The sequence below is a fragment of the Leptopilina heterotoma genome, unplaced genomic scaffold (assembly GCF_015476425.1).
Source record: "Leptopilina heterotoma isolate Lh14 unplaced genomic scaffold, ASM1547642v1 Lhet_166, whole genome shotgun sequence".
Classification (NCBI taxonomy): domain Eukaryota; kingdom Metazoa; phylum Arthropoda; class Insecta; order Hymenoptera; family Figitidae; genus Leptopilina; species Leptopilina heterotoma.
Window position 1 is genome coordinate 4,980 of NW_025110882.1, and position 1,060,850 is coordinate 1,065,829.

General features: G+C 27.2%; 87 protein-coding genes, 4 long non-coding RNA genes and 5 other non-coding genes across 203 annotated transcripts; 48 read left to right on the forward strand and 48 right to left on the reverse strand.

The window, feature by feature from the left end:
- Positions 1–7,507: 7,507 nt before the first annotated feature.
- Positions 7,508–55,809, forward strand: LOC122499301 (bicaudal D-related protein homolog). The gene is made up of 5 exons (XM_043607581.1): positions 7,508–9,744; positions 47,189–47,521; positions 50,631–50,800; positions 51,498–51,774; positions 54,629–55,809. Exons 1-5 carry the CDS (start codon positions 9,508–9,510, stop codon positions 55,241–55,243), a joined length of 1,632 nt encoding a protein of 543 aa, XP_043463516.1. The 5' UTR covers positions 7,508–9,507; the 3' UTR covers positions 55,244–55,809.
- A 4,089-nt stretch (positions 55,810–59,898) lies between these two features.
- LOC122499302 (MFS-type transporter clz9-like) lies at positions 59,899–62,668 on the reverse strand. 2 transcript variants are annotated; one of them, XM_043607582.1, is made up of 3 exons: positions 62,537–62,577; positions 61,995–62,082; positions 59,899–61,403 (listed from the first exon to the last, which is right to left on the reverse strand). In XM_043607582.1, exons 2-3 carry the CDS (start codon positions 62,000–62,002, stop codon positions 59,945–59,947), a joined length of 1,467 nt encoding a protein of 488 aa, XP_043463517.1. In that variant the 5' UTR covers positions 62,003–62,082; positions 62,537–62,577; the 3' UTR covers positions 59,899–59,944. The 2 variants fall into 2 exon arrangements, with proteins under 2 accessions (XP_043463517.1, XP_043463518.1); XM_043607583.1 differs by lacking the exon at positions 61,995–62,082 and having other exon boundaries at positions 62,537–62,668.
- A 325-nt stretch (positions 62,669–62,993) lies between these two features.
- Positions 62,994–64,774, forward strand: LOC122499303. Its single transcript, XM_043607584.1, has 3 exons — positions 62,994–63,525; positions 63,906–64,209; positions 64,396–64,774. Exons 2-3 carry the CDS (start codon positions 63,980–63,982, stop codon positions 64,655–64,657), a joined length of 492 nt encoding a protein of 163 aa, XP_043463519.1. The 5' UTR covers positions 62,994–63,525; positions 63,906–63,979; the 3' UTR covers positions 64,658–64,774.
- A 227-nt stretch (positions 64,775–65,001) lies between these two features.
- Positions 65,002–67,117, forward strand: LOC122499305 (thioredoxin-related transmembrane protein 2 homolog). The gene is made up of 5 exons (XM_043607586.1): positions 65,002–65,381; positions 65,637–65,817; positions 65,949–66,135; positions 66,217–66,412; positions 66,503–67,117. The coding sequence occupies exons 1-5, from the start codon at positions 65,241–65,243 to the stop codon at positions 66,599–66,601; spliced, it is 804 nt and encodes a 267-aa protein (XP_043463521.1). The 5' UTR covers positions 65,002–65,240; the 3' UTR covers positions 66,602–67,117.
- LOC122499304 (probable ATP-dependent RNA helicase kurz) lies at positions 65,868–73,338 on the reverse strand. Its single transcript, XM_043607585.1, has 15 exons — positions 72,910–73,338; positions 72,666–72,848; positions 72,296–72,568; positions 71,741–72,140; positions 71,424–71,659; positions 70,934–71,285; positions 70,477–70,729; positions 69,910–70,078; positions 69,587–69,819; positions 69,240–69,463; positions 68,698–69,121; positions 68,342–68,482; positions 67,662–68,182; positions 67,416–67,500; positions 65,868–66,128 (listed from the first exon to the last, which is right to left on the reverse strand). The coding sequence occupies exons 1-14, from the start codon at positions 72,982–72,984 to the stop codon at positions 67,424–67,426; spliced, it is 3,561 nt and encodes a 1,186-aa protein (XP_043463520.1). The 5' UTR covers positions 72,985–73,338; the 3' UTR covers positions 65,868–66,128; positions 67,416–67,423.
- Positions 73,339–73,523: 185 nt separating this feature from the next.
- On the forward strand, positions 73,524–76,448 carry LOC122499208 (syntaxin-7-like). 4 transcript variants are annotated; one of them, XM_043607389.1, is made up of 6 exons: positions 73,524–73,649; positions 74,418–74,535; positions 74,612–74,681; positions 74,766–74,940; positions 75,150–75,362; positions 75,432–76,448. In XM_043607389.1, the coding sequence occupies exons 2-6, from the start codon at positions 74,427–74,429 to the stop codon at positions 75,678–75,680; spliced, it is 816 nt and encodes a 271-aa protein (XP_043463324.1). In that variant the 5' UTR covers positions 73,524–73,649; positions 74,418–74,426; the 3' UTR covers positions 75,681–76,448. The 4 variants fall into 4 exon arrangements, with proteins under 4 accessions (XP_043463324.1, XP_043463326.1, XP_043463325.1 ...); XM_043607391.1 differs by having other exon boundaries at positions 73,593–73,729; XM_043607390.1 differs by having other exon boundaries at positions 73,596–73,745.
- A 615-nt stretch (positions 76,449–77,063) lies between these two features.
- On the forward strand, positions 77,064–82,598 carry LOC122499146 (pyruvate dehydrogenase phosphatase regulatory subunit, mitochondrial). Of its 2 annotated transcripts, none has more exons than XM_043607279.1 (14): positions 77,064–77,327; positions 77,444–77,689; positions 77,956–78,332; positions 78,418–78,581; positions 78,678–78,861; positions 78,941–79,146; positions 79,271–79,595; positions 79,671–79,831; positions 80,025–80,173; positions 80,253–80,460; positions 80,585–80,674; positions 81,682–81,861; positions 81,979–82,179; positions 82,275–82,598. In XM_043607279.1, exons 2-14 carry the CDS (start codon positions 77,451–77,453, stop codon positions 82,482–82,484), a joined length of 2,694 nt encoding a protein of 897 aa, XP_043463214.1. In that variant the 5' UTR covers positions 77,064–77,327; positions 77,444–77,450; the 3' UTR covers positions 82,485–82,598. The 2 variants fall into 2 exon arrangements, with proteins under 2 accessions (XP_043463214.1, XP_043463215.1); XM_043607280.1 differs by having other exon boundaries at positions 79,674–79,831.
- On the reverse strand, positions 82,552–96,720 carry LOC122499145 (CCR4-NOT transcription complex subunit 1). Its single transcript, XM_043607278.1, has 16 exons — positions 96,335–96,720; positions 95,339–95,551; positions 94,606–95,031; positions 94,221–94,514; positions 93,088–94,028; positions 92,649–92,802; positions 91,588–92,574; positions 90,224–91,210; positions 89,492–90,151; positions 89,098–89,358; positions 87,643–87,860; positions 87,322–87,528; positions 87,024–87,150; positions 86,463–86,911; positions 85,297–86,376; positions 82,552–83,434 (listed from the first exon to the last, which is right to left on the reverse strand). The coding sequence occupies exons 1-16, from the start codon at positions 96,434–96,436 to the stop codon at positions 83,356–83,358; spliced, it is 7,185 nt and encodes a 2,394-aa protein (XP_043463213.1). The 5' UTR covers positions 96,437–96,720; the 3' UTR covers positions 82,552–83,355.
- Positions 96,721–97,064: 344 nt separating this feature from the next.
- LOC122499259 (LITAF domain-containing protein) lies at positions 97,065–101,569 on the reverse strand. Of its 3 annotated transcripts, none has more exons than XM_043607494.1 (4): positions 101,460–101,569; positions 98,885–99,011; positions 98,514–98,670; positions 97,065–98,348 (listed from the first exon to the last, which is right to left on the reverse strand). In XM_043607494.1, exons 2-4 carry the CDS (start codon positions 98,994–98,996, stop codon positions 98,243–98,245), a joined length of 375 nt encoding a protein of 124 aa, XP_043463429.1. In that variant the 5' UTR covers positions 98,997–99,011; positions 101,460–101,569; the 3' UTR covers positions 97,065–98,242. The 3 variants fall into 3 exon arrangements, with proteins under 3 accessions (XP_043463429.1, XP_043463426.1, XP_043463428.1); XM_043607491.1 differs by lacking the exon at positions 101,460–101,569 and adding an exon at positions 99,843–100,097; XM_043607493.1 differs by lacking the exon at positions 101,460–101,569 and adding an exon at positions 99,508–99,624.
- Positions 100,315–141,694, forward strand: LOC122499257 (protein furry). 6 transcript variants are annotated; one of them, XM_043607483.1, is made up of 44 exons: positions 100,334–100,506; positions 101,160–101,237; positions 101,527–101,598; positions 101,791–101,826; positions 102,106–102,237; positions 102,436–102,620; positions 102,770–102,969; positions 103,670–103,879; positions 104,045–104,252; positions 104,342–104,479; positions 104,668–104,902; positions 104,970–105,373; positions 105,484–106,195; positions 106,413–106,583; positions 106,730–106,919; positions 107,169–107,345; positions 108,702–108,848; positions 109,714–109,884; positions 110,074–110,223; positions 110,583–110,752; positions 111,050–111,321; positions 112,968–113,122; positions 114,374–114,537; positions 119,599–119,784; positions 121,178–121,314; positions 125,977–126,081; positions 126,450–126,584; positions 126,851–127,119; positions 129,135–129,264; positions 129,381–129,571; positions 129,830–130,443; positions 131,413–131,894; positions 132,374–132,650; positions 133,161–133,672; positions 134,670–134,978; positions 135,251–135,419; positions 135,745–135,911; positions 136,025–136,099; positions 136,729–137,040; positions 137,116–137,285; positions 137,367–137,556; positions 137,774–138,031; positions 139,819–140,320; positions 140,587–141,694. In XM_043607483.1, exons 3-44 carry the CDS (start codon positions 101,556–101,558, stop codon positions 140,742–140,744), a joined length of 9,618 nt encoding a protein of 3,205 aa, XP_043463418.1. In that variant the 5' UTR covers positions 100,334–100,506; positions 101,160–101,237; positions 101,527–101,555; the 3' UTR covers positions 140,745–141,694. The 6 variants fall into 6 exon arrangements, with proteins under 6 accessions (XP_043463423.1, XP_043463418.1, XP_043463421.1 ...); XM_043607486.1 differs by having other exon boundaries at positions 137,119–137,285; XM_043607485.1 differs by lacking the exon at positions 100,334–100,506 and adding an exon at positions 100,599–100,748.
- Positions 114,365–116,470, reverse strand: LOC122499258 (thyrotropin-releasing hormone receptor). 2 transcript variants are annotated; one of them, XM_043607490.1, is made up of 4 exons: positions 115,839–116,131; positions 115,536–115,753; positions 114,767–114,977; positions 114,365–114,645 (listed from the first exon to the last, which is right to left on the reverse strand). In XM_043607490.1, the coding sequence occupies exons 1-4, from the start codon at positions 115,996–115,998 to the stop codon at positions 114,557–114,559; spliced, it is 678 nt and encodes a 225-aa protein (XP_043463425.1). In that variant the 5' UTR covers positions 115,999–116,131; the 3' UTR covers positions 114,365–114,556. The 2 variants fall into 2 exon arrangements, with proteins under 2 accessions (XP_043463425.1, XP_043463424.1); XM_043607489.1 differs by having other exon boundaries at positions 115,536–116,470.
- On the reverse strand, positions 121,689–121,761 carry Trnaa-agc. Its single transcript has one exon. It is a non-coding gene; the product is annotated as a tRNA-Ala (tRNA).
- Trnaa-agc lies at positions 124,672–124,744 on the forward strand. Its single transcript has one exon. It is a non-coding gene; the product is annotated as a tRNA-Ala (tRNA).
- Positions 125,006–125,078, forward strand: Trnaa-agc. Its single transcript has one exon. It is a non-coding gene; the product is annotated as a tRNA-Ala (tRNA).
- Trnaa-agc lies at positions 125,432–125,504 on the forward strand. Its single transcript has one exon. It is a non-coding gene; the product is annotated as a tRNA-Ala (tRNA).
- A 10,236-nt stretch (positions 141,695–151,930) lies between the features above and the next one.
- On the forward strand, positions 151,931–163,854 carry LOC122499260 (zinc finger protein 670-like). Of its 2 annotated transcripts, XM_043607496.1 has the most exons (7): positions 151,931–152,092; positions 153,506–153,936; positions 155,636–155,849; positions 157,238–157,910; positions 160,085–160,365; positions 160,502–161,090; positions 161,762–163,854. In XM_043607496.1, exons 4-7 carry the CDS (start codon positions 157,841–157,843, stop codon positions 162,436–162,438), a joined length of 1,617 nt encoding a protein of 538 aa, XP_043463431.1. In that variant the 5' UTR covers positions 151,931–152,092; positions 153,506–153,936; positions 155,636–155,849; positions 157,238–157,840; the 3' UTR covers positions 162,439–163,854. The 2 variants fall into 2 exon arrangements, with proteins under 2 accessions (XP_043463431.1, XP_043463430.1); XM_043607495.1 differs by lacking the exons at positions 151,931–152,092; positions 153,506–153,936 and adding an exon at positions 154,424–154,539.
- A 1,321-nt stretch (positions 163,855–165,175) lies between these two features.
- LOC122499261 (tyrosine-protein phosphatase non-receptor type 1) lies at positions 165,176–174,017 on the reverse strand. Of its 3 annotated transcripts, XM_043607499.1 has the most exons (9): positions 173,519–174,016; positions 172,123–172,284; positions 171,262–171,524; positions 170,678–170,903; positions 170,385–170,537; positions 169,532–169,697; positions 169,193–169,388; positions 168,664–168,774; positions 165,176–165,405 (listed from the first exon to the last, which is right to left on the reverse strand). In XM_043607499.1, exons 1-9 carry the CDS (start codon positions 173,600–173,602, stop codon positions 165,342–165,344), a joined length of 1,425 nt encoding a protein of 474 aa, XP_043463434.1. In that variant the 5' UTR covers positions 173,603–174,016; the 3' UTR covers positions 165,176–165,341. The 3 variants fall into 3 exon arrangements, with proteins under 3 accessions (XP_043463434.1, XP_043463433.1, XP_043463432.1); XM_043607498.1 differs by lacking the exon at positions 165,176–165,405 and having other exon boundaries at positions 166,434–168,774; positions 170,388–170,537; positions 173,519–174,017; XM_043607497.1 differs by lacking the exon at positions 165,176–165,405 and having other exon boundaries at positions 166,434–168,774; positions 173,519–174,017.
- Positions 174,018–174,290: 273 nt separating this feature from the next.
- Positions 174,291–176,773, reverse strand: LOC122499271 (abasic site processing protein HMCES). Its single transcript, XM_043607524.1, has 6 exons — positions 176,510–176,773; positions 175,952–176,183; positions 175,381–175,683; positions 175,017–175,124; positions 174,616–174,779; positions 174,291–174,514 (listed from the first exon to the last, which is right to left on the reverse strand). The coding sequence occupies exons 1-6, from the start codon at positions 176,527–176,529 to the stop codon at positions 174,391–174,393; spliced, it is 951 nt and encodes a 316-aa protein (XP_043463459.1). The 5' UTR covers positions 176,530–176,773; the 3' UTR covers positions 174,291–174,390.
- A 103-nt stretch (positions 176,774–176,876) lies between these two features.
- On the forward strand, positions 176,877–417,738 carry LOC122499272 (aquaporin-like). 6 transcript variants are annotated; one of them, XM_043607525.1, is made up of 7 exons: positions 176,877–177,261; positions 192,631–192,758; positions 220,631–221,243; positions 414,528–414,681; positions 416,074–416,261; positions 416,644–416,787; positions 417,054–417,738. In XM_043607525.1, exons 4-7 carry the CDS (start codon positions 414,579–414,581, stop codon positions 417,489–417,491), a joined length of 873 nt encoding a protein of 290 aa, XP_043463460.1. In that variant the 5' UTR covers positions 176,877–177,261; positions 192,631–192,758; positions 220,631–221,243; positions 414,528–414,578; the 3' UTR covers positions 417,492–417,738. The 6 variants fall into 6 exon arrangements, with proteins under 6 accessions (XP_043463460.1, XP_043463462.1, XP_043463463.1 ...); XM_043607527.1 differs by lacking the exons at positions 176,877–177,261; positions 192,631–192,758; positions 220,631–221,243 and adding an exon at positions 409,718–409,930; XM_043607528.1 differs by lacking the exons at positions 176,877–177,261; positions 192,631–192,758; positions 220,631–221,243 and adding an exon at positions 409,718–409,915.
- Positions 177,665–255,564, reverse strand: LOC122499262 (ankyrin repeat domain-containing protein 50-like). Of its 2 annotated transcripts, none has more exons than XM_043607502.1 (17): positions 255,125–255,564; positions 235,217–235,254; positions 213,927–213,990; positions 185,775–187,242; positions 185,130–185,564; positions 183,941–184,114; positions 183,387–183,557; positions 182,810–183,121; positions 182,038–182,359; positions 181,485–181,731; positions 181,219–181,402; positions 180,871–181,087; positions 180,516–180,707; positions 180,187–180,434; positions 179,523–180,061; positions 178,543–178,720; positions 177,665–178,373 (listed from the first exon to the last, which is right to left on the reverse strand). In XM_043607502.1, exons 4-16 carry the CDS (start codon positions 186,960–186,962, stop codon positions 178,549–178,551), a joined length of 4,401 nt encoding a protein of 1,466 aa, XP_043463437.1. In that variant the 5' UTR covers positions 186,963–187,242; positions 213,927–213,990; positions 235,217–235,254; positions 255,125–255,564; the 3' UTR covers positions 177,665–178,373; positions 178,543–178,548. The 2 variants fall into 2 exon arrangements, with proteins under 2 accessions (XP_043463437.1, XP_043463436.1); XM_043607501.1 differs by having other exon boundaries at positions 177,665–178,376.
- LOC122499263 (S1 RNA-binding domain-containing protein 1) lies at positions 282,503–288,884 on the reverse strand. Of its 3 annotated transcripts, none has more exons than XM_043607504.1 (6): positions 288,467–288,603; positions 287,839–287,969; positions 287,620–287,724; positions 287,098–287,424; positions 285,293–286,876; positions 282,503–283,659 (listed from the first exon to the last, which is right to left on the reverse strand). In XM_043607504.1, exons 2-6 carry the CDS (start codon positions 287,863–287,865, stop codon positions 282,901–282,903), a joined length of 2,802 nt encoding a protein of 933 aa, XP_043463439.1. In that variant the 5' UTR covers positions 287,866–287,969; positions 288,467–288,603; the 3' UTR covers positions 282,503–282,900. The 3 variants fall into 3 exon arrangements, with proteins under 3 accessions (XP_043463439.1, XP_043463438.1, XP_043463440.1); XM_043607503.1 differs by lacking the exon at positions 288,467–288,603 and adding an exon at positions 288,086–288,103; XM_043607505.1 differs by lacking the exons at positions 287,098–287,424; positions 287,620–287,724; positions 287,839–287,969 and having other exon boundaries at positions 288,467–288,884.
- On the reverse strand, positions 308,324–409,544 carry LOC122499270 (protein couch potato). Of its 3 annotated transcripts, XM_043607521.1 has the most exons (11): positions 409,374–409,544; positions 408,690–408,799; positions 407,320–407,423; positions 367,809–367,886; positions 350,224–350,277; positions 347,565–347,627; positions 339,981–340,122; positions 330,812–330,945; positions 327,138–327,346; positions 312,316–312,520; positions 308,324–309,272 (listed from the first exon to the last, which is right to left on the reverse strand). In XM_043607521.1, exons 4-11 carry the CDS (start codon positions 367,854–367,856, stop codon positions 309,240–309,242), a joined length of 888 nt encoding a protein of 295 aa, XP_043463456.1. In that variant the 5' UTR covers positions 367,857–367,886; positions 407,320–407,423; positions 408,690–408,799; positions 409,374–409,544; the 3' UTR covers positions 308,324–309,239. The 3 variants fall into 3 exon arrangements, with proteins under 3 accessions (XP_043463456.1, XP_043463455.1, XP_043463457.1); XM_043607520.1 differs by lacking the exons at positions 407,320–407,423; positions 408,690–408,799; positions 409,374–409,544 and adding an exon at positions 403,675–404,832; XM_043607522.1 differs by lacking the exons at positions 312,316–312,520; positions 407,320–407,423; positions 408,690–408,799; positions 409,374–409,544 and adding an exon at positions 403,675–404,828.
- Positions 417,739–417,862: 124 nt separating the features above from the next.
- LOC122499269 (regucalcin-like) lies at positions 417,863–424,341 on the reverse strand. Of its 3 annotated transcripts, none has more exons than XM_043607519.1 (6): positions 424,323–424,341; positions 419,471–419,628; positions 419,178–419,384; positions 418,779–418,988; positions 418,573–418,685; positions 417,863–418,483 (listed from the first exon to the last, which is right to left on the reverse strand). In XM_043607519.1, exons 2-6 carry the CDS (start codon positions 419,625–419,627, stop codon positions 418,235–418,237), a joined length of 936 nt encoding a protein of 311 aa, XP_043463454.1. In that variant the 5' UTR covers position 419,628; positions 424,323–424,341; the 3' UTR covers positions 417,863–418,234. The 3 variants fall into 3 exon arrangements, with proteins under 3 accessions (XP_043463454.1, XP_043463453.1, XP_043463452.1); XM_043607518.1 differs by lacking the exon at positions 424,323–424,341 and adding an exon at positions 421,439–421,704; XM_043607517.1 differs by lacking the exon at positions 424,323–424,341 and adding an exon at positions 420,751–420,889.
- LOC122499267 (abl interactor 2) lies at positions 421,857–425,439 on the forward strand. 6 transcript variants are annotated; one of them, XM_043607510.1, is made up of 6 exons: positions 421,857–422,003; positions 422,579–423,244; positions 423,398–423,739; positions 424,082–424,135; positions 424,353–424,610; positions 424,747–425,439. In XM_043607510.1, the coding sequence occupies exons 1-6, from the start codon at positions 421,988–421,990 to the stop codon at positions 424,908–424,910; spliced, it is 1,500 nt and encodes a 499-aa protein (XP_043463445.1). In that variant the 5' UTR covers positions 421,857–421,987; the 3' UTR covers positions 424,911–425,439. The 6 variants fall into 6 exon arrangements, with proteins under 6 accessions (XP_043463445.1, XP_043463447.1, XP_043463448.1 ...); XM_043607513.1 differs by having other exon boundaries at positions 421,865–422,003; positions 422,533–423,244; XM_043607515.1 differs by having other exon boundaries at positions 421,877–421,946; positions 422,533–423,244.
- LOC122499275 (ribose-5-phosphate isomerase) lies at positions 425,329–427,040 on the reverse strand. The gene is made up of 7 exons (XM_043607535.1): positions 426,964–427,040; positions 426,805–426,882; positions 426,643–426,703; positions 426,364–426,479; positions 426,140–426,273; positions 425,883–426,024; positions 425,329–425,818 (listed from the first exon to the last, which is right to left on the reverse strand). The coding sequence occupies exons 1-7, from the start codon at positions 426,988–426,990 to the stop codon at positions 425,630–425,632; spliced, it is 747 nt and encodes a 248-aa protein (XP_043463470.1). The 5' UTR covers positions 426,991–427,040; the 3' UTR covers positions 425,329–425,629.
- Positions 427,041–427,174: 134 nt separating this feature from the next.
- On the forward strand, positions 427,175–430,526 carry LOC122499268 (cysteine-rich with EGF-like domain protein 2). Its single transcript, XM_043607516.1, has 4 exons — positions 427,175–427,875; positions 428,138–428,795; positions 429,141–429,236; positions 429,358–430,526. The coding sequence occupies exons 1-4, from the start codon at positions 427,711–427,713 to the stop codon at positions 429,579–429,581; spliced, it is 1,143 nt and encodes a 380-aa protein (XP_043463451.1). The 5' UTR covers positions 427,175–427,710; the 3' UTR covers positions 429,582–430,526.
- A 563-nt stretch (positions 430,527–431,089) lies between these two features.
- Positions 431,090–444,271, forward strand: LOC122499265 (NADP-dependent malic enzyme). 2 transcript variants are annotated; one of them, XM_043607507.1, is made up of 8 exons: positions 431,090–431,290; positions 433,127–433,301; positions 439,855–440,013; positions 441,535–441,897; positions 442,015–442,326; positions 442,469–442,837; positions 443,273–443,567; positions 443,769–444,271. In XM_043607507.1, the coding sequence occupies exons 1-8, from the start codon at positions 431,181–431,183 to the stop codon at positions 443,882–443,884; spliced, it is 1,899 nt and encodes a 632-aa protein (XP_043463442.1). In that variant the 5' UTR covers positions 431,090–431,180; the 3' UTR covers positions 443,885–444,271. The 2 variants fall into 2 exon arrangements, with proteins under 2 accessions (XP_043463442.1, XP_043463443.1); XM_043607508.1 differs by lacking the exon at positions 431,090–431,290 and adding an exon at positions 432,517–432,676.
- LOC122499264 (leucine-zipper-like transcriptional regulator 1) lies at positions 444,248–449,225 on the reverse strand. The gene is made up of 9 exons (XM_043607506.1): positions 448,769–449,225; positions 448,346–448,654; positions 448,144–448,258; positions 447,652–448,020; positions 447,183–447,533; positions 446,474–447,079; positions 446,113–446,397; positions 445,805–445,989; positions 444,248–445,319 (listed from the first exon to the last, which is right to left on the reverse strand). The coding sequence occupies exons 1-8, from the start codon at positions 448,873–448,875 to the stop codon at positions 445,870–445,872; spliced, it is 2,262 nt and encodes a 753-aa protein (XP_043463441.1). The 5' UTR covers positions 448,876–449,225; the 3' UTR covers positions 444,248–445,319; positions 445,805–445,869.
- Positions 449,226–449,669: 444 nt separating this feature from the next.
- On the forward strand, positions 449,670–469,515 carry LOC122499211. The gene is made up of 9 exons (XM_043607396.1): positions 449,670–449,693; positions 450,121–450,722; positions 450,807–450,919; positions 456,001–457,645; positions 457,732–457,862; positions 460,500–461,152; positions 466,116–466,841; positions 466,948–467,064; positions 469,153–469,515. The coding sequence occupies exons 1-9, from the start codon at positions 449,670–449,672 to the stop codon at positions 469,363–469,365; spliced, it is 4,224 nt and encodes a 1,407-aa protein (XP_043463331.1). The 3' UTR covers positions 469,366–469,515.
- On the forward strand, positions 468,022–474,549 carry LOC122499273 (protein lifeguard 4-like). Of its 4 annotated transcripts, none has more exons than XM_043607532.1 (6): positions 468,022–468,385; positions 473,092–473,246; positions 473,378–473,489; positions 473,556–473,661; positions 473,784–473,935; positions 474,011–474,549. In XM_043607532.1, exons 2-6 carry the CDS (start codon positions 473,111–473,113, stop codon positions 474,258–474,260), a joined length of 756 nt encoding a protein of 251 aa, XP_043463467.1. In that variant the 5' UTR covers positions 468,022–468,385; positions 473,092–473,110; the 3' UTR covers positions 474,261–474,549. The 4 variants fall into 4 exon arrangements, with proteins under 4 accessions (XP_043463467.1, XP_043463468.1, XP_043463466.1 ...); XM_043607533.1 differs by lacking the exon at positions 468,022–468,385 and adding an exon at positions 471,822–471,946; XM_043607531.1 differs by lacking the exon at positions 468,022–468,385 and adding an exon at positions 472,795–472,955.
- Positions 474,550–474,997: 448 nt separating this feature from the next.
- Positions 474,998–476,374, reverse strand: LOC122499277 (60S ribosomal protein L26-like). Its single transcript, XM_043607539.1, has 4 exons — positions 476,230–476,374; positions 475,728–475,906; positions 475,485–475,625; positions 474,998–475,185 (listed from the first exon to the last, which is right to left on the reverse strand). The coding sequence occupies exons 2-4, from the start codon at positions 475,893–475,895 to the stop codon at positions 475,048–475,050; spliced, it is 447 nt and encodes a 148-aa protein (XP_043463474.1). The 5' UTR covers positions 475,896–475,906; positions 476,230–476,374; the 3' UTR covers positions 474,998–475,047.
- Positions 476,375–476,508: 134 nt separating this feature from the next.
- Positions 476,509–491,931, forward strand: LOC122499276 (eukaryotic translation initiation factor 4E type 3-A-like). Of its 2 annotated transcripts, XM_043607536.1 has the most exons (8): positions 476,538–476,676; positions 480,910–481,115; positions 482,085–482,312; positions 483,872–484,087; positions 485,488–485,988; positions 487,969–488,140; positions 488,238–488,312; positions 491,274–491,931. In XM_043607536.1, exons 5-8 carry the CDS (start codon positions 485,884–485,886, stop codon positions 491,657–491,659), a joined length of 738 nt encoding a protein of 245 aa, XP_043463471.1. In that variant the 5' UTR covers positions 476,538–476,676; positions 480,910–481,115; positions 482,085–482,312; positions 483,872–484,087; positions 485,488–485,883; the 3' UTR covers positions 491,660–491,931. The 2 variants fall into 2 exon arrangements, with proteins under 2 accessions (XP_043463473.1, XP_043463471.1); XM_043607538.1 differs by lacking the exons at positions 480,910–481,115; positions 482,085–482,312; positions 483,872–484,087; ... (2 more) ...; positions 488,238–488,312; positions 491,274–491,931 and adding exons at positions 477,669–477,789; positions 477,968–478,075; positions 478,146–478,268; positions 478,532–478,631; positions 478,703–478,814 and having other exon boundaries at positions 476,509–476,676.
- Positions 491,932–492,743: 812 nt separating this feature from the next.
- Positions 492,744–494,407, reverse strand: LOC122499281 (transmembrane emp24 domain-containing protein eca). Its single transcript, XM_043607546.1, has 4 exons — positions 494,136–494,407; positions 493,519–493,739; positions 493,269–493,415; positions 492,744–493,060 (listed from the first exon to the last, which is right to left on the reverse strand). The coding sequence occupies exons 1-4, from the start codon at positions 494,266–494,268 to the stop codon at positions 492,911–492,913; spliced, it is 651 nt and encodes a 216-aa protein (XP_043463481.1). The 5' UTR covers positions 494,269–494,407; the 3' UTR covers positions 492,744–492,910.
- A 71-nt stretch (positions 494,408–494,478) lies between these two features.
- LOC122499279 (DDRGK domain-containing protein 1) lies at positions 494,479–495,942 on the forward strand. Its single transcript, XM_043607545.1, has 2 exons — positions 494,479–494,638; positions 495,139–495,942. The coding sequence occupies exons 1-2, from the start codon at positions 494,554–494,556 to the stop codon at positions 495,918–495,920; spliced, it is 867 nt and encodes a 288-aa protein (XP_043463480.1). The 5' UTR covers positions 494,479–494,553; the 3' UTR covers positions 495,921–495,942.
- Positions 495,943–496,202: 260 nt separating this feature from the next.
- LOC122499282 lies at positions 496,203–497,837 on the forward strand. The gene is made up of 3 exons (XR_006301313.1): positions 496,203–496,280; positions 496,362–496,780; positions 497,413–497,837. It is a non-coding gene; the product is annotated as an uncharacterized LOC122499282 (long non-coding RNA).
- Positions 497,838–501,889: 4,052 nt separating this feature from the next.
- On the forward strand, positions 501,890–558,728 carry LOC122499278 (protein TANC2). 5 transcript variants are annotated; one of them, XM_043607542.1, is made up of 17 exons: positions 501,890–502,086; positions 509,113–509,252; positions 546,454–546,818; positions 549,717–549,825; positions 550,111–550,254; positions 550,931–551,071; positions 551,660–552,292; positions 552,490–552,806; positions 553,262–553,540; positions 553,813–554,256; positions 554,800–555,006; positions 555,381–555,647; positions 555,803–556,098; positions 556,184–556,632; positions 556,830–557,131; positions 557,329–557,754; positions 557,926–558,728. In XM_043607542.1, exons 2-17 carry the CDS (start codon positions 509,159–509,161, stop codon positions 558,217–558,219), a joined length of 4,767 nt encoding a protein of 1,588 aa, XP_043463477.1. In that variant the 5' UTR covers positions 501,890–502,086; positions 509,113–509,158; the 3' UTR covers positions 558,220–558,728. The 5 variants fall into 5 exon arrangements, with proteins under 5 accessions (XP_043463477.1, XP_043463475.1, XP_043463479.1 ...); XM_043607540.1 differs by lacking the exon at positions 501,890–502,086 and adding an exon at positions 502,461–502,754; XM_043607541.1 differs by lacking the exon at positions 501,890–502,086 and adding an exon at positions 508,232–508,377.
- A 302-nt stretch (positions 558,729–559,030) lies between these two features.
- On the reverse strand, positions 559,031–563,738 carry LOC122499285 (tubulin polymerization-promoting protein homolog). 11 transcript variants are annotated; one of them, XM_043607551.1, is made up of 4 exons: positions 563,604–563,738; positions 560,444–560,738; positions 560,043–560,175; positions 559,031–559,871 (listed from the first exon to the last, which is right to left on the reverse strand). In XM_043607551.1, exons 2-4 carry the CDS (start codon positions 560,728–560,730, stop codon positions 559,692–559,694), a joined length of 600 nt encoding a protein of 199 aa, XP_043463486.1. In that variant the 5' UTR covers positions 560,731–560,738; positions 563,604–563,738; the 3' UTR covers positions 559,031–559,691. The 11 variants fall into 11 exon arrangements, with proteins under 11 accessions (XP_043463486.1, XP_043463494.1, XP_043463489.1 ...); XM_043607559.1 differs by having other exon boundaries at positions 560,444–560,755; positions 563,604–563,734; XM_043607554.1 differs by lacking the exon at positions 563,604–563,738 and adding an exon at positions 562,321–563,463.
- Positions 563,604–568,953, reverse strand: LOC122499283 (probable medium-chain specific acyl-CoA dehydrogenase, mitochondrial). The gene is made up of 10 exons (XM_043607547.1): positions 568,787–568,953; positions 568,467–568,539; positions 567,652–567,819; positions 567,465–567,565; positions 567,271–567,351; positions 566,943–567,073; positions 566,639–566,747; positions 566,353–566,493; positions 565,062–565,337; positions 563,604–564,834 (listed from the first exon to the last, which is right to left on the reverse strand). Exons 1-10 carry the CDS (start codon positions 568,799–568,801, stop codon positions 564,682–564,684), a joined length of 1,248 nt encoding a protein of 415 aa, XP_043463482.1. The 5' UTR covers positions 568,802–568,953; the 3' UTR covers positions 563,604–564,681.
- A 138-nt stretch (positions 568,954–569,091) lies between these two features.
- On the forward strand, positions 569,092–572,742 carry LOC122499284 (metallophosphoesterase MPPED2). Of its 2 annotated transcripts, none has more exons than XM_043607549.1 (6): positions 569,092–569,524; positions 569,746–570,116; positions 570,242–570,386; positions 570,503–570,779; positions 570,895–571,121; positions 571,704–572,742. In XM_043607549.1, the coding sequence occupies exons 2-6, from the start codon at positions 569,994–569,996 to the stop codon at positions 571,829–571,831; spliced, it is 900 nt and encodes a 299-aa protein (XP_043463484.1). In that variant the 5' UTR covers positions 569,092–569,524; positions 569,746–569,993; the 3' UTR covers positions 571,832–572,742. The 2 variants fall into 2 exon arrangements, with proteins under 2 accessions (XP_043463484.1, XP_043463485.1); XM_043607550.1 differs by having other exon boundaries at positions 569,092–569,486.
- A 1,060-nt stretch (positions 572,743–573,802) lies between these two features.
- Positions 573,803–585,593, reverse strand: LOC122499287 (ribose-phosphate pyrophosphokinase 1). Of its 2 annotated transcripts, XM_043607562.1 has the most exons (7): positions 585,419–585,593; positions 582,795–583,002; positions 580,734–580,917; positions 579,135–579,209; positions 576,195–576,418; positions 575,724–576,057; positions 573,803–574,945 (listed from the first exon to the last, which is right to left on the reverse strand). In XM_043607562.1, exons 1-7 carry the CDS (start codon positions 585,480–585,482, stop codon positions 574,853–574,855), a joined length of 1,182 nt encoding a protein of 393 aa, XP_043463497.1. In that variant the 5' UTR covers positions 585,483–585,593; the 3' UTR covers positions 573,803–574,852. The 2 variants fall into 2 exon arrangements, with proteins under 2 accessions (XP_043463497.1, XP_043463498.1); XM_043607563.1 differs by lacking the exon at positions 579,135–579,209 and having other exon boundaries at positions 585,419–585,588.
- On the forward strand, positions 583,795–588,832 carry LOC122499290 (ubiquitin-conjugating enzyme E2-22 kDa). Its single transcript, XM_043607566.1, has 5 exons — positions 583,795–584,546; positions 586,106–586,258; positions 586,486–586,568; positions 587,077–587,240; positions 587,362–588,832. Exons 1-5 carry the CDS (start codon positions 584,484–584,486, stop codon positions 587,496–587,498), a joined length of 600 nt encoding a protein of 199 aa, XP_043463501.1. The 5' UTR covers positions 583,795–584,483; the 3' UTR covers positions 587,499–588,832.
- A 403-nt stretch (positions 588,833–589,235) lies between these two features.
- LOC122499289 (replication factor C subunit 5) lies at positions 589,236–591,394 on the forward strand. Its single transcript, XM_043607565.1, has 8 exons — positions 589,236–589,389; positions 589,468–589,532; positions 589,602–589,729; positions 589,959–590,121; positions 590,212–590,371; positions 590,528–590,739; positions 590,906–590,983; positions 591,089–591,394. The coding sequence occupies exons 1-8, from the start codon at positions 589,352–589,354 to the stop codon at positions 591,232–591,234; spliced, it is 990 nt and encodes a 329-aa protein (XP_043463500.1). The 5' UTR covers positions 589,236–589,351; the 3' UTR covers positions 591,235–591,394.
- Positions 591,379–593,495, reverse strand: LOC122499288 (methylosome protein 50-like). The gene is made up of 5 exons (XM_043607564.1): positions 593,294–593,495; positions 592,617–592,968; positions 592,317–592,492; positions 591,960–592,146; positions 591,379–591,776 (listed from the first exon to the last, which is right to left on the reverse strand). Exons 1-5 carry the CDS (start codon positions 593,412–593,414, stop codon positions 591,587–591,589), a joined length of 1,026 nt encoding a protein of 341 aa, XP_043463499.1. The 5' UTR covers positions 593,415–593,495; the 3' UTR covers positions 591,379–591,586.
- A 1,317-nt stretch (positions 593,496–594,812) lies between these two features.
- Positions 594,813–596,480, forward strand: LOC122499291. Its single transcript, XM_043607567.1, has 4 exons — positions 594,813–595,057; positions 595,130–595,295; positions 595,637–596,006; positions 596,218–596,480. Exons 1-4 carry the CDS (start codon positions 594,934–594,936, stop codon positions 596,374–596,376), a joined length of 819 nt encoding a protein of 272 aa, XP_043463502.1. The 5' UTR covers positions 594,813–594,933; the 3' UTR covers positions 596,377–596,480.
- A 3,388-nt stretch (positions 596,481–599,868) lies between these two features.
- On the reverse strand, positions 599,869–606,129 carry LOC122499292. Of its 2 annotated transcripts, none has more exons than XM_043607569.1 (7): positions 605,877–606,129; positions 603,817–604,124; positions 602,592–602,867; positions 602,281–602,513; positions 601,855–602,115; positions 600,772–601,027; positions 599,869–600,617 (listed from the first exon to the last, which is right to left on the reverse strand). In XM_043607569.1, the coding sequence occupies exons 2-7, from the start codon at positions 604,067–604,069 to the stop codon at positions 600,445–600,447; spliced, it is 1,452 nt and encodes a 483-aa protein (XP_043463504.1). In that variant the 5' UTR covers positions 604,070–604,124; positions 605,877–606,129; the 3' UTR covers positions 599,869–600,444. The 2 variants fall into 2 exon arrangements, with proteins under 2 accessions (XP_043463504.1, XP_043463503.1); XM_043607568.1 differs by having other exon boundaries at positions 605,724–606,129.
- A 2,831-nt stretch (positions 606,130–608,960) lies between these two features.
- LOC122499207 lies at positions 608,961–616,442 on the forward strand. Of its 2 annotated transcripts, XM_043607386.1 has the most exons (6): positions 608,961–609,306; positions 611,952–611,984; positions 613,363–613,428; positions 613,504–613,666; positions 615,398–615,749; positions 616,047–616,442. In XM_043607386.1, exons 1-6 carry the CDS (start codon positions 609,165–609,167, stop codon positions 616,221–616,223), a joined length of 933 nt encoding a protein of 310 aa, XP_043463321.1. In that variant the 5' UTR covers positions 608,961–609,164; the 3' UTR covers positions 616,224–616,442. The 2 variants fall into 2 exon arrangements, with proteins under 2 accessions (XP_043463321.1, XP_043463322.1); XM_043607387.1 differs by lacking the exon at positions 611,952–611,984 and having other exon boundaries at positions 608,964–609,306.
- Positions 616,443–617,719: 1,277 nt separating this feature from the next.
- On the reverse strand, positions 617,720–737,097 carry LOC122499218. Of its 10 annotated transcripts, none has more exons than XM_043607412.1 (23): positions 736,781–737,096; positions 727,982–732,945; positions 707,977–708,024; positions 695,135–695,418; positions 694,287–694,313; positions 693,551–693,722; positions 689,397–689,595; positions 688,650–688,833; positions 645,017–645,170; positions 641,729–641,851; positions 640,804–640,969; positions 640,252–640,395; positions 637,261–637,406; positions 634,259–634,306; positions 632,188–632,277; positions 631,522–631,584; positions 630,856–631,087; positions 630,395–630,514; positions 630,143–630,250; positions 629,573–629,755; positions 629,216–629,312; positions 626,636–626,688; positions 620,600–620,861 (listed from the first exon to the last, which is right to left on the reverse strand). In XM_043607412.1, exons 2-23 carry the CDS (start codon positions 732,912–732,914, stop codon positions 620,732–620,734), a joined length of 7,704 nt encoding a protein of 2,567 aa, XP_043463347.1. In that variant the 5' UTR covers positions 732,915–732,945; positions 736,781–737,096; the 3' UTR covers positions 620,600–620,731. The 10 variants fall into 10 exon arrangements, with proteins under 10 accessions (XP_043463338.1, XP_043463341.1, XP_043463339.1 ...); XM_043607413.1 differs by lacking the exon at positions 626,636–626,688 and adding an exon at positions 622,297–622,398 and having other exon boundaries at positions 620,730–620,861; XM_043607403.1 differs by lacking the exon at positions 626,636–626,688 and having other exon boundaries at positions 617,720–620,861; positions 736,781–737,097.
- LOC122499220 lies at positions 646,239–649,678 on the forward strand. The gene is made up of 4 exons (XM_043607415.1): positions 646,239–646,653; positions 647,935–648,040; positions 648,119–648,327; positions 648,618–649,678. The coding sequence occupies exons 1-4, from the start codon at positions 646,468–646,470 to the stop codon at positions 649,428–649,430; spliced, it is 1,314 nt and encodes a 437-aa protein (XP_043463350.1). The 5' UTR covers positions 646,239–646,467; the 3' UTR covers positions 649,431–649,678.
- On the forward strand, positions 657,083–687,381 carry LOC122499219. The gene is made up of 8 exons (XM_043607414.1): positions 657,083–657,172; positions 666,086–666,345; positions 672,243–672,348; positions 672,642–672,856; positions 680,551–680,650; positions 683,054–683,268; positions 683,957–684,346; positions 685,753–687,381. Exons 2-8 carry the CDS (start codon positions 666,097–666,099, stop codon positions 686,125–686,127), a joined length of 1,650 nt encoding a protein of 549 aa, XP_043463349.1. The 5' UTR covers positions 657,083–657,172; positions 666,086–666,096; the 3' UTR covers positions 686,128–687,381.
- Positions 737,098–739,873: 2,776 nt separating the features above from the next.
- On the forward strand, positions 739,874–746,271 carry LOC122499161. 2 transcript variants are annotated; one of them, XM_043607310.1, is made up of 5 exons: positions 739,874–740,061; positions 744,131–744,302; positions 744,477–744,628; positions 744,817–744,942; positions 745,399–746,271. In XM_043607310.1, exons 1-5 carry the CDS (start codon positions 740,042–740,044, stop codon positions 745,568–745,570), a joined length of 642 nt encoding a protein of 213 aa, XP_043463245.1. In that variant the 5' UTR covers positions 739,874–740,041; the 3' UTR covers positions 745,571–746,271. The 2 variants fall into 2 exon arrangements, with proteins under 2 accessions (XP_043463245.1, XP_043463246.1); XM_043607311.1 differs by having other exon boundaries at positions 739,877–740,061; positions 744,820–744,942.
- Positions 746,272–757,612: 11,341 nt separating this feature from the next.
- On the forward strand, positions 757,613–769,467 carry LOC122499189 (proteoglycan 4-like). Its single transcript, XM_043607368.1, has 8 exons — positions 757,613–758,081; positions 764,520–764,653; positions 764,974–765,283; positions 765,705–766,199; positions 766,434–766,743; positions 766,877–767,367; positions 767,544–768,147; positions 768,330–769,467. Exons 1-8 carry the CDS (start codon positions 758,059–758,061, stop codon positions 768,693–768,695), a joined length of 2,733 nt encoding a protein of 910 aa, XP_043463303.1. The 5' UTR covers positions 757,613–758,058; the 3' UTR covers positions 768,696–769,467.
- A 3,529-nt stretch (positions 769,468–772,996) lies between these two features.
- On the reverse strand, positions 772,997–788,215 carry LOC122499098 (rab11 family-interacting protein 4A). Of its 4 annotated transcripts, none has more exons than XM_043607179.1 (9): positions 787,894–788,215; positions 783,662–784,146; positions 780,918–780,986; positions 780,768–780,806; positions 780,571–780,688; positions 775,474–775,638; positions 774,704–775,073; positions 774,337–774,530; positions 772,997–774,173 (listed from the first exon to the last, which is right to left on the reverse strand). In XM_043607179.1, exons 2-9 carry the CDS (start codon positions 784,081–784,083, stop codon positions 774,051–774,053), a joined length of 1,500 nt encoding a protein of 499 aa, XP_043463114.1. In that variant the 5' UTR covers positions 784,084–784,146; positions 787,894–788,215; the 3' UTR covers positions 772,997–774,050. The 4 variants fall into 4 exon arrangements, with proteins under 4 accessions (XP_043463114.1, XP_043463112.1, XP_043463113.1 ...); XM_043607177.1 differs by having other exon boundaries at positions 787,878–788,215; XM_043607178.1 differs by lacking the exon at positions 787,894–788,215 and adding an exon at positions 787,158–787,490.
- Positions 788,216–788,467: 252 nt separating this feature from the next.
- On the forward strand, positions 788,468–792,683 carry LOC122499100 (EKC/KEOPS complex subunit TP53RK). 3 transcript variants are annotated; one of them, XM_043607184.1, is made up of 4 exons: positions 788,468–788,537; positions 791,379–791,589; positions 791,661–791,927; positions 792,048–792,683. In XM_043607184.1, the coding sequence occupies exons 2-4, from the start codon at positions 791,391–791,393 to the stop codon at positions 792,296–792,298; spliced, it is 717 nt and encodes a 238-aa protein (XP_043463119.1). In that variant the 5' UTR covers positions 788,468–788,537; positions 791,379–791,390; the 3' UTR covers positions 792,299–792,683. The 3 variants fall into 3 exon arrangements, with proteins under 3 accessions (XP_043463119.1, XP_043463117.1, XP_043463118.1); XM_043607182.1 differs by having other exon boundaries at positions 788,487–788,755; XM_043607183.1 differs by lacking the exon at positions 788,468–788,537 and adding an exon at positions 789,108–789,234.
- Positions 789,113–791,053, reverse strand: LOC122499099. The gene is made up of 2 exons (XM_043607181.1): positions 790,578–791,053; positions 789,113–789,774 (listed from the first exon to the last, which is right to left on the reverse strand). The coding sequence occupies exons 1-2, from the start codon at positions 790,726–790,728 to the stop codon at positions 789,113–789,115; spliced, it is 813 nt and encodes a 270-aa protein (XP_043463116.1). The 5' UTR covers positions 790,729–791,053.
- On the reverse strand, positions 792,365–793,598 carry LOC122499101 (respirasome Complex Assembly Factor 1). Its single transcript, XM_043607185.1, has 4 exons — positions 793,393–793,598; positions 793,178–793,281; positions 792,786–792,915; positions 792,365–792,682 (listed from the first exon to the last, which is right to left on the reverse strand). The coding sequence occupies exons 1-4, from the start codon at positions 793,480–793,482 to the stop codon at positions 792,641–792,643; spliced, it is 366 nt and encodes a 121-aa protein (XP_043463120.1). The 5' UTR covers positions 793,483–793,598; the 3' UTR covers positions 792,365–792,640.
- Positions 793,599–794,597: 999 nt separating this feature from the next.
- On the reverse strand, positions 794,598–805,003 carry LOC122499103 (F-actin-uncapping protein LRRC16A). Of its 4 annotated transcripts, XM_043607186.1 has the most exons (24): positions 804,800–805,003; positions 804,417–804,514; positions 803,781–803,831; positions 803,504–803,697; positions 803,098–803,275; positions 802,603–802,841; positions 802,278–802,372; positions 802,064–802,105; positions 801,355–801,542; positions 801,164–801,241; positions 800,645–800,978; positions 800,106–800,502; positions 799,608–799,926; positions 799,391–799,504; positions 799,063–799,268; positions 798,904–798,991; positions 798,487–798,702; positions 798,379–798,399; positions 797,939–798,080; positions 797,524–797,773; positions 796,773–797,347; positions 796,454–796,693; positions 796,222–796,286; positions 794,598–795,786 (listed from the first exon to the last, which is right to left on the reverse strand). In XM_043607186.1, the coding sequence occupies exons 1-24, from the start codon at positions 804,834–804,836 to the stop codon at positions 795,673–795,675; spliced, it is 4,281 nt and encodes a 1,426-aa protein (XP_043463121.1). In that variant the 5' UTR covers positions 804,837–805,003; the 3' UTR covers positions 794,598–795,672. The 4 variants fall into 4 exon arrangements, with proteins under 4 accessions (XP_043463121.1, XP_043463123.1, XP_043463122.1 ...); XM_043607188.1 differs by lacking the exon at positions 802,064–802,105; XM_043607187.1 differs by lacking the exon at positions 798,379–798,399.
- Positions 805,004–805,450: 447 nt separating this feature from the next.
- LOC122499175 (centrosomal protein of 97 kDa) lies at positions 805,451–811,536 on the forward strand. Of its 2 annotated transcripts, XM_043607335.1 has the most exons (12): positions 805,451–805,543; positions 805,801–805,940; positions 806,439–806,597; positions 806,791–806,892; positions 806,988–807,184; positions 807,461–807,544; positions 807,620–807,912; positions 808,635–808,829; positions 808,949–809,578; positions 809,789–809,924; positions 810,009–810,231; positions 810,455–811,536. In XM_043607335.1, exons 1-12 carry the CDS (start codon positions 805,531–805,533, stop codon positions 811,082–811,084), a joined length of 2,802 nt encoding a protein of 933 aa, XP_043463270.1. In that variant the 5' UTR covers positions 805,451–805,530; the 3' UTR covers positions 811,085–811,536. The 2 variants fall into 2 exon arrangements, with proteins under 2 accessions (XP_043463270.1, XP_043463269.1); XM_043607334.1 differs by lacking the exon at positions 805,451–805,543 and having other exon boundaries at positions 805,550–805,940.
- A 443-nt stretch (positions 811,537–811,979) lies between these two features.
- LOC122499176 (peptidyl-prolyl cis-trans isomerase D) lies at positions 811,980–815,349 on the reverse strand. Its single transcript, XM_043607336.1, has 6 exons — positions 814,989–815,349; positions 814,482–814,619; positions 814,008–814,306; positions 813,792–813,920; positions 813,388–813,642; positions 811,980–813,277 (listed from the first exon to the last, which is right to left on the reverse strand). Exons 1-6 carry the CDS (start codon positions 815,077–815,079, stop codon positions 813,059–813,061), a joined length of 1,131 nt encoding a protein of 376 aa, XP_043463271.1. The 5' UTR covers positions 815,080–815,349; the 3' UTR covers positions 811,980–813,058.
- Positions 815,333–815,404, reverse strand: Trnaq-cug. Its single transcript has one exon. It is a non-coding gene; the product is annotated as a tRNA-Gln (tRNA).
- Positions 815,405–816,009: 605 nt separating this feature from the next.
- On the reverse strand, positions 816,010–820,078 carry LOC122499164 (protein brambleberry-like). The gene is made up of 9 exons (XM_043607315.1): positions 819,918–820,078; positions 819,167–819,564; positions 818,362–818,547; positions 818,009–818,198; positions 817,575–817,847; positions 817,161–817,373; positions 816,806–817,066; positions 816,491–816,704; positions 816,010–816,353 (listed from the first exon to the last, which is right to left on the reverse strand). The coding sequence occupies exons 2-9, from the start codon at positions 819,548–819,550 to the stop codon at positions 816,212–816,214; spliced, it is 1,863 nt and encodes a 620-aa protein (XP_043463250.1). The 5' UTR covers positions 819,551–819,564; positions 819,918–820,078; the 3' UTR covers positions 816,010–816,211.
- A 512-nt stretch (positions 820,079–820,590) lies between these two features.
- LOC122499163 (protein SMG8) lies at positions 820,591–825,356 on the reverse strand. Its single transcript, XM_043607314.1, has 15 exons — positions 825,027–825,356; positions 824,740–824,884; positions 824,366–824,640; positions 824,034–824,264; positions 823,747–823,940; positions 823,557–823,660; positions 823,209–823,402; positions 822,891–823,127; positions 822,589–822,792; positions 822,228–822,340; positions 821,973–822,128; positions 821,626–821,836; positions 821,233–821,544; positions 820,977–821,156; positions 820,591–820,803 (listed from the first exon to the last, which is right to left on the reverse strand). Exons 1-15 carry the CDS (start codon positions 825,065–825,067, stop codon positions 820,683–820,685), a joined length of 2,718 nt encoding a protein of 905 aa, XP_043463249.1. The 5' UTR covers positions 825,068–825,356; the 3' UTR covers positions 820,591–820,682.
- A 109-nt stretch (positions 825,357–825,465) lies between these two features.
- Positions 825,466–827,862, forward strand: LOC122499166 (DNA-binding protein Ets97D-like). Of its 2 annotated transcripts, none has more exons than XM_043607316.1 (6): positions 825,466–825,644; positions 825,979–826,276; positions 826,496–826,646; positions 826,736–826,812; positions 826,897–827,131; positions 827,236–827,862. In XM_043607316.1, the coding sequence occupies exons 1-6, from the start codon at positions 825,607–825,609 to the stop codon at positions 827,769–827,771; spliced, it is 1,335 nt and encodes a 444-aa protein (XP_043463251.1). In that variant the 5' UTR covers positions 825,466–825,606; the 3' UTR covers positions 827,772–827,862. The 2 variants fall into 2 exon arrangements, with proteins under 2 accessions (XP_043463251.1, XP_043463252.1); XM_043607317.1 differs by having other exon boundaries at positions 825,490–825,644; positions 825,966–826,276.
- Positions 827,863–863,752: 35,890 nt separating this feature from the next.
- Positions 863,753–880,948, reverse strand: LOC122499159 (ubiquitin carboxyl-terminal hydrolase Usp2-like). Of its 5 annotated transcripts, none has more exons than XM_043607306.1 (7): positions 880,669–880,798; positions 876,410–876,819; positions 871,677–872,874; positions 868,012–868,107; positions 865,672–866,021; positions 865,179–865,504; positions 863,753–864,931 (listed from the first exon to the last, which is right to left on the reverse strand). In XM_043607306.1, the coding sequence occupies exons 2-7, from the start codon at positions 876,688–876,690 to the stop codon at positions 864,615–864,617; spliced, it is 2,568 nt and encodes an 855-aa protein (XP_043463241.1). In that variant the 5' UTR covers positions 876,691–876,819; positions 880,669–880,798; the 3' UTR covers positions 863,753–864,614. The 5 variants fall into 5 exon arrangements, with proteins under 5 accessions (XP_043463241.1, XP_043463240.1, XP_043463242.1 ...); XM_043607305.1 differs by lacking the exon at positions 880,669–880,798 and adding an exon at positions 880,197–880,524; XM_043607307.1 differs by lacking the exon at positions 876,410–876,819 and having other exon boundaries at positions 880,669–880,948.
- A 2,653-nt stretch (positions 880,949–883,601) lies between these two features.
- LOC122499091 (endoplasmic reticulum mannosyl-oligosaccharide 1,2-alpha-mannosidase) lies at positions 883,602–887,381 on the forward strand. The gene is made up of 11 exons (XM_043607169.1): positions 883,602–883,936; positions 884,173–884,343; positions 884,428–884,587; positions 884,809–884,994; positions 885,112–885,260; positions 885,456–885,644; positions 885,727–885,914; positions 886,078–886,204; positions 886,317–886,481; positions 886,574–886,717; positions 886,808–887,381. Exons 1-11 carry the CDS (start codon positions 883,838–883,840, stop codon positions 887,024–887,026), a joined length of 1,797 nt encoding a protein of 598 aa, XP_043463104.1. The 5' UTR covers positions 883,602–883,837; the 3' UTR covers positions 887,027–887,381.
- A 1,242-nt stretch (positions 887,382–888,623) lies between these two features.
- On the reverse strand, positions 888,624–907,361 carry LOC122499094. Of its 4 annotated transcripts, XM_043607173.1 has the most exons (3): positions 895,302–895,652; positions 891,089–891,300; positions 888,624–889,697 (listed from the first exon to the last, which is right to left on the reverse strand). In XM_043607173.1, exons 2-3 carry the CDS (start codon positions 891,178–891,180, stop codon positions 889,352–889,354), a joined length of 438 nt encoding a protein of 145 aa, XP_043463108.1. In that variant the 5' UTR covers positions 891,181–891,300; positions 895,302–895,652; the 3' UTR covers positions 888,624–889,351. The 4 variants fall into 4 exon arrangements, with proteins under 4 accessions (XP_043463108.1, XP_043463109.1, XP_043463107.1 ...); XM_043607174.1 differs by lacking the exons at positions 891,089–891,300; positions 895,302–895,652 and adding an exon at positions 906,933–907,361; XM_043607172.1 differs by lacking the exons at positions 891,089–891,300; positions 895,302–895,652 and adding an exon at positions 898,921–899,240.
- LOC122499097 lies at positions 899,442–906,976 on the forward strand. 2 transcript variants are annotated; one of them, XR_006301303.1, is made up of 3 exons: positions 899,442–900,745; positions 903,012–903,181; positions 906,838–906,976. It is a non-coding gene; the product is annotated as an uncharacterized LOC122499097 (long non-coding RNA). The 2 variants fall into 2 exon arrangements; XR_006301304.1 differs by having other exon boundaries at positions 899,712–900,760.
- Positions 907,362–908,658: 1,297 nt separating the features above from the next.
- On the reverse strand, positions 908,659–914,348 carry LOC122499092 (juvenile hormone epoxide hydrolase 1-like). Its single transcript, XM_043607170.1, has 9 exons — positions 914,331–914,348; positions 913,645–913,799; positions 912,989–913,106; positions 911,968–912,178; positions 911,358–911,596; positions 910,989–911,104; positions 909,802–910,001; positions 909,250–909,484; positions 908,659–909,126 (listed from the first exon to the last, which is right to left on the reverse strand). The coding sequence occupies exons 1-9, from the start codon at positions 914,331–914,333 to the stop codon at positions 908,862–908,864; spliced, it is 1,542 nt and encodes a 513-aa protein (XP_043463105.1). The 5' UTR covers positions 914,334–914,348; the 3' UTR covers positions 908,659–908,861.
- Positions 913,717–919,142, forward strand: LOC122499096. Its single transcript, XR_006301302.1, has 4 exons — positions 913,717–913,855; positions 916,158–916,356; positions 916,574–916,754; positions 919,013–919,142. It is a non-coding gene; the product is annotated as an uncharacterized LOC122499096 (long non-coding RNA).
- On the reverse strand, positions 916,092–919,124 carry LOC122499093 (juvenile hormone epoxide hydrolase 1-like). The gene is made up of 6 exons (XM_043607171.1): positions 918,951–919,124; positions 917,957–918,149; positions 917,222–917,570; positions 916,848–917,047; positions 916,531–916,765; positions 916,092–916,354 (listed from the first exon to the last, which is right to left on the reverse strand). Exons 1-6 carry the CDS (start codon positions 919,122–919,124, stop codon positions 916,135–916,137), a joined length of 1,371 nt encoding a protein of 456 aa, XP_043463106.1. The 3' UTR covers positions 916,092–916,134.
- Positions 919,143–920,058: 916 nt separating the features above from the next.
- On the forward strand, positions 920,059–922,889 carry LOC122499294 (periodic tryptophan protein 1 homolog). Its single transcript, XM_043607572.1, has 11 exons — positions 920,059–920,291; positions 920,372–920,430; positions 920,595–920,785; positions 920,875–921,048; positions 921,204–921,311; positions 921,386–921,560; positions 921,656–921,814; positions 921,884–921,998; positions 922,142–922,232; positions 922,319–922,555; positions 922,637–922,889. The coding sequence occupies exons 1-11, from the start codon at positions 920,211–920,213 to the stop codon at positions 922,810–922,812; spliced, it is 1,566 nt and encodes a 521-aa protein (XP_043463507.1). The 5' UTR covers positions 920,059–920,210; the 3' UTR covers positions 922,813–922,889.
- A 154-nt stretch (positions 922,890–923,043) lies between these two features.
- On the reverse strand, positions 923,044–925,325 carry LOC122499295 (YY1-associated factor 2). The gene is made up of 4 exons (XM_043607573.1): positions 924,999–925,325; positions 924,825–924,900; positions 924,276–924,754; positions 923,044–924,202 (listed from the first exon to the last, which is right to left on the reverse strand). Exons 3-4 carry the CDS (start codon positions 924,450–924,452, stop codon positions 923,864–923,866), a joined length of 516 nt encoding a protein of 171 aa, XP_043463508.1. The 5' UTR covers positions 924,453–924,754; positions 924,825–924,900; positions 924,999–925,325; the 3' UTR covers positions 923,044–923,863.
- A 527-nt stretch (positions 925,326–925,852) lies between these two features.
- On the forward strand, positions 925,853–937,134 carry LOC122499293 (WASH complex subunit 2). Of its 2 annotated transcripts, none has more exons than XM_043607570.1 (12): positions 925,853–926,037; positions 926,266–926,406; positions 926,527–926,715; positions 926,836–926,987; positions 927,092–927,458; positions 927,729–927,858; positions 927,987–928,196; positions 928,318–928,625; positions 928,959–929,215; positions 932,491–933,785; positions 934,678–934,793; positions 935,201–937,134. In XM_043607570.1, exons 1-12 carry the CDS (start codon positions 926,023–926,025, stop codon positions 936,488–936,490), a joined length of 4,470 nt encoding a protein of 1,489 aa, XP_043463505.1. In that variant the 5' UTR covers positions 925,853–926,022; the 3' UTR covers positions 936,491–937,134. The 2 variants fall into 2 exon arrangements, with proteins under 2 accessions (XP_043463505.1, XP_043463506.1); XM_043607571.1 differs by lacking the exon at positions 925,853–926,037 and adding an exon at positions 926,051–926,182.
- On the reverse strand, positions 930,476–932,369 carry LOC122499296. Of its 2 annotated transcripts, none has more exons than XM_043607574.1 (3): positions 931,965–932,369; positions 931,032–931,146; positions 930,476–930,817 (listed from the first exon to the last, which is right to left on the reverse strand). In XM_043607574.1, the coding sequence occupies exons 1-3, from the start codon at positions 932,026–932,028 to the stop codon at positions 930,691–930,693; spliced, it is 306 nt and encodes a 101-aa protein (XP_043463509.1). In that variant the 5' UTR covers positions 932,029–932,369; the 3' UTR covers positions 930,476–930,690. The 2 variants fall into 2 exon arrangements, with proteins under 2 accessions (XP_043463509.1, XP_043463510.1); XM_043607575.1 differs by lacking the exon at positions 931,965–932,369 and adding an exon at positions 931,344–931,562.
- A 1,878-nt stretch (positions 937,135–939,012) lies between the features above and the next one.
- LOC122499300 (acyl-coenzyme A thioesterase 13-like) lies at positions 939,013–945,381 on the reverse strand. Its single transcript, XM_043607580.1, has 4 exons — positions 945,138–945,381; positions 944,723–944,907; positions 944,454–944,602; positions 939,013–939,244 (listed from the first exon to the last, which is right to left on the reverse strand). The coding sequence occupies exons 1-4, from the start codon at positions 945,225–945,227 to the stop codon at positions 939,237–939,239; spliced, it is 432 nt and encodes a 143-aa protein (XP_043463515.1). The 5' UTR covers positions 945,228–945,381; the 3' UTR covers positions 939,013–939,236.
- Positions 939,053–944,317, forward strand: LOC122499297 (peroxidasin). The gene is made up of 5 exons (XM_043607576.1): positions 939,053–939,246; positions 940,089–940,609; positions 940,763–941,549; positions 941,688–942,042; positions 942,125–944,317. The coding sequence occupies exons 1-5, from the start codon at positions 939,053–939,055 to the stop codon at positions 944,171–944,173; spliced, it is 3,906 nt and encodes a 1,301-aa protein (XP_043463511.1). The 3' UTR covers positions 944,174–944,317.
- LOC122499299 lies at positions 945,221–946,706 on the reverse strand. Its single transcript, XM_043607579.1, has 4 exons — positions 946,572–946,706; positions 946,264–946,445; positions 945,634–946,143; positions 945,221–945,343 (listed from the first exon to the last, which is right to left on the reverse strand). The coding sequence occupies exons 1-3, from the start codon at positions 946,644–946,646 to the stop codon at positions 945,945–945,947; spliced, it is 456 nt and encodes a 151-aa protein (XP_043463514.1). The 5' UTR covers positions 946,647–946,706; the 3' UTR covers positions 945,221–945,343; positions 945,634–945,944.
- A 303-nt stretch (positions 946,707–947,009) lies between these two features.
- Positions 947,010–949,879, reverse strand: LOC122499298. Of its 2 annotated transcripts, XM_043607577.1 has the most exons (6): positions 949,567–949,879; positions 949,268–949,452; positions 948,648–949,154; positions 948,360–948,550; positions 947,226–947,407; positions 947,010–947,157 (listed from the first exon to the last, which is right to left on the reverse strand). In XM_043607577.1, exons 1-3 carry the CDS (start codon positions 949,657–949,659, stop codon positions 948,941–948,943), a joined length of 492 nt encoding a protein of 163 aa, XP_043463512.1. In that variant the 5' UTR covers positions 949,660–949,879; the 3' UTR covers positions 947,010–947,157; positions 947,226–947,407; positions 948,360–948,550; positions 948,648–948,940. The 2 variants fall into 2 exon arrangements, with proteins under 2 accessions (XP_043463512.1, XP_043463513.1); XM_043607578.1 differs by lacking the exons at positions 947,010–947,157; positions 947,226–947,407 and adding an exon at positions 948,066–948,176.
- Positions 948,026–948,734, reverse strand: LOC122499213 (acyl-coenzyme A thioesterase 13-like). The gene is made up of 3 exons (XM_043607397.1): positions 948,648–948,734; positions 948,360–948,550; positions 948,026–948,176 (listed from the first exon to the last, which is right to left on the reverse strand). The coding sequence occupies exons 1-3, from the start codon at positions 948,732–948,734 to the stop codon at positions 948,026–948,028; spliced, it is 429 nt and encodes a 142-aa protein (XP_043463332.1).
- A 625-nt stretch (positions 949,880–950,504) lies between the features above and the next one.
- Positions 950,505–953,742, reverse strand: LOC122499152 (diphosphomevalonate decarboxylase). Its single transcript, XM_043607295.1, has 9 exons — positions 953,347–953,742; positions 952,655–952,725; positions 952,483–952,550; positions 952,239–952,282; positions 951,988–952,139; positions 951,596–951,763; positions 951,115–951,408; positions 950,871–951,032; positions 950,505–950,805 (listed from the first exon to the last, which is right to left on the reverse strand). Exons 1-9 carry the CDS (start codon positions 953,396–953,398, stop codon positions 950,647–950,649), a joined length of 1,170 nt encoding a protein of 389 aa, XP_043463230.1. The 5' UTR covers positions 953,399–953,742; the 3' UTR covers positions 950,505–950,646.
- Positions 952,059–970,747, forward strand: LOC122499149 (carboxyl-terminal PDZ ligand of neuronal nitric oxide synthase protein-like). Of its 10 annotated transcripts, none has more exons than XM_043607291.1 (14): positions 952,059–952,195; positions 954,405–954,558; positions 955,934–956,541; positions 959,947–960,103; positions 963,355–963,426; positions 963,559–963,648; positions 963,751–963,809; positions 963,913–964,021; positions 967,761–967,971; positions 968,079–968,203; positions 968,472–968,669; positions 968,787–968,963; positions 969,479–969,739; positions 969,973–970,747. In XM_043607291.1, the coding sequence occupies exons 4-14, from the start codon at positions 959,996–959,998 to the stop codon at positions 970,444–970,446; spliced, it is 1,884 nt and encodes a 627-aa protein (XP_043463226.1). In that variant the 5' UTR covers positions 952,059–952,195; positions 954,405–954,558; positions 955,934–956,541; positions 959,947–959,995; the 3' UTR covers positions 970,447–970,747. The 10 variants fall into 10 exon arrangements, with proteins under 10 accessions (XP_043463226.1, XP_043463227.1, XP_043463221.1 ...); XM_043607292.1 differs by having other exon boundaries at positions 968,484–968,669; XM_043607286.1 differs by having other exon boundaries at positions 955,934–956,172; positions 956,265–956,541; positions 963,559–963,809.
- On the forward strand, positions 970,336–978,864 carry LOC122499148 (transmembrane channel-like protein 3). Of its 3 annotated transcripts, none has more exons than XM_043607282.1 (19): positions 970,336–970,464; positions 971,468–971,741; positions 973,617–973,758; positions 973,845–974,031; positions 974,124–974,358; positions 974,478–974,666; positions 974,757–974,992; positions 975,090–975,281; positions 975,344–975,592; positions 975,697–975,766; positions 975,988–976,552; positions 976,683–976,832; positions 976,917–977,023; positions 977,161–977,456; positions 977,556–977,735; positions 977,824–977,944; positions 978,013–978,169; positions 978,329–978,515; positions 978,595–978,864. In XM_043607282.1, the coding sequence occupies exons 2-19, from the start codon at positions 971,544–971,546 to the stop codon at positions 978,713–978,715; spliced, it is 3,582 nt and encodes a 1,193-aa protein (XP_043463217.1). In that variant the 5' UTR covers positions 970,336–970,464; positions 971,468–971,543; the 3' UTR covers positions 978,716–978,864. The 3 variants fall into 3 exon arrangements, with proteins under 3 accessions (XP_043463217.1, XP_043463216.1, XP_043463218.1); XM_043607281.1 differs by lacking the exon at positions 970,336–970,464 and adding an exon at positions 970,907–971,269 and having other exon boundaries at positions 971,448–971,741; XM_043607283.1 differs by lacking the exon at positions 970,336–970,464 and adding an exon at positions 970,907–971,269.
- A 209-nt stretch (positions 978,865–979,073) lies between these two features.
- Positions 979,074–981,171, forward strand: LOC122499158 (pyrimidodiazepine synthase-like). The gene is made up of 6 exons (XM_043607304.1): positions 979,074–979,475; positions 979,745–979,902; positions 980,034–980,198; positions 980,343–980,475; positions 980,579–980,697; positions 980,779–981,171. The coding sequence occupies exons 1-6, from the start codon at positions 979,451–979,453 to the stop codon at positions 980,899–980,901; spliced, it is 723 nt and encodes a 240-aa protein (XP_043463239.1). The 5' UTR covers positions 979,074–979,450; the 3' UTR covers positions 980,902–981,171.
- LOC122499155 (mediator of RNA polymerase II transcription subunit 23) lies at positions 981,031–988,316 on the reverse strand. The gene is made up of 21 exons (XM_043607301.1): positions 988,097–988,316; positions 987,390–987,634; positions 987,183–987,315; positions 986,920–987,102; positions 986,552–986,839; positions 986,243–986,458; positions 986,052–986,138; positions 985,716–985,918; positions 985,443–985,593; positions 985,098–985,356; positions 984,841–985,015; positions 984,590–984,753; positions 984,316–984,485; positions 983,949–984,103; positions 983,677–983,860; positions 983,122–983,506; positions 982,766–983,005; positions 982,486–982,645; positions 982,072–982,359; positions 981,611–981,817; positions 981,031–981,436 (listed from the first exon to the last, which is right to left on the reverse strand). Exons 1-21 carry the CDS (start codon positions 988,148–988,150, stop codon positions 981,268–981,270), a joined length of 4,116 nt encoding a protein of 1,371 aa, XP_043463236.1. The 5' UTR covers positions 988,151–988,316; the 3' UTR covers positions 981,031–981,267.
- Positions 988,317–988,585: 269 nt separating this feature from the next.
- On the forward strand, positions 988,586–990,180 carry LOC122499156 (beta-1,3-galactosyltransferase 6). The gene is made up of 2 exons (XM_043607302.1): positions 988,586–989,495; positions 989,570–990,180. The coding sequence occupies exons 1-2, from the start codon at positions 988,783–988,785 to the stop codon at positions 989,853–989,855; spliced, it is 999 nt and encodes a 332-aa protein (XP_043463237.1). The 5' UTR covers positions 988,586–988,782; the 3' UTR covers positions 989,856–990,180.
- Positions 990,181–990,428: 248 nt separating this feature from the next.
- Positions 990,429–992,109, reverse strand: LOC122499157 (inhibitor of growth protein 5). The gene is made up of 4 exons (XM_043607303.1): positions 991,814–992,109; positions 990,962–991,414; positions 990,732–990,889; positions 990,429–990,607 (listed from the first exon to the last, which is right to left on the reverse strand). The coding sequence occupies exons 1-4, from the start codon at positions 991,848–991,850 to the stop codon at positions 990,506–990,508; spliced, it is 750 nt and encodes a 249-aa protein (XP_043463238.1). The 5' UTR covers positions 991,851–992,109; the 3' UTR covers positions 990,429–990,505.
- Positions 992,110–993,171: 1,062 nt separating this feature from the next.
- LOC122499234 (protein strawberry notch) lies at positions 993,172–1,001,850 on the forward strand. 2 transcript variants are annotated; one of them, XM_043607435.1, is made up of 14 exons: positions 993,172–993,562; positions 994,425–994,515; positions 994,607–994,717; positions 994,864–995,094; positions 995,172–995,297; positions 995,368–995,508; positions 995,608–996,228; positions 996,317–996,642; positions 997,079–997,359; positions 997,484–997,863; positions 997,947–998,784; positions 998,880–999,446; positions 999,537–999,850; positions 999,924–1,001,850. In XM_043607435.1, the coding sequence occupies exons 1-14, from the start codon at positions 993,560–993,562 to the stop codon at positions 1,000,028–1,000,030; spliced, it is 4,137 nt and encodes a 1,378-aa protein (XP_043463370.1). In that variant the 5' UTR covers positions 993,172–993,559; the 3' UTR covers positions 1,000,031–1,001,850. The 2 variants fall into 2 exon arrangements, with proteins under 2 accessions (XP_043463370.1, XP_043463371.1); XM_043607436.1 differs by having other exon boundaries at positions 994,607–994,705.
- An 88-nt stretch (positions 1,001,851–1,001,938) lies between these two features.
- On the reverse strand, positions 1,001,939–1,003,899 carry LOC122499239 (Golgi SNAP receptor complex member 1). The gene is made up of 5 exons (XM_043607447.1): positions 1,003,742–1,003,899; positions 1,003,019–1,003,194; positions 1,002,735–1,002,916; positions 1,002,575–1,002,640; positions 1,001,939–1,002,482 (listed from the first exon to the last, which is right to left on the reverse strand). Exons 1-5 carry the CDS (start codon positions 1,003,773–1,003,775, stop codon positions 1,002,245–1,002,247), a joined length of 696 nt encoding a protein of 231 aa, XP_043463382.1. The 5' UTR covers positions 1,003,776–1,003,899; the 3' UTR covers positions 1,001,939–1,002,244.
- Positions 1,003,900–1,004,089: 190 nt separating this feature from the next.
- Positions 1,004,090–1,004,916, forward strand: LOC122499240 (28S ribosomal protein S36, mitochondrial). The gene is made up of 4 exons (XM_043607448.1): positions 1,004,090–1,004,245; positions 1,004,334–1,004,388; positions 1,004,482–1,004,657; positions 1,004,794–1,004,916. The coding sequence occupies exons 1-4, from the start codon at positions 1,004,222–1,004,224 to the stop codon at positions 1,004,809–1,004,811; spliced, it is 273 nt and encodes a 90-aa protein (XP_043463383.1). The 5' UTR covers positions 1,004,090–1,004,221; the 3' UTR covers positions 1,004,812–1,004,916.
- A 206-nt stretch (positions 1,004,917–1,005,122) lies between these two features.
- Positions 1,005,123–1,012,864, forward strand: LOC122499235 (ABC transporter F family member 4-like). Of its 5 annotated transcripts, none has more exons than XM_043607438.1 (9): positions 1,005,123–1,005,305; positions 1,005,425–1,005,813; positions 1,006,114–1,006,467; positions 1,006,996–1,007,264; positions 1,007,346–1,007,544; positions 1,007,793–1,007,932; positions 1,009,056–1,009,189; positions 1,009,333–1,009,519; positions 1,010,312–1,012,864. In XM_043607438.1, the coding sequence occupies exons 2-9, from the start codon at positions 1,005,663–1,005,665 to the stop codon at positions 1,011,092–1,011,094; spliced, it is 2,217 nt and encodes a 738-aa protein (XP_043463373.1). In that variant the 5' UTR covers positions 1,005,123–1,005,305; positions 1,005,425–1,005,662; the 3' UTR covers positions 1,011,095–1,012,864. The 5 variants fall into 5 exon arrangements, with proteins under 5 accessions (XP_043463373.1, XP_043463374.1, XP_043463375.1 ...); XM_043607439.1 differs by lacking the exon at positions 1,007,793–1,007,932 and adding an exon at positions 1,008,308–1,008,363; XM_043607440.1 differs by lacking the exon at positions 1,007,793–1,007,932 and adding an exon at positions 1,008,314–1,008,363.
- Positions 1,009,381–1,017,760, reverse strand: LOC122499237 (glycogen [starch] synthase). Of its 3 annotated transcripts, none has more exons than XM_043607445.1 (12): positions 1,017,473–1,017,760; positions 1,016,880–1,017,033; positions 1,016,588–1,016,772; positions 1,016,003–1,016,199; positions 1,015,547–1,015,739; positions 1,015,215–1,015,477; positions 1,014,909–1,015,119; positions 1,014,553–1,014,689; positions 1,014,339–1,014,471; positions 1,013,817–1,014,203; positions 1,013,402–1,013,605; positions 1,009,381–1,009,517 (listed from the first exon to the last, which is right to left on the reverse strand). In XM_043607445.1, the coding sequence occupies exons 2-12, from the start codon at positions 1,017,019–1,017,021 to the stop codon at positions 1,009,497–1,009,499; spliced, it is 2,073 nt and encodes a 690-aa protein (XP_043463380.1). In that variant the 5' UTR covers positions 1,017,022–1,017,033; positions 1,017,473–1,017,760; the 3' UTR covers positions 1,009,381–1,009,496. The 3 variants fall into 3 exon arrangements, with proteins under 3 accessions (XP_043463380.1, XP_043463378.1, XP_043463379.1); XM_043607443.1 differs by lacking the exon at positions 1,009,381–1,009,517 and adding an exon at positions 1,012,460–1,013,032 and having other exon boundaries at positions 1,017,473–1,017,758; XM_043607444.1 differs by lacking the exon at positions 1,009,381–1,009,517 and adding an exon at positions 1,012,460–1,013,032 and having other exon boundaries at positions 1,016,880–1,017,046; positions 1,017,473–1,017,758.
- A 75-nt stretch (positions 1,017,761–1,017,835) lies between these two features.
- On the forward strand, positions 1,017,836–1,020,654 carry LOC122499238 (ruvB-like 2). Its single transcript, XM_043607446.1, has 7 exons — positions 1,017,836–1,017,980; positions 1,018,674–1,018,787; positions 1,018,861–1,019,295; positions 1,019,368–1,019,800; positions 1,019,886–1,020,154; positions 1,020,322–1,020,427; positions 1,020,518–1,020,654. Exons 1-7 carry the CDS (start codon positions 1,017,975–1,017,977, stop codon positions 1,020,541–1,020,543), a joined length of 1,389 nt encoding a protein of 462 aa, XP_043463381.1. The 5' UTR covers positions 1,017,836–1,017,974; the 3' UTR covers positions 1,020,544–1,020,654.
- A 285-nt stretch (positions 1,020,655–1,020,939) lies between these two features.
- On the reverse strand, positions 1,020,940–1,029,541 carry LOC122499244. Its single transcript, XM_043607455.1, has 3 exons — positions 1,029,197–1,029,541; positions 1,022,079–1,022,195; positions 1,020,940–1,021,397 (listed from the first exon to the last, which is right to left on the reverse strand). Exons 1-3 carry the CDS (start codon positions 1,029,300–1,029,302, stop codon positions 1,021,357–1,021,359), a joined length of 264 nt encoding a protein of 87 aa, XP_043463390.1. The 5' UTR covers positions 1,029,303–1,029,541; the 3' UTR covers positions 1,020,940–1,021,356.
- LOC122499243 lies at positions 1,023,173–1,025,065 on the forward strand. Its single transcript, XM_043607454.1, has 3 exons — positions 1,023,173–1,023,380; positions 1,023,727–1,023,923; positions 1,024,061–1,025,065. Exons 1-3 carry the CDS (start codon positions 1,023,256–1,023,258, stop codon positions 1,025,041–1,025,043), a joined length of 1,305 nt encoding a protein of 434 aa, XP_043463389.1. The 5' UTR covers positions 1,023,173–1,023,255; the 3' UTR covers positions 1,025,044–1,025,065.
- LOC122499242 lies at positions 1,025,351–1,027,514 on the reverse strand. Its single transcript, XM_043607453.1, has 2 exons — positions 1,027,131–1,027,514; positions 1,025,351–1,026,876 (listed from the first exon to the last, which is right to left on the reverse strand). The coding sequence occupies exons 1-2, from the start codon at positions 1,027,419–1,027,421 to the stop codon at positions 1,025,356–1,025,358; spliced, it is 1,812 nt and encodes a 603-aa protein (XP_043463388.1). The 5' UTR covers positions 1,027,422–1,027,514; the 3' UTR covers positions 1,025,351–1,025,355.
- A 9,255-nt stretch (positions 1,029,542–1,038,796) lies between the features above and the next one.
- On the forward strand, positions 1,038,797–1,059,809 carry LOC122499241 (serine/threonine-protein kinase BRSK2). 3 transcript variants are annotated; one of them, XM_043607449.1, is made up of 13 exons: positions 1,038,797–1,039,880; positions 1,047,761–1,047,941; positions 1,048,160–1,048,300; positions 1,049,264–1,049,414; positions 1,050,206–1,050,421; positions 1,051,206–1,051,405; positions 1,052,363–1,052,593; positions 1,053,159–1,053,457; positions 1,054,180–1,054,322; positions 1,054,573–1,054,725; positions 1,054,892–1,055,066; positions 1,056,134–1,056,366; positions 1,056,611–1,059,809. In XM_043607449.1, the coding sequence occupies exons 1-13, from the start codon at positions 1,039,778–1,039,780 to the stop codon at positions 1,056,836–1,056,838; spliced, it is 2,454 nt and encodes an 817-aa protein (XP_043463384.1). In that variant the 5' UTR covers positions 1,038,797–1,039,777; the 3' UTR covers positions 1,056,839–1,059,809. The 3 variants fall into 3 exon arrangements, with proteins under 3 accessions (XP_043463384.1, XP_043463387.1, XP_043463385.1); XM_043607452.1 differs by having other exon boundaries at positions 1,056,134–1,056,348; XM_043607450.1 differs by having other exon boundaries at positions 1,053,174–1,053,457.
- On the reverse strand, positions 1,045,136–1,051,294 carry LOC122499245. The gene is made up of 4 exons (XR_006301312.1): positions 1,051,168–1,051,294; positions 1,049,769–1,050,073; positions 1,046,852–1,047,051; positions 1,045,136–1,045,260 (listed from the first exon to the last, which is right to left on the reverse strand). It is a non-coding gene; the product is annotated as an uncharacterized LOC122499245 (long non-coding RNA).
- Positions 1,059,810–1,060,850: the final 1,041 nt, after the last annotated feature.

Consider the following 1,060,850-nt stretch of genomic DNA (forward strand, 5'->3'; position numbering starts at 1 on the left):
GAGTTCTAGTAGGGACTGAGCCCTACCCAATCTTGAAGATTAGAGAATTTTATTTCAATTTTTAAGTAGTAGCCAGTCCACCCGTACGCCATCAGACAATCAAATTTGGTAAAAACGACAATAAAAATTTATTTCTACCAAATTTAATAATTATAATCATCTGAAAGTTACCAGAGTTCTAGTAGGGACTGAGCCCTACCCAATCTTGAAGATTAGAGAATTTTATTTCAATTTTTAAGTAGTAGCACCATCACCCGTACGCCATCAGACAATCAAAATTTGGTAAAAACGACAATAAAAATTTATTTCTACCAAATTTAATAATTATAATCATCTGAAAGTTACCAGAGTTCTAGTAGGGACTGAGCCCTACCCAATCTTGAAGATTAGAGAATTTTATTTCAATTTTTAAGTAGTAGCACCATCACCCGTACGCCATCAGACAATCAAAATTTGGTAAAAACGACAATAAAAATTTATTTCTACCAAATTTAATAATTATAATCATCTGAAAGTTACCAGAGTTCTAGTAGGGACTGAGCCCTACCCAATCTTGAAGATTAGAGAATTTATTTCAATTTTTAAGTAGTAGCACCATCACCCGTACGCCATCAGACAATCAAAATTTGGTAAAACGAAAATAAAAATTTATTTCTTCCAAATTTAATAATTATAATCATCTGAAAAGTTACCAGAGTTCTAGTAGGGACTGAGCCCTACCCAATCTTGAAGATTAGAGAATTTTATTTCAATTTTTAAGTAGTAGCAGGTCCACCCGTACGCCATCAGACAATCAAAATTTGGTAAAAACGACAATAAAAATTTATTTCTACCAAATTTAATAATTATAATCATCTGAAAGTTACCAGAGTTCTAGTAGGGACTGAGCCCTACCCAATCTTGAAGATTAGAGAATTTTATTTCAATTTTTAAGTAGTAGCACCATCACCCGTACGCCATCAGACAATCAAAATTTGGTAAAAACGACAATAAAAATTTATTTCTCCAAATTTAATAATTATAATCATCTGAAAGTTACCAGAGTTCTAGTAGGGACTGAGCCCTACCCAATCTTGAAGATTAGAGAATTTTATTTCAATTTTTAAGTAGTAGCACCATCACCCGTACGCCATCAGACAATCAAAATTTGGTAAAAACGACAATAAAAATTTATTTCTCCAAATTTAATAATTATAATCATCTGAAAGTTACCAGAGTTCTAGTAGGGACTGAGCCCTACCCAATCTTGAAGATTAGAGAATTTTATTTCAATTTTTAAGTAGTAGCACCATCACCCGTACGCCATCAGACAATCAAAATTTGGTAAAAACGAAAATAAAAATTTATTTCTCCAAATTTAATAATTATAATCATCTGAAAGTTACCAGAGTTCTAGTAGGGACTGAGCCCTACCCAATCTTGAAGATTAGAGAATTTTATTTCAATTTTTAAGTAGTAGCACCGTCACCCGTACGCCATCAGACAATCAAAATTTGGTAAAAACGACAATAAAAATTTATTTCTACCAAATTTAATAATTATAATCATCTGAAAGTTACCAGAGTTCTAGTAGGGACTGAGCCCTACCCAATCTTGAAGATTAGAGAATTTTATTTCAATTTTTAAGTAGTAGCCAGGTCCACCCGTACGCCATCAGACAATCAAAATTTGGTAAAAACGACAATAAAAATTTATTTCTCCAAATTTAATAATTATAATCATCTGAAAGTTACCAGAGTTCTAGTAGGGACTGAGCCCTACCCAATCTTGAAGATTAGAGAATTTTATTTCAATTTTTAAGTAGTAGCAGCCTCACCCGTACGCCATCAGACAATCAAAATTTGGTAAAAACGACAATAAAAATTTATTTCTACCAAATTTAATAATTATAATCATCTGAAAGTTACCAGAGTTCTAGTAGGGACTGAGCCCTACCCAATCTTGAAGATTAGAGAATTTTATTTCAATTTTTAAGTAGTAGCAGCCTCACCCGTACGCCATCAGACAATCAAAATTTGGTAAAAACGACAATAAAAATTTATTTCTACCAAATTTAATAATTATAATCATCTGAAAGTTACCAGAGTTCTAGTAGGGACTGAGCCCTACCCAATCTTGAAGATTAGAGAATTTTATTTCAATTTTTAAGTAGTAGCACCATCACCCGTACGCCATCAGACAATCAAAATTTGGTAAAAACGACAATAAAAATTTATTTCTACCAAATTTAATAATTATAATCATCTGAAAGTTACCAGAGTTCTAGTAGGGACTGAGCCCTACCCAATCTTGAAGATTAGAGAATTTTATTTCAATTTTTAAGTAGTAGCACAGTCACCCGTACGCCATCAGACAATCAAAATTTGGTAAAAACGACAATAAAAATTTATTTCTACCAAATTTAATAATTATAATCATCTGAAAGTTACCAGAGTTCTAGTAGGGACTGAGCCCTACCCAATCTTGAAGATTAGAGAATTTTATTTCAATTTTTAAGTAGTAGCACCATCACCCGTACGCCATCAGACAATCAAAATTTGGTAAAAACGACAATAAAAATTTATTTCTACCAAATTTAATAATTATAATCATCTGAAAGTTACCAGAGTTCTAGTAGGGACTGAGCCCTACCCAATCTTGAAGATTAGAGAATTTTATTTCAATTTTTAAGTAGTAGCACCATCACCCGTACGCCATCAGACAATCAAAATTTGGTAAAAACGACAATAAAAATTTATTTCTACCAAATTTAATAATTATAATCATCTGAAAGTTACCAGAGTTCTAGTAGGGACTGAGCCCTACCCAATCTTGAAGATAGAGAATTTTATTTCAATTTTTAAGTAGTAGCAGGTCCACCCGTACGCCATCAGACAATCAAAATTTGGTAAAAACGACAATAAAAATTTATTTCTACCAAATTTAATAATTATAATCATCTGAAAGTTACCAGAGTTCTAGTAGGGACTGAGCCCTACCCAATCTTGAAGATTAGAGAATTTTATTTCAATTTTTAAGTAGTAGCACCATCACCCGTAACGCCATCAGACAATCAAAATTTGGTAAAAACGAAAATAAAAATTTATTTCTCCAAATTTAATAATTATAATCATCTGAAAAGTTACCAGAGTTCTAGTAGGGACTGAGCCCTACCCAATCTTGAAGATTAGAGAATTTTATTTCAATTTTTAAGTAGTAGCACCATCACCCGTACGCCATCAGACAATCAAAATTTGGTAAAAACGAAAATAAAAATTTATTTCTACCAAATTTAATAATTATAATCATCTGAAAATTACCAGAGTTCTAGTAGGGACTGAGCCCTACCCAATCTTGAAGATTAGAGAATTTTATTTCAATTTTTAAGTAGTAGCACCATCACCCGTACGCCATCAGACAATCAAAATTTGGTAAAAACGACAATAAAAATTTATTTCTTCCAAATTTAATAATTATAATCATCTGAAAAGTTACCAGAGTTCTAGTAGGGACTGAGCCCTACCCAATCTTGAAGATTAGAGAATTTTATTTCAATTTTTAAGTAGTAGCACCATCACCCGTACGCCATCAGACAATCAAAATTTGGTAAAAACGACAATAAAAATTTATTTCTACCAAATTTAATAATTATAATCATCTGAAAGTTACCAGAGTTCTAGTAGGGACTGAGCCCTACCCAATCTTGAAGATTAGAGAATTTTATTTCAATTTTTAAGTAGTAGCACCATCACCCGTACGCCATCAGACAATCAAAATTTGGTAAAAACGACAATAAAAATTTATTTCTACCAAATTTAATAATTATAATCATCTGAAAGTTACCAGAGTTCTAGTAGGGACTGAGCCCTACCCAATCTTGAAGATTAGAGAATTTTATTTCAATTTTTAAGTAGTAGCACCATCACCCGTACGCCATCAGACAATCAAAATTTGGTAAAAACGACAATAAAAATTTATTTCTACCAAATTTAATAATTATAATCATCTGAAAGTTACCAGAGTTCTAGTAGGGACTGAGCCCTACCCAATCTTGAAGATTAGAGAATTTTATTTCAATTTTTAAGTAGTAGCACGTCCACCCGTACGCCATCAGACAATCAAAATTTGGTAAAAACGACAATAAAAATTTATTTCTACCAAATTTAATAATTATAATCATCTGAAAGTTACCAGAGTTCTAGTAGGGACTGAGCCCTACCCAATCTTGAAGATTAGAGAATTTTATTTCAATTTTTAAGTAGTAGCACCATCACCCGTACGCCATCAGACAATCAAAATTTGGTAAAAAACGAAAATAAAAATTTATTTCTACCAAATTTAATAATTATAATCATCTGAAAAGTTACCAGAGTTCTAGTAGGGACTGAGCCCTACCCAATCTTGAAGATTAGAGAATTTTATTTCAATTTTTAAGTAGTAGCACCATCACCCGTACGCCATCAGACAATCAAAATTTGGTAAAAACGAAAATAAAAATTTATTTCTTCCAAATTTAATAATTATAATCATCTGAAAGTTACCAGAGTTCTAGTAGGGACTGAGCCCTACCCAATCTTGAAGATTAGAGAATTTTATTTCAATTTTTAAGTAGTAGCACCATCACCCGTAACACCATCAGACAATCAAAATTTGGTAAAAACGACAATAAAAATTTATTTCTACCAAATTTAATAATTATAATCATCCTGAAAAGTTACCAGAGTTCTAGTAGGGACTGAGCCCTACCCAATCTTGAAGATTAGAGAATTTTATTTTCAATTTTTAAGTAGTAGCACCATCACCCGTACGCCATCAGACAATCAAAATTTGGTAAAAACGACAATAAAAATTTATTTCTACCAAATTTAATAATTATAATCATCTGAAAGTTACCAGAGTTCTAGTAGGGACTGAGCCCTACCCAATCTTGAAGATTAGAGAATTTTATTTCAATTTTTAAGTAGTAGCACCATCACCCGTACAGCCATCAGACAATCAAAATTTGGTAAAAACGACAATAAAAATTTATTTCTACCAAATTTAATAATTATAATCATCTGAAAGTTACCAGAGTTCTAGTAGGGACTGAGCCCTACCCAATCTTGAAGATTAGAGAATTTTATTTCAATTTTTAAGTAGTAGCACCGGTCCACCCGTACGCCATCAGACAATCAAAATTTGGTAAAAACGACAATAAAAATTTATTTCTACCAAATTTAATAATTATAATCATCTGAAAGTTACCAGAGTTCTAGTAGGGACTGAGCCCTACCCAATCTTGAAGATTAGAGAATTTTATTTCAATTTTTAAGTAGTAGCACCATCACCCGTACGCCATCAGACAATCAAAATTTGGTAAAAACGACAATAAAAATTTATTTCTTCCAAATTTAATAATTATAATCATCTGAAAGTTACCAGAGTTCTAGTAGGGACTGAGCCCTACCCAATCTTGAAGATTAGAGAATTTTATTTCAATTTTTAAGTAGTAGCACCATCACCCGTACGCCATCAGACAATCAAAATTTGGTAAAAATGAAAATAAAAATTTATTTCTTCCAAATTTAATAATTATAATCATCTGAAAGCTACCAGAGTTCTAGTAGGGACTGAGCCCTACCCAATCTTGAAGATTAGAGAATTTTATTTCAATTTTTAAGTAGTAGCAGGTCCACCCGTACGCCATCAGACAATCAAAATTTGGTAAAAACGACAATAAAAATTTATTTCTACCAAATTTAATAATTATAATCATCTGAAAGTTACCAGAGTTCTAGTAGGGACTGAGCCCTACCCAATCTTGAAGATTAGAGAATTTTATTTCAATTTTTAAGTAGTAGCACCATCACCCGTACGCCATCAGACAATCAAAATTTGGTAAAAACGACAATAAAAATTTATTTCTACCAAATTTAATAATTATAATCATCTGAAAAGTTACCAGAGTTCTAGTAGGGACTGAGCCCTACCCAATCTTGAAGATTAGAGAATTTTATTTCAATTTTTAAGTAGTAGCACCATCACCCGAACACCATCAGACAATCAAAATTTAGTAAAAACGACAATAAAAATTTATTTCTTCCAAATTTAAAAATTATAATCATCTGAAAGTTACCAGAGTTCTAGTAGGGACTGAGCCCTACCCAATCTTGAAGATTAGAGAATTTTATTTCAATTTTTAAGTAGTAGCACCATCACCCGTACGCCATCAGACAATCAAAATTTGGTAAAAACGACAATAAAAATTTATTTCTACCAAATTTAATAATTATAATCATCTGAAAGTTACCAGAGTTCTAGTAGGGACTGAGCCCTACCCAATCTTGAAGATTAGAGAATTTTATTTCAATTTTTAAGTAGTAGCAGGTCCACCCGTACGCCATCAGACAATCAAAATTTGGTAAAAACGACAATAAAAATTTATTTCTTCCAAATTTAATAATTATAATCATCTGAAAGTTACCAGAGTTCTAGTAGGGACTGAGCCCTACCCAATCTTGAAGATTAGAGAATTTTATTTCAATTTTTAAGTAGTAGCACCATCACCCGTACGCCATCAGACAATCAAAATTTGGTAAAACGACAATAAAAATTTATTTCTACCAAATTTAATAATTATAATCATCTGAAAGTTACCAGAGTTCTAGTAGGGACTGAGCCCTACCCAATCTTGAAGATTAGAGAATTTTATTTCAATTTTTTAAGATAGTAGCAGGTCCACCCGTACGCCATCAGCCAATCAACACTTTGGTTTTACAAAAACGACAATAACAATTATTCTACCCAAATTTAAGTAATTATAATCACCTAAAAGTTACCAGAGTTTCTAGTAGGACTGAGCCCTACCCAATCTTGAAGATTAGAGAATTTTATTTCAGTTTTTAAGTGGTAGCACCATCACCCGAACGCCATCAGACAATCAAAATTTGGTAAAAACGACATTAAAGATTTTGAAGACAGCCTTTGTTTAATTTCAATTTATTTTTTGCTCAATGTAAAGAGCATAGCATGCTTATTTTCAACAAAGAATTTGCTGAATTTAGGAAATCATGTTAAAAATCAGCAGTTGTATACTTAATTTAAAAGTTAGAACTGAAGGTTCAGATTGACTATTCTTATTTTTACGCAAGCCGGGTTTATATTAAGATTGGCATTACTTTCAAGGCTTGTTTAATTTTAAATAGTCCTTAAAATAATATTTACTTGTTACTATGTAGCTTTATTAATTTTGTACTATATTTCTACCATTTTATACTTGTATCAATATCCAATAGTACAATAGTTTTGTAAATTTTATTCTTACATTGTCGTTTTCTATATATAATCTGAACTTTTTGTTCCTTCTTTATATTCAGAGACTTTTTACCATTATATTTCCAGACCATCTGCTTCTTCTAATCCTAAAACACATTTTCCTTTTTTCCTTCTAAAAACTTGGACCAAAACCGTCACTTGAGGATTACTATATCCTTGAGAGGGGCGGGATATGTTCTTGGCACGCGTTCAAGGAAAACAAAAAACAAAGGAGGGGATGATTTGTAGTTCCAGATCGTCGACGGGGTAGTTGCTGCGTCTAGCCAAAGTCTGCAAAGCAAGACTTTAGTCTTCAGTCTGGCATAGGGGAGTGTTAAAGAATGTACACATAGAATTCTATAGTTCGTTGGACCTGCGGTCTGTGTATGTCTTTTTAGTAGTCTTTTCAACTGTTGGAGTGTTGGTTGCGAGATCACCAAGCGCGGTGGGGAATATTCAACTCTATAGGAGAAGGGTATCGAGAAAGAGAGACATAGAGAGAGAGAGGGAACACATTGTGGGTTCGTTCCGGGAGCAGGGCACGATTCCGTAATATTTATTTTCCACTCTACGGCCGTTACTCATTACCTGGCCGACTGCGGCGCCGTGTGCACCTATGTGCTTATATTTTCTTTGTGTCCTCGTGATTTGAAATCGCGCGTGCTGAAAGTGGATTATGACAAAAAAAAATATCTCGCGTGTCAGTGAAAGAAATCAATCGACTTGTTTTAGTGGTAAAAATTTGTTGTTGCCTTCTTTTCATTCATTACTTTCTAGACGTTGGATTGTCACAGGAAGTGGATTCAAAAAATAATAACAACTAGAAACGGATATGCGCCAGTGTTTACCAAGCATTAAGGATTCATAACCTTCGCAGGTGCGGCACGATCGATGTACAACCAGGCAGCCAACCGACTTGCCATTTCATTTCCAAAAAGACTCATTCCCAGTGGATGGACTGTCCCTTTTTTGAAGTATAACAGAAAAAAATTGTTTCTCTAAACTAGTGGTAGAAGAGGAACCACTTGCATTTTTTATTTAGACTCTTTTCACTGCTGTAGGAACTATTTGGATCAATCAGAAACTATAGGATCCATAGGAACCATTTGGAACAATCATGAAATATATCCATTAAGAACCGTTTGGATAAATCAGGAAACATTAGAAATTCGGAACTATTAGGAGTTCGTTCAAAATTTAGTTTTCGGATTCTCTTAGAAATGTTCGTACTGGGTTCGATCGAAGTATTCCAAGTGCTATGATCAAGAGTAACAACTAGATTCCTAGTTGTTACTTCTTAAACGGAAACAGGTCCTGCTTTGTTTCCAGAATACGAAACCAGTTTTGGTTCTTTGCAGATGGAACAAATGAAACAAGAATTAATTAATTATTAATGAAATTTTAAAGAATGTTGATCGGGGACCTACTTCAAAGTTTATATTATTAGTACCGAAAAAGGATAAAGAAAAGTTCTCACTAGATCAGAGATTTTATCATTCAAGTTATCCATCAAGAGATGAACCAAGTTTTTGTTATTTGACATTAAAGATTAAAAGATAAAAGAATTGAAGACTAATGATTTGGTATCAGTTGGATAAAAACAGACGCTATCTGCGTCGATGAGCAGGAGGCAGGTGTCTGTTTGTGTTTCGGAGCGGAATAAAAATTTTGGGTCGCCAAGTATAATTTATATTTATATACTTTATGCCCCTTTTGCTCGTAGATGAAGTCACGGTCGGTGCGAAATCTAGAACAACGAGATTAAAATGGGTTCGCTGATGAACGTCTCGCACTGTTGCATCACAGATTCAATGTCAACGTGCATGGAGTGAAAAGTTTTTACCTTCCGGCGACTTTACTAATTAAATGACGGAAGAAAACCAGTTTGGCATCAATTCCCCGTAAAGATTTACAACAAATGTTGTAAACATTCTTCTTCCTTAAGAATGATTTTTAACTAGAAAACTCGGAGCCTTTTTTTACATTCATACTCTTGTTTTTGTTTCTCGTGATTTTCGGATTATCTCCTGAATTTTGATTCTGAATCTTTTGTAATTTTTTCTACCCATACTATGTTGTGTTGTGTGTCTATGGAAAATGTGATGTGGGTGAAGTGCACTATTGTTCAACGTGAAATAAAGACGCCTACAGTTTGCTGTTGCACAAAATAGATTTAAAAAAACAATTAGCAGTTATTTATGGTTTTTGGAAGAATTAAGAAACGAAAAAAGTAAAATGCTGCCTAGAAAAGAGGGACAACCTGGGCCTTATGCTCTTGAGGATATGATCTCTGATCTTCAGACGAGGAGGAATTCCCTCGATCATGACGAGGGGGATCCTTTGGATTTGCTCAAACAGAGAGAGAGGGACTTGGTTCTTGCTGCGGAATTAGGGAAGGCACTTTTAGAGAGAAATCAGGAATTAACTAAACAAATTGATACACTTGCCGAGGAATATGCATCGAAATTGGAGGTTAGTTGTTTTCTTATTCATATTATGTTTCCTTATGATAATCATGTTGATGAGTCATTCATGTATATAAACTTGTTGCGTTTCGTGTCATTTCGAAAGTCGTGTACTTTTCTATTATCTTTATATTATTTATAATATGAATAACAGAATAATCTAAAACAATAAATGCAAAAGAATATTATTAAAAATAAGTATATAACAAAAAGACCGTATTAGGATAATTATTGCTTCTACCATTATGAATCAATCATTTCTGGAATTTTTTTTTATATTTTGAAATTGTTTGCTTCTTTTGTTACGAATCAGAAACTATTTTTTTATTTATAATTTCTTAATTGTTGGACCTCTAAAAATGAATAAGGTATTTCGTAACGCTTTTGAGGAACTATGTCCGTCCCTGAAAGGGTTTAACAAAACCAGTTTTCATGACATAGCACACTGTGGTTCATATTTCTTAAAAAATTTGCATCGCGTACGTTATTCTTTGTAATTTTTATTATACTGTGATGAATAAATAATGAAGAGGGAATCTTGTGTTTACAGTCGAGGCGAAAGTTAATCGAATTCCATAATTTTTTTTGAATGAAAAAAAGACAGTTTAAACCCTAAGTGTTGTCGTCGTGATACTAATTGAAATTAGTGGAAATTGTTATTAATTTTCCTCGTAAACTTCAGTAGAAAGATTGTAAATTTTCCTTTCATTTTTTGTCACATTTTTTTTTTTAAATAAAAAGAGTAGTTTTAATGGTTTTGTATTATATGTTTGGGCTCAGAATTTTTAAAGAAAAATTTTTCTTTGTTTAAAAAGCATTTGTCATTGTAATAAATGCTAATTTTCTTTCTCATTCAATAAATAATGTGATTTTACGAAATTTTATCAGTTAATGAACTTAAAGCAATTTCGTGTTGTTCTTATCATCTCATATCTGATTCGCAATAGTATTTTCCACAATATTATTTTTTTACCTCTGTTGCGTTTTTAATATTTATATTTATGTGATAAAGTTTAGTTGAAAAAACCAAATATTTATTTAAAAAAATATTGGAGACGATAAAAATATAACGAATTTAAAAATTGAAATCCATTTATATTTATTGTTAAACTCTAGATTCTGTGTTTGATTATAAATATAATTACAGAATTGCTAACGCAATTCTGTAATTATTTATAATCAAACACAGAATCTTATTTTGTTATTAATTTATTATTTATTATTATTTATAATTACTTTATTATTATTTCTTACTATTTATTATTATTTATAATCAGAAATCCAAAATGGAGTCACCGCTAGATGGCAATTGAGTTCTTTCTTGGAATTTCTCTCGCCACCTGGTGGTGACCTTGACGTTCTCAAGTGGAGAAATTAAACCTCCATTTTCTTTCTTAAAAATTTTTTTATAATTAAAAAATTGTTATTGTGAGAATAAAAATTCTGTTTTTAGTGCACATTTATAACGGTTTTTATTGAAACACAAAACGAACTTAAATAAAATTTATTTTTTTCAAGAAAAAATACATTTGATAATAGAAATCGGTTATTTAACCCAAACAAATTTTTTTAGCAAAAAACATTAGTTTCCTCATGAAATATCGTTTTATAACTGAATAGTGCTTTGAAAACAAATTTTCAAAATGTAGTATACTGATTATTAAGTACCGTGGATAATAAATTACAAGTAACTAGAGAATAGTAATTTATAACGCGTTCTAATACTTCAATATTAGAAAACTAGATAATAATGGGAAATGATGAAACATTGATTTTGCAATTTAGAAAGACGTTATAATTTACGTATTATACAAAACATAATAAACTTCTTTGAGTTTATTAAAACTAGTATTGCCGATTATGAATTCGATCATTTTCGTTTGAAACATAATAACTTACAATATTGGTGTGTAAATAAATTTTCCAATTTCTTTAGCTGAAATTATTAAAATTAATCATTTGAACGAATGTTGTAATAATATAAATGTTTTTTTGTCTAAATAACAATGGTTAGGTAATCGATAATGGTAAATGAGAATAATAATCTGTATTGCTGGGAGCTTCGCGTTATAAATCATATTTGAAATAGGAAAATCCTGATGCTTTTAAATATATCCGTTTTATGCGTTTTACATTTAATATTATTTTCTTTTATTAGTTTCACATTCAGTATTTCACTTTCAGATAATAGTTGTAATAACCTTTTTATAGAGGAGCATGTGAATCTGATTTCTTAGCCCCAATTTTTCAAACTACCCTCCCTTATATTGTATCATCGTTCTAAATCTATATTTCACTTTCTTTTATTACTGTACATCTGCTTCTTTCCTTCGATTTTACAAAGTAATGAGATTAAACAATTTTTTTCATTGTGCAGGCAAAACACGCTATTTGTCAATAATGCAGAAAAAAAGGAAACGCAATTAGATTGCTCCGCGATAGTGTCTAAAATTTTGCATTAAAACGTCACTCAACTTTTGCTTTCGATAAAAAAATGGACGATAAAAAAAAATTTATTCCCCTGTTAATAAGAATTATTTTCAAATTTGTAATTTTTTACTATAATTAGAATTCTTTTTTAATTTATTGTTTTTATTTATATTTTATTTTTATAAATAAAATATAAATTAATAAATTGTAAATTAAATATTTTAATATTTAATATTTTAAAATACGATTTAAATAGGATCTAATATTGTAAAATATAATAATTTAAATAAATAAATAATTTTAGTTCGATATTGAATCAGAGATATCACTTTGTATGATCGAAGGGGAAATTGAGGAACTAATTTATTTCTTTGGTTGTAATGTATAAATAGCATCATAATTAATGCAAAAGACAAATCCATAAATTTCTTTCTGATTACATCCATGGAAAATAGTTAAAACAAAAGTCCTTGAGTCTTTATCTTCCGAATCGATAAAAAAATTTATATCTCTCTTTGAAATAATGTTTGCTGTGGTAGATTCTTACAACACCTATACTCAACAATACTTATAATAACATTTTGCTTAATTTCTATTATATAGAAATTCGGGAAATCAGAATTGAATAGATTTTTTATCTCATCGTCTTATAATAATAATAATACATTAATAGTTTACATTTTTAATAATAATAATAATTATAATAATATTTAATAATAATAATTCTATAATAATAATGGTACCAAAAAAAGGTATCTAAGAAACAAACGAATTTTAGGTTATGTTTGTCTTACACTTATCCTAATTAAAAGCTCCTTTTTAATTATGTAAATTTGAAATTAGTTTTCATAGAATATTTTGAATGTTATACATGAATATCAATAATTTGTAATAGTAATTGATTCTCCTTCTGTATTTTTTTTACTCCAAAAATTATAAACATAACCTATAATTTTTTGCTTCTTAGGTACCTTCATTGGGAGAGCATTTCATTTTATTATTAATATTATTATCATAATTATTAATATTAGTAGGTATTATTATTGTAATTTACATAATTAGCCAATAATTTATTTATTTATTCATGGCATAATAATAATATCTTAAAAATTAGCTACTTCTTTTTTGTTTTGTCATTAAAATCTAGAAATAATGAAAATTTTAAGATTATCTTATATTAAAAAATAAGAATCTGTGATTGCTTAATCATTTAGGAAGTTATTGACAAACAATGTAATTATCAAGAAAGCCAATTTCCGGGAGAATTTTTTTTCTCTCTTAATAATAGTCAGAAGGTTGTTTTAAATAATTTTTTCCCCCATTTAAATGCTATTTTCTGCGCATAATTAAAAAAATCCAATTGCTATATTTCATCATGATGTTAGTTGCAGTTTCATTAATTTAATTTATAGCTGAAACAGTATATATAAGAGGTCTTTTAGTAAGCTTCTTTTTCACAAGTGACAATTAGGATACAATCAATTTGAAAACGAGAGGGAAAGTTTCTTTTTTTGAAGAAGATTATGGAGAGAATTGCGCGCAAGCAGCCTTGAGAGTTTATTTGTGAGTTAACGATAAACCTTTTATGGCATCCGATTAGCCTAATTCTTCAGATGGTCCACTGAGCTTTGATCAAGGAAAAACACTTAACGAAAGAGAGAAAAGGGAAGAAGAAAAATTTTACGATTCAATAAAAATTTATTCGAAATTTGAGATTTGATCACTTATTTTTCTATTCAGTTCAGGAGAGAAAATATTGCTCTGGTATTTGCTTTAGTAATTTATACTTGGAGTATTCGGAAAGATACTCGGAAAGATACTCTGAAAGCTTGTATAAGAATTGAGAAATTCTTAATAGTGACACTGATTTTATTATCAGTGTAATATAGCGGGAGGATTACAAATGGTATCAAGTTTCTTGTATTGATCGATGTAATTCTAAGTCCATAAAAGTTCTGATCTGTTAGCATGTTCACTGCGCATTCTAATTCAATTAGGGGGTCTCAGACAGTTAATCATACACATGATGTAAAACAAGTTGTATAAAAAAATGTATTACAGAATATATTCTTTCTTTTGTCTTATGTGTGTCAGGGTCGGGTTGTACTTTTTGTCCGAAAAAAGAGAATTTCGGTCTTTATATCAATTAAACTAAATTTACAGAACATTAATTAGAATTTCTGGATCCGAATTTCTTATCAGTTATAATCAGTTCCTGATAAGTTTTAAAATAAAAATATTTTCATTTTCTATTGTTTTATAGCAGAATTGCAAATAGTAATTTCATCATGAGACGTTTAGCTCTTTTCTATTAAAAATTAACAGATAGAAACAATTTGCGTTAATGACATTATTTCATTATATAAAATGGAACTTGTAACAAACGCCTACAAGCATTTAAGATGCTACAAATGTTTTGTATATTGTCATTCTGTTGAGTGAAGGCTGAGAGAGGAATGTTTATGTGGAAATCATGTACTGCATGTTGATTAGTGCATTCCATTGTGTACATATATTTATATACATACACACAATATGTGTGTGTGTATACACATTATACTCGAAAGTTGCATTTCCAAATTCTTGTTTCTTTTCTCGTTCAAATATAATTTTTGTGACATGTTCAAATCTAATATAATTGTAAATTCTTTATTAGTGAAAAAAAGCTTTTCGAAAATTAGATTATCTTTTAGCATAAACTAAAAATTTTAAGACCGATTTAAAAAAACTTCTTTTCTAATGCAACACTAGATCATCTTGTAGCACACCTAATGGATTTAAAAAAGTTAGGGAAAATAATTTTTTTTTGTCATAGGGGAAATCAGGGAATTTTTGGACACGTGGAAAAAATTTCGCATACGATAATTGACGCGTGGATGAAAAATATAGAAAATTATGTATACAGTCGTGCTTCGTCGAAGCGATAAGGATCCTTTTTGAATTCACTTTTAGAAAAACAATATATATTTATAGCAGAAAGACTCTCTCATTACTGTCAAGTGTAAATACATTTATAAGATAACTGACACTAAGCTCTCTCGAGTTACACTTGGAAAGTGAATCGGAAAAGAATGAAAGTTTCTTCTTATATATATTTAAAAGTCATTATGTTTATATAGAAGTATGTGTTTGTTAGATTTCGCTGCAAAAATCAGGTCGACTGATGTATGTATATAAACTGTGTAATTGACATGGGTGCAAGAAATAATTCACAATTATTACGTAGTACAGAATCCTTTTCTTTATATTATACTCCAAGAGAATTACGTTTACGTTGTTATTATTTTTTAACTTGACACTATTTACTTAGAAATTTTTTTCCATATTATGGAATACATCATTAAAATAATGTACTTAGGTACTTTAGGTTTTTAATACTTTTGAATGTTAAGATCTTTTAAATATTATAGTAATTATCATAAAATTGTGTTATGAAATTATAATATAAAATTGAGCGCTCCAATGCAACAACTCGTTCGACGCTCGAAAAATTTTTCGAGCGTCGAACGAGTTGTTGCATTGGAGCGCTCAATTATAGAAAATATTTAAAAACATGTCTGTATGTTAGAAATTAAAATTTATGATTAAAAATACGTAAATAATAATTTATGGTTATAAATAATAGCATTATGATAAATCTAGTTATGATAAATAAGTATAAAAATATGGTTTAATAATTATGGTAAACAGAAAATAATTTCTATTTATGATAAAAAAAATAATGAATGTTTAATAACATAGATGGGGAAAATAAAATAAATAAACATAAATTTGCAAGAATCACTTCATGATGAATGATTTTTGTGATGAATTCTATATCTAGTTGAAAGTGAATTCGCAAACAGAGAAGAGCTGCATGTGGAATTAATTATAGCGTTTGATTTTTAGAGAGAGCATGGTGATTGTATGTAACTATAAATGTTTTTGTAAGCTCAAATGGGATTCAACTAGTGTTTCGCGCATGTTTCGTATTGAAACCCATGAAAGCGTGGAAATAAGCCACTTGGGCAACATAATCTAAAAGACAATGCCCGGCATCACGCTCTGTGTGTCTGTCTAGTCTAAGGCGGCTATTTTTCTGTTCCTAGTTCAATATTATTGTCACCTCTTTTTTGACCTTATCAAAAAAAAAAAAAAAAAAAAAAAAATTAATCAATTAAAACAAAAAATATGTTACTTTTCACGTTTATGGATTCACTTTCGTACTCTATTGCATAAATTGTATCGTATGGTTAAATACAATCGAGTTGCCTACTTGTAATTGCAAATAAATAAAAGTAGTAATATTTATTTATAAATTACAAAAAAGTATTTAAAAAAATTTTTTTTTTGTAGTATTTTTTTGTTGGAAATTATTAACTACGTTTTGTTTCTCTTTTTGCTCTATGATTTTTTCAGTTTAGATATAGTTAATAGTTATACTTTGTTGAAAATAAAAATGTAGATAATTATTCTTGTAAATTGTATAAATAACTTTATTTGTTTAATGAAAAATAAATTAGCAGCACGTGTAGAATTGAGGAAAAAGGAAAATGTATAACGAACGACAATGTACGACAATGTGAACGTCATTCGTGTCGTCATTGACGTATGGAAAATTCATAGATAAGAATATTGTAGTTTTCACGAGCAAGTTTAAGGTCATTGAAAATTTTTCTTTTTAAACATTCACTTTTCTATTGGTAATAATTGAGAACTAATTTTGTATACTTATTTATAAATTTTACACTTTTTAATTTAGTTCATTTTTTCTTTATTAATTTTAATAATTTTATTAAATTTATTAATTACACACATCATTATTTTTCATTACACTTCCTTATGTACAACAAGCAGTGTATTTATATTTTATTTAATTTTATTATTTGAATTTTTATAGTTTAGAAAAGAATTAAAAAGAATTATAATATTTATGATAATTAAAAACACTAATTACTATTCATTATCTAAAAGTAATTTTTTCTACAACATATTTTTTTGTATTTTTTCCTGTTTTTCTTTGTCAAATTTCTTTTGTTCGATTCTTTTGTTTAATCAATTGTTTATTGACAAAAAAAAATTGTAAATAAAGACGGCAAATTTTTTTATTTTAGATGCAGTAAAATTTTGTTCAATTCGAATGTATTGATTTAAAAAAAATTTTGTAGTACTTTTATTGTAATTTTTTAGTAAAATTATAGTAATTATTAATTGTGAACAAACTAAAACTTGATATCTTGCATACAAGAAAACTTATGGTCATTTGAATTAAAAACTAGTTTAATTTTTAATATTGTTAACCTATTTTTGTTTTCTTCTTTTTCTTTAATTTCGATTTTTAATAAAACGAAAGGAATCGACATTACTATTTTTTGTATAACGTTGAACAGAAAATAAACTACAATAATTAAAATTAAAATCATGTGCGTAAAGTAATTCATTAAAATAATAAGTCGTTAAGCGCACGCAAAAAAGCAGTTACAAAGTTTCGTGTCTTTTGCGCCTACAGTTTTGGAATTTAATTTGTGCGTGCTCTTAAAATAAAATCAAAGGGTGAATTTAACCTATATGTATAATTTTTCCTTGACAATGTCTGCATTCAAATTTTTTCATATTTTATATTTTACATGTGCTTTCAAATTTAGTATCACTGACGGAATATTTTTAAATGCAATTTTAGCCTAGAGGTGAATTATTCTTTTTTTTTGTAAATTTTTCGCAGAAATATTTACAATATAATATTTAAGAGATCATTTGTCGCAATTTTTTTTATTTACAGCAATGCTGTTTAAATATCGCGTGACGAAATTTATGAGTATAGGAAACTTTGTACATCACGCATTATCATTTTGTCTCGTATTAAAATTTCAACATGTAAAATTTTTCTAGAGTATTTTATTATTCGGTTGAATACACAAGAGTTGATTTCTCGACTCTTGGAAAAATTTGTTCTTAAATTATTTTGTTAACTAAAAAAAAAAAATTTTGAGACTAGAACTATCGGTTTATTAATTTTCGATATTTTTTTTAAATAAAAAAATAATTACTACTTTATTATTGTCCATTTTTAATTTTTTTTATTGCACGAAATACATTTCGTTAATAACAATAATTAAACATTAATAGAGTTATTAAATATTAAATTTTTTTTTACTGTAGAAAATTAGTAAAAAATATTTTTTAAAGTCCAAGACATAAATTTTTGCTTCATAATAATGAATTTGTGAAAAAATAATTTCAATTCATCGTTACGTAAACAAATGCATTTCTTTTGAGTTTCACTTTTTTTTAAAGTATAAAATATACATTCGCATTGTTGCATTTAATAAGGGAAAAGTATACCTAATAATAATTAGTTTCGGAGAAAATGAAAAATTATCAAGACGTGAAGATATGTTTTTTTTCTCTAAAATAAAAAAGAGAAAAAAAATTTTTACTCTTTCAATAAAAACTCGATGATTCAGAGTAGGAATTATGTAAAAAAAAATTATATATAGGTTACTGGTACAGTAGGACATATAAAAATGCGTCTTCTCACTTTTGTCTCTTGTCTTTTTTTCTACATTATCATGATACAATAGAAGTCGTGTGATAATAGACAATAGAACTGAGAAAAATTAGTATCCTCTTTCGTGAAATTTTTATCGTTTTATAAAAATTCCTCTTGTTCATTCATTTTTCTTTTTACTATCCGCACATTATTGTAGAGTAATAAAATTTATGCGAAAAATTCGTAAAAATTAAGATTTGTCACTTGCAATTTTCTACGATGCGGTTTTTATGCGAATAGAGATTACATAATGAACATGAATCATAAAATTTTGTTTTGTATTAGGTCATCGGGATTTTTTTCAGGTATTTTCCGGATATCCTTTTTGTAGAAATAAATTCTCTAACAGATTTCGAATGAAATGAAATTCGAATTCGAAATTTGTTGGATAGAGAAAATTTATTGGAATATTGTAGAAATTTTGGAACTCGAGTTTTTTTTTTCCTTTAGTCATTGAAGTTAATTGTACGAAAAGTGGACTACTTTGGGTGATTAATATCACTATTTTCGTACAAAGAATTTTTGTTGTAGGTACATTTTGTTGAATGTAGGTCACTAGAAAGTTATGGGAAATGAAATGATTGTGACATTTTAATGAGATAGGGTAAAGAAATTGGGATGAAATGTCAATTATCATATAGGTCGTACAAGAAAAAAATTTACTTTTACTATTTAATTTAGAAGAAAGCTTTTTGGAATTTCGGTTTATTTTTTACACCAAAGAAACCGTGTATGGGTCCAAGTATATTTTTTTAATTTTTAAACTCTATAGATTCAATTTCTGATATAAATAATAATAGAATTACGAATATTGATGAACATTTTAAAGATTCAAAATGAAGATTTTATCTCCACCTGCGAACGTCAAGGTCACCGCTAGATGGCACTTTAGTTTCTTCTTGGAATTTCTCTAGCCACCTGGTGGTGACCTTGGCGTTCTCAAGTGGAGAAATTAAACCATCATTTTATCCCTTAAAAACTATTATAATTATAAAATTGTTGTGTTATTTTTTAAATAACAAATTTTAAAAATTAACATAAAATGAAATAAATAAAATGGAAAAAGTAGTAAAAATAAATTTAAAACAAGACCTTAATAAATAAATTTTCTTCATTGAAAAATTCCCCCTAAAAAAACAAAACAAAACATATTTTATTGTGTCGATATAATTGCGTCCCTGAAAGGTTGAATAATTTGCCCACTACTGGGTGATGGTAAAAGGCGAGTAAACGTGATTGGAAATATTTATAGGCAAAAAATTAAAGCCACAGTAATACAGTATTGACGTTGATTCGACAGCAAGGTCTATAGAAAGTCAAGATTTCACGACATCCTGAGAGAATTTCGCGCATGTAACTATTTTCAATTATAACAATTGTTGTCTCTTCTCGAAATCAAGTAAAATTTTTTTTCTTCTAAACAATTACGTGTAGCTTCTTTTGAAAAACTTTCGAGCATCTTTCAACGACACTTTGTATGTGATGAGAGAAAAATCTCGGTTATTCGGTCGACATATGTGCGCGATTCACTTTGCCAGTGAAGAATTTACCGTGAACTTTATTTTTATACAATTCACTTTATTCACATAGTTTGTCTATTATAGTCTATTGTCAGATTATTTTCATAAACACGCAATCATGTATATATTATACATGTATACGCATACAACTCATAAAAATGCAAAAATGAAATTTAAAATTCTAATTAATTTTATATTGTGAAGACTATAAATAAATGAATTCACTTGTTGATTTACTATAATATAATATGTAGGCTAGCGGAATTAAGCTCGAAACAGAGTTTTACTGTTGACTTTTTAATGGGGTGAGGAAAGGAGTAATCTCATCTGAGGTACATGAAGTAAACAGAGCGTTGGATGTGTTCCAAATTGAAGGAAAGTATTTTTAATAAATAGCAGATTTTTTCAAAACAATTTTTTTCCGCGTTTTTTTATACTGTTGTCAGTTACAATTTTAGTAACAAATTTCCATTGTTTTCCATTAATTACATATTCATTAATCAAAAACTGAAAGTTATTTTTTATTCAATTTCACTTATTCAAACGGATTACAAAATTTCTTCGTTGGGAGTTGAAAAAGGAGTAAATATTAAGTAGAAATTTTATTTTTTTAAAGATTTTATTTTATAGATACTAATATATTGTTAGTTGACTTTTTCCTTTTTTGAATTTCGCGCCAATAGTTCCTTAAATTACCGCCTAGATGGCATGGAAATTCTCTCACAAGCAAAATGAAGCTGAATTTATTTCGGTTTAGTTCTAAAATAAATAATATTACAAATTATAATGACAAATAAATTGTTAATAATTCTTATCAGTTATCAATGGATAAAATTGGAGAAAAAATTAAAAATAAATTTGTAAATAAGATTGAAAATATAAGAAGCTTTGATGACAGAAAAGAAGATTTTGATCAATATTAAATAATTGCGAGGAATCGAAAGTAAAAATAAATAAAGAGAGCGTGACTTTAGTGCATCAGGAAAAGAAGTCTCGTACTCTCGTCGTCACCAATTTAGAAAAGTGTAAGTAAAATAAGGATAAAATGAAAGAATACTTGTTTTGGGCAGTGAATCGTAAAGTGCTGTAACTATAGTTCTCCTATTACGCCTTTTGTAATTCGATAAGTATATGAGTGAAAGAAGAAAAAAAAAGTTTTAAACGAGAAATCGGTGCCCTTGCAAGATATATGTACATGTATGACTGTAATTTTACACCCGCATTAGACGATGACAGTTTCATGATCGCGTATATGTCGAGGTCGCGGAAGACAAACGGAATCAATGACACTGGTCACTCTCTCTCTACACAAACTTATTGCTGCCTTCACTCACTCTTCATTCACTAAACCAACAATAAACTTGAATTGTGAAAAGAAAACAACTTCAATAGCAATTTCATTTTCAAAATTAACACCTATCATTTAGAAAAAGAATTTTAGAAATATTTGTACCAAGTGTACCTTAGGGAACAGTTGTAAACCAAATATACACCCAACGGCAAATTTTATTTAAACTAAAATATTTATTTAATACATAATTTCTGAAGATGCGGTATTAATCTTCTATAACGGCATTTTAGAAACATTTGCACCACTTTTTTTTGTTCCGCACATTTTCTGAAACTTGGAACAACTTTTTTCATTTTGTAACATCAATTATTTATTATCGATTTCTTTTTTTTTTTTGTTTCTAAATAAGAAATTGCGGTGATTATTGAAAAATGATTTTACACTGTTTCTAGAAAACAGGATACTTGGAGGATTATGATAGAGAAAAAAAAGGAATACCGTTTATTTTGCGATACGATTTCTTATTCTTATATACGTATATTATATCCTATAAAGAAAACAAGCAAATCTGTATAATTCACCACAAAGTGAATCTTCTTTTTAAACTGTATCCTAATATATATGTAATAAACTGAAAACCGGATATTCCCTAACGTTACAACATCTTTTAGCCTTAATAAGATATTCTTTAGCTTTTTTTATGACATTTCAAAGGCAGGAAATGCGTTTGAAAAGATCTTTAAAAATAAGAAATCCTTAACTGCGCGCAAAACTCACGCAAAACCCGTTAAAATCAAGACAAAAGCGCTAAAGAACTATTCAAAAGGTCATTTTCCCTAGAACGGTATATACCTGTTTTTGTAATTAAACATTGTTTTATTGCGTAAGAAAGTTCAGGTAATGTTTGTTTACATTTTTTTTTTATTCTATTTTTAATTTATATAAACAATTATCGTGTACCAAAAATTTATAATTTTATATTTTATTATTATTTTCTACTTACAAGATTACAATGTAACAATGGGAGATAAAGTTCAACTCTTTGACGGACTTTTATAAAAAGTCGCACAGTTTTATAGTTTCAAGAAATTAAAATTAATTCTCAGAAAATTATAATTTTTCGGGGAAAGGGAGTTAAGTTAAAGTAAAAAATTTTTACTCGTTTTTAACTTGTTGAATTTTTTTATAGGCGGGTTAAAAGATTAAAATTCCGCATGGAAATCAGGGAAAAGTCAGGGCAAAACGAAATAAAATTTTTGTGGCAACTCTGTATTTTTATTGTTATTGTTATTAAAATTATAATTGAGAATACTATTCAAAAAAGAAGAATAAAAATTGGAGCGAAAAAATTTGCTATTTATTAAACACACTTTGCTTCAATTTGGAACACTTCCAATTGATCCTAAATCTGACAATCATTATCTCACTAAATTTTTTTGCAATACAAAATTAGTTTTAATTAAAATCTTTAACTAAATTAAAAATTAATTTCGATTAAAATTTTTAATTACATTCAACATTAATCTTATTAAAAAATTTGAAGAGCATATTTTTAATTCATTCGAAGAATTTTTTTATTTATAAAAATAATTAAATCCTTACGAAGAATTTTAATATTTATAAAAATAATTGAATCCTTGCAAAGAATTTTAATATTTATAAAAATAATTAAATTGTTCCGAAGAGCCCAAAAATAAAAAAGCTAAATGCAATAAAAGAAGAGAAAAAAATAATGTTGAATTTTAAGAAATTCGGAATTTTGAATTTTTGATCATTTTCGATAATTTTAGATTTTTTACCAAAAAGTCGAGACTATTAAATAAGTAAAGTATTTTCCAAAAGCACAAAAATCATGAAGCAAAATGTCATAAAAGAGGAGAAAAAATGTTGAATTTTAAGAAATTCGGATTTTTCAATTTTTGATAATTTTCGATAATTTTGGATTTTTTACCAAAAACTCGAGACTATTAAATAAGTAAAGTATTTTCCAAAAGCACAAAAATCATGAAGCAAAATGTCATAAAAGAGGAGAAAAAATGTTGAATTTTAAGAAATTCGGATTTTTCAATTTTTGATAATTTTCGATAATTTTGGATTTTTTACCAAAAACTCGAGACTATTAAATAAGTAAAGTATTTTCCAAAAGCACAAAAATCATGAAGCAAAATGTCATAAAAGAGAAGAAAAAATGTTGAATTTTAAGAAATTCGGATTTTTCAATTTTTGATAATTTTTGATATTTTTTGATTTTTGACCAAAAACTCGAGACTTTTAAATAAGTAAAGTATTTTCCAAAAGCACAAAAATAAAGAAGCAAAATGTCATAAAAGAGGAGAAAAAATGTTGAATTTTAAGAAATTCGGATTTTTCAATTTTTGATAATTTTCGATAATTTTTGATTTTTTAGCAAAAACTCAAGACTATTAAATAAGTAAAGTATTTTCCAAAAGCACAAAAATAAAGAAGCAAAATGTCATAAAAGAGGAGAAAAAATGTTGAATTTTAAGAAATTCGGAATTTTGATAATTTTCGATATTTTTTGATTTTTGACCAAAAACTCGAGACTTTTAAATAAGTAAAGTATTTTCCAAAAGCACAAAAATAATGAAGCAAAATGTCATAAAAGAGGAGAAAAAATGTTGAATTTTATGAAATTCGGATTTTTGAATTTTTGATAATTTTCGATAATTTTGGATTTTTTACCAAAAACTCGAGACTATTAAATAAGTAAAGTATTTTCCAAAAGCACAAAAATAATGAAGCAAAATGTCATAAAAGAGGAGAAAAAATGTTGAATTTTAAGAAATTCGGATTTTTGAATTTTTGATAATTTTCGATAATTTTGGATTTTTTACCAAAGAGTCGAGATTATTAAATAAGTATTGTTGAAATTGAATTTTATGTAAATTTTGGAAAACAATTAAATTCTTTTCGTGTAATTTTATTTAATTTTGATTTAAAATAATTGAATTGTTTCGAAGAATTTATTAGAATTTTAGGAAATAATTCAAAAAATTTGAATTCTTCTGAGGAATTCAACGGAATTCAATTGAAACTGTTTTGAAAATAATTGAATTCCCGCAAAAAATTTACTGTTTATAAAAATAATTGAAATCTTGCGAAGAATTTTACTATTTATAAAAATAATTTAATTGTTTCGAAGGATTTATTATGATTTTATGAAAATAATTGAATTTCTGCAATTATTCGAAAACTTTTTTAAAATTCAATTTTGTTTAGTGTTTTTAACTAAAAGTCTTCTATATAAATCCATTATTTTTAATAATTAACAAGTATAAATAATTAAATATACATTGACAAATTTAACTAATTTTAGAAGAATTTGAATTACTAAAATTTTTCAAAAATCTAGGTTCATTAAAATTTTCTAAATAAATTCATTCAACATTGAAACAGTTTGAAATTTATATTTATGAAAATTGTAAATGCAACTCTTTTAAAATTGAATTAATTTTGAAATATTTCAGTAAAATTATTCATTAAATAATTTATTTATTTTATGATATAGTTGTTCAAGATTTAATTTGTTTAAAAAGAAATTTTTTCAGAAATTGAAAAAAAAGGTTTTGTATTAGAATTTGTGGTAATTTTATAGTTTATAAGTCAAACAAAAAAGATACAAAGATTGAGAATTTTTTTATGAATTCTAAAAATTTAATTTCTTTCAGTATTCTTAATATAAAAATTCCTGACTTTTCCCTGAACTCCCTACGTTAGAATATATGATTATTATAATTATAATAATATTAAAACTATATTATCCAATTTATATTTTATTTTTATAAAGAGAAATTTGAATTAAAAATTTTTACGTTCTATTATTTTTAAAATTGCTAATTTTATTCCAAAAAGAAGTGAGTGAGAAGTCAGCTAGTTAAAAGTTGTTGCTTGTTAAAAATTAATTTTAAAAATTAATTTCAATTAAATTTTTTAATTATATTAAAAATTTGTTGTAAAAAAAATTTTTCCAACGTATTACAATATAACATGACAATAAAACTATTGTGTATTGTATAATTACATTTAATGAATGCGACTGTCGTAATGCACGCATAAAATTCGGACGATAAAAAGAATAATTCTTATCTTTTCATGAGTATACACTTCTTTTTTTTCTGTTATTTTTTTGCCATTAATTGGTCTCTTTTCCACGTTTGTGAAGATCATTAGCCATCTTTTTTCAAGCAACCTCACCTCCTTAAATGTCTCAATTACAGATGGGAACTGTTTCGCAAGTTTTTCCTAACTTTTTAAATACCCCTGCAATAGTTGTTTGATGTGTATCGCAATTTGTACATCTTTCTCTCGTCTGTATGGTATATAATCCCACCTCGCATTTCTCTCAAATATATTTTAAAGTACACGATGACGAGAGGTCCGCGCGCAGGTAGAATCTCCACTTACTAGAACTAATTACCACGCTTGCGTTTATGCCGTTACAATTACAGGAAATGTAATGAGAAGAATCCTTTGTTTTCCTATTGCATCCTGAGGAGGAGGAGGAGGAACTGTTTATTTCGAGTGTTATTGTCATTTTTAGAAAAAAGGAAGTCTTTCTGGTTTTTCTTTTTCTTCTTTTATACTCTCTTTTTGAATAATTTTGCTTTTTTTTTAATTTGTTCTCCGAAAGAAACTTTGTATGGGTTGTAAAACGATGTAAGCGCAGGTGATTGTTTTTTATTTAGAGAATTTAACGCAAGGAGGTTATATAGGTCCCCGAGTTGGCGCAACTAATAAATGCAGAGTTAAATTTAACTGCGGAATGTTACTCCAGATACATTTTATGTTTTTGAATATATTTCCTAGTTTTTTTTTACATTTTCCTTTTATTTTTCACGTCTCATTTGAATTTTTTGTTATTTAACGTGTGGCAACAAATGGAGAGAAGAAAAAAGGTTTTTTTTCATATTCGTGAAGTTTATTGGCAAAATTTTGAACTGAGGGCAAAGTATGTGTATGTCAAACCATAGGAAGAAGAATGACTCTTTTTTACATTTTCTTCTTCCCATACTTTTCCATATACTTTGCCCACAGTTCAAAATTTTGACAAATAGATTTTAAAATTATGAAAAAAATCAATTTTTTTTCCTATGTATTGATTTTTGTCGAACTGTATTAAAAATTTTGCTTTTTAATATTTGCAATTTTAAAACTAATTTATTGAAAATCATTGAATTCTTGGACACGAATAAAAAATTTTCTGTAACAATTAAAAATTTTGTTGGATTAAAAAAGAACTAAAATAAAATAAGATTAAAAAATTATTTAAATGACAAAAAAAAATTAATTTGAAATTATAACAAATAAATAAGTAATTATTGTTGATCCGGTAATTAATATTAGTAATTATTTTTGTTATAATTAAAATAATTGTCTTATGTAATAATAAATTTTTTCGACTATTAATTGCAACTATGATAATAAAAAAAGCGAGGTGTTAATTGTTGTTGTATTTTACTGTGACAAAGTGGCTGAAATAATTATACAACAAAAGATTATGAAAACAGTTACGTTTGTCAACTGTACTAAACTTTTCATATCCGGTCTAAGATTCCTGGCCCGTTACTTCCGGTATAATTCCGTATGTGTAAACTTGTTGGACCTAGATTATAATATAATGTGTGCTGTGTGTTTGTGAATATAGAAATTGTTTCAAGTAAAACCGGAATCTATTCCGCAGTAAATGCTACTGGAAATCATAGTAGTGAGATTTTGCAATAGGTGTCAATTAAGTGATGTAATTGGTGTGATAGTTGATATATTTTTATTTTTTATGCTGTCAGCTCAGTTTTAGTTGGATATACAAAGACGTATACTAGGAATATAGGAGGAAAGGTAAAAAAAAGTGGGAATAGTGGAAAATAAAGTGACGTTTGTGTACCTATGTGGATGATACGTCGAGACTTTTGACTTTTTTTATTTATTTATTTTTTTTTTTTGATACGTCGAGAGTTTTGTGTTAAAAGTGTGACTATAGAGTATTATAGAGAAGTCATGGTTCATTGCCTTATTGCTATCGGATAGATATAATAGAGACTGTACACAGCATTAGAATTCACATCTATACGTTGAGGGGAAAGTGAACCAAAGTAAACCAAAGTGAACCAAAGTATTTATATATTTATATATTGTACTTCTTATAACAAACCAGGTGGTCACCAGGTGTGCAAAATTGTGAAAATTTATTAATTATAATGTTCGTATTATTACTTTCGCCAATTAGGTATAATGTATACACCCACACTTGGGGAACAAAATCGAAAATTCAAAAATTACACCGAATGGTATAAATAATTTACCGCAGCGTAAAAAATATGGCAAATTAAAAAGTGGATTATAAACTGAAATCCATTTATATTAATTGTCAAAATCTTTAAATTTGATTATAAATAATTTCAGAATTAAAAACATCTTGTGATTTAATATGGAGATGATGTTCTCCACCTGCGAACGCCAAGGTCACCGCTAGATGTCAATTCAGTACTTTCTTGGAATTTTCACTGACATCTGGTGGTGACCTTAGCGTTCTCAAGTGGAGAAATTAACCCACCATTTTGTGATTTTATCAAATCTTTTTTCATAATTAAAAAAATGTGAGAATAATATTTGAGTCGAAAATAATTTTTCCCTCGTGAGTGTAACACTTACTGCTTTACCAACACTTATAACTATTTTTGAACAATATTTATTTATTGCAGAAAGCAGTAATAAATATTGTGGTGTTTCATAAATGGACCGTTTATGAATATAAAGTATGTAAAATACGTAAATAAATGGTAGTGAAAATGTTAATAATAACAGTGGGAGATATAATCTATGATCTTGAAAATGAGTTTTCAGTTTTGAAAAGGTTATTATGGGATAAACGATAAAAGAGATAGAATTTTATAAATAGTTATAAATGAAAGTTATTACCTCGATAAGAGTCAAATGTTAAAAATGTTTAAATGAGAGGTAAACGATGAGAGAAAGAGACGCGGCAGATAACTATGAGGTAAAGGCGTAGTATGAGATTTACCATAAAAGCTAATTATTTTCACAGTCAATTTCCGTCTTCCCGCATGAACGATAATGAGGCTACTAAAATTAGGAAGTAACTCATTGACATAATTTTCTTGTAAAAAAAAAGAGTAATGACATTTTGTTGTATAGAAAAAAAACTAGACGTACATTTTGAGAAAAAAATTGATAATCGTATTACGATTATCGATTACTTTCAGAATACGCATCGAATATCATATACTGAATAAATTAAAAAAATTTACCTGTAACAGCTGCAAATTTTACTATATTAGTTAAATTTTTAGTTGTTCCAATTAATTGTTTTGCTATTCTAGAGAAATTTATGGCTGCTTCAGAAGAAGGTTTTTTCTGTACATTTATTCCTAAGTCATTTATTTAATTATTTTATTAATTTATTTTTCTTTTGTTGTTCCATTTATTTACTTATTCTATTTATTTAACTGAAAAAAATAATAGATACCTTGGAATTTTTAAATTTTAAATTACGAAACATAATTGTTAAAATATTTATTTGGAGTATGTTATCAAGCATAATATAACAATTATCAGTATATATTAGCAAAATGGTATAATAATAATTACAATATAATGTCTATTATTCCCTTGTTACTCACTACTTATAATTAACAATATTTAACATTTTAAAAACACTCATACAAAAGTTGATTAATTATAAAGAAGACATTTTTTTATTAATTGGGTTTTTATTTTTCTATTGTAACGTAAATAATGGTTAGATCAGTTAAGTGTGATTCTCTCGTGTTCCACAAAATGTTTCCATATGACTGAACTTCTAGAGCGTTGTCTTAAGATCACTGAATCTCTTTAAAAGCTCAACAAAAATTATCATATACTCGCCATATTAGGTACAAATTCCTGCAATTTTTCCAATATTTCCAAGCACTTTCAAATGTTTAATTTATTATTCTGGAACAATTAATAATAATTTGCTACATATTTATATTTCTCTTAGAATAATTTTTCTTACGATAAATAAATCATGTCTGGAAATCAGGGAAAAATTATTGCAACCCTGTACTAGGTCTGTTATAAATAAAAAATGAGAACAAATTTTAGGTCTTAACTAAAAATTAGTATTTCTATAGATAGAAATTAATATTAGGTGTAATTAATTAAATGTGACAACTAATTTTAGGTTTCATTAATTAAACTAATTTTAGAGGTCCAATTAATAAAATGTGAAATGTGCCAATTATTTTTAAGTCGAACAGAGATTCCAATAATAGTTTTTAGTTCTTTGATAAATAATAAGTGAGAACAAATGCTGGGTCTAACTAATTGTAAATGATGATAATCGCCTTTTATAGATCTTTTTAATATAAAATTAGACGATCAATTTATTCTGCTGTTTTACGAACTGAAATTATCTTTTTTATTATCTGAAGCAAAATCATTATAATAACTTTCAGGAAAAAGTTTGTTTACTTCGATAATCATTATTATAAAACTAATAGGGAAAGTGCGTCTACAATGTAAATTTAATTTTCCATATAAAGATTAATAAATCGTTGCAAATGGCAATTAATAACAAGAAATAGAACTACAATATTTTTTTCTTCTTCTTTTTTCTGAAAGAAACACAAATGTAGGTATACGCTTCGTTTATTGTGTAGTTGAGAATAGACTTCTTTTAATTACTAATGCTAATCATGGATCATGACTGACGATTAGATTCGAGGTAAAATATATATAATAAAATCCAGTGTAGTATATACTTTCACTGTAATGTTTTTGTATTTTTTTTATTCTATATGCGGCGAACATGGTAATGTTGTATGTATGGATTTTTATGCAACGACATTCACTTTATACAATTCTCTCACTAGTGGTAAAAATTTTTATAAATACGAAATAGAGAGACGAGGATATGGAGGAAGTGAAATGAGGAACTTTGCATTGTTTAATTCCGATTGTGTATATTTAATTTTTAATTTCTTTATTACTGATTCGAGTGTTGCGAGTCTTTATTATATTGCATAGTTATGTGTATCTACGATTCGCAAAAATTTTACTGCGCTTAACATTTATGCTTAAATAGAGATGCGTGACTCACATTATGGTGTAGTTCCTTATTGGTCTTTATTCGTGGGAGACAAGCTCGCAGACTTTCTTTTTCTCTTCGTAATGTCAAAAAAAAATTTGTTATCTTTGTGATAATTCTCACCGTTTGGAAGTAGAAAATTTTTTATTTCGAGACAAAATCAGCGAAACATGCAAATAAATTTGTATAAATTAATATAAATAGGTAAATGTCATTAAATGGAAATAAATATAGACAAATAGAAGTAAATAAATGTAATTAATAAAAAATAAAATATACCTAATAAATAATAAATAAAAATAAATAATAAATGTAAATAAATAATAAATGTAAATAATCAGTAAACAAAATGCGTAAAAGAGAAAGAAAATATGAATAAATATTTATTAGTAAATGAAATGCGAGAAAAAGAAACATTTCAGGACAAAAGAAGAACTGGAACAATAAAAAACTCTTGCTGCAATAAAATATTTGAGGATTACAAAAGATAAAAGTCCAAGAGAGAAAAAAATCAAAAGAAAACAAAAGAAATACTCCCATTCTTGAAAATTTGCAGAATGAAATCTGTGATTAATTTAAAAAGATAATATGTTAATTAGCAATTTGCTTAATGTGACTTAGAACGTTTTGAGAGTTGAAAAGGATATAATATTTTATGCATGTCCATGAAAATGAAATGCGTTTGTTACAATGAATTTCGGGGACGGTTAGTCCTTCGATTTACTTTCCATTCTTTGGAATCAACGAGCGTTTCGAGTTTGAGGTTACTCTTTTACAATTGAAAGTTTAAAGATAGAAAAAAAAATCTGGAAGAAAAGATTCTATTGATAGAGTTGAAAATTTCTTTATATTGCAATATAGTACTATAATATTTTCACCATAAGTGAATGGGAGGTAATTTATTGTAATCAAGTATCATATGCTATCATCCTCTATTCGGATAATAGATGCATATTTCTATGAAATTGGTTATTTCGCATTGTTAAATTACTTTCAAATCTTTTACATTATATAAATCAATGAATTATATTTATATATGTTATTTTATATTCTCTGTATGCAGTTTACATTATATTTCCTCATAGAGGAAGTTATTTATTTTGTAATTTTTACAAATATATATTTATATTACAATTTCATTTTATCTTTTATCTTGTATCTTTAATATTCATATATTTATATTTACAATTATTTTAACATTTTTTTAAATATATTTTATTATAAATTGATTCCATATTTTATTTATATCTTTTATCGTATTTCAATTATTGTGTACTATTTATTTTTTACGTTATATTTTAATAATTTTATTATTAATTATTTTTTATACTTTTATTTATATTTTATTTTTAGTTTACTTATTACTTTACTACAACCAATAATTAGTTATTTTCCACTCAATTATTTTTAATTTATCTGAAATGTATGAACAATAAATAAATTGTTTCAATTCATATTTACCACTATTTAAATATTTGCTCGAAATTTACTCAATCGAATTAGTCATAATTGGGTCTTAGGAAATCTAATTGAACTCCAATCGTTATTTCCACACACGAGTAGCTAAAAAAACGATCTAGTTATGTTTCTATTTTTTTCTAAATTTACTTCAAAGTCCCACCTTGCATAATTAACGCACATTTAATAATAAAAAATGAATTTAATTAGAAATTTTAAAGAACTTAGATTTTTGAAAAATTTTAATAATTCAAATTCTTCTGAAATTAGTTAAATTTTTTAATATATTATATATTTAATTAACTATTGAAAATAATGAATTTATAGAAGTATTTTAGTTAAAAACACTTGAAAAAAATTGAATTTTAGAGAAGTTACGAATGGTTGCAGAAATTCAATTATGTTCAAAAATTAAAAAAAAAAAATTGCGTCAAAGTTTTAATTATCTTTATAAATGATAAAATTCTTCTCTGAAATTCAATTCAATCAAATTAATAAAATTCTTAGCAAAATTTCAATTATTTTCAAAAAAAAAATCAATTATTTAAAAAAATATTAAAAATTCCATTATTTTCAGAAAAAAATTCAATTATTTAAAAAAATATTAAGAATTCCATTATTTTCATAAATAATAAAATTCTTCTCTGAAATACAATTATTTTCAAAAATTTTAATAAAATTCTTGTCAAAAATTCAATTATTTCCAAAAAATTCAATTATTTAAAAAAATATAAAAAATTTTATTATTTTCATAAATAATATAATTCTTTGCATGAATTATATTATTTTGAATCGAATTTTAATAAAGCTTCTCAAAAGAATTTTATTATTTCTATTAATAATAAAATTCTTCGACAAAATTCAATTATTTTCATAAATAAAAAAATTCCTCAGAAGAATTCAAATAATTTGAATTTTAATTGAAATAATATATTTCAATTATTTTCATCAATAATAAAATCTATCGCCGGAATTCAATTATTTTTATAAATTATAAAATTCTTCTCAAAAATTCAATTATTTTCATAAATAATAGGTACAATTTTTTGCAGAAATTCAATTATTTTGAATGGAATTTTAATAAAATCTTCCAAAAGAATTCAATTATTTTTATAAATAATAAAAAACATCTCAGAATTTTAATTATTTTTAATACAATTTTTATTGAATTCCTCGATAAATGTAATATTATTCTTAAAAATTTTATTAAAATTCGTCGAAACAATTCAATTATTTATAAACTTGTTAACAAAATTCTTTGTGAAAAATTGACTTTAAAAATTCAATTATTCGGTAAATTATTCATTTTCGTATTTAAATAATTTAGCAATTATGTAGAATTAATTTCTTTGAAAAAAGTTAATTGAATTTTTTTTTTGTAATTATTTAAAGTTTTTATTTTTTATATTTAATTGAAGAATTTGCGAATAATCGATGAAACTTCGTAAGATTGAATTTTAAACAAATGGATAAAATGGACTTGAAAATTCTCAAAGAACTTTTTGAAAAATTATTAAAAATAATTGATTTAAAGCAGAATTTTAGTTAAAAAATCTGGAAAATAATAATTGAATTAAAATGAAGATAATAATTTTTCGAAGAAGTTACAGTAACAATATAATTTTTTTAAATCTTGAAATAATTTTTCTCTTGCGCCTCAGATGAGTCATTTGTAGAAATTATAAAAAAAATATGGAAAAAAAATCGACGAAATTTATTATTGCATAAAGTAAAGATTATGTATTTAGAAAAAAGAAAAATTGTAATACTTTACACCACAATTAAATTATGCAAATAAAAGTAACAATGGTATTTTAAGTTGGCGTTTGACTGCAACGAGTTATGCGGTGTGTTGTGAATCGTTAACTTATTTATACTCTGCTTGTGAATTAAATTCACTATTGTTATGAACAGCATTGTTACATGTCGCAAGTTAAGAAAAAAAAACAACTTTTTTCTTTCAACCACATACTCAGTTATTATCTCTCTCAAAACCATTAACTTTTAATATACGTATGATAAACTCTCAAGGTAGAAATATCGTTAATTTCTGTGTTAATATATGACAAATTGGTTTTTTCTTCTTCTCCAGTTCTCACAGTTAAAATTTAAGACAAGAATATTTTTCTTTTGTCTCAACTTAGTAGTTCAATGACCATTATTGTTTTTTTCATTTTGCTTTTTTTCTATTGTCAATTTGCACTGTTCAGTGGATGATAGGTTCATTGCCCTAGGGTTCAATTCTCTAATTAGTTGTGGTTCATTTAACAGGGTTTTATTTACTTCAATCAGATGGATTTCAGCTGTATTCGAAATAGATTTTAGAAAGAGTTAATAGTTTACTGAAATGTTGAGATAATTTATTTTTCTTTCTGCGAAATTCTTTGTTATAATTTGATTAACTTTGACAATTCGCATAATTTTTTTTATCATTTATTTGTGGAATTTATCAATTTGTCTAATTATTAATTATTATAATTAATATTTATACAGAAGTAAAACTTATTTGATTCAAATAACCGATTATTTGTCTATTATCAAATTAGTATTTACTTGAATCAAATAAATTGTATTCGAATCAATAATTTCAGTAATTCAAAAAAATACCATAAATGACTCAAAAATAAAAATTATTTGATTCCAATCAATTTTTTTATTTGATCAGAGACAATGAATCGGTTATTTGAATCAAATAGATTTTTTTTATTGTTCTATTATTAATTATTTTGTAATTTTATTTATTTTATTATTTTGTAATTTTATTTATTTTTTTTTTTTTTATTTTGTAATTTAAAAAATTACATATTATTAATTATATTGATAGTTACTACTATAAATTATTTCCTAATATTAATTTTTTTAATTGTCTAAACAAACATTTTTTTTTATTTTAATGTTTAGCCTTCTGCTTCTTGATTAACTTTTGTAGTTCTTATAATAATATTTTTTTTTTTTGAGTATTTTAATTCTTTTTTTTTATCTGTTATACATTTATTGCAGTATTTTTTTGTCATTGGAAAATTATCGAGAAAATAATGAAGTTTCTTTGTCACGAAAATATTTGATTAACTTATTATCTTACAAGGCTAAATTCGTTATTAATTTTATCAATTACTCGAAATATTGTTAAACAAACGCGGAAGTAGAAAACACTTTTATTTGATGATAATAATCGAGGTACAAAAAAATTAAATAAAACATTTTGCGTTTCTATATTTTAAAGTATATTTGAACTTTTTTAAAAATTTAATTTTTGTTTTTTTTTGCCACAAATTTAGAAATATTTTTTTTTTACTTTTGTAAATATTTCATACTATCATCTATTAAATACTAAATTTCCCCACATTATTTTCTAATTTTCTCAAAGAAAATTGATTGTAAATTGTTAGCGCAATTAAATTAAAAAAAAAAAAAAAAAAAAAAAAAAAAATTATGACGCTTGTTTGAAAATGAATCGTGCATATAAAAATGATTGTCAAGATAAACCGATTCATCAGAGAGAATCTCAAATGTGTTTCACGAGATGTGAAATGTCACGGTGTTGAAGTAAAATTATACAGATTTCAGTCTCAGTGGTGTTGCATAATAAAATGATCACCTCCTTGGAACATCATTTTCAGAAAAAGGTTAATAGTTCGTATCTAAATTATACGAAAATAAAATAATTAGACTCGCGTGAATCAGTTAAGTGCGGTTTCCTTTCTTGTCTTCGTAGAAAGTAAATTAGTGTCCAAAAGTATATATATTTTTTTCTTTCAATAATTTTTTTATTGGTTATCGTAATATTGATAATTTACGCATTTGGTAATTCTTGATTGTTTAGTAACTTTTTTAGGATATCATTATAGGTTTTTTTTGTATTTTTTAGTATTTAAAATTGAAGATGATGAATCAAGTGACGAAATTTTTTGATGAGCAAAAAATTGAAGAAGTGTTTCATTGATTCGAATTTTTTGCCTCCATTAAATGTTTTATTATTTTATTAATAAAAGTACTAGTTTTTTTATTATAATTACTATTTTTTTAAATTTAATTATTTTTTTTTATTATTTTAGTAATTAAATTTCTATTCTTTTATTGCTTTCTCATAAAGGAAGGATTTTATTTTTATTACCTACTTTAATAATTAAATTTAATTAAATTGAAATTATTTGAATTTAACAGAATTTTACGAAAATGGAATTAATCTCCACCTGCGAACGCCAAGGTCATCGTCAGGTGGCAGTTCAGTTGTCAAAACCAGATTGCCACCTAGTGGCGACCTTGGCGTTCTCAAGTGGAGAAGTTACGCTACTAATAAATAATTCCAAAACGCATTTAGAAAATATCGTTTGAAATATTACAGTTTCTTTAAGAAATACAATATTTAAGCTAGGGTTTCAACAATTTCCTATAGTGCCACTTGTAATTAATATTAATTAAAATTTTCATCCAAGAGATATAACTATAAAATAGTACATTAAAGGAGATTTAAACGATATGAGTTTTAAAAAAAAATTTTTATATAAAGACTTTTGAAATCGAGATTTAAAGCGGGATTAAAAGACTATTCTCAAGGTTCAAGTTTATAATCCGGACCTGTTTTATGCGCATTATATTATACAGTCTCACACTCAGGTGAATGTTCATCTGAAAAATTTTATTATATACTGAATATAGAGAAAGATCCTTTTATGATTATTTAAGTTAAAAAAAAACTTGAAAAATAAAAAACATGAGTTTTTTATTTTTATAGTTTGGAACTAAACTAATTCGCGTTTAAATGTAGTTTTTAATGACTTTGCGAGAGATCAGAATACACATTCATAAAGGAGAGTAAAAGAAACGTGAGTTGGAATAGATATATAGAATTGAAAGTGGAAATGAAAACAGGTCTCTCTCAGTGGTGAGTCATGGGTATCCTTGCCTCCCTCCGTCAAAGTCCAGTATCCCGTGTGCAGTAAATTTTACAATGTGCTTGTGTACATGTATTTCTTATCGTAAAAAACAAAACGTTCAAATTATGAAACCAGCACACGTGCTTTGTAGAAAATTTCTCATTATAATATTATTTATATGTTGTGTAGGATTTTTCGATAGGAAATAGAGTTTCAATAATCCTTTGTTATATTTTTCGTTTGTAACGTTTTGTATTTACTTGAAACAAAGTGATTTTTGTTTTTTTTTGAATCATTTAACTGTATTCGAATAAATAATTGCCCTATTTTTGAGGAAATTAATTATTAAATTAAATTAAATTGGAAACAATAAATTAATCGACTCTAGTCATTAGATTTTGGTAGAAATAAATACAGGAATAAAAATATAGTCGATGGCCGCAGTCGTTAAGGCACGTGAAGTAGTGAGTGAGACTTAGGGTCAGTGGTTCGATCCCCAGCGCCTAGAGATTTATTTATCTGGTGCAAATAAATAGTTATTTAGTACAAATACAGATTTATTTGGCATAAATAAATATTTATTTAATTATTTGTAATAAAATTATATTAATTATTTGTAATAAAATTATATTAATTATATTAAAATTATATTAAAAATTTTATCCCCCAGATGACATAATGAATAAAATTTACATTAAATTACGAAATATTTTCATTGATCTAACAGTTTTTCTCGATTGAGCAATTTTTCTTTTTTGTTTAATATATTTCAATATTGATTCTGATATTTTGATTCAAATTTATTTCATCCTCAATTTTTAATGATTATTTCCAAATGATATTTTTTATCTGAAAATGTTGCAGGTATATTTAAATGTTTATTTTAGTATTTAAAGTCAATCTGAAAATATTTTCTTTTTATCAATAAAATTCTTTTTTTTAATTTCTTTTTTTTTATAATAAAAAAATATTTGGTAATAAATAATAATAAAAGAATACTTAAGCATTGATTTTAATAAATTAAAGTATAAGTTACAATCGGCACTAAAAAATAAATAGGTACAAAATTCATTATGAACTAGAAAAAAGTTTTTTTTAAATGTTGCAACTTGCAACTGAAAATTAGGCTTCTTTCTGTGGAATAAAGTATAACTTTTTATTGTTTTTATTTTATTGAGATTTGTTTTTTTATCGGGGTACAAGAAAATGTTGTTTATCTTCTTGTATTTATACTTGACAGTAAACTTCACTGCTTGCTAACATATAAGATAATGATGTTAATGACAACAAAAAATGTAATTGTTATACAATTATAGATCTAAAGTAATTAGCGTTTACTCAAAAGTAATTATCTACATTTGCGTGAGGAAATTATTTAACAATTTTAGAAAATGTTCAATTATTAGTATGGAGAAAAAAAACGCGATTTATTGTTTATAAAACATAGTTTATATGTTATAAATAAAAAGAAATTTAATTAATTGTTTTTATAAAAAAAAATAATAATTATTATATAAATTTTTTATAAAAGAAAATTAATTTTATAATTTTATTAGAAAACTATTTAAATACAACTGTTTTATGGTATTTAAAAAATCATTTCAGTTTCCTAAAAATAATTAACTTTTTAGAAAAAAGACCCAGATTAAAATTTTTTACAAAATGTTAATTTTTTTTAACGTATTAATTTGATGAAATCATGTGTAGAATTTTTTTCCAAATTCAGTTGTACCTGATACTTAAAATAACTTTTAATATCACAAAGTGTGAGTCACACTTTACGAGCAATTTGCTAATATGTACCTAATTTACGTAGATACATTTTTTTAAGTAACTGTTTTTTTTATTCTGTGATGACGTGAGACAAACGGTTTGACATTTACAAGTTGAATTAATTGGATGGAAATTTTTCAAGAAAATTTCACTTTATTCGAGCTTGTTACAATTTTGTCATGTTCTTTTTTATGTAAATTATTATTTAGAAATTTTTTTTTTTTTTTTTTTTTAATACAATGAAAAAAAAATAAAATTAAAAACAGAAAAAAATAGTTGGTCACTTTTGCAAAAAACATTTATACATATTTATTCAAATTAATTTATTACATTTAATAAAATATATAGAGAAAAAATATAAAAGAAGAAATCTAGAGCAAAAAAATAAGAGAAAAAATATAGAGCTAAAAAATAATGGGTTGAAATAAGAAAATTAAAATAAAATTGTTAAAAAAAAATTTTACACATTTCATTTATTACATTTAATAAAGTAAATTATAAAAAAAATAATTAAGAGAAAAATATTGAGTAAGAAAATAATAAGCGAGAAACTTATACAGAGCGAAAATAATAAAAGAATGAAAATAATACAAAGCAAAAAAAATTATAATCGAAAAAACAATACAGAACAAGAAGAATGTAATCCAAAAAATAATGTGGAGCCAAAAAAAAATACATAGCAAAAAAATATAGACAAAAAAAATAGCTGAGAAATAATACAAAGCAAAAAAATAATCACAAAAATAATATAAACCAAGAAAAAAATAATAACTGAAGAAATAATACAAGAGAAAAAAATAATCGGAAAAATAATAAAGACCGAAAAAAATATTTGAAAAATAATAGAAAAAAAAAGCAAAAATAATATAGACTAAAAAATAATAACTGAAAAATAAAGCAAAACAAAAAAAGTAATCGAAAAAATAATATAGACCAAAAAAAATAGCTGAAGAAATAGGTAATACAAAGGAAAAAAAAATAATCGAAAAATTAATATAGAGCGAAAAAAGAAAGGAAAAAAAAGCAGCACAAGAATAATAGATAAAAATTAGAGAATAAAAGTAAAAGGGTTGGAAATAATTTTTTTAGAAATCGATAGCAACGTTTGTTTTGTCAAAGGGAAGATATCGAACAGTGGAATGTGCCCTAGTATGTAAATCGTGTATGAACTGATCGTTAGAACAATGACTCCGTTATATATTCTGTGCGTCGATTCTGGCACGGCAATTGGTCGATAAGTTACCATTGGATACCAAGGACATGCTTTTATACACGGCTCGATAGTTTCCAATTCACTATTCCTGAAAATATATTCCTGAAAAAATACATATTTTTTTTTTATATTTTCATTTTTATTTATTTATTTTTTTTATTTTTCTACACGTCTATGATATGTCCACTCCCACGCTCTCAAAGGAGTGTCTTTCTTTGTAACAAAAGATGGGACGACGAACTTGTCAGTTTGAAGAAAAATAATCCATCATAACTTTCTCTAGAAAAAATGTCATCATGATATAAAATATACTTTAAAACTTTCGTCATGATTTTAGAATAAAAATAGTAAAAAATAAATTTTTTTTAATAAAAAATCTCAAAAAATTAACTATTTCAAACTTATTTTTTTGAGTTGGACTGTGTAAATTAATTCTGGGACAAAAAGAAACGAAAAAAAATTGGAGACCTTGGGGTCTCCAATTTTTTTTTTCGTTTCTTTTTGTCCCAGAATTAAATGAGGAAAACTAAAGTGAGTTCTAAATTAAAATCGATTTAAATATTAATTGTCGAACTCTTTATATTTAATGAATAATTAAATAATTGTATTTTAATACAATAATTTACTATTTAATAAATAGTTGTAGAATTATGAACAGCTTTTGATTCAAAATGGAGATTTTATCTCCACTTGCGAACGCCAAGATCACCGCTAGATGGCAGTTCAGTTCCTTCTTGGAATTTTTAACTGCCATCTGGTGGTGACCTTGGCGTTCTCAAGTGGAGAAATTAAACCACCATTTTCTCCCTCAAAAATCTTTTTCATAATTAAAAAAAAGTTAAAATAATTCTAATAATTGTAATTTTATCAAAAAGTTGTTATTAGTTTTAAATTATTTTTTACTTTGAAATAAATTTATAGTTTCAAAATTTATTGAAGAAAATAATTTATTTTATAAATGAAGATTTTAGAACAATTTTCATTCGCAAAAGTTATATATATGTATACCGTTTAGTTGGAAGGTTTTGAGGCGTTTTCGTGACTTGAAACCGACAGGATGCGATTTTTTTTTGACCTCTGATCGCAGACTTGAAGTGCGGTTTTTCTGAACTCCATTTTTAGGCACGACTGTGCGATGGTTTTCAAGTGCAGATTCAATGATGGATAAAGAAAGAACTGAGAAGTAGAAACAAAAAGGAGAGAATAATTGATGGGTTCATTTAAAAACTTGTTCTATAATGACAAGTTTTTTATTTTTATTCTGAAATTTTTGTTTTTACAAACTTCCTCAAAAAAAAATTTTAAATTCACTATAATCTTTAAAATTAAATATACTTGAAATTAAAAGACAGAAATTAAAAAATAGAAATTAAAAATAGAAATTAAAAATAGAAATTACAAATATGTTGAATTAAAAAATAAATTTGTCATTCGTTTGACATTTGTTAAAAATAGAAAAAAAATGGAAATTATTATTATCGATGCAGGTTTTAAATTATATAATCAAATGTCGTTTTCGCTTTTTATTTTATTTGTTTATTTATAAGTTGAAAATTATCGTTACGCAGTTTATTGGAAATTATCGATATACACAAATATTTTTGTGTTTGGTAATGAAAAGCGAATGTTTAAAGAAAAAAAGATAAAATGTTTTGCATTGTAAATGTAGTTTTTTAGAAATTGAGAGAAAAATTGTATAAATTTAAAAATTAAAAGCTACCAAGAATTCAAAATTTTTACTTTCTTTGACTTTATCTTTCTCAAACAGTTCGAAATAATTTTTACCTTCGAAAAATTTTATTTATAAAAATGTTTTGTAGTTTAATGATAAAATTATCGCAATGTTATTATATAATATTGCTTTTTTTGTTTATTTCCCGTCTATATTATATAATTAAATAAATATATTTGAAACAATAGTAAATTAAACAAAAATAAAATTAAAGTGCGATAAATAAAATAATTTAAAATAAAATAATTCGTTTTGAATAATAATAAGCATTAGAAAAAATTTATTTGATTCAAATAAACGATTACTTGTCTATTATCAAATAAATATTTATCTGCTTCAAATAATTTTTATTAAAAAAAATGTACAATTAAAAAAAAAAAAAAAAAAAAAAAAAAAAAAATCTTTTTTCTTAAATAATTTTAAGTCAATTAAATGGTATTTATCGCTCATTTGAATCAAATAAATTGTTTTTTCCATCTTTTTTATTATACGCGTTTTGTTCTTGTAGTTTTTACATTTTCTTTTTTCTTTTTAAATGCATTTTTCACTTTTTTTTTATGCTTTATTACTCCGAAGAAGCTTTTTTTATTTCTCTTCACGTGTTAAAAGAAAATACTCCGGAAACTCAGCTACTTTATTGAAATTTATATATATTATTTAAATATTTATAAATTTATTGAAATTGTACGAGGAAATAATTTATCTCTTTTATTTATGGACTCTCTTTCTCGAGAATTTTTTTTCCTCAAACATTTTCCAAAATTAGTGATGTACATATATATAAATCAAGGGTTATTACTTTCCTTGATTGTGAATGATGTTATGATCATGAATTTATTATGATAATATAGAAGAATATGTTATGTTAATGAGTTCCAGATGAGCAATGCCCATGACAAGAATATTCTCTCCCGGGTGGAGATTCAATATTATGTCGCTATTTTAATTGCTTTCATATTGTTTACTTACACTTATTTTAATTTATTTATACTTATTTGTTAATTAATTTTTTTTATTCGGAAAAATAATACTGATGATGATAACAACGAAAATAATAAAAATACAAATTATGTCCGTGGTAATAGTATAATAATTATTATAGTACATTGCACTCTGAAAAATTATTATTATCATCATAATTTTTATTTTTTTTATCTTTTTTTTATTTTTTATTTTTATTTTTATTTATTTATTTACACGGGCCGTGCCCTTTCGCATCGTAATCGAACATTATTATGTCCATTATTTTCGTTATTTTTATAATCATTATTATTATCATCATCATCATCTTATTATAATAATTAGATCTTCTTCTTCTTCTTTTTCAACGATTTGCAAAGAGTAAAATTGCAGTTACTCTGAGTGAAAAAAAATTTGTTATTTCGATCTTGAACAGTCCTTGCTCCATTTTCATATAGAAACATAATTTGCCTATTTAAATGTTTAATGGATCATTGTTGCAATATTGCAATCATCATTGATTTGTTGTCGATTGTTATATGCCTTTTGTGTTTTGTAATAAAATGTTTATAAAAAGGAGAAAATACATTGTTACATAGCTAATTCACGATGAGTAGATGATTATTTGATTATCGTGATTATTTGCAACTTTATATATTATATACAATGTTTGAGAAATCAAGACGAAATTTTCACCATTTTTTTCGAAACTTCTCTTTATATTACGCTACAATTATAACAACTGCCTGTATCAAATTCATTTATTTATTATATACGCTTTCTCTTAATCTGCAAAAACTTTGCAATCGTTTGCAAACTTATCAGATTTTACATGTTCGACTGCTACACGTTAGTTTTGTTTCTTTATTTGTTTCTCAAGAATTATTGTGGTTTTTAATTAATTAATTTTGTATTTATTATTTCTGATTTTTATAGGATGTTTAGTTATTCTTTATTTATTTATTGTTTTGAATTATTATTCAATATACAATATATAATAATTATAAAAATAATTATATAATAATAATAATAATAATAATAATAATAATAATAATAATAATAATAATAATAATAATAATAATAATAATTATAAAAAATTATTATTATTATTATTATTATTATTATTATTATTATTATTATTATTATTATTATTATTATTATATTATCATTAATTATTTTTTATTGGTACTATTTAATTAATATAGAAAACTGCTAATTCAGAGACAAAAATCATCTAAAAAAATAATTTAAAAAAAAATAATTGCTAAATAATTATAAATGAATAAAAATAACAAAAAAAAAATTTCATTTGGTAAGCTCGTTTTTACGGTATATAAATAAATAAAAAAATAAATATGAGAATAGATTAAAACAACTGTAAATGAAATTTTCAGGAAAATTGAATTGATTAGAAATAATCATATATAATAATTAACCAGTTTTGTTACAAATGACGTCATGGCAATTACGTTTTCCTCAAGTGGTATACTTTTACTTGCGAAACATATAGTTTATATTCATTTATCATTCTCAATAATTGCAATTAATCAAGATTTAAATTTTATACACGAGAGAAATTAGAAATTAGAATTTTCGCTTTGTAAATAGTTGACTTATTTTCATCGTCTGCATATATAGTCACTCATCTCCTATACTGACGACTTGGAAATCGAGACGATCGCCTTTTAGAAAAACGGGGCTACACGCAGTTCTATATTATAATTTATGCGAATGATTCAGATGACGATGATGATCATTTTATTATAGAGGACGAGTGTTTATTTTTTATTCAAAAGATTTACTTTAAATTCAAGAATAATTTGCACGCTTCATTGATATATTCTTTTCTTGACCATAATCGTGTGGGTTAGAATTTTGGACATTGGGCACAATCGTTTATTTATTAATTCTATGTTTTCTTTTTAATGAGTCAACTTTATTTTTATCGTTTGTAATAAAAAAAATTTTTTATATTATTTTTTATATTAGGAACAAAGGGACCGTTCAAAAAATACGTAACGCTATTTTTCGGAAATTTGGACCCCCCCTCCCCCCATGTAACGCAATGTTGTATACATTAGCGCCATTTTTTCTGCTGACCGTAACAAATAGCTTGACCCCCCCCCTCCCCCCTAAAGCGTTACGTATTTTTTGAACGGCCCCAAAATTATTTATTTTAATTGAATCCGGGTCTTTAACGTCCGAGTTAATTCAAAGTTTCAAACATTATTTGATACAAATAAATATTTACTTAAATAAAAAAAAATTACCATAAAAATATCGCAAATGAAAGTAAATTAAAATTTTTAATTAGTTTTTATTTATTGACAAAGTCTATATATAGAAATAATTATAGAATTACGAATATTGACGAACAGCTTGAGATTCAATATGGAGATTTTATTCTCCACCTGCGAACGTCAAGGTCACCGATAGATGGCACTTTAGTTCCTTCTTGGAATTTCCCTAGCCACCTGGTGGTGACCTTGGCGTTCTCAAGTGGAGAAATTAAACCACCATTTTATCCTTCCGAAAAAGTTTTATATTTTATAATCAATAAAATAATAATATAATGAAAATATAATAAATAATAATAGAATAATATAATGAAAATATAATAAATAATAATAGACTAATATAATGTAAATATAATGAATAATATAATGAAAATATAATGAATAAAATAATAGAATAATAAAATAAAAATAAAACAAGTAAATACGAATTTTTATTCTCGAAAAAGAAAAGAGTCTTTTAATTTTTTTGTTTAATAATCCAATATTGATCGTTCTATGAATCGTGACTTTTTTTCCATGCATCTTTAATATCATTCTGTTAATTATAATTCTATTTGTAAAAGAGAAAAGAGCTAATATAATTTACGCTTCCTTGTATTTTTCATATACCTAGTATATTATATGTATAAATTAAAACATGAAACAAAAAACAAATACTTTCTATCAAATTAGACGAGAGTTGATAATTGACACTTTTATCCGTTTATATTACACAATAATATCTATTATAATAATTATGCTCTTGGTATATTATTAAACCGAAAGTTAAATAATTAATTGAAAACGAGGTAATATATATAATTATACAAACAATAAAATTAGTTTTAAATATAACATGAGAATATTATTGTACTTTTAATTTTGACTCTCTGTATATTTGAGGTGAAAAACTAAAATATTGTTTATTTCGCAAAAATCACAAAATTGTCAAATAAAATTATTCATTGCAAACTGAAAATTATAGTTTAACAATTTATTACTTTCTCTCAGTTTTTATCGACTCAGTTATTGTCTAAGCATTAAGATAAAACGTTTTGACGAAAATTGCCCGAGAAGAATGTTAAATAGAGCGATTCTAACGTTTTAAAAATAATTGCGCAGGGAAATTATTTTCGTTTTTTTAATTTTTATACTATTCTCCTGGTAGTAATATTTTTTATAATTATTTATATAAATAATTTCGTATAATTATTTATACAAGTAAATTTTTATAATTATTTATGCAAGTAATTTTTTATAATTATTTATACAAGTAATTTTTCATAATTATTTATATAAATAACGTAAAATAAATATTTACTTGTACCAAATATTATCAATAAATTTAATTAATAATAATATAAGTAAAATATAAATAAAACATAAATTAAATATAAATTATAAAAAGTAACAAAACAAAATTCTTTCCAGAAATTTTTTTTTAGTTTTGAAATTTTATTTTCTTTTTCAAAAAGTTGTGTTTGGTAATTATCAAATAATCCTCACATGAATGAATGGATTAGGATCCTTGTATTTAATATTTCTTATGTATCATTTTTTTTTTTTTTTTTTTTTTTTTTTGAGGGATTTTTGAGAAACAGAGGATAAAAACATGACGGGTGGAAAATACACAAAGGAAATTTTAACACTTGAAAGATTCCCAGTAACCGAACCCGCACTCTGTAAATGATAATTTGCTGATCTGTTCCCTGCCTCCATTGTGAGAGAACTAGGGTCTTTAAACTTTTACAATTGTCATTCATTTTCAACCTGTTACCGCGTGTATACACATATATACCTTATTCATTTTTAGAATCTAAAAAACGTTTTTTTTTAAATTTATATGCATTTTTTTTAAAAATGTAAATATTAAAAATCTAAAAAAATTCCTTGATTATTTACAGGATTTGTTATGGAGTATTAAAAAGTGAGATAAGAAATTATCTGGTTTTTGAAAGGAAGCTATAAATGTTGAATATACACGGAAAGAAAACTAAAAAGTACATAAATGTGGGAAAAAAGTAATAAAATTAGAGTAAAAAGAAAAAAACATGAATTTTTTAAAATAAAACCTGTTAAGAAAAATTTAGTCACAGTAAACTTAAGAAGAGAACTGCAGCAATAGGAAAAAAATTTAATTAATCCATTTTTCGATTAATTTTTTCCATGAAAAAAATTTAAATTTAAAATTTACATAAATTACTGGTAAATAAAAGATAGAATGAGAAATAAAATAAAAATCAATAGCAAAGGAAAAGTGTTTATGTGGGATTATTTATTTTGCAGAATCTGGAGCAAGAAAGGCATCTTCTTCGAAGGAGATTGGAGGAGGCTCGTGACGAGAGTGATGCCCGAGCCTTGGAACTTGAGGCTGATGTCGAATCGTTGAGAAGCCAATTGGAGGAACAAAGCGAGCGTGCACGAAGAGCAGAACGGGATCAGGCGACTTTGGTCGCTGAATTAACGGCCCAGAACACGCGACTCGCCGATCAGTTGAGGGAAGCTGCGAAACAAGAGGAGCAACTCATCTTGGAAGTCAAAGTTCTTAGGGAAAAATGCGCCACTAGAAATAATACCCTTCAGGATCACGTCAGCAGTCTCGAGGTCCTTCGAGACGAGGTAAATTATTATCTCTTTAAATTCCACTGTACTCTTCTCTTGAGAAGAGAAAAATTATTATTATCGTTACATTTTTTTATTTTTCTTGTATTTTATTTTTGTTTCGGTTTCGAAGCATGAAAACTTAAAAAAAATTAACCATTTTTTACTATATTTTCTGATAAAATTCATCGAATTGATAATCTACTCCAAAAGTGAGTGAAAAAAAAATCTTTTGTAATTAATTAAATTTTGATTTTATTTTTTTTTCTATAATAAAAAAAATAAAATCAAAATTTAATTAATCACAAAAGATTTATTTTTCACTCTTCGAAAAAAAATACAATAAATATATAAAAAAAATGCGATTAGATAAATGAGAATAGAAAAAAATGACGTAAAACTGATTCTATATAGAAAGTGATTATTTAATCGAAAAAAAAATTCAAAAAATTGATTTCTGATTCAATATGATATTTAAGTGACGTCTTTTTTCATAATTAGAAAAATTCACATGAAAATTGGTAATAAAAAGGAAAAAAAAATTCTGCCTGTGACGTACCTATCGGTCTAGTTTCATAATAGTTTGGCAATTACTTGTTACTTTTTGAAGGTCAAACTCTAAATACCTGACTAATCCTTTTATTGCCCAAATGTTCTGCTTTAAGACGGAAAGTTTTCTAGGGCACAAGGTAATATTACTTTCAGAAACCGAATTCTTTTTTAAAACTACTATCTTTAAAGTTTTGCAAATTGGTTATTAGATTTTGGATTTTTAAAAATAGGATAACTATTTATTTTATTTAACTGAATAAAAATTTTTTAATTTAATTGAAATTCTTCACAGACATTCAATTATTTTCAGGAATTCTAATAAAATTCTTTGCAAAATTCAATTATTTCTATAAATAACAATATTCATCAAAAGAATTCAATTATTTTCAAAAGTATAATAAAATTCTTCGAACAAATTCAATTATTTAACAAAATTTTAACAAATATCTCGTCAAGAATTTAATTATCTTTAAAAAAAAGCAAAATTTTTCGCCAAAAATCCAATTATTTTCAAAAATTTAAATAAAATTCATTGCAAAATTTCAATTATTTTCAAAAGTTTTTCAATAATTTTCAATATTACCTATTTTCGTCAAATTTATCAAAAGATTTAATTATTGAAAAATTTTTTTGATACATTTCTACGAAAATATTCAATTATCTTCATAAATAATAAAATTTCCTTTAGGAATTAAATTATTTTCATTGCGGAATTTCGAATATTTTTAATACAATTAATTTATTTAAATAAATTCCTTGAAAAATGCAATTATTCTTAAAAATAACAATAAATAACAATATTCATCACAAGAATTCAATTATTTTTAAAAGTAATTAATTTTTTCTTGAAAATTCAATTATTTTTAAAAAATCCCCATAAAATCATTAGCAAGAATTCAATTATTTTCATAAATAATAAAATGCTATTTAGGAATTCAATTATTTTCAAAAAAATTTTTGTAAAAATCTTCGTGAGAATTGAATTATTTTCATGAATAATTAAAATTTCTCAGGAATTCAATTATTTAAATTAGAATTTGCATAAAATTAGTAGAAAAAAATCAATTATTTAAAATTTTCAATTATTTTAAGGAATTTTAATAAAATTCTTCTTCAAAATTCAATTATTTTCATAAGTATCAAAATTGATTAGAAGAATTCAATTTTTTCAAAGTAATAAAATACTTTGCAGAAATTAAATTATTTTCAAAATTTTTTAATAATTCTCGTCAGAATTAAATTATTTTTATATAAATAGGTAGCGAAATTCTTCTCAAGAATTTAATTATTGTCAAAAATTTTATTAAAATTCTTGGCAAAATTTCAATTATTTAAAGAAAATTTAATAAAAATTCTTCGCATGAATTCAATTATTTTAATAAATTATATTATTTAAATTCTTCTCAAGAATTTAATTATATTTTTAAAAATTGTAAGAAAATTCTTCAAAAATTTTTCAAAAATTGTTATAAAATTCTTCATTATAATAAATTGCAGTAAAATTTTAATTAAATTCCTCAAAAGAAATAAAAAATATTTTCAAAAGTTAAATTTTTGTGGCAACCCTAATTATATTGAATTTCTATTTTCAAATATACGTTTTTCCTCCTACACGTGAAATATCACAAACGATCGATATTTTTCCATACGATAGAACTTTGCAAAATATTTTTATGCCCTCAAGACTCAAGTACAATGAGTTACACTTTCGAAATGTGAATAATTTAAAATTTAACTCGTATATAATTAATTTCTATTGCATTCTATAATTTATTCTTTATAAACATTTTTCTGTTTCATTGTCATAAATGAAAAATTACTGAAAAAAAATAAAAAACAATCTTTTTTATTAAAAAAAACTATTTTTTTCTTGTAAAAATGAATAGGTATTCAAATGTTAAGATATAAAAAGTTTCAATTTAGATAATAAAATGCCGACAGTTTGACTTGTTTGACACTGCCGTGTTTAGACAAGTGTTTCTTTTGAAGTTTCTTCCTCAAATAAATTAATCACGTGACGAACATATGATTTTTTGTTTAAAAGAAGCGTTTTTTTTGGAAAAAAGAAAAAAAATAAAAGTCTGGAAAAAAACTTTTAGGAGCAACTTCTGGAAATCTTTTTTCCTGATAACTCTTTTTTCTCGAAAAAATAATAAATTTAATTGTCTGTGATTGAATTAATGTAATAAATTAATTAATATCATTTTATTATATATTATATAACATTATTTACAAGCTATAATAATTAATAGAGTAAAGATTCTTTTTTTAATTTTTTTTATTTTAATGTTAAATGAATAATAATAAATTGACATAATAAATTAATTAATTTTCATAGTAAGTTCATAATACATTTTACATTCAAAATAAATAATTAATGTTAAGGAATAATTTTTTTATTGTAACAATGTGATAATAAAAAAAATACATTGAAATTAAAAAAAAAATAAAATAAAACTGTTGCGTAAGTAGAAAATTCAGTCCATTCGAAAGAAATGTAATTTAATATAAAAAATCAGATTTTGGCCTTAGACATTGATGTTTCTTCATTAACAAATTTTTTTTTATTTCATAGGTGCAATTAGTCTCGGCTCAAAGAACAGAATTGGAAAGGAGATCTCTGGAACTGCGGGAGGAAAGGGCTCGAGCCTTGGCAGCCCTCGAGGAAGCCGAAGAGAGGGCCGCGGCCTTGGAGCGATTAGGTAACGAAGCGGAACATCGAGCGAGAGTAGCCGAGCAAGAAAGGTAAAGTCAAACACAAATACACTTACATAATGTATATCATTATCGAGAATCTGTAATAATATTCCGATTCCCTTGTCTCTGTTTTATAACACCTTATTTTATTTTTTAATTCAAATATATAGAGTAACTGCAGATATAAAAGCGATTGATCCGTTCAATTTTATTACGACATTTGAATTATTGCTTTTGCAACGCCCACGCTTCATTTTCTGTGTATAACCGGACACACTGCCTACTTTAATTTTCCACAGTCTAAACACGTAGCTTCTTGATTTTTTTAATAATGAATAAAAAAAAACATTTACCGGATGTTGGGGACCTGCATGAGCGGAGTCGCGACTTTCTTGTTTCAATTATTCGCATTTTTGCCATATTTTTTTATTTACTCAATTTTTCATTTTTGAAATTCCGAATTTTGTAATTAAATTCTTTTGAGGAATTTCTTTGAATTATTATTTTAATTATAATATAAAGTAAATTTTACTGCCTTCTTCTTCTCGGTAATAAAAAATTCGTTCTATTACTTATTCTAAAAAGACTAAATTTCGAATTGAAAATAGAACATGTGTGTGATGAGAATGAAAAAAATATTTGTGTGAGTATGGAGAAATAGAAAAGAAACCATGAAAATTGATCTCCCAGGACATCTGCTTTTTTACCTTTTTTACTGAGTGTTTTCATCTTTTTGTTCTCGCAGGGATGAGCTGTCGGCGGCTTTGGCGACGATCGAGGCTGAGCGAAGAGGAAGATCAGGATCGATTCAGAAGCCACCTCGATCACTGCAGGCGGAAATGGAATGCGAGGAGAGCGGAAGTTCCCTGGGGGAGCACGAAGACCTCAGAGCGGAAGTGACACGATCGTGTAAGCGTTTGAGGGAGTTGTGTTCCCGACTGCGGAGGGGCGAGGACGACTCAGGTCTTCAGAGCGATTGCGATGAGTCGATGCTCGTCATTGCCAATGGTGCCGAAGCCGAGGTGAGGAAAAAAGATCCACCGACGATGATCCGGACATCTCGCATTTCCTTCTATACCAAAACTCTCGTCCTTTTTTTACTGTTTGCCCGGGTGGTCGATGAAATTTAATATCCAGATCTCTTTTGTTTCACTGGCGTCGTCGTTGATGGTCGTCGACGTCGTCGCTTGACACGGGAAACTTTACTCTTGTTGCAAATTTTATTTCCTACTTTTTTAGTTCAATTTTTTTTTTACTTAGTTTTGCACTTTTTTTAAATTATTTCTGTATTTTCTTTATTATTCAGTTTTGTATTATTTTTTATTTCAAAAATAACAAAATTCTTCGTAGAAATTCAATTATGTTCAAAATTTTTTTTAAATTCCAGTAAAGATTTCAATTATGTTCAAAAATTTTTTAAAATTTCAATTATTTTCAAAAATTTTCCTCAATTCAATGTTTTTTTTAATATTTACTATTTTAATAAAATTTTACAAAAAAATCCAATTATTTAAAAAAATTTTTAATAAAATTCTACGCAAACATTTAAATATTTTAAAAAATAAGAAAAATTTCACAGAAATTCAATTATTTACAAATTTTTTATAAATTTCTTCTCAATAATTCTATTATTTTCAAATATAATAAATTTTTTTACATTTTTTTATCAAATTCGTTATGAGAATTGAATTTTAAGAAACATTCAATTATTCGATAAGTTCTTTACTTTTGTATTTAAATAATTAAATTCTCGTAGAATTTTCTAATAAAAATTAATTTAAAAATTGAATTTTAGTTAAAATTTTAGATTCTAATAATTGACAATTAAAAGCATTACAGCATGAATTTTTTGAAATAATTGAATTTTAAGGGCATTTGAACCTTGATGACGTTACAGATTGTGCAAAGCATGTGTGACGTCATCAAGGTTCAAATGCCCTTAAAAAGACTTTGAATTAAAATTTTTGAATGATTGGATTTTTCTTACTTTTAACTAACAATTCTGAAGAATTAATTTTTTTGAAATAAAAGCTTCGAATAATTTAAAGAAAAAAAGTAATTTAACTTTTCAAAAAAAGTTAATTCTACAGAATTATCCGTTAAAAATAAGAAAAATTTAAATACAAAAATAAATATTTTATTGAATAATTGAATGTTTTTTAAAATTAAATTCTCATAAAGAATTTTATCGACAAATTTTTAAATAATTGAATTCTTTGGACAAACTTTAATAAAATTTTTAAGAATAATTATAATTTTCGAGGAATTTGTTTAAAATTGTATTAAAAATAATTGAAATTCTGCGATGAGTTTTATTATTTATAAAAATAATTGAATATATAAACAAATTTTATTATTTATGAAAATAATGGAATTATTGCAAAGAAATGTATAAAAAATTTGAAAATAATTGAATTTCTCTGAAATTTTTATTATTTATGTGAATAATTAAATGTTTGTGTAGAATTTTATTAAAAATTTTTTTAAATAATTGAATTCTTTTGAAAAATTTTATTAAATTATTATAGTAAATATTAAAAATCATTGAATTGAGAAAAATTTTTGAAAGTAATTGAAATTTTGACAAGAATTTTATTAAAATTTTTGAAAATAATTGAATTTTGAAGAATAAATTTATAATTCAATTCTTTTTAAACAATTTAATAAAATTTTTCGCAGTAATTCAATTATTTTCATAAATAATAAAATTCAAGAATCGCTTAAAAAATTTAATTATTCTTAGAAATTTGATTTTAATTCCTAAAAAAAAATATTTAAAAAAATGTTTTATTTAAATTCTTTGGAAAAAATCAATTATTTACAAAAATATTAGAACTTTTCACAAGAATTTAATTATTTTCAAATATTTTAATAAAATTGTTCGAGAGAAATCAATTATTTTAAATGCAATTTTAATTAAATTTTTTTGAAATTATTCAATTATTCTTTTAGATTTTAATAAAATTCTCCCTGAGAATTCAATTATTTACATAAATATTTTTTCGAAAGAATTCAATTATTAAAGATAAATAACAAAATTATTCCCGAAAATTCAATTATTTTGAGGTATTTTAAGAAAATTCTTTGCAAAATTCAATTATTTTTAAAAGTAATAAATTTCTTCTTGAAAATTCAATTATTTAAAAAAATTCTAATAAAATCGTTCGCAGGAATTCAATTATTTTCATAAATAATAAAATGCTTTTTAAGAATTCAATTATTTAAAAAAAAAATTAATAAAATACCACACAGAAATTCAATTATTGTCAAAAATTTTAATAGAATTTTTTGTAAAATTTAGTAATTTTTAAAAACTTTTCGCAATTCAATGATTTTCAATATCTATACTATTTTCATAAAATTTCCAAACAGAATTCAATTATTTGAAAAACTTTTACTTTTTTATGTAAAAAAATCTTCGTAAGAATTTAATTCTTTTTATGAATAATAAAAACTGATAAAAATTTCTCAAGAATTCAATTATTTAAAATTTTAAATTAGAATTTACATTAAATTAGTCGAAAGAAATCAATTATTTAAAAACTTTTATAAAATTTTTCACAAGAATTAAATTATTTTTATAAATATTTAAATTCTTTGATGAATAATAAAATTCGTTGCAGGAATTTAATTTATTAGCAGGATAAGAAAGAAGTAAATATTTTTGATGAAAATTAGGAGAAAGTCAGGAAAATGAAATATAGAATGGACTTTTTGTCAGTTGTGTGAAGTGTCTAAAATTAATTTTTTTGATCTCGTCAAGTTTAATTTTTCGATAGCTACTTTTTTACTGCTTTTTTAGTATAAAAATTATATAATTAAAATTAATTATTTGAATTATTTGAATTGTTCCTAATTTTTTTTTGTCTTTTTCAGGCGAACTGTCCAGGAGCGCTGTCGGAATTAATCGAAGAGCTCTACTGCCTCGCATTGCCAGGAAGTGGCGGACCCGGTGAATTGGGTCTCGCCGTGGAACTCCATCGAGTACGAGAGGAACTCGAGAGCACAAAGGATCAGTTGAAGCAAACTCAGGATGAATTGAAGCGAAGGGGCGAGGCTCTGATTGAGATGACGAGTAAATTGAGTGTTTGTGAAGCGGAACTTCGTGGTGCACGTGAGGAGCGTGATCGTGCAAGGGGTGATATCGAACACTCGGAACTCACCAAGGACGAGGTCCTTGCACAAGCTTATCAGAGTAGAGATCAAGCGGTGGCTAGAAAAAATAGGGTCGAAGTTGAATTGGCGAGGACACGAATCGATGTGCTTCAAGCGAATAGTCAGTTGATGGAGGCGATTCAGCAGAAAATCGAGCTCAGCCAACAGCTCGAGCAGTGGCAGATGGATATGCAGGCCCTACTCGATGAGCACGTACGAAGTAAATTGACACCCGGTGCCTTATCTTCTTCCAATGGTGACGGTTCCGATATTGTCGCGCCGGCCAGGAAAAAACGCAATTCAAGTACCTCGAAAAAGAGATTTGGACTTTTTTGAAATTTACTCTTTTCCTTTTGACCGAATCAAAAATCTGGTTGAAGACTGTGGTTCCAGTGCTCCTGTTTATAAAGTCATTTGATTTCTCATTTTATTTTACGTTTTTTATTTAAAAAATTATTTTTATGAAGCGCATAATTATTTCACAATGTTTATTAGGTTTAATATTTATTGAATTCGGTAGAATTTAATTACCGAGATTTTCCATTGAATTGACTTTTCATTTTTCGAATTTTTAACCGATACGAATTTTTACTTAACGAAATTGTTACTTAGCAAAATTTTTACTTAGCGAAATTTCTACTTAGCAAAATTTCTACTTAGCAAAATTTTTGCTTAACAAAATTTGTACTTAACAGAATAATAAGCTACTAAATTATTTTTCAACATAATTTTTATAATAACCAACTTTAAATTACATTGAATTTTATTTTTAAAATTAAATTAAATGAATTTTAACTGATACGAATTTTTATTTAACAAAATGTTTACTTAACAAAATTTTTACTTAGCGAAATTTGTACTTAGCAAAATTGTTACTTTACGAAATTTTTACTTAACAGAATAATAAGCTACTAAATTATTATTCAAAATAATTTTTGTAATAACCAACTTTAAATTAAATTGAATTTTATTTTTTAAATTAAATTAAATTAACTATCAAACGTTATGCAAATTTCAAATTTCATTATTTTTAAATATAAACTTCAAATTTTGATTTAATTATTTTTATAAATAAGTTTCTTGAGAGGAATTAAATTATTTTGAACACAATATCAATAAAATTTCTTGACGGAAATCAATTATTTTTTAAAAATTTTAATAAAATTCCTTAAAATAATTAAATTATTTTGAAAAAATTATATTTCTTGAAGGAATTTTTAATGATTTTCAAAAATTTTCATAAAATTTCTCGAATGAATATAATTATTTTTAAAAATTTTAATAAAATTGATTTATTAAAATCGAATTATTTTCAATACATTTTTAATTAAATCTCTTGAAAAAAATCCAATTGTTTAAAAAAAATTTTAAAGAAATTCCTTTGAGAATTTCAATTATTTTCGAAAACTTTAATAAAATTCTTGACAAGAATTCAATTATTTTCAAAAGTTATAAAATTATTCTTTGGAGGAATTCAATTATTTTGAAAAACTGTAATCAAATTCCTTAAATGAATTCAATTATTATCAAAAATTTGTTTAATATTTGTAAATTAATTTAAATTTTTGAATTCAAAACAATTTTGTTAAATTAATATTTATTATTTTTTAACCTTCGAAGCATTATATTAGAATTTTATTATTTTTAAAATTCAAATCGGAATATGACAATTATTAATATTATAGATTAATTTGGTAATTAATTAATTAATTACAATTTGTTTTTATTAATTTCTACACGAATTTTTAATTTTCAAGAAAACTAAAATTTTTTACTAAAAACTTGATTTTTAAACTAAATTTTTAAATTTAGAAGAAAAAAATTCTGTTAAAAATCAATTCGGTGACATAATTAAGTAAAAAAAATTAAAAAGATGTTGAGTAAAAATTTTATTCAGTAAAGATTCGAAAAGTTAAAAAAACAGTTAAAAAATTCAGTTATAAATGAACATTCAGTCGAATCGAAATTTAGCCAAATGACAATTGAGTAAAATAATATTAATTAAGAAAGTATAAAATAAAATTCAGTAAAATAATTAATTAATAAAGAATAAAATAAAATTCAGTAAAATAATTAATAAAGAATAAAATAATATTTAGTAAAATAAATTCAGTAAAATGAAAGTTAATTGAATAACAATGTGGTTAATTACTAATTAGCATTACGAAATAATCATGCGCCTTTTTTTTACCCCCTCCCCCCCCCTTAAAACGAAGAGAATATTTTTAAATATTATAAAAAATAGAATTTAAAAATAAAAAAAAAAATTTGCCTCTAATTTCAGAAATCACGACGAATAAAAATAATTTATTCCTTATAGACTTCTTCAGTATTATTAACGACTATTTTAAACAGCAAATATTTTCAGTAATTTTAATACATCCTGTTATTTATTGAACTGAAAATTTCGCAATGACTTCTTCGTGATTTTAAACAAAAATAATTTGACAATATAAAAATTCTCTCTTTGTTTTATGGAATTGGTGAGAAACTCACTGGGGCATGAATGAATTTTTTTGTTTTATTATCAATAATTAATGGGCATATTGTGTCGTTGAATTCACGACAAAACCTACGGAGCAACGGAAATGTTCTTTAGCCAAAATGATCTCTTCATTTTTTTTCTAAATCATATAATCTGAGTTTGTGACTCTCGGATTTGAAGAGCTGAGATTTATTTTCTTTTTTTTATATTAAATAATATTATTTTTATTATCCGTCCAACGGAGAGTGAAGCAACCAAAAATTGCGCGAGTGGAAGAATTTTTGATGAAAAAGTAGGAAATTTTGAAAGAATATTTTTATCCTTTTTTTATACGATATAGTGCAATATTAAAGTTGAATGGACATGTGTACTTAAAATGAAAAAAAAAGTCGTGCGTGCCTTTTTTTTGCAAAAAAAAAAGAAAGTGAGAGAATGAAGAATTATTGTTAATATATACAAATATAATGTAATTTTAAGGAACAACGACTAGATAAATTTGTAAGATATTAGTTAAAAAAAGAGAAAGAGAGAGTGATGAACGCGCATTTGAGTTGATCGATAAAAATCGATTTTATTCAGTGTCGCTTATTTATTTAATAAAAAGAAAACAATACAAATATAAATGATCTTTTGTATTTATTTGCAATTTTTTTCATTTCTCGTTTCACTGAGTTTCTAATGTTGCACTTTTTTCAATAAGTTTTTCTATTCTTCTAATAGTATTTTTTTTATACACTAGACGAAAACTTTTATTACAAAAAAAAATTTACGATTTTTTTTTTTGTTTAATAATTTCTCTATAACTATTTTTAAACTTTTTTGAATTTTTTTAGTTTGTGTATTTATTTTAACAGAAAAAAATTATTTTCTTAGTTTCTGCAGTTGTTTAATAAAAGAATAAATACTTTTTAGTTTCTGGATTTTTTTAATTCAAGAAAAAATTACTTTCTTAGTTTTTGAATTCTTTTCTTAGTTTCTGTATTTTTTTAATAAATGAAAAAATACTTTCATAGTTTTTGTATTTTTTTAATGCAAGAAAAAATTACTTTCTTAGTTTCTTTATTTTTTAAAAAAGAAAATAGAGAAATTAATTAATTTCAATTTTGTAAAAATTTAGGATTCAAAATTTTAACAAAATTCAATTATTAACTAATTTACTAATTAATTATAATTATTTATTGTGTTCAAAAAATTTAATAAAATTCTTCGCAGAAATTCAATTATTTTTAAAAATTTAATAAAATTCCTCGAAAAACTCAATTATTTTCGAAAATTTTATTTAAATTCCTCCAAAAATTCAATTATTGTAAAAAATATGATATTCATAAAATATATTTTTAACTTTAAAATATACATACAAAAAAATTTGGAAAAACATTTTTTGGATAATTTTTAATCTTCATATATAAATTTTCTGATATCTTTAGTTTTTTATTAGTCTTTAATAAAAATAGCTATAAGTAAAATTTAGTATCACAACAATTTTATTGAAAAGATTACATTTATTGGTATTTTATTGAACACATCATAATCACAGTTTTGTGTTAAGCAATAAAAATATTGTACAATGTGAGATTCTTTTTTCAAAACTTTATTATATTAATTCTGTATTTTATATACATTTTACAATAATTGCTTTAAAATTTCACGTTTCTTCCATTGCCAGCAAATATCGTTATGTAACTATTATATAACAATGAGAAATTACCTTTTTATAAATATTTTTTCAACGCATAGAAAAATATTTTTTCGACTTATAAATAATTTTTTAACAAATAATTCTTGTTAAATATTTTTTTTTAACATTATTAATATTTCTTGAATAAGTAAACAAATATTTTCCTCTCTCTCTATTTATTGTTAACAGACAAAAAAAATTTATATTCAATATTTTTGAAACTGTTTAGAAAATAATTTGTTACTATCTTTTTAATGTAGAAAAATTCTGTTAGTCAACAGAAATAAACAATTTGCAATAATTTTTTGCAACAATTCTTTAACAAATAAAATATTTACGTAACTATTTTGTAACAACAGTTACAATAAATTTGTAAATAAATATTTCTAGAAAAAGTAACAGTTACATAACGTTACATATTTCCTGGGTTGTCAGTGCAATATTTACATTTCTGAAACTGAAACTTGCAATATTATCACTAAAATACTTTTCAACTTTTGGAACATCTTTATAAATAATTTCACCAGAAAAAACGAAATTTTTTTCAATATGTTAATTACGAAATAAATTTCTCTTTTTTGCATTTAATTTAATTAATTAATTTAATTGACATTAATATCATTCGTATTCATTGTTTTTTATTTTTCTGGATTTAAAAAATTTTTTAAAATGTTTATCAATTAAATTAAATTAATTAATTAACATTAATTTAATGCGTATCTATTAATTATCTTCTTTCGTAACACATATTAACATTAATTAAAATCGTATTCACTGATTTTTGTTTTTCTGAATTTTTTGCCAATATTCCAGAAAATTTTTCCTTCCTTTTTCTTGAAATTCAAATAGAAAAAAATTGCGATAAAAAATATATTTACTCGTTATCGGCGAGTGTTCGAACATTTAACCAAAAATAGAAAAGATTCGTATCTTTTTCATCGCCAATCCAAAGTGGATTATCTTCATTCTCCTTGAAACTCGTTAATTTATCATCGGGTAAATATTTCTCCAAAAGTTGAAGAAACTTGCCATGTTCAATTTCACAATCACCACCATTATCATCATAATTATCATACATTGATTTTGAGTCAATAAAAATACGATTTTCTTTATAAGAATCAAAATTTTTAATTGTCGAATAATCAATACTTTCAAGTGAAAATGGACACAGTCCACAACTCATGAAACCAGCACGTAAAAAATCATTGTCATAGACAAAATCCATTGTTTGCTTTAGAGCCGATGAAAAATCTTCCTTACGAAATTTTCTACCAAAATTCTCCTCATTCCATTGTTTAACAATATCCTTCCAGGCAAATTTCATTGGTTGAAAAAATCCCACCATCAATGGCTGTATAATGTGCGTTGCATTCGCCTGCAATGGTATCAATTCAATTTTATTTCTCTCGCAAAATTCACACAATGACATTGTCAAATTTGTCGAACTCTTGTCAATGAAGAGAATAATTGGTAGTTCTATTTGATTTTCCAAGAGCCAAGGATAGAATGTATCGGCGATATAATCGTAGAATGTCTCGCCAGTCATCCAGCCATTTGACGAATTTCCATGCACCCAATTATCGGGAAGACTACTTTTAATACTCTGCGGTGTTCTTTGATAGCGAAACATGACCATCGGTGGTGCAATCATTCCATTTGCATTCACAGTGAACATTGTCGTTAAACATTCTCTATCGTTGCTTTTTCCTAAATTACTAATTGCCTTCGAGCCACGTTGTATGAGAATTTTATCAGCCTCAGGATGGAGAAAGAAAGCCGCCTCGTCGCAAGTGAATACTCGAGATGGATCAACGTTCAAGAGTTGTTTTTCCCCGAGAAGTTTATTCGTCTCTTGGAACCAATTTTTCAATTTTTCCTCATTTAATGTTGAGCGTCTTTCGCGTGTATTTTCATCGATTGTTCGCGTTAACTTGGAATGGCGGCGAATAAATTTTTCATACCAATGACGACCTGGTCGACCATCGCTGAATGGCGTTTTTCTCTTTACAATTTTATTCACTAGTATTTGTACACTGTCCAAAATTTGTTGCTTGGTGAGAGTGAATCCTTTTTCGCTAATCATTGTGAACCATGAGACGAGATCACTTTCCTCTTTGTCTGTTAGCACTAGTGCTGGTCCTTTTTTCGCTGATATTGGCGATTTACCAGTGTGTTTGTACAAAAGTGTCGTCCTCGGAATTTGATAAATTTTACTTGCATTCCTTATTGACATGCCGGTTTTTATTGCTTCCAGAGCCTTTCCCACATCTTCCTCGGTATATGTTGGCTCTCTCGTTGACTGTTTTTTTATCTTCGACATTGTGATTTTTTTTCTGAAAAAAATAATTGATTAATTAAATTAATTGCAAAAGAATAAATTTATTATTTATAAAGATAATTGAAATTTTTAGTATCGATTTTTTAAAAAAAATTCTCAAAGAATTTGAATTTAACAAAAATTCTTTGATTCAAGTAAATATCTATTTGACAATGGACAAGTAATCAGCTATTTAAATCAAATACATTTTTTTTCACTAATTAATTACTCATCATTTAACGTATTTTGTATAAATACCTTAAAAGTAAATTATAGTTTCCAATATAATAAAATTGTACGAGTGTTTTTATAGATTTTTCTTTGAAAATGTTAACAAAAAGAATTCACAATTATGACTGAAATGACATTATTGTTATCGTACACGCATTTTTCCGTGTACGTTAATCCGACCACCTTAAAAAGATAAGTTAATGATAAACATATCTTTTAAATGATTTTTTTGTTTCCTTTCATAAAAAAAAATGACATCACGTTATGCAAGAATGTTTAAAAATAAAAGTTAATACTGGTTTTTTTTCGCGAACAAAAGAATTTGTTTTATAAAAATAAATTTTTGAAATACTTTTTCCGTGATTTTGCAACATACCTTGACATTAATCAAAGGAAAACACTGATCACCTTCCGCGCGCAAAGTATACAACTGGTGAAAATCGATTTCTTTTCTTTTTATATACCTACAATTATTATTTTTCTATGACAAATGAGAATATAACGATAATATTCTGCAATTCTTTAAAATTTCTAGTTCTTAATTTTCATGGACAATAATAATAAAAATAAAATTAATAATAGTAATAATAATAGTAAGAATAATAATAATAAAAAAAGAAGAAGTAGAATAATAAGAATAATGTTTTTTTGTAAAATTAAATTGTATGTTTATTTATGAATTAAAACACGTTTACGAGCTGAGTCAATGATTACGTACATAAACATTTATAACGAGTACGGTAATTAGACCATGTTTATTAATTTTCAACAATGACGTATTTAATTGACAAGAGTACTATTTCATTGTATGATGTGATAATATTGTGAATTGATGATAAATTAAATTGCAATGTTTTGAATGTTTCAGTTATTTTTTATAAGAAAATGTTATTTTTTGGGAAAGTTTTTCTAACTTACCTTTCCTTATTAGCGTCACGTTACATTCTATTTAGTGCATTGACTGTCTAGGTCTACTGTCTATCATGAAAGACTCTAAAAAACATTGGTTAGATGGCGCCACGTACTGGAGTGTAGAGAAATCTCTATTATCTACAGGGAGTTAAAAAAAAATTATTTTAATTTAAAAACAATTTTGTTAAAATATTTTTTAAAGATTTTTTTATACTCTTGGTACAATATACTAAAAAAATAAATAAATAAAAAATAATCTCAAGATATATTATATCTTCAGACTATTTTTTATTTATTTAAAAAAAATTTTTTTTTTATTAAAAAAAGAAGTTTCCTACTTTACCTTAAATATTTAGACGGCCCCTACGCGGAGACTTCCACTTTTACGCCTATCCCTTTATATATATCATTCAACCCCTCAATTAATTTAACATTTTTAAATTATAAAAATTAAGTGGATTTTTATTGAAAATGCAAAATTGAAATTTTCTCTATGTTAACAATAATTATTTTTTCAGCATTACCAATTTAACCTTTGAGTAACCTTGAGTACTTCAAGAGGTCTTATCCATAATCTTTATTTATTTTTTAGATTGCAAAACGCAACGTTATATGCTTGGCTTCTTGTAATAATGTTGATAACCTCAGAAGGAGGGGTTTTTCGAACATCTGCTAATAGCTTTTACTTGCGGGGTCTTCAGGATATTCTTATACGCAAACGCAGAAATACTATTTTTGTCCCCTTTTTTTAAGATAAACGCGCTGCTATTTGTAAAAAGATTTTTCCAATTTTTGTGAATCATTCCAGAAACTATTTCAAAAAAACTTTCCAAAATATATTAATTGGAATATTTTTCTATACATTAGTTTTAATGTAAAAATAATTGTCAGCGGAAGCTAACCACACAAAAATAATCAATAATATCAGCTGTTTACTTCCAACGAGGAAATGTTACATTTACAAAAACATGGATTCCAGTAAAAACAACATTTAGGTAAGTTTCTATTATTAACATAATAAAAACATTAATAATAATAATAATAATAATAATAATAATAATAATAATAATAATAATAATAATAATAATAATAATAAAAATAGTATAATAATAAGAATATAAAACAAAAAAAATAAAAATCTCTCTAAATTTGAATCAGTAAAAATGTTTTTATTTTGAATGAGTGACTAAATTTTTGCTATTTTAAATTAGTAGCAGATTTTACTAAAAAAATAGTAAATAAATAATATATAAACAGATATAGCAATAATAATAATAATAGTTAATCTTAATTACTTTAACTTAATTTTTCAGTGCCACAATTATAATTATATTGAGAATTGACATTTACCGTAAAAAATTATTTTCTTTTGCAGAAATATTGAAATGACACAAATTTCAAGGAGTGAAAATCATTCTAAATATAGATTTATTGATTGTACTAACAATTATGTTAAATATGACTACGAAAATGATTGGTTGCATTGGAAAATGTACCTCTGGTTTGTCACTCGAGGAATTGGATCAAATTACAGATAGTATAAATCAAACCTTGCAGCATCCCAAAGGAACAGAAGTCTTTAGAAAATATTTAAATCTATCTCGTCGGAATGATGATTTGGAATGTTTAGAATTGTATGAAACCTGCACGAAAATTGTCGACAAGGAGGAAAAATACGTGTAATTATTAACATTATTATCTAAAAAAAAAAATTTGTTAACTATTATTATTATTATTATATTTATTATTTTTTATTTTGTTTTTTATTTTATTATTTTTTATTTTATTATTAATTTATTTTATATTTTATTATTATCGTTATTATTTTTATAGGAATTTATTAAGTAAAAAATTTACTTTTTCAGGAAAACAACCAAGGAACCAACTCTTGATAATTTAAAGGAAGATGTCAGTACTGCGATGGCAATGGCCGAAGATTTGGACGTCGCGGAAATTGATTTATCAATTATGTTAAGATTTAATGAAGCTGTAAATAGCGAATCGAGGGAAGCAATGTTAAACGTTTTACAAGACACGAAATTACGTTTGTTAGAGCATTTAAGAAATGCTCACAAGGGATTTCGAACGTACGCCTTAAAACCTTGTCCTAATACGAAACAAAAGTAAAAAAAATATGTACTTACCTTAAAGGACTTCAATCTCTTATTATTTATTTAAAAAAACAATTTTTTAGTTTGTATTGTATTTTTATACACAAAAATAAATTTTTTTATAAATAATAAACTAATTTAGTATTTCAACCACAAAATCACATATTTAGTTAATTTAATCGTTAGTAACAAAACATTATGTAAAAAATTATAATTAAATTGTTAATTCAAAATTACCAAATTTCTCCAAATTGACAATTTTTTTATTATAAATAATTTAAATTTAAATTTTTTTTTTGAAAAACAACAATTTTCGCGCGCTGACTACAGCGCCATTAGTTTGGGAAAAAATTTATCGTCTGCTAAGTGCTATTTCAAAATGTCAGAATCAGCTGAAAGGGAAAAGTTGATTAATGTTCATTAAAGACGTGTCCAAATATAATAAGTGTAGTTACTTATCAAATAAAAGGAAGTGTTCCTTTTGTGTGCTAATGGTGTATTAACAAGTGGAATTATTATACGAGTGTTTGTTGCGTGTTTGTGAAGCATTGCTCAAAGTTTTTGTTTATTCCTTGTTTTTTACGAGCAAATTGTACACAATGTCATTTAAAGAGGACTTGACTTTACTCCCAAAACCATACTATCTGATAAATATTCTTCTGAGTTTGTCTTATCTTATTTCAAAACGAATTCCAATAGTTTGTCATATTCTTGGCCAGGAAGAATGCGAACTCGATAGTGTAAGTTTCGACCTTGGTTTTGAATAAAAAATCCAAAATTCAATGGTAAATTTGTAAAAATTTACAATTTACAATTTTACAAATTTTTTATTTTTTATTCGAAATTTATTATTAATTATAAATTCAGTAAATAATAATAAAATTGTTTTTGTTATTATTTAAATTTCGTTAAGTTATATTTAAAAAAAATTGAGTTATTTAAAAATAAGTTTTAAATTTGCAAAATTATTTTGTAACTAACATTTCGTTTTGCAGAGGGAAACAGAAATCTTATTCTTTCTGATGATCGTCATAATGATCAGAACACGAAAAGCAGGAAGTGTTACGATGATAAACTATTTGTCGTCAAGTTTTGTCTATACAAAAATAGCAAATATGATCCTATGGTTCTACGCGGATATCAGAATGGGAATCGTATTCGCAGCAGTTTGCATTTGTACGTATTACACTATTAATTCCTCTTTAATTTAATAAATTAGCTGTTAATAGACTTAAAATCGTTTATTATTACAAAACTTTTATTATTATAAAAGTAATTATTTAAAAGTAATTACTAATTAATTACAGTGTGTGGTTTGTTGTTACCTGAGCCAACGTATCAAGGTCCTGAGAAGGTAATTTACCTCCGTGGAGCCACGAGTTTACAGGAAGAATTGCAGCGTGACACCAGGTGCATGTGGATCGTTGCTTTTTATACTGCCTGGAATCCTGCTTGTGTCACTTTCGCACCAATATTCTCTCAATTATCTGCCGAGTAATATTTATTTTTCTATGATATTTTACTATCTAAATTCTACATTCAAGTTTAATTAATCAATAATCATATTTTTGACAGATTTGCCTTGGACAATTTTAAATTCGGAAAAGTGGATATTGGAAGATATCCAGACGCAGCAACAAAATATCACATCAGTGATTCTAGCACAAGTAAGCAATTGCCAACGTTAATACTTTTCAAGGAAGGAAAAGAAGTCGAAAGAAGACCGTACGCCGACCACAAAGGAAAACTTGTCAAGTTTCTATTCTCTATTGTAAGTCTAACAATTTTCTAGATAAAAGATTTACCTAAACTCTAAAAGTATAAATAGTTTTCTAAAATATTACTTTTTACTTTCTTTCAGGATAATGTTAAGGCAGCATTTGATCTCAACAATCTGTACCAGACATGCAAAAGTAATCTAGCAAAAAGAAAAGGAAAAAAAGAAGTGAAAGCGGAATAAAAATATTTACGAATAGCGCCAAAAAAAAAAATTAGTGACATTAAGTAGTGACATTGTCAAGTAGACAATTTGATAGTGACATCTATCTTCCAATAATTTTAGTATGCGTTACTGTAATATCCAAGAAAAAAAATTATTCTTCGTTTTTTGAACGAAGTTTCAACGTATACTGAAATTGGCATTTCAATACTGCCTAGACACGAAACTGGCAAAGTCACAAATCTAGGTTAAAAAAAACCATTGTGTTCCTAATTTCATTTTTAATAATTTCTAATTTCTAATATTAATTATAGTATTTATTTTAATTGTCCGCGTACGCAAATGCTTTAAGTCTGTATTTAATAGACTTTTATTGAATTGTCTGTATATTTAATAGTTTTTTCTGTAAAGAATTACGAAATAATCAGATACATTTTGAAAGTATTTAAAAGCGTTTCAATGTGCTACGTAAAAAAACAGTTTTGTTAAATTCAATTCTATCGAACAATAAAAATATCAAAAATGGCAATTTTAAAAGCAGGCTTCGCACTCATTTACTAAAACCTACTATTTACTACTTTTTTTACATTACACTACTATTTGGGTACTTGTTTTAGATTTCAGTCAGTAAAAGTTACTATTTGTCAAGTGTCTAAAACGATTTTTTTTTGTCATCAAGTTTAATTTTTCGATAGCTGCTTTTTAACTACTTTTTTAGTTTGAAAGCAACTTTTTTCTGCCTTTTTAAAATTAATTATCGAGTGCGAAGTGTATAAAAGGAAAATGTTTTTTATTTTATATGTAAAATTAGTTAATTACAAATATACATATTTACCTTTGATGTTACAACGGTGGCCAAACTTCCGAAACAAGAGCGGAACCAGATTTAGGCAACCACATTTGATAAGCGCTCAGTAAGACTGAAAGAAAATTAAGATCAAGTAAGAAGATAATTACAAACGCAAAGAAAAGGGAAATTTTTGGTAAAACAACACTTCCATGATGATTAATAGTAGTAGTATTAGTAAATAACAGTAGCAGCAAATAGTAAGCAGTAAATAATAGTTTTATTTAAACTTACATTTTTCGTTCCTCAGCCACTCTTCTTTAAGTTTATCTCTAGACATTATTCCCTTTGAGAGAAGTTGTTTAGTCATCGTTTCTGTTCTAGGCAATAGTTTAGCCCAAGTAGCGTTAATACTACTCGGCGTGGTTAATAGCGATTCGACAAATGGTTTCAATTTTGAAAACACTCGACCTTCCAGAAGAAATCTTGCAAACCATTTAACACCATCGACATTCTTTGGATAAACCATTTTCACTCTTGGTAATTCCCAGCCACCGCGACCAAATGTTCCAGTCATGAAACACATAACTTCTCCCGTCTCTTCGTCATACCAAGGCGATGGATCAACCAAAGGTTCGCTCATATTGCACAAATTTGGTGCATAAATTGGTAACCATTCAGGCTCAATAGCTGTCACTCCTCTCATATAGATTTTATTTGTTTCATAAATTTCCTGATAAACCACCCATTCGGGAGATTCTCTTTTCAGAACAGACGTTGAGTGCATGAAAACTGGGTCTTCCATTTCTATTGTCCTGAAAAATACAAATAAGTTTATATTACAATTAAAATTAGTATTATAAATAAATAAATTTTAGAAAAGTACTAAACTTTAAGGGAATGTGAAAATCGATGCGATTTTTAGTTTCAATAGAATCCACGAAATAAAATTGAAAGTAAGACGATTTAAATACCTATAAGCGTATTTCAATTGTTTTTTATCCTCTCCTTGATTTATTTCTTCGGCTGTTAATTTTCTCGCTACGTGATCTACCATTCCCGAGAGAATTAAATGCCGGAGGAATTTAATTTGTGTTTCGCTGGGTGGCTGCAATCTGTAAATTAAAAATTGTGTTTATGTACAACATAAATAAATAAATAACATGTTTATTTTTATTTTATTTGAAAAATATACGGGTAATGTTAAAAAAAATTCAATAAATATTTTACACACTGATAAAAAAGTGGCACAGTTTTTCATGTGTAAAATTCAACTTTAGAGATTAATGTTACAAAAATTTAGTTTTAAATTACACTATGTACAACTTACTCGGGATCTAAAGTGAGCTCCAAATTTGGTTCATTCAGAAGAATTTCGTTCGTGAGTTGTTGTCTCAATTTTCTAACTTCAATGGCTGCTTTTTCTCGCACGCCAAATTCTTCACAGAATTTTGATAATTTTCCCTTGGAAGCTGCATGCTCGGCACCGCCAACGGATCGTAACAAGACCATTAGATCTCCTAACAGAAGACTATTGCCCGTTCCTGCCCAAAAACGTCGAATTTGTACGAGTTTGCTATTTTTATCGAACGAATCAATTAGCAATTCTTGAACCGAAAGTGCAGCCACTATGCAAATTGTGTAATTGTAAAGATTATTTTCATTTGAAAGAACTAGCATTTTTCCATAGCGTGGTGCAACCGGGAAAGCTGCTATACTCCTTCCAAGAGGGGTAATTTTCGCCGAATACGTTTCTGTATGGAAAAAGAAATAATTTTTACAAAAAATCAAAATATTAATCAAAATAAATCAAATTGAATAAAAATTAAATTAAAATTAAAATTAAGTAAATCAAATTTACCCAAAACTCACCATTTTTCATAAGTGGGCTTGATTGTAAAGCTCCTAGAAAGCAAAGACGTCGTTCAGCGGCTTTTAATTGCTCTAAACCAGGATTCGTTGGAAATGGAAAATTAATCACTTTCTCTATGTGCATGGATTTTAATTGTAAAATTAAATCGTCGGGCGGTTTGCGACAAATTTCCGGTTCACTGAATTCTTCAAAGTCGTTGTTAAACACTGCTGAAGAGTATAATCTAAAATCAAATCAAATATTTAATTTCAATAAAAAATAAAATTTCTTCACGTCGAGAATGAGACAAAATTCGACAACAGATTAAAGGTTAATTAATATTAATTATTATTATTTTGAAACACACCTGTAACAATGTCCGGGACCAACTCTCCCCGCTCTTCCGGCACGTTGATTTGCACCCGCTTTACTCGTGTACGTCACTTTATAAGTACTGACGCCAGTAATTTTATCGTAAAGTCTTGTTTTACATCTACCACTGTCGACGACATATTTTATGTTTGGAATTGTCAACGAAGTCTCGGAGACGTTCGTCGAAACCACACATAAACGACAACCTTCGGGAGGAGGTTCGAAAACCTGTTTGATAAGAAAAAGAATTTCAAAATTACTTTTCAATATTACATTTCAACAATTTTTTATTATTTTGTAACTTTTATATTCAATTACCTTTCCTTGTTTTTGACTAGAGAGCAGTGAATAGAGAGGCAAAACCCAGAGCGGTTGTAAATTCGAAATACCTCTCAAATCAATTCCATCATCATCATCCCCATCATTAATTTCGTCAAAATCTTCGTCCTCGTCTGTATCATTTTCATTCGTTGGGAATGCTAAATATCTAAAAAATAAAAATTTATACAATACTATTGAAATAAATTATATATTTATATTAACTATATATTATTACAGGGTTGCCAAAAAAATTAATTTTGTTTTCCCTGATTTCCAAACAAAATTTTGACTTTTTCCTTGACCCTAAATAATATTAATATTAATTAAAAATTAATTAATTCACTCTAAGAATTATTAGATACTGAAAAAAATTTCTATTACATTTATTTAAGACTTTCTCTAATTGTAAAATTATTCGAAGAAACCAATAGTTTAAAATAAATATTTAATCATTATTATTTTTCCAGTACTTTTAATAAAAATTCCTGACTTTTCCCTGAATTCCCTAATTTCCCTGACTTATAACAAATACAAATAAATAAAATAAATATTGATCATACTTACTCGTTAAGATCAACTCTGGGTAATTCCTTGGCCTTCGATTTTTTCTTTAATCCCTTACGAGATTTCACGGAGAAAAATTCGTCATCCGAGTTTACATCATTTTCACTTTCTTCGATTTCAGTCTTCTTTTCATTAATTTCATTCATTTTATTCTTTTCCTTCTTTTCCTTTCTTTTCTTCTTTTTTCCCTTCTTTTCCTTATACGGAAAAGCTTTACGCAACTTCTGTACGACATGATTTACTTCTCGTTGACCTTAAATCAATTTTAATGTAATTTGCAATTTTTCTGACTTTAGCACTCGGTTATAGTTTTAATTTGATTTCAAAATCAATTTTTGTTGTTTAAATAAATTTTGATTGTTTAAATCAATTTTGCTAATTTAGAAACTTTTATATATTTTAATTGATTTTGAAAATATTAATTTTATAAGCAGTAAGAAAATATTCTTCTACTCACCGGTTAAGAAAATTAAAATTCCTCCAGCTGGTAATTGCGAATGAATTTTGACAGTTTTACGCAAAGCTTCCTTTACATAATCATCGTCTGTTCTCCTATTGAAATGTACAGTGACAGGATATTGTCTCGATTCAACATTAATGACTGGAGGTTTGATTTTAAAAAGTTTTGGATTTTCGACAAAGTCATCGACACGTAAAGTTGCGGACATGATTATCATTTTCAAAGGATCGCCTTTTTTCTCCCGTAATGTGACAATTCGGGTCAGGAAGCCTATCAGTATGTCGGTGTAGACACTTCTTTCGTGAGCTTCGTCCAGTATAATCACTGAATAATTTTTCAGTAGAAAATCCTAAAGTAGTAGTGTAAAATGATTTAAATAAATAGTAAATAAATGAATAAATAAATTAATTAATTAATAGATAATAAATAAATAATAATTTTAGTCAATAACAATTAATTAGTAAATAATAGACTTTTAAATACTCACGGTTTGTATTTCCTTTAATAGAACTCCGTCAGTCATAAATTTTATTTTCGTTTCAGGCGTTGAGTTTCCTTCGAAACGAATGAGATAAGAAACTTCTTTGTCGGAAAGATTCATTTCCTCCGCCACTCGTCTGCTCATGGAAATGGCAGCCACTCTTCTTGGTTCAGTTATGCAAATCATTCGGTCTTTCGCATAACCAGCTTCATAAAGAAATTGTGGTACTTGTGTTGTTTTTCCTTTAAAAAATTCACACAAACGTTAATACCAATAAACTGTCTGATTCGTCCCCGGAAATGATTTATTATTAACATTTTTACCTGATCCAGTTTCTCCAGTAATTATAACAACCGGATTTTCATTGATCGCCTCTACAATTTCTTGCTCTTCGGCTAAAATCGGAAGTTTTAGTCGAGCTTCCTGAATTTCTGGTTTGCGGTCAACAGACACGAAAACTGCCGGTTTCCTCTCCACGTCAATTACTGGAATATTGCTCTTCTTATTCTCCTTTTTCGATTCTTCACTATTTTCTTTTGCAATTACTTTTGTCCCTGTTTTCCTTTCATTTTCAGGTTCTTTGGATACAGAAGAAATCACATTTTGATTCACAGGAATATCTTTTTTTACTTCTTCAGTTTTCGTATCTACTTCTTTAGATTTCGTATCTTCGGCAGAAGATTCGTCACTTTCTTCAGTAGAATCATCACCTTCACTAGATTCCTAAAAAATAATCTTCATTTTATTTATTTATTTATTTATTTATTTAGAAAATATACATTTTAGTTTGTCTTCTTTACAATCACTAGAGAAAATTAGTTCAGTATAAAATCAGTATAGCCAAGACAATCAGAAAATAAAACTAAAAAATTACTTACATCCAAATCGAGAACATTAGGATCAGTTGAACTCTTCTTCTCCTTTGATTCTTGAGCAAGTGCTAAACGTATTCGTTTTGCTCCTTTTAAAGTATTTACCACAACTTTACCATTTTCATCAAACTCCTCAACTGCCTTATTTTCCAACGAGATCTCAGATTCACGTAAATATCTCTTAAGCCCCTTCGTTTGCACTGCAGTAAATGAAACGTATTGTTTTAATTCGTCTTGAGAAACTGAAACTTGTGCTAAATTACTCTCCAAAGTTGCTCTCTGGAAACATTTATTAAATTTAAAATATAACCATAAGTATGAAACTTATTTATTATTTACTTTTTTTCCTTATTTTACCAATGAATCAACTACTTACATTTAGTTTCTTCTTCTTCTTTTCGACAATTTTTTCCAATTGTTTCTTCTGTTTTTTAGAGAGAAGTGGTTCTGCAATTTGTCCCTTCTTTTTAATATTTTTTGTTTTTCTCTTTTTACTAGGCAGAACGAGGGCATTGTTAGCGTCAAATTTATCTTCCTTGTAGTCAAAATCGAGAAGAATCTAAAGAAGAAAAAAAATATTATTTTTTCCATTGTTTGTTTATAAAAATCCAATTGTTTACCTTCTTTGTTGCTGAATTATCAATTTCTACTTGTGCTCCATTTCTCGACTTCCAATTATAACCTTTTTTATTCATTTTGCATTCAAAATTATATTTGAACTTTAATATTCCAGGTAGGGTTTAATTCTTCGTAAATTTGTATTTTTAAATAGAAAAAAACATTTTCTAAATATTTGTACCAAAATGACAATCAAACCACGTGTTGACACTTTAAATTTTGAGGTTAACTCGGTCAGCTGATTATTTCTGCTTCTGCCATTTCTACGATTTCTACTTTATTGACATTATTACGATTTTAGCAACAATTTTTTTGTTAAGAGAACAATAACGCGAATTTAAATAACTGTTAGTTCTTTATTTATTTTCGTATTTTTTTTTAGTTTATGACATTTTTAGACAAATTATTTTACGCAATTTGTGGTAATTTTTTACCATTCCTTATGTCGCGTTCATAGTTTTTACAAAAATGCAGAAACGGCAGAAACTTATGAACACTAAATTTGATTCGTTTTGCCGTTCGAAATTTCACGTATATTGGAAATATTCTGCAGTCTAGCCAATTAAATTTAGTGTCTCGATTCTTGCGATGTTTATTGCGGCTATATGAAAATTTCATTACACCATTACCACTGTGGCCACTGTGTGTGTGTCAGTTGTCATTTTCTTGCAGAAAAAGATTAGTTATTTGTTCAACAATAGGTCAAAAACAAGAAAAACGTCACTATTACGGTGCTATTACGGTTTGTACCCAACCCGAAAGATCTGATTTTATAAAAAAATAAAAAGTTTATTATTGTTTGAAGCCTTATAACTCATAATTGTGAGTCATCTGTCAGGTATTTGACATCTGTCATCAAGTATACATATTTTACTACACTGTCAAATTAGAATAAAGAAAACAATTTCTCATAAAGTAAGAATCGTTAATATAGACCTAAAATAAGAATTAAATAAGAATAATTATTTTATTTAGTTATTTTTCTCTTTGTAGCCTCTTTTTCAGATTTAACTGAATTTTTACTTCCAAAATACGATTTTTATGTATTTTATTTATTTTTTTTTGTTATATGGTGATAGCAGTGATATATGGTAAAAAAACGGAAAATTTTAGTATGGTTTACAGCTTTACAGTTTAGAACAAATTATAAAAATCAAAGTACAATTTGCTTTTTGTTTTGACTTGTCTGTAATTTTGAAATTTTTTTATTTTGCGCAGTTAATAAATAATATTAGTCATTTGATAAGAGATTTATGACAAGGTTAAAAAAGTATTATTGGAATTTCATGTGTGGTATTTGTAAAATTCTGGAATAATTTATTTGTTATTGTTATTATTATTATAACCCTATTGTTTTAAGACAGTTGTTATTTTTATACATAGAATACTGATTAGCACGTTTTTCGTGCTACTCCTTAACTGTATATATGTATATTTATATAACAAGTCAGCATTTTGAATGCGAGTACTAAGTTCAATTATTAAATTAACTTTAATTTTTTGTACAAAGGTTACCGAAATGGACGAAGGATTTTCTTCTTATCACAATGGGGGGCCGACTTCCCTACAAGATTTTGGCAGATTATCTCAAACCATAGGCACTTCGATATTAAAAATATCACAAAATGGTAATAATTATTTAGGAAAATTTTCTTTTTAAAATTCACGAAAGAAATTTTCAACATAAATTTCACTTTTTTCCAGTATCGTCCATGCACAAAATGGTTAACCAACTCGGTGGTTCGACGGATTCTCAGGAACTTAGGAACCAATTGTAAGAATATTAAATTCAAGTTCTTGGAAAATTGAAATTTGTTATTAATTTTGAGTTAAGTAATTAACGAGCATTTTTTTATAGACATCAGATTCAGCATTATACTCAGCAGCTGGTTAAAGACACCAATGTTCATCTCCGAGATTTAGCAACTTTAGCAAGTAATTCCGGATCAAGTAGTCCTGGAGAACAACGACAACGTAAAATGCAGAAGGAACGACTTCAGGATGAATTCACTTCTGCATTGAACAATTTCCAGGTTATTTATATTCTTACTAGCAAATGTTACGCGCGGAACGTGCTATTCAATTTATTATTATCATTATTATGCAAATTACAAAAATTTTTTATTTTCGAATATGAATTTTTGAATAATTTCAATTATTTTTTATAATAGTAAAATAAATTAATGTTAAATTGTTATTTTGTCACAAATTAGTTGTTAAAGCGAGTAATTTTCTTTTCCAGGCGGTACAAAGGAATGCGGCATCTAAAGAAAGGGAATTGGTGAGAAAAGCAAAGGCCAGTGCAGGTCTCGGTCCACCCAGTGAAAGAAAGCAAGAAACTCTCATTGAATTGCAGGACAATCGAACGCAAAAGCAAATTCAACAACAACAAATGCAAGAAGAACACAATTTGCGAATGCTTGAAGATCAGGAGGCGAATATCCGTAAACTGGAAGTAAGAAAATTAAAAACCAAAAACAATAAATAAATATTTGATATTGAATGTAAACAATTTTTTTTTCAGATCGATATCCAGGATGTTAATCAAATTTTCAAAGAGTTGGGAGCTCTCGTACATGCTCAAGGAGAAATTGTCGATTCAATCGAAGCATCAGTTGAACGAACAGAAGTTTTTGTAAACGAGGGAACAGATCAACTTAGGATGGCATCGAATTATCAAACTAAATTGCGTAAAAAGAAATGTTTCCTGTTGATCATTGGTGTTGTTGTCTTGGCCATTCTGATCGGAATAATTGTCTGGCAATCAAATTAATGTCCTCGCAATCTTTATTACCAATTGATTAATCAATCGAATATCGACGCTGCCTCGTGGGCGAAAATTGTTTAATAATCGGATTTCCTCCTTTATGGCTTATGAGGAAACTTTTTTTATCGCAAAAAAGAAAAAGAAGAAGAAGAAGAAGAAAAAGAAGGTTTGCGATGGATCCATGTCAGAGTGTAGAAAGCTTTAAATTGCCTCGCGAAAGTATATATAATTTTCACTTTTTAATATAGTGATATAAGGGTGCAGTTTTTCCATTGAACACAAAAAAAACATCCGAGGAAGAATATTTTAATTTGCCTCAAATTGTACAATAATTTATTCGCCATAAAATGGTTAAATTATTATTATTACTTCTAAATATTTATATTATTTCAATACTATTATAATATAGATATTTTTTTTAATGAAATGGAGAAACTTATTATTTATATTATAATTAATAGTATAAATTAACAAAAGCAAAATGTAGAGAATTAAAAAGCATTCTTAAGAGAGAGGCCGATGAGAATTGAATTGAATATTGTTGTGTGGAACGAAAGGGCACTTTCGAATGATCTGTAAATCATTCCTTAGTTTATAATTTAAGATTCTCACTTTTTAGAAATTTCATCCTTTTGCAATACTTTAGTACAATATTATATATAATTATATTTATATATAGAATGTTAACCCAATAACCTGATGATCGAGCATAATGATGTCGAAAGAAAAATGAATTATTTTAATCAAAATGAAATAAAATCTTTGTTAAAAGAATTATATATATTATGCTTTTAAATTTAAATGCTCGTACATGTATTAAGATTTCTTATTTCTTTAAAGGAATAATACATCTTTTATTGTATTTTATTCATTTTATTCAGTTTATTCATTTCATTAATTTCATTATTTAAACTAAAACATTAAATATCTAAAAACTACAATATAATGCAGAGATTATTATATTAAAAATTTATATTTGACAGTAATCGAATAAAGAAGCAATAAACGTTGAAACGTTTGTCTTTTATTTTTAATTATTAACTAAAACAAATTAAATACAAAGCGATTAACAATAACCTTATTGTTAAATATAAATAATGTATTAAATTTAATATCAATTTTAATATTTTTAATTTCAAGTATTAATTATTAATTTCAGTTATTAATTATTAATTTCAATTATTAATTATTAATTTCAATTACTAATTATTAATTTCAATTACTCATTATTAATTTCTATATTAACTAAATTAATTACTGTTCTCAATTACTAATGATCTAGAAATTTATTGCTTTGAAATATTTATTTAAAATTGATTTCTTTTTCAGGTCTCTGATAAAAAAATGTGTATATATAGCACATACATATAAATATACATCTCGTGCACATAACCTTTAATGTTTAGATTGCTAGTGTATAAAGTGTTATGTTATGTTGTGTTATAATCATTATAATTTTTTGTAGATAATAAGAAAACTTTAAGATGATTTACAAATAAATGTAACAAATTGTTTAGATTTTAATTTTTGTTATATATAATTCAATGACAAAGTTAAACTACGCTTTTTTTTAAGAAATATATAAAAATTGTTATTCAAGATGTTTTAACAAATTTATCTCTCTATTATCTGGAATAATAAGCAAAAATTAATGTAAGTGTTTTAAAATTTTATTCCACGTAAAGAATTTTGTACTTTTATAGTCAATTTTGATATTTAGTCATTTTTATTAAAATATGTTTGCAATAATTAATTTTCTTCCTTTTTAGTATAAATATGTGGCAGAGGACAAAATTTCTGTCTCAATTATTGACAGTGAAAAAATCCAAATCACGCTGGAAAGAAGGAATAAATTTAGCGACAGTTATGGAAAATGACAATAATTTAGAAGGCGAAATTCCTCCAAAGGATTCACAGGTCGTTATTTGTGGAGGTGGTGTAATGGGAGCTGCTGTTGCTTATCATCTGTCTTTAATGGGACTTGGATCTCAAACTGTGATAGTCGAGAGTAGTAGGTCAATATCAAGACAATTTTAAGAATATTAAATATTCTTGTTTATTATTATTCAGATAATTTTCCTCAAGAATTTCAATTTTATCAAAAATAATAATTTTTGAAGGAATTAAATTATTTTCAATACAGATTTAATAATAAAATTTCTCGAAAGAATACAATTATTTTTAAAAATATTAATTAAATTTGATTATTTTCAAGCAAACGATTATTAATATACATAGATTATTTATTATTATGAAAATGACGACATTTTTAATTATACAGACTAGGTGGAGGAACAACTTGGCATGCTTCCGGTTTGGTCGGAGCTTTCAAACCGACCATAGCTCAAGTGAAATTAGCACAAGACAGTATAAATCTTTACAAGGACCTCGAGAAAAAAGGACTTCCAACAGGTTGGAAGCAATGTGGAAGTCTGTCATTAGCTCGCACAAGAGATCGAATGACTGTCTTCAGAAGAATGAAAGCACAATCAGTATCGAGGAGTATAGACTGTCATTTGGTATCTCCGGAGGAAGCAAAAAAATTATGTCCTCTACTTCAAATCGAGGACATTGTTGGTGGTCTGTGGATTCCAGACGATGGTGCTGCGGATCCTTATCAAATTTGTTTGACACTAATTGGAGAAGCCAAAAAGAACGGTACTTTCTTTAAAAATTTATACTTTTCATTTATTTTCTATTCCAAAATCGAAAAAGAAATTCATATTGTATTTTCAATTTTCAGGAGTTAAAGTTTTCGAAAATTGTAAAGTCAACAAGATTTTTAATCAAAATGGAAAAGTCACTGCAGTTGAGACGACACGAGGTAAAATTGAATGTCAGCATTTTATCAATTGCACTGGATTTTGGGCCCGTTCGGTGGGGAAATTGAGTGATCCACAAGTGAAAGTCTGTATTTTCTTGAAATCAACTGTCTGAATAATATTAAATTTATTGAATTTATAAAATTTATTAAATTTACAATATTGGTAACAATTTGTTCAGGTACCTCTGCATCCGGTGGAGCACTATTATCTGCATACGAAACCAATCAATGGTTTAGATCCAATGACACCTGTTGTTCGTGATTTGGATGGATATATTTATTTTCGTGAGAACAAGGGACGTATTTTAGCCGGAGGATTCGAACCTGTCGCTAAGCCAGCTTTTGAAAATGGATTTATTCCCGGTAACGATTTACAAATAACTTTAAATCAACAGTTCACTAGTTCCTTCAGATTCGTTTAATACTAAATTAATGCCTTTAGAGAACGCTGAGGAAAGATATTTACCCGAAGATTGGGATCACTTTCATATTTTGTTGGAGCAAATGCTTCACAGAATTCCGAGTTTGGGCGATGCAGTTTTGGAAAGATTGTGCAATGGGCCCGAGGCATTCTCGCCGGATTGCAAATGGATTGTCGGTGAAGCACCCGAAATACAGAATTATTATATTGCTGCTGGAATGAAAACGGTATTTATTAATTTATTAATTATGAAAGAAGCGAAATTCTATATCGAAAATTCTCTCTAGATTTTAATTCTAGACAGATAATATTTCGAAACAAAGAAATAACAAATTGATTTTCTATTTAAAGGTAGGAATATCGGCAGCAGGAGGAGTTGGAAGAGCCACAGCAGAATTGATAGTAAATAGACAGACTTCTCTAGACATGTACGAATTGGATGTTTCTCGTTTCCTAGGTTTGCATAATAATCGAAAATTCTTACGAGATCGTGTGAAAGAAGTTCCTGGATTGCACTATGGATTGCAGTATCCCCATCAGGAATTCCAGACGGGGAGAAATTTGAGAATGTCTCCTATTTATCCAAAACTACGAGAAGCTGGTGCTGTTTTTGGACAAGTCATGGGCTATGAGAGGCCCACGTGGTTTGAGGAGAACGAGATTGAGACAGACTACGGTATTTGAATTTAATATTAAATATTTAAATTAAATTAATATTAAAAAACGAAAATTAATATTTATTTTCTTGCAGTAGATTTAGATCCAAACGATGGTACACGTCGTTACAAAATTGCATACACCGATACTTTTGGAAAGCCACCTTGGTTCGATGCAGTTTCTCTAGAATATGCAGCTTGTCGAGAAACAATCGGATTAAGTGATTATTCTTCATTCACGAAAATCGACTTATGGGTAATTAGAAAAAAAACGAAAATTAAAAAAATTAGATACTTTTTTTATGATTTATTATTTTTTATTAAAAGAAATTTTTTTAAATTAAAATTATTTTTTTTATGATAGAAACATTACAAATGTAAAAGGTTCCTGAAGTTAATTTTGACGTTAACTTTTTTTCATAAAAATAAAAGTATTTCTTATCTTTCAGTCAAATGGTCTGGAAGTGGTGGACTACTTGCAGTATTTATGTTCCAACAATGTTGATGTTCCTATTGGAAGTATTATTCACACGGGAATGCAGAATCCTTGTGGTGGATATGAAAATGATTGCAGTTTGGCTAGACTCAACCTAAATCAGTAAAAACGTTCTTCTATTTTCTAAAATTCTTATATCGAAAACCAATTTTTCTAATATTTGTCTATTTTTTAATTTTAGTTACATGATGATTGCCCCAACAATTCAGCAAACCAGATGTAAAACTTGGTTGAAACGTCATTTGCCTGCTGATGGTTCTGTGGCATTTTCGGATGTTACTTCAGCGTATACAGCGATTTGCATCATGGGCTCTTACACTAGACAATTATTATCCGAATTGACCGATACGGATCTACATCCAAAGGACTTTCCATTTTTTACCTACAAGGCAAATAATTCTGTTACTCTTTATTTTTCGATACTATTTTTGATTGACACTTTTGATTTGATACTATTTTTAATAGATACTATTTTAGATTAATTAACTTATTTCTTCAAATTCTTTTTACCAGGAACTTGATGTTGGACTAGCAAATGGTATTCGAACGATGAATTTGACACACACAGGGGAACTTGGTTACGTTCTCTATATTCCCAACGAGGTAAATATTTTCTTTTTAAATTTCTTTCTTAAGGGCGCGCGAAACGCGATATTTAATTTATTATTATTATGCAAATTACAACATTTTTTATTTTCAAATATAAATTTTTGAATAATTTCATAATCAAATTTTAAAAAATTCACTTAAAATAATTATATAATTAATTATTATTGTTTATATTTTCAAAAATTTTAATATAATTCTCATAGGTAGAAAGAATTCAATTATTGTTTTAAATAGTACAATCTTTTATACAAATTCAATTATTTTCAAAAAAATTTCACTAAAGAATTCAATTTTTTTTTATTCGATATAAAATGTTTGCAAAAGTTCAATTGTTTTTAACAAAATTTCTCGAAATGAATTCAATTATTTTCAAATTTTTTTATAAATACTTTACAAGAATTCAATGATTTTCAGTAAATCTACAATTTAATTATTTCTGAAAATAAATTGAACTCTTGAATAGAAGTTTATTAAAATTGTCTTTAAAATAATTGAATTCTTGTTAAAAATTTTCTATATTTATTGATATTATTGAATTCTTTCGAAGAATTTTTAATGAATGTTTAAAAATAATTTAATTTTCCCTGGAATTCAATTAAAATTGTATTTAAAGTAATTGAATTCCAGCGAAAATTTCATTATTTATAAAAATAATTGAATTTTTAAATTGAATTTTTTTTAAAGTGTTTTAAATAATTGAACTCCTTGTGAAAAATTCAATTATTTTTTTAAATTGAATTTTCTCGTAGAATTTTTACATGATTTTTAAAAATAATTGAAAATTATTATTTATATAAAAATAATTGAATTTTTTACGAAGATTTTTATTATTTATAAATTGACTAAAGTATTTTTTTTACAATTATTGAAAATAATTGAATTCTTCATAAAATTCAATTATTTTCAAATTGTTTGATAAATTCTTTATAAGAATTCAATGATTTTTAGAACATTAATTTTAAAATTAATATAGAAGCTAATAATTTGAAATTTGTTACCAGTTTGCTCTTCATGTTTATAAAAAATTAATCGACGCTGGAGCAAAGTATGGAATACGACATGCTGGTTATTATGCGACAAGAGCTTTACGAGTCGAAAAGTTCTATGCATTCTGGGGTCAAGATCTCGATACATTTACCACTCCGTTGGAATGCGGAAGATCCTGGAGAGTAAAATTCGATGTCAGTGAATTATTTGTAGTAATTTTGTTTTGAATAATTCGTATCAATTAATTTTTATTAAATGTTTGAAACATTTATTAATGTTTGACCAATTTAAAAAAATATTTAACTTTACAGAAAGATATTGACTTTATTGGACGTGAAGCTCTCTTGAAACAAAGAGAACACGGAGTGAAAAGAAAGTACGTTCAACTTTTATTGAACGACCACGATCCGGAAATCGATCTTTGGTCTTGGGGTGGTGAACCTATTTATAGAAACGGAAAATATTGCGGAATGACTACAACAACTGCTTTTGGATTTACCTTCAAAAAGCAGGTGCGAAATTTCCTCAGAAATCATCTCTTATGATTATTATTTTTATTATTATTATAATTTATGTAATATTTTCTATTTGTCATATTTATCATCAGGTGTGTCTTGGTTTCGTAAAAAATTACGACTCAAACGGAAGGGAACAAGAAGTCACAAACGAATACATTCTCTCCGGAGACTATGAAGTGGACGTGGCCGGAATAAGATTCCAAGCAAAATGCCACCTTCACAGTCCCAATTTACCAACCAAATTTCCTGACAAGGAACGCGATTCTTATCACGCTACACGTGATCATCAAACAATATAATAACACCAACACCAAGAGCAATTTGACAATTAGATTAATAATTATTAAAAAAAAAAATTGTACAAAATTACACAGAAAAATTGTATTATTATTTATTAAACGACATTTACATAATGATTGTTTTGAACTATTCATCCTTTCGAAATGTAAAGTTACAAAAGGTACATGTTCGTACAATGCCACAGAACTATTTTTTATCTACTGTGTTTTTTCAAGTACACATTTCGAGACTTAATTAAGTTTTTGTCTTTTTAATCCTGATGATACTGTGTATTTTTAATTAATCAAGTTCTTACCAAGAATTATTAGTCTGTTTATTTATAGTTCGGATCGTCAAATTTCACCGTCTATTAAATTTATGTTATAAACTTGAAAATCAGTTGATAAACTAAAAAGATCTTTCTATATCATAATCTATTGAACACTGCAGTTCATTCTTTTTTTTTTTCTTAGAATAATCTCCAAAATCGGTTTTCTTTGCAATATTATAGCTAAATGATAATACCTATGGTATATAAAATACAATACTCCGTTATATATTCCTTGGCAAACGTCATTTATAAGACGCGATCTCGGAGATTGAATTCATCTTCATTGCTTTTTATTGACAAAATTGCAATGATATCATTTATTAAAATATTAACACATTCGTATCACGTATTATTTTTAATTTGTTTTCTCTCGAATAATTAATAGTACCTTACTACTACCTACCTATAGAAAAAGAAATATTTCATTCAAAACCTAAAGTATAATACACCTAGTCGTAAATTTAACAACGTTTTTACACGCGATTCTTTCTTATTTTTTTCGTAATATTTTACGAGTTTACTGTACATAAAATTGACAAGAAAAAGGATAAAATGTACTATCACTCTGGAATTTCTGATTCGGTGTTGGACTGCACCTGTTTTTGAACCATACACGAACGGGCCACAGACTCCAACAATCTGAAAAATAACACAATTTTTGAAAATTTAAAAAAATTTTAAAACACATTTCAACTACAGGATGCGGTCACAAGTTTCAATTTATCAATTTCTTTGGCATTTCACTGACAATTTACTGACATTAAAATTATTTTCCCTGACAAAATTCTTTTTACAGGAAAATATGAAAGTTTACGGAAAATGAGTAAAATTTACGAATTTTAATAATTTCTCAAAATTGCAATTATAGCTCTACCTGAATTCAATCATTTTCTACAATTTTTTTTATAATTTTTGATTTTTTAAAACTACATTTATATTTTACAAAATTTTTAATTCAAACCTTTTCGAAATTAAACAACTTATAAAAAATTGTTATAAAACATAAAGAAATCCATCACTCCGAGTCTTCGACTCGGAGCAATCGATATCTTCATGTTTTATATTATATAATAAATAATTAAAAATGACCGACTGATAAAATCATTACTTTATATTATAAGAATATTGTTACTGTAACTTATTCACAATTACTTTCATTATTTTAATTCAATTATTGTTTTCCAGAATTTTTAACTAAAATTCTTCTTTATAAAGTTTAAATTAATTATTATTCATAATTTTTTAAACATTTCTTTGAACATTTTCAAATTCTTTTGTTTACAATTCAATTTTACGAAATTTCATCGATTATTCAGGTATTCGGAAATTTTTCAATCAAATATATTATTAGAAAATAAAAACTTCAAATAACTTAAAAAAAAATTCAATTGAACATTTAAAAAAAAATTAAATCTACAGAATTTTCAGTTAAAAGTATGAAAAATTCAAACATTCAAAGATCAAAATTCAATTATTATCTACAATTTTAACTGAAATTCATATTTGAATCAATTATTATTAGAAAATTCTACGATAATTCAATTATTTAAATGCAAAAAAAAATAATTTATTGAAGAACTGAAAGTTTTTTTAAATTGAACTTTCATTAAAAGAACTTTATCAACAAATTTTTAAATAGGTAGGTAATTAAAATTCTTTTGACGAATTTCAATTAAATTTTTAAGAATAATTTCATTTTTCGAGAAATTAGATTAAAATTGTATTAAAAATAATTCATTGTAAATAAATAAATAAATTGAATCTCTGTAAAAATTTTGATTGAATTGAGAACAGTTTTTGAAAATAATTGAAATTATGTCAAGAATTTTATTTAAATTTTTGAAAATAATTGAAATATTGCCAAGAATGTTATTAAAATTTTTGAAAATAATTGACAAATTTTTTAATATTTCTCTTTAAATGCCTAATTATTTTTAATATAAAAATAAATAATTAATTGAATAATTGAATGTTGCCAAACGCTTTAAAAGAGAACAGAAAATGTTGTATTTTAAGAAATTCGGTTTTTCTAATTTTTGGTATTTTTTTATAATTTTTGATTTTTTACCAAAGGGTGGAGATTATTAAATAAGTAAAGTGTTTTTGAAGAGCACAAAAATAATTAAGCCAAACGCCATAAAAGAGAAGAAAAAATGTTGAATTTGAAGAAATTCGGTTTTTTGAATGTTTTCGAATTTCTTACAATTTTAGATTTTTTACCAAAGAGTGGTAAATATTGAATAAGTAAAGTATTTTTCAAGAGCCCAAAAATAATGAAGCTTAATGCCATAAAAAAGAAGAAAAAATGTTGAATTTTAAGAAATTCGGTTTTTCGAATTTTTGATCATTTTAGATTTTTGAATATTTTTGAAAGAGTGGAGACTATTAAATCGTATTAAAGAATTTGATTATAATTTTTTAATTTCTAGTATTAGCAAATTTAAAGTAGTGAAAATCCTCAAAAAAACAGAAATAGTAACTTTTAGTTTCTGGTAACTCACTTTTCAATTTCTGGTGCACAGTGGACAAATTCGTGCGTCCAAAATTTGTACGTTGGATTCTTGATCAGTTCGATGAAGGTGATGAGTAATCCCCATGGATGAGGTCTGTTGACAATGAGTCTCTCGAGTAACACTCGCGTAATTTGTTCTTGAATAGCTTCGGTATTCGCTTCAGCGAAAAGGTACAAAAGTGTGCAGCTGAAGTAATGAGTATGACTGTTTGGATATCTCAATTGATTGGCAATTGCATTCAAGAACAAATATCTTCCTTCAGTGTCGAGGTCCACTGCCAAATTTTGGAAAATATCCATGTGCGCCGAGTGGGCAATCGTTGACATATTTGGCGTGTGCCCTTTGCCTCGTATGAAAGTTATTGCCGTCGTTCCAACATACAAAACAAGAGCGTTCATCAATTGAATATTATACCTCGATCCCGCCTCTTGGGAAATTTGCAAATTGCTCCTCAATTCAGACAAGAATGTAACTGGCGCGCGAGCTTTCAAGTAGGAATCGAGTTCCTTCTTGAAATTCGGCGGCTGAATCATTGACGCAAAGTTAGTAAGAACTCTTGGTGCGTGCGCAATTTCAGGTAACATATCAACTTTCAAATTTGGAGTGAATGGATCCGGTAAACGCATATTCCTTGGAAATGCACTGAGAATCAAATTTCTCATTTGTATACAATTTGGTGGAATCACATCACAAAATCCGTAGTGATAGTCACACAGAAATTCGGGAAAATCGTGAAGAAGAACCAGAAGAACACGTAATGTTCCCTTATAAAGAGAAGTTACCGGCTTTGCGAGTTCAGCATTTCTCAAATAAGGAGCGAGATATTTGAATAAATCAATCAGTAGTTGAGCGTACATTCCCCAACATTTTTGTTGCGGTGTAATGGCAAGCATTCGTCCAATGAAAACACGATGGGAAACAAGTTCCAGCCAGGCGTAGCAGAAGCCCGAGGCTTTTGCTGGACGAAGAATATGAAGAGTGTGGCAGAAGGCAGTCAGTACTTGGAAATTTATCGCCTCCAGAACTGGTTCCGGCGCGCAAAGTTCCAGGAAGAGCATTATGAATATTCTGCAAGTAAACAAATGAATTAAAATACAAACAGTTTATTAAAAAATTAAACTTAAAAGTAAATTAAGTAAATTAAAATTTCTAACCGATGATATGCCAGTTGTTGAAAATCACATTGACGGATTTCGTGATCCTGAAGTAGGACTCCAGCAACAATTCCAAGTACTTTATTCAGTAGGTTGATTTTCGTGTGAGTATTTGTTGTATCGCCAGAGTGTTTAACGAGAAGAGCGACTAGTCGCACAAAGGCATCCAGAGTATGAAAACATTTGGCACGAATGGCAGATGCACCAGAACTTGGTTCAACGAGTGCTCTATAGCACAAATCTACACACATTTGAGTGCTGATTTTGAAAAATCTCGTAATCAAGTCGTCTGTTTTCAGAATACCGTGTATATTCATATGATGAACAAAGGTGCTGAAGGCTTTTGTTGGATCCCTGGCGTGAGTCGCGCTGTGATGCATTTGCACCCATTCTCTTAACAGAAATTCTGTCTTCTCGAATAAGCCTGGTGGATCGTCATAGTCACGAGCCTGTAAAACAAAACGTTAACATTATTTCCATATTTTATTAATTTTTATTAATATTTTTATTTTACTAATACTTTGCATATTTGTAATAAAAAAAAATATAGAATTCACTTACTTTTGCTTGCATTATTCCAGAGTGAATGTGGGCTGTTGGTCCCGCTGGCATCCTATCGGCAAGTACACCAGGATCGTGATTTGCTCGCAGAGATTCAATCAAGTTCGTCAGCCTGTAGAGCATGATACTGGAAAGAGAATAAAACGTTCTAATAAAGTTAACTAGGAAACTAAACTAAACAACGAATTTTATCTCTTTAAATTTTAATTTCATTTCAATTTGTGTATACTTCAAAAATAACTTTAATTGACTCAATTACAATTTCTTACTCAATAATTAAATTCACATTTTTACTGACCCTTCTGGTGGTGTTCGAAGATGGGCCATTCTGACGAGGATCTCAATAGTGTTGTAGAGATCAGACTCTGTGACGTGAGTAGTTTGTCTTTCTTCAACCAAATAAAGTTGAATCAGTTGCATTGCAAAGGCAGTGGCCATTGCACTTCCATTTTCCATCGCTTGTGCTAGAGCCATATCGTATTGCGACAAAATCAGCAAATGAGATCTAAAACAAAGAAAGTGAGAAAAAGGGTTTTAAAAAACTTCCCAGTCTTGTAAAACGTTTAAACAGTAAAAGAAAAAAAACAAGATTTTTTCTCACAAAACATGTTTAACTAACCTTATTAAACAGTCGATTGCTTCGAAATTGTACCGAAACTCTTCTCTGCATTCTATTAAACAGCGCGTGACATTTTTGTTTGTCCACTGCATGCCATAGGCTCTTTGATCTTGTAAGCACTTCAAAATTCGAACATGCAAATCTCGAAACCGTAAAATAATCTCTGACTCCATAACACCGCTTGTTACAATTGGACAATCCATTAAACCTTCGACAGCCTAGAGGGAGAATACAGTGAATTTTCTATTAGTAATGAAAGTAAATTTTTTTTATCCCTAAATTTTCTAATTTAACCTTTTGTCTAAAATTATAATCTAAAATTATAATTCCAGCGCCAGTCCGAGTCAAATAGAACTTAAAAAAATATAAAAAAATTAAATTAAACTTTATCAAAAAAAATTAATTTCAAAATTCAATTATTATCTAAAATTTGTACTGAAATACATTTTTAAATCAATTTTTATTAGAAATATTCTACTAGAATTTAATTATTACAATACAAAAAGAATTTTATCAATAAAATTTTTAAATAATTGGATTCTTTTGAGGAATTAAATTAAAAATGTTTTTAAAATATTTAAAATTCTCCAATGAGTTTTATTATTTATGAAAATAATTAAATGATTGCGAAGAAATTTATCAAAAATCTGAAAGTAATTGAATTTCTGGGAAATTTTTATTATTATATGAAAATAATTAAAGGTTTGCATAGAATTTTATTAAATTATTTTTAAATAATTGAATTCTTTTTGAAAATTTTATTAAAATAGTAGATTAAAAATCATTGAATTCAAGAAGGTTTTTAAAAATAATTGAATTTCGGAGACGAATTTAATTATTTCTAAAGATAATTGAAATTTTAACGAAAATTTTGAACATAATTGAATTTTTGCGATGAATTTTATTACCTACTTTTGAAAATAATTGAATTCTTGTGATGAATTTTAGTTATTTATGAAAATAATTGAATTTTGCAAAAAATATTATTAAAATTCAACCAAATATTTGAAATTTGCAAAGAATTTTATTAAAATTCCTGAAAATAATTGAATTTTGCGAAGAATTGGATTAAAATTCCTGAAAATAATTGAATTTTACGAAGAATTGTATTAAAATTTTTTGAAAATAATTGAATTTCGAAGGAGAGTTTAATTATTTCTAAAGATAATTGAAATTTTAACGAGAATTTTGAAAAATGTTTGGACGGAATTGCATTTTTGCGATGAATTTTATTACTTTTGAAAATAATTGAATTCTTGTGATAAATTTTGGTTATTTATGAAAATAATTGAATTTCGCAAAAAATTTTATTAAAATTCCTGCAAATAATTGAAATTTGCAAAGAATTTTATTTAAATTCCAGAAAATAATTTAATTTTTGCGAAGAATCGGATTAAAATTTCTAAAAATAATGAAATTAGAATAAAATTATTTTTATTTAAGTAGAAATATTACTTTTTTCAACAAGGCAGACGCGGTGTTTGCATCTCGAGCTCTCCTGGTAGCAATGATGGCTTCAAGAAGTCCGTGAAGAGCAACTTGCTGAGGAGGTGGAGCTGAAGGTCCCATTGCTGCCAATAAATGCTCAACTTCAGACGCCAGTTTTTCAAGCATAGCTCCAATTTCGTCTGTACTAACTGCTGCGGCGGCATAAGCTGCCACTTGCTGTACTGCTGCTGCTGCTACCGCTGGATTAGCAGCAAACTGCATTGGTCCCTGCATAAATAAAGAAGGAAAATTAATTTCTACTTTAATTAGAAATAGAGAAATTAGAGAATTAGTAACAGAGAAACATAAATTAGAGTAGTTTTATTAATTAATAAGTAATTAGAAGTAAATGTCAACTTACACTGATAGGTTTCGGCATGAACAATGCCCTCGAGTCTCGATCTGTCATTGGTTGAAAACCAGGAATATTTCTCGCAAATTCTTCATAAACTGCCATTTGATGTGGCGTCACACCAGTGAGTTTCAATCTAATTTGCTCTGGCATTCGTTCCGATTGATACTTAACCAATGGATCACAATATCTCCTACCCTCTTGTCGGGCGATTTTTCTCAATTCAAATTCATTCATGAGTCTCTTATCCATTTCGGGAACAGCTTTCTCAATTGCAGTTTTTTGCACGAAAGCGCAAGCAAGTTCCATATTTTCGTTAGCAATCACATTAGCTGCTTGATCAACAAGCTCTTTTTGCTGTGGAGTGTGGCCAATCATGGCATTCAGGAAATTTTGTTTTAAATTTGTGCTTATGGATGCTAAAATTTGATCTCGACATGTAATCATTGCCATGCCTGCCGTCAAGTTCCGGACCATGTGACGAGCGGCTTGTCGCATTCTATTCTCATCGGAGTCGAGGGCGAAATCCTTTCTCACTATTTGTTCACTTGTTGTAAGTGCAATCTTAATGGAACGATCTACTACTGGATGAATCCATTCTTGGATTGCTCTTTCTACAGCTGGACGGACGAATTGTTTCAGTTGTGGATGAGCTTGCAAAATTGGCAACTGAAAAGAAAAAATTATTGTAAACGAAAAAGAAATGATAAATAATAATTTAATAAATTGAATAATACGTACTTGATTGTTGATGGTAATATGTGGAGCGATGTTCGTAATTCCAGTGACTGTAATGTCGACATAATTAAACCTCGGTTCAGGTTGACCAGAGGGTAATGAAGGCGTTGTATTAATTGGTGGAGCCGCTTGTGCAATCATTGGAACAGTTGTTGTTGGACCAACCAATTCTTCAATTGGACCCTGCGATTGCTGTTGTTGATTATTGCTACTCTCTATATGCTTCTTGTTCGGATGCGATAATTGATATTCCAAATTGCGTAATCTCTCCGGATCTTTGAGATAAACGGCCGGTTTCAGTTCGGCGACATCGATACTCAAATTTTTACAAAGCACTTCAATTTCAAATTTAAGATTGAGTTTTAAATCTGGTTCTTGATGGAGTTCCGCGAGAACGTTCATTATTGATATTGTCCAGGGATTGGGCGGACGAAAAACGCGACTTTTTGCACAGCTTTCTAGAACCTTGGCAACAAAGGGTACGACATAGAGAAGCTCTTGTTGGCCCTTGTGATAAGCTTCGGCCAAAAGACTTTTTAAATCAATATCAATATGTAAAATTGGTTTATTTCGTCCAAGAGTTAACATTCCTAACCAATGACCAAGATTCTTGAGAAGAGATCTATCCGAAAAGTTAGCGATTCCTTTATCACTGCGGAGTAGAACTTTGATGTTCCTGAAGGTTTCTCTGGTGACCATTTTGTTAATTTCGGGGATTTTCAAACAATCAAGAAAGTTTGAATAAAGAGCGTGAAAGTTTAGTTCAATACTGGCTCGTTTCATTACTAAATATTGTGCCATCCAGGGCCAATATTCTTCGGTGACTATATCCTTAATTTCATCACATTTTTGTTGTAAATTCAGCTGACTTAGATTGTTGAAGATAAAGGCAGTTTTGTCTTGCAAAGCTTCTGGCGGGGAAGTTATCTTCTCCTCTTTATCTGTGGCTACAAGGAGAGTATCGATGTTTGTCGCATTTGCTATGGAAGGCTGAAAAAATTAAAAATTGGTTAAAAAAATGCAAAAATTACATTGACAGGGCTCGAACCAGTGAAAGTATTTAAAAATACGGACTTTACGGACCAAAAATAAAATTTAAAAGAAATTAAAATTTAAAAAAAATTTTGAAAATAATTGAATGTCTGCGAAGAATTTTATTAATTTTGAAAATAATTGAATTTCTGCAATCATTTGTAATTTTTCTCTAAATTTCTCCAAATTATATCGTACAATTTACGAATTTTTCATCTTTTTTCTCAATAAAATTACGAAATTTACGGACCTTTGTTCCAAAAAAACTGACTTTTACGGACCTAGTTCGAGCCCTTTATGGAGTATTAAATAAAAATATTAAAGTAAATAAATACCCTAGTTGAAAGAGATGCGGTCGATGTTGTCGCAGGTTTCGATTGCGTTGTACTTGTCGTAATCGTAGTCGTTGTTATAGTCTTATAAGGAGTAGTAACGGGAGGCAGCATCACATTTTTTGGTACAACTGGACCTTGAGGTCTCGATGGAGGCTCTTGACCCTGAAGTCCATATTCAATATACTCGATTAAATGATTGGGGAATTCACTGAAATGCGGTATCACTCGAACATGCTCACAATACGTCTGATAATCTTTCAATCGACTTTTAAATCGATCCAATGCGGCTATACCGAAATAATACATTTTAGTGCCTTCGGGTTTCCTGAGACCGTCGAGGACAAATCTCAATGCAAGTCCCAGAGTGACATAACTGTTGACCAAGCCACGTTCAATGATTCCACCGAAAAGTTGCGCCGTGATGTGTAATTCTTTATCCGGATAACGGGGAAAGAATTTGTACTCTTCAAAAAGATTGCGAAGCATGCAATTAACAACATCTCGCTCTCGTTTACTTCCCGAATCTTGAAATTTCTTCAACATATCCAAAACTTCATCGATCGAGAGTGTAGGATGTGGCGGATGATTGTAAATTCGTTGAAAATAACTATTCGCCTCGTCTTCGATTTCTTTTGAAAAGTTTTGTGTCATATCGGGGAAAGTATTCGTTGTATCGGTAAGTCTTGATTTCTCTATTCCACCCAATGGTTCAAGACGACCTAAACCACCAATTGCTGTACCACTGGCAATGACTGATGGACCTGGAGTGCCAACTGGTCCTGAATGGATTTGAGATATTATTGGAAATGGACTTGGAGAGGGTCCCATTAATCTAGATGGAGAACCGGGAGCAGAGACTAAGGGTCCTAGTGCTCCGGGCAAATTAAATGCAGAACTACTTGGTGGACCAAGACTGGAGCTAAGTCCCATGGAAGCCAAGCTTGTTCCCAAATTCGCAAGGGGATCCACTTGTTTTGAGGTGAATAACTGCAATTAGTTTTTTCTAATAAGCATCAAAATTTCTATTTTTATTATTAAAAAAGACGAAAATTTCAACTTACTTGGCTGCTCAAGGTTGCTGGATTAAAAGGTTCAAGGCCCCTGTGTCTCAAAACACCCGGTGGAGGTGGTCTACTCATAGTTCCTTTACTAAGCATCAAACTACAATTTTGTACCATTGTCATAATTGCTTCAGCGCAATCTTGGGAAACATTTCTAAAAAAGAAAAATACAAACCAAAATTAATTGTATTTTTCGTCATCGATAAATAATAATAATAACTAATAAATAATAATAATAATAATAATAATAATAATAATTTTAGTAAAACATTGAATTTCCATGAAAAATATTTTAGTGAAAGTAGTGAAATTAATTGAATTATTGTGAAGAATTGTATTCAAATTTTGTTAAATAATTTAATTTTTCGAAAATTTGTTTGAAAATTGAGTCTTTTGAAAGAATTTTATTAAAATTGTTGGCAATAATTTTGTCTCTTACCCAGCGCAAACTTGTAGACAGGCAAGTATCGTCGTGAGTGTTTCCTGTGGAAGTTGACTGGCTTTTGGAACGGATGGATCCTCCTTGATACCAGAGCCCGTGACTTGCGGACATCTTCTCTGCAGAAACTTAACGCAAGCAGTGACAAAGTGTTCTCCGTGCTCTCTAATCTTATCAGTCAACCACTTTTCCAATTTCAAGTACTCTCTTCTCGAAGCTAAACACGCAAGATCGATGACAAAGGGAAATGACTGTGCATTAAGAAGCGCTGATAATGCCTTGAGATCCTGAGCTACATCTAGAATTCGCGACAACCTCGTTTGGTCATGATCACCTCGTAAGTACCATTCAGCTAAAGCTTGCATTATTATAGTCTTTATCATGAGATTATTTACATGCCAGGCATGATGCAATATCACAGCGGAATTGGGATGATTTCCAAAGAAAATCGGCATTAGTGTACTAAGTAGTTCTTGCCTGAGTAACGTAAATGGCGGATTAATTTGGAGTAAGGCTAAAACGAGAACATCAGGACAGTGTTGAATTGGCCACTTAAACACTTCTTGAACAGGGGCGTAGAATCCTCTCTCCGCAATGTACAATAGAAGTTCAATGACATTCAAAGATCTCCAACTTTGAGCTTCTTTACTGTCACCCTCGGGGGCGGCTTTCAATACGTCGACAGTTACCGAGTGATATGGATAGTCAGCAAAACAAAAGATGTCCGGATGTTTTAAAATTTGTTGCACTAGAGAAAACTGACCCTCTACATTCTCCCAATGTCTGTAAAAGAGTTCGACAGGAAATACGTCGGTGGGAAAACCTTGTAATTGAAGGCCTAATTTTAATCCTGTGATTAAAAGTTTTAATCCTTGTCGATCTTTTACGAGAAACTTGGCGTGATCGAGTTGTATGATGACGTCGTTCCATTGCAGCGACGACTGTTGACAAACAAGATAAATCCATTAATACTTTTCGATGTTACATTCTCATCACGTGAGAAGGTATTTTTTAGATGGATTTTCAATTAAAAACTACAATTACAGAGTAAAAATTAAAATTACATACAGGATTACCATAACAATTTAATTTTGTTTTTCCCTGACCAATTCTACTTTCCCTGAAATACATACCATATCTTTTAGGGTTTGTACAAAAACTTCGACATTCCATGTTTTTGCCCCACCATCAGATGATTTGTCCTTATTCGAATCTTGCCCCGAATTCGAATTCGACCAAAACGACTGCAAACCGCCAGTGTCTTCCAGACCCGTACAAGTACGAGCCATGTGAGATAGAACTCGTGCCACACATGATGCGGAAATTTCTCTAGCACCGAGTCCAGTTAAAGCCGCTCTACATTCTTCCACGCTACTAGTAAACCCATAACCTAATTCCATTATGAGTTCAACTAGTGCGTTTCCATCCTGTAAAAAAGAAGCCAAACAATATTATTTTCTAGATAAATTATTTAGAAATCTTCAGAATTAATAGAAATTATTAGAAACAAAAACCCACCATTTGTGTGGACGACATAGTTTGCAGTTGACACTGAGGCGTTTCCTCGTCTCCTGGATACAAATATGGTAACAACACCACTGGCACCCGATCACGAGGAAAGTCCCTTCTCAAGGCTTTGAAAAATTTTTCCTTCGTTTCACTTGTTATTTCAATTTGTTGAGCTTCGTGAAAAATAAAAAACAGAATAAAGTGTAATGTTTCAACTGTGAAACCGTTTAATTCTTCACTCCGATTTTTTCTATCACTATAAACGTAATGTTTCACTAATTCCGGTATTTGCTTCTGAAGATCCTCTAATGCTAGTGACTGGAGTTCAGGGTTCTCCGAATGTTGAAAGGCAATTTCAATCACAACAAGTTGGGCTAACGAGAGACCAAGAACCTTTTGCAGTTGGGAAAATAACTTTGGCGATGGAATTAAAGTCTGCAAATATTTTCAAAAAATTAATATGAAATTTGATTTATTGATTTATTCAGGGCTCGAACCAGTGAAAGTATTTAAAAATACGGACTTAAAAAAATTGAATTACTGTAACAAATTTGATTATTTTATTGAATAATAGAATGTTTCTTAAAATTGAATTCTTTCGTTGAGTTTTAATAAAATTTTTAAGAATAATTCCATTTTTCGAAGAATTTATTAAAAATTGAAATTTACTGACCTAGTTCGAGCCCTGTTTATTAAATTAAATTAAAATTAAAAATAACTTTTTGCAAAAAATAATAATTACCTTTTGTTGAAGTAATGGACGATCAAAAGCGAAACAAATATTCGAAATGAGATATAATTTATCCAATAAGTAAGTAAGTTTCTCCCTAAGGAGCTGAACTTGGTAATAGTCTTTTGCACTAGGTTCTGGTGGTTCTTCCGTTGAAAAGTCAACACTAGAAAGCAAACAGCGCAATAAATGTCTGTCTGCCTCCAAACCCTTCCCCTGTACTAACTGTAAAAAGAAAAAAATTATTTATTAAAATTACTTTTTATAGAAAAATACAAATGGAGGAAAATAATTATTTCACAACTTTGAGAAGGAATTCTTTCACAATACCAGAGATACAGATAATTTAAATTATCATTAACTGTGATAACATTGTAGTAATAGCTAAACAATCTAAAAATTAGAAAATTCAAAAGAAATTAATTTTACATTTACATTTTATTTTGTTATCAAAAAACTTTTCGATCATACAAAAAAAATCCATATATGGAAAATTTTTCAGTAATAATTCTGAATACATAATCAAATGCTCTCATTTATACTTGTCAAAAATGAAAAATTATAAAATTCCCAAAATGTAACTAATTGTTGTGAAAATACTAGTGTCAAATGTTTTCTCAAAGGTCGCCCGTCTATTTTTTGTCTAAACATGACTTTTGTACACTTTCTCATTCAGAATTGTACTCATAACGGAAAAGTATTGAGATAAAGCATTTACAGCCCGATAAACATTCAAAAAAAAAATAGAAGGCATCTGTTGAAATATTTTGGGGTTAAATGGTAAGCATTTTAATCACAGACTTAAAAATTCGGAGAAATTCGACTGAATCAAATTTATCTCAATAGAGGTTAAATATTACAAATTCATCTACAATAATATATTTTTTCGAATAAAATTTTTGGTATCTCTCGAGGCAAAAATACTGGCCCACGCAATATAATAGAAAGGAGAAGGGGGAGAGAAGAGAGAACCAACGCAAAGCAGAACGCAGATACAAGTTTACTTACAGTTGATATTTCCTGGCAGCTTTCTTCAAAATTTCTTTTATTTAACTTCGTAACCAAATAACTGATTTGTGACAAAGTAAAAGACAACGAGTCCAGGTTCATAGTTCCATGAATACGACCTCGAAAGCTTCAAACACGTTTGAAGCTTTCTTCGGTATCCACGATTTGTCTCCCCGGATTTTTTCCTCTTTAAAAGCATGTAAACTACATGCTACGACCAACATCGGGATCAGTATTTTTTTCAACAATTTTAGATTAACGTCATGGCGAGAACAACGGAAAAATCTATTGTAAATTTGTAACTTTTTTTTTTAATAAAAAATATATAGCCAACACAGAACACACTGCACAATTTTCTTTACAATTTACAATAGACCTGCACACTCGACATCACAATAGAAATTCTCATTTCTCTCGCTTGAGGGTGCTGTCGTCGAGTGTTGTCTGATTGGTCAAAATTGCCGGATATCCGGATTTTATTTTCATCATGTCCATTTGATTTGCGAATTATTTAAATTTTCTATTTAACAATTAAAAAAAAATTATGAGATTAAAATTCAATTTTAAAATGTAATTTTAATAAAATGTCAAAATTATGATTAAAATTAAATTTTAAAATTAAATTTTAATAAAATGTCAAAATTATAATTAAAATTAAATTTTAATAAAATGTCACAGAAAAATACTTTTCAGTTTCTGTGGATTATAAATAATACGATCGAATTAAATATTTAAATTGTCAAGAAAAATTTTTTTTATTTAAATATATGATTAGTTTACAATTGTAAATAACGTATTAAAATTCTAATTCACACATTCTAATACATTATATATGCGTTAAAAAATAGTTAAATAATATTAGATCAGATCATTTTTAATTTATTATTTTTCCAGCTGTGAAAAAAGAAACGAATTCAAAAATTGGATTTGTCAAATAATTAGTTGTTTACCATTTTCATTGTACTCTTTGTAATTAACTATTTCATATACTTAAATGTAAAAGGCACATGATTTTAACAGTAATAAAAAATAAAATGTGCAAAGACGCATTAATTTGTGTTCTCTAGTGAATTTGTGTACTTGTATAAATTTTACAATGTAAAAAATAGCAGATAAATACAAGATCTTTTTTTGCCATGTGTCTTAGTTCCTTTTAGTTAAAATAAATCAAAAAATTGATTTATTCAATTCTCAATATTATTTAAAAGTCCGTTAGAATTTTTGTTAAAAAATAATAGCTGCGTTAAAAACAGTCCTTCATCTTTCACAATAGCTGCGAATTCTTAAAATTATAATTGCGTTGATATTAAACGTGTAAAAGGCGCTTTTGTGAATATAAGTATTTTTTTAACAAAAAACACTTTCGTCAACAATTGTAAATTTTTTCTTTCCTACTTAATTTTTTCGTTCATCCTAAAGGTATTTATGTAGACAATTTTTAACAATTTTCTAAACGATTATTTTTCAATAGGCAAGTTTTGATGAGATTGTAAATTAATTCTCAAGAATCTAAATTACCTTCACCTCATCTACACCAAGTTCAAAGTGACACATTTTTAGTTCCCTTTTCCTCGCTAAAAATTCCAGGTACTTTACTATTTATTTAATTTACTTCTACTAAATAATACTTGTAAATAAAATAATAAAAAAAAGAAGCAAGGAATTAAAAATTCATAGTCAATTGACTCGAGAATATTGAGAAATATCTCTTGAGAGAATAAAGAGAAAATTGAAAAATTATGATGATGATATTTGAAAGATTTCATGAATTAAAAAGAAATTTTTAGTTTGTGAATTTGGTCATTTTCGTTTGGAATTGTTATTGAAATAGAATTAAGAATATTTTTCCTAACTTCTCGATGCTTCGCGTTAAAATGCAAAGTTATTGGTGGCCTTTGTTGTTTTAAATTATCTCCGATAGCGTCCAAGGTATGCTTTGCAATTTGGACATGTGTGGTGTACGTCCATGCACTCGTCAATACAACACGGTATCAAGCAGCATCCGAACCAACAACTGAAATTTAATTTGAAATTTAATTCTCCACTCTTGGAAACAATCGAAATTTAGTCTAATTGAAATCGAATTGAAAACTAGTTTAAATTTTTAATTGAAATCGAATTGAAATCATTGAAATAGAATTGAAAATAATGGCAGAAAGAAAGAAAATTCCATAAATACCCAAGTAATGCAATCACAACACTGGAAATATAGGCAATCATTCCTGGTTCCGTTCTCGTTGTGGTGTCGATTTCTGCATGACAATGAGGACAAATTGTGTGCGTTGCTCCAGTGCCTAAAGGAACGATAGTCGTGACTATGGTGGGTCCATTGGCATCTGAAAATTATTTTTAACTCAGTCTTGAGAAATCATTAAATGTAAATATAATTCTTTCCAAAGAGATATTAATTCCATCTCAATTACAGAGGAATAATTATTTTCTCCAAGAATATACTTTCCCTATAATGAAAGAATACTTTTTTCTGAAGCAATTCGAACGTGAAATTAAATAAAATACGCTTGAAGCAATTAATACACTAAAGAAGCTTACAAGCTTCTGCTGGTGTAAATGGACTGGCTGGTGATACGCCCACAGATTGAGCATAACTAGGCGGTGCAGATGGTGGTGGTTCGTAAGGTGGAGGAGGTCCATTTTTATTCATAGTAGTTGCTTCCACCTAAAAAAATTATTCCATTAAAAAGAATTAATTAATTAATTAATTATTTAAATTTAAATAATTAAATTTATCCATAAATAATACAGAAAACAGCATAAAATAAAAAAAAAATTCAAGGTGGTTATTTTTCGCTTATAGTTATTTTTCACACTATAAAAATCGAAATAAGTTGCATTTTAAACTAAAAATGTGGTATGTTGTTGTAACATTAGGAAAAAAGTCGAAAAATTCGCAATTTTTGAAAATAAGTGGAAAAAACTCTTAACTTTCTTAATTTCCCTGAAAAAAATTTTTTCCTGTCATTTCCCTGACTTTACTGACATGTGGCCACCCTGAATTTCAACTAAAATCTGAATTTAGTATAAAAATTCCGAAAAAGAATTATTTAATAACTTTACACGTACAATGTTTATATATAAGCAATATTGACCTTAAACTTCCTTATAAGGAATAATTAATTATCCGAATCTAAAAATACAAAAAAATTGAAAAATACCTTTTTGTCAAAAAAAGAAAGTGTTCAATAATAAAAGAACTTTAAAATAATATTGTCACATCCTCAACAATTGAAAAAAAACAGCTGCACTTTCAACATTGAAATAATGACGTACCAAAGACGTACGTCATTTGTTTTATCAAATCAAATTTCATAATAGTAAATTTACTTTTATAATTATATAGTATTCATTTCCTAAATATAGGTGCATGACCTAATTGTAAAATAATGTGTCATAGATGATACCACCGCCCAAATGTAAATAGATCCATTTTTAATTATAGAAAAAAGAAAAAGTTTTTATTTACAATCGAAAATATAAGCACTTCACTTACCCTTTAAAGAAAAATGACGTCAAAAAAATGTTATATCAGCTGTTTTTTTTAGAGAACAACTTTGCAATTCAAAACAAATTATACGAATTATACTAAAAAGCAAACCAGGACTTTACAAATTAGATAGAGATGTGAAGACAAAAATACACAATCTACACAATTCTATCTGTATTCTGTCTATGGGGTTTTTTCAGTTTTAACAAAACTTTTTAGGTGGCGCTATATTGCGTCAATTGAAAAATTCTCTCCGTTTTTGCGCTTAATGTATGATAAGTATTACTGTATACATTTACATTAATAATTGACGAACTAAATGACAACAGGTTTTAAAATGATTAAAAATAACTACTCTTTTTTTTAATCGATCGTTAATATGCGTGTTAAAAAAGTTCTTTTTTAAATTTACGTTAGTGTCGTTAACTAGTCGTTATTAACGTAAGTTCCGAATGTATACGTTAGAATTGGTAACTGTTGAAGATCGGTCGCTACATGTGGATACAACTTAAACCTCCTTATTGGCGCAATTTGCAGTTGTCAAAGTGTTATTACTCCTCGTAAATTTATTATTACGAAATGTTTAATTAACGTTAAATAATCGTGAATTGTTACTATTTTCGTATTTTTTTAGAAGATCTAACTTAATACTGAATGACAGAACTGAAAGGTGAGTACTTTATTATTGTCAAAGGAAAATTTTGCCGTTAGACGGTTCACTAGGCGCAGCCATGTTTTAAAACTTTTTGACATTCGCCTTTATTATTACGCATTTAGTAATTATATTCATGTTTTTTTTACTATTTTCAAATACTAATTGAGTGAAAAAATTGTAGTTCTTCTTGAAGATTATAATTTTTTTTGCTGTTAATTGTTAGATTTGTTGTCCTGTAATTGTTATTGTCGAAATGTGTACGTTGACGTTGACGTTGTAACATTTTTTTTGTCACAGTAGACTATTGTCATTGCTCGAAAAACTTGTGCACTTAATTTATTTACGTATTTTTTGTTATTTCTGTTTATCTGAACGATAAAGTTATATTGTGACAATGATTAATTTTTAATCCTACTTGACTCAATTTTAGTAATTTAGTTCATTTAGTTCATTAATTGCAAAAAATGGCGGACTTTTATTAAATACTGTAAATAATTTGTTTATTGAGGTCATTGTAGATAATTTTTTTTGCTGTATGATTCACAGAAAGTTCGTTATTAAAATTTTCACAAGTACATACAAATAAATTCTTTATGATTTTTTTGATGTGAATATAAAAATAAAATGGCATGTTTCATTTGACTGAATATTATTTTCTTTTGCTGTAGAAAAATTGATAAATGTCCTGAAAATGCAATCCTGCATGTAAGAACAAGTTTTGAAATTTAAACATGAAAAATGAAGCGGTAAGTTTTCACGTGTTATCTTTTTTTTAAAGAATCATTTTTGTTTTATACACTCACACACATTGCCTGCTCTTTGTTCTCTAAAAATTGTTTTCTGTAATCAATTTCGTCGAATATTTGATTGAACTTACGATTTTTTGAATTTGGAAATGTAAAAGTAATTTTGAAATATTTTATTATATTTTACATTTTTATTATTTGTTGTAAATATGAAATTTGTACCTCAGTAAAATTAACATGATTGCGATGAAAAATTATGAGGAAATAATGTGAAATTTTTTTTTCACAGCAAAACTGGAGTGACGAACAAATTTTAGGATGTTGCCTGAGAGTGAGGCAAACACTGAAGACATGACTGAAGGTATGTAATTCTGGTTGGTAAAACTATATTTAAATCGGCTTAATGTTAATCGAATGAATTCAAAGAGCTTTCCTGGTGAAAAAAGGAACTTGAAAAGTGCACTTCTAGGTCTTAAGACTCAATTCGATTGAATTTTTACTCTCCTATGGAGATTGGAGTAAATCATCTTTAAATTCACTTTATATTTTACAGGAGGAGAAAATCAAGTCAGCAGTGATAGTGGAGCTGGTGAGTTAATTACAGCAACTAATTATTACTGTTATCGTTATCATTATCATTATCATTAACATAATTTTTTCTTTTGCACGTGTACTTGCAAAAGCTAAAGTATTTATAATTAAGTTACGGTACATCACAGGCATCTGTTACGTTACAAAGCAGGGCTTCACACTTTTAGTCTCTTCAGATGTAGTTCAGATGATGATAATAATGAGACTCAGCAGTTTGATTTTAATTGAGTAAATTTTCTTTTCATGCTAAAAAGGGGAAATTTATTTACTTTTCTAGATGCCTCTGAATCGCGATCTGTTCAGGGGGAGGTTTCGAATGAAGGAACGGTGGAAACATCATCTGGCTTATGTCAAGAAGTTACTGCTGTCCAAGGTGTGACTCAAGGCGACAATAACGATGCTGCTAATGGTTAGTAAAATAATAATTTTTTAAATACTTTTCTTTAATACTTTAATATTTTTTTTTCTGAAAAATATGTATATTTAGAAATTTTTCCGGTTTGAAACTTTTTGTTTCAAACAAAAAGAAAATGACAAATTTACAAATTGACTGCTGTTTTTTTTACTATTCTGATCATTATTGTAATTCTGAAATCCTTGAAAATAGAATCAACCTCGAGTCGAGTAAGCTCAGTGACAGTCGTATTACCTTGGGGAGCGCAAAAAGAAACCTGTAAACCACATCAAATAGCAGACATGGATCTGAGACCAGGAGAATTTGTTATGCGAACATTGTTCGCTGATTTCACGACACAAGCCGAAAAGAAGATGGAAGCTGTTATGACTGATCACGTAAATATTACATTTTATTTTGATTAGAAAAAAAGAAATTTATGGTGTAAAATTGGAAATTGAAAATTGAAAATACAGCTAAATTGGAAATTAAAAATTGAAAATACAGTTAAATTGGAAATTAAAAATGGAATTGAATTTTTCACCAGGAAAAACCTCTTTCGAAAGTTTTACAACGCGGCGAAGATCCACAATTCGATCAATTGCTTTCGGCTTTTGGCTCGGTTGCTGAACACTGTCTGCCATCGATTCTCAGGGCTTTGTTCAATTGGTACGAGAGGCAATTAGTCGACCATGGCACTGATCAAAAGAAACAATCGTCTGCGAAGGAGGATCAAAAAGGAAAGAGGTAATTTGTGATTTTATCTCGAATTCTAATTTAAAATTTAAAATTAACAAACGAAAAGTGAAATAATCTTCTTATTAATAATCGCCGTATTCCGGTAATCTGTTCGTACTTTGAAGTTTGTTGCTGTTTGCCTTGACTTTTTTTCCCCCCAATTTTTTAAATAATTTTTCTTCTTAAATGTTTAAAATTTTGAAATCAATGTACTGAAAGTCATTGAATTCAATTATTTTAAAATAATTGAATTCCAGGGAAAATGAAATTATTTATAAATTCTTCGTAAGAATTCAATTATATCAATAGATAGTAAATTTTCCACAAGAATTCAATTATTTTAAATATAATTTTAATAAAATTCTTCTAAAAAATCCACTTATTTTTTAAAATTTTGCAAAAATTCAATTATTTGTAGAAATAATTTTTTTCACTAATTGAATTCTTTCGAGAAATTGTAATTAAAATTATTGTATTGAAAATAATTTAATTCTTGGCAAGATTTTTATTAAAATTCTTTAAAATAATTGAATTGTTTCGAAGAATGTTTTATCAGAATTGTTGAAAATAATCGAATTTAATTAATATTTTTAAAAATAATTGTATTCTTTCGAGAAATTTTATTAAAATTCTATTGAAAATAATTGAATTGCTTTAAAAAAATATTGATTTTTGATAATATTAATGAGTAATTATTTGTTCTTTACAGTATAATGTATACGATAGTTTCCGGCAGTGTGGAGACTGTTGAGCGAAGTGAAGCGGATTTAATGCAGGAACGAAGGGATTTATCAGTGGAATTTATATTTTGTTTAGTGTTAATTGAAGTACTACGTCAATTACCATTCCATCCAGGACATGAGGATCTCGTAACGTACATCGAAAATATAGCTTTTAAACACTTTAAGTACAGAGAAGGGTATGTACTTGTATCTTACTTGAAAATTTTTGATAATCTATTAAATAAGAATTTTAGCATACGAGTAATGATAATAATTATTATCTTTCCTTCTTTTCCTTATTTTTAGGTGTGAGGCAACAAATACTATTAACAATGAAAGTAATCAAATATTTTTTGTTCTAGAATTCAAAATGAACCAAACGCAGCGAATATTCACATTATTGCTGATTTATACGCTGAAGTGATTGGAGTCCTTGCACAATCTCGATTTATGTATGTGCGTAAACGTTTTATGATCGAATTAAAGGAACTAAGAGCAAAGGAACCAGGACCTCACACTACTCAGAGTATTATTTCTTTACTAATGGGAATGAAATTCTTCAGAGTAAAGGTATTTATTGAATTAAATTTTTTATTTATTTTTATATATTTAAAGAAAACTAATATTTGTATTGTTTTATACAATTTTGTTCATTACAGATGGTTCCTATCGAAGAGTTTGAAGCATCATTTCAATTCATGCAAGAGTGCGCTCAATATTTTTTAGAAGTGAAAGACAAAGATGTAAAACACGCTCTTGCTGGACTATTTGTTGAAATTCTTGTACCTGTTGCTGCTGTGAGTATATTTAATTGAAAAAAATATTTTCTTTACTATTATCTTTGTTTATTTGTTAGTTTTTTCATTATCGAGTGAATTCAGTAAAATAACCCGTCTGCTGTCGCTCACTCGCACTAAAAGAGAGACATTATTGCTGACGGGTTAATCATCAATCTTGAAATTGTAATTTTCTTTTTCTATTTCAGGCTGTGAAAAATGAAGTAAATGTTCCTTGTTTAAAAAATTTCGTCGAAATGTTGTATTCGACTACTCTGGATATGTGCACAAAGAACAAACATCGTTTGGCACTTTTTCCATTAGTAACCTGTCTTCTCTGTGTGAGCCAAAAAACATTTTTCCTTCAGAGTTGGCATTACTTTTTAGCAATGTGCCTCTCTCATCTGAAGAATCGAGATCCGAAAATGTGTCGAGTTGCTTTAGGTAAGTTTCTTGTTATTATTAATCCTATTTATAATTTTATTAAATTTTTTAATTTGTAATTTTTCAGAGGCCTTGTACCGCTTACTTTGGGTTTACATGATTCGCATAAAGTGCGAGAGCAATTCAGCAACGCAGAGTCGCTTACAGAGTATTGTCAATTCACTGTTTCCAAAAGGATCAAAAGCTGTTGTTCCCCGTGACACACCGTTGAATATTTTCGTGAAAATCATTCAATTTATTGCCCAAGAAAGACTTGATTTTGCAATGAGGGAAATAGTATTTGATCTTTTATCAGTTGGCCGTCATGTGAAAATTATTTTAACTCCCGAAAGAATGAGTATTGGACTTCGTGCTTTCTTAGTTGTGGCTGACAGTTTACAGCAAAAGGAAGGAGAACCACCGATGCCCCGCACCATGGGAGTTCTTCCCAGTGGAAATACAATGCGTGTCAAGAAAACGTACCTCAACAAGGTAAATAAACAAAAATATTTTAAATATTTGTTAAAATTTTCGCGTCGTTTTCCGCGAATGCGTCAGAAAATTATAAAGAAATGAAATTTTTGAAACAATTTTCCACATAGATGCTGACGGAAGACACGGCAAAAAGTATAGGAATGTCCTCCTATTTTCCCCACGTTCGCCGTGTTTTTGTCGATATTCTACGAGCACTAGACGTTCAGTACGGACGACCTCTAATGATGACAAGTACACAAAACATTAACAAAGAACCCGACGAGATGATGACAGGAGAGCGAAAACCAAGAATCGATCTATTTCGCACGTGTGTCGCGGCCGTTCCTCGTTTAATACCAGACGGAATGACAGGAGCTGAATTAGTTGATTTACTGGCTCGTCTCACTGTTCACATGGACGAGGAATTGCGAGCCCTGGCTTATCAGAGTCTTCAAACGCTTGTTCTTGATTTTCCCGATTGGCGACAGGACGTTGTTTTGGGATTCACGCAATTTTTAGCGCGCGACGTGCAAGATACATTTTCACAATTAGTCGACAATGGTCTGAGAATGTTGCTGCAATTATTGACAAGTTGGAAAAATGCTCTATCAAGTCCAAGCGTTCGTTCTAAGGAGCAGCCAACAGTTGACACGAGTAGAATTCACATTCGAATTGAGAATGTGAAAAAAATTGAAACTGCACAAAAAATTGAACCAGTTTCGAGTGTTTTTCATTTTGTCGAAGGTTTTGCACTTGTTATGCTGTGCAATTGTCGTCTCTATCCACGACGTTTGGCTGTGCATATTTTGAGGGAAATTAAACTCCTGCTGAAAATTTTGGGTAAATGAATAATTTTTAAATTATCAAATCGAAATGCTTTAGAATTTAAATTAATATTAATTGGTAATACTGTACAAAATTTTATTTTTTGTATTTTGTACTTTTTGAGATATGTAATTGGAAAAAGATGTTATCGTTATGTTTTTTTCTGAGATAATTGCAAATAAGCTTGAGTGTAATCGAAAAAGTTTTAAATCGTTTTAATTATTTTTTACAGGAAGTCTGGAAGACGATCAGCCTGTGATTGATGTGATAGACGCGTGTTGTCCGGCGGTTTTAGAAAAATGCTATCATATGTTGCCACCTGCGGAAAAAGTGGCCGCAGCATCAAATTCGAATGTCGATCTCCAGTGGATTGCTGACAGAAGTAGTTGCGTTTGGACCGCTGGTAAAACATTTGAAAATATTCTCTAAAAAACTGAAAATTCTAAGTAAGAAGAAATGAGTCCTAAAAAATGCTAAATTTAATCAATAAAAATTTAAAAAGTATATGATAAATATAAATTATATTATAAAGTTGAAATTTTTTTTTAGGTTTCCACGACGAGAATAGTACGAAAAGTTCGTCATCTCTAAATTTGAATGGCGCGGATCCCTGGAGCAGTTGTTTATTTGCATTTTTAGAAAAGGATCGTGTTCTTACTCTTTGTTCCAATGCTGTGGCTCATTCATGGCCGATTGTGTTTACTCGCATCAATTCTTTGTACACTGTCGTCGATCCAACGTAAGAAAAAAATTCAATAATATCACCAATTAAATTTTTAAACATTTGGTTTAATTTCGAAATTGAATTTTTAATCTAATTTCCAAATATTAAAGGGAATTTAATATTTCTGTAAATTTCTGTAAACAGTTAAAGTTAATTTTCTAATTTTGTTAGACTGTAAATTAAAATTATTGAATTTTAATTTTCTAATTTTATTAGACTATAGTAAAATTATTGACTTTAAATTAATTAATTAATTTGTTTTAGACCTGTGAACGACAATAGAGCATCCCTCCTGAGAAGTTCAACTGCAATTAGAAAACCCGTTAATGAAAGAGATATTTACATGCACGTTTGGAAAAATTACCTGACTTTTGGATATCGAGTTGTGCCTCCAATTCCAAGCCCAGTTGTTCGATGTGCAAGTCCCGATCTCAGTCTAAGGTAAATAGAAAATTTTCTTATTTATTTTCCGAATTTTTTTCCGGTTTATTGTCTAGACAATTTTACTGTCTATAATTTTATACATTAATTTTTATTCATTTCGTTTGCATCAGTATTTTTTTTGTTATTCTTTGTCATGCATTTTGGTCGTATAATTAAAAGATCTTTTAAGAACCGAGTAACGCAAATCTTTCATTGGCATTGCTGAAGTTAATAATCGGAATTTTCAGCTTTTTTTAACAAATTAACAATTTTTAATTATGTTAATAATATTAATATTAAAAATAATAATTAATACTTAATAATAATAATAATACAAATAATAATAGTAATAATAATAAATAATAATAATGGCTGAGTGCGGCTTTAATAATAATTATTATATTAATAACGTTTTTTTTTTAAATTACTAGTATAGAATAAAAAAAGTTAATTTGGTATGGGATTGACTGGACTGCTTGTCTCTTACTTTAAATTTCTGTAGAAACTCTATTTAAAATTTAAATGGTTTTTTTTCGAAATTTAGATTTCTTTTTGAAATTGCTCATTTTGTATTTTTCGAATTAAGGTCATGTTATTTAGACTTAAAGAGCCGTTTTTCCATACAAAAGTATACGAGGCATGTGATCACTGAATAACATGACATTAAGCTATTTTTTTCTTTTTATTTTAAACAGTTTTTCTTTTCTACATACTAACAGATTACAATTTTTCAAATTAATTTTTATTTTTTCCATTTTTGAAAATGTTTTATTCTTTATTTAAAGCACTGGGAAATTTATTTTCTTTCTTATTATTCTTCATTTAGCGTGTAATATTATTTATATTTTTTAACATGTAATACAAAAATTTTAGTATTCTTTTAATTATTTAATACTTAATTATAAAATACCATTGGTTTACATTTAATTAATTAAATTTATTAATTATTGATTATTAAATTAAATATTAAAATATTAAAATATATAAAATTAAATATTAACTGAATATTTAACTATCGATTGTTAATATTTGATCAGTTTGTTTATATTGAATTAATTTAGTTTTAGAAATAACTCTGTAATTTACTAATTATTAGAATATGTATTCATCTTGTATTCAGAAATAAAGATAGGGATTTTTTTTATTACTTTTTAAAATAATATTATCCCAAGCTCAATATTTTCGAAGAGTACAAGTAATTTTTTTTTCTTATAACGATATGTTAACTTCGCATGCCAGTATTTTTGTCGTTATTCGATTAATTTTTTTTTTATATTTTTTTTTCTTGGAGTTAGAATAGTAGTAATTTGCGAGCAGTAAAACAATAAATTGATATTATGGAGCATTGGTGGTACACTGTATTGCATACTCTAGTGGTCAGCAAACGGTGGAGTTTGGTGTGTTGTGCATGAGTAAGGAGTTGAGTCAAAGCCTGGAAAATCTCGGTGGGGCGCAGACCCTACCGGGTCGTTTCTCAGTACCCTCCATTTCCGGAATCTACACCAGACATAAGAGGACAAGGTGAGCTTTTTAAAAAAAAAACCAAAAACAAAAAAAATCGCTAAACGGTTGCTGCCTCTCATTCACCCGGATCGAACGGTCGTTGGTAACTAATTTCTCTTATAATCTCAACGATGTTAGATGTACTTTTCTCTATCTTCTCTATTATTAATCGTTGCTCCATGTACTTTGGCATGATGCTTTTGTTTCTTGCAAAACGATTTCTTGGGAGCCTTACGACCGTTCCTGATCGATCTTCTTTGATGCACAAAACACTTGATTGTATTTTAATTCAACATTTTTTATCCCACAGTCATTCTTAGATTAGTCGCAGATTTCGAATTCATCATTTAAAAAAAAAAAAAAAAAACTGGTTGAGGGCTCATTCTGTTTTTGTTCACGCAATGATGATGAAAAAAGTCGACTCTGGTTAGATAAGCAATAAATTGTTTTTTCCAAACAATTTCCTATGATAAATAAATAAAGTAAATATAAAAAAAAATATTTCACAGGAAGAAATCTTCTCCTTTCTTGTTTAACCAGAGAACACTGAATTTTGTGATTTAATTTTATTCATTGTATTTTTTTTTTTTTTTGGTCAGTAAATAAACAGAATGATCATTTCTAGCTATTTTAAATAATTTATTTATTTAAAATTTATTCCAATAATTTATTTATTTAAAATTTATTTCAAATAATTTATTTATTTAAAATTTATTTCAAATAATTTATTTATTTAAAATTTATTTTAAATAATTGAAATGATTTAAAATAGATGTAAATGGACATTTTTTATTTGCTAACTGCAAATCGAATTGTGGTTCGAGTATTTTCTTTTCTTTCAAATAAAATGTCAGATGTGTAATTTTACTTACAACATTCACAGCTCATCGCCAGATAGTCTGTCCGCTGAACGAGGTGACAATAAATCTCCAGGAACAAATGCCAGTCCTTCAGCTTTGTATAAATTAACAGTGCCTTTACTCAGGTGCGAGGCAGTTGATGTTAGAGATGCTGCCGTTCAAGCAATTGGCAAAGTAAACGCTGATGCACTAAAGTAAGTGAACTTTTTCTTATTTTCCCTTTTTTCTTTATTCTTTAATCGTAAATTAAATCTTCAAAGAGTTCATTTTTGCTTTGAAGTTATAAAAGAATAATTATAAAATATATTTTATAATAAGTATTTTTAATAAAAATTGATCGAAATATTTTAATTGAAATTGAAAAAATTTTTTCTTTACTTTAGAGATTTAATGGAGGAATTGGTGCCCTATATTAAAGAAGCTGTTGATAGAAAACAAGAGAATATGCGAAGACGACGAAGACGTGATGCTCTTCGATTACAACTTGTCCGTGTTTTGGAATTAATCGCCGAATATGGAACATTTGGAATCTGGTTAGTAAATATTTTAATTTGTAGTAAAATTTTTTACTTTGCAGTAAAATTGTAGTAAATATTTTATATTTTTTTCAAAGTTTACAATTTTTTGCAAATCTGATTAATAAGGAAAATAAATTATTTATTTGAAATGATTGAATATTTCAGGGATTTTTTTTCTGTTTTTGTTTGTTTACTTTCTGTGAGTGGAATATTTAAACTTTAGTAAAATATAAATTTTTTAATTAAAGAAAACTTTTTAAATTTAAAAATATTTTATTTAAAAGCAGTTTTCATTGTTAAAAAAGTATCACTTTTTTCACATATTTAGAAGTGATATTAATCCATTTTTACATTTTTGTATTGTTCATTTTTAGCCCAGCGGTGTTAGACCGTGAAACACAATCGCTGCATCCCACTTTTATTGAATATATGGATGGTGCGAGATTATTTTTGGAAAATGAAAATGATAAGGAAGCCCCTGCTGTTCGGGATATAAAGTTGCATTTTTGTAATTTTATTCGAAAAATGATTAAGAGCTTCACATGTAAGTGATTTACTTATTTATTTTATTATTACAAAAATTTATTTTTTTTATTTTTTTACATGAAAATTGTTTTTACTTTCAAAATTGAAAACATTATATCTGTTCATTTCTTTTTTAACTAATCCTCCAAAAGTCTCTTTTATACGCGTGAATAGAAATCAAAAGCTAAAGTATTTAATTCTTTTTTTATTAAAAAAAAGTAATATTGCCAAAGTGGCTTGAACACTTAAAAAATCAATTGAATGTAATTTTGTAAATAGCAAATTAATTTAAAAAACGTTTGATCTATTGTTTCAGTGGAAACGTGTCACACACTTTTAAAAAGGGATTTACGTCGCAATTTATTTACACTTTTTGCCAGTTGGGCAGGACCTTATGGAAGACCTATCACAAGTTCTTCATTATCGTATGAGGATGAGAGGACCAGCTCTGAATTGCAGCTCTTTGCACTTCAAGCCATGAGTGGATTATTGTGCTGCGGACCATGTTTTAATCCTCAATCCCTATCTGAAGAGGGTGCAATTCTATATCAGTGGCTAGATCTTTTATTATCCAGCAGAGATGAAAAGGTATATAATTAAATAATTTAATTTAAATTTCTCTAAATTTGGACATTTTTATTTAAAAAATATTTTTTTATTATAATAATAATATTAAATAAAATGAAATCTTCATAAAGAATGTGAATAAAATTTTGATTCTCAAAAACTTCAATTGTTTTAAATTTAATTAAATTTTATTTGATACAAATTCTAAGCTCTCACGTTTCTAGTGTTTAAAGTTTTAATCAACTACAATTTTTATTAGTCAGAAAATGTTTTATATGTTTGAAACAAAAAATATATTAATAGTTTACAAAAATGGGTCGACTGGAAAAAGCTGTTCATTTTAAAAATATTGGATTACATTTTCAATGTAAATTGATATGAAAAATGTATTTTTACATTTATTTTATTTTCCCTACATTTACTCATATCAAAGAAAGCGAGAGTACATGTGACCTGGACAGTGAAAAGGGACCTTACGTGCGAAAACAAGTTTTCGAGAAAACAGCAGTTAAAGTTTAACTTAGAAAAACCGCTGATTACGAATATGATGTTAAATTGACAATTTGACAGTTGACAGCTGTCAACTTCTCTAAAAAGTGATCGTTTTTTGTAAAAAAGACAGTAATAAGGTTTTTGAGGTCGCTGATTACGAATATGATATCAAATTTGAATTTTAACTGTTGACAGTTGTCAAAGAAACTGCCAACTTTTCTAAATAATAAAAAATTATCGTCTTCGTTATTTTAATTTGTATAATAACGAAAAATCAGTTTTTTCGTATTTTTACTCTTGTTTCTTTTAACTTAAAAAATTTTTTTTTAAAACTTCCAATCAACTTATGATTTTTTGGTTTTCACCATCTTAAAGAGCGTTTCAATCCCTATCCGAATCAACAAAAAAGTAAAAAATGATTTTTTGACACGTAAGGTCCCTTTTCATAGACCAGGTCACATATACTATTTTTGAATAACTTTATATTAATTTTTATTTATTTATTTACTGTAGTGAAGGAAATATACGTCCGCTTCTATTTATTCATTTCACCAACTGCTTTTTAAAAATTTGAAATCTTGTAATGCATTAAAAAATTATATTACACGTAACAAATTATTTGTGATGATTGAAAATGGCAGTAATAATAAAAAAATGTTTAATAAATTGTACATTTTTCGAATATTATTTCTTTCTGAATATAAGAGCTTTTTATTTAAAAATAGAATATTTGTAAAAATTTGAGATATCGTGAAGAATGAAATATTTCGTCGATGTTATTAAATAACATGTTATTTTTATTTTTAATAAAATAAAACTTTGTATTTTTACATTTACTTTATTTTCCCTACATTAACTCGAATAAAGCCAGAGTATATACTATTCTTGTGTAACTTTATATTAATTTTTATTTATTCATTTCACCCACTGCTTTTTAAACATTTTTAATCTTTTAATAGATTAAAAAATTATATTACATATAATAAATGATTTGTGATGATTAAAAATAGCAGTAATAATAAAAAATGTTTAATAAATTGTACATTTTTCGAATATTATTTCTTTCTGAATATAAGAGCTTTTCATTTAAAAATAAAATACATATAGGTATTTATAATAAGTTGAAATATTTCGTCGATGTTATTAAATAACGTGTTATTTTTATTTTTAATTAGATTTATATTCTGGCCCGAGAAACAGTTGTACTACTTTTGGAAGGAAATCCAGATATTGGAGCTCTTCTTGAATGGATTGTCGATCGCTGTTACACTGGAGCTCCTCAAGTTGCTGATGGATGTTTCTTAGCACTGGCAACTATTTTCAGCGCGAGGTAATAATGAATTTCTATTTATAAATTTATAATTTATAAATTATAATTTATGAAGAAGAATTTTATTAAAATTGTATTGAAAATAAATGAATTTTTGCGAAGAATTTTACTATTTATAAAAATAATTGAATTGTTCGTTGTAATTTTATTTAAATTGGATTAAAAATAATTTAATTCTTGCAAAGAATTTTAGTATTTATAAAAATAGTTGAATTTGTTTCGAAGAATTATTATTAAAATTTTAGGAAATAAATGAAATTTATGAAAATATTTTAAAATATTTGAATTCATTCGAGGAATTCAATTAAAATTGTTTTGCAAAATAATTGAATTCCTGCAAAGAATTTTACTATTTATAAAATTAATTGAATTCTTCCGAAGAATTCAATTAAAATTGTATTTGAAAGTAATTGAATTTTTGTTAAGATTTTACTATTTAAAAAAAATAATTGAATTTTTAAAATTTTGATTATGAATTTATTTTAAAAATTTATATTTGCAAATAAAAAATTTTGTAATTTGCATAACCATAATTAATTGAATATCACGTTCCACGCGCTAGAGCGCGTAACATTTGCTAGTTAAATAATAATTACTAAGTCATTGGAAATAATAAATAATTAAAATTGATCATCATTCGGAGATAAATACATTGATTTATTTAAAATTCAATATTATCGACAAATAATAAAACGTAACAAATATACAAGTAAATAAATATATAAATAACTAAATAGTAAAATATTGTATTAATATAAATATTTTATTTATTTTTATTATTTTATTATTATTATTATTATTATTATTATTACTATTGCTATTAGTTTTTATTAGATATTTTATTTCTATTATATAAAAACAATTTTGGTAAGATTGTGGCCTTTGGTCTAGTATTTCATTTTTATTTAGTTATTTATATATACTTATATTTAAAATATGTAGGAGTAACAATTTTTTATAACAGTGCGTGTCCTTGACACTTATTCGCTTAATACTTTATAATCTCTCACTTTGGTTTGATTTAATGTTCAGTCACTTGAAAATAAATATTTAAAGCTGTAAAAACAAACATTAGACACTTGAATAGATATTATCACAATTATTTCTTTAATAAATGTTCAGTTGAGAAAAAAGCTAGTCAATTATATGTTTGCTATTATAAGAACTAGTCAAGTTTAACTAATAATATTATTAATATTTATTTGACTAATAAATATTTAAGTGTTTAAATATTTTCTTTTCTTTTTGTAGAGAATATCCTTGCGATCATTATACGAGTGTGATAAATGTAACACTGATGAATACGGGATGTCCAAGAGCACCTGTTCACGATGCTGCTTTGCAACTTCTACAACTACTTGATCAAAGATTCTTTGGTAATGTGAGTCCTTTGATTGCTACGGAATATGATAATGGTGAGTAAATTTTGCCCTCTTAGAAAGATTGCATTTCATAAGTCTCTTTCCACGGGCCGTTAATTGTAATTGTTCGTTGACGGGAAACTGATCCGCCTGAATCCCCAACTAAAAGAAATATAGCATTTTTTCAAAATTAATAATTTTATTCCTCGATTGTTAGAATTTTTGACGAAAAAAAAATATTCTGGTTTTTTTTCGCTACTATTTGTAATAAGTTAAAAATTACCGTATAAATTTCTTTGACTAGATCGTTGCGTTGACGAGAGTGTTTTGGTATTTTTACGTTGACAACAGTGGCATAATATATGTACGACCATTGATCGGAAATTTTGTCCTGTTGCACAGTATAAAACGAAATTTATTCCATAATTTGTATCGAATAGTATATGACTTAATCGTTGGGCTATAATAATATTCACGTGTGGTTCTTCGTTTCTCTGCAAAAAAAAAAATTAGAAAGAAATCGATAAATTAATATTTTTAAGAAAGGATTCTTTGTGACAAAAATTCAAAGGCAAATTTTGTCACTTCCGATTCAAGAGCACTTTGAAATTGAAGCATCACATTAAGTGAATTAAATTTTCTTTGCGTGTTTGCATTTTTTTTCAGAGCAATTAATTATTCCTGTCATGGAAGGAAAACAGATTTATGTACATATAAATTCTTTTTTTTTTCGCCAAGTATTTTTTTTATTGTCTTAAAATTGAAACTAAATAATGAGAACGAATTTCAATGTCGAAATGCGTGTTAGAAATTTTAAACACTGTCCTTGCTCTTATTCTTTGCCCATCGACACTAACCGTAATATTGTTCACAAACGTAAATCTTCTTGTTTACAATAACAAGGGCTCTCACTTGTGTGTGGAATCGATTCAGTTAATCGTTTTAGCAATATGCGAGCTTTGGAATGTGGGGAAATTTAAACACTAGAAACAAATTTGCAAATAGAAACAAAGGAAGAAATTGAATTTGAAAAAAATTAGTAAATATCATACCTGAATGAGGAAGTAGGAGTAAATTCTTATGACGTAAGCTGGCAAATTGAAACATAGAAAAACACTAGAGACGATTAGCAGCATTTTGGTAACTTTTGTTTGATTAACAATCGACGAACGTGATGATGAATGAGAGGAATTTTGTCTACTCTCACGAGAACATTGTTCAGATTCAATTGTCAATGTTTTTCTCACTCTAACAGTACGCCAAACTGATACTGCAATTAATGTATTTAAGATCACAATTAAAAAAAATGGCACCACAAATGTTAATACAGTGTCAATGACATTATAAATACTCGCCCATTTTTGCCATTCGTCGTCTAATGTGCACATTGTTGAATTTAAAAATGAATTTGTTGCCTCCACTTTTGAGAATAATAGAATAGGACTGCAAATTAATAGACCAATTATTGTTATTGTGAGAATAATTTTTTTCGCCCGTTTCACTGTGCACAGCCATTGTCGTTGTAGTGGATAACGTACGGCGACAAATCTTTCAACGGTGAACGATACGACGAACCAGGCACTCAAAAAACTACAAACTGTCGTTAGATAGGTGAAAAATTGACAGAAACCCTGTCTATCGTATAATTTCACTTCGATCATTCCCAACCATGTGATAAATAATGACAGTAAAAAACCAGTGTCACTAATGGCCAGTGATGCGAGATAAAAATTTGATGATGATCGTCGCATTTTTGAGCAGAAGAATACACACACTGAGAGACAATTACCAAGTGAACCAAGATAAACAAGAAATGGTATATAGTACATTTGAAAAGCGTGCAGTAACATTAGTAACAATTCAACGTCATTACTGTACATAACAGTCTCGATCGTTTTATTATCCATGATTCTTTTTTAATTTTCAAATTTCATTTTTTTTTATTCTTTCACTCCGATTTTTTCCAGTTCTTCTTTTTTCTTTTTGTTATTATTCCTTTCTTCTTTTTATATTAGTTGTACTAATATTATTTTTTCAATTAGCAATTTTCGTTGTTTTAATTTATTAAATAATTATTTATTAATTTATTTAATTATGTCTCTAAATTTTCGTTTACTCTCTTTCGCTTTGGTTTTGTGGTATTTTTTTCGTTTTTCATTTTCATTGACTATTTTTATTGAGTATTTTAATAATTAGTTATAGTTCATCTTAAATTAATAATAGTAATAAACAAACACTGAATTATTTATTTAATGTTTTTATTTATTATTTATTTCTATTTCTTATTTTTATTTCTATTTAGAGTTCAGAGAATTTATATTTTCTATAGTGGTGGAGTATTGTTTTGACACTTGGGAGACATTAATGAAATTTTATTTTGTCTTGGTTTGACGCAACTCTTTGTCCTAATTATTTAAATGGTTTTAATATTTATTTAATTAAATTTATTTTATTTATTTTTAAATAAATTTTCTTAAAATTCTTTTTAGTTATTTAATCACTTGATTGATTTTAATATTGGTTTTCAATTATTTAATTTCTTTTATTATTTTTTAAATAATTTTTTATTAAAGTTTTTTTTACTTATTTATTCGCATAATTGATATTAATAATTGTTTATTTGATTTTATTATTTATTTAATTGGTTTTATTATTTTATTAATATTTCTTATTGTTAAAATTTTTTTTTCAATTATTTAATGCTTTTTATTAGTTTTGCTTCCTCATAGAGGAAGTATTTAATTATGTTTTTATTGTTAAAGATTTTTTTCAATTATTTAATCAAATGATTTTAATATTAGATTTATTGATTTTATTATTTACTTAATTGGTTTTATTATTTTTTTTTGTTTTAATATTTTTTTTCACTGTTTTAGTACTGTTTAATTATTTTAGTGTTTTTTAAATTGTTTTAGTATTTTTTTAAAATTGTTTTAGTATTTTTTTAATTGTTTTATCATTTTTTTTATTTTTTAAATATTTTTCTTATTGTTTTTATGTTTTTTTGTATTATTTTTTTATTTTATTATTTTAATATCTTTCTATTTGGTTTCAATTAATTTTTTTTAATATCTTTTTTTATCTTTTTTTATCTTTTTTTAATAGCATTTGAAGTTTTGAGGACCTTTCTAATTGTGCCTAGTTTAGTTTTCAATAATTGATTCTTGTTTATGTTCATTTTAATTGTTTTTGACGTAGTTTTCAAAATTTCAGTATTTATTTTTAATAATTTAGTAATGAAAAAGGTCTGTTTACATTTATTGAAACACATTCATTTTAATTTTATCTGAAAGTAGCTTTTAATAATTTCTTTTTTTATATTCTGCTTCATTTTTATATTTATTTTTTCTTCATTATTCTTTTGTTCACTTTACATTTGAGTCTTTAGAATTTATTTTTTTTTTTACAAATTTTCTGAAACTCGTGCTTTTCCATTTCTTTATTAATTATTATTATTATTATTATTATTATTATTATTATTTCATTGTTGCCTTTTAATTTATTGTTTATTATAAAAGTCCTTTTATGTTTTCTCAGATTTATTTTCTATTATTTCTTCCTTAATATTCATCTCTTATTAAACCTAATTCTGAATATTGTTTGTTTTGATTTACTTTTTTAAAAAAAAGATTCTTTTATTTACTTTTTACTTAAGAATAATTTTAAATATTAGATTTATTATTTATTTATTATAATAATTTTGTTTATTCTTAAAGATTATTTATTGAAAAATTAAAATTTTAATATATTTTTTTTTATTTTAGAGTACGAGAGGAGGAAAGAAATTATTTTTGAATTTAAAAATGCGAAAGAGTCCTAAGTTTTTGATGAAAAAACTTTAAATGATTTGTATTGATAATTAAATAATTTTGTCAATTAAAAAAGTTATTACATTTGAAATTTAATAGATTTCACTCACTATTAAAAAGAAATTTTCAATTAGCACTAATTTTTCAACAAGGAAACGAATCGGTTTGGCGCCCCAGTTATTTCTGCTTGGCGGTTCGACGATCCTCTCTTGATAAAGCGCCACACGCAACAAACCTGGCTTCTGCGCGTTGTCAAACAAATTGCATCTTTTTCTCATCTATATGTGCGCAAAAGATTTAAAAAAAATGCTATTTATCAAACTTTGTAGATTTATTATAAAAAACAAATACAAAAACAGAATATTAATATTTTAAAGAATCGTGATTTAAATCTATTCGTCATTTTTTTTTATTTATTTATTGCATATGGTATATAGTTTCTGTGCCAAACGATTAGTCATCTATGGATGCTAAATATGTGGTGTTTGTCTAATGTCAATCAATGCAGATAATTAATGTTTTTCATCTATTGTTAGATATTTCATTTGATAAAATTTATTTTTATTTTATTTTTCCCCATATTAAATAGTCGCTCCGATTTAGCTTTTTTTGTATTTACAAACTTTTTTTTGACGGTTCTTTGTTTGAAAAAGGAATGGTTTAATATTATTTAATTCCCTTTCATTCTTTTATTCTGACAAATATACCCTCCAAATAATAAAGTTAGATTTAACAAACAATAAAACAGGCCAACAGTTATCGAATGTGAAAAAGTAGATGAAAAAAAACTTTATTTTCAAAAATAAATATTTACAGTTTTCAATTGACTGATTCCAACAAAGAGGTTTATATTTTTTTTCGCATTGCAGAATAAAAGAGAAAGAAAATTTGAGTAAATAACAAAAATTGTAATAAAGAACACTCTAAAGAGAAAGGCCGCTCCTTTTATTTGATGAAAATTACGTATAATAATGATTACGAGCCAATCAATTGTTAGATGAAAAATCGATATTCTTTGAACGTGTATAAAATATTATATTTGTAAAGAATATTGTAAAACTTTTAATTCATAATTAATAATGAAGACAGGAATCCAATAATTAAATTTTTTCTTTTTTTTTATTATAAGAATTTTTCTTTATTGAAGAAACAGAATTTTATATTTAAAAATTAATGTAGTAAAATTTTTACTACTCTAAGACTATAAATACAAGGTTTTTTTAAAATTAATTTTTAACAGTTTAATAATGTAAATTAATTGATGTAAATTTTGAATCATAATATTAAAATGTAATTATTCTTTTAGGACAAGACGAATTGGCGGTTGGTTCATCAGCTGCTGGGACAGGACAAATTAGTACAATTACTGGTGGAAAATTACGAGGTGGTACACTTGATGCTTTACTATCAACAACTTATTGTCGAAATCAAATGTACCTTTCACGTCAACTTGCTCAACTTCATCCGGAACTGACAATGCCCATGTTTAGTGGTGAGTTTAAATTTGAAAAAGAAAATTTTTTTCTTTCAATTGAACGAAATTTATTTATTTCTTCGTCAAATTGAATTTTTATTTCAATAATTCAATATTTTAATTATTCGATAAAATTATTTTTTGGTAATTTTTATGTGAAGAATTCAATGATTAGAAATCCATGCGTAATTTTGTAAGAAATATATTTTTGTAACTGCAAAAAAATGGTAAATGAAAAATTTCATTTTTATTATTTTTGAAGCATTTTTTTAATTGAAATTTTTTTTTAGACTAAAAGAACAAAAAAATAATATTTTATTCATATTTTTTATTTGACAATTCATTCGTTTATTTTTCTATTTAATTTCAGATAATTGTTTTTGAATATTTTTTATTTTCTACGGATATTTCAAAATTTTTTATTCAAAATCAATTAGAAAAATAAAAAAAAAACACAATTTTTTTCTCAATAGAAATAAAGAATCTGGAATTAAAAATTAAAAATTAAAAAAAAATTTTTTTAACGATATCTCAGCAATTAAAATTATTAAATTGATTGATACGTTATTTGAAAGAGTGAGATTTTAATTGATTTCTTTGATTCGTGCGCTAATTATATACTCTTTTCAGTATTTCTTATTTATTTTTCCTCGTCTCTATTTTAAAATATATAGACTATTTCATCCACTTAATTTTTTTATTATTTTCATTCATTTATTTTATTAATTTCCAATTATAGTTGAAGATATATATATTTTTTTCTTTTCTCTTTTACCTCTTATCTTCCTTAATCTTTTTACTTTCGAGTTTTCATTCTAAAATAGTGTGCACGTTAGCTCGTCTGTTTTTAGAATTTATGCAAACTACAGGCTTTTTCAGGCTTTATTTTCAGACGTGATCTTTTTTCTCTGAGGAAATCCATTGTAATCCTGCGGATTTCGCCCTCAGCCTAGTAAATTTAGTGAAATCAATTTTACTCGATTTCATCAACATTAGAATATATTAGAAAAATATTTGAAAAAATAAAAATAAAAAATTTAATTCTAAATTAATTTAAAAAAGTAATGAAAAATTATTTAGTATTCTTCAATTATTATTGGATGGATGATTCTGTTTATCTCGTTAAATACTAAACTAAACTAAAAGTAGATCTATATTTAATTAATTATTCGAGGAATTTATGGAGAACTGATTTCGAAATATAAATTAAATTCCATGATGCATAACTTATTAAGTATTTTTTAAAATTCTAATTTTAAATTATAATGAACAAATTTTATAAAGTGTAAAAAATCTTTTATTTTTTTATTCAAATATTAATTTCTTCTTTTTTTTTTTTTTGTTGTCATATAATTTGTTTATCTCTCGTTAATTTCTCCTTCTTTGATTAAAATATTTCTTATTGTTTCAGAAATCACACACAGATTTCAAACTGCTCGGAGGGAAGTGCGTCAGTTGCTGCTGCAATATTTACTTCCTTGGCTTCATAATATGGAACTTGTTGATCCAAATGTTCCTCCACCCTCGAATCCTCTTAGTTATTACCAGGTGAGTTATCATTTCATTAGCACTATCAGTAAAGAAATTAATTTTCATTTCAATATTATAATTTCAAATTTCTCCTTAATTATTCATTAATTAATTTTCTTTTAAATATGAATTATTTTTATTGGTAATAGCTTGTTTATCCAGAATAATTGACTTCTTTTATCTATTCAAGTTAGTAGTCCGGCTCAGGAAAAAATTCACAAGAATCTCGTGAAAAATACATGGAAAACAAATGAGAAAGTTGCTTCCTTTCTATAATAGAAAAGGAATTTTACTCAAAAAAGGTCGATTAATATTTAGAAGAAAATTACAAAAATGAAATTTAGAATTAAGGAAGTTTACAAAAAAGTGTATGGATAAAAAAAAAGAACGTTTGGAGGCGCCGGGTATCGATCCCGGTACCTCTCGCATGCTAAGCGAGCGCTCTACCATCTGAGCTACGCCCCCTGATATTATTTACTCGATGATAAATTTGAGAGGACCCAGTGGTCCATCGATGATCTAGTTTTGAATTCGAAAAAATTCGTTTGGATTGTGTAATTTCGAATTAACAACAGATTACACATTAGAGGGACGAAGTCGAAAGTAGGAACAAAAATAGAATTAAAAAAGTAAAATTTAAATTTAAATCGTAATTCGACTCAGTTATAATTTAAATTTTAATTAACTACATTTTTAATTCTGTCATTCTCTTAAACGCTTAAAGGCATTTCAAAAAGTTTTAAAATAATGTTTCTAGACATTTTTAATTAAGTTATATTCTGAGAAATAATTTTAAAATTTATTTTCCGAGCACTTTTTTATTTCAAAAATATAAAAAATGTCTATTAGTTTTTTTTTGAAAATTCTGAAAAATAAGATTTTTGAAATTTTTCAATTTTATTGTTTCAATATAATTGAATTTTTATAAACAAATAATTGAACATTTTTGAAATAATTGAAATTACTTTGCATTCTATTAAAAATAATTGAATTCTTTTAAAGAATTTTATTTAAATTTTTCGAAAATAACCAGGGGATGTTAGTCACTGTAATAATAATTTTATTTTTAAAATATAAAGTTAAAGTTTTAAATCAATTTTTTGCTTCTAAAAATTATATTATTATTCAATAATTATAATTGTTGAATTTGTCTTAAATTTTTATAATTTAAAATTTCTTAATGTTCAAATAAATAAGTATAATTATGAACAGATAAGATTATTCTAAAAAAATGAAAAAATTCTTTGTTTAATTCAATTATTTTCCAAATTTTCAATTAAAATTATTAAAAAAACATTATTTTCAAAAAATTTAAAGAAACTCATCAAAAGAATTTAATTATTCATAAAAAGTCAAATAAAAATTTTTGAAGCCATTTATAGATTTATTTATATTTGAAATCAAATAAATTTAAATTTGATGAGAAAAAAATTTGATAGGAAAAATTAGGACAAAGCTCGGAATTTTGTTGAACGAAAATTATAGTAGACAGCCTGATTTATTTAGAATGGAATAAATTTTTAATAAAATAATCACTACTAAAATATAATGTTTACTCTCTAAATTTGAAATAAGTGAAGAGTCATCCACTAATTTAAATTAGAAAAATTTGCTACTAATTTTTAGTAAAATTTTACTCCGTCATTCTCTCTAAATTTGTATTTGTAAAAATATTTACTAATTTGAATGAATGACTAACTTTTTGCTTTTGAATTAGTAAATTTTACTAATGAATAATAATTTCCACTAATTTATTAGTAAAATTTGCTAATTAGTAAATAATACATATGAATTAGTAAAAATGTTTACTAATTTGAATTAGCAAATTTTACTAGTAAATAGTAATTTCAATCAATTTCCAAATAAATTTTACTAATTCAAAAGCAAAAAGTCAGTTACTAATTGAAATTAGTAAACATTTTTACTAATTTAGTAAAAAATTATACTGAGAATTAGTAGAAACTTTAATTAATTCAAACTAGTGGACTAGTTTTCACTAATTTAAATTTAGAGAGTATGAAAAACTTTTTAATAACTTTGATGTAATTTAATTACGTATTTAATTACTTCATTTTAGCTAACGGAATTGTATAAATAATCATAAAACATTTCAGTTGTTAATTAGTATTTTTGAAAAAATGTAACAATATAAAAATTATAACTCGTAAGTAATAATTTTTGTCTTTGTTACATTTTAATTAAGAGATTTGCGCTCTTCTAAATATACTTTTCGTATTAATATTAATAAAAAGAGGATAAATATGAAATAATTAGAACACATGTATTAAAAAAGGAAGAGAAAAATAATTATTTTTAATTTTGTTAATTTAGAGCAGGTACTTTTTTTACTGTCAAAAATAATTTCGAGTTATTTGTTCATTTTACTTTTATTTTTATGTTATCATTTTCAACTGATATTTTTAATTTCAAATTTATTTTTTTAACACTTTATTCTTAAAATCTAAATTAGGTATCTTTTGGATAATAAACTTGGAATGAATTCTTGAGTGAAATACTTTGTGCCGGCAATTTATCTGTGAGAACAAGTCCATTGAACTCGAATTACTAAATTTATGTGTGATGAGTACATATTATAAATTTTTTTTTCGTCTAATGAGTACAAATTTTTCTTTAATAATTTAAAAAAAAAATTTATTTATACTTTTTTTTTACTAAAAGTTTAATTAGTAATATTTACTAATTAAAAAGCAAAAAGTCATTCACTAATTTAAATCAGTAAATATTTTCACTATAATTCAAATTTAGTTGAAACTTTCAGCAGTTTAGGATAAAAATAAAAAAAGTATGAAATTATAATAATTTTAATGCACTTTCTATTTAAGCAATAAATGAGAACATTAATTTAAAGACTTTAATTTAAAAATGTCGATACCTGAACTAATTTACTTTACTGGTTAATAACGGTTATTTTTGTAATTATTTAAAACAGGGCTTTTATTCATTTAATTTTATTCAATTATTTTTAAAATATTTTTTATAATTACAATATTAAATATTTAAAAATTAGAATTGAATTTGATGGAACGATTTTACAAAGAGAAATAATAACAGTCGATTGAATAATAAACAATTTTTTCTTTTATCTTTTGAGGATTCAAGCCATCGAAGAAAATTAAATAAAGAAATTAGTTTTTTTTCAAGAAAACTTTTGCCTTTAAGGAAAAGTAATTTCAAATAAAATTATTATGGAAAAAGAGAGAGAGAGAGAGAGAGAGAGAGAGAGAGAGAGAGAGGCGAGAGAAAGGCAACACTAGAAAATAACTTAATGTCAAGAAACGGTGTACTTTCGAATTTTAAAATTAGAACACTTCGAGATGCTGTTGAGTATATTATTTGTAAAGTTTAATAATAACAGGGGGCGTAGCTCAGATGGTAGAGCGCTCGCTTAGCATGCGAGAGGTACCGGGATCGATACCCGGCGCCTCCAAAAATTCTTTTTGCAAAAAAAATTTTTTTTTTTAATTTTTTAGAAATTCTAGGGATTTGTTTTTATATATTTAATTAAATGCAGGTTATTGTGTTTTAGTGTCAATTTGAGAGTAGCAAACTTCCAACGTAGAATCAGCTCCTATGAAGGTGAAAGGAACGTGAAAGTAAAATGCCCCTCTCTTGATTTAAAAATTTTTTAAAGCAAAAATTAGGTCAAATTGATAAATACAAAAATTTTCTTTCACAAACTTAAATCACAGGGGGCGTAGCTCAGATGGTAGAGCGCTCGCTTAGCATGCGAGAGGTACCGGGATCGATACCCGGCGCCTCCAAACCTCTTTTTTAATATAAAGTATAAAATTTTTTGGAAAATATTTTTTTTTACAAAGATTTTTAGTGATTTTTTCATCGTTTCCTCTTCCATTTTTTACTTGACATTTATTTCAGTCCAAACTAAAAATTCTCGAAATTTTCCTCTTGTCATCTTGTAAGACTTATTAACAATATGGAAACCGGTATTTTTGGAAACCGGTCGTGAGCCGAATTGAGGGTCCTCTGCATGCAGGTGAAAGGAAAGGAAATGATCTTGATATGTATCGTTGTGGCATTTTCAAAACGTGTTCCTTACACTGAAAGTAGATCAATTTTAAAGAATTAAATATCATTGAGAAAATTGTAAATCACAGGGGGCGTAGCTCAGATGGTAGAGCGCTCGCTTAGCATGCGAGAGGTACCGGGATCGATACCCGGCGCCTCCAAACCTCTTTTTTCTTCCTTTTGCAAATTTATTATTTTTATAAAGAGAATAATATTTTTAGAAAACTATTTTTTGATAACAAACTAACGGAAAAAGGAAATAAAATTTGTGTATCATATTAACAAATTTTGACTATTTTAAACTGTTCTCGTAATTATTTTTCAGTTTTAGTTTTTCTTACCCACTAAGAGAGGAAAACTTTCAAAAAATTTGAAAATTTGAAAATTTAGTGAAAAATTAATTACAGTTGTGGCGTAGCTTAGATGGTATACTCCTCGCTTAGCACGGGAAAGGTGGTACCCGTTTCGATCCCCGGCGCCTTTAAAAAATTGTTTTCTTCTATTTTTCGAAAAATCGTTAAAAGATCTCCCATAAATAGAATAAAATTATTCAAAAATTATTTAAGACCAATGAGTATGAATAAAATGTTATTTTTGAAAAAATAAAAATTTTATTATATTTTTCTGTTTTAGTATTTTACAAGTGACGTTACTCGAGGAGGAGGTCGTAGGGAAGGATGGGGCAGTGCCGAGGCTACTGAGATGGTTCTCAACAATTTATTTTATATAACTGCAAAGGTAACTCTATTTATAAAAAGTAATTAATTTTGCAAAACTTTTATTAATTCGTTATCTAAAGTTGGAAGGTACTTCATATATTTCTATAGTAATTCTACTTTTGAAAAAATAAATTTTACACATATTTTTTAATTCGTTCTAAAGCTACATATTTTTTTTTTGTTCATTTTTTGTTTTTAATTTCTGCTTCTAGATTTATTTATAGTTATATTGATTTTTCATTTGGTAAAAATTATACAGTTAATATTTTTAAAAAATTCTCAATTTGACAAATCTTCTACAATTGTATTTATTTTTTTAGCCTAAAAGAAGATCATATTTTATAATAAAATCCTGTTGATTAAAAATTTTTCAATTGATTTTTTCAGTTTTCTGATGAGCATCCAAAGGAAATAGAAGAATTATGGGCGACACTCTGTGGTTGTTGGCCGAATAATCTCAAAGTTATCATTCGTTATCTCATTATTGTTTCAGGAATGGCACCCCAAGAATTACTGACATACGTGAGTTTACAGTATACTTTATTTTATTATTCTCCTGTGAAAATTTAATGCTAACCCATTTTTTTAAATTCTAGCAAAATTTATATTTTACTTGAGTAAGAAAGAAAAATTCAAGTCTTCAACTAATATAAATGGTTGCTTACTTTTTCTTCATTTTATTTCATATATGTCTCTTGAAATATATATCTTTATTCGTAACATGAAATAAGAAATTGTTCAAACACTTGATAGGAGGGAAAAAGTTCTATATTCAATTTTAATTTCAGGCAAAACGTGTAGTTCTTTATTTGGCAAGAGCTCGACCCGATAGACTCGTCGATGAAATGATGATCGAACTACAAACAGTTGAAACTCTCAACTGTTTAATCGAACGAACTGAAACACCACCGTTTTATCGTTTAACCAGCATGAGAAAAGCTTCATCTCACAGCGATGCTCCTGCGGCTGATCCCGCTAACCCCTCGAGAGATTTAGCTGTTGAGAAAGGCACCATTCATACTAAACGGCACTCTGGAGAGGATCCCATTAAAGCCGGGTAAAGAGACTATTATCGCCGTTAATATTATCCTAATTTTTTTTTCTTTTACAAATTCAATTTTAAATATCGAATATTTTCTTATTTATTTTTTTTTTAATTTCAATTCGTTGAATTTTGCTTTAAATATATTTTCTATTTTTTTACCATGAAAAGTTACTCGCATGGATGCGCGAAATACGAAAACTGACTTTGGTAAAATTCTTCACAAAAATTATTCAATTATTTTGAAACATTAAAAAACGATTTTTCGCCGGAATTAAATTATTTTCATTAATAATTAAATTCTTCGCAGAAATTTTATTGTTTTTCAAAACAATTTTATTAAAATTTCTCAAAAGAATTCAAATATTTTTAATAATTTTAATAAAATTCTTGGAAACGTTTCAATTATTTTCATTAATAATAACATTTTTCGGAGGAATTCAATTATTTTAATATATTCCTCGCAGAAATTATTCAATTATTTTGAAAAATTTTAAAACATATTTTTCACAGGAATTTAATTATTTTCGTAATTAATTAAATTCTTTGCAAAATTTAATTGTTTTCCAATATAATTTTATTAAATTTTCTCGAAAGAATTCAAATATTTTCATAAATAGTAAAATTCTTCGCAAAAATTGCTCAATTATTTTGAAAAATTAAAAAAAGATTTTTTGCCGGAATTCAATTGATTTGATAAATAATTTAATTAAATTTATAATTTAAATTAAATTCTTTCACAAAAATTTAATTGTTTTTCAATACATTTTTATTAAATTTTCTCAAAAGAATTTGATTATTTTCAAAAATATACATAATTTTTTTTTGTAATTATTATAATTGAATTAAAAAGAATCCAATTATTTTTAATTCAGGAGTAGAGATGATTCTATCACTCAGTCGTATTTTAATAAATAGTGAAAATTAACGATCACTCTGAGTCAAGGTAAATAAAAATAAAAGAAATTCAATTCTTTTTACGTTTCGGCAGCACAGCTGTCCTCTTCAGAACGAAAAAAAGAAAATAAGAAAAATTAAAATTATAAATTAAGATGGTACATCTTTGTCGCTACGATTACAATATGACAATATATTTACAATATGACTTTGTAATCGTAGCGACAAAGATGTACCATCTTAATTTATAATTTTAATTTTTCTAATTTTCTTTTTTTCGTTCTGAAGAGGACAGCTGTGCTGCCGAAACGTAAAAAGAATTGAATTTCTTTTATTTTTATTTTCCTTGACTCGGAGTGATCGTTAATTTTCACTATTTATTATTTTTAATTCAGTTTTAATTAAATTCCTGCAGAGAATTTAATTATTTTCAGAAGATAGAAAAATTATAACATTTTTTTAACAAAAATCTGATCTATTAAAATTTTAAAAAATCCTTTTAAGTATTGACCTAAATTTTTAAAAAATAAAATATTTTCTTAATTTTTGTCTCAAAAATTCTCAGAAAAGTTATTCTCTGAATGTGAATTAGTAAATAATCTGAGAATTGTGATTAAACTTTTTTCTAATTGCTCTCTCAATTTATTTTAAATGAAATACTTCTTTTACATAATCTTTTGACGAAGTTAAGCCTTTCTCTAATAATCTTTATTGATTTTTTCAAATTCAAAAGGATGCTTCATTAATAATGTAATATATAATTTTTATAGTACTTAATTGGATTTCTTTTGAAAAAGGAAAAAATAATAATTCCTTGCATTTATGTAAAGGTTACAACGCTATATATGTCAATAATTTTTTTTTCTGTTTTAATGTAAGAATTAAAAGATTTTTTTTTTAGAACTTAATTGAAAACAGCGATGTTATCTTTATGAATTCAGATGAAATATATACTTGTATATATGTTTGGAAATAAATAAACTTATTTCGAATTTAAATTATTCCTTGCATATGAATAAATCAATTAGAGTGTATGAAATATTTTGTTTTTTTTCTCGAATTCAAGAGAAATATTATTTGTACGTAAAATCAATGAAATTGTATTAATAATTTACTTTTATTTTATATTTCAGTGGATCAAAATCAGATTCAGCATTACGAGCACTAGCAACGTTTTCGAATTCCAGAATCGAGAAAACAAGAACTGCAAGCGGACCTGCAATACTGCCGGATGATCTTTCCACTCCGACAACGGAGCCAGAGGTATTTTTGTTTTTTCATTTTTAACATTTTCATACACTATCATTATCACATTTCAAATATGGATTCTTTTTCCAATAACAGAATGTTTTCATTAAACAATTTATAATTTTTTTCAGATGAATACTGATGAAACATGTTATGTCTCTCGCAATGGAGCAACAGGTGTCAGTGGAAAAGTTGTTTGTGTTGGTGAAATATTCGATATTCCCCAACCACATCCATTACCAATGCCTGAGTATGGAGGATACTTTGCACCGCTAACTGAATATTTACCAGATAGTTCACAACCTATCAGTGGATTTCATCGGTAAATATGTATATTGAATTATCAAAGTATTATTTTTCAGATTTTAACCAAATAAATTCATTGATTTTATTCTTTAAATAGATATTTATATAGTGAAACTCACATATATCGGATTTTAAAGAACCGAGGAAAATATCCTATATAAACAGGAATCCGATATATCTAGAAAAAAATTGTGTACACAATATAAACTTACAAAAATTTGTATTTGTTTTAAAATTTAATTAATTGAAAAAACAAATTTCCGCTTATTTTCAGATGCAATATTGCAGTGATGCTTCTGACGGATGTTGTCGTTGATGGAATACAATTAGACTGGGCAATTCACGTACCATTGATGTTGCACATTATTTTCCTTGGTTTGGATCATTCGAGACCATTGGTGAGAGATCATTGTCGATGTTTATTGTTGAATCTCCTGGTTGTATTGGGCGATCATCGTGATCATCTTGGCGTGGCTCGCGTTTTACTTGGAACAAAAACAGAGCAATTGGGACTTGGATTGTCAACACCGCCATTGCCTGTGATTGAGCATAATTTTACGGAAGTCGATCCGGAATTTGATAGTTATCTTTATGGTCCGTCAACTGTTCCTAGACCTTCGAGTCCACCCCAAGTAAATTCACCACCACCGACTTCGCCATCGTCATCTCCACCTTCGCCACCACCACCGCCGCCTCCACCTCTCCCACCGCAATCGCCACCACCTCCTCCACCTCCCCCGCCGCCGCCACCACCACCTCCTCCGCCTTCCTCGTCAAATATCACTCCGAATCATTCTCCTATCAATACGTCTTTAACGACAACATGCTCAATAAACCAAGCAGTTCAATCTCTCGCCGATTCGAAAATTCAGACCATTTACTCGTACGGTGAGTTTTTGAATTTTTCTTTATTTATTTATTTACTATTTCAATAAATATTAATTTTATAGACAACTGAGTGATAAATTCATATATTTATTCAAATATTTAATTATAATTATTAAGAGATACGATTATTTTAAAAAGTTGAAAAAATTCTTTGTTGAATTCAATTATTTTGAAAATTTTCAATTAAAATTATTCAAAAAACTAAATTATTTTTAAAAAACTTAAAAAAATTGTTCAAAATTTTTTGTTTTTGTTTGATATTTTGTTTCCTAATTTTTTTGATAATTTTTCTTTTTAAATAATATTTCAAATTTTTCAATTAATGAATTCAAAATAAATAATTTCTTATTAATAATTTTATCAATATTTGGTAAAATAAATTATTTAATTTTATAACTCGGTAGTTTTAGATAATTTAAAAACATTGTGATAAATGTTTCTTTCTTATAAATGAATTCTTTCGAAACACTTTATTAAAATTTTTAAAAAACATTGAATTTTTTGAGAAATTTGATTAAAATTGTATTTAAAATAATTCAATTTCTATGAAGAAATGTATTCTTAAAAAAAATAATTCAATTATTGTAAAGAATTGTATTCAATTTTTAAATAATAATTGAATTCTTATAAAAAATTTTATCAAAACTTTCGAATTGATAATAGTATTTTATTACAGTTTTTATAAATCAATAATTGAATTCTTTCAAAATTTCGAAAGAAAAATCTTTCGATTTAATTTTTTAAAAATGAAAATAAAAAATTTTACGCCAAATAAAAATAAATAAAAACAAATGAATGAATTATTGAATTATATCTACAAATTTTTATTAAAATTGTGTTAAAAAAATAATTGAATTACTGCGAAGAATTTTACTGTATAATAAGATTTGAAATTCATTTAAAAACAAGAAAGAAACAGAATAAAAGGTGTAAATTGTGTAAATTGAATTTAACATGATTATTTTGCAGAGACAACGTCGGGAAGTGGATGGCCACCATCAGTAAGAACAGTAACAACTATTGGATTACCACCAGTGATTGTGACGCCTGAGGATGGTGTTAATTGGACTGGACCACAATCTGGTTCAATTATGTCCATTCAAGATGTAATTAAATCGTTGATTAATTTTCTCGCCTCAAGGACAAATCAACCTTTATGGAATTACGAAGACATGACTGCAAAAGTTTGGTACGTTCGAAGTGCCGAGCAATTGACAATTTTATTGCGTCACGTATTGAGAGTCTTTAGAGAATCATTACCTCATGCACTTGTCAGTGAACGTTGGGCACAAACTGCCCTTCAATTAGGACTCTCCTGTTCATCGAGGCATTATGCCGGCAGATCGCTTCAAGTGTTTCGAGCTCTTCGCGTTCCCATCACCTCGAGAATGCTCTCTGATATTTTATCGAGACTGGTGGAAACTGTCGCTGAACAGGGCGAAGATATGCAGGTAATCTTTTTCTTTTCAATGTGAAAATATTACAAGTGAAACATTTTTAACTATGACAATTTTTTTTGTCTTTTTTTTGCTTTAAATTTTATTTATCCTGAAAATGATTTTTAAAATTCCGAAAAAGCTTGAAGCTTTTTTTAATTTAAATTAATTTGATTACTTTGTGTTATATTATATTTCGATTTTAATAATTAATAATAATAAATGGATCTAATTTTGATAAAATATGATACAAATTCAATATTTACATTATTAAAATTTACATGTGCCTTGATTGTAATTAAAATTTAATTTTAATTACATGGTGAATACATCGATTAAAATTGTGAGCAGTATCCAAATTAACATTTATTCCAAATATAATCAACATTTTATTTAATTAATTTTTTTTTTTAATTTTATCATCTATCTGTTTTCGGGGGCAAATTATAAAATTATTGTAGAGAAAGAGAATTATAATATTATTATTGTTTCAGGGATACGTGACGGAATTACTCTTAACTCTCGAGGCAGCTGTCGATTCATTGGAATCAGATTTCAGGCCTTTAGATTTTATGAAAGAAATCTTTAAATCCACTCCCAATTTGAATAATAAAGATGCAGCGTCAATTATTAAGAAAACGGGAAATATGTATCCAGCCGGAGCTCATGTTTATTCGCATCTATATCAATCGGGTCACACGCGAAGTACAAGTTATTCGGTCAGTTATTGCATGCGAAAATCAGCTGCAGCAAATACAAGTGACGTGAAAGGTAAATAATTAACATCAAGAGTAAATAAAATATATCAATATTTACATGTTTTCAAATAATAATGAAATGTCATATAATAATGAAAAGTCATAATAATAATTAAACTAGCGCTGATGTAACAACCAGTATTTATTAAAAACATTTAATATTTATTTAATACTCCATGTATACATTTGGATATTTATTTTGGAATGATTTTTAAACTACTTTAATTTAAACATTGCAAACATAAAATTTTCTGTTGATTCTTTATTTTATATCGAAATTAAAATTAAATTCGTAGTGAAGTTAATTTTATTAAAGCTGTTTAACTTAATTAGGAAACTAAGAGGAAATTAAAATCAGTTTATGATAACTTTCTTCTTCAAAAGTCTTCCATTTCGCTCATGGTTTAATTTCCGTCTTCACATTTCCATTTTATGAGAAATTAGAGACATAAATTCGATAGAAATAAACATTTTTCGAAACGGAAATATAGAAAGGAAAATAAAAAATTGTTTTTCTTTTCAGAACTGGATAATCGAGTTGGCAGTAAATATCCAAATTCAAATCTCTCAAGATCAAGATCGGCGCAATCATTGAAATTACTGGGCGATTCGGCAACGCAAGATGATAAAATGACAATTTTGGCTCAACTATTTTGGCTTTCAGTTTCACTGCTTGAATCTGATTATGAGCATGAATTTCTCCTTGCACTGAGACTTTTGGATAGAGTATTGCATAGACTGCCTTTAGATCGTCCAGACGCAAGAGATAAAGTTGAAAAATTACAGCAACAACTCAGATGGAACTCATTTCCCGGAGTGCATGCACTTTTGTTGAAAGGCTGCACCAGTCCTAATACATATGAGCCTGTTGTTACTTTATTATCTCAATTTACGATCTTTTTGGATTTGCCTGTTGTTGATCCAACGCAAAGTCTCGCTTTTCCAATGAATGTCGTTTCATTATTGCCGTATATGCTGCTTAATTACGAAGACGCTAATGAGCTTTGTATACGAAGCGCGGAAAATATTGCTCAGGTATTTCATTGAATATTTAATATTTGACATTAAATTAAACGTGGAAATTCATTTTTTTTAATTAAAGTATGACTTTTAGATCTACAATTTTAATAAAATTTTTCAAATAAATGCAGCTATTTAAAAAATAAAATTCATAAAATACTTCGCAAAAATTTAATTAATTTAATGAATAATAAAATTTTCACAGGAATTCTTCAATTGTATGAAATAATATAATTTCCAAGAGAAATTTTTGAAAGAAAACAATTATTTAAAATATTTACATAAAATACTGTGAAAGAAATTAATTATTTTCTAAAATTTTGATAACATTTGTTTATAAGCATTAAATTATTTTCATAAATAATAAAATTCTTCAAAGAAATTCAATAATTTAAAAAAAATTTAATGAAATTCGTTGCAAGAATTCAATTATTTTCATAAATAATACAATTTTTCACAGAAATTCAATTATTTAAAAAAATTTACTTAAACTCGTTGCAAGAATTCAATTATTTTTATAAATAATAACATTCTTCACACGATTTCAACTATTTTTAATACAATTTTAAATTAATTCCTCAAAAAAAGTAATTATTTACATAATTTTGATATAACATTTTTTATAAATATTCAATTCTAAGAAATAATCATTTATTCTATCAATTATTTATTTTTGTATTTAAATAATTGAATTCTTATAGAACTTTCTAATAAGAATTGATTGAAAAATAAATTTTAGTTAAAATTTTTTATTATAATAATATTAATTTAATATTAATTGCGTTTTAGTACGAATTTTTCTAACTAGATAAATTTAAAAAACCTTTACATTAAAATTATAAAAAAATTGTAATTCCTGTGGAAAAATAAGTAGATAATTATTTATGTATTTATTATTGAACACAAATTATTTAAGTACGAATTATTTAATTATTTTAATTTAATTAAATGTAGAATTATAATTTTATGTAACAATAAGGAATTAATAGTAGGAATTAATTTTTTTTCACAGGTAAGCGCTGAAAAAGGAAAGAAATTAGAAAATTTGGGAACAGTCATGACTTTGTATAGTCGTCGAACATTTAGTAAAGAGAGTTTTCAATGGACAAAATGTGTCGTTAAATATCTTTACGATACATATGCGCATTTGAGTTTCAATATGTTGGCATTTTTGGTTGAAGTTTTGGAAAAGGGTCCAGGAAACGTTTCACTTCCAGTTCTCAGTATTATTCATTGTATGTTGCATTACGTTGATCTCGCTTCACAAGCTGCACAACCAATCACTACTGAATTATTGCGAGTTATTTCCAAATATGTCGAGGTAATTTCAAATTTTATTTTTCTTTATTATTCACCGATGAAATTTTCATTTTTATTTTCTAGAAAACAAATTTACAAAGAAACTTAATGTATAAAATTTTAGTAAATTTCAATTAAAGAATTTTTTGTTGTAAAATTTAAGTAAATTTTAATTAACGAATTTGTTTGTTGTAAAATTTAAGTAAATTTCGATTAACGAATTTTTTTGTTTTATTGTTATTTATTATTATTATTATTTTTTATTGTTAATTTTATTACTCGTTTCTTAATTAGGGACCGCAATGGAAAGAATCGTTAAAAATTCTGAAACTAGTCGTAACACGTTCGTCGACTCTAGTTGCACCGCCGATATCGCTTCATGGACCAAATTGGGATTCATCGTCAGCTTCTCCGCATCCAAGTTTCACGGACACGGAAATATTTACGAAAAAAGAATTACCTGGTACGTAAATATTTTCTTTTTCATACTTATTCAACAAATCTCTTGCATGCATTTTTTTAATTAAAAATTTTTATTTTGTTTCTTATTTGGCCATCTGTTTCTCTCTCACTACTATTGTGGACAAATCAAACTGGTTCAATTTTTACCACGACAAAACAGGTTGCGATAAAAATAATAACGCTAGATATTTGTAACTGAAGCTACAGTATAATCATTATCGTGTCTCAGCTTCTTTTTTTACGGTGGATTTAGAATTTTTATTGCGGGGAAAAAGATTGATTTTTATTTTTGTATATAATTTCATCAATTAACTTTATTCAAATAGGAAGAACAATGGACTTTACTTTTGATCTTTCACAAACGCCGGTGATTGGAAGACGTTGGTTAATTCGTCAACTTGCGGAGGAGAAAAATTCTCCGAGACGATCTTTGTCACTTTCGCCAGCTGATAATAATGCAATTTCCGGTTGGAAGAAACCTTGGATGTCTCAGGTTGGTCTTCTTTTTTACTTAATAAACTTTTGTAATTGCAAATTTAATTTAATTTCTTTCAGATATATGAAAAATAAATTAATTTTTATTAATTAAAATAATTTTTGTTTCAGAGTCGTGTGAGGGAGTGTTTGGTGAATTTATTGACAACTTGCGGACAGAGAGTTGGATTACCAAAGAGTCCATCGGTGAGTGTTGGAAATTTTTTAATAATTATTACTATTCTTATGCGTATCATTAATCATTTCATTTTTTTGTTCTTGCATTTTGACGATCATTTATATTATATTGAATTGTCAAATAATTTTCAAACCTTACTCTCCTTATCTCCTCATTTTTAGGACGAACATATTAGTTCCATGACATTGTACAGTAAGGTAAAGGGATTTCTTAAACTGTGCACACTCGTTGAAATTTGCAAGGAACTTTTGTGCTTTCACTTTTTTCATTTTGAATTAAGCAACGCAGTAAAAACTTCAATAAATACTTTTAATTTTTAACATTTTGGAAAAAAAATATGTAAATGAAAAGGAGTAGAATTTATCGAAGTTATTGCACTAATTGTTGAGTTAATAAAAGAATTTATCAAAATTTGTCACATCATTGCACTTTCTCATATAATCAAAGTAAAAATTCGCATCATTCACAAGTAGGGTCGAATCACCGATTATTAATTCACATACATCAGAAACATTGTGGTGTACCAATTATCCTCTTTTGTTTCTTAAAAATTGTGTATTTGTGTTTAATTTTCTTTAATCTAATTTTTTTAATAATTTTTCTAAAATGGCAATTTTTGTTTAATTATTTGCAACAGGTGATATTCAGTCAGAGTTCCGATTTGATGGAGAGACAGTCATCAATGGCATCGTCGACGGAGGAGGTCTCTGGGGCGAATAACGATTTGAGCGGTGGTTCACGACGTGACGACGAACAATTTGGAGTCTTCAAGGACTTTGATTTCCTTGAATACGAAAGCGAGAGTGTTGAGGGCGAGAGCACTGATAATTTCAATTGGGGTGTTCGAAGACGTCCTCTCAGCGAAGGCGAGGAACGAGAACCCAGTCTTCGACACTTTGAAGAGAGTCTCAGTGAAAAGACTCTGTCCTCCAGTAAACAAACCACGAGAGTAAGAAAATTTCGATAAATTTAAAATTGAGAAAAAAAAATGCTTTTTAATTTAATTAATTAATTTTGCAATTAGAAGGGCGTCGCGGAAGAATCTTCGGACGATGAAGTTGGATCTGAATCACCGTTGGATGAAGTGCCTGGTGGCGCGGGTACGGGACAAGAAGCTAATAGTATTCCTGGAATATTCCCGCCGTCGTCGCTGTCTTTGATTCCAGGTCGTACTCGACACGATTCTTCAACAAGGTTTGAAATTCATTTCTTTTTGCGGAGTATTTTTTAAATAAAAAGAAGAGTGTTAACTTTCTTTTTTTCCTTGGTCTTCAGTGGCTCGAGTGCTGGTGATTTGGGTGACGTTACGCCTTGCAATGCTTCGCCGAATCTTTCCACTTTAATTCCATTCAGACAAGTTCGAGATGACAATGAAGAAGTTTGGAGACAACAAATACAAGCTCTAACGACGCAGGCGTCTTACAATGCTCTAGATTTCTTCCAATTGCTTAGCAGAATTTTAAGAGTGAGTAAATTTTGTTTTTGATTAAAAAAACTTACATTTAATATACAGTAATTTAAATATCCCAAAAAAATATATAGATTTATTTATTATTTATATATTCTCTATTATTTATTTATTTATTTATTTGCTTGTTTATTCTCTATTCTATTTACTTAAAAACTTTATATTCAATTTGATTAAATTTTGCTTGTTTTAAAAAAAGTTTTCTTGTTTATAGGATGTTAGCAGTAAATCAGTGGGTCTCACTCGAGAAGCAAGTGCCTTATTAAATAACGGAGGTACAGCTTCTAATCAACTTGGTACTCATTTGTCTAGTCATGCTGAACTTTTAAGTACAAAGGGAGAGCCTCCACTTGTATGGTTTTCAACGAGCGTCTTCGGAAATCAAAGACTTAACGAGACCTTGCGATTCGGAATGCTTGAGATACAAGATCATCTCGAGACATTTTTGGATCGAAAGGATCACGCCACAGAGGTACGAATTTTAATTTAATTTAATTTTAATTTAATTTTAATTTAATTTTAATTTAATTTTAATTTAATTTTAATTTAATTTTAATTTAATTTTAATTTAATTTTAATTTAATTTTTAATTTTAATTTGAACGTACAAAAATATAGATATCAGTTTAATTCAATAAAATTCAATTTAATAATAAAAATTCAATTCTATTTAATAATAAAAATTCAGTACATAATAATCGTTGTATTCCGGTAATCTATTCGCAGTTTGAAGTTAGTTGTTTTTAATAATTTTTCCTTTCAAATATTTTCAATTTTAAAATTAATGTATTAAAAATTATTGAATTCTAGCAAAGGATTTTATCAAAAAATTTGAGAGTAATTGAATTCCTTTGCTGAATTTTCTTGCAACGAATTCTATCAAAAATTTTTAGAATAATTGAATTCCTTTGCAGAATTTTATTATTTATGAAAATAATCGAATTCTCGCGAAAAAAATTTAAAAAATCCTAATTAAATTCTTTTGAAGAATTTCTTTTAATTTTTTAAAAATGATGGATTTCTTTGTGCTTTTTTTTAAATAATGTATCTATAGTTTTTTGAAAATTTTTGAAAATAATTGAATTAAACAAATAATTTTTTTAATTTTTAAAATAATCGTATTTGTCAATAATTATAATGAAATTTTTGATTTTTGAAGTTTATTAAAATTGTTTTGAAAATAATTGAAATCCTCCGAAGAATTTTATTATTAATAAAAATTATTTAAATATTTCAAAGAATTTTACTTCGAAAGCATTTCTTGGACAAGAATTTGTTTCAAATTTTTTAAAATAATTGAAATTCTCTAAAAAATTCAATTATTTATGAAAAAAATTGAATTCTTGATAAGAATTTGTCTCAAATTTTTGAAAATATTTTAAATCCTCCAAAGAATTTTATTATTAATGAAAATAATTGAAATCTTCCATAAAATTTTATTTTTCATGAAGATTATTAAATTTTTACGAAAAATTTTATGAAAATTTTTGAAAATAATTGAAATTCTCCGAAGAATTTTATTATTTAAGAAAATAATTGAAATCTTCAAAATAATTTTATTTTTTACGAAGATAATTGAATTTTTCGAAAGAATTTTATTAAAGTTTTTGAAAATAATTGAAATTTTCAAAAGAATTTTACTTTTTATAAAAATAATTGATGTTTTTGGAAGAATTTTATTGAAATCTTATGAAAAATTTTATTATTTATGAAAATAATTGAAATCTTGCAAAGATTTTTATTAAAATTTTTTAAAAATAATATAATTGTTTCGATAGAAATTTAAATTCTTTGGAGAAATTTAATAAAGATTGTATTAAAAGTAATTGAATTTTTAGGAAGAATTTGATTAAAATTTAGAAAATAATTGAATTCTTTTGAAATAAATTCTTTGGAATTTATTGATAATAATTGAATTTTTGCAAAGATTTTACTGTTTTAAAAAATAATTGAATTGTTTCGAAGGATTTATTAAAATTTTGTTGAAAATAATTGAATTTTTGCAAAAAATTTTATTATTTTAAAAAATAATTGAATTTTTCTTCTTCTTCGTAAGTAAATTTTTTAAATTTTGGTTATGAAATTATTCAAAAATTTATTTTTAAAAATAAAACATTTTTTAATTTGCATAAGAATAACAAATGGAATCGGACGTTCTGCGCGCTGGCGCGGAACACGTTAGCGCTATTTTTTAAAATAAAAGTTTAATAAATAAAATTCAGTACAATTTAATTTAACAAAATAAAATTCTTTTAAACAGTGTTTGGAGGCAGTAAAAACAACAGCGAAGCTTCACGCATTAGACGAGGCCCATTCGACTGACGCGAGTCTCGAGGAAATGCTCTTGGACTTGGGACGAGCTCTCTATAAACTTCATTTTCAACTTTTGCTGTTAATTGAGGCGTCAAATAAAATGTTGACCGCCTTGTTGGGAGCGGCGAAAAATATTCAAATTCAATTGCAAGATATGTCGTTGGAAATTGCAAATATGAAAGTCGCTTTGAGTAGAGCTCTCGAGGAGAGTACAGAGAGTGAAAGAGGAACTCCAACGCCAACTCCAAGTTCGAGTTCACTCTCGGGAAGTGGAGCTTTCGAGGAATTCGCGAGAGTGGCGGAACTTTTGGGCTCTGAAAGATGGTCCTCTGCTCTTGAGGCTGTGAGACTTCACAGGGCAAAATGGCCCGGTGATCCATTTCATGACGATGACGATGTGACGACTGCTGTAAACATGTATTGCAGACACTTGGGACAAGACAGATCTGGTGAGTTTTTATTTAAAAATTTATTTCTTTTAATTCTTTTTTATTTTTTTTTCTTTCATTTTTGATTTTCTTTTTTAATTACATACTTTGATTTAGTACAAATTTTTATGATTTATGAGGAAAAAACACGTATTTTTTCCTCAAAATTATGAGATTGTAAAAAAAAATAGAAAATTTTTATTTTATTTCTGTTTTGAAACCAATTTATTACAAACAATATAGTTTTCTGTATATTAGAAATTTAATGGAGAAATATTTACTTTTAGAACTTTTTGTGGTAACACGAAGTGACGATGAAATGTCTGATATATTCAGTAAATTGATGGAGAGTCTCTTTAAAGTTTTATCTGCTGTGACTGGCCTGGAAGCTTCTACGAAGGCAGCCAGAGTTCAGAGTGAAACTCCCACAAAAAATGACTGCTAATTTAGTTCTAGTTTTTAGTTAATATAGTCAATCGTATTTAGTAGAGTTTTTAAAAATTCATCTCAGTGTTCATAAAAAGTGCACGAGAACACAACTGAAAATCTAAAGAAGAAAATATCACAATTTTCTAAACTGTGATTAATTCAATAATTACATAGATAATTGTATTTAATTATTTACTCTCTAAATCTGAATTAGTAAAAATTATTTTATTTTAATATTCAATTTGATTCAATATTGAAATATCAAAATCAGTAAAAAATGATTTTTGATTTCGAAAAAAATTTCAATTAGGTAGTAACAGATTTTTAGCGAAAAATTAGATAAATTTCAGTAAATTATTATTATAATAATAATAATTAATATTTTTATTAAATAATATTAATAACTAGTATTATCTATTAATATTACTATTTTTAATATTAATTAATAATTCTAAAAAAATATTTTTTACTTGTTCTTTAAATAGTAAAATTGGACAAATTTACAACAAACTATTGTTGTTAAAATTTTTTACTACAATTCAGATTTAGGCAGTAGATGGAAAATATATCTCTCAATGTTTCTACAAAAAAAAAATGTTTCCCATCGATCAAAATAATTAGACTGACAATTTTAATGTCTATAAAAATATTTAGAATTTTCGACAAAAACTAATGTGATTCTTTTCTTTCGTTATAGATAAGAAAAGAATGAAAATCTGTACATGAGAGAGAGAAAGAGAACGTTTGAAAGAAAATGGAAATCGCACAAAATTCTAAAATCATTTTTATAATAATTTTGAAGTGAAGTGTGACGATTTTTGGTAAAAGAGAAACATTTTCACACTACTTCAAATATCAACAATTCACTGTTTTTTGTAAAAAAAATAGTTTTTATTTTTTACTCAATTGGTAGATATTTATATTATAATGCAATATAATGTGCTGGGAATTTGATGAATGTGATATTTTTATAATAATTTCGACTAATGTCACGAAAGTCAATTATTGATTTGAAAAAATAATTTGGAAATAATTATTCGTTTTTTATTTTTCTTTTTGAAGTTTAGAGATCGTATTATTAATATTATTATTAATATTTAGATAATTAATGATTAATTAATAAAAAATGTACAGTCTGTTACAAAATAAATTCTTAAAAATTCAAAGAAATGGAAATTAGATTTTTAAATTAAAACGTTTTGTATATTTTTACAAATTGCACTTTTTGTTAAATTATGAATTATTTTTTTGTTAACTATTTTTGAATTATTTGATTTATTTGAAAAATTTTAATTATAAACAATTTTTAATAATTCATTGAAAAATTCCGATAATTACTGAAAATACCCATTATTTTCGAAATAGTTTAATAATTATAGAGAGTCAATAATAATTTTTTATACGAAAACGAAACTCATCAATTTTTGTGAAAAAAAATTATTGATGAAACGATAATCAATTCAATTTATTTGGTAAATCTTATGGTTTTTCGTAAATGTTTTTTTAAGTTAACAGCTAAATACAATTTTTTTTTTTATAAAAATAGAAGTCATTAGATTCCGGAAAAGCATTTCCAGCCGGAAAAGAAGAATTTTCGTATGTTAAGTGGCCTACTTGTGGAGAGATTAGTGCAACAAGAGGTTTAAAATTCATCGAAAATTCAGTGAAGCGATGGAACAAATGTCCGGTACTATTTTTATACTATTTTTGAAAATTTTAAATTTATTCTGCTTTATTTATTTAATTTTCTCTAATATCAACTATTTAAAGACGTTTTTCTCAAATTTTAAGGGAAAAGTTTTTTTATTTTATTTTAATTCAAGTATTTTATTTTAAAGTTATTTTACTTTTTAATACATTTTTTTAAAATTTATTTTCTTGGCTAATTTAGTTTATTATTTATTTTTTTAAGGAATGGAACGTGGATTATTTAAGTGAATTGATCAATATCTTATTTTTACAATATTTCGTGGAGTGCTCTAAAAATGAAAATTACGCTACAAAAAAATTTTTCCCAGGTAACGATTTTGAAAAATTCTTTTATTTAAACTACCTATGTATATATTAAATAATTTATTTTGAAAATTCCTTTTCATGACGAATTTTAATTTCTCAGTGAGAAAAAAATATATAAATTCACTTGTGTGATATTCTTCGACGCGAAGGACCTTTTCTTTTATTGAATCTTTCTTTTTATTTTGCAGAGACGTGTCGGATTTCTGTGACGGCGGCGGCACGCGCCTTTAGAAAATAAAACTGAAAAAAAAACAAAGAAAAAACAATCCCAGTTAGCCAAACAATAGGAGCAGGTGATATTCTTATTGTGAAAACGATATAACGTTCAACCAACTTCAAAAATTCATACGACATTTTTTTAAAGAAAGAAAGATCCAAGCCAATAGTTATAAAGAGATGAAAAAAGGCAGTCGAGAATGTAAGTTTGAAAATTTTAATTTTCGTTATTTAAAAATTTATTTGAAATTTATTTTAAAAAATATTTTAATTTTTAAAATAAATAGTTTTTTCTTTATTTTTTAATTTTAATAATTGTACTTTTCTCCTTTCTGGGGAGTTTAAATACTGAGGAACCTTAAAGAATTTTTTATTTAGTTTTCTTTTATTAAAATAATAATTATAACTTTGAATAATTTTTTAAATATTTGATTTTAGAAATTTCTTGTTAAATTTACATAGTGGGGGGCTGTGAAATTTGAAGTCACCTAGCATCTGGTGGTTGTGTGCTGTCACAGCAGGAGTTCTCAATTTTTGACAACCACGTGCTGAGTTCTTCAATTTAACACATTTTCCTAATTGTTATTAAGACAAAATGTTGTGTTAAAATCAATTAATTTATATTTAATTAATCAATTTCATATTTTCTGCTCTTTCAGCAATATTTATTTGTTAATTAATAAATTTCATATTTTCTGCTGTTTCAACAATATTTATTTGTTAATTAATCAATTTTATATTTTCTTCTTCGTCAGTATTTTTTAATTTATCTATTTTATACTTTTTTCCATTTCTATAATATTTATTTTTCAGTTACAATTTTATATTTTTTTCTTTTTCTCAAAATAATGTTTATTTTTAGTCTTAATAATAATTTAAGTTTGAATTTTCTTAAATTTCCTGTTAGTAATTAATTAATTATTAAATATTAAAAAAAACACTTAGAAAATCAGCTTAAGAATTAAAAACAAAATATCACGTGTCACTGACCAAATGTGAAATTTCAAATTTTTAAAAGTCTCCCAGGACATTTAAATATTTCTCACGATCGTTTGGACCTCTTGGGGGTGCGATGAAATTTGACTCGATTTTTTTCGGTTATTTTTCTCACATTTTGAACCAAACAGGTTGGGGTTTAAATCATTCTGTAAAGTCTAAAAATATGGTATTAATCACTTTGATAATTAATCAAGTAATAAAAATTAAGATATAAAATTGTGTTTCAGCTAAAGGAAATATTAATATTTTTAGTGTTACTATTTTGAATATTAATATTGATATTATAAATTAATAATAATATTAATAATAAAAATAATAATAATAAAAATTAATAAATATTAATATTCTTTTAATTATATTGCAGATATTTTAATGGATAAAAATAGATAATTTAAATGTTACAATATTTTTTTTGTTTCAGGAAAATAAAAAGTGAAATGAAACTGAAAGCATTTTATCAACACAAATAAATATGATTGTCAATTGATTTGGAAAAAGGACCACCATGACGGGGATAATTTAAACGTGAAATGTGGATCAAAACAAAAATCATCATCTCGTTGAGAAAAAAAGTCCCCGAGCGCAACCACTGCCTATTTATACTATATGTAAATCTTTAAACATTACATCCGCTTAGAAACACCTCCATAAATATATATAACATGCAACAGGGTGCAACCACGAAGGCCAAAGGGGGCTCAAAGTTCGGTACTCTCAAACATCCGCTGCACTATTCTCTCTTTAAATCCCGTCTTCTTTCTTCTATATTTCCCTTTTTTTTCTTTTTCCAAAGACAAAAAAAAAGAGAAACTTTACTCTCTTTTCTGAATTCTATATAAAATATTATACATTTTTTCTATTCCCTCTAAAAAGAATTTATATTTGCAAAGAATTAAAAAGTCTGAAGTCTTGGAGAAATATAAGATTTTAGATATTTATTATTTGCAAATTTTTGTTCATTCTGTATATTTTTTTTCGAGTGTTTTTAATTTTACTATTTTTTCTTTATTTATTTCAGATGTTTTCAATCTCTCAATTATGGAACGGAAGTTGGAAATTTTTAAGACACACACACAAAAGGGAAATAATAAATGTTTTAAACGTGACTCCCTGCGAAATGTCAAATTGAAAATTTTGCATCACCGAGAAAGTGGCAAGCGTGCAATAAAAAAAAGGGGGCACGCGTTCGAAATTTGCAACTGGCGGGTGACGAAAAAGAAAGAAAAATCAATGGCGTAAGCGTTTGAGAATTATTTCAGTATTTATTATACACTAATTAATTTATTAAATTGAAACTTTTGGCCTAAGTATTTCTACCTTTCGGTCATAAATTTATTAATTAATTTTAAACTTTGGGTTTAAAAAAAAATAAAAAAACTAGTTTTTTGTTTTTAATTCTTTCTCTCTATTCGAAAAAGTGTACCTATTTTAATTCTTCACTGTCATTTTTTTTGTTGAGATCAATTTCTTACTATTTATTGAATTTTTTTTTTCAAGAATAATGATCATTTGAAGACAAATTTTTTTCAAGTACCCTACAAATCATTTGGAAATTGGTACACCGGTTCTTGGGACTCTTGTTTACTTACTTCCTTTTTTTCACTTCCAGATTTTGCTTACGCCAGTGAAATATGAAGGGGGATGTCCGATAGGAATATAAGCAAAGACCACGGAGACACGCGTCGCCACGTGCAAGGCTTGCGCCGTCGTCGTCGCCGGTTCACCAGCTGCCCGATTTGCTTTTGCTAACTCTTGGTTTCTTGCGAGAGTCAAACTAAAATTAGCGACCCCCAGCCTAAGCCTTACATGGACAATCTCACTCTACATTTTTATATTTTTTATTTGCCACGCATATTCACATTTTTTGTTTCAATATTTTTTTTGTCTATTTTATCAGTTTCTTGAATTTTATTTTTTTTATTTTATTATTTTTGTCGATTATATCATTTTCGAGTATTTTATTATTTTTGTCGATTATATCATTTTTGTGTACTATTTTTATCTAGTTTTTTATTTTTCTCTTTATTATTTCTATTGTCTTCAATTACTTTTGCATCTTTTCTGTATTTATTTTTATATATTTTTTTATTTTATTATTTTTCTCTTTATTATCTCTATTATATTCATTTACTTTCGTATTTTTTATATATTTATTTTTATCTATTTTATTATTTTTTCTCTATTCTCTTTATTGTATTCAATTATTTTCACATCCTTTCTATGATTTTTATGAAATTTTTATTACCTACTTTTATTAAATTTTGATTGATTGATTTTTGAGTTTATTTTCTCTATTATTTTACTCTCACTATTTTTTTGATTTTTCTAATCAGTTTTATTTGTTTTAGGAAAAAATGTTCGAAAACTTGTTCGAAATTCGAGAGGAAGAAATAGAAAATCGAAAAATGGAAACAATCAAAAATAAGAATTTATTGATAATCGACAAGTTCAACGGAATTGCAATTTTCACTTCAAGGGGAAAGAGGAGAAGGAAGTAATTTTGATTTTTTTCCAATCCGAATGATCGATTCGAAACGCTTCTCTGGATTATTTGCCAAAAATCGAAATTGCAAGTAATTTTACTTATTATTTTTCTTTAAAGAAAAAGAAGAATTTTTTAAGAGCTTCTTTGGTTTTTTAGCTTATTTTTTAATTTTTCTCTCTTTCTTACTTTTCCTACTCTTTCAATTAATCGAAAAAGTTTTTTAAAAACATTATTACTAAAAAATTTATTTACTTTATTTTTATTTAAAAAATCAACTTATTTTCAATTTAGAAAAAAATAAAATAACGAGCCCACGCAAAAGCAAAGAATAATATTTCCTCGAATCAATTTGAGTTGGTAAAACAGTCTTTAACTTCTGTTTAAGTGGTTTTTTTCCAAAGCTGTATTCATTTTCAATATTTTTACGATTGATTCTCGATAATCGGTTATATCTTTCGCTTAAAAGATTCATATTTCTCGATTATTTTTTCCCATTTAAACGTAAATAAAAAAAAAATTCTTCATTTATAAATATTTGCAAATGAAAAACAAATTTCCATAAATTGTATTGAAAATAATTTAATTCCTTTATAGAATTTTATTATTTATGAAAATATTTTAATTCTTGTGAAGAATTTTCTTATTTATGAAATTAATTAAATTCTTGTCAATAATTTTACAATTCGTAAAAAAAATTGAATTGTTTCGAAGGATTTTATCTGAATTTTTTAAAATAGTTGAATTATTTGAAGGAATTTTACTAAATATTTTAAAAATAATAATTTTTTAAAACAATTGTAATGAAATAATTGAATTGATTTAAAAAATATTATTATTTATGAGAAAAAAAAATAAAAATTGAATATAAATTTTTTAAAATAAAACTTGTGAAAATTTCTTTTTTTTCAGGCTTTTGTCGGCGTTTTATATTGTCTCGCGGGGGGTGAATGTGTGCGAGAATAGTTTTTTCTTCTTCTTCTTCTTCTTCTCTTCAAGTTCATCGTCCCGAGATCTGTCTATCGGATCTTAGGAGAAGAGTGTTGTTAGTCCTCTACTTTTTCGGCTCCTCACAAATCTATAAGGAGAGGCCCTACTATATACTAGGGTCAGCACATCTGCGCCACTGCCGGATGCAGCCTCTGCATTTTATGAGCCGCCCAATGCAACCAAATTCTTATAGAGAAAGAGAGAGAGAGAGAGTATATTCCCTGCACCCGCACTCACCCTCCTGTTAGTTCGCGCGGAACCGCACAACGACTTCTATAATTAGATTTCCTCCTTAGTTTCCTGTCTAAAACACCTTAAAATTTGCAATTCACCGTTCATTCACTTCATTTCACGCAATGTCTTTTTCCCCCGCATCGAAAAGATTTTTAAATTATTTTCCTCGAGGAGGAAGCTTTCAATAAGCTTTCGGCTTTTTTTTTATTTATTTTTGTATTGTTTTCTACATTGTTTGGAATTATATTTTCTTTATTATTTTTCTCTATGGAATTTAATATTTAATTCGTAATATTTAACATCGTATATTTCAATTCATATCCGAAAGAATTCGGAAAGTTCAGAAAAGAACAAAAGTTCCGAAATTTTAAAAGAAAATTTCTTTTTTAGTCCTTATTGTAAAGGAGAAGAATGAGAAAAGTCATCTTGAATGTCCTCATAACAAACAAGTTTAGTGAGCGATTGGTATGCGGCTAACAATTGAGAGCATCTTGATCGATTGATCCGTTAATATCGTTCATGATGTAATTTGTGCAGGTTTCACTTTGTCTTTGGCAGGTTGCTTATTTCAAAAAGGGTGTCCGGATCTATTTCTATCTCAATTGGCAGTCATCGAATTAAATAATTTCAATTTGTCATTTTATTTCATAAACATATATAGAAATATTAAATTAATTATAAATATTCGAAACGTTCTATTCGAAATTCGACATTAAATACCCTTTTTTTTTTTTGAAAGAGAAAAAAAGATTCTACGATTTTGTTTAAAAAAAATTTCTTGTTTATTGAAATATTTTTTTCTGTTACAGAATAATGAGCAAGTTCGAAATTTCCAATCGAAGCTATCGAGCTCTAAATTTAGAATCCATTAGATGTGAATAACAAATCTACAAAAGCATTGAGATGGTCTTATGTTGAACGTGTGGGTGTGGGCAGTCATCGATTGCGTCCCGTGAGGGGAAACAACCTTCTCCCACCATGCGGTCAGGGGCTTAAGTTTGAGTTTCGGAGCGAAGATAGCATCGGGATAGCACAATTATTATTCAAAATAATTTTTTTTGTCAAGAGTTAGTAATTAACAACAATTATTTGTTTAAACAATTGATAAATTATTAAAATCATAAATTATCTTCATTTTGTACTTTAAAGATTTATTAGTTGTAAAGTTAGAAAAAAAACTGCAAGTTTCCAACTGCTCTGTGTTAAGAGTTAATAATTAACAACAATTATTTGTTATTTAATTAATTAATTATTAAAAAAAATTGACCGACTAATTTTTTCTCGTGTTTTATTTTTTAGAAAGTTGAAAAAAATTATTTCTGACATAAATATTTTTTTTTTTTCAAGAAAAAATGTTTCTCACAAGCGGTGAAAAATTCCATCAGTTAGTATATAAGGACGGAGATTCCTACACGGAGAAAAAAAACAAGGCTTTTCCCCATGAAAAAATATGCATTTAACGCGTGAAAATTATCACAGTAAAAATGCAGGACGCCTCACAGGTTTTCCCGGTGAGATTCTTGCAACGAGCTAAGGCCAATAGGGGCTAAGGCATGGCCTTAACCGCTAAACGCAAGAAATTCATCGGGAAATCCGGTGAAACTGCTACCTGAAAAAGGCATGAATTGAAGTCACAGGGAAAAGCCTTGTTTTTTCTCTCCGTGTATAGCTTTTGGAATGGATTGTTGTTTGAGGTACTTAAAAATATAGCTTTCTTCTTTATCCGAATGAAAGTTGTAGGCAGTTTTATGCGACAACTCGATCGCACTGCCAGTCCTGAGTTCGGCTCGGGATACGGGCGTGAATCCTTTCCTAGTGGTGGAGGGGGATTCTGACTTCCCCTCACGGGACGGAATCGATGATCGTCCGGGGGTGTCTCTTCAGAAGTACGTAAGCTCTAAATTTTTATTTCGATAGTTTCAAAGTTTAAAAATTGAATCTGGAAAAAAATACCTTTTTTGTGAAATAAATTAAAGAAATTTTTTATTAAAGAAATTTTTTTTAAGTAGAAATTTGTTTTAAAAAAAACTAGTTTTAAAATTGAAAGGGTAAAAAGTTTGTAAGGAAGTTCGTTCTTGAGAAGGGAGTTAAAAAAAGGTTTATTGCATTCGCGGTTATTTTAGCATTCACGTATTGCGATTTCAAGAAATTGAAGAAAATAAAAAAAAAATAAGAGAGAAAAGGGAATTTTGCGAAAGAATGATTGACGAGAATGTGAGTTGAATTTTTACATTAAAAATGTGGTAACCATAAAAATGTTAATGAAGAATATGCGCGGCCCTGTTTGTTTTCGTTTAAAAGTTAAATTTAGAGCACTGCCCGATTTCCTTTCCGATTGCTTCTCTAGTTACCGCATTTTAAATCCTTTTTCAATTTCAAAATCAACTCTTTAACACCAGAAAAAATTTATCATTCTTCAAATTATTTTTCACTGTATATTTAAATAAACAGATAAATTCAGTTTGCTTAAAAAATTAGCTTCATTTAAAATTCAAAATTTAAACTTCTAAAATTCTTTTTAATTGGAAAATAAAAATACAAAGTATTCAAATAATAATCAAAACGATGAGTATTGTAAAAGAAAAAATAACTTTTGGTGAATTAAGCATTTTTAGAATAACTAATGCAATTTATTTAAAATTTAGAGTTACTGGATTAAAAAAACGAACGAAAAGAATAACTGAATTAAAAGAAGAATAATTGAATAAAAAAAAAGTAACTGAATCAAAAAAAATAATTGAAGTAAAAAAAGAAAAACTGAGTTGAAAACAGAAAAACTGAATTAAAAACAGAAAATTAATTCAAAACAGAAAAATATTTAATAAAAAAGCAGAAATGAATTAAAAATATTAAATAAACTAGTAATGGAAAATTTTTTCAGGTTTTCGTGCTCGAAATTCAAAATAATGTTTCAATAAGTGGACCGATGATGATAAATATGTACAACAACCAGACGAAGGAGGAGTTTTCAAAGAGTGAAGAGATGATAGGAAGGAAGTTTGGTTCGAGGAAAGATATTGAAGGGAAGGAGACAAGCAGACACCAAGTTTGAGAATCGGCACGCGTCCGCCACGCGCCCTTCTTTTATCCTCCCCTTTTTTTCTTTTCCTCTCTTTCTCACATCCTTATGTACATATATTCTCTCAAGTCATGGTTCATCGCCACTTCCCTTCACCCACACATTCTATTTCCACCTTTATCTGCGTGTAATGCCATTCAAATTTTCCCCTTTCAATAATGGAGGAACAAATTTGCCCTTAATACAAATTAATGGCAAATTTTTTTACCATTGTCTCAATTGCAAATTCAAAAAAAAAGGTAAAAATCCACTTTTTCGCCAAAAATAATTTCCAAGCGATAATTTTTCACTCAATTCAATTTTATATTCAATTTTTTTTTTATTTCTTTCTATTCACTTTTTCGCAAAATAATTTCCAAGGAATAATTTTTCACTCAATTCAATTTTATTTATATTTACTTTTTTAATTTCCTTTCAATTCACTTTTTTGCAAAATAATTTCTAAGCGATAATTTTTCACTCAATTCTATTTTATTTATAGGATTTAATTCTTTTTTTTATTTCTTTCTATTCACTTTTTCGCAAAATAATTTCGGAGGAATAATATTTTTCATTCAATTTTCTTTTTCTACTTTTATTTCTTCTTTTTATCAACAAAAAAAATCTTCGGCCGAAGGAATACAGCCAATTAATCAATTAATGAGTTCAAAAAATCTCAGAATTAAAAATTAAAGTTAATTAAAAAAAAATTAGACGAAACGGTTTGAAGTTAATGCAAAAATTAATGAGTGAAAAATCCTTAGAAATTAATTATTAAATTGAAAATACAAAAAAATTGAAAATATACAAAAATAATTGAAATATAGAAAAATTATAACGAAAATTTGAAGTTAATTAAATAAATTAATTACAGTGTAAAACTTTTTTCTGAATTAATACTTTGTAAAAAAAAAAAATTTGCAGATGAAGAAATTTGCTATGGAGAGCTGCTTTTTTTTCGTGAATGGATCCATATTTTTGTGACGATAGATTTTTTGAAATGAATGAATTTCGACCGGTGACTTGCATTATTTTCCTGAATGAAGGCGGACTTTTTTCTTTTTTTCGGAGGGGTTTGAGATGCGGATTGCGGAGTACGCCTACAAGGGGAATCACGTTTTTATCTTTCTCCTCATGTGCGTTTATAAGCAACGAATGCCCAGCCAGCTGATCGTTCTTCTGCTTTTGTAAATTTCATCGCCGTCATTCCACCACCTGCGAATACAAAAATTATTCTGAATCAATCATCCACCACCGCACTCTTCAATCCTTCCATATTCAAAAATGCTCTATTTATTGGGGGAAAAATCCATTTGTATATTCAACGTATACTGTAATCTGAAGGTGAAAAATGGAAGAAAAATTCTTGGTAAGTTTTTTAAATTTTTTCCTTTTTGTATTTTTAATCAATTTTAATTTTATTTCGCAATCTTTATTTTCTTTCATATTTCTTTTTGAAATTTCAGTTTTAATTAACTTTTTTCATTCATATTTTTTCATTTTTCTTTTCACGTTTCTTCTTTCTTTTTTTTTGAATTTTAGTTCATTTTTTTTTAATTCAGAGGGAATTTTGTTTCCAATAATTTGAAAATGAGGAGATTTTCTCTGAAATTGGCAAAAAATGGTTGAAAAATTAAGTTACAAAAAGACGAAGAATTGTATAAAATTCTCTCTATTCATTTTCAGGAAGATGAATGACGGGAGTTGGTGGTTTCTTTGGGCATAAATTTTTTTTTATCTTTTATTAATTCGCCGGTTTTTTTTTTTTTTTTTTTTTTGAAACAGGGTGGGCCGACTTTATTTTTTTGCTCATTGGTAAATGGAACTGTGAGGGCAAGTGGGTGCAAAATAAAAGGGGATTTAAAACGGAAGGAACTGTCGCAGCTTCCTCCTGATCCTAAAACCTTGTTCCTGTACATTGTAAATCATCAGCTAACACACTCTTTGATTTGTGCTTGGAAAAAAAATCTTCAAATCCTCTGTCTCCCTCTTTTTTCTGTTTCTCTCTTTTCACTTCGCATTTTTTGGAGGAACTTGCGTTTCCTCTCAGAATTAATAAAAAATGAAATTTTTTATTAATTCTGAGAGGAAACGCTATTAATTTAAAATTTTGTTTTTTATTAAGTCACTGTTTTTTAATTTTAATTTTTTATTAACTCGACGTTTTTTTTTTTTTGGAAGAGCGACGCATTTATTATAATAAATAATGTTTTTATCTTCTTTCTCGTTCGATTTTTGTATTTTCTGCTTTTTTATATAAATTTTCTTAATTTTCTCTTTTTTACTTGCTTACTTTTCGTTTTCGTTTTTTAAGGTTTCCTCAATTAAAAAACCACTCACGAAAGCGTGTCGCCGAGACTTTAAACAAATACGAAAAAAAAATACTTTGAAGAAATGCTTCCACTTTTTTGTTTGTTTTTTTTTTCTTAAGGAAGTACTTTACTTTCCGTCGATTAGATGGTTGCTGCCAGCGATCAATCATTTACGCACGAGGGAGAATTTCGAATCGTGAATTTCTATATTTTTTGCTTCCTTTTTTCGCATTTTCATTCGAATTTATTGCAATTTCAATAATATTAATTTATTTATTTATTTAATTATTACCATAATTATTTTAAATTATTTTTGTTATTCTTTTTACTTTTAAATTATTTTTTTTATTCTTTTTACTTTTAAATTATTTTAATTTATTCCAAGTTGTTCGTTCCCTTTTTTCTATTTAGAAATTAACATTCTTTTTTATTTTTACTATCAATTAAATGATTTTAATTAATTTTTTCAGATTGGGAAAAAATTCATGAAAAATAAGGAAACAGTGCAGCGAATTCTCTGTATAAAAATTCATAATTGCGCGGAGATCAAAGACAAAGGGAAATAAAGCGACAAAAATCATGAGTTCGTTCTACCGGATGTGAAAAGTTTGAAGTCGATTCAAACGAAGAAACTCAAGAGTCTGAAATTCTCGTTTGGCATTTGGCCAGAAAAAAAAACGAATTTTCTTTTATATACTTGTGGACCACCTACACACGCATTTTTCTGCTCCTGTCATTTCAAAGTAACTCGTCATGCAAATTTTCAATTCTTCATCTCCATAAGAAACACGCACGATATTTTGGAAATATTTCACGGAAATGAATTTTCACTAATGCTGCTTCTTCTATTAATGGATCGCGGATTTTTGAAATGCATTTGATATTCTGTAATTATTATCAGGTATGATTCATTTATTATTATTATTACTATTCTTTATTATTATTATTAATATAATTACGTTTGAATAATTATTTATATTCTTTAATTTAATTTTAGTTTTTTGGTTTCGTTTCATTTATTTTATTTCACATTGCTTTCATTTTCTTTTTGAAATTTTTTTTCTTTTCGCTTTGAAAATATCAGAAAATTTTTTAATTATCATTTGAGTATTAATTAAGAAGCTAAAGGGAAGTTGTGTTTGGATAAATAATTTATCACGATAACTTTTGTTTATTCCTATTTTAGATGTAAATTGAAATTCCTATTTTAGATAAAAATTGAAATTTCTATTTTAGATAAAAATTGAAATTCCTATTTTAGATAAAAATTGAAGACGACGAGTCGTGGAATGAAGAAGGAGAAAAAATAGAAAAAAATATCCGACGACTTTGAAAATAAGAATTTGAAAATAAGAAGAAGACTCATGGAGTGTATATGAAATATTGTACACGAGGTCGTCGTACTCGTGAAACTAGGAATTTTTCTATACCTAGACTCTGTTGACTCTGCCTCTACCTCGGAGATGACCGTGGAAGCTGCGAACCGGGAGGTGGTTTTTCACTGGTAGCGACAGCTGCATTAAAGCACTGACTGAAAATAGCTCAGCAACCCCATGCCGAGGCCAAACACGACTTCCCTCGACCCCTACTAAATTCCCTCCTTCATTTGCGCTTTCAAATTTTAAATAGCGAGCCTGTGCTTTTATCCCTTTTTTTAACAAATAAAAAAAAATGTGTGGGTAGAATTATATACGTTTCTTAGGCACACGCTCCTCCAACCACTTTTCAATGTTTTTCTGACTTCAATATAACATGAAATTGAAAGATTATTTTAGATCGACTCTAGGGCAACGTCCCCTTGATTCTCGTCGTCGAAAAAATGTTTTTTTTTTTTATTTTTCTTCGCACTTGACGAGAGAGATATTTAATACGAGGAGGGTTATAAGGTGAAACCACTTAAAATTTCCCTTTTTCCCCCTTTTTTTTGTTACACATAAGGCGAGATAAAAATTTTTATGGAAATAGTTTTCAATCTGTTGATAAATTATTTGAGGAATCTTTTTTGACGGAAGATGATTTCGAAATTTTTCGAGAGAAAAGTGGGCGTCGTTCGGCGAGTTTGTTATACATATAATATATATTTGCGTCATATACACGACGTTAGTTATTTTATTTTTGGATGCGACGTCGATTCTGCTGTATACGATGCCATGGGACACCTGTTTTCTAGTTTGCTCTCTCTTCAAATTCAATGATTCACTTTTTTCACTTGTCTGCTGCTTTGTTCAATATTCCTTTTTATTATTCAAATATTTAAATATTCGAAAATAATTAGAAGAGTTTAGAGAGGGAATTCACAATTAATATACTGAAAAATTTTCATTTATTCTTTTCATTAAAAAAAAAAAAATTGTCTTATTTCGGAAGTTTTATTTTCGAAATTCGAGTTTCACTTAAGGAAACAAATTTTATTTCACCTTGTGTGTTACAATTTTTTTTTACTTCGAAAAAAGAATTTTTGTTTTGTTAAGGAAAAAAATGTTATCTCGCCTTATGTGTAACAATTTTTTTTTACTCCGAAAAGAGAAAAAGCATTAAGAAAACTTGATTTATTTTTTGTTTATTTATTCATTTTTATTTATTCTATTTTGTTTTCGCAGGAAAAGCGAGGGACGATGGACTTCGACAAAGGAGAAGAAGAAAAAGAAGAAGAAGAAGAAGAAGAAGCCTTTAGGAGAGGTCACGGAATTTTACTGTCTGCAGAAGAGAACATAATCTCTGGAGAAGTCGACAAATGTCGCGAGGATTTAGTGTATGCTTATAGTCTGAAATGAGATTTGTGGAAAAGAAAATACAGAAGGAAAATGAGAAAAGGTATATATATATCATATATGTATAATAGATAATGGCGTCGGTTTTTGTTAGTGAAAAGACGAAGAAGAAGAAGAAGAAGAAGCAGGTTGGTGTGCGGTGGTTCTCTGGCCCAGTGCCAAAGCGTCTGAATTTAGCATCGCGACGGCTGACTAATTCGCGAAGCATTCATTCAATAGCTAAGAAAAATCAACGAGCCTCAAAATTTCTTCTCCTCTCGGATTTTATATAGCTTTCAATTTCGAAATCATTTTTCTCCACTCTACAGGTGTTTGCCATTCAAATTCTCACAAAGTTGCTGTAGAGAAAATTAGCCTATTTCATATTTTCTACAATGAAAAACAATTCAAATATTTAGTAGATTTTTATCCCAACTTTGAAAAATAATTTAAATATTCATTAGATTTTTATCCCGACTTGAAAAATAATTGAAATACTCATCAGATTTTTATCCGAACTTGAAAAATAATCGAGACACTTATTTAATCAAATTTTATTTGTTTTCCATTTTTCTCCCATTTCTCTGGAGGGGAAAAAATCCCATTTTTCTGAGATAAAATTTAAATACTGAAAAGAAATTAAAATTGCTCTACTTTTCGAATTTCTAGTTTGGAGAATGTACTTAAAACAAACACGAATGATGAACTAAAAGAAGCAGAACTTGGAAACTCCCTGTCCTTGTTTCGTTTCCTCTTCTTCTTTATTTATCTCCAATACTGTGTATTTTTTCAGCTACTGCTAAATTCTTATAAATAAGGAATGAATTTTTCAATTTATTCACGCGAGAGGAAATTTTTCTCTTCACTCGTTACATAATCGAAAAGGTTTCAATTTCTAATTATTTTCCATTTGACAAAAAGGAATCATTAAATTTACAGTCTCGATAAAAAGTCTGATTTTTCAGTTATTTTTTGTATATTAACAAATGCGAAAATTGACTATTCGATTTTTTTCGTCAATAAGAATAAAAAAAAGAATTTTTTATTAAAATTATTTTGCTTTTTTTTGCAATAGAAAATAATAAATTTTTCCTTCTATTTAAATGTATAGAAAAACAATGATGAAACTAAAACAGACAAAAGTGGGTTTTTTGGCAAGTTCTTTTCCTGTTGGCGCACGATCACATTTTACAAAGGGAAATAAAAGTACGGTCAAGTCTGTTGATGACAATAAGTCTTGATTCTCGTGACAATATTTATTATATTATTTTCTCAATAAATTTTCATATTTTTCTATTTAATATAATTCAGACCATTGAGACGAAAATTTCCTCTTCTATATTCAGAAAATTTATTTTTGAGATTAAGTTAAAAAATAACAAATAAATACAAGAATAAAATAATAGTTTCTAATCAATAATTCATATTAATAATAATTTTTTTTAATTTCAGGCCACCCCACTGCTCATTCGAATCGTTTCAATCTGTTCTTTGCGGTGGTGTTTTCTACCTCGTGTGGAGGTTCACGCATGCTTATATATACAAATACATATTAAAAAAAAAGAAGAAGAAGAAAAAAAAAAGTACCACATCTCAGCACACTCTGAGCAGCAGCTGAAGAGAGCAAAAAAGGGTGGGAGAGGATGAGGGAGGATTCGCTTCTATATGTAGCACTGAAACTTAGCCAGACCAACTTAATACGTCCCGAAACTTGCAGAAGACGCATGTACCCTCCTTCAAAGAGGGTCTCTCTCTCTCTCTCAATCTCTCACTTCTCTCCTTCGAAACTTCATTTTAAAAAGTCCTTTTAAATTCTTCATCAAACGCACGTGATTTCAAGGCAGAAAAAGAAATTCTACATTTTGTGAATAGTTTTAACGGAAGAAAAAAAATAACATTTTTTTTCACAAGTGGTGATCGCATTGTGAAATTTTTCCGCAGTGGTGACAAGAAAAAAAGTAAACAAAAAAAAAATTCTAATGTGACATACAATTTTTGAACAATTTTTGTTTGAAAAAGAAAATTAAATCGCAGTTTTTTTTGCTGAAAGAGAAAATGCCGAGAGCTTTTCTTATCACTCATCGCCGTTACAATGGCATTGAAGAACTTGAGGAATCACGACAAGGTAATTTTTTTCTTACGGGAAAATTAATTTGATCTGGTGAATTTGCAATTACCCGAAATTTTTTATTTATATTCATTTATTTTTTTGCTATTTTATTGTATGTTATTTGCATTTATTTTATTGTATTTTTTTTTATTCTATTGTATTTTATTTCATTTTATTTTATTAATTAATATTAATTTTTTATTCTATTTATTTTTATTATCTTTTTACATACAAGTGTAAATACACTTCTGTAAATTTTAACTTAAAAATGAGAATTTTAATCTAATTAAATTAATTTAAATAAATTTGAGTTAAATTTAATTCTATTCCTTAATATTATTGAATTATATTATTTTTAATTTTATTTACTTGTATTTTTAATTGTATTATTTAAGAATTGTTTCAATATTAAAATTTTAATTGTTCTTTAATTTTTACTTTAATATTTCTCTTTTGGAAAATTTGAAACAAATCCCAAGGTTTTTTTGAATTCAAGCACTCATAAACAATTTTAATTTGTTCATAAATTATTTAAATAATAAAAATAAGTTTGCTTTCAATTTATTGCAATTACTCTCCTTAGAATCAAATTATAGAAAAAAATATGAATGTTAATTAAAATATTAAATTATTCACTTCTTTTATATTAATTTTAATAATAATTTATTCTATTCTATTATTTATTATTATATTAAAAATAGGTATTAAAGTTTATTAATATTAATAACAATAATGATAATAACAATAGTACAAATAATTATTATAATGTTAATAATAATAATAATAATAATAATAATAATAATAATAATAATAATAATAATAATAATAATAATAATAATAATAATAATAATAATAATAAATGTTTAATTTATATGTGGAAACTTGTTTGCTGTCTGCTTGTGAAAACAAATTCGGCAACAGGTGGTTCTCACATTATCTTCAACTTTGCGCTTCAGATCCCTTGAAATGAGAAAAATTTACTTTCTGTTTCTAAATAGTAAAATTCTATAAATATTTAAACTAAAATAATAGGAAAAAATAAATTTAGAATAATTGGATAAATTATGTCTAATTTAAAAATAAAATAAAAAAAATAAAAATTTAAAAACACGAAAAATATTTAAAAAATTTTATTTTTATTTTTTTCTAGTTTTTTTATTATTTTTTTATTTTTTAACTAAACTATTTTTTTGTAATAAGACAGAAAAACGAACTTTTAATCATTTTTTTGATTTTTTAAAACTATTTCTACAAATAGAAAATAAATTATTCTGTTTGAGATCCCAGTAAATAAAAAATTGAATTTTTTTTAATGTAGAAAAAGAAAAATTAATTTATATTAAAAATTTAATGATTGTAATTTAAAAAAACGAATTTTATACAATATTATTAAAAGAATAGTAAAATAATTATTTATAATAATAGTCAATAATGATTTTTGGGTTTCTTGACCTTTAAAAACAAAAAAAAGGTGGTTGTTGATTGAAAAAAAGAATGTCGAGCCAAGTGCTCATGCTTTTGATTATTATTTTTTTTCTCCTTTGTCGGAAAATGCAAATAGAAAAAAAGGAATAAAAAAAATCTAGCGGACGTGTTATATATAAGAATAGACAGATGCGTCACGAGATGCCGTCGTGATGCCGTCAACCCCTCCCCATGACGAAAATTCAGTAAATCTAACTACCGCTCTATTTCTGTTCTTCCCAAAAACGGAACAGACATCAAATGTCCTTTCCTCTTTTTCACCTTCCATTCCTTATTTTCTTGCAAAAGAACTGAATTTTATTATTCTATGAAAATAATAATATCAGACTAATAAATTATTATTATTATTATTATTATTATTATTTTGATTTAAATATGACAAGAAAAGGAAATAAAAATATTTTATTATTATTTAGTAATATTATTGTATTAATTGTAATTAAAATTTTTTTAATTAAAATTAATTTCTCCTTGTTTAAATTTAAATAATAATAACAATAATTTTTTTTCGACCTGTCAAAGCATTGAGATTTGCGATTTAAACTTGAGACTTGAAGAATAATCTTTTGCTGGATGAACGCCAGAAAACCTTCACTTTCGTATAGTCTCGTGTGTGATAGCTTTTTTTGTGAATGCCATATTCTCTAAATCAGTCACGTAATGCTTTTCCACTTATTTTTTTTTTTGTTTTTAATTATTCGCAGATTATAATTCCGATATTGGAGTAACGAAATACGAGAGAGGTGGTGGTCATCAAACAAATTCGGATGGCGCCAGCGAATGTGGCAGTGAAACATCATCAGAATGTCCTGAGGAGCTTTACAATTTAACGAAATTAGCCGAAGTCAGTTTAGCAGCCGCTGCAGGAACATTAATTCATCCAAATAGAATTCTCTATCAGCCAACTTTGACGTCGCGATGCACTCAAGTCATTGAAAAATGTCATTCACCAAAATTATCAACCGCCACACATATTCAATCGATGGTAATATTTTTTCTCTTCTCTCCATTCTTTCGAATAATGATTCAATAATTTATTTAATAATAATAATAAAATAATATTTATTTAACAAAACATAAATTGTTTTCCAAGGAGAAAAATCTAAATTTTAATTTTCCAGGCGCCACGAAGCAGAGAAGAAGAAGAGGATGAAGAAGAAAAAGAGGCGAATTTGCGCGAGAGAACGAGACTCTTCTTCGAGAGAATTGAAAGCGAACGAGAAATTTTACAAGAGAAAAATTCGTCCAACAATCTTCTTGATGTACGACTTAAGGAGAAGACAACCCATTTTCCAATTTATCGTGAGAATGATAATTTTACGGAAAAATTTCAGGCAACGAATTCCGTTAATTTTGCCGAAACGAATTCATCACGACGTGTAATAACAACAACAACAACCACATCGTCGTCCTCGTCGTCATCATCGTCGTTGTCGGACATTGCAAAATGTGATGAGAATGAAGATCACGAATGCTCTGATTGCGGAAAAAAATATTCGACATCATCAAATCTCGCGAGGCACAGACAAACGCATCGATCATTGGGCGATAAGAAGGCGAGACGATGTCCTCATTGTGATAAAATTTACGTTAGTATTCCTGCTTTCAGTATGCACGTAAGAACTCATAATCAGGGATGCAAGTGTCATTTTTGTGGGAAATGCTTCTCGAGACCGTGGTTATTGCAGGGACACATTCGCACTCACACTGGTAAGAAAAATTTAATATTTTTTAATTTTAATGTGAAAAAATGTCGAATAATTCGAATTCGTTTCAATTGGAATTCTTATTCTTTTGTAAATTAATAATAATAAAACAAATAAATGAATTTTTGCAAAATTTTAAAAAATATGTGAATTTTTGAGAAGTATTTTATTAAAATTGTATTTAAAATAATTGAATTCCTGCTAAAAATTTACTATTTATTTATATTATTGGATTCTTTCGAAGAATGTAAAAAAAAAGTTTTAAAATAATTTAATTTTTCCTGGAATTCAATTAAAATTGTATTTAAAATAATTAAATTCTAGAGAGAAATTCATTATTTTTATAAATAATTGAATTCTTGAATTGGATTTTATTAAAAGTTTTTTAAATAATTGAAGTCCTGTAAAAAATTCAATTATTTTTTAAAATAATTTAATATTTCTCAGAGAATTATTACAAGATTGTTAAAAATAATTGAAATTTTCAAAGAAATCAATTAAAATTGTATAGATTAATATATTTTTGCAGAATTGATTTTTATTAGAATTTTTATACTAGAAATTTAATTTTGAGTTAAATTAATTTTTTGGAATAATTCAACACAATTAATTTTCAAAACTAATTTTAAATTTAAGAGAAAATAGAAATTAACGAAAACCAATTTTCTTTTGCAGGTGAAAAACCATTCAAGTGTACAATTTGCAATAAGGCATTCGCTGATAAATCAAATCTTCGTGCGCACATTCAAACGCACTCGAATACAAAACCGCATGTGTGCTCACGTTGCGGAAAGGCTTTTGCATTAAAATCATATCTCTATAAACACGAGGAATCATCGTGTATGCGCTCACACAATCGTTCATCGTCTGAAAAGCAAAATAATGACGAGTCGCAAATTAATTTGAACCCAACGACAACAACAGCCCTCACGACAATAACAAATTCACCATTGACGAATAATTCAACGACAGTGAATAAAATTCTAACACAAAATTGTGTCGTCACAGCATCGCCGACGAGCGTTATTGTTCCACGTCTTCAAGGATTAATCAGCGAACAAAGAAATCAATCGTCTGCATTCTCAACTATTATTAAAACCCCAAAAGTACAATTTAATTCCGAAACATCGAGATCAATATCGCCAAAGCGTTTCTGTCGGGAGAAAATTTCTAACACTTTGGATAATAATTGTGAAATTGATAAAAGTGAATATTTATCGAGAATGGTTATTCGAACGTCGGTCATATCGCCGAATCCGGAACATTTGAGTAAGAAGAGTGCAAATTTTGATTATTCCGATCGTAATTCCGCATTCTCGAGGCCAATGACTTTGAATCTTGCCATTGCGTGATTTTTTAAATTCTTTTTTTATTTCTACAAAATGCAAATTTATTTCTGTCAAAGATGAAAACAAGAAAAGGAAAAAAAATTGAAGAAAACTTTTCAATAAAAAATATTGAAAAACCTTCAACAATTTTTTTTCTTTTAGATCTATTTTCCGAAATTGCTCTTTTTTTTGCTATCAATTTTTTTTACCAAGCGAACTTTTAATTCTTAAACATAAAACTTGATTGTAAAAACTTATAAACTTAACATAAAACTTATTTTTACATTTAATTAAATTTCGTTAAATCAAATTGAACTAAATTTTGTTCTCAACATCTCGTCAATATTTTATAATTAGATTTGTCTTTCTAGTTATTTTTTCCGACCAGTGAGATTTTAATTTGTGATCATAGAAACAAGATTTTAAAAAAGACGTTTAAATAATCCGAGGATGTTAATTTTCTAATTACTTTCTATTTTCTACAATTACAAGTCCAAAGATTATTATTTGAAATTGTAGAATTCAAATTGTACTTTTTATTTTAATTTCTATTCTCGATAATTTTAATTTACGAAAAAATATTGTTTCAATCACAGACAATATTTATTTTAAGCATATCTTCCTCAATAGGGACCATTTAGCTGATAGTTACGTGAATAATATGTGCCTTCAAGACGTGTCTTTTCTTTAGGAAATATTTTACTTCTAATCCTCATTAAAAAATAAGTTTAAATTGTACGAATTGTTCGAGATTCCAAAGTGTCTAATATTTACAGCTGATGAATGATATTTTTTTTCTCAAACATAGGATTTCATAAAATTAATTAATTAACAGTAATAAATTTATTTATTTATTAATAATATTTATTAATAATAATAAAAAAAATTAATTAATTAATTAATTTCATTAACTTAAAATATTAAATATCCTATTTTTGTTGGAGAAAAAAAATTGAATCTATTTTTGAAAATTTAATATTTGTAAATATTTTTTTTTGTAATGAGACATATGAGAATGTTTCGCCCTCAATTGGCAGCTGTGAGTGTAGTTTTCTTTTTTCAATAACTAGTCCTTTTTAGAATATTAATTAATTAATCAAGGTGTAAAAGTCGCGAATCGCGAATTTATATTAAACGCCCTGATGCGAGGGACATTTGCAATAATTAAGATTATTTCGCGTTCTGTTTATCCACAGTGTCGATAACAGAAAGAGTGTAAACTAGTCGAAATCGTCTTGCAATACTTTTTGCAATTAAAAAAAAAAATATAGACTATATATTGAAATATTGAGAAATTTTTTTTAAATTTCAAGCATTATTATTGTAAGACGAAGAATGTAATATATTTTGTCAAGTAATTTTTAATAACAGCGATCATAATTTTTAAATTGTAAATAGAACTTAGATTTTCTTTTTGTATCTATAAATTTAAAAAATTTTTACTACTTTTTGTTTTTTAAAATACTTTTAAGATTAAAAAATTTTTTAAATTCTTGAAATTCTGAAAAATTTGAAATTTTAAAATTCATAATTTCATTTATTCTGTTAAAAATTCTAGTTATGTTTTATATTATAATTTTCGTAGACTGAATTTTTATTTCTTTTTATTTTTGCTTTTTCTTCTTTCAATTATAGTTATAATGGAGTTTTATAAGATGTGAATGTATTTAGTGTAAATAATTATTATTAATTAATAGCATTCCCATCCGAAGCTAATTCTTAACAAAAAAAAATATTGTATAGGTTGAGATAGACTTTTAGATTGAAAAAAAAATTGTTTATACATCGGAGTGCCTGTAGAAATTTTTTTTTGTTTTTTTTACAAATTATGAATCAATTTTGTTAGTAATGACAATAAATAAAGAAAAAAATGTTCTATTCATAATTATTGTGTTCTAATTACCTTCTTTATTTTAATTACACTATAGTTTAAGATAATTGTCTTTAGTATTAATTTTGAATCAATTAAAATAAAATAAAATAAGAAATTTTTAATTTTAAACAAATTTGAAATTTACAATTTTAAATAAATGAAAAATTTTAATTTTTAAGTACAAATAGAATTTACATTTACTAAAAATTAATACGAAAAGACTAAAAAAAAATTCAGAGGTAATTTTTTTATATTTTTCAAAAACAAAAGTTGAATTGCTGTCTTATTCATTTATTAGAGAGAAAAATGTAGATAATTTTCTAGTTCTTTTTTGTGAATAATAATTTTTTATTATTTTTATAAATTTTTCGTCTACATTTGAAATTAACATAATTTTCTTTCACTACAACAAATTCAATTCTATTTCTAAGTAAAATTTCCTCTAAACATTTTCCATTTGCTTAATTAATTACTTTCATTTTAAATATTATACTTGATATTTTGATTCAGTCTACTTTTTTCCCAATAATTTACCAAAACTTATAAAACAAGAGAATGAAAATTATATTTTTCATTTTTAGTAATAATTAATTTTTTAATGACATATTAATGATTCGACACACCACAAATAAATATTAACAAAATAAATCAATACTTTTTTACTGAATTTATTGAAATAAAAATTTTAATTCAAATTTGCTGCAAAAATTCAAAAAAAAAAAAAAATTAAAAATTTGTTACAATTTTACAAACAGTGGAAAAAAATTCGTTTACTTGAAAATAAATATTTTCAAAATTCAAAAAAAATTTTATACATAAAAAAAGAAAAAAAAAGAAGTACAAATGGATTGATTTTTTTGCAAAGATATAAAAAATTTCCAAATCGTATTAAAATTCATTCTTATTTTCTAAGATTATAAATGAGAAATTTTTTTCTCAATTTTTTCTCCTCCTTTTTCCTATTCAATAAAAAATTTGTCGGCACCCATATTTATTGCGGTGGAAAATGAAGAAAAATCAATGTGGATATGTTGGTATTTAATTTTCATGTGAATTAAGATGAAGATTCTTCTTCTTCGTTCAGCTTCTCGTTTTGTTCGCCGTTATCGTTTTTCGATCTGAAAGAAATCATTTATAGATGAGGTTTTCTCGATTCCCTAAAAGGGAAGATTGATGACTTCTAGTACAAAAAAAATTTGAATTTTTCATTTGTAAAATAAAAGAAAAGAAGAAAAGAGAAAATTACAACAAAAAAAAAATATTTCTTTTCAGAAAGAAAAATTATTTTTACCAATCTTCCCTTTTCTGGTTATTCACTCACAACACACAACAAAATGTTAATATAATTATTTTGTGTTATTATTGCATTTTTAAAGTTATAAAATTGTAATTGTAAAAATTGTAAATTTCGAGTGAGAAAATTTGTTTAAATAATAGAGTTTATAAATATTTTCCTGTAAAAATAGTTTACAATTTTTTTCCTATTTCGAAATTTTTTTGCGACTATTACGAATACTTTTTTTCTTAAATGCAAAACTATTTTCTTTTTCCGATAATGTTGTGATGAGCGAAAAAATCTTATCACTCTTTTTTCGAATTTTTTTTCTTACAGTGAAAATATTTTCCATATATTGCGTATTTTATTTTCTATTTGCAAATTTTTATTGGTACAAAAACAATAGAAATTAATTTTCAAGAACTATTTATGGAGAATTTCGATTTTTTCACTATTTTTATATAATCGTCCTCTAAAATACTTTTTTTTCTTGCCTTTTACACTGTTTCATTCACTAGATTAATTGCTTTTTCCCTATTTATTCTTCACTACCATTTTTGACTGTCAAGCCCAAAAAAAAAATTGCAAAGAAATAAAAATTGTAAAATATTAAAATAAGTAATAAAGAATAATAAAAAATAATTAAAAATAATAAAAAACACTAAAATAAATAATAAAAAAATATTAAAAATGAAGTAAATAGAATGTAGTAGTGAAATAAAATTGATGTCAGTATTTAAAATGAGAATAAAATCTAAAAAGAACTAAAAAGAAAATAGAAAAAAATTAAGAATAAAATTCAACTTAAATTAAACATTGCGAATAATGAACGAAAAATATTAAAGCAAAGAGAAAATATTTCTGATGATGTAAGTCTACATAATTCTTTCCCTCAAAGGAAATTTTATTTAAAAGGTACATTGTCATATTGGCACTTGTAAAAAATCTTACATCATCAATCACAAAAAATTGCGCTTGACAATCAAAAAGAGAAAAAATCTCGAAATCTATCTATAATTATAATTATAAAATATTTACTCGATATTGTCGATTATTATAATAATATAAAAATGTGTTTAGGATCTTGCTCTCATGCCTAAGAAAAAGAGTAGTGGTGGGGTGTTTTGGATTATTTCAAAAAGGTGCACTCGCGATTTAAATATCTCACGATTTGTTTTTTTTACTTTTAGTTCCAATCAATCATATTATTAATTTCATGTAAACACGAGGAGGCACTTGGCTATGTTTCTGTTTTTAATCACTGTAAATTCTCTTTTCCTATTTTGTAACTGACACGACACATGATCTTCCGTTTCGAGATTTTGTCAATTCATTACAAAATTGATTTCTTTTTTTTCAAAAGAAGACTGCAATCGCTCTCTTTCATTCTCTCACACATTTTTTTTTTAAAACTATCACGTGCAAGATTTGTGTGGAACTTTTTTTTTCATTAGCACCGTTTTTTTTTTAATAGAGACTTTTTAATTAAGACTTCCAGCAGTCTTGCTCTCTCTTTTATATCAATACAATTAATGATCAGAGTCAGACAATGAAAAAATAATCTTTTTCCTATCACCACAGACGATAGATAGGAATAAATTGATAATCAAGAATTTTGAAAAGGATTTTTGAAAATTAATTTTTTTCAATGAAGAGAGACAATTTTTGTTAATTAATTTTTTTTATTCATGAAAAATAAATGTTTGTCAACAATTCCAATAAATGACATTTTCACAAAAAGAGAATTATTTTAAATATTGTAACGAAGGAATCATTAGGAATAAAAAATAATTGTCCCCTACGAGAAGACTACTAACTGAGCCTATCTATTATCTGTGGTATAATTTTACTCAAAAATTACGATTATACGTATTTTTTAAAATTGATCATTAATTAATTTTACTTCCTTTCTTCTTTTCTTTTTTTTTTGACTTGAGATATTATTAATCGTACTCAGTCTTTCCGAACGCTCAACTATCCGAGCAGGACATCTCGTAATCGACAATTTTTAATTCCGTCATAATTAATAACAATTCAATCGCGATTTCAAACACGAAAATATTGTTTACGGAATAATTCGTTTACAGAAAAAAATAAACTATCAATAAAATAGCCTTGAAAGAGTGTAGAGAGTGATATTCAATAAAAAAAATTATTTTACCAAAAGAGAAACATCTTCTTTTTAAAAATTATTTTTCTCATTGTTGTATCAAAAAAAAATCTGAAACTCTACATTTCTTCGAGATCAGTATTTAAAAAAAAATGTAATCTAAACTTTCACGTAATTATATTTGTAAGTAAATTTATAAATTAAACTCACTAATTCATACACGAATGAAATTAATGAAATTCTAAATTATTAAAAAAATACTAGGAAATAAAAGAAATTCATCATTCGTGAAAAAATTTTCTAACATTTTTTTTTAGTTTTATCATTATTTGTTTTCAACATAAACGATGTAGAATGTAAGAAAATATATGAAATTCTGTAGAGAAATGATAATCCACAGAAAATCGATAACGCGATTGGGTTTCTTTTTTTTCTTCAAATATATTCAACTATTAAAAAAAACCCCGTGTGATTTGTAAATAAAAAAGAATTATAAGACTCAGATACTTCTTTTGTATCTGATGGATAAATTGGATAAATTTCAAGTTTTGCAATATATATAAAAATACAAATGCATATTTCACTATTCTTAAAATTTCTTCGGATTTCCTTTTTTTCGAGAGAAGTTTTTTCCAAAAAATGGAATTAAAATTCATTTTAAAATATCGAACCAGAATTTCTCGTTGTTATTATTAATAATCAGATTCATATCAATTTTTCCATTGTGGAAAAAATGAAAAAATGTCTCGTGAAAAAAAAATTGAGAATATTTGACGATTGTATGTATATAGTTAAAGACTGTCTCACTAATAAATGTAAGCGTTACTGCCCACGCTGAATTAATTAAAAAAAAATATGTATATATATTTGTATATATATATATTTTTTTTCGAGTTTTAGCCGCGCATGTAAAAATACGCATAAATTGCCAAAACACTCCCACCAACAAACGCGGCTCCTATGCTTAGTGAAAGGGGCGAAAATAATGACCTCTTGAGTTTCTGCCAATCTTCCGTCTCCTTCTGTCGGCGTTTCATCTCTCGTACCTGAGCCGCGAGTCTTTCTTTCTTCTCGAGATGACGTTGACGCAAATTGCTTTTCCTGAAAGACAAAAGATAAAATGAAGACGAAAATGACTTTTTTATGAATTTTCCAAAATTTCATAGATTTTTTCTTTAGATTAAAAAGTTAAAATTTGAATTTTTAATTCTTACGAAAAATTAAAAACAAACGAGTATATAAAATTATGAAAATATGAACAAATCACAGGAAAAAATTCGGAATTTTTTTCTGTTTGTTTAATCATTTTCCAAAATTTTATATATTTATTATGACAGGGTTGCCACAGATTTTTTAATATGTATTTAATTAATTATTAAAAATAATAGATTTATAGAAGAATTTTATGATTATGATGTAGATATTTAAATTCTTTCCATCTCAAATAAAAAAAATAATGTTCCTGTAAATCTATGTATAAGAGGAAAGGAAAATGAAAAAAAAGAATCGAAAAACTCACGAATCTGGACTAGACGGAGGGCTAGCTTGACAGGAATTTTCGCCTCCACTTTCGCCGGATTGAGCAACATCTTCATTATTTTCTTGTACATTGTTAGATAAGTAGTTAGAATTTGTTTGTGGCGAATTGGAAATTAAATCCAAATGTGAAGGCGGTTCACTTGGCAATGGCTTATTTGGAGGACCGTTTATATCTCCTGTTGACAGAAAATAAAAAAAAACCATATTAAACACTTAAATGATAATTTTTCAGTTTTTTGAGAGAAGCATTTTGAAAATAAATATTTTTTCAAACAGCGCATTGAAAAAATTGAAATGCAAACAAAAAGGATGCGCGCACCATTTTCAGTAGTCGATGTAGGCGTCACTTCGGCATTATTACCACGACCTAGTGACTCTCCTCGAGGAGGTGGAAGAGGAGGTGGTTCATCATCCTCCTCTATTGATGAGTTACTAACATTATTTACCACATCATAATGGTTAGTCACTATTTCGTTATCGACATTCTGTAAAAACACAAACACACTTAGAAAAAAATGCAAAAAAAAAAGAAAACACGTTAATAATTTTAAATAGCACAGCAGAACAATGCTATTAGAATTTATGACATGAGAATTTTAATTCACCAGTTACCAATGACAGTAATTAAATAAATTCATTTAGAAAACTTTCATTACAAAAATAAAAGTCGAAATTTAAAAATAAAATTAATTCAAACATTTTAATCAATAAATAAAGAACATTTCATTAAAATAATTAGAAATTGATTCTTTTTTATAGACTAAATTTGTATCATTCTTTACTTTTAATCTTTGCAAAATAATTCAATTTCTCTTTAGATATTCGATTTTCCCTTTTTTGTCTTTTTCATGTTTTATTAAATACTCTTTTTAAAGATTTATCGAAATTGATGAGATTGAAAGATAGTTAATTCATTATTACTTAATTAATAGGTGAGTAATAAATAGCTAATTGGTTAATTAATAAATCTTAATTCGTTAGATTCTTCCAGAAGGAGGTGTGAGTAAAATATGAATTAAGAACGTTATTTTCTTTCGTTTCTCGATAATGTTATTAAGGAATAGTTATTTAGAAAAAAGGGTTTCTTTAAAAATCGTAATTTCCATTTTGTTTTTTGGTAAAGGAGAAATAAAGCTAATAGCAGTGTACTACTGTGAATTGGTATTAGTTACCACATTATTAAGAGGCAATTGTTTCGATCCTTCAATAATGGCTGCGTAGGAAAATCGAAGTTGATCCGGCGTTTGAATTAGGCCCATTCGACTCCTCCTCATTTCCATTAAAATTTCTCGTACATTCACTGAATTTATTCCATTTTCTTCGATCTAGATGAATATTCAAGTTCATTTTTTGCATTATTATTGACAACAGTTTATTATTATAAATCTTTTCATCATTTCAATTCAATTATTATTTTATAGAATTTTTAAAGTTTAGAAAGTTTAGAAATTTTTTTTCTACTCACGAGAACGAGACAACTGTCCACAAGGCAAAATGTTCCCGATCTTCCAATTCCCGCTGAACAGTGAACAATCGGTGGTCCCACATTTTGATCTAAAACTCCATGTTGTCTGACGTCGACTAAAAATCGAAGGAATGCCGTTGGACTCTGTGGAACGCCAAAATCTGGCCACGTTGTGTAATGAAGATGCAGAATTTCTCTGCTTTTACTCGATTCCAAGTCCGTTAATCTGGAGAATATTTCCATAATTAAACAACTTTTTTCCCTTTTTAATTGTAATTCTCTCAAAGAAAAAATTTAGTAAATCCTTATTCCTTAAATTTTTCCCTGCTATTTCTCATTTTTATTTAAAAATAGAAAAAAATTCGCAAATATAAAAAATTAACAATCGTCAATAATAAAAAAAATGGAAAAAATTAACAATCGTCAATAATAAAAAAAAAATGGAAAAAACTTCTAAAAATTCTAAAAAAATAGAAAAGATTCAAAAATATAAAAAACATAACAATCGTTACTTATGGCTTACTATTCGTTTCGTAAAGAAAAGAAAAATGCTAGAAAAGAAGAAAAAAATAGAAAAAACTCACTTTAACTTGGTGGTTGTGTAATTCATTAAATTAGTTTTACTGATGAATTCTACTTTTAAATTAACATCCGCAAATGTCATTTCTTCATCAGAAGTACCGCCCATTGGCCAATATTGATGACACTTGACGTGATTCTTCTCGATGACTTTGTTTAACATTATTATTCCTTTACTCTCTTGTTCCCATATCATCAGCCAAAAATGTCCGGCTGTATTTGGAAGTGGTCCTTGTGTTAGGATGTAAAGCCTGTTGGCTCGTTCGACCTGAAATTATTTCCAAAATTAAAAACACTGTAATTTTCTAATTAATTATCTAAACTTTTATATACAAAATTACTAATTAGCTATTAATCAAAAATCTCTCTAAATTTACAAATTGAAACTTATTTTCGATTCAATGATTTTAAATCAAGTATAAATGATTTTAACTGATTTTAAATTAATTACAAATCTTTTAAAAAATAGTAAATAAATCCTTCGAAACAATTCAATTATTTTTATGAATAATAAAACTCTTTTATTTCAATTTAAAATTTTTTTAAAAATATATTTCTAATAAATTCAATTATTTTCTAAAATCCTAATAAATCCTTCGAAACAATTCAATTATTTTTATAAATAGTAAATTTCTTCGCAAGAATTCAATTATTTTTATAAATAGTAAAATTCTTCTCAGGAATTCAATTATTTTCAAATACAATTTTAATAAAATTCTTCTTCGAATAAAATCCAATTACTTTCAAAATTTTCAATTAAAATTATTAAAGAAAATCCATTATTTAAAAAAATATTCAAAGAAATAGATTACCAAAATAATAAAAAAGGAAAATTGACTATTACGAAAGTATTTTTATTAACTTACTTCGATAAGATTTGCGTTGATATAATCGCATGATCCTCGTTTGAGTTCAATTCTTGTGTGATCATATGGTGCAACATCTCTATATCGATTCAAATTTCTGTTTTGTGGCTTTTTTGATTCATTACAGGTGTATTCAAAATTTGTGCACTCGTTACGCATGTGCTGAAAACCAAAAATTCTTGTTAAATTTATTTATGTAAATTAAAATTAATGTAAAAATTAAAATCTGTGTTAATAACAAAACCTAAATCTATATTTAATAATAAAAACTAAAATCTGTGTTAAAAAACAAAACCTAAATCTATATTTAATATTAAAAACTAAAAACTTTCTTACAAAATAATACAATTAATATTAATAATTATTTAGCTAGTAATATAATAAAAGAAAAAAAATTTAATTAATTCGATAATGAAATGAAATAAATTGTTAATAAAGAAACCAACTTAATTGCTAGCAGATGCGCTAATTAGTAATTATTCTAATTTATCATCAAATAGATAATAGATAGCAATTATTTTTAATAAATTCCAGTAATTGTTACGCAAATGAAGTGGTTAAAATTAGCAATTACCAATTATCAATTAATAGTATTAATTTAATTCAATAACACAATTTCATTAATTAAAAAAAAATTCCAACAGTAAAAAAAAATAACTGTACGTAGAACAATATTTTAAAACCAAGAAAATTGTCCTCAGAAAAATTTCTCTGATTGCAGGTTGTAACAGATCCATATAATTTAAGTGAATTGCAAGAACAACCTTCGAATTATCCTTCTGCTCAAAGAAATTCGACCTTGACAACGAAATATAATACTCCTTTAAAATAACTCGTTGCAAAAAAAAGAAAAAAAACAACAAATTTAAACACAAGCATTTCGTTACAATTTTTTAACATACAGAGTAATTAGTCTGGGAATCCTTTAGACACGAAAAATACAATGCTAATTTTCAACAAAAGGAGGAACGAGATCGTGAGAAAAGAATTTTTCAATAAATTTTTAACTCCAAAATAAAAAAAAATAGGACAAGAATATTTTTTTATATTAGAGAAAAATTACTGAAAGATAATAAAGAATGAACTATGAAACAATAAAGAGAAAAGATTTACGGGAATTAAAAAATATGATAAATATAATAGAAGGAAAATATGGCAAAGAAAATGTAAGAATGAATAATTTGGTTCGAGGACAAAACCTGGGAAATTGGCAATGAAACAAGAAAAAAAAATTGAAAATTATCGACATTGTGAGTATTCTTTTTCTTATATTCTTTTATAGGTTGTGACGCCGGATAACGTCAGGATGACGAATTGCAGTGAATATAATATACGTACAGCAGGGAAAGAAGTGCAAAGGGAGACCGGGGAAAAAAGATTTTTAACTTCAACACACCTGATAGATAATTGCCCAAGCCCCCTTGGAGTTAATCTCCAGGTACTCGGTTTCCAAATTCTCCTGCCTCTCTGTATCCGACATTTTTGTATAATTTTCACGACTCGCTTAATTTTCCAGATGATATGATTTTTTTTTTATTTCAACTTCCTGAATACTGCACTGTATATACTCGGGTGTAAAGACGCGCACGCGGCGATCTTGTTCTCTCTCCCTTCTCCTAGACTCTTCCTTTTTCAATTCTCGCTCTTTTTCCAACACACGAGCAGCAAATTTTTCAATACAAAATCATAATGAGAGTCTTTGACATAAAAAACAAGAGATCCAAGAGATTAATTATTCTCCATTTCGCACTTTTTTGTCGTTGAAATTTGATGTGAATCAACGATAATTTTCTCACTAATGTCCAAATTAAGAGGAATGAATGAGAAAAATGAATAATTTCGACGATTTCATCACAAATCACAACGTCGCCATCACAGAAAACTAACCTATACTTGTAGTCGATTTTACCATTTTTGGAGTAATACTTTTTTTGCCTTTTTTCTTAATGTTTAGTGTTATTATTTATTAGTGTGAAGAAAAATTTCATTCTTTGGAAAAATAACCTTTTTTCCTCTGGTAATATTTTGATATTTTTATGAATAAAAATGAGAAAAAACATTTTTAAAATTCGTCCGCCATAGTGAAAAAAAAGCATGCGCAATAATGAAACCGGGAAAATTCAAAACAGAACTTAATTGTTAATGTAAAAGCAAAATAATTATTATTTTTATTAAAAATTTCGGTGAGAAAAAAAATTACAAAATTAGTATAAAAAATATAGATTTAGAATTATTTTTTTTTTGCTTTTGATTTAAGTCTTGATTTTTTTAGTCTTTCTTGGGTGTTTTTTTACCTTGATTTTCAAAATTATCCGAATCCTCAGTTTTTCTTTTAGTCGATGCACTTTTTAGCCAAGAAGCCATAATACCCGACGGACGTTTCTTCTCCTCTCTATATTTTTAATTAAATTATAAAATCAATAGTTCAATGAACTGCATGATGAGATTTTATTAAAAAAAAATGTATGAAATAAAATTATAGAAAATACTTACTTTTTTTCTAAATTAACTGGCTTTGTGGAATCATTTTCTTGATAGAATACACTGTTGACAGCAGTTGAAACAGGATGCCAATTTATTGTATTTTCATCTAATGATAGTGATCGTAAATTTTTTAATGCCTTCTCTAACGGTGTTTCGCTGTGATCTAACCATGACTTTAAATAAAAAAAAAAATTTTCTTAGTCTTGAAAATTAAATCTACTAATTTCATTATAATTAAGTAAATTAAAGTAAATAAATTTAATTACCACTTTTTGAAATGTTTTTGAAATTGTTTGAATGAAATTGTTTTGCTCTCTTTATTTTTTATGTCAGTTAAATATATTGATGAAAAGATAATGAAAATTTCCTTCCTAACGATTATAATTTTTTTTAGAATATTTTTTGCCTACCTTAACTTCTTCTTCGGTTCTGAGAAAACAGGGAGTTCTGTGATGAAGCCAAGAAAAAATTTTATTCGCTTCCCTGGTTAACATTGAAAAACTGTAGACAATATCGCCCTGGAAAATTTAATTTTCAAAATAATACAAAATTGAATTGGAAAATTTTAATAAACTGAGTTGGAAATTATAAAAAATTGAGTTGGAAATAATAAAAAAATTAATTGGAAATTATATAAAATTTGAAATGGCAAAATTTAATCGACATTCAATTTTTTTGTTTTCAATTTAAAAAGTAAATATACAAAATTATTTTTTGTTGAACAAAATCAATTCGAATTGAATTTTTCGAAAATTAAATTAAAACTTTACTTACTGTTTCAGTTTTGAATGTATTAAAAATTCCTGCCAATTTCAAAACTTGAAAGCCCTGCCAACCAGTTTCCTCGGACCAATCATTAGTCCAAGTTGTTTTATCTTCAAAATTAACACAATCTTGTTGTTTGGAATAAATATAATAGGGCTGCTTCGACATACCATCTCTTTTCCATTCATAAAATCCTTCGACAATTGCAACGCATCTTTTTCCATGACGCAAAGGTGGCATGTACATTTTCGAATTTTCCAAATCCTCCAAACGAGCATTGTGTGTCGAAAGTCTATGTTTTTTATAGTCGCCCTAAAAATAATGAAAACTTAAAATTCGTTTCTTTCTAAATTTTTTAATTATATCCGTTTTTAAATTGTAACTGTTCAAAATTAAAAAAAAAAATTAACAATTAACAATGTTTAAAATAGAAATAAAATAAATTGACAATTAACAACGTTTAAAACAGAAAGAAAAGAAAATAACAATGTTTAAAATAGAAAAAAAGAAATTAACAATGTTTAAAACAAACAAAAAAGAAATTAACAATTATAAAATAGAAACAAAAGAAAAAATTAACCTGAGTCCAGGGAGGTATCATTCCCCACATCATGGGACAAAGAATTCTCTCATTTTCATTATTAATTTGAGAACCTGACATCAAAATCGGTAAAACACTTCGTGGTCCCTTATTACAGGAAGGTTTATATTCAATATCTTCATTTTTTGACGGAATCCACGGTGCCTGTCGATATTTACCAGAAGAATCTTTATACTGACAAGCGCGACTCAAAGTTTCCGGCTCAAATGTACTGAAATCGAAAAAAATAATTATAATTATAGCAAAGAAAAAAATCTTGATTCTTTCTTGTATAAAATTAAACGAACAAAAAAATACACATAAATTAAATAAAAATTAAAATTCGAAACTTGCTAATGTTATACTAACAATATAATACTAATAACAATGCAAAAAATCACATTTCGTTTTAAAGTTGATTGACACAATGTGCCGAATCAAACAAAAAGTGTAAATTTCATTAAAAATTACATATAAATAATAAAATTTTCTCGAAGTAAATTTAGGAATTTATAGGAATAAATAGGAATTAATTACTATTAATTACAATAAACTTACCAAGCACAACGTCCACACATTTTCAATTCAAAAGGCCAAAAAAAAGAATAAAAAATTATAGGTTATGTATTTCTTTCTTTGTTGTACTTTAAATAATCAATAACACTTTTATTCCAGCAAAGATGTTTATATTTGAAATATTTAACACTTTTCTCGTATAATACCACTATTTGAAATAAAAAATACGTAATAATTTATTAACTAATCTACAAAATTAAACATATTTTACTCTTTTGTTTACTAAACAAAGAAAATACTGGCGGCAAAACTAATACTCTGAACATAGCAGCGCTTTCGATATCGATATGTTCGATATTCGATATTGCGATTTTCGAAATCAGTTGAAAGTTAACGGTCGTGCTGTGCACATCTCGTGCACATTTTCTCGTCGAAAAGTTAAGTTTTTTATAAAAAAAAATAATGAATCTAGTGTTAGTTAATGAATTATTACTGCCTCGTATAATAGTGAATGTGAAAAGTGATAAAAGTGGAAAAATTAGTGTTAAAATAAATCATTTTTGTTCGGGCGAAAACTTGTGTTTTTTGTGGTGAATACTGTGCGGATTGCGATATTTATTTGTTTAATTTCTCTTTAAATCTTGTATAACAGCAATTGTTATCAATATTATTATTGTGTTTCGTATTCCATTGAAAAGGAATATGACTATTTGGAAGCATTACTCGATAAAAATGAGTGTTTGCGACTTTTCGTTACCGGACTTTGCGGGCGGGAGTTTAACGAATATTTTGAGGTTAGTTTTTCATTATTCATATTTATCCTTATTTTTCCATCAATAAAATAATGTGTGTCTTATAAAATTGAATTTACTTCAAAAGTTAAGAGACTTTATCGTCGTAAGGGACAAATTGAATTGATATTCAAATAAATCTTCCTTGTTTATTCATTAAAAAAATTTCATGTTTATTCGACTCTGAATATTTTTGTTGTGCCGGTTTTAAAAGATCAGGAACAGTAAAACAAGTTTAATTTTAATTTAATAATTAATTTAATTTTTGTGAGTAAGTGAATAATTGAATAAATTTTGGATTTGACTTCACGGCAACAGATCAAATCGTAAATATCTTCCAACTAGATCGAATAATTTAACTATAAAATAAATTTAATTAATTAAAAACTAAAATAAGGTAAAAAGATTTAGAAAATTTTTACTTGAATTTTTATTTATCATCTCTAATACATTATAATAATAAATATGATCGTGTGCAATACATAAAGTGGTGTATGTACACAGGCATTCTGCAGGCCATAATTTTTACGTATTTTTTTATCGTCTTCGAAATTCTAAAATTCAAACATTTTTCATTTATTTATTTTTTTTTATTAAATTTTTACACTCTATACATTTTTTTGTCGTCTGTTTCTAAAATTTTTCATTTTTTTGTTCGAAATACCATTTCGCGTGCATTCTAAACTTTGCAACCAGTCTTAAAAAGATCTCAATTCTTATCTAGTAGTTTTGTCATTAGAACTCTACCGATTTCTGAGACTTTAATAATATTCATCAAACATAGATGACGTATATTATTAGTGAGATCAGTAAATTAACATTATTATATTTTAGGGTTACTTATCTAAAATTCTACATATACACTTCTATGCGTCATAATATTTGGTATTATTTTGTTATAACATAAATGTTTCATGCTTTTTATCGCAGATTCTTGTTTTCATTTTTTTTTTATTAATCAATTTTGTGGAATATTATTTTCTTCGCTTCTTTATTCCAGTTAATTTGATTTCGCTCAAATAAAAGGAGAAAAACTTATTTATTGACTTTCGCTTCTTATCGAGAAATTCACGCCAACCGCGATGTCGATTTGCAATTCTTCCGCAGTTGACTATCTGCTGAAATTTATTTCATTTTATGATTAATATATACTCTTCCTCTACGAGAAAGGAATTGAGAAAATATATAGGAAATAGGAAAATTTATATTGAAAATATTTTATTCTTGAAATTAAAACGGAAAATAGTGATTATTTGACAGATTTTTTCAATTGTCAATAATTACCTGATCCTATAGAGGAGTTTCTTTTCTTGCCTCAGCCTTCCACTGGAATCCATTGACACGTGTTGTTATCGGTTTGTTTCGATTTGTTGCGTTTTCAATTCCATTTCTGACTCCCGCTACTAATCTCATGGCGGGATTCGAAACTAACCCGTTTCGCTTTGGTTTCGCGTTACTAGCACTAAAATGGATATTATTTTTTAAATTATTTATTATTATTTAAAATCATTAAGAACTAGCAATCCCATAAATAATAATATTATTTAAGGCAATTCAATTATTTCCAATACAATTTTAATAAAATTTCTCTAAAGAATACAATTATTTTTAAAAATATTAATTAAATTCGATTATTTAATTTTCAAGAATTTTAATATAAATTCAATTATTTTCAACAATTTTGATAGAAATTAAAAAAAAATTATTATTTTCAAAATATTCAGTAAAATTCCTTCAAAAAATTCAACTATTTTCAAAAATTCAAATAAAATCCTTCGAAACAATTCAATTATTTTTATGAATTGTAAAATCTTTTGCAAGAATTTAATTATTTTCATAAATAAGAATATTCTTCGTAAGAATTAAAATATTTTCATAAATAATAAAATGTTTTGGAGGAATTCAATTATTGTTCTTAAAAGTTTTTTTATAAAATTCTTTGTAAATTTCTATTATTTTCAAAATTTTAAAGAATTTTAATAAAAATCTTGCCAAAAATTAAATTATTTTGAATACAATAATTTTAAATACATTTTCTCAAAAGAATTCAGTTACTGAAAAAAATGTTGATAATCTTCATTTGTTTTTATTAATTGTTTAGTATATGAAATAGTAACTAAAAATTGTTTCTGACAGTTTTCTTATTGTCAAAAAAATTTCCCAAACATGACCTACAATTTCTTGTCTCGAGTACGATTTTCTCCGATTTTCCCTTTATAACCCAAAAATGTCACATTTGTCAAATAATTTGGCTCCGAGTTTACCTTCCAGTAATGTGTTCCGGAGTGTGTTTGACATTTCGACCAACGCCCGCTCCACTATTTCCTAAAATAATTCTCATATGTGTGTCACGTGTGAAATGAGTGTCCGCTGAATTTCTTTTGTCATCGTGTCCGTTCTTCTTCTCCTTTCCAATTCCAAGACCCAGCATTTCGTTTGTCAGTTCAAACGGTTTCGTCCCATCATTTCGCTCAATGATTTCCGTTTTGATATTTATTGGCTCATAAATCGCCGAAGTGTGATTATAACCTCCGCCTTGTATTTTATATTGAATACTTTGGTTCCCAGTTAAGAGAGAGACTCCCAGTTGACTTTGTATGACACTCGCGGCCGTCTGCGCACTCGGTGGACTTGTATTCGTCGGCGAATACGGAATAAGGCTATCGCTCACTGGCGAATGAGGAGGTGATGCATAGATTGGACTTTGTGGCTCGCTCTTCAAGGGCGAGAGCAATTTACTCAAGGGACGACTTTTTGCTCCTCGGGAACATTGTTGTAATTGTTGCGTGAATGAAAGTGGCGCCTGAAATTAAAATCACAAATAAATTCAAAGTCTCGACTTTCTGAATTTTAGTCTAATTGTTTAAAAAATTGAGACTAAAATTCAGACTTTTAACAATTTTTCTTCGGGTAGAAAAAGAGACGGACCTTTATCACTTGGTTAACCGTGGGATTTGGTCCGAATTTTCCCTGGTCGCTCTTCGTGCTTCCAGTCAAGTTACTGCTGGATTTACTGTTGCTAGAATTATTGCCCAAGGAAACGCAACTTCTTCTTTTTGTCGAATCGGGAGATTCTGCGGGACTGTATTGTGTCGAGAGGGGATTTAAAATGGCTGAAGAGGGTTTTGTCTCGGCTGTTGAATTCGATGTAACAGACGTTGCACTACTACTTCCACCTGGATTAAATAAATGCGATATTGAAATCTCCGACAAGATGATACATTTTTCAAATTTAAAAAGGAAAATATTGTATATACCTCCATTAATACCAGGCCTTAAAATTCGTTGATTCGCCGAATGTTCCTCAAGTAATCTGACAACCGTGTCGTGTCCACTTTTGGCAGCAACTTTTATTGCATTCCTGCCACAGTGATCGGAATGATTTGGATCGGCTCCGTGATTTAATAAAGCTCTCACGCAATGCTCGTGTCCCTCCTGTGCTGCTATTCCTGTTTACAATTTTTTTTATTATATTAATATTTTTGGATTATTATTTCTTAATATGCGACGCTCATAAATAGATAAACTTCAAAAGGACGCTAATATTGCAATATTAATTGTGAATATCACAATACTGTTTGATAATTAAAAAGAAGCTGAGTTGGATAATACCTAAAGCAGTCGCGCCTTGATTGCAAGTATGATCTGGAGTTGCACTACTTTCCAAAAGTAATCTGACGATTGCTGCATGTCCTTGCCAAGCGGCTGAATGAAGAGGTGTCCTATTTTCATTGTCACAAGCGTTAACACCAGCAGAGCCTTCGGTCAATAGAAGAGCCACCATTTCCACGTGGCCTTGCCAAGCGCTCACATGAAGTGGAGTTCTTCCCTGTAATAGTCAATCTCTTTAATAGACCATTCTTTAAACTATAAAGAAATTCTAATTTCCATTAGTTTCTAAAATTTAGTAAATTTCAAATTCTCCATTTTCTCTTGTAAAAAATGTGACGTAAATTCTACCTCTGAATCCCTACTTTCCACATCGGCCCGTGCATGCTCGAGTAAGAACCTAGCCATCGCCAATCTGTTTTCTAACGCGAGAATATATAGCGTACTCCTTCCATCGGCATCTTTAGCATTAATGTCGGCATTATGTGATAGCAGAACCTTGACTGTGTCGTAATGCCCCTCTAAAGCTGCTAGTCTGTTAAGAGAAAAAATTACAGACGTTAAACTTTATAAAGGAAATGTTTTATTTCGATATTTCGAGTTTACTGCGATTTTACCTCAACGCGGTCTTTCCGTCGTGCGCGTGCTGATCGATGGGCGCTCCGTGCTGTTCCAACAGTCTTTCCACTAAAGCCGTGTGTCCTTCTTGCGCAGCAAGCATGAGTGCACCCTTTCCATCGTTGTCCGCTTCATCTACCTTAGCCCCCGCCTCCAGCAGAGCGTCGCAAACGTCTACGTGACCTTCAAATGCAGCGTAATGCAGCGGCGTCCAACCAGAATTATCCCTGTGCTGCTCGTCCAAACCTAAAATTATCAAAACTTAGATAATGACAAATCTACACTACTTTAAATTCTCTCCACTTCTTCAAAGTTCAAAATTCACAAGAAAAAGCCGAAAAATAGAAAAAGAATAGTCAAATTTCTATCTCTTGGCAAAGTTGCAATCTCGGTGAATTTGTTTCGAGTTTTGCGAGAAATTGTGACAATTCTCGTACAATTGTGGTTTTACAAGAGAATCTTGATAAGAGAATGACCTAGTTTCGGGAAAAGTGGCATTTAAGTGTAACGTGGGTACAGTATGGAGATAATAGGGGAGGGAAAATGTAATACCTCTGTCAAGAAGCTGTTTGACGACATCGGTGCCACCTTGCGCGGCCGCCACGCTGAGAACAGTTCTGCCCTCGTTATCTATGCTGTCGACGTAGCAGCCCCAGAACAATAGAAGCGCAACAACGGATCCATGTCCCATACTCGCTGCGGCCCACAATGGAGTTCGTCCTGTAGCGTCGCAATGATCCACATCTGCCTCGTACTCCAACAGCAATTCGCAAACGTCTCTGTGACCCTCGAAAGCTGCCACCAATAACGGAGTCATTCCATCCTTGTCCTGATGGTCGACGGCCGCCCCTCGTTCCAACAGGATCGTAACCACCTAGAATTCAAAAAATAGTTAAAATTCCACTCCACGCTCTTGTGATATCGTTCAGAGAATTTCGGTCTCTAGAATTTTAAGCGAGCACACTCTTCTTAATGATGGCTTTGTATCAGAGCGCGTCCATTTGTCAGTTTTAGAGACACTAAATATTACTCCACTTCCCTAGAGGGTATTCCCTTCTTTCTTTATTTCGCAAAAATACTTCCAATTTATATTCTGATTTACTTAATGCAACTCATCACTTATTGTTAGAAATTAGAAGTTACTCATTTATAGAATTTTAACATTTCACTTTGAATTCTATTCTTTGGTTTGAAAACAGTTTCGAAAAATCCGCGAGAATTGTGAATCCTGAATTTTAAGTAGTGACTCTGAATGACAAATGTATGGGTGTGGGGAATAATAAAGTTTTTGATAAGCGTCTGAATTTGAAGGAAAGCGGCTTACTTTGGCGTATCCATGATTAGAGGGAACGCATAGAGCCGCGACGCTGAGTGCCGTTCTTCCATCGCTGTCGGCGTGATCGATTTTTGCTCCAAAGTCAAGAAGGTGTTCGACGATCTCGCTATGTCCCATATAAGCTGCTGCGATCAAAGCCGTTCTTCCTTCGTCGTCGGTTCTGTTAACGTCAGCTCCATGCTGTAAGAGTGCTTTGACAATATCTTCATGACCTCCCCAAGCTGCTGCTCTTAAAGCCGTACGTTGATCCCAATCTGCACAGTCAACTTTTGCCCCATGCTCCAAAAGCTGCTCAACAACCTAATGTTGAAAATATTTTATTATCTCGTTCTTGCCAAGTAAGCTAATTTATTTATTATTTCAGCAGAATTATAAATCTCTTTTTCTAAATTACTTGAGACAAAAAAAGAATTAAAAGTGTTGCGAGGCAACACTTTTGATTCTTTTATTGTCTTTGTGATTTAGTTTTAGATTCAAGAATGTTCTATTTATACGTTTCTTTCCTTTCTATTTTTCTTCGTCTTGCGAAAAATTTTCTTTCGTAATTCAAGAATAAAAGAAGTACCTGTGTGTGTCCACCCCAGGCGGCAGCCCTCAATGCCGTCCATCCATCACAATCTGCATGATCAGCAGAAGCTCCAGCTGCTAAAAGAACCCTTACAACATCCGAATAACCATGTCTCGCGGCTAGATTTAAAGGTGTTTGTCCATGTCGATCGGTAGCTTCCAACTTGGCCTATTTCAATATCAAATCAATTGCTCCAGTTAAACTTGCACGCAATTTTTCAAATTAATCCTATTCATACACTATTTCACAATCAGTACAAATAATTTTGGGATCTAAACTGAATTTGTGGCTTAAATTAATTTTGCGGTTTACTTTGATAGTATGATTTAAATTCTATGATTTTCATTAGTTTCATGACTTAAATTCCATGATTAGCATTAATTTTGTGACTTAAATTCCTTGATTAACATTAATTTTGTGATTTAAACTGATTTCAATCGTTCTGAAAATTGGTCTTTAATTAACGAATAGGTATTGAGAGAAGAAAATTTCTTCTTTCTTTTTTCGAAGCTTTAATCGAAATTCAGATAGGAAAAAGTATCATTCTTTACCTGAGGACATGCAGCCAGGGCCAATTCCATCAGCGATGCATTTCCATCAGCGGCGAGGGTATGTAAAACAGTTCGTCCACACGAATCTGCTTGATTGATGTCTCCACTTTCTCCGAGTAGTTCCGTCAAGGGTTCGCCAGGAGACTCGTCCATGGGGCTCACATCTTGTGAGACCTTTTTCCGAAACGAGAGAAAAAACGATTCTTATCTTATTTCTACTTCGTATCTCATGAAACGAAATTCTAATTCACACATCTTTCCATAATGGAACGAATACGAATAGTTTCTTGTTTAGAATCTAAATTTAGAAATCTGAATTTGTAAATCTGAATTTAAAAAAGAAATACTAATTTTGAGTTAGGAATATGAATCTAGAATTTAGCGTACGAATTAGTAGGAATAAATTGCAAGTAGAAATGAATAAGAATTAGTAGTATGAATTAGAAATAGGATTGAATTTGAAGTAGGAGTCTGAATTTAGAATTAGAAATTACACGAACTTAAAAATACGAATATCGATTTATTTAGAGAGACGTGGCAGAAATTTTTATAACCATCTCTCAAAAGAGACACTGTGTCTACTGAGCTTTCAGAGGCAATACATTTTCGATTGATTCTTTGTTTCTGCGAATTTGATAGATAGACTTCCACAATTTACAATCAACAGACTGTACATTGTTTGGCTAAACTAACTTTAATACATTATCTTATCATTGTGGGGAAGAATAATGTGTCAGGCAATTCGCGATGATTAATTCAGACCATCACAAGTTTGTAAAGTGAAAGCTTACGCAAATATGGTTAATACTCGGAGAAATAGCTCGAAATCTCAATGATAACTTTATGAATGACTTTGTCTCGAAACAGTACACAAGATTTTTCCCGCAACTCAAAATTAATTCGATTCATCTATTTCTGTTTCTTCTGAAATTTTAATACTTTTATAATTGACGTTTCTTTTGAAATTTGAATTTTCATCTAAAATTTGAATATACTGTTAATGTTTATCTAAATTTGTTTTCTCTTGATTGACGTGCATCTAGAAGTGTCCTAATTGATGTTCGATTAGGAACAATTATAACAGAACACTCACTCTACTCATTTTACCGTTATCGACAAAAATCCTGGTGGGAGGGGGGACAAGTAGGCTGAAGTTTAATAACGAAGTATTAATAATTAATATTAATACCTGACTAGAATCAACGACTTCTTTACTGGCTTCGTCCTCAACAGCTTTCTCGGAGGGTTTCGCTCCTGAATCAATTAAAAGTCTAAGTAGTTTGGTGTCTTGCCGGGGCCAAAGTATACAATCGGAGCTGTCGAGGTAGCATTCTTGAATTGGTGCACCGCTTCCAATCATCCAAAGAACTTGTAGGGTGTGAATATCCAGGGAGCAGTTGGCATTTCCAACTGAGGACATTGCACGTTGAAGATGTTGTCCCAGAACACAAATTTCATCAGCACTTAACTGACGTGCTCGTAAAGTGTAATAAACTGCGAGCATGGCATGACCTTCTGTTGCTGAGCAGAGATACTTTTGCGTGCAATGTTTCACGTCAAGAAGCCACTCGGCGAAACTATGATGGAACAGCATCAGTGCTCCAGCTCTTGAAACTGATATGACCTGAAAGAAGAATGACGTCGAATTATTTATAGTGCCTTCCTCCACTAGGTATATTTTCTTTCTGCAATCTTTTTCTTAAGATGCTTCTTTTATTTCGAATTTTTAAATTAACTTTATGATCTACTTTTTAATAATTCTTTTCTTCGGATATTAATTCTACTTTAAATAGCTGTAACCGTATATTGAATTATATTGAATAATATGACTCACCCTTCTGAGTAGGTGCAACCTTCGATTAAAGTCCTCCTGAGTAATACTGATGTTAGCGGTTTTAACACACTCGAAGAGTGTTTCCTGAGTGATTGGCAACTTGGCGGCCAGTATGACATTAAGCAAAGGTTGCACTTTGGCAAATTGCTTCCTACTAAACAGTCTTTGACATAACCACAAATAGAGTCCGTTTAAGGTACCCGGAATCTCTCTGACTTCCCGCAATACAATGAAATTCTCGGACACGCCGTCAAGGACCTTCTCCAAATATAGAAAACAGCCATTACTCTTAATGTGTAATTGATTCAGCATCTCGGCCGTGTCTCTCGATATATGCTGTCTGAGTGTGTCTTCCTGATCGAGTCTCGCCAGAATGTACTGCTGCACATCACGAACCACCTGGGACTTTCTCAAGTCGTCGAGGGATATCTTTCTAAATCCAGTGAACATTCTCGAAATAGTTTTGCTCTGCCTCCGGGCAGTGCAAACAAGAAGAAGCCACTGTGGAAATAAATGATGGTGATTCGCCAGGAGTTCGGCGATCGTTTTGCTGACGCCATCATTCTCCCTCCTCGAGTCCCGCGTTCCTGACTGGGGTGGACTTAGAACTTGACCTTCGTCTATTGAGTCGACGAGGAGGAAGAGGCAATTTTTCGGTGGTTCGACCTCGAGGAGGGGAAAGAGGAGTGCCTTCTTTAGAGCGTCGTCAGGGTCTCTGTCGACGACATCTGGTTGCAATGCCGCTTGTATTTCGGGATCTGTTCTTAATTTCTCGGCGTACGCCTCAACTACGGACTCTCTCCAGGATAGGGGAGTTGAAGATGTTGTTGTGGTGCTGTGAGTCGGTGAATTGGGTGAGGACAAGTGAATTCCCTCGGTGCTGGCTTGCAGAAGCTGTGCCACCATCGATCTGACGAACTGAGCTGGCGAGAGGGAGACGGCACTTCTCGCTTGACAGAAATGCCTGGCTAGTAGTCTTCTATTCAGGGACCTCTGATGCCGTCCACTTGCTCCTTGAGAGGGCCAAGCTAATTCGGCGCAGAGGGCAGTTTTCCCACTTCCTGGACCACCGACAATCAGGGCTCCACATGTTTTCGAAGCGGGCCTCTGCTCCAAACAGTGCGAGAGTTTCGTGAAGGCCCACTCTCTGCAGAAGAATCGCTTCTTCTCTATCACAGGTGCCGCCATTTTTTCTCCTCTTACTTTGTTTTTAAAGTAAAAATAGTCTTACTTTTTATAAGTAGAATCTTTTTTCTATTCTATTGACAGTTGTCAATCGTTGTGAAGTGTTAGGCGATAACGATAATGCTGTTAAATATTGCTTCTTTTCGAAGCAACGATTTTACGAACCGTTAGCAAAGATATGTCGATCGGAGCCCCGGGGGGCTCTGCAACTTCCTCGGCCTCCATTCAGGCCTTTCATCTCCTTGTTGCGGCCAACCTGTGAGATTCGTTCCCTGGATGCATCCTGGAAAAAGAAAGATGAACGCCGGGTTAGTATGGCCGCATTTCCTTGGGGAGGTAATTGTGTTTGTAGTGCAAAGGGGAAAATGGTACATTTTTCCTAAGCAGTCCACTAGGATAAGAAACTAGCCGTTCAAATTTCCTTTTGAAAATTTTCCAAAGTAGAGAAAAGCAAATTTATGAACAAAAATGTATTTTATATTATTTATTTATATTCCATTAGTTTTCTATTACTAATAATATTTGCACGGATCAGAAAAGTCAGGGTGTAAAAAATTAAAAATATTTGATTTCCGAAAATTCATTTCTAAGATTTGGTACTTTAATATTGTTATCAATTTCGCGTTCTTGACAAAAATTTAAAAATGAAAAAAACATAAAAGAGGAATTTTTTGTGCATATTGCATTCTATTCTTCGTCTGTGCCGTGGACGCGCTTAACGAATCCGTTAAAAACTTGAAACGGAGATTTTTAGAATTCCTTTTATCTCAGAAGCTTTTATAATGAGAGATTTTTAAATATAGAGGGATCATCGTGAAATCTTACGGGACTAAAGGATTACGAGTAGATAATGTCCCAGTGTGTTATCTCCAAAGCATCTCCCTTATTAGTGCAACTGGTTTATCATTATATTCTCGCGTTCGCGTAATGATTCTCGTAATTTCTCCTTCTCCACCTCCATGCAGTCGTAGACAATTATTATTACTTCCATTTGATTCGCACGTGCGAAATACTCTTGAATTATTCCCAGACTGAATAGAAAACTTTCATATTATTCATATTATTCTTGTATAGAAAATTCAATAATTGTATATATGAGTAGATTTCATTCTTTTTTTCAATTAATTAAATTTCTGAAACACTTTTTTTTTCTATGTAAAAAAAAGTAATTTGATACCCCTACAATAATAAATAAAAATACGAAGAATTTATTTTAATGATTTTAAGAAAATTAAGTTACGTCATTCTGTACGATTGAGATGAATCAGATTGGTAGAATAATCACAACCTACATCACTAATTTCACTTGCCTGAAGTCATAAAGTTGGTGATTAATATTCGCGGAAATAATAACACTTTACATGGCAGCACCGTTTGGATTTGTATAAATAGAGATTCTTTTTAAAAAAAAAATGTTTATAACTAGCGTTGATCATGAAAGACAAATTATTGCTACACTTATTTCTATGTTTCTTAATTACTTTGATGTGAAAACGGTTCTTTTGCAATTTGTTCCCGCAAACGATATTTATAAATTAAAACTTAATTCCAGAATTCCTCAAATAGTTTCCATTTTTTTATAACTCTCAGAGAAAAGAAATTTATTTTATTCAAATAGATTTACTTTTCTATTAATAACTTAGCGTTAAAGAAAACTTTTGGGGTTTTAAAAACTTTGAAGTTTTTGCTTCAGCAATTAGTTAACAATAAAAGTAGAAAATAATGAACTATTTTGAACTAATTTCTTTAGTTTTAGATTCACATAAATTGTATGTATGAAAAAAGAATTAGATTTCGATAAGAGAAAATAAGAAAATAGAGACAATAGAAACTACGAATCGTAATTGCAGTTCGATCGATAATAATCATTAATTATATTAGTAATTAGCGTTTAGTTAATATCGAGACAGTTATCAGTTTCAAGCATGATTTACTAGTATAATAATTATCACTCGTGCCTGTGAATTATGTCATAGTATAAAGATAATATTAATTTTATCTTTAATTCTGTTATTCGGTTATTGAACTTATTTATCGGAAAGGAGTAAATTTAGAGAAAAGAGAAACAATAATCAAAATGTCAATTTTTAATTTATAGAAAATTCATAGCAAATCCTAATTGCAAAGCTATAGGGAAATGTGAAAGTGCTATTACACGTATATAGAAAATACACAGACGAATAGTAATTATCGTAAAAACAGGCGCATTTCTACTTGGTTTTTTCCTCTTGCGAATTAAGGTCGTTGTCGCGACCAATTAAAGCAATTTGTTAGTAATTATATGAAATCGCGCAAGTCTTCAACATGCCCTAATAGTTTGTGGAAATAATTTTTTTTCTCCCCCTTGATTTTTATTGTGCTATTTATTTTATTCCTCGGGTTTTAAAGTAATAAACCAATTAAGAGTGACTTAGAGAGTAAGGTTGAAGCGTTAGGTAAGAGATCACAGAGAGGGACTTTCTTCCTAGTCATCGTCAGTCGTTTGGAAGGGAAGATCGGATCGATTGACAGTAGAAGAGAGAGAAAGAGAGAGAGAGACGAATAGATAGACCAAGGAGGTCAAACTGTGAAGTTCGTGACTGTAAAGGAGATTCATCAGAGATCGGTGAGGCAAGCAAGTTTCTTCGCGATATAGTATAGGAAATAACTAGGCGAAATGATAGGAGAATATGAGCCAGTCGTCCTTAAATGAAAGCGGTTTCTCTAACAATAGTATCTCAAATTTCTCGTTTAAATTAGGTCTTATTCGTTTTCATCATCTTCTTCCTCTTTTCTTCCCCTTCCTCCATTTCCCTATTCCACTTGCTGGAAATTCATTTTATCTTTGGAATACTTCGATATTGTCGTAAAATGAAAAATAACTAAGTGCTTTTCCCTATAACAAATTATTAAATAGTAAATTCATTTAACAGTGAAATTAACTTTGTTCTATTAATTTAGAAAATAAATTGAAGAGGGGATTCAAGTTTAATTTTTTAAGTCCGATTTTCCGCAGATTGAATCATTTTTTCAGTTCGTTAGTTTTTCGACGTTCCACTCTCGACGCGATGGCGAGTCGTAAAAGGGTCAGTCTAATTGTGATTCATTTAGTTACTACCACTGATAAATTTTCCAAAAAGTATAAAAGCGATACAAAGGATATAAAAGTATACACAAAGGATTGAATTTTCGTTTTTATAATTTATTTTATATGATATTTAATTTCATTTTGAATATCAATTTCATGTACAGTTCACGTTTTTTTTTAAATTCTCTACGTTCGAAATTTTTTCCCCCCTCAAAAACAAGCACACGCTACAACCACTGGCATTTTTATGTCATAAAAATTGAAACTTTGATTCGGCATTGTAAAATAATTTAAATTGTATAATAATTTAAATAATTTAAATTGAAAATCAAGAAGAGTATTTTCGTTGAGTCGCGTAGAGAAATAAATTCCTGCTTTTTGTCTTTGTTGAAGAAGGGGGTTTTCGGCAAGAAGCAGTAAAGTTTCTTGAGGGGGAGAAACAACGTTCTTGGAAAGTCAGAGATGCTCCTGGCAATAGTTCATTAATCACTGTAATGCAGACGCATTCACTGTTCTTGATGTGCGACAGCTTCAGTTCATGTTAAAATGCAACTGTCAAGACATCAAATTCTATATGGTATGGTTGAACTAAAAAACAGACGTCAAATATTTACATAAACTAGCACAAGAATGCTTTGGCTTTTACACACAACATTTTCGTTCGCGACAATGTCCATAGAATTTCCAAACAGACCGTACTTTACATCCATCAACTGACACTTTGTTTTGGGATCAAAAATTATTTTTGAACTTTATTTTCCATAACTGTCTCTTTGTGTGAATCAGTCAGAATTTTAGACATAATTTTATTTAATTATCTGTTTTCAATCTATTAAAATTTTTATAAATTATTTCGTAGGAAACTACTACTATTCCAGAGGATGTTCACAATCCAAACTTATCATTCGAAAAGAAAAGGAAATTTAAAAGTATCTGGCGCCCAAAATCTAGATTTTTATAAACTATCTCAGATGGTTTATAATTTGAACTCACGTATCATTCGAAAAGAAAAGGAAATTTAAAAGTATCTGGCGCCCAAAATCTAGATTTTTATAAACTATCTCAGATGGTTTATAATCTGAACTCACGTATCATTCGAAAAGAAAAGGAAATTTAAAAGTATCTGGCGCCCAAAATCTAGATTTTTATAAACTATCTCAGATGGTTTATAATCTGAACTCACGTATCATTCAAAAAGAAAAGGAATTTAAAAGTAGGCGCCCATTGTCTAGATTTCTATATAGCATTTCAATAAGAAAACAGAATTTAGAAACATACATTTTTACTTCTTAACGCAAAACTATTCTAGTATTTATATTTAAAGAAATGAATTTCGTTCATTCCAGAGCAAAATTGTGCATTTTTCTAACAGTCGAATAGAAATTTATTTTATTAAAATAAAAATTTTCTTTAAAGCCCCCAAAAAGCTTTGTTAAGAATCTCTTTATTAGAAACTTTAATACAAAAGAAGTAAGAAGTTAAGTTTTTTCAATTAAAAAAATATTAAAGAAACAAAGGAATTGAAATTGAGTGTATCACAATAACTTCCACTTGTAAAATTCTTTGTTTAATTAAATAAGAAATCGTTCGCGTTCACGAGACTAAAATTGATATTGCGCGCGGAGAAAATTATGATGTCTATACACCGATTGAAACAATTAAGAGTTTATAAAAGAACCTCTTTAGCTTGTCCGATGAACAAAGTGTCAAAGGCAGGTATAGGACGGTTGTCGTCATTTTCCAATTACTAACTTCAATTTCTTTGGCCTTTGTCAGTATTGAAGGGCGATTTAAATTTAAATAGCGACAAAAAAGAGAAAGATAGAAAAGCGGGAGAAAAAAGTCACAGAAGTATGTTGTAAAAATTATTAAACTAAATAATAGTAAAAGTAAACAAGAGTAAAGTAAATCGAGTTTCAAATAGCATAAATTATTCAAGATCAAGTATGAGGTTTGTATTTTTAAAATACCTTTCCAGAGTATTTTCTTCTTGAAATTAGTCTACTTTTACAAATTAGATTGAAAGTTGTTTTCAAAAAGAATATTTTTTGTGTAAATTTCATGAACAAGTTTTGTATTTGAGATTGAAGATTATTTTTAGAAGAAAAGTGTATTGGGGGATCATTTTGAAAGTTGATTTGAAGAAATTGTAGTGTATATAAAAATATACATTGAATCCAAGTTAATGTCAGCGTCATAATGTTTTCTCTGGCATGGGTTTTGTTTTGTAGTGTTGCGTCTTAAGTCAGGAGTAAATTGCTCGTATCGCTATTAACCCCTGTATGACCTTCCATAACTCGAGGGTGGCATTCCACATGCCTGTAAATTTTTATTGTTGCCTCTACACTCAGTAATTGTAACATTGTGCTAATAGGTAATAACAACTGATGGAAGAACCTCCCCCCGGTAAAATGAGTTTTCTACTTTTTGAAATTTTAAAAATTGAATTTTGATAACTAACAGTTTTTTAGTGGATCAGCTTGAACGGATTTATTATCAAAAATACAGTATAACAAAGTTTTGACAATATTTATTTGTATAGTTTTTTGAAAATTGTAAAAAACTGTCTTTGTAATTGAAGCTTCATCTATTTTGCTATTCTAGGTCAAACAAGGCGAGACTTTGAGTGTTACGTGAGTGAACCGAATCTGTACTCTGATATTCCTGTGCGAAGTTTGCCTATACAGAGGATGATATACAGGATTTCGATACCATTCATATTGGAAAATTATGTAAGTCTTTTTTTCCATTTAAATTTATCAAACGTATTTTTCCGATTTTGTAGTGTTTATTTTGTCGCCACTTGTATAAAAATTAAAAATTATCTAATTTCTAAAAGTATCTTTCGAGATTTAAAAGTATAAATTTAGACAGGTCCATAAGCATACATAAATTTTTATTACTTGGCTTCATATCTTTATGCCAATAATAATAAAAGTAGGATTGTGCCGAATAGCACTTGCGGTCTTTTATTATCAATAAAACGTCCGGGAAAAAGAGTAAGAAAAAAAAAATCGAAGAAGATAAACTTGATTTGAGTGTTATAACGGAAAATGCCGGGAGTAAATAAAATTATAGATTTTTTTAATGATAGTCGTTGGGTGCTAATATTATAATAATAAGTTAGAAGCTAAGACTCGAAATGTTTTTATTGCAAAAAAAAGAAGAGGAAGGTGGTGCGATCAAGAACCTCATAAGATAAATGCATTAACTTGCAGCCTCACGGTATACTCATTAGTGAAGATCTCTCTATTACTGCAAGTAAATTCAATTACGATATAATTATATTCGTGATTAAATCGACAAAATTTTGTTGATTAAATCACTGATTGACTCTAATTTCCCCTCCCCCAGTGTCGTTAAGGTTAGGACCGCGACACTTCATTCGTTTTATTGATTTTCAAATATAGTGTTTCTCTTCCGTAAAAAGGGAATATTTTATTCTAGCACTTTGTGTTTTATAATATTTCACTCGGAATGGGGAGGTTTTTCACTCGGAATGGAATTTTTAATAGCCACTTTTTATAATTTATTTTATTAAGTACCAATTCAATTTCTTTAAAGTGGAGAGAATACTGTTTGGCATATGCATGTCTTTTTAGTCTCTCGGGCTCTAGCACCGTAACCTATATGGCTCTTTCTGGAGCATCCAACTGCAGTAAAATTTTATATAATCAGAGCAGTGGATTTAAAAAGTATAAAAATTTAATTTTTTCGAAATTAACTAGTTGAGTAAGTTTGGATTTATTTTAATTAATATAACTGTTAGTTAGTAATGAAAACATTCTTTAAATCTTAGTTTGTAAAAATGAGTTGTTTAATTTGATTTTTTTTAAAATCATTAAAATAAAAATATTTTTTCATAGAAATTAAGATTTTCAAAAATTTTAAATTCAATGACATGTAAGATTTATTGTTATAAAACATGAAGATGTCGATTATTCCGAGTCCTCGACTCGGAATGATCGATATCTTTATGTTTTATAATAAATTAAACCTGTTACTATACTGTAACTTCTTCAAAAATTATTTTCATTATTTCGATTATTCATTTCTAGACTTCTCAACTAAAATTCTTCTTTAAGTCAATTTTTTAAAATAATTTTTGAAAAAGTTCTTTGTGAATATTCGAATTCTTCTGTTTACAATTTAATTTTAAGAAATTGATTTAAATTTTTAAAAAAAAATTAATTTTACAGAATTCTTAAATTAAAAGTATGAAAAGTTTAGATTTTCAAAGATTTTAATTTGAAACCTTTTGAAAATTCAATTATTTCTAAAAATCTAAGCTATAATGCTTTCAGTATTCAATTATTATAAATTATTATCTAAAATTTTAATTGAAATTAATTTTTAAATCAATATTTATTAGAAAATTATACGAGAATTCAATTATTTAAAAATTTATTAATAAAGTTCTTTTTGAGAATTCAATTTTGAGAAACATTCAATTACTTAATAAATTATTTATTTTTTGTATTTAAATAATTGAAATTAAAATTTAAAAAAAAATTGATTTGAAAATGAAGTTCAGTTAAAATTTTAGATAATAATTGAATTTTGAAAAATGGTTTCAAATTGAAATCATTGAAAATTTAAATTTTTTATACTTTTAACTGACAATTATGTAGAATTGATTTTTTTAAAAAAGTTTAATTTAATTTTTTTTAAAAATTATTTCAAGTTTTTTTTTCTAAATATGTAATTGAAGAATTTTTCTAATTTCCGAATAATTGAAATTTCGTAAAATTGAATTGTAAACAAATTGATTTGAAAATTCTCAAAGAACTTTTGGAAAAATTATTAAAAATAATTGATAATTGATTTCTTTCAAAAAATTTTAATAAAATTTTTAAAAATAATACCATTTTCGAAAAATTTTACCTAAAATTGTAATAAAAAAAATTGAAATCCTATATGAAAAATTTTATTATTTAGGAAAATAATTGAATTCTTGAAACGGATTTTCATTACATTTCTTTTCAATAATTGAAATTCTGTGAAGAATTTTATTATTTATGAAAATAATTGAATTCTTGCAACGAATTTTTATTACATTTTTTAAAAATAATTGAAATTCTCTGAAGAATTTTATTATTTAGGTAAATAATTGAAATTCTGCCAAGAATTTTATTAAAATTTTGGAAAATAATTAAATTTCTGAGAAAAATTTTATTGTTTATAATGATAATTGAAATTTTGACGAAAATTTTTGTAATTGAAATTCTTCCAAAAATTTTGTTTTATTATTTATAATAATTGAAATTTTGAGGAGAATTTTTGTAAATTTTTCAAAATAATTGAATTTCTGCGAAAAATTATATTACTTTTGAAAATAATTGTATTCTTGAGACGAATTTTATTAAAATTTTATTTATTTTTAAATAATTGAATTATATTGTGAAATTTTTTTGAAATACTGGAAATTGAAAATAATTGAATTTTGACAAAATTTATTAAAATAATTTTGAAAAAAAATTGAATTATTGTTAAAAGGAATTTTATTAAAATTTTTAAAAATAATTTAATTCTTTGAAGAAATTTAATTAAAAATGTATTGAAAATATAGGCAAAAGTTTTTAAAATAATTGAATTTCTTTGATAATTTTTAATAACATTTTTAATAATAATTACATTTTTCGAGGAATTTCGTTATAAAATTGTATTGAAAATAATTGAAAGTCAGCGATGAGTTTCATTATATTTATGAAAATAATTGAATCCCTGTAAAAAATGTTATTATTTATGAAAATAATTTGTAAATAATTGAATTCCTGGTAAATTTTTATTATTTATGAAAATAATTAAATGTTTGAGTAGAATTTTATTAAAATATTTTTTAACTAATTGAATTCTTTTGGTAATTTTTATTAAAGTAGTAGATATTAAAAATCATTAAATTGAGAAAAGTTTTAGAAATAATTAAAATTTTTGAAAATAATTAAAATTTTGCCAATTGTTTTAAAAACCTTGAAAAATCCCGTTTTTTAATCCTAAAAGAATTGGAATAATAGATGATAGTAAAGCTTGCTGCAAGATTACTTGCCATCTGTTTGAAGTTTTAGTAAAAATTAGAATTACTTCAGGGTTAAAATATTTGTCTAAAAATATATTTTATACCAATGTGAATTATTGATTATTGATATTTTTGTTCCCTGCTTTTATTGCTGGTACTTTCGATTAGTGCGGTAATTTCCAGAGTTGATGATGTATAGAATAATTCGAATCAATGGTTTATATAATTTAAATTCATGTCAGTTGCATACAATCATTGGAAATTGCTATTGTTGGTGGTTGAATATTGTTCTTTTTCTAAAAATAAATGTGGTATGGATGAGGAGAATGCATAAATAAAAGTCTTTAAGTGGCTATTTGCCAGAGTTGTTAAAAGTTTAGAGTGTCGCGAATGGCGCGCATTTTGAGTGTGCTGCAATGTCGAGGATTATGGAAAAGTTCATTTGGGTTAGGTTAGTGTTGTTCTCGTTCTTTTTTTTTGACACAACCTTTCAATCTATCGATAGAGGATGAATTTTTCGAATTATATATTATTGCATCAGTGGTGAGCAGGAGAATCAGAGCGTTTCATGGGATTATTATATAGACGGCGATAAAGTCGAAAGGTCGCGCACGTGTCTTCTCGTGAAAGGAGTTGTAATCCACACCGATGTGATGTTTCTAACAACCATAAGTATGATTGCTGTACACCAGGCGTTATAAGGATAAAATAGAGTTACGAAATCGGAAATACAGGAATAGATTTTTTTTTATTTCGCTGTGTATATACTTGGCGACCTTAAAAGCTCCGTCGATCAATTTTAGAGAAAAAAAAATGTATAATTATTGAAAGTGTGGTGGAAAATTGCAAATTGCTGGAAAGCCTTTGATGGAAAGTACTATGAATTTTCATTCATTTTTATTCTGATTCCGTTGAACCTCGACAACGAAATTCAGAGAAATAATTCGGAATTTAAATTATTCGAATTCAATCAAATTTTTTTTATTTATAAGTAGGTCCAAATGTTCCAAATTTACGGTTTTACATATTTTCTGTGAGACTTGCAAATTCATAACGCGGATAAAAATAGTTTTCATTAACATTTGATTTATTCGTTTTCAATTTCATTTCTTCGGAGAAAAACTATTAGAGCTGAAAAGAAACGTAATAATGTGGTTCTTTGAATTTAATTACAAAAATGACGTGCGGACAAGGACTTTCGAAAGGTCAGTTTTACGTTGCTTTGACCCCGAACATTTGTCGGATGGGATATTTTAGGATTTATCAAGGCTTCTATGTAGAAGAGTAGAATAAATTTTTTCTATTCGTAAAAATTTCCTTTTACGCCTTTTTTTCTTTTTTAACTACTTTTTAACTTTTTAAGTTTTTAAATCAAAAATGAATGTGAAAGAATTGGTGCAATTTAATTCCGGACTAATGATAAATTTGTCTCGTGTCAAGATGTTTTAAAACCACTCAAGTTTAAAGATTAGTTTTAGTCCCCAGCGACCGGTTTAACATAACCACGGCTTATGCTTTACACAAATATGTATATATAGGAGAGGTGAACGGGGATTGTACTACTCTTAACAGCGAATGCTGGTAATATTCGAGATAAATGCAAATTTGACAGGATTCGGTGGAGTGAACCCAGTGTACGCATATATTGGTCATTCTGTTCAATTATTCACATTCAGAATCATAGCATTGTTCGATGCACTTTATGTGCTTTGTCCCTGTTATCAGGTCAGGTGTAAGTAACATTCGAACCAATTGACAGTGGCAATCAATAATCTTACGTTTCTATTGGCGAAATCACTCCTCTCATCAAATTACATCATCCTCTATGCTGAAATAGTAAAAATTCAGATGATGATGACTCAAGGATCGAGATTTTTTTTTCTGCTTTTCGTTGAAGGAAAGCCTCGTTACTTTTTGAAGGGAGATTTTTATAACATTTTTTCTCCCTCTGAGAAGAGTGGAGATATAAGAGGGAAGTTTTATATTAAAGCAATAAAGAGTGAAAGCCTCGGGACTTGCCCTATAATATATTTCGCTCCTGTAAGAGACCAAGATAGCCTGCAGGTAACAGGTGTCAAACGAATTCTCTGCTTTCTGTTACATTGCCAGTGAAACTTTTCACCAGCATCTCAAAAATTCTAAGGAAAATTCTCCCTTGTGACGTAAAACATTGGAATATGCGCGATTTTTCTTTATTTCCACTTGTGAAGTTCAGAAGTCATTTCTTTTATTGACTAGCGTATACTAGCGTATACTTTTCCATTGTGTTTTTGATTTTTCCTTCCTTTTTATGACTCTCAGGATACTTTTCCTATATTGAGATCGTATATCTCTTTTTCTTATTCTATTTCCCCTTTTTTACATGACAGTTATGCGTTTCTTTTTTGTATTCCATACATTAGGAAGAAAACTATTTTCGATAATATTTTACTTTTTTTTTCAATGGTAAAAATAATAAATAATACTTGAATGTTTTAATTTTTCTAATTGCACTCGATCCTCACTCCCATTGACAGTAATTAACCAAGTGTTTCATTGACTCAGTCAAGTGAATGACTCATCATCACCAGTCATTAATTATCATTAATTAAAAGTCATATTCCACACAAGTACTTTTTTCGACCCCAAGATTTCTATATTTCTGAATTTCAAAAAAGTGTAAGTTTTAAAACCTTTTAAAAATTCAAAAAAGTGTTTTAAAACCTTTCAAAAATTCAAAAATTCAAAAATTCTTTTAGAATTCTCCTCCTTTTTAAATTCCGAAAAAATAAAATTGCGATGCTACAGTATATGCAATTTAATATATTTGATGATTCGAAATATAGAAGTAATAACAATAGAATAAAATATGAATGGAAACAAAAAAAGTTAAAAGTAGAACAAAGGTTTATCTGAAATTTTATAATATTTTACAAACGAAAGGTATATATATGTTATAAAAGTACAATAGAAAAAGGATGAATAAAGGCGCGCGCCGTGTTTTTTTTACGTTTGAGTGAAAAAATTCTTTATCAGTTTAAAGATTAATGCATTAGAAGAAAAGATCCTTTTACGTGCGCCTTGGAAGAAAAATGTTTTTGTCCTTTATATAGACAAAGAACAAAGTCTTTGATGACCGCAGTGATGTTCTCTTCCCCCAAAGTAATAATGAAAAGCTTCAAAGCCCTTCCTAGAGCTTATTTTTTCAGAAGATTGAGTGACTCGTAAGACGTTGATGCAAAGAAATTAAAATTATTTTTCAAAATAATTCTCGAGCCAGAAGGTTTTCTTCTTTTATCATTTTTAGAAATTTTCAATTCTCATTTATTGAATTTTCATGCAAAAATAAAATTTTGTTCTTTGCATTAAAATTCTATTGTTTGGATCAAAGATTTTGTTTGCATTAAAATTCTATTTTTTGGATGAAAGATTTTTTTTGCATTAAAATTCTATTTTTTGGATGAAAGATTTTGTTTGCATTAAAGTTCTATTATTTGGATCAAAGATTTTGTTTGCATTAAAATTCTATTGTTTGGATCAAAGCTTTTATTTGCATTAAAATTCTTTTTTTTTGCATCAAAATTTTGTTTGCATTTAAATTTTATTTTTATGTTTGCTTGTACATTGAATTAAATATGAATGCTGGATTTTCTCTAAAGCAAATATAATTTAAAAAAAAAAATTTGCAAGTTTAATGCTGATTATTTGAAACAAGGATTTCTCTGGTGGAAAAATAAAAAATCGTTTCACATTATTAAACATTCATCAATCAGTACCGACAAGCTATTTTAGAGTTAACTAAATTTTCTCTTATTAGAAATTCTGTTTTATTCAGAGTTAGCGAATTGGAGCGAATTTATTCTCTAACAAACCATTTTTTTTTCTATGAAATTTACAATTTAAATCTCGCGGCGCGCACACAAAAATACAAGTTTCTCGAGCAGATCTTGATGAGTTTTTACCAGATATAAAAAAAATTTTGCATTTCTTCAGTTTCACTATTCACACCTGCACAACTATATGTATATACATAACGGTAGAATTTATATTGTTTAGGTTCTGTATCTCGAATCAAAAACAATGGGGAGTCATAAATATCTTTTGCAGTAAGAGAACTAATGGGAATAATAGACCTAATGCTTTTAACATGGTACCGCATGTAAAGGTTCGGCTTTAATGATAGTAAAATCAGGATTAGCTGGTATGTCAATGATCCGTGTTCGTTTGTTTACTAATGATCTCTAGAGTAGCACTATGACATTCTATAAGTGGTGTAAATTTATAAAAATGGTTCTGGAATTTTTAGATTAATTTTTTAACTGGTTTAGTGTCCTTTACTGTAAAGGAAAGGACAATTTTTTTTTACTGTAAAAGATGTCTCAATTTCAGATAAAACAAATTGGCGTTTACTTTATTTGAAACGTATTTAAAAGTAATAAATTTCTTTTTCCTAAATTGCTGGGTTCGTAAATAAGATCTTTAATGGAATAGAAGTAATGCAGATTTAGCAGATTTACATTTAACGATATGTCGAAAGCCTTACCACGGCTTCGATAAATCATAACTCGATACTAGATCATAAATTCAAATATAACGATTTTACGCTTGTTTTTACTAAAGTACGATATTAATTAAAGAAATAAAAACATTATAACAATTTCGATTAGATGTTAATCTATTCATTCCGGAAGGTTCAGTTTGTTTGCCTTATTCTCATGACCTAAATCAACTTTGCATAAGTAATTTTACAATTTATGATCCGGGCCACATTGTTTACATCGGGAATAAAATGTAATATTAATACAGTTTTCGTTTACAAACACAAAATGAATTTTAATTATTAAAAAAGAGGTAAAAAGGTAAAAAAAAAGTAATTTTTATATTGAAAAAAAGAGATTACAAAAATAATCAGGCTTGCCACAGGTCAGGGAATTCAGGGAAAAGTCAGGAATTTTTATTAAAAGTACTGGAAAAAATTAAATGTTTAGAATTTATAAGAAAATTCTTTGTGTCTTTTTGTTTGTCTCATAAACTATGAAATTACCACGATTTCTAAAAAAAAACCTTCAATTTTTTATATTTCTGACAATAATTTATTTCAAATAACTTAATTCTATTGAAGAACTGAAATAAAGTTATTACTTATATAAATCATTTAATGAAGTATTTTTTTGAAAAATTTTAATTTCAATTCTATTGAAATTAGTTTCAATTTTAAAAACTTTAACGCAATTCTTTGAAAGAATTCAACTAACTTAATAAATATTAAAATTATTTCCAAAAATTCAATTATTTTTATAAATCACAATATATTCATAATAAGAATTCAATTATTTTTAAAATTAATAAAATTCTTTCCAGAAATTCAATTATTTTCAAAAATTTTCATAAAATTCATCGTAAAATTCAATTACTTTCATAAATAACAATATACATCACAAGAATTCAATTATTTTCAAAAGTAATAAAATTCAATTATTATCACAAATTTTTCTTTATTCAATAATTTTTATATCTATTATTTTAATAAAATTGCATAAAATTTTTAGAAAAAAAAATCAATTGTTTGAAACTTTCTTATAAAATTTTTCGCAATAAATTGAATTATTTTCATAAATAATAAAACTCATTGCAGAATTTAAATTATTTCTAATACAATTTTAATCGAATTCCTCGAAAAATGTAATTATTCTTAAAAATTTTGTTAAAATTTATCAAAGAAATTCAACTATTTGAAAAATCTTTGCCTATTTTTTCAATACATTTTTAATTCAATTTCTTCAAAGAATTAAAGTATTTTAAAAAATTTTAAAGAAATTCAAAACCATCCTTTGAATTATGTTCAAAAATTTACAAAAATTCTTGTCAAAATTTCAATTATCTTTATAAATAATAAAATTTTTCTTCGAAATTCAATTATTTTCAAAAATTTTAATAAAATTCTTGGCAGAATTTCAATTATTTTTAATACAATTTTCATCGAGTTTCTCGAAAAATGGAATTATGATTAAAAATTTTATTAAAACTTGTCAAGAAAATTTTATTATTTCAAATAAAATTTTCATAATATTTATTGTAAACAATAAAATTTTTTTCTAAAATTCAATTATTTTTAAAAATTTTAATAAAATTCTTGGCAGAATTTCAATTATTTTTAGTACAATCTTCATTAAATTTTTTGAAAATTGAAATTATTCTGAAAAATTTAATTAAAATTTGTCAAGAGAATTATTTAAAAATTTGTTGATAAAATTCATTATGAAAATTCAATTTTAAGAAAAATTCAATTATTTAATAAAATATTAATTTTTTTAGTTAAATAATTGAATTCTCTTAGAATTTTCTAATAAATATTTATTTAATAATGAATTTCAAATTAAATTTTTTGAAAATTTGAACTTTTCATACTTTTAATTAAAAATTCTGTAGAATTAATTTTTTTCAAAAAGTTCAATGGATTTTTTTTTATTTATTTGAAGTTTTTAATTTCCAATATATTTAATTGAAGAATGTCGCAGAAAAATCAAAATTTCGTAAAATTAAATTGTGAACAAAAGGTTTTGAAAATTCTCAAAGAACTTTTTCAAAAACTATATGAAAAAAATTGAAGAATTTTAGTTGAAAATTCTAGAAATGAATGATTAAAAATAATGGAAATAATTTATTCAGAAGTTACAGTAACAAAGTAGCAAGTTTTATAATAATATTCTTATAAGTTATTGAATTTCAAAAGGTTTGAATTAAAAATTTTGAAAATCTTAGTTCTTATGAAAAAATATTAATGATTAAATATTTATTTAAAAATAAAGTTATTTGAATTTTTCCTTAATTTTACAATTAAAGATATTCGTATAAATTAGTCTAATAGAACATTTTTTAGTATCTAATTATTTTTAGAGTGAATCACAATATTCTTTAGGGTCAAAGAAAAAGTCAAAATCAGTCAGAAAAAAGTCTGGAATTCAGGGGTTGGGAAAGTCAGAGAAAAAAAAAGTAAATTTTTTCGGCAACTCTGATAATTCTAAACCACAAATTCACAACCACCTTTGATCACTATACATCAAAGGTTTTTGTATATCAAAGAATTCAGAAATAGAAAAGATCAGAATTGAAAAATCAATTTTGAACTGACTACCTTAAATCTTTTAGATTTATAACCAAAACCCTAATTTTCTTATCTTCGTGACGATAATAATCGTATATTTCACTAAAATCGTTATTGGATCGTAATAGAGGTAAAACCCATAACACCCTGTGGTTTAGGGACAAATATATCATTTGAAGCATAAAACAGAAGCGGGAGCAGGTCGTTGCATAAATATAAAACAGGTGCAGCAGCCAGTCAAGTATATTTTACATTATACAAAGCATGTTTCATGCATCTGTAGATATACACTCAAAATATACATATTTTATGCATACACACACACACAAATGTGCGGTCTTATGAGCAATCGATGTCAAGAGGTCCTTTAGTATGATAAAAAATTGCTGTGTAATTTTCATATAAAATTACAAAAAAAAGTATCAACTCATTTTAATAGAATTTAATTGATACTCGGGCTTTAGCATATAGTTATTAACTGGTAAATCATGTTCAGACACCGCAGTAATTGGTACTGCGGGGTTTAACAACTATAATTGCAGGGTAAAGGTATAGTGACGTATCACTTTTTCGTCTACTTTCCTATTACACTGTTTTGGTCTTTTTTTTACCTTTATTTCTTCATAGTAATGAATTTATTTCTTCGTAGTAATGAAGAGCATTTATTTCTTATGAATGATTTCTTCATATTCGAAAAAGGTCTCCTAGAGGTAGTATTTACGATCTTTAGTATTAGTATTACGAAATACGTTGGTGAATCTCTTAATAAACTCTTGTCATGGTAAAGATAATTTTCCAAGCTGACAATTTTCTGGTAGGCTCATCATCGTTTTAACTCTGTAGGTGAAGATATTTTCCGGATTTTCTCAAGGTGCTTGGCAATTAGTCGGTTAGCTGGGCCGACTAATTGATTCTCCAGGCGCTATAATCTTGAGTTTGCTCTTCAGCGGAGCAATGCACAGTCTGACTCTAGTGTCTGGAGTCTAGAGATGAAGGTTTGGTCGAGACTTTAATCATCGTCAGCGTCCTATCTCAGTAGGCACAAGTTACAAGTGCCCGTGGGGCTAAGAATATTAACTTAAACTTCCATCAAGTCCGGTGAATTGCTATACAGCTCTCGTGAATTTTGACAATTAATATTCATGCTACCAGGATATTGTCTCAGGAAACAATACGTACCACAATATATTCCATGTTTTCATAAACAATATCATACTGCTTGTACTGAAAAACTTTTGGTTTTGAGTTCTGACAACAAAGCGTTAGTTTCAGCAACTAAACATTTATTGACACAATCTTAAAGTTTTGTTTTTTTTGGCAAAATTTTTGTTCAATCAAATGTTTTGTGAATTGTTCTTGGAGCAACACTTACGGATTTCTTGAAAGCATCAATTGGTACCAAATTGATACCAAAAAAAATGTAGATCAATTTATGATTTGATCTACATTTTTGGTTTCGGTTGCTCTTTGACACTTTCAAGTTAAAGAAGATTGAAAAAGTTCAAAGTTTGTTGCTTCTTGATGCATTGTTGTAAAGTTAAATTCTTGTTAAATAGTTCTGTTAGGTTCTTCTGTTACCACTAAAAACTTTGATTTAATAAACTAAAGGGGGAATTTTCTGTACAGACGAAGAAGATTTCTTCTTTTGGTAAAATATGAACGACCTTGTTTCAGTATGAAAATTATTCCTTCGATTTGTTCTTCCCTAAACACTGTCTGAATTTCAAGTGAAATCGGGTACTTTAGAAGTTATATGCCTTCCGAAACGGAAGTCCGGAGGAAAGTGGAGAAGTTTTTTGAATTCATACTTTAGAGGAAACTTCTAAATTTACAATTTATTGACTAGTCCGACAGTTTATTCTAATTTCATTTTGATTTATATTTACATTTCTACCATCACTTGCAGCTTGCTGATAATTGAATATCTCTTTCTCAGACTTCGCACTCGATAATTAATTTTTAAAAAAGTAGCAAAAAAGTAGTTTTTAAACTAAAAAAAAAAAATACTAAAAAAAGTAGCTACCAAAAAATTAAACTAGACCAAAAAAACTCGTTTTACACACTTCAAATTCATGAAAGAATTCAAATATTTATGAAAATAATTTAATTCCTGCGAAGAATTTTATAAAAATCTTTAAATAGTTATAATTTCTTTCGACTAATTTTAAGCGAATTCCAATTTAAATAATTGAATTCCGGAGAAATTGTTATTATTCATGAAAAGAATTGAATTCTTACGAAGATTTTTACAAACAATTTTTTAAATAATTGAATTCTGTTTGGAAATTTTATAAAAATAGTAGAAATTGAAAATAATTGATGAGCGAAAAGTTTTTAAAAATAATTAAATTTTACAAAGAATTCTATTAAAATTTTTTATAATAATTGAATGACTGTGTGGTATTTTATTAAATTTTTTTGAAAATAATTGAATTCTTGTGATAAATTTTGTTATTTATGAAGATAATTGAATTTTGCAAAGAATTTTATTAAAATACCACAAAATAATTGAATTTTCGGAAATAATTTTGTTATTAATCTTTAATAATTGAATTCTTTAGAACAATTTTATTTAAATATTTAAAAATACTTGAATTCCTGTGACAAATTTTAATATTTTTGTAAATAATTGAATTCTTCCAAAGACTTTTAAAAAACATTTTTGTAAATAATTGGTTCTTTCGAAGAATTGAAATTAAATTTTCAAGAATAATTACATTTTTTGAGTAATTCCTGTAAAATTGTTTTAAAAATAATTGAAATCCTGCGATAAATTTTATTATTTATGAAAATAATTGAATAGTTGCAAAGAATTACACTAAAATTTTTAAAAATAATTGAATTTCTGATAAGAATTATATTATTCATGACAATAATTCAATTATTGCGAAAAATTTTATTAAAATGTTTAAAAAGAATTGAATTTCAGTGACTAATTTTATTATTTATGAAAATAATTGAATTCTTGCAGTGAATTTTATTGAACTTTTTGAAAATATTAGAATTTTTCTAACAATTTTATAATTTATAAAAATATCTTAAAGAATTTTTCTGAATAATTTTATTATTAAAAAATTAATTGAATTCTTGCAGCGAAGTTTATTAAAATTTTTGAAAATAATTGAATTTTTCTGAAGTTTTTTTATTATATTTATAAAAATAATTGAATTATTGCGAAAAATTTCATTAAAATGTTTAAAAAGAATTGAATTTCAGTGACTAATTTTATTATTTTTGAAAATAATTGAATTGTTGCGAAAAATTTTATAATTTATGAAAATAATTGAATTCTTGTGAAGAATTTTCTTATTTAGAGAAATAATTAAAATCCTGAAAAGAACTTTATTATTTATGTAAATAATTGAATTTTTGCAGCGAATGTTATTATTTATGAAAATTATTGAATTCTTGCAGCGAAGTTTATTAAAATTTTCAAAAATAATTGAATTTTTCTGAAGTTTTTTATTATATTTATGAAAATAATTGAATAGTTGCTAAGAAATTTATTAAAATTTTAAAAAATAATTGAATTTTATTTGTGAAAATAATTGAATTTTTCAATTAATTAAATTAAAATAGTAGGTATAAAAATAATTGGAATTCTTCAATGAGTTTTATTATTTATGAAAATAATTGAATTTTTTCAAACATTTTATTAAATAATTGAATTTCCCTGAAAACTGTTATTATTTGTGAAAGTAATTGAATTATTGTGAAGAATTGTATACAAATTTTGTTAAATAATTGATTTGTTTAAAATTTTTTTTTGAAATGCTATTATGAATTAATTGAATTCCTGTGGAAATTTGATTATTTATTAAAATAATTGAATTTTCTTTGAATTTTATTAATTTTTCTTTTAAATAATTGAATTTCGAATATTTTTTGAAAATAATTGAATCGTTTTAAAGAATTTAATTATAGTTTTTTAGAATATTTTTTTAATTTCTAGTAATAGCGAATTTAAAATAGTGGAAATTGTAAAAAAAATAGAATATGGTCTCAAAAAGTATTTTCTATATTTTGGTGCAAAATAAGAATTTTCTCTACTTTGATGAAAACAGCACTTTTTCTATCTTGGTAAAGAAAATTTATTATAAATTCCATGTAAATCTGGGGTAAATTTTAAAAAACACAAGTTGCATTATATTTAAAACGAAATCAGCGCAAACTTATCTCATGCATAAAGTTCCTTTGAGAATAAACTTCCTAGTTTAAGCATAGAACATTGACATGAAATAAATCGTTTTTCCTTGAGCCAGATAGAGCAATTCGAAATTCGTTTCAGTTTTCCTAGTCGTATTGATTTGCTCTGGCAAGTAACGTTTACATATACATATATTTGTTCGGAAAAATATCTAGAACACAAAAAAGTCTGTTTTTCTATTTATTCGAAATCTTATTTCTCATATAAAGTCGTAATCTTAATTTCAAGATACTTTTGAGAAACGTATACCTTCTGAGAATATGGAGGAGGTGCGCATTGTAATTCTGATTAAAATGCATATTTAGATTTTTAAGAAGATATTATACTTTTGAAAACATTTTATTCTTAGATGGAATAAGATATCATTTTCCATCTTACTGTAAAAGATACCAACTAAGTCACCTATTTTTGTACTGTATGCAGAGAATCTTTGTATCTTCAAATGCAAGCGACCTATTTCCAGGATATACCTGCAGAGAATCTCAGTAAAGATAGTAGTAGTACTTCTTGGTTTTCTCTGTCTTCAATATCAAATCGACACTTCCAAGAACTATTCAGATTCAATCGTCCATTCAACTTTTGAATCTGTGATGCAACTCATGGATGCAATCTCCTTTATATACCATGGAAAATCATTTTCTATTGAACATTTTTTTTTATTAAAATATCAATAACTTGGTCGAAAATATAAAATTCTTCTGACCTCTGTTTATAAATAAGTTGGAAAAACAAAGTCTAGAAGAGCACTTAGGGCTTGTAGATTTTTTATCTTCTGCATATACCCTTGGGTTAGAAGTAAAAACCAATCTTTAGGTTTTGAATTCTTCCGAAGAATATTTATATGGTTATAAATTGTTTTAGCCGAATGGACATAAAACAATATTTCAGAAATGGAAAATTTAATAGATACTAATTAAAGGTATGATTTTTATTGATCTTCAAATTATAATTACTATTCAGCCACAGATCAGGGAAATGAAAATAAAATCTGATTTGACAACTGCAATTTTAATTGCTTTCATGAAAGATCTTTTTTTAGGAAAGTGGATAATTACTCGAAAAGTGATAAACAATTAGAAAAGAGGAATGGGAAGAAGTCACCTTTTTTTATTTCTTATTTCCGTTTGAAAAAGATCTCATTAAACGAAAGAGCTCGAGGTTTCACGCAGTGTGAACTGTTATTAAATGTAAATTTAGGACCAGATGCCTCTGGCGTTGCGGATATAATTTTTAGATAATTTCACAAAGCGAAGATGAGAGCACACTCTGTGCTTTCGCGAGGTGAAAGGTCATTAGTGACCTATTCTGAAACATTGTCGCTAATGTACTTGATACCTAGTGCTAATAGTATACGTCTGATTAGATTAGTCAGGAAACTAGTATAGTGGCTACACTGTCGAGTTAGGTGCCTCTCCATACAATTGAGAGGATATCTCCCAATCAAATTGAGAGCCAATTTACAATTACTAAAAGTATTTGCCAATCCTCGATGATAAATCTTTTATTTGAAAACCACATACATAATAATTGTAGAATTATTATTATTAATAATATTTATTATTATTATTAATGAATTTTAGTCCTAAAATCTGTTATAATATTAATTAGCCGTTGAATAGAAATCGGAAATCAAATAATCATATTTTTTATTGTATTAGTGAACCATTTTTTTCATCTATCATTAATCTTTTCCGCTGAGACTGCAAACTATTGTATTGCATTCTTGCAAATGCGGTTTTATGTGAAAGTCAATGTATTCCTGTTTATGTGGTTCTCACAAAAGAGATTTGATGTCAGAGGACGTGGCTTCCTGTTCTGTTTCAATTGTGTGTATATGTTAGAGTGTTAGCAAGCTAAACACGTGTTCAAGATTCATAGACTGAATCATGCCAGTAGTGTATCTTTAAAAAAGACGGATCCATTTTTCCATATTTGTACTGTGTCTAGAAAATTTTATTATTTCAATTATTAAATTCAATTTTCTATTTTAGTTTTATTTTTTTATTAAAGATTGCATAGAGCTTCAAAATCCTGATAAATAATAGGATTTTTAATTCTTATGCCGGTAATTTATTACTATTTTGAAGCGAATGGCTTATTTGAGATACTGTAAAAATATATTTTTCTTTGTGTGTAAAAATATTAAAAAAAAGTAGATATACAATGTATAACTTTTCGACATCCATAGAATGTTCCCGATTCAAGAACTCTCCTTTATGGGATCATAATTAAGTTTTAATTAATCTTCTCTATTCAAAAGGTTCTGTTTTAATTAAAAAGTTTTCAAAGTATAAACAAGTTCACTGAATTGCTCTCAATGCAACTGCAATTAAAAAGAACTCCTTATCAAAACCGACATTCACGAAACTTTCTACAATCCGGAAGGCAATAAAAATGGATCAATTTTCACTAGCAGGGTACATTGAAACACGTTTTTTTGTTAAGGATCTACATGATTTATTACAAAGTATTGCATATTTCTTTTAGGAAAGTGAGGTATCGAGGAAAAGTTTCGTGATTCTTGGGTGAAAGAGAATAGACAAAAGTGTAGCAGCAGCTATATAGCACCGTCTGATGTGTATTTATGGCCTTTTCGTCTTATGAGATTGGGAGCAACTTGGAAGTTCGATTTTGATGATAAATCAAGTATTATGGTTTCGAAAAATTATTAGCTTATATAATTAATAATTATTCTTCATAATAATAACTAAAAATTAGATTTTTTAAAGTCGATTCATATAGTCTGATTCATGGTCCTTTTTTCTTACTTCTTCTTCAGCTCTAAGAAGTGCTCTAAAACTGGAAGTGTATTATAGTTTGGCGAAAGTTGGAATGAGACGCTTTAACTGTGGGTGTCACTGTGGTTTATTCGTGTGCCAGTTTCATCAGCAGCCATGGAATAGAATTTATAATACAAGGGATGCTATTGTGAATGTAGTGGAGATACTATTCCAAATCCACTAGCCTATTTCCCTTTTCCCTTTGCCTTTGCCCACAACACAGTGGAATCCCTTTACTTTAGTCCATTCGCTCTTCTATGTCCTGAGCCAATGCTCGTTTCCTGTCTCGGATAACGACTCACTACTCGACCACTAATGAAATGCATTGCGGTCAAAATCGAGAAACTTTTCATACACATTGTTATTGCAATATTCATATTCACATTTAACACACACACAATGGTCGTATACGTCATTTCAATTTGAGTTTCTAATGCAAACTGTTATTAGTTTTTGCAAATTAAATTCTGTGTCTATTATTTCGCAGAGGCAATTGTATTTCTGTTGTGTTTAATGTTCTCTGGTAACTCTCTCTCTCTCTCTCTCTCTCTCTCTCTTCGTTAATGATGCAACAAAACATTTTAAGAAAATTCATCTCAGAGATTTTTTAAAATTAATTTCAATTGAGAAAGATGATGAACAACACATCATATAGATTTTGAAGAAAATTCTGTTAGATTCTTGAGGAATCTAACAGAATTTTCTTCAAAATCTATGATGTGCTTTTCAAAATCTATGATGTGGTATTCAAAATTTATAATGTGCTTTTCAAAATCTATGATGTGCTATTCAAAATCGATGATGTGCTTTTCAAAATCTATGATGTGCTTTTCAAAATCTATGATGTGCTTTTCAAAATCTATGATGTGCTTTTCAAAATTTATGATGTGCTATTCAAAATCGATACAAAAGCAGATGTTGCCTCAAACTAAAAGTGTGTGAGAATATAAATAAATTATCGATTCTGAAACGCGGGTAATTTGGGTATCGAACTTTAACGTGTGCTGTACTTGTGTCTTCAAATTTATAAATTCTCTCTCGACTGCTGAGAAGTATTGAACTTGCCGCTACAGTGTGTCGTCTACTTTATGCATCTACTATTAAAAAGCCACTCTCATTGTTGGTAAATGGGTCGAGAACCTCGGCAAGTATTTCTAGTAAACGTGTTTCATTTATACCAAGTCCAATACTCCAAGCAGAGATGAAAATGAATTTGTAAATTTCAATTGTATTATATTTACCATATTGTAAATATAATACAATTGAAATTCACAAATTCCTACTTTTAAGTGGGTTCAAACCATTCCCATAACGATTTTTGGCACAACATAAGACAACTCTGAATTAACATCAAATTCTACTAAAGATAAAATTCCATTAATTTGTTAGATAATAATTTACATGAACGACTTTAGTAAAATATCCCTATTTGATTAATATAATTACAATGTGATTAAAAATCAGAGTAAAATTTACAATTTCACGAAAATAAGGATTTTGTATTAACAAAGAAGTTAATAACAGTAATTTCCAGTATTTCATGTATTTCATGCGAACGAAAATAATATGAGAGATGTTTGCGCAAAAAAAAGAAAGAAAAGCCAAACTCTAAACTCCATAAACGAAAATATATGCAATTTTGAGTATACCCTTGTAGGTGTTATGATGTTGCTTCAATGAGACATGTAAATTTGTGCACCATGGCATCCCACGTGCCCGCAATTCGCCATTTAAACTTGCCAGAGGATCGAAACGACTTTCCTGAGAAAATTGGCGCCTCAGGAACTTTTAAGATTAATGCAACAAGACCCTCTTGTAAATTATCACTAACGTGTATATTTATAGTGCTTCAAATCACTCTTGAAACAACATCAAAATAAAATTATCAAAAACCTCAAAAACTTTTTCATAATTATATCTTTAGTTTTCATAATTATAGTTATTGAAACTTTAGTTTTTATAATTGCAGTTATCAAAACTTTGGTTTTCATAATTTATCAAAACTTTAATGTTTTCATAAACATATTATAACTTGAAATTATTATTATAACATGAAATTACCAAGAATGAATATTTCGCTGAATATTTCTTGATATAACTTGATATTTCTTGATATTTCTCTATTATTGGATAAACTGAAGAATTAAGCCCACACAGCTTAAAGTTCGATATACACACGCCATGGAATCTCCTTCCAATAACTTAGTTAACTACATAAAGCAGCAGTTATGTCTCATGAGATTCGATTTCGCAGCTGCAAACACGTTACTCCATATTAGTAGAGTAAATACGTATGTTGAGATTTATATCTCTGATCAATATTCATTTCGCGATAAGATAACAAAGTGGTTGCAACATTTATTTTAAAACAAAAGATCCTTGTTTAGACTTTGTTGCCTCTAATGAAATTTCGCTGTACTATCTAATAAATTTTTAAAGTCAAAAAGTCATCACTGACAGAGTCATTTTCTTTGTCCACTTTGTCTCTAACAAAATACAAATAGTCTCTAACACAGATTGACAAATAGCACATCATAGGTTTTGAATAGCACATCATCGATTTTAAGTAGCACATCATCGATTTTGAAAAGCACATCACAGACTTTGAATAGCACATCATAGATTTTGAATAGCACATCATATACTTTGAATTTTCAAAATTTATACTTTGATAAAATTCTTTATAAAAATTGTAAAAGGAGAAAAATTTTGATTTCTGATTCTTGAATCGCGAAAAATTCGAATCGGCATACATATATGTCTTTGAGAGAATTGAGTGAAAAGTTGTTTCTCGAGTCTTTTAGACAGTTTTATCATCTGCCAGGCTAAAAAAAGAGTGTTTACTGTTCTTCATCTCATAACATTAATAAACATGAGGATTTTCAATGTTCAACATATTCTGTCTTGGATACACCCTCTGATCTTGGGAATTTCATCTCTAAATTCTGGGAATTCACGCATGAATACGCGGAAAGAATCCAGACGTACAGTTAATATATAGATCGAAAATACGAATATTATTATCTTCCGGTCATTCAGAAATTTTCGATAAAAATCAAATCATGAAAGTAGAAAAAAGTAATGAAAAAAATGTTGATGATAATTTCCTTCAACTATGATGAATGGATAAAAAGATCCTTTTTTTTAAAAGAGTATTTTTTTATCCCTTTTCTTAAAAAAAGACATTACTTTGCACTAAATTGAGTGCAACCTCCATTATTGTGAACATGAATGTCACTTAAAAGAATGAATGGTCACGGCGAGACAAGAAACGGAAAGAGAAATGCTCGCAATTGGTTGAATCAAATGAAGATTGATTTGAATATCCTAATAGTAACCTATTTTATCTTGCTGCTGTAATAAATAGCGATTAACGGAAAGAATTCGTTTTAACTTTGCAATTCAGACCATATTTTATTCTTTATTAAAAATCTTTATTAAAAAGCTTTACTAAAAATCTTTATTAAAATTAAGGATCTTTATTAAAAACTAAAGTAATGATTTTTTTTTTAAAATAAAGTTCGAGTATTTTTTTTAAGAGAGATAAAAAGATTTTGAATTTTTCAAGACAAGGATTTTATTACAGGACTGCTATGGAATTATTTATACAGATAATGATGTTTATGGTGGCTACTTAGAGATCGTTAGGAGGAATACGTTATTTAGGGTTGTTAGAAAATGCATGAAAGAGAAAAGAGAATTGTGTTTACAACTATGAAAACAACAAATAAACTTGTTAACGTAGTGAAAAAACACGTCACAAGAAGAATTTTGATAGAGTTGGTTGTGGACTCATTTCTTCGTTTGACTCACCTTCGAGGAGTAGAAGCGGCTTGTTTTTCCTTTTTTTTGGTACGCGAGTTCTCTTGCTTCGAATCTGAAAACAGAATAAAAAAGACTGTTCATTCCGGTGCACAAAGATTACCGTATAATTGTTGGTTTCCTCAATGCACTTAGTGAGTTGGCTAAAAAAAAATTAATTGTATGCGCAAATTCAGAAAAGTAGTCGGGATATTTTTTTAAATTCTTTCTTTATATCTACATTGCAGTGAAAATTAAATGATGAAAGTAAAAATAAAAATTGTTGTTGATTGAGTAAAATTCTGTTGAAAATGTGACTGACAATAGAAGGTTTAAGAAGTGTTTGAAAATAGTTGTTGTTGTTGTTATTATGAATTAGTAACGAATGAAGTAATTAATTGAGGGTTAGATCATCTGTTAGGTTAGATTAATTAAAGTCTCGGTGTATAAATATAATCAGAGATGTTGTATATATGATGGTCTTTTGGAGTCATTAATTTCTTGCGGGAGAAAATGATGGCTGGTTTATAATTTTTCTATTCTCGTTGAGAGAAAAATTTCCGACGAGTTGTGAAAGTCGATTTGAAAGAAACCCTGGGGAATTACGATAAGCTCAAGCCCCTTGAAAAGACAATTTTTCGCAGATGAAGGAATGTCTGATTTTATCGAGACTTCTCAATGGTTTTTAAATTCCGAAAAAATCTAACGCCTTCATTGACCGACCTGAGATTATTAATGTTCACTTCACTCACGCACAAAGCTCCTGATTTTTTTCCCTATGAAATCTAAAATCTATTTAAATTTCCTACTGTCTTTTTTTTAAAGATTCTTTCAGAAAGGATAAATAAATAAATTAAAAAAAAAACCGCTCCTGGTAAAATTAATATAATGTGTAAATTTTAAAACCACTAGCGTTCTGTTGGGTAAAACTTTTCTTTCTAATTATTTCTTGTGATTTTTCTTCATATATGATAATGACTTTTAATGAAAGACAGACGTGTATGAATAATTGGATAGTTATTTAGTTTGGAGAGAGAGATTCACGCCTGATATGCGTTGATTATCTTATTCGATCCGTGAAGGGATATCACGCTTCTTTAGTTTGAATTTTTTTTCGGATCTCACGAAGCCACATTTCCAAGTCGTACTCGTACAACACACCGCAACCGCAGAAATAACGCGATACTTTGCAAAATCCATTTCTGCTTCCGCAAGCAGGCTGACTCTCGATCAAAAGTGTCAAAATGAAGGCCAAATACAACGCACTTACGTACAGAAGAGTTCTTAATGTCGTGTTTGACATTTAATTTTAAAAGGGTTTCTTGAAAAGGTTTAGCCAACTGATTACAATTTAAATAATACAGCTGCCAAGTACTCTCGTGTTCGAGATATATGGGTTCAATTAATATTATATTATACTATTCTTTTGTAGAATTACTTTAAAACTTTTGGTTCTTTTCAATTAAAGGAGTATTCTTTCAAGTGTTGTTATTATACATACGATAAAAAATTTTATTCATTACAATTCGAAAAGTTCTTTGTAATATGAATTAAAAATGTAAACTTAAGCTAAAAAGTATGTTTACTAAACATACTATTTAGCTTAACACTAAACATTGTTTAGTGTTATCATGATCACAGTATTCTTGAAAGTATCAAATTGATACTAAAGTTGTGTGGCAATAATAATAATAATAATAATAATAATAATAATAATAATAATAATAATAATAATAATAATAATAATAATAATAGTAATAGTAATAATAATGATAATGATAATGATAATGATATTAATAACAGCAACAATAATAATACTATTAATAATAAGTCTAGTGCATTGTTTAAACATGTTGAGTAGCACCTCGTTCATCATAAGATGCAATGATCCATCAAGTTAGTAAAAAAGGTATTGTGACACTTTTATTATCTTGTGCGACACGCAATGTTTCAAGCCCACTGTGCACCGAAGCTTTTTTCGCAGTGTTGTTGTAAATTGTGAGAAACTCATAAGCCCTGTTCTCTTTCAATTTTGTTACTTTTCTTACGACCTTTTTTTATTAACTCATTTATAATGCCTATGTATATGCATTTATGTTTCACGATACGAAATTTAAATCAAAAGAATACATAAAAACAAGTTGATAAATTTCATTTTGTATATGAAAAAACTTTCTCTATACGGTTGTACTTCTTGTTAGTAAATAAAAAACCGTAGTCCTTTACTATGGACGTAAAGATAAAAAAAATAACTTGTTATTTTGTTTCATAAATCATAATATTTGTTATTTGATATTAGAAGAATTTTGCGCTTTTTTGAGCGCAGAAATAACAGTTATAGTTAGTTGAACAAAGTGTAAATATTTTCTTCGTCGAGGTTATAACGGTTGAAGAGAATTTGTTTTGATTTTCATTTCCTTAAATGCAAATTTAAGAAACGGAGTTCTTCTTTTTGTGAAACTGAAAATAATAATTAGACTCGAACTGTTTATTTTATATTTTGCTGAGAAGTTGGAAACCCTTGCTTTTTCGAAATGGCCAGGTATCTATAAAAGTTCATGCATCAGCGATCAAAGCTTCCCGTTTAAGATTTATAAGGTCTCTTGATTCTTTTGCTTCGGCCATGAATAAATTATCAAGTAATGTTACTGATGCTAGGTTAGTGAATCAACACTTCATTATTCAAGTCTCCTATCTTATCCCATCGAGAAAATTAAGTTAGAAGGTTATTACTTCCTAATTCCATTCCCCTTTTAGCAGGAAGCATTTTTGCTGAAAAAAAGTATATAGCTCTTCTTCGGGATTAATATCAGGTCTCGTCGAAAATTACAGCATAACTTTAGTTTAAATTGTTACATGTAATTTATGAAAATTGAAATGCGAAATATTTGACATTTGAAATATTATTTTATAATTTATGATAATTTTCCTTCAACACGAATCGACTGTTGCAAATTAGATTTTACTTTTATAAATATTTTCATTCGACTGCGTGTTTATAATACAATATACACTCAACTAGATTGGAACCGGAAATTGTGTCGGATGCACGTTAATAATGGTGTATCTTTTACTAAACCACTCGTCTGCAATTATATTATACTTTTTCCCACTTAATGAGTCGTTTGTTTAATTGTCTGCAATTTTAATAAACGTGACAACATCAATTATTTTTCCTATGAGTCAGCCTTTACTGAAACGTTTGTTTGCAGACGGAAAAAAGACTACTTTTTTTTTTAGAAAACAAATAATTTTTTCGTAAAACAAATCTAGAAAACATAATTTTTCGTAAAAATGTCAGAAAACAAATGTTTTTCTCGCACATATTCATTTTAATTAAATGAAAAGAACATTAATTTCCAGTGAAGAGGGGAAAGTTTTCAATTTTCCAATTTTCCCCCCAATAAAGTAATGTAATTAAAGGTGAATACGCGTTCTAATGTCGGTATACCTGTGAAATTAGTAGCACTGAATGAGCACATCGAATCGTAATTTTCAAGATAATGGCCTCCTTTTATTCTGGCCGAGGTGATATAAATAAATTTCTGGAAGCTCACACCGAGCTAAGCGAAAACTAAGCGAAACTTTATAGAGTGAGAATGAAAATATTTCCCACTTGATAATAAAATCTGTAATATTTATTGGGTTATTAATTATGGTTTTTTATAAAAACACCTCCTTGTTTTCTTAATTTACAAGCTCTATAAATTATACAATATTTTTATACAATAATTTCTCCTGTTTATATTACATTAACTTAACTTTGCTATTAATTACGGTTTTTTTTATATGATCTTGGAAAAATTTATTTGAAACAGTTAAATTTTTGATGAATTAAATACAAGGGTTAAATAACTTTAGTAAACAACAATTTCCCAGGATTTCGATCGAATTTCCCTGACTTTTCCAGGGTTTTTCAAGGTTTATAAAATTCTATATTAATTGATTAATTATTAAATTAACTCCAAATTCAAGGCAACCTTACAAAGTTACAAAGACTCCCTAAAAGATATACAATAAAATTCGCAAATTCTATTTCAATTCGTAAATAAACTTTTTGGTTGCCATTAAATAATACAAAATACATGACAAAAGGTACAAGCATGCAGATACTTTTCTCTCTCTAGAATCCATCCCGCATATAAAATCTTTTGTTATGATCACAATCAATTCTATCATTTGATGTGATATAGATCAACATAATGCTGAACAATCTAGAAAATTTGATGAATTAGAAAATAAATATTTTCATGACATAAGAAACGAGAAATATTTCGGTGTTGTGCAGAAATTTATGAAAGCACCTTGAGAATAAGCGAGGTCAATTCAAAAAGCTCGTCAATCATAATAAGACTCTCTGAGTACTTCACTATATAGAGGAACTAATGAGAAAACGGCCTTATTATTTCAGACAAAAATGCCAGGCACAGGGATACCAGAAATTCCACAATTGTGCGCGGTTAATTGATATAATACGTGCGAGGTTCAAAGGGAAAGGAAAAATTAAAATTTTTCCTTGACACCTTTTATGTTTTTCTTCGGTAGACCTTGAACTTGTAAAGTCCGGATAATTAAACTCTTTTCTTGCACTCTTATGTATGTATGTTACTATAGTCTATATCTAAAATAAGAACAAAAAAGGGTAGTGCTTCCTTATACAAGAAGCAATTCCTCTTTTCTAGCTTATACATATAAGACTGGAACGAGGGAGATTTCTTTTCCCTCCAGGAATGCCGTCTAGACTCTGTAATATCGAAGTTTTCGGCCTTTGTACTGATATTGCCAAGTCTTCACAAAAATAAAACACTTTTGGGTAGCTTCCTTTTTTTATAAATGATTTACTATTCCAACATTTGAAATTAACAACATGATATATTAGTTTTTCTGCTCTTTTATTTATCATCATAAGGATCAAAGGTGGTATTTTTCAAATAAAAATGTAGATATAAATTTAAAAATAATAAATAATGATAAGTTTCTACCGGTTGTGCCTTTATCGAAATCATTTATGTTCGCTAGTAAAATACATAGCAATAAAAATCAAATTGGATATGAGGTTAAAAATACAATTGAAACCCAATAAAGTGAAATTGCAAAACTACTACATTTCCTTTGGTTCATATATGTTTCTGGGAATAGATTCTACTTTGTCGTAAAGCTGAAACACTTTGTGGTTTGTAAAGGCACTGTTTTTCCTCTCTCATTGAAAATTCCAAGTTAAAGTCGGTTTCCACCACATTTAAACCCCAAACTCTGCAATCTCATTAGGGGCGAAAACTAACCACTCACTGTCAGTTAAGGATAGTGGTAACTTTATCAAGCGCGCTATTGTTAACTTCCTTAGATGTTAAGCAAATCGATCAGGAACGTTCTGATAGAGAATAATTATTTTCTACATGTAGACAAACATCCAGCCTCATGAATATGCAATAACTTTACACCCTTAAGTAGTCTATTTTAAATTAAATTACCAACCACTATTTTGAAGGTTTTATTCGAAATATCTGTTTGTGTATCTTAATAACTTAATAACTTGATAATAACTTCATATTTTTGTAATCCCACCCGGTTTAATTTCTCTAATTTTATTAATTAAATGAAGATTTTAGGGGACCATCTCGAACAGTTGAAAGAAATAAAAAGCTGCATTGAATTCAGAATTTAGCACACTTATGTGGGCAAAGGAAGCAGATACTTGAAAAGGAAACATTTAACAAACTGTTGAGGGAATTTTTTTTTTAAATCTGTGGCAAAGTTCCTTTTTTGTTTTTGCAGATGTGTGATTTTGCTATTTCAAAGTAGAGGATGGCTTTTCAAATATTTACAATCGCGCATTGACGGATTTACACTTGGCGTTTAGGCAGCGCACGTGTGCGAAAAAGGTTACTGCACGGTCCCTAGGATATATTTAGTAAACGTGCGCTTTTACCTATATACCATAAGCACGCTCGAGAATGTGGAATCGAAAGAATTCTGAATACAAGGCGCAGAAAGTGTGTGTGCCTCGACTGTTCATCACAGGGACTTTTCTCTTTTCTTCAGAGAGAAAAATTCGAAATACCAAAGCAATGAACATAATTCCTTTATTCTATATAGAAGTACATTGCTCATTATGTTGCAATCAAGAATTTTTCAAAGTTCTCGAAATATTATCAATTTTACATCTTTGGTATAAGAGTCTTCAGTGTAAGAAACAATGGGGAATTGTAGATAACTGTGGACAGGAGATATTTATACAAGATTCTGGTAGATAAAACATCGATGGACAATAAAAAACATGTATACTCTTCTTGGCGGAAACGCTCCCTATCAAGTGGTTGTTTTTCTAAAGTTCTTCTTCAGAAAAAAGTTTCGCCAATCACGTCACTAAGGAGGCTTATCCTTCTAAAGTATTTACTGATGTTTCGTTCTACTTTATCATTTTTGTATTCCCAAGTATGCAAACTCAATTTGTTTATAGTGGAAAGATTTGTAGTAGTGGCCACTCACTACATTCTGAAATCCTTCCCGACTTCCAAATGTAGGATGTACATGACAATAAGTTCGGTTGTACAAGAATGGTTATCACCTGTATGCAATTTTAAATCCTAATTCTTTTCCAAGTAAAATCCACTATTTAAAATCCTCCACAACATCAAAAATTAAAAATATGTTTGCTTATGGCCTCGTTTGGTCAAGTAGCCAATTCTAGTTTAAAAATTATTTCTTTGTTTCAGAAAGGGACCAAGGAGTCGCCATCCGAATTAATACAGAAATAAACAATGAAACATTACACCACACTTGGACTCTTTATGTTTGTGAACACCCTCGGCATTATTTAATAACCTCGCCTGATAGTGCTTACAACGAGGTTCGAACCCTAAAAGACAACATTTCTCAAGGGACGCACCGTAAAGATAAACATTTCCCTCTAAATGGATGCATCTAATGGGTGACGTAATGTTCCCAAAGCCAAATGACCCTACCAAGGATGAATGCTAATCATCAAAAGGAATTAGGAAATTTCCTAGCTGCGGACCAAAAGTGATGAAAGAATCTAAAAAGTTTAAAACATTCGGACAAAGTGTTTAGTGAATAGTGTTTAGTGTTAAGTGAAAACTAAAATTTGATGCAGGTCAATAAAAGTGTTTAGTGTTAACGTTAGGTAATTGAAGTGACAATCAAGAGTCGAAGTAGAGAAGAACTGAGTATTTTTTTCAAGAGAGTTGTGTGTTAAACAAGAAGATAGTGACAGAAGTTTTCGAAAACAGCAGGATACGATCTGTTCATCAATGGACAGGAAGCAGCCATTGCAGAGTCATCGCTCCGTCAAGGGAATATCAACAATCGGTGAGTGTTTCTTTTTTCATATTCTTACTAATCAACACAAGTAAAGCCTTTGAGGTGGAATCCGAAATTAATATTTCTCATAAGTTTGTTATCGTTTTAAAAAAAAATTATGACTCGAGAACAAGCTGTTTTGAAAAGTAAATAAAACTTTTGTTACTTTCTTCGAGTTTCAACTTCGAGAAAAGAATACAGACTTGCTTTTCATTCTATTGACATTTCTAGACCCTTCCAGACGTTTCGTAACTAATTAATTTTTGTTATATCACATCTTTATACCATATCGATTCAACACTTTTGTATTTTTAGTTTATTTCCATGAAACCACTTGCAAATTATTGTTCCTAGAAAAAAAGTCACCAAAGTTTATTAGACAATAGGTTTAATTTAGCTTTAAAGCTAAACTAAACCTATTGTCTAATAAATGACTTTTTTTTGCAGCTTTCTGAACGAAAAGTTAATTTTTTAAATATGATAAAAATGGTACCTTTCTTTTTTGAAATAATGCGGTAACGGGCAAGAGAAACACTTATTTTGGCCTTTTTCCACAATAAAGTATACACATGCACGCGATACAAGCTGTGACTCATCGTACTAAGTCTATCAGAAACTCGATCTTCGCACTACTCACGTACCTGCTTGTGCGAGTTTACTTTGCCAATAAAACAAATTTTTAACAGCTTATAATCTCTCTTGTTGGTTATGGTTATTTACTATATATAATATCAGAAAAAATTTGATAAGTTGATCATTATAGAGATTAGAATCATCATTTTATTTTCACATATATACTTATAATGTACGTGTATATTAGTAAATTTATTTTCAATTTTCATTTTTCTCTATATGAAGAAAATATATAAAGCGTTGCAAAAATATATCTCGATCAATAATAATACCTATTACTTCGTTGGGAAAGCAGTAAAAAGTATGACATAAAGTATAAAAGTAACAAAATGTAAACTGCCCTAAGAAGGTCGCAAAATGCAGGAATAAAAATGTTATTGGAGCTTTGAGATCTCCTTTAAAAGTTATAAGAGTCTGTCTCTTAAGTCATGTATGTGTATAGTAACTCTGACTTTTGGTGTGTACGCAAGTTTTATGACATTGTTATTTATGATATATTCTCGGATGGAGAAGATCAAGTTTTTCAAAGTGTGGATTGAAAAAAGAATTTTGTATTTTACATTTATAGAAAAAAAATATCCATTTATAGAAAAAAATATACGTTTATAGAAATGAATATTCTGTAGTTTCCTTTCAAAATTTATGAATGAAGGGCAGGGGGGCGTAAAATTAGTGTAGTGAAGAAACAGTTTGATCTAAACATATGTCAACCGAAAAGACATATTTGAATTCAGTGTTCAACATAGGGTTCATCATAAAATTCAACATATTTATAATTGAATCGCGAGGTTTGAAAAGATTTCTCTTTTTATTAAAGCTCTTTTTATAATCACTTCACTGGGGTCAGGCTTATAATAAACGTTGCGTTGGTGTTCTGGTTAAAAGACATGTAACCATAAAGGCATTATATGCAACATTATGTATTATACGGGGCGAACGAGCTAAAGGTTACGGAACGATACACAAAGACTGTGCACATTATGCTACTCATAACACAGATTGTTCAGGACGTTCAAGTGCCCAACGTTTATCTAAAATGAAAAATTTTTCCATAACTCATAAATGTAAAAAATTTTGTTGCTCAATTGCTGTTTGTTCAAAATTTTTAGTTTTAACATTCAGCAGAGTTGTATGAATAGAATTCTTCCGTTGTTTTACTAGGATCAATATATATTTAGAATAGGTTTAATTATTTATGCTATTTGAATACTCTGATACTACTGATTAATTTAAATCGAGAGAGTATTTGTTGATGATGAATTTGAATATGTGAATTTCAATTAAAAAAAAACAGTTGAGCGAGATATGAATGTGCTTGGTTTATCGAAGGGTGTCGGAGATTATTATAACGAAAGAACTTTGCAGCTCCAACTCGGTGTGCATTGTACCTCCCAACGACGCGTAAATTCATTCATTCATTCATTTGCCTGGAAATCACGAAGCCGTCCTGCTTGAATGAAAATGTGATTAAGAGTTTTGCAACGAATTCCACATGAACAGAGGGCGACAAACGCATAGAAAAACATTTCAAAAACATCATTATACAACCCTTTTGGATTCAAGTTTTTTATCAATTAACTCCAAATTGGAAATATAATTCAAAGAAAAAGTATTTAGAATACTCTACAGAAATTGCAAAAAATACTAAAATGTTACTAATATTAGGGTAATATTACTAGTACTTACTTTTTTAATAGGTTTTTAGTTTTTTTAGACCCCAGGGAATTTGAACTAAATGCGCATGTAAAGTGCGTCCTGATGGTAAATAGCATTTTCCGTAAATTCTGACAGATTTGTGCCAACTTGCACAAGTTTCAACCTGCTTTTAGTGTTTTAATTTAATGAAACTGAGTGAACAGCTGTAACTATGCTTAAAATTAATCTTTGCATTACTTAATTTAATGGCTGAGATATTCCTAGATATTCCTACTATATGAAATCAAATAGTTCTTTTTTCCTGCATATAAAGAAGCATTTGTGTATTTTTTAAAATCAGTAATTTTCTTGTTTCGAGGGAAATTTCTTTTATTTTTCCAAACAGTAAGGGATTTTGTGTTGGCATGACTCTTCGTCGTTAAACGTTTTTCGTGCGGTCTACAACGTTGCAAAAGCTTTTTATGTTTCACGCGTTTACTATGAAAGCATAAGGAACGATTTCGCTCAGGGAAAAAAGCTTCTTCTGTTTCTTATAAACGTTCCCAAGTGTTGTTACAAATTACAAATTACAAATTACATATTCAAGGATTTCTGTTGCGAAGTATGTAAGAACAATTTTACTAGTTTCTGTGCTAATATTCCACACCAATTCTAAGTAAAGGGAAAAAAGTGCATTGTGGGGGCAAAAAGAGACATTTTTGTACTTTCTAGAAGATGTTGCAGATTGTAGTATATTGGTACTTGAAGATCCGAACATTCAGGCATAAAATAAAAAATACAAGAAAGCCCCAATAGAAATTTATTAATGACTTGTTTGATGTTTCTATATAACTTCAAAGCCAAAAAAACTTTACACTCTAAAATTTTAAATTCGGTTATTTTTAACTTTAAATATTTTAATTGTCTCTAGATTAATTATTAAAATATTCAATTAATTATTCTCAGATATTTTTAGCTTTGAAAGTTTTAATAATTTTCTATTTTTCTGATTAATTATTATCTTCAGACATTTAAATTTTTAATTATTTTTTTTGTTTAATTATTAAAATTTCTGCTACGCTTCAATGACTTTTCTTTAAATGGTTTTAATATAAAAAGACTTGTATTATAGAAAAAGAGTTCATTATTTTGAATATATAGGGCGAAGAAAATTAAAAGATCATGGAAAAAGGTACAAGAGTTGCTACACAATTATTTTTTACAATATAAAGGAATATAAAATACTTTGTGCTAAATGTTGCCGCCAGGAGAGAATTCTATTGTAGCAGTTTATTGAAATGAGAATTTCTTCTTATTACTTGTTTCCTTGTTGAATAAATACAACAATTCGCATGACACGAGCAATCTCGACTCTTATTATTTCTCTGCGAAAAAAAAATAAAGAAGACGAGTAAATAAAGGCACGCAATTTCATTTTCTTTCGCGAAAATACGTAAAATGGATTCTCATAACGCGTTTGAGATAAAATTCGCGTAGGGAAGAAATGTTCCGATATTGTCTGTTATAAATTAGAATTTTCGATTTTATTTTTTATACTCGTAGTTCGTCTCCACTTTTAGAGAGTGTGTTTTTAAGTCTTTATTTTTGAAGTTATTTATTAAATTACAGAGTGGGAGCACGTTTTAAATGACGCTAAATTCAATAAATGCCAGTCGATCGTAAGCATTCAATATCGTGATTTAATCTTGAGAAAAAATGGAGCTTTAGGATCTTGAGCACCAATTAGCAGAAAAAAGATGTAGGTGAACACAAAACTATATAGTTACATTAAAGGGGAGGAGGGAGACAAGGAATATAATTGAATCGTTCTTCGAAAAGGGGAAGTTATACGTTGACTTTTTTTCGTTATACCATAAACCGAGTTATCCGGCTGTAATCTTGTTATCCTGGATATAGAAAACGCGATGAAGCTTAAGAAACGTCGCGTTTCTTTTTTAAATTACTTTTAAATTAGTGGAGATTAAAGAATGAAAAACTGTCTTCTTAAATCACCTGACACTACACATTATAAGTTAAATTGAAAATTCAATTCCAATTGTCTGGAATAATGCAATTTAATACAATAATAAAATAATAAATTAATAAAATAATAAGTTAATAAAATAATAAAATAATAAAATAATAAGTTAATAGATTAATAAATTAATAAATTAATAAAATAATAAAATAGTAAATTAATAAAAAGAAGCGTAGGGATAAAAATAATGGGTATGGATTTTACATTTGCAAATAAAAACAAAATTTTAATCAGACTAGCTGCATTAATAAGGAAGGAAGACCGAAAAAATAACGCGAAAGATAAAAGTCTAGGAGAGGAAATTTGTTCCTGAAATTTTACAATTCCAGAAGTGTTATAGAAGCAGTACTGTAAAGTACTTGCACAGAGTTCATAGGTACTTGTCTCGTTGTCAAAATGATCTCAGTCATTAGGCGTGAAAGTATTGGAAAAAGTTTTTCCAGTCGTAGTGCACCGTTAAAAATGGAATTCTCAAAGCACATTTGTGACTGTGAGTTCTGAAAGAGAGAGAGAAAAAGAGCGGAAGTGAGAGCAAATGTCCTATCTTCTCAACGTGGTCCGGAAGTATGACCCGTTGGAGGCTGATATTTTTCTTTTTCTTATCGCGATTTCTTCCTGAGCATCAATTATGAGAATGTATATCTGGGTCAACTTTTTTTTCCATTCTAAAAAAATTGTCTCTCTAAAAAAAAACTGTACAGTTTTTTTTTTCTAGAGAGACATTAAATTGTGCGACTTGTGAGAAATTGGGGAGTATTTATCCGAAACTAGTTTTATTTAATAACTTCCACTATCAATTTTGGATAAAACTTTCTCTATCTATATCATACTTGATAATTTTCGTCTCTTCGATTCGAGCTTCGATTCCAAAGGAGAATGGAATTTTTTCTAACCATGTCAAAGTATAAGGTTTTTCGGGAATTTTCCGCTTCGATGTTACGATCCATTTGAATCTTTTGTGTCAAAGAACATTCGAGAATTTAAGAGAAAATAGCATTTCCGCCTGTCAATATAAAGAAATCTGAATTCGTTGAGATATTTCAAGTTGTTGAAAAAGCAAAGATTTTTTTAATATCGTGATATTTGAAAATAATTTTTATCGTAACATTTATTATGATTTTTTGTTAGAGTAAAAATTTAGAGAAGGAAATCATGATTGCCATGAAAATTTAATTTAGATCTCATTCCCTAACAAATAAAATTGACTTAAAGAAGAATTTTAGTTGAAGATTCGAGAAATGAATAATCGAAATAATGAAAATAATTTTTGAAGAAGTTTTATAATGTACACTAGAGTACATTAGAGTACACTAGAGATTTTGTATAGAGAATATTTTGTTTGTCAGAAGACTTTAAGAATGGGTGAAAAAAAATCCTATTATAGACTTGATTGCATTTAATGGGGTCTTTTTCTCTCTAACAAAAAAGTAAATAAATGCTATTGACGGTGATTTTTTTTCCAGTGTGAATGGAGCTTTAGATTGCTCTTATCGACATGTGTCTGCCGACGTCATCGAGTTGCAGGTCGTTTACCACCCTTTGCCTTATCGTTCAGAATGAAACCCTTTTCCTCCGGTTGACAACAACGCTTTATATATACAAAAAAAAAGTATCAAACTTTTTAAAACCAAAGAGAGACTATTGCATGTGCATTTTTCTCTGCAAAACGTTTTTGTAACAGATGTTTCTTTAATCTTTCACAGTTTTTAAACAAAACTGTGTGCAAAGAGCTTAGTGCACATACACAATCATTTGTTTTAGCTTCTACATCTGTTACAAGCATTCTTTTTTGTTTCATCTAAAAATGGGTATATTTTTAAAGTAATCGAATTTATTTAAAATTCCCTAGTCGAATTTATCTAAAATTTCCTAATAGACTTTATTGAAAATTTTAAAGTACATAGTAAAAATTGAAAACTAATAGAACGTTATTTAGGGAAATAATTATCACAAAGGAATTTCTTTATCGAATCAAGTGAATTTTTCTTCTTTCGAACCCCTAAAGAAAATATTTTCAGTCTCCTCGACTTTTAGATGCGAAAGCATCTTAAGATTCCTTGAAGTCTTATTAAGTTTTCCTTAACATAACGAAGGACCTTATTATTACGCGCTGCTCTTACCTGTACTTGACGAATTTATTATAAATCTAACAATGAAGGTGCAAATTTATATCGATAATCTTGATTTTAATACAAAAAATAACACTTGAGACAACTGCATTTTAAAAGGAACATTTGATTCTTTTTTGCTTTGAGCTACAATACAAACTATTCTCTTATGATTAGAAATTCAGTGAAGATGTCCTGACAGTATCGGATAGTAGAAAAACTGGTTTACTCTCATAGTCACTTTTCAGGAAACTTAATTTACGTAGAGAGATAATTCAATCGTTACTCTAGAAGATAAGATTCATAATAAGTGTTAAATGTTTAAATAAAATCTACTCGACTCTATGAAAAGAAAAATTGTTATCTTTATTAGCAATTAAAGAAGTTTTATTTTCGAATGACGTGACAAATAAGTAGATTTTCAGAATGTAGTCGCTTTTTTTAGCTTTTGGTATGAAGCACACGACAGGTCTTGGGTGAAGTGGTCATTTTTAGAAGCTGGAGGGCGAACATGAAAGAGATGTACTTATCATTGCAGACTTGCATGACTCGTAAACATATAAAAAAAAAAATTTTACAAGCTCAGTAACCTTAAAAAATTCACGAGTAACTGCAACAAATTTTTAATGATTTTCTGAAATTACTTTCTCATGGGAAAGTTTTATAATTCTTTATTAAGGAAGTAACCCATTTTTGTTTCAAGAAAAATTTAAGACCCTAAAAGAAATTATTATCATGCTAAAAAATTAACCGAAAGATTATTTCTTTCTACCATGAAAGGTAGTTCGTTTAAGAATATGAGGTTTGTGGTTTCGTTTTCTTTTTATAATAAAAATTCTGGGATAGAAAAAATCCACTGGATTGTATAGAAGATATTCAAGGAGATATACACGTGTGTGTATTTGATTCGGGAATTATGAGCATACGACAGTGCAATCCTTTTCCGAGTCCCTAATCCGCTTAACTTTTCAGCCACAAATGTGAAACTTACAGGATCAACCAGTTGGCTCAAGCACTAATAGCGCCTTCTATACTGCTAAACCTGGCATTCAGAATGGTGCCGATATAATAATTTCCTGTACACTCAGGAATCCGCGTAGGTTGTAGGAAAGCTGTTAAAAAATCAATTGGAATAAATTCGAAATACAAAACTCGTTTACGTGATTTGTCAAAAAGAATTTTTCCCTTTTTTTTCTATAATTAAATGAAATAAGAAACAACTTTACCTTGTTTATACCTACATTAATGGATTTTAAAACAGGTTTCAAAAATAAACAATCTTCTTTAAATTTTACATTATTTTATAAACGTGATTATTTATTTATATTAAAAAGGAAATGAGGTGAGAGATTGTTTCCCAAATTATTAACTTGACTGTACGTTTTCACAATGACAGAATTTATAATAAATGAAACCAAAAGCTATTTTATAATCCGACATATTTGGTGCAAATGCAAATGTAGATTATTTATTCGAACGCTATTACCATTAATATAATTTATAGATGGATTCAAGAGATTATCCTCTCAGTTGCACCATCGCACTAATGCTCTCTATCTTCTTATTATTAGTGAATCGGTCTTCGCGCAGGTGTGCAGAAAGGGGTTCGATATTTATTCGCCAGGAAAAAGAGATATCTTGATTTTAAATATTACTTTTTCATTCGAATAATATTTATTCTATGAAGAATTCTATACAAGAATTTGTATCTGAATGAAATGATGAAAATACAAGGTTGCCACAAAAATTTAATTCTTTTTCCCTGATTTCCAAACTTTTTCTTGACCGATTTGGACTTTTTCTTCAAAACATTGAAATTCAAACTGTTTTAAATTCAATAACTCATAAAAATATTATTGTAAAACATGAAGAAATGGATGAAATATTGTCTCATCTAGGAAATATTCTTGTATTCATTGAAAGATACACACATTTGTTAGCTGCAGTACGCCGTATATCATCAGCATAACGTAGTTACACCGGAAGTGACACTTTACGATAGGATAACCGACAAATCTAACTTGCGATTAAAGCAGAGCTTAGAAACAAGTTTATAGTATAGAGTAGAGAAGGATGATTCAACGTAAAACTTGGTAACAGGTGGAAGCTGGTGCATTAAGGGTTGTACCTATCGCGGTCGAGTTCACAGAGAGCGGAAAATGCAAACTCTAGTATTGTTGTCATCTGGCATTGTTTCCACAGGCGTGCCAACCACCCCCTTTCCTCCCCCTGGAACAAAGCGGTTTTCACAGATCTGCCAACACCGAATGTACAATTATATGCAGAATCTAAACTCTCCTTCTAAGAAGCTTTAATTAACGAAGGAAATGCCACCATTTGCATAATATCAAGCTTACGTTTATAGATGGTGAATAGAAATCTGAAATCTACAAATTAAGATGCCTTGAGCACTTCTAAGGAAATTAAAATTTACATATTTTTTTATAATCTAAGACGAAGTAAAAAGTTGAAAGAAGCACTACAAGCATATAGTTTGATCTTTTTTCTTTTTAGAGATGAGTTGAGTTTAAGAATTTACCCTTGTAAGAAGTTTCATTTCGAAGAAAATTACGCGTTCAGAAAGTTTTAAAGAAGACAGGGCGCGACCGAATACTTTAAGTGAGGGTAAATTCAAGAGGGTTGGAAAATCCTGTAACTTTAAAGGAATGACTTTTATAGTTTCAGGGAAATTTGAGTAGATTGTAGAAAGTTGAGCCTAGAAAAAAAAGATGGGATTCAAGGCATGAACGCCTTTGTTCGTCATTACATGAGAGATAGTACATATAATTAGCATCACGGTTGACGGACATAAAGACAAGGAGCGTTCGTTGAGTTCCGGTGATTGTTCTTCTTGGGCTTTAAAAAGCGAAGACGGTGTCTATTAGCGCTATTTAGGTTCAATGTCAATGTTGGATTATAAGCAATCTTCAAGTACTGTTAAAATTTGTTTATAAGTTTATGAATATGAAGAAAGTTTTTAAATTGGGTTGAGACTTAAATTGAGATGAAGAAAGGAGAAGCAGGAAGTGTACGGAGCTCCCATTTCTGGAAAAACTTTAGGTGCGTTTTGTTTAATCTCCATATTAAGGATTGACCTCTAATTCAGGGTTGTCACACTTTTTCTCTTTTTACTATAAAAAGGAAGGAATTCCGATCCAAATTTCTTGACTTTTCGAGGCTTTTAAAATTCCCTGACATTTCCAGGTTTTCCAGGTTGCGTGGCAACCCTGCTAATGTAGTTGAAGCAAAAAATTTAAAGAAGAAGTAATAAAAGCACACATATCTTTAAAATTGTACAAAGCGAGTATAAAAATAAAGTATAAATAGTAGAGACGAGCATAAATGGCAAAGACACATTACCAAGAATACAAAGACAGTAAAAATAATGAATAAAAATAGCATAAAATATAAAGAAGAATATCTTATCATTCAAGATACAAGTTTCATTATACTTGAGAAAATATCCAAGGATGCTTTTACAATATTTATATTTATAAAGTAATACATACGTTATTTGGTGGTAAATTCGATAAAAAGTAATAGCTTATTGGCGCCTTTATTTTTCCGATATCTGGTTGTGATTGAACGGCAGGTCCATCTCGTGAATTTTGATAACCACACGGCAGAAAACGATTTTGCGTGAAACGTGGACAGAAACACTTGACATTATGGAGATTTCGGAGGAAATCGTCTGTTAAAGCCTTGGGCTTCGAATGGGTCGTTCGAGACAATCTTTTACTCGTGATAGAGGAATTCAAACGCAATATCAGGCTAATTTGCGTAATAAGAAGCAAGATGGAAGCATCTAACCACCCACAATATTGAACGTCAACGAAAATTGGTCTTCGCTCGCTCTCTCTCTCTCTCTCTCTCCTGGTATATATCAATAATTCGATTTACGGTAATATTCCTCCTCCTTCCTATAAGGGGAAAGAGATACGTGGCTATCTCGATTTAATCTAATCTCTTGAAAATTCATCCACAACTCAACCTTCTCTAAAAGCTTGAAAATTTAACCACTCAATTTTAACGCCCGTATACGCATCATGCTGGGGGAGATTCTGTGATTTTACTTATAAAATTAAAGCAACATTCGTTAAAATTTACACTAAATTATTCTACACGGAGAAAAATTTTCAGTTAAAATTACTATTAAAAATAGAAGCTGAAACTATTTCACATAGTATTTTCGTGACACATCGAGTTAATCGTAAAGTGTAATATTTTATTGAGTATTTTGTACTATGGTATCAAAGTATTTGATATTATTAATTATATTAGTTCCAACTATGTAAATATTTTTTGGAACTTGGTTAAATAGTAAAGGTAACTTTTCTGCCTAGAAAATATAACAATTCCAAATACTTGAACCTACTATGAGAGAAAGGCTAGCGCGCTATGCATCATGGTAAACTCCACTATGAGAGAAAGACTAGCGCGCTATGCCTCATGGTAATCTCCACTATTTTAAATGAATGACTGCTCGATGAACCACATGGTAAACTCCACTATTTTAATAGTGCACGACGCTAGTGCTAAATGACTTTGAACATAATGTAAAATTGTCTTCAGACAATTCAGTCGAATTTCACTGAAAATCCGTTAAAAATAACTGAAATTTCAGTCATTTTCTACTGATTCGACAATTAAAAAACTACTGAAAATTTATGTCACACATATTGAAAATTTCAGATATTTTTTAATTGGCCAATCAGTGAAAAATGACTGAAATTTCAATCATTTTTAACTGATCTTCAGTGAAATTTCACTGATTCAAATCGCGAGAATAGAGTCACTGATTCTCAGTCAAATTTCACTAATTCATGGAAATTTTAACTATTTTAAATAAGGATTGTAATTTTGTGGAATAACTGAAATTGCTAGAAACAAAAGTTTTAATAAATTAAAAGTAAAATTTTTAATTTAAATCATCAATAATAATTTTTATTAATCTAAAATAAATATATACACAGCAAAAGTTTAAAATAATGAATACACTTAATTATAATGGTTTCAATTTGTAGTCTTGCGCTTATAATTACACAATTTCAAATTGCTCATTTTTTTACGAAAAAACTGACGTCATCTTAAAAATTAAATTCACTTTTTAGCAATGTATTCAATGTTTTCAAATGACTAACTGTACCATTTATAAACTTTTTCCAAACTAAACTGCTGCACCTTGGTTAGTTTTTCGCTTTTCGTTTGTTGATCCGTACTTCATCTGTATTGGTGTGATCATGGTAGACAAAAGGTGTAAAAGCACTGCATCTTAAGCGTCTGTAAAATTAAATAAAGTCAGCATTTATTAAATAAAATATATATAGAATATTCAAATATCCTGTATACAGACATACTAATAGTTCCAAGTTACATGTTCAGAAAGCAGTGTTAATTTGTGTAACTTTAATTAATTAATTAAATATTAACTAATTTAATAGTAAAATAATTTTTAAATATTTACCTTAAATTCGATAGCGCCTTTAGTATTTCAGGACATTTTTGGCGTCATGACGCCAACATTCAACACTATACTATATATATGTTCATGTATAAATCAAAAAGTACTTAAAATAACGATTTTTTCGCGAAAAGTTTAATCACTCAAACAAACATTTATTTCACTTTTTAATTTTTTATGCATGTTTTATTAAATTTAAATAATAAAAATTTTAATTTAAAATAATTTTACGAATAACGTCTTTAAGTTTAGAGTTTTCAGAGACGACTGAATGTATACAGTACACGTTGGTATACAGAAAGTCTATTTTTAGAACTAAAAACGATGCTGATGGCCATTTCTATTACAAAAAAAATGTACTGTGTTGTGAACACATGTAATTTCACAGTGTAAAATGGTAATGTCCACCATGTAAAAAAAGAATTTCAGTTATTCATTAAATCAGTGCGTTAACTTGGTTTAGTAGGTCTTAGACCCATGCGCTATGAGTGGACCGTACTATTTCACATAGTAAAAGATCTTTTACTATGTGAAATAGTACGGTCCACTCATAGCGCAAGGGTCTTGCAGCTATTATATTCAGACGTTAAGAAGCAATTTTTCTCCTTGATTTCTTTACTATGTGAAATAGTATAAACTCCTACAACAAGTAGAACTTACTGCTATTATAAATACACATTTTTAGTTATTTCTAATGGCATAAAATAATATGCATTAATGTTATAAAACACTTTTTAATGGAGAGTTTTCGTTATGTAAGATACTATTTTGACTGACTAGCATCATAATTGCCGTATTGTAAATAATATTTTCTCCTTTTCTTAAATTGTATTTGATGTATTTAAAATAATATTCCATACTTTGTATACTTTAGTAAAAGATACTTTAAAGCATTAACTGAAATAACTACACACTTTGCAAAACATCTAACGCGTCATAGTTAAAAAAACTATGTAAAATAATTCAAGATACCATTTTTAAAAAATGGTAATTTCTACTATGTACAAATAGCACTATTAATCATGAAATAGTACTTAATATTAGAACTGGTAGTTTTTTTAATTATATCTCATAACGATTCGATATTTTACTATGTGAAATAGCGTTTTTAACTTGGTTTTCAAAAACCATTTCTCTGCGTGTACTTAGTTGAAACTTAGTTCTACTCGGAACTTTAGAAGCAGAAAGTTTTAGGTTATGTTTAATTTTTATACCGAAAATACAAAAAGAGAATCGACTGATTCTCTTTTTCGGTATAAAAATTGAACATAACTATTAATAAACCATTTAAATCTTATCGAAATATCCCAAAACCTGTTTTTGATTTTCCCTGACTCAAAGCAGCTTTTTAATGAAGAAAACATGAACCTAACCTACAACTCGTTTGCTTGTCTCTTTCTTCAGTATGCTGTTGCATTCTGAATTTATAGGATCTTCGATTTTCTATATATATATAAAGAGAGAGAAAAAAATCTTGTTACTTTTTTCGAAAAAAAACTTTCTCTTCATCTTCCTTTTGTTTTAAAAATAAATCAACACTTTTTCTTCAGTGTGTTACTTTATTTAGAAAGCAAACAATGTAAATAAAAAGTTTTTTTTTATTTGATTCGTGTCAAAATGGACGAATTCTTCCAAACAAATTTCTGAAAGGGGAAACTTTTAGTTTAGAGTGAATTTTCTCTCTGTTTTTTTTTTTATTTTTTTTTGGTGAAGAGAAAAAATAAGGTTCATATTGGTTTTTTTCTCAAACACATAGAGTCTGTTCATATGACAGAAGCGCAGTTCCTTGTGTAAAGTGGCGTGAAGGTTAAAGGTTCGTGCCATGAATTTTAGATGTTCATGTTCTTGGACCTCCATCGCCTCTCCTCTCTTTTACTTCCACTCTGGTGAAAAGTAAAGATAAGTCACTAAGTTCAATTTGTTTAATTTGAATAATGTAGTTTTTTCACGTTTTTTCCCTCATAATTTAGAAAAAAAATTTGTGTTAACTTAAAATTAAAAAAATGTATATTAAAAATTATATTAAGAAAAGTATCAAATCTTTCTACATTTATTATTGTCCTCTAAATTTGCCATTAGAAAAAAAAAATAAAACCATAACACTTACCAGTAGATGCTGCGTGGCGATCTAATTCCCATGTGTTTCTGAAAACAAAAAACAAGACAATTTGAATATGACAAAAAACTCGTTTCTCTGCATCAAAAAAGAAGAAAATTACTTGCAGGGAGTTTTTACCCCAAAATCAAGAATAAAGATTACACTTCTTTCGTGATTATATTTATTCAGCTAAATTCTGCTTTAGAACAATTTCCAGGATGCAAAGGAATAACAATCGATCTGTGCATTCGACAATAATTGTTTTCTCGAGTGGATGGGATTGGAATGTCAGAATTTAATTGAAATCTGCTTTCTCTAAGTATTGGTACAAGTGTTATTGTTAAATAAAATATTAATTAGAATTGATTATATTTATAATCTACGTTCATCATACAATATTAACATCTAATTATTTTGGTAAAAGTGCAAAGATTTGAATAATCTCTTTCCATTTTCCGTTAGAATTTAGATGATAGAATCTCGAGCATCCGTCTTCGGGAAATGAATCTCTGATTGTAGATCAAGTGTATTTTAGATTAAAAGTTTGCAAACTCGATGTTTGAGGTTCTAGTTGCATAGCTAAATTCATCTAAACGTGTTTAATCACACGAGTTCAAGTATTCAAATAACCAACATGATCCTAAAGGATTAAAAACATGTAATGTAACTTATTCTATTCAATGTAAATTTATCATGAATTAGATGTGGAGGATTTAACTCGAAACTTTCGTTCGGTATTTAATGCATAATTTCGTACCGAAGAATTATTATTAACAATATTTTTTTACTAATTTGATTTCGACGTTAATGAAATTTAATGAAATAAATCGTAAATATTTTGATAGATCACACATGTGTAAGAGTGATTTATCGTAACATGATACAGTCACAAATCCAAGATGTCAGAAATAAATATCTTTTAGGATCAAAAGGTTTAGCGACGACGTAAATATGGTGTCACTTCGTCATTATTATATTACAATGTGAAGAGTAAATTTCGTGAATCTGCGCGCAGACTTCGGAGGGGGTTTTCGAGAGCATAAATTTACCTTAATTCACGATTTAAACTTTACCCTTATATATAAACGCGAAACCATGCGAGAGAGAAAGAGAGAGATTCGTCAGTGCTTTACGCACCTCAGGCACTTTTCGCATGTTTCCTCGAGCCAAACGACATGCATAAAAGTACCATTACAAATGCTTTCACGTTCTTTTCGAAATATAGAGATCTTTAAAAGCATTCAACGATAAAATTATTTTTATTTTCAAAAAAAAAGTCCCCGCAAGTAAAATGCGTACTTTATTTGCAATAATTTTTCAAATGAAATTCTTTTTAATTTAGCTTCTGTTGTGAAAATTTTTATTAAGAATAATGTCTTTATAAAACATTTGAAAATTAACATTTTCAAATGTTTTATAAAGACATTAATTGTCGATAGTATTGTTGCAACAAAGTGAAATGAATGCTGCATTAATGTCTTTATAAAACATTTTCAAACATTATTATTGGCGATAGTTGGAATAATAGTGTTGTTAGTGGTCTTGTTGAAACAAAGTGAAATGAATGCTGCATCATTTTAGCTAGAGAAAAAAAAATAATGAAAGATGACACTAGACAGTTGTAGATGCGAGTGTAATATAAGAAGTGAGAATCATGCGTCATTCAGCCTAACAAGATGAGTATTATTTCGCAGGCATGAAATAATATCTTGGTGGATCGAGTTGCCGACGACGCTAATTGCATATTGTAAGTGCGTTTATAAAAAAGCAAGCGTAGGGGCCAATTATAACAGTGTTGAATTCTGCCTCTTCCTCTTGTTTCATTCTTTCGCGAGAATCGATAGGTTGGAAATCGATTTTATTCGCAAAATGCAACGGCCGGCGTATACCAGCCTGCTGAAAACAGTCCTGTTCCGATATATGTGCGAAAACTATGGTTGTAATTAGACTGATTTATTATTTTAATTGCCGACCTTAATTATCGCGTTAATTCATCGACACGGTCGCGCCTGTTTCTAATGGCTATTTAGAGTCCTTTTCGAGGATCGTATATTAGGACTGAAATATTCTAATGATTAAGAAGACAATAGAACTCTTCTTTTAAAAGACTTTCCTTTTGCGAAAAAGTTTAAATGATATTAAATGTTTCGCGTACGGTACGTTGGAAATTCGAACAAGCTCGAAAAACACAAGTATTTTCTCCGGCACAAGTGTTATAAATAAAAAGCAGGAACTTCTGTGGGAAAAAAGGAAGAAATAGAAAACGTTTCGGTAACACTATTAATAAAACGTTGGCCATGTTGGCGAATTTGAAAAACACGCAGTTGGTGTAACCTTCGACCATTGTAAAAAGATAAGTACGCCAGCGGACCATTATATGTTTCAAGAGGGTATTGCACCGGATGTCTCGGGCTCTTGAATGTCGCGAATATGTGCGCTGTATATAATGTGCGTGAATTACTTACACACGCACATCCGATCATTAGACTTTGGGGTTGGTGTACGTCACATGTGCGTGCAACATGTTCCCATGATGATGATGATGATGATACCACAATTTCCCTGACAATTCTGGATGAAAGCGATACGAGACGTAGTGCGCTTGTAATGTCAACGCTTCGTCATTGTCGCGAAGCGCACACATACAATTGATTGCGGGCAATTGTGTCCCAAACTTTAAGCAGGTGACAGTGTGAAATTATAACAACAATTCAGAATCATTTTATTTATCAAGAGCGCTGATTGGAAAACTGTCATCGATAATTTGAACATCGATTAATGACTACAAATAGTAAAATAGATCTTAGTCTTCTCAAAATTTGTGAATGGGTTATCTCATCTAAATTAGTTTTCTGGGTTATGAGAATTAGGAGTGCGAAAGTTTGTCACAATATTATTTTTCAACATAATTATGTTAATAGGCTCTTTATGCAGAAATACAATACTTGCACGCGATAATTAACTCTGTGTTGGATATACAACTGTCTACTGTTGCCTTTGTGAATCGCTATTGTTGAACACTAGCAATTAAAAGATGATCTTGCTGCAGTGCGTTATTTGAAAAGCAAAACGATTATGCTATTTTTAATTACAAATACATAATCTATTTTTGGAGCACCGGCTCTGAGGTTAGAGTTCATTTCTATTTTGCATATAAAAGAAGTTTAACAAACAAGGAACTTTTCATAATTATTAAATACACTTGATGAGTATATATGATAATTATTTAATTCAGTTCTATGGAATTTTAGCATCATTCCAGTATAATCCGTTAGGGAAACATTCTTTAGATTTTTCGACTTTGTTTACAATTTTGATACTTGTAATATTGTAAATAATCAGGGAATGGCTTGAAGTGCTCACGAATCGATCCAATGTTCCATTGCAGCGGAACTTTTATTGGGAAAATTATATATCCCGAGATTTAATCGAGTGTTCAAGGTTCGATTGTTTATTAATAAACATATAATGTATGGGAGAAGGCGGGCGCCACATCACATAGACAAGAGTGTTAAGGACAACGACATATCCTTATGACAGTAGTTGAGAATTTCTCAACATTAAACGTATATATAATTGTCTGTAATCGCAGTGGCAGACGGGAAATGAGGAAATCTTATTTAAAATAACGTTTTCAGGATTAACCTTGACGCCTCTCAAATAAAACATACGTCATTATCCACACGCGTAACGGGTACGAGCGTAGGTCTGCGAATTCCAAAAGTGCAATCTTTTATCACTTTTGCTGTGTATTTTATTCCGCCTATTTCACTTGCACCATATTTTATCGCGCCATAAAAAGAACAGAGTGTGAGGAAAATGATTTATATTAGAAGTAGTGCCCTTTGCGATACACTTCATTATATTATAAAATACAGCTTTTATTTTGAAAATTATTACTGTTTAATAATAATAAATAATAATAAAAATCTTTAGTTAATAAACATACCAACGTTTCACTAACATTTCACTGTAAGAGCTGGAGCACTTACAGTGAAATGTTAGTGAAACGTTGGTAAAGAGAATAATTTTTCCATGGCATTATCGATGGCGCGTGTGCGAATAAACATAAAAAATTATAAGTACATATATGGGAGGGGAGAGAATGATATAAATGTAGCTCGTGTAACTGAGGCGCGAATCGAGGAAAAAGATGTTCCAATAATTCACACAAGAGACGTCAAGAAGTTTTTCATTGATCCCCCTGTGGGCTAATAAAACTTGAAGCGAGAGAGCAGAGCCTCAACTGCTGCTAAATATATCAAGAACCCCTTAGAAAAGAACCTTTTAGTCTTCTAAATGAAACCCCATGTTTGTAAAACTCAGTGTAATATTCAACAGAGAGGTCTTTTCAACTTTCGAAATATAAGGCAAACATTTGAATATATACGCGCGCGTGTTGCAAAATAAATTGTATTTTAAGCGGTCGTTTCAGTAAAACACAAACATTATACACTTCATATAAAATATATATATTTCATCGGTGCACACTTAATATATTCACGAATTGTCGAATTTAGATTTTGTTTTTTAAAACTATTTTCCCCCAAAGTGGAAATTTCGTATGCAAAAGAATAACCAAAAAAAGGTATTTACCTTTTTACAAATTCAACCTTTTGAATATATATATATATATATATATATATATATATATATATATATATATATATATATATATTCTTTATAAAATTTGTTTCTTTATAAAAAAAATAGTTTATAATTTAAAATATTTACAGTGCATTCAGTAGAAAAATGCTGCGCGTAAAATTGCACGGTGCATTTATTTTATTTTTTATAATACTGGAATACATTGGAAATAAATCCTTTTATTGGGCCATGTAACGATTGAAGATTAAAATGAGCGTGAAAAGCAACAAATTGACGTAAACAAGACTCGGGATTAAAGTATTTAGGGATTGGTTGTCCCGCATATTGAAATTCTCAATGGCTTACGAGAAATTAAGCCCATATGCAAATCAGGGAGAGATTCCGCTGCGCCATAAATTAGAAATCGGCAATTGTATTCTTTTTTACCTTCTGCGAAGGGGAATTTCAATTTCAATTTTAATTTTAATTTTAATTTTAACTTTAATTTTAATTCTAATTGTGATTTTAATTTTAATTTTGATTTTAGTTTCAATTTTAAATTTAAGTGTGGATTTCAGTTGCACTTGATATAAGGAATATTAGGAATGTTTCTGCGATATTCGTCAAGTGGATCTCCCAGTGTGAGGATTAATTTTGAACCGGACATACCTTGAGACCTTATAAAGTGTTGGTTCAAAGAATGAAGAGTCTAAAATCGCTGTACAGTAACTCCGATGGCGCGCACGCGTCTGCATGTTTAATTCATGGCAGACATTACTCATTCATTCATTCATTCGGTCATGCAGAAGCACTTCCGAGAAGAATGCCGTAACAAGTTTCTGGAACGAGTATTTTGCTCATCCGGGCGCAAGTTCCTAGGCAACCGATTTGGTACTGCACCGAAAGATAAGGGGGTAGAGGATTCAATTTGGAGCAAGATCAAGAAACTCCAGATTAAAAGAATTCCTTCAGACTAATGCACTCTACATACACACCCCATCTACACACAGTATTCCAATATTGCTCGGGTCACAATTAATTCACTCTGTTCTTTTCGCCGGGTTTGACTTTGGTAATTGAATGCCAAATAGTCACCAATTCGAATTTACAGATGCGATATTCTGTAATTGCGGAGACTTGTGATCCTTGTGATCCTTGTGATTAAATATTATCCAAAACAAAAAGTATTCAAATCAGTAATCAAAAAATTAAAATCAAAAAATTAAAATCAAAAGATTAAAATTTTGCCCGCAACTTTGAAAGTATGATGCGGCCAAAGAAGAAACCGTTTTAGAAATGGAAAGTTTTATATACAAACTCCTTGTTGACGATTTTAGTGATATGTTGCCTTTTGTGAAAATGGGTTCGAGAATTTTCACTGGTTTGCAATAATATAATCGCGATAACAACTTGTGACCTTATACTCCTTTGGATTTAAACTGTTCGGCATCCTACGCTTCGGCCTTTATGCGCCTGAATTTGTGTCAACGTTCCTGGCAATTCCATTTAATACCGAATCAAGTTGCACTCTCAACGCGCGACAGACGCGCCTACACAAAATACCAGACCGAAATTTTTTATTACTATTAAAAAACTTTAAGAAATACGTAACTTTTCGCGTCACAGTAGTGACGTAACGAAACTTTCCTGTTTCTTTTCCTAAAGAAATAGTTAAAATTAGAGACAAAAATTTGAGCAGATATTCGTCTTACAATCTCGATATAATCAGAAAACTAGTTTCTTTATTGAATAGAGGATAAATAAAGTTTTTTCCCGAATGAAAATATACAGTCGCATCTCATTGGCTTCCTTTTGAGTCTCGGGAACTCATGGAGGATAAGTGACCATCAATCACTTGTGCAGACGAATTTATAACTAAGAATATAAGTGTACGTGGGTCTTATGACTTTCAACTAGATATAAACACAACAGTTAGTTTCTTTAAGACTTGAGGCTTGAGAGTTTATAGAATAAAAGCTCAACGACACCTCCCACGAGAACTGCACGGCATAGGAGTGTCAAACGTTTATAAATAATCCTAAAGGGGCGGTGTGGATGAGCTTTATTCTTGGCCGTTGACAGTGACTTCGCCACGTCTTTTAAATATCCCTTTTTTTCATGAAGAATATCATTTTGTTTCTCTTATGAGGTTGATGCACTCTTTCCGAATGTACGGGCCTCTATCTTTTCCTTATTGTCAGTCGCAAGTTATTTTCAAACTTAATTCTTATACGGGCTAACGGGTTGGAGATGTTAATTACTTAAGAAGATCAAGGAAATAATAATTAATAAAGTGGAAATACTCTTTTTGAAACCGTTCGGTTTAAAACCGAACAGTTTCAAAAAAAGAATTTCCTACTTTATCAAGAATTCACAAAGTTTAACTTTTGATTTTCTGATAACTGTCACACTCAATTAATCAGACAATAATTAATTACTCGAGTAAATTTGATCGAAACATTTTTTCACTTCTCGAGTGTCTGTTTAAAAGTTAAACATATTAGCATATTTTTATCTATTTGAAAAACACGACAGTTAATTTGAGAATTTTATATATTAATTAGCACACACGTTTAGGTTATTTGCACCTATAATTCAATAATTTACGGATTATAAATTTGCAATTTCTTACAATTACCATAAACCGCTTTCACAAATATATGCTATGTATACTCGACCAAATATTTATTCATTGCATATTAATTCTTATCTCTGATGAGAAAACGCCACATTTATTAATAATAATTCAATTTTAATCCATTTGTCAATTTCACTCAATTTTATAAGTTTTGATAATTTTGCTGAAGCATTCAATCAGCATGGATTGAATAATTATTTTTCAAAAATTGCAAAAACAAAGTAATGGGGAAATGGAAATTAAAATAAAAAATTTTTTATTTATGATTAAATATGAAAGAATTTTGTTTTTTAGAAAAATTGAAAGAATGTTTCCGAGTTAATTATCGAAGTATACTCAATTATACGATAATGGTATTTGTTTATTAAATAAAGGGGAAATATTGCTCTCAATAATTCAATTTATAGGAGATTTTCTCAACATTTCATAATACCACCACGTAAAATCAATATTAATTTAATGTTCTTCAATAATTTTGTCATAGTTTGAAAAGGTCAGACAACATGTTCGGAAAAATAGAATTTTTAACAATTAAACAAAAAATGTCAAATTCTAATAGCGAACTTTGAACTTATTAAAGTACCTAATAAAATTTTAAATGTGACATTTATATTTCTGAAGTAGACTAAATTTTGCACAGGGAAAATAAAATAATTATATGCAGAGTTGCCACTGAAATTAGTTAAATTTTTTAATTAATTATTAAAAATAATGGATTTCTAGAAGAATTTTATTTTGAAAACACTAAAAAAGTTGATTTTTGGAAAAGTAATAATGTTTAAATTTTTTAAAGGGAAATTGAAAACAGTGCTTTTTAGTTTGAAGATAGTGAAGTGCATCGTCTGAGAAGTGTAGTACATTCACAAAGATTTAAAAAATTATAATCAAAGAAAGACCTTTAATGAAACATATTTTTAAAAGAAGATTATTTTCCAAAGATTATAATATTTTATTCGGTAAAATGAAATTGTCGAGTAGAAAAACAATTTGTGAGAAGTTGTGTGGAGCAAATGTATATTTACATACAGTCGAGGCCTATGTACATACTTGTGCTCTTAATGCTCAGTGCATCCGTTCGGCGAAGACTTTCGCGGAAGTGGGACGCGGAAAGCGGAAACGAAGTCAAGCCGCCAGGTCGGCTTCGAGCGATAGAGAAGGTAGTTTAATTAGTTTGTTAGCCTTTTCATTTAACTTAGTTTTTCATCTACCTAAAACCACCGGAAGTCATTCTCCTCTCTCTCTCTCTCTGTACCTCTTCTGAATGGCTAACCATTCTGGGCCCTCTGCCAGAATCTTTAGTCTCATTTAAATGTGTGTAAGACACACCCAGCGGAATGTAAAAAACACAAAATCTTTGCATTAATTCGCACAACCATTTTATCCTTCTTTTTTTCCGCGAATGCTTTTCATTTTTCCACATATAAAGGAAAAAATTATGAATTTTTCATTTTAGTGGAGAAAAGAAAGTGAGTCAAATATCTCTTTTTACCAACAGAGTAATTTTTCCTACCTGGAGTAAAAAGTGTAGAGTAATTCCTTTTTTTATTTTTAATTAAAAAATTCCATTTCCATTGAATTGCATGATAGAAAATGTAAGGTTCTTTTTCGATTTTATTTGCGCCATAACTTTTCGCCGCGGCTGTAAACATGGTTTTTCTGATATGCGGCTGAAAGGCGCCAAACTCTCACATTAAAGGACATCAGTCTCTATATATATGTGGGAGAGTGCACTCACTTTTTTTTTTCTACAACGCACACTCGTTTATTGTGCATCGCTGACACATGCAGCCGCGAATTCAGAATTCTGGCAGAACCGAACTGAATAATAAGCAGTTTGCCCCCCAGCCCCCCGCTCACTACTCCTTCGACGACCCCTATCCATCCAACGATGCGGTGTGAATCGTGTCGATGAAACCATTCTCCCGGGACAGTGGCTTATGGATAAAGAGTTTTCGGGGCAGGGGAATCAGAACTCTGGCGCCCCGAGTAAAAAATCAATATCGTTCTACCCTTCTCAATAGGGACTTTGCTGTCTAATTTCACCAACTGGAAAATCAGTCATTGCTCTTTGTTGAGGCTCCTCTTTAAATTCGTGCTCTAAATTATTCCAAATATATTTCGAACAGTTTTTTCATTATTTTTTCGGGGGGAATTTTTCTTTTATATTTAATTAATATATTTGACGGATTACAACTATTATTGATTCAGTATTTTACATTAGATTATTTTACAATATTAAAAAATATGTGCGATTCTACTGAAAGTGCAGCATTTCATGTATTTTTTCTTTTTGTTTCAGGTGAGTTCAAAAACATGGTTACTTTTGTATTTCGTAAGTAAATACTATGATAAAAAGAATATTATGAATTTTTATGATTCATTCTAAAAATGTTTTATTACGGAAATTCTTCTTTAAATCAATTATTTTGAATCATTTTTGTAAAAGTTGTTTGAGAATTTAAAGAAACTTTTTTATTAAACTGCAAGGAAGAGAAAAGGTTTTTTTTACAATTTCAAGCAACCTAGACTCCTTCATGGGGGTAATTATCATTAGACAGAAGTATTACAATTTAGCTAGAGAATGACAAGAAAACCGCAGAGCTCTCGATATTAACTTGATTCAGAAAGTGCGAGTTGTATTCAACAAGACTGCATTCAAAATGCAAGTTGAGAAATAAATAATAACGACGTGATTCACTCTAAAAGCTTACAGTTTCTCCTTCGATAAAATAAAAGCAAAGACTGAAGCCATCGTAATTGTATATAGAATCAATATCCGTCGATATACTCTGTTCCTTCATGCAAGTTGAATACTGTTTCGACTCAATTGGCATGGGGTCTATTTCATTGTATCTCTTCATGGAGAGTACTGAAAGCCTCTGTGTATTCCTAGAAATGTCCATTTACGAAGAATTACATACAACTCCCATCTCATTTTATATTAATACCATAGAGAGAGAAAAATAGAAGAATAGCAAAATTTAACAATTTTTCAAAACAAGGATTTTCAGCTGATAGATGATTAATTAGGATTACCTTTAATGGACACAAAAGACAATATAATTTGTCGAAATTTGAATACATAACCCATTATTTAGCACTGACAGATATTGGTTTTTGGTGATGTAACGGATAATCAATCAGTTTTTAAAAAGGAAAAACGTAGTCGTAGAATTTTGCATACAGTATACACGTTTGTCGAACTATCAACGCATCGAGATCGATCGTTTTAGACGAATTGTGGAGGTAATACGTGCGATGGTCGATAACCCTCTCTCTCTCTCTCTCTCCACTGGCAGGTCTCTACTTGCATGCCATTTCACGTTGAGAGAACATACGAATGAACTTTTGCTTCGTTTTGCGAATAGAGCGCGATAAAATTAAAGCCAGTGGTGCCGACCATAATTCGATGGCCGGAAGCACGCTACAAGGAAGAAAGGTACGTGCGCCGAGATTTCACACTCTTCCGCAAGAACATTCCCTGAAATAGATACTCCTATGCAGAAAGAGTAGACATAAAATTTACATAAATTTCCTTTTACAAGTTCTACTAAATATTCGCGCATAAGGAATATATAAAAATCCTTTTGATACAGTTAGACGTTGCAAAGACACAATTAGTTTATTTGTTGTACAAGATGTATTTCGGCTTCCGAAACGGATGTACCATCAATAACACTAGTTATCTAAAATGAACTCCCAGAGAGGGAAAGGTACACAATGTTGAATACAACTCGCGATAACCAAATATTTATTTGACTCTCACGGTATTTATTGCACCATGCCATCTCGCTTCGCCGGAAAGATGACACAATAATTTACAAATTCTCCCTCAACCTTGTCTCTCGTTTCAGAACAATGCCAACAAATTGGCAAAGGTTTTTTTTTGAGATTATATTACGTAAAAGTGCAAACAACTCAATTTTGCCAAATAGTGCCGTTTAGACGAGACGGAAAGTAGATTGGCATCCTGTAAATCATAATACTCAATGGATTCGCTTCCAGGAACAATAATTTATAACTACGGGCGGGCAGTGTCTGCGTGTGCTGGAAAAAGGGGAATTTGCGAAATGAGAATTCTAGATAAAAACTTCTGAAAGTGCTCATTCTTCTCTCTAAGTCCATTTGGTTCAGCATGCGGAAACCAGAGGCAAATCTTTTCTGTTCATTCAACTGGAACGATAGTGCTAATTTCAAACTTGAGTTCCATCTTCCGTCTCTTGTCACATTTAAATTATCCTCCGATTTCGCTAAAAGAGAAGAGTTTTGATAAATCAAAACTCTTCTCTTTTAGCGAAATCGGAGGATCCGGAGAATGAGGTTTAGGTGTTCAGCTAAGGAAACATAACCATGCGTCTGAAAAGTGAAATGAGTCAATGGAACAGCTTCTGCGGATGAATTCGCAGACTTCGGGGAAGAATGAATACATCTTGATATGGACTTGTTCTATCCTCGGTTGTCTCTCTCTCTCTGCTCTTTTCCCCGTTCTCATTTTCCATCATACAAAACCGTTCCAGCGTTTGCCCCCAAGGATCTAGAATATGTATCCCCAGCGTGCTCATATTAAATTCGAGCAGTCACTCAGACCCATCCAGTAGTATTCGAGGAGTATACCCATACATGGTAGACATTCGTCAGTGCAACATGGCGATTCTCCCGAGACTTGCTCTTTGAACTCTAGACCGATCTATATCAAGAAGAGAGGTAGAGAGAGAGAGAGAGAACAGAGCTGACGAGACACGCACTTAGTCAACCTTTTCAAGCAATATTCTTAATTACCAGCTTATAGTCTTCCTTAATAAAGACAGCTTCAATATCTTCCTTCGCGCACTTCAACGTCGCCTCGCGAACACATTTTAAGTTTTATTTATTATTTAAGTGCACGAGTCTCTGGGTGCTCGAATAGACTGTCTTAGACTATAGTCTTAGTCGATAAGGGTCATTTCCGTAAGCAGGGGTTTAAAGTGACATTATGTAACACCTGCTGGAAAGGCGTCACTTTTCTTCAACGTAAATACAACGCAAAGACTAAACACATTTCATTGCTTCCCCGCACATTCAAAAACCTTGGATCGACCTTAGGGCGCCAAAAAATCGGTTTTTATTTCGGTCATAAAGATTAATTTCTGTATTCAAATTCAAATACCTATTCAATCTTAAAGCTACATTTAGCTACTATTTTAAAATTAATTATCGAGCACGAAGCCTGAAGATGTTCAGGAACAACCAGTATTTTTTGAAAATATATTCAAAACTGTCCTTCATTTGATCGTTCCGAAGTTTTGGAACTATTGTCTGTGAGAGATTTATTTAAACAGTTTATACTTAATATTCGAAAGAGATAAATAAATTCCATTCCTGGTGAAGTTTAATTTTTAGGAAATCTTTCATTGAAAAAGAAGCATAAATTTACAGAAATCGTGTTTCAAAAATGTAAATAAAAATAATATTCCACTAATCTTTTTTACTTGCCATTTGAAGGCAAGCTCCCACGCTAGTTGCTTATAAATACTGCTTACGTTCGTCTTTTTGTATATCGCACATCATACAAAACGTTTGAGATTCGAAATTACTCATTTAACATGTGTGCGCGCATTACAAGATTCCGCAGATTATTTAAGATCATGAAAAAAATTTGTAGATAATCTGAGACACATCTCTCGAATTTTTTAAGTAATCACTTCCTTTCGAAAATAGTCCAAGTAGTATGCTACTATCAATTTTTGGTAAATCAAAATAAGTTAAAAGAAGTAAAAAAAATGTTTCATAAAAATAAGACATGAAGAGAGAAATTCTCAAGTTTTCAGTAAAATACCAGAGGAAATTTTAAATTTCCGCTCGACGATCAAGTAGATTAAACTGATTTGCCATTGTAATTCGAGAATGAAGGCAAATCGATTGAAAGAATTTGAAAACTCAATTTAGCCAGGTCCCCAATTAGCCTAATTGCAAACAGCAATGGTCCTAGTAGTTGATTTGCAGAGTGCTATGATGGTTCGAAATTCGAGGAGTGGACAATTGAGGAACGGTTGTTGGTTAACCCACTTTTAGGGCTAGTAAATTTTACGAGTTTACGTCCCTTCCGGTGTCCAAAGTGAGAAGTCCTCGCCCTTTTGATTATAGTCCTTCTCGGTCTATTCGATATTATGAAATTGAAACGAAATTTTGAAACGGAAATTTCAATCCGATTAATAATCAAATGTTGAAATTGGAATAAATGCGAAATTCAACAAGTTCACAATTAAATGCATATTGAGTCTTAATGAAACTAACTGCGAAAATCATCATCATAAGTTATTGATGTAGAAAGTTTGTAAAATATCTTTAAATAAAAATTAAGACCTGCAAGAACTCGAACTGTTCATCTGTAGTAAAAATCTATACTTGTTTATTAATTCCCTGGAAAAATATGTATACTTAGAATAAACTCGGAGGAATGTTAAACGATGTCATAATAAGTTTAATGTTGTATTTAATGATGAGTTTAGAAATGTGATAATGCTATAAAGAAGTATCAATTGAAATGCAATCCGCGAGTACAAGATTCATGAATCATGCATATATCTACCTTGGAAGAAAAAGGAAATGTGATTTTGCACTCAGCACTGACAGTTGGAGTTGCATCCCTCGGTAGCACACTTGTCGCGCTGATATTTGCCGATATCGATAGTGTACGTGTTAATATTCATAAGCGTACCGAACTCTGATGAGTCTAAAGTGTCAAGATACGATAATCAGTCGTCAACATGCCTTTCGTGTTAGTCATGGGGAATTCAGCTGACCCGAGACCACACTTGGGTCAACGATACACATTTCAACAAAACTGAAAAAAAAGTATCAAAGAATACTTGAAAAAAGAAAATACAATCCCTCCTTTATGTGAAAGGGAAAAGAAAACAGAATCTCATTTTTTATACGAGAATGTAAAAAAAAAGTAATCATAAAACTGAAATGACATTTACAAATTACGCGATATGCAAAAAAAAACCACTTTTTCATATTCATAAATGAAAAGATTAGTTAACGAGTTGTGGATGTATGCTCGCGTATGTTTAAAAAGGTTGTCATTACGGAAGAGCCAAGTCAAATCCCAGGATGCGAGAGGAACTTGCTTTTTTTTACGTTCATGAAAAATCTGAGAATACCGTGTATGAAGTTGCGGAAACGATGCGATGATGGAAGGGGACATGGAAAAAGCACTGAAAACTTTGGCGACGAAAGCTGTAAACTTTTAGAAGGGAAAATGCAGCTTTTTTTTATTATTCCATAGCATCCATGTGTGGTGCTCTCTCTCACTCTTTCTCTCTCTCTTCGATATATATTATTTTGCGGTGGCAAAAATATATTTCAAATTCTCCAGATAATATACAAGTGTGTCGATAAATAAAATTTCCACTCTCAAGGTTTTTGGCTCAACTGGAAAAATATTGAGAACATTTTTGCGACATTCGCGCTTAAACGATTTCAAAAATAAATAAATTATATCAAGCATTTCTGGTTATTTATTTTGCGCTACTCTCATTTTCATTTCTATTTGCAAACAATGTGTACCTACGCAATTTTTTGCGACATGAAAAAAATTTATCAAAGCTGAATTTAAAACTAATTAGAGTGAATAAATGAAAGGATAATTAGAGGATGCGATAGTAAAAATTAAAATATTCTTCAGAATATCGGGAAAAGTGTCAAATGGGAGAAAGTTTGAGAAATGATGTTAGTTTTCCATCTCTATAATCTTGGGTCACGGCAGTAATGCGGGTCACTGGTATAAATCATAAGGCACCTGTTCATGACGCTTTCGAGTTCGTTTGCTTTTTATCTGTTTACTTTCCTAAGGACACGATTCTATTACATCTTTTTTTGCTCCGAAAATCTAATGAGCAAAAGTGGAGAGCAAAAAAAAAACAATTTTCTAAGGATGTCAAATTGAGACAAAAAACGAATCAAAAGTGTTGCGAAGCAACTTTTTTTGATCCCCAGGAAAATTGTGATGGAGAGTAAAAAACAAAAGGAGAAAATTGAAATTCTAAACAATTTTAGAAAGTACAAATAATCTTCAATATTTGCAGATTCCGTACAGTGATGAGAGAAATATCAATATCATTAATTAAAGAGCGGCTTTTCATTTGATCTTAGCACGGTTTGTTAATTCCTGTTGATCCTCTCTGTATCAACATGACTAATCGATACGATAGTGCATTTAAATTATAGTTCGGGGGTTATCCAATGTCAATGTTGCATTATAGAAAATATTTTCTTAAGCCGAAAAGACTTTCTTAAACCTATTTTACAGCCTGTGGAGTGAAAGAAATTTTTCTTTACAACTGTCGTAATTCTGGCTAATCCTAATTTCTCGGTTTTGTTGCTAACCAATACGGATGTTACTTGAGTCATGCGCACGCCGCACCACCGACAGAACAGAAGGCACAGAAGGCTAACTTTACTTTTATTTTTATTTCACTGACTGTTCAAACAGATTTCTCATAACTGTAAGTTTATGGCTGTTATTTGGAAAGTATTCCTTTCGGCGTGGGTTGGATGTACACATGAATATTAAAGGGAGCTCGAATTTTCAAGTCATCAGTTTAAAATTGCAGCATTTCTGAATTCTTCTGTCACTCTAAAACAGCGGTTTGGTTTAGAAAGAATTATTTTCACCTTCGAGAAATAAAAAATTTGGTTCACAGAATCTAATTCTCATTTCTCTCGTTTGCATGAGTCATACCTACGCAGAGTATTAAAATGAGTTTAAGTTTAAATACACTATATGTACGATTTCAGATGTTGGTGAAAGCTTTAGTGGCGACTGGTTAGCGTCGATCGTAATATTATTTTATTTATGACCGACATGGAAAGCTGTTGCACTCGCATGTAATTTGCATCGATACACGGAGAGGTGTGTGTAATATCGGTAGCTGGACACACAACGATTTTTGCGTGACAACCAACATCTGATCGTTGATTCTAAGCGTGAAGAATTTATTCTTCGCACGTTGAACCCCGCGCGTATATCCGTCTTTTCTAACTGATTTAATCGACCTAAGCACCGTGAAGAAATATGCCTCTTTTTTTTAATAACGAAACATTTCACGCTGATCAAATCCAAATGTTTAATAAATAATTATACAAAAATCTTCTTATATTAACTGTCAAGAGATTAGTTATGTTATTCTCTTTAAGCATCGCGTATACAGTATGTAATTTCATAGTATAATTCTTGTAAAGTAATCTATTTCTTGTATATTTATTTTTTTTGTGATCATAATGAAGCTGAAGTCGTTCGCAGTGCTTAAAAATTCTGCATGTCCTAAATTTTTACTCATCATACAATGTTCACCAGTCATTCTGCGGTGCAGTCGAACAAGCTGCCGCATTCTATTCACTTGATAAACGATGTCGCAATGTCAAAGGGTGAAAAATTGAACTGATAAATTGCTCACACGACAATTTTTATTTAACAACCATCAAAAATTCTATATTATTATCATCGAATTTCGACTCACTGCTTTTTGACAGATTGATAAACTCCAGTTTATCAATCTGTCAAAAAGCAGTGAGTCGAAATTCGACTTTTTGACTTGGAGTTAAATGGTGAGATAAGTACAGCTTGATAGTGGCATTAGTCTTTTTTAGCACCTCTAGAGAAAGAGAGAGAAAAAAAAGTTCTAATCCTTGAAGGACACGTGTACGTCCTCAAAATGGTGTGACAAGAAAGAGAAAAATGAGAATGTAAAAAGCGATGCAGTTTGATGCCCTGAAGTAATCCGACCTCTAGGAGGCACTCACGTCCAAGTGATTTCTGCTCGAGGGGTCCGTCCTCTATCGTGACGACTTTGCCCCACACACCATGAACCATGGGTGCTAGTGTTTGTGCACATTCACATGTGTAGCGAACGGAAAGACGGACAAAAGAGAAGCAGCTGGGGTGATGACGTCACTACCTGTCTTACAGCCCCGGTAACACCCGGGGGTATGGGTCAGGCCATCTCAATACAAAGCGTCGTGTTCCTTCTCCATCCGTAGGTTTTACGAAACACACAAGGTGTATATGCACTTTATGGTCACAAATACACAAAAAAAAACCCATAATCTTTAGGTAGGTATAACGTCTATATGCGCACACTTGTCATTTCACCAGAGTTTCCTTTCGATGGAATTTATTCTCGAATTTATTCTCTTCGCCAGTTCTCCTCCATCTAAAGTGCAATTTCAGCGCGAGAGTGTGACGCACTTCCCTCATCGCGGTGTAAAAAAGTTTCTGCATTCGCAGCAGATGCTCGAAGGGGAAAAATGATCTCAAATGGGATTTTAAAAATGTTGAGAATATCTTATTTGCGTGCACGCGCATAAATGAACGTCGGGGAAATGATAATGTTTCGCAATGTGTCATTAAAGTTTATGTGAAGAGTTGAGAACAGTTCAAAACATTTGAATTTTAAATCGATTCATCAAAATACATTATTTCGATTTCCTCAAAGATAAACAAAAGAACAAAAGTTCAATTCGTCATCATCAAGAGCAAAAACGATGTTAGAAAATTTTCGATTTACACTAATCTGTATTAAACTTCTGAAAGTTACCAAAATTTCGTTTCCTTAATTTAAACTCTAGAGATGGTTTCGTTTCGACTATCTCTGCTTCAGGAAGGAACTTAAGATAGACTCTAAGATAATCTTATACAGATAAAACACTAATGAGTAAATGCATAAATTTTTTTTTGTTCCGATATAAAAGTACCTACATTTTATCTCACATATAAGAGTCCGATGTTATTTAATCAGAGGGAATTGATCGATAAGACAAATAAGCTATAAAAAAACATAACGTTGAAGAGTTCTTGGCAAGCCGAGTGAAGCCGAGAGATAACGAGTTGAAAACATTTTGCCAGCATCTGACGTTCTCAAAGAAAACTACCATCATCCAAATTTTCTTTTTTTCAATAACAGCAAAAATTCTTCAAGCACATCTTCAGCTTTATTAAATTTCCAAAAGTGTATAATCAAACTCCTGTTGGCTCTCTAAACCCTTTGACGCACTTACAATAACATTAAATGTTGACCGACTATACGTCAAAAAAAATGATTTTAAAAATACAAAGTACGTTCACCTATAGTGCCGACTATAAATAAATGTAACCAATATTTATATCGGGAAACGTGTATTATGAAATAAAAATGTGTGAATGTGTCAAAGTGTATGTACGACAAAAGTGTAGGTATGATAAGAGCAGGACTGTTATTTTAAAAAAATCATGATTTTTTCCGGATAAAAATAAAGACATAAAAGTGTATGTGCTATAAGACTAAACTAAACCTAAAATAAGACAACTTGGAGATATGTATATCGATTTTATTTCCGATATGTTAATATTTTTATAATTTAATTTATCACACGTGCAAATGTATACTTACCTGCATTTATATCTAAACCGAAGTGTACTTTAACAATTTCCAAAAAGAGAAATAGTAAAATATAACGTACTTCCATAAAACTGGATTTAACAAAAAATTCTCGTTTTTCAGGGGAATAGTTGAGATTATTCACAAATCAGTCAAGTAGTTAAATCTCTCGCAATCTATTAAATCCAAGGACTTGGAAGTAAATTGTATTTGTATTTTCTCGATTACTTGCAATTCTCCTTAAGAATTATTCTGGATCAGGCATTTTACAGTCGTTGCGGAAAGCGATAAATAGAAATAATACTTTATGGGCAGACCGATTTCGAGTCAATACAGATTGTAAATTGTCAAAGGTATAGGCCAGGTAAAGACATCAATTTGATAGATTGGTATTTTAGTTTCCATTTTCAATGAAACAAATCTAGCCACGGTTCATTGATCTTTAGGGTATGAAATTACTCTTAACAATGTACTCACAAGAAATTTATTTCAAAATAAGTGAATAACTTGAAATGAATAAGTTGACAGGAATGTTAAATAAAAGAATTTCTTTTTTAGAAAGATTGATGGAATTTTTAGCATTTTTCTTCGGAAATTTTAAGCTAGTATCTTAATGTCCCTTTGGGATACTCCGAAAAAGGCAAAAATATACGAATTGATCCGCGTTCTTAAATTGTTTACAGTTGAGTCATAATCTCTTTTGAATAATTGGATTATATAAAATGGAGAAAAAAAGTATAATACATCATCTTTCGTTTTCAAAGAGTTTTAGTATTCGTCCAATTTGTTAAGATTATGTAATTCTATAATTTTATATACAATTTTGAAAGAAAAACATTTTAATTAAAAATTCTGGGTTACACAAGTGAAATTTTTCACCAAAGGAGTTTGACCAAAGGAATCAAAAAAAGGAGTTTAAAAAAGAAAGAATTTAATTTATATGATTAAGAATTTGAGTCAAAAATCAATAAAACTCGGTATAATTTACTCTATAGCAATGTTTTGATTAAACTTTATATTGAGTGATTCTGTTATCGAATGCAGTTTTAAACTTTGGAACCAAAATAAAAGCTCTAACCACTGCGTGCTAGAAAAGCAGGTGATAAATCAGATTCAACGAAAACAGAATAGAAGACAAATATAACCTCAAAATTTACTTGGTTTATTTTGGGTCACGCCGCTTCTTTATCACCCACAGTTCCACACTTGGCTTATCTTTGTAAATCAAAACATTCCCTAAAAATAGTTTCTTATTAAAAAAAGCATTTGTTCAAAAAAAAAACCTCAACTCACTTGTAATCGATCGAAATTCCAATTTTGTCTTGTTTACATCGCGTCCATAATGTGCCAACAATCGATTCTAGACTGTAAAAACACTTTAACACTTGAACTCAAACACAAAACAAAACTGTACATCCTAAAAGGCCACAAAATCAGAAAAAAGAAAACTTCAACACTCCCGTCTCCCTTCCTGGAATCGTCCTCGTCGTTTAGTTGGGGTCTTGAAGATCGCACAGATTCACCATTCGAATCAAGAAATAAAAATACTATTAATATTACACAAAAGAAAAATTAGAATTTCAGTTCTTATGTAGACGACACGAAGGGAAGAGTAAGTTGTTTATTTTTGGAGTTAAAATGCAATTGGAGTATTTTTGTTTTATAATATATGGGTGAAAAAAGAGACGCAACGTATTTCCTCCAAAGGACGCGGTTGTAGACTGACTCTCTGTCGAGTCTCTGGTGGAGAGGCGCCGATGTGTTTACTCCCCCCACCCGCAGATCGCGCTCGTTGCTGGTCTTCCCTTCCCCTAACCCTTCTTTGCCCCATAGTTGCTGCCCGGTCCGCCCCCCGCGCGCCTTCCTGTGCCCGGGGCTCAGCTGTCCAACAGTGGTTCTCATTAGAGATTTCAATTATTTACGAAAAATTATTACAAACACGAGCTTACACAAGGTTTTGTGGTCTTTTTTTTTATTTTTCCGGTACGAGTCGTAAGCAAAACATTTTTTTTTTTTGAATAATCAAGAAGTGCAGTGGTTGACCTACTGGAGGTCCATAACCTACTGTCGCGTTGTCCTCGCCCTCACTCTAGGTCAAATTTTAATTCCTACTGATTACTGATACTGACTACCATTAGTTATCTGTATAGTAAAAATTACTCATTCGGAGTTTAACTCAACACAGAAAAAACGATAAGAGTCATTCCATTATATTTCGACTAAAGTCGTTGCTGACTAATTTTAAAAAATTATAATATTTTGCAGGAATGATGTTAAAGATATTAGGATCACCGAACAAAAAGAATTTTTTAAATATTTTTTATATTTATTGTAAAATAAGCATCTAAAGTATATGAAGTCGTAAAAACTGTCACATTTTCATCTATTAGAAAATATTAAAGAAAACACATAATTTACTATAAAAATGTAAAAAAGTTATAATAATTTATTAAGAATGAATTGTTTTATTATTATAAATTGATAGAAACAATTATTAATAAGAAATATTAAATAAAAAAGGATTTTAAAGTTCACCTGCCAAATAACCTAATTTTGCAAATTTCATTCACTAAATGTGAGAAAGAGAAATCATTAAATTGAATAAAACCTTATGAAATATAAAGAACCTGTGATTAACTTTTAGTTTTTCTTATCACTTTCTTCCTTTTTTCTTCATAAATGTTAAAAAATAAGCAATTAAAACTGGCACTTTGCTTATTTTCACGATTTTAAAATGCAAATAACTTCTGCCCAGAAAAATGAAAAATTACGAAAATTGGACAATAATTATTTGATCACTAAATACACTCACTGGAAAAAGATTTTCTTTGGTCCCGAAGCTATTTTCCAAATTCATTACCTTTAAACTTTTTACTATTTTTATCAGGTTAATACATGTGTTTTTTAAAGGACGAAGTTAGCTCTTCTTGTTTAATCGTTTTGAACCAACTTCAGTTTTAAAAAAATCACATGTATTAACCTGATAGAAATAGTGAAAAGTTTAAAATTAATTATTTCGGAAAATAGCTTCGGGACCAAAGAAAATCTTTTTCCAGTGAGTGTATTTAGTGATCAAATAATTATTGTCCAATTTTCGTAATTTTTCATTTTTCTGGGCAGAAGTTATTTGCATTTTAAAATCGTGAAAATAAGCAAAGTGCCAGTTTTAATTGCTTATTTTTTAACATTTATGAAGAAAAAAGGAAGAAAGTGAAAAGAAAAACTAAAAGTTAATCACAGGTTCTTTATATTTCATAAGGTTTTATTCAATTTAATGATTTCTCTTTCTCACATTTAGTGAATGAAATTTGCAAAATTAGGTTATTTGGCAGGTGAACTTTAAAATCCTTTTTTATTTAATATTTCTTATTAATAATTGTTTCTATCAATTTATAATAATAAAACAATTCATTCTTAATAAATTATTATAACTTTTTTACATTTTTATAGTAAATTATGTGTTTTCTTTAATATTTTCTAATAGATGAAAATGTGACAGTTTTTACGACTTCATATACTTTAGATGCTTATTTTACAATAAATATAAAAAATATTTAAAAAATTCTTTTTGTTCGGTGATCCTAATATCTTTAACATCATTCCTGCAAAATATTATAATTTTTTAAAATTAGTCAGCAACGACTTTAGTCGAAATATAATGGAATGACTCATAAACTAATTTTAAGAAGCGCGTAGTTAAATAAGAGACAAGACTATTTTCTACTTCATTTAAGTGGGACACTTAATTCAAGTAGAGAATATCCTGGGCACCTTTTTAATAGTATATATTCTTAAATTAAGAATATTTTTTTTCAGTGTTAGAAAAGCTGTTTTTTTCAAATCCAAATTATCTATAAAAATAAACCTTCAGGTTCAAATAGTTGAATTTAAGAAAAAAGGCATTTTAGATTTTATAAGATTTTGTTTTTACGGTGTATTCATGAATTTGCTATTTTCGATATTGATTCTGTAATTTGAGAAACTAAAGACACTAATAGTAAAAAGAACTAACTTGTATTTATAATGAAAAATGAAAGAAGCAAATAAGAAGATGTCTCGACATGAAATTGGACATAAATTATAAACCACTGTGCGTCTGTTCTACTCGATTAACCGTATAAATTATATATAAACATATCTTCGTGTCGAGAGGAAGTCTGAAGGAAATGAAGAAAAAATCTAAAATTAAAGGAATTAATAAAACCGCGAGATTGCGTTACCACAATTTTCTTTCAAGTCATATCGTAAAGATCAAGTTTGCAAATTACCTTGAACTAACAATATTTTCGAAATCATTAATTAAACGAATTAATATTTTTTACTTTATCCCGAATTTTAAAAAATTCAGCAGAACATATTGAAACTTCCTGCGATGCTTCTTCTTTAATCCTCTTTGTTGAAAGCAGTTTTGTAGAATTTTTCGATTTTTAATTTTAAATGCAATATTTCCTCTCCTGTTCGCTAGCATAACTTTTTGGATAAAGAAAAACATATTATTTGTTAGAACATAAAATTTAAAATTCTCTTATTATCTGAAACTGATGAAACATACTTATATTCGAGTCTTTTCCTCTTTTATCTCCGTTAGTTAAAATTGAATTATCATTTGTTTTATAGCAATGGACCGGAAGATAGTATTATTTTTTTTTCACTTGTCCGCCGAACCAAAAAATCACTTTAATCTTTATTCTCCGTGTGTATCGGTGCGCGCATTAAATAATCCATATATATTGTTTTTCTCCTATATTTCTAAATGAAAAATTTCCGTAGATATTCGCGCATGGAAACGTGTTTTCATTGATTAATTAGTCAATTATCGTTTAAATGCGCGGAAAAAAAAGAATGTCGTAATTTGAAAATTCAGGATGTGATAAATAAAAATGGCAAAAATGACTCACTACGGTGAGTGAGAGTGTCTTTGTCGACACATCATGCAAGGTCTTTCAAACCAAATATGTGTTAAGGTGCTAAAATTGCAAGAAAAACTTTTCAAACTTGTTTAAAATTCACGTAAATATTTTTACAAAAACTGTCCTCTTTTAAACATGTTTTAGTCAATTGAGCATATCATTTGATTTTAAGTGCAATTTTTCGAAACAAATGTGTGAAAAAAATGTGTGAAAACTTTGGTAGAAATACTCTTTAGTTTCGGCTCAATTTTAACTGAAAGCATTCGTAACTGAATTTTAGCCCTGATATAGTATGGTTTTGAGAGTATGGTAGTATGGATAGTATGGTTTTTTTTATTACTATAAAATAACTGTAATATAAGCATTATGTAAAGAGTCATGTAATCCGAAAATAGCACAAGTAAATATACATTAAAGATTTTTGGAGAAATAAATCTTCATTAATGAATCGATGTTACAATTTCCGGAAAGAGATTGATTGATTAGAGTTAGCAGTTTAATCTTAGTTCCTGTGGGGAGGGGAATCTTGAGAGAGTGTCCCAAAGTTGTGTGTACCTATAGATACAAGTTTCTTTAGACATAAGGGAAACTGATGCGAGAATTCTAGAATCCTCCTTTCAAAGTCTGAATTCTGAATTTATGTGCTCTTCCGAATTACCCTCTCTTTTGCCTGTGCACAAAAACATGTGTAAGTAAATCTTAATATACCAACTTCAAAGTTTAATTTCATCCAATTAGATTAAAAGTCTCGTTGTGCACATCTTCAGTTTCAAATTATATTTTTGTGCTATGTAAAAAAATAGATCTTACTTTGAGCCCGCACTTTTCACTAAAATCTAAACAGACTTCGCGCTCGATAATTAATTTTTAAAAAAGTAAAGATTTTTCTACTACCGAAAACGAGAACAAAAATTCAAAACACTCTTTCTAAAATCTCGGAAACGAATGGCACTATAGCAATTTAACATTATCCTCGCAAAAACGGAAGAAGTCTATAAATACCTTTCTACCTCAAATTATTTGCTATATTTTTTAATGTTACTTTTTACGGGGCAAAAGGAAAAAAACATTTCCAGAAGAGAAAAATCATTGGAAATGATATAAATATAAATGCAGAAAGCGTATATAAAAACTTGACTAATTTAAAGAAACAACAGTTCTTAATTTTATGAACAATTTTGTGCAATTTGCAGGCAGTATATGCACGTGAAGTTCTGTTCGTACATGTATAGAATTGGGAGTTAACTGTCGACAGCAGCGAAACACGATTTGGATTAGTGCCAAGAGTGAGTAAAGTTGTCGAAAAATCGACAAAAATTGCTCCCAGGAAATATTTCGATTTTACCTTTCAATTTCACTGTAGGTTCCAAATAAGAAATAGAATATTTCATTTCACATAAATATGTTTAGGAAATGTGATCCGCATTAGTGAAAGTTGCAATTGCGTGTACTTAAAAGTATAACGTATAACCTAAAAGTAAAATTTAAACAAAAATAAAAAATGCTATACTTTCTTCCAAATATAGAATAAGTTTTACTATTTAAGTTTTACTTCACAGAAAAAATGGTAATTTAATTTTAAGAAGAATATTTTTGGCTTCTATTTAAGTAGGCGCTTCTTAAAATTATAGATTATCGTTTTTTCTGTGCTTTTATAAAGCAATTTAGAAATCGTAATTTCGGCCAAATGCGGGAAAAGTATTTATTTTGAGCAATTTAGAAACTGTCATCGTGAGGGAGGAAAAATGTTTTTATTGGTTAAGGAGGAAAAATAAGGATTTATATTTCAACGAATTGTAATGTTTTTCATTCTGTGGCCTCTGCTTGCTTCAAATATAACCAGGAGTCACAAATTACCTCGGTGTCGTTGGTAATGAGACTCTTTCGATTCTGCTCACTTCCAAGCAACCCTCGACCACTGTGTGCACCTATAGGTACCAGAGTTTGGCGCAATGTTGTCGGTCGAATCCTCTAGCATACAAAAGACTTTGGAAAATTTATCATTCTAAAGAGAAAAAAAGAAAATTCTACAAAAAAAAGATTCATCATACCAGGATCTTTTCTCGATAAATATCTAAACTGTATAATTCTTCTAATATTCCTTGATGAATAATCACATTCTCCGGTATTACATTTTTGCAATTACAGTTTTTGTATAATTAGTTTAAATAATAATTTTGACTTTTTTGTGGTCTTTGGACTTCGGCCTTTGTACCATAGGCGACAAAAAAGTCAAAATTATTATCTATCCAATTATGGTCCTTTAAAATAAATTAAAATTATTTGGAATTACAGTTTTCTTCTCCCCTTGAATAGTTTTCCTTAAATAAATTGAAATTTGATATGCCTTCTTTTTAATCTGACTACACTGACAGTGCACCCTTCTTTGCTATTGTTTCCCTGACGGATTAAAATGTTAGACGGTATATTCACCCTTCAGAATTCTACGACCTTTTCAACCCTTCTCATCTTAGACGCCAATTCAGAATATAATTCTCCTTTGTCTTGTGTCAATAAAACATGTTTTCTGCATGTGTTGAAATAAATTTAAATAATCATTTTCAATATGTGCAGCAATATTAAATTAGAACTAAAAAATTTTTTTAAATTCTCGTCAAAATTTCAATTATTTTTAAAAATATAATAAAATTCTTCTCTGAAATTCAATTATTTTCAACGAGAAATTCAATAAAATTCTTGTCAAAATTTCAATCATTTTCAAAAATTTTCCTCATATTTCAATTATTTTTAATATCTAATACTTATTGCAAAAGAATTCAATTATTTAAACCAAATTTCAATAAAAATTTCACAGGAATTCAATTACTTACCATTTTTTTTTTAAATTTCTTCACACTAATTCAATTATTATTTTAAATTTTTTTATGAAGTTTCTCGAAAAAATTCAAATATATTCAGAAAATTGAAAAAATCGTTCTGAGAAATTTAATTATTTCAAAAAATTTAAATAAAATTCTTTTAAAAATTCTATTATTTAAAAAAATTATTGACAATAATTCTTTAGAAGATTTAGTTAATAAAATTGTAATTTTAATAAAATTTTCCTATACAATTCAATTATTTTCAATACAATTCTTGAGAATTCAATTATTTTCACAAATAATACATTTTTTAATGGGAAATCAATTATTTTCAAAAATTTGAATAAAATTCTTCGCAAGAAATCAATTATTTTCATGAATAATACAATTTTTCTCAAGAATTCAATTATTTAAATAATTTTGTTAAAATGCTTCATAAGTTTGAAAAATTATAATAACATTGATGATAGAATACAATTATTTTCGTAAAATATTACATTCTTCCTAGGAATACAATTATTGTCAAAAAAAGTTTGTAAAAATCTTCGAAACAATTCAATTATTTTCGTAAAATATAAAATTCTTCGAAGCAATTAAATTATTTAGGAAATTTTAATACAATTCTTCCCAAGAATTCCATTCTTTTCAAAAATAAAATTTGCCACAGGAATTCAATTATTAAAAAAAAATTTAATAAAATTCTTCCCAATAATTCAATTATTTTTAATAATAATTCAATTTTAATAAAATTTCTCGAAAGAGTTCAATTATTTTTATAGATAATAAAATTCTTTGCAGGAATTCAATTATTTTCAAAAATTTGAATAAAATTATTCGAAATAATTCAATTATTTTCAAAAGTAATAAAATTTTTTGCAGAAATTCAATTATGCTTAAAAATACCTATACTAAAAAATTCTCGTCAAAATTTCAATTATCTTTAGAAAGAATTGAATTTATTCTTCTCCGAAATTCAATTATTTAAAAAAAATTTGAATAGAATTCTTCACAAGAAATTAATAATTTTCATAAATAATAATATTTTTCTTCGGAATTCAATTATTTTCACAAATAAAATTCTTCTCAGGAATTCAAGTCTGTAAAAAATTTTTTAATAAAATTCGTTGCAAGAATTCAATTATTTTCATGAATAACAAAGCTTGTCGTAGAATTTCAATTATTTTTTATACAATTTTTTAAAAAATGGTAGAAAATTGCATTTATTCTTCAAATTTTTTTTTTAAAATCCGCCGAAAGAATTCAATTATTTTTAAAAATTTTAATAAAATTCTTTATAAAAATTCAATTTTCAGTAATTTTCAATTATTTATTTTTTTATTTAAATAATTGAATTCTCGAAAAATTTTTTAAATAAAAATTATTGATTAAAAAAATAATTTCACTTAAAAATTTTGTCAGGAATTCAGGGAAAAACAAAATTAAATTTTTGTGGCATCTCTGATGATTAATAAAACATTTCAAAACCTTTAGGAAAATTGCAAAATTCTGCAAACTTGCCGCAAGCTTTCTGCGATAACTTTAACCTTAATTGGACAGAAGGCACACAAAAAACTCACTCCAAGTAGAATAAAACAATTTTAGTCAGCCAGTAGTCATTGTCTGTAAAGTATTTTTTACAAAAATCGTATAATTTTCATGAAAAGGAAACGTTCGTTCTTATAACTCAAACTTGAGACAGAATTAAACGCTTTATGACTTTCAATGCCAAAGAAGTAAAACTCAAGTGACGTTTCACGCAAAAATTGAATAGGATGAGACACACACATACAGATAGAGAATAAAACTGAATACATTTTTTATTCGCGTTTAAAAAAAACCTCCTATAAGAATATTTCACTTAATAAATGTTAATGCCAGGAAATATTACAGATTTTATTAATATTTCAAATTTTAATTTTTTTTTCTCAAAAAAACTGGTTTTGCAGCTCAAAATGAGTGTTTTTTCAGTGTACATTTTTAATTTCATAGTTTAATTTGTTATGTTTAGAAAAATTAATATTATTTAATAATACGATGAAAAAAAATTGATTTGATTCAAATAATTGATTAATTGACTTATCAATTTAATATTTACATACTTGAATTAAATAATTTTTATTTTAGTCAATTAAATGGTATTTGAACTAATAATATTCAGTCAAATAATATTTATTGGAGTCAATTAAATGATATTTGCTTCTAATACCATTTAATTGACTTCAATAAATAATATTTGATTCAAATAAATTTTATTTGATTCAATTAAATATTTAATTGACTCCAATAATTCAATTTTTAATTTTTAATTTCAATTTTTTTTAATTGACTCCAATTGATTCAATTAAATATTATTTGATTCAATTAACATTAAAATATTATTTGATTCGATTAATATTCAAATAATATTTAATTGACTCCAATAAATATTATTTGATTCAATTAATATTCAAATAATATTTAATTGAATCAAATAAATATTATTTGATTCAATTAAATATTTAATTGATAATAGTCAATTAATTGATTATTTGAATCAAATAAATTTTTTTTTCAGTCTAATTTTAATTTAACTGACACTAATTTTATTTTTCTAAAGAGTATAATAAAAAATAAAAAACACTTTTATTTTTTAATGAATATAATTTCGAGAGTTGCATTTGCAGCTTTTTTGCCTCTTTGTTAAGAAAAATATAAAGATTTTTTTTTCTGCAGAACCAGGAAGAAGTACATATAACTTTAGTTGAGAGGGTAGAAAATAGTGTAGCATTAAAAAAAATGAAACAAAAAGAGATTAAGGGAAGGAGAGGCGAAACCAAACTCGCAATTGGAAAATTAATGGAAGTCGGTAGTAAATCTGTAAGAGGTAGAGGTTTACTAGTTTGCTAAAGCTTCTGTGTTGCACCAATAAATAACACTATACTTCCTCCTTCGCGGAATTCGTGACTTTTTCAAGAATAGTGGGATACTTAAATCTCACTTGTCTCATGTAATCAAATAGCGAAAAAAATATGTCGACTATTATGGGGAGGAAAAATTCGATAAACTTATTGTAATTTTCTATATGCTATTATTTATTGCTATATTTTTTATATTTTTTCGGTATCCGGACAAGAAGTCCAAAGCAAAAAAAATCCAAAGTAAATGAAATCCAAAAAAAAAAATAGTTTCACTTTGGACTTATTTTTTGAATTTTTTGTCCTGGTCAAAAAGAAATTAAAAATCTAAAGAAAAAAATTGAGGTATAAAAATTTAAATGGTTGCTTTGAATGAAATTTCGGTCTGAATTTTTTGGCCTGCGTAATTAATTTTTCGTTTCTTTAAAAGAGCAGAAAATTTTCGGTTTCTTTGAGAGTAAAACTAATAATAATAATTTTCTGTTATTATTATTATTATTATCGATAGAGAAAATGGAATTTCTCTTATTTTTTGTGGGGAAAGGAAAAACAGACGAGAGGCGCCATTTGATTGGGCGTATCATAATGATAACGGTTACCGTTTATGGCAACGAAGTGTTACTATTGCACCTTCAGGAATTTCCCTTTACTCGCGTTACTTCTCTTCCTCTTCCGTATCGCCTCATTTTTATCATTTCCTTTTAAGGTTACTATTCGAATCTTCAAATCGCATCAATTTATCTCACTAACCTTCCCATGCAATTTTGATTTTGATTCTCTGATTTTAATTTTAAGTGCCACTTAAAAAAAAATGAAGCAGAGCTCAGGAACTATTGTTGGATTCTTGAACGCAGAAAGTAGTAAAAGGAACTACATTTTTCTTACTATTAAAAATTATATTTACACAGAAAAAATAGCCTTTTACAGTGTTTGCATAAAATTAAAAGTATTTTTTTAATTCAAATTAAATTAATTTAAATTAAATTAAATTAAATTAAATTAAATTAAATTAAATTAAATTAAATTAAATTAAATTAAATTAAATTAAATTAAATTAAATTAAATTAATTTAAATTAAATTAAATTAAATTAAATTAATTTAAAATTCAATTATTTTCAAAAGTAATAAAATTCTTTGCATAAATTCAATTATGTTCAAAAATACAAAAAATTCTAGTCAAAATTTCAATTATCTTTAGAAATAATTCAATTTAATTTTTCTTCGAAATTCAATTATTTTTAAAAATTTGAATAAAATTCTTCGAAATAATTCAATAATAATTTTCGAAATTCATAAAATTTTTAGCAAGAATTCAATTATTTTCAATATTATTTCAATTTTAATAAAATTTGTCGAAAGAGTTCATTTATTTTCATAGATAATAAAATTCATCGCAGGAATTCAATTATTTTCGAAAATTTGAATAAAATTATTCAAAATAATTAAATTACTTTTTAAAAGTAATAAAATTCTTTGCAGAAATTCAATTATGTTTAAAAATAATAAAAAAATTTCGTCAAAATTTCAATTATCTTTAGAAATAATTGAATTTATTCTTCTCCGAAATTCAATTACTTATTTTCAAAAATTTTAATAAATATCTTGGCAAAATTTCAATTATTTTCGTAAATAATAAAACTCATCGCAGAATTTCAATTATTTTTAATACAATTTCAATAATATTTTTCACAAAAATGCAATTATTCTTATAAATAATCAAATTCCTCGTGAAATTCAATTATTTTCAAAATTTTATTTAAATTCTTTTCAAGAATTAATTATTATTTTCACTATTTTAAAAAAAAATAATAAAATTTCTCCCAGAAATTCATTCATTTTTATAAATAATAAAATTCTTCCCAGGAATTCAATTATTTTCAATTTAATTTTTATAAAATTAAAAAATCAAATTTCTAATTATAATTAATAACAAACACGATTATTTTAAAAAATTGAAAAAAAATTTCTTGTTTTATTCAATTTTTTTCAAAATTTTCAATTGAAATTATTCGAAAAAATACTTTATTTTCAAAATACTTAAAAAAAATAGTTCAAGAAATTAATATTTATGAAAATTCTAATAAAAGTGTTCAAAAGAACTTAATTTACTATCAATAATTTGAATAAAATTTAATAATAGAATTATTAATTACAAAATTATTTATAAAATCGATTATATGAAAAAAATTAAAGAAATTATTTGACAGAATTCAATTATTTTCATAAATAATATTTTTTAGGAATTCAATTATTTTTATAAATAATACAATTCGTCGCAGAATTTCAATTATTTTTAATACAATTTTAATCGGATTTCTCGAAAAATGTTATTATTCTTAAAAATTTTATTAAAATTCGTTGAAAGAATTCAATTATATTTAAAATTTGTTGATAAAGTTCTTTAATGAGAATTCAATTTTAAGAAACATTCAATTATTCAATAAATTATTTATTTGCATTTTATTTGTATTTAAATTTTAAATAATTGAATTATAGTTGAATTTTCCAATATATAAAAAACTCGATCTTGTTTTATAAAATTTTTCACTTCTTCGGCAAACTTTTAGTGCAGAAAACAATTCTATTATAAATTTAGAGAATTTCTTTTATCTTCAGTAGAGAATTTATTTCTCTTAAAAATTAATTTTCTAATTTAAAATAAAAGCGCAATAAAAGTGTTTGGACTTGAAAACTAAGAATTTGTTCATGGTGAGAGAAAACAAAATTGGCAAATATTTCCATAAAACGCCTTAAATGAGTGCAGAGTTGTTAAAGGGGAATAGGATAGCCAGATAGGACACGTTACCATTTCGTGGTCAACGGATTAACTTTATACACCCTTTACGAAGGAAATAGTATGTTTTATGGTGGCTTAGCAGAAATTGCGTTTCTACGGAGCTTCACTGGGTACATACCACCTCATCAAACTTTGCTTGTAGTTGAAAAAAAAAAAAAAACATTTACCACATCGTGTCGGTGGAAAATTTAGCTAACTGTATATCTCTGATAATGAAATTCAAACCATAAAATAGGTACTTTAAAACTTCTCGAAAAATACTTTAAACATTTTTTTTATTTAATTTCTATAGGATTTAAAAAAGTAAAAAAAAATAAAATTAAATAATAAAATTTAGGAAAAATAGAAATTAAACGGAAAGAAACATTTATAGAAATTAGAAATATAAAAAAATATAAACTTGTAATGATGTAAACATCTGTATAAACAAATTTAGCATGAAAAAAAAATCTTGAAGCATTGCCAAAATAACGAATGTTGCGTACACTTTTGCAACAATAAATATTTTATGTCGATACTATTATCATCTGAAACGTGTTTTTTAATAGTGTAAATTGATTTTTTATTGCGTAAAAGATCCATGAAAACTACCCGTTCAGACACGTAAAGTTGTGCTCGAAGAAAAAGGTTTATTACGCCTCTAGAAGTTTTTTATGTCGCTTAATCTGCGCAACATTCCTCTGGGGATTGTTTTTTCTTCGATGTCTTCTCTTCTCGCGTCCAGCTTTCATAAAAGCTAAGAAAAATTCCTATAATTCTTTTCTCACATCCGGTGAATTATTTAATTTTTCCAAAATTTTATTTTCAAAAACTTTTTCTTCCTTTTTCAAAATTTTTTTTTCCAAAGGATCTAAACATATACAATTGTATGTTCGGATGGAAAGAAATTTTCTTTTCGCGTATTTTTATAATATTAAAAAGAGGGAAACTGACATCTTGAATATCTGGAATTTTTTTTTCGTTGCCAAGAAAACGCATTAAAAAGTGCGTTCAACAAAATTGTCTAGTGTTTCCGTATATAGTATGTAGAAATACATGCCCCAGAGTATTTCACTGAAATTAAAAATCGATCCGTTCCAATCCACAACAAGACAATGAAACAATTTTTTTTGTCTGGGGATTATTTTTTTAAAAATCAAATACCTTTTATATACTTTATATTTATGAATAAATTGAATCCATATAGTGGAATAAAACAAATATAAACTTTTTGCTATTTGGGAAAAAAATATTATACGCACGGTAAAAATTGGTGTATCACTTTATGGATTAAAAGTACAGGATAGCGTATAATAAATTTTTTATAAAGTTAAATATTTACAGACACCACATTGAAAGAAATGTATATAAAGTAACTACTACAGGGTTTGCCACAAAAAATTAATTTTTTTTTAAATATACGTTTTTTAATATTTCTAATTGAATTCATTAAAAATTAAAATTTTTCTAAATTTACCCATAAACCCATCAAGAAAAAATAAAAACAAATTTGTTGATGATGAAAAAAACAACGTCAATATTTCATGCATTAATTCATTCAAAGCAAAGTTTCGTTTTCCAATTAGTTTGAGGAGGAGTTTCTGCCCTCTCGAAATGGTAACGCTATAACGACTTATTGGGGCTATCACAGTACACACATACCCTCCCAAATATTTCAACCCCTTCTCACTCTGTAAAACTGTCCTGCTTTTCAACCACCGGAAATCCTTTCGACCCTCCTACTGGACAGTTACTTTTAATTGCTAATTACCACTTGTTTTTAATCATCTTTTTAAATCATTTCAATATAATGAATACTCCACAGTTGTTCCACTTTCAAAAATGAATAATTGATCGTTTTTCTCATTAGAATTTAATTAATTACATTGACGACAAAATAACCAATTAAAATTCACATGTATTTTTTTTATCTTTTACAACAAATAAAATATAATCTGATTGTTTGTTAAAATCAAAACTTTTCATTTAATTAAGAGATTTTTTTTTCCTCTTGTGACAATTGCAATTTAATTAGTTCGAAAGTTAAATTAATCGCTTCGCTAATTATACAAATGTTATTTGCAATTTTTAACATGATTGATAAATCTTTTGTTTGACAAATTATTTCTATATCGTGGAGAAAAATTTTAAAAACCTTTTTATGCTTTTAATTTCAATAATGTTACATTGATTTTCAATATCCCACACGGAATTCCAAATTGATAATTCAGAATGGGGAATTTTGTCTTTAGTGGCAGGAAATTTTTTCCATTAAAACTTTCTGGTTCGATCCAAACTCCAATAGAGCTGCATTCTATCATATATTCAATTAACATTCTTTCAATGAATTTGCTCTAATTTTGTAGCGCGTGCGTTGTGCACTTATTATAGAACTCATTGAATCAACAAGAATAAATTTTGTACCGAGAGTTGAGTTTTAAGAAAAAAGAAAACAAATAAATAAATGCAATATAGACGTTGGTGAAAAGTTTTCAACGTCTATCAACAAACTGACGGATAAAATATTTTCCACAAAGAAAGCAAACAAATTCTTTCATTTATACAAATTTTTAGAATTCATAAGAAAATTATGATCAATTATTTTCAAAAATTTTACCCAATTCAATGATTCTTAATATTTAGGTAAATAAAATTTTCCAAAATAATTCAATTATTTAAAACAAATTTTAATAAAATTCTACACAAACATTTCATTATTTTCATAAATAATACAATTTTTTGTACTTTTTATTGAAAAATGTCATAACTTTTTTTTTCATTGTTCAACAAAGTTTCTAAAGGAAAAGTTGTTTGTTTTTGCACAAAATTTAAGGAAAAAAGCAGAAAAACAAATTTTGATAAAAATTTAAAAAGATAACAAAGTTTGAAATTTTCAAAGCTAATAAATCACAAATTTTGGTACTTTTTTTTTAAAATGTGATAACTTTTTTTGATTTTGTTCTACAGAAAAGTGTCTAAAGGAAAAATTGTTTAAACCAATTTTGAGGAAAAAAGGAGAAAAACAGATTTTGACAAAAATTTAAATAGTTACCAAAGTTTGAAATTTTTAAAGCTAATAAATCACAAATTTTTGTACTTTTTTTTAAAAAATGTGATAACTTTTTTGAATTTTGTTCTACAGAAAAGTGTCTAAAGGAAAAATTGTTTGCTTTTGAACCAATTTTGAGGAAAAAAGCAGAAAAACAGATTTTGATAAAAATTTAAATAGATACCAAAGTTTAAAATTTTTAAAGGTAATAAATCACAAATTTTTGTACTTTTTTTTAAAAAATGTGATAACTTTTTTGGATTTTCTTCTACAGAAAAGTGTCTAAAGATAAAGTTGTTTATTTTTGAACGAAATTTGAGGAAAAAAGCAGAAAAACAGATTTTGATAAAAATTTAAATAGTTACCAAAGTTTGAAATTTTTAAAGCTAATAAATCACAAATTTTTGTACTTTTTTTTAAAAAATGTGATAACTTTTTTGAATTTTGTTCTACAGAAAAGTGTCTAAAGAAAAAATTGTTTGCTTTTGAACCAATTTTGAGGAAAAAAGCAGAAAAACAGATTTTGATAAAAATTTGAATAGATACCAAAGTTTAAAATTTTTAAAGGTAATAAATCACAAATTTTTGTACTTTTTTTAAAAATGTGATAACTTTTTTGGATTTTCTTCTACAGAAAAGTGTCTAAAGGAAAATTTGTTTGTTTTCTAACCAAATTTGAGAAAAAAAGCAGAAAAACAGATTTTTACAAAAATTTAAAAAGATACCAAAGTTTGAAATTTTTAAAGCTAATAAATCACAAACTTTTGTACTTTTTTTTAAAAAATGTGATAACTTTTTTGAATTTTCTTCTACAGAAAAGTGTCTAAAGATAAAGTTGTTTATTTTTGAACCAAATTTGAGGAAAAAAGCAGAAAAACAGATTTTGATAAAAATTTAAATAGTTACCAAAGTTTGAAATTTTTAAAGCTAATAAATCACAAATTTTTGTACTTTTTTTTAAAAAATGTGATAACTTTTTTGAATTTTGTTCTACAGAAAAGTGTCTAAAGAAAAAATTGTTTGCTTTTGAACCAATTTTGAGGAAAAAAGCAGAAAAACAGATTTTGATAAAAATTTAAATAGATACCAAAGTTTAAAATTTTTAAAGGTAATAAATCACAAATTTTTGTACTTTTTTTTAAAAAATGTGATAACTTTTTTGGATTTTCTTCTACAGAAAAGTGTCTAAAGGAAAATTTGTTTGTTTTTGAACCAAATTTGAGGAAAAAAGTAGAAAAACAGATTTTGATAAAAATTTAAAAAGATACCAAAGTTTGAAATTCTTAAAGCTAATAAATCACAAATTTTTGTACTTTTTTTTAAAAAATGTGATAACTTTTTTGAATTTTGTTCTACAGAAAAGTGTCTAAAGATAAAGTTGTTTATTTTTGAACCAAATTTGAGGAAAAAAGCAGAAAAACAGATTTTGATAAAAATTTAAAAAGATACCAAAGTTTAAAATTTTCAAAGCTAATAAATCACAAATTTTTGAACTTTTTTTTAAAAAATGTGATAACTTTTTTGGACTTTCTTCTACAAAAAAGTGTCTAAAGGAAAAGTTGTTTATTTTTGAACCAAATTTGAGGGAAAAAGCAGAAAAACAGATTTTAATAAAAATTTAAAAAGATACCAAAGTTTGAAATTTTCAAAGCTAATAAATCACAAATTTCTGAACTTTTTTTTAAAAAATGTGATAACTTTTTTGAATTTTCTTCTACAAAAAAGTGTCTAAAGGAAAAGTTGTTTGTTTTTTAACCAAATTTGAGGAAAAAAGCAGAAAAACAGATTTTGATAAAAATTTTAAAAGATACCAAAGTTTGAAATTTTTAAAGCTAATAAATCTCAAATTTTTGCACTTTTTTTTAAAAATGTGATAACTTTTTTGAATTTAGATCTACAGAAAAGTGTCTTAAGGAAAAGTTGTTTGTTTTGCACCAAATTTAAGGAAAGAATTGTTGATTTTTTAACAAGTTTGAGTCAAAGTAAAATTCATTCACTTTAAATAATTCCATTCGGTGGTCTAAGTCTGACTTTTTCATTTTGAACTCGAATGAATTATAGAAAATTGTTTTATTTTCCGGACTAATTAGTACACTCAGTGTTTGAAAAATTGTCGGTTTAAAAAATGAATCGTGTATAATTGGTCCTTGTCATATTTGAGATATGTGTCCTATAGAGAAAGATGGACGTTTTTTCTGTTATTTTTTTGTAAAAATTCTTTGTGTGCAATACCAGCAAACAAAGCTTGTGAGGCATTGTCGTTCTGTTTCAATTGTGACATTCCTTTCAACTGCGGAGTTTAGGATAAATGGTCTTGTTCCACTTGAGCTCCTGGACCACATGTATAGTTCGAAATATTTGGGAAGTATGCCTTTAAATATTCATAGGGGATGCTTTGTATATGAGATTTGCACCCTCATTCCTCCCCCTTTTCGGGTTGTTTTCTGCTGACACTGCAATGTGCTGCAAATTGCGTTTTTACGTCTTTCGAATTTTTACTAAGTTTTATAAATAATTTAATTTAATTTTTTAAATAATTAATTCATTTTTTTTAACGAGATAAAAAATGTTTTTAATTAGCAACTAATATTTTCAAAATGAGTAAATGAAACTCTACAAAAATAGAAGCCAACTAATAGTAAATTTACATTATTGAATATGTAAAATAAAAAATAAAAATCCACTTTTCCAGATATATTTCAAGCACCTCGTTACCATCGAATTAATTATAATTAAAAATAAATTCGCAGCTTTCTGTAGAGTACAGTAATTAATTGATATAAATATTATTTATCAATATTAAGTTATGCTGTTAATTATTGCACGAATTATGTATATACATTTAATGAGATCATTAATAATTTTGAAAATAGAAAAAAACGAAACATGAAAAAGAATGTGGTATTTCATTTTATATTCTACTTTTCTAAAAGAAATAAAAGATGAAATGTCGTCTGCTTTTCAGTATTCTTTTCATTTTTAATTTTGAAAAGTGCCTGCGGACAGTTTCATCCACAGAATTTTACATGGTGTTTTAAGAATCATATGAAAATAAATTTTTTCGCGTGTAAAAGTTTAAAAAGAAAAATACATATATTTGCCTTATAAGAATAGAAAAATATATTAAGAATTTTCAATTTTTGGTTAAAATAAAAAATTAATATAGCACATATTACACTTGGGTATAATAATAGAATAATTGTTTCAAATAATTGTATTTAACATTTTTTTTCAACAATTACATTTATTACTGTAAATTTTTTTCAATTAATCCAAAAATTTCCCACCCTTTTTGGAATTTTGATTTGCACCTATATTCCAATGGTTGGAGTTCGATGAAAGTGATTCACTTTTTGTTGAGCACGTGGTGTAAGCCAGCTGATAAGGAGAATTGAAGTTACGCTACTGGGCTGGCATATTGATCGCGGGGAGTGTAGAGGCCCTTATCTATTGCCAGCCGTAGTTCCTTTGCACTCGCATTATGCTTCAGAAGGCACCCTTGGTGACACCGGGAATGTTAATTTTTCGGAATTTCACGCCGCGTTAGCAACACTGATGAATAACTCGCGATGAAAATCTCTTGCACTGTAATTCCCGATTTCTATCTTACGCGAAAATTCACTCCAACATTTTTTATAGTTATCCCCCCTCAATCCCTCTCCAATTTTCTTCCATGTAAACAACAATTTTTTTTGCTTTGGAGCGTGTCATATTTTTTTATTTCAACTATTAGCGGATTTAAAATTGTGCAAATTCGAAAAAGAAAAAAAAATTTTTGTGTCCTAAAAAAAATTAAAAATCCTAAAAATCCACACTAAAAAAAAATTTATTTGATTCAATTAAATATTTAATTGATAATAGTCAATTAATCGGTTATTTGAATCAAATAAATGTTTTTGTTGCCTATAAAAAAAAAATTGCAAAATTATTTTTTAACAAGAACCAAAATATGAAAATTGATTTTGTTCTTTGGTTCATGTTACACTGGGGCCGAAAGGGACTTTAAAATAATTGAACTTTTTTTGTCGAGAGGGAAAATGCCTGACTTCAAAGCCTCAATATCTCTTTGCTGGAATGTCTCTCTAAACGTCAATTCAGTTTCTTTCAAGATAACAATTCCTCGGTTGCATTAACTTGAATCAATTTTTATATTGTATATAATATAAAGTATTTACTTTGCCAATTTATATTTTCTCAACAATAGAAGAAATTACTTGTTATCTTCTTTATTGGATTTATCTCTTTAATAAATCTCCAACGTCGTCAATTAGTTTCATATGTCCCCTCTTCTGTAAATCATACATTTTTTGATTACATTTTTCGAATAAATCTTCAGTGAAAATATTTTTGTTAATGAATAAATCTTTAATTCGATATTTGTAATAAATATTCGGAAGAATTCAATTATTTTTATAAATTAATAAAACTTTTTGGAAAAATTCTATTATTTAAAAAAAAAATTTAATAACTTAGAATGTAGAAGAAAATTTTAATAAAATTTCACGAAAGAATTTAATTATTTTCTAAAATTTTTATAAATCCTTCAAAATAATTCAATTATTTCTTTAAATAGTAAAATCATTGCAAAGATTCATTATTTTCAATTAAATTTCACGAAAGAATTCAATATTTTCTTCATTTGCTTTAAAAATTTCCCAAAGAATTCAATTTTTTTTGTAAAATTACAATAAATCCTTCGAAACAATTCCATTATTTTTATAACAAGAACAATTTTTTACAAAGATTCAATTATTTTCAAAAATTTTATTCAATTTCTTCTCAATAATTCAATTATTTTCACTGTTTTAAAAAATAATAAAATTTTTCACAGAAATGAAATTAGGTACTTTTAATAAATTTTCAATAATATTCTTCGAAGAAATTCAATATTATTTTCAAAATTTTAATTAAATTCTTCCCAAGAATTCAATTATTTTTACTATTTTAAAAAATAATAAAATTTCTCAAAAGAATTAAATTACTAGAAATTTGAATAATATTCTTAGCAAACATTCAATTATTTATTTATTTTTATAAAATATTACAATTCTTCACTGAAATTTAATTATTCTGATTATTTTCAAATAAATAATAAAATTTCACTCAAAAAATAAATTATTTTTAATACAATCATTTTAATAACATTCTTCACAAAAAATTGAATTATTTTTATAAAAAATTGAATTCCAGCAAGACATTCAACTATTTTTATAATTTTAATTAAATTCTTTCCAAGAATTCAATTATTTTTATTATTGTAATAAATAGTACAATTTTTTGCAGGAATTCAATTATTTTTAATACAATTTTAATAAAATTTCACGAAATAATTCAATTATTTTCTAAAATTTTTATAATTCCTTCAAAATAATTTAATTTTTTATTTAAATAGTGAAATCTTTGCAAAGATTTAATTATTTTTATTTTTTAATAAAATTTCACGAAAGAATGCAATTTTTTCTTAATTCGCTTTAAAAATTTCCAAAAGAATTCCTTTTTTCTTTGAATTTTAGTTTTTCCTTTTCAAAAGTTTGAAACTAAAGTTCTGCTAATGTAATCTGTCAATTTTATGTTGTCGAATCTTCCTATCCCATGAGAATCAAGAACACAAGATTGCTGGCGAGAATTCAGAATGAAAAACAGTAATAACTTGAATCCCAGTAGATATCTTAAGAAATTTCTCCACATCTCCTTCGAACAGAATTCTCAATTTAAAAATCTTTCGACTCTCAAAATGAATTATTCTTTTAATTCAACAATCTATTTCCGAATTTCTTATTATCGTCAGAATACTAAATTTTTTCGCTATCAGACAAAATTATATCTCTTCATTTCAACATTATTATATATTAAAGTCCTTTTTCTCACTCTCTCTTTTTTTTTATTTAAGTCGTAACATATTTTCTAACTTGAGTCTAAAACTTGAGCTTAGCACAAGTTGCATCGCAACTTGTCAAGAAAAGTTTCTCTTTCACCTTCAGAACATCTTTTTTTTTCTCTTTTTTTTTGCAGAAACTTGAAACTATAGCAAAATAGTGTGGATCTTTTTGAAATGAAATATTATTATTTCACTTCCATTTACCTTATGGACATTTTCTCTTATTCAAGTTAATAATTGAAAAGGAAAAAGGTAAAGTATAAAAATGACCTTTTTCTAGAAATTCGAATATATTTTTAAACACATCTCCCTTGTGCTTTCTCTCTCTATCTTTATTTATAAAAGAGAGTAGAAAACTTAAACTGAATTTTCATTTTTAAATTTTAACCGAAGCAATTTTTTCCAAGTTCAAATATAAGTTGAAAATTGTTAATTAATTTTTAATTATTCTCTCTCTCTCTCTACGTTTCTGTTTATACTCAAAAAGTAGAAATTAATTATTTTTCACAGAATGTAAAATATGTTTCAAAAATTCTAAACTAGATTAAAAACACAAAAAATTCCCGACTGCAATAAAAATTAATACCGTAAATTAAACAGTTTGAAACTAAATTATTTTTTAATACACGACTCAATATTACAGATATTAAAAAAAATTTTAATAAGTTATAAACTAAACGACAAAAGGTAATAACAATTTTTGATATTAATTTTTAATAAAGATTTAATTATACGTCTGAATTGATTCAAATATAAAAAATGCTTTAAATATTAAAACTAATTCAATTTCACTGAATTAAAAATTTTTTTTTATTGAGAATTTTTCTCCAATAAAAAATGTATCAATTTTCCCTCTTTGAAGATCAAGTGGTTGATTCAAGTCTGAATAATTTAGGAACGAGAGAGAGAGAGAGAGAGAGAGAGAGTGATATAATATTAATTTAATAGTTGTTAAAATGACAGAATCACATAATATAGAGACAGCAGGCAGGGTGGTTGCCTTTAACTTCAATAACGACGAGCCTCAGGTGAAAAGTTTCTGGGCGTCTAGTCGCGGGACAATGGAGAGAGACTCGTGAAACGGCGGAAAAAGCAAGGATCTGAAAAGCGAACGGAAAATAAAGAGAAGATATGAGAAAGGGTTGGTGCATGCATTGTAACTTCAATGCCAAGGTTCGGACTCTCATCATGAACGAATTTTTTCTTTTTTTTTTTCTCCTCTATACACCGAACACTATATGCGCGCAGACATTGTGCACTATTTTAATTCCAAATTTCAAATTGACGAGAAAAATAAAATAAATAATTAAAAAAAAAAAATAATTGAATTTTATCGAAGAATTTTAGTAAAATTTTTGAAAAACCTAATTCAATTCTTTTGATGAATTCCTTTAAATTTTTTTTAAATATAATGGAGTTTAATGAATAATTGTAATTGAAAATTTTTAAAGTAATTAAATTTTATGAAGAATTTTTGTTAAGCTTTCAAAATAATCGAGTTTCTTAATAATTGAAATTAAACATTTAATTATTGAACTTCATTAAAATTTAAAAAAAAAAAATAATTTAATTCTTCTGAGAATTTTACGAAAATATAGAAAATAATGAAATTTTTTTAAAAAATTTCTTTAATTCAATAAAAACAATAGATTTTGCGAATTAAGAAAAAATTAAATTCTTTCGAGAAATTTTATTGAAAATAATAATTGATTTTTTTGCAAAGGAAGTAATTTAATTGTTTTGAAGGATTTATAAAAACTTTAGAAAATAATTGAATTCTTTCGTGAAATTTTATCAAAATTTTGTTGAAAATAATTAAATTTTTCCGAAAAATTGCACTTACTATTTATAAAAATAATTGAATTGTTTCGAAGAATTTATTATAATTTTAGAGAATAATTTAATTGTTTTGGAAATTTTGAAAGCAAATTAAAAAAAATTTAATTCTCTCGTGGAATTTTATCAAAATTGATTAATTATTGCAAAGATTTTACTATTTACAGCTGAGATATAATTGAATTGTTTTCAAGGCTTAATAAAAATTTTAGAAAATAATTAAATTCCTGCGAGCAATTTTATTATTTATTAAAATAGTGAAAATAATTTATTTCTTGAGATAAATTTAATTAAAATCTTGAATAATTTTGTAATTAATAATTCTATTATTCAATTTTATTGACATTATTGATTGTAAATTAATTTCTTTTCAACAATATTATTAGAATTTTTATAAATATTAATTTTTTTGAACTATTTTTTAAGTTTTTTGAGAATAAAGTATTTTTTTAATAATTTCTATTAACAATTTTTAAAATAATTGAATAAAACAAAAAAAATTTTTTTTAACTTTTTAAAATAATCGTGACTGTTATTAATTATAATTAAAAATTGGATTATTGAATTTGATTAAAATTAAATTGAAAATAATTGAATTCCTGAGAAAAATTTTATTATTTAAAAAAATAATTGAATTTCTAGGAGAAATTTTATTATTTTTTAAAATAGTGAAAATAATTTAATTCTTGAAAAGAATTTAAATAAAATTTTGGAAATAATTGAATTTTTTGCGAAGAATTTTATTAAAATTGTATTAAAAATAATTTATTTTCTGAGAAAATTTTATTATTTTTGATAATAATGAGAGTATAATTGAATTTCAGTGAAGAAATTTAATATTTTATAAAATAATTGAATGTTTGCTAAGAATATTATCAAAATTTCTAGTAACTAAATTCTTTCGAGAAGTTTTATTAAAAATGTGTTTAAAATAATTGAATTCTTGGGAAGAATTCAAATTTAATTTTTAAAATAATTGAATTTCACAATGAATTTTATTATTTATAAAAATAATTGAATTTCACAATGAATATAATTATTTTATAAAAATAATTGAATTTTTCTGAAGAATATTATTAACATTGTATGAAAAATAATTGAATTCTTGCGAAGAATGTAATTAAATTTTTTGAAAATAATTGAAATTGAGCGAAGAATTTTAATATTTTCAAAAACAATTGAATTTTCACGAATAAGATTATTATTAAAAATGTATTAAAAATAATTGAATTTCTGCCGGAAATTTTATTATTTTTGAAAATATTGAGAATAATTGAATTTCAGTGAAGATTTTCAATATTTTATAAAAATATTTGAATGTATGCTAAGAATATTATTAAAATTTCTAGTAATTGAATTCTGTCGAGAAATTTTACTAAAATTTTATTAAAACTAATTGAATTCCTTCGAGTAATTTTATTATTTTTTAAAATATGGAAAATAATTGAAATCTTGCATAGAATTTAATTAAAATCTTTGAAAATAATTGAATTATGTGTGCAATGATTTGTAACTTCTCTAAAATTCAATTTTTTTAGTGTTTTTAGTAAAAATTCTTCTGTAAATCCATTATTTTTAATTTATAATTAAATATATTTTAAAGAATTTTCGAGTTTTTCTTTCTAAAAAAAAGCAGTTGACATAAAAAAGTTTACTATTTTCCGTCAGGTTTTATACCGTGTTTTTACTTCCTCTTACAAGAAACTTGGTGATTCAGATCGTAAAATTTCACCAACAAAACTTTACTTTTCTTTTTAACAACCATCTAAATTTGAATCAGCAACATTTCTAATAATTTACAAAAATTTATGCACTCGGTAAATATTTGAAATTTTTTCTAAAATTAAATTATTCTCCTTTCATATACCAAATATACAAAAACATAAAATATTACTTTATTATTCAGACTAATTTTCTTAAAACTGATATATTAATTCAAGAGACAACAGAAATTAAAATAGTCCAAACGACAAACTTTCGTTTCCACACAAAAGCACTTTGGATAATTAAAAATGATTTACAGCGTCCTATTGTGCTGGCGAGAATAAGGAAAAAAAAATTTGCGAGAAAAAAGTAAATAATTATGTATAAATCATTTTTCTTTTCGATGTTGTTGTCTGCGTGCGAGAATATTAACGTTTCAACGAGTATTTCCTCTCTTAAAGATAATAATTTATTATTTAACAGTTTAATCCATTATTCATGATTTTTGCGCGTTACGCAAATGTAAATACTCTCGAAAATTCTTAACATAATTTATTCATTATCTTATTAAGGAGAATTATTTGAGAATCTTTATAAATATTTGCAGAGAGGAAACTCCAAAGAGATTGTTGATAAAATGTTAATAATTCTATTGGAAACTCTTAGTTTGATGATGAATAATTTGGCAAAATTGTTTACCATAAAGGTTGTGTAAAAATTTATTTCTATGCAAAATTAACATCTCTTTTAGGAATTTTTATTCTGAAATTTAATGGCTGCAAAATTAGCTAATAATTATTTATCATAAACGTTATTTATGAACAAAATTTATAATAAGAGATGGAATATTGTCGACGTATTGGCGTCGCGACGCCGAGTCAACGATGGAATTTCATTATAGTTATCAATTGAATGTTTCTAATTTAATAAAGCCGATGTCGACTATTATCTACTAAAAATTTACTCTCTCGGAACGAAATCTGGTCTAATTTTTGTTCAAATAGATTTTATTTAATTCACAAATAGTTAAAGAAGAAAATCAATGTTTCTACTTTAGAAATTATTTTTATAATTATAACTCAAAGTATTTCGCTTTCTGAAAAATTTTCTTTTTCCAGAAAAAAAAATTGTTTTCTTTTTTTTCCATTTGAAATTGGATAAAATTGAAAAATGAAATTAAAATTTTTAAATTCTCCTAACATTACGAAGAAGTTATCGACAAAGAAATGGAAAATATTTTCGCTTACGAACGAAATGGAGTGCGTGAGGATATATATGAATTATTTCTCGAAGAGAATGAATCATATTGATTTCTATTTTACGAAAGAAAGCTCTTTATAAGTAGATTCATTGAATAATGGAAACATATAATGCATCAGTTTTTCTTTCTTTACGATTCAATTCACTTCTGCGCGAGAATTTTCAAATTTATTTGAAAATTTACCTATTTTTGTAGATGGAAAAAAAATTTTCCATCTACAAGTGATTGTAAAAATAATTTGATAAATCTAAATTTCTTTTTTCGAAAAAAAATCGAATTTTATTCATGAATTTAGTTTGATTTTAATTTATAAAAAATAGTACAAGTAATTTAGTGTTGTAAAAAATAATTATTAATTTTCATTGAAAAAAATGTATTTTATTCAAATAAAAGATTATTTTATTAAATAAATTTTTGTATCAAATAATTTGAATTAAATAATTTTTATATAATTAAAATTTTATTTGAAGTATATTATAGTAATCGGACTAATAAATTCAGCATTTGTAGCAAATACCATTTCATTGACTTAAATAAAAATTATTTCATATACAAATATTTGATACAATTATTTATTTGATAAAATACAAGAATTTATTATACAATTTATTATACAATAAAGATTTCTATATTGAAGTTAAAAACAGGCCTCGGATATTATTACCAAATTTAAATTATTTTAAATGGACTTTATAAAACTTCAATTATTTTTCAAAAGATTTTACCAAATTTCAATTATTTTAACTAGATTTTATTAAACTTCAATTATTTTTTAAAAGATTTTATCAAACTTCAATTATTTTAAATAGATTTTATCAAATTTCAATTATTTTTAAGAAATTTTACTAAATTTGAATTATCTGGAAATTTTTTAATTGCATATAATTGAAAAACTATTATCTTTCAAAAATTACTTTGAAATATTTTTGAAAATTTAATTTTTATAATTTCTTTGTTATAATTTTTAGAAAATATTTTACCTTAATAACTTTTATTAAGGTAAAATGTTCTTTTTATTAGAACAGTTACAATTATTATTATAAAAGATTGAATTTTTGTATTAAAATAATTGAATTCTCGAAGAATTTTCGGAAAATTTCTAAAAATAATTGATTTACAGTTGAAGTTTAGATTGTAGAATTCAAGAAAAAAAAATGGTAGAAAATAATTAAAGTTCGAAGAGTTGTAATTTTTAGAAATTATTAAATCCCAAAAGGTTTTAAATTGAAATTTAAAAAATTCTATTTCCCGTGTAAAAATAAATAAGTGTTTAAATATTTAACAGAATTATTCATGTTTTGAATATTTTAGAAATTAGGGAAATAGAAACTAAAAATTTTGTGATAACACTGAATTTAATAATCGACGTTTTTTGTATTTTTAATCGACTAAAGCGACTTTTTTTGGCCTTAAAGTCGATCCGAGGTTTGTAAAAAGAAAAATCGAATTTCATAGGTGGCAGCATGACCCGAGGTTTGAATTTGTCTTGCTTTCGCGTTTCTGTATTATCTACTGAAGTCAAAGAACTTTAACTCAACTGTTTAATTTTTGTACGATTTTATTTTCGCTCGATACAAAAATATTTGGTACGTTTGTATTTTTTAAAAAGAAAAATATGTGTATCACAATATTCAACAACCATATATTAATTCGGATATTTAGACTATCGCGATGATCGAAATTCAATGAAAAAGTTAAAAAAAGAACTTTTCAGTCTTTATAAAAGGCGTTATTTTTTAAAATAACAATAAAAGAAAATATTCTTTAATATGAACATGTAATGAAACGTAAGGAACAAAAAGAACTTAATTAACTTCGCAAGTTAAGAATTAACTTAACGAAATTTACTCAGAAAAAGTGAGTAAAAAAAATTAACTTAACGAAACTCACAAAAAAGTGAGTAAAAAAATGTCTTTATAAAAAAAATATCAGTCTGCTTTAAAGAACTTTAATCAACTCAATGGCAAATCGGTTCCTCTCCTTTTCGACATTAATAACTTTGACTTCCACCGATTGCCCTAGACCAAGAGTTATTCCCTTCATATACTTGGCAGGAATTAAACCATCTCGACAAACGCCAACGTCCACAAACGCTCCGAAATGCGTGACATTTCGCACCACTCCCTTTAGACTTGTGCCCATTTTGAGACTGTCGATTGTCGTCAAACTGCTTCTGAAGACTTGTTTATTTAATTTCGATCTGATATCATAGCCCTTGGACATCGTCAAGCCCTTGACGATTATTTCAATCGTCTCCTCGTCTGTCGCGAACTTTTTGGCGAGACTCGCGTAACCCAAATTTGTTCTCGATTTCACCTGATTGATGAACTGCTGATCGCCAAAGTCCTTAATGTCGGACTGACAGAATGTGAGAATTTTGTTTGCTGTCTCGTACGATTCGGGATGAATCCAAGTTTGATCTAAATAGTTTATGGGTTTTTTCAATTTAGATTTGGTTCCGGAAATTAAGGCGGTTTCTGGTATAATTCTGATGAAACCGGCGCACTGCTCGTAGGTTTTGTTGCCGATTCCCTTGACGTCGAGGAGTTGGGCTCTATTGGTGAAACTTCCGTTCTTTCGTCGCCAGTCGATTATGTTCGTCGCTTTGGATGAATTGAGACCGGCTATTTTTCTGAGTAGGCAGTGAGATGCTGTGTTTACGTCGACTCCGACGAAACTCACGGCTTCAGTCACAACCTGAAGAAAATCGAAAATAGTAAAGAAAATGATGAACAAAAAAATGCTTTGAACAAAAAAAAATGCCAAAACTAATTCTTAAGTTTTATTTGCTTTCTTTTTTTATTTGCTTTCTTCTTTCCTAACATTTTAAAAAATTATTATTCAATTTAAATGTTTTGAATAATAATTAAAAAAATTAATTAATTAATTAAAATTAATTTTAAAATTAATGTACTTGTACTTAGAATCAACTGAATTCTCAAGAAGAATTTAACAATAAATTTGAAAATAATCAACTTTTTAAAATAATAATCGTGTCTGTTATTAATTATAATAAAAAAAGTTTGTTTATTGAATTTTATTAAAGTTCTCAAAATAATTTATTTCCAGAGAAGAAATTTATTATTTATAAAAATAATTGAATTTTTGCGAATAATTTTTAAAAAATCTTTTTAAATAATTAATTTTATAGGAAAAATTTTAATATTTTTGAAAATAATGAAAACAATTGATTTCAGTTTGAAGAATTTTAATATTTTATAAAATAATTGAATTTTTGCTAAGAATATTAAAATTTCCAGTAATTGAATTTTTTCGAGAAATTTTACAAAAATTGTATTAAAAATAATTAAATTCCTGTGAGAAATTTTATTATTTTTTATAATATGGAAAATAATTGATTTCTTGCAAAGAATTTAATTATAATATTTAAAAAAAAAATTAGAATTTCATGAAGAACTTTTTTTTAGAAAGTAATTGAATTTTACGAAGAATATTATTAAAATTTTATTAATAATAATTTAATTTCTGGGAAAATTTGATATATTTTTGAAAATAATGGGAATAATTGAATTTCAGTGAAGAATTTTAATATTTTATAAAAATAATTGAATGTTTGCTAACAATATTATTAAAATTTCCAGTAATTGAACTCTGTCGAGAAATTTTACTAAAATTGTATTAAAAATAAATTAATTCTCTCGAGAAATTTTATTATTTTCTAAAATATGGAAAATAATTGAAATCTTGCATAGAATTTAATTAAAATCTTTGAAAATAATTGATTTTAATTAAGAATTTTTTTTTATAAAAATAATTGAATTTTTGCGAAGAATTTAATTAAAAGTTGGAAAATAATTGAATTTCACGAAGAATATTATTAAAATTTTATTAATAATAATTGAATTTGTGGGAAAATTTTATTTATTTTTGAAAATAATGACAATAATTGAATTTCAGTGAAGAGTTTTAGTATTTTATAAAAATAATTGAATGCTTGCTAAGAATATTATTAAAATCTCTAGTAATTGAATTCTTTCGAGAAAATTTATTATTTTTGAAGACAATGAAAATAATTGAATTCTTGCAAAAAATCTAATTAAAATTTTTGAAAATAATAAAAATAATTAAAATTCTTACAAAAAATCTAATTGAAATTTTTCAAAGTAATGAATATAATTGAATTCTTGCAAGAAATCTAATTAAAATTTATGGAAATAATTAATTTTAGCGAATAATTGAAATATTTTCAAGAAGAATTGAATTTACGAAGATTACTTTTTTAATTAAAATTTGTATTGAAAATAATTGAATTCCTGAGAAGAATATTATTATTTAAAAGAAGTCAAAAAGAACATGAATTAATGCTCACGGAATTAAGAGTGATATCCAGTTGTTTTTCCGGAACATCATGCTGATACATTCCGACTCCCAAGTGTTTCGGCTCAACCTTGACCAATTCGGCGAGTGGATCCTGCAATCTCCTCGCAATCGAAACTGCCGAAATCAAATTCGGATCCATACCAGAAAATTCCTTTTTCGCCTCCTCGCCACAACTGTAAATACTCGCTCCTGCTTCATTGATAATCGTGAACGAAACTTCGAGGTTTCCAAAGGCCTTCGACTTTATTAAATCAGACAAAAATTTCTCTGTCTCTCGACAAGCAGTCCCATTTCCCAAAGCCACCGACGTGCAACTGAATTTCTGCACCAAATGAATGAGAGTTCTTCCCGCCTCATTCCCTCGACCACTGTGCGGATATATTGTACACGTCTTGAGAACATCCCCATTTTCCGAAACGACAGCAAGTTTGCATCCGTGATAAAATCCTGGATCTACGCCCAGCACCGGTTGTCCCTTAAAAGGGGGAGTGAGAATCAATTGCTTGAGATTTGTCGCGAACACCTCAATTGACGCGAGTTCGGCTTTCTCGTTCATTTCGTTTCTGAATCGTCGCGCTATTGCTGGTTTGATGCTCTTTTTGTAGGAATAATCGTATCCGTCTTGAATCAAAGAGCCGTGTGTTTTCGTACAGTTCACTGCTTTTCGATAGAGAGACAGTACGTGATTCTTCAAATTTCTCTCGAATGAATCGGGAATGATAATTTTTACCGAGAGGAACTTTTCCGACTCTCCTCGATTTATGGCCAGAATTTGATAAGGTTTAATATTTCGTTCGTTCGATTTGAATTCGTAGTAGATTTCGTATTTATTTTCGTCGAAATTTTTCTTTCCGCCCTTCGGTTTCTTCTCTTCCGGAGCTTCTTTGGCATTTTTTGCCGCGTCCTTAGCTGCCTTTCCTTTGGTAACTTCGATTAGAATGAACGTTTCGTTTCGTAGTTCTCGAATTTTTTCGAATAGCGTTTTATCTTTGCTGATTACGTCTGACATTATGTGGATAATTCCTTCTTTAACTTCGTCTATTGATTTTAGTCCCTCTTTGGATGGATTGATTAGAGATTGTAAGTTTGGAAGATGTTCGGCTTGAAGTACGGCAGTTGTTATGGGTTCCAAACCGGCTTCTCGTGCTTTCTCGGCTAGTGAGCGTTTCGAGGGGGTTTTAAACATTGAGGCGATGTGCTCGAGGTCGTTTAGAGATTTTGTCGATTTGATTACTGCATGAATGTCGGGCGTCCATTTGCCCTGTTTGTCGATAGCTTTGATAATTGTCGCAGCTTTTTGTCTGATTGTTTTTGCTCGATCGTAGAGCTCTCTGATTGCTCTAAGTTGTTCGGCCTCCATTCCGCAGGTCATGTTTTTTCGATATCGTGCTATGAACGGAATTGTGTTGTCCTCCTTGAAAAGTTTTACTATATTGTTGGCAATTGGATATCGTATGTTGCCTACTTCGCTTATGTACTCTACATCCGTCCATTCTACACAAGGTAAACCGTGGATATTTAAATTTACGTCAATTTCTTCGATTTCTTGCGAATCGTCTGCGCTGCTATGTGCCTGAAAACATCAATAGTGGATAAAATCAAATTCGAACATTGTGGTTGAAAAATTATTGACAAAAATTAATAATAACAAAAACGAAATTTTATTAATTGAAAAAAATACGTTTTTCAAAAATAGTACGAGAAATTTATTTTATTCAAATTTTCTTAAATTGAAAATTGTGAAAATATTCAATAAACAATTAGCAAAGATAACTTGTGAGATTTCATACTAACGTCATCAATAATCCAAGGTGCTTCTTGTAAAGTACTTTGCTTCAAATTACCTTGACTGTAAGATTTCAATTTTTCAATATCTTTGAATGCATCCTGATTTTTTAAACTTTGATAATATTTGGAAACTTCGCTTGTTTCTCGTGGTGAAATAAATATTTCAATTTGTTGTTGATTTGAAACATTTGGGTAGGAAATTCGAGGTTCATTATAAGAAGGAAATATTACATTATTTGTTTGGGGAAATTGATATGAAATTTGACGAGACTGATTTAGTTCTGAATGACGTAATGCATTCCTTTGTATCTGAGATGTTTTGACAGTTGATTCCTTAAATGGATGCAATTAGATTAATTATAAAAACTAATTTAATAAATGTAATAACAGATTTATGCAATTAATATGTAATTCATTTAATTAATTCAATAATTAATTTAATTTAATTAATATCAATAATATTTATTATTATAAACTTAATGATAAATTCAGTAATAAATTTAATAAATTATAAAAAGGAAATCTTACATTATTTGTTGTTTGGGAAAATAGATTTGAAACTTGTCGAGACTGATTTAATTCTGAATGACGTAATGCATTCCTTTGTATGTGAGATTTTTTGACAGTTGGTTCCTTAAATATATGCAATTAGATTAATTATAAAAATTTATTTAATAACAAATTTAAAATCAAATTTAATAACAAAGTTAATAAAAAAGTAATAATTTTAAATAATAAAATGTTCACCTGCTTACGTGAGAAAATGCAACCCATTGTCTCGGAATATTACTCACAAGTTATCTCAATGTTATTGTCAACTTGTTAATTGTTTATACATTGATTATCACTCGATGATTTAGTAATAATACTCTACAATTCTAGAAAAAAGTAAGAAATATAAAAATGTCTTTAATGAAAGTCTTAATGTGATTCCCTTTCTTTAAGATATGAAAGAGTTATCTTAAAAAGTATAATATTACAGTTAGTTACATACTTAGTTACTTTTGTGTTTTCATTTTGTAACTTCTTTGTTTTTAACTTTTTAAATATCACTAACACTTCTTTTTAATTTTCCCTTAGTTGGAAATATATTATAATTTTCAGAAATCATTTTTATCAGGAAAAATAGTACAATTAATTCAAATATGTTTATAAAAAATCTCCTTTAGCAATATCGTTTTTACAAAATACAAAAATATATTTGTTATTGTCTTATTTATATTGACAATATTAACAATATGATGGAAATAAGTAAGAGAACTGTGCACCTCTGAGATAAATTCTAAAAAATAGATTTGAAAAGTACAAATTAACAACCTGTTGATTTTTAAATCAAAACAAAGGAAAAGTATGAAAATATTATAGGTTAGGTTACCTCTTGTTCTGCACGTTCTGTTTGTTCTGCTTGTTGAACTTCATCTCTCTTTCGCTTTCGATTTTTCACCCTTTCAGCCATTTCTCTCCTTCTGCCACGACCCACTCGATCTACGAAACCGTCAATGTCGTTTAAATTTAATTCTCCAAAACTATAGCGCCATACATCGTCATTATCAAAGACATAACCGCCGGGATAATGATCATCATAATATTCATAATAAGTGTTGTCATCATAATCGTCGTAATCCTCGTAGTATTCGTCATAATAGTAATCATCGTAGTCTCGGTAATAGTAGTAACTCATTTTTGAAAATGACTCTTGAGAAAGAAATTTAACACACAGAAAGTGAACTATTTTCACAAATTAATATTGTATTTTAATTACTTTACTTAAGTGAAAACTGCAAATTCGCAGAAAATTATGATCAGTTGGACTGTAACGACTGTTGTAAACAAAAGAACTGCGAGAAACTCGCGCGAACACGTAAAGTGTGTTTACAAATCGACCAATCAGAATGCTTTCGTAACAGTTGGTAACTCTGGAAAGTGTCGGTAAAACATTCTAATAACTTACCTGCGAGCGCGCCAATTTCAAATCGTAAAAATGAAAATTAAATTAAAAATTAAATGAAATTAAAAATACAAATTAAAAATGAAAAGAAAAATAATTATTTATTTCACAAATTGAACTTAAATTATTAGGTATTAAAATTACTAAAGAAATGAAAACATATAGTTAAAATCAATATTTAGTAAAATATAAATTAAAAATTTTTTTTATCTATAAAGTTTTTATAATATTTCTTTTAATATTAACTTTATTATTATCCAAAATTAAATTTAATTTTTACAAAGAATTTTACTATTTAAAAAAATAATTGAACTGTTTCGAAAGATTTATTAACATTTTAGAAAATAATTGAATTCTTTCATGAAATTTTTTTTAAATTTGATTAAAAATAATGGAATTTTTGCAAAAAATTTTATTATTTTAAAAAATAATTGAATTCTTTCGTGAAATTTATTTTAAGTTTTGTTGAAAATTATTGAATTTTTGCAAATAATTTTATTGTTTTTAAAAATAATTGAATCCTTTCATGAAATTCTTTTTTAATTTTGTTGAAAATAATTCAATTTTTCCAAAAAGTGTTATTTTTAAAAAAAATTGATTTTTTTTCGAAGAATATTATTATTTCTAAAAATAATTGAATTTTTGCCAAAAATTTTTACTATTTACAAAAATAATTGAATCGTTTCGAAGGATTTAATAAAATTTCAAAAAATAATTGAATTCTTTTGAAAAAATTTAATAACAAATTAAAGAAAGAAATAATTTTTTCTAAAATTTTAAAAATATAAATATAAATTGAAGGGTAAAAATACGAGAGACAGTTACATATATTTTTTTTCATTTTTATTATTTCCAAATTTCGCTTAGAACCCGAAAATTCTTTCACAATCTAATAATGATAATAATAATCATAATGTAATAATTGTAATAATAATCATAATAATTCATAGTAATTAAGTTTAACTTTAACGCCTGACAACGACGAAGTTTTTTTTTATATATTATATATTTATATAAGCTAATCCTTCCACGTATGATATGATTTTTTTTTTATTACAATATTTTACTTACGAGCAAAATCTTATTGCTTATTTTTTTTTTTCTTTAAATAGTATAATATATAATTACATATGATGATATGTTTTTTAGTAGTCCCAAAGATTAATATGCACAAGTTTGTGCAATGCCTCGCGTTGTGAGGCGGATTGGACGGATTAAAATGACACGATTAAAACATTCCTTAAATTGAGCAAATTTTTTTTTTTTATAACAAATTTATTTTCCTTTAAAGTTAAAAAAAAATGGTTATTAATTTTTTTCCTGAAAAATTTGTTAGGTCTAAGAATTTGTTTTAAAAATATTGATTTACTATTTAGATATACATTTTTTTTTCCATAATACAAAGTTTTTTTTTGGTTTTTTTTTTAGTTACTTGGATATCAAATTCGGATTGAGAAAATTCTTATTTCGAATTTTAAAGTATTCACAAATGCCCTTTATAATTTTAAAACTTTGTAAAATAGAATTTCTTTTTTTTGTCTATTCTAAATGAAAGTTTTGCTCAGTTTTTAGAATGTTTAAAGTATCCAATAGTAGATTACTCGACGAAGCCTAAGATTGTCTTTACTTCGTTTCTACTAATCGACGGTCCTGTTTTTTTTTATTTTTTTTCGAATATTTTTTTTACCGCCACTAGTGAATTCACTCTCTATTTATGTATACATTTAGTATTAGTGTCCCAAAACAAAAATTCGATTTACGTATTTGCTATAAAGAACGCATTTTTGGACTTATTTGCTTTTCAATAAATATTTCAAAGTAAATATTTTAAAATACTTTCGAATATTTAAAAATACTTTCGAATTTTTAAAAATATTTAAAAATTCTTTCGAATATTGAAAAATATTTTAAAATATTTAAAAATACTTTAGAATTAAAAATATTTAAAATTATTATTTAATAAAAAAAAGTAAACTTAATAAAAGATATTAATGTCTATTGTTGAATTAACGTTTACAGAAAAATTAACTAAAATAACTACTTAGAGAACTAATTAAAACACAGATAATAATTAAAAACTAATATTACTTTGAAAAATCACCTTTTCAATGCCGCTTTTTGTTTTTTTTTGTTTTTGATAATATTATTAAATATAAATTATAATAAATAAATTAAGAAAATATATTAATGCACGAGTATGTGTTCTCTATGTACAAATAATCGTCGTGTAAATAAATTAATACTTAATTATAATTAAGAGAATGTACAGATTGATTTTTGTTTTTCTTTTCTCTTTTGAAATTTCTTTTTTTTTTGTTCGTGAATTTTGTTTCGGGACATTGTGTTTTGTGTGTATATAATATATATAAGATTTTCTTCGACGCTGATCGCTACTTGAAAAGTTATTATTTAAATATCACAATAACCTCACACAAAAAGCTGTAACTAGTTTTACTGGTTCTCTGCTTTTACGGATTATCCGCGATTACATCAAAAATTAGTTCAAGAAATACTAATTACGCGTTTGTAAAAAGTCCCATGAGAAGAAGAAAAAAAAAGAAAATAATTCTGCGATAAATATTTTTCAAAGAAATACTCTATATTAAATATTGTAAATAAAAATAATAATTAACTATTTAAATATATTTCATTAATTATTTCCATTTAATTAATTATTTTTAATTAATTATTTTTATTTAATTTTTTTTATTTAATTAATTATTTCTATTTAATTAATTTGAATATTTGTAAATATTTGCCTTCAATTAATTTAAAGTTTGTAAATATTCGTATCTAATTAATTGTAAAAAATAATTTTTTTTTTCAGAATTATTTTCTTTTTTCTTTTGTCACAGGATGGTGTGTGATAAAGTTTTTTTTGTGTATGTGTGTTTAATGAAACATATATATCGTTGGCCCTCATTTTTCTTTTCATTCAACGCGCGCCCATAGCAAATTTATTCAATCTGAGAAAACCATTAAATCTTGAACCTACAATTGACAATACTTTCATATCTCTTCTACTTTCTTTTGCTACACCATTTTTTTTTCTTTTTGTCTTTTTTTTCTTGTTTTTTTCTTTTTTGTTTGTAAAAATCCACAAACGGATTTAAACATTTAATTAATTATATAATATTCACATATATTCCAATTCTCTACTAATAACGTACAACATTCTTTGTAAATTAAGTTAATTGCTAAACATTAAGCATTCGGTACTTTCATGCAAAGTAGCTGCATTCTTCAAGTATTAATCAAGTATGATTATTAAATAATTATTGGTCGGTAAGGTTTTTTTTTTTATCTATCTTGTAAAAAAGTGGTCGAGCTCTCGACAAATCGATTGATCATTTTGTGAATCATTACTATTCGCGAAAGCGTCATAAAAGATGCGAAGAAAAATATTTGATAAAGGGCCTTTCGATTTTGTAACAGTTTTTGAAATGGTAAACAATTTTTATATATTTTTTTTCTAAATAGCCGCATCGTTTTCATTCTAAAGTCTCTATTTCTCTAACACTTGTTTTTTATAATTAGTTTTCTTTTTTTGTAAATAAATTTTTTCGTGCATGAAAAAATTGTTTCTTTTTTAAATTAAATTATTTTCGTGCATGAAAAAATTGTTTGGGAACAAATTTGTAATATTTTCGATTTCCTAAAGTTTTAAAGTTTCAATGTGAATGAATTTTTTTTAATTTCAAAAATAAATGAAATAAAAAAAAGAAAAAGAAATATTTATTTCCTGAAGTTTTTTTCTTTTCAATTTTCCTTTTCATTCTTTCTCTTCAATTTTTCTTTTCATTTTTTCTCTTAATTTTTCTTTTCATTTAAAAATTACAGTTTTTGTAACGTAATTAATATTTGATAAAATAAATCGTTCATATTTAAACTTCTAAACTTTAGATTTTACTTTCGTTACAATAATTTCGAAGTTTTTCCTCTTTTTTTTTGATAATAGTGCAGTAAAATTATTACAAATATTACAAAGAATAAAAGTGATTCGCATTTTGCAATCAATTTTTTGAGAACTTACGGTCAATATAATCGATCACGCAGACACGTCGATCAAGATTCGCAAAAAACATTTAAAATACAATACCAACATTAGTAGCAAAAAAAAATTTTTTGACGCATGATATATTTTTATTTCTCGGAAAGAGCAGATATTTTTTATGATCCCAAAGTTCTGAGCGTTAAAACGAATTAAATTTTTTAAAAAATTAATTAAAAAGTTTTATTTTTTAATTAATTTTAGATTCAAAATTTTAAAAAATTCAATTTTAATAAAACGTTTCGAAATAAATCAACTGTTTTGAAAAATTTTTATAAAAATTCTTGTCATGCATTCAATTATTTTTATAGATAATAAAATTATTCGTAAGAATTGAATTTTCTTCAATACAATTTTAAGCAAATTTCCCGACGAATTCAATTATTTTTAAAGATAATAAAATTATTCGCAAGAATTCAATTATTTTAAAAAATTTTAATATAATTATTCGAAATAATTCAATTATTTTCGAAATTCATAAAATTTTTAGCAAGAATTCAATTATTTTCAAAAATGATAAAATTTGTTGCAAAAATTTAATTATTTTCAATATTATCCCGAAGAATTCAATTATTTTTACAGATAATAAAATTCTTCCCAGGAATTCAATTTTTTTAAATTTGAATAATATTCTTCGAAATAATTCAATTATTTTTAATATTATTTTTATTTTAATCAAGTTTATCGAAGAATTCAATTATTTTTATAGATATAATAACATTCTTCGCAGGAATTGAATTATTTTCAAAAATTTTGATAAATTTCGTCACAAGAATTCAATTACTTTCATAAATAATAAAGTAATTCGTAGAAATTCAATTATTTTCAGTACAATTTTTATAAAATTTCTCGGAATAATTCAATTATTTTCACAAGTAATAAAAATTATGAAATTTTATAAAAATGTTATGGAAAATAATTAAATTTCACGCGAAGAAAAAATCTTGACATGAATTAAATTATTTTTCGCACTTTCAGAAAATTTCTCGAAAGAAAATTTTGTTTATTTCTTTTTAAAATAAATTTTTATTACCTTATTTGCATTTTCATCAAAAAAATTATTTTTATTTTTAACAATTTTATTAAAATTTTGAATCATTATAAAAAAAAATTAGTCAATTTAATTAATTTAATTGTCCACTTTTTAAAAAAAAAATTAAATTTTAATTTAATTTTTTTTAAATCGATAATAATTAAATGGTAAAATTATATGAATTTTCTAAGATTAAAATCGATAATTGCAATCGATAATAATTTATAAAAATATTTTTTAATGACAAATATTTCTTTCAATCGAACGCTCAAAACTTGTGGAGCATTATTTTTTTTTTTTTAATAAGAATCTTGTAAACTTGAGATAAAATTTTCTTTGAATTATTAACAATATAGACTCTTTCATACGAAGTAAATTACAATTTTTTACTTTTTAGCTTTTTAGAATTCTCGATTGTTTTATTTTTATAATATAAATATTCTGTGTATTATACATTATAATATACAGAATTAGATTTTTCTAAAAAAATACGAATTGAATTTCAATTTTTTTCTATGGTGAATTTTTACGAGAAAAAAGAAAATATTGTCGACGGTAAAATTTAATTTCTTGAATTTCTTGTAAGTTTCATTATCGTTGATCACAAGTGTGGAAGATTCTGAGTAATTCGAAAGCATGTGTATATTAACAGAGTCGTATAGTCAGTCGAGAAATTCCACTTATCTTATTCATATAATTTTTTCAGTTCTCAATAATCTACGGCAATTATAATTTTATAGAAAAAATTGACCTGAATTACGTTTATAATTGAGATTTTTTTTTCTGTATTTCTTATATTTACAATAAATTAACTAAAATTCCTAATTCCAATAATTATATTTCTTTTAATTGAACTTGAGTTCTTAATTCTTTTAATTCCTTTAATTAAAATAATTAAAATTAAAAAAAAGAATTAAGAATTAAAATAATTCTTTTAATTTTTTATTTGCTTTCTTTTTAATTTTTTTCAATATTTCAATTAAAAAAAAAGTTTGAAAAATAAAGCTGATAATTAAGGTCAAATATTGATTTCTTTGAGTCGAGTATAATAAAATAAATCATGCGTCATAATTGAGGCTCTCTCCCACTCAATTTTCGCTTACACAAAAGTCAGTCATTCTCTCATATTTGGTACGCTCTATTTATTAACAGATGAATGCTAAGTACAAAAATCTGCAGAATCGCTGGAAAAATGAAAAGCGTAACCAGAAACAAAGTTTCAAGTGGCAAAAATTAATTATTTAAATTATTTGCAAAAAAAAGTTGATTTTTCTATAAAAACTATTTTAGAAATTATAATAAAGTTACGCTTCGTGATAAATTCAAGCGTGTCTGCGTGGGACGGGTGATGACACTTTCCTCGTTTTTTTTTCTTTTTTTTTCATCCTCTCTAAATACACTTCTCCTTTAAGACTTGAGTTTCACATCAAGTACTATTTTTTTTATTATTTTCTCGTTGACGGTTATAATTTGTACTTAAAATGTTTTTTTTTACAAGCGGCGAGAAGAAGAAATATCCAGAGAGAAAATATGTAACAAGTAACATTACAAGGCGAGACCCTTTTTTTCAATGTGGACTTGAGAATACTTTCGTTAATTAAATCTTATAAACTAATTTTCTATATTCTATAAAACACAGTACAGATATATTATTATATAGTTATAATTCTTTAATCGTTTCTATTTTTAAATATATCAAACAAAAAAATGCGTCAGTCCACATTAAAAAATTTTTAATTTAAAATAAAGATTATTATTTTATTACTCTTTTATTACTTTTTTTTTTATTCTTAATTGTATAGGATATGATGAATTTCTTTCGATATGTCTTTTTTTTGCTTACAGTCAATATTAAAGGCGACGAATTATTTATTTACTTTCAATGTATTTACTCGCAAACTCACTTGGACTTAATACAATCTATTACGATCCGTCAACGAATGTTTTAATTAATTTGTTTTTTTTAAATAACATTTCACAGCTGATTTTTTTGTTTTGTTTTATTAGTAAAATGTTGTGAGGTGCCTTTGTCTTTGGATCAATATTGACAATCTTTGGTGATTCGCTTTAATTTTTTTTTTTTTTGTGATTTCGTTTTTAGTTTCCACCTTCGTTGACCTCGTTTTAAAGAGGAAAATTTTCACACTTTTTTTAAAATAGACTTTTTATTGCACTTCTTTTTTGGATTTAATGTTTAATGAACGATTTTAAGAATTGTTTCACACTCTGAAGAAAGTAATTTTCATTTTGAGGGATTCCTCTGAATTTAATGCAGTTTTTCCTCTTATATATGGAATTAAGAATAAAATTCTTTGTATAAGATACACAATTTTTCTGAGGATATCAAATTGAGACAAATGTTGCTTCGCAACACTTTTGATTATTTTTTTGTCTCAATTTGATATTCGCAGAAAAATTGTAATTAATTAAAAATACATGAACCATAAGATTTGAACGTTCAAATAAGAGAAAAATTTTGCTGATATGAATATTGTCAACAGTTTTGACAAAATTTTTTTATCTTCTACCATCAACTTCTATATTTAACTATTTTTCAGAATCAAAATTTAAAAAAATTCACATATTAACTAATTAATTATTATTATTTTTAGAAACTTTGAATAGAATTGTACAAAATAATTCAATTATTTTCTAAAATTAGAATCAAATTCATCGCAAGAATTCAATTATTTTCAAAAATAATAAAATTATTCGTAAAAATTAAATTACTTTCAGTATTATTTCAATTTTAATAAAATTTCTCAAAAGAATTCAATTATTTTCATAGATAATAAAATTCTTCCGAGAAATTCAATTATTTTTAAAGCTTTGGATACAATTATTCGCAGGAATTCAATTATTTTCAAAAATTTTGATAAAATTCTTCCTGAAAATTCAATTATTTTTCAAAATGGATTAAATTCTCCGCATGAATTCAATTATTTTCAAAAATGATAAAATTCTTCCTAAAAATTCAATTATATTCAATATTATTTCAATTTAAATGAAATTTTAAAAGAGTTCAATTATTTTCTTAGATAATAATAGATAATAATTTGAATAAAATTCTTTGCAACAATTTAATTATTTTTAAAAATGGCAAAATTCTTTGTGAGAATTCAATTATATTAAAAAATTTAAATAAAATTCTTTAAAATAATTCAATTATTTTGAGTAGAATTAAATTATTTTTGCAGATAATAAAATTCTTCGCTAGAATTTAATTATGTTCAATACAATTTTAATTAATTAATTAATTAATTATTATTGTTTTAAAAAAATTGAAATAAATGTATAAAAAATAATAAAGTTATTCGCAAAAATGCAATTATTTTAGGAAAATTTTAATAAAATTCTTGTCAAGAATACAATTATTATTTTTATAGATAATAAAATTTTTAGCAAGAATTAAATTTACTTCAATAAAATTTGAATTAAATTTTTTAAAAGAATATTTTTAAAAAAATAGTTCTATAAATTATTATTTAATATTGATAATAAAATTATTTATTAAAAATTATTATTTGTTTTAATTTTCTTTTTTGATGATAATTCTGATTATATATAAAGTATTTTCTTTTCTTTTTGTTTCAGGTGAGCAAAATAACATTATTTCTGTGGAGTTTAATTCGTAAGTAAATATATATCAAAATATATATAATTAAATATTTTAATTTATTAGTAAAATATAATTGTCAAACAAATAAAATTACTTTCAAAAACTTAAAAAAAAAATTTTAATAAAAAAATAAGTTACTTTTTTGAATTCTAATAAAGTTTTTTAAAAAATTCAATTATTTTTAATTGCATTTAAGGAAATTTCAATTATTTTACAAATTATCAATAAATTGCTTATAAAATTTCAATTATTTTTATAAATTTCCAATAAATTGCTTATAAAATTTCAATTATTTTCAATTCAATTATCAAAAATAGAACTGAAATAATAAATATTTTAAACAAATAGAGTTCTTTATAATATTCAATTATTTTTAATTGCATTTAAGGAAGTTTCAATTATTTTACAAATTTTCAATAAATTGCTTATAAAATTTCAATTATTTTCAATTCAATTTTCAAAAATAGAACAGAAAAAATAAATATTTTAAACAAAATACTTGAAACGAAATTTTTTTAATTTCAAATAGATTTTTTTCGAAATTTCTATTAAAAAAATTTCGGTTCAAGTATTTTAAAAAATAACAAATTTAATGTTGCTTTCTATACTAATGAACAAATTCAATTGTGACACTTTCTAAAATTCAATTATTTATTAATTACTAATTTAAAATTCTCTGAAAAAATCGATTTTTTTTAAATCTCTAATAAAATTTTATGTATTTTGTTTTCCCTGATTTTTCCCTGACTTGTGAAAAAACTTCTTGTAATAAATTTCGAATTCGAAGAAGAAATAAAAAAATTTCCTTCATTTGAACGTTCGGAACTTTGGGAACATAAAAAAAAAATTCTATTCAGAAGTAGAATACTTTTGTTTTTTGAGAGGATAAATTCAGACGATATTAGAAGAGTATTTTTTCTCTTAATATATAAAATTACTTTTTTCTGCGAGTGCACAATTATTTTGAAATTAAATTATTATTTAATTTAATTGTTTTTAAGTTTAATTATTATTTAATTAAATTATTTTCAAATTTAACTATTATTTAATTTAATTATTTTCAAATTTAATTATTTTCAAATTAATTGAAAGAAACAATATGTGAAACAAAAAGTAGTTGAAAGAAAAAGTATTTCAAAGAGAAATTATTTAAAAGAGAAATTATTTAAAAGAGAAATTATTTGAAAGAATAAGTATTTGAAAAAAAGTATTTGAAAAAAAAGTATTTGAAAGAAAAATTATTTGAAGGAAAAATTATTTGAAAAAAAAATTATTTGAAAGAAAAATTATTTAAAAGAATAAGTATTTGAAAAAAAAGTATTTTTAAGTGTACAGTTTTTTTGCAAAAAAGTACAGAAGGTGCGTAAAAATGAATGAGAAAAGTGATATCATTGTTGTGTGTGATAAAATTTTCTCTCTTTTAAACATTTATCCTAGCTTGCTTTCATACGAGTTTTCTTAACAAATAACAACACAGTTCCCTCGAAAAGTTCTCCCTAAGTCTTAAATTAAGCTCGCCTGACGTTCTTAACGCGAAATTATCATAGTCACGTTCTAAGTTTTGTAAGTATAAAGAGTTGTTCTCGCGCGTGTATGGGTGTATGCGTGTATTGCATGATTCAGCGTATTAATATTAATAATATATTATTTTTTTTCATATATATATATATTGTTATATAAAAGAAACAGAGTAGTTAGACCCTATACTCTAGATACGGTACAAAATATCTGATTGACATGAGAAATTTTTATTTATCTTTTTTTAGCTCTCTTCTCTTTTCTTCTGTTATTTTATGTGAATACGCAACATCTTACACACTTTTTTTTCACGAATCGTGATTTTTTTTGTATATATATACATATATATTATATTATCATATATGTATATAACTCTAATACTTTTATGCAAATACCATTCTATGTATATATATAATATATATATGTATATAATAGCGTACTTCTATTGATATGAATTAGTTTCACTTATAAAGCACTTCAAATCAACCTATTGATTCACCATCCAATGAATCTCGTTTCTTTCCTCTTTTTTTTTTATTTTACTGAATATTTTTATTTTTACTGATTTATATTTATATAAATACTCAGAGAATTTTATATAAGCTCTGCTAAAAATTCACGCCAGAACTATTTTTTTTTTATTCCAAACATTTAATAATAATTTAGTATTTAATTCATTTTATTTATTTTATTCATTTTATTCACTTTATTCACTAGATTCGAAATAAGTAGGTAACAAACATTCTAATTTAACAAATTTGCTAGTTGATATGTTTATTTATTTATTTATTTTTTTTTTAGTCAGTTCCACCGAAAATTTTAAGCAGTTCTGAAATTTCGGCTGTACGCAAAGGCGTTACTTTTTTTAAATATAAGGCCGAGATGACTTGGTGATTTATTTTTCCGTAAAAATTCTTTTCTTTTTATTGAATTCATTTTTTTCGATTTTTTTTAGATAAATTTTTTTTTTTTCACCAAATCACGTTACTTTTGCCCTAGATCTTTTCTTTTCTCGACCCGTTTGTAGAAATTTTTGTCTTCTTCTTTTTTTTGTTTGGAGCGGTAAAAAGCACTTTAAACACTGCACCCTGACGCGAGAAATTTTTCTTTTTTTTCATTTCCCCGCTCAGTATCGATTCTTCGACCCAACTACGATAAAATCCCTAGAATGTCGAATCACGCGATATTAAAGCTGCATTGCGGCTTGTGACTCGTTTCGTAATCGTCACGAAGGTGTTTTTTTTTTCGTTCTTCTATTATATTTCTATTTTTTCAAAGTTATACCAAACACGCGATTTTATGTTAATAAAGCGATATTAAACGGATTTATGTTACGATATTAAAAATTTATTACATCGCTGCGTTTTTGAAAATTCAAAGTTGACCTGTTTCTAATTTCCTCATTTGGGTTTCGTATATTTAACTTGAATATTTTAATACACATGCGATTGAAATTTATCCAAGTCGTGTAATGGATTTTTTTTTTTTTTTTTTCTTGGGAAAATGAAGAACAAAAATGGGAATGTTTTTGAAGAATAGTAAACACTAATGTAATTTGGAGCATATCCGCGACTTGGCGACGAATTAACTTGTTTTTTCGCGGTGATTAAGGAGGAAACTACACAATGAATTTAGTTTGAGAAACGAAAAATATTTAGACCGGATAATCCAACATCGCGTGAAATTGAAGCTGCGCGCTTCGTTTCGTTCACACCATATTTTTTCGAGATGGAAAAAATTGTCCTTTAGAGATTGTTGTAACAATAAAAATGTCCTAATAAATCTTCCCACAGGGTTGCCACAGGTCAGGGAAATATCAGGAAAGAATTCAATTATTCTTATAAATAGTAAAATTTTTTGCTAAAATTCAATTATTTTTAACAAAATTTTAATAAAATTTCCCGAAAGAATTCTATTATTTTCCAAAATTTAAATAAATAATTTAAAACAATTCAATTATTTTTTAAACAGTACATTTTTTGCAAAAATTCAATTATTTTCTAAAATTTTCATAAATTCTTCAAAACAATTCAATTATTTCTATAAATAGTAAATTTTTTTTGACAAAATTCAATTATTTTTAACAAAATTTTAATAAAATTTGACGAAAGAATTCAATTATTTTTTGCAATTCTAATTCCTTCGAAACAATTCAATTATTTTTTTGAATAGTAAAATCTTTACCAAAATTCAATTATTTTCAATAAAATTTCACGAAAGAATTCAATTTTTTTTTCTTAATTCAATATAAAATTTTTCAAAACAATTCAATTATTTTCTAAAATTTTATTAAATCCTTGGAAAAAAATTCAATTATTTTTATAAATTGTAAATTTTTTTGTCAAAATTCAATTATTTTCAACAAAATTTTAATAAACTTTCACGAAAGAATTCAATTATTTTCTAAAAGTTTTTTAAATCCTTCGTAATAATTCAATTATTACAAAATACAAAATATTGAATTCAATTATTATTTTTAAATAGTAAAATCTTTGCAAAAGATTTTTTTGACAAAATTCAATTATTTTCTACAAAATTTTAATAAAATTTTATGATAGAATTCTATTATTTTCTGTAATTTAATAAAATTCAATAATTAAAATGTTTAATTTCAATTATTAAGAAACACAACTATTTTGAAAATTTTAAAGAAATTTTTCATAAAATTCAATTACTTTCAATATTTCAAGTTAAAATTATTTTTCTTTATTTAAATAATTGAATTCTCGTAGAATTTTTTAATAAAAAATAATTTAAAAATGAATTTCATTTAAAAATTTAAATAATAATTAAATATTAAGATCATTATACCTTGAATTTTTAGAAATAATTGAATTTTGAAAAAGTTTCAAATTAAAATCTTTGAAAATTATAAATTATAAGTAATAAAAATTTCCCAGGAATTCAATTATTTTGAATTTCTAGTATTTTAATAAAAAATTTTCTAAAAGAATTTAATTAAAAAAAATTTTTAGAAAATTTTTTCCAAATATTGAATTATTTTCATAAATAATAAAATTTTCACAGGAATTCAATTATTTAAAACTCAATTTTCATTAAATTTTTCGCCAAAAATCAATTATTTAAAAATATTATTAACAAATTCTTCGCGAGAATTCAATTATTTTTGAAAATTTTAATAAAATTCGTTTCCAAAATTCAATTATTTTCATAAATAATAAAACTCATGGCAGAATATTTATTATATATTTATTAAAACAATTTTAATTGAATTCCTCAAAAATTGTAATTATTCTCAAAAATTTTATTAAAATTCTTCACAAAATTTCAATTATTTTGGAAATTTTTCCTCAATTAAATGATTTTCAATATCTTTTCTATTTTAATAAAATTTTCCAAAAGAATTCAAATATTTAAAAAAAATGTTCATAAATTCTACACAAAAATTTAATTATTTTCATAATTAATAAAAATTCCACTGGAAATTAGTTATTTATCAATTTGTTTTTTAAATTCGTAGCAATAATTCAATTATTTTTTTAAAATAATACTTTTGCAGGGATTCAATTATTTTCATAAATAATAAAACTCATAGCAGAATTTCAATTATTTTTAATACAATAAAATTGATAAATTTTTTTATGAGAATTAAATTTTAAGAAATATTCAATTATTCATTAAATTATTTATTTTTGTATTTAAATAATTTAATTCTCTTTGAATTTTCTAATAAAAATTGATTTAAAAATTAATTTCAGTTAAAATTTCAGATAATAATTGAATAATAAAAAGCGTTATAACTCGCATTTTTAGAAATAATTGAATTTCAAAATTGTCTCAAATTAAATTTTGAAAACTTGAAAATTTTGAAATTTGGTCTTTGAAAATTTTTTTTTTTTTACTTTTTTTATTTTTTTTAAATTTATTTTAATAATAAAAATTATTATAAAACATGAAGAAATGGAGCACTTCGAGTCGAAGACTCGGAGTGATCCATTTCTTCATGTTATATAATAATTTTTTTCAGTTGTGTTTCAAAAATTTTTTTAGAGTCAGGGGAAAAAATCAAAATCAGAGAAAAATTAGGGAAAACAAAAAAAAAAATTTTGTGGCAACCCTGTCCTGCTTTCACTCTTTTATTCGTTATTTCCATTTTTTCCCCCTTCTTTTATTTGGAAATGCGCTTTCGTTTACTCGTTTTTCACGAAAGGAATGTTGTTGCCTCGCAATTAAAATCGGGTTGAAACTCAGAAATCAAAGAGCGAGTAAAACATCTAAATTTACCGTGTCGGAACAGGAAAACGTCGATGCGTCGACGAAGAGAGGAATCGAAAAGAAAGCAGAACGATGGATCGCGGACTCGTTTACGGCTCTCCGAGGATAATTATATTACTCTGTAACGGTTACAGTCAAGCATTTGTACGTGCCATGCCCTTACTTCCTTTCTTTCTTCTCGATCAACTCCTCGATATCTCGCTTGCTTAGCGTGAGGTAAGTCTAATCAAAAAGTGGATTATTCGTGTCTTGCACAAGAATTCTACAACTAACTAATCAACATTTCCTCGTAAAAATACCTATACATTAGAAATTAACATTCTCATAGACTGATAATAATCGAGAAGATATAATAATAATAATAATCATTTCGAGAAAATGCGATAACAAATCAAAAAAGGCATCTGTGGTTTGTTAATTTGACTACTCTTGATAACGGACAAATTTTGCAATTTTTTATTCTCCTGTCCAATTGAGAAATAATTTTTTTTTTTTTTTCGTTCTGAAAATAGAACTTGTTCGCCTATTGGATTTATCACTCGTCTAAATTGAAAATTGCATGAGATTCGAGAAGACAGAGAAAATTAAGTGGAAAGAATCCCTTAAATCTGGGGGGAAATCTGAGAATCTCACACTTCAGCTCCAGGACGGTATTAAAAGTCGGGAAGTTGAGATTTTCCGGTTTTCTCTTTTGTTACCGGCCCGTGATTACTGCGGCGCGCACTAAAACCAAAGAGATTCTTGCTTCTCGTCATTTTTCAGTTATTTTCCCCTCCCCCCTTATTACTACCTACAATGTCGAGAGATTCTTGTCGGCGGATTACGATTAATTACTCGAAACTACCACGGCATCGTCGTTATTTTTCGTCGCTATCTATAATTGCGGATGCGTGTAATAAATGCCCAGTAATTTATTTCCTCTCCTTTTCTAATCAAGGAAACAAAGCCAAATATAATCAATAGAAATCCACTTTAAATCATGTTAAAAATTTTCGTCAATGATGGTAATTTATTCCCTTTTTTTGTTCGCCTCTTGAAAAATTTTGTTTGAAACTGGTTATTTTTGTTTGAAATTAGTTATCACTTAATTATTAGATTCATTGGCTTTTACTTTTCATTAAAAAATCATTCATTACAAAATATTCGTTTTTGAATTATCTCTTGAGTTGAATTTTTATTTCATTGGATTTTTTTTGAAAAATGGCAAATTTATTAAAACGTAGTGTTCAACTTATTATTTTTATGTAAATTACAAAATTTTTTATTTTTCAAAAATCAACTTCAATTTTTGATTCATTTTAAACTCACAAATTTAAAAATAATTCAACTATATTAACTACATAATCGATTTTTATTTTCTAAAATTTTACTGAAATAATTCGAAATAAAACAAATTTTTTTGAAAAATTTCCTTTCAATTCTTGTCAAGAATTCAATTATTTTCTTAGATAATAAAATTCTTCGCAGGAATTCAATTATTTTCAAAAATTTGAATAAAATTCTTCGAAATAATTCAATTATTTGCAAAATTGATAAAATTTTTCGCAAGAATCCAATTATTTTCAAATTTGATTAAAATTTGATTAAAAATTCAATTATTTTCAATTTTAATTAAATTTTAAGCAAACTTTTCAAAAGAGTTCAATTATTTTCATGGATAATAAAATTCTTCGCTGAAATTCAATTATTTTAAAAAAATTTGAATAAAATTCTTTGAAATTATTCAATTATTTTCAAAAATAACAAAATTTTTTTTAAGAATTGAATTATTTTCCTTACAATTTTAAGACAAATTTTTGAAAGAATTTTTTTTGTTTTTGAAGCTTTTAATAAAATTCTTCACTACAATTCAATTATTTTGAAAGGTATTCAATTTTTGGCAATAATTCAATTATTTTCAATAAAATTTTAATATTAATTAGTTTTAAAAACTTTGAATAGAATTATTAAAAAAAAATTATTTTCATAAATAATACAATTCTTTTTAAAAGTTCAATTATTTTCAAAAATAATAAACTTTTCCGGAAGAATTCAATTATTTTCGAAAATGGTAAAATTTTTCGTAAGAAATCAATTATTCTCAATACTATTTCAATTTTAATCAACTTTCCCGAAAGAGTTCAATTATTTTCTTAGAAAATAAAATTCTTCTTAAGAATTCAATTATTTTTAAAAATGACAAAATTCTTCGAAAAAATTCAATTATTTTCAAAAAATTAAATAAAATTCTTTACAAGAATTCAATTATTTTTAAAAATGACAAAATTCTTCGGAAGAATTCAATCATTTTCAAGAATTTGAATAAAATTCTTCACAGGAATTTTTAATACAATTTTAATAAAATTACCCTAAAGAATTGAATTATTTTCATAAATAATAAAACAAAGAAATTTTATTTAAAATAATTGAATTGATGCGAAGGAAAAAGCTTCGCATATAAATTCAATTATTTTCAAAAAATTGATTAAATTCTTCGAAGGAATTCAATTATTTTCAAAAGTTTTATAAAATTCTTTTTTTTTAAATTAATAAAATTCTTCGAAGGAATTCACTTATTTTTAAAAAATTGATAAAATTCTTCGAAATAATTCAATTATTTTCAAAAAATTGATAAAATTCTTCGAAATAATTCAATTATTTTCAAAAATTTTGATAAAATTTTTCGTAAAAATTAAATGCTTTTCAAGACATTAATTTTAAAATCGAAGACATTTAAAAAAAAAAATTATTTTAAAAAGTTAGAAAACAAAAAGTAAGTAATAACCAATTTCAAACAGCGAACAGATTACCGGAATACAACGATTATTAATATAGATGTTTGGTTTTTTGCTTTCAATTATTTGCATCAGATTTTGCAGATTTTCCTCTTTTTTTTGTTAAAAATTGGATTTTTATTGATTATAATCGGACTTTTTTTTTGTCTATCGGGTAATCGAAAATTTGTTCTCTAGTGATGAAAAATCGGATCGGGTCGGGTTAAAGTCGGATCGACATTGACATTATGAAGTAACTTATGGTACAGACTTGACCAACAGGAAGGCACTTATGCAAATTACATGCCGAGTTGGCTGTCGTTCTAGCACACGGGGCACACCTATAATATAATATATATAATATATATCGTATTATTAGAGACAAATTGTTATACGATATAAGTTGCTATATTTATACTTAAAATTTTCACTAAGAATTCTTATCCTAAGATATGTTTGTATTCTTTCACTATAAGGACTTTTATCCTATGATATGTTTTGCATTCGTTATACAAATTATTACTTAATACTCTTTCTTGCTTACTCTCGTTTTCGCTCTCTCTCTCTCTCTCTCTCTCTCTCTCACTCACCCACGTTCCTCTTTTCCTATTATGACAATTAAATTCTCTCTTTAACAAGATCTCTTTCGCCTTCACGATGCAGATGATAAAACGTAAATACATGTTTTCTTAGTAGGGCACCTTTGGTATTAAGCTTGCTGTTCGTGTTTTTATTTATTTTTTTTTCTTTTTTGTTTTTCTCCACTTCGCACGCGTATCTTCTATAGGCAGATTTTTTATATAGAAAATCATTGCTTTCCTCTCTCGATAATATCACTTCTTCTTTCTATATTTTTTTATATACAGAGAGAAGCGCCTCTCGCCCTTCGAGAAATTAAAATACAATTGCTAATTTCCCTTAATTTCTCTAGTTAATCACAAAATTGGTTCAATTGTCCAAAAGAATTTTTTTCTACAAATTAGAATTAAAATGTAAATCTAACAGTAAAAGATATTGCAGTTGAGAAAATAATCAGGGTTGCCACGCTTTTCCTCATTTCAAAATCCATGACTTTTCCAACTTTTCCAGGTTAAAAAACGAAATTTTTCCAGGTTTATAAAATTACATTTATAGTATACCAAATTTTATTTTTAATTTTAATTTAATTTTAATTTTTAATTCTATTTTTCATTTTACCAAACTCCCTGATTTCCAGACAAAACATTGACTTTTTCCCTGTTTTAATTAAAAATATGTAATTAAATTTCTCCAAAGAATTTTATAAGAGTTTTTGAAAATAATTGAAATATTGCCAAGAATTTTATTAAAATTTTTGAAAATAATTGAATTTTGGAGAAAAATTGATAATGATCATTGAAATTTTGACGAGAATTTTATGTAAATAATTTAGTTTTTTCAATTGTTTTAAAAATATTTGAAAGTCTGCTATGAGTTTTTTTATTTATGAAAATAATTGAATTCCAGTGAAATTTTTATTGTGAAAATAATTGAATTTTTGAAACAAATATTAAAATTTTTAAAAATAATTGAATTGCTGAGAAAAATTTTATTATTTGAAACCTTTTTAAAATTGAGGAAAGTTTTTGAAAATAATTGAAATTTCGCCATGAATTTTTTTAAAATTGTTTGGAAATAATTGAATTTCTAAGAAGAATTTTCCTACTTTTGAAAATAATTGAATTTCTCCAATCATTTGTAATTTCTTCAAAATTTAATTTCTTTTAGTGTTTTTAATTAAAATTCTTCTATAAATCTATTATTTTCAATAGTCACATAAAAATATATATTAAAAAATTTAACTAATTTCAGAAGAATTGGAATAATTAAAATTTTTCAAACATCTACGTTCTCTAAGACAATTTCTAATGAAATTCATTGAAAATTGAAATTTTACAAAATTTCAAATTAAAATTTTTTGAAATTCATCTATACTTATGAAAATTGTAAACGTAATGCTTTTAAAATTGAATTAATTTTGAAATCTTTATGTAAAATTAGATTTCAAGAATAAACTTTAGAAAAAAACAATTTTCCAGGATTTCGATCCAAATTTCCTGATTTTTCCAGATTTTTTCAAGGTTTATAAAATTCCCTGACATTTCCAGGTTTTTAAGTTGCGTGGCAATCCTGAAATATCTTTTACTCGAAAGAAAATTACTTTTGGTATTTTTGGGAAATTAAATTCTTTTTTAAAGAGAAGGAGGAGGCGTGTCTCTAAGAAAAATTCGTAATACGCGTGCTGTTGCGCAATCAGATACTCGATTTACCTACAATTCGATAATAAGAGTGTTATACGACGTGGTGCGGGTGTTGTGAGTTTAACAGTGCCTTTTTACATACAAACGAATTTTTTTTTTTCACCGGCCCTTCTCGAGACCGTTATATTATTATAGGACGACAGTCATAAAAATGAGAATATATAATATGTATAAATATCGTTCGAGAAACAATTATAGTCCTGACGAGAATAATGAGAATCGAATTCGAATAATGTACCTATGCCTATATTATGCGCACTCAAAAGCTGCTGACCATCATAGTTTAAAAAAGAAAAATTCAGGTCGATGTTTCACGAAAAAATTGGGTCGTCGTCCGTCAATTTCCTATTTTAAATCGTCGTCGAAAATATAAATAATCGGCTCGCGTTTTATTTCGCTTTAAAAAATATATAGGTAGATACCTAAATTTATCAGCAATATCCTCTCTCTTTTTCTCTCGAAAGAAGTCACCGAGTTGCGCAAAAAATTTTCCTAGTGACTTCAAAATCGTTTTTTTCTTTTCTTGATTGTTCTTGTCTTTTGTTGCTGCTGATTTCTTTTTCGTTTACGATTTTTTTCTTTGTTGGTTTTTTAGTCGTTGTCGATTTTCAGTTCCTATTTCTTCCGATTTTCTAAAAATCACAAAAAGCAGCAGGCTCACTTTGGAATTTGTTACTTTCAATTTTTTTTTACATCCCGTTGATGTCGATTTTAAGGTTGCCCGTTTTCTTCTCCCTTTGATCCCTGAAAAAAAGATTAACACTCAGTCATAAAATTTGATGAAACTCAATTATTATTATTTTAGCGAATTTTTCAATTTCAATAGGTTTTTAATTTTATTTGATGGAATTGAAACTCAATTTGATGGAAATAAATTATATTTAACGAAATTATTAATTTTTTAAAAGCTCAATATTGACAGGGTTGCTACAAGTCTGAGAAAAGTCAGGGATTTTTATTAAAAGTACTGGAAAAAATTAAATTTTTAGAATTCATAAGAAAATTTTGAATTTTTGAGTCATTTTTCTAAATTATTAATTTATAGAAGAATTTTAGTTAAAAACAAAAAAAAATTTGAATTTTAGAAAAATTACAGAAATGTTTGAAGAAATTCAATTATCTTCATATTTAAAAAAAATTCTCGTCAAAATTTCAATTATCTTTAAGAAAAATAAAATTCTTCTTTAAAATTCAATTATTTTCAAAAACTTTTATAAAATTCTAAGCAAATATGAAATTATTTTCATAAATAATAAAAATTTCGGAAGAATTCAATTATTTACAAATTTTTTCGTAATAATTCAATTCTGTTCAGAAATTAAAAAATTCTTTTTTAGAATTCAATTATTTTCATGAGAAATAAAACTCATTATAGAATTTCAATTATTTTCAATACAATTTTACACCCGAATTTTTTATGAAAATTCAATTTTGAGAGAAACATTCATTTATTTAATAAATTATTTATTTTTGAATTTAAATAATTGAATTTCAGTTGGAATTTTAGATAATAATTGAATATTAAAAGCAATGTAGCATAAATTTTTAGAAATAATTGAATTTTGAAAAACTTTAATTAAATTTTTTTTTGAAATTATTTTCAATATTTCCATATTTTTTTCAATAATTTCAATTGAAATATTTGAAAGAATTTTCAAATAATCAAAATTTCGTAAAATTTATTGAATTATAAACAAATATATTTGTAAATTCTCTAGTAACTTTTGCAAAAAATTATTAAAAATAATTAATAATTGTTATTTAATTTTTTTGGAAGAATTTTAATATAATTTTTGGAATTAATTACAGTTTTCGAAGAATTTACTTAAAATTCTATTAAAAATAATTGAATTCCTGCAAAGAATGTTATTATTAATAACAATAATTGAATTTTTTCAAAGAATTTTATTAAATTTTTTAATTAATTGAATTCTTGAGACAAATATTATTTATAAAAACAATTAAATTTTTATGAAGAATTTTATAAAAATTTTTGAAAATAATTGAATTATTTGGAACAATTTTATTATTATTTATGAAAAAATTGAATTATTATTATTGTGAATAATTTTATTGTCTATGAAAGTAATTGAATTCTTGCGAATAATTTTATTAGAATTTTTCATAATAATTGAATTTCTGAGAAGAATTTTAATATTTTTATAAATAATTCAATTTTTACGAATAATTTTATCATCCATGAAAATAATTGAATTCTTGTGAAGAATTTTACTAAAATTTTTTTAAATAATTGAATTCTTTTGACAAATTTTATTAAAATAGTAGATTTTGAAAATATTTTAATTTCAGCAAAGAATTTCATTATTTGTAAAGTGTAATTGAATCTTAGCAAAAAATTTTTAAAAATAATTACTTTTCTCGAGGAATTAATTAAAAATTGAATAAAAAATAATTTAAATCTTATGAAAAATGTTGTTATTCATGATAATAATTGAATTCTTACAATGAATTTTATTACATTTTTTTAAATAATTGAATTGATGTGAAAAATTTTATTATTTATAAAAATAATTAAATTCTTGCTAATGATTTTATTAAAATTTTTAATATAATTGAATTTTTAAATCAGGGAAAATCAAGATTACATAATTTTTTGTGGCAACCCTAATTGTGGTCGTAGAAATTAAATTCCATCTTCAAATTAAGTTGCATTTCTTAATATTGAAATTGAATAATTTTCTTTCACTTTTAGCTACTTTTTACACACATTTACATTTTCTACCAATTATTTTTTGCAAAATACTTTTTTTTTATTTTATAAATTTGTGAAATATTTACATTTTTTTGAGGAATTGGAAATTGGATTGAATTCAAATTCTCAATAATGGAATGTGGCCAGAACTAAATATAAAAAGCATTTTTTATACAAAAAAAAAAGTGCAATTTTAAAGTAAAGTCGTGATTGAAAATTTTGTCGAGTCACAACAATCAATTTTCATTTATTACTTATTTTTTCAATGTTTTTAAAAATTCAACAAAATTTTCGACCAAGGAAAGCAAAACGAACCGAATTCTGCAACGAAAACCCAAAAAAAGAAAATAAAAATTGCGCCAAAAGCTATGAGAGAAAAGTCTGCTATAAATTAAAGAGTTATCCGTATTAACTATCTCTCGAGTTTTGTAAACTAAACTAAAATTGTAGTTTCCATTTATCAATTTTTTTTTTGGAATGATCTACTTTCGTCTTGGAATCATGGCGTAAAGTATATAAATCTAGAATCATTTATAAAAAAAAATTATATTCACGTCTCCGTTGGTTTATTCAAGCCAAAATTTTCAGACCATGAAAAATGAAATAGGTCGCATTTTTCTCTCAGCAAAGGTAACGCCAAGATATAAAACTCTGGTTCAGTAATTTTTCATCCAGTATATACGAATGTCTTAGGCAAAGAAGCATAAATAAAAAAAAATATCCGTTTTTTATAAAGCGAAAGCTTGGCCATTGTCCCAATCGAAAACACGACACTTGTAAGACGGAAAAAAATTATATTTCAGGCTGGCCGCAAAAAAATTGCCTAATTTTTTCGAAAACTTCGATTTACATCTGATTGAAAATTTTTCGTCTTTCTTTCCCGACATGCGGCCATCCTGATTTCCGGAAAAGAAGCAAAAAATGAATAATTTAGTTAAAAAAAAAATTCCTTGTTCCGATAGTTGAAAAATAGTTTGAAAAATATTTTGAAAAAAGAAACGGAAAAGAATAAAATAAAAAAGTAAAATCGGCCCACGTAGAATGTAAACCTATCATAGAGAGAATGAAACCTACTTCGATCCAGAGATTTGTAAAGCCCACCTCGGCCATTTTTGACTTTGCATATTCGATTCGTATTGCTCCCCGGTCGGAGGAGACCAGAAGGGATCCTTGAAGAGTGGCCATTGCTTGGGCCGCGTAGCGAACATCTTGATATTCGACAAAGGCCACTGGCGAGCCTCCCTTCGTATGCATACGAAGCCGACAGAAACCAGGAAAACTGTGCATAAACAAGAGAAGCGTACAATACGTGCTCTAGTTAGTCTAGTTAGTAAAGTAGTTAAACACCGTTAAAAATTCCACCAGCCCGAGAAAAATTATTCAATTACATACACACAAAATAATAAAATAATAATAGGTACATTAAATCAAAGGCTAAATTAATCAAAGGCCAAAAATCTATAGCAAAAATTAAACACTCCAAGTTTAGAGAAAATTAATTATATCAAAGTTTACATAAAATTTACAAAAGCCAACTTTATATAAAATTAACTAAATCAAAATTTATATAAAATTTACTAAATCAAACTTTATATAAAATTTATTAAAGCCAACTTTATATAAAATTAATTAAATTAAAGTTTATATATACATACAGGCTTCGTACTCGGTAATTAATTTTAAAAAAGTAGCTCATCTAAAAATTAAATTTGACGACTCAATTTTTTTAAAATTTCTAAATTAAATTACATTCAAAAATAGATTAAATTGCTTTCAATAAATATTTAAATATCCATTACTTTCTCCACAGGAATTAAAATATTTAATTTTTAATTTTAATTTTTCATTTTAATCAAATTTTCCGAAAGAGTTGAATTATTTGCTTAGATAATAAAATTCTTCGCAGGAATTCAATTATTTTCAAAAATTTGAATTAAAATCTTCGAAAAAATTCAATAATAATACAAAAATTTGGATAAAATTCTTCCCAAGAATTCAATTCTTTAAAAAAGTGACAAAATTCTTCGTAAAAATTCAATTATTTTCAAAAATTTGAATAAAATTCTTCGTAAGAATTCAATTCTTTAAAAAAGTGACAAATTAAATTATTTTTTTAAATACAATTTTAATAAAATTACTCGAAAGAATTTAATTATTTTAAAAAATGATGGTAAAATTCTTAAATGGAATTTAATTATTTTAAATATTTTAATTAAATTCATTTAATTAATTCAAATATTTTCAAAAGCTGTAAAAATATTATGAAAAGAATTTAATTATTTCCTCAAAATTTCAATGAAATTCAGTAATAAAATGTTTAATTACAATTATATATTAGCAAACATTCCATTAAAATTGAATCGTGAATTTCAAAAAAGGCTCAACTCTAAAAACCATAAGTGTCATCATTTTTACATAACAAATAACAGTAAAAATGACTCTCACGATTTTTAGTAAAAATCATTGAATTGAAGAAATTTTTTTAAAAAAATGAAATTTTGCCATGAATTTTATTAAAATTGTTGAAAATTTTTATTCAGATTTCAATTCAAAAAAACTTTTAAGATTTAATTTAAAAATTTTCACTATCACTTTCCAATTTTTCTTTATTTAATTTTAAACAGGATTATATATAAATATTCAATTATTATCTAGAATTTTAACTGAAATTCAACATTTATTAGAAAATTCTACGAGAATTCAATTATTTAAATACAGAAATAAATAATTTATGGAACAATTAAATATTTCTTAAAATTGAATCTTGCGACAAATTTTAAAAATAATTTTGAAAATAATTGAATTATTTCAAAAAATTCGAATTCGAATTTTATTTAAATCTTTGAAGACAATTACAATAATAATAAAAAATAAAATTTGTAAAAATACAAATTTAATTGTTTCTAAGGAAAATTTAAGTTCGTACAAAATTTTTTTGAAAATAATTGAATTTTTACGACAAATTTGATTAAAATTTTTGAAGACAATTACATTCTTTTAAAAAATTTAATTAAAAATGAATTGAAAAAAATTATTAAATTCTAATAAACAAATTATATCAAATTTTTTGAAAATAATTTAATTCTTTTGAAGAATTTTCATAAAATTTTCATAAAATTCATTTAAAATTGCACAATAAAAATAATTGAAATTCTGCGATGAGTTTTATTAATTATGAAAATAATTGAATTTTTGTAATGAATTTTATTAGAATTTTAAAAAATAATTGAATTCTTGAGACGAATGTTATTATTTATAAAAATAATTGAATTTTTGCAAAGAATTTTATAAAAGCTTTGGAAAATAATTGAATTATTTCCAAAAATTTTATTATTATTTTTGCGGAAAAATTGAATTCTCATTGTAAATAATTTTATTATCTATGAAAATAATTGAATACTTTTGGGAAGTCAATCAATCCGAGACCATATCGAATTAAACACAAATATAAAAGAAAAATGTTAAATGTAACTAAATAGAAAATAAAATTTTCTGCTTTATAATTCAAACTACTTTCTTATTCCCTTTTTAATAAGTCCAAAAAGAATCTCATTCAATACTTCTAAGGAAGCCATTTACTTATTTACTCTTGCCATTACTTCGAAAGCCATTTACTTTGGAAATTCCATCTACAAGTGCACTTCTTTTTTTCTATTCTGATATAATACATTTTTAACGGTGTAATTATAAGAACAATGTCGCACTTGTTTTTTTTTCGTTTTGTTTTTTATTCGTGAATGCGGTATAAAAAATTTAATTTGAATTTATATTTTCAGGGATCACACTGATTTTTTCATGTTAGGTATTTCATATTAGGATTTTAATTTTCAAAAAGGGAATATAGTTTAAAAAAAAGAAATTTAGGAACATTTTTGAAAATAATTGAATTCTTTAGAACAATTTGATTACTTTGGAAAATAATTGAATTCCTTAAAAGAATTTTATTATTTATAAAAATAATTCAATTCTTACGAATAATTTTATTATCCATGAAAATAATTGAATGTTTGCAATGAATTTTATTAAAATTTCTCAAAATAATTGATTTCTTTACTACAATTTTTTTTAAATTTCCGAAAATAATTGAATTTTTGCGATGAATTTTATAAAAACTTTTGAAAATAATTGAATTATTTGGAAGAATTTTATTATTATTTATGAAAAAATTGAATTATTATTGTGAATAATTTTATTCAAAATAATAATTGAATTCTTGTACAGAATTTAATTAAAATTTTTCAAAATATATTTTTTTTAAATTTCCAAAAATAATTGAATTTTTGCGATGAATTTTATAAAAACTTTTGAAAATAATTGAATTATTTGGAACAATTTTATTATTATTTATGAAAAAATTGAATTATTATTGTGAATAATTTTATTGTCCATGAAAATAATTGAATTTTTGCGAAGATTTTTATTGAAATTTTTCAAAATAATTGAATTCTTGAGAAAAATTTTATTATTTATAAAAATAGTTCAATTCTTACGAATAATTTTATTTTCTATGAAAATAATTGAATAATTGTTACCTAAAAATGTATTGTTTCTAAAAATAATGGGAAAAGAGTAGAAAATTTATAATTTTAGGTGTTAATTAATTTTGGGGATAAAAAAGGGGAAAAGGGAAATAAAGTAAAAAAAACAGAGAATTAGGTAAAAAAGGAAGCATCTGCGATCCCTGTTTTTACTTTTATGATAGTAGTAAATAATTTTTCTTCTGTATAAAAGTAACAAAATTTTATACATTAGATAAAATTTGATTCAGTGTTTCTAGAAGTGAAGAAAGCGCAACAATGTTTTCAAGCAAATATGCATAGGTGGTTTAACAAGAAAAGAAAATTAATTAAAAAAACTGTGATGTCTGGGTTCAGGAGAATGAAAAATAATTATATTCACAATTGACTAGTTTTCAGGTAATCAAATTCAATCCCCGAACTAAAATTAACCTGTCAGTCATAAAAATTGAAACCATTCTAGTTGAAAAATCTATCAAAAATAAAAAAAAGTCTCAACTTTTCAGATGAATATATTGTTTTTAAATGCTTCATTTTAAGTCGAATTTCAAAGCTTTGATTGTCTTTCCATTTTTTTTTTATCATGCGGAAATAAATTCTGTTTTTGAATTGATATTTAAATTTGTAAATATTCTTTTCATGCCTTAGGTAAAAGTAGGCATGCCTTAGGTAAAAGTTATTGATTAAATTCATGTTAATGGTAATGAATATTATAGGCTTGGTAGTTGCTATTGATTATGGTAAAATGTCATGGGGTTTAGGAAACAGGGGTATTAAGTATATACACTGGTATGTGCTTAACACAGACAGCTACGCCAATGGCGATGATTAGCGAATATTGGTGAGTACTAAAACCAATGAGTAGACAAAATGATTTATAGGGCAGTCATCGATCACGGTAAACAATCACGAGCACTAACAAATGCACATGTGGAATTTTGTTTGATTAAATCGTTTAACTGGCAGAATTATATTCATCGAGAGAAAAAAATTTATTGTCCCCTCATTATATAGTTAGAAATCAGAAAGTTCTTTTACCAGACTTCGCACTCGATAATTCATTTTCAAAAAGTAGCAAAAAGTAGCTTTTAAACTAAAAAAAAAAAGTGGTAAAAAATAGATATCGAAAAATTAAACATAAGGCCAAAAAAATTAATTAATTAATTAATTAAAAATTAAATTAATTACACTTCACAAAACTGACAAAAATTCTTTTATTTTCCTGACTTTTCCCTAATTTTTATTAAAAATATTTACTTCTTTTTTACCCTGCAAATAAATTGAATTCCTGCAACTAATTTTATTATTCATCAAAGAATTTAAATATTTATACAAAAATAATTGAATTCTTGCGAAGAATTTTTGAAAAATTTTTAAATAATTGATTTCTTTCGCCTAATTTAAGCAGATTATAATTAAAATAATTGAATTATTGAGCAATTTTTATTATTCATGAAAAGAATTGAATTCTTACGAAGATTTTTACAAAATTTTTTTTAAATAATTGAATTCTGTTTAGAAATTTTATGAAAATAGTAGATATTCAAAATCATTGAATTGAATGAATTGAATTCTTTTTTAATTGAATTTTTATTGAATTCCAAAAAGTTTTAAAAAATAATTAAATTTTACAAAGAATTCTATTAGAATTTTTGACAATAATTGAATATCTGTGTGGTATTTTATTAAATTTTTTTTGAAAATAATTGAATTCCTAAAAAGCATTTTATTATTTGTGATAATAATTGAATTCTTGCGAACGCTTTTATTAGAATTTTTTAAAACAATTGAACTTTCGGGAATAATTTTGTTATTTATTTATAATAATTGAATTCTATCGAAGGTGTATTTTATGTAAATAATTTAATTCTTGCGAAGAATTTTATTAAAATCTAAAAGAATAATTGAAATATTTAAAAAAAATTAAATTAAAATTGTATTTAATTCTTTCGAAGAATTTTATTGAAATTTTCCAAAATACTTGGATTTTTTGCACAGAATTTTATTGAAATTTATGAAAATAATTGAATTTTTTGCACAGAATTTTATTGAAATTTAGGAAAATAATTGAATTCTTGAGAAAAAATTTATAAAAACATTTAACAATAATTGAAGTATTAGGAACAATTTTTTGTATTATTTTATTTATAAAAAAAATAAAAATTGTAAATAATTTTGTTGTCTATGAAAATAATTGAATTCTTGCATAGAATTTTATTCAAATTTTCGAAAATAATTGAATTCTTGACAAGAATTTTATTATTTATAAAAATAATTCAATTCTTACGAATAATTTTATTATCCATCTAAGAATAATTGAATTCTTTGAAAGAATTTTAAAAAAAACATTTTTTTAAATAATTGATTTTTATGAGGAATTGAAATTAAAATGTTAAGAAGAATAATTACATTTTTCGAGCAATTCCTGTAAAATTGTATTAAAAATAATTAACATCCTGCGATAAATTTAATTATTTATGAAAATAATTGAATAGTTGCAAACAATTTTGATAACATTTTCAAAAGTAATTGAAAATCTGAGAAGAATTTTATTATAAACAAAAATAATTGAATTATTACGAAAAATTTTATTAAAATGTTTAAAAAGAATTGAATTTCTGTGAAAAATTTTATTTTTTTTTAAATAACTGAATTCTTTATAAGAATTTTATAAACATTGTCTTAAATAAGCAATTTTTTCCAAATTTAATAAATATTATGAATATTTTATTTTAAATAATTGAATTCTTGTGGAAAATTTTATTTGTGAAAATAATTGAATTTTTCGATTAATTAATTTAAAATAATATCAGAAATAATTTAAATTCTTCGATGAGTTTTATTATTTATGAAAATAATTAAATTCTTGCTTAGAATTTTATCAAAATTTTTTTTTTAAAAATTGTATTTCCATGAAAAGTGTTATTATTAGGAAAGTAATTGAATTATTTTGAAGAATTGTATAAAAATGTTGTTAAATAATTGATTTTTTCGACATTTTTTTGAAAATACTATTCTAAATTAATTGAATTCCTGTGGAAATTTTATTATTTATGAAAATAATTGAATTTTAGATGAGTTTTATCAATTTTTTTTTTAAATTGAATTCTTTTGCGAAATTTGATGAAAATACTATAAATATTGAAAATAATTGAATTTCGAATATTTTTTGAAAATAATTGCATTTCAAATACTTTTTGAGAATAATTGAATCGTATTAAAGAATTTGATTACAAGTTTTAAGAAAATTTTTTTTATTTCTAGTATTAGCGAATTTTTAAAGTAGTAGAAATTGTCAAAAGAAAACAGAAATAGTAGCAATTAGTGGCTAAAATCTAAAAAAAAGTACCCAAATAGTAGCATAACGTAAAAAAAGTAGTAAATACCTAGTAGGTTTTAGTAGATGAGTGCGAAGCCTGTTTTACTTTTTTCCGGTTCTATCTAATAGCATACAGAAAAAATACAGACAATTTAAAATTTATCGACAAAAAATTACACAGAGAAAAATTTATGTGTAGTCAATTTAAAATGACTTGAGAGTAAACATAGAGAAAAATTGATCAACCACAATTTTTTACGAATTAAAATTCATTGATAAATTAAAAATTTAGAGTTACACAAAAATAATTTCGAAGCATTGGCAAATGAAATTGAAGATGAGAGAAATGAAAGAAGTGCTTCGTTGACTGATAATTATGGAAATGTTGTAATATAGAGACAAGTTAGAATTAGAGTGAAATGAGAATAGAATGATAATGGGATATGGTGCGAATATTGTGCCATGTGAAATTACTGGGATTTGCCGATAAAATAAAGGCGAAATCGTCTAAAGCAAAGGTGGAAGTTTATCTGGAATCTGAATTCTAAACTCTAAACAGTCCTTTCCCCATAGACTATTACTGACACAAGTACTGACACAAGTACAAGTACAAGTATGGTGTATATGCGTTTTACTTGAAATCAGAGTTTGAGAAATATGTAAGCGAATAACGGTATAACGGTTTTCTGGGTAGAGCAGCTTGCTGATGTAATTTCACTCTAGAAATCCTGCTCCTGTAGACTGTAGAAAAACAAACTCTCCTCAAGTTTCAAAGAGAAACCTATTGATTTTTAAATCCTCTAATTCGCCTCTTTTATTTTTATCATCAACTTTTTTTGTCTATGATCAAAGGCGATATTCAAATTAAATACGAGATGGCTGTGATATTAATTTAATTATGGATATTTTTCTTTTAGATATTGTTCTTTTAGATGTTCTTTTAGTTCTTTTGGATCTACCTTTAAATGTTCTTTTGGATTTTCTTTTACTTCTTTTGGATGTTCTTTTAGTTCTTTTGGATTTTCTTTTAGATATTCTTTTGGATCTTCATTTAAATGTTCTTTTCAATGTTCCTTTAATTGTTTATTTTGATGTTCTTTTAGATGCCAAGCTTCGTACTCAGTTACTTAAATCTACTATTTACTACATTTTATACGATTTGATACTATTTTAATACTTTTTTTTTAGATTTGTGGCACTGAAAACTACATTTTTCTATGTTTGAGAATTTACACTACTTTAAATTCGCTAATAGTTGGAATAAAAAAAATTATTCTCAAAAATTTTAATCAAATTCTTAGAAACAATTTAACAAATTTTCATAAAATTCTTTCAAACGATTTAATAATTTACAAAAAATTTTCTAAATTCAATTATTTTTAATATCTACTATTTTAAGAAACAATTTCCCGAAAAGAATTTATTTATGTACTAAACAAATTTAATACAATTCTTTGCAAACATTCAATTATTTCCTTAAATAATAAAATTTTTCTTTGGAATTCAATTATTTTTGAAAAATCTAATAAAATTCTATGCACAAATTCAATTATTTTGAAAAATTTTCAAAACATTCTTTGCAAAAAATCAATTATTCTCATGGATAATAAAATTATTCGTAAGAATTGAATTATTTTTTTATAAATAATAAAATTCTTCTGAGGAATTCAATTATTTTGAAAGATTTCAATAAAATTCTATGCAAGAATTCAATTATTTTAAAAAATGTCATTAAAATTCTTCGCAAGAATTCAATTATTTTCATGGACAATAAAATTATTCACAATAATAATAATTCAATTTTTTCATAAATAGAATTTCATAAAATAAAATTGTTTCAAATAATTCAATTATTTTTAAATGTTTTTATAATATTCTTCATAAGAATTCAATTATTTTCGAAAATTTTTAATAAAATTCTATGCACAACTTCAATTCTTTTGAAAAATTTCAATAACATTTTTTGCAAAAATTCAATTATTTATATCCTTATTAATAAAATCAGATGTCTGTCTGTACATTGCTTAAAACTTCAAAATGTTAACATGATTAGTTATTATGGACATCAGAGATTCCAAAAATGTTCTTAAAAAATTTAATGTATGTATGTATGTATGTATGTATGTATGTATGTATGTATGTATGTATGTTTGTCTGTCACAAAAACTTTGTACCCCAATCACACAAAAACATGTGAATCGATTTAAGTCCAACTTGGTAGGTTATTAGGTATTGACCCAAGGAAGGTTTATAAATTTACAGATTTAAAAAATATTAATTAGAACGGGAGATATTCAATTTTTTCAAAAAATTCAAAAAATCGAAAATTTCAAAATTTTTTATTTTTCATGGATTGCTTTTGAAGTTTATATACTTGAGTATTATATGTTATTTAGTCACATTATAGCATAACTTTGCAAAAAATAAAGTCCTATAACTAATATGTAAGTATAAAAATGTTTTCAAAAAATCGAAAATTTCAAAATTTTACATTTTTTTATGGATTGCTTTTAAACTTTCTATATTTGAGTATTACATGTTATTTGGTCACATTTTAGCATAATTTTTCAAAAAATACTATTCTACAACTAAGATGTAAATATAAAAATATTTTCAAAAACTTGAAAAATGGAAAATTTCCAAATTTCACAATTTTTAATGGATAGCTTTTAAACTTTCTAAAAATGAATATTATATGTTATTTAGTCAGATTTTATCATAATTTTGCAAAAAATACTATCCTACAAGAAATATAAAAAAATTTTCAATATATCAAAAAATCGATACTAATTACTATATGAAGTATAATTCAGTAGTATTTTTGGAGTCTCTGATTAATATTTTGATGTCAAAATAGTGCAATTCAAAATTATTTATCAAATCAATCTAATATTTTCAAGAAGTTCAGAAATATTGAAAATGGAAATTTTTTATGATTAAAATGATTTCGCAGGATGTCAAGAATTGTAAGTCACCTGTGATACAATACAAGCATATTATGCCACTAGGCAAAAACTTACATGTTAAAACGTTTTTTCATTTTAACTCTAGATTTAACTTTAAGAGATGTTTTGAGCAATGTAAAGACAAAAGTTAACACGGTGTCTATTTTTGTTTAACAAAATTCCCTGCTTTGTCCAAACTTTTCACGGTTTATCTCTTTTTTGTCAAATTTAAATTTACTTGATTTTATCCATAAATAAATCTACAAATGGCTATAAAAATTTACTTATTTTATGAAAATACTGTTTCTTAAGTTCATATAAATATAGATTGTATTACTTGCTGTCGTACAGTTTTCTGTTTATACTAATACATTTAACTGGGTATCTACCAAACGGGAAAAACTGTAAAAAGCTGGGAATATGCCGAACCGGGAATTTTCCTATCAAATTAAGAAAAAGTTTCATTATATTAATTCGCTTTTAAAAAATTGCTTTTTACTTCAATTTTTATTGATGTATAATATTTATGAAAACAGACCCGAGTCAAAATTTAAGCTCTACTTTCAGCCTAAAATTTAGGTCTTATGTTAGGTTTTAGCAGTCGTAACGTAGGGTCTACTTGCGATACAATTTGTTCCAATTAGACTCTACTATAACTCCAAAAACTGTATGGAAAATTTAATTTTTTTAATACATTAATTAAAGTACTACAAATTGATAAATATTGTTCTCTGCATTTGAATTGGTTAAAATAACTAATTTGATAACAAAAAGTCAATCACTGATTCAAATAGTAATATTTTCCTACTAAAATAGCTATAATGGTAACTAATTATTATTTTTTTCCGGTCAAATTAAATTCCCTAGCTATTTCCTGATTTTCCAGATTGGTAGAAACTTAAATGTATTGGTAGAAACTAAAACCCGTCGAAGACGGGTACGACAGCTAGTAGATAATAAAATTAATCGTAAGAATTGAATTATTTTTATAAATATTAAAATTCTTTTTTGGAATTCAATTATTTTAAAACATTTCAATAAACTTCTTCCCAAGAATTCAATTATTTTCAAAAGTTTTTATAAAATTCTTCGCAAAAATTCAATTATTTTTTGAAAAAAATAACATTCGTCTGAATAATTCAATTATTTTAGAAAATTTTAATAAACTTCTTCGAACGAATGAATTCAATTATTTTCATAGACAGTAAAATTATTCACAATAAGAATTCAATTTTTTTTTCATAAATAATAATAAAATTGTTCCAAATAATTCAATTATTTTCAAAAGTTTTTATAAAATTCTTTGTAAGAATTCAATTATTTTTTAAATAATAACTTTCGTCTCAAGAATTCAATTATTTTCAAAAATTTTCATGAAATTCATCGTAAAAATTCAATTATTTTCAAAAAATTTTTATAAAATTCCTTGTACGAACTTAAATTTTCTTCATAGCAATTGGATTTGTATTTTTGCAACCTTATTTTTTACTATATTTTTATCTTTTTTTTCCCTAAATAATAAAATTTTTGCAGGAATCCAATTATTCAATTATAATTTCATTTAATTAATTTCAATTATTTTGAATACAACTTTAAATAAATTCTTCGAAAAATGCAATTATTTTTGAAAATTTTATTAAAATTCCTGAAAAGAATTCAATTATTTTCAAAAAATTTTATAAAGTTCTTTATAAGAATTTAATTTTACAAAATAACAAAATATTCAATTATTCAATGAATTATTTATTTTTGTTTACAAATAATTGAATTCTCATAGAACTTTCTAATAAGAATTGATTTAAAATTGAATTACATCAGTTAAAATTATTCTGTTTTCGAATGTAATTTTCAAATTTAGAAATTATAGAAAAATTGAGTCAAAATTTAATTTTTTAGTAGCAATTTTTTTTCTACTTTTCTTCTACTTTTTTCTACTTTTTTCCTACTTTTTTTAATCTTAAAGATACTTTTTGCTACTGTTTCAAAATTAATTATCGAGTACGAAGCCTGAAATACTTTTTAGATATTCTTTTAGATGTTTTAGATGTTTTTAAATGTTTTTTTTAATGTTCTGTTAGAATTTTCTGTTAGAAATTCAGACATTCCGACAGATTTTAAATGGGTGTGTGAAAAAAGTTTTTTAAAGATGTGAAAAAGATACATTAAAACAGAGAAAAGGTATTATTTTTGGTTCATAAAAAAGGAAATATTCCGTAAAATTGAGACTATATTTATTTTTTGTCTAGAACATATTCGGTTAAATAAAAGAAAAATCCAAATCCTATTAAAAAGCGTTGAAAGGGGTTTTTGTAGAGAATTTGTTGTGAAATTGCTTCCTTCCGAAATTGGGCTTTTTAGATAAATTGCAAGCTTGAAAGACTCGGTATGTTACACACACTGAGGATTAAAAGCCTCGTACAGAAACCGAGGCTCATTGCCATGATTCATAAACGTATATAGTTTGCTCGCACTCATAATCGTGGGAAAGTACACTGCAGGAACACGCAGATATATTTTTTCGCGAAAAGAATCATATGCTTGCTCTTTCTCTCTCTCACTCTGAGATCAACATTTCTCGAACAATTTAGAAAAAAAAATCTAGTTACACACCTTTACGGATTTTTTTCTCCTTTAACTATTTTCTATTCGTATAATGTAATTTCATTACTGATTTTTTTTTTTTTAATATTGTTTAGGAATTTATGAATTATTCTTTTCAATTGAAATTGGAAAATGGGAAAAAATTGTAAAACAGTAAATTGTTGCATTTTTCTAAATAATATTATTACAAAATAAGGATAAGTCTACGTTTGAATCAAATACTTTAAGTTTGTTAAAATTTTGGTTAAGTTTAATTCGAAGAAAAGAATTCGAAGAAAGAATTTAATTATTCAAAGGAAGTTTTTAGTTGAAACAAACAAATTTTTGATAGCAATGCTCATCGAACCAGAATTTTTCTGTCTCAAACAAATTTTCTTCTGAGTCTAAATAGTATATTGATAATTATTTTCTATTTTCAAAAAAACATTTACGTTAAATTATTCGTTATAAAGGAGAATAGTGACTTTAGGAAAAATATTATTCGAATCTTTAATGTTTATTTAAAAGAGATGAAATGTTATTTCATAGTTTTACCGTTAATTTCACATGTGCACTATCATTTACTTCAATATTTCCAACCAGTCAATAAATCAATAAGCACCAGAAATTTCTAGATTAGAAACTTGTAATTGAGTTTTGCTCTCTGGCTTGTTATATTCTTGCAATAAAGGAATTATTATACAAGAGAAATCCGAGGAAATTATTAATGATCATGTTAAATGTGAGAGGTTTCAAATATATTGCATATATCTTTTTTTTTCTTCTTCAAATTCTCTCCTCACTCGGGTAAAACATTTCCTTTTTTTGTTTCTGTTTCCGTTTTTATCAGAGTTGCTTTGTGAACGAGTGAATAAAAAAAATGAATTGCTAACAAATAGAGACAACTCGATTCTAAAAAAGAAAATGTTCGTGGCTTCAATTACACTTGAAAGGTCTTTTAAAACTAGAAGGTTTTCAAATTAGAAAGGTCTTAAATTTGAATATCGTTCGCTCTTGAGGGCTTTTAAATCGAATCCCTTTCAAATTTTAAATTCTTCTCAAGTCCTTTACTCATATATTGGAGATCCTTTAATTCTTTGAAATCAGAAATCTCGGGAAAGTGGAATCTGTTTTGCTAAAATTACTATTTGGAAAATTTACTTGTTTATATATGTTTGAGTAAATAATTTGAGGGGAGTGGTGAAATTTGAAACTATGGAAATTTACGTTGTTAGGGTTGTCAATTTATTTTCTAACGCTACTAATTACGTTCCTAAACTTTTTAAGGTATAAATGAAGATATTTTTTTTTGTTATTTAGTTATTTTATTTTTATTTATTTATTATTTAGTTATTTAATTCAATTTGAATTTTATTGCAGAAAAGTTTGCTGTTCATTGAAAAAATTCTATTTATTAACTTTTCAAATTTTGTTATAGTAGAATCCTAAATTCTTGAAAGCTTCAAAGAACTTCTTTTTACAATTTTTACAATTTTTTATTGACAATATTTATTCTCAGATTTCTTGAAAGTTTTGAATAATAATTCGTATCGATTTTGCAAAATTTAGCTTTTTGCCAAAAATACAATAAAAAAAATTCTAAGAATGTTCTAAAAAAATTTATTTTTAATTTAAATTTTTACTAATTTAGAGAATTTTATTACATTTAGAGAATATTGAATAATTTAGTTCTTGCATAGAATTGTACTGACATTTTTTTTAATTCTTCTAAAGTTTATCAAAATTTTTGTAAATAATGGATTTTTCTGATTAATTTTATTATCCATCAAAATAATTTTACTTTTGCAATGAATTCTATTTAAATTTTTAGAAATAATTGATTCGTTTCCTAAAATTTTATTAAAAAAATTTCAAAAATAATTAAATTCTTAAGCATTTTTTGAAAATTTTAGAAAATAGTTGAATCATTTGGAATTATATTATTATTTCTGAAAAAATATTTTTTACCAAAGGGTGGAGGCTATTAAATAAGTAAAGTATTTTTGAAGAGCCCAAAAATAATTAAGCAAAATGCCATAAAAAAGAAAAAAAAATGTTGAATTTTAAGAAATTCGGTTTTTTGAATTTTTGATAATATTGAATACTTGTTAAGAATTTTGTTATCTTTGAAAATAATTGAATTATATTTGCAACAATTAAACAATTAAAATAAAATATTTCGTAATTTGCATAATAATAATAATTTGCGTGAAAAATATTCATTGAATTAGAAAAGGCTTTAGTAATCATTAAATCATTCTAAAGATTTGTACCTAGATTTTGAAAATAAAAATAAAATTCTCTCTAAAGTGAATTTAGATAAAATATAAATCTTTTCAAGAGAAGAAAAGAAGTGTTTGGTTTCCGAGTTTCGTGAATATATATATACACAAGCTTTTCTTTTGTAGAGATTTCTGATATGTTGGTGGGAAATAAAGTGAGACAGGAGAAAATTGGCCAGAAAATAGAGGATGACTGCTGGATGCGACAACAATCTAAATCTAGTGTCGAGAGAAATGCATCGGTGAATCTTACCTGTTGAAGATCTCCTTGAGCTCGTGCTCGGAGACGAATTGACCTAGGTTCGCCACGAAGAGGGTTGAGCAGGGCGCATTACTGACGGCGATGCTTGGCTGCGACGACGAGGAACCTACCGGTGACGCCAATGCTGGCGATGGTAAAAAGTGCGGTAACGAGGCGTGTATCGACGTCAACGTGGTAGGATGCGGTAGTGACATGGGCGCCTGAAAGAGCAAACACCATTCATAATTAGTTTCAAATTCACAACCAAAAACGCTACACTTTACTTTGCCCAATCAACTATACACACTCTTATCGATAATTATTTCATCAAGACTTGAATCTTCCATTTCAAATTAATTAAAAAGGATTAATTAATCAACTCGTTTCTCAATTTAAACTCAGTAAATAATCTCCCTTTTTCAAATTTTTCCCCATTCAAGAAAAGTCTATTTTCTACAAACTTTTTTTTTACCCAAAGATCCGGAAATTATAGGGCAAGTGTTTGATTATCAGTCCGTATTTCCGTTTCAATGAATTTCAAACAATTTCAAATGAAATGTAATTAATGAACTTTTGCGACTCTAGAGAGGGTTGGAAAAGATTTTTTCTTTAAATGTTGTAACTTTTTTTGTGTTTCGTGTCTTATCGCGCTATCTAAACCCACCCTGATGAATTTAATGAATTTAATGAATTTAATATTTGTGGAAATAAATGTGTTTGTAGTCATGAATATGCACGAGTGTGTGATCTACATTAATGTATTTTAGAAATTAGAAACCAGTATTTTCCGACTAGAATTTCAATATTTGGATATAATACACCATTCGAATATTAACAGTAAAAAATAGCGAAAAGCAAAAATTTATTTTATTCAAAAAGATCAAATTTGTTTCCTGTCAATATATAAAAAATTTTGATTTAATCATACGGTATTCGGTTGTTTATAATTGAAAAAAAATATTGTTTATAAATTTACGTCATCTGGAAATATTTTTCGCCGTAAACTCTTTTTAATTTGAAGCTTCGGTATTTAAATTGTTTATAACTCGAGAGTTTAATTTTTGCCATTTTACATATGAAAAAAAAATAAACACCGGTTTTGAGATTGATTTCAAAATTAAAAGCCAGTGGTGAAAATTGATCACCTTCGCAACTGTGTAAAAAAAGTGAAAAATAATTTCAAACCGTTCAGCGTCTCTACAAAGTTTACAATCAAAATTTTAATACGAGAAAAATATTTCTTCTTTTTAGTGACAGAATATTAGACACGTTTTTTTTTACAATGATTTTTTTCAAACAAAAGATTTGGCTTTTTTTAAATTATGTAAAAATTCACCAGTAAGCGAAAATATGAAAATTTCCGCAGAAAATTGAATAAAAATGGCAAATATTTTAACAGGAAAAAGAAGAAAATATTTTTCAACAATTTTCGAGTTGGAAAAAAGTGCAGTTATGGAATAAATAGTGGTGAATAAATAAAAAGAGTAAATAAATAAAAATTATTATCCGTCAATTGAAATCTGTCCTGAACGATTTTTTAAAAATTCGGAAAGAATCATTTTTCCAATAAAAACAAATTAAAAAATTGACTGCAAAAAAAAATTTAAAAAAAATAGTTTACAAAGTTTCAAAGTGTGTAAACACCTTGAAATTTTTTTTTATTTTTAAAAAAATTAAAAAATTATTGACTGAAGGTGAAAATTAAAAAATAATTTATAAAGTTTCAAAGTAAGCACTTTGTGTAAACACTTTGAAAGTTTATAAATTTTTTTTTAAATACCTGACGCAATATTTTTCCAATAAAATTTGAATTTGGAAAATAAATAAATAAATTTGGTTCATTTGAACATTCGGAACTTTAGGGTCATTCTAAATGCAAATGCACATATCGAGTTCACAAATAAAAATTAAGAATTCATATGAAATAGAAAGATCATGCTAAATAATTTGATCTAATGATCATTAGATAAGATGTAGATATTTTAATCACTTTTTAATTTTACTAATCCAATATCGCGGTGTGAGTTTAATTTTAATTATGCGGAGAAAATGATAATTAGATACTATGAATATTACGTCGAACCGTAAATTGATTATACATATATTCAAAATGATAAGAATTAAATTAAATGGAAATTATGTTATCTGAAATGAGACAGAAGTCCGTATTACTCTGTCATTAAATAAAAAATGAAAAAGAAAATCGAGAAATTACTATAGTAAATTGTTATACATCCAAATATTAATCTGCTCTCTTTTGAATCAGTTAAAAATCATAGTTTTAACAGACAATCAGTGACTGACTTTTTGCTTCTGAACTAAACGAAAAATTAGTTAAACTTGACTAATTGAATCGGTTTAAGAAAAATCTACTGAAACATCAGATATTTTTAACTGACAATCAGTTATTTTTATTTTTTACTAAATGATCAATAGAAATATTACTATTTAAATTACTGTCTGATTTTTTGCTTCTAAATCAGTTACTTTTAACTCACAATCAGTTATCTTTAATACTAAATAATTAATAGAAATATTACTATTTTAATTAGTGTCTAACTTTTAGCTTCTAAATCAGTTATTTTTAATTGATTCAAATTTAGAGTGATAATAAACGAGTAGTCGGTTATTTAAATCAAATTTTTTCACATTTCTTTCGTTTCTCATGCAGAAAAGTGTATTTTTCTGTGTATAGCTATACACTGATAAAATTATATTTATTCATGATCTAGTATGAAAAACTTGCTTTTCGCCACTATTGTTTTACTTAAATCTTTTTTCGATCCGAGTAAATATTTCCTTCACGTATGAAGTTACTTTTCTTATGGTGTAGAAATTATTTTTAGGAATTTTTGCTATCCAAAGTCTCTTCTGCTGTCATGATTTGTTTATAACTTAAGTGTACTTTGACATTTCGGAAAATACGGTTACTAGGTTTTTACTTCGAACAACAGAAGCTAAAATTGACACCCTATTATCAGCACCCATTAAATTTCAAAGTTTAATAAGTTTTTCTTTAAAACCAATATCAAATTTTGAAAAATTAAGTGCTTGCTGATTACTGGGTGCACAGCTTCATAAAAAATATTTAGTGTCAGTTTCATCAACTCCGATTAAAAGTAAATCAATTTAAGTCTGTTTAACCACTCATGATTAGTCGATTAAGGATTTAGGTCCAGTTTCACCAACTCCGATTAAAAGTTAATGATTAAAGTCAGTTCAACCTCCCATGATTGGTCGGCTAAGGATTTAATCATTGATTAACTTTTAATCGGGGCTGGTGAAACTGGCCCTTTAATTTTTAATCGGTGTTGATGAAAGCAGCCCTTAATGTTAAAATTTGATTTCCAAAATTAAGTGGGTGCCAGTTTCAGGTCTGATATGTAATGATGACTTCGATTGTAAATTTTGATTGTAAATTTCGATTGTAGATTTAAGAGTATTTTTCTCTAGGAAATTGTTGTTCGTGTCTAGTGTATCGATTGAATGTAGTTCGTGTTTGCAAGTGTTGTTCGAAATGATTTTTCCCTCAAGCAGTGTACCTACGATACAAAAAGTCAAAGTAAGATTCCGAAGCCTGATTGTAGTATGTACGATTATAACCATCATGTGTCACTAACGTGCATCGGGGCGCTTGTCGGCGGCTCCAGAGCTTTGTCTGCAGATAGTCAAAGATAGGAACGTACGGGGACCTGAGGATGTAATGCGGGATGCACCAGCGTCGCATGTTGCAGGGTCCCAGGTAATTCACCAGCTGCTGAATAAGCTAGAGGATGATGCCACAGTTCTGGACCACTCGGGAAGAATGGGCTTCCTAGGGCTGTAAAACATAATTTATTCATATTACTCCACCATGTTTAGCACTCAATCAATTCATTTTTTATCACTTGTAAAATTTCCAATCGCACTTTCTGCCCAATGCCCATAAAAAATACATTTTCAAATATTTAAAAATTACAGAATTTAACAGAATTTAACTATTCTGTAAAATGCTATTTTTTGCCTCTTCTTTTTCTATTTTATTAAAAAAGGAAATTTTCCCATTTAAAAACAAATCGAATTGTTGGGGGAGATTTGAAAATGAATTTTCTCTCGGTGATTAAATTATGGAGTTTAAATTTAGTTTGAGAACATAGCATCAACTGACGTTTCTGAATTTTGCAAATCAAATATCAGTAGAGGAGTAACTGTCTCGCTTTAATTATGTCGGGGAAAATGATATTCCATTTTTGTCACAATGAAAAAGACTCCAAGGGAAATTAAACGATAAAACATGAGAGAGAGAGAGTGAAAGAGCACTGGGGAGGAAAAAGTGGAAAATGTTGGAAATTTTACAACTCTATAAACTAGACGATTTATATAAAGTTTCGAAACCTATTTCTCCTATTATAGATGTGACAAATTTCAATTGAAATTTACGACAATCTTTATTGACGAGTGGTTTCTAAATTCCGAGAGTTGAAATTTATTCTTTTCCAAACTTTATAAGATCTGTCATTGAAACTAATTTTTTGTCTTTACTAAACAGTTTGTTTTAAATTCTAAATTTTTCAAGTTTAAAATTCTTTTTTTTTATCGCGACTTGAAAATTATTCGGTAAAATCGCAAAACATAAAAATTCAAAAGGTCATTAAATGAAAATGAACCTTTTATTATGCAATTTGTAAAGTAGATTTCCTGGTGATTCGATTCTTATAAATAATAGAGGAGCTGAGAAAAATATTTAAATAACTGACCCAGTTTCAGAGCGATCGTTACTTACAGATATCATTATTCAATGTCTTTATACATTTCAAGTAGTAACAAAAAATAAAAACTTTTTTCAAGTGCAATATTCACAACTTTCACATATATATACATTATTGTAGAAAAATTTTTTTAAAATGTCCTACTTGCTGTAGTACAACTGTGTCATTGAAATGGACATTAATGGGTTTTTTATACTATTTTGCAGATTACATTCTTAGATTAGATGAAGGATTGAGTTGTTTCAAAATTACACTGCAATTAACATAAATATTTTTTTCCATCACGCGTATTCTGGAAAATGGTTTAAGAAAAAATTTTCTCTGTAAAAGAATTATTTTTGGTGATTTTTCGAGTAAAAAGAAAATTTCGACAAAAAATAAAAGACTGTTAGATAATTTTCTTTAGAGTCTAAAAATTTGATTGCGGTAATTAAAAACGAATTTTTCCATATCCCCTAAAGTATGAAAAATGTTAGAGTTTGAAGAATCGATTTTCTTCAAATGTTCGACTGGTTTCTAGGAAAAATTATTCGTTGCGTGACGAAAAAGAAAAACAAACGGAAAAAAAGCCTGCAGTAAATAGCATGTCATCAGACTATCTTTAAGATCACATTAGAGCTTTTGTGTAATATACACATATAAAAAAGAACTAATTCAATCGTCAACACGATAATGAAAATATTTCCCTCCCCTTCGAGTCATATATAACCTTCTTGTTTAATCAATAAAATAATTTATCATTTAAACAATCATTTTGAATCTTTCTAGTCATAAAATTTTAAGTTGGCATTTTTTTACGTATAAGTATTGGACGAAAATGTCCGATGCCTCTGTAAAGTTGATGAAATAAAAAATAAGTTAAAAGATTCCAATTTTCATTTTGACAAGAATTGAAAAGCATCATCATTGTATTTTTTTTTCTTTTTGGTACTATTACTTTTTCCCCAATAAAATCTGATTGTAGGTTCGTGACAATCGAAAAGATTGGTATAAAAATCGAATGATACGTTATACCTCGAGTCAAACAAGATTTCATGCGAATAATTGAGATTGTGTGGCAAACCCATAGCGACGAAGCATTGAGTCTATGTCTATTATTGTATACACCTTTTTTGCCAGTTTAAGCTAGATGTCAATGTACTGGAAAATAATCTTCCAAATCCAATATTTCGAAGCCGATAGTGAAAGAATTGGGTTTCACAAAATCAAGAGAGACAAAGCAATTAGGAGTATCATCTCTGCTTTTGTTATTTCGTCAAATTCGACTTACAATAACTCAGGGTTGTTATGATTTAAATCATGACTTAAATCAGGACTTAAATCAGAATTTAAATCAAAGACATGTTTCCATTTTAATCATAATTAAAATCAAATTTTATAATTAAAAATAGCTTTTTTTAATCAACTTTGCTACTTAATGAAGAATCCAACAAAGAACTTGAAGGAAATGGAACGTACTCGATAATAAATTTTGTAAAAAAGCAAAAAGTAACTTTAAGACTGATAGAAGTACTAAAAAACTTACTATATCGAAAAATTAAACTTCACGATTATTTTTACACAATTTCTAAATTAAATTACATTTAAAAACTGAATAATATGCTTTTTAAATAAATATTTAAATTCCTATTTATTTTTCCACAGAAATTAAAATATTTTAAATGATTTTGACTGAAATTCTATTTTTAAATCAATTCTTATTAGAAAGATCTACGAGCATTCAATTATTTAGATAAGAAGTAAATAACTTGAATTCTTTTTTAAATAATTTTAATAAAATTTTTAAGAATAATTGAATTTTTCGAGGAAATTAATTAAAATTGTATTAAAAAGAATTGAATTCCTGCTAAAATTCAATTATTTTATGAAAATAATTGAATAATTATTTATTTACATTATTTTATAAAAATAATTGAATTCTTTTAACGAATTTTATTATTTATAAAAAGAGTTGAATTCTTGAGAAGAATTTTATTATTTATAAAAATAATTGAATACTTGCGAAAAGAATATTAATAAAATTTTTAAGAATAATTTAATTTTTCGAAAAATATATTTAAAATTGGATTGAAAAAATTCAATTTTTGCAAAAATCCTATAATTTATGAAAATAATTGATTCCCGAGAAGAATTTTCTTATATTTATAAAAAGAATTGAATTCTTGAGAAGAATTCCTGTAAAAATTTTGTTATTTATAAAAATAATTGAATTCTTGAAACAAATTTTATTAAAATTTTTAATAATAATTAAATTTTTCGACGAATTTTATAAAAAAATTTTAAATAATTCATTATTTTTACAAAAATATTTTTGAAAATTGTGTTTTAAATAATTAAATTCTTGTAAAAATTTGATTATTTATGAAAATAATTGAATTCTTGAAACGAATTATATGAAAATCTTTAATAATAATTGGAATATTGTGACGAACTTTATAAAAAACTTTTTAAATAATTAATGTTTTCAAAAAATTTGATGAAAATTGTGTTTTAAATAATTGAATTCTAGTAAAAACTTTATTATTTATAAAAAATAATTGAATTTTTACGAAGAACGAAGATTTTCTGAAAAAAATTTTATAAAAACTTTTAAAAATAATTGAATTATTTGGAACAATTTTATTATTATTTATAAAAAAATTGAATTCTTATTGTAAATTATTTTACAGTTTACGAAAATAATTGAATTTGTTCGGAGAAATTTATCAAAATTTTCAAAAATAATTGAATAATTCAGAGGAATGTTATTATTTACAAAAATAATTGAATTTTTGCGAAGAATTTTATAAAAACTTTTGAAAATAATTGAATTGTTTGGAACAATTTTATTATTATTTATGAAAAATTGAATTCTTATTGTGAATAATTTGATTGTCTATAAAAATAATTAGATTTTAGTAAAGGATTTTATTAAAATCTTTCAAAATAATTGAATTCTTTTATAGAATTTTATTCAAATTTATAAAAATAATTGAATTCTTACGAATAATTGTATTATCTATGAAAATAATTGAATTTTTGCCATCAATTTTATTGGAATTTTTCGAAATAATTGATTTTCTGAAAGGAATTTTTTATTGATGAAAATAATTGATTTCTTACGAATAATTTTATTATCTATGAAAATAATTGAATTCTTGTAATGAATTTAATTAAAATTTTTAATAATATTTGAATTTTGCGAAGAATTTTATAAAAATCTTTTTAAATAATTGATTTTCTTTGGAAAAAATAAATTCTTTGAAAATTGTATTTCGAAGCGCAGAAGTTTCAGCCTTAAAAAATTACAATCAATTGTTCGATCGTGATCCTCAATTGATCATTATTTTCCATTGTCATCGCATCATTAATTTCCACTATAATTCAATTTTCAACAAATATGAATCCAAATCAAATCCTAAATCAATATTCTCATTATTAAAAATTAAAAATAATTTTCGATTTTAAAAATAAATTCTCTCATTTTTTATGAATAATTTGCAGAATTTTCGAAATGAAATCCGAGGTTGACTCTAATGTTTTATTGACAAAAGTATTTGTACTGTGAAGTTTGATGTGTTTGGTGCCTCGTAACAAGTGAACGAAGCGAATTTCTATTCCGAGGTATAGCAACACTGTGCACTTTATTGATTCAGGACTGACCTCTGATTCACACCACACACGTGGAAACTATACAGTAAAACAATACCAAGGAAAATTCTTCTCTTTAGAAATTTACCAATTCACCTATTTTAAAAATTTACCCCACCCGAAACACTGTTATTTTCCCCAACTGTTATTGTTTCACCATGTTATTAACTTCTGGTTTATTTGCGTTTTAATTTGTAACCGGAAACCACGCGAAAGTCATTTTAACACTTTGTGAAAGATAACAAAAAACAAAAAGGAAAATAAAAAATAAAAATGAAAAATGACCATTAAAGGGAAAAATAATGTATCTGTTTTTGAAAAAAATGTCATAATACAATTTTTATGTGAAAAAAGAAAATACATAAAAAAAATGAGATTGAACGATAAATAAACAATGTTTTCTTTCGTCCCAGTTTTTAATGCAATAAAAATCCTTTCTAATGGAATATTTTTCAGTGGAAACGCAATTTGCGACCTGTAATTTACGTAATGATAGATTTTTCCTATTCTCGCAGTGATTTTTCTATATAATTCCTTTCTGGATAATAAAAATTCAAATTCGAATATTACGAAACATGTAGGGAGAAAAAAAATGCTTTCAAGTTTTAAAAAAAAACTTCAACTCTTTGTCTAAATTTTTCTTTTAACCCACTTTTAAAAATAACTCTTTTCCAAGAAAACTTTTTCTGGCAGGTATTACCTAAATATGTTCCGAAAAACTTTTGGACGTTCAATTAAATGCAATTTTTTTCCAATCACTCTTTCAAATTTTCATAATCAAAACCTGTACCTAGTTTTTCATTCATTAAATATTTATAACAGTTTCGAAACTTATGAAAAGCAAAGAACTCAAAAATATCGTTAAATATCCTGTGAACTATTTAAAATTTTTGAAATATTCAGATTATTTATTTATTTCACAATTTGAAATAATCTTTTGCAGTATTTTCGAAAAGTTGATTCTATAAAGTCGAAAATGTTTTCAATTTATAATGTCGTAAATTTTTAAATTCTCTATAAGAGGACTTAAAATGATTTTTAAGTAGCTTGAATTATTTCGAGACTAAAATTTAAATATCGTAGGTACAATTGAAATGTTGTGAATTATATTATAAAATATGCGCGGTATTATGGAAAAGACACTGGAACTTAAACAGTAAAGTTGTCTCTCAATAGCCAAAGTTCCAGGGTATTTTAATTAAATAAATTGCATTTAACTTTCCCGTTTAATTTTTTAGGTACTTTCGGACAAAATTTTATTCCGATTTTTATAGAGTAGGATTCGCAATAAATTCTATAGAATTTTATATGTTTTTAATATTATTTTACATTTTCTGAACCTTAATTAGCAGTTTTCTAGTAATTAAAGAGTTTCATTTATAACGATTGCGGATTTATTTATGAATTAAATAGTTATGTTTCTTTAGTGATTTTTAGTAAAAAAACTAAATAGTAAAATATCTACTAATTCTGACAACGAAATGTTTTATTTTAGCCAAACCTAATTTATTTTAATGTAAAGATTTTTTTTTAATAATTTATTTTATTATAAATTATATTATAAATTATGTAAATTATTATAAATTTTATTTTAAATTATATAAATTATTATAAATTCTATTATTAATAATTTATTTTAGTTAAGTAAACATAGTTTTTCTGCAGATATCAAATTGAAACAAAAAACGAATCAAAACGTTGCATTTGATTCGTTTTTGTCTCAATTTGATATCAGCAGAAAAACTGTGAAAGTATATTAGTCACAGTAAAAGTATGTATTTTACTAAATTATTCATTTCTTTTAAATAAATAATTATTTAGGACAAATAAAATTTATCTGTAACAATTTTTTGTTACTAAAAAATTATTTAGTAAACTCTGAGAGTCAAATATTTTTTTTTTGGGCGTTCAAAAAGTAAAGTTTCACTATTTTAGTTGTCAGGTATTTTCTACTATTAAATTAGTAAAATCATTAACATTTAATTAGTAAACAAGTCCGCAATTTTTCTCTCCAAATCCAAATTAGTCGAAATTAACAAATTGTTAGTAAAATCTTTTCTGAAGGTTTGCATCAGCACTTAGTAAAAATAATTAATTATTAGCAAAATTTAATTCGTTTTTAATTAATTATTTTAGTTCTTTTTTAGTTAATTTAATTACTCTTTAAAATTGAATTAGTAAAAATATTTACTAATTTGAATTAGTGACTAATTTTTTGTTTTTAAATTAGTAAATTTTATCAATGAATTAGTAAAAATTACTGTTTATTAGTAAAATTTACTAGTTAAATTAGTAAATTTTTAATTCATTAGCAAATTTTACTAAGGAATTAGTAGAAATTACTTCTAATTAGTAAAATTGACTAATTTAAATAGTAACTTTTTAAATCATTAGTCAATTTTACTAATCTAATAGTAGAAGTTACTACTTATTAGTAAAATTTACGAATTCAAAAGGAAAAAGTTTTGAATCTATTTTTGAGTTAGCAAATTTTTAATTCATTAGTAAAAATTACTTTTTATTAGTAAAAATTACTATTTATTAGTAGATAATACTAATAAATTAGTGGAAATTACTACTTATTAGTAAAATTTACTAATTAAATTAGCAAATTTTTTATTCATTAGTAGAAATTACTACTTATTAGTAAAATTTGCTAATTAAATTAGCAAATTTTTAATTCATTAGTAGAAATTACTACTTATTAGTAAAATTTACTAATTAAAAATCAAATAGGTATTGAATTTTTTTTAATTAGTAGATATTATTAATAAATTAGTAGAAATGGCTATTTTCTAGTAGAAATTTCTACTTATTAGTAGAATTTAACTAATTAAATTAGTAGATTTTTAATTCATTAGTAGATTTTTTTAATGGATTAGTTGAAATTACTACTTAATAGTAAATGGAACTGTTTACATTAGTAAATTTTTAATTCTTTAGTAGAAATTACTATTTATTAGTAGAAATGACTACTTATTAGTCAAATTTGCTAATTAAAAAGGAAAAATTTTTTAAATCTTTTTGAATTTGTAAATTTTACTAATAAATTTGTAAAAATTACTATTTATTAGTAGAAATTACTACTTTTTAGTAAAGTTAAGGAATTAAATTAGTAAATTTTTAATTAATTAGTAGATAATACTACCTAACAGTAAAATTTGGTCAGTAAATTAGTAAATTTTTAATTTTTTAGTAAGTTTTTCTAATAAATTAGTAGAAATTACTACTTATTAGTAAAATTTACTAATTCAAAAGGAAAAGGTTTTAAATTTTTTTGAATTTGTAGATTTTACTAATGAATTTGTAAAATTACTATTTATTAGTAGAAATTACGATTTATAAGTAGAAATTACTTCTTATTAATAAAATTAAGTAATTAAATTAGTAAATTTGTAATGAATTAGTAGAAATTACTACTTATTAGTAAAATTTACTAATTCAAAAGGAAAAGGTTTTAAATTTTTTTTGAATTTCGAGATTTTACTAGTGAATTTGTAAAAATTATTATTTATTAATAGAAATTACTATTTACAATTAAAAAATACTACTTATTAGTAAAGTTGAGTAATTAAATTAGTAAATTTTTAATTAATTAATAGAAATTACTACTTAATAGTAAAATTTTCTAATTAAATTAGTAAATGTTTCTAATGTATTAGTAGAAATTACTACTTATTAGTAAAATTTACTAATTCAAAATGAAAAGTTTTTAAATCATTTTGAATTTGTAGATTTTACAAATAAATTTGTAGAAATTACTAATTATCAGTAAAATTTACTAACTCATAAGTAAAAATTCAGTCACTAGTTCAAATTAGTAAATATTTTTAACGAATTCAAATTTAGGAGTTAATTAGTAGAAAAATACTAATTCAGATTTATAATACACTGTAAAAAAATTTAAAAAGTAAATGGCATCGGGAGTAAAATTTAAAAAATCTACTCCAAAAGTTAGTCAAACTGGATAAATAGGAGTAAAAAAAAATTTATTATCAATTCCTTTGGGAGTTATTTAGCAATAACTTAAGATTTAAACTTTAAAGGAATTAATCCAGAGGAGTAAATTTTAACTCTAAATTCTCCCTTCGGTTCAACTCCAAAAAACTCCTCTCTTTTTCCACAGTGTAATATTATTAATAATGCATAAACAATATTGGATAATAAATTTACTTTTTCATCCTAAAAAAAGAAAAAAAAACAGGGTAAAATTCTATAGAATAAAAGTAGGGCAACAAAACTGACTCGGTCGTAAAATAAACGAAACGCGAGATTTCCATGTTTGAAAAATATAATGTCCCGCGCGTCGAGAACCGTTCGGCAGAATATATAGAATTTTTGAAATCGGTGCAGTTGGGGGTAAGGGGTGTAAATCGGGTGTAAATCGGGTGTAAGGGGGTAGCTGGGGGGTGAGAAAGAGGTAGTGAGAAAACGTACGTTTATTCAGCAAGTGAATTTTGTGGCGGTGCATACTTACGTCCAGTTAGAGGGTGCATCAGAGCGGGGTGCGAGGTGGCTGCTGCAGCGGCTGGTTGCTTGGGTTTGCTAACCTTTGTGTTACTTTTTGCAAATTCCAAACGTATGGTTTGTGGCATATCAGGATCGAATCTAACCCCCTGCTGCAAATAGATCCCTAAATTAGTAAACGGGGAGCACACGTGGAAATGTGGATAACTAGGTGGCTAAATGGAAAAAAGGAGAACTACCGTGCCCAAGCTCGTTACATTGTATAAAAGAACAAACATTTTTTTTTCGTTTCTTCAATTTTCTATTTTCTATATTTTTTTTATATTCTACAGAGAACAATGTTTTTCTAAACAAAAATTCAAGCAGTACTTCTAATTGGAATCTCTATTCTCTTGCAATGGGATTAGTACAGGATTGCTTGTCCTTGATCCACTTGCTCATACTTTTTTTCTTTTGCATTCTTTTCAAAATTATACCGTGTACTTTAAAAAAATTTTAAATTTATGTTATGTTATGGTTTAAATCAACTTGACTAAAATCATCATTTAGATCAGGATTTAAATCAAATTTTTACTAAAAAATAGCTTTTTTTAATAAAATAAGGCAAATCATTTTTTAATCTGTAATATTTTAAAGAGCTTTTAAAGCTTTTTTAATAAATTTTTCACTCAAGGAAGAATCCAAAAAAGAATCTGAAAGAATTGGATCAAAAGATAAAATTAAAGTTACCAACGTTTAAAAATTAAACAAAAAAAACAAACCTCGATAATAAATTATTAAATAAAATAAATAATAAATAAATAAAATAATAAATAAATAGTAAATAAAATTCTTTAAATTTAGGAAAAAGTAGCTTTAAAGCTAAAAAAAGTAGCTATGGAATAATTAAACTCGACGACTCAATTTTTTTATAATTTCTAAAAACTATAACTATAACTCTTCTAATATTCAATTATTATATAAAATTTTAGCAGAAATTCAATTTTAAATCAATTCTTATCAGAAAGTTCTAGGAGAATTCAATTATTTAGATGCAAAATAAATAATTTATTGAATAATTAAATATTTTTTAAAACTGATTTTTTATAAAGAGCTTTATCATAATTTTTGAAAATAATTGAATTGTAACGAAGAATTCTATTAAAATTTTTAAAAATTTATTGAATTCATTCGAGGAATTATAATAAAATATTAAAGAATTTTTCGAGGAATTCTGTTATAATTGTATTAAAAATAATTGAATTCCAGAAAATAATTTTATTATTCATAAAAAGAATTGAATTCCTCAGAATTCAGAATTTTTTAAAAATCTTTTTAAATAATTGAATTTCTTCGAAGAATTTTATAAATGATTTGTTTTAAATAATAGAATATTCCTGTAAAAACTTTATTATTTACAAAAATAATTGAATTTTTTAAACGAATTTTATTAAGGTATTTGTCGCGCGACTGGTCACTCTCAAAAGTTTGTATCCGTTGACTGTACTTATGAAACGATTATGAATGCGAGTTTCCGAAAAACTTTTGCGGACGTACAGTTTGACACACAGATGTTCTCAATGTATATTCATAACCTCTCGCATGAAAAACGATCGTGGCAACGTCGCAAGTTTGGCGTATGGCCGTCTTTAAAATTTCGCGCCAAAAGTAGCAGACAAGCTGTAGTATTTAACAAGCGCTATTGCCACGTTTACGAATTCACCTGTCATTTACAGTAAATGTTAAAATAATTTTTCAAGTTTGATGTTAAATATCTTTTAAACGAGACGGTGAAAAATTTTCATTTTTTTTATAAAAGTTCATTTTGGTTCTATAAATAAAACTTTAGTTTTTCTAAAAAATCTGTCGATTAGTATAAGTGCAAAAATTAAAAATCTGTGGTTTTCATTTGGTTTTCCTATACCGTACATGTTAAAAATCGAAACTTTGATTTCATTTTTTGAGACTTACAGACGGTCAATTTTATTTTAATAGGCCTTATTTTGTAGATAAATATCCAAAGAATAATTATGTGAAATTTAAAAAAATTCTGTCGAAAACGAATTTACGCGACAAATACCTTAAAGTTTTTAAAAATAATTGAATCTTGGGACAAATTTTATAAAAATCCTTTAAAATAATTCATTTTCTCAAAAAATTTTATAAAAATTGTATTTTAAATAATTGAATTTCTAAGAAGAATTTTATTATTCAAAAAATAATTGAAATCTTAAAAAAAAATTTATTATTTACAAAAAGAATTGAATTCCTGAGAAAAATTTTATTATTAAAAAAATAATTGAAATCTTAAACAAAAATTTATTATTTACTAAAAGAATTGAATTCCTGAGAAAAATTTTATTATTTATAAAAATAATTGAATTCTTGCGAAGAATTTTATAAAAATCATTTTAAATAATTGTATTTTTCGAGGAATTCATTTCAAATTGTATTAAAAATAATAGATTTCCTGTAAAAAATTTTATTATTTATAAAAATAATTGAATTTTTTAACGAATTTTACTAAAGTTTTTAAAAATAATTGAATCTTGGGACAAATTTTATAAAAATCCTTTAAAATAATTTATTTTTTTCAAAAATTTTATGAAAATTTTATTTTAAATAATTGAATTTCCGAGAAGAATTTTATTATTCAAAAAATAATTGAATTCTTGGAACGTATTTTATGAAAATTTTTAAGAACAATTGAAATCTTGAAAGGAATTTTATTATTTATAAAAATAATTGAAATTTTGAAAAGAATTTTATTATTTATAAAAATAATTGAAATTTTGAAAGGAATTTTATTATTTATAAAAATAATTGAAATTTTGAAAAGAATTTTATTATTTATAAAAATAATTGAAATTTTGAAAGGAATTTTATTATTTATAAAAATAATTGAAATTTTGAAAAGAATTTTATTATTTATAAAAATAATTGAAATGTTGAAAAGAATTTTATTATTTATAAAAATAATTGAATTCTTACGAAGAATTTTCAAAAAATCTTTTTAAACAATTGCATTTTTCGAGGAATTTATTTAAAATTGCATTAAAAATAATTGAATCCTAACAAAAAATTTTATTATTTATAGAAAGAATTTAATTCCTGAAAATAATTTTATTATTTATAAAAGTAATTGAATTTTTGCAAAGAATTTTATAAAAATCTTATTAATAATTGATTTTCTTCGAGATTTTATGAAAATTGTGTTAAGTAATTGAATTGCTTGAATTTTATTTAAATTGTTAGGAACTTAATTCTTTATTCTTCTACTAGTATCTACTCTTGTTTAAAGTTTACAATTCAAATAATAAAAAACTTAAAAAAAACCAACATAAATATATAAAAACTGTTAATTTAACAGAAGTTAATTCAATTATTTTTTCAACCGGTTCGATAAAATATTTTTTTTAAGAAAAATAAAAGTAGTTATTCTTTGTTGCCTCTATTATAGAATTAATTTTTTATTATCATTTCTAAAAAAATCAAGCTCCAGAAAAAATTTGATTTAAATAAAAAAAATCCGATTTAAATTAAAAAATCATGATTTTTAAAAGCTTTAATTATAATCAGAGCTTTTTTCTAAGGATATCAAATTGAGACAAAAAAACATCAAAATAGTTGCAAAGTAACATTTTGATACCTTTTTTTCGTCTCAATTTCGACATTCTCAGAAAAACTGTTGATTTTCGATTATCAAGTATAATTATTAATTTAACGTTACGTGCTTAGAGACAATATAAACTCATCTATGCATATCCACGTACAAAAGTTACTCTTTTGAATTTATCGAAAATTCAATTTTATTGTGAATGATACAATTGACGAGTGGGGCACGTGGTCCAATAATTTTTAGCGTGAGCGAGTGTGTCATCCGACAAAAGGATGTTTGTAGAATGCAGGGATACTGTTGCTGTCATTGTTGTTGTCTTTACACTGAAAAAAATCCCGAGTAATTTACCCACTTTTTTACTGTTACTCTAGTTCTGTTAGTTCAACTATTTTTTTCAAAAGTTAATAATTAGTTTGCTTTTTAAAAAAATCAATTGTACTGCTCTATTCAATGTTTGTTGTAGTTTTCAGTTAATAAAAATATTTCATACTTTGCAATCATTTTGCTTTTTGGATAAATAAACTATTTTCGGGTTTTTTTCCGTGACAATAAATTAGAAAAAAAATATTGCGAAATTAAATTAAATGTTATTAATTTTTTCTTCAATGAGTCGATGATAGTTGATTGCAACTGAAAATCAGTTGAGAAACGATTGTAAAATTGACTGGGGATTTTTTTCAGTTTTTCTCTCAGTGTAGTAAAAAGTACTGTTTGAACATAATTTTTCATTTTGTTTTTGTTTTTGTCTCTTCAATAAAAGGATGTACATTTTTGCATTGCGTGAAGTCAGTTGCGTGGTGAGGTAGAAAATAAAAAATTTAACAAGGTGTGATGCGCTCTCAAAGGCACGAAACAACACCATATCGAGAAATGTTACACACGGTGCAACCAGCAAGAACAATCGAAACAAGGGATTTGTCGATTTTCATCAAAATAAAATAACTTGAGCCTAAAATTTAAAAAAAAAAGAAAAAATTATACTGATTGTCAAAGCAAAAATTAAGAGAAACAGTTAAAATTTTTACAAAAGAAAAAGAAATTTTTTTTTTGTTTATTCTTCCACGAGACGTGAGTATTTATTTGTTTTTGAAATCGAAAAAATGTTCTCCTTCGGAATAACACAAAACAATTAACCTTTTCATTTGGAAAAAAAGGCAGCACTTTAGTCCTTGTTTATTTAAATTAAAAAGTTGGTTAACAAATTTTCCTCTGAATAATGAACACTTTTGTAAAATGTTAGTAAGCGAAGATTGCAGAATAGTGAATTTAACTCAACTTCTAGTTAACGTTGCAGCATTAATTAACACAGTCGACATAGAACAACCCGCCGTCCACAGAATTTTCCTCTTCGAGCTATAAACTGTTCAGAATATAATTGGACGGTTGCAGACTTGCATTCTGATACAACACTTTCATTTAGTTAGTAAAAGTTTGTTTTCATAATAAACTATAATGAAAATACAAAAATATATAAACAATACACATCATTCAATTGTAAAAGATTCAGTTTTTCATTTTTTTTATGATTCTGTTGATGATTCCTTCTTGAAAAAAAATAATTTATTGAATAATTGAATGTTTCTTAAAATTCAATTCTCATAAGGAATTTTATCAACAAATTTTTAAATAATTAAATTCTTTGGAAGAATTTAAATAAATTTTGTGGGAATACTTACAATTTCGAGAAATTCGATAAAAATTCTATTAAAAAGTATTACAATTCTACGGCGAGTTTTATTATTTATGAAAATAATTGAATCCCTATCAAAATTTTTGAAAATAATTGAATTCTTTCGGAGAATTATAATAAAAAATTTTAAGAATAATTGCATTTTTCGAGGAATTCATTTGAAATTGTATTAAAAATAATTGAAATCCTGCGATGAGTTTTGTTAGTTATAAAAATAATTGAATTCCTGAGAAGAATTTTATTATTTATAAAAAAAATTGATCGAAAAATATTATGAAAATTGTGTTCCAAATAATATTGAATTCCTCTGAAAAATTTTATTATTTATGACAATAATTGAATTGCTGCAATAATTTCTAACTTCTCCAAAATTAAATTTTAAAAAAAAATATTTTTATAACTAAAAATCTTCTTTAAATCCATTATTTATAATAATATTTGAATAAAATTCTTTGAGAATTTTCAAATTCATTTGTTTATAATTCAATTTTACAAAATTTCAATTATTCGGATATTCTTCAATTAAATATAGGATTAGAAAATAAAAACTTAAAAAAAAATAATTTCGAAAAAAATTCAAATAAACTTTTTCAACAAAATTTATTCTTTTACGGAATTGTTAGTTAAAAGAATTCAATTATTCAAATACAAAAACAAATAATTTATTAAATAATTGAATGTTTCTTAAAATTGAATTCTCATAAAGAATTTTATGAACAAATTTTTAAATAATTCAATTCTTTTGGCAAAATTAAATAAAATTTTTAAGAATATTTACATTTTTCGAGGAATTTGATTAAATTTGTATTAAAAATAATTGAAATTCTGCAATGAGTTTTATTATTTATGAAAATAATTGAATTCCTAAAAAGAATTTTTAAATTTACAAAAATAATTGAATCTCAGTAACAATCTTATTATTTATGAAAATAATTCAATTCCGGTGAAATTTTTATTATTCTTATAACGTATTTTATTAAAATTTTTGTGAAGAATTGAAATTTTAAAAAGAATTTTATTATTTAAAAAATAATTGAATTCTTGCGAATAGTTTTATAAAAATCTTTTTAAATAATTGATTTTCTTCGAAAAATTGTATAAAAATTTTGTTTTGAATAATTGAATTTCTACGAAAATTTTATTATTTTTAAAAATAATTGAATTCTTGCGAATAATTTTATAAAAATCTTTTTAAATAATTGATTTTCTTCGAGAAATTTTATGAAAATTGTGTTTTAAATAATTGAATGCCTGTGAAAATTTAATTATTTATAAAAATAATTGAATTTTTGTGAAGAATTTTAGAAAAATGTTTTTTATTATTATTTTAGAAAATTTTTTTAAAATAATAAATATTGAAAATCATTTAATTGATGAAAATTTTTGAAAATAATTAAAATGTTGTCAAGAATTTAAAAAAATTTTTTGAAAATAATTGAATTTCGGAAAAGAATTTGAATATTTCTAAAGATAATTGAAATTTTGACGAGAATTTTAAAAAAATTTCTGAAAACAATTCAATTTCTGCGAATATTTTTACTTCAAATGGTTAATAATTTGAAAACTAAAAATAACATTCGATAATTTTGGAAAATTATCTAAAAGACCATTTGAAAATGGATAATAATTTGAAAACTAAAAATAAAATTCGATAAATTTTGAAAATGATCTAAAAGTGGTTTGAGAATCTTCTATTGAATCATTTATCGTGGGTGGAAAGTAAATTCTAATTAACTGTAATTAAAGGTAATGGAATTTTTTTTCCTCTGAAAGAATCATCTCACAGTGTATTTCAGTTTCTCTTATCGAATATCCATAGAGGATAAAAATGGATGTATATTAAATGCAAGATTATCGACAAATCCCTTTTCTCGATGTTTCTGTATAGGATTGGTACGTAGAGGTACGGATATTGGCCTATTTATATTATGTATATAGAAAAGGTATTCAAAAAGTGTTGTACGGTTCTCCAAGATTTCAATATAAAAGCTACAGTTTGAGAGAAAAAAAAACTATGAGAAAGAGAAAAAACTATGTAACATTAACCCGTGCCAGCTGGTAGTAAGTCAGAATGGAATATGTTTTGGTTGGATTAAAGAAAAAAACAAAGAGATAGAGAGAAAAACAGATGAAAAAGATAGATTAAAAGAAGAGAGAAATAGAGAGAGAAAGAGAGGTAGAAGAATTCGCGTGTCCTTCTAATTCCGAAGTTCGGCACGACTTTCCGTTCTCGGTTCACTCGTTATTATTATCATTTTTTTTTCATTTTTTTTTTTTTTTGTCTATTTCGCGAAACGGGGTATTACCTGTAAGTCTTGTTTCGCAGCCTCCGCACCTGCCCTCGTGTGAAAAGTCACGAAGCCCACCGGCTGAAATTTTAAAAATTAAATAAATTTTAGATTAATTTTTAGGAACATTATTATTTCTGGAAGCATGACTGTTATGATTTAAATCAGGATTTAAATCAAAGACATGTTTCCATTTTAAATCATGTTAAGTCAAATTTTTACTTAAACACAAGCTTTTTAAGCAGCTTTTGATTCAACTCGACAACAATTTTATTATTTTTTCTAAATTAAAGTAATTTATAGAATATCTATTTTTAAAAAAATATTTAAATACCAATTTATTTTTCTACAGGAATTAAAATATTTTAAATGATTTCAATGTAAATCCTTTTTGAAATTTAACTATTTCAAAAATTACAACAAAATTCAATTATGTCTTAGAATTTTTAGATAAAATTATTAAAAACATTAATTACTTATTATTAAAAATAAAATTTTTTTTAAAAATTTAATTTTTTTTTATTAAATTTACAGTTTTACTAAAAAATAAATTTTCAAAGATTTCAATTGAAAATATTTGTTGAAACTTAATTATTTTTAAAAAAAATTCACAGTATAACGCTTCTAATGTTCAATTCATACATGAAATTTTAATGGAATTTCAATTTTAAATAAATTTTTATTACAAAATTGTACGAGAATTCAATTTTTAAATACGAAACTAAATAATTTATTCAATAATTAAATATTTCCTGAAACTGACTTTTCATAAAAAGCTATTATATCAAAATTTTTGTAAATAATTGAATTATTACGAAAAATATTATTAAAATTTTTTAAAAATAATTGAATTCTTCCGAATAATTTTAAATAAAACTTTTGAGAATAATTGCATTTTTCGAGGAATTTATTTAAAATTGTATTAACAAAAACTGAAATCCTGTAAAAATTTTATTATTTATGAAAATAATTGAATTCCTGAGAAAAATTTTATTATTTATAAAAAGAATTGAATTCCTGAAAAGAATATTATTATTTATAAAAATAATTGATTTTATTCGAAGAATTTTATGAAAGATTTGTTTTGAATAATTTAATTCCTGTGAAAATTTTATTATTTATGAAAATAATTGAATTCTTTCAACGAATTTTATTAAAGAATTTTTAAAAAATTGATTTTAAGAAAGTTTTGTTTTAAATAATTCTATTGCTGTCAATATTTTATTATTTATGTAAATAATTGAATTCTTTCAACGATTTTTATTAAAGTTTGTAAAACTAATTGAATCTTGCGACGAATTTTATAAAAATCTTTTAAAAAAATTGATTTTTCCAAAAATTGTATGAAAATTGTGTTTTAAATAATTGAATTCCAGAGAATTTTATTCAATAAATAATTGGATTCTTGAAAAGAATTTTATTATAATTTTTAAGAAAAATAGAAATTCTGCGATGAGTTTTATTATTTTTGAAAATAATTGAATTCTTGCAACGTATTTTATTAAAATTTTTATGAAGAATTGAAATCTTGAAAAGTTTTTATTATTTTAAAAAATTATTGAATTTTTGTGAAAAATTTTATAAAAATCTTTTTAAATAATTGATTTTCTTCGAAAAATTGTATGAAAATTGTGTTTTGAATAATTGAATTCCTGTAAAAATTTTATTATTTATAAAAATAATTGAATTCTTGCAAGGTATTGTATTAATATTTTTCAAAAGAATTGAATTCCTGAGAAGAATTGTATGATTTATAAAAATAATTGAATTCTTTTTGGAAATTTTTTATTAAAATACTAGATATTGAAAATAATTGAATTTAGAAAAGTATCAAATTTGTTTTGATTTTTTAAAAAAATTATGATTTTTAACAGCTCTGCCTGGAAGATTGTCAGCGATTGAATTGCTTTTCCAAAACTCTCAAAGAAAGGAAAAAATTTAATTTATCCTCTATTAAATTATTATCGTATTTTAATTTATTATTTATCATACGCTTTCAGTCGATAAATTGAAACTTCTTTGTGCTCGGGAAATTAGTTTTGTATAAAGAGTGAATGTATAGTTTTAAATTTCATTTAAGAAGCATTAATTTAGATAAAGGAAAAGAAAAGCCGTATTTCTTATTATTCAGAAAATTCAAATGATACGAGGAAAAGCAAACAGGTCGTGAACTGTTTCGTATTGATTTTTAGACTTGTACCTAACCGTGCCAGAGACCGCGAGGCCACAAATAAAAATCACATTAAAAAACTTGGTCACTGCATAATCTTTTTTCCCGGTACTCAACCCCAAAAAATTCCTTAAACATTTTTTTTAGCCTCTTAAAATCCTGGAAAAGCTTTCAGCAAAACGGCATAATTCTATTTTTTATTTTATTTTTTAAAAACTAGACCAAAATACACGAATTCTTCAGTTTCAATTTTAGTGGAATTTTCATCAAAAAAAAAATATAAAAGGTCATTCATACCGTCAACCAATTTGGAATTTTTAATTCCTTAATTGACAGCAGGGTAATATGAAAACAAGGAATTATTCTTATTCTCTTTTCTCCTGCATTTCCAGGAGGAAATATATAATTACTGCCCATTTAAGAGCTTTCTATTTTCTAAAAGATAAATAAGCTCTTTATGACATTTTAAAATTTACTCCTAATTGCGATGGCAAATGAAGTACTCACCGATGCCGTTTTTCCATTTTTATTTGTGACTTTTAAGAGTGAACCCTCATAACCCTGAAACAAAAATAATAAATTGTGATTAAAAAAAGCGCATATATTTATTTATTCACATATAAATAAACAACTAAAATAAAAAATAAAAAATTACAAGAAATTTCTTTATTTATTTAAAATTTCTTTTAAAATTCATTTGTATATTAATTTGAAATTAGTTTCAACATTTATTTACTTCTATTCATTAAAAATTTCTTTTAAAATTAAAAACTTTTAAATTTAAAATGAATACAAATTTATTTACAACTAGCGACATACAATTTGTACAAAAAGACAGAATGATAATTTAGAGAAGATTCTTGTAATTTTACACATAATATTAAGTTTACTGTTAATGAGCCATATACCAGGATGTAAATTAGTTTATTAAGTTAAAGCACAGAGCTTTCATTCCCGTTAATTAATGTACTTAACATCTATAATAAATACCTCTAAATACCCGATAATTTTCAAAGCACAATGCAAACAGTCAAATATCAAAAATATTTTCCAATCTTTTATGAAAATTTTATTATTTATAAAAATAATTGAATTTCTGTCAAGAATATTATTATTTGTAAAAATAATTGAATTTTTGTGAAGAATATTATAAAAATCTCATTGAATAATTGATTTTCTTTAAAATTTTATGAAAATTGTGTTAAATAATTGAATTTCTGTGGAAATTTTTTTATTTATAAAAATAATTAAATTCTTTCATAACGAATTTTATGAAAGTTTTTATAAATATAATTGAATCGTGTGACGAATTTTATAAAAATCTTTTAGAATAATTTATTTTTTCCAGAAATTTTATGAAAATTGTATTTTAAATAATTGAATTCCTATGAAAATTTTATTTTTTATAAAAATAATTAAATTCTTGCAACGTATTGTATTAAAATTTTTCTAAAGAATTGAATTTGTGAGAGGAATTTTATTATTTATAAAAAGAACTGAATGCTTGAAAAGAATATTATTATTTATAAAAATAATTGAATTTTTGTTAAGAATTTTATAAAAATGTTTTTTAATAATCAATTTTATCAAAGTTTTGTTTTAATTAATTCAATTCCTATCAAGATTTTATTATTTATGGAAATAATTGAATTCTTTCAATGAATTTTATTAAATTTCTTAATAATAATTGAATGTTGCGTCAAATTTTATTAATAATCCTTTAAATTAATTAATTTTTTTCAAAAATTTTATGAAAATTTTGTTTAAAATAATTGAATTTATAAGAATAATTTCATTATTCAAAAAATAAAAGAATTCTTGGAACGAATTTTATTAAAACTTGTAAGAAAAGTAGATATTCTGCAATGAGTTTTATTATTTTTCAAAATAATTGAATTCTTGCAACGTATTTTATTAAAATTTTTAAAAAGAATTGAAATTTTGAAAAGAATTTTATTATTTGTAAAAATAATTGAATTCTTACGAAGAATTTTATAAAAATTTCCGAAGAATTTCTTTAAATTTCGAGAAAATATTGTAGTTTTATTTTAAGAATTTTAATTGAAAATTTTGAAAATAATTGAAATTTAGAAAGAATTTTATCAAACATTTGATAATGATTGAATGTTTTAGAACATTTTAAAACATGGATTTTTTTTTACTTTAGAATGTATAAAAATAATTGAATTCTTAAAAAGAATGTTATTATTTATGAGAATAATTGAATTGTTACGAAGAATTACATTAAAATTTTTGAAAATAATTGAATGTTTTGAAAGGATTTTATTAAAAATTTTACAAACAATTGGATTCAATAGAAAAAAATTATACTAAAACGTTTAAATGTAATGAATTTTTCTTAAGAATTTAAAAAAAATAATTTCTAATGAATTAGATTAATTAAAAATTTAAGTATAACTGATAATTTGTCATTCTATTTAAAAGAAAAGGGGTTCTTGAAAGTTGTATAATATAAAAATAGTAATGTAATATTAATTAAAAAAAAGTATTTATAAAGCGACTACTTCTTGAGTTTACTCTTATTTAGTATTTTCATAAAACTTTTTTTTTCCTTGTACTTATTCATTTTAATATCTAGGCTCACGTTACTTGGGGTTTTGCGACCACACATTACGTATGAAAAATATCTATAACATATTCCGAGAATTTTATGCAGCCTATTCTTTACTTTAATTTTCGACTTTTTATTATTACCTAATTATTTACAACGAGTGGGTTTTTTCTTTTTTTTAAATATACACTAGTTTCACTAAATATATTTTTTAAAAATAAAATATAGGTACTAGTTTTGCTGAATATATTTTTATTTTACTAAATATTTAGTAATTTTTATTTTACTAAATATTTAGTAATTTTTAGTTTACCAAATATTTAGTAATTTTTAGTTTACCAAATATTTAGTAATTTTTAGTTTACCAAATATTTAGTAATTTTTAGTTTACCAAATATTTAGTAATTTTTAGTTTACCAAATATTTAGTAATTTTCAGTTTACCAAATAATTAGTAATTTTTAGTTTACTAAATATATATTAATATTTAGTAACTTCTTTTTAAATGTTTAATATTTAGACTATAAATATTATAAATAATTAAAAATTCATTTGGCTTTTAAAAAAATACCAGTTGCTCGCAGGTACATTTTGTGGATTGTCAGTGAGGTTTTGAAACTATATACATTATAATACTATATATTATAAAGTTTATGCTTTCATAAAATACGAAACGATAAGCAGCTTACGTTCGCATCGTATAAAAGCCAAAGATAAACGCAATGGAGTTACTTCTAAAGGGAAGGAAGTAAGTATTCTATCGATTCGCAAATATCCATAAATTTTAAACTATTCGCAGATTTGCATATTGTTCTTGCCTTTTTTAGATCGATATCAAATCTTCGACCGAAAGGTAATTTACCTGTAGAAAATGTACCTGCAAAATTACACAGATTTTCTTTTTCCATTTATTGCGCTTCGCAATACTTCGCAATATTCAATCTGAAATACATTTACTGATAATAAAAATTCGATGGGGGAAAAAAAGTTCCAATAAAAATTTTTACAAATTCTTCACCACTTTTAAATAAGGTAATAAAAAAAAAATTGAGACAAAAAGGAAAAAATTGTTGCATCGAAACAATTTTTTCTTTTTTGTCTCAATTTGAGAAATATTTGATAAATATTTGATTTGATATTAGATAAAACTGGGGTTTTTTTTAATAATAAATTAATATTTGCAATATTTTTATGTTCACTTGTCGCAAAAGGATTTTTTTTTAATATCTATTTGTAGTTTGAAAAAGAATAAATTCAATTCTTCTTTTATTTCTTGTCCTGTTGACATGAACCTTTTCTCCGTACGCTAAATAAATAATAAGTTAAGCCAAGTAGAAATGAAACAACTGAAAGAATAAAAAGAAAGCTCTGGATTTTATAGTTAAACAGTTGTAAGTATATATAATACTGGATTACATCTATTTGAAAAATGTCCTCCAAGTATTGAGTACCGTCTAGCAGTGTGATTATATGAAGCCTTTCAAAACTTTTGGCATCGAGGAGAAAATAAACTCTACGAATTCACGAAAAAAGTAAAAGAAAAACACATTTAAATTCATTAGCACTCAAAAATATGCTGTGAAAAAAGTTATCAAATTAAAACAATTTATAAAAATAGTGATAATAATCGAAATATTTCTGTCCTCATGAAAAGTTAGTGCTTTTGATTCCAAATTGTTTTCAAATAAATAAATAAATAAATAAAAAACAATCGATAACAATAAATAACAATAAATAACAATAAGTATTCAAACCATATTGTTACTCTAACTTCTTCGAAATTATTTTCATCATTTAAATTCAATTAATATTTTCTAGAATTTTTAACTACAATTCTTCTTTTATTATTAGATAAAAGTGCGAAAAATTTAGATTTCCAAAGATTTGAATTTGAACTCTTTTCAAAATTCAATTAATTCTAAAAATCCATGCTACTATGCTTTTGATATTAAATTATTATCTAAAATTAAAACTCAAATTCATTTTTAAATTAATTTTTATTAAATAATTCTTCGAGAATTCAATTTTTTAAATACAAATAAAATGAAAATAAATAATTTATTCAATAATTGAATGTTTCTTAAAATTGAATTTTCATAAAGAATTTAAATTCTGCAAAGATTTTTATTAAAATTTTTGAAAATGATGGAATTTATAATTTAGTATTTAATAATTGAATGTTTCTTAGAATTGAATTTTCAGAAAGAATTTAATCAACATATTTTTAAATAATTGAATTTTCTTGACAAATTTAAAAAAAAAATTTCAGAATAATTTTCATTTTTCGTGAACTTAATAAAAATTTGTACCAAAAATAATTGAAATTCTGCAAAGATTTTTATTAAAATTTTTTTAAATAATTGAATTTCGAAGAAAATTTTTATTATTTATAAAGATAATTGAAATTTTTATGAGAATTTTCGTAAATTTTGGAACATAATTAAAGAATTTTATAATAATTTTTGAAAATAATTGAAAACTTTTTGAAGAATTTTATTAAAACTTTTAAAAATACTTAAATTCCTGAGAAGAATTGAAATAATAATTTATAAAAATAATTGATTTTTAGAAAAGAAGTTTATTAAAATTTCTTCAAATAATTGATTTTATGGGGAGAATTTTCATGGAAAAATAAAAATGATTAAATATTTATTTAAAAATGAAGTTATTGGTGTTTTTGAATAATTTTATAATTAAGCTCCTCTTAAAACAAAAAAAAATTATTTCTATTATTAATATTAGCAATTATTATTATTAGTTATTATTATATTGAATTGTTTTCTTATTCTATTATACGATATAGACTACTTTCTCAATTACCTGATTAAATTGTTCCATAAAAATGTAATAGGAAAAAAATGTCAAATAAATGCGCAATTGGGGCATGGAAAAATAAATAAAATTACCGTATAAAAAAAAAAAAATAAATAAATAAAGAAATAAAATTACGGTATTAAAAATTGAAGAAAATTACCTTTGTAACTGGCATAGTCTAAATGTAATTGGTTTTACCGAAACCGTCAAAATGCGATAAAAGCCTTGAAGCATGTAACATTCATCAAATAATCACGTGACACAACTGCATAATTCGATTTTAAATTTTCCATTTTCTTTCATTACGCGGATTATTTCTTTATTTCTACATTTTTATATATATACATAAAGCGAGTGTTTCTCAAAAATTAATTAAAAAATTTTCCCATATACTTTTCTGTATATTCCTCGTCTGCGTCACTATTTCCAAACCGGTAATTTTTTTATTCTTTTTCTTTAATAATTATTGAAACGGTTTTTTTTATTGATTTTCGTAAATATAATTAAGTTTTTTTTATATGGAGATAAAATTTAATAATAAATAAAATATAAAATAATAAAATTTATTCATTTGTTAATTTTTATTATATTTTATTATTTTTTATTATTTTTTTATTATTTTTTATTATTTTTTATTATTTTTATTTATTGTTATTATTTATTATTATTATTATTTTTATTATTTATTATGATTTTGCATCAAATAAATTTTTTTTCAGTGTAACGTGATTTGATTTTGATGTTATCCGAGAGGCGAGGCTTTTTTTTATGGGATTGCGATTATTTGAGAGTTGAAATTAGTGTAGATTAGTAGTACACAAGTGGAACTAGTCAGTTTCGGTCAGACGACTTTCAACGTGTTGGCCCGAAAAGAAAATAAATTACTTTATCAGATAATCAATATCGTTTAGAAACAAGCTATAAAATAAATGTTCTTGCCATTATTGCGAAGGTCTAAACCTATTCAAACGATTGTATTAATAATGCGAAACCTTCGCTATCTTTCAATTTCAATTGAAATGCAAAAAAAAAAAAAAAAAAAAATCATTTATAATCAATATCGAGCGGATACCATAATATTACTATATGCGGGAAATTAATAAATCAACGGAAACTGAGAAATACTTTTTTCTAATTTTCTTTCTCAACCACGATTCTCTTTTATGAACTTTAGCCACGGAATATAATTTAATAATAAAATAATATGTTTAATTTATTTAAATTTAAATTTTATTTATTTAAACTTAATTTTAAATTTTATTTATTTATATTTAATTTTAAATTTTATTTATTTAATTTTATTTAATTTAATTAAATTTCTTAATTTATTTGCGATGTGATTTTTTTAAAAATTTTATTTGTTTTTTAATGAATTTTTCCACTTTTAATGAATTGAAAATGAAAATTGAAAATAATTTTATGGATAAATTTTATTCACTTTGGTGCGAATTAGATTCTCAGGCGGAGAACTTTTGGTTTTTGCGGTTAATTGAAAAATATATTTGAGTGTTTGGAAGAAAAAAAATCCATGGGATATAGTAAATCGAGCTGCGGTTCGTAGATAATCTACAACGAATTGCATAATTGCAGAATCTTGCACGAATCACGATCTGTGAGCATGTATATAAACTCGGACAGATTGCGGTGGAACAACGTGCACGCAACGATATAAAATTCAAATGATTCTAGCATCCTGAAAATAAAATAAATTCTATGGCAAAAAAAAACTAATTAATTTATAAATTATAATAAAAGGAAAATTAGCAAAAAACAAAAAAAAAAATTACTCGAAATTATTCCGATGAGACACTTTTGTAAACACTTTTTTTATTTAACGATTTTTAATTTTAAAAGAAACATTTATGATATTAGAAATATTTTGTTTTATAAAAATGATTTTTATACGAATTTAATTAGATTTTATTACTCTCCGCGTGTGGGAAGAGCTGGGGCATATGATAAATATACATATATATATATATACAGTTTAAGCAAAGAGGCACGCGCGGGTAAATGAGAAAATTGAGCACATTAAACATATTATTACAGAGTTCGTAGACTTCGTGTCAGTTTGTAGTGTATCTTCATTCATTTCCACGCAGCAACTTTCTGCTCTTAGACAACCTAGTTTCAAAATAAATGCAACTGTTTTCTCAAAAGCAGGAAACTTTTCCCCTCCAAAAAAAAAAAAAAAAGAAAAAAATAATAATAATTGCAAGATTTATTCTCTCCTGAATAAAAATGAGGGGAGTCAACTTTTTTTACCAAGCTGAATTTATTAAGCAAAGATAAAGTTCAAATAACCAGGGAAAGGTTAACATTTTATTTTAAAACTTACGACAGTATTTTCAAGTATTTCTAAATTTTAGTTACCATTTTTCAATTTTCAAAATTTCTAATTCAAATTTTTTGAAATTCTATAAATATAAATAATTAAAGGTGACCGAGTGATAACATTATTTGATATTATAATATAAGAATATTTTTAGTGTAACTTCTTCAAAAATTATTATAATCCTTTCAAATTCGATTATAATTTTCTACAATTTTGAAAAAAAATTCTTCTTTAAATCAATTATTTTTAATAATTTTTGAAAAAGTTCTTATTTCAGAATTTTTCAATCCATTTGTTTACAATTTAATTTTACGTAAAATTGACATAATTCGGAAATTCTTCAATTAAATATTATACATTAGAAAATAAAAAATTAACAACTTGAAATAATTCTAAAAAATTTCGATTAAGCTTTTTAAAAAAAATTAGTTGCAAAGAATTTTTAATTAAAAATATGAAAAATTCAAATTTTCAAAGATTTTAATTTGAAATCTTTACAAAATTCAATTATTTCTAAAAATTTCAATTATTAGTAAATTCTCAAGAATTCAATTATTATCTAAAACTTTAACTGAAATTAATTTTTAAATCAATTTTTATTGGTAAATTCTATGAGAATTCAATTATTTTAATACAAACATAAATAATTTAATTTTTCTTTATCTTATACATAATTTTAAAACAAATTTTTAATTAATTGAATTAATTCGACGAAATTTAATAACATTTTTAAGAATAATTACATTTTTCGAGGAATTGAATAAAAACTGTATTAAAAATAATTAAAATTCTGCAATGAATTTTATTGTTTATGAAAATAATTAAGAAGAATTTTATAAAAAAAAAAGTTTCAAACAATTGATTTTTTCGAAAAATTTATGCAAATTCTATTTTTAATAACTGAATTCCTGTGAAATTTTCATTATTTCAGAAAATATTTAAATATTCGTCTAGAACTTTGGCAAAATTGTTTTGAAACAATTGAATTCTTTTGGAAAATTTTATTAAAATAATACATATAAAAATTATTGAATTAAGAAAAATTTTTGAAAATAATTGAATTCTTGTGATGAATATTGGTTATTTATGAAAATAATTGACTTCCTGCGAATGATTTTATTGATTTTATTATTTATTTATTATTTATGAAAATAAAATAATTGAATTTTAAAAATAATTGAATTCTTGTAATGAATATTGTTATTCATGAAAATAATTGAATTTCACAATGAATTTTAAGAAAAATTTTTGAAAATAATCAAATTTTATTATCTTTTGAAAATAATTGAATTCTTGTGATGAATATTGTTATTTATAAAAATAATTTACTTCCTATTTAATATTTAATAATTCACTTATAATTGAATTTTTTCGGAGAATTTTGCTATATTCAATTATAAAAATAATTGAAATGTTGACAATTTTTTTTTTTTTACATTTCTTGAAAATAATTTAATTTCTGCGAAAAATTTTATTAATTTGAAAAATAATTGAATTCTTATGATGAATTTTGTTAATTGTGAAAATAATTGAATTTTATAAAAAAAATTTCAAATTAATTAAATTCATGTGATGAATATTGTTATTTATGAAAATAATTGACTTCCTTCGAATGAATTTATTATTTATGAAAATAAAATAATTGAATTTTACAATGAATTTCATGAAATTTTTTGAAAATAATTGATCTTCTGGAAAGAATTTTAATTCGTTCAAAGAATTGCGATAAATTTTTTAAAATTGAAATTAATTTCAATAAAGTTGAAATTAAAATTTTTCAAAAAAATACTTTATTAAATGATTTATAAGTAATAACTTTATGGCAGTTCTTCAATAGAATTAAGTAATTTTAAATAAATTATTGTTAGAAATAGAAAAAATTCAATTTTTTTATGTTGACAGTGAATAATAATCATAATAATTATTATAATCATAATAATAATAATAATAATTATGATAATAATAATATTAATAACAATAAATAATGATAATAATAATAATATGAGTAATTTATTATTATTGCAAATATGGCATAATTAGAATGTAAATACGATATTGGATTAATGACAAGTAGAATTATTAAGACACAACCTTCTGTGCGATTGTTGAAGTCTGAAGCCATAAATGTGCAAAGTATGACATGGTAATACAGTAATATTACGACTACAACTTGTCAATTATGGTGGCACTTAAGATGTCTATTGTTCTGTCAGATAGTGCTCTCTAGTGAACGGCACACATTTAAACTCAATAATGTTCGCATAAGAGTATTCTCTCCGAATTTGTGTTTGTGCTAAATGGAACTTGAACATATTTTAACAATTTACGATTCTAATAAACGAATGATACTCCCTCTCCGATTAATTTACTATTTCAATTCTGAATTCAAATTCACAATTAAATTAAATATTAATTTCAATTGCTATATAAGACAATTCGATATTTAATTTAATTATTCATTTGAAAATCAGATTGGATGCAGTATTTTTTTAGTAGAATTTATTCTTTATTAATTCTTTTTAGTAAAATTTATTCTTTATTAACTCTTTGCCGTACATTAGTTTTCCCCACCTCAGAAACAAGCAGTTTGACAGTTGAATCACGTGGAAAATATCAGAACCGAATGTTAGTTTGATTTTGAGGTTATGTTTACATAGGATATTTATGTTTGATAAAAGTCTTTAACAATCAAATTTACCATTTTTAAATTGTAATAAATTGCAAATATACATTTACACTTTACACAAAAAATCGTATTTTTAGTGATCAATTAGTATAATTAAATATAATTTATTGTAAAATATAAATGGGTTCCAATTTTGAGAAGGTACGATACTGCAAGTTTAGACACTTACATTCTCACACATAACTAACTTATCAACACAAGCATAAACGCCTCTTCTCATTGGCTGTTCCCCCAAAAAGGACTCTAGACGACATTTCGTAACATATGAACGGCAAAGAGTTAATACTTTTGAGTAAAATTTATTCTGCATTAATACTTTTTAGTAAAATTTATTTTTTATTGTAAGTATAAAATTTACTTAAAAAACTTGTAGTAAAATTTACTTTCTGTTATAAAATAGTTTTATTGTAATAAAATAATATTTAGACTGAATAATATTTTTCAGTAATATTTAGAGTCATGTTCTTTAATGACAAAAGAACAAAAAAAGCTGCTAGAAAAGTAGAGTTCGTAAGATTTACAAAGACGCAATACTTTATGTATTTCATTCTTATGAGTCTTGAACTATTTTTGTCCCTAATCGCCAAGATGATTAACATACTCATCTAGCCATGAGATGCACTTCCTGTCGAGGCCTCAATTATTAAGCAACCTCAATTTCGGACCCATTTTTTACACAGGAAATCAGAAAGCTCAATGAAAAGAACGAGTTCTTTAGAGATTAGTATTTATACTCCATTGTTTTCATTATCCTTTGTCTATATTTTTAACGCTCCTAGATAACAATAATTTATCTACGGTGATGAAAAATATTATGCTCAAATTTTATTCTTCCCCAAATGTACTGTAATTAATAAATTTATCATTTTTTGAAAATCATTTTTCGAAAAAATGGTCATTTTCAAAAAGGAGATAAAAAGACTTAAAATAGTTCAAAAGAGTTAAAATTAGACTTCGCACTCAATAATTAATTTTAAAAAAGTAGCTTTCAAACTAAAAAAAAGTAGTAAAAATGTAGCTATGGAAAAATTAAACTTGACACGTGACACCAAAAAATACTCGTTTTAGACACTTCACAAAACTGACAAAAATTCCATTCTTAAAAATTTAATTTTTTAATTTTTATTCAATATTTTAATTTTCTTACTTTTTCTTAATTTTCATCAAAAATATTTACTTCTTTCTTATCCTGATGATAATAAATTAAATTCCTGCAACGTATTTTATTATTCGTGAAAGAATTGAAATATTTAGAAAAATAATTTAATTCTTGCGAAGAATTTTATTAAAATCTAAAAGAATAATTGAATTATTTCAAAAGAATTGAATTAAAATTGTATTTAAAATAATTGATTTCTTTCGATCAATTTTATTAAAATATTTGAAAATAATTGAATTATTGCGAAAAATTTTATTAAAATGTTGAAAAAGAATAATTGAATTTCTGTGAAAAATATTGATATTTTTAAAAGTAATTGAATAGTTGCAAAGAATTTTATAAACATTGTTTTAAATTATTTTATTTGTCGAAATATAATAAATATGAAAATTTTATTTTAAATAATTGAATTCCTGTGGAAATTTTATTATTTATGAAAATAATTGAATTCTTGCCAACGATTTTATTAGAATTTTTTAAAATAATTGAATTTCCAGGAAAAAATTTATTACTTTAAAAAATAATTGAATTCTTGTGATGAATATTGTTATTTATGAAAATAATTTAATTTTGCAAAGAATTTTATTAAAATAACTTTTCGAAGAATTGAAATTAAATTTTTAATATTAATTACATTTTTTGAACAATTCCTGTAAAATTGTATTAAAATAATTGAAATCCTGCGATGAATTATATTATTTATGAAAATAAATTAATTGTTCCAGAGAATATTCTTAAAATTTTCAAAAATAATTAAATTCCTGACAAGAATTTTATTATTTATGAAAATAATTGAATTATTGCGAAAAATTTCAATGAAATGTTTAAAAAGAATTGAATTTTTGTAAAAAATTTTGTTATTTTTGAAAATAAATGAATTCTTCATATGAATTTTATAAACATTGTTTTAAATAATTAATTTTTTCGATATATAATTAATATTTTGCAAACTTTATTTTAAATAATTGAATTTTTGTGAAAAACTTTATTGGTGAAAATAATTGAATTTTTCAATTAATTAATTTAAAATAGTATTATAAAAATAATTGAAATATCTACGATGAATTTTATTATTTATAAAAATAGTTGAACTTTTGCTTAGAATTTTATCAAAAATTTTTTTATAAAATTGAATTTCTATGCCAAATGTGAAAGTAATTGAATTATTTTAAAGAATTGTATAAAAATTTTGTTAAATAATTGATTTTTTCGAAATTTTTTCAAAAATGCTACTCTAAATTAATTGAATTCCTGTGGAAATTTTATTATTTATGAAAATTATTGAATTTCGGATGAATTTTATCAATTTTTTTAAGTAATTGAATTCCTTTGGGAAATTTTGTGAAAAATAATTGAATTTTGAATATTTTTTGAAAATAAATTATTTTTAAAGAATTTGATTACAAGTTTTAAGAAAATTTTTTTGATTTCTAGTATTAGCGAATTTAAAGTAGTGGAAATTCTAAACAAACAGAAATAGTAGCTTTTAGTGGCTGAAATCTAAAAAAAAGTACTGAAATCGTAGCATAACGTAAAAAAGTAGTAAATAGTAGGTTTTAGTAGATGAGTGCGAAAAAATAAATAGGAAAATAGTAAAAAAAAAAAATAAATAGTAAAATAGTAAAAAAAACAATTAAAAAATAGTAAAATAATTAAAACAATTAAAAGAGTTAAAAAAGAGTGGAGAAAAATGTTTTAAAATTCTGAAAAATGACAAAAAAAAATGTTAAATATGATGCAAGTACATTTTTTCTCTAATATATACAATGGATAATACTAATGTGGATATTATAATAAAACAATTTGTTACGTAAGCTTTAATGGCACAAATATGCGTTTATAGAATGAATAATGCAGATATTATTGGTAATCAAAAGGATCAAAAATCTTTGATAGTCTGAAGGTTAGCTGTGCAATGTGATTACCTGTATCATCATTATTATTTTGGTTTCAATTACACTCATTCAGAACGTTGATTACACTGCTGGAAAACGACTGGCTGATCAAAGCCATCCGTTTCACGGATGAACAAGTTCAACAAATCGTTAGCTACATATCCAGTCAGTCTTTCTTTTTAAAATGTTCATTCAACTATTTTTTTTTTTCATTAATATACCATATTAAATTGCACGTTTATTATAGAAGAAAAATTAATTTCCCTTATTAGAAAAATAATTCTACTTTTTTCCATATAATAAAATTATTGTATAATAAAAATACATTGTACGCGAAAAACATACGTTCCATATGTTAAATTTATTATTTATAGTTACAATTTTATTTAATATTTATTTAATATTTATTTAATATTTATTTTTTTTAAATTATTTGCATAAAATATTCAATTTATATATTAATTTCTCGAATAAAACTATGAAAATGAATAATAAATGAATGAAAAATGAATGCAAAACAAATAAAAAATGAAAAGTAAAAAATACAATTGCTTTAATTATATTTGAAAAGTTGCTTTATATTTTTCCATTTATAAGCGAGAATAAAGAACGAAAAAAAAAATGAAAATATAAACAATGAATGAAACATCATAAAATATTAATTTGAAAGTAAACAATATGTTACAAAAGTATAGAGTATGAAAATTCAGAGATTAAACTTGATAAATTTGTGAAATCGCTTTCAGTTTCGAGATTGGCAAAATAAGCGGTTTAATTCATTTACAGAGTAAATTTCAATATATATACATTCTCCGACAATAATTGATTCTGTTTTCACTAAATATTGATAATAAATGCTTTAATTTATCAGAATTCCATCAAACATAATGTAAAAATTATTTGTTAAAGAAGGAAAATTTTTCATGATAATTAAATTTTTATAAACAAATAATTGAAAATTTTTTAAATAATTGAAATTTCTTTACATTCTAAATAAAAATAATTTAATTTTTAATTATTATAAAACATGAAGATATCGATCACTCCGAGTCTTTGACTCGGAGCAATCGATATCTTCGTGTTTTATAACAAATATACTTTTATAAATTGTTTAATTTAAAAAAGATTTGAATTTGAAATTTTTTTTTCCTGTGGAAAATCATGTTTCAAAAATAAGATTAAAAATAGAAATTTTGCAAATATTTTTTTTCTTTTTCTAAAACAAAATAATAATTTTATTAAAAAAATTGTGATTCATGAAGAAAAATAATGGAAAATAAAAAGACAACTTCAGATTATGAGGGACAGAAAAAGTGAATGAATGAAAGAACAATCAAATTATTATAGTTAATTATAGTTAATTCCCAATTAATTCCAGTGAAATAAATTAAAATTGAAAATAAAGGTGCGGAATTACTAGGAATTAAATTACAAATGTTAAGCCATTGATATATACGTTGACACTCGAACCGAAATTGAGACCTTTAATACCAAAGCACAGTCTTCTCTCTAATCTAAAAAGAAAAAAAGAAAAAAAAAGAAAAAAAAAGAGTAGATCCACTTTTGCATACGAGGGGGAAGAGAGAGAGGAGACACGATGCTGTTTCGCATCGAATTTCGTTGATTTTCACACAAAACTATTTTGAGGGTTTTGTTCACTGAGAATTCGACCTCACACAAAATAACACCTACAGCACACAAAATTATTCTCCTACATATAAATGGAGTTAATGTCTCTCATTGTTGCTGCAAAATATATGCACAATAGAATTCCAAACATGGAACCATAATTTTCTATGAGAAGCTAGTAAAACAAAGGAATTTCCTAACCTATGTTTATGACATTTTGAGAGAGAGAGAGAGAGAAAAGGAAAAAGGGTTACAAATTAGAATCGTTTTCGAACCTTCTGATAATTATACAAGACACTGTAAAATTTGTTATCATTCGGCTCACGCGAACAGAACTTTTTTTTTTTTTTTATTTCTTTTCGAAAAAAAACTCTCGCAATTTTCTCTAATGCACTTGCAGGCAAACAATTTTTCTGTAATAGTTCGTTTCCATTCTTGGGAAACGATGAACAAAGCTTGCAATTTTTAGACACGTTTCTTTGTTTAGATTTTCTGAATGTCGATCAATTATTAAACTCTTTTATTATTCAATTATTAAACTGTTTTATTATTATTGTTCTTATTATTATCATTTTAATTATTATCATATTATTAGCATTATCATTATTAATATTATTTTTTTATTATTTTTTTATTATTTTTATTGGCATTATTTAAAAATTATTTCTATTCTTAATAACATTATTAACAATACACTTAAAAAAATTCATTTTTCATTCAAATACCCGATTAATTGACTGTTATCAATTAAATAATAGTCAATTAATCGGTTATTTGAATCAAATAAATTTTTCTCAATGTATTGTTAATAATATTATTAATAGAAATAATTTTTATTTGAATCAAATAATTTCTATATTTGAGTCAATTAAATGGTTCAATTCATATTTGCATCAAATACTGAAATTATTGGCACAACTCAATTTTTCCAAAACTCAATTATTTTTTAGAATTTTTTGTAAAAAAACTATTCAAAACTTTAATAATTTTTAAAGAAAAATAATACATTAATAATAAATATTTTTGTAATAATAACCATAAAAATATAAAAGAATAATTATTAATCAGATATAAATTGCAAAAATACTATCTTGGAAGTTTACCATCAAATTTCTATGACTGTAATTTAATTATGACAACTATGATTGAAATTATCATCGGTAAGTGTAACTGCCACCGATTCAAACTATTATCGCGACTGCAGTCAGGACCGTAGGAGCCTTTTTTCGTGGCGGTGGCAAAATTTTTTTATTTCCATCCTTCGAAAAAATTTTAATACGAAAAAAACTTGAAGAGTAATTTATCAATTTTCTCTAAATTTAAATTAAAATAAGAAAAAATAAAATTACATTCAAAAATAGAATAATTCTTGTTAAATAATAATAATTAAATGCCTAGATATTCTATTTTCTACAGGAATTAAATTTTTTAAAAAATTTAATTGAATTACAAAATTTTTAAAAAAATCTACGAGAATTCAATTACAATTTAAATACAAAAATAAATGATTTATCGAATAATTGAATATTTCTTAAAATTCAATTCTGATAAAGAGCTTTGACAAAATTTTTGAAAATAAGTGAATTGTTACGAAGAAATTCATTAAAATTTTTGAAAATAATTGAATTGTTGCGAACAATTTCATTAAAATTTTTGAAAATAATTGAATTCCTGTAAAAATTTTATCATTCATGAAAATAATTGAATTTTCGTAACAAATTTTATTAGAATTTTTAAGAAGAATTAAAATCCTGCGATGAGTTTTTATTATTTTTGAAAATAATTGAATTCTTGCAACGTATTTTATCGAAATTTTTATGAAGAATTGAAATCTTTAGAAGAATGTTATCATTTATAAAAATAAATGAATTCTTGCAAAAAATTTTATAAAAATCTTTTTAAATAATTGATTATCTTGAAATAAAGTTTATGAAAATTGTGTTTTAATTTTTAATAATTGAATTTCTATGAAAATTGTACTATTTATAAAAAAAAATTGGGTTCTTGGAACGAATTATATTAAAATTTTTAAAAATAATTGAATTCTTGCGAAGAATTCTATTAAATTTTTTTAAAATAATTGAATCTCGCGAAGAATTTTATCAAAATCTTTTTGAATAATTGATTTTTTTCCAAAAATTTTATAAAAAATTGTCTTTTAAATAATTTATTTCCTGTGAAAATTTTAGTATTTATAAAAATAATTGAATTCTTGCAACGAATTTTATAAAAAAATTTTTAAAATAATTGAATCTTGTGAAGAATTTTATAAAAATCTTTTTAAATAATTAATTCTTTTTAAAAAATTTTATGAAAATTGTCTTTTGAATAATTGATTTCCAGTGAAAATTTTATTATTTTGAATTAGTAAATTTTTCTAATAAGTAGTAATTTTCACTAACTTATTAGTAAAATCTACTAATTCAAGAGTAGATTCAAGATTTTTTCCTTTTGAATTAGTAAATTTTACTAACAAGTCGTAATTTCTACTACTTTATTACTAAAATTTACTAATTTTAAAGTAAAAAGTAATGTAAAAAAATGTAAAATTTTAATAATTCGAATTTAGAGAGTGTAACGAAGACCTTAACGTTACTGGTTTATATTAAGACTTGATCTCCTTTGTGTATTTTCTTTTCTAAAATTACAAACATAACCTAAAAATTTTTGTAACTATGCACCTTTCTTCAGAGCGCGTTTTTATTAAATAGCGCGTTAATAATATTAAATTACTAAAAATAATGATAAATTAACTATATAAAAATAATAATTAAAATTACTATTAGTAATTATTAGTCACAGAAGAAAAAAAAACATATTCTTTCATAGAAGTCAAGGGGTTAATTACATATAAAACCCACATGTAGTAGTGATTGAGAAGAACAAAAAAAAAAAAAAAAGAAAAAAAACGGGATATATTTTAACTTTCACCGGGATTTAAAGCAAGCACTAAATGCGTCTTGTAAACAAAAAGGAAAAATAATGAAATAAAATAAAACTAACCTCGTATGCTCTGAAGAGAAGATAGAGCTCCCTTGGCTTGGCGTCCATCGGCAAGCCGCTCACGAACAAGGTGCGCACCTGAAAAGAGAAAGAAGAAGAGAACGATAATTGAGTTAATTAAGGTAATTGCTAGACGGGCCTGACAGAGATAAGGGAATGGACTTCTTGGTTTGACTTGTACTTAAGCCGAATCGATAGTCAATTGCGGAATTAATAAGCAGTCTCTTTTTCTCTCTTTGAAAAACTCATTTCTTAATTTCCTCTCAGACAGTTAGTCTAAGCTTCATCGCACTAAATGTTAAAGCCATTTTCACATGATACGCGCTTTCAAACTTCTTTCAATCCCATCGAAACAAAATTTTATTTATACATGGAAAAAAGTAACTTACAAAAAAATTTCCCTACAACAAAATTTTCCTACAAAAAAGTTTCCCTACAAAAAAAATTAACTTACAAAAAAAATTTCTCTACAAAAAAAATAACTTACAAAAAAATTTCTCTACAAAAAAAATAACTTACAAAAAAATTTACTAACAAAAAAAATATACTTACAAAAAAACACACTTGCAAAAAAAATTACGCAAAAAATTTACGTATAAAATTTACTCTCACAGTAATAAAATTTAATCCCTTCATTACGAACATTAAATTTTTATTCATTTTCCAATTTTTACCATATTTCATAATTAATTTAATAAACTTGAAAACTTAAGTCAACAAAATAATAAAAAAGAGAGTAAATACATTTATAACTGTATATAAAATATAAATCTAGTAAATATAAATAATAAATATTAAATGTTTATAAATATAATACAGGATATAATACATAAAATAAAATTTGCAGCGAATATTTAATACATGAAAAATGAATGTGTCGATGGAGATTTCAATTAATTAAAGTAATATGCGTGGAGAAGGATGAAAATTTTATATATAAACGTGAAAAGTGGTATGAAGTTTATTTTTTTATTGCGATAAAAAAGTTTTGGCTAAAGCAGTTAAAGGCAATTAAATTGTGGTGCATTTCATACTCAACTAAAGTTAAAATGAACGAAAAGCCGTCCAATTTGGAAAATTTAATCACGTGTTTCCGTCGGATATTAATAGAATTCCGATATCCTAGTATTTTTTTTTTAATTTTTATTTTTTATTTTGTATATAATATATACAACGCGAAAGCGTTTGGAAAAGCCCATAGGGACGAAATAAATCTTATCAACATTTTCCCCCTGTATCATAATCGCCCTACCTCTTGAGGCTCATGATCAAATTATTAAACTTCATATTTTAATCCTCTCTCCCATCTCATCTCGCGCCATCTCCTTAATCTTAGTCTTTAAAGGAAAATAAAATCTCAAGTTTATTACATATACACGGTATACAAGTAATTTTATTGACACTTTTTTCAATCAAATTTTTAGAACAAAAAAAAACATAAAATACAAAAAAAACAAAAAAAAATAAGAAACAAAATTAAAGCGAAATAATTTCTTAAAATTACAATCATAACCCTTCCGAAACTAAATTATTTTCTACAATTTTTAACTAAACTTCATTTCCAAATCAATTATTAATTAATTTATTCTTAAAATTACTTAATTTTTCTTCCAATTATTTAAATACAAAAATTCAATTTTTCATAATAGTTGTAACTGCTCATGATTCTTTTTTATAAAAGTTATTATGAATTACTGAAAATATTTAACCACAAATGTTAAAGGAACTAATTTTTAAAAAAATATAAAGAAATTCTTAAAACTAATAGCCTGGAAACATTCTAGATTGTTGCTGGGATGTTGCTGAACAACATCCTGAAAGAAAGAAAATTTTATCGTGACTTTTAAGCACTTTTAAGTAAAAGTAACCACAGCCGCCAACTAGCAGAAGATCAAAATTGCATAAAAAGACGTTTACATTAAATTCTTCCCACGTGAAAAAGTTCCCGGGAATTGGTGCGAGAAATTCCTGGGAGTTACTCTCGAGAAATTTCCCGGACTCGCTCGGGAAATTCTCCGGGAAAGTCCCGAGAAATTCCCGGGAGAGTCCCGGGAATATCTCGGTCCAATTCCCGGGAACTTTTTCACGTGGGTTTATATAAAAAAAAAATTTGGTATTTTGTTGCAAAAATTGGAAGAAAAGTCGAAAAAGTCGCAATTTTTGAAAATAAGTGTAAAAAAAGAGAATTTTTTGAAAATAGTCGAAAAAAGGCGAAAAAAGAAGAATTTTTTGAAAATAGTCGAAAAAAGTCGTTATAAAAAAAGGAAGAATATAAATTGAATGAAATATTTTAATGTTCTTCGATAATTAAATTTCCATCGGCAATTCCAATTCTTCTTCTTCTTTCTTTTGACCTCAATCGAATAACGTTCATTAATATCCAAAGGATCTTAAATAATAATTAACCCTTGAACTGAATTTTATTTAATCTGTTTAGCAAATTATAAGTTCAAACATAATTTTATATTTCGCCTTTTATTACTGAAATTACGTTCCAAAGAAATTGCGGTTTCCATGGTGAATATTTTAAAGTATAATCGATTAATGATATTATTGGTTTTTATGCGCGCCTGTAAATATTTAATGGATTACAAGAAGAGAATCTTCGCCTATATGTGAAAGAGAAAAAAAAATTAAAAAATATTACATTTACTTTCTTGTAATTTATTACATTTATATTGTAGGTACTATTCGGTAAAGCTATAGTTGAATATCTGTCATATATGCATATGTAATTGACCGCAACGATGCGATGACTTTAGCAGTAGTGTTTATAGCTGAAATCGATAAAAATGATGCATGCCTAGAATATATGTGAATTTAGTTAACTCGCATTTCGAATATTGTGTGCTGTATAATTGACATTTGTCCATCCGTTCAACCAATTCTATAATCATTTATCAGAATAATTAATAAGGCCGACATTTAATTCTTTCTATTGTCGAAAATTAATTGTCATATAATATTAATCCAAAATAATTATTATTATTATTTTTGTCGCAATGGTAATAATAATAATTGTCGCACATATTGTAAATGAATTATTAATTTACAATTAAGGTTAAATTTATTGTAATTAAATTTCGTTAATTGTATTCACATTCTATTATGCAGTAAAAATAATATTATTAATAATTAAAATATTAAGAATCACATTTTTTTAAGGAATATCATAGTTAATTCAAACTTAAGAAAATAATATCAATAAATAGCTGAAATATTTAAAAAAAAATATTAACACCGTTGCCACGCTTTTGCTCATTTCAAATTCCCTGACTTTTCCGAAAAAACGGAATTTTTCCAGGTTTTTAAAAATTACATTTGTCAACAAAAATTCAATTTTCTTTTTCCATGACTTTGCCTTGAATTTCAGACAAAATTCTTACTTTTCCTTGAATCTAAACAATATTCTGATTCAGTTTAAAATTTATTGCTCAGAAAAATTTTCAAAATATTCAAATTCAAACTTTTTTGAAATTAAACAATTATTAAAAACATTGTCATTAAACATGAAGACATCGATTAAATTTTAATTATATTAAAAATAATTGAATCTCTGTAAAAAATTTTATTAAATTGAGAAAAGTTTTTGAAAATAATTTCAATTTTGCCAAGAATTTTATAAAAAAATTTTTGAAAATAATTGAATTTCTGTAAAAAATTTCATTTAATTGAGAAAAGTTTTTGAAAATAATTGAAACTTTTCCTAGAATGTTTAAAAACTTTTGACCGCGTAATTAAATTTTTGCGAAGAATTTTATTTCTTTTGAAAATAATTGAATTCTGGAGACGAATTTAAAAATATTTTTTTTAAATAATTGAATTCTTTGGTGAAATTTTATTGAAACAGTAGATATTAAAAAAAAATTGAATTTTGATAAATTATGGAAATGAATTAAATTTCTACGAAGAATTTTATTACAATTATTTTGAAAAAAAAATTGAATTGTAAAAAAGAATTTCATTAAAATTTTTGAAAATAATTTAATTCTTTTAAGAAGTTTAATTTAAAATGTATTGACAATAATACAAATTCGAATAAATAAATTTTAGAAAGGCTTTTTTGAATTTAATTTCTTTCATGAATTTAATGAAATTTTTAAAAATAATTACATTTTTCGAGAAATTTCATTAAAATTATATTAAAAATAATTGAAATTTTGCGATGAGTTTTACTATTTATGAAAATATAATTGAATTTTTGAAACGAATTTTATTTTTAATGAAAGTTTCCAAGAAAAAGTAGAAAAAAATTCTCGTCAAAATTTCAATTATTTTGATAAATAATAAAATTCTTCGTCAAAATTCAATTATTTTCACAAATTTTAATAAAATTCTTTGTCAAAGAATTGATAATTTCAATTATTTTCAAAAACTTTCTCAATTTAATCAAATTTTTTACAGAGATTCAATTATTTTTAATACAATTAAAATTTAATCAAAATTCTGACTTTTCCAGGTTTTTTCAAGGTTTATAAAATTTCCTAACATTTCCAGATTTTTTTAGGTTTTCAGGTTGAGTGGTAAAATTAAATTAATTTATTGAAATGATTTACTAATAATCGACAAATTTGTTTCCAGAAAAATTAAAAAAAAATATTAATTGAATCGTATCGATAGTAAAAAATTTGTTTCCAGAAAAATTAAAAAAAATATTAATTGAATCTTATCGATAGTAAAAAATTTGTTTCCAGAAAAATTAAAAAAAATATGAATTGAATCGTATCGATAGTAAAAAATTTCTAATTACCATTAGCAATTAGGTAATATTGGCTTTTGTTTGGTGTGAGGGGAAATGATGCTTAGGGCGCCGAGTTTGTTTGCGCCGCCCTTGGAATAATTTAATAGTTTCATGCACTGCACACGGAAAGGTGTTTGTTCGAATAAATAAATTATTTAGCCGAGTCGAAAACTGTATAAAGTAATATTCCGAAGGACAGTGCGAATAAATGTTTTAAAAAGATTTCTATTTTCAAGCAAAAAAAAAGTAGCAAAGAAAATAATACTTTTTCTCTTGTGTGACACTCACGACAAAAGAAATAAGAGTTTACTATTATAAATGTGTTAACAGACTTGGAGTCACAGAGTCAAACTCTGAATTTACAGCACGTCAGTAAGAAACAAGAATTGTACATTTATATTTAAGACTCTCGGAGGCAAATTGTTAAACGTAATGCTAAAGCTGCGCGCCTTCTTTTGCATAAAAAATGACTACTTCTCTCTCCCATTTGTTTTCTCACGCAGTAGTTTCCACATTTTACGATTTTTTATTATTTTCACCGCTCTTTTTGTTTTTTTTAATCTATATTTTAAATAAAAATCAGAAAAATACAATTATTTTTAATTAATTAAAAAAGTATCTCTCTCTCTTTTCAATTATTGTAAAATATATTTTCGAAATGAAATTCATCCATCGCATCGTGAAAAAGAAATTGGAGATAATATACGATATATGAGATTCATCAATGTGTCTGAAGCGAAATTTTTCTACTTGACGGCTGACCAATATCATCCTCATCTACTGAAAGTGAAGGAACCAGACACACACACTGATGGTTTATAATCAATACCGAAAATTTTATTCTTCACTGACACAAATGTCAATACGAATTTTTCAAACTTAAATATAATGAGCTGCCATTTAATTATTAATTATTTTTTTTTATTTGAACCAAAAAATACAGCCATATTTTTCAATAAAAACTTGTTATTCTTGATGAGCACATTAAAAACGAGTAAAAATGTGGAATTATAATGAAAAGTATAAAAATGCACCGCGTTGAAAAAAAGTAGCTCGACTCTTCTTTTTTTGAAAAAAAAAGTAAACTAGAATTTAAAAAAATAAAATAAACGGAAAAAGGGTGTTCAGGTTGAGGCATTCTACTAAATAAACATACAATGTGTGTTGTATGGGTATAATAATGAGATCATATGTATAACGCAAAATGTATATGGACACAATATTCGTGTGAAGACTATCTTGTTGAAAACAAGTCTGTGCCCATCGAACCTGAGCTCCGGTATTTTATTTAAGTTTCAAGCGGAACCACGCTTTTCGCTCTCCTCTATTCTTTTGCGACCCACACTACAAAAATTTTAGATTTTCAGTCCCCAGCGGACCAGAAATTAAAACAATTGCATTTCAAAGGGTCGCACATCTTTTGTCTCTTGATAATTAGAAAATTGCTGGATAAACTTTTTCAAAACTCGAAACTCGCTTTTATATATACGCGAAAATAATAGAGAAGCTATTATCGCAAAAAAATTCTTTTGTTTATTTATATCTATCAATTTTTCAAAGTATTCCCTCTGCATTTGAATCAAATTTGATTCAAAAATATAATTTCAAAAACTTTGAAAAAGATTTAGAAAGATTTAAACGATTTCAGGCTTTGTATTCGATAATTAATTTTAAAAAATAAAAAAAATAGTAATTCCTCGAAACATGTAATTCTTCTTAAAAATTTTATTAAAATTCATCAAAAGAATTCAATTATTTCTAGAAACTGGCAAAAAAAATTCTTCTCAAGAATTCAATTATTTCCATAAATAGCAAAATTCTTCAGATTTACTAAATTCTTTTAAATATTATTTTTAACAAATATTCTTCACAAGAATTCAATTATTATTTTCATAAATTTCTAAAAAATTCTAAAAAAAAATCAATTATTTTCAAAAGTAATAAAATTCTTCGCAGAAATTCAATTATGTTTAAAAATTTTTTTTAAATTATCCTCAAAAATTCAATTGTCTTTATAAATATAATTAAACTGTTCTCTACAATTCAATTATTTTCAAAAATTTTATAAAATTCTACGCAAACATTTAATTATTTTTATAAATAATAACATTCTTTGGAAGGATTCAATTACTTTGATAAATAGTAAAATTCTTTGCAGAAATTCAATTAGTATCAATACATTTTAATAAAATTGAATTAATCAAATTTTCAATTATAATTATGAACAAACAAAATTATTATTATTTCACAAATTTTTAATTAAATTTGAACCCTTTTCAAAATTCAATTATTTATAAAAATTCACGCTATAATACTCTTTTAATATTCAATTATAATTTAAAATTTTAAGTGAAATTCATTTTTAACCAATTTTTATTAGAAAATTTAACGAGAATTCAATTATTTAAATACAAAGAGAAATAATTGAATATATTTCTTGAAATTGAATTTTTCCGAAGGATTTTATCAAAAATTTTTTAAAATAATTGAATTCTTTCGGCGAATTAAAAAAAAATTTTTTAAATAAATGCAATTTTGTATCATTTTATTTAAATTTGTATAAAAAATAGTTGAAATTCTGCGATAAGTTTTATTATTTACGAAAATAATTGAATTCTTGCAACAAATTTTATTAACAACATTTTTTAAAGAATTGAATTCCTGCGAAGAATTTTATTTCTGAAAATAATTGAAGAAAAATATTATTTATCAAAAATAATATTAATTCCTTGTGAAGAATTTTATTCAAAATTTTTTTAAATAATTGAATTTCTCATAGAATTTTTGAAAATTTTTTGAAAATAATTACACTCCATCGAGAAATTCCATAAAAAAATTGAAAATAATTGAAATCTGACAAAGAATTTTATTACACTTTTTTTTTAAATAATTGGATTCCTGTGAAAAATTTTATTTTTGAAAAGAATTGAATTCCTGGGGTAGAATTTTATTAAAATTTCTCAAATAATTGAATTGCTTCGAAGAATTTTGTATTTTACGAAATTGTATTCTATGATCAATTTTATAAAAAAAAATTTTAATTTATAAAGCACTTCATCAAAATATTTTTTTAAAATAATTCAATTCTCGAGGAAAATTGTATTATTTATGAAAAAAATTAATTTCTTACGAAGAATTTTATTCAAATTTTTTTAAATAATTAAATTCTCATTAAAAAAAATATATTATTTGTGAAAATAATTGAATTCTTAAAAAGAATTGTATTGAAAATAATTGAATTGTATAGGAAAATTTTTTAAAATTGCAATTTTTTTAACTAAATCTTGTAAAGAATTTTTTCAATATTTTTTTAAATAATAGAATTTTTAAAAGAATTTTATTTAAATTTTTCCAAATAATTGAATTTATCAGAACTATTTTTTTTAATTCTCTAAATGTATTTGAATTCTTTTGAGAAACTTCAGTAGAAAATTAAAAATAATTGAATTGGTTCGAAGAAATTTATAAAAAAAAATTGGTAAGTAATTGAATTCCTGTGAAACTTTAATTAAAATTTTGTTTAAATAATAGAATTCTTTTGGGAAATCCGAGGGAAAATCTTATTAAAATTGTATTAAAAATATTTGAATTCTTATGAAAAATTTGATCCTTTTTAAAAATAATTGAATTCTTGCGAAGAATTTTATTAAATTTTTTTGAAAATAATTGAATTTATATGAATTAGTTTATCACTTTTTAAAATAATTGAATTTCTGTAATCGCAGTTGTTCTTACTCTCTAAATTCAAATTCGTAAAAATTTTTACTAATTTGAATTAGTGACAGACTTTTTGTTTTTCAATTAGTAAGTTTCACTATAATAAATAGCAATTTTTACTAATTTTTTAGTAAAATTTACTAATTCAAAAGCAAAAAGTCAGTCAATAATTCGAAGAAGTAAAAATTTTTACTAATTCAAATTTTGAGAGTAGGTCCAAACCATAGGTCTAGGTCTATATTTTAACCATAGGTCTAAACCATAGGTCTATTTTTTAACCATAGGTCAAAATACAAGTCGTCCATCGAAAAAAATCAAATATTTGATTCAAACCTAAAAAGAATAAAAAGAATAGTTCGTGCATCTCAGTGATAATTTCGAAGCAAAAAGAAATGAACTTGTAAATAATATTAAACCTTTTTATTGGACGGCAATGTCAAAGACCTAAGCTCTACATTTAGCTGACGATGTAACACTGTAGGGGCGAAAAGAAGATCATAAAAGATGCAATCGTGAATAGGCGATAGGTCGAGATGTATGTATGTTTGAGAACATAGCATGGCGCATCAACCAGCGTACATTACAATTGGTTTGACCTCGCATGCTTTCATTATTGATACCTATGCCACAGTAAGCGCTAGTTCCTACACTATACTGTCTCTCTACTTCTACTTACTTTACTATACACGCAATTTCAAGAAAAAAAATTAAAAAAACACAAAAATAATACACGCAATTAACTTATCAATAAACCCATCTTCCAACAGTTTTGCCTCATCATAAAAGGAAAAAATAAAAATTTCCCTCATGCCCACAATGCCCATAAATCCGATATGATGAGAATTTTATGTCGATATAGCTATGTACTTAAATGTAATCAGTCTATTGATTCTATTAATGGTGTATAAAATTTTTTTTATAGAGAAGAAAAAGGAAGATGTTGACTGAAGAAAAATTAATGTAGCCTTTTTAATTTTTTTCCGTTTTATTAAGAGAAAAACAGAGAGAGAGAGAGAGAGAGAGAGAGAGAAAATTTGGTTGGAGGATAGATAGAAATTAGAAATCCAAACTTGCGGGGGTGAAAAAGTTGTTCTACGCCACTGGCAAAATCTATATAGTACAGACATAGCGGCGACGTTGAGTCTGCCTTGCCTTAGAACAGGGGAACCGAGTACAGCACGCCGATCACTTATTCATGTGCCAAGAAATGATTCTGCCCTTCTCTGTTATTACCCGACCAACCCATGTGAAAAACACAGTCGCATATATTGCCCGTGTTACGACGATCCGAATTAAATGCCTAATATTCATGAAAAGAAAAGAACAAATAAAGCCTCTGACCACTTTAAACTTCCTGAAAAATTAAACCAGAAAAGGATTCTCTCATTTATTTAATAGGAAAGTAGCGAAACTCTTAAAACTCACTCTCAACCGACAGAATTAAGAACAGAATAAAAATTGAGACCAAGTGCGGAAGAAAAATCACATTTTCTTTTAAAATCCGAAATAGTATCCATTTGTCCCAATTATTAAAAATCGAAAAAGTAATAAACCTTTCTTAAAAGGCACAACCTTTCCTTTTGTAACATTTTTTTTTTCCTTTTTGTAGCATGTTTTCTTTAAAGGCAAAACCCTTTTTTTAAAGGCAAAACATCCTTTTTTTAAAAAGAAAGAAAAAGAATTTAAAACATGAGAAAAGAGAGCCGAATGGTAGAAATTTTAGTTATTCTCCATTCCTGGAAAATATAGATTTTCGTTATCTTGAAATAGGAAGCATAGATTTACGTTAGGCATGAGCATTGTTACAGATTCAACTCCACGTCTCCATTTTAGTATTCTCGTAAAGTGTAAGAGTCGTAAAAAGGGTAAGTTTAACGCGATAGTGTCAAGCGATTTATTCCGTAATATTGAGGTAATTTTACAAGGTAATTTTCAAGCCGCACACTAAGAGATATATATATATATATGTTTGAAAACACACACCTGCTGAAGCAGCGTGATCGAATTCGACATGCGCACTCACTGTGTGTGTGTTGTCATAGCAATGATGTATAATACCGACCTTTCGTTAAATTACTGTTTCATTGATCGATATGTTGTTTACAAGATTTGTGTTTTAGAACTTGTTTCAGAAGCAAAAAAAAAAAGAATCACATTAAGAGTTATAATAGGAAAAATGATCGCAGAACAAAAATCGAAAATTGATTTTTAGAAAATGTTGAAATAATGAAATTCAATAAAATCAGAATTATGATGGATTTTCACAGCTTTGTAGTATAAATCATGATAGTTAATTATCAGGATGGCCAAAATCTAGTTTTGATTGTTTGTGTCTGTGCGAATTGAATGTATAAACGTTAAATGCATTTGTGTAATATATGCAAATTAGGAAATGTCATCGTTTATCGGTAATTTTACGATGTCGTGAATAGAGGAATGTTAAACAGTCACATTTCAACAATAATCAAGTAAATATATATGAATATATGGTGTAGCATTTATTGCAAGTTAATATTATTGGAGAGATCGAAAATGTTATGCATATACGATTTTAAGTAACTCCCCCAAGAAACGTTATTAATTTTTCATAAAGATTTTACATTAAACTGTACATGAAGATTTACATTAAACTTTAAATGAAGATTTACATTAAACTTTACACGAAGATTTACTCATTAAACTTTACATAAATTTTTGTCAAAGCTGATAGTGATATTTTTATCATCAACAACTCGGACCGCTATATGTTGGAGAGATGCATGAATATTTCCTGCAGATCATTAGTCTAAATTGTCATTTACCAGAATGCTACTTAGCCGTTTTCTCAAATGGCAGAAAATTTACATTTCATCAAATTTTCACTTGCAGAAATTTACATTTGATGGCGAATTCTTATCAAACTTTTGCTCGATCAAATCTGTTGCATATTTGTTTGAACAAATAAAAGTTGTATGTAATTATTTATAATTCCGACGGAATTAAAAATTCTTCTAAACATTCAAAGTCAAACCTTTTTAAAAATAAAGAACTTAGAAGAATATTAAAAATAATTGAATAATTATAATATTAATTCATTATTTTATATTATAAGAACTTTTACTACAATTATAGTAAAAAATTTCTGGTAACTTTTACTATACTTTCAGAATAAATTTTGCTACGTTCGAAGTAAATTTCACTACGTTCAAAAAACATGTTTTTTTAAAAACTAGTAAAATTTACTTCGAAAGTAGTAAAAGTTACCAGAAATGTTTTACTGTAAAAGTAGTAGAAGTTAGTTTATATTTTTCTCCATGTAAAATTTCCAACTGAAATTCTTCATTAAATCAATTATTTTTAATAATTTCTGAAAAAGTACTTTAAGAATTTTCAAATCCACTTGTTACAATTCAATTTTACGTGAAATTTCGTTCATTCAGAAATCCCATAAATATATTAGAAAATAAAAACCTAAAAACAATTTTTTTAAAAAATTCAATTAAACTTTTTCAAAAAAAATTAATTCTACACAATTGGAACTCAAAAGTAGGAAAATTCAAATTTTCATATTATTTTCATATTTGCAAAATTCAATTATTTCTAAAAATTCACTCTATAATCATTTTAATATTCAATTATTATTTTAAATTTCAACTAAAATTCATTTTTAAATCAGTTTTTAATATTTATTAGAAAATTTGATGAGAATTCAATTATTTAAATACAAATAAAATGCAAATAAATAATTTATTGAATAATTATTATTATTATTATTATTAATGTTGAATGTTTATTAAAATTGATTTCTTATTAAGAATTTTATCAACAAATTCTTAAATAATTGAGTTCTTTCGAAGAATTTTAATAAAATTTTTAAAGAATTATTACATTTTACAGAAATTCAATTAGAATTCTATTAAAAATAATTAAAATTTGGCGATATATTTATGAAAATAATTGAATCCTTGTCAAAAATTTATTTTATTTAAAATTTTTTTTTTAAATAATTGAAATCTGATATTTTATTAACATTCTATTGAAAATAATTGAATTCTTGCAATGAATTCAAAATAATTGCAATTCTGACAAAAATTTATGAAAATTTTAAAAAATAATTGAATTTTTGTAATGAATTCAAAATAATTGCAATTTTGACAAAAATTTATGAAAATTTTAAAAAATAATTGAATTCTTGTAATGAATTCAAAATAATTGCAATTCTGACAAAAATTTATGAAAAATTTTAAGAATAATTGAATTATTTCAAGAAATTTTATTAAAAAAATTAACAGAAATTCTGCAAGTAATTTCAAATTTTTTTTAAAAATAATTGAATTCTGATATTTTATTAACATTCTATTGAAAATAATTGAATTTTTGCAATGACTTTAAAAGAATTGAAATTCTGACATGAAATTTATAAACAATTTTAAGAATACATTGAATTCTTTCGAGAAAGTTTATTAAAAAAAAAAAAATTGATATTCTGCCAAAAAATTTACTAACAAATTAAAGAACAATTGCATTCTTTCGAGAAATTTTATATTAAAGCTAATTGAATTTTTACGAAGAATTCAAAATAATTGAAATTCTGCAAGTAAATTTATCGAAGATTTTAAGAATAATAATTGGATTCTTTTGAAAAATAAAAAAAAATAATTGAATTCTTGCAATGAATTAAAAATATAATTGAAATTCTAATAAGAAATTTATGAAAAATTTAAGAATAATTGAATTCTTTCGAGAAATTTTATTTAAAAAATTAATAGAAATTCTGCAAGGAATTTATCAAAATTTTTAAAAATAATTTAATTCTGATATTTTATTAAAATTCTATTAAATATAATTGAATTCTTGCAATAAATTGAAAAGAATTGACAAGAAATTTATAAAAAATTTTAAGAATAATAAATTGAATTCTTTCGAGAAATTTTATTAAAAATAATTAAATTTTTGCCAAGAAATCTGTTATTTATAATAATAATAATTGTTGTTTTAAATCCTCATGATTATTATTACATTCTCATTTTAATAATAGAACGTGAAAAAATGTCTTGTTTTGGAATATTAGCATATAAAGTTTTCCACTCTTTTTTCTCATTTTTTTTTCCTCTCTTTTTGGGTTCTCGACACGTTCGTTAGCGTTATTTTAAAACTAAGAATTAAAAAAAAAAGAATGCATGAAAGTGGAGAGGGAGAGCAATTAAAAAGTGTCTCGTTTGGGGTGTAAAATATTTTCTAAACTTGGAGCATTAGAAAATAAAAAAATTGTCGACATTAGTTGGTGCAGATAGGTTTAATTAACTCCAAATGAGGTGTGTATACTGTAAAATTGTTGGAAAAAAGAATTCAGACATCTCAATTAGGTATAGGTAGACCTGTGACATTTATCCGTCGTGCGTCATTGCATCGAGCAACCCAATTTCAATCCCATTGACATCACTTAAATGTTTGGATTCTATTGATCAGTTTCCACTTGAAATTGAAGTCGATTTCAGTATAAACACTATTGCAATTATTGAATTAAATATTTATTTTCGTTCTAAAATCTGTAATGGAAATCTTCTATTTTAATAAATAAATAATTCGCTCTTTGACTTTAAATAAATATTTAGATTTTCTTTCCTCGATTCTGCTTAATTCGTATGTGGTATTTAGAGGAGAAACGGAATATTGATCACGTCTTGAGTCAATCAATGAATCATGCAATTAGCAGTTCACTTGATGATGTACGTTAGTCAACAAAATTAGCTTTGACTTTTGATGATTGTTTCGAAAATAGTGATTTGGGACAAAGGAATATAATAATTTTGAAAAGAGAGAAAAGACAGGTTGTAAACTGGAACAAGTGCAATTTTCGTGAGCAAAGCAGGTTTCTTGAGGCTGAAAAGAGAGCACTCGATAGGGCACGTCTATCTTAGAGCATTGAGAACGTTCTCTTTGCTACTTGGGGACACAAAGCATTCACCTCTAGAAAAACAAGTCTGGAAAGTGTAGAGCAATACACAACTATACGCTTCGCATTGGTAGCCTCAATTTGAAACGCGCGTTTCTCGTCATTCTACACACACATTTTTCCATCTATTTCAGGTTTCGATAGGTTTCTTGTTAATCCACCTCGTTAAAATTGAATTAAGTCATTGCTAGTCTCGTGTATTTCACATTGACCTGGGTCTTAAATTCAATTTCAAAACCACTTGCCTTTTAATAACCAGCATATCCTTCATTTTTCGAATCCTATCAAATAAATTCAAAAAAACAAAAAGAACGAAAAAAATTGATAAATATCGGAATGCCCCAAAAGTACAGGGCGAAATATTTATAAAACTCATTCATTGAAATATTTTCATATTCGTGTCAGTACTGACAAGAGTTCATTGTTTGCCCCAATTGCATATACCATTGGGACGCTTATTGGTCAATATATTCCAAGCACCAATCCACGAATACAAGACTAATTATAAATCGTCTAATAATACTTTCGGTTTATTGGGAAAATTGTTCTTAATAGAAATATAGAAACATCTTCTTTTGCTGCAACACCTGTTTAGTAATTTTAGTACCTACCAATAATCAGAAATAGTTAAAAAAGTATCGTCAAAATAATTAAAACAATTGAATTTCAGTTTTAGCTGAAAAACAATTACCCTCGTATCACAATTGTTTTACATTGTATCAGTTTTCTAAAAAATATCCAAAATTTTTTTAAATTTTAATTAAAAACAATTTAATTCTGGAAAAGTTAGAAATTATTCCAGAAATTCAATTATTTTCAAAAACTTTCGAAAATATAATGAAATTTCTGCAATAATTTCTTCTCAAAAATTCAATTATTTTCTACCAATTTTTTAAAATACTTGGCGACATTTCAATTCATATTCAAAAAATTTCCTTAATTCAATGATTTTTAATATCTACTATTTTAGTACAATTTTCCAAAAGAATTTATTTTATTAATAAAAATTCACAGGAATTCAATTATTTACCAATTTTCTTTTCTACATTTCTCCGCAATAATTCAATTATTTTCATAAATAATATCATTCTTTTACAAGGATTCAATAATTTACATAAAAAAAAAATTTTCTTCTGGAATTCAATTATTTTCATAAATAATAAAACTCATCGCACAATTTCAATTATTTTTTTTCACAATTCTTAATTATTTTTAATACAATTCTAATCGAATTTCTCGAAATTTATATAAAATTCTTTGCAAATATTCAATTCTTTTCATAAATAGTAAAATTTTCACAGAAATTCAATGATTTTTGAAAATTTTAATAAAATTCTAAGCAAAAATTCAATTATTTTCATAAATATTATAAAACTCATTGCAGAATTTCAATTATTTTAAATAGAATTTTAATTGAATTTTTGAAAAATATAATTATTTTTAAAAATTTCTATCAAAATTCGTCTGAAGAATTCAATTATTTAAATTTTTTTTAAAATTCTCGTAAATTATCTTTATAATTAATAAAATTATTCTTCAAATTATTTCCAAAAACATTAATAAAATTCTTAACAAAATTTCAATTATTTCTATAAAAATAATAAACTTTTTCTCAGTAAATCAATTATTTTTTAAAATTTTAATAAAATTCGTTGCAAAAATTCAATTATTTTCATAAATATTATAAAACTCATTGCAGAATTTCAATTATTTTAAATAGAATTCTGGGAAAATGTAATTAATATTAAAAATTTAATTTCAATTCCTCGAAAAAATCAATTATTAAATTTTTTTTTTTAAATTCTTTGAAAGAATTCAAGTTCTTAATTTTTTTATAAATTTCTTGTCAGAATTTCAATTATATTTTTAATTCATTACAAGAATTCAATTATTTTTTCAATTAAATTTCTCGAAAAAATTCAATTATTTTTTAAAATTTTCATAAATTTTTGTCAGAATTGCAATTATTTTGAATTTATTGCAAAAATTCAATTATTTTCAAATGAAATTTTAATAATATATCAGAATTCAATTATTCTTAAAAGTTTTGATAAATATCTTTGCAGAATTTCCATTCTTTTGAATTTTGAATGAATTTAATTAGAAATTTTAAAGAATTGATTGAATAATTAAATATTTTTTTAAATTGAATTCTCATAAAGAATTTTATCAACAAATTTTTAAATAATTGAATTCTTTTACGAGTTTCCATAAAATTTTTAAGAATAATTAATACATTTTCCGAGAAACTCGATTAAAATTGTATTAAAAATAATTGAATTCATGCGAAAATTTTATTATTTTATGAAAATAATTGAATTCTTGTAGAGAATTTTATTATTTATGAAAATAATTGAATTCCTAAAAAAAATTTTTTTTTATGAAAATAATTGAATCGTTGTAAAAAATGTTATCATTCATGAAAATAATTGAATTGTTAATAAGAAAATAAAAGATTTTGTAAATAATTGAATTTCGAAGAAGAATTTTATTATTTATGAAAATAATTGACATTTAGAAATAATTAAATAATTTTTTTTTAAAATTTTTTGAAAATAATTGAATTTCTGCGAAAAGTATAATAAATTCTAACCGTTAATAATTAGAAATCTAAAAATGTATTACAGCTCTAAGTGAAGAATTATTTTAATTAATTTTCAGTCTGAATTGGCCAAGAAGGAAAATTTTTAAACTTTAATAATTTATCTTTAATTAGATATTTAAATGACACTCATATATGCAAAGTTGAAAGCTTTTAAAAAGGGAATATATTACCTGCTCATATACTTGAAATAATTAATTGGATAAAAATAAACTAAAATTGACATATTTCAAACTTTTCATATTGCCGTAATATTAAAATTATTCCAAAATAAAATCAACAATCAATAATAATGAAATATAAAATAATTAAATATTTATTCAAGAATTTCTTTTTTTGAATTTTTATTTTTTATGCAATCCTACTATATTTGGGAAATGGGGAATAAATTTTTAACTGCTAAACCCTTTTTGCCAACGATTTTATAAACGCGTTTAATCAAACTTCACATCGCGCACACGTACCTATATTAAAAACTCAGAAAGGTTTTTTACATCAATAGAAATCTTTTTAAAATTTATTTAGATTCTGAAAGCTACTTCAAATCTTTTAAAACTTTTAAAGTCTTTTTTTCAAATCCTCGATACCAGAAAACTCTAAAATTAAAAAGTTTCGAGCCACGTATAAAAGTACTTACATTAGTTAAACGAATATATATAACTTCACTCGATATGTAAGTATACATGTTTCACAAACTGAAAGCTCAATTTTTTATTTAAAAACTTATTCTAGGGAATTTCAAATTAAAAAAGATAATCAATATAAAAAGAACAAATAAGCTATAGTGAATAATTTATTTATTAATTAACTGCAAAAAAAAAGGAGTGGAAAAGAAATTTGACTCATTAAAATTGAAAAAGGGGCTGAATCGATGAAAAGGGAAGTTTCTATCGGTTCGAATAATGATGAGTAAGAATGAATTAAAATGAATAAAAATGAATAAAAAAAAAAAAATTAATTAGAAAATGTAATCTCATCAAAATGCATATATTGCGTCAATGACCACTTGAAGAGAAAAATCATCAATATACTCACATAATGAGTTTGTCATCACGTAGTATTTTAAAATTCAAGTCTTTCAATTATGTAATACAATTTTAATTTCACTGCAATGATTTATTTGAAAAACTTATTGAACTACGTTGGAAATAGAAATTCAAAAGTTTCAAAAGTAAAGAAATAAAATATTTTAACCAGTTTAACAATAATAAAAAAAACAAGTTATTAGTTTTGTTTCACGAGAATTATTTGTGCAAGAGCTACAAAACATTTCCGGTAATAATTCAAAAACAGTTTATATACAAAATATTATTAGTTATTATTGTCAACACTTTTTTTTCTCCTCCCCCCCCCCTTCTCTTCTTTTATGGGTTTTGCAAACATTTGAAGAAACTTGCACAACATAATAGTGTTGAAAACAAAAGCGGAGTGGCACTCGCACAAACATAACGTGAATATATTTATATTAAATGTATGTGTACGCAATGCAGGTTGCAGTTTCTGTCATAACCCGATGTAAGAATAAGAAAACTACTCGCGACTCACCAACGGAATACTTATTTTGCGCTGCATCATATTTCATGGAAACAAACTCGCGCGGTGATATAAGTGAAACTATTGTTACAAGAATTGCGCGACTATGTAATTAGAAGGATAAAAAAGCCATTCTCCACGATAATCGTCTTAATTAACGAAACAATCTTTCTTAAAGAATACTCTTTCTTCCTCTCTATGCTTCAATTTTATTGACGGATGATTCTTTTTAAAGAAATATTTTATCATCAGATTTGACACAAATCAGGGAAAAGTTGGAAAAAATCAATTAGAGAATTTTTTCAAAAGTACAAATTGGAAAAATATCAAACTTCTAAAATTACTGGAAACAAATCTGATATTTGACAACGTTTCTGAAAAACTAAAAATCAACACTGAAAAAAAATTATTTGATTCAAATAACCGATTAATTAATTTATTAAATAAAATATTATCAATTAAATATTTACTTGAATCAAATATTATTTATTGGAGTCAATTAAATGGTAATTAAATCAATAATTTCAATATTTGAAGCAAATATGAACTGAACCATTTAATTGACTCGAATAAATATTATTTGATTCAATTCAATATTTAATTGATGATAGTCAACTAATCGGTTATTTGAATCAAATACATTTTTTTTCAGTGCATGAATTCTTGAATTTCTTTCACCTTAAAAACTATTCATAATTACAATGAATTTTAAAACAGAATACCTTAAAATTTCTACTAGAATTCTTTCTTAAATCAATTATTTTTGATAATTTTTAGAAAGTTCTTAGAGATTTTAATTATTTATAAAAAAAATCACTCAAGATTCGTCTAAAATTCAGTTTTCAATTTCAATATTAGAAAAAATCGATTATTTGAAAGTTTCAAAAATTTCACTTTGAAACCTTCTGAAATTTAATTATTTCTAAAAACTGCTGCTGTAACTTCTTTAAAATTTAATTATTTTTGGGGATTTTTAATTAAAAATTTTTTAATTCTTCCTTAAAACAATTATTTTTAATAATTTTCAGAAAGTTCTTCGAGATTTTAATTATTTATTTAAAAAAGTCACTTAACATTTGAAGAAAATTCAATTGCTTATTCAATTCAATATTAGAAAATGTCGATTATGTAAAATTTTAAAAAATTTTAATTTGAAACCTTTTGAAATTTATAATTATTTCTAAAAACTGCTGCTGTAACTTCTCTAAAATTTAATTATTTTTTGGGATTTTTAATTAAAATTCTTCCTTAAATCAATTATTTTTAATCATTTTTAGAAAGTTCTTCGAGATTTTAAGTATTTATTCAAAAAAAAGTCAATTAAAATTTTTCTAAAATTTAATTGTTTTCAATTCATTATTTGAAAGTTTTTATACATTTTAATTTGAAACCTATAGAAATTTAATTATTTCTAAAAATTCCTCCTGTAAGATCTCCAAGATTCAATTACTTTCGTGAATTTTTAAAAATTTATTCCAAACTTTTTCCCTAAATGAATTAACTTTCTTAAATTTATTAATTATAATTAACTTAAAATGAACTTTAATTTAAAACATTTGCTAAATAATTAAATATCAGACGGTTTAAAATTTACACTAAAATTTAAAAAAAAAATGTAAAATGTAAATAAAAAAAATTAATATACTAAGAAATTTTAACTCAATGCTTTAAAGACATTTGAATTTTTTAAAGAAATATATTAAAGAATTGAGAAATTATTATACAATTTAAATTAACCAGTCCAAAAATGCATCTAAATTAATTTAATTTCAAAAGAAGATAAATTAAAAATAATTTTTGTTTAAAAATTGAAATTTCGAAAAATTGTATTTCAAATACTGTAATTTAGTTTCCTAGAATATTTAAATTCTATTTTTTAAAGATAATTGGATTTTTATAAAAATTAAATTAATTATAACAATTAAAAATAATTGAAATTTCCCGAAATTCTATTAAAAGTGTAATTGAATTTTTTAAAAATTTTATTTGAAATTTCTGAAAATTAGGATTTTACAACATTTCAGTTTCATTTTTCAAAGATAATTGAAATTTTTATAAAAAACAATTGAAAATAATTGAAATTGCCTAAAATTCTATAAAAAAAGTAATTGGATTTTTTAAAAATTTTATTTTAATTTTCGAAAAAATTAGTTCTTTATAATATTTCAGTTCCATTTTTCAAAGAAAATTGAATTTTTATAAACAAACAATTAAAAATAATTGAAATTTCATAAAATTCTATTAAAAGTAATTAAATTGTAATTGAATTTGTTTTATTTTATATTTGAATTTTCTGAAAAATTAGTTCTTTATAATATTTTAATTCTATTTTTCAAAGATAATTGAATTTTTATAAACAATTAAAAATAATTGAAATTTCATAAAATTCTATTAAAATTATAATTGATTTAAGAACTTTATTTGAAATCTTCAAATATATTTGAGGGAAGTTCGACACAGTAACTAATTTTATTTTAAAAATCAATAGACACTTTTAAAGTTTAAAATTAAATTTTCACTTCTAAAAATATCTTTTTTATAATTGAAAACCTCTTGAATTTTTTTTATCAGAAAAAAATCAAAATTTAAACTAAAAATCAGAGAAAAACGAAGTAAAAATTGTGTGTCAACCCTAATTGTAAAAAGAGATGTGTTGTAGCTTTTAAATACTTGTCAAAAATTTGTTGAAAAAAGTAATTGGAATGTCGAGTGCAAATTAAGATAAACATTTACGTATCCTAGGTGTAACGTATGTCGTCAGAAATACTTTCATCTTGGATTTCTTGGAGCGTAACGAAACGACTTTCGATACTCAACAATCCATTGGCATTACTATCATTTCTTTGCGAAAAGAATTAAACTTATACAATGCCCATTAAATTCATCTAAAAATGAAAATTGAGAATAAAAATCTAATCAAAATCATCTTATAATAACAGTGACTTCCTACAATAACAAGAGTTCTTTAATAAATCTCCCAAACAATTTAACGATAAAAAAATTGAATATAACAAGAAGAGTAATAAAAACAATAATTTAATAATCTAATAAAAAAAATAAAAACAATAAAAAAAATGATTTTGATATTAACTGAAATGATTGATATTCATTTCCCATTTCCCCAGATAATTATTATCGACAATAACGAAGAAATAGTATCTCACGAATACCGAACGAAGACATAACAAGAGTAAAAATGAAACATAATATTTAAATTTCCTGTTCTGATGTAAGAGAGGAAGAAAAAAAATTGTATTCAAAAATCCGTAATAACTGTGTGTGCGGCAATAAAACAAGAGCAATTTGAAAAAGAAATAATTTGACTTAATTACAAGCACGTGTTGGCAATATATACGAACAGTGAGTGTTGTAAAATTTTCGATGTTCATATAGATAGAGAGATTTTTTTTTAAACTACATTTTTTTTTCTTGCAGGTGGAAAAATAAGCGAGAAATTTTCATGACCTCGACTTATCGCCATTAAAGCCCTGTACTTGTGCATTCTACTTTGAAGGCTAAAACTACATTATGCATTCATGTCACAAAGCTTCTATATCACAAGATCCGACAGTGACAACTGAATTCATTCTTCGATGCGGTGAAACAGTAACACCTAAGCTCATACTTGAAAGACTATGATTAATCGCAATATTTAAAGAGCATAAAGAGATGAAATTATATTTTTATATTTTATGCATTAATCAAATCACTGCCAGCTAATAGCATAGTTATGCACACACGACAGTCAAATAAATCTTGAATATTAACATAAATTTCTTTCATGTTTAGAAATTTTCTTCTAATAAATAATTTTCGCTCTAAATAGGTACATTTTTCTCGAGGTTACTTTTACCATTACTCTTACCATTACTTTTATCATTTCTTTTACAATTACTTTTACAATTACCTTTACAATTATTTTTACAGGAGTTTTAAAATAAAATTAGTTACTGTGTCAAACTTTCCTCGATTATATTTAAAGATTTCAAATAAATCTTCTTAAAAAATTCAATTATTCTTTTAATAGAATTTTAGGAAATTTCAATTATTTTTAATTGTTTATAAAAATTCAATTAACTTTGAAAAATAGAATTAAAATATAATAAAGAAATAATTTTTCAAAAAATTTAAATAAAATTCCTAAAAACTTCAATTACTTTTAATAGAATCTTAGGAAGTTTCAATTATTTTTAATTGTTTGTTTATAAAAATTCAATTATCTTTGAAAAATAGAATTGAAATATTATAAAGAACTAATTTTTCAGAAAATTCAAATAAAATTCCAAAAAAAATTCAATTATTCTTTTAAAAAAATTTTATGAAATTTCAATTATTTTATTAAAAAAATAATTGAATAATTTTTTATAAAAATTCAATTCAACTTTTTGAAAAAAATTAATTCTACAAAATTATTAGTAAGAAATTCGAAAGATTGAAATTTTCAAAGATTTTAAATTGGACCTCTTTTCAAAATTCAATTATTTCTACAAATTTACTCTATAATACTTTTAATATTCAATTATTATCTAAAATTTTAACTAAAATTCATTATTAAATCAATTTTTATTAGAAAATTCAACGAGAATTCAATTATTTATTTATTTTACAATCAATTAAATACAAAAATAAATAATTTATTGAATAATTGAAAATTTCTTAAAACTGAATTCTCATAAAGAATTAAAAAAAAATTTTCGAAATAATTGAATTCTTTTGTCGAATTTTAATAAAAATTTTATAATTGCATCTTTTGTGGAATTCGATTTAAATTGTATTAAAAATAATTGAAATTTTACAATGAGTTTTATTATTTACGAAAATAATTGAATTCCCAAAAAAGAATTTTATTATTTATGAAAATAATTGAATTTCTAAAAAAAAATTTATTATTTATGAAAATAATTGAATTTCTAAAAAAAAATTTCATTATTAATGAAAATAATTAAATTTCTAAAAAAGAATTTTACTATTTATGAAAATAATTGAATTTCTAAAAAAGAATTTTATTATTTATGGAAATAATTAAATTTCTAAAAAAAAATTTTATTATTTATGAAAATAATTGAATTATTGCTCAGAAATTTATAAAAAAAATTGTAAATAATTGAATGCCTATAAAATTTTTAATATTTATAAAAATAATTGAATTTTTTGCCGAGAATTTTATTAAAATTTTTGAAAATAATAGAATTTCGTAGAAGAATTTTATTATTTATAAAGATAATTGAAATTCTAAGCGGATTTTTTTTAATTGCTTTTGAACATAATTGAATATCTGCGAAGAATTTTATTACTTTTGAAAATATTTGAATTTTATTAAAATTTTATTTAAATAATTGAAATTTTGTCAAGAGTTTTATTAAAATTTTCGAATGTAATTGAATTTCGGAGAAGAATTTTATTACTTTTAAAAATAATTAAAATTTTGACGAGAATTTTATTACTTTTGAAAATAATTGAAATTTTGACGAGAATTTTATTACTTTTGAAAATAATTGAAATTTATTAAAATTTTATTTAAATAATTGAAATGTTGCCAAGAGTTTTATTAAAATTTTTAAAAATAATATTGAATTTCTGCGAAGAATTTTATTACTTTTGAAAATAATTGAATTTTATTTAAATAATTGAAATTGTGCCAAGAATTTTATTAAAATTTTCGAAAGTAATTGAATTTCGGAGAAGAATTTCATTACTTTTAAAAATAATTGAATTTTTGACAAGAATTTTTAAAAATTTGAAACATAATTGAATTTCTGCGAAGAATTTTATTACTTTTGAAAATAATTGAATTTCTGCACTTATTTATAATTTCTCCAAAATTCAATTTTTTTAGTTATTTGAAAATAAATTATTGACAGAAATAGAAAAATTAGAAGGTTTTGTATTAGATTTTAAGAAAAAAACACAATATCTCAAATTCTCAAGAAAAAAAGGTGTGCAACCAAAATTTTACGATTCAGATTTAAAGAACAAGATAAATTATTTTTATGAATAAAATTTCAAACTGATTTTTAATTTCATTTTGCATGAATTGAGACTGAAAATAGAGAAGTAAAAGTTTAGACTTCGCAATCATCGCACTAGACGGCTTTGAACTTTGAAAATTCTAAAACAGATGGTCGTGTTCTTTAGGCGACAGGTGCGAATTCCTTCCTGTCTTACCACTTTGAGTAGCGACATATTTCTACAAATCGTTTTTCCTATCCATATGCACTCTGTTTTTTTTCTATTTTTCAAAACTCGTTCTCTTTTGCAGTATACGCTATATTCCTTTGTTAATTACAATGTGAGTTTTTTTTTCTTCCTTTCTTTATTAAAAACAATGGTGAGAAATTTTTTCCTTTTTAAAACTTTAATTATCTGTCATGAATTTTTTATAATCCAAAGAATTAATGAAGTTTAAATTATTTATAATCCAAAGAATTAATGAAGTTTAAATTTTTTATAATAAATTCGCAAGAAAATTGAATTCATAAAGTTTGATGAATATTTTAACAACTCGTGATTATTTAGGAAAAAAAAATTCCGAAATCTTGAATGTAAAATTTATGTTTGCAACTTGTGGATGGAAAGATAAAGTTTTCCTCTCTGGTTTATTTATTATTGAGGCTTCAAAGTGTGTGTGTGTGTGTGTGCCTTATTTTGGAACATTCTCTTAAATGTAAAATAGGGAAATAGTCGATTGCTACAAGCTGCGAGAGAAGTGAATTGTTTATTCGCTTTTGATGCATGTTGTTGCGAGTATTATACCGCATTGCAGCCGACACAGCAAAATTTAAATTGTTTACTCGAATTGTTTTTAAGAACCTTAATTTGTTTAATTGTTTTTCCTCTCTCATTCTTTATGAAATCTTGATTTTCTTTCTTTTAGCATATAAGAAGTTTGATGAAAATTCTTTTGTACTTTTATGTTGCGAATCGTGTCGTTTTTTGATCACCTCAATGTGCACAGGAGCGTTTAGTCGATATTCCAGAATCGATAAATGGTATGATAGTTTATATATACGTGAAATCAAGTTTAGATAGCGGGATCGTGTATAAATAAAATTGCGAACAGGTTTTCCGTATTTACTATTCAGAAAAGGTTTGCACACAAAACGCATCGAATTCACACGACTGATGGAATGATTATATAACGATGAACAATAGAATAAAACTCTAGCGGGAGGCATTATGGCAGAGCGGATGTTGTATAACGGTTAGTCAGCCAAGAGGAACGACGAGAGCAGCAAACCGTAAACGCAAGCGACCGTTCAACCTCCTCTGACCAACCACTCAAAATTAAATCCTCAAAAACTGACCATTTAATCCTTTAATTCACACAATAAGCTCACTTTACTTCATAATCAATGTCGCAATTAAGTTCAACAAATTTTCTCGCCCCGTGTCAAGGGAAAAAAAATTATTTTCCTTTCTAAACAAAAGAAATTTTAACGAAAAAGTAGATTGCCCCTTGAAAAATAAATCTTACTTTTTACACTTTTATCTAAAAAGCATTTAAGGAAGAATTTTACTTAAAAGCCCGCAAAAAAAATTACAGGGTTGCCAAGCTTTTCCTCTTTTCAAATTCCCTGACTTTTTCTGTTAAAAAAAGAAAATTTTTCCACGTTTTTAAAACGAAGATTATTCGAATTTTCCTCTTTTCAAATTCCCTGACATTTTCAGTTAAAAAAAGAAAATTTTTCCTGGTTTTTAAAACGAAAATTATTCGCAAACATCAATAACTTCATTTATAAATAAATATTGAATGATTATATTTTTTACAGAAATTAAGATATTCAAAAATTTGAAATTCAATAACATTATTATAAAACATGAAGATATCGATCACACGCTCGCTTTCTTCATGTTTTATATAATAATTAGAACTTGCTGCTTTGTTATTGTATCTTCTTCAAAAATTATTTTCATCATTACGATTATTCATAATTTTCAACTAAAATTCTTCTTTAAGTCAATTTTTTTAAAAATAATTTTTGAAAAAATTCTTTGAAAAAGTTCTCTGAGAATTTTTAAATCTATTTGCTTACAATTCAATTTTACGAAATTTCATCGACTACTCAAAAATTCTTTAATTGTATATTAGAAATTAAAAAATTCAAGTAATTAAAAAAAATTCCATTAAAACTTTTTGAAAAAAATCAATTCTTAATTAAAAGTATGAAAAGTTCAAATTTTCAAAGGATTTTAATTCTGAAATTCATTTTTAAATCAATATTTACTAGAAAATTCTACGAGAATTAAATTATTTAATTACAAAAATAAATATTTTATTAAACAATTGAATGTTTCTTAAATTTGAATTTTCATAAAGAATTTTATCAACAAATTTTTAAATAATTGAATTTTTTCGACGAATTTTAAAAAAAATTTTCATCAAATTTCAATTTTTCGAGAAATTTGATGAAAATTGTATTAAAAATAATTAAAATTCAATTATTTAAGTAAAAAAATCAAAATTTTATTAAACAATCAAATGTTTCTTAAAATTGAATTTTTATAAAGAATTTTATCAAAAAAAATTTTCAAATAATTGAATTCTCTTGACAAATTTTAATAAAATTTTCATCGAATTTCAATTTTTCGAGAAATTTGATGAAAATTTGTATTAAAAATAATTAAAATTCAATTATTTAACTACAAAAATAAATAATTTATTGAATAATTGAAAATTTCTTAAAATTGAATTCTCATAAAGAATTTTGTCAACAAATTTTTGTAAATAATTGAATTTCGGAGAAGAGTTTTATTATTTATAAAGATAATTGAAATTTTGAAGAGGATTTTTTTTTTTAAATTTTGAACATAATCGAAAATTGTAACTAAAATTAATTTTCAAATCAATTTTTATTAGAAAATTCAGCTAGAATTTAATTATTTGAATACAAAAATGAATAATTGAATTCTTTTGTTGAATTTTAATACAATTTTTAAGAATAATTACATTTTTTGTGGAATTCGATTTAAATTGTATTAAAATTTAAAAATATTTGAAATTTTACAATGAGTTTTATTATTTATAAAAATAATTGAATTCCTAAAAAGAATTTTTTTATTTATGAAAATAATTGAATTCCTAAGAAAGAATTTTATTATTTATGAAAATAATTAAATTTCTAAAAAAGAATTTTATTATTTATGAAAATAATTGAATTATTGCTAAGAAATTTATAAAAAATTTGGAAGTAATTGAAATTTTTGAAAATAATTGATATTTTGCCAAGAATTTTATTAAAATTCTTGAAAATAATTGAATTTCGTTGATGAATTTTATTATTAATAAAGATAATTGAATTTTGCAAAGAATTTTATTGAAATTTTTAAAAATAATTAAATTTCGTTGAAGAATTTTATTATTAATAAAGATAATTGAAATTCAGCCAAGAATTTTATTAAAATTTTTCAAAATAATTGAATTCCTGTGAAATTTTTATTATTTATGAAAAATAATTGTATTATTGCGATGAAATTTATAAAAAATGTTAAAAATAATTTAATTCCTTTGAAATCTTTATTATTTATGAAAATTATTAAATACTTTCGTAGAATTTTATAAAAAATTTTCGTTAAAATATTTGAATTTTTTTGGAAAATTTTCTTAAACTTAAAATAAATAAATAAATAGTAAATATTGAAATATATTGGATTGAGAAAAAAATTGTTGTAAATAATTGAAATTTTGTCACGCATTTTTATTAGAGTTTTTGAAATTTTTTTTATAAAGTTAAACAACATTTTCCCGAATATTTTCTGTTATATTTGTCGAGCTGTGGAATTGTCAGGAAACAACCAGGGATAACTAAGCAATAGACAACTACGCTGCGAAAATTTATTATTCCACTCGCGAGTGCCTCAGGCTGCAGTTCCACGACAGGATAGAAAAACCATGACGTATATGACACACTCGCCAACCTAATACGGAACAAGAATTCATTTCAAAATATATAAATTCTCTTTACTGTTAATTACCAGCACGCCTTTCTCAAACTCTCAATCTAAGAATCATTCTAATCTGTCGAGGCATTCTTCCCCCAGCAGGAACATAATATCAATCATATATACTATTTCCGACTTTTATCAATTGTAATTAATACAATTAATTTTCTAATTGTAATTAATATTTGAGAATTGAAATTAATATTTTAGTTTTAATTGTCATAATTAGTCACAGTTAATTGTGACAATAGGAAGAGAAAAAATGGGAAGTTATACGTGGGTGGTTAAAAAGGGTTTTCGAGAGCTATTAATTTAGAAAATTTACTAATGGCTTATATCACATATGTAATACTGAATCATCCACTTTAGTGTAAAGTACAAGTGTCAATTGTCGAATCAGTTACAATGGAATTGCAAAATGGACGAAGAGAGAAGGTATCTGGATTTAGACATCCTACTCTTGAGGATTGATGACTAAGTTGCCCTTGGAAAAAATCAGAACGACGATTAATTCATTAAATTCAAGGAAACATTTTCTCTTGATAATTCCGAAAAACATTCCTCACGAATACGTCAACGTTCATTCTTCTACGAATAAACTTTAATCTTGCAAATTAAATTTAATAAATTTTCAGTCTTTTTCTCATCCTTTAAACTCTCTTTTCCACTATTTTTTTATTTTTTGGCTCTCATTTTCTAATTTCACCATCATAACAACTTGTATCAAACTGATGATAAATTTGGATCAAACTGTTGCTAAAAATAGGCTTTATTCAAATTTTTGGCATTAATTCGTCTCGTGGCAAATTGGATCAACTTAAGACTAAATTGTATGAAACTGATACCAAAAATTTTGATGTACTTGAATTTTTTGTAACAATTTATTGAAAAATGTATCAAATTGATGCTGCATTAGATTAAACTGCTACTAAATTGGATCAAGCTGCTACAAAAATGAATGAACCTGATGCCAAATTGGATGAAACTGATATGTACCAAATTGTATCAAACTGTTGCCAAATTGCATCAAAACAAAAATTTTGATGTTTTAAAATTTTCAGCATCGATTTGTTGCAAATTGGATGAAACTGATGCTACATTAGAATTAAACTGCTGTACCAAATTGGATCAAACTGCTACAAAATTGAAAGAAACTAAAGCCAAATTGAAACTGATACCAAACGTTATCAAACTGTTGCCAAATTGCATCAAACTGATCCCAAAAATTTGGACCACTTGAAATTTTCAGAGATTGATTCTTTAATCCTAAGATGAAAGAATCTGCAGCTAGGTTATCTGTTAAACTTGTCTGCTTACTTTTCAGACTTTAAAATAACTTTGCAAAGCCTATAACAGTATTAATAAACCATTTACTTCCAGCCTTTTGTGCAGAATAGAAAAAAAATCCCTTTTTGTAAATTATTAATAATTTTATGAATACAGAAAAAAATAAAGTTCGAAACCATCCCCTACACACATATATGTGTGAAGTTATAAAATGCTAGTGAAAATTTGCAATTAAAATAGAGTTCAAATCGCAGGATGAACTAATCAGTCTCTTTTGGAAGCAAAGAATCCTCGACACGAGGGTGTGCTTGTGCTTATTCGTCAAATAGGGTGGTACGCAAACGCATCTGGAGACAAACGAAACGACCTAAGCCAAATTGGCGCATGTGTCTTGTCGAGCGTAATCCATATGACGTGACACGCCGGCGGTGGCTTGGCTCTCTCACTCTCTCTCTCTCTCTCTCTCTCGTGTTTGTGGAAAAATCAATAACAAGCGTGGCCTGCCGGCGCGTTGAGCTGGTTCTTGCTTACTTCTCAGGTGGCAACCTTCCTGTGCCCGCTTTCCTGCAAGCCGTAAATTATAGGGTTCAAGGATTACTTGAGAAGAACATTGAAGAGCAAGAGAGAGAGAGAGAGAGAGTCTTAGAAACCTATAACCGGAGCGAGAAACAGTAAGAGCCAAGGGTGTCTATTAAGAAACTTATTTTCAAATTCCTCGACTTTCCGCAGATTTCTCATTTTCCAGCATTTGTCCATCGGGACAAAAATAATGACAGGATAATCAAGTGTGGCCGAATGGAATTTCTCCTTTGCAGCATGATTGCACTTGATGTGAATTGCTGCGCGCATTGGATGTGTCTAACTGGAGCCAATTGTCCATTGTTTCCAACTGTCTCTGGATTTGTTGATTTGTAACATTAACTACCATTCGTTATCAGCTATTCTAATTTCTACCATGTGCCATCATCAATCCATTTTTACTAATTTTTTTCAAACTGTCATTTCTCTTGTAGCTCTTGTAATTTCTACCATGTGCCATCATAAACCCATTTTTACTAATTTTTTTTTTCAAATTGGGTTGGGACAAGTTAAATTTTAACGATTCGGACTGTAATTACGATTAAGCTGCAGGAACATCAACAGCAGCTTATGCATTAAATGCTGCAGCAACAGCAATAGCAGCTTTTGCAGTAAATGCTGCAGCAATAGCAGCTTATGCAGCAAATGCTGCATAAACTGTTATTGCTATTGCTGCATCATTTACTCCATAAGATCAATTATTCAAAGAAGTTTCTGACAAATAATCAAGAAAACGATTGACAAACCGATAGTAGGATCGTAAAATAATTTTAAAAAATGGAAGCAAGAAGGCAAAAGTATAACCGATGGAGAGTACGGAAACTAAGTTGTTCGTACATCACCTGCACGGTGCGTGTCATGCTTCCACCACAGCACCGTTGTACACACGATCGAATTCCCGCCTTCGCAACCACATGAAATTGTGTTATGTTCGTGTAGACTATAGAATGTAGCAACCAAGCCAAGCGCGTGTGCATCGCCCTTCTAATAAGTACAACTGTGCGCGCGCACTCAACAAATATGCCTCTCATAGTTTTATACCATTGACAATACCCGGAATTCTTCAATTTCTTCCAAGAAAAATAGAAATCCTCTATACACATGCTTCTTCAACACCATTCAGATCTGTATTCAGAAAAAGAGTTCACTCCTTCTACATGATGCAACCTCTTTTGGAAGGTCAAGTTTTCCTCTTCTAAGATCTTCTTCTTCTTCTTTAAAACTTTTCCAAACAAAAAGAAAAACTAGTTTTTCTAAATCAATAGACAGCGTCTATTTCGGAAAATCAATAGTTCTAGAAGCCCAGATGGCGAGTTCAGTATATAAAATAAAGAAGAAATATAATTTTACCTCTCGATGGTTTTTTTTTATTTATTACACGCTACATGAACTCAATTAAAATTCGTCCATAGAAAAGTTTACAATTTACAAGCCATTCGGATCATAGAAATCGAAGAGTGAAATTTAGAGGACTGCAGGAAATTGAGTACTAATTGGTATTTTCTGCTCGATTTGTCGATCAAGGGAGAAATGTTTCGAATGCCGTTTACAGGAAATGTTTGTATTCGATTGCAAAACCTTTTTTTTTTTTGTTAACAGAGAAACTGTAATTGATTCTTTTTTGCACAAATTTAAAGAAATGTTTTTACTTCAGAACTCTGATAAATCTTTCTTAAAATATCCAAAAAAAAGGATTTCGGATTTCGTTTTCGATGATGGAAAAAAGCTATCTTCAGACCTCGACTATCTTGTTATTCGAATTATTATCCGATTATCTGAACTATTATCCGAATTTCTGAACCTTTTCTGCATCTTAAACGCAAACTTTAATTTCTTTACCAGGTGGGAAAATTTCACAAAAATCAAGACGAGAATCTTCTGATTTTTAATCTTTAAAAAAAAGGGAAAAATTTTATAGAAAACTAGAGCGTTTTGTAGCAATTTCGAACAAGTTGCAATAAATTGAAGAAAATGTGAGGAACCTATATAAAGAACCCTAAAGAACTTGGCAATCATACACGACTGTTATTTTCTCCATGAACCGCATCATGTGTTCAAGACAGGTGTTACTCGGCCTTTATGGTGTGTCCTGGGTATTATATTGTATACAGCCTAGAACTTTGAAGTCACTTTCCGTAATAAAGCATAAAAAAAAGTTACCGTTCGAAAATGGCATTGCCATAAAAAAAGGAGGAATAATTTGTCGCCTTTTAAGAGAGACAAGAAGGAAATTAACAGCATATCAGAAATGAGAAGGAAATTGTTTTTATTTTAATTGTTAAATTGATATTTCGAAATATGCCTTTCGCCTTTTTTTATTACCTTCTTTTTTTGGAAACAGAAAAAAAGCAAAAAAGTTTTTATATAAACGAAAGGATAAAGTTTATTTGCTTCGAGTCAATAGCAACTTGAACTAGAATATCTGTTTGGTTTCTGAATATCAAATAATGTCTCGATTGTTTGCTCTTGTAAGACAGCTGAAGATTTCAATTTCCAATTGCTTTCTCGATAACCTTCAGAGGTCTTAAAACAACGAATTCAATCGTTACTTTATCTTCATTTTTTTTCAATCGGATTTCGAGAAAGATGCTCAATAGTTAATAAAATGAGTATACTTGATTTTTTTTCCTTTCCTTGGATTTTTGTGCTTTTTTTGAATTGTGCTTTTCTTAAAGGATAATTGCATGTTATTTGCGCTGTTTAGAAAAGCTTTTTTTCTATTTCAACTGAATTATTATTAACTTTAATCTAATTTTAAGCTTTAAAACAGTAGATTTCAATTATTTTATAGTTTTAAGATGTAAATCGTTTCGGACTTTATTTTTTCTTGAATCAAATAAATTTTTTTTACGTGCAGGGGTTTTTAAATTTTAAACTTTTGAAATTTGTGACTGCAGATTATATCTCTCATAACTCAAAGTTTAATGATGCACTATAAAACCAAAGTCTTAAAGTCCAACTACAGCTAAAACGTATTTTTTTCCTAAATTCAGACTATATTTTTTGTGCTTAAAATTCCAATTTGTCAGAATTAGTTTCAATATTGACTAAAAAATAAAATATAAAAAATAACGAAAATAACGAATTTGACAGCTAGAAAGTCGATCAAAATATAATTTTGATCCAAAAATTTTTATATCAATTCGATTCAACTTGGTATCAGTTTGACATTTTTAAGAAAACTTTGTTCTTAATTTAAAATTAGGTCAATATTTAGACTAATGTAAAATGTTTTAAGCAAAATTGAGCTTGCAATGTCGATTATTTAACAATTTTTAAAAGAATGTTTACACTGCGAAATTTAAATAAAGTTCAATTGAAAAAAATATTTTATATTCCGATAAACAAATAAATATTTTCCCTGACAAAATTCTTTTTTCAGGAAAATTTGAAAGTTAACGGAAAATGAGTAAAATTTATGAAATTTAATAGTTTTTAAAAATTACAATTATAACCCTTCCTAAATTCAATTATTTTCTACAATTTTCAGTTTAACTTCATCTCTAAATCAATTATTCAAAATAATTTTACGAAATTTCTTCGATAATTCAATTATTTGAATACAAAAATCCAATTTTTTATAATAATTATAATTTTTTGTTTTTAATGTTAATTTCTTACAATTGAAAAATTTGCAAACAATTCTTTGGTAAAATCTTTTAAAAATCATTTAATTTTTTAAAAATTTAAATCACATTTTAATAATAACCATGATTTCTCAGAAATTTTAATAAGTCGAAAAAAGTGGGTAAATTTTTATAAATTTTAATGTAATTTTTCGAAAATAATTGAATTTCTTAAAAAAAATTTTATATGCAATTTAAAAAACTAATTAATTTTTTGATGAATTTTATTTAAAAATTTTTGAACATGATTTTTTTTCCAAAATATTAAAAATAATTCTAAAATGTTATTATTTTTTTGTATGTATTTGAATTTTCGGAAATTTGTTATTGAAAATACTGAAAATATTGAATTTTAAATATTAAAAGCTAATTTTCATTAATTTTCAATTTTTAATTTACATTTAAAGATATTTCATTAATATTTTTAATAATTAAATTACTTTCAAAATTTGTAATTAAAATTCTTTAAAAGTTCATTTTCAAAAATTTGTAATAAAATACTTGAAAAAAAAATGTTTTAAATTAAATTAATTAAATTTTACAAAATTTAAATTATTCAAGAAGATTTTTATTGCAGTTATATTTGAACAATTTAATTATCTCGAAAAATTATTCAAAAATAATTTTTGAAAGATTTGTTTATATAGTTATTTTTCGCACTTGAAATTGAATTTATGCTAAAAAAAATATGGTATTTTGTTGCAATATTTGAAAAAAAATCGAGAAAGTTGCAATTTTTTTAAAATTAGTCGAAAAATGTATTAATTTTCTTAATTTCCTTGCCAAAAATTTTTTTTTCTATCATTTCCCTGACTTTGCTGACAGAAATTTTGTTTTAAACTTTACTGACTTGTGGCCACCCTGATTTTTACAATTTGTGACGCACTTCGAAGAAAGTTACCTAAGACGCAAAAAAATTTCAGGTTATGTTCACAATTTTCGGAGTAAAAATACAAAAAAAGAGTCAATTATTAACTGAAAATTATTGACCCTCAGTCTTCATTACACCGAAAATAGTCAATAAAAATAGTTTTCAAATTCACAACATTAAAAAAAAACTCCCAATGAAGGTAAATCTGGTTCAAACATAACCTATAATCCTCTGCTTCTTAGGTTTTCTTCAATGCGCGTTACATATAGTCAAATTTGTATTCAGATAAAATTTTTGTTCCGTTTCCTACTATTTAAATTAAATAATTTTTCTTCAGTGTAAATGAAATAAAATTTGATTTAAATTTCAATTGGTAATTGCAACTAATATTCACATATATTTTTAAAAACGAAAGAATCAGAGAAAGATGAGAAATTATCTTTCCTAGTAACGGCGGAAGACCCTGAAGTTGTAAATCTCGCGGAATTCGGAAGTGAAGAAATAGCGGAGCATTAAATTTGGGAATAATGTGCGGTGAGCTAAAACAATGTTTACGAGACGAAGATTGAAACAGAGCCTGTGCACTTGTTGAATCTTCTATTACTCTAGCATCCCATTAATTAGTAGATGCATCATCCCTTTTAATCATTCGCTCTGTCCGCTCTAAAATTGCAGATGCAGAGATTATAGAGATTAGAGATTATCTATGATTTCGAAGAGATTGACGGGTCAAATAGCGGCTAAGAAGAAGAATAATGAAACGATGAAGAAATGTATGATTGATAAGAATTTGTATGGACGGTAAGAATGTAAGGAAGGAGAGAAAAGAAACAAGAAACAAGGAGACAAGCGATGATCAGGAAGGAAGGAAGAAGGAGGATATAGACAGGAAGTGCGGCGCATGGTCGGTGCATGCAGCCCGCATGCGTGAAAGGGATACACATGAGGGGTTGGTTGGAAACGGAAGCGCAACCGGCTCTGGCGGCGACTGACACGGTACTCATGAAAAAACTATGTACTAAGGAGGATAACGAACCTCGTCTTCGCCGGTGGCCACCGTGTTTACGGAGTCCATGCTCTGCGACAGCGGTGCGTCCATAATCAAGGCGAGTTCGCTGGAGGTTCCGGGGTTTCCGGGGGCGACGTTACGAGCGGGTGGCGGCGATGAGTCCACCGTGTCCCGTCTCGGGCGTTTTAGAGCGGGCGGCGTTATGGTTGTACCGGCGAAGACGACAGGCGCCTCCAGGTCGTGGAACTTTGAGAATGCCTTCCCTTGCGGGAGAAAAAATTCCTTCCTGATTCTTTCCTGCTCCACTTTTTCCTCCCCCGATTCTACTCTCTGAATCCACCTTGTTCCTTCTTTGTAGTACTCGTCTGCTAGTATTTTCCTATTTTTCTTTTCCTTTTTTGCCTTTCCTAAAAATTATTGTTTCCTTCTAGAAGTGGTGGTATAAGCTAATTTGTACAGTAACTGAAGATTGTCCTCGTTCCCTCCTGCGTTCGTCGTCGATCATGCCAACGCACACGTTGTTCCTGGACGAAGCACCTGTCACGCTATGGACGAACGCGGGCGAGAAGGAGAGAAAGGTAACGCTCCCTCGCGTCTATTTTCGAGCAATCGATAGGGAGCCAGGTAGGCGCGATGGAGTTTGGATACTGGTGATGTTCCGGCTGGCCCATGCAGCAGGTGAAAATGGTCTCGAGGAGAATGGATGCGGGACGGGGAAAAGGGAAGTCCTCGACTGATAGACTCAAGCTCTTGAAATTCTGTAGAAACTCTTTTTTTATTCTTTTTATCAGCTGGGACCAGTGGGGTTGAACGGAAAAGGTTTGAGGAACCAGACCGGCTAACTTAAATCGAAATTAACACTGACAAGTAAGAATAATAACTGTTACGTAAACACTGCGACGCGTCTAGTACGCAGGTTGCCGATAGACTGGCTCATGCCTCATGTTGTGGCGACGGGAACCGCGGGGACGAGGGCGGCTGGTGGTGGAAAGAGTGGCGCGAGAGGGAAAGGAAAAAGGGGGCTTTTGCGTGACCCGGGGCAAGGAGGCGCCGGGGTCAGAAACACTACCAAGCTTTTCACAAGGGGAACCCTACGACTCTTTTATTTTAACTCGCGAGAGCCTTCTTCTCCTCAGGCCCTTTAAAAATCAGCGAGAGAGAATGGGAGAGAGAGAGGCGCACGTTCCCCAGGTGAGAACGTGTTAATATGTGTTCCTTCCCGCACTCTGAATGCTTTTGCTTTCGTTTCATTTAAAATGCTATTAAAACCATCGCATTCAGATTCTTTCTTCATGTCTACGAAATGTTTATACATTCTCTCAGCAATCTTTTCAAATTCCGAATAACCATTTTTTTCCTAGGATCTAATCAAACAGGGAAATCATTTTCGAACACAATTCCTGCAGAAACAAAAGACAGGGTTGCCACGCAGTTCAGGGAAAAGTCAGGGAATTTTATTAAAAGTACTGGAAAAAATTTAATTTTTAACGTCCGAGATCTTTTGTAAAATAAATTTTTAGAATTTATGAGAAATTTCTATATTTTTGTTTGCCTCATAAACCACGAATTCTACTCTCTAAATTTGAATTAGTAAAAATTTGTACTAATTTGAATTAGTGACTGACTTTTTGCTTTTGAATTAGTAAAATTTACTAATTAATAGCAGTTTTTACTAATTTGTTAGTAAAATTTACTAATTTAAATTTTAAAAGCAAAAAGTCAGTCACTAATTCAAATTAGTTAACATTTTTACTAATTTGAATTTAGAGATATTTAGAGATATTACCACGAATTCTATAATAAAAAACCTTCAATTTTTTCTATTTCTGACAATAATTTCTTTTTAATTATAACTCAAAACTTAAAGAACTATCATAAAATTAATACTTAAAAATTGTTTAATGAATAATTTTACTTAAATATTTTAAAATTAATTGAATTTTAAGAGAGTTGCTCTTTAATTTTCTAAAATTTCAATTTTTAATGAATTTAATTCGAAATCTTACACGGAGAGAGAATATATATTAAATTTTGTAAAAATATTTTCAAATTGGGGAAAAAGTGCGACAAAGCGAAATTTTGATATCAAAAAATACTAAACTTTAAAAAAACTTATATGAAATTTAGTAAAGTTATATTAGAATTTAATTAATATTCTTGATATTTCATATAATTATACTAAATTTCACATAAGTTTTTTTAAAGTTTAGTATTTTTTGATATCAAAATTTCGCTTTGTCGCACTTTTTCCCCAATTTGAAAATATTTTTACAAAATTTAATATATATTCTCTCTCCGTGTAAAAAACTTAGATTTTTGGAAAATTCTGTTCAAATTCTTTCAAAATTAGTTAAAGTTTGTAATATATATATCTAATTATATTAAAAATAATGTATTTATAGAAGAATTTTAGTTGAAAACACTAAAATTTCAATTATCTTTAGAAATAATAATAATCTTCACCGAAATTCAATTATTTTCAAACATTTTAATAAAATTCATGATAAAATTTCCATTTTTCTCAAATCAATGATTTCCAATAACTACTATTTTAATAAAGTTTTCCAAAATAAATTTAATTATTTAAAAAGGATTTTTAATAAAATTTCTTCGCAAAACTTTAAATATTTTAATAAATAATAAAATTCTTTTTAAGGAATACAATTATTTTCGTAAATAATAAAACTCATTTGCCGAATTTCAATTATTTTCAAAAGTAATAAAATTCTTCTCCGAAGTTCAATTAATTTTAAAAATTTTAATAAAATTATTGGCAAAATTTTAATTATTTTCTAAAATTTTCCTCAATTCAATAATTTTTAATATCTACTATTTATTTATATATTTATCTATTCAATTATTTAAGATATTTATTTATTTACTTTAATTTTCATAAAATTTTACAAGAGAATTCAATTATTTTAAATAAAATTCTCGGCAAAATTTTAATTATTTTTATAAATAGTAAAAATTTCTAAGGAATTCAATTATTTACAAATTTTTTATAAATTTATTCCCAATAATTCAATTATTTTCATAAATAATAAAATTCTTTTTTAGAAATTCAATTATTTTTATTTATTTATTTATTTATTTGAACATAAACGAGTTTCAAATAAATTTTTAATTAAATTCCTCGAAAAATGCAATTATTTTAAAAAATTTTATTAAAATTCGTCAAAAGAATTCAATTATTTAAAAATTTGTTGATAAAATTCTTCATGAGTATTCAATTTGAAGAAACATTCAATTATTCAATAAATTAATTTATTTTTGCATTTAAATAGTTGAATTCTAGTAGAATTTTCGAATAAAAAATTCTAGAAAATAATAAATAAATTGAAATCATGGAAATAATTTTGAAGAAGTTACAGTAATAATATTTTTATAATAAAAAATAATAATTCTGTCATCCTTAATTATTATGAAACGTAAAGAAATCGATCACTCCGAGTCTTCGACTCGGAATGATTGATTTCTTCATGTTTTATAATAAAATATTCTTTAGCTTCAGGAAAAAAAAGAAAATTTTGTCTTGAAATCAGGGAAAAGTCACGAAAAAACAAAATTAAATTTTAGTGGCAACCCAGAAAAAATAATTATTTGAACAATTCGAATTTTTGATAATTATTTAAATCAATAAAATTAAAACAAAAAAACTAATGTACTCACATTTTTCCAGCAAAATTTACATGCGGTTGCTATCCAAGTTCCATGAATTTTAAGACATGCGGGTATCGGAATATAAAGAAATTTGTATCGCACAATAATCCATTCTGTGAAAAAAAATATTTCTATAGTTAAAAATGTCTACAGAGAAAAACGTATATAATGTTTTAAAAATGAAAATAAAAAATATATAGTTCTTAATTTCTGTTCCAGTAGCTGAAATATGTATGAGTAAAATTAATTATAAATTTTTCAGATCTCATTTCTTATGCTTTTCCCAATCGACCCTTTTTTCTTTCATCCTATAGAGAAATAATTAGCTGAATGGGGAATAAGAGACTATTTTTTGAATTGTAAAAGGGGTTTAAGAAGAATAATTACTGTAATTAGGAACTGAGTCTCGCATATAGTTTGCAGACAAAACGAAAAGTGTAATTTTAAGTTTGAACAGTGCTGGATGGAAAAAGATAATTTTTCTCTATCGTTTCCAAATATATATAAAATTTTAGACCCAAAAAAAACACTCAATTGTATTAAAAAAATAGCTGAAGTATACCTAAGTTTACTTAATTTATTATTAACCTGATTTTAATTATTATTTCTGTTATTATTTATTATTTACCTAATTTTAATTATTATTTCTATTATTTATTATTTACCCAACTTTAATTATTATTTATTATTTAACGAATTTTAATTATTATTTACCTATAAATTTAATTGTAAAATTATTAAAAAAAATAATTATGAAACGTATATTAAACAAAGAAAATTAATAACAGAAGGAAAGTATAATTTTGATTTTTTAAGCTAAAATTCCTTTTTTCCCTTTAATTACTTTCCAGACACAAAAGATGTTGGAAATGGGAACTTTTTGTGACTACCTGCCTATAACAGGTGCAGTTGGGATCAACACCTGTTTGGGATGAGCTTACACGCTTCTTGAATGCTTAATACTTTGGCTATTTAAAGAAATAATTGTATAATCTTCGGTACAATGACACTAACTTATGAACACACGTAATTCTGTTCTAAATAAATCAATAATCATCTATATCCAAAGTATAACTTCCCTATTTAGAATTTATTTCTCTACACATTTTCCGATAAGGCAATTCCCAAGCCGAGCCTGTGAAAATTCAACAAATTTCATAATATTAACTATAAATTATTTTGCGAGTAAAATAAAAATAAATTAAATGGAAAAAAAATTAATTGAAAAAAATAAATAGATAAATGGAATTAATATTGTAAATAATAATAAATAAAAAAATAAACAAAAATAATTATTCGAAAGGATTTTTATTCTAATCGTTATCTTCTTTTTTTTATTTTTGTTATTTTAGTTTTGTAACACACTGTTCATTACATACCTTTTTGAACTTTCACCCTTCGAGTATAACTCTTTTTTGAAAAGTAAATTTTTCTATCATCGCCTCAAGTCCCAGGGAGTTTTTCCCTTCATCCTTCCAATAGAAATACACTGTAAAGTTTTATTGAATCATTATTCCAAGAAAAAAGTTGTTCGACTTTATATGTACATGCGATATAAAAAATTTTCATGAATTCGAATTTTTAAAGTAATACATATTTTAGCAAAAATATCAAGTAAAAATTGAAACAATTAAAAATTAAATAATAAAAGTATGAATTTATTCGATTTGCCAGTTTCACATATATGGTAATTATTATTTCACTTTCCGATATCGAACCGACTACCTCTATAGAATATAGAGAACTTTAACATTCAAAAGTGAATATTTTACGACAAAAAAAACATATATCCACTGACTTTAAATATCATAACATTCAAAGTTTATTTTACCCTATATTATATTTTTTTTTGCAGGTTATTTATAATTAGTGCATATCGTGCATATCTTTTATTTCTGATTTCGTTTTTTGTGTTTGTGTTAGAGCGAATTAGATTAAACGAATTGAATAAATAACATGGTTTAGTGTTTAAATAAGTTAGTTTAAATCGAGTAAATACAAAAAGATTCGACAGAATTGTTAAAAGTTTAAAACACCATAACCTTAAAATATTCAATATTTACCATTGTTTACTATCGCACAGCACTTTAAATGTTTCTGCTAATTGTTACTACTTTTACTGTTTCGTCACATGTTCGATTCAATAGAATAAAAATATTCGAAAGGAAATATTCAATTTGAGAAAAGTTGTACTTTTTCGGACATTTCACAGTTTGTCAGATAATTACACTAATAACCACTAATCACCACTAATATAATTAATATTTGGAAAAACGTTACGTTTTTGAATTCAGATTTTAAAATTGAGACACCTAGCGCTAAAATGTGGTACTAAGACAGTTTCCTGTTTTACCTACTGCGAGTTGGAGTTACCGACAAACATTGTCGGTCGATTGCCCTTCAAATATATAAAAGGTGAAATGGTGAAATTTCTCTCCCTTCAGTATTAGTGATTTTAATATAAATACAAAATACGTAAATTGTTAATTGACAATAAATGTAACAAAGTAACTTTCTTCTTCTTTGGAAATTGAAATCTTAAGTCGCCTCATCTTTCATAAAAGATAATAAAGAAACCCCTATGAAGCAGCAAACTGTTTAACTTGTACGTATAGCCGAGGTAACGTTTTTTCAGTATATTTTCAAAGATTTCTGATTTATCATATTGTGCGGGGATACAAACCGAGTTTATTTTTTTTAATTTCCCTCACAAGCAGTGTCTGAACTTGTTAAATACATCGAGTTTAATCTATTTAATAAGGGAATTATTTAAAGCCACAAAAAAGGACCGAAATAAAAGAATATAATGACAAGGGATAAAAAAAGAAAATTTTGAGGTTAGGCTATATTTACTAAAAATGCTAAAAATCTAAATTACTTAATACCCTTAATACTTACTGATCTTTTTCTATTATCTTTTCAGATCTTTTTTTATAATATTTATTTGATTATGATTATATTATCACTAAATCATTTTAGTTTTAGGCAAAATAAGGCGAATTCTTCTATCTATGTTTATTTTTTTTACGTCGTATTTAATAATGTTTCAAACGAATTACTTAGAATTACGAATCTAAAGAATTTTTGCTCTCGTCTAATAAATTTTTGCCTAATAAGAATAGGAAATAAAGCTTTCAATAATCATACAACTTTTTTCCCTTAGTTTGCACAATTCTCAGTTATTCTGGTTTTACAAAAAAGGGATAGACAAGTTTGTCCAAGTTCAACGAACTAACATTTTCACTTATCTTTGTTTCTGTATGATTGAAATATTGCTTCTGTAAATGAAATTTATTCAAATTTGCGATTATTTAAAAATGTTTACGTAACGTTCTCTAAATTTGACTTATTTTTGGAAATTTTAATTATACTTTTTGTTCATTATTTTCATCACGATATTTGAGTAGATAATTTAATTACAAACCTAATTATTTATAATCGATGACGATTTTTAACTATTTAAATAAAATGAGAAATAATTTCTATTAATTTTCAATAAAATTAAAAACAAAAATGAAAAAAAAAGCGAAAAATGATTTCTATTAATTTGCAATTAAATTGAAACGAAAATGAAAAAAGGGAAAAATAATTTTTATTAATTTACAATTAAGCTAAAAATTTTTTTTTTCATTTTCATTGTTTTTTCATAAACAGAAATGGAAATTCCACTTTCTCAACTTTGTGGTTAATCAATTTAATGAGATTTAAAAAGAAAAATTGTTCGCGGTTTATAATATTTTTCCGGGAAATTTATCCGCAATCTCTGCAATTTCTGCACAGTTGCTAAACTAATTTTATGATTTTTTTAAATAATTCCCAAAATCTTTTGTAAATTATATTAATCATGGAAATTGGAATTTTTTTTATGTATTTAACCTTTTTTTTTAATTTTATCTATAACTTTGAGTTCTGATAAGATACAAGACGTATGCGCATCGTTCAAATAACAAAAAAAAATTGTTACAGGTACCTATGGATATTTACAAATTACGTTTCAAAATTTCAAAATTTACAATTCTAGTGAGATAAACACGAGTGTAAATCATGATTTCCATTATCAAACAGCTTCCTCAACTACTAAAAATGAAAGAAAATATTTGCACAACTTTTTTCATTCACCACAATCTCGTTACTATTTTTGGACGCAATTTTGACAAAAAAAAATTTATTTCTCAATTTTCACTGCTAAATTTCCTTTGACGCGAATTGAAGTTTTTGTATTAAATTTCTTTTCGATAATTTTTATTTTCTAAATTTTAAATTTCTATTTTCTAAATTTTAAATTGTAAATTATAAATTGTGAATAGAAAAATTAACAGAAGTGCGCTATTTAATGTATTTAGTGTGCTATACTTTTTTTTTGCGCTCGCAGGGTGAAAACAGTCGCGTTTTAGAAACTGGCAGCAACAGCAGCAGAACATGTTTAGCGTAAACGTAGCTCAACGTAATTTTATAATCGACATGGGAAAATACAATTTCACTTAAAAGGCTTAAAAGTCTCTCTCTCTCTCTCTCTCTCTTGTGGTTTAAATACTTTTTATCGATTTTTAATAATATCTTTCTTCTCATGCGATTATATAGACAAATTTAAAGTGTATGTGTGGATGAAAATAGCAGAAGGAAAATATTTTGTTCCGTGAATTTTACATATTGCAAGAAGTAAACAAATTGTGTAATTACATTGCGGGTATGTCTACTCTGAGAGAAATAATATCCCAGAAGACAATAGAAAGAAATAGCGATTAATTGTGACCAAGTGTTTGTCATATTTTTAAATTGTATCGTTTTTATTTTTATCCCTTGGAAGCTTAATTGTGGCATTCCTTCTTTTTTAACGTTTTTTTTAAATTCAAAATTTTATTGGTAATATTTATTCGTAACTTTTACGTATTTTTAGTTAAATTTATTTATTTTTATTTATTTATTTATTTATTTATTTATTATTTTACCAATTATTCATATTTTTTTACTATTTAACCATTTTTTAATTATCTTTCACCATTTTTCTATTATTTGTTATTTTTTCCATTTTTTTTAGTTTCTTTTTTTTATTTTCTGTTTTTCTATCTTTTTTTATTTACCAACGGACTTTTGTCAACATAAGAATGAGAATAATAATTATAACAAGGGTTTTGACCCTTGTTATAATTATTATTCACATTGTTTATTAATGATAAATTGCTAAACTTTTAGAAATTAATTTTTCCATTATTAGATAATTGCGATAATTAATATATTTTTAATGTCGCGTTAAAGATATCAATTAACCCATATTTTTGTTTACCTCCATCAATTTTATATTTTTTATTGCTGAATTAAGTTGCATACTTGGATATATAAAATGCGAAGAAATTCTTTTTAACATTAATCATTAATAGCACGTGTCTTTAGCAAAAATATCTTTTATAGTGTCAAAGGAATTCATTGACATTCTAAACATTTATAAATGCTCTTTAATTTAATATAATTTTAATAACGTCATTTCAATAAAGTGCAAATCAGTATTTGAATATTATTATTAATATTCATGAAGATATTTCTATTCCTTTTTTTCGAAAAATTAATCAAAAGTAACAAATTATTTAACAGCTGATTAATTATATTCATGTAACATTTATCACTTGGAATCAATTACAAAAATTAAATTATAAATTAATTGAAATAAAAAAGTAAATAGGAACATTTACCTTAATTAATTTTATTATTGAATAATTTAAAAAATAATAGTTAATATTATTAAAAAGAAAAATTTTAAAAAAGAAAAAAAAATTGTTTTTTTAAATTTTAACAGTGAAGAATTTTGATCATAAATTTCTGAAATATTTAAAAAGTGCTTCAAAATGCATATAACGGGAGATTGAAAGAAAAAGTATCCAAACATATTTATATTCCAAGTACATATAAGTATGATGATGAACTGAGAAACGGTTCAGTCTTGTCTAAACTACCACACACGCGACATTAATCCGCATATTGGAGCAATAAAAAAAAATACATTAAATAATGTCTATAGCGAAAATCAGATAAAATAAAAAATAATTGCAGTGATTTTCTTCAATTAATGTGTAATTACTTTATAGAGCAGACAATTGAAATTACGAAATGTTATTAAAATAATATAATTTCTCAAAAATAGTAAATTTTTAATTGTTAATTTTTAAATTGACCAGTGAATTAAAAGGTAATAAAATAATTATTATAGTAATTACTACTTTTATCCGAAAGAAATAAAGAAAATTGAAAGAAGAATAAAAATTATAGGAAATCAAAATTAAAATAAACAGAACAATTGAAGAGTGATAAAAAATAGGCTTTGTATTTTTTTTATTAGTAAACAGAATATTGAACAATAAAAGAATAAGATTTCCTTTTTTATTTGAATGATTAATAGTTTTGAGAATACGTTGTACTTGATTTTTTCGTTTACTTTGTTTCTTTTTTTTGAAAATAAAATTATTTAACGAATTTTATTATTTTTCTGAAAATTCCAACAAAAATTTCTAACAGTGTAGATGCGACAAATTAATAAAAATTATAGAATTATAATTCGAAATTATAGAATGAATTCAAATTTATAAAGTAAAAGTGTTAATTTTTATTATAAAAAATTTTATTTAGACAATTTTATTATTTTAACGCTAATAAAAATATATTTCAATAAATTTAGATTTAACAAAATTTAAGAATGAACGCAAATTTATAAAGTAAAAGTAACTTTTAATTTTCATTTAACAAAAATTTTATTTAAACAATTTTATTACTTTAAAACACAGAAATTTAACAAACGAATTTAATTTAAGAATTTAATTCAAAAAATTTAAATTTTAAATATTTGAATTTAAAATAAAAATTCGAAATTAAAGAATCGAATGCAAATTTTTAAAGTAAAAATATAACTTTTAATTTTCATTTAAATCTGCTGTAAGTTGAGAAGTATCAAGTTTTGTTATTATAATAGTTTATCTAGTTCCGTACTTTTCGTGATTGTTGAAATCCTGTTTTTTCATGTTCTACAAATTTCAGTGTCAAATTATATTCTTTTACGTTCAACTTTTGAAAATGAATAGAAATCTCGTTAAAAAAATAAAAAAATAGAAATAAATAGAAGTTTTAGAAAATGTTTATCCTGCTAAAGAATTAATGAAAATTCTTTTAAAATTTATCATTTTTTTTAACGATTTTTATCCATAAATTGATTCTATTATTTTTATTTTCAGACGGAATTAAATTAAAATTGTCTACACTCGAAGAAAATTGGATTTACCACCATGTCTTATCAAAATCACTCGGAAAATTTGTCTCCAAATTTAAAAAATGGTCTTTCTTCTCCAAATGTAATTCATTGTGAAAACAAAGATTTGAAATTATCATGTGAGTATACAGCTAGTAATTACACATTTCCTAATAAAAGCTTTTGCAAATAATAATTTTTTTGAATTTTTAGTTTAATTTTAATTTTTTTTTTGGTTTTTAGTTTTAATTTTTTTTTTTATTTTAGTTAGCAATTTTTTTTATTTTTTGTAGTTTTTGTTTTGCATTTTAATTATTATTTATTTTTTTGCTTTCTTTAGTATTTATTTGTTTGTTTTCTTGTATTTTTATAATTTTTGTTAATTTTTTTGTAGTTTAGTTTTTCTTTATTTTTTTGCATTTTTTTAGTTTTTATTAATTTGTTTTGTTTTTTTAGTCTTTATTTATTCGTTTTTTTCTTATTTTTCTTTATTTTATTTGTATTTTAGTTTTTATTTACTTTTCTTCTTCTTTCCAACAACAATTTTTGAGTAATTTTAATAAATTTATTTTTAATGTCAATATTACTTTCGCAGAAGAATTTAAATCTAATGCATTGGCTCATGAAGTTTATTCTAGTACAATGTCATCTCTCATCATTTTCTATTATCTGTTACACAATAGCACAATTCCATAATTATCCATTCATTCAGACTATGTGGACCATATACATTTCCTTTTTTTATTCATTTAAAAAACGTCGTCCACTTGAAACAATTTTTTTATCATTTTAAAATTTATGCATTTTTTAATTACATTTTTAAATGTATAACAAAATGTATAATAAAAAAATGTATAAAATGCAATAAAATGGAGGTATTTGTCAAAAAGTTCGCCTCGCAAGTTCGCCAGAGAGAAAGAAAATTACTAATAAAATTAGCGTCAGTTAATTAAATTAAAGTTGTGGACACAACTTGCTAATTAGTATTTTCTTTAATATGTAGTTTAATCACAGAAGCAAAAAATCGATCTGTATTTATTTGAAATAATGTCAATTGTTTGTATTTTAAATAATCCGAATTGAGAAAATCTGAATTGAAAATTTAAGGAATGATGAGATTTTTTTATTCATTGAACATTATGTTATTGTTTTATTTTTTATTTTTATTATTAATTGTTATTAATTAAAAGACATTTTTATTATTTTATTGTTATTATTATTTTTATTATTTTATTATTATTATTATTTTTATTATTTTATTGTTATTATTATTATTAATAATAATTTTTATTAATTATAAGACACATTTTATTTTGTTTAGAAAAAATGTATTTAAACTGACACATTTGTACGTCAGGTTGCAGGCACTAAAAAATTTACGACCGCAACCGGTCATTCGCAAGTGTTTAAATAGAGCATTTGTATGAAAATTTTGCTATAAACAAAAACAGGAATTCAATTAAAAATTAATTATCTCAGTGATAAAAAATTTCTAGTTGTAGTTAATGTACTATAAATTTTGTAAATTACAGGGATCAAGAAGTACTTGAAGGAAGATGTCAGAATATCCGAAATATTCAAAATGTGCCTTGCCGAATTAATTGGAACTGGAATTCTAGTATTTTTGGGATGTATGGGTTGTGTGGGGAGTCTAGGACATCGACCATCGCCGTTGCAAATTTCTTTTACTTTCGGATTGGCTGTCATGGTCATCATACAGGTATAATTAATTATTTGCAATTATTTACCACTCTAATTCAGATTTAGAGAAATTAATCCAGTTTTTGGTTATTTTTCCAATTATTATTATTTAGTTTTTGATTCTATTAAAATTTTTGGAGAATAATTTCTATATTTCAATAATTATTATTAGTGAATTTAAACTAATATAATTTGGAGCAAAAAAAAAAGAAAAGTAGCTTTTAGTGTCAGAAATCTGAAAAAAGTATCAAATTGTAAAAAAAGTAGTAAATAGTAGGTTTTAGTAGATGAATTCGAAGCCTGCAATAACTGTTATTCATAAATAGTAAATAGTAAAATTATTCGATTTCGTTTTTCTTTTTTTCAAGAAATTAAGTTTTATTGTTGACGCAATTTTTCAGAGTATTGGTCACATCAGCGCCGCTCATATAAATCCAGCAATAACACTAGGATCAGTTGTCCTTGGAAAAAAATCTTTGCCAATTGCGATACTTTACATTTTTGCTCAACTCGTTGGTGCTATTATTGGTTTCGGTTTATTAAAGGTACTCTTCCTATTGTTTAGGAATAAAATTCCTGCGAAAAGGAATTTGCTATTAATAAAAAAGGAATTTCTGCTATTAATTTAGTGACGCAGGGGAAAAAAAGCTCGCGCTGGCGCGTAAGCGTCAGCGCGAGCTTTTTTTCCCCTGCGTCACTAAATTTAAATTTCTATTTTCAACCTTTTCACTCAAAAAAAAAAAAATTAATTAAATTAATTAATTTTTAATTAACTTTTAATTTTAAATAATTAAAAAAAAAATATTTTCAGAGTGTAACTCCCGAAATGCTTCTACACAGCGGAAACGAAACGACAAGTTCCGAATTTTGTGTAACTGATTTACACAACAATATTTCAATGTTTCAAGGATTTGTCATTGAAGTGATTGCAACGGGGATTTTGATGTTGATGACGTGCGGAGTTTGGGACGCAAGACAAACGAAATTTGGAGATTCGGTTTCAATAAAATTCGGCCTGGCAGTCGCGGTAATTTGCATGGCAGTTGGTCCCTACACTGGTTGCAGCATGAATCCAGCTAGATCTTTAGCGCCTGCAATTTGGAATAATCATTGGTCGAATCATTGGGTATTTTGGTTTGGTCCCTTCGTTGGATCATTGCTCGCGTCATTATTCTATCGCTTTATTTTTTGGCCACAGGAATTTCAGGAGATGAGGCCAAACGCTGAGGCATATCATGTGTCTTTGTGAATAAAAAAAAGAAAAAAAAAGAAAATCGAAACATTTTTGCCCAAGCTTTATAGAGACTGACTCGTGAAAAAAATACATATCACTCATATAATGTATTTTTGTCTCGGTGAGAATATTTAAATGCCTGTTTAAATATATTTTTGCAAGATATTTAAATTTGTTGTAAGTATAAAATTTATTGTTAACTATATGTTTAAAATTATATTGTTAGAAGTGCTTTTTGTGTAAATAAAAGGATTGTTTTTCACTTTGGGAGTATTATTCGCATTGATTGACTTTTTATCAGTTTAAACTTTTTTAAGTTTGTGAAACTGACCCTTCTCGATATTTTAATAATTGATTCTCAATGTTCTTAATGAATTTCAATTCAATTATTAATTGACTTCATTTATTTATTATTAATAACTCAATTATTTTTAAAAAGCAATAATTGCTTAAAGAAGTAATTTCTTAAATCAACTGTTCATGCAAAAAAGTGATTACGCTCTGAAGAAAGGAATTTTTAGCCGAAATTTTTATGCCTGCAACTTATTGCTTCATGGAAGTATTTCCTTTTTGGACTTTAATTAATTATTTCTTTAATGATTTAATTATTAGTATCAAAAACCTTTAATCATTACGCCAAATACTAATTTCGATTTTTAATCTTTAAAAAGTAACAAAAAGGATAAATTTGTGACAAAAATTCGTTTCAAGATCCTTTTCTTCAGAGCACGTCACAAAAACGAAATTATAGATTTACTTTAATCGTCAGTCATCGTAAAAGTGTTTGGCAAAACACCCCGAACTCCAGTTCCTTTAACTTCGAAAAGCGATCCTCCCTTCTTATCGTCCTCGGGGGTTTTCTCCTCCGGATTAGAAATTCCATAACCTGCAGTGGTGACGTACAGAATATCCAACATTGGTCCACCGAACGCAACACTAGTTACTCTTTTCGCTGGCATTTGAATCGATCTCAATAGTTTTCCCGTTTTTGGATTCACGTGAATTACCTGTAAATAAATTATTTTATTATTTTCTTTTTTTATAATTTTCCTTTTTTCTTTTTAATAATGAGACTTTGTCGTAGAATTCGAATTACTTGCGCGCCGCCAAACAGAGCGATCCAAAGATTGTCATCTAAGTCGATTGTCATTCCGTCCGGAACTCCTGGTAAATTATTCTTCGCCAGATCGAAAACGACTTTCTTATTGGCTGAAAGCAGAGAAAAAAAATTGAGTTGTAAATGGAGAAAAATTAAAAGGAATTAAAAATTAAATTTTATGTATCGCTAAAATATAGAATTACCGATGGATCCTTTTTTGGAATCGAAATCATAGGAGACAATTTGCCTCGTCGGAGAATCGATGTAATAAAATGTGTCGTCGTTTAAATTCCAGGCTAAACCGTTGCTGATGGAAACAGGTGTAATTTGCGTTTTCACTGTCAGATTTTTGTCCATTGAGTAAAATTCTCCTCCATTTGGCGTGAAATCTCCATTATTCTCCGACATTGTGCCTATAATGATAATAACGATAGTAAGTAAAAAACATTTCTTTTATGTAATTAGATTTTGCAATTTTAATTTAATTTTAATTTTTTTTTAATTTTAATTAGATTTTTGCGAAAATACAAATTTAAATATAACTTTTCGCAAGAATTCAATTATTTTCATAAATAACAGAAATTGATTAAAATCGAAATTACCTGCCCAAATTCGTCCTGAAGAATCGGCTTTGCCATCATTAAATCGAGTCCCATTATTAATTTTTTTAACACTTTTTAATGTTCTAATTGGTGGGTTTGTTGTATTTGTTTCTCCATTCCACGTTACTAAAACAAAATCAAGACCCGAACCGGCCAGAAACTGATCTCCATCGTCAACTGGAATCGCCACACCCACTGGTCCATTTGCTGAAATTAATAATTAATATTTTAATTAGACTCTTAATTTTTAAATTATGTTAAATGACTCGAAATTTAGTTGATTTAAAAATTACCTATATACGCAGAAGTCACTTGAGAAGTTTCTGGATCATAACGACAAATTTTGTTATTCCAGATATCGACGAAGAAGAGTTTTTGAGAACGATGATCCCAATGTGGACCTTCACTTAATCCTTTTGCCTCCACAATTCGATTAATAGTAACGTCCATTCTGGAAAATTGAAAATACTATTTAATAAAGGATTTAATTGTTACTTTTAATATTAATTTCAATAATTTTTTTTAATAATTATAATAAATATAGTAATAATAATATAATAAATGTAAATAAATAAATAAATTTGTATTTGCAAATAAATAAATTAAATTAAATGTTTCGCCTAAATACTTGTATTTTATTAGGTATTTTAATTACTGTTCTAGTTTCTAACTTCCTTTCGCGGTATTTCAACGACAATTTTAAGTACCTATAGAAATTATTAATTAAATATTTTATGTTCGCTAATTTTTTAAACTTGAAAATTTTCACTATAATTACAAATGTATTTTTTGCTATAAAAAAATGGCATTCGATTTAAGACCTTTATCGCCAGTTGGGATTGAATAATAATAGTGATTGTACTATTTTATGTCTGGCATTGGCAAATTTTTTTTGTGAGGAAATGGCATACTTTTCGTGAGAAAAAAAAATGGTAATTACAAAACAATGATTATTATAATTATTTAACGAATATTTTCTCCATAATTCAATGTAATTTTTGAAAGAATATTTTACAATGTATGTAATTTTTGAAAGAATATTTTACAATGTATATGTAATTTCTGAAAGAATATTTTACAATGAAAAATAAAAAATTCTCTCTCTGAAAGAATATTTTGCAATGTATATACCATATGTAAATTTTAAAAGAATATTTTACAATGTATAATATTTTTTGTGTATGGTAATTATCAAAAATGAAATTATCAAAAAACGAGTTTAGAGAATATTGCGCGCATGTGGAAAAGATAAATGTCAAATAAAGATAAAAATATAGTAATTACATGCATTATTATACATTTTGTTGCATGTAAGTGACAAACGGTTTTAAACACTATAAAATCATTTCTCAAAATTATATTTTAATATACATAAACTTATCAAATATATTTATTATTATTATTATTATTATATTTAATTGAAATACATTTATTTATTTAAATTTATTTCTGTTTCATTATATTACAAATTCTTGTTTTTTTTAGTTGCATTACTTGTTTATTTATTAATTAATTATTATTAATAGCATTGTCATAAATGCTATTTGAGTAATTTAATTAATTTTCTACTCACTGAGAGGACACAATTAAAGGGAAAAGAAATGCAAAAATGCAAGTGCCACAAATTTTTATCATGTTTTAAACTCTTTACACTCTGGAATGTACTAATCAACTCATGGAACAGGAGACCTAAGCAACCTTTTTATATTCAATTTCAGACATTCGCTTTCATTTAAGTGATGTTTATAGTTTTCAAGGATCTTTTTACTTAAATTATTTGTCAATTAATTTTTACTAAAAAAAAATTCTTTTTACAAAAAACATTAAGTAAAAATTAGTGAATAAATAATTTAATAATAATTTTTTAATAAATTGTATAATCAGGTATAATTGAAATTATTAAAAAATGAAAAGTATATAATTTTTTATTCTCTCATGTTTACTAATGGAAATAATTCTGATTTTTTTAATTGAATATATATAAAGAAAAAATAATTGGTTTTTTAAACTTTCAATTTTCTTTACATTTAATTATTTCTTTTCCTTTAATGAAAGGGAAAATTATGTCAAATTAAAATAATTAAGCTTATTTGTAAATTTAAGAAACTGATTTTTATAAACAAGTAGTTATTTAATTAATAATAATTGTATTTAAATTGTATCAATTGTATTTAAGTATTGAAACAAAAAAATTGAATAATACACGAAATATATAATTTGTATATTATATTAACGAAATATATTTTGATAGATATATTTACCTATATCCGGCAGAAAATGTAGAAAAGAAATGTCAAAAGCAATGTTTAAAGATACAGAAACAACTTGCTTAATTATTATCTTAATCTTTTGCAGTAATTATTCCAGTCCCGAGACAATACGCAGTTCGCGATTAATGTTTCGGTTTCTAGAGAAATAATCTTGAAATTCGAGATAATCTTGTAAAAAAACAAGAAAATATACTTTAAAATCAGAGTTTTTATATTTATTTTTATTTATTTTGATTTATTTTCTCTATTTTCTCCATTTTCTCATAATAAACAATGTAAACAAATGAATAATCATTTAATAGATCTATATTCAATAATGAAAATTCGTTTGGTTTTTTAAATTTAGTTCCTAACATTCGCCGCTACGTGGCGCTCGTGTCGTTTTCAAATTAAACTTGCGCAATGCCCATCAAGTAGGAGGAAACCGGCATATAGTTAATGGTCAATGGATATGGTTGGGTGTGTGACAATTTTCTTTTTTTTGTAAATAGAACATTTGGTAATTATAAACTTATGAAGGCGTTATAACTATCAGTCACAATGATGGCCGAATATCGTTAGTTCATTTTTTATTATTTTCCTTCTTTCTTTTCTCTCCTCTTTTCTGCTTTTCTTTCTTTTTTCACTCTGCACGACATTGATTGGTCACCATATTGTTTTCTGTCATCATAGAACTGTCATTTTCACAGAGATATTATTTTATTAAAACCTTTTTTATAATTCACTCTTTCTACTTATCTCTAATGTTTCCTTATTTTTAATTCATATCTTTAGTTTCCCCAATTTTTCAAAAAAGAAAAGTTAATTTTTTTCTAAGTGTCATATTTTGTATAGACTTGTTCTATTTACAAGAAGATATTTTTAGATAAATTTCCCTCTAACTATTCTGTTCTACTTTTTTATTTTATTTTCTACTTTTATTTATTTATTTAATACATTTATTTTCTACTTTTATTTCTTTTTAATCTTTCACTGAATCGAATTTTGTGTAAAAGTATGAAAAAAAAATGACTGGTTTCACTAGACTGCTCGCTTTTCCTGAAAATAACATTCAAAAAATCCTTTTTACTGACCTTCTTTATTAGAATAACGTCGAAATAACTAACGAGAGAGTATCGTCGAGTGAAATAGGTACCGGATCCTGCGGAGTGTCATCGGGCGTAGGCAGCGACTCGGAAATCATGGCCGAATTGGCAGCACTTTTACGTCAGGAGATTCCCGAGGGTCGTGGGAGTCTCGCGGACAGTCACACGAATTTAGAGCGTGTCGCTGAATATTGCGAGGCAAATTATTTTCAAGCTGAAAACAAGAGAATCGCATTGGAGGAGACAAAAAATTATACAACACAATCACTTGCCAGTGTCGCCTATCAGATAAATACACTCGCCTACAATTTTCTCCAGCTTCTCGACTTGCAGACCTCGCAACTTGACGAGATGGAGAGTCAGATGAATCATATCGCTCAAACAGTAATGATACACAAGGAAAAAGTTGCCAGGAGGGAAATTGGCGTTCTCACTGCCAATAAAATGACCAGTCGTCAGTATAAAATCATCGCTCCGGCTAATCCTGAGAAACCGATTAAGTATGTGAGGAAGAGCATTGATTATACAATTCTCGATGATATTGGTCATGGCGTTCGTGGCGGAGGAACGCCGAGGAGTAAACAAAGGGGAGGAAGTCAGGGAAGTGTGCAAAGTTTGGGAGTTGCTTCTCAAAGTTCCGCCCTGGCGGCGACTATCGTCGGTCCTGCTCCGACTACTAAACCTCCCACACCTCCCCAGAGTGTCCGGACAGGTGATTTTATTACTATTCGATTCAGAATTCTTTCTATTTTAATTTTAGTTTCATTTTATTTATTTTAATTTAAGGTTAATTTTAGTTTTTTATTTTTTCGGATTTGGACTGTAATTTAATTTCGATAATAACATTTCTTTTGTTAAATTCCAGGAACTTTGAGCAAAGGTTCTCGAGAGTACAGAACACCTCCGGCAGTAGCTCCGCCGCAAGTGCCGAGTCATTACGCACCAAATTACCCACTGGGACATCCTAGACGAGAACGTGGTCCCGGATACAGTACTCTGCCTTTGCACGCACACACAACTCAACATCAGAATCTCGGTTCGAATCATAATACGATGATAAATACAGGGAATCAACATACTTCGCCACCACAAGTCGGAACCGTTCATCCCCTACAGAGTCATCCTCAAACTCCTCCACCGGCTCCTCCTAGTGTAACTGGCTCCACAAATTACGTGCAAATTCAGGATCAACACAATGGCATGCCTCGTAAGTTTCTCCAGTATTTTTCACTTCTATTTCTGTCAAGTAATATTTTTTAATTTTCGATTTTATTACCGAAAGTGTTTTTTATCGACAAAATTTAAATTTTTATTCAAATGCAACTTTTAATTGTTTAAACTGTTGAAAATTAAATTTGTTAAAATTCCACTAAATCAAACACAAAAATGTTTAAAATTCAAAAAGATTCTCAATTTTGTAATTTAATTTATTTTTTGTAAATTAATTTTCGTTTTTTTCATAATTGAAAATAATTTTTTTTTCGTTCTGATGAAATTACTAAATGTAAAAAATGAAATCAATGTCTTTGTGTGTTCCTTACTTGCAAAGAAACTGGTTCACGTCCTAATTGGCCTTCAATGGGTACAACAGTAAGGTTTAAAGGTAAAGTTTCCTATCAAATTAACTAAGTGAACTATATGATTGGTTTGTTATTTTAAGTGTTGTGTAAACTTTGTTATTAGAAGAAAATGACAGGAGTACTTGTCATTTTTTACTTGTTGGTTTAATTACTACTTGTTACTCTCTTTCTTTACTTACTTTTACTTAATTAATTTACTTAATTACTTACACTTTTGCTAATTTGTCTTTTTTTGAACAGCTCCTCCTTCGCCGTTAGTGGGAATGAATTCGGATGTTGGGGACTACACCGGACATCACACTCTGCCACACAGATTGTCCCATCAGGTGAGTCGCAGCAGTGGTGCCAACAGTCCGCCCTTACCTCCGCCACCACCTCCAGAAAATGAGGAACACTCTCAATTCGGAAGACCGACACAATCCAGTGGAGCTATCATGCCCATCGTGCCCGACGAGGAGGATTTACCTGGATGGGTGCCAAAGAATTACATAGAAAAAGGTAGAAATATCGATTATAATTTATTTTCTATTTTTTTTTTTTTTTGCTCCACGACAAAAGGAGCGTCACATTTCTTTCCATTTCAAATTTAAAAAAAAAAACAGATTTAAGATTAAAATAAACAAAAATTTTCCAGTTGTGGCAATTTACGACTATTACGCCGACAAAGAGGACGAATTGAGCTTCCAGGAGAGTTCAGTCATTTACGTTTTGAAGAAAAATGACGACGGCTGGTGGGAGGGAGTAATGGACGGAATAACAGGCTTATTTCCTGGAAATTACGTCGAACCATGCGTTTAATTAAAAAAAAAAAAATTGTTTTTATACCCCCTTGACCTATAACAAAGCCAGTTAATTAATTAATTTCAATTCTCCCACTTTATACAACAGACTTTTTATTTATCGAATAAAGGAAGAATTGCCGACTATTTATATTATTTTAGTCGCTAAATCAATTTTAAAAACTTCCCTTTTTCAAGTTAGATTAGAAAAAAAAAAACGTGTACGAAAATGATAATTTTTAAATATCCATGTATCTGATTATACAGTCCATGAATAACTTCCATTTATATATAAAAAAAAATTTCAAGGACTTCTAGACATTTTTTGAAAAGATTTCCATTTGACAGACTGTAGTTAAAGGGTTATTTATATTTATATTTTAGCTGATATTTTTTCACCTTGGAATGGAGGGAAACATTAAAAAAAAGAACTAAAATGTATTTCTAAGCATTTATTTGTCATATATTTAGAAACAACATCGTTGTATTGTTCCAATTATAATCAACTTTTTTAAAGCGATTTCAATAAAAATTGGTTAAAAATATAATTGTTCCCGGTTTTTTCTTTATTTATGTCCCGAAAATAGGGAAATAGTTGTAAAAAAGAATCTATTTTTTCTATAGCTTATAATAAGCTAAAGTAAATATTTTGTAGTTTGTATAAAATAGAATTTGTACTGTTTTAATTGTTCTTGTAGTAACAATGTATTCATTTTCGAACGAATCTGTTTTTTAATATTAAGATCGTTCTTTCACACTTCCGTCTGACATTCCAAAGAAAGCTTTTTTAGCCATTTTTATAAAGAGTCCGGTCTCTACGACTCCTGGCATTGAAATTAATTTTGTATTTACCTCCGGCCAATTTTCGATTTCTTCTGGGAAATTCCAGTCGATTATAAAGTTTCCATTGTCCGTTACCAGCGGTCCCTGAAAAGAAATTTTTTTCAAAGCGGAAAGAATTATTTTGATTTTGACTTTAAAGTTTATGTACCATTTTCGCTACTGCCATTCTTAATACAGTTGAACCGCCAAACGTCTCTTCTATTTTTTGTTGAATTGGCCTGTACGCCATAGGAACGACCTCAATTGGCACTCCTTTTTTGTACTGTTCGCCTAGTTTTTGAGAATTTTTCCTGTCAATTACATAATTGTTTCTTTTATTTTTAAATTCTATAATTACTTTTTAAATTAGTTTCTTAGTTTTAAAATTTGTTTTCTATTTTGTAAATTTTAAAGAAAAATTCTCACGTGTAATCAGCGACTATTATAAGTTGTTCTGAACAAGAGGCGACGACTTTTTCTTGAAGTAAACACCCGCCTCCACCTTTGATAAGATTCATTTCGGAGTCAACTTCGTCCGCTCCATCGATGGTACAGTCTATCTATGGAAAACATTTTTTAAATTACAATAAACAGAAAAAAAGCTTAAAACATAAATATTACAAATAAATTCGTTAAACTTTTTTATTTACTTTCGGATGAATTTCCAGATCTCCTAAAGTAAGTCCATGTTTAACAATAAGTTGCCGAGCTTGAAATGAAGTAGGCACACAAACTACGTTTAATTTTTCATTGTTTACTCTTTCGGCTGAAACAGAAATCAAAATTTAAATTCAATTTTATTTATTTTGAATATTTCAATTTGATTAAAAATAAATATGTAAAATTTGTTTTACATTATAAATAGATTTTTAAAAAAGTAACATCTCCTTTTGTATAAATTATAAATAATAATAATATATTTAACGTACCTAGTCTTTCAACTGCATATACAACAGTTGATCCACTCCCGATTCCAATAACACTATCAGTCTTGAGAAAATAACATATTTTTAAATTAAATAAATATACGATTTATACACGTGCATTAAAATGATTAAAATGATAAAAAATATGAACACATGCTTCCTAACCTTTACGTATTCATCGACAGCTTTAAAAGCTGCTATTTTTTTTGCACTTTGTAGTGGATGCATATTGATCGATGAGGTCTGTATTTAAAAAAAAGGTATGAATAATTTTTTCAAAATTAACTCATCTACTAATTAAAAAAAAAGAAGCGTAAATCTCACTATAAACCGTCTTGCAAAAGTTATCATTTCCTACTAATTGCTATCAGCATCATTTTTGGACTATCATTATTATTATCGTTATGTTGGCCCCCTGAGTCCAATGTACTACATTGGTCAATATTTAATTAACAAAAACACTTCAGACACAAAATTATCAAAGAAATCTTCTACACTGACCGTAATTTACTTTCGAAATAAGTAATTTAACTTTTTTAATGTAAAATGTAATTGCGGAAATTGTAATTTTCAAACGTTTCAAACCGAGCAGAAATCCTAAAAAGAGAGTTGAACTTCGCGCAATTCCGAACGACTTCCGGTTCCTGACTGGTCACGAATCACGATGCGCAGAAAATTCTTTAGGATCATGTATAAACGGTATATAAATATAAACGTCGAAAAAGTGCTCCCGAAAAATGGATTATTATTAAATTATCACAAAAATATAAAATAAAATAAAAGAAGTAATCAAAACAAACTTAAAAGTTACCCGCGATCGCGAAACACTATCAGCATTGCCAATAAAAAATAAAAGTTTCATAAGTTTGCCACACTGGCGTGGTCGGCACCTGTCAAACTTTTGTCGTCTGCTATCAAGAGCAGAAGTGCTTCCGTAATTTGAGTATAATTTAAGTTTGTTTCAAAATTATTATTAAGTTATTTGATTTATCTTCGAAAACTAATAACTCTAACTAACGTCCTCGAGTTTAAATTAATCATTTTTTTATTATTTTCCCCTAAAAAAAAACGATGTTTAAATTTTTCGTCTTCCACCCAGTTTTTGTGTTTCTATTATTAATTATCATTTGTCAAGTGTTTGGCAATAAAAAATCGAAAATAACCGACGAGGAATTATTTGCCACTCAATTACCACCATGTGCTGCTTGCAAGGCACTCATAAAGTCTTTCAATTCCGTAAGTCTTTAGCTATTGCTTTTGAAATTTACTTTTGTTTATGTATCAAAATTACACACGTGTAAACAAATCACGTATCTTCCAATCAAACGCTGCCACGATTGTTATCTATATTCTCAACAATACGAATTTGTTTCTAAAAACAATGTTTTTCAAAACCATACGAATAAAATTAAAGTTATTGTAATTAAACTTATTGTAATTACAATTATTCTTAAATATTAAAATATGTAATAGAAGGTTAAAAAATATTTTCTTTCAGGGAATGACTGCGACGAAACGAGGTAAATACGAAGGAGGCGACAGTGCCTGGGAAGAGGATAAATTAGGCTCCTATTCACGCAGTGAATTGCGTTTCACGGAAATTCAGGAACTATTGTGTAAGGACGTGAAACAGGGTAAAAATCAGTGTCACTTTCTAGCGGACGAGTATGAGAATATTTTACAAGATTGGTGGTTCAAGGAACAGGACAATGAACCAGATATTTACGCTTTTGTTTGTATCAAAAAATTACAACACTGCTGTCCAGAGAAGCATTTTGGCAAAAATTGCGATGCATGTCCTGGATATCCGGACAAAGTTTGTTACAATAATGGCAAATGTAAAGGTTCGGGGACGAGAAAAGGAAATGGCCACTGTGTCTGTGAGAAAGGATACGCAGGCAACGATTGTTCCGAATGTGACACGGGATTTTATCAAACTTACAAGGATGAGACAAAACTTTTATGCACCGCCTGTCATTTGTCATGTGACGGACCTTGCAAGGGTCCTGGACCAAGGAATTGCGATAGTTGCTCAAAAGGATGGCTATATGTGAAGGATAAAGGTTGCTTTGATATTGATGAGTGTATTATGAGCGAAAGACCCTGTGGGTCTAATCAATTCTGTGTTAATGAGGAGGGATATTATAAATGTTTAGGTTTGTTTTTTTATTACCTTTTACTGTTTTTTTTTTCTGAAAAATCGATTTTGGAATTTTTATTTCTTCTCCTAAAAATTAAGTTTGGAATTTCTTTTTCTAAAAATTGAGTTTTGTAATTTCTTTTCCTAAAAATTATGTTTTGTAATTTCTTCTCGTAAAAAATTAAGTTCTCAAATTTTGTTTCATAAAAATTCAATTTCGAATTTAGTTTTGTAAAAATTAACAAATTTTCTAATTTCGTTTCGTAAAGATTAATATATTTTCGAATTTCGTTTCTTAGAAATTTATATTTCCTAATTCCGTTTCGTAGAAATTAACATGTTTTCCAATTATTATTTTCAGAATGCGACAAAGTATGCAATGGATGCATAGGCGATGGACCCGACATGTGCACCAAGTGTGCGATTGGTTATCACAAAAAGGACAATATCTGCATAAGTAAGGCCTCTAATTTTGCTACACAAATTTCAGGAGAGACAAATAGAAACTAAATTATATTATTTCAAAAATCGAAAGTAAAAACTAAATTATAAAATATTAATTAAAATTTCTTTTCCAGATTCAGATACTCTAGGACGAAAGAAAGCAGAAAATGTCACTCGATACGTGACATATTTCGGCCTCGTTGTAGCGACTTCAATTATTTTCAAAAGAAATACATATGCCGCGGGTTTGATTGGAGTACTCGTCGCTGTGTATATTTCAGTCTCGGAGTACATGGTCGCAAATACAAATATTCAGGACTCAATTGCAAATCTAGACATTTTGAGTCCTATCACGTAATAATTAGTTTTCAATTAGGAGTATTTGCGTACTTATAAAATTGTCCTTGAAACAAAAAAAAACTGTTTTGTTTACGGAACATTCTCAGGATCATTGAAAATCATGTATGTAGTTCAATTTATCATTAATTTTAAGAAAAAACTTAGTGCAAATTGTTCATAATTTCTAATTGTTAATTAAGACTACATAACTAAAGTAGATATTAGTTTAAATTCAGAAAAATAAAACTTTTCAATTTCTGATAGAAATTCGATAATTACTGTTTATTGAAATTTTTTACTTTTCTCAATTTGAATGAATTTTATTGATAGTTTTCGTCGTCAAGTTACCGTAATTTTATGTGTGTATATATGTGTATATTTTTTCAATATCTTTATACTTGTCAGTACTGAAGTATTTTCAGTACCCAATTTTTAAGTATTTTAAAGTTTTAATTTTTCAATTCCTGTTGAAATTCAGTGATTTATTTGTGACCTTCCAGGAAGAAAGAGAAATTGGTTCTGTCAAAAACAAAGTCCCTTTCTCCGTGGAATTTTTTTCTTCTGTGTGAATCAATTTTTTGTATAATCAAAATTTAATTTCGATTTTTTATCAAATTTTTCCAATTTTTCTATATTTTATAATTTATACAAACTGAGTGAGTTTTTAGACGATTTTCACGAAAATGTTGCCTGTAAATTATTACAAGAGTTGTGAGAAAAGTTGTGAACATTTGTAAACGAATAAGTGAAATTATCTCGAAATAAGTGAATTTTTTCTATTAGATTCGAGATATATCTATGTTTACAAAATTGTGTCTGCAATATTTACCAAAAAAAAAAAAAATAATTTTTCAAGTCCACGTGTAAGTGTATTACGTAACACGATATTACGGCCGTTACCTGCCAAGATAATTTTTAAATTTCCGAGGTTCCTAATAATAAAAACAAAATTCGGATGAAATTATTTCACTTGTTTGCGTATTTTTTTTCCCCCAATGAAATAAAAATTGATTATAACAGAGAGAAATTATTATAATATTAAATATAGTGAAAATAATTATAGAAGAAAATTTCTGTGACGTATGTTCGGAACCCTTTGATTAGAATCATGATTTAGATATCAATTCTTTTGACCTTATCACTTCTTTGCTTTTATTTCTTTTTTTTATTTTTACCAGAAAAGTTGAATTCAGCAATTTTCAACTATTAGTTATTTTTCTTATCTTCAAGACTATCTGATCAAATACAATATTATTGTAGTTAAAAATGAATTAAAATCGTTACAAATATAAAATCTGAGAGAGATTAATAGTTAGTGTGATAATAATATTATTCTTGAAAAAAAGGAATTTTACACGTGTAAAACACGTGCTGTGCATAATAATCATATCAGAGTCGATTATTATATTTGAAGAATATAATCAATGATCTATTGCAGTTGCTCAAAAAGAAATAACGGAAATTGTATTTGAAATGTCAATTTCCCTTTTCAACGATTTCTCTGCGCTTTATATTTCAGTCTTGCAAAATATGCCGAGTGCATCGCAAACCTTTAGCTGCGTTAATATTATCTCTTTTCTGGTGTGTGTATCTCTCTTTTCATTTGCGGAAATAAACAATGTCATCTTTCATATCGCGACTCACGTCTCGTTTCAGAAAAAATATTCATCAATTCACAACAAAGGATATTGAACCAGTTGCATGCGTTCGAAGTCTAAGTTCCGAGAGGTAAATAAATGCAAATACGACCCAGACTAATAAATGCACTTCATACCTTTTGTAAATTCTAATTAGGGAGATTCGAGTTATTTATCAAAGTTCAATTTTATACATTTCATTTTTTTATATGACTCAAATGACTCAAATTTTCTGAAATTTAAGGTTATATTTTCCGTTTTCATTATCTCTGTGAACGAAAACAATTATAATTGTACAGAATTTTCGAAAAATGTTTTAATTTCTTTAATTGCAATTAATCATTTGATTACATACTTTTTTCCTTGAGCTAATTCTTTTTTGATAGCGTGTTATTATATTAGAAAAATTTCAATGTTAAAATAAACGCTAGCGTAAAATAAATCCTTATTGACAGAGTAGGGACAAAATTATTATGGCTCATTAGGAATAATTACTTCTGCAATTATTCAGGTGTATAGAATTTGAGGATGAACGTTTCTTACAATTTTCTATATAGTCTCGTCAAATATTTTATGACCCGAGATTTATTTTTACATTCTATAGAATTTCCTTCCTTTCTGTTTTATTACACCTATAATCCAGAGGCTAATAGTGGAAAATTTTCTTGGCTTCGACAATTTTTCCGGACACTGTATTTTTAACTTACGTTTTTAATTGTAAAATCAAAATGTAATGTTTTTTTCATACCTTAATAGTCCTCGGAAAGATTTACTCGATATACTGTGAGAAACATTGTTAGCATGATTTTCAATTTTTATCGATTGATAAAATTATTATTTTTTTTTACTTTGTTAAAAGAATTACGAATAATGACAATAATGAGTAATGAGTAATATAAAAATATAATCTATTGCGTCATTCTCTCAGCCTCGCGACCTCGAATCGAGTGACCTTGAATCAAACTTACAAGATCATGGTCCGCATAGAATATTATTCATTGTTAATTTTACTAATTAAATCCATTTAAAAGCAGAAGATTAGATGAAAAGTGACATTTCTATGTCTCTTTTTTTCGGAGATTGGTAACACTGGTTTTTATTGCAAAAACAAAAAATTTGTAGACAACTTCAAATCGTTTTTTTGACGCTATGACGACGGTTAATTTTGACATCGCGTGATGTAATCGACAGCGAAATTTTTCTGTTTCTTGGTATTTTGAAAGTATTTCCTATCCGAGAAGTCTAATTTCAATAAAAGGAGTTATTTACAATGCATTTATAAATAGGAAAATATGATATTTATAGCGAAAATGTCAAAAGGGTAGAAAGTATTACAAATCATTCGGCTAATTCTAACCTGAAATTAATGCACTATTTTGAGGAAAAATATTTACTTTCTTTGATGATGATAAATTATTTGAATAAATAGCATGTAGCAGCAAAAGTAAATAAGCCGAAAATATGTAAAACTAATGAGGTAATAATTTAATTATTTTAATGACAAAGTGAATTTGAAAATATTTTTTTTTATTATTTTCCTCAATTTCCTTAGAATTGAATTTTTATTTCTTTTTAGAATTTGTTTTGTTTATACTAAAATAAAAGACAATTATAATAAATTTTTCTAAATTTTTTATGTTCAGTTTTTTTAACGAAGAAAAGAGAAATTGAGGAAATGTGCGCATTTGTTTTGAAACTGAAACGGTGTGTTTATCTTAATCAATCAAGAAGATCTTGGCTTGCATCGCTCGCATAAATGGATAAAATTGGAATTTTGTCATGAAATTTTTAAAAATGCGCTTGCGCTCAGCTGATTCATTCCCTTCTCTATTTTTCACCCTACCACGAGCAACTCAGCTGGTTTCCTACCCTACCTCTTCAGAGTATATCAGCAATTGTCGACTTACAGTCGCACTTGCGTTTTCAGAGTTCCCGTTCCCGGCATCAGGTTAATTGACAGTGACCGTCAAGAACCGGGATTATCACCTTCAACCATGTCGAGCCTGGAACGAGATCAATTAGGATTACGTGGTCCAGGAGATTCAACAACATCGAGTCTCATCAGGGGAATTGATCACATCAAAAATCCACAACTAAACAAGGTAATATTTTTCTTTCTTTTTTAATTTAATTCTACATTTAACAGGAAAACAATTTTCGTTCTAGTGAATATTTGCATTGATATTTGTACGATTTAACATTTAATTCTCGATCCTATTTTCCATGAACTTTGGAGAAACTTCCTTTGCAGGAATTATTTTTTCCTCAAACTTATTCTTGAAACTAAATTTAAAATTTTCTTTATTTTTTTAAATTAATTTCTGTAAATATTTTACTGTAATATTTATTTTAAAATTCTGTAAATATTTTTTGTGTTTCTTTCTCACAAAAATAGTTTTCGTAAAATTAACAAAAGTGCCGAAGAAATTGAAAAATCGAAGGGAAATGAGGAAAGTAATAAATTCACACATTCAATGCGATTGAAAATTGCACTCAATTCTATTCCAAGTAGTGATTTGTTGAATAAATCATGTTTTTTTTGTATTATAAATTATTCATAATTAGTATTGTTTGAATATGCTAAATTTCAATTTTAAAAGAAGGAAAATTTTTAAGAAAAAGAAACAGTAATTTTGAAAGAGTTTTTCTTTTAAAAAAATTATTTTTCTTTATTTCTTATTTTCTTTTCAAACTCTCGAGATATCTTTGTTTAATTAAAACTTTCCTTCTGTTACCTCGTCTAATATAATTTACTTTAATGTAATATCTGTGTTGAAATTAATTTTGAAACGAGCAGTGTTTGAATTTAATTCTCCCATAGGAAAGTTAAACAATGAAACAAATAGAACTTTATATCTTTGACCTAATTTTCCCACAGAAACTCTCCATAATCATTTCAAAGAATTTTTACAATTTCTATTAATTACTTTTGATTTCGATTTAATTGCAAGTCACGCAGTTTTGTCATTTTAATTAAATTCTATTAGATATTTTAGGAAAAAGAGGGAATAATTTCTTCAAGGTTATCCATTGCTTTCAGACACAAGCGAAATTATAATTTTGATGATAAACTTAAAAGCTCGCTCATAAGTTTTAATTTTCGTTTTAAATTAACAGAATAATGAAAAAAAAATAAAATAAAACATAAATGAAAAATTATTAAATATCTTTAGACAAAATCTTAATTTTTCATTTAAATTTTAAACAAAATAAAACAAAATCAAAAAGATAAATAAATGCAATAAAAAAAATGGTAAATAAAATATTATTAACTATTATTAAAAATATTATAAAATATTATAAAAATATTATTAAAAATTATTAACTATTTTCAGACAAAAATGATAATTTTTTTTTGCTTAGAGTAAAATACTTTCCAGTAAAAAGTAATTTTTGTTTTGAATTATAAACAAAAGGAATTAATAATTAAATATCGAAAAGAATAAATAAAATATCTCAAATACTTTTAGACAAAAATGTTAAAATATTTTTTTTCTTTGCTTAGAGAGGTTTGAGATGAAAAGAAATGCAGGTCCAGATTCTTAAACTCCATTCTATAGAGAGGCATAGGCCAAATTATTATAAGGTTCCTGTAGGGAACACGTGATTTGGGCTCTGTGGAAATTTCCACTGGAAAGGAAGTTGGCGTCTTCAAAATATCGTGTGAATCTCGGCACATTATTTCCTCTTGAATTGAGACCAATGAACTCGAGATTTAATATCTAGCATTAGGTCAGGTGATTTAACCGTTCCCTTAATTTAATTCATGATGCAACTGAACTCTGATTTTGAATTGAGTTCATTGAAACAGAAATAAGGGGAAATTTTCTCTACAGTTCAATTTCAAATTCTCTTTCGAATTTTCTTCTTCGAATTTTCTTGTATTTTTATTATTTCAAACAATTTATCTTTCTTGAAATAATTTCGAATATTGAATATAAGAAGAAAATATAAAAATATTGATAGAAAAATATTGGAATTTACTGAAATTAATTCATTATATTAATCGATTGGTAAATTCCTCTTTTTTTCGACATAATTATATTTTTATTCATGATTTATTTTTGGTATTATTTTCATTTTCAAGATATTAGTATTATTATTATAATCTAGTATTATTATAAAAAATCTGTTGATGAATTCGAAATAATTTTCACTAAAATTTAGTCTAAAAAATATCGGTTGATGAATTTCAAATAATTTTCTCTGCTCTCTATAAATTTGAATTAGTAAAAATGTTTGCTAATTTCAATTAGTGACTGGTTTTTTGCTTTTGATTTGGTAAATTTTACTAATAAATAGTAATTTCTACTATTTTGTTTTCGAATTAGTAAATTTTACGAATAAATAGTAATTTTTACTATTTTGTTTTTTAATTAGTAAATTTTACGAATAAATTTCTACTATTTTGTTTTTAAATTAGCAAATTAAAAATAAAATTTTCTAATTCGAAAGCAAAAATTCAGTCACTAATTCAAATAAAAAAGCAACTAATTCAAATTTACAGAATGGATCAAAAAAATCTGTTGGTGCATTTAAAATAATTTTCACTGCAATTGCAAATATTTAAAATAACAGGAAGTGGCATTTTCTAAACTTGGTGTAATAAAATAAGGATGCGGTAATGCAAGCGTCATATTTGCATTTATTTTATTACGCATCACTCTTTTTTCTAAAAAAAAAAATATCTGATACATTTTCTGTATCGTTTTTAATTTAAACTTTCCATTTTGTTAAAATATTCCGATTTAAATTTTTTAATCATTTCTTTTTAATTCTTTCTCTTTCTTTTAACTAAATAGAAAAATTTAATGTCTTTGAATTTTAATTAAAAAGAAAAATTTAATTTCAATTTTAATAAAAATTTTTTAATTCTTTTCAATATTTAAAATTTTTTAAACTTCTTTTAAATTTTCTGATGTCATTAAATTGCAATTGAGGAAAATAAATTATATCTAAAGTACACGATTGAAAGATTTTGAATCTAAAATGATTAATGTGAGTATAAAGTCTGCTCTACATAGTATATACTCGAGAGTAATTTATTGCATCGCGATCTTATAGTGTTACATAACTAAAGATCCATTCAAGGTCACTGTTTGTTGACAATGATTATAAAACCAGTTATCTTGAGTCATTTACCTCATGCGATAAAATTCGCGCTGACTGAAAATTTGTCACTTTTTCTCTTTCCGTTAATTCGTCAATTTTATTTTCATGAAAAATTTTTTTCTCCTTTCGATTTTTTTTCTTTTTGTTCTCTTCTTTTCTTATTTTACCATTATTAATACAGAATAATAAAAAATGCCATTTCCTGGTTTTTAAATATTTGCAATTGCAGTGAAAATTATTTCAAATGGATAGATTTTTATTATTTTTTTTCTATTTGAACTTTTTTAGTTTAGTTTTTATTCTAGTTTTTATTTTAGTTTGTATTTTTCTATGCCTTTTTTCATACATTTGCCTTTGGACTTTGAAACAATACTATTTCAACTTTAATCAGTTCATTATATTAAAATGCATTCATCATAGTTTCATGATAATAGTTATCAGTCCGTTCAGCTGGAATTAATATTGCTGTAATCAATTTTTATTTCATTATTACAAATCATCAACAGATGTTTTTATGGTATTTCTCTATTTTCCGTGGGGGGCTTTTTTTGTCATGACGTTTGATTTATTTTGTTTATAATTCACTCGACAGTTCCAAAGAATAAGAATTATAATTAGTAACATTTATAGATTGTAAAGGAAATTTATCAGGAAAATTGATTCGGAATTTAGAGTCGCAGGAGAAAATTTATGGAAAATTCTATTTTAATTTGAGAAAAGACTTTGAAAATTCAGATAAATTGGAAGAGGAGAATATAAAAAATTCAGATAAATTGGAAGTAAAGAATAAGAAAATTCAGATTTAAAAGTAGAGAGTAAAGAAGAAAATTGAGAGAAAGAGAATTTTATTTGAACGATGTCTTCTTTAATAAAGTCCCCCCCTGCTCAACTTGTTTGGAAGGATTGAGGTTGATCGTTTGTGAAAAAAATATTTGATTAAGACACCTGCATATCGTGCTAGTTTGAACTGCAACGCCCCAAATAGTGAAGAAAATCGTTGAGTAAGAATATTGATCCTTGGTCTAGGGAAAACCCTCTTAAGAGCCCCACGGCAACGGTTCTAACAACGACCATTCGTTCATTTCTGTTTGATATGGGGTGCAGGTATAAAAGAACAAGAAACTTGGCAATTTCTTGACCATGGAAAAAAATTGGTGGTCCTTGGTGCCAAATGAAGATCGAATTCCTTCTATTCCAGAGGCACTTCTCGCTCTCGATGGACGGGTATTTCACAAACATTTTTCATTCACTCTATACATTCACTTTCAATTTTTATTTCATTCGCAAAATATTCTTACCTTTTTCTTTTATTTTCACTGCTGCAAAAAATTTTCTTTTTTTTTTATCTCTAATCATAAGTCTTGAAAAAGAAAAATTATGCACTTTTTTCCTTACGTGTTTTAAAGTAGAACATTTTTTTTCTTTACATTAAAGTTGAAAAATGAAAACAGTTTCGTCGATTGCGTTTATAGCATAAAAGTCTAGACATTTTTTTTATCGTTTCATCATTTGAATTATTTCGCATTTCATTGGAATTTGGTTTCCGTCTGGTGGAGATAAGGAAAAAATTGCAATTAGTTTCGGCAAAATTTGTCATTTTCCACTTCTTGAAATCTCGAATGTAGATTTTTTCAATTCATTAAATTAATCAGTTTTGATTCATTAATTTCCTTAACTTTAAAATTAAATACCATTTTAAGTGGAATTTATTATTTAATGAATATTTATTATTTATTTCTTTATTTGTTTATTTATTTCTTTATTTGTTTATTTATTCATTTATTATAATGAATAAAAATTATTTTTTTTTAGTTCTGAATATAATTTTTTAACTCTTCTTTTCATTACGGTTCAGCAAAGTTATGGAAACGAATGAATTAACAATGAAAGAATCATAGGTCATGATTCTTTATTTCCATAAGAAATAAAAATAATTGCAATGTGTCGTTCACATTCTTTGAAAAAACAATACTTGAGGAAAAAGTAATTTAAAAATAAAATCGATAGGAGGTATGGAGAGGTCATTTTAATAGCATAATTTATTGATAGTTCAGACTGTTATAAATATTTCGAAAATACCCGTTTCCTAGTTATTAAAAAAAATATTTATTTCCCTCAGCGAATGACTTTTATAATCAATAATTATTATTTTCCTTCATTTTTGCAGTTAATTACTGGTGTAAAAAAATTATTGCAGAATATTTTCAGGTATTTTTTGAAAGTCTGCAAAACTCCCTGCTTATTATACGAATTTCCATCAGATTTCATCAGTCAAATTTTCTCGTTAACTTTCGTTTCATATTACATCATTTTCTCTTCCTTGACCGTTATAATAATTCATGTTATCTGTACTTTTGTAATTTTTATTTTGTAATCTTTTGTAATTTTTTATTTTTTTTTTTTGGAATCTTTGGTTTGTTATATTTTCTTATTAAATTTACAATTTTGTTTCAGATATTATTCACTCTCGACAAATGATCAAATGTAATTTAATTACATGAGAAAATAAAAAATCGTAGCCGTGCCAGTGACACAGTCCCCGAGGCATCAAATAAAGGCCAATTAATCATGAACCTTGAGCGAAATCAAAAAAAGATTCCTTTACTGGACGATGAGAAAAACTTATCTTCTTTATTGAACAATTCTCTTCTCACTATATTGTAATTAGAATAGAATTTTTCATGGAGATTCTTTGAAAAAAAAGTTGAATTATTTCAATTACATTTTAATCGATGAATGTGAATGATTAAAGTTTATCCGATTGAAATTAAATTGCTTCGGGCAAAACTAAGATCCATTAGGTGAAGTTTAATTATTCAGTTTACCAAAGATAGATTATTCAGTTGGCCAGTGATGGAACGATTAAGAATACCTCAATCAAAATTAAAGTAAATAATAATCGGACTAGTAATTACTGGATAATAAATATCAAATTACTTACAAATAATAAATATTTAATTTAACTTGAAGTGGTCGTCAAAAGTCATCAAAAATTATTTAATTTATTATTTAGCTATTATTAGTTTAATTGTAATTTTATTTATTTTCGATTGAGACGTATAATTATTTGAGACCGTTATTTGAATTCAGATTCGTTAGTTGATAAAATAGCGCTTACAAGTAAAAAAAAAAGTGCTTAATAATTAATAATAAAAAAAAATTGCGTGACGATTGTATCCGCGACCTTGAAATTTCATCTAGAGTGCTAATGGTCACGTAGCATTTTTTTTCTCTTTTTCAAGTTTCTGTGAAACCATAAATTTATTCACCTTGTCTCTGCCAGTGTAAATCAGGCCAGGAGCCAGCTGATCACTTTTCCTGTTCGTTCACTTCACCGTGATAATGTTACAATTTTTTAGTCAATCTATCGATCGTCAGGAAACGCACACTCTATAGAATATAATTATACGATTGTCTAGGTCACGGTCTATTTCCTATACACATGTTCGCAGTTTATTTTTGATATTTATCTATATACCATAAGAAATGCAATATATTTTATTTATTTTATTATTTAATAATTTCTCTTCTTTATGCTTTTAGGGAATGGCTTTCTCGATCGAGGAGAGGCAGACCCTTGGAATCCATGGACTTCTTCCAGCAGCCGTTAAAACTCAGGATGAACAATTGAAACTTTGTAAATTGAATCTTGATCGTTATCCAGACGATCTTTCTAAATATATTTATCTTTCAAGTCTAATGGTGAGCATTCGTATATTTAAAATTATTATTATTATTATTATTATTATTATTATTATTATTATTATTATTAAATATTATTATTAAATAACTAATTATTATAATAATTATAATAATTAATTATTATCATTAAATAAATTTACCATTCAGGGTGATCGTTGAACCGTAAAATAAACAGCAAATTTTTTTGGATCAGGAAAAACTAGGAATTCAATATTGACCACAATTTTATAGAATTCTTTTTTTTTTGAGAATTTTCCTCAAAGACCGGAAAATCATGGAAATTTTTTTATTAGGGAAAATGTTTTCAATTTTATAATAAATGCACTGAAAATCATTGAATTTTTGCAAAGATTTTGCAAATTAAAGATTTAAAAATAATTGAATTCCTTCGAAGAATTTTTTAAGTATAAAAATAATGTAATTGTTGCGGAAAATTGTACTATTATTAAAAATAATTGACTTCTTTCGAAGAATTTATTAAAGTTTTAGAAAATAGTTGAATTATTTTGAAAAATTAAAAAAATAATTGAATCCTTACCTGAAATATTGTTAAAATTGTTTTGAAAATAATTGAATTATTGCGAAGAATTTTACTAGTTTTTAAAAAAATAATTCAATTCTTTCAAAGAATTTATTAAAAGTTCATAAAATAATTGAATTCTTTTTGAAAAATTTTATTTTTAAAATAACAATTAAATCCTTTCGTGAAATTTTATTCAAATTGTGTTGAAAATAATTGAAAGAATTTTACTATATTATTTATAAAAAATAATTGAATTCTTGCAAATAATTTTATTAAAATTTATGAAAATAATGAAAAAAAATAATAATTAATGAGTAAATTAAGTATAATAATTAAATTTTTTAAATCAAGTTTCGCGACTTTTGGTAAATTATTAAATTAAAATTTAAGTATTTTACGATTGAAAATTAAAAAAATTTCCTTTACTTTCTTTTACGTTAAATATTCTAAATAGTTAATTTGAATCGAATTTTCTTTACTCACGTATTTTGTAGATTTTTAGTTTATACAACTTTTGTTGGGTGATGGATTGAAAAATTGATGAGCGTTTGTAGGGAAAAAAGTGCTTAATCATTACAGAAAGAGAACGTAAATTTGTTTTCCAATAACTTCAATATTTACGGACTTAATATTTTAATTTCTTTTTTCATTTTTATATTATGAAATATTTGTAATATTTTCTATTTTCGTTTAAAATTTTTTATTTTCTTTTTTAATATTAGAAATTTAATTAATTAAATTAATTATTATCACCATTATTATAATAAAATGTTATAAATGTTAATAATATTGATAATGATAAAGTAATCGATTTTTTAAATATAATTAATAAAAATGTAATTACTTTTTTATAGAATTATTTACTTTTTTAATTTTCTAAATTAATAAATAATAATAAATAAAAAATGTTTAAATTCATTATAATTTGATTTCCAAAAATAATTAATAATAGTAATTAAAAAAGGAATCTATGATACTAATTAGAAAATTTGTTACAGGATCGAAATGAGAAGCTATTTTACCGTTTATTAGGCGAAGATGTGGAGAAAATGATGCCTTTAGTTTACACGCCAACCGTTGGACTTGCTTGTCAAAAATTTGGTTTAATTTATCGTCGACCTAAAGGACTATTTATCAGTATCCACGACAAGGGACACGTGTACGATGTGTTGAAAAATTGGCCAGAACACGACGTCAGGGCGGTTGTTGTTACCGATGGCGAACGAATTCTCGGCCTTGGCGATTTGGGCGCCCATGGAATGGGAATTCCCATTGGGAAATTATCGCTTTACACTGCTTTAGCTGGAATTAAACCTCATCAATGTTTACCTGTCACGTTAGATGTGGGAACAAATACTCAGGTAGAATTAATAAATATTTATTCATAATAATAAATATTAATTCATAATAATAAATATTTATTATTGTCTATTAAATATTATTTTGATGGAAATTAATATTTTGTTTTTTTACTTCAGTCATTACTCGATGATGAACTTTACATCGGTCACAGACACAAGCGTATTACTGGTGAAGAGTATGACGAATTTATTGACGAATTCATGAAAGCAGTTGTGAAGCGTTACGGTCAAAATACATTAATTCAATTCGAAGACTTTGGAAATTCAAATGCCTTTAGATTATTAATCAAATATCGTGATCACTATTGTACTTTTAACGACGATATTCAAGGAACTGCTGCCGTCGCTGTGGCCGGACTTATCGCGTCTCTAAGAATAACCGGGACGAAATTGTCGGAAAATACAATTGTCTTTCAAGGCGCAGGAGAGGTAAAGAATTGTCAAAAAAAAAATAATAATTACAAATGCAAATAAGTCCTCATGATTTCCTGGGACAAAATAAATAAATTCTAATTCTAATTCTAATTCTAATATAATAATAAAGAATAAAGTTGTAATGAAAAAATTTCAGGCCGCCTTGGGAATTGCCAGTCTTTGTGTAATGGCGATGAAGGGCGAAGGAGTGAGCGAAGATGAAGCGAAGAATAAAATCTGGATGGTGGATTCGAAAGGTCTTATTGTAAAAGATCGTCCGAGTGGAGGTCTCACTGTACATAAATTGAAATTTGCCCGTGACAATGAACCAATCTCAACTCTGGCTGAAGTTGTGAATGTTGCAAAGCCAACCGTTTTGATTGGCGCCGCAGCAATTGGCGGTGCATTTACCGAAGAAATTCTAAAAACAATGGGGAACAATAATGATAGACCTGTTATTTTCGCTCTCAGCAATCCCACCAGTAAAGCAGAGTGTACTGCCGAGGATGCCTACAAACACACTCAGGTTTGTTCACAATTTTACAGTATTTTCATAAAATTTCGCAAAAGAATTCAATTTAAAACACAGACGTTCAATTATTGTCAAAAATTTTAATAGAATTCTTTGTAAAATTTAATTATTTTTAAAAACTTTTCGCAATTCAATGATTTTCAATATTTATACTATTTTCATAAAATTCCCAAACAGAATTCAATTATTTAAAAAATTTTTTTGTAAAAATCTTCGTAAGAATTCAATTCTTTTCATGAATAATAAAAATGAATTGAATTTCTCAGGAATTCAATTATTTAAATTAGATTTTGTATAAAATTAGTCGAAAGAAATCAATTATTAAAAATTTTTTATAAAATTCTTTGCTAGAATTAAATTATTTTTATAAATATTTAAATTCTATCGTTAAGTAAAAACTTGATTGTAAATTGAACTATTAAATTTCAGGGAAGATGTATTTTCGCCAGTGGCTCTCCTTTCCCACCAGTAGAATACAATGGCAAAACGTATCACCCCGGACAGGGAAACAACAGTTACATTTTCCCTGGAATAGCTCTTGCTGTAATTTGCGCCGGTATGAAGACAATTCCTGAGGAAACTTTCTTGAATTCTGCATGTAGTCTCGCAGAATTAGTTACAGACAAAGATCTGGAAAGTGGCAATGTCTATCCTCCTCTAGACGATATTAAAAAATGCTCTCTTAGAATTGCGGTTAATTTGATGGAATACGCGTATCGAAAATGTAAGTCACTAAAATTATATTATCTAATATTTAATTCCTTATTAGTATTTATAAATAATTTTTTTTTTATTTACTCTGAACTTGCTTTTTAGTTTCGAGAATTCAAAATCGAAAAAAATGATAATAAATATAAACAAATAAAATAATAATAGTAATTAATAGAGTAGGTAAAGATTTTCTAATAATAATAAATAATTGCAGCTTTAGCATCTGTACATCCTGAACCAAAAGATTACGAAGAATTTATCAAGGCACAATTGTATGACACCAGTTACACATCATCGATACCTGCAATTTATCCTTGGCCGAAATTTTAAACAAAGATATTTATCTCATTTATTATGTTACTTGATGTAACATTTTGTGATTGAAAGCCTGACTATTATGACGACTGAATTTCGATGGTGTTTTTTTGGTATCGTATTTCCTGTTGAGCAGGCAGTTACGAGTCGGTATTTGCGATGAATATTTATTTACAAAGAAAAAAAAGAATTTTTATTGTCAATGTTTCAGATAAAAGAAAGACTCGTTCTTTTAACTAGTTAATTTTTACACACAATTATAAACTTTAAGTCATTTTTTAAAAAAGGTCTGTTTAATACTTCAAAACAACTGTTTAGATTTTACAATATTGTAATGAGAACTTCAATTTTATATAGGTTGCAATAAATAAACAATAATTACTGTTATTATTTAACATTAAATCTCTTTATTTCATTTCTCCTTGTGAACAATTTTCTTTCCATTCCATTCATAAAACGATTTTATATAAATAAAAAAATATATGAATCTTTTAGTTTAAAAGTATTTTGTTTATACAAAATTTTGTTATGCTAAAAGACATTACTTATTGGAACGATTTCTCTAAGCACAGACGGAAAGAAGTATACCTCCTTTCAAAATATCGTTTTCAAAAAAGTCGACGATGAACATACTAACAATTTACATGAATACATTCACTCCAGGATTATTGAGTTTGATTTATTGTTGAATGAAAGTTTCCTTTCAAAAAAATCGATGATGAACATACAGACAATTTACATGAATATATTCACTCCAGGATTATTGAGTTTGATTTATTGTTGAATAAAAGGAGTTTATGATTCATTCTCTTAATTTGAGTGAATTTAGGAATGCATGATTTTATGATATCAAAAAATGAAAATAAACGGATTCGCCTTATACGACGTAACACTCTCAATTCTGAAAGCAATAGAAAATATGTTCAAAATTCCATTGGGATAAGTTCGAAAAAACACACGAAAAACTCTTTAAATAAATGAATTTTTCAATGTGAATTTATGAAATTTTCTGTAAATATTTAAAATAATTACAGAATAAATGAATAGTGAAGGTGCCAGATAATTTGGCATTTGATTCTTGTAAAGAATCAAGATGAAAACAATTAGTTATGAAAGTAAATTAATTAAAGTGAAAATATAATCATGATATAAATTGAAAAAAGATTTCTTATTATTCGGATAACTTCATTTTTTGTCAATAAAAGTTTTGCACTTCAATTTCGACCGAAACTCTCGATTGAAATGACAAATAAAGCAAAAAACGACATCATGTCGTAAATTAGATGTTTGTGTACTTTTCTCGAATTCTGGATGCCAACCAGAAAACATGTAAAGAGTACTATTAACCAACCTCTGAAAGGATTCTCCAGGACTAGTAGAATGACGTAGGAAATACTTCTCGCAGCTTTGGAGGAAGAATATTTCATCGAGTTGTTAGTGATAGAGCCTTCTGCAACAAATTCAGTAATTTTTTTTTTTTACAAAACATTCATAATATATAAAACATATTTCTAAGAATCATATTCTTTTTAAATAATTGAATTCTCGTGAAAAATTTTATTATTTAGAAAAATAATTGAATTTCTGAGAATTTCATTATTTATGAAAATAATTTAATTTTTGCGAAGAATTTTATTTAATTTAGGAAAGTAATTTAAATTCTTGTGAAGAATTTTTATTAAAATTTTTATAATTGAATTCTTGAGAAGGATTTTATTATTTATGTGAAAATAATTCTATTCTTGCCTAAATTTTTTTTTAAATCTTCATAAATAATTGAATTTTCATATGAAAAATATGATTGCTTGTGAAAATAATTGAATTCTTGCGGTAGAATTTTATAAGATTTTAAATTAAATTTTTTCGAAAAATATTATTGAAAATTAAAAAAAATAAATTTCCATAACTTTCATAATAATTATTAAATTTACTTACTTGAAATATTCCCGATCAATTCATACTGGACTTTTTTATCTACCATCAATAATGGTTAGGATTTGTCAGCAATCACTAGTCATATCCTGACAAGTTCGAGCCTCACTTTGTTCGTCAGCAAGTGCTTCTATTATATCCAGCAACAAATCTCTATTTAATTGTTTCAATCTCGGCAGACGTGCAACCTTTTGTAAAAAAATACTTTTATTTAGAAGAAGTTCCGTCTTTCGTAAAATCAATTGCGAATTTTTTTGTATTTAAAAAATGAGAAGAATTTGGTTAATTAAGCATTGGAATTTTGAACGTACCTTGCTGAAATTGTGTACAATGAGATTTAGTGCATACTTCTTCATGTCCACGGCCTGCATTCTGTCAGCTGCTTCTAGAATTTGTATAACATTTTCAAACGTGACGTTCATTTCCAAATTCTGCTTACAAAACGCCTGCAGACGATTATTTGTGAAACCGTAAAAAACCGGAGCCGTGAAGAGATAGAGCGAGTCTTCAGGTGGCATTGCAACGTCCGCGTAGTAAATGTACCTCAGCAGAGAGTCGAAAGATTCAGGCGATGGAATCATTTCTCCAATTTGAATCTAGATAAACAAAATCGTTAGTTTCGAAAAATACATTTCTAGTGAAAAAGAATTCTAGGTTTTATTTTTTACTCACGTTAACTGTGTTATTTTCAGGCATAAATGATCGGAACATGCCTTCGAAGTAGCCGCACCTCGCAGCGAGTACTGCTTTATGAGCTGGAATTGGTACACCGTCCAAGATCAGGGTAATATCACAAAATTCACGTCCCACGGTTTTTAGAAATGCCTCCATGTCTTGCTCTAGTGTTGTGCCTGTTCCCAATTCATAGTTTTTCGTAAAAGTTCTCGCTTGTGGCATTTGTCGACGTCTGATTATCTCAACCATCAGGGGTTTATCCAATGTCTCGAATTCCTGGCTCATTACTATTTGATTGTAATTGCTCTCCTTTACCACGAAACTGAGACAGAATTCTTTAATAAAGTAGAGCTTCAAATGGGCCGCATTGTGTAGTGCTTCCAAAACATTGGCGTAACTTATAGTTGCTTCGAGATAATGGACGCAAAGTTGTTCCAAACGTTTCATATTGAATTGAACAGCGAGCCTGTAGACGTCCATCATGAGCAATACAATTCGATTACTCAATGGATCCTCTATGCGTTTAGTCGGATCGATACGATCCGTGTAGATGTAATTCAATACCATTTCGAAAGCCTCGGGCACTGCGTCCGTTAACTTCACCTAGAAATATAGAAAATTATTTTTAAACATAGAAATAAAATATTTGTCAAATTCAAAAAATCAAAATATTTCTGTCAAATCAAAAATATTTCTGATTAAGTACCTTTAGGAGAGAATCCTTCACGGCTACTTTGGTGTTCTCAATCGTATCCTCTTTTTCCTGACATTCTCGCGCCTGTCTAATTAGATTCCGAAGCGACTGTGATCTCGCCGCTACGATTGCAATATGTGCAGGAATTTTTGTTTCACATTCACCGACATTGAATTCAACATCGCAGAAGAGACGATTGTTCAATAACCTTCCGAAATCGTCATGTAAAGTGCACTTTGGATACGAAGAAAACTGAAATCGATAGGTTTCACCAGATCGAACGTTATTGTCGACTGTACCGCCGAAAATAAACATCGCCTCGCCAATCACAGCCGCTGCGTGAAACAATCGACCCGATGGTATCTGCAAACAAAAATATAATCAGAAAAATAAAAAATATTTTTCGGAAAGAAAAATATTTTTTAGTTTAGATACTTTTCAGTATCTTACTACTTGAAGTAACTTCTTTTCTAAATCTTACCTGACTGTCAGACGACGGTGACACAATACTCCACGTCTGTGTATCGAGATCATAGCAATGCAGATCGTTGGGTAAAGTCGAATCGGCAGTTCCTCCAAATACGTAAAGATGCCGATCAAAAGTTACCATCGTGTGACCGTAGCGACGTGCAGGTGGAGGTGGGGCACCTCTCAGGATATGCTCAGCGGAAATTCGTGTCCATCTTTTCTCTCGGAAATGAAACTGGAACAAACTGTTGGTAATTTTCGCGCCACTTTGACCGCTGAAGACGAACATCGATTCACGAGCAACTGCGACTGGAAAATTGCAACAAGTCGGTGGACAATCTCCCGACTGGACCACTTCCTCCCAAACTTTATGATCTCCGGGCTAAAAACAATTATCAAAATTTGTTTCCTTTCTTTTCGCTTAGGCAAATATTTACATATATTTCTATATATCTAAATATTTATATTATATTTTTAAACATCTATATTATTTTAAAATACTTACCAATAATGAAATTGTCCACATATCATTAAGGCGAGCATTTCCATCATAACCGGCAAATATCCACAACTTATTGTCGTAAACAGCAGCACCGTGAGCAGATCGTGCAACTGGAGTTCTATTTTTCAACAAAATATTAATTAACTTCTTTACAATTTGCAAAGAATTGTAATTACAAATTTATTGTACTTTTAAACAACCTTACTTTCCGATAAACTTCCACTCGGTCCACTGGCAAGTTTGAAATTTATATTCAAACAAATCATTTTTATTCGTGAGATTAGAATTCGAATGAATGTCGCCGGTGTAGCCTCCAAAAACGAACATGGACGAGTCGTGCACCACTGCAGAATGATGGTAACGCGGAGAGATCTCCTGTCCATTTGCGAGAGCTTTGACCCAAGATTTCTCTTTAACGTCAAAACGAAGCAAGTCATTTAGCATTCGTTTACCATCGTCACCGCCAAAAACATAAATCGCATCCTTATAAGCCACAACAGTATGCTTGCTACGCCTGAAAAAGCAATTTCATTTTAACCTCAAAAATACTTCATTTTAAATTATTTTTACCAAGTAGACAGTTTTTTGTTGATAAAAATAGAAGAAGGAAAATAAATAGTAAAATTACCTCGCCCCAACAAATTCGGCGCAATCCGGCATTCGCTCCCATGAATGAACAGTTGCAAATGGACCAAAGTCTAGCGTAAGGCATTCTGCCGTTACAACGTTATCCATACTGAATAAAATGTTCGTATTTTATAAAATTTCCATGATAACTTTATTGTACAATTCGATAAAACCGATTAAACAAAGAAAGCGTTGATTCATGGCGTCGTTTGGTAGGCAGTAGTTCTACACAGCCCCAAGACAGAAAGGAAAAGACGGAAAAGGGAACAGATCGGAAACGAAAACGAGGAACAAAGGTTTTTTTTGCACAGGCGCAATGACAAATGATTTGATTTGTTGAAAAACGGCGGGAAAAGTGTTATAAAATTTAAAAATACGCATTTCGACCAATGACAGGACGCGAAAAACCGGAACCGGATATTACGATATTGTAAAATAATTATTCTCTGTACTGAAATTAGGAAAATTAGTAATTGATTAATAAACAATTTCTTACTTTTAGAAAAGAATAGAAATTTCAATAAAGTTTTACCTTTTTGCTAATAATTTTTCTCGTTTTAATTTGACATTAGTAGTTATGGTAGTTATTTTCTGTCAATATTTCTTTTTTCCATATTGATATAGTTGGTACCATTGACACTGATTGGAATAAAAAGTAAAAAGTACTGTAAAAATTTTATGATTAACATTCTAAAAAGAATAATTATAAATTATAATCGTTTTAGGTTAAAAGTCATTGTCTTTTACAAATACCTACAGTTTTAACAAAGTGAACAAAGTTTAGAGTGAAGTTACTCACAAAGATTTGAAACATATCTGAATTCTGATTGGTTGAATACCAAAACAAAAAAAAATGACAAAAGAGTTTGAATGAATTGAAGGGTAGCACCCCGCCGTCACACATGCATCATGCAGATGCATTGATCGTGTGACTGTACCCTTATATTTTCTCATAGTAACTATGATCCCCCAAAATGATGCTGATTTTTGCCACTATAACTATTGGCGTTGGGTCTCCTTATACTACTTCATGGTTGTTACACAGAAAATGACGCGGTGAAAATATTTATCAATATTAATGGATATCAATGGATCAAACAGATTAAGTTTGTATATTATCCATAGTAGAATATCTGTGAATTCGACATTAAATTATTATTATTAATTCACTATAGTTACAGAGTGAATGCTTTGACAGTTCCTGACAATGTCAGCGTCGCTTTACATTTCTGTTTTTTTTCTTAAATTCATTTATATTTAATGTACTATTCACATTCATTTATGTAGTATTTTATTATTCTTAGCACTTAATTTATTTATTAACAGAAAATTAAAATTATTTTTCTCTCTTAGACTGATTTTAGTGATTTAAAAAAGGAAGAACGCTATCAGAATCTAGCGAAAAGTTTGAAAGTAACTCGTTTAATAACAAATGCAAAATCACAATTAATTCCATGGTCGAGTTGTTCTAGTATAAATGGTGATCCGTCAGATGCGAATTATACATTAGCTTCACAATTCTCAAAGACTGGCAGAGAAATTATCACATCTTCACGAAATTTAAAAAATCTCATTCATAAACGATCGTGTTATTCACCAATGGCAACGTCAAGTGTCAAGAGATTTTGTGTAAATGAAAAAAATTCAAATGATAAAGAAATTATGCCACCTCCAAGTTCTTATGGAATTCGAACACCTCTCAAGAGAACTGCTTCCGCGGATCCTCCACAGGAACGAAGTAAATTCTCCCGTCAATCGACGCATGATAACAATCATTTTTCTGAAGAAAAACAAACAACGCACTTTGATTTAAATTCGAGTGAAGATTTTTCAGAAGATCACGTCGGTGGTCCTTCTGATTCACAAAAGGAGAAAAACAGCGATCGACATTTTTATCGATGGAGAGTTTTTCTCAATGATCGGGGAGAATTATTGATTAAAGGATTACTGAACAAGTGAGTGATTTAAAATTTTTAATTGTGGTCAGTGAATTGCAATGAAAGTAATTTAGATGAAATAATATCATTTATTATTTTCAGTGAAATATGGGCTCGCAGTAAACCAGTTGCAGAAATGCTGTCACCGACAAAATTGAAATCGAAATATCAGCACACGTACTATCTTAATGGGAATATAATCGATGAAAAGAATGGTAATTTTTTGTATTTTCTTTATAGAATTTGAAATTATCGTAATTTTTGAACAAATAACAATTTTCTAATATTTTTTTTATAAATAAAAAGGAGACAAATTTGCTTAATTTTGATCAGTCAAACGAAATTTGAATGACAGAGAGAATTATCAGATTATTTTAGTTAAGGGGACATTCCAGTTCAAAACAGGCAAAAAGAAGGCTTTTTTATTGTATATTATTAAAATAACTATGACATTTATTTAAAAAATTTCTTTTACATGTAATAAATAATTTATTTAAGAATTTGTAAAAAAAAAAATTTTCATTTTTATTTCAAAATGGCGGCGATATACGCCATTTTCGAAAATGCCCATTTTCGGTGGTACGATCGATTCCAAACTTTCTAAAACAGATAAAACCAAACACGAAGTGACATTCTCTTCGTTAGATATTTATTTAGGGGTGGAACCTCAAAAAAGTGGAATTTTCTTCCCCCCCTTTTTTTTATAAGAGAAATTCTGAATAAAAACACTTTTTTTTTTAATATTTTGGGGAAAAAGTACTCTAAAAAAAGGGGGGGAAGAAAATTCCACTTTTTTGAGGTTCCACCCCTAAAGAAATATCTAACGAAGAGAATGTGCGACTTCGTTTTTGGTTTTATCTGTTTTAGAAAGTTTGGAATCGATCGTACCACCGAAAATGGGCATTTTCGAAAATGGCGTATATCGCCGCCATTTTGAAATAAAAATGAAAAATTTTTTTTTTTACAAATTCTTAAATAAATTATTTATTACATGTAAAAGATATTTTTTAAATAAATGTCATAGTTATTTTAATAATATACACTAAAAAAGCCTTCTTTTTGCCTGTTTTGAACTGGAATGTCCCCTTAATGAGAAAATGATACAATTTTAATAAAATTTTTCGAAAGAATACAATTATTTTTAAAAACGTTTTAAGTACATTCAATTATTCTCAAGAATTTTTAAATAAATTCCATTATTTTCAACAATTTTGATGAAATTCTTTTTAAAAAAATCATTATTTTCAAAATTTTTAATAAAATTTCTTTAAAATATCAATTGTTCTCAAAATTTCAGATAAAATTCTTCAAAATAATTCAATTATTTTTATAAAATGTAAAATCTTTGCAAGAATTCAATTATTTTAATTATTAATAAAATGTTTCGGAGGAATTCAATTATTTTCAATACAATTTTAATAAAATTTCAATTATTTTCAACAATTCTGATAAAATTCTTCGTAACAATTCAATTATTTTTATGAATTACAAAATTTTTTGCAAGAATTCAATTATTTTTGTGATTAAATTTGATTATTTTTTAAGAATTTTTAAATAAATTCAAATATTTTCAACAATTTTGATGAAATTATTTTGAAAAAATCATTATTTTTAAAATTTTGAATAAAATTCCTTCAAAAAATTCAATTGTTTTAAAAAATTCAGATAAAATTCTTCGAAATAATTCAATTATTTTAAAAAATATAATTTAAATTCAATTATTTTCAACAATTCTGATAAAATTCTTCGAAACAATTCAATAATTTTTTTGCGAATTGCAAAATTTTTGTCACGAATTCAATTATTTTTGTGATTAATAAAATTCTTCTGAGAAATTCAATTATTTTTAATACAATTTTAATATAAATTCAATTATTTTTAACAATCTTGATGAAATTCTTTTAAACAAATCATTATTTTCAAAATTTTTAATAAAATTCTTTTAAAAAATTAAATTATTTTCAAAAAATTCTTTGAAACAATTCAATTGTTTTTATGAATTGTAAAATCCTCCGCAAGAATTTAATTATTTTCATATATAAGAAAATTCTTTGCAAGAATTAAAATATTTTCATAAATAATAAAATTCTATAAAGGAATTCAATTATTTTTGTAAATAATAAAATTCTTCTGAGAAATTCAATTATTTTCAATACAATTTTAATAAAATTTCTAGGAAAAAATTCAATTGTATTCAAAATCATTTTAATTAACTTTCTCTAACAGGTACAATTATTTTTAAAAAATTGTAATACAATTTTTGTAAGCAATTCAATTGTTCTCAAAAGTTTTTAATACAATTTTTTTGTAAATTTCAATTATTTTCAAAACTTTCAATTAAAATTACTTTAAAAAATTATTACATTCTCATCAAAAATGAGAAAGTCTTGGATTTGTGCGATTTTGAGAAATTTCTAATTTTGATAAATCTTCACGTTTCATGACCCCCTGATTCCAAAAAAATGGTTTTTAGAGAAGTGTCTGTCTGTCGATCTGTCTGTCTGTCTGTCTGTCTGTCTGTCTGTAGAAAATTTTGTCTCGACGATAACTCGAATAAATTTTAACGAATCGACTTGCAAAAAAAAAAAATTTTTCAATTTTTTTCCTTAAAATTTGTACAAAAACAAACAACTTTTCCTTTAGACACTTTTTTGTTCAACAAAAAACAAAAAAGTTATGAATTTTTTTTTTTTTTTTTTTAAGTTCTTGGGCCAGGTATATTTTTTAAGTTTTTGGGCCAGGTTTAGCCAAACGGTTTATCTAGAACTAATAAAATCAAAAAATTTTTTTTTTGACTCTCAACATTATTTAGAAGTATTGCTTTACATATTGCTTAGAAAATTTTTTTTTTAAAGTTATTAAAAATTTAATTTTTTTATATTTCTAAATTAAACAAATTTTTTCTTGAGTTCTAGTTAATCGATATAAAATTTGAAATATGATTTTTTCGTCTTGAATTGCATTATTCGAATATATTTTTTGTTTTTAATAATTTTTACATTCTCATCACATGAGAAGGTATTAGATTTGGTGGAAAATCGACTTTTGCTAATTTTATGAAATCTTTGCCTTTTGATGTGCCCTGATTCCAAAATCATTAGGGTGGCCGCAAGTCAGGGAAAAACTGGAAATCAGGGAAAAGTCAAGGAATTTTGTTAGTCAAGGATAAATCAGGGAAAAATCAGGAAATTTTAAACAAAATTTTAAAAGTCAGAGAATTTTGATCGAAAAAAACCACAAATTAAAAAACTTTGGTACTTAAAATGTCAATTCAGTTTTTAATTTAGACGTTTTTGTAATATAGCTCATTATAATGGTCCCATCACATTTTTTATAAGTTTGAACCTTCTTATGGACATTTCAATGTACAATATTAAATAATTCAAAAATTTGTTAGTCAGGGAAAATCAAAAATTAGTTAGGGAAAAATCAGGGAATTTTGAAAATGAAATTTTGCAGACACCCTGAACATGGTCCGGTGATGTAACATGGTTACGGTGATTGTCTGTCCGTTGACAAAAACTTTGACTATTTTTGTTACCTACGATACCGACGACATTGTAGAAAAAAATGTAAGAGTAATATAGGAAAGTTCGTTTTTTTGAAAGAAAGCTAAGATTCCAGAGTAACTTTTCTAGGAGATAAACACTTAATTAAAACAAAAATGTTTGAGTATATCAACAAAGAGTAAAAAGTTAGCCATTACGCTCCGGTCTACACTACAAAAAAAATTTGATACTAATTCTTTAAAAATATTTTAGCTGCTTCTGCAAATCATGTTTTTACTAAGAGAGTTTGTATAATTAAAAATAACTTCACAATTTTAATCATCAAGACCAAAAATATACATTTAAATTCACTTAATATCGCAATCATCAGCAAACAAAAACATGTGATGAGAATGTAATCCTTAAAGTCGTAGTAACTTTAAGAAAAAAAAAATGTTTTATGAAACATACAATAGGAAAGAAGAAAACAAATAATGTACAACAATGGCAGACCACCGCGAGCGAAGCGCGACGATCAATATTTGCGCGCCCCGAGGCGCGCTGAAACTTGCGAGCGAAGCGAGCCCCCGCGCGAAGCGCGGATGAGAATGTGTCCGCGCTTGCGCGGACAGATTTTTTACGAAATTTAATGAAATTCTTTTTAAAAAAATGTAATTATTCAGAGAAACTCTCATAAAATTATTTAAAAGAATTTAATGTTCTATGAATTTTTGCAAAAGTAAAAAAAAAAAAATAAGTGGCTTTTTGAGAAGAATTTTATTAAAATTGTATTTAAAATAATTGAATTTCTGTGAAAAATTTACTATTTATTGATATTATTGAATTCTTTCGAAAAATTTAAAAAAAAATGTTTAAAAATAATTTATTTATCCCTGGAATTCAATTAAAATTGTATTTAAAATAATTGAATTTCAGCGAAAATTTCATTATTTATGAAAATATTTGAATACTTGAATTGAATTTTCTTAAATTTTTTTTTTTAATAATTGAACTCCTGTAAAAAATTAAATTATATTTTGAAATAATTGAGTTTTCTCGGAGAATTTTTACAAGATTTTGAAAAGTAATTGAAATTTTCGAAGAAATCAATTAAAATTGTATTGAAAATAAGTGAAATCCTTATTTTCAATTTTTATTATTCATATAAAAATAATTTAATTTTTTCACGAAGATTTTTATTATTTATAAATTGACTTTTTGCAAAGAATTTTAATGAAAATTTTGAAAATACTTGAATACTTCATAAAATTCAATTACTTTGAAAATTTTAATTAAAAATTATTTTTAAAAAAATTCACTATTTTCAAAAATACTCATATAAATTTTTAAAAACAATTCAATTATTATAAAGAATTTTAAGAAAAATCTTGCGAAGAATTAAATTATTTTCAATACAATTGTAATTATACATTTTCTCGAAAGAATTTAATTATTGAAAAAAATGTTAATAAAATTCGTCGATGGAATTCTATTATTATTAAATTTTTTGATAAATTTCTTTGCGAGAATTCAATGATTTTCAGTACATTAATTTTAAAATTGAAAACATTTAAGGGCATTTGAACCTTGATGACGTTACAGATTGTGCAAAGCATGTGTGACGTCATCAAGGTTCAAATGCCCTTAAAAAGGAAAATTATTTGAAAAGTTGGGAAACAAAAGAGCAAACAGCAACTAACTTCAAACTGCGAACAGATTGCCGGAATACAGCGATATAGAAAATATAGATTCTTTCAAAACAAAAGATAAAAACGATTTTAAATATCTGATTTTCTTTTCTTTTTCAGAATTACCAAAATATATTTACCAGAAATTCTATAATGGATTTCTCGACGATTGGCGAAATGTTCATGTAATATGGAAAAACTACGTCGCTCAGGGATGCAGTGAAAATTTTCGCTGGCCAATGGACGTCAATTACAGTGATGATGATCTAAACAGTGAAATAACAGATATTACTCATATGCAAAAAACAGCAAAGAAATTCCGATCATTTGGTTACAGTTCTGATTTTCCCCATGAAAGAGAAACAACAAAAACTATCGATAAAGCCCGAAAAAATCAATCAATAGGAAATAATTTTACAGTAATTACCGAAGAATTCAGCGAAAAAGAAAATAGAAGTCTACACGAATCTCGAAATCAGACAAATATGACTATGGATACTTCATGCTCGGGAAAATTATACACAGCACTAAATTACGCTATAAGTTTAAAGGATATTATTTTCGAAAATAAACTCACATTCATAACACAAAATTTACTGCACGAAAAATGTCCCAAGGAATACGTTCAATGTGTGAGTAGAACAATTAGAGATTTGAATAATATTCTTTCCGTTAAAATTGGCGATCAAGATGAAAATACCTTAAAAAAGTTCATGGACAATCTTCACACGAAAGATTCAGAAAATTTTACTCCAGCTTCTTGTTTAGGACAAGATGACGATTATACTTCCCGACTGGATGAATGTGAGGCAAATAGTGAAAAACTCACAAAAAATAGTTCTAACGATATTAATGAGAAATTGATGAGACAAATTACAACCGATAAAATAGTACAAGAAAATGATACTGAAGGTTTGAGCAAAAATAAAAATAAAGAGTATGCATTAAATTCCAATGTCGAGAAGAATTTAAATTTAAATTTTAATGCTAAAACAAAAACCCAAGAAACAGATTCCGAAAGTGAAATATATGCCGGTGTGCCTAAAATATCGGAGAAAATATTACAATCGAAAATCTATCACAAACGACAGAGAAAAATTGACACTAACGGAAAAAGTAGAATACGAAGCACTAATAAAGAATCTAAAAATGATTTACACTACGATTCAAGTGTTAGTATTCTCGAGGATGAATTTCATAAAAATACCACAGATAACGAGAGAATTGTACGAGTAGATTCGAAAAATTCGACCACCGGAAATCATTCAAAAGTCGATGATTTCTTAAAAGAAAGAAGAGCAGATCCACTAAGAGAAAATCACGTTATTGATGATAATAAAAGTTCCAGTAAAATTCCCCTTTTCTTCAAATTGCCAAATACAAATAACGATAATAAAAAATCAATTGTCAATAAGGAAAATATAGACGACGATAATATTTTTCAACGAAGAGATATTAATGACTATCCAGATTCTACGCAACGTAAGGAAATACAAAATCAAAAACCAATAATTACAAATACGGAAAATGTGAATTTTCATAATTTTAAAAAACCTCAAAATCCAACAATTGAACAGAATCCACATGTTTTGAAACAATCTCAAGTTAGACAGAATCAAGAAGAGAAAATTGGGGAAATTGGTAAAAATTCATCTCAAGATACTTTTGGTTCTGTGGAGAATCCGAAAATTTTTACAAATTGGATACCACTCGTTACATTCGTTGGCAATAAGTGTCAACTCGTTTTTGAAGGAACATTGTTGAAGTAAGAATTATTATTATGAAAATAATTCATTTATTAATTAAATTACATTAAAATTACAAAACTTTATAATAAACAAATTCTTTCAGCTCGGTTGGTCAACTGATGAAAAAGAAATTAACTAAAAGTCAAGTTGTAAAACGAATTTCTACTTCCACGGTCGAGACATCAGATCATCAATTTTATAAACTACTTGGGGAGATTAGTGTTAAAAAACATGGTAAGAAAAAGATTTAGAAAATAATTTTTAAAAAGTGATTTTTTTAAACAGTTTTTTAAATTAATCTAATACAGGGTAGCCACAGGTCAGGGAAGTCAGGAAATTTAGGAAAAAGTCAAGGAAATTAGAATTGGTCAGAGAAATCAGGGAAAAGTCAGGGATTTTTATTAAAAGTACTGGGAAAAATTAAATTTTTAGAATTTTTAAGAAAATTCTGAATTTTTGAGTCTTGTTTGTTTGCCATCAACTTTTTCTATTTCTGACAATAATTTCTTTTTAAATAATTTAATTCTTGAACTATAATAAAATTATTACTTAGAAATTATTTAATGAATGATTTTACTTAAAAATTTCAAAATTAATTGGATTTCAAAAGAGTTGCGTTTACATTCTTCATAAATAGATAAACTTGACAGGTTTCAATTTGAAATTTTAGTAAATATCATTTTTTTTAATGAATTTAAATAGAAATTTGAAAAGCAACTAATTTCAAAAATTCAATAATTTTCAAAAGTTATACACTTCTTCGCATAAATTCAATTATGTTCAAAAATTTTTTTAAAAAATTCTAGTCAAAATTTAAATTTAAATTCTAGTCAAAATTTGAATTAATTTATCTTTATAAATAATAAAATTCTTCTCTGAAATTCAGTTATTTTAAAAGAATCTAATAAAATTCTTGTCAAAATTTCAATTGTTTTAAAAAATTTTCCTCATTTCAATTATTTTTAAAAACTACGATTTTAAAAAATTTTCCGAAAGAATTTAATTATTTAAACAAAATTCTAATAAAAAATTCCACATGAATTCAATTACTTACCAATTTTTTTATAACTTTCATCGCACAAATTCAATTATTTTTAATTTTTTAATGAAATTTCTCTAAAGAATTCAACTATATTCAGAATTTTGAAAAACATAGTTCTGAGAAATTCAATTATTTCGAGGAATTTAAATAAAATTCTTTTAAAAATTCTCTTATTTAAAAAAAATGTTGACAAAATTTTTTACAAGATTTAGTTAATAAAATTCTTTTCAAGAAATCAATTAGGGTCAATTGGGGTAAATGTAAACGGAATATCTATGTTTCACCAAAAACATTAGTTTTTTTTTGTTAAAATGTAAAACGGACGGATTTCTTTTGCATGAACTTGTTGCTAGTGTTCCCTAGAAAAATTTTATGAGGTACAAATAAATATTTATGCACCTGAATCGCCTAAAACTGACTGTTTACATTTACCCCGAGATTTTGAAATTTTCCTAAAATTCGGGGTAAATGTAAACACCACTGTAGTTAAGCGAGGTTTAAGAAACAAGTTATTTCAAGTATACTACTGTTTTAAGGGATGGAAAAACTGAAAAAAAATTCTTCGTAGATGTATAGTAAATCAACCAGTTGACTGATAATGTATCATATAAATAAACAATCAACCATTACAAAATTAGTAATGTAAAAACTTGAATAACTTGAACAAATTTTAATAGATTTTCATTCAACTTGGTAAAAAGAAGTTTTTAAGGTTGCTGAATAAGAATCTAAAATCGAATTTTTAAATTTCAAAATGGTGGATCCAATATGGCGGATGAACCTAAAAATAATATTTTTAAAAATTGATCAAATTTGCTTGAATCTGGCTACTAGTGGGTTTTTGAGGTCGCTGAATACGAATTTGAAGTCAAAATTTTAAATTTTCAAAATGGCGGATGAACCTAAAAATATTTTTAAAAATTGATCAAATTTTCAAAAAAAAATTTTTTTTTATCAAATGTTTTTTTCAAAGAGGACCTAATTTCCTTTTCTGTGTAATATTTACATTGCCAAATTGAGGAGCTGGATCGAAGAACCGGCTCTTCGCTCGAACTTACACAGAAGTATTGTCCAACCCTCAGCTATGTTATGAAATTTTAAAACTCAAAAAAAAAATATTTTAAAATTATGACGTTGTAGAGGAGAAAAAAATACATCTTTTTTCTATTTACAATTTTTTTCTAAAATGCAATTTATTAACACTAAAAAATAAAAACTAAAAATTTTTTCTCTTAAAAATTAATTACCTTTTGATAAATATATTGTCATTTCTCAGTCAAATATTAATGAAATGAACCGATTTTTTTAAGGCATGCACAATATATCTTACCGAAGCCTACAAACAAATAAAAAGTCCAAAAAAACAAATTGTTCATTAGTTATTAATTTTGAAAGTTGTTATTTACAATAACAGGAATTTTAATCTTCAAGGAGAAAAAGTATGCGACGAATTTTCGAATTATGAAAACTTCTCGCGAGAAAGTTTTTTCTTTATTAATCAGGAAGTTTTTCCAAAAAAAATGAAACCGATTCGATGAAAAATAAAGATTATAAAAGGAAAAAAGCAAAACAGTATTTTCGTTCGCAGTGAAAATGCGGTTCGGCAGCCATGTTTGTCATATATATAAATATTATATATATATTATATATATATATATATATTATTATTATATTATTATTATTATTATTATATATATTATTATTATTATATATATATATATATATATTATATATTATTATTATTATTATATATATTATATTATATTATATAATATTATTATATATATATATATATATTATTTTTATTATAATTCGTTCATCAACACCAGAAGCAGAAGAGACACCGCAGAGATCGTTGAAAAAAGGAAGACCACCAAAGAGACTGCAGACGAGAACAACGAGAAAAAGGACTAAAATTATCGCCACTACAAAAACATCGCCAAATGTTGTTGAATCAATTACTGAGGACAGTGATGAATCGTTCGCAATTAAGGTTAATAAGACAAAAGCAGGTTTTTCCACTCCAGTGAAAAAATCATTGGAAGGATTGAGAAATTCATCGTTCGCCGTCGATCAACCTGATGAATTATTGGGTAAACAAGTATTTGCCAAATGGTCTGATAATAATTATTACGCTGGACATGTGATGGATACGAATAAGACAAAGTATAAAGTTAATTTTCTCGATGGTAAGAGTAAACAATTAATAGCTGAATTTATTATTCCAATTTCGGAGACATTTGGCAATGGACTCTCTGTTTATACATTGACAAAGGATGGGGATTATGGACCATGCGGAATGATTGTTGATATTGTCGAGACAAATAATAAAGTGTCTTATGTAATTGAGCCAGATGAGGGCAAAAAAATTACTGTTCAAATTAAAGACATTTTCCTCACGCCCGATCAAGCTCAAGTTTTAAAGGAGGAAGTGTGGAGCGAACAAAAGAGTCTTCCATCAACGCCTCACTCGATTACGCAGGTAAATTATTTATTCTTTCAATCTATATTAATAATCGTTTAGTAATTAATTTTTAATTTAAATTAATTTTCATTTAAAAAATTAAAAATCATCAAGGTTAGGCCAAAATATTTTTTAAAATGAAAATTCTTTGATAATAAATTTTTTTCTTATTTTAAACAGTAACAAATCGATTTCTAAGAATTTTAATATTTTTTAAATATGAGTTTATCTCAATTTTTTTGAAAAATGGATTTATCAACTTTAGAGAACTTGCTCCTCAATTTTTCTCTTCAAATATTTTCAATTTTAAAATTAATCTATTAAAAATTATTGAATTCTTGCAAAAAATTTAAGAATAATTGAATTTCTTCGCAGAATTTCATTATTTATGAAAATAATCTATATCACGTGAAAAATTGTATTAAATTTTTTTTAAAGTTTTTAAAATAATCGCATTTCATAAATAATTGAAATTAAATATTTAATTATTAAATTTTATTAAAATTTTTAGAAAATAATTAAACTCTTTTCAGAATTTTGTTATAATTTTCTAAAATAATTTAATTCATTCGTTCAAGGAATTTTATTAAAATATAGAAAATAAATTCTTTCGATTAAAAATGTATTAAAATTATTGTTATAGAAAATTCAACTCTTTTAAACAATTTTATTAGAGTTTTTGTAAATAATTAAATTCTTTTATGAAGAATTTTTTTGTGTGTTTTTCTTTTAAATAATGCAGTTTTTAAAATAATTTTAATTCAAACTTTTGAAAATAATTGAATTAAACAAAGAATTTTTCAACTTTTTTAAAAGAATCATGACTGTTAAAAGTTATAATTAAATATTTGATTTTTTATGTTTATTGAAATTGTATTGAAAATAATTGAATTCCTCAGTAGAATTTTATTATTTATAAAAAGTAATTTAATTTTTGCTATTAATTTTACTTCGAAAGGATTTCTTGACAAGAATATGTTTGAAATTTTTGAAAATAATTGAAATCTTCCAAACAATTTTATTTTTTAGGAAGGATTTTATTAAAATTTTTGAAAATAATTAAAATCTTTTGAGAAATGTTGTTATAAATAAAATTAATTGAAATCATAAAAGAAAAAAATTTTTTACGAAGATAATTGAATTCTTGTGTAGAATTTTATTATTTAAGAAAATAATTGAAATCTTCAAAAGAATTTTTCTATATTTATGAAAATAATTGAAATCTTCGGAATAATTTTATTATTTTAGAAAATAATTGAAATCTTGAAAAGAATTTTTCTTTTTATGAAGATAATTGAATTTTTAGAAAGAATTTTATTAGAATTTTTGAAAATAATTGAAATTCTTTGAGAAATGTTGTTATTTATGAAAATAATTGAAATCTTGCTAAGATTTTTATTAAAATTTTTGAAAATTAATATAATTGTTTCGATGAAAATTTAAATTCATTGGAGGAATTTAACTATTTTCAAAATTCATAAAATTCTTCGCAGAAATTCAATTCTGTTCAAAAATCTATAAAAATTCTCGTAAAAAATTCAATTATTTTCAAAAGTAATAAAATCCTTCTACGAAATTCAATAATTTTTAAAACATTTAATAAAATTCTTAGCGAACTTTCAATTATTTTCAAAAATTTTCCTCAGTTCAATGATTTTGAATATCTAACTATTTTAATAAAATTTTCCAAAAAAATTCTATTATTTAAAAAATTTTTTTAATAAAATTCTACTCAAACAATTATTTTCATAAATAATAAAACTCATCGCAGAATTTCTATTATTTATAATCCAATTTTAATCAAATTCCTTGAAAAATGTAATTTTTCTTGAAAATTTTATTAAAACTCGTGAAAAGAATTCAATTATTTAAAAATTTGTTGATAAAATTCTTTATTAGAATTTAAATTCAATTATTCAATGAATTATTAATTTTTGTATTTAAATAATTTAAGTTTTAAAAAAATTATCCTAAAAATTTCAATAAGCATTATAAATAATGAAATTCTTCTCCAAAATTCAATCATTTAAAAATTTGTTGATAAAATTCTTTAATAGAATTCAATTTCAAGAAAAATTCAATTATTCAATGAATTATTAATTTTTGTATTTAAATAATTTAAATTTAAAAAAAATTATCGTAAAAATTCAAATTATTTTTATAAATAATAAATATCTTCTACAAAATTCAATTATTTTCAAAAATATTGTAATAAAATTCTTGTCAAAATTTCCTCAATAATTTTTAATGTCTACTATTTTAATAAAACCTGTCAAAAGAAATCAATTATTTAAAAAAAAAAATTTTTGATAAAATTGTACGCAAACATTTAATTATTTTGATAAATTATAAAAATTCCAAATGAATTCAATTATTTACATTTTTGTTTTATTAATTTCTCCTCAATAATTCAATTATTTTCATAAATAACAAAATTCTTCACACGATTTTAATTATTTTTAAAGACAATTTTTTATTATGATACAAATAATATTTTACTTTAATTAAATATTGAAAATAATAGAACTACTTTATCAATTTCAATCTTTATAACCAAACTGGTCTAGTTTTATGCGTTAACAATTTTATTAAACAAATGAAATTAGTACCTTTAAATATTTCAAGAAAATAAGAAAATTTTCTCGATTTCAATTCAGTAATAAATTTCTTCCTTTAATACCCATTATTTTAATTAATTATAAAATTCGATTTGACATATGTAAACAATTTACTTGATAAATGACAAGAATTTGTTACTTTATTAACTAAGGCAAAAATTGCCTTTTTTAAAAAGAAACAATTGCTTTTCGTGTATTGCTTTTGTACTTAGGCAAAAATTACCTTAGTAAAAAGTACATTCTGCCTTTAATTTTTTTCAGTGTATTCAAAAATATTGATAAAATTATTTATAAGTATTTAATTTTAAGAAATAATCGATTATTCTATAAATTATTTGTTTTTGCATTTAATTAATTGAATTTTTGAAGAATTTTCCAAATAGGAATTGATTAAAAAATGAATTTCGATTATTTTCAGAAACAATAAAACTTATTGCAGTACAGTGAGTTCTCGCGAGTCGTTCAACTCACGAGTCGTTCAAACTCGCCAGTCGTTCAACAGCTGATCAGTGTCCGATTCACGAGTCGTTCAATTTCTAGCATGCGCGCGCCGGTGCTCAGTGCTGTGTAATTTAAACGGACCAAAGTCATTGAATATTGTGTCTTTCGGGGCGATAAATATGTTTCACACATCCCTGAAATCGCCTTGGAGGCGTGGCTTATGCGTTGAACGACTCGTGAGTTTTATGATCTTGAAAATTTTCGAGAATTGAACGACTCGCGAGAACTCACTGTATTTCAATTATTTTTAATAGGGGAGACTGGGGCGAAAAGTTAAACTGCCAAAACCGTTAAAATTCATTATCTTTCGAACAAAAATAGTTAGAGCATTGCAATTTTAATTATAGAAGGGTGTTATCACCCTAAATAAATGTCCGGAGTTATGTGCAATTCTGTTTATTTTTGTGGTGTCGATATTGAAATTTTTTTTTCAACCTACTTTTGAAAATTTTTTCGAAAAAGAAAATATCAACTTTTAAGTATATTTTTTGCATTTATTCTCACCGCGATTTTTTTACTTCATTATTTGGGTCCCCTGAAGAGATACCAAAAGGAATTTGCTAAATATCTTTAGTCAGATTTTTTATATTTGTTGTTAAAGCCAAAAACGCACCCTGGGGCGAAAAGTTAAATGTATTTTTACATGTTATTAAAAAAATTTTTTTTATTTTTCGTTTTTTTGGGTTTATTTGTTTAAAAATAATTTATTTGACTTTACAACTATTCTAAAGCTTTTGTCAAATAAACAAAGATCTTTTATTTACTAAATTACTTGTTTAAGTATACTTTAACTTATCTACTACTTATCACCTATCAGAAAATAATTTTAGTAGGCTAAAAATAGAATTTAACTTTTCGCCCCAGGGTGGGGCGAAAAGTTAAAAAAAAACAAAATTTTCAAAAAAGGACAAAACATGTATTTTTTGCGAAAATATTAGGAACTTTTTTATTGAAAGTTGTAGGGGACAAGTTGCCCTACAATATTGATATACAAATATTTGCATCTAAGCGGCTTATATTGCAAAAAAAAATCATTTATGCAAAATTTAACTTTTCGCCCCAGTCTCCCCTACAATTTTAATCTAATTCCTCGAAAAATAAAATTATTCTTAACATTTTTATTAAAATTCCTGGAAAAAATTCAATTATTTATAAAATTTTCGATAAAATTCCTTATGAGAATTCAATTTTGAGAAAAATTCAATTATTTAATAAATAATTGAATTCTCGTATAGATTTTTTTAATAAGAATTGATTTAAAAATTAATTTCATTTAAAATTTTAAATAATAATTGAATTTCCAAAGTATTATAGAGTGAATTTTTAGATATTGTAATTGAATTTTGAAAATGAAATTTTTTAAAATCTGAATTTCTCATTCATTTAACTAACAATTTTGTAAAATTAATTTTTTTCAAAAAGTTTAATTGGATGTTTTTTTAATTATTTGAAGTTTTTATTTTCTAATATTTATTTAATTGAAGAATTTCCGAATAATCGATGAAATTTCGTAAAATTGGTAAAATTGAATTGTAAACAAATTAATGTGAAAATTCATTCTCAAAGACCATTTTCAAAAAGTATTTAAAATAATTGATTTGAAGAAGAATTTTATTTAAGAATTGTAGAAAATAATAATTGAATTGGAATGTTGAAAATAATTTTGAAGAAATTACAGTAACGATATTCTTATAATATAAAATAATAATGGATTATTTTTAATTATTATAAAACATGAAAAAATTGATCGATTTCTTCATGTTTTACAATAAGTTGTTTAATTTTAAAATTTTTGAAAAATAATAAATTATATTATATTTTATTTTTTAGAAAATAATTAAAGAATTGCAATGAAATTACAGGTGACATTGGACAATATGGTGGACGGTAAACGGTGTTCACGACGAAATACATCAACAGCACCAACACCGAAATCAAAGAAATCATTGACAAACTTAATTAATAAAACAACTGAAGATGAGCCATTTGTCTCGGGCGTTGCTTCTAAATCGAAAGAGGCGGAAAAAGATAAAGATGTCGATAAAGATGGAAAGACAAGTGACTCGAATTGTTCAATTATCGATGAAAATGGAGTGCATGGAGTTCAAAAGGAAATTCCTGGTACGGCTAATGAACAAATAACAACAAAGGGCCCACAGAGTAGAATAAAGGGAAAGCAACGTAATCGAAAGAAGAGCGACGACCAAGAGACTATTGATCTTCTTGGACCAATTCCCGAGGCGAATTCAAAAATTTTCGATGGAATGTCCTTTGTATTGACTTGCGCTTCCGTGGAGAGTATCGATAGATACAATGTCGACAATGGAACTGATTCAAATTCATCGGAAGTTGGAACTGAAAATGAGGAAGTTTGGAATGGTCGGCCATTTGTTAGGGAGCGTTTGGAGCAACAAATTGTCGCTGGCGGTGGTAAAGTTTACGAAAGTTTTGATCTCATACCAGTTAGTGAATATGAAAGTACTAAACTCATTACAAATTTGCCAAATTTAACTGCAAAGAGTTTGCTCTGCCTTTCCGTTGGCATTTCTGCTTCCAATCACATGTGGGTGATTCGATCGTGTCAAAATGTAAGTTCTTTCCTCAAAATATTACGAAGACTGAAAATAATTAAAAAATAATTTTTAAATTTCAATTTTATTTTCGAAAATTTAAAAATAATTCGAATACTTTCAGAACAAACCTGTGAATCCCTCGGAAGAAAAATTGCCAGCCGGTTGGAGTATAGATAGGAGAAGTTACGTTGAAATGTTCAATCGACGAGATCAAAAACCATTGATGCATACAATTGTAGTGATTCCCAGGAAGGAAGAGTAAGGAGACCGAACTCTGCTTCTACAAATGTCAGAGAAATATGCACGAAAAGTGCCAGGCTCATTGTGTTCTAGGCGACCACCAATTAAGTTGATCATGCACTGTAAAAAAGCCCAATGTAAATTTACAACGTGTAACGTTGGAAACTTTTCGCTTCACGTATGACGTAGTACTATTACAGCCCGAATGTTAACTTACTTACCGTTCGTAACATAACCTCTCTTATGTGATTTCGCATCAAATTGTAAATCGACCACTCGTCGGTAATTTTACATAATAATTTCGCTGCATTTTAAAATTATTCTTTTTTTATATTTATTTTGTATTACATAAAGGTTAAATTATAAAAAGGAAATAAAGGAAAAATGTAAGAAATAAATAAATATATTAAATATTTATAATATACAAATCACATTTGTAGCTTTTTTGTCATTTGTACAAAGTTAACGAATTCCCCAACAGAACAGGAAAAACAAATACTTTTTCCACTTTAATTTTAAAAAAATACGAGCTGCTTAAGCAATAGAGTCCATGAAGATATTCTGAAAAATTTTTTTATGTTTGAAAATTATTTTCATACAGAAAATTCACACAGTTGAATAAAATTTTTTAAGTATAAAAAATCATTAAAAACGTGTCTCTTTTTAGGTTAAAAGACATTACCTTATTAACTTTGATATATATGAAAAATTAAAAAGAAATCTTTCAAATTTAAGAAATGAAAAATGTTAAGAATTTGAACTTACCTTTACAAATTTCCTTTAATCTTTAAATTCTTAAAATTGTCGAAATTTTAATAAATTAAAATTAAAATATTAACGTTTGCCTATGCGCATAGTTTCTTATATGCCACTTCATCGTCACGCAGTGTAGAAAAACATTCGGGCAAAAAATATCATATTCGAATGTATACTTGCAGACAACTACGTAATTCTACATACTGTCGGTAAAACTATCAGCTGTAAGTTACTTAACACACGAAAATATTTTTACGGTTGGGTTGCTAACATACAACGTTATACGTGAAGCGAAAAGTTTCCAATGTATCACGAAATGATTAAACATTCGGGATGTACATTTACTAACGCGTGACACATTTACAACGATAAGCGTAATAATTTTACTTTTTAATTGTGAAAATACTATATGGGTGTTAAATTATTACGTGTACCGTAGTAAAATTACAAACTGGAAAATTTAAAATTAACGACCCGATTGTAATTCAACATTGGTCTTTTTTACAGTGTGCGCATTGAACTAAAGTTCAGTGTTGACAGATGAAAAGTGTGGTTATGTCAAGGTAAATATTACATAGTTTAAACAGTGTTAATTTTAAAAGCAAATTTATTTATTTGCAATTATGATATTATTTAGATTTCCAAAATAATTTAATAATATATTTATGAAAAGGGAAAAATTTTGCGAAGGTTAAGAAGAATTGTGTTTATAACTAGAGCATATTTACATTCCGTAAAAGGATAGAAGAGACTAATATTTTTAGACTCTTTTTCTTTCTTTACATCCTGGCACACAACACGACATTTTTAAAATAAAATAAATAAATAATTATTAAAACGTAATGTATTGTATATATATGTATGTATCTCACTAAGGCCGGCTAAATGTAAACATTAGATCTTACATCTCACTCGCACAATTTTTACGAGAAACAGAGACACACAGCTTATGCGCATGATCAACTTAATTGGTGGTCAACTAGAACGCAGTGAGCCTGGCACTTTTCGTGCATATTTCTCAGACATTTTCAAAGCGCTATCGGCTGTTTACGGCAATTACTCGGAGTTACTCCTAGGAGTGATCAGTGGTGCTCAATATTGTAACTTTATTTACTTAATGTACACTTTATTTGTAAACTTTACAATATTGAGAACAACTGATCACTCCTAGGAGTAACTCCGAGTAATTGCCGTAAACAGCCATCTACACAGAGTTCGGTCTCCTTACTCTTCCTTCCTGGCAGTGAGCCTGGCACTTTTCGTGCATATTTCTCAGACATTTTCAAAGCGCTATCTACACAGAGTTCGGTCTCCTTACTCTTCCTTCCTGGTGATTCCCTATCAGGAGGAGTGCGACAAGGAATTCGTTTCATTTTGGAGTAGAATTTGTGAGAACGCTGGCGGAAATGTGAGAGTTGTCGACAATCTTTTGATTATTTATGTTTATTTTCGTTCGTTCAGAGAAATGTTCATGAAACAGCGTTTGATTTTTCCCGCGAATTTAAAAAAGTTATACTTTTGGGATTATTTATGTTTATTTTAGTTTATTTAGAGAAATGTTCATGAATAAGCGTTTGATTTTTCCCGCGTATTTAAAAAAAGCATACCTTTTTGATTATTTATGTTTATTTTCGTTTGTTTAGAGAAATGTCCATGAAAAAGCGTTTGATTTTTCCCGCGTATTTAAAAAACATACTCTTTTAATTATTTTTGTTTATTTTAGTTTGTTTAGAGAAATGTTCATGAAAAAGCGTTTGATTTTTCCACGTATTTAAAAAAATATACTCTTTTGATTATTTATGTTTGTTTTTTTTAGTTTAAATAATTGTGCATTTTAGAAAATAAACACACTTTGTATTCACTTTCTTTCATGCTCAAAAAAATCTTGTACATTTTTTGCAACATCGGATGAGTCCATGTGAAATGACGTAGAACGTGGCGCCATCTACGAGATTTGTTTTTAATGCAAGTCCTAGTTAATTACTTTTGTTACTCATTTTGAGTTTTTTCTTTCTCTGTTTATTCATAGATTATTATTCGTTTTAAAGATTGTATGAAACACGTTTTTTTACTTACACTGTCAGTCAATATATTTTATATTAATAAATAGCATTTTTTAATATTCTATTTTTATGTAAATATTTTCAAAAACCGATCAATTAGTTCGCATTTGTACTCATGAATTGAAAAAAATAAATCATCACGACTTCTATAAAGAAAACTGAAAATAATTTTCGATTACTTTTACTTTTTCGTTTTTTCGCTGAATGCGAATTTCACATTTTCAATTGTTTATAACAAAAAAACTGTCCATTTTTTTGAATTTTGGTATTAAGATTTTTTGTTCACAATACTATGAACTACAAAACTACAAAGTTTAGACAAAATCCACCGAGAGCAATTTCTAATGTATTTGGTGCGGGGTCCTTTCTAAGTCCAATGCATTTCATTGACAAGTGAGATCGTTAACTTTGTAGAGGTTCATATCTGTCTTGAACGGCTGAGGTGCTTAAGGCGCAGTACTTCAAGCCCAAGGTATCCGAGTTCGATCCCAGCTTCGTAGGGATTTTTTCATTATTTCTCCACATTTTAGAAAAAATAAAATTAAACTTAAAATAAATTTAATACAATATTACTGAATTTCAACTTAGAAAATGTTATAAAAGAAATGTTTATTTAAGATCTGAAGAAATGTAAAAAGGACGTCCAAAAGACGTCTTAAAGACGTCTTTTAGACGTCCCTTTTATGTCTTTTAGACGTCTTTTAGACGTACTTTAGACGTCCTTTTTTATGTCTTTTAGACGTCTTTTGGACGTCTTTTGGACCAGACATAGAACGTCTTTTAGACGTCTTTTAGTTGTCCTTTTGATGACTCAGAGACATTGCCATCATTGTCCCCGAATCGTCCGCGGACAAAAAGGGACGTCTTTAAGACGTCTTTTAGACGTCCCTGTGCCCACTGGCTAATTCTACTTTCATCAACACCGTAATTTTCACAGACTCTTTGAGTGTTCTCAAGGCTCTTATGCCTAAGGTCCCATATAAAATCAAATCCAACTTAATTTTTATCATCAGAAATCGCTTAAATGTCCTTAAGAATTTGGGACGTTCAGTGACATTGGTTTGGATACCAGGGCATTCAGGTATCACAGGCAATGAACAGGCAGACTCAATGGCAAAATTAGCTGCAAATAATGATATCACCTTGGAATTTCAAATTCCTCCATCTGATCTTTATGCAACAGTACGCGAAGACATGGAACGCAGTTTTGAACTATATCTTTTGGAAATAGGAAGATTCAAAGGCAACCTATATACCCAACAATACTACAGACCTAGCCGCAAATCATGGTTTGCTCACCTCGCCGCCCGAAGAGAATGGATTGTTTCCATTTGTCGTATGAGAAGTAACCACTACTCGTCAAATGCCAGCTTAGCAAGGAAAAATTATATTTCTTCTGGTGCGTGTTCCTGCTCACCAGAGATTGAAGAAGACTTGGATCATATTTTATGGGCTTGTCCCAAATATGAACCTTACCGAAAGAACTTAGTGAAAGCACTTTCAAGAGCCTTAAAGTGCCCTCCACCATTTTCAAGTGTTCAGTTCTTAACAAACCCCTCTTTACGGATTATTTCACACATATTCAGATTTCTAAAACAAGCAAAACTTCAAATTTAATTACATCAATTACTGAAACTATATAGTGAACTTCAAAGTTTTTTTTTTTACATTATCTACAAACAGTGTATAATTCATATTTGCGCGCGTTTCTCTACGTTCGAACATATAACTAGTGAACCCACCTTAAAACCTGGTCATGGCCATATGCGCGCAAAGCTGTAAAGGCGCTCGCACAGCTCTACTGCCTGCCTGCCTGCCTGCAGGTCGTCATGGTAACACATAAGAGTAAGAGAGTCAGAAAATTCAAATTAAATGTTTTTTCTCCCTTACTCTCATTGCGCCTGCCTGCGCAGGCAGGCAGGCAGTAGAGGTGAGAGAGTACCTTAATAGCAAGCACAAGCCAATGTTAAAGTGAATTGAATTGAATTGAATCTAGCGAGAACGCAAAAGTGTAGAGAAAGTGCACGAAAAAATGAAAAAAAAATTAACGCTATGTTAATTGTAAGTTAGGTTTTATAAATAAATATATGGGTCATTTTATTTAAAACAAACCACCTTATAAACAATTGCCATTGTGAAGCAAATTTTTAAATAATTATTTCTCTCATTTATTAAAGCCAAAATTTATTTACTATTAGTGATTTTAAGAGAAAAATTTATCAGTTTTATGATGGCAAAATTTTTTTTTTAAATAATAGGATTTATTCCTATTATTCCCTGTAAACTTTATAATGGGCAATTCATGGAAATTTGAGATATTAATTAAATTTTATTTTTTTTTATTTTTTCAAATTTTTACACAGTTTAAACTCTGACATCTTTGTGAAATTTATTTAATTTCTTAATTTCAACCGATTTGCTCATTATAATGTTTACAGAGAATAAAACTATAATTTTTAAGCTTCATTTTCACATAAGTTTCAAGAAAGACGGAAGCGACATGCTTTGAAATATTCTAAAGGTTATCTTTCAAACTTAATTTTTTTCATAAATTCTATTATTTTTAAAAAAATATGTTTACCATCATAAAATTAAGAAATTTTTTTTTAAATTCTATGTAAATAAAGTTTGGTTTTAATAAATGGGAAAATAATTATTTAAAAATTGCTTTCCAATGTTAATTGTTTATAATGTGGTACTTTATATAAATATTAACAAAATAAGAATTGCTTACTAATAATTTTACAAATTAAAAGTCACTAAGAAATATATTATAATTTTATGTTCATAAAATAATTAATGCATTTTAAATAAAATGTCCATTTACCGACATTTTAATCAGAACACTCAATTACACTCGCTCCACTCGCTCGCAATCGGGTGTAGTAAAATAGGGAAAAGTGCACGGGCTTCTAGGGAGTTAGGTGTACACTATTGCGTCACTTCTGGTAACGAGAACGCCGTAGTGTACACTTTTGTACAAAGTGTAGAAAGTGTAGCTAGCGAGAACAAACCTTATGATATATTGAGAAAATAATTTTGTATAGTAGAAACATATTAGTTCTTATCAGTAGGTGAAATATAATATATCTATATCACGTTTCTTGATGTTGTTTCAACATTCTTACAATATGATTTGTAATCAAAAATATTATTCTTTGACACGTTCTACTAAATTTTTGTGTAATTAATATTTTTTTTGCAAGGGTTTCGTGAATTATAAAAATGACGACCCCTTTAGTATTATCTCAAGATGACATCGAAGCGGGGGGAAATAAACACGAATTTTCAAATCATGGAATTGAGGGAGATTTTACGTACAATAATAATGTTCATTCTGCCAACATGAGTATTAGATTAGGTAATTATGTTTATTACATTACAATAAGATTACAAATATTTTAATAATTGACTGCGAAATTATTTATTATTAAAAGGGTTTTTATGAATAAATTTTTTATTTTCTTAATAATAAAATATTTTGTTTTGCAGGTTTTTTAAAGAAAGTCTACGGTCTTCTCTCTATACAGTTGTTAATAACCGTGGGAGTTGGTGCAATTTTCATGTTCTCCGGGGACCCAGTTAAAGAATATGTTTTTGAAAAGTAGGTTATTTTTTGTTTGTTTAAATTATTGTCAAGAAGGAAAATAATTCAAAAAACTTATTTCAGTTCCTGGGTAGTTTTTACGACTTGTATCGTGACGTTTATCATTTTAATCGCACTTCATTTCAAAAGAAGAGAACATCCAACGAATTTGATTCTCCTAACGGCGTTTGTACGTAAATTATTATTTTAGACTTCGCTAATTTTATATTTTGATTAATTAAATAAATTATTTAATAAATAATTATTCAATTATTTAACATAATTGAAAAACTATTTTTTCTTTAATTCTAGACACTCTCGGAGTCGTTACTCATAGGAATTGTCGTATCCTTATTCGATGCCTTGATGGTAATTGAAGCATTTTTCATAACATTCTTTGTTGTATTGAGTCTGACGCTCTACACCTTCCAATCAAAGAAAGATTTCTCTTCCATGGGTGCAGGGTAAGTTTTTTTTTTGTTTTTTTCTCTAAATTACATAATTTCTTTAAAAAACTAAATAAATTTCTTCTCCCACAGATTGTACGCAGGATTATGTGTTCTGATAGTAGGCGGTTTCATTCAAATTTTTGCTCAAAATACAATTTTAGAAATGACAATATGCATCGCTGGAGCAATGATATTCTCCCTGTACATTATCTACGATACGCATATGTTAATGCACAAACACTCCCCAGAGGAATACGTCCTTGTAACCGTTGAACTTTATTTAGATATCATCAATCTATTTTTATATATTCTTCGAATTTTAGCAGCAGCTAAAAAATAAGTTCTTCCTTTTTTGGGAAGAATTTCATTTGCATTGAAATTAAAAGCATTTAAATTAACCACTATAAAAAGACGTCATTAGACATCAGCAATACATTCAAAGAATCTACGTGGCAAAATTACATTAATATTAATAATATGGTAAACTTTATTCAAACATTCGCATGATAAAAATAACAGTCTTTTTTTTTTTTTAAAGAGAGAGAGAAAAGTGGCTATAGATGTCAAATTAAAAAAAATATATATAAATATTGTAATCAAAGATTTCAATTATAAATAATGAAAGTTTATTATAGGTAAGGGTTATTTTATGTTTATAAAACGTTTTTAAAAACAGTCTGACGGAGATTTGCTGTGATTGATTTTATATAACCAGATAAATGATAAAATTCTGGTTAAATTTTTTGACAGTGCTTAAAAACATCAAGTTACATTTTATTTTTTACACAGATTTTTAGCCTTTTTTTTGTTTAAGAATAAATATAATTATTCTGTCCTTAAAGTCATTTCGAGAAAATTAGATATAAGATATTCAAATAAAATATATAAATGTATTACAAATACTTGTCTATTATGTAGATTAAGAAAAAGTTTATACTGAGTGTATGAATTAAAAAAAATATATATAAAACAAGTTTCTTTTCTTTTAGCAATAATGGTAAAATTAATTTTCCTGCTTTAAAATTTGAAAATCTTTTTTGTTAGGTTTGATTTTCTTGAAAGAGTAAACAAAAATAATAAATATTTAAAACACTTTATTTTTGTAGTACAAAATATGGTGCTTTAACCTACGACGTTTCCATAGCAGCAGCGGTTTCTTCAGTGTACTTTCCTTTGTCTTTGCCCAAAGCAGCAAGACGGCCCTTTCCTCTCCTGTCGATAATCTTTTTGCGATCCTTGTCCATTTTTAATTTGACAATAACAGTCTGGAAATAAATATATTTTTTAATTCCAAATAAAACAATTTTTTAATTTTCAAAATGTTGAATGAAATATTAAAAAAAATCAGTGCCATTTTAATTCATTAATGAGACCAAATTTGATAAGTTTATCTTAATCAAGAATACCTTGACAAGACGCTGCAAATCAAATTATCTGTCTCGATTTCTGTGAATGGTTTGGTTCATCATTCAAATTAATTAAAATAGTTTAAACAAAGAAAATTAAAAGAAAGACTAATAAAAAAATAAAAAAGATTAGAAATAAAAATTTTGCAGATGCGAACCTTTGAGGGGTCAATTCCAACATAAGCGGTGGCTCCATTGGTTTTTTCTCTTTGAATCCTCTCAATGTAAATGACAAATTTTTTCCTATAAACTTGGATTACTTTGCCAACTTGCTGACCTTTGTAGTGTCCGCGAACTACCTGCAAAAAAGAAAACAAGCTAATTAAATATCAATAACATCGACAGTATTGAAAAATACGAAAAATAAATGAACGACAATATGGAAAGTGAGGTTATGTTACCTGAACTTCGTCGTCCTTTCGAATGGGCATGGACCGAACATTATATTTCTGTCTAAGTTCTTTAGACAATGGTGCGGACATTAGCCTTCTCCTAATGTGTGAAGGAGCAGTAAAGTGCCTTTTACGATTTTTCCTCCTCGAAGAGGTTACTAACTTGTTGAACTTCATTCTGTTTTCGACTATAAACAAAAATTTCCATTTCAATTCTATTGCATTCACAAGAACTACTTGATTAACATTTACAATCTATTTTTACGCACATTTTGTACAGAAAATTAAACCAAACAGACAAAAACTAGATTTATACTAGCTTTAGAAAAGTAAGAAAAGTATCAACAATCAATCACGTGCCTTACTTTCGATCTAGTGCAAAACGAAACAATTTTCAACATCTAAGTTCCAGAAATCAATCATACAATTTGTTTAAAACAATTAATTGAACTTTTAAACATTAATATACAGGAAACATGGGGAAAATTCAATTTATTTAAACAAAACTTACCGAAAACAGCACTTTTAACACCACTGATAAAACCGGAAGAGATTTAAAAAGACATGACAGTTCTTGCGCAAGCGCAATGTGAAATTCTTCCATTTCCAGTGCGGGAAAAATTTGAAATTGTCTATCCTAGATAAAAATATAAAACAGGAAATTAATAATAGAAAAATGATTATTTGACTTACATTGAACAATATTTATTGAAATTTAGATAACATTTCGATAATAATAAATTTTTTAAATTAAAAAAAACCGTTTCGTGTCTTTTCGCAAATTTTCGTAAAAATTCGTGTCTTCAAAGATGGCTGCAATGCAATGTGAAACAAAAGACGACCCTCCTTCGGAATTATCAAAATCGCCTGTTTTTTCAAATGAAACTGTTAAAAATATCAAAGAACATGAAAATACGGGAATTCCTCTACAGACACCATGGACATTCTGGCTTGATAAGTAAAAAAATTTCTCTTAATTCTTCATTGCCACTTGCTTTTGCGCTCTCTTTTCTTTTTTTCAACTTTTTTAACAAACAATTTGTTTTTTAAATCACTTTTTATTTCCAGAGAAGACTTAATTTACATTTTATGCATTTTATTTATACTAGTTTGACGACATTTCTGATCTTTTTTTACAAAAGCTTCCATTTGTTGTTGTTGACATAAATAGTATACGAACTGACTTGTAAATAATGTACTTGACATTTACAATTATTCGAATTTCTTTATTAAAACTGGTTTTAATTAAAGAAACTAAGGTGATAAATAGAATTAATGCAAGAATACTATAGTATTGATGGGTTGTTTTGATTGGCATAATTTATTATTAAGTTTATTAATGAAATCGATTTTTAGGTTATGTAGTGTAAACAATATATAATTTAAATGCGTAATAAAAATTACAGTTTAGCATACAAGTAAATAGCAGTATAATAGAGTAAATCAAGTAAATTTTAGTTTCAATTTCAATTTTCATTTTCATTAAAAATTGATGAAAATAGATAAAAATTATAAAGAAGTTTTCGAACAAGAAAGAAATCTTTGTTGACATATTGTTATTTTTATCTTATCGATAAAATTAAACAGTGATGAAAATTTTTTATCATCACTAATTATAAACAATGAAACTTTTACTACTCATTATTTACGAGGTTTTTCAATAAACGTACATACATAAATCTAATAATAGTGATATAGTGAGTAAAAATGAGATATAATTCTCTCGTACCTAGTGTGAATGGTTTTTAAAGAGAAAATAATATCAATGGAATTTAATATGATAAGTATGACACATAATTGATTATTATTTTTATTTATTTTATAGAATTTGTTCTATAAATTTTCTATTTCATTTTAATTTTCCAAAGATTCTCTCGCTTTTTTGCAACACACATTTTAATTGTATTTTGTTATTGATAATTTTTTTGTAAGTAATTAAAAAAATTATAGGGCGATTTCCGGAACCACGACCGAGGAGTATAAGGCTAATTTAAAAAAGATTTATACATTTAATACTGTACAGAGCTTTTGGGCTGTTTTTAATAATATTCCAAACCCTTCACAAATACAGGTGAGTAAAACAAAATTACAATTTAAAATTATTGAATGATTTTACATTATTATTATATTACATTATTTGTTACATTATTTATTACGTAAAATGTTAATTAAAATAATTAAATTATAAAATAATTTAAAATGTATTTAAAAAAAATACAATAAATAAATTTGTCTTTTTGTTCTTCTAGATCCGATATAGTTATCATTTGATGAGGGAGGAAAGATATCCATTATGGGAGGAGCCAATTAATCAAAGGGGTGGCACTTGGCGATTAAAGTGCCACAAAAAAGAAACGGTGAGTTTTTGAATTTTTATTTTAATATCGAATTGACTGAAATGATTTTTATTTAAAATTTCAATTTTAGGCTATTGTGTGGAAAGAGGTCGTACTTGCAGCCATTGGAGAACAATTTTCCGAAAATTTAGCAGAGGGAGACGAAGTTTGCGGAGTCACGGTTTCAATTCGCGAAAGGGACGATCTGGTTCAGGTACTTTTTTATTTTTTGTTAATTAAATTCTATTTTTTACCCGAAAATTTATATTTTATTACCAACATAATATATTCCTTTGGATATATTTTTACATTCGTTATTTAAATTTATTTCTAAAAATATTTTTCTCCACGTCAGTAAAATCAAATTTTTAATTTTATTCACTTCAGTTATTTTGTAACTCAAAATGAAATTATTTTTGTAGTTTTTTTTTTCAATTTTCATTTAAATTTTAATTTAAATTTACTTTTTTTTATTAGATTTGGAACGAGAATGCCGCACTAGCAGCAAAAGCCACGATTCTTAACAAAATTCACAAACTTTTACCGGAAATCGAATTCGCTGCCGAATTTTATAAACGTAAGTTTGAAAATTTAATTTATAATTTCAATCATTTTGAAAAATTAATAATTGTATTTTTTTTCTTTCAGCACATCAGTCGCATCACGCGTACGATCGTCATTGATTTCTAAATTTATAATTATTCGTTTTTATAAAATTGATACAATGAAATATATACTATTAAGATTTTTGACACTGGAATTTTCGTCTTGAGTTATCCACCTTTTGACTGTTTTTTCAAAAATTCACGATTATGAAATGTTTTATTTAGAGAAAATAGAAAATTTATTGTAATTTTCAAGAATTTGAAATATATTTTTTTATTTCGTACGATGAAAATTGTGAGTCTTTTTGAAAATTTTTTTTGAAAAAATAATAAAATTTACAGAAAAATTTTTTGAATTTTGAAGAATTATAATTTTTGTTTTTGTAATTATAATTTTTTTTTTCTCGAGAACTTGTAAAATTTGATGTATATGGAATGTAGTCGATTCAATTTTGTCAAATAAGTTTTTCAGATGTCAAGGTTTTTAAATGATAATTTATAATTTATGCTTTTACAAGGGAATGAGATCAATAAGAATTCCAGACAAGGCCACTTGAAAGTGGAAACGACCTTCAAAAATCCGTACAAAGTCCGTACTTAGAATATGAAGTCTGGCGCCAAAGCCTGCTGTGAACGATTGATTGCGGTTTATTAATGAGATTCCGCCTTCCGAATTTTTACAGTAACACACGATTAAATAATTTACATTCCTTCGTTCGACTTTTTTTTTACAAAATATATTTTACTTCTTCAAGATCAAGAAATAACACTTCATGGATCATTCCTTTCTCTCGAGGAAGAGTTACAGTTATCTTCAAAAAATTTCCAACACGAATTCATTCTGTTTTTGCTTTTCAAAAAAAAAAAAAAAAAATTCCGCATCGAAATCATTTCTCAAAAATTTGGAATTGGAAAAAAACCTGAAATTAATCGATTTTTTGTAAATTTTAGAATTTGTTATTCAAATTGTTAAAATTGAAAAAAAAATTCGAAAAATGTAAATTTGAAATCATGATTTTCAAAAAACCGAATTTTTGTTAATTTCTACAATTTCTTTAATTTAATTAACCGGAATGTAATTTGATATTAAATTACTAAAAAAAAGTTGTTTTAAAGATAAATTTCTCAAGATTTATGAGATGTTCCCTATTATTATCAATTTAAAGCTTGACAAAAATAGGCATAAAAATCGTATCGATCTTTCTAAGAATTTAAAATTTGAATACATTTGCGTATTTTATGTAATTCAAATTCATCTCGAAATTTTTTTTTATTAAAAATTCTTCAAATGTAGAAAATAACATCTTTATAGATATTTATTTATTTTTCCTTTTTATTTAAAAATTTAGCTATATACTTAATTTTTAACAATTCTCTAAGTGATATTTTTATTTAAATTCACAAAAAAAATATTTTTTGGGGAAATTTTCCAATTTCACCAGATTTAAAAATATGTTTACTTTTTTCTTATTTAACGAAATAAACAATTAATCTCATATGTCGAGAGAAATACGTAAGGATTGAGGCGAATGTATCGTGTCGACATTTTTACGAGTCTTTTTAATGACGTCAAGGAGCGAAATCACCAAAAATCAAAACAAGAATTTATTCAGGAATCTTGTACTCGTTAAATAGGCTTTAAATTACAATTCGCACGTTGCATGTTCCTTGAGAGATTTATTGTCGATTTGTTTTCATAGGTAAAAATTCGGGCTTAATTTTTTTTAGAGGAATGATGATTAAAAAAAAAGAAAGAAAAAGTAAAAATTGTGTAATTAAAAATATTGATTACAATTTTTTTCTGAAAGTAAACTTGTAATTCTTTTAGGAATAATTTCGTTAATTATTTAACTGGAAAGTATGAATTTTTTTCGAAAAGTATTAGATAAGTGTAAAAGATTATTTTAAAAGCGAGCCATTATACTTGATTTGGATATTAATGAGGTCGTAACCCAGATATAAAATTCTTCTTTCCTGAAATGCGGGAGTAAGTAAGATAACATTTTTCTGGTTTACATTTTTTTATTCCGAATTTGCAAAATATTCTCGATTGAATTTAATTACTTTCCTTCCATTTATCGAATTTCTTTGCAATTCGAATTAAAAACATTTATTTTTCAAAGAAAGGATTTTTCCCCTTTTCTGAATTTAATTTTCAAATCCAATTTTGAATTTTAGTTTCAATCGATTTATTTTTTTAAATAAATAAATTTTCTAATAATTGTTTTTCTGCTTTTACGCTTTTTTCAGAATTATTCCGGACCTTGGAACTTGAGAATATTTTTGAGAAAAACATTACTCGGAGGAAAATTGAATTTATTATTCGTACGAACGAAGATGACATAATATTTCTTTTGGCAATGTCAAAGAATCAAGAATCAATTAAATTTCCAGTCCCAGCCTTATTCAAAAATGAACATGAAATTCTCTGATCCCTAGTGGCGCCAATACCGAAGGTTTGTTGAGTTTCTTGACGTCAGTTTTATTCATTTACATAAATTCCACAAATTCTACAGACTGATTTCCAATATTTCGGTTTGTCTCCATCTTTATTTTTTTCTCCGTGAAAAAAAACAACAAATATAAAAATTGGAGCAATATAAGAATTTTTTTTTGTTATCAAATTTTCAAATTTTTCGTGCTGAAAATTTTCTTTTAATTATTTAATTTCGAAAGAAAGGAGATTAGTCGTTTTTTGTAAATACATTTTTCTTAGAGACACTTTTACATATTTTCGAGTCTAGACCTAATCTGAAATTGAAAACTGAATTGAATTTTAATCTCGAGTTCCAATTTTGGAAATTCATTTGCATTTTGTTTGGTTTAAATAAATTAGACAAGAAAAAATGTAGAGAAAAATTTTTCTTCATTTTTAACAATTATTATTCTTCTCTGTAATATTGAATAAATTATTTGCTTTTTTGAATTTTATTTTAAGATTTAAAGTATATAATTTCTTGGCTTTTCGTCAAGAAAAATTTGTTTATACACTTTTTTTTTTAAAAGTAGTGACTCTTGGGGATTTTTTGACAAAACAACGAATTTTGTACGTCAATGTAAATTTTTTTTCTAATTTTAAATTTTATAAATAATACATTTAAATATTTATTTTTTCAAAAGAAGAACGTTTTTACGAAAGAAAAGCGATTTAAATAAATTGAATATTAGCTACTGAATTGAGATATTAATTAAAAATCAAAAATCAAAATTCTATTTTTAACTCCAACACTTTTTGTAAAAACGAAAAATAATTTTACATTTATAATCAAAATATAAATGTAAAATAATTTTACATTAATAATAAAAATATAAATGTAAATTAATTTTGCATTTATAATGAAAATGTAAAATGTAAAATTATTTTTTGTTTTTACCGAAAGTGTTATAGGTGAATTACCTGAAATTAAAAATTATCTACTTTGCAGATTTATTTTTTGCCGAATGGTTGAAATCGGAGTGCGAGAAGAAGAATTGAACAAAAATTGTCGAACAAAGGAAAAATGCAGATATTTTTCACCCATAGAAAATCGGAAATGGTGCGCACAATGTTGGCATGAATTCTTTGTCACATATCAGTCGTTGCCCTCGGAGTTTCAATTGTTTTCCGGTCGAAGAGATTGCAGTTCCGTTCTGTTGGACAATTTTCTGAATTGGTTAGAAATTTCTTTATGTTTGCTTTTTAATGTTCACTTTTTTTTTTCTTTTTGAAATCGATCAATCGTGTGTTGATGATTTAATTTAAAAAAAATTATCCATCAATAATTTTGTATTGTTTATTTTTATTTTATTATTTTTTTATTCTTATTTGTTTATTTTTATTCAATTTTCTATTAAAATTTTTCTTTTATAGTTTAGTAAATTATTTAATTTAAATAATTATTTTATTTCTATTTTATTTAATTTTTTTATTTTTATTCAGTTTTAAAATATTTTTTTGTAGTTTGAATTATTTAATTGAAATTATTATTTTACTTTTATTCAATTTTCTATTATTGTACATTTTTTGTAATTATTTAATTTAATTATTTTTTGAATTATTTAATTTAAATAATTATTTCATTTCTATTTATTTTCTATAAATACACATTTTTGTAGTTTCGTGAAAAGAATTAATAGATTTGGATAAAAATTGTTTTTTGAGGGCAAAGCAATGAACTACTGAATTTTTCACACCTCAAGCGAAGATCAGGTTTTTGTATATATATATATTTTTTTAGGAGATTCCCAAATGCTTGAGGCTTTGGTTTACCTCGTGACGTAAAATATTAAGGCTTGATGTTGATATATCCGCCTTTATTATTCCACTGACCAAACATGTGAAATTATTGAAAATTCCCATTCGAGATTCAGGAATTTGACATTTACATATGTATATATATATGAAAGCAAAATTGAAAACTACTAAAAATTAACAGTTAATTAATTTTATTATATATCTAAAAAAAATAAGCTAAAAATTTCCATTAGAATATTTTTTGGTAAATTATTATTATAAGAAAAATAATTATTATTGAATAATAATAGTGAATAATAAAAATCATTTTACGTCATATGGTGAGTCGCCTTTACGTCAAATAGGAAACAATTAAAAAAAATTTACGTCAATTTTCTGTATAGGGTATAATTAAAATACTTTTCAGTTAAAAAAGAACGAATAACAAAGAATTAGAATATTTTTCCATAGCCATAAAATGTAAAATTTGCGATTAATCTAACATGTAAGCCACGGTCAAATAAACACTTTTTTTTATTGATGAATACAAATTTTATAGAATAATTTCAAAAAATGAAATTGATTTTTATTTCATCAACAAAATTGAATTACAAATAAAAAATAAATCCAGCGTTCAAATAAAATTGAACAAGAAAAATGAAATTAAGAAAAAATATTTCCGTGAAAGGAGAAAATTTCAGTATAACTATAAATAGAAAAAAATCCGAACGAAAAATTCAAATTAAAAAAAAATATTCTTATTTTAAACATAAGTTTCGCGGTTTTATGTAATTACACTAACATTGCATAATTTTCTCTAGTTCCTATATAGTGACTATTTTATCGTTTCTGAAATACTTGGAAAATGTAATTTGCTTATTTAAATAATTACCATCGGTATATAAGAATTTATCGAATAAAAATAATTTTCCGTAAATATATGTTTGGTTTATTTTCGAAAAAAAATGTAAATAACTTTTTAACATGATTCTGTTTCAGATTGAGAGGAATATTTCCAAATGTTTGCGAATACAATATCAAGAGTGTGTGGAATTTTTAAAATTTTCGACCTCATTTCGATCTTTAGAGTTGGTGCATTTCTTTCAAAAGTCTGACTCAAACTCAGACTCAGACTTTTTTCTGACAGGAAAAAAAAGATATTTTAACGGAATTTAGAGTCATCGAGGAATAACAAAAAAATAATTGTCTCAAATTGTAAGTTGCATTAAATTACTTTTTTTTTTTAAATTAAAAAAAAACCTAAATAGTTAGAACTGAAGAAAAAGAAAGAAAATCTTTTTCTATAATTTGCAAATATATTGTATTTCATTAATTCGGAAAACAAGGTTCAGTAATTACTTTATAATATTTTTTTATACTTCCATGAGAGTTTCTTCTTCTCTATCTTCTCAGCATTGTTTCTAACATTATTCAATGTCTTAATTTCTTATTTATAATCATCTGCACTTTATATATTAGGTAACAACCGGGGTCGTTGATTATTTATGACCTCGTGGTTCATGAAAATTCTCTCAAAAGCTGATTTTTATTTCCAGATTGCCTAAAAGATTTCGATAAATTCATTTAATTCTTTTCTTGTTTTTTCCTTCCAAAAGTTATCAACGTTCTAATGAACAAAATATTTCTTCTAAATATTTTCAACATTTTCAATAATTTAATAAATTGTAAAATAAAAAACTAAATAATTTAGTTAAAAATTAACTATTTTAATCAAAAACTAATTTAATTAAAAAAATTAATAGAAATTCAAATTCAAGCGAATTTGAATAAAAGAATACCCGAATAAAAAAAGGGAATTTATTGAAAAAAATTGTAGTTTATTTGAACGTTCAAAACTTTGGAGACATTTCTTTTTTTAAATTTATTATTTTAAATCTTTTAAATTAAATGCTTTTAATTTAAAAAATCAATTTCGACTGCGAAAAATTCCCCTATTCGTATTGTTGAAAAAATTTCTATTTCGGGATTTTTTAGAAAACTATATGAACTATAAAATTCTGCCTACTCCAATATTGACTCACGCCAAAGTTCCTTGAATCCTTAATAAATGTGTCACCATGTTTATTAGTAATAAAAATTGAAACGATTAACTAGAATGCAAAACTAGTTCGTTCGTGGAAGGATTAAAAAAAATGTTCCTTCTTTTTTGTTCGGTTCAATAAACAAATATTTCTGTTTTTAAAATGTTTTCGATCAAAAAAGTAAAAATTCGTTCGTGGCAGAATTAAAAAAAAAATGTACCTTCTTTTTTGTTCGGTTCAATAAACAAATACTTTTTTTTAAAAAAATGTTTTCGATCAAAAAAGTAAAAGGATTAAAAAAAATCTTTCTTTTCTCTTCGGTTCAAATAAACATAATATTTCTGTTTTTAAAATAATCGATCAAAAACGTAAAAATTTGAAATATCTAATATTTAAAAAAATATTCAAAATAGATAAATTAAAGAAAGATCTAAATTCAGTGAATAATTTTGAAAACAACGTAAATGCGTAGAAAATATAAAGTAAACAACCTTTTTTCAAAGGGAAAAATTGTTATTGCATTTCTCAATTGATTATGCAAAATAAAGAAATTATTCTTCTTTATTTTTCTAGGAGTCGTTAGCCTGTATTAAGGGATCTACTGAGAAATTCTAAAATAGATAAACAGACGTCAGAAGATGCTGCGATTATAAACGAAGACGACTCCTTTGGTTGTGGTTGGGTGCCGCATAAAATGAACCGGCCACCTGGCAGTAAACTCAGTTTCTCGCGAGCTCTCAGCAGTGATTGTCCTGAGATTTAAAAGTCAACTTAAAGAAAAGTGTCATTCAATAATAATTATTACTTTTCTGTGTTTTGATTTTCAAAAATTTTCATTTTGAAAGAAACAATTTATCGGTGGCAAAAAAATCAAGTTCTTTGGAAAAAAAACATTCGTGATCAAGAATCCAGTGGCAAAAAAAAAAATAAAAAAAACAACACATCAAGGAATTCCCATCTTGAGACAAAATGAAGATCTCTTTTATTGTTGCCTCGATTCTGGGACTTTGTCTTATCTCCAAAGCTACCGGATCTGCTATTCCAATTTGGGAAAGTCTCTCCAAGGGTGAAAAAGTAAGCGATTTTTCTCTTTTTTCAGAGCTAATGTGTGTTTGCAAATTCTGTGGCGGAAAAAAGTGCAAATTGTGAAATATAGAAAAATTAACAAGTTTTTTTTTACAAATAGGGACTAGATTTAATTATTTAACTTTTTTTTTATTTTTTCATTCATTAACAAATTTCAAAAATTAATTTGAGGAGAAATTTTGATATTTAATTGTAGTGTGAGACAATCGTTTTGTTTGGTCTTGATAAACATTTTACGAAACAATTAAATGTTTTTGCAAGCAAATTTCAAACACAAGTTAACAATTAAAATTCAGGTTTATTATTCATCGAGCGGATAAGCAAATTAGGGCAAACATTGTTCTTATTTTCATTATAATCACGATTTTTGGAAAAATATCTTGAACAATTGAATCAAAACAATCTGAGTACGTGTGAAACACAAAAGGATTTTGTTAATTTAGACAATAGAGATAATTAGATATAAAATTATAATTGAGTTATACTTAAAATGGAAAATGGAAATTATCGACTTTAAATTAGGAACTTTTTCTATTTATGGATGGAAGTTTATAGATCGTAAAATGTAAACAGCTCGAGCATGAAAACATAATTTTGCTATTGTAACAAGTTTAAGTTCAAGTTTAATCTATCTATTGGCAAAAAGATTTCTAGATTAATTTTCTAATTTAATAATTTAATTTAATAATCTAATTTAATAATTTAAATAATCTAAATTAAAAATTAAATTTTTTTTCTGTTTTATTCAAATGATGTACTTAAATTTTAAAAAATTTTTTGTACTTAATATACTTAATAATATTTATTATTTTCTTCATTGTTTTCAATTATTAAATAAAAAATAAATTTGTAATACTTTAATTCTTTATATTATTTATATTTTTTATTTTTATTCTTTACATTCTTTACACAATATTCTCAATATTAATGATTCAGAAGAAATTGTGTTGATATAGAAAACAAATTCTGCTTTTACTATTTTAAAGATATTTTTTGTCTTCCTTTATTTGAACAGCAATTAACATGTACCTAATACATTAGTGATTTTTCAACATTTTCTGCACGACACTTTCTCTCAATTTCCGGAATAAAAATACATTACACAGTTTTAGTCCTGATTTGCTAACATAAGTAAATTCGGCACGCTTTAAACTTATTTCGTCACATCTCACACTTGAAAGAAAAATTTGTCTTTCTTATTTAAATATATTATTATAAGTATGAAAAAAATAAAATTTAAATACATCATTTAAATGAAAAAAAACTGAGAAAAATTTTCCTTGGTATTTTTTTTTAAATTAAAATATTTTTTAAAAATTTTAATTGAAATGATATATATTTAAATTAAATTGATAAAATTATACACTTGATAAATATACGGATTTAATTTATTCCGCGTGTAAAAGAAGATTTTTTTTGAGATAATAATATATTTTGTAGCGTAACATTTTTATTAAAATTCTCGCTCAGTGGAAAATTGGAAGTTTAATGAGTTAATTTTACTAATTAAGAATACTCATGAGATTGAAGAGAGATGTGTTGCTCAATATTGAAATCATCAACATATTTGAAATTAAAATTTTTCAAGCGTGGGTGAAAGTAATAACGACGTGCCTTGTTATTTAAAAGCTACTTATTGATACACATTTTTGTCAACGTCACGTTTTTTTGAGATTTATTGTGAAAATTTATTGCAAAAAAAAAACTTTTACGTGCTAACCGACACGTAGTTCTATATGACATGAATATTTAACGAAAATTAAAATTCAGTCACATTTCAACAGAGCGGAAATATTTTTGCCAAAAGTTCAAAGTTAACGAAACACTTTTAAATCCACGAAATTTGGTTTTTAATTTGAAAATTTGTTTACTAATTTGCTTATAATTATTAAGTTTATACTAATTAATTTCTATTTTTTACTAATTGTTGCGAATTTGTTACTAATTGTTACGAATTTTTAATTACAGATGAGCAGACTATTCGACAGGTTTAAATTACAAGCGGAAAATTATTGCATCCATTCGACGAGTCCGGACTGTAACAAAAATTTGATGTTAACAGCGTCGCAAAAATTGAACAATCTAAGCAACGATCAAATGGACTTCCTCGACCCCTATCAAAGGAATTCCGAAGAAATGAGTACGTTTATTAATTAAATTTTGAAAAATGTCCAAATTTCCATTTTATTATTCAATTTTATTTCTATTTCTAATTCTACTTTCAATTTTTTTTCTAGTTTGGCAAGCGCTAACAGAAGGAATCAAAGGAAACGTTGATGACGTTGATGAACGTTTCTCCGTTACATCTACAGGTAATTTATTTATTTTGATAAACAAAATTCCTTTCCCGATAACAGTCGATTAACTTGAAATATTTATTGACATTTTTTTTCCAAATCTCATACAAATTACGGAACAATTTTATTATCTAAAACACAAGTTCATGCGGAAAGAAATTTCACAAACTATAATTAAATTTCTCATTCGGATTATAATTTCTATTTGTAAAACGGAAAATAACGTAAATAAAAAAAAGGATACTCGGGAGAAATTTCGTGGCATTCGGAAGTATCAGCAACTTGTGGTTTTACCATAAACATTTCTTTATTAGACGTTTTTTTTCCACCTGCCTATCATTAAATCTATGGAGCGATCTTGAAATCTTGTCTTCGAAGCTTGTTTTTATCTCATTTCAATGGACACGACAAATTAAACTATAAATACAAGAAAACTTGAGGAATTCATCCACAGCTTCTTTTTTTCTTATTTAACACTAAAAATATATTTTTAATATATTTTATCATTTTATATTTCTTTCAATTTGATTTTTTTATTTTCCACTTGCTTGCTATTTAGTCGAAAATAAAAAGAGAATAAATATTGGAGTTAAAAATATCGAGGATAGAAATACAAAGGCGAGAAAAATAAAAAAGATGAAAATAAAAGTATGGAAAATAGAATAAATATAAAAGCATAATAAATAAAGGAAAAGAAGTATAAAAATAAAAAAATATGAAAAAAAAATAGAAAAATAGTCAAAATGTTAAAAATACATAGCGACGAACGGAGAAAAAAAAACAAAATCAAATTAATGATCAAGTGGTTTTTTTTCTCTTTTTTTTTATTGAAGAAAAATTCGCTTATCATCTACAAGATTGAGGAACGTAATAGAAGATTGATTAATGACCGGAGATCTGCGGTTTACTGACAGTTACTGAGAAACAATTGTTCAACGCTCTATTCTGAGAAAATCTATCGATAATAATGATAAATAATTTTATATGGGTATTCCCACGGAAATCCGAAAGCTGGGTGGGTTTGATTGAGGTCAAAACTTTTCTCGACGTGCCTCTTCAACAAGGAGGCCTCATGGCTTTCACATTTTCTCTATGGCCCATTTCCCTTCTGTTAAAACGATACGTGCCAAGTGCAAAACACAAATCATTTCAATTCTCTTCTCTCTTGAAAAAAAAATATTCAAAGAATACAAATATAACAAACAAACAAATAAAAGTTGAAAAAAAAATACTTTCTAAAACGATAATAAATTTCACTTTCACAGTCTGTGGAACTTTTTTTTTGTAATAAAAGTTTTGAAAAAATAATTTAAAAATAATTCTATTTTTTTTTTTTTTTGAAAATTTGAGAATAAAAAAGGAAAAATTTCCTTTCGATAGCAATGGTTAAACGAATATGCAAATTTCCTGCTTTAAGGACTTTAGTTCGCTTCCTGTTTCCGGGAGGTCAATGATTTCACAAGCAAGAATATGTTCATTAAAAATGTCTTGCATTCAAGTCTGATATAGAGATTCATAATAGGTGCAAATTTAAATTAATGATACCATGTTCTGCTCAGATGCTCAATAATATTCTATTCATATCCTCTTTTTTTGTATTTTTTTTCCTGAATAGCTTCTTTGGAATATTTATTTTTAAAAAGACTTTGCTGTATTTGATCTTGATTGGGTATTCGCGAAAGTTCGACATGTAGGCCAAGGTGTCATTTTTTTCTTTTATTTGTTCTCTCTCAACTTTGAAGGAATTCTTCTTCTCAAGGTAGAAACAAGAATTTTCTTTTATTTGACACATTCCCTTTGGAGAACCAAAAGCTAAAAATAGATTCGTAAAAAATTTTCCCCTCAATCCGGAAATGAAATAAATTATCCTTTTTTCAGAATTGAATTCTTTTCCTCTTCTTTTATCAATTTGCAAAAAAATGTTGAATTTTTCCATTCAATTTTTTTTTTGGGAATAATTTTTTATCAAATTAGTTTTTGCGATTAATTTTTCACGAATTGGTTTTTGGGAATAATTTTTACGAATTAATTTGTGGGAAAAATTTTTTACGACCTAGTTTTTGGAAAATAATTTTTCGAAATTAGTTTTTGGAAATTTAATTAATCGGATGTAATTTTATCGAGAATTATTATTAAGGGAGGAAATTTGATTAGAAGGAAAGCATTTCTCGGCGGAGATTTCACGGACGACCGGATATTAAATGCACGAGCGAGTTTCCGATACTTTCGAAAATGAAAAGTCCGATGATATCAAAATGCTAAATTATGGAAAGTCTCGCAAGGAGTTTGCGAAGAACGACAAGATTCGCGACCTTTTCCAATTACAAATGTTAAATACATCACGATTCTCTATCTCTTAATTTCAAATCAATCTCCCAACGAGGAATATAATCATTTAATTGAATCCAAACAAAATTAACTGCCTCTGTGATTTTTATCTGAAATTCTTTTCGAAAATTAAATTCATTCTCTTCGGTAATTGCCCATCAATTTCGGATAATTAAATTCGTCAAATTTTTATCAAATTTTTTTTCTAATTAAAAAAACAAAGAAGAAAAAAAATTGTCGAATAGATACGAATTCGAAATTCATTAAAAAATCTCATATCGGAAAATTTTAACATAAAAAAATTTATTTTTGGTAAAATACAAAAGGCTATAAAAATTCTTTAATGTCTAATGAATTTCAAAATTGCTTATGAAGACGTGAAGGTTGAAAAAGTAATAAAATTTAATGACGTACAAACGCTGTAAAAACTTTATATCCGAATTGTTTTTTTACGAAACGATTAATTGAAATGATTTTCGTTCATTATCATAATTCATTCATCTTACAAAAATTTAAGGTGGTTCACCTCAAGGAAATATTTCCAAACGTTTGGAAAAAAAAATTCAATTTCAATCGAATTTACATTAAATTATTATTTCTAATATTTATTTATTAAAATTAATTTCAAATTTCTTTTTTCTGTTTCAGTTTACACAGAAGGTGAAAATGGCCTCGCCGAGGAATCGTCGCCAATTGCAAATTTCATCCAACCGGCAAATCGTCCGGGACCATTTGTGGTGGGACCAATGGTGTCGAGAGTATTGCCAGACGGTCGTCCGGTTCCTGGTGACGAAAGTTTCCCCAAGGACGACGATCTTGAAGATTTGAGATTTTCCCGTCTCCCATCGATCGAGGAAATTGAAACGAAAACCAACAGTCGCTTCTATCAAAAACCAGAGAGATATTCTCTCAATACTCTGGTCTCGCCCTACCACGATCAACGTCCAAGATATTTCATTCGAAATCGTCGAAATAATTATCCACTACGTGAACCAATTTTCTTCACGTTTCCCTTCGACTTACGTTATTATTAAGTTGATGATCATCAAAAAAAAGAAAAAAAATCCAAGGATTTTAGATATTTCCTGACGAATGATCAGATGAATTGTTTCATTCTCGATCATGAAAACTTAAGACTTTTATTTATTTTATAAGACTCAACTCTATTTATTTGTCTCTTCATTTTATTTCTCATTTCTTTATATCGAATTCATGCGTCAAATTGTTTTTTGAATCATTACAAACTTTCAGTAATTATTTTTTTTTCAATTATATATTCTTTATAATTATTCACTCAATAATTTTTGGAAATTTAATAATTTTTAGAAGTTTAATAATTTTTAGAAATTTAATAATTTCTCAAAACCAATTTAATAATTTCTCCAAATTCATTTAATGGAACTTTGTTATCAATCGTAAATTTATGATAATTTCCGAAGTACAAATTGTAAATTGTATTTTTATCGAGCATTGTAATTAATTTTCTCTAGTGTATATTAGTTGTGGTCTTGTGATAAATGTGTGAATTTTGAAATTCACACAATTCGTATGTCATATTGATAGTAATTTAAAAATATTTAATTTCGTCACACTGGGCGCAATTGAAAAATGTTTAAATTACCACGATTGTAAATAGAAAATTGTAAAATTAGTGCATAATTTTTATAAGTTGAACTAAGTTTAAATTATTTTATAAGAAATAAATCATTTTCAATGAAAATAAAGATTTTACAGCAATTTTTATTTAACAAAGAACCAGTTTTTATTCTTTTTCAAGACTAAATTAATTAAATTTAAACATTAAATTGATTAAATTTAAACATGAAATTAATTAAATTTGAACATGAAATTAATTAAATTGATTAAATTTAAATATTAATTAAATTTAATTTAAGTACTGTATTAATTAAATTTTAACTTCTTAAATAAGTTTCTAATTTAATGACTAATTAATGACTTCTAATTAATTAATGACTCGTATTTAATAATTGTTTCTGAATAATGGATGTGTCAAATAATATCGTTGATTGAAATTTTTTTTATAAATACCATTTTATATTTTAATATAAATTAAATTTATTTTTTAATTAATATCTTGACTGTAAGAAATTTCTAGAATGAAATCGAAATACATTTAATAGAAAAAGAAGACTTTTGTCTTCGATACATAAACTCAAGCTCAAGTAGAATATTATTTTATAAACTGTACAAGAAATTTTTTTTTTTCATAGATTTTAAGCCTTACAAATTTTAAATATGATATTTGTACACTTTGTCAGGTATATCTACACTAATTTTTTAGCCTCAAAGAAGCTCTTCAAATGTTTCATTTGCCACGCACCCATTATTAAAAGAATAGCTGTTTGGATGAGGGACCACCAGAGTACTCGGCGATTAGTGCTTTCTGAAGTTTGACGGAATCTGTCTTCTCGGTACTGAAATTAATGGAAATTTTTTCTTTTTTATTAATTTTAGTACTCAAAATATTATCAAAACAATCAAAAGAAATTTTTAAAAGAAAGGAACGAAATTTTTTATTAACTTCGTTCTTTTCGCAATTTTACATTAATTACTGAAAAATTTCGTTCTTGTCTTTGAAATTTGACCTAATTTCATTTTTATTTACAGAAAAATATTCATTACCCTCTGATAATTTTGCTCCTTTGTAATTGTATCGACTTGATCATAGAGTTGTCGAATTCTAAGCTGAAGTTCTGTCAATTTCTCCTTTTGAGCTACATTTGCATAATCAATAGCATGTTCTCCAACTTGAATATCAAGATGAACTCTCTGAAAAAATTAAACGTATAGAATTATTTTTTTTTCATTAATAGTATTATTATTTGAAAAAAAGTAAATAATTGGATAAAAAAGGTTATTTTTGACTTTTTACCAATTGCGTTCCACTGAACCAGGCGGTGCTATTCGAGTACAAGCAAATGACATGTTCTCCTGGAGTTTGTGAAGTAAAGGAAATTCTTCCCTCGGAACTGTAAACTCTCGAAAGAATTGTTTTATCATCCGGATCTCTAACCTCAACGTGCATTCCAATTCCTGGACTACTTGGCATAAAACCTTGACTACGTGGATCATATAATTCCACTTTATAGTTCACTACAAACAAATATTAAGTGTTATTTTTATCAAAAATAATTACTTTACGAAAATAATCAATAATAATCAAATATAATCAAAACGTCAATATGTTAGGCACAAGCAGCACAAGTCAAAACAAATAGTTCTAAATTTTACGAAAGAACAATTTCCACTTGAATTTTAAGGAATTCTAAAAGATAAATTTACTACATTTGACTATTTAAATGTCAAAAAAGGATAAAGTACATAAAGTAAACAAAAATAAGTTGTTTATAAGGTTTGACAAGAATGACAAGTCAGGAACAATATGTTACGCAATTTACTTTTCTCTATTAAAGAAACTCCCGATCTTGTAAAAAAGTAATCAAAGATTTTATAAATAAGTATTTATCTTGTATTTAAATGATAATTCACCTATAATTGCAGTTTCATCTGGAATTTCTTCTATAAAACATTTTCTTTCGGTCTCACCGATGTGGAAGTAAAGTCCTAAGGAATATTCAAAAACTACACTAAGCACTAGGAAATAACTCAAATATTTCAACATTTTCAATTCTGGAAGGTAAGTTCTCTAATAAACTAATATTTAATATTATTTTAGAAATAATATTGTATGGGAAATTAATTGAAACGATTCACACATGCCAAAAATTCTCCCACGTCAGCTTTTGGAAATTGTGCAAACATAACCTCTTTAATTAAATGGCGGTGCGCCTCTAGTGAGAGAAAATTGTTTATCGACTGTCGATTTTGTTATCAACAATCGGTAAAAGAAAATAAACACGTTCACTTGCTACGCTCTCATTATTGTTATTGTCAAATACAAATTAAAATGGAAATTGTTCTACTTGCAGCACTTGCTGTAATTATTCTAGTTTTAATCGTTGGATTGACTATATTTTCCCGTAAAGGATCTAGTAAGTCTTTTTTGCCAACAATAATAATGTTTTTTATTAAAAACTGATCTATTTTCCCTTCAGTAACTTTTCTAACCTCAAAAATTTTTGACAGCTGTTATTATTACAGATTATTTTGAACCTTTTTTGTATTGTTGTTGATATTTCTAATTATAATTACTATTTTTGTTAATTTATGTGTATTTCTATTTTTGATTATGTTTCTATAAAGTTTTCAATAAATCAGAAAATTAACATGGTAAATGACATCAATGACATCTAAATTTAACTTTATTTAAAAAACGAAGTTTAATAAATAGTTTAATTCATTCAGTTGAATGAATTCTGCTTTAATTATTTATAGATTTTAAAAATAACGGATGTTTACGTCTTTTTGTGAATTAATTCAAAACTTACTTCCAAGAGAGGAATTAATTAACAGACAATTCTATTGACGTATTTTCAAACATGTAACGTAAAATAAAGAATAAATTAAATGAATTTCTCTTTTTCCATTTAAGAAAAATTAAAGACCGAACCACCGGCACAAGCAGCTCAGGGTCAACGAGTTCGTCGAGTCGCAGGCGTCAGGAATGCTCGTCAACGAATCCGAAACGATGCCCAGCCACAAGTCAATCAAGAACAACAAAATAGATCCGACGACGAGGAGAATCAGGAGACCGACGAGAAACCCGATATTCCCGAGGGTAAAATAGGCGCGAAGAAAAAAGCAAAACTCGAGGCGAAAGCGGAGAAGAAAGCCCAGAGGGAAGTTTTAGAACGTGAACGCGATGATCGTAAGAAACGAGAGCAATTATTGCAGGAAGAACGCGATAAGCAAACGGAAAAGGAGCGCGAGGAGGAGAAGAGAAAAGAGGAAGCAGAGAAAAAGGCGAGAGAGGAAAAGGAGAGACAGGAGTACGAGGAATATTTGAAAATGAAAGAGGCTTTTAGCGTTGAGGAGGAAGGATTCGAGGAAAAGGACGACGATGAGGAGAGAAATTTATTACAGGATTTTATTAATTATATAAAGCAAAATAAAGTTGTTATCCTGGAGGATCTCGCTGGTCATTTCTCGCTAAAAACAGCGAGTGCTATTGAAAGGATTCAAAATCTTCAAGCCGATGGCACTTTAACTGGAGTTATTGACGATCGGGGGAAATTCATTTATATTTCGCAGGAAGAACTTGAAGCTGTTGCGAAATTTGTTCGACAACGAGGTAGAGTTAGTATAACCGAATTAGCAGAACATTCTAATAAATTAATTAATTTAAATCCATGCAATACGGTAGAAGCTCAATAAAGAAATTATTTTATAGCGAAAACTTCTGGCTATTGACTTATTTATCTTCATAGTAATTTTTTTTATTGACATTTCATTCCAAAAATTAATTTTACTTTTTAATTCAATTACTATTTTCAATTTATTCCGTATTTCTTTCTTATCCGTATTTTTTCTATTTTCTTTTATTTTTTGTCTTCTATTTTATTTTCCGTTTTCTATTTTATTTTGTTTTCTATTTCATATTCCGTTTTCTATTTTACTTTATTTTCGATTTTACGTTTTATTTTATTTTTTTACATTTTTATTTTATTTCTTCTTTTATTATAGTTTCTTAGCTTTCAGTTATTTCAATTCGCATGGAGAAGAAAATAAATTCACGTAAGTTGTCTGCTTTTCTATTAAAGAAAAATGTACCAAAAGTAATTAAAATTTAATTTTTCCATATTTTCTTGATTTCAGGTGAGATTTTTTAAAACCGGACACGAATTTTTACAACTAAAATATTGCAAACATATGCAAATGTGCGTGATGACACTCTCAACTGGGTTGCATCAGATTCTAGTTTGCCTTAACTGCAACTTATTCCACGATGTATAAATTATCTCTTAATATCGAAAAATATTGTTTGGTTTTCCTTTGTACAAAAACAAAATCCAATTGCAGTGTCAAGGAACATTAATTTTAAGTCTACTGAATTTATTCCAATTAATTAAATTTTGAAATTTTGAATTTCAAAAATTCGAAATTCATAATGAAAATTAATTCACAAGAAGACAATTTTTTATAATACAAAATACGAGAAGAATGGCAAATTTTTGGTTTTCAATCGTGGAGAAAAATGAGAGTAAACAATTTATAGAAAAATGTATAGAATACAGGTAAATGATTTTTCAAAAGAATTTAGATATTTTTGCGAATTTGTTTCTTCTTTGTAAAGTTAAAAGCTACGAAACCGGTTTAGAAAAAATGATTAACATTTTAAAGAAGCTACACAGTTTCTACTTCAACTATGAGTAACTATTTTGCGTTGTTTTAAAACATTTTTTTTTATTTAAAATTATTTTTTGTATAAAAGAGGAATTTAAATACAAAATCGAAACGAGTCAATGGAATATTTTTCGAAATTGGGAAATATCAAATTAGAAATTGTAAATATTGAATACGAATTGAAAAAATACATAAACTTTTCACAAGGGGAAATTTATTATTTAATTTGAAATTATATTCATTTAATAAAAAAATCCTGAAGTAGAAAATTAAGTAAATGAAATAAAGTAAGAAATTATAACCATTTTTAATAATTTCTTATTAATTTTGAAATTACGATCAGAATTTTGCTAAATTAAAAAATTTTGCATATTTATTTTGATGATTTTAAACTTGAATCATTGTTGACAGAAATATTTTTGTATTTTTCCCTCTTTGATTTAATTTTCGTGACTCAAGTCACGTAAGTGCTTTAATTAAATCATTTTTTATTCTCAACTTTCATGATATTTTTTATTTTCAGATTTCCACGTCGAGAAAAGAAGAAATTTTATACAATAGACGTCTTTCTGATTAAAAATATTTTATTCAAGAAAATTTTCAAAGATAATAGAAAATTTGAATTATAAAAAAAAAATAACGTAGAAAGCATAAAATCCCCACTTTTATTCTAATAAATGATGAGAATGGAAGGGATCAGGTGAAGGGGGCTTTGTAAAAACCTCGGAATCACCGGAAGATTCTTAGTCTCTACCCGAGAGGCTGACAGTGTGAATTCATTCAAAATTGCGGAATTGATTTGATGAGAAGTTTTTGCAAAATTAAATTCAATTGGAAATTTATCAGTGACTCTTGACACGGAAAGTGATTAATTAATGCGAATTTAATTTTTTACGTATATTGAGATAATAACTATTCAAAAATTTCGCATTCTTATGTGTCCATGAGGTGCAAGATTTTAGATTGTCAAGGCAACTCAGCGACGTTTTTACCAAGTATCAGGTAAGAATTCCTGGACAATAAAACTGGTTTATTGTCCATTATTACAAATTTTTTTGTAAAAAAACATTTTTTTTTTTTGAAAAATTGTAAATAGCAAATTTTCTCATATTCAAAAATTTGGCAGAATATTTTTCTATTCAATTCTCTAAGAATTAAAATTAGTACTTGACGATTTGTAGAATAGTTATGACTAAAACTTTTGATTGAAATTAAATTTTTAATAATTAAAAATAATTCTAATGAATATTTTTAGTGATAAATAATTTTGTTAATTTAGACTAGCCAAGAATCTTCGGACACGCAAAGGGAGTCGTCGTGGTAATTCTGGAAACCGTTTAGAATTATTGGTTTTAGTTCACTTACATCACGTGCCGTAGGGTAAGTCCCAGTCAATTTTTTATAACTCATTAAATATTTTTTAATTTCAAAATTAAATTAGTTTCAATATTAGATTTTTGTAAAAGAAATAAATTAAATATGTTTCTAAAGTTCCGAACCTTCAAATTAACGAAATTTATTTATTTCTTCTTCAAATTAATTTTTAAACTCTGTGTCACTACCAACAAAAATTAATTATTTTTATCGCTGTCAGTAATTTATAAAAATAATTTAATAAAAAATATTTCGTTCATTCGAACGTTCAGAACTTGTGGATCATAATTAAATGAACTTTCCAGCAAAAGAAAAAGCCTCTGGAAAATTGTGACAGCAGTGATAGCAATATTAAATTAACTGCTTCTGAACCATTGGTGCTGCTCTGAAAATTCCAAATTAATTACAATTTCAATTAATAATTGCAAAGAAATTTAAACAAAATGGTCCATGGAAGATATGCCGATTCCCAAATTAAGGGTCCATTCAAAGAAATCAAGTAAGTTTAATTACTTTCAAATTATTAATTTATTTTCATTTGTATTTTCAATTACAAATTCTCCTAAACTTATTAAATTGCAAAATTTTATCTAAAAATGTACAATTTTATCAAAAATTAAGAAAAAATTAATAAAAACTAAAAAAAAATTTCTTTGCGCCTATGAATTTGTATAAATAAATAGATAAAATAAAGTAATCGAGGAAGAAGGATCGATAAAATTACGTAATGATAACATAAAATGTTTCCCTAGGAAAGAAAAAACTGCAAGTCCTTCTGGCAGTCATCAGCGACCGCAGTCGACACAACAGCAAAATAAGGATAATAAATACGGTGCCTGGGGACCAGTTTATAAAGACAAGCAGAATTTCATAAATATGCACATTTGTTGAATATCTAATTAATTCACTTGAGTCAATAATGGCAGCTTTTCTGAAAAACATCGGGTCTCATAGTCGTTTACAATATCCAACAAATTTCATTTCTCATTTATTTTTCAAAAAGATAATCAAATGAAGTACTTACACAAAAATTGAAAATATTATTTTAAATAGAATTTTTATTCAATTGACTTAACAAAAAAATTAATTATTCAATATTAAGTTTAATTTGAGTGAAAAGTTTAACTTAATTTAATTCTTTAAATTGAATTGAATATTAATAATGAAAGAAAAAATTATTATTCATTAATTTGAGTAGAAAATTCAATTCAATTTAATTCTTTTTTAATTAACAACGATAAAAATTAATAATTTAAAATGAAAAATAATATTTTTAATAGAATTTTATTGAATTGAATATTTAATTAAAGAAAAAATTATTATTCATTAATGTTGTAGTAGAAAATTCAATTCAATTTAATTCTTTTTCAATTGACAACGACAAAAATTAGAAAATTAATAATTTAAAATGAATAATAATATTTTTAAATAGAATTTTCATTGAATTGAATATTTATAGAAAGAAAAAATTATTATTCATTAATTTTTTTAGTAGAAAATTCAATTCAATTTAAATCTTTTTTAAATGCGAAGGATAAAAATTGAAAAATTAATAATTTAAAATGATTTTAACAAGACTTGAAATTTGTTGGTAATTTGTCGACGATTTGTCTAAATCATCAAAATTCTTTCCTTTCTTTTCGAAAATATTTATCGATATCTTTTTTATAATTGAGTATTCCATCATTCTGCCACTGATTAAAAATTGCTTTTCTATTGACTCGATTTTGGCAAAATTCGCAAATTTGCAATAATTTATAGCGTTCGGGTGTATTTTATCGAATGGCTATAAATTCTCGAATATTTTCTTCACCGAAAATAGTACAGACTGATTTTTTTTATAAGAAACTCTCGATTTTCCTCATGATGATTCTTCGGAGTTGGAAATCCACGAGAATCGAGAGTTATGAATGTTTATTGAAAGTGTCAATTTTCTCCAGAGCAGAAAAAATTAGATTTTTATTCCATTTTATTAGAGGCACTTTAAATTCTCCACATTTTTTATTTTCTGAAGAGATAAATAATAAATAAATAACTGAAAGCTGAATCGAAACAAATTTTAAAAGAAAAGGAATTTATCTAACTGTTTAGTTGAAATATTTTTAGTTTTTTCTGTCTGGGGAAAAATTAACGAGAGAGTAACAATGGTTTCGGATTTATTTACAAACTTGTAATACATATTTTGCTTTTTCATATCCTCTCGAGCTTGAAAACTATTTTTATAATCTTTTTTTCATGGCGAGAGTGTTTAATAGCTAAAATTGAATAATTTTATACTCTAAGGGATGAATTTAAAAAATATTACTTTTGGCTTTCTGAAAATAACAGAAAATTTTCGAAATGAATTTGCGAAATGTTTTCTTTAGTTTCTTTAATAGGAAAAAAATTTATTATTGTTCTTGAAAACCAATTATTTTCAACAAATTGTTTTCAACAAATATTTTTAAATACAGATTTTTTTCAAAAAGGATAAATTTTTGAAAACTGAATAACAAAAGTTTCTTGTTATTTTCAAAAAGCCGGAGTTATTGACAATAATAAACATTTTGCAAACTTGAGAAATTTTTTTTAAAAATCAATTATATCTTATTTTCTTGAATTTGATTTCAGGGAGAGTTCAAATTCGGAAATAAAAATAAAAATCACTCTCTCAGATTTCTAGAAATAACATTAAAAAAAAGAGAGAAGAGCAGAGAGCAAAAAAGTGTATCATTTTTCCGGAGATGAATGATGAGTTTTTTTCGAGCACAATATGTTTCCTACCAAAAGGTAGGAGATATCAACTTTTGAAATGTAAAGAAAGTTTAACATTTCTATAAATGCTAGAGATGATGAGATAAAAAAATGACGAGTTCAAGTCGTTAGCAATGCTTTAAATAATTTCTTAAAAAGGAAGCTAGGGGTTCAAAAGGGCCGGTTAAGTAAACTTCGCTCCAATAAAAAAAAGGAACTAAAAGAGCGCGATAAAAAAAAAATTTGGAAAAAATTCAAGAAAAAAAATAGGGGAATGAAGGAGACATTGTGTGACTCGTGCCTCCTCTTGAGTGTCGCCGCACGAGTCTGTGACAAAAAAAAATGAAGATAAAGTTTTGAGGGAGGGTGCAAGGAGAGCTTTCCTCAAAGACTTGCCCAAGAAACGTGGTGCAGTCGTTCCAAGTCCGTCGACGAGTTAACGTCAGACGGTGTTTTTTGGAAAATATTATTCCTTCTCTCGACTTGCCCCATTCCTCGCGTTTCGCGCTCTTATTTATTTATTTATTCAACAATTTTACTATTAATTTTAATATTTATTTCCTCGTCAGTTATTATTTACTATTCCAATTAATATTAATATTTCACATTTTCCATTTTGTAATTACGTCAACTTTACAAAAATTCCAAGTGCGTTGATTTAGTTTTGACACTTTCAATTTGTGCGAATCTATTTTATTTAAATTATAATCCTGTGAATAATATCAAATTATAGTGAATTAAGAAATAGAATATAAACAATTTTTTCGAAAATAAAAAAAATTAGTCAAATTTGAAGAATTTAATTTTAGAAATTAAATTAATAGAATAAATGAATTATAAATTAAATTAATAATAAAATAATAAAATAGTTAAATAATAAAACTTACTGTACGTCGTGAGTCAAGACTGATAATTGACAAGTGAAAAAAAAGTGTTTTGGAACGAGCTTTTTTTGGAAAATTATGTTTTGAGTTCTCATCAAAGAGCGGTTCTTGGTTCTTGGAAAGAAAAAGAAGAAAAAAAACTGCTCGAAATCAGTCGAGAGGAACGCAAAGGAACTTCTTGACACCACGTTGCTATTTCGAGTCCGGTAAACTTTTTTACATTCCTGTTGGTTTTCTTCCGTTCTGTCTCAGAATGCACTAATACTTTTGTTTTTCAACATCCTCTAGACTATTTTTTTTTCCACAGACAAATTACTGTTTCGCTCTTTTTAAACACCGCTAAAATACCTTTTAACCTTTAACTACAATTTTACTATTTTCTTACTCCCATCAAATAAAAATCTTTTGAAAAATCACTTAACAATGATGACACTAACTTTTTTTAGAAGATACTTTGAAATTTTTTCACTTGTTATTTTTACAATTAACAATAACAATAATAATAGTAGTTTTTTATTGATGTTTATTTTCACGACGCATCAGCAAAATCGATTTTTTGCCCTTTAAATTTTTGAATTTAACGGTTAGGTAGTTCCGTTGTTATCCACTAGGGGCGCGACAGTAGTGCAAATATTGCTCCTTGCGAACGCACGTTTGACGCTCGCAGGGTCAGAATGAAAGGGATAAAAAGCATAAAAAACAAGTTCAAAAAGTTAAAAATAATCATTTATGGTGTTTACCTATACTCTATGTACCAGCAAATTGTCACCAATGATCAAATTTGCGAATCTGGTTTGAATAACAAACATCTCATGTCGGCATCGAAGTGAACATAACCTCAAAAATAGCAAAAGGTTCATTAAAGGGATAAAAGGTATAAAATTTACATTTTTTGTCATAATTACACTGTATTACACAATTGTTATTATAATATTTGTATTTTATTGTATAATATTCAATGGATTGGGAAATGAAATGAAATTTTAATGTTTAATGGTAAAATGAGTAATCGAAAAATGTTTGGTTGTTGAGGTTGAGCGGATTTTATTTTGTTTATGGCGGGAACACGGAGTATGAAGCAATAATAATTATACTCCGTATTTACAGCTTTTAACATGCATGAGCATCAAATTTGCAATTAAATTTCGATTCTCGAGGACACGATATATTACAACTATTGCTCAGGGCGTGACTCGAGAGATTGAAGCTTATAAAATCTAGATATTATTCCTGCATGCCGAAGTCAAGGAAAACAGCTTCAACGAAGAATTATTACACTTATCGTAATATCGACACCTACAAAATTTATGTGTACTCACTAATTTTTATCCGAAAATTTTCCAACTTGTCCACTTGTCAAAGCTAATGAAAATATTTCATTTACCCGAGGAGAAAAAAAAACAATTAGGCCTTTTTTTCTATTATTAATTACATTTCACGCATATAATTATTTATAATTTAAATTTTGCCACTGTGCATATGATAATTATACAGAAACCGGATTTATTTTTCACTTGTCACTTTTACTTCTCGTTTGAATTTGCTTTTATTGCTTCTTCATTTTCAGGTGTCAAATTTTTCGTTTTATTTTTTATTTACGATAATAAATTGATAACAATTCTATAATTTGTCTGCGTTATGAATAAGAGAATTGAAATTTGAGAATAATATTAAAACCCCAGCAGAGAGAAAACCGGAAGTTGAGCTTTCGGTGTATTATCCCCTTCATCTGTCTTCGGTATATCACTTTTTTCGGGATTAGAGATGAAAGTGCTCGGAGAAATTAAGCTCAGAACTTTTATTTCTAAGTGTCCAATTTTCATGATATAGTTGTCATCCATCGCAGCTGTTATATATTCTCTTTAGGAAATATTTGGTATTTTTGGAGTTTTCGATTCATTTCAATTTCCATAAAGTTTTTTTCTTAATCCCGAGAGTCTTTTTTTCGAATCTAGGACAATTTTTCTATTTTTAGTTTTCCCCTTTTTTTCATAATTTTTTAATTTTTTGATAACTTTTTTGATAATTATTTTTTTTACACTAACAAATTTATTATTATTTGGTTTTATTTTGGTTCTAAATTAAATTAAATTAAAGACTTTAGACATTTTATAATTAATTCTTTTTGACAGTGATTAATTAAAATCTTATCTTCTAAATTTATGTATTGAATATCATAAAATTTTTGCAAAGAATTTCATCAAAAAAATTTGATAATAATAGAATTCCTTCCAAGAATTTTATTATTCAGAAAAATAATTGAATTTTGTTAAAATTCTTGAATATTCTAATAAATTTTTTTTGAAGAATTTCTTTAAATTTTATTTTTAAATAATGGAGTTTTTTTTTAATAATTTTAATTAAAAATTTTGAAAATAATTGAATTTTATGAATAACTCCTTCCAAGTTTTTAAAATAATCGTGTTCGTTATTAATTGAAGTGAACACTTAATTATTGAATTTTATTAAAATTTTAGAAAATAATTAAATTCTTTTGAAAAATTTTATAACGAATTAAGAAAAAAATTGAATTCTATCGTGAAATTGTTTTGAATATAATGGAATTTTTGCAAAGAATTTTGCTATTTATAAATAAAATTGAATTGTTTCGAAGAATTTATTAAAATTTTGGAAAATAATTGAATTCTTTTGAAATATTTTATAACTATATATTCAAGAAAAAAATTGAATTCTTGTGTGAAATTTTTTTGATAATAATTGAATTTTTGTAAAGATTTTACTATTTAAAAATTAATTGAATTGTTTCGAAAGATGTATTAAAGTTTTAGAAATAGAAATTGTATTCGTTCGTGAAATTTTATTAAAATTTTGTTGAAAATAATTCAATTTTGGCAAAACATTTTACTATTTATAAAAATAATTGAATTGCTTCCAAGGATTTATTAAAATTGTAAAAAATAATTAAATTCTTACAAAGAATTTTATCATTGTTGAAAATAATTGAATTATTTGAAAAATTCTATTCAAATTTTTAAAAATAATTGAATTCCTGCGAAGAATTTTATCACTTTTGAAAATAATTGAATTATTTGGAACAATTTTATTATTATTTATGAAAAAATTGAATTATTATTGTGAATAATTTTGTTTTCCCTGAAAATAATTGAATTTTTGCAAAAAATTTTACCATTTATAAAAATAATTGAATTCTTACGAAGTATGTTATTATTTATGAAAATAATTCAATGCTTGCGAAAAATTTTATTAAAATTTTTGAAATTAATTAGTAAATTAGTTAATAATTGGATTTTTTTAAAGTTTGAATCGGAAATTTTTCAAAAATTCATATGTGAAAATAAAAAATGTTGTAATTTTCATAATAATAAAGCGAATATCACGTTCCACGGATAATATTTGATAGTTATTAATAATTGTGGATTAATTAAAGTATTTAGAATATTTGCTGTTTTTAATTTTGACAATCTGTTTCGCAGTTTTTGAGAAATTTCTCTACTTGAAAGATAATTGAAATATTTAATTTTTGAAAGATAATAATTAAATTTGTTTGTTTTTATCTGAAATATTCCAAAAAAAAATAGAATTAATCGATTATTTCTAACGAAGCTTTGTATATTTTAGGTTTAATCGAAAGGAGAGAGTTAAAATTGATCGATATGGATGAAATTCGAGAGGAGTGTTAAATTAACGCGAAAGTTGGACAATTTTAATTACTCGAAAGGATTTATCGTCGAAGCTCATCGTTTGCGGTCTATTTTTATCAGCGACTTTTGGGGACAACTGCACACCCTTTGCGAACAGTTATCGTTTCCCCTCGGAGATCGTTTTCTCCCCAATGGGAGGAACGTGTCCTTCCTGTTGATGATGTGGCCCGTGTCTTCAACTTGCATCAGCGTGCACGTGCTCTTTCATTTCAAAATTCAGTGCACACACACACACAGCAATCTCTAAACATATTTCTAGAGTTTACTCTCTAAATTACGGAAAAGGAGATTTAGGAAATGTTTCAAGAGGCAATAAGAAAAAAAATGGAAAGGAAAATTAGGGGGGAAGATTTTTGACGATTTAGGACAGATTCTTCTTTTTTTTTCCTCTTCATTAGCTTATTCGAATTGTGGTGAACTTTTCGGTTCGCAGGGTTCGTTCAACTCGTATGCGGGACAAATGTCGTACCGACCCCCCGCGAACATTCGAGGACTTTACACTGGCTGCGTTTTAACTCTCACCGAATTTAGACCAGGGCCAAGGGTTTGCAGATTTACTTTTGCTACTCTTCCATATGGTTATTCTTTCTTCAATATTTCTTCTTTTTTTTATACACTATTTTTTTTATTTTGCTGTTTCTTTTTAATGCGAGAGCAATTTTCTTTCTTTCGCCTTTCGTGGAAGCAGATGTTTCTATTTTTGAGAATTCGTATCAATTTCTTTTTATATTTCATATAATTTCTTTTTATTTTTTTATATAATTTCTTCTTCTTCTGCTGTTTTTTTTTCTTCTGATTATTTTATTACTTTTCTACCGCAGTGGAATTAAGAAATTTCCTTTAAATGAATATATTTCTATATATTCCAATTTTTCTTGTCTAGAAATTTTAAGCTCATTTTTTAAAATAGAAAAGAGTCAAAAAAATGTTTTTGTTTTCATTAACAAATTATTATATTAATAATAAGATTTCATTTTCATAATTCAATGGCATATCAATCAAAAGTCTAGTTATTCAGTTTATAATTTTTTTGTATTTGTTTCCGAACAGAAATAATTTCTTCCATTGGAGAAAATAAAAAAAAATAGCTCAGCATTGCGGAGTGAAATGATCCCTAAGAATAGAATGATTCTGCTTTCCCTCTTTTTCTTTCTTTCGTCGCGTAATTATCTTAAGAGAATAGAGTAAACGACTCGAATTCATTTAGGTCTCAAAAAAAATCTACAAACCCATGGAAATTGTATTTTTAGAGAAATAGAAATGATGCACCGAAATTATTTCTGTAAATATTATATTTTTTCGGTTTCGAAAATTTTTTTTTCAAACTTCATAAACGATCACACAGAATTTTCCATTATTTATTTATTTATTTTATTATTCTAAACTAATTTATTTATTTATATTTACAAACTGTCGATTTAAAATTATTTTAAATATTTTATTACTAATGAAATATTTCAATTCAGTTTAAAAAAAATTCTCGAAAACCTAAAGACCTGAAAATTGTTATGAAATCTGAAAAAGACGCATTTATAATGTTTTTTTATAGTTTAAAGTTTCTCTGCAACTCTTGGAAATGATTTAAATATAAATTCAATTTTTTTTTGACAAAAAGACAACAATTAATTAATTAAAGTATTGAAAATATTTGAATATTTTTCATACTCTGGTGAAGAATAATATAAATAAAATATTTGTTTAACTAAAAATTAATTTTTTTAATTCACAAAATAATTTTTCATTTCATAGAAATAAAACTTTTGAAAGAAATTTCAAAAAGAAATGTTAACTGAAAAAGACAAATTTTAATTACTTTGGGATTTTTTTCATTAAAGGATTGAAAAAAAAATATTTTTTTCTCTTTGATAAATTGCTCTCTTCTCTCTAGAATAAATAAGTAATTTTTGTTTCTTTTTATTTCCAGGATAAATGTGTTATTTCGGCTAGAGTTATTTTTTTCAAACTGTTTACAATAGTAGTGTATCGACGATTTCGGTCACGCTTCCAGGTTCACCACTTCCTTTAGTTCCTGAATCGGAAGAATAACGATGTCTAGCGTCCTGTCGAGACGGCGGCTGTTGTATCGCTGGAAATAGATTTATAAATCGAGAACTCGACCTGTGAATGCACTCATCATGCAAAGTGTGACCTATTAGAAAGTTCATTGTTCCGATCGATTAACAACTTTTCAATCGACTAGAAAATTCGTATTTAAATTCATCTTTATTTAAAATTCAACTGCTTCAATTTCTTTCGAGACAATTTTTCTCGACTATTAAATTATTGTCGTTTCTGTAAAATTCTTGAATGGAAAAAAAATTATTAGAAAAGCATTTCGAAATTTTCGAATATAAATTATCACCGAATTGTTAAAAGAACATATTTTCAAGAAGAAGAAATGTTTAAACGAATTTTATAAAAGAAATTGAGAAAAAAAAATTGTTGGACAAGTGAAGACAGAAAAGTTGTTTTAAAAATTGTTTGCGAACAGAGAGTAAAATTTCTTTTTGAAGAAAAAAGAGAAGTGAGTGAATAAATTAACGCTGTTGGATGCATAAATGAAGATGTTGAGCGCGGAACGTGTAATAAGCAATGAAGGATAATGAAGTGAAAATATTTTTGTTGGAAAACTAAATAAGAAATTTAACCCTTTCATAATTTGAAAGAGAGGAGTTTGCGATGGGAGCGATTATTTAGAAAAAGCTATGAACAAAAAGCGTAGCTTCCCTTCTGTTAGTCTAGATGACAGCTCGATTAAATTCTGACAGATATTCGCAGATCTAAAGAAACGATGAAGGAGACGTTTTATTACGAGTATATATTTTCTACTTTATTTGCAAAGAAAACATTTTTATTAAATTAAATATTATTATCATTACTATTAAAATTATTATTATATTATTAAATATTATGTTATTTTTTATTTAGCTTAGAAATTTATTATTTTATAATTACTTGGATAAATTTGTCTATATAGTATAAAAAAATAAATATTTATTTAAATTAAAGTTATTTTTTTTCTTTTTTTAATACTTTGGAATTCAATATATGATAAAAGTCCGATTATCGGTAGGGAAGAAAATATTTCTAGATGTTTTTATCATCTCTAGATTGCAAAATAGAGTAAAAAATAACTGTTTAAACATTTCGACCATTATATAAATGCTTATCAGTAATTACTTGAATAATTATTCAAGTATAATAATTGTAATAGTAATTATAATAATAATTAAAATAAAAAAATACGACTATAATTCAAAACAAAAGTATAAATGGAAAATATATTTTAGAAAATATTTTAATACTTGAAAAATAGAAATATGATTTATAAGCAATTGCGAAAAATTACTATATGTCTATTTTTATACTTGTGAAAGTTTTCTTGAAAGAAAAATTTACATTTATATATTTGCAAAGTAAAATGATTTTTTCTTTATTTTCGCAATAAAGAAAATGGATTTTTCTTTATTTTCGTAATAGAGAAAATTCACTTTGAATTCTTTTCTTTTTTGTAAATAAATTTAATTGATGTTTGGTCTTGAATTTCAGGCGAGACGTGATGTTTTAAATGCGCTTCTAAATCCAGAGTGTCAAGATGAAATCTAGGGATTCCCTTGTATACACACCGGTGTCTCTCAGTCCGGACACAGACGAGGACACACTAGTTAATGCAGAAATTTACATCAACGGTGAGTGTTTCATTTCAAAAATAAATTCCATATTTCCCTACGTATTTGAAAATTATTTTTTCCCTCGCATCAAAAATCGTCACAAGGGAAAATAATTTTTGAAAATGTAAATTTAACATATTTTTTCTTAAAAAATATTAAATAAAAATTAGTTATTGAATTTAAAGAATAAATTTAATTTAATTAAAATTAATTTCAATTCGATTAATTAGATTTTTTATTAAAAAAATTAAATTAAATTATAATTAATTTAATGTTCTTGCAATTAATTTAATTATAATTAATTTAATTTAAATAAATTCAATTTAATTTCTTTTTTTAAATTAAAATACAAATTGAAAACAATTTAGCGAAAGAAACAATGTAAACGAGAAAAGTTGATAGACGAAGAAGTATTTCTTATTTTAAAAGCAAAAATTTCATTCAAATGAATAATTGATCTCCCTCGTATATGAATTCTTTGAAAATATTTTATAATCATAGTAGTTTGCATGTTTTATCATATTACGAGTGCAATTAAATTAATCTGAATTTCTTGGAAGTACAATTGTCAATCAGAATTTCATAATTGAGCAGTAGCGTTTTATTGGGAGTTTAAAAAAGTTACTAAACCGCCAAATAAGAATTTGGGATAGTACGTATCATGTAATAATTATATTCCATTGATATTATTATACAATTATTTAATTACTATTATTATAAAATAATAATATTTAATTAATTATATTGTTATAGAATAATAATATTTAATTAATTAATATTATTATAGAATAATAGTATTAAAAATAAAATAATCGATAATAATAATTATAATAAATAATTGCATAATGTAATATATTTATTTTATGTGTGACGTGTGTTCGTAAAAAAATTGACTCCTGAAAAGTTGTATACTCAACTTCCGAATTGATTTCGTACAGTAACCATATGTACTTATATGTAGGTTACACGAAGGCGTACAAGTGATAAAGTATTGAAAGTGTAAGATTCCGTTTTTGGCAATGATGACTCGTGCGGGTACTTTATCTAAGCAAAAATTACACAAGTCTCTTAAGTGGGTCAAATATTTTATCATAATCCACGCAAATCGATATGGGAAACTTGATCCGGATATCCGCCTTTTTTTATTTAAATTTTATCGCTTTTCTCCCTACATTGTTTATAATTCGCTAAATTATACACATTTGCACTAAATTTTGTACTTTTTTACTAAATTATTCACTAATTCATTAAATTATATAAAATTAAAATTAAATTTTTTTTTAATTATTTGTTTCAAATAAAAATATTATTCAAAGTAAATGAAACTTTTATTTGAAACAAAAAGAATTTATTTAAACCGAATAAAATTTTATTTAAACCAAATAAAGTTTTTTGAACCGAATAAAATTTTATTTAAACCAAATAAAGTTTATTTGAACCAAAAAAATTCTATTTAAACCAAATAAAGTTTATTTGAACCAAAAAAATTTTATTTAAACCAAATAAAGTTTATTTGAACCAAAAAAATTCTATTTAAACCAAATAAAGTTTATATTTGAAGCAAATAAAAAGTCCAGTTGGCTCTGAATCAAAAATATTTTTTTCCGGGCGTGGTTTAAACGAAAAGCAAATATTTTTTTAATTATTTAAAGACGAACTTGTAAATTACTCGAAAAACGAATTTAAACAAATATTTTTAGTAAAAACGGAATAATTATAGACGAAACATCTTTCGATTATAATATTGATATTGTATTCTTTTCTCACATAACACATTTTCTTATCACGAATTTATCTAGTTCGAGAAACGATATTCTAAATATAAATTATTCTTTTTTTTCGGTAAAAAAAATTGTTTTTACGTATTTCATCTTCATCAGAAAAAATTGACCTCTGTATTATAAACATTTTTTTAGAAAAAAGAACTTTAGAACTTTAGAAAAAATAGTTTCGCTATATTTGAAAGAGAATATTAAATAAATACGCGGAGAAAATATTTTATCAAACTTAATGGAAAATATTATTAACATAATTGTTGATTTTGCTGACCGTGAATTATAGATTATATTTATCCTTATCTCGCAATATGTATAAGACTTCTCAAATGCCAATATTCGCAATTCTTCTTAATTCAGTGACAATATCCGATATAATATTCTCGGCTTATCGACTGTATATACGCATTTCTGATTCATATATGATAATTATTTTTTTCTATTAGTAGCTCTGTAAAAGTACAATACAAGAAAAAAAAATAAGTCGTTTTATCAATTTTATCAAAGCCTAAGTCACAACTCTCAAAATTCCTATTGCATTTTAAGATCGATTCAAAAGGCGTTATGCTATACATAAATTTGAATATTTAATGTAATGTTATTAAATATTCACTGGAGAGAAATGTAATTAAATGAAGAATTTTTTTGAGAGAGAAATTACACTGGAAAAAAAATTTCGTTTAAGTAAACGTTCAGAATTTTTGAAAAAAATGTTGAACGTTGGAACGTTCAACATTTTTTTCAAAAGTTCTGAACGTTTACTTGAACGAAATTTTTTCCATTACTATAAAATCAATATAATTATGTTAATAATATTTTCCATTACTATCAAAAATTACTATTCAAAACTGATTCAAAAAAACTATTCCATTACTATTCAAAAATGATTGATTGCAAAAAGAATTAAAAATTGAAATTTAATATTTTGAAAGAAATTAATTTTAATACTCGACGCAATATTATTTTAACAAGATTTAAATTTGGAGAGGAAATAAATTAATTTCGTTCATTTGAACGTTCAAAATTTTCTGGATGTCAAATTTTGTATAATTTAAAAATAATACATTATTATTAATTTATTATTATTAATTTATTAATATTATTATTATTATTATTATTATTATTATTTTTATTATTATTATTATTAATATTATTAATACATTAATATTATAATTTTTGTCGAAATAATTCGAAACAAAATTTATTGCTTGAGATTTGAAAATAACGTTAGGGGAAAAGCGTAATTTTATTGGCACATTTTTTCGTAGGTGAATATTTACAAATGTGTAAAAATTAGGAAAAAAGTAAATTTTTTTAACTATATAGACACAGTAATTTTCTTCAGACGTATATAAATTGATAAACTCGGGAAACCTCGACATTTTATATCGAGAGGTAGTTGATTAGTTTTATCAGAACTGGCGCCGACTGAACATTTGATTAATTTTCCATATGAGCTTTTCACTTTTTATATTTATTATACGAATCAATAACATCTTCCATTTCGAATTATATATTTTTGTTGCAACTTCATCAGCTTTTGTACATTTTGTTATTTCTCTACTATAATTATTTTTTTATTTACTTTTTTGTTCTTTATTTATTTTTTATTTACTTTTTTGTTCTTTATCTATTTTTTATTTACTTTTTTGTCTTTTATTTACTTTTTTGTTCTTTATTTATTTTTTATTTAATTGTTTGTCTTTTATTTATTTTTTATTTACTTTTTTGTTTTTTATTTATTTTTTATTTACCATTTTGTTCTTTATTTACATATTTATTGTAAATTCAGCCTCTCGGCCAGGAAGTGCATTTGGTTTACACTTAAAAATTCCTATTTCTATTTTTTATTTACTATTTTCTTATTTTCTTCAGTTACTATAATTATAATCGTAGTCCGTTTGCTGTCTTTTCTTTTAATAATCGTATTTTTTTTTCCCTGTTTCAGAATTTTTATTCTCGCAGAGAGCAATATTCATATTTTCTCTAATATTAACAAGTGTGATTTCTAATCCGCATTCGCGACTTCATTTTCGAAATGTAGAAATCGGATTTTATTATTTTCAGCCAATCGGTTGAATAGATAACTAGAAAACCTGGTTTCCGTCTTTTTATGAGATATGCTGTAATTGAGCGGCGAAAGGGGGCATCTCGTTACGCTTTTCTGTATTTTATCATATCTGATATCGCATACTCTCTTTTCTTTTTTCTATTTTTTCTCCAATTATCTAAAATCTCCCCCGAAATTCCAGTCTGGAAATGCCAATTTCTAATTACTTCTGCTCTTCTAATTTCAATATTTGATTTTTGAATTCTTCATTGAAAAAATGTTTTCCTTATTTTTTTCTGCGAAAATAATTAAATTCTGGTATAACTTTCTTAATTATATTAATTATGTACTCAACTTGGAAAAAAATCTATAGATGAAAAACAGTTGTAACTTTCAGAAATAATTTAATTTCTGGTTTTATACAGAATTTTTCGAAAATTTTAGTTAAAGTAAAGAAATACAATCTCTAAACTGAAATTAGAAAAAATATTTATTCGATTTAGTGACTGACGTTTCGCTTTTGAATTAGAAAATTTTACTAAAAAATTAGTAGAAAAACTGTGATTTATTAATAAAATTGACTAAAATTGACTCAAAAGCAAAAAGTCGCAGTTACTAATTCAGTAAAAATTTTTACTACCAAATTAAAATTTAGAGAGTTAATTGAATATATATTTGAAAAATAATTTCAGTTTGAAATTAAGTAACTTTTGCCATTTATCAATTAATAATAAACTAAATGATTTATTAATAATAAATTTAAAGATTTATTAATAATAAAATGAATGATTTAGTATTAATATAGTAAAACGAGTAATTTAATCTGCAAGTGAACCAATTTCCGGTTTGTTATTATTTTCGAGTGTAAAATTAGAAGTTTTAGCAGCATTCGTTTATTGTAAAATCATTGAATTTATCTCTCTCTCTCTCTCTCTCTCTCTAGTTGGGGAAAAAAATATAAATTTGAAAATATAAATTTAATTTTTCACATAATCTTGGACGAAAATCTCTATGCGTCTTGTAAAAGCGGAAACCCTAGTCCGCCCACGTGTCCACGCGAAACATACCCGCGTGATTTCACACGTTGATCCCGTTGATTTTCAAGCAACTATACGTATAAAATTACATGTGAAGGTGTGTATTGCCGCACTGGAAAAAAAACCAAAATTCCTATTTCACACAATATATTTTATTTTCCTAGAGTCATAGATTACTTTGATTAACTATTTATATTCATTAAAATCAACCAAAGATTATATTTTTGACTTTGCCACATAGTGTATATTATCTCTTATTGCAAATCTCACTTTTCCTTTTTATTGTTGTTATTATTATTAGAAATTGATTTCATATTTTATCGTTCGTATGGTAATTAAGAAATGGTCTCATTAATAATTGCAGTGAAAATTTTTTTATTTGATTCAAATAAGCGATTACTATAGGAAATTGTCAAATAAATATTTACTTGAATGAAATATTTTTTGTTTTAATATTTTATTTCAATAGAATTCTTTGCAAATTCCAATTATTTTCATAACTGTAATTAAACTCTCATCGCGAAATTTCAATTATTTTCAGGAATTTTAATTAAATTATTTGCAAAATTTAAATATTTTCGTAAATAATAAAATTCTTTGGAAGTAATTCAATTATTTTCAAAAATAGTAAATTTCTTCGCCGAAATTCAACTATTTCCAAAATTTTTTTATAAAATTCGAGTCCACATTTCAATTATTTTTATAAAGAACAAAATTCTTCTCCGAAATTCAATTATTTTTAAAAATATTTCTAAAATTCTTTGCAAAATTCAATTATTTTCATAAATAACAATATTCATTACAAAAACTCAATTATTTTCAAAAGCAAAAAAAAAAAAAATTCTTTGTAAAAATTCAATTATTTAAAATAATTTTCTAAATTTTTGTCAATATTTCAATTATTTTTATAAAGAACAAAATTGTTTTCCTAAATTAAATTATTTTCAAAAATTTTAATAAAATTCTTGTCAAAATTTCAATTATTTTCAAAAAATTTCCTCAATTCAATGATTTTTAATATTTACTATTGGGATCAAATTTCCTAGAAGAATTCAATTATTTAAAAAACAATTGGCTTATATTTTTTCGAAAAAACCAAATATTTAATTTTTTTTTATAAAATTCTTGCAACAATTCAATTTTTATAAATAATACAATTTTTTTTACAGAATTTTGATTATTTTTAATATCTACAATTTTACATGAATTTCACAAAAAAATTAAATTATTCTTAAAAATTTTATTAAAATTCTTCAAATGAATTCAATTATTTTAAAAAATTTAATATATTCTATTTATTCGAATTGAATGAAATTCTTCGTAACAATTTAATTATTTTCAAAAAATTTTAATAAAATTTATCACAAGAATAAAAATAAAACTCATCGCAGAATTTCAATTACTTTTGATACATAATTTTAATTGAATTCCTCGAAAAATGTCATTATTCTTAAAAAATTATACAAATTCATTAAAAAAAATTAGATTATTTAAAAACTTCTAGACAAATATTTGAATTCGAATTCAGTTTTAAGAAATATTCAATTTTTCAATAAATTATTTATTTTTGTACTTAAATAATTGAATTCTCGTAGAATTTTTCTAATAATAATTGATTTAATATTGAATTTCAGTTAAAAATTTTTTTATAATTCTGAAACAAAATGATTAAAGTTTAAAATAATTTTATTTAAAAATTTCAACAATAAAAAATTATTGAATTTTAAAAGAATTACAGTTGTAACTTTTAGAAATATATATAAAATTTAATTTAGAAATATATTTAAACTTCAAAAATTTAATATTTAAAATTCAAATTTTTAAATTTACATTGAAATCATTTAAAATAAATTTTTAATTTCTGTGGGAAAATAAATAGGTATTTAAATATTTTTATGTAACAAAAATTATTCTATTTTCGAATGTAATTTAATTTATAGAAATTATGAAAAAAAATCATTAAATTTAATTTTTCGATGGCTACTTTTTTACTACTTTTTTTAGTCTTAAAGTAACTTTTTGTTAATTTTTAAAAATTAATTATCGAGTACAAAGCCTGATTTATAATAAATAAATAAATAAAATAAAAATTTACTATAAGTAATAAATAAATATTATTATGAAAGAAGATTTCGACTGAAGATAAATAATTATGAATTTATTGATATTTATTATACTATTATAAGTTCGTTAACTTTATGCGACAACAGAAGTAAAAAAAATTATCTGCGTGTCTCTTCTCGTTTGTCAAAAGAATAATTTATAACACCTTTCCTATAAAATACAGAAGGAGAAAATTAAATTTTCAGGAAAATATTATGTATGTGAACAGTTTCGATAAAAATAAGTGAAAAGAATTAAAAAGAAAAGAGATGAAAAGAATGTCATAAATTTTAATTCTATTGACAGTTGCATGTCCACTGGTTTGAATAAAGCGGAAATTATTACGTTGCACCATCGTCTATATTTGTAAATGAACTAAACAGAAGAGTTTTTTACTTTTTTTTGAATTTATGTATACAATATTCCTTTATACTTTGTAACATGAATGGCTAGTTTTGCGTCGGCGTTGTCGTTGTCGTATAAAAGTCGATTACGCACTGAATGAAGGAGTAAAAACATCCCGAGAGAGAAGTGTCTCCTTGTAAAATATATTGCCACTTTTTACTTTTGCTTATATTATATTCACAAGTCTCTTTTCCTTTCGTAATATTGTCTTTAATTGCCAGGAGGTTTTTTCACTCCTAGTCTCTTTTTGCAGTTAGAAAATTTTTTTTTTCGTTTTAAATGTTAATTTCAAGCTTGAAAATTCTGGCGAAGATTAAAATTCTAGAAAATTTTTTTTCTCCAGAATTTTTATTCAAATTATGGCTTTTTTACTGTATACAATTTTTTTATTTTATACACAATTTCTCTAAAAGGATATCAAAGACAAAAAACGTAAAATTGTTGCAAACAATTTTACGTTTTTTGCCTTTGATATCCTTTTAGAGAAATTGTGTATAAAATTTTATTGAATTAAAATTAAATTTCTGCTTAACAATTTTTTCACGAGTCAGAAGTCCAAATAAATATAATTTTTCATTTGTAATAATAAAATTTAATATAAATTTTTTTTTCTTTTTAAAATTTTGTCGTGGACAAAAATAAATAGAAAGCAAATTATTTCTTACACGCGTTGAAATTTAAATGACACACTCGCCGCGTCTGGTTTCATTCATTTCTTCGAGACCATTCAATAAATCGATACACTTCGATCTCGTAACTACCTACACTTGATTGACCTATTAGGAATTTAAAACTTGAAATCCGAATGCGGACCTTTCAAGTTGAAAGTAATTTTAAAAATTATTAAATTGCCAATTTGTTAAGTTTTATTAAATTTGATTAAATTTAATTAAATTTTATTAAATTTTATTAAATCGAAATTTTAAATTTAAATTTAATTTTAAAAAAGTTAAATTTTAGAATAATTTTATAGATATATAAATTTTCGGAGTACTTACAATTAATTATAGTACCGAATTTTTTTGAGGTAAATTTACAATTCTTTAGCGACTTGATTTTAACTTACCAGGCCTCTGGCTTTAACAAAATTCTCATGTCGTCCCCATTTTTATCTCGAAATTAAAATTAAAGTACCTGGAAATGTATATGGGGATGACATCACGTAAGTGTGAGGAATTCTAAAATTTCTCGCACTCCAAGGACAAAGAGTTACGTGGTTTGAAAATTAATATCAAATTCGCTTTATTGTCAAGGATTTGTTTCCTTTTTTTCCAATTGCATAACAATGTGTTCCAAAAATAAACAATAAAATGGAATTCGATTGTCAATCAAAATTTCCCTATACTAATTCAAATCCAAACATAAATTATTTAACAATTAATTACTAAATAACGAAAAAAAATTTATTTTCACAAAAAGCAAACATAAAAAATAAAATATGTTCTAATTGAAAATAAAGAGAAATTTAAATTTATTTAATTGAAATTTAAAGGAAACAAAAATGAGAAAAGAAGAAATTAATTGAAAATAAAGAGAAAAGTTTAGATTTAAATTTATTTCATTGAAATTAAAAGAAAGAAAAAATTAATTGAAATTTGAAAATAAAGAGAAAAGTTTAAATTTCGATTTCTTTAATTGAAATTAAAAAAAAAAATGAAGAGGAGAAAAAAATAAAAAGAAGAAAAAATAAAGAGGTGAAAAAAAATAAAAAGGAGAAAAAATAAAGAGGTGAAAAAAAGTAAAAAGGAGAAAAAAATAAAGAGGAGAAAAGAAATAAACAAGAGAGAAAGGAATAAAATAAAAATATCAACAAATAATAGAAATATTATTATTAGACAAAAAATGACAATGGAATTCTTTTTATTCATTAAATAGATGATTTCTTTTTCTGAAGAATCCCTTTTTTAATTTCGATTTTCGAGAAATGAGTTTGGAGCATTTTGATTGGTTTAGAAAAAATACTGCGTGCTCTTAGATTCCCGACTGTCTGCCAGAATTAAACTATACCTTTTAAGATTGGATGACGTGGCGGTAAAAAACTATTCCAGCATCCCTACAATTAATCTCAGTCTGAACCAAGAAATTCTCACGGTCGAGACAATTCGTTTTGTAATTTTTCTGCAAAAAAAAAAAAAATAATGATAATCATGCAATTTCAATTTTTGTCAATTATTCCTGTTTCTATTTTCGTCTTTTAAAAGTCTCACCTGTATTTAGACTTTTTTTATTTAATCAACTTTTTGCGACTGTGAAAGAAAACTAAGAAATTTTCATTTTATTATTTTCATTTAAATGTATTATTATTTTATTTAATTTTATTATTACTATTTTTTTTACTTTTATTAAATTTTCTTTATTTCTCTTTTATTATTGTTACTTAATTTTTTTATTTTATTTTATTTTTTTTATTTTTCCGCTTTTTTTTAATGTGGTAAAAGAGAGTGTCAATGGAAAAAAAATGAGTTTGAGTGCAATCTGAAGTTATTCGAATTAAATAGATTCTGTCTGCAGGAAATGCAATCGTGGGCAAAGTATAATCGTCTCCTGAGTTACAATTGGCGAGACGATTTAATGCTTAAAATTGCCCACGCATTCAATTGTCCTTAAAACACTATAGACTTTAAAACTAATGCAAATTATTTCCTACTGTCACATTCTTCGAGAATTAATTTATTTTCCAGTAGCGCCGCACAATTTTGCAACTTCCTTTTTATGATTAATATTCAGTTCTCATTAATAATCATTCAATTTAGTTTAATTTCAGTAAAAATAATTCATTTATTTTATTTATTTATAATTTTTTGTTTCTTAATTATTTTAATAATTTTTCTTTTTAAATATTTTCAAAGAATTTGATCAAAAAATTTGTTAATAATAGAATTCCTTTGAAGAATTTTATTATTTTAGGAAAATAATTGAATTCTCGCTAAGAATTTTATTATATTTATATGAATGAAAATAATTGAATTCTCGTGAAGAATATTGTTAAAATTTTTGAAAATTCTAATAAAATTCTTTTTGAATAATTTATTCTTTGAATTTTTTTTTTTAATAATTGAGTTTCTTTAATAATTTTAATTAAAAATTTTGAAAATAATTGAATTTTATGAACAATTTCTTTCAAGTTTTTAAAATTATTCAAAAATTCATATTTTTGTTAAATAATCTTTAACGTCCGAAATCTTTTAAAAAATACGGCAAATAAAACGAAAACATTCGGACAATGAATAAAAATATTTATTTAAAAAATTACAATTAGTAATTAAATTATTTAAATTTAGTAATTAATTTATTGTTTTTGTTTGCTTTTATTATTATTACTATTTTATTATTATTATTTTTTTTATTATAATTATTTGTTGTTATTATGCATTGTTTATTATAACACCTATTGAATTTCGATTGCACTTGTCCGCCTCAAGTTACACTTGGGGTAATTTTTTTGACTTCTGTTTGAAAATAGGACAAAAGCATCGGTTTACGTAATAGGATACTTTTTTCGAAGATCCTTTTTCTATACACACACATAAGTACTATTATGCTAAGGAAAATAATTTAGATGCTTTTCTAGATGAAGGTCAAATTCTTTTGACAAAAAAAAAAGTGAAGACACAAATTTGAATGACAAACATGCGGGAAATTTTTATCACATGATTTTATTTCTTTTTACATTTAAAATTTTCTCAGAGCGCGATTTTATATGCTATATAGAAGGAAAAAAAAGAATAATAAAGAAATATTAATTCTGTGAATGAAATGTTACAATTTGACAGAAGAGAGTTTTTTCATACTTTTATTTTATTTTATTTTATAAAAGAGAAACCTCTTATTATATGAAATCTTATGCCATAAATATCTTTTGCCATCGGCTTTATGCAGTTTGCAAAAAGAAACCATCTGCTTGTCACAGAAAAAACTTGATCTGTGTTACAAATAATAATATTCAATTTATGAAAACGAATTAGAAAACGAAAAAAAGAAAAAAAAATTTATTTTTTTTATTAAAAATGAAATAATTTTTGTGTTTAATTTAAAATATTAATTCTCGAAAAAGTGCTCTAGTATTGGTAAATTTTGTGAGAAAGAACTGCGTTCTTTTTATATTGAATCGGTTGTCTCGGAGACGCGATCATTCCTTTCATAATACGACAAAAAGTAAAAAATATGTCCGGATTCGTTTAATTGCCGATGTTTGGCGTGGGCAAATGTCTTTGAAACGTGGCCCTGTATAGATTCCCGATCCGCCCACCCGCATATTCGCTGTGACGTTTAAAAATCCACGCATTATGCGTCCTACAATTAAATTTTACTCCCTATTTTATCGTATCACTTTGACTTTACACTGCAGACAAATTAATCCTCATGTACGCTTTCGAACTGGGAATATTTTTTTTTATTCATTATAATTTATAATTCAATCAGGGAAAAGTCAAGGATTTTTATTAAAAGTACTGGAAAGAATTAAATTTTTTAAAACTCGAAAGAAAATTCTTAATTTTTGTGTCTTTTTTGTTTGCTTCATAAATTATAGGAAATTACCACGAATTCTAATACAAAACTTTCAAATTTTTCTCTTTCTGACAATAATTTTAATTTTTAACGAATTTAATAAATTAGAAATTAAAAAGAAATTTAATTAGAAATTTTTAAATTTCAAATTAAAATTTCTAAACTTTAATTAAAGAAATTAAATTTCTTTAAATTTTTTAAAGAATCGTAAAAAGTTAAGATTTTTGAAAAATTTTAATAATTCAAATTCTGAAATTAGTTACATTTTTTTCTATTTAATTTATTATTAAAAATAATTAAATTATAGAAGAATTTTAGTTAAAAAGACTAAAAAAATTGAATTTTGGGATAAGTTATAAATAATTCAATTATTTTTAAAAGTAATAAAAATTCTTCGTAGAAATTCAATTATGTTCAATAATTTCAAAAAATTAGCGTCCAAATTTCAATTATTTTTATAAATAATAAAATTCTTCTTCAAAATTCAATTATTTTCAAAATTTTAATAAACCTATTTAAGCAAATTGAATTTTCAATAATTAATAAAATTCTTCGCACAGAAATTTAATTATTTTAATAAATTTTAATAAAATTTTTGCAAAAAATTTTATTATTATGAAAAATTTCAATAAAATTTTTTATAAGATAAAAATTTAATTAAATAGGTACTAATGAAAAAATTTAATTCTTTTCCTAAATAATAAAATATAATATAATAAAACAATTCTTCAAAATTCAATTATTTTCAAAAATTTTAATAAAATTCTTCGAAATTCAATTATTTTCAAAAATTTTAATGAAATCCTTCAAAATTCAATTATTTTCAAAAATTTTAACAAAATTCTTCAAAATTCAATTATTTTCAAAAATTTTAATAAAATTCTTCGAAATTCAATTATTTTCAAAAGTTTTTATTGAAATTCTTGGCAAAATTTCCAAATTTTTTATAACTTTCTTCACAATAATTCAATTGTTTTCATAAATAATAAAAATTGTAACCGGCATTCAATTATTTTCATAAAAAATGAAATTTTTTACAGGGATTCAATTATTTTCAAAAATTTTTATAAAAATTCTTGGCAAAATTTCCAAATTTTTCATAAATTTCTTCGTAATAATTCAATTATTTTCATAAATAATAAAGATTTTTACCGGGATTCAATTATTTTCAAAAATTTTAATAAAATTCTTCAAAATTCAATTATTTTCAAAAATTTTAATAAAATTCTTCGAAATTCAATTATTTTCAAAAATTTTTATTGAAATTCTTGGCAAAATTTCCAAATTTTTCATAAATTTCTTCGCAATAATTCAATTATTTTCATAAATAATAAAAATTTTTACCGGGATTCAATTATTTTCATAAAAAATGAAATTTTTTAAAGGAATTCAATTATTTAAAAAAAATTTTATTAAAATTCTTGGCAAAATTTCCAAATTTTTCATAAATTTCTTCAATTATTTTCATAAATAATAGAAATTTTTACCGGGATTCAATTATTTTTATAAAAAATGAAATTTTTTACAGGGATTCAATTATTTTCTTAAATAATAATATTTTTTACAGTAATTCAATTATTTTTATCAATAATAAAACTCATCGCAAAGTTTTAATTATTTTTTATAGGTACTATTTTAATCGAATTCTTTGAAAAATGTAATTATTCTTCAAAACTGTATCAAAATTGGTCAAAAGGAATTCAATTCTTCAATAAATTATTAATTTTTATATTTAAATAATTGAATTTTTGTAGAATTTTCTAGTAAAAAATTGATTTAAAAATTAATTTCAGTAAAAATGTTAGATAATAATTGAATATTAAAAGCATTATTGCGTGAATTTTTAGAAATAATTGAATTTTGAAAAAGTTTAATTGGATTTTTGGAAATTATTTGAAGGTCGTATCTTCTAAGATTAAAGAATTTCCGAATAATCGATGAAATTTCGTAAATTTGAATTGTAAACAAATAGATTTGAAAATTTTCAAAGAACTTTTTTAAAAATTATTAAAAATAATTGATTTAGAGAAGAATTTTAGTTGAAATTTCTAGAAAATAATAATTGTATTGAAATGGTGAAAATAATTGTTGAAATCAGGAAAAAGTCAGTTTACTCTTTCTTCGATGAAGAGCTTGAAACTGCTTGAAAAAACGTAATTATAAATAAAAATATAAAATAATTAACAATTTTCTAAAATCGTTTATTCATAGCAAAAAAAATGTTGTTAATTTTTTAATAATATATGATTTGGTCCTGCTTTAAAACGTGTTCGCAAATACGATGAGTATTTTTTATGTATATATATATTCAAGAGCAACATAGCATCTTGCAGCATGTGTAAAATGAATGACTTACATCCTCTCTTGGTGCCCACTTTTTTTCCATCATACACACATTTTAGCCTCTCACTCCGCATTTAGTCGCATGCAGACATTTTTATGTACATTTACATGTGCGTGAGTGAATATGTAACATGTAAAAGTTACTCTTTTGTATTTTGTCTCTCACGTCCGGTGAGAGGATGAGCAGAAGGTACATCACTCCTTCTGATCCCTCATCTGCTTCTTCCTTTGCCCTCTCCCGCAAATAAAGTCGATTTCGTATATCTTCGCAATTTAATAGTGAAAAAAACCCAAATATTTTCAAGCCACAAATAAGAAATATTTCTTCATTTAAATAAGTACCCGGAGAGAGTAAAAGTGGAACAAGTGGTTTTTTTTTTTTTTTTTTTTTTTTTTTTGCTTCATGAAATTTGTAGAAAGCTTAATAAATGCACTAACATTCCATAATCCATCACTAACATTCCAGTTCCATTTGTTTATCGTTTCTCCTTTTATTCGGTATTTACCGAAATTATCCTAAAAACAGTTCCAAGATTACTATTTTTATTGTCTTTATTTCTCAATTCTCTTAAAGTATGGAATTTTGTTTCCTTCATTCCCAAGGAAAATTTATTGCTATGAAATAAAGAAAGTTTCTTTTTTCTTTTAAATTACTCTCGAGTTATCTTTTCGTATGAAAAATAACGAACATTTCGGTGCATTGAAACATGCAGACTTCTCTCTCTCGTGAAGTTCAAATTAATTATGCACTTATTAATTTAATGCTCAATTTTGAATACTGACGATTTTTTAATTGATAATTTCCGTATATATGATAATTAATTTGGAATGTCGTCAAATTTGTAGTTTCAATTTCCAACCAGTTTTATATTATATCTTTTGCCAAGATAATAATTTATTAGAGTGAAGAGATTCTCCACTGATATAATATATAGGAAGACTAATGATTTTATCAAATTTATATATTCATAGAAGATAATTTATTCCCGCGGGAATGTGGGGGAAAAAAATGCTTCATTCAATTACTGCGTGTATGATGAAAATGATGTTTTCTATCATCTTTTCTTTTTCAATTTAATTTTCAATTTATTTTTTATTTTTTTACAAATAGTTTTTTTATAAACAGTAATGCAGAATTTGTAATTATGGGGAAATTGAAAATTAAATTATTACACGAAAGTCATCTTGTTGTCTCGACCCTATGATGTTAGGGTCGAAAACAATCTTTTTCGCGAAACGAAATAATTTGTAAAAAGTGATCTAATCATTATTTTATGAATTAAAAATAAGAAAATTAGTGGTAGTTTAGTCCCTAAAAACCCCGAGGAACAGTATTCGATCGAAATTCAGGGACCTAAAAGTAAAAAAAGGTAAAAAGTGTCGAGAATGTAAATATCGAATTAAGGAAATGAATACTTAGTCTATAATTTTGATTTGAACAAATCTTAATCCCATTATAGCAATTACGGCTAATATTCGAATTTTGAAATCTATCATTATCTGTAAAGAAGGTCATGACGATTATAGTCGCAGAGTGTGTTAATTATAAAATGAAATACCCTTTTTACAAAAGTACTTATTAGTCAATTAATGCACACTTTTCGATACTTATATAATTAATTTTTTTCTTGCAACGAAAATCCCTGATTTAATGTCATTTAGATTCTTCATCTTCTGTATCGAATCATAAAATTTCAAATTGAAAAAAAAAGAATTAAATTATTTCTCCTCCTCGTTTAAATATATTTCGATTTCTCTAATATGTTAATTGGATAATATAGAAAAGAAAAATTAATAACTTTTATTTCAATATTCCCTCTTAATTGGAAAGAGAAAAGTTTAATGATTTTAGAAATTGAGGGAAATTTACATTTCAATGAATTTCATAATTGCGTAAAGTATATAGACAAAAATGAAAAATTTATTATCGTGTTATTTTCACGTAATAAGTATGTATGTGTAGGGCTTTAATTTTACAATTTAGTTTTATATTGAAAAATATGATGATGTTATTATAGATTAGTATACCTTTGGATAATAGGATAATAATGTAAAATAAGAAATAATTTGTTTATGGTAAATATAATGGAGGAAAATATAATGTAATTTAATAAAATCGGTATGTTCCGTTAAACATCGCACAACTCTCATAGGTCGTAAAAGCGGGAATAATAAAAAGCTTTTAGCATTCGCTCGAGTAGTTTTAGTGCCTTAAAAAGTGACGCATATGTATGAGACTTGTGCATTTGGAAACATATTCTCATTGTCAGTTTCCTTTTGAAAAACATGGTATAGTTATGTGGGTACAAGAACAGGTGGAAGAGCTTCGGTTAGTTTCCTGCCTGCCTACCTGTTCGTCTGCCTACAAATTTAATGCCTACGAGAAAAAACTTGATAATCTTCGAGAATATTTGATAATACAATTATTGAGTGCCCATTGCGGCTTTGATGTAGGAAGAATCTGTTGCTTCATCGTAGCTTTTATTCGTGTTAATGAAAAACGGATGTGGTGTTGCGAACATCGATATTATGCTGCACTAAAAACCATCGTTTCTATGCCACTCTAAAAATTTTCTGTTTTAAAAATGCTTCCCTATTCCGTAGTTTGATTACAATTTGGAGCCTAATTTTCTGAAGTAGCGTCTCGATACTGTCAACAAAGTTTCTTTCTGCGAAATTAAAAAGAATCTCTATTTTTTTCGTTTCGCGTAAAGAAACCATCTTGGCGAAGATTCAGTCCAAACACAAAGTTTCAGAGCAGTACAATTAGTGCCATTTTAATCCCATTTTTCACCTGAAGTTGGTACTTCATCAGGGACCTTTTATACCATTCTAAATAACGAGACGCGTTTCGAACAAATTGAGATATTTTCTAAAGATTGAAAGAGGATGCAAATTCGATATTTAGTTGCAGTACAAGTAAACATTAGATTGCAATTTTGCAATTTCACGGCACGTATTTAATTTTTTCTTGTTCGGGAAGGATATTCTCTCTCTACTCTCTCGGAACATATATAAGTGCACAGGCATACGTGTCATATTAAGAAGTCACGTTCCCTCCAGCACCATTTCTTTTTTGGACGTTTGACTTGTCACGACTCGATAAGAGAGAAGTTTGCGCTTATAAGCTTAGTCGCACAGGTATATCATGTCTTATGCGCGCGTTTATGTCGGGAACTTGAGACGCATACAACACAAATGTACAAATCGCGTTTGCAAATGTTATACATTGAAATACACTCTCCTGCTTTAATCAAGGAACAGCGAATTCTTATAAGCGTTAAAGCACTATCAAGCTTGGCATTCAATTGTTTTCGTATCTCAAAAACAGTGATGGATTATTGTACTTAGCACCATTTGGCTAATTAATGATGTGTTGCGTTATCATATTTTTGATAGCAGTTGTGCTATTTAGGTGTGAACCTACATTTTATTCCGGGCCCTGTTGTTTCTGTTCTTTTTAGAGAAAAAGGAATTGTTTCGTTTACTATCGGATTGGTAATATAGAACAAATTCCTGTTCCTGAACTGTTGGTTCGTGTTCGAAATCTATTCGTTTTATACTATTTTTATTACTTTCTAAAACAAAGAAATCTGCATCTGTATATTCATGCTACTAATTTAGAAATTGGGGCAAAAAAAAAAATTTTTCCCCCAAGTTGAAGTGCTAAAACTGAAGCTAATTTGATTTCTTTTAATCAGCGAAGAGAAAATAGGTGTTAAATTTTGCCAGGTGGAAGAGCGTTGAGCTGACAAGCGGAGCAGGTAAAACAGACGTGGTGAAGCTACTTTAACCTGTTGGTTGAGACAAGATCCGGTAACCTGAGGGCCTGGGCTCGAAACAAGAATGGAAAGGGAAAACAGGAAAGGCTCCGCCAAGTGAATCGAGTAATGTCCTCGACTCAGAATACTCCACACTCTCGCAGGCTTCAATAATTATTGAAGCATACACCTGCTTAATTCCACATTTCTCAAGTGTCCATAATATGAATGATTATTTATTTATCGATCAATTTAATTATTGACCTAGAACACTCGTTTATTCATCGAATGATCAAACGATCATTACGATCGTTTACCATCGATCGTTTACCGATCTATATGGACGAACATATATTTATCAATCTATAAGAACTATTTATTTATCGATCTTTGTCGACTAATACACTTGTTTATAATGATCGTGTTGGAGCTTTTTCGCAAGCAATATTGCGCGATTGTGATTCTTATAAAAGAATATCAGAGAAATGATTCTACACATTGAATAAAGTAGATAATTTATTTATGCAATCTTTCGAATGCAACTCTGTAATTCACGTATATGTGTGTATATAGTTAATATTTATACGTAAAGAGATACCCATGAAGTTACTCTGGTAGCACATTTAATACATATTCTACTCACTCTTGCGTGCTCTTGCGTATAAAAAGTAAAATGTGAAAACCTGTATTTGCAATAAGATAGAAAAGAAGTAAATCATCAGATTGTTGACCTTACCGCACCACGTGCGTGGGAGCCTCTTTTATAATTTTAAAGACAGTTCACATCTTTTCCTTTGGAGTTTAATAGACACGAGTTAGTTAGATTTTTGCAGACACCTCTGATTTCACTTATATTCCAATTCATTTCGTTTGCTATTGGATAATCGCTTTCACGCTTTACCAATACCTATAATTGAAAACATCTCCCGCTTTAGAATATAGAATTTCCTACTGATTCGAAATTTTTAGTTTCATGAATTTTTGAAGTAAAGATTTTCTTGAGGATATTAAATTGTGTTTTGAAGGTTGCAGAAAGTTTCCGTGGGGGATCGTAAGATATTTTTCAATTAATGGTTTCGAATTCGGTACGGGGTGAATGTCGAGACAAAGGTGTCTGAATGTAAAATCTAATTCTAAAGCATCGGACAAATTTCACTAATGCTGTGCAGAGATCCCATTCTTAATTTTTTTTAGCCATCGGGTTTCGTCTACTTGGCACACATTGGGTCTGATTCCGCTACGGTATTTCAAGTGAAGACGCCAAAAAAAGAGTTGAACTGAGCTAAAATTATCTTCTTATATAGTAGACTCCTTTCTTTTATTTCATGTCGTGAGAATTTTAATGTTTCCTCTTTTCGTTTTTACGCGCCATCTATTTTTTATTACAATAATTCCATAATTTCAGCAAAATATACTTTCTGTGGAGTCGTTTCCTGTTTGAATCCAAATTGCTCTCCTTATAACATAAGTTTTTTTTTCAAGGAAACAATTCTTCAAATGAAAGAGTATAGTCTTAAAGTCCCTTTTTGACAAATTGTTTTTAGTTTTAGTTTTTGAATTATTGTTAGAAACGAATTATTTTGCTTTGTTATTACAAACTATGGAAGATGTTTGAATCATAGAAGTGCAGTACTTGATCAGATAGTATGGCACAATATTTCATAATTCGAAAATTATTATCAGTATATCAATGGTGATAATGTCGCTTCGATAATATTTGTTCGAATATCTTCTTAAGAGTATACGTACAACCGTTTTTGTTAGCTAAAAATCTTTATGTTGCAGCGAACAGCAATGTATAAGATTTACGATCTTGTATATTGCATTGAAGCAGGTCCTTAAGATGTTTCTCTCCTTTGTAATTTATAAAGTTTATAAAGCTTAAGACCTCTCTTTAAAATCTAATCCTGAAATAAAAAAAAGAGGAGAAAAGACCTTAAATTCCTGGTGAAAACCATCAAGAAGCTGAACCCCCTCGACTTATTTGGAGGGTTTTGAATGTTGAGGATTCTTCTCGACAGTCATGTACTCATTCTTTAGACTCGAAGGAAGAAACCTGCGTGACTACACGACTGAGACTCGACGTTTCAGCACGTCCCATGAGAACTCGAGACGGTCAGTCAGTTGGTCTGCGAACCAATCGGGTAACGTTTGAGAGCCTCCGTCCCAACTCTTCTCCTCGACTCCGATTCTTGGGGCCCTGAATCAGTGCGACTCGTTCACTACCACGATGCACATCGATTTTACGTCGTTCCCTCTCACATTTCTCGGCCTTATTACTTAAAGCACTTCTCCGCTTTCGTTATGTGATCCACTTGTATTATATTTAATTCGAAAATCGGAATCGAATTATCAATTGATTGAAAAGGAAAATTTTATTTTTAGTGAAACTAAAAAATTCAAAATACGGTACAATCATTCTCACCTGTCGTGATGCAAAAGAGGATTCTAATTACTCTTTAAGTGTTGTTCTCCAAAGGTTAAAAAATCAAAAAGATTTCAGTTTTTTGTGAATTGTGATAAAGAATGTTAAATGATATACAAAAGTGATTGAGAGGGATATAATTTTATTTTAAAGTGGATTTTCAAAATTTATAAACGCCATGGCGCCTCCGGATGATCGGTACAGGTCGCCTCGTCCAGGACTCAGCCTCTCGTTTCTCGGTGAGTCTTTTGCGGCCGCAAAAAAATACTTTTCTCACCATATATTCAGTGTAAACCACCATCGCAGAAATTGCCAGACGCGAAAGCCTGGCGTCCAGCGAGACGTAAAATAAAAGCCTTTATTATAATCGTCAGGGTCGGGGGTCCGGATCCCAAGTTACTCTCGCATCCTCACAGGAAGCAAAGGAATGCGAGGTTTTGAGTTTGTAGTCAGTAGTGGCAAATTACATCCATATAAAAGACTAATTTGCCTGGTAGCTATGTAGAGAAGGGATCAGAAAAAATATAAATTATACTTGTTCGACAAATTACGACTGCATCAGATAAGAGCCGATAAGAGATCCAATTACAGACGAAATATAATCCTCCTTTTTAAAAAAAAGAAAATTATTATATCCGACAAAACCACAACATGCATCATAAATTAGTTTTTATTTAAATTTCTAATCGGAGTTTCAACTGACAATTTTTTTTTTAGATTAAAACAATATGGTATAATTGTAATTATATAACAATATTTATAATTATCTCTCTTTCTTTCTTTCATTCTTTCTTTCTTTTTTTCTTTTAGTTAAGTAGCCTTTGGTTCTAGGTATTGTAATTATTTTTCTTTCTCTCGATTAAATAGCCTCTGGTCCTAGGTATTAGAAGTATAAAAATATTTATAATTAGATGTTTAAATTTTAATATGACAATTAATGTGACAAGAAAGATGATTAGAAAAATCCGTTATGCAATAATTCTTGCAATAATAATTGATGCTTGTTACAATCTATTGGAGCTACAAAAGATGGGGAATAAAAATTGATTTATTATTATTGACGGTAGTAAAGATTGTGTGTAGCTTCAATTAATGGTCGTCATTGTTGGTAGCAGCTTTAATAAAGGTTATTGTAGTTTTACATAATGCAGGCTTTTGCCCTCATCTACTATAAAACCTCTACTATTTTTACTACTTTTTTTACGATTTGCTACTATTTTGATTTTTGATTCTTTTTTTTACATTTGTGACACTAAAAACAATTTTTTTTCGAAATTTAAGAATTTGCACTACTTTAAATTCGATATTTGCAATAAAAAAATGATTATCAAAAATAAAATTCGTAAAAGCAATTCATAAAAATTTATTAAAATTCTTTCAAACGATGCAATTATTTTCATAAATGTTTCGAAATTCAATTCTTTAAAAAAATATTTTTATAAAATTCTTTGCAAAAATTCAATTATTTTTATAAATAAGAAAAATTCTTCTCAGGAATTCAGTTATTTTTTAAAATTTTCATAAAATTCGTTGCAAGAATTCAATTACTTTTATAAATAATAACATTTTTATATGAATTCAATTCAAAAAATGTAATTACTTATTTAAAAAAAAAATTTTTTAATTCTTCAAAAGAATTGAATTATTTAAAAATATTTTGATATACTTTATTTATTATAGAATTTAATGAAATTCCTTTGTAAAAATTCAATTATTTTTAAAACATTTTTGTAAAATTCGTCACAAGAATTCAATTATTTTCAAAAATAATAAAATTTTCTAATGAATTCAATTATTTAAAACACAATTTTTATAAAATCTAAAAAAGAATTAATTATTTAAAAAAGTTTTAATAAAATTCGTTACAAAAATTTCAATTACTTTAAAAATGTTTTAATAAAATTCGTTACAAGAATTCAATTACTTTTATAAGTTAAAAATTCTTCGGAAAAATTCAATTATTTTAAATGCAATTTGATAAATATTTCTTGTCGGAATTGAATTATTTTTTTAATTTTCTTCGAAACAATTGAATTTGCATTTAATTTAATTCAATACAAATGTATTTGTTTATTTTTTCACTATTATTATCTATTATTTTCATGAATAATAAAATTTTTACAAGATTTCAATAAATTAATTTAATTTAATTTCAATTATTTTATGTAGATTCTTCGAAAAATACAATTATGTTTGAAAATTTTTTTAATTCTTTTAAAGAATTCAATTATTTTTAAAAAAATGTTGATAAAGTTCGTTATAAGAATTGAATTTTAAGAAATATTCAATTATTCAATAAATTATTTAATTTTGCATTTATAAATAATTGAATTCTTGTAGAACTTTTTAATAAAAATTGATTTAAAATTGAATTTTAGTTCAAATTTTAAATAATTGAATTTTTAAAGCATAGTAGCGTGAATTTTTAGAAATAATTAAATTTCAAAAGATTTTTCGAATTGAAATCTTTGAAAATTTAAATTTTTGTATAATTGTAATAAAATTAAAATTTTTATTTTGAAATAAATTGATTAAAGTTTAATTTTTGTGTGGAAATTATTCGTAAAATAATTGAATTTCAAAAAAAATTTGGAATTGTAATATTTGAAAATTTTAATTTTGTTTATATTGTAATAAAATTAAAATTTTTTATTTTGAAACAAAATGATTAAAGTTTAATTCCTGTGAAAAAATAAATAGGTATTTAAATATTATACAGTTTTTCTAAGGAAATGATTTTAAAGTTTTGAACGTTCAAATAAACGAAATTTATTTATTTCTTCTTCAAATTAAATTTTTAATACAAAATTTTGTGTCACTATTAAACAAATTAATTATAAAGTTTTTAAATGTAAAATTTAAGTTTTTAACATTAATTGTAATCAATAAACTATGAAAATATTTTTAACAAAAAAATATTTCGTTCATTTGAACGTTCAAAACTTTTTGTTCCTCTAAGGAAATCAAATTGAGACAAAAAACGAATAAAAAATGTTGCGAAGTAACGTTTTGATTCGTTTTTTTGTCTCAATTTGATTTCCTTAGAAAAACTATTTATTTAAAAATGAATATTCTGTTTTTAAATGTAATTTAATTTAGAAATTATAAAAAAAAATTGAGTCGACAAATTAAAATTCTATAGAACTTTTCCTTATGATGCAAATAAATAATTTAGTACCAGTTTAGTAGTTTTATATCCAATGGTTTATAGTTTTTTTTCCGTTTCTCCCCTCCTTCGTGGTAAAATTTATAGAAGAATTCAAAGTTTGTGATGAATAAATAATTCAAAATTGAAATGTTTATTCTCATATATCAGAGAAAGTGGCAAATAAATCTAGCATATATAACATAGTATGTATTATTTTGTCTATGGAGAGAAAAACGAGTCACGTTTCGAGAATATTGAATTTTGTAATAAGGTGCTTTTACGCGGAACAATATATATTATGTAGTGTAAATATAATAACAAAAAAATAACAAAAGTATTTTTTTTTTTTTTCAAAAAAACTAGGTAAATTTATGCTAATCTGCCAGAGGTTACAGTTATAACAGTTTTGCAAATGCTACATATTACGGAGATTAAGCAGGTCAGTAATATGCACTCTTTACAGCCGCACAATTGCAATAACCGTAAGAATTTTTCATATATATTATATTTTAAACATACAGTTATATTTCAAACATTCCATTTACATTTTGTGCTATAAAAATCAAATAATCCTAATTTAATGGGAAATCACGCTTTTCTTCAGGAATTTCTATATTTCTATTTAGAGACAATTAAAAAAGAAGTTTTATTGAATCATGCGGCGGAGAATATTTTTCTCATCGTCTTATATTCCGAAACCTTTTTTTTCTTAATTGGAAGAAATTTTTTTTCTTTGGTTTTCCTTTCTGTTTTTATAGTTTTTAAAGTTTTTCTGTTTTTATAGTTTCTCGGTTTTTATATTTTCTTAATTATATAAATTTATGTGTTTATTAATAATTAATCATTCGGAGGAAAAGAAAAATTGTTGAATGAATTCGTAATTAAATTACAATTTAGGTCACCTGTTGAATGGGGGAAGGAATACAAAGCTTAGCTTCCATCCTCTATTATAATTAATATGCGACTTAATGAGTAGCACTTCCTGAATGACAGAATTTTTTTTAATGTTTCACTAAATTAGCCGCATTTACTGTTTGTTGCTTTTTAATATCTAAAATAAGTTGTAACCTTTTTTTTTGAAACCGAGTGTGATTTAATGACAATCATTACAACTACATTAATTGGAAACAACCAATTTTTATTTTTTTATTTATTATTAATATTTTTTTTTATGTTTATCAGTTACTTAAACATTTCGCGTAAATTAATGACAACGATATACCGAAAATCAATTAATTTATACCATTTATAAACTTTAAGTATTCTTAATTTCATTAGAAAGTTGAACTTTATTAGGTTACATGAACACCTGTGTTGTTTATAATTGCCTTTCAATTATCTTTTGGCCTCCTTCATTTAAAATTCTCTCATATTAATTACTGCGCACTGCTAATTTCATCTTTCGTGTATAATTAAAACAATATCTCGCAATTGAAATTCAGATTCCAAGTTCCAATTTTTAAAAAAAGGAAAAGTTAATCTCGTTTTTAATACTGCCGAAAAATATGTTGGTACTCGATATTAATGTACGTTGTACAATTATTTACATGCGTAAATAATGTCGCTATAATGTGTGCGGTTTAAGAAAAAATTATTATTTCGAAATAACAAATATGGTAGAATTATAATTATTATATTTATTATTAAGATATTAGATAATTATTTTTTTCACGTTCGTAGCATATACAAGTTTTCTTTCAGATAACTGCACATTAAAACAGTTATATTTTTAGATAATTGAGCATACAAGTAAACATAAATAACATGTTTATTATTACTGTCATTAATATATCGGATAATTATTCAAAAATATAATTAATCACGTCAGCAGATATTTTTATTTTTTACTGTTTGGGATTAGATGACATATTTTTTCCAATAATGTGTAATTTTACACTGGGTAAATATCTATGGAATTATATTTAATACTCCACTGAATACTATGCTGAATAATATGCAAAAAATTAAAAGTTTATACTGAATGTAGATACAAAGAATTTACATTGAAAATAAGTATAAAGAGCTAATTTGTTTATTATAACTATACACTGTTGTGTATTTTAATTTGTCTCGAGAAAAAGACTCGAAAAATGCAAAATGCAAAATAGATTCTTATGAGAAAAAGGGGAAAAAAAGAACAAAAAGCCTGGGAAATCTTGAGGAATCAAATATGTATAAAACTGCAAGTGTTTATTTAAAAAGGAAGAAAAAAAATTATCTGTCAGTAGCCACCTGTTGTCCAATTAAATGGCGTAATTGTACCTTGCTTTTCGGAGCGTAACGGCAGGCATATCATTATTTTTCTTCAATTTATCTTTTAAGTCATTTACTAATTCCATTATATACGTCTACTTCCCAACAAGTTTCACATATAATTACAACTTGTAAATAGAGGAAAATAAAAATTAAAGGACAATATAAAAATAATATTGTCCTTTCATTTTTATATTTCTCTCAAGGAATTTTGTATTTTCATACAAAATTTAAAAAAAAAAAATGCAAAAAGATACGCGTTATTCGACTAGCTTTTGCTAATGATTTTTACCCATTTAATTGTATTTTACGGCTCTTAACTTTGGTATTTAATTTTTACCTCTATTTGTGGTGTTTGGTTCTGGTCAGTTATGGTCTTTTTTTAATGGGTTTCAGTCTTTTAATGGTGATTGTAAAGATGATGATTTCGAAAAATAATTAAGAGAGGAAAATGGAACAATGATTTTAACGGATGATGATTATTGTTTACAGTTGGTTTTTGTTGCTAAATGCAGTTCACACCCAGAGGAAATGTTTTATTTCGAGCAAGAATCTCTCACAGCCTACTGACCTTTATTTGGTTCCAATAAGAATTTTAGTTGGTACAAATTAATTTTCTTTTTGACGGAAACAATTTTTGGTGATCCTTTAGTTCTAACCGTTCAGATGAACGAATAGCTTGTTTCTTTTGCAACGACAAATTTTCTTTAGGTTGCAGTTCAGATGAACGAACTGCATTTCTGCTGCAACAAATTTTGTTTATCCTTAAGTTCTGTAAGTTCAGATGAACGAAATTTATTTCTTCTGCCACAAATTTTGGTGTTCCTTAAGTTTTAAATGTTCAGATGAACGGAATTTATTTCTTCTACCCCAAATTTTGATGATCCTTAAGTTTAAAATGTTCAGATGAACGAAACTTATTGTCTGCAACAACAGATTTTGTTATGGCTTAAGTTTTAAACATTGAGATGGATAAACTTTATTTCTTCTGCGACAACAAATTTTCTTAAGGTTTAAGTTCTAAACATTGAGATGAACGAACTTTATTTCTGGTGCAACATCAAATTTTGTTGATTCTTAAGTTCTAAATGTTCAGATGAACGAAATTTATTGTCTGCAACAACAAATTTTGTTGATCCTTAAGTTTTAAATGTTCAGGTGAACGGAATTTATTAATTAAAAAAACTTGAGGATTATTTTTTGGGTGGAAGTAAAATGTTTGTTTAGAGCAAATAAAATATATTGCAGAACAACATTGTTGCAAGTAACAATAACCAATTGTTATAGTTTAATTCAGTGAATGTTGCAATGCAAACGGATTACGGACCCCAACTACAAAAATAAAACCCAAATAATAAACAAAAAGAGAAAGGTATTTTTTGCGCTCGAAATATCACGCAAATTATCAATTTTTTAATTTTTATATACAAAGTGAACAAAACACGAAAACGAACAAGATGTGAAAGCTCGTTTTTGTCTTTCGTGAGCTAAGTATAATTTTTATCGATTCCCGAGGTGCTGTTATACGTTCGTGTGAGATTATTTCTTCTGGTTTACATATAACGCATGAATGACCAGACAGATCAGTCTCGAATACTGCGAACCAATTTTGCTTGTATATCATATCTCTGTATATGTATATTTAAAAAAAAATCCGTGCGTTTTTAATCACTACTTTGATTTAATGACGTATGTAGACCATGTCGTTACCTAAATGAATCGCCAGGTGCACATTACACAAGTTCACTCTGTATATATATAAATATAAATACTTGTTGCACCTTTTGAAAGATTCCAACACGCCTCCCGTGTCACCCCTTTTCTTTGTGCATTTAAATTAAATTGCATCTATTTTTATTATCACACTATATCGCGTGTTTTAAAATTTTCAATCAGGTTACAAATTACCAGCTATTTTTCATTTCATTTCATTTCATTCACAATATCTTTTATGCATGCACTTGTAAGCAATCAGTTAATTTATTTTCTCATTGTGCATTTTCTTTATAAATCTTTCTACGAGCAATACTTTTAAGAGTCTGTTATAAATTTCGCGTTTACCTGTATAGCAATCAATTTACGGTGTATATAAATCACAATTTGCGTTAAGGAATCGTGTTTTAGGTTTATAATAATGTCAATTAAATTGTACACTGGATAGATTATAATTGAAAATGTATTAATTGACACTAGGGAATTAATTGTTGTATCAATATTTTATAAACTTGAGGTAAAAGTCAGGGCTTATTAAAAGTACTGAAACAAATTAAATTTTTAGAATTCATAAGAAAATTCTGAATTTTTAGTGTCTTTTTTGTTTGGCACGAAACTACCACGAATTCTAATACAAAACCTTCAAAAAAATTTTCTAATTCTGACCAGAATTGAAACAATCGAAGATTTATAAAAATAGTTGAATTGTTTCAAACAAATGTAAAAGAATATTTTTTCAGTATCTAATAATTTTTAGAGTGAATCAGCATATTCTTTAGTGTCAGGGAAAAAATCAAAATTCTGTCTGGAAATCAGGGTAAAATTAAAATTTTTGTGTCATCCCTGATGAAGTCAATCATCTGTAGGTGGAATGACATCAAGAGGAATAAAATCTGCATTATTTGAGTCTGAAAATTATTGCAATAATTCTACGCTGCATGAGTACAACACTATGATATCTCAATATTGATAAATATTCATACAAGTGCTTTTATTATTAGTCTTTCGAATGAAGAAAACACGCTCTATATAAATATTGTCTATAAGAGATTCAACATTTATTTTTTCCCACACACTTTTGAATAACAGATTTTTTCCCCTTGAATCGCACCAACAATGTACGTTTATTAATTACAAAATCAACAAGTGCGCACGTAATCTTTTCTCTCAATGAATTTTATCTGAATCTTCCTCTTCTATATACTTTCACGCAGTGTCGTATACGCCGATACGCGCCGCATGAATCATTCCTGTACATATCAACTTTTTTCTTATTTTTTTTTTTTTTTTTTTCAAGACTGTGACACTATCGTCGCTTTCTGGCTCTCGATCGAGTGTATATCCTTTCTTTCGTAATGGAATAACCGGCAATAAATAAAGTCATTCTCATTTTGCTTTTTTGAGCTTTTTACAATCTGAAATCCGTTATTTTATATATTATTTAAATAAAACTGTTGGGAAAGTTTTCAAGGGACAGAATATTTATTATCGGCAGTATAATGTTTTAATTCAAGAGATTAATTTTCACTAACTGACTAATTCATTAAATCACTAAATCATTAAAACACTAAAAACGTTTAGTTAAAAATTTTCTAAAGAAACTTTTCTTTTGATACAGTAAAAAGTGTTTGCTTTTCTTTTTTCGAATGAGACAAAAGGAAGAAATGCATACATTAGCTCTTATAGATTGAAATTTACAAATAGAAAATAATAATAATAATTGTCGAGTGAAAGCTGTAAGTCACGACTCGTCAAAATGCTCATAGACACTCTCACGTCACGAAGCAAACTAAACGGTAAATGCATCGGTTATTGGCCAGACTTAGAAACAATGAGAAGTCATCGAAACATTTCAGTCTTCCTAACAATGCGATTTAACCGACGGATTAAATGAAATCGTGATTATCCCGCTATATTCTCGCTCGAGATTCGAGATTTGGTTCGTTTTCCTTTTTTTAAAACCAAATTAAAGAACAGGAGGACGGAGAAAGAGTTAATAAATATTATTATTATTGCTCTAACAACTAGTTGTATTTTTTAACGTTTCATAATTAGTATTATTTTTTTTTGAGTGAAGGTCGTTTATAATAAAGAAAATGTGTGCAATATTAATTGAAGAAGAATAATGAATCAGGTTTGAATTATGAGTTTTTTGTAAATGCGAAATATTTACCGCTTTAATAAAAGAAATTTACGCATTACGTGAATTGATAAAAAAAAAAACGAGTCTTTATAATGCTGGTCGGTAAACAACCATCAAAAAATCGAGGGTTGCATTTCGAAACCTCGTATTTCTTTAACTGACGGTTTATTATACCGAAGATCCTATTGCAGGTGAACTAATGAGATGAGAAGGATAAAAATATAAACGATGAGAACTCATTTTCGGACTATTAAACTAACATAATATAGTGAAAGCGTTAAGTTTTAAATTTTCCTCCCCTTTTTTATTTGATACACTTCTCGATATCGAACAACAGAAAAGTAATAAATGATTCACTTGATTCTGACGGTGTTTTTTAAATTTTCTTTTTGAGCCGAATTTTTTATTTCTTTCAACTGTTTGGATAAATATATTGAACGAACATTACCATTTTTATTAACAAAGAAGAAAAGAACAGTATTTATGGTACGAAAAATAATTTATTAAAAAGACATTTAAATAAATATTTAAAATAGATGGAAAAATGCAAAATAGTTCCGATAAATTATTTTCTTCCGCACAATAATAATTGCCGGCAATAACTAATGAAATGAAAAGAGATAAATTTGCCCTAGAATTTTCCGATTCCCACGATTTGTTATAATAGGTTGAGTGTGAATATCATAAAGGTGTTTGAGAGGGCGCAGCGTGCGAAACTACCTGAGGACTATACTCTTCATTCTTCATCTTTTTAAAGTATTAAAATTTTAAAATAGCCTGAAATAGCCGGCGAAAATGCTGGAACAGGTGGTGGGCAGTGTTATTGGCCAAGTTTTTTTTTTCACAGAACGAGATGTAAGAATTGCTAGAAGGTTAATGTACTATACGCGAGCGTGAGTTAAAGAACGCCCACTTCTCTCTATTCATCGAAAATAAAAAAAATGCTGAAACGCACACTGGAGCAACAACCCTCGAAACCCAAACACCCCTGCGAGGCAACTTTTACATTTACAGTTACAGTCCATTTTCATTTAACATTATGGGAAGCCAGTTTCTCAGGCTTTCAAATGCATCTATTTATTTTTTTTCTTTCTTTCTTCTTTTTTTTACAATCCAACGATCTATTGCTCCGTGAACCATAAACCTTTTATTGTAACTCGCGCTCATGAAAAAAAGAAAAGTTTTATTTATATTTAGAGAAAAATAGCTGCGTTTGCGTTTAATGATAATTTTTTAGGTATTTATTGTTGTACTAGTTTTTGTCTATTGTATTTTTTATTCTCCATCTTAACTCTCTTAAATTTAACTCGTCTTTAAATTTTAAGAGAGTTAAGAGATCTTTAAATTTCGAAACGCTTTAAAATATTTAACTCTCGTCGCCTTTGGATAATTTTTCTTAAATTTATTTACGTTTCTAATTAATACTTTATGATTCTCTGAGAAGAATTTATTACATTCGAGTGTCATATAATTGAAAAATAACTTTCAAATCTATTCGTCCCTGTAATAAATTTTTGTACTATGTACCTCGATTTTTTAGGATCATTCTTGAATCTGAATCTAAAAGGGAGTTCATCAGTTGAATTTGTTAAACAATAAAAATCGTTCTTAGTCCTCTAATCATTGTAAATTTTCAATAAATTTCAAACTGCTAAACGAAATTATTTAATTATAGCAAAATTTTAGCAAAAAATAAAGTTTGAAATCAATTGGATGACAAAGATTTAAATTGAAGAAAAGTGTATGGGGACAAGTGATATTAAGTATTTTATTAAATATTAGATGATGTTTTGTACGCGAGACTATTTAATTCAATACAAAGAAAATGATGAAGATGAAATTAATCTATAGAACGTGAATCATTTTAAATACAAGTCGATTAATAAACATCCGTTAGGTGCATATTTAAGCGTTTCACTGCAACAAAACTTTATCTGTCATTCTTCATTCAGATGAAACCAGCACGAGAAAGATAAGCTTTGAGATGTAGTATTAAAAAAAAAGAAAGGAAAAAAGAAATACTACTATCACTCCTCGACTTTTTCTCCTCCGTAATTTAAAATCTATTATATTCAAATAACAAATTTCTTTGGAACATTTATCCAATCACAATAGAACCCTACAACAATGATTGTTGAAAATTAAATTGTATAATCCGTAATGGATATAGTAACGGAAAAATATTATTTATACAATACTAATAGTACTAATAGTACTAAAAATACAATAATAATTCAATACTGGTACTAAAAAATACTATATATCGTCACAAATATTGTCATTGTTGTCACAGGTTGTCACAGGTCAGGAAAATCAGAAAAAATTTAATTTTTGTGTCAACCCTGATGTAGTTAAAATAAACAAACTTTTTAAAAAATAATCGTTTGAAACAATTTGAAAAGCTAAAATGCAAATATTTCTCAATTATCGAAAGAAGTCAGAAATGAGTAATATTCATTATTAACTTGAAAATTAAGCCTTTTACGTCATTGATTTCTCAAGTTGAATGTTGAACGCACATTATTCCATAAAGGACTTACTTTTAATAATTTTTTAAAAGACCGCAATCGAGATGTCACATGGGCTCAATAATTTTACACTGTTTTTCGGCGTTAATTGTCCAATAACAATTATCCTTAACTCGATGAGCATATTTTTCCCCCCTGTTAAAGTGCAATTATAATTTTTATTTTGCAACTCTCGATTTCCAAACATTAAAAAAAAGAAGTTGAATATTAAATATATTAACATATAGAATAATTACAAGAAGTTTTTAAGACGTGAGAGATGTGTATATATATATATCCAGTTTAAAAAGTCAGACATTTATATACAAGATCTTTATGCTACAGATATACGCGTATAAAAATATATATACATACATCAGGTGTTCAACTTTCGCAACCATGCAATTGGAAACTGCAGGTCATTTTGCAAAAAGATCCAGGAGCATATTCATTACGAAATATACGCAAGAGTTCTCAAGTTTTTCTTTATTCTTTTTCTTTATTTTTATAAGAGTGAAGAAAAGAATGTAATTTTAGATTGAATAATTATCTAGGTATTTTCTCTTTTTTTTTTGGTTCTTTTTTTCATAAGTTCAATTTCAGCTTTCGCTTATCTGTATTTTTTTTTATTTTTATTATTAATTTTCTTATTTTATTTTATTTTTAAAAAAATTAATAAAGTAAAATTGTTACTAACAAATTTTACGTTCGATGTTTTATTTATTAATAATATCAGGACTCGAACTTCAAATTTCAATTATTTTCAAAAATTGCAATTATAACTCATTCAAAATTCAATTTTTTTTTTAAATTCTTCGAGATTTCAATTTATTTAAATACAAAAATTCAATTTTCTTTTAATAGCTGTTACTGTGCATTTTTTTATTTACAAATTTTTTCCGAAATTCAATTATTTTTTAAAAAGTTTTCACAAAATTCTTGACTAAATTTCAATTATTTTCCAAAATTGCAATTATAATTCTTTCAAAATTCAATTTTTTGAAAAATCGTCGAGATTTCAATTTATTTAAATACAAAAATTTATTTTTTTAAAATAATTGTTACTGTGAATTTTTCTTTATTTACAAATTTTCTCCGAAATTCAATTATTTTTCAAAAATTTTAATAAAATTCTTGGCAAAATTTCAATTATTTTCAAAAATATTCCCCAATTTATAAAAAAATAAATATTTTACCAGGAATTCAATTATTTAGAAATGTTTTATAAATTTCTTCGCAATCATTCAATTATTTTCATAAATAATAAAATTTTTATGGGGAATCAAATATTATCGTAAATAATAAAATTCTTTTTAGGAATTCAATTATTTTCAGAAATAATTAAACTCATATCGCAGAATTTCAATTAATTTTTTTTTGAAAAAGTTTAATTGAATTTGTTTTTGAAATTATTTGAAGTTTTTATTTTCTAATATTCAATTGAAGAATTGACGAATAATTGAAATTTTGTAAAATTGAATTGTAAATTTGTAAATAAATAAATTTGAAAGAAGAACTTTTTAAAAATTTATTAATAATAATGCATTTATAGAAGAATTTTAGTTAAAAACGCGAAAAAAAATTTAATTTTGAAAAAGTTACAAAAATTATTGCAGAAATTCTCAAAAACTGTAATTTTTCTTCAAAATTTTATTAAAATTCGTCCAAAGTCTGGAAAATGCAAATTAAAAAATTTCATTTTCAAATATTATTTAATTTTAGAAAACGAATGGAAAAAATTTATTTAAGAGGCCCAAAAATTGGAATAGATTTATAGAATATATTAATTTGGTGAATCATGAGTGCCGATGATGACCAAATACAAGAAAACAATAATGTACAATCTAGAAAGTTGTGGAATTTTTTTTCAATCTATAATCTTGATGATTTTTATTTTTACATTAGTCACTGGAACTAATTTGATGATTCGGACCACTTAGCAATTGTTACAAGGCTCGGCCATTTAAATTCATGCGAAATTGATAGTCAACAGTGAAGGACATTCAATTTGAATATTTCTTTCACTCTCCTATTATTTTAAATCTTTCATGTTTATCTAATTTATCGGTTGATTCGAGCAGAAATTTTTCCCTGTCACATTTTATTTCAGAAAATAAGAGACGTGTTAGAATTCATTATACTGATGATTTTTTTTTCTCTTAGCGCTTTTTTTAGATTCTCGTCACTAATAATTTTAATATTTGGATTTTTGGTTCAGTATTTATATTTTCAGTATAGTTTTAGTATTTTTGGTTAAGTACTAGTATTTTCAGTATAGTTTTAGTATTTTTGGTTCAGTATCAGTATTTTCAGTCTAGTTTTAATCTTTTTGGTTCAGTATCAGTATTTTTGGTACAGTTTTAGTATTTTTAGTATCTGTAGTAAATATACTGTTGCTTAGAGGAAAGATTTTTTTTAATACTCGATTGTTCCAAAAGGTATAAAGGTTAATTACGCGAAAATTTTTGAGAGGAAAAACTTTTTTTTTATGGAATTGGAAATAATTTATTGTTAAGCATAAAACTTGCGGGGTAATATTATTCACATGCACGAAGAAGATATAGTGATTTAAATATACGACAGCTTAAGGCAAAGGTCTCGTGTACTTTCTCTTGCAAAACTGGACCCAAATAATGATTATTACGCGTGACTCGCCAAAATTGAATGTTCATCGATTGACAACCACTTTTGCCAAAGCGAAAAAGAAGAGAAGCTCTTTTTTTCAATTTGCAATATACAACTTTATCATCCACTCAGCATTGCCGATTGTAACTGACATTAATTGAAGATATCTCTGACTGTGAAACTGCGCAATTCAATTCAAAACCCATTGTTACATACTTGACAAAAGCTTTTCCCTATTATGGAATCAATTATAAATTCTACTTTCTGGTATATATTTACAATGAGAGAAAAAAATTCTATCGACCGGGATTCGAACCCAAATAGTGAACATTGAAATCGGTGCCTTAGACCTCACGACCAATTCACTAGTATTTGTAAATTTTAATTATTACAGTATTTTATATTATATACTATACAGTATTTTATGTATACTATACAGTATTTATTTATTATATTCACTATAACAAGAAGTGAAAAAAATGGAAAATATGCAAAAAGAAGAAGAAGAGGAAGAAGAGGAAAAAAGCTGTGCATTTAACGTTTAATGAATGTAATGAAAGATAAATTGTTGGGAGTTAGTTGGAAAGGATTAAATTTCATTAAGTTGATTGAAGTTGTTACATACTTGAATGAAGAAAGAGTAAAGAGTTGAAATGAGGAGTAGAGAAAAGTTATCAAAGGTGGTTGTTGGGTAGACCTGATCTTGTGTGCGCGAGAGAGGTTTAATCGTGTACTTGCACAGTATTTTATCGCTAGCCAGGAGAACTTTAACGAAGCTTTACGACTTGGATCGAAGCGTCTGCGGGAATAGAAGTTCTATCATTTAAAAGATCTCTTTTTTTTTTTTCATTCCACGAAACGAACTCTGCTCCCTTGCCCAACTCTCATTATCCTCCATTCCATTAGGGTGGCCCAACCAAATGATTAGATCAAAACTGCGCCTCCCTATTTGCAATATTTTATGCATTTTACTACCACGTCTCTTTTTTTTATTCTTTACTCTTTAGAGGCAAATTTAAAAATAAATTCAAGAAATCGTAAATTTAAAACTGAATTTAATAAATTTAATAGATTTAAAAATACTTTCTCTATGAGGAAGTAATAGATTTAAAAATGAATTTAAAAATGGATTTAAAAAGAGATTTAAAAATAGATTTAATAAATAAAGGTTTGAGTAAAGATTAAAAAAAGAAAAAGAATTGTGATTGCAAAGAAAAGATTGATTGTGGAAAAAGGGTTAAAATTATGAATTAACAACGAAACTTGTTTGTTTATATACTTATCTGAGATGAGATAAGTCCCTCGGATAAAAGTGAAAAAAAATCCGCAGTCGTATATAAAGAAAAGAAAAAGTTAGCTTCTTCTCACGTTCAGGAAAAAGATAGAAACTAACTAAGGAAGATGAGAACATTGACCCAAGTTACGGTAACATCAAGTACAGCTGCACCTGCTTGATATGGACTTATCCCACTTGATCTTGATAAACGACGAATTATTATTCATTAGGGGGGTCTATTATTCTTTCTTTAAATTAGAATCGAAAAAACTTGTTGCTTCACGCCGTCACTCATTTTAACGCTCCTACCGAAAAAGAAAGTGAAAAAGTCTAAATTTACTGTTGACGTCAAAAAAAACTGTTCTATTTTCCGTTTGTTTTTTCTCACTTTCTTCTAAACGTGAAAAAGGAAAGAGAATCAGAAAAAAGAGTAAAATTAAAAGCTCATCATAAAATTGAAAAAAAAACGAAGAAGCAAAAAAAAAAAATGGAGTCAAAACAAAAAATTAGTCGAGAAATATTTAAAATTAAAGGAAAAGATTATCTGCAAGTGCAGATTAGTGTATTTTTGAACCAAAAACAAAAAAAATTTGAAAAATTGCTCACGAAGAAAAAATGTCTCTAGAGAATATATCTCGGTTGACAAGATTATTTCTCTATGACCATGTAATGAATTATTAATGGGAGAATCTACTAATCTGGATGAACGTTCTGAGGCGAGGAAAGGTCAAACCATTATTGACCTCAACTTTCTAAGATCGGTTTATCTATCGATGCGCGCCACCTTCACCGCTTGTCTTGTCATTATTATTATTACAATCACGTTCCATCTCCAAACTGATTCGTTATCATCAATATAAATTAGAAATTGAATAAATTCAACTTCCATGTGTCTCCACTAATTTTGCCGATATGTTAATTAAATCTTCATTACTGTCCAAATTTAAGTTTATATTCAGTTTTATTATCAAAAGACTTTCTTTATCACTTATTGATGTTAATTTTACAATTAACGAAATTCGTCAATAAACATTTTTTTTGAGTATGTAATAATTTTTAGAGTGAATCATAATTATTATTATTTTTTTTTTTTGAGAGAGAGAGAGGAGAAATAATAATGAGATAATGTGAATTTTTTGCTTGCAGATTTGGCGAAAATTCGAGCACTGGTCGAATCAACGACAGTATTGAGCGGACCAATGTGCCCATCATGTGAAATGCCATTCGACAAAGGTAAAAAAAGACGGCTGATAGATTCTTGCGGTCACGAGAGATGCTATTCCTGTCTATTTCGGAGTGAGGCCTGCCCTCTTTGCTTACGGAGAAATGAGGATCTTTTTAACGAGGAAGACGGCCTCGAGGGCCCTTTTCGCGACGGAAGATTTTGCCCCTCGGGGCCCTTGTCTATGCAGCATCCATCCGAGGACTGGATCGACGACTCTTCTGCCGTGAATTCCTTATGCAGCAGTCCGAGACCACGTACGAGAGGGCCACTCATCCTACCACGTTCTGTAAGCTATATCCTCTTCTTTTTTCTCTCTTTTTTCTTTTTTTCCTCTCATTTTCACCGTTTATTTACTATTATTTTTGTATTATTTCTATTATTCTTGTTATTTTTGTTATTTTTGTATTATTTCTATTATTTTTGTTATTTTTCTTAATTTTGCATTATTTCTATTACAGAGTTGCCACGCAACCTGGAAAACCTGGAAATGTCCGGGAATTTTATAAACCTTGAAAAAAACCTGGAAAAGTCAGGAAATTTTTATCAGAATCCTGGAAAATTATTGGTTTCTAAAGTTATTGTACTTATTCTTGAAATCAAGTTTTTCTTAAATATTTCAAAATTAATTCAATTTTAAAAGAATTGCGTTTAAAATTTTCATAAGTAGATGAACTTTAAAACATTTTGATTAAAAATTTTGTAAAATTTCAATTTTAAATGAATTTAATTATAGAAATATAAAAAAAACTTAGATTTTAAAGAAAATTTTAAAAACTAAAATTTTTCTGAAATTAGTTACATTTTTTAATATATTTTTAACTAGTTTTATTAAAAATAATAGATTTATAGAAGAATTTTTTATTTTGTAAAATTTCAATTTTGAATGAATTAATTAAATAATAAAAATTTTATTATTTACAAATTCTTTATAAATTTATTCGCAATAATTCAATTATTTTCATAAATAATCAATGTTTTTAAAGAGATTCAATTATTTTCATAAATAATTAAAAAAACTTTATAAGTTTTCAATTATTTTCATATATAACAAAATTTTTCACAGAAATTCAATTCTTTTTCAATATTTTAATACAATTTTTGGGAATAATTCAATTATTTCCATAAATAATAAAATTCTTCTCAAGAATTCAATTATTTCGATAAATAATAAAATTCTTCTCAAGAATACAATTATTTTTGAAAATTATAATAAAATGCTAAGTAACTATTCAATTACTTTCATAAATATTAAAATTCATTGCGGGATTTCAATTATTTTTAACACAATTTTAAAAGAATTTCTCGAAAAATGTAATTATTCTTAAAAATTTTATTAAAATTTATCAAAGAAATTCAATTAAAAAAAGCCTTCCTATAATTTATTCATTAGAATTTAATTATTCAATAAATTATTTATTTTTGTATCTATTTAAATAATTGAATTCTCGTTGAATTTAAGAATAAAAATAATTTTTAATTATTTATAAAACATGAAGATATTGATTGCTTCGAGTCGAAGACTCGGAGTGATCGATTTCTCCATGTTTTATAACAATTTTTTTAAAATTGTTTAATTTCAAAAAGGTTTGAATTTGAATCTTTTGAAGAATTTTAATTCTTATGGAAAAATTATAATGACTAATTATTTAATTTTGTGAAATATAAATGTAGTTTTAAAAACCTGGAAAAATTCCGTTTTTTAACCGGGAAAAGTCAGGGAATTTGAAATGAGCAAAAGCGTGGCAACCCTGTTATTATTTTTATTGTTTTTGTATTATTTCTATTATTTTTCTACTATTTCTATTATTTTTCTTATTTTTGTATTATTTGTATTACTTTTCTTAATTTTGTATTATTTCTATTATTTTTCTTCTTTTTTAGATTATTTTTATTATTTTTTCACTTTTTTTTATTCTTTTTTACTTTTTTATTCTTTTTCTTGTTTCTATTCTTTTATTATTTTTATTCTTCTTAAATTCCCATTTTTACTACTATTATTTTTTTTTACATTTTTCGCTAAATTCTTACTTTTTTCTATTTTTAGATTCTCATTCGCAGTGATTAATTTTTTTCCTGAAAAATAATAACGAAATTTTGTATACAGAAACAACGTGGTCATGTTTTCTAATAATGTTATTTGCAAAGCGAATTTACGTTTTATTGGGGAATAAATCAAAGTTGGACTAAAGGAGCTTTCGTCAGTATTTGCATTTGAAGTTAACTCTTAAAAATTCGTATATGAGACTGTTTAAGCCTTTCAACGAGATTGACACTTAAAATTACGTTTTTTTTCCACACCGCCACTATATGACGTGAAAGTATCATTAAAACCACTTTTATGAGGGTTCATGAATAGTTTATAAATTTCGACATTCTCTATGAAGTCAGGTGTCATATTCTACGAACGAATGGCCAATAAAATAATAATCATTCCCCCAGTATAATTAGTCAAAAAAGAAACGAAACGAGAAGGAAAGATATCGAAAGTGAAAATTTAATACTTTTTGAATTTCTTTTTACTTACCTTTTACTTTTAGTTCTATTTTCAAATTAAAATTAAATCAAATTAATAAATTTATTTATGTAACTTTTTTTAATATTCGATTTTTTCTTTTTCTTTGAACAAATTGTTTTTTCTTTTTTTCCATTGGCGCAAAAAACAAATGTAAAGAGGTCCTTTAGTTAGGTAAGTTAAATTTTACATGCCATTGAAAGATGGTGACACATAACACCCACACTTGTAAAATACCACTCCCACGTGTTCTGAATCGTGAAACTTGACGTTTTGCAACCCACTCTTCGATTTTGCTTCCTTTACAAAGGTTAAACCAGATCAGGGATATCAGTTGCCCCATAGAAATTCAATTCTATTTTCTTTTTTTTTCTTTTTTCCGTCTAGACGATTTTAAAATGATTTCAATTCATAAAGCTACACGCGCTCGTCTCAAAAACGTAAATTCGCTTTTTTTTTCCTTTGAAATAAACTCTCCTTCATCTGCAAATTGAAAAATGTTTTTCTTTTTCATTAAAATGTTACTAGAGAAATTTATTTATTGAATTATATTCCAGATAATTTATATTTATATTTTTGATGAATTATTATTTTCCAGTGATAATTCATCAAATTAACGAGATGTTTAATGAGTCGTTTAATTTTTAATTAAAATGCATTTTATGCTTACAGCAACGCGATGGGAACGAAATTAACTCCTCCTCGGCGATGGGAAGGCTCAAACCTCCAGTTTTGCCGGAGTGTTCGTCCTTAAAACACAAAGTCAATCCAATGGCTCAAAGTAAGAACCAAACAACAATTTTTTTTCAAGCATTTTTCAAAATTAATTCTCATTCAATTTTTTATTTAATTTATTCTTAAATTCAAAGAAACGATTATTAACGAATTATTAATTTGAATTCAATTTATTAAATTACTTTTCCTCTTAATTGGAATTCAATTTGAATACGAAAAAAAATAATTTAGTTTGAATACTAAAAAAATTGTTTAATTTAAATACGAGAAATAAATTATTTAATTAAAAATTAACAAGAGTTTGAAATTAATAAGAATTAAATATTTACAGGTTGTCCGACGCCTCCAGCTCAACGGAAACGATTTTTCCTCAATTCCAAGGCGTTAAAAAGTCCCTTCAGTTCACAAAGATCCGGAAAACGAGATCCAGTATCTCCGGAGCAAAGTGCAAACGACAACCCGTCAGCGTTATCAGGTAAAAGAACATTCTGACGATAGGAAATATTATGAAATTCTATATTCGAACTCTCCATGTGGGCATTTTTAAAATCCATTAAAAATCATCTGGTAACACACGCGAGCTAAGTGAAAAGTAAACACAAAAAATATTACTTGATAATGAAGCCAAATTGAAATTCATTCAAACAAAAAAAAGAAGAAAACGAAACGTTAAATAGGAAAAATTTTGAAAATATTTTCTTCTTTTCAAAAAAAAAAATGCGTCTAATTACAAAATTCAACAAAGTTAAAAATTTCCCAAATTCGTTTTGTTAAAATTTACGAACACAAAATCATTTGTTTCGAGTAAATATTTTTAATTGAAAAAATACAATTTGGTCTAAAATTATATTTTTAGTCCTAATTTGGAATTTAATTAAAAACGAAAAGTTTAATTTTGAATTGAAAATGAAAAGTTTAGTTAAATTTAATTAAAAGTATAAAAATTTATATTTTCAATTAAAACTGTTTGATTTTCAAATTAAGGCTAAATTCAAAACTTTTTTGAAAACTTTACAAAATAGAATTTAAAGAATAAAAAGAAAAAGGTTGTAAAATACTGAGAAAATTTGCCAAGAATTATTTGCGAAATGAACGAAATCTGTCTGGAAAGCATTGATGTTTAACGATTGAATAAACAAATTAAAATTTAGCATGGATGACGACTTCCCTGGAGGGAAAGTCAAGATGGACAGGAATTGTTCTTGGAAAGATCAAAAATCTCTGGAGCAGTAGCCAGGGAACTGCCAGTAACGGATTAAATCAACTCGTTGATACGTGCAACAAAATCCAAGGCAGGAAATTAATTTCGAGTCGTGTGCAATTGTAGATTTTTAATTGTTTGTCTGCTTTTGGCAAAAATCAAATCACAAATATTATTAAACCTCACGCCTCTGCATCTGCTTCATTTATACGATTTTATTGTTTTTTTATCACTTTCTGTATTTTTGGTTTTCTCTTTAACAAATTTTTTTTTACAAGATTTAAAAAAAATAATTTTTCAAGATTTTGTTGTTAAATAATAATAATATGTTATTTTGAAACAATTTTTTTTTACTCTATAAATCTGAATCAGTAATTTTATTTTAATTGATTTGAATTAGTGACTCTTTTTGGTTTCAAATCAGTTAAGCAAAAAATTAGCTTTCGTATAAAAATTGATTTATTTATTTATTTATTTATTAATAAAATTGATTTATTTGTCAAAAAACTGAATAATTAGTAAATTGCCAGCGATTAAAAAAAAAGTTAAAAATTTCTGATTCGGATTTAGAGAGTAAAAACTATTTCTAGTTATTACGTTTTAATAAAACAAATTTTTTCTCAAAAATCTCTCGACTATAAACTTATTTTCTAATTTCAAAAAAAATTTCTCGTTCCAGATGACGAGGGCGGTTGCGTGAAGCCAATAGCTTCTTCGAAAACAAAGAAATCGTCGCAATCGGATCTTTATATGCGACTGGGACTTCTTTTGGGCAATGGAAGACACGCGGGAGTCTCGAGCGTGGACGTAACTGATCTTCCGGGTCAAACTCGAGTACCATCGGCAAATCCGAAATTAAAATTGCCCCACCTGAACAATCTGCAGGGTCACGATAGCTCCGCAGCGTCGTTCAGCAGTCTGACGAGTTTTGAGACTCAAACTCATCCCTCGAATAATACGAGTCCAGTGTCAACTCTAACGGGCACTTCGAGCGAGGCAGAAGCAGTGGCGGCTCTTCGCAGTCCCTTGAAACTCAAGGGCAAAGTCAAGGGCAAGAGCAAATCTCGCGACTGCGACAGTGCCGGAAGTTTGGCCTCAATCTCAACGTCGGCCTCTGCTTCCACTTCTATGTCAATGTCCATGTCCGTTTCCGTTTCGGGATTGTCCAATGGAAGTGCCAGTCCACTCACAACTCGAAGACATTCCGTGACGACTTCACAGCCTGGACAAGTGGACGAGCTCGGGCAGACTTTGTTCAAAAATCGAAAAACCTGCGTGAGAAGATCTGCGAGAGCTGGAACTGTATCGAAAAGTAAGCTTTTTCTTCTATTAAGAAAATAACTATAACTATTGAGAAAATATAATCTATAAAATTATGGAAAATAAAAACTATAATCTGTACAATTATAGAAAATAAAATCTACAATCTATAAAATTATAGAAATTATAGAGAATAAAATGAATAAGAATCTAATAACTGAATTTAATTTTTTTTTTTATTATTTCCAGCGAGATTTCTTCACACGGCGGCACAGTTGACGTTGAAACCTCTTTTCTTCGAGGTCCCACTATTGGAGACTGATCCTGTCTTCACCGGACGTCTCTGGTTACTTCAAGAATTTGAGGCTGTAGTCCAGGGATCAAGTTCCGGAATTCTTATTTCTGGATCTCCGGGCACAGGAAAGACTGCCTTGATTCTTCAACTTGTCGAGTACAGTTGCTTCGGTCGTCGGAGGGATCAGAAAGAAAATCAAAAACTCGACGATGAGGATCAGAATGAGATTACCATTGCACCACATCCGATTGTCAAGGCTACAAACGATAGGGTAAGTTTCTTTTTCTCTAAAAAAATTATTTCAAGCAGCAGTAGAATTTTTCTCACGAAATTCATAAATAAAAAATTTAAAGTTGATAATTATAAAAAATAGCAAATGATACAAAATTCTTTAAAAAATAACAATTGATAAGTAAAAATCAGTAAAAATTAATTAAAAAATAAAAAATGTTTGAATTTGAATTAAATTGATTTATATTGAGAAAAGTAAAAAAAATTGAGTCATTCATTTAAATTTATTTATTATCAACGAAAAACGTTTTGTAATAATTTTTCTCGACAAGTTTTTTTTGACGATTATTTCTTTTTTTCTTTTCATTTTGTTGTAATCAGTGTATGACGTAATTTTTGCTGATATCTTTATCGATGTTGCAATAGTTTTTGAAGCACTTTTACTTTTCAAGTTTCGTATTCTCTCATTGCGTGATTAATCGGTTACGTTTGCAGATTCGTGACCTGGCTTCCCACGTCGTGGCTTACCACTTTTGTCAGGCTGATAACAACTGCACCTGTCTTGTACCTGACTTGATCCATTCTTTAGCAGCACAACTCTGTCAAGCTCCACAACTTGCAGCTTACAGAGAATACCTTCTATCAGAGCCACATCTCCAAAGATCCCTTTCACTCAGGGAGTGTACAGTCGATCCAGATCTCGCTTTATCAAGAGGAATTATCGAACCTCTTTTGAGTCTCAGACGAGCTGGGAGGTTGCCGGAAATAAATATGGTCAGTTGCTGCCTCTGCGATCTCTTTTCAATTCTGCTAAATGATTTTCTTCTTTTTGTTTTTAATTCGACTTTAGAGTTTAAAATTAATTTATTGAGATTGCAATTTCTTTCATTCTTTCATTCTCCGAGAATTATTATTTCAATGTTTCAAAATTAAAAGTTGAATTTTGAATTGAATTATTTCGAAACTGAAAATTAAAAATTGAATTATTTCGAAACTAAAAATTAAAAATTGAATTGAAAGATCTAAAATCATACGTGATATTTCAGATGATATTGATCGATGCGGTTTGCGAGGCAGAATACCACAGACCCGATAGAGGGGACACAATTGCCTCGTTTTTGACAAGACATACGCCGAATTTTCCAAGTTGGCTGAAAATTGTGTGCACGGTGCGAACACAATTGCAGGAATGCACGAAACAATTTCCGTACACGAGGATTTGTCTCGATAAAAATGTAAACGACCCCACTGGTATCAGCATCACGAAGGATCTCACCGATTACATCAACTATCGTCTATCTCAAAGTCCGGCTATTCAGACAAATGTTACGGCTTCCGTGAATGGCAAGGCAGAATCCTCCAATAGCGCAACTCAGACTCGCTTTATTTCTCATTTACTGAATCTCGCCAAGGGCTGTTTCTTATTCGTCAAATTGACTTTAGATCTCATCGAGAGCGGACATTTGGTCGCTAAATCTGCTAGTTATAAGGTTCGTATTACTTCCTTATCTGATTCGAGAAAATCACTGGATTTTTTACAATTAAGACTATACAGTGTGTCCGGAAATGAAATTAAGTAAAATTTGACAAATTCTAATAAAAAGACAAAATAAATAAAATTTAATACATTTTTAAAAAGGGAATTATTGTCATAAAATTATTTTAAAGAATTGAAAGAAATTCTTTATAAAATTCAATTTATGAATTAAAATTCAATAATTTTCAATTATCAATCCTAAAAATTATTAAAGAGTCTCCATTATTTCAAAAAAAATTCAAAAGAAATTCTTCAAAAGAATATTTAATTATAGTTAATACAATTTTAATAACATTTTATGAAAGAATTACCTAAATTCTAAATAATAAAATTCTTCGAAGGAATTCTATTATTATCAAATTTTTTGATAAAATACTTTGCAATAATTCGATGAGTTTCAATACATTCATTTTAAAATTGAAAATATTTAAAAAGAAAAATTATGAAAAATAAGATTATTAATATAGAGATTATTAATTTTTTTTGACAATTTCAGGTTTTACCAGTTTCTCTCGCTCAGATTTATCTTCTTCATTTCAATCTGAGATTCCCAACCGCAGCCTCGTTTGACAAAGTTCAGCCGCTTTTGGGAGTTTGCCTAGCTGCTTTGTATCCATTAACTCTTCCGGAAATTTATTACTCAGTGAATGCCCTGAATATGGATTCTTTCGTTTCCTGGGAGGACTTTATGCAGAGATTCAAGGTAAGCTAGAAAAATGATTTCAATTCCACTGTTGAACTTCTAATCCTTCTAATAATCAATTTTTAAAATATTTTTTGCTTCTTTCGTGAAAAGGATGAGTAAGTAAATATAATGAATTAAATGTGAATGTAAATTAAAAATGTAATTAAATTAATGACTGATGTAAAATAATTAGATTTATTCGACTATTGAATAAAATTTAAATAACATTTTTATTGTTTTCACAAATTATTAAAATTGAAAAATAAAAAATTGAATACAAATTTGAGTGGAGAATTATTCTATTGTTACAAATTATTAAAATTGAAAAATAAAAAATGGAATGGCAAATTATTTTATTGGTACAGAATTATTAGAATTCAAAATCTTTGCAGATGCTCTCCGGTTTTCTCGTGAAACGTTTAGACAATACCTACATGTTCTTCCATCCATCGTTCAGGGAGTGGTTAATGAGAAGGGACGAAGGCGAATCGACAAAATTCCTGTGCGATTTACGACTGGGACACACTGCAATTGCTTTTCGATTATCGAGACTCCAAGCTCCACTTGATGGAGAAAAAGCTTTAGAACTCGGTCATCATATTTTGAAAGCTCATGTCTACAGAGGAGTTACACCTTGCTGGCCTTCTAGAGATCTTCAGGTGGGAATCGTTTTCGTTTCTATCACATACCTTTTATTGAAATTACTAATTTTACTATTTTAATTACTATTAAATTACTATTGTCACGTTGTTTTTCTCGTTCGTAACAAACAAAAAATCGGAAAATTTTATCTTAACGTTCTTTATTTTTCCAGGCTTCCTGGTTGGCTTCCTCTTCCGAGTGCGTTTCATCGGCCCTTTGTACTTTGAGAAATATTTACAGTCCAAATGTAAAAGTATCAAGACTGCTTCTGCTGGCAGGAGCTTCACCAAACTTCATTACTGAGTATCTCGGAAATGCGCCGGCTCTCTGCATGTACGCTCACGAAGGTTCTGTGGAAATGGTTTCACTCTTATTGGAATTCGGCGCCGATGTTGAGTTGACCAACAGTCAGGGTTGCACGGCTCTTTCCCTCGCCTCTGCTCGGGGTCACTGTGATGTTGTCAGAAGGTATTTTTCCCATTCTGTCAAGAATAGAAATATTTCGATTGAACGTGATTAATATTTGTAATATTCCTAATTTGTATTTTTTTAGACTTGCCGCCGCGGGAGCTTCTCTTGGCCACGTCGACATGGCGGGCCAGTGTTCCTTGGTTCACGCTGCTAGACATGGACGCCTCTCCGTCGTCGGCTACCTCCTGGCCTGTGATTGGCACATTCCTAAAACGCAGAAGACTGAAACGAGAGTGCAGGAAGTTAGCAGGGAGGAGGCTGCTCAGCAGGCAGTTGTCGCTGCCGCGGCTCAGGGCCACGAGTCAATTGTCGAATATTTACTGGACATGGCGGAAGTGACAGTCGATGAGCCGGACACTCTGGTCGGCGAAACTTCCTTGACAGTGGCGGCTGCAAATGGATCGACGGCGACCGTTTCGGCTCTTCTCGCTCGGGGAGCCAGTCCGAAAGCCACCAATGCCAAAGGACTCAGTCCTCTCATGTTGGCGGCCAAAGAGGGTCACTGGGGAACCGCCGAAAGAATTCTTCAAGGTGAGACTATTTTTTACATTCTCATCACCGAATTGTCGTTTTTTGTCGATAAATTGTTATCGACAAAAAAATTGTCTTTTTCGAAAACGACAATTCGGTGTCTTTGGAGTAGGCAGAGGATTAATTATCTATTATCTAATTAATGTTTGAACTAAATTTGTCTTGTTTTTCTATTAAACTTGAATTTTTTTCAACAGCGACTCTGACGGCGAGCTGTGATCAAGTGGTGGACGAGTGTGTTCCGCTTTTGGCGCAGAAGGACGCTGCGGGTCGGAATTGCTTGATGATAGCTGCCGGCGAAGGTCATACGAATTTGATCGAACTGTTTTTGGACAAAGGATCGGTGATAGAAGCGACAGACAGGGAAGGACTCACGGCTCTCGCCTGGGCTTGTGTTCGAGGAAGATTGGCAGCTGTCCAGCATCTCATTGAACGTGGAGCCGAAGTAAATACGAGCGACAACACCGGAAGAACTCCTTTGGATTTGGCCGCATTTCAGGTAATTTACTTTTTCTTCCTATCGATTTCCATTCTTTTTCTCATCATTTTTGATTTTGTTAGTAATTTTAATTTTTATGAAAATTATAAGTTGTTATAGCTTCGAAGCGTCATCTCGAAGCTAGTTATTATAAGTTAATATAAAATTAAAGATTATAGTAAAATCAGTGAAATAAAAATTATATTTAAAAATTCCAGGGTAATCCAAAGCTGGTGCAGTTTTTGCTCGAGAAGGGCGCGGCGGTTGAGCATGTCGATATTCATGGGATGAGACCGCTTGATAGAGCGATAGGTTGCCGAAACGTGTTAGTGGTCCAGTGCTTCCTGCGAAGAGGGGCGAAATTAGGTCCGGCAACTTGGGCAATGGCTGCTGGGAAACCTGACGTTCTTCTTATTTTATTAAATAAACTTCTTGAAGATGGAAATGTTCTCTACAGAAAGGGAAGACTGAAGGAAGCTTCTCATCGGTACGCCTACGCTCTAAGAAAGTTTCCAGAACCTCCTGAACAGATTCACGATCATAAACTACAGGAGCACAGTCAACTGTTGCTTCATCTTCAAACCTTTGCCCAACTCAGGCTCAATTTTCTCCTCAATCTCAGTCGATGCAAACGTAAAATGAATGTAAGTTCTTCGTCTTCTTTTATTTTTCTCTTGCTCATAGAAATTAAACTTTAAAGGAAATTATCAAATTTAATCTGTGGGTTGTTTAAAAAAAAGTAATAAGTAAATTTATATTTTAAAAAATCTTTCGGTTAATTTTATTTTCTAAGAAAATCGTTTTTGAATTTACAGGAATTTGAAGAAGCTATAGAGTTGGCTGACGAAGCGTTGAAGATCAAACCATCGTCGTACGAAGCCTATTACGCGAGGGCCAAAGCCCGAATCGACGTTGACTTTCTGGACGAAGCTCTCTCCGATGCTCAAGAAGCTTTAAGCATAATTCCTCTACACAATCGAGAGGATAGAAGAGTATTGACGGCAATCAGAGACGATATAATCTCAAGACTCGAGGGATCTGGAATGGGGACCAGTAACGGATCCAGGTGTCGACTTCGTGCTTCCATCGACACTCTAACAGAACTGTAAATTTATTTTCTCTATAGATACCTATTTCGCAATTTATCCCTTAAGATCTAGATTTTAAGAAAATTAAATATCACTCTCGCTGACCAACTCACTGGTTTGAGGAATCAGCTTTTTGAAACGAAACGATTAAATCGCTTCTTCATCGAATATTTGTTCCTCCTCGGCGATTATTGAAAGCTTTTTTTTCCGATTTTAAATCGTTTTACACATTATTATTTATTGTGACTAAATTCGTGTATTATGTAGTAAATTTAGCTCACGCGTGCTTGAAGAAAAATTATTTAATTTTCATTTTCAGTATTTTTCGAAATTTTCGAAACTTTTTTAGAAATCTTATTTATTCTAAATTTAAGCGAAATTTATTTTTAAGACGAGAGAAACTCTTGCCATGATCGAATCGTCACGATTTTATAGATAAAAATATCTTCAATTGAAGACTATTCTTTAATTTGAGATTAAAATTTAATTAAGACGAAAATCATTGCTAATTATTAATTATTCAATTATTGATAATTGTTGTAATTAATTGCATATAATTTTTACATATTATTAATATGTAATTATTGTTAATAATATGTAATTATTGTTAATAAGTTAATAATTATTGAAATTATCAGTGTAAATAATTACTAAAGTAATTACAATAATTATTATAATTATAATTAATAATATTAGTGTTTAAAATGGTGATTATTATAATCACTAAATCGATTATTTTAATCGATTAAAACGATGTTATTTATATATGAAATGTTATTGACCGTTGGGCGTCAAATAAACGAATCATTTTTTATTCTGAAACTGGAATTTCTTTTAGGCTCTAATACACATTTATTTATTTATTTATAACAAATTCTATTTATACAAAGGAAACGTGAAATATTTTTTCTTCCTGTTTTAACGCCAGGAATAACGATGGATAAGTACACTTTATCGCTTTTTGGATTTTCTCACTAAAAATCTAATTAATTTGATTTTAGAAAAAAAATCGAGGTAGAGAAAATCCAGTGCTTGTGAGATTGTAAATTAGCAATCGCGATAATGTGACTGTGAGAAGGAAAATTCATCAAATCACTTTCAGTATTCCTTTTCTTGTTTCTTCTTGCTTCAAAATTTTTTCTTGCCGCTTCGAGATTTGTATAGATATAAAAAAAGGCTTATATAAAAGCTACTAGTTTTTTAAAATGGAATTTTTGAATTTAATTTTTTTTGTCTTTAGAATTATTATAGTAAAATTGGTAACTTGGTTATTGTTAATTACGTAATTATTTATGAATCTGATTGATTGTTAAGTGCAAAAAATGAAGTTTCTCGGGAAGCATTTTTTAAGAGCTCGAAGGTGAAACTTTCGATGGATGGAGGTCTCGTCTCTTCTCGGCCGAAGAAATTCTTTTTTTAAAAGCACTGATGGACAGTGCAACTTTGGTGCCAGCATTTTTTATTTTTTTTTTTTTTCAATGATTTCAAGAGGATTACTGGGCTTTGTGTGTGTCCTTGTTCTGATATCCCTGGACGTATCCAGAATTATCGGGAATATCCTTTCGGCCAGCAATTCCTTTTCCTTTGCCAGTTTCATCGAATCTCTGTTTATGTGATCCTGTATATTTACTTACGTCTGTTAATCTGTCAACTGTTGACGCAGCTTTGCCGGCCTAAAATTTTTATCTTGATTGAAAAAACGATTTTAAAAAATACTAGAAATAATCCAAAAAATAATTAATTAAAAAAATAAATTTTATTTTTGAATAAAATGGAAAATTCAAACACTAATCGCAGTGTAAGTAATTAAAATTAGATTGTAGATTAAAAATCTTGGAACTTACCCCACATACGTTAGATATACCAGGAGGTCCGCAATTTGCCATTTTATTTTTAATTTCAGCTAATTCGATTTTTTTAGCCTTGGCCAATTCGTCCAGGAAGGATTTATATTGTTCAACGTTTAATTTCATCGACCTTTTTTGGAAGGAATTTAAATTTGAAAATTTTGTTAGTATTCAATTGAATTAATTAGATATTAGAAAATAGAAAAAAGTTAACAAATTAATTAGAAATTAAATAAAATAGAATAGAAATTATTTAAAATTATTTATTAAAATACCTATTGAGTTTAAAATTGATTAAAATATTGAGTTTAAAATTGATTAAAATATTGAATTTAAAATTGATTAAAATGTTAAATGTAAAATTGATTGAAATATTGAAAAACTAATGATTTACTAACTTTTGTTTCTTGAAATAAATTCCAGTGTCTGTGGTGGTGATTTTTTTGCCATCGATTACTTTCGCTTGCTTCATCCATTTATCACTTTGACTGAGGGTGATATTTTTGCCATCACTTTTTGTGTCTCCGAATTTCGAAAAGGCCTTAAAACTCGAGAGAAACGTTCCACTTCCCGTGGCTGGACTTCCAGGTGTATTTTCCTCAATTTTCAAATTCGCCACATCATTCGTAACAGTAGTTGTACTATTCTCCTTCACCCCGTTATTATCCACTTTCTCACCTTCCATTTTTTATTCTGCAACAATTTTCTTCCTTCAGTTTGAAAAATAAAATTTGTTTAATTATTTTCTCGTGAGAGACTAACTTCTCTATTAAGTATTGACTTGTTTTACAAAAATTGACCTTTAGCATAAAAATTCGAATAGATAAATTTACACTCGATTTTTCCTTCAATTTTTCTAATATATTTTTTCTCCAATTTTTCCTAATATATTTTTTTTGGTAATTTCTTTTAAAATTTCTAGTTTTAATTTAATTAATTTATTATCTAATATTAATTTATACTTATAAATTATAAAATTTGTTCTAATTTAAAAAAGACAATTCTTGAAATTGGCGTTAATTTTAAATTAAAACATTTTTAATTACTTTTTTCTACTAGTACAAATTTTCTTCTTTTTTTTCTTTCGAACTTTAATGTTTCAAAGTTTTGTTGCTACTGAGGCGAAATATTATCATACAAATTCTGGTAGATAAGAACTTTTCAAGACAAGATAAGATTACAAATGCAACTTAGATTTAGTGTTTTAATTTCTTTTTATGAAAATTTAAATCGTCGCTAACTGATTAGAAGAAAATTGATTAATTAAGGGATAAGAATAGAAAATTCGATAACAAATTCCAAAGGAAAATTATTTTCTATTTTTTTATTTTTACAGAATATTCTGTAAAATTACTATTACCAAATTTTATTGCAATAAAAATACGAGTGGAAAATAACTAAAATAAGCGGTTTTTTTTAGAAAATTGGAATTTTTTTACGGCACAATTTTTGAGGATAGTGTAAAAGCACCTGCACAATTGCTACTAAAACATCGTAGAAAAATATTGCCTGTAGAGGGAAAAAATAAATGAGGTAATGTTATTTCATTTCTATAAATAGAGATCATTGTAAATGCATGTGTTAACAATCATTAACACTTCTCTTCGTGAGCAGAATTCAGAGATGGGTCAAAAGTCACAAATTTTTCAAGAAAAACGGCAAATAGGAAAATTTCCAGAATTTTTTCTTTTTCGATGATAAAATTTCTTTTTTCTCTACAAGACTATATTTTATATGCTTTTTTCGATTTTCTATATTTTTCATTGTTAGTATTTTTTTTCCTCTCTTGGAAACCAGTTTATAAAATATACAAAATTATCAGAAAATTAAGAGTCAATAACAATAGTTAGAGAAAACATTAAAAAGCGATTAAATACAATGCAAATAGAGGAAATAATGAAACGAATTTAATAAATAAAAAATTCTACGAAAGTCTACGAAATTATAAATGATTCATGCTCAATTTGTCTATTTAAAATACATTAACGAAGAAATTGGGTTAGTGTATCAGAAAATATTAGTCACCTGCGAAAATCGATCGCTTTGTTTTCGAGGTGCGGAGAGAAATTAACTTTTTCACTGTAATTAAAATTCCGCTTATAATTAAAATTCAAACGAATTTAATTATCTGACAATTTTCGCGCGGGGACTTGAATGACTTTTTACTTAAATTCAAAATTCACTTCCGTCAAAAATCAACCAAAATAGAATCGCTTATATTGAAACGAGAGGAAAAGCTGTCGAGGGAAATTCTGAATGTAGGACGACAACATACCAGTTGGGGGGTCAGAAACTGTGCGGATGCGTTGATTCAGGATGAATCTCCAAGCCTCAAAGCGCAAGTCTTCTATCGATTTTCACTCCAAAAGTTCACTCCCCATCCAACACCCCTTATTTTTTTTTTTTTTTTTTTGAAAACAGAAACCAGACTCCCTTTTGTGCTCTCGATTTCGAACGATTTTATTTATTCACAAACCCATTTCTCGAGACAAGAGAGAAAAAAAAATCCCCTTCTGACATTCAATGCGGAATTTATAATTAAGGACAAGTGCAGCACAAGGCGGGTATTTAATATGTAGATCAATAATTTCAATGTTTTTAAAGTATTTCTGAACGATTTATGAATTGCAACAGGTTGCGTGCGTGTGACAGAAATTGTCTCACTGTTTGCCTGACACGATGATATAAAAGATTAACAAGACGAGAAAATTACATACTTATTGAAAATACTTTTATTTTTTATGCTTCGACTTTTATTTTATCTCCTGATTTTGTTCTTTTCTTTAAAATCTCTTTTGAAAATTTCTTCTTTAGAATTTTTTTTAGATTTTTCTCATTTTGATTTAGTACTAGAGGGTACGAGAGTGAACAACATTAGACAAAAAAATTAAATTACAAAAGTTATTAATTTTTAAATTCTTTCTTTTGCAGTTAATTAAAATTTAATCGAGTTGACGTTCATAACTCAATTTGTTGTTCGTCAAATATTATACTTTGTCCTTAAGTTTGTACAAAGTCGTGTAAAATTGAAGAATTCTTAATTTTTGGGTCAAAGTCGGTTGGTGTTTAATGTTTGTTATTAAATGAAACCCTGAGTTTATTTTAATATTTTACAGCGATTTAACTAACGAGCAGCTGTAGGGTTTGAACGTTCATGATTGATTCAACTTTTATATACATACGTCAACAGTCTATAACATCGTATTTCTTTTTATATTTTATTTATGATTTAAAATAGTCAATTTCATTCAATATTTTCCCATCGTGTCTCAATCTACGTTTCATTCAATTCTCGATTCAATTTCAAAACAGAAAAAGTGTTTTTTGTATGAAATATTAAATTAAATTAAATATTTAATTGAAATTTTTCCCTCATTTAATTAATTCGTTTTTAAATTCAGAATTGAATTAAATTCACGAATTTATTAAAAATGGAGTGAAATATTTTCAAAAGAGTTTCTAGATTGTGATTTTTTTCTTGAAAGTAAGTCACAATAATTAATTTAATTGCGTGTGTATAAAAAAGTCTTTCGATCAATATAACAGTGTTTTCGCTACCTGTTGGTGTTTGAACTCGAAAGCTCGTCACCCTCTGATGTGCTTTCGGTAAAATATCCTCTCGATGGAAATAATCTTTGAAAATGTTCACTGTGTATAATTCTCTGAATTATTCCACAATAAATTTTGAAAATCGATGAAAAATTCACTTTACAACTGACGACATTTAGTTTTTTTTAATTAATTTTAGTATCCATTTCGGTTGAGTGTGTAATTATTTCTTTTTTTTATTCTGTCCGGCAAAATAACTGTGAACGAGACTGAAAGCTCCGCCTAGTAAAGCAACGATTCCAGCACTGCCACCTATTTTCATGAACGTACCTCTCACCCTCTCATTTCTATAAGCACCACCCACACAAGACGTCTTTAAAATAGATCTATTTAAGATATATACACACATAGCTCATAAAAGTTATCGCAACATTTCAGCTGTTCAAAACGCAAACATTTTATCACGAATAAGATAAGCTTTCTCTTTGAAACTTATTCAATTTTTCATATTTTTTTCCATTTGATCATTTTTGATAAAATTTGATCCCATTTGTTCGTTTTGATAAAATTTCATTATTGATCAATTTGATAGTATTTCATTTCATAATTTTTCTATTTTTCATATTTTTGTAAATTCTAAATCATTTTATATTAGTCTTACTTTCTTTTCTCCCTAAAAATAGAAATCGAAATTTTTCTCACTGTAAAAATATATTTATTTAATAACTCTGATATAAATCGAATTATTTTGTTAATAAAAATATTTATAATATTTATAATAATTATAATATACAGAAATTAATTTTCCTCTTTCCTAATAAAATTTTCGAAGACTTGTATAATTACTCTCGTTTAAATTACAATCACTCCAGATTCGTTCCAGCAATTCACTTTTGTTCACTTTAAAATATTTTCTACTTTTGCAAATTATCGAATTATTAATTCTTAGTTTTTTTGTAAATTTCATAAAAGTCTTTTATAAAAATATTTTTGAAAACCTGTTCAAAAATAGAATTTCAAAGATTTCGATTAGTCTATGAATACGTATGCAAATACGTATAAAAATGTGTTAAAAATACGTTTCTCCTCATCGAGCAGAGTTCTTGGCTTCTTTAAGAAGTTGACGTGAGATAATCAGTCTTTGAATTTGTGCAGTTCCTTCGTAAATTTGATAAATCTTAGCGTCTCGCATTAATTTTTCTACAGGATATTCGCTGTTAAATCCGGCCCCACCAAATATCTACGATTCAAAAGATAAATTACGCTATCAGTTTGGTAAAATTAAATTAAATTCTTACTGTAAAATACGATTCGTACTATAAAATACGACTCGTGCTATAAAATACAATTCGTTCTATAAAATACAATTTTTACTATAAAATACGAATTGACTAATTTTAAACTAATTAATTAGTCTAAAAAAATACAAATTTTCCATTTGATTGGACAGAAATTTATTTCTCTCACCTGTACAGCATCAGTGGCGCACTTGTTCGCAACGTCACCTGCATAACATTTTGCAATGCTGGCAAAAATCGTTGATCTTGGATCTTTATTGTCACTTGCCCAAGCAGACCTGTGCATGGCAAGTCTTGCTGTCTCGACTCCAATTGACATGTCAGCCAACATAAACGCAACGGCTTGGAAATCGAATATCGGTTGACCGAAAGCTTTGCGCTCCATTGCGTATTTTGTCGCCTCGTCGAGAGCTCGCTGAGCTAATCCCACCGCTCCGGCTGCTACCTACAAGTAATCAAATTTCAATCAAATAACATACAATTCAATTGGATAAAATAAAAATCAAATTTCAATAAAATAAAAATTAAATTTCAATATAATTCAATAAAATAAAAATACAATTTACACAAATACAAAAAAATACAAATAAATAAATAAATACAAATAAAAATACAAAAATATAATTTCAATAGAATAAAATTCAATTCAAGAAAATAAAAATCAAACTTTTACCGAAAACCAGAAAGATTAAAATAAAATGAATAAATATTTTTGTCCTACCTGCACGGAAAGTATGTCATTTCGGGCACTTAAGGCGGGCGCAAAGTAACACATTACGCCCGGGAGTGGGAGAAGCGGGCTGAAAAGTATTTTGCGCCCGCTTGTTAATTATTTGATTTTCTTCATTAAAATGCGACATTTTCGACTTTCTTTTTATGTTGACTATAAAACTGCAAACATTTTCAACTTGTTTTATTTTGTCTATAAAAATTTGCAATTTTTTTTTATTTTCTCTAAAAAAAATAATGAGATATTTGGTTTTGTTCCCATTTCGTTTATCAAAATTGTCAATTTTAAAAGTTCCTGTTTCAGTTTTGTTTAATTATTAATTACTACGTTCTAAATAAATACTATGTTTCCAGAATACATTGTTTTTTATTTCTATTTTAAAACTTCTATCATTAGAGACTTCATTCAATATAATGTTTATATAAAGCTTAATTTTTAACTACTATGAGAGTTTAATCGTGCGTGCCCTCAATGCCATACTTTCCATGCAGTTAGGACAAAAAATTATGTTCGCATCATGGGCGCAAAGGTGATTACGACTTTGGCGAAATTTCGGGACCTCGGGGACACTTTCGCTCCCTCGGCTTCGCCTCGGGCGCGAAATTGTGTCCCCTCGGTCCCTTCATTTCGCCATCGTCGCAATCACCTATTTTGCGCCCTTGTTACGAAAATAACTATTTCTAAACATTAAGAAGAAAAAGATTGAAATGGCGAAAAAAAAATAACTTACTGGAGGTCGGGTTAAATCAAAAGTCCCCATAGCGATTTTGAATCCGGCTCCTTCTCCAATAAGAACATTCTCTTCTGGAACGCGGACGTCCTCGAATGTTACCATACGTGTGTCTGAGGCCCTTTGACCCATATTAATTTCCTGCGAAAATTCGAGAAATTCTTTTAGAAAATCAAAAAATTGTGTTGAATTTTGTTTTTTGATCGAATTGACTTGCTTATAATTTTGTAAAATTTTCTAAAATTGTGATAAATATTCTAAATTTTGTAAAGTTTGCTGTAAATACCTTTCGTCCAGGTGTGACACCAGCGAATGCTCGTTCTACAATAAATCCTGTAAATGCTTTGCTAGCTGGCACTTTAGGATCAGGATTCGTTCTCGCCAGGACGAAGTACCTGTACAATAATTTTACATTATCTCCGCAACTGTTTAATATATTTTTTAAAATCTCGACTTTCAATTGATTTAATTATTATAATAAAGAAACCAAAAATTATAAATAGAATAAATAAATAAATACTAAAAAAATAAATAAATAGAATAAATAAAAATATGAGTAAATAAATAACAAAGAAGTGTGAATAAATTACCAGTCTGCTACTCCGCCGTTTGTGATCCACATTTTTGTGCCATTGAGAACCCATTCTTTGCCCTTTTTCTCCGCCTTTGTTTTAACACCTCCAACATCCGAACCCGCTTCAGGTTCCGTGACACAATAAGCCTGGTTTTTGAATTTAAGTATTTAAATTAAACACTTCACATTTTTTCCACGAATTTCCAATTAATATTGAAATATTTCACAAATTTCCAATTAATATTGGAATATTTGTAGAATATTAATTGAAAATTTGTGAAATATTCCAATATTAATTGGAAATTCGTGGAAAAAATAAAATAATTTTCAAAAAATTGACTTACAGCAACGAGAGGTTCTTCAATCAGTCTTCCTAAATATTTTTGTTGTTGCTCCTTGTTACCAAAATGAATTACCGGCGTTTGCTAAAGAAAAAATGAATTTTTGTCAGTTCTCGAAATGAATACTTATTTGAATTCCGAAAAAATAAATACTAAAAAAAGTATTTCTTTAAAGTGTAAATACTTCATCAACTTACACCGAGACCAGAACCTTCTATGGCGGTTTGAATTCCCGCACAGCCGTATGATAATTCTTCAGCTACAATGCAACCATCAAAGACACTGCTTTCCAGACCACCTGACAATTTACAAAAATAAAAGATTAATTTATTTGGAAATTATTTTAGAAAATGTAAGTAATTTTTAAAAATATGTTATTTTTACCGCAATGTTGAGGAATATGTCCATTCATTAATCCTAGTGACCATGCCTTTTTCACCAAGTCCCAAGGATATTCACCAGTTCGATCGTAATGAGAGGCTTTTGGAATTACTTCTTCCTTAACGAATTTCCTCGCCAATTCCTGCATTTCTTGTTGAGTCTCAGTAAATTCTGAAAAACAGAAATTTTACAATTATATTTTTTTATAATTAATACCAATTAATACTAGTTATATTATTAATACTAATTATATTATTAAAAATAATTATATTGTTAAGTCACTTAGATAGTATTCAATGTCCTGAATATTAAATTAAAAACCTTTGTTAAGATATGCATAATATTTAAATTCTATTGTAAATTTAACATATTTTATAAATCAAAAACCGGAAAAAAATAAACTTTTTCAACTTCTTTGTCTCCTATCACTTCATTATCTCTTTATCAATTCTGAATAAATGTACTTTGAGCTTATAATTATTTGTTGTCTCGTTTATTAAAAAATTCTGCAATTTTTTCTAATCATTTTTATAAAACTATTTCTATATCTATTTTACAAATCAAATCTATTTTTTCCGTCTATTGTATCAGAGAAAAGTAATTATCATCGTTGCAGGAATAATTAAGTGAATTAACTATTAAAAATAGAAAAAATGCAAAATATCTGTTTCTAATTTTCGAAAGTATAATATGAAATTAAAAACTTAAATTTAAGATGCTACAAATATAGAAAATTTATAGAAAGTGTTGAATATATTTTGAATTACAAATACAAATACATAGATTAATAAAAAAATAATTAATTTAATTCAACTTACGAAAATTAAATCCATTTGAAGAGGCGTTTGCTGAGAATAATCTAATAGAACGACGAGCGGAAATACTGAATACCTGCAAAAAATATTAAATTGTCAACAAAATAATTAATGAAAATTTTAACAATAAGGAAAAAGACAAAGAGAGCAACTTTAGAGATTTTAGATACTTTAGAGTAAATAAAAAAATTAGTACTCGTTAAACTTGTTTACAAATCCAGTAATCATGACGATGCATTTAATTTTCAATAAATTGATAGATTTTTTAATAAATATTATTTATTTTTAGTCTTTATTTAAAATACGAAAAGTAAATTTCTAACCTTTTGGAGCAACATGTTGAAATTAAGCCAAACTTTAAGGAAAATTAACAAAAGTAGACAAAATAGACGAAGAATAACTTATCCTCACTGCAGAAAAGTAAATGTCAACTAATTCTGACTGAACAAATTATAAAATGGTTTTATAAAACTTGGGGTTAAAGTACAACTCAAGTAAAAGTAGAAAACAATTTCAAGTGGGAGTCTCACACGTACACGTAAACACTAGTCTAACAGTAAATGACAGTAATCGATAAAACAGAATTGTCTACTCGGTCAGTAAAGTAGAATATTAATTGCAACCAATTTAAAATATCCGGTGTTTTTTAATTTTTATTCATATCATACTTTTCAAGTAAGGTGTAAATCATATTTTTGATTCATAAACAAATAAACAATGGACTGTATTCATAAGTGCATTGTTATAAATAAACAAATTCTTCAAAAATGTATTGACAGTTAGAAAATGAGACAATCGAACAGAATTTGTAATGGGTTAGAATGTTAGATGCATCTGTTTTATAATAATAAAAAAAAATATTTGACAGTCGAAAACAATAATAAAACCACAAGTGGGATTATGTGCAAAGTGTCTGTGTATGTGTGACATTTAAATTCGGTTGTTACTGCGATAACGTGTAATAAAAGTCAGAGACTTGTTTGCCCAAAATATTTGCTTGGAGCTTCAAGAGGCTGACAAGAGGTGTTTAAATATCTTACAGTTATTCAATTGTATAAAAAGTAAGCTAATAAATTGTGATAAAAATATTGTGACAGACAAATAACTTTCATACAAGAATCTCAACTTAACTTATCGCTCTACTTTTATAGGTTATACATTCGTCGCTCAATTTTCTATGAATGCATTTTTCTTATCCTATTTTTCACTATTTTCACTGCAAATTTTTTTAATACCTACATATACCTATATTTTATAAAAACTGTTTTTTTTTCATTTACAGGACACAATTCGGAAATTCGGAAAATGCTGAAAATACGAAATTTCACTGAAATCAGCTGTCAAAATGATAGAATGCAAAATTAGCGGTTAGTTATAAATTTACCAGAATAATGGTAAACGATTGTTTAGAGAAGTGATATCCAAGTTCTCAACATGGATATAAATGCAATTAATTCGGAAAAATGGGGATTCTATTAAAATAAATGAAATAAATCAAGTTTTTGCAAAATTGGAAAATTTGAAGTTAAAATGAATCTTGCGGTTCATCCGCTCACGGAAAATCCCACTGCAGCATGGGACGAAATATCTCAGAAGCAAAAAGTTATTAAAATTAATGCAAAAACTCCAAACACAGAGGCGCCGAATGACAAGGTTTTTGTCTTCGAATAATAGAATGTTGCAATTAAAATTCTTCCTAATTGGGAAAATTTTAAATTGAATATTTATGATCAATAAGATTTTCAGATTTTTTTCTAAATAAATAAACTATTTTTCAGCTAAGAGTCGTTTGTATGAGCGATACTCATTCACTGACTCCATTCATAAAATTCGACATTCCTGCGGGTGATATTTTCATTCACGCTGGTGATTTTACAAAATGCGGAAGTCTCGACGAAGTCATTGAATTCAACAAATGGATCGGTGAGAGAAATAATTAAAAAAAAATTATTATTTGGAAAATTAGGAAAAAGTCAGATTAATAATAGTTAAACTATTATAATTAGTTTAACTTTAATCGTCTATTTTTCCATTCGCAGGAAACTTGCCGCACAAGCATAAGCTAGTGATAGCCGGAAATCATGAATTGAGTTTCGACTCCACGTTCACTCATCCCTTTTCCACCCAAACTAGTGGAGATCGTCATAATCACACGGGAACGAGTATTTTAGACAATATACCTACCTTGGGAATGTCGAAAGATGTTTTGGCGGAAGCAATACAAACACGTAATGTTAAAGAACATTTGACAAATTGTACTTACATGGAGGATGAGGAAGTGATAATAGATGGAATTAAAATCTACGGATCTCCTTGGTAACTTTCTTTCGAATCTTCTTATTTGATATTCATTCTCCAAACTTCTGAATTGAGAATTCTTTTTTACTTTTTCTCTTCTCCTCTTTTCAATTTTGCTCAATTGATTCGACAGGCAACCGGAATTTTGCAAATGGGCATTCAATGTTCCTCGTGGTGAGCAGTGTCTTTCAAAATGGGAAATGATTCCATCGGATACGGATATTTTAGTAACTCATACACCGCCCGTTGGTCACGGTGATCTTTGTTGCAGTGGAGTACGAGCCGGATGTGTAGAATTATTGACCACAGTTCAAAATAGGGTGAAACCAAAATATCATGTCTTCGGCCACATTCACGAGGGTATCTGAAAAATTCAAGTTTAACGTTAATTCTTCATTTCAATTTCAATTCATCATTTTAATTTTAATTCATAATTTCAATTTCAATTCATCATTTGAATTTAAATCCATCATTTCGATTTAAATTCAACATTTAAATTTCAATCCATAATTTCGATTTAAATTCAACATTTAAATTTAAATCCATCATTTCGATTTAAATTTAAATTCAACATTTCATTACTTAAATAATAAATAATTTAATTATGCCTCAGCGATAAATACAAAAATTAAATTAATACTAGCACTATAAAGATTTTATTAAATTCCAGAAGAAATAATATTCAACTATTGAAAATTTTTGAATTTCAATATTGTTAAATTATTTAATTTCAATTTTACTATGGAATTAAATTAAACTTATTTTAATTTCATTTTTATTTTATTTTATTCAATATGATTTTATTTTTAGTTTATTTTATTCAATATAATTTTACTTTTAGTTTATTTTATTCAATATAATTTTATTTTTAGTTTATTCTGTTAAATAAAATTTGAAATTTCAATTTTTATTGAAATAATTTTAATTCAATTCATATTTCAGGATATGGAATATCGACGGATGGAAAAATAATATACATCAATGCCTCTACTTGTGATTTAAATTATTTACCCAGTAATCCACCGATTGTTTTCGACATAACATTACCATCAGGAACAAAGAAAACGTGAACACTGTCCTGAAGGTTTATTAGAATTAATTTTTAATCATTTTTTATAATTTTGATAGAATTTGGAAAAATGGCGATTTTTTTACTACTTACTTGATAAATTATCTTCTTAGGAAGTAATAATTAATTTAAAAAAAGAAATCATGACACGATAATAATTGATTGAATAATGTGATATTTTGAAAGCTTTAAATTGCAAATTTGGCTCAAACAGGGATGTCGAAAGGGATCAAATTTGTAAATATTGTATATTTTTATTTATTTATTTATTTACTATATTAGTGTTTAATTGAAATATTAATTTAATATCTAAAATTATTTAATGTGCGATATTATTTAATATGCAATATTTTGTATGCATTTTTTAATATGCAATATTTAGTATGCATTTTTTAATATGCAATATTTAATTGCAATTTTTAATATGCAATATTTAATTGCAATATTATTTAATAAGCAATTTTAAATAATAGTCAATATTAGTCGAATATTTCTAAACTCTGAGTCAATTAATATTATTTTGCTTTAAATAATTGTACTTAAGTGGAATTTAACGACTGATTCTGTAGACAAAGTTTTTAAAATTAATCTTCGAGACGGGTGGTCCATTTTAATTTCTCAAACATTGTTAAACTCCAAACGACCGTCTACCTGGAGAAGATAAGATAATAATAACCTTTTCTTTAAGATAATTATTATCCTTCCGAAGGTGAACGGCAATTATTTCGAGTCGTAAAACTATAATATAATTATAGTTGCACATTTTATTCGTATTGTAACTAATTTTACCCGATTTTACATAGAATGTAAAAAAGTAAATTATTTATCTATTTATTTGTAACGCACATTTATTTAAAAAAAAAATGATCCCAATAATTTAAAAAATCTTTTTTTTGGCAATTTTCAAACAGAACTGCACAAAGAATTTGTTTCTTTTATAGAATTTTACAACCATGGTGCCCATAGCTTTTATAATAAATAAGTAGTTAGGAAGAAAAAATTTTGCATTTTTAAAATATAAATTTAAGATTTTAAAATTTAATAACCAAATTTTTTTCAAACAAAATTTAATGACAGAAATTATGTAATAATACAATAAAGAAAACTGCTTTTTACACTTGAGGAAAAAATACATTATTTAAAAAATAAATTGTAAACAAGCACGAGAAAAAATGATTGCCAAGAATTAAAAAAGTAATAATAGTACGCAACGAATAAAAAAAATGTCAAAAAGATTTAGATAATACCTACAGAAAAAAATTCCTCTTTGACATTTACTATCTTTCTACTTAAATAAAAATAAAAATGTAAACACGAAAAGAAATTATAAAAATGTAACGAAAACTAATAAAATTGGAATTTTTCAATCAATCAAAAAGAATTATTTCTTCTAATTATAATATAGTATTTTATTGAGATTCAAAACTCGTACATACTTTTTTTCGTCACCAAAAAGTAGTGCATAAAATTGAGAATAAAAATTACATTGTATTTTGTCGGTAAAAAAAGCAATGTATAAGAAATTTTGATCGTGGCTTAAAAAGTTAGTATTATAAAGTTTTTCATTGTCTCGGATTAAAAATTATTTACAATTTTGTTATACAATTTTATTTTTTATATAATCAATTATGCATGGTTAAACTATTTTAATGTACAGTTTTTATCAAGTCTTTTTCTTCATGATCAAAGGTAATAATAGGAAAATTAACACTTAATTGTATGAGTATTTTTTTTCATCTACAGAGCAATTAATAAAACTTAATACCCTATTTTGAAATTGTATACTTACCGTCACTTCTCTTTACAAGTGGCCCTTTTTTCAATAACAATCATAACAGTGAATTATAATAATATAGTTGTACTATAATATAATAAAATATTGTAATCATTATAATAAATTTATAAAAATTCCATCAATCAAAGAAAAAAAAATTGTCACCCTCGGTTATTATGCGAAATAATAAAACACTAGTTATTAAAAATGAGTTTCATTGTCTAATTCAAAATCAACAAAGTTAATTTAAAGTCAGCTTTCTATTTTAAATTATATATGATTTAAATTACCAGTTTAATTCTTAAATTAAAATACTAATAACAGTATTTATTTGTACATTCATCCTTCAGATAACGAAAGTGTATATTGATAACAAAGTGTATAGAGATTTAAAATAGAAAATTCCTTCTTTTCTCGAATAATTCTTTCTAAAAACTAAGACAATCTAACGATTGTAAAATCGTGGACGATAAAAAGTGTCTTCTGTATTCAATTTTTAATATCAAATTCATTTTGAAGATAATTACAATAAATTTTTATGACGAGAATTCTTTTTTACTATTCAAACAAACAAAGAAAAAAAGAAACTCGTCCCAGAAGAAAAATATCATCTAAAAAAAACTAATCACTATAGAATAATTTCCCTTTAAAAAAAAATGTATAAAAAATTCATCAATCAGGAGAAAATTAACTTTTCACAAACCAGTGCGAAAAAGTAAATATAAAAATTTTGTACAGATTCAAAAAAGTGGTTTTAAAACCATAAATTTCTTTTTGCAAAATAAGCTTCCGTTATCCGGACGACGAGAGAACTTTAAAAGTTCTCCATTCTATTTCCGGTGATAGAAAAGATGGTGCAATAAAAATCAACTACATTCAAGACGAGTCTACGTGTACAATTCGGAAAGAATAAGAAAATAACTCTTACTGTAATGACACGATGATGACACATGAATTAAACAACTCGTTCGAAGAGAAAGAGATTAGCACAAAAAAAAAGTTTTGCCTTTGGTGATTAGAGAAAACATTTAACAAAATTTGCCAGATTTTTGAGAAACAGAAACTGTAAATTTCATATCGTTTTTTTTCAAACTTACAATTTATCGCTGTTATCTTTTTTTTACAGTTTCTTTATTCTCAAAAAATTTTTCCAGCAAATTGTTTTTGGCAACTAAAAAGGACGCTTATGTTCTTATTTTAATAACAGTTTCATGTCAAATGAAACTTTAAAAAAAAAATAAAAAAAAATTAATATGGTACATTCGAGAACAAATACGACACTGATTCGCCGTTGTGCGTCCTCCTTACTGCTTCAGCAAACATCATCGAGACGTCGATGCACTAGAAAATATTTTCTAAGTTTAATTACCTATTTTTAAATAATAAATAAATAAATTTGATTTGATTTCCTCCAAAATGTTAAAAATGATTCTAAAAAATTTTTATGTTTTGAATGTTTAATTTTTGTTATTAAATTTACACTTGAAGATTTTTCATTAAAATTTTTGATAATTCAATAATTATATCCAAAATTTTCAATTCAATTTCTATAAAAGTTAATTTTCAAAAATTGTAATAAAAATACTTGAAAAAAATGATTTATTTTCAATTAAATTTTACAAAATTTCAATTATTCAGAATCTTTTAATTTTATTTCAAAAATTTAATTAGAAAAATTATTTAAAAATAACTTTTAAAAGATTTGTTTATAGTTATACTTTTCACGCTATAAAAATCGAAATAAGTTGCATTTTAAACTAAAAAAAATGTGGTATTTTGTTGCAAAATTGGGAAGAAAAGTCGAAAAAGTCGCATTTTTTTAAATATAATTCGATAAAAGTCGGATTATTCGAAAATAGTCGTAAAAATCGAAAGTCATAATATCCCAGGTCTGTATAATTTAAAATCGTAACAAAGGGTAAAATTGTAAAAAAATTCTGTTCAAAAACTATCGATTTTTCAATAAAATGGAAAATAATGGTGATCAGTGGTTGTCATTGTCAGTTTATTTAATGTTTGCTAAAAACGATAAACTAGAAACTTTCCTAGCCTTTTTTTTCTAAAAATCAAAATTAATATAAAGTGTAACTAAAATTAATATTAAATGAGAAGTAAATACCTGGATCTTGGGGCAATCTTTCATGTGAGCGTCTTGTGGAATGGTATTGGTTACGACAACAGCTTCAAAACAAGCATTGTTGATTCTCGTAATGGCGGGACCGCTGAATATTCCATGGGTCAAAATGGCATAAACTTTCGTCGCTCCCGCCTCCAATAATTTCTCAGCTGCATGACAAATCGTTCCACAAGTATCGGCCATATCGTCGACGAGAATTGCTATTCTGTCTTTGACGTCTCCAACTAAAACCATACTCGCCACCTCGTTCGCCTTCTTTCTCTCCTTGTGAATCAATGCAAACTCGACATTTAGCCTGTCGGCTATAGACGTCACTCTGTAACGATCAAAGTCAAATTAGTAAAAATAAAATTACTTAATTAAATCAAAGTATTATAAAGTATTTATTTTGTAATTCTAGGGATTATTAAAAATTACTGAATTGATTGAAATTTAGGAATTGTAGTCACGAACCTTTTGGCACCACCAGCGTCCGGAGAAACGATAATGCTATTTCGCCACTCGACAATATTTTCCTTTATCCATTTAAGAACAGCTGGTTCAGCAAAGAGATTGTCCACTGGAATGTCAAAGAAGCCTTGAATTTGGCTCGCGTGTAAGTCCATTGTGATGATATGATCCGCTCCAGCCACCGAGAGCATATTTGCGACAAGTTTCGCCGAAATAGGAGCGCGACTCTGCAAAATAGATTAATTTATCAATATCCCTTGTTACATTCGCTTAAATCCTGAAGTCCATTTGCAACTACGAATTTCCTGCAATTTCAAAAATAATATCCGGTTATTTATTTACTCTCTTCAAAGTGCCTCTTCTTTTTTGTAACAAGGACACACAAAATAAATCAATAAAGGGAAACACATTTTGTTAGTCATTAAAATTTTACCAATACCAAGTTCGCTAAATATTAAAAATATTGCCAAAATTTGCAAGTACTTTTTGGATACATCAATTTTTTGAAATTGAAATCGAAATTAAAAACGAATTCTTCATAGCGAAAAAAGTATTTTTTTTGAGGGGACAAAATATAAATACAATGACTATAGTGTTGAGAGAAAAAAAAAATTTGTGAGCAACGTTCGTAATAAAAATTAGGATAAATCTCGTTGCAAATGCACCCCAGTTAGACTCGATGGAAAACTGCGAGTGAAGCTTATTTCCACTTTTTTCAGAAGAACAAAAAAAGTTGTGCAAAAAAAAAAAAAAACTGAACACAGTGCATTCTGTTTTGTTAATTTTTCGTCAAACTATAATAAAGCTAGAGGATATTATAAATTCAAGCAAAACTTGAAAATTAGAGTTAGTTCTACTTATTGTTAAATTAAAATATGTTAAATCCACTCCGCTAGTCGTATAATGAGTATAAATACAATATTTCAATCAAGTGCCAATGCAAACATTCCATTTAAAAAAATCTTTCACTCAATTCAATTCCAAGCAGGCAATAAATCCCAGATGAGAAATGTAAACGACAAGACGAAATTTTATGAAGACTTGAAAATTCTTATTTTAAGTATATTAATTAAATTAAATACCTTGATAATTAAATTTATACTTAAATAATTAGATTAAATAATTAAATATGTAAATTTTATATTTAAACAAAAATTAAATAGTTGAATATGTAAATTAAATTAAAGACTAATAATTAAATTAAATAGCTTAATAATTAAAATTAATCATAATTAATTAGTTTTAATTAATAATTTACAGTTTTAAGAAGAAACACAAGTTTAATAGGAAGAATTATAATCATTTCTCATTATACGATTCGCTGCTGGGAATTTGTTCAAAAAAAAAAAAATTCAGAAATGCACTGTGTATAACGATTCTAAGGATCCATTTTTGATAAGAGTAGCAGTCTACGACCTAAAAATTATCTGCAATGATATACAAGAAGCTGATTATGTTAAGGCTTTTGTTTGTCAAAAATCGTCAAGAGAAGTGCTATGATGTTTATGAGAAAAATTGTCGAAACGTCTTTTTTTAAAAAGAAATTTAATTTTTTCTTAGAAAAAAATATATTTTTCTTTTTTAATTTAAAAAGCACAACTACCGACGATTAAGTCTACTTGAAGATTAGTGCACTTATACAATAGTCGAACTCACGTCACATTATTAATTAGTACCCAGCGAACAAACGAACATTTAATGTACCCCAGGCTAGAGTAAAATATGTACACATAGTGCTATTATATTAATATTTTGCCCTCTCATACAAATGATATTATGTGCTTGTACAAAAAAAAGAGAGAGACTCCATTCACTCTAATAAAGGGTAAACCAAGTTTTTTTGTGTTTTTTTTTCAAATTTTTGTTCATCTTTTTTCAAAGAGGTTTTCCAAAGATATTTGTTTTTTTTTGTTTGTTAGTCCTACGAAGATAATTGCGGAACGAATAATTAACGAAGAAAAATTAAATAAAATCAAAGATATTATATCTAATGCTCAATTGAAACTGTATCATTGCCAAAACGAGTCACTCGAAAAATTCTTTATACTCTTCATAATATACTCACTGTCGATAGGTCGGTCACAAATTCCTGAAAATACCCATCTATAGTCAGAATTTTTAATCAAATCATGCTTTTTTTTATAATAATCTGACAAAGAAAATAATTTCAAGTTTTTTTTCAAATGTAACAAAATATTCGTCAAAGTTATAAATTCTATAATTACAGTCACCAGAGTTAAAAAAAAGATCCGAATTCTTAATCAAGGGAAGAAAAGAGAAAATTAGAAAAACTGGGAGAAAGTTTAAAATTACATAAATCACCAGAAAAAAAAATCCCTGTATTTCATGCAAGTTTTTTTAAAAATCAATTTCCATTTTTTAATCCATGAAAAACAAAACAAATCTTTCTCAAGATTGTTTTTCAATAAACAAGAATACCCCCCAGGGCTTTTATCATTTGCAATGTGATTTTGCAATAATCGACAGGGTTATCTCATTTGGATAACCCTGTAAACAGTACGATGCCTGGAATTTACATGCAATCCGACAATAATTTCTCTTGCAATAATGTACAACACCTTTTTCTTTTCTTTTTCTCCAAAAAAAAGCGTCAATACAAAATTTATTTCAACCTGAACTTTGACAAAATGCGACAAAAAAACGTGACCCAAAAAATGATTAAAAAATTGTGTTTTCTCCTTTAAACCAATTTTTAAAAACTACACAGTTTTTCTCAACACAATCCTATATGGAAACGACATGTGTGAAAAATGAGATCGAGCATTATGTTTTTTAATGAGTCTGATAAATCGCAAGTGCTATGAAGATTCTATTAAAATTTATCCCATTATTCCGTGGATGCAAAAGCTGCGAGAAAAGATTCTTTTTTTTTTTTTTTTTTTTTTGTTCTTTAAGAGTAGGAAAAAGAGCACCATAAGTTACCCTGAATTTCCACTCGTGTGTTCTCATGACAATACGACTCTTTGATGAATCTGACTTGTCCCCTTCGTCACCTCCCTGTGAAGATATCATACAAATACTTTATTTTTCTGCCTCAATCAGCATCTTCACGAGACTTTTTTTTTTACTTAACTATATCTTCTCTCTCATATCTATAAAACCTCAACATTTATATTATTTCAATAAAACAATTTTGACAAACAAAAGGAAAAATAAAATCCTAGGCCAAAAATAAAAAAGAATTCATCTTGTCCGTCTTTGATTGAAATTATAAATTTGAAACGATCGTCAAAAACTCATTTCTGTTAGAAATCCACTATAATTACAGGAGTAAAAAGAAAAAACTTTTCAGTCCCAAATGTACAGAATTTTTCCCAACAAAAATCGAGTTTTCTGAAAAGTAAAAATTACTAAAATCCTTTCAAGACAATGATTTACGATCCTCCTAGAAAAATAGAAACTTGAAAAAATAATAAAGAAAGTTACTTGATAATGAAAATTACTTGTTAATTTACATCGTATTAAACATTATTAGTCATTTTTCAAAAAATTAGTGAACATCTCCCGATTCCTCGAAACATTCAAATCTCTAATAATTACCAAAAAAACGAATTAGGAAACAAAATAAAGTATTACGTAATTCAACAAAGAACATATATAAATTCAAATATATCATCATTGAGTAATCAATAAATTAAAAATAGAATTTGGACGTTACTTTCGATCTATCCCATTTGTCTGATACTCATTTTATCATCATCCTTTTTAAATCTTAAAAAAAGAAAAAAAATACGAAATAAAAGGAAAAATAACAAAATTTTCAATCATAATAATCAAATTAATAATCCAAAATAATTCATCAAAAAAAACAACAGAAAACAATTAGAGTAATGATCGAAATGTAATCAAATTTTTGTCAATAATCGTCAAGATACAAAAGTGTCATTACATTAAATTAATGAAAATGTATTTATGTGAAATGAAAAAATCAATATGACTGCTATTTACAAAAGCAAACATCGATAAATGTACTTTAAAACTTTGAAAGGAAAAACAAGTTAATAAAATAAATAAAAATAAGTTTATTAAAAAAAATAAATAAATAAATTATTAAACTAGTAAATTAATTTAAATAAAGTGCATAAAAGATATGTCTATATCAATTAAAAGTACATAAAAACTAGCGAAAAATAGTATTATATAAAAAAGGTAAAGCTAGCAGAAAATAGAATGATAAAATAATAAAATATATTTTCAAATAAAAAATATTTTTAAAAATATATCAGACAAAAAAAAATCTATTATATTTGAGAATTTATCAGTCGTACTTTTGTAAAAATTGCACTAAAAATTTCCTATTACTTTGGAAATAAATATTTACTCTCTCGAGAATCAACATTGTTGTGAGCGAATTTGCTTTTAAATGCATTTCAATGCTTTTCAATTGCAAAAGTAGAGATTTATTATTATTGGTGATTTTTTGTTTTGTAATTATTTTTCTTTTTAGATAATTAATTTTCTAGATAATATTCAATATTAATGTGAATATTTTTTTTAAGTAGCGAAAAAAAAATTCTTTACCTTGTCCTTTTTGTCCTGTCTAGCATAAGGAAAACACGGAATGACCGCAGTTACACGAGATGCAGATGCAATTTTACAAGCGTTAATCATTATTAGCAGTTCCATCAGATTGTCATTTACTTCTCCGCTACCGCTCTGCACAATGTAAACATCTTCTCCTCGCACGGATTCTCCGATTTCCACGCTGCAAAACAAATAAATAATTATTTTTCACTCAATCTACAGTAAAAAAAAATCTACTTTAAAAATTAGAACATAAATTATAACTTTTTTATTCTTTAATAATCTTTAATAATTTTTGTTCCTTTTTTCCTATTTTCCCTTTTGGCAATTTTTAAATTTTTAATACTAAAAAACATTTGTGAGAATTAATAACAAAAAAAGACATAAAAATACAAAAAAATAAATAAAACTACTACAGTAGTTTAAATTTGTAGATAAATTAGGAATAAATAATTTTCTCTAGAATTCAGATCCAAATTTCTTACAATGAATAGTATCAATTATCGATAAGATAAACGACAGGATTTCACACAATATTTAATTAAGTATTAAGAGCTAAAACAATAATAAACTATTTTTTATGTTTGGATTTTCGAACCTACATTTTCTTGCTTCTTTTGCAAAAAAATTAATATTAGCTGATGGACGGAATTTATTTTATTTTAACGAAATTGACAATTCTGAACAATTAATAATTTCGAATTGTCAATTTCGTTAAAATAAAACTAATAAAAATCAAAAAAATGCATATTACTTAAAATAAATATAAAATTTACCAAAAAAGCAAAATTTTGCTCATCTGCCTTTAATACCCATAAAACTGACCGTGAAATCAAGTTTTAGACACGCACAAATTATCCTTAATTTTAAAAAGCAGTTCTCCTGTGAGAAAAATCTTGCCCAGTATTATCTTCGACAAGTGACAAGGTCACGAATTTATTAAGCTAACTTTCTATAATTTTATGAGTCATCTTATTTGATCTAAGATCATAAAAATGTTTTTGAATAAACATTTTTCCTTTATGTTAACATTAACAAAATAGAAAACAAAGTGCAGAAAAAGAAAATACTTCTAAAAATTCAGAACTAGAAAAATCAAAATAGAGGTTTATTTTTAAAAATGTGTGAACAGTCAAATTTTTCTAAAATTAAAAATAAAAAAAACTCCACACACATTTGAACGATTTCTATTGTTGTTTCACTTGCTGGGAAATGGAGGTAAAATTTTTCTGGAAAAAGACAGCTATAAAAGATAATTAAGTCTACAGATAAGAATCGTTTACTTATACAAATAAGAATAGAAAAAAATGTAAAGTAAAAATTTTGATTGATTACATATTTTTAGAAAAATAATTTTTTACGTCTTTTTTCAAAAATACGAATTCTTCTAAATTTACTTTTCAAAATTCAATTCAATTTATTAATCCGTAAAATTTTTCAATTACTTAATATATTACAAGTGTTATTTTTAAATCCTTAATTGACACTACTATAGAAAAAAGTCTTCTAATGGCTAATCGCTTTAAATTAAAATTAATGAAAAATAAGTCGATCCAAGAAGTTAAATATTAATACTATTAATATGAAATGTAACGAAAGAAATGATTAATCGTGTTCAAGTAATACTGCCTTGAGACGTAAAATTAAAAATTAAAATCAATATTTTTGGAGCAGAGAAACATCTTGATAACAAAGGCACAATAAGAAAATCAAAGACATGATACGCAATATTTATCAAAAGATTAAAAAAAAATAATTCTAACCATAAAATTCAACATAGATTTTTTTAAATACTTTTAAATAGTTTCCGGCTCTGTTTTATTATTTTTCTAAAAGCAAGACGCTACACGTGATTAAATTCAAGCGTCGGCTATCACACAATTCTTATATTAAAGAAAAATCATTAGGGAAACTTTTAACTATAGAAATTTGCATGCTTCATGAAACCATGTGGAGAATTTGAATTATCGAATTTTCGATCAAACAAAATATTTGTCGCGTTAAAATATGATTTGCGAATATTTACGACGGAAATTGTATTAAAAAAGCGACCATTACCATGTTTCGAGGTTGCTGAATTTCTTCGTGACAACTTTGCCGATGTCAATTCCAAGTCTGTCAACAATTCTTTGCGCCAATTCCGGGTGCGACGATCCGCTGAATACTTTAATATTCGGCATTCTGCTTTGTAATAAGTTTCCACGAGAACTCTCCAAGTTTGCACGTAACAAACTCTTGGCACGCACTGCTTGTGAGACGGGCATCACTGAAAAACGGCAAGCATGATGATGAAAATGCCGCAAGCGCAATTAATCAACCAATCAGAATCTGCAAAATTTGCCGGAAATGACATTTTTCCAAAACTCCGCCTTTTGGCCCATGCGCAGATTCCAATTGCGGGAAGACAATCATTTAACTCTTTTTTGAAACTTGTTTCCAGTAATTTATTATTTTAAACGCAATTTATCTAACTAACAGACACTTATTATCGTTTTCTGAATTATTTCTTCAAATTTTAGGAATATTTCCTCAATTATCATCAGATTTGTAAGTTAAAGTTTAACATTTTTACTGCAGGTTTATGAAACATAACCTATAACATTCTTACGGGCGGGAATTTATGTCAAATATTTCAAATGATTTGTTTACTTTCAATTACGTGAAAGAAACATTGGAGATGCTTTTTACATTTTTGTTTGAGTTGAATAAGCTCTTTAATATCTCTGTATTTAAAACAAAAAGAAATATAAAAGTTTGTTTACAAAATAAGCCGCTGAAAACCGGGAAGTTTTACGTAAAATACGAAAAATTACCAAACTTACGTATCTCTAGTACAATTTGAATTTAAAATTGATAAAAAAGTTATAAATTATTATATTTGTGGAGTAAATACATATCTTTTGTTTCAATTAAGCAGAAACTTATTATTCAGTGTTTTTAAATAATATTTTTAAATAAAAAAAATCATATTTTTCCTTTTAAATAACTAAGATTTTTTAAATTTGGCGCTAAAAAGTCTGAAAGTGTCGCCGCTTATTGAAAACGGGAAATGTTTCCGTTTCGCGAATTGACAGTTTTGGGAAATGTAAAATCTACACAAAAATATTCATTTTTTTAATGATAATTTTTTCCTACGAAAGCCTCTTTGAAAAAAAAATCGCCATTTTGTAAACTGTTGTAAACTTCTAAACACGTCCCTGTGCAATAATTCTCAACTTTTTTTCTATTCAAACATGTTTTTTCGTGCTTTCATAAAATAAATTTGCGTAACTTTTTGCACGACGAGGTTAGAATCGTTAATATTCCGAAGAAAGTGGAGTTAACGTATATCCTTTCTCATCTGAGAGGGTTGTGCGTGTTTTCAACACGCGTGTGACCAAAGACTCAAAAAAAAGTAAAAAAAAGTAAGTAAAAGGTGAAATCAACGGATAAATGTCAGTGAGCGCTTGTGACAGTCGATTTTTTTTTCATCGCTGTGGCGCCGGTCCTGATTGACGTCGAATTAGATGTGCCTGTGTGAGGCTGTATGATTTTTACTTGACAAAAGAGGTTACTACATTCGACAACGATAAAGTAAACGTGCAGTTGTGTAAAACTTGCCGCGAGTTCTAAAAATTGCAATAAAAGTCTCGAAATTCGAGAATAAGAAGATCTTGTGTAAAACAAAGGGCAAACAAATTATGCTTTGCATACTCAAGTCCATGTGAATGATGATGACAGTGTGTTGACCTAACTGATTTTAAAACTATGGCGAACATTGCAGCACAGCGACTCAAACGGGAATTCAAAGAGGTTATAAAGAGTGAAGAGGTAAATTTATTTACTAAATAATAAATAATAATTAGTAATTAATTAATTAGATATTTTTAACCTCAATTTGTGTTTTTGTAATTGTTACGCAATTCTGATAAAGGAAAATTAATTCCCTTATCATTTATACATTAGACTCTCGAATTTTTCAGGTAGCTTGACTTAAATTTACTTTTAATAAACGAAAGAAAATAATTTTATCATATTAATTATATCTTGTATCAACTTTAAATTGTGCAATATCTTATTTCTAGTATTTCATGAGTTTCTAATAATATTCTTACTAAATAATCGAGTTGTTATTTCTTTTCATTTCGATTTGACACTTTGTGATTTTGTCATATATTACTCATATTTTGAAGCTTTTGGAGAGAAAAAACAACTTAATCATTGTATATACATATGTTATTTTTCACTATAACCTAAAAGTCACATGTTTTCAAACAAAGGACTGACATTGTGAAATTAAACTAATATTACAAATTTTTGACTTATTTATTTCGTGGGAATTATAATGCTTATTTTAAGCTGCCAAATTTGTTAAATGACGCATCAATTTTAAAAGTAAAGAATTTACCTTGAACAATGTTTTGATACAATTGCTTTGTGACGTTTGAATGTCGTTGATCTTTTCAATTTTTATTATATACTTAAAAATAGATTCTACGTTAATCGAGAATAACATTTGAAAATTTGATTTTTAATAAGGTAAACTAATTTTAATTCTCAACGAAACATTTTTTAATTCACAGGAGTATAATTATTAAACAGAAAATTTAAAATTCGATTAAAATATCCTTTTACAATTAATATGAAATAATATGAAATATGAAATCTATGAAATTTATGAAATTTAACAATATATCACTCACCAAGAGAGGTATCTTCCTGTGAACTAGAGTCCATTTTACATTTACACTCATCCAGGTCATTCATTTATTGTTTACTTGGGTAAGAAAGCTTTTTCGCATTATCCGCACAAGAATCCAAAATAATCTTTGCAAATATCACACTCGATGGTCTGTTATCTAAAGCTCTAATGTCAAGGGTTAGGTGGGATTTATTTACTCATCAAGGTTTCAGTTCGTTCATTGGTAGGAACCAATGAATCTATTATCTTGAATACATTGTGAAATATTTTGCTTGCTCGTAACAGTTTTATTATCAGTTTGTGAATTACAAAATTTTAGTTATCGCATAGCGACAGTGGAATGGCAAAATATTTGCTAAATTCAAGAAAAATAAAAATAAACTTTGTGAAATTAAAAAAAATGACTATTGCTTTTTTTACTAACTTCAGAGAACTTTGAAATCGAATTTAAAAAGAATTTATTGCCAATTTTTCTAAAATTATCAAATTGAGACAAAAAAACGAATCAAAAATGTTGCTACGCAACACTTTCGATTCGTTTTTTGACTCAATTTGATATTCTTAGAAAAATTGTGTTGAGTAAAATAGAGTAAAATTTTAGTTATATTTCATTAGGAAATAGATGTAGTAATATTTTTTATTTTTTTGCAATTACTTTATTTTATTTAAGTATAATTTTCTTTTTCAGGTAGCAAGATGCGCAATTAAAGTAGAATTGGTTAATGATAGTTTTACCGAATTAAAGGGAGAAATCGCTGGTCCTCCAGATACACCTTACGAGGGAGGAAATTTTGTACTCGAAATTAAAGTACCTGAGACTTATCCATTTAATCCCCCTAAAGTAAATGTTCAAAAGCTATTAATAAATTAATAAATTAACAAATTTATAAATTAACAATTTAACAAATTAATAAATTAACAAATTAATAAATTATCAAATTAATAAATTAATAAATTAACAAATTAATAAATAATAATTAAAAATTGATAATTATCAATATAATATATTAATCATAAAATAATCATTTGTTAATAATAATTTTTTTTAATGGAAAAAAATTCTTGCAGGTACGATTTATAACAAAAATATGGCATCCAAATATTTCTTCTGTTACCGGAGCTATTTGTTTGGATATATTAAAAGACCAATGGTACGTTTATTGATAATTTCTTCAAAAAGATTCAATTTCCGGTTTTTGTATGTAAATTTTTACCGTTAAAATTTGTTACCTAAAGTTTACGTATTCAAGCCTCGGATATTATAACTTTTTCGAATTTTATCGAATTATTTTCAAAAATTGAGACTTTTTCGACTTTTCTATCAAGTTTTGACACAAAAACCACATTTTTTATATAAAATGAATTTTATTTCGATTTTTATAGTGTAAAAAGTATATCTTTAGACAAATCTTTTAAAAATTATTATCGAATGATTTTTCTAATTAAATTTTTGAAATAAATTAAAAAAATTTTGAATAATTGAAATTTTTGTAAAATTTAATTGAAAATAAAACATTTTTTTCAAGTAATTTATTACAATTTTTGAAAAATAAACTTTTCGGGAGTTTTAAATTGCAAATTTTGAAAATAATTGAATTCTCCAAAATTTCAATAAAAAAAAAGATTTTTACTATTAATAGCAAATTTTTTCATTAATAGGGCAGCCGCTATGACCCTGCGAACTGTTCTCTTATCTCTACAAGCATTATTATCGTCAGCAGAACCTGACGATCCTCAGGATGCGGTAGTAGCTAAACAATACAAAGAGCATCCTGAAATGTTTCGACAAACTGCAAAACATTGGACGTCTGTTTACGCAGGAGGTTCGTTTTTTTTAATTTTCAATTTCGAATTCTCAGTTAATTTAATTTTTAAATTTAAATTTGAAAAAAAAATTTGTAAATTATTAATTTGAGAAGAAATTAATTGTATTGTATTTTTCAGGCCCAGCCACAATGCCTGAGTTAGACGACAAAATAAGACGATTAACCGACATGGGCATTGAGGAACACGATGCAAGAGTCGCACTATCGTCATACAATTGGGACTTGGAAAGAGCCACTGAACAACTTTTTAGTTAGTGGCAACTTGGCAGTCTCTCCTGCCATGTCATTCACATCACATTAATTATAAATCGCGTTCAAGTGATTTAAAAAGATCAATTTAGTCGAGAGTCTGTTTTTTTCTACTTCATTTGTATCATAGACATGAGGACATAAGAAACCATCATCGAGAGTTAAATAAGAGCTTCGATTAAATCGTTAAACCGGGCATGAATTATATATCTACGAAAGAGAGCACATTGTTTGCAAACTAAACTCTTTTTTTATTTTCTCGATAAAAGCGAACAACAACAACAAAAAAAACCGATTTCGACAAATTTTTGAAACAGCTTCGATTCCTTTTTTGGCTTTATAAAATTTAACCTATCGTGCATAATTTATCAAATTGATTTGTTTTTTTTAGAATTTTTTGTGTTTCCATCTAGCGATTTATAGAAGTCGCAACAAAATTTGTAGATTAATTTTTGTTTTTTTAAACTAAAGTTGTTATAATTTATTTAAAATTTTGTAATTTTTCTTTTTTCTACTAGTTTTAATGAAATTGTACAAAATAAATTAATGTCTACATAAAATTTTGTTAACATTTATTATCGATTTTTAATTAGAAGAAAAGAAAACCGAATTTGCTTCCTGAAAGGCACGATATAAATACTTTAATGTTATTATGCAATCTCCGGTACTTTTAATGTAAAATTTTTTAGCTGAAAATTGCCTATTTTTCTTAAGCAGAAAGTTAATTGAATCGTTAAAAGAGTCAAAGAGTTTTACATTCCAGACTCAGGAACGAAGTTGCATTTATTACTTTAAAATTATGTAAATGAATATCAGTTTGCGATTTTTTGTTTTAATAGAAAAGAAAGCGATTACGGAAGAAAATTCATGTTTAATCAATATTTTTCATTAAATAATAAATGAAAATTATTGGTGGGAAAAAAAAGTCAGTAAAACTTAATATGAGATTTTTCTTCTGTACTCGCGTAAAGATCTTTTTTTTGTTTTAAATAATTTATAAGGAGGGCTGTGTCACAAAGGTGTGTCTATATAAATAACATGAATTTCCTATAAAAATTCGAAATGGTAATTTAGTGGATAAGCGATTATTGCAAATTTAGGGTTTTTCATAAAAATGCTGTTCAAATGTTAAATGTACATTAATTAAATATTTCCAAAAAAATAATTATTAATAAATCGAATCTCTTTCAGTGTTAACGTTTTCACTTCAGTTTTCCAGAATTATTGCTACGACATTATTGTAAACCGGATTTTTACTACTAACAGGTTAAAAACTTTTTATTGTGTAAATGGTCGCCTATTGGCCAAAGAAATAAAAAAATCTCTTATAATGACGATAATTGATCTTAAGTTTCTGGAAAAGTATTTTTTTTTCTATAATATTATTAATTTACAAAGAGGAAAGAAATGTAAAAAAAGTTAATAATTATAATATAGAAAAATACTTGTTCAGTGCAAACATTTTAATAAAATCGATATTAATAATTAATAAAGAAATTTTAATTTCCTGACTTTTAATTTTAATGAGATCTCATTTTAATATTTTTAATTTTAATTATGAAAGAAGATTTCGACTAAATCAGCAAAAAAGGTTTTAATTTTAAATTTAAAAGCATTTTTAATTTTAAATTTAAAAACATTTTTTAATAAAAATTAAAAACCTAATTAATTAAAATAATCGAATTAAATTAATTAGGTTTTGAATTTTTCGCGCTTAACGTTCTGTGAAGTGGTACGACTGAAAAGGCGGTCTTTTCCTCTCTCGAACTTTTTGAGAAACATAACCTCAAAAAACTTTGTGTAAATAGAATTTTGCTAGCTGAAAATTAGCATTTAGTTTGTAATTATCATTCACAATTATGACAAATAGAACGGAAAAATCGAAAAATTTACCATGGTAAATATAAGTTTAATGCTAAATAATTAAGAATTGGACTTTTCTCAATATTTACGAATTAATCGTATGTTTATGTAGGGTCGAAAAATACCGGCCAGCTCAATTAGACGATCTCATATCACACGAAGAAATTATAAGAACGAGTGAGTAAATTAATATTTAAATTAAATAATTTTCTCTATCTGCAATTCCATAATAAATGCTTTTTTTAGTAAACAAATTCATAGAAGAAAATCAGTTACCTCATCTTTTGTTGTACGGACCGCCAGGTACTGGAAAAACAAGTACAATTTTGGCATGTGCTCGAAAATTGTATACACCTGCTCAGTTCAACTCAATGGTAGAATATTTTGTAAATTTCTCTATCTTTCTCTGTTTATTTAAATTGTCTGTCTATTTCTTTAAATTTCTTTTCTTTCTGTTTATTTAATTTTTCTCTTCTCTCTATTTCTTTAAATTTTTCTTTTTTCTATTTATTTAAATTTCTCATATTTCTAATTATTTAAAAATACTTTTACCTTGAAATTTTTTCAAAATTGATGCTAAGATTTTTGAATTGTTCCCTAAAGGTCCTTGAATTGAATGCTTCCGACGACAGAGGAATCGGAATTGTCAGGGGACAAATTCTAAGCTTCGCCAGTACCGGAACTATTTATCGGTCCGGATATAAACTCATTATTCTAGACGAAGCCGATGCCATGACTAATGATGCTCAAAATGCCCTCAGAAGAAGTTCGTGTCTGAAATAAATAAATAAATTTCCAAAAATGTAATTTACAGTTTAACACAATATTTAAAACATTTTATTCTTTAATTTTTCAGTTATCGAAAAGTATACGGAAAATGTGCGTTTTTGCATTATTTGCAATTATCTCAGTAAAATAATACCTGCTCTTCAATCACGTTGCACGAAATTCAGATTCGGTCCATTGGCACCTGAACAAATCTTACCGAGATTGGAATACGTCATTGAGCAAGAAAAGTAAGAAATAAAAAATCAATTAAAAAATTAATATAGTAATTAATAGTAATAGTTTAATAATAATTAGTAAGTAATAGTTGTAGTTACAAGTAATTTAGTATTTAATTAATTAATTTTCGTTCGAAATATCTAAAGGGAGATTTAATATTGTTGCAGATTAGATGTAACGGAGGATGGAAAAAAAGCATTGATGACTTTGAGTGGCGGTGATATGAGAAAAGTAATTAACGTACTTCAAAGTACATCACTTGCTCTGGGTTGCGTGACAGAGGAAAATGTTTACACTTGCGTTGGTCATCCCCTGCCAGTCGATATAAAAAATATCTTAGCTTGGCTACTGAACGAATCCTATCAACTTGCTTATTGCAGTATCCTTTTTATCAGGCATTTTTTCATTAATTCTTAATTTTTTTTACTTTTCAGAATTTAATTTAAATGCTAAACAAACTAAAAACCATTCGAACACTATTTAATTTACATAGAATTTTTCTGTTTAAAATATTTTTATTTCTTAAAACCTTAACTCTTTCTTAGAGATACAAGACCTCAAGATGAGAAAAGGTTTGGCTCTTCAGGATATTCTTACAGAGCTGCATATTTTTGTCAATAAGAGTACGTATTCCTGATTTTAATTTTAATTAATTTAATTTATTTGTAACTAATTAAAATTTGTCAACTGAAATATTCTTTCGCCTAATAAGAAATATTGACTTTCAGTTGAATTCCCAGAACCAGTATTGATCGATCTCATAATAAAGTTGGCAGAAATTGAAAAAAGACTAGTCCTCGGATCCAGTGAAGCAGTTCAATTGAATGCTCTCGTTTCTGCTTTTCGAGGACCACGTGAAATTGAAGCACCATAATTTATCACACTTGCCTACTAATTTACTCAAAGTATAAATGTCTTCGTCTTAATTTAACACTTAGAAATAAAATTTCTCTATAAGTACTCTATCATGAATTTATATTTTTATACACTTTTTTAAAAGTAAAAACTCGAGAATAAATTAATTTTAAAAAATATATTTTTGTTATTAACAAAAACTTAAACCCACTACATACAATTGGTGAAAAAAAATGAAGAAACCATCTTACAGTTAATTAAGAATTATTTACACGACTTTCTTAAAGTGACAAAAACGCGAATTGAAAGTAGTAACTAGATTTTTTTTTTAAATTCATTTCTTATTTATGAAGAAAAAAAATACCGTATTATTATAATTCCACTAGTGAATGATTGAGAATGTTATTGTCCCAAGAACAAGTGAGAAGTTTGTTCTGATACCAAGCGAGGCCACGAACGAAATCTTGATGTCTGTCGTCTTCATAAATTGTTGCCAGGCTTCGATCAATGTCGAACATTTTCACCATGTTTCCATCGCAGCATCCGGCTAATTGATTCGGACTGTAACGAGAATAAATTCGAAACATTTGTTTAATTACAAAAAAACTAAGTGAAAATTGAACTAATTGAAAAAAAATAAACAAAACAAAAGCAATGAGAAACAAAAGACTAAGTGAAAATTAAATTAATTCAAAATACAAACATTATTGAAGAATGAGAAATGTTAATTAGATGAATATTTACATTTGGGGATTAAATTCAAGTTTATAGACCGCTCTGTCGAAAAGTACATTGGAAGATACTTCGGAATTTGGATTACGAATATCGACAATGGTAATGCTACCGTCTTCAGCGCCAATAGCAGCAATATTTTCATCGTTCGGCTTCCAAGCAATCGCTGTTAAACCACAATTCTTCTTTTTGAAAATTCCTGAAAAAGAAATTTAATTTTAATAACAGTAGTGACTTAATAATTATGAAACGATTATAATTATAGATATTATTTGTAGATGATTAACATCGTTAATTCGTCTCTTCGTTAACATAAATATTATCATTTACAAATGATTAACAATTAAAAATTGATTTTTATTTTTCTACCATGGGCTGGTTTCTCCTTCCTGATATCCCAGATAAGAGCATCAGAATCCATTGAAGTGGACGCAAAAATAGAATCACTCTTCGCTTGTGCACTCACACAGGTGATTGTATCACAATGCGCCGAATTATAAGAGTACATCGATTTAAGATCCTCTGTCACATTCCAAACTTTAATACTGAAAAAGAGAAAGTAATTTTTAATTTTCTCTTTGGTGTTGAAAATAATGATAATAAATAAGTAACGAGAATCATTTCTCTTAAATAATTGTTTTTAGAGAAAAAATCTAAAATGCTGTTTACCAACAATCCATTCCTGCAGAAACGACAGTTACATTATTGTCAAATACTGACAAAGTTATTAAACAATCGTCGTGTTCACAAGAGTAACTTAATGGACTGAATGACTTCAACATCGAGCCACCTTCCACATTTTTCTCGTCAATTAATTTAACGATTTGAATCATTCCACTGTCTTCGCCAATAATGCACTTGTCATGCTGACCAAGAAAAGCAGCGTCCGCAATTCCACTATCAGCTCTTATTGCTCCGTACGCGTTATTTTTATCGAAATTCTCCAATTGATTAAAGTACAAAAAGGTGCCACTCCAAGTTCTATCAGTCATGTTACTCGCGCCAATAATGACGCTTTTGTCTAAAAGAAAAAAATTGTTAGTGAACTTTTAAGAATGTTAGTGGGAAACATTTTTAATAACTAAAACGAAAAATAAATAAACAATATAATAAGTAATAAGTATAAGTTTGATAAGAGTTACAAAAAGTAATGGTCAACATTACACGTGGATTTCATTTTAGGTAAGTTTCCACAAGTTGATTAATATTACAAAAAAGTAAACTTGACACTTTAAAAAAAAAAAAAATCTAATCAAAACGACAAAAGTTTAAATTTTCCAATTGTATTTTAGTTTAATATAGAAAACCGGTAGAAGAGTGACATAACCTAAAAGTACGGTATTCACCTTGAAAAACTTTAATGACTTGTAATTGTTTGTCATGCACCGGTGGTCTATCTGCATCACTCAAATTTCTATATTCTTCTGCATTCATATTAGGAATGACATGATTGTACGTATCGTCCATTGTCCTTTAAATTAAGAGAAACTTTTTGTTTATATAGCAATTCGCGACGTTGAACATAAAAACACAACAAAAGATAACACAAGAACCGGAAGGGAACACGCTCAATTCCGTTTCATAAAAACCGTCATTCATGAAAATTTGAAACGGGAATTTATTCAAAAAATTTTTGATTTTTGCTATTCATATAGGTAATTACAAATTGTAGGGGATAATCAGTTTTCAATTAAGTACTTTTAACAAATGTAAAGAATATGTTTTTAAAGGCTTCGATTTTCTTTTTTTATAATTTATATACAAAAAAAGGACAAAAAGTGTAGAAAGTGGAACCGGAAGTGCATCACTGGCACTGATGGTGAAATAAATTCTAATGAAAAATTCCCTAGATATTTAAAAATTCAAATATTAATAACAAACATTTAATAACTTCAACTTTTGTTACAATTTTATTTTTTTTATTTCTACTTTTTTATTTTTATTATTTATTTTATTTTTATTTCTAAATATTTAAACATTTATTAAAAGTTTACTTCACCATAAAAAGTTAATAATAATCAATAAATATAATAGTTGTTAATAAATTGCAAAAATCACTAAAAAATACTTTTAAAAATTAATTAAAAATATTTTTTTACCAAGAAACTTAATTAAAAATACCAATAAATTATTGACACTGTTTCAAAATATAATAAAGCTCGTTTATCATTTTTTTAAAACTAAATTAAGAAAAAAAATAAATTTCTATAGTGCAATTATTATTTATTCAAATTATCATTAAACAAACAGATGAAAATTAGAATAAATTCAATTACGAGTAAAATATACGTTTCTACACAAAGAGTTAATTGATAAAAAAAATTTTTTTATCTCTATTGATGATATTCAAATTAAATTTAAATTTTTTATTTGAATCTGACAAATGTCTTATATTGACAATTCATCTAAAGTGAAAAACTTGATCGTTACATTATAATGTAATAAAATAAATTGAGGATAAACAGTTTAATGGAACAATTGGAAACCATTGTTTGTATCAAGAAAAGAGTAAATTTTTTTATTGCAGAAGATAATTGAAATTATCAAATTTGATTGTTATTGAAAAGTACACAAAAAAATAATAATGACGTATTTGAATAGAAATCGATATAAAAAAATAATTTTGAAAAATTTGTATAAACAAATGTTCTTGGAACCAATAAATACTCGGTTTGATTTGTTATTTTTCAAATTTTGACGATTTTTTAAAGAATTTTTTTATTCGATTTATAAGGAAAAAGTGTTTAAAATACATTTTTCGAAATTTATAAAAAATTATTTTTACAGAACAGTTATTTTTAGTTTTAGAAAAAGTTATTTTTAGTTATAAAAAAAATTATTTTTAGCTATAAAACAATTATTTTTAGTTACAAAAAAAAATTATTTTTAATTTTATATTTAAAAAATCATTTTTCAAAATAAAATTTAGAAAATAAAATTTTTCCAAATAGTAAATAATAAATTTAAAACTAAATTTATATTAAAAATGTCGGATTTAAGCCAATCAAGACGTATTTTTTTCATCATTTTCTTGTTTGGAATTGGTAAAAGTAATTTTCTCGGTAAAATTCTAAGCATTGGAGGAACAAATGTGGGTGCTGTTGAATATCGTGAGTGTTATTTTTAGTTTAATCGATTTTTTAAACTTTTTAATTGAGAAAAAATTAATTTTTTTTCCTCAGAATGCACAGATGACAGTGATTTTTCATCAAATGCGTTAAAATTAGTTTTAAAGTGGTATCGATCAAACATTATTTCTGAAGGACTGCCGGAATTAAATTTTCCTTCCTTGGAACCTCTCAAAATCAATAAAATCAATTTCGAAACGAAAAATAAACAAATTGGAGAGTAAGTTAAACAAAATTAAATATATTTTAAATTAATAATTATCTTTTTTATTATTTTTAGTATTTTCATTATTGTTTTTACTTTTTTTCTTAATTTCATTATTTTTTTTATTTTCAGTATTTTTATTGTATTTTTTTCTAATTTTATTGTTATTTTTTTGTTTCTCGTATTTTTATTATTATTTTTATAGCTTTTTCTAATTTTATTTATTTATTTTTTGTTTCTAGTATTTTTATTGTTTTTGTTATAATTTTTCCTATTTTTATTTATTTAATATATTATTTTCATTCATTCAAATAATAGTTTAAAAAATTAATTAATATAACAATTTAATTTTACAGTTTAAATTTGGATCTGACAAATCTGACACTGACGAAATTGGCGACGTTTGAAATAAAGAGTGCCTGTATGTTCTTCTTCAGTCGAAGAATAATAGTGAATATCACGGTACCGGTAATTTATGCAAGTGGAAATTATAATTTATCGGGTGTGATGGAGAATCTCTCGCCCGGTAAAAGAATCGATTTGAGTGGATCTGGACAGATTGATTTTTCTCTCAATAATTTAGAAATTTACGCTCATCTCGTCATTGGTTTAGGAGATTCGGCATATTTGAAGCATTTTGATTTTGATTATTCCATAGAAAGAGTGAATTTGAATCTTGAAAATTTAATGGACACAAAGAAGCACGTCAGTCTAATTATGAATCAAGTAAGTTTGATAAATAACAATATAAACAGTAATTCAATATTTTTTAACAATAATTCGTTTTAATTATTTATTTTTATTTTTTATATTTTTTTTGTATTAATTTTTATTAATTTTTTGTATTTTTTTTTATGCATTTTTATTATTTGTATTTTTTTATTAATTTTTATTTTCTTTTTTTTTCACTCGATTAATTTTGTATAATTCTCTACAGGTTGTAAATGAATTATTTCCCGAAGCTCTTAGACAATTGAAACCCGAAATTTTGCCATCATCGCACAATTTTCTCAAAGAGAAAATAAACAATATTGTTAGTTATCTAACATTCCAGAAAATGTTTACATTTATGTTGAAAATTGCCGCAGATTCCTAAATTAACATTTTTTTAGTTTACAACTGTGTATATTGATATATTTTTAATTTATTGTTAGTGTATTTTTATTATTTTATTATTTTATTATAAGCGTCAGTGTTTTCCAGCGATTAATATTAATATTGTTATTACTGTTGGTATTGTAAAATAAATTGTAAATAATTTTTGTAAATTAAAAAAAAAATAAAAATTTTGCTCTATTTTTTAAATTGGACTTTATATATTATTGAATAATTATAATATATAAATTATTAAACGACGAATTTGTGCGTATATATTTTTATTCAAGAATGATTATTTTACAACTACCACAGTCATTACCGTTTTATAAACAGTAACATTTTACATTATTCCTTATAAAAAAGATTCTTTAAGAAAAAAAAAGTAACAAACTGCTGTCTGCATAGCGGAAGCATTTTTTATATTCTCATAAATCGCAGATTCATAATATAATAAATTAAATTTATGAGTATTTATTAATTTGCTCAATAGACTTTTTTTCTAACGATAAAAGTCATTTTTTTTTTTTGAGAATATGTTAAAACTACAAAAAAACAAATTTATAAATACATTTTTATTTATTACACAATTCTCTGGTACTCTTCGACTCCCACTTGAAACGAAATTATAAAATGAATAATTACTATTTTTCGTTTAAATTAATTTTAAAGTCAAATTAATTTAAAATTAAATTATTTTACAATCTTGTTTTATAAATTGTAACTTGAATAAAAAATCTTTTTATTTGAGGAAGATTTGCAAAGTATATTGCAATTTGGATTACAAATTTAAAAAGTACCTAATTATTTTCTTATTTTTATTTTAAAAAAAAGAGAAAAGATGTTTTTTTTATTCTTATGGTCTATTATTAATTTTTTGTTTTATTTTTAATTTTTTTTTAATTTTTTAATTTTAAATTAAGATATTAAGGAAAAAAAATTGCAAAAGTACCAGAAAAATGTTTACATATGGAAAGCAATTAATATTTTTGAAAGCAATAAGAAATATTTTTTAAAATGCAGCAATAATTTTTTTTTATTAGCAGCCACTAAAATATTACTCTAAAGAAATAGTAGGTATTGAAAATATTTTATAATTATTGTAAAATGATGCGCAGATTATTATTGAGCATTTTTCAATATCTATATATATACTAAAATATTTTATTCCCTTTTTGTACTAATAACTGTTTGATTATTACTATAAATATTTGGCAAACATTATGTAGCTATGTCTAGAATATTTTTCTTTTCTTTTTTCTTTTGGCGCATGTAAATACTTTTATGTTTTTTCATTAGGTCCGTATTTTTAAATGAAAATTCATTAAAAAACAACACGAAACTTATTTTTTATGTTTCAAAACTTTCTCTTTCTCCATTTTTAAAAAAAATAAAATCTGTTTTCCTTCTATTTGCTTCTGCTTCTCTGAATTTGCGATTATTATATATAAAATACTATTTTATAAATATAATAATTACGTTAATTAACATTAATTATATTAATTGTATTAATTAATAATAATCAGATTAATTAACACTATATTAATTAATGTTAGTTATATTAATTAATTATGTTAATTAACACTAATTATATATTAATTATCGTTAATCGAATTAATTAACACTAATTACGTTAATTAACAGTAATTATATTAATTACCATTAATTTTTAATTACTATTCACATACACAATTTAATTTATATGCTTTATTCTAATTAATAGTTATTATCAATTATCAATAATTATAACAATTATAACAATTATCAAATAATTGATTAAAATTAATTAATAAGATGATAATTTAGGAAAATATTAATTTCCAAATTCGAGACATTACACAATTCTTATTGATTAATATTAATTAATTATTTATATTTAAGAGTTATTAAATGACTAGTTTATTTAAGAATAACTTAATTAGAAAAATTAATTAGGGAATATATTAAAATTTCGATTGACCTTAGAAAAATGAATTTTTTTTTGTCAGTGTCCTAAATAAAGAAGCACGTGTAGGAATGAATTATGACTGTTACAGAAGCGATTGTATAATATCATAAATTTACATATAATTGTTAGGAATCACTGGAATAATTATAATACAATAGGGACAATATAAGTATTAAATTTGACTAATATATAACACATGTTCTTTAACACTGGTATTTTTACCCTTAACATTACAAATCTTTTTTCTTTATAACAATCAACCTATCATTTTTTTTTCTTTTGTCATTTATATATATATTGATATAATAATATATTCTACATTCATTAGTAAATATGTACGTATACACATTAAAAAATAATGCGATATAACAATTATTATTAAAAATTGTAATATTTTCATTATTAAAATAAAATTTTTTTTCGATATTGCATTAATTTGCAATAACTTGAGAAAACCGGACGTTATCGTTGATACTCTATATTATTTATAATGTGTAGGAAACTTGTGATTATTGTTTTGTTTTATTTCTTTTTTCTTTTTTATATCTGATGATTTTTCTTTTTTCTGCTTTATTTATTATTTTAATTCTTGGTTTTTTATTTAATTAAATGTAGGCAAATGGTTGTGATTTACGAAAACAAAAAATAGTAGGCAATATATTTATAGAAAAATAATATTGTTATTCAGGCCTGTTTGTTAAACAATAATACTGTTCGTCAATAAATAATGTTGTTAATAAATAATATTGTATTTTAATGAAAAATACTGTTGATAAAAAATACTATTAATAAATAATACTATTAATAAATAATACTATTAAAAAAATACTGTTGATAAAAAATATTGTCAATAAATAAGTTTGTTAATAAAAATACTGTTAATAAAAAATAATATTAATAAAAAAATACTGTTGATAAAAAATACTGTCAATAAATAATATTTTGAATAAAAAAATGCTGTTAATAATAAATGCTGTTAATAAAAATACTGATATTAAAAAATAATAGTAATAAAAAATATAAATACTCTTAATAAAAAATACTGTTGATAAAAAATACTGTTGATAAAAAGTACTATGTATTAATAAATAATACTATTCTGTATTAATTATAGTAATTATAGTAATTTCTTTTTTTTCAAAATCGAAATAAAAAATGTCTTTTTTTAAAGAAAAGAAGAATGAATGTATTTTTCTATTCTTTCGGTCGTTTTTAGGAATTTTTGTTTGTTTAATATTTTTACGACTTTTATAACTCAATGAATCATTATTTAAAATTTTCTGTCTTTAATTTTCTCAATTCTAAAATTTCTTCGACTCTTTAAAATTTTTTTAAATTTTTACTGTTGTTTTTTTTAAATCTTTTCTTTTAACAATTTTTTGATTCTTAAAATCTTCTATTTCATGTAAAATTTATTTATTTAAAATAAATTAAAAATTTTTTTTTTAAATGTTTGCGTGATTTTCTTTCAATTTTTCATAAAATATTTCGTTTTTTTAAAGATATTTTTAAATCTTCAATTGTCTCGAGCGTTTTCTTTTTTTAAGAGAAATTTTTCAGCTTTAAAAAAATCTTTTTATGTGTAAAAAATTTTCATTTCTTTCGATATTTCTTAACCTTTAATTGAGAAAACAAGATTTTTGAAGAGTTCAGTATTCTGAATTAGGCTATTTAAAGTTTTTTAACTTGTTAGATTTATAATAAATATTGAAATAAGAGAAGATTTGTTAGAAGAACGATTAAGATGTTCAAATAAATGTCAGAATTAATATTAATAAAATTAATAATTAATTATTATTATTAATTAAATTAATTAATAATTCTGCGACAATTTACAATTTTTAATTGAGAATCACAAAATTATAGCTTCCGTGTTAAAATTTTTGGAAACTTTCCCAACTTTAAAAAGTCAAATTTCGTATAGAGAGAATAAAACAGGAAATTCGAATTTGGTCTTTTTGACGTTTCTTTTTTTTACCTAGGAAGCGCAACTATTTTTTAAACGTTCACTCATATCTTTGGGCGGATTTTGTTTTCGTTAATATATATTTATGCTAAAAACCCTAGCAACAATTTTTTTTATGTTGAAATAAAAGTTTTTTTTCTCTATATTGTGTAAATTTACCTACAAAAGGATTCACTTTGAATGCTTTGTGATTGAAGTATCTGATAGGGGGGCAAAGTGTCTTTGAAATGTGATTTTGTCAATAATCCTAAACCGAGGAGAACGACAGGAAGACCGAGAAGAGCACATATCAATTCTCCCGTGACGCCCGGCGACAAAGTGATCCATCCTGAAAATAAAAAATTAATTAATTCTAAAATCACTTTATGTAAATTTATTTCCCTATTTAATTTATGAAATTGATATTTTTTATTATTTTCATGATTTAATTTGTTTGTTAATTTAAAAATGAATTTAATTAAAAGAAATTGCATAGCGAATACCTCCATTGACGCCAATATCCATTTTATAGATGCTCCACCATATACCTGACAATGGTAACGAGACAGTTGTGGCAGCGACACTAAAAACGGCACTTTCGCACATGGAGAGGAAATTTAAAATTGAAATAACAAACATCACATAGGCGCCTAAAAATGTCCAAGCATGTCCTGATACATTAGTGCAAGAGCTGCTTCCCTTGACGTGACACATTAAACCATATTTGATTGTCCGATATAGATCTGCCGGGAGAAGTCCCTGAAATAATACCAAAAGAAATTAAAAGAAATAAACAATTTCCTTAAAAAAAAACAACTACAAATTTTATCTCTCTGCTTAAAAGTTCTTTTAAGATAATAAGACAAACGAAATAAGATACACTGAAATTTGTAGGTGACTTTTTTGTACTTTTTGAATTTGTATTCTTTTCTTTCGTTTTTTTCTAACTCAAATTTTTTTCTCTTACCTCAAATTTCCTTAAAAAAAAATATCAAGGTTAACAATGGATTATAATTTTATACGCAAGAAGTGAATACATCGAAAAACACTTTTCTCGATGTATCCACTTCTTCGATGATGGTAATAATGAAGATTTTGTGAAATGATACAGTTTCAAATAATGGATTTATGAACCATAGCTTTTTTAATTTAAAAACTTAACGAGTTTCAATAAATGACAGCAAAACTACCAATAATCAAAAGACTAATTTCAACCAATAATAATAAAAATAAATAGAAAAATCTCACTGACTGAAAGCGCTAAATAAGAAAATTGATATCAACTGTCACTGAATGAAACGATAATTGTTGTCATTATTTGAAACCACCATCAATTGACATTGACACTATATGTAAGAAACTACCATTAGTTGTAAATAAACATCGGTTGATGACAATTTGTTAATTTTTCAAAATTAGTAAACTAAAATACTAAATTGTTTCGCGCTCCGAAGAAAGGTATAGTTTTCAGTTACAGAAATTGTAAAAAAAAATCTAAAATTATTTTTTTTGCCTCTATACTTTTCTTCGGAGCGAAAGTCAATGTCAGTTACAACCAGTAGTGGTCCCAAACAATCGTAACTTACTCTTCCAATCCCGGGCAAAGTATCGATCCAGGTGAAGAGCAAAATCACGATAAATGTGACAATGTGTATGTATAAAAGTGTTTCTAAAATCGGTGGTTTTGGAAAGGTTTTTGGTTTTATTGTTGGATCCGGATCAGTGACGTGCAACAATCGACCGCCGTCCTCGACAGTGCTTCTTCGTCTCACGTCACGCGAGGACACCAAACGTGACACCGTGTGCAGGAAATTGCTGTGATTCGTCGGCAGCAGAGGCCCAGTGTTCTGTACGAAAAAAACTTTTGTTACAAACAAAGAAAAAAATAAAAATTGCTATTAAATTACAATTGTACTTGAGACAATTTGCTCCGAAGAAAGGTAACCAAGAAGCAAAAATACTTTTCTTCGGAGCGTGTCACAATGGGAAAAAAAGGAAAAGGAAACTTTTACCCCAGTGGTAAAGAGACGTTCAAGAATCGTGAAAAACATGGTAAAAGCAGCAAGTGCAAGCACATAGACAAACGTCCAAACAGCTCTTATTCCCCAAGATCCTCGCATTTGCATAGTGTGACCGGAAGTTTCCCTTCCTCTGCAACGAAACTCGTCGCAAAGTCCATAATCGACACTTATAAAAAGTCCCACAATTATTGTTGTACTCGAGAATATGCGCTGTAGACTCATCACTGAAAAAGAAAAAAATGAAAAATTAATATTCATTTAGTCCGCATTATGAATAATAGAATTTAATATATTTCACTTACTTTTGCGACAAAAGAAGAAATAATAAATGAGTGAAAAAACAAGGACGATGCCTTTTATCGGATCTTGCAAATGACAAAGGACTCTGTTTTGGTCCAAGGATAGACCGATGAGAATACCTGAAGTCGCATACAGCAAACTGATTTTCAAAATAACATTACGTGGTATTGAAATTCTAGTGCTGCTTGGAATTGGAATTGGCGATGGCGAAATCTTTTCTTTAACGAAATAAACAACGGCCAGAATACAAACGGAACCAAATGCAGTGAATAGTAGTGCTGGAAAAATTAAAATGGTTTTAGTTTATTGACACTGGTTCAGAAGAAAAAGAAAAATGCTACAAAACAGAACAAAAACGATTAACACTGAAAGAATTGTTTAAAAAGTGGTAATTACTGAACTCTTTCACAAATTCTGAGAAAATGGAAAATTAAAACTAAAAGAGAGAACTACAAAAGAAAATTAAAAAAGAAGAAAAAAAAAGAACTGTTATTAATATAAAAATTGTTTTCCAAATATTTTTATTTTCGAATCGATTGTTATTTTCAACAAATAAATATTATAACTTTCGACCTTGAATATTTCGCTCAACAAAATTTACTTTCACTAGTGCCACCCTTTCAAAACTTTCAAGAATGTTAAATGCAACTAAAATAGTGTTTAAATAACAGCATGTAAGTTTTATACTTGCATAAGATTCAGATTAAGATAAAAAACAAAACAAGACGCAAAAAATTCTTTCCTCTACAAAGTATAGATTTTAGCGTCGAAATATCGAAAAATATTTGCATTCGCATTTTAGAATTAATTTCTTCTTCCTCTTTAGATTTTAGAATTAGAATTAGAATTAGAATTAGAATTAGAATTAGAATTAGAATTAATTTAGTCAAAATTCTCAAAATGTTAAGTATTTTTTACTGCAGGTTTTATTTTATTTTCAATAATAAAAGGTAAAAAAAATTATAATTATAAATAATAGTAAATAAAATAATAATAAATAAATTCCCTCATTTTTTCATGGTTTTAATTTATTTTCAATAATAAATAAAATAAAAAATAAAATAATAAATAAATAAATAAAATAAAAATAAAGAACAACTAAAAGAAACATAACTAACAATCCAGATAAATAAATAAAAATTCAGAATTTTTTGAATGCAAAAAAAATAAAATAAATTGAATTTTAAGATTGAGTAAAATTAATTAAAATGTAATTGTCCTGAATACCTGAATATCCATTAGAGACGGCACTGACACTTTCCAGATAAAGTGGAAAACTAATTACGAGAATTGTAACTGAGATAATAACCATACAGAGTGTAAAAATAAAACTGAATTTTTTCCAATTAGGACTGTCGGTGTCAAAGGGTTTCTCCGACGATTGATAACCAACGAATGGTGGTTCTTCAGTGTCTGAATATTCCTCAATTTCAACGTCACTTCCAGTGCAACGTAATTCTTCCTGCTCATCATCCTCCATAATTTTTGTCAATCGAATTCTCACTTTTAAACTTGATTCCTCTCAATTACTGCTCCTGAAATGGAAAATAAAATCAGTAGAGGTAGACGTATAAATAATGGAGAAAAAATAATAATAATAAGTAGAAATAAGTGGCATTTGCAGAAAGTAGTTAAAAAAGAATAAATAAGTAGAGAAAAGTCATAAAAGTAGAAAAATTGTGGAAAAAAGTAGAGAAAAAACAGAAAATAGCAGAAAAGAGTAAAAAATGTGGAGGAAGGTTGAAAACAGTAGAAAAATGTAAAGAAAAAGTAGAAAATGTGGAGAAAGGTAGAAAAAGAGTAGAAAATAGCAAAAAAAAAAGTAGAAAACAGCAGAAAAATTTAAAAAATTTAGAGAAAAGTAGAAAAACAGTGGAAAAAAATAGAAAATATCAGAAAAAATAAAAAATGAGGAGAAAGGTAAAAAAGAGTAGAAAAATGTAAAGAAAAAGTGGAAAATGTGGAGAAAGGTAGAAAAATAGTAGAAAATAGCAAAAAAGTAAAAAAAATGTAGAGAAAAGTATAGTAACAGTGAAAAAAATGAGAGAAAAAGTAGAAAATGTAGAAAAATAGTGGAAAAAAATAGAAAAAAAGTAGAAAATATCAGAAAAAATAAAAAATGTGGAGAAAGGAAAAAAAACATAGAAAAATGAAAGGAAAAGTAGAAAATGTGGAGAAAGATAGAAAAATTTTAAAATACCAAAAAATGTAGAAAAACAGTGCAAAAAAGTAGAGAATATCAGAAAAATAAAAAATGTGGAGAAAGGTAAAAAAACAGTAGAAAAATATAAACAAAAGTTGAAAATTGTTAACTTCTTCAAATTTAAAAGTTGAAAATGTTGAGAAAGGTAGAAAAACAGTAGAAAAAAAGTAGAAAATAGTAAAATAAGCAAAAAAATGTAGAGAAAAGTAGAAGAACAGTGGAAAAAGTAGAGAAAAAGTAGAAAATATCAGAAAAACAAAAAATGTGGAGAAAGGTAAAAAACAGTAGAAAAATGTAAAGAAAAAGTAAAAAATGTTGAGAAAAGTAGAAAAACAGTAGAAAATAGTAGAAAATAGCAAAAAAGTAAAAGAAAAATGTAGAGAAAAGTAGAAAAACAGTGGAAAAAATTAGAGAAAAAATAGAAAATATCAGAGAAAATAAAAAATTATGGATAAAGGTAGAAAAACAGTAGAAAAAAGTAGAAAATAGTAGAAAAAGTAAAAAAAAATATTGAGAAAAGTAGAAAATGTGGAGGAAGGTAGAAATACAGTAAAAAATGGCAGATAATGTAAAAAATATAGAGAAAAGTAAAAAACAAGTAGAAAAATATAGAAAAAAGAATAAACAAAAAAAAAAATAAAAATAAGAACAATAATAATAAAGAATATATAAATAAATAAAGTAGAAAAAAGTATAAATAAGTGCAGATAAAGTGTAAATAAGTGTAGAAATGTACAAAAATACAAGTAAAATAAAAACTCCAAAAGAATAAAATAAAAACAACAAAATATTTACGATTGTAAATAATAAATATCTTTGACCTTATAATACAAAATAAAATTTGCGAAAAATGAAAATATTTCTATTTTTAGACAATATTTACATTACTCGACATAATAACAACAATAATAAAAAAAAATAAAAAACTCACCCTTCGCTCTGGCAAAGGAATAAATCAAAACTTAACCTGCCACCGCCCAAAGAGAAGAAAAATCACAGTTTTTCCTTTCTAATTTGCAAATACAAAAATCCATGTGGATATAATAATTTATTGGCAATTAAACATTCCTTTCGTGAAACTTACTCTATTGAGTAATAATTTTTAGTTATTGGAGGAAAAAAAAATAACACTCGTCTCTGACTCCTGTTAATGTGCGTCGATGCAGAATTTTATGCTCCAAAGTCACGCTTGCGCTTCTCGATTTTTGTTATTATTCAATTCGTATATATTCACTACTGTTACGTCTGCGTTATGCACCACTTTTCCATTAAATATATCGAGAAAAATTAAAATTTCTCTTTTTCTGATTAAAATCGGTGTATATAATATATATATAAATTCCCCTCCCCCTGCTGTTATAGTTATAAATTTTACTCTATATATCGTGTTCGCGATGAAATGTCTGTTAAAAAAAAATTATCTATTAGCAGTTTAATTTATCGCAATAACTAATTTTTATCGCATTTTTTCTTCATTTGTACTTGTAATCAAAAACGATTGTAATTGTTATAATGATTCATTTAAGTAATTGTTGAATAAGGTGGAAAAAAAAGTAATCTTAAATTGTGAGAATTAAACAAAAGTCTTTTGATTGAAATAAAATTACTTTTGGACAATTATCCTTCGGGAGTAAATAATAAATTATTTTTCTATTATATAAAAAATATTTTAATTTTTTTATAGCAGGAAAAAAAATTTTCTTCTTTTTTTTCATTTTCAATTTATTATATAAATAACATTTTTAATTTCAAATAAATTGTAGAAAAAATAATATTGTTATAAAATATAATAACAAAATGTAATAAAATCTTATAATAAAATATAATTGAGTAAATAATAAATATTAAACTGATAATAAAGAAATAATAAAATCATAATTGAAAAAAAAATTCGATTTGAAAAAACGAAAATAATTCGAATAAAAAAACAAAAAAATCCTATAGACTTTTTTTTCAAACAAAAAATTTCCATTATTCGGAATAAAATAATTGTATAATAAATATATGTAATGACAAATTAAATAAATAATTATATTAACAAATATTAAATAAACAATAAATAACAAAAAAAAACAAAAAATAACTGATAATAAGGAAATAATAAAATCACACTTGAAAAAAATATAGATTTGAAAAAGCTAAAATCGAATAAAGAAACCAAAAAATAGATTTTCTTTTTGAAACAAAAAATTTCGATTATTTGTAATGAAATAATATTTATTCTCTAGATAGTATATAGGGAGAAAATTTGCATGATAACACCTCTACGAGTTCAAAAGGTTCTCGCATTTTAGATAAACTTTCTGAAATGAGACTCGCGTTCATATAATATATTAGAATAATTTGATTTGCGTGTTAATTAATATAAATAGTGGAAGGAAGGCTTCTCTTTTTTTTTGTCCATTTAACGTCATATTGACCATGACCAAATGATCATTGTGGACGGTAATGAATTTTTTTTCTCATTAACACTTTATATGACTAAATTTATACACATTATTACAATTATATGCATAAAATAATCGCACCTACGTGATTTAAAACACACGTTTTTTTTAATATGCAAATTCCAATAACATGATGATTTGTTAAAATTTTTTTTTTTCAAAAATAAATATTGTTTTCTTTTTTTTGTTCTTTACACTCAAACATATTTTACTCTTTGTAATTAATTATACGTTTTTTTGTGACTAATTAGATAAAACAGAAGTCGTCCGCGCTCATTAATTATAATTTGATTCAGAATTGTTCGTTTTCTCAAGTGTGCTTCGAAAAGTTGACTTCTAATTAAATATACACACTCGCGGGTATATAATTAAATTTCGGGTTGAAGAAAAAAAAAATTCCGTTCCAAATGTTAGAAAAAAAAATTTTTTAATTCAGCTCTGTCGAAAAATATAAAAAAAGATTCGAAATGGAAATAATTGAACATTTCGTAATTTTTGAACTGAAATGATAAAATAATTGTAAAATAGCAAATAAAAAAAAAAAGAAAAAGAAAAAAAGAAAATGGATAGAAATCTAATAGAAAATAGCAAATAATGAATAGAAAATCAATGAATAAACTATAAGAAAAGTAAAATAGAGAAAAAAATTGATATTCATATTTGAAATGAAGAATTTTAATGTAGACAATAAAAATGCAAACACATTATTAGAGATAAAAATAGAGCAAAAAAAAAAAAAAAATTGATTCTCTTTTCTTTGTAACTGATTGAAGTGTAAATAATGAGTAAAACCGATTTACTACTTAATTGGAGTTAATCGATCGCACGTGTGATTCAATTCGTTTAAAGATAAATCAATCCCAAGATTAACAATTGACACAATTCACGCCTGATTGAATCTGAGTAAATCAATTGGTATCAACTTGGATTTTGTATGTAAAAAAAATTCAGGTAAATTTATTATAATAAAAAAATTATTATCTGATATTAAAAATTATTATTTATTATTAACTATTTACATATCGATATACAATAATTGTTTTTCTAAGCATATCAAATTGAGACAAAAAAATGTACAAAAATGATAGAAAAATAGTTTATGAAAATAAAAAATAAGTAAAAAAAAATAAAAATAAAAAAATAAATAAATAATAATAAATAAATTTTATTACCAATAATTTTGGTACTTTTTTGATCTCAATTTGTCTCAAAATTGTTGCGACGCAACAATGAAATACACAAATAAAAAATAAATAAAAAAATAAATTATAAAAAATACAGTAAAATAATCAAAGAGAAAATAAACTAAAATTAATCGCGAAATTAATTAAAAAAAAATTAAAGTTTAATAAAAATTAAATGTTTCGGCATTTCAATGGAATGTTTAATTCTTCGATATTCCAGCGGAATATTCCTCTATTTCAATAGAATATTTCCAATATATTCCAAAGGTCGGATCTTTTAATTTTCTTATAAAATTTAAATGGAATATTGCAGAAGAATATTCACACTTTTATTCCAAAGATCGAGTATTTTAATATTCCTAATATTTCTATGGAATATTCCAGAAGAAACAATTAAAATATTTCCTCTTTTCAGCAATTTTTTTTTTTTTTTTTTTTTTTTTCATAAAAGTGTCTTTTTTGTATCGGGACAATAGTTATTACCTTTGCATGTCACACCAATGTGCTTCGAAGTTCACAGTGTGTTCGAATGTTCGGCACACTGTGCATTACAATTTCATAATAGCAAAACGAACTAACTCATACATACTCACGTTGCAGCGAGGCACATTGCCGTGTTTTTCAGTCAGTCTGCCTTCCTGATTACTTGAGTGCGGATCTCGGTCGTCTCTCACTCTCTGCGAGTGCGATTTTTGCAGAATATTTTTTTTTTTTTTATTAAATAAAAAACATTAAAATAATATGTTACTCTCAAATATGACACGAAAATTATTGTCAATATTTGTCTTTGGCATTTGTAATATTGTCATTGTGAAATCAGTGAATCCTGCGACAACAATTATTGGTGGAATTACAAATGTTGCCACAAGTGCGACAAATTTCCGTAAGTTTTCAAATATAAATACTTACACGCATGTTCTTGATAGGTATATAGTATATACTTTCTCTCTCGATAGTTTTACAATTACACGGCGAATAATGTGCCGCAAAAGTAAATGTGAAGTTGTATATATAGTGAAAATATTTTAAACCTCTGAAAGGAAAATCAACGTTCACGTGAGTTATTAGAAAAAGAAAAAAGGAAACAATTCGGAACAATAAAAATAGAATTGTTCTTTTTGCCAATTTTTTCTTTTTTTTTTTTTTTTAATTATGCGCGTGAGAAATTCTGCCAAGTTTTTCCTTTTGCTTGTCATTTCAACAATCGCTGCATCTGGATTTTCCCGATTACTTTTTTTTTTGTTTTTGTTTTTACTTTGAAAAACGATAAAGTAGAATTTTTATAAATTTTCTCTTCGTTTTTTGTATTTGAATATATTCAATGATTTTTCAATTTGCAAATTTTCGATAAAAATTGTGTTAATCTTGAAGGAAATTTCCATGAAAATTTAAATATACAATAATTAAAAGTTAAAGAAGCAATGGAAATTTTTTATTTGAATTTATATTTCTTTTTTAAAAAAAAGCTTTAAACAATTTTCAAACAATTGAACTTGAACTTTTAAAAAAACTATTTTAAAGAAAGGAAGCGATAAAATCTGAAATTATTTATTATTTTTTGATAAAAAATAATTAAGCACAAATTTTAACTTATTTTCTGCTTTTTTCTCTAATTTTTGCTTCTTTGAATAAAAATAATTTTACAGAAAATTTTCTTTTATCTAAAAACAAAATAATTTATTTGTTCTCTCTTTCTCTTTAATTAATGCAAAAATTTTCATTGACAATTATTGTTTAAACTCCATTTTATTAAAAAATTGCGCGTTTTTCAATTTTTAATCAAATAAATATTCACCATTTTCTATATTTTCTATCAAAAAAATATTTACAATTTCCCATATTTTTTGTTTTTCAAAACTAAAATGTTTTTTTAACAGAACTTTTAACTTTTAAATTATATTCTTATTGTTAATAAATTTCCAATAATTTTTAATTATTCTTATTGTTAATAAATTTCCAATCATCTTTGTTAGTTAATCCTTTTTATAATAAATTGTGAATTTAAAAAATTGAGGAAAAATAAAAATATTATTCTATAATTTTATCAAAAGTTAAAATAAAATTTAATTAAAAATATTTATTATTTATTAATTAATATAATTTTTTTTATAATAAAAATTAAACATAAATTTCGTCTTATTTTTCTACTTTTCGCCTTTAGAACAAAAATGCTTTTATAAAAGTTTTTTTTTATTTAAAAACAAAATAATTTGTTTTTCTTTCTTTTGAAGAAATTGCAGTAAAGCTTTAACTTGAAGATAATTGTTTAAATTCTTATGTATTAATAAATTTTACGAATTTTCCGATTTTAGAGCAAAAATATTTACAATTTTCTATATTTTTTGTTTTTCAAAATTAAAATGTTTTTCTCTAAATGAAACTGTATATTTTAATTGTTCTTCTTTCAATTTATTGTTAGTAAATTTTTAATTACTTTTAGCTAATTTTTTTATAATAATCGATTTGGCTTAAAAAATGTTAAAAAAGTTTAATTTTTAACAGTAAAATTTGATCTGAAATTAAAATAAAACTTAATTTAAATATTTACGAATTATATTTAATAAAATAATTTATAAATATTCATTAATTTGAACAATTGCAAAAAATGTGATTTTTTTTAGTAAAAATTGAATCGACAGTGAAAATAAAATCAAAATTTTAAAAATATTTCGAAATTTTCTTTTACATTAAATTTAATAAAACTTGAAAATTTACGTACTTGATTTAGAAAGAATGTTGCGTCTGGAGAAGAAAAAATAAAAAAATGTTTTCCTTATGCAACAAGTTGAACAATAAATAAGCTTCAAATCGTCCTTAATTCAAATAATCTGCGTGGATTTCCGCATTCAAACAAGCTTTGTGCGGTTTAGTAAAACCGCCTTTTATGCAATTCATCAAAAATCGTGCATTCTTTGTTTTTACTCTCATTCACTGATTACTCAATTGAGATATTATTTTTTTCCTTTCTCATATTATTCTTTTTTTTATTGTTCTCCATATTCCAATTTTTTCTTCTCTCTACAAACTGCAATAAAATTTAAAATTCTATTTTTCTATTTAAAATTATGGAAATTTTATAGGCGAATTTATTTTATCCAAATTGTGTTGTGCAACCGATTAATTAAAATTAACTTCATTTTAGTTTTCGGTTAAAGGGTATTAATTATTTATATTAATTTTTTTTATTAATTTTTATTAACTTTTTTTTATTCATTTTTCTTAATTTTTTTTTCTAAAGCGAAAAAAAGTGTAAAATGATCGTTTCCTGAATCGTATAATTTTCTAATTTAGAATTCTCACCGGTTGATTGATAAAAAGAGCATGCACAATTTCTTAACAAAAAAGAAGAATTTAAAAACATGGCACGAATCGAGAAATGGAAATAAATTAAGGCTTTATTGAGAAAAAAAAAGATTGTGCGTCTCTTAAAAATTATTCAAATTTCGTAAAAAAAAAAAGATTTGTCTATAATACTGCGAAACTCTTAAATATTCCATCATTGTACAAAAAAGTTTTATATTTTTCCAGTATACAAAGAAGGATCAGATATAATGAGATTCTGTAAGTTCCTACTGTTCATTTTTTCTCTATTATGTATATCAATGTTTATTACAAAATAAATGCGCAACAAAACAGAAAATATTTTTTTTTTCAAAAATCCATTTCCACTGTAATTTTTTTAAACAAAAATTTAAAATTTAATTAATTTAATAATTAATGAAATTAAAATTAACAGATACTCTTTACATTTTAATTAGTAAAAATGTTTATTAATTTAAGTCAATGATGATGATTTTTTGCTTTTGAATTAGTAAATTTTACTAAAAGTACTTAAAAAAATTCGTATTAATACTAAAAAGTATTTAATACTATAAAAATAATTAATTCATTTAGTAATTTTTTACAATTAGTAAATTTTACTAATAAATTAGTAGAAATTACTATTAACAAAATTTACTAATTCGAAAGCAAAAAGTCAGTCACTAATTCAAATTAGTAAATATTTTTACTAATTCAAATTTAGAGAAAAAAATTGTTTTGAAGAAACTAAACTATAATTCAGAATGTACACAGTTTTTTAATCCAAATCATTATTGAGAATAGAAAAAAAATTAAAATGCAATTTTTACAAATTTTAAATAATAAAGTATAAAATTTGCTTTTTTATTTGTTTCTATTCTCGCGTGAGATCACGCGACTTTGTTTTGATTAAATTATTTTGTCTTTGGAAAATAAAATTTATTATCAAAGTTCAAAAACATTGAGATAAGAAAATTTAAATAAATAAAAAACAATCGTTATTACATTGATTATAGGATTTAATATTTATGTAAATTTAGATAAATCATTTAAAAATTGTAACACTAAATCAATTATGACTAATTGATTAATTTGTTTCGATATTAATTAGTTATTTTCTAAACTGCACCTCAAAATTATCGCACATTCTCTCGGAATATTTTCCATACAATTCTAAACAAGAAAGTAAAAAAAAAACAATACTCGTAGTAATATTCCAAAAATATTTTGTAATAGTTTAAATATTAGAACAAAAAATAAACAATAAATTTGTTCCCTTAAAATATCACGGAATTTTCCTTTCACATTCCTGGAATATTAGAATATTAATTAATTAATTAATATCCCTAAAATGTGAATGGAATATTCCGTGCTATTACAGCAGAATTCGAAATAACAGTAAAAAAAAGAAAATTAGTTAATAAACAATTTAATAAAATTAGTAATAAAATTTACTAAAATTAATTAATTAATTAAACGGTGAAAAAAAATATTTTTTATGACAATATTTTCAACCCGAAAATTCTAAATTAGTACACATGTAAAATGTTTTATTTTTGGTAAAAATTTTTGCAAAAACTCTTTTTTTAATTAAAAAATGAAATAAAAACAATTGAAATTGTTTATTTATTTATTTTAGTGGAAAGGGCTGTGGATAAACCGAAGAGTATTATTCTGAATGCAACGAGAGTGACGACAGATTTAAGTAAGTCTCTATAACAAATTTCTTAATGAATTTTAATTTCATAAAAAATGTTAAAACTAATTTTAAAAAGATCAGTCGACAGTGCCGCGTCAAAAGGATTTGAATTTAAACTGAGGAGATTTCTGGAAAAATTTCGCTCGAGAATGCCCTATGGAATACCAGATCTTGGAATTCCCCCTCTGGAACCACTCACGATTGAGGAGGCGGTTTTTGTAACGAGAAATCCGGAAATAGGAAAGTACGTTTCTTTTGTGTTATTTCTTTATTATAGCAATAAAGGAATTTTTAATTATATATCGTCGCATTATTATGCCATTTTCGGAATTTATTGTTCAATTAATATTCCATATTTTAATGGAAGAATATTATTGAAAGAACAAATAGTAATTTATTTAATTAATTAACTTTGATTAATTAATTAATTAAAAATAAATTAATTAAATTTGTTTAATTAATTTATTACTATTAAAAAACATTAATTATTATTTAAATTAATCGAATTGTGAGTGTCTATTCAATTATCATTAAATTGATGCAAAAAATTTGGTTCAATTTTTGATTTGCCACACATTTTTGGTATCAAATTCGTTGCAATTTCTATTTTTAAGATAGTGACAGGAAAAAGCAAAGTTCATTGAATTTTAACGTTCGAGACTTTTAAGTACATATTGTTGGTTATAATAATTATTGAGAAAGTTACTTGAATTATTTGGCTAATCATAACGAGTTTTAACGAGAATCACAAAAATATTATTGACATAACTCAATAATTATGATACCAGTAATCATTTGTCTGCACACTTTTTTATTTATTTTTTTATTTTTTTCATTCTAAATAACGGAAGTCCTGCTTTTATCCCAAATTTATTGTCTAATAATAATTTATAGATTACTTCTATTCAGGAAGAAATTAAAAATTTTTTTCGAATAAAAATCTAATTCCTTATTGGTTTCACTGACAATATTTTATACTTACAAAGTACTCGAAGAAATTAAGTGAAATAATGTTCCGCACTTTCGAGTCAACTTTTAAATTTATTTATTCAATAAAAAATTAATTTCCGTTTTTGAATCTTTTTTTTTTGTCTAATAACTTTTTTATTCTTTGGAATAATAATTTTTTACTTTCGAGTCAATTTTTAAATTTATTTATTCAATGAAAAATTAATTTCTTTTTTAATTCTTTTTACTATTAACTTTGTTATTTCTTCGAATAATAATTTTTTACTTTCGAGTCAATTTTTAAATTTATTTTTTCAACAAAAAATTAATTTTTTAGTTTGCCTTTATTCTTAGTTTGTTTTTCGGTTTTTTTTCGTATTATTTTGATTATTTTTTGTGCCTAAAGTTATTCCTTTGAACTATAACGTTAAGTCCCTTTTTTGTGTGATTACGTCACTTAAAATTCATCAAAAATTATTTTACATTTTTTTTTCTTTTCCTCTTTGCATAGAACGCTTTAATTCATCGTCATAATAAAAAAAAAAAGATGAAAACAAGTATCTAGAGATTAAACACATGAGTGGTCTTTGAGTATGAATAATTCGTAAACATTCTTTTTTATTATTATTATTCATACATTGTTTTTTTTCTGTTGGAATTTATTTTCTCATTTATTATTATTCCAAAAATCAATAAAATATTTTTACAAAAAATATTTCTAAAGAACGATCCGAAAATGAATAAATAAATAAAATTTGTGTAATGTATAAATATTTCTTTAAATTACTTTTTTTGATATTTTAAAATTATTAGTAAACTCAATAGTAAATTTAGTTGTAAACTTAATAGTAAATTTAGTGGTAAATTTAGTAGTAAATTTAATAGTAATATATTAATAGTGAATTTAGTAGTAAAATTCAGTACAGTAAACTTAATAGTAAATTTAGTAGTAAATTGTGTCAGAAAAAAGAGAATGCTCCAATTTTTGTTTATTCGAGATGGAAAGCAACCTTCTAACACTTTTTAGGGTGAAATTAGAATTGAAGGACGTGGAGATCGATCATCTGTCGACGTTCCTCGTCGATCGCGCCAGACTATCGCTGATAGGACCAACAATAGCTGTCAATATAACAGTGCCGACAATTTACACTCACGGCGACTACAATTTATCGGGAATATTGGGGAATATGTTCCCCCTCAAGGGCTCTGGACCATTTCAAGTTGTCATTTACGGATTTAAGGCCTATGTGCACACTGTTCTCGGCTACTCACGAGGAATGTACATGAAGAGCTTCGAACTCGATTTTTCCCTCGAGGCCATTGATCTTGCACTTGAAAATTTAATGGGAGATGAGAAAGTCAGCAAAGTCATGAACGAGGCACGTCAAATTAATTTCTCATTGTTCATAATTAATTAATCAATTTCATAAAAAAAAAATTAATTATTTCACTCTCTTCTCTAATAATCAAAAAAAAATTTTATCTATTTTAATTTTTAGTTTTGACTTTCAAATGTAACGGTGAAAATTCTTAATTCTTTTCAATTTTTTTGAATTCAAAAAAAAAAATTCAATTTTACTTTTTCCAAGAAATTACAATAACAAATGAATAATTAATTCAAAGGAAAATAATAAATATATTATTTAATAATCATTTTTTTCCAATTCTCTTTAAAGGTCATAAGGGAAATTGCACCGGAAGCTGTGGAACTAATAAAACCGGAGATTTTGCCAAAAATTCAAGACTTCATTGCAGCCCAGGCGAACGACACAATTTATCATTTAACAATGCGAGAGATATTAAATGTCCTTCTAGGTGAAACTGAAGTTCGCGATTTTATAGTTCTTCCATAAAAATAATTCTAGTTCCTTTTTTTAAAATATAAAATGCCAAAAAAAATTTGGATATATTTATAATGTAATATTAAAAACTTGACACCCAACTACGATTTAAAGAAAAAAAAAATAGTAATCAATTTTCAGTTGTTAGTGACATGCCAAAGTGATTTTTACGCATAATTTTGTCGAGTATTTGAAGCACATTTAGATATCAAGTGCCATTCCTTTATGTTTAGAAGCAAGATACTGTATTTTACAGTCATTTTTACAAATCTCTATAGTAATTATTACCATACTGTACAGTACAGTATCAATAGTATTTTAATTTAGTGCTACTTGTTTTTTAAAAAAATAAATTCAGAAAATTGTTTTATATTTCTTTTCTTTTTAATCTAAAATTTAGAAAATAATTTTTTTTTCAAAATTAAAAAATTCGGGGAATACTACAAAAATTTCTTTTGGGAAAAATAATTTTAATATTTATTTAAAATATTTACTGGAATATTCCAGTATTTTTATTATTTTTATTTATTGTATTATATATTCCAGATTGTATGGAATATTCCAAAAGAATGTAAGAATGTAAAAAATATTGCGAATATTAAAAAAAACGATATTATTAATAAAACGATAAAAAAAGCGATATAAGTACGTTTTGATAGGAATATTGAGGGAATATTAGTAATATTCCTTAGATTTTAATTAAATATTGTAAAAAAAAATATTTCTGAGAAACGTTTCGATTGTTAGACATTTTTGTAATTAAAGAACGAAAAAAAAAATTATTGCAAAAACTGCTGATACAAATTAATGTCAGAAATGAAAAAACTTTGTAATCAATATTATTTTTTCTATATATCGTTGACTTCTATATAACTGTTCGAGGAAAGTTTATCTTAAATGATGAGAGAAATATATATAAAACCAACAAACATGACTTTTTCTTTTTTATATCAAAAAACAACATTTCTAAATTTCCTTCTAAGTAAAAAATTTTTTTTTCTAAATGAACGCAATTATTTCAAATATTTTGAATAATTATAATTGACCAACAATTGATAATAATAATTATTAGAATTATAATTAAATAATAAATAACAATACTAATACTAATAATAAGAAATAAAAATCGATTCTAATAAAAATGAATGGATCCAAAAAAATGAGATTCTGTATCTTTTTTTTTTGCATTGTATAATTTTTCTATTTGGAGAGCAGTCTTGGAATTTTGTACAAAAAACGTACAATAAGCAATTTTTTTTCCATTGGTATGTTGATTCTTTGTGATGACACTTAGTTAACATTATAACAGTCAAAAACCAAACAATGTTAAATATTTTATTTAATTAAATTCGTTATTCAGAGTTACGGTACAATTTGAGAAACTTCTAAGTCTTTCGCTTTGCTATTACGCACGATTTTTTTTTATTTATTTATTTAATTTTTTTTTTACTAAACTCTATATATAGATATAAATTATTCTTGTCGTGCACATTTATATCAGTTCAATCCGCGTTGTTGCCAATAGCTCGTCGCTCAACTTCGCTCCTCGCTAGACGCATTTTTTTTTCTTGTATTATTATTATTTTTTTTTTGTTTAATCGATATTATAGCAATACTTGATAATTAGCTGAATTTGTAGTTTTCCCGGAAGGTACAAACCACACAAGATTTCCAATAAATTTTATCGCAACTTGCGTCGTGAAACACAATTAATAAATAGATCACTCGTTAATTTTTTTCATTTTTACTAATTTTAATAGATCAGTCGAAAATTCTTTTTTTGACTATTAGTAAATCACTCGTTCGACTGAATTTTTTTGCTTTTCGATAAGTCGATTTCGACAATTTTTTGTTTAAAGAATCAGTCGTGAATTTTGACTATAGATCACTCGAAAAAATGTTTTGACTATTAATACTGTGTGTGTGCTAATAGTCCAATTCGGATGAATGTTCTTTTATCTATAGTTTCTTTTTAAAAATCATTTTTTCCCTAGTAAAAGATCGGTATCTCAATATATATAATATATTTATATTTATATTTATATCTAAATGTAAACATTTGAAAATATGTTTGAAAATTACAATTTGAAAGAAGTCACGATAAAAAAGTTTTTTTACTATTTACTTTGGCCTTGAACGGAACAACCAAGAATGATTGGTTTTATCAAAAAGGATATTCTTATTGTAACGTTGATTCGAATCGCGATTGGTGATGAAATATTGACACACTTCTCGCTGTGGAAATTTTTTGTTTTAATTCTTTGGATTTGGTAATTTTTGTTCGCTGAAAACTGGGCACAAGGTTTTTTTTTCTTCTTTTTTCTTTAACAAATTTTTTTTTCAGTTCGGAATTTATTTTCTTTTGGGTTTTTTTATTCTTCTCTTGGTGTTGGAGATATTTCTTGATTCAAATTTGGTTGGGAAAAATTAATCTTCGGTTCATGAATTTCTCTGCAGTTTCTCATTTCAGTTCAGTTTCTCATTTTTTCTTTCCATTTGGAAATATTTTTCGATTCTTTCAATTTAGTTTGAAAAAAAATATTTTTCGGTTCAAAAATTTCCCTTTGGTTTCTCATTTTAGCTCAGCTTCTTATTTTTCTTTAAATTGGAAATATTTGTCGATTTTTTCAATTTTTTTTGAAAAAAAATATTCTTCGGTTCGAAAATTTCTTATTTCAGTTCAATTTCTCATTTTCCTTCAAATTTGGAAATATTTTTCGATTTTTTCATTTTTGTTTAGAAAAAAATATTCTTCGGTTCAAAAACTTCTCTTCTTCAGTTTGGAAATATTTCTCGATTCATTTAATTTTGTTTGGAAAAAATAATCTTCAGTTCTAAATTCTCTCATTTCAGTTCAGTTTCTCATTTTCCTTCAAATTTGGAAATATTTTTCAATTCTTTCAATTTTGTTTGAAAAAAAATATTCTTCGGTTCAAAACTTTCTCTTTAGTTTCTTATTTCAGTTCAGTTTTTCATTTTCCTTCAAATTTGGAAATATTTTTCGTTTCTTTCAATTTTGTTTGGAAAAAAATATTCTTCAGTTCAAAAATTTCTCTTGTTCTTCTTCAGTTTGGAAATATTTTCTCGTTTCATTCAATTTTCTCTTGCAAAAAATATTCTTCGGTTCAAAAATTTCTCTTCTTTGGTAGCAGTTTTCTAGAAGTTCTTTTTAGTTTTTTGGTTTTCTAGAATTGTTTTTTTGTTGAGAGTTTGAAAATTGTCCCCGGCTTCAAAAATCTCTTTCGACTTGTTCCGAAGAAACTCCCATGGGAAAATAATTAGAAATCCGTTTCAAAATTTGCTGCAAGTGTAAAAATTCTCGAAGACGTATTTCAAAAATTCTTCCAAACTGGTTCCTTGGTTCCAAAAACACTTTTCGAAAAGGGAAAAAATTCCCTTTTCGGTACGAACTGCAAACTGAATCGAAAATTTCTATTTCGGTGCGACCTGCAAACTGAATCAAAAAATAATTATCTGACAATTGAATCGAGAAATGTTTTGAAAAATGATGAATTGAGAAACAATTTGGAAAATTCCCCAGAGTCGAAAACTCAGTCCAGAGTGGAACTTCGTCACCAGAAATTTTTCCGGTCACAGAATATCAGTTTCGTAAATTTTATTCGTGGTGGTTTGATTGCCAGTGTTGTTCTGAATATTATTGGAATTCGGCTCGGAGTTGGCTTTGGTGGCGAGCAGACTGGTGAGCGAGCCAGAGGTGGTGGTGCTCATTCCAAGGCCCATTTTCGCGAGTAAATTGCTCTCGGATCCGGTCTTCTTGAGCAGATCAGAAGGCGCCGGCGGTGCGTTCTGGAATTGCTGCAGCCTCGTGTACTGCTCCTGCAGGACCTTCTGCCGCCGCAAGAGTTCCTGGTGCCGCTGCTCGAGCTGCTCGTGCCTGCCCTTCTTGTTCTGAATGCCCTCCTGGGAGTTGACGCTCTCGCAGGAGCTGGAGTTGCTGGTGGAGACGATGTTGTTGGCCGGCGGCTGCTGCTCGTCGGAGTTGGCGTTGGCGTTGGAGGGCAGGGCCATGGGCGGCTTGCCGTTGTTCCTCGCGCGGCGCAGAGTGCCGCCCGTGGTGGGGTTCCTGGGCGGCAGCTGGGGACTCGTGGGGCTGGCGAGGGGCGACCGGGAGCTGGTCCTCGGGGGCGGCGGCGGCGGCACTCGCCTGGCGGTGGCGATCTGGAGCAACTCGGCGTTCCTCTCGGGCACGGGCGGCTTCTGGGGCGGGGCGCCGCCGTCGGAGACCTGGAGTCGGGCGATCGGCGGCGACGTGTCGGTGTCGGAGCTGGAGGGATAGGAGTGCAGTCGGCGGAGAGTGTTGTTCGATCCGGGCGTGAGGATGGCGAGGTTCGTGGTTGAGTCGATGCTGCCTTTGCGGCCGATGTCGGACATGTTTGGAGCGCGACTCGTTTGGATGATGTGGCTGGCCGACCTTCCTAAGTCGGCCAGGGTCGGCGGGTGACTGCTGTTTGAGGCCTGACTTAGTTGCGAGGCAGGTCGCGAGAAGGTCTGCAGCTCATCTAGCAGAGCGTCGAGTGCGTTCTCCGGACGCTGCTGATTGGGGGCGGATGAGTCGGCAACGTGGGGCCCTCCCCCAAGGACGCTCGCTGACCCCACAAGAGTGCGTTCCGCTGGCACTGGGGCAGTTGTCTGTTCAATACACATACAAGTTATTATTAATATTAAAACTCAATTTCATCGCTGTCTAGGCGCAGCTTTTCTTTAAACAATTCCTTAAAATTACAACATTTCCTTCTTTTCAAGTGGCAAAATATCATTCGAAAAATAAATTATTCTACATCCGGCTTGAGTTTCCAGGTGGCGTGTGGAAAAAATCCTAATAATTTTCAGTCTTCCCACTCGCCACCAAGAGTTTTACCGAATCTAGAAAATCAAAACAAAAATGACTAAAAAAATTAATCTGATTTTTGATAATCTTGTATAATCATGTATTTTATTCAAAAATGACTATATTTTAATTATTCTGTAAAAAAAAATCTTAATATTTTATTTTCGGAAATTGTTCTTTCAAAATAAATTGAAACTAGCAAATGATTGCAAATTGAAATTTTTTATATAAATTTTTGAAAAAAAATGTTGATAAAATTCTTGAAATCATTTCAATTAATTTTGAAACAATTTCCAAAAGAAAAATATTCTTCTCTAGAATTGTTAAAAAAAAATTCTGATTAACCGAACAAAGTCTATCTTTGGTAAACACTTCATGTTTCTCTTAATTTGAATAATTCATCGTAAGATATTAAACAGAGTCACTTTACTCTTTGCGCACAAAGATTAAAAAAAAGTCACTTGCGGATTTATCATTGTTGACTACTTGTAAAAACGCGTAGTGTCAATAATTAATTCCAATAGTTGCACGTCTAGTTGTGAATGAATCAATTGCGTTTATCAAAATGATCTAACATAAACTTTCATGTAAATTAGTACTTTTACATTTATTCTCATTTTTTTCATGTTCTTCAAGTTCTTTTTTTATAATTTATTTTTCATTTTATTTTTTTTCTTTACATTTATTTTCTAAATTTAAAAATATTGACTTTTTCACATTTACAAGATATTTTACCACTGCATACTAAAAGTACGCTACTTTCTATAAAAATTGGCAAAGAGCCATTTCATCAAAATTCACTTTCTTATATTAAAGAAAAATATTATATTATTTACACTCGAAACTGGTAAATCGAAGTTATTGAAAATTTTACATAATTCATTATTTAATCAAAGCAAGAAAATTATTTTTTTTTTTTGCTTTTCTAATTTTTAATTAATTACAAATCACAATTACAAATTTTTTTTAATTTACGTTTTTTTAATTTTCTTAATTTTAATTTTTTTTAATTTTTGTTTTCGACGAATAATTGATTTTTTCTTTTTTCTTCGATGTACCATTGTAATAATTGTTTTGGTTTCTATCTAAAGTTGAACGTCATGCTAAAAAAAAGAAAGGTTGCACAAACATGCTAGTGAAAGGCAATAAATTATTTGAAAAAAGGTGTGATTAATGTTAATAAGTTTAATAAATATTAAGAGTAAAAATAATAAAAATTTTGTGTTAGATAGTTACCTGCAGGAGGGTTATAAAATTTGTGTGGTACGTGTTTTACAAGTCAGTGCTCATTTGAGACTCTTTAACATTGGACACCAATTGCTGTCCGGTATTAGTCAACTTAAAAAAATCAAAAACCAAAAAATTCAAATTAGAAAACATATTGTCGATTAAGGAACGAATCTCCCCGTTAAAAACAAAAAAAAAATGTCAGTCAATCGGGAGTCGTTAATTCAGTCAGTAATTTTGTTTAAATATCTCAAGTGAAAAGCCCCCAATGTCTCAATAAATAAATTCCTTCTAAATTTTTACCCGAATAAAATTTCTTTCAGCAAATAATATTTGTTTCTATATTTTATTCAATTTTATCTATTCAAATTATTTTTTATTCTGATTACTGTTTTATTCCAATTATTAAAAAATCGGTTAATCTTTGAAACAAAAAATTGAGACATGAAAAATTACGAAAAGTAAAAAAAAAAGAAATAATATTTGTCAAATAAAAAAAATCAACTGCTATTCACTTTTGACAGTAAATGATTCGTTTCTTAAAAATAACATGCGAAAAAAAGTGATAAACGTGTGCGTCATGCAATTTCGTGCACGTTTCTATAAACGCATTCACTTTGGAAAAAAAAATTGATAAAATACTCTCGAAAAAGAAAAAAAAAATTAATCAGTTACAAAGAGACAAAAGACAAAACCTTCGGTCCAATCCTTATAGTAAGGCAATAGTGATGAAATTACATGTAAAAAAAATAGGCGTGTCAAATAATGTAAATGCGTAAAACAGGAAACAAAAAATAAAGACGTACGAAATAAATTATAATAGAGAATAATGAAGATGAATAAGAATAATACGAAATTTGATTATTACTAAGAATACGATAAAAAACAAGACAATATGAGAGAAGCTGATGAAAAAAGAAATCATACAAATGGAAATTTAATGTAATTTTACAATAATGATGATTAATGTTATTCCAAACAGATTTACAATATAGCTCTACATTTTTTTTTTTTGTTCTTTTTTTTATTACGATGATATATCACGAACAAAGTTTCTGCGAAAGTGATATTTTTGCTAAAAAGAAGTATTACCGTTTTTTTCTTTTTCTTTTTTTTCATTTTTTCATTTTTTCTTTTTTTCTTCTTTTCATTTTCTTCTTTTCTTTTTTTTCTTTTTGAATTTGAATTTTGTCTTCAACTTTTACGAAACGGTAAAAAATCTTTTTTTTTACATCGAACATTGCCAATTAGAATACGCAGTTTATGTAAATTTTCAGTAAATAAATTTATTAATATATATTATTAATAAAAAAATATTATTTTTGATTTGATAATAATATTTCGACAGAATGGAAATAATACTGAAAATTTAAATAAAAGATCCAATTTGATTGGAAGAATTTTCTTTTCTTTTAGCAGAGATCAACGCACTATTCAAATAATGCATTACAATTGAGCAATAATTATAATTTGTTAATAGTACCAATTGCCATAATGAAACTAGAGCTATTTCTGGAAATCCAATGTAAACCTTGGACAATGGGACACCTTACTATAAGAAATGGATTGGAGCGTATGTCTTATTGTGAAAAATGAGCTTTTTGGATTCGTATCTCTTTCCAATATATATTACATTACAATAAATATTAATTATTTTAATATTTCTATATTTAATTTAATTAATTTCAATTAGCGTTGTAATTAAATATTCTTTACAATATCAACAATTCCAACTTTATGTAAAGCTAACAATTTATTTTCGATGTTTTATTAAAATATAATTAATCAATTAGTAATTTGATTAATTAGTAATTAGTATAATTAGTATTTAGAATAATTAGTAATTAGTGTAATTAGTAATTATTATAAACATTAATTAGTAAAATTAGTAATGAGCATAATTAATTAGTAATTATTAATATTTTTAAATCAAGTAATAACTAATTAGCAGTAACTAATTCTACTTAGTTAAATTAGTAACTAATACTAATAAATATAATATCACTATTTACCACTAATTAATTACTAATTATTAATTTTTGTAATACAATATTTTTATTGTATTTTTTTTGTGACGAAAAAAATTTGCGGTGAAATATTTTTTCAACTGTTGTAATATATATTTACATGAAGAAAATACGAAGCCTTAATTAAAATTATTTATAATAATTCAAGTGGTATAACGATACAGCTAACAAGGATTTGACGAAAGTGATAATTATCGATGTAAACAAAAATGACAAAAAAATAAAAAATTGAAATAATGTGATCCAAGAAACAGCATTTTTAATTAATATATATAAAAGAGAAAAATACCATACAGCGATTTAGAGTCTTAGCAGAAAAAGTGGTTTAGTTAAAATTTCGTTTAAGGTGCAATTTTGTCATGACCTTAATATGCACATTGTAGTAAAAAGAAAAATATATTGAGTCAGTAAAAATGTTGTCTTTTATTTTTCAATTCGATCAAAATTCAATTTTATCCTTCACTGTTGTCAATTTTCAATTTTCAATTTTTTCTTTTTGATTTGTAAAATTTTTCCTAATTTTTCGCTTTTTTTGTCAAATTTATCTTCTTTTTTTTGAAAAATTTGTCCAAATTAATAGCAGGGCCTAATCAGTCACATTTTCTTAATTAACAATTTTTTTTCTTATGAAGAGGTCTTTTTTTTGCTTTGAAAATTCTCGACAACATTTCTTACTGAGATATGCATTTTCAAACTGAAAGACTTTTTTTATTTTGTTGTTGTCAATAATAGCAGTGTGAATGAAGAAGTCGCAAGAAACTGAGAAATAACTTTGAAGATTTCGAACAAATTAAAGAAGTTAAAGACAAGCATGAATTAATATAAATGGAAATATAATATTGAAATTACTATAGCACGTGTGAATATAAAATATTAACTGTTAGCATCTTAGAATATTCTGCCGAACAAAATTTTTATTTACATTATAAATTATATACTATATTCAATCCTGGAATTTATTCGAAAGCCAACCTTTCACTTTATTTAATTTTTTTTTCAACTTTAGAAATATATTCATTAAATTGTTTTATATAATTTTAATCCTTTAAGTATCCAATAATTTATGATTATTACATTTTCCTAAACATCTCAACGTTTTAATAGACGACAATTTTTTACTTCCTTTAATTTGTATTTTTTTCACAAATAAAAAATTGTATATTAAAAAATTAATGTTCAATTAAGTAAAGATTTAATTTTAATTATTTTTTTCTTTTTTTAATAGTACTATTTACAAATATTTAAACGAGAAAAAATTTGCATTCGTCTTCATTCGAAAAAAATCATTTTTCAAAGCTGAGAACTTTAATAAAATATTATTACGAATAAATATTATTATTTATTGTTTTTATTATTAAATTTCTATTATTGAATTATAAACTGTAAATTTGTTTTTAATTTTCTAAAATCGTAAATTTAAAATTTTTTCAGTAATTTGTAAGATTGAATTTCTCCTTTTTCTAAATCCTAATATTTATGCTTTTACATTTTTCATTTATACACGAAAAGTTTTTAATTAATAGAATTTAATTATTCAGATCCTATTAATTAAAATGTACACTTTTTAGAAATTTGATCGTTATTTTTTTTAATTAATTGTAAATTTATAACTTTTATTACTGTCAAAAAAGTTAAAGTTCAGGAACAGGTGAGATTTACTGGGATCGTTGAATATTTAAAGTAGCAAAAGTTTTACTACTATAAAACTATTTTTCTCGGTTTACTATTCTCATGAATATTTTAATTATTCGCGGTGATCTTCTTTTTGAGTAGATTATAAATTATAATCATTGTTTGACATTTAATAACTTGACATATTTTTTAATATTGTTCCCAATTTTCATTATTGAGAAAAAAGTAAAAATTCCACGATTTTTTAAATGAATTTAATTACTGTCTAGGTAATTAACAGAATAATTCAATTCTTGCTACAAAAACTATTTTAATATAAAATTTGGATTTTTTTAGACTAATTTTTTCACTAATTTTTCATTTTTAGGATTGTTACAATTTTTACTTTGTTTTTTACATTATCGACTAAAATCGACGATTTATTGAAAGTGTTAATTGGGTTCTTAATCAGACTTAAATTAAACATGCTTTACAACTATAAAGGCCATACAAATGAATTGATAATATTATATAGTGTTTGATCAATTGACATTCGGCAGAATAGTTTCAGTGCTAGTGTATGGTAAGTAGCTTTTGAAAATGACTTATATGAAAAAGACATATCGAACAATGAGAAGTAATATATATAATATATATAAAATAGTATAGAATAGTAATGAATTAATATATGAATAATATTTAAAAATTACTCGTGACTGGTCTGTATGGCCTCCTTGAAGTTTCTACTCTTCATCCAGTCATACTATAAAAATTAATATTAGGTTCACTAAATGAGGTTGTGCACTGGATTCAGTTGCTTGTTGTTCCGATTTATTCTACTTTCTGTTTCACGGCAGTTTCAAGAGAAGTGAGTAAATATCAAAAATAAAACAATAAACATAGTTTCTGCGATCAACAATCATTTTTTTTCCCTCAAAACATTCATTTTTTTAAATTAAAAAACAAAATTTTTTTTAACGCCAAAAATCATTGTTGCTTCAGAATTTTCATTAAAACTAACACAGTTTTCTCTTTTTTTTTTTAATGATTCACAACTAACATTTAATGACTTGACAAAACATTCAATTATCAATTTCTCACAATGTCTGCTAATTAAATTTAAAATTATAATTTCTAAATTAAATTTTTCAAATATTCTTCGATCAGTAAAATAATTAAATCTGAATATTTTCATTCTTATAATTTTCCAATTTCGATACTTTATTTGTACCATTTTTTAATTTATGTTTAACAATTTCGAAATAATTCCATTTCTGCATTACATTGTCGAATCGATTGAATATTTTGTCACATCATAAAATAAAATGTAAAAGGTCTATGCTATCGGGAAACAGCAAACATTGAAAAATGGTCTTGAGAGGTATTATGGAACAGGGAGTCGTTGATACAAAAAAATTTGCAGAAATAATTTTCACACATATGTATATATAATAATATATAATTCATGGAGTCAAAAGAAGACATTTTCCTTGGCTTTTTCGTTTTTTTTTCTTTTTTTTCTTTTTTTAATTGCAACATTACTCTTCCTAAGCATAAAATACAGTAAAACGTACTTGAGCATTTATAATTTCCAGATAAGATTATATTTCGTAGACTTTAACATAGAAAATAAAAATAAAATTTAAACTCCGTTTTTAAAAGCATCTTTCGTCTTAATTTCGGACAAATAATTAATTTGCAATTAATAGAATTCATACAATTAATACAAACAAATACGTTTACTCTTTTCTCGTGCTTAGTTTTTGTTCCTTTTTTTCTAATTTTTTCAATACAAAAAAAATTTTCCTTGAAAAGAATAGAAACTTGTTTTTTTTTTTCGAAGGGTTTTTCAAGGAAAAAAGAAATCGACGACTATTTGGACTTATTATATATAAGAAGGTTTACATTAGATTTCACATTTATTATAACAATTATAGTGTTAAAAATCAGACAATCAAAACTAAACAAAGGCGAATAGGTATCACATAACATTGACGCGAATATTATCAATAAAACTTAAAAGCAAAAAAATAATCTCAAAAACTAATTTTATTAAAAATTACATAGAAAATAATTCTATAACATTCAAGCACGGATAGATATTTAAAGACAAATTACGCGGGTTTTTGAAGCGTAAAGTGGAAAATAAAATGTAATTAAAAAATTTTGCATATCTTATAAACTAAAAATATATAAAGTATTTTATAAAATTGTAATGTAGAGATCTATTTTTTTCTTACTAGAATAAATTTTAATTATTGTCAAAGCGTTCGATTCGAGATAGATATAAATATTGCGCAAAAAATCCAATCTGACTCAATGTATTTTAATTATTTAATTCCGCTCTTTATTCCCCTACAACAATTGTTAAAAAGACAACAATAAACAATTGTTTAGAAAATTTATAAACCAAAAAAATTACCAGAAAAATTTAGTAATTATCAATTTTTTTCTAAGTATTAAAATTTACTTCAAAAAATTAAAACAAAGTTTCACTAATATTTCAAGAACTTTGATTATCTAATTAAAGAAAAAAGGTACAGGAATATGACCACTAAGGATTAATAATTAAATAATTTAGGATTAATAATACAAAAATTCAAAAGTAAAATACACTGAGTCAGAAATTTTCAAAAGCGAAACTTGAAAAAGTATAATTTCATTTCGCTAGAAAATTTTCATTTCGTCGCGTAATACAAATCTCAATAAATAAGAATACACTTATTAAAATCAGCATGCGCTTAAAATTCTTAATTCAATATAATTGAATATAATTATCTTTTAATATAATTATTAAATTCAATATAATTATTCTTCAATATAATTTTATTCCAATCATGAAAATTTTTTTACAAAAAAAATATTTCGATTAAAGATAAAATTAATTTTACGTCTAGATAAAATTTAATTAATAAAAAATATCCTCACAGTAGTAATTAAACATTTTTGTACTGAAAGTTACCCTGCTTTTATAATATTATACCACAGATTTTGTATTTTTTTTCTACATTTAGGATCATACACACATTATTTTGTCTCTTACTTCCATTCAAGGTACTTTGTATCGCCATAAATAATTATAATAATTGAATAAAATCTGCTGTTTTACATGTCCCTTTACTTTTTTCTTTTTTTTTATAATCCAAGCAGATATTTCTCGTTTAAAAAATAAAAGCAAATTTCATGCATTGGCAGTTTGCGAACAAAGGATTAAAATAAAAACAAAAACAGTTTTTTTTTTGGAGAAAAAACTGAAGGATTACACGATATCAGGCAGTTCGCTTAATTACCTTAGAGTGCTGCGTCGATGTTGGTGTTATTGGTGGCGTCTCCTCTACGTCAACGCTTCCTGCATTTGGTAATCGCTGCTCTTGCACCGATGCTAAGCTGTTGGGTAAAAAAAAATTTCGTTTTAATTAGTCGTCACATTAGGATAGATAGAAGCAAAAAGTTTTTTTTTTCCTAAGCGAGTTTCTACAAAAAAACAGTGAGTAATTAAAATGAAATTTGTAATTTATTCGATTTCTTTTGTATTACTCTATTTCTATTGTATATTTTAATTATTATACATTATTGTATTAATTATTAATTTTTTATTAATTATTCTATTAATTATTAATTTTGTATTAATTTAGTTTCTTTTGTACCGTTTGAGAGTGACGAGAGTACCAGTCAACTTTTTGCAACGTTTTAATACTGATTCTAATCGGTCAGGCTCCTCCTTAAGGAATTTTTCTTCTCGTATTACTTTTTCCATCTCAGAACTCAAAAGACCCTTCATACCTTCCTGGAGACTCGGGAATCGCACCTTGAGATCGGCAACCGTTTTGCTGCGAATAATACAAATAATTATTTTCCGCACTTTACAAATTCTCAATCAATTTTCGACATTCTTTAAACTCTCTCTGAAAAGAGGAAAATAAGTAAAGATTATTCACTTATTCAGATTTAGAAAAAAATAAAATATTCAGTTAGATAGATAAAAAATCAATACTTAAATTTCGAGATGAATTTTAATAAATTGGATAAAAATGGCAAATACGAAAAAATGCGATAAGAAATAGTCGGAGATAAAAAATTGTTTTAATTTAAATTTGAACATTTACCCTTACTTGAAGCATTTAACTAAAAGGTGGTTGAAAATGGTTCAAATGATTAATTGGTTATTAAACTTTCCAGACATTATTAATCGAGAAAAAAGAGTAACAAATTGCTACCTTGCTTTGTTGAGAATCAGAGCCATGTTTTCAACATCCGACATGTTCACTCGAGTTTTTCTATTGATGACGTTGCCTCGAAGTTCTTCCACGGTGCTTTCAAGGCCGCTGTGAAAAATAATTCATTAGTTTTTTTGAAAGAATTTTCATTTGGAGATAAATCTCCGAATTGTATTCAATTCGTAATTTTTTAAAATACTATTTAAAATACTATTTAAAATACACTAAAAATTGAGGTCCAAAAACACTTACGTGAGATCTTTTTCTAACCACAACATTTCCTGTTTGTAGAGATCCTCTTCTCGACTTAGCCTGAGCTTTTCTGTGTCTCCAGCAGCCCATGCACTTTCTCCCAGAGACATTAGCATTGCTCTAAAAAAATTAAGCCAATAAATAAATTTTGTCAATTTCCGAAAATTTTCCAATTGAAGAAGATCAAACTTTTGACTAAAGAAATTTGAGTAAAGAAAATAAATAAAAAAATTGAATGGAAAAAGAAATAAAGAATAAATAAAATTTGAACCAAAGAAAAAAAATAAAGAAATATAAAATAAATTTTAAAAATGAAGTAAGAAATAAATTAAATTAAATACAGTATAATAGAGAAATAAATAATGAAAGGAGTGTAAATATTAAACAGTAAATAAATTTTAGAATTAGATATTAGGTGTGTTATAAAATAAAGTAAGTAACGAAATTAATTGGCAGTATACCTAATCGTAATGTAGGCATCTCGAATACTTTCTCGAACGGTGTGCGATTGAGATTGAGCCATGCGTCGTAAACTTCTTTTTTCTTGGTTGAGATCCTTTGCCTTCTTTTGTAAAACTCTGAGTTGATTGTACATTTCCGGTGCCAGGGTTAAATCTCCATACACATATTGTCCCGTCGTTAGTGCAACTGGTTTCGGTGGTGGTGTCGGTTTGTGCCTCTCTCGTTCCCTCTCTGCAAAAATTATTTAATAACGTTAATTTTTATTTACACATTTTTCGCAAAAAATAATAATACTCTAACAAAAAGCTTTCTAAAATTCTCCACACGAATTTTTTTCTCTTTACTTTACTACATTTTTTTCACAACTTTTTTTACTACTAAAATAAGGCAACACTATTTTTATTTTATTTAAAAATGTAAATAAAAAAATAATGTAGGCATCTTAATAATAAAATTAAATAAAAAATAAAAATTTTATTCTATATTTTTACCATTTCTTTTCTATACCATTTTTTATTCTTACGAGATCTAGTTCTCTACATTTTCTCCAAAATAGCATTTTGATTAGGAAAATAAATAATACACTTAGCGAGTGAATGAGATAATTTACAAAATACAAATGTGTAAAAAATCAAAAGTAGCTACTCGAGAAAAGTACAGTTTACCTTGCGAAGACATTCTCGGTAGTGTTGAGGATTTGATAGCCGGTTTCGTAGGCTTTGTATCCGCTTTGTAGCATTGCACAATTGTTCAATAAGATTTTTAAAGTGTTCATATTTTTCATATTTAGATTATCGGTTATTATAGCAGAGATTGAAGTTGAATTATTTAGGAAAATTTCTCTTTATAGAATTGTTATTCAATACAAATAAAATTTATTCGATCCAAACAAAATTTATTCCAACCAAATAAAATCTATTCGAACCAAATGAAACTCATTTGAACCAAATAAAATTTATTTGAACCAAACAAAATTTATTCGAAGCAAATAAAATTTTATTCGACACAAATAAAAACTCTTAATTAGCTTCGAGTAATTTTTTCCAGATGCAATTAAGACTATAATTACTAAATAATACCCCCAATGTTATATAATTGAATTTATCAATAATATTACCCAGTTATAATTTACAATCCAAGGAAGAACCTCTCCAGTAAATAAAAGTAGATAAGGAAGAGTGTTTATAATCTCCGAGGAAGAATTTTCACAAGCTGCGGTAGCATCTTTATTATTTATGGGCAATTTCACGAAATTTCCATAAATCTTCATAAATAATTATAGCTTCAATCTCTGTATGAACTTTGAGATAGTTGAAACATTTATAATGTACCTGCATGCTGAGGTGAATGCTGCTTTGGAGAATTCATATCTGGTGGCTCGTCGCTGAAGGACACGGACTTCTCGAACGACACCGACTTGTCTGCAAGAAATATTTTTCAAAAATCAAATTTTACGTTGAACATAAATTTTCCGAAGGAAGAATGAAAATTTCGAGGCAGAAAACGTTTAACATGCGTTGAAAATTATTTTAAAGAAAAATATCTCTTTTTAAGTATTACAAATAAAATGTTGAGAAATTACAGTAAAAATTGTTTGTTGAATAGAAAATTGTTAATATAAGTGGATAAGATAAATATAATGTAATAAAATAAATAATGTAATAAAAAACTAATAATACGGGTAATAATTAATAATATATTATGATTATTATTATATAATAAAATATGTAATAAACATGTAATAAATATATAGGTAATAAAATGATTATAAACCAAGGGGACAATAAATGTAATTAGCAATTAATATTTTAATTAATATTGTAATTAATATTAATTACAGTCGAGTTAAACTTTATCGACAGAATTATAAAAAAATAACACTTTTGTGTTTCGAATTAAAATTATAATTATTAAGTTCGACTGTAAAAATCGTAAAAATATTGTCTCAAGAATTTGAAAAAAATTCCAGAAAAAAATATTTACAGTGTTAATAAAATGTTTTAACATTATGTAACAATATATTAATGAACTATAAAATACTTTATTATTCGAATAGGTGTTGGCGATTTCTCACCATTTAAAACGTACAAAGAATTTTCATACTGTGAATACTTCAATACTTCACAAAATGCTTCATAACCCAAATAATATTTTCTACTTGAAACATTTTTAATTGTTTATTTCAATTTTTAATTTTCTATCATATTTTTTTTTCTTTTTTTATCAAGTCCAACATTTTTCACTCGATTTTACACTCGACGAGAAATAAATTGAAGATGTGGCTGAAAAAATGTTGGACTTAATAAAAAAAAAAGAAAAAGAATGTCACCAACGTAAATCACTCAAAAAAAAAATTAAAATTAAAAACGAGATGTCTCTAATGGTAAATAATATTTCAATCTCTACAGAATTTTAAAATATTAATGAAACCAAATTTCAAGTCGTTTTAGTTTCTTAATAAACTTTTAACTTTCAATTTCTTCAAACCACTTGATTCAATTCTTTTCTAAATTAGCACACTTGATATACAGAAACAATTTCAAATATTTACTCTAAAATACATTACTTGAACATCAATCTAAAAGTTAAAAAAATATTTTTAAAAAATGATAATAAAATATTTAAATAAAATATTTATTAAAATATCTTTTAATAAAAGAATATTTAAATAGTAAAAAAAAATATTTTCTCATGGCATGAGATGAAAAACGATATAAATTTAGATAAGTCGTATTTTCTATTTATAAAAAATAATTCAGACAAATGCGCTAATGAAATTGAACATTTAAAGCAAGCAACAATTAATGAACGAAATTTTATAATTTTAAATTCACAAATATAAAATTAATTTCTCAAATAATTACTTTTAATGACTTTTGAAATTTATTTGAAAAATAAATATTTTGCCTCAAACTTGATTAATTGCGGCATTCAATCAACTGAATAAATTGATTTATTAAATCAACTTTTCAGTTCGACTAATTTTAATTAAATTGACTAAGTACACCCAGAGGAAAGTTTTATTTTAACCAAATATAATTTATTTGAGTCAAATAAACGTCTCAGAGCCATTCAAATAATTTTTATTTGTTTGGAATAAAAATTTTATTCGAATCAAATAAAATTCCTATTTGAACAAAATAAAATTTTATTTAAACCAAAAAAATTTATTTGAAACAAATAAATTAGCTTTGAGTCGAAAATATTTTTTTTCAAAGTGTGCAGAGTCGCAAAAACTTCGTTCACCAAAACTAAGACATGCAAAAAAATAATTTTCGCAAAAATTCTAGAGCACTTTTTACAGATAATAATTACTGAACACAAGCGAATTTTTGCATTAGCTTTTTGTGATGCAGAGACGAAAACGTGGTACTTATTTTTTGTTTTAAAAAAAAGTCGCACCTTTCCCTAATTTCGGTGGCTTAGCGTCAGTCCTTAAGTAAGAGTCATCTGTAACGGTAGGTGAGACACTTATTTGCAAGGTGGCGAAATACTGACACTGAGGTAACAACGATAGAGTGACACTGTAATCGGAGGAAAATAGAGATAGAGATTAAAGACACACCTGGCAGTGAGGCAGAGCTGGAACTAGATTGTTTGTCGAACTCGTCCCCTGCGCCTGGTGTGCATTATATTTGGAATTACAAAAGCAGTTTTACAGCAGTTTTTGCAAGGAAATTTTCTCTCTTTTTCTTAAATTTCACTTTTTTCTTTTCTTTTCTTTTTTTGCACCAGTAGCCAGACATAGATAATTTTGAAGAAAAACTTAAAGAATCATATTAATCATCATATACTTAAGAATTAAATTAAAAAATTTTAATTGAAAATTTTTGGTAAAAATTCTTATTTCTATTTATCACTCGTTACAATTTTTTTTTGCTATATGTGGTTTGTTGCTAGCTTGCCATTCAAATACGTGCGTCCGAAAAATGTTAAATTTGAATAAACATTTTTGGAACTAGAAAAAATATTTAATTAAGAAGCTTTTGTACAACTGCCAAGGCTGGGTGCTAAATTCGAACAGTTCAAAAATGACGATCTTCGGACATTTTTCAATTTAATCCAATTTCTTTTTCAAGTTTGGATAATTATATTTAATTTAACTTTAATGTTGTAATTTAATTTTGAAAATTAAATATTCGACAGAATTGTTAATTCCAGGACTTTTATTAAAAGTCCCTGACTTTTTTCTGATTTTTCAAGAACAAATCTAAAAGACAGTTAACAACAAAAATTTGTCCAACTTTGATAAAGTTGGACCAATTTTTGTTCTTAACTGTCCTTTAGATTCTTTCTTAAAATCTACATCCTCTCATTAAACGAATAAATTAATCAAATGAAGAAAATCACTTGAAATTTACATATATTGAAATTGTCATCAAATATTCATTGTTGAATAGTTCATTGTGCAAAATAATAAATTCACTTTCACTATTGCATGCTTTAAAGCGTCGGCGTTTATAAGCGTTTTCTTAAACTTTGTCGTATAAATATTAATACGAGAATTTAGTTTAATTTAAAAAAAAATTCCAAATAAAGTTATTAAGGCCAAAAAAAATTCCAAATAAAGTCATTAAGGCCAAATGTGTATGCGATCTGATTAAGAAAGAGAAAAATTGTATCACTTTTACAAAACCAATAGTTTTATCAAGTAATACATTAAAAATTCCAAACACGATTTTTCCAAATGTACACAAAAATATATAAGGAAGAGTATGAAATATACAGGTTTTTCCTTCTAATTATCCTCGATTTTCACAGTGCAATATTTTCTCAATGAATGGTGCGAATTCATATATATATGCGTATATAAAAAGTGAAAATAAAACTAACGTAATGAATCTCTGATCGAAATTTTAATTGAATTTATGCAATCAAATTTTATAACCACTGTTTTACGATTATTATACGATAAAAAAGGTGAAAATAGAAAAAAATAGTTTTGAACTATGTGTGGCTACTAATTTGCAGAAAAAATTCGTTATTTTCCCCAAATTATGGTATTATGGTAATTATGGTATTTCCGAATCCAGTGACATTTTACATGGGTATATACAACGTGTCATTAGTTCGATTAATTTACATTTGTGGAAATAGTGGATACTTACACTAAACTTATCACTTATAGAAATTACTAATCAAACATTCTAATTTATCCTTGTAGACTAAAAAAATTATTCAATCGAAAGGAATACTTTTTGCATTTATCTATTTCGCAAAAAAGGAAATTTATTATTTTATTTTAGAAATAATTGATAAACGAAACTTTGGTAAACAAAGAAAAAAAATCTTCGAATAATGTCAAAAAGAATTCCTTTTAATAATAAAAATTTTTTTCCTCCGAGTAATTAAGAAATTTCGAATTATTGATTCAGTGAAAATTGAAAAATAATTCGAAATTACTAATTACTTTTTTTTTGAGTAATTCGACGAAAAAAAAATTAGTGACTAAAGAGATAATTAGATAATTCGAATATCAGGAAAATTTAGTGAAATTATATGCTCTAATTACATTGACTTGAATAAACATTTTATTCCGCAAATATCAACGAAAATGGAACAATTTTGAAAATTTGCGAAATTCATTAATTACCATCGAATTTAATTATGCATTTATTTTCGTCATATTCAATTATTTTATATTTTCCAGAGCCACTAACAAGATCAAAGTTAATCATGTGTGCGATGTCGGTTTAATTATCTTCATTCCATCTAATTTGACTTCAATCAACTTTAGCATTAAAGTTCTTGTAACTAGCGAACGTTGATCACTAATAAAACGATTAAAAATTTTAATCTCCGCCATTGATGTGAAAATTCAACGAAAATTATCAATAAACAATGTAACAATACTCTTGTCTTCAGTAACGAAAATTTTCATTTCATTAGAAAACAATATTATAAATTACTGTCTAAATCTGAATATTGGTTAATTTCCACAGGGATTAAAATTCTATTTGAAAAAAAATCAGGTAAAAAAAATCAAATTTTAAGGCAGTAATATTTTACAAACAGTTAATAAAATAACATATTCTTTCGCAAGACAAGAGTATTTTCACAATATCAAGAATAAATCACTCTATCTCAATTTCTCCGTAATATTCATATTCGAAATTGAAAATTAATAAACTCATTGTCAATCAAACATAAAGTTCGACTAGAACTATTGTAATTCGAAAGTCAAAGTTTCACGTTCGATTCGAATTAATACATTTATTTACACTTTAATAATAAATAATCTCTTTGCTCTAAACTCGAATTGAATTTACAAAATGAATTTACAAAAGAAAAAAAAAATTGAAAGAAATAATAAAAGTTGTGATGAAATGAAATTGTCAGTGAACTGCAATATTCTGATTACAGTTGTCATAATTTACGATGGTGTTAAATAAATATTTGTGTACCTTGTGTTCTCGTGTACGGTTCGCGTCCAGCGGGAATTTGCAAATAATCCCTCGGGGAAGGACTGGTATGTTGAGGATGTATTAAAGCCTTTTGCACAATCCCAGTTAAATTAGCAAGCTGTCGTTCCATGTTCTCCACCCTCAATCTATTAAAATAATTTTAATTAAAATCATAAATTTCCAAAGAAAAATCATAAATAATAATAATAAATTTCTATTTCAAGTTTCAACTATGTACTATTTTATCAATTTTGACACTTTTATTTTCTATTTCCTCCACACATTTTCTCTCCTATTTTTATTACTCGAAATCAAATTGAAAATCAAATTGAAATTTATTTAGAATTTAGAATCTATACTAAGAATTATCTGTATTTTTAAAAATAAATTTTATTTACTATATAGATTATTAATTACTTTTTATTTTTCCAATCAAGATCCAGAGTGAATGAAATTGAATTATCTCTATAATTAATTCCAGTTAGATATTGTATTTCTATTATTATTGATTCAAAATGCAAACTAATTCTCCCAATGCAAAAAAAAAGAAATTATTTTTGAATTGTATGCAAATTATTGGACATTTTCAATTCCAAAAAGATTGAAGTATAATGAAACTAAATTAATAATAAAACTATAGCCCACACATTTCTCCACTCATTAAATCAATAAGTGAAAGTATGGTCTTTACTTTTTTCCATGCACGGTTAATAACTCATATTAATTTCAATGCTGTAAATTCTAATTTCACTGAATGAAAAAAATATACTTTTGCACAAATTTTTTTTTCTACGTTTATAAATAAATATACAAAGTTTAGTGCAGTGTACTCTAATATAGTGAATACTTTAATATACTGCACACTGCAATATAAAAAATGGTCAATTAAAACCATCTATTTTTTAAAAACCCTTCTAATGAAAAAAAAATAAATAAAAAAAAATTTATCAAGATTTTCTAATATTTTATCAGGCAGCTAATGAATGAAACTTGACTACTGCAGTAGAATCTATCAGAATGCAACTCGATTTTCAAAAATATTTTTCAATTTAATATTTTTTAACAAAAATTTTTCTATTCACAAAAAAAAAATTTTAATCAGTTTGCATTCTGACAGGTTCTATTGTACTTTACTTTCCACATTCGCAAACAAAAGTTTAATGGATGCAATGTTCTCTCTTTTAAATTAGTAATTTTCTGCTGATTATAAAAGTATTTAAATTTATATTTTATTTGTTTATATTTACTGACATTGTTTTTGGTAAATAGTGTAATAATTAAAAAATTCTCTTTGAAACAATTTACTACTCATTTTGCAAAAAACTATTAATTTAGTACTTAAAATACTATTTAAATATTTATTTTATATTTATTTTACACTGAAAAAAATTTACTTGATTTAAATAATCGATTGACAAATAAATATTTATTTGATAATCCGTTATTGAATTCAAATAATTTTTTTTCACTGCAAATATTGAAATTAAATTCTAAATATTTAAATAATAAGTTTAAATCGTTAAAGAGAGTAATGACTGTTAAATAAATAATGATTATGAATGAAAAACTGTAATTAAACGATCTTATTGTATTAAAAAAAAATAATTAAAAAGAAATATAAGTTTAAAAACTGAAATAGCTTCACTTGTTTTTTTTAATTATATCACTAATGCAAATAATTAATGATGCGTGTAATGAAAATTTCGCATGCTACAGTTTCACATTCTCCTACTATATTATATATTTATTATTTATTAATGAATATATCGCGAACGAGCTGAAACACTGAAAGAAAATGAGTATCAAATTCTATAAAATTACAATCGTAAAATGCTGTATTATAAAATTTGCTAATTATTTTCTCTCACAGTGCAAATAATGGAATGTTTTTTTTAATCCATGCCTACAGTTTTTTTTTATTGATTTTCATCCGGTTTTAATTTTTTATGTTCTATTCTATTCGATTTAATTAATTATTTGAAAAACCAAAGTAAAAACCTCCCTCAAACAATCCGAAAATAAAACAATATTATAATATTTGAAAATTAATTTAGTAATTTAATATAAAATCTAATATCAATTAATTTAATTTAATTTAATTTATTTTTCTATCCTTTTTTATTTATTTTTTTTATTTATTTCTAATTTATTTATTCTTTAATTTTATTTTAACTATCAATGTTGATAATTTATTTTGCGATTTTCAATATTTATTTGTCTTTAATTTTTATTAAAAAGTATTTAATTTAATCACTCGGTTGTTTAATTTTTATTCTTTTAATTGCAAAGAAAAAATACTAAATTCTTGCCAATCGAAATCGTGTGACTAAATTAATAATCACTGCGTTTCTAAAATATCTACAACTTTCTAAAGTTAATCCATTTAATCAATTTCATGCAATTTTTAAAAGTAAAAAAAAAGGTTTTTTGAAACCATTTTTTATCTACACGATACCTTCGTTAAAGCACTAGTCAATTCAATTCATTTAACACTTGAACAAAAGTGCTAAAATTTTTTTTTGTATTACAAAGTTAACAGAAAATAAATAAAATGTGGAGAAGAATGAAATAAATTTTAGTGAATGGAATCGTTAACAAATTGGGAGAACAGGAAAGATTGTAACTAAAATGAAAAAGTAAAAAAATAAAAATAAAAATATAGAAAAGAAAATAAGAAATAAAATAAAAAAAATAAATAAAAAATAGAAAAGAAAATAAGAAAGAAAATAAAAGAATAGAAAAGAAAATAAGAAGATAGAAACTAAAATAAAAAAGAAAATCCAAAAATAGAGAAGAAAATAAAAATGAAATTAAGAAGATAGGAAAGAGAATAAAAAGAAAATAAGAAGATAGAAAAGAAAATAAAAAATTGAAAAATAAAAAATTTCTAGCACTTTTGCCGGAGGACAATTTCGAAAGTTCTCTAAAAGCAAACGTCGATGCAGGCACAGATTGTTCTTATGAATGTAATTTTTATAATGAAAATGATACCGAGTGACATCATCCCGGGGCCCAACAGGGGGTAGAGTGGGCGCTCCTGGAGGAAATGGGGAACGAGCGAGGGGTCCAGATGGTGGACGACCTGACGGTTTCACACCGTAAAGAGAGTATGATTCCTCCAACAGTTCCGTATCACTGCATCATTCACAACAAACACACATACACCCAATCAGAAATTACCTTCTCTAAAAATTGCCAACCATCCCTGAATAGGAACTCAAAATTTTTAGCATTACAATTTTTCGTAAACATTTTTTTTTCGAAAGAAGCAAATCTGCTGCCGCAGCTGCAAATTTCTAATTTGATCTCTTCAATCCAATTGGACCCAAATAATCTAAATTTAAAAAAAAAATCAGATTCTTTTTTGAAATTTAGAATCTGATTTTCTTTTTGAAAAAAATAAGATTCTTTTTTGAAATTTAGAATATTTGACTCCAATTGTAAATTTAGAATATTTGGGGTAAAATTCAACTAGAGAATGAAAATTAATTTTAATTCTTCTTTAATTCGATTTTTAATTTAAAAAAAATTAAAAATCGTTACCTAGCCTCCTCATCAATGACAGGCGTCACCGTTCCAGAATACTGCGAATAATACGGATCTTCATAGCTGCTGGCACCGCTGTACGGTACCGGAGGATATCTTCCTGGTCCAGTTGCACTTCCTCTCTCCGGACTACTCATGTAACCACCTTCGCCATGAATTCGATCTGCGGAATCATTTCAATATTAATATTCAAAAATAAAAATTGTAAATATAAATTCAAAAATAAAAATTCAATAATAAGAATTCAAAAATTAAAATTCAAAAATATTGCACAATAGACGCAATTTTTAAGAAATATTTCTTTATTACAATATAATTCTTGAAAATCAATGAAATTAATGAAATTCGAAGGGAAAGATGTTGATAAGCTCAAAAACATGATTTGACAATAAAAAAATATTCTAAATGGAATATGATTCTCTACCCAATCCAAATCAACAACTACGAAAAAAAAATCAGGTATTTTAATATCGTAATAAGTCAAAAACTAATTCAAAATGACGCATGCATTACTCGTAATTTCATTAACTATTTGATAAATGTGGACAAACAAACGATTTCTCAAGAACGAGTTACTTAAACCATAACAGGGAAGGACAAGAACGGTTAAAAAAATTTCACAGAAATTTCCTCATTACTTAATCCATAATTGTCGAGTCAGTATTGTGCCACCTTAAAATGTTTTTTCACTCTAAATTCTTAGACTCGTTCCTAGCTGGCCTGGTGGCGTGATAAATACAGCTCGGAGCCCCCAGTTCCTTGGTTCCCTTGGTTCTCGCCATTTTTTTTTTTGTTTTTGTTTTTTTAATTGGTAAATTTAATTTAGTATAGATAATAAAAAGGGAAAGAAGAATTAAAAATGAAAAACCTGTTTTTTTTCTCCCTCGGTCTTTGTCTCATCAGTTTTGAACTTTCTACTAACCTGGTATACTATAGAGGGACACCGAGCTGTCTCTCGAGAAACGAGATGAGCCCCCTAGACTGCCAAGGGGACTCTTGCCACCCTGGTAGCTTCGAAGCGGCTTGGCTGGTGCCACCCCACCACCTATCCAATCACCGAAATCAAAATCATTTTTCTTTTCTTTCACTAATTACTATGCCTCATCGATCAGAGCTGCGAAAAATTTCACTCTCTTTCTCTCAAAAACAAATTCAAAATTTGTTTCACTGCTCCAAATAATAATTATTAGGTTAGTAGACATGTGCGTAATTTTTACACTCGAGCATTTCTTGAAAATTGCTGAATAATTCACTTTTTAGTTCAAATCATTTATTTAAATATATCCAATCTCTGATGATTAATTAAGCATCCTAACAAGGAACTATTCCACATGGAAGTTGAAAATATTTTACTCCGTTGATGGAGTGTTCAAATTTTGTTGTAATGTTTGTATTTATTTATATTTTTTTGTATTACACGAAGAAAGAATAAATATTAAATTTTGTAAAAGTATTTTATTTTGGGAATAAAGCAACAAATCGAAATTTTGATATAAAAATTTTCATTATTTTTTTCTACCAGACAGAAATATTTATTCCATAACTGAAAAATTCTTTTTAATAAAATTTCAACACCAGACTAAAAAAATATTTATATAGGTATTACGGTATTTCATAACATAAAACAAATTTTCAATATCGAAAATATTTCCAAAAAAATATTTCTTAACAATATTTTTCAAAAAATTTCTTTGATATTTCATCAGAATATTTAGCAAATTTTCTTTTCGTTAAATATCTTTCTTTAAATTTTTATTTTAATTTGTTTTCTAACATTTATTTTTTAATAAAAAGAAGTATAAAACGAGATCAAATTATTAAGATTCAAAACTTCTTTTTAAATATTTAAAATAGAGTAAGCAAAATTGATAAATATTAGAAATTTTTAATCTTTTTTTTAAATTGTTTCACAGTTTTTTTTTATTAATAACCAAAAGAATAATCGACATTAATAATCGTTGTGCTCCGGTAATTTGTTATTGAAATTTTGGAAAATAATTGAATCGTTTGAAGAATTTATTGGAATTTTAATTGAATTCTAAAAGTAATTGAATTTTAGGAAAACTTACTTTTATCAAAATTCTTTTAAACAAATTTATTAGAATTTTCGTAAATAATTAATTTTTTTTGAAGAATTTCCTTAAATTTCTTAAAAATGTTTTTTCATGTATTTTTAATGAAAAATTTTGAAAATAATTTAAAATTTGCAAAGAATTTTATTTAAAACTTTTGAGAATAATTGAATTTTTGAGAAAAACTACAATTTTTAAAAATAATTGAATTTTTCGGGTAATTTTATTAAAATTGTTTTGAAAATAATTGAATTCCTGCAGAGAATTTTATTATTTATAAAAATAATTGAATTCTTCCAAAAAATGTTTATTATTTATGAGAATAATTGAATTCTCGTGAAAATTTAATTGAACTTTTTGGAAATATTTAACAAGGATAATTAATTATGAAAACTTAATAAGTGAAGTCTTTAAATTTAGAACCGGAAATTATTCAAAAATTGATGTTTATATTTGAAAATTGTAAAATTTTGTAATTTGCAAAATAATAATTAGAAAATTATTATTAATAACTGAAATACTAACCGTAAATTATTGAGTCTTGACTCGAAAACAAAATTCTGTATAAAAATTTATCTTTTTATTTAAATTTAATTTTTTCTTTTTCTTTAATTTTTTTTTTAATTTTTATTTTTATTTGCCTTCATGCAAATTTTTTTTTTTGAAGTATATTTATGTATATTCAAGACTTGTGCGTACAAAAGAAAAGCCAATATATATATAAGTTTAGAAATATTTTCATCATGCTGCAAAAAAAAGTTAGTCCTAAAATATTGCTGCGTGGCTGGCATGATCATTAAAAAGAAGTAAATTAAACTTTACTTTTCTCTCAACTATAATATAATATACATATACGTACTATATACGTACATATTGAAAAGAAGGATTATATTTTTTTCAAAAAACAAAAAACGGAATTTTTTCCAGAACGTCTAAAACTAGTGTTGAACAGATTAGTTTAGAAATTCAATCTCTAAAACTAGATCACGATATATTATCTCGTATAGAGTATTTTAATCGTGGAAAAGGAAAAAAAAACTTGTTGGAAAAATCTCCATCAGAACTAAATAACCCAATTCTATTATACAATCTATTTTTATAACAGATAAAATAATATGTATATAAGTGCATTTCGTCATATTATTGTTTGTATAACAACGAAATTTTTACCTCCATTTACAATAGATCTATAAATATAATTTTTTCACCCTCATTATTAACAACAAACAATCAATTTCTATTCTCTACGCTAATCTATTTGTAATAACATGCAGCAAAAAAAGCCAATCGAGATATAACTATTTTCAAGCATCGCAAATAAGCAATCGGGAAGTCAAACACCCTTTGAATGCAAATGTAAAAAAGAAAAAAAAGAAAAAATAGCAATCGGAAAGTCAAACACCCTTTGAGAAGAAATATAAAAAATAAAAAAAAATAAAAAAACGGAAAAAAGGGAAAAAAGAAAGAAAAGGAAAAAAAGAATGAAAAGGAATAAAAGGCAAAAAGAACGAAAAGAAAAAAAAGGGAAAAAAGAAAGAAAAGAAAAAAAAGGGAAAAAAGAAAGAAAAGGAAAAAAGAACGAAAAGAAATAAAAGGCAAAAAGAACGAAAAGGAAAAAAGGGAAAAAAGAAAGAAAAAGAAAAAAGAACGAAAAGAAAAAAAGAAAAAAGGGAAAAAAATATTTTTAGGTAATGTAAAAATTGTTAGCAAATAAAAAAAGAGTTGAACAAAGGTTTTAATATCCCATGCAAGTAAGTAGATTATGCAGATGAAGATAGTTTTGTTTTACCGAATCTGATTAGGTCAAACATTAACATAAACTTCGGTTAAAATGCTCGAGATGTGATGAGCCTTATAACATTCATAACGATTACGATGAAGCATGATAATTAAAATGAGATTTTAATATACGATTAGCGTCCTTTGTTAAATTTTATCGATTTATTGTCTATACAAATTATTTGCTGAATTCTCAATTTCTTTGCTGACTGATTACAAATTTTCATTAAATAATATCTAATTTTAGAAATTTATTTTTCTTATTTCTTGAAAATTTCTTTTTTGACTTTAGAGGAAAGTTTCTTTACTCTTTTTTTTTAATTAAAATGTGAAATTAGTACAGAAACAGAATTACTTGCCTGGAGTGGTTAAAGTTTTCGCCTGCGTTGGTGTTGAATTTGGTCCAACTACTGATGACGGTGCTGGACTGTATGCTCGAAGAAGGGAACCTCCCCGTGGTAGTGTACTGCTACCTCCAATATAATAATTGCCAGACGACGAATTTTTCACATTCTGAAAGAAAAAAAATGTTTCTCTAATTAGAAAACTTATTCAATTAAAATGGTCAATGATTTTGATTATAATTCGTTAGACTTTTATAGCGTAAATTCTATGAATTTTATTCTGGAAATTAATTATTTAACCAATTTTTGCTATTTTAGTATTCTTTCAAATTTAATTTAATTTTTTGGGGATCACAAGTTTTGAACGTTCAAAGAAACGATTTTTTTTAAAATTCAAAGAATAAAAAATTTTATTAAAAAAATTAATTTCTAAACATTACAACTTTAATTTTTGCAAAATTCAATTATTTTTTTTTGATAAACATAAAAATAATTGAATTTCTTAGAACAGAATTGTATTCTATTAAAACTTTTGAGAATAATTGAATTCTCTTGAAAAATTTTGTTAAAATTTTTAAAAATAGCCGAATTCTTTCGGACAATTGTATATTAAAATTTTATAAAAATATAATTGAATCGCTGCAAAGAATTTTATTATTCATGAAAATTTAATTGAATTCTCGCAACTAATTTTATTAGAATTCTTAAAAAGTAATTGAATTCTTGAGAAGAATTTAATTATTTATAAAAATAATTGAATGTTTGAAAATAAATTTTTTTCAACTTTTGGCGAATTTAAAAAATTGCAAAATTTTATTGTTTTTAATTGTTTGTTTAAATTGTAAAAAAACGTTCAAATTCTCAAATATAGAAAAAAAGAAATTAATAAAATTCGTTCATTTGAATATATTGCCCAAGTGAAATAAAGAAATTCTCCTCGAATCGCCTTATTTTTTTTTATTTGAAATAAGATTTAAAAATAAGAAAAAAAACTGGCGGCAATTTAATTCAGAGTGCCACGATTCTCGACTAAATTTTGCATGTCACAGATGCAAATTGTAAATTGTAAACGTGGAAAAAAGATAAATGTTAACTAACAAAGGTAGATGTACAATCGAGATTATTTCATTAAAAAAAAAAAGAAAATAAAAAAAAAAAACGTTAATGTCAGTCTCTTGTCAACCTTGCGCCATTGTATTCCATTGGAAACACGTGCAATGTTCGGACGAAAATTTAAAAGAGCGGGGTCTACTTGTGATTCTGGTTATTCTGGCACGAGGTCTCCTTTTAAACTCTTTGATTTCTTTGCCTACAGGGAAGGTAGTCTCGAACGATACCGACAGTATTCTTTTGTACACACTTTTAACTTGATGTTTTTCAAACGTGGAATCAAGCGATCAACTCTGCGATCAATTAAACATTTACGATTTTTATAAAAGTTAAGAAGAAGAAGAAGAGGAAAAAAAATGAGAAAGTTACAATTCTCATTAAAATTTTGTCTGATTGCTCTATTCTTGGTTACAAACACAAACATGGAATCGATCCCTACTGAACATCAAGGATTTTTGACAGCAGGACAATTCTTTGAGAACGAAAAGAAATTTCAAACTCCGATGCATAAGGTCCAGATGACGCAACGTGGATACATTCAGGTAGTAATTAAATTTTAATTGTTGGTTTTCATTCCGAAAAATTTACCTTTTATTTTTCATAATTATTTCTTTTCGTCCTTCTCTTTTAGTCACTGAAAAAAATTTATTTGATTCAAATAACTGATTACTTGACTTATCAATTAAATATTTACTTGAATCAAATAATTTTTATTTAAATTAATTAAATGGTCCAAGTCATATTTGTTTCAAATACTGAAATTAATTTCTGAACCAATGTTCAAATACCATTTTGTTTTTAATTTAATTTTTATAGATTCAAATAAAAATTATTCGATTCAAGTAAATATTTAATTGATAGTCAAGTAATCGGTTGTTTAAATCAAAAAAATTTTTGTTTTAGTGTAAAGGAAATATTTTAAAAATTAAATATATTTTTTTACTTCAAACTTCAACTTTTTTATACTATGATTTTTTTCGGAGCATCTAGTTTGTAATTAAAAGAAAAAACTAAAATTATTCAAATTATTCTTTCTATCAATTAATGTTTTCATGGGAATTTATTTAACCTTAAACAATTTTGTTTGCCCTTGATTTTCACACCAACTTTGAAAATTAACATTTTTGATTGCGGAACTTTTAATGAGAACGTAAATACATAGGTGTTAAAAATTTACAAAACATTTTGTCGAGTTCATAAAATTGAAAGTTTAAATTCTTTCATTATTTATATTAAAACCTAATTGTCCCAGTTACCATTCAGATAAAATCCAATTTCGTACCAATTTAATTTTTTCCGATAAAATTTAAATACGAAATTTATTTTCTTGAACTTGTTTTATCAAACAATATTTCTTTAAATATTATTAAATACTAACAAATATTATTAGCGCGCGAAACGTGATATTCAATTTATTATTGATATGCAAATTGAGAAATTTTTTTATTTTCAAATATAAAATTTTAAATAATCTCATAATCAAAATTTAAAAAATTCTCTTATTAAGTACACAATTAATTATTGTTTATATTTATTTAATAAAAAAAAAATTTCATAATATTTTTCGAAAAAACTCTTTAATAGACAACTTTAATAGACTTTAATAATCAAATATTTAATTAAAATTATTAACAGACACGATTGTTTTCAAAAAAGTTGAAAAAATTATTTGTTTCAATTATTTAAAAAAATTTTCATTTAAATAATTCAAAAAACTGGAATATAACGATTATTAATATGAACAAGAATTGTGCCAATAATATTTTAAATAATTTTACTCAATTTTTCAAAAACGAAAAATTTAAAACACTTTTTGTAAACAGTTTCTTAGATGGGGAATTTCAGTTCCGGAAATTCGGGAATTCACCTTTTGTCTCTGGATGCATTCCACAAATATGACCTATGCTCAATCATTTTTTTCCTATTCTAGTAAGTAAATGAATTTTTTGCTTGAATATTTTTTAACAATGGCTAAACAACTGACTCGAATTTTTTTTTTTTTTTTAGGAAATGAAATGGAGAGACAAATACGATCTTGGATCGGTCCCGGTGGACAAAGAATATTCTTGGAAATAAACAACAAGGAAATTTTTTCTTTTCCGATTTCCATGGATGAAAATCACTGGTATCATTTATGTCAAAGTTGGCGAAGTAAAGACGGTCGTTATGGCTTATGGATTGACGGTCGACTCGAAACAGAAGGTTACACAAATGAGGTAAAAAAAAATAGTCAAAAATCCTTCCTTTAAAAAAATTTACTTCTTTACTTCTTTACTTTTTTTTACTTTTTTTACTTTTTTCTACTTTCTTTACTTCTTTACTTTTTGTAATTTCTTTATTTCCTTTACTTTTTTACTTTCATTACTTTTTTCGTTTTACTTTTTTCTTTCGCTTTATCAAAAAGTTACAAAGAAGAATAAAGGAAATTCAATTTTCGATTTTGCAAATTGAAATGAATATATAAAATTTATTTTCTAATACGAATTTTCATTGAATTACTTTCCAGATGATCGGATATGTCATTCCCAGTAAGGGAGATATTGTAGTAGGACAAGAGTTCACCGACTTCGACAAAGGACTCGAGGAAGGAATCGAAGGATCAGTTTTAGGATTCAATTTTCTACTGTCATCAGCTTTTCATTCACAAGAAACGACGACGACGTCGACGCCGTCACTCACAATTCCTCCGTCAGTGAATATTTTTTCCCCCTTTCAAGAACTTATTAATACCCAAGGATTTTTCCGAACCAATGCTCAAGGATTAATCAACATTAATTCCCAGGATTCGAATAATATTAATCGGAGATCGCTGTACTTACAAAATCCATTTGTTTTCTACAGAACCAATCCTCAAGCTGAGCAAGTGCCAGGAATTGTCTACAAAAAAGCGGAGGAAGAAAATAAAAATCCGTTTGTTTTTCAAAAAAGTAGTCTAGTTGAGGAATCACCAGGAATTGTTTACAAAAAAGTGGAGGAAAGAAACAAAAATCCGTTCGTTTTTCAAAAAACAAATCCTCGAGTTGAGGAATTATCGGGAATTGTTTTCGAAAAAGAGGAAGGAAACAAAAATTTTGTTTTTCAAAAAATTAGTCAAGATGAGCAGTTGGCAGGAATTGCTTATGGAAAAGAGGAGAACTTCGAAAATAGTCCATTGGGATTGCAGTTGGTTATAATTTCTCATTCTCATTGTGAAATCGGACGAGGAAGTCCTTTTATTGGTGGGCATTTGATGTTAATTTCCTGGACAAGAACTCCCGTTAGAGTGTTTGGTGGAGCTATAGTGAAACCCGTCAAGAGTGTGTGTGGTTATTTTTCATGAGATTAAAAGCGAAAATCAACCATGAAAATTAAACAAGGTGTGCCAAGTTTCTACGAAAAGAAACTATTCCTAATGGGAAAAAAAAGTTTTTCACTTTTATTTGTAAATATTTTTTACTACGTTAGGAAAAAAAAATTTCTTTTCATCCAGTGCCTTCTACTCTCCTTTCTAACAGTATTTATTAATTTATTTATACTAATTTATTCCACAATTAATACTTTTCTATTTATATTTTTCTATTTTTCTAATTTTCCCTTTTTTATTTTTTTATATTTCTATTTTTATACTTTTCAATTTCTTTTTAATTTAGAATAGAAATTTTCAAAAATATCGTAAAAAATTTTCTTTTTTCTAAATGTTCAGAACTTTTGGAAAATATTAATTAAGTACATAATTAATATTTCCCAAAAGGAAATATTAATTATGTACTTAATTAATATTTCCCAAAAGTTCTGAAAATTCAAAAGAAAAAAAATTTTTTTTACGATATTTCCGAATATTTAAATGAAAATATTTTTTATTTTTGATTCATTAAATAATTAATTATTCCAACTAAATAATATTTTCCAATAAACTAAAATAATAAATATTCCACGTGCGCTCTTTTTATTTATTTATTTTTGTACTTTTCTAAAAATACGAATAAGAAAATTGAGAAAATGAATGAGAGATGAGACTGTAACTCCACGCAGTGAATGTAAAGTAGCCAACATGTAAACCAATATCGAATTATAAAATATGTTTTAAAAAAAAATGAAAAACTGGACTCGCTTCCTTGATTTATAGCACAAATGTGTCAACAAGAATAGTAAAAGTTTTTTTTAGCCAACATTCCGAAGTCTAAATAATGAAATGTGGAAAGTGCATGCATATACATTTCTCATTTCGCTAAGACTGATGACGATGACCGCGATTTCGCCTTGAAAATTGAAATCGAGTGAGATTCTTCTTTTTTTTTACTATTTATTTCACTGTCATAGACGATAAAATACAATTCAAAAATTTTATTTTACCGAGTTTAAATATTTTGCTATAGAAATGGCAAAGAATTTAAATTTCACCTTCATTTCTAACAAAAAACTGATTAATTTCTCCATTTGTGCCAACTTATTCAAAATTGTCACAAAAGGAGAAAAAAGAGAACGAAAACTGCTACTGAAAAAAAATTAAATTAATAACCGACTACTTGTCTATTATCAAATAAATAAAAAAAAAATTTACTTATTTTTTTAATTTTGCAAAAATTCATTTATTTGTAGAAATAATGAATTTTTTCGCATGGATTCAATTATTTAAAAAAGTTTTAATAAAATTCTATTGAAAAATTCAATTATTTTAAGAAATTATTAAATTGTCGATGTACTGAAAATAATTGAATTCTTGAATAGAATTTATAAAAAAATTTGAAAATGATTGAATTCTTGAATAGAATTTTATTAAAACTTTTTTAAATAATTGAATTCTTTTGAGAAAATGTAATTAAAATTATTGTATTGAAAATAATTGAATTGTTCCAAAGAATTTTTTATCAAAATTGTTGAAAATAATTGAAGTTTTATTAAAACTCTTGAAAATAATTGAATTTCTCAGAAGAATTTTATTATTTACAAAAAATATTATTTAAATTCAATTATTTTCAATAATTTGAATAAAAATTCAATTATTTTCAACAATTTTGATAAAAAATTCTTTGGAATAATTCAATTATTTTTATAAATTGTAAAATTCTTGACAAGAATTCAATTACTTTTGTGAATAATAAAATTCTTCTGAGAAATTCAATTATTTTTAATACAATTTTATAAAAGAATATGTAAGAAAAAATTCAATTATATTCAAGATAATTTTAATAAAATTTATGAAAAAAATTGAATTGTTCCGAAGAATTTTTTAACAAAATTGTTGAAAATAATTGAATTTTCATTAAAATTCTTGAAAATAATCGAAAAAATTTTATTATTTATGAAAATAAATAAATTCTTGCGGAGGATTTTACAATTCATAAAAATATTAAAAATAATTAAAATTATTTCGAAGGATTTTATCTGAATTTTCGAAAATAGTTGAATTTTTTGAATGAATTTTACTAAATATTTTGAAAGTAATAATTTTTTAAAAAAATTTCCATCAAAATTGTTGAAAATAATAAAAAATAAGACTAAAGAAACAAAAGATAAACAAAAGAATAAAAAAAGAAAAAGATAATGGCTCAATTGCGTAAATGACTTAACAATTGACGTAACACGAGAGACTGGACGAAACGAGACCTGTCAAAAATTTTTCCAACTCGTGCATCTCGCAAAGGCCTGAGAAATGATTTCTTGTCCGCTATCGTATAATTTGAATCAATGATTCAGGTGAATGATATTTGGCCTCTACGCCTAACCATTATGAGCACTTTCACCTCAATATATAAAATAACTCCAAGATCCGTACCGCATTGTAAAAAGGTGTGCATACGCGTTGTCATGTCAAATGTTGCCCGCCTCAATGGTAATTCTCAAGTTGACAAGTTACCATGAACTTGTCTCTTTTTGTCGGACTTTTTTCCGCCAATGCCGCGGTTTACTTTCACCAAAAAAATAAAATAAAATAAAATAAAACAAAAAAAAAAAAAAGAATACGTGAAAGACCTTATATGCAATAACAGGGGACATTAAATGTGAATACAAAATTAACCATTTAAAAATAACAATTTTCCTTTTACTTCCTTTTCGCTCTTAAACCGAAACACTCCCATTGCAAATAAAGCGACTTTAATTTTGCAGTTTATCAATTTTTTTTATTTCTTAATTTTCGGAAAAAAAAGTTTTAATTTTCGAAAAAAAAAACATTTTTTGCATTTTCTAATTTTCTAGAATAAAAAATAAACATCTTTCGGAATACCAAGAAAAAAATAATACTATTTCGCAAATAAAAAAATTGCCACACGCCAATAAATTGCCATTTGAATGCAATTTAAATTAAGGAATAGTGTCTATTAAGGTTTGATTTGTCTGGTCCACTTATTGAAAGAATTGGAAAAATGTTATTTTTCCTGTTTAGCAATAAGACTGAAATTATGTCTATTTACGGAAACTGGACAGTTATCTCACGATTACAAAAGCTTTTTACACATCGTCATTCCCCCTTAGGACAGTCAAGTGCACTCAGAATTAATTACATCTACTTTCTATAACAGTTCAAGAAAAAAAAAAAAAAACTCGTTGTCGTTGATCTTTACTTTTTTTTCTAGATCAATTAAAAAATATTTGTGTATGTTTAGGACAATATATGCAAATATCAAGCCGAAAATTATTTCATCAAATATTTTTTTCTCAAAATAGAAAGAAATTTTCAATCTCAATTCATATTTACCTAAAAAGAACAAATAAATGTTCCGTTGAGTTATTTGAACAATAAAAATTCTACTTCACACAAAGAATTGTTAATTATCACTAATTAAAACTAATTTTTCATTTTACTTTTTTTTTGTCTTTAATTTGTGTTCCATTTAAATTTTTTTTTTAATTTTTAATTTGTGTTTAATACAAGTCTTTAATTTTTTTGCCTTTTTATTTTATGGTGTTAAAAAGAAAAGCAAGATATTTGACTAATATTCGCTATTCACAATTTGTATTTAAAAATCGAAGAAATTGAATTTTTTTTAGTGTTTTATCAATTTGTATCAGTGACGTAACAATAAATTATTACTAATTATTAATTACTTATTAAAACCAAATTACTGTGTATTAAATAATAAATTACTGTAATTATCGTAGAAGTATTATGTTAATTGCATAGCAATTTCTTTTCCAATTCTTATACAGTAATTAGCATAATATTTTTCGTATAGATAACAATCTTTCGATATAAGTAATAAATGTGAAATAATAACAAACAAAATAAATAAATAAAGAAATAAAAATAAGTTAATAATAAATAAATAAAATAAAAAAAAAAATTAATAAAAATAGAAAAAATGTGATAATAAAAAAAAAGTAAATAATAAATAAAATAGGAAAAAATTCTTACATAGTAATTAACATAAAATATTTTTCGAATACATAACAATATTCAGATAAAAATAGTAAATAATGAAATAATTCACCGATTGCGTAAGTTTCTCAACCCCCATTAATCGTCTAATGAATTTAATAATGAATCTAATGCTCGACATTACTTTATTACTTGGTGTTTTTCTCAATTTTTTCCAACTAAAGGACGTGTAATTCTACAACTGCCGTTTCTGTCGAATCTGGAATTCATGAATTCGTTTTTATAAAAGTAAACGCAGTTTGATCGGAAAATATAACGCAACATATCGAATGCGCAATGATTCTTGTTGAATTGCTTCAGGGGAAAAAATGTCCGGGTTTTTTATGTGACAAATCAAGACGAAGAATCCTTGATTATTATATTTATCACATCGCGGTCACAATAAATAAATTTCCCCTCATACGCCTATATAGATTTCCAACTCATTTTCTAGACAACTTGTTAATAAATTTTTATTTTTAAATAAATTTATTCATTTTTTTTTTATTTATTTTTATTTTTGTAAATTTTTCATTTTTTTTTATTTTAATAAAATTTTTTATTTTCATTTATTTTTATTTTAATAAATTTTTTTATTTTTTATTTATTTTCATTTTAATAAATTTTTTTATTTATTTTTCATTTATTTTTATTTTGAAATTAATTATTTTAAAATAGATTTACTTTTTTTTAAATAAAATTTTTTTTAATCCTTAAATTAATTAATTATTTTACTCGACAATTTAAACAATTTCCATCCAGTTCCAAAACTGTCTAAACTAGTGAATGAAAGTTTTTTGCGAGCACACACATATATATATATATAAAACAGTGTAATGCAATTTCATGAGTCGTTGTTTTCCTTCAATAAATAGACAATAGCATTCTCTTCCTTACTAACATTCCTATGCAAGAAGGTGGATAATAAATTCTTGAAAAACATGTAATACACTTTAATCATTTCAGCATTCCGTCAATTTAAATAATTCTATTATAAACCTTATTAATGCAACCCTTAAGAAAGAAATTGTTGCTTCAATTGCTCCGTAATTATCGACATTAAGTATTATGAAATTTAGAAAAATTAAACGACTTCCAGTTAGGGCAGAAAATAAAATTATGCACATAAATAAGCTAACAAGTAGGGAATAAAAACTAATAAACAAAGAGACTGTGTACATAAAAAACAATAAACAAAAAAAGTAAAAAAAAACTGTTAATAAAAATGGAAACAATTTTGCTAAATGAAAAGCAAATACTGAAAAACAAATAATAATAAATAATTAATGAAAAATATTGGAAAAAAATATAGCATTGTTTTAAATAAACAGAAAACAAAAAATGACAGTTAATGTGGTTAATGAAAAATAATGAAAAACAAATAGTGAAAAATAATTAATAAAAAATAATTAAAAACAAATAATAAAAGATAATGAAAAACAAATAATGAAAAATAAGTAATAGAAATATTTTTCAATTCTTATTTATATGCAATGAGAAATAAATAACGAAAAATAAGCAATAAGAAATAATTAATGAAAACTAATTAACGAAAAATCATTAATGAACTATAATTAATAGAATACAATAAATAAGAAACGAATAAAGTGAATAAATACAAAAAAAAGTGTAAATTAACAATTAACAACAAAAAAGTAAATAAAGAACATTGAAATTGCAACTTTTATCAAACGATCATAAATTTCGTTTCTGTTTTATTACACTCGACACGAAACTCGATCTAAAAGTAATTAGTTTTCGTGTCGAATTTCTCTAGGTCGCAATAATAATAATAATAATAACAATAATATTTTATTTTAAGACGATTGCATTATACAAAATTCTACTTTTCCCATGAGACCAAAAAAAGAAATTTAAAAAATAAACAAAAAATCCATTGTTTCACCTTAATTATTTATATAAGATTTTTCGATATCAAGTTCATATAAACAAACAGTAAAAATCAAATTTTAATGAATGTATTTATTAATCTGAAAAATAAATAATTAAAACGGTTATAAAATAGAACTTTCTCTATCAAATGATTATAGAAAATTATTCCTCTCCTGATAAAAATCTAAATTTATGTTTCAATTTTTCGAAGTTTATTTATATCCGCGATTTTTTCAATCACTTAATCTCGCAAATTAACTATTAATCGTTTAATATTGACAACTGTCACACATAAACTTTTATCGCACTGTTTCTAATCAAGGAGAAAAAATTTATGCAATAAATGTCGGAATTCGATATAAGTGGATATTTAATGTAAAATATATAACTCCTAATTTATTATTTATTTATTATTTCTTATCTATTTATTATTTATTTATTATTTGTTTATTATTTATTTGATATTTTTTGATTATGTATTTATTATTTATTTATTTACTATTTATTTATTATTTATTTACTATTTATTTATTATTTATTTTTTTATTATTTACTTGTTTATTTATTTGTTTATTCAGTTATTGATAAAAGGGACAGTGCCACAATAAATGAAAGTAATCCACAATTTCTCAAAGGGAGAACTATCATATTATTGAGATACGATCATTTATAAGCAAACATTCGGAAATCAATCATTAAGAAACATTAGCTGTAAATTTTTCCGTGAGAAAAATTCTCAATTACACAATTTCAACCTTTTCAGAGCTGATTTGAATGTTTGATTTTTTCTTCTGGAGTAACAATAGATACCAAATGGCTTATGCGATATGACAAGAATCTTTCAGGTAATGGCCCATCAAAAAATGGAAATTGCACTCTGCGAATAGCAATACAAAATTATTTTAGTTCCACAGTTTTTAGTTATTCTTTCATCAACGGAGGAAAATTTTTCACCCAGTACTTCACCGACAACTTAAAAGTATTACTAATGAAAAAAAGTAGAACAAATAATTTGATTCAAAGTTTTGCTTTAATTATTCGGTAGCATGAAAATTATCATCAAAAAAATGGGTCCAATTTGTTCCAAATTAATACCAAAAAGGGTACCAAAAAATCCTTTGATTCCGATGAATCAAAAATCAAAATCTATTCCTGAGTTTTTCTATTCCTAACACTGTTTCCTAATTCTTGTATTATTCTCGCTCTACATTGTTCAGAGTGACAACAAAGAAAAAAACAACAATAGAAACCAATTTTAGAGAAAATTCAGAAACGACGCAACGCGGAAAAATATCAGGAAATATAAAACAGGCAACAATGGAATATTCTAAGTTTGCCAAATAATTTGACGTTTTGATAAATCTAGTTTTCTGGAGAGCGATTTGTTTCCCTAAATTTAATAGTTAAAGAAAAAGAAATACCGAGGGAATAATTTATTAAATAGGAATCATTCTGCAAATACGAAATAACAATAAAATGGAAAATAAATGTGAGAATGAAATCTAAATGATTAAATTGGAAGAAAAACGGTACTTGATACTCTACCAGAGCAAAATTCGTAACAATAAGAAGGTGTGTTGTAACGGATGTCCAAATATTCATATCCGGACGTGAAGGTTTCCCAGTTCCTATCAGACATGTTACACGTTGAGAGAGAGAAAGACTTTTGAGAGAGAAGGAAAAGGAATAGGTAGGAGGTCCCTCTCATGGGTTTGCGAGGTGTATAGAAAACACTAAGATCACTTGAAACAGTCAGTTACCTTTCCGTTTTAATACCGTAAGGATCTACCAGTCACGCGAGCTTTCGGATCTCTCACTTCCACTCTCTTGATGTAAGTCATGAATAATCGAGTCTATGGAAGTCAACTGTATCTACACTTGCTTTTTTTCTCTCTCTTTCTCTCTCTCCTATTTTCCACAATTTTATAGAGCAAAACATACGGGACTGACCCATTTTTTTTACCCCAGTCACTACATTCACGTCTCTAAATCGGTTCATTTTTTTTCGAATCAGTTTTGCAAATTTCGCAAAAAAAGTAATTGAAAATTGTTGTTGTTGTTTTTATCGTTGTGTGCCGTTCCATATCATAGTGCGTGCAAAAAAGAATTGCAGTGCAAATAAATTTCGTACTCATGAAACTTTTAATAAAGGATGGTTTGATCAAATGTTTGCTTACAACGTTTAATAAAGTATGTAGTGAAGACATTTAATACTAATATTTAATACAAATGTTTAGCAAAAACCTTTAGTAGAAATGTTTAGCAAAAACTTTTAGTAGAAATGCTTAACAGAAACATTTAATACAAATGTTTAGCAAAAACTTTTAGTGGAAATGCTTAACAGAAACATTTAATACAAATGGATAGCAAAAACTTTTAGTAGAAATGTTTAGCAAAAACTTTTAGTAAAAATGTTTAACAGAAACATTTAATAAAAATAATAATCACAAGCATTTAATAGAAATGTTTACTAGAAATATTTAACACAAGCATTTAGTAAACGCATTTAATACAAATACTTAATACAAATGTTTAGCAAAAACTTTTAGTAGAAATGTTTAATAGAAGCATTTAATAAAAATATCTAATAGAAACATTTAATAAAGATATTTACAAGAAATATTTAATAGAAACATTTACTAAAGATATTTACTAGAAATATTTAATACAAGCATTTAGTAAAAATATTCAATAGAAATATTTACCAGAAATATTTAATGCAGACATTTAGTAGCAATATTTAGTACAAAGATTTAGTTAAAAGATTTAGTAGAAATATTTAATACAGACATTTAGTAGCATTATTTAGCACAAACATTTAGTACAGAAATATTTAATAAATGTAATACAAACATTAAACAAAAATTTTTAATAAATAGTTCAAGACATATTTCGTAAAAAATACTCCAACAAAGATAAATGAAATTTTTAATAAACTCTCCACTAAAAAAGATATTTTGAGAAATATTTAATATCACGGCTTTTAATAAAAGAACTGTATTAAAAATAAAAGCATATTGTTAATAAAGAAACTTTTATTTCCAAGAATCTGTTTACTGTATGTAAAATGAAAGAGATCTTGATTCGTTTTATCATTTCCCAGACTCATTAAGAAATCGTAATGAGTTATTTCCATAATCGTGCAATTTTTTTCATCAGTGAAAAACTATCATGTCGAAACAAGAAAGTAGAAAAATTCACTTGCGCCTTTAAATGAAAAACACTAAATGATATGGTGTTATTACAAAATTATACCATATTCATTATTTATTTTACCATATTCACTATATTCTACCATATTAGAAATGCCACAATTTTTTTTTGCTTTAAAATCAAGGTTTTAAAATCCAAACTATTAAATTTATTCTCGAATTTATTCTTGAATTTATTAATAGAAGCAAATTGATGAAAAAAAAATGTAACGTGTTTTCAGTTGATATCTAAATGTTAATAGTTAAATAGTTAATAGAAAATGAAATTCTAATGAAATTCTATAAGGAATATAAATTGCAAGAGTAATTGACTTATTACAAAGCAATTATCGCTTTTTTTGGTGGAAAATTGAAAGTTTACGAAGGCAAGTGAACTAATTTCTGTTTCTTTAAGGATATAAATTACTTATTGTTCTTAGATGCAGATGATAATAAATCAGTTAAGTTAAGTACCGGACTTCCGGCAACAAATATTTTGTCGGTGCACATTTTTTCCCCTCTATAGAATTTCGATCGAGTCTATAATCTAATCCCAACAAAACTAGATTAAAAATACTTTATCTTTATCTTCAATCTTTATCTTTAATCTTAATCTTCAATCTTTATCATCAATCTTTATCATCAAATCTTTTTCTTTAAATAAAGATTTTTAAATATTTGATTCCTTGCAAAAATTTAGTTTACCTCAACAAAATTCTTCATGAATATTCAAATTGGTTCATTCTTTGGTTCATTCAATATTTCTGCTTCTCGTTGAAGTAAAAAATATTTTTTACAATTCATAACAAAAAGAATTTAACCCAAAAAAACTTTTCTTGAGCCAAAAAAATCAGAAAAAGGATTTTATCTTACATTGCACAAACTTTGATCAAATCTTTCCATATCAGAACCAAACATAATCGTTAATTTTTTCCAGTGCAATAAAATTAATAAAAAAAAAAATTTAGAGAAAAAACAATAATAACAACAGTGTAATAATACAGATAATTATTGACAATAAATATAACGGAATTGTCCTTATTTTACAAATACAATTTACAAACATTTTACAAGCATTCTACAAGTATTCTACAAGTATTCTACAAGCATTTCAGTAAAAATATTTCAGTACCAATTTTATGAAAAAATTAACAAATTCCACACGAAAAATTTTCTAATTCGTTTCGAAAGGGAAACAGAGAAATGGACTTATTTTAAAGAAATTATCGTTTGTTTGAAAGTCCAATGATCGTTAGCGTTAAAACAGGTGATTTAGTATTTATTGCCGGTGGTTACCATACATCTATACAAAATCTATACTTTCAATAAAAGAAAATGAATATATATATTTTAACTGTCATTAAGAAAAATGGGAAAAACGTATTAAAAAATTCAAGCAAAATAATTGCAGAACTGAACTTGTTGTGGAAGGAAACAATTAATTTTCAAGATACTCTCGATTTTTTTAAATCGAAAAATGGGTAAAAGTGCCCTGATTTTAAGTTATTTATTTATCTATTTCTTTGTTATATTTATTTCTAGCAATTATTTTTTAGTTCATTCAGAATTTGTTTTTTTACGTTTGCAAATTTTTCCAGCAGAATAGCAGGAAGTGGGTTATTTTCCTTTAAATATTTATATACAATTCCAGCGAAAAGTGCTGTACAATCTTCAAATACGATAATTTTAGAAAATCACAGTCATTGATAAATACTATTTACTTTCACTGTTTCTTAGCATAGGGAAATAATAAATTCCACCAGTTTTTTACATTTAAAGATTAATTTGTATTAAAAACGATTTATAAAAAAAAGAGAGGGGGAAATGTGACCTCTTTTTATCCACTTCCAGTGAGAAATTAACATTATAAAGCAATTATTTTATAATAAAATATTATCGATAGAAAAAAATTAGTCCACAGATGAAAGAAACTTACTTTTTATGCTTCATATTTAATTTAATGTACCGTATAGGAAATTATGTAAAAACTTTTTTTTCTTTTCAAGAAACAGTAACATATTGTTCTCAAGTTCCGTCTCTAAGTTTCGGTTTCATTTATTTTTTTTTCGAAAAATTTTCATTTTGAACCTCTCGTGTTACACGTTTTCTCACTATTAGAATAGAATTCTATATATTGTGGTAACATGTAACTCTATATTTTCAATGAAAATATAAATTCATATCTTTAATGTAAAATATAAATTCATATCTTCAAAGTAAATAGAAGAAACATGTTTAGAATATTTTTAGTGTATATAAAATATTATACTCCTTACTTTAGGAAACAAAAGGGTGAAAGTAAAATACTGAAGATAATTAAAAAAAAAATGTTATTTTTGATATAAAATAAAATGTAAAAGATTTTATCAGAGTGAATGTTGTTCCGCGATAAAAAAATACCTGACCGTAAGTTCTTTGATTCAACTTCCGGAAGTTTGCATCATAAGACTGTCGGTTTACCCCATCGATTTATCATTTTGCTGGGAACAAACTGAAACTTGCGGCAATAGTTGCAATAATAATAATCGTCTCTCGGTAAATATTAAATTGCTCCGATCGTACTTTTGTCCAGTAAATATTATGTCAATAAATAAAAATCGATTTAATGTAAAAATGAACATCGAGAGTTATAAAAGTTCTTTTTTTTTTTGTTTTCACTTAAAACTAAAAGTGAGGTGAGAAATTCTCTGCACCTACAACAGTTGGCGTAGCACAACTTAATAACTCATTTGTCTTTAAGAGCCTCTAAAAGTGTGTGCGGAATGAGAAGATTTACATCAATTCCAACATTGAATCAGAACATATGAAAAGCCATAATTCTTTTCAGAGAAAGTCAATTTCTTATACTTTCTTGGTAAATTAATTTCTCAGGAGTCTCTATGTACTATCCAAATACCAAAATCTCAAAAATTCACAATCTAAACTATTACACCAAAGATAATTTGCAATCATTTGACGTGAAAGGTCCCTTGACAAATTATCAAGAAAAAAAAATTATCTCTAGGAGCAAAAAAAGTGACTTGAAATACACATCGAATTGAAAGAAACGGCTCATAAAATTCGAGGACCAATTGTTTGTTTGTCATTGAGAGCGAATTAATTATTTTCCCCGAAATATGTCCCAAGACCCGCGCAGCACAGTTCTTTGCTTTTTTCGAACTAAACACAGAGAAAGTGTAACAAAACTCATACACATTGATTGGTTAATTACAATCACACGGAGTTTACATCCTGCGTGTAACGGCCTACGATATGATGTAAGAAATGCTGTGTAATCGTCTCGTTTCATCTCTTTTCAATGCCTCAAGGAGGTATTGGCCCATTGCGAAATGAAAACCAATCGTTTACCTCAACTCAACCTAATTAAGAATGATTTAATGTTTTTCCTAAAACGGTTGTTCAGTGTTTCAATCAGCAAACCAATGATAAAGAAATGCTCCAAGTTGTGTCTATACTATATGGTACAAAAATAATAATAATGATAATAATCTCGAAGATCCTAAAGTGTGCAAGGAATCTGTTTAATGACTCTCGTTTAATGACCAGATTGCGAAAAAAATACCGCGAGAGGGATTTTTAATTACCTTCCGCGTTCTGTAAATAAAATCAATCTTGCGTTCTCCTTAGGATCTAAAGCGCGAATAAATATTTGAAAAATTTTTTCTTTTTTCCATTCAAACTTTTTCGATTTTTTTTTAAGACTTTTCCCTGATTTAAAGACAAATTTTTGACTTTATCCCTGACAATATTTTTTTTTTCTAAACAATATTCTGATTCACTTTAAAAATTATTAGAGACACAAAATGTTCTATTTTATTCACTTACAAATTTCTTCGAAAGTAAAATTATTCAAGAAACATAAATAAATTATTTTTTGAATAAATATTTAACAATTATTATTACTCCATAGGAATTATTTTTACTTTATTTTTTTTTTTTATTTATTTATAGAAGTTTCTAGAGCTAAAGAGCTCACTAAGAAACAAGTAAATTAAAACACTAATTTTTGTAAATTAAGATTTACAAAAAAATTCAAATTCAAACCTTTTTGCAATTCAACAAATTAGAAGAATATTTATTTTATATTTATTTTTAAAAAAATTAAATTTACAAAAATTATTTACAAAAATTTTAATAAAATCCATCTCAAAAATTCATTATTTTCATAGGATTTCAAATTTCAATTATTTTTAATACAATTTTAAGGAATTCATTTATTCCTCGAAATATGTAAATATTTTCAAAAATTTTTTGCAAGAATTCAATTACATTTCACAAATATAATGAAATTCTTGGCTGAAATTCAAATATTTTCAAAATCTACTATTTTAATCTAATTTTTCAAAAGAATCCAATTATTTAAAAAAAAATGTAATAAAATTCGTTGCAAAAATTCAATTATTTTTATAAAAAATAAAATTCTTCACAGGATTTCAATTATTTAAATGAGAAATGTAATAAATTCGTTGCAAGAATTCAATTATTTTCATAAATAATAATATTTTACACAGGATTTCAATTTAAAAAAAAAAATTTAATAGAAATTGGTTGCAAGAATTAAATTATTTTCCTAAATAATAAAAATATTATGAATTATCAATTATTTTTAATGATTATTTGCAAAAGTTCCTTGACAATTTTTAAATCCATTTCTTTACAATTCAATTTTACGAAATTTCATCGATTATTCCGAAATCAGGGTGTCTACTATTTTCGTTTAACAAAATTCCCGGTTATTTCCCGGTTTTTCCCGGCTATATCCTAATTTTTTCCCGGTTTTTTTTCTTATCAAATTTAAATTTAAATTTGATTTCAAACATAAATAAATCATTAAATTTTTTGAAAATAATGTTTTTTTCAGTAATTTTAATTAAAAACTTGGAAAATACTTGAATTAAACAAAGAATTTTTTCAAGTTTTTAAAAATAATCTTGTCTCTTTATAATTATAATTGAAAATTGGATTTTTCAATTTTATTAAAATTACATTGATAATAATTGAACTTCTGCAAAGAATTTTACTATTTATAAAAATATTTGAATCCTTCCAAAGAATGCTATTATTTATGAAAATAATTTAATTCTTGTGAAGAATTTTATTAAAATTTTTGAAAATAATAAGCAGCAATAATTAATTCTTTACTTAATATGTAATAAACATTTAATTTGCTCAAGAAATAAATAAATATCATTTATTTGAACATTCAGAAATTTGAAATGATAAAAATTTAAGAGAAGTTTAATAATTATAATTATTAAAAATTAATAGAATAGTATAATTTTTAGAAGCAAAAAATTGATTTAAAACTGTAAGAGGGACTTTAAATTTTAAAAATAAAATTATAATTATGGTCACTAACTTCCCTTGATTATTTTCGAAAAATTTAAATAAAATTCTTTAAAAGAATTCAATTATTTTTCAAAAAAAGTAAAAAAATTTCAATGATTTGTTTAGAAAAATTCAATTATCTTGAAACAATAGAATTGAAAAATTACAACAATTTTATTTTTTAGACTTAAAAAAAATTTTGCGAAAGTTTAATTTTATTAAACAATTTTAAGTATGTATATTTTTTTAAAATAACTAATAAAAATTTTAATTATTAATCTTCGGAGTAAGAAACATGAATACATTAGAATTTTACTCTTTATAATATTCAATTATTAATCAATTATTAAATTAAAATACTTTGAAAATTCTATTTGTTAAAAAGTTTCTAATGAATTTCTTTAACAAATTTAATTACATATTTTCAGTCGAATTTCACAATATTTCTATTAACTCCATAATTTTTTTTAAATTTATTTACATAATATATTTGAATTGGTAACTGATTTTTTATCATCAAATTAATTATTTTTAACTAACTTAAATTTAGAGAACAGTATAAATATCTATAAAAATTGAAATAAAAATTGATTTTTTAAAAACAAATTAAAATAATAAAACTTTTTTAATTTTTGTGAAAAAATTCCCGGTTCGGTATAAAATTCCCGGCTAATTCCCGGTTTTTCCCGGTCAAATAAAATTCCCGGTTATTTCCCGGTTTTCCCGGAATTCCCGGTTAGTAGACACCCTGCGAAATTCTTCAATTATTTATTAGAAAATAAAAATTTCAAATAATTTTAAAATAAATTCAATTAAAATTTTTCAAAAAAATCAATTCTATAAAATTGTTAATTAATTTAATAAAAAATTCAGATTACCAAATACTTTAATTTAAAACCTTTTCAAAATTATTTGAATTCAAAATTATTTTTAATTATTTACATAAAAATTCATGCAATAATGCTTTTAATCTTCAATTATAATCTCAAATTTTAATTGAAATTCATTTTTCAATCAATTTTTATTATAAAATTCTACGAGAATTCAATTATTTAAATATGAAAATAAATAATTTACTGAATAATTGAATTTTTCTCAAAATTGAATTCTCATAAAGAACTTTTTAAACAAATTTTTAAATAATTGAACTTTTTCGACGAATTTCAATAAAATGTTTGAATAATAATTACATTTTTCCAGGAATTTGATTAAAATTTAATTAAAATTAATTGAAATTCTGCAACAAGTTTTTTTATTCATGAAAATAATTTAATCTCTTGTAAAAAATTTGATTTATGAAAATAATTGAATTATCGCGAAGAAATTTATAAAAAATTTATGTAAATTTGCGAAATTCATGTGAAATTTTTATTATTTATGAAAATAATTTAATGTTTTCTTAGAATTTTATAAAAAAATTTTTTAAATAATTTAATTCTTTTGAACAATTTTTATTAAAATAGTAGATATTAAAAATCATTGAATTGAGGGAAGTTTTTGAAAATATTTGAACATTTGCCAAGAATGTTATTAAAATTTTTAAAAATAATTAAAGATTTGACAAGAATTTTATTAAAATTTTTGAAAATAATTGAATTTTGGAGAAGAATTTAATTATTCCTAAAAATAATTGAAATCTTGACGAAAATTTAAAAAATTTTTAGAAAATAATTGAATTTATGCGAAGAAATTTATTAAAATTGTTTAAAATAATTGAATTTTGGAGAAGAATTTAATTATTTCTAAAGATAATTGAAGTTTTGACGAGAATTTTTGAAAATTTTAGAAAATAATTGAATTTATGCGAAGAATTTTATTATACTTTTGAAAATAATTGAATTTCTGTAATAATTGATAACTTTTCCAAAATTTAATTTTTTCTAGAACTTTAATAAAAGTCCCTGAATTTTCATGATCAATTTCCCTTAATTTCCTGATCTGTGGCCACCCTGTAAAAATCAATTCTATTAAAAATATTGCGAAATTAAAGTACAGGATAAAATAAGATTTCCCTTTTACAAGTTACCACATGGGGAAATTCACACACGTTGAGAAAAGTCTATAAATAAAAGTAATACAAATATAAAAGTCTATAAATAAAAAGATAATAAGCGGTGATAAATAATCTCCCTAATGATGCAACAATTTCTCCACATAATAAATAACCCGCAACATTTTAGTGGACAGTAAATAATGTCTCTATCTAATTTTTTTTCCCCAACACAGTATCAACGATAATGAAGTGGAACGAAGTGCTAGTTGTTTTATGGATCATCTTTTCACCTTCGATTGCAGTTTCCTCTTCCTGGAGACCAGTTGTGCCATCGTCGCAACTGAGCATTTTTAATCATGATTCTTCGTCACTGTCATCATCATCGTCCTCAATTTACGGAAATTCACCGTTTGAAAGTGAAAATTATTTCGGTCAAGAAAATGATCAGTGCGCCCTTTACAAGGTCTCAATGAATCAGCAATTATATTTCGAGGTAAGAAAAATTTACTAATATCAAATGTGTAATAGAAATGGTATCGAGAATAGTTATAAAATAGAGGAGATTATGTATCAACCTTGATTATCTCAAGGCAAAAATCTTTTCTTTCATAATAACGCGATTGTGTTTCCCATGAAAAATTATTATATTTCAAATTCCCCGACGCAAATTATCTCATAGGCAAACAACTATATATATGTTTCACACACCATGCGAGGTTTGTTCCACTCGCGACCTGTTTATATTTATTGCACCTGCTTTACTTGTTCACTCCAGTTTTCTAAGGCAAACATTCATATCATTTAATTTTTGCTCCGCGGGGCATACACAATTATTATCGAAAGACCATTCAGAGCTGCAACGCATTCACGATGGAATTTCATTATGAAATCAATATTATATTCTTCAAGATTCTATTTTTATTCCTTTTCAATTTGTCCTTTTATATTTCTTTTCTCGCATTTGCACTCATTTTTTCAATTTTTCATTTCTTATCAGTTTTCCTTTTCTTCCACATTAAATTCGATTTGTTCAAGATTCATTCCCCGGGAAAACAATATTTCTTGCAAAATATCTTTGATACCTTTCGATCCTTTTAAAGTCACTTCTACATTTTTCAAGAAGCTTTTCAAAACAGTCTTGTTTCCGAAAATTTTAGATTTTAGTAGTTTTGAAAAAATTAAAAATACAAAAAAAATATAGTTAAACTTTATGATACCTATTTATTTTTCCACAGGAATTGAAATATTTTAAATAATTTGAATAATTTTCAAGAATCTTTATAAAATATTCAAGAATAATTTCATTTTTCGAAGAATTTAAATAAAATTGTATTAAAATAATTAAAAATAATTTAAATTATATTAAATTAAATTAATTAAATAATTCGATTCCTGTGAAAAGAGTTTATCACAATTTTTAAAAATAAGTGATTTCTGGCAACAAATTTTTCTAAACTTTTTAAAAATAATTCAGTTTTATTAAGAAATTTTAATCAAATTGTATTTAAAATTATTTAATTTTTCCGAAGAATTTGTTAAATTAAGAAAATAATGGATTTCTTGCGACGAATTCTACTATAACTTTTTGAAAATAATTGAATTTGTTAGGAAGAATTTCATTAAATTCTAATAAATAAATAATATCAAAATTTTTGTTAATAATTAATTTTTTTCGAAGAATTCTAATAAAATTGTTAAAAATAATAATAATAATAATAATGGAAATCCTGCGATGAGTTTTATAAGTCATGGGAATAATTGAATTTTTGTAACGAATTTTAATTAAATTGTATTTAAAATAATTTAATTTTTCCAAAGAATTTTTTAAACTAAGAAAATAATGGATTTCTTGCGACGAATTCTTCTAAAACTTTTTGAAAATAATTAAATTGTTACTGAGAATTTCATTAAATTAATTTGTTTTGAAGAATTTTAATAAAATTGTTAAAAATAATAATAATAATGGAAATCCTGCGATGAGTTTTATAAGTCATGAAAATAATTGAGTTCCTGAGAAGACAATTATTATTATTATATTATTATTACTGCTTTTATTTTTATTAATAATAATAAACAGTAATATTAAGTATTACTTTTATTCACCATATATTTATTTTTATCTCATTTTAATTTAATCAGATCCATTATAAAAAAAAATCTAGGAAGTATAATAACAATTGGAAATTAATAATAATAGGAAATTAGTAATAGAAAATTAATAATGGTTAATTAACACTTATTTAATCAGTGATTTGCATTAATAATAATAATCGCACTTTCTATTATTGAAGAGTCAGAGTATAATGTAGGAATTATGCAATTACTCTGTACTTTCCAAAAAAATATTGTTTCTCATTCAGGATCCTGGTTTTTTTTTATGACCAAGAATGACGAGTTGAAAAATATTTTCGGAAAGGCCCCGTGAAAGTATATCTCCGTATAGGATCCTGGTGCAATTAAATGTTACTTGATTTCGAGTTTAAAAATTCCAAAGTACTTAAAAGTCACCAGTCCAGCAAATCGTTGCCATACAAGTTTAATTACCCCATAATTAGCACACTCATCATCATCATTTAAATTTTTCCCCTCTTCATTTTATATTTCTCACCTTTTTATCCATTTTTTAAGCGATTAATTCGATTCGTTTTTTAGAGGACGATAAATTTAATTTAGCACCGTTTTTATTTTTACAAAAATTTTTTTTACAAATTTTTTTACTTTAATATCTAGTTTTTATTGATTTCTACTTTATTCGTGAATCTTTTTGTGAATATTTGATAAATTTTTTCTTTCTCGCATAACAGAATAAACTGCGAGGTATTAAAAAGCTGCAGCTTAAATTTACAACGAAAGAAGATTAAACTAATCCATTTTTTTATTTTTTCGCAAACAAAAAGATGGAAAATATTAATCCAAAAAACTTTTTATTCTTTTTTCGAATTTCGAATTTTTAAAAACTTTATAGTTTACTCTGTATATAAAATCACAGTTATCTAAGGATAGAAAAAGAAAAAAAAAAGTAAAAAAAAATGTCTTATTTAAATAATTATTTAACTAGACCAGTATTGCAATCAATTAGCACTATTAGTATTAAATTATTCAAGCATTGGGTACTAAATTTGCATTTACGTCAATTTTAGTCAATTTACGTAAAGTGCAATGAATCATAAAAAAAACAATAGAAAAGTAAATGTCTGCTAATTGAATTAAAGTATATACTTGAAGAAATAACACCTTCAACTTTTTCCTCGAATTTAACGAATTGAATTTCTAATCTCATCCTCAAAAGAATTACATAAAAAAAAGTTAGTTTTAAAATAATGTAATAAATTGCCGACAGCCTTGCTCAACGAATTCCATTATCGAGTAGTCTTACTTGCACACGAACCTGTTGCAATATTTTTCTCACTTATACCCGAGTAGATGTATGTAAAGAATTATATAGCGCAGAGCAGTTTTTCCTATGCAAAAATAATTCCCGCAAAACGTAAATGTAACATAGTAGAGATGCAGTGAATGCGTCCAGAGAATACAGAGAGATTGAGAATATTATGAATAGCCGAGTCATGAAATATTTACCCACGTAACATATAGTTTTGTTTAATTTAACTATATAGCATAACTAGGTGTTGTAATATATATACATATGATATATACAACAAAACTTAAATTATAGGAGAAAAAAATAAATAAATTATTTTAACCTAACTGTGCGAATTTCAAATGTATTTTATCAACTATACAGGCAGTGGAGTATTTATGTTATACGGTTATGTAAAGCACTGTTAAAGTAATTATGACAAAATGTGTGTACTCTAGGAATTTAATTATTTTATCAGTTAAAGTGGATTAATTTCGAGATTTAGTTTTCTAACTTCACAATTTTAAATATTTAAGTTCATTTATTCGTTCAGTTTTTCTAAAACCTCTCCAATTGCTATTATACTTCCTATTTTTTATTTTCTGAATCTGATAAAATTAAGATGAGACAAAAATAAATATATGTCTAATAAGTAATACTAAATATTATACTATTTATTTTTATATTAATACTCATTGCATTCAGGTAATCTGTTCGCAGTATAAAGTTAGTTGCTGTTTGTTTTTTTCTTTACAAACTTTTTAAATAATTTTCCTTTTTAAATGTTTTCAATTCTAAAATTAATATTCTAAAAATCATTGAATTCTAGCAAAGTATTAATCAAAAAATTGGAAAATAATTGAATTCCTTTAAAGAATTTTATTATTTACAAAAATAATTGAATTCTTTTGAGAAAATATAATTAAAATTGTATTGAAAATAATTTAATTCTTGGCAAGATATTTATTAAAATTCTTTAAAATAATTGAATTGTTTTGAAGAATTTATTTCAATTCTCTTGGAAATAAAAAAGGTTTTTTAAAATAATTTTTACTGAAAATTTTGAAAGGAATTGAATTTTATGAAGAATTAAATTATTTCCTGTAATTGTAATAAAATTCTTTAGTCAATTTATAAATAATAAAAATCTTCTTAAAAAATTAAATTATTTTTATATAAATAATAAAATTCTTATGAGGATTTCACTTATTTTCAATACAATTTTAATTAATTTCTTCGAAAATTTCCATTATTTTTTAAAATCTTGTAAAAATTCTCCAAGAAAATTCAATTATTTTTAAAAATTATTGAATTTTTCATAGAAGTTCAATTATTTAAAAAACTTTTAATAAAATCGAATTCAATTATTTTTAAAAATAATGAAATTTTCGCTGGAATTCAATTATTTTAAAAAACTTTAATAAAAATCTTGCTAAGAATTAAATTATTTACTTACAATTAAAATTGTACTGAAAATAATTTAATTCTTAACAAGATTTTTATTAAAATTCTTTAAAATAATTGAATTTGTAGAAAATTAAATTCCTTTAAACAATTCTATTAGAGTTTTTGTAAATAATTACATTTTGTTTGAAGAATTTCATTAAATTTCGTAAAAACAATGTAATTTTTTTAAAGTAATTTTAATTGAAAATTTTGAAAATAATTGAAATTTACATAAAATTTTATTAAAAACTCTTGAGAACAATTGTATTGTTTAGAAAAATTTTATTACAATTTTTAAAAATAATTGAGTCTGTTAGAGAAATTTTATTGAAATTATATTCAAATATAATTGAATTTTTTCCTAGAAATTTTATTAAAATTGTATTGAAAATAATTGAATTTCTCAGAAGAATTTTATTATTTACAAAAATAATTGAATTCTTGGCAAGAATTTTACAAAATTCATAAAAATAATTGAATTGTTCAAAAAAATTTTATCAGAATTATTGAAAATAATTGAATTTAAATAATATTTTTAAAAATAATTGTATTCTTTCGAGAAATTTAATTAAAATTATATTGAAAATAATCAAATTCCTCCGAATTATTTTTTTATTTATGAAAATAATTTAATTATTGCTGAGAATTTTACAATTCATAAAAATAATTAAATTGAAAATAATAATTTTTTTTAAAAAAAATTTTATAAAAAAATTGTCGAAAATAATTGAATTTATATTAAAATTCTTTAAAAAGTAATCGAATTTAATTAATGTTTTTAAAAATAATTGTATTCTTTCGAGAAATTTTATTAAAATTGTTTATGAAAATAATTGAATTTTTCAGAAGAATTTTATTATTCACAAAAATAATTGAATTCTTGCTAAGAATTTTACAATTTATAAAAAGAATTGAATTGTTTTGAAGAATTTTTGATCAAAATCGGAATTTTATTAAATATTTTGAAAAAAATTATTTTTTTTTAAATAGAATCTCATCAATATAATTGAATTTGTATTAAAATTCTTTAAAAAGTAATCGAATTTAATTTTAATTTTATTAAAATTGTAGAGAAAATACATAATTGACTTGCTCTAAAAATTATTATTATTTATGAGAATAATGAAATTCTTGCGACTAGTTTTATTAAAATTGTTGAATAATAATAAACAGGAATATTTAATATTATGTAGTTAATTAGTGAATTCTTTAAATAAATAAAAATAGTTTGTTAAATTTTGAAATAAAATTTCTTTCCATATAGTAAATATATTATTCTAATTATTTTATTATTATCATTAGTATTATTAATACCAGAGCGTAATGAAAATGCAACTGTATCTGAGAATGTTTCTATACTGCGCAAAGTCAAACAATTAATTATTATTAATTGTTAATTAAAATAGCATTCTCTATGAAATAAAGGAAATTTATTTAACATAAAGATTAGTATCCAGTGAAACGCTAACGACCAAAAAGAAGCATAAACGCGGTATTTAAGCCAAAAGGGGAATAAATTTAATTTAATTACGATTAATTAAGTTATATAACGAACGAATGACTAATTGAATTTAATTTTCCAGTACATACAATACAAAATTGATTTTCCATCGATGAAGGAGTTTACCCTGTGCATGTGGACGAAATTCAAGAATCACACAAACGAACATCCACTTTTCTCCTATGCAGGTATTTAATAACTTTATAAAATAGGAAAATAAAATAATCTAAATCACTAATTGCGTTCTTAAGTAACAATTTATTGTTTCAAATGGAAAGTACAACTCGAGTATAATAATTAAATAATTAAAGTCAATAAAGTCAAGGTCCTGTTTTTCAACGAAAAAAAAATCTTATTTCAAATTCTAGAGACTATTCCATTTTTTTTTTATTGCAATTGAACGAGAATAGGCATTAGTAGGAACGTGATTTGGAATTAGCATGGAATTTAAAATTTACATACTTGTTTTTCGCGATTCCAGTGGGTATTCAACCTCGGGGTATATTATCCTGGGTAGCCAACACTGCTAGGAGTTCGTATTACATGCTCAACATAGATGGGCATAACCTTTATAGATTAAATTATCCTTTAAGATTGAATAAATGGTACCACTCCTGTCAGAGTTGGAACGGACATACGGGAGAATGGCAGATCTGGGTCAACGACGAGCGTGTAGGTCGCGGGTTCAATAACAGGGTAAGTTTTTAAAGTCTTCGTTTCAATCTAATAACTCCCGCAATTTTGTAATACAATAACGAGACTAGGCGCACTCTCCTGTGTGTACCCAAGTCATTTATTGTCGGTTTAGTTGTTGTTTTAATCCGACACTTAAATCAGCTTTGCCACATTTTTCTCCCACGAGTTTTATAATATACACTCTTCACGTTCGAACACAAAGTAAAGGGAGAGAAAAAAAATTCTATTTCAAAAAATAATTGTCCTGCACGTTCAACTGAAGGAAATAATAAAATTCTAATCATAGTTTTCTCAAAACTGAATCAAATTGACAACAAAAATTTACATCATTTTGTAATTTTTGGTTTACTTAAAACTCTAATTTACTTACTCTCTAAATTCGAATTAGTAAAAATATTTACTAATTTGAATTAGTGACTGACTTTTTGCTTTTAAAATTTAAATTTAGTAAATTTTACTAATAAATTAGTAAAAACTGCTATTAATTAGTAAAATTTACTAATTCAAAAGCAAAAAGTCTGTTACTAATTCTAATTAGTAAATATTTTTACTAATTCAAATTTAGAGAGTATAAATTAAATTTTTAATTATTATAAAACATGAAGAAATGGATAACTCCGAGTCTTCAACTCGAAGTCATCAATTTCTTCATGTTTTATAATAATTAAAGATGGCCTGGTGATAAAATCATTTATTGAAAATGCATTGAAAATAATTGAATTTGTAGCGAAAAGTTGTAATGAAATTTTTAAAAGTAATTAAATTCACTGCGAAAAATTTTTCAAAAATAATGGAGTTTCTTTAATAATTTTAATTGGAAATTTTCAAACTATGTACTTGAATTTTATGAAGAATTTCTTTCGAGTTTTTAAAATAATCGTATTTTTTAATAATTTAAATTAAACATTTAATTATTGAATTTTATTAAAATTTTTATGAAATAATTAAATTCTTTCAAAGAATAGATACTATTAAAGATTTTTATTAGAGCTTTTATAAATAATGTAGTTTTTGAATAATTTCAATTGAAAATTTTGAAAATAATTGAATTGAACAAAGAATTTTTTCAGCATTTTAAAATAATTTTTGCAATGAATTTACTTTGAAAGGATTTCTTGACAAGAATTTATTTCAAATTTATGAAAAAAAATTGAAATTCTGTGAAGAAATCAATTACTTATGAAAAAAATTGAATTCTTGACAAGAATTTGTTACAAATTTTTGAAAATAATTGAAATTCTCCGAAAGGTTCAATTATTTATGAAAAAATGGAATTCTTGACAAGAATTTGTTTCAAATTTTTAAAAATAATTGAAATTCTCCGAAAAATTCAATTATTCATGAAAAAATGGAATTCTGGGCAAGAATTTGTTTCAAATTTTTAAAAATAATTGAAATCTTCGGAAAAATCCAATCATTTATGAAAAAAATTGAATTTTTAGGAAGAATTTTATTAAAAATTTGAAACATAATTGAATTTTTGCGAAGAATTTTATTACTTTTGAAAATAATTGAATTTCTGCGAAGAATTTGTAACTTCTCCAAAATTCAATTTTTTTTAGTGTTTTTAACTAAAATTCTTATAAATCCATTATTTTTCATAATTTTTGAGAAAGTTCTTTGAGAATTTTCAAAATCATTTATTCAATTTTACAAAATTTCAATTATTCGGAAATTCTTCAATTAAATATATAAATATATAAATATTAAAAATAAAAACTTTAAATAATATAAAAAAGTCCGTAATTAAACTTTCTAAAAAAAAATTTATTCCACAGAATTGTTAGTTGAGAATTTGGAAAATTCAAATTTTCAAAGATTTGAATTTAAAACCTTTTCAAAATTCAATTTATTTCTAAAATTTTTACTGAAATTCATTTTTGAATCAATTTTTATTAGAAAATTATACTGGAATTTAATTATTTGAATACGAAATTAAATAATTGAATGTTTCTCAATTTCCATAAAGAATTTTATCAATAAATTTTTAAATAATTAAATTCTTTCGACGAATTTTAATAAAATTGCATTGAAAATAATTGAACTTCTCCTATAAATTTTATTATATTTCTGAAAATAATTGAATTCCTAAAAAATATCTTATTATTTACGAAAGTAATTGAATCTCTGTAAAATTTTTATTATTTTTGAAAATAATTGAATGATTGCGAAGAAATTTATAAAAAAAACTTATAAATAATTGAATTCCTGTGGAATTTTTATTATTTTATGAAAATAATTAAAGGTTTGCCTATAATTTTATTAAATTCTTTTTGAAATAATTCAATTCTTTTGGAACATTTTATTAAAACATTAGATATTAAAAATAATTGAATTGAGGGTAATTTTTGAAAATAATTGAAATTTTGCCAAGAATTTTTTTGAATTTTTTGAAAATAATTGAATTGAGAAGAAGAATTTAATTATTTCTAAAGATAATTGAAATTTTTACTAGAATTTATTAAAATTTTTGAAAATAATTGAATTTTGGAGAAGAATTGAATTTTTGCAAAGAATTTTATTACTTTTGAAAATAATTGAATTTCTGCAATCATTTGTAATTCCTCTAAAATTCTCCAAATTATATCGTACAATTTACCAACTTTTCGTCATTTCTTAATCAAATTACGTCTTTTACGGACCTTTTTGAAAAATACAGACTTTTACGGACACAAAAAATAACTTTTACTTAACATTTTTAAAACAGTCTCTCTAGTCAATTACAAATCTCTTGTTACGATTGTCAGCCCTTCTAATGTTCTGCTAAAATACACAATTTCAATACAACTTTTGATACACAATAAAGAAAAAGAAAAACTAAAGCAACCGATTAAATTACAGTGAGGAAATTTCTTTCGACCGCACAAATGAGCTAGCAAACTCTGAATAATAAAAGTAATTATGCAGCGCATTACCATTATTACTGCCATGTCTTTAGTACAAAAAAGCATAATTACAATATTTAATATCACAACTATTATTTAGAATAATATAATAATTACAACAATTATTACAATAATATTATAATAATTACAACAATTATTACAAAATATTATAATAATTATAACATTTATTACAAAATATTATACGTAATATTATTTACGATCACGATAGTGACAGTGATTCGAACAACTAACGCTAATTAAAACAGAAATTGTGTATTCCACTGAACTCCTGACACGAAAATCAAGAACCCCAAGCAAAAAAACAAACCGGTCTCAACTAGACGAAGAAATTGATCGACATTAAATTATTCACTTAATTTGCCAAAAACTGAAATACGTTATTTACACAAAATACCCATAGAAGTTAATTAATATTCCGTAACTGGTTCGAGGGTCACCGGAGGTCACGGAATTCTGGAAAGTCCAGGGAGTTTAAAGCAAAAAAAAAAACGGTCAGGGAAAGTTAGGAATTGTCCTGAAAACACACGAAGGAGAGAATCAGTTCGCAGTTTAAAGATCCGCAGAAACAGAAATTATTGTAACAGTATTACGTGTTCAAGTCAGCGTAAAACTTTTCTTTTCATACAATATTTTTTTTTGTCCAAATTATGCTATACACAGATTTTAATCTATTTTTGATGAAATAATTTCTTTTTTTTGTCTCTAAAAATAAAAAAAAAGTCCGTTGACATTTCATATACTTTGAATTATTTAGAGCGTGCTTCAACTAAATTGATGTCAATTAATCTTTTTTTCGAGCATCTAGCGTGTGACCAGACGAGTCGCGGAGTTTTATTCATGAACTTTATGAATTTATGACTTTGAAACAGAAAAAAAGATAAAAAAAAGTCGACCGCATCTGAATTTTTCATCGAACAATTGAAATGAAACTCTAATTATGAAAATAATTAATAGATATCTTGTAGCTCTGATTATATAAACACTCGCGCGGGGAGATTTAAAAATTCATTAATATCCTCTAATTATAGCTGGGAAAATAGACACCTCACAGTCTGTAATTAGTGAGATTAGTTCGGGATAAAACTTTTTCATTAATTTTCACATTTTTCGTTATCAAATCTTGTACGACTAATTTTTTTCTCTCTTTCCTTTTCAATGTTTTTATGGAGAAAAAAAACGAAGACAGATATTTTATTTTTAACCGAGAAAAGAAAATATTTATAAATGTTTATAAAAGGAAAATTAGATTCTGCTCGTGAGAGGTAAGGATAAATGTATCTTTAACAGCTAATAAGACGAAAATAACTTTTTAACGGCTCGCAAGAAGAAAATTATATTTCCTCCAATATTAAAAGTTAAAGTTAACTTTTTTTTTATTTTAAATCGTTAAAAGTATTTTTTTTCTTCTCTTTCTTTAATTTTAACGAGCCAAAAAAGTCGCTTTAGTCGATTAAAAATAGAAAAAAAGTCGAAAAAATGATTTATTTAATTCAGTATTGTCACAAAAAATTTTATCTTCAATTTCCCTGATTCTTCACTGATTCAAATCAAATTAATTCAAATTCAATTATGCAAAACTCGAAAAAATTCTGAGAATTAGTTTTTTCAAAAAATATTTTAATATTATTTTTACAACCTAAAAAAATGTAGTATTTTGTTGCAAAAATGGGAAGAACCCATTTTTTAAAATTAATTCCTTCTTGTATTTATTTTCAAAAAGATTATTATTTTTGCTACCGTTAATTTTTAGTTGAAAATTTATTTTTATTTACTATCAAACACTTATTTACTTGAGACAAATTTGATCTTGTTACAAATACTGGAAAAAAATGTTGCAAATTGTTCTTAAAAAAAATACCCCTTGTTATTATGTCCAAATGGTCCAAATGAATCGTTATTTACATTTTTCTTACACTTTACGAACAATTTTAATGTCTTATAATAAACTTTCTTGTTCGAAAAACATTATAGAAAACTTGTAAATGGGGAAAATATCTTTCTTGTTCCTAAAGGATATTTATTAACATTCTTTCCTTAAATTGTAAAAATTATCAATAAAGAATTTACATTTCCGTCAATAATCATTTTTTTCTCAATTTCTTTTGCAAAACAAATAGTTTTTTAATTAAAATTATTCAAAATTCAATTTTTCTGAAATTTTACTTTAAAACCTTTCGAAATTCAATTATTTATAAAAAAAAAATTGAGAACGCAAATCTTCTAATATTCAATTATTTTTGTAATTTTTAAGAAAAATTATTTAAAGTCCAAATTTTCTAAAATCTTAATTTGAAACTCTTTGCAATTCAATTATTTATAAAAATTGAAAACGTAAATATTTCTAAAATTCAATTATGCTCTAATTTTTAAGAAAAATTATTTAAAATACGAATTTTCTGAAATTTTACTTTAAAACCTTTTTAAATTCAATTATTCATCAAAATTACAAACGGAAATGTTTCTAAAATTCAATTATTTTTGTAATTTTAAAGTAAAATTATATTTGAAATACTTTCCAAAAATTTCAATTTGAATCCTTTTGAAATCAAATTATTTTTGTCGTGATTTAGTTATTTAATTATTTATTTATTTAAAATCCGAATTTTCTAAAATTTCAATTTGAAACCTTTTGAAATTTAATTATTCATCAAAATTATAATAACAAATATTTCTGAAATTCAATTATTTCAGTCATTTTTAGGTAAAATTATATTTGAAATACAAATTTTCAAAAATTTTTATTAGAAACCATTTGAAGTTTAATTATTTTTGAAATTTTTAAGAAAAATTATTTAAAATACGATTTTCCTGAAATTTTACTCTAAAACCTTTTGAGATTCAATTATTTATAAAAATTGCAAACGAAAATATTTCTAAAATTCAATTATTTTTGTCATTTTTAAGAAAAATTAATTAAAATCAGAATTTTCAAAAATTTTAATTTGAAGCCTTTTGAAATTCAATTATTTAAAAATTGCGAACGCAAATATTTCTAAAATTCAATTATTTTTGTAATTTTCAAGTAAAATTATATTTGAAATTCAAATTTTCAAAAATTTCAATTTGAAATCTTTTAAAATTAAATTACTTTGCCATTTTTAAGAAAAATTATTTAAAATCCGAATTTTCTAAAATTTTAATTTGAAACCTTTTAAAATTTAATTATTTATAAAAATTGAAAACGCAAATATTTCTAAAATTTAATTATTTTTGTCATTTTTAAGTAAAATTATTTAAAATTCGAATTTTCTAAAATTTTAATTTGAAGCTTTTAGAAATTCAATTATTTATAAAAATTGAAAAACCAAATAATTCTAAAAGTAAATTATCTTTGTCATTTTTGAGTAAAATTATTTAAAATCCGAATTTTCCAAAATTTTAATTTGAAATCTTTTGAAATTCATTTAATTATTCACAAAAATTGCAAACGAAAATATTTCTAAAATTCAATTATTATTTTTGTAATTTTTAAGTAAAATTTTATTTGAAGTAAAAAATGTCAAAAATTTCAATTTGTAACCTTTTGAAATTTAATTATTTTTGAAATTTGTTAAGACCAAATAGGGATTTTTATCCTCCCACACATAAGAAAGAAAAGGAAAATTATAATAAGGTTAGAACAAGATATTCTTGATTCGTATCACGAGAGCTAAACTTTCCTGTTGGCAAACGTGAAAAATAGACTTTCGTATCATTTGTAATATGAAAAATGGCATTTTTCACTTGTGCTCATACACATTGAATGTCATGAATAAATCTATTTTGATTTCCCCTCGCCCATATAAGAAATTGATCGTTCTGATTTCCGTCTTAGATAAAACTCGACACTTCCAATTTTCTCGGACTCAATCCTGGCTCATGTCCAGACTTACACCATAACAAATAGGCGTTTTACTCGCGTGTGATTACAGGTCGTCAATATATATATATTTCAAGTACACGCGCGCATTATTTTGTATAAACATTTTTTTTTTTTTTTTTTTTTTTTTTTCTTGCACGTTCTCGAAAGTTAGCGCGGCGTAACCGGCGAAAGTATTTGCAACGATGCTAAAGCAGCAGTTATTTCGGTTAGTCACGGTAGTCAAGTGGTCTATGGCATTGTTTACACGTACGACTCATATAAGATCTTTTCATTTCTATTGTCTTAATGTAATCTCTCACTAAACGCGCAAAGAATTATTTCGCTGAGTACGCTTCCGGCACTTTCCGATCACACGTTTTATCCGCACTATTGTATACGCACCGCACCATCAGCATCATCATCAACATCATCATCATTTACATGTATATATACACAGATTTGCCGCGGCCGTCAAACTCAGCGAACCGTAAAAGTGATATGATCACTAACCAGTTAGAAAGTCATTTTTTTCAAATCGCAACTGATGCGGAAACCTTTTATAATATATGTAATTATCAGAAATTATATGGCTAAACGCATCCATTTTTAGTAAACTGTAAACCTTGAAAACTTTTTAAAGTTTCAAATTTATATTTTTAAACTTGACGATAAAAGGAGAATTTTTTCATAATTTAAATTGCGATATTACGTGGACAAATAAGGTTACTGAAAAGTATTATTTTTATCGAGCGTTACGGTAATTAAGTGTTCATTGATCCTCTCAAAGAAAAAAAAACTTCAAAGTTCATTAACTTTTTTCCAATTCCGGTTTCTGCGTTACAATTATAATCAAATATAGTCTCTACTACTCCTTTTCATCAATTTGTAAAATTCCAAAGATTTTAATTCGTATTTGCAATAATCACTCACTGAAATGCATTTTACAGTTGGTTGGACACGTGATAAAAGGAGGGGGAGTCGCGATTTCCGGACAAGAGCAGAGACAACTCGGAGGCGGATTCCTCGAAGGAGAAGGAGCACCTCCTGGTAATTATTCGATTGTTAATTCAAATTTGCCACGCAATGATTGGATTTTACATTTCCCTGACTATTCCTGACTAATTTTTCGCAAATCTTCTGAATATTCAATTATTTTTTTTTAATTTTCAGGAAAAATTATTTAAAATACGAGCATTTTCTCTAAATTATAAACTTTTTTTTTATAAACTTCTTTTTCGTTGAAAAATTCTGGGAAAATTCAAAAATATAAACAAATATTTTATTTCACTCTAAAAATAATTGTGTACAATAAAAAATAACTATTGATGTTTTCGAATCATTTTACAATTAAAGATATTCGAAAATTATTCAAAAACATCAATATTTTTTTTTAATCGAACTTCTCTAAAATTATTTTTAATATTTCAATTCTCCTCTAGAATTTTTAAGTAAAATTCATCAATTATTTTTAATCATTTTTAAAAAAGTTCCTTGTGAATTCAATTATATATTCAATGAAAAAGAAAGTTCGCCTTAATTATTTCTGAAATTCATTTAATTTGCAATTCAATTTCATGAAATTTCAACAAATTGAATTTTTTTTAATTAAATATATAATATTCAAAACTTTAAATAATTTCAAAAAGAACTATTAAATTAAATTTTTTAAAAAATAACTTCTTTAGAATTTTTAATTAAAATTATTAAAAATTAAAATTTACCGAAATTTTAATTTAAAACCTTTTGAGATTCAATTATTTATGAAAATTGTAAACGCAAATCTTTTAAATCAATTATTTTTGTAACTTTTAAGAAAAATTATTTAAAATACGAATTTTCTAAAATTTTAATTTGAAACCTTTTGAAATTCAATTATTTATGAAAATTACAAAAGCAAATATTTCTAAAATTCAATTATTCTTGTAAATTTTAAGAAAAATTGTTTAAAATACGAATTTTCTGAAATTTCACTTTAAAACCTTTTAAAATTCCATTATTTATAAAAATTTCAAACATAAATATTTCTAAAATTCAATTATTCTTGTCAATTTAAAGAAAAATTATTTAAAAAACGAATTTTCTAAAATTTTAATTTGAAACCTATGGAAATTAAATTCTTCATCCAAATTGTAAATGAAAATATTTCTAACATTCAATTATTTTTGTAATTTTTAAGAAAAATTATATTTGAAATATAAATTTTACAAAAATTGCTGAAAATAATTGAAAATTCCTCTGAAAAATTTTATTATTCATGAAAATAATTGAATTCCTGTAAAGAATTTTATTGTTTATAAAAATAATTGAATTTTTGCGAACAATTTACTAAAATTTTTGAAAATAATCGAATTCTTAAAAAAATTGTTAACAATAGTTGAAAATTCCTCTTTAGAATTTTATTATTGAAAATAATTGAATTCCTTTGGAGAATTTTATTGTTTATGAAAATAATTTAATTTTTTCGAACAATTTATTAAAGTTTTTGAAAATAATATTGAATTTTTAGAAAAATTCTTAACAGTAGTTGAAAATTCCTTTTTAGAATTTTATTATTGAAAGTAATTGAATTCCTGTGGAGAATTTTATTGTTTGTGAAAATAATTGAATTTTTGCGAACAATTTATTAAAATTTTTGAGAATAATTGAATTTAAAAAAAAAAAATTGTTAACAATATTTGAAAATTTCTCTGCAGAATTTTATTATTTATGGAAATAATTGAATTTCTGTGAAGAATTTTATTATTTATGAAAATAATTCAAATCCTGTGAAGAATTTTATTATTTATGAAAATAATTGAATTTTTACTAACAATTTATTAAAATTTTTGAAAATAATTGAATTCTTTCGAGAAATTTTATTATATTCGAGTTATAATTGAATTCCTGCAAAAACTTTTATTATTTATGAAATTAATTGATTTGTTACAAACGTTTTTGACAAATTTAATTAAAATTCTAATGAAACTAATTCAATTTTTATGTTGAATTTTATTAAAATTTGCTAAAAATAATTTAGTTGCTCCGTGAAATTGTCAAGAAAGTTGAGAAATTTCTTATGAATTCTAAAAGTTTAATATTTTTCCAGTACTTTTTTTTATAAAATTCCCTGACTTTTCCCTCATTTTCTTGATCAATTTTATTTAATCTAAATTTCCTAACCTGTGGTAACTCTTTGAATTAAAAGTGAAATTAAATTTAGTTAAATTAAAATTAAAAGTTCTAAAAACAGTTAAATAAGAATTAATTTAAGTTCAATTAATTTATTTGAATCAAATAAATTCTTTTTTCAGTATAATTACTTAAATTAAAATGAAAAGTTTTAAAAACAGTTGAGTAAGAATTAATTCCAGTTCAATTAATTAAGTTCAATTAGTCGACGAAATACTCTGAATTTTTCACTTCCAATTGTACATATAATGAATAATTTAAAAGCAACGATGTAAATTGCAGGCTCTGGTGGAATGCTTGGCGAGATAACCATGGTACAATTGTACGGTGTAGCTTTAACGGCAGGGAAAGCTCATCGAGATCATAAGCATCATCATGTTCATCATTATGAACACGATACGAGCAATAACGTCCCTCCTTCAACAACTCAAGCACCTGTAACTGGTCCTCCTTTACCAATGAATCCTTACCTAACCGGAGGACAAATAAATCATCAGGTAAGATCAAAACAAAAAAAAACAAACAAAATCACCTTCTATATCTATAATTACTTTGGAAAGTAGCAATCGAGTAAATACTCAGTCCGACTCTTAAACATCAAGAGATGAAAGATGAGATTTTCGACTAGCAAAGAAAAAAAAGGGCAAATCGTTTTCGATTTACTGTCACTTGCAGCAAAACGATCGAGAGCTGCTGAATAATCATGGAGTTAATTTACATATAACAAGCTTGAAAGGGATCACTTATGAATAAAAAAACGACCTTTGAGTTCCATGATATTAATTGGCTTCGGGAATTGTTGAAAATCATTTCTTTTTTCCTCCTATTACGAAAGTTCAATTCAACTCTTTTAATAGCAGAGCACATTAATTCCAATCAAGAATTGCTCTCACTATTTTTTAATCCATTTTTTGTCATCTTTTTTGCCAAGTTTCTAGAATTCTTGTTTGTCCTTGTTTTTTTTTCTTTCTTCAACAAAGTTTTCTAAACGTAAATATCAAAACGATTTTCATCACTGAAAATCGTTTACATTTTTTTTTGTTTCTTCGTTTAGAAAACTTCGCTGAAGAAAGAAAAAATCGAGATTTGCCAAATGTTAATGAAAAAAGAGAAGAAGAGTAGAAAACAGGAAAAATTTCCAAAAACCAAATTGTCGATGAAAGTTGAATAAATTTTTGTTTGCAGGTGAAAATTAATCCCGGTTCGCACCTTCAAATTGTGAAGAACGGTGTTACTCTACGTCATCCGACAATTCCAGTACCACAGGTGCCAGCTCAACAACCATTCCCTCCATCGAATCCTATTCCAATGCCGACTGTTTCTCCATCGCAGAATTTAATACCCGGATTCCTGCCTGTTCTCAATTCATACAAACCACAGCAACCGCAATTCTTTAGCAATAAAATTCCCCAAATTCCAAGTTTGACATCGTCAATAGCGAATCCCGTTAATGGATTTAATTTCATTGACAGAAGATATCGACACGTTGTCAGGCATCCTAAAAGTCTGTCAAAACGCGACAATCCTGACGAAAGAGCGGAAGGGAAAAATTCATCCACTGAAGATGACGACAAAGTACGTAATCAAATCAATATCAACTTTTTATTTGTCATTCATTTTATTTTATTCAACTTCATCATTTCATTTTATCGAATTTCATCATTTTATTTCTATTCGTTTCATTTTATTTTATCCAAATTTTATTTGTCAGAATTTCCTTCTCATTGATTTCATTGTTTCAAAAATTCGTTCCATTTTCATTTCTGTTTTTCAAAAAAAGTTTTGTCGATTTGAATTTAAATTAACTAGATTTTTTACTAACAGAATTCTTTTGTATTCGAATTTTTAAAGTAGAAAATGTTCCATTAGGAAAATTTCTATTTAATTCACTTTCTTTCAAATAATAACATTTATGTAAATGAATTTTTATTTAAATATAAATATTATTTTTAAAAAATGAATTAAATAGAAATTCTCTTAATTGAAAGTTTTCTACTTTTTATTTTTTTCAAATTACTTTTTTCTTTATTTAATCCATTTTTTTAAAAAATAGGTAATATTTATGTAAATGAATTTTTATTTATAGAAAAACTTAGAATTGAAAAGAATTAAACTTTCTCTGCAAACTTGAATTGATAAAAAAGTTTACTTTTTTGAATTGTAGTGACTGACTTTTTGATTTTTAATTAGTACATTTTATTAATAAATAGACACTTACAATAATTTATTGGGAAAACTTATTACTTCAAAAAGCAAAAATTAGAAAATATTACAAATAAAATAGTCATTTCTATTAATTTATTAGGAAGTTTCACTAATTCAAAGGCAAAAATAGAATTAGTAAATTTTACAAATAAATAGTAATTTTTACTAATTTATTAGGAAAATTAGTAGAAATTTCTATTTATTAGTAAAATAATTATTTCTATTAATTTATTAGAAAATTTTTTAGTAAATTTATTTAATTTAATTTAGTAAAAATTATTATTTTTTAGGAAAATTTACTAATTCAAAAGCAAAAATTATTGAAATAGTAAATTTTACTAATTTATTAAAAAAATTAGTACAAATAACTATTTACTAGTAAACTTTATTAATAAAATAGTTAGTTCTATTAATTTATCAGCAATTTTTTAGAATTTTTCAAGTTAAAAATTTTTTAAAAATATATTTAATTTAATTTAGTAGAAATTATTATTTATTAGGAAAATTTACTATTTTAAAAGCAAAAAGTATTGAATTAGTAAATTTTACTAATTTATTTACAAAAATTACACTAATTGAATTAGTTACCATAAATTTTCTAAATTAAAATTTCGATTGCACAGAAATTCTGTTAAATAATAAATCTGGTTAATTTAAATTCGAAGCAATGAAAATCGATGAAAATAAAATTCTACCAAACGAAAATCTAAACTTTCTAATAAATAAAATTCATTAAAAAAATTCATAAAAATTAAAAATTCAATTTTTTCCCCCAGGTTGCCTTCATGACAGAGAACATTTTCGGAAAGAAGAACGTGACAAAGCGAGAGAGCGAAATAAAGAGGAAACGAGCCCTGGTTCACTTATCGGACGGCTCAATCGTGGACGATGCACTACTACTGCAACAAAATTTGGGCGACGATTATTTTTCGGGTCTCGCCAATTTCGGGGCAGCACTCAAGACTCCCGAATCGAAGGAGGAGGAACGAGAACCAGCCGAGGGCGAAGTCAGACAAGTTATGGATATTTGCGACGGTTGTGCCGGTGAGCCCTTCGAGCGGGCGCTCATTTTCGGCTGGAGAAGTGTTTCCAAAAAATTATACTCAGGTGCTATGCATATTCCAACAGTGCCAGTTTGCAAAAGTTTCTAAACTCAATTCAATTTTAGTTTAAAAAAAACAAATTAAATCAGTATTGATTTTTTCTTAAACATGCAAAAGAAAATCATTATCGCGATTATTTTTTCGTGCTCGAAAACTACCTCTTGAATTAATAACGCGACTTGAAAATCCTCTGATTATAGCGCATAAGAATTTAATTTTTTTTATCAAATTTGAGATTTTATTTTATTTTATTTATTTTTTACGTCCTTTTTATACGAGCCCCATTAAATTATTCTTTATTTTTATATTTTTCCTTACAAAAGATAAATTGCGCGATTTATTGAAATTGTTTGGCGGAATTATTTGTAAAAGGAAAATAAATTGCGTGATTAGATTAGTTGTTTTTTTATGATATGAAAAATGATAATTGAGAGTGTGACAAATTATGTAACGTTTTTTTTTTAGTTTTAAGGCACAAGTTATGTCAAAACTTAGTCTGTTTTCTACGTGCTAGTTGTCTAAGACAAGTTTGCTCACCGATGTGTAAAATTAGTTTTCTCAATAGACAGATAATAGGGACAATATGGCAAAATAATGACATCGATTTTAAGAATTGCCATAAGTATTGTAGTGTAAGCTTTCTTATAGATTTGTATAGAGAAAGTATATATTGTGATGATGAAAAAATGTTTATAATAATATATACAAATCCAGGCATTTTAGTATAATTTCATGAATTTTGTTTGAAAATTAATTTCAATATTTTACGATTATTTTAATTTTCAATTCAATATTGATATTTTAATTTCAATTGAATTCAATTCAATTTCAATATTTTATTTTAATAACACAATTTTTCTAATGATTTCAAATAGAGTAAAAAAATGAATCAAAATGTTGCTTTGCAACACTTTTGATTCGTTTCTTTTACTCAATTTGAAATCCCTAGAAAATACTGTGAATTCGATTATTTTATAGTATGAAATAATGGTAAAATTAAGTGTTAATTTTGTACGAAAATAAATGCAGTCGAATTTGGATAAAATTGTTTTTTCTGGAAAGAAGTTTTTTCAAGCCACAATTTTGTAACCAAAAACATTTTATAAAAAAGTTTTTTAAAGAATAGTCTCTAAAGGTATCCGACTTTGATTGCATTTTTTCCAATTTGAAGACAATTTTCCGGCTTAATTTATTTTTTTCAAAAAAATATCAGATATTTAAATATGTTTAACTCATGTATCATGATCATTAGACTTATGTTATTTATTAAACATTAAAAATATACGATTTTCTCTTTCTTAATTCTCTTTGAATAATTAAAACCATTAAAGAAAATAAACGTTTACGTCGATGAAATTCAGTAAAAAAATTTTAACAGAGTTGCCACAAAAATAACTTCTTCAGAATTTTTAATTAAAATTTATTAAATTTCAAATAATCTAAAACTTTAATATTAAACCTTTTAATTTTGAATTTTTTATAGGTACTAATTTCTGTAATTTTTGTAACTTCTTTATAATCTTAAATTTGAATTAAAATTAAAAAAAATTGAATTATTTGAAGAATTACATGTAAATTTTCATAAATAATTAAATACTTTCAAGGAATTCAATTAAAATAGTATTGACAATAATTTGAATTCTTATAAAATTTTTTTAAAAAGAATTAAAAATTCCTCTGAAAAATTTTATTAATTATAAAAATAATAAAATTCCTACGAAGAATTTAATTAAAATTACATTCAAAATAATTTAATAAAATTCTTTTTATAAATAATAAGTATAAAACTCTTTAGATGAATTTTATTATTAATGAAAATATTTGAATTTTTACGAAGAATTTATTAAAATTAAAAAAATTAAATTCTTTCAAGATATTTTATTAAAATTAAATTTCTATAAAGACTTATTATTTTTAAAAATAATTGACTACTTGTCAATTTTTTTGTCGGATTTAATCAAAATTGTATTGAAAATAATTCAATTCTACTTTAGGATTTTGTAAAAATTTAAAAAAAAAATTTATTATTTATTATTTATTTTTTTTTTATTTATTTTATTTTTTTATTTATTTTTATTTAAAAATTTTATTAAAATTGCATTTATTATCTATTATTGATTTTCTTATGAATTGTAAAAATTTAAATTTGTATTCAATACTTTTGATAAAATTCTCTAACTTTTTCCTGATTTCCCTGACCAATTTTAATTTCCCTGACTTTTTCCTCAATTTCCTAATTTTTTTCATGAATTTCATTAATTGTGGCAACCCTGTTAAATTTTCCAACCCCAGGATTAAAAATTTGTTTCGGGAGCAATTATTAAGTTCCTTTTATCGAAAATGATTTGCTTTAATTAATTAGTTAAAATATCTTTAATTTTTTGCTTCTTGGTGTTAAAAAATCCCTTTTTGCGACGACAAAAATGTCGATGACTTCAGTTTCATTAAAAAGAAATTTAAAAAAAAATAAACGAACCGTATTTTTCCGAATGAGAAATTCTTCGAGTGTCGAGGAGAATTCGGAAATCGCGGTCACTAAGGCGAACGAGTGGAAAATTTGAGGCACTTACCTTTGATTTGTGAATGTGCTGATGTTGAAATTCGCTGTCAAATTCTGGTTCGCTGAAGTAACTTTGATCTTCCCAATGAGGCGGAAGACCAGCACCACCCGCAGGACCAAGAGGGCCTGGCATTCCATCTGAACTTTCAAATAATCGTAGCACACTTCGATCTCTGATGTCTCTCAAGTGAGATCTGGAAATTTATTTAATGTCAGATTATACAGATCTCGCCCAATTAACCAATTAAAAATTAATTAATTTATTCTCAATAATTAATTTTATTACTTGTCATTAATATTAATTTTATTAATTGTTATTAATAATTTTAAAAATATTTTTGTAATTACAGTAGAACCTCGGTTATCCGAGCCTCGATTATCCGAGATTCCGGATTATCCGAGGCACTAAACATGCTCGGATAATGCGGAATAACTCGGATAAAACGGATCGAGCGACTAAATTTGGAAAATAAATTTTACAAAACCACTATTTGTGATCATTGCATTTAAAATTTCGTCCATTTTTGTCATTTAATATTATTCTAACACTTTAAACACATGAAAAATAATTTAAAATTTTGAAATTTTCATTGGTTCCGTGTTATCCGAGTTTTCGATTATCCGAGGTACCTCTTCCCCACATTACCTCGGATAATCGAGGTTCTACTGTATTTTGTATTCTTATTTAATATTTTGCAATTATAAACAAGCGATTCGATTCCAGGAGTCAGTGGCCGAAAGAAAAATTTGTCTTTACCTTAAATCTTCAAGTTCGTAAAACATGTCCTTGCTGCTGTCGTGAATATAAACTTTAACGTGAGGACTATCTAAATATTCCATGGTGAGTTGTTTTGGGAAACTCCTGACAAATAGAGCTTTCACCGTATCTATGCTTGTAATCTCGTTGGGAAGTAAAGCTCGTTTTGTTTCGCTTCTGTATTGTAGGAACACCAGTCCTGAAAATGGAGAATTAATAAAAATTAATTATTTCGTCACTTCTTAGTAATTAATAGTGGAAAAAGGCAGTTGCAGTGAGACAAAACTTTTTAAATTAGAGTGCTCGATGTCAGTAGTAAAGAGTAGATTTAGGCAGACAGAGCAGTACTACGACAGAGTTATTATAAATATTCTGTTATTGCAGTGTCAGTAGTAACAGAAATGTTCACTCAGACAAAACTTGATAACTTCTGGTTCTTTATAAAGAAAAATTTTAAAAAACAAATTTTTAATGCTGATGCAGTTAAAATGTAATAATTCAAGGTACTATGTCTGACTATAAAATACTCTTACTACTGGTACTACGATTATACAAATTTACGACACTTAGTGAGTATTTTTTTTTCTTTAAATTTCATCAGAGTATCTATTTTTAAGAAGAGTGAAGTCAAAAAATTAGGTAAATTGTTTTTAAACAACCCAAAAATATTAAAACTAAATGACATAAAGCAGAAGAGAAAATGTTAAATTTTAGAAAATTCGTTCTTTACAAATTTTGATAATTTTCGATAATTTTTAATTTTTTACCAAAGGGTGGAGACTAATAAATAAGTAAAGTGTTTTTAAAGAGCCCAAAAATAATAAAGCTAAATGCCATAAAAGAGGAGAGAAAATGTTGAATTTTAAGAAATTCGGATTTTTGAGTTTTTGAAAATTTTCGATAATTTTAGATTTTTTACTAAAGAGTCGAGACTATTAAATAAGCAAAGTATTTTCCAAAAGCACAAAAATAATGAAGCAAAATGCCATAAAAAAGATGAAAAAATGTTGAATTTTAAGAAATTCGGATTTTTGAATTTTTGATAAATTTCGATAATTTTTTATTTTTAACCAAAGAGTCCAGCCAGTTAAATAAATAAAGTATTTTCCAAGAGCACAAAAATAATGAAGCTAAATCCTATAAAAGAGAGGAAAAAATGTTGAATTTTAAGAAATTCGGATTTTTGAATTTTGGATTATTTGGGATAATTTTGGATTTTTTACCAAAGAGTAGAGATTATTAAATAAGTAAAGTATTTTCCAAAAGCACAAAAATAATGAAGCAAAATGTCATAAAACAATAGAAAAAATGTTGAATTTTAAGAAGTTCGGATTTTTGAATTTTTGATAAATTTCGATAATTTTTTATTTTTAACCAAAGATTCCAGCCAGTTAAATAAATAAAGTATTTTCCAAGAGCACAAAAATAATAAAGCTAAATCCTATAAAAGAGAGGAACAAATGTTGAATTTTAAGAAATTCGGATTTTTGAATTTTTGAAAATTTTCGATAATTTTAGATTTTTTACCAAAGACTCGAGACTATTAAATAAGTAAAATATTTTCTAAAAGCACAAAAATAATGAAGCAAAATGCCATAAAAAAGAAGAAAAAATGTTGAATTTTAAGAAATTCGGATTTTTGAATTTTTGATTATTTTCGATAATTTTAGATTTTTTACCAAAGATTCGAGACTATTAAATAAGCAAAGTATTTTCCAAAAGCACAAAAATAATGAAGCTTAATCCTATAAAAGAGAGGAAAAAATGTTGAATTTTAAGAAATTCGGATTTTTGAATTTTTGATTATTTTCGATAATTTTAGATTTTTTACCAAAACCTCGAGACTATTAAATAAGTAAAGTGTTTTCCAAGAGCACAAAAATAATGAAGCAAAATGTCATAAAAGAATGGAAAAAATGTTGAATTTTAAGAAATTCGGATTTTTGAATTTTGGATTATTTTCAATAATTTTGGATTTTTTACCAAAGACTCGAGACTATTAAATAAGTAAAGTATTTTCTAAAAGCACAAAAATAATGAAGCAAAATGTCATAAAAGAATGGAAAAAATGTTGAATTTTAAGAAGTTCGGATTTTTGAATTTTTGAAAATTTTAGATTTTTTACTAAAGAGTCGAGACTATTAAATAAGCAAAGTATTTTCCAAAAGCACAAAAATAATGAAGCAAAATGCCATAAAAAAGATGAAAAAATGTTGAATTTTAAGAAATTCGGATTTTTGAATTTTTGATAAATTTCGATAATTTTTTATTTTTAACCAAAGAGTCCAGCCAGTTAAATAAATAAAGTATTTTCCAAGAGCACAAAAATAATGAAGCTAAATCCTATAAAAGAGAGGAAAAAATGTTGAATTTTAAGAAATTCGGATTTTTGAATTTTTGAAAATTTTCGATAATTTTAGATTTTTTACCAAAGAGTCGAGACTATTAAATAAGCAAAGTATTTTCCAAAAGCACAAAAATAATGAAGCAAAATGCCATAAAAAAGATGAAAAAATGTTGAATTTTAAGAAATTCGGATTTTTGAATTTTTGAAAATTTTCAATAATTTTAGATTTTCTACCAAAGAGTCGAGACTTTTAAATAAGCAAAGTATTTTCCAAAACCACAAAAATAATGAAGCAAAAGGCCATAAAAAAGAAGAAAAAATGTTGAATTTTTAGAAATTCGGATTTTTGAATTTCTGATTATTTTCGATAATTTTAGATTTTTTACCAAAGAGTCAAGACTATTAAATAAGCAATGTATTTTCCAAAAGCACAAAAATAATGAAGCAAAATGTCATAAAAGAATGGAAAAAATGTTGAATTTTAAGAAGTTCGGATTTTTGAATTTTTGATAAATTTCGATAATTTTTTATTTTCAACCAAAGAGTCCAGCCAGTTAAATAAATAAAGTATTTTCCAAGAGCACAAAAATAATGAAGCTAAATCCTATAAAAGAGAGGAAAAAATGTTGAATTTTAAGAAATTTGGATTTTTGAATTTTTGATAATTTTCAATAATTTTAGATTTTTTACCAAAGAGTCGAGACTATTAAATAAGCAAAGTATTTTCCAAAAGCGCAAAAATAATGAAGCTAAATCCTATAAAAGAGAGGAAAAAATGTTGAATTTTAAGAAATTCGGATTTTTGAATTTTTGATTATTTTCGATAATTTTAGATTTTTTACCAAAACCTCGAGACTATTAAATAAGTAAAGTGTTTTCCAAGAGCACAAAAATAATGAAGCAAAATGTCATAAAAGAATGGAAAAAATGTTGAATTTTAAGAAATTCGGATTTTTGAATTTTGGATTATTTTCAATAATTTTGGATTTTTTACCAAAGAGTGGAGACTATTAAATAAGTAAAGTATTTTCCAAGAGCACAAAAATAATGAAGCTAAATCCTATAAAAGAGAGGAAAAAATGTTGAATTTTAAGAAATTCGGATTTTTGAATTTTTGATAATTTTCAATAATTTTAGATTTTTTACCAAAGAGTAGAGACTAATAAATAAGTAAAGTTTTTTCCAAAAGCACAAAAATAATGAAGCAAAATGCCATAAAAAAGATGAAAAAATGTTGAATTTTAAGAAATTCGGATTTTTGAATTTTTGGTAATTTTCAATAATTTTAGATTTTTTACCAAAGGGCTGATATAAAAAATTGGGTAAAGTATTTTTGAAGAGCCCAAAAATAATGAAGCTAAATGCCATAAAGAAGAAAAAAAAATGTTGAATTTTAAAAATTTAGAATTTTCGAAAATTTTGTAATTTTTTTTATAGCAAAAGTCTGTTTAAAATTGATTTTTCTACTGATATAAAAATACGAAGGATAAAGTAAAAGTTACTGTGACTGACTTGTAATACTCATAGCAAATTAACAGTCTGACTAAACTATAGTCTTACTACTGCGATGATTAAATTTTAAAGATCTGTCAAAGTCGATATGTGTTTTGCAGCACAGAGCTCAATATATATAATATTAAAATTTGAAAAGTTTTATCTGATAAAAATAGGTTTTTTACTTCTGACATAAATTGTAAACACTTTGACTGACTAAAACTGTCTTAGACTACTGATAAACTTTTATTAAAATCGACTGTCATAGTGAATAGTAGAAAAAGAAATAGAAAAAAACTGCAGTAGTATTTACCTAGTGGTCGTTCCAAAGTTTTACTCGGAGTTCGCACAACCGGCAAGCTGCTTCGTTGTTTTCCACCCCTTCGGAAACCGGTACTGGATGTCTCCACCTCGGACATGATACCTGGATCATCATCAAACAACATCGCCGTCGATGGTGGCGGATAACCTCGCGGCAAGGGTGCCTGCAAATTAAATACTTCGTTATAATCTTTTAAAATACGTACTTTAGTCAAGCCAAAAAAAAAAAAATAATAAAATAATTAATTTTACAAATAAAGCCCAAAATTTAAAAAATTAACTTTTCAATTGAAATTAATAATTTAGTTTATAGTTTGATTAGTTTCAATTTAAATTAGTTTAAACTAAAAATCTAAACTGTACACAATTTATAAATGACGCTTAGTTCGTATTGTAAATATTACTAAGTACATTTTGCTAAATAAATTATACTATTTACAATAAATAAATATAAATCTAATTACTTTTCTCTGTGTGGCTAAATATTTTGCCCCTCACACAGACTGCGGATAATTAAATCCTAGTAGATTTTATTTACAGATTTTACTATACATAATACTATTTTAACGCTACTTATTTGACATTTTAGTCATCAAAAATTACAGTTTACATAAAAATCAAATTCTCGGCAAATATGTAAATGATTACAGTAAGTGAATGATTTGCATGCTATCAACAATTTTTAGTCTTAAAACAGTAAACTAAAAAATACTGAAAGAAAAAATTACCTTTCTCTGTCGAGATTTGGTCCCCATCTGTTAGCGAGTCACACAAAAAAGTACACATAAATAACAAGGTTAAAATTGAAGGTAAAAATAGTAAACATATAGTAAATTATAAATATATCAATTCAAATTCATTCTCAAACTTTGAGAACCAAAAATATGTACATTTTTTACAAAAAAAATGTGCCTGAGAAGCAAAAAATTGTAGGTTATGTTTGTAATCCTATCAATTAAAATACACAAAATGGGATCAACTTTCAATCAATATAAACCACTGTAGAATTGCATCTAAAATAATTAACAAATATTGATTTTTGTTTCAAATTTTAAACATGGGAACTTTTAATTAAGGGAAAAATAACACAAACATAACTATAAAATTATTTGCTTCTTAGGAACGGATGGTAAATTTCTACATATAACCCAACTGGTTAATAAAGTAGCCATTATTGCCCTAGGGTAATAATTAGTAGTTTATTGACCTGTAAGCAGCGGTAAAGTACACTTTATTGCCCTAGGGTAATAATGGCTACTTTACCGACCAGCAGGTGGTCAATAAAGTACACTTTATGGTCCTAGGGCAATAATGGACACATTATTGACCGCTGGGTTATACAGGGGAACTTTATAATAATAAATAATAAATTGACCAAAATTGACACGAATTATAGATACAAAGGGTATAAGTTCATGCGAAATGAAAAAATGTAAACTTTGAATAAATATTAATAGGGCAGTAAATGAAATATAAAATGGGGATATTGATTTTGAGCTTGCACAGTAGTGTTATTTCTGGCTGCAGGATGAAAAGAAATAAAGAAGAAATAAAGAAATGGAATTGAGATATATACCTCAAGATCCATTGTGTGTCGACCAGTTAGCGTTCCGTATTGGTTATGAGCCGTTGGTAGATGGTGCGGATGGAGTGGATGAATTTGTTGAGAAGTGTTGAACTGGTGATGTAAGGATGGTTGATGATCGCCGCTGAGGGTATGCCTTCGAGGCTCGTCCCTCGAACGACCCCCACCGCCACTTCCGGAAATACTGGAGCCCCTGGTCCCACCCCCAAAACCTCCGCCACCTCCACATCTACCGAGGTCGTTCGCACCTTCACCCTCCGTTCTTCCGGTTCCGCCTGAAATCAGTTTTCAACCATTAAAATCAATTACACAAGATTGCACGATTGCTTCTTTTCTTTATTTTCAATCTCTCTTTTTTTTATATTCAATATTTTTTCTAGTTTTTCTCCTGACAAAACTTTCTTTTCTGTCAAAATTTTATTTTCTGTAAAAAAGGTTTATTTTTTTTTGTCATAACGAAACTAAATTCTCGAAAAGTACTTCCAGATGAAGTTTAATTACTCTTTGCAGACAAAAGAATAAAAATATCTACTTTCATTCATTTTTTCGAATTCAAGTTTAATTAAACTTTCAGCATGAAAGAAATTCTTCGGCGAATCAAAATGGAAACAATATTTGAGTATAATCTGCGAACGATTCAAACTTTTCGAGAAAGTCTTTAAGATTCTTTAATTTATTTATTCGGCAGTGAAATCTATTGAGGGTCGATTCTTCTCTTAATTAATTTACGTCGATTATAAATTCATTTCTGTACGAAACAACTTCTTTCTCTCGCAGAACTGAATTTCGCACATTGTCCAACATTACTCATTTTTTCAAGGACTTGAATTTAAATTTACTACACAAATTTTTTTAAAACTTTTTACAGAGTTACTAAATTTTTTACAGAGTGACAATGATTATAATGTGTAAACATTATAATAGTTGTCACTCTGTAAAAAATTTCCAAATTGTTATAAAAAAACAAATAAAAAATAGAAAACAAGTAAAAAATAACTCAAACGACGCCATGACTCGAATGATATTTAAACTGTCATTATAAAACGTGTCTGAGACTCCGTTTTGTAATGCGACTATCAAATCGTCAACAATGATGCCACAATAGAAAGTGGTAAAGAATTCCCCCTTCCTTGAGTTGAACCCTTTCGACCCTGCCGTAATAGTGATCCTTTCTTCAGAGACCATTTACTTCCCCTTGCACTGCCGAGTGCGTATCCAATTAATAATAAGTCTGTCTGATGTTTCAAGCTTCTTTCCAAAGGGGGGATGTACAAATTAATTATGAATTTTTTTTTCAATTGTCAAACCAAGTCTTCTCCGCAAGAGATAAAAGTCGATATTTCAATCCATTTTTTTTACACAACAAAACGCGAGACGAAAAACACAATTTTACATTACGCAAAATTTTCAACTCTCTCAAATATGGAAATAAAATAAAAAAATGGAAAATAAATTCAAGCCTATATCAAAATCTAGCGAAATGGACTTTCATGGTAATTAGCAACTCGACGCGCTCGTTCGCATATAAGAAAAGCATTGCGGTGTACTTTATGGGCTGCATACAATTATGCAAACTCACACAGGTACCTTGTTCAAGTCGATATTTGCTTTTTTTTAAAGGGAGAGAGAAATATACTATCCTTAAAAATTGTATACATAATGAAAGTTGCTTGTGTTGAATTTATAATTTCAAAAAAATCATCTCGATTTGAATTTGCGCGAAAAAGAATTTAATGAATTTCAAACATACAATAACAAATTTGAAAAATTCTTAAGAAAAATAATACTTTTCGATTCAAGGAGAGTTATTCAAAATTTTAATAAAATTCTTCATAACAATTCAATTATTTTTTCAAATAATAACAATTTTTTACAAGAATTCAATTATTTAAAAAGAATTAAATAAAATTCTTCGCAAGAATTCAATTATTTTCATATTAAAAAAATTCTTCTCAGAAATTCAATTATTTTTTTTTTTTTAATTGATAAATTCTTTACAAGAATTAAATTTTGAAAAACATTAAATTATTCAATACATTATTTATTTTTGTATAAAATTAAAAAATATAAGTTTTTTTTTATTAAATTTAGAATTTACTTATTATTTCTTAGGTGAACCACGAGGATTTTTTCCTAATTTACAATTTGCCCCAAAACAAAAGTATAAATTTCAGAAAATTACAAAAACAATTCTTTTCGGAAAGAAAAATACTATTAATTAATTAAGTAAACCGCTGGTGTAAAATTATCTCGTACACATGTAATGAGCTTCCACAATATATCATCAAGGTGAGTTCATTTAAATACAGCTTAATTTGTCTGAATGTAAAATGCAGAAAATAGGATTCATGTGAATTTAAAACGCTAAGTCCTCTCTCATTTTTCTCTCCATATACTACAGAGTACATTTGTGTTTGTGAATTTTGAAAGTATTTAATTTTATGAACAATTTTTTTCAAGTTTTTAAAATAATCGTGTTTCTTAATAACTCAAATTAAACATTCGTTTATTGAATTTTATTAAAATGTTTACGAAATAATTAAATTCTTCTCAGAATTTTATTACAATTTTTTAAAATAATTTAATTGATTTAAGGGATTTTATTAAAATATAGAAAATAATTAAATTCTTTTAAAGAATAAATACTATTAAAAGTTTTTATTAGATTTCTTGTAAATAATTAAATTCTTTTGAAGAATTTCTTTGTTTTTTTTAAATAATGTCGTTTTTTGAATAATTTCAATTGAAAATTTTGAAAATAATTGAATTAAACAAAGAATTTTTTCAACTTTTTAAAATAATTTTCAAAATAATTTTTGCGATGAATTTTACTTAGAAAAGATTTCTTGACAAGAATTTTATTTCAAATTTTTTAAAATAATTGAAATTCTGTAAAGAAATCAATTACTTATGAAAAAAATAAATTATTGACAAGAATTTGTTACAAATTTTTGAAAATAATTGAAATTCTGTAAAGAAATCAATTACTTATGAAAAAAATAAATTCTTGACAAGAATTTGTTACAAATTTTTGAAAATAATTGAAATCCTCCAAAAAGTTCAATTATTTATGAAAAAAATAGAATTCTTGACAACTTGTTTCAAATTTTCAAAAATAATTGAAATCCTCCGAAGAAGGATTTATTTAAGAAAATAATTGAATTTTTCAAAAGAATTTTACTTTTTATGAAGATAATTGAATGTTTAGGAAGAATTTTATCAAAAATTTGAAACATAATTGAAATTCGTTGAAAAAATTGATTATTTCTGAAAATAATTGAATTCATTCTAATTTTTGCCGTTCTAAACAATAATAATGATAAGTGAATTTATTTTTTAAAATTTTGATTACGAAATTATTCAAAAATTTATAATTGAAAATAAAAAACCTTTTTAATGCATAAATCTCGAAAAGACAATTTGTAAAAGTAGATGAATGAGTCTATGAAACTGAAAATGATTCTGCCTACGGATTTAATTCACACATTGAATAAACGTATTCAATAAGTATTCAATATTGCTGTCACATATGGAATATATATGAAACGTATATTGTACAAAGTTTATCGTGTTCGAAATATATATATATGTATTTTCACTAAAAGCTGCTGCACTTGTTTCTATATGAGCGAAGGTATTTTTTTTCTTCTTTTTTATTTGGTTTTTTTTTTTTTTTTTTTTTTGAAAAAATATTGAAGAAGCCGTGCAGAAAAATAAAAGCCGAGAAAACAACGTCTTTACTATTTTATTATACCTTCCCCTCTAAGCTGCACAGTGCATAAAAACTAAATTACTCAACATGTATATATATACATGTACTTCCGAGGGTAATTGAATTTGATTTCAGTCATTTAAATAAAAGCAAAAACATCAAGAGTCGCTTTCTTGAAAGCAAAGAAAAAAAGAAAAATACACTTTACATTAGAAAATAGAATTTTTGCATTCAAAAGTGGCTTTCAAATTCTCTTTTAAAAAATCGTATTTTTCATTCTCAAGTGACGTTTTTATTTGGAAAATAGTATTTTACACCCTAAAAGTACGACATGTTTTATTATACAAAATATTGTTTTTATAGACTGTTTTTCATTCTGAAAATGGCATTTCGTTTCAAAATAATAGTTTTCAGTAAAAGAAAAAAAAGACTACTATAAATAATATTTTCGTCGTATGAAAAACTGGAAAATAGTATTTAGAACTTTTAAATTTGCATCAAAATTACAACTTTGTTTTTCGTATAAAAAATAAATATTTCAAAGTCCAAAATAATGTTTTCTAATCGAAAGTGCTCTTCAATATTTATTCAAGTATGCATTATATTAAAAAGTAGCTTTTTTTTATTAGAAAATAGTGCTTTATGTTCGAAAATATTATTTTATATCCGAAAGTGCCGTTTTATGTTTCAAAGTAACCTTTTACAACCTAAAACACCGTTTTATATTCTAAAATAATAGTTTGCAGTTAAAAATGGTGTTTATAAAAAAAGTTGCACTTCGCCATGGTAATAATTTTTTACGTTTATGAATTAAAGTACCACAGTTTGTATATACTATAAATAAATTGCTATCAAAAATTACCTTTCAATCGCTTTTTTTTTTTAATTTTTCCATCCAATAAAAAATTTATCTATCTAAATTGCAAATCATTAAAAATACACCTACAGAAAAAGATATATATTTTATTCAGCAGCTACTAAATTATTTACTTGTTTAAAATAAATTTTACTTGGTTCAAATAAAATTTACTTGTAAATAAATTTTACTTGTTTGTTTATATAAAAGAATTAAGATTTAAAAAATTTTTTAATTTGAACCTTTTTGAAATTCAACAACTTCTAAGAATATTTATTAAAAAACAATGAAGAAATGGATCACTCCGAGTCTTCGACTCGGAGTAATCAATTTCTTCATGTTTTTTATTATAATTAAAGATGATCGAATCATTATTTTATATTATAACAATATTGTCACTGTAACTTCTTCAAAATTATTTTTATCATTTCAATTCAATTATTATTTCTAGAATTTTTAACTAAAATTTTTCTTTAAGTCAATTATTTTTAATAATTTTTGAAAAAGTTCTGAATTTTCAAATCCATTCGTTTACAATTCAATGTTATTGAAATTTTTGAAAATAATTGAATTCTTGTGAAAATGTTATTATTTATCAAAATAATTGAATAATTCTTTTTTTAATCAATTATTTTTAATAGTTTTTTAAAAACTTCTGTGAAAATTTACAAATCTATTTGTTTACAATTGAATTTTATTGAAATTTTCGAAAATAATTGAATTCCTGAGAAAAATTTTATTATTTATATAAAAATAATTTAATGTTTGCAAAAAAATGTATAAAAGTTTGTTTTAAAGAATTGAATTCTTGTGGGAAATTTTATGAAAATTGTCTTTTAAATAATTAAATTCTTGTGAAAATTTAATTATTTATCAAAAAAATTGAATAATTCTTCCTTAATTCAATTATTTTTAATAATTTTTTAAAAAGTTCTGTATGAATTTACAAATCCATTTAATTACTATTGAATTTTATTGAAATTTTTGAAAATAATTGAATTTTTTTAACAAGAATTTTTTTCAATTTTTGAACATAATTGAATTTCTGCAAAGAATTTTATGAAAATCTTTTTAAATAATTGATTTTTCTTTTAAATTTTATGAAAATTGTCTTTTAAATAATTGAATTCTTGGGAAAATTTTTTTAAATATCAAAATAATTGAATGTTTTCAAAGAAATTTCCAAAAAAAATTTTTCAAATAATTGAATTCTTTTGTGAAATTTTATTAAAATAGTAAACATTAAAAATCACTAATTGAGGAAAATTTTTGAAAATAATTGAATTTCGGACAAGAAATTGTATTATTTATAAAGTTAATTGAAATTTTGACAAGAATTTTTTTTTTAATTTTAGAACATAAATGAATATTTGCAAAAGAATTTTATAAAAATCTTTTTAAATAATTAATTTTTTCAAAAAATTTTATGAAAATTGTCTTTTAAATAATTTAATTCTTGTAAATATTTGATTATTTATCAAAATTATTGAATGTTTGCAAAGAATCTTACAAAATTTTTTCTTAAATAATTGAATTCTTTTAGAAAATTTTGTTAAAATAGTAGACATTGAAAACTATTGAATTTCGGAGAAGAATTGAAAATAATTGAATTTCGTAGAAGAATTTTATTATTTATACAGTGAATTGAAATTTTGACGAGAATTTTTTTTTGAAGTTTTTGATCAGAACTAAATTTCAGAGAAGATTTTTATTATTTTTGAAAATAATTATTGAATTAAAAAAAGGGGGAAAGGTGACAAAATTAAAAAAGGGGACTATGTGATGCCAGAATTGTTGCAAAGAAATTTTACTTGTTTTAAATATTACTTCTTTTATATAAAATTTTTATTTAAATCAAATATATAGTTTAGTAGGCTCTGAGACAAATATATACTTTTACCTCAAATAAGAAATAAATTATATAGTTGTTTTAAATAAAATATTTCACTTTTATTTGACTCAAATAAATTATAGCTGTTTTAAGTAAAACATTTCACTTTCAGTTGACTCAAATAAATTATAGCTGTTCTAAATAAAACATTTCTCTGAGTGCAGTATTCAAAAAAGGAAATATTATTTTAATTAATATTTAATAATCAGAATTAAAATAGAAAAAATGTAAAGTGGTAAAAAAAAATAGAAAACCGGAAATAAAATTGAAAAGTAAGTAAAAAAAGAGGATTTGAATTGTACCTCGAACTAATTGTTATAGACTATAAGTTGTTTAGTGTCGGCATAAGATAGAACCTACTCATCCAAAAATAGTATCGCGTCTTAATAAACTACAACCAGTACACGTAAAGCATATTTTATCACTGTTTGCGTGCGTAAAAAAAAATTCCGCCAAGGAGCGAAATGGAAGGAAGGAAAAAAAGGAAACCTTGAATTAAAGCCGTACATGATTACAGTCTCGTAAATTGACTTACATGTCTGAAGCAGTGAGCGTTTGCCTTTCTATCAAGACGATTCCTATCGAGGCAAAAAAGATGTGTTACATGAGAAACAAAAAAAAAGTCACACTGATAATTTCAATTGAGGAATAAATTCTTCTACGAATATAGCAGATGGTTTCTTTTAATATATGAAATAATTTAAAGGGCCAACTTGTCACAGTTTCCGTCGCGTGCACTGCCGGGAGGCTGAGCGGCGAGAAAAAAATCGTCGACACACGACCACGGTTTTATAATCAATATTAGTTGTCTGACGGACCGCGTCGTGTCGCCGCGTGTCATTGACATAGCCCCTTCTTAGCCTTACTATACCTATATGCAAGTATCGTGTTCAATATATCAAAAACAAATACTCCCACAAACATACAATTCATTGTAATAATTTCGAATATTCGTATTCAGAATTGAATTCTCCAACGTGTGCGATAGAGAGAACATAGAGGAGAGGAGAGACCGGTCCAGCGACAGGGTGTGGCGAATCTATTGAAGGAACTTGAAGCTATTTCACCCGGCATCCGTCAGAGTGCGACTCTAGTTTATTGTGCAAATTCGACGCATGATCACTATGAGCGCTTGGAAATTTCAATTTCCGCAAAAGTAACAGATTATATGGTTCAATGTCCTTTATATATATGCACAACAACCAACTCCATTGCCTTGGATTTATTATTGCAATACACAATTATGTATATACAGGATGCACGAATTTATTTAAACAATTCAACTAATAGAAAACATCAATAAGGAAGTTGCTTTGAGCAGATGTGCAAGTCTAAAGCGTTCGAAGCGTTCGTCTAATTTAAGTTCTCGACTGGGTGGAACCAGGAACTTCCGGTTCCAATTCACGGGGTCTAAAGTCTTCATCTCTATTTTTGCAGCAATTCGCGTAGTTCACCAATCATTTTATTGATGAATGGAGGAGGAGGGCAATTCTGGTCAATTCTGCAATTGCTCCAATTTTAATGTTACGCACTTTTTTATTTTCTTTTTCAAATTTAAATTGTTTCTTCACTTATTTTCAAGAATTGTAACTTTTTTTGAAACACCATAGTACATGCTTTGTTCAATATTTATACTTTTTTTGTAAAAATTTATACTTTTTGCTACTTCTTTAAAATTCAAAAAGTTGCTTTAAGACTGAAGAAAAGTAGCTATAAATATTTAAATATCTATTTATTTTGCTACGGGAATTAAAATATTTTTAAATAATTTCAATGTAAAATCTTTTTGAGAAGCTTTTTCTAAAAATTACAATTGTAGTTCTCACAAAATTCAATCATTTCTTTATGCAACTCTCTAAAACAGAATCAGTAAAATTTGACAGATTTTCAGTGACTCTATTCTCGCGATTACAATCAGTGAAATTGCACTGAAGTTACCAGTTAAAAACTACTGAAATATCCGTCATTTTCCACTGATTGGATAATTAAAAAAATAACTGAATTTTCCAGACAGAAATTCCCAGTAATTTTTAAAATGTCAAATCAGTGAAGAATAACTGAAATTTCAGTCTTTTGACTGATTTTCAGTTAACTTCCACTGATTCAAATCGCGAGAATAGAATCATTGATTCTCAGTCAAATTTCACTGAATTTAGAGAGAATTTTTTAATAAAATTTTTTAAAACTCTAATCAATTTATTTCAAAATAAAAATTTTAATGTTATTACAATTTTACAATTAAAAATTTCAAAGAATTCAATTTAAAATATCTATTGAAATTTAATTATTTCTAAAAATTTACTCTATAAAGCTTCTAATATTCAATTATATCTAAAATTTTAACTAAAAATTCAATTTTAAATCAATTCTTATTTAGAAAATTCTACGAGAATTTGATTATTTATAAATGCAAAAGATATAAATAATTTATTCAATATAATTAAATATTTCCTAAAATTCAATTCTTATAAGGAACTTTATCAAAATTTTCTTAAATAATTGAATTTTTTAGAAGTATTTTAATAACATTTTTTAAAATAATTGCATTTTTAAATTTTTTCGAGGAATTCATTGAAAAATGAATTAAAAATAATTGAAAATAAGTTTTATTTTTTAGGATAATAATTAAATTCTTGCCACGAATTTTATTAAAATTTTTAAAAAGTAATTGAATTTCTGGAGAGAATTCAATTATTTATAATAATAATTGGATTCTTGCAAAGAATTTAAAGAAAAATTTTTTTAATAATTGAATTCCTGAGAAGAATTTAATTATTTATAAAAATAATTGAATTCCTGAAAAGAATTTAATTATTTGTAATAATAATTGGAATTCTTGCAAAGAATTTTAAAAAAAATTTTAATATTTGAATTCCTGAGAAGAATTTAATTATTTATAAAAATAATTGAATTCTTGCAACAAATTTAAAAAAAAAATCTTAGTTTTCGCGAAGAATTTCATAAAAATCTTTTTAAATAATTTATTTTGTTCGAAAAATTTTATGAAAATTGTAGTGTTTTTAATTAAAGAAGTTATCTTTGAATTGAAGAAAAGTTAATTTTCAATCGAAGAAAAAAAAAGAAAAAAAGTTTTGGTGATTTAAAGAAATCATTTACTTTCATGTAATGAAAGCAAATGATTTTTTTAAATCAACAAAAATTTTTTTCTTAGCCTAGAAATATTTTTTTTTTAGAGTATTTCAGAGATTTTAACTGACAAAAATAGTTAATGTCACTGATGGGAAAAATCCCCCCTCAAAAAAATACTAAAAACAGTTTATTCGACGAAAAAGTTTATTTAAATAACAGAAACTGTTTATGCCCTCAAAGAAAAAAGTTCCGTAATGAGAGAAAAGAAATAAGTAAAATAAAAATCGAAATAAAATAATTTAGAAAGCACAGCAACTGTGTACGAATTTTTGAATGAAATTCAAATCTAATCCGAGTTAACAAACAAGTAAACATTTTCAATCTCCTAATTTCGTGAATTTGTGTAAATTGTAAATTCTATATTCGAACATGAGAAGCAGTTATACAGTCAAGACGATAGCATAATATAAATGGTGTAACTCTATTATCAGCAATAGTCAAACATTAAGTGTATAATCACTTCCGGTTCCGAAGTTTCAAAGGTAATTCGACCCTTATAGAATGTATTTTTTAACACGCCCGAATAATATAAACGCTTTTTGAGCGTCGTGTCGGCTTTTAAAGAGCTATTGAATTGAATGGGGGGTCTTTGCAACAATAAAAATTGGCAAAGGGTCATTGGGGGATTTTTTTTCTCCAGTTAACATATCCCCTAAAAAAGGGGACAACTTGTCAACTCGAAAGGAGCCTGAACTAAATGTCGTCCTTTATTCCTTCAGGGCAGGAGTAGGAAACATAAACATTACAGTCAACTAATTTTTAAATTTACTCTTGTTTGGAAATAAACAGAAAAAATAAATTTTATACTAGATGGTAAATTTTTAGCGCGAGAAAAGAATTTTTTTAGAGAGTTGCGAAATGAAACTAAGAAAGGTGCTTGTAAAACTGAAACCGCAGTTTATAGACTTTGAAAACTAACTAGGAATCCAGGCAATTTGGTTGCTTACATACAATTTAACACATGTTTCAGCAAAAGAACAACACGAAAACGTGCGCTTAATGCTAAACGGATCTCAATTTTCTGGTCACGTTTATTTTTGGTCACACTGTATGTATGTATTCATGTCTGTAAAGACGATAATGTCATAGTTGAGCCCATTAAAGTGGTGAGTAACTTATTAAAGAGAGCGGCAAGCCTATAAAAGCCATCATACAGCCATCATACAGCAAGAGTAATCTAATTGTATTTTGGTCAACTTTTCAGTCATGAAGCGAGTTCAAGCAATTCGTTTGAAATACATTTTTTAACTCGGAAAGATTAACTTTTATTATCTTCAACAAATACTCTACTCTCGGGCTTTTAAAAAACTTAAATAAAAGATAAGATTCCTTCTAAAGAATGTACACTTCCTTATACTTTAAACAGCAAAAATTCCCCGCAACTATTCAGAAATTTAAACTTTGGATCAACAAACAAATTATTCAATAACTATACAACATTAAACAATGCAAAGTTCGATAATAATGCGAGAGGAGCCAAAATTATTGACTCTATTCTCAAATGTAATTATTTAAATGTAATCCGAATGAAAATTATTCAGTACTTCGACCAAACACTTTAGCAGGGCAGACAAATCATCTATTAATTATCCAGTTACATCAATTATTACAAACGCTCATCCGCAGAATTTCTATTTATGAAAATAAAACTTCCTTAATATTCCCACGCCTCGGATCGACTCTGAACTTTCATTTCTAAATTCAATTATTAAAAACTTAAATAATTTTGAAAAAATTCTAAGAATTTCTTTTTTCTAAAATATTTTAATATAATTTTCATTAATTTTCATTTTAAAATTTACACTTGAAGATTTTTCATTAAAATTTTTGAGACTTTAATTATTTTAAAAATTTGTAATTAAAATTCTACATTTCTTCAAAGATTGATTTTCAAAGATTATTATAAAATACTTAAAAGAAACTATTTTCAAGTAAATTAATTACAAAATTCCAATTATTCAAAATCTTTTTAATTCATTTCAAAAATTTAATTAGAAAAATTATTCAAAAATAACTTTTCAAAGATTTGTCTATAGTTATACTTTTCACACTATAAAAATAGAAATAAGTTGCATTTTATACTAAAAATGTGGTATTTTGTTGCAACGTTTGGAAAAAAGTCGTATTTTTTGAAAATAGTTGAAGAAAGTCGAAAAAAGTCATAATAATCCAAGGCCTGTATTTCAGAATAACTCTCAACTATTCGAAAAATAAATCCCAAAATATATGCCACGTAATGTACTTATACTTTACATAATATAATTTATTCTCTTTGCGATATTTTCTCGGGGAAATTGTGCAGAACAATTTTAACAAAAGCAGTCCTCGGAGATTTCTTTTTTATACTAAAAAAAAGGAAGGATTATCTCAATCTCATCGGGATTTCAATTTCTTTTGATCCTCTTTTTTCCCCAACGATTTATACAGAGAAACAATGAATAAAAAAGTGTCTTCGATTTCGAAACGCGTTAAAATCGTTAAAATCGTTAAAATCTCGTCTGCGGATAAAAATGAAATGTACACAAACACTGGAATTCAATTCAAGATGACGTATTCCCCTATCAATATATATATATATATATACGATCCGATGTGGCAAGCAATAAATTTTATTTCTTTACTTTTTCACTGACACGCAACGGAAGTTAAAAACTAGTTGATATTGGCATTATTTTCTATCATGTTGCGAAATACAAAGCTATCGGACTTTCCAATATATAAAAAAAAGAGGGATCACTATAGTGATGACGAGAGAGAAAAAGGGGAAACGTGAACTTGGAAACCCATCAAAGTTTCTAACAATTTCAGGGGTCAAGTTAAGCTTACGATACCTTTGAAGGGAGAATAAAAAAAAATTAAGGCTACATTTATCTTTCAATTAAAAATTAGTTTCTTATAAAAATTTATAAGAGAGAAAAATAAAATCCTCTTTCGCTTCTAGGCATAAAAAAAATCATTTTTATCGAAAGGGGTTGTCTCTGTTATTAAAAAAAAATCTTTTACTAGCAACTATAAAACTCATAAATCGGAAAGTCTTTTCAGCATATAACGTAAAATAAAAAAAAATGATCATAAAAGCTGTCACTCCTCCCTCCGATAGAACGTAAAATTATTTTTTTTTTACAAAAATTATTTGTCACGCAATAATGACGCAATAAATAAAATAAATGAAATAAAATAAATCGACATAAATAATAAAAAATTGAAAATATAAAACAACTCACCAATGTCATTTCCTTGGCGTCCTTTACCATCTGGATTCCATTCTTCTTCTAGAACAAGAAAAAATAAACATTTTCATTATAGAAGATATTTTTTTTTTCGATATGATAATTAACAATTATTAATTTGTGAAATTAATTAACAATTATTATTTAACACAGGTGAAATGTTTATTTTTTGTGTTCTAAATGAATATATAAAATCTTTACAAAAGTATTTTATTATTTTTTGAGAATTTGTTTAATTTTGGTCATGATTGTCATGAAAAAAATGATATGATTTGCCTCTACCTGGAGAACTGATCTTTTTATATACATCCACCCTTCACGCAACACGAAACGTGAGGATGAACTCAAGAATGAATTTGTCTTGCAGGAGAAGAGGGTTATAATTTATGCGAGCACATGTGAATTTCTAAAGATGTGCACGGATGCTTTCATGTTTTTACCCCCTTCTCCTGCCCCCTTTCTCTCTCTTCCTCTCTCTCTCTCACATTCAAGGGATACATAGACTTCATAGAATGACACACTTAATAACCTGGATGCTTTGTATGAAACAAATTGTCTAACGTACTAATTACCACGTCGCCAAAGAAACATCTCTAGCGCATTGAAAAAACTTTGCTGATTAGGAAAACTTAACTAGTCAGAAAATGATTAAAAATATATTATAAAAATGAAAACAAAATAAAAAATAAAATGAAAGAATACAAAAAGGAAAAAAATAAATAAACAAAAATATTACATTACAAAATATAAATGTTCCGAGCCTTGAAGAAAGTTACCTAAGAAGCAAAGAATTTTAAGGTTATGTTTGTATTATTTTTCCCTTCATTAAAGTTTTTCTCTTTTTTATTTTAAAATCAAAAGTAATTTTAATTAATTGTTTCAAATGAAATGAAGACTTCCAATAGTTTATATTTATTGAAACTTGATCCCCTTTTGTGTATTTTATTTCGAAACATTTCAAACATAACCTACAATTTTTTGCTTCTTAGGTTTCATTGGAGCGCGTTACAAAATAAATAAAAATACAAATACGTAAAACAAATATAAATAAATAGAAAATAAAAAAGCGTAAAAACTATAAATAATTAAAAAAATACAAATACATAAAAAAATATAAACGAATAAGAAATACAAATACATAAAAAAATATAAATGAACAAAAAATGATAAAAATAAACATAACAAAAAAGAAAAACCTCCAAAAAGCAAAAAATAAAAAACAAACGCAAAAGCGGAACAAAAACTGTGTAGTTTACAAAATAATTCAAACAAAATATTTTCACATTCCTGATTATTAATGTTCAATTCAATCCGTTTCTCTCACTGACTGGACAATTAAAAAAATATTTGACATTTTCAATATACGTGACAGAAACTTTCAGTAATTTAAAAATTTTTTTTAATAATTGGCAAATCAGTGAAAAATAATTTACATTTATCCAATAATTAATTTTTGAATGATTTTCAGTGAAATTCCACTAATTCAAAAATCACAATAATAGAGTCACTGATTTATATTTAAATTTAGAGAGAGTTTTTAAGTTAAATTATTCAAAACTCTAATAATTTTATTTCAAAATAAAAATTTTAATTTTATTTCAGTTTCAAAATTAAGATTTTCAAAGATTTCAATTTAAAAATCTTTGGTTTATAATTCTTATTTCGAAAATTCTACGAGAGTTCGATTATTTAAATACAAAAATAAATAATTTATTGAATAATTGAATGAATTCTTATAAAAAGCTTTATTAAATTTATTTTAAATAATTGAATTTTTACGAAGAATTTTAATAAAATTTTTAATAATAATTGCATTTTTTCGAAGAAATTCATTGAAAAATGTATTAAAAATAATTAAAAATGGATTTCATTATTTAAAAAAATAATTAAATTTCTGCAACGAATTTTATTAAAATTTTTAAAAATAACTAAATTCTTCTCAGAAATTCAATTATTTATGAAAATATTTATTCTTGTGTCGAATTTTTAAAAATAATTGAATTTCTGGGAAAAATTTAACTATTTAGAAAAATAATTTAATTCTTAAAACGAATTTTTAAAAAAATTGAATTCCTGAGAAGAACTTAAGTATTTATAAAAATAATTGAACTCTTGCAACGAATGTTTTAAAAAATTTTTTTTTAAATAATTGAATTCCTGGGAAGAAATAAATTATTTATAAAAATAATTGAATTCTTGTATCGAACTTTTAAAAATAATATTGAATTTCTGAGAATTCAATTATTTATAAAAATAATTGAATTCTCCAATTGAATTTTTAAATAATTGAATTTTTGAGAAGAATTTAATTATTTGTTAAAATAATTGAATTTTTACAACGATTTTTTAAATAAATTTTTTAAATAATTGGATTTTCGCGAAGAATTTTATAAAAATCATTTTTTTAATAATTGATTTTGTTTTCACATCCTTGATTATTAATTGTTCAATTTTAACACTTTTTCCAAGAATATGAAATTGAGACGAAAAACGAATTAAAAGTGTTGCGAAGTAACATTTTTGATTTTTTTTCGTCTCAATTTGATATTAAAAAAACTGACAAAAATATGTTTGAAATTGTTGGTAGAATAAAAATTTCAAAAATTTCAAATTTAAAAATTTGCATTTTTGCAATAATTGCCAAAAAATGTTAAAAGTGTCTATTAAAAGTGCAATCACAATTTTAATGATCGAGTACATAAAATCCTTTCTTTTTGCATGACAAAGAAATAGTTTAATAAAACTTTAAATGAATAAATTCACCTTTTGCTTTTTAAATAAAATGACAAAAAAAAACTCGTTTAATTAAAAATTACCTGACGACTCGGAATTGGTATCGGGCGTGGGACTTGTATCAACACTATGTCGCGCTTGACAACATTCACTGCATTTACTGCACATTTTTAATTTTGACTTTGATTGACTTTTAATTTGTGTATGTCATGTTATTCGTTAACTTCACTGCTTTGACTCTTTTCTAAAAGTACAAAAACTTTTTTTGATAATTACTTTATAGAAGAATAACTCTCTGTCTCTCTCTCTCTTTCTCTCTCTCTCTCCATATTCAAAGCCATAAATCCATTGAGAAAACTTTTTTAGTCTCATTTTTTAAAATTTAATTTTATTATAATTAAAATTTAATTAAAGCGTCTTCAAATTCAATCAAAGTTTCCTAATAATTAAAATTTTATTTTCGATATTTTTATTTATTAAATTAGTAATCGATTAACTATATGTTACACTTTAGAATTTGTGAGTTATATTTGGAGTGTTTGATCAAATTGAAATCTTTCAAAATCTAGTATCAAAACTAAATAAAGAAACGTGATTAATTTCTTCGACAATTAATTTTTTTTTTTTTTAAGTAGTGGGAATTTTTGTATAAATTCAACAGAATTATAATAATACTGCGCGTATAATTAAAAAGCGTTCAGAATAAAAACGTTTTAGAATAAATGTAAAATTTGAATAAAAAATGTCTTTTAATAATTTAAAACGTTTCAACTTTTTTTTTTGCATTTATACGGTCTTATGAAAAGAACTTTAGCGATCTTTTTTTTATCTTTTTTCTATACGTTTACGATCAAACGTCACGTGCTGTGCAATATTCGTAAAACCAAAAGTGGCTTTAAGAAAAATAAACACCATTATAGAGAAGAGGAAAGAAAAAAAAAGTCTCTTTCGAGAGAATCTTTGAGGACGAGCAAAAAAATAAAAAAAAAACTAGCAGATGTATACATATATGAAAATCTCTCATGGGAATAAGACGAGAGTATGTAAATCTTGAAAGATTAATTTTAAACAGAAAATGTGTAAACGGAAAATGCTTGACGTCATAAAATAACAGTCGTTCACTAGTTCAAAGGTACATGACCTAATTGTACCATCCCTGCTTATTTGCGCATGTGCATTAAAGTCGCGGCTGGTTTGCTTTCACGAAAATCAATGAAAATTCAAGATCTCCACAGTTGAAGATTTCCAGTAAAAAGTTTTTAATTTTTCTCAATCTTCTCAATCTTATAATGCAACTGTCAATAAAATTTCTTTCTTTTTGTCTCTAAAAATCTCTTTCTTTCTCTCTCTGTCTTAAAAAGATTTTTAGAGAGGCAAAGAGAGAGACTCAATGAGGGGATGATCCCTGACCAAAAACAACAAGTTTTTAGGTGGATCACTTATCAAAATGAGAACCAATAATATCCCTCCAATAAGAGTCGATAAATTCCTCGAGACTCGTGAAAATTTCATCTCGACAAATAGTTCCCGAAGAGAGAAAACTTTCCGAGATATAGAAAATGATAAGATTTTACTGTCATAAAAGTATTTGCTTAATAGAAAAACTTGAAAGAAATCCCTTCGGGGTAAATTTCAATTTTTGAATTATACAATAGTTGGAGAAAAAACTACGGATTTGTCGAAAGAAAATTCGAGATCAAAATTCTAAGAGAATTCTGGAAAGATTATCTTTTGCCAAAGTTATAGGTACATCACGAAAGGAGAACTCCCAAGTATCCAAACGAGGTGTTTCTCTGGAGATTGACTCTAATTAAGCAAACCAACTGTACACATATAGACCCGCTTCTATACATCCAACTACAAGTGGCATCAATGGGACTATTAAATTTACATTCATGTCGAGCGAACAAAACTTTCCAATATATTCCTCAAAACAAATTTTCCGAATTTCAAATCAAAATTTTTACTTCTCCCAAAGTAAAAAAATAAAATCTCTATTTTTCCCAAAGAAACCAACAACTTGTCATTTTTCGACAAAGAGAACAAAATTCTCAAGAGAAGCAACCTTTCCTTTGAGAACTAATACCTTAAAGAGTAAATATATGAGAAAATCTATATCAAAAGAAATATCGAACATTTTTCAAAAATTACGAGAAAAAAAACCAAATCTCAAGATTAGAAGAAATGTTAAATGCAGTTACCAAACAGAAGTTCTACATATTTCATGAATTATTGTCAAAGCGAGATTTTATGTATACAACAAAGGAATACATTTATAGAAAAAAAAGAATATAAAACACAAGGACCAAAAAGAAACAAAGTATCGGAAAAAGTTCTCGGAATAAATTTCAAGTAATTCATTCCAAAAGAACAATAGTTCAAGTCTCACAGGAAATGAACAAAACAAAGAAACAATTCCTCAAATCATTTCATTCAATTTAATTGTCATATATCTATAAATGTATTATTAAATAATAATCATTACTCCGCCGAGTAATTCGAAATTTATCAATTGGAGCAGACAAATTATGAATGAATGGTACGAAAATCGTGTGGCTCCGCGAGTGTTGTTCACAACGAACAACAATACTTAACGGATTCAAATTGTCACTAAAAATTTGGATCAATTTTTAATTTCTTCCACATTTTTGCTATCAATTCGTGGAATTTTGATAGTAGGTACTTTTTGTTGCAGTTTTTGTGTGGCTCCACGAGTGTTGTTCACAACTAAACGAAAAAATACAATTTTAAACGGATTCAAATTGTCTTCAAAAATTTGGATCAATTTTTAATTTCTTCCACATTTTTGCTATCAATTCGTGGAATTTTGATAGTAGGTACTTTTTGTTGCAGTTTTTGTGTGGCTCCACGAGTGTTGTTCACAACTAAACGAAAAAATACAATTTTAAACGGATTCAAATTGTCTTCAAAAATTTGGATCAATTTTTAATTTCTTACACAATTTTTGGTATCAATTCGTGGAATTTTGATAGTATTCAATTACTTTTTGTTGCATTTTTCGTGTAGCTCCACGAGTGTTGTTCACAACTAAACGAAAAAATACAATTCTAAACGGATTCAAATTGTCTCCAAAAATTTAGATCAATTCGTGGAATCTTGATAGTATTTAGTTACTTTTTTGTTGCATTTTGATAGTATTAAGTTACTTTTTGTCTACTTTTTGTCAAAAGCTGTTGGCAAAAATATTTTGAGAAGATTCCTCGATTATACACTGAAACAAATTCCACCTGGAACAGCCATAAGCAGCTTTTCTAAGGATATCAAATTGAGACAAAAAACCAATCAAAATTATTGCACCGCAACAATTTTTGTCTCAATTTGATATCCTTAGAAAAGCTGCAAGTTTCTCTAGACCATCGAAAGTTGTTTTAATTGAATCAAGCAAAAATTTCGCCACTAAAGTAAATTTACAGCTGTTCGAAGGTACTTTCCAAAAAAGGAAATATTCTCCTAAGGAACATTCTAAGGAACATTCTGAAATATTCTACACTATGTGAAATATTTTTACGTTTTACTCCTTTAAGTTTACACGCATTATTTAGTAAAAAAAAGCAATTTACAAGAGACACTACGACTATTCACTATAATAAATTCTGGAAGAGTTCTTTCGGTCATTGTCAAGAAATGCATCGCATGTCATTAATTTCGATGAATTTTTGATGATATGATACAAAGAGGATGAAAAATTGGCGGACATGTGTGTGAACGCGGGAAAATCGTGTGACGCGAGTTTCAATTAACAAATAGCGCAGCGTCGCGAGCTGCTCTACGCCCGTGTGTACACTGTCGATATCACATTGTCCTTCGTGAGCCGTCACCCCCTTTAAACCACCCCCGCAACACTTTACCGCGCTCCTCCCCACTCCACTCTTCTTTTTCCACCAACCAATGCGCTCACTTCCCTTGCGCTGATCTTTTCATCACCCAGAGAAGAATATCTTATGCATTTGCATTCGCAATTTACATAGTATATCGAGTATTAAACCAACATGATCCATTTCGAGAATTACTGATAATACCTAATTTCTATGAAATCGTTATATATGGTCTACAATATATTTCCATTCAGGAATGGTTAAACATTAGTTCTTGGGAATGTGATCTCCAAAAGCAACCTTAATTCTAGCCAACAGTAAATCTCCAAAGCTCGTCGGAAAATGTATACATATAAATATTCGTAATACCTTCCCTAAAGAATGTTCTCAAAAATTCTCTTTTCCACTTTATTTATTATTTTGGGAATGTTTTTGAAACAATTGAATTCCTTTCCTGTTTGTTACACATTGCTTCCGCGTAATCTACTCATCGTAAATATGCTTTTGAGGAATGTGCCCTCTCCATTCTGTGTGTATTCGATTTTTAATCAAAAAACTTGTCATTTGCAGAATTTGTTGGGCGAACTATTTGTGCATTTTTATAACGCATTCTTGGAATTTTTCAAATTATTCACACTGCAAAAGTCTAGTTAAAATAACAATAATTCTGGTTATTCTAACTCAGAGCTGTTATAAAAAGCATGATTTATTTTAAAAAATCAAAAAATTATTGCTACAAAAATTTAATTTTGTTTTTCCTGATTTCCAGACTTTTTCCTGATTGATTTTGACTCTTTCCCTGACCCTAAAGGATATTGTGATTCACTCTAAAAATTACTAGATATTCAAAAAAATGTTCTATTACATTTATTTAATAATTTCTCTAATTGTAAAATTATTCGAAAACAAAAATAACTTCTTTCTTTCATAAATATTTAATTATTATTTTTCAATAGGAATTACGATTTTCAAAAATTTCAAATTTAAACTTTAAAAAATACAATAACTTTTAAGAATATTGTTATAAAACATGAAGAAATGGATATAACTCAGAGTCTTCGACTCGGAGTGATCGATTTCTTTATATTTTATAATAATTAAATTTGTAACTTTTTCAAAATTATTTTCATCAATTAAATTCAATCCTTAATTTTTAGAATATTTTTAAGTAAAATTTTCCTTTAAATCAATTATTTTTAATAGTTTTTGAAAAAGTTTTCTAATAATTTTCAAATCTATTTGCTTACAATTCAATTTTACACGAAATTTCGTTTATTCGAAAATTCGTCAATTATAATTATACATTAGAAAATAAAAACATGAAATAATTTTTAAAAAAATTCAGTTAAACTTTTTCAAAAAGATTAATTCTCCAGAATTGTTATAGTTAAAAGTACATGATAAATTCAGATTTTCAAAGATTTTGACTTGAAACCTTTTCAAAATTCTATTATTTCTAAAAATTTACGCTCTAATGCTTTTAAATATTCAATTATTACAATCTCAATTTTTAACTAAAATCCATTTTTAAATCAATTTTTATAAGAAACTTCTACTAGAATTCATTTATTTATTTATTTTACAATCAATTAAATATAAAAACAAATAATTTATTGAATAATTCAATATTTCTCAAAATTGAATTCTCATAAAGAATTTTATCAATAAATTTTTAAATCATTAAATTCTTTCGACGAATTTGAATAAATTTTTTAAGAATAATTACATTTTTTCGAGGAATTTGATTAAAATTAAATTAAAAATAATTGAAATTCCGCGATGAATTTTATTATTTACGAAAATAATTGAATGTCTATAAAAAAAAATAATTTTTATGAAAATAATGAAATTATTACGAAGAAATTTATAATAAATTTATAAATAATTGAATTTCTGTGCTATTTTTATTATTTATGGAAATAATGAAATGTTTTCGTAGAATTTTATCAAAATTTGTTTTGAATATTTGAATTCTTTTAGAAAATTTTATCAAAATAGTAGAAATTGAAAATCATTCAATTGAGGAAAATTTTTGAAAATAATTGAAATTTTGACAAGAAATTTATTAAATTTTTTTAAAATAATTAAATTTCAGAGAAGAATTTTATTATTTCTATAAAAATTAGTATAAATTACTATTCATTTAGTAAATTTTACTAATTCGAAAGCAAAAAATCAGTCACTAATATTCAAATTAGTAAACATTTTTACTAATTCAGATTTAGAGAGTAAATTAATTAAAAATTGAAGTTTTATAAAATTTCAAATTAATACCTTTTGAAGTTTATCTATTTATACGAATGAAGTTATTTAATCAGAAATAGAAAAAATTGAAGGTTTCGTGGTAGTTTCATACTTTATGAGGCAAACAAAAAAAAAACCCACAAAAATTCAGAATTTTCTTATGAATTCTAAAAAATTCTATTTTTTACACTGCTTTTAATAAAAATCCCCGACTAAAATCTTTCTAGTTTTCCGAACCTTTTAGAAAAATGTGATCACTTAAAGAAGAAAATACATGAAACTGATAGGAATCAATTTTTTGATTAATCCATTTATATATAATATTTCTTTCGCCACAAGAAACTTGTTGAAATATGTTTGTTATACTTTCCCCGGGTTTGAAGACAGAATGGCAAATAGCTTTCTGACAAGTATTAATCCCCAATATTTGTATGAAGAATGGCAATTGTTGGAGAAGTTTATTCTAAAGGACAAATCATAATTGAATGAAACATAATCAATTCGCTTTACCGTCATCTCTCTCTTTTCATTAGCAGACATAAGCTCATGTATAAATTGGAAAATGTATTTGTTTCAAGAACAACAAGTCGGGTATTTTTAAAATTAAATTTTGATTTCAATATTAAATTTTGATCCAAATATTAAATTTTGATTTAAATTTTTAATTTTAAACAGTCGATTTATTATAATACTAGAAAATAAAAGAGTTTAATTTACAGGATAAAAAAAGAGTTTTCCTCTCATTCAAGTCTAATGGTCAAAGTTTAAAATTTTCATTCGATTCGTTATAATCGATTTCATCATAAAGTGTCCTCGCGGCATAATTGAAAAGAACGAACAGAAAGCATATCCATTAAACATTACTACTATTATTATCCCACTAGATTTCAAAAACGTATATTTTATAATTAAAGATTCTTCCTTCCATTATTCTTACTTGTAAATTAATATATTTTTTCGATTATTGGAAGAAGAAGAATGGAATTTTTTCGAAATTTTCCATTTTTTACAAGCAGAGAAACTGACTTGAAAAAAAACCTGCTGCGAATCTAGATCGTATTCATGAATTGAGAATTCTCAATTTTTTAACAGAGATATTAATATAATTTTCATGTGTCACTTGCAGTAATCCCCCCGGGGTTTTCAAACTCGCAGAAAAAGAGGAGAGAATATAATAAAAAAGTGCCTTAAATAATTGTGAGATTAAATATGAATTAAAATTACTGTGGATATTCATTATACTAAACCGCGCAAGTAAATAAATGAAAAAAGTTCTTTTTTTAATTTCTATTTTTAATGACACTATATCAGCGATAAAACAGGTTGTAAAATAACAGGCATTGATGCAAAGTAGACCGTGATAATCGCTTGATTATATAGTGCACTCCGGTTTACTTCATACTATCTTTAGTCCATAAAAAATCCATGTTTCATACTCGCGACCTTGAAGGTTTTTGTCTTATTCAAAGAAAAATAGTATAGCGTTGGTATTCTTCTTTCAATTCCAAAAACCAAAACAAGATGAAAATTTTAAACTTCAGTTGATATAAAAAATATAGGGGTACGTGTGGAAAAAAAGTGATGGATATGCTTATTGAATTTTAGAAAAATGGATTATTCATCACTGTCTATATGAGATGAAAAAGTGTGTGTGTGGGATGCTGCGATCAGGAAAATCAGACACCTGGTGGCGAGCTCGTCAGCTTTTCGTGATAGCTTCAATTTTTATCTCTAGATGTCGTATAGCTGTATATATGCACACGATGGCAGTATTAGATTTCGATTTCCTATATAGGGGGAAGTGCGCTTTTAAATTGTAAAGGTCCATTCAAATGAAATTTCACATCAACCGCAACAATTAAAGATATAGAAAGAGTTAAATATGTGATGAAGTAAAGGGTGTGAGGCTGGGTCGATAGCCAAAGTGGGTGCGGTTCTAGCCAACGACATGCTTCCTCTTACAATCGGACTCTATTTTTCCCTATTTCCGCTTCTCTAGTCATCTCCCCGATTCCCCAAGTTTATTGACATTCCGCGATGAAAGGGTACTTTTAGTTTTTACAATTAAAAATCTAGATCCACTGACACACTCCGATTTTTCTTCTCTCTGATTTTTCTCATTTCTACATTCTAGGTTTTACTAAACTAAATTTCAGTATTTACCATGCAGGTGTCGCAAAATCTAATGTTTAAATATTTAAATATTAAATTAAAGGTCGTAATTCGAAAATAAAAATGTTAATAATATTAATAAAATTTGTAGCTGCTTCAGGTTAAATTTTGTTTCTTTGAACAATTATTTGTCTATTGTCAAATAAATATTTGTATCAAATAATTTTGTCAATTAAATAGTATTTGCTTCAAATTCTAAAATCATTGGTTTAAATATGTACAATTTATTTTAACTTCAATTTGATTCGAATAAGAATTATTTTGTTCAAGTAAATATTTATTTGATTCAAGAAAATATTTGTTTGATTGAAGTAATAATTAATTTTTTGGTCAATTTTAGTTAAAAATTGTAATGACAAATAGAAATCATCAGAATTTTCTTCACTTCTTTTCATTAAAAGACTAAAATTTTGTTAAATATTATGTTTTGTCAAATTGAAATAACTTTCGTTCTTTACTTCTAAACAAAATTAGAAAATTTTTAGACAACTGTGATTAAGAAATAGAAAATTTATTTATTTTACATTATTTTTCATTATGAATTAAATTTTTTTAACAAAATTATTATATTGTTTTAGAAAAAAAAGAAAAATATTTGCACAATTCATATTTTTAATCTTATTTTTAAAACAGGATTTTCCACAGGAAAAAAATTTCAAATTCAAACCTTTTTTAAATTAAACAATTTATAAAAGTATTGTTACAAAACATGAAGACATCGATTGCTCCGAGTCGAAGACTCGGAGTGATCGATTTCTTCATGTTTTGTAATAATTAAAAATGACCAAGTAATAAAATTATTATTTTATATTATTATAAGAATATTATACTTCTTCAACATTATTTTCATTATTATTTTCTAGAATTTTAAATTATTTTTTATGAAAATAATAATTGAATTCCTTAAAATTGTATTATTTATGAAAATAATTGAATTCCTGTGAAATTTTTATTATTTATGAAAATAATTAAATGTTTGCCATTCACTTAAACCCTTCAGAACATATGAATAAAAAATTTATTTATTTAAATTCTCTTAAAAATTAAAAACATTAAATTTCCGAGAAAAATTTAAATTAAAAAAATATCTTTTCTCGCAAAATACTTAAAAAAAACTTTCAGTTCAATATAAAGATCCGGTATAATACAATGAATTCTAAAGTTTCTGCGTATAACTTATGCGGTTAAAGCTATAAAAAAATACTTTTTTTTACTGCACTGTAAAACTTTCGTATCATCCGCTAAAAAATAAATTTCTTACCATCGAGTGACACGCATTGTCTCCAGGCAAATATACGCATCTTAATGAAACTCAAGCAACACACAGGAAATTCTCTCGCCGTCAACTTCTTTTGACGTTACTTGAAAATTAATCGCCTTTTAATTTTACTTTCATCCATCATGAGCAAAATTTATATACTTTCGGTAAGAACATCTTATCATTGGTCCCGAATTATTCAAGAAATTTTACAATCTCCCTATTGTACTTTTTTTTTGTTTTATTTTATAATTCTATTTATTTTGTTTTAGAATCGAGTAATTTTATTAATTAAATTATTTTATTTAAGTATAAAATCTCTGATTTATAACAAGTTGACAAGCAAGGCTCTATTTTACATTTCAAAAGATAAACACGAAAGCGATTTCGCTACAGACTTTTAATGAATAACTTGATTCATGACATTTGCCGCACTGGGATTCAGTAATAAAATAATCTGATAACAATTAATGAAGCAAACGGAATGCGAACTACGGGAATTCTTTTCGGTAAAAAAGAACATTTTTTAATAAAAGAATTATTTCTCAGCACCAAGTAACTTTCGTACTATTTTTCTTATTATTATAATTTTATTAATTATTAATTATCAATTATTAATTATTAATGATTAATTATTAATTATAAAATTTTGAATTTCGAAAGTAAAGCAATTTTCAGATAACGTGCCAAACGAGAGTAAAATGGAGAGAAGTACATTTTCCCCATAACAACTGTAACAATTTTCTACCCTATCGAGGGTGGAAACCGACCGGAAGTGCAGGGCTAATATGATCTTACGTAGCGAACAGTTGTTTTCATACTGCTCTCGGGAGTTTTGTTGATGTCACACCAGAGGGTGAGGCGTCGACAAAATACGGGTCATGAAATAAATTATGTATCCATTCTTTTCCAATTACGAAAATAGACAAGAACGAAAAAAAGGGGGAAAAATAATCAACAAGAACAATAATATGAGAAACAGGAGGAAAAACAAATTTTCAATTAGTTAAGAAAAGAAAATTGAAAAACTACGCAAGCGCAAAAACAACGTGTTGCATTTTCAGATAATTATAATTTCATCCGTGTTCAAAAGTTGAAAGTTCAATTATTTTTTCTCTAAACTAATTATTAATCCGCTACTGTCTCGGATATGTGGGGCGTCGTGCTACCGAAAATATTGGTCGACAATTTGCTGATGCTTTCAAAATTAATCAACATATTGACATTAATTAATAATGCTGTGACCTGGACTCTTCTAAATTCTCTTTAAATGCAAATTTAAACTCTTCTAAATTCTATTTAAGGTTTAAATGCAAATTCTAAAATTTAAACTCTCTAAATCTGAATTAATAAAATTCTGTTAAATGGTAAAATTTCAGTGATTGCTAATAAAATTAGTATCAAATCATTTAGTGGTTTTTGTCACATCATTAGACTTGATTATAATTTAGAGAGAAAACCTTTCTTCTATTGTAAAAATTTTAGACAATTTCAGATATTTTCTTCTGCAAACTGAAAAAATTAAGTAGACTTCATTACTTTTGATTAACAACTCTAACTTCTTTGCAGAAGACATTAATTTTAATACACGAAACTGCAGCATATTCAAGGAATTATTTAACAATTTTACATCGAGGGGGAAAATTTTTCCTATTCCTATTTTTTAAGATTAACATTTAATGCTTTTCAAAATTAATAAAATTAACACTTAATTTATGAACGTTGGCATTTAATTTATGAGCATTAGCATTTAATCTAAAAAGCCCAGGAAAATTTTTACCTAAGAGAACAAAACGTAAAGAAAGGACAGAAACATTTTTACCTAAATATCAGAACAAAAAGTAAAGAAAGCCCAGAAACATTTTCTAAAAATGAGAGCAACAATGATTTGTATTTATACAAAGTGATTCCAGCATATGATGAAAAATTGTGAGAAGTAGTAACTATAACTAATAACACCCCATTTTACGATCATAATTGTCGTACACAGTAGAATAATAAAAGGAAAAAGATAAATTGGATGCAAAAGAAAGAAAGAAAGAAAGACGGTTTTCATCTCTCACCTTCTCTACCGAATTTTCGCTTCCTCTTGCTGCCACTTCCATCACTCTTGCTAGAGGTCTTATCCTTGCTCTTCCACCGGATTAACATTTTTCGAAATGATTTTAAAGATTCTATCGGAATAACATCACTTTTCTTCCGCGGTTCACTTTGCGAACGAACATACGCAAATTTCCGATATTGGATTATATTTTCGTACGTTCGCGATTCTGTTTCGTCGTAAGAACGTGTCCATTTTTTATCTAGAAACAACTTGAGCTATCAGCGAATATTCCTCTGAAATCTTCAATTCAAGGACGTGGCAGATGCTAAATTTAAAAATATTTATTATTTTTTAAGAGACACAACTTTAAACATCATCCATTTATACAACCTAAGTAAAGTCAACTTTATTGAAAATTTAACTAGACAACAAATTTTCGGGTTAATATGCAAACTTTTGAGAATCGTTGAGAATCGTTGAGAATTTTAAAGCCAAGAGATAAGTTAGGTCTTTGAAGAGAAAATATAGATTAGCATTTATATGTAAACTTGGTAACGTTGGTCTAAGAGAGTATATTCACTAATTTGCGTATAAATTCAGGTTGAATAATTTAGTAAAATATTCTCATTAACCAGGCCAATAAGTTTGCAAAATGTAGAGCTCCATATACATATATAAAATACAGCAGCAAGTAAACAGCTGTGCCTCCAAAAAGTACATTTTCACCACGTCTAAAAGCTTCACCAAAAATTATGACTTCACTATTAATTTGTTAAGAGAAAAATATTCTCGAAAAATTTCGTGGTCTTTCAACTTGAAAAAAATTCTCTTTCATGTGTGTGTGTGCAACTATTCTAAATTTTAAAAGCTTATCTCTTGGCTTCATTCTCATTTGGGCGTTGACCCGAACTCAAGCTCCAACTGTTAAAATGGATTTTTTTTTATTCTCTACTAAAACACTAGTTTTTCTTTCTACTTTTAAAAAAGAATTTTTCTATTCTTCTCTTTCAAATATTTCCGATTTTTTTATTCTTTATATTTTTCAATTTTTATTCTTTGGATGATTATTTCTAAAGTTTCTATTTTACAAATATTTCTAATCACAGTTTTTTACGGATATCAAATTTTTTATTTAAAATTGAGACAAAAAACGTATCAAAATGTTGCTTCGCAACACTTTTGCTACGTTTTTTTGTCTCAATTTCAATATCCTTAGAAAAAATTTATATTTTTATTGAAATTGAGATAAAAAAGGTGTCAAAGACGTTGCTACTATTTTTATACGTTTTCTGTCTCAATTTGATGTAAATGAATTTCTTTTTTCATTTTTCTTTATTAATGAAATTTTCTGTTTCAAAAAAAAATTATTCTAAATAGAACTTTTAATAAAACTTAATTGATATTATCCGTGGAAAAAATATCTCATGTAATAGCGCTTGGAATTTAGACCGCTCGACTTGATGATGTTAAATTAATTAACATGAGAATTAACACCATTTGTAATTCTATTGACAGGTACATCAGAGAGTTTTTAAATAAAAATCGTGTCAGTGAAAATACAAAATAATTCAATTGACGCAAAATTCAATTAATAATTCGGTTATGAGATTGAATTACAAGTTTAACCGAAATCGAACTGTGGAAGAAAACTTTTACATTCGACCAAATTGAACTCTTTCAAATCAAATTTTTATTTTTAATCAAAAAAATAAATTAGTAGCTACTATTTTTAAAAACGAATTTTATCCATAAAATATTTACATAAAAAAGAATTTTAGTACAAATTTTTGTATTTACTTTTTTGAAATGATAAAACAGTATTTGATCATTTTAATTGTAATTTTGTATGAAACTGAAGTCCGCAACGTTTTTAAAAACAAAAAATCAAAAAAGAATTCCTTTAAAGTTAAATTTATCTCTAATTTTTAAGAATTTAATTGTTACTTAACCTTCAGAGGGCCGAGGTATTTTGACGAATCTTTTTATCGAACTGACGTATTATTTACAAATTATTTTAAATAAGAAACTAAAATCTGTCCAAATTTACCGGCCCTCTAAAGGTGAAGAAACAATTATTAAAAAATAACATGATTTAGAATCAAAAAGAAAAAAACCGTTCCACTATTTTTTTTTGTTTTTAAAAACCTTGCGGACTTCAGCATCATAATTTGGTTCTAGATTGTGATTAGAAATTCTGACGGCAAAAGCAGTGTCTCTTAAAAAATTTCAAAAGTACAAAAAGAATATTAATTCATTTAAGAAGGTCTAACCTTTCCTTTTTGTATCTGCTACGACCTTGACTCCCTGCGCCATTCGTCAGGACACTAACTTTCCATAGTGACAACTAATTTGCAACTATATTTATGGAACCTCACAGGGGGATGATGAGAATAATAGAAAATAGAGCAGGAGAATCCAGTGATGAAAAAAAAGTGCCGGAAACGCCCAAAAATATTAGCCTAACATCAAAGTGTAATACAAATCCCAAAGAGGAATATTGTTGACACCAAGATAATTTGCTCGGATGTGTATCAACTCACATCTGATCAGCTGTCACTCAACCCGGTGGTTTAAAGGACTAAAATGAGGAAATGTGAGGTTAAGACTTTACGCTCGTAGGCTGCGCAACCTCAGACTTGAAACTTGATATCACACCAACAGTATGTATATATTCTCATCTCAAAATTCATTCCCTACATGATGAAAACAACACCCGACACACAACAATCACCGCACATTGAATTATCATAAAAACGAAAACTAATGACAAATGAAATTTCCGGTCATCATGGCACCGAGAGTAGTTCCCGATGGAAACAACCACTTTTCAACTTCATCGCGCCGGCTCGAAGTTCACTGACATTTCTCTCTTGGCGCGTTATGATTCGCAGTACAAACTTGTGATTCTCTTTTTATTTCCACCCCCTGTTTCGCGACTTTCTTCGATTTTTCCATCCCTCTTTATTTTTCGCCCAAGAAAATACACACACAAAGTTACAACCCCCGACACAATTAAAGACAAAGTCGACAAACTCAAGATTCTATTTCCTTTTTTATTCTTCCCGACACAATGTCATGAAAGAAAACAAACAGCGGAATATTCAGTTTGACGACACCGCAATCTCGACCGTGTTGCCTGGCCGAGTCCCGGCTTGTGACGTCACGGGAGTGTACAGAGTTGGGAAATCGATCCCGAAACCGTTTCTCTCCTCTTCTCTCTGCACACGTCTACTACTGTTCGGTTCAAAAACGTTCGCCGACCTCCTTGTCCCGGAAATCCCGAAAATCCACGAGTCGCGCAACGTCCGGCTTCGTGTGTTTCCGACTAATCCGGGAAGGAAACTAGGATGCCATGCTGCATTCTCGCGAGAACATCTTTTTCCACCTTTTCCCCTATAGACACATGCATGTGCCAATCAACACTTTTTCCCCTAGGAGAGGATATCATATCAAAGTTCCACATTGACAAACTCTTTGACCTAATTCACGAAAATCAACCTCTACTCGCGTTATATCCATTTTCGGTGTTTCTAATTAAGTAGGGGGTTTACTTCTAATTCTGGAGTTTAATTGAACTGGAATTAACAAAGTTTCATGAATACACATGTATATGATAATTCACCGAAATTTAACCATTTCTGGTGCGTTTGTGTTTATTCTCTATCTTTTGTATTATAATTGAATCATATTTTTTTAATCGCTTCGATAAATTGATTTCTCATTGAGGATGTATTTTAATTATCTTTATGAAGATTTTTGTCTTTTAATTTTCACAAAACTGGTTTTGAACTTGTCAAAAATACCTTTTTCACATTTTTGTGTAGTTTTTTTGAAAAAAGTTGAAAATTATGCGCATTTCCCAAAAATCAAACTATTTTCTTTCTATTCTAACTAAATAAACAATTCATTAATAAATTACTTTTATCACGACTTTTTTATTTTATTTTTTATGCCAACATTTTTGTGCACTGAATGTTCGGTTCTTCAAGTACATGTCAACTGGGACAAATAAATATTCATTTGTATCGAATAATTTTTATTTAAGTCAATTAAATGATATGCAAATATTTAAATTTATTTGATTTTAATGAAAATTATTAGAAATAAATATTTATTTCCGAATAAATATTATAAAATTTATTCCTAATAAATATTATAAAATAATAACAGAAACTTATTTAATGAAATAAAATGTTTTCGGAAGTAAAATATAAAACTTAATTGAATGAACCAAAGCAAATGCATTCATATATAAAAATATAGTTGAACAAATTAAAATTTTTACAGAAAAAAAAAATTTTCGAAATTATTTACTCTATATTTACAAGTATTTTTTTCAATTAAAAAATTTGTTCACCACAAAAAGTAATTTAAAAAAAGTCCCTCCCTTTCATCATCCTGTTGATTTTATTAAATGTATCTCTATAATAGAAATAAATATTTGTAACGAAAATAAATTTACTCCCAGTTCCGAATGTCCAAATAAATGAATTTTTTCATCTGACCTATTTTTAATTTAATTTTCAATTCAAGCGTTATTTATGAAAATATACACATTATTTCGAAACAAAATGTTCGGTTCATATGAGAGTTTTGAAGTTGTTTTGGGACAATAAAAAGCATCGGGGGGGAACAAATAAAAATTTCAATTAAAACAAAATTAAAAATGTGGAAAAAATAAAATGAAAAATAAAACAAAACGAAAAAAATTAAATTAATTGAAGTGAAATTGAATACATTGAAATCATTTTTGAAATAAAGTGGAAAATTAAATAACAAGGTTAATAAATAATAAATATAATAAAAATCACGACGTTGAAAGTACGCAACGTTTATCGAACGATAATTTTTTTAAATAACTGTTATTACACTAAAAAAATTTATTAGTTTTAAATAATTCTTTATTTGTCACGTACTCTTTAAATTTGAATTAGTAAAAATACAAATGTTTACTAATTTGAATTTGACTTTTTGTTTCTGAATTAGTAAATTTTACTAAGAAATTAGTAGAAATTACTATTTATTAATGAAATGTACTGATAAATTAGAAGAAATTACAATTTGACTAATTAGATCTGTCATTTATTATTTTTTGTTGTGATTTTGCATTTTTATTTTAAAAGAAAGTGTGATATAAAATTTGAATAATTTCTTTTCAATAATATGATTATGAAATTAAATTATTTACTTAATTAATCTTATAGGTTATGTTTGCTATCTTTTTAGTTAAAATAAAGGATTTTTTTGTCGATTCTTTAAAGTAAAAAATAATTTTTATTGAGTATTTTAAATGTAATAAAGATTCAAACATAATTAGTATGACTTTAAACTTAATTCACTTTATACATTTTCACTTATAATATAACAAACATAACCTATAAAATTTTGCTTCTTAGGTTCCTTTCTTTTTTGATGCATCACATTTATGTTGCATTTTAATGTATATCAATGTATGTGTCGCATAAAAAGTGTTAAAACAATGTTTTGTCCTTAAAAATATATTTGTAAATTTTTGAGGTTCTCAAAAATATAAATTTTGGGTCCTAATAAATAACCTATTTTGTGGTTAGCAAAGGCAATTATTGTGATATTTGAGAGAAAAAAGGGGGAGGGGGGATTAAAAATGGTTACAACCCAATACTAATAAATATTAGTATATAAATACTTGACTAATATCTATAATTAAATAATAGTTGAATCTTTTTGACTCACCAGGTCGATGAAGTATCCGCTGCACCTCCCCCGCCTCGCTTCCACTTTCGCTCTCGCTCAGCCCACTCCACTTCCTGGTGACATCGTTTTTTAATTGTGCAGATTCGATTTTCGTATTCGGCGAGCGGGAAGTCTCCCTCAAACTCGCGGTGCGTCTCAACGACCACGAAGCGTCTCTCGGTGGCGGCGGCAAGGGCTTATTAGCATCGTATTCACACTCCGCGTTCCTAAAATTACCCACTTTCGGACTCTTTTGATACACTGGAATATTACTCGGATGACCGGCATAAATATCCAAAGAAGGAGGTTGTCCCACATTGCCGTAAATTTTCACCGCATCTTGTTGTAACTGCTGCTGCTGTTGTTGTTGTTGTTGTTGTTGTGGCACTCGTGTTTCATTATCTTTGTTTCTTCTCGTCGGTGGTTCCGGTGCCATTCCATGCTTCGTCGGCCATTTTCCATAATTCCCAATAGTAGGACAATTGGCCTGATTCGAGAAGCTAACACGTTTGGGACCCATTGTTCCATATTCAATTGAACTATTTGAATTGCTGATTAAACTTCCTCTTTTAAAAATAGGCGGCGGTGGTCTTTTGTCAATATCGATTTCCTCCTCGTAGATTGGCGGTGTTTGTGGCTTACGAACGAGAGACGGATTTCCCTTTTCCTTGGCGACTCGAGAAAATCCTTTATCGCTTGTCTCGAGGGTAGATGGACTTTTCGTTAGGGGGACATTTCTAAAGTCCTCGTTGATAAGAAAACGGGGTGATGCACTTTGACATCGATTCACTTGTTGTTCTTGTTCGACTGTTGGGATGGTGACGATTTTTGTGACATTTTTCGGCGAACGCTCCTGTGCGACTGGTTGGGGTCGAACCACTAAAACGGGTTGATTTTGTACCTTTTGACCCATTATTGGTGGCTTTCCAACGACGACATTGTCACTTGCACGCTGACCCTTATTTTCCCAGTAAATACCCTCTTGAACTGGTACCGAACAAGTTTGATGAAACAAGCTGGGTGCTGAGCCGTGAACTTTCCTCGTCGGCGAAGTTTGTAACTTCTTCTTCCAATAAATCGGGTCATTCCTCTCGTCTTTTTGATTTTGCTCGTAGAACCTGCGCTGTTGTTCCTCGTCCAACTTTTTTAATTTTTGCCAATACATGGCGTCGCGTATTTCAGGAGCATCCTGATGAATTTGCGGTTGATGCTTTATTACTGTCGGGGAGGAATTGACATTCTTTCTCTGTGCGTCGAGTGCTTTTTGCTGCCAGAAGTAGGTTTCTAAATTGTGCATCGTTTGCTTCTTTGATGGTGACAATGTTTTTTGTTGCTGAGAATCGTAAATAGGAATTGCTTGATTTTTATTCTCGCCATTAATATCTTCTTTAGTGGATTGCATCTTCGGAGAATTGATATTAATTGGTTGATTGTGAGCAATTCTCGATTCCGAATACAGAGGCTCGGACGTGGCCACTGTATATCTTTCGTTATTTTTAGCACTCGATGACTCAGAGGAATTTAATGTTTGTACATTCCGCTGTATGGGTGATCTCTGATAAATTGAATGTTTCGATGATTCACTGTGAGGGATATTTAGAGAAATATTTTGTATGTCTTGTCTGTTATCGTCGCTTGCTTCTTTATTTTTCTCGGGAGTTTTATGTGTTTCGATAATTGTTTGTTGATCGTTGGGTGATCTGAAGCAGGCTCTCTCGGCAACAATATGTTTTAGTGATTGCGTATTGAGCGCTTGACTCGGGGAATCAACAATTGGAATGGGTGAATCGGGACACACGAGTTCTGATTTTATAATCGAGTGACTTTTCGGAGAGTCATAAATTATGTCACGTTTGGGTGAAGCTATGAGTATTTGATCGCACGGTTGCGCCTTTCGTGGAGTTACTAAATTTTGATTCATAACTTTAATTGGTTCGAGAACTTTCATTTTCACTTGCTCCTGATATGGTAGGGGTGACATTGCTTTCTGTTGGTTCGTCTCTTTGAGAATACCCTGCGAATTACTGGATGGCGAAACATTGTTGAGGGTTAAAATGGGACTGATTGGTGGAATAATCATCAAAGGAGACGTGACTCTTTTAGTTCGTTCCGGAGGTGAAGCTCTATTAGGGGGCAGAACCTCCAAATTTTCCTTCTCCATAGAATAGTCTTCGAAATTCTTCTCCTTCTTCCTGAGTTCCACGAAATAATTCTCATGAACTTCGATATTTTCGTAGTTCTCCTTCGGTCCAAGATCCTCGCTTTTTTCCTTGCCTTTAATATCTTCGAAATTCTCTACCTTTTTGTTTGTTAATTCCCTAACTTCTTTATCGTTGAAACTTTCGTCTTTGGAAATAGTCTCAATATTAGCGTGTGCTTTGATAAAACTACTAAAAACTGGAATATTGGGACTACTTTTTGATGGTGGGGGAATTTCCTGATTGCCCCTGGGCGAAATTGGTTTCGGTTCTCTTCTTGCTTTTCGATTATCATCGTACAGGACTTCTTCGTTATGAGATCTGGAAAAGGATTCGGAATGCGGAGACGTTTGTAGGTCAGGTTCGCCTTTATCGCCTGAACTGTTCGAGGGGGATGTGGGACTACTCGCGTGGGGTGAATTTAGATAATATTCACCGCTTTTTGAACTGGTTGGAGAAAATCCGCTCTTTTGGCTCGAATTCGGAGTGTAGGATGAGTCGGCATAATCGCCGGATTTTTGACTAAAACTCGGGGAATATTTCGGTGCACGAAGACTCAATTTTTCATCGGAATATATTTGTCGGGATTGATGCACCTGAACGGTACTTTGATTTTGATTAATATTCGTATCGATGAATTGATTTCTATGGATTTCCATACGTTTAATACTGTCAGTGTCATAAAATTCAGATCTATTCTCACGATAATTGGCGTCTTGCAGGACGTGCTCTTGATTGACTCGAGGATAATTACGAATTTCTTGTTGGTTCTCATTGACGAATTGTACTCTCTGTGGAATGGCTGGCAGTGGTCGGTCCATTGGGTGAACTATTCTCGATCGAAGGACATACCTTCCGGAGGGTGGTGCTGATATTCGCCCCGATTGTCCGTGATTTCTAATGAAGCAAGACTGAACTGGTTCTTGAAAACTGTGCTTTCTTTCTAAACTACAATGTCGGTCGGACTCAATTTGTCTTGAATTTTTCAATTGCCTCATATCGGGTGAACCACTTATTATGTTTTGCTCAATCCATTCAGTTTCGGGTGAAACAAAGTTATATGAAGTATTATCAGCATCGTAATGTCTTGGAGCGTGTCGTGTTTGAGAGTAATTTGACTCGCTTTGCAGAAAGTGATCCGGTGTGCTTGTAATTATTCCTTGAAGAGGAAATATATTTTGTTTCATATCGTGTATTCTGTCGTCGATCATGTTAGGATCTGACGTCACGTTCCTTCTTATGTCTTCATTCAATTTCATGGAGTCTATTGATTTGGAATAGTTACCATTCTGTTGATATTGAGGCAAATGTTTGTCGTCTCGTCGCTTCCTTTCTCGCACGTCCTTCTTGGGAGTTTTTCGCGATTCCTTTGGGGAAAAAATCCCCGGCAGTAGACGTCGTATCCCTTTCTTTTTCTTCTCATCCTTGGGCGATTTCGAAGAACACGGCTCCATATCGAAGAGTATTAAATTACCGTAATCTTCACCTTTATTCAAATTACTTTTCAAATCCTCTAATTTAATATCTGATGTGGTAAATTCATCTTCTTCTAATTTCGGTAATTCTTTCAGTAACTTTAATGTTAAAATTTCATCTTCTGTATTATTTTTAGTTATATATTCACTGGAGGATATACTGCTCAACTGTTCGACTAAAGAATCGGGCGAATTTAGCTCTAAATTATCTTTCAATAAATCTTTGTGACACTTCTTTTCAAGTTGTCCTACTTGTTCGTCGTATTTTTGCTTTTCAGCAGTATCGAAGACTCTATCCGTTTCTGGTTCTATGGCCTGATCAAGATTAGTTTTCAATAAACTGTTTTCCTCAATTTGAAGTTTTGTAGAAAGTTTTAGTTTATTTAGAAAAGTTTTATCAAATTGTTTTTCAGTTCCTTTTTTCCTGGAATAGTCGTCAATGATGGGTAAAATTTTCACCGACTCGACGTCAAATGTAGGAAGTCGTTCCTTGTAAATCTGAACCGTGTCAACATTGATTTTAGTCCCTAAAACTTTTTGAAGTTGTTCAATTTCGTATTGGCACTTCGCGAGACGATAATAGGCTTCTATATTTTTGTTCTTATCTTCAATATCCTCGGGAGACTTTCTATCTTTATTATGCTTTAAATCGACTTTTCGATCACACTGAACTGATAATACTTTATTCGACGTTGTTTCTTCTTTCAATAAATTTTCTAAATCACATTTATTATTTGATATAAAATTCTCTTTTTCGTTAACGAATTTTAGTGGTAACTTTAGTGGAACTTTATATTTATTACAAGTCAGAGATCGTGGGTTTTCTTTAAATGTTAAATTACTATCATTAATGGAAGTCTTTGTCAATCGAACTGGACGAATTCTTATTTTACTCGTTAACGGAATACTGTTGTTGCGAATCGATAAAATTGGAACTTTCGACGAATTTTTGTATGCCTTGACATTCTTTTCAAAGACTCGCGAATTTGTCTTGGAATTTGCTTTTAATCGAAGAAAATTCTTAGGGTCAGGATTATTGCATTGTGAAAAATTATTATTTTGCTCGGAAACGATACGTGAACTTTCGCTTTTTGTCAGGAGTATTTTGCGACTTTTACAAGTTTCTAATACAATCTTTTCCACTGTGACCCTATCCACCGAGAGAATACGCACCCCTTTTTCACTATTTCTGTCACTGTTGACGTTAGTGAAATTCCGAGACTCTGAAGTTCCAGTGTTAAAGTACTTCGGTATCTCCATCCCAGTAAATAAAGCTGCTTGTTAGGAACTCCTGTAAACAAGTTTAGAAAAACGTTAAATTAAATTAAAACTTCCAGTTACTAATAACTGCTAATTAATAATAATTACTAATAATCAATAAAGAAGTAATACAGTCTGTTACTCTTGATCAACTAAAATTCTAGTCAAATCGATCCGTTTCAAAAATAATTGATAAATAAAGAAAATGGGAAGATTGAAACTAAGAGATTAACATTGTGTCAGAACGTGTACCTGTAATAAAGTCTTTTTACTGACTGAATTGTTTATGCAATGTTTAAAGAGTCAACTAAAAGAAGAAAGGGAGAATCGAAGTAGGGGTTTAGAAAAAAGAAGGGGTTACGTTCATTGACATATATAAATTCTCATGTTTCAACAACAGAGAATTCGTATCAAATATTCTCAGGTATTTGAAGGTAATAAGTAATAACCATATAGATGACGAAACTTGTACAAGTGATACACTGTCTCTGATCAGGAAATGCATTTTTACAGAAATATCAAATAGTTGAAATATTTGATTTAATTATTACTAAGCCACTCGTAATTCATCGTCAGGATCAGATAAGAATACGAACAAAATTACGAACTTTTTTTTAAATGAATAAAATATTAAATTATCTCAACTAAAAATCAAAGAATAGAGTAATAAATATCTGGAAAAGAATAGTAAATACAAGGCAAGCAACGTAAATTACATAAGTAATGTGACAATAATATAATAAAGTTTTAAATTTGTGATTGAAATTCACAATTTTTCAAAAATTAAACAATGTCAAGAAAATTAAATTTTCTAATTTCACTTCTTCCATTTTTTTTCTAACACAATAATTTGAATTAATATCACACACCTGTACTGCTATCGTTTCAAAAATTAACATTCGGAGGATGAGTAATTGAAAAATTGGACATTGATAAGATACACCGACACTCGGTTAAATGGTGAAAGATAACGAGTGACAAAAGACTTTAAAATTAATGGGAATCTGATTTAAAAGCAGGAACACGATAATTTCATTCACATATTCGATACATTTTTAATTTTTCAAACTCTTGTTGGAAAAGAAGCGAAAATCTATAAAGATGATTGAAATGTTTATAAACTAATAACTAATTTAGAAAACACAATTAAACCACAGAGAGAAAAATAGAAAAATTAATACAAAAACAGATTATTTTTTCTCAAAAAAAAGTGTGATAGGTTTGAACAGATTTTAAAAATAGGATTCAAGAACAAAATTTGTGAATGAAACTGAAAATGGTAAATCACTATCTTCACGTGCAGAAGAAGATAAAGACTTGAAAAAAATTCCAGGAAGGAGAATCTGGTGATACAGTAGTAACCTGTTAAAACCTTATGCTATATCTGATAGATGTCTCCGTATGATCTGAACCGAGATTTAGCATCATGAATATAAACACAAATAATCTTGCGGGTGTTTATAAACACAATCGAAACCGACTTTTTAATTTCTACTGTAATTAAATAAATTAGTATTGTCTAAAGTATTACTTAGTATTAACTAAAAATTAGTATTAACTAAAATATTACTCAGAATTAACGGAAAAAACATTAAAAATGAATCCATACAATTATTTTTTACAACGAATTCTTTAACGGCATTTAAAAGAATTTAATAATAAACATTAATACACCGGAAATAGTTTAAAAAGACATGACATTACGACAAATACAAACAACTAAAAGGCAGTTTCCTTTTAATGTTCCAAAGCATAAAATTTAAAGAAATCGTACTTTTCTCGAAGTAGTAATTATGTTCCACAAACACTGCATATTGGCTACATTCAATTTTACAACATCCCATGAAGCAAATGCGGAAAAAAGTTACCTATTAATTACACTTCCAAGAAGAGAAGAAATTCTAAAAATACGCTTCTTTGTGACTTAGAATTCCTTTTTTCTAAGGAATAAATTTCTAATATTTTAATTTTAGATTAGATCAAAAGTAAATCACTGAGAACCTTGACATGAATTTGTTTTTCTCTTTTCAAATCTTAAAAATCAAAAGTCTCAGTGAGTGATGTTTGACGTACACTATCTTTCATTGGTTTCATTAAACTCTCTCTCTATTTTTGGTCCAGACAAGCTTTCAATCTGTTAGGGGAGTGAGAATTATTTCGAGCACCCGCACTTAAATGCACAGGCCCCCAATATATAAGAAGAAACTTTGTACGAGAAATCAGTTGCAAAAATTAAGCAAAGAATCAGCAATGAAAATTTTCCATTTCAATGAATTTTAATGAAAAATTTTCATTGATGATTCTTTGCTTAATTTTTGCAACTGATTTTTCGTACAAATAAAAATATAAAAGGAGATTTTTTCGGTGACAAGTGGAAGTCAAATTTTGTAAAATGTTTTATATAGTGAAACCCGCTGAAGGTTTCGTAGAAGCAGCGTTTTCTTTATAGTTTACACTTTACAGTGTACAATAACCAGGGGGATAACGGAACTGAGGATGAATGCAAAAGAAACATTCCTTTCGCTTACGCCCTGCTGACGTTACCTGTGCAACCGTCTTTGACCTGCAAAATATCTTCGAAAGTAGCACTAATACTAAAATTGCCCGTCCCCCCAACACCTTTCAAAATAACAAATTTCCCAGATCCATTTAACTACCAGAAAAAAATTTTTGATTTACTGCGCTCTCTTCAACGAAACAATTATAATTTAGATACTTGAACCAAATCAAATTATGCTCATTGTTTAAGGGATTTGTGCAGAATCTATTGTACCTTCTTTAAACTTTTTTTTAACTTTTTAAAACTTTTTTAAACTTCTTTAAAAACGAGTTTTTAAAAATGTGAACCTTTTTTTAAAAACGAGTTTTAAAACATGTAAAAGTTTGGAAAAAACGAGTCTCGCCTCGTGCATTGTCATAAGAACAACTCTTTCTGCAAGGAACGAAAAGAGCACGTGCATTTTTCACACAAAGGCAATTAGATGCAGCTCATGCGTGAAACTATATGTTTTATAATGTGCATCATACAACACAACATTAGGTGCTTGACATGCATATTTAATGTTATTCATTCATAATTATATTATTAACCCTTTTTTAAATAATAAACGCCAATTTAATTATTAGCCATTTGTTTCGTTTTTCCACACTTTTTCTCTCCTTGTCTTCGTTTTTCGATAAAATCTACAAAATAAAAATAGTTTCCACGAGAAAAGATTTATAGAAACAGGATAATAAGCATGTATCAGCAAATTTTTGAAATAACACTTGTGCGTTGTTATTTAAGAGTTTTCACTTCCTCTGCAGTTGCATTAAATTTCATATCCCATGCAAAATAATTACCGTTAACCTAAGGCACGTGAAATTTTTATTCACCAAATACAAAAAGACTTTCAAATTAAATTCAGAAAATAATCAAGAATGGTCCATAATTCTGTACTGATGAAAACTAACAGAAATTTTGAATAAATAAACTTTTAATTTCGAATGCTGAAATCAAGTTTGCATGCAAGAAACAAATTCTCAAAAAAACCCACTGCTTTCAGTTTTTAAACAAAGTTTGACAAATATTTGCTATTTCTGCTTTGCTTTAATATTGGTGCTAAATTTCTATCAATAAATTAAGAAGAAAAAAAAACACAAGAACCTTTTTTGCTTCATGTTTATGACTTTTACTTTGCAACGCTCGCAGAATTCAACGCTCCAGACAATGACAAATTCTAGACACATATATACATTTAATATATAAAGTAAATTCCTTGCAATGCACATGTACTCAATTAGAACCGATTAATTGAGGGTCTAAAAAGTCAAATGAGATAATTCCGAGTACATTAGCACTGTTCGTGTGTGCATTTATTCCTTACCATGATTTTCCTTGTCGATAAGGAAAGTAAACAAAACGAAGTATATCCAAATGATCGCAGGATAAGAATATCGGTACACACAAACGTTAATCCATTGAAAGAAACACACAATTCTAAATCACAATATTAACAGCACAAAACACATTTTCTTCGATTAAATAAAAAAAACTTGATAAAAAACACAAAAGTTGCGGTAAAAAAAGAGTAATAACAGAAAAAAAAGTTAAAAATTCGCGTCACCGCGTCTCAATGTGAGACGTGCCGGAAGACGAATTCAAGACGAATCAAGAGAAGTACATTCAACAAGTGATCCTGGGGTGGACGGGATTTCTTAGTTCGTTTCACGTTCAATTGGCGCCACTGGCCGACAAGTGCACGAACTTGGTGTTCATTTTTACCAACAAGTATTGTTTTGTAAACAAATGTTAAATTTTCTTTTATACAGATAGAATTGTTAGAGGAAGAATTAATTTTAAACAAGAAACTAATTGATTATTTCATTAATTTGCTTTTTAAAATAAAATTACCCTTTGAATTGTTCTGCAGTAATGTAGCCGTTTCGACTAGATGTCGGCACATGCTTTAGTTTACCTGTTCTGCAGTAATTGCTTTTACCTGGAAGGAAATGAATCTCTTTGCCAGTTACATTTAGGATCATTAAATTTCATTTATCGTATTAAATTTCAAACGCAATTTGAATTTTTTTTATTAAAATTCTTTAAAAATTCAAATTTTTAATACTATAATTAACTCTAATTAACATCTTTAACTTTTATTATTTTTCAGTTAAGAGTTTTAATTATTTTAGTAAAACTTAATTCTTCATCAATTATTAAATTAAAATTCTTTGAAAATCCAAATTTTTTAAAACTAATTATTTTCAATTCAATTTTGCAAAACATTATTTAATTTCGTAAAATTTTAATGCAATTTAAAAAAAATTAAGTATTTTTAAAAAATTAAATTGAAGCTTCTCAGAAATCTAATTCTTTAAATATAAATAAAATTACTTAAAACTTTAATAATTTTTTAAATGACAATCTGATTATTATTAATTTCTCCACAGCAATTGGAATTTCCGAGAAAAAGTTTATAATCTTTTAAAATTCAATTCAAAAAATCTTTTGTAATTTACTTCTAAACATTCACACTGTAATGCTTCTAAAATTCAATTATTCGCTAAGTTGTTAACTAAAATTCAATTTAAAATCAATTCTTATTAGAAAATTCTACGAAAATTCAATTATTTAAATACAAAAGTAAATAATTTCTTGAATAATTGAATATTTCTCAAAATTTAATTTTTATAAAGAACTTTATCAAAAATTTTTTAAATAATTCAATTGTACCGAAGAATTTTAATTTTAATAAAATTTTGGAAAATAATTCAATTCTTACAAAGAAATTTAATTAAAAACTAAATATTAATTTTTCACAAATAATAACATTTTACTATAAGAATTCATTTAAAATTCAATTATTTTATTGTTAAAATTTTTTAAAAATACTTATTCAAAACTTTAATCAGTGTATTCCAAAATAAAAATTTAAATATTACTACAGTTTTACAAACAATTAAATTTTTCAAAAATTTAAATTCAAAAAATGTTTTGAAATTCAATTATTTCTAAAAATTCAAGCTATGTTAATATTCAATTGTTATCTAAAATTTTAACTGAAATTCATTTCTAAATATTGAATATTTCTTAAAATTGAATTCTTATAAAGAACTAAGCAAAATTTTTTAAATAATTAAATTCTTTCAAAGATTTTTAACAATTTTTTTCAAGAATTTTCAATTTTCAAGAATCCGTGTAAAATTGTATTAAAAATAATTGAAATTGAATAAAATTAAATAATTGAATTCCAGTGAAAATTTTATTGTTTATGAAAATAATTGAATTCTTGCAACGAATTTTATTAAAATTTTCAAAAATAATTGAATTTTTCAGAAGAATTTTTTTACTTATAAAGATGATAATTGAATTCTTGCGAAGAATTTTAAGAAAATGTTTAAAAATAATTGCATTTTTCGAGAAACCTTTTAAAATTGTATTAAAAAGAATTGAAATCCTTTGACGAGTTTTATTATTTATGAAAATAATTGAATTCTTACAACGAATTTTTCAAAAAAATTTTTTAAATAATTAAATTCTTGCGAAGAAGTTTATATTTTTTTAAATAATTTTTTTTTCGAAATATTATAAAAATTGTATTTTAAATTCTTGTACTAATTCTAGAGATTTAATATTTCAGCAAAATTTTGTATAAAATACCCTAATTTGCCGCTGATCTGTAGCAATCCTGTCTTGAATCAAAAGGCGTAAAATTCAGAGAAATAAAATTTAACACTTCGGTCTTAAAATCATCATAAAGCCATAATGGTTTCAGCAGACAATTTTCTATATAACTCACAAGTTGTTAACTTTGTAAAAATATTAAAAGCGATGACATTTAGCACAAAGTAAAGCAGAAAATGAACAAAAAGTTTATTTTAATAATAGTGCAACTTGAAGCAAGACTCACTTCACCCCTTTGAGTATATAAATTTTTCGAAGAACGGAACACATGCGCATCGATTCAGAACCTGCACAGACCTAATTAATTCTCCGATTCCTGAATTAAATAGCGAGCAGGATGGGATTTAAGTATTTAACATAAGTGACATGTAAAACATGAGAACATACAAGTAGTTAAGTACCAACTTAGTAAACTTAGTATGTAATTGGATTAGAGCCTTAACGTAACCCTTGTGAGTAAATCATCAAACTTTAAATCCCGCGCCTAACGACCTTGTATGATATTTAAATCATTCGAGCCTGAATTAATTCTAATGAAGAAACTTTGAAATTTGTAAACGTAAATTTGTAAAAACATATGAAGAGATGGAAGAAGAAGAAGAAGAAGATGGAGAAGAAGAACCTTTCTAAAAAAAACACTTCCAATTGAAGTATATATAATTTTTCCCTATACAAAGTTATTGAGAGAATTCTAAATTTTATATGCATGTGATCACATTGGTTATATTATGTCAATGGTCTATGTTCTTCGTAATCTTATAAGAGTGAGAGTACCAATATAAATGGAGAGAAGGGGAAACTGAGCTCGGCACTCTCAAATACTCTGTCTTAGCGATTGCAGTGGTGTGTGCTTCATTCTTTCTTATTTATTCTCCTCGGCTCCACCTCCATAGCAACAGATTGTTTCATTTGAGATCAAAACGGATTTGGCTGCTGATTTAAATACACAAAGTGAACAACAATGAACTTTAAACTTTTTACGTGAGTAGAATTAGTCATTTGCATTATCAACCATTTCCTTACATATATAATTTATAATATCCTCTATCCACCCCCTTAACGTAACTCTATATTATGCATCGCGCCAAGATATGAAATAAATGCTAAGCGCGGATCAACAGCGGGAATGTTCTTAAATGACGGTATCGATTTCGATTGGTAAAAAGTGAAAGGTGTTAATTAATTGCATGCGTGTGAGAATATAAACCATTTTTTCAATACTAGGCCAAATCTCTGTTTCTAATTCTTCGGGGAAATCTTTTAGTAGAAACAGATTTTGAAAATTTAACCCCAGCATTCAATAATTTTATATGAAAAAGCATCCTTTAAAAATAAGAGATGGATCTTTATTTTGGCCAGAAACTTGATCGGAATGAACGGGTTGAAAGTGAAAACATATGGTGAGGAAGGTAAAATGGAAAGTGGTTTTAGCAGAAAATCAGATGCCGCTCTTGTCATATACATATAGACATAACCGGTAAACGTTTAATGACCGTGAGATCGAAGCTGCATCAAAAAATTGTTGTATATTATCAATTACAAAGATATTATGTAAAAAAAGAACTTTTACGAGACATTATTATAAGTTAATTATACATGCACATTAGTATTAATATATTCAACTTTTCTTCTTCTTCATCTTCATATTCGCTTCTGCCTTTTCCAAATGTAGACCAACATCAGAAAGCAGAAAAATTAAATTATCACATTTCATGCAATGTTACACAAGGAATTTCACACGAAACCAAAAGTTTCGTTTCATTTTCAGAAAAATTACATCAAAACTGTTCGTCAATTCCGATACGTTTCAAAATTACTCAAATGGCGGCTAATCGAAAAATCTACTTCAAATTTCAGTGTTGAAATACTATCTTGTTTTTCAAATTCTAATTTCGAACTCTTTATTCTGACTAATTCTGATTTTGTTCTATTCAAGGGAAAACTTTTTCTTTACTAAGAAAATTTCGTGAAATCAAAAATTTCAAGTCGGTGCAAATGAAACGGATCATGTTTCACTGGGGAACAAATTTTATTACGAATTTTAGAATATGTCCCGACTCCTCGGTTGTAGAATAAAATAAAATGCATTTTTGTGCAACGAATCGAATTTTGCATGGGTTTGAAATTCGATCCTTGCTAATTTTTACGGAGGGCTAAATTTCGGCAAGTTCTCTAACGCATTCCATCCTTAAAGATTGCTTAAAAAAGATTAAAAGAAATTGAAAATAAAATTTAGTTCCCTGAAGAATACTTTTACGCTAAACGTCGATAGTTTATGAAGCTAAAGTCCGCAACGTTTTTAAAAACGATTTTTTTAAAAGTTAAATTCATTTCTAATTTGCATGTTTCCTAATTTTTAAGAAATTAATTGTTACTTAAGTTACAATTATTAAAAAGTAACATGATTTAGAATCAAAAATAAAAAAAATCGACCCATAATTTTTTCGTTTTCGTTTTTAAAAACGTTGCGGACCTCAGCATCAAGTTCTTTTCGCAAAACCGAAACAATCAAAGATCAAACCCTTTTTTTAACTTTAAGTTAAAAAATTACTCTGAAAAATTCTCAATCAGCGAAAAATTCTAACATTAGTGACTTTGTATCTCTAAAAGTCCGGAATGACACTTTTCGTCGCTGAACGTTCGACACTAACTTCAGTGTCCTAATTTTTATTCATCTTTTCCTCATCTTTTATATCCTGTTATAATTTTTAATTTATTTATGCCTTTATAAATGTCTAAATTTCAATAATTGTATAACCGAATCGTATATAATTAATTTCGAAACAAAATTCAATTGAAGAAATTCATTTACGGAACCATTTACTTTTTTTCGAGAATTTGTTTTTTATAAAATAACTTTTGCATGACACTGGAATGCTGCAAGGATCCAAACCGGATTCCCGGTTTCAAATAACTATATTCATTTCACAAAAATAATCTGATTATTTTTTTTTTCATTTTTCCCCGGTCCTCCTCGTATCTCCCAAATCTAATGGAATTCCTTTAACCAGTTATTTAAAAACATCTTTCTGTTATTTTCAAGAAAACGATAATAAATTATCCCCCCAAAAGAGGAGCGAAAAGAGAAAAAACAAAATAATGAATTGATAACGTAAAAGCAATATTTTTTTTGTCGAAATTTCAACTTCGAGGAAAAGTGAATATGTTTGCTTCAACTTATAGTGTGAATTCAACTTTTAATTAATTTTTCCGAATCTATTTTTAATTACCAAAATATTTTGAAAAATATTTCCTCCGCTATTTTACATTTCTTTTGCTTTATTAATTTTCCACTAGTAGAAACTAGTAGAAACTAGTAGAAACTAATGAAAAATTTGAATAAACTTTTATTGAAATAAAAATGGAATGAAAATGAAATTAAAATGAAATTAAAATAAAATTTAAATTTAAATTAAATATAAATATTACATCATTGAAATGGTGGAATTTCATTGAATTGAAAGACACGTAGGACTATCCCATTTCCTTTAATAGATTTGTGTATAGATAAATTTTCGTTTTTCTAAAGAATGAAATTTTCTAGAGAATTTTTTTTTCAAATCACATGTCCCCACGTATTATAATGTCTTGAAATTCGATCTCTGATCAATTTTATTGAGAAACTACGTTGATTATCATTTTTCATAGTCCGTGCACTGTTGCTTGTTACGACTTTAACATGATTGCTAAACAAGTATTACATGAACTTATCCACAGTTCATAACCACTCTCGAATTCTGTGAAACGACTCTTTTACGAACTTTAAATAGTATAGTCATAATACATATAATTACATATGTTAGATATTATAAATATTATTTTACACACACTATTAGTTATGTTTGTCATTAACATATTACAGAAGTTACACGGATTAAACACTATGTACTTAACACTATTTCTTTGTATACAGAAATTTCTATTAAAAATAAGTGATGATGATGATAAATAAGAACCGATTAATCAAATTTTTCTCGATACTAATCTGACTGCAACTTTGCACCTTTCCAACTTTGAATGATTAAATGGATTCTATCTCTAAAAAATGTATATTTTCACTTTATTTAGATTAAAACCTAATCCGATAAACTGCAACTTTCACACTTTGTGCGATTGAAAAACGATTTCAATCCTTTTGGCGTAAAGTTTTTTGTACGATTTTTAACACTGATAGTTGATTTAATATTGATTCGAAAAGATTTAATATTCCATCTAAAATAAAGTGAAATATAGTGAAAACTAAATTTCTAATGTTAAAAATTAAGCAGTGTTTGTGAGTACTGCTATTGGGAATTTGAATTAAGAAAATGCTACATTTGCTACTGATAATGGATGCAGCTAACTTAGAGATTGCAGTCTTTTGTTTCAACCAGCAACATGGTTGGAAATCAGGAAAATTAAAATTTAGAGAGTAATCAGTGCACGTGCGAGAAAAAGAAATAATTTCACAGTTCTGAATCGAAGTTGTTGGCTGGTTTTCTTGACATTTGTAAACTGCCACACGTATGAATCCGCGACGTAACGATATAGCTAATCTCGAGAATAACGTCGTCCAGCCAAGGCAGAGAAAGTAAGTTTCATACCTGAATGTCACAGGTCAAAATCCGCCTGGTCTACCTATCGAATGCATGTTTTACTTTGAGAGACTTTTATACGTGCATTTTCAATCTCATCTTTTGCAACTGATGAATAAAACAATTCTTTTCACATATTCAATCCTATTGTTCGAGCATTTTCCTTTAGAAACCCATATGCTTCTCTCTAGCACTATTGAAAGCAAAAATGCTAAAATGCAAAGAAAAAAGAAAATACGAAAATACTTTTTATTCACTGCAGTCGTGATTGGACTTTGTAAATCCCTAAAAAGAAACTCTTCTCTGTTGTATCCTAAAAATTTAATGGATTGTATCCTTATTTAATGAATTATATTCTAATTTTTTAGTTTTCTTTTAGTTGTCTCAAAATTAAGACTTTTCATTTAATTTTAGTGTTTCGTGAAAATTATACGACTTGATACAATACTGAATGAAGATTATTTTACCTTTTGCAGATTTCTACTATTCTGTTTAATAGCTGTTAGTAAATCAGCCGAGGAGGAATATGATTATGAGGAAGAAGCTGCACACGCTCCAGTAACACCTGCCCCAGCAAAACCTGCGAGTCGATTAGGAGGACTCCTCGCACCCCGAAATAGACCAATTCCTGGAAAAAAAACCACACAAGTAAGTAAATTGACAGAATAGAAAATACAATCCTAAAACAGCAATTATTAATTAAAGCCAAACTGCAACTGTTCTCCATACCATTTCCAATTTTTGACCCTAAAATATATTTCAACTTTAACTCAATCATAAAATAAATTTCGAAAAATATTAAAAAATTTGTTACACTTTCAGTTAGCGTCGACAACTGCCAAAGCGATAGAACATCCAGTCGAAGAGGATGCTGAGGGTGACGAGGGTGCCGAAGAAAAGCAGGAAGAGGAAGTGCCGGTCACCACGACAGAAGCCTCTAAGAAATTAAAGGGTGGAGTTGTCAGACCCTTCAGGTAATTCGAGTCAAAAATTGAAATAATAAAAGCGGCGATCAATAAAAGTGTAGGAAATAAGTATTTCTTAGTACATAGTAGCAAATAGAAGGTTGGCAAACTATTCAAATACTAAAAATACTATTCTAATAATCCTAAAAACTATTTGTACAAATAATTAAGAATAGTAAAATGTTTGTTTCGACCAGCAGATCAAATGAAGATCTCTTAGCAGCTTTGAAGCGAAGAAGAGCGCAAGTCGGTTCGAGCCATTCCAAGGACCACAATTCAACACCTTCCCCAGCGGAAGCTACATCATCAGCATCTAAATTTAAGTAAGTTGCATAATTTTTGCTTCCTTTTGTCCAAACTTTTGGAGTTCTCACCCAAAGCACGAACCAACTGTTCTGACAAACATAGTAAGGTCAATACTAAAGCCAAATATGATGCTAAATACAGTGGAACCTCGAGTATCCAAACCTTTCCTATCCGAACTTGTTCATCATCGATCTTCTGATTTTTAATCTAAATTCTCAAAAACAGACCGAAATCGGTACAAAAATCCCACAAAAATAAAGAAACATCGACTATCTTCTGATTTTTAATCAAAATACCCAAAAACAGACCGAAATCAATACAAAAATCCCACAAAAATAAAGAAACATCGACTATCTTTTAATTTTTAATCTAAACACCTAAAAACAGACCGAAATACCAATTGATAGTGCAAACTACCTTCAAGAGAATTGAACCATAAGGAAACAAATACAGTGAACAATAAACAATTACAGATCCGCATCGAGTGGAAGCAGAAGAACCAGCGGAAATGCAGAAGCGACATCAAAGCCAACGAGTCGTGGAAGGTTCGGATCCTCCCGGGGTTCAAAACCAGTTCAGGAGGATGTTGAGGAAACTCAACACGATGAAGTTCAACTAAAACCGAAATCGTTTCGTAGAGGTTAACGAGTGGGTGAAATAATGTTACACGAACACTTTCGAATCTGTTGTTCCTTTGCGTTTAAAAGAAAGTTGTGATATGTGCGGCATAATGAGAAAACTGCGTTTCAAAATATAGACTGACATCGCCTCTATTATTGCCACATCAACTTTTTTTCTTTTTTTTTTTTTATTAATTTTTAACTCTCCAATGATTCAAATCAAATATTTATTGAAATGGAATTTCTTTTCTTTCAAACGATTTCACGAATAATCAATTTTTATATGAACAAAAACATAGAAAATCAAGTCGAACCTGTCGGAATGCAACTCGAATTTTGAAATTTTTTTGTCCAACAAGAATTATTTTCACTTAGTTCTGGAATATTGTAAAAATGTTACAAAGTTAAATTATAAAAAAAAATTTTCAAGGATGTTTTGAAAATCGAGTTGCATTCCGAGAGGTTCTATTGTAATGTTCACTTTGCTAAGATATCGTCAAATATTGTTTATGATAATTTGACCAAAAAAATATGTGATTTTTCAACGAAACAACAAAAAAGGAAATTTTGTACAAAGCCTATTGTTTTTTTATACAGTAAAGACAAAAAAATAAACAAAGAAACAAAGACAGCTGTTAATTTTTGAGAGCCAACGCCATAATAAGTTTATGTATAATTGAGGAGAATGTGACGGTTGATTAAAAAATATTCGTAAGTCGATAATAATTTGTGCATCTTAATTCCCGATTCTTTTTTCATTTATTCTCTTTAACGATAAAGAATCACGATAAATAATTATAATTATTTATTTAAAAAATAATAATATAAGATAAATAACAATTAATACTATTCTCTAAATTTAAATTAGTAAAAATGTTCACTAATTTGACTTTTTGATAATGAATTAGTATAATTTTACTAATAAATTAGTAGAAATAACTATTTATTAGTAAAACTATTAACTATTTAGTATTTACTAATTCAAAATCAAAAAGTCAGTCACTAATTCTGTAAATATTTTTACTAATTCAAATTTAGAGAGTAATAACAATATTAACAAATATTATTAATAATTAATAATATTAATAATTACATAAAAGTATAAAAAACTAAAAAAATATAAATATAAACAAAAGTATTTATGAAAAAGAAATCAGAAGTCATGGAAAAATTTATAAAAAAGAATGATAATTAATTAATTTCCAATTTTCAATATTGAAAAATCGTTAATTTAATTATAAAACATAATTATCAATTGATTATTGACACATTCACCGTAAATGGTAATTAATTATCGATTGCCTCATAGTGAATAGAAATTAATTATCGATTCTTTTACAATTGACTGCAATTAATTGAATAACTAATTATTGCTTTTATCATTTATTGTAAATAATATAATATTAAAATTACCATTTTTATAAGATTATATTTATTACTTAGGATCGGCCATAAACTACGTAGCGCTTCTACGGAGTGGAGGGGGGAATTAAAAATTTTTTTTGACTACGTAGTTTATGGATTTATTTTATTACTTATATTATTTGACATTTAACATTATTATTTAATCCTTATTTATTACTTTTGTATTATAATCATAAAAGTTAATAATTTTCACAGTTTTTCTAAAAATATCAAATTGAGACAATAAGCGTAAGAAAATTGTACAATTTTGTTAAGTTTTTTGCTTTTGAATTAATAAATTTTACTGAGAAATAGTAATTTCAACTAATTTATTCGTAAAATTTACTAATAAATTAGTACTCTCTAAATTTGAATTAGTGACTGACTTTTTGCTTTTGAATTAGTAAAAATCTTTAGTAATTTGAATTAGTGACTGACTTTCTGCTTTTGAATTAGTAAATTTTACTAATAAATAGTTATGTCTTCGAATTTTGTAGTCAAATTTACTAATTCAAAAGCAAAAAGTCACTCACTATTTGGAATTAGTAAACATTTTTACGAATTCAAATTTGAGAGTAAATCTTGTATTTTGCTCTACACAGTAAAAAGTAAATCTTAATTTAAGAGCTGCCTTAAATTCAACACTGTCTGCTATAATGTTAAAGGATACGAAAAACGTGCGTAAATTCAACATTGACTGTCTTAAAAATGTTGCATCTTAATTTAAGGCAGCTTTCGTGCCTTAAAATAAGATTTTCTTTTTACTGTGTAAATTAGAATTAGTAAAAATGTTTACTAACTTTTTGCTTTTGAATCAGTAAGTTTTACTAATAAATTAGTAGAAATTACTATTTCTGAATAAAATAGTCACCGTTTATTAATAAATAAATAAATAATTCAAATTGGTACAAATTTTTACTAATTTAAATTTAGAGAGTTAGAAAAACTGTGAATTAGTAAAATAAATTTATCAACAAAATAATTTGACTATAATAATTTAATTCTAATAATTCCGAGAGTGAAATAAGGGAGACGTAAGATTTAATTTAGGAAATAGTTTAAAGTGAACGATAAGAGTAAACTCGACAAAGTGTTTATAATTTATGATTAAATTATAATTGTATATGTATGCCGGGGAATGTGGAATTTCGTGCGAAATTTGCATAGAAGATATTTTGCTTTGTCTCGCTATGAACACACACTACTCAGTCGCAGATCACAATCAAACTTTACATCAAGAATAGAAATTCTGATCAGTCTGCGAGATACATTTCAGCGAGGGCGTGTTTTCTGTAGTCACGTTGAGACGCTTATACAAAGTTCAGTTGCAGTTTATGAATATGTAATTAATTTATCAAGCTCTGTTACATTTTTAATCAACTGAAACGAACTTTAACCTTTTTCACATTCTAGGTCAAATTTCAAGAGATAAACCATAACTTTTTTTTATTCTTAACAGATTGCGTGAAATAAAACATAGAAACAAGCACAGGTTATAAATTGATAAATACTTTAAAGGCATAAAGGTACTCGCATTTGGCAAATGATATATCATTTTGAAGAATAGGAGAGTCAAATGCGAAGATACATAGCACCTAGCTTGAAGGCGAGCTTGAAAGTTCAGTGATGCATGCACCAAACTCTTCCTGGGAATATTCACCTTTCTGTAAGGTAGGGAAAAACAATGGATGACCTTAGACGATCCTTTTCATTATACACAATTGCAGTCAAATCAAGTAAAAGGAGATGCATCGTATTCTGGAGTATTTCTTTGGGAAACGACCGCACTTTAACAAGATCAAAAATGGGTCAGGTGAACATAAAGAATCGCTTTGCTGGCTAAGATCGGTTACAAGATTCAGCTTTACAGAAAAGTGTGACTTGCGTTGGAGTGAAAGAGCAAACAATTCAGCTAAAAGCGAATCTCGTGATATCGATTGGAAATGAAAAGGAACATGGGAAAAACGACGAATCATCCGAGCCAAACCAACATTCATGATCTATCTAATCTGATAGATGGCAAATAATAACTCTGGTACGAGAAGACGAAAAGAAATATTTGCTGTAGCACAAATGTCAACTACTCTTGTTGTCAAACCTAAATTTATGAAAATAATTGATATTAAAAAGAATTGAATCGTTTAAAAGAATTTTATTTAATTTTTTTAATTGTATCCAAGAATTTTAGTAACATTTTTGAGAACAATTTTTTTATTTCAACTTTTAGCGAATTTAAAGTGGTGCAAATTTTCGAGAAAAAAACAGATTTGAAAAACGTTTTTAGTGTTTCAGTAGATGAGTACAAAGCTGTATATCATATAGAAACAATAAAATTAAATTAATACAGTAAATCCAAAATAACGTAACGATAGCAAATAATTTCGTAAGTACCACACAAAAGAAACAAGTCGATTCAGAAATCAGAAATAAAAGAAACATAAAATAATAAAACGGAAAATATCCATAAAATATAAATCATCAAACGATGGATGAATATAAAAATTATGGATTCAATATAAAATATACACGGAACGTGAGCTAAAGTAAAAGGACTAAAAAGCCTCAATGGCCTTGAGATCTCCATGTAGAGATCATTAAATAATACAAAAGATCCCAATACAATTCACTATATACTTCAATAGTCCACATATAATAAGAATAAAATTGGAAGTGAAATGAAAACGATTTTATCTGTTTTTTTCGCTATTATTGGAAATAATTCACGAATTATGTATGCACATAATAAAAAAAGTGATTATTTCTCGAAACGAATGAATTGATTTTTCTTCTGTGTAAATAGAAAGTTAATATATTGAATAATCGTCAAGAAAAGTCAGTCACACTTTTAAAAATAAGAAAATTCAATGTCGCTTATTCTACAGGGTGTCTCAAGACAAATTTATTTAATGATACCTTTCTCATTATAAACCAACTAACACAGTTGAAAAGAAAATATTCTATTCTCAATAATTTATAAGCACTTTAATAATTTTCCACTACTTTCTAATTTATTCAATTATTCAATTACAGATAAACAGATATTGAAACATATTTTGGCTTTTGTCAAGAAAAAATAATTGTCCCGTCTGCAATACACTTTATTCGATGTTAAGTAGTCAGTATAGTCAGTTCAAGAATGAAAATGATGAAGAATTCTGGTTTTTGTTACAGGGAAGTAGTCTTCAAGGAGATCAACGCTCCTTCCGCTCTTTTGCAAGATGGTCTAAATGATTGCGAAGTAGAAAAACTCATGTACTCGGGTAAAATCAAATAACACGTTAAAATTGAATGGTAAAATTGATTTTTTCCCTTTTTTACCAAACATCTTTTACTCTCTCAAGGATAGTAGTCGACCTTTTCAAACAACAAAATCTGAAGAGACTTTTGGAATATGTACACGTACGGTGGAAACACATTCATTTTATTTCTTCACGTATTTAATTAATAAGGTCAATCATATCACGAGTGTAATAATTATAAATTTAATACTATGAATCCAATATAAGAAGGAATTCCTAATGAAGGCTATTTGGCATACAGCAGCCATCCTTGATTTAATCAACATTCCGTCAAGAAAAATTTTCCGATTTGTGATGAGCTAACGGCTTGTCTGCCCGAACGCAATCTTGAACTACTCAGGGCTCGAGCCAGAGAAATTATTTAAAAATACGGACTTTACGGACCAAGAATGAAACCACAGCCGATAATCAGCAGAAGATGAAGAATTATTTTTTGACCGAACTTTATCTTCTAAATACAATTTACGAACTTTTCGTCTTTTTCAATTAAATTACGGACTTTACGGACCTTTTTTAAAAAAAAACTGACTCTTACGGTCTTCAAGCCAACTTACGAACACACTTCGAGCCCTGACTACTGAACTAGCGACTAATACAACAGGGTTGCCACAAAAATTTAATTTTCCTTTCCCCTGAAATTTAAGAAATCCGTCCGCAAAATATAATTAGCGAGAGCAAAAAAGAAATTCAATTTTCACTTTTCAGATATGAAGAAAATTAATTTAATTTTTTTTTATCATGTTCACGACATTTATAGGGACTATCCCATTTGATGTCGAGTCAAAGGTGAGAGGATATAAATATAAATAATAAACTGCAACTCTCGTGAGATAATTCATCTCCCTCTTTCTCTCTTGAATTTGTCGGCCTACTTTTCAAAATTCGTTTTCCACAACACACAAATTGACTTCTTAAGGAGGGATCTCCTGGTATGATAAAACTTCAACTATTAAATGTATGCAAATTTTCCCTCGTCTCATTGTAATTAAAATCTTTTCTCTCTCTTGCTCTCCATTTCGACCAAGAGCAACAGACTTTTATGCACCGTTAGTTTCTGTAATACAATGTGAAATAATAACTCACCTAACTGCACCCCTACTGCTTTATGTCACTTCACATTTTCATAATTATTTCCTTGTTTCGCAGCACTGGCTTCTATTTTGCAACACCATCACCTGTCCACTGTTGCCGTACCTCTCTTTACATTCGCGCAAGATTGCTCAAACATCTTTCAAGTCACCCGCACACAGCCTCTGAAAAAAAGTAAAAGTGTCCACATTAGAAAATAATTAAGAGAATTTTGTTAAATTATTAAAATATTCAAAAATTAGCTTCTCGTATATAAAACTACAAAAAAAATCACTGCAGCAAAAATGTTCCGAGACATAACATTTATAACAAATGGGCGTAATAACGTTTAGTCTAAACATAATGTTCAACTTTATTGCTAACCGCAAAAAACGGAAAATTAACCAGAAATAACTTAGGATAATACATTTTTCCAGAATTCGTACCATTTATTCTTGAGGGGAAAAAAATTGTTTTCCTTGTGAAGAATTAATTCTCGAGGAAATTTTTTTTAATTAACTAATTAAGTTGAGCAATTTTTGAGAATCGGGCGAAATTTCTCTTTTCGCCTAGTAACTTTTTTTCCTGAAAGTATCAAATTCATATAGAAATGGATTTGATAGCAAAAATTTAAATCAATTTAAGTAAAATTATTCATTAAATAATTTAAAAGTAATAATTTTAATTTGATAGTGTCAGAAATCTTTCTTCCCATACGCAACAGTTCCGCTGTTTCCTTTTATAACTCAATTAATAATAAACTGATACTTGTCTGAGATTAGAGAAAAAAATTACTATTGAAAGAAACTAATTGTTGTCTCGTTTATAATCGTCGACTAATTGATGATCGCAACTATTGTCTGAGTTAATAAAATTGATTAATAATCAAGCAGCCATCACAACAATTAACTTGTTTAAAGCCGTTCAAAACAAAATTCTAAAAACATGGAAAGCTTTTATAGAAGAATAAATAATGTTTCGACCCTGTATAAAACTATATAAATGATGCTACAATAGGACCTTCTGGCATTACAGAAAGGTCAGTGAAATACAAGTTATTTCTATCTTAAGGAAGGTGTCTTAAAAGTCATCTTCTCCTATCCAGTCAAGAGTTTGTTACGTAATAAAAAACATACGACACAATAAATGTTATTAAAATCTATTCAACAATATATTCTATTCAATGTAATATATTCAATTAATATACGACTCGTACATACTGATAATAATTAATAAAACAATCAGGATTCAAATATCACGAGACATTTAAAAATTGTGCTACAAATGAGACATAATTGTAAATTTTGTGCCAAATTGGGTTTGACTAACCAAATTCTTTTGTCAAAAACAAAACATTTTTCTCTAATTCAGTGTAGTATGCTGAATGAGAAAAATGCGTTTTGAAGATAACGTTCAACCTATAAAGCCGCTGAAGCAATTCTTTATAATAACGGCCTCAGAAATTGTGAGGCGCACTCTTTGAATCTTCGTAACTGTGACAAAGAAATAATTTTTTTCTTTATAAGAGTAATTTATACGAACGCAAATACAAATAAAGTAAAACGTATGGAAAGACAACGAAGAGCGAAAAGAGACTTTCTCCTGGTCAGAAATCTTTATTAGCTTTCCCTGATTTACGCACGTATCCATACACGCGTCGTGATCTTTATAAATCGTGAACTAAAACTGGAATAGCCATTTCAATATTTAACATTTTTATATACAAACATTGGTGCGTTTGTATCTGTATTAAGTATAAATGCCTCATCGTTCTTAAAACATTAACTTTGGGAATGGAAAATTAACTCCGGAAACTCGCAGTGACAACAATTATTCAGTTATGAATATATACAAAAAAGTCGATATTACTCGATTTTTTGATAATTACTGAAAGTATATAGACAAGGCTGAAGAGAAAATATTTTATAATCACGTGAGAGAATACAGTTACACTTGCCAATGAAACATTAATTATTTATAATTAAATTTAATAACAGTTTAATAATTGCAAAACTGTAATTTTTTCACAAAAATAACTTTTTAGATTTTTATATTTTAAAAGCCTTTCTAGGAAGTTTTCTACAAGAAAATTACGGAATTTAATTTTTACAGCAAATCTTATTTTAGGACAGAAAGGAAGTCCCTTAAAATCCTTTTATTGAAGATAAAGCAAAACTTTATGCCAAATATGATTTCAATCTGATGAATTTATAGATTTAACATTGCTGCTGAATTTGTCACTCTTAAAATAAGACCCTCTTTTGTGCTTTTTTTTGCTACTATTAAAAAATTCGATTTTCATTTCTAAGGAGCAGAATTTTATGAATGAATAAATTGTTCATGCGATAAGTGAATTAGGAATAATAAATTTTTAAATACCTATCAATATTTTACAGAATCAATAGTGAAATTAGTGTTTTCCAATTCGATTTTCGATTTCGAATGGTATCTGTGTTTTTTTCTTTAAAAAATAAAAAGAAAAAAAACAGAAAACATGTTCATGGAGCCATTGAAATTCAGTACAAGTCCCCGTACTCCGCGAAAGTGCAACCAAGGTCTTGGTACACCTTTTCACATACATAAATGCGTATAATGCATGTAGGTTCGTGGTTCCACATTAATTTCATTAATGTCGAACAAGAGAAGTAGCAGACGCCCGTTATAAATGTTTAATTGCCCTTTTTTTAATAACAATAATCCAAACTTTTAATTTTTCAGATTGTACACTTGTCAAATTTTTAAAAAAATCCGAACCTAACACAGTAACTATTCTATAAAATAAATAGGCCAACTTAATCACTATTTTCGTTCAACAAAATTCCTGGTTTGTTTTAATTGTAAATTTATTTATTAATTTTAACATTTTCCTAATTTTGATTCGTTTTTCGTCTCAATTTGATATCCTTAGAGAAACTGTGAATTTATTATTAATAAAATATTTAATATTCCATAAGGCAATTATTAAAATAAATAAAAGTTCCCGATTCCAATGGAAATTACAACACACGTTACAACTGACTTTATGATTTCCTTGTTAGTTTAATTGTATAATTACAAACGAAATAAAAAATACATTATTCTTATTAGAAATAACAACTCAACGTAATCTTCATTATTCTTTTATAGAAATGTTAAAAATAAAACATAAATTGTGGAGGCCGGAAGAATATAGGCGATTTTAAATAAAGATAAAGATAAAATTAACGATAAAATAAAAATTTTCTTTTTTATCATCAAATTTAAAATAAAGTTAAATAATAATAGAAAAGAAATAAAAATTTGTTTTAATATTGTTTAAATTTGTTTTTAAATACTTTTATGATTAATGAAGTCTAAAGATTCTGGTTAGAAAGTTGAAAATTGAATTTTATTAATGTGTGCGTTTAAAATTGATTTAATCAATTACGATGATGACCTGCGATTTTTGACCGGTAGTATACATCAAACTTTTACATCCTGATGGATGCTGAACATTCTCAATATCATTCACGATTCAAGTTCCGCATTCATAATAAGGTTTATACACACACGAGAAATTAATATTCCTCACGACGCGTGTCCGTTGCAAACCTTTTTTGTACTCGCATCGAAGGTTACGCTATAAAGTCACAAAGGATAGGCCATTGACTGATCACCAAGTCTCGACGGCAGTCGAACATATTATTATTAAAAAAAACACATCACAATTACAACAAAACTGCTTTAAATCTCTTTTCGATACAATGTAAGAGAATTGGTCGGATGTTCAAATCAACCGGGGAATAAAAGTTTGAACAAGAAAAGGAATCTAAGAAATAAAAATGAAAAAAAGAGAAGAAGAAATGTTTCGAAAAGTCAACTTAGAACTTGAACCCATCATCAGAGTTTGCGGGAAGCAAAAAATTGTTCCTCTCTGAAAAGAGAGAAAGCGTCTGTCTTCTTTGTGATACTAATCTCAAAGCATCACGTTTCCTGGTCGTCATAAGACTGGAATTATAATTACCCAGTCTTCATTTTGATAATTAAGGAAAAACATCCAACTAATGTTGGAGAAAAGAAATTGTTTCATTCTCCCGATAAATAGGTTAATGTAAATTTAATACTCCATTAGCATAATATAAGAACGAAATCAATTTCATTTGCACAATTAAACTATCAACTGGTGGCGAATAAAAATTCCATCAAAATGTTAAATGAACATCTTGACACCATGAACAATTGAACATCTATACCATGTAAGTTTGTGTGTAAAATAAAAGTCTTTTGTTATTTATTCAGTGGGTAGTGAATATACACACATGAACCACTACTATGCATACATAGTATATTTCTTCGTATTTCGACGACTGCAGGATATGCATAATTTAACCACAAATTCTACCATCATGTGTATACAAAGAAAACAAAAGTTTGCTACATAACTTCTCTATTTTTGCAAGTTTCTCTCCCATTATATACACGAAATAAATTTTTTTTTTGTATGATAATTTATCGGGTTTGTCCTGTTGAAACTTTTAAAAATAGTTCCATACTAATCCATACTAAATTTTGTCAATATAGGAGAACGTGATAAATTTTTTAAATTAGCATTTCTGTGTAAAAAAAAACAGATCGAAGCAAAAATCGCAATTTTTTTACAAATCTGTTACTGATGTATGAAGGCGAAAAAATAATTTTCATTACATTTTCATTACATTTTATATTAAGGCAGCATCAGAAAAACAATCGGATCAAGAGTTTATTTTCTATTTTAAATGGGAAACAAATTAAATATTCAAATTGAGACAAAAAACGAATCAAAAGTGTTGCGATGCAACACTTTTGATTCGTTTTTTGTCTCAATTTGAAATCCTTAAAAAACTGCAGTTAAAAATCATAGTTATAGCTGACAATCAGTAACTGATTTTTTACTTCTGAATCAGTTAAAAATTATTCGACTATTATCAACTAAATATTTACTTGAATCAAATAATATTTATTGGTGTCAATTAAATGCTATTTGAATCAATAACTTTAATATTTAAAGAAAATACAATTTAAAGGTGGCATTTAATTAAAAGACAATTTAATTGTAAATAAATATTACTCTAATAAATATTATTTCATTTAATTAAATATTTAATTGATAATAATCAAGTAATTGGTTATTTGCATCAAATAAAACTTTTTTTTCAATGTGTTTAAGTAATTTTTTAATGTACTTTTGAATGTTATTTTTTGCAAAAGAAATCTTGTGTTAAGACAAGCTTGACACTAATTTAGTCTTGAAAACAAGCAGCACTGAAACTTTAATTATCAATTTTTGATTAATTTTACAAAACCAGTTTCAAGAAAAATTATGAATTGCGAAGGACATGACACTCTTCTTAACGTAACTTTTATTATAATTAAAATGACTGAGTGCTGACGAAGCGCAAAGTTGTAATTTTGTCGTAGACAGCAAAATAAAGTAAATCACGAAAGTAACTTTTTCAGAGCAAAACAACATCAACTGCAACATATTTCTTAAATTCGTTTTCTTCAAAAAAATGATTCAACCAGATTTCAATTTTAATTTCCAAAAAGTACAAATTTTTTAAGAGTTAAAAAAAATTCTAAAAAAATTTTACTTTTATTTAAGATCTTAAGAATGGTTGTAACCAAGGTTTTAAATTTAAAACTAGATTAAGTTCATTTTAGGACTTAAAATCATGTTCTAAAGGCATTTTCATTCAAAAATGGTTCTGATGTAAACGGTTTTACTTTTTACAGTAGTGTAAAATAAATGATTTAACCAAAAATAAGATTTTCTTTTTACGATGTACTCAGGGAAAATTTAGATCTAAATTAAATGCCCTATTTTGTTGTATAAACCTAATTTTTAGGATACTTTAAACAAAGTTTGTATAAACCTAAATTTTAGGCTATTTTAGCCAAAGTTTGTTTGACCTAAATAAATATTCATTCCTTTGATTCACCTTAATAAATTTTGCACTCGAAAAAAGAATTTCTTTATCAGAAAAGAGACTTTTAGTTATGAACCAAATTTCCTAGCAACCAATTTTCAACCAATTTGATACAAAATGCATTGCCAATGCCTTTATTTTGGATGATTCAACCAAAATTTGATTGCCCCAAAACAATTTTTTTTCCTACCAAAGACCAGACATCAGAATAACCAAAAAAACACCCAATTTCCAAAAAACTAAAACCGAATTATTACAATAAGTGTTAATTAACAATTCATGGTGTTAAGGTTTTTGATGGTAAGCCTGGTGGGGTGTCCCTTCGTAACCATGGTGGGTGGCGGTATAAGTAGACGGCAGCGTCTACCAACGTTCTCATATACACTCACCACGTCCTTCGACTCTACCTCTACCTTACTTTTACTTTTTACGACTTTCGATCGCGATCGAAACACATCTTCCTTGTGTGTCTGTGACTTTTTTTCATCTCCTCTTTTATTATCAATAAGAAAACAAACTAGAAAAAAAAACGGATAAATCAAAAGTGAAGAAAAGCGCGAGGACAAAATGAAGTCAATTGTGGCCAATAATTAGTGCTTAAAGAAAAGTGAATTAAAAATCGTTTGTGATCGGGGAAAAAAAAATTTGTGAATTTCAAAGTCTCTCCTTTCTCTTTCTTCTTTGCCAGACGTGAACGAGAGAGTGAGAGAGGATAATTCTCCAGGAATATCAGAAAGCGGGATTCATATAGAGATCCGCATCCACCAAAGGATCGCGAGAGCGTAGAAGAGAGAAAGAGGAAAGTGTATAGTGCAGACATGTGGTTGAAGAGCGCGCTTTTGTAAGTTTTTATATTTTTTACAAACTACTTTTAATTAATCACGCCGGAAAGTTAATCTCTTTCTGCATTAACTTCTCTTTTGAGAATATTTTTTTACCTTTTGAACTTCTTTTGACTCTGACCTCTTTTGGCACTAACTTCTTTTTAAAATTCTTTTGACTCTAACTTCTTTTGCCACTAATTTCTTTTTACAATTCTTTTGACACTAATTTCTTTTGACACAACTTCTTTTTAAAATAACTTCTTTTGGTACTAACTTCTCTTCACAGTAACTTCTATTTACATCAACTTTTTTTTTATATTAATTTCTTTTTTCTATACTTTTTCTTCTTTTATTTTCACTTCTTCCTTGTAAAAATACAACTTCTAAATACCACTTTTGCCACATGAATTATTGTCCGCAAAATGCGTCCCTCTATAGTTAACAAAAACATTACTTTAATAATAACTAGTTAATTTTCACGTAATAAGCAAACGTCTAGACTCGCGGCAGAATTTTATTAAACCTTTGGAAGAGTCATAAATTTGTGCGCGAATATATACAATACACGTTACACAAGTCCAAAAATTTTAAGTTAAACAAAAGATAAAATTAAAAGGAAATTTATTATATCCAGTAACACGCAACCGTTTTAGATTTCTCTGTTTAACGATTTTACTGGTTCACATGGAGAAAATCGATTAACGTAAAGATATAACGATAAAAATGTTACACGTACTTTTTGCTCATAAACGAAGTGAATTTTTACTTGTAAAAGTCGAAAGTAATAATAAATATATAGTTCTACTTTGTGAAAAAGTCAAGAAATATATGCGCGCGAGAGATTCGTTAGCCGTATATATCATATTTAAAAACGGATAATCTAATTATTAATTAGTTTTCGAAAAACCATTTATTCTACTCATCAACAATAATTTAATTCCCAGTTTCGAACGTCCAAATGAAGTACATTTTTTAAGTTTCAAATATTTTAAAAAATAATGTAAATTTATTTCTTACTTTTTGTAGTACAAAATTCATTCAATATAAAAAGCAATTTTATTTTTAACGAATATTAATTGACAGAAGTAATAAATTTGAACGTTTGGAACATTATAATTACCAAGTATGGGGAGTATGATAAAGATAACCATAACTAAAAAGAATCAGATTAGATAGATTTTTCTCATTCTACAAGAAACAAAACCAAAAATCGAAAATTGTCGCAAATTTCTCAATATAAACCCGGAAGTGAACTACATTCACATTGATTTGCAATCATATATACTAATTCAAGATTTGAGAGATTAAAATTTAAATACCTGCTGAAACATAAAAGTGAAACTAATAGATTGGAATTTTGAAATGAAGTCTGGAAATAAAATCAAAGTATCCATATAAATATCCAAGAATTGAGACGAATTTTCACAAATTTCGAATTTAGAGAGTGATAAATAAATTTGAAGAGCAAAGTACAATAAAAGTGAAATTTGTTGATTTAAATGTTTCGAGAGATTAAAAAGCGAAATGATTTCAAATCCACGTCCATATAATTGAGACAAAATTAGATTAAAATTTAATGTATTCGTGTTTCGCAATATGAAATAACCAAACTTAAGTCAATACTTTTTAGTTATGTCAAAATTAGAAGAAATTGGATTTCGAAAATTTCAGTTCTGCCTAAAATTGTATATTGTGTTATCATTTCAATAAATCGGTGAAAATACAGGAAAGAGACGAGTGAAAATTTCAAAGTAGAAAACTTGTACGAAAAATTCATCATCTGGTAAAAAATTGAAATTGATTCTTTTATTTCCTAATGAATACGAACTTGATGAAAATTTTCCGATTAAAGAAAAGCGAAGAGAGGATGAAGCAAGGAACCAATGAAAACTTTCCGAATGAGAAATTCACAAGGAACAAATGAAAATTTTCCGATCGAAAAATTAAAACAAGGAACAAATGAGAATTTTCCGATTAATGAAAAGCGAAGAGTGGATAAAAAAAAATAAAGAAATTTTTAAGATGTTTCACATCTTGACAAAGTGAGAGGCATATAATTACTGCTACATCAATCGCCATCAATGAAGTTAGTTCAGTCCAAGGTCGGTAAAATGTCAACATGGTGAAACGATTTCTAAAGCAAAACTGCTCTTACTTCTCGTTTTCAGGGAGGCGCTTCGAATCGAATGTCTGACTTGAAAGTAAATTATACGACCGTCTAGAATGTCAACTTTGAATGTCAACCAAAGTATAACTGCAATAGATATAAATTTTTTCAAAAAGAGGAACAGTGATTTAACCACTATAACTCACTAGGGCCTAAAGTGCTCACATTTTGAATAATCCACTCAGATACTCGATTTCTGTATACAAATTAATGTTCCCAATGTTTCGAACATTCAAAAGAAAGATTATCATTTAACTCCTTCTGTTAATTTATATTTATTTATAAAAAAACAAATTAAAACAAATTGTTATAAACAAATCAGTTTTTAAAGAAACAATTCCTGCTCCCTTAACTCGAAACGATTAGAAACGTATAAAATATCGTTCGTAACGTGGGTGAAGTTCACAACGTTTACGATCAACGATTAAATAAAATTTACATTTCTCATAAGGAAAAATAATAAACTTCTTTGGATAAAAACGCTTCTTTAAGAAACCGTTGACCAACAAAGTTTGTTAAAATTTCTTTTGTAAAGAAATTGTTATAAAATTTCTACAAATTTCTACGAATTTTTACAAATTTTATAACAAATTGCTAGGAAAAATACTTTTTCTTCTGAAATCGTTTATCATAAAAGTTATAAACTTCATCAAAGTCGTTCATCAATAGTTCAACAAGTTCTCGTGCAATATAACAATAGTGACATTTACCTGAAAACTGACCTAAAACTGACAACAAAACAACTATTTTATAGGTGAATTTTGTTTACGAATAACTCCCACAAATTTTTATTATCTATTTTTTCCCACAAATTATTTTTATGAAAAAAGATTGTATGAAAAACTCATTTGCAAAAAATTACAAGTCTAACACTCTGCAGCATCTCTTTTCCACTCTTCAATGATAATTTATTAATTCTGCTTCTCCTTTACATCCAAAATAATTAAACTATTCATAATTTATACCCATAAACAATCTCGATGAATACGAAAATATAATTGAAATTCACATCGAACAATATGATTCATTTTTTCATATGCATAAAACTGGAATTCCCATTTAACTAACCTTATTATCTTTTACAACAACAATTCATCATTCCGTTGCAATTTTACGAGAATGCCGTATGTAGAAAGAGAGGTTGTAAAGGTTACTTGGCCTGTCCGTGGGCAACAATCTTAAATAGTGCCTCATGAGTGCCTCCTTAACAATTTCGAAAAAAATTACAAATTGATCAATAAAATTCATAAAAGTGATGATTTTTCTTTGTACTCCATGCACCACCAGGGGTAATATAAAAAAATTCCCCTTTTTTTCGCCAGAATCCCCAAGGTTTTTGCGGTTACGTTCATATGTACACATGTATATTGCTTGCGTAAGACGGTCGCCTCTCGTACTGTTATAGAGATACTCGCTTATACACACACCTACATATTACTTGCAAGAATATAACTACTCGGATAAATATATGCATACAGAAACCACTTTCTCCATATGGTTTCATGCCGAGAGTATTTCATATCTAACACCCCGATAACGCCCACGGAAAACTTTCCTTCTTAATCATTCTTCGAGAGAAGTTATTATTAACAAATCGGAAGTGATCAACCGGTGCGAGCGCGAGAAAACAAAACGCAAAAGATGAACTTCACCCTGAAATCCTTTTTTTTTGCCTTGACCTACAAGATTCACACGTATGTGATATTAATTCCTGGCACCTTGAATAACGATCATCTTTTTTGCAATCCAACAATTGTTTCCAAATCAACGTTGCTTGAAAATTAAGTACAGCAGTGTCACAGCTAATAAATTATACATTATTAATATTTTTCTCCTAATTATACGTTTGATTCTAAAACGACTAAATTAGCTAAAATGGCGACAAGTATACAAGACAGTTTAATTCCGTTCGATATTTATTCAACTTTCAAAAAGGAAAATTCGATATAAATAAATTTAACTCTGTTCATGGTATGCGGTAGAGTACTAATTTATTAGTTGACTTATTTCGTCTATTGCAATAAGAGACTTATATTTTGTCTATACGCAAGCACAGATTTTTCAAATTTCTCTTAAAACATTTTGCAATTTATCTTCAGTTTCGAAATGATTGATCTTTGATTACAACACAATTGTTTCGTTTCGGTTTCAAAGCGTTGGCGGTTTCTGTGTACAATTTATGCAATGCACACAAAGAGACAGCATTTAATTTTTCCTCAATTTGTTACTTTATTACAAATAAATGTTTCCTAAACATCTCAAAACAACTTTTTTAGTGTTAATATTGTTAATTTCAATTTTAGTTAAAAAAACATATTTTTACAAACCTTTCAAACTATTTTCAGACAAACTATCGACAATTGAAGGAACAATAAATATTTTTTACTAGGAAAACAAAAGTGTTTACAAATTCTTCTTCTTTGAATTATTTATCAAGAAAGTTGTCACAATTTTCAGTTAATCAATTTCCCTGACATTTCCCTGACAATTTACTGATATTAAAATTATTTTTCCTGACGAAAATCTTTTTACAGGAAAATATAAAAGTTTGCGAATAACGAGGAAAATTTTTGAATTTTAGTAATTTCTAAAAATTATAATTATAACGTGAATTCAATTATTTTCTACAATTTTCAACTAAACCTTATTTCTAAATCGTTTCTTTTAAATAATTTATTCAAAGTTCTTCTAGAATTCAATTATTTAAATATAAAAACACAATTTTTTATAATAATTGTAACTATCCGTGTTTTTTCTCAAGTTATTAAGATAAAATATTTTTAAAAAATTATAATAAAGAAATTCTTACAATTAATTTTTTTTAAAAATATTTTTCAATTATTTTCGACATTTGCAATTAAAATTCTTAAAAAGTTGTTTTCCAAAATTCTAACAAAATACTTGGAAAAAATTAATTATTTTCAATTACATTTTAGAAAAATTCAATTAATCAAAAAGATTTTTATTATACAGATATATTTGAAAAATAAAAAAAAATGTGGAAAAAAGTGATTCAAAAATAATTTTTGAAAGATTTGTTTATAGTTATTTTTCGCACTTTAAAAATCGATATAAATTGCATTTTATATTAAAAAATGTAATATTTTGTTGCAATATTTGGAAAAAATTATAACAAATACTGAAAACTGATTGAAATGAAATTTTACTTTAAATTGTAACTTAATTTCTAGATATTTTGATAGATCATAAAGATTTTGAATGAACTTGAAATTAAGACAGTTTTATCCTAAACCATAAAATCCTGCTTCTTATATTTAAGAACACGTTTCTTGAAGTTGAGACACAAGATCTGAATTTAGCATTCATCTTTTCACATTTTTCCCCAAGTTCTGATTTCAATCAACACATAATTCCTACTTTCGAAAACTAATTTAATTTGAAATATAACACGAGATTATGTTTGCAGAAATCTGCTTCTAGAATAAAAGAAAATAAGATGAGAATAAGATAAGATAGAAATAGAAGAAAATAATGAAATAAGATGCTGTTTACGGACACAGTTTTTCTGATGATGCTGAAAAGTCCGCAACGTTTTTAAAAACGAAAAAATAATGGGACGGTATTTTTTATTCTTGATTTAAAAAAAAATTCTATGTGATTTTTCGTTTTTAAAAATGTTACGGAATTAAGCTTCATGTCTCAATTTGATATCCGCATAAAAACTGTGGGAGAAATTAGCTGATATTTTAACAATCAAAGGTCTTAATTGAAAGAAAAAAATATTTAGAGAATAAGAGCAAAAAAGCTAATTTTAGATAATCGTGGCAAATTTTTCAAACGTACATTTCGAGAGCACTTGCAAAAAGGCGGATGGTCCATTACGTCTAAAATGGATAGTCGGTGTCGTTATGGAATGCTGTAAGATGTCACGAGTTGGTGAAACGTATAGCGAGTGGATAATGCATGGATAAATATCAATATGCGAGTGGTGAAAGTTCACGCACAGCCATATACTCGTAAAAGATGTGTACTTATTCGTCGCAAGGATACGCGATTCCAGTCGCACGCAATTCCAGACAAGAATTCATATTATCGACATTAAAAAAATTTCTAAGAAATCCTACTCTTTTCTTTTCTTTTTTTCTTAAACGCGAACAGACTGCAATTATCAATATTAATGTCGTATAAATTTTCAAGACGTGAAGAAGAAATCCTATTATACCTGATTATTTCAATAATTCTTTTTCTTATTTTATTCTCTCCATTTCGAAACATTCGAGTCTAAAAATAGAACAATTTTGCATAAATGTTCTTTTTTCTTTTGCAGAATATGCTGCGCTGTGTCTACACTGGGAGATGAAAGAATCGTTGCAAAGTTAAGGCCGGCACAAACATACTCGAATATTCAATCGGAAAATATTGAAGCCGTCACTTTTCGGGACAGATCGATACCAATCGAAGGTACCAAACAAAATTGAGTATTAAAACTAAGAAAATATTTCTCAAATTCCTACAAACTATTTTTTAATTACCTACTTGAAAATAATTTCAACTTTTTTCCATCAAAATGTATGTAAACAAACTAAACTTTCGTACACTTTCGTACACTTTCATTCTTAGCGAGTGAATGGTAATGAGAACTAGAAGCTTACGTAATCAAAATTCTTTGCAATTTAATTAAACTTCCTCGAAAATTCCTTAAAAACAAATAAATTGCTTGTTTCCTTATTTTTAGGAAAGAAAAAATTTCCATATTTTTTTTTGTGATTTTATAATTACAGAATATGTAACATCGCGAAAAGCTCATATTGCAAAGTACGACGACGATTACTACGGTGGTGGTGAAGATGAAGAAATAAAAGTTGTCAAGACACAAAATAAAAAAGTGCCCGAACGACTTGAGAATTTAGAGAAAAAACAAACATCATTCAAGGAAAATGATCGAGTTATTCCTAAAAAGCAAACGCGTGTCGAGTTGGAAAATTTCAGTGGCACAGGAGTGTTGCATGAAGATGGAATCAAGAAAGTTGACTCACATCGAGCACAAGTCACTCGTCAAAGAGATTCTGTCATTCCTGGCGTTTATGTCAGGTAATACTTTTATTTATTGCTTTTTAATTTCAGTTTATTTCAAATACCTTCAAAATTACGTAAGAAAAGGAAATCGACAACTTTTACATTTCCATCAAAAAAAGAAGGAATCACTTTCACGCAAAAGAGAGAAAAAGACGCGCTTAAAAATCAAATGATGTAAACATTGTATTCTAAAATTGTTAAGATAAGTTAAGTTGTCACTTTGTTTAATGTTATTATTGTCTGTCATTATGTGAAAGCTTATGGATATTATTCCCGCAGTAGGCGAAATGTTGTAGAACCGGTTCTCCTGATAAAATGCTAAATGATTTTTTTCTCCACAAATGAAATATTTCTAGACGTGGCCAAACAAAAGTTCGCGTAAAATTCTTTTTTTAATGGGGCGAAATTCTTTAAAACAATTTTATTTTTATGACAGCAATGAATATCAGACGACAATGTTGCCCACACTGACCACACCACGGGAGGCTCGCTCCTTCGATTTTATTCCTGTGAACATTATTCGAGAGGACAGCAAAGATGCATACACTTCATATGCAGACCGTCAATTCGGCGACTTGAGTGATGTTAGCTTAGTGCCAGCAGGCACGAGTTCACGAATTCAAGTGAAAAAAGGACCGAATGGCAAGGACTATGAATATGAGTACGTCTACTACTATTACGACGAGGATGACGAGGGAAAAGCAAGTTCCGCCACAAATACTCAAGACACTTCCAGCAGGACAACACCCTCGTCGTCCAGACGTGGTGCAACAAATGTCAACAGAAGTAAATACACAAACGTGGAAAGGTCCACTACCGCCGAACCTGTTAGCAACGAAGTTATTCCAAACAGAAATAGAGGCAGACAACTTGCTGAGGCTGATGAAATTTCCGAAGAACGCCTGCCAACTAACACTAGATTCCCACCGAGGTATTTGTCAATCATGTATCCTGTTTCTAGTCAATTACATAACTGATTAATAGCCGATATCAACATTTTACTGTTAATTTAATTGCAATTTAACGTCAATCTCACTAATAGTGTAATTAATTTCATTTTAATTGCTTTACTGTTAGAACTGTTAGAACTGTTAGTTCTATAATTAGTAGTCAGGGTTTTTCGAATACGCTACTGGTGGTGTTAAATTAATAATTTCTTTATCAGATCTCGTTCGAATCACAATACGGGAACTACAGAATCGAGTCGAGTGCGGGGCAATCGACCAAGACCCAGTTTGGAACTAGTGGACTCCAGCAGTTTTCGCACCCATCAAGAGGGACCAGAATTTCCACAGAACTTACCAAAAGGACCGGTTAGATTCATTGGAGTCACTCCTAATGAAGATAACGAAGAGAAACCGTCTAAAAACCGAGCCAGACCTCATCGGGTACAAGAACCTGCTCCGGTCGAAGAATCCAATGATGATGTTCAGCCTATTTTTAGAAGACGACCTGCTTCAAGTGTCGACCACGAGGTACTTTCTTAAACTTAACTTCAATTGCGAATAACTAGATTTTTAACTTTAGATGCGAATAACGTTTGCTAATTTAACGCCTATCAATTCTAAATGACACTTTTAGTCACTAATCGAATTTTTATTTCGTCAGGCCCAAGCGGAACTTAACAGAGGTCAACCATCCAGACAAGCATCAAGTGAAGATGTCGAATCCGAAACCCCGGGAATAGTCTACCACAATTCGGGCGAAAAGAAGACTCACCTGACTGAAAAACAAGATACGGAATCCTCCGATTTGACAACTACGGACATTCCGACTACGGAGTACCCTTCGGCCATGGACAAAGTCGCTTTGGATCTTTACGCCTTCTTTCAGCAAGGTCAAAGCAATCTCGTTGAATCGAGTTCTGAATCCGATTCCACTAATGATAGTACAACCCTATCTGAAGGCGATTTTACGGAACTGATTACAACCACCGAACCTGCGACTCCTGCCGTTACGACAGAATCCACTACTACATCGACTGAACCATCGACAACCACTACCACAACTCCAGAGCCGACAACTTCGGCCACCACCACCACTGGCAGAGGCAAATTCCGTCGACCAGGCGTGCCAGGCGGTCCCATCTCCAGAAACAGGTAAAAACTATGCGACAAGTTAAATTTAACTAATACAAACATCGAAACAAAGCATTCCCATCGCTATTTCAATTTTTGAAACCCAATCAAAATAAGACTTCTTACTAACTAAAAAATAACTTCTTACTAATAAAAAAAATTACATCTTTCTAATCAAATTCTGAACTACTTTACAGATTCAAACTCAATGGCGGTGGATCAACAACAGAATCCAGCAACTCCGCTGCGGAACCAACACAAAAAGTCAGAGGAAGATTTGGCAGCAATGGCAACAGTGGATTCAAAAGACCAAGACCGGGACAAAAGCACCCAGTCGATGAAGAAGTACAGAAGGAAAATGCCGCTCCAACGAACGCAGAGAAACCAAACGGCACTCGCAACAGATTCCGAGGAACTGGCAATCGAAATATTTCCGGTACCACTCCAGGATCTGTCACCCCAGCTTCATCCTCTGGTCCAGTGGCAAATTCTCCCGCACTTCGACCGACATTCAACAAACTAAATATTAATCGCAGACGAGGCAGACCTTCCACAGCCTCCCCATCAGCCAGTGAAGAAACGTCAGAAGGAGCCGAACCCGAAACCCACGAAGCTGTCACTCCAAAGCCAAGTGCTCGACCAAAGCTACCGGGAGTTGCTCCCCGACCTGCTCGACCAGGTGCCAGAGTTAACCTAAGACCCCGACCAGGACAAGCGACAAGCACCACGGCTGCTCCCGAAGCTGCCGAGGCTTCCGTCGACGAGCCCGCTAGCGAGGGTACCGAGGAGGAAACACACGCCGTAAGTTTTAATTTTTTACTCTGATTTTAATCAAAATCCCTGACTTTTCCCGATTTCCTTGACCAATTCTGCTTTCCTGACTTTCTTCCGATTTACCTGACCTGTGACAACCCCGCTTTCAATAAAAGATCAAACAAAAAAAACAATAGAAGAAAATATCTAAACTCTTCTAATTTTTCCAGGCTCCAGCAGAATCGAGTCCACCGAATCGTTTGACGACCGTCAATCCACTAAATAAACTGCGCAACCGTAACCGACTGCAGGTACAACCGAAAACTACGACAAGATCACCAATTTCAACAACGCCTAGAAGATCGCCTCTATTACCTCGTCGAAAAACAACTGAAACTCCAGTCGAAGAGCCCGTACACGAACAGGAGAGCGAAGAAGAATCTTTCGCCGAAACAGAACCAACGGAAGTTTCAATTGCCGAAACAAGTACAGCCGCAAGCACAAAACACGAAGAAGTCAGAGGATTAAGTGGTCTTTTAGCTCCGAGAAGAAGGATAGCACCACGCCGTCCCGGTCAAATAATATCTCGAGAATAGACTTTTTCTTAATAATTCCCTTTTTTTTAATTTTATCAAAAATATCAATTTTCGTTAACTCTTAATCTTTTTTCCCAAGAATAAATGGCCTTCTGGTTTAAAATTAAAAAAAACTCACAAAAAAAAGTCTTCCAAATTACCCAAAAAAATGGATTAATAATTATTAGTGGAAAATGACTAAACGGACTTGTGCACTTTAAGCTAGTCTCTAAACAAGCGCACTTCTTAAAAATGAAAGTGCCATTAAGAAAAAAAAAAATACTCAAATCGACTGACAAAAAAAACTTGGACAGCTTTTATATTCCTACAGTGCACAAAATACCTTAAAATATAAGTCCGAGTTTATGCCCGAAAATGAATGAATTCAGATTTTAAATTGAATTTTTGTGTGATCCTATACAATTGCAGTGATTTAAATTTACAAAGTAATTAACGAACAAAAAAATCGTAATTTACCTGGTAAAAATATTTATACTGCACAACAATAGTGATGGTAATTATTATATTTAATTCGACATGACTTGTGCGTGTACTTCTTATTTAATTATCTTTTTATGTTTTATATTCTGATGTTGTATATGTACGTTTAAAGCATATAATATCGTATCTTTAATATTTGAAGAATAATGTTTTTTTTTCAAGTACGAAAAAGTTGGCAATATTAATGTGCCTTATTACGTTTGCTCCTACTTTTATAGAATAGCTTAAGCTCCAAAAATAATGTAAATATTATTATTATTATTAAATTCATGTCTAAATGACAATAATCGTACCTTCATTCTATTTTATTTGTCCTTTTGCCATCCATGTCTGTCATGTAGTCGAGAAAGTCCATATGGTACTCAAAACATTGAAAATATATTAGAATCATTCTTTCCAGATTTGAAATTTTTTATTTTCGATAAAAAATTTTAAAAACCTTTAGCAAACTGCAGCAATGAATGAAATTTTTATTTAGTGAAAAAAAATTCTAGAAAATAGAGAAAAAAGTAATTTTTCTCCAGACTCTAATAATTGTGTATTACTTATTAATTAGGACTTAATAAATATTAACTTAAAATGTGTACTTATAATCTAAGAAGAAAAATTTCTTTTCGGTCATAAAATAATTTAAAATTGGGGGAGAACCTTAATGTTTCGAGAAACGCCCTAAAAATAATGGTAAATACGAACAAATTTCGAGAAAAATTGGAAATTTGCAAATAATCCTACAAGACGAAATAAAAACGAGCGGACAAAAACCTAATTAAAAAACAATTTTTGTACGAAATTCCAAAACCTTCTTCGTACAATTTAAATAGAAATAAAATCACTATGGACTTTTTAAAATTTATTACAACTTGTCTCCAATTTATTATGGAGGCAAGAGGGACTTATCGATAGATGAATTGAAGAACTGAGGGATTCGTCTTTCTCTGCAACCATCATTCCTGTAATTCATCTTCTTCAGTTGAAAATGCACGCAAGGATTCCTTCCATAAGTTCCAAAAAATTTTCATCCTTCCTGTAATTCCTCTTCTTCAGTTGAAAATGCACGAATGGATTCCTTCCATAAGTTTCAGAAAATTTTCAGAGCACATTTTTTTAAAGTTTTATTTCCGCAACACTAAGAAAATACGAATTAGTTTTTTAAAAAATTTATACCTACTGATTAATTATTTTTTTACTTTAAAGAAAAAAAAATAACTGTGTATTTATTATTAATTCATTAATTGTTAATAAACCCGAAAATTATTTAAACCCGCACTAATTTAAAAATAAAATAAAAATTGACAAGTTCTATTTAAAAAACATTGAGTAGAATTTTTATTTTCGTGAAATTAATTTTAATAAAATTAATTATTTATTTTAAATTTATAAAATTATTGCTTATTTTATAATTAAAAAATTATTTATTTTAATCAAATAATTTATTTAATTAACTTTTATTTAATCTTTAAACGGTTATCAAGTTTTATTTTTATTTATCCAATTATAGCTCTGAAAAAACAGAAGAAAAAGAAAAATTAAATTCATAGGCAAAATAAAAAACTAGAAAAAACAAATGAATAAAATTAAAATAATTATTTACAATTATATTTTATAATATAATAATTATAGTTTATAAAATAATAATTAGAATTTATAAAATAAATTTTCCCTTTGAATAGCAATAATTTCCTAAAGATAAATTAAATTTCTATTCAGAACAGAATGAAAAGAGGGATTATTGGTTTTGTTTCCTTTGTCATCAACCTCAACTTACCCTTGACGCCGAGTCAACAAAGTCAAAGGCACAAATAAATCATTATTCGTCTGTAAACCATTGATTTAATCTTTCTTTGTCAGAAGACAAAACGAGTTATTAGAAGATGATTAACAATTAACTTTACAGGCTTATATTTGTAAACATAACACTAAACGATATTCAACTCGAATTTTCAACAAAACAATAAATTATTTTCCAAATTAGAAAATACCTTTTCGTATAATTTTGTTTATTATTATATTTATTATTTTCGTTTATTGAAACAATAAATGCGTTTGTAAATTGTTGAAGGTCGATAAACATTCAATACAAATTAAAATTTCACCCCTTACATTAGATTACAATTTCGACAAAAAAAATATAATTTCCGAATATTCCAATATATTTAGGATTCAATATTCGAAATAATAAGAAAAATTGACTTTAATTTTCTCGATAATACACATGCTGCATAAAAATATAGGAAAAAATCGCGAAAAAATAATTCGTTAAAAATTGTCGATTCAAGAGTAAATATATAACCTCAAAAATAATTTGCCCTTTTGCAATTCACAAAATGGGATAATCACAAAAAAATAATGTAGGAAATTATTAAAAATTAAACATAAAATGAAAATCAGATAGAAGTTTGGTACAAATAATATTTTTTTGATGTTAACTTACCACTAACAGACAATTTTTTGTCCCGTAGAGTATTTTGTCTATCGCTTTCGAAGAGTCCATGAGTTAATGACCAAACTTGAAGAATTTTGTAATTAATTTTCCAAAGCGGCAGAGAACTAAAACAAAGAAGAAATAAATCATCGCTTTGTTGAACAATGAACACCATTTGCAACGCGTTGCAAACAAAGAAACAAATTTATACTTGTAAAACGCATCGACTCCGCGGGCACTCCGGGCGACATGACGCCATTTTGAAAAAAAAATTTTTCGCACCTAAATTTTGCAACAATATCATAAATTCACATCAACACTACAATATGATAATATGGCTAATATTGTAGCAGGAATGTGAGAATAATGACAATATTGATGTAATATTGGCCATATTGTTGAAATTTTAGGTGCTGAAGTGAAAAAATTTGTCAAAGGACAAAATGTATTATCACACATGGCGTCAAAAATATTCAATGTTTCAAGAAAATTATCATGAAATTAGATGCTACTGTACTTTATAAACGAATTTAATCCAAATTTTGTGTAATAATAAAGTATATTTACCTATTTTTTCGAAGAAAATTGCCGTGAACGAGCGAGAGACGCCGCAGGGAAAACGGTTTAAATGCACTGAACAAGTACACAACATACCCAAGTCTTCTCCGTCTCTGATTGGCGGATGGAAAACAAAATGGCGATGCACCGGAAGTCTCGCGTTAAATTCAAAAATTATCAAATCCTGAATAAACGTGATTGGTCAGTTGTGCAAGACTTTAGGTCTGTGTATCGGGCTTTATACTTATTTAAATTATTCAAATTAATATTTTTTGAAAATAATTGTTAAAAAATAAACAAAATAAATAATAATTGTATTCTGCTAAATAAATTATTTAGAACAATAATTGTAAATTAATATATAATAAATAAAATAAATAATAAAAATAGATAAAAAAAAGTTCCATAAGTAATATTTAAATTAATTATAATTTATTTTTATCATAAATATCTGTAAAATAAATTTTATAAATAAATAAATACTATAAGCAAATATAATTTGTTATAAATTAGAATTCAATTTAGTTAAATTAAATATTATTATTTATAATTATAATAAAAATTCATTCCTTCATAATTAAAAAAATATAAAGAAGAAAAAAATAATAATAAAATTATTGTAACAATTCTATAAATTGTATTTTCTAAATATTATAATATTAAATAAATATGATTTATTATAAATTATAATTAAAAGTTAATTTAATTAAATACTATTGTATATAATTATTATTATAATAATAGTATTAATTCATAATTAAAATAAATTAAAATAAAACAATAATTTAAAAACTTATAATAATAATTATTATTAATAATAAAATGGTGCTTAAGAAAAAGATTCCCTTATATCAAAATATAATCGTTTAATCAACAATAATGTTTCATAATACAAAGACCCAGAATGCTGAAAAATCGCAAGAATAAAAATACTAGTCACTTGTATTTTCTAAGTATCATTCGTCCCATCACAGATTTTGCTCCAGTTGAATAATTTCTTCCTATTTTTTTTTCTTTTTTTTTGCAATATTCTAACTGGTAACATTTTTCCTTCTCTCACCTAATTTAAAATTAGTGCGAGCAAACGATAAAGGAAACAAAAGAACAAAGTCACACATTATTATTATTATTTCGATGCAATTGACAAACTGTAAGAAAATTTATTATTTTTCTCTACTATTAATTATATAAAAGACTTTTTTTAAAATATGCCCAATATTAAAAAAGAATTTGTAAGAAACATTATCACACAAAACTCGTTGGTATTATTTATAATGTTAATATAGAAAATTCATGAAACGCCCACTGCCGTTTTTGATACTAAGTAATGCCCATTAATCGGTGAGTCATTGATACTGGCAGTGATTATACAAAAATTTAATATTGTAGGAGCGTTTATCTTAATAAAAATCTAAGAAGCACTTCTTAGTTTAAAAGGATGGGCAGTCCTTTTTTAATTTTAATCATTTTAATTTAAATTACTCCGAAATCAATTAGAAATTCGCAGAGGCTAAACGATAATAAAGATAATGTTTTTTTGTTTACATTTAAAGAAAACAAAAAATCATTATCAAGTAAAATGTAAAAATTTCTAAAAATAAAAATCAAAGCGAGAACATCTCGCAAATTGGAAAATATACGTTCGAAAATCTACATCAACAATGTTTGAGAATTCTAGAGTAGCAATAAAAATACTTAGATCATCTCAAAGTGAAATTAATTATAACAGAAAATTCGTTGAATCATTTCAATCCGTATATTATTTTGAGAGTCACCCTGTTTATCACTCGAAAGCTATCATTATAAACTACCTATTTGTACAATTAATTCTATTTTACCATTAACGACATAATATATATCCTTTTTATCTATAATTGGAAAAATTGCATTTTTCTTTAATTAAGTTGCTTTACTTCTAAAAGTTGAGGATAATTTTCAACTATATTCAAAAGAATTCCGTCAATGTAGGATCTCAATTGAGAGCTCACTTCCTGCTGTTCCTTTAGGGCCTGCTTCCACTGTGAAAAACAATTTTAATTAGATAAAAAATAGATTTAAAAAATTAGATAATTAATCGTATTAAAAGGGAAAAATTGTTTATAAAATTCTAAGTTCTAGTAAGTTATTAAAAAAAACTGTTGATAAAATGATTTTTATTCTTAAAGAAAGAATTCATCTCACTTCAGCTAGTGTGCGTGGTTCTGGCTCCCTCGGTTTACTGCCGTCAGTCTGATCTTGATTCATTCCTGCTAATAATTCAGCAGCAAGACTAGATCCTTTATCGACATTGTTCGCACAAGGATTCAGCATTAATAATTCCCGGCCCGCCTGTAATGCCGCCGCCGCTTGAAGTTCGTCTCTTGACTCCTCTAAACCTACAAGTCAACAAATTTAATAAATATAAAAAGAAAACTAAAAATTAAATTCTTTACTTTATATACTCCAAATGGATTTTTTTTGTGAATTAATGAATTCCGCTAATTAAAATACCTTCTCGTGTGATGAGAATGTAAAAGATTCTTAAAAATGAATAAAAATAAGGACGTACTTTTATTTCGTGTTCGTAAATGGGAAATTTCCTGCATTAGTGCATCTAATTTTTGTTGCTCGTCAACGTGCGCCGCCAATTCTTCTCTGGCAACTTCAAGCATTTGTTTGGCTTCATTTGAGCGACTCACTGCCTGACGTACAAGTTCCTGTGCAGCTTCAGCGTCTCTCCTTGCATCGTCCAACGAGTTTTCTAGTTGGCCTTTTTCCTGTCGAACTTTTTCCAACTGCTCCCTTAACCGAGAGACTTCATCTCTTAAACTGGCGCTCTCAAGTTCCATCGCTTGCAATTTTATCGAGCAATTCTCCAGTTGCAACTCCTTCTCCCGTTCCAATCGGCAAGCGAAGTCTCGATGCCTCCTCTGCTCGGCCTATTCGAAAAACAGAAAAAATAATATAAAAACTGCAGATTTTGTTATTATTTTAAGAATAATTTTTCAATTTTTGAAATAAAATGTTCTCAAAATTTCACAAATTCGAAACTTATTTTTTTCTTGACAAACTTAAAATATTGGATTCAATAAGTTTTAAAGATATTTTTTTTTAATTTAATGTCCCTAAAAATTTTATTTATTTCTCTAGCAATTTAATTTTTTTCAAAAAATTTTCCGTCGGTAATAGAATTTAAGAATTAGAATGAAGTAGTTAAAAGCAAAAAAAAACGAAGAGAAAAAATAGTTTCTTGTCTTTTTGAAAATTGAAAAATTAAAATAAAGTAATTCAAAAGAGAAAAAAAAAGAGAAGAAAATTCTAGTGCATTGAAATACGGACTTGCAGTCTTTCGTCGGCCCTGCTCTCCGCATCCTTAGCAGCTTCCTCCAACATAAGTACCCTGGCCTGGAGCGTCGCATTTTGCTCCTTCGCCCTGGCGTACCTCTCCTCTCCCACCGAATGTGTGTCCGCTAAAGCGTGCATTTGCTCTTGTATCATTTGTACCTAGAAAAATTAACAAACACAATTAGACGACAAAATTTCACTCTAATTACAAACTAAAAAACAAATATACACAAATTTGAATTTTCCTTGTCGAAAAAGTGAAAAATAGTGAAAATTTTCAGTAGTGAAGACACGAAAGAACGGATTATTGTAAATTACTAGAAGTAGAAAATAATTTAGAATAACGTCTTTTTACCTTCTTTTCTCAAATTAATTTCTGTTCTTTACCATCAAAGAAAGTAAATCTAAAGAGAAAATTTATTTTTTCCCAACAAAAACGATTTTTGTTAAAATAATTGTTGAAAAATTTCGAAATGATCGAAAAGTCGAAACAATATTTCCTGTCATTAAAATTTAATTGTTTTTTTTCTCTCGTAAATATAAATTCCATTGTTCTTTCGCGAATAATTCCGTCTTTATTTTTTCCTCGCTGTGCTGTTTCAAAAACAAAATAATTATTTTTACCTATTCTCTAGTTGAAATCGAAACCAGTGGAACTATTTTTTCTATTTAAAATACAGCTATAAGATTCAGGTTCCTATATACGTGTTTTATAATGCCGGTCAATAACCATAAGCGTCAACGATCGATGATGCCTATATTTTCTTACTTGTTCGTCTGATGCACTGGGACAATTGTGCCGTGAGTTATGATCTTGTAAAGGACAGTGCTCCAAAAATTGAAACTGACCTTCCCACAGATCGTACTCGAGACCGGCACCAGGTTCACAAGTTGTAACGTCACTATTAAAAATAATATCAAAATTTGTCTTGCAATTATTTAAATTATCGAATTTACACGATTTATTATTATCAACGACACCAGTTTCTTCACAGTCCGCTTCCATTCTACTAGCTTGACATTTTACGAGTTACAAAGTTATATTTTATGCATATGCCGCAAGCGCGTGTGTCGTATTTTTTCTTTCCAGCAGAATGACTATTTCGATCGTCACTCTAACTCCATTAGTATAGTAACTTCCACGGATTATATTTACACTGAAATGACCTTATTATTATCTTTGCTAATATTTTTTTTATTACTCTTTCTTTGGAAAAATGGGGAACAATTTCTGTTTAGATAATAGAAAACAACGCGCACTTTCGTCTCGTCTTGGCCGACGCCTTAAATTGCTCGAATATATATTTGTTGGATAGTCTCGATTATGTCGTGGGTTGTTAGTCGTAGTGGGCTATTTATGCACTCCATACTCTGTTTCGCCTAACTCCTTTTAATATCATTTTCTAATTAGAATCATTGTCGGGGAAGATCTGAAAATACATTTAGTTTAGTTGACATTTTTTTTCATTTCGAATTAACTAATTGAAAGCAAAATTTTCTACAAAATTATTTTTAGATAGCTTATTCTATTATTAAAAAATATATTTAAATAAAATAAAAAATATATTAAAATGTAGACAAAATTAAAATAAAAATTATAATGAAAACAAAACTAAAGTGAAACAAAATAAAAATTAAAATAATATGCTAAAATAAATTTACTAAAATAAATATATTCAAAAAAATAAAAATAAAAAATATATAATCGGAAAAAAAGTTTCTTACTCAAAGATTCGTTCCATCGAATTAAAATTAACCATCGAGCCATTTTTTCAACTGCACTATACTCCAATATCCGGTGTCAAATAAAACTAATAGAAAAGTTAGAAAAACCCAGCCTTTCCATTCGAGAAAACTTTTATTATTTACTGAAACATGTTTCGGGCAAGCCATCGCGAGAATAAATTTCAATGAATATTAATTACAAACTATAATTCCAATAATTCTTGTTTCGATAAAATCTCAGTTTTTTTTTTGTTACTTAAATTTTTTCCTACTGTTTCAAATTTAATTTACTCTAAAATATCTAAAATTAAAATTTGCAAAAATTAAATTACTGTAATTTAGAATTTTGACTTTTTGATAACTTAACAAAAAAAAAAAGAAAAGACTGCAGTTAATTAACAAAAAAATATCAACGCGTTTCACTCTGAACTAGGCCGTCAGATAAATATCAATTGTTCCCACTTCTCGCAATCAATATTTTTCCGGAAGCTATATTTATCGCGTTAAAATAAAAAAGCGAGAGAAATTAACATTTCTTATTTTATTTTTCAGAGTTGATTTTTAATTTACAAAAATAATTATTTTTTCCATGGAAAAATTTTTTCATTTCAAACTATTTATTATTAATTTATTGAATTTATTGAATTTTATGAATTTATTTAAAGAAATGAAAATAGTTACAAATTCAAATACTACATTTATTGAATAATTGTTCTTACATTTTTTTTTATATCATTTATAGATTTTCATTTTTTTCTTTTTCGTTCAAAAGACTCAAAACGGAAACTCCTTCATTGCTGTTCAATGTTTTTTGCTCAATTACCGAACTCGGTTTATTCAAGGAAATTTGAGTAACTAAAGAAGAAAAAATATTTTACACAAAATGTCATTTCGAAATAATTAAATATTTGGATAAATAAAAAGTATAAACGTACTTTTATTCGTCACGCGGTTCTTTTTCAATAATTTGCTATACAATGAATCACAGTCGATGGGCTTATGAAACAAAATGCTGCTTGTTGAAAAAAAAAATAAAAAACTGTTATAATCTCCAAATTAGTCATTTTTCTCTAAATTTCATAAATTTCTGAATATTTTAAATATTTTCTAATAAAATATAATAAATAGTAATTGAAAAATAGAAAAATATTTAATAATAATTAAAAAATCGAGAAATAGATTCAATAATAATTCAAAAATAGAAAAAGATTCAATAAGAATTAAAAAATAGAAAAAGATTCAATAATAATTAAAAAATAGAAAAATAATTCAATAATAATTAAAAAATAGAAAAAAAATTCAATAATAATTCAAAAATTGAAAAAGATTCAATAACAATTAAAAACTGGATAATAATTCTTTGGAAAATAAATTTAAACACTTGATTGAAGCGACAAATAAATAAATATTAAAAATAGAAAACAAAAAGAAAAGATGCAGACGGAAAACAAATTTTCCAAGAATTCGAATAATTATTTACACCTTGAAAGAAGTTAATTAACGCAAAACTAAAGCAATGGTAAAACTCACGCAAAAAGTAAAACAGACGCCACTGACAGTAGAATGAGAATTCCGTAAGTGAACGGATTATTAATGAGAAAACTCCCGTAATTAAAAGTTGCTTTTTTAAAATAAAGTTTGCGATGAAAAAGTCCCATCTATATGTTAAGGAACTTTACGTAAAGCTAATTTCTCATCATCCGTCATAAAAGTTCCAGAACTTTTTTGATTTTCCCTCAATAAAGTTTCTTCGGATCTACGTGATTTATTGCTGGCCGTATCAATAGAGATATTTTTACAATTTCTTGATTTTTGAACAGTATTTTTTGAATTGGATGGCGATGAAAATTTTTTTGGAGTTGAAGTGCCAGAAATTTCATCAAATTTTGGCTCAATTATTCCCTTATTATTAGTACAACAAACATTTGACGCCGGGCAATTCTCTGAGACATCTCTTTTTTCTATTTTTCTCAATGGTGCTCCAATTGGAAGCAAATGAGGATTCTGTACATAATTCAACGTTTTAGAAATTTATTTCTTTTAATTTAATGATTTAAAGATTAGAATTTATATTTTTTATTCGATAATATCATTTCCTACGGAAGTATTTTTTGGGAACTTTTTATCTTTAAGACGAAGAGATTTAAAAAAGGAAAAATACCTGATGGGATAAAAAAGAAGGAGTCGACCTTCCGGAATTACTAAAGTAACTTCGGAGAAAATTGTAAGCAATAATTATGGAAATAATTAGAAGTGTAAAAAGAATAATTGGTAGCCAAGAAGTTTCTTTGGTTGAATGTACTTCGTGCGAATTAAAATCAGAAGGACGATCGGATTGACAAGTGCATGGTGCTGCAATTATAATAATATCAATAAATAATTGAATTAGTCATTTCTTGATAGAATCTAAAAATAAAAATTCGAAGTAACCTACTTGAATAATGTTGATAAGGCCTCGGTGGAGGTTGGAAATAATTTTCACATGGAATATAAGAAGGATACGAGTGATAATTTTTACAATTTGTCGTTGAATCCTGATCAGTTGCCGAAAAAGATTTTTCTATCATATGACGAATGGGAATAAACGAGTTTCTCGATGAACTGACTTCATGTAGTTTTAATTTGTTTTTACAAGAGAATTTTCATTTATTTGTTATTGAATATAATAAAAAATAAAAATACTGAAATATATTTCCACTGGTTTTGATTTTGAAAAAGGTTTCTCTGATAATGCCGAAGATTACATTTAATGTCAAGTATTTGCCTACATTTCTAAAGTGTCATTTTTTACAACTCTGAAATTGTCTGCTTTTCACTTTCAGCCATCGATTTTCAGAGCTGTGTGTTTGTTAATAAGTAAACAAATTATGACGATTTATTTTAATTGAATTCTAATTGATCTACATAATTTAACGATTACTATATACCTAAATACATTTTTTTCTCGCGAGTCACGATCGAACCGAAAGTTTTTCGATTACAATCTTTTCTTACAAACGTTTTTAATTTTTATCTACTTGACTTTTATCTATTTAATTTAAATTTTACTTTAATTAAATTTAATTAAACTTAAAATAAATTTAATTAAACCTACATTAAATTTGATCAAACATTAAATTTAATTAAACTTTTATTTCCTCATTTTTACTCGATTTAGAATTTATTTCGACTTAAATTCCATTCCTCGGTTATTTTATTCTTTAATTGCTTTTCTAAATTCTAAAGCTTGTTTGGAATTATTTAAATGCTGCTTACGGTCAAAATATGGTTAAAAATATCTACGATTTTCCAAATTTTTCACTTTTTCGAAAACGGAAAATTCTTCTTGATAAATAAAAAAAAGAATCAATTTTTTTCAACACTCACTCTGTGACTGAGATCCAGGACGTCGTCTTCTAAAGAGACATCGCTGTACATTTCTTCTCCTGTATCACAGATAGATCCTCTTCCTGAACTATTGAAACTACTACTTCGATAAAGTTGACTGAAAAGTAAAATTTTTTTTTATATTATTATTTTATATTATTTTTTTTGCATTAGAAAAAATATAAAATATTTAATACCTTGCTAGTGCATTAGAGCTTAATCTTTTCCTGTTGGTTCTGAAAGAAAAAAGATAAAGAGAATTAAAAACAATGATTAAATTTTCAAAAAACGGGATTTCCGCTTATTATTTTCAAGAACGCTATAAAAAAATTACGTATTTTCCTTACCCAGTTCTTCTCAGCGAAGTTCTAAGCCAGGAATGTCGGCCAATAGTTGAGTTCGGACTTTTCGGATTTCTGAAGCAGATAAAAGTTAAATGAAAGTCAGTAAAAGAATATATTTTTTGTACCGAATGTTAGAAATCGAATCTACAATTTATATTTCTGGCTAATATTTTTATTATCTCAATAGTTTCGAATTTCTAATTTAAATTCGAATAAACTAATTCCATATATTTTTAATTCAATTCCAAATTGAGTAATTAATATTTCATTATTAATTTTTAAAATTAATTAAAATTAGTTATTAAAAAAAATTCTTTTTAGTGTAGACATTTCGACGAAATAAAAAAATGGAAGACAAATACAAAAAAATTACAAAATCATCAAAATTGTTCAATTTTGATGGAAAATTTAACAAAAAAGTATAAATAAAAATTGCAGAATCATCAAAATTATTAAATTTTGATGATTCTGTAATTTTTATTTATACTTTTTTTTTGACATTAATTGAATAATTAGGTAACCTCGACAATCGTGTCATCATTTTATTCCGGCTCAAGAATCTGAACAATGACACGAAAAAAAGAAGCAGTCCATTGTGCTTGCATTAAATTTTTTTTCTTCTTCTCCTTTTTGATAAATACTCCCCGAGTTCTTTTCAAAACAATTCTAATACATAACCAACGCAACGTGTAATTGTAGACTTTGCAAGAAAGCAATGGCAGTCATGAAACTTTGAAATTATAATGAATAAGGTGCTTGAATTTATTCCCTTATACTCGTCTTCCTGTTATGTTTTTCGATTATAACAACCGTGATTCTCACGGGCTTTAAAGGAAGCGAAAAAAGTCCTTGCACGATACACACCAATGAAATTGTGATGCAAGTTATGTGTACAATGTGAGGAATTAATTCCTCTTGTTGCATTACGTCAAATAGTGTCAAAAAATAACTACACTATAGAGAGTGTAATTTATTTAATCACAGTCGTATTTAAATTTAAAAATACTACATTCATATATTGTATATTTTATATTGTATATATGAAAATAAAGTATTTTTAAATTTATTTCATTCGCAGTAAATTAAAACGATCGTCATATAGAATGTTTGATAAAAAATGATACGCCCCTTTTATTATTATCCAACTAATCGAGAGTAATCGCCAGGGAATTAAAATTTAATAAATCGGAAGCATTTTAAAAAGGAAAAAGTGACTTGGAAGCCTCTGCTTTCTCTTCTATATAGTTGTACTCAATTTTCTAACGAGGCTAAATAGATAGTCGAGGAGAAAAAACTAATTGCTGCTGCATTGAACTGATAATCGGAATATCATATTGAATTCAATTTTTTCTTTTGTTTTTTCGCCTACAAAAAATATCCGCTAATCCAGTTTTCCCAAATCATCTGAAGAAGAAAAATTCGAATTAACTTCAAATATTTTTAATTTGTTTATATTTATTATTAAAATTAATTTTCAGCAGATTAAATAAATAAATTAACGCTATATTGAAATTAACTGTCAGCAGATTAAAAAATAAATTCACGCTTTTTTATTGAAATTAATTTTTTACGTCTTTCAAACAAAATAAATAACGAAAATCGAAAATTACAAAAGAAAAAAAATACTTTGTTCGCTAATAAATATTAGCAAGTTATTGTTAAAAATACTGCAATATTACGCAACAATTTTCGTATTCGTTGTAATATTTTCAGTAAATCAACAGTCGACTTAAATAAAAAAAAGAAAAAAATATTGTTGGTAAATATTAAAAAAAAAGAATGTATAAAATGATTAATATTCACAATATATTTGTAAGAAATATAAAATTGTATTTGTAAACAATGATGCTTACGAATTAGCAATTCTTAAATTTGCACAATGCGAAAGGAAATGTGTTTCTTGAAATATGCAAATACAAACGAAAATTGCTTAATGCGTATTCGTTATCAATTGCATTGTATCTTATTCGTTTGCAATTGCACACTATTGTCATCACATTTATCATCCACCGATATTGCTTGTTATCTAAAAATAATTACCACAATATAACACGAAAATAGACTAGAAAAACTGGACTTTCAAAGGAAACGCATCGCTAACAATTTTTTGAAATTGAAAACTCGTTTTTGATAAAATGAATTTTAAATTCATTTTCTTTATGTAAGCATTGTTTTTCTATTAAATTTCCGGTCAATTTAAAACGAAATATTTTGTAAACCATTGTAAATAAAAATTATTCAATCGAAATTATTATCCAAAAAATTATTCAAACAAAATTATTATCCAAAAAATTTTAAAATTGACAATTCTTTAAATTATTTGGAAGTTTAAATATTTTGCTCGATTATAAATATAAAAAAAATAGTTTGAAAATTCAGTTTAATATTGAGTAAAAAAATTTGTATCAAATTGAAATTTGAAAAGCGAATTTGAGTAAAAATTATAAGTTTCCTTTTATTTAAATTCGTCGATTTGATTTAAATTGAACGAATTTAAATAAAAGGAAACTTTTTCCCAGTAACTATTGTCTTCCTCGTCTCGATTGGATTGAAAATTAGTTTAGAATGAAATTGAATTCCTTTAATCGAAAATTATTTGCCTCTTGTTTTTGTCGACGACAAAACAGAATTTTTTTTCTGGTAATAGAAAAAAATTCTCTCATTGCTAACTTAAAAATGACCCTGGTGAACGTTTCCCTGAGTTTGAATTTTCGATTTTCGCTGCTTCTTCGTCGGCAGTGACTCACCTCAAAGAAGCGGGGCCCGTAGGCGACGGTGCTGAGCTGCTACCACCAGGAGATTCCTCCTCGTCGCAATCACCTTCAACAGAGCCAAAGGCCTCGTAACGTTCTTCCTCCTCGTGATTTCTAGTGACCTTGACTTCACACGAAGAAGCATTATTTGGATCAGGACTGGCCGAAAATGATCCCGAATCGTGATGATTCAAATCGATGGACATTGAAAATGAAGGTGGACCACTTTCGCTGTTCCATCGTGTTCGCTCGTTATTCAAAATCCGTTCATTGTCATTCCTCGGATTAAATTCAGATTCCTCTCCAGTGGCGGTGTTATTGGTATTGTTAACTGCCAGGTCGTTCTTATTAGCTACGTCGACTGTCGAGTTGTTATTACAGGTGACACTTACGCCTGGTGAACGGGAGCTCACCATCCTTCTCTTTCCGCCAGCTCAATCAGTCGACTTTGCAGTCTGTCGACAATCGTGAGAGTTGATCTTGAATAGAAAAAAAAGAAAAAGCAATTCAATACATATGAATGTGTACGTAGATTTAAAATGCTTTAATGCACCAGAGACTAGACTAGATGGAGTCGCGAGTGAAACTGAAAAGCTAATGGAGAACGAGAATCAAACTGGCACACGGCAGAGGTAATGCACGAACGCGAACGAACCGACAATGAGTCATACCTGAGAAATGTCAGGAGGCTGACTGTGAGTCTCTCTCTCTCGGAGTGAGACTCCGAGATCTCTCCGAGTAGGTGAGAGAGAACTGCCGTCTCTCTTCTTTATGCAGAGGTGTTGCGTGCCGGGTACAGATTTCAATGCATACTGGGTGTTGCGAAAATATTCTTTGGCGAAAAAAATAATTTTTTTCCTCTACGAAACACCCACTCGAAAATCAAAATCACATCCTTCTTTTTACCGATTTTGTACTCATTTTTTTTACTCGAAAATTATAATCGAAATCGTTGACATTTTCGATTATAATTTACGAGTAAAAAATTACAAGTAAAACAGAATAATGAAAACAGTCAAATTTTCTCCGAAATTTCATGTCTCAAGTAAATAACTTTATGACCCAATGGGTCATAAAGTTATTTACTTGAGACGTGAAATTTCTACTTGAAAATTGATTTTATTATTGAATAATTGCACAAATGCAAAAACAGAACAAATCGAAAATTCTCTCCAGCGATCAAATTTAAAAACTTAAAAATAAATAAGTGAAATTTAGTAATAAAAAAGACATTAATTCCCCAAAATTTTGTACGTTCAATTGAACAATATTTTTTCTGTATAAAGATTTTCAAAAATTAATTTACTGTAATGAAAAATTCAAATTACAAATTTTAATTACCAAAATTAAAATTTTAGTTTCAAAATTATAATTTTAGTTTACTAAATTCTTCCTGAGATTCATATTTGCCTTTTGTAGAAAAATACAAATTTAACGAAAGTATTAAAAATATCGAAGAATTTTATAATTATGAAAAATTAATTTCTTCTACTTTCGGATTAATTTATAAACATTGCTATTTTTCGAATAAAATATTTTAGGAATATTGTCATTTATTTGTAATTAATTTTTTTTCGTAAAAAAATTGTAAAAACAAATAAAAGTTTATTTTCTTGTCACCGAGTAAAAAATATGTCTTGAACGGAACAAATGCCAAGTTCAAAACTTGAGTGCAATATAGAGTTAAGGAAAAGAAGCCATAGCGATCGATGAAGGAAAAAGGGCTAAAAAGAGATTAATATTATTTTTCAAATTGACTATAGAAATGTTGCACAAGGCTTCTCTGATTACAATAAGTCATTAAATCATGTCTCATTTGAATCCTTTGAGCATTATATTTCACTTTCATTCAAAATCAACCTTCTATCAATGGCCTTCATATGATTCTATGTTTAAAAAGTCATAGTACATTCACTTAAATATATAAACAATTGCCAAAGACACTGATTTTTCAATGAAAAAGATATTGACCCATAAAAGATCTTTATACTTAAAATCTTTATTTTAATCTTTATTTTGAAAAATTATTTGAAAAACAATTTCGACACGTAAATTCACAAAAAACAAAGTTATAATAAAATTAATTTTTCCATTTGTAAATTAATGTACTATTTTCAAAATAAATATATTTTCTAATAAAAAATTTACTATTTTCAAAATAAATATATTTTTAAATAAAAAATAAACTATATTTTGTGAACGTAGTAAGTAACTTAGTCTTATGTTCGAATTTTTAAAGAGACCGGAAATTGAAAATTGTGCAGAAATTTTTTTTGTATCGACAAGAAGACCGTGGCTTCTTTTCCAGACGTAAAAAACGAAAGTCGAATGTGTAGTGTATGAAATCCTTTTAAACAGATGAATCTCAGGAAGAATGGAGTGTCTTTTTTCACACCAGATAGACAAAGAATACCTTCACACACACGGCACTTTGATTTCATTGACTAACGGGAAAAATTCTCATCACAAGCGTCACACCTCTGTTGCTTTCGATATATTCTTTAAGAAAATAGGTTGAGGAATTCTTTCAAAAAAAATATTTTACTCCGAATTTTTGGAATTTTGAGTTTTTGACACGATCTTTAATCTGAAAAACAAGATTTTAAAAAGTTAACAGCTGCATACAAAAATTCGTTTATATTTGACAAATATAAGTTCCTACATCGTTTTCTTTTCAATGTTTATCTTTCTTGCCTTTTTCCCCCGAGATTCGAATTTCGAATTCGGTTTATTTTTAATTTTAGAGATGCTCTCAATTTTTTTTACTTTTCAAATCTATCTAAATATATCATCGCTTTTTACATTCTCGGATTATTTTTATAATTCTGATTATATTTGAAGAATTTATTCTATTTTTCCGACTTCATATTTTTTTTGTAAATTTCATCGAATTTTAGTAAATATATTCTTTTTCAAAATTTTTCGGAATAAATTCAGAAAAAGAAATTTCTAAATATGTGGACTTGAAATTTGTTCTTAAAATCGTTTGTCTTTACAGACTGTTTCTAAGTCTTTTCCTCGCGAGGACTAAATACTTATCATAAAGGTTTACAGTCCAAGAAGCGTGTCCATCATGCCATTGTGTTCTAATTTTTTTTATGTAATTACACACCTGACCTACAGGATTTGACAAAACGAGACAAATAATATCTACGCTGACGCACGTATGTCCTCAAAAAGTAATTTTTCCTCTGACCTACAAACGCCGCGGTTTCTTTAAAATAATTGTAAAATAATAGTAAAATAAATAAAATACATAAAGTAAAAAACGTAGATAAATAAAAAAAAGTATAAAAAGTAATGTAAATAAATATAAATAAATAAAAGTACAAAAGGTAAAGTAATATAAATAAATAAAAGGCATACATATAGTAAACAAAAAAGTGAAGTAAAAAAAAGTTACAACTAGCATCAAATATTAAATATCCTTAAACTTTTCGGCTGCATTAACTGACGCACGTGTAAATAAAATTAATCACAATCAACTCACCTATCAACTATAATTATCAATCCAAATACTCTGATAAAATTCCACACTCAAAATACACTAATTTTTATTTAATTTCTAGCGAGAAAAATTCCAGTAAAACACACACTAGTCAAACATTTTAGGATCGTGACTGCATTCGATGCACTATTGGAATGTTTCTAAGACACCTGTTAGGGGGAACGAACAGGTACACGAAAGAGACTAACGGTCAATGGTATTAGAATTTCGAATTAGTTTTATCCATTGCCATAGGGTTTTAGCACGAACACGACACTGAACACTGCATAGCGGAACTAAAGCAAATGTCAAGAATGCCAAGAGTGAGCAGGGTGAGCAGTGAACTGAGGTCTAACCAGCGAAAGCAAATGAAAACGGTACCAGGTACGCATGCTCGTTTAAGGTGAAGGAGGGCTTTTACAGGACTAGGACAATAACAAAAATTTTAATCCCCTCAAGAAAAAAACATCCACATCCCCAAAACAATTCTTTACAATTTCGATGAAATTTCAAACAAAAGCACTTAAAAAAATAAAAAAAAAGCGTATTTACAGGTAAACGTCTGAAATCTAATTTTTCTATATTCATAACGGTGTAAAAATACTTGATCAAAGCATATGTGTTAGTTCTTAGTTTTATAAATGCATAATGTGCAAGGCGATATGCAAGTACGAGAAAGTCAAACTTTAAGTCTATTTTTTTTATTATTTACTATTACGTTACCTGTTTTTAAACGTACATAACTTTTGCTCCCACCTTCGTCCTTAGAAAGTCTTCACTTGAATTGACTTGAATGTTTTGAACGTTTTGAATGCGACAGGTAAATCAAGAACCTAACCTAACAGGGTTCACCTTCTTCCTTATCCGCATTTAACAAGTTTTCTCAAAGTAAGCAAAATTTAACTGCATAATGATTGAATAGACCAATAAATGTACTTGTTTACTTATGAACTTTCTCAACTTTGTGTTATTTTAGCTCTTTATTTTTAATTTCTTTCTTGACACAATTTTCTCGTAAAAATGCATTGAACTGCATTTTAGTTGCCGACGTTCTGAACTTGTCTGCAAATGCAGGTAAGGTTAGGTTAGCTCAAAATCTCATTGGTCGATTCGTACCCGGGTTATTTAATAATATCAACGAAAAGTAAATCTTTATGTTGAAAAAAGCTAAATATGGGCAATAATTTCTTATTTTATTTTTAATTTGTTTATAATTTATTCCGAAAAAATTTTAGGTATATTATTTTTAAATAGAACGTGAAAAGGTGAAAAATAAAAAAATTAGTTGCGCACTTGCGCATGCGTCAAATTAGTGCAAAACTAAGTAACTAACTTCAGTGTGAACTGTGTAAACAAACTATTTCTCATAGAAAAACAGAAAAAGTTAGTAATAATAATAAGTGAAATTAAATTAATATTAATAAATTACGCAGGAAGTAATAATGTTTCATAAATATTATATTTTATTTCTATCAGAACAAACTCGTTTCCCATAACATTGATAGGAATACAAAATTAATATTTTCCCAGTGTGGTTCCACTTTTCATATCTCACAAGTTTCTTAATTTTTAAATTCTGAAATTAAGATTTCGATAATAAGGTAACTGTACTAAAACCAAAAAGTCTCTATTATAATTTAATGTTTAATGTACTTTCAGTGACAACTTTGTTGAATCTTTTGCAATAAGAGCAAAAAACTAAAACCTAACCTCATCACTTATTTAATTTTGCAATCAAATAACTAAGAAAGTAATAAGAAGAAGAAGAACTAATAAGTATTAATTGAGTAAAGTATCTAATCTCAAGTAGACTTAGAATGACTTTATAATTATGGCACGAGAAATAGAAAAATTAATAAATTAAACTTAAATTATTTTGTCTTTCATAATTAGAAAATCACAGTAATTTTTCAGCATAAAAGGATATCTTAGTGAAAATCGTTTAAATTTCAGATTATTCAAGGGGTAGATTCTCTTTCACTGCTACTACTACTCTTTTTGTAAACTTCCTTGTAAACCAGTTCTTGCATTTGCATCCTGAGAAGCATTCTTCGCTCGGCCGGCAAAGTTCTTATGTGAGGTAATAGGCTCATTAAAAAGAAATAATTATCATCGCAACGATTTCCTTCGAGAGGATCGACATTGAGGCCGTTCATTGAATCTGCATCGGCCATAAGAACTTGTTCAGGCGATAGATTTTGTAGCATCATCTCATTATCAGCAAGATTCTCCGAGACATTATGAAATTCAAGACTTTGAAATTGTTCCTCTGGTTCTTGTTTCACTTCAACTTGATGAATGCCATCGAGATTTATTTGTGTGTCACCATTGACAAGATCAAGAGTTGAATTCTCATCAACATTCGACACTTTATTAGTGGAACTTCCATTCTGATCAGTGTCCATTTCATTCGAATGATCATTGTCCGAATTACGAGAGCAATTACGTTCCCAAATTGGTGGTCGGGGTACCATTTGTTCCTTTAGAAACTGAAGGCTCTTGAAATGAATCCAAACGGGACGATTTCGATGATAATTGCTTTTTTGATAGACCAATTCTTTTTTCAATTCGGCTCGAAAAGTGTCTCGAAGACCTTTCCATTTTGCTTTCAAAACTGGTTCTGAAAATAAAGAGTTATGGTGATTTTTTTGTTTGAATTGTTGAAAAATTCAAAATATTTGGGAATAGATGGGAAAGGATTCTCTGTCGGTTGTTGAAAGTACGTTACTCTTTAAAATTTCAATTATCTTTAGAAACAATAAAATTCTTCTCCAAAATTCAATTATTTGCAAAAATTTTAATAAAATTCTTGGCAAAATTTCAATTATTTTCAAAAATTTTCCTCAATTCAATACTTTTTTAATATCTACTATTTTCATAAAATTTTCCAAAAGAATTCAATTATTTAAAATAATTTTTAATAAAATTCTACGCTAACATTTTATTATTTTCATAAAATAATAAAAATTTTACAGGAATTAAATTATTTGCAAATTTTTTATAAACATCTTCGCAATATTCAATTATTTTCATAAATAATCAAATTTTTTACAGAGATTCAATTATTTTCATAAATAATAAAACTCATTTTAATTTAATTTTAGGAAAGGGAAGTCTTCTTAAAGTTTTAAAAAATCGAAATCAAAGTAGAGTTGCAAATACATGTAGAATCACGTGCTCAGTGTTTTATTTCTAACAGAACGTGTCAAACGAATCGATAATATTTATACTTTAGCTGTTAAAAACGTATTATTTCCGACCAGATCTTTTAAAATGACAACTGTTTATAAACACATTATTGATATTGAAATATTTTTTAGTTAAGTATTATAGAAATAAAAAAGTAAAGTCCAGAAAAAAAGAAGTAAAATACAGAAATAAAGTACAGAAAGAAATAGAAATTAAATAAAAATTTAAACGCACTTGGAAGTTTGAAGATCGTTGCAATTTCCAGCCAAACTCTATTGGTCACTTCTCGATTGTGATAAGAGATGTGTCTCTGGTTCCAAAGAGCCGGTCTTTTGTAAACTTCCGCTATTAAGCGATTCGCATCCATTTTCACCTCGTCCTTCATTATTTTCAACTTTTTTTGCCTCTTCTTCTTGTGAAAACGAAAGAAAAAAAAATTTCTTCTAAAACGTGCTTGGAAAAGTCTTCTACGTTGTTGACTATGGTAAACTGAAGGCAAGTAAAATATGGGCGAATACTAGCGTCAGTAGAGCGATTAGCGCGCAGGACGCTTTCGAGTAACGATCGATTCGCTGAGCATTTCGCCCTCGCCTTGCTAGCGCTAGCGACATTTTCGTTCATATGTATACATATATATGTGTACGTCATATACCCCCTATAACAATTGTTCTCGAACCACCACCTGCGACTGTTCTCTCCTTGCCCCCTTCGCGTAAGCCACAATCTCAATTTTCTTGCCAGCTTGCACCTTTACAGTATTTTATCCCCCGATAAAATTTCTTTCTCTCAACCAACTCTCTAGTTTATATTTTAAAAATCTTGCAGCGCAAAAAATAATACAAACTTATTTTATAAATAATTTATTAAAAAAACTATTAAATAATTTTCTTACACACGTCTTCCGAAAATTGAAAAAATAATTTATTAAATAGCGGAAGAATTGAAAAAAATATTTTATTCTTAAATCGATTTTTTTATTCTTTTATTCCTTTTTTGTTTTGTTTTTTGAATTTTGAAACGGTTTTTCTGTTGCAGAAAGAGGAAAAAATGACGGAAGCTTTCGAAAATTACGAATTAATTGCCCAGGGTGCGGAGGCGAGACTTTACAAAGGCACATATTTGAATAGACCGGTCTTAATAAAGCACAGATTTGTCAAGAAATACAGACACGAAATTTTAGATAAAAGTTTAGTAAATCATCAAATTAAAAGCGAGGCTCGAGCATTGTCTCGAGCAACAGCAGCAGGTAAAAAAATAAATAAAGTTATTTACCAAATATCATTTTAATTATTTTAATTAATAAAAATTTGTTTCTAGGAGTGCTAACACCTGCGCTATATCACGTTGATCTACATCGCAGAAATATTTATATGGAATACTTAAATAATACAATGACTGTAAAAAAATTTATAGACGAAAATATTTCGGAAGACGAATCATTTTGGCAAGTTGCAAGGTCGATTGCCAAAGTTTTAGGCAATTTAGTTGGAAAATTGCACAGTGAGAATATTTTTCATGGAGATTTAACGACATCTAATATTTTACTAAGAGACGTTACGAACGAATCAAGAGACGTTAAAAAAGGTATTCTATTCTACTCTTAATTTTGTTAAATTCTCTTAACTGAATTTAATTTCCAATTTCGAATTTCACTTCTACTTACAAAAAGGAAAAATACTTTTACTAAGAATAAATTTCTTTCAGACCAAGTAATTCTAATAGACTTTGGTCTGGCCCACGTAAATTGTTCCGTGGAAGATTCTGCGGTCGATTTATACGTGCTCGAGAGGTCATTAAAAAGTGCACATTCAAAACTGAAGGATTTGATTTTTACTATTCTCGAAGGATATTTGGAAAATTACGTAGAGAAAAAGCAAGAAGAAAGAGGAAAACAAGTACTAAACAAACTAAAAGAAGTGCGATCGCGTGGCAGGAGACGAGTAATGATTGGCTAAGTTTTTATATAAAATGTAATTAAATTATTTTACATAATAAAAATTAAAAATTTCTACAATTATACCTGTTATTTATAAATATATTTATTTTAATTTAATTACATTTTAATGAAAGTTCGAGGTATCCACTCTCAATGAATGTATAAGTAACTTATGATTCAATAAGTCAATTATTAATGAACTAATTAAAATGAAGGACGTTAAGTATGAGTTATCAGTCTGCAGCCTTTATAAAAGGTTTCTATATGACAACATACATACATCCATCACTTTCCTCCTTTCACAACTTGTTTCCTATTTTTTTAGGATTAATTGAATCTCATTTACGTTGATATAATTTCTTTAATCAAAATGTAGGCCCGAATAAAAAATTATCCAAGTTACCTGCGAGCAAAGAATAAACTTTCAATAACTATACTTGAAAAAGAATTAGTTAATTAGTTTTCTATAATTTTCAAATAGGTATTTAAATGATTTAAATACTTACCAAAAAATCTGCAAACGAAGTCATAAATCCTTCTTTCGTCAACTCCCATGCACCACCAAATTCCTCCTCATCAACTTGTTGGTAACAACTAAAGTATAAATATGTTAAACCCGTATTTATCAAAACGAATCTGAAACAAAGAAATTTAAACAATTAACAATAAAATGAATAAAATCAAAATTTTTATTATCTAATAAAACTATTTTTAATTATTTTAATTCATATTTGAATACAAGACACCTGATAGTTATTTCTAAAAGCTAATAAATACAAATAACATTTTTTAAAATAGAGGAAGAAAATACTAATATAATAACAATAAACAATTAAGAATACAATATGGTATAATTGAATAATTTTAAGAAATAATGCAAGATGAATACAAGACTTACAATAAAAGGCCCAAAAATCCTTTAAGAGCTATAAGGCCCCAAGCAATACCAACAATTATTCCAATAACCTGACGAGACCAGTATATAACATCTAGAAATTCTTCCTAAAACGAAAATTGAATTAATAAGTATGATATAATTAATAGAGATAAAATAATAATCAGAAAATAAGAGACGAATGATGTTGTTTTAAATAAAATTAAGGTTATGTTTACTTTATCTGGCCACTCGGCATTGGCAGTAAATGCACGTAGCCAAACACTGCTGCTGTCACTTCCAACTTTGTCTGATTTAGATCGAGACATATTTAACTGTATTTTAATTAATAAAAACTAGTTTTTCTAAATCTAAAAATTGTGAGTCACAATTAATTATTGTGAGCTGTCACTTTGTCACCTGAGTGCCTGAGAAAAAGTAATTTCCAAAAATTGGATTGAGATGGCGCTTTATATTTTAGCGGGAAATTAAATAGAATTCAAAGAGTCGTATTTTATTCACATTGCAAAATAAGAAAAATCTTTTTTCATTTTTAAATTAAATACTATGACAGTAGTTACAATTCACTACTATTATAACAATAGCAAAGAGAAAGTATAGAATAATTTTTCGAATCTCAAAATGAAAGATTATTTTTCTTATTTTGCATTATCTTTTTTCGTTTTGCAAGAGTTGAGAAAGGTGAACCACAATCGACACACCGGATATTTGTCTATACAATTTTAATTTATTCTCTTACAACTATTTTGGTAAACTCATATTAAAAATTTGTTTTCTCTCATACTGGCTTTCCAATGGATAAATCATCAAATAACCGTTTCTTTTTCTTTATAAAATTCAAAAGTCTAATTTTAGAAAAAGTAAAAACATTCGAAAAGATTTTTTGTTTTCTAATTAAAAATTTTTTTTTCTAAAGTGAACAATATGTTTCATTTTTCGCAAAATGAAAAAACTTTTTCCAAGAATATATAAAGATTTTGAAAAGTAATACAAAATTCTAAAAGGGCAGTTTTTTTATCGCATTGATTAAGTTTTCAACTTCTATACGGAAAATTAGGCAGTTGAATATTAAAATTACAATTGTTGTATATATAATATATATCTCGCATTCTGTGCATCATCATCGAAGTAAAATCTCAATATTGACAATTTGTCGTTTGCAAATTTTTAAGGGAAATATATATACTTTTCTTTCCAAGTCAGAAAAAAAATTTAAATTTGACATAAATTTAAAATAAATTCTAATAACCATCAGATTTGATAGAAATTTACATTTTAACAAAAAATTAAAATTAAACAATAAAAAAAAAAACAAATCCCATTAAAAATAAAAAATTTACGACGTAATCTCACGACAATTTTTTTTCGTATGTATTGCACATTTCAATAATTTATATAATGAAAACGGAGATTAAATATTTTGAAATGTGTATATATATATATATAAATTTGATGATTATAATTTATAATCAATCTGACTTTTCAGATTTTTTTTTAGTATTATAATAAACAGTTTCTCAGTTTACATAAAATAAAATATTTACACTCATTCATTCGCTATTAAAAAACCAACAAATCACAATATAATGTACATATCATCCCAGGAATATCCCATAAAATTTACATTAAATTACTAATTAAAATATAAACTATGACTCGGACAACTATAGTTTTGTCTTAATTTTAAATACAATCTGCTATTACAATATTTCTTCAATTCGTTTTAGCAGGCTTAATTTCATCGAAAGAATATAAATATTTTTCTTTCTCTTAAGGGAAATGTAATTCATTATATATTATAATATAGGTACTGGAATATGCAATTTTTATAAGCAGAATTGTCTTAATTTTTGGAAAATTTCTGCTTTTCCTTAAACGTTAGGCTTGGAAGTTCGAAAATAAAGTTTTCGATCAAAAATTTTCCATTTCTAAATTGTAATTATTCAATTTTAAATTGCAAGAATTTTTTTTCATTTTCCGTTAATATTTTCTTAAGATTCATAGAATTTTTTTCCCATCAAATAGCGAAAAAAAGGAAGACTATTCCAATTAAAGGAAAATTAGCTTTAAAAAAATATTACTTCGATTAAAAAAAAACAAAATTGTCTATAAAAAACACGATTTAAAATAAGAAACAGTCTTGTGGCTAAAATTCACATGCATTTTTGTCACTTATATTTTTCCCTCAAAATTCTGTTTCTTTACGCGAAAAAAAAAGATATTTCTTCGTTTCAATTTAAAGAATATTCGAAAACAAGTTCACATTTTCCTCCATTAAGTACGAAAGTTCTCGTCAAAAGGAAAAATTAATATAAATACAGCAGTTTATATGTAAATATAAACTGAGTAGCTAATCTTTTTTTTCTAAGCTGCATCGTTGCAATTAATGGAATGTAGTTTGTTCCTACGGTTCGTAAAGATTTAAAAAAATTAAATTTCCTGACACAATATAATATCGCAGGATTGGCACAATCGTTTCTAAATTGTTTAAACGAAACTCAAACGTCAACAACATCATTATCATAATTGAAGTTCGAATCGCGCAAAAACGAAGTGCGCCGCAATTTAACGGCGATCTGCGGCACTTCAGCCGTTTTCGGAACTTCCGTTGCCTGTAAAAACAAAATAAATTATTTCTCCTCCTATAATATTGCACTGAAAAAAATTCATCGTCATTAAAATACATTTCAATATATTATAAATATTTATAAATTTTTTTTCCTTCGTAACTTTCTTTTTCAGATTTATTAAAAATTGAATTGAAATTAAAACTGAAATATTTGTGCATGGTTATTGAAGCACTGCATTTTTAATTATTGCAAATTTATTACTTCTTTTTGTTAATATTCTTGAAATTTAATAAAGCTTATTAAACTACTAAGGAGGAAAATAAGCAAATAAAAACAATTTTTACAATGCATAAAATTTTATGTTAAAAAAATGAATGCGGGAAAAAATTTATGAAATGCAAAATAATATTAACGATTAAAAATTAAATTATCCTAACACTGAAGCGTAAGTAAATTAAAGAAATTATAATATAATACCTTATTCGATGCTGGTTTGACAGAACGACGAAGCACCGACCTCCATGCTGCGGGTGCGGTAATTTCTAAAATATTTACAGCCAAAATGGTAAAAATAAAGCTAAACATGCGGGAATTAATTGTAAATTTAGCGGTAAACTCAAAAATTATACGCCTATTTTTTAAAAACTAGCCTAATGATTAATCGTGCGAAAAAATTGTAATTGTAGAACTTTTTTTCTTTGTTTCTCACCGTTCTCCTTTTTATCCATCTTTGTTTTGGTCAAACTAGCCGCTAATTCTCTCACAGATCTTTTCTCGACACTCGAGTTTTCTCGAACAGTAATTGTGCTACTTCCCGATAACGTGGGTGGCAAAGACGCTGGACCGCTCACTCCACTGTCCGTTGACTCATCCAATGCGTCTCCTGAATCCGGAGTATTTCCCGCTGAAGTATTCGGACTCGATCCATCGCTGAGTAAATTAAATTCCCCTGCGAAGTGTAAAAAAAAGTTAGAAAATAATCACAAAAAAAAATTCGAAAATTTATTTTTCAATTAGAAAATTCGCACCTGATTTTCGATCGGCCGCCATGCTCCAAGGTCGTGGTTTCGGCGCTGTAATCGGTGGAGTTGTTTTCCCAATTGAACCATTACCTTTGGCTATTGATTTTAAAACTGGCGATTTAGATGTATCGTTGTAATCCTTCGAAGTCGAATCAAAACCAGTCGATCGTAATTTAACGGAAGAGACTTGACCGGTTTTTTCCGAGTCTGCTCGCTTTATAAGCGTCGCACCAAAAGTGGCACTAGTTTCCTCGGTGCTCGTCTCCTTTAAAGCGGGTCGCGATGTTAAACTTGAACCAACAATTGGCAAAGTATTTCTTTGCAATGATTCTGGCATTCCCTCCTCGTGCAATGTTTTCTCGTGCGAACTCTCATTAGTCATTCGTCGTGCCAAAGGCGATGATGTCAATGGCGAATCGCCCTGAGATCTCCTGCCAATTAAGGGCGAGAATTTCTCCAAATTATCACTGGATCTCGAACGTGGTGTTGGCTCAAGAAGAGTCTTCAGCATTGGCGGATTACTCTTCTGGCTGTTGATCGATAAATTCGGACTGCCTTCGATTGGAAAAGTGTGCAGGGAGCTAAAATTAATTATTCAAATTAATTTTACTGGAGTAAGTCCATTTAGATTTAATTGTTATGTTACATGGCATTTTACTTAAAACTATAAATTAAATTTTTCATAACTATAAAACATGAAGTTAAAATTTCACAGTTCTAAAATAATTAATTGTGGAAATTTCTTAAAGAAATTTACCTGTCATCGCTTGTCGGTGATATAAGAGGTGTAGTGGGTGTCGTGGGTCGGAAGAAAACATCGAGACCTTCGCCTAGAGTGAGTCCATTCGGTTGTTGATCAGGTCTCAACATTGGTCTAGAAGGTGCTCTCGTTTTTGCTCTCTTCGGTCTCGATTTCACGAGGTGTTGTAATTGCTGTCCGACAGTATTTGGCAACTCAGAAACTGAATCTAAAGACTCCGTCAAGGAATGTTCGTTTTCCGATATTCCTAATAAAGCAAAGAAATAAAATTATAAAATAAAGTAATTACATTTTTATTTAATAGAGGCAAGAAATTTCACTCCGAAAATTTCGCTTGTAACAAAATTAGAACCGAAATTTTAAACTAAAATAAACAGTTGCCTAATTGCTGGTTAATTTGATTTTCAAATACCTTCAGTTTGACCCTTTGGCAGAGAAGGAAGTAAGTCTGGAATATCATCAGCGGAGAGACCCTCCACAGAATCCACAACTGATTTAGGCCTCAATTTTCTTCCGTGCAGACTTTTGCGTTTATTCGACAAGTGAGGAGTGGCCTAAGGAAAAATTTCATATCAAATCACAGAAACAGAAAAAATATTCAAATTTTGTTCAGATTAAAAAGAATTATTCAATTAATTAAAAAGAACGATCAATTATTAATATCGATAAGAAAATATAAATACGAAATGGAATTAATATAAAGAAGAAAATATAAATAAGAAATGTAATTAATAATAAGAAAATTGAACAGTTGAAAAAACCTCGAGATAGAAAAACATTCGATACACTTAAATGAATGATAAATGATACGCTTAAAGTGAACTTTTAGAATGAGAGGATTTGTTTACTCACAAGATTCAGGTAATCCAATTTCTTTAGAAAGCGTGAAAAGAGAGGAGAGTAATTTCTATTCGAATATGATTAAAATGTGATGTTAATTAATATCCAATTTTATCTTACCATAGGTGAAGGATCGGTCACGCATGGACCTAATGTGCTCGTTAATGAATAATTCTCAGGCGTGCTTTCTTCTTCTGAAACGAGACTTGATCTACCAATACTCAATGACTGAGTTCCGACTGCGACGCCAATTACACTTCCACTGCTCATCGATCCTGCACTTGGTCGCAAAACATCTGGAGTGCTACTTCTTGTTCTACATTCCGAATCTCCAATCTTGACAATGAAAGTTTCAATAATCAATTTCAAAGTTCATTCAAAAACTATTATCAATTTTAAACTGATAAATAATTCAATTGAAAATAAATTCATAACTCACTGTAGGTTTAGAAAATAAATTTTCAACTTATTATAAACTTAAAAAATAAATTCACCAATTTTTTAAATTTAATATAAAATTAGAAAATAAATACTTACCAAATTTTTGTAACTTCTTGAAAGTGATTCGATAACTTCGTCAGTAACTCGATCGGAAACATGGGCAGCTACAGCTAAGTTAAGTTCACTAAAAAGAATTTCGTTAAATCGTAATTATCGAAAAATAAAATAATAAATAAATATATTTTCGATACATACTTTACTTTATTAAGAATATCAGCGCCAGCTTGTTCGGTGATTGTTCTTTGAATAAATTCATGATTGACTTGATTCCTTTCTTTGCACGAAGCGCGAAGATCGCATTCGACAGTGATTGGATCACTTTCTTCGTCTTTTATCACAGTTTGCGAAAGAATAGTCGGACACTGTTCATTAGCACACTTGAGCATTGCATCCAGGGAATCCTATAATATAGAATCAAAATTATTCAAAAATTAAAAATTTAATTTCGAAATGATAATATTAAAAGCAAAATGTTAATATTCAGATAAAATTATGCGAAAATAAATCGACTTGAATTACGAACCTTCAAATAAACGGAAACAACTTTATGAATTTCGTCAGCCATTTGTATGAGTTTTATTTCAATGGGATTATTCTCGTCTTTTCTTTGGAGCATTTCGTGCAATCTTGGTAGAAGCTGTAAAAAAATAAAATCATATGTATGATGTGTATAAGAATAAATAAATAATTCTAAATATGTAAGAAATTACAAATCAGATTAAAATAAAAACAAAAAATACCTGTTTGGAATTATCAGCGTCCTGTATGAGACCAGTCGCGTAATTAATGTCATTATTAGCATCACAGCTTTCTGCCGCTAAAGCCTTGATAGTATCCTGCGTCTGAACGACAAGTCTGTCAACCATTTGTTGAGTAGAACTCAATAAAAATCCCTGTTGCAGTCTAAATGCCTGACCGTGACTGTATTTGCATGGTGTCACATTTCTCTGCAGAAGATCTTGAATTTTTCTCACGAGTTGTTCCGTTTTTTCCGCTGATGCTTTCATACACGGCTGCAGATCGAAAATCGGAAAGGGCATGTGTCTCACGCTATAGTTACTGAAATTATTAAAATTAAATCGTTAATCCTTGAAGAAATTGGAGAACTCAAAATAGAAATTAAAATAAGTAAAAATTAAAATAGAAATTAAAGTAGAAATTAAATTAGGTAGAAATTAAAATAGGTAGATTAATTTAATTATAAAGATGATTAGGAGAAAATTTAAAACAAAATTTACTTTTCTAAAGCATGAACTATGTCTGAATATCCTTGGAGGCCGATATTATTCCTGTCGTAAATGATGACCTTAAGATGATTATTTATTTGCAAAGCCTTGGCCAAAAGTCTAGCACCAGGATCACCAATTTGATTGCCGCTAATGTCAAGAGTATGAAGACACGTATTACTGCCAAGAGCATTAATCAAATTGTACAGATCGCCTTTAAGTCTCGAATCCGGCAAATGTAAAGCTTGCAATACACAATCATCTTCCTGTATCATTTGCACCAAAGCATCCGTAATAATTGCAATATTTTTACTCTTCATTCCAGCAGTATTACGCCCCATATACAAGTGTTTTATGGATTTATTCTTCCCGACCGCCGTTATCACTTGAGCTAAGTCAACATCCATGTCTGAAAAATAGTTCTAAATTAAGGACAATATAAAATAATACAATTTATACAATTTAAATAATACAATCACATCTTATACTAAATGGAATTATAAAATATATTCTTTTTTATTTGTTTTCCTTATTTCTTATTTTGCACTTACTGCTGTCTGAAATATCGAGGGACGATATACAACGAACGCCATGAATGCAAGATTCAAGAACGTGAGCACCCATTGATCCCAAATTATTTCCACTCATGTCCAACTCCAATCCAACGGTACTTTCATTACATGCCAATCCGAGTAAGAGATGTTTCAAAGCTTCCAGTGGCAATTTACAGCAAGAGATGTTTAAGTACTTGAGTGATAAAGTGGCCGTGAAAAACTGTTTAAAGCTAGGAGGAATTTCTTTGGTTTTTTTGCTTGAAAATGAGTTGCGAGCAACATTCAAGTGGACTAGATTAGTTGCGCATCCTCGCAACAGAGCGCCAAACAACTGTAATATATTTTTTAATTTACGACTCAATAAAACTAAAAAATCGAAATAAATCTAAAATAAGTCGAAATAAATCTAAAATTAGTCTAAATAAATCTATAAAAAATCTAAAAGAATGTCCAAATAAATCTAAATAAAATCTAAAATTTTATTTAAAAAAAATGTCTATTAATAAAAATACTCACGCATTCGAGAGTAGTATCGGTACCACTTAGATCTAAGTGAGTTATACTATTAGGCTGCGCCAAAAAGTTACATAAATTCTGCAATAATAAATATTTCCATTAATTATAATAAGTGTGACACAATATAGAATTATTTCTCTAAATAAGAAAATTGAAAATTTTCGTTAATCGTTCGTTAATCAATTACTTACATTAATATCATCCTTTAAAGTATTTCCAGAGAAGTTTAGGTGCTGAAGACTAGTTGGCATGCTCCTATTTAAACTGAGAGCGTGTGCGATTTGACCCACGCCCTTTCCAGTTAATCCACAGTGCGATAAATTTAATTTCTGCAGGCCTTTGGGCAGTTTAGTTATTGGTCCATTTAAGTGTGAAGCTCCTTTAAAATACATAATATTCGTTAGAAAAAATTAAATCCGTATTTATAAGTATCAACCACATGCAGCATGATAACAATGAAAAAGCTTCGTGAGTTGAAAACGATCTTTTCATTTCTTTAAAATACTTTCGAAAATCTTCATTTCAAACTAGTCAAGCAATTTAACAAATCAAATCAAAAAATTAATTAATCTAATTAATGAAATTAAATTTAAAATTAAAAAATTAAATTAAAATTAATCAAAAAGTTGCTCCAATCAGAAAATTAAATTATTTGATTGGATCTATAAATCTATTTTCATAAAATAAATAATTGAATGTGAATTCGTAAATACGAATAAATATCTAAATAGAAAATTTCAAAAGAAATGAATCAATCGATTCGGAATGAGTAAAGAGTGAGAAATTGAACGACAAAATAAAAGAATCAAGTGTTTAAAATATAAAGAAATAGAAGAGTGATAATGAATTGCTGAAAATTGAGTTGATCAATTAGCATTTAAATGTGGTACTTTTGCACACCTTGCATTAACTTGGCTATAATCCCACACAAGCTAGAGGCCCCTACAAAATTAAAAAATTCGTGTACTGTGAGTTCTGTGGATTGTTTGTGTATACACAACAAACTAAACAACAATACGTGACAAATATCACACAACAATATTAACGTGAAAAATATTCAAAAACAAAAAAACAAAGAAAAAAAAGATTTATAATCGAAAATATCAAAACTTACCCTTATCTTCAATCATATTATTAGATACATCTATAGTATGGAGCATTGAGTTAGCATTTGAAATTAAAGCTAATGACAATTTGTGTGCAAAATCCCTGAAACAAATAAATTTATTGTATTAATTAAAAAAAACTTTAAATATTTAAAACAACCGAGTGATAAAATCAAATATTTTTAAAAAATTAAAAATAAACAAATTTGTTTTAAATTTAAAAATTAAACTTCAACTTGCTAACTTCTTGCACCTTTGATATTATTGTATTAATTGTATTAAGTGTATTAATATAATTTTATCAAAATTTCTAAGAGATTTTTCGTTTTTTACCATTTCACTCCCAAATTGTCCAAGTATATTTCCTGAATAGAAAGAGATCGACGCAACACATGTAGCAATCTTTCCAACGGCTCGTGACTTAGTTTTAAATGAGAAACACGTAATTTAGTGAACCATGTGTTATATTCTAATGCCGAGATAATAGGCACTAAATCCTTTTGATCGAGGTGATCGAAATCTCGTAAATTTAATTCCCTGGTATCGTGAGATAAATATATCGTATCTACATCCTAAAAGAAATAATTTCAAAAGTTAATTAAAAATTATAATTAATTAATTAGTTAAATGAGTTAATATTAATTAATTAAATGAATTAATATTAATTAATTAAATGAGTCAATATTAATAAATTAAACGAATTAATATTAATTAATTACTCGAAAATTGAAATAACACTTGCTAGATTTTTTTAAACATTAATTAATATTAGTTAATAATAATTAATAATTAAGAATTAAATTATTTAGGAAAATTAATGAAACCTACCCAAGCTACTTCATCTCTATATGGCACTGCATGTAAATCGCACATGCAAGCATATTGAGTTGAAAATCCCCCACAAGGACCAGTGTGTCTCGTTGCTTCTGTACTTCTAGCCAAATCACTGCCTCTTATGCTCTGCAATCTACTAACTGGTATCACGTCGATTTTCCTTATAACGTAACTGTAATAAAAGAATAAATACAACTTTAGAAATGTAACAAAAAGGTAAATTAATAAATAAAAAGAAAATTAAATTCCTTTTTAAAGTAGAAATTAAAATTTCAACTTTAAAGAATTTTAAATTATTAAAAATTAATAATTTAAAGAATTTTGAATTAAATTAAGAAATTAATTAAAAAACACGAAAAATTACGAATATTTTTACAAATTTAGTAAAAAAATTACTAACTTTAGAGGAACTGTGGGGAAAATGTTTCGGATGGCAGTATGTAGAGCTTCGATCATTGCATCTACTTCGGTAGTATCTGCACCAGCCCCTATTGTTGTGAAATTGTACACCCTTTCTCCCACTGTGAGGCATAATAAATTTGATCTTTTCGATTCTACTGCCGTTATTTCCAAGTAATGAAAATGAAAATCGATCTGTAAAAAAGAAACAGAAATGTTATTTAAAAGAAAAAAAATTGAAAAGTAAGTCATTGAAAAGTAAGCAAAAAATTATTCACCCTCGTTGGCACCTTTGCTGCTAAAAGGAATAAACGACATGGCGAAAATACCTGCAAATAAAAAAATAGTAAACAAACTAAACAAAAAAAGTTCATCGTCTATTGTGACAATTTTCACAAAAATATCACCCACTTTTCGTGTTCAACTTCTGTAACTCTCTTCTTTTAGCAAAAAAAATACTATGACTAATTTTTTGCTACTGTATTTGGAACAACGTTTTTGATCTCATGAACCATATAAATTATAATTGATAATTTACACAGATGGGAGTGGCCTTGAGATAAATTTATTCACTACTCCAAAATACGCCTGATTCATTAACTAAATTAGTTACTTAAAAAAAGTTTGAAAATTAACCAAATACAGCTATAGCAAATATTAGTATAGATAGTATTGAATAAACAGAATAAACAACAATAAAAGTCTCAAAATTTATATTGAACTAAAATTAACAATTTTCTATTTTTACAAATACAATTGTAAATTCATGAAACAAAGTTCTTTCTAAAACTATAATGCGTATTAAAAAAATTGTTGATCATTAAATTAAAGCCAAAATAATAAAGACAAACAAATTTACAAAAGATTATTTTTTTAAACAAACATGTCATTAAAAAACACTAAAAATAACATACCAGCACACGATTCTCGAGTTTATCGGGTTTAGTTTCCAATTTAACGACAGTCTTCAGCAGGATCTTGACATGTTTTCCGAGCAATGATTTCACCGATTCTAAGAAAGTGAGATACTTAATCACAGGGTCAAAGTAGTTTATTAAAATTCATGTGCTTCTTTACTTTTTAATGAAAGAAAAGTGGGGAAAAAAACATTTTTTTTATAATTTACATTTTTTACTAAGAAAAAAAAGTATCTTCGAAATTATTTTCAAAGTACAAAGAGTATTTTTTTTCTCATTTTTTTTTTTTTGGTATTGTTAATTTCTTTGAATGGCTGAACTTTGCCACTGCGAATTTGACAGATCGAACACAGAACATAAACATCCCGGGTAAAACTCACCGTTTAAATCCTTCGTAAGCTGTGATCTAGTAGACATTTTCACTTATTTTTTAATTTCAAATACACTTGGGATTATTCAAGACATTATCCGTGAATTGATACTTGATTATTTGCCGGAATTGTTGACATAAATTCGAAAGAAATGTCAACGGGGCGATGTCAGCACAAGAAAGCCGCCATCTTGCCAAAAATTACAGACAATACTGCCAACTGAAATTTTATTTACTTTTATGGCAACACTGTTTTTTAAAATCAAAAAATTTTAGAATTAAAATTTTTATCAATTTTTATCGAAACTTAATAAAAATGAGAATTTTAGTTTTTGATCCTATTTTATTTGTTTTTTTTCAGATAAATATTAACAATTTAAAGAAAAATAAACATAAAATTCAAAATGGCGGTCAGCAGGTGTCTTAAAAATGCAGCCAATAGAATAATTTAAATGTTAAAAAATATTTGATATTTTCTTCAATTATATTATTATAAATCTTAGTATTAAAAATAGTAAACTTACAAATAGTTTAAATTGTATTATAGAGAATAGATAAAAAGTTTTGTATTATAATTTATAAGGAAACAATAAATGGTTTATACCCTTATACCAATATACCAGGATTTTATTTACCGTAATTTGGTAGCACTGTACAGAAACATTCAGAATCGTTCTCCCCAATAATCATCACATTTTGGCGTCTGCCAGAGAGCATCTGCGATATTTTATTGTGTTCATCATGGCTTCGACTGGTAATTGTTAAAAGTCATTTATTAAAATTTATTTTGTTTTGAAACATAGTGTACATTAATTGTTTAGCTCGCAGAACAAAAGCAATCAACAATTTCGAATAGAGTTATAATATCAACATAGAGAGACGATTAATAACTTTATTGACAGCCTCTTATATTAAAGAGTGTAGTTTTGCAAAAAAAAATACTCCTTACTTTTCATGCTTTTCATGAATCTTGAAATTCATAAAGAAATTTGAAAATGTCTACTTTTTTAGAGGATACCCTAGATTTAAGCGGTCAGGGTCTAAAAAAACTTGCTCGATGCCCATCGGATGCTGATATTCACATTTTAATCGTCGATGACAATGAGCTTCAACGTCTTGATAATCTCGATTCTTATCAAAGAATCACCAAGGTATTATAGATTTTCTATTTTTCTTAATTTTGATAAAAACGATCAAAACTGCTTTAACAGCAATCGTTTCTAGTGGAATGTCAAGTGATTTTTCAAAACGTGGCCACTTGTCAACAAACGTGTCTCATTCATTATTTATATTAGAAAACTATATGAGTATATTTGTATATATTTTGTTATTTGTAATGTTTTTATTTTGTTTAATCGTTTTATTTATTTAAACAACTGTTTTTCTACACTTTTAATGTATTTAGTATTAATATCATTAATGTTAATAATTTATTTTTATAATATTGATTCTACTTATAGGCCATTGATTTTTTTTTGCAAAAGACTTTCTATAATTTAGTAGTTTAGTTTTTGACGTTTTTTACAGTTGAAACTTTCACAGTTGAAAATTCTTCGAATAATAATTCGTTTTTAATAAAATTTTTTTATACGTAAACTAAGAATTATTTTACCATTTTTTTGAATTTTATTATTTATTAAAATTTTTAGCTCTCTATAGTAAGAAATCAATTACTTCGAATGTATGGAGTTTCAAAAGTACACAATTTAGTTACATTAAACCTTGCAAACAATGGAATATTACAAATCGAAGGTATCAAGGACCTGGTGAATTTACAAACTCTCTGCCTCGCTGGTAACAATATTAAGGTGAATTTCAATTTTTATGGTTTTTTAATTTTCCTTTAGTTAATGTTCTTCAATTAAACAATTTTGTTTAAAATTTAAAAGAAAATTAACTAAGTTTTACAATTGAAAACTATTTTCACAATATTTTACAATTTGAAAAACATTTATATTAAAATTTGTCGTGTTTTTTTGTTCAATTAAATTTTGTTTACAGTCCATCGAGCATTTACAAACAAATGTAAAATTGGAGCACTTGGATCTGTCCGAAAACAGCATTAGTCACGTTTCGGATATATCGTTTCTGAAAAGTTTAAAGGTAGGAAAAATTTACATTTCATTTACCTTCTCTCGAGTAGTGAATGTTTTAATACTATTTAATGATCACTAATGTTTTGCTATTTACTATTTTAGGAACTGTTTTTGCACAATAATCGCATAATAACTTTACGCCAATGCGAAAGATATTTGCCGCCTTCTTTAGAAACGCTCACGTTAGCCAATAACAATATAACCGATTTAAATGAAATGTCACATTTAGTGAATCTTACGTACCTCGTCAATTTCTCAATCGCAAACAATCCGTGTGTCAGCATGACAGGTAACGATATGTATCCTTTTTATTCAAACATTTCGACATTTAATCATTTTCTCCGATTATAAACAAATTTACTTCCTTGAGGAAAATTTATAGAATATTTTCATTAATTAATTTTTTATAAATTAAAGAAAAATAGTTATTGATTCTAACGTTTTATTCTCTTTTTTTAACTCTTTTTTTTATTAGTCTTTAGATACATTTCCTCTTTAGTAGGAAATGTAGTTGTAGAATTTAATCCCTCTTTATTCAGGGATATAGATTTTTTTTCTTAACCAGTAGATTATAGTGGATTTGATTATCGCCCTTTCATTATCAACTGGTGTTTGAATTTGAAATCAATCGATGGCTACGCAGTTGATCCAATCGAGAGGTGAGTATCATTTGAGAGTTGTATATTATTTAAATTTTCTTTTTCTCTACTTTAAATTGAAAAAAAATTACGCAGTCTAAAGGCAGAATGGCTCTACTCGCAAGGAAGAGGTCGACAATTTCGAATTGGGGAGCATTCGTTGCTGGTGCAATATCTCGCGTCAGTTTGTCCACTGTCGGGTGAGTCACTCGAAAATGAAACCGACCGAAAGCTTAGGCTTATTTTGTGTAAAGCACAGCATCATCAAATGCAACTGAGTCAGCAGAGCGATTCAGGCAGCGTACATAGTCTTAGCAGCGTTGGAATGAGTCCTTCACCAGCAACTAGGCGTAGACTTAGTAATAATCGAAGCTCTCCCAGACGACCGAGTGAGTCTCCTTTTAAATTAGATGTCATTTCCATTCTCTCATCTTACAAACAATTTACACAATTTTCTCCAATCGGAAATTGCAATTCTCTTTTTGAAAAATATTCTTTGAATAATTTAGAATTAGATTAATAATAAAGTTATAAAAATTAATAAAAAATAGAAAGAAAGAAATAAATAAAAATACGAAGTAAAAAAGAGAATTGTAAATTTCGCTTGGAATTTGAAACGAAATTATCTTGTTACACGACATGTTTCCTGTTATACATTTTGTGTTTCCCAGTCACGCCGACCTTAGAGTTCTATGAAGATAAAAATTATCAAACACGAAAATTTTACAACGCAAGGTTCTTCCCCTCGCCTTGCAAAGGTACAACACGCTATCAAATGTCAAAACCTTTTAATCTATAATTTTCGGCTTCTAGTGCTGTTCAATTTTTATGCTATTCATTAAATTTCTAGAAAAGCGTGCGTGAGCAATTGAAAGAAGGCTGAAAAAAAATTTGTTGCAACATTTAGCCGGAGAACTTGTTTTCTAACGCAAATTCTCTACGTTAATAAAGTAGGAGAAGAAACTGCGATAGAAAAAGAGTTCTCTGAGGGAATTAGTAAACAGTTGCACTAGTATTTCTAATGGCAAATTTTCAATGCACTTTTTTTTAACAAAAAATTCAAGATGTTTGGAAAATGACATTAGTGGTGAAATAGATTTTTTGAAAATAGGCTCATCACGCAGTTCAATGAGGATGCAATCACCGGAGCGAATGGTCAGCAGTTGTCACACCGATGCCATGGTTTCGTCTTGTCACACTCTCTTAAGTCACGATCATCAGTTGATGACGCAAAGTCTGGATCCGAATATGCTGTCCAACACACTCAATAAATCATTGAACAGCGGACCACTACAAGACGTTGAAGGTATTTTCACTCAAAAGAATATATTTTTTACTATTTTATCTATTTTTTACTATTATTTTTGCCTCATATTATTATTTTCTAATGAAAAAGTATTTAAAGACTATTTTGTTCTTCCCCAGAAAAATCGAGTCCCCTGCAAGCAGCGACGAAACTCGTACCAGTACCTGAATCGTTAATGAGTCCAGATTTTCGACCACCGTCGGGACTCTCGCGAATTTTACCGATAAAAACACCGCCTAGTAAATTAAGTTCGCCTGTACAATTTTTATCATCATCAACAACAACAGCAACAACGCAACCGAACAAAATAGTACCTTGTGAAGTAACAGTGAAAACAATGCCAATTTTCACTGCAGAGACACCGAAAACCAATTCAGCAAAATCGAATACTACCGTTAAATGTAATTTAGCATCGAATTGCAGTCCTGGCAAGGCGAACATTGCAAAACCAGTTGTCACGAGCACTAATGGCAAACATCCACAAAGTGTGAAGATAAACAATTACGTGCAAAGTAAAACTTTGCCGATGAAAAAGAACGCGAGAAATTCGCCAAATCTCGGTAGATGTAAAGATCAAAAGTCAAAGATACAAGAAGTGATTAAACCGAGTCCCTTGAAGAAATTCGGCAATGAGGAAGTGAGTAATGTCAGTAATGTGAGTAGCGATGAAGAGAGCGAAGTTTGCCAGGCGAAATTGAACAGCATTCGGCACAGAGCTGTTCAACGGCAACATGAGGATACGAATAAAGGTAAATTTGACACCAATATTTATTCTCTTAATCCAAAATATTTTTTAGTTTTAAAATTAAATTCCTAGTCGATACTATAATTATTATACCATCAACACTAATTATTTTTATACTTTAATTACATTTATTCTTTTAATCCAAAACATTTTTTAGTTTTAAAATGAAATTCCTAGTTAAAAGTGACAATAATAAGTGGAATTTATTTTCAAGTTCAAAACGATCCGACCGAGAAGGCGGCGATTTGCATTCAGAGAATGTGGAGAGGCTACCACACGAGGAGCGCCGACAGGAAGACCTCAGATGTATTGAAAGCAATCGAAATGATGAGAACGAACAAATACATTCAGTGAGTTTAAATATTGTTTTCAAATTATGAAATTTGCTAAATTTAAAAAAAATATGTCTACATAAATTTCTCTTTTTCTAAAAGGAAATTATCATCCGATATGGAAGCGACGCGAAACGTTCTCGAGAACGAGCACAAATTGCAGTTGTTACAAATGCAAGCAATCAATGCCTTATGGAAAAAAGTCGTTGCTCTCCAACCGGCGAATGAACGAGAAAGTGCATCCACTAATGGCGATGGAATTTCAAATCCCAACATGGATGTTGTAAATAACTTGGCACAGACCTGTCACATGTTACATAATCAGGTATTTTCGACAACTTGTATTTTCCTTAAATTTCATCCAACAGATTTGTTCCAAATTCACATTTAACAGGGTTCGAAATCCCGTAAAGGTTCGTAAATTTGCATGAAGTCCGTAAAAGTCAGTTTTTTTGAAAAAAGGTCCGTAATGTCCGTAATTTGATTAAAAAAAGACGAAAAGTTATTAATTACTCAATTACTGAATATAATTTTACTGAATTTCACAGGTGCAACAACTTCAGGACTCAGTGACAGAAATAAAACGTTGTATGTCGACAATTCAAACAAAGCCACAAATGGTTGATAATGGAGTGAGTACACAAACGGAAATATCCGCCGTTCATACTCCAGCTGGTGAGGAAAATGTTTTTCCCTATCATCGACCAAATAGGCCTCAATCATTAGCAATTCATCAAACGATTCAGGAATGCAACGAAAACAAAAGTTTCGCCTCTAATTTAGTTGATAGTGTATTAAAGAAAGTATCACAATCCGCTGACATGACAGACGACGAGGTAAATACAGATATTTTCAATTCAAATGACAATCCCGATGGAATGAATTCATTAGAAAATCCCGACATAAGTTGCGATGAAATAATGGAATCCTTGTCGAAAAATGACGAGGGATTGGGTGAGGAATTTAAGAATATTATTGAAAAAAATACAAAGAGCAGTGGAACTCTCACTGTCGATTTGGCAAATGATTCGAAAGATATTAGCAATCCAAATATTGAAGAAGTCATTTGCAAGGAATTACTTCAAAGTATGATGGAAGTGGATTTAGGCACAAAATTTAATGGCGATTGGAAGAGAGTCGGAAATGTCAGTGATAAAGCGGAGAATTTAGAAAATTAAGTTTAAGAGTAAAAATTATAGCTAATTGCCTTGTTATTGAATATAAGATTAGACACAAGTTTCCTAATTATAAAAACTCGTGTCTAGAGGAATGGTCCAAAAAATTATACTCATTTTTTCGAAACTTGTAATTGTTAACAAACAGAATCACAATTTTATAATTTGAATTCAGTGAATTTGATTTTCGCTTTCATGTCAATTGTAAATTAGTTATAAATTAGTTTTATTACAAATAATTGAAAATCATTTCTATTTTCCATAAGAGATTAGATTTTTTGGACTATTCAATTTAAAAATAAGAAAAAAAGAACCTCGCTGGAGAAAATGACAAAGATCACACCAAATTGATAAATATAAACCAAAAGCGCTCGCTGTAAATATAAAAGAGCCGTGAAAGCTTTCTTGGAGTTATCTTTAAAAGATCCTGTTTTAATTTATAATCATTTTTACAAGAAAAAAAATAAGAAATTCATTAGGGCATTTTATATTTCGTTATTCCTTTTTTTAAAAAAGCACTATCGTTATTTGGCACCCTAAATAGTATTAATAGCTACTTTATTAAAATTAGATTTGCTCTAGTTTTTAAAAAATCACTTCTTTCAATTATTTCTCAAAACTTATCCGTCCTGCTAAATTAATGTTACACACGCATTTTTCTGGACGAATTTTCGAAAGTTTTACTAACTGGACTTTATTCACGCAGAAAATTGATTCTTCAATGATAGATTTAACTTCGCTTCTAGGATTATAAATTCTAGTCAGTATTCGTAATCTTTTTTTTTTAAATTAAAAGAAATGTTAAATCTACACTGTAAAGCTTAGGTGCGTTAAACTCGATGTTGCAGTTAAGTTAAAACTTGAAAAGTTTCGTAATAAGTAATTTAATAATTTGTGATATAATATAAATGATGTTATTTATTTCCAGAAGTACATTCCATGTTGCACAAAAAAAAAGAAACAAATAGTAATTTTTTATCTGCAGAATGTTTTTCCTTTTCTTTTTTGTAAAGCTTCTGCAGAATAATCTAGCTTTGTGCTTCTCGCATTATTATATATAATTAATATTGTCATTCTGTCAGAAAATATTTGTTATACTCATCAAAAATGTAGTTTTATTGTTTTTTTTCAGTACATTGAACTCATTTTCAAAAATTATTTTGTACTTTTTTTTCGATTTACAATATTTATTTTTGTACTCTTTTCATCCAAGATCAAATTTTCGCTTTTGTAGAGTTTTAAATTTAAAATAAAACCATTAGATAAGTTCAAGTTGATTAAAAATATTTGTTTACCATCTAATATAATGTTTATGTAGTAAAAAAAATCTTTTTGTAATTTTAAAAGCGATAAACATATTATATATTTTCAAGAAAAATGTTTTATGTATATTACAATAATTCCACAAATAGTGAAGTAAAATCAAAGTTCGTTTCTTTCCCCTATTAAAATACAATAGGCCCTTGTATTATTTTTCTTCGTTAAGAGGTTGTATCTTCGATGTAAACGTTTTACGAAAAAAAATATAAAAATCTAAATTACTTATAAATATATCTCACAGAAGTGTATTAATTGTCAGTTTAAATTTCTATTTCAAACTGACTATTCGTCTTTCTTTCACATGTATTTAAATATACAAAATTCAATTGTCCCTTTATTAAAAAGGGATAACGACTGAAAAACAAATTTCCCCCTGGAAAATTATTTAAAAAATCGAAAATATTTGTTTTTAAAAATGTAATGTTACATTTTTCCAAAAAAAATAAATAAAAAAAAGCGAAGTATTCTGATTGTAGAATGTAGATTTTGAGACTACATTGTAAATAAATTGATTTCAACTTCAAGAGAATATTTTCTTTCTTTACAAAAATTTTTGTATCTTTGTAAATTTTTCAGTGAGTTAAAAAAATATTTTTTTTTGATTTTAAAAATACCTATTTCGTTTTCGCATTATTATGTACAAATTATTATTTTGTTTCATTTAAACATTCTTTTGAAAGTTTCCTTTTCAACAATTAAGTACGAATTCATTACCTTTTTGACTTTATCGATTTCTTGTAATATATTTTTGTTATTAGGACATTCTTGATTCGCTTGTTTGAGGTCCAAAAGACACATTTGGTATTCATTTAAGCCGAAGTAAGCTTGACTCCTTCTGAATAGTGCTTTTCCGTTTGTTTCATTTATTGCCAAAACCTATTAGCAGAGAAGGGGAATTTTAACACATTTTTAATAAAATTTGTAACGATTTTTTTTCACTAAAAATTAATTTTGTTACAAAGTTAATTAAAAATAATTTGCCTTGCCTTATTGCAGAGAACGAGTGCCTCCTTAAATTTTCGTTGTTTTAATTTGACAGCAGTAAGATTCAAAAGTAGGACGATTTTTTGATTTTCGAACGATTTATCAGGTTTGTCTAGTAAGTCTTTTAAGTTCATCATCCAATCATAGTATCTCAGGGCCTTTTTATATTTTACATTAGCAACCATATATTTTCCATTCGAGAAGTGAAAATTTCCCGAATCTTTAATTTTCGTGATCACTTCCTCAAGATATTTGTACTGAAAAATCCATTTTCAACTTCTGTTCATTAAATTTCACATTTAGATTTCTTTCACATTGTAAATTTATCTTTCTAATTGTTCTTTTTTTCAAATAGGATTTTATTGTCCTATTCAAGTAGGATTTTTCCCATGGGAAAAATACTTACACTAAGTTTTTCGGATTCTTGATTCCAATCCTCTGGCCAAAGTGTATAAACATCGCCGGTCTCGTCATTATCCTCTAATCCCCAACTTTCACCCTTTTTCAATTCTCCACAATTAATTATTGACACGTTCTGAAATAAAAAGGAAAATTAGTATTAATTATCCTGAAGTCTATATTTATTACGAAATTGTTTAAATAAATGAAAAACATTTATTACCTCTTCTGGTTTCTGGCTTATAGTGGGAACGTTATTTATTTCCATAACTGCTCCCATGCCTTTTCGAACTTTACCGAAAACGACATTTGTATCGTCCAAATGTCGACATGACATTGCCGTGATAACAAATTGTGAACTATTAGTGTGAGGTCGACCCTCATTCACCATACTCACCAAACCAGCATCCAAATGAGGAGTTTTTAGGCTTTCGTCCTCGAAATGAGGACCATAAATACTTTCGCCACCGGTGCCATCGAAATTTATAATGTCTCCCCCTTGAATCATGCAGTGAGACACGACTGGAAGAAAATAATTTTATATAAATATTTAAATCTGATATTTTAATAAGATAATGATAAATTTTGTAGTAGAATAAAAAATAATGCATTTTGTAATAGAATAAAAATAATAAATTTTGTAATAGAATAAAAATAATAAATTTGAAAAGAGAATATTTTTGTGAAAAAGTTTTACCTTTATGAAAAATAGATCCTTTATAACAAAGTTTTTTTCCATTGACACCAATTCCTTGTTCTCCGGTGCACAATGATCGGAAGTTTTCTACTGTACGTGGTGCTAAATCTTTGAAGAGTTCAATAATAATACGTCCGACTGAAAAAAAATTCCTTCAATAATTAAATGCGTATAAAGTACGTTTAGATATTGCTGCATTAAATAACTATATTATCGCTTCTCTCACCTACGTTTAATACATACAAACATAAAATATAGTTTAATACAAAAATGTCTAATTGATTTTTGTAATTAAGAACACTTGTTCTGTGTTATAAACAAAAACAATTGCTCCAACAATTTTGGAGCAACAATTTAAGATAAAAGTAAATAATTATCTAAATTACTAATCTTACTGTCAAATTGATGCCAATTATTGTCAATTTAACTCCACTTTATTATTTCCAAGCGTATTTGCATAAATAAAAACAAAAACAATTTTTAAAAAGTAAACATAACCTCACTTACCGTACTCCTCACCGATAGCAATGTCTAAAAATACAATTGGATTCTTCTCCGATTGATAATTATCAAGATCTACCTCGAGTGCACGTTTCATCTTTTATTAGTTCAATAAACTTTTAATAATACTCTCTTAATTTTATCAGAGATATTATAAACGATAATAAACAGCAACAATGCATGGCAGTTGATTAATGCACACTGACAGTCTCTGACACTATGAACCGATTATCAATCAATAATAATAAATAAAATTTTTTAAAAACACAAGCGTATTCAAAATATAAACATAAAACGTAATTTGTTTACAAAAATGATTTTTAAAAAATGCTGAACTTTGCAAAAAACATAGGCTCCACCGAGATTTGAACTCGGATCGCTGGATTCAGAGTCCAGAGTGCTAACCATTACACCATGGGGCCTTGCTGAAATACCTTGAATAAAACAGTGACTTAAACTTTATTTCCGAAAATTAAAAAATTCGTTTATAAAATGTATTCATTTGGATAAAATTAATAAAATTGGGAAAAATTAGCGAAAAACTGGAGCTAAATATTTACTGTATAAAATATTTCTAAAAAGTGCTTTAAAAGAAAGAACCGATTTTGTTACGCCCCTGAAGTCAGAGCCGTAGGAAATCTGGTATTATTAATTTAAATCAAAATAATTCTCTTGTTAAAATCTATTCAAGAGAATTATTAAAAATTATTAATTAATAAAAAAAAAACTTTTTTTAAAGTGAAGATACAAACAAGATCATTATATCAAATATAAATAGTGATTATTTTATTTTCAATTACATAATTATTAATTATTAATTATTAATTACTGATTATGAATTACTAATTATTAATTACTTCAATTATTTTCAATTACTTTTTTTCGTTTTAAAAACTGAAATTATATCTAATCTGCAATTAAAAATTTACAGATACCATATAGTTGGTAAAATTTCTATTTTATGTACAATACAAATTTATAGAGAAATTAGAAATAATGAAATTAATTAAATTAATGAAATTTATAAAATAGATCAAATGTATAAAACGAATAAAATAGATCCTAAAATTAATATTTACAATTTGGCGAAAGCGCAAAAATTGAAATATTGCGCTTGTCGTTAAGATCAAAATAAATATAATTGTACAAAACTCACTTGAACAATAACAAAATGACTATTATTGAAAATTCCACTTTCTGTTCTTGGCGTAAAAAAATCCAAATAAAATTTAAATCTTGACAGCAGGTGAAGCGGCGAGATGAATTCGGCAATAATTAAGATTCTTCATGGCCTTTCCTCGACATGGTTTTCCACTTCGCGTCAATTCACAGCATCTGTTCACGTATCCGCTACTGTCGACAGGAGTTTTACTGTGGAATTTAAATTAAAATTAAAATTTAAATTACGAATTTAATTAAAAAAAGTAAAAAACTAAAAAAGTGAATAAGAGAAGCAAATAAGAAATTAATAAGAGATGTTTGGAAAAATAAGAACTTTAATGATTTACCTTCGGGAAATATTGTGTCGTTGTCTCATAGCCCACAAGTCTTCCCTTATCGAATAATGTTTATGGGATAAATCAGATTCCGAAAGATCATCAGACATGTTTGGAGAATCGAAACTTACGTAATTGTACGGCTTCTTTTGAATGTAAGAGCAAGTGAGTTCTTCTTGTAATATTGATTGATTTCTTTGTACATGGAAGATGTTCACAATTTTTTCTACAGAAAAAAGATTTCAAATTAATTTTAAAATAAGACATACACATAAAAACATAAAAACTTCAGGAACATAAAAGTTACGTAAAAATAATAATTCTTACTTGTAATCACGTCAATAATATAGTGAATTCTATTGAATAATAAATAAAATTTCGAAGAGATTGTATTGTAAATTTCACTGTATAATGGTCCTTTTGTAGTACTATCAACATTTTTCGAACAATCGTGAGAAACGCCATTCTCTTTATTCTGATTTTTCAAGTTTGTAGAATCCTTTTCGCTCTTTTCGTTTTGCTGAAGATTTTTCGATTCTGTCTTTCTTGGACCACAAAGATACTGAATGGTACTCATCACATAGTGCACTAAAAATAGAAAGCATAGAAAGTATCAAATTAAATGTTAATTTTGCAAAAATATCTTTATAAAAAAATTTTCACAAAAATAATAAAAACTTACTTATTGTTATTAGAATAATAAGAGCTGTAATTGAGAAGAAATCTAGAGACGCTTCCATCCCGTGTTTTAAGTACGCTGTCAAATTTAAGGGAATAATTCCCAATATCGTCACTCTCGTTAAAAACGGTGCTTGCAAAAATCCGGCAACAATCATGGCAGTCAATATGTAAATTACATGCAAACATGTGCGGTAAACTTTTTGCATTTGTAAACCTTAAAAGAATATTTTCGCTTTATTTAAAATTAATACTTAAACTATTTGTTAGATAATTATGAAATAAAAATACGAAATTAATAAAAATACGAAAACAATACAAATACGAAAATAATTAAAAAATCGAAAAATGAATAAAAATAGAAAAATGAGTAAGAAAAAAGTAATAAATATGTTAAAATACATATTATGTAAATTACCTGTACTGCTAATATAATCAGTAATCCACCCCAGTTTCTCGTCGACATGCTTGTGCAGATTCCAAACAAAATTAACAGTCTTATTAATCTGCTCGAGTTGTTCCAAAGTCCGTAAATATTGATCGGCAGCATCTTGGTTTTGTTTTAAAATATTATTCGTACTGTTCTCGAGTTTCTCCCAAAGTTCTTGTATCGCCAACAAATCGTTCATCACTTCCTGATGATTTATTTTACGATCAGATTCTTGTCGTACCATTTCGTCATTTGCTTTCACTGAAAAATTAACATTTTTTTCTTATTAAAATAAAAGCTTATTAAAAATACTCTCTTTTCTTATTTTAAAAGATTAAAAATTTTAAACCATACTTTCTTTGCAATTTTTTTCCATTTTTTTCTTTTCTTATTTCTTTTCATATCAATTTTTTAAATCTAACCTAATTTCTCTTTAATATCCTCAGTCATCGTAATGAGTTTCGAATGTCCCAGACGGATTAACGCCTTTTCCATCGTTAATTCCCGAAGATTTGAAGCGACGAGATTGTGTTGCTCGAGCAATTTTTTATTTCCCTTTTCAATCAATGATAATGCGTCAACTGTTTCTTTTTCCAGTTTCTCTTGATTTTCCTAATTCGTAAAGTTTATAATCTTTAATTATTTACAATAACTTAATGTTAAATGTTGCTTAAAATTAAATATATCACTCAAATTAAAGTTTTATTTTCCTTCGAAGAAAATTCTCCTCAAACATAAAATAACAATACAAAACATAAATTAAATTTCAATGTACCTGTAAATTCTCCAGAACCTTGATTTGCGAATGTGTTGTTTGCACTAATTTATTAACAGTTAATTCAGTTAAAGCACGAAATTGTAAATTTCTCGCGGAATAACAAACTGCTCGAGCTCTATTACTCATGAGATGGTAAGCGTTCCACATATCGGCGTCCATCTCCGTTGTGCATTGTTTCAATGACTAAAAAATGAAAATGTTAATAACTTTTTTTGAAAAATATTATCGTTTTCTATAAAATAATATTTTTTAAAAATAATTACTAAATAATAATTATATAGTATTTAATAGCGTTACTTTTGTGTTTGATGGAAGTAAATTAATTCCAATGTCACACAAGACTGAATGTTGTTGTATATTCGAAAAGGGATAAAAAAGGGAATGAAGCTAAAAAGAGGGGGGAAGTAAACAAGTCTAAACCTGCAGCGAAGTTTTTGTAACAGTAGTGGTGTAGTAGTAGAAGTATTAACGTATTTGTGTCATGTTTCTAATATTTTTTTTATCACAAATTTTTATTCTTTCAAATATTTTTACTGACAATAAATCAAATTTTCGGATTTTAATATAATTTATCCTAATTTTCTATTATGTTTGATATTAAAAAGAAAAAAAATAAAATGAATATATATTCAAATATTTCCTTATTTTATAATTTTGCTGAAATTTTATTTTTGGTAATAATTTTATTATTAAATTATTTTTTACTTTCTGAAAATAGATTGTAAATTTTTTACAAGTTTTAATTTAATTAACGAATTAAGAGAATTAAAATTTAAATTAAAAATAATAAATTGCTTCATACCATGTCTTGAGTACAAGGATAAATTTTCCTGCCTTCAACTAAAGACTGACAATTAAGTAAATTAACACTTAATTTCGCCAAATCTTCTTCTGACATTTCATTGCAAGAGGATCTGATTTTCAAAATAACTTTGTGATAGCAAGTTTCGAGCGGTGACGACACTTGCATCTCGGTGAATTTAGCGGCTTCCTGGAGAAATTTTTCATCGTCAGTCATTGATTCATAAGGAATGGAAATTAAAGGAACACCATCTGAAACCAAAAGAGTTGACTCCTTCTGTCCTCTGTCCCACAGCCAACTGAGAATAGCCGATTCCACACGAAACGTCGAAAGTGTCAAAAATATCGTCAAGATTATTGGATAATACATTTTCATAAAATACATTTTCTTCGAAGCATCTGCAAGTTAATTATTTATTATTATTTTATTTATGTATTATTTATATTATTTATTGCAAAATAATTGTTCGCAAGTACACGAAATTAAGAGGTTATAAACAAATACTCGTTTGTCATAAACAAAACAACTGATGACACTTACTGACACTTACTGAGAAAAAAACTAGACGTAGACGAAAATTGAATAACAATGGTAATTAATTTTTTATAAAAGCATCACTGTTACGAGAAAAGACAAGTGCAAAAATTTGTTTACAATCGCAGACTAAATAGATTCGGACAATTCAACACAAGGTCAAGTTTATACAACTATTTACATCGAAATTAATGTCGTATTATAAAAAGAGACTTACCAAAAATTGATATGATGCCAAAAATTCGTTTAAACTTAGAGATAATAAGTGAATTTAATAAATAAATCTGCGAGGATGACAAGTATGTTTATGTTTTGTTCAACGGTCATTCTATTCATGTCATTCATGTGCGCACTAACACCTGCAAAATTTAGACCGACCAATGGGCGACTGCAAATTTAAAATAGCCGTCTCTGATTTGATACTGTTGATCACGTGACCAACATAACCTCAAAATTGTAATCGAATATCTGAAAAATTAAATTTATCAAATTAAAGAATTAAAACAATTAAAATGATTAAAATCTTAAAATAAATCAAATAAATTTAGTTAAAATAACAAAATAAAACATAAATAATAAAATACTACGTTTATGTAAATTTAAAATATATAAAGTCGTATTATATTTCTTTTTTGTAAAATTTACAATTTAAAAAAAATGCTTTTCCAAAAAAATACTTTTTTAGTAAATTTTCCGGATTTACAGTTAAATTTCTATTTATCAAATTAAAAATCGAATTATTAGTTAGTTAGGAAATCAATTTTAAAAATACTAAATTGTTTAAAAAATTAGTTTTGCTATTATTTTATGAAAATAAAAATAGTTCAACATAAATAAAAAATTAACTTAATATAAACTTTTTATGAGGCAAAAGATTTTTTCTCGAAATGTTTGTTTTCTATATTACATAGTTAATTTGTATTTACAAAATTAAATACAGTTCGTGATTGTTTGGTAAGAAGTTTAGAAAAAATTTACTTTTCTATTTTTTTTCTACAACGACTTCACTGATTCCATACATTCCTGCCAGCAATCTTCCGTGACTTATTGGTACAGGTTCCTCTGGTGCTAAATAAGGTCCATTTTCTCCCATGTAAACGTAACTGAATTGAAAGTTAAAGAAAAAATACTCTTTTAATCTGTAACTTAAGCTACACATCTTTAAAACGAATTTATCCTAATTTAGTAATAATTATTCCAATATAAATGTATAAAATAAAAATAATAATATATTAATAATAATTAATACGTGAGTTAAAATATTGCAAAAGGATACGGCAATCTCAAGACCCAGTAAGCACTTTGAGAGAGTTTTATTGGTTCCTCGCATCCGGTGACAAAAATAGGACATGGCGAAGGACCTGGTTGAACTCTTGGATTCAAGGTAACATGCACAGGTGCCTTTGGTGTCACAACGTGAATCCTCATGAGTTGAGCGATCAAAGGTTTCACCATTCTAAAATTTCATGAAATTATTTCTAAACTATTGAGTAAAGAAAAATAATACAAAATAAAGAAAGAGAATTATTTACCTGCAAGGACATGGAAAATAAAGCGGCATGTCCGCAGTGCTCGAGGTAACTTTATTCCCACTGTCCTTGACGATTCCATTTCCAGTGGCTTTTAGAACCTTATCAGGCGCCGAGGCCATGAATCTATGCCCCCTCGGACACTCATATTCAACTCCAACAAAAATTTTCACCACAAATTCCTTTCCCCCCTTCGATTTGCGGCCTCGTATTGTATTCAAATTTTGGAAATTCTTTCCTCGCGGACAGTAGCCGTGCTGTCCGTGATCGTTCACCATTGGCCAGAGTGATCCCTTATCCTTTTGATGCTCTAGCCTTGAAATTGCAAAGTTTTCAGAATTATTAGATGAATTTATTTTATTTATTTATGAAAAAGGAGTAATTTCAATTCCCTACCTGACAGTGACATCCCAGGGCAGGAGAAACGCTGAATTTGACAAAATTCCCGCCTGATGTTGTAATCCCAAATTATGTGAATAAAGACTACTGGGGCCAAGACACACGAGGGACCAACTGGAAAATTGAGGTAAAAGTCCAGCTGGTGATTCGGTGTGTAGCATTCCGGGTAAATACTCCGTTGTCGACGGTTGCCTTACCAGCGATTTTTCTGCAAATTGATAAAATTGATATAATTAATACAATTAATATAACTAATATAATTAATATAATTAACATAATTAATACAATTAAAGTTGTAAAATATAAAGTAAAAGTATTTATAAATTTTCTGTACTTTTTGATACCTTTTGCGTTTTCAGAATCATCTGACACCTCGATAACGACTTTGTGACTCTCGCTTGGAGTTAAACTTGTCTTACTGCTGAGTCTTTGTGCTTCTTCGTTAATAGGATCACTCGTCGGTGGTGATTGGCCTCCACTTCCATATGCGGTGATATTATCTAAATTTCAATAAATTATTCAATAAATTCAATAAATTAAACAGAAAAAAATAGTTCTTTGAACGATAAATTTACTCTTCCTGAATATCTTGACATTACCATTCAGTGTTTCCACTCCAAGACTGCAAACTTGAGTCTGACCCTGAGGAGTGGATAATTCGGCACGAGATATGGAATCTTTTCTGTTTGCTGCTGAAAATAACTGCGCCGCTCTGTTAGAAAAGAAACATCAAATTAATTCCACAATTTATATTTATTTACAACAATTTATTTAAAATATCAAGAACATTATTAATCCTCCAAGTTAAAAAGTGAAAATAAAACACAAAAATATTTATATTTAATACTCTTACGTAAAATTTAAAATTAGAAGAAACTGAAGAATTTAAGAAACTAATTTCAAATTCTTTTTTGGTTAATTATTGAAACTGTTATCTATAATAATTTGATTACTAATTACCTGAAATTATGTGTACTGGGTTGAAAAACAGGAAATTGGATGCTTTCGAGTTGTGAGCATCCACATTGTTTGGTCAACATTTGGAAGAAATCGTAATTGGCTTGTCGCAAATTAAAAGGATCTTCTCTTGAACCTTGACATCGGCCACAATTACAAGCGCAGACGTACCGAACTCCGGTGCAGTGTTTCATTATCGGCAATTCGCTGTTAAGTAATAAAGTTTGTTAAAGAAAAAATAAAAATAAATAAAAATAATCATATATATTTATAAGTTTGATTAAATAGATTTTATATCTATTCACCTATCATCTCGAGATTCGGCCAATTCACCACCACCTGCGCCTTCACTACCCCCTTTGTGAATTGGATTTGTACAAGGATTACCCGTTAGCGATAGAACTTCACACATTTGTCGACCAGCTTTCCAGTATTTCTCGCACTCCTCTTGCAATTGTTCACTAAATTCCTCGAATAAAGGACCTCGGGCGTGCATTTCAAAAACAGCTATCGCGTGTGCCAGTTTCGTTTCGTGATAGGCTCTATAAAAAAATATTATTAAAAAAGAAATTGAAATCATATTAAATATATTTTTAATTTTTGTAACCAATTGAGCTATTTACCTGGTGTAATGTTGGGGAAGATTTTCCTGATATGTTTGCAAAGCTCTCGGTAAGACTTTATTGCACCTGCTTTTGCTGAACTTCACATCGGTATCTAGTAAATTATACAAGAGTGTCAATTCTTTGCTTGTGCCTAGCACGAAGAAATCGTGGACTTTATTCGTTATTTCGAAAAATGTGCGAATAGTCGGAATCTGTAACAGACAAAATAATAATAATAAAAAGAATAAATAGAGATAAAATTTTATAACAGATAAAAGTTTAAAAAAAGAGAAAAACGAATTAATGAAACAATTGTTGTAATTATTCTTGTTGTTGTTATTGTAGCAAAATTGAACAAATATTTACCTCAAAATGAGCGGGAGCCGAGTGTCGTCCAACATTATCGTCGAAACCTTTGGCAAATGCGAGACTAATGTGTTGCTTTAAAAACTGACTAAATGTGTGAGACTCTAGAAAAATGGTTTTTAAAAATTAATTAAAATTACCTTCAATATTTTGTAATTTTATTCATTAAATTATTAAAATAGTAATTTACCAGAATCGGACTCGATGTTGATCAAATTTGAGTCAAGGCTAGCAAGACTCCTAGAGGTGGTGCCTCCTGAACTTACTTTACAACTCTGAATAAGCTTCTTGGCCATGTAACCCAAAATATCGCGAGATTCGGTTGGTCCTGTATGAATAAATACAAATTCCTGATTTGCCGGTATAGCGAACAATGAATTCGAACTGAAAAAATTTCAATTTACATATTAATTTTAGAAATTGGTACATTAATCTATAAAATCTAAAGAGATCTATAAAATAAAAATGATTAATTACCTGTTATTCGTGACAATGCGATTTTTTCTCAAAATTGAATAAATTTGATCCTCCAATGAATGCTCCATTTCTTTGATATTAGCTCCACTGTCCGGATCACGAAAAGCACTTGGACATGTCTCAAAATAAAAAAGAACTCTTGGCGAACAAGGCCTTACGTTCGATATCCATTCTTTCGATAAACCAGGAATGGAATTTAAGACATCTGACAATGGTACTGATGTCTTTTGTCTAGTGTCAAGATTAGGAATATATTTTTGATATTTTCAATATATTAAATAGAATTATTAATAAATTATTAAATTTATTATCAAATTATAAACTTCTCTCACCTGATTATGTCTAGTGCCCTAAATAAATGAATGTAACTAGTGTCGAAAATGGGTGTGGGATGACTTAGAACAAGAACGTGAGATATATGAAACAGCACCAGTAAACCCCTGGCGTATTTATCTCTCATATGTGCCCAAGCACTTAGAAAATCTTTACGTTCCTGTTTCTCTATAAATTTATCATACTCTTGAATTAATGTAGTCGTATCTAAAAATCCTTTGAGATGTAAATAAATAGTTTTTTCTTTCGCGTCGTGATAACCTTCTATTTCACACTGGAAAATAAATTGTTAAAAAAGAAATGTTAAGAAAAGATTCTTCTCAATAACTTTGATTTTTAATAATTTCTTCTATTTTAAATAAGAATATTTTACCAATAAAGATTCATCAACAGTTGGTTCATCCAAAAGGTCCACCTGGAGAACAGAACTCAACATGCCGGTCTTGCATCCTTTTGCACGATACTGAGACTTTCCAAAGACAGAGACTATCATTACCTTTTTGTCCGGATTTGCGAAACTAAAATAAAAATTAGCATTAAAACCTTGTGTTATCAATTTGAAAATTTTAATACAAGAAATTGCTGGAAAATTTAAACTTATAGTTAAATATATTTTCTAAATATTCGTTAATGTTACTCTTAATAAATAATTAAAAGTACCTTTCCACACCACATGGTAATATAAATTTTTGTGGACGCATGATACATAATTTGGTGATTATTTGTTTATATAAAAGAATCTGAAGAATCTTTAAAAGGACATTTTGAGGTTATGTTTGTAAACACAAAATAAACAAACTGCTATAAACTGCCTTTTTAAATTATATACGAAAAAATATTACTTATTTCTAATATGAACAATCAAAATTATTAGTTAAACTGCTTTTAATTAATAAATTTCTAATGGAAAATCTATTTCAAATAAATTTAAAAATGACACTTTTCCTGCTCTGAAAACTGCAAAATTTGCAAATTTGAAGGTTAGGTTAGATTGTCAAATGTCATTTCGCGTAATGGCGTAATTTACGTAAAGCCACGTAACGGTATTTAAAAATTGGACCTACCACCAGATGGCGCAGTGAATTAGATCATGCGCATTAGTCCCTTACTCCAATTTTATTGTGAAAATTCTATTGTCAGTGCTTTATCAAAAATTGTGATATTATCCTTAAATAAAGCAAAATTTGTCATCAATTTATTAACTATACATATGTTATTATCAGTATAAAAGAGAAATTTCATGGATCGCGTGGCGTCACGTAAATTTACAGCGCCGAGGTAAAGAAAATTCCCAACGAGCATGTGTTCTATTTTCAGTTTAACCTCAAATTTTAATTTTGTTAATTAATAATTAATGTTCCTATATTTGTACAAATTTTACTCTGTTCGATTGTTTCATTAATTACAACAAATTTGACTTCTTCATCGAAATCTGTAAACATTATTATTCTTCTTTTATTTATTTTGACGGGATTAAAACTTGTATTTTTTAACGTCGATTGCTTGTTATTTGTTTGTGTTCTTTACACACGAAATTCTTATTTTGAAGAAAAGAATTTTTATAAGGGCTTAGTGATTTCTCTTTTATTTTTGAAAAAGAATGTATTTCCAGTTTCGATATGGACGATGACTCGGATTATGCGATGATTAAACGGATCAAAATGGAACCTGAAGCAATGTTATCACAAGACGATGATATAATGGCACAATTACAGCAAGAAAGTTCGGATTTAGAGGTGGAACCGAGTTTTACTTTAGAGGGAACGACAAATGGCGATGAGGGAACTGATGGTATTTTAATGCAGCATATGGACATAAGGGAACCATTATCGAGGCTAAGGAGTCTCCTGGAGGAGAGACTTGGGGAGGATTTAAATGACTTTTCCTTCTGGTTGCAGGACACTCAAATGGTAATTATTTTTGAATTCGTCACTTTTGTTTCAAATTTTCAACCAATGTTGATGATTCTTTAATTTCTGCACTGAATCATTTTTGTAAAAATAATGTTACATAACTTTTTGTGAATTGTTATTGTAGAATATTTTCTAATTGTAGAAAATAACTGAATTCAAATTTAGATTTAAATTAGATTAATTTCGAGAAAAATTGAAATTAATTTTTTAATCTAGTTGGAGTGTCACAAAAATTTGGTGGATCAGTGCGTCCAAGGAGAGGGTTTGGTGCAAGTAAATGTTCAAATTAGATTTGCACAGAGACGTATTAATATCGTCGATGTTTTGAAACCAGCCGACGATTATGTGGAATTAGTCGATCACAGTCGTACGTATATTTTTTTCGAAAGAAGAAAACTATTTTCTTTTTTTTTAAAAAGTAATTTTCGATATTATGACTTAATTTAAATTTTACAGCTTCCACTACACCAGTATCAGACATGAAGAGTAATGTCATTAAGTGGACCATCGATCATCAGTACAAAAAAGAGCAGGTAAGAAATTACAATTTAATTTTTCGTTTTTTAATATCAATTACATTAATTTCAATTTTTTAAAATTAAAATTTATATTTGCAGGAGAGATTGAAAATTCCCTCGGATCCAAGAGATTGGACACAAACACAAGTGAAACACTGGCTCCAATGGGCAGTGAGACAATTTAATTTACCTTCTTTAAAATTGGCTGATTGGAATATAAGCGGCGCACAACTTTGCAATCTTACTCATGACGAATTCAAAACAAAAGTACCAACCGATCCAGGAGAGGTTTTCTGGACACATTTAGAGTTATTAAGAAAATGCAAATTTGTCGGTAATTATTCATTTTTCGTACTACAATATTTTTTTTCCTATTTAGAAAGGAAGGAAATTTAGATTATTCGAATTTATATTAACAATTTCTCCTTTTTTCTACAGCTGTCGTTCAAAATGATCCACCATCATCGCCCGAAGTGAATTTGGAAGTAATACCAAAAGTAAAAGCGCAAAAACAAGTGAAATCGAGAAATTTCCATAATCAAGTGTCGCGTGTCTATAATATGCCAATAGCAAATAATGCAGAATCGCCAATTACATTGGCAAGTTCGAGTCGAAGTGTTAATAGTGGTCAAATACAATTGTGGCAATTTCTATTGGAATTACTGACTGATCGTGAACATGTTGGTGTGATACATTGGGTTGGAACCGAAGGTGAATTTAAACTTAGTCAACCTGAAATTGTTGCACAACTTTGGGGAAAGAGAAAGAATAAGCCAACAATGAATTACGAAAAATTGAGCAGAGCACTTCGTTATTATTACGATGGCGATATGATTTCAAAGGTACACGGTAAACGATTTGTATATAAATTTGTCTGTGACTTAAAAGACCTACTCGGCTATTCAGCCGAAGATTTAAGTCGTCTCGTCACCGAGGGCGCCGGAAGGTATTATAACGATAATTTTCAATTTTAAAATTGCCTAAAAACAAACATTTTCCATTTGTTTTTTTGTAAATATTTTAATTTTTTCCGTATTAGTTATACTCGTTAATATTAAATATGTTTTATTTCAAAAAACTATGCTTTTAAAAACTACGTATTTTATAGTTGTATAAAAATTGCGAAAAAGTCCTTATATTTTTTTTATACATTAGACTTTAAAAAAATTGCAAGGACTACAAAAAAAGCCTACATTTATAATTAACAAATAGAGATCCCGATAATAAAGGAGATCCGAAACTCATAAAAAAGAATTAAAATGAATTTTTTTTTATGAAAATTATTAAAAAAAAGAAATAAAGATAGAAATGAAAATTTCATTATATGTAAAAATGATACATATATATACATATATATATATACTAAAACTTATATTTCTACGAATTTTTTAAACGGGATAATAAAAAAGTTTACAGTAGTTGTTATTGAAAAAAAATAAATACTATACATCTCTGTATTTTTATAAAAAATAAAATACAATCATTGAAGGGAAAATTTTTTATTAAGCAAATCTGTAAAGGTTACAAAATTTTAATAATGTTACAATGATTTCAATAATAAAATTTAAAAAATAAAAAAATACTCTTTTGCCTTTCAACAATTTTTCTGTTCTTTTTTTCAATGTTTATTAAATATTATTAATTATGTCAAGTATATTTTTAGTCAGAGTGTCTTATATTTTAAGAAGAAATTTACATATAATAATTATCAAAAAAGTCATTATCTGCATTATTTTTTTATTTACATACAATTTACATACAATTTAATAATTTTATAACCGAAGAGGAAAAAATATTGATTCTTTAGGAAGAATAAATATTTACTATTCAATGTAACGAAGGAAAATTAAAAATAACTTTCTTCCGCATAGACAAATTGAAAGTGCGACGAAAAAATCGAATTTCGTTTACAAGCAAAGTCACTATAAATTTGCCAGATAGGAGATAATTTTATACGGAACGTTTAAAACGCAGCAATTCAGATAATTATAGTAACAGTAACGTATGGTACAAACGTGACAGATCGGAGACGAAATTACAGACTTAAAAATTTTATTGTGCCAAATATGCGAAGTATGCACTGAAAAAATTTCTTTTTCTTTAAATAATCGATTATTTATTTATTATCGCAGATAAATATTTGTGTCAAATAATTTTTATTTTAGTTAATTAAATGGCATTTTATTTATATTTTCTTCGAATAATTAAATTATTGTTTCAAATATTTTCAAATTTGATTTAAATAAAAATAGTTCAAATTACAATTTATTCCAAATAAAAATTGTACAAATAACAATTCATTCGAAATAAAAATTGTTCAAATTTCAATTTTTTGAAAATAAAAATTATTCAAATAGAATTTACTCCAAATAAAATTTAATTAAAAAAGAAATTATTTGATTCAAGTAAATATTTATTTGCCAAATAGACAATCGGTTATTTGAATGAAATAAATTTTTCTCTAGTGTAGGAAAAATAAATAAAATTAGTTCGCCTTATAAATTAAAAAAGGGACAATTGAAAATTTCGAAAATTCCAATTTGCCAAGAGATGGAAATTGAAAGTAATATAGTTTAGAGAGGAGCGTAATTAAATTCTTATCTCTAAAGTAATAGGTACACAATAAGTAAGTGGGGGTGTGGAAATAAATCCCTTTCAGGTACATATGGAGGGAAGGGAACTGAGATAACATTTTGTCTAGGGCTCGATAACGTTTTCTTTCTTTTTTCTCTTTTTTTCTCAGTCTGATGTTTAAGGTCTGACTTTTGATTGACAAAAGACAGCTTCTCATCGCCAATACCAGAGAATCTAGCCTGTGAGATATCAGACGCGACGTCACAAGTTAGGGTCTCAGGGAACCGGCGACGCGGCAGGCTTTGTATTTTGCCCGCCTGCCATATTGCCCTTTTCTCTCTGCTCAGCACTTCCGCCACTTTTACTCAATTTCCCTTTTACATTCTCCACACAGCACACCTTTCCGCTCTCTGTGTATCTCTCTCTTTCTCTCTCTCACTCTCTCGTACTTTGCAAATTTATATATATATGTGTGTGTGTTACGCTCTCTCATTTCATTTTCATTTTACCTCACAGTCGAGTAAATTCCCATTCTCTGAATAGATTGAATAGATAAAAAAATATATATTCTATTTCCAAGTTAAATAATAGTAATAAATAACAAAAAATAACGTAAAAGAGAAATTATTTTAGGAAAATATTCCTTGACACTCGTAGACTTTTTTCTTTCACAATAAATTTATGTCGCTGAATTTTTCTAAATTTTTCTTTGTACGACTAACACAATTTTAAATTCTACAATATTTGGAAATTTTAAATTCAATTGAATCGGAATTTTCGAAAAGGAAACGAAGACTCAACTCTAAAAATCGGAAGAGTTATTTTTAGGTAACAAAATTGTTGTCAAAATGTCGCTTTTCAGAGTTGAGCCCTTTTTGAAATTCACAATTCAATTAATTAAAGTTCAATTGCTTTCAATTACGAATATAATAAAAATTTCTTTATTTAGCTAAAAATAAATTTAGAACCAAATAAATTGCTTTACTTGGCTAAAAATAAATTCTGAACCAAATAAATTTCTTTATTTGACTAAAAATAATTTTCGAACCAAGTAATTTTTCTTTATTTGGATAAAAATAAATTTTGAACCAAACAAATTTATTTATTGAGCCAAAAATAAATTTTGAACCAAATAAAATAATTTATTTTGGCTAAAAATAAATTCTGAACCAAATAAATTTCTTTATTTGGCTAAAAATAAATTTTCAACGAAAGAAATTGTTTTATTAGGCTAAAAATGAATTTCGAACCAAATAAAATTTCTTTATTTGGCTAAAAATAAATTCCGAACCAAATAAATTTCTTATTTGTCTAAAAATAAATTTTGATCTAAATTAAAATTCTTTATTTGGCTAAAAATCAATTTAAAACCAAATAAATTGTTTTCTTTGGCTAAAAATAAATTCTGAACCAAATAAATTGTGTTATTTGGCCAAAAATAAGTTTTGAACCAAATAAATTTCTTTACTGGGTCAAAAAGAAATTTTCAACCAAAATTTGGCTAAAAATAAATTTTCAACCAAGTAAATTAATTTTTTTGGCTAAAAATAAATTTTGAACCAAATAGAAAAATTTATTAGGCTAAAAATAAAATCTAAACCAAATAAATTTTCCAATTTGGTTAAAAATAAATTTTCAACGCACAAAGCGAAAGTAACAATACAATTTGAGAGAATCAATAATTACAAAAAGTAAATTAAAAATAAACGCCAGTGAAACAGATACGATTGCGCCGTCTTTTTCTTTTTTTAATAAGTCAAACATTGATTATCAGTTTGATGATAAAGAACTTCTGAGATCGACTATATAGAAAAAAGAAGTTCAGAGTTGATCAATAATATACGAAATGTCTCAATAAATATGACGCTACTTTCTTTCTTTTTTTTCGAGTTCATTTTTTTTTGTCTCCCAAGACAAAACGCTTTTTTTCTTTTACACCTTTTTTTTTGTCAAGTCTCGCAATAGAGATGCATGTTGATCAGAGTTCAATTGTCCAACGCCGAGGCGCCGACGACCGGGAAAGTTAGCAAGTTGTACAGTGGACTTCTTATTTGCGAATTTGCATTCCCTACTATACAACCTACTACCTCACCCAGGCATCGCCGCTAGATTCTTTTAAGCTTCTCTTCAAAACAAATTTTTTTTTCTTTCTTCATTTCCATTCACTTTTTTTCTATTGTATATATTTTAAAATTTTGATAAAAATTAATATTCTTGTCTATCGCATAATTCGTTGCCTTAGGTTCTAAAATACGTTGTTCAAAATATTACAAAAATACAAAATAGAACAAAAGTAGAATAATTTTTCTGCGGATATCAAATTGAGACAAAAAACGAATCGAAAATATTGCTTCGCGACACTTTCAATTCTTTTTTTTTTGTCTTAATTTGATATCCGCAGAAAAATTGTGAGAAAATAGTACAAAAATATAAATTAAAAAAAACGTAGAAAATAGTACAAAAATACAAAATAGAACAAAAGTACAAAATAGTTCGAAAATACAAAATAGTTAAAAAATACGAAATAGAACAAAAGTATACAGAATAATTTACAAAAAGTGTAAATTTCATTTTGAATGATTAAAAAATCCGATAATGGTTTTAAATAAAAAATTCTAATTACTCTTTTTCTAGAGACGAAATTCGTAGATTTTTTTTAATTCGCTGACAATGTTAAATTCACATACCATTAAATTTTGATAAAACCTAAAAGATATATGTATTTGAAACATGCTGAAGGTAATTTAATACACAACAAAAAAGCAGTAGACAACGATTATTAAGACGGAAGTCATAACGACTTTTGCAGCGTCAACAAAGGAAACAAAAAAAAAAAAAAAATACAAACACTCAGAAATTTTATAAAATACTCTAGCAAAAATGATTTAAAATCGCAAATTCAGGTATCAGCGTTGTCGTCATTTATTATACGCACGCAGGCAACGTGGACTTTTGAAAAATATTTTTTTAATCTCAATTTTTCGATTCATTTTCATTTCTCTTAATTTATTACTATTATTATTTATTACTATTTATAGAATATTAATAATACCTATAATAATATATAAAATAATAATAATAAAAGTAATAGCAAAAATTATTATTTTTCTATTTAATTATTATTGTTTATTATTATCGATTATTATTACTTATTGCTATTTTTTCAGTTTTTACCTAGGGACTATTTACTGTTTATAATAATAATTATTATTGTTATTATTATTTATTACTTCTTATTATTTATTTATTTATTTATTTATTTAGAATTGAATAAAATTTGAAAATATAATATAACGTTAAAAAATTATTTAACGTTCACTTAGTTTTTTTTTAAATGAATTAATTAATTCTAAAGAAAAAAAATATAAATTGTAAGTTTAAAAAATATAAATAACAATCTTTTCTTCTTCGTCGTAACAGGAGATTAAAAAAACACTTTTTTTTACCACTCTCTATATATATACAGTAGCGCAGAAAATAACTTCAGTTGATAAATATTTGATGGAGACTTCTCTCTCTGGAATTTAAAGATCAAGTTATTTTGAAGTTTGAGAAAGAATTTATAAAATCGTTATATAAAAACAATTAAAAAAAAATTAATTTTTCTTCTCTTTAAAAAGACAATTATTTCTCAGAACAAATAATAAGAATTATAACAAATATTTGTAACTATTGTGGTAATAACAATAATAATATTAATTATTGACAATAATAACATTAATAATAATTGAAAAATTGATTAAAACTATAAAAAAACAATGGTATGAAATTATAAAAATAATTGATTAATAATTAATTAATTAATTAATTAATAACTAATAATAATAGTAATAAATAATAACAATCCTAATATTAATTAATTGATTAATAATAATAGTAATAAAAAATGTTCAAAAGAAGAAATTATAATAACAGTTGATTAATAATTAATTAATTAATAACTAATAATAATAAATAACAATCTTAATATTAATTAATTAATTAATTAATAAACAATAATAATAGCAATAAAAAAAAGATGTTCAAAAGAATAAGAAGCGACTGACTGAATACAACATTAAATTTGTGTTCTGATTTATTCTTGACGAGTGTGTTTGTGTATTACTGTTGATACCGGAAGGAAGCAGAAAGTTGTCGCGAAACATTTCGATGATTTTGTCGAAAACTTAACGCCGGCCTGACTACATGTACCGGTAGATAGGAGCTTGCGGTATGCATATAAAAAAGCCCACAAGTTCGGATCTACGGGTTAGTGTCATCAAGTAGCTGAACCAAATTTGCATTCGTTAATTGCCGATTTTCCTTCTAGTCCTCGAATATCCTCCTCTCGTTCTTCGCACCGCTTTCTCTCCCTCTCTCTCTCTTTTTTTTCCTCATTTTCCCCTTTTGCCGCATCTAAAAAGAAATTCTTGTTAGAAATTGTCACTAAACATTTATTATCTCAATTATTTTTATTTTTACTCATTCCAATTGTCACTAAACATTTATTATCGCTATTATTTTTATTTTTACTCAATTTAATTGTCACTAAACATTTATTATCGCTATTTACATTTTTACTCATTCTAATTGTCACTAAATATTTACTATCGCTATTATTTATATTTTTGCTTTTTTTATTTTCAGTTTTACTTATTCTAATAATGAAATAATAGTAATATAACATTTGGAGCAAAAGCCACTTGTAGCTGCGTGGTAATTTACGTGCGTTTGTGTCTAAACCGTCCAGGGTTCGATCCCTCTGCGCGAGGAGCAAAAATTTATTTTTCCAAAGTAAAAAAAACCTGTAAGTGAAAAATACTGTTTTGTCTTTGAATAATGAATAAATGGTAAATAAATAATAATAAACGAAAAATAATAATAAATAAATTGTAAAAATAAGAAAAAACAGTAATAAATAAAAAATAAATAAAGAGAAAAGAAATAATAAATAAACAAAAAAATAATAAATAAATGATAAATAAATAGTAAAGAAATAATAGAGAAATATATAAAATAAATAATAAATAAAATACGTAATATATTTATTGTTCCAGTCGAAGAGAAAAGATTAAAAAATTTATAAATTATATCAAAAAAGGGAACTTTGTTTAAATAAATAATAAATAAATTCCAGCATTAAAGCAGAGCTAACAGTAAATCACGACTGAACGGGAAAAAAATTTATTAAAATACTTTCGTTTTATTAATGAAGAAAAAAAAGACCATATGACATTGAGCATATCATCATAAATTATTAATGTCAGGTTTGGAACGTTCGTACTTAACAATCGTGACGATGTAAAGTAAAAGCTCTCTCGAACAATGGTTCATTGTCATAAGAGATTTTCGGTATAAAGTAAATTGATCACAATATGTTATTTATCCCGCAGTGTTTCAGTGTTAATGAACATTGTTTTTTTTTTTTTTTTATTTTCTTCATTAAATCACTAAATCCGGTTGATAATACAAAAAAAGCCACCGATTTGTATAAAGAAATAAAAATAAATAAAACTCTTTTTTTTAGTTATAGAGATTTGTTAGATGGGACATTGGCAGTGAAATATAATAGGGTTTTGGGTTTGGGGTCCCCTTTACTTGACGCCAATGTCGTCGAGCGATCTGAGGAAAGAAAAAAGGAGGATCCTACAAGAAAGAAACAAGAAGAGGAGCAAAAAGAATAAGAGTATAAAAAGGGGGAGTAGGTAGGCCTGGGCGTTGTAAAAATCCCCCCCGGCCTCTTCGTTCGCAGACAGTTTAATGGCCTCTGCAGAGTCTCCCCGTGGCCCAAAGGGATAAGGGCCCCGTTTCCAATTGACCGATTAGACATCAGTTGGATTATGTGCCCAGAGAAAACTAACGTTTATATGTTTTATATATATATACATTTACGACATTTGCGCACACCTCATATAAATCGATGTAATCCCTACTACTCATAAGGGTGAGAGGGGAGGGGGGCAGAAACAAATTTAATACACCAATTAAACAATTATGTCTTTTTATCTTATACCAACCGTTTCCCTTTATGATTCTTCACACGATCTTAATCAACAATTTATCTTAGTTTTGTTTGCGCTTGCTATAAATCTTCGATCTAAGCTCCCTTTTTTTATTTTTATACTATTTCTCCCCATTTCTATACAATATATATACTAATTTTTACCATTTCTATACAATATTTAATGCAAAAATACAAAAATTTCATCAAAGCCGCAGGTTAACTAAATTATTTTTAAATCGTGTACTAGCTGCGTGGATTTGAGGGTTAACTGTCCGCTCCAAACGGCTCGAGTTCGTATCTCCAAAGGTGAGGAAATTTTTAATTCATATTTAATGTGTATTTCGGTGCTTCCTTTCAATTCTGCATTTCAAACCATTGGCCAATTTTTCAGGGTTGCTATTTATAAATAGATAAACTTCAAAAGATTTTAATTTAAAATTTTGTAAAATTTCAATTTTAAATGAATTTAATTAGAAATATAAAAAAAAACTCAGATTTAAAAAAAAATTTTAAAACTAAAATTCTTCTGAAATTAGTTACATCTTTTAATATAATTGATTATTAAAAATAACGGATCTATAGAAGAATTTTAGTTAAAAACACTAAAACAAATTGAATTTTGAAGCAATTCTAAATAATTGCAAGAAATTAAATTCTTCTCAAAAGTAGTAAAATTCATCTTAGAAATTCAATTATTTTTAAAAACATCTCTCAATTCAATGATTTTTTTTTTTAATATCTACAACTTTAATAAAAATTCCTAAAAGAATTCAATTATTAGTTTAAAAAAATTTTTAATAAAATTCTACGTAAACATTTCATTATTTTTATAAATAATAAATATTTCACAGGAATTCAATTATTTACAAAGTATTTTCATATATTATTCAATTATTTTCATAAATAATATTTTTTACAGGGATTCAATTATTTTCATAAATAATAAAACTCAATGCTGAATTTCAATTATTTTTAATACAATTATTTTAATGGAATTCCTGGAAAAAAGTTATTAATTCTTAAAAAATTTATTAAAATTTATCAAAGAAATTTAATTATTTTAATAACGTTTGCTATAATTTATTTATTAAAATTTAAGTATTATTTTTAATACAATTTTAATTAAATTTTTTAAAGAATAAAATTATTTTCAAAAATTTTAATGAAATTCTTATGTTGCGTAATAATATTCAATATTTTTCAAAATAATTTTAATATAATTCTTCGCACAAATTCTATTATGTTTAAAAATTTACAAAAATTCTTGTCAAAATTTTAATTATCTTTAAAAATAATATTTTTCTCCAAAATTAAATTATTTTCAAAAATTTTAATAAAATTCTTGAAAGAATTTCAATTATTTTCAAAAATTTTCATCAAATTTCTCGAAAAATGCAATTATTTTTGAAAATTTTATTAAAATTTGTCAAGAGAATTTAATTATTTAAAAATTTGTTAATAAAATTCTTTATGAAAATTCAATTTTAAGAAAGATTGAATTGTTGAATAAAATATTTATTTAAAAACTAATTTTAGTTAAAATTTTATAAAATAATTTGATTTTGAAGAAGTTTAATAGAATTTTTTTTTGAAATTATTTCAACTTTTTATTTTTTAAATATTTAATTGAATAATTTCTGAATAATCAAAATTTCGTAAAATTGAGTTGTAAACAAATGAATTTGAAAATATTCTAGGAACTTTTTAAAAAATTATTAAAAATAATTGATAATTGTTCATTTATTTTTTTCAAAGAATTTTAATAAAATTATTGTAATTAATTATATTTTTCGAAGAATTTACTTAAAATTGTATTAAAAATAATTTGAAATCCTGTGAAGAATTTTATTATTTACGAAAATAATTGAATTCTTGCAAACGAATTTATTACATTTTCTTAAATAATTTAATTTTTTTGAGAAATTTTATTAAAATAGTAGTTTTTAATAATATTTGAATTACAGCCAAGAATTTTATTATTTATAAAATGTAGGTAATTAAATTCTTACAAAAAATTGTTGAAAATAATTACAATTTTCGAGAAATACATTTAAAATTGTATCAAAAATAATTGAAATTCTATGAAAAATTTTATTATTTATGAAAAATAATTGAATTCTTACAACGGATTTTATTACATTGTTTTAAATAATTGAATTGGTGTGAAAAATTGTATTAAGTTGTAAAAATAATTGAATTCTTGCGAAGGATTTCATTAAAATTTTTGTAAATAATTTAATTTCTTTTTTTAAATTTTTTGAAAATTTAAATTAATTATAAAACATGAAGAAAGCGATCATTCCGAGTCGAAGACTCGGAGTGATCGATATCATCATGTTTTATAATAATATTCTTATATTATTGAATTTCAAATTTTTGAAAATCTTAATTTCTATAAAAATAATAATGATTATTTAATCATTATTGTTTTTATGGAAATGATAAAATGAAGTTATTTATGTTTCCGAATATTATGTGCAGATTTATTTATCAGAAGTAAGACAATTTCCTTCGCAATTATTTATATTCGAATATCACCAAAAGCATAAAAATAAATAATCCAATAATAAAAGAATCTCACAGAATATAATCTTCTGGATTATTTAATTATACTAAGAGCCGAACATTACCCCATTTAATAATTAGCCATATACAGATTTGACCTTTAAAAAAGAAAGAGAAGAAAAAACGAAAATGTATTTCCAATAATAATTAGCATAGAAATGAAAAAGATGGTTATATTTATGAAACGCAGTTAAAAAGTAAAAGAGCGCGAAAGTGAATCGTAAATGTCAGCGAAATATGGGAAAAAAGAAAAGAATGCGTCTAAATTGTTATAGAAAAAAAAGTGTGAGATTTTTTTTTCTAATTTAAAGTGTAAAAGCAGAGGAGGGAAGTTAATTTTTCTAAATATTGCGTTAATAGCTTCCATAAAATTGCGATATACAGTATGACACGGTTCATTGCGCTAAATTTTGACAATCTGTTGCCGGAGAAACGAGAGAATCAGTAAAAAGTATCTCGTGGAACAGGAACCCTTAACCGGTTTCGACTAAAGGGCCGCACGATTCGGTCCAAAAACTGCACGTATTATTTTAACGAAGATAAACGTGAGAGAATAGAAGAGCTTTTGCTTAGAATTATCTGCAGGTTTTTTTTTTTTTTTAGAAAAAAAGAACAAATGAAACTAAAAGTTAAAAGCAATTCAAAGACGAAAAAAATTTACACTTGTACAGTCTTTTCCTTTTTTTATAATTTACCTAAAAAAATTAAATTTTCTTTTAAAAGAAATTGCCAGTTTATAGCCCGTTTAGTCTCTAAATTAATATTTCATATCTTCTTTATCCAAAATAATATTTTATTATTTTTTCTTTATAAAATAATATCTTTTTTTATTAACCATAAAATTGGAATTATAATTTTGATTCATATTTGGAAAATAATGAGCCATTCCGCAGCCTAGATGGGCCCCGGATTGATTACTATTTAACTATATTTCTATATAATTATTTCTTTTACTGTTAAAAAAAATTATATTTCCTACACATTTTTCTTATAAAGATACAAGAAAATATTATTTTATACTCTTATTAATATTTTTTAATTGTACAGTCTAACCTGTCTGAATGCAACTCTATCTTAAAATTGTTTTTACATTCAAAAATGTCAGACAAGAATTATTTTCATTTAGTTCCAGAATACTGTAAAGATATTACAAACAATTTTTTAAGCATATTAATTAAAAAAAAATTTATTGTAATAAAATTCAAAAAATAAAGTTGCATTTCCGACAGGTTTCACTGTATAAATAAAATCAAGAAATAAAAACAAAAAGTTTAATTCTATCATTTTTGGTTTAAATTTCATTTCTGTCTGAAATGATGGAAGAAAATTAAGAACACATAATGAGTATATAATTTTGTTTATCAAGATTAGCCGCACAGAAGAATCATCCTCATAGAGAGATGTTTAGTGAAATGATTGAGTGCTCTTTATATACATGTGCATAATGACTCTGATTACCAATTTATATCGCTCGATAACTATCAATCTTGGCGCAATTCTGATTGTCCTATTCATAGTGCGCCCAATAATTTTGCATCTTTTCCTAATAATTGTGATTGCCAAACGAATTACTTTTCCTTTTATCGAAATAGTATATAAATAATAAATTTATTATTAACTCTGCTAAAATAATTACTATTCTAATTTTTTTAGCAAAGGGCTTTAGTGACTCAATCCTGGCTGTAACTTGGCGACCAAATTTCAAAAGTTCAACACTTTAATATTTTTCATATTTTTTTGTATATTCTGTTGAGAAAAAATAAAAGTTTAGGAATAAATAAAAAATTCTTCAAGTGGCAAAGTTATCAATATTGGTTCAGTCTCGGTTGCGACCCGGCACTCAATATTTATTTAAAATATAAGGAAAATTTCCCAAAAGTTATAAAGAAAATTACAGAATTCAATATTAGGAGAAAAAACTTAAAAAGAAGGTTAAAAAAGAATAAATTTCGGTAACTTGGCTCTGACCTGGCTTTCACTTTTTATAATTTTTTCATTAAAATTTTCCGGAAAAAGAAAAGATAGCGTCAAATTTAAAAAATACACAAAATAAATTTATAATACCTGGCTCTATCTTGGCAAAATAGGAAAAATCGTATTTTGTCCCTAATTCGACACTTTAACTTGGCTCTCAGTTGGCAAAATAAGAAAAATCGTAATTTTCCCCTAATTCAAGGGTTTTAACTAAATCGGAGCTTTTAATAGTAGACAATAAGTTGAAATAAGTCAATCCTGGCTCTAAATTGGCAAAACAAGAAAAGTTGTATTTTGTCCCTATAATTCAACATTTTAAATATATAAAAACTTTGTATAAAAAAACTTTCAATAGTAGACAATAGTCAAAATTAGTCAATCTTGGCTCTAACTTGGCAAACCAAAAAATCGTATTTTGTCCTATAATTTAACATTTTAAATATACGGAAACTTTGTAACAAGAAGCTTTTAATAGCAGCCAATAAAGTCGAATCAAGTCAATCCTGGCTCAAACTTGGCAAACCAAGAAAATTCTTTTTTTTTGCCCCTAATTCAACGTTTTAACTACAAATAAACTTTTAACAGTAAAAAACCAACTCAAAATAAGTAATTATCAATATTTTATCAATAAACAAAAAAAAATAAATTTTCGCACCAGAAAATATCTCATGTATTTAAAAAAGAGGGAGTTTCGAGACTAAATCAAATAGGGCTTCAGGGGGTGACTTTCAAGGACGCTTCTGAAGCACATGTGAGAATCTGGAAGTAGTAACTTTCAAGTTCAAAACACACGTGTCTGTTTGGAATTAGAAGTAGTTATTTTACGTGCTTGTACCGCGTCATACAAATTTGTACATTGGCCTGTGCACATACATGCAATTTGTGGGCGTAAGGACGAAAAGGTAGAACCGTGGGGGTGGGGGGGGAGGATGACGCGTAATCACAGGGGCGTTGGATTAGGGGGCATTGAGGTGGTGGGGACGGGGGCCACCGCCATATTATATTTAGCGAGACACGGTCGTCGTGTGAATGAACTGCAAATGCAGGGACGACCGTTTCAATTTATTTCCCTTCCCTTCCCTTATATTATTATACTTTCGAGGTGATCCAATAAAAAATTATATTGCCTTTTTCTTATACGCGCTCTGCTTTCATAATCACCTTTTATTGGCGGTTCAAACAATTTTCTCATGGGCCAGAAACTAACCCAATTCAATGAAAATTTATTAATTAATCACAAGTGTTATTATTTAAGCGGCCACTGTGGATATCAAATTAATTTCGGTACAACAGAAAAAGTTTGGAATTTTATTTTATTTTTTTTTTTTGGTAAAAAAATCAAATTCCAAACTTTTTCCGTTGTACCGAAATTAAGATTTAAAAAAAAATTATTATATTGAAATTTATTCAAAACTTTCTATGTCGGAAAATAAAAAAAAAATATACTTTGAAAATGAAATGGTAAATTTAGCAAATGAACCGAAGCAAATCGATAAATTTGGAATAATTATAATATAACATCGGATTATTTAGATCGTCTAATTTGATAGTAGACAAATTAATGTCATAATTAATGTGAAAGCGTGTATTTGATGTTGCTGTCAAAATTAAAATCCAATAGCAACTGAGATTTATGAAATTAAATTTACTGATATAGGCAATACCGAAATTTATTATGACATATATTTTTCATCTAAATCTTCATGCAATTTTTTAATTCAACAAAAACATGAATTATTAATTTAATAAAAAATAATTACTAATTTAATAAAAAATAATTATTAATTTAATAACAAATAATTATTAATTTTAATAACAAATAATTATTAATTTAATAATACCTAATTAATTATTAACTATACAAATTTTTAATTAATTTCTTCTTTTATACATTTTTCAAAGATTTTAGTAAAAAAAAATATAATGGAAAATTATTTCTTCCGGAAGTATAGGTAAACGGAGTCTCTAAAGAAAAATTGAGGAAGAAAGAGAGCGAAAGGAAGAGAAGGTCGAAGGAAGCAAAAGCTAAAGATGTCGAGAGAAAGAGATGGAAATACAAGTTGCAGAAAAGATCATTGGCGTAGAAACTCGAATTTTTTTTGTACATTAAATTTTTTTTCATTTAAAAAAGATATTTTATCGGTTTTAGAGTTAAAATATACTTTCATGAAAAAATGCCTCTAAAAATATTAAAAACTTTTTTTATTATAAAAATGCTTATTAGCGAGTGGAATGCAGTAATTATTTGTTAATTTACCGTTGCTGGAAAGTTAACAATAGATTAATTTTAAAAAAATTTCACTAAATTATAATTAAATAATTCTTTATTATCTACTTCTACTTTTCTACTATTAACATAATTAGTATCAAATTTAATAGTCTGAGAAAGAAAGAAGTAAACTTAAATTTTTAACATAATTTTCTTTCATAGACAAAAGTGAAAAATCGAAAAAAAGTCTTAATTTCCTTAATTTCCCTGACAAAAATTTTTTTTTCCTGTCATTTCCCTTGACTTTACTGACAAAAATTTTTTTGTTTTCCTGACATTTCCCTGACTTTACTGACTTTACTGACATCTGGCCACCCTGGATTCATTAAAATTTTGGAAAAATCATGTCCCTATTTGTAATTAAAATGCTTTAAAAATTTGATTATTTTTAAAAGATTGAATTCAGGAAGGGTTATAATTGTAAATTTTAGAAATTATTTTGTCAGGGAAAATAATCTCAAAGTCAGTAAATTGTCAGGGAAATTGTTAAACTGAAACTTGTGACCAACCTGAGTTAGGAATTCACAAAAAATATTTTAACATAGGTCATAGAATTAATAAAAAATTAAAATTCGTCCAAATTTGGAATCAAATTCAAAAAGAAATTCGAATTCTTTAAAGCATTTTTGCTTTTTCAAAATTAATAGAATCGAGTCACTAAATACACCTCATAACTTTTTTTTTAACACCTTACACACTTTTCGTGAAAAATATGTAAATGAAGAGGGCAGTATTATGATCCTGGCGTTTTCCTGGCTCTTGTACGTTTATAAGTGAGGCGAATGAGAAGAAATAGAGAGATAGAGGGAATAAGTAGTTTGGCAATGGTTATATAGACAAGAAAGAGGAGGAAGAGAGCGGTTTACGAGAAAAACGAGAGAGGAGAGGAGAGGAGAGGCAGAACTGTATAAGAAAAGAGAGTGGACACAGACCTCCCCATAGCAACTGAGCACGACGCTATAAGGTTTGTACATAATATGGTTGTATGTGCAATATTATACATATATCTCTCTCTCTTTTATGTGTATATACAATACGTGACTTTCATATGGTAGCCGAGGTGAAAATTGAGGATAAGTGTAAGAGCTAGACGTATACATCAAAGTAAAACTCGGTAAAAGTTATACACAAAAAGTTGTTGACTCTCAAAAGGGGCAAAGAATCCTCTACTACCCGAATCTACACGCATTTCTTTTTAAACATTAATAATATTCTCGCCATAAGAATTATCATTTATATCTGTATGAACTGTACACTATATGGTTCGTCTCATCCTTTGAAGAATTTTTTATAAAATATCAGTTATTGACATTATTATATTTCTAAACTTGAATAATAAAAGACATATCTTATAACAGTATATGATGCGCTAAAGCAGAAATTGTTTATTCAACACAGGAATTAAATTCAGCTCAAGGAGCTCATCAATAATTCATAACGTGCGACAATATACTTTAAAAATCTGCTCTTGATATAGTTTTTGGGTCTCAAAACCTTTCTCTGCAAAAGAATTTATCATTTTTTTAAAATGATATTGGAAGACAGAATGGGAAATTAAATAACAAATATACACTATACTGATTCAAATTTAGAGGGTATATTTCTTTTTAAAATCAAGTGATGTGGTATGTATAATATATATACATATATAATGTGAAATGAATGTATATGCATGTAGATGTGTGTATAATGTGCACCGCGTACTGGCATAGTACATTCATATTACGATAAATGCATTCCCTTCGAGGCATTCGGAGATTCAGAATATAAGCTTCGTATATGCACATGTAAGTATATAGATGAACACACATGCGCTCAATTATTCATGTTCGCCCATTGCATTGGTACACCACATAAATATATGTGCGCAGACCGTTGCAAAAGTTGCCTATATGTATACATATTCCCCATATGACTCTGCAATTCAACCAAAAATAATTTATAACAAAATTCCGTGTGTACAATATAATAAGTCATGTACATACCGGGAAATAACGTCGAGCAGAGCAAGCATGCAGTTGGATTTTAAAAAATAAGAAAGCAATCTTTTTCTTCTATATACAATAAAAGAATTTTACACCTAATTTCTCAAATATGCGCTCGAACCATAAACCATCCTTTTCCGGACAAAAATCCTTCAGGCGGAAAAAAATTCTATACCTTAAAATCAACTCTTGAAAACACATCTGGTTTTTATCGACAGTACAACAAAACTACAATAAAAAGGGGTTTTTCCCTGGATTTCTAGCAGAAAAAGATAATCCCAAAATTTAGTGTTCTTAAAAAAAAGTGCAGAGGGTTAAGCAGCTATCATCCTTCTTGAAAACTCGCACCAAAAGAAATGCTAATAACTTTTATCATCATGACTACTATAAAATAAAAATTAGTGATTAGTAGATTAGTAGATTTAGATTAGATTAAATTAGATCAGATTTTAGTAGCATCACCAACCGAAAAAATCAATTAAAATCCACGAGACCCATACTATAATCGTGTTGGATGCAGTGAACAAAGTGTTGGATGCAGAAATTAATTAAGAATAGAGGAAAGAACAAAAGCTCTCTATAGTATAGTTGATCGGTCACGCTTGACTGTGGGTGGGTTGTTGGGGATTGAGGGGGGCAATTAACGGATGCATTTTGTGAGTTGTCGTGCGGTAGTCACAATATAGATGATGCGAGCGAGGAATCTACTCTTTGGCATGGTGGAAAAAAAAGCACCATGGCTTGATTTACTACTCCCATAGGCCTATCCCCGCCTACCACCTAGACCAGTCTGGCCAATGACTGGCATTCGTTCTAATAGAGAGGTGTAGACTATGCCTATATGTCCCCTCTGCCACGAGCCCTTCCTTTCGATTTACGATATGTATATACATATATACATATATATATATATATATATATATATACTTATTCCCAACACCAAAGTGTAGCCGATGATACCACTCGCATGCTGCAGCATCATCAAAATCAGTATACCATTAAAAGAATTCTAATTGACAACATTTCTATTCCGAAACATTTTCTTTTTTCACTATCGTGCTTTCTTTCATCCCTTGATGAAATTCTCTTGATGAATTTTCATCAAAAGAAATAAGATGAAAATTCATCAGCAAGAGAAGAAATTTCTTTTCTTGCTATCTCCAAATGTCTTTAGTAAGCATATCAAACCATGCGAGTAAATGTCAATTTGGAATTAATAATATACGAATTCATATTATAAGCCATACACATTATATTATACAGATTCCGTATGAATATGCATGACGTAACTAATTGATCTATAAGTAATTGATATATATGCAATGAACCGAGCTTATTAGCTCCTGTCTGCTAAAGTTGACAGCACTCAAACAGTACTGTTTGAAGCATGTGCCAAATCTTTTGGTGTACAGAAATATGTGCTGAGTATAATTTACACGCATGTAGGTATATATAATAGCTGACACCCGCATATAAAAGCACGCATCTGAAGATGATATGCTGAGTGCTTTAATACAGCCGCACACATTACTGAACCATGTATACAAATTTTTACTCGCAGATACGATGAATATATATAATAAAAGATCATAACCACAATTTTCTAAATTTTACTCACTTCTATAAAAAAAACTGTATATTCTATAAAAAAAAATAAAAGAACCATATGCGTAACAGAATAGTCTAACCAAATTACAGAATATTTCATTCCTCTGAAAGTTTTTGTGTCCTACCCCTCTGTGCTGCGTGTATATAGGTATACATGTGCAGATAGAAAGGGTCACTGTCCCCATAAAAGTTTTCGACCAAAGGTACTTTACTCTGCGAGAGAAAGACAGACTCCATCTATATACTGATCAGTAATTGAAAATTCAGCCGCACTAAATTCAAGCTTTTTTAGAAAAAAGTTGTATCGGCAATTAGCCACAACAATTACAGCATCAGTAGAATAAGTATTGCTATTTGGGAAACAATGATAAATGAAAATTAGCCATAACCAAAATAAATTCCATCAGTGCTGGTAAGCACTGATGGAATTTATTTTGGTTAAGGCTAATTTTTATTTAATTCATTTACTAATGAAGTAAATGAATTAATTGAATTAAATGAAAATTGATTTATTTACTAATGAATTAAATGTGCTGTTGAAAAATTCGGTTTTCTTCGGGACATATAGATATCAAAACTGCGCTTTTAATCCTCTCGCTTCACCGGGCACTTTCGGGTCAAAGGGGAGGTTCAAAGGTGTGTGGTTTGACAAGTGCAAGAGGTCAGAGTTCTTCTGTCATGCGTCAACAATGTATGTTTAGAGGAATAGGTCAGAATAGAAGAGAGGTTATGGTAATTTTCATATCCGGTTTAGACGTGCATGTAATCAGTGAGCGAGAGCAACACTGACCTAGGCGATATTGTTAGACGATCGCATATAATGTGCTATAATACAACGACACCACACAACATGCCAGGCGATACAGTGTGTTCTGTAATACATGTACACCGGGAAGACAAATACGTTACAAATATGCACGCACAAATACACATATTACACATGTGCTAACATAATACACATATTACACATGTGCACACATATAATACACATATATTGCACATGTGTACACATATAACACATATATTACACATGTGAACCCCTTGATGCTAGAACCAGACACAGACCATTGAAATCAAATGGCCTGCGTCTGGTTTTTGCATATCAAGGCGTTCACATGTGTACACATATGATACACATTTGGGTACACATATAACGTATACAGATCTGTGTACGCATAAATGTATAAACCCAAGTGTATTTGGTGTGTAAACTTGTTATATGCTCATGTTCTCGCGTGCTTGTACTTACATGCGAGTGGCACATCTTGGTGTACATGTATGTGACACTTGTAGACTTGGAATTGTGTAAGTGTCTATGAGAAAACGTATATAAGCATGTGTAAAACAGTACGTAGCACACGCGAGCAAAAGCCTTGCGCCAGCCAGACGGTCGTTGCACAACTTAGGTATTGATCTAAGCCGGAACTAGTTTCCGTTTCCGTATTTTCATCCTCCGTCTTCTGTGTAGCATTCCATTTCTTTTGGTCGATTTCTAAAGAATTTAAGGTTCAATTTTCAGTCCACATGTAGTTAAAATCATAAACCATTTTCTATAAATCGGAATCAACAAGATATTCTATTATCAACAAGACTTCTATATTTATCTTCCGAGATATTTTTCTGATACCCAAATTTAAAGTTGGGTCCTACTATTGAAATAATTAAAAACCATCAAGAATCGAGAATCAAAAACCATCAAGAATCACTATAATACCGATGGTTGTACGCTTCAAGTGCACAACAGCATAAAAAAGCATAATACATAGCAGTTTAGAAACAGTATATAAGCGTGAAAAATACAACTTAATTTGTCAAATAAAGTCCCTATAAAAAACCCCCATCTCTAAGAATACAACCCTTGCATTTTGTACATGCAACGTACGAGCCTGTTATGGAAAAAAGTGGGGGAAAGAAGGAACTGAGGAGAAATGGGCCCACCCTAATCATTGCAGACACATATACCGTTTCTGAACTGCATGCAACGAGCGAATTTCTGTATATAATAAAAATTACTTCTTTTGTTTGTCTACACGAGCATTCAACAAAGGCAATAATTTACTCGCATTAAAGTAAAGAATTGATAATGCATCCTTTCTTTTGTTTTTCTTATCAATGATGTGTATTAAAGGTATAATAATAAAGTAAAAGAAATAAAATTGCTTATCTGCATATATCCTCAGCTATCTTTGATAGCAATTTGAGGTACATTATCTACAGTTGATATTATATCAGGAATAAAAAGGGGACAAAAGGAAATATCGCAATATGTGCCCTATTATTCTTATATCCTTGAATTGATTTTATATTATAAGAAAAGCCACCGAGAAAAATGATTCTGAATTTTTAAAGTTGAGTATATTACCTTAAGCTTCTTAATAGCAAAACAAACATTTAATGAACAATAAAAGATTTATGAATATTAAGTCAAATTAACATAGAGGAGTAAAAATATAAAATTCCGATTATTAGTATAATTTAGTTATCGAAAATTTTTTCCAATACAAATCATAATATGAGTAAGGGAAATACAATTTTATGATCGAAAATACAAGATAAATTCTGTTAAGAATATAGAATCGATAAATTTGTAATGCTGTTGAAAATAACATTATAATAATGCGTTAATGACAATTAAATGAGTTTCCGCGTAATCTGTTAACGCAATTTTTATTATCGCAATAGTGTTGTTTCTCGATAACTTGACAAAGGAAATACGTCGATGACGACATTTAATAGTGAGCTCGACGTTAATAAAAGTCAAACAGACGATGGTCAATGCCTGCGCGCATATCTCCGGCAAAGAATAAAACAAATTAATGTCAATGTCCGTAAACTTAATGGCGCGATTTTTATACGTGCAAATATTCTGTTTACCAAAACTAATTATTAACGAGTCTGCATATTAATTTATATGCATACCCACATGGTGCGATCATCTGACAAATTTTTACGTTTGTATTTATTTCTTCTTTTAATCTTTAATTTATTCTTTTTACCCAAAAAAGCGCCATGGCCCAAAACCTAAGCTTTTTTTAACGGATTTATTTTTAACGCAAAGAATATAGTCTTAGAAAAGGAAATGCTGTTTTTAGAATTGGGGAAATTAAATTCTTTGTGTGGTTTATTTTTTTGGAGGCAAATAAATTAATGTGCAAATACAGAATTTTTTTTGAAAATTCGGAATATTGTAGAATGCATTAATGCTCAATCGAAAGTATAATCGCGTACATATATGTATGCAATTTTCTCACTCAAGTCTCTGGTGGGGAAGCATGTTGTCCGTGTAGAGTTGATTGTAGGCATGTAAAACCATTGAATTTCCAACAAAGCGCACACGCAATCTACTGTATACACGAAAACCTTTTTACAATTTGCATACGCATACTCATTATAAACAAAGAAAAAACTGAATTACGCTCATCTAAAATAGAAAATATCCTATTCGTCACTAAGTTATAGAAGTTAACTTGAATGTTAAAGTTTCATGTTAAAAACAAAAGGTACACTAATAAAGAAAGTATGAGTCTAATTTAGAAATTCCTGGCTTAGGGACCAACCTGGTGGAATTGTGGAACGATTCTAATCGAACTAAAATAGGGAACAATTTTCTAACCTATAACCAGAAGATCCAAAGTTCTTTTTGATAAAATATTTAATTTTTCACAGACCACATTCTTTTGTAGAAAAAAAAGTGTCAAAAAAAATCATATTTTCAGTTATCTATAACAGATTTCTTTGCGTATTATGTAAATAAAAGTTAAAATATATAGTGTTCGAGCACGCGATATCATAAAATAAAGTTAACATGACACACAATGAACTTTGAATCAATCAAGTTTACGACTTTCGCTCTCTTACGAAATAAGATCATTTTAACAAATTTGCATCTGCACATAAAATGCACAAAATTGTTGCACATGCTTCGCAGTTGAATTTCAAAATCCGTTAATTATGTTACTAATATTATTTTTATAATAATTACTATTGTTACTATACCTCTCTAAATTTAAATTAGTAGATGTTTTACTAGCACAGCTTTTCTATGGATATCAAATTGAGACAAAAAGGAAACCAAAAGTGTTACGAAGCAACATCAAAAATTAATACTAAAAAGTGGATCAAATTGATGTCAAAAATTTTTGAATCAATTCTTGGTTTGATCCACAATTTTGGTATAAATTCGTTGCAATTTAATACTTTTAAGTTAATGGAGCAGTTCTTGATACCATTATACAGCAAACTGTTAACTTAAAAGTATCACTTTGCAACGAATTGGCACAAAAATGTGAATCAAATCTAAAATTGATCCAAATTTTTAGCATCAATTTGATACTTTCAAGAAAATTGTGCATCAAAACGTTGCATCACAACAATTTTGATACAATTTTGATACAATTTTTGCCTCAATTTGATATCCTTAAAGGAACTGCGAATTCAAATTTAGAGAGATCATTACTAATCACAGTTTTCTTGAAAGCATAAATAAACTTATAGTAAAGTAGATCAAATTGATGAAAAAAATGTAGATCAATTTTTGATTTGATCCACATTTTTTGTATCAACTTGTTGCAATTTGATACTTTTAAGTTAACAGTAATGTCATTAATATTAACACAACTATTAATAGAAATAATTCAATTTTTTTTGAGAAGATACTTCCAAAAATTTAGGACTTTTAGTAAAGGTTGCGTGGAACCTAAAGGGTTTTATATTTTTTATACTAGAAATAACACCGTGAAGAGTGAGCATCGAACGAGATCAACATCAGCTGATGAATACTTGAAAGAATCAAAATTTTAGAAAAAAGAGTTCATCTATTACTGTAAAATTGATAATAATTAACTTCTAAATAAACTTTCAACTCATCTAATAATCCCTTTTTAAATAGAACTGTTCTCACATATACTATTTTTTCGAAATAAAAAAATTCTGCATATTTTCCACTCGAACGAATATAGTTTTGCGATTAGAAATAAGAAAAAAGGGAGAATTATATATTTACGTCTCAATAAAACATAAAAACCGGACGGTATAATATCTAAACTTTCTGTGTAGAATAGGTCATTTTTAAGCGGATAAAAAGCTTAATATATAATTTTTTTTTCTTTAAAGAATGAAGTGTTGTTGGGGAGAGACTTTGTAGAAACGCAACGTGAGAATCCTTCGAAACCGCGCGGATCACCTCGGTTGGGTTGCGAAAAAACAGGTTCGCAGGAGCTCGCACGCTTCCCGCAGGGAATCCTAACGCGCGATCAATCCAAGTTTTCGTTGCCAAGCCTGCTCTCTTACAGTTGCAGCAACGTATGTGCAGGGAGACAAATATACATATATATAAATATATATTTTATAAGAGTGCATCCTTTCCTCTCCAAATCACGAAATCCTTCTTTTTTCCTCACTTTTCTCATAAATAACACTATATAGTCTTAGGCGCACTTAATCCTTTTCGAGAAGAAACTTTTCAATATCCAAACACATGTAAAGAGTATTTTCACTATTTTTATTATTAACACTACACTTTTTTCTATTTTGAACTAATTGCAAAATACAAACCGATCTAACTTCAATTTTTTAATTTAGGTTCACAACCATTTGCTTCTTTTCACCTTGTAATAATTTTAAGTCTCTAGTTCGGACACACATTTTTCACGCACTAAAGATATAGTAAGGTTCTTAATTAATTAAGAATACATTTTTTTACGTAAAAGGAAATTACGTTGAATGGCGCAAAAAAGAGTGTGTTTTTTTGAATTCTCAACTTAGTCAGACGGCTAGCGTGGAGAGACTGCATGACTGCATATGCAGCAACGTGGCGTGCAGTTGACCGGGCAAACGAGAACGAACCAACCAAACGAAATCTGTCGCACTATGGTATACAAGGAGAGCCACCTTCGCATGCAATCTCGCCATTCGCGTTTTGAACGTGTCAAGGGTCAGATCGGCCCTTTCATATATGGGGGAGACAGACGCGAGACGACGCACCATACAATTTTAATGATACTTTTTTTCCCCTGATAAACAAAAGCTCCTATACGCGCGCGTGTTCCTATATAAACCCCAAGGGACTACAAGTATACGACAACTCGAGAAAAAATGCTTCTAATTTAAATTTCCTGTACTATCTCGAAATTCCTTACATAACATAAGGAAATAAGTTAATTTTATTTCTATTTGTGCAATGACAAATTGAGTTATACTTCTAAATAATGAAAACTACTCAAGAGGAGTGGGATTTTAGAGCGTCATAAAAAAAGATTGTTTTCGTAAATTTTTTAAATAGGATTCGAATTTTGAATCGGCCCTCTGAATTTAAATATTTATAGTACAAGCAATAAAAGTAACAAATAGAAAGGAAATACATTTAAAGAATTTTAATAATAATAAAAGTAATTTAACGGCAAAACTACAAAGGGACGGTGAATTTCTCTTTGGATTAGATTTTGAGAATTCGTGTCTGACATTGCGAACGATTTGCTCCTCTATACATCAAGCGTGAAGTGTACGTGTACGAAATACAGACAGGTTTGCAAGAACACGTTGCAAAAAGCAGGAGAATGAATAAGAGAGAGAAGGAGAAAGATTTCCGAAGAACGAGATGCAAGAGTCTGTGATTCTCTTTTATGCAGATGGAGAATTTCACTTTGTCGCTTAAACATTGGAGAACATCGTATAATATTTTCTTTTCTATTAAAGATTTTAATATTTTATTTCTTCTCTTCAATTGCATAAATTTTTTTAAATTATAATATTAATAATAATAATAAAAAAAAGAAAAGATGTTTAAATTCATTCGTTTGGCCATTAGGCCAAACGAATGAATTTAAACATCTTTTCTTTTTATTATTTACGGCAAAAAGAAAAGTATAGTTTTAATAAAAATCCCTGACTTTTCCCTGAATTCCTTGACCTAATCCTGCATTTGAAATTGAGAAAGCCTAATAAAATTTTTAAGTAAAATTCAACTGATTTTCGGCAATTATACTTTCTATCCTAATTGCTGAGGATGAGAATCATAAATATCGAACCAATTTTTTTTACTGCCAATATCGGTCCAAGATTCCGTAATAAAATTCTCAATGAATCATATTGATTCTTATACTCCGTCTACTACATAACTGGGAAAAACGAGTCTTCTTACCATCTGTCGAACAATTACAGAATTATAATAAAAATTTAATAAATTTAAAAAATATATTGCCTCAAGATTTACTCAACTTTAGTCAAGTAAATCTTGAGGCAATATTGTCCATAATACTGCTACTTTCGGAAAATTGTAAACAGGACCTAAAGAATTCAATCCCTTGCAGAAGTATCCGAACCGAACCCGAATCGGAAATGAAACAAACGTCCCGATTTGAAACCTATCAGAAGCCGATGACTGTAATCGAGCTAAAATGGGGCTTTATCTGCAGGTTCCGATCGGATTCTATTTCCCGATCTGGAAATTTCCACCCGTACAGGTGCTGGAGAAGAAATAAAAAAATAAATAAAAAATAGAAAAATTCTAGCACAGGAGAAAATCAATTTTGTCGTTGATGAGCTTCATGAAATAAAAACAATTATAAACAGTATAGGTTATATTGTATTATATAAAGGGTAAGGGTATAACAGTTTAAATAATTGAATAAGGTTATAGATGATAAAAAAAAGAAGAAAAATGAGAGTGAGGTAAGTTCTGTATAAAAAGATATCGAGAGAGAGAGAGGGGGAGAGAGGAGACAGACATTCGGTATAATAAGGGTAGAAGAAGATCGAGAAGGGCAGACTGGTCGACAAGGACAGAAAATCTCTTCCCTCTCATCTCACTTCCGGACGAGGTCGGGGCTTCTCGCGCGGAAAAACCGAACGATGGGGTCAAACGGCACAGGGTTCAGTGACACGGAGTGAATTTACTTCTCCACAGACGGGAAGCAGGGGATCTTCGACGTCGGTCGACGGAAACAACGTGTGTGGAAGGCCAGCATAATACACAAAAAGTGCCCCTTGTTTACAGGTATCAGAATTCCACACACAATTTTCAAACCATAATTCCACCCTCTAATTCATGTGCAACAGTACTGCAACAGTTCTACAATCTACAGTCTACAGATGCAACAAAAAAATAATGTTTACCTTACAAGGTAAAATTTTGACAAGGTTGCCGTTACCGAATCCCAATTTTGCAAATGTTAGGTGTCCCTTTTTTAAACCCGATTTGAGCCATTTAAGGCACTAGACGTCATAATCCGAATCTGAACGGTTTCATACATTCAAGAAATAACTGATAAAGACTATATGTTATAGAAAAGATAGAAAAACTATATTATGGATCTAATAAATAATAAATGGAGAATTATGTATTCACATGCCTGTGACACATATATTATTATACGGTTTTTTAAAAAAGAGACGAAATGCCCTGCGACATTCAATATTGAGACGAATATGTCTGGCGAAAGAAATTCTTTGCCTCATCGTCATGACTTGGCATTCTTATTGAACAAAGTAACCCGTCAGTAGTACCTTCGCCGAAAAGAGCTCCCTGTCTTCCATTCAATAACTGAAACCGCTCCTCTCTTGTAGTCTTTCCACAATCCCCTGTCTGAGAAAAAAATCACGCAAGTTCGCATTTCATATAAAAAATGACCGCTACTCTAACTCTCAAGTGCCTCATCTCTTTCACTGCTATAGAAAAAATATCCCTAATCTATATTTCTCCAGTCACAATAATAAACATAATACAAAAATATATACAAACGACATTTATGGTAATCTAAATTTATCAAATTATAGAGACAAGAAGTATATATTCATTATCAAAGAAATGAGATTTTTTACCTCCAATCGCGTTTTTTATGGAGGTAAACAGGTGCTAGATGGTCTTCGAGTATTAGGTTGCTGTTTTTGTTCAATGCATATACGCGCACATTACTGGGAGCCAAGTTTTGCACAACGGATATATGATTTGCGAGAAGGCACCATATGTGCCCACTTCAGCTCGGAAACTGAATCCGCATCCCTTCCCGCATATAAGCCACACACACATATTATATTATTTATAATATCCTATTCAATTAAATTATCATTCTCAATAACATTTCTAATACGCGCGCACGGATATCGCATCATCGTCATCATCAATGTCCATTAGTAACTGATTCATTCGTTTCAAGAATTATAATCGAAAACAGTAGGGAAGGCTTTCAAAATCTCTATCAATATAAATTGATTCCACAAAATTCGACGTTTCGAAATGGAGACAAATTTACTCTTTTTGGATTGGAAAAACAAATGTCTGAATACCTAACAAAAATACGAACTTTATCTGTAACTATTTGAGCAAAATTAAAAATGTATCTGGACTACCGAACCTTGTAGATTTAGGTCCTTGGTTGTACCGAATGTTGCGTGATGTACTTGCACTGAAAAAATCCAGCTGAGATCTGTTGAATTTCTATTGTTGTTCCTAACCAGTGGAATATCTTATTGTCCCAACTAAATTCTCGATTGTTAACTATTTGGTAATCAATACAACTCTAAATTCAAATGAGGACCTATGACATCAAATTATATTGATATATTTCAACTATTTGAAAAGTATACAGTCAAAAATCTGCTAGGAATTTGCTGGCAACAATTTAATGATCCAATGCAGAAATTTCGATTTGGTCCTGCGATCAAAAAGCCACGAAAATCATTCGCCAAAGATTTTCGTATGTATGGAAATCCCTATACGATCGAGAAATACTTAAAGAATAAATATTATTTAGAACAAAAAAGGTAAAGGTATGTCTCTATAGATCGAGAAATACTTAAAGAATAAAGTTTATTTAGAACAAGAGGTAAAGAAAGGCAGAAGAGTATAAATTCTCTCCCAGCAGATAAAATTGACAAAACTGTTTGCTTAATGTGATAAACTGCAAAACAGTTGCGACAGGTAATAGGTAAACGATATGGCGCGCACAATAAAAGAATGAACTCTGATTGCCCGAGGCCATGAAGAAGAAGAAGAAGTAGAAGTAGAAGCAGCAGCAGAAGATATTGCAAATAATGACGTCATGTTAATGGAAGTATCAATGAACAACTATTACAGTCTAGTGAATGTGCGCAAGGTCGTAAATACTAGCTAGCAGTGTAAATCAAGTAGAAGCAAAGGGTAGTCAGTCGAGATATGAGGAAGGTAAAGAAGATCAAGCAGTAAAGCTTTGTTGACACGCGATCAAAACCCACCCCTCATAAATGTATGCGTTTATATACGTGTGTATAGTATATGTAATTATGACGAGCGCTCTTAGAATCGTCAATTGTCTTCAACAGGAATGTGGAAGTCCATTTCCTGAATGACATGACGATGATGGTGGCATGCAGAAATGCGAAATTGTTGGGATATAGACAGAGCGAGAGAGGAGAGAGTGAGAGAGAGGGGTAGACAACCCGGTGTTGCACTTGGTTCCAAAACAAGCGATTCCGCTTCTGCTCCGACTGTGAGAACTCTTCGTGTATCTCCGACGAACTTCGGGGCTTATATTGATCACGAGAGTGCACGATATTCGCGAATACGTATACACGTATAAGCTAGACTCTGGCTTCGAAATATAAGCGCACAACTACCAGCAAGACCATCAGCCATGATGCACTCTTTACCTCGCGGTTGTTGCTGCTTCTGCTGCTGCTGCTGCTATTTCTCTGTATATTGCTGCAGTTGCTGCGATGTTGAGGGAGTCTGCAGCCGAGTTTTCAAGAGATGACGCGATGCCTGATGGCGGAAGGTGCGTTCTATACGATGGCTCGAGGTGTCGATAACCCCTCTAGGTCACCTCTCGGTTCAAAGAGACGTGTGTGTGTGTGTGTGTTTCAATATATAATAATACCTTTCTCTCCAACTTTTTTTCCACCAATTTCGAATCCTTTTTTATGCAGATGTGTGTGACTCTAATGACTGATGCAGATAAAAAAATATAAATCTCTTCATGATCCACAAAAAACTTATCTTTTAAAACAAACTCTTCTATTTAGACTCATGATAACAGACTTCATGGTCGAAAACTTATTTTACATCTCATCTGGATAAATATTAACTAGTTTAGGATACTGTTTTGTATTCTAAAATAGTGGGAACCTATAAAATATTTGATTTGCGAGAAAAAAAATAAAATTCAGCGATAACAAATACACAGAAATGAAGTGATTTCGTATATTGTACCCCTGATTTTGTCCAAACATTAGAAAGGAGTGAGAGGCAAAGCTTGAGGGCTGAGTATATGCACAGTGGAAGCGAGAAAAGACCTTGGCCTTTTCGCGGGGCAAAAATAAAACCTGTTGACACTGGAGCTCCACAATGTAAGGGATTCGGTTGCAATTAGAAATTCTCCACTTGGATATTTACTCAAATATTGTACTGTTTACAATATATTGTCTAACTATACTGTAAACTAATTATACTGTATTATAGTTATAACTATAATACAATAAGTTACAACTATACTACAATAAGTTATAACTATACTACAATAAGTTACAACTATACTACAAACTGTATGGTTATAAACATTCCTGACTGTGGTAATAATTAAATATATTAAATGTAAATTATACAACATCCACAAAGCTGTTATTTAAGTAATAATAATTAAATGTAAATTACACAATGCTCCAGAATAGTTATAGGTATATAATCATCCAAAGTGTTTACGTCAATTTGCGCACGACCGTATTGATTCAGAATACCATTTGTTTAATAGTATATATACACAATAATATCTATAAATAAGGACTATTTTATGGTAATCAGTATTTATTCGGCTAATTTTCAGTGCCGTTGGCATTTCTTTGGCAATACAGAAACTATACAAAAAGTACGTCCTTTCTATTATTAAAACAACTAAAATTAATATTTACAACAAGAGAATTTAAAGGACCACTCAGTGGAACTAGAAGTTAGAATAGAAACCGCAACAACCAACCTAGCAGAAATCTTTCAAACATTTAGTCAAATCCGACTTTCTTTTAACCCAGACTGAAAATTTCGTCTCGAAATAAGTTCGATTCTATTCAATTCAGAGATACTACAGATATTTAGAGATTCTACAGATATTCAGAGATACTACAGATATTTACAGATTCTACAGATATTTAGAGATACTACAGCTATTTAGAGATACTATGAACACTATTTAGATCTAATTCTACCCAATTTGTTAAAATTGACGAAATTGACCCACAACATGTTATTTGGATATATAATATAATTTGCTTTCACACAGACATATATTCACGTGGGTAAAAAAATATATATAGACATAAAGTTCCTTTGATTCGAGTGAGTGTGTGTGTCTGGAAGAATACATTGACACGAATGTGTGTGTGTGAGGCATATACACTAACACGACGGAGGAGAATAAGTACACACAAGGTGGGGTTCTCTCGACCAGACTCTGCTGAGACGAGATGCTGCCTCCAGCAACCTTATAGTCTTTATACCTTCTTACTTTCTTCATATATATCTATACATATACATTTACTTCTTTACTACCACCAATTCACAGTTTCTCCTGCTCTTTCCATTTCAAGTCCCTTCGTACATAAGTGTATAAACCTTTGGGCTAACATTACCCAAGAATCATGGACAAATTTGAATTTCATATACCAGGAGAATGTTGGAAAAAAGATATTTTAATAGTTCTTGTATTTTTAGTTCCTTGCTTAAGTAATCTATATATAAAAATCGTATAAGACGTATAATCGTATAATTTAAATTATGCTGTAGAATTTTAACTATACTTTTAGAACATAAATATGTAAGTAGTCCTCTATAAAAATCGTCTAAAACAAATTTAAATCATGTAAGAATTTACTACACTTTCAGTTTTTCTAAGGATATCAAATTGAGACCAAAAAGGAATCAAAACTGTTGCTTCGCAACACTTTCGATTCCTTTTTCGTCTCAATTTGATATCCTTAGAAAAACTGTGCTCTTAGAACATAAAAGTTAGTTCTAAATTTTTATTTTACCGAATATATTTTGGTAGAATTAAAATAACATTCAGAACTTATTAAATGAAGAAATTAAATGAAGTCTATGATAAATTCGAATACCAATAAATTGTTTGGTAAAAATTCTTTACTTTATAATTTATACTATATACATTCTTCTAAATATAGGACTTTTCATTAATGCACATATTTTGGGATAGAAATAGCATTAAACATAAACCACTAATGATATAATTAGTGTGAATCAGACCAGTAAAATCCCACTAATTCATCATCAGCACAATTTCACAAATTTATGAATTAACGCATTATGATTATGAAGTATATGAAATTTCACTAATTCGGATTCTGAGCTTTTTGTATACTATAATCGAATTTTTATACAGAACAAATAATTGCATTTCAAAAGTTGATAACGCTGATCAATCATTTAACTCATTCAAGTAATTTATGACTTTAATTGACAAATAAATCATCAAAGTGAATCAAACATATTTAAAGCGAATAAATATTTACTTTGGACTAACAGCCCCTAGATTAGAAACATTTTTTACTGAATCTTAGCCTTTAGGGTATTATGTTTAGTTCCAATCTTATGACTTAATTAGTTGTAGGATTGAATTAATAATTAATGAAAAAAATATAAATTAGAAATTTTTTTCACAAGTAAATACAATGGAATGATTTTGTTGCAACCTCTCCAAGAGTTTTTGTCTGATTTGTGAAAGCTTAAAAAGCAACATTTATTTTGTCAAGGAGCAAGAATCCTGTTTTTCGGAAAAAAACCCTCTATTCTCCCTTCACTAACAGCCCCGCCCTTTTTACTTATATATACAATTCAAAAAGTCTAATAGGTAAGTAAAGGGCGGTGCCAAAATGTTCGGGGTATAAAGTGAAAGAGAAATAAACGATTGAAAACCCGAAAGGGTCACCAGTTAAAGAATTCTATACTCTCTTAACGTGTAATTTACAGAAGCACATAAATATTGTTACAAAATATACCATTCAAGTTAAAAAAAGATTAATTAAATAAATAAAAACATATAAAAAACAAACTATTCCAAACATAAGAAGAAAAAACAAAAAATTTCCCAAAAATAAACTTAGATTCTAAATATTAAATTCAGTGAAACGTTCCTGAAAAAAAATTCATTAATTTGATTTAAATAACCAATACTTGATGACTATTATACCAAATTCATTCATTTATTTTCAAAATCAGTTCGAATAAATACTTGAATCAAATAATTTTTATTCAAATAAACTGTAATATACATGAAGCAATAATTTCAGTATTTTAAGCAAATATTATTTAATTCACATAAAAATTATTTCATAAAAGCATAAAACAAAAATTTTTATTTGATAATAAAAATAGATAATAAAAATACCCAAAGGTAATAGTTTATTTGAATCATATATAAATATTTTTTCAGTGTAAATGTATTTTAATTATCAAACTTAAAATATTTATTCGTTTTATAAATAAATTCTATTTCGATAAAAACAAACTTTATATCTTTCAAATAAATTTTAGATCGTTTAAATCAATTTTATTTGTGTCATATATAAAATTTTTATTTGGAGCATTAATAAATATGTTAGTATAGAGCTAGGCTCTTATTGAGATGCGAGTATATATATCTTTTATTTACTGCAAAATCAAATATTTCTCTAGGTCCAGTTATAAAAATCAGACAATTTATTTATAATTTCGAAAATGTTAAGCAAATTTAATTATTTCAATTGTATCAAATTGTATAAAATTTATTTTAAGAAAAGAATCCACTCCCTAACTTTGAATTGGTAAAAATGTTTACTAATTAAGTAACTGACTTCTTGCTTTTGATTTAGTAAATTTTACTAATAAATTAGCAGAAATTACTAATTATAAATTTATTCATTTGCTTTTCAATTAGTAAATTTTAGTAAAAAGTATAGTAATTTCTACTAATTTATTAGCAAAATTTACTAATTTAAAAGGAAAAAGTCAAAATTAATAGTAAACATTTTTACTAATTCTAATTTATGGAGAGTGTTGAGTCAATTGTCAATATAAATTAATTATTGAATCAAATACAAAATTGACTATATATTTTGAAACAAATGTTTATTTCATTCAAAAGAAGTTTAGAAAAATAATCATTTTTTGAATAAAATAAACACCTTTTTGGTAAATATGAACAACGAATCGAATAAAAATAATTTATAGTTCAATATTTAAAAATTAAATGTAATGTGCATTGATTGACTATAAAAAAAAACAAATTATAAATCAACTTAATATTTAAAAAATTTAATAAAAAAAACTTTTACTAATTAAAGCATAAATAATTTTAATATCAGCCAATTTTTGCTCCACAGACAGCTTAATTAAAAAATTTATTCTTCAATTTTCTTTAATTGTCTAATTAAAAAAATATTCTCTTAAGACTCCGAAATCCAAGATCCAAAAAAAAATTCCAAATTATTTTTTCCAACTATTTTCCCCCTTAAAAAATAAAAATTTTCCAAAAAAAGGTAAATGAAAATATTCACTAACGCCATTTTGTCGAAGGTACGCCCTTCAAAAGAACGCTTTGGTATTGGTGGTTAGTGGGACCCGGAAAAAGAAATTCGGAGACCCTCGCATTAGGAAAATAGGCTTTTGTGCAAGGGGGGACCCCAACCTATCGCAATGGAGATGCATCTATTAATTCTAGCCTAGACCCTCATTTCTATTGCAGTAACAACCCATTTTATCCCGCCACGATTCACAAAAAAGATTAATATAAAAAACAGCTTCAAAATTCCTACACTTTAGATTTTAATATGTAAACAAAGGTTTGCCAAAAAACCATTTTCATATTTATCACGTAAATGATGGAATTTTCATTCTTGAATGCCCGAATATAATCAGCAACTCATTATGCTAATTTAAAGCAGCAATATGAAAATGACTTCTCTCTTGTGTATACGTAAGAAGGTGTAAAATAATAATTAATCACAGATGTCAGTTGTATGTATATATACACAAACACAAGTAGAAAAAAGTTTTGCCTAAACTTTAGTGGTGAACCGTAATTAATTTAAAAATACTCCGTATTTAGTACAACTATCGTCTATTATTGGAAACAAAATTGAAAATATAAAGTTCAATGAACCCGTAATTTCTTATTAAAAATATCACTTCAAGAATGCGTTACTTAAAGTAACAGAATGTTTCAATTTTCATTTTTTTAATATCACTGTATTCCTTGAAGAATAATTCTATAGCGTCAATAGTAAAAAATTATAAATTTATCAAATTATTTGAATTACCAACTCTAAAGAATATTCATAAATAAAAATAAATAAAAGACAGTCTAAAAATTTAGAGTAAATAAATAATAAAGGAATGAAAATTCAAGCTTTATTTCAGTTTTCAATTCGCAAAAAAGAATTTTTCCCGACAAGTGAATCTATATTTCAATCATCATAATCTATACAAAAAATTTCTAGAATTATTTTCTTCGAGAAATAACCTTAAAATTAATAAAAATGAAATAATGATTGGTTGTTTAAAGAGAAAACCAGAGTATAATTATATGCGAAAATTTTTTATTCATTTTATGTGGGAAAAATACGGTAATTAAAATTGAAAAAAAAGTCTAGGAAAAACAAAAAAGAGACTATTGCCAAGTGCCGTCGTGGCACGAGGCGAAAGATCGAGAGAGAGAAGAGATTTGGTCAAAGTGATTTAGAGTAGTTTTACCTTCGCTTCGACAGTGGACAAAAGGTCGTCCTGCGTCCCAGGCTGCAGAGCGGCAGCAGCCAAGAGGAGGAGTTATATCCTATAGCTAGCCAACGTCAGGTCGCCGCTCCCTCCGAGATCGTTAAACTCTCATCCGTGAGCTTTCAATATCAATTGTAGAACAGCTTTTAAAATTTCATTTTCAATTCGCTTTTAAAAACCATGGAAAAAAAGAAAACAACTGCTTTATAAAACACAAATTTCTCAACGCAACTAAATTTCATGTAATTTGTTTATCAAGAAAAAAAAACCGCGAATTCATTGACGAAATGACAGAAGGATGCCTGGGAGCTAAATAGCCCTTCCGGTTGTCGCGCACACGAAGACGACGGAGCAGAGCACTCGGCAACAGTGCTTTTTTTGGAATATCGTTTTTTCCTGTTTTTTATTTTTTTTGCGAAACGCGAAAACTTCATTTCTTCCTTTGTTGCAAAAAACACCGAAAAACTACGATCGCAAAAAAAACTCTCGTCGCAGGGACATTTCACGGACGCGAGTATAAACCCTGGAGCCTCTGGTGGCGGCGGCCGGCGAGCAGACACATTCGCGAATATCGCACATGCAAAACTTCGACGATCGTCGCCGCGGATCGTCATCCTCCGCACGAACACAACAATCAAAAACACACACTTCTACTGTTTTCAACTTGAACAGACGTACTGTTCTGTTAGTTTGTGCAAATAGCACAATGGCGCCATCTGCTGTTAAATCGTTCAGTTCGAGTTTGCAAATTGACCAATCTCAGGGCCGTATCATTGCGAAATTAAACCCCGCCATTTTTCAAAAATTTCAAATAATTGCTTTTTGCTGCATAAACGATTATTTATAAATAATAAAAAGAATAAATTTTCGATTTGGATAAATTCGTAAATTTTTATAAAAGGGGGAAAATATCATTTATTACAATTATTAAAGAGTTCAAACGTATTCTAAATATTAAAAATTACTGTTCAGTGAATTTATTACTACTATTATTAATAACTGATTATTAATAATAAATTACACATGTACTACAATAAAATATTATTAATAGCGAGAGAAATAGGAATAAAATGAGTTTGATTCACAAAAAAAGGAGGTGGAAAAATGTAAAAATTCACTTTCGTATTTCTCAATTAATTTTTGTTACTTTTATTGGTATTTTTAATAATATAATAATATAGATGTGTTTGTGTATAATATATATTTATATGTATATTTATGTATATATCCTGTCCTTCAATATCGAATATATTAATATTTGTTTCTTTTTCTTTCCATAAATTAAATAAATAGCTCTTGATTGTGACAATAAATATTTTACAAAAGACAAATAAAGTAAAATGTAAATTTAATTCTAGCAAGACATTGTTTTACAACTCTTGAGGATTTTTTTCTCTTTTTTCTCAACTTTTTTTTTTAAACCACCATTTTTAAATGATTTTATATATTTATATTTATATACTCAAGAGTTTTTTGCGACAAAAAACTAAATTATTTTTTTATCGTGTGTGTATGAGTGTGAACAACAATCAAGCTAGATTAGTACTAGATTTTTTTTCCTTTTGCTAATTGTACAATTAATTATTCTTTTATAAAAAGAAATTCGATGAAAAAAGTCTTATAAAATAAACTCTCAAAGCATGATTTTTCCCATTTTCTTGTTTTTTTCACACTAAAAATTGATGACAAGATTCTAAATTCCTATCCCTCTTTGTAAAAACGAATAAATTTTGCAAAAAAAATACACGCGAAACTCACACTTGAAACGATAGAATTTCGTGCGATTTTAAATGAATATAATCTCGAGTAGAATCAAAGGTAGATTTTAAATGTAAAAAGAAATGCAGCCTCCCTCGTGTCCTCTTCCTCGAGATAATTAAAAATTTGTCAATAAATTGGAATGGAGTTTTAAAAAAAAATAAAGTTATTTAGATAAAATTTGCATGATTGTCGTTAACGTAAAAGTTGCTTTTGCAACGATTCGTTCACGTTTAGTCATTTTTTTTTTTTTTAATGAAAACAAAGCAATGTAAAAATAATAATCGCACGATAAAAATTGTTTGTTGATTGAATCGAGGGTTTTCCAAGAGGCAAGTTGGTTGGTTTGTTTGTGTTACTAGACGAGGCGTGAGGTTACAAATGAGAACTGTGAGGCTGCTGTTCGTAAAATAGCACGTACGCTTCGCTAGAAACAACTGACTGCACCGACACCGACGATACTCGACTGTCATTGTACTCGTGCCATTCTCCTGAGTATGGATGTTTACAATAAGCCGTGTAGTGGCCCGAGTATGTTGTACCCGAATGATTCGCGACTCCATACAAGTTATACGTGCAACCTTGAACTCTCGGTGTGGCAAAGGCACTCAGGTCCAAACCCGTTAATGGAAAGTCCACCAGTACGTTCAATTTCCTGCGGAATCGTTCCATCGGCGAGAAACGCTTTAAATCTAATCATCAACGTTAAGGAAAAATTCGATTCACACTAAAATCAAAATAACACAAATCTCTTAATAATTTTCGATTTTACATATTTTATGAGTAAACAGTTTTGTGCTTTTTTTCTTTTTCTGAAATTCTAATTAGACTGTTTTTAATTTTAATAACCATAATTTTTTAAATTTTTAATTAACATAAAATTGAAACAATTGAAATTATAAAGATCGAAATATGATAAAAAATTGTGAAAAAGGATACGAATAACCAAGATTTTCGGGAACTTTTGAATGCTAAAGCTCTTGGTACACTTTCTTCTCATCTGGCACTTGGAACATGTTGGTTTCTCGTCACCGTCGAGCACTTCCTCGCGAGTAAAATGTTCGAGACATTGACTGAGTTTCACAGTACTGCTCCTCGATGGAATGGGAAGGCTCAGATCCCAAAATGGATCCAACGTTACTGAGACATGATCACAGGATGTGCATCGCAAAGATGATCTCAACTGACCGACAAAAACATCGACAATCGTACTGTCCTCACTGCGAAGATATCGTTTCCAACTCTCCGTTGCTTTCTGACTGTCCCTATATTTCCAAACAAAAAAATTCTTATGAACACACTGGAATAAATACAAACAAATACATAAATATTAAACCCAATAGAAATAAATATTAATCGTAACAAAAATAAATATTAAACTTAAAAATAAATACAGAATATTTGAGTTATTTAGTATAAAAAGGCGACTTACGAATAGTGATCGGGAATATCGGTGTGAATTGGTTGTGGTTTGACTTTAACTCGATTAACGTCCTCATGAAGTCCTTCCAATAAATACCTAAGAAACTCTTGAGCGTCCTGTTGACTGTAGCCCATGAAACGTGGTGCGAATTTTTGTATTTGAGATTTAAAAGCAGTCGTATTCACCACATCGCCACCAATCTCCCATAATTCGTGAGTAACTTGACTGAATGCCTTAATGAGTCCACCCTTCATACTCGATGTTGTCGTGTTTATATCTGGCAAGTATTGCTCGTTGAGCAAATACTCCAGCAATGGTCTCGTATTGCTTAAACATTGAATCACGCTGTTCATGAAACACTGAAAGCATCAATTTCATCAGACAATTTAATTTCAATCGAGAAAAATCATTTGACAAATTAATTACATAATTGAAAAATAACTCAAAAATTAGTAATAACGAACAAAAAGTAAGGTTGTCATCACAGAAATTTTATTTTATTTTTTCCTCACTTTTCTCTGATTTCCAGACAGAACTTTGACTTTTTCCCTGATTTTACTAAAATTCTTCTCTAATTCAACTATAGTTAAATTTTTTTTAAAAAGTTCCTTAAAAATTCCATTATTTATTTAAAGCAAAAGAAAATTTACCTAAAATATTTTTTCTAAAATCCACATTTCTACAATTTAATTTCATGAAATTTTAAAAATTCGAAAAATTTTCAATTAAATATATATTTAAATATTCAAAAATACAACTAATTTCAAAAACATTTGATTAAAAATATTTCAAAAAACTAACTTCTTTAGAATTTATATTAAAATTTATTAAAAATTTTTAAAATTGAATTTGAATATTTTTGAAATCCAATCTATATATATGTTAATAATATATTAGTAATATTAATTTAACATTCTAAAATACAAAAATAGCTGCTTATAAATTATTGTAAAAAAGCTAATTAATAATACATACTTTATTTATTTTAATTTCTTTCAATTGAATTCTTATAAGAGAAATTTTATAAAAATTGTATTGAAAATAATTAAATTTCTGCAAAGAATTTTAATAAAATTCAATTTGTTTATATTTTAAATCTGAAATTATACAAAAATCGAATTTAGTTTTCTAATAAATTCAAGAAACTGAAAAAATTAAATTCTTTCGTGGACTTTTTTTGAAAATATGTAATTGAATTTTTGCAACGAATTTTACTATTTATAAATATAATTGAATTGTTTCGAAGGATTTATTAAAATTTTAGAAAATAATTGAATTTTTTCGAAAAATATTATTTAAAATTAAAAATAAATTGAATTCTTTCATGAAATGTTATTAAAATTGTATTAAAAATAATTAAATTTTTACAAAGAATTTTACTATTTTATAAATAAAATTGAATTTTTTCGAATAATTTATTAAAATTTTATAAAATAATTGAATTTTTTTGCAAAGAATTTTACTATTTTATAAACACAATTGAATTGTTTCGAATAATTTATTAAAAATTTAGAAAATTAATTCTTTTGAAATATTTTATAACGAATTCAAAAAAAAAATTGAATTGTTTCGAATAATTTATTAAAAATTTAGAAAATTAATTCTTTTGAAATATTTTATAACGAATTCAAAAAAAAAATTGAATTCTTTTGTGAAATTTTTTTGAAAATAATTGAATTTTTGGAAAGATTTTACTATTTAAAAAAATAATTAAATTGATTCGAAGGATTTATTTAAATTTTGTTTAAAAATAATTGAATTTTTCCAAAAAATGTTACTATTTATAAAAATAATTGAATTCTTATGAAGAATGTTATTATTTATGAAAATAATTGAATTCTTGTGAAGAATTTTATTAAAATTTTTGAAATTAATAAACAAGAATAATTAATTAGTAAGTTAGTTAATAATTGAATTACATATTTTAAGTTTGAATCCGAAATTATTCAAAAATTCATATTTGAAAATAGAAAATTTTGTAATTTGCGTAATAATAATAAATTAAATATCACGTTTTGCGCGCTAGTGCCCGTAACATTTGCTAGTAATACAATAAAAATAAAATTATAATATTTTTTATAATAAAAATATAATACAATTGAATTGAATTTCTTTCAAAGAAAAAAGGAAAAAAAGTGTTATTTTTAAAAAATAGGTTTTTTATATTCGCCACTCGTTACTCATTTGTATTCACTAAAGTCTCTGCGATAGAGCACCAGTTTTAAGACTCAGACGTATTTTTTTTCAAAGATCCAATTGTCCATATATTATTGGCAGAGGATATTGAATGCAGTTCGATATATAAATAGAGAGAATCCGTGTGTAATGAGTCGCGAATGAATAACTCACCGTATTTCCAATGTTTCGCAGGCCATTTAGACCACATCGTTCGTCCCGATGGGCTTGATGTCGATTACGAATTCCCCTCGCTACTGTACTCTCCTCCTAAAAGAAAAACAAAATTCACTTATTAATTTTCAGTAACATTTTCTTCTCTCTTTAGAAGAGAATAGTCTTTCTTTATTAGTCTTTAAGAGAGTATAATTATTTTTTATTTTTCAATCAAAAATCCATTCTATGTTTTCAATTGCCTTTCTCAGCGTTAGAAACATATTTAATTTTAAATTGTCGAGAATTAATCGCATAAAATTCGAAATTCGACGATTTCCGCAGTCCTGAAAACTTGTAATTTAATCTGTCCTGTATAGTTAGAATTTTGTCTTGTCATTTGGGGGGAATTTTTGATAAACAAACTAATCTAAAGCACACAATTTTTCTAAAAAATATTAGTCACTATAACAAAAATCAAAAACTAATTTTTATTATCAAAAAATTAGAAAATTTAATTAACGAATAAAGGCAAAAAAGAAAAATGAATGAAGAAAATTGGTGAATAAATAATAAGTGTAAAAATAAAATAAAGGATTAATTTGACTAAAAATGATAAAAATAAGAGCATTAAAAAAAATGCAAATTCAGAAAACTTGTACATATTTCGAGTCGATTGTGAAGAAAGATTCCCAATTTTTCCGACAAATATAACAAAGAAATGACTTTGCAAAATTGGAAGGCCTCACCTTGATACGTAATGATTGTTGGTCAACGGCACGTATCCGAGGAGGCGATGAATAATCAACTCTTGCACATTGGATGTCAGGGGCGATGTGTTTTTGGGTCACTAAGGGTGTCACGATCCCGAGAAAAAATGCATAAGCAAAACAGAGAGCAGCTGCAGTCCACGCGAACCACAACCCCCAGCCTAATACTTGCCAAGCCAGTTTATCTTTCACTCTCGACTAACAGACCTCAAACGAAATTGAAACCAATTTTCTTTTCTCCATGGAAAAAAAACCATATCACTATTGTGGAAAATAAATTTAATTTTTCACTCAATTTCCCTCTACTTGAAAAGAAAATGAACCATTTAAATTAAAAAAACAATCAACGGAATTATCATTGGGTTGTTAAAAATAGAAATTCAAATGTTGCTTCACAGTATTAATAAAAGACGAGAGCTAAATAAAGACTTTTTTTTAATGAGATCACACTTGTGTGTCAAATTAATTCCAGACTTTAAATTTAATTTTTAATTATTTAATTTATAATTTTAATAAGAAATAAATTATAGAAAATAATTATAGCAAATAAATAACTTGGTTATTAATAAATAAATAAAAGAAATAATTATTAAGTGAGAAAAATAAAATTAATAACCAGATGATGATTAATCAGAATAGATATTTCACTTTAGGAAAAAATATTGGAAAAGTTTTTTTTTCCAACTTTAGATGACAGAAGGTATTTGAGTTTTTTTCACTAGAGAGAATCCACACGATTGAAGGAACGGATTATCGCACTTTACAGGTTCCTTCCAGAATTGAGAGGGACAATTTTTCTTTTTCTTCATCCGACAATTAAATTGCCTAGACGAAATGAATCGATTTTCTTTCCTCCTGAACTTTCTTTTGAGAAAGTAAATATATATAATTATATTTATATATATATTTTGAAATTAATTTCGAAACTGGTGCAAGACAAATTTTCCAAACGGGAGTTTTAGGAACGTCGCGCTGATGTTCTATTAATAAAGGCATCTGCTGCTCGCCACTCAAGATACTTGTGTCGTGAAAGAAATTGTGAACGAATTTCGTAATAAGAAAAACAAAGAATTGTAATCTTCCTAAAAAGAAAAATTCAGTGTTAATAAGAAAAAAATTACTAAAAAATAATTACACAATCGAGACTCTTTTTTAAGTACAAGTTTTCTGTGGAATAAAAATAGAAGCAAATGCTTCTTTTCTTTGAGTCACATTTCTAAGTATTATTATTGAAAGCCGTTAATATTAGAAAACAATTAGAAAAAAAATACACTCACACACTCGAGATACTCACAGTTGATTGTAATATTTCTCTTTCCAATGACGATTGTTTCACAGGAAATCCCGAGTTTTCGCTCGTCGATGGATAGCACAACATTATTTACAAATTTTTTTTCTTTCTTACACTTACAAACTTATTATTCACTTCAATTTTCAGAAACTTATTCAAAATATATTTACAGAAATTAATAGAAAAAAATTTATTTTACAAATTTTTAAATATTTGAATTCGGTACTTTTTTTCTCTTTTGAATTTACAAGTAAATTTCCAGTCACTGATGAAATTCAAGATCATTTAGAAGAGGGAAAAATTTTCAAAACGAGAGAATAAAATTTAACACTTGAAATTATTTTTCATTCGTAAAATAATTAACAGCACTCAATGCACAATAACAAAAAAAAAAGGAAAAAAAAACTGCTTTAAAATTTATTTAGCGAATTGCAGAGAAAATTTTTTTTTTCACGTATAATGGAATGTTAACCGCGTTACCGATCAGCTTATGTGAAAGCTCTCCTCGACAAAATACGACTCGACATTGATTGCCAGAATTTCCCACGCGTCGTCGAGACTTTTTGGCAACTAACAAAAAGCATCGTTCAGACAGATATTTTTCTCAACTCACAAAAGATGAAAAAAAAAAAAATTGTGAAAAAAACAACTCTTGATTACTAAAACATTATCACAAGTTTTATGAAAATTTATCGCAAAATTATTTGCCCCAAAGAATGTGTAAATTCCGTGATTTTTTCATTTTTATCGAATGAAAATTTTTTGGTTTTTATAGCGAAAAACAAGTTATATAAAACTTTAAAGTTACATTCCATTAATTACTATTAAAAATTGTTTATTTCGAGGAAACAAAAAGAAAACCAATAATAAAACAAATTAAAAAATTTTTTTGGAACTTTATGCCAATTTCCTTTTTACCAAGTTCCATTTAAATTAACACTCTCTCAAGTGCTCCAAAAAATAAAAATGGAATTGCACATTTTGAAAATTTAATGAAAAAAAAATGTTTTCTCTCAATTTTAAGATAATAATTTTTATGACCTTGAATTTCTAACCCAGTTTCTGGTATAAATCGGAGCGAATACGATTGTCAGAATTTCAAATTCCTTTCTGATTTATGAATAGATATGATTCATATTAATTTATTTTTATTCATTAGTTATTTTGCATAGTAAGGAGATGAAAGTTTACAGTCTTGAAATTTGTTTCTTTTGTCTATAAGAGATTTTTTAATGCTATTATATTGAATAATTTATTACTTCACTTTTAATAATTAATTCAGAAAAGTTTGAAAATTTATTTTTAGTTCTTTTTATTTAATTTAATTATTTATAAATAATTATATTTCTCTGTGAAGAAAAATAGAAAAGTTTGAAAATTTAATAAATGAGGAAAGAAATTTGAAAGTCTAGAAAAATGTGATACAATTACAAAAATGAAGAAATGAGAAGAAAGAAAAATAAAAAAGGGTGCATTTAAATAAATGCATTTGAGTAGAAATAAACTTTCGAACCAGTAAATTTTCATCTCACAGCAAAATTATTGAACACTATTTTTAATCCATCGATGATCGAAAACTCGGGTTTTTTCATTTTTTGTTGAAAAAAAAATTGAAGACCACTCACGATTTGTTCGTTAACGTCCCTAAGGTTGTTGCTCTGCCATGTTCCAGAGGTGGTGGTATTTGCAGACGACGAGGTAGCAGTGTCATTGTTGGAATTAACCGAACTTGAAAAAAGATCAGCTCTCCTGGACGTGGAGGGCATTAGGGACGGATCATCACTGTATGTTCCAAGTGTTGGTCTCTCATTGACTCCATTCTGCAGAAGCCCCTCGGCAAATGTGTTTCGCGTCTTGAAAAATGGATCTTCGTCGAATGGATCGTCATCGTCGTCCTCGTCATCATCATCCGACACTGCTTTAATTTCTCCAGCCAGCCTTGTTGATGACGAGGGAGAGGAGGAGGACGACGGCGAAGAATCTTGTGTCACCTGATCAATAATTCGAATCGAATCGCCGCCTTGGACTTTGATGAGAATTTTTCCCTCGCGATAGCGAGCATTATTGTTAGTTAGCAGCTCCGTGTTATCGAGGTTAGTGGGAAAATTAGAGAGCGGATCAAGGTTCGTGCCAATCAATCCTCCGCCACCGCCGCGATCACTGGCTGATGATGCTCCGGAGGTTGTCGGCGGATGCTGTACTATCGCCGACGAGTCCTTGACGAGCTTATCCTCCTCGTGATCGACGCGGCGTTTTGGATTGTCCTCGTGATTATTATTATTGTTACTATTATTACTATTGTTACTAAAACAGGCGGGCCTGTCAATAATGTCTTTGTCGTTCTCGTCGTTGGTATTATTGTTCCGTTGATCGTTGACTGTTACCTCGGCGGGCGCCGTGGCGCTATCATTTTGCGCATGACTGGTGAGCACGGTGGTTGCTAGTGGTGGTCGCCGCTTGTGAAGAGATGAGTATCGTGACGGGGTCACGGACGTCGAGGTGGAGGAGGTGGACGACGCCGACGACGAGGCTGAAGAGGACGAAGACTCCTGTCGCTGGTCACGGCGAAGATCACTCACAATATTGCTGTAGTCCTCACCACCGAGGAGATCGAGATACGTCGACGAACTCGAGCGCCAGGGCGATGTGCATCGCGACTTTATCGACGACGAGTATTTACTGGACAGCCGGTCGACGACTGACGGTCCACTGCTGCTCTGGCTACCGCTACTGTGACCGTTGCGATGATCTCTCGTCAAACTCGATGTACTCAGATATTTGCTGCTGGATCCAATGCCCGAGTCTGTCGCCGATGAGACTGACCTGCGAACAACCCAATACGAAATGAGAGCATGGCTACGACTATAACACTGGGACATTCGCCAAGGGCCTTTCAAAAAAAAGAATATTACGCAATAATCCCGCCGCGCATTAATTTCAAAAATCCATCGGAAAATCACCGAATTTACACTGTAATAAAGCGCGTTATGCAGTAAATATTTTCCCGGCCTTGAAAAAACAGAAACTGCCTTTAAACAAAGGAGTTGCGTTTGCCAAATACAAACGAAAGCTACTTCACGGAATTTTTTTCCCTACCAAATATTGAAAAACTCCACAAGTACGAAAACTTTTCTTACATATTCAAAGAAAAATTATTTTTTAACAATAAAAAAAATCCTTTCTCTAAAAAAACAAAATTAAAATAGAATTACAAATTACAAATTTTGTCCCAACATTTTTGTTTTTACAAATTTCAATAATTCCTTTTTGCAATAAAAATAATTCTTCGAAAGCACGTGAACGAAAATCAACTCGCACGTAAAATAACGAAAACGAAATTAATTTACGGTCTTTGCCAGTTCAGAGCTCAAGGTTCGCATCTAGTGTTACGATTATGAAATGAATATGCGCTTATTTAACGGCCATTGCAAAACGAAGTCTACTCCAAAGAACACGTGTCTTGTGTGATTACAGCGAGATCCTTATCAAAGCAAACGTCATTTAAAATCTTATTACACTGTGTGTTGACCGATAAAAAAAATTTAACATCAAACATTTTCATTTTAATTCAAGACATTCCACACGAAAAAAAAATTCTCTTCACTTCACACTTTTTTAATACTCACAAAAACAAAGCAATTCGAAATTAAATTAATTAATTAGTAGAAATTAATTAGGTAACACAGAATAATAATTAATTAATAAAGAATAATTAACAAAAAAATTTTATAAACAAAAATGGAAGTAACAAAAAATTGTAATAACAAAAAAAGTAGTAACAAAAAATTGTAATAACAAAAATGGCAGTAACAAAAAATTAAAACAACAAAAATTTTACCTAATAGACTAAAAATTACAATTAACAAAAAATTAAAAATGGAATTTGTTTAACCAAAAAATTTTTTTTGTCAATATAATATTGCTGTGTTAAGACAGTGAAAATGTAAAAATTTGGGGAATTTCTATTATGAGAATTATTGTGAAGATTTTTTTTAGAACCTCGTTGTACTTAAACTTGTTTCACTTAAATGCCATTGACAGTAAAAGGATCATCGTTGACCTCAACTCAAGAGAGTGAGTGAGAGAGAGAGCTTAATATATTTAGGGAACCAGTTACAGTGGGCTGCTGCCTAAAATGTAGTTCTCTAGTTATAACTATATGGACCACAGAATAGAATAGACATTTAAGTGCCGAACCACATAGTGGCTGCATAATTGGATTATTCTTGAAGGCATACAATAGATTATTTAGAGTTTCTTAGAAGCCTCATTCAAACTTTTACAATCTGACAATGAATTAATTCTTGATCATTTTAATCAAAATACTATAAATTCTATATAACGTAGCGAAATTCATCTCTTTCAAAACAAAAAGGAAATTATATTTACGGAAAATTTCATAACTGACGATAATAATTATTGTGTAATAATAATAACACAGTAGTGATAAATAAAGATTGTTTTATAAATAAAAGAATTATACAAAAAAATAATAACAAAAATATTGAGGAAATATTTTAATGAGAAATATTTTCACAAATAGAGGTAAAAATAAAGAAAAGAACATTTTCTATTGATCTGCAATTTTTCTCTTGGACAAAATATATTTTTTTCAAAGGCAAAAATGCATTTTTAAAATCACTTTGAAAATTGTTTCATCTATAGAAAATGATAATTACTTATTACCCATGTGCATAAAATTAAAAAATTGATTGCTCTTTAAAGACAGTGGACAAACTGGTTTGCCAGAATTGCTCAAGTCCAAGCAAAGAGTTAAACTATTAAAAGTCAAGAGAAGGAAAACGTTTTTCAACCATAAATGGTTTCAAGTATCAGGGTCAACTCTGAAATCCTTTCCACTTCATATATATCATATTTTATTTGAAAGAACAATTTCTTTTTTCTCAAAAACGTTTCAAAAATTCTCAGGCATTTTTTCAATTATCAGCATTGTAATAATTATTTTGTAATATTACAAAATAAAAATAAAATAAAAATATATTGCAAAATAAAATAGTAAAAATATATTAAATTAGTTTGCAATTTATTTCAATTTAACTGAGAAAAATAAAAACTGAAATAAAATAATTGCGAAAAAAAATAAATAAAAATAAAATATCTGAGAAAAATAAAAAAAGAAATAAATAAAAATAAAATATCAGAGAAAAATAAAAAAAGAAATAAATAAAAATAAAATATCTGGAAAAATAAAAAAGATAAAAATTTAATTTTTCCGATTTTATACACGAATCGAAGTTTCTTTTTCAAAAAATCAATTGAAATTGCAGAGATTATTTCTCATTATGTAAGTAAATAAATTACGTTAGTGTTGACAACAAAGGTAATTAGACATAGAAATTCATTAAATCCACAATGATTGTTAATTAACCTTTATAATTATTCTCTTTATAAAGGAGAGCAAATCTCATTCAAAAAATACGAATGAAACACGAAAACATGCAACGATTTTCTATTTTGTTTTTTTTTTGTTTTTTTTTTTTTTTTTGTTTTGGAAATGATCCAGATTAATAAATCGAAATTCTAATCTAATGTAATGGTCAGTGGACAAAATACAAAAATGAATTCACTCGCACAAACAGATAAAAAAGGAACGTCAGCAGAAAAACGAAAAATTTTGCGAAAACTCTCGTGAATTAAATAGAGAGAGAGAGAGTTGGAGAGAGATAGAGAGAAGTGTGTGCAAGAAATCTTCCAATGATTCAGCAAACATAAATTAAATTGAAAAAGCTGGTGAAAATTAATTTTCTGCTAAAAATGAGGTCATATTTGAGAACAAAAAAAAAATAAAACAAAATGTATTCGTTAATGGAAAAAATCACGTAAAAGAGTTTAAATTGTTAAAAATATAACAGGAGACAAAAAAAGTCCTTTTGATATTCATGGTAAATTTTGTTTTCAAATTCAATGTTTTTTTTGTAAAATCACTTCATTACGTTCGTATTATAAATTTAATTATATGTAGTCTAATGATAATGATTAAAATTTGATTAAAATTTGAAAACGATTAAAAACTAAATGGTAGTTACTTTTTAACTTAATTAACATTTGGTTAATTAATTTTTTAGTACATGAAAAATTTACCATTAGAATCTCAAAAGTTGAATGACAAAAAAATAGCTTACATCTTGGAATGAATAAAAAATAAAAGGAAAAATAAAAAACAATTATTAAAAAACAAAAAGGCTCGAGAAGGCGAAAGGTTAATTAATCGACAATTCGATTGCATGATGAAAAAAGAAAAAAAACTTGAAGAAAAGAATTGCGAAGCCATCAAAAGCGTGCTGTTACTTTTGCTTGGGGTGAATTTTTGTTTGTTTATAAAGTCAACCTCTCTCACCTTGCAGGTGAACAGATAGACCTTCCGGACAAGTAGTTAATTCGAGATGTGCCCAATGGCTTCGAGTAACTGCCAGTGGTACGATCGAGAATCGAGGAGGTTGTCGATGAAGGTCTATAGGTATTATATTTTGACGTCGAACTGCCGATCCTCGATGAGGTGGTCGAGCCGCCAACAGTTCCGGAATATCGTCTTGAGATGCTTGGCGATAATGGTGCCATGGGACTTGTACTGTACGAAACTGCAACTGTACCCGAGTATGATCCCTGATGAAATGGCATTTTGATCTTTTTTCCCAATTTTTTTTTTTTTTTTTTTTTATACTTTTCAGACAGTCGAGAGCCTCTCTCCTATAGAGTCTCCCCTGTTGCCCGTCTCCTCTATCACACTTCCGATTTTCTTATCAGTTTCTAGACACCCAACGAGGGCAGAAAGAAAAGAATCATTGTTACACTGATCCATCAAGGGCAGAATAAGGAGTTTTAGATTGAATGGCTTCTTCAAAATCAGATTTTTCAAGGGTGACACGCAAAATTTATCAGCTGACTATAGATTATCTAATATCGAACCCTGAGATTTGTCATTCTATTCCGTATATACGAAATAAACTTCGACTATAATCCAAAAGTTTCCACTGAAGAATTTTTCGAAAACTATCAATTCTAAACCATACTAGTGGTGAAAATAGAAAATATTTTTCCGGATGTTTGGAAAAAATATGAGAAAAAATCTGAAACAAGTAAGAATATATAGAGACAAAAATATAGGAGTAGGTATACTATTTTAAAAAATGAAATCTGATATCTCTGATGAGAGCGCGAAAAACGTGACATTTCCTTTCTCTTTTTAAAAATATAATAAAAATTGTGAAATCAAGTTTTCTTTTTTTCATCTTAAAAGATTTTGAGACTTTTATGCAAAGCAGTTTCTGAGCCATCCAGCTTCAATCATCTTTTTGATACTAGTTTATATGATAATAACGCAAACCAGGCGGAAACTCGACTTCATCCTGCAAAATGCTCATTTTACACCCACACTTTTCACCCCTAAGTGACTTTAATTGTTCGAGGCAGCTGAAAAATACGTTCTCGTTAAAATTTACACTCCAATTTATTCTAACATAGCCACACTTCAGTTGATTCAAGAATTTACCTTTTTTTTCAATCAACATTTTGTTTTTTTTATCGACAGATTTTTTTTCAATTAAACTAAAATAATAAAACAAATAAAACAAAAAATGAAAATAATTAAAAATAAACAATAATAAATATAAATAAATAATAATAAATAAAAATAAATATAAATAAATAATTAAATAAAACGAAAATAAAAGTGAATAGAAAAATTTTTTTAAGCAAATAAGATTATAAACTTCTAAAAATTTTATTTTTACTGTAGAGAACAAAATAAAAAAAAACAAACAAACAAAATTTACTCGTAATGTTATAAGTAATCTCTATTATTAAATAAATTTAATGAAACAATAAAAAATAAACGAGAGGCGAACACAGTATTTGCTCACGATTACACTTCCGTAATAATCAACTTCCGCATTTACTGTTATGACTTCAATATTACAAGTCAGCTCCGACTTTGAAGATTTAAAAAAATCATATAATTGTTAATTAAATAAATAATTATTTCCTTGTTTGATTGAAAAATACGATTTTCCCAAAAAATATGTCGTGTAAAAATAAAAATAAAACAAATTTCAATTTAATTTTTATAAACAAAACAAAAAATTGCAAAATATGAACCAAATTTGATTATTACTAACAACTTTGATAAATAGTCGATAAATTTATAAATAAAAAAAGGAAAAGGTACAAAAAGTATGTTTCGAAATCGAACGAAGAAAATGAAAAAAAAATTACTTAAATAATAAAAATTGGAAAATTAATAAATAAATATAAAAAAGTAAAAATTCTCAACTAAAGTGAAATTCAGTGCAACAGGAAAATAAATCGAAAACTAGAACGAATTTCTATAAAATTGTCCTGTTTTATAAACGCAAACAGATAAACAGAAAACCGAGTCCCTACATCTATAGTTCGATGCAGATGTACGATAAACGTCAATAACACAATATTGCATAACGTCATTATATTAATTGTTAAAGTAAAGTTATGCAACAAAATTTTCAATGTGTGATTCTATTAACCTCAAAATTGCATCTACAACAACTCAATAAAATTTAATCTCATTTTTTCCCTAAATATGTATTATACACTGAAACATAATAAGTTCCCAAGTTCAGAAGGAAGAAATTCACAATTCAGAGATAACTGGATTCACTTATCGATCGACACAGAAAGGAAACTACTCCGTAACTCTCGTGTGTATACAAACAAATTTTCTAATAGAATTTTCCTGACCTTATTAAAAAAGAAAAAGCAACAACAAAATAACAGAGTTCTCACGAGAATGTTCTCAATTAAGATTTGTCTGATAAATTCCAATTAATACCTGTCTAATTAAACTGAAATTCAATTTTTTTTTCATTCAATCTTACAAATTGAATTAAAATTTAAAAAAAAAATTATCACTTACATCATATACTGCTCCAAATGATTAGATATACGAATTTTTTTTACGCAACTGCCAATAAATTCTTTCGATAATAGCATTTTTTTTTACGAAAATCGTTTCTAATATACGAAAGCGAAATTTAATCTTCTAAAAACTCGAGGGTTTCTCCTATACACACACTACATGAAAAATTGATTTATTGCAAGATAGTAAATTTCTCGGCCTTTAAAAACTTTTATAACGGATTGTAATTGCCATTTTGACCTTGAGTACCACGAAAAATATTTTTTATAAAGCAAAAAAAAAAAACGATGACAAAGTAAATCAGAATGTGGAAACTTTTTTTTCAATGCCTTCTCTCAAGTGAAATAAACATTTTTGTATTCAAGTATAAAAAATTCTGCGGAAGGACGAAGGTGTGCAAATCCCCATAAGTCACTTGAATGATTTCATTATTTAAAAATACACACTTGAAATAATTACCTCACTTTAAAACTTCGTATTTTCATTTCATCTAAAATGTATTTCTTCATATTCGAAAATTATCAATATCCTCATAAAGATTGATGTTTTACACAACTTTTTTTCCTTTTTTTAATTATTATTTGGGCAAAAAACACTGGAATGTAAAATATCGAATTTTGCACAAAAACTTAATTTTCACACACAGACACTTTTTTCGCAATGCGACAAATTCGATGGAGAATTTTTCGCTTCAAAAAGCGACAGAATATAATCGAATTTGGCTCGAGGAAGTTGAGAGAGAGCCGAAACAAAAATAACACCGTCTCAAGCACACCCGAAAAATCTCAATGGACTACTACTACTGGGGTAGATCGTCGATCGATGACATTCACTGATGGCGATATATTACAAACATGGAAACGAAACGTGACACCTTTCACATTCCTTCAGCAGTAAAACGCGCACGTGGAACTCACGATTGATGGTAAAACTGTAGTACTTTCAATTGCCCTATTCAACTTTCCCAACTCAAGGGGAATTTATGACACACCAAAAGGGAGAGACAAACGCAACACACGATATTTAAAAATAATTTTCCAAAAGAAAAAATAACTTCTTTTTCACAATCATTGAATTGATCCTAGTAGATAAGGAGCACTACAGAAACTACATAGTAATCCAGAAACTTCTTCCAAAATGCTTATGCCAGCACAATTCTCCCCTCTAACCTGTACGCCCACTATTTAAAAATCCTCAAAGCTCCTGCTTTTTAGAAAGAATTAAAAATACTCACTGTCCGTTAGGCAAGACCCTCATAAGAAGAATTTGAATAACTTTTTTCACACACAAAACGTATTTTCAAATTTGGAAATCATTTTTCAAGAGCATTTGAGAGTAAATTTCATGAGATGACTTCGTTGTCATGGAGAGCAGTATAATATACTAGAATTTAGATAATAGTGACATAATTTCAATTTTTTGTTATCTTTCTTCTTCTTCTCTCTTCAGAACACTTCAGAATGTCGAAAAAGGTGTTTGAAGAGAGTTGTGAATCCTTATATCGATTAGGGCAACTCGTTTGTACGGGGACAATTTCACTCCTTCACAGAATGCACACACACACGCACACATTTGACCAAAGAAAAAATAAATGTAACACAGTTTTCAAGTGAGTACATACTCAACTGTTACTGCATGTGTATATCGACAGAACTGCGGAATTCATGTTAACTATAATGAGTCGTCATTCAACCCGGCATAATTACCTTTCTCGGCAATGCTCGAAGTCCTTCACAATTTGCGGGACTATGAGATTATTCTTCACTGACTTGTTACCAATAACGTGCATGCAAACAATATGGCTGTTACAAGGTTGCCGATTTCTCTGTTGATTCTGCTGACCATTTAACATTCTGCGCTAGCGCAGAAAAAAAATATTATTCAGATTGTTTCAAACGTATAATATTCTCTCTCAAATATATATTTTCTCTACACGTTAATAAACAGATTACTACCACAGTTTAACTTTAATGATTGAGAACAGAACTGAAAACAGTCGTTTGTGAGAGTTGAAAGTAATGACTAGTGGTTTGAGTGAAGAATTACTTGTAAATCTTGCCACTTGTACGAGCGCTACTGTCTCAAAGTACGCAGTTTATTAAGGCCTATTCACACTGACAATCTAAAGTTGTAAGGAAACCTTCTAAAACGATAAATTTCTATAAATTTCTAGAAACAGAAAAGAAAATTAAAAATAAAAATGAAATTCCTGAAACAAAAGAATAAGGCTACGTCTACAACAGAAAAAATGTGTAGAAAATTGTGTAATGTAATTTGCCCCTGACAGTTGGCAATGCCAAAAACAATACACATTACACAAAAAATTACCCATTTTTCTACTTATTATTTTTTTCTATTGTAGACGCAGCCTTAAGGCTGCGTCTACAACAGAAAAAATAATAAGTAGAAAAATGGGTAATTTTTTGTGTAATTGCCCCTGACAGTTGTCAATGCCAAAAACAATACACATTACACTACAAATTACACATTATTTTTTTCTATTGTAGACGCAGCCTAAAATTAAACACAAAATAAATGTATACACAGAAAAGGATACATCGTAGATATTAATTTTCTGAAACAAACGAATAAGAATTAAACACAAAATAATTGTTACTCAAAAATGATACATCGTAGATAATTAAACTGAAACAAACAAGTAAATATTAAGCACAAAATAAATTAAATACATATTCAACAAAATAGTAAACAAAAGGATACATCGTAGAAAAAATATTCCTGAAACAGATTAATACAAACAAAACATGGAAATTATTAATTTAAATTTTTTTCTGAAATATTTAAAACTGCATTTAATTATTAAGAAAATACTTATCTTTTTTTTCTACAATCACAATCTCTTGATAAACTCTTTTTTGCACTTTTAATTTTCCTTTAACTTGAATCACTTAAATCACTTTTTGTATATATTTTTTCATCTCTGATCACTAAATTTTCACTAAATCACTGAAATAGGGTGGCAGCAAGATTGACTTTATTAATTTCCCTAACAAAATATTTTTTCCTGACATGTCCCTGATTTTACTGACAAAAACTTTTTTCCCTGACTTTACTGATATGTAGCCACCCTAGATATTGACTCGAATCAAATTATTCACGTAAGGTGAATAATAAAAATAATCAGCGTTTTCAAAATCAAACTGGTATAATGAAATACCAGAAAAAAAAATTATTTTGATCGGAATTTAGTGTTGATGGAAGAAAATTTTCCCAACACAATATTTCTCGCGACACACATTTTACGATAGTAAAAAATATCTGTTAAAAGAAAAATTAAAAACTCACTCATTGCTGACTAACTTACGGAGAACTGCGATCAGCTGTCCATGATATCCATCCTGGAGCTGCTTCGAAACGTCTTTTCTTCAAGGACACTAACACAAATACACGCCGAAATTAATTGCACTTTTATTATTCGAAGTGAATTTAACACGTGGTCGACGCAAAAAAAGTCCGTTATCGTGAATCTTTTGCTCTCAAAAAAAAATTTTAATGCGAAATCACTAATACTCGAATAGAATTGCACTCCCGATGACCTTCCGGGTCAAAACAAAGGGTAAACGAACGAAATGAATTTGGAGTAGTGTCGACAATGACGTGACGTCACTGTGCTTGGCAGCCATTTTGTTTCTACATGTTTCTTCGACTTTTATCTATAACATCTTCTAACATAATGTGCTATATATTGCTAAAATGTTCGAAATATTGCTGAAAATTGCTAATTCTGCAACAATATGCATCAATATATTGCTGCAATGTTTGAAATAAACCTGAAATATTAGCGACAAATCGCGACGCGTATGACGCCTTGTTTGAGGGAAGTGAATACAAAATGTCCGACACGAGACAAGAGATCTCAATGCACATTTATGAAAAATGCGAAATAAATATAAATTTTTTTGTATCCGGACAAAATTTCCAAAATCAGAAACTCTATAATTGTAAAGATAAATTAGTTCTTTTGGAATTAAAAACGAAAAATATGCTACCACGAGGCGCACGAATGCCCGCGGCTTCACGTCAATTTTGTCAATCGCAAATGAATCAGAAAAATGTGAACGAATTGCCCGTTTAAAGTTGAAATTTGATTAAAAAAAAGAATTAGGAAGAATATTCTCACTTTTATTGGTCGAAAAACGAAAAAGAACAAAGGATTGTTCGATACTTGTTGCAACTTGTCGCAACCTGTCGGGACGACGCGAGACAGAGCGCCACTGGCGGTCACTTCTGGGAATCACGGCCATATTGCCAACGCCCAGTGACGGACCACCAACCACTGTCGCCCTGCACTAAGGGAAAAAAGAGAAATAACATTCCCAATTAATTTGTAAATAATACTAAAAATCGGATATTCTTTTAGCACTAATTTTCATTCGTTGTAGCTTTACACTTTTCACAAACAACAAAATCAGTGACGGCAACAAGGATGGGAAACGCAATAAATTTCCACAACGACAAAAGAGCGCATGCGCGAGAAAAATTTTTTCATTGGTCACAATGCGCGCGTTTATTTAAAATAAATATCTTTTGTGTACAAAACTGCCATGGATGGGAATGTAACCTTAGGGTAAAATGTGGTAAAGTGTCATTCATTTTCCCTTCGCGATATTCATAACGTAATTACGTAATTACCTTTGTCGTTCGAAGGAAAATACGTGACAAATGTCAACGTATTTAAATTAAAGGAAAAACAGCTGCGGGATCATGTTTATCACTTATTAAATCGTTTTTCTAGTAGTAATTTAACAATTTCAATTGTACTCTAAATGTTTCCCATTGCACAAAAAGTAGAGTACGTATTGCAGCTGTTTGGAGCTCATTGTAATAGCAACAATAAGAACATAACCTAAAAATATGTTCTCAACAAAGGATTTAAGTAAAGTAGATTATATTAGTTTAAATATTCACGACACCTCTTCCTTTGCTCGAGGAACTTCTCGTAGTCTCTGGAGGGTGAGTATCTTTTTTACCATTTACTCCAAGAGTTAATTTTTAATATTTGACGATAAATTAATGGAGCCGACTCGGCTTTTTTTTGTCAATATTTCTCTCAATGTAACACAATTAATTTAAACTTATATAAAAAAAACACCTTTAATTATTACGTATAAAAACATGTTAATTATTTAAGAGCCAACATTATAAATTTTTTGTGTGTTGAGTTGAATAAAAAATGAAATATTTTGCAGAAATGGAATCAACTGTCTCGATTTCAAAGAAATGTGTTTTACTTTGCCATTATTACTGTCGCTCTTTTAATCTTCTATTTACTTCCCGGAGGTGCAAGAAATATTCTAATTGAAACTGAAAATAGTTTTGATACCGGGAAAATTAGTCTCGAAACTCCAAAACCAAACAAGGTTTGTTTCTTTGAAATTTGAATCGTCTACGATAGAATTAAATTTATTAATGATTATTAATGAGAATTAAATCATTCATTTTAGTTGGGAGATGTGTTGGTCGTTGATAATGTTGATCCGGCAAAAATATTAGACACTGGGGATGTGATAGAGGAGCCCCAGTTTCAACAGGAACTTAATCAAGTTGATGACGATCAGATTGGCGAACCACCACAACCGAAGACAATTGGACTTAAATTTACCGGTTAAGTTTTTTTTAATAACCAGTTCAATCTTTAACAACATTGAAATATTCCTAATTAAATATTTAAATATAAATTTAATATAAATATAAATGTTTCTAGTTTAATATTAATAATACATATTTCTATTATCTAATAATATCTAATAAAAATATTCAGTCAGTTATATTGTATAATATTCAGTATTTTTTTTTCTATTTAACTAATTTTGTGTTATTTTCAGGTCCTCAAAATGATAGGCAGAAAGCTGTGGTGGAAGCCTTTAGGCATTCCTGGGCTGGATACAAAAAGTATGCTTGGGGCCACGATAACGTTAAACCGATATCAAAAGGATATCACGAATGGTTTAATTTGGGTCTTACAATTGTAGATTCTTTAGATACTATGTACATAATGGGTTTAAATGAAGGTAAATTATGTTAAATTAGTTTTCTTAATATTTAGTTTTTAATAAATAAATATATACTAATAAAATCGAAAAACGGCAAAAATCGGAGAATTAACGTTGAATAAATTTTCCTTGCAGAATTTAAAGACGCCCGTGATTGGGTAGAACATTCTCTAGTGTTCACATTGAACAGAGATGTAAATTTATTTGAAGTTACTATAAGAGTACTTGGGGGTTTATTGGCCGCTTATCATTTGTCTAGTGATAAGCTTTTCCTTGACAAGGCAGTAAGTAGAAATTTTGTAAATATTAAACGAAACGTATAAAGTTCAGAGTAAACATTTTTCCTTATTTAGAGAATATAAAAGTTTATTGTGATATAAAATGTAAATAGCGAATCAATAATAATCTCGAAGTAATTTTAATAACTAATAATCTAGAACTAATTTTTTTAAGTAGATTTTTGAAATTAAATTTTACAGATTGATCTTGGCGATCGATTGTTGCCCGCATTTTCCACACGATCTGATGTTCCCTATTCGGATGTAAATTTAGGCATGAGAAGTGCTCATAGTCCTAAATGGGGTCCGGATAGCAGTACAAGCGAAGTGACTTCCATTCAATTAGAATTTCGTGATTTGAGCCGCAGTTCCGGCCAACCGCGATTTGAGGTATTTTTTTGAAACTGAATTTATTTGTAAAAATTTTGAAATTAAAATCCATAAAACTATTGAAACTTTTTTCATGTTTCAGGCTGCCGCCGCCAAAGTTTCCGAACACATTCATCGATTAGAAAAATATGACGGTTTAGTTCCAATTTTTATAAATGCGAATACAGGAATGTTTCGAGAATACGCAACGATAACGTTCGGAGCACGAGGCGACAGTTATTATGAATATTTACTGAAACAATGGATCCAAACAGGAAAAACTATTGATTAGTGAGCATTTTTTATTGATTAATATCATTAATATTAATTTTGTCCCTTAAAAGGCTTTTAGTCCTAGGAACGTAAATTCTAAATAAATCTAATCGTAATCTTCTTAATAAAATAAATAGACATTTTTGTTCTGAATTTTATTATTAATTAATATTCTTTTCAGTTTAAGAGACGATTATTTATTGGGCATTGCTGGAATGCAGAAGCATTTAGTCAAAACAACAGCTAATAATAAGTTGCACTTTTTAGCCGAACTTGTCGGAGCTGCAAGAGAAATGAAACCAAAAATGGTAAATATAATTTTTTAGAGAATGTATTTAATTCAATTTATATTCTCAGAATTGAATTATATTCTTTTGAATTCTCGAAGAAAACAGTATAAATTTTAAATATATTTTTTAGGATCATCTTGTTTGCTATTTAATCGGAACTCTTGCTCTTGGCTATCATAATGGTCTGCCTTATACGCATATGGATCTCGCACATAAATTAGTTAAAACTTGTTACGAAACTTATGCCATTCAACCAACTTTCCTCGCTCCTGAAATCACATATTTCAACGTTTTGGTAATTATTTTTCAATCAAACAAAACTATCTCAATTTAAACAAAAATGAAATCAAAAAAGAATTTTATTGAAAGGCAATATTTTTTACACAGAACTCACTGGATAATAATCCAATGTACGTGAAGTCAAATGACGCGCATAATTTATTACGTCCAGAATTTATAGAAAGTTTATATTACATGTGGTATTTCACGGGCAACAAAACTTATCAAGAATGGGGTTGGAAAATATTTCAAGTAAATTTTCATAATAATAATTTAATAATAATTCTCTTCCTAATGAATTATACCTAATTAGTGTCGAATTAAATCTTTTGGTTCCTTTAGGCATTTGAGAATTATACCAAAGTTGAAAATGGATACACAAGTATTGGAAATGTTCGAAATATTCAGAATACTCGTCCTAAGGACATGACTGAGAGTTTCTGGTTTGCTGAAACCTTAAAGTATCTTTATCTTCTCTTCGACGATAGTAGACAATTAATAAATCTCGACAAATGGATCTTCAATTCCGAGGGACATCCATTGCCAATATATGAGACATAAATTGCAATGAATTTTATATGGTTAAACACCATATAATGACATTTAAATTTCTTGCAATGAATTTATGGTTCACACACCATAATTAATGGCCAGTTTAGAATTTCAGTTGAAGAACGAAGACAATTTTTGGCTCGACGCCAAATCACTTCTCATTTTCAATGTTTCTCATCACAATTATTATTCAAATCACCCACTACTAGGAGTGGACATTTTTTTCAACTATCTGACACAGTAAGTACTACGACATTTTTTTTTCTTTCTAGAGTCTTCCATTTTTAAATTTTAGTTTCTTTTTACGATTTACGATTATTATTTTTATTTTAGAATGATTCGAAAATCGTTACTTAATTTTCTTTTCAATAAAATGTTTTCGATTCATTAACTAATTTTAATAATTAATATTTTAATGTTTTTTATTCGTATATTTTAAATTTTATTTAAATTTTGATTTATAATTTTAAGATTTCGATTTTAATTTATATTTTATTAGTTTACAAATTATTTTGTTTTTTATGTTGGGATTTTGGGGTTTTTTTTAATTCTTTTTCTTAATTTCTGTTACAAAGTACTTATTTCATTTAAAATTTGTAAACACTATTAATCATATCAAAAATATTAAGAAGAATCTTATTTTCAAATTTTTAATTTTTGTTAATTGAGCGATAAATAATAGGCGAATAAATAGTCTTTTCAATGATAGAAATTTGGTCCAAGAAGATATCTTCTGTTGTATATCCAAATATTGTTAATGAATTTTCTAGTCGTAATGATAATTTTCAAAGCACCGTTATTGTCAAGTTTATTAGCAATATAATATAGAAAAATGATGCGTGCGATAATGTAGAAGTCTGGATATTAACATTTTAGTGAACTTCAATCTAGTTTTCTTTAGCTCAATTTTATTTCTCTGTGAATCTTCTCTTTAACTTAATGAAGAAAGACTGTTTACTTTTTTTTAGGAAAAATTCCTAAATCTAAAATCAAATCTTAAATATCTTATGAAAACTTTCTCAATATTTGAATTTTGACATTATTTAGAAAAATATAAACTTATTATACTAAAAATATGCTTTTTTGAAAAATGATATTAACTAAATTTTGCATTTTTTCAATTTTTAATAAAAAAAAAATGTAATTGAAAGTAAATTGTTTACAATTTGATATTAAATTAAATAGATCTTAAACTTTAATAACTTTACAACTTCTTTTTTCCGCTATGATTAATAAATTGTTTTTAAATATTTATTGACAATTAAGCGTGTAGTTTTATATATTCATAGAATCGAGTGTTTTTATATTTACCTGAGAGGAAAGTGCAAGTTTGATTATAATAAAATAGAAATTAAGGATCGATAGAGTGAATTGAATCTTATCGCAATCGAAATGTGAAAAATAATTCATATGATTCGTTTATTTATTACAAAAAAAATATATCACAATTTTCTACAATTTGCTTAAAAGAACTTTGTGAAAATGTTGAAAAATTATATCAAATATTAATGAATTAACGAATCTATGTTACTAATTTAATTTGTAAATATGAAAGAAATATGTAAAAGGTTGAAGAATATTTAACGAAAGAAAAAACTTCCAAGGCTGTAAAACAAATTGCACTTTAATTAATTCCATCTGTACATTTTACAAAAAAAAAAAAAATAACTATTTGATAAAAAAAATGAATGTGTAAAACATCTGAGTATCAAATCGTTTTAGATTTGTTATCCGTATACAATTTTTTTTTTTTGTTTATTTGTAATAAATCTAATTTTATGCAAATATAATATGAAATCACTTTTTTTTATTGTCTAAAAATTTTAGACGTTCCTTCTTAATCTTAAAAATAAATCTGGTCCCATTTTCGCAAAAAAATCACTTGAATTTTTTTTCAAAATGAAATTGAAATAATTTTTTCTCGACGACATAATATATATCTAAGAATATATACAATAGATTAAAAAACTATGATCTAAATATTATCGTAATAGAATTATTTTCGTTTTCTAAAATTTAATAAATTATTCGTAGATAATTTTTTGATTTCACATGAAAAATATGAAAATAAATATTTAATCGAAGATTCCTTTTTTCTTTACATTGATTGAAAAAACATTGTTTTGAGTCCAAATCTCAAAAATTTGCTGAATCACAGTTGCTGTGTGTATTTATTCACAATTGCTTTCTTTTTATATACAGTTAGATAAATATTTATATATACCTAATAAAAAATTAAAAAAAAAAAAATGGCGACAGTTCACGTCCTGAGGCTGATATGATTGAATTCTTTTCAGGATATAATTTAACTCTTTTCTTTTTAGACCTTTTTTTTTAAAGTATCGTACACTCGCAACACTGCTGTGTAAAATAGAGACATTTAACAAAACAGGCATCATCCTCGACGTCGCCGACTAATTGTTTGCCATCGGTTTGATCATAATCGAAACAATTTTTCTCAATTTTTGGCTGAGGTTCTGGCAGTGGGAGACTTTTGACAATTGGCACTGCCTCCTCAATATCCTCGTTTGGCACATTTCCATTTGTTTTATACGATTTCAGTGGAGTGAGAGGAATATTTGTTGGTGTTGTCTTTCCCGGTCGCATCTCCTCGGAAATATCGAATCCAGGTGGAATTGATGTTGTCATCGGAGGTGGTGAGTCTCCCGATACCATAACGCTGTAACAAAAAATATTTTTTATTAAATCTTTTTTTCTACCAGAAAATAATTTTATCGAAATTTTTGACATTTTCAAACATTTTTCAATATTTCCACAACTTCCAATATTTTCTTTCACAAATCCTGAATTTTTGGAAATTTAAATTACCGAAATTCTTTTAGTATTTTTTCTGAATTATAAAAATTTGAAGAAACTTCGTAAAGAAAGTAAAAAATAGATTTTGAAAAATATTTCTATGGAAAATTGGAGTTTTTATTCGAGTTCAAGAACAGTTTCTCGTTTTGTGAGTTTAACTATTGCATATGAAGTTATTTAATATTTACTATTCACTTCATATCACCTGACACCACTTTCCAAGTATTATATTCAATATTGTCTATTTCGACAAATCGAGAATTGAAACTGATCTTGAGTTTAAAATTAAAACTCATCATTTTTTGAATTGCTGCAATAAATTCAAAGAAATTCACCTGTTATTTTTTTCCTCGTACAAGAAACGAAATCATATTTTAAGTTCAGAATTAAAAACTATCAGTCGTAAAATATTTTACAATTTTCTAATTGAAAAAAATTGTCTCTAATTCTTATTTTTGTTGAACTTAAGAAAAAATTGCCAATCATTGTTTTTGTAGTGTTTTATAGAGATAATGAAAACCTCTTCAAAGATAATTGACGTAATAAAAAATTGTGTCAATATGCTAATGTAATTAGATAACAAAAATTCTTTGGTTCGTAATTATTTTATAAAAAATGTTACTTTTGTGAATTGTTTTTCTCTTTTTCAAAAGAGTTGAATTTCTTTTAAAGAATTCAACTGTCATTTCAGCGTGGTACCTGTGTAGAAAATAAAAATTTTTATCGATTTGAGATTTATGAAGACAAGTGTAAGTTTCCAAATATATTTGGACAGAGGTGTTTTTTGAGGAGTCGAGGAATTTCAAGGACATGGAATTCAGATAATATATTCTGACAAAACTTTGTTTTTATTTCCTTTCTTTTTTTCTTCCTTAAATAAATTTGTTTTATTTAAATCCCTTTAACTTCTTGTTTCTTTTTATCAGGAAAAATCTTGGACTCGCACACATTTTTTAAGAAGTCACAAAAAAAAAAAAAAAAAACCGTAAATCCAATATTTATGGAGTCTTAAATTATTTTCGTAAGTATTTTTAAACTAAAAATTAATTTGTTATCCTTAATTGCATTTATTATTTATTTTTCTATTTTATTATTTTATTTACTAAATAAAATAGTGAAAAAATAAATAATAAAACAATAAATTAAATTAAATTAAAAAAATTAAATTAAATTGAAAAAAATTAATTCTATGAAAAGCTTTGGAATTCCGACGAATATATTATAATCGTTGGTAAAAATCAGAAAGGCACAAACCATTTGGTTTTAAGGCAAGGGTGCATCCTTGCCTTTTCCTCAGGCGTCAAGGTCGCATAATACATCTGCTCCTGAATTTCGCCTAAACCCATATTGAATGAACAGATTTATAATTTTTCGATGCAAATGGAAACCGAAAACTTCACAATTAATCCTTAAATCGATTTTTTCTCCTAGTCGCGAAGTTCGACAATTTCCTTCTCAATATTCGCCTATAAATGATACACAAAAGCAATTTTTAACAGACTTTTTCATTTGCATTTTTTTTCGACACTTTTAGTATAAAAAAATATTTTTTCGAAACTTAACAATTGAAACCAACAACAATTAATTATAATCGTAGGAATTGAAATCAACAATTCATTTCAATTATTTAATTGAAATTAAAATTTAATTTCTATTTTTATTTTAAATTTAATTTGAAATTGAATTTCAACTATTTAATTGAAATAATTTAATTTCAACTATTTTTTTCAATTAAATCAGAGAAATTAATTAAAATATTCAATTATCCCTATAATTTCTCTTTTTCTCGATTATAATAAATATTGACCACCCGGCGCGTGTGTATGTAAGAAATGTTTGATCTCAATTACATTCTCGATAATAATCAATTTTATTTTAGGATTATGTTTGTCTATAAATTTATCAGTTATGCATGAACTTCCTGGAGGAAAGACAACATAAAAACCTAATAATAAAATTCATTGAAAGTAAATTTAATACCTAGACGTTACATGGTTCGTTATCTCGATTAGTTTTTTTCTGCCTCACAAGATTAGTAATAGTCTAGTATATAAAAGATTATACGTAGAATTTTCAAGACAGCATCTATGAAATCCAATCGCCCAGAGAGAATCAAGATGATCTTGCACTTTTCATCCTAAGATAGTTGCACTATATTGCCTTCATTCTATATTTACAGTGAGATAAGTAAACTGCTTTGCCAGGTAAAAATATATTTAAATAATTTTACAATTAATTTTTTTCGCAATTTTTTTTTCATCTTTTATATTTGTCTAGAAATTCTTTTATTTCGTCAATTCTTTTTACTTCTTTTTGCAATTCTTTCGATTCCTTCGATTTTTTTACTTCTTTTATTTTCTTGCAATTCTTTCGATTTTTTTTTTTTTTTGGTCCTTTTTCAGAATTTAAAAGTTACTTTGAATATTCTTTTTTATTCTTAATTTTTGCTTTGACCTTTAAAATTATTAGATTGTATTTTTAAAAAAATCTACAAGTTTCAGGAGTAATTGATTTAAAATGCAAATTTCAGGAGGAATAAAATTAACTTTTTCCTTAAGAGAGCTAGACGATAAACTTGAGAATTCATACAAGACGCGTTGCAAATTACTTTCAATTTAAAATACGACTGAAATTGGCAATATTTTCTTCTCCACTTTTTTGAATTATTTAAGCTAATTACATTTCAGTTTGACTCGAGTCTTATTAATTCCAATGGGCTCAATTACCTCCACTATTTTTCTGCATATTTTTAGACATTCATTTTAATGAATCCTGCTTGTAATTTCATTTTTTTCAATAATTCAATAACTTTAATTCAATAATTTTCTATTATTGAAATAATTTGCTTTGTAATAATTATTCGAAATAATTAAAATTAATTTTTAAAATTACTTCAACAATTAATTATTGAAATAAATATTATTGATAATTATCTGTATAAAAATGGTATTATATTTCTTGTCGTAAACAAGAAAAGTTGTTTCATTAGATCAATGTACTTTCTATATATATGAACAATAACTTGAATATGTATAATAAATGACAAAAGAATTAGTGTTCTCTGTTAATTCAACTTGAATGTCGTGACTAGACTCTGTTTAAATGGCCAACTAGCGAGTCTAGAATTCCCTCAGGCATTCTTAATAGAGGCTAACGAATGTCCACTTGATAAACGGATCATTGAATCTAACTTGTGCCTTGTACGATCGTCAAATTGAGATCGTGATTAACTTTCGATATGTTCACTTGATCAGTGTCAAGTAACCAACTTGGGTCCCGATTGATGCTGCTGTATCGAATTAAGACGAACATTTCAAAATTTCTACATCGCAAATAATTTTCAATTTTCATCTCTATATATAACTCTCTCTCAATGAATCATAATCTTTTATTGACAATCTTTTTGGAGAAAATCTGCAAAAAATAAAATAAAAAAGTAATTTCGAAATTATGAAACAATAATTAAATATTATTTGCTGCAAATACTACAAATATTAAATAAATAAATACTAAGTATAAATATTATTACCGATTTGTGAAAATTCAAAATTTTTTTTTTTTTAATTTTTGAATCGAAACAATTTTGAATTTTGAAAAACAGATTTTTTAATAAAAGAAAAAACTTGGTTACTTGCTCTTATTTTTTTACGAAACGAAAATTATATTGGAGGGAAAAATTTGGTCCTCTGGGGATTGAAAATAATTTTACGACCGAGTCGATTTGGACAAAGATTTTCATGTCTCCACAAGAGACGTGACAAAGAAATTTTATGACACACTTTTTTTATTGTTAGTTAATAAAGAAAGTCCTGTAATATTTGAAATTATTGCGGACAATGTTCGTGTAAGGATGAAGAATGAACTGAGGGAGAATCGAATCAAGATTAAGCAGCTGCTTTGCACATGTACCCTCTGTTTATTCTTGAAAAGAAACGCCCTCGTGAGGGCAAAATTTTTCAAGGCCGAGAATTTTGCAAAAGAAGAACATAACAAAATCAATGAATTTTTTTTATTCATTTACTATTCGATTCTAAACGAAAAATATCGATAAAAGAATACTAAAAAGGAAAATCAATTTTTTTTGCTAGAGAGAAAACTTAATTCAAAACGAAAAATATTTTGCTATTTAACTCAAGAGATCGAAACGAAGAAACGAAAAATCGTTTCTCATTCTCGATAAGTAGTAAAATACCTAGTGGTCAAAAATGACAAAAGAAATTTTCTAAGTTCCAAAAGGTGTTCCGAAGCACGTACTGTCGGCGACTTTTTCCAAGAAACAAAACTACAAATTAAGGGATAAATATAATCACGACAGAGGGACATTCCAGTTTTCCTTTTTTTTTTACAAAAAAGAACAAACTTTCATACTGCATTTACAAATTCCGGAAGACCTTGATGGAAACAACTTGTTCTTAGACTCTCCGACTTCCTGTTACTTTTCTCACATGTGCAATTATTTTCCCTTTTTTTACATTCTTAAAAAAAGAATTAAATATTTCATTCTTGAAAAAAGGAATTAAATCTTTCATTCTTGAAAAAAGAATTAAATCTTTCTTGTTTCTTTTAGATTCAAATATTTCGAAAATATTTTCTCTCTTTTTTCCCCCCCCCAAAAAAAAGAAAGGTGATTATTTTTTTTAAGAGGCTGGTTACATTTTGAAATACCTGAATTCCTTTTCGTTAATAAAAAAAGACGATTTCGAGATTATCTTTCGTAGGCGTTCTTGATACATTCGTTATTGGCTTTCAGCTCCTTTGGAACCAAAATGAGAAAGAAGAGAAGAGAAATTTCAGGTTCAGCTTTATCCAGAGTTGAGATTTATTTCACTTCGAGTCATAAAGTGAAGAATTTTAATTTCAGAGGGGAATTTTTCGAATTAATCGTGGAAGGAAATTTTGATTTGATTTTTTTTTATCGTCGCCGAAAAAGCTCTCGAAATATCGAAATTACCAGGTGAATTCAAAATTTGAAATAAATAATTATTCATAACTATAAGTAATAATTTTAATTATAAATAATAATTTAAGTCTATAAATAATTGTTTATAATTAAAAATAATAATTTAATAATAGTCTATAAATAATTATTTATAGAAAAATAGATGTTTTATTAATTTTTGATAGAATTTAATAAAATTTAAAATAAAAAATCGAAACTGACGACGGAATAAAAATATTTTAACAAATATTTTTATTCCGTTGTCAGTTTCGATTTTTTATTTTAACTATTTATAACTATTTCTGTATATTCACTACTAACTGGTGGTTTTAATTTTTAAAATTTGCAATTATTCTAATTGTAAATTAATCACTCTCAACTGTTAATAAATTAATATTCTATAGTTTCAATTGTTGTCAGTTTCAAATGTTTTCAAATATTTTCAAATTGTTTTTTGAAATATTCTTTTTCGAATTAATTTAAACGTAGGTAATATTTTCTTTTTCAAAATATTAAAGTCCTTCATACCATTGTGTAAAAAATATTTTCGGAGTAAAAGTCTGAAAAAGTAGCACCAAATCACAAATTCACAAAATATGACAATTTTCGAAGATACGTTTTTGTCGAACGTTTCCCTTTTTTAAAAAAAAAAGATTTTTCTTTTTAAAAACCACAAAAATAAGACACTTTTAAAGGAATTGATTTTTGATGAACAGCTGGAATGTATGAAAGTGTATATAATAATATTAAATAAGCCGGTTGAAGCCGGTCGCTGTCGCGGTTGAACTGCCGATTCCTCTCCACGCTGACAATTTTCACGTGGAGATGAATTTCAAAGCCGGAGGGAGAGAATCAGGTACGTGAAGTTCTTGGCGAGTGCTGAAGAATCATATATGGGAGCAACGTACGACCAATAGGCATTCAGCTCTCTGAAGAAGGGTCTCGCAATAGGGCCTTCTTTTCATTGTAAGAAAAGCTTCTACTTTACCATGCAAGAAGCAAAAGGTCTTCTTCAACTCATGTGACAATCTCGACTGGTAAATGAAATTGATAAGATAATAAAAAGCACAAGCAACACAAGAAACACAAGTGTCATCAAAAGGTAAAAACTACACAGAGAGACATAGCCGATAATAAACTCGTCGGTACAAGAATAAACTTCCCTCTAAAAGTCTAAATTCTCGTAATTTCCTCCTCTAATTTTATGAATCTTTCACAAAATCTCCTCCTATAAAATTACAAACAATTTATAACAAAATATTTATTCAAAATAAAATTCTAAATTTAGATAACAACTTATACGAAATAATTGGTGAATTTTTCAGACAGAAATATAATAAATGAATATGATAATGAACCTTATACGATATTGCCTATCGGCGAATGCGACAACGAGTTGAAAAAGTAGAATCGTAAAGATTAAAATTGATCCGAAATAAAATTAATTCGAAGGTCAATTAATGGGTTCAGTGACGTCTCTAGAAACTCCTTTTCACTTAATTTACAAACTGACATTCTTTGTTCCTCCCTCTCTCTCTTTCTATTTATCTTTGACTAGTTGATGAATTAATAGACTTCCAGAAGTGCCTTCAAGGAAAATTATATGATTGTCATAAATTGTCTCTAAAGGACAAATTCCTTTTAATAATCTCCTCTTTCCTAAAACAGAACACGAAATCATCAAAACAAATTCTATTTTCCGTCAATTAATAATCACAAGGAAACAACAAAATGAAAATAAACAATTTTTTTGTTTTCTAAAACAAAATAGGATTCATTCCTTTGTTCAAGGATTTAATCTCCCTTCATAAAGCATCACAAAGCGTTTACACTCTCGGCACGAAAAAAAAATTGTTTAGTTCGTCTTCTATTGTGAAGGGACTGAAATGCAGATACAAGATTCACTGCCTTATTCAGGAAGCGTCAAGTGACGTGAGAAAACTTCTACAAGGAACTTCAAAGAACAATAATTGTAATATGAAGCTAAGGACTGATTTTTTGACTTCTGGAACCAAAGGCTTTTTAAAAATATTTACAATTTGTCACTTTAAATAAATAATATAGAAAACCAAGTTCTCTGTAAAACGAAAAATTAAATTTAAATAAATAAAAATTTACTCTATTTACACATAAATTAATTTTGTCATTTAAGTCCAAAATTCTGTGTAAAAAAAAATTTACTAGTTTTCAGTAAAGTCACTTTTCACTGCACCTGACTATTAAAAACCGTTATAAAAGATTAAAGTTACAGCTTGAAGTTTTAAAATATACGCTCTAATGCTTCAATGAATACACTACACTATATACTGCAAATAGAGAAAAAGAAAACAAGAAATTCGATTAGATCTTTAAAAAATTGTGTTACTGAATAAATGTATGCAAATTTGAAACTACATAATATTCTGATCTCATAATTTCCCTCGGGGGTAAACTTATTGTTTATTCTGTGTGAACCATTCAAGAGTAGAATTTAAAAATCTAAAACTAATAATACGTTATTTATATTTTTAAATTGTACATTCTCTATAATACAATATTTCATAACTATAAATGAAACAAAATTAATTTTTTATTACTATAAATGAAACAAGATTAATTTTTTATTACTATAAATAAAACCAAACGAATTCTTTATTAAAGAAAAGTAAACGAAATTAAATGAATTTTTTATTAAAATAACTAAATGAAACCAAACGAATTCTTTATTTAAAAAAAGTAAATGAAGCTAAATGAATTTTTTATTAAAATAACTGAATGGACCTTTTATTAAAAATTAAAAACATTAAAAAGAAAAATAGAAAACAAGAATTGAAAAAAAATAAAGAAAAATAAAACAATTGAAAATGTAAAACGTGTAAAAATAATACCTGAAACACCTTCCTCATTCTCGGCAAAATGATAAACACAAAACCGCAAAAGACCTTAATGAGCAATGAAGCGAAGTTCTCTGATGAAATTTTTATAAAACCTTTTTTTTTCTTAATATTAAATAAAATTGTGATATTATTTAATTACTTATTTCTTATTTTAATTATTCCAAGGGAATTTTCAAAGAAATGAAAATTCTTCTATTTCTAAAAATATAACCTTTAAAAAAAGAATGTTATATTATAAAATAAGAAACACAGTTTGACTTACCGATAAACTTGACGTTGGGGAAAAAGATTTCGAAAACGCATTTTTCAATTGGTCACCAATTGGTTTTTAGTTGAATTTCAATAATATAGGAAAAATTGAGGCCGACACAAAGAAGGTTTTGAAAGAGGTTTTTGCGTTCAAACAAACGCTGACAACGATTTAAAACGACTGGACCAGTGGAGTTGAGAGTAGATTCATCCCGCACAACGAACGTGTTTGGGAAACTTTTTTGCCTTTGTGTGTGCGAAGATTCGTGAAATCCTGGTTTGCTTTCTTGACTGTGTATATATATTGAGAAGGGACAACAACTGAAGACGAAGGGTATAGACCCACACACACAAGCGAAGAGGTGAAGGGACAGAGAGGGAACAAACGTGCTGCTTGTGTGTTTGTGAAGGTTAGTTTTAGCGGGAATTCCACTCACCGAGGAGTAGACCATGGAATTTCGAAGGATATTTCACGTTTCGGAAGATGGAGGTCAGGATCACAAATATGTCGACTAAAGAGGTTATCAGTAGACGAATCTTCTTCATTTAATTTAATAGAATTACTATTATGAAAATACTTTTCTTTTGACGCGAAATTCGACGCGAATGCCATAATTACTTAACCGAATTTTGTTTTATTAAGTTTTGTTTATAACTATTTGACTTTTTTTATACCAGTAATAAGTAACGAATTTTAACCGTTTCAATCTTTTAATTAACAATTGTTATTGCAATTGTTTGGAAGCAGAGAAACTTTTTTTCTTTTGGACAAAATGACAGACTGTTCTGATTGGTCCGTTTTTTAACAAACGACCAATCAGGTTTGTTCGTTCACATGCGTGACCTCAACTATACCCAACCTTGCCTAGAACATAACCTCACTTTTCTGAGTAATGACATGACGGTGCATGACTGTAATAACTTTCAGACTTTCAGTGTTTGTTGATATTTTTTTGCAATTTTTGATAAATTTCGCTAATTATTTTCACTGATGGATGATTTATATGTAAAGTGGAGCTTACCCTGCACCTGTGTACATCGAGGGAGAACGGTGGTGATCATAATCTTTGTTCTTTTTCTTTTTTAAAAGTACCCAAGCTCGTATACTTTGTCTCTTGCTGCCAGTTTCTTTCTTGGGTGGTCGATTATTATGTCGACCACCCCCGGGTCCTGATCGTTTAAACATGTTTTCCACTTGAGTTTTCCTTCCTTTGTATTTAAATTTCAATAAAAAATATCACTAATTTGCCTTTTTTTGTCTTTCCAGAATTTCGGATCGTTTGGTTTTTTAATAACAAGAAATACAGAGGGAAGAAGATGGTGTTTTTTTTGGAAGACAAACGTAAAAACTTGACGAAAATAAAATTCGTCAGTTGAATTTTTATTTCTTTGCGAATGGAAATCAGTTTACAGGTATAAGATGAATTTCGGTAATAGTTTGTAGAGCACACGTGTCTAAGTTTTGTGAAGGGGTTAAGAGGTGAATTTGTCAAGATTAATAGCGGGTCTTTTTCATTTTTTGAACTTGTTTTTTTTCAAGGTATTTACGTAGAGAAAGTCAATCTCATTTCGTCATTCCTATAAGTAGTAAAGTGGCTTCAGCAGACACACGTGTTACTTGGCGAATGTCCCACGCCTTCCTTTGATGATATGGTGAAGGTTCTCCTTGTAGTACTTGAAATGAACCCGGAAGTATTATTATATGCTGGGCACGTGATGGTTTTAATCGTGTAAGCAACACAGACCTTCATGAAAAGTTTTACCCGGTTGTGTTTAAACGTATCCAATATACCACATATTATTGATGGTATACATTGCTTTTGTAACGGTAAAATCTGCCCTGACGCCTACGCAATTTTTTCGAAAAATAACCTTTTCATTTACGCCCAGAAGGTAAATTTGCAATTTCTCCTTTTTTGAAAAATAATTGAAACGATTACTAATATCGTTGAATTATTATTATTGATTCAAGAATAAGACATATTAAACAGTTTTTAATCAACAATTGGTATTATTTACTAATTATATGATTTTTTTTGATATTTTTCTCTTCAGGTATTATCTGGGAATATTTCTATTTTTCTAGTTATGAAAAATTCACTGTATGACGCATAAAATGATGTTTGGGTAAAATTCTTTTTGTTACAGATTTCATAGCACTTTCACTCTTTAAATTGTAGCTGCTGGGAAATTTTCCCTTGCAAAACATGTAAAGCTATTCGTCTGTCTAATCGCACAAAAGATAAGCTAGTTTATTGCGTCTTCTTAGCCGCAATAAAAAAAAGCAAGAAAACCAGTAAAGCAGTATTATACACGTTGCACGAATCACGGAGACAACTATACTGTCGGCTATATTCAGACGGATTTTTAATTCCATGGACGTTTCATTACATCAACACTCTATAGCAGAGAGTTCATTACATCATTTCTCACTATGAAAGAGCGTAATGCTTCCATATTAACCTGAATTCTTACGAAAGAATTTTCATTTCGGCCATAAATTTCTATTGTTCCAAGGATTTCAATGCTACTTGCTGTATGAGACAATTTTTTTCCAGAGTCAGTTTTTTTTAGAAATTTGTGAAGAAAACAAAAATTTTAATTTATTTGAATTCATCTTGGAAAATGCAAGTAAAAATAGAAAATAGTAATTACTTTTCGTTGTATAGATTAAATGTCTGATATACGATTTTTCTTTTTTAGATTTTAGAACTGCGTGTATTAATTTCTTATCAGAGGAGAGAAGGGGATTTCCAAAATGCGCGTAATAGAAGAAATGAAGGTCGGGGAAAATCAACACTATAGACTTATCTATTACCATGTCTATTGTGATTGAAAAAAAGGCAGGTGAGCAGAAACAAGGTACTAAGTCGCAGTCGAAAATTTTTTTCACTGACTAACTTTTATAGCCACTGAATTATTTTTAATGCAAATTTTTTTTCTAAATTCTATTCTTCAATTAAATCAAAATGTTCTGAAAACAAGTAGGAAAATAAATTATAACACAAAAAAGGAAAAGTATTGCAAGTGAAATAGCAAAATCAGGGTTTCCACGCAACCTGCGGAATCCTGAAAAACCTGAAAATGACAGGGAAATTTATAAACCTTGAAATAACCTGGAAAAGTTGGGGAATTTTGATCGGAATTCTGTAAAATTATTGTATTCTAAAGTTATTGTGCTTATTCTTGAAATTTAATTTTACTTAAATATTTCAAAATTAATTCATTTTTAAAAGAGTTGCGTTTACAATTTTCATAAATAGATGAACTTCAAAGGGTTTTAATTTGAAATTTATTTTAGAAAATTTCAATTTTGAATGAATAATAAAATAAAAATAGTAAATAATAAAAATTTCACAGAAATTCTATTATTTAGAAATTTTTGATAAATTTCTTCGCAATAATTCAATTATTTTCATGGAGAATAAAATTTTTTACCAGGAATTCAATTATTTTCAAAAGTGATAAAATTCTTCTCAAAAATTTAATTATGATCAAAAGTTTAAAAAAAATTCTCGTCAAAATTTCAATTATCTTTATAAATAATAAAATTCTTCCAAATTCAATTATTTTCAAATTTATTTATTTATTTTAATTTTCATAAAATTTTACAAGAAAATTCAATTATTTTCAAAATTTCTTTTGAAATTCTTGTCAAAATTTTAATTATTTTAATAAATAATAAAACTCATAGCAGAATTTCAATTATTTTTAATACAATTTGAATCGAATTCCTCGAAAAATGTAATATTATTCTCAAAAATTTTATTAAAATTCGTCAAAAGAATTCAATTATTTAAAAATTTGTTGATAAAATTCTTTATGAGAATTGAATTTTAAGAAACCTTAAATTATTTATTTATGTATTTAAATAATTGAAGTCTCGAAGAATTTTCTAATAAAAATTTATTTAAAAATGAATTTCAGTTAAAATTTTAGAAAATAATTGAATATTAAAAGCATTGTAGCGTGAATTTTGAAAAAGTTTCAAATTAAAAGCTTTGAAAATCTGAATTTTTCATACTTAACATTTCTGCAGAATTAATTTGTTTAAAAAAGTGTAATTTCTTTCAAAATTATTTAATTTTAAAAAGATTTTAATTTGAAATTTTTGAAACCGAAGAGTAAAAATAAAAAATACCCTTAACGAAGAGTAAACTTTACAAACAGAAATTTGTAAATTGAAAAAAATAATATTGAAAGAGAAATGAAAGAAATTAGCGAAATTTGATTTGAAATATTGAATGAGTAAATGAATTAGTGAATGAGATTCGTAATAGAAAGATTGAGGAAATTAATTTTGTCTGGAGCACGTGTCTAAATATGAAATAAAATATATGGCACACGTGCTACTGACTCTTTCTTGCGTAACTTTTAAAATAAAATTCCATCACACGACAAGAAGTCATCGTCAGCTTCCAAGCGAGAGGTTGCAGTAGAAAATTGCAACATGTATTCTGTCAAGGTCAAGGGCATCAAGTTGCCAGTTTATAAAGGCAAGTCCCTGGGCAGAGGTTTGACCTGTGCCCTCGCTGGATTCGAAGCTCCATTTAAACTTTAAAACCATCTCCAAACGTTTTCATGACAAAAGTATATAGTACTTTAAAAAGATATTTTTTCCTCTTTCTGTCTCTCGTGAAATTAAATAACACCTTCCGAAATATAATTCTTCAGAAACATAATGATTTCTGCTGAAGGAAACTAACTGATAATGATGACGATTATTCCCCCTTAGAAATATTAATTTTTTCAAGGTGTTTTGAATTATGACATGAAATATCAGAATATTTAAATGAATAAAGTTGTCGCCTTGAAATATAGATCAGTTTCTAAAGTGAAAACTTGAATTAACAAACATGGTAATTCAAGGACTTTGATTTTTATTTTAGAAGAAACAGATTTTGCTTTTTTTCTCCTAAAATTCGATTTTCTAAATTTGTCTTCCGAAAATAAGAGAAAAATTGTCAAATTAAGTAAAAAATGATTTTAAAAATTCTTTTTACGAAAGTTTTTCGAAATACATTCAATTTTCTTCTGAAAAAAAAAGATTTGGTTATATTTATGAGAATAAAAGCGATGAATTTTGGAAATAAAATGTTTTTTCTTTTTTCAGTGCAGCTCGAAGGTGGAAAAAAAGGAAAATGCTTTTCTGAAGTGAAAGGTTGACGAACCAAACATGATTCGTGGGTAGACTTCAATAATGAGACGAAATAATAGAGAACACAGGGACATTGAAGAACAGTCGCCTACAATTTGTGATTTAACAGGCAGGAAGTATAATTCGTAAGTAGTAAGGGTTTATTTAGAAATTCTCCTGCCACAGAAAGGCCGAAAGCGCCAAATGTTTATTTTTATTTTTCAAAATTCTCAAGAAACTTGAAAAATATAAATAAACGAAATTTATTTTTCCTTGGTCTTAATATTTTCGAAATTAATTTCACGTTTAACGTGAAATAGTCAGAAATCAAAAAAATTCTAAAAAAACTAATGAGAAAAATAATTTAATAATTACCTACAATAATAATAATAATAAGAATAATAATAATAAAAAAATAATAATTAATAATAATAGCAATAGTAATAATTTCGTTTTTTGGATATCGAATTTTCTGTTATATTTTTTATTCGTCCTCAAAACTGAGAACCTCCCATCTCGAGAAACTTGAGAACCATTATCTAAACAGGTGTCAGATCATAGTATGTTTATAGTTTATTTATAGTCAATATCTTTTTTCAGTTTAACTTTCTGATAGTATAAAATAAATGCCATCTTGTCTGTAAAAATACAGATTTTTTAATTTAAAAATTGAAGGTGAAATTTTTTCAGTTCTCGTTAATAAAACTAGTGTTACTAATATCATTATGTATTTTAAACCAGCAGTTAAGATTTTTCTCAAATAGTTGAAAAAAATGAAACACAGTACAGTTTTACACATTATAGGTCATTTGACTTGTGTGAGCATTTGTAAATCGCAAAATAAATCTCATGTTACGTTTACAAGTGTTAATTTGTTAAGTACAAAGAATCATTCTTGCTCTCGTCATTTTAATATTATGTGTGGGTTAACTCAGTTTGTTTCCGCTCTCATTAACAGCCGACAATCCTCTCTTTTTTTAATGAAGATGAACAAAGGCGAAAATTCGTTTTTTTATTAATTTTCAGATGAAAACAAAATTAAAATCGTAAACTATAATTTTTACATATACTTAATTCTCAGTTTTTGAAAGTCGTATCCATTTTTAAACTTTAAGTTTTTTTTCTGGAAATAATTCAATTTAGAGAAAAACAGAGATTTAGTGAAAAAAATGTTTAATTAAATATTTAATTTTACCTCCAGTTTGAATGATTTTTCAATATTATAGCTGTACCAGTTTCCATTTTTGTACTGAAACTTTCCTTTCGTTAAAACGCAGACACTGTGTACTTATATGGACAGTATACAAGTCCTTCATTATATCTTTTAATGTTTTTTTAACGATTTCATTTTTAATTAACATTAACAATTGAAAATTGTATTTTATTTCTCATTTCTTTTAATTTATTGAGAAGAGAACCATTCATTAAATTTATCAATAACCATTCATTAATTAAGTTTAGTTACAGATTTACAATTATCAAGAAAATTATTTTATAATTTTTCTCCGATCAAGTCATTTATAAACGATTATCGCCATTATTCAATCTTTTATTATTTTTCCCTTCTCTCTCTTAAGTGTAAAATTTTCTTTCAAATACAAAATTTGAGAGAATATTACAAAAATACTGGTAATATTAAATTATTATTAATCAAAAAATTATCGATTCGGTGTTCTATTAATTTTTCAAATAATATTTAGACAGATGGTTTTAAAATTCCGAAGTTCTAGAAATTTTTTTCGGTACTTTTCGAGTAATGTTGACTCATATGTGGCACATGAGGTATTTTAATAAAAATCCTTTCTTTTTTTGAAGTGAAAAATCTTTTCTTTTTTTTATATTTTAAAATTGAAATTTTATTTACTATTGAGAAAAATGAGACAATGAGACAATTTACGAATTTTTTTTGTGAAGAAATTGTGCAAAAATTTTCTCGAGTGACTTCGCCCCCACGCCAAAAAATTATTGTCCTTTTTTTTATCACTGCACGTAAAACATGGTCGATATAAGAAACCGGTTCTCAAGAATAAAAGACAAAAAAAAGAAGAAAAAAGAAAAAAAAATATCAAACTCTCATACCGACGTCTTCTCACAAAAAAGTATTGCCTTACAAATTACAAAGAGAGCTCTTGAAGTATATTAGAAGTTTTTCTCGTTTATGAGCATAATTTGATATTTTCTTCTTTGAAAAGAATTGAGAAATTTTTCACATATATTCTTGATATGTAATTTATCTCGCGAAATTAGTAAAATTCTTTATAATCTCTCTGCAAAGTATCGCAATTTTTTTTCTCGCCTATGCAAAAATTTTTCTCCTTCTCGAAAGTTTATTTTTAAATATATCTTTTTATTTACTTAAATATATTTTTTTATATACTTAAAAATTTAATTAATAAAGTTCAGCAAAAAAAATATGTGTATAATTTATTTGTGATGAATTTACAAAAATATTTTCAAAGTTTATTTATTTTCAAAATTCCTTTACGTGACTTTCGGTTAAATTTAATTAAAGAAAAAAAAAATTTTTTGTGATATATTATACAATATATTTTTGTTGGTGCTTGCAAATAATTGACAAGAGAAACCGCATACAATATATAACTTCTTTTTTATACGACAAAAGTTGCACATTATGTTTCTTCCGGTTTTTTATTTTATATATATATGTATATTTGTGATCAAGTTTCGTCGAGAATCTTCTTTTTACTTGAAACACGATCCCATTTTATTTCTGAATTTTTCGCTTTCATATGAATTTTGTTGCTTGAAAAGAGAGTCTCGTTAACTGTCTTCCAAATTTATTAATTAATTATTTCCACTTTTTTGTCGTGATTCGGTTCAACAATTTTCGTAAATCAAACAATTATAATTATATTAATTATTATTATTGTTATTTTATTATTATTATTATTATTGCTTTATTATTATTATTTATATGATTATTAAATTATTTTTCTTATTATTATTATTATTATTATTATTATTATTATATTTTTATTTTTATTATTATTATTATTCTCATTATGATAATTATAATTACTAAATATTTAGATAATTATAATAATAATTATTATTTTCATTATTATTATTCGCAAGAAGAATGGTAAAAAAATGAATCTTCTGCGTGCCTTTGGTTGTAATAATAAGCCAAAGAATTTCATCAGCAAAATGAAATTTGTACTCTCAGTGACAACTTCATTGACTTTTTAAAGGAAAAAAATTGCTAAGCGCACCTCGGAAATGACATTTGCTCAGTATATAATTAAATGTGTAAACACTAATTATGTATTTCCGATTTGCAAATTCAAAATCACATGAGTACCTTCTCATTTGAATAAATCTGAATAAAAATTTCTTGTGTTTCTTTAACAAAAAAAAAAAGAAAGAAAAGACCATAAAATTTCGTTTAAATAGTTTCAAAGAAAAAAAGCTCCATTTTTTTGCAAATAAGAAAAAATTCCTAATTTTACAGTTTAAAAATTTTTCATTGTTTCTCTATAAGTAGGAAATTTTGTAATTGGCAATTGTTTTTCAGAATTTAATTTCTACGTTTCTTTATAAATTTTACTTATAATTATTTCTTCTTGTGAGTATTTTTCTTTCTGTTTTTTTCGTTTCTTTTCTATTCTTTTTCTTTTCCTTTCTTTTATTCTATTTTATTTCATTTTCTTTTATTTTGTTTCTTTATTTTTTTCATTAATTTTTTTTTCTAGACTAGAAAATGTTTAAATTAGTTTTAAAATTAAAAAATAAATTTGATCGCAAAATTGAAAGTTATTTAAAGACTAAAAATGTATTGCAGGTGGATTGCGAAGCTGTAATAAAAGAGAGTGTGAGATGACAGTAAATCGCGAGAGGTATTTAATTTTTGTTGGCTACTGGAAGTGTGACACCCACCTATCAGAAGTCCCTGGAGATTCTTCGACGAGATAAACATCGGCATGAGTGATAAACGTTGTATCCTTCATTTTTGGGGTTCAAGGCGGAAAGGGGGAGGGGTAAGTAAAATAAATGAAAAAAAAGAAAATAAATAATTACACATCACCGTTATTATCTAACAATTTCGCGAAATTTTTCTCGCAGCATCATTGGTATCACAAAATCACTACTTGATTGAAGATACATTGATTATTTAATAGGGAAAATTGAGAATTTTTTTTTTGACTAATGTCAGTGTGACGTTCTTCATGTGACGTACGTAAATTTCTGTGTCACGAACCGGTTTTATGGCATGATCATCGTGCCCTTTTTTTATATTTTTTTTTGTCTTTTTTTGCTGTTTTCGGTGAGGAACAACACTCCAAACGAAATACCTTCCGCTTCGACAGCCAAAGCCCGACTGACAATGTGAAATGAACGATTCTCCCACGAGGGAGTATTATAAGCGTTCGAAGCTACAGGAGAACCATATGCGGCTTTAGTCTTCAGTTTCTTGCACTTTTCTTTGAAATCATTTTTACTGGCAATGATATTCACAAAGATTTTCTATTATTACAGATCTATAAAGAATATTTTTATTGCTTAAACCGATTGCTGTTGGGATGGAACGAAAAAAAGGAGGAAACTATCAGAGGCGAATCTTGGAAAATTTCGTTTTTTTTGCTTGTACATAAAAGGGAAAAATGAAAGGTAAATTGTGATGAAAATTCTCTGGATTTTTTACTTGAGGTAGATTTTTATTTTTCTTATGGACAGAAAAACGTTTTGAAACCGTTTTTTTATTTACAATCTCTTTTTTTGAAAGATGTATTATACACATTCCTTTTCCATTGTTCAGAATCGAATCAGTATGGGAATAAATTCAGAAAGTATATAATTATTCGAAAACGGATAATAATCATGCAGAAAACACTTTCTATAAAAATACATTCCGTTTAAAGTTCATGGTTTCAATAGTTTAAACTTTCAATGTGAATCATTTTATCCAGTCATTGATAATAATTATTGTTTTTCTTTAATTTCTATTCTTCTTTTCTATCTAGAATCTATCTAGAATTTATCCAGAAAAATTTGAATAGAATAGAATAGAAGAAAATAGAAAAATACTAAAAAATACCAATTAATTAAATTTACTTTTATAGAGAATTTTTTTCGAAGTTAATTAGTACATAAAAAATATTCTACTTTTCAACTTTTGAGACACTTTTGACGAGTGTGTTTTCGAGGTAAAAAGCATAAAGGAAGTTACGTAAAAGTGATTCTTGAATTGGAACTATTCTTCTTTTGAGAAAGGAAAGGGCGTTGTATTGAGTACCTTTACCAAGAAAGGTGGATTTTTGAAAAACGTAATATAGATTGACGCAAAATGTAACAGGCGGGGGAGTTTTGTGTTCGTGTGAGATTGCAGCTGTCATCCCTTGCATTGAGAAAAATAACAAGGATACAGGATTTTTAAGAATAGAACATTTATTTTTGTCTTCGAAAAAAAAGTAGACTTTTAACCCTAGGTCAGGACAAGTTATTCTGAATATGAAAATACTATCATAATATGTTACATATATATTACAAATGAATAAAATTAAAATAATTAAGAAACAGAAAAAAAAGTTGCATTAAAAATAAATTCAAAAACAGAAAAAAATTAAAAAGAAATGATAAAGTGAAAACAATATAAAAAATAAAATTGACTATTATACAAAAAAATTCGTATTTATTGAAAAATAAAAGAATAATTCTTCATAAAAAAATACCGGAAATTTGACTGTCCGGAATAGGTAATTATATAATAATAATAATTAGAGATAATCGGCGGTGTTCTTTTTACAAAACATTAATTAAAAAAAACTATCATTCACAGCTCTTTTATTGAAACCCATTGAAGGTTTTCTAAATATCTTTTTTCTTGTTTTTTTTTGCTTCCTCTTTGGCCTTTGATAATTTTTCTTCTTTCAGCATTTTTTCCACTTTCTCAACGAAAGACCAAACATCATCAGCAACAAATTGTGGCTCCTCCATGGCAGCAAAGTGTCCTCCACGTGGATAATGATTGAATTGAATAATATTCTTATATCTCGCTTCGAGAAGTGATTTAGATTGATAGACGATTTCGTAAGGGAAAATCGCACAAGCAACTGGTTTATGGAGCGGCAGCCTGAAAATAAATCATAATTGATCAAATTCAGTAGAAATAGAGGTAAAAGAATTAAATAATTAATTATGTAATTTAATTAATCTACTGCGGTAATTAAATTATTATTAAATGTTGTATTTTTACCGATCGACTCCTAAGGCTAGGTGAGCTTTACTAAAACTTTCAGCGTAAAGTCTTTGACTAGTTGTTATTGAATTTGTAACCCAGTACATCATCAAATTATCCAATAACTCATCCATTTTGTATTTTTCCAGTAAACCACCATCGGCTCGGAATCTATATTCAGGATTCGTCCAGGTGCTGAATTTCTCTAAAATATAAACTGCTAAACCAGCCGGAGTGTCCGAAAGAACCGAACCTAAAACAAAAAGGTATAATTTTATTTCTTGTGAAAATTAGAAATGTTTCTCGATTTATTCTACGTGAAACGATCAAGAAAGAATTTAAATTTTCTCGCATTTGCTCAAGCAACTCTGGTAAATTATTGTTCTATAAATAAATATAATTTTAAAAAAATTTTTGGCATTGAAAAGTAATCCACAAATGCTTTCAAATTCACTATATAAAAATTAAAATCTACTAATAATGAAAATTACAATTCACGTAGAATTCAAATTTAAATATTTATTATTAAAAATTGTAAAGTAAAATGCAAAAAATTAATTTCTTTCTTACCAATAGTGTCTGGCTTTGTTGCCTGAATGTGGAAATATCCACTTTCCTCCACCAATCTACTGTAATGGTGACTCAAGGGATACATTTTGGATTCATGTTCCTTTTCGACAACGAGTGAAGGAATATATGATCCTACAAATGTCCAAAAGAACGTCGATGGCGAACTTATACTGCACATATTTAGATGAACACCGGTTACTCTGAAAATTTACAATTATTCATCAGTAAGTACACAGTTTGAAGTTAGTAAATGTTTGCTTCTCTGTTTCTTAACTTTTTAAATATTTTCAATTTTAAAATTAATATATTGAAAATCATTGAATTCTTGCAAAGAATTTTAGCAAAAATTAGGGAATAATTTAATTTCTCTGAAGAATTTAATTATTTATGAAAATAATTGAATTCTTGACAAGAATTTTATCAAAAAATTTGAGAATAATTGAATTTCTCTGAAGAATTTTATTATTTCTTTTATTGAATTCTTGACAAGAATTTTATTAAAATTTTTGCAAATCCTAATTAAATTCCTTTGAAGAATTTCTTTTAATTTTTTATTTTAATTAAATAATTAAATTCTTTCGAAAAATTTTAATAAAAAAATTAAAAATTTAATTTAATTTGTTTCGAAGGATTTTTAAAAATTTTAGAAAATAATTGAATTCTTCTGAAAAATTTTATAACGATGAATTAAGAATAAAAATTGAATTCTTTCGTGATATTTTATTGAAAATTATTGAATTTTTGCAAAAATTTTACTATGTATTTAAAAAAATAAATTAATTGTGAAAGATTTATTTAAAATTTTTTTAAATAATTTAATTCTTTCATGAAATATTTTTTAAAATTGTATTAAAAATAATTGAATTTTTGCAAAGAATTTGACTATTTTTAAGAATAATTTAATTGTTATGAAGGATTTGCAAAAATTTTTAGAAAATAATTGAATTCTTTTGAAAAATTTTATAACGAATTAAGAATAAAAATTGAATTTTTGCAAAAAATTTTACTATTTATAAAAATAGTTGAATTTTTTCAAATAATTATTAAATTAAATTATTATTAAAATAATTATCTACAAATAAACACACTGTCACTAAAAATATTTTTTATTACTACCCTATTATTTTTATTTAATTATTTACTATAAATTAGATTAGATTTGTAATTAGAAATTTTCGATATCTTACTTTTCGGGATAAAGTGTAGCAATTGAGGCAGTAATGATACTTCCCCAGTCACCTCCTTGTGTGTAGAATTTATCGTAACCCAATCGGGCCATTAGATTTTTAAATACCACAGCAACCTGTGAAAGTAAATTGAAACATTCAATTTCTATTTTTCTATTTGTAATTTGTAATATTTATTCCTAATATAATTAAATGGATAAGTAGTTCAAATATGAAAGTGAGAGCGGCAAATGAAATCTTTTCACGTATTTTTCAGATATAACGGTATAAGCAGCTTCTTCATCGATATTGCATTCTATTTTTATTGGAAAAGAAAAAAAAGAACAAAAGAATAAAAACTTAAGGAATGAATAATTAAAAAATGAATACCTGTGCAGCTCCAAGACCAGGACGAACTGCTGGATCCGAAAAGCCATAACCCGGTAGAGAAGGTGCAATTATTTCGAAAACAAAATCTTTCCCATCTTGAGGCGTTGTCAACATTGGAATAATCTTTTGGAATTCCACTACTGATCCAGGCCAGCCATGAACCATTAGTAGAGGTAATACTCTAATTTTTTTATTCTTTGGAATAGTTGGTTTCACTCGATAAAAATGAATGTCCAATCCTGAAGATAATACATTTTTTAGAAAGTGGATTTTTTAATATAAAAATGAAAAAACTCTATTTCTCCATCTTTTTTTTTTTTAATTTTTATAAAAAGTTAACGAGTAATAAATTATTAACTAAGTTGATTCATTTCTTTACTTTATTTTTAATTCTTTACTTGATTTTAACTTTAAAATTTCTTTTTCTTTTGTAAATTTTTTAATATATAAATGAAAAAAACTCTTTTTTTCTATCTTTCTTTTTTAATCTTTATAAAAAGTTAACGAGTAATAAATTATTAACTAAGTTGATTAATTTCTTTACTTTATTTTTAATTCTTTACTTGATTTGACTTTAAAATTTCCGTTTTTTTTTTGTAAAAATTCATACCTTGAATTGTTGTTTTGAACTGTGGATATTTATTGAGTAATTCTTGTCTTTTTTTCCAGTTGTAATTATCTCTCCAGTATCGAAGTACATTTTGCATGTATTGAAAATTAACTCCATACGTCCATTCAGCATCTTCTAATGGTGCAGTTTTTGGCCGCAAATTTACCGTATTGAAATATTTATCCAATCGTTCATGAAGGTCGTCTATTACCTTTGAGCAGAAAAAGATAAACATTATCTTCAAACTTACGTAATTGCGTATAATTTAAACGCATTTACAAAACTTAAAGGTATTTTAATATTTATTATTTTCATATCATTTAAATATTATCAATATTTTTTTAAATAATATTTTCTTTTTGTAAGAAAAATACACTTTTAACAAAGTATTTGAACAGGAAAAATCATTTCACTGAAGGCAAAAATAATATTTTTACATTATTATTTTTTTATCGTAAATTCCTTTTTTATTATGATTTCTATTTTTAGAAGAATATTTTACATTGCCTTTTTTTAATGCTTTGATTCTTTTTGTTATTTATTAATTTCAAATATATTAACATTTTTTTTTTGTGATGGGAGAAGCTTATTTACAATTAAAATTTTTCCATAAAGTTAAAAATAGCCTTTTCCTTATAAACGAGTTTACAATTACATAAAAGTAAATCAAAAAAAGGAGATAAATTTTTAAGATAAAAAATGCTTGTCAGTAGAATAATAATTCACGATGACTTTGTATAATTTTTTGTACTTAAAAAATGGTTATTGCATACTATTGACAATTGATAAATGTTAAATAGCAAATTAATCTTTGGAAAAGTATTTTTTAACTTTTTAATAAAAAATTAATTGTAAGTAGAGTTCTTAATAATTATAATTCAACTTTATAAACAATTTTCTAATTCTAAATATGAATTTTTTACGGTAAATATTATAATGTATTATAATTATCGATTAGAAAACTGACCACTCTTTATTTCTCAAGACTTGAGCAAAAATATAAATAATTGATTTGTCCTACCTTCTGTGAAATATCGATTTTAAACTCTCTAATACTAGTGTCATCTTTGCTGACTTTTTCCTTTGGTCCCCAAAATGTTTCTGGAAGCGTTGGCACTTCTGGATCTCCTTGCTGGTATCTATTTAGTGAAATGTAATTCTTTATTTTAATTTTTAAGCAATTAGAATTTAATTGTATTCTTATAAAAAAGCAAAAATTGATTTTTTTTTTACATAAAAACAAAATTACGATTATTAAGTTATTTTCTTACGAAAATAGTGACTTAGTGTAAATAGAGACGTAAATTAACAAAATACAAATTTCAGAAATAAATATATATTAAATACATTTGTGTAAAAAATTTCAATAATTAATTACGAGAATTGTTCGCATTTTTTAAATATACAAACAAAGAAGGTTAAAGGTTTCAGTGATAAATGCTGCATTAATAATTTTTTTCTCTTCGATTAAAAAGAACCGGATATCAAAACGGTCAATCAAGCTCTCTCACAATGGGATGCGAATAGTGTAAAATATATAGGTCGATGATCTTTGAATATTGAGAATTTTTAACAAAAAAAAAATATTTCAATAAAGAAAAAAATGGTTTTTTTTAAATAATTTTGAAATTTATTTTTCGACTAAAGTGGTTTTACTTTTTTTAGGAGAACACTTACTTGAGGTAATGCGCTATGCCTACTGTAAGGATTAAAATAGGAGGAACTGCTTTCCACATCGTGGCACACCGTTTCGAGAACTGCTTGGGACTGACAACATTCAGCTTTGCTAGCAAAACAACTACCTCATCGTGAAACATATCTTCAGGCGTTGGCTACATACACGATAAAGATGATGAATTTCATAAATCAAAAGAAAAATGACATAGAGGTATTTTTTAAGAGTGCATAATTTACAGAAGAAAAAAAATATTTTCCATTGTATTATATTTTTTTTTGTTTATTTCTTTTATTTATGGGAAAAAAATATTTCTAAATTTTTACTAGATGTGAATTGTTTTTCTTAATTATTTTTAATGTGTAATATAATTTTTTGAAATTATTCTATTAGTATATTTAAAATAATAATTGTTATTTAATTTTTAATTGCAAATTTAATTTGAATTAAATAAATGTTATTTAATTTTCAATTGTATATTTAATTTGAATTAAATAATTGTTAATTTGATACAAAAAGTAAAAGTCAAAGATATAAAGACAATATATTTATTTTACTTATTTTTATATATGATATATTAATATTACACTATAAAGAAGAACAATTCACCTCATAATTACTTAAATTATGCGTGTTTCGAAAAATAGTTAGGATTTATAAACATTGCGTTCTAAAAGAGTCAATTTACCATTAATTGCGTGGTTTGAAGAAAGTAATTAACTTTCTGTAAAATCTTTTAGTGAAAAGTTTAAAGGCCACTTTTTTCTAAACGTTCGAATATTATTTAATGCTCCCATTCTTTTATTTAATTATTCTCTCTTTTTTTGCTTTCAATTGTGATTTTCTTTTGAAATTTATTTTTATTAACTCAAGAAATTCAAATAATGGAATATTTGTATTTTTTTAAGTTGAAAATTTGTTTTCTAATTTAAAAAATTCAAATAGTGTAGTATTTCTATTTTTTAATTTAAAATTTAAATTTAAATTTACTCTTTTTAATTTGTTTAAGAAGACGAAAGGTTCAATGACATTAAATACACAATATTAGTTTTGAAATAGATAACAATTTCCTCGACTGTCAACAATATTATTGATTATTGACTTAAACGTAAAGAAAAAGTAATGAAATGAAAATTTTAACTATTATTTAATATTTTGTTATGTTAGTTAATTAAAAAATCTAATTGTAGAATTTTTTATTGCTTTTTTTTAAATAAAAGATTATAGTTTTCTTCAGACTTAGTATACGTTGTATAATTTTCCACTATGGCAAAAAAGTTATGGTAAAGAATAGAGCGTTAATATTTAACCCATATTTTCGAATATGAGAATTAGGTACCGTTTTTTATTATATGGAGAGAAACTGTAAACTAAAGGAATCTCTTTTTTTTCCACATAAAATTAAGCTTGTTGGAAAATACAGTTAGAAAAGCATCTTTCCAATTCACTTGATTGTCAGTAGCGTAGAAACGAAAAAAAAACTTTTATGAATGATCATGTCATAAGTGTCTTATGATAATTTATGACACAGATTGTGAATATTTTTCCTGACTCTATGGGACGTTATTTTCAATTGTACTTTGAACAATCGCCTTTTCGAGTAGATGTCGTAAAATCAGTAATCAAGAAACAAATGGCGTTTTCTTAACTCACAAAATACTTTTTATTCTTTTTGGAAATATTTTTCCTAAATACATTTTTTATGGAATTTTATATTTATACATTTTTTATAGAATTTTTTGTTTGTACATTCTTTTATAGAACTTTTTGTTTGTACATTTTTTTGTAGAATTTTTAATACATTTTTTAATATTTTGTATTTTATTTTTTATTTACAAATTTTGTTATAGAATTTATTTATACATTTCTTTTATAGAATTCTTTATTTATTCTACTTTATTTGTAATTTGATTTTGATGGCATGGAATTTTTTCGACTGTCTTTTAAGTTCAAGAACATTTATTATAAAGATTTAATAGATTTTATTTGCGCAGTCATTTTATTGTCAATTATTCACTTTACATAAGGAGTGTGTGCCTATGTGTTGAAGGTCATTTTATAAAGTGATGCTGCAGTTTTTTATATTATAACTACATCTCTAATAATTTTAGTCACGTGCAATATTTGAATTGTAACATTGTTGCAAAAATAAAATGATAAGATAAATATAATTTCATCGTAAAAGTAAATTTTTCTATACAAAAAATAACAAGTTTTGTTTAGTATTTTTGAAACGAAAAAATTGAAAATTGTTATTCTAAATTTAAGATACAAGTTTTCAAATTAAGAATTAAATTTGCTATTAATTTACAAAATTCAATTAAAGAAATATGTATTCTTGAAAAAAATTTTGTTTGATTTTGTTTATCATTGATGGACGTGTTCTTGAATTTAAATTTTCTTTTATTCGGATAAATATTTTTTCATGGAATTGAGTTTAAAAATAGACTTTAAGTGAATATTCGACTTTGTAATTAGAAAAATAATTTACATCAAGAACTTGTTTTCTTTTTAGATTCTTCGAAGATTTTCACTGATGCCCAAATATCTTCGGCCAAAAGTTGGGGTTCCTCCATCGCTGCAAAATGTCCACCTTTAGGGAATTTTGTTGTACGAAGTAATTTTTTGAAGCGCTCTTTGAGCAAACATTCCGGCTGATACGCAATTTCATAACGAAATTGAGCACACGCACTTGGTACATTTATCGGCGCACTGTAAGATTATATTTAAGTATAGTAATTTTAGAATGGTAATTACGAACAGACGATTATTACGAATATTAATTTTGCATCAGTAAATATTTTCTATTCGCTAAATTTAATGAAATTAATAATAATGAAATTAATAGTAATGAAATTAATAGTAAAGAAATTAATAAAAAAAATTACTTATGCGCTCCAGGTTTTAACATTTTTTTATTAAATGTTTCAGCGTAAATTCTCACGGCCGTTGTCATTGTATTTGGAATCCAGTAGTACATCAAATTGTCAATGAGTTCATCAGGAGTATGTTTTTCAAAAAGACCACCATCGTCTCTCATTCTGTAATTGGGATTTGTGCCTGTTGAGAATTTTTCAAGAATATAGGCAGCCAAGCCTATTGGTGAATCACTGTGAGCAACACCTGAAATGGTTTTCATTAATTATTTTTTTTTCTTTATTAAAATTAAAATATTTTCTAAAGATAATTTTTTTCGTTCACGCACCTAAAGTGTCAGGTTTTGTCGCTTGAATATGCAAATATCCGGTTTCTTCAATTTTTCTAGACCAATGTTCACCCATTGGATACATCAAATGATGATCTTCTTCTGGTAGCAAAAGAGATGGAAAGAAACTGAAAAAGTAGGTTTTCACGGTACTCCAAGCCGATGAAACAACGCACATGTTTGAGTGCATTCCCAGTACGCTGTAAATTTTTCAAAAAATTAATTTTTAATTAATATTTAAAATTTAAATTTTAAATTGAAATAGAAATTAAAATTTAATTTTTAAATCCAAATTTAAATTTAAATATTTAATTTAAATATAAATCTAAATTTAACAGTTATTAATTAGAGAATTAATCGAAATGGGTTTTTACTGTTGAGGAAACATTGCAGCCATATTGGCAGTAATTATAGCGCCCCAATCACCTCCTTGAGTGTAAAATTTGTTAAATCCTAATCTCAACATAAGATTTTTGAGTACGACTGCCATTTCATTGCCCCCAAGACCTGGTCTTACGGCCGGATCGGAAAATCCAAAACCTGGCAGTGATGGAACTATCACTTCGAAAACGAAATCGTATTCTGTCTTTGGATTCGTAAGAAGTGGGATTATTTTATAAAATTCCAAAACCGATCCTGGCCAACCGTGTTGTAGCAATAACGGAAGAACTTTCTTGCCTTTCGCATCTTTTGGCTTCACGTGCAAAAAATGAATATCCAGACCTGAGAAAAAATTTATGCACTCAAAAATAGATTAAATATAGAAAAAAAATAGAATTTGAGAAAAGAGGCATTTAATTTAACGAATCATTTTTAATTTTCTTTCAATTATAATTTTTTTCCTCTACAACGAAATTTATTAAATAGAAAATAAATTTTTTATTTACGCAAAATTTATCTTTTGGCAAATTTGCCAATAGGCCCAATGAGCCTGATTTTTGATGCAGGCCTTATTTTTATTCTTTTTTTATTCCTATTTTATTCCTATTTTTAGAAAATAATACTTAAATAATAAAAAAAAATCCATCGTGAAAATTATGCAAATCATTTCTGGGGGAATTTAAAAATAGATTATTTAATATGTAAGGTGCTTTTTATCAGACTTTTACCTTGAATATTCGTTACGAATTGAGGATACTTGTTCACATAGGTTTCTCTTTTTTTAAAATCATATTTATTTAGCCAAAAGTCAATTATTTTCGGCAATGCCTGAGAAGGCACGCCATAGGTCCAAGAAGCACCTTCTAATCCCGGTTTTGCTAGTCGTGTATTTTTTAATCTTAATTTTAAATCTTCGACGTCCTGAAAAATCCCATTTTTTTCATTTAGACCCAAACAAACAAATCTTGTTTTGAAAAATATTCCGGATTAGGTATAAAGTAGAATAAAAAAGTGACAAAACAATTAAATGGATAAATGGTTCTTGAATTATAAATTGAATTTTTTGTTTTTGCTTCCTCATAAAGGAAGCCTTATAGTGATGTCGATTTCCGAATTTTTTAGAACCAATTATTTTTACAAATTTTCAAGTGTAGTATACATAATTCGTCGAGAGGAACAAATGTCCGGATGTATGTGTGTGTGTGTGTGTGTGTGTGTATGTCACCGATTCTTGTGGACAAATTTTCTCTTACACGTCTTGACGGATTTTGATAAAATTTTGTAGGTGTATTACGGTCACGAATACCAAAAATCAGACAAAAGGATTTTCAAAAATATCTAAAAAAAAAAAAAAATTTTTCAACAATTTTTTAATTTTTGAAAAAAATTAATTTTTGGATTTTTTGAAATAACTTTTTTCTATATTAAAATTTTTATTAATTCTTGTCAAAATTGCATTCCTGACATAAAAACGAATCGATTTATGTATATAAAGTATATATTTTATCAAAATTTATAGAATTAATAAATATTTTAAATTTTCACAAAAAATTGAATTTTTGTATTTTTTGACAATTTATCTTAACACTTTAAAATAATTATTCTAAAATAAAAAATTAAACAATTGGTATATATTATATTGAGGAAGCTTAATGATCATGAAATGAACAACTTGTTTTTTTTTATATTTGTACGTCTATTTTTTAAAAAAAGATATCTTACCTTATCTTGAAAAACTACTTTAAATGGACGAACACTTTGATCAACTTGTTTTTCTTTTCCAGGCCCCCACCAAGTATTTGGAAGTTTTTCAAAATCAGTCTTACCTGATCTCAGATACAAAGAAACAGTATAGACTATAAATAATCCGAGAATTCCAGTTTTTATTAATCCCATTTTTGTTTGTTTTTTAACTAATTTTTTTTTTTTAAATCTATATTTAGTAACAAATTAATTGCTAAGGCAAACAAAAAATTATAACACCATTTTATCACTGAAAAATAATTTGTATTATGTTTTTATTTTTTCTTTTGTGATAGCTGAAGTATTACTAACTTCTAGTAGCGTTGCCAAAGTTATAAATGAGTGTATATCAAAAGGATAGATTAAATGTGTATAGGCATTCGTTTCGTGAGGGGAATTCGTTTAAATCGTCACTTCGCATTTTATATACATGGTGTCCTTCTTATCAGCGATTTTGAAGTTTGATTTACAATATCAGAATTTCATCAAATAAAATTGCCATTTTTAGACTTTGATCAAGTATATCTTCTGATTAAAATTATATAGCCGCACGTTTTCGTGTTTTTTTTGACAATTATTTTCGTATCGATAAGAAAAGTTGTTTTTTATTTTTTTATTATTTAATTCCTGTCAAAAACAAGTCGTAAATTTACGTTTTCGTTATTGTGAATAAAATTTTGATTATTTAGAACAATATCTATATTAAATTATACAGGAATTTTTTTCTATTTGTAAAAAGATCTATTTAATCTGTAAAAAATAAACAATTGTGGGATTTAATAAAAATAATAGGAATTTCAATAATTTAAAAGTAATGATTAAAACGTAATAATAAATTTAATCGAATTTAATAATCATAATAATTAAATGATTCTTTAAATCCAAAATTCGATAAATTTTAAATACTTTTCATTCTTTTTGGCTTTTACTTTTTTTATTCATCTAAAAAACAATTTTTAAATTATATAAACGCTTTGTAATTTATTATCTTTTTAATTTTTATTATAGAAATTTTTAAAGAAAAAGAAAATTTGTTAAATCATCAATTGCCGCATTAATTTGTATCTCAAATTTTGATTAGTTAAATTCACGCATGCGCATTTTGACCTTAAAAAACGTGGTCGTGTTTTCATTACACGTGTTTTTAACTTTAACGTTTTTAATATTTGCCTAAAATTTAATTATAGAGAGAATATTTATTTAAATTGTTTGCGAAATTTTGGAATTGTTTTACTTACGATGGAAACAACGGAAACGAAAAGCGCAATATTGTGTACAACGTGGGTAAAAAAAGGAGTTGCAGCAGCGGTACCCGATAAGGTTAGGATTCTCAACAATATTTACATGCGCTTTAAATATTAATTATTTAAAAAGAAATTAAACCAATATTTACTTTTCAGGTACAATTAAGTCCAGAGGAATTAAAGAATATTATCCAGGAAACTAAGACAGCTTTGGAGTAAGTTTACATCGTTTACATTTTTTTACCTATTTGACATATTTCAACAAAAATGTCACTTTGACACACGATATTTATTTTGACAATAAGATTTATTTAGAAAACATTATTTAAGTATTTTGTAAGTTAATTAATTTTCTTCAGAGTGTAAATAAATTTTCTAGTGACCTTGAGGATGAGTCGGACAGTGACAATGAACCATCGTCATCAAAAGGAAAAGATACAAAAGTTAAAAAGGAGAAGAGTAAGGGAAATAAATCTGAAAACGTCGATGATGATATGGAAGAGGAAAACGTTACAATTAAAAGTGCAGCCGACCAAGACGAGTTTAATTTCGAAAATTATGATGACGAATGTATGTGACATTGATGGTTCTTTGTTTTTAAAAGAAAACATTGTCATGCTTTATTTCCAATTTAATTACCTGTTTGCAATTTTCCACAGCTGGTAATATCCACTGTTATATTAATAATATAGCGGAATTTGAGGAGGATCCTTTGATAACAATCAAGGATGACGACGATGATTCTGAGAAAGAAGATGATATCATTAAACCCAATGATAATCTTGTTTTGATGGGACATATCGAGGAGGATGCCAGTATTTTGGAAATATTTGGTATGGCTAAATATCTATTTAAGTAAATAGAAATAAAACGAGACCTTCTCATTTTTTATGAGAATGTAAAAAGAATATAGTTAGAAAATAGAAAATAAATAGAAAAAATAGTTAAAAATTGACAATTTAATGATTTATTGATTGTCAAATTTCAGTGTATAATGAGGAGGAAGGATCGTTCTATTGTCATCACGATATTTTATTACCCTCACAACCTTTGTGTCTCGAGTGGCTCAATTATGATCCTAGTGACGCTAAGCCAGGTAAATAAACTAATTTTTTATTTGTATTACAAATATTTTAGATCGAAAATGTTCAATGTATTTATTCATTTTAGGCAATTTGTGCGCTATTGGTGATTTTACGCCAGTAATTAAAGTTTGGGATTTGGATCTAGTCGATTGTTTAGAGCCAGCATTCAAATTGGGACGTAAGGAGAATAAAAAGAAAAAAATTAAACGAATCGGTCACAAGAAATCTGTTTTGGATTTATCGTGGAATAAAAATTATACGTACGTATAATGACAATGAGAATTGAATTATTTTGCTTTTTGGATCTTTAATTTTAATTTACTTTTTAATTAAAAATTTTAATTTTTTCCCCCAGGCATGTGTTAGCAAGTGGTTCAGTGGACAAAACTGTATTATTGTGGGATTTAGACAATGGAACGCCGGTCACGAAATTATCGCCATTTAATGATGCGGTACAAACAATCAAGTGGCATCCACAAAATGCTCATCATTTGTTGACAGGATCGATTGATAAGTGAGAATGAAATTATGTTTTTGAAAATTATTATCAAGAAAAGTTTCTATTGGTTAAAATTATTTTCAGATTTGTCAGATTGCTCGACTTCAGGACGGAGGACAATTTCGAAACCCTATCGTGGGAAAGTCCTGGAGAAGTCGAACGAGTATTGTGGAATCATTTTGATCCTAATATTTGTTTCGTGAGTAACGAAATTTAAAATTATTATTACTTTAGTGGTTTCTTTTTTTAAAGGAAAATTAGTATTTTCCTTTTCATATTCTTTTTATTTAATAATAATAATGTTGGTTTCGAAATAAACTTACTTTAATAAAATATTTTCAGGCTACTACCGATAATGGATTCATTCAGTGCATTGATGTCAGGAAAAAAGCTCCTTTATGGCAACAAAATATTCACGAAGGTGCTATAACAGGTAAATTTGTTTTAAAGTATAATTTAATCTCATTACTTGATTTTTCTTTCTCGAATTTAAATTTCTTTTCTCCTTTTTTTCTCAAGGTTTATCAATGAGTACTTCGTGTCCTGGTCTAATGGTCACCACATCTGACGATGATATTCTTAAAGTCTGGGATCTAATTGATCTGAAAGAGCCGCAATTGGTTTGGGAAAAGAAAACAAATCTTGGAAAAATTCTTTGTCTCGATTCGAGTCCAGATAATCCGTTTGTTTTCTCCGTTGGAGGCGATAATAAAGCTCATAATTATAAAGTATTCGATTTCACTCAAATAACGTTAGGTAATTGGATATTTTAACAATCAAATTTTTGAGCCTCTAATAATTTTTTTCAGCAATTTTAATAACTTTTATTTTTTTTAGTTATGGAAAGATTTCAGGATCGAGAATTAATCAAGATGAAATCTGATGAGACAAAAATGACGACAGATCAGGATGAAGAAATGATGGAAGTGGCTGAGGAAATCGGACAAATAAATCTCGAATTATCGGCGAAAAAAATGCGCAAGAAAAAGAAGAAGACAAAGAGCGAAAACTAGAAGTTTTAAAAAGTTAGGTAATGTAAATAATGTTTCAATTTAATTGTGTTGTAATATAACATTTTTCTAATGTTTAATTTTCATTCTTGAACTCATTAAATTGATTTATAAAAAATCGACTTGTTATCCGATAAATATTAATTTTTCCAGAAACAACTTTAAAAGTATTTTTATAAATTTAGTTTCGTTTTAGGAATATTTACTTTTTTTTACTTTAAAAAATTCAACAGATTTTCAGTGACGGTATAAATTTATTGTACATAGAATTTCAGAATTCAAATACATATGAGTAGTGTAAAAATTAACCGTTACAAGAACAAAAAACTTATCTTTTAATAAGTTTTCATTTAAGAATTACATAAAACATACTCTCTACTTTCACTGAAATGTGAAATATATATATATTTACTACGAAAAAAATAAACGCATATTTGACAACAAAAATTGCAGAAATTTGATTGAGCGCATTATAAAGAACAATCGACATTTTTATAATTATTTTCTAAAAAGAATGTCGTTATAGTCTTTTGTCAAATGAAATAAAATATAGATAATAGGATTCGTTCACATTTTTCTTAAAACACATTACATTAATTAATTCATTCATTCATTTAAAAATTATACAATATTTGAAAAATTTAAGTTCTTTTAGTTTTAAAAAAGGCAAAAAATTCATTAATTTTCGTCTAGACTACTTTCACAGATAGGGGAAAAAAATAGGGGTGAAAATTTAATATAAGATATACGTATACTAATTATAATTAACTGGTTTTAAGTATTTAAATAAAATATTTGCTCTCTGGCAGTGGTTGTTTCACAAATTGCAAGTCATTATTACGCTAATAATGATCATAGAATTTAAATTTCTATGTAAACATGATTAGCGTAGGGTCTATATTTTAATTTAAAGGTAGATAGAACATGTCCGGGATAATAGACAACGTTGACATACATTATATATATATATATATATTAGTTAGAATATTTCATAGACGAATTTTTTTTTTGTTTTTTCATTTTTTTGTTTTTTTTTTTTGACACAAGAAACGCATTAAGCGTCTGTTCCTATGTCCAAACTTCTTGAATCTTGATTGGAGTCGTGTTGACTACCATTTTCGGACGATGCACTACTTGAGAGACCCGATTGATCGGAACTTTTTTTCACTTTTGGCTTATACTCAGTGATAACGACAGTGACATTATTTACTGTCACCTCATTTGTTTGGGCGGTACTTCTGTCTATATTTTTAAGTCTAGGGGGATGTCGATTCTTACGCCTTGGTTTATCCAGTTTGCGTTCTCTTTCCTTACCACTACTTGTCGTACTTCCTCCACTACCACCTTCCTTTTTACCTGGCTTTAACAGTGGCACGTACTGTTGCTGAGCAACCTGAAAATTTTCAAATTTATCAATAAATTGTGTAAATAAAATTTTAAAAAAATATTAGAGAATTTTTCGAGACCTGCTGGGCCACTAATTGAGGGTTGATGCGGGGCTTCCGCGTAGAAGTTCCTTTACGGACGTCACACATGAGGCACTTGAATGCTTCTGCTGTATTTCTATAGGTGCAAACACTGCAATCCCAATAGTTTTCTTCCAAAACCTTCGCCTGACGTTTTCCGCTTCCCGAATGGTTCATTGTTCATCGAAGTCAATTGTACGACGCTGAACGTTCTCAGAAGAGAGCTTGCCCCCACGCGCGCCACTTTAGCTTCATTAAAAGTGGTTTTTTGAACACTTGGTGATTTCGAACAATTATAAAGCTCTAAATGAGCTTCACTAACAATATTCAATAATAAAGAAAAAGAAAAATGATCTACGACGCTCTCTTGTGCATCAACTAAACAGAATGCAATTTCCTCTAAACAACTCTTCATTCTCAGATGAATCTCCTTTCATCAACCACGAAATTTCCTGCTTCATTTTCTTTCCTTTTTTTACCTTAACAAATACAAAGACCAATTAAAATAATTAAAATCTACTTTTATACTTAAAAACAATCTGTACCTACCAATCATGGATTATCTTTTCCTAAAATACTAATAGCACCAAGTTTTATTTCAAATCAACCGAAATTATCCCTTTTCCTACAAAAACAAAAATCAATGATAATAGTTGTTGCTAAATAAAATTCAGTTTGTGACGAATTTCAAAAATTCTTTTCGAACAGGAAACAACTACATACCTTTTTTTTATGAACGAAATTTTTACAGCTTTGTAATCAAAAATGCGTATGCAAACTTGAACAAATACGCCTACACAATGTATCAATTACGTCAGAAACAATGGCTTGTTAATTTCCCATGTACAGTAGATTCAATGTTGATAGAAGCTTGTCGTAATTCACTAGTTTGGGTTTTATATTTTGGCAAAGGAAAGCACAATCTTTCGAAAAAAAAATATTGACAAACAACCTACACCATTTTCTTGTCGGTCAATCGAGCAAAACCGTGGAATTTTAACAAAAAAAAAAGATGTGAACGCCGACAAATATTTCTTTGTCGGGTTTCATTACCCTTTTAACAATAACACAACAATTGATAAAGCAGAAAACTTGACGACAATATCTGATACATAACCTCAAATTTTGACAGTTTTCGGCTTGAGAACCACCGGAACTTGCGGCTAACTTCAGTTGATATAAATCAGTGCTGGCAGTAGTTTTCTCACCCTCGGTGCCCTCGGTTTTTAATTTTTTAATCCAATTTACAATTTAATTTATAATTTACAAATTTAACTTGTATAGAAATTACCGGTTTTTTGTAAAAAGTCTAAAAAGTTTTTATTATTCAATTTAGGCAAAATATTTCAAAATATCAATCTATGATTGATTGTTATAAATACGATTCTTAAATATCAAGAAAAGCTGAAAAGAAATTTTTCTTATAAAACGAAATATTCTTTTCAAGTATTGTAAATATTTGGAACATTTAAAAAAATCTTTTTAAAATGTTAAGTAAAATAAAATTAAATAATTAATTAAAATTGTTAAATTTAAGTTTTTAAAAACAGTGCCGCTCCTGGCAATCGAGAGTTGCGATTTAAAACCACACAAGTGTCGTGCTCCACCTGCAAAGTGGTTTTTTCCCGAGAGAGAAAATTAGTGGATTGTTCTAAATTTTTTTATTCTGAAAAAATATAATTTCTCGTTCTTTTTTTTGAATGACACGGAAGAAATCAACGGCAGGAACAGTGCTTGCCGTATAGTCATGGATGTTAATATGGTCAGTTTTTTGGTGACGGTTTTGAGATAAAAAAAAATTCCACGAACGATGTAAACAAAAATTGTTTTCTTTAATCTCTCTACCTTGTGTCAAAGTATAAACAGCACAAGAAATAATTTTTCTCTAGACTTTTATAAATTACCTGGTAAAATATTGATAAATATTGGTGAAATTAAAATTCAGATAACTCATGTTTATTTTTCTTTTTTTCATCATTAAAAAAAACAGGATGGTTCAGCTGGCTCCGATGGCACTGCTGAGAAATCATGGGATCATCCTTGGTGTACAGAAGAAATGCGAAATAGAAGAAGAGAATGGAGTCTTGCTGGTGATGCTGGACTTTTAAAACATCTCGAACGCTTTTCCGAGGTTATTATTTATTTTTTTGATTTGGTTATGGTTTAGAATTTAGATACTACTCGTAATTTATGATATGTATTTTAGTGTTATCTTTATCTTATTTTACTGATAGGAGTATTTTTTGTGCAGAATTTAACGACAAAAGCTAATGAGACAACAGAGGCCTTGGATTCATTGACGAATCGTTTAAATGAAACTGCAATATTTGTAGATAATCTTACGAACACATCATTAGCTTTGGCCAATACACAATTTATTGAAAGTCGAGTGCAAGAGGATGATGTCGAAATCGACAAAGTCACTGAACAAGTTGAAAAAGTAATACAAGTACACATGAAAATGTTTCAAGTTTTGCTTCTTTTGGTTTTATACTTTTCTTTGAGAAAATTGATAGTTGAATGGTATTTCATTTCAATAAGAAAAATTTTTTCCCTGCAGAATACAACCGAACGGGAATTAAATCCAGCGGATATTATTGCCATCGTAAACGAAAGTATAAAAGAAGGTTTACGAATAATAGATGAAAAATACGATAAAGTGGACGTTGTGGCCAGTGACAGTGAAGACGAAGCTGAAAATACATTACCGAGGTAGAAATAATTACTTTCTTTTTAAGTTGATGAGAATTTTCTTTTTCTTCAAACCTATTTAAATTTTTTTCGTTTTTTTAAATTCTAAATTGTTTACATTGCAGTGTAATTTTGCGGCCGAAAGATCCATATCAAGATCGTCCCTTACCGTATATTATTGGTTCGGATAAGTGGAAAACATCAGTCAAAATAGGTTTAGAGTCGAGTAGCAGTGAGTCGGAGCAGATGGAGGAGGAGGATGAGGAAGACTCGTCGAGCGAGGCGGAAACTAAGGGAATGGATTTGCTGAATGTAACTCATCGTCAGAAATCGTTACACTCTCAATTATCGTCTGCGTCAAGTGAATCGAATGATTATAATTTAGATAGTAACAGTACGAGAGGAACTAATAATGGAAGTCTCAGGGCTAAGAGTCAAGATACATTGAATATCGAGTCCGAACCTCTTACGCCAACTAGTGTTTTACCAAAGGTTACATTCTTTACATATTCTTTCGTTTTTATAATTCATTTTCTTCTCTAACGAAAATTATTCAAGATTTCTTTTTTTTTTCATTTTATTAATATTTTCATTACCCCTTTCATTTAATTAAGATTTCATTGACATTTTTTTTATTTAATTAAAATTTCATTATTTTTTAATTAAGATTTCATTACCTTCTTTCATTTAATCATCATCTTTCATCATCTTTTTTAATATTCTAACGCTAAAAAATGTAAATTATCTAATTTTCAAAATTAGAATCAAAATATCAATAATGGTCCACCGAGTTTTGCGGAGGAATTGGCTAAGCGATTGGGAAGTGTCCTTCCTATTCAAAAGACAGTTATCACACAGGAAGCTGATAATCCTTCTATAAATCGTGCAAAAGGTAAGGAAAAAAATTTGACTTTCATTTTATTTCACAAAGTGTTTGGAGAGAATTATTCCATTCGAAGAAGAATTTCTTTAAATTTTTGAAAAAGGAATTATTTCAAACTATTTTAAACCATTTTGCAGATGATCTATTTTCTCAAGAAGACGATGAAGAAGATATTTTCAGCAATAAATCTGAAAATTTGTTCAGTGAAGGAGGAAGAAGTGGAGGTGGTGGTGGTGGATTATTTGACGACGATATACCGCCAAAATGGAATAAAACTATTCCCAAACCCGTAAAAACGAATATGATTCCTCCAAGTGTTGATGTTCCACCGCCAATAAGTTCTACCTGTAATAATTTTATAATTATTATAAATACAAAAATACTTTCTTACAATAATTATTTATTCTACAATACATGAAGTAATTATTAAAAGAATTATATTTTAAAAAATACTTTTCATCTTTTCAGCAACGAAACCAAAATCTGCTTTTGATGATTTATTCGGAGATGCAGATTCCGATGATTCTGATGATATTTTTTCAACAAAAAGTTCGAAGAAAAATATTTTCTCGAATCCAAAAGATGCTGGGAATAAAAAGTTCATGAATAGCGATTTTATGGATAATATTGGAAGTATGACAACAAGCCTGTCGGAAACGGACGATAATGTTAAGGATCTCTTTGCTGACGAAGAAATAAACGAGGATGATCTTTTTAGTACATCGAAGCCACAGAGTCACGTCGATGCACCACCTGTTGACAACAGCATTCGAAAAGTAATTTTAAAATAATTTCTTCTTATTTTTTACTTTTATCTATTTTTATATCCTTTTTTATTTTCAAAAGTTTTGGCTCCTTCGATTCTTTAAGTTTGTTTTTAATTTATTGCATTCTTTTTATTCGTTTCTATATTTTTATCTAAATATTCATTACTGATATTTTTTTATTTATTTCATTTAGTATTTTTAATAAATAATTTTTATTTTTTTTCTTATTAAAAATAAATAATTTACTTAATTTATTTTTTTATTTCAGTAAATAATTTACTTTATTTTCTTTACTATTTTTCTGATTGACACAGTGGACTAATGGAATTGTTTACATTTTAGAAACCAGTTGGAGGAGTTTCAGTTCTTCACGGAATGGACTTCCGGTCGTCGAAATTATCAACGAAAATATTTCGTCAAAGCTCCTCGGATTCTTCGGGCAGTGAGAGTGCAAATCCCGACAGTGCTACCAGTAAAACGGGTATTGATATTCCAAAAAATCTATCACCGAATGAAAATCTTACGGATTCAAGTACTCAAAGCAGTAGAACTTCAATTCAACTTTCCACCACGAGTAGTGCATTTGGTTCCAGTTCAGGGTGAGACATTTTTTTAAATACAATTTTCTAATTAATTACAAAATGAAAAAATTTGATTACTTCAAATTCTTAACTTATAATCAAAGCACGATAATCAAATCAAATCATTCGGGTAGAAAATACTTTCAATTATTTATCAAATTTTGTAAATATCCCAATTATTGACTATTAGGGAATATTTAAATTCAGTATTAGAGAATATTTAAAAGAAAATAAGTATTTTGCTATGAGGGGACTCAGAAATCATATCTTAACTGGACCTCAAGGTTGAACATTAAATTGTACTGTACTAGGAGATACAAAAATAGAAAAGCTAAAAGTAAAAATAGTCAGAATGGCGATACAGTAAAATGAAGCAGAGGAAAAGAGCGGAAATAATTTGAGTAAAGAAATTGATTTAATAAAAGTAGTGATTAAAAATCGAGATAAAAATTCGTAGGATGGATTAGAAAAGAATGTTAAAATTTAAACGATAAAATTAAAAAATAGAAATTTTTTACTTGGATTTTTTTAAGTCATTTGTAATAATATAATTAATTGAATTTAAAGAAACTTGAATGAAGATAATTATTCAATTTTCATATTTGTAAGAAGAAAAATCTGTGATATTACATTTGCATCGTAAAGATGTTCTATGCATTAGTCACGTAATTTGCAAGGCAAGCATCTCTTGAACAATCTTTGCATGTGAGAATTTCTCAACCAGCGCGTAGTGTGATACATCTCTTAAAGTAAAAGTATATATAATTGCGTTCATTATGCACGTAACAAATGATATTTATTTTCAATATAGAGGTAAGAGTTATTTATTTTTAAATGCTTTCCCGATTTCTTCATTTGTTTCGCTAATTATTTTTTAATTTTGATTATTTTGTTACGCAGAAAGCACGCAATGTCATTTTTTTAAATAACATTTTGTTTGTTTCTTTGTTTAAGAGTAAACAGAATTATTCCTGCCGAATAAATTAACTAAATGTAAATAAGTTTGAACTAAAGTGTAAATTATCTGAAATTATGAATTTAAATTAATTTTTAATTCATTTTACGAAAATTGGAGTATAATTAAATAATTATTTATTAAATAGAATAATATTAACATGTATCATTTTATTTACAATATATTTACAATAACGTTGATACTTAAAATGTATAACGTTTTCTCATTTCTAAAATGTTTAGAATTTTTAGAATTATGTAGAATTTTAATATTTAAATAGGAACATTGTAAAATCTTTAATTAAATATTATGATAAAGTGCTATTGAAATATTTACAAATTGTTAAGACTAGAGTGTTATAAAGTAATAGACAATTTAATCAAAGTATAAAAATGATAAATTGGTGATAAATTATATTGATAAGTAGAGAGATATCAAAAATATGCTTACAATATAAAGAATCGTTTCGCATTGTTTATTTCTAATAATACTGAATATCGCTATTCTCTCGCTTATTTTTTGCTTTCTATTTTTTTTTTTACCAAAAACTCTTGTACTTTTCTTCGCAAATTTCTCCACCACAACAATGGGGAAATGATTGATTTGTTTCAAATCGCTTGTACCCTGTCACTTTGCTCTTGGGAAGACAGAAATACCTCGGACAGCTTTAACAGAAACGAAATGTAATTAAATTACTAATTCATAGAAATTATTTTTAAATTAATCTAAAGTAAGATTTTTTTAATATTATTTAAATTTAGAACGAAATATATTTTTGTAATAAAATATTTTTCTAGTAAATTTCTAAATTTAATTATTTCAACAAATTTTCGATTTAGAAAAATATTTTCTTAATTTTTTTAACAATTAGATACTTACGATGGTACTTTTTTGATATTTCCATCTGACATGCATGTTGCTTTTGAAAAGCAGTCAATGTTTATTTGTCCTGCTGTCATCTGTCGTCCTTTGTATTTGCAAATTTTTGCCGTTGCTTTAAAAAAAGTGATTTTTGAAATTAATAATTATTTAAAAATTATTAAATGATTAATTAATAATTTTTAAAAAAATATTTAATAATTAATTAAAAATTAAATAATTAAATAATTTAATTTATAAAAATATTTATAGGAAATAATTTGTACAAAAAATTAATATTTATACCAAAGTAAAAAATTATTTTTCACTTACAATAAGCCGAAGAGAATGTTACTAACACAAAAGAGAGAAGGAACCAAAAGACGGTTTTCATTATTAAAGAAAATGTTATAATTAATAATTAACAAAATTGAAATGTTAATGGGTCCAGTTAAAGTTTGATTTATTGATAACATCTTGAAGATTTTGCCTTTTTATATGAAATAAATACGTCAGAATTTTAGTGAAGACAAATATTTACGAATAGATAGACCCCCGTCAACAATAAATAGAATTAATTATGCAAAATTGATAAACAAAATTTTATTTATCATTTTGTAGTAATTTTTTTGATAATACATTTTAATAATACAAAATTAAATTCATTTTTCATTATAATTTATTTTTATTTATTCTTATAAATTAAAAAATTCATGCTTTAAAATTAGTGTTGTGTTTTTGTTAATAACTCAATTTTTTTTCTGTAGAAATATTAATTTTTGTTTTATTATTTTGTTTACTAAATTTTATTAAATTTCGTTTATTAAATAAAAATTACTTTGTAATATTAATAAACGCGTAATAATCAATAATTTTTATTTATTGAAAAATATATTTAAAAAATACAATATTTATTAATTATTATACCATATTCATAAATATTTCTTTTTTTACCTTGTAGAAAATTTTCTCTAAACTTAATTTTTGGAGAAAGTGGACGAAAAAGTTCTCCTTTCATTTTCTGTTTTTATTTTTGTTCGTGAAAGGAAGATGTTTTTTTTTTTGTTTATTTTATTTGCAAAAATGATAAGAGTTAGAAATCTTTGCCAAAAGAACTAGGTCTGCTATTTTAGCCAATGCGATACGAATTTCTGTGCGCCTTTCACCTGGAAAATTCATTCTAACTGCCTAGCAGTTAGTGAATACTCACTGTTGAAAGGAAAGTGCGCATAATGTCATTTTGTTAGACACTCCAAAGACAATTAATAAATTCCTTTGGGAAAAATAACGAAACATTCTTTTCTTCTAATTATCTCCAATGGATTTACAACCCTAATAATATTAATGGAGAATTTCGTTTATCAGGTTGTTCTCTCATTTTCAAAATTTTGATTCGCTAAACGGTTACAATTAAATCATTATAAATTTATTATAATATTAATATTATATTTTATATTAATTAGAATTTTTAATTTTTCAGAGTGGATTTTCAACCTCCGATGACTTCAACGAGATTGAAATCAGAAGAGCTTGATCGTGAAAGAGTTTCTAGTGATAATTTATTTACAACAGTGCAAGAAAATAAAATCCCATCGAATAATGATATATTCGATGAAGTCGATGACGATGTTTTCGGTCCACCGCCATTGCCCAAAGCGAATGAAAAATCATCCAAATCAAAAGTGATTTCTCTCTTCGATGATTCGGATTCTGATGATGAACTTTTTGCTAATTCAATATCGAAATATAATCAATCGGAAAAAGGTGTCGATTTGAAGAAATCAGAAAACAAAGAAAAACCAAAGACATCGAAAAAAATCAGTATTTTCGATGACGACGACGACGATAATGAAGACAATAGTGATGATATTTTTGCCGTTAAAAGTTCTCCAGATATTTTCTCCGTTGATAAAAAAATAGTGAATTTAGGTAATGAATCATCAACACGAAAAACTTCTGATCTATTTGGTGAGGCAAGGGAAAATGATTCATCGACAGTAGTGAAAAAAGCCTCTGAATTAAGTAAATCCATTTTTTGTGATAGTGACGAGGACGATGATTTATTTGGTTCAATTTTACCCAAAAAAGGAACTAAAGTCACAAATATATTCGATGATGATGATAATGATTCATTAAAATCTGCTGCATCGAATTCGGAAAAGAATTCAAATAAAGGAGAGAAGATAAATATTAATAAAGCCGGCAGTGATTTATCGAATATTTTTCAAGCAAGTAAAAGTGGTTTATTTGATGACGATATGGATGACGATGATGATCTTTTCGGGCATAAAGCTCCCAAGGATGTCGATAAAATAAAGTCTGAAGATAGTGCCATTAAGGATAAGCCTGAGTCAAAAGAATCCAATATTGATGAAAAAGTGTCAAATTCCGAGGTTAAAAAGTTGCCACCAATTATTCCGCAAAAACCCGATAATCTTAGAACGAGAACAAAAGAACCAGAGTCGAATAAAGTCGAAAATGTTGTTGACGGTGCTTGCATTTCGAAAAGTAATCCACCGAATAGTTTGAATATTCGGCCGATAGACGAAGAGGGGAAGGAGCAGCCACCACGTCGGGTGGCAGTTTCCGGAAAAATAAAAAATCTAATGGGAAGAATGGGCGATTTGAAAATTCTCTCGCCCACTGATACGCCACCTGTTTTGAGGAAAAATGAGGAGAAAACCAAAGATGACGATGATGAGTCTTTGGAATTTGACAGTGAAGATGGCGGAAGTTTGAGCATACCGAGTTCTGGAAAGGAAGCAAGCATTAGTGGTATGTTTACTGAATTTAAAAATTTAGTTTATTCTTTTTAAAAATTTCGCCTTCCAATTTTTTGAAGAATTGATACAATTCATGCAATGCAATAAGTAATTTTTCTTTACTTTTTAACTTTCTGTCTTAATTAAATGCTCAAAATCCTCGAGATTGGGAAAATTAAATTTTGGCAACATTTTAAAAATAGAAAATTATTATTATCGATACTTTCTAGATTTAAAACCTCTTGATTCGTTAATAAAATAAAATGAAAGTTATTTATCAGTAAAATCAAAATAATAATAATAATAATAATAATAAAAAGTTGTGAAATGAAAGTTTACGTTCGTAATGAAAAAAATATAAAATATTTAAATTTACTATTACAGAATCTTGTTTATTAATCTTGTCTAATTAAAAATCTTATCTCACTGACGTGTTAATTTTTTTTTGTTTAAAATTACTTGTCAATTTGTTATTAAACTATTATCAATAACATATACATTGTTTATGATTTATAGTCTTTCTTTAAAGTTTAAATTTAAAGTTTGAACAACAGTTTTGTTATTTTAATACAGAAAATTTACAAAGTATAATATTAATAGAAATATTATTTTTCCGCTTATTATTGTTTTTTCATCTTATTATTTGAATTTTAAACAAATTTTGCAATCTAGAGAATTCAATTGAGTGTTTTGTTGTTTTTTCTTATTTCCACTGTATTTCTTATTCATTTTTATTTTAAATATTACAATAAAAAATAGTTTCCTAAAATAATTACTTTTTCAAATTTGAAATTCAGAAAAGCTGATTAAGCAATTTTACCAATAGAAGTTAAAACAAAAATTTTAATTTCTTGTTAAACCAATTTTAAACTGTTCAGTAAAATTATTGTAATTATTTTCCACAGCTGATGATTTGACAAGAAAGAATTCTGATTCTATATTATCTAAAGAAATTAATACCGAAAAGGCGATAAGTTTCGATGAACCTGTACATGTTGAGACGTTGACCAACGCTTCGAAGGTAAATAATTTATTTTAATAACTATTGTATTCCGGTTATTTCAATTATTGTTAATTGTTTTTTTGTTTCCTATTTTAATAATTTTTCTTTTTAAATGTTTTGAATTTTAAAATTAATGTATTGAAAATTATTGAATTCTTGCGAAGACTTCTATCAACTTTTTTTTAAATAATTGAATTCTTTCAAAATAAAAAATTTTGAAAGAATATAAATAATTACTCAAATTGGGAAATTTATTTATTTGACAAATATAATCTTAACGTTAGCGTACATTCTACTTTCTCATCTTTTTTTATTTTTAATTATTTTATTTACTTCTTTTTATTTTATTTGTTTATTTATTTATTAATATTATATAGCACATCTGAATTATTCATATTTTAATCCCCCCCCCCCTTAATTTTCAGAGTCGTGCGAGAATTCAAGTGAAACGTCGCCCACAAAGCAGGCAGGCACGTCAAACAGCATTACGACAAAGTGGAATAGATTTCGATGCCATTGACTCAGCGCAAGATGTCGACGATGATATTAAATTAAAAGATCCCAATTCAATTGTCGACTCGAGTAACGAGAGACTATTGGCGCCATCAATTAAAAGTGATAAGTCGGATAAAAACACAGAATTAAATCTCTCATTGGCAATTGATGATAAATCGGAACGCACCTTTAGTAAAGAGAGTACTAATAAGAATACACTCCTCTCACCATCCACTGACGAGGAAGATTTATTCGATGTACCACCCGATTTACCCGAGGATCCATTTAAAGAGGATTCTCTATTCGGTAGAGCGCCAATTTTATCGCCAATTGACGATTTAGTCACAAGAGAAATAAAGTCTACGAAAATTGATACTGCCACTGTTATTACTGAGAATGTCATTAAAGAATCTATCAAAAAAGATATTGTCGAAAAAGAATCGAAAGCGGAAGAAAAACATGAGAGAATCGTCGAAACGAAAAGCAAGGAAGAATCAGATTCGAAAAACGATTCTTCTTCGGAGGAAGAGAATAAAAAACCACCACTTGATCCATTACGAAATAAAGATCTCGATCCATTGAAGGATCCAAGCCAACTATTTGCATTTGTCACAAAGACTCCATCACCTGAGAAGGGGAAAGCACTACTGTTTCATGAAGATGACAGTCTTTTTTCCAGCACCTCGAAAAAGAGTAATCCAATCGAAAAGTCAGGAAGTACAAGAAAAAAAGTTGATTTATTCCATGATGATGATGATGATGATGATGATGATGGTGACTTATTTTCCACTTCAGTTCAAAATAAAAATAATAAGAAATTGATCAAGGATACAAAAATGAGTTTATTTGATGATGAGGACAATGAAGAACATCTCTTTTCAGATGGAACACAAGCAACAATTCCCAAAGATATTGTCGATGATAGTAAAAAGAAATCTAATTTACACGATATTTTTGGCGATCAATCGAGTGGAGAGGAGGATATTTTTGCTTTTAAGAAACCCATATCAAAGAAATTGACTGGCGAAAGAAAATCATTGTTTGATGACGACAATGATGATACTGATGATGGTGACACAGATATCTTTGGAAAGACATCTTCATCATTATCAAGAAATAAAGAGAGTCATAGTGCTGCTAAAAAAGTTGTCACCAGGGATTTAAAGAAAACTGCTGAGCAGATTATCGAGGATCCCTTGAGTGCTCTTCAAGAAGATTAGTCATATTTAATTTTTTTAATATCCGCTACATTTCAATTTCACTTTTAAATTGCTTTTGAAATTGAAAATATTTTAAAGAACAAAAGAAAAATTAAAGAAGATAAAAAAAGAAAAATTGAAGAATGTTCTTTAAAATATTTTTATTTCAGAAATAATCTTTTTTTTACAAAAAATTGTCTTTTTTTCGTTTCGTCTTTTATCGTAGAGACAAGTATTGTGCAATATTCTTTTTTTTTATATTTTCATTTTAAAAAATCTAAATCAAATTTACTCAAAAGAAAATTGATTTACAACAGAGAGATTATTTTTTATTCTTTATTATTTTTCGAATGATTGTTTTTTATTGAAATTAATTGAAACGTCATTTTTTTTTCACCAGCAATGAACATAATTTATTGAATCGTTGAATGATTGTAATTAATTTTGCAATTTTATAATTTCTAAATTCGATTAGATATTATAGTAATTTCATTTAGTGTTTGACAAGAGGGAGACAAATACTATATTATAAATGAATTTATGAATTCATTCATGTAAATATAAAAAATTGTTCTGAATGGTAATGTTATTCGATGATATCAATTTATTATTGTCTATGTAAATATGGAATTAATTGAAAAAAATATATATTATGATAAAAATAATATTTATCGAATGAGAGTATTTAAAGAATATAAATGTTATTGTTTGTACGTTAAATTTGAAATTATTTTATTTCTATTTCGTTTCTTTTTTCTTCTTCTTCTTATTTCTTACAGTTTTTTTTATTTACTAATTTATTGAAATTAATAATTGTATTTTACATTTTTATTCTTTACTTACACTCATATTTTCCTTTTAGAAAATAGAATTTTAATTGAATTTTTCGAACATTTTTTTAAGTAGCTTTATGATGAGACATTTCCCAGGGTCAATGCCTTTCCCACGTTTTGATTTTGAACCAAGAGGACCACCGCCGGGAATGCCACCACGTGATTTTGGAGAAATGGAACATTTTCGGTAAGACGGAAAATTCAATTTAATTTTATTTAACTCATTTTAATTTAAAAATTTTAATTAAAACTAATTTCTGTTTCATAAGTATTAACAATTTTCCAAAGTGGAAAATTAGTAAAGAAAAATTTTATAAGATGGAAAATTATTATAATTCACTAAATTTATATACACGACTATAATTTCCATTTGCCCCAGTTTGGAAATTTAGCGTCTAATTCTGAATATTGAATCATCAGAGTTACTCACAGTGAACTTAAAATTATACAAACATAAACGTCAATCAAATCTTTGTAGAGCGTGTAAATTTTAATTCATCTTCATTAAAATGATTGCTTTCAATTTTTTTGCCTCTCAACAAAATAAAAATGGACTTGAAATTTATTTTTTCAGGCATTTGCTTTTAAACTCATCTGTCTATAATAAATTTGTTTTTTTTTTGGTTTTCTTAACTAGAAATATTTTCCAAAACATGTGTGATTGCTTTCTGCTTTGAGAAATAAATGTGATGCTTGTAAAAGCTCTGAAAATATTCACGGTCGTTCTCTTAAATCATGTTTTTTTTTCCAGAGACCAAATAAGGAGTTGTATGAAAATATTACGTAAGTTCGTGAGAAAGTATTTCAGCTAAGTGGAGGAAAAATTGTTTATTTTCAAAAAATTACTTTAGAAACTAAAGTTTCTAAAGTAATTTTTTAAAAATAAACAATTTTTCAATTTTTTCTGAATTTATTTTTTGTTATCATTTAGTTTAGAAATATTTTTTTTTTATTTTTGAATATTTGAGAAAATGTGTAATAAACAATTTATTGTTTCGATATTTATATTATTGACAGCAAATTGTATTTAAGTATTTAATTTTTCTTTTTTTGCTATTCGAGTAAAATTTAAAAGTTTAGAAACTATTTACTAATTATTTATTTATTTTAGATTCGATCAGAGCCGGGAATAATTTTACATCCCGACGATTATTTTTTTCCTTGGAAAAAAAGGAAATAAAATGTTTAATTGAAGAATAATCGACAAATATTGAGAGGATACTTCTGCAATCAAGGTTTCTTCGTCTCTTGAGAACAGCTTTTCTTCTCATCTCCCACATCTGCTCGCTTGGATCCCTCCTCTCCAAGAAGCAATATCTTTCACACAACGAGAAGCCTCTTATAAATTCTGGTATCACACATTCACATGTGTGTTTTAAATTCCTATATAAACTTAGCGCGCTATATAGAAGCCAAGAGCTGTTTCATCGAAAGGGAAGGTTCGAGTATTATTTTCGCTCAACAGGGAAACAACTTTGAAAGCCGCTCACAGTTGTGCTTTATCAGTCGACGTGCTCACATCTCAAAAATCTGTTTTCAGCATCGACCGGCGTTTCGAGAATAGTCACACAATTCGTCAATGTTTCCGTGAAATTTACCATCTTCAAAATTCCCAAGAATCGAAAAATAAAGGAGTGATGTTTCGTGAGCATTGCCAAGTCTGCCATTCGATTTGGTGAGCTTGCAATCATCAGACAGAAAAAGAAGAAATTGAAGTACGATAAATTTATTTTTAACAAAACGTTTCATAATGATGGAAAAATATTTTCTATTGATGATCATTTGCTGCGGAATTCCTGGATATTTCTGCCAAGAATTTCGACGATATCAGGAGGAATTGACAAAATTGTGTCCTAATAAGTGTAGCTGCCCGCAGACGACTGTGAGATGTACTCTTCAAAAATTGACAACTATTCCACGAGTTCCGGATAACACTACTGTCCTGTAAGCAAACAAAAATTATTCGTAATTTATTCAATTAAAATTAGTAATAACTTTTTAATTATTAATTTTTTCCATTTTTAATTTTTTTACTCGTGAATTTTTCAAATTATCAATTTTTTTAATTATGGCTTTTCGAATTATCAATTTTTTCAATTCTGGATTTTTTAAATTATTAATTTCGTTAATTATCGATTTTTGAATCAAGATTTCTTTAATTATGGATTTTTGAATTATAATTTCTTTAATAATGGATTTTTTATTTATGATTTCTTTAATTATGTATTTTTTAATTAATTTTAGAAACAAGAATTGACTTTTAATGAATCAGTAAATTATATGTTCAAATTTAAATGATAAACAATTAAAATCTCTTTGAAAATACGAATAAAAATTTAATTGACTATAAAGCTTCGATTCAATGTCTTAAACTAAAATTGAAATCAAATCTGTAGACATCAGCAAATTTTCTGTCAGCAATCAATTCGTTGAATTTCACCAACTGTGAGTCAAGATTTACAATTCTGAAACGTGCCTTAAACAAACTTTGAGATAAAGTGTAATTTTAAAACGTGCGAAATTATTCACATCCGGAGGGTAACTTTTTTATAAACAAACCTTGAATTTCTATTTCCGAAGAACCAGACAAAACATGAAAAAATTATTTTACAGATTGATTAAACTCACTATTAATGAATATTTTTCATTTTTTACTTTCATTGAAAAAAAATATTGTACAATTTTTTATTCGATTGAAAAAATGCATCGCTCTGTGCAATATTATTTTTTGTAATTATATTTAATAATTAATTCGTAATTCATAATTAATAAATTTAATTTTCCAGGGACCTGAGATTCAACGAAATAATGGACATACCAGCAGGAATTTTCGAAAATTCGCCAAATTTAAATACTCTTATATTGAATGACAATCAAATTAAATATTTACAAAAAGATGCATTCAAGGGGGGTTTGAATTTAAAAGTAATTTATTTATTCAAGAATCAAATTGAGAGAATTGAGCCTGGTGCATTTGATAATTTGGCAAAATTGGAGCATCTCTATCTTCATTACAATTACTTGACGGAGATAAGGAAAGGCACGTTTAACAATTTGCCAGCCTTGCAAAAAATTTCCCTTCAGAATAATGATATACGTCGAATAGAATTTGACGCGTTTCGCAATATTGGACCTGCAACACGATTACAAATGAACACTAAAGCTTTGGAATGCACCTGTAATTTAATGTGGTTAATTGAGCACATTAAAAAATTACCGCCAAATGAAATGAATGCTGCTTGCGATTCTCCTGATGATTTAAAAGGAAAACGTCTCGATTCAATCGCATTCGATGATTTACACTGTTGTGAGTATTTTTTTTGGAGGATATTAATTTTTATTTTTCTTTACCGGTTTTTAATTTTTCTTTACTGGTTTTTAATTTTTCTTTACTGATTTTTAAGATTTTTAGTTTCTTTGCCGATTTTTAATTTTTCCTAGTTTCTCAATTTTTTTCCAGCGAAACCGAAGATAATGGAAGAGCCGGAAGATAATACGGTGGACGCGGGGGAGACGATTAAATTTCATTGTCGAGTCTCAGGTGATCCGGTGCCGGACGTTAAGTGGATGCGCGACTCAGCGGAAGTGCCGATTGATGGCGAACATTACAAGATGATGGACGATAATACGCTGATGATTTTCGATGCGAATGAAAGTGACAATGGAGACTATGAATGCGTGGCGCACAATGATATGGGATTTATAAATTCAAGGAAGGCGAGAGCATTAATAGCAATTCCGGAATTTCTTCGTTTCATTGAGATTCCAATTTCGCAAACTGTGGAGGCGGGTGTTGATGTCACGTTCACTTGTAAGGTCGAGGGCGATTCGGTTATTGAATGGTGGAAGAATGGCAGATTAATTGCAGCTGGTGGTCGTTTTCAATTCGAGGACAATGGAGCCGTTTTGAAAATTCAAGCAGCTAAGCAGAGTGATTCGGCGCGCTATGTTTGTCGCGCAAAAGGTGGCGAGGGTCTCGCTGAGACGAGTGCTGATTTAAATGTCTTGAGGGAGGATTTTCGACCACCGGAAATGACCTATCAGCCACAGGACATGGAGGTCGAGAGTGGTGCTTCGATTGAAATTCCCTGTCGAGCACGTGGAAATCCAAAGCCAACGATACATTGGAAAAAGGATGGAATTGCTCTGGATACGAATAGAAATATTCCTCTCGATAGAAATCGTTTTCGATTGTCGAAAGGAGGAAGTCTTTATTTGTACAATATCTCCGCCCAGGATGCTGGAAGGTTTACTATTAACAAATTATTTCAAGTTTATTTTATTTATTTTGATGTTAGTCGTCTGAAAAATATTTTATTTATTTCATTAATTTTATTTATTTATTTACTTATTCGAAAATAAAAAATTAATTCTACTTTTTTTAGATACGAATGTTCGGCGATTAACGAACACGGGCGAGCCACCGGACAGGCGCTGCTTCAGATTCGAAAAGCGGAAGCTAGTGATGCAATTGTCTTGAGAGCCTTCCAGGAGGCGAGAAGTGAAATCGATCGAGCTATCAATAATACCCTGCAGTCTCTGTTTGGAGGGCAAAATACGCAACATCACAAGGATCTTTTCCGAATGTCGAGATTTCCATCGGCTGAAGGAAGAGCAGCGGCAAGACCTGCAGAACTATTCGAGAGAACTCTTCAAAATATTCGACGTCTAGTGAGAACTGGAACTTTCGCTAATGTCACTGATCAATTCATCTATGACGAAATTCTCACTCGCGAACAGGTATTCTCCTTTTAATTCAAATATACATAATTAATCATTAATAATGCAATTTGACTATTTTTTAACTTTTTTCAAATTTCAGATAATCGAAATCGAAAGACTTTCCGGATGTACGGCGCATCGTCGAAAGGACAATTGTAATAATTTATGTTTTCACAAACGTTATCGAACATTTGATGGAAGATGTAATAATTTTGAGAATCCGACTTGGGGATCGTCCTATACGGGTTTCAGAAGAATTTTAAAACCTATTTACGAGAATGGATTTTCGACTCCCGTTGGTTGGGATAAAAATCGATTGTACCATGGTCATAAGAAACCGGCTGCAAGATTAGTTTCAACGTCATTGATATCAACTCACAATATTACGTCTGATGATTCGATAACGCATATGGTGATGCAGTGGGGACAGTTTCTCGATCACGATCTTGATCACGCTCTACCGGCAGTGTCGAGTGAAACTTGGGACGGAATCGATTGTAAAAAATCCTGTGACAATGCGCCGCCGTGCTTCCCCATGGAAGTGCCACCGAACGATCCTCGAGTGACGAATCGAAGATGTATCGATTTTTTCAGAACCAGTGCTGTTTGCGGATCTGGTGAAACGAGTGTTCTTTGGGGAAAACTCACACCAAGGGAGCAATTGAATCAATTGACGAGTTATTTGGACGCGTCGCAAGTTTATGGCTACGATGACGATGTGGCTAGAGATCTTCGTGATTTGACCACAGATCGTGGATTATTGCGTGAAGGACCGAATTTTCCGAATAGAAAACCTTTGCTTCCTTACGCTTCCGGGCAGTTTGTGGACTGTAGACGTGATCCTTTGGAAAGTTCGATAAATTGCTTCCTGACCGGAGATTTTCGTGCCAATGAGCAAGTGGGACTTTTGGCGATGCACACCATTTGGATGAGGGAGCACAATCGAATTGCCCGAAGACTTTTCGAAATTAATCCACATTGGCGAGGCGAGAAACTTTACCAGGAGGCGAGAAAAATCGTCGGTGCCGAAATGCAACATATCACTTTTAATAATTGGATTCCTACAGTCCTTGGAGGATTTTTAGAAAGCTATCGTGGTTATAATTCAAAATTAGACGCGACGATATCGAATGTCTTCGCGACCGCTGCTCTTCGATTTGGTCATTCACTCATACAGCCACGTTTGGAAAGATTGGACGATAATTTCTCGTCGATTCCTCAAGGTCCATTGGATCTCAGGGATGCTTTCTTTTCCCCATGGCGATTAGTCGAGGAAGGTGGTGTTGATCCCCTAATCCGAGGAATGTTTGCAACCGCAGCCAAACTCAAATTACCGGAACAAAATCTCAATATTGAATTAACGGAACAATTGTTTAGAGTCGCTCACGCCGTGGCACTTGATCTTGCCGCAATGAATATTCAACGTTCTCGTGATCACGCGATTCCCGGTTATCTAGAATGGAGAAAGTACTGCAACATGTCGAATGTCTCTACATTCGAGGATTTGAAAAATGAAATTAGCAGTGAACGCGTACGGGAAAAATTACAGGAACTTTATGGTCATCCGGGAAATATTGACGTTTGGGTGGGAGGAATATTGGAGGATCAATTACCGAATGCTAAAGTTGGACCACTGTTTAAGTGTCTTTTGACCGAGCAATTTCAACGAATGAGAGATGCCGATAGATTTTGGTACGAGAGTCCATCGACGTTCAAGAGCGAACAACTTGAACAGATAAAATCGACAAATTTTGCAAGAATATTGTGTGATAATGGCGATAATATCACGAGAATTCAAAGAGATATTTTCCATTTACCGAGTAGTGCGAATCCAATTATTTCTTGCGAGGAAATACCAGATATTGATTTGAGATTGTGGAACGAATGCTGTGAAGATTGTCAAGATCAACCGAATGATATTTCTAGATTTAGAAGAAGTGCGGCGATAAAATATTCCAAGAGTGAAAATTTAATGTCTAAATTTAATTTCCAGTCGGAGTTGAATCGAGAGGAGAAGATGGAATTTATTCATCATCTACTGATGGAAACTGATGAGAAAAATGAATTGTTGAAAAAATTGACTAATGATGTTACGGAAAATATGAGTGAAATGAAATCTTTACTTCAGGAACTGGAGAGAGAGAAATAATTTTCTGTTGATCTTGAACTTGAAATTAGGTATAAAGTTATTTACTTAGGTATAAAAATTCGATTCGATTTAAACCATTGCTTTGAAATTGTACCAGACGCATTTTATCTGTTATTGTGTTAAATATATTTTCTACTTTAATAACTCTCATTATTTTCACTACTGAAAAAAGTTCAATTTCTTCCTTCTAAAGAAAGTATTTTTATTTCTTTTCTTGTTTCAGATAATAAAAAATAGATTAGAATCAACGAAAGTAATTTTAATAGAAAAATTTAAGAACCTATAAATTTGGTGTGTTGTCCTCGAGCGACGATAGCACCTCCTTCTTTCATTTTGAGTTCGGCCTCAAGATAAGCAAGAGTTTTTCCAGCCCTTACAGTCTTGGCGTCTATTATTAAATTATCTCCGGGAAAAGCTGCTTTCATAAACCTTTATGAACAATAAGGGTAAATTTGTATTTTTTTTTAAATTGCCCTCTTCTTCTATTCAGTAAAATTGATTTAATTAATAATTAATTAATTTTACTTTACAAGATATTAATTTACTTACGTGACGTGTAAATTGACTGAGACACCAGGAGTTCCAGTTCCATGTGATACTAAAGCGTAAGTAGTGATACAATCTATTAAAGTTGAAGTAAATCCCCCATGAAGAGATCCGCCTAAATTAGTATGCTCCTCGTCGACTGTAAATTCTGCTCTACAGTTTCCACTCTCGGCAGATATTAACTTTACCTAAAATAATTCAAATAAATTTACAATCTTCATAATTTAATTAAAATATTATAGTAAGAAATAACTGTTAATTCAAATATTCCAGATTTTTAAGTAAAAAATACAACTATTTGGAAATAAATGCGTAAATTGCGTAAGGGTAAAAAAAATTTCATTACATAATCATGTTAGTAAAAACTATTATTGTTTAACTATTATTATTATTTCCAAAAGAAAAAAGTGATACTCACGTTTTTTAAACATCTTCCAAAAGTGGTTGAATTTTTTGTATTTTCAAAAAATAATTTAGCTAATTCGTTAACAACTCTAGAAGCGCCCATTTTTATGGATAATTTTCAATCGAGTATTAAATGAAACTACTACTTCACAGTCTTAACTTACAATCTACGATCTTTCATTACTCGTGTGTTGAAGTTTTTTTGAAATTATAATTATACTATAAAATACGTATTGAATTTTAAATTAAAATGTAAATAGTAAATGAGTTTCGTAATTTTTAATTCATTCACTAAAGAATAACTATTATTTGGTAAATTTACATTTAGAATGAGTATTATGCAAATATTATAAATAGATGTTTCATAATGACAACAATTTTCAGGAAAACAAAAATTTTAAAGAAATATAATTTTCAAGTTCAATTTTTCAGTTCTCTGATTATTGTCATTATTCGTGAATTAGATTTTTGACATTAAATCAACTAGACTGATTAAAATTATAATTTACAAATTTAATGTGCAATTTATATATTTATATCATTTATATAAATAATAAATAGTGAGAAATGAGAATCTTTGACAGTTGTAGTTTTTTAGGTTATATTTCAATGTTTACGTAATTCGACATTGATTATGTCACGTGATTATTAAAAGCAGACGACAAAAACATTTTTAAATTTGAAACTAATTGAAACAAGTTACGTTATTTGAAATACTACAAACGAGCAATTTTTTGCTAAATATATTATTTAGAAACTTTTTTTAAAAGTTAAAAGAAATTAAAAGGTTTAGATCTTTTCTTTGAAGGAAGTCTTTTCTTCAATCACCCAAACACCATTCTGGGTACCGTTTACTTTCAGAATGTAATAATTTTGTGTATTGAGCTAGTGCGACTGGAAAATTTTTATTCTTTTCAATAACGTTTAATTCGGACGTAATGTGAGCGTATCTGTTATGAATACTTCGAAGACGGGCGAATAATATTAATTCTCTTCCAAGAGGAACTGGTTCCAAATATCTAAGATAAAAATTTCCCTTTGTATTGAAATCAAATTTTCGAAAATATTTCCCACTTTTCTTTTCTTTTTTTAATTTCAATAAATTTTTGTGTTTATTCTCTTGTTCGGATTTTACTTACTCGATATCCAATTTAATTGGAAGACCAGGCTCTTGAATGATGGATTTTAATACTGCTGTTCCCGAATGATCAAGTAAATAGGCAATCAGTCCATAATTAAAGTATGATTTATCATTTAAATGTTTTTCCTCCACTTTAATTCTCGCTCGATAAATTCCTTCACCAACAAAGTCTACTTTTAGCTGAAATAAACAATGTATTGTGAATTAATTTTTTAGCTTTCAATTTGCAGTTTTTAGAATTTAAAAGAATTTTATCTTTTATCATTACTATTATTGTTTTCCTTTTTTACTGAAATATAAACTCACGCTCTTTAAACAAGAAACTAAATTTCTCGTATTTTGAATACACTTTTGGGGAATTTTACCAAATTGCAAAGTCATTGTTAATTTTACGTTTAATATTAATTTTCCAACATGAATAAATTTTAACTCGAATGGAATTTTGTCATAATAGTTCGAAATATGTTTACATTTTTTTAAAATTGGTTATATTTGTCATTTTTAATGCACACTATCCGTCATAGGTGCGCTATTCATTTTTTTGTGTTTTCTTTTTTTTAAACCTTTAAATATTTGAAATAAAAAAATAAATCTAGAGAAATTTTTAGAAAAAAAAATCGTAATTTCTTTATTGAGAAACGAATCGATATAGTTTAAAAAATGTATCTTACGTTGTTAGTAAATTTATCAATACTCTGGTTCCTCTTTTGGTTCTTGTATTGGTACCAAAAAGCGAGCATCTCTCATATTTATAGTTGATTGACCAGAAGCGACAAGTTCACCATCTTTATCTGTAATTTCAGCCTCCATTTGAGCAATATAGTCTGATATAATTCCTACTGTTCTCGCTTCTATTGTCAGTAGTTGTCCAGGAAACGATGGTTTAAAACACCTTGAAAAATTGTACGATTATTAATTATTTCATTATTTTATAATTCATTATTTATTAAAATTACTCACTGGACACTTAAATTTTTTGTACTTCCAAAATATTGTTTATTCATGATTAAGGCGTGATTCGATATAGCTGTTATTAAAAACGAAAGAAATCCAAAATCAAGTTTCTTGTCAATATCCGTGTGTTCCGTACAAACTGTAAATTCTGCTCTTATACTTTCTGGCTCAGAAGGAATTAATTTTATCTGAAATTCAAAATATTAAATATCAAAATTTGTAAATATGCAAGTTTTTCTTTGATAATTTGTTGAATAAAAATAAATTTTGGTTAAATAAAACCGAATAATAATAGACAATGTAAAAAATGAAAACTGAGAAATGTACTCAACACGGGAAAATTTATACTCACTTTTTTTAAATGTCTTCCAAATGCTCGCGAATTTTTTTCATTATCAAACAAAAATTGTAGATATTTAGGAAGTTGAAGTGACATTATTGAAAATTTTAGTTATTTATTAAAATAATTTCACTTGAAAATTTTTACTTGAATTTAGTAGAAAAATAAATAAAAATGTCAAGAAATCATGTCAAATTTATTTAATTTTATTACTAGTTTATTTAATTTAATTTCAAAATTAAAATTAAGTTTTGTTTACAAAATACATTTTTTAATGACACATTAATTTGTCATCAGTTGCGTTATTCATTTTTTCTTCTTTACAGAAGCAACTAATTTATTTTCAAATGACTATCAGAGTTAATATTTAAATAAAAATATTTAATTCTCTTTTTCAGTGAAAGATTTTTTTTTTTATTAAATTAGAAATTCCAAAAACAATGAACAAGATAATTTTTAATTTTTATCAATAACCAGCTTTTCCAGTAGTTGCAATAATTCCATGTAATTCATCTTGTAATCTGAGTTCAGTGTGAAAATTTTGAAGTAATGATCCAGTTCTTAGATTTTTTGCTTCTATTAAAAGTTCGTCTCCTGGTAAAGCACTTCGCAAATATCTTTACAATTGATAAATTTTATTTTAATTCTTTTTATTAATATTATTTTTATTGTTAGGTACTACTTTTTTTCTCTTCTTTAAATTTTAACAAAAATATTTCTAATTGAAAGATTTTGAAACGAAAAATGTTTTTCACCAGTTTGTATTTTTTATTGAATGAAAATAAAAAAAAATTACTTACTGAATATTTAAAAAGAGAGGTTCGTCTTTTGCTGGATGAGAAACATTACTTGTTATTTTAGAGCAATGAGTAATGGAGTTCATTAAAAAAGCAATAAATCCAGGATGTAGGACTCCGCCTGCATTTGTCTCTTCTTCAGTGACTGTATAATGAGCAAGACAATTTCCATTTTGAGCTTCAATTACAGATACCTGAAATTAATTATTAAAAAGACAAAGAATTTTGTCGAAAAACTATATGAATTTATAAAAATGAAATGAATTTTGATTTTAATTTTGAAGTACTCACTTTGTTTAGAAGTCTAGCAAAAGTTTTTGTTCTTCTTGCCCTATCAAAGAATTCAAAAACGGAATAATGAACCGGATGATTAGCCATTGATTTATAAATTTATTGATCCGAAAATGAAGAATATTTAATTGTAAATTAGTTTTATATGTAAAGAATTCAAGACCATTAATTTAGAAATTTAAAAAATATTTTTAAAACGTTTATTTTTTCGTTTAATAAAAAGCGATGAATAAATTTTTGTCATTTTTGGTTATAATTTGCTAGTTTTCAATTTTTTCTTGTCAATTGTTTTTTTAAAAATTGGATTGAACAATTCGAATTGTTCTTTTCCTTTTTTTATCTTCCGGTGCCGGGATATTTTTTAGGTATTTAATACTTTGTCCAAGGGCAATCAAACGACCTTCATTAGTCCACAATTGAGATTCCACGTGACCAACAGGATCATTTACTTTCAAAACATGAGAGTCTATTATGAGATTGCTATCAAGATCAACTGGACTCAAAAATCTGTAATAATCATATTTTTCAATTTTTTCTGTTATTTCAAAAAAAAACTTTTTCTTAATACATTATTTAGATTTAAATTATTTATTATTAAATTAATTCTATTTAATACTTACTGAATATTTGTATTTATTGTATTTCCGCAAATTTTATTATTGTAAGACATTAAAGCAAAAGTTGTCATACGTTCAATTAAATTAGCAATAATACGAGAATTAAGAATTCCATCTTCGTTTAAATGTCTCTCTGAAAGTGTTAATTCTGCCGAACAATAACCATTATTGGCAGTCTTAAAATGCACCTGAAAAATTTTTAGATAGTTATTAAAATTATAGTTCTTTATTTCTAAACTACTAACAATATAAAAGTAGAAAGTATAATATATTTATATTTAAAAATAAAAAATAGTCCTTACGTCTCTTAAGAGTTTTTCACAATTCTTTGAACTTTGTGCAGTTTTAAAAACATCTCTCATAAAATGACTAATATCACGAACTCGAGATCCCATAGTTATCAATTTATTTATTATAACTTTATATTGAATAGATAAATTTTTATTGTTTACAAACTTGGCAAATTTTACGTTGTATTTTCCTTTTCAATCATCAATTTATAAAAAATTCGTTATTTTTTTCTTTTGTTTCCAGCTATTTATAAACTAGTTTAGTAAAAAATGCATGCAAACGGTAATTCTACTAATTTAAATATAAATCAAAGACAATTTGTTTAAAAATAACGTCAACTGTACTTTAGAATTTTAAAAAACCTTTTTTATTTTTAGGTTAAGTTTAAAAAATTATTTGTTTTTGTTTAGTTTGTTTTGATTGGATAACCATTACGACAAATGGGAGCACTTGATGTGGGTCACGTGACTAACGTAAACAGCATGCGCAGTAAGCGAGTAGAGCTTTTTAAATTACAACGTATTTTTCTGTGTGTCGATTAAAATGCTGTTATTTTTAGTTATAATTTGCTTCAATTGAATGGCACGTGTTAAAGTATTCATTGCACATAATATTTAAATATCAGTAAGATATACAAAGTACGTTTCGATGATGACTTGAATGTAATAAGTGTATCTATACTTCTGATAGCGAATCAAGGTAAGGTTAGAGCACGTGCTCAAAATATTTTCTCATTTAATTTGCAATAATTATAATTCTTAACATCTTAAGAGATTTTTGCATGAATATACGAAAGTAGAATATGTTTAAATAATTTTAAAGAAAAGAGTTGAAGTTTTTTTCTAAATTAAGGGAAAAATATAACATTAGAAAATTTGGGAATATTTTCTTTAGTTTCTGTCTCCCCAGTATTTTACACATTCCTTTTGAGTTAATAATAACACTTTCATTTATGTAGAAAAAATATTTATTTCTTAGACTTTTTACCAATCTTGTATAATATTATTGTCATATATCACCGCATAAAACCTTGAATAGTGTAAAAATAATTGTTTTAATTTCCCTAATAATCATTTTGATTTATAACAGTATTAATCTGTTTTAAAACCCTTTATTGGAAGACCGTGATTATTCAAAAGGTGATTTTCCTCATTTTTTAGAATTTTTGGACCTTCTCCTACACGTGTGTGTATCGTGTACTTAAAAAGTCCTGGCAATTGTGGTTTAACAGTCATTTTTTTCAACAGGTCCTGAAAAATTACATAATTCAAATCTCATAATTTTTCAAATGAAGTTCAAAGTAAGATTAAATTACCTCTGAAAGTTTGACAGCTGAGACTGGAATCCCTTTCTTGTATTCAACGTCTGCATCATTTGGAGGTGGAAAATAGTGATTCAAAATTGCACTAAATTCAGGGACGTCTTTTTGAAGCAAATATAACGTTGGATTTGGACCAGCATCAAATGTGTAAGCCACCTTAATTAAGAATTTAATTAAAATTCCACGTTTTTTAATTTAGAAAATAATTTTCTTTTTTTCAATGATTGAATAAACAAACCCTAGTTTCGTTGACAGCAGAATTGTAGGCGTGAACCAATTCAATGGCTAATTGAGAAATGTCGTTCATATAGGCACAAGGTGGATATGTATCCCGACAAATTGCATGAAATTGATTCGAATCCTTCATTGTCAATAATGCAAATTGTTCAAAATTCTTTTCTAAAATTACCTTCTCCATTTGTTTCGCTACTTTTGGAACAATACATTCCGCCCTGTATTTTAATAATTCGGAAGTCTCGACACTTCTCTTCATTCCTTCGGCACTTGAGACTTTTTTCCTGTCGTCTTTCACCTGGTGAATGATTGAATATTTAATTAATGTAATTAATTTAATTAAAATATTGAATATTAGTTGAAAATATTGGTATTTCAGCAAAATATTGGTAAATTTATTCAATTAGGAAATCATAATTAGGAAATCTTAATTATCAAATTCAAGTTTTCCTAATTATCAAAAAAGGAAAAAATGGATCACTCACGACTAGAATAAGGATTCTCATTTCTGGCCAATGATCAGCTGGGGCAATTTGTCTGGCTGTGCTGTCACTTCCTTTTGGATCAGAACCCATGTGCCATCTCACAAATCCTCCCATTGTACTTCGACAGGCAGATCCTGATCCTGCTCGGGCAACTGCACTGACATCACCCTTGAAAAGTAATAATTATTTTAATTATTTAATTTAATTTAATTTAATTGAACTCCGAAAAAGTTTTCTTCTAGTTCATTTCAATTTTGTAGTTTGTACTTTATTCGTAATTTACAATTTATTAACAATTATATAACTAAATATATAATTAAATTACTATATTAGTAAAATAGCGGTTATTTTCAATTTAGAAATTTTCAAATAATAATTTTTTTCTAACAAACCTCTACTTTGTACAGTTTGGCCAAAGCGGTTGCGAAACATGCATAACCAGCAGCACTTGAAGCTAATCCAGCAGCAGTTGGGAAGTTATTTTCTGAACAAATGTGAATTTTCCATTGCAATACATCATTTTCAACTTGGGCACGTTTCTTCACTGTAAAGAACAAATTATATTGACAAATATTTCCACAAACAAATAATTACGTTTGGGTAAGTCATTTTTTTCTTATTTTCTATCATAAATGTCACTTACTTTCTTGTAAACAATTTTGTAGCCGTTTGTTTATCGTTTCTTCCCTAAAAAAGAATTTTGTGTCTTAAAATAATTTGCAACAGAAAAATGAAGCTTTTTTGTAAACAATAACAATTTTTATCAATTTTATGATAATTTTTATCAAGAAGGCAAAAATGATAAATTATTAAATGTTTACCACGTTTACAACTTTTGAAAAAAAAATTTAAAGGATTTTTGTGTAATAATTTTCTTTTTAACTTACTTTCCATTGAGCCAAATTTGATCTTTTTTAAAATCAGGACTAGCCATTATCGTTGTCTTTGCACATAACTGAAAAAAATTTCAATTATAATTTCTAATGTAAAATATGTATTTTTTTTTTGTAAAAAGTGTATTTAAAATTTGAATATTATAAATATTGTAAAAAAAAATACCTGCTCTGTGTCTAATGTTGCACTAATCGAGTCATTTATAGGCAGAATCAAATTCTCGTCTCGTTTTCCCCCTATTGAAAACAATTACTTTTTAAATTAGCCAATTCATTAAATTATTCTCTCTATAGAAATATTTATTTACTAATTTTTTTTAATAATAATTTTATAAAATAATAAAATGTTTATTTAAATAAAATGAAATAGGTATTTTCATAATGATTATATTTTAATACAATATTATATACAATAATATATTATTAATAGTTATAATATAATTTTATATTTTAAATAAAAGAAACTAAAATTATATTTGTAACTGAAAATAAATCTGAAATTCTTATCGCAATACACTAAAGTATTCTAATTTGAATATGATAATCATATATGCCTTCAATTCTTTAACATGCAATAGTTTTAAATGATTATTTCAATCATAAATTTCTTTTTAACTCTTGGAAAAAAATTTTTGCGTGAGCAATAAAAAAGTAAAAGTACAATTGTACAATAATTAGAAATATGAAAACATGGATTAAATATACATAGTGATAATTAGAAAATACTTTTTTTTACTTTTCACTTACAAATACTTTTTTGTAAATATTTAAAAATATTTTCAAATATAATTTTTTAATTATTTTATTTTCTTAGGATTTTATTAAAATTTTAGTGTAATTATAACGAAATTTACTCACAGTATTTAATAACAGCAATATTAACAGGCGCAATACAGGTGATTGTAGACATTTTTTAAAATTGTTTTGCTTGGCCCTTGTTTAAATTTGAAATAATATTGAATAGAAAGAAGACAGCTATGTCAAATAATGTGAGCGGAAGACTTTTCACTTTTCACCTGATTTCTCTTTTATGAAACGTTTACTGTATTACTGCTTATTATAATATGACATTATTAATGTTAAAAAGTTGTTTCTTGAAATAATTTTTATTATAATTTTGTTTTTCACTTGTATGTCATAAATTATTATAATTAACAATTTTTTTTTCAAGCTATAAGCAAAAGTCAATCAGAAATTATTGCATTTGTTATACCGGCTTTGGCACTTTGCCCGTTCACTAAGAACAAGGATTATTAAAGAGCCTGGTTCACTCGCGTGTTGTGACGTAAGACTATCCGAACTAAAGAATCAGGGCTGCAGACTAAAATCAAATTTACTTCTTCTTTTTAAATGAAAATTTTTGTTATTTGAAATTTGTTATTTTTATTTAAATATTTTCTTATTTTTTTCATGAAAATTTTTTTTTAGTTTTCGTTGCTACTTTTTTTTCTTTAAATTCAAAGCGTTAAATTAAATTCGAATTTTATAAATTGAAATTTTTTATTTAATTTTGTCATTAATTTTTAATTTTAATTGCAGGATTTTTGTATTTTTTTGTCACTTTTTAATTAATGAGATAAATACAAATGTATATTTTTAATTAAATAGAAGAGAAATTGAAATCAAATATCGAAACTATATATCACTAAGTTTTATAATTTAAAACTGTAGATATTTTTAAATTATAAACCTATGCGTAATTTTTTATATTTTTCAAATATCAAGCAAAACAAATATAATTTTTTGCAAAAATTGAAAATTTTGCAATTTGCAATTTATGAAATTTGAAATTTTTTAAATACAAATTACAAAAAAGGAGAAAATGAGAATAATAGGAAAATTAAAATTTTTAAAAATTAATTACATAAAGAGAAAAATTTTATTTTATAATAACATTGTTTTATTTTATTCCCCAGGTCTCAATAGTGCATGCGTCCCTGTGAAGCAAATGGCAGATTGAATCTTTCGAAAAAGAAGAATCATTTTTTTATGGACCTTGGTCCAAAACTAAGACATTCCAAGGTATTGGATGCAAATTGAAATGGAAAAATCTTGTTTCCTAAATGTTTCGTAAGTATATATTTTTAAAATGAATAGGTAATTTCAAATAATTTTAAATTTAAAATAGAAAATATATATTTTGTTGCTGTAAACTGGTGCCATCTGACGACATCATTCAGTTTGGCGGATAATTTTAAATTATTCTTCCATTTATGAGAAGAAATTTTTATTATTCCTCGGCTCTTTTTTTGTAATGGAAAAATTAAAAATTAAATTTAGCTTCACCGCTAGGTATTTTAAAAATTTTTTATTTATTAAATAATCATATTTTCATTATTCTGAAACTATTTTTTTTGGAATAGAAAAATCAAAATATTTCATTAGCTTTACCGAAAGGTACCATTTTTTTAATTTTTATTTTATTCTCTTTCTTTTCTTTATTTTATTTGTTGCTTTATTTTTGTTGCGTATATTTAACAAATGTTTAAGAAATAATTTGTTGCTTTATTTTTGTTGTGAATATTTAACAAATGTTTAAAAAATAATTTGTTGCTTTATTTTTATTGTGTATATTTAACAAATGTTTAAGAAATAATTAATTAATTGTTTTCTGATTTTTTAAAATTTCGTTTTCTACAAATAGGTATAAAAAAAGAATTCTAATACGAACATTTAGAAATGATGGATAAAAATATTTTTTAATGAGTTATAGTCTAGTTCTGTCTCTAGACTATTTTAATCTATAATTGGGTTAGGGCATTTTATTGAAGACAATATTTATCGAAATCAGTTTATGTAACTGATAATAAATTATTATTTATGTATTATATATAATAAATTTATAATTTTATATTCACATATACAAATTTTATATTTATTTATTTGTTTGTTTTATTGTTAATTTTATTATTTATTTGCATGCAGTACTAAAAACGATTATTAATTATAATGTTTATTTTTTATATATAAAAATATTTTCCTTTACAAAAAAATATGCCGACCTTAAAAAGTTATAAACTAAATGACACCTGTACTTGAGTGTAAGTCCTATTAAAGATTAAAATCGAACGTGATATACACTTGTATAGATTGAGGTCTTCGTCATTTGCTAAAAATGAAAATATTAAATTCTCTTTTTCTTTGAAGAATATATGACAAATATTTTATCCAAGAATGGTTCGGAAAAAAATGTTTATGATAATTTTCGATACTATAAAAAGAAGAAAAAACTCATCCGGTTTTTGATATGTATATATATATGTATATTTGTCTTGGATATAAAATGGTAATATAATATCATTGGAAATAGTATCCAGGTGGTCTTTACACACCATTGTACCTTGCAACCCCAATGCTATCCATTCTTATAGCTTCACCCTGATAAATCTTTCAGACATATTCGAGAACCTAGCTTTATTAACGCAAAGTTTTTACTCTTCCTCAGGTTGTGCTGTTCACCCCTCGACACAATATAGAAACGTGTGTTGTCATACGGAGCATATGTGCTGTGCAATAGTGTGTCTCTTTTTTGCCTACTCAGAAGTACAATTCACCCTCGGAGCAATATAGGCAGACAAAGAGAGACAACCAGAGACTTGACGTCAGGCTTGTCTCTCCCTCTCCTTTGGCGCCTCTCTCAAAGAAGATCGAGCGGAGCAACCTCCAGAGAGTCTTGGCAAGGCGGTAGGTCTATAGCTTGTCCCTCTGTTCGCGGTTTAATTCTTGAACGTGGTTTTTTCTTTTTTGTTATTGTTTTTTTTTCTTCAATTTTACAGTGCCTTGTAATTGGAGGAAAAGAGGGATTTTGTTAAATTATTGTGAGTGACTTCAAAGAATCAAGCACGTGTTTTGTTACTGTACGAGAGGAATGCGTCATGCCTTTCTCATGACAACATTCTCAAACCTCTCGCACCTTTCGATTAAATTCAAATGAGTTGTGACGACGCAGCAGCCGACAGGAATTAGCCCCAGTGAAGAATCCCGCACTGTGATTTCAATTTCAGAATCATGCCCTTTTTCTTCAATATTCATCAAGCGGAGACTTTTATCAAGGCAAGACTGTCATAAAGTAAATTTTTAATTATTTTTCTTTTTCCTAATTTTTTATAATACTCCATGAATCTCAATTTCAGAGAGTTAAATTAAAGAATTGTTCAATCTAGAGAAAAAATTATTGAGTCTAGAGAAGAATAATTCGATTTATTTATTTTCGGAACAAAGTGATTCTACCTTTGAAGATTCGGTATAGTTATAGTTTCAGACAAAATTGAGAAAAAAAAACTAAAGTGGAGAATATTAAAGTAAAGAGCATTTTTAGAGAAAAGAAGATTGATCGAAAAAAATTATAAAATTGACGAAAGTGAAAAAATGGAAATAAATTGCTAGAAACTTGTCAATAGGAGAAATAGTGAAAGAGAAGAAAGAGTTGTTGATTTGAAGAAAGGGTTTTTAGAATTGGCAACAACGTTGCACGCGAGTTTCTCGATCGGCATCGACTTCGTCCTTCAGCCCTGGAGCATTGACCCGGCGGTCTGGACGAAAAGAAATAAGACAATGGGCTTTAAACCTTTTGTGGCAATAAAGGTAGTGCGGACGGTGAAGCCAAGCAAGTGAACCGAGTGTCCTTCCGTGTGTGAGGTTTATTAACAGAAGGGTGCGATCATTTTCATAGGGTGCAGCTTCCGTCCAAGTCTACTTATAATCGGCAAAATAAAAAATCGAGTCTGATTTTTTGAACGGGGGTCACACACATATACACACATTGAGAAAAAACAACTTCCAAGAAAAGCGAAGCCAGTCTTCTTCCCCGTGTATCGTATGTGATATGAAGTGTCCGTGTTAGTCGCCCTCTCATCTATGTGTACAACCACCACACGTTTGTTTGCTTCAGCAGCCGGCGTTGTCCGCATGTTTCGCGGTCGGCTCCATGCTGCCTTCTTTAAAGCTGCATTCACATATATCGAGTTATAGAAGTTCCGAGGTGATACCACTTTTTTTACATTCTTCTCTCTCCCTATCTTCTTCAAATTGCATCTCCGAACATATTCTCTCTTCTTTACCATTCTCTATAATCAGAATTATTTTATGGAATTTCATTTTTTATCAGAGGTTTTCTTCTCCCCAACTTCGGACAATTAAAAAAAAAAACGATACTTAATCTTGATCTGTTATTTATTAATTTTCTTCGAGGAATTAATTCTTTTCTATCGCAAATTTTTTTGTAAAAAAATATTGTTTTTCTTCGAAAAAGTGTAATATACGAAAATAGAATGTGAAATGAAAGGAAAAATTTTTTCCTAGTTATAAACTGTATTTAAAGTCAAAAATAGTTTACATGCTCTCTACTTGTGCGATTCTTGTGTTTCTTGTGTTACTTGCGTTTCTTGTGCAAGAAGAAACTTTGTAATATTTCGCTTTGTCCTAGATGTTAAAAATTAAATAAGTGAATGTTTATGAATATTTTATTATCTTGAACTATTTCATATATTTCATTTGCTCGGAGAATATATGAAATACATCAAAGAGGGGTGTTTACTCGCGTGGAAATCTTTGAATTCCAAGGGGGAAGTTCATGTCCAATATAGAGAAAAAACTACTAAATTATTAATTTTTTTGAGTTCAATGAAACTTTGCTTCCCTTTTATTTTAAAAGCAGTGCTTAAAGTTGTAACTAGTAATAAAGTGTTATTAGCAATAGTAATAATAGTGCTGGTAAAAAATTATAACAAAAAATAATGAAAAATAATAAAAGACGGAAAAGTACTAAAAAGCAATAAAAGACGATAATTGCTAAAAATAATAAAAAAACAAAAAGTACCAAAAAGTAATAAAAGACTAAAAAAGAATAGTATATTAATGTCTAGAACTTTACCCAAGAGCAAGGAGAGCAAACATTTATTGTCTTAAAATTAAAAGAAATGAAACTATTTTCGCAAATCTTAAAAATGGATTTTTTTTCATAAAAAAAAACTTTCGTCATTAAGAAGAAAGGTTATACGGAAAAAAAACTCGGGGAACTGTAAAGGAAAGTTGAACTTGTTCGAGAGCAGTAATTGTTGAAAAAGGAGAAAAGAGTGGTGTAAATAGGCAGTTATTTCTTCAGAAATTTCCATTGAATGAATAAATTTTCAGTTTAACTTGTTTTAAAACAATGCCAATTTTTTTCATTGGACTAAATTCCATACCTAAATCCGCAAACAGTTAAAACTTTTATGTTAAGTGTATATTTTTGTTTTTCAATTTCCAACACAAAAAAATTGACGGAAAAATAAAAATAATTAGCTATTATCAGACTTTCGGGTTTCACATTCTTTTTTCTCTCGTTTCTATCCGCTTATCTCTTCTTATATTTCCTTTGTCTTCTACACCTTTATTTAATTTTTTCTCCGAGTGGTATAATATTTACTTTTGTGATCTCGAAAATTTTGTTGTATTCTAAAAAATAGTTTCTTTTTGTTGGACAATGATTTTTTGACACTTTCGTTTATATAAAACGACAAATTAAAAATAAGTAACAAAAATTAGAAGAAAAAATCGAATTTTTTGTAAAAAAAAATGGAAAACGTAAAAAATGGTAAAAAAAATTTCGAAAAAGAAATCGAAACTAGTAAATGTAAACAGTTTGGTTCGTCTAATGTTAAAATGAGATTTTTCTGAAGAGAGTCATTCATGCCGCTCGTATTTAAAGAAGAGGTCTTGTTTACATTTGTATTTTAGATATTTATTTTTTAATTTGAGTCTAGAAATTGATGTTTTTTTTAGTTAAATAACAAATAATGATTTTCATTTGTTTTTTGGCTTAGTTTTTATTTTGTTTTTTACTTCAGGAAAATTTTTTTTTTCCTTATTAAAAATTTAATTATTCTAGTTTCGAAAAAAATTGCATTTCAGTGCGTTTGGAAAAAATTCCATCAACTAAAATTAGATATTCGCTATACAAGTCCCTCTTTATCTTTCGTAAATATACTCGCAAACATGGAAGACCCTTTTCTTGGAATTTAATTCGCCACCCTTTACCAAGAATGCTAATCTTCGTAATCCTATAAATTTACTGAATTTACCTGGAATACTTAACAAAAGCACGCGAATTTTATGTATCGTAAACTATTTATTGTTTTAGAAGTACTTTGACAAAATTTCTCCTAATTATTGAATTTGAGCTATTTTTTTTAAATTCAATTGTATTCCTTATTTGGTTAATAAAAATAAAATTTTTTTTATTACGTTCTTGATAATTAAATGTTTGAAAAATGATAAATTTTTCTTTTGAAGAGAGAGTTTAATATTATAAACCTAAAAGTTGTAAATTACTAAGTAGTAAGTAAATATTTTTCCAGATCAATAATCGATGATTGAAGGATATAATTATTGATTTATTTTTTTGTCGAAAGATTTCTAAGCTTTCTATTTTATTTCTTTTAAATTTTATTAATATTTTTGTGTTTTTCTTTGTTTCAGTGGAAATAGAAGAAGAAAATTTTGATCGAATGAAGTTGTTGGGCACAGTATGCCCTCTAAGAAGCAATATAATCTCGTGCATAATGACGAGTACGACACGCGAATACCAATCTACAGTGACGAGACGTTCCACCGTGGTATCATTTTCCACGCCAAGGTAATTCGATATACTTTATAAAACACTTGTGTTTCCTATAAAACAATTTTATCCATGAGATTGGCACTTGATCGAATCAAACGAACCATTAAAGTCTTGTCTTCCAACTGGAACGACTTCTAAAATAATCATCAATTTCTTAGAAGGAGAAGAATTATCTTTTGTGTAAGTACTTAATTATCTACGATCGTTTTTTCCTTTTTTTCTCCTTTTTTGCTTGTATTCACTTCCTCGCTTCTATTTCTGTTTTTTCCTTTTATGGATTAGGTATTCAATTTTAGCTTATTTTTCCCCTTTTGTTTCAATTTTAATTTTTTAACTTTAAATCTTCAAATTTTATTCAATATTCAATAAAAAAAAAAATTGTTTATAATAATTTATAGAAAATTTTTTTATTTCAGTCTATGTTTTGAAGTTTTTTTCTGAATTTCAAATTCACTGGCTTCGGTGCTTTGATAAACGGGTGAAAAATAATGTCAACGAAGCTCCCGGCCATAAAATTGATGAATTTTCCTTCGGCAAGTTTCACTGATGTTGATACGCAAGAATGAAGTTGTGGAGAGAGGGCGAAATTTAAAGAAAAAAAAAGAATGGGAAAAAATTGAAAACCAGAAACGACAAGGGATATTTTTAGAAAATTTTGCCGCTGGTCTTCTCTAGTATACACCGTACACATGGTGACGGCACTTTGCACGTGTTTATTTCAGTAGCTCTCATTCCAAGAAAGACTGAAAGCTTTGTACGTATGACTCGAAACTGCCTACTTGCAGAGTAAATCTCCGTCATTCTCGATCCATCCTCTTATGATCCATCTGTCTTCACTTATACATTCGATTCCAATTCAAATTTATTGGCCTCTTTTTTTCAGGCAAATTTCTTCTTTTTCAAAATTTTCAACGGAAAATTTGAAACATATTTCCCAAATATTTATTTTGTGAGACTAAAAAAAAATTTCGACGGAGAATGTTTTTTTGATTAAAAGGGAAGAATAGTTACTCAGGTATTTTATCGAGGCAGACAGATTATTTCTTGATGCGTAATTGACGTAAGATTGTGGGCGGACAGAAAATTCTTAAGAGAGACTCTTCTCTTTATTATCCATTCATTTCTTTTACTGAATGCAAGAAGAAGGAAATAATATTCCGTTTCCCAATGGAAAAAAGTTAGAATATTCTTTTTCCTTTGACAATAGATATTTTCATCATTTTTTTGACGAGATTCTAAATTATTAGAAAAGACAATTAGCTTTTACCGTTTCTCCAAATGCTGGAGTTTCTTGGAAATTTTTTATTATGTACATGATTTACTTCTAGTTTGAAATTGTGATGTACCAGGCGGAACCATCGCCTATTTTCATCGAACTGAGGAAAATTGGTTCAACACCTGGGTATTTGGAACGTATTTCCTCTTTGAAAGTATTTTTATTTATTATTTTTTATTTGTAAATGTCATGACATTTTTATCGATTTGAAAAAGTAAGGAAAATCCGGGCTTTACACTCGTCTACTAAAACCTACTATTTACCACTGTTTTTTACGATTTGCTACTATTTGGATACTTTTTTTAGATTTGTGACACTAAAAGCTTCTTTTCTCTTTTTTTTGGGAGAATTTGTAACACTTCAAATTCGATGATAGTTGAAATAGAAAAATAATTCTCAAAAATTGTAATAACATTTTTTGAAACGATTTAATTGTTTTCGAAATGACAATTATTTTCACTACTATACTATTTTAATAAAATTCCACAAAAGAATTTAATTCTATATATAAAAGGATTTTGATGAAATTCCTGGCAAACATTCAATTATTTTCATAAATACTAAAATTTTTAAACCGGAATTCAATTATTTAAAATACTTTTCATAAAATTTTGCGAAAAAAATCTATTAAAAAAGATTTTTATAAAATTCTTCGCAAAAATTCAATTCTTTTCACAAGCAATAAAATTTTTCACGAAAAATAAATTATTTAAAAAGTTTTAATAAAATTCTTCACAAGAATTCAATTATTTTCCTAAATAATAGCATTTTTCACGAGAATTCAATTATTTAAAAAATTGGAATAAAATTCTTCGGAATAATTCAATTATTTCCTCAAATAATATAATTTTTCACGAAAGTTTTAATTATTTAAAAAAAATTATATAAAATTCTTCGCAAGAATTCAATTACATATTTTCAAAAGCAATAAATTTTTTCACGAAAATTCAATTATTTAAAAAAATTTGAATCAAAATTTACCCAAGAATTTAATTATTTTAATGAATAATAAAATGCTTCTGATGGATTCAATTATTTTTTTAAATTTGAATAAAATTCTTCACAAGAATTCAATTATTTGCCTAAATAATAAATTTTTTCACGAGAATTCAATTATTTTCATAAATAATAAAATTTTTGTCAACAATTAATTTTTTTTTAAATATTGATACATTAGTATTTATTTTTGTATTTAAATAATTGAACTTTAGTTGAATTTTCCAATAAAAATTGATTTAAAAATGAATTTCAGTTAAAATTTTACAAAAAATTTTACATTGAAATCATTAAAAATATTTTAATTCTTGTGAAAAAAAGTATTTAAATATTTATTTAACAAAAATTATTCGTGTTTTGAATGTAATTTAATTTAGAAATTACGAAAGAAATTAGTCTTAAAAAAATTGTAATTAAAATTTTTTGAAGATAGTTAAATTCCTATAAACAATTTAAATTAAATTTTATATTTTAAAGAATTTTATTTCTTTACATTTAAAAATTATTTTTAAACAGAATTGTATTCTTGAAAGTTTTTAATTAAAAATTTATAAAATAATTGAATTTTGTAAAAATTTAGAATTCAAGTTATTTAGCAAGATAAGAATAAAAGTAAATATTTTTTATGAAAAGTAGGAAAAACTCAGAATCAAATTCATGTGAATCGTCTAAAACGATTTTTTTTGTCGTCAAAATTAATTTTCGACAGCAACTTTTTTTGACTACTTTTTTCAGTATTAAAGCTACTTTTTGCTACTTCGGAAATTTAATTATCGAGTGCGAAGCCTGAAAATCTGAGAACTAAACAAATAAATTTTTCTCAAAGAAAAAATTGATTTCTAAAGACACGACAAACAAAATTATGGGAAAGAAAAATTGCTGAGAAGAAAATTTTCTCTAGTTTTGTATGTAAATTCGAAAGACTGCCAATCTCGCTGTTCATGAATAGCAAATTGATGTACAATCATTATTATTTTTTTCACTTCTTTTCCAGTTCATTGGCTCTATGGAGGTTCCACGTCCAACGAGTCGACTGGAAATTATGGCGGCGATGCGAAAAATTCGCGTGAGTACTAATTTTCAATATATAATGAGTGAGAGTGGTCCATATATGTATGTAGAATTTCCTCTCACTGCATATATATCGCGGATGTAAACAGTAGCAGAGAATAATTGTTTTTTTTCCTTTCGCTTTCAGTACGAGTTCAAGGCCAAGGGGATCAAGAAGAAGAAAGTGACGCTGGAGGTCTCGGTTGACGGTGTTAAAGTCACATTGCGTAAGAAAAAGGTAATTCTCGCGAACTCGTCCGCTGAGGAAGCACCATTGATTGATCGTTTGTTTTCGATTGGATTGGAACCAACTTTAATGCGATCCTTATTTCCTGCACAGAAAAAACAACACTGGATGGACGAGAACAAGATGTACCTGATGCATCATCCAATCTACAGGTAACAATCCTTTTCTTTCTCTTTCTCTTATTGTGTTTGCTTACTATCGAGAGAATTTATTAAATTTTACGAGAATTATATTAAGAAAAATTTTTATTTTTAGGATATTCTACGTCTCCCATGATAGCCAAGACTTAAAAATATTTAGCTACATTGCCCGTGACGGCAGCGGTAATTCCTTTAAATGTAATGTCTTCAAATCTAGTAAAAAGGTAAGCGGATCTTTAAACACTCTTGTGGAGAAAAGAATTTAATTTCAAAATGGTGAACAATTTACTATTTTCAGTCATCAGGAACTTTTTCTCTCTCTTTACGACTCTTGGATTTCAAAGACCCTCTGGTGACTAGTTCCGCTTGAATTGTTTCTCATTTCTGTTTAAGTTCTATTCTTGTATAGGATCATAATTGCGCGCAGGGGTTTCGCGCTGTAAACTTGCAATCTTATGCGACCGGCTAAATGACTTATACAAACGTGCAGGTGTGTATGTTGCAAAAAATGTATATATACAATAATTTCGCGGTGCACGCCGTCGTCTGGCGCTTTATCAACTGACGTTATTGTGCTTCTAAAAATAAATATTTAATACGCGCGCGCAATGATGACACGTGGGTGAGATGACGTTTTGGCCGCGTTTCCATTACCTGCATTTTTTTTCTTTCTTCTTCTTCTCAATGTTTTTCATTCTTGGAATGGTTTCTTATTTTCTTCGAACAATGACACTTGACCTTTTTCTACAATTAGAAGCACGCTAAAAATAATTTTATTCACATTGAAAGCTCATTAATAATTCAGAGAGAGATGCTAGTGAAGATTCGCGTTTGTCTCAATATTCGAGGTTTCAGTGTATTATCAATTTCTCATGACTCACTTTTATCTAAATTTAAAAATCAATTCTTAATATCCAAGTGTTAAAAAACGGGGGTTAATGACAAATGTTCTGATAATTTTTATACAGACCAAAAAATTAATCTTGTTGAGTAGAAAAATAATTTTTCCCATAAAGAGAATTGGAGCGGATAATTATTTCCATTAAAGAATAACTATTTTCTTTTCTGAATATAGCTGCGACTAATAACACCTTTCTTGATATTTCGAAACTTTTTGTCATTCTACTCTTTCTTTCTTTTTTGCTCTCCTTTTTCTTCGTGTTCTTTTTTCGCAAATGACCTGACCTTTGAGGAAAATTGAAATATCTCTGAAAAGTGTAATTTCGAGTTTTGTTCTCTGGCAATATTGGACGCGATCCTTACAAACACCAACAATGTGTGTTCCGATTATATTTATATACGTATCATTCTACTTGGAATTCTATAAATAACGTTCAACTTTTTGTTATTTATCAAAGTGTTCACTTTTGCAAAAGTAAAACATGCTCGATAAATATTTTTGTCTATGATAAATAATGCCAGATGAATTGCGGAAATGATTACTCTCCGACAATTATGTAAAAGAGTCACAATCATTTTTCTCCAAATAATCCCCTCGAGAAAAATTCTATTTGGCATCTATTATAATTTATTTGAACATTTTCACGAAATAATTTTATTTATAAAAATCGTTTATATTAAAATTTTGCAAATTTTCTAAGTGGAAAAAAAATTGTTATCCGGGAAAATTCAAATTGTTATCAATTTGAATTTTCCCGGATAACAATTTTTTTTTCTACTAAAAATATTTCCAGAAGGAAACGGAAAATTCGAAAATAGATTAATTTACATTTCGTGTCTAGTCCAATTATTATCACATTTAGGAATGGAATTTAGAGTCAACGATGATTTATCACTTTTCGAAAAGAGGAAAGAGAATTTATTTTCTGCTTCGGTTCAATTATTTTCTGTGTTTTGGTGAAATATTAAAAATTCGTTGCATTTTTGAATGTAGGATAAGAAACCCAAGTTCGATTGCGGTCGAAACTCGTGACCTGGAGAACTCGATTTGCGACGTCTACAATAGATATATGCGAAATTGGCAGAGTTGAGTTTTGCAAGATGAAGGAAAAGACAGACGTACTACAAGAGTTTGAGAAGCCAACAACTTTTATCCACCCACCCAATTCACCTAAACCGACTAACTCGACCAATCGACCAGCCAGTCAGCCATCCGCTTCTTCACCACACGCGGCGTGATAAATCCTCGACACAAACTGCCATCGTGAATCCCGCAGAAATATGAAAAGAAAGCTTTCTAAATATCAAATTTCCACGTGAAAAATAATCTAAACTGTAAAATATTAGCGAATTTTTCCTTCGGGTCATAGTGCATTGGATTTACCGCTAAAGAAAGAAATAGTAGAAGAAATATTACCAAGTTCTTCTTAACATCTGTAAAAAAATATTTTTTATTTTTAGGAACAAGAGAGAAAAATTAATTTGTTATCAAGGGAAAAGAAGAAAGAAAAGAAGACTTTAAAGAATTTGGAAGAACTTTTTAATAACGAAAAGAAGGAGAAGGAAGATCGCGCAGAGAATTTGTAATCAAGGAAAATTATTCAAGGACTAAAGAATTTGGAAGAACTTTTTAATAACGAAAAAAAGGAAGAAGAACGAAAGATTGCAGAGAATTTCGTCAGAAGAAGGAACAAAAATTGTCTTTCACCGCAGCGACGTCGGAATTATTTGACAGTGAAGAAATGTCAAAGACGATCTTCAAACGAAACTCGAAAACGTTTGTGAGTCAAAATTGAAAGATTTAAAACCAAGTAACTTGTTTATCACCCGACATAACTTGAATCACTTTTAGAATTGACATCTTCATTTTATTGTCTACACAATTTTGACAAATGACATGTTAGCCGGGTAATTCTCCAATTTTACTGTCAAGAGGAAAAGTTCATCTGCCGAGACAAATCATTTGTTTATATACACTTACATGACATACTGCGCATTCTTCTGACCTTGTCTGCTTTTTAAAAAGAATCTAAAAGAAAAATTATGTTTCAAATTTGAATTTAGCTGAGGAAAAAAGTTTCGAATTTGAATTTAGCTAAAGAAAAATGTTTCGAGCTTGAATTTTTCGAGATAAAGGAAAAAAATGCTACGAGGTGGATTGGCGAGACAGGCCAGTATTTTGGCCGATGTCACGGCGACTGGAAGTGGAAATTCAAGTCCCGGAAGTCCGGTGGATGTTGAGGGTCCCGCGAGACCTAGAAAGAAACTATCATTTAAGGAACCGGAATTTTTCGGTTATTTGAAATTGAAAAAACCATTTTCGAAGAATAAACCACAACCGTTGATTGAGCATGTTCCCTCGACTCCTGAGGAGAATTTGACCGATAATCTCTTCGATGAAGATGATGAGACATTTAAAGCCGAACTCGAGGTGAAGTTCATTTTTCTTTTCTTTGATCTTTTATATTCGATTGCAAATTAACTAAATCATTAGTTTTCTAATTTCTTTTTTTTTATTTTTGTGTTTTCAATTCCTCTTTCTTGTAAATGTAGGTATATCTTTTATTTTTGTATATTTTTTTTATTTTATCTTTTGTTTTTTTAATAACAGTATTGTTATTCAATAGAATTTTTAAATTAATAATAGATCAGAGAAAAGAAAAATTCTCGATCAAAATTGTCTTCATATTTAAAGCTACAACAGTAATTTAATTTGAATCAGACGACGGAATGTTGGAAAGTTAATTCGGGCCGTAAGATTTTGCGACTGTCAGTCTTAATTATATTGGGAGAAATTTAGAACTCGATTTTTCGGTTCGTGGTGAATTATATTTCTAAATCTTACTCCAAAATTTGTTTCCAAATTCTGAATTTTATCAGTGACGAATTTTTTCTTCTTCCCTCTTGTATTTTTTTCTTTCTTCTTCTTTCTAATGACTTGTCACTGCATTTTAAATGATCCACCGAAGAAGATGAAATCGATAAGTTCGATTCGCAGGAAGACTGTGGAGAAATAATTTTTATTCAATTCGAGATATTTTATGGAAAATTGGAATTTTTCAGAGTCAAGCAATGAGAGTGGTCCGAACGGTGGGCCAAGCTTTTGAAGTATGCCATAAACTCAGCATCACTGGTGCCGCTGATGATAAAGAGCGAGGCGACAACGACAGGAGTAGTAGGGATTTAGAGAATATTCATCGTGATGATGATTACGATGATCGCGAAGAAATTGGGAGCGATCAACCACAGCCTTCCCCAACTTCACTTCACAAAGGTAAATTCCTTTTTATTAATTACCAATTATTACCGGATTAGTTTAGTCAAATGCGATTTAATTAATTTTTTTCTACTTTTTATCTCGCTTTCTGTATTTTCTTTCAGACATGTCACTTTTAGGTGATGGCGAAGACGTTATTCCAGATCAGACTCCAATGTCCTGTCTCCTGAGATCTCATGAAGTTCCAATCACAACAGCTTCTGCCTCCCCTGTCGGGCAATCCCCATCGGTAGATTTAAATCCATTAAAAACATTTTTTTCTTACAGTATAAAATCAGGAGCGAAAAATTCCATTTTTCTTCAATCAATTTTGCAAATTTTAGTTTCAATTGTAATTTTTGTAATTCAAAATTTGCAAACATACAATTTTAGAAGGGAGTTGTTAACTTTTTTAATGTAGAACTCGATTTTCATTGCATTCAGAAATTAAAATGAAGAATGAATAGAATTTTTCGTCTTGAATGATAATTTGAATGGCCACTAAAATTGAAATAAAGTTCTTTTATCAGGGAACAGTGGCATCCGAATGCGGTGGATTGCTGGCAGGCGGTGAACTCACAGCGTTGAAGCACGAAATTCAGTTGCTTCGCGAAAGATTAGATCAACAGAATCAGCAAACTCGCGCTGCGGTGGCGCACGCGCGACTTTTGCAAGAACAACTCGCTGCAGAAACTGCTGCTCGCATTGAAGCTCAAGTAATATGAATCACAATTTGAAGACATTATTAATTAAGCTAATTATTTTAATGTTGATTGACATTTTTTTTTTTACAAACTTGACCTCTGTAATTCTTTTTTTTTTCATTTTTTCAGACACAATTGCTTGTTCAGAACAAGGAATTGCTGGAACACATCGGTGCATTAGTTGGTCATCTACGTGAACAAGAGCGTCTGTCAGTTGGACATATATCGGGTCAATCACAAGTGCCAGGTTCGGCCAATGTGCCACCACAAACACCAACAATCCCCGATTTACCAGGTCTTGGCCAGGTAACACTCTACCGCATACCTTGAAGTTTTGCGCAACATTGTGGAACATTGCTTTATCCTCTATTAATTAATTAATTTATAAAGTAACGTTAACTATAACAATGCATTCTTTTTTGTACATTTTTGATACCAGTGTAACCGCCTTTTTAAACTTTTTTATACCTTTTTTTTAATAAAAAACATTTTTGACAAAAATGCAAAAATTCTTGTTTTGTGATCAATGTTGACTAATACAAACGGCTTTCTTTAAGAGACACAAAATTATCGCTCTTGGAATTCTTTTGAACAAAATTCTTTGTTGGTAAAAAAAATAAAATTCCAGTGAGTAATAATTATTGCGTCTCAAGTGTTAGGTAATATTTGTGTTTTGCGCCAAAAAAAAAAAAATGGAAATTTCCACTACGAATCCTGTGAATGGATATGTGTAGAGCTGCTAAAAAGAGTGATGCTAGCAAAAAGGTGGCCTTGAATTTTTGAGAAAACTAGGCTTTCCTGTAAAAAACCGTTTCCCTCAGCGTCAGAATTCACCCTGGGAATTGGAACCGCCGACTTTTCCGTATTGCTCTTTTCAACCACATCCAACTGAATCGCTATTGTATCCCGGCAATTCGAACAATATTGGTCTTCAAGGAGCCGACCAATTACACTTTCAGACGCAGCTTCTCGAGAGGCTGCACAATATCAGTCCATATCAACTTCAGAGATCTCCGTACACCACACCGTCACCCTTTGCCATGGGGACAAGTCTGCTGATTCCTCCAAATAGCAGGCACTCGGTAAGTTATCAAAAACTGGCTGAGTTTTTTTTGCTACAAAAATTCACCGTAAATATACTTGAATTATTCATTTTGATTTTATTTCAATCAATTTATTAAAAAATTTCAATTAATTTCAATTAATTTTTTGGAAAATTTATATGAAAATTTTGAAATTAAAAAAGCGAAACAAAACTCAGCCAGTGAATAGTATAAAAAGATTATTAACGTCATTATCAATTTAATAAAAGTAGTTGACACACTCCTCGCAGTTCTCACCTGGATCCATGTCATTAAGAGTTTCACAGCCGAGTAGTTTCACATCGTCACCAGTGATGTCGCAAAAAATGGAAAACTACATGATTCCTGGACAGGAGAGTAATTACAGTAAAACGTTAAATGCTGATAATCGTAAGATTGCTGCTTCTGTTGGAGATTTAAAGAAAGGGAAAAATGTTTACGATGAAATACCGCCAATTGTACTTGATCCGCCACCACAAGGCAAGCGTAATGAAAATTTATCGCAACCATCTAGGAGTAATTTGACAATTCGCGAGGAAAATGAAACTCAAGTTCAAAAGGCCAAGGAGAGGGAGAAAAAATTAGCGAGTGTACTAAGAACACCCGGACCACCGCCATCGAGGACAACCAGTGCCAGATTACCGCCAAGAAACGATATCATGGGTCAAGTTAAACGGACCACGTGGGCTCGTCACACAACCAGATAATTGAGGATCACAAAATTAGTAACTTCACATACTTTTTTCTAAAATTATTTATTCAAGATATTAGATTTTTAAACTAAATTTAATTAAATCGAAAAATTAATTGACTAAACTAAAAGTTTTTTGAATTTGTTTAGTTTACATTAAATTTGAATTGAATTGAAAATTTATTTAATTAACAATAAATAACAATTTATGAATAATTCGAGGAACCTCTAAGATAGCACAAGATTTCCGAAAAAGAAAGTGCTACACTTATTTGGGAATTAAAAAAGTTTTTATTAAAAAAATATTTAAAATGTTATTTGAATTTTCAGTTATTTATCAAACAAATCCATTTTCCTTTAATTTTTGAAATTGAATTATATTTAATAAATTGAATTGAATTAAAATATTTAATTAATATTTGTTGATATTTCTTCACATTTATTTAATTGGAATTTTTATTTTGAATGTAAAATTTTCTATGAGAGAAACTTTTGCAATATAATATAAAATATCATTTTTAGTTGTCAGCTAATTAATATTAAAAAAAAATGTTTGCTTTTCTCATTAAAATATTAAATTTCGAAGGAAAGAGGGTGTGTCCGACACTTTTCTGGTAAATAAAAGCCTATATAATACATTGCTTTTTCTACATGTCCATAAGGGTAAAAATTGTCTTTGAAAAGCGCACTTTACGTGAACAGTGAGCATTTAGCACTTGCCAATTAATAACGCCGCATTCATTAGCAAATGTAGCAATTTTTCTGCGCTTCATAAAGCGCCAGTGAAACTCTAACGTCGAAGGGATAACAAACGAGCAGCTCGCTTGAATTTTCGACTGGTTGACAAATATTTATTATTTGAATTATATTTGATTTTAAAATTATATTTATTACAATTATATCTATTGTTAGAATTATATTTATTGTTAGAATTATATTTATTATTAGAATTATAATTATGTTTATTAATCTACATAATTTCAGTAATTTCAATACTTGTTGAATTTTTTTTCACAGTTTTCAAAAATATTTCACAGAGACTTTTAGAATAGTTTTGCAACACAAATATTGAGACGACAAGAAAAAAAAAAAAGATTCGTGGCTAAAGAAATCATGAAATCCAGACAGTGGGAGAAAGGGAGAGAAATTATAATTCAACCAAAGAAAATAGGAATTACAAATGATGGAAAAGTTTCAGAAAGTCAAGATATTGATGCAAGTGCTGAGGAAAGTTTTCAATTTTCAACGAAAAATAATAAAGAATCGATTGGAATTCTACGAACAAAATCTAGTTTTCGTCAATCACGACAGGTAAAAATAAAAATAATTTCTAAATTCATTCTACTGTTTACATTAATTTATCTTATTATTTTCTTTTAATTATTCCATTTATTTTAGAAAGAGATTAATGAAAATTTTAATAATTCCATTCATTTAAGAAAGAGATTAATGAAAATTAGTTTACGATGAAAAATTAGAATTTCTTTGTGAGAGGCGAAAATGTTTAGATTAAAAGGTATATGATTTTGTTAAAGATATGAAATTTAAATATACCTTCGTTTGAGCAATTTTTGATGAAAAATTGAAGGCACGCGAAAGATCAATTCATTTTGTCTGCTGTTATCGATTTTCAACAAAAAAAAAGAAAGAAGAGAATAATGTTTTTACACGTTTTTGTGAAAATATAGCACATATAATATTGTATAGAAAAAGGGAAATTTTGTGTGTTTCTAGAAGTGGCGTGTCTAACGATTTAGTCGCGAGGGTTAGTTGAAGTGATTAGCTCTCGGTTTAATGGGTGGAGTCACACAATAATAATTTGTAAATACTTTGACACAAAAAAATCAATTACTTTTTAGATAATTCGATATTTTCAAACTAAAATTAAGAGTAATTATTTTTTCAAAATAAAATTAAGAGTAATTTATTTTTTCAAATAAAGTTAAATTAAAATATTAGGTACTTTTGTTATTAAAGAATATTATTAAAATTATTAAAACACTAATTAATATTGAAAAAAATTCTAAATGTTCCAGTAAAAATTTTTTAATTATTTTGTACCTCTTCCACATTTTTTTCTCTTAAAAATAAGTAGAAATTTCGATTTCATTGCAAAACGAATGTAAAATTAACTTTAAATCCCAATATTGTATGAAATTTCTCGTTAATAATGTTTATGGAGAAAAAAGATAACATAAGGTGACTGAGGGTGTGTAATATGAAAACGGCACGCAATGTTAAGTGTCTCGTAATGTAAAAAAATCGAAAAAATAATACCGAATGAAGGGACAGATTTTTTCTCTCATTAGGATTAGTAATTAAAAATTCAAGAGTCTGTCTTTAAGTTTCTTTCAAATTTTTGTAACTCCTTAGAAAAAAAATCATTGTCAAAATTTTTTTCAAAATGAAATGAAATTGAAATGTAGAAAATTTATGTCGAAAAACAAATTTTTTTACTTTTTTTGTAAAATATGTAAAATGGAATTTTTTCTCTGATGAAAATGCTAATTTTTTTTTTCTGAGTCGAATTAGCAAGAGTAACAGATGTATTAAATGTAATATTTGAGAAATTAGTGAAAAGATGATGTCGTGCCTTTTGATGATTAGAAGAAAAGAAATGATTTCTAATTAATAGCTTTGTATGTAATACAGAAGTCTTGTGAATAGAAAAGGCCACATATTAAACTTTGAGTCACCTGCTACAAAATACTGCAAAGGTGCGGCAGGGGTTATGAGAATATGAGGTTGCTTCGTAAACTAGAATTGACCAAGTTGGCAGTAGCATTCGTGATTTAATACAGTCCATATCTTTTTTTTCTTCCATTTGTTATCCGCTTTTTCCTTCCTCTCAATACAAAAATAGAGAAAAAATGATTTCTTCCCATTCTTCGGGTTCTGAATTAAATATTCCACTCAAGTGCCTGCAAATTTTCAAGTGTTTAAATTTTATCTTCACTTAAAGAAATTGTAATTTTTCAAAAGTATTAGGACTTATATTTTTTTTACTCCACATTTCAAAAATTTAATTTATTTTCTACTTTGAAGTTTATCCAAATTTGAATTACTTTGAATTGTAATTACTAAAAATTATATTTTTCAATTTTTGAAAATTAAATTTAAACAAATATTTTTGCTTACTTTTTAGAAAAAAAGTTTTTTTAAAATTATTTTAAAACATTGCTTCAGGAGGAGAAATCTCTACAACCAACGGCGGATCGTTTATCGGTTTCATTTGCTCTTGATGGAAATAGAAGCGAATTTAGTAAAGAAAATAATAATTTTAAATTGGAGAACGTGAAAACTAGAAATTCGAAAATGACTCAACGGGGTACTTTCAGTTTTCTTGTTTTTTTAAATATGGAAATTTTTAATTTAACAAAATTAACAAAATCTGATCACCATTTGGATGAGTAGATGGACAAGAGGAACCTGGAGAGGAGGACGATTATTCAATTTCTGCTTGTGCTATTATTCAAAGACGTAATTCAACTCGAAAAAGTAAACGAAGACACAGAAGAAGATCATCTTCTCCATTTAATCCCGAAAGTCTCGATGCGAACGTGAGACGAAGATCTTCTGTTTATACAACGAGTTCAGGAGAGTAAGTTCAATTTTTTAAATTAATTAATATAATAAAAATTCACCTTTATTTATAATTTGTTCAGTTTCGATAAATACTTTATTAAAATTTAGTATATCAATATCCATGGAGGAAAGAGGGGAAGAATTAATTTTTGAGAAATTGAAACTTCATAAGGAAGTTCTAAGTGGAATCAGGCAGCAACCTTGGCCTCTTCGGAGAAAAATTAAACTCGTTAGGCAAGCCAAAATTTATGTGAGGCAGCATGAAGGTGCTCTTCATGACAGACTTGCCCAAAGGCACAGCACTCGAGATGTTTTGGCAAGAATGTCAATTTTACTCGATAAGGTAATTTCTGAATCTTATTTTAATTTTACTTTCAATAAAATTATTAATTTAATTAATTTATTTATTTATTTATTAGTAAAAATGATAGTACTTAATTAGAAAATATTTACCTTTCCCAGAAATGGCAGTACTATAAACGTGAAATTGTCAATATTCAAACATTCCTAATACCCTGGGAGCATCGAATAAAAGACATAGAATCTCATTTTGGATCTGCGGTCGCGTCATTTTTCACGTTTCTTCGATGGCTCTTCTGGATAAATCTCGTCATTTCCGGAATTCTAACTGCTTTTATCGCTATTCCAGAAGTAAGTTATTTTCTCCACAAAATTCTATTCTATATTTTAAAAAATACAAAAAAAAATTTCTTGAAATAAGAAACTATTAATTTATTACAGATATTGATAGCGGTTCCAAAAGATGCGGGCGAAAGGAAAATAATGTTACCCGACGAACAAATAAAATCCAAGGAACTATTAACTTTATGGGAATTCGAAGGCGTCTTAAAGTATTCCCCATTTTTTTACGGATGGTATACGAATAAAAAATCGAATAAAATTTATCAACTACCCATGGCGTATTTCATCACAAATCTCGTTGTCTATACCTACAGTTTTGTCGTCATTTTACGAAAGTATAAAAAATATATTTTCATGATTTTTTTATTTAAACATTTAATAAATTATTGTTTTAAACATTTTTTACATATCTTTTTCTATAAATTATTTAAGGATGGCGAAAAATTCTCGAATGAGTAAACTATCGGAAAAAGAAGACGAGTACGCATTTTCGTGGAAACTCTTCACCAGTTGGGATTTTATGATTGGCAATTCAGAAACATCTGATAATCGAACCTCCAGTATTATTCTCGGATTTAAAGAAGCTCTACTTGAAGAAGCTGAGAAGGCAAAAGCTAAACGAAAGTTGGTATTTTTTTTTATTCAATAAAATTTTTTTCTGTAAGTAAAGAATTTTATTTTTTTAGTTGGAAGACATTGGTTTGTCGAATATTTGTCAATTTGTCGGTTTTGTTCCTTTTATCTTTGTCCGCTTATATTGTTATTGAAATCGTCGCTCGAAGTACTCAGCCGGAAGCAAATAGTAATTGGTGGAGGCAGAATGAGATCACAGTCATAATGTCACTTATAAATTACATTTTTCCCATTTTTTTCGAAATACTCGGCATTCTTGAAAATTATCATCCGAGAAAACAATTAAGACTACAACTAGCCAGGTATTTTAAACTTAATTACTTGAAAATTCTTCAATTCACTGTACTTTTCTAATATTGATGAAAACAATTTTTTTTAATATTCATAACAATTTTTTCTTTCACAGAATCATGGTGCTTAATCTTCTCAATCAATATTCACTAATTTTTGCTCTCTTCAGTAAAATTGACGATATGGTAAATAATTGTTGTTTTTAGAACAAATTCTACAAATTAGATTACTATTTAATTAGTAGTATAGTTTTCGAATAATTATTTTTCAATAATTAGTTTTTCGATAATTAGTAATATTCCAAATTGATGGAAATTATTATTTCCAATAATATGATTGCCTATAATTAGTTAATTGGATAAATTAATAACTTTGATTATTAAAATCAGAAAATATTTGTTTTCAGCAAAAGCAACTACAAAGTTTGAAGCCAAATAAAACGAAAATTTCCATTTCAAATTGCAAATATCTTCCGAAATCGTGTTATGAATTTAATCTTCAAAATGTGACAATGTCTTTGGCCTCTTTGAGTCTTGTGTTGACGAATTCCTCTCAGATTGTCTCTCCGTTGGAGAAGAAAATTTCTGTAAAAGACGATTTTCTCAACGAAAATGAAACATTTCTTCATGTGCCAAAATTGCATTATTTCAATGATCTCTCCTCGTTAACGACACAGAGTGTAGAAAATACAAATGAATATTCTGAAACAACAATAATTTCTCAATTTACAAGTGAAATTTCTCCGGTTACTAATGAATTTTATAAAGAATCATCTCAAACAACAGAGGAAGAAATAGTTGAAACGACTTCTGAAAATGATTTAACGACTGATTTTGATAATTATCACCTCGAGGACGATGATGATCCACACGTGGACTATACTTATTACGATTTTTTAAATATTTCCGATACTTTACATACTTTTGTGAATTCTACTCCAGAAATGGAAATATCAACAGATACAGATAAAGGTATTTTTTAAAGGAATTTATTTTCTAATAAATTTTGTAAATTAGATTTTTTGTTGAACTTATTTTTCTTAAATAAAATAAAGTAAATAAAATAAACATTAAATACATAATAAAAAATTATCTTTTTCAGAAACAACTGAAATGACGACTTTTGGGAATGAAAATGAAACCGAGTCTTCTTTAGTAGTCAAGGAAGTTACAGGATCGTATCCAATTATCTACAATAACAGATGTTTTGTAAAAGTTTGTGATCTTCCGTCTAGTCTCATAGAGGAGAGAGGTAATAACAAATTATTAACTCTTCTTGACGAGCTTGTAATTAATTTTTGTTATTTTTTAATTAATCTTTATTAACTCTCCTTAGAGACGTCTGTAATTCCTCTGAGTCTTGAGATTCGCACAAAACTTCGTCGCCTTTGTTGGGAGACAATGTTTGGTCAGGAACTTGCAAAACTGACTGTAATGGACTTGGTAAATTTCTTCTTTTTTCTCTCGAACTGAAATAGATATTAAATAAATTTTTACTTTATTAAATATTATTAGCGATGGAAAATTTTTAGATTTGTTTCAAAATATAATTTTTTCTGATTTAAAATCTCGTGTTTCAGGTAATGACAATACTGTCAGTTTTGACACTGGATTTTTTCCGTGCGATTTTCGTTCGTTACATGAATAGCTGTTGGTGCTGGGATTTGGAGAAGAAATTCCCACAGTATGGCGATTTTAAAATTGCGGAAAATATTTTATATTTGATTAATAATCAGGGTATGGTTTGGATGGGAATGTTCTTTAGTCCTGGATTAATTACACTGAATGTTTTGAAACTCGGCATTCTTATGCATATTCGATCGTGGGCTGTTCTCAATTGCAATGTACCGCATAAAGTAATTTTTCGTGCATCCAGGTAAGTGGAAAAGAAAATTGAAACAAAAGACTTTTACTTGAAAAATTGAAAGAGAAACTTTTACTTAATACCAATGTTTGAAAAAAAAATTATTTATAGGTCGAATAATTTTTACTTTGCTCTGTTATTGACAATGTTATTCCTCTGCGTTCTGCCTGTTGGATATGCGATAGTTTGGGTTGAACCATCTTGGCACTGTGGTCCATTTTCTCAGTACAAGAGAATTTATCATTTGGGAACGAAAACTCTACAACAGGCGTTACCTGAAAAATTACAAAAGTAAGTTGAAAATTTAAGAAAAAATAAATTTAAGAAATAGAAATATAATAATTTCTTTGAAATTCTAAAAGTCAATTTTTATTTGCAGAATTGTTGATTATATTGTTTCGCCGGGAATAATTATTCCATTGATTGTTTTAATGGCGTTAATTATTTATTACATGGTCTCCCTCACTGGATCGTTACGAGAAGCTAATAATGATTTAAAGGTAGTTTTTATTTCATAACTTTCCTTTTCTTTAAGGAAAATTAACATAATTAATAATTTTGTTTTCAGATACAATTGAGACAAGAACGCACTGAGGAGAGGCGGAAAATGTTCAAAATTGCAGAAAAAAGGCAGGAAATAGAAGAAACACCATTTACGCGATGGAAAAATATTTTACCATCCTTTATGCCTCCTAGAAAGGACACTGGAATTTCGATTCTAAAAGGTAATTTACTAATTTATTCACAAATTTTTTTTCATTATTGTGTGTGTTAATGTATTAAAAATATTAGAATACATTAGAAATATTGAAAATTGAAAAATAGTAAAATAAAAAGAAAAGTAAAAAAAGGAATAGAGTAATAGAAAAAGAATTTCCTTTCAGATGAAAATGAAAATCCGAAGGAGGAAAATATTGAATTACAAGTAGAACGAGCTCAAGGAATGTCTGTGACATCAGATCCTGGCGAAGGCACCGAAGGTGAATTGGAATCGTTACCTAATGATCAAAATTTACCTTCGAGTCGTAATGAATCTATTCGAAAATTGTGGCGAAAAGCAGCACTTTCCAGGTAAGTATAAATAAGTATCTAGAAAAAAAATTTTCAATTATTTCTTTTTGAAAAACGAGCTAATAAATTTCTTATCTAGTGTATCAAAAAATGTGGAGGAATTGGATTCCGATCTACCGGAAATTCGTATCAGTGTTACCGAGCTTGGAAGTGAACAATTGTCACAATCTCCCACTGAATCAGTTTTTGATGCTGAATAACTGAAAATATCACCTTGAAAGATTAATATTATTGTAACAATAATTGGCTCTTTCAGATTGCACTCAATGGAAATAAAAATGAAATAAAAAATTTATTGCAGAAAACATAACTCGGAAAAAATTAATTCATTAAAAGAGAATTAAATTTCACTAAAAAGATTATTTTTTCTTTCATTTTTATTCTTTTCCGTATTTTTATTTTACTATTTTTATTTATTTAATTCAAAATAAGTTTTCAAAATAAATAAAAATATTTATTATTCCTAGAGAATTGTTTATATTAAAAAATATTTTTTTCGTTAATTTCTGAAAATATAATTTTTTTCGAAGCGTCAATAATAGTAAAAAAAAAAGAAAGATAGAAAGAAAGAAAAATCAACAGTAAAATTGAAAGAAAAATAAATAAAAGTGGGAGTCACATTCTAGTTATTATCATTATTTGAGTTCCCCTCTAGACAACATCGACCCGTCAGACCGGCAGTGCAATTCCATTTGTGTTCGAAGTAACATCTCGGAAATATTCACAGTTCACAGCAAGTTTTCTTGACTTTAAAGAGCAATTAATGATTAATTGCTATAAGAATTTCTGGAATTTTCATATTTTATAGACCTTGATAAGAAAAAAAAGTGAAAGTTGCCATCCACGTCATTCAATTAATAAATCCCGGCATCAGAAGGATAACGCAGGGATTGAAACATTTCTTTAATTTCCAACTAAAAAGTAAAGGAGAAAATATGAGTTCAATTCATCTCTCTGAAGGTATATTAAATATATTTATTAATTAAAATTTAATTAGAAACATATTTTTTACACCGATATCGATCATTTAATTTTTTTTTTTGTGTATTTTTATTAGATCTGGATTAAATAATTTTTTAATTTCAATATAATTTGGAAAAATGAATCGTTTGCTAAATTAAACGAATCTTTCGTAATTTATAGCAATAATATTTTTTGTTATATGTTTAAGTTTTATTTTAACCAAGTTTTATCGAATTATAGTGAGTAAATTCTACTTTTAATTTCAGGCTCTGCAAAGCCGGAATTAGTGGAAGGAAAACCATATATTTTTAGTATGAAATTTTGTCCGTATGCTCATCGAGCACGATTGGCACTTTCATTCAAGCAAATCCCATACGAGATTATTAATATCAATTTAAAAGATAAACCAAAATGGTATTTTGACGTAAGTTTCATAGAATACTTTGAAAATAATTAAAAGGTTATTCACATTGGAATAGCTTTGTTTCGACACTTATTATTTCTCTCTCTTTCTTTTTCTTCACGATTAAAAATTCATATCTCATTAATATTCAGATCCATCCGAAAGGACAAGTTCCGGCTTTTATCGGACCGGATGGCAAAGTCGTCATCGAATCAGACGTGATTGTTTACACCTTAGATGAAATGTATCCCGATCCGCCTCTTTGCAATGAAGATACAAAAACTCGAGATTTGGAATTGATTGAAAATTTTGGAAAGGTGTCTGAAACTTTCGCTTTAATTAACTTAATGAAACTGGATGAAAAAATGTTTAATTTTAATGATTATTTTAAATTAACTAATTATGTGAAAATTAAGTAGAAAAAATTTATCGTTAAAAACGAGTCATTACTTATTTTTCAGATAAGTACCATATTTTCTAATTGCATTCACGGAAAAGATGATCGATCATTAGATGATATTGTTGGCGATATTACGCACCACTTGGAGGAGTTTGAGGAGGAGCTGAAAATTCGTGGCACTGATTTCTTTGGAGGTAAATTACCACATTTCTGCCTAAGGAAAATAATCTAAATATTAACAAAATTAAAATAATCTAATCTATATTTGTTTTTGTATTTCGAAAATGTTTAATTCAGGTGAGAAACCCGGAATTGTTGACATTATGATTTGGCCATGGGTTGAACGTTCGAAAGCTCTTCCTTTGATCTATAAACAACCGTTGAGAAATTTTGAAAAAGAGAAATTTCCCAATGTGGTAAGTAAAAAGTTTAAATAAATTATTATTTCTGACTACATTCAAATAATTTCCAACTTCTTTTTTTTTCTCAAATCAAAGATAAATTGGACCACAAAAATGAAAGCTCAAGACTTTGTTATCGAGAACGCAGGGCCTTATGATAAATTTGCCGAACTAATTTTAGCCTCAAGAGAGGGAACAGTCAATTATGATTCCTTCTAAAAAAAAAAAATTGTCTTCACGCGAAAAAACTTCCAAAAAAGAAAAAGAGTGTGATAAATCAATAATTAAATAGTAAGCCTTTTTGTGGAAAATAATTGTTTGCTTACACTTATTGCAGAAAGAAGACTATTTAAACATATCGAATATTTATTACTGAAAAATTAATTATTGACTCTTTTAACCTTTATCATAAATGCAACTTTATACAATTTGATTGACAATACAAAAGATTTCTGCTTCGAGTAATCTTCGCCTTCTTCAATTTATTAATAATTAAGATAAATTATATATCTATATATATAAATATTATGGTCATGTTATTAAAAAAAAGAAAAAAAAATGATTTTTAAAATTCGCCTGAAAAAATTATGCTGTTGGGAGCGTTGCTTGCGATTGTCCATCAGCTTGAATTTCCTCAATGTTGAGATGCGTGATGAAGCGAAGTCGCATTTGTAGAGCTGGCCTCAGTCTTCGAATTATAGATTCCACATCAGTCTTCATCGTATCGCCAACGAACATATACTTAATGTGATATCTAATTAATACGTAAATATGTAAGGAAATCGCTTCAATAAATAACTCAAATTAATTCAATTTTCTTTCTCAAATGTAGAATAAATTAAAAAAGGAATTACTAGAGAATAATATTATTAAAAAGCTGAAAATAACGAAAATGTAAACAAATAGAAATGTTTTGTGAAAAGGATACAGAAGATCGCAAACAGGATCCATGTAATTTAAATGAGCCTGAGATTTGTCCACCTGTTCCAACATTTCGTACAAATTGACCGTGAGTTTGTTGACACAGGCCGGTCTTTCAACGTTGAAACGTGCCAGAGTTGGTCCTATTAGATGACACGCGTAAAGCAATTGTTCCTCACTGGTGACAACAGGTTGTAGCTTTTCTTTCACGAATCTTGAAAAAGAAAATAAATTTTAGTATTCCAAAGAAGCACAAATAATCTTGGAATTTTATTTCTAAACAGAATTAATATTCGAAATGAATCGAAAATTAATTCGATATTACGAAATTTATTTTTGTTTTTAAAAAATCTTTGCTTTAAAATTTATTCCAACGAAATTCAAATTGAAAAGCAAACTTGAAAATTGATTCAACAATTAAAGAAAATTCTAAAGTAGATCTAAAAAAATAAAGTTGCAAATTCTCACTGTGGCAAAGTTGTGATTTGTCCAACTCCAGCGTGATGCCATATCGAATGGGCCAAGGCGAGCATATAACTGTATTTGTTTTCCAGTAGACCATTGTGCGTGGTGTTAAAATTAAAGAGCTGAAACGGACTTAAATTTCCATAAGGCCATTTTATCAACGCCGGTGTGTTGATCGTTTCAACAAGGCGATCGTAAAGTGCTGACCAATAACATTCTGGTAGCGCTGCCATCAATAGACCAACACAATTAATCCATAAATGAATTTCGTTAAAATTAATGATCGTGTATCTATAAGAAAAAGAGAAAATTTGATGAAAATTTTCAAAAATCGAACAAAAATAATTTATACAAATAAACAAATAAATTAACAGATTTAATTTTAATTAAATTAGTTTAAAAGAAAATCAAATTTACCCTTTGGCAACGACGTCTAGTAATGAATTAGCAACTAAATTTGGTGCCATTGGTAATGCCATTAATTCAACGCAAGTCACGTACAAGGCGTGAGCGGCTGAATTTGGAAATTCATTGAATCTCCAATCAGTGGCTGGAAAATTCGCAGTTCCCGACATTGCTGCAATTGAAATATTTTGTTGAATTGAAATTTTTAATATATTTGAATTGAATTGATTTTTGTTGTTGTTGAAATGAGAATTTATTTTGAATTATTTTTTATTAGGAAACTGAAACTTACTTTCGACGATTCTTTGAACGAGTCTAATATAATAATCGAGTTCAGGTACCCAAGTGATAACATCCTCCGTTGGTCTCGATATATACAAAGTATAAGCTTCCGATAGAGCCCAACCTGATGGTCTGATTTCCTTCAATGATCCCAAAATTGCCGATACCAGACGACGTTTTAAATTCGGTCTGTCTCGCAAATTTCGTTCATAATAATGCAAAGTATTGTAAAGATAAGTCACTGGCCGATCTAAAAACGAAAAAATATATAAATGAGAAAAATTAATTTTAGAATATCAATTTTAGAAAATTAATTTTTGAAAATTAATTAATTGAATATTTCTATTTTTGGATTTATTTTATTACCGTGAAACTTGTAGAGGCATCCTAGGTGTTCGAGGAGAATCTCCAAACTCTTGGACACGGGCGGAATTTCCAAATATCGATGAACCATTATATCGAATACAGGGAGAAATCGCAGGCAAACATTTCCAAAATAAACGGGTAAATTTTGATATTGTCCCGGTCCGCCACTCGTTTGCTCGACAATTCCCTCGGGTGCGAATTTTTCCGGAAATTTTCTATGAAACGCCAAATGTTTCTCGTGCCAATTTGATTGCTTCCAATGCTCGGGGGAATTTTCTCTAACAAATTCCTGAACCCTATTGCGAAATTCCGTGGCTTTCAAAAGTAATAATTGAATTATAAAAAAGCACACTTGCGCTTCGTTTCCTTCTTGCGTTCTCAGTGCCTGAAAGCAAATATTATACATTCTTTAAAAGTGAAAATTAATTATGATCAAAATTTCCAATTTCAAATAAACGAACTTAAAATGAATTAATATAAATTCTGTAATTAAACTTAAGGAATTTTTTTTAAATATAGTTGCAATTTAAATATATATACAATAAAAATACTCACCAAACAAAGTACTAGTCTGTCTATTGTTACTAGATTGTACTTCCAAATCATATCATTAATTGTGTCGACACATTTATTAACATGTTGTCCTCCGCCGACACTGTTTGAAAATTCAAAAACAAGATAATCGCAGAACTTTCGAAGATGAGCCGATAAAGCTCTTGCTCCTATTCTTTCTAGAATTCTGTAAGAAAAAAGAAAGTTTACAAAAATAAAATTACAAAATATTAAACAGTTTTCTTGAAAGAAAATTTTGAATAAATTTTTCATACTTGTAGGCAATTGGACTAATACGATCAGTATCAAGTATCATTTTCCAAAGAAGACAAAGAAATAGTGGCGGCGCACTGGGAGCTGTAAAATGGGCAATTATATCATTTTCATTGCTCATTGACGCCCAATTTCTGTATTCTTCCTCCACGGCTTTCTAAAAAATACAAAAAGAGAGTTTTTTACTTTATTTTTTTCTTGGAGAAAATAATTCAAAATTTATACGAATTTCTTTCTAGTGACCATAATAAAGAAACTGGAGTTAATTATAGTATCTTATATTAATTATATTATACTATACATAGTTAATTATAATTATATTATATTATTGATATCAAGGAATTGTGAAAAGGAAAAAAATTGTTTTACCTTTATTTGTGGCTTATTTTCCTTAGGCACACTATTCTGTTGGAAAAATTCGCTGAGAACAGGTGGAAAGCACTGTAGAGTGTGAACTGCCCATGAATGTGGTGTATTTTGCATAATTGTATTGAGCAATTCTTTACACCATGGACCACTTATTGAATCAGCTCCAGTTCCTGTAAATTTTTATTTTAATTTAATAATTTCTCTATAATTTCTTTTAAAGTTTGGAAAAACAATATTTTTTTAACTTTAAAAAATAGAAACTTAATGAATTTACCCGTCACGTGCATCGATCGTGCTAAAGTCAAAACCAAAGCCCTATTCAGTTCTTCCGATTCGGCGGAGACGAGAGTTTTTGGTTCAGACAAAAAGCGTGAAAGTTGAGGTTGCACCTCAGCAGAGCCTAAACCAGTTATCAATCTGAGAGCAGTACTTTCGACGCTGAAAGTAATTTTTAAAATTTTCCTTTTAATACAAATCGTTATATTTGGTTAAAAAAATTTCATAATAATAATTCTTTACATTTACCATAAGTGCAGTTGAGTTTGATTTGTTTGCGGTACAGCGGCGAGACTGTGAAGATGCGATAAAAGTTGTACACGATAATGAGGTTGAATGTGATGCATTCGATAACTGAACATTTCCAAAAGAGTGTACAACGTTCCCCAAGCGTGAGATTTAAAAACTTGTGGCAACAATTGTCCTGGAAGGAAAAATTTTATATTAAATCTCAAAGCAGAAAAGAGAAAAATTTGAAAATATTTAAAAATACTTGAAGCAATTACCAATGTAGCCTTTAATTCCTAAACTCTCAATCTCGGTGTAGACCAATAATCTACTGTACGTTTCGACGAGAGCTGGTGCCAAGGCCATATTACTTTTTGATTGAGCCAATTTAATTACATGCGTAACAATATGATGAATGAGACTCATCTTCGAGTGAACTGTGAGTGAATCTAAAATTGACATTGACAATGGAGTCGTTGGTCCATTGACGAGTGCTGCATTATTTTGCAAATTTTGCAACGACTGTTGTTGTTGTCCCTATACAGAAAGAAATACATTTTACATTCTGCTTTCTTTATTTTTTGATTTTCATAAAAATTTTAATTTAATTGAAATAAATTTACCTTTTGATTGCCTAGTATTGTATCGACAAGAGCAGCCATTGGTCTACTGAAACAATCTTGAGTCGTCGAGTAAGCATTGCACAAAAGAGCAATTCGATAGTCGGATCCCATACACAATTGAGTATTCGGTATTACTAAATGTTGTAAAAATCTAAAAAAAATTTATTTTAATTTTATTTAATCAGTAAAATCTAACTACTTCTAAATTTTCAAAAACAATTTACTTGAATTACTGGAAAATTTTAGTTATTTAAAATCGGGGGGATTACTCACTCGTGATGAACTTTGAGGGCGTGTGGAATTGGTCGATGAAAATTTGCGTGTTCACTGTGAGCTTTCTTCAGAAGATGAATCCAAATACAGGTGCTTGCCATTTGATGAGTGCAAAGTGGTTGAGTCAGATCGGGAACTGGGAAAGGTTCCGTCTCAGGATAAAGAAGATCATAAAGTTTCAGAGCAGGAAGAAAATTTGATAACTGCAGAAATTAAAATTAATAAATTACATATTAGAAACTTTGATCTTTCCAAATAAATAAATTATAATTACATATACAATCGTAAAAACAAACGATGTAGATTTTTTTTTAAGTATTTAGAACATTTACTCACCGGATTTCGTTGTATACTTCCGGAAATGAATTGAAGTAAAACCCACATCAAATGATCTCGTCCTTTTCTCAATTCACAACTCGCCAGCTATATTTTAAAGTTTAAAAAAAATCCTTTCTTAAATTCTGTTTACTTTAAGATCCAATTAAACTTCAGTAATAGTTATTGAAAAGAAAATATATTCAACTCACCCTGTCATGAATTGCTGTACAGAATTCGGAAAAAAATGCAAATTGAAAGAGCACAAAGTATATTAATTGTGAAGACAAATGCAGCCAAACGTAATGATTTGCTGCGGCTGTTCCATCAGTAGATTCCGAAGGCAATGGATCATTCTCGGATCGTTCCATGGCAAGAATAACAAGTTCCACGAGTTGTTCTTCTAAAGCTATACAACGCTGTTTATGCTATTTGCAAAAAAGATTATTTTTCAGTAGACAATAGAAAATATTTAAATTAAAAATTTAAAAAAAAAATTAAATTCCATTAAATGTAAATACCTGCTTTGGAAGTTGGAGCATAGAGCAAACCATATCACGACTGTAGGGCTGCTCCAAAACGTATCTCAACAATTCCGTTTGTGGCTTTAATAAATCCTGATCGTATGGAAGATTGCCCTTAAGGGAAAATTGCAAATTCTCACGATCCAATACCCAAGGATTTATTAAATAATCTGCGTAACCAGAATGCTCGACGACTGGTAACATTTTCGAATGTCCCACAATTGATACCATTTGTGCAGCGGGTCGAAAACTTTCCACGAAATCCGAAAGAAGCTTCGTCAATCTCTGAATTTAAAAAGAGGGAAAAAAAATTAATTTTATGTATTGTGCTTTTTGCAAAATTTTCGAAAATTTTAAATAGTTACCCAATGGGGCCATCGTTTATGATCGGGCGATGTTTTTCTTATTTCGTTAATAATAAATACTGCTGGCAATAGACAAGCGTTACGATCAAAAATATATTCAATTACATTCTCCAAAGCTTTCAATTGAGGTTGCACGGTTGTTGGCAGTCTTGTCGGAATTGTTTGAGCCTTATCTCTACACCCCTTGAATCAATTATTATTATCATTATCATAATTATATTTTTTAAAAAACTCAATGTTTTCTAATTATGTTTTTAAATTACCTTTAAAATTTCTCTAACACCTTTATAATCAACTCCACCGATAATATTTCGAATTAATGAAAAACACTTCACCCAGAAATCTTCTGCTTGATAAACAAGCTTATCACAATTGAGAATACATTCACACACTAATCTGTAAGGCAAGAGAAAATATTTTAAATTTGATTTCAAATAAAAATTGTAAATTTAAATGAAAAAAAGTTGTACCTAGCTGGCAAAACTCCTTTTGTAACTAACGTTTCCAACATTGAGAGCAATAATTGTAAACGTCTATGATTTGTCATTCCAGCAGCCAGAGAAAGAAACTGACGAACAGCACTTTCCTGTTGTTCGGCTGTTAATCCAGTCATTATTGTCGATAATTCCTTTTGCCATCCTGCTATTTTTTCACTTTCCAACTCTGCATTATGAACTATAACGCAACTGAACGCTTCTTCTATTGCTTCTACTTTCTGTTATAAAAAAATAAATTCAATTCTTTTAAATCTATATTTTGAATTTGATGAATTACTTAAAATTCGAACAATTTAAAATATAAATTCTTCAATAATTATGACAGTGAGAGATTTAAAAGAAATTATGGGAAAGTAACAAAAAGACAAATATTTAGTATGAAATAATTAATTATATGAATTAAATACTATTTTACCCTAATGAAACTTTGTAAAAAAGTATTAGTTAATTATTAAACATATAAAGAATAAATTTGTTTCAAGCGTTTTAAGAGAAAAAATAAAAGAACACCTTTTTTTATTGTTCATAACATAACCTAACAAAAAAATTTTGTTTGTTAAACTATTAACGAATTCTTTCAAAGTGTTGATTAATAATTAAATAATATTGTACAAAACACTAGTAAATATCATTTTCAGTTAATTTAGTATCGTAAATATTTTTAATAAATGACAACTCACCAGAATATCATGAACAATATTTAAAATTTGTGTTTCAGTGTTCGCTTTCTCCATTTTTTATTGAAAAATTTAATTCGCAGGACTTATAAAAGATGCATATTTATTTATTTATTAAACACACAAGTCCTTGTTAATATTTTTTTTCTATTCTTTAAAACAAAACTTTTATTTGGCATCAAACAATCAAACAACGTTTTCAACCATGTTGTTCAACTAATAGACTGTGAAGTTAACTACGAAACGTGACAAGTGTTTATACCGTTTAGACCACTAGACAATGTAGACAATTCTTACAATTTTTGTTGCTTACATAAAGTTTATTATGATTTTTTCTATTTTAAGTAACTTCGGTAATAAAAATATTAATCTACAAGGGATATGATAAAAAATATACTCTATTTTTAAATAAATTATCTTTACAGACAGGAAAAAATTTTAAAAGTTCAGCGGGAAATTTCCACCAATCTGAATTTGTCGACACCTTCACTCGATTGAACATAACCTTAAAAAAATTGACATTTAAATTTGTTTACATTGTCGGCTGCTACATTTTTTTTCATGATTTTTACCCATACTAGAGCATTAGAGTAATAAAATATTAAAAAATATTCACTTGGAATGTCACAATTGAAATCTAATAGATTTAGATACGTGTTAAGAATGACGAGAAGAAATTTATTTGACAAATGATGAAGAATCACCAATTCTCCATTCGGAAGATGATTTTAAGAAGATCGTACATTAAGATAAATATTCTCTCTCTAATTTTAATTATTTCAATTTTCCTCCTCTTTATTTATCTTTTCATGCCCTTTTTATGTTCCTCCAAGGAGCACAATTTATCAAAATACAACAAATCAAAATATCGCCTTATCGTTCTCGTTTTAAGTGGTATTGATCATTTGGAGCATCGCGATACAATCAGAAAAACCTGGCTTTCCGAAAAATATATTGATGTTAAATACCTATTTGCCTTGGGGACCTTAAATATTCATCCGAGTCAAAGAATCACCCTCGATTCGGAGCAACAGAAATTTAACGATCTTCTCTTTTTACCAAATCTTCAAGACACTTATGGAACAATAACAAAAAAAGTTCTTCAATCTTTCTTCCATATTCAGAATGAGTATGATTTTGATTTTATTCTTAAGTGTGATGATGACAGTTTTGTTCTTATTAGTCGAATATTGAGAGAATTGGAAAGATGGGAGCGAGAGGGAACGAAGAAATATTTATACTGGGGATTTTTTAATGGAAAAGCACAAGTTAAGAGAAGTGGACCTTGGAAGGAGACGGAGTGGATAATGTGCGATAATTATTTACCCTATGCTCTAGGTGGTGGTTATATTTTATCATACAAACTTGTTGAGTTTATTGCCAAAAATGCAGAACATTTAAAGTAAGTGTAGTAATTAAAATAATTTTTTTTCTTTTAATTAAAGAATGTTAATTAAAAAAATGTTAATTTTTTAGGCTCTATAATTCTGAAGATGTTTCCGTTGGCTTGTGGCTTGCACCAGTTGCAAATATAGAAAGAAGACATGACGTCCGCTTTGATACTGAATACCGATCCAGAGGATGCTCGAATCAATATTTAATTACCCACAAACAAACAATTGACAATATGAGAAATCTCCACGAATTTTTTCAATCAAATGGTATATTGTGTTCGAAAGAAATACAAAGACGAATGAGTTACCAATATAATTGGACTGTGCCTCCTAGTCAATGTTGTAATCGACAGTCAGGTATTCCCTAAGTTTTGTTTTTAGAACCATTTCTAAATTTTATCTTGACGTTATTTAGAAACATTTAATATCGATTAACTTGTCATTTTCTATTTCATCTGTTAATTTTTTATTTTTTAAATCAAATTTTTCAATTGATAGAAGAAACTTGCTTTGTGGAGTTTTCTCTATTTCCATTAGGCTTGTAGATAAGACATTTTTGTGATATTTAGTAAGTAATGACGATTAAAAATTAGGAGGAAGAAGCTCGCTATAGAAATAGTGTGTATTTTGTACTTGCATTTAGTAAAAATATTTATAAAGAAAAATAAATAACATTCATTACTTGAAACAATATTTCCACGATGAAGCAAAATTATTCATATTTACACTTTTCTGTATAATTCAAATATAATTTTTGTAAAAATTTCTATTTAGAAAGGCAAAGAGATTCACAGGATAATATTAGGTTTGATATAAATGAAATTCCAGTTTAATTATTTTTTAAATAAAAGCTTTTATTTTCTTATAATAAACAATTCTTTCTCTTAAAACGAAAACTTATCCTAAAACTGAAAATGTTTAAAAATAAAAAAATTTTAATATAAATATTAAAAAATTTAATACAAAAAATTTGTTAATTGCCTTTTTACAAATTTACCTAATTTTAATAATCTATGATTTATTTCTTTTTACGATCTTGCGTGCATTTTGGACAATACCACTTTCCTTTGGGTTTCGTTGTAAGTCCAACGCAAGTGAAATGGAACCATTCAATGGGACACTGTAAATAAACAAGAAAAATTCATTATTTTCAACGAGAAGGAAATTTTATTTCTGTGTAAATTCGTATAATTTCATAGAATTAATAGAATTAATCTAATTAAATATGACAGAAATTGACTTACGTCTGGGTTATCACAACCAATCATTTCGCCGTAAGAAACTTGATGACATAAGCAATATGTTGGCTCATTTGGATCAACTGGCATGTCTAAAACGTCCGCTGGATGACCTAGAGAAGCGTCTGCTTGTGCTCCACTACCAACAGCTCCAGTCGAAGTAGCTGCAAAATGAAACATTTTTTAATGAAAAAAAGGAAATTTGGAAAATATTTTATCTTTTAAGTAAATCTTACCCTTCTTCTGTTTCTTCCTCGCATTTTTGGTTTCATCTTCACTGCTTGCATTAGCAGTGCCCTTTTTACGTTTCTCCTTCTCTTTAAGTTTCTTTCGACCCTTTTTACTTGCTCCACTTTCTTCCTGTGCTCGACTACTGCTTAAAGCTTTATCCTGAATCTCAGCCTCAAACCTCGCTAAATCCGAGTCTAATCTTCGAATATGTTTATCGACTAACTCGTAAGTTTGAATTGCAAGTTGCACCTTGTCGTCCGCATAGGCTTTCGCTTGAGTGAACATATTTTGTATTTGTTGCAGTTGATCATTATTCTTATCATTTTGCTCTTCTTTCACAGTCTTTAAATAATCATCCGCTAATTTGTCAATATCTTTCATAAGAGTTTGTGCCCTCGCATCTAAATCTCTCATCAAGGTAAAATTCCTCTGCAACTCAATTGGTAAATGCTCCAAACCTTTGAAAGAAATAAAAATTAATTATCGAATTAATTTCAACTCATATTGATAAACAAAATTAATAAAATGTCAAAACATTGTCAAATATTATTTAATCTGTCAAATAATTTGCCCAAAGTTTATTAATTATATTATTTATTAACACGTTCGATATTAAATTTCTTTAAATTTATCCGTAATTTAATTTTGTATATATATAAAAGAAAATAAATTTTTAAATGTAGGTTAACATGGTTAACATATTTTAATTCAGTATACCCGCCATTTTATTTTCATGCTAATAATACTTGAAAACATATTTTAACTGTAATTGAAATGAGCAATATAGGCAGCAAACATGCACAAATGATTCATGAGGGTTGGTTATCCCTTTAGTATTGATTTATGGGGATACTCACTGTCTAAATAATGCTCCAAATACAAGGCTGTCGTCATTTTCACTAAGGTTAAGAATTAAGCACTTGTTGTATTTGTTTACTGCATTTAATCTTACTCTTAATTAAAGAGCAATTTCGTCTACACATTCTCCATATATTTGACCATTTTTCCTCAGCATTGTTATTAAAATACGTAATTGTCTTTTTTTAATTAAAAAAACACAATTTATTTTCTGTACTTTTAGTACTCTGCAAATAAAGTTAAAAAATTTCGTCAATTTTCGTTATAGGTTGGTTTTGAACGCGAACAATATAAACACAACGATGCGTCCTTTTTCTATGAAAATAATTCTTTCAAGGCTAATTCACATGAGGGGATAAAAAATGGAATTTTTAAATATTCATTAAGCGTCAATTTTTAATTAGATTTTTGAAAGTTGAATGAACCTTAAAAAAGAAAATTTTTTTCTCCATTAGTTGTTAGTTTTTATTTACTCTATATAATGGAAAATAAAAAGCAAATATGGAATTTTGATTATAAGAAATTCGAAAAAAATGCAAACAACTGCAGTGTTTCATGATTCCATCGGCAGAGAACGCTGCAGTCGCGGAACATGGATCGATCGCATCGCCGCCCCTTTGATTTTTAAGTCTAAATTTATGCTTCTATGTTAAAATTTGACATAATTAGATATTAATTTAGGTGGAGAATATTTCTGAAAATGTCCACGACTTATGAGAATTGTAAATATACAAAAATTTCTCCTAAAAACGCGTTATATTGGGAGTCCAATTTCGCGTTCTTTTCTTTTTACCGCGTATACTTTAAACTATAGTAACGATCAGCGCTGTATGTCTGCAACGTTGCCAAATCAATTATTGCAGTATCACCCGTTTCTCAACAGGAATCAAATAACTTTTTTTATAAATATAAAAAATTATTTTGTTTATTTAGCCAAACTACACCGTATTTTCGATTAAAAATAATTTATTTCTTTGATATTATTACTTATTTTCGATTTTCATATCTGATTATGTTGATTATTCATCTCTGAAAGAGTGTGCCAAGCAAAAGCATTTTTTTTTTTACTTTTTTTCTCTCCAACATCAATTATTTACATTTTGTATACGAAATGTCAGAAATGACATTCATACCCGAATGAGCATTAATTTGAAATTAAATTTATATTACATGGTAAAAATTAGAAATTTTTTTTGTGGCATATTTAAATATTCATGATGCTAAAAAAATAGAGGTTTAAAAATTAATTTAGATTTTGAATTTGTTCGCGCGTTGGTTAATTGTGAGTAGCGAGCGTGGGTGGTAAATTGAACAATCTGGCAACGTCGCAAAATTTTCATGGGTAAATTCAAGTGCAATGTTTTTGTATTTGCATCGTGGTGCACCGTGGGCCGGGCGAGATAAGATGGCGGCAGCCTAGACGACAAACGCGTTTAACAAGCACTGATATTTGCCAAAAATGAGCAGATCTAAACGCTTAATAATTAATTACATTGAAAATTAAGAATTCGTACAAGCCTCTGAGGTCGGCATACAACATAGAAACGCCATTCAAGGAAGGAACGCTGAAGAGGAAGGTCGTAAGTTTTCCCTTGTCATTCGCGTCTGAAGATCGCGTTCTTTCGACGGCAACGAAACAAATCTACGAGTTCCTCGGCAACCGGGTATATCAGCATTAATTGATTTTTAAATATTCGACAACGAGGTGTGAAAATCGGTTAAAGAAAAAGAAAAACACGCACACAATGGTGAGTAAATTCTTGCAATTTTTTGCACAACACCGGGGCTTTTGTACGCGCGATTTTTTGCTATGACAAAACGTTTTTCTAATGAGACAATAGCTTTATGTAAGAAAAAAAGCATGACTATATTTCTCCTATTGAATTTAATCAATTTAATCATTAAATTAGCGATGCTTTTGCAAATTTTTGATAGTTAAAAAAAATAGTTTTTTTTTGTTTCAAAGCACGCCGTTTTCCTTCATCCCTCCCATTTCTTTTTTTGTCTGCTTTTTTTTACCAAGATGTTTTTTATCGTAAAAGTGGAATGTAATTTTATTCAACCACAACGGTTTATAACTCAAAAAGCATGTACAAAAAAGAAAAATTAAAAAAAAGGAAAAAAACTTTTCTCTTTTTTTCTTGTCTTTTTTTTGTAATGCAAACATTTTTACAGTAATATTTATTATCCTTGCAATATTCCTCGCAAAATTTTTTGCAAAAAAAATTTTTTTTAAATACTTTTTTTTAATATATTTTTTTTTTATTTTTCACGTGCAATTTTTTTCGTTGATATGAACATAACCTTATTTCACATGCGTGAAAATAAGAATGGAAATGAGGAACCAGACTCACTAATTGTATTGATATGAATTTCGCCTAAAATTAATCTATTAATATATAATATTTTATTTATTATCAAAGTCTTGATTATTCTTTCGAAAATAAAAAAAGGACAATTTTTTACATTATTTATAAAAAAAAAAACAATGAATCAGCCTTGAGAATACATTAATAAAAGTGATGTAATACGATTAAATTAAAAATAATGTAAAAAAGGGTGAATTAAAAAATTTTCTGAATTGAAATTTTTTTTTTAATTTCTTTTTAGGCGACGACTAGATTTAAAGAATCGGTGAGCGAAGAAAGTAGTGGTAGTGACTTTGACGAAGATGAAGATCCTGACAAGATTGAAGTTCCTGGTAATTTATTATTTATTCTATTTAATCGAAAGTTCACAATTTATTTAAGTCGAATAAATTATGCAATTCATTCGCTTTATTGATTTTTAAGGTGGAGGTAAAGATCTCGCGACAGTTATAGGAAATGCAAACATAAAGGACGAGAAACCACTAGATATACCACTAAATCCAGAAGATTCAAAAGACACAGGTGCAATTAGTGGTAAAATTATTATTTTTCATTTATTTGATTATCCTTTTTGAAACATCTTATTTTTTTATGATAATGTAAATAAAATTGAATACTTTTTTTACTCTGCTTTTTTCTACTTTATTTTTTTAAAAAAGGAAATTTTCCCCTTCTTCTAGCATTAAATCAGAAATTTGGTGGTAAAATTCCCGGTGGACTTGTAACAAAAAATGCAGCACCCGGTTATGAAATGGTACGATTACCAGGACCACAGAGTGGAACACCTAATTTTATGGGTCAAAATCAATTAAATCAAATGGGTGGACTTCCACAAGGGGGACCCTATGGGGGATTCCCGTCTGGACTTCCAAATATGTCGGGTTTTAATCCTGCTGCATTCCTACAGCAATGTGAGTGAATAAATATATTTCTTTTGAATTGAACTGGAGATTTTGAATTTTGTTTTCAATTTGTTTTTAATTTACAGCCATGGGCATGGATTTAAATAATCTTCTGGGAGTGATGGGAATGTCTGGTATGAACATGGGAGTCAATCCATTCATGCAATTATTGAATCAAGGAGTTATGAATCCTAATTGGGCTGGTCTCACTGGTTAGTTGAAAAAATAAAAATGATAACAACTATAATAAAATTTTGTTTAATTTTCAATTTTTCTTTCAAGGCAAAAATCTGCAACAAATGTGGATGAATCCTTTGGATCCGAGTAAAATGGGCTTACAACAAGGTATGCAAGAAGAGGAGGATGTTGATGACGAGGAAATGGGAGTTGCCGAGACTTACGCTGATTATATGCCGACAAAACGTACGAAATAAATTATAATTACCGAATTTAAAAAAATTGATTTTTTTAAAAAATCGCAATTTTTTCAATTTTTTTTAAATGCTAAATTTTCCTCTACAGTTAAATTAGGAAGAAAACATCCAGATCCCGTCGTTGAGACGGCATCATTGTCGAGTGTTGAACCAACGGATGTTTGGTACAAAATTTCGTTACCAGAAGATACGATAAAATCGGGAGCATTATCTGCTCTGCAACTCGAGTCTATAACTTATGCTTCACAGCAACATGAACAACTCCTTCCCGATGGAACACGTGCCGGTTTTCTAATTGGTGACGGCGCTGGTGTTGGAAAAGGTCGCACCATAGCTGGTACAATTTTTGAAAATTATATGAAGGGCCGAAAGCGAGCGATCTGGGTCTCTGTGTCAAATGATCTCAAGTATGACGCTGAACGCGATTTAAAAGACATTGGAGCTGGAAAAATAGACGTACATCCGTTGAATAAGTTCAAATATGCGAGGATAAATTCGGCTGTAAATGGGAATGTGAAGAAGGGCGTCATTTTCAGCACATATTCTGCATTAATAGGCGAATCATCACAAAGCGGTGGAAAGTATAAAAGTCGACTAAAACAATTACTTCAATGGTGCGGAGAGGAATTCGACGGACTGATCATATTTGACGAATGTCATCGAGCGAAAAATCTCTGTCCTACCGGGAGTTCTAAACCCACAAAAACTGGTAAGAAACTTTTACTATTTTTTTATCTCTTCTCTTCTTTTTTTAATTCTATTAAACGATTAAACGATTTGAATAAAACTTGTTTCAGGTTTGACGGTCTTAGAAATTCAAAATAAACTACCGAAAGCCAGAGTAGTTTATGCCAGTGCAACGGGAGCGTCAGAACCAAGAAACATGGCCTACATGGTAAGACTTGGAATGTGGGGCGAGGGAACACCTTTTCCAGAGTTCACAGATTTCATTACAGCCGTTGAGAAGAGAGGTGTCGGCGCAATGGAAATTGTCGCTATGGACATGAAATTAAGAGGAATGTACATCGCTCGTCAGCTTAGTTTTCATGGTGTTGGATTTAAAATAGAGGAAGTTCCGCTGTCAGACGATTTCACAAAGGTCTACGATCATTCCGTCAGATTGGTGAGTATTTTTTCTATTTTAAAATTTAATTTGTTTGTCCAAAAGTAGCAGGATTGACACGCAACCTGAAAAACCTGGAAATGTCAGGGAATTTTATAAACCTTGAAAAAACCTGGAAAAGTCAGGAAATTTTGATCGAAATCCTGGAAAATTGTTGTTTTCTAAAGTTATTGTGTTTGTTCCTGAAATCTAATTTCACTTAAAAAAAATAATGATTAAATATTTATTTAATCGCATAATTTTCGTTTTAAAAACCTAGAAAAATTCCGTTTTTTAACCTGGAAAACCTGAAAAAGTCAGGGAATTTGAAAAGAGCAAAGTAGTCTTTTTGTACTTTATTTGTCTTTGTGTGTCTCTATTTATTTTTATGCGTTTTTATTTTATTTAAATATTTTTTTACTTTTAATTAAATAATTAAAAAATTTGTCTGCTTCAGTGGGTGGAGGCTATGCAAAAGTTCCAGGAAGCGGCCGAATTGATTGACGCAGAAAATCGCATGAAAAAAACAATGTGGGGACAATTCTGGTCATCCCATCAACGTTTTTTCAAGTATTTATGTATCGCTGCAAAAGTAAAGCACGCCGTGTCCGTGGCACGCGAGGCTGTAAAATGCGGAAAGTGCGTCGTTATTGGTCTGCAATCAACGGGCGAAGCACGCACTCTGGAGCAACTGGAGCGAGATGACGGCGAATTGAGCGACTTCGTTTCTACTGCAAAGTAAGCTTTTTATATTTTTCTTTGGATTTTTGAATTTTTAATGTCTCTTGCCTATTCTTATCAGATTTTTAAATTAATAAACGGTGGGTGAAAGTATTTGTTTTGATTTTTTTTTTTTAAACAGAGGAGTACTGCAGTCGTTGGTTGAGAAACATTTTCCGGCACCCGATCGCAACCGAATCCATCGAATAATTGGTGATTTGCCACAAACTCAAAGCGTAGCGGAAGTCGAGAATGTAGTGGAGAACGCGAGTGGATCCGGCGGTGGTAGTAGTAGTAAAAGAAAACCAACCCGTCAGGCGGCTCAGAGAGCTTCGAAAAAAGTTCGAGCCTGGTCATCGGAGGATGAAATTTCAGAGGAGGAGCGAAATGGAGGGCACAGTTCCGGCTCTGAATTCAAATTAACTGGTAGCGAAAGTGAGGAGGACAATAAATCCGACGAAGAAATAAGTAATCCAAGTTCTGATTATAATCCATTTGACAGTGATAGCGACTCTGACGTAGGTAAGAAACGAAACTAAAACAAACTTTTAATTTAACGCTATTTTTTAATTACAATTTTTTATTTGTAACTATTTTTGGTTTAGATCCATGGGACAGGAGAAAGAAGAAATTGAACAAAAAACAAAAGAAACCAGTCAAGAAACGTCTAAGTACACAAGATAAAATTCAATCGATGTTGACAAGTAAAACGTCAAATAGCAAAAACAAACGAAATGGCGATACGGCTACAGGAAAAGGTGTCGGTCCCTATGGTGTCAATACAGCGGCTGTTCGAAATCAAGCCCCTCCTCGTAGTTCTATAGAGCGTGCCTGTAGTATGAAGGAGGAACTTTTGGCACAAATTGAAACTCTCGGTGATCGTCTACCACCAAATACCCTCGACCAATTGATTGATGAACTCGGTGGACCGGAAAATGTTGCCGAAATGACAGGCAGAAAGGGAAGAGTCGTTCAGACGGAGGATGGCGCAATTCAATATGAATCCAGATCCGAGGCGGATGTACCACTCGAAACGCTGAATTTGACGGAGAAGCAAAGATTTATGGATGGCGAGAAAACAGTTGCGATTATATCGGAAGCAGCCAGTAGCGGTATTTCCCTGCAAAGTGATCGACGCGCTCGTAATCAAATGCGTCGTGTTCATATTACTTTGGAATTGCCCTGGAGTGCTGATCGTGCAATACAACAATTTGGTCGTACACATCGTTCGAATCAGGTCAATGCACCCGAGTATATTTTCCTAATTTCCGATCTTGCCGGTGAACGACGTTTCGCATCGATTGTCGCCAAACGTCTCGAGAGTCTTGGCGCTCTGACACATGGTGATCGACGGGCGACTGAGACGCGCGATTTATCGCAATTTAACATTGATAATAAGTACGGACGCTCGGCACTTGAGGCCACTATGAAAACAATTATGGGGTAAGTTTTATGATTTATATTTATTTATAAAACTATATTGAAATTCTTATTATTGAAATTTTTGAAATTCTTATTTTCTGTGATTTTTTTTGCAGGTATGAACAACCGTTGGTTCCACCACCACAAGATTATAGAGGAGATTTCTTCAAGGACGTCGCTGACGCTCTTGTGGGAGTGGGATTAATTTGCAATAGTGATAGTATGCCCGGTGTGTTGTCGCTCGATAAGGATTTCACAAATATGTCCAAGTTTTTGAATCGAATACTCGGTATGCCGGTCGATTTGCAAAATCGACTTTTCCAATATTTCACGGACACGTTGAATGCGATTATTACGACTGCGAAGAAGACAGGGAAGTTTGACATGGGAATTCTCGATCTTGGCACTTCTGGTGAAAATGTTCGGAGAGTGAGATTATTTAGATTCCTGAGGAAGCACGCAACGGGTGTTGCACCAACAGAATTGCATGTCGTGCATGTAGAGCGAGGAATGAGTTGGGCAGAGGCCACTGACCGATGGTCGGAACTCTCCGGAGCTAAGGAAGGTTTTTACTTGAGTCATCAAGTGAGAAACAGCAAACAAACTGCAATTCTCGCGGTTGCTGTAGACAGTGGGAAGAAGAAGGCCGAGGGCAAGAAAGATCAACTTTACATGGTCTATAGGTACGACACAATCCTTTCTTTTTAAATAATTTTTGACTCGACTCTCGAAATAGATTTTTATTTTATGAAATTTGTCAATTTGTTTTTCAGGCCAAATACTGGACTACAGTTGCGTCAGGAATCGTTGGGCGAACTAGAGAAGAAGTACAAAAAAGTACCGTCCGAAGAAGCTGAATCGCACTGGACCCAACAATACGAATCGTCGGTGAATACATGTTCGCACGCCTATTGGCGAGGTAATTGTAAAAATGTGACACTCGGTCAGGAATGCGAGGTTGGTTTACGCAGGAGATCCTACAACGTCCTTGCCGGCTCTGTTCTCAGCGTCTGGAGTCGTGTAGAGAGCGTTCTCGCCGCCCGCTCTGGACACAATTCAAAAATGCAAGTCGTACGACTACGTACCGGTGAGTATATTTTCCCGTTCATCCAAAAAATAAAAAAAAAAACACTTTTCACCATTTCCACCTATTTTTACAGATGAGGGTCTCAAAATTGTTGGCACACTGATTCCAAAATCGTGCATAGAAGCGTTACGTGAAGCACTGTCGACAGACGCCGAAAAAACTGAGGAGCAGACGTTTTAACTGGATTGATCTCGAAAAGTCGATATATATATATATTTGAAAAATCCTACTCCCCCCCAAAAAAAAAATGTTCAAGAAAAAAATGGAGCTTCGAGGGTAAATGAAATTTATTATTGTAGTTAGTTTCCTTTTTTTTTAATTTTGTTTTTTTTTTCTGGTAATGAAGGTTTTTTTAAAAAACACCTTTCAAACCGGACAATATCTCTATTATACATATTATATATTTTTTTTATTTCGCGCTAAAATTTTTAATTTCAACGAGATCTAGTATTGCTATACATAAATTTATAAATATATAAATATTATAAAGAAAAAAAAAAAAGTTGACGTAGGATGATCGATCCCGAGCGACCCATCATCTCGGCTGTGCCCTATTTGAAAAAGAAATTAAAAAAATTGTATCCTCAAAATGGATACAGAACATTTAGATTTCATTCTGTTTAATTTTTTTTTCTCTTGAATAAAAGAATTTGTAAATTTTTTTTGCAGTTAAAAAGAATTCACTGACAATACTTTTGATGAGTTTTCAATATTAAAAATCTTAAAGAAAAGCACAGGGCTAAGAAGTCGCCCACTTAAATAATAATTAGAAGTTTGCTGTTTATTATCAATACCTATATATTGTCATTATTATACTGTTATTATGCTAGAAATATTTGAAAATCGGAAGTAAATGTTGTCGGCATAATACAGTACTGACAACAAGAAGCTACTATTTTTTAAAAGTGATTTTTTAAAAGTTTAAAAAAATTTGTTTTCAAAATTTTTTTAAACTATTTTTTATACAATTATTTTTCAGAAATATACACTTTTTTGGGTATATTTTTTTCTGTCAGAAAATGATTTGAAAACGAGAGAAGATTTTATTATTTGGAGAATTCAATAAGAAAAAAAAATAGATGGCTTAATGTTTGTGACCAGTACTGTGCTTCGTATTTTTTGATTATAATTTTCATAATTTCTTTTTTTACATACAGTATTACGATGGTCAGGGTACATCGCACTATTTAAAGAATCTTGAGCTTTTTTGAACGGTAAAAATTTGAATCGATTTTTTTATTTGTCGATTTAGAACATGTGCCGTTTTTAATAATTGTAGAACACTTATTTTGTAATCTTCATAAACAAACAGGTGGTTTGCATACAAAATCCCTGATTGTAAGTTTCATTCGAACAACGTGTGTATGCTTTTTAGCCATATTCAAAAATCACCATTCTCTCTTTCTCTCTCTCTCTATCTCTCTTTTTTGTCATCAAGATTACTACTACTATTGTTAGCGTTTACTAGAAATTGACAAATGCATACGATGATATATTTATATTCAAAGATATAGTGTAGGGATTGAATTGTACACTGAGTAGATGTTTGTGGTCATGTTTGTAACGTTTGAACGGAATATTACTTTTATCGAGAGTGTTTTTTTTAAGCGTGACAAAGCTGGTTTCAGTGAAAAATTTTCGGCAAAAAGAATAAATTGACAAATTGTTCAGATTGATCATGCTAGTAATTTTGGAGAAAAATATTGTCTTTACTTATAAGAGAATTGTTGAAAAAACACTACCAAAAATTGAAGAAAATAAATTAATTATAAATTTGATAAAGTAACATATCTAGACAACCAGTATTGACGCGCTTTCCGTGAGACGAGAAGTGTGAATCTGGTAAAAATGATAGTTAATGAAAAATTTTTTCCGTTTTTAAGACGAATACGTTGGTGAGATCTTAAAAAAAACAAGTCGAAGATGCTATACATATATATATGTATGTAACATATACATGTATAAATGTATCTGTAATAATATACCTTAGCTAAAACGTCTTTTGCATTTTACATTACCCTTGAAAAATATCCAAATTTTTACCAATTAATTCCAATTTATTTTCTCTATAATAAAAAACGAATCATATTTTTTTCATAGATGTTATAATTTATTTTTTTCAATTAGTCAACAATCGTGGATTATGTATTAAAGACGTTCCACATTCTATATCTACAGAGAGTATAAAATCTGTACAATTCACATTCATATTTTTTTGCAGTCTTGCATATTTTTTTTTCATTTCTGTCTGTCTCTCAAAAACAAAAGAAAATTCATACAAATCTAAGTCATGAAAAATGCACTTTGACTTGAAAATTGAACCATAGCCCGACAGTTTTTTTTTTAAATAAAATTCACTTTGGTTTAACAAAGGGAAGAAGCTTTTTTTTTGTTTTAATGGAAAGCATAAAGAAGCATTAAAAATGTGCAAAAACCAATAACAAGACCAAGAATCACAGAATCTCTCCTCTTACGTAAATGTATCCTTTGAACTAAACTATTTACTGCTGGAAAACGATTTGAAATGTCGTTGAATCTCGTTTGAAATCTTTTGAACGTTTGACGTTGTGACATCAAATGATCACGTGTTTCAATAGCAATACTGATCTGATCGTTTATCATACGATCGGAACTAAAAAATACAAATTTGATCATTAATATAATTAAAAAAATATTCAATAATAAAAAAAGGTACATATGACAATAATTGACAAATTCACTTACTTATGCAAATGTTGACTTTCTTTAAGATACATGTCTCTGCGATTCAAGCCACCAGATTTGTAATTGCTAAAAAAAAAATTGAAAAAAAAAGTTCAGAAATTTTTTATTAATTGAGAAATCATTTTTATAGAAAATGAATTGATTAAAAATAGATTCTTACTCAATTTCTTTGTGAATATCACCCAAAAGATCTTCACGATCCTTTCTTGCCACAAAATTATTTCGTATTTTATTAAATTCCAGTTTATAATCTTTCAAAATATCCCTGTGTCTTTGCATTGTATGCAACATTGCGGCTCCATTTGGTTGAATTTCACTCATTCTGTCATTTAATGATTTTAACTGAAAATTATCCAAATTGTTTAGTTTTCTTCTTTGACCATAAAATTTAGGTTAATATTTTTCAAGTTAGAACTGCCAATGTAAAATAAGCAAATTAATTACCTTGGACAGAAGATTTTCAATTTCCGTGGCCATGTTTTCGAAAACATGTTCCTCATCCAATAGTGGAACTGTATCAGCACTGGCATGACTCGACGCTGTGTTTACTCCTAATTTACTGAAAGCCACTAATTTCGCATCAATTTCATTTTCCACATGACGTGCTTGTTTACGAAGATCTAGAAAAAAAATTGTTGACGTGGTTACTTTGGTAAAATTCTAATTAATCATACTTTTATACTAATTTAATTTTACATTAATATTCTCAACTATTTTCACAGGGAAATTTCTTTTTAGTTTAGTAATAGATCGTGAAAATTGCATATTCATTTAATTATATAGACAAAAATATTCTGATGCAAATAATTGCAGTTTTTCTTTTCAAAAAGAAAATGTATATAGTCGATTTCTTATTTATAGTTTATAATTAATATTTATAATATTAATTCATATTTAAAGAGTTTATAAACGAATTAATATTTCATGTTCGGAGTTTAAAAGCAACAGGTAATAGTTTATTTTGAAAGTGTGATAAAATGCAATACGTAGTATTCCCTTGTTTTTCTGTCAAAATCAACAGTTCATTCACTTTTCTTGAAATTAGGTAAATTCTCATTGTTTACTAATCAAACTTTTTGCTTCGATTAATAGAAGACTTAAAAATACTATGACAGTCGATAGTTGTCAATCATATAGGTAAAATTATTCATAAATTAAAATAAATACCTTCCCAGCCAACAGTTCCTAGTGCGGTCGCCATTTGTAAAAAAATGTGTGGTTATGGACAAGAACATTAAGCTTCATTTCTATAAACGTCACTTTTAGTTTATAAAATATTGTAAAATTATTTTCCTTTAATTTCTATTGTTTATACACCTGATTAAGTACACAAAAATCTTCTTTTCTTCGGAATCATTGAAGATTTATTTAAAAATAATTTATTTACTCCAAAAAGAAAATATATACAAAAGCGGTAGCGGCTTAATATTTATTTTGAATCGTCATTAGTCGGTTGGTTAAAGAATAGTAATTTCTTGACGAATCAGAAAAAGTTTTAATTTTCGTTTTAGCATATGATTGGCCGACTGATTAGTTACTATAGAAACCAAGATGGCTGACTTTATATAAGTAAATTTCGGTAATTTTTTTTTCAATGAAAAATAAACATTATTCAATAAAAATATTTATTAATTTAAACTGTATGTAATGATGGCTAGCAAAGGATGGAAGGTAATTATAAATTTGAGTCTTATTTGAATTTAATAGTATTATTTCTGACTGGAATACAAATTCTACTTTTATCTTTTATCATTTTTAGGTGGTTCAGGCTCACGTGCCGTTAATTAAATTCCGTAAAGGTGGAATAACTAGAGGTAAATTTAATTTACATTTTACTGTTATTGAAGTGTAATTTTTTTTATATATAAATGCTGGACAAAATATAGAACATTGTTTTTGTTGGTTAGTTGTCAGTGGAGCAACATCCACTACATCTGCACCACCGGCAGGGACGTCGTCATCGGGAAAAATTAGCGGTGCTACCGGACCTAATGTGATTCCTTTACCGATTATTGATGATTTACAATTACCACCACGATATCATCGACGAAGAATTGATCAAAAGGAAATCGAATATATTAATGTGAGAGAATTTACTTTTTTATTTCATTCATTATTTTTTAAATCTTATTTAGTGTTTTTATAAAATACTTTTTTTTAATGAAAGAAGAGGTTTTCGCAGAAGAAAATTACGAAACGTGATATTTTTTCATTTTCAGCGTGGAGGTCCGGAATGAAAATCAAGTTTACATAGAATTTTAATTATTAGGATAATTTAAAAAAAATTGCAATGAATGAATAATCCAGTCGCTTGATGCAATAAAAATATTGTACAGAAGCAAGTTTATTCATCTCAATTCATAATATAATAGTAAATTTTGAAATTATCAAGGATTTTTGCCTGGGTGAGATTTATTATTTTTCTCCCAAAATTTTTTTTTCATATACAAGGTTACTTTACTAAACATTTATTTGACATTGCCCAATTTGCTATTAATAGTTTTTCTCTTCAAGCTGACTGACGCGTTGTTAGTGAAGTTATTTTCAGCAAAAGTTGAAAACTGTTAAATAGAATTAGAATATGAATTACAAAATAACGTGTCTGCGAAGTGAAAAAAAAATTTCGTCCCTTTTTCCAAGCGAGAGAAAAACAAACTTAACTTTTTCTTTTTGGGAAAATTCAAAAATTCTCTGTTAAGTTCACTATTATCAGGATAAATAATTACACCAGGTAAAATAAATTACTTAATTTAAATTATTTAGTTTTAAATTTTATCTTTCTATTAAAGATACCCAAATGCGAATATTTTTTTTTTTTAAATTGATCGGAAATATTTTTTTTTTTAAAAGAGAGAGATTCTTATACTGACGGCCCTGGAAGAACAAAATTAGCAGAAGACACTGCGATCTGCGACTGCGGAAGGGAAGGTTTTAAGAGAGTAGTTTTGCTGTCATCTGGACAGATTGTGCTGTTTTTGATGGCTTCTCGAAGAAAGGCGTGACATTTTTTCTTTTCTTTCTTTTTTTTAAATTGGCAAATTAAAAATTACGTCAAGGAGTTGAAAAAAATACGCAACGAAAATAAACAATGGCTGAGATAACGGATTTTGGTCCTAGGAAAACAATGATTGTTCTAGCCATTGTCGCTGGATGTTTTGCTATTCTATTTCCAAAGATATTTTATCCAATGCTTTCTGGATCAATTAATCCACCACCAGCCCCTAAGAATCTTGATTCCGGTAAGTAATTACACTTTAAATGAATTTAACCAGTTTTATCAATTTTTAAGTATTTCTGATTTTATTTTCTACTTTGTTTGTTTTTCTTTTTTATTATGAATACAAATTAATTTAAACAATTTTGTAATTAAGTATAAAAAATTTCTATTTGAAAAGATCATTATAAAGCGGTATTTTGAATATTTTGAATGAAAAGGATTTAAAAGAAAAATTTAGGTTATGTTTAACAAAATAGAAGGGAAAATAATTTTTGAATTAAATTGTACATAAATTATCCTTTTTTTATTAATATTCCATTAGCTTGTTGCGACGTTATTTTCGAAAGCGATGTAAACACTGTGGATATAATGCAAGAAATGTGTCGGAATATTGTCAAGCATCATCAGGTTGATCCTCGTGTAAGGGACATTTTGACAGCTGGAAAATTAACCCCACAGAGTGTGAAATTATGCCAGGAGCAAGTATTAGCTCGTTGTGGAATTGATTTGACAGTTTTTTTGGCCGAAACGGAAAGACTGGGAAAATCTAATAAACAAATTTTGGAGGAAATTCGTTCATTCAACAGTTCATTGTGTTTGAAATTAAATTTTGGAATATCCTTATCTCAATTGGGAACACCGCATCTTATACGTTATCATATTTTAATGCCTCACAGTAAGGAGACAGAATAGAATTCGTCAATTATATTAACATTGAATTTCAAAACTAACTGTCATGGCTTTTTAATTATCTTTAATAATACATACTATTAATAATCGAGATATTAAAAAAAGAAAAATTCCTATGAATTAAAAATACTGATCTGCATTCTAAAAATGTGCTTAAACCACAAATTTTGGCTGGATTGGGTCATCGGATATATATGGCATAGAGCATTTTCATTTAATGGCTAAATGCCAACAAAATTAACATGAACGAATTCCATCAGGGCTGAACTGTCATCATAGTCGAAAATACCGGCTTTTTAAAAAACTAACGCAATTTGATCATTTTTATTTACTAAAACATTTAACATTTTTTATTTCTTGAAATATGACAATTTTTCTTTTTTATATTGTTAGAAGGATAAATCACGTAATATTAATTTAATTTTAATATATTTAACCGTAGAATAAATATTTTATATTTTCTCTGTTAATATTCATGTTTTTACCTAAAAATCTAAGAAAACATTTTTTTCAGGTACTATAAGACAAGAGAGACGAACTCCACCTCACGCTGGTGGTTTACATCCAGCAATGAGAGAAAAAGGAAGAGCGATACCCTCATCCCATATAGTGCCAAGAATTCAGGGTCGTCCTGATCATGTTGCATCGCCGATAAAAATGAGACCATCGATGGGAGGAGCCGGACATGTTGTTCCGGCACCAAAAGGAAACTCAACTATGGGAATTATTATGCCCCTCTACACCGTAGGCATTGTCCTCTTTTTCCTGTACACTATTTCAAAAGTGAGTTTTCATCTCGAGTTTTTTTTATTTTTCATTTTAAAATTCAAAATCACTGTTTTATGCGGGGAAAATAATTCACAGGTACTAAAGAAAAGTTCCGATAATGAGATAATTTCGAATCCGTATCCAAATGCGGAAGCTGAGAGGGAATTTCAGAAAATGGTTTTTAATCCTGACGTTTTTACAACGGCAATGACTGGCGGTACAATTCCCACACCGAAACAGACACCTCCATCCACTTCCATGAAACCAGTGCCAACAATAGAAGAGTTAAATGAACGTAAGAATTTTTTTTTCAAATTATCAAAACAATTTCACGAAAATGTGAATTAAATTAATTCTTTTCTTTTTTTGCATCAATCAATTCAATTTAATTCACATTTTTCTCTCATGTTTTTCATTTTAAAAACTTGCTCCAAAAAATTTAGTGTAGGTTTAACAATTACGATTTTAATTTTTTTGTTTCTTTTTTTAAATGAAAAAATTTTGAATCGATTTGGTAATTTTGTACATGCTGGAACACTATAGAAGCAGCAGGAGATATAGAGATAGATCAACTAAGGCGACGATTGGTTGAGACAGAAGCAGCCATGGAACGAATTGTTGCTCGAATGGGCAATTTATCACGTTCAGTTATGCATATATCAAGCCCACAGTCCGAATGCAAGGTTGATTGTATATCAATTTCACAAAAAAGAAAAAAAAATATACGATCGATTTCTTTTTCTTTTTTTTTTCTTTTCACTTTTTTAATCAAAATGTACAAACTTTGCACGTTGCTGTGTTTTTTGATTGCATTTCAAAGCTTTTCTGTCATGAGATTAATCGCAGAAACAATTTGCGATAATAAAACAATATTTTCGAGGCTAATAATTTTAAATGAAAATTAAAAACAAGATAAAATCATATTTATCGAGATTTTTCGATTGCAGTATGGGAATTAGTTTCCTTTTTTAAATGGAAATATTGTAGAATTTAATAATTAATTAAAAACTACTTTTATATATAGAATAACAATAAAAAATATAATTTTACATTTTGAGAATTAGATGAAGCTCCAAAATCGAATGGTCTGCTGGCAGTTGGCCATAAGTTGAAGGTATTATTCTCTAAAAAAAGCTTCTGAAAGTTTGTCTAACAATCAGCGATTTGATGTAAACTTTCATAACTTTGTATATATATATTTTCTTATAGCAAAATAATCTATGACAATATGATTTCATCAATTTCAATTTCTTAAATATTATGCAAAATGAAAAAAAATTATTTCCTTTTAAAATTTGTTTCATAAACTATTTCATATATTTTTTCGTACAATTTTACATTTATGAAAAAATTATTCGCCTAATTTTTTGTTGGTATTTTTTAAACAATAGAGATAGTCGTCAATTAGTTAATTTTCCTAATTGTGTGCATGATTCTCGAATTAATGTTAATTTACCTTTAAGGTAAAATAATAATAGAAATTTTTGTTTTAAATGGTTTGAAGTTGGTTAAGCTTCATTTTTTTAGCGCTGAATTTACGTATAGATTTTTTTAGAATGCAACTGTAATGTTTTCAATTGCAACGGTAAAGAATCGTCTTGCAATTTGCTTACTGGAATTAAAACAAAAGCTATTTGTTTGGAACACTCGAAATATTTTCGTTTAATATTTATTTATCTAAAAAAAATAATAAATACGTCTTTATTATTTTATAGAATAAATAATTATTTATTTTTTATAGAAGTAGAAGAAATAAATAATTTTGTTTAATTTGAAAGTGTATTAATGTAAAATTTCGAATTAAAGGACGAAGAAGGCGAAGATTTGGATGACGCTTCACATGGCGAAGTTAAAGTTCTAAACGTGGAAATGACAGCAAGTTGTGAAGGTGGACAAAAATGCAGTCGACCGACAACACCCACTTTTCCTGGACACAGCAGGTAATAATTATTTGAAATTAAGTAAAATTTTTCGATTTTATTTTCCTCTTTAAATTTTTAAAGTTTTGAAATAGACAAAGAAATATATTTTTTGAAATAAATAGAGAAATATGTACAATATTAATTTTTAAAAAATGTATTAGTCACGTCGAACGGGAGAAAACGCCACCAGTGCCTATTTATTTGGAGGGTGCACTACCATCACAGTGTGAGCTTCTTGTGACGAATTCGGAGACCCAAACAGTGAAAGAAGAAGAAAGCGCCGAGGCACCAGTTGTTCTCTCAGGCAAAATGACCCTTTCCCTCATCAGTCTCGACCAGATTCCAGCTGTAAGAAAATATTAGAATTATCAACAGAATCGAACTACGGGAACTAGTTTTATTTGGTGATTCTTTCATTCATTTGACAGTTTGGCTAATTATTTAAAACAAAGTACTAATCATTTTTTCAGTCACAGATAACAGGAATTTAAAGTAATCAGAAAATTCAAGTACTTATTTAGCTAAAATTTCTTTTACTTATTTACATTTATTTTTGTTTTCTTTTAATTTTGTTTATTATTTTTATTTATACTCAGTTTATTTGTATTTTTTCCTTAATTAGTATTTATTGATTTAATTTGAATTTTCCCAGAATTTTTCACAAAACAATTGATTTAAATAATTTATATACTTGATTTAATCCTGTCATTTGTGTTATTTGAGTGAAATTGTTTTCTGCATTTTTACTAACAAAAATAGAGGTTGATAATATTTCTCTTGAATAGTAAAATATTTTTTCTTAACATAATACTAAAATTAGTAAAAAATATAGCTTTGCTAAATTTGTTTATTTCTAACAAAATAATTTATTTTAAAAGTAAGAAAGCTTTTTGAATTATCTAATTAAATAAACTGTCAAGGCTTTAATACTAAAAAAAAACGAATGAATGGCTTCAAATTAAATTATTCTTACTAATAGTAATACTTTAATTTACTAACTTTTTTACACTAATTGTTTTACTACCTAATGCATGCATAGTTTCCCGTTAAATATATTGTTTAATATTCAAAATTAGTCTAAAGTTGAATAAAATGTTAACATTGAGATCCTAAATATTCCAACGCTTTTTTTTATTACAGGATGACGAAGAAATTACGGAAATGGAAGTAGAAACAATTTTAAATGGCGTTGTAAACACAAAAGAAGACACAAATTCAAATCTAGTGATGGATGAAATAGAGGATGCGAATTCAAATCAAATTTTGAATAAAAAGGAAGATACGAATCTAAATCGAATTACGAATATTCAAGAAAAAGAGAAATTTCTTGATCAAAAAGTGGAAGTAATTGATTATTATAAGAAACATAATAGAGTCGATGTCGAAGAAGATGAGGACGAAGAAGATGAGTATGAAGAAGATGATGAAGAAGAGGAAGAAGAAGAAGAGGAGGAGGAAGAGGAAATAGAAGAAATTAACTTCAAAGATAAACAGAAAAATGAGAGATTCGTTGTATTACAGAATATCGAACCTAAATATGATGCTTCTGTAGCACAAAATAGTTTTAATAACAATGAGAAGGAATATGATGATGACGAAGAGGAAGAAGAAGAAGAAGAGGAAGAGGGAGAAGAAGAAGAAGAAGAAGATGAAGAAGAGGAGGAAGAAGTAAAAATACACAATGTAACGAAAGTTGAAGACACAGAAGGAGAAGAAGAAGAAGAAGAAGAGGAATATGAAGAGGAAGAGGAGGAAGAAGAAGAAAGTGAAATACATAATGTAGTAGAAGTTGAAGATACAGAAGAAGAAGAAGTAGAATATGAAGAAGAGGAAGAAGAAGAAGAAGAGGAGGAGGAAGAAGAAGAGGAAGAGGAAGACGACGAAAAAATTCAAAACGTGTCAAAAAATAAAACAAAAATTTAGGTATGTACATTTGATATTAAAAAGCAGATAAAAATCTCCGTACTGTAAATTATTGGACAGGAAGTGATAATTTTGTATTTATCGATGAATAAGGTATAAAAATCAATTCCACGATCATTATTATTTATTCTTTCAAGCATTTTATTTATAATTATAAATTTAGAATTATATCACTAAATTCTCAATTTATAATAATAAATTCTAACAATTTGAAAAAAATTCCCTTTTATGATTAAAAATTATAAATTTACAAACTTTACAAAACAACTAAAGCACTTTCATGTCAGAGATCTTTTACGATTTGACACAGGTTTTAATTCCATTTTTCATTATTCAAAAAAAAAGAAAGGAACACAATTTTACACGGTTTAGAAAAGCAATTACGACTTAATGATAATAAAAGAAAGAAAAATTTTAAACAAGAAGAGAAAATCATAAAAAGCAAATTTTCAAATTATGCACGTTTTATGAAACCTATATATTTATATAGTTTTAATAATAAAAATAATCGTGGATAGGATAATAATTTTTTTCATCATTTTATTAAAATATTTTACCATCATTAATTAAAATGTACGTCAATGTACATTTCTTTATTTTGTTTTATTTCCCTCTTATATATACGTAAAATACGAATTTAAAATATTGTAGATTTTTTAAACCTTAGAATAATAATGTAGAAAAGAATTCGGTCTAATTAGAAAAATGAAATCATTTGGCGACGTTAGTATTCTTTTTTTTTTTTAAACTACTTCCGTAAAGCAATAAACATAATCGAAATCCAATTGTGTTCAAAGTATTATTTATTATTCGCTAAATATATTATATATATTTATATATTACTTGTAATAGAAAAAATGTATTTAGGGAACGAAATAAAACAATAGATAATAAATAAATTAATAGAAAATATGTACAACATTAATGACAGTTTTTAGTATAAAAAAAAACTATTGTGCATTTTTATTTATTCTTCGGATAAAATTGCTTCCGAACTGTTATGAAGTCTCGTATGTAAATCGTTACGAAGTTTATTATTATTAATTAATGATTTAAAAACGTAAAGAAAGTTACTACAGATTCATTATATTTATTACAAGCAACTGTTATAATTTGACAATGAGATTATTTGTAATAATTAATTTTATTACTTACCTGTAAAAAATTGAAACATTAAAACTGTTATGATAGTTAATTTTGCATCAATTTATTTCACCTGGCGAATATACAAAAAATAAAATATGACTATTTAAATTTATTAATTATTAAAATCGAATGTAATAATTTATTAGTTTCACAGAGAGGAGGAATACAAAATATTCATTTTAATTACATTTTTCGAGGGTTAAGAAAAAGGCATGCGAATAAATCAGTAAAAATCATTGTAATTATTAAAATAGTTTTGAACAATACGTATACATTTACATAAAAATGGAGACCAACAAAAATTCATAAATTTACAAATTAATTCATATAGTTTAAAAGAATCACAATCACATTTTTTAAAATTCAGATTATTTGTTCTTAACAATTCAGTAAAATCTATCATTCATCATCAAAGACAACAGATATATGCAACAATACATACAATGATTAGTTTATTAATACTATTATTATAATAAACAACATTTTAAAAAAGCAAAATCCGTCGTCTATAGGCAGTTGAGAGAATATTAATAAATCTATTTATATAAATATTAAAATCATTTACGGATATTCTTATTGTAGCAGTCATGTTTAAAAATTAATTCCTATACATCCCAGGAAAAATCAAAAAACTCATTCAAGCGTTTAGTGCACAATAAAAAATTCTTAACAAATCAATCTTGGAGTATTGTGTGAGTTTGTTCACTAAATTATATATATTTTAGTTGCGACTTTGATTCTCGTGCTTATGTACTGCATTAAAGTTTATTTTCTTTCTCTTAATTCTTCCAACTGAAATAGAAAATTGGAATTGTTTTTTGGTTCTTTAAAAAATAATTGTTTTTTTACAAGTTTTAAACTTTCTTTTTAATATCGATTAAATTAAACTTTTTTTAAACTTATTTTCATAATTCAATTTAATATTCAATTTTATTTTAATTTAATTTAATTTAAAATTACTATTAATTTATTTTAATAATAGTTGAATTTAAAATTCAATTTAATTAAAAATTAGATTTTATATATTTTAATCATTTAGTTAATGAGTTAAAGAAGCACAATGTTAGTTTATTATTGTAAGACATTAAAATAGAAATAATTGACAATTATAGTGACAAATATTTAAATCTTGCGACGATACGAGAATTTATGTTGATTTACCTCTTGTTCTTCGTCCACTTCATCGTCCTCGTCGTCTGAGCCATGAACAGAAGCGGCTGGGGTTGTGTGTCTAGAGGAAGACGGCGATGGAGGCTCACTAATTGGTCTTGGATAATTTAATCTTCCCACATTTCCTTCATCGAATTCCGACTCAAGCTCGGGATAAACAGTGCACAATGCTTTTATTCTCGCTTGACGATAGTACTAAAAAAAATCGTAATTTCGAATAAAACACAAATTTCGATTATTACACATTACAGAAAATTTAAAAGATATAATATTATGGAATAAAAAAAATTAAACTAAATATTAGATTTAAAAATTAAAATAGAAAAATCAAAGTTTTAAAAATGTTCTAAAAATTATTCTACTTTAGTAAATAAATTAAATTTAAAAAAATAAATTTTCAATTTACGATTCCAAGACTTCTCCAATCTAAAAGATCACTGAGACGCTCGGTACGATTCCTCTGAATGATACGCTGCCTACGATTGAGTCGAGCGAAATCGAACATATAGTTAGCAAGTTGTTGAACACTTGATTCCAAATCGATAAATCTACGATCGACAATATAAATTCCATAACTCATTGGATCGGCTATGTGCTCTTGCATGAAACAACCGAAGCCTGATAGATTTGTTGTTATACTGGGAATTCCCATTACTGTACATTCGGCCGGCGTATAACCCCAGGGTTCGTAGTACGATGGGAAAACGCCTAAATGACAACCACGGACAAATTCCTCATAATCCAAACCAAAGAGAGGATTAGTCGATGACAAAAATTCCGGATGAAACACTATCTGAAAATTAAGAAAAACTTTTGAAAAAATAAATTTGGAAAAATAATTTTGTAGATAATTTCTATTAATTGAATAAAAAAATTTTGCTTCAATTTTGAAAAATAAATTTGAAAAAGCAGAGAAAAGAGATTTCACCTTCACACGATCGTGGACAGAATTGAAGAGATTACATCTTCTCACTGAACTTAGCACTGGATCATTCCAGTCGTCAACAATATTGTGAGTTGTAACTGGCGGCAATGTATTTCTTTGCAAAGAGTACAAGCACCTAAAAGATTTTTTGTAATGTAAATATTAAAAAATATTAATTAAAAGTTTTAATAATAGAATTTAGTATCTCCTTAATTACCCTTTAATTTTAATAATGTCTTCTTTTAATAAAATGTCATGACCATCGGGCAAGTGACCCGTTAAACACGTCTCGTACATTCGTTTTCCAATTTTGCGTTGAATATCGTCTATTGTGTTCTTCAGCGATTTTGTCACCTGGTGAAAGAAACGTAGTCTGTATTACTAAACAACAAAAAGTTCCTAATATTAATCAATAATTAGAATTTAATTTGCAGATATATAATAATAATAAAGAATTATTATAAAAAGATTATAATAAAGAATTATTATAAAAGATTATAATGAAGAATAGAATAACTAAGGAAAAAAATAATCATTAGAAGTAGAATGTAAAAAGTAGTTTTTCCTACTTACAGCATGACCACGAAGAGACTCGACATTAAAATTATTTGTGCGCGTTGGAAAAATGAGAAATGCAACAACCGTCACGTCAGGTTTTGAATTTTTCAAATAATGATTCAATCTCGCTAGAGCTTCAATAAAAATATCGGCGCCCTTGTTTCCAAATTCATACCGTCCGGCAATAAAAAAATACAGAGTCTTGTCTAAATCAAAGTCATAATGTCTGTAACGTAAAATAAATATTTAAATAGAAAAAAGAGAATTAAAAATTAAAATAGAAAAATATTTCATTTTTGAAATGAATATTTATTAATTTACCCATAAAAGTGTCCCCTCACGAATTCGTGTATTTTCTCCTTGCTAACGGCGTGTAAATTTTGAAATTCATGTAAAGCGGAAAATTTCTTCACATTCAGTCCATTTGGCGTGATAATGTCGGGTTTTCTTTTGAGCAAATGTTCAGCTTCAAGACCAGTAATATCGGAGACTGTTGTAAAAACATGGCAGAGATGAGCTGCCGCACGTTCCATACAATATCGATGATAAATTTGACGTTTACCAGCTTCCTCGTCAACGTTAAACTGAAAATAAAAAATCTTCTTTTTCATCCATTCTCAAAAGTAGAATAATGATAATTTCTTTTAGATTACTTTATCCAAATTATTATAAAAATCAATCTTTCCAGCGCAGAGATATCTTCCAAGTAAAGTGGCATGTGTCGTAAAAACAGTGGCAACATCGACGTGTCTTGTTCTTAGAGCTATTAATCCAACACCGGCCTGCCATTCGTGACAATGAACGACAACTCTCGGCGGAGCAGTTGAGAATTCCTCCGCGGCTTTTCTGTAAGTCGTAATCGTAATTATCATTTTCGTTTCAATAAGAAAAAAATGAGGAACTTATACTATTGTATTCAAATTAAATTAAAATTTATTTACTTAAACAATTAATTTCCCTCCTGTATTTCTATTTCCTGTAATCCCTTTATTTTAATTTTTACTTCATTTAAATAAAGAACATTTGTTCTTTATACTTAATTTCTCCTGCGTTTTAATTTTTTGAAATATAAAAATGAGAAAAAAAGAATATTTTTTTGGTGTACTTACCTGAATTCAGAAATAAATTGGCAGACCAAGTAGCCAAGAATAATTGCATCATTAGCTTCAACGTCCAAGTGAGGAATTCCCAAATGACACGTGCTCCAAAGTTCTGATTTATATTCGTCCAATTTCCAGGCTGCGCTTCCAATGTCCAGCAATATTACTTGTGGATTTCCGTCCACTAACCAAGTACCAGTAACGACCTGAAAAAAAGCAATTTCGAAAGTTTAAATTAAATCCATAAAAAATTTCGTTCTCTGTATTTTGTTCGGATGAAAAAAAATTAGGACACTCTTTCTCTCTAGTAGAAATTAATAAATACGTAAAAATTGAATAGAAATGATAAAAGCGTATCAATAAATTTGTTTTGACAAATATTGAACCTGACCCTGATTTAAAATTGCCTAGACGCTTGGAAAAATGCCAAATTGCGTTAAAATGCACATCATTGCCAAGGCAGTTCAATGAGAAAGACTTCCTGTTTGAACTATTAATGAGAAATTTACGCAAAGAAAATTTAATAGAAAGATTTTCAACGAACGATAAAAAGAGAAGTTGAAACCTGAAAAAAATTGAAATCGGAAATCGTACCTTGAAACCTTGTTCTCGCATTATTTGAACTGCCTTATTCAGTGGACTATTCGATGGAAAATCTATTTCTTCAACTTCAGTTCTTGCACTCGCTTCTTTATAGGGACCCATCAAAATGTACTGATCACCCATTTCCTCAGTCGAAACATATGCTTTTGATCGAATCACAGTGTAAATTCCGCCAACTATAAAAGAGGAATTTCACCAAAAAATCACTTTTTAAATAAATTTGGATCCTTAATAACTTAACTGATAATTTCAATCCTTGTTCTCCAAAACTAAAATTACATACCCTTGTTTACAGCTTCCCAGGAAACTTCAAAATTCCATCGATTATCAATTTGTGCTGATTGTCCACGATCCATATTTCCCAGTAGATCATTTGTACTGTCTAGACGATAAAATCTTCGCGATGCCCGTTCCCTGCTCGACATTTTGGACCTTTTCTAAAAAAAATAACTAATTTCTTAATTAATAATTTAATTTTTAATATTTAATAATTAATAATTAATAATTAAAAATATAATTCTAAATTACAGAAAAAAATTATTCAATTATTGTAATTGAATTCAATTGTTCATCCAATAATACAAATATTAATTCTTATCCAATTTAATTTAAATCAATTTTGAAATATTTCATTATTGTATTATGAAGAGATAAATCTTGTTAATAAAACTTTTTTGAATGATCACTATTGATTGTAATCAGTCATCAAAATGATAATCTCTGAACCTTTCGTAATAAACAAGTTAATGGGTCATTCTTTAAAAAATGAACAATGAGGAAAGTCCAAAAACCCTGTTTTTTTTCAAAAGTAGAAAAATATTGTCTTTTTTGCACAAATTCCTAAAATACAAGAAATTTATTATGAGAGTCATTTACCTTTTTTGAGCAGATAGAGTGAATGAAAGTTTTTTCAGGGTAGATCTGAAGGTCAAGCAAGACAGTAAAGGTCAAACGTATCCCTAGTTTTAAAAAGATGAATCAGTCTTGCTCCAGAAAAAAAGGGGTATTCTTCAGTGAAAATATCTTCCTTTCAAAACATTATTCACAAGTCTTGAGTACTTTCGTCCTGATGAATTTAATTGATTTTGGTTTAAATTACACTTAATAAATTATAAACTCCACTTTCTTGTCAGACACGTGTGTGCCGGGTAGACAGTGCACACACATTGTGGGATTATTACGTTGATATTTGTACATGTGTGTATAACTGCGTCTGTGAACATCTTCTTTTTTATTTCTCCCCGTTGCCATTAGATATCGCGGGCGTCGTGACGCATGCGTGTTTATGCAGAAAAAAAATATTTTTCTTTGTGACAAAACGCGAATTTTTCCTAGCCGGCTTTATTTTCGAGAAATTTGCATGAAAAATAGATAAAACATGGCAGTAAGTAGTTTAATTTAAAGTTCTTTTGTCAAGAGAAAAAGAATTTCGTTTTGAAATTAAGTAATTATGTTTTTATACTTTTGAAATTGTATCCGCGCCGTAACCTCTAAATTTTACCTCGATTTTCATGATTTTCATTTTCCAAATTTGAAATTTGAACTTATTTATTAATTTTTATTGAAATAGTGCGATTTCCTTTATTTTTTACTCGTTTTCTATTTTATATAAATACAAAGAATACATCAGAGCAATAATCGATTAAACAAACGGCAAACATAACCTCAAAGTTTTTCAAATCTAAACTCAAATATATTTTTATTATTTCTTATTATTATTATTCTGTAATAATAATCGTTGTATTCCGTTAATCTGTTCGCAGTTTGAACTTAGTTGTTTGCTTTTTTGTTTCTTATTGAAATTGTATTAAAAATATTTGAATTTTTGCAAAGAATTTTACTATTTATAAATATGTATAATTGAATTGTTTCGAAGACTTTATTAAAATTTTATAAAATAATTGAATTTTTTCGAAAAATATTATTAAAATTTTTTTTAAAAATTGAATTCTTTTATGAAATGTTATTAAATGAAATTCTTTTTGAAGTTAATAAACAAGAATAATTATAATTAGTAAAGTAGTTTATAATTGCGTAACATTTGCTAGTAATTATAATAATTGTTATTATTTTTCAGTCTGTGGCTGTAGCAAAAGTGCAGGAAGTTCGCGAGATAACGAGAATCGAAAGAATTGGCGCACATTCTCATATAAGAGGTCTTGGTTTAAACGACAGTTTAGAAGCTCGAAATGTGAGTAGAAAAGGGAATAATTAAATGGTTTATTAATTTTAATATTTATTAATATTTTATTTTCCATTTTCAGGTATCACAGGGAATGGTCGGACAGCTTATGGCTCGAAGAGCCACGGGAGTTATTCTGGAAATGATTAAGGATGGTAAAATTGCGGGAAGAGCAATTTTATTAGCTGGACAACCTGGTACCGGTAAAACTGCCATTGCCATGGGTCTTGCTCAAGCCCTTGGTCAAGACACACCATTCACATCAATGGCAGGTTCCGAAATCTATTCCCTAGAAATGAGTAAAACCGAGGCATTAACGCAAGCTTTTCGCAAATCAATTGGCGTGAGAATTAAGGAGGAAACAGAAATTATCGAAGGCGAAGTCGTTGAAATTCAAGTTGACAGACCAGCAACTGGAGTTGGGGCGAAAGTTGGTAAACTTACTTTGAAAACAACGGAAATGGAGACGATTTATGACCTGGGAAATAAAATGATTGATAGTCTGATGAAGGAGAAGGTAAATATTGATTTCTTTCCTTTTTCCTTTTTCCTTTTTTGAAAATTTTACCGAATTTTTCTTTTGTTAAAGGTTCAAGCCGGCGATGTAATAACAATAGACAAGGCAACAGGGAAGATAAACAGACTCGGTCGCTCTTTCACCAGGGCTCGTGATTATGATGCAACTGGAGCACAGACTCGATTTGTTCAATGTCCAGAAGGTGAATTACAAAAGCGAAAAGAAGTCGTTCACACAGTTAGTCTTCACGAGATCGATGTTATTAACAGTAGAACACATGGATTTCTTGCTCTCTTCTCCGGCGACACTGGTGAAATTAAATCCGAAGTCCGAGAACAAATTAATGGAAAAATCTCCGAATGGCGAGAAGAAGGGAAAGCGGAAATTGTACCTGGAGTTTTGTTCATTGACGAAGTGCACATGCTCGATATTGAGTGTTTTTCGTTTTTAAATCGTGCCCTGGAGAACGATATGGCTCCTGTTGTTATTATGGCTACAAATCGAGGTAAAAATAGAAAAATTATATTTAATAGAAATAGAAGAATGTTTATATAGAGAATGAATATAGAAAAATGTTTTTTATTCTGCAGGTATTACGAGAATAAGAGGCACATGTTACAAAAGTGCTCATGGAATGCCAATTGATTTATTAGATCGTATGATTATCGTTCCAACTAAACCTTATGAGGAGAAGGAATTGAAAGAGATTTTGAAAATTAGATGTGAGGAGGAAGATTGCGAAATGACGGACGACGCATTATTGGTACTTACTCGCATTGCTTTGGAAACGTCTTTGAGATATGCTATTCAATTAATTACCACTGCGTCGCTCGTTAGTCGCAAGAGAAAAAGCACCGAGGTATTCTAATACTTTTTCATCACATCATTACTTAAAAATTATTTTTACTATTTTAAGTTTTTAAAATTTTAATTTTGAATTAAAAATCAATAATTTTGAATTGAAAAATAATAATTTTGTATTAAAAATTAATAATCGTAGTATTTCAAATTAAAAATTAATTTCAGGTTGGTATCGAAGACGTAAAGCGAGTTTATTCATTATTCGTTGACGAGAATAGATCGACACAATTCTTAAAAGAATATCAGGATGATTTTATGTTTAATGAAATGAGTAAGTAAAATTGATTAAAATTTTTTTTGTATCAACAAAGTAAAAAAATATTAGTATTTTTGTTTATTTCGTTTAATTCTTTTTTTTCAGCGGAACAAAATATGGACACAACATAAGTACAATAATTGACAGTATTAAGTAAGACATTTTTTTTTCTTTTTCTATTTTCAATTTAACTTGTCAATATAATTTGCAGAAATAAAATTTCCGAATTTTTGTATTTTCAAGTTACTGCAAATTCTCATTTTTAATATAAAAACAAGATATTACTATAGTATTCAATAAAATTACGTTTGTATAAAAAAATAATCTTATTTTATCACTATAAATTACACATTAGCTCTTTTATCAAAACAAAAATTTATATTTTCTGTTATATGAATTGAATTATTAGATTCTTTTTTTTATTGAATTAGTGTATTAATATATTTTACAAAATAATTACAATCTGTTTTACAATTTAAAATTTAAATTTAAATTTACAAAGTTTCAAGATTTTAATTTAAAGAATAGTTTTCTTATCATTTTTGCATATTTTAAAAGTTGAACATTGATTTTGCTCTTTTCGAAATTTTATACTATTGTTGAGAATGTTTTTAAATTTCTTCAATTCACAGAACTTTTTTCGTTTTTTTGGTGTGTAGCTGGAAAAGTTTTCAGTCCAGGATTTGTACTTTGAAAGCTAATAAAATTTCAGTTTAGTTGAATTTAAGAAGTCAAGAATACTCGAATATGAAATATTTCTTCAAAATATACGTATTTTCTTCTTACTCATTATATCTTTAAATTTAATTGCTACTAGCTCATTAGTCTTTTATAGAAACTTAAATGACTTTTTCCTCTCAAAATTAGTAAGTTTTTCGGAATTCAGCTTTTTCTCCGATAGTTCTTTCAGTTGACAAATCACATCTTGATTGTTGTAGCTCTCTTCACAATTTTTTGACAACTTTGTGTTCTTCAATGTTCTTGACTGTAATGTAAAGAAAATTCTGATTTAGAAATAACAAAAGAAAATTATTTTAAATTTTTCGACGATTTATAAAACAATTAACAAAACAACAATATTAACAAAATTTTTTCTATTATGAAGAATTAGAAAAGCTAAATTAATACTCAGAGTTTATAATAAACATAATGTTTGAAATTAAATTTACTGAAAATAAACAAATTTGTAAATGAATAATTAAATTAGATTATGACTATGAACAAATTTGTTAAAAAGAAAAATTCTAATTTTTATAGTGAACTAAAATATCCGCCTGCACAACATATATTTTAATGTAATTCTTAAAACTGGATATTAAAATACATGTCTGACGGAGAAAAGACTGGTTCCAAATCTCTTACGGCATGCCTATTAAAATTTTATTATTGCGTCAGAGGCAAATTAATGAGAGCATAAAAATTGTATTTATCTAGTTCAAATCTAAACACAAAAAACAGGCGAGCACTAGTCCTATAAAATGAAATATTTCTTCACAATTTTATAATCAGAAAGCCCTTTGCTAAATTAGTTTATTTTGATATTTTAGAATTAAGTTCTAAAAATCGTATTATTTGTCAATGAAAATGAATTAAAGGAAAGAAATTTGATTAATTTCATTTAAAATAAGTAATGATAATGGATAGTAACAAAAGAGAGCATTTTCACCTGTTATTAATTTCACTTTATCGTCGGGCTTAAATTTTTTGTCTGAAGCAAAACCAAATCCATATCCAACTTTGTAGACTGGCAAAGGTATAACCGTTGAAGATACCGGAACCATTACTGTTAAAAAAAGACAAATTAAATATTAAAGAAAAAAACTTAATTCTATACTTTAAAAGAATTATTAAATTATTAATTATTAATTAACTATTAAAAGAATTCAATCAATAAATGAAAAATAAAAAAAAAATTTCCCTTTTTCTGAAAGATAAATTCTTTTTATTTTTTAATAAATTTCTTTATTTCAAAATATTCTATTTTTTCACATTCATTAGGAATTGACTTTTTCATTTTAAATAATAAAAATTAATTGAATGTAAAATATTCCTTTCAAGTAAAACAAAATGTAGAGCCTCAAAAAATATTTACTAAATGCTTTTAATCGAATATCGATTGATTTGAGAATTGAGAGGCATCGTCATCACCTCTCTCGTTAAAGGCATTTGTTTAATTATAACGAGAGTTTCTCTGACATTAATGATAGAATTGAGTTCTATTTAATAATTCATCTCTCCTCAAACTATTATTATATTAAATATTACATAAATTCTATTTTTATATCAAATTTGAAAAACGATTTTTTCATTTTTCTTCACAAAATCCTTCTACATAATTAAAAAAATAAAATTACAAAAAAGAGGCACGAAAATTATAAAAATATTGCAAAAAAAAACTAAATGAAAAAAAGTTAATAATTCAAATTATCGTGAATTAAAATTTCACTGGTGTAATAATACAAAAAAAGAGAAAATTTTTCTCACAATAAATGTAATTGCACTTTTAGTCGAATCATTATTATTTCTCATTTTCTAGAAAATTACGCTATAATCTTTCAATAGACTCATTTCTCAAAAATTTTTTTTTTGAAATTAATTTTTTATAATAAACTTTAATTAATGTAGATTTATATTAAATGGTTTAAAACATATTTTGTTCATTGAATTAATTATAATTAATAAAAAAAGAAGCATAAATAACAATGTAAAAGTCACGTGATTTTGTACGGCTTCTTATTGGCTGATGCGGGTATGACGTCACAAGTTGGCTGCAAACTGTCACAACATTGAGTTTGTTGTACATTTTGATGTTTGTTTAAAAAAAAATAATTATTGATTAAAATATGACTGAATATATAAAAGCTGGATCAGATAATTTGCCCAAAGTGACTGTTTTAATGGTCAGTGACTTTTTTATTGAGAGTGATTTTTTTAATGCAGCAGAAACTCGTGGAGTTAAAGCAAAAAAGTAAGTAATATATCTTTTATAAATCTTAATTATTATTTTCAATAATTTATTTATTTAATAATAATTTATTTTAATAGGATATCTTTAATTTCTATTGTTTTTAAAAAGTATTTATTCATTTTACTATACACTAAAAACATTCATTTGAAAAAACAAAATCAAAATAAAGTAACATAACCTCTAAGTTAATAAAAATATATTTTTTTACCTGCTATTGTTTAATTTATTAAAGTGCTATTTATGTTTAATTAAAATAAAAGCCATTCATTATTATTTAGATATTTAATTTATATAAACCTCTGTTAATTTAATTACTTTTATAATATAATATTTATAATATATACAGATCCGAACGTGAAGAATATGGAGACCAGGCAATTGGTTATGTAGAACTTAGCAGAAATAGGTCCTCTTGCATTGTTCGAGGGAAAATTTGTCCTGAACATAGGGTACGAAACAAACCGTATGTGGTATCCGTGACAGTGGATGAAAAAAACGAAAAAATTAAAAAAGTCGAATGTCATGATTGCGCAGCATCGGCAGGTAATAACTATACCATTAGAAAAATATATTTTTATAATTCCTTTTTGCACATTTGCAGTGCTGACATAAATTCTTTAGTTATTAATATTGAGAAAAGTAATTTTTTAGACTCATTTTATTCTGCAATTATATTTTAGGTGGCTGCAAGCATGGCATTGCTTTTCTCATGTGGCTGCATCGTCGAAGTGAAGAACCTTCTCCTACATCCACTATTTGTTATTGGAAAAAACCTACTTTATCAAATGCAGTCATGAGTTTAAAATATTTAAGACTAACAGACATAAAGAAACCAAAAAATATTGATTTTCAAAGTGACAATAGTTTTCTAAATAAAGTAGTAGAGCAAATGAAAGGACATAATCATGACTGTCAGCTATCCAGATATTTTTTGCCTACAAATCTCGAGAAAACTGCATCAATGCATCATTTAATGATAAATTTTTTTTCCCAAAAAAATGATAAAAATGTTTTGAAATTTGTAGATTTTGCACAAAATATTCTGGATGCAAATTTAATTGATTTAGTAGAAAAACTAACGAGGGATCAAAGCAATTCGACTTTATGGTTTGAACTTAGATATGGTAGGATAACTGCTTCAAATATTCACGAAGCTTCTAAATGTAAAACTGTCGATGGATCATTAACAAATAGGATAATGGGAGTGTCGAAACTGAGAGATAATGAAGCTATGGAGAGAGGTCGAAGATTAGAGAATCAAGTTCTTAGAGTTTTAGAAGAAACTGAAAACATAAAAGTAGAAAAATGTGGATTGCTATTAAATGATAAATATCCAGCAATTGGAGCTTCTCCTGATGGAATAGGAGAAAACTTCGTTGTAGAGGTTAAATGTCCGATGTCAGAAAAAGCCGAATATCGTTATATTTCAAAAAAACATAAAATCAATGACAAGTACTTAGCTCAGATACAATTGCAAATGTTAATGGCGAAAAAAGTGAAAGGGTATTTTTGCATGGCAAATCATGACTTCGAAACTTCCAAAAACGTTTCCATTAATGTGATAAATTATAATGAAAAATATATTAAAAAAATCATAATGGAGGCCATGACATTTTGGAAAAAAAATATTTTTCCAGTGCTTTTTGAGTCTATCGAGAAATAACGAATTTATTGAGAAATAAAATGAAGATTTACATAAATTATTTGAAAAAATTCGATTGTTTTATACAACTAGGTATTTGTTGTTAGGAGAAGCAAAAAATATTTATAACATGTTACTAATGTATATTTTATTTCAATACATTACATAAATGTAAATTACTTTTTAAGTGAATAAATTAAATGCCGTATTTTTTACTTTTTAAAAGAATATTTGTGTTTCTATAATTTTAGTATTTTTAAATTCGTAATGTATTACGATCTTTTAACAAATATTACTTATATTAAAAAAGGACAACAAAATTTACTTTGCGATTTATTGCCTTATAACGACTGCATGAAGATTTATTATGCTAACTGCAATTACAAGCATTTGGTCAATGATATCCAAAGTTTCAATAGGAATGCAAGCATGAGGCTTGAATATTTCGAAATATCTTATTCTGCAAATAACACGCTCTATGTGAATTCTCAAACTTGCAATTCTTCTAGTTTCAATTACTTGTTCTTTAGATGATTTTTTGTTAGCACTAACACTAGGTGGACGTACCAAAGTACAGTTTTTTGTTTGTAGAAATTTATCAATAAATTTAAAACCTCTGTCAGCCATAACTGCCGAGTTTGGTGGCAAGGCATTTAAAAAATTCGATTTTTCTACTATCAATACGTCCGATGTTCTTCCTCCAAAACCTTCTGATATAAAATTTATAAGGCCATCCGGAGTTGATGAAATAAGATATTTTGCTGTATTGCCTTTTTTGTATTCGGAATACGTAAGAGCTTGATGAACTGGATTACTGGGTTTCTGAGTCGAAATTTCAAAACAATCAAGGAGGCTTTGAACATTGCTATATCTAGATCGAAAAGCTATTGGCAAAAGAGCTTTTATTTTTTCTTTGTCTGGCCATATAATTAATTGTTTACAACAATTTGCTAATAGAGGTACACTTTGTCGGAAAATTTTATTTGCTTCAGAAGTACTTAGTCCGAATTCAATTCCTATCCTCTCAAAAGAATCATTGGTCTTCATTTTTGTTAATACGATGCAAATATTTTTAATATTAATTTTAGTCTCATCGCTTAACAATTTCAATATATAAATAGCTTCTGTTGGTATGCACATGAAAAGTTTCGGATGATCCATAATTTGCATCATTTTTACTTTTTGATATAATTCCTTTTTTTCACAGTCTAAGAACGCAGATTCTTCTCTACTTAGTTCTTCGTTATCAGGAATGTACGTTATATCCGAATTTCTTGTTGATGCACAAGACGAACATAAAATAGAACTAGTGCTACTTATAGTTGAATTTATTTGTAAATCAGGCTCAGAGGTTTGTTCACAATTCCGTGAATCTAAACTTATATTATTATTATTTAAAGTCTGCTTATTTAACTGTTTAATAGGTGAACATGCCACATTTTTTGTTTTTGGACAACAGGAAGTGCCTTTACTGCGATAATATGGTTTTTGAATTTGCAATGTCTGAACACCGCAATCTTTTTTTTCAGTGATATTATTTACATTAAATTGTGCAAGAAACTCATTTTTTTCATTAACTACATTTTGTTCAGTTTCCTCATTTTCCAGAGAAAGCAAGTTCTTATCATTGACCACAGATTCGACTTCAAAATTTTCTCTAGCCATCTCCTGTTCCATTTCATTTAAATTTCTTACATTAGTAAGCTTGCAAATTGCTCGTCTTTTAGGTTTAGAAAATGCTCGTTGACGATCCTCTTGACAATCAAAAATATGCGGCACTACTCCTTTTTTAAGTAAAATTCTCGAGGTTGGATCCAATTTTACTCTCATGTAATTTTCTAAATCATCCTGCAACTGTATAAAATATTTGCATTACTTTCTTTCGGTATATATTTTCAAATTAATTATATTTATGAATGGTAAAAATAGAATGTAATTAAATATAATTGATTGTTGACATCATCAATACACAATATAATATAACATAATTTTAGGTTAGGAATCTCTTTAACTTTCTTATTATAAACTTTATATAAATATATTAACTATCACATTTTTTAGAAATGTTTTTAAACCTAAAAGTAATTAACGCAAAAATATATACTTACTGTGAAATGGTCTTCACAACAAAACATTACTGATGTTAAAGAACATTCGTTTGGATCTCGCCTCACTACTTTCATCCATTTTTTTCTTTCGTTTCCTTTCGGAACACAAATAAATAATTTATTTGGTGTTTTTAAATTTGTATTTGTGCATCCAGGCACAAAACACCAACGTTTCGAAATGCTTTGTCTAATTTTTACCTCTGAATCTGACATTTTGCATGTTACATTAGTTTTGCAGCCAACTTGTGACGTCATACGCGTGACGTAGATGTAGCGCGAAAATATTTCCATTTCAAATCATGTGATTTTTTAAAACCAATTAAAATCAATTAAAATAGACTATTTTTATTAAAAACAGTAATTAATTATCTTATTTATAACTCTACTTTAGAATAAAACTAATTTTAAAATTTTGAAAATGTGTCTATTCAAAAGGTTTCTAATAAGAAGAATTTAAATTCAAAGCACTTGTACTTTTACGCGCATCTATCCTGAGTGCTAGTGTTCACGAATGACTTTATGATGGTTTTTGCAATATAGAAAAGAAAAAAGAAAAAATAGCAATAAATAAATCGTTTGCCTCGCTTCTGTTGGTTCTCTAACTCTTTCCAAGAATCATTTTTCAAATCCTTATTATACAGTAAATCGTTTAAGTGAGGGCCAGTATCACGCACTTGAAATCACGTTGCTATAATCGTAACCTACGCAAATTGACATCATCATCCCGTTATATACCCACCTGTCAACACGAATCTAATTAAAAAAAATTATTTTTCGTTCTCTATATGGCGATTTTTTCATTTCTAATTTTTTTGTAATTCTATTTCTAATTTTAGTGATTTAATTTCTAATTTTTTGTTATTTAATTTCTAATATTTCTGTGATTCGATTTCTAATATTTCTGTGATTTGATTTTTTAATTTTTTTTTACATATTATTCTCGAATAAAAAGATTGTGAAAATGTTTGCAATGAGGCTCTTGTGCTAATTAATCTGGACGACAGTCTCAATTTATTCCACACGAGATATTCGTACTCGTTCTCACGTTCTCTCTCTCTTTCTCTCTCTCCTAGGCGCGTGATTTCGATCCCACGATTTCCGACTATTTTTCAAAAAACGAATCTCATTTCATCTTCAAATAGGCATCGAAATTAGCGTGGAACGAATTTCTCAGACGTAATTGTTTCGTCAAAATGCAAATTTGCATTCTAATTTAGAGGAAAAGATTTCGAAAGTTCAAAAATATCGAAATTTAAATTTTTTTAATTCGGAAATTTGAAAAATGTTTCACTTCACGTTCTTGAGAATTAAACAAAATATGTGTTGCAATTCGAAAGAAAAGAATAAATATTATTTCTAAACGGAAAAAGTAATTTCCAAATTGGTATTTTTTTCTGAAACTATAACTTGTAACGAGATCTATAATGAAGGAAATTGTAGGATGATCTTGAAAAATAGAGAAAGCGACCGACTTTATGATTTCAAAACATTAGAAATGTAAAAATTTCTGTAAAAATTGTTAGTAAATTCAATGAAATAATTAGTTGCTTGAAAAGTAAAAGAAGAAAAATTATTATTTCATTCTTCCTCTTATGTGTAATAAAATATGAAAAACGTAAGAAGCTAGAAAGGAATATTTTTCCACAAATTCGTCGGATTTTAAAGAAAGCGAAGAAAGCAAAAGAGGAAGTATTCATCATTATTATACAACTTCTTTTATTATATTTTTCTCAACGAAAGTATTAATATGATATGAAGAATAAATTTTTCAATAAACATTAAGAAACTAACAGAAGTTTGTCTAAAGTTAACAAAAAAAAAATTGTAAATACTAAGGACTACAGAAAAACTAAAAATTAAAGATTAAAACTAAAAACTCATAAAATGTGAAAAATAAAAATAAATAAAACAGTAAAATAATAATAGAAAAAATTTTCTAGAAAGCTTTAGAACGGATAAACGACTCAAAAATGCGACTGTTGAAATAAATAATTGAATAGATAAATAAATAATGAAAAGTAAATGAAAATAAACACTTTTAACTAAAATTTCATCTGATGAATCACCTGGTTCATAAATATTATCCTCATTACGTTTATAAATTGTGGGTTTGCCGAAGGTCTCTGACGCAAGACACACAAACAACACCACACAAATCACTTTAATAAACATTTTTTTTTTTAAATAAAATAAAAATATATATTTTCTTTAAAAGAAAAAGAAGATTTTAATCCTTCGTGTGCATGACAAAAATTTAATCACCAAAGAACTGTAACGTTAAAAATGAAAATTCAACGTATTCATAACAAAATTTTTAGTGAATGAAAAAGTTAAACAATGTTATTTCGCGGGATCTTGAAAGTGTACTGACGATATATCGAAGTCCTAGTCGACTCAGATGCTGAGAGAGTCTTTGATCACAGTAGTGAAGAGAGTGTATTACACCTTCAATCATTACACACATAAAACTCGTCATTTCGTTTTTTACGCAATTTGTAGATTCCATAGTTAATTGTCAAAGAGGGAGAGAAAAAGAGAGAGAGAGAGAGAGAGAGAGAGAGCGCGTGAGAGAAACAAAACAATTTTTCAAGAATTTTTCAAAATTTCCCTAGTTCAAAAACTGATTTAGAAAGAGAGAAAAAAGTTAACAATTTTAAATATTCTGTCAGATTTCTCTATTCACTGGACAAATTTTTTTGCAATTTATTTAAGGTTTCAAATTGCCAATAAAATGTCAACGGAAGCTGTTTGTAAAAAAATGATTAATGGCTTTGATGGTGAATCAAAACTACTCTTTCATCGCAAACAATTTCTCGATATTGACAAAGAGTTTTCAATAAATTGGAGGGAATAAAATTTATTCCAAATGTTTTTTTTTTAAGAAAAAAAGAGAATTTTCCAAAACTAAATTTTACCATGAAAATAAAATAAGAAAGGAATTCACGTCAATTAAAAGGCAGAATTTCCAAGGATGCATGGAGTCGAATGAATCGACTGCAAAAGTGGAATGTGATCGTCAACGACAAGTGGAATCGGTCAGTAACACTAACAATGGAACTGGGTTAAAAAGTGAAAGGAATAAACTGGCGCTAAGCAAGTGGATTTCACTTTTTAAATATTCCACTTCTTAATTCCCATAGGGAGGAAAAGTCTATTAATTATTAATTAAACAATCCATTTTCGAAACTATTTTTCCAAATTTCAAACAATTGTTTCGAAATTCTTGTTCTTCTTTTCATTGTTCCTATTAATCAAAAATTATATTATTGTCAATGTTTGTAATAAAAGAATTTAAAATCGAGTTTTTAACCTGACCTGATGTACGTGTACTTTTTTAGTGGTCAATTTGGTCAGTTCTTTGAAATTTTTTTGGTGACACGTGTCTGCAGGGATGAGGGTGATATATCCCTCTCTTTGCTTTCTTTCGTCTCGTTTTCAGCTTTTCTACGTTAATTACACGCGGCGTTTCATTTCACCCCTTGTTTTTCTCATTTTCCACCGCAATGATGTTCCTTGCAATCCAAATATCGTCGTTTCCAGAAGTTGAAAACCCAATTTTCAGGAAAATTACCTAAAAAAGAAAATTACTATTAAATTTATGGATTTTAATATACAACTCGATATTGCAAACATTAAACTTGAAATAAAAAAAAACCAATAATGTAAATAATAGATATTAATTATTAATGTTTACTGAATTTAAATATCAATCAAATTAATAATTCGACTGTAAATAAAACGATAAACATTATAAGATTGAAAAAAAGGGACAAAATGTATTTGAAATGAATAATAAATTTGAATTTAATTTCTCACGGTCAATATCTAAATGGGAAGGTCTAAACTCCTAATGATTATGATTATAAGGGATAAGGGAAAAATTGATACCCGGGGGATTAAGTAATAAGTGTGTGTCTGTCATTGAAAAATGGTTTTGGCAAATTGGATAAAAAAAAAATGTCGAACATATATAATTCCCATTGCCTTGGCTTAATTTTATTTTTACTTTTTCAAACAATTTTCTCAAGTTCAGTAATCACGATTTTGTGCTTTAATTAATTACATTGCAAACGCATCGTTTGCGATCAGTTCGTCGAAGGGTGCTTAACATTCTTTAGTACACACACGGTATTCGCGCAGATCATTTAAGTAATTATGATAATTAGAGGACTATTAACTTAATCAAAAATCTTACCGTCAAAGGTAATTCTTGATTTCAAATCTTTTCATTTAATATAACAATTTGTTTGCAACGCACCTGATGCGCAAGATTTTTAATATTCAACGAATTTGATTAATAAGCATAGAAAAAAAAATTAATAAAAGAAAGTAAAAACTATACTTTTTAAATTAATTAATAAAAGCATTAAAAATGATAATAAAAGTAGATGAAAAAGTAAATAAAGTTTAAAAATACAAGAAAAATAACGGACTGCTGATTAAATATAATTAAAGTAATGAAAAATATTTAACTGAACAAAAAATAGTCAATAAAAATGAATTTAAATCAACGAAAAATAAAAAAATTACAAATAAAACTAAAACTAAAAGAAATTGTTTAGATTTTTGGAAATCCAAATTGGAAATTTTTCAACTATTGGGTAACGATTAAATATTTCAAATGTGCGTCGATCTATGATGAAGATTTGCGAGATAAAGTGACGCATGTCATTGGAAAAAGAGGGAGTTCGAAATTGTTTTCGGGATGAGACACTCTCTCTCTCTTTCCCTATATATTCAGGTCTCGTTTTCTGGTTTTACATGGCAGTGCACTTATGGTGACAATGGACAAACGATGACTAAGCTTCCGGCTCGTGGAAGAAATTCACCCTGACTCCGTTAGATCCCCCTGACAAATATTCAAACTCCCTCTATTTCTGTCTCTCTCTATTTTCTTGCAGTCTTACCGCGTTAATTGTGAGTACTTCCCTCCGGGGTACCGCAACTTGTGTATAGTAGTTAAGAGACCCAGTCACCCTTTTTTTCCTCTTTGCATCCCTTCACTCGTTCTCTTCATGGCTAAAATATTAAAATTTCCACACACAGTAACGCCCTTGGAGCTGCAAAATCATCAAATTCAAATTAAAATTATTTTAGGGGTTCCTTGCGATAAAACAATTTTTTCCCCCGTTAAAAAATTCTCGAAAAATTTTATTATAGTGATTAATTTAAAGAAAATCTATAATACTATGAATAAAAAAACAAAAACTACTCGAATAAGAAAAAAGTGAAATAATTTGTTGATAAATCAAACAAGATTTTTTATCTATGAAAACAGGAAATTCGAGAAAACGATAATTTTTTTTAGAGAACATACCTGAAAATTAGTTGAATGAAGAAGTGGGAGAAAAGATATATTTTCAAGGGTCGTCACTTTTTTTTCCAAAGCGCAATAGTGGAAAATTCAGATGGATGAATTCAAAGTCGAAATTGAGGGTTTCCCTTCTTGTGAAAGAGAAAGAGATGAAGAATATTTGCGTGTGGGGAGTGTTACATCGCTCGAGCAATGTTAACACTTGAGGCCTTCCCCTTTTTTTTCTTTACGTATTACCGGCCTTTCGCACTTGAAACTTTCGTACCAACAGCTTTAGCCTGAATCATATAAAGCGCCCTGCATCCAGCATTCAATCCTGCAAGCACAACTTAAATGAAAAAAGTTTCCTACCTAAGAAAATCCATTGAGAGCGAAGACAATAAAAAAAACAGAAGTCTTTTTTTCGCCAAGTGTTTTTAACTCCTCAAGAAAAAAGTTCACGAAAAAGCACAAAAATCTTCATTTTTAATTTATAAAACTATTCAATTAAGTATCGAATTATTTATTTTAGTGTAAATTAAATTTAAATAACATAAATTTAAATAAGTTAAATTTCAACGAAAAAAATTAAATTTCAATAATTCATCATTTAAAAACAAGCAAATGTTACGCGCGGAATGTCGCATTCAATTTATTATTGTTATGCAAATTACGAATTTTTTTATTTTCAAATATAAATTTTTGAATAATGTCTTCATCAAAATTCAAAAAAATTCACTTATTAAGTAAATAATTAATTATTATTGTTTATATTTTCAAAAATTTAAATACAATTCTTGAATTCTTCGGAAGAATTCCATTATTTTCATAAATAATAACATTCTTCTGAAGAATTCACTTATTTTTATAAATAATAAAATTCTTTACAAAAATTCAATTATTTACAACAAAATTTTAATAAATCTTTCGAAATAATTCAATTGTTTTTTAAAATAGTAAAATCTTTGCAAAAATTCAATTATTATTATAATAAAATTGAATTCACGAAAGAGTTCAATTTTAATAAAAATCTTTGCATGATTTCAATTATTTTCATAAATAATAAAATTTTATTTTCCAAGGATTTCAATTACGTTCAAAAATTTTAATAATAAAATTCTTCCTAAAAATTCAATTATCTTTATAAAAAGTAAAATTCTTTTGATGATTTCAATTATTTTCTTAAATAATAAAATTCTTCGGAGAATTTCAATTATTTTCAATTATTTTCAATAAATTTCTTCGCAAGAATTCAATTATCATCATAAAAAATTTAATTCTTTGGAAGATTTCAATTATTTTCATTAACAATAAAATTTTTCGGAGGATTTCAATTATTTTCAAAAATTTGAAACAAATTCTTGTCAAGAATTCAATTTTTTTCATAAATAATTGAATTCTTCGGAGGATTTCAATTATTTCTAAAAATTTGAAACAAATTCTTGTCAAGAATTCAATTTTTTTCATTAATAATTGAATTCTGCGAAGGAATTCAATTAATCTCAAATTTTTTGACAAAATTCTCTGTAAGAATTCAATGATTTTTAATACATTAATTTTCAAATTGAAAATATTTGAAAAGATAAATTATTAAAAAAGTTAGGAGACAAAAAAGCAAACAACAACGAACTTCAAGCTGCGAACAGATTATCGGAATACAACGATTATTAATATAGAAGAAGAAGAAGAAGATTAATTTTGAATTTCTATTTTTTTATTTTCAAAATCGATAGATTTTGAAAAGGAAAAAAAAGAAATTCAAAAATATAGTTTTCAGTAAAAAATATTATTTACAGGTATAAAATTTCTCGCGTTACTGATAAAGTTAGCAAAAAGAAGGAATTAAAATATTTCATTCAATTGATTATGAAGAGAGGCGAAGATAGTGAATAAAGATGGAAATAAATAATTTTGAGAAATACCTGTCTTTTATTTTCCTCCATTCTCGTTGCAATCAAATAGGTGGAAGAGAGAGAAAGAGAGAAAGAGAGATAAATTGCACTTTCAGGTATGTATTCCTTTTTCAAAGGCCATTAAGATATGAAAAGCGCCTAGAGCATCTGTAGCAGGAAAAATTTATCTTCTTGTATATCTTTCTCAACATTGATTTTGATGCTCCATCAAATCGATTCCTTTTCCTGATTTACATTATCAAGGCGCTCCATTTTCATTTGCCATAGCTATAAAAGAAAGAAAAAATTTCCATCATTATCGAAAGAATAAATAATATTTGTCAAGTCAGATAAAATAAATAAATTTTCCCTTAATTCACAATAAATTATTATAATTAATAATTATTTTCACGAAAATAATTATTTTAGTGAATAATAAAATTATCACAAAATGATAACAAAGTTGACAAAGTCGATATTAATAGAAATAAAAGAAATATTCAAATGAACTAGATCTGGTAATAATTAATAAACAGAGTGGCATTAGTATTGAATTACAAAAGACCTGGCCTGAAGCATTTGAAATTTAAAGCACGAATTGGTAAATTAAACTGATTAACTCCATTATAGCCGTTCGATTGAAAGGAGTATTCATCCTGCATTATTCAGCGCGATGGTTCTATTGCCTTCTGATAATAAATTCATTAGGTTATGCAACAAGCGATCTTTGCCTAAGATTTAATAGAACAAGTCATTATGAACAGAGAGCTAACTTCATTTATCGAGTACGTTTTTTTTACTCCATGCAGTAAATTATTTTATATTTTATCATTCTCTACTTTCAAGTGTATACTTTATATAATTTTTAATTAATTTCCATTATCTTTCCATTAATCAATATATTTAGATATATTTAGAAAATTTTGTTCTAATTAAAAAACAGTTTTTTTGTAAATTTTCTCAAATTTTGAAAAAATTAAATTTATCAGAGATTAGAAAATGTTAATTAAAAATTTTTTTTTCTTCCCTCAATGGTTTAATTTAAAAGTTGTTTAAGATCTTGGTAACAAGAAAGATTATTGAGGCACTACATGCCTTTTATGATCGTGAGACACGTCAGGTCGTGTCATTGGCAAGATTTAAGAGAAGCCTTATTAGTTCTCATAGACGAGCTAAAACCCATACAGTGTAAAGAAAAATTGTTGAAATATGAAAAAAATAAAAGTAAGCACAAAAAAAATTACTTTGAATTCCTCTGGAAATTCTGGATCTTGACACAAAATATAATGTCATATAATGAAAATTAAGATTACGTCAGCTGTCCCATATTTGGTGCGATCACATATTTTTTTTTCTCGTTAGAAGGCCGCTTTCTTCATACTGTGCAAGCTAAAAATAACGAAAAAATCTGTTAAGAAATTTTTATCTCTCATTTTTAATCCATTGGGCTTTATTTATTTTTTTTAATTAAAACAAGAAAAATTTAATTATTAATAAAAAATTAATTTTTATTCCCTTTCTGTCTAATTATTGAATTATTTATTCTTTTGATTTTTTGACAAAAAAAATTTTAATTAATTTGTTTAATTGAATTTGAAAAACAAGTTCCTTTTTTTATCTAAAAGAGTTTGTTGGTATTGCAAGAAAATTGATAAAATAATGCACTTGTTAAATTTTTAAAGCCTGACCATAAATGTTGATTTACGGGGTTTTGTTTGTGAACCGTAGTACTTCCATATGCGGTGGCAAAGTTATTTGTTGGATCCCGTTATTCAAAGGCCTCAGGCACACCTACTGTTTTCCCCGATTTGTTTTCCATTCTACTCGTTCAATAGCATACACACGAACATGAAATCCGATTGGGCCAATTTTAGATTCAAATTGAAAATGTTACTTTTTTCCAAAAAAATATCCTCTTTTGTAGAACCTAAAACATAAAATATACACAATTAATACTTTTTCCTCAATTTCGAAATTAAATTCTCAGAACACAAATTAACCATTTTTTTCAACTTTTTTTCCAAAGTAAAAAAATGGTTAAATTTTTTTTTAAATATTGTGTGTGTGTGTGTGTGTGTAATATAAAGTAAAAAGTTTTCATCCAAGTGTGAGAAAGAGGAAAAAGAATCGTACAATTTTTACGGGGGCCTTCTTTTCAAGTGAAAAAGGAAAGTTAGTCTCAGACTGAAAAAGTGATAGAAACCGCCAGGGGTTTAAACATAGGTTTAAGCGGATCTTAGGCTTCGTCCGACGATGCTTCCTGTGTTCCTTTCTGGCTCTATAGTTTATATAGAAATCGATTTTCCTCAACCCTCCTCTTTTATACCACCAACTGTTGTCCCTCTCTATGTATTGCAATCATACCCCTCACTCTAACGGGTGTGTTCTAAAGATTTCGCAACTATCATATTTTCTTTGCATATGCATATCAATATATTCACTTTAATGCCAATCGAAAATTTTCCCATTTCACGAATATTGATTTCCGTTCAAATATTTTCCATTTCCATCAACAACTTCCAAAAATGAATGACATTTTTAATGTTAATAAATATTCTCCCATAAATCCAAGGGGGGGACGAAATTAATTCACCCTCATAAATAAATTTTTCCAGTTTCGAGTCCTCTATCAATTTTTCCGATTTCGACTATAAATTTTTCACAAATTCTGAAAAGAGAAAGAATTTTATTAGAACATTGTTTAACGAAATAGAAATATATTTCAATAATAAAAATACTTTTCAATTTTCCGAAATTCCAAATTTTTAATTTTTAAAACTTAGTCCAATTGACTAATTTTCTAATTAGTTTTAAATATAATAAAATATTTGATAAGTTTGGAAATAATAGAATTTTTTACTGAAATGTAAAAAAGAAAAAAAAATTGTTTCGATGGTACCGGGAAAAATTAATATTAACCAGCAGGAGCAATAAAAGAAACGATTTTCAATATAAATATGAGAAGAGGAAAAATTGTGATGAATCAGAGGGATTTAAAAGTTTATTACAACGAGGAAATTAATTTTTCGTCGAGTACGTTTTTTGTCCGACTATATAGAAAATGTGAGCAAAAGTCCTCGATGTCGAGTTTGTTTTTGCGCTAAATCTTTCTAATCAGAAAATTTTTTTTTCAATGCACCAAATTCACCCCGAGGGAAGAGGGGGGGATGTCCCTTGTGACTTGTGTATTTTCAGGTCAAGACGGACCTTTATATCGAACGGATTTGAATAGAAAAGCAAACAGTGACATGGACTTTGTTAGGAGAGATTCAGAAAGGCTTTTCCCAAGCAATTTTCTTCTCTAACGGGAAAAACTGTCTGGCTTGAAATTCTACTCAAGACTTTATTAAAACTTTCTGTTTATACCCCTTTACAATCTTTTTTAAATTTCTTAAAATAAATAAATTCTAATCTTTTAAAATTTATTAAAATTGGAAACAAATTCGAATTTTTTCAAATTTAGTAAAATTGTAGAAAAATATTTAAATTTTTAGAAAAGTTTCATAGAGGAAAAATTGCAACCAACAGTGATTTCACCACTATTCCGACCTTGATAATTAAAGATTTTGAATTGTTACAAGAATTGGGTCACTAATCTATGTATATTTTTATCTATAGCGAAAAATTCGCCCATCCCACATTTTTTTTTGCTCGTCAGTCGGATAACTTTCTGTCCAGTTGGGAAAATCCGTACCTTTTTTTCCCCCCTATTTATTGTAGAAAAATTCATGATAAAAAATACAAGAAATATTTGTGTGCTACACATTTCTATCTGATATCGACCTAAATATCATTTTTCCCGTATAAAAGAAATAAAAACTCCCACGTATTTTAATTATCTTCACGAAAAAGAAAAAACTCAACTCATCAATTTGTTTAGGGAGAAAAAAAATAAGCAAAAATATTTTTTATCTCTCAATAAAAATATTAATAAATGTTGAAAATTATCAATCTTTTTTATATTCTTACTATTACAATACTTGGAAGTTTAATTTTAATTTTACTATTATTGAAAATAGTTTTAAATAATTTTAAATGTACTATTATGCCTTATTACTGTACTTCAATTCTACTTTTTCTATTTTCTTAAATTCTATACTTGAATGCAAAATTTATAGAGCAAAAAAAAGCAATAGAATAAAATAAATTTTACAATCAAGAACAATTTTCCACGTTCGAAAGAACGAAAAAATTTGTATTCTGATTTTAAAATTGATTTAGGAACAATGATATCTCGAGTCAATAGGGAGTGAATGAAGAAATACTTGAACTATTCAACAATTTCAAGGACATTTTCCCAGAGCTTTCGCGAGATAAAAATTTCGCAAAAATTCTCAACTTCATATTTAAAAGTAAATTTAAATTCTCGTTTCTTTTCCACCCTGATTAGAATTATTGAACGTCTTTTTTTTTTTATCTAAAAACAAAAAATTGATAATTTTCGTTTGAATAATTTTCAATGCTCGACTATTTTACCGGGTAGAATAGACACAAACCACACCGCAAATCCCAGGATTCGGTGCTTATCATCGTCATCCTGGACTCGAACCATTCTATACCGGCTTTTTAACCTCAGGGTTTCTCCCAGTGTTTCACCCAGTGAAAAGAAGGGTGGTTTGTTGCATGCGCACGCATCACATCCACCAATCGAACTGGGAGCGCCGTGGCTCCTACATCCGCGCGATTGTGCGTTAGGGGCGCGATTCTAAAACAGAAAAGAAAAAAATAGAGTCAAAGAAAAATCAAGTCCACAAAATTCTGGACTCTGAATTATGAAAAGTAAATTGACCTTTTTACCAGTGAAAAGTGTGACAAGGCTCGTCATCGCGTGAGATGGAGTAAAAAAAAATAAGAAAGAAAATTGTATATATTGTCCCTGACCCGGTGTGTTCGGGAGAAAAACGAATCGTTTCGCTTTTCCACCCCCGACAACCCCCGGATCCTCAGAAATTCGTCTCGCAATGGCGCCCAACGTGGGCAGCTTGATAATCTCTCGTGTCTCGTCAGTGCTTGAAAATTGTGTCAAATAAAATATATTTTCCACAATAAAAATGATTCTCAGGGTGTGGTGGTGAGAAAATCTAAAGTGAATTGCTTTTTTTTCTATTTTTTTCCCAGTGTGTTTGTGTGAAAAAAGGCGAAATATGAAAAAATTCCGAAAGAAGCGACCAACAAAAAGAAAGGAACGTTTAAGAAAGTGATAAAAAAAATTTTTCCGAATACGAATGAGAGCCTATTTCAGGGGCGAAGGTGTTTCTCAAGGTCATCACGAGTCAAGAGGACCAACATTGAGAAAGATGAAGAATGGGCCTTACTCATTCTTTTCGAATGTTAATGTGCTCGTGATCCATTTGCGGAGGAAGAAACAAATAAGAACAAAAATTAAGGATTGAGAAATAATAACCTCGTGGGTTTGCATTCGTCCATTCAATCTGGCGAACAACAAGGGCGAGTCGTCGACGATGCAGCAGGGCAAGGAAAGCTCTGTTGGGTCCAACACCCAGGAGACACATCAATATGTCGGGCCCTATCGACTTGAGAAGACCCTCGGCAAAGGCCAAACTGGTGCGTTTTGCTTTCATTTCTTCCATTATCACAAAAAGAATATTCGAATTTCTCCGATCCTTCCGTCGCCAATCTAAAATCAACAATATTCATTTAATCACAATGCTCACATTTAATCAGAATTATACACAATTTTTGGGTCTGATTACAAATATTCATCTCACAAATTTAAAAAAATACCCGAAAAAAGAGTAAGTCACAATTTTCGACTCTATCAAAAAAGAAAATGTTTATTTAAATAAAAAAATTGCCATCTCCTGCTATATTTATATTTCACGGGAAACTTTCAATTTTAATCAGTTTTTTCGAAAAATTTGGAAAAGTTTATAAAACGAATACAAAAAATAAAATGCAAATGAAAAATTGTTTACAAAACTTAAAAGAATAGTGGAAAATTTAGGTCAGATATTTTATACTATTCTCGGAGATTATCTTAATATAATTAACGTTGTCAATCTCGAAAAGTATAAATATTATTTAATTTATACCAACATTTTATCTGATCGACAATTAATTCTGCAATTTTCAACTTTATTAAACTGAAAGTTTCCCATTATATTCTAAACAAAAAGTTCTAGTTCAAATTCCCGTTAGTTTACAAACAAAAATGTAATTACAAATTAAAATTAAAAATTCTATTACACAATAATTTTTCTCTAATTACTCAATTACCATGCAATGAAATAATTTTGTACGAAGTCTTTTCGTTTATAAATTCTGTTAGAAATAAAAAATTAACGTAAATCATAAAAAGGAAGATTTAAAAATAGTAAATATAGCAGTAAATGGAATTTTAAATGACAAATTGTCATTTTCATTAACAAACTTTCATTTTAAGTTAATTTAAAATTGAACGAAAAGAAAAAGTAAAAAAAAACTAAAAATGAAAAGAAACAACAAAAATTAGAAAAGTCAGGAAAATTCGCGATTCGTGGAGTGAGAAAAAAGAAGTAAATTGCAAAATAAAAGATTGCAGATGCTGAGATTGAGGAAAACAGTCCTTAGAGATCTATTTAATATTTACTCTCTGCAACTAGCCTTGAAATATATATTTTTTCCTCTATTTTCTTTTTTATAAATTTTCCTAATATTACGATGACATAAAATATCGTTTAAGGAGGCTATTTTTTCCGCAATCTCTATTTTTTTGGCTCATCACCTATTACGATTCAATGGTCGAAGGGCAAGTCTGAGATGAGTCACTAAAAAGGAAACAGGGGGAGAGAAAAGACTAAAGTAACAAATACCACTCTAAGATAAAATGATTCGGCATCGTTTCAAGATTTTCAATGAGAGACAGAATCCCTCTCCGCCATCCCTCTTCTCAAGAAACTTTCCTGGACCCTTGTTCTAGTTTTCCGATCAGATTTTCAGCCTTTGATTACTTTTCATTAATCTTATCCTCATTGAGTTTCATTTTATTCCTCCTGTAATTGCATTATAATTTTTATTGGAAGTCATCAATTAACATTTATATTGTCGTTATAATAAATAAATAAATAAATAAATTACAGATAAATCTCTAAATCTTGTTATAATAAATAATGAATAAAAATTTGCTTTTTGTCAAAAACGTTTTTTTAAAACGAAAATAATTTAGGCAGTTTTACTACAAAATTAATAAATAATAACGATAATAATTTTATTTATTTAAAGTTTATTAATTTTCCCACTAATAGTACTAATTATGAAAAATCTAAAATTTCATTTTAAAACCAGAAATTTTGGTGAAAACTCCATTTTTTCTGACTGAGTTTTTGATTATCTAGAAGTAAAAATTTTATGTAATAATAAATAAGTAATTAGTAAAAGTTACCTGACAGACGGTTTTTTAAGAAAGAAATCCATTCTTCTTTCCAAATTTTCCCCTTTCGTGAACTTTTGACTTTTTCCTGAAGACTCGTATCTCTGAAATATAAATTTGTTATCAAATTTTCTGATATTTATTTTATATAATAATTATTTAATTTAAAGATTTCTTTTTACTTAATATTAAGGTAATTTTTCTCATTTTATAAATTTTTGTTCTGTTTTAAAATTATTTTGTACAACAAATTTTTAATATTCTTATTTATTTTCTTATAACTTAATAATTAAACAAATAGAAAAATATTTTTCTTTTCCCAAAAGAAATATTAAAAAATACACTAAATTAAAGAAAAAAAATCAAGATTATTTTAGGGATCTAAAATTTCACAGTAGACAAAACAGGCTTTAGTCAGACAGTCCATGGGAAGCATTTATATGAACGATCAATATTTTCTCATACACAATTCCAGTAACCGAAAATATATTTTTTTAATATCCCTCCACATTATTATGTAGCAAAAAAAATTATTTTTTAAAATTAAAAATTTTATAACTTTTTTCTTTATTCTTTATGTTTTCCCAATATTTTTTTTTATTGACGATAAATAATATTTTTACTCGTGTTGCTTATCATTTCGTTTACATTAAACATTTATAACGATAATTTGAAACGTCACTTTCGTGAGAAAGTGCTCACATTCGTATAATGAGAAAAAAGATTTGATCTTTCACATAATATATCAATCATAAAGTTTTCTAGACGTTACAAAAAAAAAGTAAAAAATAAGACGTTAATTGTTCCGTTTAAGAAATTTAAGTCAAGAATTTTATCCAATAAAAAATAAAAGTTTCCCTTTCTATTTCGAAAATTAATTTTCGATTTTCGACAGTAAAATTTTTCTAAATAACATTCTTGTAGAAAAAACCCTTTCTTTTAATTTAATGAATTCGTTGGAATATAAAAGACGGAAAATTCTAAAAATTAAGCTTATTTTGATATTTTATCGATATTCGAAACCCTAGAAAAAGTCTCTTAAAAATAATTACTAAGTTCCTCAATTAATGTATCTGCGTTAGAAAAGGGCGATAAGAGAAGAGTTTTATTACGAGACGTGATGAAAATAAATGAAAAAAAAAGAGTTCTCTCCTTTCAGGTTCTTTATGACATCGAACATTTTACACCGCGTGGGGTAGGAAAAAACGCGACTCTTTATAAAAAGGAGAGTTTTTCATTCGTTACATACACATTTTCGCACTTTAAAGTTCACAAGAGCACCTGTCAGACAAAATCGCGAATACGCCAGAAAGTAAAATGCCTGTTGACAAAATTATATTATTAAAATACTTGAAAATCCCCATAGAGTGTCAAACTCTTCATTATTTCCATCGGCTCATTCCATGAAAGATCAAATCAATTTTCACATATTTTTCAAATAATAAAAAAATAAATAAATACAAAAATTTCAGTCTTCGATAATTATTTAAATTTAATAAGGAAAGAATTATACCTTTCGTCCTGTTATTAAATCCATAACCAAACAGTAGTTTCCAGGGCTTCCATTATAGCTGAAATCTGAAAAAAAATGTATTTCAATAAAGAATTGAATTTAACTTATAAATAAGTTTAAATAATTTTTGTACAAAAAATAAATTTTTAACATCGTATATAAAATTATAATAAAATTACTCTATAAATTAAAATATATAAATAAATAGAAATTGAAATTCAATTTTTGCAAAAGAAAATTCTGTTTTAAACAAAGAGAAAATAAAATTTGTTCTCTTTCTTTATTTTTCTTTCTGAATAATATTAGTTCAGCGATTTGTAAAGGAGGTTAATGGGTAAATTATTATTGAAAATTATATTGATTAAGGAAAATAAAATTACAAAAATAAAAAAGAAAAAAAAACAAAATGTACATGAATAGGGAAAGTGCGCGCTTATACACACATAAAATGTAAATGGGGAAAAAAGGTCATTTAATAAAGGTCATCAAGAATACAATCATGTGCGTGTAAATGAAGTAAGTAACTTGAGTTTGGATATTGGGTGTGACGACGCGTAGAATCAATAAGATCGAAGGCTGCAGATGAATGAACGAGATAGAAAAATGCAAAATATGAAATTACTTATTTACTTTCGTTTATATTCTTGTGAAAAAAAACCTGTTTGCTTATTAGAAAACAAATTCCCACATTCACAAATTAGTCTTTCATACTTTTTTTTCTTTTCTTCAATTCTACGAAATATTAAAATCAAAATCGAGTTTTTTTTAAAACAATTTTTTCCCAATTGTAAAAATCGTAGGAAAAAAATTGTCTAATTAATTCAATACAAGAAGGAAAATTGTCTAAATTTTTTCGAAAAAATAAATAAAGTACTAAAAAGTATATTTGCCAAAATTAAAATTTTCAAATTTGGATAAATTAAGTAATTGAAAAGTAATTAAAATGAAACTAGTGATTAAAATCTTTAGTTTCTTGGAGATTAAAAATAACTAATTTTAAAATTAGAAGAAATAATCAAATATCCAAATAACTAGAGCAAAATTTGAAAAGACTGAAAAAGGAAAATTTAACTGAGAGCTAAATATGGCAAGAGTCGGAAATACAATTCCGACTTTGTTTGCCGATACTTTATGACTTGTTCAAAGGAAATGAAGTTTGCATGTAACTTGTACAGCTTGAGGATATGTTGAAAGTAAACAATGGAGAAATATGCTTGATATCCCCGCAGTGGTTTTCGAGTTTGCGTATTGTATGTACATATATTGTACACTCATGAGAAATACGAGGGTCATTTTATAATAATATACACCCTCACTTTCACTATTTTAACCAGGTAGTCTCGATAGTTTATTTCTTAAACTGGATAAGCTTCAAAAAACAAGTTAAAATTAATTTTAAAATCCTACAATTTGAAATTTAATTTCGATTCTATTTCTTCTAAATTTTAATTTTAATTAAGACAAATATGAAACAATGAGAAACAAAAATTATTTCCTTCTTGTACTATTAATTTAGCTAATTAAAATAATATTAATTTTCCGAGAGTGCCGTAGCATTGAAAAAAAAAAATGTTGAAACCACGGAAACAATAGATGAAAAATTTTTCACATGTCGAGAATCTTTTGAAGGTACAATGAAAGATTTTCAATTTCGAATGGCAGTAAATTGTGCGCGATTACATTGTTCCGATGTTCTCACATGACCTACTTTTTTTTCAAGAATGTGAATTTTCAACTTGAGGTCCAGTAATTTTTCTGAGAAGCAATTCCCTATTTTTCAACTCAACACTGTCTTATTTAACATTCATTCTTGCAAAAGTTTTCAAGGAAAGTGTCTCGCAAAGTAAAATTCGAATCAAATTCTTAATTTTTGCTCCACTTACCACTATTTTCAAATTTTGCTTCTTTTACAGAAAAGTAAATATTCCAAGGTAAAATCATCACCGCATACAGATTTCAATGATAAAGTTTTTCTTTTGTTTTCCTTTTTGTTTCCTCTTCGTTTTCTTTTTTTGTACGCAGACAAATCTCGTTTCACGCCGGCAATCCAATTTATTCGGTTTCTGAAAGAAATATTTTCTTTAGTATTTTTCTATGCTTTACAAAACAATATACAATAGTATTTGACACAATTTCGCTAAACAAATGATACGTGTGATTCAATGTGACGTAGATTGTTTCAGTGAAGCTTTAGTTTCCAGTTTTAATTAGATTCAGTTGTTGAAATTGGTTGAAATTTTCGGGTACAATTTTCATAATTGAATTCCATAAAACAAACTTTGAATTTAATTTCAAGCCACTGTTGTTCTTTATTTAATTCAATTTTTACTATATATTATTTTTTTCGAAAAATTCTGTGTTGGAAATATTCCTTCATTAAAAGAAAATAAGAATTAGATTTCATATTATCGGTGAAAAAAATAGTATGTCAGTTTCAGTCTAGGAAAGATTTAAATGAATTTTGTCAGCTGAATAAGTTTTACTCGTCTTTTTCTGCTTCCTGTCTCCTATTCATTCCCTGGCATTCGCTCATACTCGATGCAATTTTTCATACTTTCTCATTTCAAATTTTATTCAATTTCACTTTTCTGCAAATTGGGAAAATTTCGAAATATCGATTTCGAAATATCATTTTCCACGAGTTTTGTATAAACTCGTGGATATCAATCGAAGAAAATTTTTATCTAATTTTAAAAAAATGATGTAAAATAAAATTTCGTGAGAAGAAGAGCGTAAGATTAAAAAAAACTCGATGTAATATTATTTATGAAAATAAAATTTTAAATGATCAATTTGGAAGATTAGCTTATAACAACGTATATAATATATTCTTGGAAAATACTCGGGAGCTAAACGATTTTAAATGAGAGGTGACATTTTGCAGTAATTATGCAGAAGATGTATCAAACTTGCGTATGCAGATTGTATGGTAATTCTCATGGCGATGATATACAGGATGGGACATTCGAGCACAGCTTATGCTTCGGGTTTGAAAATCGAGAGAAATTGCACGTTATTGAATATTATTCCCTGAATGTACCAAACAAGATCAAATTGAAACAAAAGTTTAAAAATTACAAAATTCAGCAAAAAGACAAAATTTGTTTTCCTTCTTTTTTCTCAATTTGAAATATTTCGACAGGTATTCCAAAGTTACTTTCCCTTTTTCTTGCCACTTATTTTTCGGCTCTTAAACTATTCTTTGCAATAAATTTTATGTAGAGCATGACATGCCCTTCCTTCCATGAAATGCGAGTCTCATAAAAAATAACTGTTTCGCGGCTCAACTTATCTTCGTGTAAAAGCTTTTGCCTTTACCCCATGAGAGTTATCGAACTGTCCCAGGACGAGATAAAGTTTTCTTACTTTAATCCAACAACCAAGGACACTCTTTTTATCTTTTCCAATAAAATGCGAAAGTTGCAAAAAAAAAAAATAAAAAACAAAACCTTTTTTTCACTTTTCAAAAACTATTCAAGTTAGCAAACGGTAAAAAGATTTATCAAGTAATATATTATTTTCAAGTTCGTATTTTTAATTTTTTTACTAAAAGTGAGAATTTTGCTTTAAAAAAAATAGAATTTCTCTGAATCACTTTACTTTTTACTATTTTAAATAAAGAAGCAGGAAATTCTCAAAACGGGAAAAAATTACCTGATTCATCGTGTGGTAGATTTTTTCCTCCTTTTTTTCAATTTCGATTTCAAATAAGAATTTATCGTCTAAACGTTCAATTAATTCCGTTATCCATTCGAGTGAAAACAGCTGAGTCTGGCAATTTTTCTAACTTAAAGTCCCAGTGACTTAGAGGGAAGTTTCGTCCAGATATCCAAAAACACGAAAATTTGTCTTATCTGAAAAAAATTAAACATTCAGTGAAAAAGTATTTCAAATTTTAATAAAAATTAAAATAATTAATCAAAGTTAATTCTTAAATAAAAATATTTTCTAATAAAGAAGAAAAGAAGAAATCGGAATTGAAGAAAAATTTATAACAAAAATTGACGATACCAGAGAACGAATCTTATCAAATTTATTGCGGAGAACATTCTTTGGGAAATATTGTTGACTCTGGAGGATAGAATTTCAAAGATCTATTTTCATCTAAGTAGAAGAAATTGGAGAAGACTAGAATGTAAAGAACGACAAGTTAAGAACCAATCGTCCTGACCCAGTGCGAGTACAATAGACGAGTACTCACCACAACCCTATTTTTATACATTTTCATTTCCCTTCTCCGAAATTAAAATTCTCTTTTAAAATGGCAACAACTTTAAATCTTATCAAATACAAGGAACATATTTCCCTGACAGTTTCATTTTTTAAGGATTACACAAATACAAAATTAAGAATATTAGATGAATTTTCCTATTTTCTTTTGATGATAATTTTAAGGAGGAATTATTATTAATTTACCTTTTTAGAAATAAAAAAACTACTAGTTTTATTTTTTACTTTAGTTGAGAATTTTTGTGCCTTTAACGAATTTTTCTGTATTTTTACGAGAATGTAGAAAATGTCACCACCCTTGTAATTGAAAGAAAACATGTTCCTTTGTTTCAGGTTTGGTCAAGCTGGGGGTTCATTGTGTGCTTGGAAAGAAGGTGGCCATTAAGATCATTAACCGCGAGAAACTTTCGGAGTCCGTTTTAATGAAAGTGGAACGCGAGATTGCCATTATGAAACTCATTGACCATCCTCATGTCCTCGGTCTCTCGGACGTGTACGAAAACAAGAAGTACCTGTAAGTACAACATTATTAATATAATGAAAATAATTTACGGATTTCTTTTTTTTTACAACCAAGACAAATATTTCCCTTTTCAACGAAATTAAAAATTTAATTTACTATTTTAAACTCAATTTTTTACAAATGGAAAAAGAAAAAAAACTTTTTGTATTTAGTTTTTATAATTTTTGCTAACAAATAAAATAAATTTTTTCTCCCAATTTTTGTTTCAGATATCTTGTTTTAGAACACGTCTCAGGAGGGGAACTTTTCGACTATCTGGTAAAGAAAGGAAGGCTAACACCCAAGGAGGCCAGGAGGTTTTTTCGTCAAATCATTTCCGCGTTAGATTTTTGTCATAGTCATAGTATATGGTAATTACTTTTTCCCTAACATTAAAAATTGCATTTGGAATTTTTGCTTCGATTATAAAAGAAATACCTTCCCATGTGATGAGAAGTATTACAAACTCAAAGAGAGGATAAAAATAATTTTAATCACTCGTAATCTTTCTATTTTCAAAGAAGAAGAAAATATTCACTATTGATTACAAAGGAATGAAATAATTAACAGTTCAGGACATTAGTTTGATTGCAAGGTGTAATAATGTAAATCGCTATCTAAAGTTCTATATCACGTAGAAAACCCAATTATGATAACTTAATTTGAGCCTCAACTCTTTACACTGAACACTTCGTTAGAAATTCTCGATCAAGCGCACGTTTCTGTTATAAAGTTCAAGAGTAATTTGCATAAAGGTCAAAGAAAAAAATTTCTTTTCTGCATTGAGAACATCTTTCGAGAGTTAATCGTAAATTATACATTTGATGAAATTATCAAAGAATATTGATTTAGAATTAGAAAAAAAGTAGCAAAAAAAATTTTTTTAAATTACCGAAATACGTGAATTTTAAGAACAAAAAAATTATTTCTATCCTCTTTGATCAAGAAGTTGTAATTAAATTATTTTCACATTATAAAATGCAAAGAGCTTTCCAACCTTGTCAAAATTAAACTCTACTCAACTTTTACCGCATCGATTAATAATATTGTTGTCAGTGTAATATATTTATGTTTAGTCTAATAATGTGAAATTTTACAATTTAATTCAATTCTTATCAGTGACGTAAAATTATCGAAATTTGAAATTAAAAACTAAAATATGTAAATTTAATTTATTAGTCTTACTTTATTAAAGTCATACTTTATTAAAGCAAGAAGAAAAGAAAGAATTCTTTTCGTAAAAGAACGAAAAGAATTTTCATAATTGAAATTCAAATTAAAATAAAAAGAATTTTTCTGTTCTAGTGAAATATTTTTAATTCAATTTGTTTCAGTCATAGAGATTTGAAACCTGAAAATTTGTTATTGGATGAGAAGAATAATATAAAAATAGCTGATTTTGGAATGGCATCGTTACAACCCGCTGGCTCAATGTTAGAAACAAGCTGTGGTTCTCCTCATTACGCCTGCCCCGAAGTCATCCGAGTATGTTACAATTTTTCTCTAATATTCCGAAACAAAATTCTATTTATTTTTAATAAAACAAATTAATTAAAACAAATTTTACTCCTTTTGAAGTCGCGGAATACTCAATTATTATATATTTATTTCTATTTATTTCTGTTCATTTTTATTTATTTTTATTTATTTCTATTTATTTCTGTTTATTTCTATTCATTTTTATTTATTTCAGAAAATAAATGAAAAAAATTATTTTATACTTCCGAAGGCAAAAAATCATCTCGTTTGTAAGTAAAGGAAGTAAAAAGAAAATATTTCACTGAAGGCAAAAATCAATTTAAAAAAATTCAAGGTAAAAATGAAATTGAATCTTGATACCTTAGGAAAAAATGATTATCCGCTGCGTTGATGATTAGGTCAAGGTTGTCACAGCAGCCAAGTGATCCGAAAAACAAATCAAATTAAGTTCAATAGCACCCGGGTTGACTGAAAATTTCCCTGTGCAAGAGTGTGTACAACACTTGAATTTTGTACACGCCTTGCCTTCCATCTCTAGTTGAAGGCGACTAATGAAATTTCTTGTCAGGAAATTATTTCCTACGAGGGTGTTGGTTAAATCACATCTTCAGGGAATGATACGGAAACTCCTTCTCCTCGAGAAATTCGTGTTGACAATTTTTCTCCTATAAACAAAAAATCAATATTTTAATATAGAAAATGAATTCTAATTTTAACAATTAATTGTAATTTGAAAAAAAACCCAACACGACAAAATTAAATAATTCTTTTCTTCTTTTATGAAAAATTTATTTCAGGGGGAAAAATACGACGGTAGAAAAGCAGACGTTTGGTCTTGTGGTGTGATACTTTATGCACTTTTAGTCGGCGCTTTACCTTTCGACGACGATAATTTAAGACAACTTTTGGAAAAAGTCAAACGAGGGGTGTTTCACATACCACACTTTGTCCCGCCCGACTGTCAAAATCTACTTAGGGGAATGATCGAAGTTATTCCCGATAAAAGACTAACGGTAAGTTACTTTTATCAAAAATTTTGTACATATTTTCCAAGCATTTATAAATCTATCAATCAAAACTTGTTAATAGTTTTGCTGACAAAACTTTTTGATAGAGGGAATAATAATAATTTTTTTTCTTAATAAAATCAATTCTGTTTATCCCTTAATATTTTTGTTTTTTTTGTTTTGGAATTTATTCTAGAAAAAAGATTTATATTCAAAAAGTTCTTCGGAGTGTTTTAATAAAAGCACATTGTACAAGTAAATACTTCTTGAAAGGAAGTAAATAAACTTCTCTTGAACAGATTCCCTTTAAAACAGAACCAACTCTATTTTTATTTCTTACATAAGTTGGAAAGAAGTTAAAGGAAAATACAGAAATCTAAAACTTGTTTTGTGTTTTTCCATTTCACTTTTTCATCGTGAATTGTTTGCATATTATAAATAGGGTTTATTATATTATATATTATATAATTAATAATAATTCTTCTTTTTATTCTGAATTTTTTTTTTTCATCTTCCAAGGGATATATTCTTACTCGTGATAATTATTGTTATTATATTACTATATTATGAATATTATTAACTTGAAAAAAATTAAACTGTCAAAAACAGTGCAGAATTTTTTTCTGATAGGAGTTAATTTTCAGAATTTGAAAATACCTATGCTAGATGGATGTGGATTTTAATAGGATTTCGCGTTTAATTGTATATATAAAGCTATTATAATCTAAAATATCAGATATTAAATCTGTCACCTGTAAATGTTTTGAGCAAAACAATATCCGGCTTTCAGTTAGCGGAGATAAACAGGCATATATGGGTGACAGCTGCTGGCAAGGGAGAATTGGAATTAGAACTTTCAATGATGGATGTGGTGCAAACACACGTGATTCCGTCCGAGGACGCCATTGATCCTGACGTTTTGCAGGCTATCGCCAGTCTCGGATGCTTTAAGGAAAAGGATAATCTCATCAAAGAGCTTCTTAGTCCCAAGTAAGTCAAATTTCCTCCACATTTCATCAGACGTGTATTCCATTAGTGCCCGAAAGTCTAAAAGCCATTCCCTGAAAGAAAAATTAAATATCAGTTTTATAAATATTAAACATTCTTTCTTTAAATTATTCAACTATTAAACTTAAAAATTAATATTAACTTAATTGACAATTTATTCTTCTTTTGATCTTTATCTTTTATTAGAAAAAAAAATGTTAAAATCGCAAAAAATGAGGAAAAATTATAATGACCTTAATTATTATGAAGAATAGAGGATTAAAAGTATCTCGAGAATTTCAACTTTTTTGTCTTAATTAATGTCTATCAATCATTATCCTGTCCTCATTGTTTTTAAAGAAAAGTTTTTAATATCACTTCCACTTTTGAAAGTGGAAAATAAAAATTTAAATATCTTTTCTATGAAATAATAAATTTATTAATTTTCCAAAATAATGTATTTATAATGAACCTCTCGGTTAAATAATCCTGAACTTAATTACAAAACCAAAATTACAATCCTTCAAGGCGATTAATAATTCAGATTGATTAAGTTTCAAATAAATTTTGTATTCTCCTTGGTTAGGAAATGAATATTACGCCATTAAAATGAAAAGCTGTTGAGCAGTTTGACATAAATTGAAAATAAGATTTACCTCACTCCACTCGTAATTACTTTGAGACATGAATTTTTCATTAGGAAATTAAATTTCTAATTGTACTTGGTATTAATTATTATTTTCGAATAAAATAATTTTCTACAAAAAAATTGAATTATTAATATTACTTTTAATTTTTTTTAAATTATAAATTTTAGTATTAAAAGAATTATTATTTCATTATTAAATTAAATTATTAAATTTATTTATTATTAAATAAATAATAATTCTTTTAATACTTGACACAAATTGCCATTACTTTTTTTTTCTGATTTTTCTATTTTGTAATATTTAATTTCAGTCACAATACAGAAAAGGTGATTTACTTTCTTTTACTGGAGAGAAAGAGAAGAAGACCGGCCTGCGAGGATGAACTGGAAGTAATGAGAAGCGGAATGAGAGCTTCAACGGCACAATTGGAGGCAGATCCTCCTAGGAAAAGGGTTGATACTTGTCGAGTAAATGGCAATGCTGCTTTGAACTTGGGACAAATAAGCCACGGTTCGCCCCTTACACCAAGGAGACAATCCAGGTGAATATTTCTTTAAAAAAAGAAAACAACTTTTTCTCTATTAATTCAATTATTTTGTTTTCAACAATTCAATTTATTAAAAAAGATAAAAAGTACAGATTTAGTTTTTGTTTATTAATAAATCTTTAGCTTTGATTTTAATCAGGAGTGTTAAATCGATAAGAGGTGAGAATAAATTGCTCCCCACACCCTTTAATTGGATAAATAAATTTTTAAACGTCAATTTATTAGAGCTGTGTATTATTTCTCGAGTATAAAAAAAGACAATTGCTTTCCGTCGCGTGTCACATTTTTCTTATTCCTGTATGTACATCGCGTGCTTGAAAATCACGTGTATAATGTACACAAGTACTTTCATACCTTCTCTTTCTCTTTAAAGAAAAAAAAACTCTTGACCCTACGTTTAGATCACAAGTGTAATTGAACTACGGCAATCCCTTTTTTTATTTGCTTTGGAGAATTTTTTTCTGATCGTTTTTTTCAATTAATTTTTTCAATTTTTTCAATTTAACAGAATTAGTGAAAGTAGCAGAGAATTTAATGTTTAATTTTTGAATGTTAATAGGGTTTTGAATTGCAGCACAAGGCATCATGCGAGACGTTCACCAAGTACTGGGTCTCATACTCACGCTTCGCATTCGCACGCATCGACTCCTGGTGGTTCGCCTCTTCACACGTCAAACTTCTCAGGTCTTTTGAGTCCTCATCGTGCGACTCCAAGCTCACATCATAGTCAAACCGGAAGTCCACACAGGTTGTCAACTGTCGGTACCGCTGGCGGAAATGGCAATTCAACTCAAGGAATTACAAATCCCATTCCACCCTTGGCGAGCGTTGGAATTGAGTTGAGTGAAGTTCAACCTGGTGAGTCGTTTTTCAAAATATTAAAAACTATTACTTTTTCAATTTTCATAAATTTGCCAAGAGAAAAGATTTTACTGTTATTATTTCTAGTTCTTACGAAATTAATATGTAGATTTTTTGAATTAACATTTTTTCTAAATCGAGACGGAAAAATTTTACTTCTAGAGACATTACCCGAGTTTCCACTAAAGGATAATGATAAAATAACAGTAAACTGTAATTGTTATTTTTTGTTAGTCGCAAAGATTCAAAACACTTAGAAATGTTTGCAGAAGGGAAAATATGAGTCTAGCTTCGGGCATTTGAACTACTTTCCGACAATTTTAGCATTCGTTTTGTTTAGAAGTTTTTGAAAAATTTACATGACCTCCGCCTCTTGCAGCTAAGTAACTAGAAGGGACATTGTTTTTCCCCCTCGTAAAAGTTCCATCAACTTCCGCTCTTTAGAGAATATTGAATAATTTAAATTATTCGGATTTATTTCTTTTCGCAAAATCTGTAAATATTTCTTTCCGCTTTCTTTCAAAAAAAAAATAAAAATATATTTCGATCAAGATTCTTATTTTTCGATTTCGATTTTTTCGACAAATATTATATTCAATCAATTTAATAAAAAAATTTAGTTTTACTTGATTGAAAAATATAAAATTTTAACGTTTACTTAAAATTAAATTAAATTTGTGCATACTTTTTGGAATTAAAAATCGAATTTTTTTCTTCAGTGGGTGTTACACCTCCTGGTTCACCTCACACGGGAGCAGGATCGGGAGCGCATCATTGGAGATCACGCTTAACAACAATAAAGAATTCGTTCCTAGGGAGTCCAAGATTCCACAGGCGCAAATTGCTCACGAGCACCGAAGAGGTAAGCAATTTATTCCCCAACATTTCTAAACAGAGAAAGTTTATTATTTATTAAAATTCCAGACAAAAAATATACTCTGAAATGTCAAATTTGTCTTTTAAATAAATAACCATCGAAGAAATGTTTAAATCACAGTATAATCAATGAAAACTGTCCAATTTTAAACTTATTTTTTATTTTACATATATTTTCCGAAAAAAAGTCTAATTCTAAAAGAATTTTTTTTTCTAAATTACGAATAAATTTTCAGGTGCATTTAACGCCCGGTTCTTCGCCGGAGTTGACGAAAAAGTCCTGGTTTGGCAGTTTAATGGCAACCGAGAAGGACGAAACATTTACTGTATTAGTAAAAGGCAAACCTTTGGCGAGTGTCAAAGCTGACCTAATTCACGCCTTTTTATCGGTAAACTTTGAAAAATTTTATTTTCAATTTTAATTTCAAATACAAAATGCTTTTCTCATAAGGAAGCAAAAAGAAGCGATATATCTAAGAAAACTAGTTCACATGTAAATACAAAGAAATAAATAATTGCAATTTCAATCTAAAAATCGATAATTCTAATTTTCAGATAGCTGAATTATCGCATAGTGTGAGTTCGGCAATGTCCTTTAGTGTGGAATATAAACGAGGCAGTACGGGACCAGCAATGTTTCAAAGACAAGTACGATTTCAAGTTGACATTAGTGCCATTTCAAAGCAACCAAGTGAACCTCTATTTGCCATCACATTTACTCTCCTGAGTGGTAAGTTCTATAGAAATAGTTGAATCGTTTCCTCACTTCAAATCTATAACTCAATTAAACAATAAAGAAAAGTTCCATCTTTTACGAAATATTAGAAAATTTGATTTATTAATGAAAAATTAGAAGAAATTCAGTTTTAATATTAAGGAAAACTGATTTTTTAATCAACCTATGTAATTAGAAACAAATCCCATTCGCATTATTTTGACAGAGAAATTATTTGATAATTCAGATATTTTGTCATAAATTCAGAAAGCGATTTTTGAAAAGAGATTTTCCAGAAGAAAAATAGATCAGGGAAAAAAAAAGAAAATAGGAACGATTTCGCATGTGAAGTGATAAATTGACATTCTTCTCACTAGAAAAAATAATGCGATTTCATGGGTGATTATATGCTTGATAGAATCGATGACACAGCTATGACAATGGGTGCAAAGCCTTCTTGAAGGACTGTTTAAGTCTTAGAATTCTGAAAAGGCAGGGAGAGAAAGAGAGAGAGAGAGAGAGAGAGAGAGGGCGGTTTTGTATTTGGCAGCCATCCAAGCGCAACTAGATCGATGTTACCTTGGGCACAAACCATTTTAACAAAACTTTTATCTTCCGCGAGTTATTCGAATTGTATTATATATTGCAATATCGAAAAGCTCTTCTACCTCTCGCTCTCGGTTCATTCAAAAAGTTCCTCCCTCACATCCTATTTTTTGATTCGCAAAATTACACTTCCTTTATTTGCCTTTCACGCGATAAGAATCACATACCAACAAGACATAAACTACATTTCCCCGCCTGTTAGAAACTGATACTCAAATAATTGCTTTCTATCGATTAAAAGTCATTGAACAAAACTTTGCTTCCTTCATTTCAAAAATGAATTAAAATTCATATCAGATTATCGAAGATAATTTTAGTTATTTACTTATTGTATATAAAATTCAATATTCAGTCAAAAACTGACTATAAAGATTCTAAACGTTTACTTTTGTTTTTTATAAGATAGTAATTTTTGAAAGTATTGGCAAAAAAAAATAGTTTTGTTGAAAAAAGGATTAAAATTGTTGTACTTGCAGGCAATATTCGGAGATTTAGAAGAGTTTGCGAGCACATACAATCGCAGGTGTGTTCGAGAAATATTGGCTTAAATTTGGGAAATCAAAGCAGTAGAGCAGCACCGCCGAGTCCAAGGGCATCGAGGAAATTTTCCACCGAGATGAGCGAGAGTTCAAGTTGTGGAAGCGACACAAGCGAAAGACTGTTCCTTAATCCACATCCTACTACCAGACAGGTAGTTTGTTTCAACAAGGTAGCGCATCATCCTCATCCTCATTGAAAAAAATCATTATCAACAGGTTCGACATTCCGAAGAGACATCGACTTGCATCTAAAAAAACAAAAAAATCATTAACACCAGCGCTATTTTTTGTTTAGTTCTTTTGACAATTCATTTACAAACCTCATGCCTAAATCACAATTATCATCGCACTTAGTAATTACATAATTTTAAATTACCACTGAATGTAGTAGTGATATTTATTTTTCCTTTGCAGATTGATTCTGATCTAGAGTCAGAAACATCAGTCTTCGATGTCAAATCACCAACGAGGGAGAATGGAAGAAGAAGTTCAACGTCAACAAACAATAATATTCCACTTCCTGACGATGTGACACCGACGAGCGAAGAAACGCCACCAAAAGCGGTGAGAAGTAATTCTGAAAGTCAAAATACACCGGAAAAAAAGTGTGTAACAACAATGAGTGGCAGCAATATAGCGTGATACTATGAGAACCTCCGTTTTGAATTTCGAACCAGTTTTAGAAATTTATGGGACAGCACTCAACGACTTTACAGTGATTATTTGTGAGAAATGGTGTAAAGGAGGTCTTCCGGTTCACAAAGGGAGTTTTTTTTTAATTTCCAAAAAAAAGTCAGTTTTGTGAAATTGAAAATAGTTTCCAAAAACTCTTCATTTTTTCGAGTGTGTCTGGATCGAAAGTGAACGTGGTGATTGGCTTTAAGTAACTGCCAAGTAGGTAATTGAATTTAAATATTATCGTCGGTCTACTGTTTTTAGGAATCAAAATATTCAAAGTCTTTGATGAGAAAACTAAGAAATCCAAGAAAACCAAGTAAAGACACGATATTCCTTCGATTTCTCATCAAATTTCAAGAATAATTTTTCTTTTTTATTACTCTCACCAACTGCCACAAAAAAATGAACTTCAATTTAAAAATATAGAACAAAAGTACATTTACGAGAACGTAATTCTTAATTCAAAATTTGTTCCATTCCTCCAAGAACACCTCTATCTATTAGTGTTCTTGCTTTAATAGAAAGAAGGCAAAAAAATAACATTTATGAAGCCAGGAATTTTTTTTTGGCCACGAAATTATTGCCTAAGAGGAAGCCAGAAAAAAGGACAAAATGAAAAAGAATCTTTTCGACATCGGAGAGATTTATTTTTTTCACTCGAAGGGAAAAAGCAGTTTTTTTTAAATGAAAAAAAGAAAGAAAGAAAGAAAGACTATTCTTAAAATGACGTAGTGCAGATTGATAAAAAATAAAATTACAATACAATACAATAAAAATGAAAAAAAGTAAATAAATTAATAATGAAAATTAGTTAAAAAAAATGCATACAAGCTTCTCGTCAAAGATTGCGGAGAAAAAGTATAGCAATTAGATGTTTCTATTAAATATTATAATACAGTATGCATTGTATACTTAAGATATATTTTCTCAAACAGACATATCTCACAATAAAAATTGGCCCGGCTTCATAGTAAACTTGTAACGTATGTTATTATGTAACGCCATTATTTAATGTTTAAACGTTGTTATAACAAAAAAAAAAAAAAAAAAGAAAATTAAAAAGCAAAACTATCGTACGATCACGTGGAGGTGTCATTTGTGTTCTGGAATCGAGAATATTTTATATAAAGATGGTTTCTGAAAAAAAAATTACTTTTTTGATAGATTTGTTCAATTTTTTCTAACTGAAATATTAAATAACCGAATTTTTTTTCACTACAAAGAAAAATTAAACCAAATATTTTTTTCTGTGTGTATTATTTTTTATGAATTTAAAACAAAAGAAATGAAAAATAATTACTAATTAAGTTTTATTTACTCGACTTCAGATCGGTAAATTCAGGCAAATTTCTTTAGCATTTTTTTCAGTCCTGAAGAAATATAATTTTTTCCACCTGCAACAAAAAAATGTAGATTAAAATCCATACCTGGATTTAAACAAAAAAGTTTGTCATATTTTTCTGAGTGAATTAATTTATTAAAATATTTTTGAAAAAAAGTATGACGATCTTAATTATGTTTAAAGAAAATATTCTCCTTTTTCTAAAACCATCTAAAATATGTCAGAGGAAAATGAAAATTGAAATTATTCCGAGTTCATTTTAAAGAGATTCCAGGTCACAAGGACTCGCTTTAAATTTTATAGGCGACGTCTCTCGTTCCTATTAAAAAAAATACGTAGGAATTATTTAATTTAGACAATGAAAAATGTTTAAATTTATTTATTACGTCCGGATCGAAAAATTTATTAATTTGCATTTTTACAAATTCTATATAAATTTTTATAGATCTGGATTTTAATTTTAAGTGTCATTTTCAAGAATCTGTTTGATCAATGTACGAAATAATAAGCAATATTTGATCAATTTTTTCTTTAATTAGCTTTTTTCAATTATAATCATTAATTATTATTTTACCTAGTAAATTATCGCCTTTCTAAAAATAATTTATTCTTAAATATTTTTCTCGGAGGAATTGTAAGACCAAAAATTGCTTATAATTTCAAGATTAAGCATATCTTGCATTCCAGTCTGAAAATTTAGTGCGTTGATTGATTTTGACGTGGAAAATAATAAAATTATATCAATTATTTTAAATAATGAAATTATTAAAGAATCGGGCTTTGCAATAAATGACAAAACCACGAGATTATTATAGATAATGGATGAAAAGAAAGAAAAGAATGGGAATGCTAATGAAAAAGTTAAGTAGATAGTTCGAGATGAATCTGATTAGTAATGTAATAATTCATAAAAATTGAATCTAGATATTAAGCTTATGGTTATCTATTTATTAATTGCGGATATAAATATATATAAACTGATTCTACACGGAATAAGTATTAATAAAAATAATGACAAATTACCGGCCACTTTAAACTATAGGATTTTATATCATTAAAAAGAAAATCATTCGTGACGAAATGGAAAAGTGAATATTTCATTCGAGTTTATTCTAAAAGAAAAAAAAAGTGTATGGACGAATTAATTTTCATAAAAAAAAAGAGAAAGGTCATACAACCTCATTAGTAATTGATGTTGTTTGATTTATTTCTTCTGCCGTTGAAAAAAGATGTTCACACGTTGATGACCTTTTTGCCAATTCTGAAAAATAGAAAAACTTGATTATTTTGAGATTTCAATTCGTAAGTTTTAAATTCATATTTTCTTTGAGAAATTAATTTTCTTAATTAATTAATTTTTTAATTTTCTTTTTTAATTTATTTTTTAAATTTATTTTTAAATGTAAATTTTTCTTTTCATCGAGTGATGTCTTTTTTCCTCAGGGCAATTTAGAAATTTTGTGATGCGAATGACGTTGTTCATTGAAATATATCTTTTAATTTGATATATACATTTGGCACGTGTTAACTTCGTGATAGCGCGACACTATTGTAAATTCATACGAACTTAAAAAAAAGCAAAAGTATCTGATGTGCGTGGATGTTTTAGCTAAAAGAAACAAAAAAAAACTTGTGTGAAATAGGAGCTCAAGTTTAGAGTAGAATTATTATTTATATTTTTTCTTATAATAATATTTTAACAAAAGCACCTCAATTTTATTTTCAATTCTTATTTGTTGCTTTCGATTGAATTATAGAATAATTGAAATAATAAAAATGTATTTAAGTTTTCAACTTTTTATAAAAATAATACATTTATTATTGTTATCATTATCATCAGTATTTGTTATATTATTTTATTTTTTATTCCTCTTAGATTTTAGACGATTGAAATAAAAAAAAAAATATTTTCTCAGTAGTTGAAAAGCATGTTTTTAGAGAAAAAAAGCGTTACTGACCATCGAATTATTGAGGAAATTTTATTATTTGTCACGAGAAAAATTTATTATAATAATATATTTTCTCATCAGTCGCTAATGTATCGTTTTTGCAAATCGAACTGTTTTTTCGGGGTAGATAACTCATAAGGCATTAAATATAGCGTACATAGAAACATTTTTATACAATTTATAAAGCATTCACAATTATTCTTAATTATTTATTGCATGTTCTTGTTGGTGTTTTGTTAATGATATCACGTTTATAAAATGCTTAAAAAAATGTAAAAAGGATAAATCATCATGATAAAAAAAACCAAAGGCTGTTGTGAATATTAAAAAATAAATTGTATCTCCTTATGATTAATTGTAATTTCCTGTAATATGAAGATTGAAAAAAATCTTTTTTTTTTATTAATTTTAAGGAACATTTTTGAGTTACTTTTTTAAAAGCAGTTAATTTATTTAAAGTTTCATAAAGATTTTTTAAATAATAGTATATTAAATTCTAGGAATTGTTTTTTATATATTTAAACAATTTAATAATATTTACAAAGTTTTATGTGTTTTTTAAAGTGGCAAATTATTATATTAATTTTGCAAAAGTGATTTTTGTTTTATAAAATTTTCATAATTTTACCCATTACTGCAAAAAAGGAAAAATTGTCTCTTATTTTCAAAAGCGTAGTATTATATT

What these genes read in the sequence shown, in the direction of transcription:
- LOC122499189 (XM_043607368.1), top strand. Translation starts at nt 758,059, where the DNA reads ATGTGGTTGAAGAGCGCGCTTTT. An exon ending in ATTCCTGGCGTTTATGTCAG is followed by an intron (nt 765,284 to 765,704) that starts GTAATACTTTTA and finishes TTTTTATGACAG; the next exon opens with CAATGAATATCAGACGACAA. An exon ending in CTTCAAGTGTCGACCACGAG is followed by an intron (nt 766,744 to 766,876) that starts GTACTTTCTTAA and finishes TTATTTCGTCAG; the next exon opens with GCCCAAGCGGAACTTAACAG.
- LOC122499261 (XM_043607497.1), bottom strand. Translation starts at nt 173,602, where the DNA reads ATGTCGGATACAGAGAGGCAGGAGAATTTGGAAACCGAGTACCTGGAG. An exon ending in CTTGGGCAATTATCTATCAG is followed by an intron (nt 172,285 to 173,518) that starts GTGTGTTGAAGT and finishes TTTGGTTTTCAG; the next exon opens with CACATGCGTAACGAGTGCAC. An exon ending in TACATCGACTACTGAAAATG is followed by an intron (nt 169,389 to 169,531) that starts GTGCGCGCATCC and finishes TTCTGTCAACAG; the next exon opens with GAGATATAAACGGTCCTCCA.
- LOC122499244 (XM_043607455.1), bottom strand. Translation starts at nt 1,029,302, where the DNA reads ATGTTTATTAAAGTGATTTGTGTGGTGTTGTTTGTGTGTCTTGCGTCA. An exon ending in GGATAATATTTATGAACCAG is followed by an intron (nt 1,022,196 to 1,029,196) that starts GTGATTCATCAG and finishes TTTTTTTAACAG; the next exon opens with TAATGGTTCCGGTATCTTCA. An exon ending in TAAAGTGAAATTAATAACAG is followed by an intron (nt 1,021,398 to 1,022,078) that starts GTGAAAATGCTC and finishes TTTACATTACAG; the next exon opens with TCAAGAACATTGAAGAACAC.
- LOC122499242 (XM_043607453.1), bottom strand. Translation starts at nt 1,027,421, where the DNA reads ATGGAAATATTTTCGCGCTACATCTACGTCACGCGTATGACGTCACAA. An exon ending in GTTGTGAAGACCATTTCACA is followed by an intron (nt 1,026,877 to 1,027,130) that starts GTAAGTATATAT and finishes TATTTTATACAG; the next exon opens with TTGCAGGATGATTTAGAAAA.
- LOC122499273 (XM_043607532.1), top strand. Translation starts at nt 473,111, where the DNA reads ATGACGACCCCTTTAGTATTATCTCAAGATGACATCGAAGCGGGGGGA. An exon ending in CAACATGAGTATTAGATTAG is followed by an intron (nt 473,247 to 473,377) that starts GTAATTATGTTT and finishes TTTGTTTTGCAG; the next exon opens with GTTTTTTAAAGAAAGTCTAC. An exon ending in AAAGAATATGTTTTTGAAAA is followed by an intron (nt 473,490 to 473,555) that starts GTAGGTTATTTT and finishes AACTTATTTCAG; the next exon opens with TTCCTGGGTAGTTTTTACGA.
- LOC122499155 (XM_043607301.1), bottom strand. Translation starts at nt 988,150, where the DNA reads ATGGAGAAAGCGAACACTGAAACACAAATTTTAAATATTGTTCATGAT. An exon ending in CGTTCAAAGAATCGTCGAAA is followed by an intron (nt 982,646 to 982,765) that starts GTAAGTTTCAGT and finishes TTTCAATTGCAG; the next exon opens with CAATGTCGGGAACTGCGAAT. An exon ending in GATCCTGTTTGCGATCTTCT is followed by an intron (nt 981,437 to 981,610) that starts GTATCCTTTTCA and finishes CGTATTAATTAG; the next exon opens with ATATCACATTAAGTATATGT.
- LOC122499257 (XM_043607483.1), top strand. Translation starts at nt 101,556, where the DNA reads ATGTTGCCTGAGAGTGAGGCAAACACTGAAGACATGACTGAAG. An exon ending in TATCCAGCAGAGATGAAAAG is followed by an intron (nt 111,322 to 112,967) that starts GTATATAATTAA and finishes ATTTTTAATTAG; the next exon opens with ATTTATATTCTGGCCCGAGA. An exon ending in CTTGGGACAAGACAGATCTG is followed by an intron (nt 140,321 to 140,586) that starts GTGAGTTTTTAT and finishes ATTTACTTTTAG; the next exon opens with AACTTTTTGTGGTAACACGA.
- LOC122499146 (XM_043607279.1), top strand. Translation starts at nt 77,451, where the DNA reads ATGTGGCAGAGGACAAAATTTCTGTCTCAATTATTGACAGTGAAAAAA. An exon ending in TCACGAAAATCGACTTATGG is followed by an intron (nt 79,832 to 80,024) that starts GTAATTAGAAAA and finishes CTTATCTTTCAG; the next exon opens with TCAAATGGTCTGGAAGTGGT. An exon ending in GATTTACCTTCAAAAAGCAG is followed by an intron (nt 82,180 to 82,274) that starts GTGCGAAATTTC and finishes ATTTATCATCAG; the next exon opens with GTGTGTCTTGGTTTCGTAAA.
- LOC122499278 (XM_043607542.1), top strand. Translation starts at nt 509,159, where the DNA reads ATGAAATCTAGGGATTCCCTTGTATACACACCGGTGTCTCTCAGTCCG. An exon ending in TGCAGAAATTTACATCAACG is followed by an intron (nt 509,253 to 546,453) that starts GTGAGTGTTTCA and finishes TTTTGCTTGCAG; the next exon opens with ATTTGGCGAAAATTCGAGCA. An exon ending in CGCCGAAAGAATTCTTCAAG is followed by an intron (nt 556,633 to 556,829) that starts GTGAGACTATTT and finishes TTTTTTCAACAG; the next exon opens with CGACTCTGACGGCGAGCTGT.
- LOC122499258 (XM_043607489.1), bottom strand. Translation starts at nt 116,390, where the DNA reads ATGGATAATAAAACGATCGAGACTGTTATGTACAGTAATGACGTTGAA. An exon ending in ACTCCTACTTCCTCATTCAG is followed by an intron (nt 114,978 to 115,535) that starts GTATGATATTTA and finishes TTTTTTTTGCAG; the next exon opens with AGAAACGAAGAACCACACGT. An exon ending in TAGTCAAAGAAATTTATACG is followed by an intron (nt 114,646 to 114,766) that starts GTAATTTTTAAC and finishes TATTTCTTTTAG; the next exon opens with TTGGGGATTCAGGCGGATCA.
- LOC122499283 (XM_043607547.1), bottom strand. An exon ending in GTGTCACACCTGGACGAAAG is followed by an intron (nt 566,494 to 566,638) that starts GTATTTACAGCA and finishes GAATTTTCGCAG; the next exon opens with GAAATTAATATGGGTCAAAG. An exon ending in GCGCCACTGATGCTGTACAG is followed by an intron (nt 564,835 to 565,061) that starts GTGAGAGAAATA and finishes TTTGAATCGTAG; the next exon opens with ATATTTGGTGGGGCCGGATT.
- LOC122499148 (XM_043607282.1), top strand. Translation starts at nt 971,544, where the DNA reads ATGAAATCCAGACAGTGGGAGAAAGGGAGAGAAATTATAATTCAACCA. An exon ending in CTTTTATCGCTATTCCAGAA is followed by an intron (nt 974,667 to 974,756) that starts GTAAGTTATTTT and finishes AATTTATTACAG; the next exon opens with ATATTGATAGCGGTTCCAAA. An exon ending in TTTGTCGTCATTTTACGAAA is followed by an intron (nt 974,993 to 975,089) that starts GTATAAAAAATA and finishes AAATTATTTAAG; the next exon opens with GATGGCGAAAAATTCTCGAA.
- LOC122499207 (XM_043607386.1), top strand. Translation starts at nt 609,165, where the DNA reads ATGTTACTCTCAAATATGACACGAAAATTATTGTCAATATTTGTCTTT. An exon ending in ATCAGATATAATGAGATTCT is followed by an intron (nt 611,985 to 613,362) that starts GTAAGTTCCTAC and finishes TATTTATTTTAG; the next exon opens with TGGAAAGGGCTGTGGATAAA. An exon ending in AGAAATCCGGAAATAGGAAA is followed by an intron (nt 613,667 to 615,397) that starts GTACGTTTCTTT and finishes AACACTTTTTAG; the next exon opens with GGTGAAATTAGAATTGAAGG.
- LOC122499287 (XM_043607562.1), bottom strand. Translation starts at nt 585,482, where the DNA reads ATGAATGACCTGGATGAGTGTAAATGTAAAATGGACTCTAGTTCACAG. An exon ending in GACAGGACAAAAAGGACAAG is followed by an intron (nt 579,210 to 580,733) that starts GTAAAGAATTTT and finishes ATATCTTCACAG; the next exon opens with GGAGGTGACGAAGGGGACAA. An exon ending in CACACGAGTGGAAATTCAGG is followed by an intron (nt 576,419 to 579,134) that starts GTAACTTATGGT and finishes TCTATTTTGCAG; the next exon opens with AGTCGCGCTCCTATTTCGGC.
- LOC122499290 (XM_043607566.1), top strand. Translation starts at nt 584,484, where the DNA reads ATGGCGAACATTGCAGCACAGCGACTCAAACGGGAATTCAAAGAGGTT. An exon ending in ATCCATTTAATCCCCCTAAA is followed by an intron (nt 586,259 to 586,485) that starts GTAAATGTTCAA and finishes AAATTCTTGCAG; the next exon opens with GTACGATTTATAACAAAAAT. An exon ending in GACGTCTGTTTACGCAGGAG is followed by an intron (nt 587,241 to 587,361) that starts GTTCGTTTTTTT and finishes TGTATTTTTCAG; the next exon opens with GCCCAGCCACAATGCCTGAG.
- LOC122499276 (XM_043607536.1), top strand. Translation starts at nt 485,884, where the DNA reads ATGAAGATCTCTTTTATTGTTGCCTCGATTCTGGGACTTTGTCTTATC. An exon ending in GTCTCTCCAAGGGTGAAAAA is followed by an intron (nt 485,989 to 487,968) that starts GTAAGCGATTTT and finishes TTTTAATTACAG; the next exon opens with ATGAGCAGACTATTCGACAG. An exon ending in AAGGAATTCCGAAGAAATGA is followed by an intron (nt 488,141 to 488,237) that starts GTACGTTTATTA and finishes TTTTTTTTCTAG; the next exon opens with TTTGGCAAGCGCTAACAGAA.
- LOC122499301 (XM_043607581.1), top strand. Translation starts at nt 9,508, where the DNA reads ATGCTGCCTAGAAAAGAGGGACAACCTGGGCCTTATGCTCTTGAGGAT. An exon ending in AATATGCATCGAAATTGGAG is followed by an intron (nt 9,745 to 47,188) that starts GTTAGTTGTTTT and finishes TTTATTTTGCAG; the next exon opens with AATCTGGAGCAAGAAAGGCA. An exon ending in TCGAGGTCCTTCGAGACGAG is followed by an intron (nt 47,522 to 50,630) that starts GTAAATTATTAT and finishes TTTATTTCATAG; the next exon opens with GTGCAATTAGTCTCGGCTCA.
- LOC122499152 (XM_043607295.1), bottom strand. Translation starts at nt 953,398, where the DNA reads ATGTCTACAATCACCTGTATTGCGCCTGTTAATATTGCTGTTATTAAA. An exon ending in CAAATTTGGCTCAATGGAAA is followed by an intron (nt 952,283 to 952,482) that starts GTAAGTTAAAAA and finishes ATTCTTTTTTAG; the next exon opens with GGAAGAAACGATAAACAAAC. An exon ending in ACAAAATTGTTTACAAGAAA is followed by an intron (nt 952,140 to 952,238) that starts GTAAGTGACATT and finishes TGTTCTTTACAG; the next exon opens with TGAAGAAACGTGCCCAAGTT.
- LOC122499288 (XM_043607564.1), bottom strand. Translation starts at nt 593,414, where the DNA reads ATGGACGATACGTACAATCATGTCATTCCTAATATGAATGCAGAAGAA. An exon ending in AGTCATTAAAGTTTTTCAAG is followed by an intron (nt 592,969 to 593,293) that starts GTGAATACCGTA and finishes TTTTTCTTTTAG; the next exon opens with ACAAAAGCGTCATTATTGGC. An exon ending in GAAGGAGAAACCAGCCCATG is followed by an intron (nt 592,147 to 592,316) that starts GTAGAAAAATAA and finishes TTTCTTTTTCAG; the next exon opens with GAATTTTCAAAAAGAAGAAT.
- LOC122499211 (XM_043607396.1), top strand. Translation starts at nt 449,670, where the DNA reads ATGCATCATGCAGATGCATTGATC. An exon ending in TTTGAAGGAACATTGTTGAA is followed by an intron (nt 457,646 to 457,731) that starts GTAAGAATTATT and finishes AAATTCTTTCAG; the next exon opens with CTCGGTTGGTCAACTGATGA. An exon ending in CATTGATGCATACAATTGTA is followed by an intron (nt 467,065 to 469,152) that starts GTGATTCCCAGG and finishes TCTTCCTTCCTG; the next exon opens with GTGATTCCCTATCAGGAGGA.
- LOC122499269 (XM_043607517.1), bottom strand. Translation starts at nt 420,812, where the DNA reads ATGATAAAAATTTGTGGCACTTGCATTTTTGCATTTCTTTTCCCTTTA. An exon ending in AGTGACTTCTGCGTATATAG is followed by an intron (nt 419,385 to 419,470) that starts GTAATTTTTAAA and finishes TATTAATTTCAG; the next exon opens with CAAATGGACCAGTGGGTGTG. An exon ending in TTCCAAAAAAGGATCCATCG is followed by an intron (nt 418,686 to 418,778) that starts GTAATTCTATAT and finishes CTCTGCTTTCAG; the next exon opens with CCAATAAGAAAGTCGTTTTC.
- LOC122499149 (XM_043607285.1), top strand. Translation starts at nt 959,996, where the DNA reads ATGCCCTCTAAGAAGCAATATAATCTCGTGCATAATGACGAGTACGAC. An exon ending in ATGCATCATCCAATCTACAG is followed by an intron (nt 963,810 to 963,912) that starts GTAACAATCCTT and finishes TTTTATTTTTAG; the next exon opens with GATATTCTACGTCTCCCATG. An exon ending in TCTTCAAATCTAGTAAAAAG is followed by an intron (nt 964,022 to 967,760) that starts GTAAGCGGATCT and finishes GGAATTTTTCAG; the next exon opens with AGTCAAGCAATGAGAGTGGT.
- LOC122499159 (XM_043607306.1), bottom strand. Translation starts at nt 876,690, where the DNA reads ATGCCATTTCATCAGGGATCATACTCGGGTACAGTTGCAGTTTCGTAC. An exon ending in GGGACGTTAACGAACAAATC is followed by an intron (nt 868,108 to 871,676) that starts GTGAGTGGTCTT and finishes TTTTTCTTTTAG; the next exon opens with GAGGAGAGTACAGTAGCGAG. An exon ending in GATATTCCCGATCACTATTC is followed by an intron (nt 865,505 to 865,671) that starts GTAAGTCGCCTT and finishes TTGGAAATATAG; the next exon opens with GGACAGTCAGAAAGCAACGG.
- LOC122499219 (XM_043607414.1), top strand. Translation starts at nt 666,097, where the DNA reads ATGAAGTGGAACGAAGTGCTAGTTGTTTTATGGATCATCTTTTCACCT. An exon ending in TCCACTTTTCTCCTATGCAG is followed by an intron (nt 672,349 to 672,641) that starts GTATTTAATAAC and finishes TCGCGATTCCAG; the next exon opens with TGGGTATTCAACCTCGGGGT. An exon ending in CCACTGAAGATGACGACAAA is followed by an intron (nt 684,347 to 685,752) that starts GTACGTAATCAA and finishes TTTTTCCCCCAG; the next exon opens with GTTGCCTTCATGACAGAGAA.
- LOC122499101 (XM_043607185.1), bottom strand. Translation starts at nt 793,482, where the DNA reads ATGTCTCGATCTAAATCAGACAAAGTTGGAAGTGACAGCAGCAGTGTT. An exon ending in GGATTTTTGGGCCTTTTATT is followed by an intron (nt 792,916 to 793,177) that starts GTAAGTCTTGTA and finishes TCTTTGTTTCAG; the next exon opens with ATTCGTTTTGATAAATACGG. An exon ending in CTTCGTTTGCAGATTTTTTG is followed by an intron (nt 792,683 to 792,785) that starts GTAAGTATTTAA and finishes CTTTGCTCGCAG; the next exon opens with GTAACTTGGATAATTTTTTA.
- LOC122499175 (XM_043607334.1), top strand. Translation starts at nt 805,785, where the DNA reads ATGTCTACTTTTTTAGAGGATACCCTAGATTTAAGCGGTCAGGGTCTA. An exon ending in CTTATCAAAGAATCACCAAG is followed by an intron (nt 805,941 to 806,438) that starts GTATTATAGATT and finishes TAAAATTTTTAG; the next exon opens with CTCTCTATAGTAAGAAATCA. An exon ending in ACATGAGGATACGAATAAAG is followed by an intron (nt 809,579 to 809,788) that starts GTAAATTTGACA and finishes TTTATTTTCAAG; the next exon opens with TTCAAAACGATCCGACCGAG.
- LOC122499208 (XM_043607389.1), top strand. Translation starts at nt 74,427, where the DNA reads ATGGACGAAGGATTTTCTTCTTATCACAATGGGGGGCCGACTTCCCTA. An exon ending in ATTAAAAATATCACAAAATG is followed by an intron (nt 74,536 to 74,611) that starts GTAATAATTATT and finishes ACTTTTTTCCAG; the next exon opens with TATCGTCCATGCACAAAATG. An exon ending in CTGCATTGAACAATTTCCAG is followed by an intron (nt 74,941 to 75,149) that starts GTTATTTATATT and finishes TTTCTTTTCCAG; the next exon opens with GCGGTACAAAGGAATGCGGC.
- LOC122499294 (XM_043607572.1), top strand. Translation starts at nt 920,211, where the DNA reads ATGGAAACAACGGAAACGAAAAGCGCAATATTGTGTACAACGTGGGTA. An exon ending in TCCTAGTGACGCTAAGCCAG is followed by an intron (nt 921,312 to 921,385) that starts GTAAATAAACTA and finishes TATTCATTTTAG; the next exon opens with GCAATTTGTGCGCTATTGGT. An exon ending in TCGTGGAATAAAAATTATAC is followed by an intron (nt 921,561 to 921,655) that starts GTACGTATAATG and finishes TTTTTCCCCCAG; the next exon opens with GCATGTGTTAGCAAGTGGTT.
- LOC122499239 (XM_043607447.1), bottom strand. Translation starts at nt 1,003,775, where the DNA reads ATGGCGACCGCACTAGGAACTGTTGGCTGGGAAG. An exon ending in AGGAACTGTTGGCTGGGAAG is followed by an intron (nt 1,003,195 to 1,003,741) that starts GTATTTATTTTA and finishes TTTTTTTTCTAG; the next exon opens with ATCTTCGTAAACAAGCACGT. An exon ending in TTGAAAATCTTCTGTCCAAG is followed by an intron (nt 1,002,917 to 1,003,018) that starts GTAATTAATTTG and finishes GATAATTTTCAG; the next exon opens with TTAAAATCATTAAATGACAG.
- LOC122499099 (XM_043607181.1), bottom strand. Translation starts at nt 790,728, where the DNA reads ATGAAGGACGAGGTGAAAATGGATGCGAATCGCTTAATAGCGGAAGTT. An exon ending in AACGATCTTCAAACTTCCAA is followed by an intron (nt 789,775 to 790,577) that starts GTGCGTTTAAAT and finishes CTTTATTTTCAG; the next exon opens with AACCAGTTTTGAAAGCAAAA.
- LOC122499094 (XM_043607172.1), bottom strand. Translation starts at nt 899,084, where the DNA reads ATGTTTAAACGATCAGGACCCGGGGGTGGTCGACATAATAATCGACCA. An exon ending in TCGATGTACACAGGTGCAGG is followed by an intron (nt 889,698 to 898,920) that starts GTAAGCTCCACT and finishes TTTTTGTTACAG; the next exon opens with CGTTATGGTATCGGGAGACT.
- LOC122499305 (XM_043607586.1), top strand. Translation starts at nt 65,241, where the DNA reads ATGTCATTTAAAGAGGACTTGACTTTACTCCCAAAACCATACTATCTG. An exon ending in AAGAATGCGAACTCGATAGT is followed by an intron (nt 65,382 to 65,636) that starts GTAAGTTTCGAC and finishes TTCGTTTTGCAG; the next exon opens with AGGGAAACAGAAATCTTATT. An exon ending in ATTCGCAGCAGTTTGCATTT is followed by an intron (nt 65,818 to 65,948) that starts GTACGTATTACA and finishes AATTAATTACAG; the next exon opens with TGTGTGGTTTGTTGTTACCT.
- LOC122499262 (XM_043607502.1), bottom strand. Translation starts at nt 186,962, where the DNA reads ATGGCGGCACCTGTGATAGAGAAGAAGCGATTCTTCTGCAGAGAGTGG. An exon ending in CCTGGGGTGGACACACACAG is followed by an intron (nt 183,122 to 183,386) that starts GTACTTCTTTTA and finishes TTTCAACATTAG; the next exon opens with GTTGTTGAGCAGCTTTTGGA. An exon ending in CCGGAACACATTACTGGAAG is followed by an intron (nt 178,721 to 179,522) that starts GTAAACTCGGAG and finishes TATCCATTTTAG; the next exon opens with TGCTAGTAACGCGAAACCAA.
- LOC122499093 (XM_043607171.1), bottom strand. Translation starts at nt 919,124, where the DNA reads ATGGGATTAATAAAAACTGGAATTCTCGGATTATTTATAGTCTATACT. An exon ending in ATTCGTAACGAATATTCAAG is followed by an intron (nt 917,571 to 917,956) that starts GTAAAAGTCTGA and finishes ATTTTTTCTCAG; the next exon opens with GTCTGGATATTCATTTTTTG. An exon ending in GCTGCAATGTTTCCTCAACA is followed by an intron (nt 917,048 to 917,221) that starts GTAAAAACCCAT and finishes AAAAATTTACAG; the next exon opens with CGTACTGGGAATGCACTCAA.
- LOC122499295 (XM_043607573.1), bottom strand. Translation starts at nt 924,452, where the DNA reads ATGAACCATTCGGGAAGCGGAAAACGTCAGGCGAAGGTTTTGGAAGAA. An exon ending in CTCAATTAGTGGCCCAGCAG is followed by an intron (nt 924,203 to 924,275) that starts GTCTCGAAAAAT and finishes GAAAATTTTCAG; the next exon opens with GTTGCTCAGCAACAGTACGT.
- LOC122499100 (XM_043607184.1), top strand. Translation starts at nt 791,391, where the DNA reads ATGACGGAAGCTTTCGAAAATTACGAATTAATTGCCCAGGGTGCGGAG. An exon ending in GTCTCGAGCAACAGCAGCAG is followed by an intron (nt 791,590 to 791,660) that starts GTAAAAAAATAA and finishes ATTTGTTTCTAG; the next exon opens with GAGTGCTAACACCTGCGCTA. An exon ending in ATCAAGAGACGTTAAAAAAG is followed by an intron (nt 791,928 to 792,047) that starts GTATTCTATTCT and finishes AATTTCTTTCAG; the next exon opens with ACCAAGTAATTCTAATAGAC.
- LOC122499241 (XM_043607449.1), top strand. Translation starts at nt 1,039,778, where the DNA reads ATGCAGCAGGGCAAGGAAAGCTCTGTTGGGTCCAACACCCAGGAGACA. An exon ending in CCTCGGCAAAGGCCAAACTG is followed by an intron (nt 1,039,881 to 1,047,760) that starts GTGCGTTTTGCT and finishes CCTTTGTTTCAG; the next exon opens with GTTTGGTCAAGCTGGGGGTT. An exon ending in TACGAAAACAAGAAGTACCT is followed by an intron (nt 1,047,942 to 1,048,159) that starts GTAAGTACAACA and finishes TTTTTGTTTCAG; the next exon opens with ATATCTTGTTTTAGAACACG.
- LOC122499285 (XM_043607551.1), bottom strand. Translation starts at nt 560,730, where the DNA reads ATGGAAGGTGAGAAAGTGGATAATAACGGGGTGAAGGAGAATAGTACA. An exon ending in ATTTATTTCAAGAAACAAAA is followed by an intron (nt 560,176 to 560,443) that starts GTTAGTAAATCA and finishes CTTCCAAAAAAG; the next exon opens with GTCGATGAAATTAAACGTTG. An exon ending in GTATATCTAACGTATGTGGG is followed by an intron (nt 559,872 to 560,042) that starts GTAAGTTCCAAG and finishes TAAAAATTTTAG; the next exon opens with GCCGGCAAAGCTGCGTCAAC.
- LOC122499271 (XM_043607524.1), bottom strand. Translation starts at nt 176,529, where the DNA reads ATGTGTGGACGTTGTGCTTG. An exon ending in ATGTGTGGACGTTGTGCTTG is followed by an intron (nt 176,184 to 176,509) that starts GTAAGTTTATTG and finishes TTTCGATTTCAG; the next exon opens with TACATTTGAGCCGGAAACTT. An exon ending in CCAGTTAATTTAGAAAAAAA is followed by an intron (nt 174,515 to 174,615) that starts GTAAGTATTTTC and finishes TTAAAAATATAG; the next exon opens with AGAGGAGAAGAAACGTCCGT.
- LOC122499292 (XM_043607569.1), bottom strand. Translation starts at nt 604,069, where the DNA reads ATGGAGGATGATGAGCAGGAAGAATTACGTTGCACTGGAAGTGACGTT. An exon ending in CTTTGCCCGGGATTGGAAGA is followed by an intron (nt 601,028 to 601,854) that starts GTAAGTTACGAT and finishes GTATTATTTCAG; the next exon opens with GGACTTCTCCCGGCAGATCT. An exon ending in GGATATTGGCGTCAATGGAG is followed by an intron (nt 600,618 to 600,771) that starts GTATTCGCTATG and finishes TTTTATTTTCAG; the next exon opens with GATGGATCACTTTGTCGCCG.
- LOC122499145 (XM_043607278.1), bottom strand. Translation starts at nt 96,436, where the DNA reads ATGAACCTGGACTCGTTGTCTTTTACTTTGTCACAAATCAGTTATTTG. An exon ending in GCTGCCAGGAAATATCAACT is followed by an intron (nt 95,552 to 96,334) that starts GTAAGTAAACTT and finishes TTCTTTTTACAG; the next exon opens with TTAGTACAGGGGAAGGGTTT. An exon ending in GTCCATTACTTCAACAAAAG is followed by an intron (nt 95,032 to 95,338) that starts GTAATTATTATT and finishes AAATATTTGCAG; the next exon opens with ACTTTAATTCCATCGCCAAA.
- LOC122499264 (XM_043607506.1), bottom strand. Translation starts at nt 448,875, where the DNA reads ATGGATAACGTTGTAACGGCAGAATGCCTTACGCTAGACTTTGGTCCA. An exon ending in CACCGTCGTCTGACAGTCAG is followed by an intron (nt 447,534 to 447,651) that starts GTAAGATTTAGA and finishes TTTTGTTTGCAG; the next exon opens with ATACCATCGGGTCGATTGTT. An exon ending in CTGAAAATAACACAGTTAAC is followed by an intron (nt 446,398 to 446,473) that starts GTGAGTAAAAAA and finishes TTGTTTATCTAG; the next exon opens with ATTCAAATTGGAGAAATGAT.
- LOC122499234 (XM_043607435.1), top strand. An exon ending in TGCTGCATTCCTACAGCAAT is followed by an intron (nt 995,095 to 995,171) that starts GTGAGTGAATAA and finishes TTTAATTTACAG; the next exon opens with CCATGGGCATGGATTTAAAT. An exon ending in TAATTGGGCTGGTCTCACTG is followed by an intron (nt 995,298 to 995,367) that starts GTTAGTTGAAAA and finishes TTTTCTTTCAAG; the next exon opens with GCAAAAATCTGCAACAAATG.
- LOC122499296 (XM_043607574.1), bottom strand. Translation starts at nt 932,028, where the DNA reads ATGAAAGGAGAACTTTTTCGTCCACTTTCTCCAAAAATTAAGTTTAGA. An exon ending in TAGAGAAAATTTTCTACAAG is followed by an intron (nt 931,147 to 931,964) that starts GTAAAAAAAGAA and finishes CTTTTTTTAAAG; the next exon opens with CAACGGCAAAAATTTGCAAA. An exon ending in AATATCAAAAAAGTACCATC is followed by an intron (nt 930,818 to 931,031) that starts GTAAGTATCTAA and finishes TTTCTGTTAAAG; the next exon opens with CTGTCCGAGGTATTTCTGTC.
- LOC122499157 (XM_043607303.1), bottom strand. Translation starts at nt 991,850, where the DNA reads ATGACGACAGCCTTGTATTTGGAGCATTATTTAGACA. An exon ending in TTTGGAGCATTATTTAGACA is followed by an intron (nt 991,415 to 991,813) that starts GTGAGTATCCCC and finishes TTTCTTTCAAAG; the next exon opens with GTTTGGAGCATTTACCAATT. An exon ending in TTGGTTGTGATAACCCAGAC is followed by an intron (nt 990,608 to 990,731) that starts GTAAGTCAATTT and finishes GTTTATTTACAG; the next exon opens with TGTCCCATTGAATGGTTCCA.
- LOC122499275 (XM_043607535.1), bottom strand. Translation starts at nt 426,990, where the DNA reads ATGATAACTTTTGCAAGACGGTTTATA. An exon ending in ATATGCAGTTGAAAGACTAG is followed by an intron (nt 426,480 to 426,642) that starts GTACGTTAAATA and finishes TTTCTGTTTCAG; the next exon opens with CCGAAAGAGTAAACAATGAA. An exon ending in ATAATAGTCGCTGATTACAC is followed by an intron (nt 426,025 to 426,139) that starts GTGAGAATTTTT and finishes TGTAATTGACAG; the next exon opens with GAAAAATTCTCAAAAACTAG.
- LOC122499176 (XM_043607336.1), bottom strand. Translation starts at nt 815,079, where the DNA reads ATGAAACGTGCACTCGAGGTAGATCTTGATAATTATCAATCGGAGAAG. An exon ending in TGCTATCGGTGAGGAGTACG is followed by an intron (nt 814,620 to 814,988) that starts GTAAGTGAGGTT and finishes ATTTTTTTTCAG; the next exon opens with TCGGACGTATTATTATTGAA. An exon ending in AGGATCTATTTTTCATAAAG is followed by an intron (nt 814,307 to 814,481) that starts GTAAAACTTTTT and finishes ATTTTCTTCCAG; the next exon opens with TCGTGTCTCACTGCATGATT.
- LOC122499220 (XM_043607415.1), top strand. Translation starts at nt 646,468, where the DNA reads ATGAGAAAGTTACAATTCTCATTAAAATTTTGTCTGATTGCTCTATTC. An exon ending in CGCAACGTGGATACATTCAG is followed by an intron (nt 646,654 to 647,934) that starts GTAGTAATTAAA and finishes TTTTGTAAACAG; the next exon opens with TTTCTTAGATGGGGAATTTC. An exon ending in CAGAAGGTTACACAAATGAG is followed by an intron (nt 648,328 to 648,617) that starts GTAAAAAAAAAT and finishes ATTACTTTCCAG; the next exon opens with ATGATCGGATATGTCATTCC.
- LOC122499163 (XM_043607314.1), bottom strand. Translation starts at nt 825,067, where the DNA reads ATGCGTCCACAAAAATTTATATTACCATGTGGTGTGGAAAG. An exon ending in CGCATTGTCACGAATAACAG is followed by an intron (nt 823,941 to 824,033) that starts GTAATTAATCAT and finishes AAATTTTTTCAG; the next exon opens with TTCGAATTCATTGTTCGCTA. An exon ending in CCCAGTACACATAATTTCAG is followed by an intron (nt 822,341 to 822,588) that starts GTAATTAGTAAT and finishes CTTTTCTAACAG; the next exon opens with AGCGGCGCAGTTATTTTCAG.
- LOC122499279 (XM_043607545.1), top strand. Translation starts at nt 494,554, where the DNA reads ATGGAAATTGTTCTACTTGCAGCACTTGCTGTAATTATTCTAGTTTTA. An exon ending in ATTTTCCCGTAAAGGATCTA is followed by an intron (nt 494,639 to 495,138) that starts GTAAGTCTTTTT and finishes TTTCCATTTAAG; the next exon opens with AAAAATTAAAGACCGAACCA.
- LOC122499103 (XM_043607186.1), bottom strand. Translation starts at nt 804,836, where the DNA reads ATGTCTACTAGATCACAGCTTACGAAGGATTTAAACG. An exon ending in CCGATACTACTCTCGAATGC is followed by an intron (nt 800,979 to 801,163) that starts GTGAGTATTTTT and finishes AATATATTACAG; the next exon opens with TTGTTTGGCGCTCTGTTGCG. An exon ending in TTGTTTCCGTTTATTTGAAG is followed by an intron (nt 799,269 to 799,390) that starts GTTCGTAATTCA and finishes TCTATATTATAG; the next exon opens with GATTCCCTGGATGCAATGCT.
- LOC122499277 (XM_043607539.1), bottom strand. Translation starts at nt 475,895, where the DNA reads ATGAAGTTCAACAAGTTAGTAACCTCTTCGAGGAGGAAAAATCGTAAA. An exon ending in GAAAGGACGACGAAGTTCAG is followed by an intron (nt 475,626 to 475,727) that starts GTAACATAACCT and finishes TCTTTTTTGCAG; the next exon opens with GTAGTTCGCGGACACTACAA. An exon ending in TTGGAATTGACCCCTCAAAG is followed by an intron (nt 475,186 to 475,484) that starts GTTCGCATCTGC and finishes ATTTATTTCCAG; the next exon opens with ACTGTTATTGTCAAATTAAA.
- LOC122499270 (XM_043607520.1), bottom strand. Translation starts at nt 403,737, where the DNA reads ATGGACGCACCGCTGTCGCAGAGCATGGACTCCGTAAACACGGTGGCC. An exon ending in TTCTCTTCAGAGCATACGAG is followed by an intron (nt 350,278 to 367,808) that starts GTTAGTTTTATT and finishes TTTTTGTTTCAG; the next exon opens with GGTTATGAGGGTTCACTCTT. An exon ending in TTACAAATCTCTGGATCGAA is followed by an intron (nt 309,273 to 312,315) that starts GTAGGTTTCATT and finishes TCTTTTTTTCAG; the next exon opens with GGATCAAAGGGAGAAGAAAA.
- LOC122499235 (XM_043607437.1), top strand. Translation starts at nt 1,005,663, where the DNA reads ATGGCTGAGATAACGGATTTTGGTCCTAGGAAAACAATGATTGTTCTA. An exon ending in AATAGAAGAGTTAAATGAAC is followed by an intron (nt 1,007,545 to 1,007,792) that starts GTAAGAATTTTT and finishes GGAACACTATAG; the next exon opens with AAGCAGCAGGAGATATAGAG. An exon ending in GCCCACAGTCCGAATGCAAG is followed by an intron (nt 1,007,933 to 1,009,055) that starts GTTGATTGTATA and finishes TTCGAATTAAAG; the next exon opens with GACGAAGAAGGCGAAGATTT.
- LOC122499272 (XM_043607525.1), top strand. Translation starts at nt 414,579, where the DNA reads ATGTCTTATCAAAATCACTCGGAAAATTTGTCTCCAAATTTAAAAAAT. An exon ending in CAAAGATTTGAAATTATCAT is followed by an intron (nt 414,682 to 416,073) that starts GTGAGTATACAG and finishes TGTAAATTACAG; the next exon opens with GGATCAAGAAGTACTTGAAG. An exon ending in TTGGTTTCGGTTTATTAAAG is followed by an intron (nt 416,788 to 417,053) that starts GTACTCTTCCTA and finishes AAATATTTTCAG; the next exon opens with AGTGTAACTCCCGAAATGCT.
- LOC122499289 (XM_043607565.1), top strand. Translation starts at nt 589,352, where the DNA reads ATGACAAATAGAACGGAAAAATCGAAAAATTTACCATG. An exon ending in AAATCGAAAAATTTACCATG is followed by an intron (nt 589,390 to 589,467) that starts GTAAATATAAGT and finishes ATGTTTATGTAG; the next exon opens with GGTCGAAAAATACCGGCCAG. An exon ending in GCATATTTTTGTCAATAAGA is followed by an intron (nt 590,984 to 591,088) that starts GTACGTATTCCT and finishes ATTGACTTTCAG; the next exon opens with TTGAATTCCCAGAACCAGTA.
- LOC122499293 (XM_043607570.1), top strand. An exon ending in GCTGAAAATACATTACCGAG is followed by an intron (nt 926,988 to 927,091) that starts GTAGAAATAATT and finishes TTTACATTGCAG; the next exon opens with TGTAATTTTGCGGCCGAAAG. An exon ending in GCATTTGGTTCCAGTTCAGG is followed by an intron (nt 929,216 to 932,490) that starts GTGAGACATTTT and finishes TTAATTTTTCAG; the next exon opens with AGTGGATTTTCAACCTCCGA.
- LOC122499260 (XM_043607496.1), top strand. Translation starts at nt 157,841, where the DNA reads ATGCCGAGAGCTTTTCTTATCACTCATCGCCGTTACAATGGCATTGAA. An exon ending in CCACACATATTCAATCGATG is followed by an intron (nt 160,366 to 160,501) that starts GTAATATTTTTT and finishes TTAATTTTCCAG; the next exon opens with GCGCCACGAAGCAGAGAAGA. An exon ending in ACACATTCGCACTCACACTG is followed by an intron (nt 161,091 to 161,761) that starts GTAAGAAAAATT and finishes TTTCTTTTGCAG; the next exon opens with GTGAAAAACCATTCAAGTGT.
- LOC122499098 (XM_043607179.1), bottom strand. Translation starts at nt 784,083, where the DNA reads ATGGTGAGCTCCCGTTCACCAGGCGTAAGTGTCACCTGTAATAACAAC. An exon ending in TTTACGAACACGAAATAAAA is followed by an intron (nt 774,531 to 774,703) that starts GTACGTCCTTAT and finishes GTTGACTTGTAG; the next exon opens with GTTTAGAGGAGTCAAGAGAC. An exon ending in AACCACGCACACTAGCTGAA is followed by an intron (nt 774,174 to 774,336) that starts GTGAGATGAATT and finishes TGTTTTTCACAG; the next exon opens with TGGAAGCAGGCCCTAAAGGA.
- LOC122499164 (XM_043607315.1), bottom strand. Translation starts at nt 819,550, where the DNA reads ATGTATTTTATGAAAATGTATTATCCAATAATCTTGACGATATTTTTG. An exon ending in GGATATTAAAGAGAAATTAG is followed by an intron (nt 817,848 to 818,008) that starts GTTAGATTTAAA and finishes TTAATTTTTCAG; the next exon opens with TGAAAGCAAATGACGAAATG. An exon ending in CGACACAATATTTCCCGAAG is followed by an intron (nt 816,354 to 816,490) that starts GTAAATCATTAA and finishes TAAATTCCACAG; the next exon opens with TAAAACTCCTGTCGACAGTA.
- LOC122499268 (XM_043607516.1), top strand. Translation starts at nt 427,711, where the DNA reads ATGTTTAAATTTTTCGTCTTCCACCCAGTTTTTGTGTTTCTATTATTA. An exon ending in TCATAAAGTCTTTCAATTCC is followed by an intron (nt 427,876 to 428,137) that starts GTAAGTCTTTAG and finishes ATTTTCTTTCAG; the next exon opens with GGAATGACTGCGACGAAACG. An exon ending in AAAGGACAATATCTGCATAA is followed by an intron (nt 429,237 to 429,357) that starts GTAAGGCCTCTA and finishes TTTCTTTTCCAG; the next exon opens with ATTCAGATACTCTAGGACGA.
- LOC122499263 (XM_043607504.1), bottom strand. Translation starts at nt 287,865, where the DNA reads ATGGGTTGCATTTTCTCACGTAAGCAG. An exon ending in GCATTTTCTCACGTAAGCAG is followed by an intron (nt 287,725 to 287,838) that starts GTGAACATTTTA and finishes CATATATTTAAG; the next exon opens with GAACCAACTGTCAAAAAATC. An exon ending in TGGATATCACTCTTAATTCC is followed by an intron (nt 283,660 to 285,292) that starts GTGAGCATTAAT and finishes GATTTTCTTCAG; the next exon opens with GTTGTGACTGAAGCCGTGAG.
- LOC122499299 (XM_043607579.1), bottom strand. Translation starts at nt 946,646, where the DNA reads ATGACTTTGCAATTTGGTAAAATTCCCCAAAAGTGTATTCAAAATACG. An exon ending in TAGTTTCTTGTTTAAAGAGC is followed by an intron (nt 946,446 to 946,571) that starts GTGAGTTTATAT and finishes TGTTTATTTCAG; the next exon opens with CTAAAAGTAGACTTTGTTGG. An exon ending in CCAATTAAATTGGATATCGA is followed by an intron (nt 946,144 to 946,263) that starts GTAAGTAAAATC and finishes TTTTTATCTTAG; the next exon opens with ATATTTGGAACCAGTTCCTC.
- LOC122499259 (XM_043607494.1), bottom strand. Translation starts at nt 98,996, where the DNA reads ATGAATAAAAATGGACCTCCTCCACCTTACGAACCACCACCATCTGCA. An exon ending in ATTTACACCAGCAGAAGCTT is followed by an intron (nt 98,671 to 98,884) that starts GTAAGCTTCTTT and finishes AATAATTTTCAG; the next exon opens with ATGCCAATGGACCCACCATA. An exon ending in GTTGTGATTGCATTACTTGG is followed by an intron (nt 98,349 to 98,513) that starts GTATTTATGGAA and finishes ATTAAATTTCAG; the next exon opens with TTGTTGGTTCGGATGCTGCT.
- LOC122499281 (XM_043607546.1), bottom strand. Translation starts at nt 494,268, where the DNA reads ATGTTGAAATATTTGAGTTATTTCCTAGTGCTTAGTGTAGTTTTTGAA. An exon ending in AGATGAAACTGCAATTATAG is followed by an intron (nt 493,740 to 494,135) that starts GTGAATTATCAT and finishes ATTTGTTTGTAG; the next exon opens with TGAACTATAAAGTGGAATTA. An exon ending in AGGAGCAAAATTATCAGAGG is followed by an intron (nt 493,061 to 493,268) that starts GTAATGAATATT and finishes CATTAATTTCAG; the next exon opens with TACCGAGAAGACAGATTCCG.
- LOC122499156 (XM_043607302.1), top strand. Translation starts at nt 988,783, where the DNA reads ATGATGAAGAATCACCAATTCTCCATTCGGAAGATGATTTTAAGAAGA. An exon ending in AAAAATGCAGAACATTTAAA is followed by an intron (nt 989,496 to 989,569) that starts GTAAGTGTAGTA and finishes TTAATTTTTTAG; the next exon opens with GCTCTATAATTCTGAAGATG.
- LOC122499166 (XM_043607316.1), top strand. Translation starts at nt 825,607, where the DNA reads ATGGATCGCGTGGCGTCACGTAAATTTACAGCGCCGAG. An exon ending in GGTTGCAGGACACTCAAATG is followed by an intron (nt 826,277 to 826,495) that starts GTAATTATTTTT and finishes TTTTTAATCTAG; the next exon opens with TTGGAGTGTCACAAAAATTT. An exon ending in AAGAAAATGCAAATTTGTCG is followed by an intron (nt 827,132 to 827,235) that starts GTAATTATTCAT and finishes TTTTTTCTACAG; the next exon opens with CTGTCGTTCAAAATGATCCA.
- LOC122499297 (XM_043607576.1), top strand. Translation starts at nt 939,053, where the DNA reads ATGATGGAAAAATATTTTCTATTGATGATCATTTGCTGCGGAATTCCT. An exon ending in ATTCGATGATTTACACTGTT is followed by an intron (nt 940,610 to 940,762) that starts GTGAGTATTTTT and finishes ATTTTTTTCCAG; the next exon opens with CGAAACCGAAGATAATGGAA. An exon ending in AAATTCTCACTCGCGAACAG is followed by an intron (nt 942,043 to 942,124) that starts GTATTCTCCTTT and finishes TTCAAATTTCAG; the next exon opens with ATAATCGAAATCGAAAGACT.
- LOC122499267 (XM_043607510.1), top strand. An exon ending in TCCCCAGAGTGTCCGGACAG is followed by an intron (nt 423,245 to 423,397) that starts GTGATTTTATTA and finishes GTTAAATTCCAG; the next exon opens with GAACTTTGAGCAAAGGTTCT. An exon ending in TACAACAGTAAGGTTTAAAG is followed by an intron (nt 424,136 to 424,352) that starts GTAAAGTTTCCT and finishes TTTTTTGAACAG; the next exon opens with CTCCTCCTTCGCCGTTAGTG.
- LOC122499237 (XM_043607443.1), bottom strand. Translation starts at nt 1,017,021, where the DNA reads ATGTCGAGCAGGGAACGGGCATCGCGAAGATTTTATCGTCTAGACAGT. An exon ending in GACATTATTAAAATTAAAGG is followed by an intron (nt 1,014,472 to 1,014,552) that starts GTAATTAAGGAG and finishes AAAATCTTTTAG; the next exon opens with GTGCTTGTACTCTTTGCAAA. An exon ending in CTGTCCACGATCGTGTGAAG is followed by an intron (nt 1,014,204 to 1,014,338) that starts GTGAAATCTCTT and finishes CTTAATTTTCAG; the next exon opens with ATAGTGTTTCATCCGGAATT.
- LOC122499238 (XM_043607446.1), top strand. An exon ending in GCAAGAGAAAAAGCACCGAG is followed by an intron (nt 1,020,155 to 1,020,321) that starts GTATTCTAATAC and finishes AATTAATTTCAG; the next exon opens with GTTGGTATCGAAGACGTAAA. An exon ending in TTTTATGTTTAATGAAATGA is followed by an intron (nt 1,020,428 to 1,020,517) that starts GTAAGTAAAATT and finishes CTTTTTTTTCAG; the next exon opens with CGGAACAAAATATGGACACA.
- LOC122499240 (XM_043607448.1), top strand. Translation starts at nt 1,004,222, where the DNA reads ATGATGGCTAGCAAAGGATGGAAG. An exon ending in TGGCTAGCAAAGGATGGAAG is followed by an intron (nt 1,004,246 to 1,004,333) that starts GTAATTATAAAT and finishes TATCATTTTTAG; the next exon opens with GTGGTTCAGGCTCACGTGCC. An exon ending in TAAAGGTGGAATAACTAGAG is followed by an intron (nt 1,004,389 to 1,004,481) that starts GTAAATTTAATT and finishes TTTGTTGGTTAG; the next exon opens with TTGTCAGTGGAGCAACATCC.
- LOC122499300 (XM_043607580.1), bottom strand. Translation starts at nt 945,227, where the DNA reads ATGGGCGCTTCTAGAGTTGTTAACGAATTAGCTAAATTATTTTTTGAA. An exon ending in TTGGAAGATGTTTAAAAAAC is followed by an intron (nt 944,908 to 945,137) that starts GTGAGTATCACT and finishes GAATTATTTTAG; the next exon opens with GTAAAGTTAATATCTGCCGA. An exon ending in TCAGTCAATTTACACGTCAC is followed by an intron (nt 944,603 to 944,722) that starts GTAAGTAAATTA and finishes TTGTTCATAAAG; the next exon opens with GTTTATGAAAGCAGCTTTTC.
- LOC122499303 (XM_043607584.1), top strand. Translation starts at nt 63,980, where the DNA reads ATGTTAAATATGACTACGAAAATGATTGGTTGCATTGGAAAATGTACC. An exon ending in GACAAGGAGGAAAAATACGT is followed by an intron (nt 64,210 to 64,395) that starts GTAATTATTAAC and finishes TTACTTTTTCAG; the next exon opens with GAAAACAACCAAGGAACCAA.
- LOC122499243 (XM_043607454.1), top strand. Translation starts at nt 1,023,256, where the DNA reads ATGACTGAATATATAAAAGCTGGATCAGATAATTTGCCCAAAGTGACT. An exon ending in CGTGGAGTTAAAGCAAAAAA is followed by an intron (nt 1,023,381 to 1,023,726) that starts GTAAGTAATATA and finishes TAATATATACAG; the next exon opens with ATCCGAACGTGAAGAATATG. An exon ending in TGATTGCGCAGCATCGGCAG is followed by an intron (nt 1,023,924 to 1,024,060) that starts GTAATAACTATA and finishes ATTATATTTTAG; the next exon opens with GTGGCTGCAAGCATGGCATT.
- LOC122499213 (XM_043607397.1), bottom strand. Translation starts at nt 948,734, where the DNA reads ATGGCTAATCATCCGGTTCATTATTCCGTTTTTGAATTCTTTGATAGG. An exon ending in TTGCTAGACTTCTAAACAAA is followed by an intron (nt 948,551 to 948,647) that starts GTGAGTACTTCA and finishes AATTAATTTCAG; the next exon opens with GTATCTGTAATTGAAGCTCA. An exon ending in CCTCTCTTTTTAAATATTCA is followed by an intron (nt 948,177 to 948,359) that starts GTAAGTAATTTT and finishes TCAATTGTAAAG; the next exon opens with ATATTTGCGAAGTGCTTTAC.
- LOC122499284 (XM_043607549.1), top strand. Translation starts at nt 569,994, where the DNA reads ATGAATCTTGCGGTTCATCCGCTCACGGAAAATCCCACTGCAGCATGG. An exon ending in AAAATCTACGGATCTCCTTG is followed by an intron (nt 570,780 to 570,894) that starts GTAACTTTCTTT and finishes TTGATTCGACAG; the next exon opens with GCAACCGGAATTTTGCAAAT. An exon ending in CTTCGGCCACATTCACGAGG is followed by an intron (nt 571,122 to 571,703) that starts GTATCTGAAAAA and finishes TTCATATTTCAG; the next exon opens with GATATGGAATATCGACGGAT.
- LOC122499298 (XM_043607577.1), bottom strand. Translation starts at nt 949,659, where the DNA reads ATGGGATCTCGAGTTCGTGATATTAGTCATTTTATGAGAGATGTTTTT. An exon ending in GTGAAAAACTCTTAAGAGAC is followed by an intron (nt 949,453 to 949,566) that starts GTAAGGACTATT and finishes AAAATTTTTCAG; the next exon opens with GTGCATTTTAAGACTGCCAA. An exon ending in ACAATAAATACAAATATTCA is followed by an intron (nt 949,155 to 949,267) that starts GTAAGTATTAAA and finishes TGATTATTACAG; the next exon opens with ATTTTTGAGTCCAGTTGATC.
- LOC122499304 (XM_043607585.1), bottom strand. Translation starts at nt 72,984, where the DNA reads ATGAATAAAAAAGGTTATAATTGGAAGTCGAGAAATGGAGCACAAGTA. An exon ending in TATTAAAGGAAATACAAACC is followed by an intron (nt 71,286 to 71,423) that starts GTGAGTATTTAA and finishes CTACTACTTTAG; the next exon opens with GATTTTCTACTGAAAAATTA. An exon ending in AATTTTAATTTTCTTAACCG is followed by an intron (nt 70,730 to 70,933) that starts GTGAGTAGAAGA and finishes AATTGATTTAAG; the next exon opens with GTCAACGAGAAGTAAATCAT.
- LOC122499291 (XM_043607567.1), top strand. Translation starts at nt 594,934, where the DNA reads ATGTCGGATTTAAGCCAATCAAGACGTATTTTTTTCATCATTTTCTTG. An exon ending in TGTGGGTGCTGTTGAATATC is followed by an intron (nt 595,058 to 595,129) that starts GTGAGTGTTATT and finishes TTTTTTCCTCAG; the next exon opens with AATGCACAGATGACAGTGAT. An exon ending in TCAGTCTAATTATGAATCAA is followed by an intron (nt 596,007 to 596,217) that starts GTAAGTTTGATA and finishes AATTCTCTACAG; the next exon opens with GTTGTAAATGAATTATTTCC.
- LOC122499091 (XM_043607169.1), top strand. Translation starts at nt 883,838, where the DNA reads ATGTTCTCAACAAAGGATTTAAGTAAAGTAGATTATATTAGTTTAAAT. An exon ending in ACAGGAAAAACTATTGATTA is followed by an intron (nt 885,915 to 886,077) that starts GTGAGCATTTTT and finishes TATTCTTTTCAG; the next exon opens with TTTAAGAGACGATTATTTAT. An exon ending in GAGAAATGAAACCAAAAATG is followed by an intron (nt 886,205 to 886,316) that starts GTAAATATAATT and finishes TATATTTTTTAG; the next exon opens with GATCATCTTGTTTGCTATTT.
- LOC122499218 (XM_043607403.1), bottom strand. Translation starts at nt 732,914, where the DNA reads ATGGAGATACCGAAGTACTTTAACACTGGAACTTCAGAGTCTCGGAAT. An exon ending in GACACACAATGGATCTTGAG is followed by an intron (nt 694,314 to 695,134) that starts GTATATATCTCA and finishes ACTCGCTAACAG; the next exon opens with ATGGGGACCAAATCTCGACA. An exon ending in AACTTTGGAACGACCACTAG is followed by an intron (nt 689,596 to 693,550) that starts GTAAATACTACT and finishes CTCCATTTTCAG; the next exon opens with GACTGGTGTTCCTACAATAC.
- LOC122499092 (XM_043607170.1), bottom strand. An exon ending in GGCATAGCGCATTACCTCAA is followed by an intron (nt 913,107 to 913,644) that starts GTAAGTGTTCTC and finishes TTCACTAAATAG; the next exon opens with ATACCAGCAAGGAGATCCAG. An exon ending in GTTCAAAACAACAATTCAAG is followed by an intron (nt 911,597 to 911,967) that starts GTATGAATTTTT and finishes TATTATCTTCAG; the next exon opens with GATTGGACATTCATTTTTAT.
- LOC122499161 (XM_043607310.1), top strand. Translation starts at nt 740,042, where the DNA reads ATGAACTTTAAACTTTTTAC. An exon ending in CTGGAAAAAAAACCACACAA is followed by an intron (nt 744,303 to 744,476) that starts GTAAGTAAATTG and finishes TTACACTTTCAG; the next exon opens with TTAGCGTCGACAACTGCCAA. An exon ending in TCATCAGCATCTAAATTTAA is followed by an intron (nt 744,943 to 745,398) that starts GTAAGTTGCATA and finishes AAACAATTACAG; the next exon opens with ATCCGCATCGAGTGGAAGCA.
- LOC122499265 (XM_043607507.1), top strand. Translation starts at nt 431,181, where the DNA reads ATGTCATCTTTCATATCGCGACTCACGTCTCGTTTCAGAAAAAATATT. An exon ending in TTTATCTTTCAAGTCTAATG is followed by an intron (nt 440,014 to 441,534) that starts GTGAGCATTCGT and finishes AATTTGTTACAG; the next exon opens with GATCGAAATGAGAAGCTATT. An exon ending in TCTTTCAAGGCGCAGGAGAG is followed by an intron (nt 442,327 to 442,468) that starts GTAAAGAATTGT and finishes AAAAAATTTCAG; the next exon opens with GCCGCCTTGGGAATTGCCAG.
- LOC122499158 (XM_043607304.1), top strand. Translation starts at nt 979,451, where the DNA reads ATGAGTTCAATTCATCTCTCTGAAG. An exon ending in TTCAATTCATCTCTCTGAAG is followed by an intron (nt 979,476 to 979,744) that starts GTATATTAAATA and finishes TTTTAATTTCAG; the next exon opens with GCTCTGCAAAGCCGGAATTA. An exon ending in TGATTGAAAATTTTGGAAAG is followed by an intron (nt 980,199 to 980,342) that starts GTGTCTGAAACT and finishes CTTATTTTTCAG; the next exon opens with ATAAGTACCATATTTTCTAA.